Here is a 985,634-nt window from a genome sequence, read left to right as displayed (position 1 = left end):
ATAAAAAAAAGGGATAGGCGACGAATATGTAAAAAGAAAAATATATATATATGAAAAGAAAAAAAAAAAAGAAACGAACGAGGAGAGAAAAAAAAAAAAGATTTTAAATTTTGGGGCAACCAGTAAATTTCCACTTCTTATCAGGTGGTTAGCATGTAAGAGAAAACCGAAAAGTTGCTTTATTTTCCACCAAAGCGCATTATGGTACAACCCAGCAGTCGCTGAGTCCAGATTTCGTCTCATACAATTATTTTCAAACTATGTTCGGAAAGTGAATTGAACCAATAGAGATCATACTGTTGAGAAAACATAAGAAAAACTATGAATGGGTAATACCAAATCAAGCCAATTTTTTTTTCTTTTTTACTTATTTCAAAATGAAACCAAATTCTTTTTTTTTTTTTTTTTTGTTTTCAGATAAGAATGTGACTAAAAGAAGAGTATCATCCATTCGTTTGTAAATAAATATAGGTGGATTTTTTATTATTATAAACTATAATAACAATATATATTAAACATCATATGCGAGGATGGTATTCAACCATTTTTCTACATCAGGCACTTCCATTCCTTTTCTAGCAGCATAATCTTGTACTTGATCTTTGTCAATCTTGCCTACAGCAAAGTATGTACTCTTTTCATGAGCAAAGTATAATCCACTAACACTGGCTGGAGGATTCATGGCCAAAGAATCTGTCAAAGTAATATCTGTTTGTTCAGCAATGTTGCCCAATTCCCACATCGTCTTCTTTTCTGTATGATCAGGTTGTAAAGGATATCCTGGTGCTGGTCGAATACCTTGATATCGAATGGCAAACAAATCTGCTGAAGATAATTGTTCATCCGTAGCATAACCCCATTCTTGTTTTCGTACATCTTCGTGTAATAATTCCGCAAATGCTTCTGCCAATCGATCCGCCAATGCTTTGACCATAATGGAAGAATAATCATCTTGATCATCTTCATATTGTTGTACCATTTCATCACATCCAAATCCAGTGCTCACCGCAAACATACCCACATAATCAGCTAATCCAGTTGATTTAGGAGCCACAAAGTCGGATAAACAGTAATAGGGTTCATCTGTTTCTTTTTCGGATTGTTGTCGTAACCCATAAAATTTAGTCAGAACTGTTTCTCTTGATTCATCTTGATAGATTTCAATATCATCATCCACAGCGTTCGCAGGATAAAATCCAACAATACCACGAGCACGGAGTAGCTTCTTGTCCACAATATTACGTAACATCACTTGAGCATCATCAAATAATCGTCGAGCTTCAGGTCCAACTGCCTCATCATCAAAGATCTTGGGATAACCTCGGTTGGGATATCGACCACGTAATTGGAACACTTGGAAGAAGGGATTCCAATCAATTCGATCCAGCAGTCTTGTCAATGGATAATCATCATATACCTTAGTACCCAAGAATGTAGGTTTGCCCACAGGAGGTGATGCTGTCCAATCGATTTGTAGTTTCTTCTCACGAGCTGCCGCCAAAGTCAATAATCGTTTTTCTTCCAATCCTTCATAGTATTCTTCACGGAGTTCATCATATTCTTCTCGAATATCATCAGCAAAATCTTCCTTGAGATCATCGTTCAACAAACTGGCTGCCACTGGTACACTACGAGATGCATCCAACACATATACCACTGGACTTGAATATTGAGGAGCAATCTTGACTGCCGTATGCATCTTACTTGTCGTAGCTCCACCGATAAGAATTGGAATCTTGAGACCAGCCTTTTGGAATTCTTTAGCCACAATCACCATTTCTTCCAATGAAGGTGTAATCAATCCAGATAAACCAACAATATCTGCCTTTTCTTCTATTGCTGTTTGAATAATTTTATCACATGGTACCATCACTCCCATATCAATCACACGGTAGTTGTTGCATCCAAGTACAACTCCACAAATGTTCTTGCCAATATCATGTACATCTCCCTTGACAGTAGCCATCACAATCGTTCCATTTCCTTTCACTTCAGTATTGCCATTAGCTTCCATATCTTGTTCTTTTTCAATTTTGATATATTCCACCAAATGAGCAACAGCTTTTTTCATCACACTAAAGAAAAAAAAAAAGGTAAATCAATTCGTTCTCCATTTATTTATTTATTTTTGATATTTACCGAGCAGATCGAATAACTTGAGGTAAGAACATTTTTCCTTTTCCAAAGAGATCACCAACAACATTCATACCAGCCATAAGTGGACCTTCAATCACATTGAGAGCACGAGGATATTTTTCCTTATCTTGACGAGCTTCTTCAGTATCTTCCAAAATAAACTTCATAATCCCTTTGACCAAAGCATGTGTAATACGATCCGTCACAGGCCATGTTCTCCATTCTTCTAAATCTTCATCTTTCTTGGCATCCTTGGAGTGGGCTTTGGCATATTCCAATAATTTTTCTGTCACTTCAGGATCACGATTCCATACAGCATCTTCACAAAGTGTCAACAAATCCTTGGGAATATCATCATAAACTGTCAAAAACCCGGCGTTCACAATGCCCATATCCATACCAGCCTTGACTGTGTGAAATAGAAATACAGAATGCATTGCTTCACGCACCTTGTCCATACCACGGAACGCAAATGATAAATTGGATACACCACCACTGATCTTGGCTCCTGGGAGATTTTTTTTGATTCCATAACATGCATTGATGAATTCCACAGCGTAATTATTATGTTCCTCTACGTTGCACAAATTAAAAAAGAATGAATTAAATGAAAATCAATTTTTTTTTCCTTTTTCTATTACCCATGCCAGTAGCGATTGTCAAAATATTGGGATCAAAAATAATATCATATGGATTGAAACTGAATAATAAGATTAGTCATTTTATATTTCTCTTCTTTTTTTTTTTTTCTTTCTTTCCTACCCCACTTTGTCCACCAAGATATTGTAAGATCGGGTACAAATTTCAAGTTTTCGATCAGCTTCAGCGGCTTGACCAATTTCATCAAACTAATCAAAAAAAAAAAAAATAAGAATCATATTGAAAAAAAAAAGATATAAATATCGCTTACAGCCATAACAACAACAGCAGCACCAAATCGTTTGATCAATTTTGCCTTTCTAACAAAATCATCTTCACCTTCCTTCAATGAGATTGAGTTGACAATACATTTCCCTTGAGCACATTTCAAACCAGCTTCAATAACGGCAAAATTGGAAGAATCAATCATCAAAGGTACACGAGCACAATCTGGATCTGAAGCAAGTAAATTCAAGAATCGAGTCATTGCCGCTTTACCATCCAAAAGACCTTCATCAAAATTGCAATCCACCACTTGTGCACCATTTTCGACTTGAGCACGAGCAATGGCAAGAGCTTCTTCATATTCACCTTTGAGAATATGTCGACAAAATTTTCTTGAACCAGCCACATTACATCGTTCACCAACATTGACAAATCCAGTGGTTTCATTTACTGTCAGTACTTCCAGACCAGAGAGGACCATGACATCACTATTTTTCTTAGGTTTCGGTCGAGGAGAGTATTTTCGACAGACATCAGCAACAGCCTATAGACACACACAAAAAAAAAAAAAAAAAAAAAAAAAAAAAAAAAAAAGAGTTTATCGTAATGGAATTTCATTTGTTATAAAACTGGATATATTTTCCTTCTTTTTTTTTTTTTTTTTTTTTTTTTTACCTTGATATGCTCAGGAGTAGTACCACAACATCCACCTACAATAGTCACTAAACCTTCTTTGGCAAAAGGTTCAACATTGATTGCCATTTGGGCAGGACTTTCATCATATTCACCCATCGCATTTGGTAAACCCTGTATATCAAATAATAATAATAATAATAAAAAAGATAAGAACATATGAGTTGAAAAGGTATCTAAAAACTTACAGCATTAGGATAACAAATAATATGAGCATCAGTGAATCTACTAATATTTTGAATAAAAGGTTTCATTTGAGGAGCACCAAGAGCACAATTGAGACCAAAGGCCATAGGTTCGGCATGACGAAGAGAGGTAACAAAAGCTTCACCAGTTTGACCGGATAAAGTACGACCACTTTGATCTACAATGGTACCAGAAATAAAGACAGGTACCTTGGGTCGTCTATAACAAAATATTAGTATCATTATATGTTGTTTTTTTGGCAACGATCAAAACTTACTTATCTTCTTCAAGGACAACATCAATAGCGTAAATAGCGGCTTTCGCGTTCAATGTATCGAAAATAGTTTCCACCAAAAGAATATCGGCCCCACCGTCAAGTAAACCACGAGTTTGTTCAGCATAAGCTTCAACCAGTTCATCAAATGTCACGTTACGATACGCGGGATTTTCAACAGAGGGAGAGATGGATGCTGTTCTATTAGTTGGACCAATGGCACCACAAACAAATCTTGGAATACCAGTTTCTTCCCATACCTATAAAATCACATACATAAAAAAAAATTACATATATGAGTCTATGTTAGATAAAGTTTCTTAAAGTATTTACGTCAAGACAAGCCCTTTTCGCTAGAGCAGCCCCTTCTTTATTCAAACGATAAGCATAATCCTCCAAAGCATAATCCAATTGAGCAATAGATGTTGAACTAAAAGTATTTGTTTCCACCATATCTGATCCAGCTTCCAAATATTGTCGATGAATGTTGTAAATAGCATCAGCTTTGGTTAGAGTTAAGAGATCATTGTTACCACGAAGGTCTTTGGCCCAGTGAGCAAATTCTTCACCTATAAAAGAGAAAAGTATTAATATTTATTTTTCCCCAAAGACACTATATCCTTTTTTTTTTTTTTTTTTGATACCAACTCGCCTCGAAAATCAGATTCTTGTAACTTGAGACGTTGTACCATAGTCCCCATTGCACCATCAAGGAACATGATTCTCTTTCCAAGTGTTTCTTCCAAGTAAGCAAATACATCTTAATGATAAAAGTTAATATATTAGTCAAATACAAATAATAATATTACTTATGGGTTTTTACCTATTTGTTCGGGCATATTTGGTTAATATAGGTAAAAAAAAAAGGGGGGGGAAGGGAATAAAGAAAGAAAGAATAAAAAAAAAGAAAAGGAAAAAAAAAAGACCCTAACTTGGTCAATCTTTCTTGATGACAGATTTCGCAAGTGACAGCCAATCAGATTCATTTTCTTATCAATCCATCACTTTACAATCAGAAGAAAACAATGGATAATGATTTTTTTTCGGAGGTGAAATAAGGTGTTATGCGCGCATGAAAATAAGACCATTAAGATACATTCCTTTAGAAATAAATGAAAATAATAGATTCTATCGTAAATTGGCATATAAATTGAAGAGCTTCAGAAAAAAAAAAAAAAAAAAAAAAAGTTGACAATATATGATAATTCTTGAGCAAGGGAATATATGTTATTTTTCATTTTCCGACAGAAATGCTTTTGAAACAAAAAGTGAACGGGAAATGGGTTTTTTTTTCATTCTTTTTCTTTTTTATTGCATTATTCTTATAATATATGGAAAATAAAAAGTTCGTGTTAGGTGAAAATTCAAAATCGTATCCACCATCTCCACCTTCTAATTATAAACGACATGAATCACAACCACTTCTCATAACAACAACATCACCTCCTTCACCTCCACATGTATTAGAAACAACTACAATCAATAGCAATCATACAAACAAACGAACTAATCATCATACAGTAAAAAGAAGAACAACTGGTATCAAGTTTATAAAACGTTCACCATCTATGGAAGATACCAAATCTACGCGCCGGTCGTTATCACAACAAGCAATACAACCTCTATGTCCAATACCAACTGTAACACTATCGTCATCATCGTCATCGTCATCTATATCATCCAACACTAGTAAACAAAGGAAATCATCCTCGATATCATCATCAAGAGTAAGTACACCTCCTTTTCTTGTTTCTACTACAACTGAATGCGCTAAACCTGTGGAACATATCATTCATGCCAATGCTGTATCTCCATCTTCTTCCAATGCCAAGTTGGAATTGACCAATACTTATTCTCGTGCTCTTCAAATCTCATCTACATCTTCATCACCTGGTCCTTCACTATTTTCCAAATCAACTCAGCAATCATCAACTCAACAACAACAACAACAACAGCAACAACAACAACAACAGCATCATCATCATCGCCTAATATCTCGTTTTATACAAACGGACAATACAAGCAATACCGATGACACGCTTTATCAACATGTGGAAAATGAATATTGTACCATCAATCAATATCAACGACCAATGTTAAATAGTCTTATCAGGTGTTTGACAAACAAGCAAGAAATTCATTCTATGCCAACATTATTATCATCACCAGTAACAAAAACTACTTCTTTCTCCTTATCACCAACAACTCCAACACTACAACCACCACCACCACCATCACCATCGTCACCATCATCAGCGACAGATCATCCATCGTATACTTTATCATCACCAATAGTATCACCCTCATCAGCCATGCGTATTGGATCAGATCAATGCCCTCATGCCGAACAACGTCAATTCATCCACAGAACCCATTTGAAAAGATTAGATCATTCTCTGAATCAACGTCTTTCTTTACCATCAGCAACTACATCATCACCATCGTCTTCCAATCATCATTCACCTTGGGTCACTTCTTTATGGGGTCGTGTTTGGCATGGTTTGGTCAAAACTTAGTTTCTCTTCTTTATTTTACCTAGTCTAGATCATCTTTTTTTTTTTTTACTCATTCCATTATATGTATACTTCCTTTGCATTTTTGTACATTTTTTATTATCTCTTGATCAATAAAAACCAGATCCGTCCATTTATTATGATCGAAAGTTCCAACATCATTATATTTCTTGTATATAATCTTGTTTATTGAATGATTGTATAGAATAAAATAATAATAATAAAAAAAAATGAGAAATCACATGTGACAAAAAAAAAAAATAAAGAGTGGTATGTAAAAATAAATTAAGAGGGGAAATTATACGTTATATTAAAAAGTAAAAGATTGGAGGAGGACACTAATTACAAAAAGAGAAAGAGAGAGCAGTATCATGAATAAAAAGATGGGAAAATGAAATGTAATAATAAACTAATGGTAGTAAATAAAAAAAAAATGAAAATGAAAAACGTGGGTAGGCGGTAGAATGCATATGCGATCATAAGAAACCTGATTCTTGTAATAATCGAGTAATCTTTTCATCTTCCCGTTCCCTTCAATAAAAAAAAAAAAAAAAAAAAAAAAAAAGTGAGTATCTTTCTTCATCATCATTCTATTTCCTTTTTTTTTTTTTTTTTTTTTTTTTACCTTGGTTCTAATTTCAAACTTTCATTGTAAAGTTGTTCTTCATCACGGGTACTTTGAAGATTGGTTTGAATAAATGCTTGAATTTCATCGACAGGAGTGAGTTGATAATAGGTAGATTGATATTGTTGAATTTCACGAATGACTTCTGCTGTTTTGGCACGTTTGGCAAAGTTGATCATATCCTTGGATGTCTTGAGATAATCAGCGTTCCCATCTTCAATAAAAGTCAGATCTTGCAAATAGATACCCAAGAAAGGAATACAGGGTGGATTGATGGAATGGATGATGGCACGGTATTCAGTAAAGTTGCGATTGGCACCCATCAATCGACGTATCTGTGATAATACTTGGTTCGTACGAGCACCTACCATTTCCCATGTTCGTTTCAATCGTCCCACCGCACTATTGTCAAACGCAGAGAGGATGGCCATACATGTGTTGAAGTTGTTGAGTTGTCGACATCGTTCAGCAATTTGCACCCAATGCTTGATCAGTGTCACCCTTTTCTTGACTTCAGATTGACTTAGGATTGCATCTGATACCCAAGATGTCACTTGATTACAATATTCAATCGATGCACGGATATTCACCGCTACATGTGCTTGATCTTCAGCAGCATCCTTGGACCATGCCTTGTTCAAACATTCAACCGGTCGAATAGAACTGTATAATTTGAAATCCATAATTGTCATTTGTCGGGCAAGTTCCAGAGCATCAATATCCATCAAACGGAATTTTTTACGATTACGCGGTAAGATCGGTACTGGTGGGGCTGTAGGTAAAGTCAACACCATTTTCTTCAATCCATCCCCAGTAGCTTCTTTTCGTTTCTTGATAAGTCGTTCCAATTGTTCTGCTGAGAATCGTAAAGTGCTTCGGATGGTTGTCGTTGTGAATTCCAGTAATTCATCCAAAATCATATGATCATCTTCGTTGTAATACTGTTCCAGCCAATTCTTCAATACATTGAACACCCGTAGTCGTATTAATTTCAGTTTCTTATTCCTCCAGATTTCTAGTTCTTGTTCCGTCAATCCCTCAGGAGGTGTACCTGTGTATCGTTTTTCCAGTAATTTGAGTAATTCCATGGATGAACAAAAGGATCGATATGTCAATAAGAATGTATTGATAAAGTTCATATCCAAATAATCATGTAAAGTGAGTCGTACAACTAACGCCATCAGAGTCCCTCCTTTCACCGAGCCTTCCATGTTGAACACAATTTCATTGGGTTTGTAGTCATACTGTAGGTACCAAGGTCGTTCTTCTTCCTTTGTTGCATCACCACCATTACCACTACCTCCACTATCCATCGAGACATTGGGAGGTCCACCTGCTACAGTTGGGTTTTGATCCATAACAGAAGGGGGAGTATGTGAAATTTGTTCTGGTACATCATCACCAAAGAATTTCTTGAGTTTTGCACTGGATTGTCGAGGATATTCAGGAGAAGTAGATGGTTTTCGTTGTAATGATGTAGATATATTGTCTTGGACGGATGTAGGTGAGACTGAAGTACCACTAGTGACGACGGGAGAACTGGTAGATGCTAATGCTCCAGTTGATGAAGGTCGAGCAGATGATGATGTTGCATCAGTTAGACCAGGTAGTGATTCTAATAATAATCCAGTAGCATTGCTGTTGTCGGTTTTGTCAAGTTTAGTTGGTGAATGAACTGGACTACCATTGTCTGTAGTTGGTGTCTTTGTTGTAAGTTGTCCAGTTCCAGGGGCGCTACCAAAACTACCAGAAGCCACTGCATCCGTATAATAGCTATCGTTATCCATTTCATCTTCTTCATTATTGTAATCAGTATGTGATGTATCTTCCACGCCAAATAGTGCTGAATCGGGCAAATCGTTGTTGAGATTCCGTTGTCGAATGCTGGGATCAAACACCAATTTGTCAACACAGTCGCAGATATCTTGAATAGTTTTCTTTGTTTCCATACCATCTTGTTCTGATACTTCCGCTGTTCCATTCAAAGGTACACTCTCATCCGTTAAAACCTGGAGCTTGCAAAAGAGATCACCTATTCCACGGTATAACTTTTGTCGTAATTCACCCAATTCAATCAGTTCAGGTGATTGAAATTCTGTAAAGTCAATTTCGTCGAATATATCCAAGAATTGCCCAGTTTGATTGCTGAAATTTCGAAATTGTGAGAATAAAAGTGCAGAGAGTGATGATCGTGGTGAATCCAATGCGATAGTAGTTTGTTTGGATGAAGCTTGCAATTGTTGTTTATATGTTACAATACTGTTGATCATCCCATCAATAGATTCCTGCATATTGTTTCCATAAGCTTCAACGCTTTCTGCTAGATCTGCATCAAGAGTGTATTTTGATTTATATCCAGTTGATGTTTCCGTCCATACATTCATGTTATTAATTGCTGTAGATGATCGTCGTTGTTTTTGTAACTGAGGCTCGATATGTTGTACAGGAACAGGTATAGATTCGCTAGTGCTGACAAAATTACGTGTGGCCAATAATAAATCATTGCTATCGGAAAGCATTCTGGAAATATTGTCGGTAGGATTGTGAACACAAGCGTGAGAGGATAGAATAAGCTTTGAAAGAGAAGCCATCATAGTACGGTGGTGAGCCCTAAGTACAGCATTGGTTCGAAGATAGACAGCGTCTTTGTCCACAGTCCCGGAAGCTAATAGCATGAATCGAATAGCGTCTACAATAGAGGATGTATAAGGTTCGAATGATTGAATGTTGGAATTTCGTACTGCAATATTGAGATTGTGAATAGCCAAAGCGATATGTATAGAAAGTTTTTTCCAAGTTAAAGGTTCATTGGGAGAAATAACGGATCCACGTCTGATAGTCATCTTGCGTGCTGGAGATCTTGGTTGTGGTTTTGGTAATTCTAAATTTCTTCTGTTTTGCCTTGGTGATCCATTCTGTGCCTAATAAAAGTATATTTGTGTAACTTGATCAATATATTTGCTTTCAGTAAAAGATAAACTCAAACTTACTGTAATTTCATTTGTATGATCCGTAATATCATTGATATCCCAAACCACTTCTTGTGTAGCCGTGTTATAATAACAATGACCACCCTGAGGTACAGGACGTTTGATCCATGGAGAAGGTAACTAGTAACAAAAAAAAAAAAAAAAAAAAAAAAAAAAAAGAATTTCATATATTAGTAAAAGAAAAAAAAAAGAAAAAGAAAAGAAAACATGTTACACGTTGTACCATGTTATTTCAAATTAAAAGTATAATGTATAATGTATTATATTATTACCTGAGGTGAATTTTCATCAATACCCATCCAGCCACTATTATTGTAATTATCACCAGGAGAGTTTTCCATAGAAGAAGAATCCATAGAATAAGATGGACCATTATTATCGTCAGAACCACTAGGTGAATCAACAAAAGAGAGAACATCGTCATTGGTTTCTAAATCTGACAGGGTATCGTTTTCTTCCAATAAAATAGGATCGGTAGAATTAATAGGAAGCATTTCGCCTGTACGTTGATTGTAATAGTAAGATGACGATCCGTCTTTCATTTTCTCCACTGTCCAGTTTGAAGAGGAGGAAGGTGCTGATGTGTCTGTTGTACTTTGTTCTAATTGATCGTCAAAAAGTAGAGTAGTACGACTTTGTTGAGAAGAAGGTCGAAAGGAATCGCCACCTTGAATATCAGTATCGGAGATCACTGAATGTTGCTTTTAGAGACACACACACAAAAGAAAAAAAAAAAAGAAAGAAAAAGAAAGGAAGAAAGAGAAGTGAGTAATATAGATATAGAAAAATAAAGATATCTTTCTCCGCACATACCATGGTTGCACCGGTAGGTTGACTAGCACCTTTGGATACTAAGGCACTATCGGTATAAACTTCAATGATTTCAACATAATTGCTAGGAAACCAGCCACGAACACCATTACATCTACCAACAAATATAAAATAAAAGAAAGAAAAAGAATTTAGAAGAAAGAAAAAAAAAAAAAGAGGACAAAGAAAAAGGGATTGACACTTACAAACCATCCCACCAACCAGAAGGAAGTTGAGCAAGAACATCGATAATATCCCCTTTGTCAAAGCTTACAGAAGAACCATCGTTCGCAGTATAAGGATAGAGAGCTTTTGCACGGCACAACAGCTTCAATTCAGCTGCCATGGTAATGCCTTTTAAATGAAAGAGAATAAAAAAGAATTAATTAAAAATAGGAGAAAGAATGGAGGAAGAAGGAAAAAATAAAAGATATATGATAGAAAGGAGTCAGGTGTATGGGAACAAAGGAAAAAAAAAAAATAACCTGTCTGATTTTTTTTTTTTTTTTTTTGGAGAAGCTGTGTTTCAAAACTTGCTAGGCTCGTGCATCATTTGCCCCACATGAAGATGTTTTCTGCCAATCACAAAAAGAACAATCACATTTCTATACAGATGAAATAGATAAAGTGTTTTTTCTTATTGAAAGAATATTTTTATACTATATTATTCCATTCTATACTATTTGCCTCTAATTCTATTCTATCTAATAATACTGATAAATCACGTTGTACACTGACAGTAGGAGCATTAATGACAATACGGAAGAAATCTGGTAAATCATTCAAAGGAGCATGATCAACTAGAAAACTACCAGAATGATTGATACGTTGTTGAATTAATTTAGTTACCACCGCCACCTTTTCTTGATAGAGACCATTCAATTTCCATTCATCCAATTTGTTCTTGATCGAGGAAGGAATATACCAAAAACAAACTTGTACAAAGGGACAAGGATCCTTAACCAAAACGAACCCAGGTCGTTGTCTAACCATATCCATAAATTCAGAAGCCGATGATAAAGCTCTATCAACACGTTTTCCTAATCCATTCTTTCCATAAAATTTCCAAGCCAAAAACACTTTGAGAGCATCTGGTCTTCTTCCACATCCAATAGTACCTGCACCGAGATCATAAGAATTACCATGGAATAAATAATCAGCTTTGAGTGAATTCGCTTGAGCAAATAATAAATGACCATTGTGAGGTGTTAATAACATGGAACATTGTAAAGGAACCCCTAATAACTTGTGTGGGTTCATTGTGAAGGAATCCACCTATTGAAAAGTAATTTAACTTTTTTGTTAGTTTCCTTTTTAGTCAAACCCCTAAATTTCTCATAATCTTCATTTTCTTTTTTTTTTTTTTTTTTTTTTTACCAATTCAGAACCATGAAACCAATCCTTTGTCTTGATCACTTGATCAGAAAAAACAGCAGAACCACCGAAAGAACCATCAGCATGACACCAACAATTGTATTTTTTTGCCAAGATCGCTATCTTATCTAAAGGATCAAAGGCTCCCTATATAAATAGAAAAGGTTGAATCTCATGATGATCTAGTTATTTTTTAAGCAATTCTTTTTTTCTTTTACCATCACTGTTGTACCAGATGTTGCATTGATAAAGAAAGGAGTTTCATTACGATTCAGAGATTCTTGTAACAATCGTTCTAATAGAAAAAAAAAATAATGATAAATGAATGGATTTCATAAAAAAAAAAAGTCAAGAGACTTTCTTCTTTTTTATAAATATATATATACTTGCCTAATTCATCCATCCGCATTCGTCCATATTCATCTGTTGGTACCTTGATCACACTTTCCATACCCAATCCCAAAACTTGAGCTGCCTTTTCAATACTGTAATGACTGTCAGTAGATGTAAATACTTTGAGTACACCATATTCTGCATTTGGAACATAGGGTCTAGGTAAATAACCTTTGGTTTTGATACTTGGATAAAGTCTATTTCGAGCTGTCACCATTGCCAATAGATTAGATGCTGAACCACCAGGACATAGTAAACCACCAGCATCCTAAATTAAAAAAAAAAATACATATATATATGAGTTATACAATATATATGTTATATATATTACTTACTTTTCCCATATTCAATAAACGAGCAGTTGCACGAGTCACTTCTACTTCCATGAGACTGAGTACAGGAGAGCAATGATAGACATGAGAATTGCTATTCAAAACTGCAAGTATTATCTCTGAGATAACACCAATAGGATTGGTTCCTGCGTAAAGTTTATCCATAAAGCGAGGATTCCATGTGTTCACACTGAATTTGAGAGTATCCTTGATAAGTTCAAAAGTATCTTTATATATCAATATGTTAATAGACTTTCCTTATCTTTAAAAAGAAAAAAAAAACATTTAAAAAAATTTACCTTCAATACCTGCCCCATTGTCTGGTAAAGTAAAATCCATTTGTTTGTAAAGTTCTTTAGGTGAATAATAATCTACCACAGCATTATCAGAATTTTGTCCTTCTTTGACATCTAAATTAAAAAAGAAGTGAAAGGGTGAAATAGGGAAAAAGAAAAGGAGAAAAAAAATTAGGAACAACTATCATTTCAAAAAAAAAAAAAATTGATTGGGCGCTTTGATTTTTTTTTTTTTTTGACTTACAATCTATCAATAACTTATGCAAGGATGAAAGCATGTGATCGAGCTCACTAGCATTATCAACATTATTTTGAGTTGCCACCATAATTGAAAAAGGGGATAATGAATGAATGAATGAAAAAAAAAGGAAGAAATTATCGCCACTTTTTCATTTAGAATTCCTTTCAACGGAGTTCATCGAATAAGCTGGAATCATCAAAATTAGATTAGGTAAGAGAATATATATATATATGAAAATAACGCAATACAGTACTTTGATATATCAAGTTGTACAAGGACGTCATAAATATCAAAAAAAAGAAAACAAATATAAATCATCCAAATTGAGGTTTTATATTAAAAAATAAAAAATAATAATAAAAATAATAATAATGTGATGATCGGTGGCAGAATGTATGACTCATTTCTTAGCTAAGGTTCTGAAACCACCACATTAAAAAATGAGTACGGTTAAGAGGAAAAAAGAAAAAACTTTTTTCATTCCCCGCAATACTTTTTTTTTTTCTATTCTTTTTTTCTCCCTATTTCTAAATACATCTTTCTTTTGTTCTTAAAAATAATACAATTTTCATTATTTCTATACAACAAAACGTTAAAGCGATTTGAATTTATTCATTTACAATCTTTTTCTTTTTTTTTTTCTTTTTTGCTTTGAAGCATTTTTTATCTTTCATTCTTTTTTTTTTTTACAGTAAGTTTTTTATTATTAATATTCTCCAATTTAAAACTAAAACTAAAACAAAAACTAATAGTTAAACTTTTTATATAGCCCCTCTCTCTCTCTCTTTTTCTTACTATTAAAAAAAAAACAATTGAAAAATGCCAACACCTCTTCCTATTTATGACATTTCTGGAAATATGATAACAACTCTTAAACCAACTATTGACCAACCAACTTTATTATCAAAACATCATCATCATCTTATTGGAACACCCGCAGCAATGTGTCGAATGAATGCAAACAAATTAGGTAAAAGAATATATATATATAATATTAAGAATTACTTTATATTTCATTTTTTATTTTATTTTATATTTATTTATTTATTTATTTATTTTATTATTTTTATTTTTTTTATTAGAATCAGTTATACGACAATCACCTCTTGAAATTACATTTTACCGAATGTCGGCAGCAGATATGATTAGACATCAATATTATCCTCACGAATTGAATCATCCTTCTTCACTTCCAATTGAAGATCAATATTCATCTACTTCTTTTGATTCAACTAATTCTTCTATTTCCGATGTATCACCACCTATTGATCACAATATTACTGGCAAAACAAAGAAACACTCTTATAATCGATTATTACGTGAAATACGTCGTTTACGCTCTGAAAATGCCGGTTTACGCAATAGTGTCAATATTCTCAAAGAAGATTTACGCCATGAAAGAGAATCTCGACAAATCGCTGAACAAGTACATAAGAAATATTTCGACGATTCTATCAACAAACATACCCAATTAGAACTTGAAATATTAGATCAACAAGATCAACTGACAGCTCTTCGAAACCAATTAGTCAAGAATAATCATATCAATACAAATACTTCTATCACCAGTTATTACAACAATTTATCTTCTTCTTTGGATGATGAAGTGTGTCCTTTATGGGGTTGTGAAGATATGGACTGCAATAACGAACGAAAATGTTATGATGAAATCAACCATGATCAAAATAATCACGATGAAGAGGACGATGAAGAGGATGATCCTTCGGCTATTGAAGAAGAATTTGAAGATTTGGCCATTTCTTACTTACGACAAGCTTTGGTTTCCAACTTGACTAGCGCACGTGCCAATCTGGAATTCGACGACTTGATGCTGAAATATGATCCATCACCTGATAGGGTATTGAAAACTTTGGCTGATGCTTTTCTAGGCTGGATTCGTGATACCATACACACCTCAACTCCTACATCTTCTTCTATTGATAATGACACCGAACTTGATCAAGACAGATCTCTAAGTGTTGCTAGGTTAATGACTACTCAAATTCAAGACGTGTTTATACATTTTTGGAAAGCCATTTTAGAACGATATGTACACAACGACGAAGATCAATATCAATTCTTACATCAAGCTGAACGCATATTATTACGACTTCTTCATCAAGGAACACAACCTGATCAAACCTATCAGGAATCACAATATATTGTACAAAATTTCCATCGTTTACTCGTGATGCTTTACAAATATGATATCGTTGATGGTGATGCAGTGACAACTTGGTGGCATACTTTACCTTCACCAGCAACTTTTGAAAACAATAATGATCATGATTTATTACAACTTGACCTTGTAGCCGACCAATTACGAAATGTGACACGCAAATTTGTTGAATGGGTAGATGATGATGATGACGAAGAAGATGATGATGATAACGATAATAATCAACAACATCATTTTCATTTTGACAGCCACGATGATGATATTGATGATGATGACGAAATTAATATAGACAATGATGATGTGGATGCCCAATTTGGGAATGATCTTGGATTAAATGAAACAAGCAGCTTATCAACCAACAGTTATGCTATATCTTCGGCTTCAATTCATCCGGAAAAGAAGAAATCAGTCACCATTCAAGTGTAAATAGCCCTTTTCCCTTTAATTTTTTCCTTCCCTCCCCCTCCCTTTTTTTTTTTTTATTACTATTATCTTTCATTTACTAGTATATAATTTTTTATTATTATTATTGATCACTTATCTTTTGTACATTATTTACACACAGTCATTTTTATATATATATACACATTCTCTTTTTTTTAAAAAAAAAAAAATAGTTAGTTGTCACTTTCACTCCTACATCTTTTTTTATTTATTTTATTTGATACATCCTTTTATTCTCGTATATACCCTTATTGAATAATAATAATAAAAAGAAAAGTCTTTATTCTCCTTTATTTACCCCTATTGTTTGAAAATGATGACGACTTGGCGCCAATGAAATGATGCTTTTGGTTACACATACAACAAAAGGATGTGTCATTTTTATCCGATCGAGGAGATTCGGGCCGGTTTTTTCTTTGGTAAATGATAAATAAACATCAGATTAATAATAATATATTTTATCATTCTAAAACATTTGTATTTTATTTTATTTTTTATATTTATTTAATAATGCATCAAAAGGAGAAGAAGAATGGATCCGCAGTTAAATTGATTGATTAACTATGATTCAATATTAAGATCGCTAATCATTCTATTACTGCCAAGTTGGATATCTCTGCGGATTTGCTGCGGAGGTTACCGAAATTTTTCTTCAAAGCTTTTTTTTTTTTTTTTTTGCTTTTTTGGCTAAGCAAACAAGGGGGTTGAGGAAGAGACGCCGAGAAAACAGGGTACATCAAAAAAAAAGTCCGAATTCCACATAAAAGAACCTGATCTTTTTTTTTTTTTATCTCTTTCTTTTCTTTTTTTTTTTTTTTTGTTAAGAAAAATAAATATGTTTTTATCATCATCTATGGACAATCATCATTCTACTTATTCATTTCATACTCCTTGTCGTAAATCCATTAAACGATTATCAATTTTTACAAATCATCGGAAACTCTTCTCTTTACGACGTCAACGAAAAGAATCCATGACAAATTCGGAATTATCACTCAGTTCAAGTTCTTGTTCATCATTAAATACAACTTATTCTGATTCATCATCTTCTTTTATTCAAATGTCTGATCATTCTGATACAACAAATTCCACAACTACTTCATCACCTGAAAATCATCCTCCAGCTCATGTATTTGGAAAGGCGGATCAAGGTTATTCTATCTTTTATCTCAAATTACCCAATGGTAATTGGATGGTCCGTTGTAGAACTGCTGATCGGAAAATCATTGCAACTTATGAAGTCGATGGATCTATGGTGTGATTATTCTTATACATATTATTTATACATATTTATATATATATATCTTTACTTTTGTATATAGTTTATTATCTATTTATATAAAATTTATTATTATTACTACTTATTAGATTTAGTCATGATACCCTCCCCATCTTTTATTTTATGGACAATAAAAAAAAAAACAGTTGATTTGTTTTAAATAATGATTATGAAAAGATTTATCATAGCCTGTTTTAGTATAGAATATTTGAAACTGAACGAAGACGACAAAAGTAATATCCCTTTAATGAGATCATCTTTTTTTCTTTAATGGAATCAACACGTATATGAATGAATGTGGGAATCATAAGTTTCTCTTCACCATGGATCGGTCGATCTTTCAATTGATTGGTGAAAAGTTTGTCTATTTATCAATTTTTATGATGATTAGTGAAGAACATGTGATGCATATGTTGATATACTGTAGTTCTACACTTTGAAGGCTAGATTGTTGGGTCCTAATCAATCATTTCTGGTACAACATTCTACAACATGCCGATCACTTGTTTTTTTTTTTTTTCCTATCTAGATAATGATTATTTTTTTTTTTTTTTGATGATGAAGATCAAACTACCATAATTGAAAATAATGGATTGGAGTAACCAAATTGTATTAATATAGAGATGACCTAAAATGGTAATTTTTATTACAATTTATTGACAGCTTCATTCCCTCCCTTTTTTTTTTTTTTTATTTTGAAAAATAAGACATATCATGATAACTGACTCGAGTGAATCAACTATAGTTAATTTACAGAATAGTTAGGATTTGTGATTTTACAGAGAATATTTGTATGTATCCTCTTAACTTTTTTTTTCTTTTCATATTTGTTGATGATCCATCAGATTGGTTACCTATATGCGTAACAGCCGGGACTTTCCTTTCTAGATCATAAAAAATTGAGTTCCCCACCTTCTCTCCTTATTTGTTCCACTTTTCTTTCCTCTTTTTCCATCCCTTTTCAACAATGTTAACCCTTTCCACGTTTGGCCTTTGTACTCCTTGACTATATCCATTTTTTACCTTTCCATCAATACTATTCAACAAGCCATTACCGATCACCATACCTTTATCATTCTCCTCTTCATGTTGACTTTATGCTTCTTTTTTCTTTGGTCTAACACTATACATCCAATATAACGATAACAACAAGTGTCACTAAAAAGCTTACACAATAACCCAGTAAAAACCTACTGTAGGTATCTCTCAACTGACCAAACGGTAAGATTTAGATAAGTTACTAGAAAGATAGAATCCGGTGGTTATCTCTCTCTCAAGGCACTAAGAATAACTAATAATCATGTTCTTTTTTTTTTTTTTTCTACTATCCATAGGATCCTTTGATACAGGGTATTTCGTGAAAATTTGAATACGATTACTGATGGATGATTTTTACGTCTGAACAGATACAATGGGTTCGTGCATGAATGTAAAAAAAGTTAGATGATGATCAGTACTCTGTCTGGGAAAAAAAAAGGTAACAACGGTGATACATATTTCTTGTGATTCGTTTCCATTGAAATTTTTTTTTGTTTTGATTTACGGCGTAAATCATATACTCACAAGTATGATCAATAACTTACTTTATTTTCCTTTTTAATGTCACATAGGTCTGGATGGATTGGTCAACTCTTTAAGATTCAATCGCTAATCATCATTCGAAAATGAAATTCTATTCAATAATGCCGATTCTAAGTCTTTATCTTCCTTATTATGAACAGAGTATTGTGGAAGAGATATCCCTCTGACAATCTCTCGACATTTTTGTTACTGATTCTTTGTGTAAATTGAACAATTGATGCCTATAAGCACTTCTTCCTTTTCCTAGTATATCCCATTTCATAGTATCACTTTTTTTTAAAAAATAAATAAATAGGACTATTTCCTTCTTGTTATCAATAAAGCGTATTTACAACCTGTCATATTTTTTTATTTTTTTTTTTTTGATTTTGGGCGGCATTTTTTTTCTCTCATCTCTTTCTTTTTTTTTTTCCCTCACACATGTCTCGATTCTTGACACCTACACCATCACATAGTAATCGTAGTTTCAAAAGTATCAAAAGTTATAATACAGATGATATTTGGATGGCAAGGGAAGAATGTCATCATCAAGCCGATGTTGCAATAGACGATTGGACTGCGTGTTTGAAGGTAAAGAAGAAACATAAAAGCAAAAAGGTCAATATTCAAAGTATGATTGCTATCATTCTTATTGGGAAAATAGAGTATACAATCCAATAGCCATGAACATACTATGAAGATAGCTAAACAATTTACTCAAGTTGATGGTCATGCCAAACATACACTTCAAGCCCTTGAAAAGACAAGTAAAACTTTAGATCTACTCTTGAATCAGTAAGTCATAAATGAATATTTGAAGAATATGTACTCCTGACTTGTTGTTTTTGTATTTATATAGAAAAGTAGCCATGTTATCCACCGTATCTACTTTGACAGAAATCCAATCCAATCTTGGTGTAGAGAAATTAGCAAAATCGCATTGGTTGAACCCTTCTCCTTGATACCTTCCTTCTTCCAAATATATATCTATGAATTATATATTATCTCTTTTTAATAAACATATATATATATATATATATATATATATATACCTTCTTTACTCCCATCCTCCCCCCTCCTTTTTTTCTTTATGTTGATCCAAAATCAAAATGACAAATAAAGTGTTGTATAGTTTTTGTATCAAAACCAATTGTATTTTTTTTGTAATGTATAAAGACAGAATGTTTTTTTTTTCTTTATTAAAATGATGATCTATAGTACACAAGTAAAGTAGAAACAATAAAGTAACAAGTGATGATGAGAATTGGGGGAATGTAATAGTAATCAATAAAAAAAAAAAAAAAAAGAAAGAGAGAGATGGTACCATCAAACAACGTTGGTATATACGGTATTCCCAAAAGAGTATACGTATAAAAAAAAAAAAGAATGTAAATGTAGTACTAGTAATGATAATAATTAGTAATGATAGTGACAACAAAATAAGAATAATAATAATAAAAAAAATGAAAGGAGAACTAAAATCTATGTATATGTATAAAGAGAATATGTTGCAATCCATCCATCTATCCAAATCAATCCTAACGCCAAAACAAATGAGATCTTTCTAATAATAATAATGATAATAACCTTGATTCAATTGTTTCTTGATAAAAACCATTTGAAATATTCATAAACACTCCAACTGATGGCAGTAGCAGGCATATGAGTCAGTATTCTTGGTTTAAATCCTCTAAAAAATCCTCTATATCCATAATGTTCATATATCAGTTTGCCAGCTTCCCAGAATCCACTACAATGTCGTATCCTTGGATCCATAGATGATCCTCTTGTTTGTAATAAAGTCTTAATAACATCCAATGGTGTCTAGAATAAATAAGAAGTTTATTAACACAAACAATATATATATTTTTTTTCGGGTTCAACTTACAGTCACTGATGAGGCTATGATTCCTGCTACAGCACCTGCTACAACATGTGATTTTGGATCATAAATACCGCCCGGATTTAAAAGGGATAAACATCGTTCATAAGTTGAGAATTGAATAGATTGAAATGGAATAGACATAGAGAGTGTTGTCGGTAAAGATATATAAAATGCCGTAATCCCTTCTTTCGCGTATACTTGCCGAGCACATTCACGAACTGATCTATATACTGAATCCTTTAACTGCATACGTTGTTTGATCACTAAATCATAAAATTAAATATATATATTCAGCATTCCTTTAATCTTCATTCCTTTCTTTCTACCACCATGACCCTTTTTCACTTTAAATATATCTCTTCTATTTATGCTTTTTATTATTCTTACCGTCAAATGGAGTCATCATACCATCGTGAGCCAAAGTAGCACATGCACCCGCGGAACTTGTTGCGATAAGTTGTTGAAGATTTTCGTCCTTAGTCCAAGATCCATGTTGTTGTATAAGTCGATAAAAGCGCACCTTACAGAATTCATAGGTAGCGAAATGAAGAGCATGAGCTGGTCCAGCCCCCATGACTACAGAATATACCCCACGCCAAAGGTGTTGAGATCGAAACCAGTCTATTGAAGAAACCGCCATACTGCCTAAAGATTGTCCCACTTGTATACGTGTCTATATATACATATTTAGTATTTACCCACATAAAGAAAAAAAAAATAAGGTGTGTTGGTTCTTTTCTTTTTTTTTTTTTTTTTTTTTTTTTTTACTCTTGATTACCTTGATGCTGTCTACAGGAAACATTAAACAATGTTCACCAATACCGGCAAGAGCTCCAGCAATAGCATTCTGAGTCATAGTTGAATTGGCTCCAAGTGATTCATAATCATATTCGTGGTCTTCGTTCATCATGACACCATGAATATATGAAAAAGGAAACAAAGAGAGGGAGAAAAAAAAGAGGTAACACCCCGAAGAAAAAAATAATTGTTTTTTTGTACCAAAATCATAAAAACTTTTCTACCTCCGCCTGCTACCTACAAAGGCATTCCAAGTGCATTGAGATGACCCATTTGATCAAATTTAATATGATAAATGTTTTGTTTTTTTTAAAAAAAAAAAAAAAGAAAAAAAAAAGATTGATCTTCTATCAACGAATGTATTAACCTTGATCATGTTTAAATAGAAAGAAGTAACTGATCATTTTTAAAAAAAAGTAAAAAAGATCCTCTCTCTCTTTTTCGGAAATATTACCTCCGGATTATCCGCAATTCAAAAAGTGATAAAAGACAAAATTAATTTGATCAACCGCACTCAAACGAGGAACCAACCTTTTTTTCTTTTTTTCTTTTTTTTCTTTTCTCAAAAACCAATTATTTCATTCTTTTATAAACAAATACTTGGCATAAATATGAATAATTCATCTTTATTAGGTAAAAAAAAAAAATTAGAATAAAAACATTGAATTATAAAAAATAATATAATACTAAAACATTTTATTTTATTTTTTTTTTTTTTTGTTTACGATTGTTTTTATAGTGCTAAAAAGTTTAGTACCATCTTCATTCACCAAAGTACGATCCTTGCATACAAGTACAATTCTTAAACAACGTACACAATTTCATTTTGATACTTTTAAATTTGTACAAAGATTAGAACATGAGGGGTTCAGTCGACTACAAAGTCAAGCTATCATGGGTTCGTTACAAGAAGTCATCTCGGATAGGTAAAAATATGCTTCCTTTTATGATATATCTTTTATATATTTTATATATATATTTCTTCTTTAGTATGAAACAATTGACCAATAGTGTGGTGACTAAAGCAGAACAAGAAAAAGTAAATTGATTATATATATAAATATATAAACATATATACTTAACAATGAATAATTCTTTATACATATATATATATGTTTTTAGGCAGTTTATACTTACAAAGTGGATTTTGCTCAGGTCAAATCAGAATTACAATTATTAGAAAAGAATGAATTTGTTGTGATGCGTGCGGAAAATGAACGACTACAAAATGAATTGGATAAATTACGACAAAAGTTAAGAGAAGAAATTACACGAACACAGGCCAATGTACGACTAGAACTGAATCTGGAAAAAGGAAGGATTAGGGATGAAACAAGTGCCCAAGAAATTAAGATCAAGGAAACTGATACAAGAATTGAAAGTGAATTGGCTGGTTTAAGGACTCAAATGGAAGCAATCAAGTTTCAAATTTTACAATACTTTATTGGTACAATGACTGGTGGTGGTGCTCTCTTTTTGGCTTATCTTCGTATGTTTCGATAAAATAAATCTTAAGATTATTTTTTTTTTCTTTTTAGTATAGAATTATATAGAAAAATAGAAAGAAAAAAAAAAAAGAAAAAGAAAATTATCCTTCACTTGTAGCTATATATATATCACAATAAATCAAATATTATATCTCCTTTTACAAACTATTATATAAAAGAACAAATGTCAATTTGATACGATACTGAACTGAGATTTAAAAAGAACACCTTTTTTTTTTCTTTTTCCTTTGATTCACCCCTTTCTTTCTCCCCTTTTTTTTATTCTTTTTCTTTTTTCTTTTTTTCTTTTTTTTATTACCCATTTATCATTATTATACTTATTCTATTCACCCTTACATACGGGTACGAATAAGTTGACCCTTTCTTTTTATATAAAAACTCGTTTTTTTATTCTTTTTCTCTTTGTTAATCCTACATATTATTCTTCGAACTACTTCATCTCCTTTCACTCTTTTTTATTTTCTTTCATCTCTCCTTTTCTTTTTCTTTTTCTTTTCTTTTTTATTTATTATTCATTGATATGGTAACACCTCCACTCTCTCAACAATTGGATCTCTATTCAAAAGATACTAAAGTATGGTTTGCTGATGATAAAGAAGGTTGGGTTTCAGCTACTTGTATATCAAAACACATCGATGACAAGGTGACTTTATTGTTTCAAAACGATATAGACAATTCAAAGGTAAATATATATATATATTATTATATATTATTATATTAATGGATGTTATTATTATTATTATTAGGAACATATATTCGAAGCAACATATAAGGAACTTGAAAAGAATAATGGATCAACATTACCACCACTTCGTAATCCTAATAAACTAGAATCAACAGACGACTTGACAAGTCTTAGTTATTTGAATGAACCTTCAGGTAGGACAAAAAAAATATAATCATTATCTGACATATAATAAATAATAATTCACTTCTTTTTTTTATTACTTTAGTACTCCACACCATTCGTAAAAGATATGATCAAAAAATCATTTATACTTATTCTGGTATTGTCTTGATTGCTACCAATCCTTTTGATCGAGTATCCCTTTATGAACCTGATATTATTCAAAAATATTCTGGAAGTCGTCGTGGTGATTTGGATCCTCATTTATTTGCTATTGCTGAAGATGCTTATCGTTGTATGATTCGTCAACAACAAAATCAAACCATCATTGTATCTGGTGAAAGGTAAATGATAATAATAATAATATAAAATGAAATTAATCACTTTTTTTTTTTATATAAGTGGTGCTGGAAAAACAGTTAGTGCCAAATATATCATGCGTTATTTTGCTACTGCTGATGATAAAGAAGCTACTGGGAAATTAGCAAAGAATAATCAAGGAATGACTGAAGTAGAAGAACAAATTTTAGGTAAAAAAATAACACATCTTTTAGAATCAAATAAATCATGACTCACTTTTTTATTCCTTTTTTTTTTTTCTTCTTCTTTTTTAGCTACCAATCCTATCATGGAAGCATTTGGAAATGCAAAAACAACAAGAAATGATAATAGTTCTAGATTTGGGAAATACATTGAAGTAAATGATCATAATATATATATATTATAACTAAAAAATCTTTATTTTGTTAGATTCAATTTGATAAAGAATGCAATATCATTGGTGCCAAAATTAAAACTTATTTATTGGAACGATCCCGACTTATTTATCAACCTGAAACTGAACGCAATTATCATATTTTTTATCAAGTAAGTTTTGTTTATTTCACAACATATTACTAATTTTTACTTTAATGAAATTTAGTTATGTAGTGGTCTTCCATCCAAAGAAAAACAACAATTGGGCTTAAAAAATTGGTCAGATTATCATTATCTCAATCAAAGTGGTGCTGGTACTATTCCTGGTGTAGATGATGCTGAAGAATTTGAATTGACTCAACAATCATTGATCAAAGTTGGTATATCAAAAGACATTCAAACTTATCTCTTCCAATTACTGGCAGCACTTTTACATATGGGCAACATTGATATTACTGGACGTGGTGATGCTATGATTGCTGAAGATGATCCAAGTTTACTCATGACAACCAAGTTACTCGGTATCAAGACTTCAGATTTTAGAAAATGGATTGTACGTCGACAAATTACTACCAGATCTGAAAAGATCGTCACTAATCTCAGTCCTACTCAAGCTCAAGTTGTTCGTGATTCAGTTGCCAAACATATTTATGCTCACCTATTCGATTGGTTGGTCGACATTGTGAATGATACTCTCTCAAGTTCTTCTCCTGAAAGTGTAGCTACTTTTATAGGTGTGTTGGATATTTATGGTTTTGAACATTTCAAGAAGAATTCGTTTGAACAATTTTGTATCAATTATGCCAATGAAAAATTACAGCAACAAGTAAGTTTATATATATATAGTAGATATAGAAACTCATTTATTTATCTCTTTCTATTGATATAATCATAGTTTAATCAACATGTATTCAAACTGGAACAAGAAGAATACGTTCGGGAAGAAATCAATTGGAAGTTTATCGAATTCAGTGATAATCAGAAATGTATTGAAATGATTGAAGCTAAAATGGGTATTCTTTCACTTCTGGATGAAGTAAATTAATATATCATATTATATTAACATTTGTCTCACTCTTCTTCTTTTTTTTTTTTTTGATATTAGGAATCTCGTTTACCCTCTGGAACTGATCAAGCCTTCTGTAACAAGCTTTATCAAACATTTGCATCACCACCTTATCAAGACTATTTCAAGAAACCTCGGTTTTCCAACAGTTCATTCACCGTCGTTCATTATGCTCATGATGTACAATACGAAGCTGAAGGATTTATGGACAAGAACAAGGATACCGTACCTGATGAACATTTGGCTTTGTTACAAGGTGCTGAATTTAACTTTTTGGTGGATATGCTTCAAGAAAATAACTCAAGCAATAGTGGATCTGACTCTCCGGTAATGATCATTTCTTATAGCATTTAACCTTAATCACTCATATTTATTTTTATTTTTATTTTTTATAGACAAATAGTCCAAAACGTCTTAGCTTGGTGAAGAAACCAACACTTGGTTCCATTTTCAAGGTAATGAAAAAAAAAATGGCAAGAAATCTTTTACATCTTCATACTCACTCAATTTCATATATACTATTTCCATAGTTATCGTTGATCAGTTTGATGGATACTATCGGTCAAACCAATGTGCATTATATTAGATGTATCAAACCAAACGAAGCCAAAGCAGCATGGCAATTTGAACCCAATATGGTACTTGCTCAATTACGCGCATGTGGTGTATTAGAAACAATCCGTATTAGTTGCTCCGGTTATCCTACTCGGTGGACATTTAGTGATTTTGTTGATCGCTACTACGTGTTGGTTCCTTCTGATCAATGGCGTCCAAGGAACAAGGCAGATGAAAGAAAACTATGTGGTGCTATTTTAGATACTCATGTTACTAGTCCTGATAGATATCAAATTGGTTTAACTAAAATCTTCTTCCGAGCTGGACAGGTAAATGAAGTTGATCCCTAATATCATGAAAATAATTTTATTAACCCTATTTTATTTATATATATGTATATATATATATATATTATAATTGATAACATTACCATAGTTGGCTTATATGGAAAAATTACGAACTGATCGATGGAGCGAAGTGGCAATTCTCCTCCAAAAGAATATGCGACGATATATGGCACGTTTAAAGTACAAACAGACTCTAGGTTTTATTCTCAAGTTACAACAAGTGGCTCGAAAGAAACATGGTCGAGCACTTCTTCATCAATTACGACAAGACAAGGCAGCAACAGTCATTCAATCCTATTGGCGTATGTATGTTGTACGAAAAGCATTCCTTGAACGACGGGCATTCATCATCAAACTTCAAACAGCAGTACGATCTGTGATGGCAAAGAAACACTTCTCAATGGTACGAAAACACAATGCAGCAACACAAATTCAGAGTTTGGTGCGTGGATGGATGGTTCGTCGTTTGTACCAAACCAAACGGCAATTTGTTATTCGAATTCAATCATGTGTCCGACGACGTCAAGCTCGCAAACAACTGGTGGTAATCAAGGCAGAAGCACGTTCTGTATCTCACTTTAAGGAGGTATCCTACAAGTTGGAAACTAGAGTGGTGGAATTGACACAAAGTTTGACACGACAAAAAGAAGAAAAGGGGCATCTGAAGGAAAAGGCAACTGAATTGGAAGAACAAGTACGAAACTGGATCGAAAAGTATGACCAATTAGATCAACGTGCAAAACAACTCGACCCAACAACAGAAGATGAGAAGACTTCATCAACAACAACAACTGATAATAGCAATAAATGGCATCAATGGCATCAAGAACGTCAAGGCTTGGAACAAGAATATTTCACTTCATTGAACAAGATTAAACATCAAGATAAAGAAATTGAACGTCTTCGGGATGAATTGACCAAACAAAAGAATGAAATGACAAAGCTACGTGATACTTCTCAAAAGGCCGTTCAATCACTTGCTGATATCCCCAATGTTAGTGAACTCAAGTCTCAAATCGCAGCTTTGAAAAGTCAATTATCTCATACCTTGAATCGTCAACCTCATCGTACCATCAAGCAACCATCGACTCACAACGGTACAACCGCATTACATCAACAACCTGAAAACAACAAGGATGAAATTTCCAGTAATGAACTCTTTGATATCGATACCCAAGTGTCTCAAGATTTGCATACATTACTGTTGGATGAACAAACGCTACATAAAGAAATCTATGAATCACTTATCCGATTATCTATCACAGATCCTACGACACGTGATATTAATGGTGATAATGGTTGTGATGCCAAATCAGAAAAACAGGTTACTACTGATGACTCCATCTCTACCAACATCCTTTTCCCTGCTCATATCATAGACTTGTGTCTCGTTCTTATGTGGAAATTAGGTGATTTGGTTGAATCTGAACAATTTATCTTTTCAACTATTGACGTGATTCGAAAACATTGTCAGGTAAAAAAAAAAAAAAAAAAAATCAAATAGTAAATAGAATGATAATGAAATGTGGCTAAAAAATTCTTTTTCTTAAATAGGAACAACATGGCGATGATGTTTTGGCTGTTTATTTGTATTGGTTAACGAATGCACATGAACTTTTATCATTGGTATTTATTATGGAACCATTAAAAACATCAACTCATCAACATGCTGTGGACAAGGTTGTCAACAAAGTCAAATATGAATTACAACGATTACAAATGGATTTGTTTGGACAAGTAATGAAGGAGATTCATATCAAGTTGAACAAGATGGCGGTGGCAGCTGTGATTGAAAGTCAATGTCTTCCCGGATTCTTGGCAAACGATACTGGGCGTCTATTTAACAATAATCAAGCGGCGGCATTTACGATGGATGATTTGATTCGTTATTTTGACCATGTTATCAAATTGATCGAACATTATCAATTGGAAATCTCTACCAAGGAACAAATAGTGAATGAAATGATCAAATATGTAGGTGTCACTTGTTTCAATGATATGGTGATGCGACGTAATTATAATTCATGGAAACGAGGTATTATAGAAATGATATTTGTTTTTTTTTTTTGTACAACTCACTGACTGATTATTATTTATTAGCGATGCAAGTACAATATAATTTGGTCCGATTAGAAGAATGGTGTCAAGCTCAAAACATGTCAGATGCTACTTTGGAATTAGAATATTTAACACAAACCACAAAATTATTACAACTCAAAAAGAATAGTTTGGATGATATACAAATAATTTATGATGTATGTTGGACATTATCGCCTACTCAAATTCAAAAATTGATGCAAAATTACCATGTTGCTGAATACGAGGTAAGGAAATAGAAAGTAGGAGCGGAGAACACATGGACCTGTTAACTGATTTTTTTTTTTTTATTTTGTTTAAAACAGGAACCTATTAGCCACGAGATACTCCGAGTTGTGTCAGCCAAGGCAACAAGTCATGACAACAAACAATTACTATTAGATGCTACTACTGATCAAACGATCTTTGAATTACCGCAACCTCGGACTGTTGTTCGTCATTCATTGGTAAATGTAGATCTCAAGGTAAGTAAAAAAAAAAAAAAAAAAAAAGAAGGATAAATTTAAAATGATCATCTACTAAAAAAAAAAAAATAATAATAATCATTTTTTTTATTAATAGTTGGATCTTCCTCATGTACAAAGACTTTTAGTATTAGTATCAAACGAAAAGTTTACGTAGAAAACTTTATATCCACATTGCTACTTTCCTTTTATCCATTTACCTCAATAAACTATAGCTTGTGTTACCTACTACGGACTCCGGGAATTGGAGATATTTTTATATATTTTTTTTTTCTTTCTCTCTCCCTCTCTCTCTCCATCTCCCTTTTTAGTTCTCATCATTTATCAACAACATGGCTGAACCTTTACCTCAAGGTAAAAAAAAAATAATAAAGTCTTTCTTATTATTGACTTTCTGATACACGCTTTTTTATGTGATATTATTTCTTTATTGACTTAAATAGGCTGGGAAATGCGTTACGCTCCTGATAACCGTCCGTAAGTTCCCCAACAATAGAACCCGGTCAAAAATACAAACTAAGGAAATAATAAACCTTATTATTTATTTCATTCTAGTTATTTCATCAATCATGCTACTCAAACTACCACTTGGGAAGACCCTCGACAAAAGAGTCAATACCCTCCTGGTCCTCCTTCTTATGGTAACTATCCTTCTCCTCAACAACAACAACAACAACAACCTTATGGATATCCTCCTCAACAACAACAACAACCTTATGGTTATCCTCCTCAACAACAACAACCTTATGGCCAACCTCAATATCCTCCACAACAACAACAGCCTTATGGTCAACCTCCCTCTCAATATCCTCCTCAACAACAACCTTATGGTCAACCTCCTTCTCAATATCCTCCTCCACCTCAACAACAACCTTATGGTCAACCACCTTCTCAGTACCCACCTCATCAAGATGAAGGTGAACGTGGTTCATATGGTGGTAATCCTCAACAACCTCCTCCTCCTCAACAAGAAGGTGGATATCCTTCTGGTCCTACTCCTCCAGCTAAGAAAAATCCTCTTGGTAAAATGTCCAATGGTATGAAGATGGCTGCTGGTGCTCTTGGTGGTCTTGCTATGGGTGGTGCTTTGGCCTATGGTATTCATGAATATAAGGAACATGAAGAACGTGAAGAAGAACAACAAGCTCGTTTGGATCATTTGGAACAAGAAAATAGACGCCAGGAACAAGAAATTCATCAATTGGAACATTCTGGTGGTGGTGGTTATGGTGGCTATGGTGGTTACGGTGGTTATGGTGATCGTGGCATTAGTAGTGGATATGGTGATGATGATGAACAACGTCGTTTGGATGAAGAACAACGTCGTTTGGATCAAGAACAACGTGAAAAGGATGAGGAACAACGTCGCTTGGATGAAGAACAACGTCGTTTGGATGAAGGTGGTTATGATGAATATCGTCAACGTGAATTGGATGAAGAACAACGTCGTTTGGATGAAGAACAACGTCAATTGGATCGACAACAAGGTAATCTATTTATCTATTTATATATATATAATGATTAATCTGATGTTTTATTTCATTTTTTTTTTTTTTTTAGAATGGCAAGATGATCGTCAAGAAGAATATGAAGTAAGTTGAAAAAAAAAATTAGATCAATGTTGAAAAGAGAAAAATGAAGAACTAATATATTATGCGATTGATTAGGAACAAGAAGAATCCTCTTGGTTCTAGAAAAAAAAAAAAACAACTTTATTCCCTCTTTTGTCCTTTCAATCACACATTCTTCCATAATGTACACAACTTTTATATATATACATCAATAAAGATCTTGTTTTTTTTTTCTCCATTACTATTTTGCACAGAGATTCGAATGATTGGTCATTGACTAATGATGAAATCATCATGATTGAATTATTCATATTTGTTTGTCTACTTTTTTTTTTTTTGTCTTTTGGTAACCATCCATCAGTTATACATTTATCATACTGAGGATAGCAAAGGAAAAAAAGGAAAGAAAAAAAAAGATTGTGTTGTAAAGTCATTTCTAAAGAAGTGGTAGTAGTTTTCTTTATTGATATGTAATGATAGTAAAAGAAGAATTCTAAAAACCATAAAGATGCAAAATAAAATAATAAAACTATAACAAGGATAAAAAATATGAAAAAAAAAAATGAAAAAGAGAGGAAATGATGATAATAATAATAATGGTGAATAAAAAGTAGTGTACAATGAAAGAAAAAATAAATCAATAAAGAATCTATCGCCAATCTCGAGTACCCATAGAGGTCTTCTTGCTGAATAAATGTTTTGGCATCTTGGTTTGAATACCACGATCGGATTCACCACGTTTACCCATCTTGTTGGATTGAGTTTGCACCAATTTCTTTTGCTTGTCAGCTTCCATCTTTTGTCGTACATTTCGGAACCCTTGTGCATTGACTTCAGCATCAGCCACTTCGCTACGAGAATCCGCTCCAGCTTCACGTACAGCTTCATCAGGGATAATGTCATTTCTTGATCGTTTTTGTCCAGCTGCCTTTGTTCGGCTTACAGCGGCTTCAGCGTCAAGACCAATCTTACTCAAATGTCTACCCATATCATCCACAGTGACAGTCTAAATAAAAGACATCAGTATCCATATCATTTCCTTTTTTTTTCTTTTTTTACCTTGTTTGTAACCTTCTTGGGTAAAGTAGGATAATTTCTTGCATTCTTTGTACGATGAGCTTGAAGGATGAGTTTCTTTTGTTCACGAATAGCATCAGCTGTAGATTTGCGGAATTCTTCATCAGAATCGACCTATAAATATATAAAAAGTTAGAAAGGTTCAAGTTTTTTTTTTTTTTTTTTTTTTTTTACCATTTCTTCTTCTTCATTATAGAAACCTTCTTGTTCCAAACGTTCTTCTTCACGTTCCAAAGCTTCAAGTTTTTCTTCAATTTCAGGATCGATAAAGTCAGCAACGTTGTGACCATCCATGAATTCAGGAATGACATCGTATTTCCAATCATCATCAGCAAGGAGGTATTTCTTCTTGAGATCAACATTATAAACACCAGCACCACCATTTTCAACTTCCAAATCTTTTTCAGTCTTGGGTCTATTAGGATCATTGGCATCGTATTTCATTCTATCCTTGGCACCTTCAGGAATATTGGGCATACGAATAATATTATCACGAGCAGCAGGTTGAGCCAAATGGATCTTGTTGATAATATCGTTGATTTTGGTTGATTTTAATTTCATTTCCACACGAGCAGCTAAGAGACGATCACAGGCATTGTTACGAACATCCATGACACCGGTATCATTATAACAGGACATGGTCAAAACTGTCGCATTTTGATCATTGGCAATTTCTTCGATCCAGGCACGTTGTTCAGCAGGTAAATCTTCAGGTTTGACTTGATCAATCTTGTTAATGACTAGTACAATAGGCTTATTGGCAAATAGAGGTTTGATACTGTGGAATAATTTGACTTGATCTTCAACACTATAACCACATTGTTCAGATAAATCCATAAAGTACATGATACATGATCGTAAATGAGCCATAGCAGTAATAGATTGCATTTCAATGGTGTTGCGTTCTTCCAAAGGATGATCTAGAATACCAGGGGTATCGATCACTTGCCATCTCATATACTTGTAATCCATATGACCAACAAAGAGAGACTTGGTGGTGAAAGCATAAGGTTGTACATCCACATCAGCACGAGTGATTTTGTTGATAAAACTAGATTTGCCCACATTAGGATAACCACAGATTAAAAGTGTACGAGTATTAGGATCAATGGATGGTAAACGAGACAAATGTTGACGGACTTGTTCCAAGTAAGCCAAACTATCTTTTTGACGTTTCATAATAGTAGCCATTCTAAAAAAAAAAAAAGGATATTATAATGATGTGAATACTTATCTCCTTTTTCAATAACATTTATACAAAAAAAAAATTTTTTTTTACCTTCCCAAAGCAGCCTTCTTCAATTGTTTGCAACGATAAAGGGAATCACCAAACTTCAATAAACGAACATAATCCTTGGCAACTTGATCAATCAAATGACGAGCAGTGTTGATTTGTCCGAGAGCAAGTTTATAATGATCACGATCGTAAAGTACGTTCATTAAATCGGCATAGAAGGGGTGAATATCCTATATATATATATATATATTAGTGTGAATAACAAATATATATATATATATATATACCATTTATCTATATTGATGACTTACTTCAAGTTTGGGGAATTCATCTAAAATATTCTTGAATTTTTCTTCGAAACTTTCTTGAGTAAACTTGACCTTTCGCATATAGAATTGACGAATACGACCAATATTGTAGTTCTTGTGGATCACAGTAGGAGTTTTGCGTTGAGTCTTGGACAAGATAATGTCGATGAAGTCCGAAGACGTAGGTACCGGCTCGATCTTTTTAAAGTTATAAAGAGACATAGTTCTAGTAGATCGTAAGTGTTAAAAAAAAAAGGAGGAGTCAAACAATAAGAATAACGATCAAACGTAGAAACTAAAGAATAAAAAGAAGAAGAGACAAAAAAAAAAAGAATTTTTTTTTCCAACTTTCCCTTTCTCCCCACCTAAAAGAAGAAAGTGGCTTGTTGCTTTTCAAATACCGACTACTCCCCTTTTTTTTATTGAAAATTAAAAAAAAATATAACAATAATAATAGATCATATACAAAATCATATATATATATACTAAATCAAAACTAGATCATCACCATCACCATATATCTGATCAAATTCATCGTCGCTATTGTGTTGTTTGACTGTACCATCTAATGTGTCAAAGATACTACTGTCGTCCACATTCCCATAGATTGCATCAAATTCATCATCACTGTTGTTTTCAATAGGTTCATCTATATCATCCATCATATCATTTGAATTGGTTGAAATTATATCTTGAGTTCTGGTTACAATAGGTGTCACTATCCTCGGAGATTCTATGTCAAAAAAAAAAAAAAAAAGGGAACGAAGGTTGGTGTAACTTTTCATGCAATATCATCCAATCATTTTTCTATCTTACCCTTTGAGATCCAGTTTCTATAATAACCTTCGCCAGGTGCAACAAATTCAGTTTTTCTTGATATATGACTATTATTTCGTTTGAATGACATTATTCCATGCATCGAGATTAGTAATTGATATTCCAATGGTGTAGTATCCTAAAATATAATATAATATATCAGTATAATGAAAAAGTAGAATCGAAATCATCTTCTTACCAGCCAATCACCCATTCCACTAATCATATCTGCATCACAAAGATGATTCATAGTTGTAGTAATTTCATCTATATTGTTGGTCATATGATAATGATTTGTGAATAAATACCCAAGATATTTATCAGTGTCCGTATCAAAATTATTGAGAATATCCTATCAGAGAACAAAAAAAAAAAAAGTGAGAAAGAAATGACATATTCAAACTATTGCATCTGAAAATAATACTTACAATTGGTTTGGATTCCAGTGCTCCGGATGGTGTTCCTATATATATATATATTTAAAAAAAAGAGTGATGATTAGTATTTTTCTATTTGACTATGATGAATAATCCTCTTTCCTTTTTATTTGACAAAACAATTGCTCAAATATATACATATTTTTATTGAGTTTTGATCACTTACGTTTAGCATAAAGTACTTTACCAACAGCATGAAAGAAATCTAAACGATCATCTCGACCGAAGATACTATCACATAAATATAAAACTGAGTAAACTTGATCTAATGAGATTCCTTTTTTTTTTTTTTTTTTTTTTTTTTTACCTTGAAGGTTCTTCATTGTTTATGCCTGCTTTTCGTTTTTGCGGAAGACGATGGGATGGTTTCGTAGCGTAAAATTGCATTGTCAATATAGAACAGCGAATATCACCATGACAAGATTCAATGATTTCATCTAGTTGTTGTTGATTAATATTGGGTCTTGATATTCTAGTTTCACATTTCAAGATTCGAGATAGTACCAATTTTAATGTCTTTTTGACAATAGGATTGAATCTATACAATATAATATAAAAAGTGTCAGTGCCACGAAAATATAAAAAAAGGTAATGTAAATCAATTCCATACTCAACAATCCCACATCGTCCAGTAACAAGTATATCATTAGGAATAATATCTTGAAGTTCAATCAGTTGTGACTCCATGCTGGATTGTCGATATCTGCCAGGTCCTGTCACCATATGAGCATAGCTATGTACGATCACTATGAGGAAAGCATAATCACTTTCAACGTAATTCTTCAGTAGTTGTTGAAATTCGTGTTTGATATATGATGTGGTTAAATCCGGTAGATCGTCTAATAATATGATTTTTCGTCTTTGTTGCTGATGATCAGTATTGAGACTGCCTGTTTGAATTGATAAACGCAAGAATTCGCTGAATCGTTTCATTGTCGGTTCATAATCTAAATGTAGGAATATCTTTCATTACACCAATTTGTCTTAATATATAGTATACAAACTAGTTCTTACCAGGATCAAAATACCCATCCGGATCATATTTTTGCTGTTCATAATTTCTCCATTCAATAATGTCATAGCCTATGGATTTCGCTAATATTCGAATGGAAGTACTTTTTCCTACACCGGCTGGTCCTGTCAATGCTAATATCTGTACAATATCAATACAGAAATCCGTCATCGCCAACAAGAAGAATAAAAAGGTGAGTGAGTATGTGTCTGTACTTATGTGCGAGAAAAAAAGAATGTAACTAAATCCTACTGATCTCAATTTGCATGCTTACCTTGTAAGGTCCTTTCCGTTTGGAGATAGCCGAAGCGTCTATAAAATTCTTGATTTTTGTCAATTTTTGAGTCCTAACTGCAAGTTCATCCTAGTCGTCAACATAATAAAACGAAAAAGTTAATCATCAAGTTTGCCATAAATTGGAACAGAGAATAGATCGTACTTCAGTCAAGGGGGTATATTTTTCGGTCCATAGTGCTAACAGAAGATATATATATTAATATATAATGACATTGAATGGTCTATTTGAATGGTTTCTTACTAGATGTTTTAGAGTCTTCGATGGTAGAGGAATTTATAGAATGATTGCCTAATCTATTGAAAGAACTTTGACTCGATACTGGTGAAGAGTTTGGTAAAACAAAGATCTATATCACAAAAGAAAAAAGACATTTATATGAGTTCTTTTTCTTTTTCTTTTCAACCATACTATTTCTAGTTTCATAGTCTCATCATTGTTTGAGATCCATTACTTACAGGAGCATTGTATGACATTACCACACCATATGCCAAAAATTTTGTTTCAGTAAAAGAGAGTGAAATTGAAAAAAGAAGAAAAAAAATTCAAATCCCCATGGTTGGCAAGCGGACTGAGAACAACCAGAGAGTCCTCTACCATTTTTTTTTTTTTGAAGATCACAATGATTATCCAATTCGAACCATCAATCATCAATCTCCCGTCATCAACAGTAGAAAAAATCAAGCATGTCACATGCACTCAATAGACAAACACAATAATTAAATAAAGACCATCCTATCAAAAACCACTAAACCCATCATCGACTTTGATTTTATTTCTATTTTCTGTTTAAAAAAGATTTTTGATATTCTAAAGTGACATTGTTCGTACTTGTTCCATTTGTTGTTCCAGTCGTTGTAATAGTTGTGTTGATTCTTGTAATTCCAAATGTTTAGGGTCCCGTGAGCGAGCATTTACTATTGCCAGACCAAGATATTCCAATCGTTTATTGATAGAGAGATCAGGTGTTTCCATAGCAAGTGCTTCCAGATATAAAGCAGCTTCGTAATATTGTTCCCTTCGTCGGTAATATTGCCATAAGAAGTTCATTCCATCAAAAGCATTGACATATTCTTTTAGGAAAGGTACAATATACTTAGTGTCTACTGATAACAATTCTGTCAACATACTGCTGTCATTGTTAGATTCCGCCAAAAGTCGTTGATATAGTGTATAGTGGAATAGTTTATCATCACATGATAATGCTGTTGATAGTACTTCGTTGGCCAGTGCATCAGGATGATTGACCTGAATTTGTCGCCCTTTTACCATCACTTTGATACCATGTTGTAACTGCCTAACTTCTGCAAGTGATTGGAAGATTTGTTCGTAACATCGTAAACGAAGGTCGTAGAACTGTACTCTAGGATCGTCTGCTGTCGTTGTTATTAATGGTATTTTACTGATTGATTCCATGTACGCCAATCCTTGTTCTTGAGGGTCCAGCCTCCTAGCTCGTTCCAATGCAAGTTTGACCACACCCCTATAATAACCTTGATACCGATATTCTGCACATATTTCTGTCATCTTGTCATCCGTAATACTATCCGCCGCGTCTTTGAAATATTTGAGTGATTCATCCAAAGCAATATTTCGTTCATAGTCCACGTCAGCTTTATGGGCACAGGTAAGGTTTTCTACACCCTATTTATAGAAGAAAAATACATAGCTCAATAATGATTACATACTTTTCTTATTTTCATGTACAATAATATGTCATCTTATTTTTATCTTATTTTTTTTTTTTTTTTTACCTTGTAAAAAGCCATGTCACTTGCACCAAAAAAGGAGGGACATTTTCGTTGAAGAAAATCACTGACCACATCATAGCCCGCATGAATATGAGTAGATCCATACCTATAAATAGCCGCAATTACTAATTCACGTTTAAGTGCCACACCTTGAGGAGAAGACAACATAGATTCCAATGTCATATTCACTATTTCGTTCTTGCTTGATTCAGGCACACTAATAAAAAAAATATACCTGTTAGTATGATATCATTTCTATACTTATATGGCTTCCACATCTTTTCATCTTTTTTTTATTACCATTGTAAAACATCCTTGACATTAGCATCAATGACAAAATCTATAAATGATATCGCTTCAATACATTGTTTCAACAATTCATAAAGGTCATGTACTGATTGTTGTTCCGTCTACAAAAGAAAAGATGAGAGAGACCCATAGTTAGTTATATATTGGAGTTGCTTCATTTTAGTTTCAAATCTTACTAATAGTAATTGAAGTGCATTATGATCATTGGATTGGAATCTGTCATTGGTTATAGCGGCCATGTTATGGAAATCGGGATTTCTAAGTAAAATTTGAAAAATGGATGATCAGTAAATGCCACACTATCTATACACCATTAAAAGAAATCACTTACTGGTCCATAAAATGTTTGAGTCTTGAAAGATTGTTTTGTACATTGAATAAATTTGATTGAATTCGACTAGACAAGTCAGCTTGATTCGTTCCCGAACTATCAAAACAATAAACTTTCATTTAGTTAAAAGAATAAACAAAAATAAAAAAAAAAGATAAAAAATAGAACAAATGTGTACCTAATTTCGAACACCTTTGTTTTCCAGATATCGGATATCAGGCGAGCAAAATACAAAGCTAAACCATCATGTTTACTGCTATATATAACTCCAGTCTGACCAACTGCCTGACCAAGATAGTTTCCAATCATAGGTGAAGGACCTGCTGCAGAAGGATGACCACCAAAATCGAAAAAGAGTTGTTTTGCCCATCTTCCAATATCATCTACAAAAAAAAAAAAAAGGATAGTGAAGAGTCAATGATATATAATCAATTGCTTGATTGTTTGTTTGTTTTCTTTTTTTTTTTTTTTTACCTTGTTCAGGAGAACTAGAAACATAACTTGCACATACAATACTAAGACACATAGCACAAGCTTGAGTTTGGCCAAACATATCAAAAAAGGTCAATAGATCACGCTGTGAATTTTCAGGATTGAGTTTGGATTCTGATAATAGATGATAGAGAGTATCAACAGGACGTTCTTTGTTGAAAAAAGTCAATCCACGATCGGTAAACACCAAAAATTTTCGAGGTTGATCTGTCAATTGACTACCAATATCGTTAAGAGCGTATTTGCCTTTCCGAGGTGTAGAAGCTTCTGATATTGCCCATACCTTGCCATTTCGTTCCAATTCCGTAACAGTTTCTGTGAGTGAAGGTCGCTGAGAGATCTAAATAACAAAAAAGTAAGTTTCTTTTTTTTTTGAATTATCCACTCTTTTTCTTATTCAAACTTACATATCCATTGGTAGAACAAGTTGTAGATTGTATCGAGTCACCAACAGTAGCAGAGGTCATATATACCACATCATTATGATCATCAAATTTCTGAAAGTCGAGAAGTACACCACAGTCATAATAGGAGCAAAAGATCTTTGGATAAGGTTGGATAGTTTGGTTTACTGTGGTAGGTCGTGGCGGTAAACGTACATGTAAAAGTTCGAGAGCATTTGGTATCATTTGAATATTAGAAGGATACGTATAAGCAGTTCGTAGGGCATCACGTTGATGGCTGAAATAAAGTCGAAATCCACTCTCGGTAACAGCTACAAGATGGATCTTACTGGATTCAGTGGTGGATACAACATGAAGATATTCAATATTAAAATCAGGAGCTGAGGCAATCATTGAGTTTTGGCGGCACATACTAATCGCCGAATTAGTGATATCTGTCTTCTTTGCAACACTGGTAAATTCATTTTTGGTGGATCCGAGATAAAATACCTTGAGATGAAATAAATAAAAAATAGTCGTTAATCTAACAGTGTTTTTCTTTTTCATCTCGCCATCTCTTACTTCAATTGTAGATTCTCCAGAAAATGCATACAGGACATTCCTTTCATCATCAATGGCGATATACTTGAATTTAGCTAACAAACGAAAAAGATTATTATTTTTTTTTAATATGATCGATCTTTGTTCATAAAATAGTGAGCTCATATTGATGACTTACGACTAGTTTGGGGGATAAAAGGTAACCTTGGAAGATAATTTATCATACTACTGGCAGTCAAACATCTAAGTCGACAATGAGAATACCATAAATCTGGATGCTAAATGATTATAATAATAATGAATGGTAATAATAATAATAAAGCATCAGGAGAAAGAGATATAAGATTCTTATTATATTTATATTTGTTTTCATCAAAACTTACATAGTAATCCAATTCATAAATATGACCATTTGATCCACACATAATAATACGTCCGTTTCCAGTTCCTTGAATAGAGCTCATTTGAATATCATCGCAAGGTACAGACATATCTGTAGCAAAAAGATCCATAGTATTGCCTTGAGTTGTAGATGGCACAATACCAACACCAAGAAGAATGACCTCAAGAGGAGTAGTAACAACAAGAACATATTGAATATGATTTCCAAATACACCTAATCACAATATCAAAGTAAAAAAAAAAAAAAAAAAAAAAAAAAAAAAAAAGAGGTTCAGTCAATCAGTTACTCATTTTTATTTTTCTCTTATGATAACACTATATATTCCTTTCTTGATTCAAAAAGTGGAAAATTAACTCTTACCTGGTTTCGGTTTAACAAGTCCAACATCTCTAATGATTTGATCTTGATCGTCATAACGGTAAACATCGGTTCTAAGTAAAAGAAGGTTTATAAGAATAAGATCAAAAACTAGTTCATTTATAAAAAAGTAATATATATTTTACCCACTGATATAATCCCATAAGTACAAAATATTATCTACAGCAATCCAAGCACGACCAATTTCTGGTAAAATCCCTGCGAATGTATTGTAATCTTCCGTACCTGTATAAAACAAAAAGAAAGAAGTGAATATCATAAAAAAAGGAAACAAAAAAAAAATAAGATTTTACGATCATAAGCTTCGTCCAAGATATCAGGCATTCGTATCGAACCAGTTTTGATGAAATGATCAGTATGTCTAATAAGTGGTTGTGTATACTGTTGAGATGTTGAACCTATATATATATAATGAAGAATTAAGTCAAGGTTTGTTATATATTATTATTATTATTATTATTATTATTATTATTATTATTATTATTATTATTATTATTACCTTTTAATAAGTCAGCCAAGTCAAGTTGTTTTTGATCTTTTTCAATCAATTGAGTTAAAAGTTTTCCTGCCTTGACATGAGGTTCGTTTTTGTTCATATTATGTTTGATCTGTTCATGAGTTTTTGCAGAGTTGATCATGATAAAAGGGAAAAGGTAAAAATACACCGATACAAAACTACTGCAAGACAAAGAGAAGAAAAAAAAAAGAAAAAAAGAAAAAAAGAAAAGAGCGCGTTGGTTCAAATTTTTTTTTTTTCCTTTCACTTCTCGTTCTTCCCCTCTCTCTCTCACACACACACACACACACACACACACAGACACTCTGTGATTTTCATTCTCCGTCTGGTCTTTTTCAAAGGGGGAGGAGAAAAGATACATGATCAAAAATTTCTCTCTATCGTAAATAATATGATATGTGTGGTTTTATTTAGTTCCAACTTTAAATCGGATGTAAAAATGAACAATGCCAAATTTTCAAGAGAACTGTGATTTATTTGGAACCTGTAGCCATCTCTTTGCGAGTGGTCTTCTCCACGTGTATGCTGGTAAGGAATTATTGAAACACCGTAATTCATGATTGGATGTATTGGAAGCCTTTTTTTTTTTTTCTTTAGATCATATTTTACGTTTTTTTTCTTTCCTTTTTTTTTTTTTTCTTACCTTTTTTTTTTTCTCTTATTTAAAACACTAATGAAGTTTGGGAAAGCATTACTGAATAATCAGTTACCAGAATGGTCCAAGAATTATTTATCTTACAAGGCTCTAAAGAAATCTATTAATGAAGCTACTCATGACTTGCCACCTTCTTCAGAAACTACCACAGGTACAATAATACAATATTAAATATACCTATTACTCATTATTATATGCATATTATTTTTAGCTATCTTCTTTCAATTGGATAGAGAAGTTGAAAAGGTGAATACTTTTTATACATATAAACAAGCTCAAATAGATAGGCGTCTCTGGATTTTATCTGAAAAGTATCAACAACACAAAGATGTCAATACTATCAATAATAATAACAATAGTATAGCTGATGATGCAAGTACATCTGGTTCTTCTTGTACTGATATTACTGATGAATTAGCAAGTGCTCTTCAAGAAACAAGAACTCAATTGAACAAATTGATGCGTTTTGCTGAATTGAATACAAAAGGATTCCGAAAGATTCTCAAAAAGTAAGTAGGAATTCCCTTTTTTTTTTTTTACCTGTTGGTATCTGGCTGGTTATTTTAGTATTTGTCCAGGGTGGTTTTATTATTATTATTATTATTCGGTTGTTATTTTTTTTTTGTTTTATCCACCTCTCTCTCACATGAACAATGCTCCCTACTTTAGGTTGGACAAGAAACTAGGTCTAGACACTCAAACTGTTTACTGGGAAACAAAAGTATTTCAAAAGAAAAAAAAATGGATAAAATGTTATTTATTTATTTTATATATAAAATAGGTTTCAGTACTTCCTTTTGCAAATCATGGTTTGATGCGATCTGAAATGGACAAATTGGCTCAATGGATCTCCTCTTTATCAACTGTCAATGGTGATGACAAAAACAAAGTTACACCGAATTTGGAATCCGCTCATCAACACCCCACAGCAAAACTTTCCTTACCTTCCAAGATTAGTCGGCACAACCTACTTACCGATACTCAGAATCAAGAATTTGCGAATGCTATTGATCATGATGATACCGAAAAACTGGATAATCTTCTTTCTTCCTCTGATACTATGGGAAATATATCTACTCATGATATGAATATGGTAATATATATCTATATATTTATTATTGAAATCTTGTTTTATTCACTATCTTCCTTTTTTTTTTTCTTTAAGACTCGTTATGGACTATTGGAATTAGCAACACAGAAAGGTTCTATTCAATGTTTGAAGTTTTTAATTAATGCTGATCTTGATCCTTTACATTATCATGATATCAACGAAAGAAATATTCTTCACAAACTTGCAATTCATGCTGATACCCTCAACGAAGCTGCTATTACCGGTATTACTGTCTTGTTGGAATTGGCTCCTGGATTGACCGCACAAACTGATTTCTCTGGTCGTCGTCCTCTTCATTATGCTGTTGAACACAAGTCTTCTACCATGGCAAAATTACTTTTGGAACATTCTATGAACCATGATGAATATACTCTCGGTATTGGTTTCGCTCATTCCCAATGGCAAGATCGTGAAGGTCATACCCCATTATTTTTGGCTATTCTCCATGGACATCCTGAAACTGTAAAGACAATCATTGAAGTAGGAAACATTAACAACGTAGATGATATCATTGCAGGTAATAGGATCAATGATCTTTTTTTTTATTGAATCATCATTTTTATTTTGACTTCTTCTTTTTTTTCTCTTTGTCTCTCTCTCTCTATATATATATAGTTGCATCAGCCAAACAAAAGCATGATGGAACAACAACTATAACTGAACCAGATTTTACTCTCTCATCTCATCATCCTTCATCAGTGGCAATGGCAGTAGAACTTAAAAACATCGCTCTATTGGAATTATTGATCGAAAAAGGGGCGTCAGCAGATATTACAGATGAAGATGGTGAAACGGCTTTATTATTGGCTATTCGAAATGGTTTCTCAGATGGTGTCAAGGCTCTGATTGAAGCTGGTCATGCAAATGTCAATCATTCCGAAAAAATCAATGGCGTTACTCCTCTTATGGTTGCAGGTAAATATATATATATATATATATATATATATATATATATATATATATATATATATAGAAAGTATTATTAAATGTATTTCAACTTATATTATTATTATTACTTTCTCATTTTAGCTATTGAGGGTAATACTGAAATTGTACAATTATTATTGGATGGTGGTGCAGACAAAACCAAAGTGGACTGCAATGGCTGGGCAGCTTACGAACATGCGATTTTCCGGGGATATCTTGATATTGGACGTAAAACAAAACCAAATAGTGAACAAATATTATTGGAATCTGGCAAGACTTTGACGGATGGAAGTAGTAACAATGTCAAACGATCTGAAAACCCAAAAGAAGGTGAACGATCTCCTTCTACAGGAAAATCAAAATCTTTGGCAAGACCTGAACGATTGTATGGGCACAAATATTTAACAAATCAAAGCATGATCCTCATCACTCTGGGATCCAACGATATTCGAAATCAATTATCTCGATGTTTTTTGACTTTGACTGAAACTCTGGCTGAAGATCAACGTCTCTCCATTGCTGTCTCTGCAACCAATGCTACTGGTGAATTCCCTATTCTGGATCTTCCTCCCAACAATCAACATCATTTACTTCATCCTGAACCTATTGTCTTATTTTCTTCCAAACCAGAAGACGTGGTGATTCGATTTGATCTCATAGAAACTTTTGGTAGTGGTGATGGCAAGAAAAATGGTGTCTTGGCTCGTGGTACTTCTCTCTTGGCAACTGATCATATTTATTCAAAAACGAAAGGTTTTAAGGGTCAAGCTACTGGTAATTCTTCTTTACGTGGTCAACAAACTGTTCCATTGGTTCGCACCTCTACATTAGATTGTGTTGGTTCTCTTGGTTTTGAATACTTTGTCATCTCTCCTTTTACTCATGAAAGAATGTCAGTTGGTGATCGTTATACTTACTATAAATCATTGGATACAAAGGTAAGAATAATTAAAAAAAAAAAAGATAGAAATTTATTTTAATCATATTTATGACTTTTGATTTTATCTTGATATTTGTTAATAGTTGATTGGACATCGTGGATCTGGAATGAACAAGAAAGGATCGCGTCTTCAAGTAGGAGAAAATACAGTTTTGTCTTTTATCACAGCTGCTTCTCTTGGTGCTGAATACGTGGAATTTGGTAATGATTTGGAGAAAAAAAAAAAAGAAAGAAAGAAAGAAAAAGATAAAGAGAGAGAGGAGGAAAAACTTAACAGTCTTTTTTTTTTTAAAAAAAGATGTTCAACTGACCAAGGATCTTGTACCTGTGATTTATCATGATTGGACTGTGACTGAAACTGGCTTCGATATTCCATTGAATGCAATTACTGTTGAACAATTCTTGAATCTTCGTCCTTCTGGTCATATCAAGGAATACCATACTGGTGTTAGTAATGATGGTCAAGGAGAAATCATACCCACTGTGAACACTGTACCTGAAACTGTAATGGATGATATAGTATCAAGTGCAACTCCAGCAAAACAACGGGTCAATCGATCGCATTCACTTGGCTCTATCAAAGGTGTTCCTACTTTTTCACGTCGCTCTGACCACTCTGACCGTTTGGCTTTAACTCGTACAAACAAACTTGGAAAAGTGAAAGGAAATGGCCCTGAAACAATTCAAGCTCCATTCACAACTTTAGCTGAAACACTGAAGGTAAATAAGAGGGAAAAAAAAAAAAAAAAAAAAAAGGATATGCAGTAAAAATAGGATGATCTAATTATTTTTCATCATTAGAGAGTACCGTCAACAGCTGGTTGCAACATTGAAGTTAAATATCCTATGGTAGATGAAGCCGAAGATGATGAACTTCATCAATTCCAGGAACTCAACATTTACGTAGATACCATATTGGAATGTGTTTACAACAATGCAGATGAAAATCGACGTATTATCTTTTCCTCATTTCATCCTGAAATTTGTCTCGCTCTCAATTTGAAACAACCCAACTATCCTGTATTCTTTTTGACTGATGCTGGTACTTTACCAATGGCAGATATCCGATGTAATTCTCTTCAAGGTGCTCTTCGATTTGCCAAACAAGCGGATTTATTGGGTATTGTGGCTGCTAGTGAACCCGTTTTAGAAGCTCCCCGAATGGTGTCTGTTGTCAAAGAAACTGGTCTTTTGCTGTTTACTTATGGTGTTCTGAATAATGAAGTACAAAATTCTGTAGCTCAAAAGAAATATGGTGTGGATGCTGTCATTGTCGTAAGTCGATATAAAGAATTTATATGTTTTTATTCTAATCATGTTTTTATTTTTCCTATCTTCTTCTTTTAGGATTCCGTTTTAGCTGTACGAAAGGGTTTACGTGGGGATTGATGAGTAGTTATAGAAGATACGAATGATTTGATTCGTTATCATATGCTTTTTAGAAAACCTTTTTTTTTTTTTATTATTGTTTTTTTACAATAAAACAGATCGTATTTTTATTCTTTATTTGATTTATTATGTTGATGTACATATATGTTAGTGATGACTATTCTATCCATCATGTATTATTGTTTTATTCTTTTCAAGCAATAATCAAGCTTTTTATTTTTAAATTCTTTTAATTTTATTGATCATCATCAACTGTGATCATATAATCAAGGTATTCATTTCCATATTTGGAACATACATTTAAATTTATCTTATAAATTATTCTGTTGTTTTTATAAAAATAACTGGTGCTCACTACAAACTAATCATCATAGATATTATTATTTTAATAATATCATCCATCTATTCTATAAATCAATCATCCACTCAAGAAACAAAAAAAAAAATCTTAACACATCATATATTATATTTTGTTCTTTCTTTATAAAAGAGCTGGTGCTCACAACATTCAATCATCATTGATATTATTATATTAATAATATCATCCATAAATTCTATAAAACAAACATCAACCAAGTAACAAAAAAAAAAATCTTAACAATTCTACAAATCAATCATCTACCAAGTTACAAAAAAATCCGTAACATTGGAAATGTTGCTGAGAAAAAAAAAAAAAAAAAAAAAAAAAAAAAAAAAAAAAAAAAAGAGAAAAAGAGAAAAAAAAAATAATATAAAAAAATAAAAAAAAAAATAATTTTATTTTCAATTTTTACTTTCATTTTTACTTCCCCTTTTATTTTCATTCTATTTTTTTATTTCACTTATTCTTTTCGTATTCATTTTCTTTTTCATATTATATTTTTTTAACCTTAAATTTCAAATAGTATAAATACCCCTTCTTTTCCTTTTTTTTTTGTTAGTTAGTTTCAATCAGTCAATATTTTATATATTTTTTAAATAAAAACATCTTTACATCCCTACTTGATTATATTGTGGATCATCTATTTTGATTGGCTCACTTTGTTCTATATTTAAAGTCAGAACAATTTTACTCTACTTTTACTTTCCAAATTTGGAACAAGACTTTATTTTTCTTTACTTTACTTTTTGTTTTATTTTATTTCTTTTCTTATACGTGTGCTTGCGTAATCAAGTACTGGTGCTCACTAAACAACTTATTCTCTTTCAATCATCCGTTTTACTTTTTCAATTTTGAACCTATAAACCAAAAAATTCCTTAACACTAGGACTGTGGCGTTCCATCTGCTCTTCGTTGTGACATTTGATTGGATAATTTTAACATCAGGCCAGTTACGAGAAAAAATAAAAAATGAATGCTCACTACAGGGGTCGAACCTGTGACCTTGGCGTTATTAGCACCACGCTCTAACCAACTGAGCTAAGCGAGCGAAGATGTCGAAAAAATCGACAAGTTTATTATAAACCCAAAATTAAAATAACGCATTATGATTGGTCAATTGATAGCCGTGTCGGAGTGAAAGAACGCTGCTTATTGAACTAAAAGTACCGTGTTCATTCTACATAGTGACAAGAAAAGATAAGGTATCAATTTTCCAACTTCCCTTTTTCGTGTTTCTTTCTTTCTTTCTTCTTTTTTTTTTTTTTTATTCATCTAATGTACAATATGCATTCCCATCTCTTTTTCTGTTTTTACATTACACCTTTCTAATTCTTATGGTATCAACATACTTTTATGAATTGAATGATTCTCTCTTTCATTATCGTTTATCTGTTCTTCCGTATACTATTATCAAACACAATCGGCAATGAAAGTTGGGAAGTACGTTTTTGATATCTACAGCAACAGAAAATAAAAGCAGCAACACCAACGGAAAACACAATAATTATAAAGTAAATGTTCAAACGACTATTTCAAAGCGACAGATTCAATTGGCCACTAAAATAGATGTACCTTTAGCATTCTGGTCTTGGATGCGAACATCATTACCCTGACTATCCACTTGGAAAAAAGACAAACACTTTTATTATTATTATCAAAGGCAAGTGAATAAAATAATAGTAAGAGAAAGAGAACGACGGATGGAACGTACCGATTTCTAATGCTCCATCTTTTTTTTTTCTATATCCTTTTCTATCATATAATACTGTGACATTGTGAATATTACTACAAAGGCGGAAAGCTTCTTTCGAACGGTTCCCAACGACAATTATAATAAGATTACAAGTGATATCAACATCATTATCAATGGAATCATTAATGACAGCAGGATTCAATGGGACAATAACAACAGCAAGTATCATAAGTGATTTTATCATTATCGTCATCATTATTGCCATCATCATCATCATCGTAATTATCGTCATCAAATGAACAGCATCGCCAACAACTTTGAAAAGCTCCATTTTTTTTTTTTTTTTTTTTTTTTTTTTTTTTGCGGATGTGACATCTTCTCTTTCTATCTTCTATTCTGAATCATCATCCGTCGCACCAACGTCATACTACTCGAACAACAACAGCTACTACACGATCCACAGAACATATTCATTTATTGTCCTTCGGTAAATGTGATATATAAAAAACTATAAAGAACATGTAGATGTAGGGCGTATTACTAACTCTGTTTTTTCTTGTCTCTCTTTTTTTTTTTTTTTTTTTTATGGTGATTCTCCTAGAGCAATCATATGTGATACGAGCTAGAACATCCTTCTCTCTTTTATCATCCCTAATAGCCACTCATTTACACAGTATAGTACCTGGACACACTTCATTATTAGCTAGCCCAATGTCAAAAAGGAATAAAATATGGTTGTTATTACATTTTGTAGCTTGTCTTGGTGTGAAAAAGAATCAATGTTGCTCCCATTGTTCAAACAAGAAAAGTCATGAATGAAAGAATTAGAAAACTTATATGATATTGAATAAAAGAAAACTAGAAAAGATATAATACAAAATAATTGATTTTTATTAATAATAATAAAAAAAAAGGATAATATATATACTATAAACTACAAAGAGAGTTAACTACAAATTGTTGCCAAGACGTTAGTTCACTTAAATGAGTAAGAATACCCAAATAAGATCCGTCCTCCCCAGGACGAAGACCTCTCCTGGCATGGGGGAGGAAAAAAAAAAAAAAGACAGCACTCGAAAGTACTGAAACTGTGGATCTAGAGAAGGAAACCAAAGGAAGAGTCAATATTCCAAGCACCTACCGTGATAGTATGACTGGGGTTACCAATCAAGCCCAAAATATGCAAGCCTACGATTCCTTCTTGAATTGTTTCCATTCCCTTGGATCTACAGACTTTCATTCAGAACCATAAAGAAGGCAACACCATATATGATACCCATAAGACCAACTTTTCATTTCAATAGTTTTTTCATTTCCAGGGAAAAGCAGCTAAAAGAAAACGACCTAGAAACCACCTCATAAACAATAAAACGCCCATGAGACCTTTGACCATTGCCAAAGAACATACTAACTATCCCCGTTAAAAAACAAAACGCAGTCTTTGCCTTTCCCCCTTTCCTTTTTTTTTTTTTTTAAAAAAAAAAGACAAGTAGAATTCAAAGCACCACTAGGAAAGAGGTTCGTTCTAATGGTTTATTCCTTCAAACAACATACTCACCATCCCAGTTAATAATAACACGCGCAGTCTTCGCCTTTCTGAAAAAAGAATTCGAAGCACCACAAGGAAGGAGTTTCTGTTGATTGATTTCATAAACATGATCGCGCACGTTTTGGGTTTGGTATAGACGGAGTATCTTTAGGCTGAAGAAAGTAAGTATGATAATAGTATCAAGTTGTAAAACAACTGGCGAAAAAAAAGAAAAAAAAAAAAGAAAAAAAAAACTTAACCCTCCTTTAATCGATACAGGGGCACCAATTGGAGTTTGAAATCGCGTGTTTTTTTTTTTTTTTTGTCTCTTTGTTTGTGTGTCCATCAAACAAACATCAACAATGGAGATAGAATGCAATGAAGTGGTTCTGCCATAAGAATAAAGTGTGTATGATCGCATGCGTCTCTTCCTTTTTTTTTTTTTTTTTTTTTTTTTTTATATTTCTTAAAGAGTAGCTGATAGGTGGTTCATTGTCGGAAAAACCCCCGGATGTCAACAGCCTACTTTAATGCGAGGATGTAGTCACTTGTAATTTTACTCTTCTTTTTTTAAGTTATTTGTGATTATTCAATGGGAATCATCAGTTAGTTCCTCAGCGTTATTTACAAAGACGGAATACTAATCATATTGTCTGGTCAATAATTGTGGAGAAATATATAAAAATCAAATGTCAAAATAAAAAAAAAAAAGATAGATAGTTGAATCAAGCAAATAAAATTGATTCTATGATGAAATAACCTTAGTCAATAAAGAAAAAGTTAGAAAACAATGAATACGGTACACGGTACACTTTTACTGCCGTACCGTACTGCATGGTTAGATTCAATTGCCGCAAATTTCATTATATGTATGAATTTTTTTCTTTTTTTCTTTTTCTCTCTCTCTTTTTTTCTTTTTTTTTTTTTTTATTTTCGTTTTTATATTATACATCATGTCTAGTGTTGTTGATACCACTCAAATCTTTAAGGAAAACCTCTTTGCTGGTAAAGTTCTTTTGTGTTCTGGTGGGGGTAGTGGTATTTGTCGAGGTATGACTGAAGCTATGGTACGACATGGGGCTAAAGCTGTCATTATCAGTAGATCGTAAGTTATCTCCTTTATCAACCAGCTGGAATATCAGGACTTTTTTTTTTAATGAACTGCTTCTTTTACTTTATAGAAAGGACAAACTGGAAAAGGCTGCTGCTGAAATGCGTCAAGCTACTGGTGGTGAGATCATGTAAGTGAAATGGCAAAGGGAAATATTTTTCTTTTTTTTTTTCTTTTTTTTTTTTTTTGATTAACCATCTTGAATCTTTTTTTTTTTTTTTTTTTTTGATATTAGTGCTGTGGCCGCAGATGTACGCAAACCTGAAGCTGTAGAAAACGCTGTCCAAAAAACCATTGAAGCTTTTGGAAGAATTGATTTTTTGATCAATGGTGCTGCTGGTAATTTCCTTGCTCCTTTCCAAGATTTATCATATAATGCATTCCGAACCGTGATTGAAATCGATTTATTGGGTACATTCAACTTGACAAAAGCTGCCTCAGAACATCTTAAAAAAGCAAAAGGAAGTATCATCAATGTTTCTGCAACTCTTTATTACACTGGCCTTCCTTATCAACAACATGCTGGATCTGCTAAAGCCGCTATTGATGCTTTGACCAAACATTGGGCAGTGGAATTGGGACCTCATGGTGTTCGTAAGTGATAAAATCAGCTTATTGTTATGACATGATGACTCAAAATCTTATATACATATATAATGACTATAGGTGTTAATGGTATCTCCCCTGGTCCCATTGTAAGTAGTTACCACACAAGAATGATTTGGTATGACTTATTTACTGATCTTTTTCCTTTTTTTTTTTTTCCTAGGGATCTACGGTTGGTATGAAAAAGTTATCTGGAGCTTTCCGACGTGATGAAAATGGTGGTCATAGCTCTATTCCTTTAGGACGACAAGGTGAAACAATGGATATTGCACAAGCTACTGTTTTCCTGAACTCTCAAGGTGCTTCATGGATCACTGGTGTTACATTGGTCGTTGACGGTAAGGCTACAAAAAAAAAAAAAAAAAAAAAAAAAAAAAAAAAAAAAAGAGGAGAATTCATATCTTCAAATGAAAAGGGATGAAAAAAGTGTAGTTTGGTACGATGATACTGATATATATACACGTATATTTTTGTTGCAAAGGTGGATGCTGGATGACTACTGCGCCTGTCAACTACCCCCAAATGGTGCTCAACCCTCCCAAGCTCGCTCGTCTATAGGTTAGAATACATATTATATAGTCCAGTCTTTCTTTTTACATTACTATTTACGATAATTCAATAAACCGATTTTATTCTATAATCTATTTTATACCGGATGGATGATGATTGGATTTGTACTAGAGGATATCAAGGAATAATAATAGATCATTGCTGATTGTCAGCAAGCGATGATTTTTTTTTATGTTTGAATGGATGACAAGAAATGAAATGGCGTTACAAACAGGTTGTCATGGATTGGGAACATCAAATAAGTTTATATTATTACAAAATGAATGCATTAGATAGATGATATAGAATATTGTAAGAACAGATAAGATTTTGAAGTTTATTATATATATATATATATATATGTATAAAAGAACGACCATTACTGTATTTATCATAATAGTTAGAGAATAAATAATATGCGGAAGTAAATAAAATAGTTTGCATGGGATGAAAAGATTATTTGCGTTCGTTTTGGAAGGAGAAGTTTGCGTGTAAGGGAGTGAAGAACAAAGAATGGTAGTTTCAATGGATCACAGAGGGGAATGTCGCACAACAGAAGCAGATATTGGCAGTAGAAGAAGAAAAAGAGAGAGGATAGTTTCTTATTCAAAAAAAAAAGAAAGAAAATAAAACTAGCTTTTATATTTTTCTGATCTATTTTTTCTTTATTTGGAAAAAACAAAAAGGGGTCTATAAGTGACATCGTTGACAACATAACATCTATGATGATTCCATGATCTATGAGGGTTTCCCGTAATTTTAAAGGTAATAAATAGAAAAAAAAAAAAAACGAATGGTGATGGCAGGTATGAATCCGTGAGATATGGATCAATCATCTGTAAAACCTATAACATCCGAGATTCACGTCCTTTTTCTTTTTTTTTTTTTTTTTTTTTTTTGATCATCCATCATCAGCGTCATTTATCTCCTTAGTATAAAAAAGGATCACTACAAATCTGTTCGAACCCCAACGCAGATAATCCCTAATTACAGCGCAGAAAAGAAAAAATAAAGTTTTATTATCAAGGAAAAAACCACTATATTACAAAACACACTAACTAAAAATATAAATTACTGTTCATTATTATTGATGATCTGAAGCCTGGAGAGGTTCATTCACTTGTTCCGGTTCATCCAAAGGTCGAATGTAACAGGCGAGTGGGTAGAGATCGTTTAATGACATGATATTTCTTGGTGATCGACGATTGGTCATAGGGGCTAATATAGATGGGCTACAATCTTCATAGGAAAGTTTGCTTCGTTTCAATAGTACACCATGCCAACCAGCACTGACAGCACCTACATAAATAATCAAAAAAAAAAAAGAAAGTGTCAATGTTGTCCAATCGTAATATTCATTTTTCTTTTCAATACCAAAGTAGTCCCTATTATGAAACAAAAATGAAATTTAGTATATATAGATATATTGATTAAAGAATAAACACTTTACTTTTCTAAATCATCACCAACATGAAGAGCTTCATCTACATGTATATCTTGATCGGTCAGATGAAGAGCTTTTTGGAAGATTTCAGGTCTTGGTTTTTCATGACCAGCTAAACAACTTGGCAAGATGAAGTCAAAGTACTTTTCTAATTGTAAACTTTCCATGACACTCACTATATATATATATATGTATAATAATAACAATAAAAAAAAAGATGTTAATATATAAATAATTAGTTTTCCAAGTAATTGGGTTCTTCTTTGTATCTACTTACGTAATCGTTCATCTGAATTGCTGATTACACCCATTCTAATCCCACGATTTTGTAATTCTTGCAAGGTACCAATGACATCTGGGAATATACTGTATCCTTCTTTCGTTCTAAACCTTGTATATAATGATTTGAATAATTTTGGAAAATGCCTGTCCATATCTAGATTTTAAAAAAAGGGTCTATGATCGATTAGAATATATAAAAAAAAAAAAAAATGTCATCATCATCCTTTTACTTGCCTTTTTGCCGTACTCCAGCTTCTAAGAATGTCGCATACACTAGCTGTAATAGAGAAGAAATGAAAAAATAAGTTAAGTAATATATTTAGAAATCAGCCGAAATTAAACTACATGTATATAGTATCTAACCTCGGTTCATTTCTCTATCCATCTAACTAGTTATCTATCTATATGTATATATTGTATACCATACCTCCTTCCACCATTGTTCAGTTGTCATTCCTTGACCAATTCCATAAAAGGGTGACTTTTGTAATTGTTTTCTATAGGCTTTACCAAAGTGTTGTGTAATTGATTCTGGTGAAACTTGGATTCCCACTTTTGAAGCTTCGTGTGCCTAAATAATAAACAATAGGTTTTTTGTTCAAGGGAACCCAAAATAATATTTAATTCCAAAACAAAAATAGTGATAAAATGATAACTTACATATTGAGCAGAGAGACTACCTTTTGGTCTGAAGAGAGTATTGTAAGCATCAAAAGTAATGAGTTTGATCCTGGATGCGTTTTTCATGAGGAGGAACTAATAATATGGTCTAGTTGATAGTAACAGTAAGTAGTAGGTTGAAAATGAAAAGTAATGGAAGCGAAGAAAAGAAGAAGCAAAAGAAGGGATTATTTAAGAAAGAAAAAGAAAAAAAAAAGGAAAGAGGCCCAAAAAAAACCTATAAACTTTTGGAAAAACCTTACAATAAACCCTTCTCGGAAAGCGGAATTTTGGCAATGCCATGAAAAAAAAAAAAAAAAATCATTCACTTTTACAACAATTTTCTAGTAGATCACATGAACCATAATAACACTTGTAATTCACTTCACCCGTAATAATCAGACTCTTTCCATGTGAAAGAACGTGTTAAAGATAAACAAAATAGCATTGTTCTTTTTCGTTCTCATCTAACATTTATGCAAACAATCAAAACCAACAAAAAAAAAAGATGTTTTATTTAATAATAAGAATAATAATAATAAAAAAAAAAAAAAAAAAACAGGAAAAGAAGATAAAGAACAGTGAATTTTATCTAAAGCTAACTACAATAATAATGGAACTAAATTAACAAATGATCAAAAATCGATATATATATATATATATATAAAATAACATATACACAGACATAACGTACATCAATTGTTGTCATCCATCCAAAATGAGTGATACGATCTAAAGGACACTCTTCAATTGTTTTTCCACAGCTTCCCAGTCGTCCGTTGGTATAAGTTCGATAGGGCGTTCGAAATGTTTCTCAATCATCGCCATCTTTTGCCATGTTTCCTGGTTGTGGACAAAGTTGATACTGACACCAGTACGACCAAATCGACCTGTTCGTCCAATACGATGGAGATAAGCTTCATAATCAGGATTGTTCATACGGTCCATAGGTAAATCATAGTTCAAAACCAAGGTCACTTGTAAAATATCAATCCCCCGAGCAATCACATTTGTTGTAATTAATACCTTGAATTCACCTCTTCGGAAGTCATCCATCACCTTATCTCGTTCTTCAGGTGTCATCTTGCCGTGTAATGCAACGACAGCATGGCCTTGACTAGTCATTCGCCTGGCAATTTCATCCGCAGTAGTTCGTAACTATAAGTCAATGGAAGTGTTAATCGAAGATATATATATATATATTGATTTTTCTTTTTTTTCTCTTTTTTTTTACCTTGCAGAAAATAATACTTTGACTGACCGTCAAAAGATCGTATAAATTGACCAAGACATCATACTTATGTTCTTCAGAGTCACAGTCCACATAAAATTGTTTGATACTATCTACACTGAGTTCTTCTCTCTTCAAAGAGATTTCGTTGGCATTCTTGGCAAATCGTTCAGCAAATCTTCGTACATGATCAGGGAAGGTGGCAGAGAAAAGAACGGTTTGGATATTAGGGTTCAACATACTATATAACAAAATCATTACGTTAGTCATCATGATAAATTCATTCGTTTTATACTTACGCTTGAATACGAAGAGTTTGATCTCCTAAACCATCTTGATCCAACATATTATCAGCTTCGTCCAATACAAAGATACGAATATCTTTAGTAGGTACCATGCGACGACGGATGACTTCAGTAACAGAACCAGGAGTACCCACAATGACTTGAGCATTAATAGCTTGATTTCGGCGATAAGAATCCTTGACAATCAATTGAGTTGTGATTCCTGTAAATTTGGACATTTGATCCACCACTTCTAAAATTTGGCGAGCAAGTTCACGAGAAGGTGCCAAACAGATAGCCTAACACATAATATAACATCATGTAAAAAAAAAAAAAAAAAAAAAAAAAAGGAAAATGCATTGAGTAATTGCTTATCAAGGCATCTTTTCTCATATCCTAACTCATCACTCTTTTCTAACTTTCCGTCTCTCTCTCTTTCTCTCTCTATATATATACTAGTTCCTTTTTTTTTTCTTACTTGAGGAGCCTTGATATCCAGCTTGACTCTATATAACATTGACAATACAAAGGCTGCAGATTTGCCTAGAATGAAAAAAAAATAACAACAATAATATACGAATCAATTAAGAGTCTTTTTTTTTATCATCTTTTGCTTCCCATCCATTTGTTCTTTCATTTGTTTTTTTCCCTTTTGATCCGATTGACTCTCTTACCAGTGCCACTTTGAGATTGTCCAATCATATTTCTTGGTCTATATTTTCATTCATCATCATCAGCCAACAAAAAAAAAAAAAATCAACCAGTGAGATACCAGACTACGATGATAATAATGTTTAATAACTTACGGATCTTGAATCAATAACGGTAAGGCCCTTTCTTGAATCTTGGAAGGTTTGTTGAATTTCATAGCATAAATACCTTTGAGGAGTTCAGGTGTTCTAAAGAAAGAGAGATGAGAGAGAAAGAAATACAATTGAGTTCTATTCCTTTTAGTCAAATGATATATGTCTACTTACAAACCCAAATCATCAAACGACTTTACAGAATACAAAGGAGAATTAGGATCAGCTTGCTGATCAGCTAGCTTGACTTGAACAGTTTGAGTGCTTTGAATTAGATTAGCAGCACCGACAGCTTCATCATCATCTTCATCGTCCGCATTATCATTTGAGGAAGCTATCAATAGAATAAACAAGTTAATAAGTTCAAAAAAGGAAAAGATCTTTTTTTTTTTTTTTTTTACTATATCTTTTTGATTTGGAAGTTACTTATTACCTTTTGTATTTACCACTTCCACCTGTTTTTCTTGTTTTTCTTGGTTAATTTGACCTGGAGTAACATCTATTAAAAAGAAAAAGAAGATGTATAAATAAATATGTAAACGATTACTAGTATGTTTCCAAGTCCTTTACCTTTTTGTGATAAAAGATCACTCATTTTGACAGTGACTTGATTAATATCTAACAAGAATCAAAAGGAACAAGTTGAAAAAGAAAAAGTATATGAGTCATACAATCTTATTTTCGCGTCAACAATAAATACAAGTAATATAATAAAAGACGATCAAATAAACATTTATCACTTCTTCGTTAGTCTTTACCGTTCGACATGATTAAACAATACCAAGAAAAAAGATTGAAATGAAGAAAAAGAACTAAGAAAAACAACAACCACGCAGCAACCATTAAATTGAGGCGGAGAGCAAATACCTCCCGAACATAGAAAATTTTTTTTTCCCCTGCTACCTTGAATTTTTTTTTTTTTAGTCACCTAATTATAGAGGACAAAAGAAGGAACAATGGGTTTTCAGGTTGTTTCTAATCAAGAATTACCTACATATATCATTCATATATATAGAATTTACCTGATTGATTATATATAATGAATATCCCTTTCATAGTTTGTTATAAGCAGGGGAAGAGATGGAAAATGCGCCAAAAAAAAAAGGTTAAATCCCTAATTTGGAAAGTGAGGATAATAAGGTATTGAAGATGATGATTTGACCTTGTTCAGTTCCCTCATCACAAAAAAAAAAAAAAAAAAAGAAATAGGTATATATGTCTCATATTCATCAATAATGAATGAAAAAAAAAATGAAAGGTAGAATAATCCATATTTTATTATTACTGTATTTGTTTCTATGTGGCAAACTCTCACCAATACTATGCATGCAACATTCAAAGAGAATACATAGCTGTATTGAAAAAAAAAAAAATAATTGGTCAAGTTACTTTTCTGATGATAATGATTTATTTATAATATATGCGTGGATGTATGGTACAATGTTTGCCTGCGTATTTTTCTCCTTTGGCTAAGCAAGGGGGGGGGACGACATCCTTTTCTGAAAGATCCCAATTTTTCCTTTTTTTTCAATTCTTCTCTTCCTTTCTTTCTTTCTTTCTTTCTTTCTTTTTTTCAATTGTTTCTCTTTTTATTATAGTCAAAAGGTAAAACTGAGTAATATAAAAAGATAATCCTTTAATATAGTAATTTTTTTTTTTAATTTTTTTAGTGATGTTTTCTTCATTTGCTTTTACTGCTTATGTCGTTCGATTATGTATGGCAGATATCATCAAGCGAGGTAAATCTCTCCCAAAATAATAATAATAATAATAAAAAAGGTAAACTAAGAATCAAATAGAACGTTTTGCTAATTCACTATTGATATAAACAAAAATGTATCTATCAAGGTCTACATGAACGAAAGATTTTGCGTAAATCAGGTACCTACGTTGAAAGTCAGCGGTCTATCAATGCTCTTTTTTTTCATATTTTCTTTTTCTTCTTTTTTTTTTCTTTCCTTTTTCTAGTACCCAACAATGTATTGTTATTAAAAGCCTTATATCATCAAGTTATTACTTCAGAAGATCTTGAACAGTTTAGTGTACACTCTGTTGCCACTCTTTTACAAGATGCTTTATGGAGTTGTAGTGAACGGATTCTTTCTCGAAAGACCTGGCGACTCATCAACTATGAAAGTAAAGTATAAATGAATATATCGTTATTAGACTAAACCTTCTTTTATCTTTTTATTTTTGTATCAGCATGTACTCTTGACTATTTAGCGACCATTATACCTAAAGAAAGTCATCGACTATTGACGGATATTACTGACTTTTTGGTATTGGTGATGAAACACAAGAAGGATAATCTAATGGATGCTTATCAACTAGGGGATACAATGGGAAAAGTGACATTAGGACCTAGTGATTGTGATCCTGTCTTGGCAGAGAAGGCAGGTCATTTTTTGATGCGAATGATCATTGAACAATCCAAACAACAAAAGCGACGACGACATCAACAATCATTAACAACAGAAGCAATCAAAACAGAAGCAACAAAGGCAAAAGCGAAATCATACGATCGAATGCTTCGACGTCGACAAAGAGAACAAACTTGGATATTGGAAAATGATGAAGATATTGGTTTACGCTCCTTGTTATATGGTTATCCTCCCGATCCTCCCGAAAAACCTTACCATTCAATTTTTGACACTGCATTTCCCAATGATCCAACATGTGAATTATCCTATGCATCACCTGTTTTATTCAGAATTCTTGCCAATGTCAATCAACAGCCACCTTCAACAACAAGCGATTCAACAACTAAAATGGTTTCAACATCATCATCTTCAATAATGACAGAACAAGTATCTTATTCATTATGTCATGCATTTGATGACGTTCAAGAATGGTTTACTCAATATCAACAACAACATCAACCAAAACGGTCATCCAATGAAAAATCTCTTTTTCGATCTTTATCCAAGCTCAACCAATCCTTCTCTCCTCTTAAAAAAACAAAATCTTCACAACAACAACAACGTCATATATATACTGATTCCATCGATACCACATTGAATACAAGAGAAAGTGGTCTAAGTCAAGATACTTTACTAACGACGGTAAAAAAAAAAAAGAAGAAAATAGAACAAAAAGAAAAAAAGGAAGGGGGTGAGAACCGAAGCTCACATCAATCCTTTTTTTTTTATATGTATTATTATTCGTTTTTATAGAAGACAGGTTTACATTCAATCAAAGATAAAAGAACAATAACAACTTCTTCAGCACTTAGAGAATCCTGTTTGACGACTGAATCCACTTTGACTGACAAAACCAATCGTCGACTTTCTTATATGCGGAAAATGATTACAGGACATCATCGAAAACTGATACAACATCGCCAACAACATCATTATCAACAACAACAACAACAACAGCACCAACAACAGGTATATTGATCATGGCGGACATGTGGAACTATCTAATTGGGCTTGGCGGTTTGACGAAAATGAAGTTATTCTGAACTGGTATCATGATTATTCCCCCCTTTTTTTTTCTTTATTCCTCCTTCTTTTCTTCTTCTTATCATCATTTAGTATATTGATTATTGTTATGACCTCCCCCCCTTTACGATTTAGTTTAGTTACCAAGTCAGATTGTTATGTCCGTGTTTGTTTTGTTTTGATCTAATAAAGAATATAGTGACGATAGAAAACGATCACATACACATGTTGATCAAGTCTAAAAATTGATCGGTATAACCTCATCTTGTTACCTTTTGTCAGAATAACGCACAGACCTTTTTGAAGAACCCCATTGTCATTACGTTGAACTCTTTTCTTTTTGACTTTTTATACCATTGATACTTTAATGGCAATAGGACTCCTAAAGATTATTTTCCTATGATAGATGATGATGGTACTTACTATTTATGGACTGACTCTCTTCTCCTTTGACTCTTTTTTTTTTTTTTTTGTTATGATTTTTTTTTCTAACAGTTTATACTAAAAAAGAACCTTCTTTTTTTTCAATTCAATCTTTACTTTTTGTTGTTGTTGTTGTTGTTGTTTATGATTCTGTCTCATCATCCTTCAAAAAAAAAAAAAAAGAGATGATTCCCAAGATGGAAAAGGTTAGATGAATAAACAGTCGGAGGGAAGGATGACAATTGGATCTGTATCACATATATACACAAGAGGGATTGAAGCATGCGTCGTACCACCCTTCTATTAATAATAAGAAGGCCATCATCAACAATAATAAGAACAACTTGTCTTAACAACTTTGGGGGGTGTACAGATATATGTTATCGATAGACCTTTTTTTTTTTTTTAAACAAATAAAAAATAAAGATATTAGATCTTCATACATACATCTTTTTTTTTTTTTTTCAATACCCCTTTGTGTTGTCTCCTTAAAACATAGCAAACACTAAACCCTTCTAACAGACAACAGGCTTGTGATCTTTTTTTTTTTTTTTTTCCACATGCTATTTTACTCCTTTTTTCCTACCAGACAGAAAATCTGCCGTGTTACCTTTGCTTTCTTACACGAAAATCGTGATGAATGGGTAAAATAAGAAGATATATGTATATTTTATGCATTTTACATTCTAGACCATATATGTGTCTGATCACATAAATATATAGACAAAAAAAAAAGATGATAAAGACTATTTATTATAAGGCAGGAGGAAGGGGGAAAAATGACTATACTATATAGGTACTATATATTTGTATATTTATAACAAAATAGAAAAAAAAATAAAAGGAAGGATCATAAAATGGCATCATATTTGTATAAATAATAAGAACTAATAGTATAAACGAAAGAAGGGGGGTGGGGTAAACTAACTGAGAAGGGGGGTATCAAAATTGAATAAGATGATGGGGAAATGAAAAAAGAGTGAAAAGAGGAATACATAATGAATGGGAGAGCATATACATAAGTGAAATAAATATTATCTTCATCATGGTACGGACGCAAATATATGTTGATCTTTTTCTGGAATTTCAATATTTGGTAACTTGGTTCGTCGTATTGTCCATCGTTTTGTATCATGCTCTGTGGTTTCTATTATTTTTTAAAAAAAAAAGATCTAAAGTTTAACAAATATATATATATATATATATTCAATGTATTTACCAGTGAAGCCATGGTAAGCATAGATATCTAATTGTCGTCGTTTCTTTTCTTCCATCATGGATAAGTTGGATGATGCTGATGTTGGTGATGATGAAGAAGATGATGCTGATGACGATGATGAAAAACCAGGCGGATGATAATTCTGTTGTTGTAAAGCAGGATGACAATAATAAGAATGTTGTTGTTGCATCATCATTTGTTCGGTTTCCAACATGGGTTGTAATATTCTACGTCTTGCATTGATAAACCAATTACTAATCTGATTGACCGCCAAACCAGTACGTTGGGCCAATTCCAGTTTCTGTCTTTCGGTAGGATAAGGATGCTTTTTATGTTGAATTAACCAGCATTTCAAGAATTCAGTAACATGCTTGGGTAGATTTCCACGACGTCTTTTCTTGAGTCCTGTAGAGGTCATATGATTTGTTGTTGATGAAGATGATGATGGTATTGCTGCTGTTGTTGGCGATGCTCCATTATAAAAATCATGCAAGTCATCGATCATTTCAGTGGGTGGAACAAAGTAAGAAGGATGGGATGAAGATGATGAAACAGATTCAGATGAAGAAATAAATGGAGGCAATGTGGTGGTAGGTGATATTGGTGGAGACATGACTGTCGCGGTGATTGGCCGTTCTCTTTGCTGGTGATAATACATTCCTCCAATGGAGTGGCGATGGTGTAGACGAGGATTCCCTGATGGTTGATTTGATTGATATAATGGAGGAGGAGGCATATCCGTTTTTGGTTCTAAAGGAGTAATGGTTGGCGACAAAGACAAAGGCATTGGCAACGCCATAGTGGACATGGACATGACAGATGACGCTGTATAAGGAGCTGCTGTAGTGGTAGTGATAGTTGAGATACTATCGTTTGAATCATTACTGCTGTCACTTGATGTGGAACTAGTACTAGTGCTTGGTAACATATCAATTCTGTTAACTTCATCTTCTGTCTCTGTTTCATCATTTTGTTCCACACGTTCGAATCCTTTTTTACGAGTAACGGTATTGACGTTTTCTATGTTTATATAATAATATAATAGTAAAAATAAAAATAAAAATATAATCCACTAATTAGTGAGAGAACAGAGATACATGTTTGATTCTTTACCTTTTTGAGCTTTGGCCATTGTGTGATGAATGCCTTCACGTTCAGCCCACCACTGCGCATTTTGTTCCAACATATCATTGATCCTTGTGAGATGATGATTTAATCCATTGTCTGTTGATTTTGTATCCGATGATCTCCATTGTTGTTGATCGTACAATATTAATGGTTTAAATCGTCTTGTTTTGGTTTTAGATGTTGATGATGAGGTTGACTAGTAGTGTACGAATAAAAATGAGAATGAATATAAGTATACTAATTTCTTTTTTTCTTTTTTTTAATAAAAATACGTACAGGAGATGATGATGGTGATAAATAATGCGTCATTTGTACCATGTAAACATATATAAAAAGAAGACAAGAAAAAAAAAAGACAAAAAAAAAAAGCGAAAGAAAGAAAGAGAAAATAGAATTGAACCCTCACACTCGTTTTTAAGCCAACAATTCAATGTCCGTCGTCCAATCTTTTTTGGTGTGTATGTGTTACTTACCCAAGAAAAAAAAAGGGGACGTTATGTCAAATAGGTTGGCAATCACGGGAGATATGAAAAGCGTAGGAAAACCAAAGGTTAGGTTACTCAATTTTTTTTAGATATCATGTGTTCTTTGTTCAACAGCTCTCAAAAAAGTCTTGTGATTCGTTCTGATTTGAAAAAGAAGTATAGTAGAGAATGGATTAGGAGAGATCGGTAGTAAAGGTCGGGTACTACCTACTAATTTGATAGATTAATAGTTGAACAAGTTCTTGACAAGTGACTTAAACAAGAAAAGATATATTATTATTATTACCATCATCAATCATCAATCATCATACATATATATATATATATATATATATATAGGCATCATATAATAAAATAAAAAAGAGAATAGCGCACTGACCATATGACATATTGATATCGGATTATCCCAATAAGGATATTCTATTCTATGATTGAATGAATGACGATGTTAACCCCTATTTCTCCAAATCTTTCTAAAAAATAAATAAAAAGTGTATCACAACAGAAGATAAACTTTATGGAAAAAAGGGAGATGCATATTTGTTATATACACAAAATAACATATATATATATATATTTTTTTTACTTGGATGATTGACTTTTTGTCCAACATAACAATTCTACACCTAACCCAGGATTTTCCATTTTTATCCAAAAGATCAACTAGCGCCAAATGATAGACTTATGTATATCATCGGTGTCGATACCTTTCATCAAATAAAGTCATGAGGGTGATACCTCCTCCCCTTCCAACAATGGCGATTGTTTTCACAGTCAAAAAGTAACCATACCCAGACCAAACAGGGTCACTTTTTTTTTTTTTTATCATTTGGTTGATACTGATATTTCTTTTTTCATCCTCATTGTCTTATATATATATATATACATATATTTAATGCACTAATTAGATCACCGAGAATGTATAAGATGAGAATCATCATCATTTCCTATTTTCCATATCTTTCCCTTTTCACTCTTCATTCACCTTTGCTAGAATAATAATAATAATAATAAAAGAAAACAAATAAAAACCAAGTAATCAATCATGGGAACAAAATAGATCCATTCCTCTGTCGTTGTCACCTCTCTCTCAGTAGTCCCAAGTACAAAAAAAAAAAAAAAAAAAAACCAACGTAAAACTTAATTAAAGTTACACCGAGAACAGGAGCCCCCAATCACCCCCAATTGATTATCCCGTATCACCCGGCCGAATGAAGAGAATGGTTACTTGTCCCGAATATCCTTTTCGTCTATCTTTCAACTTGGAAAGTGGTTTTACAAGAAAACATTGTCATCACTTGACACCTCTTTTTTTTTTTTTTTGTCATACTTTATAAGTCATTCATCTGTCCGTCAAATAGATGAACCCCATGATCATATCAATTGATTTGAAAGGAAAAAAAAAAAGAAATCCAACCTATTCATCCATTTAAGGACTTTTCCCATTGATTACTTTTACAATCATGCACTAACCACCTATCAAAAAAATTTTTTTCTTTAAAATAAATCAACCACATTTGTACAATTATACTTGTTATAATTTACTAGTCTTATTATTATTATTATTATTATTATTATTATTCTGAATTATTATTCTGAATATCATGACAAAAGCATGATCGATGCGCCTTTTTGTTCCTGATAAACCAGTATTCAAATCCCGATGAAGGTGGGATGCGAAGGTGATGTTGGACTTTCCAATTTATTTTTCTTTTCTTCCACGACTTTTTCTTATTGACCCAGCATTCTCATCCAATATCACATTCTCAACATAGACTTCTCTTATTTATCTCTCTCTCTTTTTTTTTTTTTAAGTTCTGACACCAACTAAAATAGTTTTCTAACTCTTTTTTTTTTTTTTTTTTTTTTTTTTTTTTTACTTTACCATGAAACTAATCTCTTTGATAGATTCTCTGTAGAAACATGGTCTTCACTATACTCTCTTCAGGTAAGAAAAACAAACATATTATCAAACCAAGGAAGTGTTAGTGGATGTCTATTATCTCGTGTCTTACAATGTTCTGGTCCATGATCTCACTAACCCCTCATTACTTCTCTCTCTCTCTCTTTTTTTTTCTCTCTTAATTCAATATATTGTTTTGATTGGTCAACAGGAAGATAACTAGGGCCAGTTTATTGGACGGATGGAATAGTATATTGATATGACATTATACTTTATGATTTATAATCAACAATCAACAATAATCAAGGTGCAAAAAAGATATTCAGGATTCACAAAACGATGAACATCAAGTAAAAAAAAAAAAAAGGCACTCCATGACAATCATGTCATATTCATAGTGATGGCATTTAAGATAGCTTAGTTTGGTTTGATTAGTTGATATTACTGAATGGAAATAAAGAATTAATCTCTTTTTTTTTTGGATGATTATATGTTGGTAGTTTTGGGTAGTTATTGTTTTATAATGATGTCTTACGTTATTATATGGATTTACATTAAAATAAGAAAAAATTAAGGTTGGCTGATGTGGTAACAAGAAGGAACTTGTATGACATAAGATGATCAACACGTACGCGTCCACCATCCCGCAGCACCTATCTTCTGATGATTCTATAAGGATTGACTCTGTCGAATTAAAAGAGAAAAAAAGTTGGATGAATGGATTGATGATATTGCCTTCCATGAGAATTGAAGTAGATGATCCTTATGATTTATAGACATAGTTCAATTTGCATTTTTCATTATACGGATTGGCGATGCTGACAATCATGGAAAGTTCGGCTGATCCATCATCCACCAATCATCATTCATCATCATCGTATCATTACCAACAAGAAAAGTTTCCTTTTTTTTTTTTTTTTTTTTTTTTTTTTTTTTTTTTTAGTGCATTAGTTTGAAATTATGATTCATCGACAAGTATACATCAAGACAGATGGTAGGAAATCTTTGAATTGCAGGATACTAATTCGTGGAGGTTGAGAATATCACGCCAACTATGATGATCAGGTAGAAAAAAAGACGATATTATTGCTCTCCTTTTTTGATTTATTCTATCAATAGTAAGCTATAAAATTTTATTATTAGATAAAACTTAAAAAAAAAAACGATTTGTTTCATGTTGTTTTCAAATTTGATGCGATGATGATCATTCTTGAGTGAATTACCAAAAGTATAAACAGGTACATGTCTATCCCATTTGGTATTATAGTGCAAAAGAGAATGACTTGGAGATTTGGAGGAATAAAAAAAAAAAAATGGAGTAAAGAGAGGACGTTGGGACGCGACTTTGAAAAACCTCATCAACTAGTACCTTAAAAGTATTACAGATGGCAAGCCAGCGGAGTTGTTTTGGAGATTCATGCAAAAAAAAAAAAAAAACTAACAAACGAAAAGGTAAGATCATCACAACAATAAGCTTAGCCATTATACATAAATTGTATTTTATTCTCTGCAGATAGAATGATCAATGCTAGACAACTAGAAAAGGGAAAGTGAAGATGGAATCATGTATGCGCGCCGCTTCAAAACTATCTTAAAACCGGATAAGCGAGATGGAAGTTAGAGCATGCAATGCTCTCTTTTTTTTTCTTTTAAGGTTTTGACCATCCGTTTCCTTGATATTCTTTTTTTTTTTTTTTTTTTTTTTTATGATCCGGAACTAATTTTTCTAGATGATAACTTGAGATATTGCAAATGATTAAGATGAATCGGAAAAATCAATTCTTTCTCTCAATAGGGTGATGATGCTTGTCAAATCAAACTTTGGCGGATAACTAAAAAAAAAAAAAAAGGGTTTCAAAATGAATCGGGAAGGAAAAAAGACAAAGTAAGATATTATAGCGTATGTGTCACACCTATTTTTTTTTTTTTTCTGTTTGAGGGTAATCTATGTATAAAAAGGAGCGATCAAGGAACGCAAATATATTTTATCATCCCTTTCCTTTTTACTTTATCTATAAAGATTTGTTGCTAACTTGGTAAATCACACGGACTTTCAAATTCAAACCCAAAAAAAAAAAAAAAAACGGTACCTCCAAATCAAAATAAAAACCCCCTAATGATGGTGGCTGAAAGCAACTCTTCTCTTTACGTTTCAAACCTTTGGAATATGAGTAATTTTACCGATATCGACGATCCTTTCACCTTGGATAGATTACGAAGTACTTTGGTGAGATTAGAAGATACTATTATCTTTGGTAAACTATTTCATCCATTTTATATTCTTTGACAACAACTGATCTGTACCTTTATTATTATAGCTCTTATCGAACGTGCTCAATTTGCTTTGAATAAATGTATTTATCATCCTGGTTTTTTGGAATTCAAGGACACTACTGGCGATAAAAGTTTCTTAGAGTACTTTTTATGGGAAACTGAAAAAGTACATGGTAAAATTCTTTAAAAGGGGACTATAGGAACAATATATTAAAATTCTTTTTTTCATTTTATTTAGCTCGTGTACGCCGATATACCAGGTAAGACAAAAAAAAAAAAAAAAGGTTTAGGCTTGGAATAAACTCAATTTTTTATATACTTCTTTTTAGTCCTGATGAATATGCTTTTACTTCACCTCTTCCTGAACCTATTCTTCCACCTGTCAAATTCAAGCGATTTTTAGCAAAAAATGATATCAATGTCAATGATAAAATCATGGATATTTATGTGAAGTCTATTGTCACTGGTATTTGTGATGATCATGATGACAACAATTATGGTAGTTCTGCTACAAAAGATATTGAATGTTTACAAGCACTTAGTAGACGTATTCATTATGGTAAGATCAAAAAAAAAAAAAAATAGGGAAAGCTTTATTAACAATTTAATATAGGTAAATTCATTGCAGAATCCAAATTCCGGGATAATCCAAAAGAATATAAACGACTTGCGATGAATAACGATCGGGATGCTATTTACGAATTATTGACCAATCGTCAAGTGGAAAAGAAGCTCTTGGAAAGGCTTCGACGAAAAGCTTTGGTATATGGACAAACACTTGATCAAGCAGAAGAAGGCACAAGTACTCATTTACGGATCCCGGTACAAGTGGTGGTGGAATTATATGAACGATGGGTGATTCCATTGACAAAGGAGGTGGAAGTGGATTATTTGATCGAACGTGGACAAAAGGCAAAAGATGATGATCTTACTTCCATTGAATAGAACATGTTAGAATATCCTTGATAGTGTTTATCCTCTAGTTTATATCTTTTTTACAATGAATACACATTTATCTTTTATCTTTTTTTTTTTTTTTTTATATATAAATTTCCTTGAATAAAGTTTGACACCTTTCCTCGCTCAATTTGTTTCATTTTTTTTTTTTAAAACCACGTCTTTTTCTTTCTTTCTTTCTTTTTTTTTTTTTTTTTTTTTTATATATATATTATACAAGTCATAACAATGCCTACCCTCAATGGTCGTCCTTATCACCTTACAATGGCTACTATTTCATCTTTTTACAATGAGCCTTCCTATCAACGTGCTACATCTCCTCCGCCACCACAACCAGAAGAACAAGAAAGAATGACTCTACAGATGGCAAGAGAACGTGCAGCAGCAACAGCAGCAGTAACAACATTCACAACATCAACAAACACATCAAATATACGGTCTGGTAGTATTCGACAAATACCAAGAATCCCTAGACTTCGACGACCTCTTGTCGCCACAGAAGCAACTGAAGAAGACGAACAAGATAATGAAAGAGTATCTATTCCTTATCTACAACATATGAGTATCAGTTCTGCCATCACCACTACAGCTGCCGCCCAACAACGACGACGACGACAACGTTTACCTTCATCACCACCACATGAACATTGTTTAGATCCTGTCGATCTAAGTGCCTTATTTGGCAATACCTGCGACTATTCATCCTTGACGAAACAGCATGAAAATAGTTATGATTATCTGGATTTTCGATTGAAGCTACCAAAGATCCATCCAACAGCGTAAGGAAAAAGTTTATTTTATTTCACATGTAAAAATAACAACTTCTCTTTGTATAGATCACCATTTAGTGTGGAAAACTTTATCTCATATCATCATGGTGCTGTTTATAGGTAGATAAGGAAATCAGAGGAATCAAAAAAAAAAAAAATCGATTTTTAACCGTGTCCAATGATTTTCTTTTTTTTTTTTTTTGTTATAGAATTTTTGATAGTCAAAATACGGTTGATATGGCACTAGAATATGTCGGACACAAGCATTGTTGTGTTGTATCACAGATCATCCTTCGATCACCTCAAACAGGGTAAGGGAAAAAATAAAAAAAAAAAAAAGGGATGCATGAACCATTGTGATCTAATCTCCCGTCCTTCCTTTTTTTTTTTTTTTTTTTTGGTTTTAGCTACTCTCCGCCTTGTAAGTCATCGGTTTTCCATGTAATTCTTCTTATTCTCAATGTCTTTTTTTTTTTTTTTTTTATTAAAAATCAAAATAGGTCGTGATGGTATGGTCTTGATTTCCCATCATCCATTTAACGAACAAGGTATGCAAAGAAAGGACGACTTTTTTTTTTTTGGGTGGTGGTGGAATAGTTGATTTGCAAGTTTATTATTATTAACTGTGGTTAAATGGTCAACGTTTTAATAGATACGAGACGATTAGATCACTTTACTAAGGCTGATTATGAAAGATACCAAGAAACAAATACCGATGAATTGTATGATGGGTCATATGGTGGTGATGATGATCAAATAGCTGCCTGGTTCCGGATTACAGATGATCAGCCTGTTATCGTCAATTTAGGAGAAAGGTAAACATATATGTGTATAGAATTGGGTAAAAAGATATTATGTCATATTTGGATCCTCTTGAGAGTAACAAACGAAAAAAAAAAAAAAGAAAACTTCTCATTTTTTCTATTTATTTCTATAGATCTGGACGATACATTTTAATCAAATTCTTCCCTGCAGAACATGAATCCGCAAGTCTCGATTTACAATATATTGCTTTTCTTGGTTATGTAGGTTCCCGCTCTTTTGCCAAGGGTCAATTGTGTTGATGAAGCAATCCTCTCTCTCTTTTCAGCTGTTTGTATATATAAATATAATTGTATAGTCTTAGAATAGTTAATAATCGGTATAGAACAAGAGAAAAATCATATTCAATAAAACACGATCTTTTATGTTTTTATTTTTATTGAAGAGTAAGAATGCTAAACGATGCTAATCTATTGGTATTGATTGTATATATAGGATCGGAAGAAGGTAGAATTGATAGAGAGTATTGGGATATAATGAAAAAAAAAAAAAGAAGTGCTAAATGTATCCAGACTATCCTATTCACCAGAATCCATTTGAAGCAAGTGTGATTTTCCTTTTTGTCTCTGTCGAGTTGGTCTAACATATTTCTTTTTGATATTGCCAATGTTGCTTTTTGATGTGCTTTGTTTATTTGTTGATTTATTTTTCTTCATCTCTTTCTTGATGGTTTGATTAAATGGTTTAGGCTCCATACCTTTGAGTTTCCCTACAAAAAGAACGGGTGTGAATGATTTCATTTTACACATTCGATTCTATTCATTCAATAACCTACGTAACATTGCATTTCCTTTTTTTTTATCATCAGGAGAAGAACTATTCAGTAAAGCATTGACCAAGCCTTCAGCCAAGTTGTCACTACACGAGAAAGAAAATGTCAGTTTACATTACCTTTTTTTTTTTTTCTTAAAGGTTCACATAGATCAAGATGATTTTTTTTTATTTACTTCAATGAGACATCTTCAGGGGTTGTTTCTTCGGCTCTTAGATTGATGTTATCAAGACCAAGTTCTGAATCCAATTCAAAGTGTCGTAATTCAAATCCCAATAAAAATCGTTTGTCGTTTGGATCCCTAAACTGTAAAGGACCAAAATCGTCACTAAATAAGGCACCAATGTCCATTTCGTCGTCGTCGTCGTCGTCATCGTCAGTGTTGTCATTATTGTCATGTATGTCACTATTTCCTTCCTCGTCATTAGTATCAATATAGTCAGTATCCATTTCATCGTCATCGTCGTCATCATCACTTTCTTCTTCTTCTTCTTCCTCTTCGTCATCGTCTTCAATCTCAATATCAATGTCGTCCTTGTTGTTGCTATTATCCTCGTCAAATTCTTCTTCATCGTCAGAGATTAATGTGGCACTGTCGCTGTCGTCGTCTTCAAACATAATACGAACTCTTCTCTTTAACCGGACTCGTTTAGTTGTTGACTTTTGTTGTTGCTGGTTAGATTGGTCAGTGCATTCATAGGACAATGGTGAATACTTGATAATACTTTTCATGACCGTGGGAGTATGACTAAAAGAACAAGATAATGTAACCAAATAAAATAAAAAGTTAGTTCATGTCATTCATTCCCATTATTTTTCTCTTTTTTTTTTTTTTTTTTTTTTTTTTTTTTTTTTACATCAAACTAATATATAATTTTATTTACTTATTTATTGATCAAGTAATATCGATGAAACAAAAAGGAAAAAAAAAAAAAGGGAAGAAATAGAAAATTAGTTTCCAACCACAAAAGGGAAGCGATAAGGAAAGTGATTTTCATCTCCGCTGTAAAAGAAGCATGAGTAAAAAGGTATGGGACAAATTGATTATAAGATGATGATGATGAATGATTGAATAATAATAATAATAAAAGAAATATGGAAAAGGGTAATAACTATATTGAATAAAAATCTATTTCTTTTTCTTTTCTTTCATTTCTAATGCTGAAGCTTCAGCCGTCTTCTTCATAATAGTGAGTTTCCCAATAGCGTTGGCTTTCACAGACATTTGTTTTTCAATATTTTTATTGATGGCAGCCGTCAGTTTCTATAAAATAAAATAAAAATAAAAACAATTCAATTAAATATAAAAGTAGATTGTTATTATTATATACCTTCTCAAGGGATTTTTGTTTGACAAGAGCATGTTGTTTAGGTGCGATCGTTCGTGCTAATATATAAAAGAAATTGAGTTGAATGATAACGATTTCAAAATATAACTTCTTCTTACATCCTTTTTTCATTTTGACTTGCTTTTGTCGAGCATTCTTTTTAGTAGGTTTGGTGATTTTCTTTAAAGATCCTTGAGCCATGATAACAATTAGTAAAAGAAAAAGAACAAAAAAAAAAAAAAAAAATAGCCAGAAGCGGTGATTGAAGATCTTTCGATGGATACAAGCCTCCTATTTGACAGTTCCAAACAAAGAAAAAAAAAAAAAAAACTGGGAAGCAAAAAAAAAAATTGAAAAGAGAATTTTTTTTCTTTTTTTTTTTTTTCGTTTTTCTTTGATCTTTCTTAAGACATTTCTTTTCTTTTCCTTTTTTCCACTTTTATCTTTATTATAAACAATGGCTTTTGAAGGACGTGGTGGAGGTCGTGGTGGAGCTTCTCGTGGTGGTCGAGGTATGTTTTTATTAGAATCTAAATAATCATATTTAAACTTTACAACTAACTATTTTTTTTTCTCTCTCTCTCTATTTAATAGGTGGCCGAGGTATATAATGATAATAATAATAAAAGTTAGAAGTATAGATGAAACTAATCTAATTATTATTATTATTATTATTCTATTGATATGACTACTAGGTGGTGGCCGAGGTGGTTTTGGTGGCGATCGTGGCGGCCGAGGTGGTGCTCGTGGTGGTCGAGGTAAGGAACTTGATACATAAATTGGTATACTTGTTGTACAATGTTGTACTTCCAATGACTTACAAAAAAAAAAAACTTTGATATTTCATTTAGGTGGTGGCCGAGGTGGTTTCGGTGGTGATCGCGGTGGCCGTGGAGGTGCTCGTGGTAATATAATAAAAGAAGAAAAAAAAAAGATGGACATACGGGTATATGGTATTTATAATTTTTTTTTTTATGTATATGTACATGAATAGGCGGTCGAGGTGGTGCCCGTGGTGGTCGAGGTGGTGCTCGTGGTGGCCGTGGAGGCGCTCGTGGAGGTGCTGCTGGTGGATCCAAGGTTATCATCGAACCTCATCGTCACGAAGGTATCTTCATTGCTCGCGGAAAGGAAGATTTGTTGGTAACCAAGAACTTGGTTCCTGGTGAATCTGTATATGGTGAAAAACGTATTTCTGTGGATGGTCCTGAAAACACCAAGATTGAATATCGTGTATGGAATCCTTTCCGTTCCAAGATTGCTGCTGCTGTTTTGGGTGGTATTGATCATTTGCATATTGCTCCTGGAAAGAAGGTTTTATATTTGGGTGCTGCTTCTGGTACTTCCGTTTCCCATGTTGCTGATGTGGTTGGTCCTACTGGTGCTGTTTATGGTGTTGAATTCTCTCATCGTTCCGGTCGTGATTTGATCAACATGGCCAAGAAACGCACTAATGTTGTACCTATTATTGAAGATGCTCGTCACCCTCACAAATATCGTATGCTCGTTCCTATGGTGGATGTTATCTTTGCTGATGTTGCTCAACCTGATCAAGCTCGTATTATCAGTAAGTTTTCATCAAATATTGTATGTTTTGAGAAGGAACATTCATTAATATTTATTTTTTTTTAATATAGCTCTCAATGCTCATCACTTCTTGAAGAACAACGGTCATATTGTCATTTCCATCAAGGCTTCTTGTATTGATTCTACTGTAGATGCTGCTACTGTATTTGCTCGTGAAGTTAAGAAACTCCAAGAAGAACGTGTCAAACCTCAAGAACAATTGACTTTGGAACCTTATGAAAGAGATCATGCTGTGGTGGTTGGTCGTTATGTCCGAAACAAGTAAATCCTCTTGTTTTTTTTATTTATTTTATGTTTTGTCATTTCTACAAACGCATTTGCTCTTAGTTTATCATTCTCCTTAGATTGTCTGTAAATACTCTTCTTTTCTTCTTTTTTTATTTTTTGTTGTGGCTCCATCTACACTTCTATTTCCCTTCAAAAAAAAAAAAAAAACAACAACAACAACTGTGTTCTATTCTATTTCTTATTAGATTATTATCAATAAAAGAAATGTCTTCTTGTAACATCTATAAATCCGATATGGTAATCTTTACGATTTTTTATTGAATGCGGAGTTCGTCCGTACCTTTTAAATTTTTTGGATTTATTGTTTTCTCATTCGTTATTCTTTCCTTTGTACCTTCCTTACAATATGAACTCACTAAGAAGATCTCTATTATTCTGTTACCCACGACCAACAATAAAGATTCAATGTTCCAGTTTTCATTCCACGGTTTCCGTCATGTTGCCCAAAGTGGTTGCCACACGTCGTCTTCTTCCTGACAGTCAGGCGCGACTTGAACGACTCAAGAACATTGAACTGGTACAATGGCAAGGCGAACACACTATGCCTCGGGAACAACTTTTGGAAAGTGTTAAAGGTAAGTTATACAAAGTTCATCTTACTCCTCTCTTACCTTTTTTTTTTTTTTTTTTTACCTGTTTCTTTAGGTGCTGATGCTTTGATCTGTATGTTATCAGATAAGATTGACAAACAGGTCTTTGATGCTGCTGGTCCTCAACTAAAGCTAGTGACAACTTTAAGTGTTGGTCATGACCATATTGATTTGAAAACTGCTCGGGAAAAGAAGATAAAGATTGGTTACACTGTAAGAACTAAAAGAATCAAAGGGACAACAATATATAAGGATGATTATTGGGATGAAATCATCTGACGTCTTAACTCACACCTTTTTTTTTTTTTTTTTTATATGTATATGTTTAGCCTGATGTTTTGACAGATGCCACTGCTGATTTGGCAGCATTGTTGACCTTGGCGGCTGCTCGAAATATGAAACAAGGGATTGATGCTGTTCAAAATGGAGGTGTAAGTAATTAAAAAAAAATGAAGACTCATTCTAATGTCTATTTTATTTCAAATGGTTGTAGTGGCAAGATTGGAGAGCAGCATGGCTATGTGGATATCAATTTACAAACAAGACTCTTGGTGTAGTGGGTCTAGGACGTATTGGACAAGCAGTTGCTAAACGACTAGGCGCATTTGGTATCAATCGGTTGATCTATTCTGGTCGAACAAAGAAAGAAGGTGTAGATGGGGAATTAGTACCATTGGATCAACTACTCAAGGAAGCTGACTTTATTGTTGTATGCTGTTCTTTGACATCAGATACCAAAGAAATGTTTGATTATGATGCTTTCAAGAAAATGAAGAAGAATGCTGTAAGTTTTGGAATAATAATAATAATAATAAAAAAAAAAAACTATATAGATCTTATACTCAATATCTTTTTTATGAAATAGATTTTTGTTAATATCTCTCGTGGTGGTGTGGTGAAACAAGCTGATCTCGCTCAAGCTCTAAAAGAAAAATTAATTGCTGGCGCTGGTCTAGATGTGACAACTCCTGAACCTTTGCCTTTGGATGATCCATTACAATCCTTGGATAATTGTGTCGTATTACCACATATTGGAAGTGCAACTTGGGATACTCGATCAACAATGAGTGATATGATGGTTGATAATGTGTTAGCAGTTTTAGAAAACAAGACAATTCCTTACGAATTGAAATAAATTTATAATAAATGTTGAATAGACAAACAGGTTTTATTATTTACATATACATATATATATATATTTATTGACGTTGAAGTGCTGGGCATTTTTTAGCATCGGGTGAAGACATATCAAGGTGTCCTTCCTTATCGAATGTCATGGGATGACCAGTTGCTTGTTCATGAATTTGATTAGCATCATCATTACAATGTTGACGTTGAGACACATCGGAAGTCTATATATAAATTAAGGTGATCATCAGTTATTTTGTAATATTGTGAAAAAAAAAGTGTTAATTACCATTTCTGCCTTTGCAACATAGTGTTCAATCATTTGTTCAATTTTTTGTTTCCTTGACTCCATTTTTGTTTTAATGAATAAAAAAAGAAAAAACGTTTTGATGTTAAAAATATACTGTTTTTTTATATGGGGAATTTCAGCGAGGGAGCATATCACTGTTTCATACAAACCCATGTGCATAATATTTCAATTTATCAAGTGCTTCTTTCATTGTTAAACTTATCCAATATTCGAGCCCAGTCAATGAGAAGAAGAGCGTTCGCGGTTTTCTTTTTTTTTTTTTTTTTTTCCAATTTGACACCAAAAACTATTTTTTGTTTTTCGCGACAACCGTTCCTTTTTTTTATTTTTTCTTTTTTATTTGAACAAAAAAAAAAAAAAAAGGAAAAATAACATGACAAATAGTTTTCTTGACATTGTGGCTTCTTCAGGATGTGAATATAACCATCATGCCAATTCTTTTCTATTCAGTAAGTTTCAAAGTTGATAACAGTAATGAAGCTGGTTAACTTATCCTCTTTATATTTTCCTTTATTTAGCTGTTGAACCGTCAGTCTTTCGTCGACAATTGACTCTGACATTAAGAAGTGATCCAAATTATCCTGATAATATATCTATCTTTCTTCAAGATATGCAAGAATACACTAACGATATTCAATCCTTACGACAGTGCTTATTATCTGCTGCGCTTTCTGATACTGTACCTAGAACAAACAGGTACATGTAACAAAATATAACTATTATTACTGGATAGTATTATTGACCTTTTTTTTTTTCTCTTTCGACGTGATAGATCTTCGTCAGTGGATAGTCTTACAAAGACCTTACTTGCCATTGATATTCTTCAACCTATTATTATTACAAATTTGCTGGAACGATTACCTGAATTTTATGACGAATTGGAACGAGAGTAAGCATAACAAAAAAAATAATAATATTCATACTTGTATATAATCATCATATTAAATATTTTTTTTTTTTATATTGATTCTTATTAATATAGTCAATCAAGCTCATGTACTGCTCGACTTATTCTTCATCAATTGAGATGGCTTGATTATGTGGTACAACCTCAGGAATTGACAAATACACTGATAGAAGTAAGAAAATGGAATAAGAAAAAAAAAAAAGACAAAAATCATCCATCTCACTTTTATTTATTCATTCATTAGCTTATTCAAATCACACCAAACGTTATTCAACATGAAATTATCACTACTCTACCAGATATGCTTAATGATGCCGAACATAAACCCATTGTAGTCTTCTTGAAAGAATGGATGCAACAACATCCTGATTTGGCTGTTCCGATATTGGATGCACTCTCAAATTTGACTCTTCATTCAGAATATCTAGTAAAGTGAATTTATTGTTGTGCGAATACATTCATTAATGCGTTATTTTCTTTTTGCTATTTTATTATAGGAAGATGTACGAGAAACTGTATTAGAACGTTTACAATCAGCAGAAATCGATGATTTGGCTGTGATGGTCAAATTCCTTCTACAAACAGTGACACCTCATACCATTGATATGGTAAACTAAAAAAAAAAAAAGAGAGATTACGATGATGTCTCATTCCTAATAAAAAACACACACACACACACTTTTCTTTATAGACAATTTTAGAATTACGACAAAAACTTGATCTGCGTGCATTAGAAAAAGTTCAGTTATCACAACAGGAAACAAGTCAACTACGTTCTCGTCATAAAAGAGAATCCCCGGAAGCACTGATTTTAGGTAATAAAAAAAGAGAGAAAGAATGATTATCTGATATTATTTATGTTGTGCTAGATTCGATGAAACTTGGTTTACAATTTCACAAATTTGTTTGTGATGCTTGGGTGAAATCTATTATGGCATTGGAAACACAGGTAAGAATTAGTGGTATTAGGAAATTGGATATCTTAACTAATATTGATTTTTTTTTTAATTCTATTTATTCAATAGCGTGCACACAAAGTGATTGACATTCTTGTCCTCTTTATACTCTATTCAATGACATCTACAAAGAAAAAGGCTGAAAAAATCTTTCAGAAAAAGATTCAATCTAGTCTCATTACTGCAAATCTTATCAAGGAAACTATACTTCACCATGCTGATGGATTATCTGGGTAAAGAAATGCTCATTTTCTGTCATGATGAATATAACTCACAATCTTGATATTTATTCGTTTTATAGATATTGGAATACGATATTGGTATTGGCTGAAAACTTACTACGATTCTCTCATCAACAAAACTTTTTGGCATCTTGTTCTAAAGCTCTTTATACAAATGCATTCCGAGTATGTGATGCTTACCATCGTCAAGTAAGTATATATATATGTAGAAAAAAATAACAACAAAGGAATCATTTTTTATATGTTAATTATAAAAAAAAATATAGGAAATCATTGGAGCTCTAGTCACACATATTGGAAGTGGATCAACATCGGAAATGGATGTAGCTCTGGAAGTACTTTATGACCTGGCAAAAACCGATGTAACGGCAGTAGCTGTATACAATGTATTCATTAAGGGTATTCTGGATTATTTAGACAATCTCACCATTTCTCAAACCCGAACTTTATTTGATATTTTCAGTATATTGGCTCTCAAGGTAAAAAAAAAAAAAAAAAAGAAATTGACAAAAAGAGAAATAGCTAATATTTTTATTTGATTATAGGACGATCATTATGCAAATGACTCAAGTCTGTGGTCCGACATTCAAATTGTTCTCCGAAAACAACTGTCCAATCCTCGTGTAAAGTACAAGGTAATCGGTATCATTGGCTCTGTATCTGCTGTCAAAATCCTTGGTGATCTTGACCTGTGTAACGATGCTGCTGAATCAAGTACTCAGAGTAAGATATTATATATATTATGACAACCCATTATCTATATATTTATATACATTTGTATAAATAGGTAATATATCAACAGAATCTATATCAAGGCACCCTTTACTTCAACAAGCAGTTAATTTATTGGAAATGGTTATTAGAAGTTGTGCTATATACCCGGTAAACAATAAAAAAAAAAAAAAAAAGAAAGGATCATGTATAGATTATATCATCTGATCTCCATTTTTTTTTTAAATATAGACATGTATGTGTATGGTCTATGACGAGATTGCACTTATGCTTGAAACAACAAAATTAGACCAACGATTATGTGCTTGGATAGCAGAAAATATGGCAGCAGCCTTCCCAGATGATTATGTGATAGAAGAAGAAGTTTACAACATCATGGAATCAAATGCAGCTAGGGATATCAGTACTTCAATGAAACCGAAAATGGTGATGGATCACAATGGAGAGGTAATAAGAAGAAAACCTATTGATAATAGAAAACAGGATCAACCTGAATCTTTCTTTTTTTTTTTTTTTTTTTTTTTTTTTCTGTTTTAGACATCGGTCATCTGTATGGCATTCTATTCCCTGCTTCATTGTATCAATGAAAAACAAAGAAAAAAACAACTTGTTCCTCTTTGTGCCATGTTTAATCTGCTTCAAAGCTGCGAAAAGGTTAATGAAGGTTCCTTGGAAGGTGTTGATGCTCTTTTGGGTTGTGGTCTAATATTATTTGATTTGGATCAAGTAGAGGTAAGAAAAAGAATTACTTGGTTGCTCGTTTGCTTACTGATCCCTCTTTCTTTCTTTTTATAGACTCTTCTTCCTGAATGGCAAACGGACGAAGTTGAAAATGCATGCCATTTACTATTTGCTGCCATTGATTGGTAAGTAATGACATCCTCTAGATCCATCAATATTTTTATATATATATATAATCTTTACTAATTTTATTTGTAGGTGTCGTGAAATGTTAAACTGCTTTTCTTCTGTTGCTGAAGATGAAGAAATTCATATGAAACTTATATGTCGACTCAAGGATATACTACAATTGGAATTAGTCATGGAAAAACTTTTGCCTAAAGTGTCTAGTTTCACGCCTCTCCATTTGCAGTCAATCAAGTCCATTCATGGTGAAAGCAATAGCATACATAAATCTCAATCTCAAGCTCTGACATTTCATTCACACAAAGATGATTCGGATTCTGAAAAACAACAGAACAAACCTGCTTCCAAATTCGATACTATGGAAAGTCTACGACCCCATTTGCGTCCTTTGAAGGTAATTTTATATATAGTTTGTTATATTGACAATAGTGTACCATGATTGAACTTTTTTTTTATTTTTATTTTTTACATCATCAGATCCAATCCCTTGCTGTATTGAAGGCTCCAAATCAAGATGATCAAATTGAATTCAATGTAAGTCACTGGAATTTCAATATATATGACGAAAAAAGGAAGCCAATATATCAAGTTTTGTTATTGAGATTCATTCTTTTTTCTTTTTTTGTTTTGTTTGATTGACCGATAGTATGGCTTTTGCAATTATATTCTACAAGATATCAATGGAAAACTCGATACCAAACTTATTCCTCCAGTTATTGGTGTTGGCAAGAAAAAGTCTCAAACAAAGGATGATATGAATGACTATACCAGTCAAAATCCTTTGTTTCAACTCACAAACCGACAATTGGTACAAGAAGTAAGTTATTTTAGTGAAAGGGAAAAAAAATATGTATAGTAGCTAACCTTATATCTATCTCACTTTCTAGATGATAAGATATCTACCCAAAATATTACAAATGTTAGAGGCGGTGAACGAAGATATGCAAAGTGATGATACCCAGCATGGTCGGATTGCGGAAGTAAGTGAAAAGAAACAATTGATCGCGATGTAACACTTATGAATATTATTATGACAGGGAGCCAAAGACAAGGCATTATGTATCTCATTGATAGTTGATATTCTTTACAAATTGTTTACATGGCCTGATATTGAAAACTCGGAGAATCAAGATCTTTTATTGGTAAGCATGGTGAAAAAGGCAATGTACATCATGGACGTTATATTGATCTTTTACTTTTTTTTTTTAATTCAGGGTTTGATCAACACATTAGCGGAACAAATCACTTCCGATGTGTCACAACGACGTAGTATTAGTGACCGATTTAAAGGAGCATTCCGATACCTGACTGGATTCCAGGGCAATATTCCTCAATTCCAAACAGCTGTGACCATGTTCAAGTTATTGGAACATATTATGATATTATCTTGCGATAGCGATATATTACAAAACGATGCTTATCGTGTGGCTTCCAACATTTTATCTCAGGATTGGTTCGATTGGCGCGAAGCAAAGGTAATAAATAGTATTATACATGATGAATATTGTTTCTGATCCTTTGTCACATTCATATATATATATAGAAAGATATTCCGTTTTTGGTTGAAAAGGCGATTGAACTCCATGAAGACCCTCTTAGGCTTTTGATTCATTATGTGAACGAGGTGTTACCTACATTTGAAAGGGAAGAACAACTTGAATCCTACCCTTTGTTAAAATCGGAAACTGAAGTGTCATTTTACCAGGTACAGCCACAAAAATAGAAAAACAAAAGCTGTAGCGAGATCAAGGAAATATTTAACTTTTATTATATGTCATTTATAGGCTATCATTCATCAAACGATCAAATCATTCGACCTATTGGAAAAGACCGATCAAGATGTGAACATTGTACTTGTCCAGACATCTCAAGTAGTGAATCTATTTGAACGGATTACCAATTATGTGAAACTGAAGGAACAACGGGAATTATTTGGTGTTCTATTGAAAACAAGTCGAGCGTTTATTGAACAATTTACCAAGCACTCTATGCCATTCTTCACTCGGGTATTCAAGGATCACAAGGATGAAATTGTGGGAATATTCAAACAATTTCAAATTGCCACTCGATTATTACAGGTAATATTTAAAACGGATGACTAGCGTGGGATAAAATGAGAATTCTTTAATGTATTAGAAAATGTGAACAAAAAAAACATCAGCTCATTTTTTTTGGTTTGTCTTTTTTTTTTTTTTTTTTTTTTTGTTTTTTCGATAGATTATATGCTCACATGTCAAGGTGATCAAGGATACCAAATTAGCAACTTATGTACCACCATTGAAGAAGGCCCTTGAATTTGTTATTTTCCAGGTGAAAATGTTGTTAACAGAAAACAATGCTCCTTCTGATGTATTCTTCTTAGGTAAAGAAAGGATGAATGATGTCTTCTAACGCTAACCCTTTCAAAATAAAATAAACAAAAAAAAAATAGGTGCTTTGAAACATCGTGATATTACTGGTGCTCAAGTTTCTTCTCAGGTAAGTGAACATCATTTGTTTACAAGGAAGAAATGAGGCTGCATGTTGTACCGACATCTGACTTTGATATCTCTCTTTTTCTTTTTGGCAGGTTCCCAAGGAAATCTCTAGTGACTCAGAAGCTGAATCATCCGTTGGTGAACCACAGTCAAGCAAGATCATCAAGAATAAAAAGAAATCCAAACCCAAATCAGCAACAACAATAACAACAAATCCACCTACATATCGAACACCAAGTCAAGTGCCTCCCAGCGATACTGAAGATGATGATATACCAAACGACAACAACAATGATGATCAAACTGGAACGGATGGTGATGATGAAGGCATGAATCTTTCGGACAATGATGATGAACAATTGATTGAGCCAAGCAACAAACGTGCACAGCCTATGGACTATGCAGCCTTCACCCGATTTTTGGATCAAACAAATAGCGAGCAATCACGCAAAAAGGACCAACCATCTCAACAGCATTCTAATCCGATGACGATTTTCAGTAGTGACGATGATACAAACAATAGTGGCACAGATGAGTCATCACAACAACAACAACATCGCCTTTATAACAGTGTTTCCCGAATGAATAACCATCCAACTGACTCAAGCCGTAGTGAAAAACCATTTGACCTCCATTCAACATCATCCAGCGGAAGAAAACGGGGATATGGACTTGGCATGACAAGAAAACGATCGAAATATTAATTTTATTAATAGTTCAAATGTAGGTTACTTAGCTGTACATATAGTTTATTTAAAATAATGTAATAATAAAAAAATGATATACCTAAATAAAAAAAAATTGTATTCTATTCTTTTGTCTTTATTTATAATGCAATATATGAAGGGAAGGATGATACAGTCACTTTGAGGTAAAAAAAATAGTATGTGGAGGGGAAGAGATAAAATGTATACTATATATAAATTCATGTAGAAGAAGTAAAATAGAAAGAATAGGCGAATAATTAACTAATAGGAAGGATATAGATAGAAAAAAAGAGAACTAATAGATACGTTTCTTGATGTGTGTACGTCGGATATGGACTTTGGATAAGAAGGGTAAAATGAATAAATAGGTAATAAAGAAACAATACAATAAGAATCGGACCATAGGCCTAGAAAGTCAATAAGGTTCAAGGTCAGTGCTTTGAATTGCCTGATTTTTTTTTTTTTTTTTTTTTTTTTTTACCAATAATCAGACCAAGAACGCGTAGTCATCATGGATTGAGACATAAATTTGGATGAACGATGTTGTTTCCAAACCAAATTAGAAGGATTTGTTGAAGGTACGGCAAATAAAGTGATTCCTAAAAATACAGATAAAAGTCGAGGAGGAGAGGAAGAAGAAGACATGGGAGGAGATATGGATTGTTGTTTCTTCTTTTGTTGTTGTGATGAGCGACGTCTTCGTCTTTGTCTTTCTTCAGGAGACATAAGGGCGGCACGTTGAGCAGCTCGTTCCTTGAGCATACGTTGATGATTAATGCGTTGTTGTTGTAAAGCCAGCTTGCGTTCCTTGGCGCGTCGTTCTTTTTCTGCTTGATCAAATCGTTCTTTGTCTATTAGGAATTGTTTCAAAAGAGGTTCACCACCCGGTAGAGTTTGCATCATGTGTTGAAGCATATCGTTTTCTTGGATCAATAAACGTTGTGAGTATTTCAGATATTGAATATATTCGGTTGCCTTTTGTAAAATGGTCGCCTTGTTGAGTTTCTTCGCTACAGGAACACCATCCTCTTCTTCTTCTTCCAATTCTTCAGTATCATCATCATCATGTCGATGACTACCTCGGCGTTGATCATGATCTTCTTCTCTACATAATGCTGGAACTACTTGTTGTAATTCACGAATACGATCATTAATGTTGTTGCGATATCTACGTTCAATGGCATTGTGTGCAACTTTTTTAAAAGGTAATGGTGATACATTGCTGTTATCATCACTATTGCTGGTAGGTGGAGTAGGTGGTGAAAGTAAAATACTAGTAGGAGAAGTACTTGCATTGCTTGAGGACGACGTACTAGAGGTACTTGCAGTGCTTGTGGTGATGACAGGAGAAATGTCGTCAGAGGGAATGAGAATAGAACCGACTTCATACATATCAGAGAAAGAGGCTTGAGGAGATATGGAATTGAATAAAAGGTCATTGGAAGCATAACAATCATGAGGTGAATGTGACGAATGGGACAAGGCTGGTGTATGAGGAATAGAAGTATTTTGAAACCAAGGCATCATATAGTCGTTTTCGTCATGTAAAAGTTGTTGATAATGACGATCATCAAAGTAAGAGTTGACATTCATATTGATAATTAGAAAATAAAATAAAAAGGTAAAGAAAAGAAAAAAAGAAAAAAAAAAGGATAAATAAATAAATAAAAAAAAAGAGAAACTTTTTATTTCTTTCTAGGAAAAAAAAAAGAAATCGATTTTGCAGGATTTTTCTTGGTTTTGATTGGATTCAAGAACCTTTCGATTTTTTTTTTTTTCTGCCGCTTTAAGCTGGGTCATATTCTTCTGACTAGGAACAAACGAGAAAAAAAAAAGTGGTGTGATGTTTTGCCCGCTCATGTTTTGTTTTTGTTATTCTTTTTTTTTTAACAATAAAACATTCTTTTTATGATTCCGGTAATACTTTATTCATTTCTTTTTTAAATAGTAATTCTATTTCATCTTTCGATAAAAAACAATAATCCATATGGTGGAATCATGCAAAAATCAAGAGAATCCTTACGGCAGGGCGAGGTTGTTACCAGTCGGAAATCGAAATGACCTTTTTTTTTTCCCAATTCATTACATTTCTTTTTTTTTCCTCTTTTCCTCCCTCTTTCCGGACAAAATAAAATAAAAATGTCACGCGTTTTAGAAAATCCTTTGGCTTCACTTGATCAACTCACTTGTACTCCATCTCAACATGACAATATCCCCGAACAACTGGAAGACGATTTAAGAAACTTTGGTGCTGAATTAATTCAAAGTGCTGGTATCCTTTTAAAATTGTAAAACTCAAAAATAATAATAATAAGCATATTATTCACTTTTTTTTTTTTTTTTTTTTTTTTTTAAAAAAAAAAGACCACAAGTAGCTATGGCTACTGCTCAAGTCTTATTCCAAAGATTCTTTTTTATGGCAAGTTTGAAAAACTTTGATATTATAGTAAGACTATTAAAAAAAAAAAAATACAATAATAATAATATCCATTGCTCACTCATTGATTTGTTAGGAAATAGGAATGGGCGCTTTATTTTTGGCTTCAAAAGTAGAAGAATCAACTATCCGTATGACTCACTTAATCACAGTATACGATCATCTTATTCGACTAGCCCAAAAACGATCGACTTCATCTCCTTTAGATGCTTTTTCTCAAGTAAGTAAGAAACTACTAGATAATTTTATTATCAACTCACTCTTTCTCCCTAATTCTTTTTTTTTTCTTTTTCTTTAAAAAAAAAATTGTAGAGAGCATACGACTTGAAAGCAAAGACAATCACTGCTGAAATGTATATACTTAAACAACTTGGATTCAATGTACAAGTACAACTCCCTTATAGTTTGATGATCAATTATCTACGTATTTTGGGTTTAGAAGATCACGAATCCGTACCAACTCGAGCTTGGAATTACTTGAATGATAGGTAAAACGGCATAGAAAAAAAAAACCAAGCTTAACCACATGATTTCTTTCCCTCCTTTTTTTTATATATAGTTTGCGAACAATACTTCATGTGGCGTATACTCCTCAAGTCATTGCTGTAACCTCTATATGGTTATCATGCCGAGATGAACATATCAAGTTACCTATTGATCCAGGTCATGAATGGTGGCTTTTATTTGATGTGAAGGAAAACGATATCAAGACTGCTGCTGCAAGAATTAGACGATTATATTATCAACCATTGGATAGGGAAAATTTACCATTAACAATACAACAAGTAAAGGATTGGATATTATAGGCTCATAGAATAAATTAGATACCATAGAAATAGAATAGTTTTTTTTTTTTTTTTATTATGATTAGTTTGTTATAATCTTTGATTTTTCTCTTTTGTAAAAAAAAAAAAAAAACAACTGTTGTAAATATATATATATTTATATGATCATTGGAATTTGTTATTTGTGTTGATTCGTCATTTAGGAAGGTTCCAAAAGGAGTAAGATTGGGAAATAACAAGAAGTATATGATGAGCCAAAAAAAAAAAAAAAAAAAAAAGAGGAGTTGCTATGATGGTGATGGCGGCGAGAGAAAAAAAAAAAAGGGAGGAAGTGAATACGATGAGGAGGCAAGGGTGAAGGGAAGATGAAAAAAAAGATGTGGTACTTTCAAGAGTTAGAGGAAGGATGATGATGATGATGATTGAATTCTTCTGTATGGAGTAACATGCCACTTTCATAGGGACCAGGGGTTACCAATGCATCAGAAAAAGGGGAAGAGAAATCCAGTTGAGCTTGATAAGGTTGAATGGATCGTCGTTGTTGTTGTTGGTCATCCGTCATATCGTCCTTTTGTTGCCATCCATCCACTAACGTATGACTAGGTGATACTCCTCCTCCTTCCATGTGTAGTATAGAATGATCACTAGGACTATAGGCTAATTGTGGGCTATATTGTTTGACAATAGAGGCTTGTTTGCTAATAGATGAATCTTGTGTCCATCGTTTATGTTTACTTATCGAAGAAGTGGAATAATAGTATGTGGGTGGTGGAGTTTCAATCACTGTGCTTCCTGTGGAGGAACTCAATGTTGACCAACTACATGTAACGTTCCAACCACCATCTTTACCATATCGACTAGGATCAAGTGCTCGTCTTCTCTTCTTTTTTTGTCGTTTATAAAGTGCATAAAATAAAAAGGAGAAAATGATCAATAACACACCGCCAATAATACCTCCTACAACTTTGGTTGTTGCAGGTGATGATGATGATGATTCAGGGAAAGATGTAGGTATATCAACTGTAGATGATGGTGATGATACGGGTAATAATATTGATGATGATGGTGATGGTGAAGATATAGATGATGAGAAATGAATAGATGGATGTATGATAGGTGTAGTTGTAGGTAAAATAATGGTACTAAATATTAGTGATGATGATGGTGTTGGCTTTTCGTGTTTAAATGGGATATAACCCGCGCTGATAGGTACATCTCCTTTACTATTGAAGTGATGATCATATGATGACATAGTGGTGATATGATGTTTATGTTTATTATGACTAAATGACATGTACAATGATGGAATTTAGAAATATCTGTCGAATAGATTATAATAATAGATGATATCAACAGGATAAACAAGAGAAAAGAAAAAGAGGAAAAAAAAAATCAAAAGTACCAAAAAAAAAAAAAAAAAAAAAGAAAGAAAAAGAGAAGAGAAAGGGATGAATAAAGTTTCCCCCCTGGAATAAAAAAAAAAAAAACAAAAAAAACAAAAGGTAGTTATCGCTTTCAATATTATCACACTTAACACGTAAAACGTATTATATCATCATGACATGCATTCACATTTTCAAGGTAAATGCTGTAGATAATCTTACATTTGAACTTTTATGGTATATTTCTTTACTTTTTCATTTTTATCCGTTTACAAGGAATTCATTATACAACAAAGGGTTGCTTTTCAAGATAGATTTACCTTTGATCTTTCTTTTTTTTTTTTATAGGAGTGTTCCTACACCAACGGAATGCATAAATGCATCTGGAAAAGGAAAAGGTTTTTGATTTTTAAATTGCGATTATCAATATGTCTATGGAAGCAAGGAAAAAAAAAAAAAAAAAAAAAGAGGGAGATCTATTTCATTATATCACAATGACAGAGTTCACGTCCATTTATTTTGAAGGTTGAGTGATGACAAGATATCAAAACAAATGGATGATCCATTGTGGAATGCGATTTCAGCTTTTGCACTCGCAGATCATCTGCCTACTCTATGCAGAAAAACCTTTTTCTATCATACGAGATCGACAATTCTTTTTCATTGTTTACACGTTAATCACTATTACTGTATATATAACCCAATAATAGAGCCTTCATCACCACCTTCAAATAAGTCCTTGTTATAGTTATCATCATGGAAAATGATGCAATATTCATCATCATCAATCATCATCATATATCAATCAATCATCATATATCAATCAATCATCATATATCAATCAATCATCATCATCATCAATCATCATCATCATCATCAATCATCATCATCATCATCATCAATCATCATCATCATCATCATCAATCATCATCATCAACCATCATCATCATTGCTACTATCTCCACAATAATAATAATAATAATAATAAAGAAAAAGAACCAGCGAACATTGCCATTTGGTGCCATTAGCAAACAGACTATGATAACGCAGAAATGATTTTCCGAAAAGAAAGCCAATGAAATCTATCAAATGAAATGATTTATCGGAGGATAAAAATAGAGACGTCCCATCTGGTACTCACACAGTTGGTTTACACAGTCCAAAGCAAGGAACATTGTTTGTCGTCATCCACTTCTTTTGCTAGTTGTTTGATGATATCGTCCTTCGTCATCACTTTGAAAAGTTGTGCTTCCGCTCAGCGCATCCCACTTTTCCTTTCAAGTTCCAAAAAAAAAAATTCATGAATCAGGAACAGCATAAATTATACTTTGTATATAAAACTATGGATGTTCTATAAGGTCGCTTAAAATTTTTTTTTGACCTTGGTGGGAATGATTTTTTTTTTTTTTTTGGTATACTCGGAGTCTTCTCTCAAAAATGTTTTTTCCTTTTTTTTTTTTCTTCTTTTCTCTTTTCTTTTTGTTCCTTTCTATACAACTTCCCCTGCTACGTCACTCCTTTTTTTTTTTTTTAATATTTTCATCTCTCTCTGTTTTTTGGGGTCTTTAAAAGAAAATGACGGATTCATCAGAAATAATTCTTTCTTCTTCTTCTTCTTCATCACCTCCTCCTCCTTCTTCTCATCCTGATAATACATCTGATAATACAAAACTCCCTGTCAACACAATTGATAGCAACAATGGCAACAATGATAACGACAGCAGCTCAACAAATAATAACGACAATAACAATAACGATGACAATAATAGCAGTACAACAAGCAACAACAAACGGATAGCTACGGATGAAGTGGGAAACGACAAGGATGTGAAAGTTCGACGTACTAGTGTAGAACAAGGTGGTTATGATTCTGTACCTTTAATAAAAACTGAACCCTCTCTTGATACCAACAATATTACAACAACTACTCTTTTGAATTCTGATGAAAAGAACGACCAAGACAACGATACAACTACAACTACTATTCCTGTTACCAATTCCAATATCTCTACCAACAACAATGGCAACAATGACAGCAGCACATCAACTACAAATACATCTTCAAATATTCCGGATGAAAATGTGTTGCGTGGTCATCCTCATGGTGCAGCTACAGCAGCTGTCCTTTCTTCTCTTTTGACTGATCAACAACAACAACAATTTTTACAGACATATGCTCAGGCTAGTGGACAGGATCTTGCTCATCTTACGGCTTCTTCTTTAGCTCAAGCTATGGTATCTCCTATTTCAGTACCAGGTTTCAACTTGCTTCAACAATTACAAGCTGGGAATGTCATCACTGCTTTACCTGGTCCACCTAGTGAACTTGGATTACCAAATCATCATCATCATCAAAATGCTCCCTCACTTCAACATCCTCCTCTCGAAAGTGTTCAGCAACATACCACCGATGGCGACAGAAAACAATCGATATCGACTCTCAGTCCAAACACCAATAATGCCAACAGTGCTAATGATGAGACTAGTACAACAAATACGGCAACCAGTTCAACTACGGCAACTTCATCATCACCATCATCATCCACTCCATCTTCTGCTACAACAGATACCGCATCTCAAGCCGCCGTTAATGCTGCTGCTGCTGCCGCTGCCGCTGCAGCTGCTGCAAGGAATATGTCTAATGATGAACGACGACAACGACGACTTTTACGCAATAGAGTGGCAGCCAAGGAATGTCGAAAGAAGAAGAAACAATATATTCAAGATATGGAAGATAAAATTGCTCGTTTGGAAGAAGAAAATGCTTTACTCAAGAAACAATTAGATGCGGCGAACAATAAATTAGCACTCTCAACAATGCAAGGATCCGAAAGTTATCGATTAATGAAAGAAGTGGAGGAATTGAACGCCAAATTAGGAATGGGACATTTGACATCATCGACTTCAGTATCATCAAAAATGGAATCAACACCAATAACGTCAACATTACCATCATCATCAACAACAGAAGTAGAACCATCATCAGAGACTTCTGGCTCTAATGGATTAACGGCAGCAGTGATTTCAGCTATGGTATCTGCTAAACAACAAGAAAAAGGAGAATCATCTCAATCAATGTTATCATCAACACCCATACCACCTTCCATACCGGCTGCTTGTTCAACAACCAACACATCATCATCATCATCATCGTCAACATCGGATTCTATAGTATCACCAAGCCAAACTAGTCCTACCATTACCTCAGCCCCAGTGGAAGTATTATCATCTCCATTACCTTCAACAGTGTCACCTCAACCAATGAAAGTGGAAGATATCAAATTGGACAATCGAATGGAAATTGATATAGAACAATAGTTTTTTTTTTTTTTTTTGATATTTAGTTTAGTATTTTAGTTATTGATGATGACAAAATAAAGAAAAATTGATTATTTTATACATTTTGGGATTCTTATAGTCTAGTCTAGGTTTAATGATGATAATATATAACAAATAAGTAGGACAATCTAGTTTCTTTTTTAAGGACTCCATGCTTTCCCTTTTTTGAAATAGGGGGATGATCGTCCAAAATAGTTTAAATGGCGCTCAAATAGCCATTAAAGATGATAGGACCATGATAGTCTTTTTTTTTTTTTTTTTTTTTTTTCTTATTTTTTCCTTCTCCCCCTCTTCTTTATTATATATATAGTCTTACTTATTTCAAATGATAAGACTAACTAAAAATATAACTGTCTATGGTACATTGATATTATTGGCGTTATTTTTGATACATATATTTTTGGAACGACGACTTGAAGACGTACGACCTACAAAACATTATGATATACGACGAGATGAAGAAAAGTTTTTGACCTATCTGCCTCATTCAGGTTTACACAATCAACGGATAGCTCTTATCAATAGTATCATCTTGGCCAAAGCTTTGAATCGAACCTTGATTATGCCAGAACTGAATCTGGGCACAGCAACTTATTGGCGACCGTCTGAACATTTACCTTATCGCCTGGACGAATGTGGAGATAAACTATGGACAACAAAACATAAGAACGAGGATGGCACACCCTGGTGGAGTCCTAATTGTTTTGATTATCGCAATTATTTACCTATGGCAGTGGATAGTATCTTTGATTTAACGGCAGCACAACAACAGTTAGGAGTCAAGACGATTCAACGACGAGATATGAAATTGAATTATTTTGAACGCTATTGGGGTGTACCTAACGATGAACGCAATAGAACCTTGGTGTATCAAGTATGGGATCATTCACGTTACTCGTATCAAATAGTGGATGATGATGATGTTTCAATGAACGGCAGTAGCAAATTTATGGAACAGTATACATTGCAACAACTGGAACAACATCAGGAAACGTTTTTAATTTTCAATTCATTGTTTGGATCTGATCGATTGGCTCTACGGTCGGCACAGTGGACTCGTACTCGAGATTTTTTACGACAAGAAATTGGAGTGCGACAACCTTGGGTCTTGAACAGCAGTTTGGACATCATTGGACGTCTTGGTGGACAAGGAGCCTATATGAGTGTACATATTCGAATGGGTGATGGTATATTCAGGAAAATGATGGATGAAACTATGGAACGGGTACGACAACAATTGATTCAACAAGATAATCTTCATGAAATCAACCAAACCACCCTGGACATGATACAATCTCTTGCATCCCAACCTGAACAACGATTGACTGCTTGCTTACAATTACAACATCAAGCTAACTTGCATTCTCGGTTACGTTTGATTTACATGACAACAGATGCTCCTTCTCCTCATCAATCTTTACCACATTTATTTGAAGAATTTGTTTGTCTATTTACATTGGATGATTTCAAGGATATTGTGGATGCGACTTTGGCTCTTCGACCAACGTTATTGGATCATCAACATCAACATCATAATAATCACTCGACAAAAACACCTCCCACCACCAAAGGCGATATCTTTTTACCCTTGATTGATGCAGAAGTCGCTTCTCAAGCTTCCTTTTTTGTCCCAACTCCCAAAAGTACCTTCTCTGGTTATATTAATTATCGCAACAAACGATTTAGAAGCATGTATACTTTATCATCCTCCTCATTATGATTTTAGTTAGTTTCTTCTCCTTTCATTTTTTTTTTTCATTCCATACCCCCCACGTCCCTTTATTGTTCTTTCAATTTTGTAGATTTTTTTTTCCCCTTAGTATAGTACAAATTGTTCCCCTTCCTTTGTTCAGCATTTTCTCCTATACTATTATTTTATTCATGTTTTATATGACATTGAGAAATAAAGTATCCAAACTTCCTAAAAAAAAATATGTGATTTTTATTTGAAATGAATAAACAAAAAGGAATAACAACGAATGGACATAACTAAAAACAAAAGTATCAATCAAGTATGATGATAATTGGCATGGAGAGTTCGAAGGATACCAGTAAAAAAATATAAAAAAAAAGAGAGGGAGGGAAGAATATGGTGTATCTATATAATATAAAAAAGATAACAAAATATGTGTGTGTGTGTGTGTGAAAGAAAGAAGAAAAAAAACCCATCAGTACGCAGAATATGCCAAATCATCTTCAGAGGACTAGAACAAAAAAAAAAAAAAAAAAAAAAAGAAATCATCCATAAGTATCAGAACAATAAAACGAGAAAGCTACTTACATCTTCATCGTAAGGTCTACCAAAAAAAAAAAATAATAATAATGAATGATCATCCATTGTATTTGTTTTTGCATAATCACATGCAATTTTTTTTTGATAATAGTTCCCACTTACGATTCACCTAAAAGGGCCTGAAGATCACGTATTTGTTCCTTGAGATCATTTTTCACAGATATCAATTGTTTGATATGATCTACCGCTAAAAAAAAAAAAATACATGTTATCAACAATTTATATATGATGAAATATATACTACCTACATTTTTGTAATATAAGAGCTTCACTCCTATTTCCAGTATTGAGAGCAGGTACAATTTCAATCAGTTGATCAAATCCTAGTCGAATATTCTGTCGACGTTTTTGTTCAGACGCAATATGATTAGCTTTCTTTTCAGCATCAGTCAATAATTCATGAGGTGCCTTTCTGCTTTTTCGTTCCTTCACTGGTGGTTCTTCCTGTAATGATCGTTTTTGTTGTAAATGAGTTTTATTGGATGTATCTGAAGGTGAAGACGGCAATGGTGGTGATGTTGTTGATTTTCGTTCTGAAGGAGTGGTAGTAGAAGTCATTATGTCTATGATAGATAGTGAGTAAAAAAAAAAAAAAAAAAAAGAAAAAAAAGTAAAATAAAAATGTATATATATATGAAGGAAGTCAAAGAAAGAAAAAAAGAAACAAGAAGAAAAGTAAAAAAAAAAAAGTGTGGGGAGAAAGGAACAAAAAACGGAAGAGATTGCTGACATTCAAACATAACACAGGCCGTGTGAACAAAAGAAAAATCAAAAAAAAAAAAAAATTTATTACCATTATAATTGTTCAACAAACTTTCTACCTAAATCCACTAATTCATCTTCATCTTGATCATTGGTAACTTTGAGTAAAATAGCATCTTGTTCCAATCCATATTCATTTAAAGCATCAATTAAACTATTTTTTTTTTTTTTAAAAAAAAAAAGAGAAAATGGTGAGGATATCCTATTTTAGTAAGCAGCTTTATCAAATTTACTGTTTATCGGTTTTATGGGAAGGAATCGTTTGATTGTGTGGACCATCAAAGGTGGAATGAGAGAATAACACTATACCAATGATCTTTTGATGTAATGGATGATGACCTTCTTCATCATGGAAATGTTTTTCAAAAAGTGACAAGGCACCCCTAATATATATGAATGAGAATGTATATCCATTTTTTTTTTTTTTTTTTTTTTTTACATGGATGAGAACAATAAAACATCAGATCGATTTAATCGGATATCTTCAAGTGAAGTTTGATCATTGGCAGCATCTAGAAAAGAAAAAATAGATGATGTATCAATTTCTCTGTATGAGTGATGAATGAACAATGGAATGATTTGATCTAATTAGGTTGACATTACCATCGGGAGAGCGAGCTAAATCCGCTATGGTAACGGTGACACTTGTACTACTACTTTTAATCCCTTGAGCCAATAAATCTGCATGACGATGAGCAGTGGGTGATTTATCAGTAATGATGCGAATAGAATGAGAAGTCATTATTTTTCACTCTTTTGTTTATTTGTTTTGTAAACGTAAAGTAAGTTTTTTTTTTTTTTTATTTGCATTTATATACACATAAAATGACATCATGAGATTGTTTCAATTCGCATGAAAACTGTATCAAGGAATCCAAGCCAATAGTAATGAGGAGGCTTGCGCCCAACCCCCTTCATAAATGACTTCATAGGTCGCCGGGATCAGAAAGCGGATCTGAAAAAAAAAGACCCCCCTTCTCAACAAAAATACGCGTTTGTAAAATTTTCTTTCTTTTTCTTTTTCTTTTCTAACAAAACTTATTTTTTTCTGTCTATCATGGGTGTTACGTAAGTTAACTTTATATTCTATAAACTTTTCCTCATCTTTATTATTACTACAAACTATAGTGTTGAATCTTATCAAGCTGGTGATGGTGTAAACTTCCCCAAGGCTGGTGACAGTGTCACTATCCACTATACTGGTATGTTTTTAGAAAAGAAGGTGTATTTTTTTGAATAACAATGCTGAATTTCTTTTTTTTTTTTTCCCTCTGCAAAGGTACTCTTGAAAATGGTACCAAGTTTGATTCTTCCCGTGATCGTGGACAACCTTTCCAATGCAAGATTGGTGTTGGTCAAGTCATCAAGGGTTGGGATGAAGGTGTTCAAAAGCTCTCTGTTGGTGAAAAGGCCAAGTTGACTTGTACTCCTGACTATGCTGTAAGTCTCGTATTCTCTGTCTTTCCATGATTGATCAGTATACATTAACCTGTAATATATATTCTCTATTTTCTAGTATGGTCCTAGAGGTATTCCTGGTGTCATCCCTCCTGCTGCTACTCTTATTTTCGGTAAGTATTGATTTGAAAATAGAAAAGAAAAAAAGAAAAGTGTTTTGGTAGGGCCATAGTATATTGACTAAATTTTTTTTTTTATTACTTTTCTCTCTTGATGATCTTATTAATAGATGTTGAACTTCTCAAGATCAACTAAAATAGATTAGATAGATAGATTCATTCTTTTCTGTTTATTACTATGCTGTTATCTCTTACCTGAATTGGAATAAAATTTCTATTGTTTGAATGATATATATATATATTGGGCTGTTAAAGTCCTTTGGGGAATATTGATGATGATCCGTTCCTTTGACCTTCATTAGTTTTTCTCTGAAAACTCCATATGGATTTATGTAATTGTTTGCTGGATGATTATTCTTGGTTGCGTTTCAGTCATTGAGTCGCTAGTGATTATAGTAAAAGGTAATGATCGTCGTTTTTCTATTAGCTATTAAATCAAACCACACACATATAAACATATAACACATATATAAATATTGATTTATTGAGGAAATCATTCATCGATGAAGTTTATATTGATATGAGATATATTCTATACAAGATAAAGAAAAAAAAAAAACAAGCAAAACTAAATGATGTAAAAGAAAAGGGGGGGGGAATAATATATGTAACAACATGGGGGGGGGTATCAAAGCATAATAATACGAACACCATCTAAATCGGCTAAACTGTATTTGAAGCTAGGACCAGGACAACTGATGAACATAAAAGTTTTGGGGATATTCATTTGTTGAGATATGGCATCAACGGTAGGAGGATCAAATTTGCCCTGAATAAATACGAGATCCAATTGAATCTTGGGGTACACTTCATCCAATATTCGATGATTTGCTTCTAATTGTTCAGGAATATCTTGTAATCGATCATAAATATGTACCAACTTGATATGACTTGATTCTTCATTTGCTTGGACATACATAATAGCCTTGTTAAGTATATGAGGTTCATCCGTCTTGACGAAAAATAAAGTGGGTTGTTTTCGAAGTGCTTTGATTTTCTTGACAAGCCATAGACCAGACCTTTGAGATACACCAGATAGATATCCAATGGTTCCAATACGATCAAATAACCAATAACTAATCTTCAATAAGAGCCCACTCTTGAACATCACCATCATGATCACAACCACAACTGCAAAATAGATCACAAAGTATGCTGCAATCAAAGGATTAATCACAATGTTGGAAATAAGAGCCGTAATCAACATGAGAAGACTGAATATAGCAGTGGAGAGATTGACATCTACGATACGAGGAAGACGACCACGTTTGTACTTCATCATCACATTGGCAAGAGCATACATGGTAAGAACACCTAGAAATGCAACAGCAAATACACCAGATAAAGAGGTAGCATCACCATTCACAATAAGACATAAGATTACGTTCAATACAAGGAAGATAATAATACTATATTGATATGATCCAGTCCATCGATTTCGAATCAAAAAGAAGGATGACAAAATACGATCACTATATACATGTAAAATAGATTAATAAAAATAGTAATAATAATAATAATAATAAAAAAAAAAGGAGTTCACTTTCCATCTTTTTTTTTTTTTTTTTTTTTTTTTTTTTTTTTACCTTGCCAATCTTGATACAAGTCCAATAGCGCCAATCATACCAGTTAAAACTCCAGCACATAAAACAATAACAGCATCTATCATTACCCACATGCGTAACCATTGTTGTCCAGGGGTAGCATATTCAGCCAGTAAAGAGATTGTACTTGCAGCATTTTGTTGTACAACCGAAACAGGTACCAACACAGTAATCAGAAACGTGACAGGAGCATTCAAAACAAATAAGAATCCATACATATTGTTCATCACCTTGGGGAAAGTATTTGGTTTCAAATCTTGAATATAATTTTCAGCAGCCTAAAAATATAAAATAAAAATAAATAGAGATGAGCAATCGTTCATTTGATTATTTATATATCATTACCTCTATACCAGTGACACCAAGAAGTCCAATACAAAAACCATTGAAGATCATGTGAACGGGATTCATGCCGATAGGATCAGGTGTTTGCCAGTTGGCGACAAGGACAGCATTTCCAGTACGAGCCCATTGAATAAGACTTGCGATGATCAATACAGTCATGGTAAGTAAATGAAGAATAAAGATAGCGAGAGAAACAGAAGATGATTCACGAATACCCAATAGACAGATCAAAGAAAAGAAGATAAGGATAACCACAGATAAGATCAAAGTAGATAAACCAGAAGGAAGAGTGACTTGATTAGCAAGATAAGCAGCAGCAGTAGAAGCAGAAACACCACAAGTAGCCAAGTAATCAAGAATAGAGAAGCATGCAGCCACAGCAGCGAACCATTTAGCAGTTGTATGTAGCATAGCATTGTAAGTACCTCCATTCAATGGTAAAGCAGTAATAACTTCAGTCATGAGTTGTTTGATAGGATACATCATCACACTAACGAGAAGCATTGAAATAGGTGCATATTTCCCTGCTTGAATAATACATGGACCTACAGAATAAAGTACTGATGCTACAAGATCATTCCCAGAAATAGAAGTGGCACGAAATGCTCCAAGTAATGATGTAGCGTGTTTTTTTTGTTGTTTGTTGTATTCGATAGTATTATCTTCTAGTTCCACATAATAAGTATTTCCCCATCTAAATAAAGAACAAGAGATTAGTCTTATTATTATTATTATTATTATTATTATTACTATTTACCCAGCGAATTCCCAATCATTACTTAAATTTGGATATTTTGAAGGAGCAGAGGAATATTTTAGTACAGAAGGATTGATGCGATCGATCTGGCGATGTCGAATATGTTGAAATTCACTTTCGGCAAAAGAAGGTGGAGGACGATCGTCTATTATTTAAAAAAATGAGTTAACTAGTTTTGTTTAAATCATAATAAGTTTACCTATTGTAATTTCTGTAGAATGAATTGACTTTGCTATTTCAGAGGTTGCTTTTGATGAATCTGCCATGTTCGAAAAAAGCGAAGAAGAAAAAAAAAAAAAAAAAAAAAAGAGAAAGAAAAAGATTGAAATTATTTTTTTTTTTTTTTTTTTAAAAAGGAATTTTGTCCCATAGTTTTAAAACTCAATTTGGAACTACTTTAATCCTTTTTGATGATCATATAAAAAAAGATAGATTGTAAAAAGACTCTTTATTAGGATCACAACATATTATTTGAATCAACAGATAGTAGACAACATAAATGATTATATATATTAGTATTATTATTGTAAGGTCAAAAAAACACATTGAAAGAAATGATTCACTTATAAGTTTTTTTATTTTTATATATATTTATTTGATAAAGAGATATATTATTATAATGATGATAAGAAAGAAGATGAATTGATGTGATTAAGAAATACGTAAAAGCTCATTCTTTAAGAAACCAAGGGGGGAGAGGAACAAGATGAGTTTGAATCTCGATTTCTTTTTTTTTTTTTTTTTTTTTTCCTTTTTTTCTTTCTCGTCTTTTCCAAAGTCTTTTCCTTTTCTTTTTTTTCTTTTTTTTTTTATTTGTCATGGATTTGTTTTCCATTTTATGGCAATTTATATGTTTATGGAGTGGAATATATATTCTTGTTTTTATTGCAAAGTTTTATTCCAAAACAATAGTAAGTAAATATATATAAATATATATTTTTGAAACTAAAATAACTATATAATAGTCACCACGACGCAAAGTTTCAACCACCACTCCTAATATATTACCTACTCATGCAGAAGATTCAGAATTAGAAGAAGGACAACCTGAAGAAGATATTATTCATTTGGACGAATGGCATATTCAACTTTTTCAAATACGTTTTACAACTCAACGTTTGAATTCTCTCTTTGGACGATGGGCTCGTTTATGTCCTACTTTTTGGAAATGGTGGTTCTCACTAGGTGTAATAGTAGGTGCTATTGCCATGATAAGTGGTATATTGATCATGATCATAGCTGCTTTCCAAATATTAAATGTCATTGCTCAAGCTTTATTTACCACCTTATCTACAACAAATAACAACAACAATAATAATAATTATCAACGATGGGTGAAACGAGATATAGAACCTGAACAAGTAGAAGAACAAAATGACCAACTCTTTTTACCCATGGTAAGATAACAATATTAATAATAATAATAATAAAAAATCATTAAAAATCAAATGAAATTATCTAATTTTTTTTTTTTTTTTTACTCTACTTCTTTTGGATTATTAGATACCAGGTGTTACCTTACCAATGTCACATATTGGTTACTATCTCACGGCTCTTTTGATATGTGGTGTATTTCACGAGGCAGGCCACGCGATTGCATCTTTCTCGTAAGTTTTGATATATAGTTATATATATATATATATATATCTTATTCTTTTGTTGTAAAATGAAATCTTATAGGGAACGTGTACCTATTCAAAGCTCTGGACTTTTTATCTCTTATATTTACCCTGGTGCATTTGTTAATATACCTGATCAATATCTACTTTTACTCTCTCCTTTTCGACAACTCAAAATCATCTGTGCTGGTGTTTGGCATAACGTTGTATTATACCTATTTACTTTGATATTACTTGGTGGTGGACTCAAATCAATATTAGAAACTAGTGGTTGGCAAACATTAGAAGGTAATGGTGGTGTTAGTGTTGTACAAGTTCGATCTCAATCTCCTATGGCTCCTCATTTACCTGTCTCTTCTGTGATATATCAACTTGATGATCGTGAATTGGAACATAATATTTTGGACTGGAATCATTTTTTATTGGATCCTCAAGGTCGTGAAAAACCTCATCCTGGATTTTGTGCTGTGATCAATGATGATGATGATGATGATGATGATGGTAAAAAACTTCCATCCACTTTGGCATGTTGTGAAATAGATGATGAATATCCATTTGGAAAAGCCTTGAATGCATCTATTTCATGTTTTCAAGATTTTACCTCAAGCATGTTAGACAAAGTAAAAAAAAAAAATTGGATTTATAACTATATACTTATATATATATTTATATTTCTTTTTTCAATTAGACACCTGAACATCTTTCATGTTTACCTACTATTCAAGTATTAGGACCAAGACATCCGGAAAGATGCGAAAATGATGATGAATGTTCTGGACAGAACATGCGATGTGTAACTCCTTATACACCTTCTCAAAGTGGTCAAGTTGTTCGTGTATATGCTCGTATGCCAGATTGGACGGATCAATCTGATGATCAAGATAAAGTATTTGTATTTGAAGGCGAATTGGTAGATATTTGGGAAAGTGGTAAAGTATCTTTTTTTTTTTAAAAAAAAAAAAAAAAAGAAGAAAAGGGAATTCTAATTTTGATCTTTTATATATTATAGTGAAAGTAGGTATATTACAACCGAAATATTGGTTTTTACCAGCATCATTACCTCATAGATCAGAACTTATGTTAAGGTATATTATATATAAACATAAATAGGAGTTAATTTGAATATATTTTTATTATATAGATATATATCCTCCTTTACTTTGGCTTTGGCTTTATTGAATATATTACCTGCTTTCAAATTGGATGGTGATTTTGCTTCTCATCAATTTTTGGCTTTGATTTTTCAACGAAGTTTGAACACCACACGTACAATGACTGGAATTCATATGATTTTAGTTAAAATGATTAGTTATTTAGTTGGATTTGTTATAGTTTGTAGTATTCTTTTGGGCACCTTATTTTCTTCACGTATATGATCAAGCCCCCGGTTTTTTTTTTTTTTTTTGTAAATAAATTTTTTTTTGGTCATGTTTGACTTGTTTGACTTGTTTTTATATATATATAAAAATATGTATACCCCCGTTTTATGAATACTTACATATTTTTTTTTTGATCCGCGTTTAATAGTGAGACAAAAAAATAATTTTGAATATCCGTCGACCTCCCTACACCAGCGCATTATTGATCAATTTTTTTTTTCTCTTTTTCCCACCCAATTTTCTTTTTTATTTCTTTTTTTTTCATATATTTATTTCTATATAGGTTGTTTTATTTTTTCACTATTTGATAATGTCACACGAACAAGATATACATCCTTTTGCTGTTCCAACTGAACAACGTCATCATTTCAATTTGAACGAATACGAAGGTTTACTAAACGAACTTAACCAACAAGTACGACAAAAACAACCTGATGATTTGTTACAGTTTTGCTCCTCTTTCTTTCTAAGAAAACTAGAAAATGAACGTGCTCAACATCGTGGTATTGGTATCTCTTCTGTAAATAGTCCATTTGGTCATCAAGGTAAAAAAAAAAAAAAAAATAATTATATATAATTATAGTTATATATTTCTTTTTTTTTTTTTTTTTCTAATAGATGAATCCATGTTTGAAGAAGACGAATCTAGAGACGGTATTAGTGATCTTCATACTATTGCCATGTCGACACTAAGTGGTCGTGGACGACGTACTTCAGTGAGCGCTGAGTCACTTCAACCTACAACAACACATGATTTTGTCAAGACAGTGGTACCAAAGACAGATGAACAACGCGAACGTATCCGTACAGCCATTGGCAACAATTTCTTATTCAAGAATTTAGATGAAGAACAGTATGTAGATGTGGTGAATGCCATGGTGGAAAAACTGGTGAATACTGGATGCAAGGTGATTGAACAAGGTGGAGTGGGCGACTATTTTTACATTGTAGAATCGGGTACATTGGACTGTCTGATCAATGGTGAAAAAGTGACGGAATATACCGCTGGGGGTAGTTTTGGTGAACTGGCGCTCATGTATAATGCTCCACGTGCTGCTACCATTGTGGCCACTTCTGACTGTGTACTCTGGGCTCTGGATCGTGTGGCCTTCCGAATGATCTTGATGGAAAACACGGCTCGAAAACGTCGTATGTATGATCAATTTTTGTCCGAAGTTCCTATCTTCAAGTCCTTGGAACCCTATGAACGTCATAAGATTGCTGATGCGTTAGAACCTCTTCAATTCGAAAATGGTCAAGTCGTTATCAAGGAAAACGATGTTGGTGAAAACTTTTATTTGATTGAGAGTGGAAATGCTATCTTTTACAAAACTGCTCCTGATGGTACTCAGCAAGAAGTCAATCGATTATCAAATGGTGATTACTTTGGTGGTAAGTAATTGTTTATGATTTCTTTTTTTTTAAGGATGGTGGTATATTATAGTTTTAACTTTTTTTTTTTTTTTTTTTTTGGTTATAGAATTGGCCTTATTGAATGATAAACCTCGTGCTGCCACTGTCGTTGCTGATGGAAAACTGAAATGCGTTACTTTAGGAAAAAAGGCATTTACTCGGTTACTTGGTCCTGTCATGGATATCCTTCAAAGAAACTCGGAGAACTATCATGCTATTCTTAGACAAGCCAATCAATAAATACTTTTTCTTCTCTTTATTATTATTATTATTATTATTATTATTTTATTAGGCTGTTTTCATAGTTAGTTTATATGCTTCATATTCAATTTTCTTTATACACCGTTAGATAAGTTCCTTCTTTTTACATACTTGAATAAAAATAAAAAAAATCAATCAAACATTACTTTATGAATGACCCTGAACTTGATCAAATGATTTTACCTTGTCAAAATTCAACAAGTTAAGTTGTCGCTATAGACGGCGATTATCAAAGTCAATATATCATCGCTTGCAAGAAATTGAATAGGATTGAACTCTTCCATTAGGATAATATCTATGACGATTCCAGTGACAATGATTGTATAGATGCTTTTTATCATTTGTGTTTGATGATTACCATGGTGACAATTGTCATGGCAGTTCTTGATCGATGACAACAGTTAGATGATCGTTATATGGTTTAGAACCTAGCAGGAGTTTTTTCTAGAGACTGAATACAGTAATCCAGTCATCACTGAATTTCATATCACTAATGTATGATGATGATGATTGATAGTGATCAGAGTTAATGGATAATACATTGGTGATATTTAATGGATGATATCCTTTGTTTTCAATTTCAAACTGCGCAACTTCACTTTTTTCACTTTTGCAGAGAAAATATAGTTGTGGATACTTGTTCATTTTTGATTCTTTTCTTTTCTTTATTCTCTCACCGCCCATGGATCTTATTCCTGATATAGTGTTTGAAAAAGTAAGTAACCATATTATATGTAAATACTAGATACTGTCAGACAACAAAAACAAAACAAACTAACCACCTCTTTATTTTTGTCTTAGCAAGAAGGCAATTTGTGCGCACAACACGCTTTAAAGTAATATTCAAAAACTTGATTTATAAAGAAGAAGAAAAACAGGAACAATCCTACGATTGTATACTGATTCCCTCTTCTTTTTCTTCTTTTATATGTGAAATGATAGTGCTTTGCTTCAAGGTAGGACGCGAAAAGCCAAAAAGGATTAACTCTCTCTCTGTGTGCGTATGAGCGAATCGATGATCATACGAATTATCAACATAACCCATTTCCTCACATTTGATTACCTTTTTTTTTTTTTTTTTTTTCTATAGGGAACTACTTTACGGCTGTTGATTTGGCTCAACTTGGACGGGAACTAGATCTCAAAGAAAGTATGGTCCGTGGCCACTCAGTCTCAGGGGAAAACTATGATGATTCTGGTTACTTTTCAATTCAGGTAACGAAAAGAAATGATCCAAGATAAAAAAAAAAAAAAAAAAAAAAAAAGAAAAATCCTAAAATAATGTTGTTGTATTTTAGGTGATCCAACAAGCATTATCAGTATGGGATTTGGAATTGATTCCTTGGGCTTCTGAACAAGCAGTACAAGCAAGAACCACACCAGAGTAATTGAAATAAGATATGAATGGATAAATAGGAAGTAATCAATTCGATGTCCTTTTTTTTTTATTATTATTATTGACTAGAAACGAATTAGCTTATATCTGTCATTTACATCAACATTGGTAAGTAAGAAAAAAAATACACTGTGAAGATTATCGGAACTTAATCTATCTCGTACATCGACCTTTTATTATATGCAGGTTCACGTTACGAAAATTTGCAGTGCCTTGGCGATGGTACAACTTAAACAGCACACAAAATGCACCATCTTATTTAAGTGAAACGTATCTTGGTCTATTATTACAACAAATCCAAAATGAAGGTAAGAGCAAGGTAAACGACGCTTACCTACGTTTATCTTTTTTTTATTTATTTTATTACTATCATCATTTTTAATCATCATCTTTTATGTTTAGGTTATTCTATCTTTGTGGTGCGTGGCATATTACCCAAATGTATTGCAGATGAAAAAGCAGCTTATCTACCACGACCCAGTGTCCAAGAAAAAAATAAGGCATGTATACCATTCTCTGGAAAAGCATATCGACTGACAGATACAGTGAGTGAATCGGAAACAAGCAATGGATACCATGACAATGATGATGAACAACGGCAATTAGCTCAAGCTATCGAAGCAAGCTTACAAGATTCAAGGCAACAGCAAATGGATGATATGCGACGGAAACGATTAGCAAGATTCGGAGGATGAAGAAATGGAATTGTAGTTAGTACATTTATCTACTAGTATATTATATCAAATAAATGGGATAGAATGATATTACGCTTTATGATTTAGATGATGATGTTTATTGAAGGGAAAAATTGAAACAAAAGAGAATCTTTTTATAGAAAAGTTAAATAAAGAGAAAAGGGAGGAGAGAGAAAAAAAGGGGACTACCAACAAATGAAAGAAGCAATGATGAATAGACTAAATCAACAAGAATGAATAATATCAAGAAAAGAAAATAATAAGTTATTCTCCATTCTTTTGGTTAATGGTCTTTGATTGATGGCTAAGAACACCTGCACCAAGGAGATCGCTTGCCTATAAAATAAAAATAAAAAAAAAAGAATGAGTTGAATGATAGATGATGGACGACTGGAAAACTTACATCGACGTTTACAAGACCACCCTTGCCAGGTTGCTTGGCATCAATGACGGCAGTTTGGGAGTTGCTACCATCGTCACCGTTATCACCGTTATCACCATTATCACCGTTGTCGCCATTGTCGCCATTATCATCTCCAATGTCAGAGGTCTTTCTTTCATCTTCGAGGTTAGCATCAGAAGGACCAGAGGTGGCAGGAGCGTAGTTATCAGTAGAGGTAGTGTCAGGTACACTGACATCATCAGAGCGCTTGCCACAAGGAGCAGCAATAGCAGAGGCAGCGAAAAGAGCAGCAATAACAAAAGCGAACTTCATGATTAAATTAAGAGTTTAGTGAAGAAGATTCTAAGAAAATGAAAGAAATGTTTGTTGTATTGAATATTTTTTTTTTTTAAAAAGATTCATCCTTTTTATATTCATTTTTTTTTTTTTTTTTTGATTGAAGAGGAGCAACTCGTTAATGATAATTCATGTCTCCTTGTTCTTTGACAATAGGATTCTCCTTGAATCATCACTAATATAAGAATGGCTTAGATTATTCTGGGGAATTGCTCCTTTGCTTTAAGAAAAAAAAAAAGGGAGAGAAAAGAAAAGGGGGGAATCAATGATTAGAAAGAATCTAGGAACATAGTAGATTAACTGGATTGGGAAACATGGCACCTGTGATGATTGGGTCTTGATTATCATGCATGAATTCGAGGTTGTCATAGAAACTCCACCTTCGACATAGTAAAAAAAAAATTATAGGGGTGATCTTTGAAATGGTCTCGGATATTACCCATTGCAGTAATCATTTAAGAAAGGTAATCAAATAAATCAAAATGATCATCTCTTGGCTTTCAATTTAGTCCTTATTTTTGATTGATATCATTTTCATACCGAGGACAATGTTTTGATTGATTGATATCTTTATCGATTGATTACTATCCTTTCTCAAAAAAAAAAAAAAAAAAAAAAAAAAAAAAAAAAACAATTGTTCTATCTCGGAGACGTGACATAAAAAAAAGAAAAAGAAAAAGAGGGTGCGAAGGGATCAAAAAAGGGAGACGAAACCCAGGATGGACAAGATACTAGTATATGATTGGTTTATAAAATACCGAAATGGGTCGAGATTTCAATTTTATAAACATTGAAGTGTCACTAAAAGCTGTAAGGGCAAGGTTTCAAATCATGAATTTTGACAATCTTATTTATTTACTTATACTGTTGTTAAATCATGTAATAAGATGATGATTAAAATAAATAAATAAATAAATACATTCATTATAGATGCATTGATATGAGCAATGGATGATCAACCATATCATTTAAATATCATGATCCTTTTGCTTAATGTTCTATTTCGAGGAGATCCTATAAAGAAAATAACCTAATAAAAGGAGAACCTGTGCGTGTCGATATCAAAACAACAATCATCACGGACAACAAGATCGTTTATAGAAGTGGAACCCATTTTCCTTTTTGTAACGAGAAAAGCACGTTTTTTCAAATGAATTGCATGGACTCCTTGTTCACTCAGTAAAAGGAGGAGGGAAAAAAAAGGTCTGGAAACAACAGATGAAAGGAGATGGAATAAAAAAGTGGATGGTAAAGGGGAATCATGTTCTCATTGTACACTCTTTTTTTTTTGCATTAGCGCGGAATATGAAATGGGACCAAATGTGAAAGCTGGACAAAGAGTTCTAGAAAAAAAAAACTAACAAAAAACTTTATTCTTTCTTCTCCATCACCTCCTTTGAAAAATACAACTCCAGGATAATATATATATATTTACTCATGAACTTCAAGACATTACACAAACAGGGTTCATTGACAACGCGCGTCCATTCTATTTGTTGCTTTTCCTTCTTATTTTACGCTGAATTGGGAACCAAGTCATACATAGTTAGTTACTTAACTGCTAAAATAAAGAAATGTTATTATTTTACTAACATCTACCAATTTTTTTTTTGTCATATCAAACTACCAGAATGAACTACTTAGTGTGTTTGGATAGACTACTGAAGGATCTCCTTATAAATATGAAGAAAGAACAAGTTTTTTTTTTTTTTTTTTTTTTTTTTTTTTTTTTTTCCAACCAGCCATTCGTCACCATAGACTTCCAAAGTTGGTTTGTAGCAAATGAATCAAACAATGGATATAGTTTTTGGTAAGGAGTTATTATTATTACGGTACTAACCATTGGCGGGAAATAGGATACCATGCTTTATTTACAGCAGGATGGGAAACGATATGATGAACAATATTATTTTGATGGGGATGATACTTATGGGACGACAGGATGTATTAGGATGGATGAACAATTGGATTGGATGATGATAAAGCAGGTAAAAATCCATCCATGGACATTTATTATTTATATTATTATCATAGATAGATAGTATATCGATTTTCATTACAACAATAAAAACCCAATACAAAAGTTTTATTATATTTATTCAACCGTTTGGAAGAAGATATTATATAAGTATATGTATGTGTGTGAAAATAGGTTGATGTGATGAATGATATTTGCCACAAGAGGGGGGATTCAAGATGGTTCATTTTTCTGTAATACATCTTCTTCCACTAGATGAGCGACTTTATTTGCATTTTTCATGGCCAAAGGAGCATCTTGTAATTTCTCTTGTCTTGCTAGATTTTCCATAGTATTCATTTCATCCTAAAAAAATAATACGAATGAATAATAATAATAGTAATAAAATCAATGATTTACCCAACCCTTCTTTTCATTTTGTTGGTCTTGAGAAGGACTATGATCAAACACGGTAGATTCACCAAATTGAAACATATGAGGATCATAGACTTCTTCAGAATTGTTATTTTGTGGTTGTTCTTCTTCAGGCCAATCTTCAATAGTAACAGAGTATTTTCTAGTATTCATTTTTTTGTATAATAAAATAGAAAAGAAAAAAAGAAACAAAAAAAAAAAAAGCCTTGTAATAATTGCATAGATTTTTTTTTTTATGCAACGTTGTGTTGTGTGAGAAAAAAAAAGAAATAGTGAAACCTTTTTTTTTAATGCTTAAAGCGTGGGACAAGTGGGAAAAAAAAAAGGGATTTCCCCGATATTGAACGTTTTTTATTATGGTAATATAATATAAGAAAAAGAGAGAAAAAGAAAAATGAATCAAACTAAACTAAGAAAAAAAAAGAAAAAAGAGAGAGAAACAATAAATAGTAAGGGTAAAAAAAAAATCAAGGGAAGGAAAACGGGCATATAACTAGAGGAATAAGAAAAAAAAAAAAGAGATCATTTGTCCAATTGACTTTCCAATCGATCTATACGTTCAAGTAAAGTATTTAACATGGATTGATATTCACTTGGTCCAATATCATTTTGAGATCTGACAATGGTTGTAGGTGACCTTAGTGGTGCTGTTGTCATTCCATTGGTAATAGATGATTCTGTAGTTGCTGTGACATCCAATTTTGATTCCAATTGACCAATACGTTTCATCATCGACTCCAAAATTTCATCCAGTCTTCCTGTCATTTCTTTTTGCATTTCTCTGATTTGACTTCTTATCAATCCTTCCACTGTAGTTGATGATGCTTGTAATGTCTGCAGTAATGTCGATGATCGTCGAATTTGATCATCTAAAGTGCTTTTCAATGTCCTCGTTGTTTCAATGGTATCAAATAAATGTTCGAAAGGTTGTAAGAATTGTTGTCGTTGTAAAGCTGCAAATGAGTAAGTCGTAGGTGTTTGTGGTGGCATGGGTGCTGCTGCTGCTGTCAAAGGTAATGAACTACCTCCATTGTTGGTACCAGATCCAACTGCTGCCGCTGTCGCTGCCGCCGCCGCCGCCGCTGCTGCTGCTGCTGCCGATGTTGTGGTAGCGTTGGTTCCATTGGTTGTTGTGTGTGGTGCTGATGGTTCCAAACGGGATGATTTTGAATAGGCGTGATGTGATGATGAAGTAGGTCGACCAAATAACGACGGAGAAGACGCATAACCATGATTTCCATTACCCGTACTGTGATGAGGATGGGCCGTGTGAGGTGGTTGTTGTTGAGAAGGAACAATGGGTGGAATGGCAAATTCTTGTTTCCCAAATGTACCGCCAGTTGTTTTAGGTTCTTGATGATGATGATGATGATGTTGATGATGTTGATGAGTTGAAAGTACAGGTGCAGCACGAGGTGATAATAATGGAGCTAAAGTATGACCAGGATGCAACATGTTAGCAGTTTTTGGTGGCTGACGAGTAGATTGCTGTGATGAATAGTTTGGATGTAACGAAGAAGAAGATCCACCATGTGATTGATGTTGTACTTGTTGTTGATGATGATGTTGCTGTTGATGAGAGAGCTGTTGGTGTTGTTGTTGATGATGAATTTGTTGTTGTTGCTGTAGATGATGCTGTTGCTGAGGATGAGAGGTACCTGGAGCTCCAGATGGTTGTCCTGCTTGACCTTGGGGAAAGTTGGAATTCAATGGGGCAGAACGAATGGACACAGATAATGGATCAGCATACGATGGGGCAAAAATGGTCAAATGTCTAGAGTTTTTTCCTTGTCGTTTTGCTAATAATGTTTGTCCTTGACCATTGGAAAGATTGTTCATGACGTTTGGATATGAGTGTTGAGAACTAACAGTATGAGTTGGTTTTGGTAAGACTTTGCGTTCAGTTCGTTGCCTTTTATTACTTGCGGATGTATCATCACTATTATAAAATAAAATAAGTAAACAATAACTGATCATACCTTTTTTTTTTTTTTTTTTTTTTTTTTTTTGTATTAACTTACTCAGTATTTGGTCGAGTAGAAGGAGATCGACTGTCAGTACCTTTTGACCATAATACTTTTCCCAAAGCCATTGGATTGACAGGGCGTTGGTCATCTTTGTTTTCTTTTGGTTGAGAAAGTCGTAATGGAGGTGGTGATAAAGGTTCCGATTTTACGGGATTGACTTGAGGTGATAAGGTGAGGTTTTGTTGGATACCATTTGTTGTGCTATTGGTATTTGTTGAAGAAGATGAAGTAATAGTGGTAGTAGTAGTTAGGGAAGTTGTAGAGTGTTGAATTGAGCGTTGTTGTAAGGGAGATGGGACAGGAGAGATGACAGGAGACATTGGCATATCCATTAGTTGAAAGGTTTCATTTTGAGTACGTTCAAAGGATGGGATATTCTTTAAAATACTATCAGCAAGTCCAGCAGCATAATCGTTCGGTTTCAGTTTGCACAATTCGGCCAGACGGTAACGATTGAGAGCAACAGCTGTTCGAGCAAGAACTTGAGCACTGATATAGTAGTGTTGAGTTGTATTGTTAGTATTGTCTTCTTCTTGTTGCTGTGAGTTACTGGTATAACATTCACCATGAGGAACTTGATTTAAAGATGGATGACAAGCAAGATCGGCGACATTGAATAAGGTTGTAATATCTTTAAGTTTGAATAACAAGATGGTCGAGTCAGGTATTTGATATAAATAAAAAGGAGTACGATTTGAGTAATATCCAAGTAATAATTGAAGGATCTTCATTGAATACGCGTCATCAATATGATTTTAAAAAAAGAATTTAGAGATGACAAGTAGATGATATTAACAACCAATATATATCAATATATATATATATATAGAAACGTAAAAGAAAAAAAAAAAAAAAGGAAATAAGGGAAAATAAGTAAAGACAGGAAAAGGAATTTATTATATCACTCTTTTGAATGTTTGTTTGAAATTCAGTAGGAGCAAGGGGAAATCACTCTATTGATTGGATGAGATTCATCGGTGCTTCGAACCTTAAAAATAATCTTTTATAGAATCATGCCCTGGCTTACATATAATTTAGTTTCTATTCCTCAAAGACACAAATAATATGTTGATAAAGAAGTGAAAAAAAAATCATATAAATAAATAATATTTATTGATAGATGACAATTATATATATATATATAAAAGATCTAAACTATTAATATTTGATTTCTTCCATTTCTTCTTCATCTTCTTCATCATCTTCATCATCACTTTCCACCAATGCTTGTTGTAATTTAGCTTTTTCTGTTCCTTCTTTTTCAGCTTGAGATTCCCTATGTTTGAATTCCGGTTTCAATTGATAATTTCCTGCATAAGGTCCACGTTTGTTCAAAATACAGATTTCTGTCAAGACTTCTTTCAAATATTGTGCTGGTTGTCGTGTATGCTCTACTATGCCCTTGAATGACCAATAGGGATATCTTTCGAAAGCTGCAAATAAAACATCCATTAATTCGTTGTGAGGCATACGAGTTGCTTTTTCCTTTTCTGTCTTTGGTCGTTTGGCAGTCTAAAATCATCATTCATTAGTACAAGTAATATTGAATAATATAAATACCTACAATAAAATCAGAGAATCCAGTACTTTGCATAGTACTACTTGCTCCAGGTGCAAATACTGGTTGATTATCTTGTCCAAGTACTTGTACTGTTCGTTGTGGCATGCCTGCTTCATGTACTCGTTTTCTCATAATATTCCTATATGCTCCAAATTGTGATGGTGTTGCTGTACAATCATGATGAATCTTGCCACGCATATATCGTCCTAAAATAAATAATGAATATAAAAATTGATTTCAATACATTATACAAAATTCCCATTTTTTTTCTTCTATTATACCTCCATGTTCGGTTTGTGTAAAAACATATCTGTTCTGTACTTCATCTGGTGATATCTTGATGGTGTATTCGCTTGGAATGTCCTCTGTACCTTCAGGTAATATCAAAGAGATCTAATGTAACAAACAATAGAGATTTGTAAAGTCAGTATAAGGATACTTTTTTTTTTCCCTTTCTTTCTTTTTTGGTTCATACCGCACTTGATCGTCCTGGTGGCGTTCTAAAGTGAATTAAAAATTAAAAGTTTATCTATTTGTTTGAGAGAGTGAAAAAAAAAAAAAGAAAAGAAATTATTTCAACTTACTGACTGTATATCCGTACACTTCCCAAGTTTGCATTTTCTTCATCAATCGAATTCCATTTTGCTGCAAGAAACTTTGGTACCTAAATAAAAAGAAAATATGAGTAAATCATTCTATTTCACCAGTGGGTGTAATACTTGCTTTAACTAGCCAGATCTTTGTATCTAAATTTTTCAAGTCAAGATCTTCTAGGTCTTCGTCGTCATCCAAACCAGCAAGAGAACCAGGATCTTCTTCAAAGAGAGCATCAACGTTTTGGTTATCATTTTCAGTAGACATGATATATAATGTGTATTTTTGTATATAAAAAGAAAGAAAGAAAGAGAAAGTGGGAAAAGAAAAAAAAAAATCAAGAAACCAAAAAAGAAAAAACAATTGAAGCCGAAGCAATGAACTAACTGACTTTGAAAATGACTGGATGAGAAGATTTTGGTTTGGTTTTGGCATGGAATTTATTAGATTTTTATGTATTAAGTATATATATAATATAGAGAATAATTATAAGTAAGAATATGATCACTTTATTGAAGAATATATATAATACTAAAGGATAGATTAAAAAAATAAAAAGAACTATATTCTATTTTCAGCCTAAAAAGTTAATACAAAAGAAGTGAAGTAGGAGAGAACAAAAGGCGAAATCGGCAAAAGCACTAAAAAAAGTAGATAGACGTGTTAGATATATATTATTATTTATTTTTATTTTATTGGTTTTCTTACCGTTCTGGAGATACTGTCTTAAAAGTGTCCTTATTTTGGGAGTTGGTTTGAATACGAAGGTTAACTATATTTATATATATAAGATGAGGAGTAAGTATTCAATAAAAGACTGATAAATGGGGGAACATTACCTGCTAATACAAAACTACCTACAGTAGAGATGAAACCAGCCAAGAAAGCGTTATAAGGAAAAGTACCAGCGATCATCATATAAACAAATTGAAGGATACCAGATAACATGATGTAAATAAGATAAACATCAATAAGTTTCAAACTAATGTTCGTATCCTTTTTATATGCTGAAAAGAATTTATGAAAGGCAGTTGTAACATTGTTCATGGTATAATAACAAAATAATAAAAATTGAAAAGTGTAATAAACACGTCGACAAAATTCATTTGAAGACCCAACAAAAAAAAAGTTGGCGGATATTGAAATCAGAAATGATTTTAAAATAAAAAAATCTGAAATATTCTTTTTTTTCTTCTCTTTCTTTTCCTTTTTTTTTTTCTCTTTTCTTTTTATATATGTATTTTATATTTGTTCTTTTTTGAAACTACAAACTTATACATATGTGGATTTGATTTACCCAAATGGATCATTTATATAAAGAAACTGAAAATACAGACAATTATAATATATCTGGAAATGATAATTCATCACAAAGGTCAAGAAACGATGGTGTAGTACCCGATTTTATACAGAAATTATTCAAGTAAGTAATACTGAAAAAGAGATAGAAACGAAAAAAAAAAAGAGTAGAAAGTACTATAAAAGGAAAGGCTAGAATAAAAAAAAATTCACATCATCTGCTCATTTTGTTTACTCTTTGTGGATCTTTTATTATTATTATCATTATTATAGTATGCTTGAAACTACTGACGAAACAAGTTGTTATCATTGGGGAAGACAAGGTACAACTTTTGTTATTGATGATACAAATGAATTTGCAAAAACAATATTACCAAGGTAACCAACATAAGAAAAAGAAGGGGGGAAGTGTAATCCCTTTGTTACTGATGATGATTTTTAATTTAAATTAGACGATTCAAACATGGCAACTTCTCTAGTTTTGTTCGACAACTCAACAAGTATGATTTTCACAAGATTAGATTTACCGATAATCATAAACTATTGTCTCCAACACATCAACAAGTAAGTCATGATTCTTTTTTTTTTTTTTTAATACCTTTGAACTTTTTATCAATAACCCTTTTTTTTTTTTTTTTTTTTTTGTATAAAAATCATTCCCACAACTAGGCATGGGAGTTTCAACATCCGCTCTTTAGACGAGATCGCAAACATCTATTGGCACAAATTCATCGAAAGGTCAATTCTAGTCGTGCACATCAAATAAAACAGCGACAATCTACCATCAACAAAACGTCACAATCATCATCATCTACTGATCAACAACGCGGCACAAGTCAAGGCAGTGAATCTGATGCAGCCATGACAGTGGCTTCCTTTTCTACATCATCATCACCTACTATTACCATGCAACATTTGCATGATATCCAGAATTCTCTTCAAGCTCAGATTGATCAACTTTGTACAACTCAACGAAACATGGAATCAACATTGACTCAATTATTATCCACTGATACCCTTTTACTGGAAGAAATGAATACAATGAAACGGAAATTGGAAGAAAAGGATTACCTATTAAATGCTGCACTCAATCAATCAAAGCAACATTCTCTTTACCCACTACAACAAAGTAAGTTGATATAGATTAAACATGATCTATTTAATCATTCCTCTTTTTTTTTCTTTTCTTGTTTTTTTTTTTTTTTTTTTTTTTTTTTTTTTTTTTTTTTAGACAAATCACTTCCAGTTAAAGAAACGACAACAATGGATGACTCTCCTATACCATCACCTCAATCTCCAAGTTTAAAATTATATCCATGGCTGCATCCCAATACTACAACACCAACATCATCATCAACATCATCATCATCACCACCTTCATTAATATCCCCGCCCATACAACAGCATCATCATCATCATCATCTACACCAATCACAAACTACTTCAACAACTCCACCTTTGACGGCAATGAATACGCCATTGGATTCATCATCACCAACTGCATTGACAACAACGGCAAAAAAGGAAGTGGATATCATACCAGAACATCATCAGAGTTACCCTACTTCATCATCATCATCATCATTAACACCATGTTATCCTCACGATCATCCCATATTGGAATCATCATTACCCGCGATTTCATCATCTGTACCAGCCTCATCCTCTTTACCGACACTATCATCTTTCTCAGCAGCCATACCAACATCATCACCCAATCTTCCATTGATTAAAGCCGAATTGCTCACACCACCTATTCCAACAGAGGAACCTAGTTGTGCACAATGGCGACAACAACCCAAGGTACTTGTAGTAGAGGACAATGTGATGTATCGACGGATTAGCATGCGGTGTCTTCAGAGATTAGGATGTGCGTTTGACTTGGCCTGTGATGGATTGGAAGCAGTGGCATGCATGAAGACAACCAAATACGATCTGATCTTGATGGATATCAGTATCCCGAAACTAGATGGTATGGCGGCTACCCGACGACTTCGACAATACGATCAACATACACCTGTGGTCTCCATGACTGCAAATTACTCGGACAAGGATATTGATAAATACATTGGTAGTGGCATGTCTGATTTGTTACCGAAACCTTTTGACCATTACAAACTTTATGATATCCTTAAACAACATTGTGTGCATCTTATTTAGAAATACCCCCTCCCCCTTTTAGTCAGTGATATGGTTATTAATTTTTTTTTTTTATTATTTTGAAAATAAAAATCATTACCTTTTTTTTTTTTTTTGGAGATAGATGAATGGTATATGTCACAAATATAGTTTTATTGAAAAAAAAAGGGGAGAGAGTTTTATATCCTATTGATGTAAGTCTAGAAACAGCAGGAACTAGGAAGGGAATGTTTGTGTATATATTTTATATATATAATATATATATATAAGAGAAACTAATATAGACTAGAATAGGGAGGGGATGATCGTACTATGAATGATATTGGGAGAATAAAAAAAAAAAAAAAGAGAAAGAGTGTGTGTGTATGTGACTAAAAAAAAAAGGGGGGGATATAAAGGAGAAAAAATAAAAAACGCTACTTGAACACGTAGAAGGACAAGGGAGGGAATAAAAAAAAAAAGATGAGACTATGTGATATGAGAATGTGGAATAATAATAATAATAGTAGTAATAAAAATGAAGATGATGGGTAATATCTTTGTTTGTAATAATAATAGTAATAAGAATGATAGTAATAAAAAAGAATAGTATAATGGGAAGAGATGAGGTCTACAGGCCAATACTTGAATTACAAGAGGAGGATGGAGCAGGTTGCATTTTTCGATGGAATTGTGGAGACATGGTACGATGGGCCATTTGAGGAGAATACAAAGGTTCATCTTCATCTTCGGAAAGCAAAGGTCTTGAATGACGACGACCAGTACTAGCACTACTACCACTATAACTTGCACTAGTTTGATATGGACTAGAGGGACTGGAAGGACGCATCATGGGGTTGACATAAGTACCTGAAGGAGAATAAGGTCGAGTATCTAAATAACCATTGCTTGGATATCCATTGATAGGAGGCATAGGACTTGTAGGTGTCACTGGACTACTCGTACTTGAATAAGGTGATCCGGGGGGCATCATGGGTGTAAGAGGTGAACCCATCATTGGTGGAGGAGTTGTCATATATGGATGCATCATCATTGGATGAACATAACCATTGGCAGCATACATCATGATCTATAAATAAATAAATAAATAAATAAATAAATAAAATATTAGAAATATCCTCCCCTTGCTTATTTCATTTTTCCTTTTATAAACATTTTACCTGATGCTTCATATATTGTTGATGTCTTTGTTCTAAGATTCTCCGTTCTTTTTCACGTTCAAAACGATCAGCATGATGTTGATGCACACGTTCTGCGACACGTGTCCCGTTGCCTTGACGTCTATTCTGTTCACGCTGCGAAATGACACCAACAAGACCACCTTTGGGAGGTTTTGGTTTTGAAGGTACTTGAATCAACGGTTGTCCAGTAGCACGAGCATATTCGATTTGTTCCTTGGCTGAAAGTTGTTCACCAGCATGATTATCCAATAAACTATTTCTTGGGGCAAAGTGATCATTCAATGCTGGAATCAAAGGTCCATCTCGGTCGTAATCATCCGTTTCACCATCATCATCCTCGTCTTCTTCATCATCATCATCACCATTCTTGCCTTCATCATCTCCATCATGGTATAGGTAATCTTCATCCAAATAACGAGATCGTGGAGATCGGTTGTCCCATCCATAGTGGTTCCCTGACATCAAATCGTGTTGATTTTCCCAAGAAGAACGCCTTCGATCAAATCCACTCGGATGGTTCATACTGTATAACTTGGAAGGTAAAGAATATTTTCGATCAGCAGCAGAAGGACTATTGAGAGCTGGGTCCAAATATTTGTTGAAATCGGTGGTAAGACTAAAATCACCAAATAAAGAGGATGAAGTGGGTGATGGTTGTGGTGGTGTTGGTAAAAGAGAAGACTTTTTGTTGAGAGTAATGCTGTTTCCACTGCTACTTGTTGTACTACTACCACTACTTCCACTACCACTACTACTATGCTGTTGTTGCTGTTGTCGTTTTTGTTGACGAGATGAAGGTCTAGTTCCAGTACTTGATGAAGTAGGGGAGGAGATACCAGATAATAAAAAGGAGCTACTACTTGAACTTGCACGTCTATCAGTATCAAAACCATTTCCAAAATCAAAATCAGGAATAAGGAGAGATGAAAACGCATTGGTAGAGGAGGTTGGTTTGGTTGGTTTGTTTTTTCCAATAGGCTCATCGTCACTATCAGGTTCATCATCCAATTCATCATCATCATCATCATCATCCGCATTATCGTCACTTTCATCACTAGAATCTGCTACCTTTTTTTTTTCCGAAACAAATAAAAATAAAAAAAAAGTAATTAGTCATGATACAAATTAAAAAAAAAAAAGAAACGTACCTGTGAATGTAAAGCAGATTTAAGGGCAGGTTCATCCAAAATGCCAGCATCAGAAGTAGATCGTTGTCTTGGTGTATCAGAGGATTCGACAGTAATAAGAGGTAAACTATTGGCACGTTGTTGAGGATAGGAAAGATTATTGTTGTCATTGTTGTCATGTTGAAAAGAAGTTGAAGTTGATTGCTTTCGTTGAAGAGTTTTGACCAAACGATGATAAATTTCAAGTCTGGTCATAGAGGCAAAAACATCCATATCTTGCACCACATCATCTGTATTCAACCACCAAGGATGATTAACATCAAATCCAGCGTTGCTATCATTGAAGGTAGGTTCACCAAAATTCAAAGCCATTGGATCAGTTGGATCTTGTATTAAGGATTGAGGTCGTCCATATAAATTGAATGCATTATATAAAGTAGATAACCAAAGAGTCATATGTTTACTTGAATCCGCCATCAAAAGAAGATCTATAGGTTGATCATCCTGTTGAACACCTTCTAAACGAATCAAAGTAGATTGGGCAATCAAGGAGGGTACTTCAGGATAAACAGCATAGGCATGATTAATTCTAGTAAGGCATAATAAAGGAGTTTTTGATTTTTTGGAATCCAATATCACGAGACGAGGGCCGGAAGTAGTAGATAAGGAGAAAGAATTGGCAGTGTCTTGTTTACCGAGAATCTTTGATTTCTTTGTTGTAGCATTAGTGTTTGTTGTATTATTGTTATCTGTGATGATGACCCATAATTTTTTCCATTCTTTCTTACTATTTGGTAAAAGGACTTGAAGATGACCAGCCGAAGATGAAGAAGTGCAAGTCAAATCGGAATGTGAAAAGAGGTGCAGGGTGAAGAATTGATGTAATAATTGACGTTCAAAGCATGCCAAGCGTAAGGCACATATCCATTTAGTCAAAGAGTCAGGATCCAAAGTATCAAATAACATTGATTTTTTCTTGTGAGAGAGGTCTAAAGTAAATTGTTGACGAAGAGTAGGGTTTGCTTTGGTATCAACCATGATGGGAATGTAGTCAGGAGTGACAATAGTACCAGGTCGATCAGTATCCCATAAAGATAAAGTACATCCACAAAGTTCTACAAAGTATTTTTTTCCTTGTTGCATTAAATAACCTTCCATATAAACCTTTTGAGAATAAACATCAAATAAATTAAGAAACTGATCCATATTAGGAGTCACATTGTTATTGTTGTCGTTTTGAATAGTAGAAGATGTTGAAGGTTTAAGGAATCTTGCAGGACGAATGCCATTAGTAGATGAAGTAACTTGATTATTGTTGTTTGTAGTACGTAATAAAACTCTTCGTGAAGGTAAAGCTGATTCTGATAAAGATGGACGTGGAGAAGGAGAAGAAGAAGAAGAAGAAAGAAATGTCGGCATTTGAATTATATGAAAAAGTGTCTAAAATATATAAAAAAAGTTACATAAGTTTTTTTTTTTAGCATGAATTTTGAATTTTAAAAAGACAAAAGAAGATGATGATTTTCTTTTTTTCTTTTCACCTTTTGGGAAATCAACAAAGTGTGTGTGTGTATATATATAATAAAATAATATTTACAAAAAGAAGTGTATAATTGTATTGAAGAAATGAAAGGAAAGGAAAGGGAATGTTAGTAAATAAAAAAAAAAAAAAGAAGAAAAAGAAGAAAAAGAAGAAAAAAAGTTGAAAAATGAGAAAGAAAGATAAAAGAAACAAGAAAAAAAAAACAAAACGATTAATAAGGGTGAATATTTTTGGATTCAAAAGGAGGATTTCGACTGTAAAAATTCAAAAAAGGAGAAATACGTGAACAATGTTTTTTTGTTAACATCATCGCCCGCTTTAAGAAAAAAGAAATCGGGAAGAGTGAAAATAAGGAGGTTTACATTTCTTTTCTCCTCAATCAAAATTATTATTATGAAGCAGTAAAAATAGATAAAAACAGAGAAATATGACTATTTATGTATCTATCCTAAGCTTAACAGAGTAAAAAGGGAATAATTTGTCATACAAAAAGTTCAGTTTGATTGTGATTGAATCAAATATGAATGACTACAATTGTAGACTCGAAGATCTTAACATTTCATTGGTTAATATCTGCAGAAATCATGGACATATTGATTCGCCGCCAAAACTCAAATTTTTACTTTTTTATATATAAAAAACCTCCCTTTGCCCCCGTCTTTCTTTCTTTTTTTTTATTCTGTCATATAATATTTTATTCATTCATACAAATATATATATATATATAAAAGCATATATACACAATGTCTTCAATTGAAAATAACAAGGAAAAACTTATTATATTTGATACAAGTCTTCGTGATGGTGAACAAGTAAGTTCATTATACTATATTGGGGAATCTCCTCATTCATTCAATTCATTATATCACCCCCCCATTCTTTTTTTATAACTAACATTATATATATATTCTTAGTCACCTGGTGTTACTTTAAATACTGAAGAAAAAATTGAAATTGCAAAACAAATGTCTCGTCTTGGTGTAGATGTTTTGGAAGCTGGTTTCCCCATTGCCTCTATTGGTGACTTTGAAGCTGTACAAAGAATTGCAAGAGAAGCTGGTCCTTTGATGGAAGGGCGCGAAAAAATCGGACAACCAATGGTAAGTTAAAAAGTTGTGGAGAAAGAAAGAAAATAGGGAGCAAAAAAAAAAAAAAAAAAGAAAAAGAAAAAAGACTTATTTATGGGGGAAGATAGAAAGAAGAAGAAGAAAGGAGGAGGAGGGGGAAAGGAGGAAAAGGATCAAAGGGGGAAAAAAAAGAAAAAGAAAAAGAGGTCTTAACGTTATATATATATAATACTCATTCTACTGTTTTATTTATATATAGACTATTTGTGGACTTGCTCGATCAACACCAGCTGATATTCAACGATGTGCTGAAGCTATTAAAGATGCACCACGAAGAAGAATTCATTGTTTTTTGGCTACTTCAGATCTTCATCTCAAATACAAATTAAAGATTGATCGTGATGAATGTGTTAAAAGGGCTGTGGCTGCTGTTACTTTGGCAAAATCCTTGGTGGATGATGTGGAATTCTCTCCCGAAGATGCTGGTAGATCAGATCGTGAATTTTTATGTCATGTTCTAGGAAAAGTGATCGAAGCTGGTGCAACTACTCTCAATATTCCTGATACTGTAGGTTATAATCTACCTTCTGAATATGGTTCTTTGATCAAGCATCTAAAAGAAAATGTACCTGGAGCAGAAAAAGTGATCTTCTCTACTCATTGTCATAATGATCTTGGTTTGGCAACAGCAAATACATTGGCTGGTATTCAAAATGGTGCACGACAAGTAGAAGTAACTATCAATGGCATTGGTGAACGCGCAGGCAATACTGCAATGGAAGAAGTGGTTATGGCTGTACATACTCATCCTACTCTTTTCCCTGTTTATCATACAATCAATACTCCTCTCTTTTTCCCTACTTCTCGTATGGTATCCGAATTATCTGGTATGGTGGTTCAACCCAATAAGGCTATTGTTGGTAGAAATGCTTTCTTACATGAATCTGGTATCCATCAAGATGGTGTACTCAAGAATCGTCAAACATATGAAATTATCACTCCTGAAAGTGTTGGTGTTACTGATATTGCTTTGGTATTAGGAAAACATTCTGGTCGAAATGCTCTTCGTAGTCGTGGTGCTGAAATGGGATTCAATTTGGATGAAACTGCTTTTCAACGAGTATTTGAAGATTTCAAGACTCTTTGTGATCAAAAGAAGAACGTGTCCGACGATGAAATTCGTGCTATCTTTACCAAATCTCAACCTATCATTCATTTGTAAATCATCCCCCCTTTCTATTTTGTTTCCTTTCTCCATTACTTTTCTCCCTTTTTTAGTATAGATATACATAATATATATATATTCTTTTTGGATAGAATTGGACAAGTGATTGATTGAATTGAACATATAACACACTTTACATGATCATCCTTTCTTTTTTTTTTATTAATTTATTGAAATTCTCTATTTGCTATGTTGTACATATTTACCAATAAACGTTTTACATATATATATATATATATTATTTATAATTTCTTGAGGAAGAAAAGAGACTTTGTATAAACTCCTTTATGATATCAAAGAAATATCAAACTTTTTTTTTTTTACCCCACCTCCTCATGCAATATTACAGTCTAAAAGATACCATTTTATTCTTTTTAGAAAAGGATTGTGGAGAAAAAAGTAATAGAGCCAACAAACAGGTTTCTTGGCGCATTGACTGAATGGAATGAATTTGATTGACGAAGGGTATTCTCACTTTATTGTCAAAAGAAACTTGCCTCATCCCCCTTTTTTTTATTTATTATATATAGATAACCTTCTTGATTGACATGAATAATGTTCCTTTTTAGAAAAAAAAGAAAAGAAAAGAAAAGAAAAAGGATGGTAAACCTCCTCATAGCTTAATTTTTTTTTTTTTGTATCGATTCATGCAATCCCACATGCGCACGTACTCTTGAAAATGATGATTTTTTTTTTTTAGAAAAAAGCACACATTTTCTTTTCATGTGTTACAACACTCATCGTGTTACTACATTAAATCTAATTGGACAATATAAACAACTCATTCCTTTTATCCTTAGCTCCCTTCCTAGCCCCAATAAAAAAAAAAAACGTTCAAAGGATAAACACGTTTTCATTTATTTCAATTATGAGAATACAAAAAGAGGATATATATATATAAATAAATATATGGATCATCATAAATCTAACTAAGCAGGAGGTACCGCACCATATTGACCTGGTGGAGGATTGTTGACGACTGTATAAGTAACGTGTTGACGTCTTTCACGTTCTTTGACCAACACGTAGAAAGCATGGATGTGGCCTGATAAAAAAATAATCATGATTATTCAACCTATTCATTCTATCACGCATGCCCCTTTTATTATTATTATTATTATTATTACCTGGAATATAACCGAGAATAGTTAAACATCTAATGATAAACAAGGTATAATTATATATTTTAGATAAAAGTTGATAATTATCCCTTTTCTTTTTTTTTATTATTACAAGTTGATCCAAAAGTCAGCTTTGCATCCTTTCATAAAGAATACACCCAAAGGAGGTAACAATAAGATAATCAAAATAAGACAACAATCACCAATCATAATTGAAATGATAAAAAGAAGTAATAGAAAAAAAAAGAAAAGAAAAGAAACGGTGGGAAGAACGGAAAGAAAAAGAGTGTATAAAAATGAAAAGAGACGGAGTTTTCATATGAACCAACATAAAGTATCAAAGTATGGTGTGACACATTATTGTCATAAGATACTTTTTTTTTTTTTTTTTGCTGATTAGAGTTTTTCTCAAATAACAATAAAAACTTCTGAGACAGACAAATAATAAAAAAAAAGAATTATTATATATAATAAAAAAGAAAATCTCTTTTCAACATCTGTTTCGTATCTTCATTGTCAATGAAGAAGTTTTTTAATGTCTTTGAATTTCCATCTCCGTCAATAGTAAATTTTTTGTTTTTTTTTTTCTATTTTTTTTTTTTTACTTTTCTTTCTTCTTTTCTACTTTTGTATTTCTTTTTATAAATAAATGCAATATCATCATTATGATAGACAAGAAGATCATGATAGATCATCCTTTTCTTCTTCTTCATCATCATCTTCTACTGTTTCTAATATTACGGAACATAGTCAGTTACTACCTTACAAAACAATTCATACCCAAGATACTACTTACAAACAAGAAATCTATTGGTTATTTATTAACAGTTTACCAATCATCATCACTTATTTACTACAAACATCATTTCAAGTAGCCAGTATCTTTGTCTTAGGTCATCTTGTAAGTTTTTTTTTTTTCTATATAAACTTAAAAACTGATCTTATATAATCATCCACAGGGTCCTATTGAATTAGGTGCTGCCGCTTTGGGTAGTATGTTTGCAAGTGTGACTGCCTGGAGTACTGCCTTAGGATGTGCTACTGCATTGGATACAACCCTCTCTCAAGCTTTTAGTGGTAGTACTACTGTCAAAACTTTACTTGGTATTCATCTGCAAAGAGCTCTAGTGATTTTGGCTTTGATGTTTATCCCTATCTCGATGATTTGGTGGAACGCAACTTGGATTCTCTTGAAATTGAATCAAGAAGAAGATATTGCCATTTATACTGGTAAATCTATTGTTGATTACCTTATTTTTAATTTATTAACCTTTTTTTTTCTTTCTTTTCTCCATACTGTCATTTCCTTTTTTAGGTTTGTTCATGCGGTATTTATTAATTGGTGCTCCTGCCTATATTGCATTTGAAGCAGTTAAAAAATATTTACAAGCTCAAGGTAAAAAATAAATAAATAAATAAATAAATAAATAAACATACTTATATATTGATATATTTTATTTATTTATTTTTTTTTTAAAAAAAAAAATAGGAATCATGTACGCTTCAACATATTGTCTTCTTATTGCTTCTCCTATCAATGTTGGACTGAATTACCTATTTGTAAATACATTTGGTCTTGGATTCATTGGTGCACCTTTGGCGACAAGTTGTAGTTATTGGTTAATGCTACTTCTCTTACTATGTTATATCAATATTTCCGGTCATGGCAAGGAAGGATGGGGTGGATGGAACTGGAAAGAATGTAGAAAAAATTGGGGTTCGTTCCTTCGATTGGCTATCCCGGGCATGCTGGTGGTCATGTCAGAATGGTGGGCATTTGAACTGGCTTCTTTAGCATCTTCCTATTTGGGTACAAATGCACTGGCATCACAATCTATAGTGATGTCGATCTCTTCATGTACTTACACTATCCCATATGGCTTAGGGGTGGCAGTGGCGAATCGTGTTGGCAACTCTCTTGGTGAAGCAAATGGACAAAAGGCACATCATGCATCAATGACAGCATTAGGATTTGCGATTGGATTGGCGTGCATGAATTCTTCCGTCTTGTTATTTCTTCGACATTCTATTGGATATTGGTTTTCTCCAGATAAGGATGTGGTGACATTGGTGGCTAAGGTCTTGCCGTTATTAGCTTTTTTCCAGATCGCTGACAGTTTGGCTTCTGTGTGTGGAGGTATCATGCGAGGGCTTGCCAAGCAACAGATAGCGGCCAATATCAACCTGGTAGCTTATTACTGTATCGCTCTTCCCTTGGGCTTTTACTTGACCTTCCCATTACATTTTGGCTTAATGGGCTTATGGGGTGGTCTATCTATTGCTTTATTCTTATGTGCTCTTGGTCAATCTTTCTGTCTATACCGTGTCCATTGGCAACTGGAAGCTCGAAAAGCTCATCATCGTGTACGACAAGAAGAACAGGTCTTTTTGTATTTACCTTCATAGATGCATCATCATCCACCATTATCATTTATCAACAATCAAATATATCATCATCAAACATCATTCATTATTTACCAATATCAAATATATATCATCTGTTATTATTATTGTCATCGTCATTGTTACTATATCATTTTGCCTATCTATATTTCATCTTTTTTTTTTTATCAATAAAATCTATCTACTGTATTTACCCATTTCATTTGATTATCATTAAAAATATAAAAATAAAGAAAAAAAAAAGTTATCTAGAAAATAATCAAATAACACATGACATAATCATGACTAAGTGTAGATAGTCCTTTTTTACACGATCATCCAGGATTCTAAAGAATATGGACAACTCTTTGACTATAATCCGTCATGGAAATCAATTTTATTATTTCCGTATGCATTATCATGGAAATAGACAATACTCCAACAGCATGCTGATGGTTTAGTGAAAAAAAAAAAGGAATTTGGTCAATGTCAAATCATCTTTTGTATTTCTGTTTGAAAGTTAAAGAATGAGGATAATAATAAGACAAATTGAAAAAAAAAGAAAGAGGAAAGGATCATTTTATTCAATTCAACCATATTTTCTTAAAGAAAAAAAAAAAAAAAGAAGATTAAGACATGTACAAAGATGTAAATAAAAGGCTAAAAAAAAAAGGAATATATATATACTACACTACACTGAGGTATATTCAAAAAGATGAGTGAGCATCTAACAAGAATCCAGAAGTATTATCAGTGTTGGAAGAGGACATGGAAGGTGAGCGTTTTGATCTAAATCGGTGTAAAGAAGGATCTTGATAAGAGGATGATGATGATGAGGACACGGTTGTATCTTGATGAGCACCTTGATCCACGGGATGGCGAATCACAAGACCAGTACTATTCCCCAAAGACAATGCATGATCCAATAGAAATTGAGGAAGTTCTGTCCAACCTATATAAAAAAGAAAAATGTAAACAAACAAAAAAAAAAGTAGATAGATCATCCTTTTTTTTTTTTTTTTTTTTTTTTTTTTTTTTTTTTTTTACCTCCACCTACTCTCACCAAGACCTTGTTCCTTGTAACCATAGATACATGATCACCATTATTGTGAGTTCTCCGTGATGAACGACCACTATAATTGATCAATTTGCATGTATAAAGTTTCTTGCCTCCACCCAACGTCGGATTCAATTCATTCCCAAAGTAATATTTCCCACCACCTTGAGGACTTCTTTGACATTGCATGGCTATAGGACTTGAATTCAGGATGGTGGCTACTTCCATATCCAATGGATCACGAGGGTCACCAGTATAGATCGGGTGCTCTTGGAATGCAAAGCCATGAGGTGATAACATCCCATCTAATTCTGATCCATCTTCATCTTCCGAATAGTACCCTGAACGTCTTCGTCGTCTTGATACTGTGTTTGTTGGTTGAACTGAATGACTAGGTTGTTTCTGTTGTGTTGATTTGATTGTTGCTGGTGATCGAAAAGGAGAACCAGATCGTTGCATGGCTAAGGCTGGCATGGATCGTTTCTTCAAAAGTTCCCTTCTTCTTTGTTGTTTATCTAAATCGTTGTTCGTATTAATGGTATTGTTGTTGGAATGAATAGTACTATTTTTTTGACGTTGTTGAGCATAATTTTCTTGTTGGTATAATGGAGCAGATTCATCGCTATCAAAAATAGAGGGAACAGATAAAAATGAGCCTGGGAATACGTATGATGATGAAGGTAAAGAGTTATCATCATCACCACCACCACCACTACCATCATCATCATTGCACACATCCTCTTTGTTCAAAATCCCTACTTTCAATAGATGAATGGATGGCCTTTCAATATTGCTTGGAAGAGGAGGAACCGGTGGAATAACTTGACCATCTTGATATTGTTTCATGGAAGATCTTGGACGAGGAATCATACTTGGAGAGGCGGAGCGAATCATCAATTCTTTTTGGCCAGAAGGAGTTTTGGGTCTAGGAATCAAAGAGGGAGTACCAGTCCGTCGGATAGGTGATTTGGTACCATTCTGACGTTCACGATCAACATAAGGTAACATATCATACGTTTCTTGACGAGCAAGGCTGCTTTTAGGTCTTGGTGGAAGATGGTATTGCAAATGTGCTGAAGAATTGGTTGTAGTTGTTGTTCCGGGTGTTTTCGTTCGTCGTCCGCCATTGGTGTTTCCTGTTGGTTTGGTGCGAGTTGGTGTTTTTGGTCGAATGATTTCTGGTGGTTCCACACTTTGAGATCGTGTCCGTAACATGGTACTTTTTGTGGGTTTCATAAATGATGCTTCCTTGGTATGACGTTGTTGTGATGGAGGTCTTGGTACGTGACTTTTTCTACCTTGTTGATGATGTTGTTGTCGAGGAGAGTCGTCATTGATCTGTCCAGCATTGGCGCGGCTTTCACCTTTCCATAATGGTTCCAATGTTGAGAATTCAGGTTTATCAGGTTTGGTACTTGTATTCCATGCTGGTCGATGAGGAGTCAGTGATTTACGGCCAGTGACATTTGGTCGATATGATTGCGAATCTACAGAAGATGTTTCCGATGTACTTGGTCGTAATAATCTATTATTGTGTGATGATGTTGATGACTGAACGGAAAAATGGAGAGGACTTGTTGTTCGTTGTTGTCGACTATATACATTACTACTTGACCGATAATAATTATTGTCATGATGTTGATGATGAGATCCACAACTAGGAGTGACACTGCGAACACGACGATGATCTTCATGTTGAGAGGTGGATGGATTCAATCTAGGTAAACCACTGATAGTTGAAGTTGCTCTGACCTTTGGATTAAAATCAGTTGTAGAGTATTCTTGTTCGGACGGTCGTCGTCGTATACTTCTCCACATACCATGATGACTACGATCGCTTTGTACAGAGTTGGCAGGACTGAGAGGTGTTTCTACAAGATATCGTTCGGCATCCATTAAATCGCGCGTCCTCAAATCATCCATCGCTGTTTTGAGTTGTTGCCACCTTGATAACATAGCTGATTGTCGTTTGCAAGTCGAGCTATCCTTTGTCACTCTTGATGCAATTCCATTTCCTAACATGGTCAGCATACGGTCAATAGAGGGTGTGTAATACTTGTATTTGGCTTCAAAATTCTTTTCAACGGCTTTGAATTTTTCGCGATCCAAGGGTGGTACAATAGATACTGTTGAAGAAGTTGTAGAACTGACAGAAGCTGAAGAATTGTGATTTCTTGTTGATCGTAAAAAAGTTTTTGATAATTTGTCAAATGTACTTGGTGAATGAGGGCTCGATAATTGTTGTTGTTGTTGTTGTACTTGTTCATGCCAATCCATAATTTGTTGAATAGTATTATAGCATTGTTGTACTGTTTTATCCAATCCATTAATCATAGTATCTACTTGATCAGCCACTTGACGGAAAACAAACAACCATTTATCTTCTTTGAGTTCATCCTTGAGTTCATCAATTTCAATCCGAAGACATTCCCATTTTTCTTGTACTAATCGATGCTTGCGAACCAAAATACCAGATTCATCCAGAGGTGGTCGAGAGGATGTCATTCGAGCATAAACTTTTTCAACATTAAGAAATACTGGATCGACACGTTGATCTATATCAGATAAGAGGGATTCATCCTTGAGAGTATTTGAGGTTGTTGAATCATCATTGTCGGTTGTCACCATGGCCAAATGTCGTTTTTCTTGATATTGAAAGATAGTGGATGTTAATGAGTCGATATTCAATAAAATATCTTCCATGATCACCAAAAGTTCCCGTTTTTCATTTGCTGCTTCAAATTGTTTTGTGACAGATAACATAAAATGATGTAAACCAGACCATTCCGATTGTAATTTTGTGATTGTCATGTTGAATTGTATTTGTTGTGTTGATTTGTCGTCATTTTCTATTGTTCTGTCGATTTTATCATCTATCATGTCACTGATATCAGGTAAACGTGTCATTAAGGATTCCATTTTGGTCACTTTTGATTGTAAAGGTAATATGTTTGTCTTGATTGTACCATCTTTCATTTGTTGTTCTAAAGTGAATATTGCCAAATGTGCTTTTTCCATCCATTGAACTAGCTGAGATCGAATGCCTTCAAACATATGCAAAAGAGTATTATATGATAATTGTTGTGGTTGATTCAAAAGGTCGTTCATATCCTTTTCAATGGTATCCAATGTATCCAAGTTTGACCAAGGATTATTATGACCGTCCATTTCATAGTTGTTGTTGTTCATATATAAATGATGAGTTTTTTTTATTTTGTTGAAATATGATGAAGAGGATTGAATAGCTATAAGAAGCTATAACTATATTAATATATATAGTAAATTTGATTAGTTACTTTTCATACCTTTTTTTTTTATTTTTTTTATTATTTACAATGGAGATAAAGATAGAATGCTGAATATGAGAATAAGAACGGTTATTTTCTTCAATAGAATAACAATATAGTGAACATATAGTGATAATATAATAAATAATAGAAAAAAGAAAAAAAAAAAAAAAAAAGAGAGAGAGAGAAAAAAAAAGGGGAAGGGGAGAATCAAGGGAAAAAAAAAATACTCAATTTGAGGAGGTTCAATATCATATAAAGTTACACAAAAAAAGCGCGTGGCTCTCCCAACTCTATATACAGTTTTTCTTTTTTTTTTTTTTTTTGTATTCAAGCTTTCTTTTTATAAAAGGAGTAATCAGTTAACAACAAATGATCATCATCATTATACTATTTAATCCTCTAGTTTATTATCAATACTATTTACCTATATTTCATATCTATTCAAAAAAAAAAGAACAAAATAAAAAAAGGAAATAACTGGTTGGAAGTCAGCTTCATTAATATCGATTGATTTATATATAATAACAATATATTATTCATTTTTTTCATATTCATCATTCATATAGTTTTGATCATCCGCACAGGCCACTCTAAATATATAATATATATTATAAATATATATTATTGGTTCTTTATTTTTGACGTAATCATTTGATTTTCCAAATACATGTTCAACAACACATATACTAAAGGAAGTATTAATATAATAGAAAACACCCCCCTATAAATAATATAAACTTTCCAAAAAAAAAAAAAGAATTATTTCATAAATATAATTTAATCAATTCATCACTAACACCACTTGGAGTTAATTCACCTAAATCTGTCAATAATAATGTCAAGTATTGAGGAGGAGTATAATCTACAGAGGGGTTGGAATTAACTATATCATCTACTTCTATAATATAATCTTTTCTTCTTGAAGTAAACTTGACTATTTCAGGGGTAATAGAAGGTAAATCATATTGATTCAATGGATACACGCGGACAAACTTGTAACTATATTATAAAAACGATTAAAACATACTATCAAATTATTATTATTATTATATATATATATTTTTTTTACCTTTCTGTTACCACATAGACAGGTTTTCCAAGAGTCTTTGCCACCAAAGCCATTTGATAAGTACCTATTTGATTGATAACTCCTCCATTTTCCACAACACCTTCAGCACCTACAAATATCATATCTACCTTATCCATCATATAACCGATTGCTGCATCCAAGATAATTCGACAAGGAATTCCTACTGTTTGTAATTTTTCAACTACTTGACGACTTTTAAAAGTTCAGTATATGTCAAACTTATTTTTTTTTTCAATTACCCTCGACCTTCAATTCCACCTTCTGCTATTAATACCTTGAATCTTTTGTGTTGTACATTGACAGCATATTCTAACATTTGCATAATCACTGGACATGGTTCTGGAATCAAAAGAATACTATTATCATTGATAAATCGTGCACCCACATGTGCTGCATCTAATTGTGATCGATCAATGCGTTCTAAAATAAGTTTTGTTTGATCCAATACATGATCCTTGAAGTGTCGGAAGTTTCGTTTTTGATCCTTTCCCTTTGATAGAAATATATAAAATTAAAAATGAATACTTATAAAATAATAATACTAATAATCACTTACTCCAAATTCTTGAGCACAATGAGTAAAAAAAGCCATAAAAAGATCGTGTCCAGCAAGCATACCTACAGATTTCTGTAAGTGTTGTTGTAAAGTATCTTTGACTTGAGACATATTGATCATAAATTCAGACATTGTAGGAGCTATGATGAAATCAATATATAAGTACCAGATGCTATTTAGTTCTATTTTTTTCTTCTTCTTCTTCTTCTTCTTCTTCTTTACCTGTACTTTGGCGTACGAATTCTGTCAAAGATCGAATCATGGCTACAGATGGCTCCTATATACAAAAGAGTCAACACAACTTATACTTTTTTTTTTCTTCATTCTCTTACCTTTTCTTCGTTCAAGGAATGATTGTAATATTCTAGCACATCAAATACCATTCTTTTTGAATAGTTCCAATAGATTACGAAAAGACCAACGACATCTAGTAAAAGAGTTTTAAAAAAAAAAGTTAATTCACTCTCAGAAGACATGGATAGGAATCCAAGACAATTAAATGTTTCTGATTCCCCCCTTTCGATAATAGATGATATTTCTTGTTTCTAAAGTATTCACTTACTTAAGTCTGCTTTTGCTTCAATAATAAATATATGTGTGGATTCAAAAATAAAGAATAAAGAAAAGAAAGAGAAAGGCATAAATGTTTTAAGGACAATTTGTCGTTGTGAGATTGGATCGGGGATTTGAAATATTTTATTGGTTGGACCATGAACAGGCTGGAGGGAAAAAAAAAAAAATAAAAATAAAAAAAACAAAAAGGGATTTTTTTTTTTTAAAAAAAAAAAAAAACTCTTCTTACATTATCTATATAACATGTTTGCCAGAGCTTTTACTCGATCTGCCAGACTTGCACGTCCTAATATGATGCGCCGTGGTGGTGGCGGTGGTATGCCTATCAACGAACCTGGAGGTTATCTCTTCAATGAAAAGGTAATTAAAAAAGAAACAATGATTACATTTGACAAAGGAACGACAAAAGCAACAACGACGAAGACGAGAAAACAAAAGGGTTTACAAAGAAACAACATTATTCTTCTTTTTGGATGTGATTTGCAATTTAGAGACAGACGAAGAGATTTGAGGAATATTATTTCTTTGTGATCAAAATACATTATTATCAATCAATACTAATTCCTTTTTTTTTTCTTTTTTTTTTTTTGAATTCTATATAGACTCCTGTTAAGGAAGGATGGGAAGATATCTATTACTGGGGTATGGGTGGTGGATTCTTTATGATCTCTGTTGCTCTCTACTACAAGCCTGATACTAGGTAAGAAGAAATAATAATAATAGGATATATGATTTGTTCAAAAACAACTTATCCCTTTGTTTTTTTATTTATCTAGTGTTGTTACTTGGGCTACCAAAGAAGCTGAAAAGTCATTGAAAGAAAAAGGTGTCAATCTTGAATACCAAAAGACCAACTGAATGATTCCATATACATTTTTCTTTTGCCATAATTTAGTAGATAGTTTTCTGTTTTGTTTTGTTATTTTGAAATAAAGTGACATATACTATTTTTATTTGACATCACTTGATGAATTATCTTGTTTATTCTTGTCCTTGGTCAGTGAAGCATGGAATCGTATAAATTTTGAAAACGCATGGCTCTTCCCTTTCTTTCTCTGTCAACTCTTTTTATATATATAAATATGAAGGTACAAAACCCAAGCTTTCGACATCAATGAACCAACTTGATGGATGATCATTTTGATAGATGATCCATTTTGTTCTTTAGTAGCTTACATTGGAGCATTTAGTTAGCGATATTCTGTTTTATAGTATTAATCAATATCATTATCAATAAAATAAAAATCTCTATTTATCATATTCAGTGGTTGACAGAGGCTTCCTTGTCAAAACTTCGAAATTAAGGAAACTCATTCATGAAAGTTGAAAGCATCACGCCGATTAGGATGTTGGGGATGGCGATATACATGATTTTTTTAAATTTACACTCTATAGTGATAATATGTACAAAGTAAAATGAAAGAAAATGGTTTGTTTTATGTTCTGTTCAAACTTTGGTGATATGATGATGATTATTGAGTGAGAAAGGGAAATGCGAAGTTATTGTAAGCAGAATGAAAAAATGGGATGGATTTTTTGGATTTTACAGCCAAAACTTTCAAACTCCTCAGCTTAATTTTAGCTGTAAAAATAAATCGTCGAGGGATCATCAGTCAATTTTTGGAAAAACTCGATGAAATCTTTTTGGTATTTATTACACATCAGATTGCAAAGTAAGCGATAAAATGGAATTAGATGGTGTTAGATCACTTTTTTTGAGAGGAATCCAGTGGTTGTAATTTTATTGGATGATGGTCACCATTGGATGGGGGATGGGCATTTTTATTTTTGTTTTTTTTTTTTTATGTGCTCTACTAATTGAGAGGCATGGTATAAATTCTATTAAAACAAATAAAAGAGAATATCTTCATGTATCTTCGATCCAAATTTGATGCAATGATGATCGCTTTTGAGTGATCTACAAAAGTATATAAAGGTGCATATCCACTCCATTTGATGTTATAGTGTAGAAGACAATGATTCGAATGTTTCATGAATAAGAAATGAATTAGTAACATTGCTAAAAAAAAAAAAAAAAAAAAAAAAAAAGGTGGTGGTTAGATGAATAAACCAAAGACTTTGAAAATTCCACGAATTAGTATCATCATTAAAGTCTTGCACTTGTTTGCCTGGCGGTACCTCAAAAACCGAGCCAATTTTTGATTTTTCTTTCTTTTTTTGTTTCTTCTTCTCAAACTCGATTTTTTTTTTTTTTTTGATAAGGATGAATCCCTATAAAGTTGGAATTATTACAGGTAATCATATGTAAATATATTTTGAATTCCAAAAATGATATATAGAGTTAACTTTTTTTTTATTAAATTTGTTTATTGATAGTGAGTGACACTTCCGCAGCTGATCGAACAAAAGACAAGAGTGGACCTTTATTACAACAGTTACTGACGGAGGCTTCATCTGATTATCAAGTACTACATACCACGGTTGTTCCAGATGAGGCTATTGACATTACAAGAGTAGTTCAAGAATGGGCTGACACAGAACGACTGGATCTCATTTTACTAACGGGAGGAACTGGATTTGCCGAACGTGATATCACGCCTGATAGCATTGAACCACTATTGACGCGACTTACCCCTGGTATCACTCATCTTTTGATTTCAACCTCATTGACAAAAACACCATTTGCAGCTCTCTCACGACCCATATCTGGTTTCCGCAACAAAACATTATGTATCACTTTGCCTGGAAGCCCAAAGGCCTGCCGTGAGAATATGGATAGTCTTTTTCCTATTCTACCCCATGCTCTTGATTTAGTGCGTGGACAACATGGTGCTATACGTCATACTCATTCTCATATCGCTTCTACTGGATCCACCACTAATCAACAACAACAACAACAACATACTTGTGTACATCATCATCAGCAGCAGCAGCAGCAGGTTCAGAAGCACAGTGCACATACTTTAGATTTAAACACACCAGGTAAAATTAAATTAAAAATGCATTGATAGGCCATATGCATGAAGCAAAACACATGAAATAACAACAAACAAACATCTTACTAACATACTCATTTATTTTCATTTCTTACTAGTATCCCAACGAGCTCGTGTATCGCCATACCCTATGATATCTGTGGAAGAAGCTCAATCTATCATCAGTCGTTATGCGCAACCTTTAGAAACAGTGGATATGAAAGTATCAGAAGATTTGATTGGATACGTTTTAGCCGAGGATGTGTATGCAAAAGAACCTGTCCCTGGTTATCGTGCGTCTATTGTCGATGGTTATGCTGTACATGGTAAATCACAAAAAAAAAAAAAATGTGTGGGAGTTTGGATGATGCTGTGAAACTAATACTTTTTTTCTTTTTTTTTTTTTTTGGGAATTTAATTCCTTGCAATAACAGCTGAAGATGGACCAGGGATTTATCCAGTATGTCATGTATCTCTTGCAACAAGTCATTATCAAGAACCCAAGGAGAATGATGACAGCATGACAGTACATACACCATTTCAATTGAAGCGAGGACAGATCTCACGTGTTGCTACAGGAGGTATGGTACCTGATGGCGCGAATGCAGTGGTGATGGTAGAAGATACTCGACTGGTGGAAAGAGCATTAGATAACCAAGAAGAAGCCATGGTAGAAATAATGATATCAACACAAGCCAATTCAATGATTCGATCAGTTGGAAGCGATTGTCAACAAGGCGATTTAGTGTGTAGTAAAGGCACGGTCATTTCGACGGTGGGTGGAGAATTGGGACTTCTTGCATCTGTTGGAGTAACCTCTGTATTGGTGTATCGCAAACCAAGAGTTGGTGTACTCTCATCTGGCAACGAAGTACAAGACATTACGATGACATCAAGACCTTTAGTGCCTGGCGAAATACGGGATTCGAATCGATTGACTCTATTGGCGGCCATACGACAAGCTAATATGGAACCTGTGGATTTAGGGATTGTGCCTGACAATGTGGATGCCATGGAACAATGTTTACAACAAGCTCTATTGGATTTAGATGTGATTATATCAACAGGTGGCGTCTCAATGGGTGAAGCTGATTATATGAAACCATTGTTGGAACAACGATTCAATGCTACTTTACACTTTGGTCGTGTGCATATGAAACCTGGAAAACCTACGACTTTTGCCACTATACCAACCACATCATCAACAAAGCAGCGAATAGTATTTGCTTTACCTGGAAATCCTGTATCTGCTGTTGTTACTTTTTATCTATTTGTGTTACCTGCTTTACGACAAATGTGTGCCATTCATCAACCAAAGAATGTGATATTACCAGTCAAAGTAAGGAAATAGATCATCAAAAAAAAAGGAATGATTTTTTTATTTTTATTTTTATTTTCTATATAGATATTACATGATATTTATTTGGATAGTCGACCAGAATATCATCGAGTTCGGGTATATATGAATGCAGAAAAAGGACATTTGGAAGCTTTGTCTACTGGACAAAATCAACAAAGCAGTCGGATGATCAGTATGGTTGCAGCAAATGGTTTATTACAATTACCTATCAAGACGGATGATTTATCAATGTTAAAGAAAGATGACATAGTAGAATGTATTATATTAGGGCCATTATATCAAAAATAAAGTATTTTTTTTTTTTTGTACTCTGAAATTGAAATGTGATTGGTTAAATAGGAAATCGGTCTTCTGACTTGAGGCATAGTTCACACTGAGAGGGGAATACGTGGGGGTTTTTTTTTTCTCTTTTTTTCTTTTTCTTTCTTTTTCTTTCTTTTTCATTCGATATTGTTAAATACATCATTACATATTTTAGGATGAAACATTTATTCTTATTATCAATATTCATTTTCTCTTTTATTTCCTTGATATCTGCTGGTAAGAATGACCCAACAAAAGAAAAGAAATTTATATATATATATATAAAATACACTACAGAAAAAAAAAAAAAAGTGGGTTGATGGGGGGTAGAAATTGATCAGAGATTTACAGGTTTATGTTGTTTATGATTTATTTATGAATGATCTTTCAAATATGCAAGTACTAACACATATTGTTTATCAAACAAATAGATAGTACATATATTGTGGCCTTGAAGAAACAAGTGGATACTGATCAAGTCGATCAAGCAATATCGGATATTAAATCAGTAGGGGGCAAGATACTTTACGAAATTAAGACGGGTAATAAAGCATTTATTGTTTCTTTACCTGATGATCAATACAGTGTAATGGAAACCAAAGATTATGTAGATTTTGTGGAAGCGGACCAAGAAAGTAAGTAGTTTTGTTGACATACTTATTTTTTGTAAACTTTAAAAAAGGCGTTCTATTGACATTTTTTTCTTTTTTTAGTGCACATCTGAAAAGGAACCAGTCTTATGCCCATTATGCGGGGGGGAGGGAGATAAATGATCTCTCATTTACTTTATTAGTTAGTTATAGGTATTAGTTTCAAATAGTATTCAATAAAAACTACGTATTTGATGATTATTCTTATCATTATTCTTATTATTATTTTACAAATCATCACCCATCATTTATTTATTTTATTTTTTTTCCCTTTTTCTATTGAAAAACCTTTTTTTCGTCTTAACACTTATTTAGGTCATCATTGTTATCAACCCCTTAGCCATCTTTTGACCTTCTCCCTGTTTTTCATCTCTCAGACACACATTATCATCATCACTCTCTCTCTCTCTCTTAAAATCACCCTTTTGTTTTTGTTCTTCGACTTCTTTTTGATCTATCTTTACTTGCCTCCCTTTTTTTTTTCTCTTTTGTTTTTTCTTTCTTTCTTTCTTTTTCTTTCTTTCTTCTCTTTCTTTTTTTTTTTCTTTCTTTCTTTTTTTTTTTTTTTTTTTTTGCTGATTGATATAAAGGAAAATCAGTATACATATTATATATATATTATACCCTTATTATCAATCTCTTAAATATATATATATATAATGGAATCTCGTTCAGATACAGCGTCACTCACTTCTACTCAACGACAAAGTCATATCATTGGTGACATGGTTACTGTCAAAACAGAAATGTATGAAGAAAAGGTTCAACAAGGTGATAGTGCATTGGATTCATCCATGATAGCTTTACCAACAAATGATGGTATTGAATCTCAAGGTACTGCTCGTGATGCTAGTTCTACTAAAACCGCAGAACAACAACAACAACAAGATGATGATCATCGAAAAAATCCAACATACAAAGAAGGATTTATTGCTATTATCACAGGATCTTACTTGAATGTATTATTGATCTTCATACCTTTTGGTATTGTATCTAAATTCTTTTGGGGTTCTACCGCGACATTTGTATTGAACTTTATTGCTATCATCCCTTTGGCCAAATTATTGGGAGATGTAACCGAAGATATTGCATTAAGAACAGGAGAGGTAAAAAAAAAAAAACATTTTGATTATTATTATTTTATTTGATTACCATGATGACTTATTATCCTTATTATTCTTTTTATTATCATCCATCATGTACTAAACTCCTTTTTTTTTTTTTTCGTTAATCCATCCTTCCTTTTGAACCTCCGCTTTCTTCTTCTCTTTTCTTTTTCTTTATATATATATATAAATCTCATTTTAGGTAGTGGGTGGTTTATTGAACGCGACTTTTGGTAATGCTGTTGAATTGATTGTTTCAGTGATTGCACTTAGTCAAAATTTAGTGGTGATTGTACAAAGCTCCATGCTTGGGTCAATCTTATCCAACTTGTTATTGGTCTTAGGCATGTGTTTTTGGTTAGGTGGATATCGTTATAAAGAACAAGTGTTCAACGTCACTGTGGCTCAAACATCGGCTGGTCTTTTATTTATTGCCACTGCTTCCTTGTTGATGCCTGCTGCCTTTTATGGTTCTACTTTACAATCTGTCTCATCTGCTGCTGAAGTTCATGATATATTGGCCATCTCTCGTGCTACTTCTGTTTTATTATTGATTATCTATGCCTCATATCTCTTTTTCCAGGTAACAAAAAAAAAAAAAAAGAGAGAAAATCATATATATATGTGTGTTGTATATCTACAGTAGATAATTCCCTTCGTTCACCCCTTTTTTTTTTTTTTTGTTTCGCTGAATATTTCTCCCTTACTTCTCCTATTGGAGTATTTCTTTTTTCTACTGCATCCCTTTTCTCTAGTTTCTACCCTTTTTCCCCTCTCTTTTTCCTTTTTTTTTTATAGTAGATATTTACTAACTCTTTTTTATTTTTATTTTTTTTTTTTATTTTTTACTAACATGATATATATATATATGATGCGATTTGGATTTGACTTTTTTTTTTTCTTTCCTGCTTATCATCGGTACTTTAGCTCAGAACACACAAACAATTGGTAAGGAGAACAAAAATTATTCATTTATCATGATCATGCATAAGGATCAAACTTTAATCATCTCTATTGGACTTTTTTTTTCTTAGTTCCTCGCGCCACCTCCCGAAGCATTCCACTTTTCTCGTCGAAACTCAAGAAGTCGTTTGAATGATGCAGAAAGAAGCAGTACATTGACTCAGCAAGAAGATGATGAAGAAGAAGAACAGCCCATTATGCCTGGTTTATTGGCTGGTTTCATGTAAGTTATATATATAGATATATATTTTTTGAAATCATCTCATATATAAATATATATATATGACATATAGGCTATTTATCATCACTGTATTTGTGGCTATCTGCGCTGAGTTCCTTGTTTCCGCCATTGAAGATGTTGTACAACAATGGAACATAAGTGAAACTTTTGTTGGTCTCATCTTGTTACCTATTATTGGAGTAAGTTGACTTAAAAAAAAAGGATCATCATCATTGAAGACGCCATCATCCAAATTAGAGACTCATCCCTTTTTTTTTTTTTTCTCTTTAAATAGAGTAAGTGCCAAACTTTGACAATCATTGTTTACCATCATATTTTATATTGACACCTCTTTCCTTTTTTTATTATTTTATTTTATCTTTCTGGTGTTATTCTTGTCATTTGATATAAATCAGAGTAAGTTCATCAACAATTATATTAATCTGGGAATATGAACTCATCTTTATTTATATAGTGCTGCCGAACATGTCACTGCTGTTACTGTTGCTTGGAAGAATAAGGTAAACTTTTTTTTTTTGGAAAAGAGAGATTGTTTCTATTTTTTTTTTTTTTTTGTTGATCATTTCTTGTTGTTATCTTTATTTTTAGATGGATTTAGCTTTAGGCGTTGCCGTCGGAAGTAGTATGCAAATTGCTCTTTTGGTAACTCCTATCATGGTTATCATCGGTTGGGGCATTCAAGTCAATATGAGTTTATACTTCAATATGTATGAAACCGCTATCATGTTTGTTGCTGTGGTTATGGTCAACTATCTTATCATGGTAAGAAAGGAGACTAAATAATAATAAAAAAGAACAAGTTCACCTATCCTCTTTTTTTTTTTTTTTTTTTTTTTTGAAGGACGGTCGAAGCAATTGGTTGGAAGGACTCATGTTATGTAGTGTTTACTTGATCATCGCCATCTCCTTCTTTTATTATCCTGATGCTGCTGCAAATGACTTGGATACTGGTGTTAATTTGGCCAACAACATTACAACTACTCATTAGTATCCTCTCTTATTTCTCCTATATATATAATATATATTTATATAACAATCACCATTTTTTTTTTGTTAATCATTCTTCTTTTCTTCCTCCCATTCACTTTTATACATATATATTGTGTATGTAAAAATACAAAACAAGCGATTATCTTTTTGATGAAAAGGTTTAATATATAGACAACTCATCCTTAGTTTTATATATATATATCCATTTTAAATAAACTCCATGAATAAACTCTTTATCGTATTCAAATCATTAGCTATTAACAGTAGGATATCTCCTTTTTTGGGGAGGTGTTATTTCTTTCCTGGAATCATTTGTCCCTCATCAAACCCTTTTTTAAGGGGAGTTTTGGGAATCCAACAGGATGATCATTTTATCGTGGCAAAGAATCCAATCACACGTTGGTTAAAAGTTGTACAATACTTGTTTTCATCTTAGGGTTCATATGCCCGAACAAAGGATGTCCATATTCATGGATCGTCGGATGATGGTTGAACTATATATTGATGACGGATGGTAGGTGATCTGATGATGAATGCGTAAGTATAGATGACTACATGAATATCTAAAGCTTGTTGAGGATAGGAAGATCATCCATCATCCACAAAGAGAGAGAGAAAAAAAAAAAAAAAAGATGCATATTTTCCATTCAACAAGAACGAATGAGCATGGTGTTGCCTATATTTGGAAAAGTTTGCTTTGATTCTGCCTGATAAAAGATCTACATCCAGGACTTGATTCATGATTGCTTTCTATGATTTCCAATCTGTTATTAAAAAGACTATGTTCATTTTTGTTTCACATGACGATCGGATTGACATAGTTTATCACCATTCTTCTGCGTTTATTTGTATATGGCAGATGACTTCGCAATAACAGCATTATTAAATCATTTAAATATAGTATCAAGGCAGGAGTAACTTTATTGTTCATATATATTATAAAATGACCGTGTATATGTATAGGAATTAGAAAAAAAAAAAAGGATGAAAAGGAATAATCTACAATAAAACGAATGAAGAGCAAGATGATGTTACGTTAAAACTAAATAGAAAAAAACAATATATGTATATAACAGAATGTAAAAAAAAGTGTGAGAACATTGCTTGTATCGATATATAAATATATATATATATATATGTGAGTGTGTATGATGTAAAATGGATAAGAGTGGAAATAAATCAAATAACAGTAATAGGATATCGAAATGTAAAAAGTATTTTTTGAAAAAAAAAAAAAAATTGGGTAAGATACACTATAATAGCCAAGGATGTTCTAGCACTTGATGAACTGTGAGTCGTTTTGATACGTCGCGTTCCAACATCTTCTTGATAAGATCAACAGATTGTCCTGAATACAAAGTAAGAGAATAGGTTGAAATTGAGTATGAATGATCTCATCCTTTTTTTTTTTTTAATTACCATCCGAAAAGATAAAAGGGACTCGTAATTCTCTTGCCATGATTTCATCAATATCATAAAATGGATTTTCACGATAAACCAGGGTATATAATAGAATCCCTAATGCCCATACATCTTGAGGAGGTCCTTCATAAGTTTGACCACGTAAAATTTCAGGAGCTGCATAGTCAAGAGTTCCAACAAATGTTTCATATCGTCGACCAGGTCGAATGTAAGCTGCACTACCAAAATCAATCAGTCGAATACCGCCATTTTGATCTAATACTACATTTTCATCCTTGATATCGCGATGTACTATTTTGTGAATGTGAAGATGTTGTACTGCCAAGGCAATCTGTTTAAAGATCGATCGAATTTCGGATTCATGCATAGTATCCTTTAGTTCAATGTAGTCAAAAAGATCCATTCCTGCTCCATGAAGTTCCATCACTATATAATAATAATCATCATCTTCAAAATAGTCCACTATTACCATAAAACGTAATGATAAAAAAAAAGAGGAGTATGTTAAAATAGGTCAAAATAATAGATTTGAGTTGCACTTACTCATATCCCCACAATTATCATGAGGAATTTTTCGTAACGTGTGTAAAATATGGATTTCAGCAGGTACCATTCCCAATTTTCGGTCTCTTGTCCAGCAATCAACCAAAATACGAGACTTGATTACATATTTGATCACCACTTTTTTCTAAAGAAAATATATGATCAGTCACATCAATTCATTTTATGCTTTGGATCACCCATCATCACAACATCAAAAACAAAACAAAAAAAAAATATGCATTCTTCCCTTTTTTGTTTTGTTTCACAGGGACCCTTTTTTTTCCACTTTCCATCCTATATATATATATATATATATTTACCCGAGTTTCATCTTGTTTATGAACAGCCAATTTGACCAAACCATAAGCACCTTGTCCAATTTCATCCAAGATTTCATAGTCATCGATACAAGAAGCTAAAGTTTGAGCAGAGTACTCTGGCATGGTAACAGAAGCCGTGGAAAAGGCCCGCGGACGATTGTAAGTCACAGATGCAGGAGAATATGGAGTGTATGGTGATGTAGGCGAAGATTGTTCATCTTGATGTTGTTGTTGTTGTTGTGAATTAAAAGTCGAGAACGTAGGTCGTGAAAATGAGGTAATCACGCGAGGAGAATCTGTATCACCCGGTGGACGGCTGACCAACAGCGATCCGCCACTGCTATCGCCTACCAATTCTGGAGTGTCATGTGCTGCTATAGTGCTTGGTGAATAATGAGAATTGATATTATTCTTTTGAGGTACCAGAATAGGTTCAGTTCTGTTGTGAATTTGTTCTGTTCCTGTATCGTTGTCCAATATAGATTTGGTATTAATGCCGGAGTTGTCAACAGTCATACTGTTGTTGTAAGTGGATGTTGAAGATGTAAGAGAGTTGATATGTTCATTATTATCGTCGTCATCAACATCATCATCATCGTCATCCTCTTCATCAATAATGCGTTCATCACGTTTTGCTGTAGGTAAACCAAGTCCATTATGCTGAGTTATTTCTAATGCAGGTCCATCCATTTTGTGTCCAAAACGAGAAAATGTCGAGTCCCGATCAAAAGTAATCCATAAGGCGCAGATACCATCGTCGGATTCTTCCACCAACTTCAGTTGCAGCTGTATTTCAAATTTGGTGCCATCACGATGAACAGCAATCAAGACAGGAAGTGGTTGACCGTGAGGAGTTTGTGTGAGTCGTTTTCCACCAAAAGTAGGGGTATCTGATCCAGTTGTAATTGTGGTTGTTTTGCATGATGATGAGTCTGCAAGATCAGCAACTAGCTTTCTACAAATAAGATTGTTGATAATAATCCCGTGTTGTAATAGATCGTCACGCCGAAGACTTTGTAGTAATCCTGGGAATTGTGGCATTAAATCGGTAATAGACTTTCGACCAGTAACCAATTCTTCTTGTGAATAACCAAACATATATTTGACGAAAACATCATTACATCCTTCAATGATTCCATCTTGTCGTATAGTCACCAAACCAGCAATCATTGGAATAGATGTAATACGGATAGTATAACACTTGGAACTTTGTTGTTGTTGAGAATATAAATTTGTTGAGAGTGGTTCATTGGTGGTACCATCAAATACTTTGGTGATGATAGGTAAATGCGCGCCTAGTCGAGTTCGACAACCGAAATATTTATAATGATTGATATCGATCCATGGGAAACTGTGGTGATTGTTGTCATTGTTGTCCAATGCTAAGGACGGAATCAAAATGTCGATAGGTTTTCCCATCAAAGATTCAGGTTCATAATCCAATAATTCTTGTATACCTTGATCAACGTAACAAATCAGTCCCTGAAAATTAAAAAAAAAGAAAAAGAAAAAAAAAAAGAAGAAGAAGAAAAAAGAAAAAAACGGAGAAAGAAAGTTAGAAAATGATATAAAAATCAGTTCAGCAGTTTTATTTAGGTGATACAGTACAGATCCCTTTTCTTTTTTTTTTTTTCTTTTTACCTTTGTATCAATGGACACATGAGTGACGGTTTCAAAGACTTCTTCAAAAATCCAAATATATACAGAAGATCCAGTATCATTTCTTTTTTCCTTGAGCCAAAGTGAAGCGGCAGATTTTGTACCATCTTCTTTCACAATTGGTAACTAGATAAAAATAAATAGAAATCAGTAAATAAAAAGATGCATGATTATTATTATTATTATTATTCGCATTTGATAAACATACCACATTGCCACAAACAAGTACCATACCACCAGCCGAATCTTCCAAGTGTACTAGTTCTTGTCGTCGTTTCTTAATCATTGCTTGTAGCCTTGAACGAAAAGAAACGTCGATGTAGTCCAAGACCGATTTACCCACCAAAGAAGAAGGACGGACATAGCCGTTAGTACCACTGCTACCACCCACCAGAACAAAAGAAGCAATATTGTTAGACAAGATAATCTTCCAATCGTCATACGTCGTCAAGATAGCTTGATTTTGTGGAAGAAACCTTGTAGGATTGTGTAACGCAGGATGAGGAAACAGGGCCAAAGAAGGTAGGTGATGGTTCAAATCATCGTCATTGTTGGCAGATTTGGATGGATTGGTATCATTAGTTGTAAAAGATTTTGAAGTATCTAAAGTTGAAGTAGATGATGATGATGAAGATGATAAAGTACGAGTAGACGGAGACATTGGTTGACAAATATCTTCACCAATACAAGGTAAGGATCCACGTCGTATTTTATTTTGTTGTTGTTGTTGTTGTTGTTGTGAATTTGATGACGTTGAAGAAATAATTGTTGTTGTTGTTGTTGTTGTTGTTGTTGCTGAGCCACTAGTAGTAAGATACTCTGCATCATATGTTTGTGTTGGTTTAGTGTATCCCAAACTTCTCGCTTTATTTCTTCTTTTTTCCATAGAAGCCAGTAACGCAGTAGGAGAGTAATGACCAGGAAGAGTTTCCGGAGCTTTCCAACCACCTTGATTCGAATGTTTGATAAAGTCAATAGAACGAGTCATAACGCGATTTCTTAAGGCTACCAAGTCAGTTGAAGTTGTCGAAGAAAACCGAAAACTATGAAGAGAATCTTGAGGAAATTTTGCGATATCAGATTGATGAGTTTTAGTTGTTGAAGAACTAGGTTGAGAAGATAAAGATCGTTCTATAATTGGTGTAGTTTGATTTGTATAAGATGATATGTCTTTGATACAAGTTGTGTTTGGTAATAAAGTGGTGGATATACTAGACTGTTCCCGTAAACGAATCAACCCATCCGGAGCGAGAGTAAGGTTTTCTATTTCGTCTTTCATCGAACTTAAAAAAGAGAAAAAAAAAAAAAGTTAAATGTCAAACTAAATTTTTAATAATACTTTATTCTATATTTTTAACGTAGAAAAAAAAAAGACATACCGTTCAATAAAGCAGTTCAAATTGATATTCGGGTTTGTTTCCAAGTCGTTAATACCTAATTTTCCAAATATAAAAATTATTATTAGATATATATATATATATATATATATATATTCTATATTATATATTCTATACTTTACCAGATCTCTTTTCTTTCATAAAAGTTAATCTTTTAATAATCAAGTTGTTGGGGATTTTTTTTTTTAAAACATATAATAGTAAACTCGGTCTAATAATGATAAAAAAAAATAAAAATATAAATAAAAAAGAATAATACTAATAATAATAGTGATAATTTCTTTTTTTTTTTTTCTTTCTTCTTTACATCAAGTAATAAAAAAGAGTTATAACTCTATATAATAAAAGAGTGAGAAAAGTACAGAAAAAGAAAAAAGAAAAAAAAAAACATGAGATAAAAAAAAAAAATAGTACATATACAAAAAAACTATATCGCAGTTCAAACTTTCCCCACGAGCCTAAAAAAATTGTGACAAGCAAATTGATCATGAATTCATGCAAAAAGAACGTTCCTTTTTTTTTATTTTTATTTTTTATTTTTTACTATTCTTTTTAGATCTAAAAGTGTGTGTGATCATTCTCCCTGGAATTAAGTCATTTCTCCCTAAAATCAAAAATGACTGTTTGTAGCAGGGATCCACGAGTCTCTTCTTCATAAAAAACAAAAATGTGATTGATAAATTGACAAAAAAGGAGGGAAATTTGGATACAATTCAGGGAAGTATCCTATCTTTTATCATACTAAAATAAGATTTAAAATAAAATATTATATACTATAACAAAACAACCAAAAAAAAAAAAAAAAAAAAGAAATGAATCATACAGTTATATTGCCACACAATGTTGAAATTGATAATGGTAAGTAAGGAGAGAGAAGAGAAAAGAGAGAATGTGTGTGTATATGAAGAGATCATTTGGAGTCCGACGAGGAGGTATAAAACAAGGAGGATTTCTTCTTTTTTTTTCATTTCTTTTTCTTTTTTACTTTTTTATTATTATTGTTATCTAGTTTAACTATACTTATCCTTTTTACATTATTATTGTTATTATTATTATTATTGATGACTGGTTCAGATTATTCTATTTATCAAAAACCCACCTCATGGATATCACGGTTTTCTAATCATGCTAAATGTATGATGATGAAAAATGATCGACAAGCTTCAGATCAAGTTTCAGTACTTTCTTGTCCAGGTAGTTTATCTTCACCAGAATCATCAGGTTTTACTTCGATTGGGTTTACGGATGATAATGATTCTGGTTTTATTATTCCATCACCTTCTTCCTCTACTTCTTCTTGGAATTCTACTATATCAAAACAACAAACAAAAAAACAACAATTACCACCGTCACCTACTTTGTCCCCTTGTGATAATCCCATTAATTCTTTAACGACGAATATCCAAGTTCTTCCAGCAAGAAATAATTATTTTATGGATCGACCCTTACCAACTCAACGTAGATCTCCTGGTCGACATCGTCATTCATCCATGGAAGGCAATACCTCAAGGTCATCATTGAATCATATAAACAGTAAACTTTTATCAAGACAATCAACAGCTTTGGAACAATTAGCTCAAGATACACTCACCTATTTTGTTGATTCTTCATTACCAATCAAATCAAAAGAGAAATCATCAACACCATCATCATCACCATCATCATCATCATCATCATCATCATCATCATCATCAGCACCATCGTCATCATCATCATCATCATCAGCAAGTACATTTTCATCGCATGAATTATCATCATCATCAAAAATGACAACCAAATCGTCTATGACAGATAATAGTCATGCCATCGAGCTAGTTGAAAAATTACAATCCAAGCTGACCGTCTCCGCAACAATCCATCCTTCTGTTTTGAAATTGGCTCAAGATGTCTTGCTCTATATGAATCAAACTCCACCACTGACCAAGGAATGCCAACAACTGAAACCAAAATTGGAAGTTTGTACCATCATTCATGGAAAGGCCACAAACTTGGATAATAATTGTACATAGTATTCATAATATAGTGTTGATTTTATTATTACCATTCTTATTCATACATTGTATATTAATTTTTTTTTTTTGTGTATTGTACTATTCAATAAAGTTATTTCCCATCCTTCTTTTTTTATCTTGAGACTTATGCGTTGTATGCACATACTAACATCCTCTTGATCGTTTCCACAGTTTTCAACATGCTTTCATCATCATCACGATGACAAAAAAAAAAAAAAAAAAAAAAAAAAAAAAAGGAAGAAACAGGGTCCTTGAAATCAGAGGATCTCTTTCTGCAATGCATCTCCTCAAAGACGCGTTCATTGGTGTAGGATTGATGTACGTTAATTATATTATTTTCGAAAGGTAAAAACATCCGTACTTGTCATTAGAACACAAGAAAACACAATTCGTGTCGTTAAAAACGAAGTCATCATTATAAAAATGATTATTGTTGGAATCATTTACAACATAACATCATAAAAAAAAAAAACTTAAAATAGATGTTGCACGAACGTAGAAAATGATCATGACAGACAAAGAAAAAAAAATCATACAAAAAAGATAAATCGTACAAATATATAGAAAGAAACATTAAACTACATCATCTTAACCTACAAGAAGCCCATTAAAGACATGCATACGATACAACTAGAACGAAAATCCATTCATTCCCCCCTTTATTATTATTATTGTTATTATCCCAAACATATAAAATATCTATTTATCTATATATAATATAACTAATTAATGACATCTAACTAAATAATCCATCCCCCTTATTCGTTTGCCGTATGCGTCTTTTCAAATTCAATCATATATGCAATGAGTAGATCCACATCTTGTTCAGGCATGGAGTTGTAAATGGAGGCACGGATTCCACCAACGGAACGATGTCCCTTGAGCTGAACCATGTTCCGTTCAGCGACACCAGTTAAGAAAGCTTGTTCCAATTCTTCGGAAGCCAAACGGAATACGACGTTCATACGGCTACGACAATTGACATCCACAGGAGAACGATAGAGTTTGCTTTGATCAATGACTTTATATAACTTGTCGGCCTTGCGTTTGTTACGTTCTTCAATAGCAGGTAATCCACCTTGTTCCATAATCCATTCCAATACCAAACCAACCATATAAATAGCAAACGTAGGAGGAGTGTTGTACATGGAATCGTTATTAGCCATTGTCGAGAAGTCCAACATCAAAGGACGAACGGGACCAATATTCAGATCAACCAACAAATCCTTGCGAATAATGACAATCGACACACCAGCAGGACCAAGATTTTTTTGCGCACCACCATAGATCACGCCAAATTTACTGACATCCAATCGCCGAGATAAGAAATTAGAAGACACATCAGCCACCAAAGGTACACTAGGATCCACCTCAGGAATGGTTGGGAATTCAACACCATGTACAGTTTCATTATCACAGTAATAAACATATGCTGTCTTGTTAGGATCAGAAAGTTGCCATGTATCTTGTGCTGCCAACGAACCATACTTTCCAAATTGTTTCTTGCTATCTGTCACCCGATGAACAGTGATCTTACTACGTTCATTCTTTGCTAGTCGTTCTGCTTCTTGAACAGCTTTATTAGACCATGCACCACTGACAATATAATCTACAATCACTTCATCGTCTGTATTGCCATTCTTGCTTTGCTTTGCTGCCACCAAATTGTAAAACACGGCTGCAAACTGTGTCGTTGCTCCACCTTGCATAAACAATATGTCATAGTTGTCTGGGATTTCCATTAGACTCTTCAATTTGCTTTTTGTACCTTCCAAAATCTTGCTAAATGTCTTGGATCGATGTGAGAGTTCCATCACTGACATACCACTGTTGTCATAGTTAAGCATTTCCGACTGAGCGCGTTCCAATACCGATTTAGGACTAAAGAAAAAAAAAAAGGTGGGTAAATATCTAAGTGTTATAAATAGTATTATACCTGTTTATTTCATACTTACATTTTGGCAGGACCAGCACCAAAGTTGAGTACGTATGGCGTTGACATTATGTATTGTGAAAAAAGTAAATCAAAAAAAAAAAAGATAGAGATAAAAAAAAAAAAAGAATAAAAAAATGAAAAAAAAAGTATATAGTCCCAGATTTTTTTTTTTTTTTTTTTTTATCTCTGAATTGTGACTCAATTGAATGAGAAGACCCATTTGATCAATCAATCATTATGACACCATTTTTTAAGTCCGCATCAACTTTTTATTTGATAATAATAATAAAAAAAAACCTATATCAGGGAGATGAGATAATTCTGATTGTATTTGTGTGTCCATAACCCATTCTCCATCCTTTTTTTTTTTGAATGATAAAAAAAAAAAAAAAGTAAGTTCCATTATATCGTAGTTTCTTATATTCTTTACCTTGAACAGCAATCACTGGTTTTCCATGATCTAAAAGTCTATATATGGAAATGAAAAGATCCGATCAGTATCATTTCAAATATTAATACAAAAGATGAATTCTTACCCATATTTGATCCCTTGTTCCATTCCTGTTTATATAAAAATAAAAATAAAATCAATCAACCTTATATTCAATTCATAAAAATAAAAGATTTCTCTTACCCCACATGATACGAGCATCCACATCTTCTTGCCAAGGAGCATATTCAATAGGAGTCAAATGAGCTACAGAAGCACTACCAGGAGAATCTGCAACTAAATGTTCAGGAGTACTACTAGCATCCCCAGTAGCCGGTTTCGGATAAATAAATGGAAAACATCCCCGGTATAAATGAACTTGACGAGCCGCCATGGGATTTCTTGTTACAACAATAATAGGTGCATAGGGTCGATACTTTGAGATCAAGCGAGCAGAATTTCCAGAAGTTGTCAACACGACAATAGCACCAGCATCTTGTTCATGGGCAGCACTCACAGCAGCGCAGGCAATCGTTTCAGTCGTTTGAGTAGGTAATGCTGTCAAAGATCGTAGTTCGTTGAAAACTGCCGGATAGCAGATCACTGATTCTGCAAGCTGACAAACATCATGCATCGTACGTACCGCTTCCACTGGATAGTTTCCTTTTGCTGTTTCACCAGAAAGCATCACACAATCTGCACCATCAAGAATCGCATTGGCCACATCCGATACTTCAGCACGTGTAGGTCGAGGATTTGTCTATAAAAATAAATAAATAAATAAATAATCCTTTTTCTTTATTAATTAATCATTTGATTCTCTCTCTCTATTCTTTATCTTACCGTCATAGATTCAAGCATTTGCGTAGCACTAATATATATATATATATGGTCATACTAATGTACATCATATGAATTCTTTTTTCCTTTTTCTACTTACCAGATCACAGGTTTTCCAACAAGATTGCATTGAGCGATCATTTTCTTTTGAACCACAAATACTCGTTCCAATGGAATTTCAATACCCATATCCTAAAAAGAAGAAAAAAAATAATCCTGTTAATATAAAACTTTATTTTTTTTATACAATAAAATATTACCCCACGAGCCACCATGACTCCATCTGTTTCTTGCAATATTTCTTCAAAGTTATTGACACCTTGATGATTTTCGATTTTGGCGATAATCTTGATGTTTCGACCTTCATGTCCCAAGACTTGACGAATATCTTTGATATCTTGACCAGTACGAATAAAGGAAGCAAATATCAAGTCCACTTTATTTTTCACACCAAATAGTAAATCTGCCTTGTCCTTTTCTGAAAGAGCAGGTAAATCCACATCAGTACCAGGTAAGTTGACGCCTTTATGAGAGCTGAGAATACCATTATTGCAAGCGCGTACTGAAAGACTTTCATCACTAGTCACTGCAAGTACTTCAAATGAGAGTACTCCATCATCCACATAGATTTTCTTGCCAACACTGATCACTTTGGGAAGATTCTTGTAATCGATGTACATGGTTTTATCATCAGAAATATCCTTGAATGTGTCATTGACACTAAACACCATTTCATGTCCTTTTTTAATAGGAATCTAAATAATAGTAATAATAATAATAAGTCAAATATATATATATATGGTAACGATACAATAATAGTAACAATAATAATAATAATAGTAATAACAGGTTATGGTAAATAACTTACTTCCAAGCCATCCTTCATATTACCAGTACGAATTTCTGGACCTTTGTTATCAAGAGCAATAGCTACTGGTCTACCAGGATACACTATAATAAAGGAAATGTAATCAATTTTCATATATTACTTTTTATTACTTACATTGAATACTTTTTCTTGTATTATCTATAACGGATTGATGATACTACCAAATAAATGATAAAATAGGTCATATTAGCAGCTGCCACTCACGTTTTCATATTAAAAAAAAAAAAGCGTAACCCGTGCCCTATATATATTATTTCTATATCTATTTTTTTTTTTTACTTACTTCATATGAACCATGAGAAAAGTTCATACGGACAACATTGAGACCTGCATTCCTGAGTTGAGTAATAATTTCCACACTATTTGATTTCGGTCCTAGTAATGTAGAATGGATGTTTATAATTAAAAGATAAACTATATATATGTTAACCCCTTTTACCAATAGTTCCAATAATACTAGACTTCCTAGTTTTCGAAGGTTCAATGTTGACATCCATACGAGATACCCATTGAAGACTAGAGGAAACAATATTAGGTGATGATATATAATTCATGATTAGTTGTAAATAAATAAATAGAACAAAAAAGAGAGAAAGAGAAAAAAAAAGAAAAGGAATCAATGCATTGGCGTTTTTTTTTATGGCATTCTTCTTTGTTCACACATTTGCATTTGGATGTCCGCAGCTTTTCTTTTTTTTTTTTTTTTTTGTGTGTCCGGTGGGTAAATGTTTTTTTTTTTTCTTCCTTCCTTTTTGTTACTCGTTCCCCTTAATAGAAACTTATATAATGACAGGTATGAAAAATAGAACTCATATTGATTTATCATTTAAACTTAAACACTAATATGATATTTTATTAGACTACATTGAAGAACGCCAAATGGAACTGGAGGCTCTAGAGTCTATCTATCCAGACGAATATGAAGGTAAACTATAATTTAAAACTTCATAAAGGAACTAAGTTTATTTTATTGATATAGCCATTGGTGAAAATGAATTTCGTATTTCTATTTACCCTGATGAAGAAGACGAAGAAGTATGGTGTAAGTAAAAAGGAAAGAAGGAAGAAAAGAATCTATAATGACACCATAATACTCTTTTTTTTTTTCCTTCTTTATATAGGTGGAGTGTCTCTTCATGTTACCTACACGCCCAATTATCCAGATGAATTACCAGAATTTGATATCGAAGTTATTGATGGTAGTTTATCAGATTCACTGAAAAATAAAATGATGGATGACTTAAGGACTGCGGTAAGATTTAATATATTTTGTTTCTTTTTTTTTTTTATTTTATTTCTAACTATGGTTTTTTGGGTTGAAATAGGGTGAAGAATCCTTGGGTATGGCCATGATCTTCACAATGGCTTCTTTATTAAAGGAACAGTTGAATGAGATGGTCAGTAACGCACAACGTATTCGTGAAGAAGCTGAAGAAGAACGACAACGCAAACTGGAGGAAGTAGAAATGGCAAAATTCAATGGTACCAAAGTTACTATTGAAAGGTTTTTGGCATGGAAAAAAGGTTTTGACAAGGAATTGGAAGCCTTAGAAGATCAAGCTAAACTGGCACGGGCAAAGGAACTCAAGAATAAACTTACAGGTATAATCCCAGTTATTATTATTATTATTATTATTATTATTATTATTATTATTATTATTCAATACTGATATGATCATGGATAATATATATATGTATGTAGGTCGACAATTATTTGAACAAGATAAAACTCTTGCATCATCCGATGCCAAGTATATGGATGAAGGGGATGTATCTGTGGATGCGACACAATTTGAAAAGGTGACTACTGTGGTGGACGAAGATGATGATAAGGATGCTGTTTGGAAACGATTTGGAAACGAAGAAGAATGATTTTATTAGTTGTAGTCTATTGTATAGTTTGAAATTGTCTCATTTATCATCATCATCATCATCATTATAATATAATAAATATTTATTCTTTTGATCTTTTTTTTTTTTTTTTTTTTTTTTGGTAGCCAATAGTCATTGGTATGGCTGTGACTGAAATACATCATTATATATAAAAAAAAGAGCGCACGTTCCTGCGTTGTTCAATTTCTTTTTTGTCTTCTTCTTTTGTCGTTTCATCACAATCTTTTTTTTTTTATTTATTATTATTATTAGTATTATTTGACTTCATTTGTCTTTATATATTTGTCATCTAATAACTCGCCTTCGTGTTTCTAAATTCAATATATTACTCTTCAACAACCGTCTCCATGAGTGGTTTAACTGCGTTTCTGCAAACTGAACTTCTCTCATTGTCAAGCGAAGCGCGAAGAAAGCACCCTGAAATCAAAGAAGTAAGTACTTCGTATCATCTTTTTATCGTCATCTAACTTGTCTTCTTTTTTTTTTAATCATGTTGTTTAGGCTGCCGAACGATTAAGTGCCATCTTGCGAAGTTTCAAAGAAAGACCAGGTTACAGTATATCCAATGGTAAGGAAATATATATACATATATATATATATATATATATATAAACAGTATGTATCTTATGTCGAAAAACTCAATCTGAATATCTTTTATTACATAGAACTCTCGAAATCAGAGGATGCTCTTCGTCCTTTTGTACTGGCATGTGAAACCAAACAAGTCAAATTAGTCACCATAGCTATTGGATGTATACAGAGACTTATATCCTTTCACGCAATACCAGAAGTAAATCTTATACAAAATATAAATAGATATCATGAATGAAATAATAATTTTAAAAAAAAGCTAACTTCCCTTTTTTTTTTTTTTCTTCTTTGTTATTCTATTTAGACTTCAGTTAGAACTGTCTTACGGACGTTGACCGATATCAGTATTCATGGTGTTGATATTCAACTCAAGATACTTCAAACAGTTTTACCATTACTTACAAATTACAACAATGTACACGATGATATTCTTGCTGAGGTAATGATATAAAATGTTTATTTCTATTTTTATGGAACCTGACTTGTTCATGGTTGAACACGTTTCTTTCTCTGATAGGCTCTTTTGATCTGTTTTCGTTTACAAGACTCCAAAATTGTAGTAGTCAACAATACAGCAGCAGCGACTTTACGACAATTGGTTATATATGTATTTGACAAAGTGGTTGAAGAAGACAAAGAGGAAACCAAAAAAGATTCAAAAGATAACGATACTATACACAGTAAGTTACATAAAAAGAAAAAAGATCATGGATCACTCCAACTAACCAATTTTTCTTTGTTTATGGAAACGTTAGCTATTCGACTAGCTGATGATACTTCTCTATCTTTACGACCATGTGCAAAAGATGCCTACTATCTCTTCCAAGATCTCTGTCTCTTGACAAATAATGAATCACCGGAATATCTTCGCCTTGGCCGCCTTTCTGATACATTTGGACTTGAACTGATTGAAAGTGTTCTTACCAATCATTACACACTATTTAAAAAGGTAAAAGTAACTCAGGCTTAAATTAACAATATAAGTTTGTAATTGATCATGATCCAATTGACCTTTTTTTTTTATTCTTTTTTTATAGCACAAGGAACTCAGTGCGTTATTACGTGAACGTGTTTGCGCTATGATCATCAAGACTTTCTCAGAAAAGCATGAATTCCCTCAAACAATGCGACTTACTAGAGTGGTATATATTCTTATTAAACAGTTCAACGAGATTCTGGTAAGCCTATATATATATATGTATATACAGAAAAAGTAGCAAGAAGTGTTATATTTGTTGTGCTGATGGATTACTCACATCTCTCTCTTTTTTTTTAAGGTCACTGAATGTGAAATCTTTTTATCCATGTTTGTCAAAATCTTGGAACCTGAAAATCCACTTTGGCAACGAGTCTTGGCAATGGAAATCTTTCGAGGTGTATGTGGCAACCCTGTATTATTATGTTCTATTTATGATTGGTATGATTGTCAAGCAAACTCAACAAATGTGTTCCGGGATATGATTACTGCTTTTGGTCGGTTGGCAACGGAAAGACCTCAACTTCTTGGAGCTACTCAGGGTGGACGAGACAGTATGGATCATGGTCAAAGTTCTATGGCTTTACATCATGGAAGCAATACTATCAACACGACAGGAACAGATGGTACTCATGCACTTAGTAGCGTTGGTTCAACTATACGTATCCAATGGTAAGGAAGAGTGGGAAAAAATCATGAAAAGAGATTTCAGATTATCTTTTTTTTTCATCATAATGAATTAAACTTAATTTATCTTATTATTTACTTACAGTATTGATCAACTTGACAAGGCAGATCCTCCTGTTATTCCTGATACCTACATTTTTTACTTATCTCTTTTATGTTTAAACTCCATTGCTGACGGTTTGGCTGGCTTTACATTACCTCGATTCTCCATGAACGACAAAGGAACAGCTCGACAACTACAGCAACAACAACAACAATATCCAACTGATGAAAATGAAGATGAAAAATCAACTGACAAATTGAATGTGGACAACAGTGATAAGGAAGATTTGAAATTGGTCACCAGTATGGCAAATGTTGCATGGCCTGGTCTACTCGCAGCAATGTCGTTTTATATTACTGCCAATTTGGATGAGGATCTATTTCAAAGCACCATGCGTTCCTATCAAAACTTTACCAATGTTTGTGGTATACTTGGACTAGTGGTACCTCGCGATGCGTTTCTCACCAACTTATGTAAAAATGCCATCCCTTCTATTCCTGCATTGACTTCTGGTTATTTCACTGGCAAAAATTCGGTATCCACAGCTGGGGTGGCATTCTCAGATTTGACGGTACAACAACAGCAACTCCTTTCAAATATCACTCTCACCGACAGAAATCTATACAGTCTTCGTGTTTTATTAAACATTACCATGATGTTAGGTAGTGTTCTGGGTTCATCATGGTATTTGGTATTGGAAACATTACAGCAAGCGGATTTTTTGCTATACAATCGACCTACACCAAAGGGTAATGTGTCAGCACCAAATCTTCGTCGTACAGTCACATCAACTTCAACATCATCATCATCATCGTCATCATATATTGGATCCTCTACTACCTTACCACCTCAAAGTAAGATAAAAAAAAAAAAAAAAAGTAGAAGAAAAAAAAAAGACCGAAGTTAAAACGATCTTCTTATTCTTCATTCTTTATTTTACTGTTAGATCAACCTACTTTATCTCAAATGATGGATGCTGATCATGTCTCTATTATATATACAACATTAAACCGTCTATTCAAGAACTGCAATTATTTGGATGATCATGCTTTTATGGATTTTATTACTGCTCTTTGTCGTCTCAGTGCTCAATATAGTGGAGTACCTTTCAAGGATGATGAATTGGAATCTGTCAACAAGTCCTCACGTGCTGTAAGTAAAAAAGAAGAAAAAAAAAGAATATAGAAAACTAGGGGGAAAAAGCAAGGAACAATAGCTCAATATTTATTATTTATAGAAAATATTCAACAACAAGTCGTTTGCCATGGAAAAATTGCATGAAGTTTCATTGATGAATGTTGGAAGACTACTGAATACTACATCTCAATACAAAGCTTGGGATCTCGTCATGTCTCATCTGATTGCCACCGCCAATTATGTCAATACACCAGGATCTATTCGTGCTCAAAGCTGTGACACCATTTCAGAAATTATCATTACTGCTATGAATTATACATTGACAGAAAAGAAAGATGCTGATGAAACAACGCAGAATCGATTACTCAAAGCTCTCAACGAATGTATCAATGGAATCGATAGTAATGACAAAAACTCGGCTGTATTTGGAACGTTCGTACAAGTGCAAAAAATGGGATTGGAAACTTTACACAACCTGCTTCAAACATCTGGACATTCTTTTACTTGTGGGTGGGGTTTGATATTTGATATGCTTCACCATGTAACGATTTACACTACTGCCAACAACAACAACAACAATAATAATAATAATAATAATAACAGTAGTAATAACAGCAACATTAATGTATCAACAGTGACCGATACCATCAACAACACTACAGGTGACTATACGGACAGGGACATTAGTGATGCACGAGATCGATCCAGCATTGACACCACAACCTCTTCTATCCATGCGTTGAATGCTCCTTCGATAAGCACCTCCACTCCTATGTCAACCAACAAAGCTCACGGTGGATTGGTCAAAGTAGCCTTCTCAAGTCTTCAATTGATATGTACCGACTTTCTATCAACATTATCACCAGATTGTCTACGACAATGTATTGCAACTTTGGGGTCCTTTGGAGCACAGTACGAAGATCTCAACATTAGTCTCACAGCAGTAGGGTTATTATGGAATCTCTCTGATTTTATCCAGACGAAACGATTGACAATATTGGAAAGTATGGGGATGACAGATACTATGGATAACGATGATGTACTAGTGGACAAGGATGTTTTGATGATTGATCGACCTATTCAAGACAATGAAACTCCACAGGTGTTGAATATTCTCTGGACTCTCCTTTTACTTCAATTATCACAAATTTGTGTTGATGCAAGACCCGAAGTACGTAATGGTGCCATTCAAACATTGTTCCGTACCATTATGATGAATGGTAATATCCTTGGACCCCATTTATGGCAAGCATGTATCTGGAAAGTGTTGTTTCCCTTATTGGATGCTATCAAATTGACATCTGCAAAAGCATTGGCAGCTTCTTCTTCATCATTGCAAACAACAGAGGATGGGAAGTCAACCATGTCACCATCTACAGCAAGCGAACGTGATTCTTCATCGGGCTTCATGCTTCACCATTCTCGTGATACGGTGGACAAGCAGTGGGATGAAACAAAAGTACTTGTGTTGACTGGAATCGCCAATAGTTATCGAGAATTTTTATTGAAACTCTTCCATCTTTCGACATTTGACCGAGCCTGGATCTTACTGCTATCACATTTGGAAAACTATTGCCTTCGATCTAGTCAAGAGGTAGCTCTGGCTGCAATGAAAAGCTTGCGAAATATGGTAAATTTGACCCAAGATGTGAATGAAGATAACAACAAGCGCATTATGGAACTCTGGAGACTTTGTTGGGATGCTTGGATTCGGATTGGTACGACATCACTACAAATGACATTGACAAGTGACAAGGATACTATCGAAACAGAATCAGTTGTATCGTCTTCGCATCTAGGACCAGTTTCAACAGATATGACCCAGGATACTTTTACAACATATGTCCTTATGTTTATTGATTTATACAAAGTGATCTCAAAGGAATTTTCATTGGATGATGTGAAACAATTGTTGGCTATTCTTCGCAATGTTCTGGTGTATTCGACAAGTCCACAATATCGACCGGATGTGGATCATCTATCGCCCTTACAAGAAGCTGTATTGAACGCTGTACAAACGCTGGATATGAATGTGGCTGGTGTGGCTCCTTTAGTGCTGATGGACTTATGTGAATATATGACGCTTGCTTTTATGAGTCCTCAGGAACAACGTGGAACATCTGCTGATACTGTTGAATCTAAAGTACTATCGAATCAATCCAAATTCTCAATGGTGACCTATATTGCATTGAACAAGAAGTGTTGTTCCATGGTAGCCAATTTATTCAAGACTCATGTCAAAGATCTTTCCATGTATACGGATGGTGTATTTGAGCGGGTATTGAGCTCCTATGGAGTCCCTATGAAGCTGAAATATGATTGTCCTCCTTCTTACAAACATGGTGATGACAAGATTCCCTTATGGAAAATGGGTAGCAATGGGTTTTTGGAAGTCATATGCATTGGATTGGAAGCAATGCAAGAATTTGGTGAAGGTAAAACTAGATATATATATAGCTGACATATATTGTTTAACTTTCTCATTGTTTATTTATGTATTTACTTTTTTTTTTTTGATCTGTAGAAGTACCGCAAGATCGATTTATTGGTGTATGGCGCACATTGGTAGATATTTTTGAAGGCAACTTGCTTTCTCCAAGGTATAATATAAGAGAAAAAAAAAAGGATAACCGAAAATTTCTTACTGAATTGTTTTTTTTTTTTTTTAAAAAAAAAAAAAAAAAAAAAGTACGCCACCTTCCACTTTGACGATTGAAGAACTCGATGTAGATGAACATTTTGATATTTCAATCCTCAGTATGATACAAAACGATATTGTGATTTATTTAGGTGACAAACGTGTTCCAACGGAAATCATTCAAAAATTTGTACATGTTATCCGGGAAAGCTCAAGATTGTATTATGTGGATGAACATGAACCAAGTCATCGACATCAAGTAGACTTCAACAAAACAACAGCACACAGTGTGAATGATGGCAATGTTTCGAAAGGTGGTCGTACAAGTGATCTCATGAGCACCACTGGCACCATTGTACCTGTGATGAAGGAATCATTTGCATATGCAGCATTCAAGTTGATGTTTGGATTATGTTCAGCAGAAAAAAAAGGTAAGTAATGATGATGATCATTATAAAAGTCGGATGATTGATTTTTTTTTTTTTTTTGGATAGATCATCAAGATGTACGAAAACGAATTGCTCAAGCCACCATTCCTATCTTGCTCGAACGCTGTGAAACCATCTTACGAAATTATACCAGTGATGAACCATTACTCGGAAGATGTCCATTCCCAAGGTATCTTATGGGGTGAGGTTTTTTCCAAAAAGCCAAAGGATGATATTATGGATAGAAATAAATATATGACTGATAATGATCATTATTATTTTCTTATTAGGGTTAGAAAAGAAGAAATGCTCTTTTTCCTTCGACAATCTATTCAATTACAGTTACAACAAGATATCTTGAATGAAAAAGATGGTAAAGAGAAATGAACAGAATTATGTATGGATTTATATTCACTACAATAAATTTTGATAGGTACCATCAAAGGGTTACTTTTATCTTGTCCACGGGCACATTTGTTTTATCTATATCCTTCACTTTGTCGTATGTTGACGTGTGAAGATCATGCGGTGGTGGAACTGATCCGTGAATGCTTTCGTGTTGCTGGACTGGAAATGGGTTTTGACATGGGACCTTCTGAAATATAGTACTTCCAAGGTTATTTTTTAGATTACATTCATATTAGTATTCCATTCTATACTTTTTTTTTCACTTTATAGTCTTATATACGTCTTTTCTTCTCCTATATCTATTATGATCTTTATTTCTTCCTGTATTCACTTTTTGTATATTATTAATAAACGCACAAACGTGCTCACTGACACACAGACAAAAAAAAAAAAAAAAAAAAAGACATCTGTAGTTGAAATCGAAATGCGTTTCAAATTGAACCACGTAGTTGATGACTCCTATGTATGACTTTTGTGATGATGCGATGATGACCATGAATGAGGGTTTGTGCCTCCATTTTGAATTTTAGTTTAATTATATAATTAATGATCAGACAAACAAACAAACAAAAAAGCAAAAAGTCATAGGAGTGTGTTCCATTCATTAAACGATGTCTTGTTGTCATGACGACAGCTTTCGTGACGAGATGATCACCCAAAAAAACAATGATTTTTTATTAATATATATAAATATATATTAGATGATGATTCATACATATCATCATAACATGAACTAAGCATGGAAAAGTATTTGGTATACAAACAAATAATAATAATAAAAAAAGTGTAAAAGATAAATGATACAAAAATGTCTGTGCGCTCCAATGAAAAACCAGAGGAATAATAATAATAAAATTCAAAAAGAATCAACACTTTCTACATCATCATTATTGACACAAGGAGAAGAAGCAGTTTGATCATTCATAGTAGGAAGTCGAATATCAGGATGGCGTTCAAAATATTGATCCAACATTTTCTTCGCCATGATCTTGCCACGCAGATGATCATTGATAGATTTCAATTGTTGGTTCTCCAAACGTAATTCCATCATCTGGCGTTTCAGTAAAGCATCTTGTTCTTTTAAATGATCAATCATTCGTTTCATTTCCGTCTGTTGTCTGTTTTTCTTTTGTCTGTATTTGGCAGATGCTGTCTTGTTTCGTTGACGTCGTTCCTGTAAGGATAATCCACCACCATGATTAAAAAGCATATCATCTATCTCCTCATCACTGGTCACAGTAGTATGTCGTTGATGGTGATGATGATGATGATGATGTTGTGGTTGTTTTCGTATGGTAGAAACCAAATTTGATGAAGTCATGGATTGAGGAGAGGTTGGAACAAGAGGTTGATCCATAGGTGATTGATCTGGAGTGATAGGATAAGGGCGATATTGATTCTTTGAATGATGATGATGGCCATCCGTTGATAGATGACTATGATTATCATTACTATCCTTAGTCCCATATAGAGGTGAAGTCATCACATAAGAAAGTGACATTGGTTTTTCAAGCTCTTGTTTCATTTAGAGAAAGTAGTAAGTATGAAAATAGAAGGAGTGATAAAATTAAAAAAAAAAAATCCGAGTGAATGGTTTTTTATACGTCCCTTTTTTTTGCCGCTCTTTTTATATATATATATATTTAGACATAGGTATCTTAGAAGTTTGGGGGGTGCAAGGGGGGAATATCTACGCATATACACTTTAAAAAAGCATCATCGGGATTCCAACTTGATAATGAGAAATTATGCTTCGTTTGGTGATATTAAATAAAACATATTGACTGTTTTCAATCAAAACTGTAAAAAAAAAAAAAAAAGTCTCAGGATTGTATGCCTGTCCCATGATGATGACGATGATGATGATGATTTATTTAATTAAAAAAAGAAACAATGTTGTTTCATCTTGATTGTGCCTTTTTTTTTGTCGATTATTTATTTGTTTATTTGTTATGGGAGCACAAACCTTTTTCATCAGGTACATTAAATGCTTTATTTAGTTTCCTTTACAATAATATCTTTATATGATGAACCAATAATGATTTCCATCCCTCATTGGATATTATGATATTTCTCTTTGATTATGCAAAAAATCATTATTAGTTGGACTCCACTACCACTTTAAGGCAATCCGCATTTTCTCTCTAATGAATATTAGTTCTTGTTACATATGCACATGATAATAGATGATTTCTGATACTGAATAGATTTTCAAATGATGTCAAATTACCTCTTCATTTTTTTTTTTTTTTTGAGTGATCCTTTTCCTTCCCCCCCTGATCCATGATTATAGAGTGATGATTTTTTTTTTATTATTGCTATCCCTGATTTTATCATTTATACAAAAAATCAAAGTTCTTCCTTTCTTCCATAATGATATCCAAATCCGTTCTTACCTTCTTGATCAGTGCTTTTTCTTTAAATTGGAATTTCCAAGTTTGGGATTGAATATCCGAATATTTCTTTTTTTTTGGACGCGTTTCCAGAAACGCGTATATGTTTTTCTTGACGCGCTTCAGGTAAAAAGGTCGGACATCCGTAAAAAAAAAATCTTGGGAGAGCGTATTTTTTTTTTCTCTCTTCTCTCACACTCGCACACACACACACACAAACACCGACACTCTTTTTTTTTTTTTTTTCTTTTCTTTTACTGTTTATTAATTCATCATTCCTTCTCTTCATATGATGACAAACAGAAGCTCATTAACGAATGCTCCTCCACACCGGGTAATAGTAACACCTGAATCATTCGACATTGGCCCTCAACTTTATCGTTACAGCAAAACAGATCAACAGAAACGACAACCAACCAAAGCAAAATGGCCAAAAGCATCAAAAGTAAGCATTCGGCAACAGCAACAACAACAAAAACAACAACAACAACGACAACAACGGAAACAACGACAAACTGAAGAAGATGAAAACATACCTTTGGAACCATGCAGGGTGCTAGATGGTGTGACAATCTATATCGACAAGTCAGTGGTTAACAAAGAACGACTTACAAGAATAGCTCGCTCACTTGCCGCCAAGGTTTTGGAAAATTGGAACACAACAGCAACTCATCTCATCCATGGCATCGTCTCACGCAATTCGAATGCTCAACGATCATCCTCTTCAACAAAACAAACAACGGGAAGAAACAAAGATATACGTACACCACACATTATTACCAAATCATTGGAAAAGAAGATGCTCGTAGTGAGTCCTGTTTGGCTAATTACCTGTTTTGACAAGAAGGAACGTATGCCTGAATGCTTTTTCCCTTATAACATGTATTCTGATCCTCGAACACCAACACTCACATCCGCAAGCTATTCAGACGCAATGGAACAAATGGAAAACCCTTTTGGATTGAGTCCGGACGAGTTTGGTATTATAGAAACTGAAATGGATGATGATACCGACGACCATGGACTGCAAGATAAACGATTGACTGATTACTATCATCTCACTGAATCTAGGCAATCTGATAACAACAGCAACAATGACAATCATACCGACAATGGTCATACCACGAGCAATTATACCGATAACAACCATACCGACAATTATCATAATTATGACGATGACAATATCATCAACAATCAATGCAACGACGATCATCCTAGATCTACTGTTACGGTCAAAGCTGACGACTTTGATGACTACCTTTACAACAATACCGACAATAACACAAGACGCAATGATGATGACGATGAAAATAGTTTGCCATATTCCCTCCTTCAGTTATCATCAACACAATCGCAGAAACGACCACATGATAATACATCACGAACTGTATCTCCAGATCGACCTAAGACATCTTATCCTAGTCGTTGTTATTCATCACCATCAGCAACGTCAACGGAAATGAATGAAAGCAAAATGGAAACTTCGAAAATCAATAATTTGCAAGAAATAATCGACATGTATATGCATATAGGAACACGACAAACGATGCTTCGCAAGTATACAACAAATGGCCAGTCATCTTCACAAAAGGACAACAACAAAAATGATAGCGACAACGATGATGATGATAATGCTGTGAATGGTAACATTGGTGATATAGGCTCTGTTCTTCCTTATTTGGATCCGGCAAAATTACCAAAGACGATTGTGGGGCGTGAAGATCGACTTAGAATCTGGTATGGTGAACAATCATTTCATTTGGATGATGAAGATGGCAATGGTGGTAATATTGATACTGTTATGGGTCGTTCAAGTTTTAGTAAATATTTTGGCAATGACGATGTGGTTGATCTTACAAACAGCTTCTCAAACTCTCCTCCTTCCCGAAAACCAACAACAAGTAATCGACAACCGGCCAAATTGACTACGTTGAAATCTACGACATCAAAGAAATTGAAGACATCAACAAGGTGATTGCTTTCCCCCTATCCTTCCCCACCAAAAAAAAAAAAAAAAAAAAAATTATATTCTCTCAATTGTACTTCATTATGTATATAGTCATTTTAGTTGTAGTTAGTTATCTTTACATTAGTCTCATTTCATTGAACATATTTACTGTTTTTTTCTTTATATATATTATTATCATCCTTTTATACATAATGACAAATAAAATAAAACTCGATTTCTTTTTATTATTATTATTATTGTTGTTGTTGTTGTTAATAATACCCAATTCAAATAGGAATCATATTGTCGTTCAATTTATTTTTAATTTGATGGTAGATTATCAAGCATGGCGGATGCTCTTGTTCTGTGAGGGTAAATCACAAATGGCTGGTGGGATCAGGCAGGTCCGCCCAATGGACCCAGAAGAACAATGGGAACTAGCAAGAGAGAGGGAGGGAAGACGAAAAAAAAAATTCGGTCCAAAAAGGTTTGACCAGCTGTTCTTGAATTCTGACCCTTTTCTTTCTTTCTTCCTTTTCTTTCTTACCTTTTTTTTTCCAATACTTGATTCTATTTTGGCATCGCCACTTTGTCAGTTTGTTTCTTTCTTGTAGAAAACAACAATATTAATACTGATATTCATGTAAGTATCAATAAGATAAAGATGAACAAACTATCTATTTTGTGTCGTTTTCCTCATTCAAACTTACTTTTTTTTTTATGAACACGATGGATCTTGTACTCCTTTTTTGTCCGACTTTTTTGGTTTCTTTTATTATGTTAAGACAATATCTTGTTTGTAGTAAGTAACTGAGAACGAGAAAGGAAATAAAAAATGAGAGACTATGTCTGATATAACCTCCTATTCTTTTATGGCTTCTAATTTTTCAGGTAGTATTGTTTTCCTTCTATTTGAACTTGCCTGATCGATTAGAAAGACTGGATAATCCCTCTGTTTGTCTATATTTTATACCAAGAAATCAACCTCCCTCTTTATTAGAACTGGTTCCAAATAGGATTAAAAGGTAATTAAGAGGAAGAAAATTTGGATTTGGTGTATCAAATAGAGAGGATCGATAGGGTAGATGTTGTTGTGGTCAGCTAATCAATGAATTTCTTTTTTTTTTTTTTTTTTTTTTTTTGTTTGGATATTAGCCACAAAATGCTTGACAAGAGAGTACGTTCCACAAGAACCTCTTCGCCAAGGTATACCTCCCTTTCTCGATCCAATTCACCACCAGATATGGAAAGAAAAAGAAAATCTCAAAGGATAAATAATGGAACCAAGTAAGTTGCAATTATTGTCGAAGGAATTATTTCTCATTCTTTGGATTTATTGTAGAAAAGCAACGAAAAGGACACCAGCAAAACCAAAAACTGTAGCAACTAAAGAAAATTTGGATTCAAGGGTAAAAAAAAAAAAAAAAAAAAAAAAAAAAAAAAAAAGAGAAATAAAAAATAAAAATAAAAAATAAAGAATTACTGATGAAGACTGATATGGAAGTATTATGGAAAAAAATTTTAACTAGTTTCTTTTTATATATATATATATAGAATCACGATTTATGCGATGCATGTAATGGTCCCGGTCAATTCCTATGTTGTGAAGCTTGCCCCAATGTCTTTCATTTTGCCTGTGTGGATCCCCCAATGGAAGTTAGTGAAGTTGAAGAATTGGAAGGTCCATGGTTTTGTAAAAAATGTGCATGGCAGAAACAACATTCAAAGGTAAACCTTTTCTATTACTTATTTTTAGTGTCAATGATATATTTCTAAATTTTATTATTGCATATATGATCTTGTTTTTTCATAAATAGACCAAATCATCCACTCGAGGACGACGGAAAAACAGGAATCAGATGACCTTTTTCGAAGTTATGGCTCAAGATCTGGAGACGCAAAATCCTGTAGCCTTCTCTTTACCTGAAAATATACGGAATTATTTTGATGGTGGTAAGACCGTTTCTACTTCCCATTTTCAAAAAACAAAAAAAATCAATATCAAACGTTGATATTCATTTTGTCTTATTTTTAGTATCTACTGGACCTAACGGTGCTTATATTGATGCTACTACTGTCAAGTCAGTTAAATACAGGTATTACTTTATGCGAACTCCCCTTTTTTTTTTATTTTATTTTGTTTCTCATCATTTTTTTAATAGGAACGGCCGACCAGAGGAACAAGACTATCATCGACTAAAAGACAAGAACAACAATTATATTTATTGTTATTGGTGTCAGAAAACTGGTCTCAGAAAACCAATAATTCCATGTGACTTTTGCTCCCTGTATTGGCATCTTGATTGTCTCAATCCGCCATTGACGATTCCACCCAATATTGCCAAAAAATGGAAATGCCCATGCCATCCGCAACAACAAGTAAGATTAAAATAATATGTTGTTGATGAATGGAAAAGATGAATACTTACTGTCTTTTTTCTTTTTTTTTTTTTTTTTTTTTTTTGATGTGTGAAAATAGATACGATATCGCATACCACGACAAGAACAAACAATAACAACAATGGATAGCAGTTCAACTTCTACTGATAGCTACAGCCACATTCTAGATAGTCCCATCGTACAACACAATCCTACAACATGCGAAAATACTCAACAAAATGAAAATGAATCTGAAGTCATCACCACTAACCCTCCGACGAAGACATGGAACGTCGAAGATACCATAGATACAAAACAAATGGATAACAAAGGGAAACAGCAAAATGATCAGACTAGACGTGAAGCACTCGATGTCATTATTCACAACAAAAAGCTTCATTTATTACCGCAAACATCCTTCAAGCTTGATTTTATGTCCACCGCCGAAAGGTAAAAAAAAAAAAAAAAAAAAAAAAAAAAAAATAAGAGCATGAAATAAATGAATAGGATATTCTAATTTATTTTTATTTTCGTTTTACTTTTTTTTTTTGATTTCCTATTAGGTTACTGAAGAATAGAGAAAGAAGGGCATTGAAGAACGCCAGGATCCAGAAGAAGAATGAAAATAGTAATAGTAATAGTGGTACAAGTGGTAGCAGTAGTGGTGGTAGTAATCATAGTCATAGTAGCATCAATCTTGTTGTATAGTGATTATTGTCCTCCTTCCCATTTTTTTTATTCTAATATGTATATAAAACTGTTACCCTCCCATTTTGATAATTATCTATGATGCTTCTTGTGATTTCTTTGACAAAATTGTGATGACATGATGATACAGTAGCAGTCGATGATGATGGTGGATCGATGGTATGGATGTGATATAATATCAGTTGAGTGTGACAGGTGAAGGAAGATGCCTAGATGATGATATTCCTTGTTTGTAAAATAATGATAGTGACTGACTTTATCGGATAATTGAAATATTTTACAATGAAATAATTTTTATTAATAGAGAATGATGATGATAAGAAGATATTTTGGAATTGGATAAAAATGTAAAGTGAAAAAGGTAAAAGCGAAATGTATGGATAGAGAAATAGACATATGTTACAAATGAAAAGGTAATGACCATAAAGAAGTTGTAAATTCAGAAATAGGTTACAGTATGAAGAATAGGGAAGGAAGGATAGGTATCTGTAAATCGTTGAAGAATATCACTAATATCAGTATCCACATCTTTGGATTCTTCTACCATCTTGGCCAGATCAAGTATTGCTTGTCCTCCAGAAGAAGCATCTTCATGATTATCCTTGATTTCTACGTTGATCACATGCGTGCTTGTGCTATATATTTGTCCTCGATTGGAGAGATCTATATATAAAAAAAAAGTCAGTCTTGTCAAAACATCTTTTCAGAATACAAAGCAATAATTCACCTTCTATCACAGCATCAAAGCATCTTTCTTCACAAGTAATAATGACATCATATATATCTTTCGCATCATACCAACGTTGAGGTGCTTCCTTGACATTTCGATTTCGATCTAACATGTTTAATAATCCATTCTTTGTGTATCTACAATAAAAAAAAAGAACACATTAAAACGTTCGTTGTTAGAGATAAAGTAAACTTACAATACAGGATCGCGTTCTTTCAGTTCTTGATAAACTTGATCGTAAGGTGTACCAAAAGGATAAATATTGGGTTTATCAATTGCAGGACCTGGAAGTCTGACCATTGTACCTGTACCATAAGAAGATACATCGAATCCATTTTTCCTATATGAAATAATGAAAAAAAAAAAAATGAATATCATATGAGAGATGGGAAAAGAAGGTTGATGAAAAGAAAATAAATGAAAAAGAGATAGTCAAGTTTGTTACCTAAGTACATTATGAGCTTCCATTGATCTATTCTGATTACTTGCACAGATAACAGCGTACTTGACCATGGTTTTTAGTATAAAGTGGGGAAAGAAAGAAGAAACAAAAGGGGGATCCGAAAAAGTTGAGAAAAAGCTGGGCTTATAATCCCTATTTTTTTTTTTTCTTGAATTTATTGCGCTTTCTTTCTTTTTTTCTTTTTCTTTCTTTTCTCTCACTTATATACACACCAATTCACTCATATATACGCGTTATGGCAACTATCAAAGAAATTGGCAATGCCACTGTTTTTCAGCAACTTATCACTTCTGTTCCTGCCGATAAACTCGTTGTCATTGACTTTTATGCTACGTGGTGGTAATCTAAAAAGAAATACTAAGATCAATCTTTATTTTCTTATTATTATATGTCTTTTTTTTTCTTTACTTATACCTTTATCTTTCTTTCCCTTTGTTAATACATATACATATATATATATATATATATATATATAGTGGACCCTGTAAGATGATAGCTCCTTTTGTCGCCCAATTGACTAGTCGATATCGTCATGTCCAGTTTGCAAAGGTAAGGAACAAAAGGCATTACGTAAACGCCTTATTAACCAGCGATAAATTGATCTTCTTTTTATCTTATATATAAAACTAGATTGATGTAGATAAAGTGAATGTAAGTACATAATCATATGAAAACCTTTTCGTAGAAAGCAAGAAAAAGTTGAAGGGACATTATTTAGTATATGAGAATGTTTGTCACTATTCGATAAAATATACTAACGTTATATTTTCTTCTTTCTTGATCAAATTTAGGATGTTGCTGCTCAGTGCAAAGTCAGTGCCATGTAAGTTATCCAAATAATCGACTGAAAAGTGGTATTGACATGACGTACTTTTGTTTGAACATGCGGGGTATGAATAGGCCTACGTTCCAATTTTATAAAGGTGGAAAGAAGATTGCTGAATTGAAGGGCGCAAATCCAACTCAACTTGAACAGTATGTCAAACAATACCAAGGTACACAAGATGTTTCCTCTTCTTCTTCTAGTGCTACAGGTGGTAACAATCATGCCTTTGCTGGTGCTCCTGGTCATGTAAGTCAAAATTTGAGAGAATAGAATAGAAAATAAGAAGAGGATTGACCTGTTTTCATTTGTTGACGTGGATGATCCTTTTTTTTTTTTTATCTAGAACGATCTGACTGATGTCATCACTCCAAACCAAATGGATGCTTTGAATCAACAAGAAGATCATAATGTCAAAAATATTTTCAAAGGAGATGACTCATTTTTGGAAAGTGATGTAGATGAACAACTCATCATCAGTGTACCATTCAATCAACGTAAGTTAGATTATGGAAAGAAAAAGACAGAAAGAGCTCGATTACAGATAAGAAGAATTGAATTAATTGACATATATTACTTTTTTTTTTTTTGGTAGCTGTTAAACTTCACTCTTTGAAATTCAAAGTACCTGAAATTGGCAAGTGGATAAAAATTACTAATGGCTGATTTGGTTTCAAAAAATGGATACTAACATTTAAGTTTCTCTTTGCTCTCTCACCCTTTTTTTCAATCAATAGCTAAAGCTCCAAAGACTATCAAGGTCTTTGCCAATCGACAAAATATTGGTTTCGAAGATGCAGACTCAATCAAGGAAACTCAAACTATTGTATTAGAACCCAAGGATTTTGAAGAAGATGCTATTATAAATTTGCGATTTGTAAAATTCCAACACATTGTGAACATTACTGTAAGTAACAAAAAAAAAAAAATTAATTAGAGAATAATGACTCATGAAGATCAATTTTGATGAAAATCTTATAGTTATTTGTGGTTGATAATCAAGAAGATGAAGAAACTACTGCCATTCAACAACTTATTTTTATCGGGTAATGAAAAATAGAAAATATAAAGAAACACGTGTCAATTTTGTTGATCATCCTGCTAATTCGAAACTCTTTTTTTTTACATCTCACATGATATATATATTCAATAGATCAACTGTCGAAGTAAGTTCAAGATGAAATATTATTGAAATGACATACATAGTATTGATATTGACTTTCTTTTTTTATTTCTTCTTCTTCCTTATATCTAGTCTACTAATATGGGTGATTTGAAGAAAGTGGGAGAAGAAGAATAATAAGGCACAAGAAAACAAGCACTTACACATATACACATCAAGAATAGTTTATAGTTGATCTTTTTTTTTGAAATCATTTTATTATTATTTTTTATTATTCAATAAAGAGGAAATATAAAAGTTAGTAAATGAAAAGAAAAAGAAAAAGTCTATCGTACATATATTCTAAAGCGATTGTGAAGGTAAACCAATGGTAGTCAGTTTTGGGAAAAGACCAAGATACTATAAATGTTTACAAAAAAAAAAAAAAAAAAGGTAGATTAGAGTGATATCACAAAACAATCATATTATTTTATCATCCCTTCCTACTTCCTATTTACATACCAAAATTGCCCATCCAAATACACCAAAGAAAGTACCAGAAACCAGCTCGTAATGTCCATGGAAGTAAATAGCGGTCATGACCAACATCCACCACCATAAACCTAATAGAGTCAAAACAGCCAAAAGAGCGCGCCAAGCAGTAGGTTGAGATCTTTTGAGTTGAGTAGCAGCAGGAATTGAATAGAATACCCAAGAGAGTTCTTCCCAAAGAAAGAGACTAGCATGGATAAGCATAACACAATGACCAGAAACATCATGACCACCAGACCATTGACCACCCAGCTGACGACAAGTAGCTTGCCGGAATGTTTGCGATAAGAGAAGTGTATGTTGTTGTTGTTGTTGTATTGTCAAATTCAAATCATCACCGTCATTATTATCAGCACCACTTAGGATACTGGATTGTTGTGAGATAGGTACACAGCTACCACCTGTAGCAACATATACACGATCGATGAAACTTGGGCCAAAACACCATTGCGTCATCACATACCAGTAGATAGATACGAATGCAAAACGATATAAAGACTTTGTAATTTGTTGAGTGGTCCACCGTTTGGATAGTACAAAGTAAACATATAATCCATAGACAACTGTTACCCAAAACCAACCTTTTTTGATGAAAAAGACATTAAAAATGTTGCCTTTGGTACTGAAATAGGTATGTGGAGGTGTAAATAGATCAGAATAGATAAACGATATAAAGACACTAAGGACATAAAACACCAGTGATGCCTTTTGATGTGGCTCTAATTTCATGACCAAGGAGTTGAATATTGAAAATAATGAGAAGGAGGAAAAAAAAAAAAATAGTAGGAGAACAAAAAAAGAAAAAGAAAAAGAGAAAAAAAGGTTCAATTTTTGAGCATGGACAGAAGAGATCGAGGATTGAGATTCCGCTACAAAAAAAAAAAAAAAAGTTCCACACATTTTTATTTTTTTTTTTTTTTCCACCTTTCACCATATTCTATACCACACTAATAACTTACATTTATACAAATGGTGTCTGTTCAAATAAATACTCAACTTCTTCCAACATATCAACTAGTACGTAGTATGAATTTTGGTTGGGAGGACCAATACGTGTTCGACGTTACAGCAAATAGTCAATACGCCATTGCATCAGCTTCTGATAATATGATTCGACTCTATGATCTATCTACGCTTCAACCTGCTGCCAGTTTGAATTTACACCAACAACGCATTTCCAAAATTAAACTCTTCAATGATCAATATCTTTTCTCTGCTTCAGAGGATGGTAAATTGGCTCGTTGGGATTTACGTGCATCTACCACCACGCCTGTACAAATATTTCATTGTAAGTTGATTGAATAATATAATCTTATTAAGAATACAACTCATGTGATAAGCTTATTCTATGATATAGATCCTAGACCATTATCAGCATTTGATGTGAACTGCAACGATACCATGGCTGTTGTTGGTACTCTGAATGAAGATGTGGTACAAGCCGCCGAACTGGGATTCTTTGATACAAGACAAACACAATTGATCCATAAATTTGAAGAATCACATGGGGATGACGTTACTGAAGTAAAGAATGATTTTTCTTCCTTTTTTTTATATGTAAAACTTAATGATTTTTTTTTATTTAGATTCAATGTCATCCTACAATCCCTTCACAATTGATATCAAGTTCTACAGATGGTTTGATCAACAGCTATGATGTATCTGAATTTGATGAAGAAGAGGCTCTTTTGGCAGTAGTGAATTCTGGATCTTCTGTGAATAAGGCAGGCTACTTTGGTCCAAATGCGGAATATTTGTATTGTCTTACTCACTTGGAAACCTTCTCTATACATACCATTGAGGTAAGAAACAAAACAAGTAAACCCTTTATTAAATAGTGATATTCATATAGTTTCATTATTTTTTGACTTTCTATATTTTATAGGGTGATTTGATGTGTGACTATGGACAATTGAAGCAATTAGATGGAGTGGATTATGCTATTGATTGCAACTATGACCCAATCTCTCAGCGTCTTTATTTGGAAACTGGCAATAACAAGTAAGAACAATTACCAAGACAGAAAGAAATAAAAAAAAAAGACTTGCATGATTGATAATTCATATGATTACTTTTTTTTTCTATTACATATATAGCGGATCATCACTTATATTCCATGTGAATATTGATGAATTACAATTATGTCAAACATTACATGCTCCTGGTGGCCATACTGATGTTGTACGATCGATTTATTGGAATCATACTACCCAAAGCATTTTGACAGGTGGTGAGGATGGTATCATGTGCGCTTGGCAAGGCTAATGATTAGATAGTCAAAAAAAAAAAAATAGAAATAGTATAGATTTATATTAATTTCATATGTACAATAAAACATTAGATGTTGATTCTTCACTTATGTAGTTATTACAAAGATATCTAATGACTTAATTTTTTATTTAAAAAAAAAATTATTGAATATATTGTTCTTGCTAGTTAGTGTTCACTAGTTTTATTTTCAAGGTTAATATAGATAATATTATATGATTCAATAGTAATAATAATAATAATACATTTTCGATACATATATTTGAATTCTTTTGTGGATAATTTACAAGTATTTCCATACAGAGTGATGATAATGATGATGATGATAACTTCGCAGGACTTTTCTTTCTTCCGTGTAAAAACCATACCAGTCCCACAAAAATCACGGGTATTTAGATCCCGCTACGTGTACCTAAAAAAATAAAATAAAAAAAAAAATGAAAAATGTCATATTTCTTTTTTCTCTTTCTTTTTCTCTTTCTCTCCATTTTCATATTTCTTTTCCTTTTTTATATCTCTTTCTCTTACTTTCCTCCATTGCAAACGACTCACCATTAGTAAGTATGTCTAACATTTATTAACTGATGCTTTCTTCTCCTTTCCTCTTTTTTATCATTAGACAAGTATATCAAAATAAACTTTAGGTAACAAGGTTACTTTTTTTTTATTTTTTTTTTATATAAAGTGAAAACAATGCAGCTGATACTTTCTTTTTTACATATTATAGTAATTACTCAATCTATTCAACTTCTACTTATTCTGCATTAGACAAGGCGATATCAAGATAAACTTTAGGTAACAAGGTTACTCTTTTTTTTTATTTTTTTTTTTTATAAAGTGAAAACAATGCAACTGATACTTTTCTATTTTATAGAAATCAACGAAGCGTTGGATATGGATGGATTATGCATATTAGATAGCTTGGAATAACGACAGTAGTGATGGTAGTGATGATTTTTTGTATGAATTGAATAAAACTGAATGGATGAGTGGATGATAGAAGGAATGGATACATAACGAGAAGGGATTTGTAACATACAAAAGGCTTCTGCACCTCTTTAAACTGCTTCATCATGCTAATATTAGATTTTTATACATATCCAAGTTGGACGATTTTTCAAATGTGATATGCCTGGTGTGACTGATCTGAATTTCGGGAGCTGGCGACACACTGAATTTTTATTTGAGACTCTTTCCTTCTTTTTCCTTTCTCCCTTTTCTTCTTTCCTTTCTTATACATTAGATCTTAACAATTGGTAGTTATTAGTATATATATCCCTTTAATATATTTACCCCTTTATTATTATTATATTTACCTTCCTTATCACTATATAGAAACATTAGTATAAATATCAAGCTACTTATCAATAAAACGATTCTTATCTTGTCAATATACTCTTCTTTTTTTTCACTGTTATTATAACAACTATATACACTTTTTATTTACTTACAATATGGATATATCTGCTTTTATTCAATGCTCTGGTTGCGGCTCGTACAGGCACAGACAAGACTACGTTGGTAGAACTCAAACATACAACACCTGTACCTGCTGCCGATATAGACAGACTCCTCCTCGCCTTGCGCCTTCTATGGACTCGATGATATCCATGGATAGCTTGGATATACATTATGCTACAGAGCACATTAGCAATAACGGACCAGTAAAGTTCGATTGGGATATTGCAATGAGTGAAGAAGTTATAGAAAATTATACGGATGATCAGATCATTGAGGAGGTGATACATCGGTTTGAAGAAATTTCAGGGTATCATTTTGCTTTAAAGAAGACTGGTGATCCTGTCCTGCGGCAATCCATTTCTTTTCACGCATACTGTGTCCAAGACCAGACAATACAACGGCAATTACCAGAAGAACTCCAACAGCGTTTAACCTGCCGGATGAACACATATAACTGCAAAGGGAAAGTTACTGGATTTTTCGATAGGGAGCAGTTATGGGTTCATGTGACGTACAATCATCGTCTTCAGCATCAGTGCTCTGTTTTTACTGAAAGAAACGAGACACCGTTGGCAATTAGGGAATACATCGAACGACATGCTCTCAACTTGGATTCTGCCCATCTTTTCCGGAACATACGTCAAGAGTTTGGTGGAGCGCCTATGATAACGCAGGCTCAAGTCTACAAGTGGTATCATCATTATCTTCGACAGCATTATGAACATCACGATGATCAATTTATTTCCGCTCGTATTTTGATCCAGCAAAACAACAACAACGGCTTTGAAGAGGTAGCTAAAAAGAAAGGATATATTTTATATATGATTTACCTTTTATATTGGTGAATAATCTTTTTTTTTTATTTTCTTACCTTTTATATTGGTGAATAATCTTTTTTTTTTATTTTCTTACCTTTTATATTGGTGAATAATCTTTTTTTTTTTTTTATTTTCAAGGTTTTGGGCTATTGAAAATAACTGGCAAGGTTTTGGTTTCAAGACACAGTTCTTTAACATTTGTGCCAATTCATCCCGATACGTTACCGAATATCATATTGACTCCACTTTCAAGACGAATCGTAATGATTGTGAACTATTTGCGGTGATTGCAAACATCAACGGCGCTGGATTTCCTATCGCATACATGCTTTGCAAGCATATACGTAATGATGATGATGAAACCGACGTTAATGATGATCATCATGGATGGAAGGTTGCTACCCTGAAGAAATTCCTGGAAGTAATCCGCGATAATGGTATCCAACCAGTTTTTATGTTTTGTGATAAAGATAGTGCGGAAATTGCAGCAATCAGTGAAACATGGAGTGAAAGGAAGGTTCAGCTTTGTCTTTGGCACATTAGTCGAGCAGTAGAGCAATTTTTATCAAGACCACAGAGAACAGTTCTTCCACCAGTATATGAGTCATTAAATCCACAAGACGAGTTCGATTTTATTGATTTGACCTTCGCTCCTCAGGCACCTCAAGGGAACGCTAACCTATGCAACAAAGAAAAGCGAAAACAAATCAAGCGTATGATGACTAGACATTATTGTCTGCATCCTCTCATACCTCAAGGTAAAAAAAAAAAAAAAAAAAAAAAAAGCCTAAGGACAAAGGCAACATACATATTACCTTTTTTGGAATAACACGTTTGTGTGTGTGTGTGTGTTTTTTTTTTTTTTTTTTTTTTTTTTTTTTTTTTTTTTTTTTTTTTTTTTTTTTTTTTTTTTTTTTAGGGAACGTAGTCATCAACTCTGCTCTTATCCACCGTCAATCAACCTTTGAAGCATACACGTTTTGCGTCAACAACAACATCCCTAATGTATGGGCATACCTATATAGAAACTGGTATACGTACAACAAGTGGATCCTGTGGGCAAGATCAAGCCAGCCTCATTTAATCCCCAATGGCAAGTCCACCATGCTGGTAGAATCTCACTGGCGGGTGCTAAAGCGCAATCATCTATATCATCACAATCGACCTAGGCTCGATTTTCTAGTGTACATCATCATCAGACGGCATTGTCGAGATCTCTTGGACTTGTATAACCAAAAGGTCATCGAAAGACGTGACAGGTTTAGCTGGGAACGACAGTTTGTATCAACATGGAATCAATGCATCCAACAGGCAGATGCTCCTCGCGCTGACTATGATACAAATTTGAATCTTTGGGTTTGTGGCTGTCCTGTTTTCGTAGAGAGCAGATTCTTACTTTGTAAGCATCTCGTAAACCAAAGTGGTGTAGGCCGTATTCGCTCTGGTCAATTTTTTATCGAACGTCGCATAGAGCCTCCTATGCTTCGCCTTCATAACGTTTGTCCTCCCTTTGTCCTAGTCCCAGAGGCATTGACAAACATCATCATTGATCGCGCCGTAAGTACAGTACTATAATAAAAAAAAAGATATAAATATATATATACGTATAAAGGAAGGATGGCAAAAAAAAGGGTACTTTATTTCAATATTTGACATAAACAACTAAAACTAACTATACTGTAGATTGCCGCCCACGCTATTTTTCATCCTGGACGAATCAATCTCCTGTCTCCATCCAATTCTACGTCTTTCACTCTGTCGTCCTATATATCTCAATCGCCATTGACCTTTTCGCCCTCCAATTCACCGATCATCCGACATGATGTTGTTGTCATAAGTGATGATGAATCCCCAATTTCCCTGGAGCCTCGTATTGCAGTTGATGAAGAAGTATACTATCGACAAGCTGAACTAGAGCTGCAACGCATTCGTCGAAGTCGCCAAGAGAAGCAACGACAAATAGAGGAGCTGATGCGGCAAGTCCAAGAAGATCAAGAAAGAGAGGAAGTGTTGGCAACAGAATACTCTTCTCGGTTACCTCTGGTACAATCACGGGTATTTCAAAGCGCAGAGGATCGTGATGAATATCTCCATCAAGTGCTAACGTTTCGAAATGCAAGGACCACCCGCCAAACATATGGCCACTGGAACGAATACACTAGATATTTGTAATAATTGTATAATAAAATAGTCTTCGTATCATCCATTCATCCATTCAGTTTTATTCAATTCATACAAAAAATCATCACTACCATCACTACTGTCGTTATTCCAAGCTATCTAATATGCATAATCCATCCATATCCAACGCTTCGTTGATTTCTATAAAATAAAAAAGTATCAGTTGCATTGTTTTCACTTTATAAAAAAAAAAAAATAAAAAAAAGAGTAACCTTGTTACCTAAAGTTTATCTTGATATCGCCTTGTCTAATGCAGAATAAGTAGAAGTTGAATAGATTGAGTAATTACTATAATATGTAAAAAAGAAAGTATCAGCTGCATTGTTTTCACTTTATATAAAAAAAAAAATAAAAAAAAAGTAACCTTGTTACCTAAAGTTTATCTTGATATACTTGTCTAATGATAAAAAAGAGGAAAGGAGAAGAAAGCATCAGTTAATAAATGTTAGACATACTTACTAATGGTGAGTCGTTTGCAATGGAGGAAAGTAAGAGAAAGAGATATAAAAAAGGAAAAGAAATATGAAAATGGAGAGAAAGAGAAAAAGAAAGAAAAAAGAAATATGACATTTTTCATTTTTTTTTATTTTATTTTTTTAGGCACACGTAGCGGGACCTAAATACCCGTGATTTTTGTGGGACTGGTATGGTTTTTCTTCCGTGTGCAATATTAAAGTCCAGCAATACGCGACGCGAACAAAGCTGTAGACGGGACAAATAAAATACTAAAAAAAAAAAAAAATAAAGGTTCAATTTTATTTCTTTTTTTCTTTTTTCTTTTTTTTTTTTTTTTTTTTTTTTTATTATCTTTATATATATATATATATCCAATCATGACTTCACGTCCAGAGTTCGGGGTATCTTCTTCAAGATTCTCATCAAAAGGACAACAAAAGGGACATCGTCTTGGATCTACTCATGCCAATAATACTTCACTCAAACAATATGGACTTCCTTCACAGTCAACTGATGCTCCTACCAATATAGATCAACGATTCGAAGATATTCAAGCACTTGATGACCTGGAAAGCAAGTTTGGTTTTGATCGATACGAAGGTGGACCTGAAAGACTTGGTTGGCTCATTAATATGCATACTGTAAGCAATATTATTACAACAAAACAATGGAAAACGTTTTTATTATATATATATATTATCTTATTGACTTGAACCTTTCTATATTTTATTATAATATTTAATTAACAAATAGACACTCATTATGGATGACAATTGGAGTGGTGGATATGCTGGGGTGAATTATTACTTCATTGCTGAAAATGGACAAACCTTCAAAACAACACTACGATATAGTCCATACTTTTATATTGGATGCAAGGTAACAAAAAAAAAAAGATAATGCATAGAGATATTTATAATTTATATAAACTAACCAGTATATGATTATTCTATAGAATGGGACTGAAACTGAAGTAGAAGACTATTTACGCCGACGATTCGAAGATACAATTGAAAAGATGACAAGATTAGAGAAGGATGATCTTAAAATGGTAAATAAAATCAAGTAGAATATAAAAATATGTTTTCTATTTGTTTCTAATTTATTCATTTATTTATTTATTTTCTATTTTATAGCAAAATCATCTTATTGGCAATACACGAATGTTGATCAAACTAAGTTTCCGCAATGTTTCTGATCTATTATCTGTACGGAAGGTCTTGCTCCCTATAGCCAAAAAGAATCAACGAAAATTAGAAGCCGTCGATACATATGCAGATGTTGTCAAGTAAGTGAAAATGAGAACAAATGATGGATGAATTAACATTATACCTTATTTTTTTTCTACTTTAGTGAAACCAACAATGTATCCTATGAACCAGAATATTCATCTGCCATGTCATCACGGAAGAATCCACAAGAAGCTTTAGACAATATTATTGATATTCGCGAATTTGATATACCTTATTATGTACGTGTGGCTATTGATTTGGATATTCGAGTGGGCCTTTGGTATACTGCAAAAGTCTATTCTGATGGATCAGCTACTCTCAAACGAAGAGAGGATCTTGTACATCGACCTGATCCTGTCGTCTTTGCCTTTGATATTGAAACAACAAAACTTCCACTCAAATTTCCAGATGCGACTATTGATTCTATCATGATGATATCTTATATGATCGAAGGACGGGTAATCAATAAATGATACTATATAAATTGAAGACTAATTTAATTAATTTAATATATTAGGGTTATCTTATCACTAATCGAGAAATCGTCAGTCAAGATATCGAAGATTTTGAATATACACCAAAACCAGAATTTGAAGGACCTTTTACGATCTTCAATGAAGCCGATGAGGTAAGACTATAATTTCAATTTTTGATATCATTAACTCAGTTTTATATACTTTTGTTTTTTTCTTCCTTTCTATAGCCTGCAGTATTACGACGATTTTTTGAACATATTCAAGAAGCAAAACCAACCATCTTTGTGACTTATAACGGTGATTTCTTTGATTGGCCATTTGTGGAAGCTAGAGCAAAAGTACATGGAATGGACATGTACCAGGTAAATATAGAAAAAAAAAGAGCAATGTAGGATGGTTATCAATAATCATTTTAATGAATATTATCTTGTCATTTTTTTTTATATTAGGAAATTGGGGTATACAAGGATGAAGAAGATGAATACAAATGTAAACATGCCTCTCATATGGACGCCTTTCGATGGGTGAAACGTGATTCTTATTTACCGCAAGGAAGTCAAGGCCTTAAAGCTGTCACTACTGCAAAACTTGGATACAATCCCATGGAATTGGATCCTGAAGATATGACAAGGTAAAATAAGTAGATCTACCAAAAAAAAAAGAATCAACAATCAAAACTTATCTCTTTTTTTTTTTTTTTTGTTTGAATAGATTTGCTTCCGAACATCCTCAAACTTTGGCTCAATACTCTGTCTCCGATGCTGTGGCTACATTTTATCTTTATATGAAATATGTACATCCATTCATCTTCTCTTTATGTAATATTATTCCTCTTGTTCCCGATGAAGTGCTTCGAAAGGGTTCTGGTACATTATGTGAATTACTACTAATGGTAAGATAAAACTTAATAATAATAATAATAGAAAAAAAAAAAAAAAGACTTGAATTTATTTATTTATTCATATTTTTGTCAAATAGGTTGAAGCTTATAAGGTCAATGTGATCATGCCAAACAAACATGTTGAAGAAACAGATCAATTTTATGAAGGTCACAAGGTGGAAAATCAAACTTATGTTGGTGGTCATGTAGAAGCCTTAGAAGCTGGCGTATTTAGAAGTGATATTGCAACTGATTTCAAAATGGATCCTTCTGCTGCTCAACAAGTAAGAAAAAGAGAAAATAATGGATCATATAGAGGAATATATCTAAACTCTTTTACTGTTTTACTTAATTAGTTAATCGATCAATTGGATGATGCTCTTAAATTCACTATTCAAGTCGAAGAAAAGAAAAAGTTAACAGACGTGGCAAATTACGATGAAGTGTACAATGAAATCAAGCAACAACTAGAACAATTACGGGACTCTCCTATTCGAAAAGAACCACCTCTTATTTATCACTTGGATGTTGCAGCAATGTATCCCAACATTATTCTCACCAACCGACTTCAACCTGATGCCATGATTGATGAATCTATGTGTGCTACCTGTGAATTCAATGTACCTGGAAAACAATGTGATCGACGAATGACATGGACCTGGCGTGGCGAATACTCACCAGCGAAACGAAATGAATATAGAATGATTGAGCATCAACTTAGCATCGAAACTTTTCCACCAAAAATACCCAACGGTGCTCCTAGAACATGGCACTCTCTGACTGATACCGAACGACAGTCATTGATCAACAAACGACTGAACGAATATGCAAAGAAGGTTTATAAAAAGGTACGGGAAACCAAGACTGAAGAACGAGAATCCATCATTTGTCAAAGGGAAAATCCATTCTACATTGAAACTGTACGTGCATTCCGTGATCGACGATATGAATACAAAGGTTTACATAAGGTGTGGAAACAAAATCTTGACAAAGCAAATGCTGAAGGATCTATTACCAAGGTGGCAGAAGCAAAGAATATGATTGTTTTATATGATTCTCTACAATTGGCTCACAAGTGTATTCTGAATTCTTTTTATGGCTACGTAATGCGAAAAGGGGCACGATGGCACTCCTTAGAAATGGCGGGTATCGTATGTCTTACTGGCTCCAAGATTATTCAAATGGCTAGGCAACTAGTAGAACGTATTGGTCGACCTCTGGAATTGGATACGGATGGTATCTGGTGTATTCTACCCGAAAGCTTCCCGGAAACATTTACATTTACTCTCCACAATGGCAAGAAATTTCGAATCGATTATCCCTGTACGATGTTAAATCATTTGGTTCATGCTCAATTCACAAATCACCAATATCAAACATTAGTCAATAGTGAAACTATGGAATACAAGACTCACAGTGAAAATTCGATTTTCTTTGAAATTGATGGTCCTTATCGTGCAATGATTCTACCTTCATCAACTATGGAAGACAAATTACTCAAGAAACGATATGCAGTATTCAACAAGGATGGATCACTAGCTGAACTCAAAGGGTTCGAAGTCAAACGTCGTGGTGAATTGAAACTTATCAAAATTTTCCAATCGGATCTTTTCAAGGTGTTTCTAGATGGTAACTCTTTGGAAGAATGTTATCAAGCTGTGGCAAAGGTGGCAAATCAATGGTTGGATATTCTTTATAGCAAGGGTATTGAATTACAGGACGATGAACTTTTTGAACTGATTTCAGAAAATAGAAGTATGTCGAAAACACTTGATGAATATGGCTCTCAAAAATCAACATCTATCAGTACTGCCAAACGATTAGCTGAATTCTTGGGTGATCAAATGGTCAAGGATAAAGGTTTAGCGTGTAAATTTGTCATTTCTGCTCGGCCTTACGATTTACCAGTATCTGAACGTGCAATTCCTGTAGCCATCTTCTCTGCTGAGCTTAGTGTCAAGAAGCATTATTTACGAAAATGGTTGAAAGATGATTCTCTTATGACATTCGACATCCGTGATATTTTGGATTGGCAATATTATTTGGAACGATTTGGTTCTGTCATTCAAAAATTAATCACCATCCCTGCTGCTATGCAAAAAGTACGAAATCCTGTTCCTCGTGTGGCTCATCCTGATTGGTTATTCAAACGTATCTCTGCTAAAGATGACAAGATGAAACAACACCGCATTACTGATATGTTTACAACACGGTTACCTTCTATGGAAGACGAAAATGACCCGATGGATATTATAGATGGGGATGATGATGTGGAGATGGGTGATATTGAAGAACTCAATATTGGAAGTGGATCTATTGTCAACAATCACTTTTTACCGAAAACCGCCAAAGTTACCAAGAGAAAACATAGTGGTCAACGTGGAGACAACAATGATAAGATGGATATTGACTCTGATCCTAACAATTTGGCCGAAGAAGATCTACCAGAAAATATGCCGGACATGTTTGAAGACTATCAAGGATGGTTGGCCTATCAAAAGCGCAAATGGAAGCGACAACGACAAAACAGAGAAATACGACGGCAACAACTCAGCGATCGACCAAGTACAACAGATGGTAATCTCAGCAGCCTTTTCAGACGACAAACTGGGTCATTATTGATGTGTCCTTGGCAAATCATCCAAATTGCGGAAACAGATACACCTGGAGATTTTAAAATGTGGGTCCTTATTCAACAACAACTCCGTAGTATTCGATTATCAGTTCCACGTGTATTCTATGTCAACAGCTATGAAGAAGCACCCCAAACCATCATCAATCAAAATCCATCCTGCATCATCGACAAATGTGTTCGAACTTTACCTCGTTCTCATCGATGTCTCAATCTCTTCCAAATGACCATGTCGGAAACTATCTTTCAAGACGAACTCAAGAAATTCTCAACGATCTTCAACCATCCATCCACTGAAGGTGTTTATGAAACTCAAGTACCTCTCTCTATCCGTGCCATGTTACAACTTGGATCCGTTTGTCAAGTGGATAAACTCAAGATTGATGCTCATACTCGATTAGAAGATGTGTTTAGTTTAGATTCCTTGAAACCAAGACTGGATCTTACATCGGGTTATTTTGAACATCCTGAACGATTCCATTTTGTATATTTTTATCATGTTACTTCTGAAAGAAGACATTTCTTTGCTTTGGTTGGTGCTTCTCTACTTCAATCTCATGTTTTTTTGGTGGGTGTGGATGCCCGTTCAAGACAAATGCCGAACGTCAACAAACTTTATTTGGATAAATATCAACAAATCATGCCCAACAATAGCAGCCGCGCAGTACAAGTGAAGGATTCGATGGATTTTGAAACAACCTATCATGCAACAGAACGAGATGCATTCAAAGCGATCAACAGGGTATTGACTCAAATAGACGATATCAAGCAAGGACCTACCATTCTCGCCATCAATTCCCCACGACAAGCCAGTTATTTGACACAAAAAGTACCTGCAATCAACTTCTTCCCATATGTGACAGTACCATCTCTTCAGCAAAACAATCAATTTGATGCTCTTAATTGGCTTAATCCTGTGTGCAAGCAAATGTTGGCTCATTATATGCATCTTGGACCATGGCTAGATGAACGATTTGATCAAGCCCGTTATGTCAACGTTCCCTTCTGCAACATACCCAACGATCCCTATTTGTTTATGGCCGATATCTTATTTGCAAAGCAATTGATGAACAACGACATGGTATTATGGTGGTCTTCTGCACCCAAACCAGATCTCGGTGGAAGGGAAAACGATGAAAATATTTCTGTCGCCAATGATCTTGTCAGCAATGAAATGAACCATCCTGGTGCTTATGAAACGGTATGCGTGGAAATGGATGTTTTACGACTTTGTCTTAACACGGTGATTATGGCCCCTGTGATTAATGAAGTAGAAGGTACTGTGGCTACTATTGGATTTGATCAAACGATGCATACCATGGATGAATACACTAAAGGTGCAGTAAAATATATTTCGACATTCGGTGATGCGACAATCTCCAGCAAAACATTTGGTGTCCTACGAACAACAGTACAACAGTGGTTCCAAGAAGCGATGGTGGACAACAATACTATGAGCGTGATGCTTCAAGATACGTTGTTACGATGGTTGCTCAGTCCAAGTTCGAATATGTATGATCCCTGTCTCCATGGATTGGTACACAGCATGATGAAGAAGGTGTTTATGCAACTTGTGGCGGAATTCAGGAGGTTGGGAGCCAAAATTGTATTTGCCAATTTTCGAAGAATCATCATTGCGACAGCGAAGGAATCCATGGAAGGTGCTATCGCTTATTGGCAATATCTCAGTCGATCTATCCAACGGAAACAAGTACTTGAGGTGATGGAATTAAAACTGGTGAACTATTGGCAAGTATTAGTATGGATGGATGAAATGAATTATGGTGGATTCTTGGCGGATGGAACACAACAAACTTTAGAAACAATCTCTCAACAAACGCATACGGTGACCATGAAATGGAATATATGTGATTATCTTGCATCAGCTATTCAGGATCAATTCAAAATCAATGTGGCACAATTTATTCAACAACTTTACATTATCAAGCAACGGTATCCACGCGATATCAAACATCACATCATGCAACAAAAACAGCAACAAGATGAAGACTTACCAGATCCAAGAGCTGAGAAGAAAAGACTATATATTCGACAAACATTAACGCGAGAGGTGTTACAATGGTTACCTAAACTGATCAAACGACAAGAACAAGCGCTTGGACAAGATGATAATCCAGATATGGTATTCCCTCAATTGGCTGGCTCTCATCTCACACTAACGAATCCTGCTCTTGAATTTGTGAAATCTTTAACAGTCGTACTTTCTCTAGATCATCAACTGGAAGACGATGTACGATTGTTGAAACGAAATGCTTTGGAAGTGGTTGGTTCTATAAGTGAATTCAGTAACGAGGCCCAATTCCAGAATCCTTGTGAATTTCTCAAATTGAATGAAGTGGTATGTACTTATTGTGGCTATACAGAAGATTTGGACATTTGTCGTGATCATCATTTATTTGGACAACAACAACAAATGGGTAAAAAATCATCAGTATGGCGATGTCGTGGATGTAAGGTGGTTTATGACAAGGGATTGATTGAAGATAGTATGATTGCACAAGTGAATCGATGGATGATGATGTATCAACTTCAAGATCTGATGTGTCAACGATGTCACTGGGTCAAACGAGAAAATCTACTGCGGCAATGTGACAAATGTGGTAGTGACTTTGTTGTGGTTCAAAACAAGCAAGATCTGATCCGCAAGCTCAAGGTATTCAATAACGTTGCCAAGGACCAACAACTGACCTTGCTACTCAATATCATTCAATGGACTTTGGATCGTGTATAGTTTAGTCTTGTATTATTTACGTTTATTATTATTATTATTATTTTGTTTGTATATATCATTAACAGTTACTTTATTACTAAAATACTAATAAAATTTATACATATATTTATTTATATTAAAAAAAAAAAAAAAGAATTCTATGAAAGTATGATGGATTATCCCTATTGGTAAACATTGTAGAGTTGGGAGAAAGGAAGAGATTATTATTATGGAATATATAAATGAAACGGATAAAAGCTAACAGTAAAGAGTGGGGGTGGACAAATTAGTGGAAATGATATCAACAAGAATAATAATAATAAAAAAAAAAAAAAGAGAGAGAGAGAGAGAGAAATGAAAATAATAAACTAGTAAAGCGATATGAAGAAGAGGTTGACATGTAAAAAATATATATATATAAATAAAAAGTATAATACTAAAGTCGGGGAGGGAGTGTAAAAAAAAGTAAAACATAATCATTTCAGTTGGCCTTATCAGATTGTTTCTTGGTATCACGAGGATTATTTGTCATTTCAGTTCCCAAAAGCTTGTCCCAAAAGGTGAAGAAAGGTTGAGAAAAGTTGGTTTTAATGCCATATGCTTGATGATGAATGTCGTGACTATATATGATAAAACAAAAGAAAGAGTAAACACAAGAACATGAGATACATACACATGCGTACATATAAACACATATACATATACACACATAAAACTTTTCTTCTCTCCTGACTAGATAATGATACTTACTATTTCACATTATTCCCAAATAAGAATTGTAATGGATTCCATGGAAAGTAATAACCACAATGATCATCAACTACATATAAAAGTAAAACGATCAGCAATGAATACCTTTTTTTTTTTTAGGATTTTTGCTTACCAGTTTTCAAAGTTGAGAATGTAAAAAAGATCATACTCATACGAGGAGTCATTCGAGTCAATTCGCAGGCCAAAGCAGCACCGACACTATCCAAAAGAAATCCTTCAACTGGATGATTGTATAAAGCACCAAATGCATAAGGGACATATAATCGATGATGGTGAGAATGAAAATGTTTGTAAAGGAATTTGTTCAAGTGGAACAAACGATGAAGGAAGTATTGATGAGTATCCAGAATCACCCTAAAAGAAAAAAAAAAAAAAAATTCAATAATTAAGACATATATGGAAACATAACACACATAATAATATGAAGTATATCTTGGCCTATAATTGGATCATAATTTTTTTTTTTTTTTTTGTCACTTACATAGCGGCAAAAAATTGAATACTAGGAATTACCATCCAATAAAGACTATTGGCGATAAAGAAAGCAAGCTGAATAGCCTGTTCTTTCGAGACTATCCATGGATAACAAAAGATATTCAAAAATTTTAATGAATAAGATACTAGTCGAGCCAAAGTTTGTTCTTGTTGAGCTATCATGACTTGAGGATGGATAGGATGTAATATGAGAGCACCTAAGATGACTTGAATAAGTTGTTGTAAAGTGACCATAATCAATACTCGTTTGATAGTAACTCGGTTGCGCTTAGAGATATCTTCAGAAGAATGAATACGATATTGTTCAAAATAAGGTATTTCAGCCAACATCAAAAAGTGATACATCATACTATAGATCCAGTATGCTGCAAGAGGTACCCATAAAGCAAGAATTTCATCAGCCCAAGGATCATTGTGAATGGAATAAAATGCAGTGCTTATCGTTGTCACTACAGTTTGGATCATAGTCATATACATAGTATTGAAGAATGTCCAAAATAAAAGGTTTGAATAAAATTATATAAAAAAGGAACGGAAAAGTAAAATAAAATAAAGAAAAAAAAAAAAAGAAAAAAAAAAAAAAAAGAAAAGGAAAAAAAAAAAAGAACAGAACAAATGAAAAATCAAGGTCCCTTCGGAAATGAGTTGCGACGGTTTCTGAATTTTCCAATCTTTTGAAGTAAAAAAAAAAAACCTATACTACTGTCCCTTTTTTTTTTTTTTATTCTGCTTTCTCTTAACAATGGCTACTGTACAAAGACGTAAACCACAAAAAGACGATCATACTGAACATCAACAAAATAATACAACAACAAAAAATGAAACTACACAACCATTGACTATTGGAAAGATAATGAAAACAGGATTAACAATTATAATTTGGTCCTTGACTTTCTTCTTTCTTGCTTCTTACTTGTTGACCGAAAGTTGGACTTGGGGATATAGAGGCAAATGGACTAATCCTCGTACTTATTTTCCTGTAAGTACACAATAAACTATTATCATCCTTTGGTTTTAATTGACTTGATATTCTTTTTTTTTTTAATAGGCAAAACAACAAGTATTTACTGAAAAAGAGCTATTACAATATGATGGTAGTAACCCAAATCTTCCTATCTATTTGGCTATTGAGTAAGTTATAAAAGGAAAAAGGCGATCATTTCCTTTCTTGGGTGCTGATATCTTCTTTTATTATTATTATTATTTTCTTTACAGTGGTGATGTATTTGATGTGACTGAAGGACGTGGTTGGTATGGACACGTAAGTAAAAAATAAAAATAAAAATAAAAAATCGAATATCATAAATAAGAGGGGTATAAAAGAAAAACAAAAAAATGAGAAGGATGGGTCAACAATAGGAGAAAGGCATTTACTAATTCTTTCTATACAATTAGGGCGGATCTTATGGTCATTTTTCTGGAAAAGATGCTGCTAGAGCTTATGTTACTGGATGCTTTGAAGACCATTTGACTCATGATCTTCGAGGATTGTCACCGGCACAATTGAAAGGCGTTGATCATTGGAAATCGTTCTACGCAAATCACCATAAATACCACAAAATTGGCACTGTGATTCACCCACCTATTGATCCCAGTACTCCTATTCCCGCTCCATGTCGTCAAGCAGTTGGACAAAAACCATGAAACACGATTTTTTTTTTGAAACACTATTTACTTTTAGTCTAATGTTTGGTTTAGTTTAGTTGTTTATTGTTTACTTTTGTACTTGGTATAAATAAAGCCATTTTTCTTCTTAATCCTTTTATTATTTTTTTTTCTTTCTTTAATCTACCTTTTTTTTTTTCTGGAATGGTTGATACTGGAAATCCTAGTTGCTGTGGAGGTGATTGTGCTTGTGATGCAAATGCGTGTGCCTGTAGTCAAAGTGATGCCAAATGCTGCAATACTAAATCAGATGGATGTCAATGTAATACGTAAGTTATAGAAAGAAAATTGATATATAATATCGGATATAAAAATATTTTATTTGAAAATTAGTCAATCTGAAGGATGTCAATGTGGTGATACTTGTCAGTGTGCTAGTCAGGAGACCAACTCTGATGGTTGCCAATGTGCTCATTAGAATAGTTTCATCTTCTCCTTTCCAAATAAAAAAAAAAAGTCTTCTTTTTTTTTTGTATATAAATGAAATCATTTCAAGTAAGAATGTAATTGTATATTACGTCTAGTCTTTTTTTTCTTTTCTTTTCTTGAGGAACCAGTAAGTTGGATTATGATAAAACAAACAAACCAAAAGTTCCAATGAAACAGAGAATATCATTCACCTTTTTTCTAATCCCTTACTCTTTCTTCTAAGGTGCTACGAAAGAACTTTCAAAGTCAGCCAACAGATTGCAGGAACGAATAAAGAAGATTGTTAAATACATGATTGTATATTAATGCAGATGATGCACGGTTTAAACTTATACTAATGATGAAATAAAATGAAATAAAAAAAAAGATATATGTATAATATATAAGGGGAACATAAAAGAAGAGTTTCATCATAGATAGATGGAATTCCCTCCCTCCCCCCTTTTTTTATATAAATAATTCTGTTCTAGTAGAAGTAGACTGACAAAAAAAAAAAAGTTCCCAATTTGTATGTGTATATGTATGTGTATATTGTGTGTGTGTGTGTGTGACCCTCCTTCAAATTTTTTATTATTTTTTCTTTTTTTCTTTTTTTCTTTTTTTTTTTTTTTTTAAAAAAATCCCCCTTTTTTTCCCTCTTTTTCATTCCTTTTCTCTTTTCTTTCTTTTCCTATACACTTCTTCTCCTGCCTTTTTTTTTTTTTTTACTTTCATCCTTTTATAAAAACGACCATCATTCCTTCAAGTCGTTTCCTTTTCTTTTTCTTTTTTTCCTTCTTTTATCATTCTTCATTCTACGATTCTTTCCCTTTCCCTTCGTTGAAATTTTTATTATCTTTTAAATAACATGCAACAACAAAGTAAAATGCGAAAATCTTGTTCGGATACCACTGCTGTACCAAAAACAACTACTATTACTTCTGTCAAACGTCGTTCTTTAGGCTCTCTCAAATCTCCTACTAACACTAAACATCAACCTTCTTCTACTGATAAGGTGAGAACCAAAAATAATAAAAAAAAAAAAAAAAAAGACTCACCAATTCTTTATTATTTTAGCCTTTAGTTTGGCGTTCACCTGGTTATTGTGAAATACCAGATATCTTGGGAAATGCCTATCTCTTACCAACTCAACCTCCACCAAAACCTGCCGTTAAAAAACAAGAACCTCCTGCAATTATAAGGGTAAAAAAAAAAATAGAATCATCACATTGTTCAACTACCAAATATGTATCATATCACAAAAATAGTTTTATTGACCATCCTTGCTTTATAGCCCCCATGGTATCCTGCTTGTGGTAGTAATTGGTCACCTTCTCCTCCTCCTCCTGTTAAACCTGATGAAACTCTCTTCGAAAAACGATTACGAAAAGCCGTTCCTTCTATTTCACTCATCTCTTCACCCAAATCACGTTTTATTGGATCAAAAGAAATTGGCACTGGGTATGAAAATCATCATCATCATATCTTGAAAAGAATGATCCTCATTTCTTTTTTTTTTCTGTTTAGTGTCAATGGTTCAGTGATTCAAGTCATTGTACGTGGTTCAAATACTCGATTGGCTTTGAAACGATGTAAACTGGATTATGATAGAGAATATCGTGCTGCTATTGTACGTGAATTACGAATCATGGCTACTGGTCACAATAACTTGATCAAACTCAAAGAAGCTGCTGTATACAAGAACGAAGTGTGGATCGCTATGGACTTGATGCGTTGTAGTGTTTTTGCTGTATTGTGTTGCCGTGGATTACCTGAAGAATATGCTGTCTATATTGCAAGAGAAGTAAATTATAAATCTCATTATTCTATCCCATTCTTATTATTTTTATCGTTTTTATTTATTGATCTAGACTCTAAACGCTTTATCGTATCTACATACCAAAGGATTTATTCACAGAGATGTGAAATGCGAAAACTTATTGATCAGTCATCATGGTGAAATTAAACTAGGTAAAAAATATTGGATTACAAGGGAGAATAAAAAAAAAAATGAATCTTAACATTTCACTTTTATTATTATTATAATCTATAATAGCTGATTTCGGTTTGGCTACTAGTATGAAACATGTGAATCAAGAAAGACTTGGTACAGCAAAGGTAAAAAAGAAAAAAAAATCAAAAGGAGACAGACAAATAAAAAAAAAAAGGAAAGAAAAGTAAAAGATTTCTAAATATAAATATTAACCCTTACCCCATGTTTTTAAAAATGGTAGTGGATGGCTCCTGAAGTGATACAAGAACACTCTTATAATGAAAAAGTGGACTTATGGTCACTTGGTATTACATTGATAGAAATGATGGATCGCGTTCCACCTCATTATTCAACCAAGCAAGATGAAGAAGTATTTCAAAAGATTCTGGATGAACCAAGTCCCACATTCAATTATAGTTATCCTACCATTTATTGTACTGGATTGGTTGCCTGGTTACTGGAGGAAAACCCAGATAATAGACCAAGTGCAAAGGATGTCATGATGGTAAGAATCATAAAATACTTTTGATGATATTATTTTTTATTTTTATTTTCATTCATTGTTTAATTATTATTATTATTTTGTTTAGGAATTGGATCTTCATGTCGAACAAGGTCTATTGAAAACTTCTAATGCTCAACAATTATCTAACTTTGTCAACAAAACACTTATCTAGCTTATTATTTACTCCTTAGTCCTCCCAACTTTTCTGCATATCCCTACTCACTCTTTATATCTTTTTTTTTATGATTATTTAATGAATAAAATTATCTACATATTTTTACTGTTTCTTTTTTTTTTTTCTTTTTTTCCTTTTGTCACTGATTTATATATTTATATATACATTCTTGATCAATTATTTCCTTTTCAAATCATTGAAAAATGTTTTTCCTTGCCTTCACTTCATCGTCGTTCGTTTATACCAAAGAAAATATGTGGTCTAAATCTTATCTATGGATCATATTTACCTTTATATTTCATTTCATCCTTATTGATGCTAAACTAGAAACTCATGGTATAGTATTATCATCATTGATCCCCCCTTATTCCTAACCTATCCCCTCTTCTCCACTACCCCCTTTTTTTTTGTGACTTTTTAGATTTGTGTCCCAATTACAGTCTTAAATGTCCAGACTGTGAAGAAGGTCAATTTTGTACTTATCCTAATCATCAAGGTTGTGAAGGAAGTGGCGTTCCTGTTTGTCAAAGTGCATGCTTTGGCATAACGTGTCTGACAAAGGCTTTACCATGGTAATTAGAAAAAAATTTACTCCCCGCTATAAAAAAACCAATTTTGGATTAAATCTACATTCAACTTTCTTTCTTTCTTTCTTTCTTTCTTCCTTTTTTTTTTTCTTCTTTTCCGAAAAAAAAAAAGTCCAAAAGAATGTCCTTTTTCTTGTGAATACAAAGGTCCACCATGTTGTCCATTCCTTGGTGAACCCACATGTGCTCCTCCATGCGATACACTCAAAGCCTGTACCGTGACACCTTGTCCTAATGACTGTCCTGACAATTGTTTCTATCCAGATGCCGATCACTGCTGCCCAAGAAGTGGTCAGCCTATATGTCACTCACAATCCGAACAACTAGGATCACTCAAGCAAACTCGACTCACGAAGCGTGCTCATCGTATTTTGAACAACTCAAGTTCAACTATACCAATACTTTCGACTGTTGAATCTACTTTGGCAACTGATCAACCAAACAAAAAGGAACTGAATAATTGTGAAGATCTAAATATCGATTGGTAAAGTAAAAAAAAAAAAAAAAAAAAAAAAGCATTATTGGGACAATATGTTTGACATACCAAGGATTATTACTTACCTTTTTTTTTTTTTTTTTTCTAGTCCAGATGAATGCCCTGATACGTGTGAATATCCAAAAGATGCTAAATACCCACGACAACATAAACCGACATGTCCTTCGATGAATAACGATGCAGAAGGAAAAAAGCAACAAATAATCATGGATGATGGAGATAGTATCGCCAACAAGTTTGAACAGCGCGTCCTGCATGGAAGAAGTAAAACGACTTTGATTAGGAAAAGGAAGGAACACCAAGATACTTTATACGATAGATCCACCACCATGCCGGATAATCTCCCTCGACCATCAGTAATAACACGGCCCATATCTCCTAATGGAATATCAACGACAGGTAATCATGTCTGTCTAGCAGTCTATGTCCCTTGGTAAGTCAATACACATACACAAAAAAAAAAGGGGGAGGTGAGTGCTTGTCTGCGTATGTACAATCTATGGTATTGACAGTATTTTTTTTTTTTTTGGTGTGTCCTCCTTCTTTATATTTTAGCCCAAGTGCATGTCCAAATAATTGTATCCGACCCAACGTTCCTTGTCGTCTTACTTTGCCCGGTAAATGTCCCGATCCTGTTATATAGCTTGAACATATATTATGATTACTTAGCTTACCTTGTTAGTGAAATAAACATTAATAAATGTTGTTCTGAAAATCAATGACTGTGCGTTTATCTTTGTTTGTTTGATGTAGAAAACTTAATTTTGTTGATTTGTACTAAAGATTGGGTTCATTGGCTAGTTGGATTGATTTATATAAGATCATCTTGTAGGTCTGCCTCGATCAAGCCAAGAGCCCATATGAGAAGGGTTTAGAAAGTGTCGAAGATGGTTTGAATCGTCCTTTTATCAAATTGGATGCGATTCATCATGTCCTTCCTTTATTTCTGTATCATCGTCATATAACATCCATCCCATATGAAAAGAAGAAAGAAAAGGTATATTTATATCTCTCACACTCCTTATTTGGAATGAACTTTCCCATTCAACATCGACTCAAAAAAAAAAAAAAGAAGCTTTGTAATGTGACTAATGTTACTATCACTGTCATCAGCAACCTTCCACTGTACAACATAGATCCAATATGAATGGATGAATGTTTTCACTCGTGCATGAAGAATATGAAGGATTGTCTTGCACAATTTATCTCGATTCTATAGAATGAGAATGCTGCAAGGTATAGAGATAAAAAAAAAGGGAAAAGTAGATGGTGATGATGATATCGAAAAGAGAATGATAAGAAAGAAAAAGAGAATATGGTGTGATTTGTAACATGAAGAAATCTCCTTCCAAGGATAAAAGCTTACGTAAAATAGTCGCTAATTTGATATGAAATCGATATGTTTCGTCATTAGCTTTATTTAGGATCACTAACAAATCAAACAAGAATGAAAAGATGATTGTTTTATTTTCTCACGATCCCTTACTCCATTCTCCATAAGGGTTGGAGGAAAAAAAAAAAAAAAAAAAAAAAAGAGAGAGAGAGACAGCAACATCACTATATACCCAAGGTATCATCCGAGAAAATGTATTTTGAGTATTATCTTTTCCCTATACCTTTTTTAGATGACTGATTGGGTGATCACGGTTTTTCCATAACCCGAATGGTTCCATATTTTCTATGATCAACTTTTGACATACCGCTGTCATTTGATTGGAAGTTTGTTGTATGAATTTCAATAAAATCAAAAAGGGTGGGACAAATTGAACTTGAGATTACAACTTTAAACACGATTCAGATCATTTAAGATTCAAAAAAAACCTAAAAAGATCTACTCGATCTAAAACGACTACCTCTTTTGAACATGGATTTAAATTCAGTCAGAAAAAAAAAAAGGGTTCGAGAATATAATACTATTTCTTTTGTATTAATAGATATATTTGAATATTCAATTTATGATGATGATTAGTTTATTTATCATTTTTATTTATGCTTTGTGTAAATGCACGTGCCATCACTCTGTCGACTTTCCAAATTTGTGTGAGACCATCTAAAGTCTTTGATCGAATGATCATAATAGCGGAGGTAAAATATTATCCAATCATATTTATTTTGTAGATTGATTCTACTTAATTTTTCCTTTTTTGTTATCATTGTATTTTAATTGGACTTCTTTATTGTTTGATAAGAAAAAAAAAACCAACTGTTTGGTAAAAAAATATATCCCAGTTCTTCCAAGTAAATATCATCCCTATTTGAAGAATAATCATCATCAACTATAAAGGTTTTTTTTTTTTATAAAGAAAAAAAAAGAATCATTGATATATTTGGTCATTATTGCTATTTAAGGTATCAGGGGAATGGTTTGACAAGAAAAGAGTTCCAAAAGAAAATCACCATCATCATCCTATCCATTTTAAAACTCCCTTATCTAGGTTTCTTCATTGATGATGGTCTTGACATCCGGTTCGTCAATAAAAGAAGCGGATGAACAAGTTTCCCAGGATTAACTTTAATGTGTGTGAAAAAAAAAATTCTATCTCATGTGCTCTTTTTTAAATTTCCTAAAAGAGTTCTTTCTTCATCCGCACCAACTAAAGTTTTCTTTAAACAGATGTTTAGTTCATTTCATTGAAAGTAGGTCTTTATCCTTTTGAATCATGACCGTGGGATAATAATCGTTAGACGATAGAAATTATTTGATCTTGTATTCCAAAAAAAAAAAAAACAATAGGTTGAAAAAAAAAAAATTCATTGTTGATCCATACTCGTTATACTTTCTTTTTTTCCATCTGCTGATATATAATAAAAAAAAAAAAAAAAGATGGGACACTCGAAGCGGTAATTGAAAATCGTCCTATCCAATATAAAATGTTTATTTTTTTTTCTTTGATCTATTTACTTTCCTTTTCTTCTTTTTTTTCACTTTTTTTTTTTTTTTTGTTCTTTTGAATCATGTCGGAAAAACAAGAAGTAGTCTCTGTTCAACAGACTTCTTACGAATATGAAATTCAAGAAAAACGCGAAACAGAAACTCAAATCCATGATCATCATCAAGAAGAACACCCTGAACCTACTGAAGAAGAATGGAAAACTTTACCTGAAGTCGCAGATAGTATTCCCAAATCTGCCTATCTTGTTATCTTGATTGAATTTTGTGAACGTTTCACTTACTATGGTTTATCTGGTCCCTTCCAAAATTATGTTCAAAATCCTGCTTCTGATCATTTTCCAGCTGATCATCCTGGTGCTATGTAAGTGAAAAAAAAAAGAAGAATCATTTTCAAACTATTGATTGTTTTTTTTCTCAATTTTTTTTTTTTTTTGAAATCTATTTTTTTAGGGGTCGAGGTCAACAAACTGCTACAGCTCTCACTACTTTCTTCCAATTCTGGTGTTACAGTAAGTTTATAGCTAAACAATCAACTTTTTTTTTTTTTTTTTTTTTTACAAATTGAAGGGGCACTAAATTTCTTTTCTTTTTTTTTTTTTTCTCACTCTGATTATTGTAGTTACACCCATCATTGGGTAAGTTTATAAAGGGATGATTGATGATGTATGATGATGAAACTCATTTTTTTTTTGTTGACATGATTATATAGTGCCATAATTGCTGATCAATTCCTTGGCAAATACAAGACCATTGTACTTTTCGCTCTCATATATATGGTTGGTTTGATTATTTTGACCTGTACTGCTAGTCCTGCTGCCATCTCCAATGGTGCTACTTTCCCCGGTTTCATCGTTTCCCTTATCGTCATCGGTCTAGGTACTGGGGGTATCAAGGCCAATGTATCACCACTTGTTGCCGAACAATATCGATCAAGGAATGCCTATGTCAAGACTTTGACCAATGGTAAACGGGTTATCGTCACTCCTCAGGCTACTTATCAAAAAATTTTCAACATGTTTTACTGGGGTATCAATGTTGGTTCCTTATCTGCCATCGCCACTACTGAATTGGAAAAGAACGTTGGTTTCTGGGCCGCTTATCTCTTACCTACCTGTATGTTTGTCCCTTGTATCATTGTTGTACTTCTTGGTCGTAATCAATACGTTCAAAACCCTCCTCGTGGTTCTGTCTTTGTGGAAGCTGGTAAACTCTTCATGTTCAGTCGAAAGGTCACTGGTGGTTTGGAAGCATGCAAGCCCTCTTTACTTCAAATTAGTCATCCTGAACTCGCTGCCAAAGCTACCTGGGATGATATCTTTGTTGATGAATTGAAACGTACATTGAAGGCATGTATTGTATTCTGTTGGTACCCTATCTATTGGTTGTGTTATTCTCAAATTACCAACAATTTGATCTCTCAAGCTGGTAAGTCACCAAAAAAAAAAAAAAAAAGTCTGATGATGATGATGATGATGTGAATGAACCCATTATTATTATCCTTTTACTCTCCATAGGTACGATGTTGACGGGCAATGTGCCAAACGATATTATGCAAAATATTGATCCTTTAGTACTAATCATTACGATCCCCATCATGGACCGTATCGTTTATCCTGCTCTTCGTAAATTCGGTATTCCTATGCGACCTATTTTCCGTATTACACTTGGTTTTCTTTTCGGTGCTATTGCTATGGGTTATACTGCTGGTATCCAATCGATGATTTACAATACTCCTCCTTATTATAACTACCCCTCTGAAGGTGAAACAGGACAAAACTGGATTTCTGCTGGTTATCAAATCCCCTCTTATGTGTTTATCGCTTTGTCTGAAATCTTTGCATCCATCACTGGTCTTGAATATGCTTACAAGAAGGCTCCTCAATCCATGAAGTCCATTGTTATGGCTTTGTTCTTATTCACCAATTGTTTCGCATCCATTTTGGCCTTCGCTCTTGTATCTGTTACCGTCGATCCCAAACTTCACTGGATGTATACTGGTGTTGCCTGTGCTGCGTTTGTATGTGCCGTCCTCATCTACATTATTCATGGAAAGAATGACGCTAGTGATGTTGAAGAAGATGCTATTGGACGAAATGATGATCAAGCTGAAGCTTATGGAAAGCACAAGTCTGCCATCATTGAATATGAAGCTGAAAAGGGTGGTGTTTAATATATTGTTATTAGTGTTTTATTCAAGAGTGTGATGAATCATTGATTGATTGATCCCTTGTATTTTTTTTTTTTTTGTTATTTATATACATATATATTATTTTACTTCAAGTGATTCACTTATTATTTACTATTTATTTGTACTTCTTTATTAAAGCAAAACTATTTTTTTTTCTATTTCTACCTTCATCATTTTGAAAAGTAATATTTTATACCGTTATCTTTTTACTGTAAACACAGACAATAATCAAATAAACTTTTTTTTGACTTTATTTGATGTCCTTTTTTGGGATAATCCCACACTAAAATGACGGCGACAGTCTTCCTTTTTTGTATATAATGTTCTTTTTTTGATAGAAGGAAAGGGTGTTATGTCGTACGATGCCACATGATGGGTTTTTTTTTCTTTTTTTCTTTTCCTTTTTTTCCTTTTTTTCCCCAGGTGCGTCCATCAGTTAAACACAGGATGGATACATATCGACGTCGACTGGCTGATTATTTTCCAAGCTCAAAAATGACATTATGCAAAATACGCTTCCCTTTTTATTGGCAATATGTCCATTGAATCTTTTTTTCAATCTTCGATTTGTGTAGATGTTGATTATCATTATTTTTTTTTAATATGATTAAAATGATTGATGATCCTCCTTTAGTTCCTTTTTTTTATTTTTTTATATATACGGAAGAGTATTTTTTTTTCTTTATTTCGGATAACGGAATGAAATCGAAAAATATGTTAAGATACATTATGATATCCTGATATGGTCATATATAGGTCGTATTTTTGGAATTTTTCTTATATTATTATTCATCATTTAATCATACAATCCTACCATCTCATCATACAATCCTACCATCTCATCATACAATCCTACCATCTCATCATACAATCCTACCATCTCATCATACAATCCTACCATCTCATCATACAATCCTACCATCTCATCATACAATCCTACCATCTCATCATACAATCCTACCATCTCATCATACAATCCTACCATCTCATCATACTATTATACAATTATCATTCAATCATCTTATTAGTAATCTGTCACATTTCATCTTAATGAATCTCAATATCATCGTAAATGAGCCATCCAATGATCTCCAATGTCTCATGTGATATAGCAAGTTCAAATTCCGGTATCTCAATCATCTTTAACAAAAAGAATTTCAGCCATAGCCCATATACACACATTTTACTATGGTATGACTGGAGGTTTTAAACTGAAAAATGGAGATTTCCTTCTAGAGTAGATATTTATGTGATATTTTTTTTTTTTTTGCTATTTTCTACGCATTATGGACAAGCTGTCTTTTTGATCCAATAACAAAAGAAATAATCATAGATAATATACACATCTTTCGTTAATGGTGCTTATATGGTATGATGATGGTTTTAAGCTTAAAAATGGGGATTTGAAAAATGACTAGAGCTTTTTATGTGGATTCATTTTTTTTTTTTTTTTTTTTTTGATTTTTACAGCCAAAATTTTCCAACTCCTCAGCCAAATTTGGTTGTAAAAAACCAATCGTCAAGGGGGTAATCAGGCAATTTTTCGAAAAATCGATGAAATCTTTTGATGTTCATTGCACATTAGATGGCAAATGGTAAACTGAGATTAGATGATATTAGACAAGTTTTTTGATAGGAATACAATGATGATAGTTTTATTGGATGATGATGACTATTGGTTTGAGGGATGACAATATTGACATTTCATTTTTAATTTATTTTTATATTTCTAGGTACACTGATGTTTTTTGTTACCATAGCATCATTACAATTCTACAATAAATAAATAAAAACAAACTATTATACAAGACAGATAGAATATTCAAACAGTCATTTATTTATTTATTTATTACATATATATATATATATATATAAACAAATATCCGTACCATGCTAATAAATAAGTCAACTAAGAGAGGGAATACTATTGTAAAAAGGCAATAAACTAAAAAATAGAGGGAAATTCACTGTGTATATATAAAAATGAAGAGTTCATATGTTCAAATGTATTGTCGGACAGTGCAACAGGTAAATATATGTGATAATAAACAAATTGAAATAAATGGATGATCATGTCTTGGATGTCGAGTTTGATTTATGCATTCAACAATGGTTCGGTGGAATCAATGGAATCTATATCTTCATGGTGGAGTTTTTGCTCAGCAATTTGAATACGATGATGAATCTTCTTTGCTTCAGCATGCCAATCAATAATCCATAAAAAGATAACTTGCGAACCAGCGCTGAGAAAGAGAGCGATTGTCAAACCAGTCCATAAACCAGTCAATGCCATTCCCAATTTGAAGGTGAGTACGTACCCAATAGGAGCAGCCACAGCATAATAAGCGAACACATTCAAATAAGCAGCTACTTTTTGTCTACCCAAACCACGGATGATACCACTAAAACAAAATAAAAAGAAAATGGTTGATTAATTTGTCCTTGATATCAAAGCACTATACGTATATAACCTTTTTTTTTTTTTTTTTTTTTTACCTAGCTACACCGGCAACACCATCACTAATTTGGAAAAGAGCACAAATAGGTAAGATGACACTGACTCGTTGAACAACATCTTCTTCAGAGGTAAACAAGTAACCAAACCAAGATCGAGTGAGAATGAAGAAAAGTGAATTGAGAGTACCAAAAACAACGGCAAAAATAAGGGCCATAGAGGATGCACGAGTAGCCTTGATAGCAGCACCTTCACCAAGAGCATTTCCCACACGATTAGAGATGGTAACAGCGATACCATATGGAATAGTATAAGTGGCAGCACCAGATGTCAACAAGATAGATTGAGCGGCAAGATCCACAGTACTGAGATAAGAAGCTGCCAAAGCACTAAGTTCGAAACTCCACCATTCTACAGATATAGCGATAACACCAGGTAAACCAAGACGTAAGAAAGGACCCCAATCAGATAAACATTCGCGAGTCCATCCACCCCAAGCAGCAAGACCATCGACAAATTGAATATAAAGTAATAATAGTGTTAACATTATCCAGTAACTGATACTTGTAGCCAGAGGAGCACCGATAAATCCAAGTTTGAAAGGTTCTAAAAAGACCAAGGAATAATTCAACATCAAGTTGATCGGTGAAGCAATAATTAATGCATAAGTAGAAGCCTGCATTATTCCTTGGGCTTGTAGATATTTCTTGACAGCTTCAAAAGCAATATAAGCTGGAGCTCCAAACATAAGATATCGTAAAAACATTCCTATAATGATATTAAAGTTTAAGTGATAAGTTGCATCAATAGGACGATTTCTAATTGAACTTTATTATTCATTTCATCAACGTACCTGCATGTTCCGCCAATTCAGGTTCTTGATTCAAAGCCAATAAAATACGTTCACCATTCCACCAAATACCAGCAATAGGTAAAAACATGAGACCCAAGATAACTAAAGCTCGTTGTAAATGTACGCCCACCAATGTTTTGTCCTTTGCCCCTGTCCATGCTTGACTACATAAAGTATCTAATGCTATAAAATAAAATTAAAAAAAAAAAGAAACAATATAAAAGTGAATAAAATGGATTAAACTATTGTCTCTTTTTTTTAAAAAAAAAATGGATTCATACCTGTAGTCATACCATGAGCTATACTCCACGCACTAACAGAAGCAAACATTGAACCAAGAGCTGCGGCAGCAAGTTGAGTAGCACCCAGTCGACCAAGTGTGAATACAGAAGCCATTTGTAATGAATTTTGTAACATGTAAGTACCAATGACAGGAATACAATTCTTCAAAAGCCATTTGAATTCCTTGGACCATGAAGAAGGATCTTGATCTTGAACAAACTTCCCAGTAGCATTGACAAGAGGAGTTCGTTCAGTAGCAGAATCAATGGACGAGCGTCTTGTAATTGAGTTATCCATAAAGTTGTTTATTGATATATATATATATATGTATAGTCTTTCTATTTGAATATTCTTTTTAGTATGGTATAAACAGTTGTTGATAAGAAAAAAAAAAAAAGAAAGAAAGAACAAGGAAAAAGGAGAAAAAGGAAAAGAAAAAGTTTTTAAGGGACTGATTTTAACCCCGAATCAGCGGAGAAGCAGTGAATGAGTGACTCATGAGGCCATTTTTTATGAGATAAAAGCAGAGAAATCCAATCAAATCAAAAAAATCATCACTCTCGGTATTGATTCTTTGGATGGTGAAAGACATATATAAAAATATCCATGCATTAAGATGGCCATTGCCGCAGCACAGAAAAAAAAAAAGGGGGTACATAACCTTTTTAGAAAAAAAAAGACGTAGGAATTGAGTTCCGATATTTTGTATTTGTTTGTACATTTTTTTATTGACAAAACTATGAATATATATATATATATATATATATATATGTCTAAATTAAGTTTAAAAATATATATGATGAATTAAAATAAAGATGCCCAGTCTTCAGTCTTCATTTGTAACCCTTGTTGAACTGCCAATGTACGATTTCCTTGAGATTGACCAATAAGATGATTCCGAATCATTTGAAGTCGATTCACTGCTGTCTGTTGTCCATCATTACTATTTTGTTTCAATTCTTCCTTTGCTTCTTTGATCAATTTTTCTATTATGGGTGGTAAACCATAAATATCATCTACATACGTACTATCATATTTCTCGATATAGGCAATAATATCATCCGTCAATATCCATTCTTCCATCTTCCGTTGGCGTTGGCTTTCCATCTCAGCAAGACTATGTTGATGATCGACTTTGTGTTGATAACTCTGATATGACATGGAGCCTGGATCTAAATCGTCACCATATACTTCATCATCATAGAGTCCTGTTGGTCCATTTAAAAAAGCTACTACTTCTGATCCATCCATAGGTGACATGGATGATAATAAAAGTTGTTCATATTGTTCATGTAGACCAATTTCATTTGATAATCGAGAAGAAACTAAACCTTTACTGGATGATGATGATGATGATTGCCCTGTGAATACATCAAATTCTTGATTATGATCATGTACTTTATCCTCCCCACTGCGAAATAAATCTGACTGTCGTTGTGAAGAAGTATTATATTGACTTGCAGTAGCTAATGTACGGTCGTGATGAAGTGAGTTATTCAAGTGAGAAGGACCAGCTTTTGTCGTTAAAAAACTCATATTCGTTATGATATGTCTATGATATAGAGAAAGGGAAAGAAGTTAAAAAAAAAAAAGAAAAAAAGAAAAAAGAAAAAAAGGGGAGATACAACGTAGAATGCAAAACGCCAAAAGTTTTAAACGAATCGGAGCGCATCATGTGATATTTACAAACCAAAACATCATCATCATCAAAAAGACATAACTATTTAATGATGAATTTCAATTCAATCATCCATATCATAATAGAAAACAAAGATGATATCACACTATTTCCCTCCTATTCCCTTTTTTCCTCCAATGAGATAAGGTTACTCTTCCTTTGATATACGACTGCTTTGAATCGTATCTAAACCATCTTATCACTTGTGTACCATAAAAGGATTGTCGGTCATCGAAATACTAGTGAACGATCCAAATCTAAAAATGAGCATTAAAAGTATATGCTGACAAAGAATCCTATCCATCTTTTCCGTCATGCATCATGTAATACTAAAAAAAAAAAAAAAAAAAAAAAAATAATAAAGTCATTCATGATGATATATTTCTTTCCTTTATTCACAAAAAAAAAAAAAAAAAAAAATAGTCTAAATCATAACTCAATAATCTAATGAATCAAAACGATAATTATCGACTGTCTTTGATTCTATAGGCACCATACTAGAAAAAAAAAAAAAAAAAAAAGAACGTATTCGTCAATGTTTCCTACTAATTATCCACACTAGATATTTCATATTATCTTTTAAACTCACATCCTTGGAATGTTCATAAGTTTCCCATCGACTTGCTGGAAAAATGTGCTTATTACGTTCATACCAACTTCGTTCGACCACTTTACCAGCATGAGACTATATACAAAACGGAACATAATTAATATTTGTTATTCATTAGATTTTTTCAATATCATACCTCTTCCTTTTCCACTGTAGCATCATTGACTAAACGGACATCATCATGTACATCAAAACTAAATAAAGGACCAGACTTGCCACGAACCTTATTGATGATGAAATCATAAAAAGTATAATGCTATATATATAAAAGAGAGAGAGAGAGGTGATCATTTTTTAATTCAACATTGTCAGAAATCTTATTTGATTTCTATTTTTTTTTAAACTTACATGAGGAATGATCAAATCTTCCTTAACATAGATCAAATTATCCACATTGACACCACGAAGCTGAGGAAATTGTTTTCTACAATTATCCAGGAATTGAGCAATAGTATCACCTTTCTTGCACTATTAAAATAAAACAACAAGTTAATACTGATAGAATAATATATGATTATCTTTACCTCGACAGATTTTCGATGACCAGTTCCATCCCAATATGAATATGTGATATCAATTTTTTCATCTAGATTAACAAATAAATATATAACAGTATTAGACAATTGTCATTACTTTTATATAACTTACTTTTTAACATTTCTTGTTTTTCCAACCATTCTTTTCGCAAGTTTTCCCTTTCCAATCGTTCCGCATATTCTCTTTCCCGATCAGGTAAAAAACTTGTGTCAACAGAAGGATCTTTGGCCATTTTCCTTTTCTTTGGTACATCTGACTTGATATCTAATTGTTCTTGATCCTCATGTTCATCGTCATCAGCAAAAGAAAGCTTCATGACTTGTTTCTTTTTTCGTTTCTTCTTCTTTTCTTCTCTAATAATAATAATATTAATAATATTAATAAAAATTATGTCAAGTATCCTATTATATTTCTTTCACTTACCCAAGTGGCGCTGTCTTTGCTGCTTCTCGTTTTTGTTTTTCTTCCAAATTTTCACGAATCTTTCTGTAATCAGAGAGTTCCGTAAGACCAATAGTACTTGTCTTTAATTGGGATTCAATATCTGTTGTAGCTGCTGCAAATTTATCGGAACCAACACGCACTTCATTCAGCTGATCATATTAAAAAAAAAAAAAAAAAAAAGGTAAGTAAAAGTAGATCCATGCTTACTGAGGTTATTATTATTATTATTGGTCCGATTTGCTGGTTATACCTTTGCAATTCGTTGTTTTTCCTTTTCAGATTCATCATAAATTCTTTGTCGTGCTTTCTCTAATTGTTTTCGTCGATGTCCTTCTACTTGTGAATCCATTTTATATATACTGAGAAAAAAAAAAGGGAGAAAGGAAACAAACGAGGAATCCTTACAGCTTTTTTGTGCTTCTCACATTTTTCAACTTCCGCCATTTTTTTTTTCTTCCTGTCATTATAAAAAAGCACTTTTTTCACCTCTTACTTTTTTTTTTTGCTTCGTGATATACACGTTCTTTCTAGAATGTGGTTTTTGTATGCTCTTCAGAATGGTCAAGGTATTTTAATCTCGGACGTGATAGATATACTAAAACAAGGCGGTTTCTTTATCTGACTACGAGTTTTATTTATTTTTATTTTATTTTATTTCATTTTTTTGTTAGACGCACAAAGAATACTTCTTCGTCCAGGACTACTATATTCCATAGGACGTAAAGGTAATTGTATCAAAAATATATTTATTAATCTTATTGATCTTTTCTTTTTATTATAATGCTGTAGGTGCTGATATTATGCCTTTGATTGCGGAAAAGTCAATCAGTCGACGACATGCGACTTTGAAAATAGAGCCTATCAATGCTCAACATATGGTAAGTCTTTCCCAAACTAACTATGCGGTCATTCGATCATTCAAATTTTAGGTGTATTGATCAATTTTTTCTCTTTTTTTTTTGATCATAGATTGATATTAACTATCGACCTTATGTATGGTTCCATGATTTAGGATCAAAATTTGGATCTTATGTGAATTCTATCCGAGTTGAAGGGGATGCATTGGATCAAGGAATTTATATGAAAGATGGTGATATTCTCAAAATGGGCACTAGATCATGTCAATTTCGGTAAAAAATATATATATATTGTATACATTTGTTGATTTACACATCCATTTTCTTAATATATTCTTTTATTTAGACTTTGTTGGGAACCTTTGATAATTAGTCGTCAAACAATGACTCAAATGGACAAACAAAAGTTGTACGAAGCAGCTCAAAAAATAGGTAAGAATAGGGAAGGAAAAAAAGAAGTTGGGCCATTGTTATCTGATCCTTCTTTCTTTTTTTTTTTTTTTAGGTGCAAAGATTACTCAATCTGTCCGATCCTCATATACACATGTTTTGGTAACAACAATTCAAATGAGCTTCAAAGTGGCTCGCTGTTTGGCTGATGTGAAACCTATTGTATCTCAAGAATGGTTGGATGCTTTGGTTGCTCTACCCGATGTGGATTTCAAGTTTCCTTCTACTGATGATTATATGCCTCCAACGGATGATTCCTGTCGTGGTCCCCTTGGAATCCCTGATTTTAGGCCAAATCCCCGTCGCTCAACTTTATTTACTAATAAACGATTCATCTTCTTTGAAGAGAAACAGGTAATGCAAGAAACTTGATGGTAGATAGTCATACTGAAGCTTGATTTTTTTTTGTTTCTTTTTATCTGTTGATAGTACCAGTCCATGTCACCATTGGTTAATGCTTGTAAAGGTACAAGTGAACTACTCAATACGAAGACAGCTGATCCGTTTGAAGACAACTTGAACGCTGATGATGTTATTGTTGTTGATTCGGAATGTTTGTCGGATACTCATGGTGGTCAAAATATTGTATTTGCTTTAGATTCTGTGTAAGTGTGTCTCTTCGAAGTCAATATAGATATTCATTACTCTTCTAACTTATATATATACATATATATATATTTACTTTCAACATCTTTAACTTCTTTAGTCAAAGACGACCTGTGGATCAAATGGAAATATGTTGGGCAATTGCTTATTGTTCAATTGATACACATTGTAACGCAAGAACTGACGCATCTGCAGTGGCAGCAATATCCTCTATCAAAAATGCATCTCGTTCAACCTCAGCCAGGGCACAATCATCATCAAGGGCAACACATAATGGCTCAGTAGTAACAGCAAAGTCTTCTTCACCGATCATTTACCAAACGCCAATACCACCATCCACTTCTACATCAAACTTATCAGCATCAATGAAAAGAGATCAGTCTATAATAACACAAGCAACCGATAGAAAAGCAAAGGTATTATGACATTCTATATATGATGCGAAAACTAAAATTATGTCATTTTTATTGTAGAAGACGATGGATTTAGATGATCTTTTTGATGATCTTATTGGAGATGATCCTCCTCTTCCTCCTCCTATCACAAACAATTCAAATATCAATGAAGCATCAACCGCTGGCAATCATCACAAGAAATTTAGTCCGATGGCTCCTCAACGGCAAGATGATCAACCCTCAACCCCACTTTCGTCATCATCAGCATCAGCAGCAGCAACACCAGCAAACCATTCGTCCTCCAATATAGCTACTGATGGTATAAGCGTTGATTCTACAACAGTATTGAGACGTAGAAGATCTGATTCCCCTCTCGACAATTCCCATCAAACGGTGGCATCATCTACAAGCAAGCGACAAAAAACAAATCAACATAGGGACCCAGCGGAATCATTAATCAAGGGGAAAGAGAGGTTACTCCAAATTGTAGAAGGGACTGATGCAGATGATAACAACAACAATAGCAGCACCGACATGAACAATACTTTCAGTAACAGTGACTTGAGCCGTGACATCCCACAAAGTAATAAACAATCTAGGCCATCGAAATCATCATCTACAACATCGACAACTATTCGAACACCATATACTCTTCCCGAGCTCGAAAATGAAAATACCGAAATTATCTCTGGAAAGCAATATACCAAGGTCAATTATATTAGCATGGTTGTTTCAAATGAGCCTCAAAGGACGGTACAGGCAACACGACAGCAGAGTCCCAATCAAATCAATTACAAAAGATTCAAAAAGGTAAAAGATCAAAAAAAAAAAAATAAATAAAGGTTGCTTAATTATATTCTTCTTTTATATATGTATTAGGCTTCACACCCTATCCCAGCGGATCCTCTTTACTTTATAAGCATGTCTACTGAAGTACATTCAAATCCAAGAGGTATATGAAAAAAAAAAGGAATAAAGAGGAATTATCACTATTTTCTTTAATGTTGGTTTTATTTTATATATATTAGATTCGACCACTTTTCAAACAAGACCTATATCAAATCATATTGAAGAAGACTTTTCTGATATCCGAATTCGATCAACTGGATCACGTAGAATGACACGATTTTAGTTTAGTATCATCATGATGGATCGATACCCCTATTATTTTGTATATAATAAAAGATTTATTTTACAACCAACAATATATTGTGTCTTTACATTGATTTATCATGTCATTTGAAATTACATACGTATCCTTGTGGTAAAAGAATGTTTTTCGCCGAGAACTGTTCCATACACAAAGTGCCTAGATAATTTTACAGTGTTTTCAAGGTTTGTTGTCACAAGAAAATAGCTTCGTGATATTATAAAATAAATATATAAAAAAAAAATGGATATGTTGACTAAATGTATATCTGTCTTTTTTCTGTTATTCAAAATCTCTTGTACTCAATGGAACTACTGCCACTCTTCTTTTTCTTCTTCTTGTACTCAATTTGGATTATGCGACAATAATATTTTTATTTTCTTCTTGTCATCTATTTTCTATCCTTACGATATTTTGAATTTCCGACATTTATTATTGAATAAAGTGTAGAGTCAGTGTCCCAAAACTGCCATTTTTTTTTCTTTTTCTTTTTTTTTTCTTTTTTTCCTCTTGAGCTTTTTCTTTTGTTTCCATAGTGACAACAGGCAATGGTAAAGACCAATACAATGACTTTATATTTGTACCATCCTTTTTTTTTTATTTCTTATACTTCCTTCATAACTAATGATCTTTTTATTGGTAGGGACTACTGGGTACCTTGCTGTTGTTACTTGTACTTATATGTGCAGCTCTATTCATCCTCCTATTTGGCGAGAATCCTCGGTTAAGGTAATGAACGATTGCTCATTTGGTTAATCATGGTATTATTTTATTCGTATCTATTCACTTTTGGCAATATTATATAGGCATGGTATTATTGGCAAGGCTCATTCTCTTTTGACAAGTACTTTACCCAAGACCGTCAGGTAAAAAAAAAAAAAAAAAAAAAAAAAAAAAAAAAAAAAAAAAAAAAAAAAAAAAAAAAGGATGGTATTTAGCATAAACTAATAACCAGAAACAACCATTTATTTTACCTTTTTTTTTTTTCCTCTCTCTCTCTCTCTCTCTTTTTTCTATTATTGACTGGTTTCTAGCTTTGTTCTTCGTAAAACCATTGGTCCTACCAATATGAAACGACTCGGCAGTTGCTGGTCTTACTGCTGCGAGTCTCGAAATCCATTTTTACAAGTAAGCAAACGAAAATATATAGGTCTACAATGAAACTTTACTTTTTTTAACGTATTATATAGATATTTTTTATTTTGTTAACGTCAGTATCCATTGGTGGCTTCTTGAAGCATGCCTTACCACATATTCCTGGTATTTATCTCCATCCCATTCATTTGTAAGTTCAAAAAAAAGAAAATCATAAAGAAATAACAATCTCATCTTTTTTTCTTTGTTTTATATATACATATTAAGGTATATTATCCCATTTCAAATCATTTGCCTGTATATTAGCTACTATATAGCATGCACTTCTGATCCTGGTACTGTTACTGAAAAGAATGTTCAATTCTACATGGATCTTTTTCCTTATGATGGATTACTTTATACTCCCAAAGTTTGTCCGACCTGTCACCTTCCAAAGTAAGATGATTTAAATTTCTGATCCTAGAATATTTTAATGATACTTTCTCTGTTTTTTTTTTTTTTTTTTTATTGTTATTTATTTATAGGCCAGCAAGATCCAAACATTGTTCTTTATGCAAGACTTGTGTTAGCCAGATGGATCATCATTGTGCTTGGTTGAATCGATGTGTGGGTTACAACAACCACCGATACTTTTTTATGTTTTTATTCTATTTGACCCAGTTTTGTACCTATGGCTTTTATCTCTGTTTCCAGGTGTACCGTGGTATGGTGATTGAATGGGGTTTGGATCGCGCTTATCTTCATGATCGGAGAACTGGACAACAAATTCCACTGACTTTCAGAAAGGCAATGATTGTAAGTGTAAATGGAAAAAACGTCTTTTATTGTCAAATGTATGAAATGTTCTTTTTTTTTGGTATAGCATGTTTTGCAAAAAGATCGAGTTATTGGCTCCATTGGTATTTTGTCCTTTGTGATGGGTATTGTCGTATTCATTTTTATGGTGTATCAGTAAGTTATATATATTGTTTTGATGAATTTATATACTAAAAAAAAATATTGATTTTATTAGGTTATATCTTGCTGGCCGCGGGATTACTACAAATGAAGCATTCAAATGGGAAATGTTGGAAGATGCTATCGACCGTGGGGATATATGGATCATTGAAGAAGAGGAAGAAAAACCAATCAAACCAAAAAAATCAAAAAAATCAAAAGGTTCAAAAAAGAAAAATGGATTCATTAACGACAATGATAAAGGGAAACGACAATTTATACAGAAACGAACGATATCATCAAGTACTGGCATCATTCAAGAACATCAAGTCAAAAGTTTAGAGGAAGTGGATAATATTTATGATCATGGATTTTTTAGAAATTTATGGAATATATTCTTTCCTATTAGTGTGCCATCTTGATTTAGTGATAAACTTTTTACGTTGTATACGATTGAAATAAAAAAAAAAACTGTACCTTTATTTGATTTCATCAGGGCCAAAGTTTTTGTGTGAGGTGACTGCAAAGAATAGCCAATGATGGGGAGTTTACAACTCAGACAAGTCTTTTGTGGATGAGAGGTGTTTTTTTATTTTTATTTTTACTTTTTTTTTTTTGTTTTCTTTCACCTTCTTTTTTTTTTTAATACCATTTGATAAGATGCTTTCAACTTGTTTACACCGAGTAGCACGATCCTCTACACAACGAGTTGCCATTCAACAATGTTATTACGCAACAAAGAAATCCACAGCCAAAGTCAATCCTGATGCAGTCGACGTTCATCAAGCCTTAAAGGTATTGAAAGCTATGGAAGTGGGTCACCCTTCTCACCAAATCGAAGCTCATATCCAATGCAAGATTGAAAAGTCCACACCTTTGATTCGCGGTTCTCTTGTTTTACCCAAAAGTATCAAACAAGAAGCTACCATTGTAGTTTTTGCCACTGGTAAGAAGGCTGAAGAAGCTCGTGCTGCTGGTGCACAATATGTTGGTGGTGAAGAACTTATTGAACAAGTACAAAAAGGTGAAATCAAATTTGACAAGTGTATTTCTACTCCTCAAATGTTCCCGGCTGTTACAAAGATTGCTCGTGTACTTGGTCCAAAAGGTTTGATGCCCACTGTCAAGAAAGGTAAGACCACTTTATACAATCAATTTTTATCAAATCTACCTTTTTTTTTCCCTTCCTTATCAACTCAAACCCGACTTTTTTTCTTTTAACTCTAACATTTGGATTTATATTAATAGGTACTGTGACGGATGATGTATCTGATATTGTAAGAAAATCAAAGAGTTCCTTTGATTTTAAGGGTGACAAATTTGGTGTGTTGCATACAGGTAATCATATAAATGGAACTAATGGATAGGATCCTCATGTTTTTATTTTTTTTTTTTTTATTTTTTTTTAATTAGGTATTGGAAAGGTTGAATTTGAATCCAATGATATTGAAAACAATTTGAAGGCTATACTTGAAGAATTACGATTATTTGGAAAGGCCAACAACCTCAAAGGTAAATAAGATGATAACAAAAGGATGATAAATGATTCTTGTTTTCTTATTACTTTTTTTTTCTTCTTTTAGCATTCATTCAAAATGTATCTCTATCTTCTACTCGTGGTCCTGGTATTGCTATTGCCAATGGTGCTGCCTTGTAATAGTAACTTTATCCCTCTTCTTCCATTCTTTTCATTTCTTCCCTTAGATGTATAGTACAACCGACTCTTCTATTCTCATTCTTATTTTTTTATTTTATTTTTTTCATTTCATTATCTTACAAAATAAAACTTATTTAGAAAAAAAAAATCATCCATATATATTTCAATGCTTGTTCATTATGGCTTTTTTTTCTATGTGACAATTTTTTGACATTCGGTGATTCAATTTGGAGACGAGGTCAAGTGTTACTCTACACCCAGGGTAAACAAAAAAAAAAAAAAAAAAGAGGAACCACTTTTTTTTTTCTTTCTTCCTTTCTATTTTTTTTTTCTATTTATATATATAATATATTGTCAATGTTACGATCCTTGTCTAGACAATTAGTTGGTACACGACCTACAGTATATAATACCACACGATGTTTAAGTACAAGTCAAATGGCTAATTCGTCACATGGCTTATTACGGTTGAAAGAATATTATGACAGTACTTTGGCTGAAGACCTCATGATTCTTGGTTACGACCACTCACGTGTAGCACCACCCACAACCAAATACCCTGACTTGGAAGTCCAGATCGATCGTGCATTACAATCTACTGGTGAAGAACAACAAAAGAAACAAGAAACTCCCTATGTGGCTCGTACTCGTAAAGGTGGCAAACCTGTCAAACCCATTGCTCCTTTGAAAAGCGCCAATGCTATTCCTAAACTGGATAAAATCACTTTACATGCCATGATCAAGGATGCTATTGGAAATAAGAGTAATTTATTATCTGCTTTTATGGCTTTCCAAAGTATTACTGGTACTCGTCCTGAAGTAGTTTATGCTCGAACTTCTGTTGCCAATTGGAAACTTCGGTAAAGAAAAGAAAAAAAAAAAAAAAGAAAACAAAATTGAATCTAATGATTTTTTTTTTTTTTTGGATAATAATAGTGAAGGTATGCCTATTGGTGTCAAAGTGACTTTACGTGGAGAAGAAATGTATCAATTTATGGATAAATTAGTAGAAATTGTATTACCTCGATTGAAAGAATGGCCTGGTATGTCAATGACAGCTGGTGATGGTAATGGAAATGTTGCTATTGGGTTCCCTCCTTCTGCTTTAGCTCTTTTCCCTGAAATCGAAGGTTCTTTTGATGTATATCCCAAAATGACTGGATTTGATGTGACATTCAACACTACTGCTTATACAAATACTGATGGTCGTCTTTTACTGTCTGGCTTCTCTGTTCCTTTCAAAACCAAATAGATTAGATTATTTTTATTTATTTATTTATTTATTATTTTATTTTATTATTGTTGTTATTATTGTTATCATCTCACCAGAATACATCATTTTATACATATTTCTCCTTCTCCTCACTTTACCTTTAGTCATCATTGAAAAATAAAAAAGTAAAAACTTGCATCTTTCCTTGTCTTTCTCTTACACTCATATCTTGAACTTTTTTTAAAAAAAAAAAGTAAAAAATAAGTCATCTTGTTGTGATGATCGATCAGCGGAGATAAAACGTATCAGTTTTAAGAAAGAAATAAAAAATAATAGCGCATGAACATTTTTTTGTTATTGTTTCCCTTTCTTTCTTTTTTTTTTTTTTCTTTCGTCCCGGCTTTTCCCATTTCTCTATTTGAAAAAAAAAAAAGGGTCATTTATATAACATTATTTTGTTACAATGCGCCATCGAAAGGGTAAAAAATCATCTTTACACGAAGATGAATCAACGTCGTCAGCCACACCTGAGGTCAATTTGGAAAAACATCAACGAAGACGATCAAGTACAAAGCCTCCTCGACTTCCAGCTTCTGAAAGAAACTCTACAATGCAACCAGAAGATATTCTTGGTGATTGTTCCATCTTCCAACCTGCTCGACCTCCTTTTTGGAAAAGAAAACGGTTTCATTTCATTGTTGGTGTGACAGTAGGACTCTTGGCAACATATGGTGCTTCCACTACTCCCACAGCAAATGATTTCCAGTCTTATCTCTCTATGCAATTGGCAGAAATGGACTTTCCTTCACTCATGCTTCCTACTGGTGTACTTGTTGATGATCTTCTTGGTAACTTTACAAGTTTTTTCAATCCTGCCAACACGCCTACCATCACTGAAGAAACATTTATGCCTGCTTGGGGTGCAAAGTAAGGGAAAAAAAAAAAAGTGTTTCAAACTAAAGATTGTTTAATCTTCCTTATATATATTATTAGGGATACTATGGATTTGAAACCTCATTTTCCTGTAGTCATTGTTCCAGGTGTGATCTCATCAGGCTTAGAATCTTGGTCTACCGATGAAAAAGCAAGAAAATACTTTCGAAAAAGAATGTGGGGGACAGCTACCATGTTTCGCGCCGTGATCTTGGACAAGGAAAGTTGGATACATCATGTACGACTTGATCCTGTGACAGGTTTGGATCCTCCTGGAGCCAAAATTCGGGCAGCACAAGGATTAGATGCTGCTGATTACTTTGTGACAGGATATTGGATTTGGGGTAAAATCATTGAAAATTTGGCAGCCATTGGATATGATAGTAACAATATGATGTTGGCAAGTTATGATTGGCGTTTGGCTTTTTCTAATTTGGAGGTTCGTGACAAATACTTTACAAAGCTGAAAGCTCATTTGGAAACTTCAAAACTGGTTCATGGCAAGAAAACCGTCTTTTTGGCACATTCAATGGGTATGATTTCCGATCTTTTTTTTATTATTCTGACTCTAATCATCAAACGTCTGATAACTTTTTTTTTTCTATTAGGATCCAATGTTTTGTATTACTTTTTCAAGTGGGTTGAATCTCCTGAAGGTGGTAATGGTGGTGATCAATGGGTTAATGATTATGTCGAATCTTTTGTTAATATTGGAGGACCCATGCTTGGGGTACCTAAAGCTATGACAGCTTTGTTATCCGGTAAGTATAAAAAAGGAAAAGGATGGAATATTGAAAAACATGGTGATAATCTTTTTTTTCTTCTTTATCTCTGTTATTATAGGTGAAACTCGTGATACTATATCTTTAGGAAGTTTCGGTGCTTATCTCTTGGAAAAATTCTTCTCTCGAAATGAACGTGCATCTTTACTAAGAACTTGGGCTGGTGGGTCATCCATGCTACCAAAGGGAGGAAATCACTTTTGGGGAAATTACGATGCTGCACCTGATGATAGCAAAATTTCAACAACGAAACAAAAGGACGATATGGACAAAGAAATATTAAGCAATGAAAGTCACTATATTCATACACACGGAAAGTTATTGACGTTTTTAAAGAAACGATCCCTGGAAGGTATTGAAGACAACAACATCACATTGAACTTGGATGAGGAAAACAATGACAACAATAACAACACATCGATGAAAGATAAATATCATTACTATTCGATGAATGAAGCCTTGGAATTATTGTTTGCAACGGCATCCAAGGACTATTCTATTATGGTCAAGAATAACTACTCGAATGGATTTACTTTTTCAAAACAACAACTACAAAAAAATGCTTATAACCATACAAAGTGGGCCAATCCCTTGGAAACTCAGCTACCTAATGGTAAGAGGAAACAATAAACATATAAATAATATAGATAATACGAATAGCCCATTTCCAAATTTAACTTGTTTTTTTTTTTTTTTTCCTTTATCTAGCACCAAATATGAAGATATACTGCTTATATGGAGTTGGCTTACCAACTGAACGAAGTTATCATTATGCTTACGTCAATCATGATCAAAGTTCCTCTTCTGTTTCCAATACAAGTTGTGAAAATTCTGGTTTGGAAAGTCAAGATGATGTTTCTCTATGTTTGACTTCTCCTGGATCGTCACCTTACTCATCTAATGGACAAGCTAAAGATGAAGAAGGTGGTATCAAACCACCACGTCTGATGGTAATAAATGTTGAAAAAAAAAGATATATATTATTAATCAAACTGTTTTTCTATTCTTTTTTTTTTGGGTCAGTATATTGACAACTCTGAAAATGATGGTGTTCGTTTTAGTGATGGGTCAGTAATTAAATCAATGAAAAAAAAAAAAAGGAATAGGATATTCATTTTCTTTGTATTATTTTTATTTATCAGTGATGGTACCGTACCATTACTATCTCTAGGCTTCATGTGCTCTCCTTCCAATGGTGCTTGGACGAAATATCGTGATCTATATAATCCTGGGCATAGTCCTGTCAAACTCAAGGAATACATGCATGAAGAATCTGATGGTATTGTCAATGTTCGGGGCGGAAACAAGGCTGGTGATCATGTAGATATACTTGGCAACTGGGAAATGACGGTAACAAACAAAAGAAAAGACTTTTTTTTTTATCGTGAAATGATATTAATATTTTTGTTACGATAGTTGGATTTATTAAGAATAGTATCAAATGCTGGTGAGAATGTCACTGAACAAATATATTCCAACATTGAAGAAATATCAAATCGGATACCTATAGTACCACAACCCTAGGTTTTTTTTTTTTTTTTAGTGTAGTATAGTTAATTAGTTAGTCCATTAGTTAGTTAGAAAAAAACAAATCAAAATAAACTTTTATGTATTTATATATGTATACGCAGACTTCCTACGTTGATCGATTTATATTAGTGTAGAACATTTCTTTTCTTGAACAAAAAAAAGGGGGAATGACACTTATTAAACTTTGGTAGACAAGTTTGTTCTTTGTCACGAGTAATTTATACGTACGTGTACATGATGGAATAATAAAAAGTAAAAAAGAAATAAAAACACATCTCCTTGTGAATAATGGTCTAATTGCTCCTCAACAATGAATGATGAATAGTTTATGGTAACTTTCCTAAAACGGATCGAATCCTAACATTTTAAACTGATTGATTATGCGTGAACAGGCACACAAACGCCTAGGCACACAAAGTAAATTTCCGCCTTTGGACAAGTGCAGACACTCATTATTTAAACGGCAGCTTAGTTTTCATGTGCCTTTTTTTTTTTTTACTCTCTCTTTCGCTTTTTTTTTTTCCTCTCTCTCTCTCATACACTTTTTCTACTGTTACAATATCCTTTTTTTTTTTTTGACAGTTGTCCTACGTTGTTCACGTTACTGACCTTATATCAGCATTACTGAAGAGTGGGCAATGCAAAACACCAAAATACCTTGTTTGAATGATCAAGAATCTGTATTATCACCTGCACCTTTTTCTTTCTTTAGTCCTGCTACGACATCACCAGCAACAGTAACAACAACAACTATGTCCAACAACCAACCTCCTGCGTCACCTCCAGCAACACCTGTTTATTACCCATCGGATCCAATTTCTCCTTCTTCTTCTCCTTCACCTTCCTCTTCATACTCATCAATCCCGTCTTATTCTACTAAAAGTCTCCGGCCACGATATTCTAAATCGACTTGTCTTGCCAGTGAAAATATTCAGGTTATGGTTCGTTGTCGTCCACCTTTTGATACTACAGTTGAAACTCAAGAAGAAGATGATTGCTGGATACTTGGTTCTGAAAAAGGTACTATCAAATTGGATGACTCTCATACTACAGTGTTTGAATATGGTACGCACCCAAAAAAAAAAAAAAAAAAAAAGATAAATAGTGACGACGTATGTTTGAAACGTACTTAGTACATACTCAACCTTCTTTCTTTTTTTGGAATAGACAAGGTATTCAAAGGTACAGACAACGCTGAAATATACGAATCCGGTATACAAAAATTAGTCAGGTAACACTGAAACTCTTTTTTTTTTTTTTTTTTTGTAAATGGCATAATGGTTGTCCTTTTTTAAGAAGAAGAAAAACTAATTTTACTATTATATGTTATTATTACGATAGATCTACAATGGAAGGCTATAATGGTAAACATAAACAATCAAAGCATATTGTCTCACTTTATTTTGTCAATCTTCATCATTTTCTAATTTGTTATTATCCCTATATTATTTAGGTACTGTATTTGCATATGGACAAACGGCTAGTGGAAAAACTTATGTAAGATTCATTTTTTCATTTATTTCTTAGCATATATTATATATTGACATACAATTCTATTTTTATATTTATATAGACAATGGTAACAGGAAAACAAATATGGAATTCGAATACAGTTATTGACTAATTGGTTTATCATATCTTTACTTTCTCTTATTTCATTAGACAGGTAATTTCACAAGAAAAATAAATTGTCCTATGATCCTCTTACGAATTCTCTTTTTTCTTTCTTTATAGGTACCCAGGAGGAACCGGGAATGATACCAAAAGCGGTGAACGATGTGTTTGCTTATATAGAAGAAGAGGTAAACAAATATCCAAAAAAAAATATAATTTGTTTTTTTTTTATTATTATTATTATTATTATTATTATTATCATTTTATATACTAATGTAATCATAATAATAGGCTGTGGATCGAGAATTTTTATTACAAGTGGCATATATGGAAATCTACAAGGAAAAAATCAACGACTTGTTGGGTTCAGAACAACCTGCAACTGGCTTAATAATAAGAACGGTGAATGGACAGGTAAACAGAAGATATGTTATTTATTTATTTGTTTACTTTATTTCCTGACATGAATCTTTTGATTACAGGATTCAGTCGATGGTCTCAACATTGTTCCTGTTACAACTCCTGAAGAGGTGATGAATTATATCAAATTGGGTGAAGGTATAAAAACGATAAAAGAACACATATGATGACAAACTAACTTTTTTTTCTACCTTTATTAGCTCGACGTCATACAAGTGAAACAGATTTCAATGAAAGTAGCAGTCGATCCCATACTATCTTCCAACTGGTAAGAAGAAGAAGGAGAAGAAAAAGAAGAAGAAGCACATAGATCTAGTGAATAATAATAAATCATGATATATTTAGATTATTGAAAGCAAACCTAGGTCTTCTTCTTTGGCTTCTGTACGAACTTCTCGTTTGGTAATATATTTTATATAATGCATATTTGATCTATTTAACTAAGCATTTTTGTTATAGAATTTGATTGATTTAGCAGGTTCCGAAAAAGCAGCCATTAATACTGAACGACGTCAAGAAGGAGCTTTCATCAATAAAAGGTGAAGATAGAATAATAGATTTGTTTAAATAATATATTAATTTTTTTTTCTTTATTATAAAAGTTTACTAACATTAGGCAAAGTCATCACTCAATTGAATGAAGGGTAAGATAATTAAATTTTTTGTTATTATTTGTTTACTTATTTACTTGATTTAGTGCAAAACATATACCATATCGTGATTCAAAGCTTACAAGAATCTTGAGTACCTCTTTATCTGGAAATGATCGCGTGGCTGTTATCTGTACTATCAATCCATCTTGGAAATCCAAAGATGAATCCACCAATACTTTACGTTTTGCACAAGGAGTCAAGAAAGTTCGAATTAATCCAAAAATTACTCAGGTAATAAAAAAAAACATATGACTGGATGATGGATAAAACTGACTCTCTTTCTTTTTTTTTATTATTATTATTATAGACTACACGACATTCAAAACTTCAAAATTACAAGGAACAAATTGTGGAACTTGAAATTCAAATGCAAAAAAAGACGGAGGTAAATATACAAAAAAAAAAAAAAAAAAAAAAATCTCACACACTTCCTTACTCTCCTTGTTCTTACCCCTCTCTATTTTTCTTTTCCTTTTCCTCCTTTTTTTTTTTTTTTTTCTGGTGACTTATGACTGTTGACAATTCGACTATTGCCATCACTGCTACTCCATCATTGCATTTACAGCAAGAAGCCGATACTAAAGAAAGGTACTTTATTGAAATATAAAAGAATTTCCCGATATTAACTTGTATGATTCTTTCATTGTTCCCTTTTTTTCTTTTTTTTTTTTTTTTACTAATAGATTATCCCATTTACTTGGTCTTATTTTAACAAGCTCAAAAGCCAATGATATTGCGGTAAGAAAGACAAAAAAAGAAAAAAAAACTTCAATTTATATTTCTAACTAAACTATTGTAATGATCACTCTTTAGAAAAATAAACATGAAGCCACAGCGGGTAGTGATGTTTGGTTACACGGAAGTATTGAAGACGTGGTTCACGAATGCGAACAACATCTGTCAGCAACTATCCAAAAGCATCAGGATGAAATTCGAAGGAAAGATCAGGATATACAACAACTAAAGGATAGACTTGCTCAAAATCAACAAAGTTTGGATGAAAAATCGATTGTAATCGAAGAACTTCAAGTAGCTGTACAAGATTATCAAAGGATAACGGAAGAACGACAAGCTCAACTAGACAAGTATCGCAACGACACAGCTGAACTCAGCAAACGATGGACTGAATTGGAATCATTCATTAGTGACTACAAGGAACAATTGGTGGTTTCTGAAAGTAAGGCACTGATGTTGGAAGCAAGGCGTAAAGCAGATGAACATGCAAATGATATACTACGACAAGAGCTGGAGGAATGCAAAATGGCTTTGGAACAGAAGATACAAGATGAAAGATTACTAGGTATGGTACAATCGATGGCTGAAGACGAACCAGAGGAAGACTTGCATGACAATAATAACGACAATGAGAAAGATACATCTACCGACCATGATGTACTCAATCAAATAGTGATCAATTTGAAAAAACAACTGGAAGATACTGAGGCAGAATACGAACGGAAACTACAAGAACAAAGGAACGACATGGAAAAAGAAAAGGATCGACGTGATATTATATACAAAAAGAAGATAGACGAAGTACAAAAAAAGCTGGATGATATGGAAGCTGAATTGATACAATCACTTAGTGTTGCCAACACTACAAACACTAACCAAGAAGGATCAACCCTACCAATGTACCTTGGACATGGAAACTGGCAACTTCTTTTGGTGTTTTCACTTTATCTCGCCTGTGGCCAATATTTGGACTCTTTTTTGCACTGAATACCAACTTTTCCCTCTTGTTACTATAGTTTAGTTTTATTATTATTATCCTTTTATTTTAGTTTGTTTATTTCATGAATTGTATATACCATTTTTAATAAAATATTGATATCTTGATAACCAACATTATTTATTGTACTAGACAAATTGAGATTTGAAATGCTATTTTATTGATTTAAGAAGACTACATCTAAATAGATAAACAAAGAATAATAAAAATAAAATTATAAAAAAAAAAATCAAATATGAGAGAGGGAAAAAAAAAGTGAATGATGATGAATACAATAATACTAAACTATATAAAAAGAAAAAAAAAATACAATAATGAAGAGAATCTATTTTTTGGCTTTAAGAGCCTTCTTCTTTTGTTCCAACTTGGTAGCGAGATCGGATTTCTTTTGATTGCTTTCTTGCATACGATTATAGAGTTTGCGTTGTTTGTTGGACATCATCACAGTGGCCATTTCCTTTTGTTCTTCTCGTTCAAGTTCTTCAGCAGTTCGCTTCTTCTTGTTGGCCTTCTTTTTCTTCTTCTTATCATCATCAGCATCCTTGTAATCAGAGAAGCTCACACCAGCTGCTTCTGCCTTGAGTTCCTTTTCATAATCATCCAATTCAGCAGCTGAGGCAGCAGCAGCAGCAGTTGTGGCGTTCAATTCTTCAGTTTCAGATTCTTCTTCTTCTTCCTCTTCTTCTTCTTCTTGTTCTTCCAAACCAGATGAAGGAACATAATCACCTTCCTTGGCTTCAACAAATGGACTAAGATGAGGAGGTAAGAGTTCACCAGGTTCATATAGAGATGTCTTGATCAATTTACGAGCGTTGATGCTATCAGCGATCCATTGAGGTTGGACATAGGCACGAGAAAGAACACGATTGTTTACCTTGGGACGATCGCACACTTGAATGGTAATACGTTCATCGGATTCAGGGAAAGGAGGTTCACCACCTACAGATGCATCCCAACTGACTTGACCACCACAGCTACGGATCATAAATTCCAATGCATATCGAGGAGTTTCACGGGACAAGAAGAAAGTATGATCCTTGAATAATTGTTGTAAAGATTGGACTTCATTGGAAGCATCTTGGATTTGTTGCAATGTCACTGTAGCACTTTCATCATCATCATCATTATTATTGTTTGATTTGGAAGTGGATTTAAAATCGTCCAATGCAGTTGTTTCATCATCATCTTCACCTACATCCACCCGTTTCTTGCCACCTGTTACATTCTTATCCAACTTGAAGTAATCGTTGCTATCCAATTTGGGAGGATACGAGATGTTGAGTTCGTTGTACAAGCGATAGTTCACAAAGCCCATCAATGTAATGTAAAAATCCAAAAAGGTGGTCATTACACGAAAATCAACATCAGTAGGAACCTATTATCAAAATATATAAATATATATTAATACAAATCTATATATGAATAATGTTGAACTTACATCTGTTGAGAATTGATAAGGTACTACCCAAGTCACAGTTTGTCCCTTGATATCAGCTTGATAATAGATCCCTTTGATGGAGAAAAATACTTTACGTATACATTTGGCATTCATCACATAATTTTGAAATTCGGCAATCAAAGTTTGACATGATTTCACAGTTTTGGCTTTGATACGATTATCCACGGGCATTTTGGAGAACAGATATAACATGGAAATAGCATCATCCATATCACGTACAGCGTCTACAAAAGTAGGGTATCTATATTTATTTATTTTTAAAAAAAAAGAGATCAATAATCATATTTACATAATAGAATTTTTTTTTTTTACCTTTCTTTGATGATATGATCCAAAGTATAGCTAGGTCTGTTGTTTTCACTAAGTGACTTTGCTGAAGATATTTCACCTTTGTGGAGAACAGTATTCAATTTCTTTGCAAAGGCCTTGTAAGCTCTGAATTTGGCAAGTAAAGGTTCGTGCAAAAGATATTGAATATCTTTAACATAATAAAAAGTGACAGGTGCTGTTGATCCTTTGTTGGCCTTCTTTTTATTTCTTGGTTCACGAGGATAAATCCCTTTGAGAATACAAATACGTCTAATGAGTTGAAATAAATCTATTAGTAACTAAAATAGATCCAGTGATCTACCACCATTTACCTAAAATCAGCAAGAGAGATTTGAAGTTTCTTCAAAGCTTGTTGTCTGGTAATAAAGTTGGACGCTGCCCCTTTCACTCCTTTCTTTTGAATGCGACCCATAATGAATGGTAATAAAATAAAATATATATAAAAAGTACAGAAGAGAAAAGAAAAAAAAAAAAAGCAAGGCAACCTTTTTTTTTTTTTTTGTGGTAGAATCATCTCCGCTGAGTGGCTTTTGGGAAATTCTTTTTTTCACACTTTTTTTTTTCTTCCTTCCTTCGTTTATTTTATTATTACCATCTTTCTATCTCAATTTATATCACTGTAAGTCCATCCATCCATCCATCCATCCATCCATAAGGATGATTTAATAGTCCATATACACAATTCCATAGTGTAGAAGGCCTTTTGCAAAGCTTAATGATTTGAGCCACTTGCAAGAGGAACAAACAGCTACTTTTATGAATCCACTCTACCTGGACACTCATATGAAGTACACTGTTTTTTTTCTAACCTTTTTTTTTTTTTTTGTTATATTGATAGTTAACATAAATATGGATGTTTTGGCTACGTGTTTGAAGGCTATCAATAATGCTGAACGTTGTGGAAGACGTCAAGTTCTTATCAAAATATCTTCCAAAGTCGTTTTCAAGTTTTTGTGTGTCATGCTAAAACATGGTTATATTGGTGAATTGGACATAGTCGATGATCATCGTTCTGGCAAGGTTATCGTTCAACTCAATGGTCGTTTGAACAAATGTGGCGCCATATGTCCTCGATACTATATTAAGGTTACTGAATTGGAAAAGTATAGATCCAAGTTCTTGCCTGCTCGTCAATTTGGTAAACTCGTCTTATCTACTTCTGCTGGTATCATGGACTTTGAAGAAGCTCATCGCAAGCACCTTGGTGGACATATTCTTGGCTTCTTTTATTAGGCTTGGATTATTTAGTTTTATTTGTTAACTAAAAGAAAATTAGTTAGTTGTACATAGTTTTTTAATAAAGAAAAATAGTTATATTATATCAAAAAAAAAAAAAGATAGTAGACATTTGTTATAGATGATGATAAAAATGTTTTATTTGTATGAATTAGTAGAATGAATAAATGAAAGTGGGTATATGAGAGAAATTATTATCGTTCTTGTTTGACTGCACTAGATTTTCTATATTGAGCACCTTGTTCTACTGATTTATTCAAATCTGTCATGAGTCTATATAAAAATAAAAAAAAAAAAAAGGATATTAGTAATGTATGATTTCAGTCAAAGAGTTCTGGTTTACCGCATCATATCCAATCTTGTCTTTGCAGGACTCTTTATTTGAAGAAAAAAAAGAAATACATTTTGTTAGTTCATAAATGTATGATACCATGGTGTTCTATCTAACCTGATTGTTTTGAAGAGCATGTAGAGCTTGAAAAGAATATTGTTGTAATACATTGGCTGCATATTGTCTTTTTGCCCGTGTATCACTATTTTGACGAATAGGTTGATAAACTAAAGCGACTGAAGAGGACATTGTGAATAATATAGACGGAAAAAAAAAAAAGAAGAAAAAAATTACTGGTTTTTTTTTTTTTTTTTTTTTAAGTGAAGCGCGTTAATTTTCTCCGTTTGATTAGATGATTCTTTTTATTACGAAATGGATGATATCAATAGAAGCTTTCTTATTCTTTATTATAGTCTTCTTAATGATCATAGCTGAATCAATACTTTAATCATTCTCAACCGCAAAATCTGTTCTTTTTTTTGCATTGTTTATCATCGTGTCTTTTCCTGTTTAGTAAATAAAACGATCATCATCCGATGACTGATAAAAAAAAAAAGACAATTCACATCCCTTTCTATTCTTCTATACAAAAGGCAAGCTTTTTTTTTTCCACTGTTTCTTTTTTCTATCATCAATAAAAATCAATCATCATCATCCGATGACTGATAAAAGAACACACCATTTAGCATCCTCATGAAAAAGAACCATCCTTCCATAAATGAGGACAGCTTGTTTTAATTGACCGGAATATCAAATTTTAAGAAGTGCTTTTTGATCATTTTTATTCCCCTTTCTCTCTTTTCTATTTCTTTTCTTTTTTTTTTTTTTTCTTCTTTCACTCAATGGCCATACCTCCTCGATTGGTACAATACCTTGGTCATATACCTTTCTTTCACCATAAAACAACATCTTCTCTTACACTATGCTTTATTCCAGGATTCAGGTCATCATTCCAAACATCACGAAAGAGCGATCACTTGTATCTCTGGTGTCGAAATCACAATGTTAGTTATTTGACTTGGGATCATCCTGAAGAAACCAGTGTTCAGGATTGGTGTCAACAAGGACAAGATATGATCACATCTCAGTTATCTAATAATTCAACACAACAACAACGGTTATTATTTGTGGGAGCAAGTCTAGGTATGTGGTTGGCCATCAGAATAGCTCACAGTTTATCGCTTCACAACAAACATCCTGGTGTTACAAATTCTACAACCAACACAATATACATACAAGGGATCATTGGAATTGGTGGAGCAGTAGATACAACAGAAAGATGGTTACAAGAACTACACAATATGAATACGAAGACAACAACAAAAGCATCTGTGCTCTTAAATGACGGCAAGATATGGAGACGACCTTCTGAATATGATTCCAATGGTTATTATGATATCCCTGTTTCATTTTTGGAAAAATCTCAACATGCACTGATTCTATCCAACAATGATATCAGCAGTATATCCTATCCGGTTCATCTAATTCATGGTGCTTTGGATCAAGATGTTCCATTACAACATGTACATCACCTTTTATATTGGTTGAAAGAACGTCATCCTTCTTCTTCTTCTTCTTCTTCTTGTACACCCATTCATCTTCATCTGGTACAAGATGGCAATCATCGGTTATCTCGACCACAAGATCTCATGCTATTGGACAAAATATTAAACACGTGCACAGCTGATGTTCCCTGATCTTACTGCCTACTTGGATGGCAAGTGAAAAAAAAAAAAAAAAATCAGTTGGATGGCGATGACTTGTTGATTATTGGTTATAGGTAAGACATATATATTTTTTATATATATACTTTTTTTTTTATCTATTATAACGGGTTGTATTTTATAAAATACCGACCGTATTTATATATATATATATTTTTTTTGTTTTTACTGTTGATTTTTTTTTTTATTTTTCGTCTCGCTTACTTCTTTTCTTTTCTTTCTTTCTTTTCTTCTAACTTTTTTATTTTATTTATTTTATTTTATTTTGTGTTATTAGGCTATCAAACAATCTATTCATGGGATTGAAGTATCGGGAATACTTGGAACAAGAGGAAGGGAAAAAACTATTTGGGTGTTCAACTTGTCATTCTCACCTTGCTACCAGTGATAAAATTGTCTCCAAGGTACAATACGTGAACAAGCACAAGATGAATGAATCTCATACTTTTTTCTGTAATAGTTTCATTGCTTACTCACTTTCTGTCTCTTTTTTTTTTTTTTTTTTTGGTTCTAGGAATTCAACGGACAACATGGACCTGCTTATTTGTTTCAAAAAGTGTAAGTCATAGCAAGTGACTTTTGACGAATATTCTGGAAATAATCTAAGCTTTATTTGATATAGTGTCAATGTGGATGAGGATGATATAGAAGAAGAAAGGTAAAAAGAAAGGATTGGATTGATATTTTCTTACAACCTGTTTACTGATTATTATTATATTTTTTTTTTTAATTTCCTTCTTCTTTCCTTAGGATGATGATTTCTGGAACTCATACGATTGTGACCATCTCATGTACACGATGCTTGACTTTACTTGGTTGGAAATACGTCAAAGCAAGTGATGATCGGCAAAAATTCAAGGAAGGCAAATACATTTTGGAAAAAACTCTTCTCAAAATCATACAATGAACAATACCCGAAAACACTTCCCACACTCCCTCACACCACTTTTTTTTTTTTTTTTTTTGTACAGCCTGATCCTTGTTTTCATCTTATATATATTCAATACCTTTTCTATCATTTTCTAGTATTATTCGTTTTTTTAGTCCATCTTTCAAAATGAAATAAAAATCACTGTTCTTCAATAAAACACCTTTATTTTTTAAAAAAAAAAAAAATTCATGCCCAAAAATAAAACCTGCATTTTCACTCCGCTGAACCTGCGCATACAAAAAAATGAAAACAAAAAAAGTCTAATTTTATATCATTTTGGTATAGATTAAAAATACTATAACACACAAAAAAAAAGTAAGTATCAAAGACCGTTATGGAATGATGACAATAAAAAACTTACCAAACTAGCCGCAAAAACAATATCTCGTTTGATATCTTCTTCAGCCTGTTCCATTTTCTTATATAAACTTGTATCCCCTACCATTCTAGCAGCTCCCATCACTTCACGGCAAGTTTCATCCAAACGACTAATACATCGAACAATGGATCCTATTATATACATACAAATAAAGGGAAAATCATTCATCAATATTACTATTTCCCTCTATTTTTTTTTTTTTTTTGATTACCTTCTAGGACATCAGTCAAATCAGTAATATGTTTGAAAGGCTAAAAAAAAAAAAAAAAAATAAGATAGGAGATGAATAAATCATATACATATATTTATATATAAACATACCAAACCACGAGCCCATTCATAGACGACTTCTACCAACCCAAACTTGAGACCATTCACATAATCTTCCACTGAAATGGGTAATCCACAATCAGCTTGAATTTGAGCCACCTTGCGGGCATAAGTCAAAATGATATCTTTTCCTTTTGTCAATTTGGGAGTCAATCTTGGTTCACTGGCATTTCGTTCTTGGAAGACAAACGCAGATAGAAGGGAAACCACTTCGGCAGGCTCAAAATCAGCAAACACATTATCCAGTACAAGTTCAGTTAGCAAGAGTTCATCTGCAGAGTTGATTTCACATGCCACACGACCCTTTAGTTGTACTGTTCCTTGATCATCTATATAGTTCAATTGTTGAAGTACTTGAATTCGTTGTTGATAATCTGGTAGTAGTTCCAAGTTTTGATCAGAAATAGTGAGTTTCAACATATCGATTTGACCAGAGAGATGTTTATGAGCATGCATCAAAGCGTACTATTACAAAAATTGAGTAAACTGTCATTAAATATTACCGATCCTTCTTTTTTTTTTTTTTTTTTTTTCTATACTTACATGATCATCAAGATCAGGACATTTTGTACATTGAAACTCGGTTCGTAATCGTCGAATTAAGCTTGTTTTTGTCTTGAGCATTTCTTGGAATTCTATATCTTTGATTTTTTGCCAATCGAACTCGAAGATGTCACCTATGAATATGATCCAAAGGAAAGAAAAAAGGTTAGGAACAACACAAAGATCAATCTTGTATTATTTGTACCTTTTCGAGCCATCACACCAAATGTTTCCAATTCTTGTTTAGCAAGTGCCAATTCCATATCGTTTTGTCCAGTCAAAAGTACATCCGCATTGGTCTATTTAAAATCAGAAGGTAAAAAAAGAAAGAGAGAGAGAGAGAAAGAGAGAGAGAGAAAGAGAAGAATTAAGTCTCATCTGTAGAACATTGTTTCAAAAGAATACAACCAAGAAGGTAATATTTCATCTATTTTTTTTCTTCTTACCTTAAGTATAGACTTGGTCACCAAGATAATATCACCAGCTCCTATGGTCACAATTTCTGTTTGACTATTGTCGGCCTTCACGACGGTAATAGATGTCACTGGTAATGGTGCTTCTTCTTCCCCTAATTATATGTCGATATCAATATGTGAATATAAAAAGATCGATTAGCATAATAACGAAAGATTATATGGTAATAATAATAAAAAGAATACCAATCCTTTTTTTTTTTTTTTTTTTTTTTTTTTACCTTTCATGACATTTGGTTCTAGATTCTTGGGTACTAACACCATACATCGGAGCTGTTTCTGTTGATTCGCAGATCCAGCTGCAGCAGGAAGGGATCGTAAGATAACAGCAGGAACATTGCGATAAATCTAAGACATACCGAAAAAATAAATACTTGTATACTATTTTTTTAATCTATATATTACTTACACTTGTATTAATGATCACAAGTCGACCTGTACAAAGGGCGCGGTTGCCTACTGCTGAATTGACAATAAATTGTTGGATCATGGTACGAGAAAGTTGAATCACTTGACTACATATGTCGTAAAATGTTGATAGATCAGGACTACAGATTGTACAATCCACTTGTTTGAGTGCGCTTCGTTTGAGTTCATTTTCGTCCATAAGTCGTTGAGTATCAGGTAAAAGTCGTTGATTACTGTTTTCAGAGAAACTTCGTTTGATCATTTCTTCTACCTTGAGCGCCTCTACCCGAAGCAAGTTGAGAATCATGTTATATGTCAACCGGAATTGCGATTCAAGTTTTGTAGGTTTTCCTAGAATCATTGTATTGAGAGATGCAGCCTATACAATAATCATATGAAAGAAATCAATGGAATGATTTAACTAGTGATATATCACCCAATTGGTATATAAAAAGTACATATGGCTTACCGAGGGAGGTTCATCACCACTACAAGCAATAATCACCATACCAGTAGAATCAAGACCACGACGACCAGCACGACCTGACATTTGAGTATATTCGCCTAATCGAGAGAGAAAGAGGAAATAACATATTAGTATTGTTTAACTGCCGTTATCCATTTTACTCAGGGATTTCATTTTGTCTCACCTGGTAAAAGATCACGGAATCCACGCCCATCGTTCTTTCGTAATCCAGAAAATACAACACTTCGCGCTGGCATATTGACTCCCTGTCAATAATAATAATATAATAATAATAATAAAAAGCATAAAAAAATGAGGGAGAGTCAGAATTGATTAAACCAGAACACCTATATATATTTCATCCTACCATGGCAAATGTTTCGGTAGCAAACAACACCTTGACAAGTCCACGAGCAAATAGGATTTCAACAATCTACAAGATTTAAAAAAAAAAAAGGTATTATAATCAATTCTATCAGAATCGCCCTGACTTTCCAAACAGAATACTTACTTCTTTGATGATTGGTAATAAACCACCATGATGCACAGCAATACCTCGAGAGAGCAAATCACGCATTCTGAGAATTTGAGGAAGTTCTTTATCGGTACCACGTAGGCGTACAAGACTGCGTTCAATAAAAACATGTATTTCACTTTTTTCCAAGCTAGAGCATAAATCAGTTTTGGAAAGACTACTAGCATATTCTTCACATCGACGCTTGGAAAAGGTAAAGATGACCACAGGTAATAATTGCTTGGTATTCAAGTGGCCAATCAAATGAACAAACATATTCCGATCCTATTTTCCAACAAAACGAAAAGAAAAGAAGATAAATGATGAGGACCCTTTTATAAAAACAGATTATTATCTTCGCTTTTTTTTTTATGATTTTACCGTTTGTAATGCTTGTTGATAACTTTTTCCAATTTGTTTCACAGGAGTACGTACCACAGTTCCACCACGGCCACCACCTCTTCCACCTCGTCCAGCTGCGATTCCTCCACGACCACCATTTGATGATTCTCGTTGATCCTTGCGTTTCGATAAAGCATCGCTAGCTTTTTTATATCTATAAATAAAAAAAAAGGGCACATCAATCATAATTTCGATAACTAATCCACGATTTCAAACTTACTCGATGCCATTGAGTTTTGTTTCGTGGGCTCCAACAATCTTAAACACCTCTTTTCCAGCATATAGATGATGTTCCAAGGGTACAGGACGTTTGAGGGTACTGATCACATAGATATCCTTTTTCTTGGTCCGGCTATAAGAATAAAAACGTTGATAAAGTTGTTTTCAGTCAATCATCATCTTCGTTCGGTATGCAATTGATTTTCTTACCCAACCCAATCAGCAAATTCCTTTGTATTTGGTACAGTAGCAGATAGTAAAATAATATTGACATGTGCTGGTAACATAATAATGACTTCTTCCCATACCACACCACGCTGGCAAAAAAAAAAAAAAAAAAAAAAAAAAAAAAAAAAAAAAGAGGTTAAAAGAAAAAAAAAAGATCCTACCATATCATATATATTTCATATTCACATACCTCCAAGTCGTTGACATAATGTACTTCATCAAAGATAACAAATTCCACATCCCGAATGAGATCAGCACCACGATACAGCATACTTCGTAGAATTTCCGTTGTCATCACCAAACAGCTAGCTTCAGGTCGAATTTGGACGTCACCAGTAAGGATACCAACATCATCACCAAATGTATGTTTAAAATCACGGAATTTTTGATTCGATAAAGCTTTGATGGGTGAAGTATAAATAGCCCTATGTCATTGAAATAGAAATAAATAAATCACTTGATTCTTTCTTCCCTCTTTTATTTTTTTTTTCTAAAACTTACTTTGTCATATGCTTTGAAGCTAATGCAATTGCATAATCTGCCACTACAGTTTTGCCAGCTGATGTATGTGCTGCTATAAAAACAGAATCACCCATTTCCAAATGATAGACAGCATGCTTTTGAAAGGTATCAAGTTCAAATGGGTACTATTATATTATATTATATTTAAGATACCAAAATCAGTTAGTAAAATGAAAAAGATGAGATTGTTAAAAATAAAAAACTTACATGTTGAGCCATTTCTGGTACCATTTCATGAAAGTTATCGAAAGGTTGATTGACATTGATTTCGTGAGCCCAATCACGTCGCTTGTGAGCTTCATTGACGGATTTCAATTTCTTTGATAGGACAGTAGTAGGTTGAGCTTGAGGTATTTGAGCAGGTAGCAAAGAATCGACGTCTTGTACGTCAGACGATCCAGATTCTTTTTCCTATATATATATATATATAGAGAGAGAGAGAGAGAAAGAGAATTAATGAGTAAGATAAATGTGATGATATTTTATATTATTATTGTACCGTAGTAGTTGTCAATTCATTTCGTTCTTCTTCAGTTGTTTTAACTTCCAGAAAATCAAAAGAAGTGTCATCAGGCTTGATCATGTCTTCAATACTGAATATTTTTGTTGATACTGGAGCTAAATGTTCTTGTTCGTCTTCAAATCGTAATCCACGGTCAATGCCTGGAGCTATGGCTGGAGTATCCAAGTCTTCCAAAAATGTAAGATCAATAATAACGTCGACATTATCCTTTTGGTTCGAATGTAATGCTGTTTCATCCATAACTTCAACTTCCAAACCACCAGGTGCAAAAGGAAACTGAGAAGCTTTTCCTCTTACAAAGTCTTTCGTGGAACCAAAAGCGCGAGTTAAACTTGTTGAATTGGTTGCCAAAAGGTTTGGATCATCTTGTAAAGCTTCACGATAACCAATGATATCACCGTCATATCCTTTACGTACTACTTGTATATCAGTTCTAGGTTTGGCCAATTGTTCATGAGCAAATGAATAAAAGTCTGGTTCTTCATCCCAATGTCTAAATTATAATATCAATAAGAATAAAATAGAATAAGCTCTTGTTTGATCAATGTCAAGTAAAAAAAAGAAGAGTACTTACTCTTGACACTTATTCAGCCATGATGTTGGAAATGTTTCTTGTGGTGTAAGAAAAGTTTGTTCAAGTTCTCGTCGTATTTTTTCAGTCGTGTTTTCCTATTTTTCGTTATAAAAAAAAAAAAAATGAATAAAAAGAAAAATTATTTTTTTTTTATTTACCATTGTCGCAAATCGAGTTCCAGTTTCAAGACTATTGAAAACTTGAGCTAGTTTCTCAGATGTCACTAAAAGTATTCATTAATAAAATCATACGAGATTATTATAAAACTTTTTTTTTTATTACCTTCATTTGTCATTCTAATACGATCTATTAAAAAAAAAATAAATGAAATAAAGAGGAAGAAACGAAAAGAAAGAATATCCACAAAAAAAAAAAAAAAAAATCCAACACTTTAACAGCAAACTCAGTCTATCCAAAGACAGTAATCACTTTTATATATAATGCTTACTTTTTTGAAATCATCAATCAGTCTACTTATAGTACATCCTTTTATTTTTTTTAAAAAAAAGAATTAAACCAATATCTTGGTTATTTTTATTATGATTAACTCACAAAGACCATTTTTGGACTCAATGTATCAAATCATTTTTTTTTTTTTGTTCCTGTAAATTAAAACTGATGCTTACTACTGCTCAGTCACCACAAAATGTTTTTTATTTTAATAATATCATCAAATCATTTCACAAATCTTCATCAAATTAAGGCTACAAAAAAAAATATATACTGTAGACATTAACATTGTAATGTCACTGCAATTCACTTTTTTTTTACATCCTCTTTTTTTCGTCTTCTCTTTAATGTCATTCTACTAACAATATATTGTATTACTACAATATAATAGAGGATATTTACAATATATTTTTTTTTTTTTATATTTTTCTTAGTATGGTTTTCTCTTAATAATAATAATAAAAAAAAAAGTAAAAGTCATTTATTTTTTCATCACTATTTCCTAATATGGATTACTTAGAATCAAATACTCAAATTTTATTGGTTGACAGGAGAATCATCCATTTTGCCTGCCCCTTTTCTTTTTTTTTTTTTTTTTTACTACACTTCTTTGAAATGACTTTAATGCTTTACCAAAGTTAGTGCTCACTATACATAATCATCAATTTACAATCATGCAAAACAAATGGATAAATTTAACAAAAACGTCATGGATATGAAAAAAAAAAAAAAACTTACACGTATCATTGGATAATCCTTTAACCGGATGATCGATGTAAAAACAAAAGGAAGTGCTGGGACTGAGAATCGAACTCAGGTCAGTGCGGCCACAACGCAATGTACTGCCACTATACTATCCCAGCTTCTGTTTTTTCTGAATCGAAAACTGCATGATAAAGTGAAACGGCTGGGAATGAAAAAGTTTGTTCAAGTTTGCTCATTTAGTGCTTAAATACGGATTTTGTCCATTCAAGTTTGTTCATTTTTGTTAGTAGAAGAAGTAGGGAGCAATGTAATTGGATGATGAATAGCCGTGTTTATTTGCCGTGTAGATAAATAGAAACTGGGAGCAGAAATGATTTTCAAAGTCGCGATAATTTTTATATTCTTTCTTTCTTTTCTTTCTATTGATTTTTTTTTTTTTTTTTTTTTTTTTTTTTTTTTAGTATTTCCAATGTAGTCATTAATACATATAAAGTTCCTTTTATTTTATTACAATTACTTTGCTACTTATCAACAGAATTGATTCCACCTTCAACATGTACTTTTTTTTTTTTTTTTTTTTTTTTTGTATCTGAATGCATTCTTTTTATATTTTTATTTTACACATACATTGTAAGTACGAAATACGCTGATAGGACAAATACATTCGAAAACTGACTTAAACTTTAGATCCCTTTACAGTTTTATACTGCTTTAGTTTAGTCCAAGTAGTTTAGTACCAATAATCAATTATTTTGAATAAAGATTGATATCTACTTACAAAAGGATCCTCTAGTTATTAGAAATGAATGGAATGAATATGAATACTATAAAGTATTGATTAGCATGAGATCATACAAAAATACTTTTATAAATACATTATGTAATATGTTTATTTGTTGGAAAATAAGGATATGATTATAAATTGTTCTAATGAATTTTATTATAATAATACAGTGATCTATTAGCATCATCATCATCATCGATAAAAAGGAATATAATATACAAGGGAATAGAATAAATGGATAAAAATAAGAATAAAAATAGAGAAAACTACACTATATTGGTGTTCTCGTATCGTTGGGTTCCATTTGCTTTTGGTTTAGTTGCTTGCTCGTCTCTACTCACATCATTGTCCAAATGCCATATATTTCGTTTTCTTGCACAATTCAGATGGAAGATTTGATTATCTTGATCACATACAATAGAATCAATAGCATCACCAATAGAATAATGACAATGCGTGCATATGGTTGTAGAATCTACCTTGGTCGGTCCCACACGTTGAAAGATATCATATAATTCACTGGCTACCTACAATAAGGAGGAAGAAAAAAAAAAAAAAAAAGAAACTTTTATCAATGTCCTAAAGTAGGAAAATAGTAACAACGCAATCCATTACTTACCATGAGATTTTCGCCACGACTCATCCCAAGTACTACTTGGCCCTCTCGATAATCGTGTAGCGATCGCCGTAAAGAATGTATCAAAAAGTTATCTAGTCGTTCCAACGGCCAGTCATCCGGAATAATACTCAATACCTTTTCCAAAAAAAAAGAAGTCAGGTGAGAATGAGGTACGACAATGTGATAAATTCTTACTTCGATAGCATCCAAATAATATCCTTGTGTGTTTAATAAGTGTAAAGTTCTTGTTAGCATCAATTGCCTACAAAAAAAAAAAAAAATAAAGAAAGAAATGTTAATTTATTGAAAGTTATATTTTCATTTCTTACTTGTCTTCAATTGCCAAATAGGTTCGTAATAACATAAAAAAGAGCTGTCTTCGTTCGGCGAGTTGTTCTGGATCTAATACTTCCTCTTCTTCCAGTTGTAAAGACGACAGAGATAGTTCTTCATCCTTTTGTTGGGGTAAAGATGACGTTCGCTGAGGATTCATCTATTTGAAATATAATCTAAACTACCAAATAAGTATATTAGAAAAAAAAAAAAAAGAAAAGAAGAAAGGAAGAAAAAGAATAAAATAGAGACCATAAAAAAAAAAGCGGAAGATGAATTTTATTGAATACCTCAAAAAGTAGAGAAAAAGAAGTATCTACAATCAAATAGGAATAATACCAGTACTTTTTCCATTCGTTGCACAGTATGTTTCAGCACCAACAAAGTCACCAAGTTCATGTATTAGTATATCCAAAGCACGTTGATGTTTTCCAAGCTATCGTTCCAAAAAAAAAAAAAAAATGAGTAATAGAAAAAAGTCAATTTTCATCACTATCCATTACCCTTCCAAAAATAATTGCTTTTTCAATATATAGAGGGCTATCTTCTGATAAACTTTTCAAAACAATGTTTGCATCGTATAGTTGTGATTGTTGAAGTAGTCGAAGTAGTGCCAGTCGTACTTGTACAAGTTTTGATTCATTGTGTTGTAAACGTCCAAGATATCCCACAAACGTTTCGCTTTCCATATTTGGTTTCAATGGATCAACGGATTTCTTAAAGTCCTCGACTTGTAATAATAACAATAATTATAATAAAAAAAAAAAGTCAGTATTTCTATCTATATAATTTCACTGTTACTCACTTACCTAATTTTATCAGTTCTGCAGATGCATTGCCAGATTTCTCTATTTCTTGTTGTACATCCTTTACATAAGTACACGCCAGTTGTGTATGATATTCGGGAACTACACTTTGTCGAGTTATCACAAGATATTCCAAATATGCCCTTGTTGCTCCAGTATCGAAAGAAACCAATTTTTCCAAAATCATGCCTGGATCCATTTCTGCTGCTAATGGAGATCGAATCATCACTTCCACACCATCAGTCGAATTTTCTTTCATGAGCCACCATGTGTAGCGCATGAAAACTGGTAAAGGTAAATCAGTGTTCGAGAGTAATATTTGTTTCATTTTTCCAGATCCTTCTTTGAAATCATCATCCAATTTTTTGCCTTCATATATTCTAAAACATATTAATAATTAAAAATATTGAGTCATCATCTCCATTCTACGCAGCATTTTCAACTTTTGTTGCTATAATCAACTTACTCTATCCAGAGATCCAGTGATTTTTCAAGCATATTCTTTGATTGATAAAATATGGACAATGCATAATATCTCTACCACAAAAAAAAAAAAAAAAAGGAAACGTAAATACTATTTGCCAAATCCTTTTGTCATATATATATATATATATATTTAAATTTACCTTGGACTGTAAAAGGGCTTGTTGACATTCTTCAAGATCACAATCATTGGGTTCCTTCAATATACGGTATAGCATAGAAGTGTCATTGTTAGTCGTAAATAGTTTCAATAGGGCAGTGTCTATCGCCTATGTCAAAAGAATGGGATTAATGAATCATTCACTTTTGTACGGTATGTTATTTTCTCCCCTCCCCCGTTATTAAAATCATATTTTTATTGACTTACCTTGCACATATAATTTCCTTTTCCTAATATATCCCTTCGTTTTCCACGTTCAGCAAGTAAATATTTCTGCACTGCCTCTTTTGCGTTTTCCAATAATACGCGTCGCATTTCTATGATAGTACTTGATGAATTTTCTTTCTGATCAGGATAGTTCTTGGCCATGTTGCTGGATACTATATGTAAAGAAAAAAAAAAAAAAGAAGGGAACGAGTCATTAGAATAACAAATTATTATACACAATATATTCAATGTGATCATAACATACCTATGTCATCTATAGTTTTCATATTTTCCAGTATATCGATGATACCGTCAAACAACAATATAGGATGAGAATCATCGGAAGATTGCGATATCAATCGCTCACCAAAAAGTTGTATCACCAGTCTTGGATCCAAGTTGCCTTTGGACATGAGTGTAAAAGCATCTTCAAATACAGTTTCCTTTAACATCAGTAACCCACATTTTTGGTATATATAATCTAGTTCACTTCTCTATATATAAAGGACACAGAAAAAAAAAAGCAATAATCAGCCTGAGGCAAAACTACTTTGATTGAACATTTTTTCTTTTTTCTTTTTTTAATTACCATTCTTTCTACATGAATGCTATTAGTAGGAGACATTGTATTGCGAGCTTGATCAGTCATTTCCATTGCTTCTTCAATATGATTATCATCGATTAATGCGTCGACCTGCATCACCAAAGGAGTAATGATTTGAGCTAACACTGAATTACTTCCATAAACCAATATTCTAGCTGGTACTGTGGATAAGCGAGCTACTTCACGTTTCAAGAATGATCGTAATTCATCATCGTTACTCTCTTTTAATGATGATGATGATAATGGTGTTGTGTTATATGGTGATCGATGTAGTCGTTTCGTAAGCTCATCAAGATGTACTTTAATGCCATGACCAAATGACATACCACGTGCTTCCATATTAGGATCGATATGAATGACTTGTAGTAGTTGTTGATTATTGAGGTTGTGAATTTCAATAGTGTTATTTTTCAATAGAGCTGCCGTGTAAGGGTATTCCACACAAATAGATTTTGGATAGCTTGACCATTGCATTGTTCCCCGGATAGCGTTCCCAAGAGCATCTAAAAATATACCAATTGTTTGTATTTGTCCAAAGAAAGAAAGAAGAAAAAAAAATCAAAGGTGAAGGATAATATAATATTATCGATGTATATGTCTATTGATCTAAAAAAAAAAAAAAAGGATATGATTACTGGCACTTCCGCTGACTACCAAGAATTCATCTGTTTTGACCACTGCTGCAACAGGTTTTGGAACCATTTGAGGAGTAGTTGAAAGCATTCCAGAGGATAGGGATGGTGAAACAGCTTCATGTGGTGTAGGAATAAGAGGAATAATATTGACAGGATCAATGTTGATAAGTTTGTATTGTTGATAATCAGCCAAACAAAGACTTCGACTATGGCGTATAACAAAGATAGCACCATCATGAATTGGGATTTCCTATAATAATAATAATAATAATAATGAGCTATTCTTTTTTACTATAATGAATTCCTACCTTTTTCATTTGCAGAAATTCGCCCATCTTGTAGATTTGCATCACGCGACGTTTGACCACACATAATTCAATTGTACCATCTACACCGATTCTTCCTTCTTCAGCTGCATCATGTGTAAAACTGGATACACCTTTAATGGGTGCAATGGATGATACTGGCATAGGATCAAAAAATGGTAAAGAGTAAAAAGAAAGCGTCGAATCTATAAAATAATAGTAAATATCTTTTTTTCTTCTTCTTCTTTATTCGAGTAACTTACCACATAGAACAACTGCTTTGGACACCTGAGGAATCACAAGAATACGTTCCACTGATTTTTTGCCATATCCCAAAAAGATTTTATTTTGTAATTTAGATACATAAGGTACACCAGTAAACTAAACAACAGGTAAATGAATAATGAATGCCTATTTTCACCTTCTTCTTCTTTTTTTTCCTTACTTGTGAATTATTTCTTTGTTCTTCCAATATAAAGTGTAGAATTTGACCATCAGAAGTACCAAGATATAGATCATTACCTGGATTGAATAAAGCATAATATTTAGTTTCAATAAATGATATAAATAATTTTTTATTACCCCAAGCTTCGACAGAATCAATAGTAAATTTTGGAGGTGTATTTCCAGACGATATAAGATTATTAAACCTAGCATTAAGTTTCGATGGAGGAGAAGAAGCGATAATATTATTATTTGTAGGTGATGAGGGTGTAGTGGATCGACGAGTGAATAAAGAAGGTGGTGATGCTGAAGCGGAACTATCTGGTGAGCTGGATTGTAATATTTCTTCTATAATATGTGCTGGTAATAGAGTCTGTAAGGTATAAGGTGTATATGTCATTTCTATAGTCGAATCAATTTTTTTTTTTTAATTTAGTTGAATGAATGACACCAAAAAAAAAAAAAAAAAAAGAATAAGAGGAAAGAGAAAAATTATGGGCAAGAAAAAAGGTTGAGAGAGAAGCAGAGCAGCCCGAGATTTGAAATGGCGCTGAAAATAAAAGAGAGATGAAAGTCTATGGTTGTTATACAACCAAGCTCGACATGATGAAATAATAAACTCTTAACTGATAATTTGAAGGAGATAAACTTGGAAGATTGAGCAAACATCATACACTGACAAGAGAAAAAAAAAAGACCAAAAAGGTAAAATATTTTCATGAATAATAAAATAAATCATGATACAGTATGTGAAGAACAATGAATCAAAAACTACGATAACAACAGTAGTAACAACAATAACAATAATACAAATTGAGAGAAAGAGAGAGAGAGAGAGAGAGAGAGAGAGAGAGAGAGAGAAAGAGAGAGAGGGAGAGAAGTGAATGTAATATGAATAAGACTCGATTTTCCTTGTTTTCGTTTTTTATTTATTTATTTCAATATTGATATGTATTATGTACAAAATAGAATACTAAATAAATGTATATGGTACCGAATATACTATAATTTGTCTAAAAATAAAAATGAAAAAAAAAAACTAAAAAAAAAAATCTATCTAATCCTTCTTTTCATGACCATCATCCACAGCAGCAGCAGCAGCAGGTTCAGCAGTAGGGGAAGCACCACCCATCAAAGCAGCAAAAGGATTTTCAGCTTGGAAAGGACGTTTCAAAGCACCTTCAGGAGCATCACCCCAGAGATAGATAAGAGCAATCTTGTGAGCCAATAAGTTCTTGAAAGGTAAAATGGATTGAAGAAGAAGAGGTTGAGTAAACTTGAATTGCCAGTGCATTAAAGAGATCATAGCTACTGAAGTTAAAGTAGATTGAATGAATTGTTGTACTTGAGCCACATCGTAAGCAACGGTAGTAGTTTCTACTTGTTGTCCTTGAGTAGCACCAGCCTTGGTTTCAGTATACTTTAATACAGTAGTATCTATAAAATAAAATAAAATAAAAATATTAAATAATTTCTTTCTTCATTTCATTCTAAATCATTCTCTTGTATATCTCTATTATTTATTATTAACTTACCATTCTTATTCTTTACCAATTGCATCAAAGCATAGGCCAAGAGGAGAACTAAAACTTGAGCACCATAATAACCAATACGAGCAATCATCAAAGTAGATGGATCTTCCCAATCGATCTTCTTACCAACTTGCATAGTGACCAGCATGAAAGCAATATTGAACATAGGAGAAGTCAAAAAACTAGGAGAACCCATCTTGAAAAATATATAGTTTTGGGATGATAGAGTAAAAAAAGAAAAGAAAAAAAAAAAAAGAAAAGAGAAAAATGTAAAAGAACCAACCAGAAACAAACACCTTTTTTTTTTCTTTCTCAAAAAATTTATCCTAGCTGTGATTGAAAAGAATAAAGATTTGAGCCAATCAGATCAAGTCAACGTGAGTGAGAGGAGAAAAGAGAAAATATTGAAATGTCTCAATGCCGCTTTCTACAATTTTTATTGTCCTATAAGTCTATTTTTTCATCATTTCATTATAAATAAAAATAAATGCAAGAAGAATATATAATTTAAAAATGAAATAAAATAGTTTTATTTAGTTTTAAAAGTTATTAAAAGAGAAAGAAAGATAGATAGAAAAGTGAATAAAGTGTACAACCAATCTTATTACCTTGATATATTTTCAATTCCGCATTTTTTTTTTTGGTTTTTTTTTTCTTTCTTTCTCTTTTTTCTTTATTATACAGAAAAAAAGAAAAAGAGTTTTTCTCTTTTAATATAAATAGTTTGTATACATTTGTGTGTTTGCATACGTGTGTAAAAAGTAAGTTCAAAAATGGATACAAAGAAAAAGGAGTGATCATCTCTAGATACCTTTCTTTTGATTTTAGAGAGGGAAAAAAAAATAGGAGTCGTCATTTTCTTTTCTTTGGTAAACTAACCTTTTTTTCTCTCTCTCTCTCTCTCTCTCTCTCTTTTTTTTTTTTTTTTTTTTTTTTAGATTTATCTTCATTTTATTCACCTTGATATTATTTATACATGTTGGGTGATTCTCTGGAATACAGTTTACCTGGTGTACTTCATTATCTACAAGCTGAATGGCGACGCTTTGAACGTGAAAGGAACGAATGGGCTATAGAAAGAGCTGAATTAAAGGTATTGATGATATTACTATTTTATTATTGATATCTAATCTCTCTATTTATTTATAGGCTCGTATAGCATTACTGGAAGGTGAACGACGAGGTGTAGAAAATCTTAAAACTGATTTGATCAAAAGAGTGAAAATGTTGGAATATGCTTTGAGGCAGGAAAGGTAAAAAAAAAAAAAAAATAATAGAAAAAAAAATAGTAAGATGAAAAAGGAAATTGATTTTTTTTTTAATGTATTGTAGAAAACGTTATCTTGGATCTATTATTGATCAACCTCCAAAAAATGTATTGGATGATAAAGTACAAGTGGATTTGACTGATATACGTACGTGAATATTTGATTTTTATCATATAAAACACGTTATTTATTATTATTATTATTATTATGATTTTAATTTATTTTTATTTTTTATGAATAGCAACAGTAGGAATTTCTTCTCAAACAAAACGTCAATTACCTTATGTTACATCAACTAACTTGTCATCAATGTCACCTACAATGGAATCTATCGCTGATAGTAAAATGCGAGAAAAAAGTCAACAAACTCTGAAAGCGTATGTTATCAAATTACTATTATTCTCACTTCCTCCTTAAAATTTATTTATTTATTTGTTTATTTATTTATTTTAGGTGTCTCAAAGAAATCAATTATTTGACATCCATGCCAACCAAATTACCTTTGACATATACTTTGGCAAATTCTGTACGAAACAATCCAAACAATCGAAATTCAACACAACAACAACAACAACAACAACAACAATCATCAACAAATAATAATAATAATAATAATAATAATACCCAAAATGATACGCCAATACAACAAAACAATTCTCCAACTTCTCCAACTGCACAAACACAAATTCGTACTTATCCCACAAGTATCACTCCAACTATGATCAACGATAAAAAGAACCAACAACAAAGCAAATCTGTTTCACTTGAAGAGGACGATGATGAAGATGATGATAAATCAGATAATAGGAAATTACAATCGCCACCTTCACCTCCTCCTGTCATCACTTCCACTTCTACTTCTACTTCAACTATGGATAATGTGGATGAAATAGCCATGATTGATAATGCAACTACTAGTCCCCGCCATTCTATGACTCCTATCGATCCTATTACGCGTGATCAAGTGATGTTAACTGAAGATGATAATGAAACACTGGTAAAAAAAAGACAATTTATATATATAATCTTGGGATAGTAATTCATTACTCATCTTTTCTTTTTATTATTATTATTACTATTATTATTATGAATGATCATCAATACAGTCCAAGAAGATGCAAGAGAAATATAATATTTCTGATGAAAAGGTACAGAAAATGTTAAGAAATGCAAGCAAGGTGATAAAAAGTAAGTATCTATGTGAATTGATCTTTTTTCTTATTTTCTTATTTTTCCATTGAAATGTGTTATCACTAATAAATATATTATTGTTGTTCATTCATTAGAATCTTCTACAAGATCTGGCTCTCCTGATCCCCAAGAAATGGCTTTGAATTTTGACAGCATCGATTCTGATATTAAAGTAATAGAAAGAAAGAGAGAGAGAAAAAAAAAGAGGAATATAAAAGGAATGGAACTCATCACAAGATCGTATTTCTTCTCTTTATGGAAATTAGAATCAAAAGTCTGATACACAAACACCTAAACTATGGAAAACTAAAATGATATTCAAGGGTCATCTGGATTCGGTCCGTGCTGTTGCTTTTCATCCAAATGAAATGTTAGTTGCTTCTGGATCTGATGATGGTACAGTCAAGATTATCAACTTACAACGATCTACAGGTGCTGACGGAACTACACTTAAAAAGTAAGTTCTTCTACGGATCATTGTACAATGAAGTTTAACATATACATATTCCTTCTTGATAGATCACATGAAGATTTGGATGCCACAGCCACATATAGAGGACATAGCAATATTGTTACTGGTGTAGCTATATCTGGTGAACAAAATAGAGTGTATTCTTCAAGTCTTGATGCTACCATCCGTGTTTGGCGCTTACCATCCGAACAACATGGCACATTTTCTCCTGTAGATCCATCACTTTATATCACTACCTTTATTGGACATACTGACGCTATTTGGGATTTCAAGTTGTCACCTAATTCGAATTTATTAGCTTCAGCATCTGCAGATGGTAAAGTCAAGATATGGGATACTCAAGGCACTACTGAACTATTGAAACGATCATGGGGATATGAAGGAACCAATGTGGATGAAAATGAACAAGATTATGGTGATGATGATTCAAATGGTAATAATAATAATAAAAAAAAAGAACAACAATGTCAAAACAGGATCCAATGACTCAATGGTGCATTTCTTCCTTTTTTTTTCTTTTATTATTAATATATTTATTATAGTAGCTCCAACATGCCTTGATTTTTGTCGTACAGATGTTAACAAACTTGTAGTTTCATATACCAATGCCAAAATCCGTCTCTTTGATATTGAAACTGGAAAAGTTGTTTTAACCTTTACAGGATCAGACGATGATTATGGTAAAAAAAAGAAAGGGGAATATGATAATAAATATTGACCTATTGGGGATTTTTCTTTTAATAGATTCAACTTGCAAAACACAAATCAACAAAGTGGTCAGTCATCCAACAATGCCACTCATCGTATCTGGACATGAAGATCGACAAATTCGATTCTTTGATATCAATAGTGGTAAATCAACCTTCAAAATGTCAGCCCATTTGGATGCAGTGACTAGTTTAGACATGGATCCTAGTGGTATGACTTTTGTATCTGGTGGACATGATTCTTCCATTCGATTATGGGATATGGCAATGACTAAGACATGTATTCAAGAATTTTCAGCTCACAGGAAAAAAGGCGATGAAGGCGTATTGGATATACAATATCATAGATCATTTCCTTGGATGGTCAGTGGTGGTGCAGATGGTATTGTCAAAATATATCATCATGGTCAGTGATATATATCTCCCTTTTTATTTATCTCTAGTTGTAGAAATAGTGTGATTTGTAGTAGCAACATTCCATTGTCTTCCTCATTTTTTATATTTTATACTTATACCTTTTTTATTGCCTTCTTCCTTGATTTTTCTTATTTACATAATGATAGTATTGTCATAATAAAACAAATTGGAAAATTATATATATATATATATATATATATTTTTAGTAGATAATTGAAATGATGATTTATATGATGATGATTTTGTTAAATGGGTAGTTTTTTTTTTTTTTTTTTTTTTTTTTTTTTTTTTTTTTATTGTATCATACTGATTCTGAATATTTGATGATCCGAATTCTCAATGGGGTATTTTTAGCATTGTTCCTTTTGCTGATGAAACACGTGCCTTGTCTTTAGTTATTGAAAGAGTATCAAGGTGAAGAAAAAAAAAATATTATATGAAAAGTAGTTTGAATAAATCTAAATCTATAAAAGAAAAGGGATGAGGCGAAGGGAGAGTGAAAAAGAAAGAAAGGAGTTGCAGTTAAGGTGATAGGTTGTAGACATGTGTCAGGATAACTTTTTTTTTTTTTTTATTATTTTCTTGATTTCTTTATTTGGCACGTTAGATGTTTTACAATTATGATTCATTCTTTTGTTTTTTTTTATATTATTTATTTTCAAATTGTGATTATAATGAGAGATAATAGTAGAGTTATAAATGCAGTGGTCATCCATTTATATTCAATTTCTTTTTTATGCTTGTATATATATATTATGGACTTTACCAACCTTACGGTTACACCACACCATTTGTACCAAAAACCATGTGATTTGAGCAGATCACATGTACTCAGTGGAAAACAAGAATTGGCAACTGGATAAAAAAAAAAATTCGTTCTCCTTCCCCTTTCTTTCTTTCCTTTTCCTCTTCCCCCCGTTTCTTTCTTTTTTTTTTTTTTTTTTTTTTTTTTATTCCACAATGCCAAATGTTTCAACAAACGATACCAAGGACAGCAAGGATTCGCAAGTAGACTGTGCTGTTATGGATATGGGCCAAACTGAACCTGCTATGAAAACATCAACAAAAAAGACGTAAGTGGAGGAATAATAATAATAATAAAAAAAAAAAAATAGGATAGCATAACAAACTTACATAATTTATTCTCTTTTTATTTATTTTGGAATATGAAACTGATATAGTGAACGAAGTACCGGCAAACCAACACCTGGGTCAGTAGAATGGTATGAAATTCGAAAGGAAAACCATAAAAAGGTAGAAAGGAAACGACGCGAAACGATCAACCAAGCCATGCTTGATCTTGGAAAGGTGATACCAGGAAATGAAAAGAATAAGTCTCGTATTCTGAGTCGAGCCGTACAACATATTCAAGGACTAGTGGAAGAGGTGGTTGGATTACGACAACAAGTGGATCAGTACCGGGAAGCTAATCTAAAATATCAAAATGAGATTGCTGATCTCAAGGCTCGTTTGGAAGCACAAGGTCGTCATCAGGATGGTGATCTACAACAACGAAATTCTTTGTCTCCTTCATGATACATTCCTTTCATATACTCGATGTCTTTTCTCCCTCTCTTTTTTTTTTTTTTTTGATTGTTATTATTTCTTCATATTTACCCTGTCTACTTGTCATAATCCTCTCTTTTCTTTTGACTCAAATTAGGATATTTTCTTCATTCTCCTTTTCTCTCTTCCTTTTCCTCATTCTTTTTTTTTTTCATATCATTTTCTCTTTTGTCATAGTATAATACAACATACTCTCAAATAAAATAAAAAGGCGATTTGAATGATGCACTGAATTATTTGACTTTTGATGGATCAACCTTCATGTTTCTATTATTATTCATATTTGTAGAAACAGTTTATGCCGGTTCTGATGAATCACTTTGATCATTTTCTCCGCACAATACTTTCTATTTTTTTTTTTTTTTTTTTTTTAAAACTGAAAAAACGATTACTCTCAAGTGGATATGTTTTTTATAGTCCATCAAAAACGGGCATGAGTAGAGACTACATTCCATTGGTGGATAATGATCACAATTTTAATCGCAGCATTCACATTTTGTTTGTGAGAGTTGACCAATGATGATCTGATTGACGGTTGTGTGGGTGCGTCAAAAGGAATAAGCGACATTTCATACTAGTCAATGTCGTCACTTATCTCTATCATATATCGAAGACTGTTTCTTATCTTTTTTCTTTTCTATGGAGGTAAAAATAGAAAAAAAAACAGAAGGTATTTATGATCATTATGATCATCATCTCTGTAATAGAAAAAAAAAAAAGAAGGTATTTATGATCATCATGACCATCATCTCTGTTTATTCATCATCATCCTTATCCGGATTAACTTTTTAATACCAAAGAGTACATTAAACAATTAACACCTGGGGTCAAACAACCGCTTCACAACGATTCGTTTATACCTTTCAGGACAATCATAATAGAAGTGATTGGACAGCGGAGCCGATCGGAATCATGATTTAAGATCAATGATTGGATTTCCCCTGAAAAAAATTTGCTCTCGGAGTGGAATCTATTTTTTTTTAAATCACTTATAAATATCGCCAGGGCCTAAAAGAAAACAAATTCCTTTATCTTTTTTTTTTTCCTTCTTTTACTCTTTTTATATACAACATGTCTGCTGCTGCTGCCAACACTGCTAAGAAATCTTTCTGGTCTATCTGGTATAAACACGAAATCATCCCCATCTATGTCACCATGGGTGCTGCTGTTGGTCTTGCTGGTTGGTATTTGACCCGATTGGCTCGGTAAGGAATTCAAAAAAAAAATCATCCCATTTTTTTTTTTTTTTAATTATATGAAAACATTTTATTGTAACTAATATTTTGCATGAATTTCTTATTTTTATTTATAGTGGTCCTGATGTTGTATGGGATCGTACCAACAATCCTTTCCCCTGGAGAAACATTGATCAAGATACTCAAATCAAGTTGATGACCGTCAACCAAAAGTTCTCCAAGACGTAAGTATATCCACCGCCGTCACAAAAAAAAAAAAAATCATAGCGGAAATGAAATGGAAACATCCCCCCTTGTCATCTTGAATTTCAAAAATGTTGATTAGAGATTAACTTTTTTTTTTATTTTTATTTTTAGTTACTCTCGTGATCGCCTTTAAATCATCAATGACAAAAACTTCGACGATAAACGATAGACAATTTCTCCTCCTATTTTCATCCATCTTGTATCATCCTATTACTATTATAGCCACAACTCCTCCTTTTTTTCTTTCCTATACCGGCATTTTTTCTGTTTAGATTAAATCTATCGAAATAAAAAATCTTGTTTTGTTTTTTTGTTCAAAGAAAAAAAATATTTTTCAACATATATATATATATATATGATCAATTTTGTTTATTCGGAAGGATATGAATAGAAAAAAAATACATAGAGACAAAAATGAGGGGTCTGGGAAGGTAAAAAGACTAGCAATATACTACTACAGTTGGGGGAAGGATAAATAATGTGGTAATGTCGAGTGACTGTAACTAATCCAAAGGAAAGTCTTCTCCATATTGTATTGTTTCAAAATATTTTGAGCAATTGCGGTCGAGTCGTCTAGCAAGTACCCTTCATTGAGTTTGGATATTTTCAGGTTGTACCATTCCATAACCAATTGTACAATAAAAAAAAAAAGAGTTGATTGTTATTGATGTCGAGAACCTACTTGAGATAAGAATATATATCTGTTTTCCTGTTCAATAATTTCTATATTTTCCTTTTTTTAATCACGTAGTTGCTCTCTTGTGATAAGAAGCATTTTGTAAACATGTTGAAGTAAGTTTTCAAGTCCAAATGTAAGAAAGGGAAAAAGATCAAAGAAATCTTTTTTTTTCGTTTTTTGGCACAATGAGAAAGTAGAAAGCATGATCGAATTTCTTACTCCGCTTTTGCAGAAAAAAAAAATATTGCTGTTCCTTTATTGTTTATTTGTTTTTCCTTTGTTTTATCATTTCTTTTAAATTCTTTGTTTGTATTACTATAATGAAAGTATACCAAGCTGCTTTAGCTACAGATCATATCCTTTTTCAACTTACTGATCCTGATACAATGACTATCATTAACTTACAATTACCTTTGGAAGTAAATATCGAATGGACTTTTCAAGTTAATCCTCCTACCAGAAGAAATATTCTAGTAAGTAATAATCAAGGAATAAATAACTAAATAAATACTGAATAGACTGATCTAATTCTAATACTTTTTGTTATTTGTCTAGCATCGACTATGGAATCGTATGGAGTTGATTTATCACGGTATCACTTGGCCGATTGAAAAAAGACGACAATACCAACAACAACAACAAGACAACCAACCAAAACAAAGTCAAGAAGAAAAAAATCCAAAGAAAGAAAGGAACTTGGAACGTTTAGTTATTTCAAGACCACTTGCCGATCGAACCAATAGCAACCATGATATCAAGTCTGATAGTCTATTCAAAATCACCAACTTGCGCCAAAATGATTTATTAGTGCATTCTATGGAACAAAATACTAATGGAATGAAACGTACTTTTCAACTTGTTCAAGCTAACGATTCTCTCATTACATCCAACCAGTCCAAAGTATACGACACTTCATTATTGCATCCTCGAAAACGCCTTTGTACTATTATCACCAATGATTATGTCAAAGATAACAACATTAGTGATTATCACAGAACTGACAACATTAACAAGATGAATCATCTTCCTTCAATGGGTGTGATGATCTATGAATTGAAGACAGACAACTTAAAGCGAACTGAAATGATAACAACTGATCGTGATGTGATACAGGATGAAATCAATCATGGAAAACGAAAACGGGTAAATCAAGATGATCATCAAGAAAGCACACAACAACAGGTAAAACTTGATATCATCAAACGAGCACGTACAGCATACAAAGAAACGCGACGACATTATTCCATGAAAAACAAAGTTAGTGAAGCGACTGGTGATCATCATCATCATCAATTAGTATTCAACATTCCCATTCTCTGCTCTATTGTAATATTTTCTTTCTTCTTTATTCTGTTCATTAGTTACTTTCAACCCTTCAATTAGTTTAGTATTTTTATATATCATTAATTATTATTATTATCAATCAATTTATTATTATAATCCCTATTGTTTATATCATCATTCCTTAAAAAGATTTGTATATATTGTATTATAATCCCCAAAAAAATCAAATAAAGAATGTGTATCTTTTTATTTTTACTATTCCTCATATTTGAATGATATCAGTAGACGCAAGGATGAGGTCTAGTTGTACAATATCAAATGGTTTTTATTGGTTCTTCAGAAAAAAAAAAGAAAAAAAATCGACGCCCGCACGCATGAAATTTTTTTCTTTTTTTATAAAAATTAAATTGGGACTGGGTGCTTCTTTGATTCCCTTTCTTCCCTTTCTTTCTTTCTTTCTTTCTTTTTTTTTTTTTTTTTTAAACAACAATTAAACGATGGCAACTGTACAGCAAACAACAAATGAACAATTAGGAAATAGAAGACGTAGTAGTACTCACCAAACTTTTATTGCTTCCAAAACTGTGGCTAACGTATTGACAAAAGTGAAACCTACATCGTCTACTCGTCGTTTAGTGGATTTACCAGTGACAGCTACCATTGAACAAGCATTTGACTTATTGTTAGCGGAAGATATTTTGTCTATTCCTGTTTATCGATTGGATGATCTCGGTAAAAAGGTATATGTGACCATTGTCGGTGTTCTTGACTTATTGAAACTTCTAAGTCAGCATGTAAGTCATCTTTGTCTGAAACGAGAAAAAAAAAAAAAAGCCCCCGTGAGAAAAAAAAAAAGGATAGAAACGGGGGTAAAAAAAGGAACGATAATGCATGACTTGAAAAGTGGAACCAGGTGATAATGGAAAATAAATGATTCATTAAATTCTCTTCCTTTTATATATATAGACTACGGATATAGTGGAAACCAACTTTTTTCAACATCAAATTAAAGAGGCTATTGGACAAACAAATGAAAGTTCAAGACTTGTGACAGTACAATCCACAGATTCTTTGGAAGATGTGATTTCCCTTTTTAGTGAACATGGTGCTCATCGGGTATTGGTTAATAGTAATCAAGGTGGACAACCTACATTATTATCACAAATGGATGTGATACGTTATCTTCAAGCACATAATCATCATTTAGGAAAAATTTTGGATATAACTGTACCTAGTTTAGTGACAGCATCTTTGGTCCGACGACAACAACGACTTGGTATTCAACAACAACAAGAAGAAGAAAAAATCAAATCAGTGACATTCAAAACAACAGCGATGAAAGCATTTGAACAAATGGCCAATGATCCTTATATTAGTGCTCTTCCTATTGTGGATGATGATGATACTTTGGTGGGCGATCTAAGTCCTCAAGATTTGCGTGGATTGAATAAAGCTCGACTTCAAGATTTGGCCAAACCTGTTCTTATGTTTCTCAAATCAAGAAATGGGGATTTAATAGAACCTTTTACTTGTCATCATAGGTTTACTTTATCTCAACTCATGGCTTCTGTGGTGTTACGTAGGGCTTATCGTTTATGGTGGATCGATCAAGAAACTGGATATATTCAAGGTGTGATTACGTTGACAGATCTTTTGGGTTCTTTTCTAGATCCTACTCTATCCTCTTGATTTTTTATTATATATTTTATCCTTCTTTTTATTATACCAATGCCTGTTTATTATCAAAAAAATAAAATAAAAAAAAAATAATCTTTTTTGTATATTTGTGATACTTATTGTCAAATTGATAGTAGCTTTTGTTGCTGAGACCATCAATTGAACATCCGCCTATTCTAACTTTTTTTGATTTTTTTTCTTCTTTTGATTTTTCTTTCTTTCTTAAGCTTTCTTCCACCGTTTTCAGTCTCCTTCCATAGATATACATTACTTATATATACATATATAGATTAACTGGATGCACGCTCAACAACGCCAGTCTCGTATACCTGAACAACAAGGTATTGGTCATATCTTACCGCCAGTACCTGTAGGAATTGATACTATGCATACTGCTCCTCTACCTTCAGGTGCTATGCCTAATGGAACAAGGCTTCAAGTAGGGAAATATCAAGTTATCATCCACAACTTTATCGCTGAAGGTAAAAATATATAAAGAAAAATAAAACAACGACAACTATTGGGAATGATTGTATGATCATAAAACAGATGATATGATGATGAAAAAAAAAAAGATTGGTTTGAAAAGTTTATCTCACATCTGATGAAACTAATATTCTTTTTTTCTTCTTTTTCTATTTTTTTCTTTTTCTTTTCTTTTCTTTTCTTTTTTTTTGGGATGGTTGGATATATAGGTGGGTTTGCTCATGTTTATCTTGCAAGGATAGAAGGTAAATCTGGTTATGTCGTATTGAAAAGAATCGCAGTACCAGACGCAGAACGCTTGAAAACGGTGGAAAAAGAAATCGCATTTATGGTAAATGTTATATATATATATATATGATGTTATTATTTCTGATTTCTTTTATTTACTATTAGCGTCGACTAGGTGATCATAAATATATTGTAAGATATTACGAATCAAGAGTAGATCCATTACCTATTGGTGGATTTGAAGCTTTGATTTTGATGGAATACTGCCCTGGTAGGTTTTATTTTCTTGATTTTTATTATATGATACAAAAATATGACTAATACTGTTCCCTTCTTTCTATTAAATTAAAAAAACATAAGGTGGTGGTGTTATTGATTTGATGAATCGTAGATTACAGCAACGATTGACTGAACCAGAAATCTTGAAAATATTTAGCAATGTTTGTGAAGTAAGTATAAATCAGAACAATGAAAATAAATATGTGAATGAATACTAACATTTTTGATAAGGCTCTTGCATATATGCATTATTGTCAACCTCCAGTGTTACATCGAGATCTCAAGGTGGAAAATATTCTGATTCTTTCTCAAGACCAATACAAACTCTGTGATTTTGGGTCTGCTGCGCTCTCCAAGGGATCTTACATACCAACTACTTTACAAGAAATTCAAAAAGTGGAAGATGATGTACAACGACATACAACTCTACAATATCGTGCTCCGGAAATGATTGATATATACCAAAAGAAACCAATCACTGAAAAAGCAGACATTTGGGTAAAAAATTTGATGAAGGAAAACGGAAAGAGTATCATTGTTATCATTACATTTTTATTTATTTATTTATTTTTCTTTTTCTTTCATGTTATAGGCTTTAGGTGTTCTCCTATACAAACTTTGTTATTACACTACTCCATTTGAAGAACAAGGTCAACTTGCTATCCTGAATGCTCATTACTCCATTCCATCAACACCTTATTTCTCAGAAAATCTCAGACGACTCATCATGTCCATGTTACAAGAAGATCAACAAAAACGACCCAACATTTATCAAGTGGTGAAAACTGTATCTGATTTGATGCATGTGGAATGTCCTATTCGAAATGTAAGTAGAGTACAAAAAGTCAAAAAAAAAAAAAGGCAAATGGCTAATATGATATCTATAGATTTATCAAGATGCTTATGCAAGTCCCATCTCCAATCATGAAACACCAGAAACGATCTCTAGAAATGAAAGTCCTTCATCTATTTTTGAAAAACTACCAAGTCCTCCTCAACAACTACCTAACATTACACCTATGCGACGAGGACGACCTACTCGACAAGAAAATCGTCTATCTGGAACGCCCCCTCCGCCAACAACGACTGAAAAGATTACACCCACCACATCATTTGATCCATTTGATCCGGCACAAGTCAAGGGATATAGTAATCAAAACGTTGAACCTACTCGAGAAAAATCATCATTCTCTTCAGCTTCAAAATATGAATTCGAAAATCGATTTGATAGCGAAATGATTTCCAGCAATAAGGATACAACCATAAATAACAATGATGACGAAGATAGCGACAATAGTGGTAATGCATCTTATCCATGGCAATTGGAATCTCAAACATTGGATCCTATCTCGATACCTCCCTCAAAAAGTCAATCGATCTCCCGAACAGCGTCTCCTCAACAATCAGTTGGCAGTGGAAATGAAAATAACAACATCAGTAGTAGTAGTAACAGTAATAATAGTATCAACAATAATGGTGGGATTACATCTAGCACCAAAAGCACCAAAAGCATTCGCGATTTCATGGAAAGGAAAAGAGCTCCTTATGCAACAACGTCCTCATCTGCTACTAGTACTTTTGAATCATCTTCATCGTTCAAAGTTAGTGAAACACCAACACCGACACCACCATTACCAAGTACAAGTAAAGAAATGAAATCAACATCATCCACTTTCTCGCAATCCAAAAATCAACGACCAAAACCTCCACCAAAACCAGCAAGATTCCGTACGAAGACTCCTGTATCAGACACAACTCCTGCTAGTAATACACCATCTTCTCCATCCCTTCGACCACCCTCTATTTCTGAATTTGAAGACAAATTCCCTGCTCTTGAAGAACTGTACCATCATCTATCCCCAAATACATAATCATCATCTTAGATTTTTTTTTTCCCCTTTATCCTTTGTCGGTGACTGAAAACACGAAATAAAATAAAATAAAAAAAAATTTCAAAAACATATATTCTCTTTTTTTTTTTCTTTCTTACTCATTTATAATTTATTATGGCCTTTGATGAACGACAGTGGAAACTTTCCATGGAAAAGATATGGTCAACACAACTCAAAGATCCTATAACATGCATTGCGGTGGGCAAACCCTTTATTGAAGAAATGAGTCAAGAAAACGACATTCTTATTGGTACAACAGCAGGACGTGTACTTACTTTGAATCAGACAAAGGTAAGCGTATATTTATGATTATAGATAGAATTGATTAGATGATTTACAGTTTTTACCATTCTTTAGCCAGTAGTCGTTTTACTAGAAACAAAAGGTGGTGCTGTGCAAACGCTCAATCTGCATCATTTGACAGGTCACGGCGTTAAGGATGTAGTGGTAGGTGATTCCGATGGAATGGTGACATCCTTTTCCAATCAACAAATCTTGACAAAACAATCTGTAGGTGCACCCATCAGTTGTATTGATATTCACGAAAATCTGGGTAATTTTTTTTTTTTTTTTTTTTTTTTTTTTTTTTTTTTTTTTTTTTTTTTTTGTTCTTGAAATAACCGAACTAAGATCCTCTTTTTCTTTTTCTGTCCTGTTTGACTAGTGGGCAGTTATGAAATCATTATTGGAGATACTAGTGGTATGATTAGCAGTTTTCGACAACATGATACCTTGTGGAAATTCAATCTCGAACAATGGAGTAGAACAATGGCAGCTGAAGGAACAGTAAGTTTGTAGTATTACTATGATGACTGATGATTATTATAGAATGCTTATTGCTTTGATTTAAAATTACTTGTGTTTTAGATAAATCGACAATCAGCTACCATAGGTTGCATTCATTCTACCAAACTGACAGATTCTTTTGGTTTGCAAATGTCTTGTCTTTTAGTAACAAATGGTTGGCCGATGATACATTTCATGCATGAAGGACAATGTATTCAAACTCTGCGGACATCAACTACTATCAAATCAGTAAGAAAATAATAATAGTAATAAAAAAAAAGTGATATATTTTTTTACATTTAACTTTAATTTTCTATCTCTAGATATGTTCTGGTCACTTTTTGACAATTCACACAAAGAATCGCATCTTGGATACAACTCCTTCAAAAATACATCACAAGGAAACTCATGAAAAGCTCTCTTCTCGACAAGTGTTATTAGCTGGTCAAGATGGGATAGTTTATGTGATGATTGACTTTGAGGTAAGTACCAAAAAGGGATAACCATAGAATAACTCACAACCTTTTTTTTTTTTTTCCTTTCTTATATTCTCAGATCTTTCCATGGTTTCATGTTGGGTTTCACATTTGTCAAATTATGTGTTTTAGACCATTTGGGATGCCAGAAACTGAACCTGATCTTGTTATATGCATGGGACATGCCAATAAAGTCAAGATATACCAAAATGCTCAAGTAAGTAGAAGTCTATCATATTATCTCGTGATTGTCTAACTTTATATATTCCTTTTTTTTTTTTTCCTCTCAATGTGTAGGTCGTTTCTGAAATAGAGACCAAGGATTGGCCTCATACTATGACTATGGGTGATGTGAATACTGATGGAAAGGATGAATTAGTGATTGGCTTATTGGATCAGTCGATAGAAGTGTATCGGTATTCGATCGAGTAGATAGATAGATTTGTGCATATACCTATTCTCATTTTGGACCCCGCCATCATGCGTAAAATATTTTTTTTTTTCACATTTTTCTTCTTCTTCCTATTCCTCTTCTCCTTTAGTATATATCATGTTTCCTAGATTTAGTACTGCCTGTCAAAAATTTACATCCCATTCTTCGTCTTTATTTAGAATTCACCTATTATTTTTACCACCTACTTCAACCCATACTCTTCATCATCATCATCCATCAAGATCATTTTCAACGTTTACAAGGATACTGTGGAAAGAACGTCAAGAACCTCTAGGTAAGTTGTGATAGATCAAACGAAGGATTCTTTTATATTCACTAATAAGGTTTTTTAATTCTCGATACATTAACAGTATTGCCACATAGTAATGAAAACAACAAAGTGTATACTTCCCGGCCCGTATCGTTCTGGATGGATCAAATTGCTGAAAAAGAAAAACAAAGAGAAAAGAAGAATGCTGACAAGATACAAACTACTACTGAACGAGTGCTAATCGAAAAAACAGTAAGTACTGGTCCATATCAAATGGTATCATTCATCATCTTTTATTTTTTCTACGTAGATGAGGGATAGTTACACGGATATCTATTTACCATTCAAAAGCTCACCTGAATTATTGGAACAATATATCTTTGTGGATGGTGGCATTCGTACTGGGAAACTACTGGAAGGTAAGTGGATATAGAATTCTCTATCACTTTGATTCTATTTTTTTTTTTAACTTGTTAGATTTGGATAATCTGGCCTACATCATTGCTTCAAAACATGCTGAAAATTTTGATCCCAATGCCAGTCCTATCACGATGGTGACAGCAAGTATGGATAGACTAGATCTTTTCTTACCCAAAGTAGTAGAAAATTACAAACTTAGTGGAAATGTCACATATGTGGGTAGCAGTTCTATGGAAAGTAAGCTAGTAACAAAAACATCACTTTTTTTTTTTTAATTCCTCACATTGATCTCTTTTATTTAGTCCTCATCAAAGCTGAAATTGTACCTGAGGGAGCTGATGTAGATGCACTTATCGCCGACAAGGAAAACATTGATGTCACCAACAATAGTAAACTCGATGCAAACACTATCTTAATTACACGATTCACCATGGTCGCCATTGATGCAAAAACACATAAACCAATCAAGATTAACCCATTACGAGCAACATCACCAGAAGAAGAACGACTTATCGAAGTGGCCAAGAAAAACAAAATGCGAAAGAAACTGGAAGCAGAAAAATCGCTCGACCAACAACCGCCGACTGCACAGGAAAGTCTGGAAATGCATCGAATGTACTTGGAAGCGTCTCAGTATATGCACCCGCAACACGATAATGGAGATGATTTTATAGTCCCAGCAAATGGAGAAAAACAACGTTTACCCAGCAATTGTGTATGGATGGCCGATACTCGTATGGATAATTTAATCTTCTGTCATGCTCAGTTCCGCAACAGTCATGGTAATATCTTTGGTGGTTTTATTATGCGCATGGCAGTAGAACTCTCTTACTGCACTGCTTCAACTTTTTTACATTCCAGCTCAGCTGTAGTTCTTTCGATGGATCGCGTCACCTTTCGCAAACCGGTATTTGTGGGCTCCCTATTATCCATGAAGGCTGGTATTGTTTATTCTTTAGGCTCTCCTCATAGCTCCTTCCAAGTCCGTGTTGTCGCCTCTGTCATCGATATCGAAAAGAATACAAAGGAAATCACCAACGAATTCTACTTCACCATGGCGCCTCTCGATCATCAAGTTACTGTTCCCCGTGTCCTTCCCCATACTTATGCTGAAACGATTCATTGGTTGGATGGAAAACGTCGTCGTACTTTTGGAAAAAGAGCTCGCTCGCGATTGTTGGAGGATCTTGCCCTTCCTGACCTCCCTTGACTTTTTTTTTTTCCTTTTACACATATATGAAACGCACTTACCACATCATAGTTATTACCATATTTATTATAGCTTTTAATTATCCTATTTTTATGAATAAAGTATTCGTTGTTATTCCTTACAAATTACCATCATACAATTTATCATCCTACGATTATCATCAACCAAAAAAAAAAAAAAAAAAAAATAATCTATATGCGTAGAAATGTCATAAAAATAACGTGCTGTCTTTTTCATAAAACCTTCACTCAACATAGAGTTACTATCATACACTATAGAATGAAAATTCGTTCTTCCATGATCAGATCTTGTGTACTTATTTTTTTTTTTTTAGTTCGAAACTCGACCTGCAAAGTACTGAACGATATCATAAATCATCATCTGTACATTGATTTATTATGATTTATAAGAAAAAACGTTTTGACATTCATTAGTAAGAATGAGGAATCCAATGATAATATTTTTATTTGATGCTGATCATTTTAGATGAAAGATGACGATTTTTATTTTTTAATTTACTCTGGAAATGGGGAAGTATCCTATCAAGAAAACGTTAGATCAATTGAAAGAACATGATTTTTTTTATCTCTAGTCTAAATCCCATGCGATGATGATCATTTTTGGATGAGGGATGAAAAGATAAAAAAAAAAAAAAAAGGGATCAATTTTCGATTTTACAGCCAAAAATTTGAAAGTCCTCAGCCAAATTTTAGCTGTAAGAAAGCAATCGTCGAGGGATCATCAGGCAATTTTTCAAAAAAAATCGATGGAATTTTTTTTGACATTAATTGCACAATAGGATTTGTTAAGTGATAAAATAGAATTAGATGACATTAAACTACGTTTTTTGAGAGGAATCTAGTAATAGTTTGATTGGATGATGATGATGATTGGATGAATAGGAATGGGAAGCAGTTCAATTTCAAGCTGATTCGTTGTTCATTGATGATGTTGTTAATCTATTAAAAATGGCAGGCGTATCATTCATACGCAAGTACTGATCAACAACTATATTAAGAGATCAAATGTCAATCGCGGATGACAAAGCAGGATGTGTTTTTATTTACCCCAGATTTCACTATCAGGAAACTAAGTTCCCTATTGGACCGCTGTTCCAATTTTTTTTTTTTTTTTTTTACTTTTTTGAAGATAAAAAAAAAAAAAAAAGGAAAGGCACTTCTTTTTTCTTTATAATTTTTATTATGACTGAAGAAGGGGAACGAAAACGACAGCGTGTGAGTCGTGCTTGGTAAGTTTTGCGCAATGAACATTTGTTTAAAGTTTATTAGATGCTGACTTTTACCATGTTTTATTTTCTTACGTTTTTTTTCTTTCTTTTTAATATAAAAGTGAACAATGCCGTCGCAAGAAGATAAAATGTTTAGGTTCACCACCAACATGCAATAACTGTATTACACTTGGAATACAATGTCATTATCTTGAATCGACAAAGAAGGTAAATAAACTATAGATATGAACGAGACAGTTTCCTTAATATAGTTGTTGATGTATTTTTTTTTTTTATTGTTTCATTCTTTTAGCGAGGTCCACCAAAAGGATATATTGAAGCTATCGAAGGACGATTACAAAGGTTGGAAGCACTTTTGGGCAGTTTTACTCAAGAAGACGATCCACGATCTCAAGCTATTCTGGCCGAACTCAACACACCCTTGGAAACAGCCTATGGTGAACTTGTACGACCTCGACCACTTCACCACACTTCGCTACAAGATCTAGACGGCGTGCCCAACTCAATGATGCATATGAAAAGTGAAACATTATCCGATCAAGATAGCAATTCCAGCAATTATAATCAAATACGATCTGATCACATGGAAAAAAACAATACTGAAAAGTATCATACCGAAGGCAATGAACAGCGATCACCGCAACAACGACCTGATCAACTTGATAACTTATCCATTGACGACTCGGGACAGCTGAGATACTACGGCAAATCATCTGGCTTTGACATGCTCCACAGTAACAAGAACTTGAAGAATGGATCAATACACTTCAATTCCAACGATTTGAAATCAGCACGAGAAGGCAAAATAGCAGTAGATCCATATGAACTTCCACCAGACGATCTTTCTCAACATCTTTTGGACTTATACTTCAATACTTTTTATCCTTGGCTTCCACTCCTTCATAAGGATTCATTTTTCGAACGTCTGAACTCAAAGGACAACCCACCACCAGCACTTTTACTCAACGCTATTTACGCTATCACTTCCCGTTTATCTTCTGATTCTCGTGTGCGCTCTGATCCTGATAGACCTGATACAGCTGGCGACATCTTTTTTGAAAGGGCTCGATTGTTGATGGATTTAGAATGGGATGGTTTCAAGGTTTATACTATTCAATCATTACTGTTGATGAGTAGTCATCAAAATGGGGCATTAAAGACGAGTCGTGGTTGGTTATATAGTGGCATGGTAAATAATAGTTGATTATTCGTGATTTATATTTAACTCTTTTTTTTTTTTTTTTTTTTTTTTTTTTTTTAGGCATTCCGAATGGCTCAGAATCTTGGATTACATCGAAATTGTGACAATTGGAATCTTACTGATGTGGAAAAGGAAGAACGAAAACGATGCTTTTATAGTTGTTTTGTTGTTGATCGACTTTCTTGTGCTATGCATGGACGATCACCTGTATTGGATGAACGCGATTATGACACTCCATATCCCCAATATATAGATAAAGATGCCAATGGAGAATCATTACAAATCACTGAACGATTCCATCAATTGGTCAAATTATGCGAACTCCTTGGAGATGTGCTACGGGATCTTTATATGGTACGAGGACGAAAACAGCTTTCGATGATGACATGTCCTGACAGTGTGGTATCAAATTTAGATCGTGGACTCAACAAATGGATGGCGAGACTACCTAGTACAATGCAATACAAACCTCCCAACACTCGATTAGCGGAACGAAAACCAGCACCAGCTTTACAACTCTGCCAGATGCACATGTTATTTTATACCACGTTGATTCTTCTTCATCGACCCTTTATTCCTGATTCTTCGACAACGGCAGCCCCATCTGTCTTTCCTTCAGCATCTATATGTACTTTTGCAGCCAACAAGATTCTGGATATTTCTGAATCTCTATTAGCCGACGGTGTTTTGAAAGGTGTCAACAATTATGCTCTTTATTTTATGTTTACAGCTGGGATCATCTTTATTCACAATGCTCAATCTTCCGACAGTATGTTTGCCTTTGAAGCCAAGATTAGCACTAACAAAACAATGCGTGCTATGGACGAACTAGAAAAGACATGGTCCACATCGGCTCGACACTGTAACATCCTTGGTGCATTAGCTGGATTGCGTGATATCAACTTGGAAAATGTGGATGAAAGTTATTCACAAACGCAGAAATTGGTCAAGAACGAAATATCCATAGCTGTACCCAATTCGCCAGAACCAGAACAACATCCGGTTGAATCATTTTCATCCTCCATCGAACAATTCAAAGATGATACATCGACTCAGCAGGAAATGAACAGTACATTCAAGGAAGAATTGTTTGCAGAGACAGGACATATCATTTCACCATTATCAACACCCAATCCATCTGGTAGATCAGCAACAACCATCCGATTGAATCATTTTGATAATGATGACACGATAGATGTCTCACAACGAGTTTTTGATCCAAATGCCACAGCCTTTTGGGAAATCCCGTCCTCATTCGATATTCAAGAATGGAATTCGTACCTTACTGATCAAGCACAAAAGATGGATCCTATGATGATGCCACCAATTATCCAACCACAAGATCCAAGTTGAAAAGGGCTTTCTCTATCAAATCTTTAGTATATATCCACCGCAGAATAGAAATTATATTCTTGTTTTTTTCCCCTCATATTATGTATATATATATAGAATAGAATAACTTGATTTCAATAAAACCAAAAGTCAAAAGACAAACAAAAAAATGCATGATGATTCATATTTTTTTTATTTTGATGTGTGTATGTGTGAAAACAATAACAAAAGAAAAAAAAAGGGGAAGATGAAAGAGACACTAATCTATTCGCGACGACCACGACCTAATATAAAACAGATATGATGAGTATGGATGATTGACGATTTATTGTTTTAACTTACCGAATCCACCACGGAATTCAGGCTTAAAGTCACCAGAAGCACCTTCCTTGCGACGATAATCATCGCGATCACCACGAGAACCACGACCACCTTCACGACCTTCACCGACTAATCAAAAAAAAAAATGAACAACAATTCATCATTTTTGTTATGCCTTATCACTTACAAGCACGACGAGGAGCAGCAGGACGAGCAGCCTTCTTCAAAGTAGCAGGAACAATTTCAGTGGGCAAGTGAAGGTCTATCAAAAAGATAAAAATGAGTTGAAAAGTAAAAAAAAAAAAAAAAAAAATCACTTACATTCACGGAGGTAATCGATACCTTCGTCAGTGAGGGTGTAGTAATAGTATTGCCACGAGAATTGGGTCTTGACGTATCCCTTGGAGGTCAAAGATTGCATGGCCTTGATGACTTCCAAGTTGGGAACATTGATTTCAGGATGCTTGGGAAGGTTAAAGTCCTTGGCAGCAACTAAAGCACCATCTATTTTCAATAAAAAAAAAAACAATGATATTAGCGAATCTTGATTCACATAGATTATCACTTTGAGCCTTTTTTTTTATAAGCTTACCTTTGAAGAGAGTTTCGTAAATGGCCTTTCGGTTTTCCTTTTGAATAAGCATATTGTTGATGAAAGTCTATAAAAGAATATACAAAAAGTCGTGTGAGTCCTTCAAAACATGCATGCGTGTAAAAAAGAATAGATCGACATGAGATATATTCATTCGTTCATCCATCCATCCTTTTCTAGTCGTGTTATCTTTCTTTTTTTTTTTTTATATGAGTGTATCGGTACCTTTAATCACAAAACTCGAACGAATCCTACAATGGTTGTAAAAAAAAAAAAGAAAAGAAATCAATGGGATGGATGGATGGATGGATGGATGGATGGTGATGTAGGGTTCACTTACGGATGCTGTGGTGGAAGAGAAAGATTTGAGACACTCTCCGGTGAACAATTTAGTTTTTGCTCATTCGGACCCAACAAGCCATAAAAAAAAAAAAAAAAAAAAAAAGACAAATCAATTGACATTCCGCATGTCAAGTAAAAAAGCTTTATTGCATATAAAAAGTGGATATCAAAAAAGTGACAAATGACTAAGGACTATAAAATACAGAAACTAAACTAAAAAAATTATAAAAGTAGAGGAAGAAACTGGACCGGCAGTTTTTTTTTTTTTTTTTCTTGCTTGACTATACCCGTAACTTTTTCTTCATACCTTTCCAAAATGCAGTATTGTCACGTCCATGATGTTTTTCATCCAAATCACTTGAAGAGGACCATTTTGAAGAAGTACTTGTTTCTGTCGTAGGAGCCAAAGATGCTGGTCTTGCTTGTTGTTGTCGTTTTTCTTGTTGATGTCGTTGCTGTAACCTTTCCAAAGCTTCATGATCCCATAATTCAAGATGATCAATTTCTTTTGAGATCGATAATCGACTTGACAGTTGTTCAGTAAATTCACGGTACGCTTGTTCCATTGCTGTATCATCATCCAAGATATATCCAGAAGGTGCTTGCAATAACAACATTTCTAATGAAGATGAGAATCTTGGATCATTTGGTTTTTGTTGTTGCTGATGAGATGGTGTAGAGTGTCTTTGTGTCATACGATTGAGTTCGGGATCTACCTGCTCATCATCATCATCGTCATGTTCATCATGATCCACAGGTGGTAAAGGAGGAAGTGGTGCACTTGGAGGAGGTCCAGAAGGAGGAGGAATATAACCACCAGGCCAAGAGAGAACGTTCATTGCAGCTTTTCCTTTTCGTTGAGGCATAGTGTTCCAAGATCGTTTGTTTGTAATTTTTCCTAATGGCCTAGAAATCAAAGAAGATGTCGAAATCATGGCAGTTGTATCCAATTCATTTGTTGTTGTTGTGCTGTTGGATGATGAGGAAGATAAGATACTATGAATCGTAGAAACATCATCCATTTGACTATCGGTACGCTGATGTTGAATTTGTTCTTGTTGCTGTGATAGTTGTTGTGTTGCACGACCAAGTTGTTCCATACTTTCAAGGTGTCGGTATTTTCGTATTAGAATATCCTTGTTCATCGATTGTTTCGTCAGCTGGGTCATCTTTTCATCAATAGCAATTTGTTGTTGCTGACATTGTTGGTGTAAGTTTTCAGATAAAAGAGTAAGTTGCCGTACTTCGTCTTGACTTGATTCCAGTTCACTGTATAGAGACACGATTTTTTCTTCATAATCGACCTTTTGAGATTGAAGTTGTTGCAATTCTTGTCGAAGATCTGACCATCCTTGTCGAGTTTTTTCCTTCTTCGTTATTTCATTTTCACTATTGTCATTTGTATGGTTTGATTTGTCCTTTGTCATGCTTCGGTCACTGTTGTCACTATTGTTGTTGAGTTTTCGCAAGTCTTCATTATCAGCCAAGACGGAGGAAAGAGCCAATTCCAATTGATGAATCATTTGATCTTGTTTTAACACCACTTCAGATAGTTGTTTTACTTTGATGGATTCCATTTCCTTTTCATTCAGCCAAGTCTCCATTGTTTGTTTCGTAGAGTGTTCCATAAGTTGTTGACCTTTTTGACTTTCTTTTAATCGATAGAGTAATTGTTGTAAAACATGTCGAGTGCTTTTGTAGGCGTCAATAAGAGCTGCATGGTTTTCAACTTGGTATAGTTTTAGATCATCGTAGTCAGCATCATCATCATTGTTGTGGTTGCTGTTATCGTCGTTGCTGTTCTTCAATAAAGTACTGATCTCCGATGTCGATAAGTTACCATATCCATCATAGTGTATATTTGTTGACGGTCTAGGCTCATCTTGTTCGGGTGGAAGAGTTGTCATTACCCAATGGTGATCGCTGCTTGATTTTTGTCGTAGACCATGTCGAGTCTTTTCATCATTATTATTAGTATAGTTGCTGTTGTTGTTATTATCAACTTGAGTCTTGTTTGTCGCGTCATAATAATTGATATGTCGGTTGTAGTCATCCTCTGACAATTCTGAGGGTTCTGATGATGGTGGTTTTAAGATGGTGTGGTCTGTTACTGCTGTAGATGATGTAGAAGAAGACGGAGAAGGGATAGGTGCAGGTGAAAGAAATGTAGAGTCTTGCATATCAAATGTCTTGTTTAGAACTGATACTACCCCAAGGCTTTTCAGTCGTTGTAATTCACGTTCTCTATCAGCATTGCGTTGAGTCATGGTGACGTTGGTTCTTTTGCCAGGAGTAGTAGTAGAAGATCGACCTGGTCGTGATGAATGAGATCGAGCATTACTAGAAGAATCCATATGTATATATATATATTGTTGTATATTAAAAGAATGGAGATATATATAAAAAAAAAAAAAAAGAAGGAGAGGAGAAAGGTTGAATTGAAGAAAATAGTAAAATAAAAAAGTAAGAGAAAAAAAAAAAAGAGAGAGTGAGAAATAATAAAAAAAAAAAAAGGAACAAATATAATAAAAAGGCAATATGCGGCCTTTAAAGTTGATACCTTATTTATGTGTAATCAACTCTCAAGGCTGTGCCAAATTAAGGAAACAACATGTAGTCATACGTTGTGCATATCACTTGCAGCTCATGCGAGATAATAAAAAAGTAACATAATTTAGATATGACGAGAGTAATGATTTCATTTCTTTTTATTCAAAAAAAAAGGAGGGAGATATATTACTATAAACTAGGTAAACCATCTAAACACGGGAAGCCATATCGAAATAGTTGGTAAGAGCACCCTTTTGAGGAACGAACTTGACATAACAACCATCAGGGAGAAGCTTGCCTTCAGCACGAGCAGTAACATAGTCTTCACGAGAAAGAGGAGTGAAACCCCACTTCTTGGAGATGATGATCTTTTGTTGACCAGGGAACTTGTACTTGCAACGTCTCAAAGCTTCAATGACAGTAGCCTTGTTGGAATCCTTGGTACGGACAGAGAAGATGATTTGACCAATGTTAACACGAGCAACCAAACCATTGGGCTTACCAAAAGCACCACGCATACCAGTTTGCAATCTATCAGCACCAGCACAAGACAACATTTTGTTGATACGGGTCACATGGTAAGGATGGACACGGATACGCATGTGGAAGGAATCCTTACCAGAGGTCTTGGTAATGTACTTGTTACAACAGATACGACCGGCTTCAAGAGCTTCAGCAGACAATTGTTCGTATTCGTTGGACACCAAGTGGATACAGAGAGGGAAGTCGTCAACATGAGCCTTCTTACGACCCAAATCGTAGATTCTAATCTTGGCATCAGGGACACCACGGCAGTAACGAGACTTGGGGTAAGGCTTGTTCTTACAGTAACGGTAGCAACGAGCAGGACGACGACCCATGGCTAAAAAATATTTATAAAAAAAAAAAAAAAGAAGGAAAGAAAAATGAATTAGTCTTCATGTGATACATTGTTAATTTCCTTTTCGTTCCCCATCGCTAGTAATAATTCATTCATCCATCCATCCATCGATTCGGCAATTCATATTTTTTTTTTTCATCCATCCATCCATCTTTTTGTTATTTCCAACTGCATTTGTACATATTTGTTGTGTTGATAATCTAACGTAACCTTGTACCCTCTTTGTTCAATCATGACTTACCAAGTACAAATAATGGAAAAGAGGAGGATTCTACCAACTAGCCGCCTTGGACTTTTTTGAAATCTCCCAAAAAAAAAAAAAATGAGACTCGCCCCGCCTGCATTTCCATCTCCGCATACTAGGAGTAGACATTTACCTTGTAAATAGTCATCAATGATCAGCCATCAAGAGTATCATCGGTATCATCATTACCTTTTATCCCTAATCCAATGTCATATATGATCAACCATCATTCATTCATTCAATATATTGTCATCTATCGTTGTCACCAACTTGTTTATATTTGAGATCAGCATCATTTTCAAATAATAATAATAACAAATCACAACACAATGAATCAAGGTTCAAATTAAAAAGTTTATTTCTAACATACAAATTAAATAATATACTACAGCCAACTATTCTACATATCTACTACACACTAATAAGGTTATAATCTATACACCCACCTACTATTTCATGACAAAAAAAAAAAAAAAAAGAGAAGAAATAAGTCAACAATGTTCATTATACATATGTATATATTCTAAAGTCAACAAAGATGAAATCTCAGATAAAGTAGGTTGTCAAACCAGGTTTCCTCATACTATTTCGGAAGACCGTCGTGATAAAAAAAATCATCACTTCCATCTTTGTCGACTTTATGATATCAAATAAAAAAGGGACTTACCACTTCCAACCAAGCCACCAGATAGAGATATATGAACCAAGTTTTTTTTTCTTTTTCTTTGACAAGCCATCTATTTAAAAAAAGAATAAATATTCAGTAAATCAATTTCATTATCAAATGATAAGATAACCCATAAAAGAATGAAAATCAGAACAAAAGGTGTCTACACGAGTAATCAGACATATGCTTGTCGTTTTTTGTGTGATGATCATCCGTTTTTCATATCCTTAAACAGGGTAAACTTGTTTAAAACTTCACTTTTCCCATGTTCTTACTTACCTTGTACAAAAAAAAAAGAAAAGGATGACCAAGTTAAATAACCACCAAAACAAATATCAAAGGAAAGAAAACAAGTCCCAACCAAAAATACTAAAAAAAAAAGAAAAGAACAATCAGTTAAAAAATGTTCAGGACATGCAGTTATAATGATACAAAAAGAATAAAACGTTTTCTGGTTGTATGTGTGTATATGTCATTCAGTATTGCATGAATGGTAAAAAAAAAGGTTTGTCACCATAGAATAACTCGTCTGACTCGTCATCTAAAATAAATATCATCATTTTGACATAGTGACACACACACACAACCAAAAGAAAACGAATATATTTCCTTCGTTCATATCATAAGATCAATTCTTACCTTGTAAAGGATGTCAAACTTGGCAAATCCACTTGGTATACAGGAATCCAATAACCGAAAAAAAAAATCAAGACATATTTCCATATAATCTAATGATAAATAAGAAAAAATATGATTAGTCAATCGAAGAATGATCATATTTAAAATGATATAGAATAAGATGATAGATCTCAGGATTGCAGCCAGCACAAAATTGTCTTCAGGCGTTAATCAGACGGTAATTCCAACATAATGTCATTCATCACTGATCAACATCTTATTCTTTTAAATCATTATTGAATATTTTACCTTATTTTCCTTTGGTATCAGAATCCATAGACAAAAAGTTTGTTCATCAAAATATCAGTAAAGATCTAATCATATCAAAGAAAAGAGAGAGATGATAAATTAGATCGTGTATTTCATTCATCTATCCAATTTCCACATATTTGCTCTTCCTTTTTTATTTGTAGTTTCAACAGTACAAGATGATTGGATTTTGACAAAAACATCAGGATACATAAAGTTCACAGCATTGATTAACAAATCAGAAACTCTAGTTTGTTTGACGTAAAAAAAACATCACTTGTGATCACCAATATCCAATCTTCTAGTAGTTGAACTACCAAAGTAATAATAAAAAGAAAAACCACACCAAATAAAATAAAATAAAAAAAAAATAACTTACATATGACTGAACGAATAAAAAAATCAAACGAAGAAAGAAGGGAAAGATGAAAAATGGGGGGAAAAAAAACACCAGTTTTTATTTTGAAATTGAAGGAAAAAATTTTCACTACCCAACAGTCAATAACAGCCAATGAAAAAGAGTCATTTCTTTACTTCCTCCATCTATGTTCTTTCCGTCACTTTCCATTTTCTTTTTTTTTTTTTTTTTTTTTTTTTTTTTTTTTTTTTGAAAGACCGAGTTTTTTTTTTCTTTACTTTTTTTTTTTTTTTTTTTTTTTTTTTACATTGTACACCATGGTTGATGACGATAATACAGATTATTATGAACTCTTGGGTATTCAAATCACAGCTACTGATGGGGATATCAAGAAAGCCTATCGAAAGAAGGCATTGACTGTTCATCCTGATAAAAATCCAAGTCCAGATGCAGGTAAATTCATAGTAAAAATAATAAAAAAAAATAAAGATTGTATTTGAATGAATAATAGATTGATTGTAATGATATTTTTATATATATATTTGATAGCCATCTTATTTCACAAGTTGAATCAAGCACAAGAAATACTAATGGATGTACAGAAAAGAGCAGCTTATGATAATCTCTATCGAGCACGATTAGAACGCAAAAAGAAACAACAGGAAATGGATAGCAAACGAAGGCAGGCACAAGAAGAATTAGAAGCTCGAGAAAACAAGGCAAAGAAGGCTCGTATGGAACAAGAACAAATGGTGGCTCAGCGTGAAGCAGAACTGGCTCGATTACGTGCGGAAAGGGAACGAAAACAACAAGAAGATATAGAATTTGCAGAACGGGAGAAGAAACGACGAGAAGAAGAAGGTAGAAAAAAAAAAAGGAATGAAAGAAGTTTTTTATCATTGACCATAATTATTTATTATTTTGAATGATAGAAAAAGTACCTGTGGTAGAAGATATTGACTTGGCATTGAAGTTTAAATGGAAAAAGAAGAAATACCCTTTATCAACACAAGATCTTGAACAACTATTGAAACCTTTGGGAGCCACTGATGTTGCTGCATTAACCGAAAAGAGAAAAGGACATACTATGGTAGTATTTAACACCGTGGTAGATGCTGTAAGTATATACAAATGAAAAATTCGGATAGAGCTTTTACTAATGATGATGATTTTTTTTTTTTTTAGCATGCGGTGATGACAAGCAAAGATACCAATCCTTCCTTATCAATATTTGAAACAATAGACTGGGCGTCAGGACATGAACCTGCCATCATCACCAAAATGAAAAAGGATGAAGAACGAAGAAAACAATTGGCAGCGGCGAGGATGGAAAATGATGCAAGAACAATGTCTTCTACTACCTCATCTGCAAGTAAACCATTATTTAAGACTGGACAACAATCTTCCTTTTTTAAAAATATCAAGATACCTTCACCTATGGTAATCAATATATATATATGATGCATGTCTCTTTTTTTTTCTTTTTTCTTTATTCACTCTTTTTCTTTTTTTTTGATGTAGACCCCTTCTTCTAATACACCCAATGTATCACTTGAAGATTATGAAGCCATTACTATGATGAAATTACGACAGGCGGAAAAGGATCGACTGGAGAAACAAAACAAGTGATAACGTAGTATAGAATTTTTAATGTATATATATATCTTTATTCATTTAGTATAGTATTCTTATTTTCTGAAATGTTGATCATAATAAAAATGGGAAACTATATCTATTTGTATGTGTGTATGCAAGACCAATGGAAAAGGAATCATCGTTATGCACAGAAGGAATTGAACAAGTTCAGGGAAATGTGAAAAAAAAAGAAAATGTTAGACCTCCGGTAAGGTGCACTGTTCCTTTTTAGGCAAGTCATAAGAAGAAGAAGGAAAATAAAAATAGTATGTATTTTGTACAGGAGAGATGGGAAATATCATTTATAAAGAAAAAAAAAAAAAAACTAATCATAATAACTAAAATAAATAAATAAGGGGGTGGGATATGCTATGTTATAATAATAATGATGATGATGAAGAATGGTATATTTATTGCCAATCAATAGGTGAAGTTAAAGCTTCTTGGCCTTGTCGAATCAGAGCTTGTAATGTTTCTTCCATACGGTTGACACAATCTTCTTCTTCTTCTTCTTCTTCCTCTTCTTCTTGTTCATCATCATGTTGTTCGTTGACATGATCATCATCATCATCATCGTCGTCATTTTTATTGACAATATGAATCTATAAATAATAATTATCATAATACCAAAAAAAAAATAGATTGTGAGTGTAAGGGAAAAAAAAATAGAGAGAGATAAATATTTATGTTGATAGATAAATATATACATATATATAAATAATCCGTCTAAAAAGCATGTGTCAAAGAGAGGAAAATGAATCTTAATCTTACCATTTCTTTTTTTGCTGATACATTTTGCTGTTGCGTTTGAGGTTCGGGGGCTTCCATTTCAGTACGTTTCAAAAGCAACCATGGGTCTCTTGTAGCACAAGGTAAAGGTGAAGAAGGAGAAGAGGATGAATCCAATGAAGGGCGATGATATTTGTTTGAAGATAGAGGCGATGGGATATCCAAACGTTTCAATAATGATGCGTCCTGAGACTTACTACTTTGTTGTTGTTGACCATAAAGTCTGGGTGTTTCTACAATATAACCCATCCAATAATTATAAGCTGTAATGGCAATAGCAGAGGTGAAAATCAAAGCATCAATGATGTTGGTAAACATAATTTCAAACGTTCGTAAAGGACGAGAAGTAGTAGATACAGTAGAATAATAACTATTGAAGGATGATAGTGTTGTACTGGATGCGTTACTAAGTCGATGTTTAGAATACCGCCGATTTCCTTGATGATGATGATGATTCTTATGATGATGATGATGATGTTCCTGTGATTGCTGTTGTTGAGGAGGAGATGAAGGATGATGGTTCCTTTGATGATAATCAGGCTGTTGTTGTTGTTGAGGATGGAAAGAAGGGAAAGTAGGAGAAGTGACAGACATAGAAGGTAAAGAACTGGTAGGGGATGGATAATGTTGTGATGGTGTGGCAAATAGACCCTTTCTACTATTAGAGTATGATGAAGAACGTGGTCGATTTTCAAGGGATGACATTTATATAGAGTGAAATGGAGATTGATTTATAAAAAAAAAAAAAAAGAAAGGGGAAAGAGAGAAGGAAGAAAAAAAGAAAAAAGAAAAAAAAAAAGAGTATATAAAAAGAAAGGGAATATGTAAACAAACATTTCTTAAAAAAAAAAAAAAGGAGATCACGCGGGGTCCTTAAAAACTATCTTGCTTCAAAAGAACCAAAACAAAAGGGTTCAGCATCAAAAACTGACCAACAGTTGGTTTTAAAAGACAGGCGAATAGAAATGTGTCATCATCAATGCTTTATTTTTCAATCACAAAAAAAAAAAAAAGAATACACTAATCAAAACTAATCTAAACATCTTTCAATTCATTATCTAACACGTAATCAGCAGGTAAATCAGATAGATGTTTACCTATAAACTTGTTCATAGTAAAACAATGTATCCTATCTTGTCCATCAAACACCCGTCGTAGTTTATCATCACATACAATGAATGTTTTGTTAGTTGGATCTTGAAGAGAGTGTTCTTTGATATATTTCCATAATGCTTTGACCACAGCAGGCCTTGATAACTAACATAAAAGAGGTTTGAGTCACATGAATGAATTTCAACTAAAATTTTCACTTACCGCTTTTTCACCAGTGACATCGGTTAAGGTAGAACTAAGTAACCAGGATTTTGTAAAAGGATTCTTTTGTAAAGTAGCAGCATCCACGTTTCGTTTCTTTGGTACTTTTCTTTTTTTCTTCTTTGTTGTTCCATCTTCATCTTCTGAATCAATCACTTCAGTTGTTCGTTTTTTATTAGTACGTGGTTTACTGGAGGAAGTGGTCGGTTTTGGTTTTCGTTCTATAATATTTGTAGTTGGTGTTGAATTCCATGTTGAAGGTGTTGATGGTGATGAGGAAGATTCCTTTTTCACGTGTTCTTTTTCTTCTTTTTCTTCTTCCACAAGTTGGAAACATTGCATAATCAAGTCATTGAGTTCTTTTTTATATGCATCCAAAGGTTCAGAAGTATCTTGTTGAAGTAATTTCCGTACTGACTTTGAGGTAATAGTATGGAGATCAGAAGTTCGAAGGATATCTAGTATATATGCATAAAATAAGTACAAAGATTTTTCCACTAAATAAAAAAAAAATCACAAACCTAATATCTTTGATTTGAATTTTTCTATATTCATATTTGATAAAATAATTTGTGTCAGTTTATGTTTCTTCAATAGATAAAAATAACTAATATAAATAATATAAAGAAATAATAACAAAGAAATAATAACAAAGAAAGAAAGAAAGAAAGAAAGAAAGAAAGAAAAAGAATCTCTCCTTTTTTTTTTTTTTTTAGACCATTAGCAATATTCGTATGTGACTGAAGCTCCCATCGTGGTCGGTATTTTAAAGATCAAAAGAATTGGACGTGGCAAGATTTACCTTTTTCTTTTTTTTTGGTGTGTATTCTCTCGTTATTCTCTCTCTCTCTTTTTCTTTTTCCCTTTTCTTGTAAAGTGCCAAATATCATGTCACTTCAAGCTCAGGCATTTTCCTTTTTATTCCCTGGAAATGCTATGGTCAATTCCTTATTAGCCACTGCTTATATTTCCATTTTTCCAAACTTATTACTTTATTTTGTACCTCCTGATATCAATACTGCTTCTCTCAATACCTTGGTTAGTTTTGCTGTTGGTAAGTAAAGAAAGAAAAAAAAAAAAAAAGAAAAAAAAAGAAAATAAACCAATGTATTTTTATTTGTATTAGGTGGTTTACTTGGAGATGTCTTTTTACACTTGTTACCTCATGCTTTCCTTGGTGAACACGATGACCATAGTCATACCGCGTTAGTGGAAGTGGACAACAAACAAAATGTATTAGTAGGATTAGGTATCTTTGGTGGCTTCTTTTTCTTTTTTATTATGGACAAGATGATGAGAGTCATGAATGGAGGAAGCGGACATAGCCACGATCATGGTACAGCACACAGCCACGATCATCACCAACTTGACAAGAAAATCGATGACAAACCTGAAGGTTTACGCCAACGAAAAGATACCAAAAAACAACAAGAAAACGACAATCATACAGTAGATACCAAGCAACAACAACCAGATGCCAGCATCAAACTTAGTGCTTATTTGAATTTATTAGCTGATTTTACTCATAATATGACGGATGGACTTGCCATGGCTGCTTCCTTTTATGCATCTCCTGCTGTTGGTGCTACTACTGCCGTTGCTGTATTTTTCCATGAAATCCCTCATGAAGTTGGTGATTATGCTATCTTGATTCAATCCGGCTTCTCCAAGAAACGTGCTATGATGGCTCAATTCACTACTGCTGTGGGCGCTTTTCTAGGAACACTGATTGGTATCTTTATTGAAGAAGCTTCTCAACTCGGTTCTTCTCATGATCACAAACACGCCGTCGTTGGTTTATTAGGTACTCAACTGCAGTGGGGCGATCTGGTCATTCCTTTTACGGCAGGTGGTTTCTTGTATATCGCTACTGTGGGTGTTATTCCTGAATTACTGGAAGTGACGGGCAAAGTCAACAAGGACAAAAATCAAGCTTTCAAAGAATTTACTGCCATGTTGATAGGTCTTGGTTTGATGGTCGCTATTGCTTGGAATGAAGTATAACTTGGAACATATTGATGGATCTCTGGATAAATAGATATTATTTTCTATGTGTGTATGAGTCCTTCCTTCCTCTCTCTCTCTTTTTTTTTTTTTTTTTTTTTGATGTAGTAGTAGTATTCCTTTATTATTATTATTTTTATTCAATAAACATTTTGGTTATATACAGTTTTGAAAATAAAAATTTGTATATTGCTGATTTGAGGGTCAAATTAATAGATCTCGAGTTGATGATGATAGAGGCAGTCAGTGATGATAGATAGTTGAAGATGATCGAGAATAGCAGAATTGATGACAAAAAAAAAAAAAAAATAATGATGAAAGTAGTGGTAAAACATGAACATGATATGACTAAAATAAAAATGTAAAAGAATGATGGCACTTTATACATATGATATCTACTACCGATCAAAGACCTATTACAGTGGAATGAAATAAAAACTAACAGAACCGAAAAGTTCAGTCGCTACTCTGGTGCGTATACATCCAGTTGATTCTATTATCGTTCTATCCACTCATCATACATCATCCTGATTATCATCCATTCATTCATCTTTGATCCAAGTTCAATTCCAAACCGTATTAATAAGACTTTTCTAAATAAAAACGCGACAATTCTAAATCAAACAGTTGAAGATCATAAAATAATTAAAAAGAAGGAGAGAGAGAGAGATGAAGTTTATTGATAGCTATCCAAAATATATAAATAAACGACATGTAAAACGTTCTAAAACTAGCCAAAAGAGAGAAAGAGACAGACAGAGATGGAGGGAATGGAGATCCATTTATTTCTTCTATTAAATAGAAAAAAAAAAAAAAGGAGTTAGTATCCAAAATGATTCATTAAAAAAAAAAAAAAAGAATGCCTATCTATTTTATATCACTTTACCTTGTTAGCTTCTTCTTCAGCCTTGTCACGAGCACGCTTTTCACGAGCACCAAGAGTACGCTTTTCGGAACGAGCATAACGGAGCTTCATGTAAGCATTACCAGCCTTTTCTTCAGCAGTGATGGCACGAGCTTCAGGAGCAGCAGCAACTTGTTGAACGGGGAAGAGAGCACCCTTGAATTGGACAGCAGAAGCAACTTCAGCAGCCTAATCATTTCAAAAAAAAAAGAAAAAAAATTAATACACAATCATCCTTCACTCTTATTCCTTTTTTTTTTTATTTACTTCAGAATCACCCTTCTTGGGGCTACCAGCCTTACGAGGGAAGATGATAAGCTTAGCTTGGTAAGCCTTCAAGCGTTGAACGTTCAATTCAAGAGATTCTTGGGATCGGTTACGGCGACGGTGATCAACAGCAATACCAACGGTACGAGCATACTTGGCAGTAAGGCCAGCTTCCTATAATATATTATTTTAAAATATGAGTATATGTATTAATAGACAATTTATTAAAATAGATTACCTTGATTTCTTCGAGAGTGAAACCACGACCAGATCGTAACTTCATGTTGTAACGAAGAGTAGGGCAACGAACAGCAGGACGGAGAAGACCATCAACAGGACGAGGAGCAACACGAGTAGCCTTTTGGACACGAGCAACTCTACGGGCCTTCTTGCGACCAGCTTGGTCAAACCAAGTCTTGACACGGCGTTGCCATTGCTTACGGAAATGTTGGTTGGGCAATTGATTGTTGTGCTTCAAAACCATGGTCTATATAATGTAGATAATCGTAGTAGTTATAATTGTTCGTTGTCGTTGATAGTGAAAGTTGTAATGATATATATATATATATATAGAAGAAAAAAAAATAAAAAAAAAAAAAAGAGAATCAGTACTTGGTTTCTGAATTGAGGTACGAACCTATAAAGACCCAATCTCATCCATCCATCCATCCACCCATTCAATATTTCCCTATTTTTATCCATCTATCACATCCTTGGATGAATAGAATTGATTGATCATTCCAGATTCGCTTTTATATATATATACTACCGTGTTCTTTACATTGTAATGATATTTACCGTGAGGGAAAGAGAACGATTCTACAAATCAAAGTAAAATGGCCAATTGAGCTTGACACCCCAACCCGAGACCGCGGCAAGTTAATTCATTTTAACTACCGCCTTTTTTTTTTTTTTTTTTTTTTTTTTTTTTGGTAACGAAAAGGCACATTAAAAAAAAAAAATCTTTTTCTTTTTACTTTCTCATGAGTTTTACTATGAATTTTATTCAATGGATTCTGGCGTCAAATCAACAAATCTTGATGCTTATTCTTGGGTAACTTTAACATTCTTTTTATTGGCCATAGTATTTGTGATACGTCCTGTGAAAATACCACTTGGAAAACGACAAACTTCAACAACAAAACGTTGGTATCTTTATCTAAACTTGGCGACTGCTCCTCCCTTGGCTGTACTTATTCTATTACTATGTCAAGCAACGGATATAACAACTATCAAGATTGGACTTATTGGCTCATTAGGAATTCAACCATATTCGATTCTCATCTTGTTTTACTCTCTGGCCTATATATGTGTATCTCTAGATATGACTGGTATTTTTCAATTCCTTGCTTTCTGGGTAGCTAAACGTGCTGGAAGTCGAGGTCATCTTGCCTTTACACTCTTCTTCATCTTGACAAGTGTGATGAGTGGTTTAACTAGCAACGATGTGGTCATTCTCACTGGTACAGCATTCTTGGCTTATTTTACTCGCGTCTCTGGTATTCTTCCTATTGCTTTCATGATGAGTGAATTCATATCTGCCAATATAGGTAATAAAAGTTGAATTTTTTTTTTTTTTTTTTTTACTGATCTACTTTTTTTTTTTATTTCTTATAACAGCATCAATGGCTTTGTTTATTGGGAATCCAACCAATGTAGTGGTATCTACGGCGTACAACATTAGTTTTATCCAATATTCGGCATGGATGCTTCTTCCTACTATAGGTGGACTGATGATGGCTTACCTTATGTTACGGATTGTATTTCGACATCAACGTTATTTACCGAAAGAGGTTCCTGCTCCAGATGAAGAGATTGATCCTACTTCTTTCTTGATTGATCGATTTGGGGCATATTTTGGTATTGCGTTACTCGTGATTTGTTTGTTGACGTTGATTGGTACATCATTTGTGTCTGGTGTAGAAGTATGGATGGTAACACTTCCTTTTGGCGGAATAGCTCTTCTTAGAGATCTATGGTACGACGTCCGGCATAGAATACCGACTCCTGCAACAAGATCATCCTTCTCATCTGATCGTATGGTGTCTCTTTCTACGGTGAATCGGGATACTGTTTTGACAACAAGTGAATTGGATCATGAACTTTCGATCATACGTAGCAAGAAAACGGATGGAGATGGTACAAATAATCAACAAGAAGAAAAGTCCATAGAATATGATAACGATGATGATGATAGTATGATGAAGAAGCAAGAGTATATATCGTCAAGGTGGAAAGACAAGATTCGAATCATGCAACTATGGTGGCTGCATCAACAATCAAGATCAGTAACAATAACGGTATGGCGACGGTTGCCGTGGACAATCCTTCCGTTCAGTTTGGGCATGTTTGTTCTTGTTGAAATTTTATCTCAAGTTGGCTGGACCGGAACATTTGCCGGATTATTGGTGGGCTTGACCAAACATTACATGGTGGCGGTGGTGGGAATGATGATAGTGACCGTTATTTTATGTCAACTTCTCAACAATCTACCTGCGACGATTTTATTGACACGGATCATTGAACAGGAACAATTTACAAATCAGATGGAACAGTCCCCTATTGTGAAGAATGCAATACTTTTTGGATTGATTGCTGGTAGTAATCTTGGCGCATGTTTGACGTTAGTTGGAAGTTTAGCTGGTATCATGTAAGTTTGATATTTTATTGGTTATGATGATGTTATGACAAATGATGAAAAGAGGGACAGAGGGTTGAAAAAAAAAATAATCACTGAGTCAATTATTTTATATATATATATATATATATATCTATATTCCTATAGGTTTGAACATATATTGAGAACCAAAGGTATCTTGAATTTAGGATACTTTCAATTTGCGAAATGGAACGTCATGTTATTACCTAGTATAGTTATAACAGTCGTATGTATTTTGATTTTAGAATTATATGTCATTTTTATTATTATTCAATAAAAAACTATCTTTATATATTTAATCAAATGATGATCAAGTCAATTATTAAAAGAGACGGATGAGTGGTCAAGTAGTAGCAAAAAAAAAAAAAAAAGCCCTTTTTTGGGGCACCCCAATGTTTTTCGGCGGATGTAGAAATAGAAAAAAAAAAGGGGAACTTCTTTTTCTTACCTTCCTTGTTTCTTTCTTTCTTTTTTTTTTTCTTGTTTTAATTCCTTCTTTCACCATGTCTAGCTCTGTTATTGACATGCAATTGTTTTTTATGGGATTACATGAAAAGAATAATATCTTTTCTTGTAAAAACACCGATCAATTGTCATCGTTATGGGCAGGTATGTACAAAATAAAATAATAATAATAAACAAAAAACAATAAACAATAACATATATAAAAACTCATTTTCCCTCTTTTTTTTTTTTATTTTTTATTTTTTATTTTTTTTATTTTTATTTTTATTTATTTCATGAACGATGATAGCCTTTACCAAATGTAAAAGAAATTTACGTGATGGATTTCGACTTGAAAATATGTCTTGGCGATTATGGTATCGGGAAGTCATGATTCGGAAAAGATTGGATACAGAGACCGCCATTATCTTATCATCATCAACAGAACAACAACAACCTTATACCAACATTGATAATGATTATACCAACGGTTCAACATTAACTCGAACGCGCTCATTACCTTCTTTCTCTCAACAGCATGATATCATCGATACTTGTAAAGTGACATCTCCCAAATCATTACCAGAACCTCCTACTTCAACGTCAACATGCATGATCAAACGATCCAAGTTTTATATCGATCATGAGGATGATGAAGTCAGCTCTCTATATGACGATGATATGGATTCATCTTGTTATTCAAGTAGTGTATCATCTGATCCATCACTGGAGGAAGAACAAGATAATGATACCTTTGTTAATGGCAAAAAGAACTCCCTTCTCTCCAATTTATTACAACAAAAAGAAACAAGTCAATCAAATGGAGGCGGATTACGACGGTGCCATTGCTATAATAGATTAGATCAATGGTTTAATGAAGCTTTATCTTCATGATGATATCTAGTTGTTTAGTTTGTTAATTAGTTTTTATTATCTATGTAGTACTTTTATCACTCATCATCATTCATTAAAATAAAATAATACAATCATCCTTATCAAAAGTGTTTTTTTTTGTTTTGTTTTGCTGAGTATTAGGTTCTAGGCAATCATGACGGCAATCGGTGGCTCAAATAGAATATTTTTTTTTTTTTTTTTTAGTTCTCCCCCCAGAACGTGGGTTGGTGCAACCCAAAACCCTTTACACTGGATTGGGTTTCCCATTTTGACATAATTCTTGCATCTTTATTTTACAAATATTCCCACACACAAAGAATCCATAAAGTTAGATGAACTATATCTTTTTTTTTTTTTTTTTTTTTACTCGTATTTTTTTTTGACAAGTGAATTTTTTTTCTTTGTTGTCATCATCATCGTCATGTGAGGTCAAGCTTTTCTAGTAGTAATAACGATAATTGATTGTAAGTGGTTTATTTTGAAATCAAGTAAAAAGGAATGATAGGTAGAGAGAGATAAAAAGAAGCTCCGATTCATGCGGTTGGGATGAATCATCCATATCAAAACTATGTGTTACAATTTTTTTTTTTAATTTTATTTCAAAATCAAAGACATCTATATATTCTATATCTAATACTAAAAATAGGTACCTATTATGAAGAATCAACATGATGATGAGGGTGATGGATTTCTTCTTGATGATGTTTGGAAGCATTATTAAGCCAACTGAGATAGATGTTCCATAGAATACCAAGACTACTGACAAAAGGTAAACGGAAAGGAAGGGGCATGAAATTGAAGTTAATCCATTGTACCAGTGGCCATATTTTATAATTGGTGATCAATGCTGGTAAGAATGCATCCTTGAGTTTATCTTTGGCTCCTTCTAATGTCCCTGTTTCTGCTATACCCATAGTAGTAAAAAATAAGATTAATCCTGCCGGTGCAAATAATGATTGATCCATTGCCTATATATAAAAATAAAAATAAAAAAATAAAATAAAAAAAAAGGAAAACAACTAATTATATATATTTTACCATGCGTTTGAGTGCTATCAAACCAGCTGATTGTTTGATCGATTTTTGTTGAGTCACTGAAGTAGTATTAGGAAGAGGAAAGAAACGATCTAGAAACATATACCAAGAACCTGCCAAAGGAGCCACAGAAAAATTATAAAGAGCAAATCGAGCATTACGAGCAAAATCCAAGTGAAAAGAAGGAGATGGTGGTGGGAGATCATCATTTTGCAAATTGGGCGGCAATTGATTATGAATGGCAGTATGCGTCTTGCTATCTTTATAATTAATCCGTTGAGCCAAGCCGTCACCTATGATGCCAAGAGTACCGTTGGTGCAACATAACGTCAAAAGTGGTCGTCGATCATAACTCTTTTGATATAGTCCAAGTAATCGTTTGATTATCATAATTATGGTATGATGTCAAAATAAAAAAAAAAAGAAAAAGAAAAAAAAAAAAAAAGAAGAGAATGTTGAAGGGGAAAATTTGTATTTTTTTTTTCTCTTCTATTTTTTATTCATGGGATTAAGCGGAGTCCTCCTGGTTTACCCTTCTGACCTTCAACAGATTAATACAGTATACTAATTATATAGGCATAAAGACAAAAGTATTCACTGATCTTTGCGTCCAAAATTGGATTAAAATACCGATGGACCTTTTTCTTTAGAATTGAATTTATTTTTTTTCTTTTCTTTCTATTTTCTTTATACTTCCTTCTCCATGGTAAGTAAACACAAATGAAAAATTATTCATTCTTATATGATTAAAAAAATTAATTTTATAAATAGTTTATTGATCAAGAAACAAGATGAAAAACACACGTGTTTATCAAGATCCTGACTTTTTTTTTAGTTCTTGTATTGAAGAATGAAGAGCCAAAAAAAGAGAAAAGTGGTATTCATATAATACTAGGTAAGTAAAATAAAATAATAATAAAAAAAAAAGAAAGGATTGGAATGGGAATAAATAGTATAAGAAGATTATCTATCAAACAAACAAATAGAAACAAACACACAGAGAAACAGAAAAAAAAAAAAAGGAAACTAACAAAATTCACTAACTCTATTGTAGACCTGGTTTAGCAAACTTGGCACGGTTTCTTAATACTTGTCGATAGGCTTCACGTTTTTGCTTGGTGACTTTCTTGGACTTGACAGATGATTCAGCATTCTTAGTTTGACTAGCCTTGATACTTTTAGTCGCCTTATCATCCAATGCTTCTTGTTCTTGCAAGCTCAGTTTTTGACGTTCGATTTCCTGTTGTTGTTGCTTCTTTGTATCATCGACTACCGACTTGGCTTGGGCTTTGATCTTATCTTTGTATTCTTTTGCCTTGGATTTCCAATCATCAGCTACTGTTTTGCTACTAGGTAATTTGACGGTTTTTTGATGTTTGGTAGTAGGTGCTGATTCTTTTTTTTTGTCATTAGTGACACTCTTTTGTTTGGCAGATGTATCAGCAACCTTGGCTTTGGATGGTTTATCAGCAACCTTGGCTTTGGATGGTTTATCGGCAACCTTGGCTTTAGATGGTGTATCAGCAGCCTTGGATGGTTTGACGGAGTCCTTTTGTTGTTGTTGTTGTTGTTGGGCAATCCATTTCTTTTCTTCTTCAACGGCGATATTATCAGCAGCCATCAATTCTTTCATATTGGCAGATGAACTTGTTTCTGGCATCAAAGGTTCTTCTTCTTCTTTTTGTTGACCAAGCGGCAATTTGGATGTCACAGAATCAGCTACGGCTTTCACGGTATCAACAGCAGGTAACTTCTTGTTAGCGGTGTCATCATCAGATAATTTCTTTTCAGAATATGCCTGTTGGGGAACTTTGGGTGCGGATGATGGTTCGGATACAGTGTCGATATCATTATGGGATGAAATATGGGCAACTTTGGAATGTGTGTTGTGAAGACTCAACTTCTTTTTTTTGTTTTTGTCTGCTTTGTCGTTAGATGATGATGATTCAGGCTTTTCTGATGATTCAGGCTTTTCTGATGATTCAGGCTTTTCTGTAGGCTCTTCCTCTTCAGGCTTATTTGGTTTTTCCTGGTATGATTCTTCACTAGGTGCTTGTTCGGAACCGGTATCATCAGCGTTTTTGTCTTCAGTATTACTGGCTTCATCATCAGATTCAATGGTGAATGGATAACTTTGTGTGATGTCATCTATATTGTTACCAACACTGATCTCAACATAATATTCACCAGCTTCAGTTACATCCACCAACCAATCGAATGGGAATTCTTCACCACTTTCATCGACATTTTGACTACTCCATGTTTGGATATCTTTGACGACACTATAGGTAAATAACAACAACAAAAAAAAAAGTTTGTTTAGGGAACGAAAAAAAAGGAGGAAAATGACAAAAAAAAAAAAAAAAAAAAGGGAGAAATCAACTAACCTTCCATCTGCTTTTTTATGAAGTCTAGCCACAACATTTTGATCATCTTCGTCAGGCATATCTTCGACTAGAAACGAAATAGTATCACCAACTTTGTATGAAGCATTTGGACCGGGTGACAAAAAATAATCCATCTCAGCAACAACTGATGTAACGAAAAGAAGACATATGGTAGTAATGCCTAGATATGATGACTGAATGAAATCGGATTAGGATTATATAGATAGTATAGTTTATAGTTTACCTTCATTGTTTTGATTTACAAAATAAAAGATGAATTGGAAAATGTATATTGGAATACGGTAAAAGGAATGTATTGGGTTGTAAAAAAAAAAAAAAAAAAAAATATAAAGGAATGTATTGGGTGGAAAAAAAAGGTTACACCTTGGTGTATTTCAAGAAATGAATAATGGTATAAAATAAGAAAAAGAAAGAAAAAGAAAGAAAAAAAAGAAAAAGGATTATATTATCTTTATTGTATTTTTTTTTTTTTTATAAATGAATCTAAAAAAAAATCTTAGGAGAACATCCACATGTGGATTTGGGCAACAGTAATATATAAACTGATGAGTGTGTTTATTGATCAGCGATTAGAGCTACTAAAGAAAACACTCATATACTCTCATAACTTGTATCATCCACACCTAATAAACAGTTTCAGGGGTAATCCATTAGGAAGGGAGAAAAAAAGGTTCAATTCTCCTTTGTTGATATAAATCTGTGGTCTTTTTTTTTTTTTTTTTTACAGAACTCCTAAAATATATTGGTATCTCCTGTTTAACTACCATAAAGAGAGGGAGATCAGCGTCGTTCTTGACGAAGATGATGATAATAAAATAACAAAGGAAATTTAGATGATACTCATTATGTAAGATGACTCCCTCACCTTCTTTTTTCTGGTGATGACCAAAAGAGGCAATGATGGGAAATAAAAATGAATTATAACTGATTTCAACTTTGCGGGATGATTTTATCTAATATAATCTTTTTGACCATTTTAATATCCTCAAAGGAATGTTAAATCTATTACTTCTGTTTTAGTGTTTAATAAAAAAAAAAAAGTAATACAACAATCGATCTTTTTCTTTTTTTATTCTTTTCATGCGAGGTAGGTGATGATTCATATCACATATCTTTTTATACTAAATACGGTGTAAGGCAGTAAGAGCAAAAGGGTCCTAACCTTTGATTTTTTTTTAAAAAAAAAAGGAGGCTTCAGACGTTCGCACATATATGTAATATGAACTCCCATCCTTCTAAGAAACACTTGGTTCTTTTTTTTTTTTTTTTTTTCTGACTATCATACAATAGAACAGGAGGTTGACCTGAATAGACTTGTTTTTTTTCTACCTTTTCATTACTGCTATTTCATAAAAGAAATATTTATTGATTCACTTTCACACATGTTAAAAAAAAAAGCATTCAAAAAGAGAAAATAAGAGAGTACATGTTGAAATGATTTGTTTTTTTTATTGTTTTATATTCAATGTAAAAATATCCATTTGTTTTGTATTCTAGTATCAACTCTCATCAAAAAGAGTCATCATTCCCAATATATACACACACATTTGTTTCTTTTCCTTTTTTGCTCTAAACAACATGTTGAAACATCGTATAGAATTAAATAAATTTGAATAACAAAAGGAGGAAAATTCCCACTTTTCAAAAAAGAAAAAATGTGGAGTAAAAAAAAAAAAAAAAACAGAGAGAATGAAGTGATATACTAAAAGAGGAGAGAAGAGAGAGGGATGGGATAAGATAAATAAAATAAAATAAAATAGTATGAGGGAAACATAAAAGTCGATACAAAAAAAAAAAAATCCAAAATATCAAAAGATGAAGATTACTATATTACAAAAAAAAAAAAAAGAGGAATGGAAAGATTTGAATCAAAAGATCTGACCAAATTTAGTAACGGTAGTGATCAGGCTTGTAAGGACCTTCAACAGGGATAGACAAGTACTCGGATTGGACGGCAGACAATTCAGTGAGCTTGACATCGAGTTTACCCAAGTGAGCACGGGCAACTTCTTCATCCAACTTCTTGGGCAAGACATGAACACCAACAGTCCACTTATCGGGATTAGTCCACAAATCAATTTGGGCCAAAACTTGGTTAGAGAAAGAGTTGGACATGACGAAAGAAGGATGACCAGTAGCACAACCCAAGTTGACAAGACGACCTTCGGCAAGCAAGATAATGTGACGACCATTCTTCAAAAGGAAACGATCCACTTGAGGCTTGATGTTGACAACAGAGGCAGCGTTGTTCTTGATCCAAGCGACATCGATTTCAATATCAAAATGACCAATGTTGCACACAATAGCATCATCCTTCATTTGTTCAAAGTGAGCACCGGTGATAATATCACGACAACCAGTGGTGGTGACATAGATTTGACCTTCCTTGACGGCTTCTTCCATAGTGGTGACTTCATAACCTTCCATAGCAGCTTGGAGAGCGTTGATGGGATCCACTTCAGTGACAAGAACACGAGAACCGAAAGCACGGAGAGCAGCAGCACAACCCTTACCGACATCACCGTAACCAGCGACAACGGAAACCTTACCGGCAATCATGACATCAGTAGCACGCTTGATACCATCAACAAGGGATTCACGGCAACCGTAAAGGTTATCGAACTTGGACTTGGTAACAGAGTCATTGACATTGATAGAGGGCAACTTCAAGGTACCATTCTTCATCATCTTGTACAAATTGTGGACACCAGTAGTAGTTTCTTCAGAGAGACCCTTGATACCAGCAAGCAATTCGGGGTATTCTTCGTGAACAATGTTGGTCAAGTCACCACCATCATCCAAAATCATGTTCAAAGGCTTTCCATCAGGGAAGAACAAGGTTTGCTTGATACACCAGACGAATTCTAATTAGAATAAAATAATTAAGCATCAATAAAAAAAAAATCTCATTATTTAATCCTCATCTCTATTACATACCTTCATCAGTTTCACCCTTCCAGGCATAAACAGGAACACCAGTGGCAGCAATAGCAGCAGCAGCATGATCTTGAGTAGAGAAACTATAAGAGAATGAATTTTTTTTTTTTAGTTATTTGATCCAAAACATAATTTCAAGATGAACTTACATGTTGCAAGAAGACCAAGTGACTTCAGCACCAAGAGCAGTAAGAGTTTCAATCAAAACAGCAGTTTGGATGGTCATGTGCAAACATCCAGCAATACGAGCACCCTTCAAAGGTTGGCTAGGACCATACTTTTCACGGATAGCCATCAAACCAGGCATTTCGGATTCACTAGATGATAATAAAGAAATATTTAGTATAAAAAAAAAAAAAAACCAAGAACCCTTTTGTTTGACAGGTACATATTATAATTGTCATAAACACAAAAAGTTTTCCCTCGAACATATTTTTTTCTTTTTTGTAATCCTACTTACGCAATTTCGATTTCCTTACGACCGAAAGCAGCGAGAGAGATATCAGCAACCTTGTAAGACATGATGATGTATATAAATGTGTTGTTTTGAAAAAAAAGAAAAGAGTAAAGAAAAAAATAAAATAAAAAAGGACGCGCCGCTTTATAAATTTTTCCATTGGGTAAACTTGATTGGCCAAGGAAAAAAATTTTCATCTTTCCATCTGTTTTTTAAATCTCACTACGTAGCATCAGGGCACCTTTACCCACTCTGATTTGATGGCTGTGGCTTAAAAAGGGAATCTGTTCATAGCCCCATTCATTTTTACTATCAACGTGGACCAAATACCCATTTATCAATGGTGTTAGACTTGTACCTGATCAATAAATATTCTATCATCGACTTTTTTCTACAATATATTCAATCAGATAAAGTTATCATCATCTAAATCACTTTTGGGAACTGTTGTTACCCTTTTCATCTACAGTATCTCATCTATACTTTATAGAATGGTTTTTTTTCTTTTTTTTTTCTTTTTTCGCTTGAAAGCATCTCATGCGGAGAATCACATGATGGTTTGTGTTACTACATCAAAAATTTATTCTAGAAATGAATCCAGGTGTATATTATGTATTTTATTAAGATGTATTTTGTAAGGCGAGAATGGTATACTATGAATAAAAACTAAATATTCTATATTAAAAAAAAAAAGAAAACAACTATTCGAAATCACGATCAATGGATAACTTAGAATAACGATGACCCATAGAACGATAATAACTAGTAATGACAATGGCGAAGTAAAACTATATAAAGAGAGATAAAAAAAAAGAGAATGTGTGGGTGAGTTAGCCTTTTTCTTTTTTGGGTATCACTTACATGGATCAATCGTAGTACAACCAATAAGCATATGCTGACAATGCTTTCCATTCTGAATACATCATCATGTTCTTTCTGTTTGATAGGATTATCGGCTAATTCAGGTAAACTATGGTCGGTAAACGCATACCATTTGGTGGCAAACCATATCGTAGTTGCTGTACTGATAAAACAATCCACCCAATAGAATATCGTATACCAACGCACTATATCAATGTTCATCTAAACCAATATAAAGGAAAAAAAAAAAGAGAATAAATGAGGATGATTTCTATATATATATATATATATATATATATATTTCATTTACCGTATGTAAACCATAAAGACCATAAGCACAAATCAAGACTGCCAATAAAGAATAGATATAAACAGCAAATGCTACAGGATCCGAGAAATCGAACGATATAATTCCATAAAAACCAGATAATTTGTTGAGCTAAAACATAGAAAAAAAAAAAAGAGGGAACAATTGATTAAATACTTCAAATAAAGGAAAAAAAAAATGAATTCACTTACGATACCGAAGATAGTGATAATAAGTACACCTATTGTATATATAGAAAAAGACAGAATTAAGCTTTTTTTTTCCTTCTTCTTTTACTATCCACCAATAACATCATTTTCACTTACCAGTACTAAGTGGAATGAATCGACAACATGTCTGTGACTTTGATGAAGTCATAATGGTAGGAAGATGGAAAAGAAAAAAAGAAGGAAAGAGGGAAAATGAGTAATGGTTCCAAAAAAGAAAAAGAAGAAAAAGGAAAGAAAAAGGGAAAAATACACCCTTGCCTGTCTCTTCTTTTCTTTTTTTTTTCTGCTCGGGAAAAGTTAAGCCGACCACACCGAGATTCAAACAACGTCAGTTTTCCTTTTGTTCTATTCATATAAATTGCGGGATGATTCTATTACTTTTGAGTATACAATATAAATGATCAAGGACATAAATATATTGGTTATTTATATATAAAATTTATCATCGTCATCCTCTTTTGATTGGCTTTCGTGAGTTAAGTCTATTCAGATTTTTTTAAAAGTTGCCCTTTTTTTTTCCTTTTTTTGCCTGATTTTCTTTCTCACTTTTTGTTTTAAACTTTGGGTGTATATGTTCAATAGGTCACACTATCCTGTCACACATTGGACTACTGATTGGAAAAAAAAACAAAAGATATCATTATTGGACTTCGATGTACTAGTAAAGATAGATGGTTGAATAAAAAAAAAGAAATATAAAGTAATTCAAATGCAACACAACTGAATACTTGTGTTCTTTTTTTTTTTTTTTCCCTCCGTATGTTAGATATCTATGTTTGACTATTCCTTCTGTGATATTCAGTTACGCTATCACAAACTACAACAATCTAGGCAACTGACATCAGCAACCGATATGGCAACAAAGGAATGACAACTGAAAAGCGAGAAGTATATGGATTTTTTATATAGTGATAGTGTAATCCATTTATATATCGTCATCACAATAAAAAAATTTTTTTTTAACTTGTCATTTATTATTCTTTTTTTTTTATTTTTTATTACAAACATAATAGATTAAGGGGAGGGGAAATATACACAAAACTAGATAAATAAATTAAATTTTTCACATGGCATTATTTTTCACCGGTCGTTGGAAGGATTCTTGTACAGGCATACGTTTTTGACGAAAAGCAGCCACTTGAGCAGATAACCTTGGAGAATCAGTATTATTTTGATTGGGTTGGATGGCCGGTAAGACTTGTTGTTGTGAGAATTTACCAAAACCTTGTAACGCTTCATATTCATCTGATGTAATATCTACTACCGCCGGTGGACTTTTGGTCAAAGGATGGACTTCTTGTTCTTCCTCTTGGAGACTATAGATGGGTGCTTGTAAATCAGCCGCGGAAAGACGACGACGTCGACCAGGAGTTTCAGCAGCAGATGAACGACAAGTAAGAACTGCAGCAGCAGCCGCAGCATCTGATGAAGCCGATGAAGTGGATGATGTAGATGTGGTGGTAGACACGGATTGTAAAGAGCCACGACGGTAAGATGGACGGCGCGTTGGATAGTCAAAAATGCCAGGCGTTGTAGGTGGCATTGTATAATATGGTGATGATCGGAAAGTAGCAGACATGGGTTCTTCAGGTGAATCAGGTAAAGAAGGTGACTTGGATAAAGGTGGTGGATAAAATGATTGACTGAATGACATTCTTCGAGGAGGAGGTAACGTACGACTTTCGATCATGGATTGATTATACCCTGGTGAAGGTGAACGTGGTTGCCACTGTGGAGGAGGAGGATAATTTGTTTGATACATTGGTTGTTGTACAGATGAAGTTAATGGTGATGATGTATGTTGAATGCTGTGAGATCGATTCCTTTTATATTCTTCATAATCTGTTCCATATTCGTCTTCCCTCCGATTCAAATGGATCACTGATGCTGAATTACGTCGATGCCTTCCATCTTCTACACCACCAGCTTTGGATGATTTCTTTTTATTGCTTCGATTGTGAGTTTGAGTATGCTGCATCATATTGTCGAATCGACTGAACATTCTATCACATCCTGGTACAACACATTTGAACGGTTTCTATAGTGATCATGATCAAAAAAAAAAAAAAAGAAATAAATAAATAAAAGAGCAAGTTTCTTAAAAGTAGATGATTTTTTTTTTTAAAAAAAAAAAAAACTTACTTCACCAGTGTGTTTTCTAGCATGACGAGCCAAATGTTCACTTCTTGTAAAAACCATATCACAATCACCAAACCCTGTACAACGAAATAATTTTGGTTCAGATCGTCGTCCTACTGATTTCTTTCTAGGAGGCATTTAATATAATATATAATATAAAGTGGATGATTTAATAAAATAAAATAATAAAACAAAAAAAGAAAAAGAAAAAGAAAAGACAAAAAAAAAAAAAGAGAAACAGAATGGGAAGAAAAGGTCTAAAATAAAAAAAAACAGGGTGGGTCTCATTGATCTAATTCATATACAGCTTCTAGGTGAGACATCAGGGCCCAAATAAATTTCCCCCCTCCTTAGTGACACAGAAAATTTCAAACCCAGGGGTGAGACCAGCACTTGCTTTGAAGAAACTTTACATATTGATAGACTAGTCTATTTTACCTTTTTTTTTTTTCCCTTACAACTTGCATGCAACTCTTTTAAATAATCATTTCTACTTTTTTTTTTTAAAAAAAAGAATCATCCTATAAAGAAAGATAAATAATCAAGAAAGAAATAAAATATCATTTGTGAGAAAAATATATATATTTGCAGGTGACGAGAGCATTACCTCACAAAACACAATTCTTTAGAACAGAGACAATGACAAGGCAAGAAAATGTCAATCGGATATTGAAAAACTTCCATGCGACCTTGAATCCAGCAAACCGTATTCGATTGTTTTTAAGTGAAATACAGGCACGTGTGGAGGAACATGGGAAAAAACATCCATCAAAAAGGAATCCTATCATCGAACCTTTATTATCATTGTCCTTATAATGCATCATTATGATCATCCTTTTTTTTTTTTTATAATCATCAATATCATCATTACTATTATTTATCATTGATGGATCATCTTATCATTCTCATCTTCTATATAAGATATTAGAAATCACCCTAAATAAGATAAAAGTTGAATGACTAAGGTTTGTATGAAAAATAACCAAAAGGAAAAGTAGACGAAAAAGGCAAACTTTTTTGAACTGAGAAGGTTTCACTTTTTTTTTTTCGCCGTCTTTTTTTTTTGGATGAGTTTCATTGAAACCATGGACCCCTTATTTGGTCGAGAAGTCCACGACTACGGGCCTTTTTTTTTTATTTTCCTTTTTTGATGATCTGTTTGTCCTGACTTTTTTTTTTAAAAAAAAAAGAAAAAATAAATAAATATGGAAGAGAATGAACTATTTTCTATTCATTTTGTATTAGTTTTCAATTTTTTTTTCCTTTATTCACTAGATTTTGTTCTTGAGTATGCGTCTTGACATGATGTTCAAATAAAAACGCTTTGTATCATTGGCTGATTTATGAACTTGAAAGAAAAAATGCTCTAGATTCATGCAGTTCTTTTCTTGGATTGATCCTCGCAATCTCTCCATGCTGTGGATTAAGTCGCCGCCTATGATTGTTTTAACCTAATCATAAATAAAATTATAGATGATATGATGGAAGGATGGACTTTATTTCAAAAGAATATAAATGTATAGAATGTAAATAAACAAAAAAAAAAAAAAGAAAGACTAAACTATAAAATTTTCCTATCACTACCTATTGTACAGATTGTTCATATTCCCAACGTCGTTGAATTTCTTCAAAACTACCAGAAGAGTGTCGATAACCAGTTACAGACGGGGATCGTTTGGCTTGTGAAGCTCGAGTATGCGTTGATGCCAGCCTATCAAAAATACCACCACCTACAGTAGGTGTCTGAGATCGAGGTTTTTGTGCTTCCAATACATGATGATATTTGTTTCTTGGTGCCATAGCAAAAGCAGAAGCAGGTCGTTGTTGATATTGTTGTTGTATGGAAAATTGAGTAGTTGGTACAGGAATAAGTGATTGTTGTTGCTGTTGCTGTTGTTGTAGATGTTGTTGTTGACGTTGTTGTTCTTCAGGGGTTGTAGAAAACCGGAACTGCTGTTGCAATGGTGATGGTTGATGACATCCACCAGTCATCACATCTGCTGATGATGGACCATGGCTGTTAGCTTCACGAATATTCACACCAAGAGTCAATTCACGCAATAAAGATCGTCTTCTACCAGTTTTGGTTGGATATTGATTCAGTTGTAAAGAATGAGCTCGACGTCGATTGGCGATGGATGAAGCCATAGTTGGGGTTTGTTGTTGTAATGATTGTTGTTGAGGAAAATAGGACTGAAGAGGAGTAGGATAATGTTGTGGCTGTTGAGGAGGAGGAGGAGGATGATGATGTTGGGATGAACCATGTGATGACCATGATAACGTGTCAGATTGAAGTGATGATCGGCGTAGATGACGACTATTTATGGACGAAGTAGATGATTCACGTTCAGCGTGATAACGTACAAATTCGGCAGGTCCACGTGGGGTGTTGTCTTTTACATTGTTGTTGTTGATCATGTTGGTCTGCAGCATTTGTTGGAGGAATTGTTCAGGTGATGACATTGAATCACGTCGTTTTGTTAATGGTGATACCGAAGGTCTCATAGGTCCTGCTGTGCTTGATCCATCGGCTGTATTGGATGCGCTGGTTGTTGTAGTGGTAGTTGTAGTACTTGTTGCGGTAGGTTTCAATATAGGGCTGTCCATACTATCATTAGAGTTGTGGCGTTGATGATTCGTGGTTTCCAAATTGAGGTCATCATCATCTTTCCCTTCTCGACTATGATATTCATTCCAAGTAGGCGACATAATGGCTCCACGAATACCATCATTGTAAATCTTGTCAAATATGGTTCCAGAATGCTGATCTTCTACACGTAGGTCGATAGCTGAGTCGTTATCATCACTATTCGAATGATGATCGGTCACACTAATGCGTCTTGGAGGTAAGATTACCGATGAGGCGGATGAAACAGAACCATCACCTAAACTTGATACAGAGAGACGTCGTACTTGTTCCAATTTTCGAATTTTCTTTTCATTTTCAGCCGTACTAGTGTTAGCAGCTTTTCGCATGACAAATAGAGTACATCGTAGATCTTGTACCGTTTTTTCCAATTGCCTTACTGTTGTTTGTCGACCATATTCACCTAACCGGAGGGATACAACATCATCAATCAAAGCTTCCATGATCTTGTTGGATTCATCACTAGTTAAGGATTGTAAGAGTTGAACAGCCATATCATGTGCAGTATCAGGATCGGTGCCAGGAGGAAGAGAATATTTTTCTTCCAATTGATCAATATCTTGCCAACCACTATTGTTGTCTACTTGTTGTGTCTTTGAGTTTTTGCCATTCGTTGTTGTTGTTGTTGTTGTATGTCCCATGACTTCATCAGCAAAAGTCACTCGCTTTTCAATTCGTTGAGCCAAACTACTTGTCATTGATTGTTCTTCCAAGGCCATCATCATATCATCATCTTCGTCGGCATCAGCACCATGAGCTGGATCATCATATTGGAGTAAACCATGGGCAGCATCATTTTGTAGACCATAAATGCGAGCGTTGATATAATTGATTTCAGCATCAATCGTTTCCAATCGTTCATCCATGCATTGTTGTACAGCAATATCTAAAGTTTCCGTCGCTTCAGTATTTCCTTGAAGAAGATCAGCACGTTCTAACATGATTTCAGATTTTTCACCAGCAAGGGCATCTCGTTTCACCATCAGTTGCTTCATTTCCAAAATTGCTTGCTTTCCTTGAATGAATTGTAAAAGAGCTTGATCTAAAAGATGTTTTTTCTTTGATGCACGTACTTCCAAAGGAATCTTACTGTAGCTTGATTTCTTTTTATTATTTGAACCTGATCGTCGTTGTTGTTGTCGTGATAAAGAGGATGTTGCCAAATGTCCAAGGTTCAAAAAACTAGAGCACTTGGTGATCAATTTTTCGTCAAGAATACCACCTTCACATACAGCTTTCTTCAGGATGTAGACCAACTGCTTGAGACGTTCGTTGGTGACAGTTGATTCATCAGTACGCTTTTGGAGAAGTCTTTGTAGTTGCTTGGTTTCACGTTCTAGTCGATGCTTGCATTCATTATGACGAGTTTGCTTTCGTCGAAGCTGTTGAATTTCTCGTTCATGGGCCATCATTTGTTCTTTGACACGTTCAGCTTCATCTTTCATTCGTTTCACCATCCGTCGCTTTTCTAACTTGAGACTTTCCACATTGACACGAAGAGCACGGAGCATGCTTTCATTTTGATTTCGAGAGGATTGGATAGCACTGGAGGTTTGAGAATATTTTCGACGAAGATCAGATAGTTGATTCAAAAGATTCTTCATCTTGACTTCATAAGCATGCCGAACTTCATGGAGTTGATGATGTTCCCTAGCATTGTTATTATTATTATTATTGGCGCCACCAAGACTTGACCGTCGATTTTGTTGCTGAAGTTGATGTTGCTGTTGTTGTAATTGCTGTTGTAATGTTGCATATGTCGAATCACGTTCACGTTTGAGATGGATGATTTCCTCATGTAATGAATATAACTTCGTCTGGAATCGTTTTCGTAATTGACCATACTCGACTTCGCTTTTTTCTAGTTGAGTCACCAATTCTTCTTTAACACGAATATCTGCTTGAATTTGATCCATCATACGGGCAAACTGAGGGTTGTCGATGGAGAATGATTCCATTTCCTTGTCATCCACAGCACTATCAGAACTAAGGGTAGTTTCCACAGATGATAAACGGCTATGGCGAATACTGAGATCATCATCATTTGAAGAACTGGTTAGTTGAGAACTTGAGTTTTGATCATTCCACTAAAAAAAAAAAAAAAAAAAAAAGAGTGTGATGGTCAGTTTAAAAAAGGAAACAAGTTTGTTTTTGAACAATCAACATACCATTCCTTCAGTAAGTTCTTGTTCAAGATCACCTAGGTAAAGATTACTTTCATCAGATTTCAATCTTTCAAATAATTCATCATCATTCAAGATATCGCAATCAAATTGAGCATTTTCACGTGGCTATAAAGACAAAAAAAAAAAAAAAAATTCAGTGTATTTGACAATGGTTTTTTTTTAGTATATTAAATATAGTATACCTTGATATCTTCCAGCACCTTAAGGCCTTTTTCAATTTCGGATCTTGCTTTTTGAATGGAATCACGAACTTCAGTACGTATATCGGAGGTAGTATCATTACTGAGAGGTCCAATGGTATCCTTGAGCCATTGTTCGATATCTTCATTGTCATCTTCAAAACCCAGAGTGGTGGGTTGTAATGGAGCTTGAAACCGAGTGGTTGAATCACCAGATCCAGCTGTCTTTTTTTGTTGTTGTTGTTGTACTACACTTTTGAAGCTTTCAGGATTAGGGGATGCTCGTCTATGGAGAGTTGCAGGTACCTTTGAGCGACGAGAACGATTGGAAGCACTACCACTGTGACGTACCACACGTCGTCTTGCTGTTCCACGTCGACTTCGATAAGAGGATTGTTTTTGTGGTGCTAGACGATGGATGGCGGAAGGTGATTGACGACCATTTTGTTTTTGATTATTGGAGAAGAGGGAGGCAGAAGGAGTCAAGTTAGAAGCCATAGCCATTGCTTGCATCATAGGAGCTTGAGTTGATTCGAAAAATGCCAATCGATCTTGTGTATCACTTAATTCATCGCGAAGTTGTTGAATGGTTCTTTGATATTGAACAACCATCTGGACTGCAGCTGTAGGATTAGCATGATCACCAAAAGAGGAATCCATCTTTTTTTCCATGGAAGAAGGTATTGATGATTGTTTGTTGGTATCTTGATGATTGTTGCTAAGTTGTTCAAGTTCTTCCCAGAGGCGAGGCCAATCCTTGGATGACCATTGACCTAAATCACGTTCAATCAAAAGAGTATCCCTTTGGGTAGCAGTATCACGTAGTTCATCAGACACTTGTTGGATACGACCTCGTAATCGATTGACTTCATCACGTAAGGCACGGACGGCACCAATATCAGCAGTACCAGTAGATGTAGAATTCATACCACCCATATTTCCACTACGTAGATTATTGAGTTCCATTCGAAGTCGACCCACCAATGATCGAAGTTGATTGACCTCTACGGATGTACCAGCAAATTCTTGATTAATAGAGACCTTATTTTTGATATTGCGAGCACGATTGGCATATTTGAGAGTACTAAGAGTTTCAGGAAAATTAGAGTCCGAAGGAGAGACACAAGCCATCATCAATGTTTGAGAGTTGCCACCAAGGGAATCTTGTAATAATCGAGTCAATTTGGAATCACGGTAAGGCACGTGAGCAGATTTTCTAGATTCATCACCGAGTGCACTGATGACATTACCAAGGGCAAGTAAACCAGAATTGATAGCAATACCTTCACGTGCACGGTCACCTTGAGCATTAGTTCGTTTCAACTATTAAAAAAAAAAAAGGAGAATGTGTCAGTATTCAGGGGATTTTTTTTTTTTTTTTGATTCTTGTTTTACCCTTTCAGATCCAGCCAAATCGACAAAGTGAAATTTGCTAATGATAGTTTTTTTGGAGGGAACTTGTTGGTCAGGTTGATCATCATCATCCAATTGTTGTTTGAGTATGACAGAAAAGATAGCATGCGAGCGGGATGATACAGCGTTCATATCGGTAGAACCAGTAGTACGACAAAGGGAACCACGAGCCAATAGAGAAAGTAACTGATCAGGATCTGAGCAAGGTTCTTCACGAACACCAGTCCAATATATATTGCCTTGTATGTCTTCACGTATAGATATTTCACATGCAGTATTTGGAAGGGAACCGGCAGATTGGGAACGCCTTCGATTGTTGCCAAAATTTGAAGTATCTTGAGTATTTAATAAGTCTACAAATTCTTCGTTATATAATTCTAAGAAGGATACATAAACTTGATAATCATCTGATGATTGATGTTTGGATTCCATTCGTTCAAATAAGTCACTGATGAACCTTGGAACAATACCTTGTATAAAAAAAAAAAAAGAAGTTAGTTGTGAATTGTCAATGAATTGATATAAAGTACCTTGTTGTTCAGAATGTAAATTTCCATCAAGAGCAGTTCCCATACTAAATGTCTTTCCTATAAAAGGGAAAATGATGGAGCAAGTTAGTGATGCATTGTATATACCAATGAAAGTATTTTTTTTTTTTTTTACTGTACCTGAACCTGTTTGACTGGATACAACATGGAAAAGTAAGGAGAGAAGTTAGTTCACAAAAATCAAAACAAACAATTCATTATTGTATATATTACCCATAGGCAAGAATGGTGGCATTGAACCTAAAAAAAAAAAAAAATAACAACAACAAATAAAAAATATATTTCATTGGATAGTCAATATTATGTATATATATGTAATTTGACTTACCCATCAACAAACTTTTCAACAAGAGGTACAACAGATGAATCATAAATAGATTTTTGTGATGATTTTGGATCGAATATATAATCATATGTAAAAGAATGATCTTTTCCAATCAGTATTTGTGGTTGATTTGGTATAAAAGTAATGCATTCTGTACAACTGGAATATTGTTCTTTTTGTGTAAGAGGACGAACTCGTAAAGCGACACTAATCAAAATAAAATAATTAAAAAAAAAGTTAAGTATTTGTTATATGTTATATAATCATAACATACCGTACTGCAGTAGCTGACATGTTAATATAAGTATATATAAGTACAAGTTACTTTTTGTTCAATAAATAAAAGAAAAATATGTATATATAGTAACAAAATAAGTTAAAAAAAAAAGAATAATACAAAGAAGAAGAGAAAGAAAATATGTATATAATGTATATAAAAAAAAAAAAAGAAAGGGAAAAGAAAGAAAGAAAAAAAAAAAAAAGGTAGGGAAAGAATATTAAAAAGGACAAAATCAGCGGCATTTAAAATGATAAACTTTATATATTAGTTGAACAAATTTGCCCGTGATCAAAAAGAGATAATGAAAGAAACTCTCTCGGAAGAACCATACAAAGCAACCTGTTTCATCATCATCATCATCATCAATATTCCACATGATAAAATAACATAAGAAAAAAGTATACCTTATCTGAAATTGTATACAAACAACTTCTAGCCTACCCACAGACAGACCTTAAGAAAATCAACCATTCCCGATATGGTTTTTAGTACAACAACAAGTAGTCGGATGCACCTCCGTGTTATTTTCAATGGAATATCTTTTTTTTTTTTTTTTTTTTTTTTTTTTTTTTACTATGCAATCAATATGCACATTGTCTTTCTTTTTCTGCAATTATTGATATATATATATATAATCAAAGTCACATCCTTCTTTTTTATTTTTACCCTCCTTGATTTGAACTTTTTTTATACTCATAAAGTATATATGATCTACCCTTTGTTCCATTTTTTTTTTGACAAGATTTTTCTCACACAAAAAAAAAAAAAAAAAAAAAAAAACTTTTCGTTCATCCAATATTAAGTTAATGCAACAGGTGATCTTTTCGCTGGTGTCACCAAATCTTTCTTTCTTTACCAGTGCTACCATCCCCAGGTCATCGGAGCATCAAAGCTTCATACCGTGCCCAACCGATTATCAATCCTCTTTTTTTGGTAACATCATCATCAGTAACCACTGTTATTATTATCTATGACTGCTAAGAATAATAATAATAAAAAAAAAAGAAGGGGATATGTTTATTCTTTTGAGAAAACAAGGGAGTACAATCAAGGATCTTGTTCTACCGTGTTAAAAATAAAATGAACGAATCATAATACATGAATTCCAAACCAAGCGCTTTGGCCAAGCTTCATTATTATCGTCATCATCATCATCATTATTTTATCATTCCATTCAAAATCTCATCACTTTTTTCGGTATCGCACACAGACCTCTTTTTTTTTTTTTCATCTATATTTAAAGCCTTCTCATTTCCGATCTCCTATCTGATATAAAAAAGTATGTATGCGTATGTGTGTAATGCATTCATTCGATGTCCGATTTATAAACTTAGCAGCCCACAGACTTGTCTTTCTCCTGAGTACCCATTAACAAAACACTTAGAATGAAACGCAAATGAAAGGGGTGAATATATCCTATGTCTACTAATAAGCACTATATTGGGATAAAACTAATGGAGACGTAAAACGATCGTCAATAAAAAAAAAAAGGGTTTTTTATTTTCAAAATAAATTTATCTACAAAACAATAAAACTACTTTTTAACCAAAGAGTGGTCTTATTACCCGTTCAAGCACTTGAAGAACTAAGACACGGTTAAGATCTTCATCTTGTAGTCGATTCCAAATACGTTCCATAGATAAGGTACAATTTTGATCACCAATCAATTGTCGTACTCCACCAGGGATGGCACGTTGAACCAAAAGTACCTTTGCTTGCTGTTCTGTTTGCTTCTTTTCTTCCTTGGTTCGTTGTTGTGTGTCAGAATGATAAGATCCATTGGGCCAAAATTTATCCTTGATCAATTCCATCCATCCTACTAATGCATCTGGTGATAAATATGCTTGGATATAATCATTGTATTGCTTGGATATCAATTCGGTATACGATCTTCGCACAATTTCACGTAGTACATTCAATAGTGACCGTCGCATCCACGCCTTGTTGTTTGCTGTTGTCAAGTCAAAGATTTCTACAATTAATGCAAACGTTGTTTCAATCAATAATTCCGTATCCATTGCTGAAAGTGGTTTTTGTTGTAATCGCTCTGTATTGCCAATTGGGGGTTGTCGTAAAAGTAAATGATTTCTGTTTTCTTTATCATCCTCTTCCATATCTTCCTCTGATTGACTTTGATTTGTTGTACTGTTGCTTTTCATGCTTGAGATCGAGTTTTCACGTGTCACATTTCCATTCATTCGTTTCTTATTGGTACTTTCTACATCATCAAAAGGACGTTCTTCATCTGTTGGTGTTGATATAGATAGAATAGAATTAGATGATGATGATGATGATGAAGTTATTGCTGCTGATCCCCCACCGCCATTAGAAAAGCTTGATCGACCGAAGATGGATTTCGCACGAATTCCCATAGATAATGTTGACTGATTTGTATCCGAAGGTTGAGATGTGGAAGGGGATGTTGTATAGGCGAGTACTTCATCACTGTATTCCTCTGCAAATGAATGTTCTGTCTGTGTTGTACCATTTTCCGTTGCTCGTTCTTTTCGTAAAAAGGCCAATATGACAGGATCACGTCCAAGTTCAGCATCTCCCACAACTGTGTCCAGATAGTATTCCAATCCTTGAGATATAGAGCCCTCTCCATCGGTTCCGTTGATACCATTGCTCATACTTGTTATCGAGACAGATCCTCCACTAGTTCCTCCTATTGTCGGTTTTTTCTTTCGAAGCCAAGATCGTGTCGTATCCAAAGGTAATCGCAAGTTGAGTCGTGCTACCCGTTTTCCATGTTTGGCCCGCATTAATTGTTGGAAGACATCAAAATCATTGTATGTTCTTGTGATCACGTATCCACCACCTTCAGAACCTGATGATTCCTGCATTGCCGGTCGTTCAATTTGAATGATATACATCAATCTAGATTTGTCTACATTTGTTGGATCTTGAGAAGGTGATATGTCCATCACACTAAAACTGACGGTACCATAAGGGTAAATCATTGGGTATTGTAACATGGCTTCATCTGCTTTTGATAATGTCATACGCCGTTTGCTATCGTCTATAGGACTTAATGGGCTGCCAGTTGTCGTTGATGATGTATTGTTCCTGTAAAAATAAGTTCGATTTGGTTCAGGAGTAGATGGTGAAGATTGTTGAAGTGCTATATTTGAAGAAGTTGTATCATTCGGATCGCTGCTAATTTCGTCTCTTTTGTTGCCATTGTTGATGGTCGTGTTTTGTTTTTGTTGAGAATCAGTCTTCAAAGAATCAGAAGCAGATTGTTGACTATGATCTTGTTGTTGTTGTTGTTCTGCTGCCATTGCATCTTCAGTTGCTTTTTCAACTAAGCTTCGTAGACCATCCACCTCATTCAATGAAGAAGAAGAGTCAGTATCAGTCTTGTTGGAGATTCCAGTTGAAGGTTCAGATAGGTATTGGACGATCCAACCATTGATAAAATCAGGATCACTACATATAGTTAGAATATTCCCAAAAAGATGAGTGGCTAATAGTTCCTTGAGCATACTGTTGACCACACGAGAATTCACATCGGTCACTGGTAGAATACGTTTCAAAATGGTGTTGCTGAGCCCACGAAGTTGATGATGTTGTTCTTTTTTAGGTAAAAGTTGTGCAAAAGGTGATTGAGGATTTTCCAAGATATAAGCTTCCATTGGCAGTTCTGAAGTTTCGAATGTCCGGCATTCTCTCTATCATATATATATATATATATAAAAGGGATTAGTTTGTATCTTTTGCTATGAACAATATATATATATATATATAAGAATGTATGTATATACTAACCATATGAATAATAAGAGTATTGGCAAGACCATACATTATTGACATGACAATATCGTTTCGTTCTTGCTTTAATAAAGTCTTTTCCACACTAGTAATAGCAGCATTCAGACGTAACTTGATAGTCTTGTCGAATTCATCATCATAACCGGATTGTAAAGGATTCCACCAGCTTTGAACAAAATCGTGATAAAAAAATTCCAATAATTGTTCTACGATTCTCGTTAAAGGCGGGTAAAACAAGTCAAGTTTGATATATTGGTCTTCTTGGTCAAGCTATATATTACACACATAAAGAAACGTGGTCAATATAGAAAAAAAAAATAGTATGAGTCAAGAAAAAAAAAAAAAAAAAGAGAAAAGGTCAGTACTTATTTGTCAAGGTACTTGACCCTTCATCTTTTTACTTATTTACCTTTTGATTATCATCATCATTCCAAAGAGATATATAGGTTTGTTGTTTAAAGACTTGTTGAGGTGGATGAGAATTGCTGAAATATAGGATACCAATAATAGTAGTAACCGCAATAGCATAAGAGAATAAAAGATCATTGGCAGTTTTGGACAGGACGTAAATAACGACAGTAAAACCCAATACAATAGGAGACAATAGAATACCACAAATACTGTGATCTTTCAGTTTAAAAAACCGTTGAATCGAACTGTCATGATCAGATTCAGGCATAGGTCAAAGATTTAATGTGGGAAAGGAGTGTGTTGTAACTAAGATTCAAAAAAAAAAAAAAATATGGAGATAATTCAAACGCCGTGCTTTCACATTTTTGTTGGTCATACAGTTTCCCCATATGATTATACGATCTAACTATCTAGAGTACATAATTTTTTTTTTTCAAAAAAAAAAAAAAAGGAATGAATTCATTTATTAAATAAAACAAATAATAAATATAAGATCTATACTAGGATTTTTCTGTTGAACTATTATCAAACGAGGAAGAGCGAGAGCGAGTAGTTGATGTCCTATCCTTTTGATGCCGCTGCATAAATGGTAATTAAAAGGTTATATATTATAGTGAGTAAATATATAAGTTAATCAAATGGGATATATACATCACTTCTTTTTTTTTTTTTTTAATTTACCCTTGGTGATCTTTCCCTATCTTCATCACGACTATTTCTTTCCTTTCTTGATTCATGTTCTTCAGATCGTCTTGGTGATATTGATCGACTATTATGTCGTCGTTTTCTTCTATGTCGCTAAAGAATGATAATACAAAATAAATAAATAATCAGTCACTCTTCCACTCGTTTTCTATTATAACATACCGAATAACGTTCCCTTGAGTCATCATCGCTTGATTCATCGTCAGAAGTATCATGTCGATGTCGTTTCTTATGTTTGGATTTCTTCTTTTTCTTTTTGTCAGACTTGGATCGCTTTTTTCCACCAGCTAGTTTGGCTTCCCTTTCTGCATCCAGTTGTTTTCGATACTTCCTCATGGCTTCTTCTGATACACCTGGGCCTTCCTTTTCTTCTTTCAGTTTTCTAAAGTCTTCCCTGTTAAAAAAAAAAAAAAACAGTTAGAAGGACGATTGTTTGTCAGCAACAATATTGATTGAGTGAGCATAACATACCATGTCATCCCATTTTTCTTTCTCTGTTCTATCGAAACCAAATAAAAAAAAGAGGGATTATTCTTGTTAGTGCCATCATCACTATAAATGAATTTTTTTTTTAATATGAATTCTACTTACGTATGTAGTCTCGGATCGAAGGTCCGTCTTCCATATTGAACGTACTTTTTTATAAAAAGAAACAAATAGAGAAAGAACGAAAAAAAAAAAGAAAAGAGCGAATAACAAAAAACATTTCTTCAAATACACATACACAATTTCAAAAGCCGCTTTCACTGTTTTTTTTGTAGTTAACCTTACTCACATTGTTCTCGATGCCAACAAACAATCATTATTCCAATAATATATATCAATCATCCTAATCATTCTCTATCATCCAGTTACATATCATCAAAAAAAGAAAAAATTGTAAAAAGTTGTCTTTTTCTTTATTATAAAAATGTATATATACTATCATAAAAAAAATCGACAAGAACCCATTTGTGAAAAAAAAAAGAATGAATTTTTTCCCAGTAAGGTGTTGTAATGAATCTATATGAAAAAGAAAAAAAGGATTCCAAAGTAAGTAATCATATATTCCATATTCATCCTTGATTCTCTCTCTTTTTTTTTTTTTTTTGTTCGATTCAAATGTTTGTTTTTCATCAGAATAAAATGTTCACTTCATATATCGTATCAGGTAATGTAGATAAGAGTGTATATTTTTTAATTCATCCTTTTCCAAAAAACAAAAAAATCAAACATAAAATATCATTAATATCTAACTTACTTATTTCTTCTTGGAGACACCGACGGTTCTACCACGACGACCAGTAGTCTTGGTATGTTGACCACGGACACGGAGACCCCAGTAGTGACGAAGACCACGATGGACACGAATCTTCTTCATACGTTCCAAATCTTCACGCATCTTGGTATCCAATACGTTAGAAATAACTTGAGAGTACTTGCCATCAATGATATCCTTTTGTCTGTTGAGGAACCAGTTAGGGATCTTGTATTGAGCAGGGTTTTGCAAGATGGTGACAATACGTTCCAATTCTTCGTTGGTCAATTCACCAGCACGCTTGTTCAAATCGACATCAGCCTTCTTGCAAGCAACGTTAGCGAAACGACGACCTACACCCTTAACAGAGGTCAAAGCAATGGTGATCTTGTCCTTACCGTCAACGTTGGTGTTGAGGAGACGGATAATGTGTTGGAACTTTTTTTTTCAAAAATAAAAAAAAAAAAGAGAGAAAGTATAATAAGTATCCTTGTGTATTTTTTTTTTGTTGTTCATTGTTGTATATCAAATGCAAACTTACTTGGTTCCTTTCAGGGACGACGAGAGACTATATGTGAATACATTCATAATGTTGAAAAAAAAAAAAAGAAGAATCTTGTTAGTTAATAATTTCGAACCATCCAATATTATTCATCCATCCATCCGTCCATCCATCTATTTATCCATCCATTCTATTTGTTATATATTCGTATCTAATCGAAAGTATTTCTCTTTTTTTGTCATGAACCTTACCATGACGTTGAATCGGAACGGTAAAAGAGAAAGAAAAAAAAAACAAGTTTTACCGCCTGATGGTTCTTTTTCTCATTATCGACAATTCTTTGGTGATAGCGAAAAAAAAAAAATCCACCTGTCTTCCACTCCCATCGCACCGGGTGCTTTGAAATACCGCCCGCTCACCCAAGTTCATCCCCTCCCCTTTCTTAAACCAGCCACCGGGCCAGTCACTTCATTATGTCTATTTCTCTTCATCCTTTTTTTTCTTTACCTTTTTTTCATTTCTTTTTTTCATATATATCATGTTGTTTGCACGAAGTGTACAACGATTGGTATTGGCCAACTCTATCAAACCACGTGTTTGCACTAGTGTACGATGGGCTTCTCTTTCCACTACTTCACCTATTCAACCTTTGGTATTCCCCTTGCATTCACAAGGTAATAAAAGCAAACCAATATATTGTTTTTAGTATACTTATGACTCTTTTTTTTCTTTAAAGTCAAGACAACGGTTCGTGATAAAGTAGCTGAACACCTGGCCACATGTCGTCCTTTCTCTGCACCTCCTGCACCTGCATTACAACAACCTATTCGATCACCTTTGGTGGAGGAAGGCATGCAACTTACCAGTACACTTCGAAAACGCCGTTTAAAGATGAACAAACATAAACACAAGAAACTACGAAAGCGAACTCGGGCACTTAGAAAACGATTGGGCAAATAGATAAATTAGTTAGATGGATAGATAGATACATATTTTATTATTACCTTTTTTTTTTATATATTATTCTTCACGCTTGTTCTTACCTACTCTTTTTTTTTTATTGTGAATATATCATTTGTTTTCCTGTAGTTGTAGACACAGTATCATCTCTTCTGTTTTTTTTTTTATTTTTAATTTTATCTTTTATCTCTTTCTCTTCTCATCCTTCTAATGTATATCAAAAATAAAGGCGTTTTGAATTGTAGATGTTTCTCAAATTGTAGATTTAAATTACATGGAGTCATGCAAAAAAAAAAAGAACATAATGTGGTTCAAAGGTGTATGATATTTTTATTGATATGGTAATAACAATAATAATAATGATAATGATAATGATAAAATAGTGATGCACTTATACTAGATCATTTATCGTAAATGTTGTAACCTATCTTGAAGTTGTAGTTGACGTTGTTGTTGTAATAATGTATTTACATCCTTGGTATCACATTCAAGTACTTCAATCGTGTGTTGAATACCACGCTGTTGTTCATCGAGAATCTGTTTTCATACAAAAAAAAAAAAAAAAAAAAAAAAAAAGAGTTTAGTGAATACCCAATATATATATATATTTGGAGGATGAGATCTCTATACCTTTGTGATTTCTTCTACGTGACTTGAACTAACAGAATCCCATTCATCTACGCCACCAATACTACCATATTTTCTTCCAGATTCCTTGATAAGTTGTAATTGAGCCCACATTTGACTGAGAGTGCCATGAAATTGTTCAGATTGTTGTAATTGATCTTGGATGGATTGGAATCGAGTACGCATCATTTCTTCTTCGGGTGTAATAGATAAACCTTTTTGGCGTAAAACCTGGGTATGCTTAAGGAACTAAAGAAGTCGAATAATATGAACAATCTAATCTTTTTTTTTATCATCATCCTTTTTTTTTTTTTTTAATACCTTGATAACACGTTGTGTAATTTCCATGTATTGTCGTTTCGCTTCCATCAGTTTCGTAGCATTATCTCGTAAAGTAGATTCTTTCATTTTCTTGATCTTTTCATCAATTTCTAATAATTTTGATTTGTGTGCTTGTGATTGTTGACTTTGAACTTCCATTCTTTTCTGAATATCACCAAAACCAATGGCTAATGTTGGAACCATGCTAAATATATATATATATATATATATATATATATATATACATGAGAACAAAATAGTTAGGATATATATATATATATATATATTTGTATCAGAGACTTTTATTTTTTTTCTTTCTTACCAAGTAGGATCTGGATTCTTTTTCTGAGCATCTTCCCATGCTTTTTGATCTTGATTTGGAGGTCGCTGATATAAATGTACTTCTTGAGTAGGCACCATATTGTAAAAGTAAGTTTTGAATCTACAGTTAGGTGAATCAGGATCCCACCATGATTTCATCAATGCCATAGATTGCCATATGTTTTCTGGTGTCACATCACTTAATCCTCGTTGTCCTCGTTGTTGCCAGTCTTCTCTTTCCTTTTGAACCAATAATTCGTAGATCATCTTATCACGTTGTTGTGGTGTCATATTATTCGTACCTATTTTTATTTATTATTACGATTGTTGTTGAAAATTGAGATTAGTAGAAGTGTAAAATAATATATATATATATATATATATATATATATAATTTACCTTGAAGATTAGTACCAAAAGATCCTGTAGAAAACCCAAAGGAGGTGGATGGTTTATTAGCAGTACTGCCAAAGAGGCCAGAAGAGGTATTTGCTGAAGTATTGCCACCAAAAAGACTGGTGCTGGTATTTGTCGTGGCGGTGGTGGATGGTGTGCCTCCAAACAAATTCTTGGTACCTCCAAAAGGAGTTGTTGATGTGGTGCTACCGAACAAGGATGGCGTTGTAGTACTACTTGTAGGTGCTGTCGATGTTTGTGTCGATAATCCTCCAAAAGCATTTGTCGAACCGAATCCTGTTGTTGCTTGTTGTTGAGGTTGTGAAGTAGCAGTAGATAATCCAAAGGAAGGTGTGGTAGTACTAGCTCCACCGAAAAGAGATGGTGTTGTGGTACTACTTGTAGGCGCTGTTGATGTTTGTGTCGATAATCCACCAAAAGTGTTAGTTGAACCGAATCCTGTTGTTGCTTGTTGTTGGGGTTGTGAAGTAGCAGTAGATAATCCAAAGGAAGGTGTAGTAGTACTAGTTGATCCGAAAAGAGATGGTGTGGTTGTTGCACTACTTGTTGTTCCTCCTCCACCAAAAGTGAATCCTCCTGGTTTGGGTGCTGTATTGAAGCCAGTGGAAGGGGTAGATCCAAATCCTGTCGCTGTTGGTGCTGCGGAAGTTTGACCAAAGAAGGACATGTAGTAAGAGAAGGGAAAGGGGAAACGGAGAAGACGATTGGATTAAAAAAAAAAAAAAAAAAAACTGACAGACAGAAATTCTTTTTTCTAAGTTGAGAAAAAGAAAAAGGAAAAAAAAAAAAAAGTAGACGCGTGTGAGTGATGATTAAAGTGAGTGAGCCTAAAAGTCATTGAACCAATCAAGCTCATAAGCCACTAGATTGATTCTCAGATGGTACAATTGTACATGCTTAACCCCTTCCCTCTTTCTTTTTTTTTTTATTTCCTTCTTTTTTTTTTTTCTACCTTTTTTTTGCATATTTATTAACTATTTACACCAATGGGCGCTCGTGAACGGCTTTATACTGAATCTAAAGGATATGGATTTTCTCCTGCTTTAAAAAGGACTAGACAACCTTTTGCTATGCGCAATGTCTTGACATTGGGTGCTCTTTTGACTTTTACTGGTAGCATTTGTAAGTGACTATGGCATATAATAAACTCTATTCATTTCTTTTATATATGTATACTTTTTAGATGCCTATTCTATGTTTGCTGTTAAGCAAGATGACTTTAGTGATGTTCCTCTTCCTAGTCAACTTCCTGGTGTACAAGATATTACTTATCAAGAAAAGCAAAAGTCCAAACAACAATAATCCAATCTTCTTTTCTCATACGCAACCAGCTCATATCCATGTTAACCATCATACTATAATTTATAGTTCATTTCACCCATCCCTTCTTCACCATTCTGACTTTACATATATATACATTTATACATATATTCTTTTCTGTACCATTTCTTTTTTTTTTTTTTGTTTTGAGTAAAATAAACTACTTCTTTATTATTATCACTATTTTGATCAAAAAACTAAGACTAAAACTAAAATAATACTATACGCAAGAACTGATATGATGATGTTGATGTTTTGATATAGGCACACGCTGTCTCCATTGAGGTTGGGCTGTTGCGGCTGGTATAGATGGTTCTGGTACAATCGCACGTTTGGTATAACTTGATCCTTTCCTAAAGCTGGATGGCTTCCTGGGTCTGTGCTTGGTAGGCTAATTCAAAATAAAATCATTCATGTATTAATCTATAAGTGCTCTCAAAAATTATATTTTTTAGTTACTACTTACATGCTCTAATGGAGGCGAAACTGATGTGGGTATTTTGTCCAAACACAAAGAGGTATCACGACCTGATTCTGACTTGATGTTGTTGCTGCCTTTCCACCATGAAGAAGAAATTTTTTCGTCTTGATCGTTCTTGACTGGCTTCTGTAATAATTTATGTAGATTGAACATCTTACTGGAGGTACGAGGAGTAGGTAGCTTTTCTTGTTGAGATGTATTTGGTGAAATAATCTTACTTGGTCTTGACACAAGTCCACTTGATATTGAAGACGGTAAATATTTGAGCCCTTGATGAGATTTGATGATATCCAATTGATCCAATAATGTCATTTCCCGTCGTTGTTGATGACCCATTTCCGCACTGAAAACTTCCCAAAAGCCACGTGTATTTTGAGGATAATCATGTCCTTGAACCGAAGTTGATAATGATGGCGATAACGTAGGAATGGTGGTCACCTCCGTGGAAAATGATACTTGTTTACGTCGTATCTGCCGTGTTTGATAGCTGTTATCGTCATTACTGGTCGTTTTGTTGTCGATTGTTGCGGCGGTAATATGATGATCATAGCGATGATCAAAATAGCTTCCATCACTGTATCGTTTACGTTGTTTCTGAGGATATGATAGATGCTCTATCTTGGTAGTGGTAGTATTGAAGTCGTCAGTGCTCTCATGTTCATCATCATCAGATATTGAGGAGTTGATAGTGACACTTGTTGAATGTGAATTGTCGCTGAATTGTTGTTGTTGTTGTTGTTGTTGTTGTTGTTGTTGTTGTTGTTGTTGTTGTTGTTGTTGTTGTTGTTGTTGTTGTTGTTGTTGTTGTTGTTGTTGTTGTTGTTGTTGTTGCTGATTTTGTAATTGGCTAGTTTCCACATCACCAATGTTGTTGACATCATCATCATCAGTGTTAATCACGCGTAGTAGTCTATCATTATTGTCGTTGTCCTTGTCGTTGTTGTTCTTATTACTTTCAAAAGAAGACACGGTATGATGATGACGCGGAACTGTAGGAGGAGGCATAGCTGAACATAGTTGTTGCTTTGGCGGTGGAACTGGTGGAGATCGACAGCGGATTGCATTGCTATGTTGTTCACAAGATGATGAAACATCAGTTGTAGAAGATGATTGATGATTAATAGTACTATCTTTTCGATCAAGTGGTGAAGAGATATTGTTGGCAGGTGAAGATTGATGGTTGGAAGTATGATCAAGAGTTGACGCAATCTCCGTGACAGGTGGAATATCGGATGTTTCAACTGAAGGTAACAGACTTGTCAAGTTGTGAGAACATTCACCAGCCATGAGAGATAACTGAGGTGCGTAGAGAGATAAGGGTCGTTGGGTAATGTCGGTTTGACTTGAGTAAGTATTGGGTTGTTGAGAATGAGTTTCGCCTAGCTTATTTTCAAGACAGGTAGGAACGGCAATTGAGCGCGATGTTACTACCATAGACTCGAGTTTTTTCGACTTTGATACTGGTACAGATGGGCAATTGTTATTTTCATCCTTAGCTGATGTTGGTGAAGATGGTTGTTCAGTTCTGGAGATACGAGTCTTACTTACTGTTGTCAGGATGGGTGAAGGAAACGTATCAGTGATAGGTGATTGATGGTGATGTACTATTGGTAATTCATATGTAGCCAAAGGACCAGGAAGAACGTTCTCTCTTTGAGGACGATAGGAAGAGACTGACTTATTATTTTCCAAAGCATTGATTGCGGTTGACTAGTCATAATAAAAATATTTTAAAAATATGAATTAAAAATACAATCAAGCTTTGAGTATAACTTACCACTTTTCCTTTTGAAGATTGTAGTTTTGCAAGAGAAGATTGCTTTTTCCATGAGTAAGGTGCTTTTTTGGAGTTGGAAAGTTGGGAAGAAGAGGAAGATATTGGTATTGAAATTTTTTTGGGATTTAAATCTTGGGCGGGAACTGAACGTCTTTGTCTAGGAACAGGCGTGGATTGAGTGGTAGACAAGTTTTTGAATGCTGTTTGTAACAATTCCGTATTATAATCATCCTTGAATACGCAACATATTTTTTTTTTTTTTAAAAAAAAAAGGTAGTATTAGATAAATTGTTGTAGATATCTCTAAATGTTATGATTACCGATAAAGAGTCATTTGCTATTCTTGCACGATTAATTTTACGCTCTCCTATTTTAGTAGCTGATTTTAATTTGGATAATAAGATAGAGTGCTCTTGAGCATCAGGTTGGGGCATACGACTGGTAAGAGATGGATCATCCGCTTTTATGATGGTATTCAATTTCTTCTCTTCTTTTGATGAATTTATATTAGATGTCATCTTTTCATATTTAGCTTCTGTGGTGATGTTTTTGTTCATTGAATCATTATTATCGGATGTAATAGATGTGTTTGATTTGACAATGGATAACTTGATTGGCACATTTGTATCATTTTCCACAGGTGAACCATCTATTTTTGTTGATTTATCTAGATGATTCGATAAACTCTGTGTGTCTTTTATTTCAATAATTGGACCGCATACTGTTTCTTCTCTACATGATGATGATGATGATGATGATGATTGGTTGGTAGATACAGATGATGGTGTTGGTATGTTCTTAGAATGCCATCGAGACTTCCTTTTTTTTCTTAAGAGATCCAACTCCTATATGTGTAATGATAAAAATAAATGTTTGTATGGATACATTTGAATATCTTTTTTTTTTTTATTTGTACCTTTTCCAGTAGTTGTAGATCAGCTGCTTTTGTATAAGTAGAACCCTTTTCTTCTAGTTGATCACTTTTCATTCCTAATCTAAATCAAAAAAATGATAAAAAGTAGGAGATCTGAAACAAAAAAAAAAAAAAAATAAGAAGAGAAAGAGATAAATAAATTGTCTATGGCAAAGTCTATATTTTTATTTTTACTTGATTAAAGAAGAAAGCAGAACAATAACATCTTCCTTTTTTGGAAGCATAGTTACACGAACTCAACCTATCAGGTTGCTTTATATTTTAAAAAATGATTAATGCCTATATCTGCTAATAGAAAAAGTGACAAATAATGAGGATGATTCATAATAATATTTAGGTATCATTATAGACCAAATCATTTTGTACATCCATCATCCTCACATATAGTTTCTTAAAATTAATCCATCATCTTTCGTCCATCATCATGTTGTATTTCACCCAATCATCAACCACATTCATTATCCCTTCATTTCTCCTCATTCATTATCATCGTATCTACCATTATTATGCATTCACCTCTCAACAATCATCCATCATCTTTACATAAAAAAAAAAAGGTCATAAATCATCACAATATAGAGTGGTTGTCGTCGTTATATCAAGGAATCATCGTCATCATAATGACAGGAATCATGAAACCCTTAAATAAGCCTCACAGTTTTTTTTTTTTTTTTTTTTTTTTTTTTTTTTTTTTTAAGTTCGATGTATGTTGTTTAAGCATAATAAAAAATAGAGCAACCTTAAAAAAAACTTTTGAATCATGCTTACCGTTTTATCTAATTGGCTGATTTTCAAAACCTGGCAAATATGTACAAAAAGGGAGCGGGGATATTCTCAAAGCCTCCCACGTCACAGCAAGGTTTGAAGAGAGAAAGAAATTAGAATACTCTTTTTTCTTTCCTGTCTTTTTTTTTTTTTTTTTTTTTTTTTTTTGTTACATATTTATCATTATATATTAGATATGGCTGAACAGACAGTAGTGGAACAACCTCCTGCAGTAGAGAACGTGGATATCACCAAAACAAACAATAATGCTGACGACGTGACCAACACTGATACCACAAACACCAATAACGACGATAGTTCATCCGATCAAGTTACCACCGTATTCCATGATCGTATCAACTATAACGTTAAACATCCCCTTCAAAATACTTGGACTTTGTGGTTCGATAATCCTGGAAAAAAAGCAAATACTCAGTCTTGGTCTCAAAACCTAAAAGAAATTGTGTCTATGGATGCTGTCGAAGATTTTTGGGGGTAAGTTACATTATATATATATATATATATATATATATATCATATAGATAAATTTTGGTCTTACTTTTCTGTTCTTTTTTTTTTATGTTTATATATGTATATGTTAGTGTTTACAATAATATTGTCAAGGTCGATCGTCTTGATCTTAGTTCTAATTACCATCTTTTCAAAAAGGGTGTCCGACCTGAATGGGAAGATCCTGCTAATGCCAAAGGTGGAAAATTCAGTATTCAATTCCCTAGAAATAGGACTGGTGAAGCTATTAACAATTATTGGTTGCATACGGTAAATAACAAAAGAGGAACTAGAGAAAGAGTGATAAACTGATGGATTATTTTTATTATATAGATTTTAGCTATGATTGGTGAGCAATTTGCATATGAAGATGAAATCTGTGGTGCAGTTGTATCTGTCCGAAAGGTGTTTTTCAGAATTGCCTTGTGGATCAAGAGCTCTGAAAATGAACAAATTGTACAAACTATTGGGTAAATTTACAATAAGAGTGAAAAATATTGGATATCTAATGATTATTATTATTATTATTTGCTGGAAATTAATAGTCAACAGTTGAAGGAATTCTTGGAAGTACCTCCTAATCTTCAAGTTGAATTTGCTCCTCATGGTGATGCCCCTGCTGGTGGAAAGCAAACCCGAACCACAGTATAGTTACATTGATTAGTGTAGTATAGTATAGTAGTATTTTTTTTGTGTTGATGTTACCACATGTCATCTTTTGTTGTGTAAAAAAAAATTGTCTTTATTAAATCTCGTAAATAAAAAAAAAACCCCTTCTACAAAACAACAAAATCATCTATGCCATTTTATCACCTATGTTTATGACGAAAATTTGTTACACCTTTACATTGTATCAGTGCCTTTTTTTTTTTTTTTTTTTTTTGAAGCCGGACATCACCGGAGTTGAACCCATTTGGCATTATTATCACCTTCAATTTCTCAGCTTCTGATAATTCTTTCCACATCTTTCTTTCTGTCTTTTTCTTTTCTATCCCAAATTATATATTTGCTTTTTATACCCACAACCTTATACCAATACTTCATTCCTTTTTCATTACCTTCCTTCATCTACTCAACCTTCTTTACCTCCTTCGTACTGTGACGATGCAACAGTTTCCATCGTTAAAGATTCTATTAGCGTCGACTTCAAACTATGATCAAGATCAACAAGCGGTTGCAGAAAGACAAAAGGAAAACGGTCTTGGAGTTACTTTTCAGTATTATCAGGAACAAGATTCTATCAATGGCAACAAAAACGACAAACATCTTTTTTATAACAAAAAACGGCCTAGAACAACTAACGCGTGTGATCAATGTAGAAGGAAAAAGAAAGCTTGCTCTGGTGGCGACCCTTGTTCCACATGCAATAAAAAGAAGGAAATATGTAGTTATACAAACGGTGTTAAAAAACATCATGGTGATGGACAACAACAACAACAACAACAACAACTGGAATCTCAAGTACAAAAGAACAACATTAACAATACTAAAACTATGGTGATGGCCCCAACTACTAACCTTCGACCAACTCTACAGTTTGTTTATGGCATACCAGCACCACCTGAACTGAGTTCTAAAACTGATGCCGATTTCCCTCACTACTTTATTCAAGAACCCTGCATCAATGACTATGGTTATTTTGGAAGATCGGCCGTCTTTTCCGCGAACTCAAACTTGTCTACTACATCGTCCTCCATTCTGAATGTCACCTGGATTTCTCCCTCTGAATCATTGTGTCACCAAGGTTTACCCTCATGTGATCAAGCTATTTTACTTGATGTTTATTACAATCATCTTGATACATTTTACCCAGTGTTCAGTTTGGATTATCTTAAACAACAACTCTATTCTCCACCATCACCATCATCCACAAGTACTTCCTTGAATACACTTTTCTTTTGTGCGCTATTCGTACGAGCATCCTATTTAATTCGAAACAAGACAGCCTCCAACAATATCAAATATGGTTCCATCAGTACTTCTCTCATCAATTATGCTCATATGGTTCGAGACACTTATTTGGATGATGCAACTCCTACTTGCAGCACAGTGTTGGCATTATTGATGCTAGCTAATCATTTGGAATGTAATAGACTTCGACATCAACTACCTATTGCTTGGAAATGGGCTGGAGAAGCTTGTACACTGGCTCTGAATATGGGATTATATGCAAATGAACCTCTTACCATGGATTCGACTCTCTACCAACTTCGGCTACGTACTTTTTGGATGGCTTTTATCACTGATTATACTATTAAGACAATCCATGGTCGACCATATACGTTTGATGAAGGGGATATGTAAGTTGTAAAAAAAAAAAAAGATTAACTTAAAAAATATGTACTGATCTATATGTTTTTTTTTTTTGTTTCCTAATAGTTGCGTAGATGAGACAAATCGACGGAGCAAACATCCTGAACATATACAATGTAACAAGAATGAAGATATTTATATTCAACGATGGCTTAATCAACTAAAATCCACCATTTATTTTTGCAAGAGTGCTGGACGAATTATCAAATTCAATTATTCACCGCAAAGGAAGCTTGATCAACATCATTCGGTAAGGACCGAAATAGAAATGAAACAAGTGATCGATCAACTCATTTTCATTTTTTTTTTTTTTTTTTTTTGGTACTAGTATTATCGGGGTCTTTTATCCACTATTGATCACTTGGTATGTGATGCGGCTAAAAAGAAACGAACAATCCAAAACAACAATGATAGTAATAAGATGACAGATGAAAATCGACAAAAGATGAAAGGAACAACTCCAGTTGTAGAGGCAGATTCATGTCATGACAATCGACTCGATTCTTTGAAAGATTTTTATTACTTTGCTAATCTGATGTTACTTCACCAACGATATATTGACGATGATACATCGAAACATGGAACAAGACCAGCGTCTATGGAAATATGTTACTATGCAGCTACTAGTGCTGTACGACTGGCGGAAAAAGAAATGCCCGATGAATTAGATTCTCTTATCACTTGCCCAATTACGCTGTATTCATTGGTTATGGCGTTACACGTACTTCGGTCACTCTTTGCAAAAGATCAACAAGATGTTACTATGGTTGCTCAAGCGGAAATTCAATTTGAAAAAGGGTATCGTGTACTTCAATCTTTATCCATCTTTCAAGATAAAAGATCAATGTTGCATGATACTCTTTGTGATCTTTGGGAATTTTACAAGAAACATCGTATATCCAAAGGAGTAGGACAAAATCGATCAAAATTATTATTAAAAAAACCGATTGTGGATAACTCTTTTGCCAATGATATTCTTCATCCTTTTAGTGCTTTTTTATATGGTATTAGCACTTTGGATATGATTCAATTACAACAACAACGACAATCATTATCACCATTATCATCATCAGCATCAACACCAGCATCTTCATCTTCAGCATTCGCATCATCATCATCATCATCATTATCATCATCAGGATCTGTACCTTCATCTTCATCTTCATCAGTAATAGCATCTTCACCATCCATTGTTGGTATAGCATCATTGACAGAATTGGATCGACAACAACAACAATATTCAACACAATTATGGAATCAAATGTCTCAACAACAACAACAACCGATGATTCATGATTCAACTTTTACGAATTCTGATATTATTAGACAATCTCGATCTAGTTTAAAACGAGATGATGAATATCGATACTTGACAAAGGTTAATTGTTTTATTCCTTCATCTTATACAGATATCACCTCATCTACAGCGTCTGTACCGTCATCATCACCTTCGTCTTGTTTTACGGAAGATATTACAATATCACCATCTGCAGTTACAAAACAATATTCTGGAATATCAACATTAGTATTAGATGAACTTGAACTTTTACATACACCATCAGATCCAATGATTACAAAAGATTAAAAAAAGAAGTTTTATTTTATTTTTTATTTTTTATTTTTTTTTGGATATTTTATATATATATATTAATAAAACATTATTATTATTAAATATTATTATAGATAAAAAAAAAACAGGAAGAAAATCAAGGTAACGAGTCAAAATAAACTTTTTTTTTGTACAACGGAGCAAAAAAACTTAAATTCATCATATTGATTTCCAAATAAAATTTTCTTGTATCACCTATTCAATTTTTCTTTTTTTTTTTTTTTCAATTTTGTCTGTCATCCCCCTCTCTCTCTCTCACCTCCTTCCTTTTTTTTTTTTTTTTTTCCTTTGTCTTTTATTCAATCCTCCCTTTTCTTCCTTATTATTTACTTTTTTTTCTTCTTATTGTGTATATTTGACTTTTTATATCTTTATTTTATCACTTATTTATATACCGTTTTTATTCAAACAATGTCAAAGCCTGCTTCATTTTTAAGAGAGTAAGTTTGAAAAAAAAAGATGAATGATTATTAGGATATTAGAAGATGAAAAAAATAAAAAAAAAAAAAGAAACTCATCTAGAATAAAATAAAAACACTAACATTTATATTAATATTTTATTTTATTTTATTTTTTTATTTATTAGATATAAGATTGTAATTGTTGGTGGTGGTGGTAAGTTCATCATTTAATTTATTTTTTTTGAAGTTCTTTTATAATAACAATAATATTTTTAAATAGGTGTTGGAAAATCCGCTATTACAATTCAATTTATTCAATCTCATTTTGTTGATGAATATGATCCTACTATTGAAGGTAAAATAATAAAATAATAATATTATTATTAATTATTATTAGTATAGTTATTATGGTTAAACACTCAAGTTGATTTAAATCCTATTCTTTTTATTATTATTATTATTAGATTCATATCGTAAACAATGTATCATAGATCAAGAAACAGCTTTATTAGATGTTTTGGATACAGCTGGCCAAGAAGAATATAGGTAAAATATATTATTATATATGATATAGTTTAAACTTCATCCTTTTTTTTTTAAATGTAGTGCTATGCGAGAACAATATATGCGTAATGGTGAAGGATTTATTCTAGTTTATTCTATTACTTCTCGTTTATCTTTTGAAGAAATTAGTACATTTTATCAACAAATTCGACGTGTCAAGGATAAGGACTTTTTCCCAATGATTTTGGTAGGCAATAAATGTGATTTAGAAAGTGATCGACAAGTCTCCTCTCAAGGTAATACAACACATAACATGTTTTACATACATATTTACTTAACATACATACATCATACATACATCTTTTTTTTTTTTTTAGAGGGTTATGATTTAGCCAAGGAATTTGGATGTCCTTTTATGGAAACCTCTGCCAAACAACGTATTAATGTGGATGACAGTTTTTATGAAGTAGTTCGTGAAATTCGTCGAATGAACAAAAGGGAACAAGAAAATAGTCGATCAAAATCAGGACAACGTGATCAATATGAATTGGAAAAGGATAGTGGTGGATGCTGTGGATGTGTCTTGATGTAGTTTGATTTAGTTTTTATCTACCTTCTCTCTCTGATTCTTATTCATTTTTTACTATTTCTTATGTTTATTACCCTATTGATTAGTTAATTAGTTCTCTTTATGCTCTTCCTCTTTCTATCATATCATCATCTGTAGTTGAACATTTTTTGGTTGGTTCGATCTACTTTTGAGTTTTTTTGTATTATTTCTTCTTTTTTTTTTCTAGTTTTTTTTTTTTATGTTTTATTATATATATATATTTTTTATCTTTATTATATTATTATTATCCAAAATAAACCGTAATATATTATTATCATTTGTATCGTCTTGATAGTGTACTTTTTTTTTTTTTTTACTGCATTGTAACACACCACTAAAAAGAGGGGATTTGAAATCATTTTGTCAGTCTGTTTGTGCATGCATCCCTTTTTCCCCCCTGTCTATCGCCCAACTTGTTGATTGTTTATATTGCCATCTACATATCATTTGAAATCAAAATTTATCGAGTTTTCTTTATGACCTGTATCTTCTCCCTTTCATGTGGTTTCCATTAGGAAGCATTCTCTTTTCTCTTTATCTTTTGGTCCTACTTGATTTTCCTCCGCCGATCGGGATTTGATAAACTGTAAATGATTTCTTTATATATTGATTTCAATGATTTTATTGAATTATTAAGAGAAGAAAAAAAAAAAAAAGAGAGAGAATATATATATAAATATATATATTGTATATATGAGAGAGACTGTGTGTGTGTGCATATGTGTATCTGGATGATTGATTGATTTTGTATGTGTGGATGTAATATGAGTCAAAGAAAAAAAAAAAAGAGAACTGTGTAAAATAAAAAGGGGACATGAAGTAATATGATCATCTAATGTATAAAATAAAAAGTACAAAAGAAAAAAAATGTATACAAAAAAAATAAATATAATATGGATGATGAATGATGATGATAATGATGATGATGGTGATAAGAATAAATAATAATAATAATAATAATAAAAAGGTTAGCGATAAAAAATGGGACTAAACTAAAAGATATCCAAAGTGGTAAAAGGAGTGTCGGTAGATTTGCCTTTGCCTTCATTTGCCTTCATTTCCATTATATCCAATTGCTTTTGATCCACCACATTCTTTTGATTTTGCTTTCGCATATATCGTTTCTTTGCCGAGTTACGTCCTCGCATTCGTTTTCTATCCTTGACTTGCTCTGGGCCTTCTTGTAAACGTCGTTCTTCTTCATCTTCCCTTTGTCGTTTTTGCATTTCTGCCTTGCTTGTTCGATTCAACTTGCCAATGTCAGTGGGATCCAACACAATCATATCAGGTTGTAACTTGCTCATTAAACTATGAACTTCAGCTTCCTGTCGTTGTTTCTTGGTTTGGAATGGATTAGCTTCAAGAGAGTCAAAGTTGGGTTCACCTGAACCAGGTACTACAATACTACTCATTCCCTTGTAATGACCAATACCTAATACATCTTCATAAGGACAAAAGTTGATATCCATAATAGGTGATCCTGCTTGTAAATGAGTCATATAGGGTGATTCTTGCTTTGTTCGGAATGCGTCCTTCCAGACCTATCACATATATATATAGATAAAGTAAATATACTAATAAACAAAACATATGGTTGTTCTTTTTTTTTTTTTTTTTTTTTTTTTTTACCGTCACATGTGTATTCCAGCCAACTGCCAATAATCCTCTTTGTGAAATTGATAATGAAGTAGCAGGTGCAGGAGTATAATATTCTTGAAGAACACCATAATTTCGGATATCCCATACCTTTAACTGACCATCTAATCCTGAAGTTGCCATATAATGTCCACCCTTATCTACAGCCACAGCTTGAACAGCACCTTTGTGACACAACATCTTGACCAGAGGCGTATGCATAGTAGGAGACCACATTGTTACTGTGCCATTGGTATGACCTAGATGAATCACTGCATTATATGGATTTTGTGTCATAGTTTTGCAACCACCTAGTTTCGTTCGAATTTCACCAACAAGATTACCAGTAGATGTATCTTGATATTTCAAATAACCAGCATTACCCTTGAATCCATAAAAGATATAGAGAGAGAGAAGATGAAAATGAATAAAAGGAAGAGACAAGATAATTATATATGATAGTTAACTTACCACGGTGGCCAATAAAAAGTGGTATGGTAGAAATTCCATCTTGTTGACTTCAATATGATTCTTCATACGATGAATTTCTAAACCAGTTTGATCATAAATAAAGACATATTTCTTTTGAGCCACAGCAAGTAATGTTTCATTGTGAAGCCAACTAAATAAATAAATAATAGTAAAAAGAAAAAAATTAGAAAACAATTGTAAAAAAAAAAAAATAAAAAAAACTTACGTGACGTCTCGAACAGTTTCTTTGACATGAGTTTCAAAGTGTAGTTTGCCATTTTGCCAATCAAAAGCAGCAAGATGACCTTTGCGTCCACCTAAAAGTAAATGTCGTCCATTTCGAGTATAATCAAGTGCATAGGGACCAAAGTCAGGAAGATCCAAAGAAAAGATCTAATGATATATGTAAAGCATTGAATTAGTATTCTTTTTTTTTTTCTCTTCCACCAAACTAATCACTCTACCTTGCTTGCTGTATTGATATCAGTATCTGCAGCCAATTGATCTTGTCTATAGTTATATGTCTTTTCAATCCCTTCGGCTTCCAAGTATCCAGCTTCTTCACCAAGTAACATTTCAGCACGAGCTGCTGATTGAGCTGCATCTCGAGCACTTTCTTGTTGTTTTCGAATACGAGCCTTTAGTTTTTGACCTTTGATTTTCTATTTATTTTTTTTTTTTTAAAAAAAAAAAGAATCAAATTGGTTATATAACATAAACAAAAAGTGGGAATAAAAAGAGTTAATATCATTGTATAGATGCCATACCTCATAATCGATATCATCGCCACGGATATACTTTTCTTCATTAACGACATATTCACGAACAGCCATTTTTGGTTCATTATTGTGTAAAAGAGCACTTGTTTCTTCCTTTTGTTTTTTGTTGTTGCGTTTTTTGTTATTGTCAGACTTGGATTTCGAACGTTTCTCGTCAGCCATGATGATAAAGAAGGGAATCAATTGTAGAAAGAAGAAAAAAAAAAAAAAGAAGAGGATATGTCAAAAAAAAAAAAAGATATAAGAAGCGGTCATTCAAAACATCCCCCTTTTTTTACAGTCTCGCAAGCCACTGCTCAAATTTCCAGGAAACTTTATCAGCGTCAAAATGCATAATTCTTTAAAAAGAGTTCATATGGATAATCAAAAATTTGTTGTTAAATGCCCTTTTTTTTCCCTTCTTCTTGAATTATCAATCAATCAATAAAAAAAAATATAATAAAAATATTCCCTCCAAATATATTCATATAACCAAATAATAAAATGTTTTATTGTCATTCAATGTAAAAAAAAGGTCTAATCTAAATAAATTCACCCTTCTTAAACGCCATCCGCAATCGATCCCAAATCCCACTAGGACTAACAGCAGGTCGGACATCCAGGTAGAAACTAACACCTTGAGGTTTTCGAGGATCTTGTTTACCAGCGTAAAAGTCAATCACATATGTCACTTTTTCACCACAACGATCTACCGTCCAATCATGTCGATCAAAAGGTAAGCTATATCTATAAAAATCATAAAAAAAAAAAATACAAAAAAGATAAATATCATCTATGTTTATTCAGGTATCTATTTACCCTAACCAAGAACGGAATCGTGCTTTAGGAGTAATGTCCTTGGGTCTGCCTTGAAATTTCAAAAGTTTGGGTTGATTGCATTCTCTATATCAAAAAATAAAACAGAAAAAAAAAAAAAGAATTTAATGATAAGTAAATATATAGATATATATTTTGCCTACTTACGTAACATGTAATTGTTCCCACTCCAAAATCTTTTGCCAGGCTTGTTCATTGACAGCATTATGGATAGGAACAACCACAGGCATATCAGCTTCTTCCGGATTCCAATTTTTACGACGCATGGCATTGAAGAACATTTGTTCCGAAGGATATACCCATAGTTTTTCATCCGAATTAGCTCTTGGAATAGATGAGATTTCACGATGTTTTCCCAAATGACCCTTTTGATCTGGTAATGGTTGTTGAGAGATATGAGGCATATAATTACTACTATCAATGGCATCCGAGTCGCATCCTTCTTTTGCTGTACTTGCTTGGGCCGCAGTATGTACTGTTTCGGGGACCACCTTGTCTTCAGGCTTAGGTACAAAATGATGATAACTACTTGGGGTTACTGGGCATTGTGGTTGATCCTCACTTTTAGGTAAAAAATGTTTATATGCGGAAGGATCCACAGGACATTTTGATTCGTCATCCACAGAAGTTAACTTGGTATAGTCACTAAGATCGCTAGGAGCAGTAGTCACAGTTGAGCTTGAGTGTTGAGCCGATGTAGAGGTAGGGTTGGCCACAGTAGTGGTAATGGTAGCTGACTTGTAGGTTAAAGGATCCACAGGACATTTGGAATCATCGTCAACAGGAGTCAAAGTTGAATATTCTACTGTAATTACCTCTGGTGTAGAAGAAGAAGGAGGTTTTTCTGTAATATTTATTTTGGTATGATCAACAGGACATTGGTTAGGCATGATGGTTGGAATGGAGAAATATGAATGGAAAATGGAATAATTAAAAAAAAAAAAAGAAGGAAGAAAAAAAAAAAAAGAAAATAGTGTCAACCCTTGAGCTTCACTTTTTTTTTTATCTTCCGCCAAGTGGGTGTCCTTTCGTGAATAATACATAATGAAATGTAGTATATGTAACAAATAGGGCATTCTTTTATTATTATATTTGTAATCAATACATATGTACAAAAAAAAAAAAGACAAAAAAAATAGGATATGTATTCATTTCTTTGTAGTTCTAGTGTCTAAAGATGAATTTTCAATAAGTGCATCTAACTGAGGTTGTCTTCTGCCTTGTATAGTTGCTACAGATTTTCGTCGACCAGGATTGTAATCAGGGAATTGCTTGGACAATGCACGATCAGAAAAGGAAAAATCATAACCAATAAATGATTTGCTTGCAGATACCTTGGTTGTCGGTGCCAACGATTGGCTAGTAAGATGAGATTCAAAAGGAGAGGAAACATCATTGTCGTTTTGTCTAGCCTTATAAAATACATTGGTTGGATCCATTTTAGCAGGTTGGATAACTTCATCATCATGTGATGGAATAAAAGTACCCATACCAGAATTGATGTTGATTGGCATTGATGTAGCGTATTTGGAAATAGATTGAGATAGATCTGCATATTAAAAAAAAAAAAAATTGGTAAGTTCACTATGTTCTTTTAATTGTTCATGTTTACCTTCATTTTCATCAGTTTCCATCGTAATATCATTATCATCCCCTTGATTTAATTCTGACCCGTTTCCAATATCGACAATGTACTTTCCAGTAAACTTCTTTTTCTTGATCCATGATGTTCCATAGCTATCGAATTCAGACTTATTCTTATCAGATTGATCACCTGTCGTTGCTGCTTCTTCGCTACCAGTATTGTCGTCAAGTTTATTTTCCTCTTTCTTTTCTGTGATTCCATCATCCGATTGTAATTCTTCATCCAAATCAAACATATCTTCATCATCAGAACTTGAATCATTTATAGGTTGTGGTACATCACCTAGTCAAATCAATAATATATATATATAAAGAGTTAATGCTTTTGAATCGTTCTAAATTTATTTTTCTTTCTTTCTTTTATATTACCTTTCGATAATGAGAATAATAAACTATCTTGTTGAGTTAAGCTGTTGGTGATAGCACTTTGATTGAGACTAAAACTGGATCGGCGGTATGAGCTAGGTAAACTGGATACTGTCGGATCGCTGTTATTATCAATGAAACGTACCACGTGAGATTGAGATCTTTTTGATTCAGATTGTCTATCAGATGTTGATGAGATGAGAGATGAGTCATTGGTTGTTGTTTTGATATTTGTTGCAGGATTAGATTGAGAGGTCAAAACAGGTTCGCCAATTGTTGATGTTTGTTGTAAGGTTGATACTTGTTCATCTTGAGTATTAGCCTCTTCAGGGACATCAATACCGGTGATTCTTCTTTCTTTCACTGGATGTTGAGTTTCTACATGGTTCACCGAAAGCACTTTTTGCCAAAGTTTGCTGCTTTCTTCCTTGGCCTTTTTTGTATCTTCTTCCAAACGTTCCATTTCAACCCGTTTCCATTGTTCAATACGTACTTCAGAAGCCAGTCGCATTTTATCCAAAGCTTTTTCCAATACTTGACGCAATTCTTGATGTTGAGCACGTAGCTTTTCTGGAACTTCATCTAGAGATACAAATATAAATATATAAGGAGAAAGTGCATAACAATGATTATTATATGGATATAATTCATGATTTGAACCCTACTTTGATGTGTAATGGTAGCAGGTGATATCAAATTGCTGAGTTTAATGTCGAAAATCGTGGAGAATTGATCATCATTTCTAACATCATCTAATTGACTACCAAACTAATATATATATATATATATATATATGAATGAGTATAAACTTAGATGTACAGTGAATATATAAATATATATAACTTACTAGAGTACCTTCGTGAATAACAACAGATTCATCAGATTGACCAACCAATAAGGAGCCAGAAGAAGACCTATTAGACATTTTGCTATAAACGGAATATACGTTTTTCAAATCACAGTTGAGACATCCCACGGTCATCCAAGGATGAGATGTACTTGTACGAGTTTGAATCAAACTTGAATATGCCTATTAAAAAAATAAAAATAAATTAGATGGATCTGTAAGTATAAATAAATAAATAGCAATATTTATATGTTTAGTTACTTACAACGACAGCACCCATACCAAGATCAAAATGCCAACCAGCAATAGGAGCTTCCTGAAACCAATATTGTTGTCGTTCTGTAGCATGATGTTTCAAAGAATATTTACTTGATAAATGTATCTTGATATTAAGGCAAGGACACGCGTAGATAACATGACCAGACATTAGAAAGTGGTATATGAGGGTAAAGTGAAAATAAAAGAAAAAAGAATAAAATAAAATGGATATGAGAGGGAAAAAAAAAAAGATATGTACAAAAGGAAAAAAAAATGAGAATGCTCCAATCAAATTCATGACCAATATTGAAATTCCGTAATTCTTTTTTTTGTTAAGAGGATAACAGTTTGTATATAGAAAATATATATATTATATATAATTTACAGATGATTATTATTTTATAAACATAAACTAATGCTCGAAATACAATAATCAATGTTAAAATGATATATCACTTAATTTGTTGATAAAGAGTGTTCTTATTCATGAACAATACGCTTATGTTGGAAAGTTGCCGGTGATTGAATATGGCCAATATTTTTTGTTTCCGTCTTTCTTTTCCTTTTCTTTTTTTTTTTTTTTTCCCTTTTAGCTACATACATCACTTTTTATACGTTTTTCATTCTTCGGCAACTTTGGTCAACTTTATCTTTTTATATCTATTTTATTTACCGCTGTTATAACGATTGACAAAAAAAAGAAGTAAAAGAAAAATATCAATATGAGTAATCTTCCAGTAGTTGTTATGGATAATGGTACTGGGTAAGTGACTGAACCGTTTTTTTTTTTTTTTTCATCTCATCTTATAAGACTTGGCGCGTTAATTAACTAAGAATATACTAATAACTTTTTTTTTTTATTTTAATTTTAATTTAATAGGTACTCTAAACTCGGTTTCAGTGGTAACAATGAACCTTCATTTGTTTTCCCAACTGCTATTGCAACACACGAAAGTCCTTCGGCATCTGGTGCTCCTGGTGTCCCTTCAAAACCTTCTTTTCTTAGTAGCAACTTGGCATCAAAACGTGGTATGGAAGACTTGAACTTTGTTATTGGTGATGAAGCTCTTGCTCAAGCAAAAACAATGGCTCTCAATTATCCTATTCGTCATGGACAAATTAACAACTGGGACCATATGGAAAGATTTTGGGAACAGTCTATTTTCAAGTACTTACGTTGTGAACCTGAAGATCATCACTTTTTATTGGTAAATACAGAAAATCATGATATATATATAGTACTTATTTTTTTTTTTTTTTTTTTTTTGCTTTCAAGACCGAACCTCCACATAATCCTCCTGAAAATCGTGAAATGACAGCTGAAATTATGTTTGAATCTTTCAATGTGAAGGGCCTTTATATTGGTGTTCAAGCAGTTTTGGCCCTTGCTGCTTCATGGACTTCCAGTAAAGTTAGTGAACAAACCTTGACTGGTACAGTTGTTGATTCTGGTGATGGTGTTACTCATGTTATTCCAGTGGTAAGTGAACTCGGATTTTATACGAATGTTATAATATCTCACCTTTTTTTATTTTTATTATTATTTTTATAGGCTGAAGGTTATGTGATTGGTAGTTCAATCAAAAGTATTCCTATTGCTGGACGCGATATTACCTCATTTGTGCAGCAATTATTACGTGAACGTGGTGAAACAAGCATTCCTCCTGAAGATTCTTTACGTGTTGCTGAAGCTATCAAGGAAGATTTCTCTTATGTGTGTCCTGATATAGTCAAAGAATTCAAAAAGTATGATCAAGAACCCGACAAACATTTCAAGAAATACGAAGGACTTCACACTGTGACTGGTAGAGTAAGTAAAAAAAAAAAAAATAAAGTAAAATTTATAGGAAAATGATAAAATTACTATCTTCTTATTAATGCATTTTTTTTTTCGTGTGTTTTTTTTTTTTTTTAGAATTATTCTGTTGACGTTGGTTTTGAACGATTCCTTGCCCCTGAAATTTTCTTCAATCCTGAAATTGCAAGCTCTGATTTCCTTACTCCTTTACCTGAAGTGGTAGATAACGTTGTACAAACTAGTCCCATTGATGTTCGTAGAGGTCTTTACAAGGTAAGATAAATTCGTATTTTGTGCCCTTATCATGCAAGACTGATTCCTTATTTTTTTTTTATGATTAGAACATCGTACTCTCTGGTGGGTCCACAATGTTCAAAGGTTTCGATAAGAGACTTCAAAGAGATATCAAACGAGTTGTTGATCAACGTATACGTGCTAGCGAAGAAATCAGTGGTGGTGCTATGAAGGTAAAAATAAGGAAGATTATTTTTTTATTAGGGAAAATATACCAACTGATTCTCTTTCTTTCTTTCTTTCTTTCTCTCTTTTTGTCTGTGCGTGTAATTTGTTAGGCCACTCCCATGGAAGTTAATGTCATCTCTCACAAGAAGCAACGTCATGCTGTATGGTTTGGTGGTAGCTTGCTTGCATCAACGGTAAGATCTTCTTTGTTTATAAAAAAAGAAAAAAAAAAAAAAGAAAGAAAAAGGGATCATCCTAGTAACCCGATAAGTACTCAAAACTTAATTTTTCTTCTTTTTCCATGTAGGCCGAATTCCAAGGTTATTGCCACACCAAGGCAGAATATGATGAATATGGACCTAGTATTTGTAGACATAATCGTGTATTTGGTAGCGTTTTGTGATGTTGAAAGCTGATTATTAATAAAGTTTTATATATTATGTATCCTTGTATTTGGTGCTTATTGTTTTAGTCTACATTTTCTACAATGGGTGATATATGATGAATGGAGGTAATGGCGATGGTGATAATGACTTTTTAAGACACATATGATATTCTTCGAGATGATGAAAAATGACGAAATTATCAACTTAAAAAAAATACATACAACAAGGATGATTTTCTTTTGTGTCCATGTGTGATTCCATAGTTGACATACCAGCAACTCTTAATGTTAGCAGCTCTGCCACTTTGTCTATTAATGTACAGATATGAAAAGTCAAAAAGTGAAAAAGAAAAAAAAATCAAAATGTACGTTCGTTCTAAATGATATTTTTATTGTGGTTGTAACAATGAATTATTAGAGACGTCAAGCCCAAAAATAAGAAAATCAATAAAATACATTATATCAAATAAAAGTATAATCTAAAAATATTGATTGATATATTGATTATATGAATATACTAGGAATCTGAATGACAAAAGAGGAGAGATAAATACAACGACAAACAAGAAAGATAAAAGATAAATAAATAAAAATAGATCTACAGATCTAGGTAGCCTTGGACAAATAAAGACCATGACTATGAATATAATCAATCACGGGATCCGGTAGTAAGTATTTGATAGACATACCCCGTTTAACAAATAACCTGTCATCAAAGTATATGCATTTATATAAAAAAGAGAGAATACGCCGTATTAGTTCAGTTCAATATTCCCTTCCTCTCGTTTTTCCTCGTTTATACCTTATTTTTGTTGAGCTAATGTCGTTATGTATCAATTGCTTGATGACGATGACGTTCATCTACATAAAATATCAAAGATGAATTCAAATTTCCTTTTTCATTTTTGTTTGCTTACCCTATGTTGATAAAGAATATCGTGGGAAAGTAAAAAGCCATATACATCAGTTCCAGTACGTTCAATAATGACACAGCCGTAGTGACCAACAATGTGATGTAACTATAGTAAATAACGTGGGCATAAGAATAATAAATTAAACCAAATTCTTTTAGTTTTATTCAAAAAAGAAAAATTTACTTACATCATTGGAAGACCATACACCAGGGTGACCAAATGAAGAGATCAAATCACCGCCAGCCAATAGCATGATGCGAATCTTTTTGTAATCACCTATGATCAATAATGAGTAAAAAAGTGATTAATATTAGAACAATGACATTATATACCTATACACCTGATTCTTACCATTTTGAGTACGAATACCACCATGTATTTGATTCAATTGATAATCAAAATGATCTAAAACCACTGCCGTCCGTTGATAAGTTGTTTGACGAGCTTCAAATGAATCGACCATTAACCAGTCTGATGTACTTTCCACGGCAAGTTGACACATTTTTACCCGATGCTTTGCTGGAGCCAGTCCTTCCTTCATATATGCATCTGACACTGGCGAATAGTAACCTGCTAATAATTCATATTCATCCCGTTCTCTGAAATGATCTCTTGCCATATCTAATGTTCATGTTCCAATTAAAAAGAATAATAATAATAATAAAAAAAAAGAAGGTTATAAAACAATAGATACAGTAGGCCTCTCACCATAAAGTTTGAGCTACTTACCAAACATGCGTAGGTGTAAATACGTGATGGGAGAATAAGATCCACAAGCAACCACTACCAAAGGAATTTTACTATCGTCTAAATAGTCCATTATAGATAAATAAAAAAAACAAAAGTTGAGCAAATACTATTTTATTTTTTAATTATTATTCCAAATTAGAACTTACCCGTCATCTTTTCTGGTAACAGGTGAGTAGGGAATTCATAGTCATGGTCAAAGTCAGAATCACGATCTTGAAGTATTTTGGCATTCAAAGTGGAAGCCATGACAAGAGGACTTGACATGGTTGTATATATTATTATATATATATGTATAAATAAAAAGAAAGAACTAAACCAGCGAGTTCTTCCTATTTGAAAGAAAGAAAAAAAAAAAAAAAAAAGATAAGAAAAAAAAAGAGCAGCGGAAATTCAATCTTGTCCTTTTCTTCCCTTTTGTTCTACCTTTTCTCATGACAACAGTTTCTCCAGGAAAATTAGTGTTACTACAAGATTTAATACAGGATCCACAACGATATGACAATACTTCTATTCGTATTACTGGAAGGTAAGGTACTCCTTCTTATTCTTTTTTTTTCTCTTAAAAAAAACAACTATTAATATTCATTAATCTTTTTTTACTTAAATAGACTAGTCAACTTTCAACCAGCAAATAATATTGCGATCATTGAATATAAACAGAGTAGTCTTCAATTAGATACTGAATTGATTGATATTGGAATGAATACAGGAACCATGGTACAATGTATTGGGGAAGTGAAATACGATCAGGTAAAATATATATATATATATATATATTATTCCTAATTCTGAAACTAGTACCGAGACTTTTTACTCACTCCTTTTTTTTTTTTTCCTTTTGAAAGCAATTGGGACAACTTGTGCTTAAGCCAAGAATTATCCGTGACGTAGACTCATTAGATATGAATTTATTCGAAAAGACAGTATTACTTCGCCAACAACATGAACAAACTACATACCCATCGTCATAGTTACTCTTTTTTTTTTTTGTTTGATTTATTAGTTATACTGTATACACTTTATTTTCTTTTTAATAAAACGATTAAAAATGTATACATTCGGAACCCATGTTGATTTTTTTTTCTTTTTTTAACATTGAAAGGGATAGATAAACATGGATATTTCCTTTTTGGGGAAAAGAGGCTGAAAATACAGTATTGTTTCTAATGCTTAAATATCGTGTTTTTGCGACATCTTATTTTTGAATTCCGTACCTAAATACATTTACTGGATGTTTTTTATGCCGGGGGGGTCATCTGATAAAATTTTGTTGACAGGACGACACCATCGGGGAGAGAGACAGCATATTGATGAGATGATAGATGAACGACAAATCCAATATATAATCCTCCTTTGAAATGCAATGATTATATCCTTTTCTCCTCCAACTAGGAGATCAAATGAATTAGAAATGCATTACAAGGGTTTTGGTTTTTAGGGGTTGGAGGTAAAGAATAAAAAAAAAAAACTATAGTGAATGAATATAGTAAGCAATTATAATTAGATCTCAGACAAAAGTAACTGGGCTTCACTCTAAAAAAGCTGAGACACTGAAAAGTTTTCCTTTCACTTCTTCTTTTATTAGTCCTCTTTCCGTTTTTTTTTTTTTTTCCTCGTTCTTTTCTTCTTTTTTATTTTTCATCATCCTCTTCATTTCAATAGAACAATATGGGGAAAGGAAAGCGCGCTCACACTATCAGTATTCCAAGTATCAATTTGACAACGCCCAAATCGTCTAGTGATCATTCTTTTAGCGTGTTACCTCCTAGCTTTCTCCAGAAAAATTCTTCTAGTACAACTACCACCATCACATCTTCTGATATTAGTAATACTTGGACTCCTCCTTCCACTACTCATTGGTCTCCTCCTCGCAAAACTAAACGATATGATGACTTGGAACATAAACTAGAAGCTGCCCCTTTATATATATTGGTATCAACATATCTCAACTATTTCGTTCTTATTCTTTTTGGTCATTTACGTGATATTATGGGCAAATTCTTTAAACCTCATGCTTATTCTCACTTGAGGATGAATCAGGTAAAAAATAAAAGAAATAATAAAAAAAATAGAGTATATATAAAATAAGTATACTAAAACAAGCCTACTTCTTTTTTTTCTTTTAGGGTTATGCACCTCTTGTATCTGATTTTGATTCCTTTTATACACGGCGTCTCTATCTTCGTATTCGGTAAGTAAAATGGAAAATGAACAAAAATTATAAAAAGAAAAATAAAAACATGTGTAACCATATTATTTATATGTACCTTTCTTTTTTTTTTCTTTCATCGTGAATGAATAGTGATTGTTGGAATCGACCTATTACTGGAGTTGCCTCTAGAACAGTCAAATTGTTGGAACGTGTCAGTTATGACTACAATCATACTTTTCGATTGACAGGCAAAGTCACAGAAAATCTCAACTTTGCTTCTTACAATTATTTGGGATTTGCACAGAAAGTTGGACCTTGTGCAGATGCAGTGGAACAAGCAACTTTAACCAATGGTATTCCTTCTCCAAGTCCTCGCGCTGAAGCTGGTTCAACACAACTGCATGCCGATCTTGAACGTTTGGTGGCTCGATTTGTTGGAAAAGAAGATTCTATGGTTGTTAGTATGGGTTTCGCTACCAACTCCACTACTATTCCAGCTCTTGTTAGTAAAGGTTGTTTGATTATTTCTGATGAAATGAATCATTCTTCTATTGTCTTTGGTGCTCGTCTCTCTGGTGCATCTGTTCGTGTATTCAAACATAATAACATGGATGATTTGAGAGAATTACTTCGTGAAGTCATTTCTCAAGGTCAACCTCGTACTCACCGTCCTTGGAAGAAGATTTTGGTCATTGTGGAGGGTCTTTATTCTATGGAAGGTACCGTCGTTAATCTTCCTGAAATCATCAAACTCAAAAAGGAATTCAAGGTAAGTTAAAAGGAAAAAAAAAAGACATTTATCTTGATGTTTCTTTTTTTTTCTATTTATAGTTCTATTTGTATGTGGATGAAGCTCATTCTATTGGTGCCCTTGGTGAAAATGGTGGTGGCGTTTGTGACTTTTATGGTGTGGATCCTGTTGAAGTTGATATTTTAATGGGTACATTTACCAAATCTTTTGGTGCTGCTGGTGGTTACATTGCTGCTGACAAGTCCGTTATTGACCATTTACGTATCAATAATCATGGATATATTTATGCTGAACCTATCTCTGTCCCTGTGGCACAACAAGTATTAACTAGTATGAAGATTATTTGGTAATAGATCAATATATATATATATGTGATAGAACAAATACTTATATTTTTTTTTTATTTTTCTAATAGTGGTGAAGATGGTACAGATGATGGTCGCCTTCGTATCAAAAGACTAGCTGAAAATTCACTTCATTTTGCGGCTAGATTACGTGCTCTTGGATTTATTGTTTATGGTGATCATGGCAGTCCTGTGGTACCATTGTTATTGTTTAACCCTGCAAAAATTCCTGCCTTTTCTCGGGAACTATTGAAGCGTGGTATCGCTGTTTGTGTTGTAGGTTATCCGGCAACTCCTATCATAACGTCACGTGCAAGATTCTGTTTATCGGCGTCTCATACCAAAGAAGATATCGACCGTGCTGTGGAAACTATTAGTGAAGTGGGCGATTTACTGATGTTGAAGATTAGTCAAGAAGCCAAATAGAAACCATAGTTATTTATTATTTACACCCTATTACTTTTTTTTTTTTTTTTTTTTTACGTTTTATTCTGTTATATCACCATTTTTATTATTATTATTATTATTATTATTATTATTACTATTTACTTTTTATGTATCAATCTTTACTTTTATGATCTTCAAATCAAGCCTTAATAAAGTAGCCGATGTATTGGTCATTATCGATATATTGATTTCATTATATACCCCATGATTCCTATTATAAACGAATTTTATATATAAATTCTTTTATAGAAATAGGATGAACACAAACGACAAAGCAGACCGGAATCTTAAAAGCGTCATGCACATAGGCACATCCATCTATTATTACATAGTTCATCTTTGAATTTGAACCAAAATATTTCTTTTTTTCTTTGCATCAAGGAAGAAAAAAAAAGTATAATCTCTCTCTCTCTCTCTTTCGTTTGATTAATACAATACAAAAACAGTAAACACGTGGTTTTATAGTGTACGATAAAATCCAACGATCTACTAAAATAAAGATACGGATGATATCAATTACGACTACCAACCATCATCATCATTATAGGCTGTACCTTACTTTTTTTTTTTCCTTGAGGTCACACAGCTGTGTTTGGTAAAGGTCATTCTCTTTCCTGAAACCTTAAAACTCATCTAAGGAAAAGCTTCCCACCCAATATAATTTATCTTTCTTTTTCTTCCTTTGTTCTCTATCTTTTTCTTTTCTTTTCTTTTCTTTTTTTGTTGTTGTTGTTGCTGTTATTGTTATTTATTTATTTATTTTTTTTACTGCTGTTGTTATTAGTGATTTTGATTTGATTTTTCTTTTTTTTTTTTTCAAGAAGACGATGGACCTTAACATTTGCCTCTATTGTGAAAAACCTATTACTGATGATGTAATAAAGAAAAAGATGACACTTCTTTTCTTTATTTATAAGGAAGAAGGACTGATTTTTTTTATATATGTATATAGAAATCCTCATTTTGCTCAAGTACATGTAGAAATCAAGAATCAAAGCAACAAGGTATCATTGGAATAGCTGATTGTCATTCCAATCCAACTATGGTGATGATGATGAGATCCAATAGCCTACATTCCCTGACTCCGACATCTTCATCTTCATCACCACCGCCATATGAAATGGCTTATCATCGACGCCAATCATTTTCATATAGTCCTACTAATATGCGTCGTCGTCCATCTAATAGTTTATCTTCTTCCTCTTTCAATTCATTATCATCTTCTACGGTATCTTTTGACAATTTGAAATATTTTCGTCCTATTATGGTAGAAGATACTTCCTCATACCCTGTATATACTCCATAAGCATTTTATATATAACCTCTTTGTATTGTTTTTTTTTCTTTCTTTCTTTCTTTTTAATCTCTATCTATTTATCTATTTATTTTCTATTTAGTTTATTATGTTGACTTGGTTCACTTTAAAATTCATATATTACTGTAATAAAAATGACATTTTTTTATATATAAAATTTGTTTGATACCTTCTTGATTTTATCTATAAAATTCATCATGCAGTTACTTCATCATCATAGTTACATCCTAAGCTTATTTCAAAATAAAAAGTCTCAAAATCAAAGTTTCTTATCCAATCTCCTTTTTTCAAAAAGAACACTTCATTCATGGAAATGTATTGAAAATCCGATCGTGTCCATTTTTATTTTCTACATTTTTTCCGTCTTCCTTCTTTTCACTTCCTTGTTGTTAAAAAAAAAAAACAATTCATAGAATGGAAAAACAAAGTGATAGCCAAGGGACTCCTTCACCATTCATACCTACTGGCGTACCAAGTTTATCTACTGCTACTGGTAAAAAAAAAAAAACCCCTATATATATCTTTAACTTTTGTGTATTTATTGATGTTCTTTATCTCTTTGTTCTTATTAGCAAACACGGATATCCATTCAGTAGCAGAAGCTCCTGTAGACTCTAGAATGACTATAGATAAAGCTACAACAGGACCAGCACCTACAGCAACTCAACCCACAGCAGCAACTACAACAACAGAACAAAATAACACCTCTACCAATGTTGATCCTACACAGCCTACTGACGACAATGCCACCCTTCAGAACCAAAAATATGTGGAAGAGTTTCAATATTTATTGGAAAAAAGTCAAAGTTTATTCAGTGGTTTAAGGTAAGCAATTCATTTCATATAATCAAGTTTGTGTTTTCTAGGAAAAAAAAAAAGGATATAACTTGACATCTCTTGTTTTTATCGTTGTTTTAGGGATTTACCACCTACTGGTAGTCATCGTCAATGGCGTCCAGTAAGAAAAGAAAAAAAAAAATACAAAAGACTATGATGTAAATGGACTATTAATGTATTTCTTTCGTTTCTATGTTAGTATTTTGAAAAAACATTTGAAGTATATACCAAGGTACTTAAAAAAAATATCACAACTATCATCAAATAGTCTATTGATTTCTTTCTTTTTTTTTTTTTTGCAAATATTTTAGTTGTGGAAATTTCAACAAGCTCATAGGTAATAATGATTCACTATTGGCATAATATGATGATGAATAAACGAAGGAATTTTTGATTTATTTGATAGGCCATTATTGGAAGATAAAAGTAATTACGGATTGAAACGATGGGAAGTAGGCGAAATAGCTAGCAAAATTGGACAACTCTATTATCATTACTAGTAAGTTTCAACTTGTAGGGATGGATCTTACCTTTTTTTTTAGGTTTGGTACACTACAAATATTAAACTTCTATTTAATTTCATCTTTTTAATTCAATAGTTTACGAACAAGCGAAACTAATTATCTGAACGAAGCTTATGTATTTTACGAAGCAATTCATGATAGACAATATTTCAAGAACATTTTGGAAGTAAAAAAGTAAGATTAAATTTTTTTTTATTGGTATCAATGTGATGTGATCTGACTTTTTATTATATAATTTATTATATAATTGGTAGTCCTGCTTTGATGATTAAGAAAATGCGATATTATGCTCGATTTATAGTGGTATGCCTATTACTCAACAAGGATGAAAACATACGTCTACTGATTAGTGAACTGGAACAATTGATTGACGAATACACTAAAACATTTAAACCTCTGGATGCGAAGGAATGGCTGATGGTATTACAAGAAATTACGACATTCATGGAAGCAGAAAAAAAATTGGTACCGATCAATGCCGACAGAACTCAAGTACCCATTCAACACAGACTTCCTGCAATGCAAGTCGACAAGCCACAAGGACTCAAATTACAAGAAGCGATTCTGGTTGGAAACTATCAAAATCAAATTAAATTCTCTGAACTAACTCTGGACATGTATCGAATGTTACAATCTTTGGAACGGGAACCTACACTCCACAGCAACAAGACAGCTTATCGAGAGCACCATCATCAACCTCTTGATCATACCACTCCTGCGTCTGAAAAGAAGGATCCAATACATATTAAGGATGATAGTACTACAGTCAACACCACCACAACATCACACACGAGCAATATTACACCACAACATCACGATAAATCACATCCTTCTGGCACCAGTAAACGAATAAATCCACACAAATATTTACTTTATCGACCTACATTCACTCAGCTCTTGGTGTATATAGCAACAGCATTCAAGGATACCGGGGACAATGGAGTCATGTTATTATACATCTCGGCTGATGGTTGTGTTAATCAATCACCACACGGATTTGGCTTTGGGGGTGGAATTTCGACAAGTCAACGAAAACCAGGCATCAACACTACTACTAATGGGACGAATACAATTATCAATACCTCTACTGGTGCAGGCTCATCACAATTGCCTGGGGCGACTACCAGTTCAGTATCTGCCAGCAATACCAACACCACTGGTATTGATCCACATCAATCAACAGCAACATCTATCACCAACAATGCCACTGGAACCAATACATCAAATGTTTCGGGAACATCTGCTGCTACTCTTTCATCTTCTGCTTCTTCAGGAATGAAAAATACCAACGCATCAAATACAGCTATGGCCGGTGGAACAACGGCTGGCAACAACAGTGGAATGTCTACAACTGGAGGAAACAGCTCAATTATGAAGACATCCTCTCCATCAGTACAAGCTTGTTTATACCCAGCCGATCTGATTCCGTTCACACGCAAGCCTTTATTCTTGATTATCGACAGTAATAACAGTACGGCTTTTCAACAAACCATTCCCAACCTCTTTGATCAACCTCTTATGTGTTTACTCTCACCAACAGTCTACCCTTCTTCAATACAAGATAAAAGTGAAATTGGTAGTCTATTTACTTTATTTTTACATACACCACTTTTAGGTTTTTGTTCAGTGTCAGATATTGGTAATTTAGATCAAACGAAATGGGATGAATGCATACACAAGGTTACACAACTGGAACGAATGATTGGAAAATTATTACTGGAGGATCCTGATTTAGGTAAAATCCGAACATTTTTATATGTTTATCTTTTTTTTTTGACCTTTATTTTATATATATATATATATATATATACATATTGGATGATAGATACAAATGTCAAACGCTTTATGACAGATGACTTTTTATGGACTTTTATTATACGATTTGTTTTATGTGGAATCATCTTACGGTATCATTCCTCCTTTAAAAATGAAAAGGTAAACTGAATCACCAAAAAAAAAAAAAAAAAAAAAAAAAAAAAAAAAAAAAAAAAAAAAAAAAAAAACGACAAACTAATTATACTTCTTTGTTGTGGTGAAATAGTCATATCCAACTAGTTATCCCAATATACCTGAAATCATTTATACTGCTCCTGAAATCATGACTTTATTTAGTGAACTCGCTTTGATTGCTAATGTCAGTACTTACTTCAATATTCCGGTACCAACCACTACACCAGCTTCTTCCGTTGTTGGCACTTCCGTCAATCCCGCTAGTTCTGCCGGTCCTGCAACTTCTACGACTAATGTCACAACCAATCCTCCAGGAACATCCATGATCAATCAACAACAACAACAAGAGCAACAAGAACAACGATCACAAGAACAACAAATATCTGGACAACATCATTCAGCTACACATTCATCATCGAATAATGCGGTGCCTATGGACACGATATAGTAGTAGTTTAGTTTGGAAAAGGAAAAAAAGCTATCTTGATATTTTTATTCCTATTCTGTGTATTTGACAAAAAGGAAAATAAAAGAAAAAAAGGTTGATTTATATGCCCTGTACAGAAAAATAAGGATCATTCTGTCTTTCTCGAATTATTATATATCATCTGATACAGTTTATTCACTATATAATGATATCATCACAGTCTTATCAATAAAAATAACATAAGAGTTTATTTCTCAATAAATAGTAGGTGACTAAAATAAAATAAAATAAAATATATAACTAATAAGGATCCCGGTTTTCTGCGCGCTTGATGGTATCATATAATATTTGACATTCCTGAGGAGGGTCGATTTTGCCTTCAAGTAATTCTTCCGCCTTGACAGTTCGTCCATAAAATTCTGCATTCGTCTTGGGTAGTTCAAATAGGCCTATCAAAAAAAAAAAAAAGGAAGTGAATTAATGATGTCTTTTGTTCATTTTTTTCTGCCGTCTCTAAATGTCTTCTTGATTACCTGTGCCTTCCACACTCAAACCAGCAAATAATCCTTTGGACTTGACATAAGAATACATGGGAACTACCTTGCCTTTAGATGATGTAGCACTATAATTTCCTCCACTTCCCAAGGGACCAATAGATACCTAAAAAAAAAAAAAGAATATGATCAGATATTATATTTTATTTTCATCAAATTAAGACTTACTGCAAGATCTCCTCCCAAACTGACATTGCCTTTTGTTTTGAAAGCGTTCACAGCTTCATCACTATTTAGAATCAACACTATATCAGTGATATTGGCACCTGCTTGGAAACCAAAACCAACACCTATTAGATAAAAAAAAAAAAAAAATACGAACGATTAACCTATTTTTTTTTTTCATTAATCTGATTTTGACTTTGTTCTTTTTTTTTTTTCGGTACCTCCTGTAGCAATGGCAGAAGGAGCAGACCAACCTAAAGAATGAACAAAGAAAATAATCAGATGACTCATTTTCATAATATCTACCTTATCTTTCTTTTCTTTTCCTTTTTTTTTTTTATGTTATTATCCACTTACGACCATCAGGAAGACGAGATACCACAATACCATTTCCAGCTTTTCCAGCCACCAAAAATCCAGCCTTCACTACTGTAAAAATTGCCAATCCTTTTGCTTCTTGGATCACTTTGACAGGAATCACATTATCAAAACCTGTTTCGACTTCTTCTTTTTCTATATTATAAAAAGTTAACATGATTTTTTTTATATATATATGAAAGGTTTACCGATAAAGGATTGAAGAATACGGGAAGCTTTGGCAGAAGTTTCAGTCAAAGTACCCATAACAGGTGTATTGATATTGTTGCTTTCTGCAAAAGTGTTCACACTACGTCCTGCTTGTTGTCCAAACGTACTTGCTTGTTTTCCAAAAGCACTTGCACCTTGAAATATATGGCATAACGACATCAAAAAAAAAAAAAAAAAAAAGCTTATCAGGATCTATCTATACCAATGGTCATCTCCATCCGATTTACATCTTTATTCAATTTACCTTGACTCGCTTGCTGTCCAAGTTTGGAAGCACCTTGACTAGCTTGTTGACCAAATTTAGAGGCTTGTTCTTTGAATTGATTGAACATTATATGTATTTAATAAAAAATAAAAAAAAAAAAAGTTAGAGAAGGGAAAGAAAAAAATTGGCGGAGCTAACTTTATTTGAAAACACTGGGAAACAGAATAAAGTGTATACTAAAAATACAATAAACTAAATAAAATATAAATAATATAAGGGAATAAATAGTAAGAAAATGTCAAATAATAATAATAATAATAATATAATCATCTACTGTTGAAACCAAGGTAGTCGTTCAATATCATCCAAAGATATCCGTAGTTCAGGTTGTCGTACAAGTATTCGTTCCACCACGTCCTTTGCTTGTGAGCTAATAGCTAAATGACAATGAAGATCCCATGTCTTTGGCCATTTGATTTGAGCACGTACAATTCGATAAAACATTTGTGTCACCCGTTCACCTTTTGATACGTCATATCGGAATGGAAGATATCCCACTAATAAACTATACAATATAATACCTAGAGCCCAAGTATCAGTTTGTCTTCCATCATAACCTTTACTTTGTACAATTTCTGGTGCTGCATAATCTTCACTACCACATCGTGTTGTAAGAATGGGTGAATCCGGGTCAATCACACGCGCTAAACCAAAATCAGTCACCTTCAAACTAGGTTCATGTCGTTCATTCATATGTATCAAAATATCTATAAATAATAATATATTTTAGTGGTTCATTCATCCTTATCATTATTGTTTTTATATTATTTTCATCTATTTACTTTCCAATTTGAGATCCCGATGAACAATATTATGCTTGTGCATCCATTTTACCACATGAACCAATTGTAAAAAGATTTGTTTGACCAAATTTTCATCCACTTTTTCATCCATAGCATGAAGACGCTGATGTAGTTGTTGAACAAAATCAAAAAGTTCCACACCTTTTGCATATTCCAAAATGATACATAAACTATGTTCTGTTTCCATGGTAGCTTCTATTCGAACAATATGTGGATGATCGATAAACTATATAGAAGATGAGTTAAAATGATGAAACTTTTTTTTATTTATTTATTTATTTTATGATTACCTTCAAAACACCGACTTCACGTTCAATACTGGATCGAACCCTTGGATTTTTCATCATACCCAATTTGTTGATGGTTTTAATGGCAAAAAATTCAGGACCCTTGTTCTTTTGATGATTGTGTCGTTCACCTAGATAAACTTTGGAAAAAGCGCCCATACCCAATAATCGTCGTATATAAAAGTCACCTAATTGTTTGTCGATTAAATCTTCATCTTCATCATTGTTGAGAGTAGTAGAAGCTTGAGTCGTTTCACGTACCATCCCACCTATTTTTCTTTTATCAAAGGTTGATTTTTGGATATTCAAAGATGTAATTCGATTATCATCCATATCGCCTAACATTGGATGATCTGATAACTGTGGAATGACATCGTTCTTATGCACAAAAGAAGGTGAAATGGCAATGATGGGTATGCTTGTTGATGTAGTTGGAGAAGGAGGAGTCACAGGAGAATTAGGTAATGCTGGTATATGTAGTGCAGAAGAGGAAGGATCAGCTGATGATGGTATATTGGATGCTGGTACTGAAATGGACCCAGATCGTTGTTGCTGATGATGGTGTAATTCATAAGGAAGCTTATGAGGCGTACTAGATGTTGTAGTATTCGGTACTGGACTTGGTAATGGCATAATTTGATCATCATCATCGTCGTCGTCTTGGTAATAAGGAGGTCGAAATCGATAGGACCGAGCACGTCGTACTTTAGTTACCAATTCTTGTTGTTGATCTGAAAGAGTATCAGAGAATTGTTGTTGTTGTTTGATGTCATTGGTTGGAGTTGGAGCAGTATTTGTTGACTGTAATTGATTATTATTATTATTATTATTGTTATTCATAATAATAATATTTCGTAAACGACTTGCATAAGTTGGAGTATTTTCTTCAAGTGGAGTTGGAGTTATATGTTGAGGTTTTTCAATAGAAAAAAGTCGAGGAGGAGGACGTGGTATTGCAATATCTGAAGTTTCAAAAAATGAAGCATTTTTTGTTGAGACTGTTGTAGTTGTATCTAAAGTTGTATTGTCTAAGTTTGTAATAATGCCTAACCCTATTGAGGCTTGACGTCGATGTCCAAGAGAAGGGTTTGGTTTATTCAACTGTGAATTGTGAGATTCCAAGGACTAATAAATAAATATATAATAATAATTGTAAGTGTTTGTTTGTTTATTAAAAAAAAAAAAAGAAGTTACCATCAAGTAAACCAAGAGAATTAGACAATATAATAAAAAGAAAGTGAATAACTTTTTTTAAGGTATAGAAACAAAATAAATAAATAAAATAAAGAAACAAAAAGAAGACAAAGAGAGAGAGAGAGAAGAAAAGGAGAAAAAAAAATTTAAAACGAAAAATAAAGAAAAATCGGTGTTTTTTCTTGACTAAGGCGGTCCCAAATGGACCAATGAAATTGATAATCTTGAAAGAAACCCACAAAAGGGAAAAGTTCCTTTCTAACATTGACATCACTTACAAAAAAAAAAATGTTATAATAAATATCTTGAAATCGGTCTTCTTTTCGGTCTTTCTTTATTAAAGATGTTTTTTTTGAGTGATAAATTTAACTTACTTGTTTTGCCACGCATTTGTCTGAGTTTGCAATTTGATCTCTTTTTGCTTGAAGCGATCAGCTGAACTTTTTCTTTTTTTTTTTTTTATTTTCTCGGACACTCTTTCCCTTATTCTCTCCCTTCTTCTTCTTATCACAACGACTACTATTCTTATTCATATATATATATTTATTTATTAGAATAGTAGGTTATTTTATTTACACCATACTTTTTTTTTTTTTTTGTAATTTGAAAGAGAATAATGGATCAAACACTACCTACTACTTCAAATACAACTCCAACTAGTTCACCAAACATTCAAATGCATACACCTCCTATACCAACTACAACAACAAGTCAAAGTCCTTCTTCTGCATATGGTGTTTCTTCAAGAACAGTGAGAACTAATTGGATACGTTTCTTACGTGATTCATGGCGACGTATTTCACGTACAAGTAAACTTATTCTTGGTACAACCTTCGTTATTGGATTCACACAAGTAAAAAAAAAAAAAATAGAACTGTTTATCTATTATGAAACAAATGATTACAAATGATCTTATTATTTTATCTTTTTTTTATTATTATTATTTTGATTAGATAATTATTACTATTATCATGCTAGCTATCGGTTCCAATCAAACTTGTGACAAACCCTTGAATATCTATTTGATCGTTTTTGTGATTCGACTTGGTCTATCACTTCCACTTTTATTATACCAACATTTACGACCTTCAGGAAGAAATAGGAATGCAACATCAGCAATTGCAGATGTTACTGTGGCAACAACAACAAGACCTTCAAGACAAACTTCATCATCGGTCCCTTCTAACAGAAACAACGCTATTGAATCATCACCGTCATCTTCATCATCTTCATCATCTTCATCTTCACCATCGTCCTCAATTATATGTGAAGAAACAGCAAGGAGGCAGTCATCGAGAGCTGCATCAACGCAACAGCAGCAAGAGCAGCAACAGCAACAACAGCAACACAGATCAGAAAATACATCAATGGATACTCGGCCAACTATGATTCGTAGCTTCCTAGATAGGTAAATTAATGAATATAGTGAATAGTAGTATCGATATCTCATTTTTTTTTTTTTTTTTTTTTTTTTTTTACTTATGATTAGGGTCAAGTCTTTATTGGATCTTATATCTATACTTTGGTTTGTAGTTGGCAACTATCTTATATTCACAGCTTCTGATCAATGCCATCGTGATGCTAGATATTTGTTTTACACAACTTTGACTTGGATCTTACTGGGTTACTTTCTTGTCTTGATTCCATTGTTACTATGTGCCACTGTGGTATTTTGTTTACCGTGTTTACTAGGTAATTTACACATGTATATAGTCTGTACTAATTTATATCTCTGACTTCTTTTTTGTTATTATTATTTTTGGTAGTGGCTATGCGAGCCATGAACGTTGATTATGCTACTGGAATGGTTGGGGCAAATAAAAGTGAAATCCAAGAAATACCTGTTTACAAATATAAACCATCTCCCACAACGGATCATTGTGAAATAGATCAAAGACAAACATCTTCATCTTCATCAGCACCATCGGTATCATCATCATCTCTATCTTCACCATCATCCTCATCCACTCCTCACTTCTCTACTAAAATGAAAAAGAGATTTGTACCACGTCTATTCTCTCTTCGACCAAAACGAAATCAGGATCAGGATGAAGAAAGCACCTATGAGGATCTCACTATGGATCCCAACGATGCTACTTGTACTATTTGTTTATCTGATTATGAAACGGATGATTTTATTTGTAAATTACGGTAAGTTATATTTATATATGTATGTATTCTCATTGACTTCATATTTTATTTTATTCTGAACTTAGATGCAAACATCATTTCCATAGAGATTGTGTTCATGAATGGCTGGCCCTGAATTACAAATGTAAGATCTTATATATTAAAAGAAATTCGGGACATGTGATTTACTTTTTTTTTTTTTATGTGGTTTACTTAGGTCCTTTGTGTCAGCGGGATTTCCGGAGGAAAAAGACAGAACAAGAAGAACAAGAAGTGTAGCTTACAAGATTTGGATTAGATCAGTTGTATATTATTTGGCAATGAAAAACAATAAATTTTTCTATGGGTAAAATCAAATTGTTTCATATATCATGTCGATCGTTTTATGTCTTCTTTATATTTGCTATCGACAAATCCGTAGTAATATTCAATGTTAGTTGGACTTCTCTGAATTGTATGAACTTTCTTTTTTCATTGAGGGAATTATCTATAATGTATGTTCTCTTAAAAAAAAGCTTCAATTTGTCATACTAGGAAATAAGGAGCAGGGAAGGAAGGTAAGATATGCATTATTGAATCATGAAGAAACAAAAAATATATATTGATAATGGCTTCCCCAATGAGAAACAACCCTTGAAAAAGTCCAAAAAAGGCAAATGCAAAGAGGTATCTATTCTATTAGATGTCTTTTTTTTTTTATATATAAATGCAATAGTATTTCTTTTTTATGATTCATTATGAAGACGATGATGTGTAAAAAGAAAGTCTTTTCTTAAAAAAGAATATATTACTCACTGTTCTCTCTATGATTTACGAAATACGTGTTTATTATTGGCTTATCATTTGATCGGTGAAATGCAGACCAATGATACTAAACTTCATGCAAGTTAAAAAAAAAAAAAAAGACCAGGATTTCAATGGATGAATTTATTTAATGTATAGTTTTTATCTGATCTATATATATATAATAGTAATGATTTGGAGATTAAGTAAATGTTTTTCAATACAATTATGTATTAGGCGGAAGATGAAAGAGCTTGACGATATCCCATACAAAGAAATTTAGGGCGTCAAAAAAGAAAACAGGTTTCTAAATATGGTATATTTTTTTTTGTTTTGCGCAACCCTGAGTTCTGCACATGTTTTGACTTGCTTTGTTTGGATTTTTATATACTTTTTTTTTTTCTTTTTCTTTTTTCCTTTCTTCTTCTTTTCTTTTTTTCATTTTTCTTTTTGTATTTCTTGGAAATACATTATTATTCCTTTCTTTTCCTACCTATTACTACTTGTTTCCTTATTCACCATCCTTTGAAAATCACCTTGTCCTTTCTATACAACATGGTTTATCAGCAAGAAAATGGTAGTAGTTTTGGTAACAGCAAGTCAGCAACCAATATCTGTTCTCATCAATTATCAATACCTGTAGCCACTATTAATCACGATGTGGTGATGACTGAAGCTATACCTATTCAACAACAACAACAACAACAACATACTATGCCTCATCACTCTCATCGCTTTATACTTGGTCATGGAGGTATTTCCGGTAGTCATTCCATGGGTGTCAAAACACCAACAAGATGTATGAAAAAACAACGTTATCATGGTGCCTCTTCTTTGAATAGAACAAATGCATCTATACAAGCTTCAAAAGTTGCTTTTTATGTTGCTCCTCCTCGCCTTCAAAGACATCGGCATCAACAACGCCAACAAGTTCAACAAATTCACTCTTCTAATCGACTTGGATACTTACAGAATAATGAACCCCTGACAAATGGCAAGAAAATAGGTAAGGAGGAATAATATATATATGTATATATATATAAATAAAAGGAGGAGGGGGGGTACGAAATACATGTAATGAAACTTACTCGAATGATTATATATTTCTATAGATTTTCTCCTTGAACTTCCTTACGAACTATCGATTCATATATTATCGTACTTGGATATATTCTCTTTAATTCAACTCTCCTTAGTATCACATGGTTATCATTCTTTATATCGAAACAAGGATGTTTGGCGTCAACGTGTGATGAAACAAGAATGGCAATTTTCACTTTCCAAGTTATTACCATCTATGGAATTGGATTGGCTTCATGTATATAAACAACGATATCAATTAGATCAAAGGTGGACAAACGGAAAAGTGAATACTCATTATTTAGTAGGACATCGTGATTCAGTTTATTGTTTACAATTCGACAACAACAAAATCATCACCGGTAGTCGTGATCGCACACTCAAGATCTGGGATATGACTACTTATCGATGTACTCATACATTACATGGCCATCGTGCAAGTGTACTTTGTTTACAATTCAATGATAAAATCATGGTTTCTGGTTCTTCGGACAAATCGCTAATTATATGGGATATGAAAACTTTACAACCAATCAAAGTTCTACAGGTTGGCAAGACATATATATATATATATATATATATATATATATAAAACTAATGTTTTGTTATTATTGATAATGATGATTTAGGGACATACTGCGGGTGTATTAGACTTGGCATTTGATGATCGATATATTGTCAGCTGTTCCAAAGATGCAACTATCAGGATATGGGATATCAACAATGGCGATCTATTACGAACTATTTATGCTCATCATGGACCTGTGAATGCGATCAAATTATATGGCGATAATGTCGTTTCTGCTTCTGGAGATACTTTGATTAAAATGTGGAATGTAAAAACTGGTGCTTGTATTCGCGAATTTGCTGGACACTCCCGTGGGTTGGCTTGTGTACAATATGACGGTAAACGAATCATCAGTGGATCTAATGATAGAACCATTCGAGTATGGGATGCTGAGGTAAGGGATTACTCTATTAATATATATATGATGATGAAAAATGGAAAAGATTGATGTTTTTGTTTTTATTTCTTCAATAGACAGGTAAATGTACCATGGTCTTTGAAGGTAGGTATCTATTATTTATATATTCTTTACTATACTTACTTTTAATTTTTTCATTCTAGGTCACACTGATCTAGTTAGAACATTACATTTCAATGGTGACCGAATCGTTAGTGCTAGTTACGATTTGAGCGTACGTGTCTGGGATATCAGGTAAAAAAAAAAAAAAAAAAAAAAAAAAATTAAAAATAGATATATAGATATATTTGTACTGATGATGACGATGATGTTATTATATTTGTTATAAGATCGAATGCCTGTTTATTGAATTTCCAAAGTGGTCATACTAGTTGGATCTTTGATGTACATTTTGATAAAACCAAGATTGTGAGGTAAATAGATAAAATATGTATATATATAAATATTCATCTTACTGACTTAATTTTTTTATATATTGATTTAGTGCAAGTCAAGATCATAGAGTATTAGTGATGGACTTCTCTCAAGGATTAGATACCCAATATTTTTGAATACAAGATTAGATTAGATTCTATTTACGCTTTTACTTTTTATAGTTTTTATTCTTATCACCTTTTTCTTTGTACAAATTTTATTTATTCATAGTCTTCCTTTTTTTTTTTTAACCGATACTTTTACCGGTACTTTGTTAATTATATCAAAACTATCATAACAACAATGATTATACATAATTCGAATAATAAAAAAAGAAAAAAAGAAAAGAAAAGAAAGAAACTGATTTTCTAATGTTGATCCATCAGAAAAAAGGCGGTTTCTCTATACGTAGTAATATCCATCAATTGTATACCGGGAAACTTACCGGGTTCAATCTACTGTAGTTTCCATTTCAGGAGAATTTGATGTCTCAAGAAGTTGTTAAAAAAAATGTAATATTGGATAGATAAAATATCTTTTGAAATGTCAGCCGAGTAATAGGATTTATATACATCATACCATTATTATTATTATTTGATCTTATTAAAAAATATAGCCAATATATATATATGCACAGACCAGTTGTGGAGTGTAGAAGACTTTTTTTTTTTTTTTTTTTTTTTTTTTTTTTTTTTGAATATCCGTCCGGGGGATGAATGGAAGAAAAGATAAAAAACTTCTCCTTGGTATCTCAAAGTGAAGACAAAAGGAGACAAGATTTCCCATAACCTAACCATCCCTTTCTCTATATCTCTCTCTCTCATATATATAATCCCCTCTACCCCTTTTCATTTCCCTCTGACCGTTTTCTTACCCGAAGTTCATTTGAAATTGGGTAGTTAATATTTTACACCCCCGCCTCCTATCCCAAACTACTAATATTTCATTTTCTCTTGGTTGATTTTTTTATTTTTTTTTTTTTCTCTTTCTTTCTTTCTTTCTTTTATTTTTTTTTTTCTTCTTCTTCTTCTTCTTCATTTTTTTTTATTATTATCTTGTACTCTTATATACATTCTTTTTTATTAACTTCTACTCTCCTTACACGTGTACTCTTTTTATATTTACGTTTATGCACGGTTCAGCTGAGCAAGACTTTATGAACCTTTTTTCCACTTCAACTTCAACGCCTCCAAATTCAGCCACTACAACGTCAATCATGAATTCTTATATCTCTTCCGATCTTCACTATGATTTTCCTCAACAGACAATAAGTACAACAGATTCCAATGCACATGTATTTTGGGAATCTCCTGGTATGACGACCGATACTATCATACCACAACAGCAATCCATAAGAAATTCCTCATCAACTTCGACACTGAATGAGCCTATCCCAGCAAGTAAACATACACCTTTATCTATCCTTGGTTTTCATGGTATGTAATATTAAAAAAAAAATAAGGTGCATAAATAATAATAATAAAAAAAATACGGCTATCATTATATCACCATCTTTTAATCTCACATTATTCCCTTCCTCTTCTTCTATTATATATCAAAGGTATTATGATGGATCATCAAGAACAACAAAAGGATCAACGTCATTCGAAACCGATTATCATGACTCCCACTTATTCAACACCAGTATCTACATATCTTAGGACTTCATCTCATTCATATCAAAGACCAAATCTTCGCCCGTCGCCATCAACATTTTATCATCGTGCATCATTACCCAATATATACTCAACCACTGATACAAATGCTTCTTTTAAAAATATATCTGATACTTTCATCTTAAATACTAACGACACATTCCCATTACTTACTTGGAAACAAAGTATTGGGCATAGTAATCAGCATTTGCGACCTCATACTCCACTAGATGAATCTACAAGGAAGCGAACAAAATCAATGGATAGTATTAATGGTGATCAAATGAACATCATAGGACAACAACATCAGCAAAAGCAGCAAGATTATCATCCGGATCAATTTCTTCTATATCATCCAACTCGTATTCAACAACATCCTCCACAGATACATTCTCTCCAACAACCGATGGAATCAGAATCCGATCCTCTTGCAGGTACCATCGCCTTCTCCAATAATATGTTAGGATCTGATTTGACAGATCATTTCGTGGACGATATTTCCAGTCTCAGCACACTGTACCAACACCAGCAGTCTAATATCAAATCATCCATATCCACTGACTGTTCATCATCTACGATCTCTTCGACAGCTACTTTGAAACCAGTGGATGATGATTTATTATCATCAAATGCAAAAAAGAACCAGCGTTACAGTGACAATGACAATGATGACAACGACGATGTCAGCAGTATCCACTCCACTGAAACTGAAATAGATGATAGCAATGGGAACAATGTCAACGACACCAACAGATCAGCCTCCACTTTACTCTCGCCACCATCCAGGCATAGCCGCAGAACGTTGAATTCATCCACAGCATCACCATCTCCTTCTTCGTCTTCAGCCTCCTCTTCCTCATCGTCGTCACCATCATCCAATACCTCTGCCTCCTCTATGGAATATGATTATCCAGCACTCAATGAAGCCGATCTGGACGCCGCCACTAGAGATGCAAGTGCTATGCCCCGGCGTCAAAATCCTCGTTATGAACATGATGTGTATACTCCACGATGGGTCCGTTACACTGGTCAGCTCAAGCAAGGTTACTGTGAAAGTTGTCAGCCTATGGGCAAATGGCTTCAATTGAAAAACAGTGCTTACTGGTATCATAAACAATTCTTCCATGGTATTTCTTCTGTCTCTGGTCAACCATTTGCTCCCCCTTTGGAACAACGCATCAACAAAGAAAGTGATCTTTTGGAAGGACTTTGTCATCAATGTCTTCAATTTGTTCCCATCTGCAATACAAAACGGAAAAATAGTGTTTTATGGTATAGACATGCCCACAAGGTAAAAAAAAAAAAAAAAAAAAAATTGTTAAAAAGAATAATACTAATTACTTATATAGTGCCATATTTACGACAAACCAAAAACAAAACTAGTTCAATCAGCCTCAACAAAGCAACATTATCCATAATCCAAATCTCCCCTACAATATGCGCCATCTATTTTTATATATCTGTATCTAGGACGATAGTAATTAGTTTAGTTTAGTTTAATTATATAATATAGTCTGATAGTAGTAGTTTGTTTAACATTCCATCTTTTTTTTTTTTTTTTTTTTTTTGATATTCCAGAGAGTCACTCCCCCTTTGGATCTATCTTTGTACAAGGCCCATTGAATACGCTTCTTCCTTCCCGACAATAAACTCTTTTTTTTTGTCTTTTATTTTTCTCTATCAATATGGTCTTTATGATCATCTTGCTCTTTGGTAACTCATTATCACACTTCTTTTGATATTATTTTCCTCATCCAGACTATTCATCGTCATAGGCCATATAGGAGCTATAAAAAAAAAGAGTGTCATCACCATAACAACCATCATTCTCATCAGAATGACGGCTCCACACACATGACCCTAATTCTTTTGGATGCTTCTCCCGAGGAAAAAAAAAATATGCATATGCAAATGATATATTTTAGACGGTAACCATTTCCCTATTTTAGCGGTTTTTCCTTAAAATGAAAAAAAAAATGACTGTCTTTGAGCAAATGAACATGTTCAAGATCAAGAAAAAAAAATTTGTATAAAGATCTTTTTTTTTTTTATTATTGTTGATGATTGATATAAACCTTATAAAACTGAAATAGACTAAAAACTATAATCATCATCCATTTCATTCATCTTCTTCCAATTCATCTTCAGGTTCCACTTCAAAAATCACACCTTCCAAATCTTCCTTTGGTGCAACAGTCTTGCTCTTGAGAGGAGTCGTATCACTGAGTTCGAACAACACAGGATGACTTCGAGCCTTGTATCTAAAATAGATAGGTTATAAATATACGATAGGTTTTTTTTCTTTTTCGTCACTGATAAAAGCAAACTTACACTTTATTGAATGTTCGCTTGGCAGCCGCTGAAAGAGTGTTCATGACTGGTTTGGGAGTTAGGGAAAGATCGCTAAGAGTTTCCAAATTTTCACGATCCAAGTAATAATAATCCATCGTATCCATTGCCTTATCATATTGACCCTAATGTAAAAAAAAAGTTAATATAATGATACTTCATTATTCTTTCAACTTACATTGGTGATGTCTGTAAATATGTTACATGTTAGTGCTGGTACATAGTTTTGTCTGACTTCGGATAAATCTACTGTTGCCTTGGATCGTAATTTGTTTTGTACATTGGCCAATAAACGTTTATTTTTCATTGTTTTTGAATTTTGACCCAACCATCTAACAAAAAAAAAAAAAAAAAAAAGAGGTTTAGGAATAGACTAAATAGGAGCATGATATAGATCATATAACTTACAATGGGAAGTTCATACGGTTGCCAGCTAAACTACCTTCCATATAATAAGCAGGTCGAACACATGAGAAAATAGAATGAACAGGCATCAAAGAGTATTCTTGGTTTGATCTAAATAAATAAAGACATAAATATCAGCCAATAATAATAATAATGATGTAGTCAATCTTTTTTTTTTCTTACCCCATGCGATGATCCACAAGATCACCTTCGGCAATTGCATTCGCCGCCTTGGCTAATAAGTCCATTTCCAAACATTCGGTTTCCCTGGGATTTCCATCTTTGTTCCATTTTCTAGCCTTGGTGGGAGCAGACTTGGGATAATTTTCCTATGAATAACAATGAAGAATTAGATTGCAAAATGAAGGAATGTGATCTTTCTTACAAATATCATAAGATTGGATAACGTATAGTCGTGGAAATAGATATCCGCCAATTGATTGATATTCGGATGTTGCCAAGAAGAGTTACCGAGAAGACGGATGGGTATGTCGAAAAGGGAGATTTGACTGTATTTTTGATTATGAGTGCCACTAAAATAATAAAAAACGAAGGTTAGTTTCCTAAAATAGTACTGTTTATTTGATTTGACTTGCATGATCTTTGCGTCACCGAATTTCATTTCGTTCTTGGATAGTCGATATGTTGATAGAATGTTAATGATTTGACGAATATCGTTCCCAGTCAGACTGACTAATTCATCCACAGCATTTGGTTCAATCTTGAGTTTTTCTCTATAATTCCAATCGTAAGTTCATTGTGATTTAACATGAATTTTTCTTTTTTAAACTTACTGAAATGCAATACTCATAAGTTTCGAACGCATGTTTTTAGCAGGTGTTCTACATTACAATAAGGATGATGATTAGTCTATTTTCTTATTATCCTTTTTTTTTCTTTCTTTCTTTCTTTCTTACCGGGTGAACTTGGCTTCATAGCATACTTTCAATAATGGCTTTACCTTTTCAGATCGAGAATCGTTACAAATGCAGATAACAGGAATCTATACAAAATAAATAGATGGTCATGACAAATATTGCCATATATAAAAAATAATAGTCCTATTGTATACCTTTGTTGACCTAATCAAGCGTGCAAGTTCTGCTGATCCACCTCGATCACCACCAGACATCCCATCGACTTCATCCATAATTAACAATACTCTTCCTTGAACAGGGTTTAATTGCTAATTGGGAATAGAGAAAAATGAATGATATATGAAAAAATCCTTGTATGGGATATACATTGTCACTTTTTTTTTTTTTTTTTTTTTTTTTTTTTTTTTACCTTCGCCTTGGTTGCACTAGTACCGAGTTCACCTGAAAAGAATTCCGTCATTGATCGATTATCAGTTGCTCCCGAAAGCATCTCTTCCAAAACACTTTTATTCCTAGTATCACTAGCATTAAGTTCCAGAGCGCTGTATCCGTGTTCTTTAGCCAAAAGTTGAGCTGTTGTGGTTTTCCCAACGCCAGGGGGTCCACTGAGTAAAACCGACCGGAAACCGGATGTCTCATCCTTTTCAGGAAAGTTCTTCTTTCGATTCTCTTGCCTAATATATAAAATCAATGCAGTATGAGGTGACTTTAGTTTGTTTCTTTTTTTTTTTTTTTTTTTTTTTTTTTTTTTTTTTTTTTTTTTTTTTACCAATTGCCAAGCCATGTAGAAAGCCGTTCAATAACTGATTTATTTCCTATGATTTGACTAGTCGATTTTGGCTTGTATTTTTCAGTCCATAGAATTTCACCAACATCAAGTCTATTTTTTTTAGACAGAACACGAAAGGTTAGCAAAGCAGAACTATAGATATATTTAAAACAGTTCATTCATTTATCACTCACGGAGTTCTGTCTGATGGGGCGGTTGTTTCAGATAATGCAGGTGATGATGTAGGTGACGCTTTTATTGTCTTTGCTTTGGTTTCCTTTACCGTTGTAGGTTGCACAGGTGTCGATTCAGATTTTTTTTGTCCAGCAGAAGATTCAATTAGATTATAAAAACCATCTTCATCCAGAATCTTGGTATTGAGTTTCTTTGCCTTGTCCAATTTGCTTTGTCCTGCATCACGTCCTCGTAATAGATATGTTGTTTTTCCACTAACAGCTGATGTGACACGTCTAAGATGAACAAGAATTTCAAAATATCACTCATCCTATTAGTATCCGATTTGAATAGTCTTTCTATCACATGCTTACCCTCCATAAGTCTTGATAATATCCTGAATATCTGTTTTCGTGATTGTATCAAATTCACCAGAAAGGACAAACACATTATCTGTCAAACATCCATCACTACCGACAGGTTTAGGTCGAGATCCCAAGGCTGAAGGAGGGGCACGGTGCATCATAGCATAGAATCTATTATTATAATCCAAAAAAAAAAAAGGTTGAACTAGTTAATATAATAGCTCCACTATATATATATATATAAAATTCAATCGAACCTACCCAGCTTTTGAAGATTTCTTCGTATCAGGAGTTTCTTCCACTTTTTCAGTTTTGTCTTGTGGAATAAAGTCCTCATCGTCTTCATGTTTAACCTTTGCTTTGGATTTGGTGGTAGGAGTTGCTTTTGTTGAAGTAGTTGCTTTTGCTGCTTTTGAAGTCGAAGATTCTGTCATGATAACATCTTTGTCTTCTTCTGATTTCGTTGCTTTGGTAGCTGGTTTCTTCGCTGTTGACTTTTTGCTGGCAAAATATTGACTAGGTTCAATTTGTTCTTTTACTTTCTTCTTTGCTGGTGGTGTCACACTATGTGTCAATCAATTAAAAAGAAAACTTTTTATTAAGTATAAGACCTATTTGAAAACAACGGTGAATCAACTTACAAATCATCGTCATTGTCGTTTTCATCTTCATTATCACTAACTATTTTTTTTTTTTATACATTTGAGTTAACAATCCATATATATATATATATATATATTTATATTTTCTTTCTGTATTGGCATTACCATGAATGATTCGTTTCTTCCGTTTGTTCGTCTATAGAATGAAAGTACATATTAGGACCACTAAGAGTATACTAAAAAAAAAAACGTCTTACTTCTTCCCCAGTGGATTTTGGAGTAGGCTTGAAGAAGTTGGTTATACCAGCCATTACAAGATGGATCAAAAAAGAAAAAAAAAAAGATAAAACTGTCTTGATAGAAAGAAACAACGCGTTAAAAAAAAAGAACTGCGAAATAATGTTCCAAAGAAAAAAAAAAAAATTCACATGCCGACTCGAGACAAAGGTCTTTCGAAGTCGCGTGTATCCTCCTTCTCTTTTGGTTTTATTCATCTAGCCTGCTTTATTTTTAATTTCACTTCTTTCTTTCTTATTCATTAAACATTTGAATCATCATCTCTGTGCACTGCGCTCTAATTTCACGTGGGATAGAATGTATATCTTTTTCTTTTGTAGCTCCCTCAAAAGTCATCATCACTGCACCAAATTTGGATTGAACGTATATCAAGTCATTCTTTTTCTCTTGTCTTAATAATAATAGTTTATTTACGGTCCTTCCTAATTATAAATTAAAAAAAATAAGAGTCAATTCAGTCATACCTCATCCAATAATAATCATCATCCAATAAAATTACCACAATTAGGTTCCTGTCGAAAAATAGTTTACCATCATCTAATACCATTTTATCATTTATCTTGTCATCTAATGTGCAATTAATATCAAATATTTTGATCCATTTTTCGAAAAATCGCCTGATAATCCTTCGACCATCGAGTTTTACAGCTAAAATTTGGCTGAGGAATTGGAAAATTTTGGCTATAAAATCAAAAAAAAAAAAAAAATCGATCCCATTTTTTCATCCTGCATATAAGCTTGGGAGGAGACTTTGCCCTTCTCTTTCTCGCTCAATAATCATCATCGTTGCACCAACATAACACAAAAGAAACCATTTTCTTGAACCTTGCCTTATTCAATTTATGGATTATCATTGCATTTATAGAATAAATTAAAAAAAAAAAAGATCCTCATGATCGCCATTTCTGTCATTCTAATTGACATGATATTTTCAATCTTCATGAATTTGTACCCTAAAATTCAAGTTTTCTGTACAATGTCAAAACATTAAAGTTTATCAAACACATAAGCCTGTCAAATATAATACAACAAACAAGTAATGATTTTTTATTTCATGTAATATCTAAACTTGAACTACCAAATGCAAACAATAAAATAATAATAATAATAATAATCTAGTTTTGATTTTTATTCAATAACCTTGGCAAGGATTTCGCTATCTCGGAACAAGAGATAATCCTATTATTAAAATGAAAAGAAAAAAATAAGTCGAATGATCATCAAACAATAGTTCCACCCCTCAAAAAAAAAAAAAAAAGATTATCCAAAATAATAATAATAATACTTACTTCACCAGAAACCTTGACAGTGCTACCACCGAAAGGAGGAAGAATAACACGATCACCAGTGGCAAGTTCAAGAGGAATGTGCTTACCGTCCTTGTTCAAAGCACCCTTACCAACAGCAACAACAATGCCTTCGTTCATAGTTTCTTGAGCTTTTTCGGGAATGAAGATACCAGAAGCAGTTTTCTAAACCAAAAAAAAAAAAAAAATTAATAAATAATTTTTATATATAAAAGTATAAACTATTTTCAACTTACTTCTTGAGCCTTGACACGTTGAATCAACACACGGTCAAGAAGAGGGACAATGTTCTTGATCTTGTTAGCGGCAGACTAAATAGAAAAGAGTAAAAATAAGTAAGTATAATTAAATATAAGAGAATATATATATATATAATTACCATGGTGAATGAATAAAGAAAATAAAAAAAAATGTATAAAGAGTAATAAAAAGAAGAAGAAGAAAAAAAAAAAAAGAAAAGAAAAAAGAAAGTACAAGAAGTCTGACACTCAAATAATGTTTTTCCAGCGTTTTCGATAGTGACTGCAAAAATGTGTTGTGTGGGTTGGAGCGCATGAGAGATTGTCCTCCCTTCTCCCCACATAAACGGAAATTGAAAAAAATAGACAACATCCAATAAGAAAGCGAGGGAATATTATTAGATGAATGAGAATAACAAAAAAAAAAAAAAAAAGAAAGAGAAAAAAAAGGTATTTTTTTCAAAAAGGAAAGCGTGGGAAATAAAAAAGAAATGTTTATATTATACTTATAAATCCACTTTCCTGGATTATGTCTTTCTTTTAACACATCCTAATTAAAAAGAAAAAAAAAAGAAATGTTTTATTAAATCAGATGCAGGGAAAAAGAGGGAAACTTTAAATCCGATATGATTTTCATCCATCCTTTTTTTTTTTTAAAAGTTTACCATGATAAAAAAAAAAAAAGTTTAAAAGTTTGCCATGGTTAAATTTGCTTTGATAAGCCAACCAAAAAAGGAAATAGATTAGTGTAACCAATAAGGGGTAAGAATGAAGAATAGAAAAATTGAATGAATTGAATTAAAAGTGAGATCATCTTTTTTAAACTAAATATTTAAAAAGATGAAACTGTTTAGAATGATGATGATGATTTTTTTTTTAAATTTATTTATTTGATTTTTTTTTTTTATAGCGTGAGTATTATAATAATTATATGGGGATAAAAAAAAAAGACTTTTGATCCCCATTTCTCAGGCTGAGTCAATCGGATGGCGAATCGGAGGGCAATAGAAATAAATTCGACGAAAAGTTCCCCCCCCCCCTCTTTCTTGGAGTCACGTTCACTTTCTTTTTTTTTCCCTCTTTTTTTTACTTTTTTTTTTTTTTTTTTTTTACTTTTTTTGTTCCTTTTCCTTTTTTTTTTATTTTCTCTTTGTTATTATTTTATATTCTATTGCTTTTAGCTGTCAAACCTTATTAAAGCAATATTTACAAATATATTTATTCATAATGTCCATTGTAGAAACCTTTCATGGTTACATTGAAACAACTCAAGATTCTCTTTTGGTATTAGAAGCTTGTCGTCGTTGTTTATTACCCAAAATATCTAGACGTTTACAAGAAAAAGAAAGAAAATTGGTACGATCAGGTTCTGTTTTTGTTTTTGATGAAAAAGATTCTGGTAATATATAAATAAAAATAAAAATAAAAATAAAAAATAAAAAAAATAAAATAGTTAATTGATTGATCTTTTTTTTTATATATATAATTTAGGTATCAAACGTTGGACTGATGGTTTAGTTTGGAGTCCTTCTCGTATTCTTGGAAACTTTTTGATTTATCGTGAATTGGATAAACGTATACCAAAACGTAAAAGAACTCTAGTGGATCCATCAAGAAATCGACTTCGAAGTAATAGTGCAGACCAAAGTGTATCAGATAGACATAAAGAACGACAACTAGTTGGAAGTTTATCAGAAGCTTATAATTATAAAGAAGATGGTCTCATCAAGAAAACAATGTCTTTGATTGTGGACGGTACTCCTCTTCACCTGATCTCATATTATCATCCTGATGATGTGTTGGCTCGCAAGCTTAGAACTCCCTCTGCGGTACCTGAATTGGTCAATTTGGAAATATCCCCTGAACTCTTGGTGAGACAAAACTTCCGTATACCTCCTGTGGTGGAACCTGATCATTACCCTCAACAACCTTACTATCAAACTTCTTCTTCTTCTTCTTCTGGATTTACAGCAGGTAATCTATATTTATTTATTTATTATTATTATTATTACAAATTAGTTATTTATTATATTTTTTTTTGTCATTTTATTAGCCGCTGGTCAGCTTGCCAAATCAACTTCAAGAAGTCTTTCACTTCCTTCTAATGATTATATGCATCATCCAATGTATACAAGACATAATTCGATCTCTCAATTTAATCATACAACTTCTTATTCTAATCAAAACGGTCAACAACACGATCAACACGAACAGCAAGATCATTTTCATCATCGACAAAGTATAGATATCGATCGACAAAAGCCGGTGTTTGATCCCATGTATAATGTCACTTCATATACTTTACCTTCACCAACTTCTTCACCTAAAACTCCTTTACCAACTTCTATGGTCTCTGTTCCTCCTGTTGTAACTCATCCTCGTATCGATCCTATGAATAATGACAATAATAATTCTTTATCTTATCATCCTTCTTCCTCTTACACATTTGATTATTCTCGTCTACAACAACAACAACAACTACAAAAGCCGGCAACCGAACATCATGGACGTATACTAAATTTACCTACTCTTACTCGACAAGACCATACTAGTATCACTTCCCTTTTATCGAATGATTCGCCGACGGAACATCCCGAATCCCATCATCATCATCATCAACAACAACAACAACAACAACATGTATCAGCGTCATCATTAGCTTTTTCTGATTATTATGGATCTGGTGATACTCATGGTCTACCTCAACAACAACAACAACATCCTCATCATCATCATCATGATATCAACTCTCATCATTCACCAACTGGTCCAACTCATTTATCTCAACCTTTGGCTCGGATGTATTCTTTGGAAGACAGTACTATGCAGTGGATCTAAAAATATCTGTGTTTTTGGATTGAAATATTTTCTGTATTTGCTTTTATATATTGGTGTACCTTTTTTTTTTTCCCTTCTTTAGTCTTAGTTTGATTTTTTTTTTTTTTTTTGTATATGATGAATGTATAGAGTAGAATCTATGTATTGATAAGTTTCCTCATCACACTATACATCTTTTAGTATCCATCTATTTATCTATTTATTTATCTATTTATTTTTATTTATGAATCATGACCTTCTTCTTATTACTGCCATCCCACCTTTCTCAAGAAAAGAAAAAGTCCTCTTTCCCCTACCATCTCACCTTTGTATCTTCTCTCTCTCTCTCTCTCTCTCTCTCTCTCTCTCTCTCTCTCTCTCTCTCTATTGATCCAATAAAAACCTTTACAAGCTGTATTGTGATTTCTTGAACACCTTGTCCAAGGCAGTTCCTTTTTTTTTTTTTATGAATCATCATTGTTTGTAGTTGTTGTTCTTGTGTGCAACTAAGGTTGAATAAGCCATTATAGTCTCATCAACATACAACCCCCTTTGACATATTCCCCATCACATTAATAAATGTATAGTGTAAAATCAAATAAATCTTTATTGCATCGATAATATATAAAAATAACGTATAGGTAACAAAAGAGTATGAAATAAAAAGAATGCACAAAATGAGTATGAGAAAATAAAAATGACAGTAAAGAAAGAAGTATATATATATATAAAAAAAAGATAACTAAACTAGTTGTCGTCATCGTCGTCATCATCGTCGTTATCCTGATCATCGTCATCCAGATCCATCTGTTGTCCAAGCAAATCTTCCTCTTCATCATCATCATCATCATCCTCATCAGCAGATTGATTCGAATCAGATGAATCACCATTATCATCTTGTTTGCTTGATTGAGCATCAGGAGCACCAGTACGTCGTCGATGTTCTTCCTTTTCCAACTGTTTGCGTTCCACGTTGGCCTTTTGTATGTCCCGTCGTTGAGCCTTTTCAGCCAATAGTTTTTGTCGCTTCCGTTCATTCTCCTTGATTTCTTCAGGTGTTTTCTTGATGAAGCGATGATATAATACTTCACCACCACAAAGTCCATTTTCTACCTTGATCAATTGTAATGTCATCCGAGGTCCTAATTCATGAAGTCGTACCGCCCGTTGGTCATTCTTCCGATTGTTACGTCCCGAATAATCTTGAGCAAGTGTCACCGTAGATTCTGGTCCATCTTCTACATCACTTTCAGAAATGACAGCTTCCTTCAATACATAATCAGAGATATCTTCAAAATCACCCAAGTTTGGTACATGTGTTGTCACTACCCGTTTGATTGACTTGCTGATCCCTGTGGCTTTCACACCAATACTGTAATGACGAAAGTCGATCATTCCGGTATCTTCATTATAGTTATACAGTAACACACGCTTGACTTGATTCAATTGCATCTATATATATATAAAATCATCATTAATATAAAATGTATACATTCCAAAAAAAAAAAAAATTACCGTTTGGACATCCAGAGGTGGGAACATATTTTGTAACATGGCGGTCATCACCTTAAATTCCTTTCCTTCTTGTTTAAAATTGTTGAGCACCAATAAAGGACTATGGTGATAATCACTGTCATTTGTATGAGGGTTCTTTTGTAAAGCCAAACAATCTTTTGCTAAAGAATATTCATGAATACGAAAAGATAAAGTAGGACCACGAGGAACACGACAAATACGGAGGTTGGTATTCTTTTCTGTTCGACTAAAGATCATAAAGTTTGTAACGCCTAATTGACCTGCTACTGCGACAAAATCCTTCAATCTATTGGTTCGTCGTTCCTATTTAAAATAATATTTATTGGTTAGATCCGAGAATATGCTATTAATAAGCTTATATTATTCATTACCTTCAAATGGCTGGCTGTATTTGGTTCCATGACTCGACGAACATCACGTACTAAAGCAGTGATCGAGTTTCCAACAATGCCTGATCGAATAACAAAACTCTTGGGGACTTTGAGGTAATCTTCTTCAGTAGGTGCCTTGTGTGTCTTGTTTTTTCTCTATTTAACAATTATATATCAATATAGAAAAAATAATGATGAGTATTTATTCATGGTTATATATTGAACTTGTCCTTACCTTTCTTTTTCCTGCCATAATGGAATATAAAAGAAAAAAAAGTAAAATTAGAAAAAAAAAAAAATTGGGTAACAATTTGGGAGATCAAGAAAATAAGTCACGGGCTATAAACTGGCTTCAGAAGTTGCCCCTTGCTTGCATTGTCAGTGGGAAACTTCATATCTAAAAAAAATTTCACCCAATCTGAACCCTGGGGGAGGACTACCAAAAAAAAAAAAAAAAAAAAAAAAAAAAAAAAAAAAATCGAATGCGTGTCAATTTTTTTCGTTTCTTTTTTTTTTTTTTTTTTCCCTTCCAAGTAGGGTTATCTTTCAATAATATGGCTACTATACAAGATATGGCGGTAAAAAAAAAAAGAAATAAAGATAAATGTTAAACATTCACGTTTATTCTAATACTTGTTTTATTGTTATAGATCACTTCGCCTCCTACGGACGGTATCTCGGGTTTGAGCTTTTCTTCTCAAGCTGATTATCTTGCAGCTTCTTCATGGGATAATCAAGTAAGACTTATTAGTATTATTTATTATTATTATTATTATTATTTGATAATTAATAAGAAAGTATATTTAATTTCTTTCTTTCTTTTTTTTTTTTTAGGTACGCATTTATGAAATACAACCAAGTGGTCAATCTATTCCAAAAGCATCTTATGCTCATGAAGCACCCGTCTTATGCGTGACATGGAGCAAGGTAAAAAAAAAAAAAAAATAGGTTCATTTTTATCATGATTTATTTGAATATTTATTTGATAAACATAAAAAAAAACATTAGGATGGTACTAAGGTAGTCTCTGGAGGGGCAGACAAAGCAGGAAGAATGTATGATATAGCAACAGGACAAACAACACAAATTGCTGGCCATGATGAAGCGATCAAAAGTGTATTATTCTTAGATCAAGGACAACAAATCTTAGCTACAGGGAGTTGGGATAAGACAGTAAAATATTGGGATTTACGTTCTCCTCAACCTATTGGTACAGTGGTTTTACCCGAACGGGTTTATTCTATGGATTCTCGACAACAATTGATGGTGGTTGGAACTGCTGATCGACATGTGGTATTATTCGATTTAAATAATCCTACCACTATATTCAAGGTATTTTTTTTTTTTTGGTGATGATTCTTTTTATGATTTTACTAACATTTTTTTTTTTGTTTTGTTTTTATAGCAAACGATCTCTCCCTTAAAGTGGCAAACTCGATCAGTGGCATGCTTTATTGATGGTTCGGGTTATGCTATTGGTTCTATTGAAGGGCGTGTTGGAATTCAATATATAGATGATAATGAACAAGCGTAAGTAAATGTGATTGTTTAAAAAAAAAAAAAAAAGAAAAAGATTGAAAACTTCTTTTTATATATATATATATTTCTTATATAAAAAAAAAAACATAGACGCAATTTCTCATTCAAATGTCATCGAGATGATTCCAAAAATATTTACAGTGTGAATGATATTTCATTTCATCCTACTTATGGTACATTTTCAACATGTGGATCAGATGGAACAATTGTATTTTGGGATAAGGATTCGAAACAAAGGCTCAAGACATTTCCCAATATGAATGGTACAATATCAGCAACAACTTTTAATCGAACTGGAAATATCTTTGCTTATGCTATTAGTTATGATTGGTCAAAGGGACACAAATTTGCAACATCAAATGATTCTCATCGGATTATGCTTAATTCTTGTCGTGAATCGGATATCAAGCCAAAACCAAATATGAAATCTCGTCGATAAAATAGTAGTCATAGCAGTATCTTAAGCATTAGTTTATATCTTTTCTGTATATTTTTTTTTTATATTGTATTAATCATTCATTGTATTCTCTCTTTTTTTTTTATATACCATTCTTAATAAAAAGCTGTTCACGATTGACTTTTTTTTTTTTGTTACTTAAATTGGTGTTTGAAATGCATATTCAGGAGAAGATTATAAACTTTTTTTTTCCTGCACAAAAAGGGATATCATCAAACGACCAAACAACATAAAAATAAAACTTTTTTTTGATCAGGTATTTTTGGGATGTTCCTTGATAGAGTTTCTTTTTTCAAGGAGAAAACATTTATCTATTTTTTTTTTTTTTCAAAAGTAACAATGATGTTTAGTAAATCTTTTTCTTCGAATTGATTATCCCTTTGTTGATCTATATAAAAGTACTCTTGATTTTGCCTTTTATTATAAATAAGAAGAAACAAGGAGTAAGGGGATATAGATCAATATCATAGTTATGTAAAGAAAATAAAAAAGAAAAATGATAGTTATTCATACTAATGCATTTCCCCTTACTACCTACTTTTCCGCATTTTTACTTTTTTCTTTTTCTTTTTATACCTCCTGTATTATTTATTTTTTTTCTTTTCTTTTCTTTTCTTTTCCCCTTTTTTAGTTTTCTTTTTTTTTTTTTTTAATCATTATCTCATATATATAAATATATATAAAAAGAGCATTAAGAAAACAATATAGAGAACCTTTCCATGCCCAATGATCCTTCATCAGATCAAATTACCGATATTTATCAAAACGATCCATATCGTAGTCGTCGTACAGCAGCCCAAAGTAATGAAATATATAACTTAGTTTGAAATGCCGCCTACCCCACTTCAAGCAAAAACTCGCTTTTTTTTACTTATTTCCACCTTTTTTTTTCTTTTTTTTTTTTTTTTTTTAAGATTCGGTAACTTGGCAATGTCCTTCGAAATCAATACATTCTTATCTTCCGTATTCAAATTATATACCTCAACAACAAAAACTATATGATCAACAAGAAGAACGGACAAGAATATGTAGTTTGGATAATGGATTTCATGTAGAACAGGAGCAAGTGACAGGATTGGACAAACGACAAGATAGTTTACTCACCACTATCACCTCTACAGCAAGATCACCATCAACCTTAGCTACCCATCATCCTCTTCTTCAGTCCACTATGACCACCATGTCCCTCTCTGAAGAAATACGAAAAAAGAAATATCATCAAACATCCACAAGCATTCATTCTCTTTTTTTATATTGTTGTCAAGGCCGTCTTTCCTGGCGCTGGGTATGTTTCATATTGACCTGTTTTATGTTATGTATAGGAGGTGTTCTTTTGTTTATCTGCTTACCTCGACTTCCTATAGTGACCATGGCGCCAACAGCTGATACGTTTGGTCAAGAATCTGCCGATTGGGGTCCTCCTCTTCATCCATTCTACCGAACGACCTGGCAACTTAACTTGACTCTGGACAATCATCCCAATTTTATTCCGTTACATCTTGTACAAATGGATTTAGTTCTATTTATTCATCCTTCCAACAACTCTGCCTCATCCAATCCTGATACCATACCTATCAATTCCACCATAAATGCAAATAAAACAACAACAAATCATATCACTGAACCTTCTTTTATGACCTCTTACACCAACAACAGTATTATCAATGACGACGGACAGGGCATTCCATTTGCATGGTCCACTTTACCAGCCATGACACTTTGGACCGACGGCCAACCTCAAGTGGTACGTACCTTATTTCATATTGATTATGTAGCAACCACAAGTAACTTGACCGATCCGACATTTGCCCAACTTTATAGTGCCTGTGGTCCTCACTTGATCAACAATCCGCCAGCTTTGAACTTGTCTCTTCATATCACTTTCCATTTGTTACATTATCTATGGCTACCTACAATGACCATCTATCCTTCCGACGGCAATGGCTTGATCTGTCCTACTAATTAATTTCACCTTTATTTTTATTATTATTATTATTATTATTCCCTTCCTTATATGATTCCCCTAACATAGATCTCACTCTTAACATAATATCCTTTTTTTTTTTTATTTTTTATTAATTTCTGTATACATACGCACATATATATATATACTGATAATGACCATTGATAATAAAATTTCTGATTTTTTCAAAATAAAAATGTTGTATGGCTTTATTGAATGGAATAGATGGTATAAAAGACAATGAAATGTAATGTAACGACAGAAAAAAAAAAAAAAAAAAGGAAATGGAATATGAAGATGACACTAAAAAAAAAAAAAGAAGAAAAAAGGCCGGCCTTGATGGAAGAAACGGTATCAAAAAAATAAAAGCGTATTTTAAACTATAAAATTAGGGTATAGTAAAAAATTTGGAAAGATCACTGAAGATGACGACGAGTACTTGACCAAACAGGGGTTGATACAGAAGGTAATGGCACTAGCACTCTATTCAAAAAAAAAAAAAAAAAAAAAAAAAGAAAAAAAAAAAGAAAAGAATCAGTTCGAATTCCATTTCTTTTTAGAGAAAAGAGAGATACTTACGAATTTCCCTCAGCAATTCTTTTTTCCCAACTAGTAAATGCAGGTCGAAATCCAATAGAGCGATAGTCAACAGAACGCGTGCTGGTTGGCGTTGTAGATCCACTGGGAGAATGACACACCACAGGTGAATAGATGGAAGATGGTGTTGATCGATTATTGCTACTGTATGATGAGATCTTTGATTTGGGTAGATCCGTATTGATATCTCTAGGTTTACTCCTCTTGTTGATTTTATTGGCATTGTTGGCATCATCACCGTCTTTGTTATTATATTTGCTTTGTTCTGCATTGATGTTGATCCATTCCTTTACATTTTCTCCTGTTGATGTCGTGCATGCGCCAATAGTCCCCCTTCTAGTACGATTTGTTGTTGTCGTTGTAGATCTCGAAATAGTGGGTGTAAGAAATGAGGAGGACAAAGAAGAATCTTCTAATCGACCGATTTCAAACTGCTGTATCAAAAGTCCTACTCGAGATGAGCGTCGTTTTGAATTAAAAGAAGACAGACTAGGGACTGACAAAGGAGGATCTTGAATGGAAGAAGTAGTTGAAGTGGTGGACAGTGATGGTGATAAAGTCAAGGGTGGAGTATCTGCTGTGACGAGAGAATAATCGAGAGCAGTTGAAGGTGAAGAACGCGAAGGACAATGACGAGGATAAGTAGGAGGTGTTGAGCTTGACGGTTTGGGTGATGGTGCAATATTGAGTGGTGTTCTTGATGAGAAATCCAATTTGGTGTTTGTTGCCTCGAGATCGGTATCAAGTGTAGATGGGTTGACTGATTCTTGTAATTCATAGAGTGTGTCCAAAGGTTCAGAGAATGCTATTGTTGAAGAGACACCAGTATTAGTACTGACAGGTGTACTGCTTGTTCTATCATTGTTGAATTGTGTATTGGGTTCGTTTGTTGTTGATGGTATATAAGAGTGATACTTTTCTTTTGGAAAAAGGGAGTTGATTAGGAGATAAGTAAGAGTGACAATCATAAAGAATTTGATATATGTATCTAGAAGGAATTGGTACACAGAAAAAAAAAACACGGACCACATTCAAAAAAAAAAAAAAAAAAAAGGATCAATATAGCATTTTACTAATAAAGTAAACTATATTTTATTATTATTTACCAAATGAACACGATATGAAGTTGTATAATGTCAATAGCATATACACAAAAAAAAACAGGATCAAGTGAGTTAAGGAAAGTAGAAGGAAAGGTAAAAAAAGAGACTGGGTTGGATTTTATATCCTTTTCAAAAATAAGGTCCACCAATGAAAATTGAGTTTGAAAAGACCAATCGAGTAGGGACCAACCAAGGAGAACAAATTGAATAAAGATTTATTATCATTCTTTTTTTTTTTTTTTCCTTATATTCATTCATCATTAACAATAACAGTAATTATGAAAAAGAAAAACACAAGATATGGGATAGATCGTTTTTATTACTTTAGTATAAGTTATGATATATATCGTCAGGAAAGTAGAGTAGAACTGTAATGGATGGACTCAGCAATATGGTCATGCTTAACCAAATGTTTGTTCAACAAAAAGTTCGTAGTCGGAAATCGAAACTCGAAAGCCAAGAGATCTTCTTTTTTTTCCCTCTTTTCTTGTCCAATTTCCTTTTCTTTAAAAGTTTCCTTTACATGACCCATGTCGAAAAAACAGCATGATTATTATTACTCCTACACAAGTCCTCCATCCACTTGCCCATTTCCTTCTTCGTCACAGGCATCAGCAGCAACACCTTCAGCACCTTCAATAGAGGAAGTCACCAGTAATTCTGATATGCCTTCCCCACCTGGTTATAATGAGGCCATACAAAGTATGGATTCTACAATGCCTTTCAGTGTTCCTCCGGCAAACAAACCTGAATTTGAAGGGTTTATCCGCGATGACTCGATTCCTTCTTTTAATCCGTCTTCACCATCATCATCCACAGTTCCAGCAGATACGTCTTCTTCCTTTCCTTTACCATCACCTTCTAACAACAATATCCCAACAGATACTATATCCAGGTCTATCCTTACAACTGGCGATTATGACGATCCATACCTTGATGAAGAGCAATATCAAGACCAACATAGTCAACCTTTACTTCGAGATCCTTTCCAAGGCCGTCCTCCTCCTCCAAATTATTCTGTGTACCGTGCCAAGTATGAAATCCAATCTTCTGGTATTCTTTCTCGGGACATCCACTTGAACAATGATGGTGAAGCCTTGGCACAATTTTTACATCAACACAATAATGCTCCAGAAATGAAAGTCAAATTTCATGGTACCACCGTCTTTTTTTTTTTTTTTTTTTATCTTTTCTTGAGATTTGACTGATTATTTTTTTATTATTATTATTATTATTCAAATAGGATATCATGAAGAAACTTATTATCGAACTAGAAACACTCGTGATGAAGAAGGGAATTGGCGTGAAGAACGAGAACCTGTGACGAAACGAGTGGATGACTTCCAATTTGATATTGATTGTAGCAACATGGTCTCTCCAGAATGTCGTGGTCTCTATGTATTACCTGATCCAAAAACTGGCCAAGTTAAAACTGTACGTGAATTATGTGATGATTATGTTCATGAATCAAATAACCTCAAGGAATTACGATTAACCAAGGTGATTGATTGGGATTATGCTCAACTTACTCGAGGTACAATTGTTTCTTTCAAAAAAAAAAAGATCTTGATGATGGATAGACGGATTAACCTTTTTTTTTATTTATTTTATTTATTTAGCATTCACATCGGCGATTCGTGCATATGGATACTATCATAGTGTGGATATCTCGTATGAAATGAAGAATTACAAAGTCACTATCAAAACCAATTCCACTTTATCAAGAATGTCAGATCACAAAGCCGTCCGATTCTTCTTCTTCATCACTTGTCTATGGATTATTGCGTGGCCCATCCTTTGGTTATGCAAGAAACAATTTGGTCATACATCCTTGAAAAGCGAATGGGCTATGAAGGTCACTGAACAGCAATGGTATGAAGAACATATACACGAGGTCTTGGGACAAATCTATCGCACTCCACGTTATGCCAATGTACCTTTTATCCTCTAGTTACTTTTTTTTTTTTAATCTCATGTGTAGCGTCATTTTATTTTTAGTCTATATTTCTCTCCTTTTTTTAGTTCTATTCTCTTCATTTATTATTGTTGTAGTATTAGTCCCGTTTTTGAAGCTTACACTTTTGTATTTTTACAACTTTTTTTTTTTTACCGATAAACAAAATCAATAAATGATATTGATGATATATATTTTGTATATGTATATGTGATATAGATACTGCGAGCTGGATGATTGGATAATGTAATCAAAGGCTACCATTTTTATAAACGCGAACAAAACGGACGAAGCCCATTTATAGTCTACAATAGTTTCTTCTTTTTTTTTTTTTTTATTTATTGTAATTCTATGTGTGATATAAATAATGAGTATGAATCAGTACAATAGATTTTTTTTATTGCTAAAGATGTAAAGGTAAGAATGGATAGCACTAAGGATAGATAAATATTCTAATGGTACAAGGGAGGAGGAGAAAAATGAGAGGAGTGTTACTAAAGAGTCTCTACAAAATGGCAACAAAGAATAATAAAGTAAATAAGGGGCAAAGAGATAACAATAGTGAAGTAAAAAAAAAAAAAAGGAAGAGGTTGATCAACAATCTTGAATGAAGAGAATAAAACTAAAATAAAATAATAAAAATAAAAAACAATAAAAATGATGAATGACATAAAAAAAAAGAATGATACAAAAATTGAGATGAATGAGAAGAATCCAAATTTGATTTATCATCATCCCAGGATATAAGTATAACATAAAAATGCAGAGCAAAATGATGTAATAATGATGCTGGTCCAATTAGTATCGTTCATTTGGTTTATCCACTTGATCAGGTTTGTGATGATCGGTTGGTGAGAAGACTTGTTGAGGTTGTTGAGGTGGTTGTTGCTGTTGCTGTTGTATTTGAGATGGATCATATTCATGTCCGGCCGCAGCCATATGTTGATTATCATAATAATATTGATCATCATAATAACCTTGACCTTGATCAGGATGTTGAGGATAATAGTAACCTTGTTGCTGTTGTTGTTGTTGTTGCATGGCATAATCATCCAATTGAGGTTGATAAGGTGCATAATGACGTCCACTATCGTAATCACCAGGAGGAGGAACCATACCACCAGGTGCAGCATTATAATATCCAGTAGTAGCTTCATTCATTCTTGGAATAGTAGGTGATTTGTTGCTAGTGGCGACAGAAGAGGCTCCAAGCGTAGCAGCAGCAGCCATAGCAGGTGATCGATGATGAGGAAAATCTGTTTCTGCCAAACCAAAATCTTCAAAATCGTTATTTGTACGTTTGTTACGTCGACTGGCACAGCCACCACGACGATTCAACCATGTCAAGAGACCACCAATAAGAGCCAATCCCACTAATATGGAATAGATGCAAAAAAAAGTAATTAATTTTTAGTGTGTAAGGTAGAAAAAAAGAAAAAAATGAATAGAAAAAAAAATCACTTACCAACTCCGCCGACGACAGCACCTGCAATAGTACCTGTTGTGTTATTATCATCACTGCTGTTGGAAGGAGTAGCTGTAGGAGAGGATGTATCACTTGAGGAGGAAGAAGTGTTGGAAGCTGAAGAGGATTTAGAATGTGAGCGAGAAGAAGAAGTGGGTGTTGGAGACGAAGAAGAAGAAGGAGCTGAAGAAGAAGAAGGAGGAGGAGCTGAAGAAGAAGAAGGTGGAGGAGCTGAAGAAGAAGAAGGCGGTGGAGCTGATGATGACGAAGGTGGAGGAGCTGAAGAAGAAGGAATGGAAGATTCTGAAGAAGGTACAGGTGCACTTGAGCTTGGTACTGTATCAGAAGAAGTTGGAGTTGGAGCAGAAGAAGAAGAGTCTCGACCCCCTGAAGAAGCAGAAGGAGTAGGATCACTTGAGCCAGCAGCAGGATTGTTGTTTCCTCCTCCACTACTAGCAGAAGAACCACCACCTATAAGATCAGAAAGAGCATCAGACTGAACAGTAGATATTTGAAGTAAGATCACAGCAGCAAATAGTATCAAAAGGTGACACTTCATTGTAAATAAAGGAAAGGAAGGAAAAAAATATATATATATATAAAAAGTGAAGGAGAAAGAAAAAGAAAGAAATTGAAAAAAATAGGATTGGAAATGTTTTAAAAACAATCAAAAAGGAGAATCAAAAAAAAATAAAGGGACTGTTTTATTATAAAAATATCAAAGGTACCAAAAAAAAAAAATCTATATGGAGAAGTCAAGACCCATCATTATCTCAAAAGCCTAACCAACTAATTAGGAACTATTTTAGCCCGTTTACTGTCCAATCGTCGTAACTCCTCCTTTTCGCGGTCAGTTCTTCGTAGAGTGAATCCAATACCCGGTGCTTGAATGGCTTCAAGATCTTTTGGATTCACCATATGTAGTCGTTGTCGTCCAATCAGAGCAATATTCTTGGTACTGGGTATCCTTAGGTAATCTTCTTCACAATGGAATCCACATTGATTTGCTATTGACTTGATATAATTCGTATATGCTCGATATTTTCCCCCTGGTTCATTCATCAGCGACAGCTTTCGACTACCATCTAATCCATACATACAACACGGAATCACAAGAAATCTATAAATCACGTTGTTTTTTTTTTATCAATCAATCAATACTCCTGATAAAACGAAAAAGGGGTGGGGGATGACTTACTTGCAATGATTTCCAGATTTCGTACTGATGATTGGTATCCTATTATAGAAAGAACAAATTAAATTCTTTTTTTTTTTTGTTCATTGTTTTATTTCGTTTTCTTTGTTACGTTACCATGGTACTAATTCATCTGCATGATTCCCAATAATCCAATCTGCTTCATATGTTACCGTTGCTGGATATAATGCTTCCACTATAATCGTATACAAATTATGTTAAGTGATTCTTTTTTATTACTATTTTTAATATTTCTTACCTTTCAACATATCAGGTTTTCCATCAGATAACTTCTCCCATATCCTACGATTGGCCATATCGACTCCATATCCATCATAACCTTCACTCGTTAATAAGTATGTCAATAAGCCGTTTCCACATCCAAGGTCCACAAAGTTTGGTTTACTATATAATAAAATAAAAGAAAAGGAAACTAAATCATCATCGTAGGAATTAAAATCATACTCTATTATTACCGTTTTGTTTTTTTCTCTTCTTCTAACCATAAGCATATCAAATAACTTGCAATAGCAATATCTTCATAAACAAATTTCTTGGGATCGGTCTTTTCAGTCCAAGCTCTATAAAATATAATGTTCTAGACATATCATTATTTTTTTTTCTTATCTTTTTTTCTCTGTTACCTGACCAGTACATCGGCATATCTAGTCTTGATTTCTTGATATTTATTGACATATATATCTTTGGATACCAAACTATCATGATGAGCTTTTTTCTTATATCCAATCCGTGCTTGAATACACCATTTGAAGAGTTTGTGAATAATATCCTGTAAGGCCTTTTGCTAAAAAAAGATATACAGAAAAAAGGTTACACTATCTATTTCTAAACGACATCATCTTATTTTACCATTTTGAGATCGGTTATCTTAGGATCGTCCCGGAGTTGCATCGGTAAGATTTGAAGTCGGAGGATACCACTACTAAAAATAGATTGATTATCCCTCAGGCACCCATGAAAATCATCCCTTTACTGCCGATCTCTTTTTTTTTTTTTTTTTTTTACCTGTCACCATCAATGTTTGATGAAGTATAAGTAAAACTATATGCTCGTACCTATATAATTAATAAGTATTTTTTAATATTATTATTAAAATGAATCATCTTTTTATTTTTTATTTTTTGTGATTATACTTTGGGATAGTAAAATGGTAATATATCTGTCGGTTTTGTCATACTCGGTTCATAGATCACCCTTCCTTCATATACTGAGCCTATGAGTTATAAAAATAGTTTAGTTATTTTACCTTTTTTTATTTTTTCTACTTTATTTATTACCTTTTGTAGTATATTCATAGTATCGAATAGTTTCTGATAATATCGTATCTTTGGATTTGCGTTTTGGAATCAATTGTCGTACCACAGTTTCAAAAGCTATCAAATTGTCTTGATTATCTTCAGTATGATTAGTATCATTGGTGGTGGTTGATATGATATTTGCTTTTTCGATAGGTGGTATGACAAATTGAGGTTCAGCTGTCCATCTTCTCTATTGGTAAAGTGATAGAAATATATGAAATAGTTATTTAGTTTATTTCAATACTACGCCTTGTTTTTTATATAGTTTATATTTTTAGATCTTCCTTTATATATATATAAATATATACACTTACAATGGTTTCCCAAAAAGTAGTTCGATCAGAAGGAACTAATTGCTCTATAATCGTATACCATGACGCTGTAGTATCAACATCAGTTGCTAAAGACAGATCAGTGACGAGTTGAGGTTGATCAAAATATAGAGTTGGATTAAATTGTGTAAAAAGTTGACTTGGATCTTGAGAAACTAATTCGCTACCCTTTATCGTCGAGTTGATCATATCACTCTGGAATAAAATGTTCTAAAAACCATACGAAAATTTTGAATTTTGAGGAAAAAAAAAAAAAAGAGGAGTTTTAATTCTATTTTTCTGTCATTTCTTGCTGGCCTTTTTTTTCTCTTTTTCTTCGTACAAATGACTTCACCGCAAAAGTTATATAGATCAGTGGCAAGTATCATGGTTCGCCGTCCTGCCATTTCTTCGATAAATACAAAGAATAAGAATGACGATGTACATTCTTTGACACGCCATCCCACTTCATCTCTCTATATGTTAGTCAAAAAAGATAGAGAACACCATGCGTGGCAATTACCTCAAGGTGGTATTGATCCTGGAGAAACAGTACTTCAAGGAGCTCTTCGAGAGTTAGAAGAAGAATGTGGACAACATCTCAAGGTCAACCCTGTAGAAACTACTTCGTCCTTTTATTATCAATACAAGTTCCCTGATGCTTTTATTGCCAAACACAAAAGGAATTATATTGGAGCAAAGGTAAAGAAAAAAATGATTTATTATAGATAGAAACTGATCTTTTTTTTTTTTTTTTTTTTTTTTTTTTTTTTTTTTTTTTTTTACTATAATTATTCAAATCTAGGTTCAATTTATACGTTCTGACTGGATATCTGGTCAATGTCAACCTGATGATCATGAAATCGTTGATTTTGCTTGGCTTTTAGAATCCGAAATCAAACAATATGTTACTCCTGAATACTTCAATGCTATTACACCCCTCTTACGATACCCAAATTCATCCAGTTAAATTTAGATCTTATTATTGTATATTATATGAATAAAGGCCTAATTTCTATCCTAGAATCGTTTTTTTTTTTTTTAAAAAAAAAAATATCAAGTGTTTTCTATAGATGTTTATATTGGCCATCAGGTAAATCATAGAAGTCAAGTGATCATGTATAATACAACCTTCCACTTGATCCAGACGTGGCACTTCCCAAAAAAAATAAGTATTACTATTATCTCAATCAACCTGAGAAGTATATTTCCCATACAATCATCTTTATTTTATTTTATTGAGATAATACAAGTCAACTATGTACATTTGGACTCTTCTGTATCTATACTACATCTATGCTATTCTAGTTTATGTTGTCCTCTTTGTGATCTGGATTCCCCTGTCATCTTGGCTGTCTTTGCCCCAAATTGAATAGCTCTTTTCCAATTTCGACTAGCAAGAGGAAGTTTCAGTCGTCGAGCAATATGTCGCAATAGTAATTTCTCGCCAATACCACGTTCGTATCGCATATCCATCTTGAGATGTATGGGTAACTTGCATAACAATCGGACCACATCAGTATCAAGGAAAGGGAATCGCACTTCTTTACCATGATCAGACATGATTCTATCATCGCGTCCAAGATTTCGGGTTGATATTCTATCCACATCAATTTGCGTCTATACATCGAATCAAAAAAAAATAAATAAATAAAAGCAGTCCAACACTATAGCATTAATGAATTTAATGCTATCATGGATCTCTTATCTTTACCTCTTTGATCAATTCTTCCCAGCTACCACGTTTGTATGCATCACGATGTCGAGAATAACCTCCAAGTTGTTCATCAGCACCCAATCCAGATATTAAGACTCTAGAATCACTAGTATATTTCTACAAAATACGTGTATGCATAAAAAATAATAATATAAATCACTAACTCTGTCTATCTTGTTTTCCAACATTTTCCCATATAAAACACTTCTGCCTTACCTCACCATCAATATATCCTAATAAAGAAACCAAGAATTACATTATTAAGAGAGAGGATTAACTTTTCTTTACTTCGTTTTATCTTACCTTCGCCCCGAGATGCGAACCACAGAGCCATAGCAATACTCTAAAATAATGATAATAATAATAATAATAAAAATAAAAAAGAAAGACATTGGTCATTATTTTACATTCATGCATCAGATATCTTCGTGTTTTGTTGTTCTTATTTACCAGATCCATCACCGTATCCAAAGGATACATTAAGTCTATAATTCTTTGTTTGTGCGCCATAGCTTCTTCAAACGGAACGTTGATTTCAACAAAATTCCAGGTACGATCAGGTGCCATCAATCTAATTTATCCAAAATAAATTGAAATAAAAAAGAATAAATAAATATAGATATCTGTATACTTTTCCTTATTTACCTTAATTCCTTCACACCTGCCTTCCCAGTGAGGCGGTCTGGGGTATCATACATAGATCTTGTAGATTCTTTGACATCATCTGCTATAACCAATGGTTTCTTCTTATTTGTTTTTTTCAGTGATTGCTGTTGTTGTTGTTGTTGTTGCTGTCTAGCCATTTCGGATCTTGGATTTTCAAACGCAACATTCAACAAATCGATCGATTCAGTGATAGGTAAGTGTTGGTGAGCCAAGGCAGCCAAACAAATACAATCCAATCCTCCAGAGAAGAGAATTGCTATTCTAGGAGATGATTTTGACGACCTACAAAAAAAAAAAAAAAAAAAAAGGATGTGAAAGAGATAAAAGTATGATCAAATATGTTGGATGTTTGCTATCTTTTTCCTCACTTACTGCAAATAAGGGACATCAGCTACCCTTCGTTTCACAGCTTCACCAAGTATATTTGTGAATCCTTGAATAGCATTTTCCATATCATCGAAGACAAGCGGCATTTCATCATCATTATTTGTGTTGGACATTGCTAATTGTTCTTCAGTTGGTAACTGGTTGTTTAATCTTGGGAAAGGTAATATCTATCATACAATTATGTTAGAAACATAGTAACCAGTTTTAGATTCATCTTTCTTTCTAATGCCTTTTTTTTTTTCTTACTAAATCATTTTCACCAGCAGTCTGTTGTTCATCGACATGTTTCCAAGGGATCAAAACAGGATCAAACAGAGCACCATTCATTAAATTATCGAGCTTCAGAACATAAATCCCATTCGCAGGCACTTCTTCCCATGATGATGATCCATCCTGATTATTCAGTCCAACGGAACTCAACATAAATGGTCCATTTGCAGATCGATTCCATAATAATGAACGGCGACCAAGGCAATCACGAGAAAACCATAACGTACTGTATCGTGCCTAAAGTAATTGATAGAGAAAATGAGTTTGTTTTTTTTATATATATAAACACTTAAACTTACATGCCAAAAGACAAAGGCAAAAGGACCTTCGATCTTTGAGATGGTTGATAAGACAATGGTTTGAGCATCTTGTTCACTAGAAGCCAAATCACATTTTTGTAGGTTTTCCATCACCACTTGAGTATCATTCACGCCAAAGGGAACCTATAAAAACATTAAAAATAAAAAGTCAGAATAAGGTGACATCGATTGATTCTCTTCCTACGTCAAGACCATTGAACACTTCACCGTTCCAGCACAAAATATCTCCAGTAACCGAGTTATAAAGAGGTTGCGATATAGTATCAGGTCCTCGTAAATGTAGTACTGATGAAAAGAAACGTAATGTGTATGATTGGCAGTCAATTTGTCGTAATTGCTGTGAATCAGGTCCTATGTTGTCAAAAAAAAAAAAGTTAAAAAAAAAAGATCATAGAGTAACTTTTTTTTTATGTTATGTAGTGAGTACCAACCTCGTTTTCTATTTAAATCTTCTAAAGTATTCCATACTGTTTGATCATGGGGATGGTGATCAGAAGACAAAGAGAACAAGATACCACACATCAATGGATCTAAAAGTAAAAAAAGAATTGAAGAATAAGGATTTGCCTGAAGCATCATTCCTCATTGAACTTTTGAATGACCGCATTTGACCAATTCTTATTAAAAAAAAATCGCGAGACTTAAAAAAAAAAAAAAAACCGCGTCGAGTCGCCTTTTTTTCCCCCTTTTTTCTTTCTTTCTTGTTTTATCTATTTTATAACAATATATCAATTATAGAATGTCCTCTCCCACCTCAGGACGTACAAGAAAACGTCTTGTCAAAGGTACTGAAAAGGTTGACAAGTTTCAAATGTTAAAGGACGCAAGACGAAACCGATCTCGTAGTGCCTTATACGATGTAAGTTCATAAAACGAAAAATAATAAGGAACAAGAGTACTAACTTTCATTTTATAATCAATATTTAGAATAAAGTGGTTGATGATCTTTACGAAGAAGTAGATGAAGAAGAATATATTGCTCGACAGGATGACGATAAGTTTGTGGAAGACGACGATAATGCTGGTTATATTGACGATGGTCGCAATGATCAAATATTCTCAGAAGATGAGTATGACGGGGATGCTGATACTGGTAAAATAAATAAATAAAAAAAGATTATATTAATAAAACTAACCAACTAATATTTATTACATGTGTAGGAAAACGCAAACGCAAGTCCAAAAGTACTAAGCAACAACAAAAAAACAAAAAAGTCGATAGTCCTTTACCAAGTCATTCGCAAATGCTCAACAAATTTTTCCAAAAGTCTACCAAATTGGAAACTACTTCTACCAAGCCCAACACGGTAAAAAAAATGTTTTATCTATTGATGCTATTTAGAAAGTTATATTGACTATCTTTATATTATGATAGTCTATTACAGAAGATGACGATTTTATGGCCAATTTATTATCTAATCTAGGACCTTCTCCAGAAGATACAGCTTCCTCAGTATCAAGAAAATCTCGCAAAATTGAAAGATCTCAGCGAATGACGGCACTTAATACGCCTCTTCCCTCTCGACAACGTTTTGCACCTCCAACACCACAACCGCTAACAGCACAACAACAACAACAACAACAACAACAACGACAACGTACTGTCAACGATCACGTCAACAACACTCAAATCAATAGCGACCATGAAACTGCTGAAGTTACTTCTGACAATCATACTCACAACAATGATCACAACGTTGAGGATGATGCTGATTATGGATTTGATGATATGGATCTGGATTTTGATGACATTGAAGCTGATTTAAATTCAACTACTATGAAGAAGAAGGAAGTAGAAATCAAAATGGAACAAGATGAACCAATATTGACAACAGCTCCAAAAGTCCATATCAAGAAGGAAGAAACAAGAGATCCTGATTTACAAGGTTGGGAAGCAGCCGAAGCAAAAATGACCAGCGATGTTATGGATACAATAACTTTGAAGGAGGAATCTACAGCAATGACATTACAAGAGGACGACAAGAGTCTTCATTTTTGGTGGTATGATGCTTATGAACACCGAGATAAGGGTTCTGTATATTTATTTGGAAAAGTAAGTCAACGAAGATGTGTAGGAAGTTTTATATGGAATATTCAGTTAACATACCCACTTTTTTTTTTTCTTTTTAAATTGTTATTTGAAGGTTCTCAACAAAAGTTCCAACAATTATATCAGTTGTTGTGTAGCTATTCACAATATTGAACGCAATATATTTATACTTCCACGAGCACAGACATTGGATGGTAAGTGATCGTTACGATAAAGAATATGATTAAGTTTTGAATACTTGTTCTGATTTACCTTCCTTTGTGTGGTGTTATACTAGGCCAAGAAGTCGGATTAGAAGATGTATATGGCGAACTTTCCGATATTTGTACAAAGACTCGAATCAAGAAATGGGCATCAAAAGCAACTACCAGAAAATACGCATTCGAAATTCCTGGCGTACCCCAAGAAGCTGAATATCTTAAAATGGTCTACAGTTACAGTGGTAAGTTATCAATGCAAATGATTGTATTTAAATTTATTTCAGTATCTCACTTTCTTTTATTCTTTATCGTCCTTATTAGAACCAGCATTACCTGAAAACCTCAGTGGAAACACTTTTAGTCATACTTTTGGTATTCAAACTGGTCCATTAGAACATTTTTTGATCAAACGTGATATTATGGGTCCTTGTTGGCTAAAAATTAAAGACGCAAAAGTCAGTGCAAGCAAGGTAAGAGGTGATTCAAAGGAAAAAAAAAAAAAAAAAAAAAGGAAGCATGGTGCCTTTTCTCATCTTCATCATCTTTGCTTTGTTTTTGAACTTTCAAATAGGAAACCTGGTGCAAAGTCGAATATACTGTAAATGATCCGAAACTATGCAATCCTCTTCGTGATGCTGATGGAAATTCACCAAACACTATCCCTCCACTGGTGGTCATGTCTCTTAGTCTTCGCACTATTTTGAACAAACAAAAGAATGCCAATGAAATTGTCGCTGCTAGTGCTCTCGTATGCAAACAAGGTAAGGAAGATAAGGATAACTAGGACAAATGTCAGCGAAATAAGACATCTTTTTAATTATCATTACCATTACCTTTATTAATTGACAGTGAAAATCGATGAACCTACACCAATTCAAGATCAAGCCAAGATACGCTTCACAGCAGTAAGACAACTCAACAATACGCCATTTCCTCCAGGTTTTCAGGATGCAGTGACGAAGGAAAGAAAACAAAGCAACTCTTCTATTCAAGTTGAACGTACCGAATCTTCTCTTCTCAATTATCTTATCGCAAGAATCCATTCTTGTGACCCAGATGTGATTGTTGGTCATAATTTTTCTGGTTTTGATTTGGATGTTCTTCTTCATCGAATGAAAGCACTTAATACACAACATTGGCACAAATTAGGTCGACTCAAACGCAAAAAGTAAGTTTCAAAAAAGAAAAGAAAAAAAAGGAATGCGACTGAAGGTTACCTTATTCATTATTATTGTATTAATAGCTGGCCAAAACTTCAAGCGGGCGCCGGTGGAGCACGGGAATCAACCTATCAAGAACGTATGGTTATGTGTGGTCGACTTATATGTGATACTTATTTGGCATCCAAGGATTTGATTCGAAGCAAGTCGTATCGATTAGGTGATCTAGCCAAATCACAACTCAAAATTGATCGTGAGGATATTGAATTCGACAAACTTGCTGGTTATTACAACAATGCTACTGATCTGCTCCATTTAGTCAAACACTGTTCCTTTGACGCCTTTTTATCTTCTGCATTGATGTTCAAACTTCAAATCTTACCTCTGACAAAACAGTTGACGAACTTGGCTGGTAACTTGTGGTAATATAAAATATATATAAAAAAAAAAGAAATCTTTGAATGATTCATTACAATACATCTTAATTTATTCCCTATGTTAACTTAACGTATTATTCTCTTTAGGGCAAGAACAATGACAGGTGCTCGTGCGGAACGGAATGAATTTCTTTTGCTTCATGAATTCCATCGTCAAAAATACATTTGTCCTGACAAATCACTTAACTTTAAATCTCAAGCTGCTGTGGAAGCATTGGAAATCGATGGTGATGAAAGTAAGAAAAATAGAAAAAAGAGGGGACGGGATAACAAAAGGAATAGAAAAGAGATCAATAGATTGATTATATATATATATATTTCAATAGACGCAGAAAAGACAAAAACGAAATCCAAAGGACGAAGGAAACCTGCTTATAGTGGTGGCCTGGTGCTGGAACCGAAGAAAGGTTTCTATGATAAATTTGTAGTCCTCCTTGATTTCAACAGTTTATATCCATCCATTATTCAAGAATATAATATTTGCTTCACTACTGTTCAACGAGAAGGAACTGACAACAAGGTAATGCATGTGGAGGAAGAATGCGAAATAATCACTTATCATTATGATTGTTTTGGGATATAGGATGATGAACCGGACGACATGACAGAAGAAAAGGTACCTGATATCCCTGATCCCAGTATGACTCAAGGTGTTCTTCCAAGATTGATCAAGGCTCTAGTAGAGCGACGACGACAGGTTAAAAAACTTATGAAGGATCCAAAACTGACTGAAGCTGAAATGATGCAGGTAAGCATTTGTATGGAAGAGATGACACATTCTGACCCTTTCTTTTTTTTAAAAAAAAAAATAAAAAAATAAAAATAATAATAATCGTTTAGCTGGACATTCGACAAAAGGGTTTAAAATTGACTGCCAATAGTATGTACGGATGTCTTGGATTTTCTCATTCAAGATTTTATGCTAAACCTTTAGCCATGTTGATTACTCACAAAGGGCGAGAAATTTTACAAAACACGGTGAATTTGGCAGGCAGTATGGATCTCAATGTTATCTATGGTGATACGGATTCTATTATGGTTTATACCAATGAAAGCGAATTGGCCAAGGTCAAGGAAATGGGAAATTTGCTCAAGAAACGAGTCAATGAACTTTACAACTTGCTAGAAATTGATATTGATGGTTTCTTTAAACATATGTTACTACTCAAGAAGAAAAAATACGCTGCTCTCTTAGTAGAAGAAAAATCAAATGGTGAACTGGTGGAAACTGTAGAAACCAAAGGTCTTGATTTGGTACGTAGAGATTGGTGCGACCTTTCACATGATGTGTCAAAGTAAGTTGTGTAACTTGATTGATAAGTAATGATGGCTAACCTTTTATATATAGTTGTGTATTATCGTTTATTCTGTCAAAACTGGACCGGGAAGAAGTAGTGGAACAAATCCATGAATATTTACGACAAGTTGGAGAACAAATTCGAAATGGTGAAATGTCTTTGGAAAAGTTTATCATCAACAAGGTAAATAAAAAAAAAAGTTGAAAAAAAGTTAGTTTTCTTTCATGTTTATTCATTAATCCAACTACTTTCTTACTTTTTTTTTTTGTTAGCAATTAACGAAAAGTCCAGAAGAATATGCTGATAGTAAAAGTCAACCTCACGTCCAAGTCGCCTTACGCATGCGTCAAGCAGGTTTATCAGTCAATGCCGGTGATACTGTACCTTACGTCATATGCCATGTGGAGAATCTTCCTAGTGGATCAAAAGGTTTTGCAGAACGTGCTTTCCATCCGAATGACGTGAAGAATGGTGACAAGCAACTTGGTAAGAATGCAAAAATAAAAGAAAAAAAAGATAAATCTGGAACTGATTTCATAATATGGTCTTGTTTTGATTACTTAGATATTGAATGGTACCTGAATCAACAAGTTCATCCTCCCATTGCCCGTCTATGTTCCCCTATTAATGGCACTGATGCAGCTCAATTAGCTGAATGTCTCGGTAAAGCTAAAAAAAAAAAATAATCAATGAAAAGTCATATATTTAACTGATTCCTTTTTTTTTTTTTGAATTTACTAGGATTGGATGGAAGCAAATTTACACATGTGTCCATGTCATCAGGTGCTGACGGGGATGCTTATGTTACATTAGACTCTCAAATCAGTGATGAAGAACGATTCAAAGAATGTGATCGACTACAATTACGATGCCAACAATGTCAAGAAATAACAAATTTTGATGGAATTGGTAGATTAGTCGATGGGGATACAATGGAATATGGATTATCATGTATACAATGTCACCATGTACTACCTACTCCTAGTGTGCATACCCAATTGACTATGGCAATTCGAAAGTATATCCGTCAATATTATGAAGGATGGCTGATATGTGATGATGACACATGTTTTAACCGGACAAGAATGATGTCTGTCTTTGGGCGAAGGTGCTCTGCAGATGGTTGTCAAGGTGCCATGATTCGAGAGGTAAAAAATAGATAAGACAAAAAAAAATCATATGAAGGACATGGAAGAGATAGAAAAACTGAATATCTTGTTTTTTATATATAGTACACGGATAAACAATTATACACACAACTATTATTCTATTCTCACTCTTTTGATCCAGAACTGATACGAAAACAATATATGAAATCTCCTCATAGTGGTAAGTTCAAGAACAAATATAAATATTTCATAGTTATTGATGGATAATTTTTTTTATAGTGCAAATATCCTCTTTTATCAACAAACATCATTCTTCTCTTATTACATATAGAACGGCTGTCGATAGATACTTGAATAGATCATCGTATCGTCATGTAGATTTACACAAACTTATGTCTTTCTTTACTATTTAGTTTATCTTCCTTTTACATTTATTTTTTATCTTCAATATCTTTTCATAATAAACAAAACAATTCATTCAACATCACTATAATTTCTTCAGATCGAAGTAACCGTTACCTCGCGGAGGATCAAATTGATTTTGTTTTTTGTTTTTTTTTCTTTGCTTGGAATCAATTGTCACTCTTTCCTGTTTTTTCTTTTTTCTTTTTTTTTTTTTTTCTTCTTCTTCTTCGATTCATACTTATATATTATATTATGGTGGTTGCGCTTGGATTTGAAGGTTCAGCAAACAAACTTGGCGTAGGGATTATACGACATGACAATGATAATGTTGATATATTGGCCAATGTCCGTGACACTTACATCACTCCTCCTGGTCAAGGCTTTTTACCAAGAGAAACCGCAGAACATCATCGTGAATGTATACTCAGAGTATTACAACAAGCTTTAAAGGATGCTAATATGACACCAGCCGATATTGACGTTATTTGCTTTACAAAAGGTAAATCAAAGAAAAAAGAGCATTAGTTTGTCTCTCTCTCTCTATATATACTTATACATAGATCTTGATACAATTTTGGTCGCCTAATTTCATATGCTTCTATTTAGGACCTGGTATGGGAGCTCCACTCACCTCTGTGGCTGTTGTAGCGCGTACTTTATCATTATTATGGAACAAACCTCTGGTAGGTGTCAACCATTGTATTGGACGTAAGTACTCAAAAGTTCTTTTTATATTCTAACACAGCATTAAGCAACCTTTTTTTTTTAATTCTTTTTCTTTTTGATAGATATTGAAATGGGTCGACAAGTGACAAAAGCAAGTAATCCAGTTGTATTATATGTTAGTGGAGGAAATACTCAAGTGATCGCTTATTCTCAAAATCGGTATCGCATCTTTGGTGAAACGTTGGATATTGCCATTGGAAATTGTCTTGATCGATTTGCTCGTATATTGAATTTATCCAATGATCCTAATCCTGGTTATAATATTGAACAATGTGCCAAAAAGTAAGTGTAGGAAAAAAAAAAAAAAAGAGAGAGAGATCTAATATTTGATTATTAATTTTTATATATCTAGAGGCTCCAAATTTATTCAGTTACCATATACAGTTAAAGGCATGGATGTATCATTTTCAGGGATCTTATCTTATATCGAAACATTGGCAAAGGAAAAAATACCAAGTGGTGAGGTGACACCTGAAGATTTATGTTATTCATTACAAGAAACATTGTTTGCGATGTTAGTGGAAATCACTGAAAGGGCAATGGCACATGTGGAGTCAAATGAAGTTTTATTGGTTGGCGGTGTTGGATGTAAGTAGAAAAGAGATGGTATTCACGCGTGTTTTAGACATTATATATATATATACTTTTTTTATTTTTAGGTAATGTGCGTTTACAAGAAATGATGGAACAAATGTCTGCACAAAGAAATGCTGTTACTTGTGCTACTGATGAACGGTAAATATCTAATATTATTATTATTATTATTATTTAATTTCATATTAACATTATTATCATTATATCTTATAGATTTTGTATTGATAATGGAATCATGATTGCCCATGCAGGATTACTAGCTTATCGAACTGGATTTACTACACCTCTGGAAAAGAGTACATGTACACAACGATTTAGAACGGATGAAGTTTATATTGCATGGCGTGATGATTAATGATAATTGTAGATCTATTAGTTATCCTTATTGTTTTTTTTTTTTTTGTTATCAATAAAGATATCCTGTGTTATTTATTTAATTATCATTATTTTTACTTGAAAATTTAAACCTTTCTTTCAGATATAGTATACGCAAGAAAAATCATTCTCCCGATCGTCGTAGAATGAAATCATCGGTTGTGGTATAAAAAAAAGAATAAAAAAAAAAGCCCTCTCTTTTTTTTTTTGCCTTCTTTTTCCCGATTTTCCTTTTTATCAAATAACTATTCAACCTTTTTCATGACGCAACGTACGACTAGACGCCAATATCCTTCACAAAAAGACGATAATAGTGGCATTAGTAGTAATATCACTGCACCATTGTTAGGGTCTCCAAGTACCAGTAAATCAACACCAGTATCAGTAACAGCTCACAATAACTATTATGGACACCACCAACCTGTATACCACACTTTTCAGCAACCCAATGGAGGTGGATCTCATCTTCCTACTACATCCATTCCAGCTTCTACACTTCATTACCATCATCCTTCTTCTACAACCAACAATCTTATGGCTACTCGCACAAAACCAAAACAGCCCAATCGTACCACCAAAACTTCCCAAAAACTGAAACTGTTCCCGGAAGAAGAAGATCAAACTGTCTATATGCCTGAAGACTTGACTGCTGATGTATATACTCAACTGGCCCAGATTCCTCATGGTACCGCAAGAGTTGAAGCTGAACGACTAAGTAAGATGAATCGGGATGACCTACCTAGAGTCACTGCTTATTGTACAGCATCGTAAGTGAAAGCAAGGGATAGAATCATTTTTTTTTTTTGTAAAAAAAAAAAAAAAAAAGGAAATGAATGACATATACTGATCCGCATTATTATTATTATTATTTATTATTATTAGCGCTTATCGTATGGATGATTTGGCCAAATATTTGCAATCAAAGAAAAGAACTAATGGTACAGCGATCAAACGTTTTGATGAATGGTAAGATAGCAAAAAGATAAGAAAAATTATCTATGAAATATCATATCTAATCTTTTTTTTTTTTTGAAATCTATTCCATAGTGTTTACACACCTTATTCTTTATCATATCCTCCCGGACCTCCAAAAAAGAATAATGGAACTGATCATCAACGCAACAACGAATTGACTGTATCATTTCTTCCAGAAATGTTCTTGTTTGATTATGGTGTTGTCGTATTCTGGGGTATGACTTTAATTGAAGAACAGCGTATATTGAAGGAATTAAAACCTTTTGAAGAAGAAACATTAGGTATGTAATATATAGCATTTATTATTTTTGATATTAATTGATCTCATACATATATTTATATAGAATCGGATGATGTAGAAACGGAAGAATTCAATTATTATTATGATGAAAACTATCAACCTAGGTAATATCATTTATTAGATATAGAATATAGGATGATGATAATACTAACCTTCTTCCTTTATTTTTTTTTAAAACAGAATTTATAATGATATTATTACTCTTCGTCATCCATCCAATTATCTTGTCAAACTGACAATCGCTCATGCTATAGCACAAAGTGTCAAAATGACATTATTTGAACGACTGATTGACGATACAATCAATGACACCAAGTATATTCCTCAAGTGATGGCAGAAAATGGTAACATCCATATGTCGAGGTAATAACAAAAAAAAAAAAATAATGTATATAAAAAAAGCGTATTGATTCAAGTTTTATTTCTTCTATCCTATTTTAGAACGGCCATCACAAAGAAAATTGGTCAGCTTTTTATCATGCGAATCAATGTGAATTTAGTGTCAAATATATTGGATACGCCAGAAATCTTTTGGTCTGAGCCTGCTTTAGAACCATTATATAGTGCCATCCGTAGTTATTTAGAAATATCACAACGTGTAGAATTACTGAATCAACGTGTTGAAGTTATTAGTGATTTACTGGATATGTTGAAGGATCATTTGAACAGTTCTCATGGTAAGAAAAAAAAAAAAGTAATAGAAAAAAAAAATATTAACATATTCTTCTTCCAATAGGTGAACATTTGGAATGGATTGTCATCTGGTTGATTGCTATGGAAATTGTAGTTGCTGTCATTACTACTACCGTGGATGCGTTTAGTTTATCTCATGTTAAATAGGTTAATGATAGACACTTTATTTTATTTTATTATTACCATCTCTTTATTATCATCATCATTCATTATAATCATATTTATACTCCCCCTCATCTTGATTTTTTGTGTAATAAAAGTTCTAAGACACGTTTCTTTTATATCATTCATATTAATGATAATGTGTATCCCATCAAATTTTTTTTTTCCTTCTTTCTCATTATATGCTGCTATGCGAACAAACTACTTTACAGTAAGGATTTATCTTGTGATCATCGTTAAAATTTAGGAAAATACCGTCGATATCCTGTAATTCCAGGACCAGGTTTACTAAGAGTGCATTGACAACGGTCATTTCCAAAACGAAGATTACTAGGCAAATAATTCTGGATGTCCTTTTTTTCCTAGAAGGTCTCATTATCATTATTTATCGTCAAAGAAAAAAAAAAAGAATAAGATTTATTGTTGTCATCATCGATGTTTGTCAACCATTAAAAGAGTAATAAATATATGAAGCTATACGTAGATAGATATTTTTCGAATGAGAAAGAAAAGGGAGGAGAAAGATATATAAATATATATAGACTATAAGAAGAAGAAAAAAGAAGGAGAATCAAAAAAAAAAGGGAGAAAATGAAAACAGGAGAAAAAAGACGTATACTAAATGTGTGTGTATATATGAGTGTGTATGTGAGTGAAAAAGAGAGTTAATGGATGGTGAAAAGAATGATATAATATCTAATACACAAAAAAGTAAAGAAAAAAAAAAAGAAAGACAAATAAGGACACATCAGGTAAAGTCAATAAATAGATCCTTGTAAGGGTCTTCGCCAGGAGGAGCATTTCGATCAGTATCAGGAGTTTCAGGGTATTTTTCAAAGTTGCTTGTATCGCCAGGATGATGATAAGATGGTATAATAGGTGCTCGTACATTTTTTTCCAATAATCCTAACCAATCCACACCACGGAACCATTTATGTCGTTTCACATCTTCAGATCCGCCCTAGTTACATGATCATAAAAAAAAAAAAAGGATCAATCATTCAGATTTTCTTTTTTTCTCTCTCTCTCTTTTTCTTTCCTTTTTTTTTTTTTCTTTCTTACCTTGAGATTACCAAGTCGTTTGCTTCTATCACCTACCAATAATCGTTTTAAAAGATCTTTCGCCAATGGATCAAAATGTGCAGGAAATTGAACTTTGCCAGCCAAGATTTTTTCATAAATACCGAAAGAATTATCATCAAAGAATGGTGGGTATCTATAAAAAAAAAAAGAGTTTTATTTTTAAATCAAAAGACATATATATATATATGAATATGTCTTTATTACCCTGCCAACATTTCAAAGATGAGAATACCAAGAGCCCACCAATCCACTGCTTTTCCATGACCTTTGCTTTGAATGATTTCAGGTGCTAGATATTCTGGTGTACCACATAAAGTCCATGTTCTATTATATAATTCGAATCCATAAATATATTATTATTATTATTATTATTTTATTACCTATCCACTACTATTTTCGCAAATCCAAAGTCAGTGATTTTGATATGTCCTTGATGATCGATCAATAAATTTTCTGGTTTAAGATCTCTGAATTATAAAATAAAATAAAAAAAAAAAAGAATAAGTAAAAGGTTTAATAATGATGATCCAATTCTATATTTTACCTGTAAATAATATTTTTTGAATGTAGATATTCAATAGCTAATACAATTTCAGATGCATAGAATCTTGTCATATCGTTTGTAAAACGACCAGCACGACGTAAATGAGAAAATAATTCGCCACCTACTACATATTCCAGTAACATATAAAGATTGACATCATCTTGAAAAGTACAAAATCTATATATATATAAAAAGATTAATATATATATATATATATTATAAACTATATATATAATCCATTTTACTTACAAATCTACAATAAATGGGAATCGTACTGATGCTAATATTTGTTTTTCTGATAAAAGATGTTCAACTTGTTTCAAACGCACTACTTCGGACTTCTTGAGTACTTTCATTGCATAAAACTTATTGGTTGTTTTGAATTTTGTTAAATAAACTCTACCAAATGTACCAGTACCTTAAAAAAAAAAAAAGAGGACAATTTAATATATTTTCAATGTTACGGTATAAATATTTACCCAAGGTATCTAATAGGTCAAAATCAGTCAATCCAAAGGAGGGTTTTTGAACATAAACAGGAGCACGTGAATGATAATATTGTAAACGACTTTGTTGTTGTTGATAAAGGGTATGAGTAGAAGGAGATAAAGGTACAGGCATATTGGCAAGTGGATGGTTAGGTGGAAATACTTGTTGTTTCATTGGATATCGACTTGATTCTTGTGATGGACGAGGTTGACTAAGATAAATAGATTGTTGCTGTTGTTGTTGCTGAGTATATAATTGTTGTTGTTGTTGTTGTTGTTGTTGTTGAGTAAGTGGTGGTCGATGATGTACAGGTGAATATGGTGGTTGTTTAAGAAAGGTAAAAGGAGGTGGAGGAGGAGAAGAAGAAGAAGAAGTTATATCGTCAACGGTATGTTCTGGTATACGTTCCATTCTTCCAGATATAACCGGTTAAAAAGAATGGGTAATAAACAATAAAAAAGTAATAAAAAGAAAAGGTATTCAACAAGATGATGGTGAGAGAGAGAGGGAATATATGTCTCTAACAAAAAAAAAAAAAAAAGATAAGATAATAATAACAAGTTAATGATAAAAAGAAGTAAAATGACTATTATATTTACCTTTATTCAAAAAAGAAAGGTAAATAAAAAAATAAAAAAAAAATATAAAAAATAAAATAAAAAAAAAAAAAAGGAAAAAGAAGGAAAGAAAACTAAATTCTTTTTTATCCCCTTAATTTTCTAGTCAATTTGTTGTTCGGGGAAAGAAGAAAAAAGGGGACAGGAAAGGCTACAAAGTATCGTGGTTACACAGCGCAATTTCAATAAATACTTCATCATCATCATCATTAAGTTACAATTGACTATTATTATTATTATTATTATTGATAGTGAATAAAAAATAATTGAATAATAGTAAAATACAAATCAGTTTCTTTTTTTTATTATTATTATTTATTTCTTCTATATTATATATTATATACTATATATAATTAACTCTTTATATATTATATATATATATATATTTTGTTCGCTCTATGTAAACTCCGGGGAGTCACTTCTTATTGGCTAAACCCGTTTCTCTCTGTATGACTTGCTATTTTTTTTTTATTTTTTTTTTCTTTATTTTTTTTTTTTTTTTCCAGCGCTCTTTAACCCTTTCTATATTCGTGTTTCTTTCTTTTTTTACTTTGTTTGGTTTAAAAAAAGTCACTTTATTAAATATCAATAATGGACGAATCACTTTATGACGAATTTGGTAACTATCTTGGACCTGAACTTGAGGATGAAGATGACTTGGAATATGAAGAAGAACAAATAGAAGAAGAAGAACAACCAATGGAAACTGATGAATATGATCAACAAAACGATAATGAAGATGAAGAAATGGTAGAACAAAATGCTTTAATGCGAGTAGAAGGTATATAAAATATAAATATATTGTGTCTTTTCATTATTACTAGTATTATTATTAACTTGTATATATAATATAATTAGATATTCCTGCCAATCAAGTTGTATTACACGAAGATAAAAAATATTATCCCTCTGCAGAAGAAGTCTATGGTACTGATGTTGAAACCTTAGTACAAGAAGAAGATACACAACCATTATCTGAACCTATTGTTAAACCTGTGGAAATACGTAAATTCATTGTATCTGAAAAGAATTTACCGGAAACTCGTTATAGCAAAGAGTAAGTTTATTTTAATATATATATTATACGTAAACTCACTATTATATATAATAATAGATTTATGATGGATATGATGAATTTTCCTGAACTTACACGAAATATCGCTATTGTTGGTCATCTTCATCACGGAAAAACGTCATTCATGGATATGCTTGTATCAGAAACTCATAACGTACCTATCAACGTAGATCAACCTGTAAGGATGGGATAATAATATTTTTTTTTAAAAAAAAAAAAGCGGATCAATGGATTGAATGATATTTTATTATTATTATTATTATTAGGAACGATATACTGATATTCATGTATTAGAACGTGAAAGAGGATTTAGTATTAAGAGTATGCCTATGTCTTTAGTTATGCAAGATGTCAATGAAAAATCTTATTTATTAAATGTGATTGATACTCCTGGTAAGTAATAAATAACAGAATACAATATGATACTCATAAAATATCACTTTTATATTATAGGTCATACTGATTTTATTGATGAAGTGGTGGCAGCTACTCGTTTGGCAGATGGTGTTGTACTCATAGTAGATGTAGTGGAAGGCGTAATGGTGAATACAGAAAAGATCATTAAACAATGTATTCATGATGGATTGGCCATTACACTAGTTGTCAACAAAGTCGATCGTTTGATATTGGAATTAAAATTACCTCCTAATGATGCTTACTTCAAATTACGACATACTATTGAAGAAGTTAATAATGTGATCAGGTATTAAAAAAAAAAGAAGAAAAGTAAAAGAGAAATGAGGTATTAATACATTGATATCAATTAGAAATACACCTGGTGGCGAAAATATTCGATTATCTCCTGAATTAGGAAATGTATGCTTTGCATCAAGTCAAACAGGATGGTGCTTTAATTTGAAATCATTTGCAAGATTATATGCTGATTCTTATGGTAAAATTTAGATAATAGGAATAATAACTTGATATTAATTGTATCTTATTATAGAGGATGAAATCGATTATTTACAATTTGCTCAACGTCTTTGGGGAAATATTTATTATAATGATGAAGAAGGTACTTTCCATCGAAAATCTCAAGGTATCAACAGTAAACGTACTTTTGTACACTTTATTTTGGAACCTCTATACAAACTTTATTCACAGGTAATATATTGTTGAAATGAATAGAATTTGTTATTATTTTTATTATTATTATTATTTTATTAATACTTGTTTTTTTTTTCTATTGATTTTTTTTTCTTTCTTTCTTTCTTTTAGGTGATAGGTGAAGAACAAAAGGAACTTAAGAGAACACTACGATCACTTGGTATCTATTTGAAGGAAAAGGAGTTCGGATTGAATGTCAAACCTTTGTTACGTTTGGTTCTTGCCCAATTCTTTGGTCCTCCCACTGGATTTGTGGATTCCGTAGTAAAGCATATCCCCTCTCCTTCTGCAAACGCTGCACACAAAATTGAACAAGTATATTCTGGTCCATTGGATGATGTTACTGCAGATGCAATGCGCAAGTGTGATCCTGATGGTCCTTTGATGATTTATATTACCAAACTATATAATAATGAAGATGCTACAGATTTTGATGCATTTGGTCGTGTGTTTAGTGGTACAGTGAAATCTGGTCAAATGGTTCGTGTACTTGGTGAAGGATATTCTACTGAAGATGAAGAAGATATGATGGTACAAAGAGTGACTAATACATGGGTTTATGAATCAAGGTAAAAATAACAAATGATTTTTTATATGATCAAGACTAATTTCAATCATTCTTTCTTTAATAGATATCGCATGGAAGTGGATGGTGTTCCTCCTGGTGGATGGGTATTATTAGGTGGTGTTGACAGCTCTATCTCAAAGACAGCAACAATTGTAGAACATAAATCAAAATTGGATAATTACATTTTCCGACCTTTACGATTCCCTACAGCAGCAGCATTGAAAGTAGCAATTGAACCTATGAATCCATCAGAATTACCCAAGATGTTGGATGGACTTCGAAAAATCAACAAGAGTTATCCTATTGTTACCACCAAGGTAGAAGAATCTGGTGAACATATCATTTTGGGTACAGGTGAAATGTATTTGGATTGTGTACTTCATGATTTAAGACGTATGTATGCTGAAGTGGAACTCAAGGTGGCTGATCCTGTGGTTCGATTCTGTGAAACGGTGGTGGAAACTTCTGCACTCAAATGTTTTGCTGAAACTCCTAATAAAAAGTAAGTCATTAGGATATAATTATAAATTGACTCTTAATTCCTTTTTTTTTTAATTATTATTATTATTATTATAGGAACAAACTCACTTTTATTTCAGAACCATTAGAAAAAGGATTAGCAGAAGATATTGAAATGGGCAAAATTAATCTTCGTTGGCCAGCCAAACAATTAGGAGGATATTTGGAAAAGAACTATGGATGGGATGTTTTGGCAGCAAGATCAATATGGGCATTTGGACCGGATGATATGGGACCTAACGTCTTAATGGATGATACTTTACCTTCAGAAGTGGATAAGAAATTATTATATTCTGTCAAAGATTCTATTCGTCAAGGTTTCCAATGGGGTACTCGTGAAGGACCATTATGTGATGAACGTAAGTATATTTAAAAAAAAAAAGGAATGTAATTCGCTCTTATTTAATTTTTTTTGTTTTGTTTTTTTAGCCATTCGAGGTGTGAAATTCAAGATCATTGATGCAGTTTTAGCCAATGAACCTATTCATCGTGGTGGCGGACAAATCATTCCTACAGCACGACGTGTATGTTATTCATCATTTTTGACAGCAACGCCAAGATTGATGGAACCTGTGAATTATGTGGAAATTCAAGCACCAGCAGATTGTGTGTCATCAGTATATGCAGTTTTACAACGACGTCGTGGTCATGTGACACAAGATATCCCAAAATCAGGTTCCCCATTATATACTGTCAAGGCTTATATTCCTCTGATTGACTCTTGTGGTTTTGAAACAGATCTACGAACACATACGCAAGGCCAAGCTTTCTGTCAACAAATCTTTGATCATTGGCAAATTGTACCTGGTGATCCTTTAGATCAATCTATTGTGTTACGACCTTTGGAAACAAGCTCTGGGCAACACTTGGCTAGGGACTTTATGGTTAAAACTCGAAGAAGAAAGGTAAAAAAAAAAAAAAAAAAAAAAAAAAAAAAAAAATATGATGCATGTACATGTGAGATTTTTTTTTTTTTTGTGTACATATATGTATATATGCGGGGGTATTAGCGTGTTACATATCTAACTTGGCAATTCATTTTTTTTTCTTTTGTATATTAGGGATTATCTGAAGATGTCAGTATCAACAAATACTTTGATGACCCCATGTTATTAGCTTTAGCTCAAAGTGATCTTCTAGGTAGTGCAGTTTCGATGGACTAGGATAGATTCTTTATAGTCATTTTAGATGTTTTATATATGTTTGAAATATATATATATATTAGGTTTGAAAAATAGTATCAATAAATGTGTACGACTTTTTTTTTTTATTATTATTATTATTTCTTTTTATGTCTATAGGGATTGAATGACTTGGTTGACTATTGAATAAACATGGATGAAAACATGGTTGTGTTGTGACAAAGGAAGACGATTATGTTAGCGAATTCTGAGAAAATAATAAGAAAAAGCGGGTTTTGATACATGCATTGAGGGGTTTTGAATCATTGGAAAATAGACGAGGGGAAAGATGATAGGAAGCTATATTGAATTTCAAGTGGGATGAAATTATTAGATAAATAGTATAACCTGATGCTTAGAATGGTTTCTATGGTGATGATAACATGATAGCCTAGTTTTATTCAGTAAATGTGAAAGTAACCTGAGGAAATGATAGAAAAAGAAAAAAAAAAGAATGCTGTATATAATAATAGTTGGTACAAAGTGATAAAGAAAAAATAACTAATCATGTTATTAGGTGAATGAAGTCATAGAAGTGATGGTGGTAGTAATGGGAGTGACTGATGGTTGTCGTAATGATGATGAGGACGAAGAAGGTAAGGATGGCTGGTGCTGTTGACGGCTGAAAGCTTTCCCCAAACCAATAAGGATAAAGGTCAATGCAATCAAAAGACCGACGATGATCATCAAAGTGGCTATGATCCAACGCTTGACTCTTTTTTGTGAGGAGATGAAGGCAGAGCAAGAAGAAGTGGATCTTGATATGGTAGTTGATGGTTCATGCTGTCGATGTGGTAATGATGATGATGACGATGATGATGATGATTGGGTAAGCATTGGATGGGATTTGGAAGGATAGGAGGATGTATCCATGGTGGTAAAGGTGGAGGAGAATGGAATGGGTATTGTCAAAGAAGTAGATGTTTTGTTGAGGTTATCAATCTTGTCTAATGGATGGTGATTTGTCATTCTACGGTAATGACGTTGTTGATGGCATTCTGTTTGTTGAACTGAATAAGGAAACGAATAATGATGGTGATGATGATGATGATGATGGTAGTATGGCTGTTGTTTCAAGTCTTTATATGAATGTGTTTCTGCAGTATTATTTTCATCATCAGTTTTTCCTTTATCATTTTCAATGATATCGTCATCATCATCCCCTTTTTCTGAAGATGGAAGTGGACTAGGAACAATCAGCGTTCTAGAAGAGGAAGCCGTTGCATCAACAAAGGGTAAATAAACATGATTATATTCATCTGAAGCCATTCAAAAAGAAAGAAAGAAAAAAAAAATAAAAACAAGAAAGGGAAAAGGGAAGAAAGAACAAGAAAAAAAAATTAAGGGAAATATGAATAGGGTTGGTCAAGATTATAAAAAAAAAGGAACGACAAACAAATCGACGACAGTATCGCATATTGGATCAAATTGGTTCGTTTAAAATTCATCATCATGACTTATTCACTATGTTAAAAATACCTTCTGAATAAATAATACACCACATGTTTATCACTTACTTTCAACCAGTATACACATGAAACCGAAATAATCACCGGTACTATTCTTCTTCTTTTTTTTTAAGCTTTTTGTTGCTAAGTATGACGTTTTACATCGTTCTAATACCAATCTTCATATCACTCTAATGACATCACTATTCAAAAAGGCATGATAATATTTCTCTTTCTTTTTTTTTTTTTTTTATTTCCAATGTACAAAGGTAAACGATCAAGAATAATAATAAAAAAAAAGAAAATATATAAGGGAATTGTAAAATAGTATATGGATGATAAAGATAGAAAGCATAAGAGAAAGATATAAAAAAAATCAATGGCATACAATAGTAATCACCATCATCCACACCAAAAAAAAAGAAGGAGTAATTGGAAGAAGAGAGGAGGAATATCATACAGAAAAGAAGTTATGTAAAAAAAAACCAAAGAATTGTTATCTATATGTAACTATATAAAAACAGTAGGAAGCCAAAAAAGAAAGGCATAATAAAAAAAGAAAAAGATAGTATATAAAGGAGATAAAAAGAAGAAGAAAAAAAACGAGGGAGTAAAAAAAAAAAAAAATGAAGGAAAGGAGTGAAAGAGGTAGGAGGAGACCAAAACCAAGAAAAAAAAAAGAAAAAGAAATAGAATGGAAGACGGAGATTCAATAACGGCTTGCCAAGGGTCCACTAGAAGTGGTATAAGATTTGATTTTGACATCCAATCGCTTCAAGTTTCGATCCAAACTGCGTACCTGAGCCATCAAATCATCGTAGGCAATACTTAATTCGCGATCCACCTCGTCCAAGTATTCTTCCGTACTCATTTTTGATGGATGAATCGTAAATGCTGATTTCAATGATTGTAACACAATGTCGATGGTAGCCCATTCATCTTGTAGATAATCCAATGTGTCTTGAAATTGACCAATATCCTTTTTGTTATAGTTCAATAAAACTTCTTCTTGTTGTTGTTGATGATGATGATGATGATGATGTGAATGTCTTCTTTTACTAGTAGATGTTAAAGTGTCAGTTCGCCTTCGTTTACTTGTTGGAATATTGCTATTATATGTTGTTGTAGATGATGATGATGATGACGTTGATGTTGATGTTTCTGTTGCTATAATGATTGGAATATTAACAGATTTACTAGTTCCATTGTTGTCATTATATTGATGATGATCAGGATTCAACGTGGAGAATGGATCCATGAATAGACAAGAAGATTCCAATTGTTTCTCAAACAAAATGTCAATAGGATAATAAGGATGATGATGATAGATAAATGATTGGTCAAAGAGGGTGGTATTGTTGGGATAGATCTCCATATAATAAGTCATTCACCCCAAGAGTAAAAAAAAAAAAAAAAAAAAAAAGAAAGGATGCGTTTATATAATACAGAAAAAAAAAATGAAGAGGATGACGGATCAATATAATGCTTGAGATGCCACGGATTGGAATGATGATGATGTTTTGTTTTTATCTTTGTGTAATGAAGTTGATCAATGATCGAACAATAGATCTGAGTTTTGCAAGAAGGAAAGAAAAAAGAAAAAAAGAAAAACAAACTTCCCTTTTTATATAAAGCCACAGAAAAAAAAAAAGGAGGGTAGGAATGATGATACACAGAAACTCTCGCGCCACTTTCAGATTCCATTTTTGGCTGCTTGCAGATTGTACACGATGTTGATTCTACTCTTGAGCAAAAAAAGAAAATTTCCTTTTTAAGTTTTACTTCCTGATTTTCCCCTTACCAAATTAGCATTAGTGCATAAACCCTTTTCATACTCGTTTCTTTTAACTTTCATAGCATAATCAAAAGTTTTCAGGGTTTGAAACGGAATCTTTTGATTATTTTTCATTTACGGATCCATCTGAAATCCAAAAAAAAAAAAAAAATATTTTTGAGTTGATTCTTCCCCTACATTATCCATCCTCTTATTTTTTTTTTTTTTTTTTGCCAATGCAATGATGAATGTAAGATCAGGTGGAGTTTAAAACTCTCGGTAAAAGTATCATCATTGATTCATGCCTCTTGGCAAAAAAAAAAAACTCTTACATATACGCGTAACAATGTCACTTTTTATTATCATCCATTCATTATCTAGCGAATCATCTTCCTTGTTTTCATACTGCTCCTTGTTTTTTTTTATATGAATGTGATCGGACCTCCTTTCATCCCTCCCATTTTCATGAATGGATGATTTTTATCTTGTCATGTTCCCATATAAAGATCAATTTTATTAACCAATCATATCATCCAAATAAAAAGTGCTACAACTTTATATGATGATCACAGACATAGAAAAAGGGGATCAGAAAAAAAAAAAAGAGCTTTTTGATAATGGCTCACTGTTTGTTGTGTCAATTAATATAAGATTGTTCAAATGTGATCGGACAACATTCATATAAACAAATTTAAAGTTTTACTGTTACACAATGAATTGATTTGATGATCTCCTTTCATGAATGAATTTTCTTTTTCTTTAATGATCATCATCATCATCATTATTATTATTAACATTATCATTATTAACACTTATATATACATGATATCGATAATAGTACGTTGATATAAAGAATCATTATGTCTATGTGCCAAGTTTCATAAGGATTATGCCAAGATCTGTGTTTTCATTTCATTCCCAAGTTTAAAGTTTCATCTCAATATGCATATACGGTTAAACTCAGTCAAAGAACCGATGATCTTTTTTTTTTTTTTTTTTGCCAACACAACCAAAAAAGGAGTGGTTTATTCAGTCAATGTTAGCATTGTTGATGATTCCCAATCCTCGTTTCTCTCTAAATATTTTACACTCCTACTTTTCTTTTTCATTTCAACTTTGTTTTTCTCCTCAATAAGTAGATAATCAATAAAGACTATAAATGAGTGATGAATGGATAAGATCATAATAAGATAATATTAGATGATAAATAATTGATATTGAATACTAATTGAAGGATGGAATAATGATTTCTTCTTTGTCTTTTCAATTTTTATCGTTTTCAATTCTTTTCCCCCACCCCTTTTTTTTTCGGATAATCAAAAGTGCTTTCGATTCCTATTGGACGACAGTGTCTTGGCACACTCTTTTTTATTATTGTTACTACAAACAGGTCAACCATTCCACTTTTTATGCCTTTTTGGTATTAACTAAACTTTCAAGAAGATCCCGAAAACAAAAGAAATGAAAAAAAAAAAATTCCAGAAATCCATACAATTGCCTATCTTTGCTTGTTTAGCGCCACGTTCTATAAAAGGAAATGCCTTGAAAAAAAAAAATAGATCATCATTGATTGCATTGACTCCCTCTATATTACTTCCTTAATATTATGATTATCCTCATTAGTTATAGTGATCATAAAAAAAAGTGATTGAATGGAAAGATCAAAATAGCGTTCAAAAAAAAAAAAAACAATGTATTCTATATAGTCTGAAAATCATGTGTAAAGTCGGTGTTTGATTTCAATGAATTTTTGTATAGTTTTCATGTGCAAAATAGTCTTCTTTTTTTTTCTAAATTTTTTTTTTTTTAATATACCTTAAAGTAATTCATTGAAATCACCATTACTTTCTTTTTTTTTTTTTTTTTTTACTATAATATATCCAAACTATGCAATCTGATACTCGTTATATGTTTTGTCTGTTTCTCATATTAAATACATGTTTTTGTCAAGAAGGAATAGTCATTGACCAAGTTTCAAGGTCATCTGGAATTCATTGGTTTTGGCAACAATGTATATCTATAGTACAAACTGTATGGACTATTTCATCGATACCTTTTTTACCTATTTTATGGCTAACTAGTTGGTTTTGGAGATATTTAGTATTGACACCATGGTCTATGATTATGCATGCGACGTATATCATGTATCCAGTCCTTATGTATTGTGGTGCAGCATCTATCTGTGGTTTGATTATTGGGGGATGTAGTGGATTTGCAGTTGAAGCGATCACTTCCGCCATGATCAATGCAACTTGGGGAAAACAACACGATGATAACTTTAGTACAATAAATAGTATGGATGAAATGGAAGAGGATGAATCTATGTCACCTACATCTTCATTGTATCGATTTTCAATTTCATCTGACACCTTTTCAAGTCCTTCTTCCTTTTATGATGACAAGCCCGATGATTGGCATGGTGATGAAGATCCTGAAGAAATAGCCTCCTTTTTACGACAAAGAAGGAGATTTCAACAAGACTTCAAGTAGTCAACATTGAAGCAAGAAATAAATACATAATCCATCGATCGACAAAGGATAAACCAAAGATAAGTTTTTCCCTTTTATTGATACCCATTGATCCCTTTTTTATTTTTTTTTTTTTATGTATTTTCCCCTCTTCAATGTATCCTTCATATTTTATTCGTTCTATTGTATTTGATTTTAGTCCATTTTTATTATAGACTATTTATTTTATGTATTATTCTATACTAAACTATATTATTATTATTAATAAAATGAAGAAAAATTATTATTATTATTTTGATAATGAATATAAAAGTGTCTTTATTTTTATTTCTTTTATTAGAGAAAAATATACAATTTGGGTAGTGAATATATGTACAAGATAAAAAAAAAAAAAAAAAAAAAAAGGAGTATATGGAGGCATCTTTCACTAACCTAGAAGGATATGGAATATGGAATATGTATAAGATAAAATAAAGGAGAAGGAGAGGAGCTGATGAAACTAGTTCCAAAGAATAAAATAAAAATATTGTTGATGATGATGTAAATAAAACTGATAAAAAAGAGCAACTAAACTAGCTAAAATAAGAATCCTAAACATTCGCCAAAGATAGTTCCCAATAACATAAGTGGACTGCCAATAACTAATGGAAGATACAATGGAAGAAGAGGATGAGGATGGAGATAAAGTAGATGGTGAAGAAGTAGAAGAAGATAAAAAAGAAGGTTCAGGTGGTGGTGATGGAGGTAATAAAGTTGCTGGATCATCATGTTCTTTAAAATCGATAGGTCCCAAGTCATTATTATTATTATTGTTTGTTCGTTCTGTATTATGTAAAAAGTGTTGTTCTGCTGTTCTTTCAATCACATCTTGACTTGCCAGTTGAGCATTAATGACTTCGGATAACATGGGTGCACCGGTAGTACTGATCAAAGCTTCTACCACTTCTTCCAATACCCCTTTACGTTCATCTTCTAGATCTGCTTCTTCTAATGCTGCTTGGGCTAAATCTATAAATCGAAGTTTAGAAACAGATGATCGTTTTTTGTGATTCATATATCAACTAAGTAAGATCAAATGATAAAGTATAATAAAATAAAATAAAATAAAAAAAAGGGAGAGTTACAAAAATCTATAAAATTTCCGACCATAATAAAAGAAGAAAAAAGATTTGACTGTGTTTGAAAACACCGAATTCCTTTTTTTGTACATCTTTTACTTTTTATTATATTCTAAACGAGGGTGATAATATATATTATTATTATTATTATTATTATTTTCTCTTTATCCTTTTTTTCTTCTTTTTTTCTTCTTTTCCTTTGTTTTTTTTTGTTTTTTTGGGTTAAGATGATATTTTTTCTATTATATATTGAATGGATGATATCAGTGTATGCATTTCAACTTAATGAAGAGATTCTTTTAGAAAATGAAACATCAGGTCAACAATGCCTTGTATTTGAAGATCATTTTAATCGATTTGACTTGAAGATTTGGCAAGTAAGTCATTCAATGAATAAATCATGTGATGAAATCTAATTGATGAACACTTTTTTTTTTTTTTTTTTCCTCAAAAATCAACTACAAGCATGAAATCACAATGAGTGGTGGTAAAGAAATATCATATATAATATAAAAATAAAATGATCTGTTAATTCTTTCTTTTTTTTTTTTTTTTTTTGAAAGGTGGTAATTGGGAATTTCAATGGTAATGGAAAAATAGACAATAAAATATAATACATCTATTAAACAAAAATAGTTTTTTTTTTTTTTTTTTTTTTTTTTTTTTTTTTTTTAGGTATACCAATAATCGATCCAATAGTTTCGTTGAAGACGGTATACTTTATATCAAACCTACTTTAACTACGGATTTTATGGGTGAACAAGCAATGATGAATGGTGGTACCCTTAGTTTATGGTCGAACGATCCTTCTATTCAATGTACAGGTAAAAAAAAAAAAAAATCATCATCATCATTTTACAATTATTATCAACAAAATGCTTTAAAAATCCTTTTCTTTTTTTTTCAATTTATTTATTTTTATATAGATAATTCCAACTATGGTAAGCATAACGATTTAAGTTTAGATTTATTATTTAAACTTATTATTATTTATGTAGGTTGTGAACGTGTTGCAGGTGTATCATCTGGTGGTAATATCATCAATCCAATTCAATCAGCTCGTATTCGAACTTTTGAATCCATGTCTATTCGATATGGTAAGGTAGAAGTCCGTGCACGATTACCTCAAGGCGATTGGTTATGGCCAGCTATATGGATGATGCCAAAATATTCTACCTATGGTCCTTGGCCTGCTAGTGGTGAAATTGATATTGTAAGTTATTATTATTATTATTATTTTTATTTAATATAAATATATATTGATATTATATAGATGGAATCAAGAGGAAATAAAAATGGATATCCTTATGGTGATTCATCTAGAGTAAGCTCGACATTACATTGGGGACCAAATTTCAATTTGAATCAATACAACTTGACACAAGCAGAAGTGATAGCAGAGGAAGGTAGTTTTGCAGATGATTTTCATACCTATGGATTAGAATGGAATGAAGAAGGTTTACGAACAACAATCGATAACATAACTGTATTACAAGTGGATTTTGATCAAACCTTCTGGACACGAGGAGAATTCCCTGATTGGTCGATGAATCCTTGGAAACAAGGTGGTATAGGTGCTCCTTTTGATGAAGAGTTTTATCTGATTTTGAACGTGGCTGTCGGTGGTGCTTCATCTTATTGGCCTGATGATCCTTCTAAACCTTGGCTCAACTCTGATCTTCATCCTGCAACTCAGTTTTGGCAACATAGACATCAATGGTTACCTTCTTGGGGTTCTGGAAACAAACCAGCCTTGGCTATTGATTGGGTAAAAGTTTGGTCAGATCAACCTTGCTGATCAAATGGATGTATGGTGATAGTCTTTTTTTTTTTTTCTTTCTGTTATATTTATATATATATATATATCAACTTGTCTTGTTAATAAAATATATTTTGTAGTAGTGTTTTTATACATATATATATCCACATGCCAACTATTCTTCAGAGTTACCAATTATTTTTCAAGTGCGGTATTTCAATATATATGTTATTTTGTCCCTTTGCTGTCCATTTCTTCATTTCTTTTTCTCCTTCGTCTTTTTTTTATATCATCATGCGATTACTATTATCTATATTTTCTATTTTCTCCATTATATCCCATACCATTCTGGCACAATCGATAGAATTGGATAAACCCAAGTTCGATACTTTGACAACTACAGGATTTTGGTAATGTATCCAAAAGTAAAAAAGTAAAATCTTATAAACTAATTATTTATTTTGTAGGCTTGTTGAGCACTTTTCTCCTTATTGTCACTTTTGTATTGCTTTTGGTAATTGAAACAAAAAAAAAAAAAAAACATCCAGTACTCACCTTTCTTTATATATTATATATGTAGCACCAACATGGAAGGAGTTTACTGAAGAAGAAGCAAAATGGGCTGCGACACGTAATATTCACTTTGGCACTGTGGATTGTATGATCAATGGTGATCTCTGCAAAGAACATAAGGTTACTGGATTCCCGATGATTATGTTGTATCAAGATGGTCAATATGTTGATTCTTTCACTGGTACTCGTACAAAGGAAGCTTTGAAGGAATTTCTTATGGAACATTATACAACAGCAACAACAGCAACAACAACAACAGACACAGAAACAATAGAATCAACTGTATCGAACGGTAACGACAATGAATACTCTTCAGTAGATAATATCAAAGTTAACCCGAATGGACAATCTATTGATCTTGACTCTGATACCTTAAAGAAGGCAAAAGAACAACCAAATCGACCTTACTTTATCAAATTCTATGCACCTTGGTGTGGTCATTGTCAACGTCTTGCTCCTATTTGGAATCAAATGGCTTTGGAACTGAAGAATCAATTGGATGTGGGTGAAGTTAACTGCGATATTCATCGAGGTAAGACTTTGATAATGGGTTTATAAGAGAAGATATCTCACCATGCCTTTTATATTTATATATATATATATATATATAATTACTAGAACTATGCCAACAAAATCAAGTGGATGGATTCCCTACCTTAAAATTGTATGTATTTGACGCATAAGAAAATTGATATACGCTTATAAAAAGAAAAGCAAGGATTCATTTCTCATTTTGTTTTCTATTTATTAGGTTTGTCAATGGTCAAGAACATGAATATTCCGGTGATCGATCCCTACATAGTTTGCTCACTTTTGCAAAGAAAATGGCTGGGTAAATAATTATTATAAAATGGAAGAAATAGACAATATGTTTATTAACTATTGTTTATTATTATTTTTTTTTTCTAGACCTACCATCAAGACTGTCAATGAAGCTGAATTCAAGAAAGATTTGGATCCAAATGGAGTTGCCTTTCTCTACTTGCACAAAGATGAATCGGATTCTGCAGATGTAAGTATTGGAAAAAAAAAAGATAAGAGTTCCTTTATTTATTCATTTTGTTTTGATATTAGGCTTTATTAGAGACATTGGGAAGACAATTTATTGATGGGTTGGCATTTTACAAGAGTACAGATCAGAAATTAGTACGACAATATGAACTCTCTTTAACAGATTTACCTTTGGCAATGATTGTGAAAGATGGCCATCACTTTTTATACCCAGGTCACCAATTTGCAACGACAGCCAATATGGAAGCTCTCACGAATTGGATTGAATTGGAAAAATATCCTGTAGTCACTCAAATCAATCCAGTCAATGCAGCAGATATACTTCAAGGTCAAAGGATTGTAGTTTTGGGTTTATTTAGTCATGCAGATGAAAATGCTATACATCAATTTCGAAAACTGGCAGAAAAGGGTACTGATCGTGATCGTCGATCTCGTGTGGCAGATCGGGCTATATTTTGTCAATTGGATATGGATACTTATGGCGATTTTGCACATCAAGCATATAATATTCAAAGAAAAAATGTACCAGCTATTGTGATTGTGGATGGAAAGGTAAATAATATATATATATATATATTAAAAAAAATCATTCACCTTTTCTTTTTTATATTTGTATATAGAAAAAGCAATATTTCAATAGAGATGCCAATCTCAATTTACTTGATTTACAACAATCACAAACAATTCTAAAAACTCTGGATGATGCAGTGACTGGTAAAATTAAAGGGATTTCTACTTTATCTTTACCAGCAAGGTTAGGACAACATTTACAAGATGGTTATTATCAAGCGAAAACTCATAGTTATGTTACTATGGGAATGATTTGTCTTTTGGGTGTGATTATTTACAATATGATATCAAACAAACGAAAACAAATGTCTCGTGGTAGTGTATTACCTACAACCCATCAAGATTAGTCTATTATTACTTTGTATTTATCTTTTTGAATAAAACAAATTACTCAAAGTTTTATCAATGCAACCAAACGAATAATAAATATAGTAAAGTAGGAAGTAGTGGGTCAATTTTATTTTCCGCTTCGAGTTGGGGGAAACAATTTTTTTTCTTTTTTTTCAATCACCATATCGTTTGTTTTTTTTCCTTTTTTTTTTTTTTTTTTTTTTTTTTTTTTTTTTGGTTCCCCTCTTCACTACATCATTACTTTTTATATATTCTTATGATGACTTTTGATATGATCAAACAAAGAGCTTATATTACCAATCCTGTTGTTTATTCAGCTCCTTCTGACTCTGATTCAAGTGACGACGAAGAACTCTCAAGTCATCAAAGGTACAACCTCTTTTTTTTTTCTTCTTAAAAAAGAAAAAGACAAAAAGACAAGTTTTATATATCTTAACAACTTACTTTTTCTTTTCTTTTTTTTCTTTTTTTTAACAATGTAGAATAATTCAAAACAATCCAGCTTTTAAACACTTCAATGCCGATCAATTATATTTCTCTGATAGTATTCTTTATAAAGAAAGAATGGGTAGTTTGTATCAACCGGTAAACAATGAATAAACAAGTGAACCAATCGCGTCGTATTCTTATTTCCCTGTTTTGATTAGGCTACTGTAGAAGGTTATGATATTGAACCTTTAATACAACATCGGAAAAAATTGGAACAACAACGACAACTCTATTTGGAAAAACAACGCAAGAAACAACGCGATGAAATGGATAAGCTACAAAAGTTGATCTCTTCAATGAAAGTCTCTTTGTAAGTTTATCAAATATATTTATATATTCAATTGTATTGGCATACTTACTTTATATTATTAGGGCCAACCACGAAAAGGAATTGGATCAACGTTTTAATGATGATACTGCTAAACACAAAAAGGTATATATATATATATATATATATCTATAGAGAGAGATGAAGTTAAATACTAATCTTTTTTTTTTTTGTTTTTTTTTTTGTTGGTGATATTATACAAGTTGGTGGAAGATGCTATTGCTTTCGATGTGAGAAAATATGAAGAAGAAATGAAACAGAAAAAGGCTAAAGAAGAAGATGAAAAGAATAAGAAACAACTTTTGGAAGCAAAAAAGAAAGCTCAGGCTGAAAAGAAGGCTCAATTGGAATTGGAACAAAAAAAACTGGTCAGTATTATTAGAGATAATAATTGACTTCTTTTTATTACTATTATTAATCTATTCTTATTTTTTCCTTTATCTAGTCTTCAAATAAAGGTGGTGCTTCATCAACAGGATTGGAAGAATACAACAAACATATGGCTGCTATCGAAGTAAGTCATATATTTAGAAATCAAAAGATATCTTACCTAATATATCCTTTTTTTTTTCTTCACCATTTAGAACTACAAGAAGAACATTAAACCCAAGCTTGAAGACCCTGCATTTAGAAAACAATGCTTTGAAGCCAGACGACTTATCAAGAGAACAATTATCCAACTTCAATTCAAACACAATGTTATTCTCGAAAAGGCAAGTCGAAGAAATAAAAAAAAAGACTCATCTAACGAGAAATATCTAACAACTCTTTTTTTTTTATCTTTAATAGTATCAAATTTTACGGGATCATATTCTCAATGTCAAAAATCAATCTATCGATGCTTTCCATGTCCTACTGAATCATGTAGGAAAAACACTTTTGGTAAAGATACAAATTAATTTGAGGATTTACCTCTTTATAAAACCAACTCTTTTATCTTATTTATTCCTTGTGTTATCCATAGTTACAAGTTAGGCAAGAAGTGGATGGGGCTCCATTTTCAGCATACTTTTTGGCAAAGTTGGCAGTATTACTTGCTGGTAGCATTCCTGAATTCAAGGATTATCTTTATGGACGACTTTTGAAACGCTGTCCTTATCTTGTTCCCAACTACTTTGATTATGATTCGGTAATATACTTTTTTTTTAATTCTTTAGAATAATCATCAATTACTCATTCCTTTTCTTTTCTTTTTTTTCCCCTTTCAAATAGACATTATCACACGACGAAATCAAGAAACTTCTTCACTATCAATACGATGAAGATAAAAAGGAATTCCAATCATTTTTACAATATGCTCCTAAGCAACGGTGTTATGTGATGTTTTTTGCTGCCATGATCACAACTGTTCCAGGCGCTGGTCATCCTGCAAATCCATTCTCCATTGGTTTAGGCTGGACTTGGTGTGCACGGATCATGAATATGTCGCAACGCGAAATCACTCCCACTTTGATTCATGCTTTTTTGGAAATTGCTGGCAATCGCATGGTTCAAGCTTATCCTCGTCAATTCCCCAAGGTGCTACGTCTTCTTTATGATCAAGTCATTCCTACTACACCAATTCATCCAAACAAAGATAACGTCAGTGCTATTTCGGTTTTGAAAATGTATTTGGAGGATTATTTCAATACTGGAAATATGGTACCAATCCCTGAAATTATGAAAGCTAATGTATAGTCTAGACATTTCCTCCTTTCCCTTCACTTTTTGTTATACTGTTTTTTTTTATATACTATCTTGGTGTGTATTCCGCTACGTTTTATTCCATATCAATTTAAATTATTTATCTTTTATTTTTTCTTTTTTTTTTATTATTAGATCTTTTTGTCACCTTCATCTTTTGTAGATCTTTTCCAGTTCATGTTTATATATATATTCCATTTTGTTTTTATACATATTTTTAATCCCCATTTATATGTTTTTTTTTTTTAATGATTCAAATAAAGCATCATCCATTTATCTGTCATCGTTATTAAAATCTACAAAAAGAGAACTTCTTTTGATGGCGGATGAATGAATAAAAAAGGTGAATCGTCAAGTGTAACATGGGCTTTTTTGATCTCCCCCTTATCATGATTTGTCATGTGTCAAAATGTTGCCATCGGAATCGAAAGTAATTTATGTTTCGATCTGTCCTCACATATATACCAAAGGCATGTTTAATAATCAGATTATTCATCCTTGTCAAAAACTAGTTATAAAAAGTATCCCAGCTTTTCCTTTTTTTTTTTTTTTCCTTTATCTCTTCTCTCAATTTATTATTATTATTACTGGATCAAAAAAAAAAAAAGATGGCGTCTTCAAGTAAGTGAACTGTATTCATTACATTTTGATCACATTCATTGACTCTTGTTCATTATTTATCATCCTATTTTAGAATTGACTTTATATCGAGCAGAAATATGCCCATATGCTCAACGAGCAGCGATTGCACTCAAAGAATCTGGAGCAGACTACAATGAAGTCTTGATTGATTTACAGAACAAACCTGATTGGTAATATTTCAAATCACGAAATAATACATTGTTTTCCCTCTTTACTAATAAATCAATCAACAGGTACACAGTAAAAGTCAATCCTGAAGGAAAAGTACCAGCATTGGATGTCAATGGAACAACTGTCGCTGAATCTCTTGTTGTGATTGAATTGGTGAATGATCTTTTCCCTGAAAAAAAGTAAAAAATAAAACAAATAAAAAAAAAAAAAAGTAAATGGATGACTGATTTCCTTTTTTGATAGTTTACTTCCAAAGGACCCTATTAAAAAAGCACAAGCTCGATTCGTGATTGAGTTCTTCAATAACAAGATTTGGACTAATGTTTTTAAGCATGCTGGAGGTCAACTCTCAAAAGATGATTTCATCAAAGAATCAGAAGCTGGTTTTACCAGAGTAAGTTATCTTTCCTATCATGATGATGGTAATATACAGTACTCATCCTATTTTTTTTTTTTTTAATTGTAGTTGAATGAATTATTATTGGAACAATCAAAAACAGGACCTTACTTTTTGGGAGAACAATATTCTTTAGCTGATGTCGCTGTATCACCCTTCCTAGCACGTATTTTTGCTTTAACATCCTTGTTTGGCGGTGAATTCCAATTTAAAGCTATCAAGGATAATGAACGTTTGGCACAATTTGTTCATGGTGTACTCTCACGTCCCTCATTCCGAGAATCTTACGCTGGCGATGAAGCGTTCATTGATATTCTTAAGAATAAATTTAATTATCACCTTTGATTAAATTATAAAAGAAAATAAATAGTCAAAGTATATCAATTGAATAAAAAAGAAGATGTTTTTATTTATTGAAACCAATTTGTAACAAATCATCAAATACTAAATTAATTTCTATTCAAAATACTAAACTAATAATAAAAGCACAAGTCAAAAAGAACATATCGATAGATATGATGATATCATCCTGTCGTAAAATTCAATAAACCAGTGACGGATGTACCTACAATACATTAAACAAAATATCAGTGTCTCTTTTCTATAACATGCCCTTTCTATCTCTCTTTTTTTTTTTTTTTTTCAACTTAGAATAATCAGTCGTTTGTAAGCATTCTAATTCTTTTTTTTTTTTTTTCAAACAGTATACCAATGCCCATTCTTTCTTACATCAACTATTCTTACCAATATGAATGGAACTGAGATAGAAATAGATAAGAAAGAAGAAGAAAGGAAATGAAATGAAAGAAAGGAAAGATTTACTTCTTTCAATATTGAAACCCCGTGTGTTTTTTCTTCATAGCTATTGGTTGACAAAATGATCATATGCATACAACTTCCTTTCACCTATAGAAGTCATACTAATCGTACTATACATCGTTTTGTTTGTACTACAATTGTATCATGTTAGGTTACTGAAACTACAACAAACATTGCCCAAACAACCTATTGTTTTGAATAAATCGTTCACCTTACTTTTTTGTTGTTGAATCAGGTACTTTTCTATTAAAAGATTTAGAATGTCATCATGCTTGGCATTAAAAAAAAAAGAAAATAGATACTACTATTTTTAATGTGTCAAAGGTGTACACAGAAGTCCGATAGTAAAACTTGCTTGACCTTGGCAAAACTATGTGTTCCACAACTTTGAAGCCGCATCGGATGATCTATCGATTCTATCATTCATTGTTCTTTAATTATCATCATCATCATCCTTTAATCGTTACATAAAAAAAAAAAAAGATCAAATGGAAGAGAATTTAAGCTTTGTTAGGAAAGCATGATTGACATCATGAATGCCCTGTGATACGCTACTTTCTGCATGTTACTACTGGTTTTGTGTGAGGGCTCTTCTGAAAAGGACTAGTACAAAATCATACTCCGTTCCTTGGCTCTTTTCCCTATATAAACTTCTTTTTTTTTTTTTTTATTCTTCTTTCCATTTATTTATCTTTTTTTTTTTTTTTTTTTAATAAACAATTATTCAAAATGGCTTTTTTTGCATTTGTGGCCACTTTTACGACGTTTGCAGCATTGATTCTTGAAATATTCACTATGATTGGTAATCTTGCCAATCGAGCTTTTTTACGTGATCTTTTCTTTGCCAAACTTATTCTTCCAGATGGTACTTTTTTCACTTTTGGTCTATGGAATTATTGTATGGGAAACAAAGGTGATCTTACATGTTCTACTCCAGAAGCTGCCTTTGTTTGGACAAGTGTACCTCAATTAGCATCTTATTTGAAAGGATTTGATGGACAAGATAGATTATTTATGGCTTCATTTGTGCTTTATTGGATTGGCATTGGACTGACTTTATTCGCCTTGGTCATCACTCTCTTTTCTCATTTCCGTCGTAGTAGTGATGTCTGTGCCTCTTTTGTATGTATTATTTCCTTCGTTGTTATATTGGCTGCATTTGTGATTCTCATTGTAGTATCTGCTTGGGGCATCCGCATGGCGAAGGAAAATAGCTCCAATGCTATCGATGGTTATTTAGGTCCTTCCACTTGGATGACTCTTGGTGCTATGGTGGCTCTTTTATTATCTTCTGTTTGGTACTTTATCAGTTGTTGTTGTGGTTCCGGTCGTCGTGTTAGAGATGTGAACAAGGCCTAATCTAGTTTATGAACAGTTTTGTTTATTCCCTTTTTCCATTACAAACTGTTTATTTTACTTTTATGCACATCCATGATTTGTTATTATTTATACTTACCTTTTTGCTCTGTATTTATTATGTATATTTTTTTTATTTTTATTTTTTTTACTGCATCCCTTACTTTTTAGTTATTATGAATAAAATTTATTATTGAATTGATGACCTGACGCATGATTTCTGTGTTAGACCGTCTGGTCTTAAATTGAACACAGAATTTTTTACTTGCTTCATTTTTCCCTCTCTCTCTTTCTCTCTCTTCCCACTTTTTTTTTTATGTATGTTTACCACAAGTAATACTATCAAGTTAGATCTACTATATATAGTGTACATTCTTCTCGATACAACTTCAGCAACACTACCACAACAAAAACAGCAATCTTAAAAAAGAACAAAAGGTGGTCATCTTCTCTAACATGCGACAAAAAAAGTTCAACAACGGTGATCAAGTGATACTTTTGGTGTTTTTGACTACACGCGTAGATCATTGCAAAAGTGACAGGGATGAATGAAGACGTTGTGGTGAATGTACTTTTGGATATTCCTCTTATTTTGTCAACGACAAACGACAAAGGGTTTATAAAAGATTTTGATGAAATAATGAAGAAAATGGACTATGGTAAATAAAAAAATAAAAAAAAATGGGGAGGATATGATAATATATATATATGATCACAAAATTTGACTCTCTTTCTATTACACAAGCTTAGATACATAAGGATAAGAAAAATTGGAACCAGTTTATGAAAAAGGATCGCACAACTACAAAGATAAAGATTAGGTTGGATGGAAAAGAGGGGCAAGACAAAATGAAAGAAGGACTTCAACAACCAGATCAAAGCCTCTCCATGCTTGATGGAATAGTCTCTTGAAGTAGACGATGATCGGGAAACATTACTATAACAACAATAGCAGTAACAACCGGATGATATAATAGATTTCAAAAATAGGAAGGATCACGTATGGGATGTCAATTATACGATACAACACACAGTTGTAAGTAAGACGACGACAAGAAATGACAGCTGTGAAATGAAATCAAGAAAAAATGACTAGCAAAGAAAAATTAGATGGTATGGCGCAACAACTGAAGACAAGCAAGCGACAAGTGGAACAATTCAAAGGGTCCATCTCAATATCTCAAGATGATATTCTTTTGAAACTGGCATTACCATTTGTAGAAATAGATGTATATAAATATATGATAGATAGATCGATTTATATTGTTTGTTGTTAGATAGGAATTTGTAACTCGAATACAATCAATAATAATAAAAAAAAATTGAAAAATGATTTATTGATACAGTTTAATGGATATTGATTATTCATTCTAGACGACATGAAAATCATGAACAAGAAAGAATAAAGAAGAGATGTGGATATGGAGCTGAATCTAATGATAATGTATGGCATTAAAAAAAAGTAATAAATGGGACAATATATAAAAAAAAAGAATAACTAGAATATAAAATATATAAAGGATAAAAGATAAAAAAAAAAAGATGGTCTATTATTTCAATTCTACTCGTTCACCAGCAACATAGACTTGTTTGACAAAGACTTCGCCAGTAGAATCATCCAAGAATACAAAATCAGCATCAGCACCAGCGTTCAATGTTCCTTTTCGGTCATCAATACCCAGAAGTCTAGCAGGATGAAGAGCAGCGGCTTCCAGAGCTTCCACAATGGTACAATTGGTGAATTTTTGGAAATTTCTAACACATTCATCTATGGTCACCGTACTAATATAAAAGAAAAATATTGAATCTCTTGTATATCTATTCCAATATCACAATCCGTTTATTTATTTATTTATTTATTTTACCTTCCGGCCAATGTTCTTGTTCCTTTGATGTAACACGCTCCACTTGCATCCACTTCTACATCACGACCACCTAAAGTATAGATACCTTTTGGTAATCCCATAGCAGATAAAGCATCCTAATCACAATTAAAAAAGAAAAAATCAACATCATGATGTAATAAAAAAAAGAAATAATTCACTTACAGTGACAAGAACAGCGCCACGTGGATGAGAATAATACGCAATACGAATAGAATTAGGATGAACATGCACACCGTCACAAATAATACCATAGAAAGGTCGTGGATCAGGTTTGTTTCGACAAGGAGACGTAGATGAAGGTTCAGGATGACGTTGTGCAATTTCCGGTAATGGTAAGTCAGCTGCTCCAAGGACACCCACTAATCCTGGGTCACGATGATGGAACTATATATTAATAAAAAAAAAAAGACTTACCGTCAGTTTCCCATCCTAACTAACTTACTTTTTTTTTATGATACTTACTGCTTGCATAGCGTTGAATAAATGAGTAATACTAGTAGCACCTTTGGTAACAGCCAGTTCTGCTTCAGCAATTCGACAATTGGTATGTCCCATTGCTACAGTGATGCCTCGAGAAACCAAATCAGGAATAGCATCAGTAACACCTTCAATTTCAGGAGCCATGGTAATAATACTGACTGCCTTGTTTCCTTTCTTCAATTCAGAACCATAAGCTTCGTCAAAGTCGGCAATACCATTCTTTGCATTACGAAAGACTTGTTGTTTATGAGCACCTTTCTTTTCAATGGAGATAAATGGTCCTTCGATATGAGCGCCAAGAATTTCAGCACCACCTTTAGCAGATCCTTTTCGTTGATTCAGTAACGGTAAGACCTTAACAAAAAAAAAAAAAAAAGAGAGAGAGAAGAAGAAGAAGAAAAGAAAAGAATGAGAATAAGCCGTTTTCAAAGCCGATTTTTTTTTTTTTTTTTTTTTACTTTTTCGTAAACAGCGGGTTCTGAACTAACAACAGTTGGACAAAACGCAGTACAGCCGTATTGAAGTAATCCTTTTGCCACAGTATCAATATCCTTTTGAATTTGTTCTACAGGAGCTTCATAATCAGCAAAGTCAATACCATAACCACCATTGATTTGAGTATCGATAAAACCAGGAGCTACTAATGCACCTTCTGCATCGATGATTTCATCAGCGTCTCGATGAGCTTCAAAGAATAAACTTTGAGGATGAATAATCTTGCCATGTTGAAACCAAAGATATTCATTTTCTACAATTTGATGGTTGATTAATAATCGGGCGTTGATGATTTTATAGATTTTATCAGACATGATGGATAGAGAGAAATATATTTGTGTATGACTGTATAAAAGGGAAAAGAAGAGAGGAGAAAAAGGAGAAAGGAAAAAAAAAGGTCAAGGGTTTATATTTTATTTCTGTTACAGACCGATTACTTAAGCCCAGGGTCCACAGTCAACGCATTTTGATTGGCTTAACGTATTACATAATCCATGTATTCGATATCCGATCACACCAGCAAAAAGGCAACGTCTCAAAACTTCCTATACAATGAAACGGTCCCCCAAATAAAGAAAAAAACCTATTTCCGGATAGAAAAAGAAGAAGAAAAAAAAAAGTTTTTATTTTTTTTCCCTTTTCATTTACAGAATAGTTTAATGATTGATTTTAAACATCATATCCTTTCGTGATACACATTTCATTCATACTAATCTACGGACTAGTATTTACATATTTACAGCACTTTTTTACAATTATTCTAAATATAACGTATTTAATTCTCATAATCATATTAAAAAGTGATGCAATATTAACGATGAAAAGTAATTAATTGAATCATCATCTTTACTGGTCCCCTCTTTTTTTTTTTTTTTTGATTTTCCTTCATAATTAGAGGGGAAAAGAAGAATCAAGAGTCTCAAATCAGTTTCTCCGGTATGTGGAACCATTCAATTTTCTCGGCTATATTTTAAAAAAATAATAATTGGTTTTATATAGACATTTATGAAAATAAGCATTTATACTATGAAGAACGAATTCATATAAATTGAATAGCAGTAAAAAAAAAAAAAAAAAAACCAGTGATCATAGGGTTGAGACAATAACTCCCCCATTTGGAACTGACGAGGTGCAAATCGGTTGGCTGATGGTTAGCATTTCATCCTTGCTCCGCTGCAAATTTGTCTTTCCCCCTTTGGCGCGTTTTTTTTTTCTTTTCTTTTTCTTTTTACTCTGTCTTTTTTATTTTATTTATTTATTTTTTCATCATTTTCAATAACTATTATTATGGCTCAACATCACAAAGCTGTGGTCAAAAGTGTTTTATCTGGAGATACTGTCATTCTTCGTGGTAAACCGAGACCCAATGGTCCACCTGCTGAACGTTTACTTGCCTTGTCTAATGTTCAAGCTCCAAGATTAGGGAATGCTTCTCGCGATGATGAGGTAAATAAATACAATACATTTACTTTTTTCAAATGATGAAACTGATATCTTTCTCTTTCTTTATATATATATAGCAATTTGCTTTCGGTGCCAGAGAATATTTGCGTAAACTCTTAGTCGGTAAAGAAGTGACATTTGTTCCTGAATATACTATTTCTACTATCAACCCTCCTCGTGAATATGGCTCTATATTGTTAGCAAATGGAGATAATGTTGCTCATCTTGGTGTACAACAAGGATGGCTCAAGGTTCGAGAAGGCAAGTCAAAGTCAAATCAAGATGATGAAGCTCATGAACAAGAATTGAATGAATTACGATTGTTGGAAGAAGAAGCTCAACTTACCAAACGTGGTCAATGGAATACGGATATTGATGTAAGTAAATAAAGTGGTTGCTTGGATATGACAATGGCTCTATCTCTAATGATCACTCTTTTTTTTTTTTTTTTTATTCGTGCAGGGTTCTCGTCAAGTGTCATACACTATGGAAAAAGATGCTCGTTCATTTTTGAATACCTATAAAGGAAAACCATTGGATGGTAAGCTATTTTATGATACCAAGTAATTCAAATGCTTTACTAACTTTTTTTTTTATTCTTTTGGTTAGCTATTATTGAACAAGTACGAGACGCATCTACCTATCGTGTTTTACTGATTCTTCCTGATCAATCTCAACAAATAATCACCTTATTTTTATCTGGTATCAAGGCTCCTAGCTGCAAACGTGATAATCTACCTTCTGATCAAACGGATACAACTCCCAGTGAACCTTTTGGTGAAGAAGCCAAATATTTTGTGGAGGTACGTCTCCTTCAACGTGGTGTCAAGGTCATATTGGAAGGTATCAGTCAAGGTGGAAGTCAAAACTTTGTGGGTTCTATTCAACATCCTGCTGGTAATATCTCGGAACTATTATTGGCTAATGGTATGGCAAAATGTGTGGATTGGAGTATTACCATGACTACAGGTGGACCATTAGCTTTACGAAAGGCCGAAAAGTGAGTCTTGAAAAAAATAAATAAATAAGTAGAGAACAAAAAAAGATCATGACACTATCCAATTCAATTAACATCAATATTTCTCTTTTTTATGATAGAGTTGCAAAAGACAAGAAGCTTCGTATTTGGAAAGATTTTGTTGCAAAGGAAAAGATCAATGACTCTGAATTCGATGCTCAAGTGATCAAGATTGTTACCGGCGATACTATTGTAGTCAAAACGAAGAATGGTACTGAAAGAAAACTCCAACTTGCTAGTATCAAACAAGCACCTAGGTAAAAAAGAAAAAAAAAAGAAAGTATATGCCGTAAACAGTGGACAATCCCTCACTCTATTTATAATGCGATGTATCCTGTAGGGGTACTGGTAGCACAGCTCCAGGTGGTAGTGCGAAGTCCCGGGATGTCAAGGAAGTTGGGTATCAGTTTGAAGCTCGTGAATTCTTACGCAAGAAATTGATTGGCAAACAAGTGAGTAGAATTCATTTATATCTAAATATTCTGCCTTCTTATAATTACTCGTTATTCCTTTTTTTTTTTTTTTTTGAAACTTAGGTACATGTTGTTATTGATTACAAGAAACCTGCTCAAGATGGATTTGAAGCTAAAGATTGTGCTACAGTTACCCTTGGAAATAAGTAAATTGAGAAAAAAATTGAATATTAAGAAAGGAATCAAAGGAATAATGTATTGAAACTTATTATGGTATATTGTAACTTTTTATTAGCAACATCGCACAACAATTATTGGAAAAGGGTCTTGCCACGGCTATTCGTCATCGTAAAGACGACGATAATCGATCTCATCATTATGATCAATTACTGATTGCCGAAACAAAGTATGTATAATCAGATTTACAAGATCAAGTGACTAACCATCATCATTATTTTTTTTTAGAGCTCAAGAACAACAAAAGGGTGTACATAGTACAAAAGGACAACCTATTGTACGAATTGTCGATGCTTCAGAGGTAATAAATCAATGAAGAAAACAATATATATATAAAGATGTTCTCATAATGGAATTCTATGGTTTGAATAGAATATGACGAAGGCTAGACAATTCTTGACCTCTCTGAAACGTAATCAACGTCAAGTCGCGGTTGTGGATCATGTTGCCAATGGATCTCGCTTATTTTTATGGATTCCCAAAGAAAACTGTCGATTGTCATTTGTGTTGGCTGGTATCCGTGCTCCACGTGTTGGTAAAAATGCAAGTGAAAAATCTGAGCCATTTGGACCTGAAGCCCTCGCTTTTGTGACAGAACAATGTCTTCAACATGATGTAAGTGAAAGAATCAAAAAATAAAAAAATAGGAAATGTATACTAAAAACGAATCAATTTCATTTATTGTTGATTTGGAAAAGGTGGAAGTAGAAATAGACAATGTGGACAAGACTGGTGCTTTTATTGGTAATCTTTTTATTGGAGGTAACAACCTTGCCATCGAATTACTGAACAAGGGATATGCAACCGTACACGAATACTCAGCAAATGAATCTCGATATGCCAATCAATTCTTTGGCGCTGAACGAAATGCAAAGGAATCACGACAAGGATTATGGGAAAATGCTCAATTTGAAGATGAACAACAAGAACAACAAGCAACTATCAGCAAAGCACAAGAAGCAGTATTGCAACCTCGTCATGAATATATCGACATTGTTATCTCTGATATGGTTAGCGGATCTCATTTCTTTGTACAAGTCATCAATCCTATTGAAATCAAGCAATTAGAAGTACTTATGAAGGATCTTACTGTGTATTACAAAAATCGATCAGAACCTGCTTCTCGTCCTAGAGTGGGTGATGTTGTCAGTGCTAAATTTACAGAAGATGATTGCTGGTATCGTGCCAAGGTACGTCGTGTGTCGGCTGAAGGTATTGAAGTCTTATATATTGATTATGGCAATGTAAGTTTATATTACTTTTTCTATTTATTGGTTATATTTCTAATTCATCTTTTTTTTTTTTTATTAGAGTGAAACACTTCCGTTATCTCGTATTCAACCATTAGCAAGTCAATTCAAATCTCTTAAACCTCAAGCTCAAGAAGCTGTCTTATCATTTGTCAAGAGTCCTGCCAAGGATGCTGATTATGGCGTGGAATGTATGGAACGCTTCCATGAATTGACAGCTGGGAAACAATTGGTGGCCAATGTGGATGCAAGAGAAAATGGGGTTTTGTGTCTTACAGTATATGATCCTGTACAATCTACAAGTGCCGAAGCAAGCATCAATTTGGAAATGGTTCGTGATGGTCAAGCCATTGTGACTCCTAAGGTACGATATGCCGCTGCTTACCCTGATATCATCAAATCTTTGCAAGAAGCCGAAAATGCTGCAAGAAGGGAACGTGTAAGTATTTGTTTTTTTTTTCTTGTTGCTGTAGCTATTTTTTTTTATTTGATAAAAAAAGATTCTGTTATAGTATATGAACTCACTTTATTCTTTCTTTGTTTATTAGATTGGTATGTTTGAATATGGGGACATCACTGCTACCGAAGATGACTTTTAGATGAGAGGGCAATTTGATTTAGTTTTCTAGATTATTTATTCCTATGTTTTGTATTCTTTTTTTTTTCATTTATTTATTTATTCATTTTTTTTTTTTTTTTTGATGGGTGATTTGTGTTGATTGGGCAATAAAAGTATTGTTTTTTTATGATTATATATGATGATGACGGATGATGGTTGAGGGCACAAAAAAAAGAAAGATGATGATAAGGATCAAGATAAAATAAGAGTGAAACATATGTAAAGGACCAAAGACGGTCATCATTTTTATTAATCAAGTTGAATTGATGATGTAATAAAGTGGACAAATATATAAAAAATAGAAAATAAATGCTCGCTCTAAAAAATAGAGTATGTTGAATGCTGGTAAAAAAAAAAAAAAAAAAAAAATAGAATGAAAAATGAATGACAGTAAGATGGTAAGATAAACTAATGACAAAAAAAAAAAAAGGTGATCAAGTAATGATAAATATAATAAAAACTATACTAACAAATGCCTAGGAAGAAAGAGACCTAGTAGAGAAGACGAGTTTGAATATTAGCACGAGTAGCGACGATAGCATTGTAAAGCTTCAAAATATGTTCTTCAGAGACGTTGGCAATGTCGGCCATAACATAAGCAATATCCCCTTTTGAATCCGAGTACTGTTTTTCTACGTTGTGATCGGCAAAGACTTCATTGATTTCCTTGAGGACACCAGGAATATTTTGATGTGTATAGAGAACGCGTACGGTATGCTTGTCATCTTCTCGAATAGCTCTTAGGTCAATTTCTGGAAAGTTGACAGCGCCAATGGATGCACCTTCATTGATAAATTTGATAAGAGCGGAGGAGACTTCGATACCAATCATACGTTGAGCTTCTTCAGTAGAACCACCAATATGAGGAGTCATGATCAAATTGGGACAATTCAACAAATCAGGATAATCAGTAAAGTGAGGACCATTAGAGGCAGGTTCCTTAGGATAGACATCAATAGCAGCACCAGAGAGATGACCAGATTGAAGACCTTTGACCAAAGCAGGAATTTGGACCACTGTACCACGAGCATTATTTAAGAGATAAGCACCCTTTTTCATGTAATCCATGATTTCACGTTCGCCAATCATATTCTTTGTTTCTTCCAATTCAGGAACATGTAAGGATACAAAATCAGATATAGATAATAATTCTTCCAAGGTTTCCATTTGTTTTGCTTGACCCAAAGGCATGATTTGTAAAACATCATAAAAGTAGACAGTTAAACCCATTGCTTCAGCCAATACCGAGAGTTGAGCACCAATATGACCATAACCAACAATACCCAAAACCTTGCCACGGATTTCAAAACAGTTCTTTGATACCTTATTCCATACACCTTGATGCATTTCAGTGTTGCGATCACCCAATTGTCTAGCCAAAGAAATGATTTCACCAATAACAAGTTCAGCTACAGACCTTGAATTACTAAAGGGTGAATTGAAAACAGCGATACCTTTGGAAGCAGCATGATGAAGATCGACTTGATTAGTACCAATGCAGAAACAACCAATAGCTAAAAGATTCTTGGCTTCATCCAATACTTGTTTGGTCAATTTGGTTTTTGAACGAATACCAATAACATGGACATCACGGATTTTTTCGATCAATTCTTCGCCTACTAAAGCTTTGGTATAAGTTTCCACCTATTGATTAAAAAATAATAATAATAATAATAATAATAATAATGATAATAAAAAGATGATAATGAGATTTCTATATATATATATATATATAATATATATTTGATACAAAAACAATATAAATAATATGCATACCTGATATCCTTGTTTTTGGAAAGATTTGACAGCAGTTTCATTGACGTTTTCTAACAAAAGGATTTTAACTTCAGCTGTGTTGAAAGGACGAAGGACCTTTGGTTTAACTTGAGTAAGAGAAGAGCTACGAGTACGTTGAGGGGTTTCAGAGTTCACCATTGTTTTATATATATATGTATATTAAAATAGATTGGTATATAAACTATGAATGAGTAATAAAAATAAAAAAAAGAAAAAGAAAGAAAGAGAAAGAAAAGAAAAGGTGAGCAAATTTTATATTCATTTGTAAAATCATTTCAATCTACGACTGAGATCATCTCTTTTTGCCAAAAATATATTTTGTTGGATGAAGAAAAATAAAAAATTCTTGGGCAATTTTGAGTCACCAGCGGGAAATGAACATGATGATGAAAGGTTTCTGATCCTATTTCTTTTCTATATTTTTGATTTGTTACTTTGACTTTGTTTCTTTTTTTTTAAAAAAAAAAATAAAATAAAATAAAAATAAAAAGAAAGTATGATAAAATATTAGAAAGGAATCATTCTATGTTAAATTCAATAATAATAATAATAATGAATAATGATTATCTTGAATATAACAATTGTCGGTGAGTAGGTGCGTTAGCGGGGGGACACTGATCGTACTACCAAATAGAGAAGATAAGATCAATGAAAACTCACTGGCCAGATTGGCAATGATTACATTTTATATCCTGCTTCCGCGAAAATTTGTCATAATCCTAAAATAGTGTTCTTCTTTTCTTTCTTTTTTTTTTTCTTTAAACGATATCATTTCTGTAAAGTATCATAGTATCCCTTTTGTTTTTCCCTCCTTTCAATCTAATTATATAATCATCATCATCATCATCATCGTAATCATATATATCTGTATGTTTACCCGTAAGTTGACATTGAATTCCCGCCATGATTGAAAAGGAGGGGTGGATGCCAAGAGAAGAAGAAACATCTCTATAGTCTTTAACTATTTCGTTAGAAATACTTCATAAAGAAATCTAATAAAAGATGATGATGATTTACAATGAATGTTGATGGATGATATATGATGACAAAGGATGATGGAATGGAAAGTGATCAAACAGAAGTATTCCATCAATTGAAACAATTCAAATCCATAAACAATTAAAAAAAAAAAAAGAAAAAAAGGTCTTTAGTATCTAAAATAATCAATCATCAGAATTAAATCAACAATCATCATCATCACCTCATGTATTATTTCACATGTCATCCACTTTTACATTTCAACATCAATGAACAAAGTCTAACTAATACATCGAATTTCTGCAATGGTATCATTTTCAACTGATATCAATTTTAAATTCCAGCTTCAATTCTTTTTCATTTTTCATTTTTCTCTTCCCCACTTTCAATACCAATTCTCTCTCATGTTCGCCACTGATGTCTTACGTACGTTTATTATTAACAAAATTAATTTTATAATCTTGTCTCATTCATTCTTTATTATTACATTTATTCATAGAGCAACTAACAGGATTCATCTTGGGTAAAACAATAAGAAACGAGGGCATGTTTCTATTTTTCCCTTTATAGTTGATCACCATCTTTTTTTTATTTCTAGTGGCTATATGTTGGGGCTCTACGAATCCATTGATTAAAGCTGGAAGCGCAGGATTGGAGACAGTCTCAAGTCAATATCCAGAAGGTGGATGGAAGAAGTGGTTGGCCGAATTAAAGTACTTGCTTACACGCTGGCAGGTAAACTACCAATATAATAATAATAATAAACTATTATTTTAACTTACACACCTTTTATTCGTTTTTTTTTTCTTCTTCTTTTCTTTAGTACGTTTTACCTCTGGCACTCAACCTGAGTGGTTCAGTCGTTTATTATTATACCCTTGGCAAGAGCGGTAAGAGAACGTTTCAATAGATAATATAAATGATAACTGATTGACAGTATCTTTAATTTTTTTTTTATTACTGTTATCAATTTAGACATGTCATTAGCTGTACCAATCACTAATTCACTTACCTTTATATTCTCATTACTTACTGGACTTTGTCTTGGGGAAGAACTTGGCGGAAAAGGTAATAGAATGAATGCTTGATTTATTATAGGAAGGATCCTTTTTTTTTTTTTTTTTTATTTATCACGTCTGATTCTTATACCTATGTAATAGATACTTGGTTTGGAATGGCTTTGATTCTTGTTGGTGTCTTGATATGTATAAGCAAATAGATTTCAAACTCAAATAAAGCAATTTTCAACTTTTTCATTTTTTTCTTTTGTTATTTTTTCTTTTCTTTTCTTTTTTTTTCTTTTCTTTTTATTATTATTGTTTATATTATTTTATCATGACTAGTTTAACTGACGAAGAATTTTGTGCCAAACTTGAAAATCATTTCGCCATGTATCGAATGAACTTACGATCACCTTTGATTCAGAAAGTGACAGTAAATCAATGGTATCGCGTTGAAGTCTTCCTTGTTAATGAAATTGGATTATTCAAAAGGGCTGATATCGAACCAGATGGTTGTATTTATCTTGGTTGTGAACTTCTTGTACCTGCGTCATCCGAATCCCTTACACCCTTGAAGCTTGATACTACTTGTAACTTGACTATACGCGCAACTACTTGGTCTGGTACTGACACGACTTTATTATCCAATACTAGTATTCCCGGTTTTTTTGCGAGTGGAAAAGGTTCTTTTGAATATACTATTACACCAAAGAAGAATCAAGAAAAAGTCTATGAATGTGGACCACGCTATCTTCGAATCTATTGTCAAAGTGTGGAAAACTTCCCTCAACATCGAAAACAAGATGAGGCTGACAACAACAATAATAATAAACTTGATGATTGGATATTACCTTTAGTAGTGGGACCTATTGAATTATCGAATGACTCTAGTGTAGATAACAACAATGGCAGCACAAATGCTACTGTCGAAACTTGGCCAGAAAATACACCCATGGTCCATTCTGCTTACCGTCTGTTTTCCTCTGCTACAGCTCATGAACTTGACAATAGTGACGATACTACTACTACTACTACTTTTAATGTGGCCATCCATGAATCTTGGGAAAGTGGTATACCTGGAAAGATTTGGGATTCTGCTTTGGTGATGCTGCAAATGCTTGAACGCATGGTTCAATATAAACCAAACTATCTCAATGGAAAGCATGTTTTGGATCTCAGTGCTGGGTAAGTAACATATTATATATATATATATATATAATAGATCATTGACTTACCTTGATTTTATTTTGGAAGAACTGGATTATTAGGATTGTCAGTTGCCAAGAATGCTAAACCTTCAAAAGTCACCATCACCGAACTTGACGAAGCTGTTGATCTGATCAAAAGCAACATATCACTGAACGATTACCTGAACAAGAAATGTAACGATCTACAAGTCCGAAAATTACTATGGGGAGATGACAAACAAGCTCAGGCATGTGGGAAGGCAGATATGATCTTGGCATCTGATGTACTTTATGAAGCAGAGTTTTTTGAAGATCTGATAAAATCATTCGTAGATCTATGCAATCAAAAAGAAGATGATGGTGGAAAGATATTTATTGGTTACAAACGACGCGGATTTGATGCTCATGAAGAAATACGATTTTGGAATTTGTGCCGACAGTACTTTGATGTGACTTTGTTGAATGAACATCCATCTGATGAAGATGCTTGCTTGGTCCCTCCTTTGGCTTTCAAATCTGGTGTGCAACTTTATAGACTGACTCCTTCCTTATAGACAACCGATATTTGTATTCTCTGGTGATAAAATGATGTGTGTGATCAAATAGAAAATAGTCTAGTTCACTTCCCCTTTATATCTTCCTTTTGTTTATCTCTATTTTATTTTCTACAATTCTCCTTTTTATATCCTTTTTACACTGATTAGAATATATCTATATAAATCATCATGTATTATAATTTGATATTACCCATTCGTATACTGTTATATTTACCTTCCATGTTTTATGTTACTGGACAATCCGTTTTATCGTCATTCGCCGACTATCATCGAAACAATAATGCAACAACAGCAGTATCATCATCATCAACAACTTCAACATCACCTGTTACTATACCAGTCAAACATGAACAAGATGGTGATGAAATACAACCAATAGAAATCCTCAAGGAACAAGAAAAGAATGTGAAGCTTTTGACTCTATATCCAGCGATACTGATGGCTTCAATATTGCTCTCCGTTCTGTCCTATCTTTATACATTCTTACTAACACCCATGATGATGAAGACGACTACTGAAGCTTTAGGCAACGGGCTAATCAACAACAACAATACTAACAACAACAATGACACACACTCTGGTCCTCCTTTGATGATTGATTGTCCTCTCTTGACACCACGACAACCTGCTAGGAAAATATCTGATTTGCGTGCTGATGATATCAAGGTGATTATTGGGATTGGTGATAGGTAAGAATATGAAAATAAACTATTGTTTTGACTTCCAGCTTTTTTTTTTATTTATTATTCTTTATTTATTTTTATAATACTGTAGTGTTATGGCTGGATTTGGTGCGAAAGGTGTAATAAATCAGAATTATATTAGTCTCAATACAATCAAAGAAGCTCGTGGTGTGTCTTTTGCTATGGGTGGGGTAAGAGAAAGTAGTCAAGTTTTATTTTTTTATATCCCTTCCTAATTCGTTTATTTTATCTTTTTTTTTTTTTTTTTTTATTTTTTATCTAGGATCAAGGAATTGTGTCACTACCAAACTTGATCCAATACTATTCACATGATCTTTATGGCTCTTCTATTGGTGAACAAATTATTACAGTCTGTTTTGGTAAGAAAACAAACAAAAGTAGAAAAGATGATATTGTTATGTTATCTTTAATTAATCAGATATTTTTCTTTATCAATGTTTTAAGGGGATCAATTCTGTCCTGTTGGTCAATACAAGGAATCCATTGACGTACTAAATGCAGCGCAATCTGGTGCAAGAAGTTTGAATCTGAATCACGAATTGGATTACCTTTTACAACAACTGGATAAAGCATATAAAAACAATCAAGCACATTCATCTGATTGGAAACTAATGACGATATTTATTGGATCCAACGATATATGTCATGCATGCGTTGTCAATTCATCCTTACCAGCACCTTATACTATCAACGTACAACAAGCAATAGAAAGGATCCGACTAACAATTCCAAATGTATTGGTTCAATTAGTGGGAATGATTCGAGTGGATGAAATTTTTACGGCAACACAAGCTTATCCCTCTTATTGTCAACCGTTTGCTCACAACAATTTTGTCCTACACGATCATGAATGTATGTGTGCTCATTCAGAAACTAATCGAACAATCATGGCTCAATTGGTTCCTCAATACAACGATGCTCTTCAAAAAGTGGCAGCTTATTATCAATCTCCTATGTATGCAAATGATTCTTTTGCTGTGGTATATCATCCTTTACCAGTGGATGTCAACACTTTTCCTATTCAAGCTATTAGGTAAAAAAAAAAAAAAAAAAAAAAAAAAAAAAAAAAAAAAAAAAAAAAAAAAAAAAAAAAAAAAAAAAAAAAGATGGAAACAAAATTGTATTTATATATTCTTTACTTTTTTTTTTAACTGTTATTTACTTGATTTTATATCTTTTATTTATAGTGATGTTGACTGTTTTCATCCTAGTGCTTTAGCTCATGAATGGTTTGCAAAAAAACTTTGGTATGTAGAAAATGGAAAGGATCATATGGTAGGTTTAGTACTGAAACACTGATGTCTTCTTTTATTTTTTTTTTTTCTTGTATAGGCAAATGATGTATACTCCTTCCAGTCAAATACCTCAAGTATTAACTTTTGAAGTGGATGCTCCGATTTATTGTCCAAAGGATAGTGATAGATTACAATTACGATAATTTAGATAAAACATTTCTCCTTTTTTTTATTTTTTTATTTTATATGCAAATGACTACAATAAATAAAGTTGAAGAAAAGTAATTTGTTACAAAGGATGATGAAACATTTATTATCACATGATAAAATACGTTGGATCAAATAATCGTGAATGGAATAAGAAAAGGATAATGAATGGATTATAAGTAATCATTGAATGAAATGAATTGATTAATTATAGTGATAGTAAAGATGATGATTCTTTTCCATCATGTATACCGTATTTTATGAGAATACGACCTACGTGCATTATAGACACACAGACTCAATACTTTTTTTTCTTTTTTTTTTTTTGTAGGATTGATTTGCTTAAAAAAAAAAAAAAGATCATAGAAAAAAAGAGAGAAAGAATTAAGAAGAGAAACTATTACCTATTTTTGAATGTGCTCTTTGATAATGTTTCTTTGTTTCTTGTTAATGAACTAGAGTAGAAAATAAATGTATTGTAGATTGATGAAGTGAATAAACTGTATTGAATCCCAGCAGTTTCGTATCGAAGAAAACGGGATCTTTTTCACTTTCTTTTTTTTTTTTCTTTTCTTTTTCTTTATTTCCACACATAGACTTATTATTATTAGTATTATTATTAGTGTATTACTTTATAGAACTATATTTTGTAATATTTTATTCTTATTTGTATATTCAACCATTAATATCAATACCTTTTTATTTATTCCAAACTCATCTTTTATATTTTCAATACAAATGCCTTTACGATTCCTATCAACTCTTGTTTCGTCCTTATTACGACGTTCCAACTCTAACGATTGTATAGATCCTATAGACTCACACTCGACTCAAAAACCACCATCAACAAACTCAATTACTTTCAGTTCAACTGTTACCATTCAAAACTTATTCTCTTCAAAGAAATCAGATGATAATATAGATACAACCACGATCTCTTCTTTTGGTAACCATGATACTAAAAACTGGCTAGCACATCAAGAACAACTTTCTTATTGGCAACAACAGTCTTCTGTCTTTGAAAAAGAACCTTTAACAAGGAACGTCAACGATTATACGCTATTAGATACTTTAGGTAATATATATATATATATGCTTTTTTTCAAAGTTTATAATTGTCTCACGAAAATCCCTTTTTTTTTTTTTTGTTTATAACCAATATATTAGGTACTGGTACATTTGGACGTGTGTATCTTGCAAAAGAACAAACTCAAAACAAGGTATATGCAATTAAAGTATTGAAAAAGGCAGACGTAGTCCGGCTTAAACAAGTAGAACATATCAATTCTGAACGATATGTCCTATCTCGTGTACATTTCCCATTTATTGTTCAATTGTAAGTAATATATATATATATATATATATATATCAGATATATTAGTTGACTCTTTTTGTTTTTTTTAATATATAGACATTGTACATTTCAAGATCAACAATGCCTTTATATGGTTCAAGAATATGTATTGGGTGGTGAACTATTTAGACATTTACGAAGGGCTGGTCGTTTTGGAAATGATACTACTCGATTCTATGCTGCTGAAATCGTATTGGCTATTGAATATCTACATTCAAAAGATATCATTTATAGGTAAAATAAGAGAAAATTTGATGATGATAATTAGTTTAATACTTCATATATACATAATAGGGATCTTAAACCAGAAAATTTATTATTGGATCGGGAAGGACATATTAAGATTACGGATTTTGGATTTGCAAAAAAGGTAACCGATCGTACATGGACATTGTGTGGAACACCTGAATATCTTGCACCAGAGGTAATTCAATCTAAAGGTCATGGTAAAGCAGTGGATTGGTGGTCTTTGGGAATCTTGATTTTTGAAATGTTAGCAGGTTATCCTCCTTTCTATGATGATAATCATTTTGGTATTTATGAACGCATTCTCGGTGGTAAGGTACAATATCCTGGTTATTTGGAAACTTCGGCAAAGGATTTATTGAAACGACTATTGGTGATTGATCGAACTCGAAGACTCGGTAACTTGAAAGGTGGTGCTGATGATATTAAGATGCACAAATGGTTTCGTGGTACTGATTGGCTTGGATTACTAAAGAAATCTGCAAGGGTAAGATCATCACATGCTTCCTTTCTTTCAAACTGACCTACTTTTTTTTTTTTCCATGAACCAAAACAGGCCCCGTTTATTCCTGCCTATTCAAGTGATCAAGACACGAGTAACTTTGAAAAGTATCCTGCGGAGGCCGAACATGTATTATCTGATATCAATGAAGACCCTTACAAATCTCTCTTTGCTGATTTTTGAATTTGGTTTTACAATATCCCTGGTTACCCCACCCCCTTTATTTTTAAAGTTTTCACTATTACTTATATATATATATACATTTACATACGTTTATCATAGACACCCACACTCTCTCATATACTCATACATATACAAACGATATATACACATTCTCATTTTATACCATTTGACCTTTTTTTTCTTTTTCTTATTGTGAATAAAAATGTGATGACAGACCTTTTTTTTTTTTTTTTTGAGAAATACAATCGACAAATTGAAATAACATAAGATAAGAAAATGTTACTGCTTAATGGTAATCTATGAATAATCAAACGAATAAATCCATAAATATTATATTGATTTATAGTGGCGATAGTGATTAATGATGACATTCATTAATAATGATAACGGGTAATAATGATATGATACTATACGTTCACACTTTCATTTTCCATATTTAGATCTTTGAAAATAATAAAAAAAAAATCTAACTATTGGATCGGGATGGCAACTCAATAAGGATAATGATGGGTTTTATGAAATCTTCCCCAAAAAGTATTGGTCTATTTGTTGTTTATGTAGCATAGCCGACCAATTTGTACTAGGGAAGAGTTTGATATTCTCAATTGGAGTGCTACCACCTATATTCTACGACGACGATCCTTTGTGGCACTTGTCAACTTCTTTTTTTTTTTTTAATTTTCCCTAGTGCCTTGCAACACATACTCCGCTCATACTGTACATAGAATGTAGTGTTGAAAAAGAGAGAAAGAGATGGAAAAAAACGAACTAGTTTACAATTGTTGAAATAAGCGTAGAATCAGAGATATATTGTTGATGGATAGAATGTTAATCTTTGGCTTGTTTCCATGTTTCACCAAATCCCTGCCTATTCAAGTGATCAAAACACGAGCAACTAAGAACAAACCCTCCTTCGGAGGCCGAACAAGTATTTTGATCCGTTATTCCACTTGACCCTTTAAAGAAGCTTTTCGCTGGCTTTTAAATCGCGTGTCTGTACTTAGCAACATTTTTTTTTTCTTTTTTGTTCTCTCCCTTTTTCTTTTTTTTCTTTCTTTTTCTCTTGTTCTTTTTTTCTTTCTTTGTATACCCATCTTCTTTATTTTATATTTATATATTACGAACATATACTGACGTACATTACATATATACCTATTTTATTATATACGTACGGTTATAAACATACACACAGCATTCTTATTCTTTTCGTTTTTTTTGGATAAAAGAAACAATGACGACTATGCCAGCGCCTTATTTATCACTTTCCTTTGAAACTATTGAGGCACGTCTTTGGGCAACTGATACTGTCGACCATGTATTCTCTGACTCATCCAATATTCAACCTTCTAGCAAAATTTATAGCAAACCTTTACCACCTGCTCCAATTAATACTGATAATGCTATTTTTGAACCCAACTCCACTTACTTCTATTCTGGGTCACCTACGATATTGGAAATGACAGCCGCCTCTATTAATCCTCATATCAATACTATCGATACTACACTCACTCAATCCTCACTACGACAAAGACGACATACAACATCCTCCACTTCTTCTTCCACAACTACATCTTATTCATCATGTTCCTCTACTTCATTTAGCAATGATCAGGATAACGGATATAGATCAAGTACATATTCTATGGGATCACCTATGTTTGATAATCTCTCCTTATCTGGACATTCGGATTCTGGCACAGACAATCATCATCAACAGCAACGACAAAGATCTAATACACCCCAATCATTTACCAGTATCACCTCAACTTCATCAGCACCTCCCAGAACATTATCAAGACGAGCAACACTTTCAAAACATCTTAAACGTCGATTTACTTTGGAAGAATCGCCAACATTATCACCATCACCATCATTATCAACATCAAGTGTAAGACGCCTCTTTACATCAGATCAACTACTAAAAGAACGCAAGGCTTTGAATATGTGGCGAGAAACTCTGCATGGATACCTGCTTGATCCTGCATTTGAAATACCTACCCCTCGACATTCAAACGATTCATCAAGGTTGGCATATTGCATCATATCAGAATTACTGGCCACAGAAGAAACTTACCTTGGTCATTTATCAACTTTCAAACAGGTAAAAAAAAATCTATTTCTTTTATTTAAATAAATAACGTGAAGATTTTTAATTGATGATCAACCCGTTTTTTTTTTTATAGACGATTATAGATCCATTTTTACAAGCATTTCAACACCGATATATGATCCGGGATTTACAAACGATCTTTGGTCATATTCCACAATTAATCCTGTTATCTTCTACTTTGGTACGACGATGGTGTGTTTCTCTTGAACAACAAACATATTATACAAATGGCAAAGTGATGGTTAAGGATAGTCGACATGATATTGGGAAAACATTTTGTGATTTAGAAGATGAATTCAAAGTATATACATATTATGCTGTTCATTTTGCCAAGGCACAAAAATGTATTACAAGAATGGAACAGAAACCAAGTTATCAACAATGGATGCAAGTAAGTAGTAGTACAACAACGAAAACCGGATATCCAATTTTTTTTTTTTTTTTTTTGCCTTTTTGATCACCATTGACCGAATTTCTTTTTTTTTTAATATTATAGGCGGTGCTACAAAAGAAAGAAAATCGACGAATGGGACTATCGGATTATTTGATTGCACCTATTCAACGAATTACAAGATATTGTTTATTGGTGAAAGGTAATACAACATGAACGCGCGGCTATGTTTTCAATTTTTCTCATTCATCTTTTTTTATTCTTAGATCTAATGAAACACAGAGATGGTCATGATTTGGAATTAGAAAGAGCTTTCAAATATCTTAAAGCTTTAGCCTTAGCAATGAACAATTGTCAACAAATATAGAATCAATTTTTTTTTATTTTTTTTTTTATTATTATACCCTTTCTTCTTTTGTTTATTATTTATTATTATTATTACATCTTACATACTTTGTCAAAACATACATTATGCAACATCTTTATTTCATATCTTTTTTTTTTTTTTGTTAATATCACGCAACCTTTTTTTTTTTATTTTATTCAAACAAATAATAAAAACCATATCATCATTTAATTTTTTTTTTTTATCTTTTGATGTTTATTTTCTTTTACTTATTCTCAGTTCATCCAATGCTAGTTCATGCAATGTTCTTTTGAAAAAAAAAAAAAGAGAAAGATGAGTAAGGGGACCAGATTAAGGGGAAAAGAATGGTAACCAACCAATTGGGATAATATAAATGAGATGATGATCTTCATTCAATGACAAATATCATAACCCGCTCTTTTTTTTCACTCTCAAAACGAATTACCCTTGATTAGCTTTTCCTTTATGCATTTTTATGTAGACAAGGTCATGATAAACTTGTTTTTTTATTTCTAATGAAAAGGGACAGTCAACATCTTACATTTGAATAAAATATCTTTATGCATACTAGAAGTTATCCTACCTTTTCTATTTTACACTATTTTGAAACAGGAGTGATGTAACAAAAAAGGAAGACGATCATCTCAATCAAAGAATATTACATATATATTTTGAACTCTTAAAGGTATATTCCAGTAACTCAAGCATGTATAGTCTACTTTTCATACTGCACAGAGCATATACATGTATGATGATAGTCTTGTGATGGAGAATACGAGTCATCACTTCAGTTTATTCGTTGAGACAAGAAATAAAAAAAAAAAAAAAAAGGAGATATTATGAACCATAAAAGAAGGAATCCAATGGTGGTCATTTTATTGGATGATTATTTGATGAGAAATGACAATATTATTTTTTAATTTACTCTATAAAAGTGGGATGTATAAATTATTATTATTATGGTAAATGAAAGAGAGAATGATTTCATCTACGTTCGATCCAAATTTGGTACGATGATGACCTCTTTTGAGTGGGTTACAAAAGTATACAACGATACATATTTTCCTCACGTGGCATTGCATTGGGTCCATTGAAATGGTATTTGATGATCTTAAACTACTTTGAAAAAGAAAACTAGTGATGGTGCTTTTATTAAATGATGATATTGATCTTTTTTTTTTTTAATTTATTCTATAAATCGACGGCCTGTACAAAAAAAAAAAAAAAAAAAGAAAAATTTTGGACCTGTACGATTTTTTTTTTCTTTTCTTTCTTGTTGCAGTAGCCGGGGGTTGAAATCACCTCAAAATAAAAAACTTTTTTTTTTTTTTTTTTTTACTTTTTTTATTTTTTTTCGATATCATGTTTATTAAAGGGCTCAAATTACTAAAACGACCATGCTTTTATACCTTAACACAACGACGATTATTGATCACTACCAGTGTTAATAAGAGAAATAATGATGCACTACTGACAGTACTTGGCATTGAAACTTCCTGCGACGATACTTCAGCTGCAGTTGTCCGTTCTGATCGTACGATTCTCTCTGAAGTGGTAAAAGGTCAACAAAATCTTCATGAACCGATGGGTGGTGTGGTACCAACACTGGCTAGCAAAGGTCATTCTGAACAACTACCTCTTGTGATCTGTCAAGCTTTGGAACAAGCTCAAGTTACTGTGGAAGATTTGGATGCGATTGCTGTCACTCGAGGACCAGGTTTACCTCCATGTCTACCTGTAGGATTGAATGCAGCAAAGACATTAGCTGCTGTACATCGGAAACCTTTGATTGGCGTTCATCATATGGAAGCTCATGCTCTGACAGCGCGTATGACAACAACAGAAGATAAGAACAATATACTATCACCAGCGTTTCCATTCATGACACTTCTTATTTCTGGTGGACATACATTACTATTGACGGTGAATGACATTGGCGATTATAATGCATTGGCAACAACACTGGATAATGCTGTTGGCGAAGCGATTGACAAAACTGCACGTGCGTTGGATTTAGCATGGATCAAGGGAAGACGTGGTGGACCTGGAGCAGCATTGGAGCGAGCAGCATTGAATGGATCATCCGACAGATACGCGCCTTTACTTCCAATGCCGATGCTTCAACGCAACAAGACGACAATGGCATTTAGTTTCTCGGGCTTGAAGACGGCGGTGATACGACTCATCGAAAAAGACAATGTACTTGCGGATCCTCAACGTATTGCAGATATGGCGGCAGCTTTCCAAACGGTGTGTATGCGACATATTGAACAAAAACTCTCCTTGGCGATGGATCACGAAATCAACAAGTTGGGTAAACCTATCACGGCTTTGGTCGTTAGTGGCGGTGTGGCAAGTAATCAATTCTTTAGAACTCGATTGGAAACGCTTGCTCGTTCTTTTGATCTTCCTCTTGTATGTCCTCCTCCTCATCTCTGTACAGACAATGGTGCTATGATTGCTTGGGCTGGCATCGAACGTTTACAAGCTGGACTTGTGGATGATTATACCATTACGACATTACCTAGGTGGCCTATCGAATCTTTGAAATCACATCCTTCCTCTTTGTAATTTTTTTTTTTTTTAGTGTAGATTAGCGATAGATTATCAATAGAATAGTGTATATTAGAAATATATTGTCAGTGGATTAGTTAGAATGGAATTATCAATAAATACTACAGTACAGACGTTCTGCTTACTCTGTTGGATTTCTTTTTTTTTTTTTTTTTTTTTTTGTGCTAGTGGACGACGGTTTTGGATCGTGGATGATAAATTTATTAAAGATGGTTGAGAATGATAGAGTTGATGACAGCGAGAAAAAAAAAATAATGATGTTAGCAATAATAAAACATGAATATGGCTTGATTAAAATAAGAAAGTAGAGATGATTACATTTTGCATATCTACAGATAAAAGAACTAACACCATCAGAATCAAGGAGGAGAGAGAACCACATTGTAGTTACATTTATCCATACACCATCATCACATATAATCCATCATCCATTCTGCTTTCCATAAAACTGTTTATTGACGTAAATAAGAAGAATCAAATCAAGAAAAGGGATCATACTATCTATATGAATGGAAAAGTAAAAATACTCGATACTAGCTAAATAAAAACAGTGAGACATATACTAATCTATCCATATAGAGAATAAGATAGCCGTTTATTCAGTCTTGTCTTGATTTTTGAAGCGGGTTCTGAGCTTTTCAACTTCACGAGTAAGGAAACGTTGTTGAGCAATAGCACGTTTACCAATTTCATCGACACGGATCTTGTTTGCTTCAGTCAATTGTTCACGGTCAATGCCAGCGCTAACTTCATTCAACAAATCCAATACAGCCGACAATTGATTAGGCAACCTATTTAAAAAAAAAAAAAGTAAGTGACTAAGCATGATGATAATTTTATCCTTCATTTTTGACATACCAAGTAACGATAGGGGAGCCACCAGTGGCTACAGGATGATCGGTATACTTGATGATATACTCCTTGGTAAAGTTCCAATGACGATGACGGAAAGCACGGATTTGATCGACATTAGAAAGGTATAAGGCTACCAAAAAAAAAAAGTCAATAACTATATAATTTTAAATGATGATTCAAAAATAAATAACATACCAGCCGAATTAGGATCTTGTAAAGCAAATTCCTTCAAATTCACCTTCTTGGCACGATCTTGTACATGTTCCAAAAATTCACGATGGTTAGTTGGGCGATAAGACCGGAAGTCTCTGAGTACCGTCGTCAAAGGATTTTCAGGCATCAATTCAGTGATTTGCAACAAATTGTCACCCAAAGGTACCATAGAATCATTGGCACCACTTTCACCACGGTGAACGACAGGTCGATCGCTCACACCTTCATAGATCACACCATCAGGGAACATAGGCTAAGATGAAATCAAAAAAAAAAAAAATTGAGCTATCGAAAAAAGAATAACTATTTAAGTATCATCTTACTTGATTCTTGGTACCCATGATGAAAGTTCTGAAATCAATATAATCTTCAGGTAAGCTACGAGACCACATCATTTCCATTTCATTGTTGATTGTTTCATAGGTTTCATTCAATCCAGCCATCTGTTGATCAAAGCGAGCACGATCCTTGTTGGCAGCAGCTTCCAAAGCTCCCACAGCATATTTGACCAACTTTGGTGAATGAGACACCATGGTAACATGATTCAATACAAATCCTTTTCTATATTTAAAAAAAAAAAATGTGAATCAACATGATGAGATTGGTCCATACTTTTCTAAAATCATGCATTCAACTTACTCAGATTCACTTCCCGCGAAAGCACGTACAAGTGCTAAATTATCGTAGGTCAAATCAGCCAAAGGATTGAGACGTTTATAATTGTACAAACTACATTAAAAAAAAAGGAGAGAATGTTAGCAAAAAAAAAATATCATGTCATCATCATACAAATCATCAATCATTAATCACTTACGCATAGCTCAAAGCACTATAAAAGATAAAAAAAAAAAAAAGAAATGAGATAAATTATTATTATTATTTGATAAAATCATTAGGTACTTACTATTCCATAAAAGGCTTGCTATGAATCTTCTTGGCCACCTTATCCAAAGGGACAGCAATGTTCATTGGCAATACCTTTCTGCCAAGACCATATTCTTTACGTTGACGATAAAGAACATCACAGGGTTCCAGCAAATAAGCAGAGGCAGCAAAAGAGTAATCACGGAAAAGAGCTAGAAAAAAAGTAAATAATAAACAGGATCAGTACAAGAAAATGGATAATTCCTTTTTTTTTTTTTTTTTTTTTTTTTTTTTTTTTACCTGAAAGAAGATGTTGATCTTCGATATGATCCACATCATACAAAGGCAATTCATCCTTGACAGCTTCACCAAATTGACCACTGGCCAGCAAACCAGGCTGACCATCCAATAATTGAATTGGCATGCGTTGCAACAAGGATTCAAGACGCTTGAATTCATCAGGAAGAGTCACCAAAGGATCTTGACGAGGTAAAAAACCATTAGGAGTTCCAACAGTAAACATGGGCAGCTTGGTATCTTTGACTTGTTCAGTCAAGACAGAGAAAGAACGAACTAGCAAGCCTTTTCGTACCATCCCTGCCACTGCTTGACGTTGTTGTTGTCCAGCGGTAAAGGAAGAAAGTACGTGGGTGAAGCCACTCCGCACTGCATAAGATCTTTGTTTGAGAAAGAAAGAAGACATTTTTTTTTAAAAAAAATTAACTTGTTTTGGATTTGTTATAGGAACAATAAAAAGAAGAAGAGAAAAAAAAAAAGAGCTTTCATTTTTATAGATTTTGCGGAGATTAGAATTCATGTTTGCCAACTGAGGCACACGCATATAATCCAAACTTTCCCTCGCTCGTGGGTGTTTTAGATCGGGATAGGTTGAGGATTTTCTAAACAATGTAAGGTTTATCCCATCATTGGTTTGGTTTTTCTCACGATAGGCAACATGAGACACCGGTCATTCTCCAAGTAATAATAACTTGACAATGATGACAATGATAGTTTGACACGTGGTATCGATAATCATTGATATCATATCTTTCAAAATTTAAAAAAAAAAAAAAAGAGAATCAATACTATTAAATGATCAAAATGGGGTATCATCATGGTTCATCATCCTATTCCAGGGACATAAACCAATGTATTTTTAATAAAGTTACTAAAATGAACATCGGATGGGGTAGATAGGTATTTTTTTTGCTTTAGAGTACAAAAAGAAGTTCTCGTGAGAAAATTTTTGCATGTCTGACGAAGTGAATCATCAAGGCAAAGTAGAGTTTGAACCAATAAACATCTTGCTTTAGCCAAATTATCTTAATCATATTCTAGATAACACTAACCATCATAAACCTTTCAAATGGATCAAGTGCAACCAACACAATTAAATTCAACTATACCATACAAAATAGACAAAAATAGATAATCATAAAATTGATTTTTTCCCTTTTTATTCACGTTTTAGTTATCAAATCTAACTGTTCTAATCCTATCAAGCTGCGAGTCGAATAACCTAATTGTTCTTTTCTATCATTATCCATCACCTTCCAATGAGGAGAGGCATGTTGTTTCAACCAATTGAAATCATCCATCTGATCAAAATAATTAGTGGATGACTAGGACAAATAATAACAATATATGCAAAAAAAAAAAAAAAAAAAAAAAAAAAAAAAAAAAAAAGATTGTAGTGAGTAAAAATAACTAGAAATCACGTTATCTCGGTTGACCCCTACTTCCTCATCTTGCACCCCTTTTTTTCTAATTCTTTGTTTTTCTTATTATCTACCTTTTGTTCTTTATCACCAACCCGGATATCGTTTGAATCTTCCATAATAGGTCGGCTTGAGACATGCAATAAGACATCCACATTATGAGCATCATGCATCCGAAACTATCCAGAGTCATCATCAAAAAAAGAAAAGAAAAAAAAAAGAATAGCCATATTAGTATGTTGAGATTCACTTTTAAGATACAAAAAAAAAAAAATGATGACCCTTATTTGTTCCCTTTTCTGGTTTCTTTTTTTTTTGCCTGACTATGTTGTTTATTACGTACCTGATGACAATCTACCACCAAAATTGAATCTTCAAGACCATACATCAAGATAGAACCTTCAACCTTGCCACATACAATGATACATTCTTTAAGTTGCTTGATATGTACCGCCGAAATATGAATTGTCTTTGTTGGTAACCAGATCACGCATCTTGTCAAATATGATAATGATATATCCACTGCGTTTGATACTTCTTCCCCTTTTTCCGATAATGTTAATACTTGATTTTCCATGTTCGTGAAATTGATCGTATTTTCCAATAAAGAGGTGCTAATGTTGTCCAAAGGACCTAATTTAGTAAGTGGGTTATTAAAAAAAAAAAAAAAGAACAAGTATCATTAATAATATTGAGAATATTTTATTCATAAAATGATGATTTCATTACCAGCAGTAAGAGTACTAGTAGTAGTAACAGTAGCCACAGTATTATCTTTGGGTTTCGATTTGCCGAGTTTGCTTTTGAATGAGAATTTGGGTTTAGGAGTTAATTGCATACGAACCGCATCAAGTAAACCTGTGAGTTCCCGGATTTGCTATATCCAAATAAGAAAGAAAAAAAAAAAGTGATGGTGTTGAGTGAATATGATGTGCAGTGTTTTCCTTTCTTTGTGAGTTTTACCAAGGCATATTGTCGTTCATCATAAGAGGGTATATAAGTTGTTGCTTTGGTAATCTGCTTATCTAATTGATTGATTTGTTGAAGTATACTACTAAAGTGATCTGATAATTGATCTTTGGGTAATTGTTTGGATTGTTCGATCGCGTCTTCTATAACTAAAGAAAAAAAAAGAGGGGGAAAGTAATATATAGTTAGATGATGTCAATGAGTAGAAGACGTATACATTGGAAATACCTTGTTTTCCTTTTTTGAAATCAATATAAAAGGTATTGGAAGCTTCAGTAGCAGTAGGTTCCACCATATTCATAAAAATAGTAGACAAAAGTTTAGGCGTAACAATAGGAAAAAGACAAAAGAAAAATATGTATACTTTGAATTGAGCCAAAAAAATATAGGAACAAGTTCACACTCAGACTGTCCAATGAATGGATCTCAATGAAAAAAAAACCCCCTTATCCATATTCTCACACTCATGAACAGTAGGTACAAGTTGAAAAAAAAAAAAAAAAGGTTTGATAAAGAATAAAAAGAGAAAATAAATCATCTTGTTACTGTAAGAAAAGAAGAAAAAAAAAAAGGATATCATAATGAAAAAAGAAAAAAAAAAGAAAAACTTACGTTCGTCATAGGGCATTAACAGGTTCTTAATATTTTCCCTTACCCCTAAAGTTGGTTTCTACAATACAAATCATTGGCTCATAACATAATTTCGCCATTATTGTTGATTTTTCCTTCAATCACCTTTTACGGTAACTATTACCCAAATAAAAATGATAAGCTGACCTGTAAAAAAAAAAAAGACAGAAGGGATCGACTGGTTTTTTCTTTTATAAAGAGGAAAAAGAAGGAAGGAAGGACTGGACATCACGCGGAAGAGTGATTTGATCATGTGGTATTTATAGGCTAGCATAATCACCGATGCATTTGAATTCTTTCGTTATCAAGAACTATGACAATAATTTTTAAAAGCACGCCTTTGTTTTAAAAAGTAGGCAACTTTTTTTTTTTTTGTCCCTCTTCCCCTTTTTTTTTTTTCTACTTCTTTTTTTTTTATTTTTTATTTATTTATTTATATATTATATATATATCTCTTTCAATTAGTTATGAAATATCCTATTAGTTCGGCCATTGGACTTTTTCTTGGTATAAGTCAAGTTATAGCTGCAAGTCTTCCTTTACATTCAGAACAACAAGAACTTGTACCTAACTTTGGACCTGATGGTATTCATCGGGAATATATTGCAGATACAACTATTCCTTCTTCTTATCAAGCCGCGTTAACTGGACAAATAGAACCTGTACAAGCTGCTTTGGACTTTGTACATTCCCGTCTTACTTCAAGTGAATTCATTGTCCATTCTTCTTACAAGTCAGATCTCAATGGTGTAACTCATGTCCATCTTCGTCAAGTTGTTAAAGGTCTACAAGTTTTGAACGCAAATATCAATGTTAACGTCCTTCCAAATGGTCAAATCTTATCTTATGGCGATTCCTTTGCAAAGTCTCATATTAAAATTCAAAAATTATTTTCTCCTACTTCTTTTTTCCAGGTAAAAAAAAAAAAAAAAAAAAAAAAAACGATCAACATATATGAAACGTCAAAAAAAAAGTTGGATAAAACGCTAACATCTTTTTTTTTTGTTTTGATAGCAAGTTCAAAGTGGATTGGCACAAATCATTTTGGGTAGTAACCGCAGTCTTAAGCAAAGTGATCAACGATTCTCCGAAGAAGCGGCAAAAGTGGAAGAACAATACAACTTTGTTAAAGGTCACAACTTGATTTCGCCCAATGAAGCAGTGGTAGCACTATTGGACTTTGTGAAACCAAAATTACCAGATCCAAGCATCGCCTCAAAATTACGCCCTGATGATCTAACGCCTACGCATTCTCTTCGACCTCATGATGATGATGGCAATGGTGAACCTACTCTACAATTCGAAGGTGTTCCCTTTTCTCTTAACCCAGTCCGTGTTCGTCGAGCTTATGTGCAACAAAACAATGGTGATCTCGCTCTTGTATGGGATGTAGAAATGGAACTGGAAGATAACTGGTATAGTGGTCAAGTCCATGCCTTTGATGGTACTATGGTTAGTCTTATTGATTGGGTTCATGAATCTGGTCCTGTTGATACTTATTACAATGTGATTCCATTTGGTGCCAATGATCCTTCTGACTCTGATCAACAATTAATCAAGAATCCTTACGATTTATTCGCTAGTCCTGAAGGTTGGCATTCACAAGGTGGTTATAGCGGGAAAGGTCAAAATCAAATATTCAACGTGACAGTCGGTAACAATGTCTATGCCCATACTAATCCAGATGGCGGATACAACTGGGAAAACAATTATCGACCTCAAGGACATACTGGTGGTGAATCTGGTGATGCTCTGGTATTTGATTACAAGGCTAGATTTGATGTGGATGAACCTGAAACTTACGAAGATGCCGCAGTGACCAATTTATTCTACTGGTGTAATACCGCGCATGATTTGTTCCATCGTTATGGGTTTGATGAAAAGGCAGGTAACTTTCAACAAGACAATCTAGGTCGTGGACGGGCTAAGGATCAACAAGTAGATGATGGCGAAGGTGACGCTGTAGTGGCCAATGCTCAAGATGGTTCTGGTCGAGATAATGCCAATTTTGCTACTCCTCCAGATGGTCAACATGGCAAGATGCGAATGTATGTATGGGACCAAACAAGTCCTATGCGTGATGGTGATTTTGAAAGCGGTATTGTGATTCATGAATATACACATGGTGTTTCCAATCGTTTGACTGGTGGTCCAAAGAACAGCAACTGTCTTGGTTATGGTGAAGCTGGTGGTATGGGTGAAGGTTGGGGTGATTTTGTTGCCACCATTATTCGTATGAAGCCTGAATACAAACGTGATATTGATTTTGGTATGGGTAATTGGGCCAATGGTGGTGAAGGTATTCGAAAATACAAGGTAAATGAATCATGTAATCTTTTTTTTTTTTTTGCTAACATATTTTATATATATATAGTATTCTACAAGTCAATCCACCAATCCTAGTACTTACCGTATTATGGACCGATTTGATTATTGGGGCGTTCATGCTAAAGGTGAAGTGTGGGCCGAAATGCTTTATGAAGTGTATTGGAATTTAGTCGACAAGCATGGTTTTACTCCTGATTGGCTCCCTCCTGCCACTGTTACTACTACAAACAATCGTGGTATACCTATCATGTCTGATGAAGATATTCAAAATGCAAAGAATCATATTATTTCTCATGGTAACACATTGGCTTTACAATTAGTCTTGGATGGTATGAAACTTCAACCTTGTTCTCCTTCCTTCACTGATGCTCGGGACGCTATTTTGGATGCTGATAAGGCTTTGACTGGAGGTGCCAATTATTGTGATATTTATGCTGGTTTTGCTAAACGTGGATTGGGTGTCAAGGCTAAATTGGCGAAACAAGGATGGATTGAACAACGCAAGGAAAGCTTCGATGTCCCACCTCAATGTCGCTAGAGTAATTCCTCCTTGGATTATATGTAGATTTCCTCATTTACTTTAGTGTAATTTATTTGTTTGATATTTTTTTTTATTCATTTTAACTTTTTGCTTGATTGGTTTGTTATCAAAAGGGCAAACAGTATTGTAGTATATGTTTTACATTTTTTTTCTTCTCTTCTGTTTAGTTTTTACCCTTTTCTTTTTTTTTTTTTTTTTTTGTGATGCCTTTCATTCTCCACACTGACCGATTCCTTAAGTTATTTTATTTATTTATTTATTTATTTATGAACATATGCCTTACTATTCTATGTCATCAAATGAATCATCTGTTATGTGGCTAGAATAAGAAACATACAGTTGGTAGATCTTCTCTTATTTATGAAATAAATGTAGTACTTGTGTTCATCATTGATCCATCGATATATTGATTCGTTATTCATCCCACTATCTCATATTATCTACGGTCACAGACCATACATCGAGAAAAAAAAAGACTGTAGAAATCGTTGTCATCTGTTTATTAAACAATGTCATCAACAGTAATAACAAGAATGAGAAAGAGGGGAGAAATAAGACAAAAAGAAGATATGTATATATAGAACATAAAAATACAACCGCATAACACCAACAAAGGAATAAAAAATAATAAAAATAAAATAAAAAAACATAAACTACAAAAAAAAAGAGTATTATAAGTAATCCCGTTTTTTTGAGGCAGCAGAGGCAACATGTTGTGGACCAAATGTATTTGTATGTTGTTTCAGTAGTTTGTATCCAGCAAGACTTGTCAGTATAACCGCACCAGCTACCAAGGATAGGGTAATATAATGACGAGGTAACCATGCTTCTTCATTTTTCTGTTTAAGAGATCCAGGAGTAGCAATAGATCTATAAAAGAAAGTAAAATCAATCTATATATATCATATACAACAAAAACTTACGGATTCATGGCAACACCTGTAAGAATATGATACAAATCGGCCATTTGATGTTCCTTGACAGACACATTCAATGGTACAGCGAGTTTCAATTGACGACAATAAATATCCGGCTGTACTTCATATCGTTGAGTCACTAAATCCAATTCACATTTTGTTGCTACAAACACAACAGGAACATGATCCAATTTGTACTTTTCCTAACATACACAATACGAAATAAAAAAAAAAAATCATATATTGGTTTCAATTATGATAAAAATGAATTAATTTACCCTTAGGTTTGCCAAATATTCGAAAGAATTGACATCACTTGTATCGTACACAAAACATAATAGATCACAGGCCTCAAGTCGCTTTTTGCTTGATAATATTTCTGCTTCACGTTGAGCCCCTACTTCCTCCAACTATAATATAAAAGTGGGAAATATTAAACATAGATTCCTATATTATTATTGCTATTTTCATCACATACCACTAGATATTTTTCCACACCTTTCATTTCCACAGAGTTGACAACATTGAATGGTTCTTGTGTTGGTTCGTATACTTCAGAAAATGGTTTTTGGACAAAGGCTTTCATCAAGGATGTCTAATATCAAGTTGATTACAGATTAAACAAAAGATAAAACATTATTATTGTTTTATACCTTTCCAGATCCAGGAGCACCAACGACGTAACAAAGAAATACATTGCGTTGAATCTTGCCCTTTTTACGATCCACTTTTCTTGGTCTTGTCACCTTGAGAGCTGTTCGTGTATCTCCTTCATATCCAAGGTAAGCCAAATACTTTAGTGCTGTTTGATGATTCGATAATGTAGTCATACTATAAATACAAAAAGTTAATGAGATAAAATCCTTTCTTTTATTGTAAATTACCTCCATTGAGCTAACCATCCTTGTAATGTAACTGATCCAGTTTCTGTTGTAATTGTCGTATGAGGAAATGCAGTGTTTTCCCATGGGTTGCCTGGAGATGTACTAAGAAGTTCGTTTAGTTCGGAGATATTCAAAGCGCCATCCTTATCCTAAGTAATCAATCAAGTAATGATAATAATAAGAATAAGAATAATAAAAATGAGATATTCCTTTGTCAAAAATATAATATTGGTCCGATATCCAATATTTTTTTTTTTTTACCTTGTCAAATGCTTGGAAAAGTTCAGTCAAAAATTGGTAACCATGAGGACTAAGTTCAACAGAACATTCAGGAGGAACTTCAAAAGGTGGTAATAAAAAGTCTTCTCGTAAGGATAAATCATCGCCATAACCAAATTTGCGTAAGACAGTCCAAGTAGTTTCCAACCGACCTTTTTGAATAAAGAGAGAGTGTAAAAAGGCAAATCCAACTTCAGTCAATCCATTTTCATTGACACCAGCTGGTTCATGTTCACGCACCACATCTTTTACACCATCCAATTCATGTTGTTGTAAAGGTGTATTAAAACATTTTCGCTACATAAAATAAAAAAAAAAGAAAAACTTATTATTAGTATGAAGTAGATTTATATATATATATATATATTGTTTACCTGGAATTCATTCAGTTCAATATCATTGAGCACGTTGTCTTTATCAGAATCACACAATTTGAAAATACGTCGCAAGGCATCTACACACTGAGGTTTTAGTACATGTTCCCTAGAATCGTATAAAGGTGCAGTAGGATGTAATACGGCTTTTTGAGCAAAATAGAAGACTTCGGATACGTTCAATAATTGTTTTGAGGAGCATTCCACACAAGTTTCTACTTCCTAATAACAGAAAAAAAAAAGAATGACTTAGTAATAGTAAAGATTTCTTTTTTTTACATATATAATGGAATTTACCTTGAATTCATTCATAATAGGTATTACTTCATCTTCTAAACTTTGATTTGTAACATCATCACCACGTAAATCGATTTTATTACCAACAAGAATGGATGGTACCTTAATATAATAAATGAATATAATATATATATAGAGGTTAGATTGTATTTTATTAAAATAGATTCTGACTTACATTGACACCAAGAGATCGAATATAAGGTAACCAATAAAGAGGAAGTCGATTGAACGTATTTGGATCATCAATAGCGTAAACAATGCAAATAACGTGCGCCTTTCGTATTTCAGCTTCTAGTTGTTCCCGGTGTTCTGGCCGAGCTATATAATTAAAAAAAAAGTAGAAAGATATAATTAACCTTTCACAGTTATTATTTTGTATTATTATTTACCAGAAGAATCCATAATATGCATTGTAACGTTTTCTGGAGTGACTTCTGGTGGTATAGTAACTTCAGGGACCATGTGTTGTACCTATAAAATAAAATAAAACAAAAAGTTCATCATAGGAAGAAAGAATAAAAAAATAATAAGACAACATTATACTTACATTGGGTATGAAGGTTTCTTTGATCAATGATGTAATAATAGTACTTTTACCAACACCCTCTATAAGTAAATAAATATAAATACGTAATAGTTAGTATATAATTGGTTGATGATAAGATAACCACTTTCTGTCTGTTTCCAATATAATGAAACAAAGAAACTAGAAACACGACCCTTCAAAAATAAATAAAAAAAAATAAAAAAAAAAAAAAAATAAAAACTTTACCATCGCCTACGAGTAGAATACGTACATCACGTCGCATATTAATACTTGAATTATAAAAGTTGTATAAAGTGAATAAAGATCTAAAACTGATAATAGTAAAAGGAAGTGAGTGGTCAACATAATATACTATCATAATACAACTTCTTTTTTTCTTTTCTAGTCTTACTAGATTTCGTCTTCAATGAGAGCGTGAGTGAATAATAATAATAAACCACGAGATAAATCAAAGAGTTTAAGGTGTCCTCCAATGAAGAAGCAAAAGAAAGGAGTTGCCGGGGATAAATCAAAGTGTGGAATAAAAAGGTTAAGAATAAAAACAATAACAAAAAAAAAAATGTTCAATCGTCCTTTTTTTTTTTTTGTTTCAAAAAGTCAATTAGTAAAAAAAAAATAGTGAAAAGTCGTGTATCACTCAGACACGTACACAAAAAAAAAAAAAAAGAAAAAAAAAAAAAAAGAACACAGAAGAAGAGGAAACAAAAAAAAAAAAGTGAAAAAGAAAGAAGGCGAAAAAACGCAAGGGCCTTCAATAGACCAAATCGGAATCTGAAATGGAGAAAGGCGAAACGCCATACTAGTAATAATGAATATATTATTAAATCATAACATAAAAAAAAAAGGATGAACTAACTAATATGAGTATCAAGATTGTTGTTGATTCATTCTATTCAAATAGTAAGTCCATTCATTCACATCAAAAGAGGAGGGAACACCAAAGAAGGCAGTACCGAGAGGATCAAAAGGTCTATCATTCTCTAGAGTAGTATTAGCTTCCAGTGTTGGCTTATCGTATAATATGGATGAAGTTGAAGGCGATCTAGAACTGGTACTAAGACGATCATCTATATAGCTATCCATAATACTAGGTGTTGTACTACCTGTACCTCGATTTGAATAAGTAGATTGAAAGGATGATCCTTGATTGTTTTGTGGTTGTATAGTTGAGAATGAATCATTGGTATTGAGAACAGGCGAATTGGGCATGACAATAGATGCTGATTGTTGTTGTTGTCTTTTTCGTTGTTCTTGTTCTTGTTGTTGTTGTTGCATAGTTCGTTTGAAATTTTCATTCACCACTTCCAAATTGATATCACGTAATCCTGCTAATTCACCAAGTATATTGGAATGTCTTGCCGAAGTAATCCATGTTGTTTCCACTGTATCCATTGCATGAATAATCTTGTTGATACTAATCTTGGCCTCAAAAGCATCCATACTATCCGGAGATGATGCATCGTTGATAAAGATAATGCCTGCTGTAAACATAAAATACAGTGTGTAATTGTTAACATTCTTGAGCCGCTTTTCCTTCATCAATGACACCACAATATCCAAGATCTTATTGGCACCATATGTACATATTTCACGTGAGGGAAAAACAGATGGGGATTGGGTTTGTGTTGGTCCAGGGATAAATGGTCGATGTAGTAAAATCAATGTGGTGTAATAGAGCATATGAATTTGACATAATGCTAAAGATGGTGCTGGTGCTTCTTCTGCTATTCGAGTGTTCGGTGGTCGATATCGTGCTGATACTGGTAATTTCGACATCCAGTTGTTTAATGCTTTATCCAGTTTCGACACAAGAACATCAGGAGATGTCATTCGTTTCAATTGTTGTCTTCCTCTTACAGAATATACATCACGTAGAACACAACCTAGGATATCACATAGTTTGATCAAAGCATGAAAGTTGTCCATAATCTTGATTCCACTTTTGTCTAGATCACATTTGTCATTGTCCTGAGGGTAAGGAGCATCACAATCACGTTCATCCACCACAGGCGATCGTCCATGCATAGCACTTGATAAACGATCAATCACAAAGCAACAATAAAACACTCGTTTTCGTTCTTCTTTTTCAGTATGTGTCAAGTCCCATGAATCACAGTTACAATGTAATCCAAGATTTTGACTCATTCGGAAAGCCTAATTCAATAAAAAAAGAAAATAAGAATCACTATCAAAAAAAACAGTACTTTTTTTTTTTTTTTTTTTTTTTTTTTTTTTTACCATTCCACTGTATATCCATCCACGAATACTTTTCAAAGCGCCGTTCTGATGACTACTCATCAAAAGAAGAGATTGTACCGTAGATACCTTGAAATCATCATATTCGAAATCCAAAAGAATCCTAGCTCGTTCAAAAAAGATATCACCAGCAGTTTCCGGTTGATCAGGAGTAGTTCGTACACGTTCATCAGAGCATATCCGAGAGGCGACAGCATAAATAGCGTTCAGTAATAGGTGAGAAGGAGGATTTGTGGTATTTTCATATGCTTGCCGAAAAGAATCCTTGTGCACAATAGGCAGCAGAGTATAAAAGTGATCAAAATAGAGATCCAAGAGAATTTTTGATAGATCGGCTGGAGGTAGTTCAAATGGATCAATGATGAGTTGTTCTAATGGGTTCATTTTTGAATCACCACGATATCCTCTAGAATTGAACCGGAAGGCACCATTTCGAAAGTTTTGACTATTGCGTAACATGTAAAATCCAGATGACTTGCCATAATATCGTAGTTGTCCACTTTCATCCACAGAGAGATTGCCTAAATTATCGCTGGTTTCTACATCCTCTTCTACTTTGACAGTGGGTGAGATATCGCTTTCATGACTACTCAATTCATTATAGTCTACTTGTGATTGTTGATGAATCCGTTCTCGCGATTGTTGAGGTAGTGATGATGATGATTCTAAATATTGAGATAAACCTGCATTTTGTACTTCAGTTACTGATGATGATAATGGTGCTGTTGTTGATGTTGGAGAAACGGTATCATAGGATGAAGTGACAGCATTTGCTCTTCGTGGTCGAATCAGCTCACCATTGACGGTTTGTAGTGGAGCATTCAATTCATTCAATATCGCTTGGAACCGAGGATCATCTTCTTGAATAATACTTCCAATCAATGCTTCCAAACGATGTAGACGTCCTTCAATAGCTTCAATATATCCTTTTGGAGGTCCCCGCTATTGACATATACATACGCACAAAAAGAAAAAGTGAGTCAATCAATAAGTATCATGTTAATATTTGTTCTTGTAATTTTTTTTCTCTCTTAATTTACCTTCTTTGTAATAGCCTTATATGTACATGTAATGTTTTGTGATCTACAGATTCCACAACTAGGAAGTTGCCCATCGCACTTGGTTTTCTTGCCTCTACATTGTTCACTAGTAAAGTAATAATAGAAAAAGAATGAGATAAGAATAAAAAGATCATTTTATAGACTATCAAACTATGAATTTCCATCAACTTACCAAGCCTTGGATACACGTTGCCGTTTGTGCTGTTGCTCAGTTTCCATTTCAAGTGAAATAACAGAAAAGAAAAATAACACGGGAAAAGAGAAGTAAAGAAAGAAACTTTTCTTTTTTATTTGATTAAAAAAAAAAAAAAAAAAAAAAGGATAAATCAAGTCCGACGACAAATACGATTACTTCCATGGTTTTCCGGTTGAGACCTCCGCCCCACCTGTTTTCCACCCTCACCACTCTATCTAAATATTAAGAATATTCCACGAAATTGGTATGACCAGTTGACTAGATATAAAAGAAGAAGAAGAAAAAAAAAAGAGAGAGAGAAGAAAAAGATTGAAATAAGATGATGGGATCACAGGTTATATAAATACATGATTATTGCTTGAATTTGTTGATATCTTTACCATAGCATGTGTCTGAGCGTCTATTAAAAAAAAAAATGGGTTACCGGATAAACGTATTAGCTGAAAATGTGTATTTATGTTTCAGATATTACTTTTTGGAGTCAATTTTACCTTTTTCACCAATCAATCCAGTTTGACATATCTCACATTTCAGCGTAAAATTGGCAACATCTGTGTATTTGTGTTCCTAAGATAGAGAATAAAAAAAAAAAAAATAGAAAGTATATAAATAACAAACCACGTGATAAATGAAAAAACATTTTAGGTAAACATGTTTGACGTTTACCCTTTGTAATAACGAGGCTAGTTCCTGAGCTGCTGCAAGAAGAGGTTTACTATTAGAAATTGGAAATCGAGTTTCATCAAATTCAGAATCACAGTTTTCCATTGGTGATAAAGCCAATGCATCATAATCTAATAAAAAAAAAAGGAATCATAAGAATTGTCTTTTTTTTTTTCGATAATAATTCATTTACGAATTCCACTATAGAGGATCAATACTAGTTCATCATAAGAGCCTTCCCCAAATCGATCCATCCTACCAGTTTGTATATCCACACTAACAATTTCTACAATATAAATAAATAATGTGTTACTCGATGGCTGCGCAAATCTTTCTTTCACCTACCTATATTAAAATATTTAGAAAATATGGATAATTCTATAAAAAAAAAAAGCTTAGATCAGTAAGTAGATCCCTATTTCTGCTAATGATTCTTTTTTCTATCTACCTATTGCACCACCCCAAGATGTATCCTTCTTGATCCATTCGATATACTTGTCTATAAAAAAAAAAAAGAATGTCAATAAATGTCCAAAGATTGTGACTATTGAAAAAGACAGATTCACATACATCTAGGTTGTCTATAAAACACAATTTAGTAAAATTTATCTCTTTAGTATCATAAATACCTACCCTAATGTTACATCGGAGTAAGTTTCAGGATCGTTGGTGATAACTTCAGCAACCACTAATCATCCATTCCCAAAAAAAAAAAAAAAGAGAATAATCAACCTTTATGCGGATTTCTTTCAGGGCAAGACTCTTTTTTTTTTTTTTGTTAGTTACCTTGACGTAATTTCTGAGCAAACGTTGTATGATTCTTTTCCAGGACATATCTATTCACGCGCATGGAGATCAAAGTAGTCATGATAAGTATTGATTTTCTTTCGTATAGATACCCATTCATTCCTTTCTTCCTTTTTTCTTACCCAATAGATCGAAATAAGCAAGAGTTGTCATCATCCATTACCTAAATGAATACATATATAAATATCAGTAGAATATAAAAAAAAAAAATCGAACATGAAATATTCATATATATTTAAAACAAAAACCTAATTGGGAATTGAATGACTTACCCTTTGTACCAAATAACCATCCAATACAGCAATAGCATGAGAAGTAGAGGAACGTGATGTATTAGCAGGAGGGAGAGAAGTAGTTGGTGTTTGGGGCTCGATCAAAGTCACGGTTAAAGCATCACCATGTTTGATACCTGCTGCTTGAAGAGTAATAGACCTATCAGTAATGGGTTTTGGAGGATAGCCACCAGATACTGATTCCACATATAATAATATAAAAATAAAATAAAATAAAATAAAATAAGAAATAGTTAAACAACTAGAAAGAATTTTGTTGCTCAGGTATTCTTTTTTTTTTCACTTACATTGTACCCATTTATCTGTTGAAATCATATTTTCAATTGTTTGACATAATGTTCCGACGGATTGGTCTTGATTCACTTCATCGATGGTAATTACCCCTTGAGAATGACGTATACGTAATCGCATAATGGTAAACCAGAAAAAAAGACAAAAAAAAAAAAATTAAAGAGAAGACAAAAGAGGTGGTAGGACGAACAACAGAAGCGGTGACTGAAAATAAGGTTGATTGCCTAGATTTAGGACTTTGCTCAAAGAGGCATGGATCCGAATTTAAAAGTATATTACAAGAAAGAAAGGAAGATCTTATAGATTGATTTATTTATTGATATAAACAGATATAATAAGAGAAGTAAAGGGGGGGATCGAAAGAATAAGAAAAACTAACTAAAAGTAAAATAAATGATATATGACTAAAAATACAGAACAGAAGAGATAGAATGAATAACTAATACGATTGTGTTTATGAATCTTTCTTCTTTTATATATATATATATATACAACCAAAAAGTAACCAAGTCATTTCAAATCCTTCATCTTCTTGAGCCAGCAGCACACATCCACATAAATATCTTCCAAATCGCAGCAATCCCAGCCAGAACAGCAACAGCAATACCACCATAGAACATACCATCATGAACCACTTTTCCACAAATAGCATCACAAGGCTGAGCATTCACACCATAAGATTTAGCTGTGTCCACCGCATCACCACATTGAGTATTACACTTGTCTCCGATCACCTTGGCAGCAATCATCAGTGCAATCCCAGCTGCCAAGAACGCCAAAGAGATAAGGAAACAAAAGCACGAACAACATGTCATAGCCGGATTGTAGCAGCAACAATTACATCCACCTCGTCGATCGTCGTCATGTCGATATTGTTTAGGTCGATAAGATTCAGCTTCATCTTCTGGTGCCATCATTGGTCCTGGTGTCATATATTTCTTATTCTTGTTATTGTTTGACTGAATAGGCCTTTTGTATCCTTCTTGATCTTCAGGTTGAATGGAATATTGTTTTTGTTCTGAAGGTTGAACCATAGGCGTATGAGAATCAGGTTCATCTCGATAATCCGCATAATAGTCTTCCTGTCGTGCCATCGTATGTTGATTATTGTACATATGTTCACCTTGTGCTGCCGTTTGATATTCACCCATATTTACTACGTGAGGATCATTGGTCATCGGTACTGAATGATAATTGTCGTAACTAGGTTGGTGACCTACTCCAGCAATACTTTGCCTATCTACAAGCGGTATCGAAGTGGATGTATGATGTTGACCATCGATAGGATAACCATGTTGTTGAAGAGGTGGTGTATATGTGTGTTGAGGTGGTGGAATATAAGTGTTGTTAGTTGTTTGAGGAACTGGTGGTGGAGAACCATAACCAGTATGATGTTCAGATGTTAAGGGAGGTGGAGGAGGATATTGATTGGCATAAGGATCTGGGTGAGGATCAGTTTGATACATTGTTATACTAGTAAAATGAGAAAAAATAAAGAAAAGAAAGAGTAAAAAAAGGAAGAAGAAGAAGAAGAAAAAAAAAAAAAAAAAAAAAAAGGAAAAAGATCTAAAATATATCTTTTTCTAAAAATAAATTTTGAACAAATCAAAAAAGGGGGACGGCAGAAACCAACAAAAAAAAAAACAATAAAGGCTAATGCCAAGTCGAAAAGGCTGGGTGTGAATCGACTTGAGAACTAAAAAAAAAAAAAAGGTCAGGCTTTTAAGAAATCATCATCAAAATTAAAAAATATATAAAAAACGTATACATGTTTATTGATAATAATAATAATTATTATTATTATAATAACAAAACATATCTATCTAACCAAAAAGTTTTTTGAGTCCTTTCTTCTTCTTTTTGTCCCCTTCAGATTTATCCAAAGATGGGCTGATGTTTGTTGTACTACTACTTTTGGTGGTTTGACTTCCGAGACTGATTTGTGATGTTGATAAACTAAGTTGAGGCATGTGGCTTTTCAAAGAGGATGGTATTGATGTTAGAGATGGTGGTGCTGTATAAGGTGGAATCACAGATTTAATTCGTGGTACAGGCATTCGAAGTTGACTAAGATTTTCTACATATTTTGCTGGTCGTAAGATTTCAGTGGTTCCTAGAAATATATATAAACTTTAGTCAAATTCTTCTTTATCCAAATGAATAATAAAATATACTTACCAACAAATATATCACGATGATATGCTTCACTTGATTCATAAGCTGCTCGAATTTCAGAATAAGTCATACCACCAATCACAAAGACGATCAATTTGGGTCCTTGAGATGTACGTTGTCCAGAAGCCTAAATAAGGTAAAGTAGGATAAGTCTATTTTTTTTTTTCTTTCTTTTTCATTTCTTTGTTCAATGTCCGATTTGACTCTAACTTTTTATTTTTTACCCCATTAGATTTGTTCTTCCATGTAGGTTTGGTAGTTCTTAAAGATACACCACTTGTGAGATGAGTTCCTGCTTGAACTTGTCCAAGAGATGAACCGCCAGTAGTGTCCACTTTATCCATATCTGATTCCCGAGTAAAAGCAAATTGTTGGTGATCCAGTTGATGTGAGAAAAATGACTGAAAAATATTAAAAATAATGTTTAGTCAAATGTCAAAATCTTTTTCTTCTTCATTTAACTTACATCCATGGATTTCTTCAGTGCGGGTACGTAGCGGGAGAGTTCATATGGTTGATCATCATCCCTGTTCTGTCTTCGGCGTGTTAATCGTTTGCGTAATGATTTCTCTCCAGGCGCACGGCGATTCTTGGTGACTTGTACCCCCATAAGTGATAAATTACCAACTGCTTCACGATGTTCCTGGGAAAGATGTGAATGTTCCAATAGTTTGCGTTTGTCGTCTTCCAAGATGCCACCCTCCTTGGAAATGATATATAGCATCAATAGGCGCGTCTTGTCTGTAGCACTGTATCAAGAAGAAATGAACAAATTAAATAATCCAAGACCATCGTTTTTTTTCTTTTTTTTTTCATTGATGAATGAGTAAATCATTACCTGATATAAGGGTCATCTAATAAAGGTACCATATCCAATACAATAGTTTTTGGTACTTCGCCGTCTGGAGTTTCTCCGGTAGCAATATTCTATAGATTTAAAAAGGAATATTTGAATGAATAATTTTCATTTTCTTTTTTTTCTCTTTTACCTGTTCAAGATTTCCGACAGAGTTTAGCTTTTGTTTTTCAAAACAGGACATCAACTCTTGAGCAATACTTAAATGAGTAGAATACTATGAATCAATATACCAATTAAAAAAAAAAAAAAAAGAAAAGAAAGGAAGATGAGGATGTTTGGTTTTCAAAAAAAAAAAAAAAAAGATTTGATTTACTTTGGCTTTCATTTCTTGAAATTGAGGTAACTTGGTCAGCATATCCTTCATATCCTTCAAACTTTTTGCAGAATCCGTAGGAGGAGTATTTGAATCACTACAAAAAAAAAAAAAAAAAAAAAAAAAAATAGATAGATAGAAACAAATATTAGTTAGATGCGGATGTAATTTCTACACTGACTTGCCTGTTTCCTGCAGCTTGTTTATTATCGGCTAAGAACTTGTTGAAGTTTTCAATCAAACGATCTGTACACTCAGCTATATGTAAATGTCGAATACTTTTGTATACATCATCTTCTTCGTCCAAGATCACATCTTTTGTTCCCATAGATCCATCTGATTGTGTATACTCATAAGAATAGACAATACCAGTTCCATTTTCAGTTGGCTTCACAGGTAGTAAATCGTTGATCATGGCTTGATAAGTGAATTCGTGTAATATAGGTGCATATTCATCCAAAGTTCTATCCACAATAAGAATAGTTGCTCGTGGTTGAGGTGGTTGTCGTTGTGGCTAAAAAAAAAAAAAAAAAAAAAAAAAAAAAAATTATAAAATAGAATAATAATAATTACAATAATAATGATAACAAAAAAAAACCAACTTACTGGAAAGTTTGGATTCAATCGACAAAAATGATCCAGTTCCTTTTGAAGCGACAAGGCAAGAGATTTGGTTGCTCCTTCATAAGGTAAAAGAGGAGTCTTACCATCATTTTCTGGTGGGACTTGATATCGAATGATAGGATCTTCACCCAATGTAACGCATAATGATAATAATTGTTTTGCTGAGTGTCGCAAGGAAGCTTCTGGGTAAGCACGGTCATCAGTTCCAAATACTGAGAAAAAACTAGATACTGGATCTACTGTGTAGACTGCAGATTCTACCACTAAATATATAAATATATGTAAGTTGAAAATCAAATATACTATTTAATCATTGATAATAATGATGAATAAAATAGTTTACCTTTATAGTCCACATACATTTCCTTCAATCCATGAACATATTCTGCTGCACCAGTACTTTTCAATCGTTTGTTAAGATCAGAGAACAAATCATCATCTAGTCCTAAATATCGAAAATAAAAAAAAAAAATCAATAAATCAAAGTAAGATATAATCCATATTTTTTCTTCTTCTTCTTCTTACCGCTTGTAAAATAAATATGAGCAGCATTGTATAAAGGTTCCTTATGAGCAGAGAAATCGTCCACAAGTCGTAAAATGGATTCTCGGCATGGTGTTAAGAAATAAATAGCTGCCAAACTTGGATAAGGTTGTCGTACTTTTTCAATATTTTCCACCACTAAATTAAAATTATCAAATATTACCATATAAGAATGATGAATGAGATATTCTCCCCACCCTCCTTTGTCAAAAAAAAAAAAAATACCTACACGTTACCTTTAAATAAATAGATAAAAAAAAGCATTAGTAAAAGAAAAGAGAAAAATGAATTTATGTTTAACAACTTACATTTTCTTCCAGAATATCATACATTTTGCAAGAAGCATTCAATATTTCATAACTTTTTGAATCGACTACCACGATTTTCCATTTTCCAGGTGGTTGGATAGCTTTAATAGCATCCATAATACCTATAACAAGTAAAATACAAACAGATGAGCGTGATATACTTTCTGAGTAAACCTTATATTTGTAAAACACATTGAATGGAATAATAAAGAAAAATAAAATAAAATAAAAATATGCCTTACGTTTACGTGTTATTTCTATTAAACCAGGCATAATGAAAGAACACCTGTACTTGCCAAAGTTATCTAAAATGAAGAAAGATGAGTTAAATTAATGACCTTTGAACGACATGATAAGAAAGATTGAATAGTTCAAATTATAATTACCTATAACAAAAGATATCTAATGAAATGAATATATAAAAAGATGACTTTTTTTTTTGGTAATTGAAGGAAAAAGAAAAAGAGATAGAAAAGAAAGGAGAATGAGAGGACCTATTAGGGAACAAGAAAATTGAAGGACAGTCAATTTTTGAGTTGAGCTCCGTCTTGCATTTTAGACAACAACACATACCATTGAGACAAATTATATGTAACAATAATTCATCACCAAATTGAAAAATGAATCAATTTTTTATTTATTTTGATATGATTTATATTATTCTTATTTTTTTTTTTTGTTCTATACTAGGACGGAAGAGAGAGAATGGTTGAGGAGAATAATTTAAGAAAAAGAAAAGGTCTACGGAGATGATGGTTGATTTGTTCGTTGATCTTCCAAAGACTTGATTCTTTCTTCCAATTGTTTGATTACACCTTCTGCTTCGTCACGATATTCATCATATTCCAAGTGTTGCCATAAAAGTTTCCAAGCTAACGTTGTAGAAGAAGCAAGGACAGTACATTTCACTAATGGTGTACCATATTTGTAAAAAAAAGAACCATTGTCTGCTGTAGTTGTATATAACCGTTGTTGCCGTAAGCGAGGTATGATTGTTCGCGATCTTTGAATAAACTGTAACATGTTATCTAAAAAAAAAAAAAAAAAAAAAAAAAAAGTAGAGAAAGGGAAGGAAGAAAAAAAAACAAGTCAGGGAAAAACAAAAATCTTTCGACCTGCTGGGTTCAAAAACATCAAAAAGGTTTGGGTTAAACCATCCACAATACTTTATTAAATCGTGATGATCATCTTTATTAAAAAAATACAAAAATCAATCTATTTCTAATGTATAAAAAAAAAACCAATTCACTAAGCTATGTAAATAAAAAAAAAATCTAATATATTTCTATTCTATATTTGATTGGCCACCATGAGATAAACGAGGCAAAGAAGTGACATTTACAGGTAGAGGACCAAAAGCCAACGCAGCAATATTAGAGGTAGTCATCAAGTTGCACTGTGGGTTTTGTCCATAGCCGTACCATACCACATACTGTTTCCCTTGGGCTGCATGTTTTAACATATTTTGATATCCAGCTTCAGTCAAATACAAATCGACATTGTGATCCTTGGTGATACGTACCGAATAAATAAAACCATCCAAAGGGTTATTTGGTTGTTGGGTATCATGAAGTGTAAATCCATTGATAGGAATTAAATCCAATTCATCATCATCATCCTCTTCGTTGTCATTAGTTGTTACTTTTGTTAATGATGTTGTCCTCCTCCATTTAGGCCGTTTGCTACCATTAAAATAAAATCCAATTCGTAGAGTGTGTATCCAATTCCGTCCATTATTGTAAGGTGTATGATTCATCGTCACTCTGTTTCCATAGATAATTGTCGATTCATAATCATCTTTTTCTACTTCTTGTCGTTGTATCAATGAGATAGCTGCATTTGCCATACGATATCCAATTTTTCTTGATGCATTTGCTGACAAGTGAACAAAATCATCCAGTTCCGTGTCTATTGTTGATACTAAGGATGTCAATAATGTATTGTTTTTCCGCTGTTCTTGTTGTTGAAAGACATCTATTTGTGCTTGTCGTACCAAACTCCAACCTTGATCCAATTTGTTCTTTGTATCAAGTGATGATGCTATATAAGCAGTATGTCCAATTTGTGCATAGATAAATAATGTATCTTTGGGTAGATCATGTTGTAATTGTTGAAGCCAGAGCGTAAAATGATCATAGTATTGTTGAGCAGAAGTCCAATTCACAGCATCCGATTCCCCTTGATACCATAATATACCTTTTGGTTGACCACCTGCTACCAAATTTATTTTATCTATCATCGCACCATAAAGGGTTGTTTGACTAGTATTGTTGTCATCATCTTGTTGTTGTTTCATCCATTTCTGAATATCAACGCCACCATGTGCACAAGGAACCAAACCTACAGGTATATGAAGTTGATGTTGATATTGTTCAGCGAAAAAAGGAGCAAGAGATGCACCACGAGAAAAGACCAAATTAGGATCAGAAACGGTAGGATCAGAGTACATATGATGAACTTGACGAGGACTAGAAGCTATTTGGTGTACAGGTTGATTGTTATAAACGAGACCCCAAGATTCATTGGATTGAAATACATGACATGGAACTTGCTTGTCGTAGTTATTAAAGAACCCAAAACCGCGCATATTGCTTTGACCTGCTAGGATCCAAATATCACCCACCATTACTTGAGAAGCGTTACCTACTTGATATGGTCCACCTACACCCAGTTCTAATAATGGTTGTCCATTATTCAAATCTACAAGTGCTGTATTAGTTTTTCTAGATCGTTGTAATACTTGATAACTTTTTACATTGCGATAAATATATTGTTCATTGTTATTAGAGTTAGTTGCATTGTCTTCAGTAGTCATAAGAAGGAAGAGGGGAAGAATAAGGGAAAGAAAGAAAAAGAAATTCAAAAAATTGGCGGAGCCCAATATCATACAAATAATATGATAAAATAACTAGTAAAAAAAAAAATAATTTATTTTAAAATAGATGATGAGGGTTAAAAAAAAAAAAAAAAAAAAAAGTACTATAGAAATGAATGATGGCAATAATAGGAAGAAAAAAAACAGAGAGAGAGAGGGGGAGGGAGAGAATCGTAGAGGATTAACTAAGATGATTCCATATGATGATCCAACTCTTGCCACATTCCACGTCATAGTAAAAACGCCAAATGGAGTCCAACCATTTTCATGCACATTTGAGATATTCTCCTATTCCACTTGTCATACCTTGCACATTTGCTTGCATAAGAAGGTAACAGTCAAATCAACAATGTATTTGTAAGAGTTGAGAATATTATACTGTTTTTTTTTTTCATAAGAATCGACAGAGAGGAATAAATAATTTGGGTAATTGAATAATATGATTTGCGGGTGAAAAAAGTGTGATTTGCGTTGTTATGATTATGCCAAAAAGAGAATATACAAAAAAAGAATAGAAAGAGAAATAAGGTAAGTAAGTAGTCGCTTTTTTTTTTTTTGAACTTATCATAATATGATTTGTACGATAGATGATCAAATGATATATATATATATATGAATGTTAAATAAGAAAAGGATAAAGAAAAAGACAAAGAAATAAAATAAAAAAGATCGAGGAAGAATATTTTATAGAAAATGATAAAGTTTTTGCTGAGGATGCTAAGAATAAAAAGGGGTGGTTAATTCTTTCTTTCCTTTTTTTTTTATCAGTCATCGGATAATGATGATTGTTTTTTTATTGATGATAGAAAAAAGAAACAATGAAAAAAAGGAGCTTACTTTTTCTAAGATAGTGTGATTCTTTTTCATAGGGATACTAAGAATAGAAAGAGATATAAATTATTATTTTTTTTATCAGTCATCGGGTAATGATTGTTTTGCATTGATTATAGAAAAAAGAGTGATGACAAACAATGCAAGAAAAAAAAGAACAGGTTTTGCTGTTGAGAACAATCAAATTATTGATTTAGCTATGATCATTAAGAAGACTATAATAAAGAAGAAAGCTTCTATTGATATCATTCATCATCCATCATCCATCATCCATCATCTATTATCCATAATATGAAAAAAAGGATCACCACAAATATATTCAAACCCCCAATGCAAACAAGTCTCTAATCACAACGCAGAAAAATAAAAAAAATGAACGCACTTCACATGGAAAAACCAGTAAACTTAAAGCTGATGCACTTTCTCTTGTTATCTATTTCTCTTTACTCACCTCATCCGTGCTTCCTTGTTTTTTTTTTTTTTTTGATTGTTGTTTGGCTGAAGAAAAGAACCTGTAGATCTTTTTTTTTTTTTTACTGAAATAAAGATAGCATAAACTTTTACTTAGTTTTGCAGGAATTCCAACTGGACGGTGGTGCAAACATAAAAAGAAGACAGCGTAAATTCATTTTTTATGTTGCGCAAATTTTATTTGGATCAACGCAAATTGGTAGGAAAAACCCAGTAATTGAGTTCTCATATCAACATGGATAAAAAAAAAAAAATGAAAAATGAAGAAAAAAAAGGTCAAAGAGATACCTGACAAAAGAAAAAAAAGGAACAAGTTTGAACTCAGGTCCCTAACCACCATGAATCTTTAACCATTTTTAGAAGAAGTAGAAAAAAAAGTGGCAAACCAAATTTTTCCTTTAATTCCATCGGATTAAAGAATCCGTTTTTTGTTCGGAGACGCGGAAAACCTTCTATTTTTATGAAGCCAAGAAACAACAATGAGGATCGTCATCGTAAAGTACCCCCACCATCATCAAACATCAAACCAGTCTACACTATAATCCATATAACACATTTAAAATAAACAGCATAACACATTATTTGCTTTTTTTTTTTTAATTCCAATTGATAAAGTAATAAAGAAAAAAAAATCGAAAGAGATATGATACTATGATAAACTACAAGTGTAAAAAAAAAAAAAAAGATAAACTAAACTAATAAGAGAGTAAATGTGATACAATAACATTAAAAAAAAAAGAAGGTAACCGATCCGATATCCCCCTTAGTATATACCTAATCTATAAAATTAAAGGGGCATCATATAGTTTAAAGATGATTTTAAGCACAAAGAGCCATCATCACACCGGATACAACCAATAAAGCAGCGGACATGGGAGTACCATTGGACAAAACACCAGCATTGGCAGTAGTAGTGGCAGAAGCACTGGCAGAAGAACCAGAAGCTGAAGAAGAACCACTGATGGCAGCAGAACTAGATGCAGAAGATGACACAGCGGATGAGAGAGAAGAAACAGCAGAGGATACTGGAGAAGAGGAGATAGCAGTTGAAGCACCAGAAGCAGAGGCACCAGAAGAAACAGAAGCACCAGAGGAAGCAGAAGCACCAGAAGAAGCAGATGCACCAGAGGAAGCAGAAGCAGCAGATGTAGGAACACCAGTAGCTGATGCAGAGTTTGCTCCAGTAGCACTGGCAGCACCAGAAGAATTGTCACCAGTTGCTGGAGCACCTTGTTGACCGGGCCAACTGGCTTGAATACAGTTGGAATAGCAAGAAGTATCGTTTCCACATTGGTTGATACAGCTATTAGTACCAGTTACTATAGAAAAAAAAAAGAATTAAATACAACATTTATTTATTCATTTGACATGGTTCAATCAATACATGATCAAGGAACATGACTTACCACAATCTCGAATACAACTAGTATCTTGAGCATCACATTGACAACCTTGAATATTCACTTCTTGAGCCAAAACAGTGGTGGCTGTCAAACCAAGAGTAAAGAGTAAAGCAGTGTTGAATTTCATATTATTATTTATTTTAAAACAGAAAAAGGGTAGCTGAGAAAAATAAGAAAAGGGAAAAAAAAAAAAAGAAAAAGAAAGAAATCAAACTACCTGAATTTATACCTTTTGAGTTCCAAATTGACGAAATTACATACACTAGCGTGTTTTTTTTTTTTTTATTCTGATGATGAACGTTAAGAAATGAACGAAGATCGATGATCATGTGGTTTTCTTTTTATTATTATATTAGGTTCATTATGATTCTATCTTAATCTATAAAAACAATTATGACAACAATAATAACTAAAAAAAAAAAAGAATGCAAGCCAAGACCTTTTTCTTTAGAAACAGTTTTCATTCATACTCTCAGTTACATCTGACAACATGCTAAAATCAAAAAGTATCATGTTCAATCCTATTCTAACAAACTTATTTGTTGTTTTTATTGACGCAATGGTAACACAAACTAACCAACTTGCAATAGCAGTAGTGAATAGTCCTTTCTTTTTTTATCGAAACCTCAATGAACCTTATTCGCTGGAAGCAATTGAAAAAGTGATTCCTTCCATTCTTCCTTTTTTTTTTCTGTGGAACAATGCTGCAAAAAAAAAAAAAAAAAAAAAAGGATTCATGTTATCTATTCAATAATATTTCATGCTCCAACCCACCTGGATGGTATCATTCAATCGGCGGTAATATGTTCTAGTTTGATCTGATTGTCTTAGTAACCATTTTCTTTGTTTTGGCCGGTTTTGGATTGGCTGACTTCCAACTTTGATTTAAGATGCTTCTTTTTTCTTCTTGGGTACTTTACCTACTTCTTGAATCATCTCCATTTGGTACATTGGTCAAACGGCAAAGATGATCCAACTGAAAAAAAAAAAAAAGATCGGATATTTAAGGTTTGTATTTATTTTTTTAAAAAAATTTCACTTCTTCTTTCTAAAACGAAGTACACATAAAAAAAGGTATACAGTTCTAGAACAACTCCTAAATATTACTACAATCTGATAGATGATGGGTATCATTAGTCCACATTAATTGAGAAATCACCATAATATCTCGTCTATCATCAAAGATAAAGAAGAATTGACTAGTTCTCAGTTTATTTATTTATAACATAACAATAGAGACGGTAACGAATACAATAAAATACAAAAAGGAGGAGGAATCTTTATGTAATTTTATCTACTGAACAATTTGATATATCTTATGACTAGATGATGATGATCATCATCATCAATAAAGTGTTTTTTTTTTTGTTTATTTGTGTACAATCAGATCACACTAGTAATAAAAGGTATTAAGCAAGGATGTAATGCCTTTGTAAGTCAGGTATAGGATCAATCAATGTTCACTGTACGGGGCTTGAAATCCGCGATAGAGTATAAAGTTTTGGAACCTGACCGAGAAGGAAAAAAAAATCCACTCGCGCACTTTTTTTTTTTTTTTTTTTTTGTTTCTTCTTTTTCATATATAATTCACTCATTTTATTGTATTTTATTCAACTCGATGGATGACCAGGAATCAGCTAGTGGAAGTAGTTTGAAAGCAAGGAAGTCAACAATGGTAGATGCTTCACCTTTATTACTTACTGCGGAGAACAGACGATCATGGTATTACACTCTACTCAACACGCTTCGACCCAGCCGAACTTATCTACTTGGTTTTCTTACTCGTTTTCTCACTCTTGTTATTATTTTGGCTGTACTTATTGCCATTGGTCTTGGGTTACGATATACAGAAGATATGCCGAAACCTGAAGACTTTTCTCAGCTCGAATTCAATTGGCAAGTGAATCCTTCAAGTTATTTAACACCCTACAATCAGTCTTTCCAATACAATGTGCTGCTGGACGGCCATTCTCATTCTACCTATAGTGATGGAAAAATGAATGTGAAACAACTTTTGGATTGGCATATTGGTAAAATAATAAAAAAAAAAGGAAAAAAAAACAAATAAAACGAGAAAACAAATAAGGAATGTTTATATCTTCTTCTTTTTTTATGTATATATCAACAAATGGGACGACTCAGCAAATGGATATAATGCTGTTATGGTTACGTAAGTTATGAGTAAGAGATTATCTTTGAATGATACATTCAAAATACAATACAACTGATCTTGTTGCTTTTTTTTTTTTATAGAGATCACAATACTATTGCAGGTGGAATTTATGCAGAAAAATTAGCTTTGCAGGATGAATACTACAAGGAAAGAATTGTTGTCATCCCTGGTATGGAATATAGGTAATAAAAAAAAAAAGTAAACAGGGGATGATTACATATTGTAGATACTTACAATTTTTTTCTTTTTCCTTTATAGCTGCTGTCGTATCCATATGAATTTGATAGGTATCAATCAAACTATTCCTGTTGGTCCACCAGTACCTTCTGATTTTGAGCTTCAACAAGTGATTAATAAAACTCATGCTCTTGGTGGTATTGTCATTGTCAATCATATTCCCTGGAGCAATACTACTCGTAAGTCCTTTTTTTTTTTTTTTTTTTTTTTGTTAAAAGTGGTGTTGCTCTTCCCAAAAAACATTTATTCCTTCAACACATTTCTTTTTTTTATTTTTATATAGAAACTGGATATGAATTACCACGACTTCCAAATCATCCATCTGTGGCCGACTTGATAGCATGGGGAGTGGATGGTTTTGAAGTGATCAACCAAGCGACATTCGATTATCCAACAATGCAAGCAGCTCAACAACACAATTTGATTCAAATGGTGGGTACAGATATTCATCATCCTGCTGTTCCTGCAAATGCGTGGCTAACAGTGAACAGTCCCAGTATGAATAAGACAGCCATCATGAACGAAATTATAGCAAGACGCACGTCCTTCCTTTTCGATCCAACTGGTACTCCGGAACGAGCCTATGCACAAAATTCACCATCTTATGATCGATTGATCCCGCTCACTTGGTTAGGTGACTACTTTGGTATGTTTTACAATGATGACAAGGGCATGTATAGCTTCCAAGGCACTTTTTGTCACCCTGAACAATTGACGATTCGAAACAATGTCATTGGATGGTTTATCTTTTGGTTGATTATATTTATTATTGTTTTTGAATTAGTCCGTACCTTAGTCATTCAACTTAGTCATCATTCTCTTATATACTATCGAAAACGCAGGTCGTTCAACCGTGAATAAACTTTTATATTTGATTAGTTCACCTTTTTTTTTTTTTTTTTTTTTTTTTTTACTTCAATTAAAAAATAGTCTAAAAGAAAATGGCTCAAGTGGTGGTACGTTTCATCCCCCTTTGATAATCACTTTTACATGACGATAGTTTCGTACAACCATGATTTCGATAGCAACGATTTATTTTATGGTCAATGCACAAAGAGTAATCGTCATGCATAGATATATGTGTCCCTTTTTTGGGAGTTTAGATCACTTATTGAAATTCCATTTGTATAAAAAGGTACTTATTTTACATTATCAAAAAAGTAATAAATGTCAGATATAAAATTCGTATTTATTATTTGGTTTTACAAAAATGTAGATATAAAATAGATAAAAAAAAAAAAAAGAGAGGATTGCATAAATAAATAAGGAAGAAGTGTTATATATATATATCAACTATACTAATTTGACTACATGATTACGATAAATATAAGATCTAAAATTACAAAATCCTAGGTAATCCATCCATCCATATATATATATATATATATGTATGTCAAAGTAATTGCTTCTTCAAAGCTTCGAGTTCCAGTTCCAACTTGATTCGCTGAGATCGTTCTTCTTCTAACCGAGATTCAAAATCTTGACGCATGGATTCGACTTCTTCCTTAAACCACTGACGAATCTTGTTTTCCAGAGGATCAATTGACGAAGATGTTACTGAGCTTATATCATCATCATTCTTGTTGCTACTGTGAAATGAGCCTATACTTCTTGTGGGTAAGATGACGGGTGGTGATGATACGGGTTTATCTTCATTCTTGCTAGCAGTGCTACTGTAGGATGTTTCACGGGAATGTCGACCAGTCAAGGGTTCTTCTTCACTAATACTTTGTCTAGATGGCACAGGTGGAATGGATCGCTTTGGTCCACGTGGTGGAGGTAAAGGTGCAGGAATGTCGTCGTTTTCAGATTTATGTTCTTCAGCTAAACCTTGCAATGATGTTGTATCTTGAGTGTGAACTGATGATGCTTGACTGTTTGGTCGAGATGTTCGAGGTGGTGCCATAGCTATTTTGTTCAAAAAAAAAAAAAAAAAAAAAGATGAATTCTAGTCAATATTTTCTCAGAGACTATACATAATGTACATAATAGGGATGCGATCACTTACGTCCTACTTGCTGCTTGCCAAAGTTCTACAATCAAAATATTGTCATATTCACGAAAAAAAAAAAAAAAAACAGCCTTGTCAGTATTCCTAAATATTATATTCCTTTTTTTTTTTTTTTTTTTTTTTGTACATTACCTTGGGAGGTTTCGCCAATCCAAAAGTTTTATCCTCTGAAGTAGGACTTATGGGTGTTGTCATATTTGAAGCAGCAGATGATGGTGAAGGAACAGGTCGTGACGGTCTGACAGGATGTTGATCATGAGCATAATCTTGACGTATAGGAGGAAGGTCAGGAGATACCAAAGGAATAGAAGGAGTACGTTTATGAGATGCAGGAGGATGTTGTTCCTTTATAACTGAATTAGTACGTCTTGATGGTACAGGTGGTGAAGTAGTAGGTCGAGGTAGAGGTGGCGCAGATTGTTCAGCAGTACTTGTGGTGGGAGGACGACGTGTTAATAAAGATGAGGGACGAGTACCAGTGGGGACTGCAGGAGGTTTTGCCAAGCCAGTAGGTGATGTTACTGATGGTTGTGGTTGTGTATTTGGTGAATCGGTTTTGATGGTTGGTGGGCGAGCACGAGCTGGTCGAACAGGAGTTCCTTCTTGAGGTAATATCTGCACAAAGTTAGATGGGAATACACCTTCTTCATTCTTCTCATTCAATCCTTTCCACCATCCTTGATCATCCAGTTTATCAACAATAGTAATATAACCACCTGGAACCAACTGTAATTCATCTAAGCACGAAGAGAAAAAAAGAAGCCAAATTAGATATGATATAAACATATTCATTGATATATTACCATGATTTTGAGGATCATAAGAACTGATTACCATAGCTTTTTCTTAAGAGAATAAAATTAAAAAAAAATATTGTTAATAAAATACTATAAGAACTATTGGATATTATGCGACGTTTGTTGAGTTTTTTTTTTTTACCACGTATATCAGGTGATTGTTTATCAGCCTCTTCTTGTGATGAATTATCAGATAGAGTAGGGATTTGATGTTGTTGATTCAATGATGATGATGGTATTTCTTCTTGGGGTACTGCATCTTTCTTTGATGTTTTCTTTCGCAAATTGAATCCACCAGCCAAGATACTACCAATACCACCTTGTTTCACTCCATATGCGGCCAATTTGAAGGATTGTCTTTTATTCTTGTCGTTTTCATCTACATCCATACTTTGTTCATGTGCATCGATAAGTTTCACGTGCTACCAAAGTAAAGAAAAGGATAAATATATAAATATATAAATATATATATATTACCATCAAAACTTACATTAGAAGGAAAGATACCAGTTTTGCCATTTAAGTCGCCTTTCCACCAACCATCAGCTATAGATTGATCTAGTATAGTAATAATACCGTTTTTCCAAAGGCTGAGTTCTTCAGGGTCTTGAGCAGTATAATCTTGTAACACTTTTGCCAAAATAGGACCTGTAACAATTTCATATCAAAAATAAGCGAAATGTTAATTTTCATTTTTTAAAAGTAAAATACTTGCCATTATCAATAGTAGTATTATTTTGACCAGAATTTAGTTTTTCAAGAAACTATACAAAAATTAAAATAATGAATGAATACCAAAAGAAGAAGAAGAATATTTGTATTATTCTTACGTTAGTAGGAACTGCGCCTTCTTGTTTTGTTTCCATATTTTCAGCAACACACCATTCTTCACTATCATATTGAATAATATGTACTATATCACCAACTTTCAAAGATAGTTCGTCATTTCGTTGAGCATCATAGTCATAAAGTACTTTATAAAGTTCTAAAATGAAAAAAGAAACATTAAATACTTTTTAATAACAAATATATATAATTATTGTCCTAAATACCTTCCATTCTTTTCTTTTTTTAAAACAAAAAAAAAATAGTTTGAACTTGTTATATATTTCCAGTTATATACAAGAAAAGAATAATAAAAAGATAAAAAGATAGGGAAAAGAAGAATTAAGAAAATAGGGCCACCATTGTGTTTCTTTCTTTTCTCACTCACTCTTAGCTGCAATTCAAAAAAAAAAAAAAAAATCTCGGATACAAAAATTCACCCGTTTTTGCCATCAACTATTATTCAATTGGTGTAACCTTATGAGAACAATGACTAACTTCTCATCAATAACTCATAAAATAATACTTAATAGTAAATGTTTTATTTAATAAAGAAATAGTATAAATATTATTGATAGAATGTTGTTATATCATTCATTTAAATAATTCTTTATTATTACATATAATGAAAGAGTATATATGGTAAACCGAGAAATTAACCAATAAGATTGCCCATAGAAAGATATGAGCGGCAATTTAATTTTTTTTTTTTTTTTTCTGTTGTTTTCTCTCTCATTCTTTTTTTTTTTTTTTCCTTTGCCTCCGTTTTTTTTTTTTTTTTGTTTTTTTCTTTACTTATTCAAATAAAACGATGGATCTTGACGTTGAAGCTATGTTAGAAGCTCCTTTCAGGGAAAAGGTAAAATAAATATTTTTAAAATAAAGAAAAAAATATTTAATTCATTTTTATTCTTTGTTTTAGCAAAACGATGAACCTACGGAAAGTCACTCTCGACATGAAGAAAGGTAAAGTTTTTTTTTTTTTTTTTAATTTATTTTCTTTTGACTAACAATATATATATAATATTTATCTATTTCTGCTTTATAGATCTCCACATTATGAACATCGAGGTCACTCACCATCACGTTCTCATCGATCTTATTCTAGACATAGAAGCCATCACCGTAGTCCTTCCTATGAACGTCATCGTTCACATTCAAGGTCTCACCGAGATGACAGATATAGGGATGATAGAAGATATAGGTCAAGAGAACGTCGTCGACATCGAAGTCGAAGTCCTAGAAGACGTAGTCGTACACCAGATCGTTATAGGTAAATATATATATATATATATATAATATTTATATATTCTTTTTTTTTTCTTTTATTCATTTTTTTTTCGTTTTTTTTTTTTTGATATAGTCGCCGTCATGGACACCGTGATCGGTCTTATTCTCCACCGGTACCACCAGAAGAAAGGGATAGACGCACTGTATTTGTTACTCAACTTGCTCAACGTTTAAAAAACAGGGAATTTCACGACTTCTTCTCTCAAGCTGGACGTGTACGTGATGCCAGAATTATATCTGACCGTAACACTAGACGATCAAAAGGGTAAATCAAGAGGATCATAGTAATCATCATTTTTTTTTTCTTTAATATACTCACATTTTATTTATTTCGAATAGTGTTGGATATGTAGAATTTTATGATGAATCATCTGTACCAACTGCTCTAGCCATGTCAGGTCAAAAACTTTTGGGAATTCCTGTGAATGTTCAGTTGACAGAAGCTGAAAAGAACAGACAAGCATTACAAGCTCAACTAGAAGAGTAAGTCAATATATATATATAATGTATTATTATTATTTATTATTATTTATTATTATTATTTTTTTTTGTTATAGACAACAAGCTGCTCAAAATGGAACTAATGTTAGTACTGTCAATGCCATCCAACCAGTACAAAAACCACCAACTCATGATATTATGGATCAACGCTTATATGTAGGTTCTGTCAATTATACACTTACTGATCATGATCTTCGTCAAGTATTTGAACCTTATGGTCCCATTGATTTTGTTGATCTTCATAAAGGTATAACTTAAATTCTTATTCAAAAAAAAAAGAAAAAAAGAAAAAGAAACTAATAATTATTTTTATATATACATAATAATAGACAACTTAACAGGACGATCAAAAGGATTTGCATTTATCCAGTAAGTTAGCAATTATAAATGATTTTCTGCTTTTTATATTTATACTGATTTTGATGTTATCTATTTGTAGATTTCGACATGTGAAAGACGCAAAAGAAGCTTTATCAAAAATGAATGGATTCGAACTAGCTGGTCGAAATGTAAGTGAAAAAATGTTATATATTAGATTCATCTATTTTAATGTTATTCTTTTTGTTCACTATAGTTGAAAGTCGGTATGGTAACTGAACGAGCACAAAGTAATAATTACAGTAGTGGTGGATTGGATTCTGGTCCATTGGATGATGGTAATAAAAGAAATTCCATTTTTTAGACAACAATAACTCATTCAATTATCTATATATATAGATTCTGGTAGCATGGGACTGAACTCATTATCTCGTGCAGAACTTATGAAGAAACTGGCTGCGCGAGAATCAGAATTGATGCCAACTGCTGAAAAAGTTACACAACCTCCTGTCAACGTTATGTAAGTTAAAAAAAAAAAAAGTCATGATTTGGGTTGGTTTATCATGATTTCTTTTATTTATTAGACCTGTTCCTGTTGTTACACCATCTCGTACACTTATGTTGACCAATATGTTCAACCCCGCAGAGTAAGTAAATATATATATCTGTTACGGTCCATTTCTGATGTATTAAATAATCATATAGAGAAACAGAACCTGACTGGGTACAAGAATTATCTGTGGATATTAAGGAAGAATGCCAACAATATGGATCTGTTGAACATATTTTTGTTGATCCTGATTCTTTGGTAATGATATTTGTTGTATTTGTTTTTTTTATTGATGATTGTATACTTATACATTATTCATATGTTTAGGGTGAAGTATTTCTCAAGTTCGATTCAGTGATTGCTGGACAAAAAGCTTTTCAATCTTTGAATGGAAGATGGTTTGGTGGAAGACAGGTATAGTATAAAAACAAGATCCTATTAATAATTATGTATTTACGTTATTTTCGTTTTACTTTAGATTCGTGCATCGTATATGGTTGAAGATGAATATAATCGTCGCTTCTCTAAATAAGAAATTGATTTATAACTATATGATGGACAAAAAAAAAAAAAAGAACATATCTCCTCATTTATCTCTCTTTCTCTCTCTTTCTTTTTCTTTCTTCATCTTCTTATAGTTTATATGTTTATTTTATTTATTTTATTTCTTTTTTTTTTTTTGTGTATGTGATTGCTGGCTATCTCGATTATTGTCGATGGAAATATGGTAAAATTTCAATAAGTTCATTTGAAAATAAACTAAAAAAAAAAAAAAAAGACAAGCTACTCAAACCTATCTTCTTTTTTTTTTTTTTTGTCTTTGTTTATTCTACCAAATCAGTGGTTTTTTTTTTTACTTTATTGTTACGGTGTTTGAATCTTGTTGTATATTTGTGTGGGGTAAAGGATTAGGAGGAAAACACTTTTTGACTATTATTTATCCATGTCGGGTGTGATGAAAATGAATGGATCCACTTCATGTAGGTTATCATAGAATTAGAACTAGTATCATTGTAATAAATTTGTCTTCAATAAACAACATTCTTCAAACTAGTTGATTTTTTTTTATTTTTTTTTCTTTCTGTTCATCATCATCATCATTTCAATTTTTTTTTTATCTATTTCAAATTGTATTTCCTTTTTTTTTTTTATTAATTATTGATATTATACATAAGGAAGGGCCAAAATTGGAAGGGAAATATATGGGGAAAGATGATCTATTCAAATATAACGTCTAATCTAATTCATTTCTTTGCATTCTTTAAAAGAGCATAGGCCAAAATAGTATAGTTTGTAAAGATATCCTTCATCATGAATAATAAAGCTTGAGACAGGACAGCTTTTGTGATTTGTGTACTCATACCCTAAAAAAAAAAAAAAAAAAAAAATTAGTTCCAATATCACATGCTAACCAATCAAACACTATTTTTTTTTGTCTCCTACCTTGTACCAGCCAAAGAATCCTTCTTGTTTGATCACACGAGCAAGCACATCATATGCACTCTTGTAAGCATCAACCTTTCCTTGCATTTCCTTTGATGGTTTCCATTGCATACGAACCTTAGCCATGATATAGGGGTATGTGATGATAGTGGCCAAGGTTTTGCTGAGGGCACCGACACCAAAAGCAGCACCAGGGGTCATGATAGAAGTTTGAAGAAGATGGAGTACCAGTTGTTTGATTTTTTCAAAGCTACCATAAGTGATGGCAGGATTGACGCAAAGTACGAGAGAAGGTCGAATACCACGCCAGAGACCAGCTACACCTTCTTCAGCAATGATTGTTTGACAAGTTTGGATCACATCTTGACGTTCTTCAGCAGGAAGTGTTTGTTGTCGAGTGGTCACTACCGAAACAGGAGTAGTAATCAACGTGGTCAACGCACCTGCTGCAGCACCTAGTAATAGTTCCATTCCAGTCGATAACGTTCCGCCACGAGCATTGTTGAATTTCTGATTATATTGTTCCCGGATAAAAGAATAACAATAGAAATACGTAAAGTTAGTGGATGCCGTACCAAGCAACGAACTACCCAGTCCAGCATATAATCCACTCAATCCTTCCTTGGCTACTATTTGACAGATACCATCCCATGCCGACTTGTAATGTTCACTGTCGTCTACTTTGTCGTGTTTAGCTTGAACTTGAATACGGGTTTTGATACTATTTCATAAAAAATAGACATATATATATATATATCATTTAATATATTATCCTATGACTTTATAATACACACTTTGTTTCAAACTTACATATCTAAAGGATAGACAAGAGCTAAAGCGAACATAGCACCAGCTGATCCAGCAATAGCATGACCTACAGGTGGTAGAGTTTGTTTAGTAATGGCGGCCATTGTTATATGAAGGTAATGAAAGGAAGAGATAAGATTGATAAAGAAAAAAAAAATAAAAAAAAAATAAAAAAAAAAGAAAGAAAAAGAAAAAGGGGTAAAAGAAATAACCTTTGAATGAAAAAAATGCTGACAAAAGCTGAAAAGGAAATCACTGTGTGACTCTAGTAGTTTTTGCGATGACCAATTCCAATTCTAGCTTGAAATCTTTTGCCCGTCAAACCGGTACTTGAAATCTTTTGAATGGTAAGCAAAATAAAAAATTTCATTCGGTAAGCTTTCCGTATATATATTATATCTAGTACACTTTAATTGATTACATAAAATCTTTTTTTTTCGTATTCAAAGTTTTACCCTTGATCTCTGTCTAACACTCGCGGATCTGAAATAGTTATAGAATGGACGAAAAACATAATCATGATTAGCATTGATTCATCATATTATAATATCAAGTCTTGATGATCGTTGATGATGATGATGATGATGATGATGGATGATATTAGATGATTGTTTTGAAAAGGGAAGATGTGGGTGATTTGGATGAATGATATAGTGTGCTGAATAACGATTGAATGATCGACACTGAGTTTCTATAGATCTAAATTTTAACATAGTACAATAAAAAGATAAGTTTGAATGATCAAAAGTTCTTTATTGTATTGATAAATGGAATAAGTCGGGGATTTGTACAAATACAGACACTACACAGAGGTATGCATACGAAGAAAGAATAAAATAATAAAAAAAAGAAAAAAAATAGAGAACAAGATGATCAGTTCTAAATAATTATACTAAAGTACGTTTATCAGTCATAACACGCACAATGCTTCCAGTCCCAGCCACTTCAGTTAACTAAAGAATAAGATACAAGAATAATAAATAAGTAAAAAGAAGTTTTGACAACTAATTTATACCTTTTCATGCCAAGTTAATAACACACTAGAATTGAAGACTTCAGGTTTCGCCATACCAGCATAAAGATATTTCATCAATACATCACGTTGATCGGAGCTAAGGTTCTTGATAGTATCAGGAATATCTGTGGCACGGAATCCATTCAAAAGGTCCACGACGGTTTGTGTGCTGCTGAACTATATACAGTCAAACAAAAAAAACATTAAAGAAAATAGGTGAGTCACATTTTCACCAATCCATACATGTATAGACCTCTATATAGACATTGCATAACTATATAGATGGTATATTTACACACACATATATATATATAATACATACCTTGGCGTTATCCACGTTTCGACCATAAGGAGGATCTTCCAATGACCGAATCAAAGCACTATTCAAATCACCCCTATCATCAGTAAGAATGAGAAGAAAAAAAAATACGATAGAGTTAATTTTTTTTTAAAAAAAAAAAAAAGAGGATGATGGTGAATAATAATCTATTCTTACTTCGTCATCAAGTTGCGTACATCTGAACTTCGTACTTGAGCATTGGATTCTATTTGTTCAGGTGATAGTCCAGTATCAAAATCGGCCAAGATTTCATCTTCAGTATAAGCATCTTCATCGTATTGGTCAATATCAATTCTACGCCAAGACATGGTCAACGAAAAATAAGCAGAGGTTGAAAAGAAAAAGAAGAAAAAAGGAAAAAGAAAACTAAATGCGGACACTTAAAAAAAAGGTTGCTGTCTTGTTCACAATTCTCATTGTGGGCGGTTGACTCGCGCGGCTTTTTTGAAAGGGTGTGAAAAATTAGGTTGCTTTTTTTTTTTTTTTTTTTTTTTACTTCTTTCTCATTTTTCTTTTTTTTAACTATACTATAGACAAAAAAGAAAATGTTACGAACCATAAGGTAAATGAATAAATATAAATAGAGGATGGTTTTCTCTATCTTCCTTAGTATACAACACGGAAAGATAGAAAAAAAAAAGCCAAGAAACAGAGTTACTTACTAGAACCAATTATATTATTTAGATCTCTACCTACACCACGACGTACGATACCAACGTGCACACGATCTATCACAAACACTTCGTCTAACAAAGCAACACATAACCGACAATCCTTGATTTCACAGCAAACTGTCAAACAATGGAAAGACCTAACTCCTCCTCAAAAAGGTAGTTTTTTTTTTTTTTACACAAAACCAATACAATCTTATTGTTATGATTCATATTATCTTTTTTTTCTATATCAATTATTAATATAGTTGCGGCTGCTTCCAAGGCTAGTTTCAACTTTACCATTGTAGGTGTTGGTTTATTAGTCACCGCTGGACTTTTATATGGTGTAGGATCCGAATTCTTCAATTCAAAGAGTCCTACTAATATCTTCTCGGATGCTGTGGATCGTGCCAGGAAGAATCAAGAGGTTAAAAAGGATATTTATAAATACTTTGACAAATTATCTAATATGTATTTTTTTTTTTGTAGCTTGTTGATATTTTGGGGACTCCTATTAAAGGTCATGGTGCACCCAGTCGTAATCGTATGAAAAGAAATCGACGAATTCAACATCAAATTATGGATGATCATCAAGGCAATCCTCATTTGTTTATGAAGTTTTATGTGGAAGGACCCAACAATGAAGGTACAGGAATGCTGGAAATGATCAAGGATGAAAAGGGTCAATGGCAATATAAGCAACTCTTTGTAGATGTACCTGGTCAAGGCTTACCATCAAAACGAATTCACTTGGATCAACTTTAATTAGGATAATCTCATTTCGTTAATCATTTCTTATATATTATAATTTGTTTATACACATAGCTATTGATTGTAATTTATCACCACATCCCCCCCCCCAATTTTTATGAAAAGAAAATAAACATTGGAGAGTTATTTATTTTGTTTTATTCATAGTGGAGACTGGTTTTATTGATCAATGTGGGTACGTTTGATAATGACGACTGTGGCAAGTGATAGATGATGATGCATGATGGAATGAATTAAAAATAATAAACAGTAGATTATGATTGCCTACTAATGATTACAGAGAATAGTAGAAATACTGATAACAACATGGAAGGAACAATCAGAGTAATGACAGTAAGAATATGACTTTGTGTATGGGCAATGTCATCAATGATCGTTCCTTTTTTTTTTGGCACGTAAAATCCAGGTTGGATTGCTTTAAATTTCTAAGTTTAGTATCATCTATCCATTGTCACTAACCAGTTCATTATGTCATCCTATCATCATACCACCATCATGCCACTATCCATGAATCTTGATCATACAAATTTTATCTACTTACCTATAATGAGGGGAATAAAAAGAAAAGAGGATCATCACAATCAAAGATGATTAAAAAAAAAAAGAAGTCTTTATTAGAAGCATTGATATAACAAAAAAAGAAGAAGAAAAGATAAGCAAAGGAAGAGGAAAAATAATAATAATAATAATAATAATAATAGTAATAGGGAAAAAAAAAAGATATAATATAGGATAGGATAAAAAAAAAAGGAGAGAAAATTGGGAGGACACGACCATTACTTATTGAATGAGAAACCTTTCTTCTTTGCCTTTTCGGGAGTCATAGGTCTACCGGATTCCAAGCGACGACGTTTATCTTCCAAATCGGCACGTTGTTTTTCGAGAGCTTCTTTCATTTCCTTGTGACGAGCATAGAGTTCCTCTTCAGATTGTTTCAATTTGGTTTCCTTTTCTTGTACCTTGGCTTGGAATACTGCACGCATTTCCGCTTCCATCTTGGCCAACTTTTGTTCGTGAGCAAGGCGTTCTTCTTCCATCTTTTGTACAGGATTGACTTCCTTGAATACAGAAGGATCTTGTTGAATACCCATGGCTGATAGCTTTTCAGTACGGTAGTTTTCATATAATACATCATTTGTATATTCCTTGAGTTCTTCCATATGAGTTCTATAATTGAATGAGAGTCAATTCAATATTTTATTTTATATTTATTTTTTTACCTGATAAGCATTTGACGAAGTTTAACAAAATCACAATGTTCTTCATTGTCTACTTCGATCACACCCCAAGGATATTTACGACCACGGACACGACGACCACCATCAACATCAAATTCCTTGTCAGATCCAACAACAGCAAAAGGAATCTTGGACATGATTTCACGATTTTCATCTATAGTTTCTTGATCATCATATTCGTACACAGGAGCTTGATAGATTTGGATCTTGTGGTAACTGATATCGGCCAAAATACGTTGCTTGAAAGCTAATACTTCTTCTTCGGTCAATGTATCAGCCTTAGCAATCACAGGAATCAAATTGACACGAGTATGCAATCGACGCATAAATTCAATATCTAATGGTTTTAATCTAATATATAAAATAAAAACATTCTTGAGTTTTCCTTTTTTTTTTTTTTTTTGTAAGGCTACTTACGCATGACCAGTAGGAGTGATAAAGTAAATACAAGCATGAATGCGATTATCCACAGTACGACGACGATTCACACGATTTTCTTGTTCAAGATAAGTATCATAACGAGATTCGATATTATCCAAAATAGGTTTCCAGCTGATATTAATAAAAAAAAATAAGAAATGTCAATATAAAATATATATATATATATAAAAGATGAAAATAATATAACCTTTCTTCATTATTGACAAAGTCACCAAAACCAGGAGTATCAACTACAGTCAAACGCAATTTGACACCATTTTCTTCGATATCAGATGTAATAGACTTGATTTCGACAGTTTGAGGACTTTCATGAGATAATTCCACATTTTCTTTAGGAGGATATAATCCAGTATTAAAAAGAGTATTAACCAAAGTTGATTTTCCCAAACCCGATTCACCTATGATTGAAAAAAAAAAGATATATTTGAGTCAGATGATGAAGGAGAATGGTTATAAAGACTTGATTGAATTGATTCAAAAGGGAGTCAAAAAAAAAAAGAAAAGAAAAAAGAAAAAGAGAAAAATGACAATAACACGACCTCCTATCCATTCTTTTTTTTTTCTTTCTTTTTTTGGAAGAAACCTTACCAACAACCATGGCAGTGAATTGGAAACCTTTTTTGACAGACTTGCGATGAACTTGGTTAGGTAAATTGGCAAAACCTACATAACCTTGAAGTTTCTTACGGACTACATTAATCTAATAACAAGATGGTAAAAGAATGAATTAATCTTTTTTTTTTCATCTTGAATGTTTATTACCGTTTGTGAAGTACCATTGGTTTGTGGTTGTTGTTCTTGTTGGTCTATTAAAAGAAAAAAGAAAAAGTTAATAAATAGAAAACGAGTGTTCCTGACAACATTATTGGTTTTCATCTTTTTTTTTTAATATTTACCAGTCATAATAAAAGTTTATGATGATAAGAGGAATAATAACGAGTTAAACAATTGAGTAAATAAAGAAGAGAAAAAAAAATAAAAGAAAAGTGATGAAGGATGAAAGAAAACAAAAAGTAGTAGGAGTTCAGGGAGCAACTTTAACTTCTTGTGTGCAAAGAAGAGTAAAAAAAAAAAAAAATGAGGGGAAAGGGGACTAGAAAAGGAAAGGGGAGTGAGAAACAGTGAAAAGAAGAAAAGAAAGGGAGAGGAAAGAAAGAAAATCTTTTTTTTTTTTTTTGCTTCAGTCGCTAGTGAATCTTTGCCTCTTTCTCTTCTTTTTTATTGAACAGGAGAGATATTATTATACAAATGTGTAACACATATCAACGCGGGGTTGAAAAATATTTATATGATGTTGAGAACTTGTTGCCATGTTGCAAAGGAACACCATAAATGGAAACCCAACCCAATACATTGTCATTGATGATATTCATCTGCTTTGTATACCCACATAATTTTCACTAATCAAATATGAACATTTTAGAATTCTATTCTATCCTAAAGAAGAGTTGAAACAATCTAGTTGTCAGGTGGAATTAACATCGGTTCAAAGATAGATTCAGGGGTAACAGTAATTTGTTGTATGTATTCACTATTTATTCTAATTCTTATGTTTTTTGTTTTTCTTCTTCCTTTTTTTTTTTTTTTTTCTTCATTCTATGTTCACTTTTTGGAAAACATGACTTGTACACATCAATCCTTATATGATACTTTACCTGTATTGAATTCTTGGTATGATGGATCGAAACCTGTAGTGAAACAATCCCCTCGTAAAGTCACTTATGCTTCCACATCGACCGTCGTTACCTATTCTCGTCCTCGTTCTCGTCCCAAATCAAAAGGTAATTCATTTCAAACAATTTTTTTTCTTCTTTAAAAAAAAACACATTCTTTATTCAAACACACATAAACATTCTAACTATATCTAAACCCTAGTTCAACAAATCATCAAATTATGCCTAAAATCATGTCGTATATAATCAAAAAAAAAAAAATATATTGTACATCCTATCGCTTGTTTTTTTGTTTTTTAGCCAATGTCTACAAGATGAAAAAAAAAATGTATATATAAGTCATATAAAGCTGGTCTTTCTTTATCAACCCATCCTGGTTTTTTTTTTTTTTTGTCCTTACTTGTTCATGAATGGATCGTTCTACATTAGATGCTTTCCACCTTGATGATAACAAAGAAATTGTTCGTTCTAATGTCTTCTTATCTGTCTCTTCTTTTAGTGCCAATTCATCTAATAAAGAAACCAAAGTAAATACCAATTGATGGTCACACCAACATCCCCTTATTTCATATCTTGTGGGTAAATCTTACCAATAGGATTTTCTTTCTTTTTTTGTTCTAGTCTTTCTAATTTCAATCGTTTGTGTTGACCATATCGAAGTTCATATTTGATCTTTTTCAATCCAGTCTTGGTTTTGGGTAATCGCTTCAACGTTGGAATGGGTGGTTTTTCGACTTTTTTCTGCTTGTCGTTTGATTTTATTAAAAGATCTAAAGATTGTTTCGCTAATCTAGAGGACATGATAGTGTATGATATGTATATAGGAAATAGATAAGAATGGTAATAAAAAAAAAAGATTGAATGGTAGTGTACAAAAAGGGAAGATGGAAAAAGAAAAACAGAGGAAGAAAAAAAAAAGGTGGATGGTTTGGATATCCGCCTGTCCCGCATGTGTGACTTTGAGAGAAGCATAAAAAGATTTCAAATTTATCGACGCTATCATAAAGACATATCCCAAAAATATATCAATATTAGGTTCTTTTTTTTTTTTTTTTGATAACTTACTTCCATTTCGGATAAAGCCTGATGTAATTTGGAAGCCCCTTTCACAGCAGCTGTTAGTAATTTCTTGGAGAGTGGGTTTCTATTATTATTGTTGTTACTATTGGATCGATAGGTGCCTGTACTACGAATATATCCACCACTCATATCCCTTGATGCTGATGATGCTGTTGATTGACGATTAAAGTATTGATCAGATGAAATGCTTGTTGCATTTTGGAATTGTGATAGTTTTGTAGAACGTTCTGCTGCAAGATGAGGATCATAATCGTTTCGTCCAAAGTATTGATCTGATGAGATGGATTTTGCATTTCCAAATCGATCTCGAGCACTGGTATCCTCGTCTTTTTTTCGGCTATCTTTTGCTGTATTGTGAGTGGAAAATCTGTTGTTTTCTTTGTTGTTCCAGTGATATGATGCCATCCCTAATCGATCCTTGCCATCATCATCATCGTCATTGATATCACTATCGATTTCAGTCATTTTTTTTGCTGTCCATCGGTCATTTGCTTTCTCTTGTTGTTGTATTCCATTGATTCCATTCTTTGAATTGGCATTACCGTCATTGCTCGGTGACTGTGGAGAATATGTCAAACGTGAAGAAATCGGTACAGAAGGTTTATCTAATATTGGTATCGTATAGGCTTGTTCATCTAACAACTGTGTACTGGTATTATGTTGTTGATGAGTAGAAGTATTCGCATTTGATTCATCATAGTTGAATTTGACGTTCTGTCCCAGTTTTTTGGCTCCTATTCGAGATTGTTGAGCATGCCGTCGTGGTTTATTTCGAAATGTCCTTGTCGTTGTCCCGGTAGTAGAAGATACATTGCCGTGATTGTTGCTGCTATTGTCATCATTAGATTGATTTTCCCATTTTGTAAAAAAAGCATTATCATCTTGAATTGCTCCCATATCTGATGCTGTGTTTGTTTGAGATACAGGAATATCATGGAATCCTGGAGCCGTATCAATATCTACCAATAGATCCGTCTTGATATTTGTATCCACTAAATTTGGACTGTCACTAAGATCCAGTAAATCGATATGTGGCATATCTATTGTTGCTGATGTTGCTGTTGTTGTTCTTGTTGTTGATGGAATTGTAAAGACATTAGCGGAGGTAGTAGCAGTAGTAGTAGTAGTAGGTAGCTCTAGTTCGACTTTCTTTTCCAATTGGCGTTTGTAGTGCTGTGCTTGACGACTATTGTATTTCAATTGAATGTCTTTGATATGTACACTATTTCCTAGAGCATCCATAGCAGCTTGATTGCCTCCACGTTTCATTTTTTCTAGTTGTAACCAAGTCCAAGAATCAAGCAAGATGGATCTACAAGAAAGAAAAAAAAAAGTATATTATGAGTGAATAGTTCACTTTTGTGTGACCAATCTTAATACAGTACTTGACAAAAGTAATATGAACTCCAAGATTACGATGAGCACCCGAACAATCTTGACAAATAAAGATACCGAAATCGATGGAAGCCCAAGTAGGACCTTTAGCATGACAGTCAAAACATACCTAATCAGTGATATATATAAGTGAAAGGATTAATGAGAAAACTGTATTCATTTTAAAACAAGTAAAAAAAAAAAAAAAAAAAAAAGGATTTATTGTCCTTGTTGTTACCTTATTGTATTTGTTTCCTTGTACAAGTGATTTTAATATAGACTGTGTTTCTTCCTTTGTTGGAGGAGGAATGGAAGTGTTCATTGAGTGACAAGAGAGTTCAAAACTAAAAATAGGATCAGTAAAAAAAAAAAAAAAAAAAAAAAAAAAAAAAAAAAAAAAAAAAAAAAAAAAAAAAAAAAAAAACGAAAAAGAAAATGAGAAATATCAGGATTGAATCACCGCAAAAATCAGATTGTAGAAAAAGAAGATACACTAAAAAAAGTTTATTTATTTGAAGGGAATCATTAAAAAAAAAAATTCAACCAAAAACTATAAAAGAAATTCATCACTATTTTAAAAAGGGTGTTGTTGTTGATATTGATGATATTGTTGACCATAAGGCTGTTGTTGTTGAGGAGGAGGATGATGTGGTTGTTGATGATACTGTTGTTGTTGTTGTTGTTGTTGTTGTTGTTGTTGAGGAGGAGGAGGAGGAGGGGTTTGTTGAGGATAAGATTGAGATAATTCATCGTCGGCCATAAGTTCTTTGACTTCCCATACATTTTGTTTTGATCCAACTGAGAATTCCAAATCTTCTTTAGTAATAGAATCCCAATACTTGTAAACCATCATCACTGCCAATAACGTACAAATAGTACCAAAGAATAATCCATCAACGTAATGCTTCACTTGATCACAAATTACTACTGAAAAGATATACATCAAGACTTGTCCAACAATGAAGAATGCGGTACCAAACAGGATATCACCCAAAGGCCATCGATCATCCAAAGTATTGACAACAAGAATGATTTGAGAAATAACATAGACAATGAAAGCCACACCATTGATAATAAAGTAAAATGCCCATAATGCACCAGGACTATTTGCTTTGAATGGACCCAAATTTTGGAATGTAGCTATAGAGATAAAGCCTACAATGAGGAAAATGATCAAAGAACTAATACGAATTGACTAAAATAAAAAAGATAAACAAATAAGGAGAAATGAAAAAAGGAGGGTATTCATGAGAAGCATGATGATGAATTTAGTATATGTGATTCTAAGTGTAAATGTTTATTTATTTATTTATTTATTTTTTTTATTATTATTATTTTTCTTACCCAAAGAGATAATGGAGTACCATCTTCAGCAAACTGGAATCCAACAAAACCATTCAATAAGAGACACCAAAAGGTAGCACTAATTAATCCAATATGAACTGCAGTAAACCACTATCAAAGGGAAAAAAGAAGAAAAGAAAAGAAAAGATAAGTTCATATGTTATGATCATGATAATAGTTGAAGGTGAGTACATAATGAAATGATAATAATGAATAAGAAGATAACAAAGATGATAATGATGAATCAAAAAACAAAACTTACTGGATAGACGGCAGAAGAAGTGGGAATAATACCAGTGACTAGTAACATTTCAAGAAAGATGGTGATCATATATAAATAAAAGAACATAACAATTTCTTTTCGACCAACGGCGGTATATTTAGATCGAATATGATAAATCATAATAGCGGCCATAATAATAGCAACAATATCAATAATCATTGTAGCTAATAATAATAATAAAAAAAAAAAATATAGAAGATTAAATTAAACATATGATATAATAATAATAAACAACTTTTTTCTTTTCTTTTTTTTTTTTTTTTTTTTTTTTACCTGGTTGAAATATAAGATTGCCAGCCAAGTCGACATTACGTGAATAACAAACTGGTTCTATTCCATCTGATGAGCCAATGAGTGGACATAAGGATAAAGCGACCGTTTGACAAATGCCGTTAAAACTGAATGCTTCGAATTGAAAAGTAATATCCACCATATATATATTTATCTATCTATGTATGTATATATGTATATATAAGGGTATGTAAATAGAAAATAATAATAAAAAAGAAAAGAAAAAGGAAAGAATAAAAAAAAAAGGGAAAACGAAGAGAATAAAAAAAAAAAAAGGGGGGAATAAGCACCCCATTCTATTTTCGATCCCCGTTACTCACATTTATGAAGATCAAAAAATAGCCAAAGAGAATATAAATAACTATCCAATCAAGTGTCATATTCTATAGATTCTCGACCTCTCTCCTGTTTTGGTGACACAAAAAAAAGATTTTCATTTATATATTTGATTGTTATTATTTGATAAAATAATGTATGTTGAAAAAGTCAATCACATCCTCCAGGTCACAATATTTCAGTTTCCAATTAGGCGGATCCGGCTTAAATTCCCAACATGATATTGATCATAAAGAACGACAAGAGAGAGCAAATAAACAAATCTAACCCAAGTTCATCTAAATGGAACAGGCCTGATTAAATCATCATTGGCTAAATTCTTGTCCGCATCTTCGTTTGAATTTTTAAGAATCAAAAAAAAAGACGGGGCTTATAATGGTAACAAATGCTTTTTTCTCTGATATTAAAGTTGTGGTATATCATTTCATTATATATATATATATTAACAATCATTTATCATGATGATATATCTTTATCATTTATTTGTTGTTTATTTATTATTTGAAATCATGTGATGGTAATCAAGCCACTACTATATACCTTTTTTCCAAATATGGAACACTAATAAGAGGAGAGTTGTTAAGGAGAAACAAAAATAAATATATATATATAAAAAGATTGAATCCAATTTTTATTTCTCTAATACAATATAAGAATCATCAAAAGAAATAAAAATAAAAGAAAAAGGGACTGATATAAAAGAAAGAAGATATACACATAATGATATTTTTTTTTGTTGTCGTTGTTGTTGTTGTACTCCTGTTGACCAAGAGAGAAGAAGAATGGAATGATAAACTAAGGAGAAGAGAAGAAAGAAACATTGGTATTATACTAAAGGTGAAGATAATAAAGTGAATAATAAAAATAAAAAAAAAAAAGAGAAGAGCAAGTCTACAATAAACCAACATCACGTAAACTATTTTGAATAATGATATCATTGACGGCAGCCATAACAAATTTGATCTGTTCCGTATCAGTAGCACAAGTAAAATGGGTATAGATTTGTTTAGAGTCAGATTGATTCAAGGACACAAATCGATTCAAGATATAATCAGCAGCTGCATCATACGTGTTTGGACCAGAGAAATCAGGGAAACTTTCTTTGAGTGGATGTTTGGGTAATTTTTCCTTGAAAATATCAATCTTGTTCAAAAACAGGATCACTGATGTTTTCACAAACCAACGAGAATTGCAAATAGAGTCAAATAAAGTCAAAGCTTCTTGCATACGATTCTAAATAAAGATCAATATATATATATATTTTAAAAAAAAAAGGAGTGATTAATTCACATCAAGATAACATATGCGTATATATATATATATATATATATATATATATATACTTTACCACAGTTTCATCTTCAATTAAAACTTGATCATATTCAGATATAGCTACCAAGAAAATAATGGCTGTGACATTTTCAAAACAATGAATCCATTTCTTGCGTTCAGATCGTTGTCCACCAACGTCAAACATTCGATAAGTTAAATCACCAATAACAAATGTAGTTTCAGTAATACCAGTAGTCTTGACACGAGAACGTAATACATCTTGATCAGTAGGAATATAATTGACATCACCAATACGATCAATAGAATCAAAATAACTAAAAAAAAAAAAAAAAGGAGTGAGTCTTTTGATTGATTTCCTTTTTAAGGGGAGAAGAGGGAGGAAAAAGAAACAAGGAGAAATAGACACAGACTTACTATTTAGCGGAATCATTCAATTGATATTCCCGACTTCTTTCAAATACACTTAATAAATGAGGATCCTTCCATAAGATTTTAACGGCTTGAGTAACTTCAGGTGGCAAGAAATCACGTTCAATTTGAGGAGGTTGTTCCATGATGATAGTGGCATAATGTCGATGATCATCTTCTAGACTGACATCCATATGTTGCATTGCTTCCAAAATGACCCGCATAGATTGTATAGTATTTGAAAAGATGATTTCCTTGAATGCTTCTCTTTCATCACGAGAATATCCACCATCATGAATCAATTTCATTTGCTTCAAGATAGTTGATTTACCTGATTCACCAGCACCTAAATCAATAAAAAATAAATAAATAAATGAGTATAAATGCAAAACACACACACAACACCATTTTTCATTAGTATCTCCGAACCAATCCAAATAATAAAAGTTATTGACAAGTGACATGTTTTGCATAATTTATTAACCGCACTTTCTCTTTTGATTTGTTTTACCGAGTAATAATAACTTGACTTCATTTCGCATGTTGATTTTATCACGTTTAATTTGATTTTCGATTTCTTCATTTCGAGCTTTGCCTTCTTGAGATTCATTGGATTGACAGCACCCCATAGTTTAATAGTTCCGTTGATGATTTATAAAAATTGAATAAAATAATAAATAAATAAAAAAGGATGCCACAGATTGATGGATAACAGTGACAATCAAAAGAGGAAAGGATATAATGATTTATGGTAATATGGAAAAAATAAAAAATAAAATTAAAAAAAAAAAAGAAGACAAACGCCTAAATAATAAATCACTCTTAATAAAAAAAAATATAAGAATAAAATTGCTTTAAAAGATTGTAAAAGAGAGAATGAAGGTGGGGGTAACCGTATTATCAAAGGTTTGAAAATAATAATAATAAAAAAAGTAAAGAAAGAAAGAAAAGAAAAAAAAAGAAAGAAAGAAAGAAAGAAAGAGAAAAAAAAAATCAAGAAAAAGTCTAACTAGAAAAATCGAGTTCTTTAATGGGATTGGCGGTGATTGAGTATTAGCCAATCAATTTAAATCCGAAGAGACAGGATACAAATAATCGACCCCTATTTACTTTAAACTTCTTTTATCTTGACTAGTTTACAAAAAAAAAAAGTTTTTTTTTTCTCGTCGTACACTACCTCCTCATTTATTAATGTTACTTATAGATCTCTTTTTGAGGTGGTGTTGTCATTATTATTGTTGTAATTTTTTTTTTTTTTTTTTTTTTTTTTTTTTTACTTTGTCAGTAAGCGGAGCACTAACCCGGAAACTATCTAATCAGTAAGATACGATCATGCAAAATCTTAATATAATCATCATTTGAGAAATCAAAAAAAAAAAAAGAAGATCATGTATCATAAAAATATCACCAATCTTAAGGAGTCATCATATATATATATAAAAGTCATCATTTTTATATCTTCTTCATCATTTTCTTTTTCTTCTTCTTATTATTATTGTTATTGAATCATCACCCTCATTTTGTATTAATATCTTGATCATTACAAAATGAACATCTAATTTCCTTCAGTCTCTTATCATACTTCCAATTTTTTTTTTAGGGGATTGGCGCAACAATGCGAAAATAGAAGACAGGGAGGTTGATTTTTTTTTATGATTCTTGTCATACACACACATAAGCCCACATATATATGTCTAACTATTGCTTTTATATTTACATGTGCACAAGATATGGTAATCAATTAATTTTCTTACCTCTACATTATTAATATTTTTTTTATTTTTTATATAAGATGATGGTAAATTTTCTGAATGTCATTTCAAAAAGAAACAAGAATGGAAGAAAGATCAGATCAAGGGGTAAAACAGAAAAAAAAAATATCTCAACATGCCAAATAAGGAGTCAAGACAAAAAGGGCAGGGACCACCTAGACTTTTTATTTTGGATCCTAGCGTTCAATAGGCCTACAAGATCATGCCAGCAAAAAAAAAAAAATAAGAGAGAGAGAGAGAGAAAAAAAAAAAAGAGAATCCAAGCTTCTTAATCAAGTAATTTACCTTTCAGTCATTTTCTTTTCCATTGAAGTAAAAAAATACCAATAAACATAAAAAGGAGAGGGAAACAAGATTCATACTCATTCACGTTTTTTATGAAGATAAAGTTTAGAAATAAAGAAGGGAGTAACAAAGGGAGAAAGTCAAAGAACCTTTTTTTTTGGTCCTACTCTTATCTCTCATTATCCATCAATACTGTAAATAATTATAAACGGTAAAATAGTAACCATAGTAATGACAACAACCATCAAGGTACCAAAGAAGAAGATATTTTGTAAACATGCTGTGTCACCATGAAGCTCGATAACCACCGTATTCCTCCCCCCCTTTTTTTTTTCTCTTTCTTGTCATTTTCAAATTAAAATGAGCTTCCTTTTTTATTCATATATCCATAATACATAATACATAATAATAAAAATAATAATAATAATAAACTATAATACTATATAACTAAGGCTAATCCATCAATGACCCATTAAAATAATTTTGTTGACCAGATGGTGGTGATTGTTGGTGTGAATACATTGGTTGTTGAGGTTGTTGTGACTGGTAGGTAGGATATTGCTGAAGGGAAATATGTTGCTGCTGCTGTTGTTGTTGTTGTTGTTGTTGCCCCTGAGGTGAAATCATTTGATGTTGTTGGTAACCAGTAGATGCCATATTGTAAGGTAATGGAGGTATAGGTGGAGGAGTCGGTCCTGATGAATAACTACTACTTATTGGCTGCTGCTGATGCTGCTGTTGTTGTGGATATGATTGCTGATAATGTTGATGTTGTGGTGATGGTTGTTGTTGGTACAAACTAGGAGCCGAGATCATCGATGGAGGAGGTACCGAGGACATATACATCGTGGAGGTATAATCTTGTCGATGATGAGGAAGAGGTGCATTGACTCCATTCGAATTGTAATAACTCTGCGATACGGAAGAAGAAGAAGGAGGATGTGAAGTTTGAGCAGGAATTGAAAAATGATGACTATTAGATGAAGATTGAGAATATTGTTGAGGTACAGGTGGTGGCGGTGGTGGTTGGGTTGTCTTTGGATAACTATAAGATGGTGATGTTGATGACTGTCCATTCATGGTCATTTGCTTCGTTCTATCCACTAACTGAGATATTTCAGGTGCACTGGCTGTATACATATTGAGTCGTTCTTTCAGTATCTCTTGTTCCCTATTGCTTTGTGTTGTCTCCAAATCATCCGCCATACGTTGTCGTTCACGTCCACGATCTTCAATAAATGTTTGAGTATTTCTTCCCAAAGCATCAATAGCTTCATTCAAATTTGTATAGAATTCAATTCCTTTCCTATAAGACAAAATTTATTGATGTTAATCGACTTGTTGATTTGTTTTCATAATATTTATATATATTACCCAAGTCCATTTTTCACATCTAGATAAGAATCTCTTGCTCGTACTAATTGATCCATCAAAAGTCGTTTTTGTCGTTCCACCTTGTCCCATTGAGCTTGTAACTTTTTAGCTTCTTCACCTTCCATCAATGATTTAAATGCTGTACCCAGTTCTTGAATCAATTGTTGTTGTTGATGAATAGTTGCAGTAATACGTTGTTGATGAGGTCGATACTTTTCCAATTCTGACATAAACAAATGTTGTTCAGCATTGGTTTTTCGGTTCAAAATAAGAAGTTGGGATATATCATCTTGTTGCATTCTTTCTTTCAGGTCTTGAAGAGTTTCGTTTCGATCTTTTTCCAATTTGAATAGTTTGTCGATGATGTTTTCCACTTGTTGTACTTTGATAGATGTATTGGTTTCCGTTGTTGTATCAGAAGATTCAATGTCCAAATCCAATAGACTATTTTCTCCAACGTCTTTCTTATTATTGCTGTTATCACGATCTAATGCCGATGTTAACTGCTCCACAAAAATACGTTCCAATGCCCTGTTTTGATTTCCTTGTCGTAAAATGTCCAAATCTTTTTTAATCAAATCGTATTGTCGATAAAGATTGCTGTCAGACTGAGTGCCGGATTCAAGAGATTGTCGATGATTTCGAAGATCTTGTCTGAAATGGCTTGTCAAACTTCCAGAAGGTGCCTGTAACCAAAGATCACCATATTTCACCTAAGAAAAAAAAAATTGAGGGAAAATAATAAGTAAAGAACTTTTCTTTTTCCTTTAAAAAAAAAAAAAAAAAAAAAAAAAAAAAAACTAACCCGCATGCTTTCACAATCTCTTGTTTCTTGATCCAAACTCAATCCCACTTGATCCAAACTGTTTCTTGCTTTTGTTTTCAAAGTTTCTAGTTGTTCCATGTTCTGGCGTACACCTTGACCAGTATTTTCTTCTTTAGCAACATCATCCGCCAGAGCCAAGATATTGGATGGAGGTAACATCAAGTCTTCCATTTGTTTGTCAATTTGATAAGGATTACCAGAATGTTTGAATTTGTCCAGAGATTGAGGTAACTTCATATACTCCATGGATGCCTTTAATTCCGCCTTGGCCACATCACATTTGTCGGTTTCAGCACGTACTAGCTTGGCTTGTTCTTCCGAATAAAGAGATGCACTTTCATGAACACTAAGAGGAATCAATTTGGCAAAAATATCCGCACCAATCACTTTTGACATTTGCTCTGAACCAGTTTGACCACTACCATAGAGTTCTGCCATTGGTATAGGTTGTACAGCCTTCAATCGATCAATAGGTGTAAGAATAGATTCTTGTGGGACATGCTCATGATATATCATATCGTTGTCACGAGTAGCTGCTGTGTATTTTTCACCACAAGTTGCTGCCAATGCCTTGCATAGTTCTTGTAATACGATACCACTATCCGCAGGTAAAGTTCCATTTGCATGACTTGTTGGGGATCCTGATGCTGACGTTGTTGTTGAGGAACTAGCTACTTGTTGCACCAGAGATGTCGCCAATTTTCCAGCAGCTTCTTTACCTACTTGTTCAGCCACACCTAGTCGAGCAACTTGTTCACCATAATTGCCTTGAGCTTCACAAGCAGATGCTTTATATTGTTGAGCCAAACCTTGATAGTATTTTTGCTTGATCTGACACATTAAAAGCCATGCTTTGTCGATAGTAACACTTCGTGCATTTGTTGCTTCTTGAATATCATCGACCAAATTACCATAGACCCAAACTACATGACTCGCCAACTTTGCAATCAAACCATCCTTCTTCTTTTCACGTATACTATTTTCCAAAAAACATTCTTGAGCTTGAGCCAACATGAGTTCTGCCAATAAATGTACCGTTTCACGACTGAGATCTTGGGAAGGAGCATGTAAAAAGTTTTCATTTATATATTCAAACATACCAGCCGAAGCTTGAAGAAAATGGAAAGCTCGTTTACGACCATCGGGTTCTGCTCGATTTTGCATGGATGCTATTGCTGATAAAGTTGCTGCAATGTTGAATATCACACTAGCTTTTTCATAAGCAAGCGAATATTGAGAAGTTGTTCGTCCACTAAAAGCATCATACCTAAAAAAAAAAAAAAAAAAGTTAAAATAAATAGAATAATGTGATTTATTGTTCTTTTGGTTTACCAAGTAAAAAGAATTTTGACGTGTTTTTCATCAACGGGAAAACGTAAATCCAATAATTCTAATTGTCCAAAATAACGATAAAGTAGATCACGTCCAGTGATATCTTTTCCTGCACCACGAATATCTTGGCGTAAGCGGTTAAGAGAATAAGTTTCTTGCGTGTATTTTTCAGGATCGTCTTGATAATGTTGAGCAATATATCTTCTTAAAGGACTTATCCAATCAATATCATCTGTACGTTTGAACGGTACACTAATAAGTGGTATTTGTGAAGTGGCCATGATATTAAATATATAGTAAATTAGAAGAACAGAAAGGAAAAAAAGGAAAATCCAAATCTTGGCAAAGAGAAGATACAAATTTTTCAATTGCCGCATAGACACTTTTTTTTTTGGCCCATATTTAATTTTTGCAGTGATTTCAAAGTTTCTTGTTGGGTCACAAGGAAAATAGTTCCGTGATATTATAATATGTTATCATTTGTTCGTTTATGCTAAATTCACTATCTTTTTTTTTTTTTGTTTCTAATCTGACTTAAAATAAAAATATTCTTCTTCAACTTCCATATTATGATTCGGAGAACAATGAATTCTTCCAATCAATTATGTAGAGTTTTAGATTTCTTTTTTTTTCTTTTTTTTTTTTTAGTTTCAATTCAATCAAACAATAGATTAAATAAATAAATAAATGAGGGAATGCATGATAACCCAATAAAAAGGTAATGAAATTATGTTTTATGTGTTTTGTTTTGATGTTTAATATAAACATATAAAACATGAATAATTTTTTATTTTTTGGTCTCTTTGGTAGATAAAAAAGAAAAAAAAAACCATTATTTTCTTTGATGTAAGAAATTGACCAATAATGTTTCTTTAATGGATTGAATGGTTTACGTTTTTCGATTCCAGCATTCTTTTTTTTTTCCTTTTTCTTTTCTTTTTTTTTTCCTTTCTTTCTTTCTCTCCTTTTTTTTTTTTTTCTTGATTACCAAAACTCTCAATAGTTTATTAATATATATATGTCTTCTTTTGAAATACCTGGAGTATTAACTCGTAGTCAAAAAGCTTTGGTACGTGGTTGGTGGAAAAAAGTGACAGCTGCTCATCCTAAAGCAGAGAATTTCAAAGATATGAAAGTTCCTAGTGTTGGTAAAGTTAAAAAAAAAAAAAAAAAACTATTACTATTTTTATCTTTATAATAATTATACTTATTTCAATATAGACAAAGGTGTATTTGGTATTCCTCTGACACAATCTCTCGAATATGCGTACTCAAGTATATCTTACATTGACGATCATACTGGATCTCAATGTTATGGTATCATTCCTACCATTGTGGCAAAATGTGGATCTTTTTTAAAAGAAGAGGGTATGTAGTACAAGAATGACATGAAAGCATATATGATTGACTTTTTTTTTTTAATAGGCATGACAACGGAAGGTATATTTCGGTTACCAGGTAGTGCAAGACGACTTCGAATGTTACAAACTATTTTTGATACACCTGATACCTATGGATCTCAATTAGATTGGCGTGGATACAGTGTTCATGATGCAGCTAGTATTTTACGACGATTTATCAATCATCTTCCAGAACCAGTTATCACTTTGGATTATTATTATTCATTCAAAGAAACAATAGGTAAAATATAGAAGAAGAAGAAGAAAATAAAGTATAGGATAATAATTCATAGTTTATTTGTATAGATCAAACATTCTCTTCTGAAGACGAAAAAGTGGATGCCTTTCAAACCTTGATTGAAAAATTACCTTTACCTCATCAATATTTATTGTTATATCTTCTGGACTTGTTGGCTCTCTTTTCTACAGCTTCAAAATATACAAAAATGGCTTCTGATTGTTTGGCAGCTGTATTTGTACCGGTAAAAAAAAAAAAAAAAAAAAAAAAAAAAAAAAAAAAAAGGTAATACTTATATTGATGTATTAAATTTTAATTTAGGGTATTTTGTCACATCCAAATGATCGGTTGAATCCATCCAGTTACAAACATTCGCAAAAAGTATTACAGTTTTTAATTGAACACCAAGAAAGCTTTAGTATGCCTCAATCCACCAATCTTGAAAAAATAACAGTGAAAACACCAACAAAAAATACTGGTTATAATCGACTTGATGAATCTCGAAACTCTACTCTGACCAACAATGGAAAATTATCGTCTCAAGGCAGCATGACATCGTATGATGATAATGATCGTCGTGCATCAACTATTTATTCCTTAGCAACAGGCTCATTCTCGGGAACAGGACTGGATTCTATAGTACCGGGTGAAGATGAATGTACTGCACGCACTACATTACCTCAACTTCGTAGAAGTCGAACGGTACCTGGGAAACGCATTGTATATGGTGGTTATGAACCTCGGCAAGTGATATATGTGAATCGAAATGCGAGTCAAAGTGGTAAGTAGAGCAAAAAAAAAAAAAAAGCAATCAATATTCCTTTTTTGTTTTAAACTCTTATAATATAGGAAAACGGAATCTCAAGATGGAAAATATCAAGGATGAATTCGTTTAATTTTTCTTTGATCCAGCTTTAGGGTCACATATACATATTATTTTTTTTTTCTTCTTCTTCTTCTGTTTATATTTATCATCATTATCAATGACCATCATTCCCTTTATCCTTTCATTATCACCCTTAACTTTAGTATCATACATTACTTCTCTTCTATTTTTATATTTCTGTATCTGTTTGTATTCAATTATATATTTTCTTATTATTACTATTCACAGTCTTATATACATATTATGATTCTTCCTATTGATATCCTTTTTTGGAAACTAACGATTGGAATCTGACCATTTTACAGTATCTTCTTTTGATCAAGACGTTAATAAAAAAAAATATTGTACATTATTATATTTGGTCGTATCAAATCATTCCTCTTCTTTTCATTTGAATATCCTTCTGTCATCGTATCTTAATGATAATCAATATTTCTTTTATACCCTTGCCTATGTCATCAAGGTGACTGATCGAAACGGGATCGGTTTTTTTCAGGTTTACCTCCTTTGCCCATTTTTCCCATATGAGTATACATTTGAGAGTTCGTACTACCATTCTTGATTTCCCGCTTCTATTGAAAAGAAAACAGGGTGCACTTTTTTTTTAAATGGTAGAATTTAAGCCGCTTTATTCCATGGGAATTCCCCAAAAAGGTATCACACCCTTTTTTTTTCAACCAAAATAAAAAGATGATGAATCATACAATATATAAAATATCATTTTACTATTATTTATGATTATAGTTTCCCAGATAGTGTAACTAATACAAATATCGTTTCAAAAAATTCCCATCTTTTCAAAATATGGAAGACCCTTGTTCAATGATAAGTTTGATTGGATCATGAAAGTGAGAAGGATGATAAACAAGGGTCCTTACTCTAAGTTTATCGGTTTAAATATTCCGTTTCTCCTTCTTCCTCCAAGCGGAGTGCATACTCTGGGAAAAAAATAAAAAAAGGAAAGGGAACGTCATTGAAATAAAAGACTTTTTCGGTAGTGTACTAAGCGACAAATCATCATCATCATCATCATGAGATCTAACTAGAAAAAAAAAAAGAAAAAAAGTGTTTATTCACCTATGAAAAGAGTAAAATAGATCATCATTTTCACATCATCCTTTGGTTACTAAATTTAACGTCAAGGGATCGAATGTATCTTTCCAAAGACACTCAAAAAAAGAACGGACATTCAAATCTGGTAAGAGACATGTGGGACATCTGGAAGGAATTCCCTTTTTTTCGGTCGTTCCTTTTTATTCTTCTTCTTTTTTTTTTCTTATTACCTTTGCTTTTACTTCATAATAAATTTTTACACTATTAGGAACAATGTTTGATACAATGAAAGAGACGGCGTTGGATGATACTTAGTTTTGTTTTGAGGGAGACTTGTGATCATAACTCTTGTGAACGATTCTAATAATGGAAGAAATGGTGTTATCCTTGGTGGACAAAATATCAGCCACATGCCTGTTCAATAGATGCAAGCAAAATACAATTGAGCACTTATATATACATATACGCTATTTATTATAATGCTACTGGATATTCGACAGCAATGGACTTCATCATAAACTCGATTAGAAGTGCATAGTATACGGGAAACTCGCCGACTAGTGATAACATTTTGGTCATTCTATTGTTTTAGGGAAAAAGCTACTTTAAAACAGGGTCAAAAGAGTTCTGATAGAAGAGAGCAACAAGTAGTCAAGAAATCAACAAGAAAGTTAAGTGGATGATGATCAGTGGAAGATATGATTAGCAAGGATTCAACAAACGAATAATTGATTCTGACACGAGCATATCAAGAAAAAGAGCACTTTAATATGGTCGATAAACATCAACAAATGACAAGGAAAAAGAAGAAACGTATGATCATCCACGGCTATTATTGACGGATCTGAATACAATCTTAATAGTAGGAAGTGATTGATGATGGGAAGATTCGGTAAAAGAATACAACACTATATTTGATGAAATCATCGACAAAACTTACAGGGAAACACGACATCTTCAGCTATTCTAACCTTTGGATCATTGGACAACTATTAACGAAAGATAGGAAGGTCAAGGACAAGAAGGATGTATATTGTCATGTAGAATGCAAACAATAAGTGATAATCTAGACCTCAGGGATTCTTTTGAATGGTGAATTCTTTGCTGGCCTATCGGAAATCGATTTTCTTCATGATGACTGACTAATGCCAACACTACTGCTTTTGATCACCTTTTTTTTTTTTTTTATGAACTCATATTTTTATATACATTCATCATCATAAATAGTTTTAGTTTATACTTTATATATAAAATAAAGTCCCCCTCTTTTATGCAACAATTTACATACATTTGGATATAATATTTATGGATATGACTGAATGCAGATATGATGATTATAAATGATTTGATATGCCTTTTTGTTTCATTCCCATTTTAGAGAATTTTGATGAGAAAAAAAAAAAGATGAAGGGGAACAAATAGGATGGGACTTGCGGAAAAAAGAGGCCCTTCTTTTTATTGACCAATCATATAAAACTGAACCTGGGATGATGAGTTAACCTGAGATTGAAAGAACTCATGTGGGGAAGGCGGGGTAATGGTTTTCACCCAATCAAACCAGCAACTCTGGAGAAACAGAACCAGTGTGGAGTCTTCCCCTTCTTCCCCTCTCTTTTTCTAATCATTGATGATCACTTGGCGTTTTCTTCTTTTTAGTAAATATGTAAATCAATATATGTATATATTGAGTTGTAAATACACTTGTATAAAAATATACAAGTTTTCTTTTATTCTGTGATACCAACTACATTGATTCTTTTTTTTGGCGGTTCAATTCCTTTTTCCTTTTTCATTTTTTCCTTGTTTCCCGCATCATCATACTCCGCTTGGAAAAAAAAGACTGTGGGATAACCTTGATGGAAAGAGGTAAAGTCTCTTTTGTATCCCCTCATTCTCCATCCAATCATTACCATTCATAAGAAAAGGGTTTTCCTTTTTTGTCATTATAAGGAGACTACCCATTATATTATAACAATCATACAGTTAATATTTACTACATTATTTATCATGATTCTATCTTTTATACATGATAATAACTCTATCCTTTATTGTATCAAAAAAAAAGAAAAAAAGTAAAATAACTATTGAATAAATGGATAGATTTACCAATAAAGAATTTCTTTTTTGTTTTAAGGTTTTCCAACTTCCCAATTCATCCTCCGTCCCGTCTTACCAGTTATTGATTTTTTTCCCTTCTTTGATATAAATAAACGATACTTTTTCTTCAACGATTTTTTTTTTGAAATCTTTTTTCTTTCCCTTTTTCTTTTTTTTTTATCACATTTTTTTTTTATTATTATTATATATTATATAAAGGATGTTTAGTTCTGGTGGTGCCACTAAACAAGTGTACCTGGTGTCCTTGTTCTCTGCTATTGGTGGATTCTGTTTTGTAAGTTTCTTTATTTATTTATTATGATATATGTTAAATAATCTTTTTTTTTCTTCTAAAAGGGTTATGACACTGGTGTCATTTCTGGTATTCTCCAAATGGATCCTTTTAAAATGGAAATGAATGGTACTACTTCTCTTTCTCCATTGGAACAAGGTACCATCACTGGTTTATTACTGGCTGGTTGTTTTGTGGGTTCCTTATTAGCTAGTAAGTATCTTTTTACAAAATAGGACACGGAATTTAAATTTGTCTTCCTTTTTTTTCAAATCCTTTTTTTTTTTTCTTCCTTTCTTTTTCTAATTCATCTTTCTTTTATTTCTTTCTTCATTAGGTCCTTGCTCTGAAGCTTTCTCTCGTAAGAGAAGTATCTTCTTATCTTGTATCGTTTTTATTATTGGTGCTGCTGTTCAAACTGGTACTAATGGTTATGCCTCCATGGTAAGAAACTACACTTTTTTATTTATTTATTTATTTATTTATTTATATTATATTCTAACTTTTATAATTATCAATAGGTTGTGGGTAGAGCTATTGCTGGTTTAGGTATTGGTGGACTTTCTATGATTGTACCCCTCTACATTGTAAGTAAAAATAAAATAATAAAAATAATAATAATAATAATAAAAAAAAGATAAATAAAATCTAATACAAATATGATTTCTTCTTTTATAGTCAGAATTAGCTCCCAAGGAAATTCGTGGTCGTTTAATTTCATTCCAACAATTCACTATTACTGTTGGTCTCATGTTAGCCTTCTGGGTAGGTGCTGGTACTCAAATGCATTTCAATAATCAAGCTGCTTTCCGTATTCCTCTTGGTATTCAAATTGTACCTGCTCTTATTTTATTGGTTGGTGTCTTATTCTTACCCTATTCTCCTCGATGGTTGGCTAATAAGGGGCGTTATGATGAATGTTTGGAAGTTTTAGCCTACTTGCGTTCTCATGGTGACAAGACTAATCCTGCTGTGGTTGCTGAATTTGAAGAAATCAAGAACGAAATTGAATTGGAAAAGCAAGTGGCTGTTACTAGTTATGTCGGTTTATTCAAGGGATCTGTACGTCGTCGTCTCATTCTCGGTATCATGGTTCAAATCTTCCAACAATTTACTGGTATCAACTCCATTATGTACTATGCTCCTACTATTTTCCAACAAGCTGGTATCAGTGGTGTCTCTGCTAGTTTGATTGCATCTGGTGTCAATGGTGTCCTTAACATGTTCGCTACTGTTCCTGCTATCTTGTTCTTGGATCGATTGGGTCGTCGTAAGGTGATGATGATTGGTGCTATTGTTATGGGTACTGCTATGTTGCTTTGTGGTATTGTCATGGCTGCTACTGGCAAGGTCTCTTACAACCCAGCCTCTGGTGTTAATGAAGTCTATATGGGTGGCAACCTCAGTGCCTCTTACTTCTGTATTGTTATGATCTATATCTTTGTAGCCGGTTTTGCTGCCTCATGGGGTCCCTGTGGTAAGTACTTTTTTTTTTTTTTTTTTTTTTTATGAATCAAATATCGATATTAATCCATTTCTATTTCTTTTTATAAAGGTTGGGTGTATCCTGCTGAAATCTATCCTATGTCTGTCCGTTCAAAGGGTACTTCCATCACTACTGCTGCCAATTGGTTGTTCAACTTTGTCATTTCTGAAATCTGTCCTGTGATGTTGGCTAGTATCACTTGGGGTACCTATATCTTCTTTGGCTGTTGTTGTTTTGTCATGACTGTCTCTATCTTCCTTTTCTTCCCTGAAACCAAGGGTCGCTCTTTGGAAGAAATGGATCAAGTATTTGGTGGTGGTATCTTGGCTTTCCGTGATCTCCGTGCTGATACTACTCCTGTTGTCTCTGATCGAGAAAAGGGTTCTATTGACAAGATGGATATGTAAAACCACATATATCAAAGTCCCCCCCTTTTTTTTTTTTTTTTACTTTCGTTTAGTTTATCATTTTCATTTCCTATTCATTTTATTTGTCCTTTTTTTTTTGTTTTATTATTTTCTGTACTATCATTACTTCACTTTCTATCTTTATTTATAATACCTAGTCTTATATATATATTTAATAAACAAGTTGAAAAATAAAATAAAGTATAAACAAATGTGAATTAGAATGATGTGATAATAATGGACGATATGTGGTGATGGATGATGGATGATAATGGATGACAGATGGATGCATGATATATGAAGATAGACGAATTGACTTACCTGCTCTTCGTTAAGTTTTATACAGTAGTAGAGATAAGATGTTCGAACCATCGTGCCTTAGTGACAAGCCTTGAAGTCAAAAATCATCTATTCAGGGGAGTTACTTGCACTATTATTGTATAGATATAGTTAAGTAGAAAAGACTAGAAGGAACAAGAGTGGAAAAGAGATATATAGATGATCTCGACTGCTTTATTTTGTTGTACTTTACCGAAAATGAGGAATAAGGAGATGAAGAAAACAATTGTCTGCCTATCTATGAACCCATGCATGCGGTACATGAACCCAATTTCATCATATTAAAAAGGAAAAAAGGAGAATCCCGGAGTTTTTTTTATCTTTTTTATTAAATATGCATGTCTTCAAAACAATAAAATATTGATTTCGTCATTTCTCTATCTATGATTCATTCCCTACAATGATGGATGGGCTAAAATAAATGGATGATGATGTTAGATTCTTATGATATTTTTCATCAACTGAATGCATCAAAAAATTATAATAATAATAATAAAAAAAAAAAAAAAAAGGGAAGGGTGGTTAGTAAGATAAGCCAAGGTGCAGGTTGTCACGGAAACGTACTCCGCTGTCTTTCATTCTTTTGATTTAACCACATGGTATTCATATTCCGAGTTAATAATCAGTTGATACAAAAAAAAAAAATTTGATTATGTGTAAGGTGAGATAATCTATTTGAATAAATGAATGTGTTCTAAAAAGGATACGTTTCTTTCTTTCATTAAGAGATGCATTTGATTTTGAGAAGCGAAATTGGACTTTGCAGATCGATTGACTATTAGCCGCTCTATTGACCGATGCAACAAAAGAACTAGATGCTACGGAGATTGAAGGTATTTATGACTCAGTGAAATCGTCACTCTCTTTTTCTAAGGAAACAAAAAAAAAAAAATGACAGTTAGTTTTGATTGATAGGCAGTTCATCACGGTGTAGATTGCCCAGAAAAGAAGAAAAAAAAGTGGTACCAACCTTAACTAGATGCGTCCTAATTTCCGTTTCAGGTAACACCAACGCATTGACACGTCTGACCCTTTGTTCCTTCATTCAAGTAGGCAAAAAAAAAAAAGATATATATGAAGTTGTAAGTTAAAGAAAAGGCGTAAAGAAGAGGATGGAGGAAAAAAAAATCTAGAACACGGCCATTTTTATGATCTCCACATGAAACTAAAAGCTGCATGAACAGATGATAATCATTTTTATACTAGCCATTGTTCTTTAAGAATAACATAACCTTTTTTTTTTTTTGTGTGTGTGTTGGCGGAAACTGAATTCCGGTACTTTTGAAATAGTAGTAGACATTCATATAATAATAATTTTTTTTTCTTTCTTTTATTTCTTTTTTCCTTTTTCTTACTTTTTTTTTTTCTTCTTGACTTGGCTATTTGTTACGTTTATTCACTTTATTTTTTTCTCTATTCTTATTATTAATATATATAAAGTATATAAACTATCATTACTTTGTTGATTCCCTATTTCCCATAAACCAAAAAAAAAGGCAACAACAAAGCAACAAGAACGACAACACCAACTGAAACAATAATTACAACAATACTATTACTTCTACTTGAAGTTTTTTTTTTTGTTTTTTTTAAAAAAAAACTGATATACTCACACACACATATATATATACGCCTTTGCCAACTATATTCTTCTTCTTTTTGATATACATTTAAATATATATCCGACATCGTCATGGGCAATTGTGCAAGTTCTAGCAATTCAAACAAAAATGGTGCTTACAATCCTGATACAGCAACAAGTCGATTGATAGATAGACAAATCAAGGCAGACGAAAAACGATTAAAAACTGAAGTCAAACTTCTTTTATTAGGTAGCCTAAAGTATACATACATAATGCAGTTTTTCTAACGTTATATATACTCTATAGGTGCTGGTGAATCAGGAAAGTCAACAGTGTTGAAACAAATGCGACTTATCCATGCTGCTGGATTTGATGCTGCTGAAAGGGAGAGTTTCCGTCATATCGTCTTCTCCAATATCACTTTAACTGTACAAACTATTTTGGAAGCTATGGAATCTTTGGATATCAAATTTGAAGATAAGCAATTAGAGGTAAACTTATATAGATATATGTGTCTGTTTTCAAGTCATCAGAATATCTCATTCCTTTTTATTTTATTTTATTAGGAATATATACCTTTATTTGATTCACCACCTGCCATCAAGAAAGGAGAACCTTATCCTCTAGATTATCTGTCACCTTTAAAAAGATTATGGAATGATGCTGGCGTACAAAATGCTTGTAGTCAAGGAAATACCTTTGCATTACATGATAATGTTACATAGTAAGTGGATTTGGGTTTAATGTGTATGATATACTAACTAACAAGATACTTTTTTTTTTTTTTTAGTTATTTCTCACAACTGGATAGATTATGGTCACCGGATTATGTACCAACTGATCAAGACATCATTAGGTGCCGAGCCAAAACAACTGGAATTGTAGAAACTGTATTTCATCTTGGACCTTTAACTTATCGTATGTTTGATGTGGGTGGACAACGAAGTGAACGCAAGAAATGGTAAAACAATATTAGCTTTTTTTTTTGTTATAATATATTGACTTCATCTGGTCCTTCAATATTAGGATTCATTGCTTTGAAAATGTTACAGCTATTCTATTTGTGGTTGCTGTCAGTGGGTATGATCAATGTTTAGTGGAAGATCGTGACTCGGTAAGTGTGTGATTCTAGTGTCAAACTTTTTCTTTTTGCAGAAAAGGAAATGGTCCCTTAGGGCGATCGACATTTATAGAAATTGACCTAAATTTTTACTGATTTCCCTTATTTCTATTTCTTTCTCCTTCTCTCTTTTGTTTGAAAATAATAGAATCAAGTAAGTTATCTAGTCCCAAGTCACTTCATCAACTAATCATGCTTTCTTTTTTTTTTTTTTTTTTTTGAATAGATGCATGAATCCTTGATGTTATTCGATACTATTTGCAACTCCCCTTGGTTTGTCAATACTTCTATGATTCTATTCCTAAACAAGATCGATATTTTTAAGGAAAAGATCAATGTCTCACCTGTATCACGATGGTTCCCAGATTTCAAAGGTAAAAAAAAAAAGGGTTATCAGGGAAAAAAAAAAAAAAAGTAAAAGGATATATAACCTTCTATGTAATTTTTTTTTTTTTTAAAATGTATAGGCGATAATCAGAATTTTGAACAGACACGATCTTACTTCAAGAAACGATTTCAACGACTAAACCAAAATACTGAAAAGCGTGTTTATACCCATTATACGGATGCGACAGATACCACCTTGTTGAAACATGTTATGCTGGCTGTTTCTGATATTATCTTGAATGAAAATCTGAACACTTTGATGCTATAGTTTAGTATTATCATTTTTTTTTTTTTACTAATTTTTTTTGTCTTACATATATTTATGCCTTCTAATCTATCCATCTTTTTTTTTTTTTGTCATCATTTCTTTATATACTTTCTTTTCCCCGATCTTATTATATCATCCACTTTCCTTTTTAGCTCATTCTTTCATTCTATGTCTTCTTTTTTTTTTTTTTTTTTTTTTTTACCATTGTATACTCCTGTTTTAATTTTTTTTTTTTATTGTTGAGGTTGTTGTTGAAGTAATTCTTTTTATCAGAATCTATGCGTGTCACTGGATTGAACATGTTAATAAAATCAAGCTTTATATTTATCATAGAAATCATCAAATGAAATGTTGATATTATCATGGCCGATATATAATTAATTCATTGTGATCATGCTCTAAGAATAGGAGGAGATCTGTCAACGATCAAAAAGCACGTTATTATTTTGACCCTGAGTCTCATTTCGAAAAATTCCATAGTATTGTATTTTCTCGTCGTACAGGCAGAAGGAAAAAGAAAATAAAGAAAAATTCGCAGTTTCTGGCTGTTCATTTCGCATGGAAAACAAACTTTGTTTTTTCGTTTCTCATTCAAAAACGATCATCATTGCACCAAATTTGAACCGGACATACATGAAAATATTGTCTTTCATTTGGCTTAATAACCATTTATACTTTATCTCCCAATCTATAGAATAAAATAAAAAACAAGATTCAATTCAGTCAATCCTCATTCAATAATGATCATCATCTAATAAAACTACCACCATTAGATTCCTCTCCAAAAAGTAGTTTAATATCATCTAATTCCATTTTCTCACTTATCTTGCCACTTTATGTGCAATGCACATCAAAAAGATTTCATCCATTTTTCGAAAAATTGCCTGATAACCCTTCGACGATTTATTTTTACAGCTAAAATTTGGCTGAGGAAATTCAAATTTTTGGCTGTAGAATTCAAAAAAAAAAAAAAAAGACAAGCCGACATAGCTGTAGTTAGCTTCCAAATCCCATTTTAAAGTTTAAATCTATCATCATACCGTATAAACACCATTAATAAAAGATATGTATGTATGATTACTTCTTTTGTTATTGAATCAAAAAGACAGTAGCTGAGAAAGGTTCCTCTGATCACTGTCAAAAAGTCTATTTCGACGTTTAAACCTCCAATCTTATCATAAAAGCACTATTATTGAAACATGTATATATCATCTATGGCTATATTTTTTTTATTAATATATCAAAGTACATTTACCACTAAAAATGTCGCATCAAGCAAAAAAAAAAAAAAAAAAAAAAAGGTATTTCTTTCTCAGTGTCAAGGCCGGCTAAATTCTTGGTGAGATTCCAGTCTAGTTAGTGGATATTTTACATATATATATATATATATATATATTTAGTACGTGAACATCACCAATAAATAGTGAACGGGGACGTCCTCCTCAAGAAACATCATGTTACCATTTTATATTTTTTTAACTGTATTCAGATTTGTGATATAGCTGAGCGGTAAATATTTTATTCAGTATTTTTTTTTTTTTTTTGTTTCCGGTTCCACTTTTCTTTTCTTTTTGCTTTCAATAATAAATTATTATGCTCAAACTCCTGAATAAGCGATTGGTAACCTTCAACTTGATCACATTTGGGAGAAGTTATGATACTATCAATATAGCATTTTATCAACGGCAGAAGGTGGTTCACAATCGACTATATACAACTGATAATATGGATCAGTTGATCAAAGAATGGGGATCTAAAGTAGCTTCACAACAATTAGTTACTCACGATACGATAACAGCTTCACCTTTAAATCTTCTGGCGAATGCATTGGATGAACCGACGGTGGCGTACAAGTATGAGCAGTTGCCCAGTGACGGGACCATTGTACCAGCGACGTGGCATCATATTTACTTTCCTCCTCGTACAGTGACCTTGGCTCATGATGGATATGAAACTGACTTTTTTCCTCCTGCTCCTTTTACTCAACGCATGTGGGCCGGTGCGACATTGACCTGGTATACTCCTTTATCCGTAGGCGATGAGGTTACTATGGTGACCTCGATGGACCGATATGAATTTCGACCAGCTAGTCGACTTGGGGATGCTGTGTTTGTGTACCTGAACAAGGATATTTATCGCGGTGATCAAAAGATGATACGTGAACAACGATGTTTGGTTTATGCTACAGAACAAACACATCAAGTTTCAATGAAATCTATTAAAAGTAAGTTCAAAATATATATATATATATATAATAAAGGTTTTATCTCATTCTTTTTTTTTTTTTTTTTAATTATGATTGATATGTGTGGATGATAGTGAAGAAATTGCCTGATGTATCCAAACAAATCATCCCAAGTTCTATTCAACTATTTCAATATTCCGCCCTAACGTTCAATGCTCATCGAATTCATTATGATCAAGATTACACAAAAAACATGGAACATCATCCAGGTAAGAAAATTGATATTCTTTCAAAAAATGGGGAAAAAAAAATTGACTTTTTTTTTTCTGGGTTTGATCGGGAAAGCATGTTTGGTCCACGGCCCTTTAAGTAGTACATGGATGATCAGCTTACTAAGGACATATCTTGCTTCCGAATATCATGTTGACCTTGATTCTGTCATTCAATCCTTTGATTATCGATGCCTTACGCCTTTGTATGTAAATCAACCTTTGACTATCTGTGGAAAACAAATATCAAATCGTCATTTTGAACTTTGGATTCTTGGCCCTACTCAACAATTAGCTGTCAAAGGAACAGTGACTTTGAACATCATGGAGAATACAAAGGATTAGGTTTAGATTACTTTTTTTTTTTTGCATGATTCCTACCCCTTCTTTCATTCGTTACCCAATCAAAAATGATGATATTATAGATTTACCCAAATTGATAGATAGAGATCATCCCTTCCCGTCTTCTTCCCCCCTCTCAAACCAACCAAGACATTGTTTCATATTAGTGTTTTTTTTTTTTTTTTTTTTTTTTTTTTTTTTTTATCTTCAGACATTTTTAATAAAAAAAAATTGTTTATTCATACATTACAAGTAATAATAATAAAATAAATAAATAAATAAAAAAAAAAAGACTACACTATTGTGTTGACTAACATGACCAAACCATACTATAAATCGTTCATATTATTTGCTTGATCAGTAGATAAAGAGTTCATCATGTTCATCATCAAATCTATATAAACAATCAAAAAAAAAAAAAAAGGAAGAGGATGTCAGAAATGATAAATAAAACTTTTTTTTGTAGTTACCCAAAGTTGGCGATGTCACAGGATGGCGCATTTCTGGAGGAGAGGCAAATACCTTATCATAAAGTGGATGTTTTTGTTGTGTAGAAGAAGATAATGATGAAGGAGAAGCAGTTGATTGTTGAGGTGGTGGAGAGGATATAAGATAATTGGATGGATCATTGGGAGAATATACCGTAGTATCTGGCCAAGTAGAAGGTGTACCATCAGAATAGGTAGATGAAATGGGTTCAGATTGTTGTTGTTGTTGTTGTTGTTGTGGTGATGAAGGTTGATGATATGAAGAAGAAGGAGGAGGCGGGGTCCATCGTCGATCGGGGCCACCAGGAGGAATTTCGGGTAAGTTTTTCATCCGACGCCAACGATTTGTTGTATCCAAATCATACCTTGAACTAAGGAACCAATATTCACTATGGAAAGAAGGAGGTAATTCCCAACTTTGACTGAGAGTAGGATCACCACCATGATATACCGCACCATTCAATAACATACTAAAACATCGATCATAATCCATTTGATCCCGAAAGATAATCATACGATCACGCATTTGAGGAGCAGGAATCAGGTCAATACGAGGGTCATGAGCAATAGCCAGTTGAAGTAAAGTAGGTTGAAGTCGTACTGAGGGTAAATGACTGCCAGAGATGGAAGATAATGTGGATTGTACTCGTAGTTGTAATCGGATACGTTGAATGGCGCCCATACTGGATGTTGCTGCGAGAATAGCTTCTTTTTCATCATCATCATCTTCGGCATCTTCCATCGTCCATTTTGCTACATCTTCATGTTCGAATACTGGTGCAGTCGATTGTGATATGGTTGAAGGTGTTGATTCACGTGCTAATTGATGTTGATCCTCTTTTTCAGTGATATGATCCATTTCATCTGGTGGTGGTATTAATGGAGGTGGTGATGCCATTGAGTCCGTTGAAGAAAGGTGAATTTGTTGTTGTTGTTGTTGTTGTTCTTGTTGATCAAATGAAGGTTCAAGATGAGGAGTAGTTGATGAATTGTCGACTTCCTTGATGTTTTCCTTATTGTCAGTAAGATCATCCGGATTGGATAAATGAGCAAAGTGAGCTGATAAATTTGGTTTGAGATTGACATTGTTGCGAGTATAAGCATTAACATAGGCTTCGATGGCGTGAGGATGTGTCTTGCCTATTTCAATTAGAACTTCTTCGGCGAGATAAGGTGTATGGGGAGGTAGATCGATATTATGATGCATACACATAAATTGTAAAGTCAACATCACACCCTTGAGGTACCAATTTTCTGTCTTGTATGTCTCCAGTCGATTCTTGGTCTTCTTGAGTTCCTTGGCAGTAGAGTTTCGTTGTTCTCGTAATGTTCGAATAGTGTTTTCCAAATCTCTTAAATGACGTTCCTTTCTTTCCCTGAATGCTCTTTGCGCTGCACGGTTTTGAGCCTTTCTTAAAGCCGGTGACGCTGGATTGGGTTTTCGGCCAGGTTTCTTACGGATCTTGATAGGATTACCATGAATGTCATAACCAGGTACTGGAGTTTGTTGCTGCTGTTGTTGTTGTTGTTGTTGTTGAGAAGTAGGAGGATAGTTCATCATATTTGGTACATACATGGATTGTTGTTGTATAGACATTACAGGTTGACCAAAGGTGTCATTTGTAGGAAAGGAAGTAGGCCATGATGATGGATCGAATGTTTGTTGATTATGTTGTTGCTGTTGTTGTTGCTGTTGAAGATAGAACAAATGTTGCTGTTGTTGTTGTTGTTGTTGTTGACTTTCACCTTGTTCTTGTATGTAATTGTCAATATTGGACAAATACGATTCCATTTTATGATAACCAATAAACGTTGAGTGAGAAAAAAAAAAAAAAAAAAGGAAAGGGAAAGCGAAACAATGAACAAGAGCCGGAAAAAGTTTAAACAAAAAATGCTGAGTATAAAAATGAGCCCCAAGGTTGTTCAATGTATGAAACAACCAGGAAAGGGAAAACAGAAAGAAGCGGAGAGCAGAATGAAAAGCAAATAACAATATGATGAATAGTTTTTCCTTTATTGAAGGGCAAATGATATTGATGAGAAAAAAAAAAAAAAAAAGGTAAAAAAAGTACTACAATACCATAAATTGGATTGTTACTTAATAATGGATCCAGACTCCGAGAATAGTGACAAGGGTTGAAATGATCACAATATTGGTAGATTTCACAGCATCTGCAGAAGAAGGAGTTTGATTCATCTTATTGGCTTGTCCTGTTGGACTTGCTTGAGATATTCCATCACTGTTGCTAAACGTACTAGATCCCGATGAAGATTTGGAACCTATTAAATAAAACATCAATTTACATTCATCTCTTGTTATTATTTCATTTTTTTTTTTTTTTTTTTACCCATGGAAGGAGTAGGATTAGATGGATTCATAGTAGCAGAAGGACTACTATTGACAGTAGTACTTTCAGCAGAAGCAGATGACATGTCTTGTTTGTGGAACATTTGACCGGAAGGCCTAATCCAAATAATAATAATAATAATAAAATATAAATAAGTGATGAAAAGAAATCGAAAGATGATATATACCATTTATTATCAATGCATTCTTCGTAGCATGATGTATCTCCTTTACAAGAAGTAACACATGAATTGGCTTCTGTCACTATATATAACAAGAACAATTAAAAAAGAAATCATAGAATTTTGGAAAGATTAAAAGTATATTACCACAACTATCAATACATGATTGATCTGTAGGTTCACATTCACAAGAAGCTACCACATAGGATACAGTAATCAAAGATAAAATTAAAGTAAAAAGAAAGAATTTCACCATTATTATTGAAGTTTGAATTGATGACGATGATAAAAAAAAAAAGAAATATCTTTTCTTTTATACTATTTGAAATCAAAAAAAAATAAAATATAAGAGTCTTATATATCATCAACTCCTTTCATTCTTATCATTTTCATTTTATGATAAAATGCAATTTTTTGTCATGATATAACCATATATAGCCTTTCAAAAGTCAGGGCAAAAAAGTAAAAGAAAAAAAAAAAGAAGGTTGTACATATTAAAATGCCGCTTTTTTTCTTTTAAAAAAAATTCTTTACTTTCGCCTCCTTTTGTCTTTTTTTTTTTTTTTGCCCCTTTTATAAATATCTCATAATCACTTCAGTCATACTAAACTCACACTAGGTATTAATGACAGAAATCAACTTTGAATACTTTGATCCTCAAGTAGAACTTGGTACTTTGGATGAAAATGGACGACCTATTCGACCTCGTAAAAAACCTGGAAGAAAACCTAATCCACCTTCACCAGCACAAAGAAAAGCACAAAACCGAGCAGCACAAAGAGCATTTAGGGAACGTAAACGAAGGGAAATGCATGACGCAGAGACTAATATCAAAAAATGTATTCAACAACGAGATCAAGCTCTACGCGAAGTCAATTCTCTTCAACGCACAGTCAAACAACTTCGATATGAAAACAATTATCTCAAAGGTATGATGCTTACTTTAAAATTGGCTTGTTTCTCCCATGGTATCAATGTCCCCAAGTTTTGGAATACTGGTTCTACTGACAACGTTGGCTCTGATATACTTAGTCTCTCGAAAACTGAAGGTATACCTCAAAATCTGGAATTTTTTCTCGACAACAACCTTCATATTATCAATAAATCACCAGAATTTGTACCAGCCGGAAATTCACCAACAACTTCTTCCACTTATCAACAACAACAACAACAACCTACAAATACTATTCTCTCTACCACCACTTCTAATACAACAATACCTGATACATTTATGACCACACCCAGTAGCCATTTTTATCCCACACCTACTGATCTATCATCATTTATGTCTCCTACATATTCCCCTGCTGTGGTAACACCGGATTTCATTACTACATCCACGGAACCTCAGCAACCTCAACAACAACAACAACAACAATCATCAAAACCTATGGATGATCTTTTCACTCTACTCAATGACCCTTCTTCAAAAACGTCTTCCTGGTCTCCATCCAATACGAATCATACCTTTCACTCGCCTCATACATCCAAACTTAATTCCACCATGGCTCAACAACATCACTTGGGATCCTCCTTACCGACTTCTTTATCTGATTCAACAAAACATATATTTCCTCCTATGTCAGCTTTGGATGCTATCAATTATTTACGACGTATCAATCGGGAAAGATCATATACGCGATCTGTATTTACACCAAGTAAGTGGATGGAAAATAAAAAAAAAAAAAAGAGGACATATACTCATCACCCTTTTATTGTTTAGCTGAACTTCAACGCACGGTACCTCATGATACTAGAATTGATTATGTGCCTGGGCCTTTGATACGTGATCATATGATCGTCTTCCAAGGATATTATGATGCCAATGCATTATTTTCCTTTTTGATCAAACAATCAGTTTTTTTGGGTGGAGAACTTGGCAATCCGGATTGTTGGTTTGTGCCTCCTAGTTTCTTTCAAACTTACTGGTTTTTGATGCCAAATCATCGACGTAAGTAACCAAAAAAAAAAAAAAAAAAGGAGAAAGTAGAAAAAAAAAAGAGAGAGAGGGAAGGAGATACGATCTATTCAAACATGCAATTCATCTAATCCTATATTGATTTTTTTTTTCGGGGGGACAAAGCTCGACGTATAGACAATGCAATTGAAATGGCCGTAACGCAAGGGAGAACCTTATCAAGAATGATGTTCCAACGAAAAAAGATGTATCTGGATCGAGAAAAGTTTGCCGATTATTTCCCACCCATCAACAACAATGGTGATAACATGATCAAATCAAGTCGTAGTAATAATGCCAACAGTAGAAAAAAGCAAGGTGAGGATGATGATGGATCCATGATATCATCGGATCGGGCGGATGACTCTGATGGGGATCCTTGGGAAAATATCTTGACGGATGATGATCCTGTACGATGTGATGATGTTCCTTTAGGTAAGCATATATACGAATGAATAGCAAAAAAAAAAAAAAAAAAAAAAAAAAGCAAATATTGATTACCTTTTTTTTTTTTTTGAGTAGATGTTGTTATGGACCTGATGAAAACGTTACCTAAAATGTCACCACCCAATGTATTTAGTTTTTAGTATAATCACATGCACATATATTTATTCATTATTACATATTCAATTTGATTGTATTATTATTATTATTATTATGTCCTAGTTTAGATGGATCATATCTCATTGACATTTTGTATTGAATAAAGGAATTCTGAAATATGTTGAATTAAGATGATTTGCCACGTGGGGCAAACTTTTTTTTTATTATTCATTATCCTAATTATGATTAAAAAAGAATGGAATGGGGCAAACGGAAAAGAGAAGGGGTTGCAAGGAGCTTTGTTGAATGATAGGTACAATTGTCTGAGGGTTCTCCGTTTTTTCTATTTGCGTTCCTTGTATGAATCACTGCCCCTTTTTAGAATAAAAAAAAAAAAAAAAAAAGAGGGGAGGGGTATGAGAAGGGAGATGAGAAAAACCTAACATGACTTCAAAAAAAAAAAGAAAGACTTCCTATTTTCTGGTCTTGTTAACTCCCATCCGAGTGACTTTAGATGAATCCCGAAATCTGTTTAAAGTTTTGTTTGTTTGCTTTTCTCCACGCTAATTTTAAAATCAAAGTATCGCGCGACTTTGTAGGGGGAAACTTCCTCCTTGGGGCAAATCAAATGAGAAAAAAAAATTGATAGAAAGGGTGACAACACATGGGATATGGATGAAATCCAAAAGAAAAAAAAAGAGAAGAAAAAAAAAAGAGAGAGAGAGAGAAGGGTGGTGATGGAAGGATGGTATTGAATGCGTCAACTCCTATTTTAGGAAGATAGGTTTAAAAAAAAAATTGACAACATTATCATGTCCTTTTCAAACCACATGGATTTTGACTTGGAAAAAAAAGGGGAGAGGGGTGACAAGTGGGGAGAATACTTCTAGATATAAAATCAATGATAGTTTATTGAGAATAATAGTAACAATAAAAATAATAATAATAATAATAATAATAATAATAATAATAATAATGATGATGATGATGATGATGATGATTGACTGTAGGTTGTTTTATTGATGATATAATAATAATGATGATGATGGATGATAAAAGAAAAAGCAGGTTGGACTATAAAATAAAAGAAAAAAATAGGATGCAGGTTGGCAGAACTAGATATAAATGGAAAGAATATATAAAAGAGATGGCATATAATGAGTAAAAAAAAAAAAAAGAATGACAGAGAGAGAGTGATTGCATAGATGATATATATATATATAGAGTATATAAATGAGAAAAAAGAAAGAGAGAATGACACACACAAAACGAAGACATAAAATTAAATACCTGGTAATACAGTAAATAAAATGGTATAAAACAAGAGTAATAACAAAAAAGGATTGTGAATGGTAATAAAAAGAAAAAAAAACAAATAAATAAAACTAAGGATAATCAAACACCGTAGGATCGTATCCTTGACAAGTTGTAAAAGACCGTTGGAAAGAAGGTGGAGGAGAAAGAGGGAGTTTGTCGTTAGCTATTGTATAATCATGACCAGATAAAAGAGCAGATGATGTGGTTGGAGGAGTGGTTGGTGATGAGATACTGCTTGGACTTGTACATCCACTACTAGAATGATTTCGAGAATGATAAAGATGAGGTCGGCAACCAGAAGGAATCCATGGAGATGATGATAACGATGATGATGATAACGATGATGATGATAACGATGATGATGATAACGATGATGATGATAAGGATGATGATGGTGATGAAGTGATAGTACCCAAGTCATCAGGATGAATTGTTGTACTGGTAACAGAAGTAGGTGTCGTAGTAGAAGAAGAGGATGATAATCGTCGTTGTTGTCGATCTTGTTGTTGTTCTTCATGTTGATCGCATGCCCATGATGCCCAACTAACTAAAAATCGTACATCCACTTTGCGTTTGGCAGCCTTGACAAATAATTCTGGAGGTCTTACCTTATTATGTCGAAGATAATAACTCTTACAGGTTTCACACCAGTGACCTTGACCACATAAATTTCTATACCATTGGTGAGTTTCTTGTACACCACAATTGGCGCAATGTTTGTTGATGATTGATCGTGATCTTGTTCCAGTTGTATTCCCATATTTCTTGTTGTTAGTTTTGGTTATTGTTTGATTATTGTTGTAAGAATCCAGTAAATTATGACGAGGACCAGGTCGATTGGCAACAATTAAACGTAAAGGTCTTGGTTCTCCATGTTTCAGATGATAACGATAACAGGCTACACACAACTTTCGACGGGAGGCGACTTTCGTATTACAATTACTACACATTGGTTTTATCTTGAGAGGACGAGGAGCATGAAGAAAAGTGATGAGTGTTGCATAGAAAGCTGGTGGGACAATAGTACAAGATATGGAATTCAAAGATGGAGGAGGTAACCGAGAGAAACAATCCAAACCGACATGATCGAATAAAAAGTTGGCTAAAGCTACAGAGTTCCACAGTTGACGAATGTTGAAGTTATGCAAGGTGAATCGAAAAAGAGAGTTGAGGACATGATTCAAACGATATATATGATCTTCTTTGGCCAAGGAAGCATCCTCTAAAAACCTAACATCAGTACGACCAGGGGATGTATCATGTTGAGTATATCTGAATAGATGAAAGAGCCAGGTAGGAAAAAAAATAAAATCAGGAGAAACCAATTGACTCTTACTATTTTCTGCACGAAAGAAGACAGCTAGTAATCGCATTTGTTGCCCGAGTTCTTGAGATTGAATAGGTCTCGAGGCCTTGCCAGTACCAATATGACATCGAAAGGATCCATTCATATGCCGTCCAATGACCTTGATATGGATAGGCGTATCTTTGATAAATTCAACTTCATCTTGATAATAAGGATGTTGATGATGAATAGGTGAGAGGATGGCGTCGGTTAATGTATTTCGTTCATTGGTGGTCTTAAGTCGAAATCCACTTGAATATAAAAGCTGTTCCCATACTGACATAAGATCATCATCATGAATAGGTTCATTTTTGACGTTGGGTTCAGGCGATAACAGATCAGTAATATTCATAAAGAAGGAGTGAGTATAAATAAAAAAAAAAATAAAAAATAAAAAAAAAATAAAAAGTGGTATGTACGAAAAAGGAAATAAGAAAAAGTAAAAAAAAAAAAAAAAAAAAAAAGAGAAGAAAATGATTGACAAAAAAAAAAATCAAAAAGGGGACTTTATAAGGAAGGAAAGGTTTGGGATTAAGATTTTCGACTACCGCAAATCATAGTTTTTTTATAAGCAGTAAGAGAAAAAGAGAGTAATGAATCAGCGCGTCCTAAATACGTACCCCCCTAAGTTCAGTCAAATTCAAATCTTCTTTAAACGTAGATCCTCTTTTTGGATGCATCACGTTAATCAAGGATCCTCCTGCCAATAAAAAATTACCCTTGTTTTTTTTTTCTTTTTGATTATTTTGTCCAATGAAACAGTAGTCTGGAAGCTTTCAGGGTTTTTCTTTTTTTTTTTTTTATTACCCTTGAATGGGGGATAAACTTTGTTTTTAACTAGCATAAATAAAAACAAGCGGATTGATTGGTAGATATATTCTCTACTTTTTATAACGTTGATTGTCTATAATATATTAATACTAAATATTTATGTTAATACAAACATTAACGTTAAAATGTCAATGATGATCATGTTGATTTACATCTCCTTTTCTATTCCCCTTTTTGTTCTTCTATTTTTCTTCTTTATTCGTATTTGCATTAATCATGTCATCAAGTAGATAAATTAGCTTAATGGAGACAATCAGCGTAGTAATAATGATGGGGGCGTTATCCTCGTCTTTAAGTTGATATTTTTTTTCTCTGTCTCCTCTATAAATCAAGCATATACTTAGTAGACATAGATCAAGAAGGAGGGGGGGAGTTGGATAGAGGGGGGGGGAAATAGGGGAGCCAAACAATTCATTTTCATTGTTATTGGTGCGGGGATTATAAGATTATTTCTGTAATAGTGATAATGACAATAACGTTGATGAGTGATGACGATGATGCCTCCTATGATAATGGTAATTGCTACCATGAGGTTATGTGATTTATGATGGCTGATGATAATGATTTCTTACGGTAATGATGATGATGATGGCGATGATCATAAAGGTGGCATTTTTACTATTTGCGGATAAAGACAATGGAAATGATGTCGGTGATGATGATGGTGATGACCTCGTCACGATGTTTATGGTTCCTGTAATTAGAATGCTTATCTTATTTTTATTGATTTCAAGAAAGGCTTAGCCATTTGATGCTGATTGATTTTTATCTCATTTGGTGACCCCCTCCTATATGAGTTTCAAGAATAGATCTTCTCCTTTGTCTTTTTTTTTTTTTTTTTTTATTTCTTAGCTTTGCTCGTTGGATGTCTGACGATGATGATCAATCTAATCCTGAGGATACGTCATACCAACTACACAAATGTGAATGGTAATGGACGAGGATAAATGTTCAGTCATTCCATTTGATTGTATTGTAATAAATATAAATCAATAGTTTATGTAACACTCAATTCATTATACAGGTGTCATTCCTATTACTCTCCTTCGACTTTCATTTTTTTAGCCATATATTCACCTTGTTATTTTGCTATAAATATGTTCACTTGTCTTTTGTTATACTTTTTTTTTTATTTATATACCATCCATCATCCCATCATCCATTAATCCCATCATCCATTAATCCCATCATCCATTAATCCTATCATCCATTAATCCTATCATCCATTAATCCCATCATCCATTAATCCCATCATCCATTAATCCCATCATCCATTAATCCTATCATCCATTAATCCTATCATCCATTAATCCCATCATCCATTAATCCCATCATTATAAAAGAAACATCATCATCATCAAAAAGAAGAAACAAATTTTTGATTTATTGGACACATAAAAGACTACAAAAAAGAAAAAGAATAAAGAATATATAGAAAGAGCTGAGATATCAGGTCACAAGAAGTACATCACCTTGTGTAAATCATTTTTAACACTACCAAAACTTGCCATTTGAGCACCAATGTTCATGGATTCGCTAGTGATATCGGTATTTTCCCATTTTTTTTTCCATATTGGTGGTATCTTGCCCGAGCAGCCAAAAATTCAGCATAATATAACGGAGAATATACTGATCATTGGTCCTGGTTCCGCAGTTGTAACACAAATGGTAAGTTAGCTGCTGAAGTTCATCAGACGAGAACTTGTTTTCATCATAAAGGACGTGATAATGAATGGCACCTTGAAGACCAACGAGTGATTGTAAATCTAAGGAAAAAATATGTAAAAGTCAATAAACTACCCTAATACATACAATCATTGACAACAGTACCAGGTTTACAGTCAAAGATAACAGGAGACTTGTCCGCCTTGTCCAAAGAAGCGCAGGCAGCATGGATGGCATCAGATTCAGTTCATTAGTCCATGGTAGAAAACAAATATTCGTAATATCAGACTTTCCATCCAAGAATAATTGTAATTCATTCGTATTGACTACACCTATAGGCTTGATATTTGATTTGAAAACACCACTCAGATGGTTTCCTTCCTGAAGATTGGCCTATAAACAAGAATAAAGATGATAAATATAGATGAACCAATAAAAAAAGAAGAGTGATCAAAAAGATAATAATGTTGGGGATGAAATAATAAGCATATGATAAAATATACATCTTTTTTTTTTTTTTTTTTTTTTTTTTTTTTTTTTTTACTTACTTACTTCAAAAGAAACACCAAGATTATCATCACCATACTTGAGAGGATTTGAAGAAAAGAGATTTGCACGATCATCAAAGATAGATTTGACCTTGTTGAGGAAAGATTGACCTTTAGGACTATCTTGAAAGGATTGCCACATCTTTCTGTGAATAGCAGGAGGAGTACTGTCAGGTAATATTTGAATATTCAAGTGTTGTATATTTTGGGCTGGAAGACTTGTTATTTCAAAAAAATTGCTTCGTACAAGTACTTGTTTACCAACTTTGCCAACATTGGGGTGCATAATAAGTTGAGTCAAATTTCTATCGGGTTCTTGAGTCATGATGTTTTTTTGATAATAAAGAATAAAAAAAAAAAAAAAAAGGAAGTGAGAAAGAAAAAGAAAGAAAGAAAAAAGAAAAAAGATTTATTTTATATATGTCTACCTGGTCGGAGCCAGTTTAAAGTATCCTGCAAATCAAATCAACCAATCATAAGGAATCACATAGGTTTAAGTTGCTTTTTTATATAAAATTGATTGATTAACATGATGATGATGATGATGATGATGATGATGATGATATACTAGAACGAGTGCCTTTATCACTTATTTATCACATCCTTTGCATTCATTGAACTTTGAATAATCATAGTAAAAATAGAATTAAAGAAAAAAAAAAAAAGGAATATCAAAAATATAGGTTAAATCAATTTGAACAACTTCTTATTGTCCTGATGGAACATCAGTCACATTATGTAATTTAGATAATAACAATGAATATGAACTATTTATACTCGGTATTTGAACAGTCCAAAAAAAAGCCCAAATTCATGTTCTCAGGGTTATGCAGAATGGACTTCGATTTTTTTTTTTATTTTCTCACACTCTTCTTCTTGTAGCTTCAGGTTTTATGAAGATCAGCACACAATTTTCTCATGATGATGTTTAGTTACTGTAGTTCTCTTTTTTAGTGTATAGTTCCTTAGATATATATATATATATTGTCCATGATCATACATGGTTTATTACACTTTTTTCTTTATTCAATATATATCTTTTATCTATACTCTTTCATCTTTGGCTTGACTTGTCTTGATCACTATTATTGTTATTTGTAGGTATCTATTATTGAAAATTGGATGATTCATGCACAGAACTATTTTTTTTTTTTTTTTTTTTTTTACTTTTCTTGTTACAACTATACTTATGATATGATTTCCTTTTTTGTCGACATCTGATTTTTTGATAGTTTTCATACTCCGTTCATTTTTTTTTTTTTTTAACTTTTGGGCATTGGGTGTCAAGAAGTTCTTTCTCTTTCTCTCTTGATAAAAAACATGGTAAGACAACATACCTGTACACTTATATCAAACGTTCGATCAATCAACTGAATTCATTATTTTAATGGATTGGATGAATGGATGAATGAATGGATGGATGGATGGATGGATGGATGGATGGATGGATGGATGGATGGATGGATGGATGGATGGATCTGAAAGAAATGGAAAATGATATGCATAGACGACATTTTGACTCAATGGTTGATTTGATATTATTTTTTTATAGGCTCCTACCAAGAAGTCCACCGGCAAGAAGGTCGCCCCTGCTCCTTACCCCATCAAGGCCAAGCAATCTACCAAGACTGCTGCTAACCCCTTGTTCGAAAAGGCCCCCAAGAACTTTGGCATTGGTAAATAATGATAATAAGAAATATATATATATATATATATGTTTAGTGTAGCTGACTCTATTTCTCTTTATAATATATAATAAATATAGGTCAAGACATTCAACCTAAGCGTGATTTGTCTCGCTTCGTCAAGTGGCCCAAGTACATTCGTCTTCAACGTCAAAAGAAGATCATCTACCAACGTCTTAAGGTGCCTCCTGCGATCAACCAATTCACTCATGTTTTGGACAAGAACACTGCTACTCAATTGTTCAAGTTGGCTAACAAGTACCGTCCCGAAACCAAGGCTGAAAAGCGTGATCGTCTCCGTGCTGCCGCTGCTGCTAAGGCTGAAAAGAAGGAATTGCCCAAGACCGAAAAGCCTACTGTGATCAAATATGGTATCAATCATATCACTGCTTTGATTGAAAACAAGAAGGCTCAATTGGTTGTTATTGCCGATGATGTTGATCCTATTGAATTGGTTATCTGGTTGCCTGCTCTTTGCCGTAAGATGGGTATTCCTTACTGTGTTGTCAAGGGTAAGTCCAGACTTGGTGCTGTTATCCACAAGAAGAATGCTACTGCTTTGGCTTTCACTGATGTTAAGGATGCTGATAAGTCTGAATTGGCTAACTTGGTTTCTGCTGTCAAGTCTACCTATACTGAAAAGTGGGAAGAACACCGTCGTCAATGGGGTGGTGGTATCAACGGTCCCAAGTCCAATGCTCGTTTGGCTAAGCGTGCTGCTGTTGCTGCTCGTGAAGTCGCTGCTCGTCAATAGATGTAGTATTTTGAAATTTTCTTTTTGACTTTTACAATAAAATTGAAAGGATTATATGATATTTTGTTTTTTTTTATTTTTTATTTTTTTTTGTGTGGTGACGATGGTAGCAAATTGATTGTAACTTTGTTATCATGTTCTATTTGGATTATGACGGAATTTGAAAGGTCAATAGTGTATTTGCACAAAAGAAAAAAAAAATGACCCGAGTCTTCCATTTCTTTTTTTTTTCTCTTATTCTTTTTTTTTTTTTTTTTGACTTAATATATATATACTTACAGTATTTAATGCATGCGTTATATGAAGAAGAACCACAATCTATCTTTGTTATAAGAAACCCTTTTAGATTTCTTAGTCACAAAGGACGACAAATAGGTTCTTATGTTGCTGGTGGACTGGTAATAAAATGATTGAAAACTTCATCCCTTTTTTATTTATATTTTTTTGATTATTATTATTATTATTTTAGGTTGCCATTGGTTGGTGGGTGTTTTTAGATGCTGTAGTTCAATCTTCAACAGGAAAAGAGGATTCTATTAGAATGGGGTTTGAAGACTGGTTTTCAGGGATTCTCTCAACTTTTGGTATGATAGTGTAAGGAACAAAAAAAAAAAAAATAAAGATAAAAAAAAGAAAATAGATTTAGTTTCTAACTTTTATATTATAGAATCAATCTTATTGATAAATCTAGATTACAAGGAGAAGCATTTACATATTCAGCAAGTGACCTTGTATGGAAAGCTAGGTTATTTCTATTTCTGGGCTTTGCTTTGTTAGGATTTGGATTTGCTGGATCATGCGTAAGAAAAAATATAAAAACATAAAATAAAATAATAATAATAATAATAAAAAAAAAAAGAGTAATAACGATTATTATTATTATTATTGAATTAGAGTGTGATGATTATTAAATATATAGTACGTCATGATGGACAAGATATCTATTATGGGGTAGCAGGTGTTGTTCAATGTTCATTGATTATGCTAAGGTAAAATAGATTATATTAAAAGAATAATAGATAAACTAATTTATATTATTTTTATATAGTACTGTAGTACTATGGGTTGCTCAAGGAACTCAAGAGGTAAGAAAAACGCGTTAATGATTATATATGTATATATGAATTCAACTAATAAAAAATAAAATTATATGTATAGGAATATGAATACAATTTGCGGATTTAGTTTAGTTTTTTTTTTTCTATGATAATAATAATAATAATAATAATAATAATAAAAAAAGGACTTTTTTTTTTCTTTTTTTAAACTATATAATTATGATTATTTATGAATTCTATTGAAACAAAAAAAGATATTATTGAAAACAATAAGATGACGATATTTGTTTAACTAAGGTACTTTTTTATACGATTCAGTGTAACATTGGCTTCATTGGAGTCACCTTGTTCCATCCACACCCCTCTTTTTTTAAAATTCCGCTAATTTTTTTTTTTTTTTTTTTCCTTTTCACTGTTCCTCCTTTCTTTTTTTCTTTTCTTTTTCATATCTTTTCTTTCCCTTTCTCTCCTTCCTTTTTTTTTTTTTTTTTTTTTTTTTTTTTAAAACGTTTCTATATAAAAGAAAGAAACAAACTTTTTTTTTTATTTATATATTACAATTCTACCTTCCTTTTTTTTTTCTCTCTCTCTTTCTTTCTTTCTTTTTTTTTATATACAACTTATGGCCGATCGACGAAGTGGTATGGTTCAATCGTTCGGCTATCCACAAAATGGTTCTATTGTCAGTCGTGCTGTAGCTGCTGCTGCTGCCAATAATCATCATTCTACTCGTCGTGGTGGTCGTACTTCAAAACGTTATTCCGTATCTGCTTTTTATTCTATGGCTGCTGAACAAGATGTAGAAGTTGAAGACGATTTAGCCAAAGGTAAAAAAAAAAAAAAATATCCAAACAGTAATGTCCCTTTAACTAACCTTTTTTTTTTTTTTTTTTTTTGTTAGCTCAACGAGATCTACGTGCTTTGAAAACAATGATTTCCTCCCAATCAAAAAATAACTTTATGCGAGAACGTGATGTTCGGTTTCTTGATTCACGTATTGGTTTATTGATTCAAAGTCGAATGGCACTAGATGAAGTAAGTTATTTCTTTATTTAAAAAGAAGAAAATAAAATAAAATAAATATGACACTATCTAACTTTTCTTTTTTTTTAAAAAAAATAAAATAAAATAAATAAATACATAAATAGCAAAATGAAGTTGCTTCTCGATTGGAAGAACAAGACGATGAAAGTGATGATCATTATCCGGATGATCGAAAAATGCAACAATATGGTAATTTATTCTATCTCTTACAAAGTGAACCTCGTTATGTGGCTACATTATGTCGATTAGTTACCCTTTCTGAAATTGATACTTTACTTCAAACTGTCATGTTCACCCTTTATGGTAATCAATATGAAAGTCGCGAAGAACATCTTTTATTGACTATGTTTCAAGTAAGTTGATACTTTTTGTTATTTTATTATTATGATGTTCTTAATAACAATTTTTTTGTTTTTTTTTTTTTTTTTTTTTTTATAGAACGTACTTTCTTGGCAATTCGAAACTACTACGGAATTTACTTCTCTTTTACGCGCCAATACTCCTGTCTCTCGTATGATGACCACCTATACTCGTCGTGGTCCTGGTCAATCTTATTTGAAATCCGTTTTGGCTGACAAGATCAATGATCTGATTGAACAAAAGGATCTCAATTTACAAATCAATCCACTCAAGGTAAACAAATAAATAAATAAAAAAGACATTTGAATTATTTTGTTAACTTTTTTTTTTCTATTCTAGGTTTATGAAGAAGTGGTACAAACAATGGAAAAAGAACATGATGAACTTCCTCCTGATTTCCCTAGAAGTATTACAGCTGAAATGGCATCAAGTCATCCTCAGGTTCAAGCTATTATTGAACCACGACTCAATTCGTTAATGGAAATTGCTGATTCCTTTTTACTTACCATCATTCAATCTTTGGATCAAGTTCCCTATGGTATTCGATGGATATGCAAACAAATTCGATCATTGACAAAAAGAAAATATCCTGATGCTACTGATCAAGCCATTTCTACTCTTATTGGAAGTTTCTTCTTTTTACGTTTTGTGAATCCTGCTATTGTGACTCCCCAAGCTTATATGCTAGTTGATGGTGTTCCTGGTGCCCATCCACGTACAACTTTGACTTTGGTAAGTCTAATAACGAAAAATAAAAAGGATTATACATATTAATATATATATATATATATATATTATCTAGATTGCTAAAATGATACAAAATCTTGCCAACAAACCAACATATGCCAAAGAAACCTATATGATCCCAACAAATCCATTTGTAGAAAAGAATAAACGACGTACCAATCAATTTTTGAATGAATTGTGTGAAGTGAGTGACTTTTATGAATCACTTGAAATGGATCAATACATGGCATTATCAAAAAAGGATATCATGATCAATATTACCCCAAATGAAATATACAATACTCAATCTTTACTGGAACAACACTTGGATATTCTTGCACCTAAATCAGCCGATCACTTGAGAATTTTGACGTTGGAATTAGGTCAAGCTCCTGCACAAGTACCTAGAAAGGAAAACAAGGCTATCGAATTACCTTTATTCAGTCGATGGGAAATGCCAATTCAAGGTAAACATAGAAAGAAGAAAAAAAGATTATATATACACGTGTGTGTGTGTGTGTGTGTGTGAAAGAAGAATGATGATACTGATTATGTGTATCTAACTTTTTTTTTTCTTCACTCGTCTTACTTCTTTATACAATAGATTTAACAATGACATTGATGTCGGACAATAACATTACACAAAACGATATTCTGTATATGGAAGCAAAGGCGATATTTGTGCAAATCATTCGATCATTACCGGGACTATCTCGACCCCCTTTGAAGTTATACCATATTGCTGAAACGGCTGGTACCGCGAAGGATGCTCAATTGGTGCGTAAAGGAATCAAGGTAAAAGAAATGATTCGAGAATTGGAAGAGGCTGGAGTGATTGACCAAGTGGATGGTCATCGGTTATTGGTGGAAGAAATTACACAAGAACTGGCCCATCTCGGTGATTTAAAAGTCAAGGTGATGGAAGAACTTCAATCTCTACAAGGCGTTTACAAGACTATTCAAGATCACAACAATTACCTTATGAGCCAATTGGAAAGTTATAAAGCTTATCTTCAAAATGTACGTATTCAAAGTGGTGGTGGAGCCAAGGCAAACAATAAGAAACAAGTAGGACTTGGTGTTGAAGTTGTCGAAGGAAAAGCAAAGAAAGCAACTGGCAGTAATAAGACTCATATTCAAGGACCATTCAAATTTACTCATCAACAATTGGAACGTGATGGGATTATTGCTGAAACAGAAGTACCTGAAGCTCGACGAAACAATATTTATGTCACTATCACCTCTCCTATTCCTGGTACATTTATTATTGAATTACATTATCGTGGAAGGGATAAACCTATTCTGGAAATTGATCTGAAATTGGATGATCTATTGGAAAAGGTATAAATACCATTTATTTTGTGACATTATTATTCTAACTCAATGTTTATATACGTATATTATATATAGCAACAAGATCAAGTCCAATTATTGGATCTAGACTATATCAAGCTTCATGTCAACAAAACTCTCAATCTATTGACAAAAACATTTATGGCTAGAAACAAGTAAGTGGATAAAAAAAAAAAAAAAAAAAAGAGGTGTATATCATCCATATTCTAATGAACTCATATATATATTTGTTCTGAATAGAACTGGATTCTTTTCATAGATAGATAGATAGATAAATGATCTTCCTTCTCCCTCTTTAGTATTTATTAGTTCCACATAGTTATCCATTTTTTTTTTCCTTATTACTTTTTCTTTCTTTTTTTATTTATTCTATATTTCCTTTCCTTTATATACATTAGTTTCTTATATTTTTTTCCCCCAAAAAATCCTATTTTATAATTATTTAATAAATAAAACACAAATATTTACGTACAATGAAGCAAAATATAGGATAGAAAATAGATGACAAAAGAAAAAATAAAAGAATTGTCGCATAATCCAAATTGAGTACAAGAAGAAGAAAAGGAGTGGCAGTAGTTCCATTGAGTATTTTGAATAACAGAAATATATATATATTTAGTCATCATATCCATTTTTTTAATATTTATTTTAACTTATCTGTATTAAATACATCCTCATGAAGAGGTGATAACATATTTTTATATGTTGCTGTACAGTTTGATAATCACTTTGAATTGGAAACACCAAAGGAGATTTCAAAAAAAGAAGAAGAGAATGCTTAATATACTGTATCATCAATCAATGTGTTTTGACATACTCTGGAGCGATATCTGAAAAACTGGTAATGAGACATCCATTTTGGGAAAGGCCGAAATTTTATTTTATATCATCACGAAACTATTTTCTTGTAACCCGACAAAAAACTCTTTGAAAACACTGTAAAAATAGAAAAATAAAAAGGGGACAAGGATAAAAAAAAAATGTCAAGTCTGTAATCAATGTATGATCATCCCAAAAAAAAAAAAAAACTAAACTAAATCTAAGATAGCTTGACTTGACCTAATTCTTCTACCAGATTATTGACAAGATCCACCGTTGGAATATAATATTGAGCTTCAGTTTGTTTCTTGCCAACAGTACTTGTGATTGAATGAGGAATTTCATTCAAGTAAGAAAAGACAACTTCATCTGTTTTACCGTCACCCACACAAAGAGTAAAGTCTACCGAAGCTAAACCAAGATCTTTGATGATGGCACGTACTGCCGTTGATTTATCCACAGAGGATGGTCGTAGTTCCAATGTTTTGTTTCCAAGAACAATCTAGAAAAAAAAAAAAAAGATAACAGTTGATTAGGTTAATATTGTTGAAAAAAAAAAAAAAGTCATCCATCATTTTTCTATCCACTTTTTTTTTTCTCTAGAAGATTCGCTTACTGATAATGCCATATGACTAAGAAGTTTTTCCAAATTCACCTGGAGTTCAGTTGCTTGCCAACTACCAAATTCAGGATCAGCATTACGATAATGCCATGTCAAATTGATTTCTTTTTCTTCAATAAAGGATCCAGGTGTACGTTCGGTATAATGTTCAAAAAGAGGTAAAATAGTTTCTTTCCAACTTGGATCGATTTGTTCCACTAAGCAATACCAATGATCGTCTTCAGCCTTGACCAATTTGCCTTCAGAAGCAGATGCAGCAGGATTGACCTTATCACGAATATTTGCTGGATGCTTATAGAAACACCCATGTTCAGAGCTATATAAATAAAATAAAATAAAAAAAAAAGTCAATACTCATACAATCACAATTTCAAATAGCAAAATTTATACTTATTTCATTTACCTTAATCCAATACCAGTGCTTTCAAACCAAGAATCCAAATGTTGTCGTCCACGTCCAGAAAGAATGTATACATATGTATCCGGTTGAGATGCAAGGGCCTTCAATTGATCCAATACTTTGGGTGATGGTTTAGCGAATTCAGGAAGTTTATGAGTTGTCGTCAAGGTACCATCATAATCGAGTAGTACGAGCTTCTTTTGTTTAGACGTTTGGTATTTCTCTAAAACTTGATTCGTATTGAGTTGTGGCATTGCCATTTGTTGACCAAATTCTTCACTAACACGCTATACATATATGTAAAATTCAAGAAGTGAGTAATCATTTCTTTTTTTTTAAAAAAAATAAAACACACTCAAGATTACACGTAATTCATTAACAAAACTGGCACCCCAATAAGCAGCAGTATACTTGGTAACATATCTATAAAGCTTTTGATGATTGGATTGACGAGTATCTTCAGGCATAGTGACAGCTTCATAAATAGCATTGGCCATTTCTTCAGTATTCCAAGGATTGACAATGATAGATCCATTCAAAGATTGAGCAGCACCAGCGAATTCAGATAAAATCAAGACACCATGATTGTTTTGTTGAGAGGAGATATATTCATAAGAAACCAAGTTCATACCATCACGAGTAGAAGAGACTAAACAGACGTCAGCAGCAGCATAAAGAGCCACTAATTCTTCAAAAGGAATTGATCGATGCATAAAATGAATAGGAACAAATTCAACAGTACCTATAAAAAGAAAAGAATAATTAGTTTTTTTTTTTTTCTTTATCATTATTATTAATATAAATCATTTCTCACCATATTGACCATTGATACGACCCACCAATTCATTAATAGTACTTCGTAGTTGTTGATATTCTTCCACATCTTCACGAGAAGGAATAGCCAATTGTACTAATACCACTTTACCAACCCATTCAGGATGTTCACTAAGAAAGACTTCTAAGGCATGCATTTTCTGAGGAACACCTTTGATATAGTCCAAACGATCAACACCAACAATCAATTTGCAATCACCAAAACGACCTTTTAGTTGAGAGATACGTGCTTGAATTTTTTGATCTTTGAGACCTTCGGTAAATTTATCTGGATCAATACCAATAGGGAAAGTACCAACTTGTACATAGCGACCTTCATATTCAACACCATTGGGCATAGTTGAAAGTCCGAGAATACGCGTGCATGATGATAAAAAGTGGCGGGCATAGTCGTAAGTGTGGAAACCCAGTAAATCACTTTCCAAGACACCGAGTAGAATTTCCTTTCGGACAGGTAAAATTCTAAAAAAAAAAAAAAAAAAAAAAAAAAAAAAAAAAAAAAAGAGATGAATGAATGGGGTTTGATTTGCATAAATTTGTTCCTTTTTTTTTCTTTTACCTATAAATTTCACTACTTGGAAAAGGAGTATGTAAAAACCATCCAATCTTAATATCTTTCTTTGTCTTATTTCGTAACATAGCAGGTAATAACATGAGATGATAATCTTGAATCCATACTAAATCACCATCTTGTACAATTTCATCAATAGCATCAGCAAATAATTGATTGACTTTTTGATAAGCTTCCCACCATTCTTCATTGAATGAAATTTCCCCAGGATGATAATGAAACAAAGGCCAAAGAATACTATTAAAAAAAAAAAGGAGTTTAATCTTACAACTTCATCTTAATTTCTATTTTTTTTTTTAATATTTACCTATTTGAGAAGCCATTATAATGTAATTCAGCAAGGTCTTCATCAACAAATACTGGTAATGTTGAAGTTTCCTCCAATAAGCGTTCTTGTAAATTTTTGCGTTCGGGAATAGGAACGTCGATACCTATTATTTATATATATATTGGAGACGTGTTTTTTTTTAAAAAAAAAAAATCAAATAAATAAATATAAAATATAGAGAGTCAAGTTTTTTTTTTTTTTTTTTTTTTTTTTTTTTTTTTTTTTAAATATTGATATATATATATATATATATATATTTACCTGGCCAACCAATCCAAGTAAAACTCATTTGCTTTTTGAGACCACTTAAAGCTGCAACAAGACCACCAGAAGACATTTTGAAATCATAATTGTTTGTTGTTGTATTTTTTGTTACAGTAACGGGAAGACGGTTAGAAACCACAAGTAGTCGTAGAGATTTATTATCATCCTTTGCCATTGTAAAAAAAAGGAAAAGTTAATGGAAGATGGAAGAAAAAGAAAAAGAAAGAATAAAAAAGAAAAAAAAAAGAGGTGCAGTCCGGGGTTTTTTAAATAAATTTTTATTCTCAAACCTTTTCCGAAGAAGAGCGTTTCAGCTTCACTATGATCCAATCAGCAGTCACCGTGTCCTGTGCGTGATATATATATATATGTATATAGAAAAACCTTTTTTTTTTTTTTTTTTGAACATGATTCAATGAACTTTTTTCTTTGTACACCACTTTTTCATCGATAACAGAGTACTTACATTTTGAGTAATTGATTGATTTGATATCATATGATCAGGACCCATTTTTTTAATGATCATAGGATCTTTTTTTTTTCTTACTCTTTCTCTCTCTCTTAATTCAGTATGGTTAGTAAAAGTAGAATCATTATATCATATCATAACTGACAAGAAACAATTTTTATGTGTCATGATGGTACTATACCCTTTGTACATTTAAAACACCTGGAAACCTGCTTGTTCCAAATTTGGCATTCTCCCCATTTTCAAACAGCGACTGATTTTTTTTTTTTTTATATGTATATTCTTTTTGCTTTGTTCTTTTGACTCCTCTTTCTTCTATCATAAACAGAAAATAGATCTTTATATACCACCATTTATTAAACACTTTTAATGCATCGAAAAAAATTTAAAGAAGATATATCACCTCAAGATGACGAAGTACTTTTATTATCAAAATATAAAGATCATAATCAACCATCCAACCTTCTACGGGAACGTTACAACAGAAATAAGAGGAAAGGAAACCCTATTGCGATTCCCAGTAATCAAGATCGAAACAACAAAATGAAAGGAAAACCTACATCTTTCTCTGATATAACTGTATGTGAATAATATCTTTTTTTTATATAGTTTATTAATAATATTCTATTTTATTTTAATTTTTAGTATAATACTTATTACTCAAACAGAAATCAACAGCTTAATATTCCCAGACCTCAAAAAAACTTGGTTGGTATGTGATTACACTCTTTATATATAATATATATATACATATAAATTAACAACTTTCTATTATTATTATATAGGAAATATGAAAGGTGCTATTGAATCCAAACGAAAAGTTCCAAAGGTACAATCCTTATTATAAAGTTTTTACAGTTTAAAACTAAAGACTAATATTTTATGCTAAATATAATACAGGAATCCCAAAACGAATCTGAAAACTCAACTGTTATATTATCAAGTGAAGACGATGAATTTTGTAAATATCAATCAATTCTTTTTCTTTATTTACTTGAACTCATTATGTCCTTTTTTTTTTTCTTTTTTTCTTTTCTTCCTCTCTCTCTTTGTAGCTTCTGGCTCAAGTCGAAGATCAAAGGTAATTCTTTGTTTACAATTCTCTTTTTTATATTATTGACAATTTGTTTTTTTTTTCTGAATAGAATATTGAAAGGCGATCATTACCACAAGAATTTAATGAAACAAAAGCTACACATGCGCTTCAATCTTCCATTAGTCCACCATTCCTCAACAAGAAAAGACATCAACCTAATCAACTATCAACACCAAGAAGGCCATTTTCATTTGCATCAGGATCATTCTCTTCACAAAAAGCACCATTATTTCCTCCTATACGGAACCCCTTTACTGAACAACTTCACCGTCATGTACCAAAGTCTCCTCCAAAAGAAATCTCCCGATCTCTTTCAACATCACCACCTGTTGTACCATCATATCCAACAACAACAAGATCGCAACGAACACAGCCAGAAATCAATCCAGTATCTCGACATATTATATTTGATGATGATGATGATGATAATGATAATGATGATCACAATGATAATGATAATGATGATAATAATAATAATACTCCTTCAACTAAATCTCAAGCCACAAATCATTCTCATAGTACAGACGAGCCTTCCTATTCTGTTCGGACGATGTTGAAGGACAACTTTTACGATTATACTACTCCTGGTTCAAAAGATAGAATAAAAACACAGCCTTCGAGTCTCACAACAAAAAGACAACAACGATCTACTGGCAGGAAAGGAAGATCTACAATAGAAAAGACAAGCGACCTGCGGGATAGTACAATGGGTGATGAATCTCTAGATACAACACCTGTAGAACTATCTGATGAAGAAATGGGTGAAATGTCTGATACGATGTAAGTTAAATATCATATAATACATGTTTACTTGTAAAGGTGAATTAAGACTAATTTTTATATCGCTTTTTTTTTTTTAAAAAAAAATATTATTATTATTTATAAATCAATGATATAGATTGTTTACTTATCCAGTGGATCGTAGCAAGGGATCGATTACTATTACAGTAGAAGATCAAACTCGATTAGAACCTACTATGTTTCTCAATGACAGCATTATTGACTTTTATTTGAAATGGTAAATAATTAAAAAAAAAAAAGTAGACACAAAATGAACTCAATTTCTCCTTCTAGGTTGATGGATTCTTACTCTGGTATCAATAAACATTATCGCAATAAAAGACGAAATAGAAGGGCTGTAGAACAAACTCATATATTCAGCAGTTTCTTTTATAATCGACTCATTCAAGGCTCAGAGTAAGTTTTGATAAATAAAAGGAAAAATAAATGATATTCATTTTTATCTTTTGTAGAAAATCGATCTCTTATGAAAATGTAAAAAAATGGACTTCCAAGATTAATTTGTTTGGCAAGAAATATGCTATATTCCCCATCAATGAAAAGTAAGTAACAAAAAAAAAATATTTGAATTCAACTTTGATATACTCATCTTTTTTTTAAAAAAAAAATCAATTCGTGTATAGTTGGCATTGGTATCTTGTTTTGGTATATAATTTAGATAAATGTATTCCTGGACAAACTGCTTTGGATCCTGAAGTACTGGATTTATCAAGTGATTCTGAAGGTGATCGATCCCTCACGGAGTAAGTAAAACAAAAAAAAAATATTACAATGATATGAATAAAAAATTGATCGATATATGTTATTTTGCTGTAGACCTCATATCTTTGTCCTCGATTCATTGGGTGGACGGCAAAAGAAATGTACTATGAATATCAACGACTATTTGGCACAAGAAGCAGCATCACGATTACATGTAGAACCTACGGAATTTATCAAACCTCGATTTCACTATGCTTCTGTACCAAGACAGGACAACTCTTGTGATTGTGGGGTATTTTTACTTCATTTTGTGGATCAATTCCTAAACTCTCCTCAAAGTTTTATTGATATTCTTTTGGTAAAATGATAGGATCGACATCTAAATTAGATAATTAAAACTTGACTCTTTTTTTTTCATATAGACCAAAAATGCTACAAGCCCTTTATGGAAAGCAGATGAAATTAAGGATAAAAGAAAGGAACTTCAAGATTTATTCTTGGATATTCATAGTGAATATGTTGCCGCACATGTTGGAAAATTGATTATGTAATTTTAGTTTAGTTTTATATTCCAAATATAAATGATGGTTTTTACCCTTTTTTTTTGTATTATTGTTACACGCGTCCAATGCGGGGTTACGTGTTATGATTGCTGCATCTGAAAAGAAAACTTTTGAGTCCAAAACAATGGAATGGGAAGGCACTAAAAAAAAAAAAAGAAAAATTGGTAGCTCTCTTTTCTTTTTTTTTCTTTTTTTTTCTTGTATTCATACTTTTTTTCCTTTCTTTTCTCTTTTTATACATCATGTCTTTACGTTGGGGTATTTTAGGTACTGGTAACATTGCCAAGACATTTGCAACAGCTTTACAAGTATCAAAGAAGGGATCCCTGGTAGCAGTAGGTAGTCGATCCGATGCTTCGGCGGTAGCGTTTGGACAACAGTATGGACTCGATGCATCACAGTGTCATGGCTCTTATGAAGCAGTATTACAAGATCCTAATGTCGACATTGTTTATATTTGTTCCCCTCATCCTTGTCATCATGCTATGGCGTTACAAGCAGCTCAAGCCAAGAAACATATGCTGGTGGAAAAACCCTTGGCCATGACCGAACAACAAGTACAGGAAATCATTCAAGCTTGTCGTGATCATCATGTATTTTTGATGGAAGCCTATATGTATCGTTGTCATCCTCAAACTAGACAATTGGTCGATTTGATACGTGCTGGTGATAAGATTGGTCAAGTTAAATTGATCCGTGCCAATTTTTCTTTTGATGGTCGTCCCTTGGGTCCTTCCTCTCGTTTATGGAGAAATGAATTGGGTGGTGGTGCCATTATGGATATTGGAGGATGTAAGTATATTTTTTTTTCTAAAAAAAAAAAAAAAAAGAATTAATGATAGTATGGAGGTGATTGATTCTTTTTTTTTTTTTATATAATAATATATAGATCCCATGTCTTTTGCCAGATTGATCGCAGGTGTAGCTCAACAAAAAGAATTTGCTAACCCCACTAAAGTGAAAGGAACTGGATATATTCAACCTGATACACAAGTTGATGAATGGGCCATTGCATCTTTGGAATTCGAACATGGTATAACGGCTCAATTGTTCACAGGTGTGTTTGCGGATAGTGATTGTTATGTGGAAGTCATCGGTAGTGAAGGTTCCTTCAAAGTCCCTAATCTGTGGCGTCCTGATCTTGGTCCTGTGCAAATCGAATACAAGTCTCATTCTAATCCCACGGTGGAAATCATTAACATCCCTTTGGAAGAAACCAATTTGTTTGCAATGGAAGCTGACGCCGTTGCTGATGCTCTTCTTGGAAATCAGCTTGAATGCAAGTACATGACTTTGGATGATACTTTGGGTCAAGTACGTGCTATGGATCAATGGAGAAAGGAAATCGGTTTGTGTTATCAAGAAGATCAAGTTTAGTCAATCCAGAATCATTGAAAGCTCATTGTAGTTTAGTTCAGTCTTTTGTATATTGTTTTATTCTTTTTTTTTTATGAAATAAATTCATCATTATCCCCCCATCACCTTTCAATTCATTCATCATCATACCAAATATCGTTCCTACAATCAAACAAAGTCATACATCATTCCATCCTTCCTCCATTCGATCATTCAACAAGACTAGTTTTAATTACATGTGACATAGATTGTAAATATTAGGCTATATATATATATATATATATATATATATATAAAGTTGTCATCAACAAGTTTTATTTGAAATAAACATAAATAATGGAAATCAAAATAATCAAGCCCTAATTCATCATAAAAAAAAAAAAAGGTATCATTAGTCAATTGTTTTCCACCGCAATAAAAAGTATCCACACTCTTTACTCCATTCTAAATCAATAGACTTACAAAGCGCCCATGGGATCATAAGCAGGAAGAATAATAGCTTCTGTTTTCAGCAAATCTACTAAAGAAGAAGGTATAACATTCTTTTCCAATACAACTTGATAGACAAATTCAGAGAACCAACTATCTTGCATGATCCAATAACCCTTGTCACCTGAGCTGTCACCCCATGAATTTTCTACCCGCCAGCGAACAGACTTGCCATCTTCATCCAGATGAACACCGGTAAAGACCATAGCGTGCGTCATGGCCGATTCACCATAGAGAATACGATCCTTCTTGGACAATTTGAAATCCACATTGAAGGCCAGTTCATAACTGTGAATGTCAAGATCCATGGCGGCATGCTTGCGACTGTTGAATTGTCCCACATCACATCCAAACCAAACAGGCTTGCCAGACTTGAGTACCTTGATAGCTAATTGTTTGATCAGTTCGATGTCCGTGTTGATATATCGAATAGGATTTCCTCCAACCACATTGCCTAAACGGTCTACAGTGTATAACCTGGAATAATGATTACGGGGATCGTTAATCAAAGATAATGTATCCTCCAACTAAAAAAAAAAAAAAAAAAAAAAAAAAAAAAAAAAAAAAAAAAAAAAAAAAAAAAAAAAGATTATCATCAATTCATAGAGATCTTTTATTTTTATTTTTATCTTTTTTTTTTTTTTTTACCTTGTACCCAACGATATCCTTGAAGAACTTTTGAGGAGTAAGATTTCGTACAGAGACAAACTTGCCATCCTTATCAGTAGCTTCCCAATCAAATGACTTTGGGGGTTCACCCAAGAAAATGACCATGATACGATGAATATCTTCCAACATATCTTTTTTCAAAAGACGAACAGAATTGATAGAGACACCTTCGACTACAGCTTTTCGAATTTGAGTGGCGAATTCCCGAAGTTTCACAGTAACTAACCAGTTAAGTCTTGAAGAGGAAGAGGAAGCAAATGTTTCAGGATATTCACTTTTAGGTACCACACCATATTTGGACACAACATTGACAAACATATCCCATTGTCCTCCATCACCTACAGGAGAAGAAAGTAAATATTGTACAACACGATCCGAGATATCCTTGTGAGCCAAATCAATCATATTTTCAAGGAACCAATTGGCCTTTTCTAGTTTGTCTATTAAAAAAAAAGAAAGATGAAATAATCAGTCATACGTTTGTCTTAGTGTCACCTATTTGTCATCCCTATCTTATTAAACTTTTGGGTATAAATTACCATAAAAGAAGAGGTAACTTTGACTCAGTTCAAAATCATCCTTGAGCTTGTATTTGTTGATCACAGCTAATCTGAGTACATTGGTACCTAAAACAATAACAAAAAAAAAAAAATCATGAGAACAAAATGAAATAAATGATAAGAATGATGTCATGGAATAAACTAACTCTATGTTTTGTTTTATCTTACCAGCGAATAACCAACAACGACCAGATTGTTTTTGATTGGTAATAGCACCTTCCAAGTCTAATTTGACGTTAAAGACATGAGTATCTTTCTTTGATACAGCAGGATCGACGAAGACATCACTAGGATCATTTGAAACAAGAGCATTCATTGCCAACGCGTTCTTATGGTCTTTCCAAAATGAATTGGTATACTTGTCCAACGTACCACTGGTCAAGTCAGCACTACCGCTGTCATTGAGATTCAGTTTCTTCAAAGATGCCAATAATTGTTGATCTTGTTGTCGTTGAGTATAGTCATTGTTGTTTTTTTCATTCATAACAGATTGTTGACGAGGAATTGATTGTTCAGCACCCATGATGGTATTTTAAAGATAAGGAAAAAATAAATAAAAGAAAAAGAAAAAAAAAAAGACCGAGATAAGGGAGGGGAATTTTAAATACACGGCGTTTGAGCCCATGTGACATGAAAGATGTACACGGGGTTTGAACATTAACCCAATCATGCCTAATATTCATCATTCATGTAACATAAAAGGTGAATCAACAGAACAATGATGAATCTTAATATATTTCTTTTATACATCTAGGAAAAACAATAATGGATACAAGAAAAAAAAGAAGATATATATGACTGTGATGGGGTAGTACTAGTAGTAGTAGTAGTAGTCAAAGTGGTAGTAGGATCCATTAACATCATAGAACTAGAATGTGTATATGAGGGAGAAGTAACTGAGGCTGGAGTAGAGAAAAGTAAGGAAAGATTGTTATCATCATTATCAGCAGATATACTGGAAATAGATGACGCGCTATCGTCATCATCATCATCATCATCATGGTTATTATCATCAATACTATATTTGGATCCAATGGGAGTAGGATTAAACCCTCGTTCAACCAAGAGCTGATGAGTCCATAATAGGTACAAACTTTCATCATCATCATTAGGACTTATATTCATTGATCGACTTGTTGGTAATGATGATGGTAATTTATGTGAAGTATCTACGTTGTGTTACAAAGAAAAAGGTAAGGAAAGATATATGCATATATTTGGTAATATCAAGTATTTTAACTAGTTCTCCTTACTAAGATGAGAGCCATAGCTACGAGGTTGTAAGTGATGATGAGTAGTGGTACCTGGAAAAAAAAAAAAAAAGAAAAGAAACATTTTCATATGTATTTGATATCAATAGCTGAGTAAGACTTACTTTGACTATATCTATTATGACTATTGGTTTCCATGAATGGCATTAGTTGATAAATTGTGACTGATGATAATGTTACTGAAGAATGTAAAATGAAATATATTATTTTTATACAAAGAGAAAAGATGAATTAAGAGACAAACTAAATAATAATAATAAGAATAAAAGAAAAGTACAGTTATTTCCTTTTTTGGAGGGCTTCTTTTTGTTATGATGTTAATGGATGGTTTTTTACTTTAGATAGAAGTGATGATGACTTGAAATAAAATTGGAAAAGGGGAGAGAGAGAGAGAATAAAAGAAGAGATGAAAGAAAGATACTAATGCAAGTACAAGAATGATATTTATACCTTTTTGCATTAAAAAGAAAGATCTTTTCTGTGAGAGATAAAAAAAATAGGAGGCATTAGAGAGTGAGAGAGAGAGAGAAGGTCATATATATTCAATTCTATTGGTCCTATATAATTCAATCCAGCTTTTTTTTTTTTTTTTTTTTTTTGAAAAAAATAGGGTACCTTGACCCAGCCTTTACGATGATGATGATGAATAGGATGTCTTCTGATTGCTTTGTTCACTCCATGTGCTTAAATTGCACCACTTTCTTTGGTCAAAAGTCATTTTTCTAAAATTCCAGGAAATCATCGTGATCTCTCTTATGTGTAACTTCCACATTGGGCATATTGAAAATCGATCATCCTATTCACTTTTATCTTTTATCATCTATGTTCTCATTGGATACCATTGTTCAAGAAGAAAATGATAACTAGATTGCATACAAATTCGTTATTTCATGATAATCAGTGCATGTACGATGAACAAATAGAACATAGAGATATTCGATCAAAATCACGCGACATCGTTTTTCTTTTTCTTCTATGCCATTCCCTCTCCCCCTGAAAGCATATTTCACTTGCCTCTTTCACACATTTTGTTACTGAATATCATCTCCTTGATCTACACTTGATGACACTGCTAAATCGCTTTTTTTTTTTTTTTTTTTTTTTTTTTACTGATATATCTATATATGGTGTTCCTTTTTTTCCATCATCCAAGTCAAGTGTCCCATTTTCATCATTGTATGAACACTAAAAAGATAAGAGATAAAAAAAAGGACTACTTTGTTTCCAAATAATCCTTCAAGTCGGTTCACTAATAATAAAGCCCATAAGTATAAAAAGATATATATGTGAAGAGTTTATTGTCTACTGTACAAAATGGAGAAGCGTGAAGTTGGTGTAAAACTAATATAAACTATGCGAATAAATGGTGTATAAGAGAGATAGGATGTATGATGGTCTATGTATATGAAGACTAACTAGTATAAAGACGGGGATGTAAAGAAAAAAAAAAAAAGAGAGAGAGAGGGAGATGTGTTCAGGCTATTTCCAGATTCTTTGCTTTTTGTTTGATTTCGCCATAACATTGTTTGCAAACATGGTGTAATAACTTGGTATGACCACAAGCAGGGCATGATACAATATTTTCCTTTTGTTGTAAACCTTTGTTACTTGCCCGCATACGTTTCTTTGAATGAGAAGTCTTCTTTTTAGGTGCAGCCCATAAAATAGGACCTAACCAACTAGGTACTTGGAATGTGTTATTGTTGTTATTATTCAAGGTATTGTTGAGCCATTGACCAAGTGATGCCAAAGGTGAGAAACGATTGGTATTGGTGGTAACAAGTTGTCGTGTTGTAGGACGTGCTACCGATAATACTGAATTCAACATTATATATATTTTTATATCGATGGAAAAAGGACAAAAGAGAGAAAAAAATAACAAGGCTCTTCAAAAAAAAAAAAAAAGAAAAGCCACTACAACAGGTTAAAAAAAATCAGCGGACTATAAATGTTAGCCAATCAATCAAATTTCCAATTTCCATTTATGGATCATCAAGACTATGAGTGTGGGCAAAACGTGTTTTATTGAATAAAAAGATATAAAAACTATTGATAGTATCAATTTATCATATTAGTATTAGTAGGAGCGGTATTAGCAGAAGTAATGACAGTAGCAGCCTTCTTTTCTTGATAATGACGAGCCTTGGCATCATCCAATGCTTGAGCTTTTCTATCAAAGTATATGTAGGCCACTACAATAAGAAGAATCCCAAACCAGAACCATTCATTCCTACGTCCCAAAAAGAAAATAAAACAAAAAGGTTATTAAAAACAGAATCCATAAACAAAAATAACAGAATATACATATATATTTAAATAACTTACAAAACCATGACCAAGATGAACGATGGCAAGTTCAATAAGAATTACAGGTAAAATCCTAAAATCTATAAGCGGAATGTGAAATATCGAGTCACGTATAAACTTCCTTTTTTTTTTTTATCCCTCTTCGTTTGGCTTTCTTTTGTCATATCTCTTTCCACTTTTTCCTTCACCGACCTTTTTTAGATTGTTTCTGCATGGACTCTGCACAAAAATCAACGGTAAGTTTAGTGGCTATAGTTGTTTTTTTTCTATTCCTTTTTATTGATTTATTTAACATTGTTTTTTTTTTTTTTTTTTTTTACATATATTAGCCTCTTCATATCCCTCAATCAAGTTCTAGAGGTATCGGCAATACCGGTTCACCAAGTATGGGACAACCAATGAGTTCTTCTTATGAAAACCAATGGCTACTTAGTGACGATAAAAAGACTTCTGGACGTAGAAAAAGCATGGCGGATGACAACAAAGATACAAGCAAAGAAACAAAGAAGCATGATATCCACTCACAACATTCTTCCTCAGTTGGATCTAGCACTGCGCACAAAGAAAATATGCATCCTAACAACAGTGGTGCACCCGCTCGAAAGAGTCAAAAGAACATGACCAAAGCTGAACGTCGTGCTCTTCAAGAACAACAACGCTTGGAAAAGGAAAAACGTGTGGCAGCAGGATTACCCAAAAATGCGAAAAAGGCTGCAGAATTATTGGAAAAACAAGGCCCTTCTACAACTTCAAGTAAACCATCCACTTCTAAAACTCAACATACTTCTGGATCAACAACTTCCTCCGTTTCTACAGGTGGTGATGACTCGACTCCCAAGAAGAAAAACACCCCATCTTCACAAAAGGCACAAAAGAATCAAGTTCCTTGGCTTCTCCATTTGGATGCTCCCAAACGCCCTGATACTGCTGGTTCAAACAAGGATTTACATCCAGCCGTCAAGACTTTGGCATTATACTTTTCTGAATACAAGATTGTAGGATCTAATGCGAGATGCGTTGCCATGCTGGAAACGTTCTCAAAGGTATCTATATATACATAACTTTGGAATATATAGTATAAACTGATATTTTTTTTTGATATATTTTATTTTATATAGGTGATTGAAGAACATCGACCTCCTTCTGATGCTACATTTTCAAGACATATTCAAAAACATTTGGATCCTCATATTGCATACTTATTGGCAACAAGACCTATGTCTCTTAGTATGCGTGAATGTATTCGATGGCTTAAGAAAGAAATGGCAGATATTGTAGAAGAAGATCCACCTTTAGCTGACGACGATGCACGACATCGGTTAATGGAACGTATTGAACATTTTATTCGTGAACGAATCACCATGGCAGATCAATTGATTGTACAAAATGGATTACAGAAAATCAATGATGGAGAAGTGATCTTGACCTTTGGTAAATCATCTGTAGTAGAAAGCTTATTGTTAGCAACAAAGAAAAAAGGCATTGACTTTAAGGTGATTGTGGTTGATAGTCGACCATTATTTGAAGGTAATATCAAAATAAACCAAATTAGAGTGATGGTTCACATTATTTACTCTTGTGCTCTTTTTTTTTTTTTTTTTTAGGCAAACATTTGTTACGAAGACTTGTGGCGGCTGGTATCGACTGTTCTTATCATTTATTGTCAAGTGTCTACGTTGCTTTATCATCAGTGACTAAGGTGATTATGGGTGCTCATGCTTTACTGAATAACGGCGCTGCATATTCACGTGTTGGTACATCTTTAGTAGCAATGGCTGCTACCGACAAGCAGGTAGGAAGGAAAGAGATTGTGCTTTTGTGTGTGTATATATGTCATGATGACTCATCGTACATATATTTTTTTTTTATCGATGATTTCATTCCGTAGATTCCTGTTATGATTTGCTGTGAAACCTATAAATTCGTCAATCGTACTCAAGTGGATTCCTTTGTCATGAACGAAATTGGTAAGTACCTATTATCATTCAAAACTTCATTATTTGTTCATATATATGTTTTATCTTTAGGCAATCCTGATGATCTTGTCAATACCAAAGCTACTTTCAATTCCAATCATCAAGGTCATCCAAACCCTACTACATCTGCTTTGGAAAATTGGCGTGAACAACCTAACCTTAGATTACTCAATTTATTGTATGATGTGACTCCTTCGAAATTCATTACTTTGGTGGTAACTGAAGTTGGTCTTATTCCTTGTACATCTGCTCCCGTTGTAAGTATCTTTTCGTATTTATTTTATTTGTATCATTATTTCTAATCCGTTTGTTTCTTCCTTTTTTATAACAGATCTGGCGTGAATACAAGTAAGTTTTTTTTTTTAAAAAAAGAAAAAAAAATAAATCAATAATAATGATATACTTATTTTTTTTTTTTTTTTTTTTTTTTTTTTTTAGCGAGGAATTCGGAAAACGGGATAAATAGATCAGGATCATTCAAATTCATGCGACATCATTATTTTGGCATATAGGGAACATATCGATATCATTAGTTAGGCAAACAATATTAGTATTAGTATTGATGTAGTTTAGAAACCTTTACACTTTTTTTTTTGCATATCATCATCGAAGAAACGAATAATAAAAAAAGAAAGACGTATTTATTATGTATCATGCAAATAACGGTAGTAAGGCTATATGATCCTTTTTTTTTTGTTTTGTACAACATGTGGTATTTTAGCTATATGCCAAATGGCTAATTTGATGATGGTACGACTTTATCATTGCAGCTGATCATAAGTAAGTATCAATCATCCTAATCTTCTGGACAGGATGACATACATAGAATGAATGCAAGATGATTTACTCATGGGGTAATGCAAAAAAAAAGAGAGGTATTTAACATTTGAAGCTGATTAGATAAAAAGAGTACAATGTGAATATATAGTTCAATTTAGATTGAGCTATTCATGATGTATTGCTTTCAGTGGGAAGCCATTGAAATCTTAATCATATGGATAACTTCTTTCTTTTTACTCTCGTCATTTTTATTAAAGTAATGCGGTCAAGATGATTATTTTGGGAACTTGGAGAGATGATGGTACAATCATGTCTTTTTTTTTTCTTTCTTTCTATTCATCATCATCATTTGTTATCATCATTTACGTTTAACAAAGTACAGAAAAAAAAAAAAGGGTGGAAAAGGGTCCAATGACATCAAATCTAATATCTTGTGATGTGATGATAATTTTTATTCTACATTTCGACTAAATCAATGAATGATTTTGCCACATTGAAAAATAGAATCACCATAGATAACGTCATTATTAAAAAAGGATGACCATTATCTTTTTCCTAATAAGTCATTCATATTTCATGATGATCCATAGCCAAGACATAAATAACCTGTGCTTTGACCATGTCTTTATAGCAAAAAAAAAAAAAAAAAAAAAGGTCATCGGACATTGTAACCTGGCGTAGTGAACTATAAAAAGATATAAATTGGGGGAATTAATTTTTGTATCCCTTTTCCCCTTCAATATATTAAAAAAAAAAAGAAAGAATTTGAAAAGAAAATAGATGGTTCTTTTTCTTGATTTACCTACTGAATTATTATGTCATTTGTTGACATTTTTCGATAATCCTTCACATTATCATCAACTATGCATGATTCATCCTCTGCTTTATCGTATCGGACGCTCATTCAACAGCCGCTACTCATTTCTCTCTCGTACTCTGATTGTCGACGACCAAGAACAACATTATCGATCCATTCTTTGTCGGTTTTTGGCTTCTTCATCTATTCCTTTTCCATCTGTATACGCCATTGACCTCATGGAGTTGGTTCCTACCTCTCATTTTTGCAACTTCAAGGACTATCCTGACATTCCCACCAAAAAGTATCTATTACAATTCTTTCGCACACAACGACAAACTTATTATCAACATGCCAACAACATGAAGGTGACCATTCCTACATTGGTGAACAAGACTATCTTGGCGAAAGCAATGACGACTCATCGCCACCGACTAATAGGCGGTATTCCTCGACGCGTGTATTACCATGTGACATTTCAAGGGGTATCATCATCATCATCATTGGATCCATTCTTTTGCTTATTTCACGATACAGACGAGGTGGTAGGTTTTGACAAGGATTTGAATTGTCATCATGGCAAGTTATGGTACGAAGATGAAGGCATCATCACAGATAGTTCATGGGATCAATTACTGACAGTGGGCAAAACGACCTTGGATTACCGCTGCCTTCGACCTTCTCCTGTGGGTTACTATGATCAGTACAAAACTAAATACCATCGTGCATGGCGACCGTGCCTTTTGAAAACTCTATATCAATGCCAACTCAAGCAAGATGTCCGCAAAGGTGGTTTGAAAAAAGGTGACTGGTTCGATTGCGTGTTTGTCTATGAACATCGGGAAGATGATACTATTTGTTTGGAATTCTGTCAACGTGATCGCCATCGTTTACAAAGTCAAGGTTTCTTATTGTTTTCCGAACACCATATTGAGTGGATTGGATAGATTTAGTTTTTTTTTTTTTTTTTTTTTTTTTTTTTTTTTTTTTGTAGTATAGATAGATATCCACCCTCTTTCGTCTTGTTCTTGTTTTATTATTTATTTTGTTATCTACTTCATTGAATCATATCATTCTTTGTATAAACACATATATTATATCCTTCCTATCAATTGTACATGTTCGTATTTTTTATTCATTCTTCATCAAATCAAACCAATAAAAAAAATATTCATCTATATATCACCTAATCAAACCGCTAATTTTTTTTATTGTCCAAAAATATATATCTACTACTAAACTAGTATCTATGTCTTCGTTCTCTACTTCTACTTCGACTGGAGTAACGAGATCGATGTCTTGATGATGATCCGCTAGATCTGTGTCTTCCATTTCGCCTTGATCGTCCATCGGATTCACTATCATTGCTCTCAGTACTTGGGCTTCGATGGTGTCGTCTATGATCATCACGTCGTTCCGGACTACTACTTGGGCTTCGATGGCGTCGTCTATGATCATCACGTCGTTCTGGGCTACTACTTGGACTTCGATGTCTACGTTCATTTTTTTCAGGACTACTGCTTGGACTACGGTGTCTTTGTGATCGATCGTCTTTCTTGTTTTCCCCATCTTCACTTTCCAAATCATCTTCCAATGCACTAACTCTTGGCTCCAATTCATCGTTGTCTTCCAATACATGACGTTGTACTAATCGTGGTAAAATAACATCGCAAACACGTTCCTGGTGTAATAATTGATCAATAAATTCATCCATATAAGAAAGTGTATAACCACCTACCAAAAAAAAAAAAAAAAAATTCGTCATCATCCATTCTTTTTTTTTTCTAACCAGCTGTACTTACCTCCTACTCGGACACGTAGTTTTCTATAATCATTCAAGAGAGGTTCCAGGTATTGATATATTTCTTTTGATTGACCAACAATACGAAGGTAAAATGCAGCAAGTGCTCGAAGATATCTAAATAATAATAAGAATAATAATAAGAAAAAGTGAGTGAAATGAATATGGTGAAGAATGAGTAAACTTTACTTGAAGTCTTCTTGTTTGATAAGATCAGTCAAGATTTCACGTTCAGGTTGTAATTGTAACATTTTCAAAGTTAAGCACAAAAAATGAGTCGGTTCATGATTACCATATTCGCCACCAATGGAGTTAAGTTCTACTGCTTTATCCATCAAAGTAACAGCTATAAAAGATATAAAAACCAAGGGCAAGTTAGTATTCTATATAAAATTTTTTATTCTCTTTGTGTCCCTCTCTCCTTTAATTGTTGTTGTATTTTACCTGTAAGACCAAAACATTCTTCTTTCCAATACATTGAATCGTAAATACGTTCACGGATAATCTTTTCAATCAAGTGTTGTGGATCTCGACCATGAATCCAATTAGCACCAGCAATAGTTCGATTGGCTACATGGGAAGATGAAGAAAAAATAAGTTATCTATCAATGTCATCATATTCCTTTTTTTTTTCCATAAATAACAAATAACTTACCCATGGTTATAATAAAAAAAAAAAAAAGGGAAGAAAAAAGTAAGCAAAGACAAAGTGCAAAGGAAAAAAAAATAATATGAGAGAAAAAAAAAATATGAATCGAGGAGTTTGAATTTTTATTATTTTTCTTTCATCACACAAAGTTAATACAAATGTAAACGAGGAGTAAGTAAACTAAGGGGAAGATAAACTTTTTCTTTGTTTTTTAGGGTGCATCAGGGGTTGTATTCGGGGCAAATCTACAACTAGAAAAAAAAAAAAAAGAATGAGTTTAATATAAACACGTCGTACTCTCTACTTACTAACTCTTTTCTTTCTTCGATTATCATAACAAGTAGCATCACAAAACCATAAAGAAGTATCATCCATAGACCAACCATCATTATCATGTTCGAGTTGAAAACAATGATGATGATAAGCACGTGAGCATCCACCATCACATCGCATCCATTGTTGTTTTTTATTGATATCTATCTGTTCATGACAAAGAGCACAGAAATCTTGTATCACTGGACGATGCCGATCTTCCAAAAGTTCATCCCGATACGCCGACAAATCCAATCTTGGTGACCGTCCTACTACACCATATCCTTTATAATCGCATCCATGTTTACTGAATAATAATAATAATAATAAATAATAAATAATAATAAAAAGGAATCATTTTGTGAGTCAATTTTTTTTTTTTGGTAAACAAAAAGAAAAAGAAAAAAAACTTACTTGCATAGAGTTCGTTTGCCCCATGGTCCAGGACGCCAATTTACTGTTTCAGTTGTACCACAGTATCGACACCATCGAATGCCATCACAAGAAAGTTGATCAAAAAAACAAGTCGGTTCATCTTGATTATTGTGTTTTCGTCGTTTTTGTTGATTGTTTCTTGGTTTGGCTTGTCTTTTCCTTTTTCGTTGTTGGAAGGATTTTTTTGTTGATGTTATTGTCGTTGTCGAGGTATCTTTAAATTCCGATGGCATAATATCATCATCATCATCATGATCTGGATGATGATTGAAATCAATACCATCAAAAAGAGGTTCAATTGGACTTGAAGGAGAAGAAGAAGATATTGAGAAGAATGATTGAACATCATCGGTGTCATCCATGAGACCTGTTGCTATAGAAACAGATGAAGTACACTTAGTAGGAGGAGGTGTAGTAGGAGGTGTAATGGTAAGAGTATTGGTAGGAGTGATAGGAGATGATGTTGGTATAGTTGGCACAGTGGTTGTAGGAGTACTCGTAGGTGGTATATAAGCATTATTAGTGGAGGGTGATTGCAAGAAACAATCATCCTTGAGGAAAATGATGCGCCACGTCGAACTTGACAAATCATCGAGTGACATTGCAGACTCCTCCATTGGTAAGACAGAAGACAAGAACTCGTGACACAATTCCTCCCATCGACCTAATCCAAGATTGTTGTAACAAGTTGATAACGAGATAGACATATGATTGTAATATTATGATAATAATAAAGTGATAATAATAGTAGTAATAATAGTGACAAGAAAACTACAGAGTAAAAAAGAAATAATAATAATAATAATAATAAAAGTAAGGAGAAAGGGGAAGAAAATTATAATAATAAAATAAAAAAGAAATAAAAAAAAAAAGAAAAAGAGAAGAAAAAAAAAAGGAGACCCAAACTAGTATAAAAAAGAAAAGAAATCATTTCCAAATTTGGGGGAGGAAAGGTCATCAACCTTTTTTTTTTTTTTTTTTTGGGGGGGGGGAGCGATAAATACAGAAAAATCAGGTTGGTTTTATTATTATTATTATTATTATTATAAACTATCATAAATCGTTTGAGATCCTATCACGAGAAGAAGGCATATCTGTCACCAATACTTGATCAAAACTATCTCGATCTTCTATCAATAATCCATGTTCATTGTTTCTATTCCAATCCCATACAAAGCCATCTTCATTGAATTCCGATAATACTGACATGCCTTGTCCACCTAATAAGCTGAGTAAGATAGGTAATAGAATCAATCCATGTATTGCTCCATATACAACAATAGAAAGATCTAATATATAAATAAAATAAATACCAGTATATCAATAATATTAATAATAAACTTACACATTCTAAAGTAATACACTTCAAAGATTTTGGATTTTGTAAATGCCAATACAGTGATACCAGCAAACTTGGTTAGAGTAATACCACAAAATACCTGTAATGCATATATACATCATATTTAGTTCAACAAAGAATATTCTTTTTTTTTTTTTTTTTTTTTTTTTTTTTTTTTTTTTTAAAGGGAACTTACCGAGCTACCGACATCCACCAAACTTTTTGCGGCTCTTTCTTCCTTTGTACCAGAAGATACCATAAATGCACGAGCAATATGACAACAGAATTCCACACTAATACCAACACAGATCACAAGATTCACCAAACTAACAGCATTCAGACTGATCCCCCAGATCGACATAGTACCAACCACATTAAATAGAATCATAGATACTACAGCCATCACTATTGTCCCAGATCGTAAACTTCCCAAGAGAGCACTTGTAATCACAAAAATGGCCACCATTGCCAACCCTAAGAGTTCCACTGCCATCGAAGTAATTTGTTCATATTGTTCAAAGAAGATGTAAAATACCGAATACGCATATACTTGAAGATCCATCGAGTTCCCAATATCCTTGGCAATTCGCTTGGCAGATGCATACGCTTGAATAAAGTCATCTTGATTCTTCAATGGTGTGTGAAACGTACGGAAATGTGATGTTTCTATCGTACCCACATTTTGACCTTTGGAGACTACAATAGCATCCCCATACCCAGCTTTTCCACCTAATGGACATTCTTCACTTGGTGCCATATTGATCCATATATCCAAAAAGTCTAAAAATTCTTGTCCTTCTGGTAACGTTGTCATGTCCGCTATTGACCAATCGGGGAAACAGGCTTGGCAATCCGTATCAAAATCCCCACATAGTTCCATATCTTTCTTGGTTTTTGCTACTTCAAAAGGTAATGTTGATCTTCTTGAAAATCGATCTCTTGACTGATGATTATTTTTTTGTTTCTTTAATTGACAACATTCAAAGTTGGGGTTCATCCATAAAAAGTAATCATCCAACCAAACACTTGTAGGTTCACCAATATAAGAAACTTGAGGTCGTTTTCTTTCTTGTTCCAAAATCGTTGCTAGAGATCGTTCATCACATCCAGGAAGCCTACCACAGATTTGTTTTTGTCTTGATCTTTCCGTCAAATTTGCACCGCTGACTACAAAATACACAGGTGGACCCACATTGAAATAATCATCCAAATCATTGAAATATGGTACCAAATATGAGTCAGTTGGTAAAGCTAAACGTTGATCCAGTCCCAAAGCCACTTGTGGTACCCTTGAAAGATTGAACATAAATAGACCAAGAAATATCAAACAGGTGACAATACGGGTCTTCTGATCAAGAACCACAGGAACAAACCCACGACGCCAGCAAGTTTCAAACCATCCTTCTTGTTCAGTCTTCTTATTTGATACATTGAGTCGAATACAAGGAAAGCAATCAATTCGGTTGGCCTAATAATATATAAAAATCATTGAGTAAAAAAAAAAAAAAAATACTGACGTTTTTTTTTTTTTTTTTTTTTTTTACCTCAGTTCGTTTGGCATCTAATACCATACAAGAAACAAAGCAAGTCACCTGAAGTAAAAAGTCCACAAAAACAGCAGTAGCAGCAACAAAAGCGAAACTACTGACAGCAGGCATACTGACTAATGTTCCTAAACCAAAGGCAAGAGTTTCACTCAAAGAACTGAGTAAGATACTAGGTCCCATTTTTCCAAGTGTTTTGGCAGCGCTTTCTTCCATTGATTCACCACCACCATTATCACCATGTTGAATTTGTTGATTTTCCTTTTCCACAAGACCACGACGACGATCAAATTCATGACACAAAATAAAGATATTATCCACCCCAACGGCAAGCACCAAGAAAGGAATCACTTCAGCAATAATCAATGTTGTCTTGCGTCCAGTCAAAGAGAATAATCCTACCGCCGCTGAGACCGAGAAGATCACAATCAAGATCCCACATATACCAAGACTAAATTTGGATTCCACCATAAGTCTACGAGGTTGCCATGTTGTCAATCTTCCAAGTGCTATTGATGCATACAAAAACATCACTAAATAACTGATAGCCACCGTTTTCCCATCTGTATTACTAGATTGATTCAATTCAATTTCTAAAGAGCTCTATATTGTATATACAAGTGTGTTAGTAAATTTTGATTCATCATGATTAAAATAATAATAATAATAAATTGTAACTTACTTCAGTTGAATAGGTAATACGAACACCTTCCCATTCTGGACGATCATTGACCTTAGATAAGATATTGGATAATAATGACACTTCCCAATCTTGTGCCTTGTCAGTTTCAATAGGATCCAAAGAATTTCGTAATACAAAAGTCACCACAACAGCCTTGGCGTCGATATAATGAATATCGTTCTTGTCAGTACTGTATCCACCAAGAATCATTTGAGGTTTGAGAGGTTGCAAAGATTCAGGAAGGCAGCTCGTTGGGTCAAATATACATTGTTCTAAGTCTTCACGCCAATTATCAGGATCAAAATTGTTGATATCATCTTGCCAGTAACCAGTAATCGATTGTACAATGCAGGCGTCACCAGTAGGATGGAAACATACATCTTGAAGTGAGATACCAAGTTCATTTGAATTCATTGTCTTGATTTCTTCTTGTAAGGCAAACAAATGTTCCAATCGAGAGGTGGATAAGAAAGGTTTAGATTCATCTTCACTGACCAAAAAGAGTTGAGTTGTACGGTAAAATGGAGAGAAATGTTCATCAAAATGATTCTTTTGAGCCAATGCTTCAGATGTAGGAGAGACCCATAGATTCACTGGATCCCGTTCTAGAGAGAAACGAGACCAACCAGCTGATAATAAAGTGATAAATACCAGACCAGAACAAATTACTAACCAAGGATAACGAGCACAGAATAAACCTTGATAGTAGAACCAATTTTGAATACGAGTATTCATCCAATACCGACGAGGAGTATGATCAGGATCCAATAAATTTTCTTCACGATTGTCATCAACATCATCATCATCATCATCATCATTGTTATTGTTGTTGTTGTTGTTGTATTGATCTTCTGTGAGAGCAAGAGGTTCATAAGCGCCTCTTGCAGCATCATGTTCATCTTGCCACCAGTATTGTTGAATCCAAGTCATCATCCAACGTTGTCGTGATAAAAACCAAATAAAAACCAATATAAGAATAGAAGCATAAGAAGTTATCATAGCAAAAGTCCAGCATCGTAATAAACCAACATAACATTCGGGAGATTCACGTTCGGTTGGAGGAAGCATAGGACATGCATCTTGACAATCCACACATGCACATCGGTAGGGACCATCACCACCACAAGATTCACCTTTGTCGTCATATCTTGTCAGACCATCACGAGGTGTTGCCTCTAAAGAAGGAAAATCAATTTGAAAAGGACTACCAAGGAGTTGTTTCTTGCCCATAAATTTGACCATATCTTGCCAATTAGTCGCACCCCCACCTATAAAATCCATGGCATAACCATTGCTTGATCCGAATTTGACATCCTTGCAACTATCAAAAAATGGAGCCCCATACTGTTCACCAACCCAATAATCCGCTTGATCCACTATGGCATGTCCATTTTTGTTATAACTATTGGTGATATTGACAAAAGTAGATTGATTAGGAGAACAAGTAAAAGAACACCAGAATTGCATAAAGTTTTTCCAACAGGCAGGACAGGATGAAATCATGGGTTCAGCTCGTTTTACTTGAGTTACTAAATCGTTGAACTGTTGTTCATCACAGCAAACAGGAACTTGTTCATAATCAGTACCACATGTTTCCACTAGTTGTTGCCGAAAGTTATCCGTTTCAGGTAAAGTTGCTGGTCCATTGTCAACACAAGGTAAACGTGAAAACATACTAGAATCACACTGTCCACGCATAGCACAAAAACCTGGTTGGTGAATAGGAGTCAAAGGTTCATCATTGAGTTCTGTTGCAGTCACCTGTTGTAATATCACTGACCAATGTTGAATAAGAGATAAGACCAAGGGTATCCATAATAATTTGAGCATTTTTTTTTTATTGGAAAAAGAAAAAGGACACGTACGTAATAAATATAAATATAAATATATATAAAATAGTATTCACTGAGATAATATTGATATAAAAAAGTATAAAATGGGAAGGGTAATTACTTGACAAATAGTCAAAAAAAGATGTGAATTAGGTATGCATACAATAATAATGAAAAGAGAAGGAAGAATTTACAATAAAGATATATAACAAAAAAAAAGAAAAGAACTAAAAAAAAAAAAAAAAAAAATCAAACAAATTTAAAAAAGCATATCAGGTGATTTGATTCCCTACAGTGTGTTGTCGGGCATTTTTTAAGCTTGAATAATTCTAATGAATTAAGAAAAGTTGAGGACGATTATGGCGAATCATCTAGCATATATGATTCCATTTCTTTCTATGCCTGAGTTATATGCTTAATTCAAGTAACAAAAACCCTACGACGTTTTGGTTGTAAGTATCAAAAAAAAAAAAAAAAGATTTTAATTATCATATTTTTCTTTCTATTCTTTTTTTTTTTTATATTCTCTTTCTGGTACACAACGCAAATCACCATTTTTTTTTTATCACCTGCAAATCATATTATTCAATTACGCAAATTATCTATTCCTCTCTGCCAATTCTTTATGAAAAAAAATCAGTGTTTCCGGAGACTGAATTTGTAACAAAAAAAAAAAAAAAAACTTTCATTTCTTTTTTTTTTTTTTTGCTCTCTTTTTCTTTTTCAAGAAATAATTTTTACGATCAACATGAAAGAGGCACCTTGGTCCGATCAAGATACTTTACGTCTTCCGAATAAAGAAGAAAGGTATATCATTGATTTTTTATTCTTAATGTATATTTTAATAATCATTTCCTTTTCTTTTCTTTTTCTTCTTTTTGTTAGATTGGCCAAGGAAATACTACAATTTGAAAAGTATATATCACCAACTAAAGAAGAACTACAGGGAAGACTTGCAACTGAAAAAATGATCGAACGCTTAGTGAAAGCCATTTATCCTGATGTCAAGATAGAATGTTTTGGTTCTCATGTAACTGGTTTACTATTACCTTCAAGGTAAAGAATATATATATATATATGTTTAACCTATTATAGATCTAACTTCTTTTTTTTTTATTAGTGATATAGATATTGTAATACATTGTGATTCTTCTATTGGTACAGAAAAATCTGTGATTAATCGTATCAAACGAGTCCTATTAAAGCAAGGTGTATTTTCTTTTGATGAAATCGTTCATATTCCTTTTGCCAAGGTAAAAAAAAATTAAAACAAATCAAATTAATTATAATATTTATTTATTTGTTAAATAGGTACCTGTTCTAACAATTGATTCTTTAAGATATACAGTGGCTATTGATATTACTGTCAATAATATTGCACCTAGTTCTAATCGTACTTCTTTATGGATTAAACAATACCCTGAACTCAAACCTTTATATCTGGTTCTCAAACATGCTCTTCAATCTGTACAACATCCTCGAGAAAATTTTATGCCAATGTCATCAAAATCAAATGGATTAGCTAGTTACGCTTTGGTGTGTCTGATTGTGAACTTTTTATCAGTAATACTCTTTTTTTTTTTTTTTTTTTTTTTTTTTTTTTTTTTTATTAACTTTTTTTTTTTTTTATTCCCATTATCATTAAAAGGTAGAAGCTGAAAAATTAGGATGTATCAAATCATCACCTACTTATTATGCGAATTTGTTAGTGGAATTCTTGGACTTTTATGCAAATTTCAACTTCGCTACAACTGGTATTCAATTTGACTCTACAAACCCTTATTTTGAAAAGGTAAGATAAACTCTTTTATCCAGTGAATTTATACAAGTCTTTATAAATAACTATCTCTTATGATAAATAGGGATATCTACCTCCACTGGCAATTCAAGACCCTGATGTTGAAGGTAAAATACTTTTTTTAAGAAAAATCATCATGTTAGTTTATACTCAATATCCTCTTTTATAGGTAGCAATATTGGTAGGAGCTGCAGTATGATCGCCGAAGTACAAGAATGCTTTTCATTTTTATTGGACACTCTGCTAGAAAACAAAAAGGATGGGCCACCCAATTCAATCTTGGAACGCATTATACCAGTATCACAACAACTACCATTGGATGGTACTCAACGATTAGAAGGACGCAATTACAAAGTACAACCTTTACCCATGTTGTGTTCAGCATCCTTAGAAAAAGCACAGTCAGAAAAACGAATACGAAACATGCAGCAAAGACAAAAACGGCGACAACTACGATCATTAAAACGACAGAAGCGCAATAATGATAACGATCAAGCTAGAGATAGTTACAACGATAACGACGATTATGATTGTGATGAAAGGAACAATAAAAAGCGAAAACGATTACCTGAATGGGATAATTATGTGGGCGATACTTCCTTTGTACCTCTTGGCAAGACGAAAACAAAACAAAAGGATGGTGACAAATACAGCAAGAAATTAAAAGGTCGCCATATCTATTTTTGATAACGAAGTACTCGGTATAAAACATTCGTAGTTTATTTTTCTCACTTGTTATTTTATCTAATTAGATTCGTCTGTATACATGAAAAATACTAGATTATTCTTATATATTTATTTAATCTACTACATATTCCCTTTCTGCATTTGTATCAAAATAAAAGCATCCATTTTTTTTTTTTTCGTTACATATACCTTTTTATTTACAGTATGATTATGATAATGTCTATATAGACAGTGATATATATATATGGGGATGATGTCTAGAATTTCTATTGATGTTTAATTGTTATATTATCACATTTTACCAATACTGTTTTTTATATTGAATAAGAGAGGCATTTGGATGTCAAGATCGCCCTATCAAAACATGTACATACTAAGAAGAAAAAAAAAATAATCTTATGTAATACACAAGTAATTGTTTATTTCATGGATGGAACAAAAAAAAAAAAAGATAATCATGTACAAAAAGGCATATATATATATATATATATATATATATATATATATATGAGGAAGATGGAATAATAGAGAGAGATAGAGGAAACGAGTAGGTTGCATATGTATATGTGTGTATAAGCGGGAAAAAAGATAATCATCTTTTATACAGTGGATGGGGCTTCAGTATCGTTTTGAGGAGATCCTTCTATAGAAGTGGGTAAACTATTCAAATTTTTTCTATCGAGATGACTACTGAGTGAAGATTGTTCGTAAAGTTCCAATAGATCCAAAGCAACATCTATAACCATGAATATAACAACAAAAAAAAAGAAATCACATTTAGTAAAAATACATAATAATAATGATAGTAGATTTTTCTTACCACGAACTGCTTGTACAGAGACATTGTCAGAAGCTCCCCATTTGTCTACCCACTATAAACGAAAATCATCCATGATATAATTAGATTACTTCTTATACGCTAAAATTGACATTATCATCATACTTACCTCTGTCATCGTCATTTGTAAATCAGCATAAGATGTCCGAAGAGCAAGATAAAGACAACCAAGGGCAACCTCAGCTACAGAGTATTTCAGAGTGATCTTGGGAGAGCAAAGACTAAAAAAGAAAAAAAAAAAAAAAAAGAAAAAAAAAAATAAAAAACAATTAGATATCTTTTCTAAAGTAATGGGAGTACATTCTATTTTTCATTCACCTATCCCACACGAACATCCAAGCCATTCTTGCAATCACATTATAATTCAGAGGCATTTCTATAAGATAGAATGATGATGATAATGAAAGATTAAAACAATAATAATAATAATCACGAAGTAAGTTTTTTTTTTTTTTCTTATTTACCGTTTTCCATCTGTTTCCATACTTCTTTTTGAAGAGTGATTCCGGAACTATGTAAAAGAGAAGTTGAAGGTGATGGTATGGATGGTGTTTGGAAAAAAGGTATGGAGCCCATATTGCGCAAGACATTCAAACAGAATGAAAACGGTAGTTCCCTTTCAAGGTCACAGTCGAGAGCACGTACCAATAAAAGTTCACTTGTTGTTAAAGACGATCGCATTTTAAAGTATATCTAGATAAAACAAAGGAAATTTTAATGAATGCATTCCTCCCTTTCATCATATATATATATATATATATATTACCTCGTCCACTTGTAATACATCTTCTTCAGGATGATAATACCTATACTTCCCAATAACAAAACAAAAATAAATACAAATGATCTATGTTCAAAATGTGTCTAGTTTTTTTTTTAAAAATTACCTATATCCAACATTGACCAGGTCGCGTACTTTCCTTGGAACTTCTGTTGCTTTGCAGGCTAAAAATAAGCAAGTTGTAGCCAACAACTATCATAGAAGTGATATTAATATCGATATAGGGTTTCAGTTCCTTTACCTCTTCATTTGTATAGAGTGGTAGAAGCGGATCCACTGTTTGATTGTTGCGAACATGTTGTTTGCCTTGGTGTTGTGACATAAACTGGTGAAATCGATGATAGTAACATAAAGCAATGCCAGTGGTGCGTACGGGTCTAATCATAACGATCGTCAATATTTTATACATTCATGTATATATATTCAATCAGCACTTACAGATCTAAAGCAGCACTTGCTTGTCGTATATAATGAATCGTGGACATATTCGGTAATATCTGTGTCTCGTAAGTATCGTATGATGCGTTCCTTATACTATGATTCATAATGCAAAATATGTCAAAACAAAAGGTGATAAACAACTGTGAATGTGTATGAGAGAGAAAAGTGAGAAAAATGAGATCCGGAATTTCAAAAATTTTATTATTTCCAAAAAAAAAAAAGTGTAAAACAATCCACTACATATCATGATCTTGGTGAGACAGACTTTTCTCCAAAACATCACAGTAATTTTGATACTTGATAATTTCGTGTAAAAGATACTTTGACTTGGATTCCCAGTTAGACATCACCTTGGTATATTGAGGATGTTTGCTTGGAAACTTGACCATCATCTTCTTTTTGATATCGCGATGTTCATTGATATCAACATTAAGCATGCTTAAATGTTTTTGTAAAGCTTCATATTGTTCCTTTTCATTGAGACTACTAGATACCATTGGTGGAGCAGGAGGTCGCCATTCATATATCATAATATCAGGTGATAATTGCTGCTGATGTTGTTGATGTTGATGCTGTTGATGCTGTTGTTGTTGTTGTTGTTGTTGTTGAAACACTCCAATAGGTTGTTCTTGTCCGTGTAGATCATCTTCATCCAAATTAAGTATCACGTCGTGCAAGCAGTTACCCCATCCATATTCCATATTGCTAACACCACCTGGTAATGGTTCTTTGCTTTGTCTTGCCGCCCAATAATTGCAGGTTGTAGCCCATTCATTGACTTGCGTTTGTGATCCAGCTTGAAACAAATAAACCCCACCATGCGATTGTTGAATGGCAAATACAAAAGGTCGTTGCCGATTATATCCAGGAGGTGGTAGTACATTAGCGAGTGAATGACTGAGAGAAATAGTACCAACCAATTGAGAAAATGCCTAGATATAAAAATTTAAAGAAATTGAGTCTGACAGAAAAGGTCATTATTTTTTTTTTTTTTTTTTTTAGTGCTTACCCCCCATTTATTTCCATTGCTTTCATAAACACTACCTGGTCCCGATTTTGATACGAAAGATTCCGTCATTGCGCCAAACCCAATACCACTAGATCGTAAAACGCTTCGTCGATCTGTATCAGAAGATGATGATACCTTGTTGTTTGTTTGTTGATAACCACCTTGAGTTGTATACATTTTCAGTTCACCATCACCTACCACTAATAAACATTCACGCCAGTCTCGATGTTTGGCTTTTTGTGTTGCATTTTCCAGTAAATGTTTCCGTACTACAACACCTTCTTTCAAGTAAGGAGCTTTATTAATAAACACTGAACCATGAGAGCTCGTATATGATGATGCAGCTGGTGAGTGAGGAGAAGGTGATAAAAGAGATGTTGGATTGCGTAAAGATGATGCACCAGATCCTATTGATGATATCGAATCCCGTTTCCGTTGTTGAGAAGAGGATAAAGGTGATGATGGTGATCTGACAGGACTAATAATAGGCTAGATATATAAAACTTATGAATATAGGAAGACCAATCATTTCATTTGTTCTCATCCTTACATCAGATTCTTCCAACACAATACTGGGTTCAAGCATTGATTTCCGGATAATGGCACCCATATTCTTCTTCATTTCCAAAACACGACGACCACCAATAATACTAGACCTTTTCTCCAGAGTAACAGATTCGACGTCATTACTTTTATCAGACATTGGTTGTAAAATTTGATTTTGTTTAACAGAATTGTATAAATCCTATGTGATTCATAATCAAAAAGCGAAAAGAAGAGAAGATTATAAGAAACACATCATCACATTTCCTTTTTTTTTTTTTTTTTTTTTTTTTTTACCTTCAAATAGGACTCCATATTGATTTCCCAAACTTTAGTGATTTTGACAGAAGATTGATCATAAATGGTTGACATAGTATTCTTCACAAAAGCTTGTTTGGTCATACGTGCATAATTTCCTTGAGCCACATGAAGATCAGTATTCAAAAGCAGTAAAGAGTACACAACTGCATAAACCACATCTATTATAATAAGTAAGGATAATGCAAAAAGGGAATGTTATTTTCAAATATGTATCGTTAGTTATTTGAATTACCTGCGCTACCAAAAACACTTTGAGGATTACATTTCCAATATCGTTTTGCGAACACATCAAGTATACGATCAATTTGTTGAGCTTCAGCCTTGAAATAAAGTTTTCCACAAAGTTTTCTATATAACATATATGTATATAAAGAAAAAGGAATGAATACCGATAATATGCTTTATATGTAAATTTTCAGTTTACCTGAAAGCACTATCCAATCGCAAGGTAGAGAATTCAAAATGGTTCATATAATATACCAGTACGCGGGAATTCAAGGGTTTTCTACGACAAAAATATCAAATATATGGTAAGAACACTATGTACTAGTTTTTTTTTTTTTTTTTTTTTTTTTTTTTTTTTTTTTTTTTGTATACCTTGTTCCTAGCCATTCAGCCATGTGGTTTTTGGTGACTATAGTTTCATCCTCGTTCCAGAGCATTTCGGCCATTTCCTTTGCTTCCTTGCTATCAGAGACTTGAGCAGAGGAGGATTCATAAGATTTGGTTGATTGTGTAGATGTACTTGTTGAAAAAGGGCCAGGTCCAAAGCCGTTCAATACCAGATTTGGGTTTTCGTTCCAAAAGCTTGAGATAGTAAGAGGAGAGTCATCAAACAAATGATCACTACTTATTTTGCTGGTACTAGTGTTATCGTTACTGATATTAATGTTGTTTTGTGCCGTCGTTCTTTGTGCTAAAGTACTTTTTTGTTGATCAAGAAGTATTGAGGTCAGATCGGCTTTATTGATTTTATTGCCATCACCAGTCAAAGTAGCAGCAGATTTTTGTCGCATTCTTTCTTTGTCTTCCTTGGAGAGAGCTTGATTGTTATCATTTTCATTATCAGCTGCTTCGGTACTAGTTGTTGTTGTCATAGTATCCTTCTTCAATACCGGTGGTATCAATTCATCATTAACTAACGACGTATGTTGGACTGTCGGTGGCGATGATGCTGTTATGGAGATTCCATTTGATTGTCGATGCTTTTGTTGTTGTCTTGATCGTCGTTGAGCAGCTTCAATACTGAGTAATAATCCACCTGCACTTCCATAATGACCTCCACTAAGTCGTTTCGACAAACGTGCATCAAAACGTTCACGTTCCATGTCATCTTGACTATACCCCGAGGCATCTACAAATATATCGTCGTTTTCGTCATCATCGTCATCATCATCATCATCATCATCATCGTCATCATCGTCATCATCGTCGTCCTTGTCATCGTCTTCTTCAATATTGTTGTTTTCATTGATATCAATCTTGCCATTACTACGATTACTATTGTCGATTGCTATAGCTTGTCGTAATTCATCGTTGGGTGTACCTTTGCTGATATTTGTCGATTCACCAGCGTTGTTGTAGCCATTGATATTTGATTTTGACTGCAATCCGTTTTCATGATTCTTAGCATCCATATCATCGTTCTGATCAGAAACAGAGATAACACGAGCTTGATTCTTTCGTTGCATATTATTCGCTACTATCACAGCCAAGTCATCATCAGGGTCCTGTTGAATTTGATCTTTGCTGAGATTGGTGTTTGAAGAAATGGATGATGCCGTTGTTGCCCAGTCCAAAGCTTCTTGCGAAGTAAAAGAGTCTCCACCAAATGTACTATAGATTGAATAGGATACCGATGATTTCCGGGTAGAGACTGACCAGCGAGGAGGAGTAGGTGTGACAGAAGAGGAGTTTGGTGATGCTCGATTGGTATCGATGAGGTCATGATCTTTCAAAGGTTCGTGATAAAGAGGTGCTGGTGTTGGACTACTATTTCCAGGGTTTATTACTACAGGAGGTGTTGGAACGGAAGAGGTGATAGTAGGACGTCGTTCAATTGACTGCTGTTCTTGTTCCTGTTCTTGTTCCTGTTGTTGTTCCTGTTGTTGCTGCTTTTGTTGCTGCTTTTGTTGTTGCTGTTGTTGCTGTTGTCGCTGATTTTGATAATAAGGTATATTAGATGAATCTAAAGTTGATTTTCGAGCAAGAGTGGGCTGTTCAGATCCATAAGACGATGAGGTGTGGGTATGTTGTTTGTTATTACTTTTGTTGTTGAGGATTCTTGAGCGATATTCTTGAGGTATGCTTGAAATGAGATCATCTGGCTGCTTAGATGGTGGAGGAGGTGGTGGTGGAGGAGGTGCCAGTGGTATATTATGATAGGACCTTGATGATTTGACAGATACGACGCTTCCTACCGAACGAACTTGTGGAGCTTCATCATCATCTATAGACTAATATTGGTAGTATAAGTATTAGTCATATCAAATAATATATAAAACTTACTTTGCCTAGCTTTTTGAAGAATTTGCCAAAACCTTTCCGGCTGCTACTGGATTTCTAAATTGGATAAAAAAAAAAAAAAAAAAAACTTGTTAGTTGAGTATCAAGCTAAGGGGTCTTGTACATATTTATATATTTAGCATATTTCAAGTTATATATTTCACTATACCTTCTTTGCATCGTCTGCTGTCAGTGCATCTGTCCTGAAAGATCTATCTTGACTTTGAAATAAAGAAGAATCCAAAAAAGAGTCGTACTTTGAAGGTGGAGAAGGTAGTTCCTGACGTCGTAAAATTGGTTCAGTCGTTGGTTGGTAAGAAGTAGTACTAGGGAGTGGGATTAGATCAGGTTCCATCAAAGGTTTTCTTTTTACTTGTTGTTGTTGTTGTTGTTGTCTAAATGAAGGTAAAGGATGATGTACACCGTTAGTTGTTATATATGATTGTTGATGTGTTCCTTGTTGTTTGGCAGGAGGGTTTGGTGGTGGTACAGTACGAGAGAGATATCTTGTAGGTTTTCCTTCTTTATTAATTGAGTCTGTTTTACAAGAAGTAGTAGAAGGAAGAGGAGGTCGTTCGGTATAATGTTCCTTTTCTAGAGTTGTTGGAGGAGGAACAATACGAGAATTAGGCAACATGGCAAGTGGAATATCAAAAAAAAAAAAAAAAAAAAAAGAAAGAAAAAGAAAGAGGAAGAAAGAGCGTTTTTTCTTTTGGTCCCTAGTAGATAAAAAAGAACAGCTTAAATGATTGGTGTAACTTACTATCCAAAAATGGAGTCGCAAACTAAATTGGAGACATCACACATGTTCTCTATGCAAAAAGATGAAAGACTATGTATACTCTTGGTAAGACAAAAAAAAAATATATATGTTTATTCTTCACAAAAAAATATCATCCTTTCTATCCTTTATAATGTATTCTAACTAATCAGATAATGGTAATCCACACATTTCACAATTGTTGTTACTACCAGGATTAGTAAATGTACAGTGTTTGCAAGAGATTTCAGTTACAATAGTTTCAGATGGTGTATTTGTTCCAGAGCCACTTCTTGATTGTATAGATGGTGTATTGATTCTTGCGTTGCCTTCTAAAGAAAAAAAAAAAAAAAAAGAGGAGGGGATAAAATAATAATAAAATAAAAATGAGCATGTGACGATCCTATCTCCCTTTCTATATATTAATTTGTTTACCTGCTTCCTTAAGAACCATCAATAATGTTTGCCATCCTTGTAGTTGATCTAGAATATCTATATTGATATCCGAAGCTTTGGTTGCAATATCACATACAATCTTGAACTCTTCTCGAGAAAGCATGTCCATAGATCGTATAGCGCATAAAACATGGAAATCTGAAAGTAATGCCTGAAGATCATCCTTTGATTTACCACGAAGAAGATGCTTTCCAAGAGTACCAATATCAGGATGAGACACCCCTTCTGCTGTCAGATCTCTACTATCAGTAAATAGAGGAGAAGGTTTTTGAGGAAATCCATTTGTCACCTAAAAAGGAAAAATAAATAAATAAATAAATAAAAAACATTTAGTCATTTTTAAAAAAAAAAATCAATCTTACGTTGACCAAAAGGTATTCCACAGGAAAAGTAGGTTTTGCAGATTCTTGAACCATTACACCATATTCATTCTTGAATTTATAAAATACTTCAGGTACATATCGTTGATGTGGGATACTTTCCTTGACACGGACCACAGATGGATTTCGACTTGGTTCCACAATTCCAGCATCATGCATGGCTGTCATAGTATCGGAAACTTGATAAGCACTGACACCAATGTTGCCTTCGAGATCACCAGAAATTACACATGTCACAAACTTGGAACCATATTTCCCTGTCACAGCGTGTCGACTAACGTTAGGATGAGCAAGTTGCATTTCCGCAGCAAAAGAGCATTCCAATGAAGATAAAAAGTGAGAGTCTACATGTCGCTTTGTCACAACCTTTCCACTTCCACTACCATCATCTATCAAGTCAGTAAATACAACACCAACCTTAGATAATCCACAAGCGTGAGCAACATCATCGATCAAAACTTCTTCCTGCCATGGAATAGATAATTTCAGTCCATCAACATGATTTTCTTGAGGAGGTTCATAAATTGCTTCAACCACAGCTTTGATTCCCAGAGGTACTTCAAGATAAGGTTCATATCGTCCATATAGGTATCCAATCCTTTGATTACCAGTTTGTCGCCAATAATTCAAAAAGTTGTCGATTAATGATGCTGATGAAAATTCTACATGATCGACTACACGATAGGTCTATAATTTCCAAAATTAATATTGCCTTATGTATATCATTTATCCCACTCTTTTTTTTTTTTTTTATGTATATATTACCTGTCGTTGTAAAGTAATGGCACTAGGTTGACATTTAGTACAGATTCCTTCTGGCCAAGACGCATGACCTCCTGTACAGGGGACTTTGACTTTATAGCTTGGTTCTTCTAAGGGAGGCAGTTGTGTAAGGATTGCAGATGATGGCGCTTTGGTTTGTTGAGCTGAATTAATATGACGTAAATAAGAATGAAATGACATATGCTTGATCTTATTTTCTTCCAGGTATCCTTTATCATATGGCTAAAAAAAAAAAAAAGATAGATAAGAATCTATAGATCAACCTTTTTTTTTTCTATTCATTTACTTACTTCGAGAGGCATACAATAATCACACATTGCATTATCTCCATGTCGACAGCTATCAACAGTAACAAAAACAAAATAAAAATAAAATAAAATAAAAAATACTTCCAAGTTAGACATATTATTGATAAAAAAAAAATCATAATTTTTCCTTTCTTCTTTACAATTTTGGATCCTTAGATCTCTTAATCAGTCCACGTTGTTTTTCTAAAAAGTCATCGACAGGGTCTTGTTTAGTATGGGCGAGTTTATCCATAGATATATTTCCATTTATATCAGGTACAGGTGGTTGGATATCTGCCGGTTTGTTGTCTTCAGGATCTGTATACGTCACATACACAATATCTCCATGTCTGTGTGTTTTCCAAAAATAAAACGAAATAAATTAAAATAAAGATAAAAATAAAAATCAAAGGTAAATTAATTTCAGTTTCCATCTTTCTTTCTTCGCTTTTTCTTACTTAAGGTTTGCAGAAGAAAGACTGTTATTTTGAAGTTGCCCAATAGGTGTAGCGTCCGCTGTATTTTGTTTGTTGCTGATCGCTATAGTAGATGCATCCACATTATGTAACTGAGCAATCTAATCAAATATAAAAACTTCACATAAGACATTTATAAAAAACAAATGATATAAAATACCTTAGCTGCCAAAGAACCAAACGTTTCTTGAGGTTCCACTTGTACGCGAGCCATACCTTCTTTGGAACGAATTCGAAGAAGCTAACATGAAAACAAAGTAAAGTTTCATTAATATGTATCCAAAAAGATAGATGAATATGTAATTTTTTATTCTTATTTTTTTTTTCTACTAACCATATTGATTGAAGATTGGAGGGAAAAAGTAACAAAATATGACTTTAATAAAAAAAAAAAAAAAAAAGGAAGAGGAGGAGAGGATTATTTAGGACTTTTGTTCAATAATAAATGACGGAATTCAAAAATAACATGTCGCTAAAAGTCACCTACAAAAATTGATTTGCAAGGCCAAATTCACAAAGCATATCTTCTCCAATCTAGAAAACATACTGTTGATCAATACTAGTGTGAATGGAGTATTTGAATAATCAAGAATTATATTATCCTATATGTTATACATAATAATGGCTCGTTTATTGTTGGATGGTATTCAAAATGGTAAAAAAAAAAAAAAAAAAAAAAAAAAAGTACGTTGTAGAAAATAAATTAATCCTGCTCTTTTTGTTTCTTCATTATTTTGTACATGGAACATTGATATTGTCTTCACTCTTTTTGTATGCCACATAATACGACTATCTCGGTTTGTCTTTTTCTCATTTGGTTCTTTTATTGATTTTTTTTATTAAGATATAGTTTCATTCGTCTTATTATATCATTCTTCTTCTTTAATAAAGTTAATTGTATTCATATTTTTTTTTATTATTCAGTAAAGCTTTGTAATTGTATCCTCACCAGCATTTATGTAATCCATGCTAAATGCCATAAATTTAGATTCCGATATCTCGAAGAAAAAGTGGTTTGAGAAAAAAAAAAAGTTACTGTTCCTTCCCTTCTCTTTGTTTTTCTTCTTTTTATTTTTTTTTTTACTTTTCATTTTTATCTTCTTATATTCTAATGCCTTACATTATATTCTTCTTTATTCTCATTTCTATCTATACCTAATTTGATGGCAAGAAAGAAACTTCAACCCAACGTTTACAATCAAAACTTATATCCCAAAACATGTTTACAACAACAACCGCGTCGAACTCAATTAAAAAATCCAACTTGACAAGCAAGAAGTAACAAGATATATCAAAAGAACTTTTGAGACACGATTGACAAAACAATTGAATGAGATTATAGCCAATAATTGCAACAAACAACCAACAAGTATGCAAGTCAAGCAAACCTTCCAAACTAACAAAAAGTACGAACCAACTGGAATCCGGTGTCTGAAATGATATAAATCTGATACCGAAGCTCTATGGCTGCTTTATATCGACAATTATATCAAGATGATGCTGGCAATGAATTAAAATAATCGAACTTGGAACCAACAATGAACAATTTCAAAGGTGTTGTTCATCCTGAAGATATATCGCTAGTCAAACTCATGGAAAAGGAATAATCAAACAAATCTATCAATTACATTGGTTGTGATCCTGGTATGGTTACCTTTCTCACTACTGTGATATAACGGCCAGTCAGGTTGGATTCCGCTTAGCTCTATCAAACAAATTTGAAGCATTGGCGCCTTTGGCTGAAGAAGCAAAAAAACGATCAGGACTTCCGATTTAATATGCTGAAGGCTCAGAAATTAACCATTAGCTTGAAGTAAATCCATTCGAATGCTCATATCAAGAAATAAAGTAAAGTACTCGAACGAAGAAAAAAGCTTTGGAGCAAAAGAAGGTAAGCAGAAAAAAAAAAGGCAAAGAAAATTTGCTTACTTTTTTTTCTCACTTTTTATTTCTTCTTTTTCATATAAATAGGTAGCCATGGAAGGTCGAAAAAGTATTTCAGAGTTGGAATCAGAATTATCATCCCATATTTCGACTGATACAACAAAGGTCAAAGAAAATCATGCTGTAAGTAATACCTGTACCAGATAAAGCTTGGTCTAACTTCTTTTTTTTTTTATTATTATTATTAAAACGTAGACAATCAAGTCATACCAACAACGATTGTCTTCATTTTATTCTTACAACAATGCTGATCAACGCGCAAAACGAAATCAACCAATATTGAATCGAAAAGCATATTCTTTGGAAGCAAACCTCCACCGTCAGAGATGTAGCAATACCAGCAACAAGAACGACAAAAAGGACAAATCGCAAAACAAACTCATCAACAACATCAGTCAAAACTCTATCGTCTGTCATACTGATGAATTTCGATCAACAAAGTTGTGTTCCTTGTGTCACCAACCTATTCATCATCCTAAGAAAAATATTAAAGGAAAGGTATCGCCAAACTATGGTGCCGTTACATGTGATAATCCTGATTGTTTTTGTCGAAAGTATGGATTCGTGGATCGTAGCCGTGATTTGAATACAGCCACCAACAGGATTATGATTGATATTGAACAATTGGCTTCCGACCCTCTTGCACTTTGATTGATGAAGATAGTAACAACAACAAAATGTCTACTTACTTCGAGGCTGTACATCCTGGATTGGTCGAATGCAGCAATCGTTAGCCCATGATCTAGAAGGAAATTTTTAATTGTAAGTACATACTTCATATATAAGATATATATCTTATAGTGATCACTCATCAATTCTTTTTTTTTTAAACGCCCGTTTCATTTTTTTTTTCTGGGTGGGAACCTAGTCCACGGGTGTTTGCAAAAAATGATGTGACTGAATTCAACCACAGGTAATCATTTTTCTAACTTTCTTTTACCTTCTTTTCTTATTGCATAAATACATGAATTCTCTCGCTTCGGAAATACTCAATGTAATTACTAATCTTCTTCGTGATGACCAACAAACTTTAGTTCAACTTAGTTTTGTCTCTAGAACTTTTCATCAAGTCGCCATTCCTTATCTTTACCGTGCACCATCTATATTATCCTTCCATCAACTCACACTATTCATACAACGATTGACTCCAAGATATTCTGAATTGATCAAGATCATCGACTTGCAAGGTATACCTGATCGTTGGCAGCAAGATATTGGATCCGTTTTAAATACATTACTTTTACGTACTATCCACCTTGAGAACCTTGATGTTGGTTTTTGCAACTTGTAATTATTCTAAAGTCATACTATAATTACTTCTTCTTCTCATACACTTTTTTTTTTTATGAAATAGGGATCCTCGAAGAGTAATCTCATCAATCTCAAATTGCTCATCTTTACGGTATTTATCATTGAAAGCTGTTCGAAACGTCACTGACGAAGTTGTGGAAAACTTTGTACGGGATCATCCAAGTCTTATTGGACTAGATATATCCTATAGCTCGATTACCGATGATTCAATATACACCATATCACAACATTGTATATCTTTGGAAGAATTGGACATATCCGGGTGTGAACAAATATCGGAAGAAGGCATTAGGTTTTTGGCACAACAATGTAAGCAATTACGATATATCAATATTAAAGATTGTTATAATGTAGTCCCTGCAGATGGTGAATTTGATGAATTTCCAATTACAACGGATGATATTTGGGAAACAGATGAAGATGATCTGTCGTGATATTAACAACCAAAGATGTGAATGGATTATTAGTATTAGTGTTGTAGATTTGTTATATTCTGTAGAATAGAATTGATCATCCCCCCTATTTGAAAATAAAAATTTGTGTTGTATATATTTGATTTGAACTAACATTTAATTCTAACATTTCATCGGAACTCTTATTGATTGGTGGGGGTCTTTCATGCCCATCATCAAGTATCAGATTTTTTCATTTTCAGCCATGGATATTCTTGAATCCCCAGCGGAACTCATCCAATCGTATGTGACGTGTAAAAGATCTCAATGTGTAATTTTTTTTTTTTTTTCGTCTCGTCTTTCTTTTTCTTTTTTCTTTTTTTTTTTTTTTCTTTAACTTCCACGAACACACACTCATAGTGATTACAACATGGCATCTAACAACGATCCACATTACCATCATCAACAACCTAGTAATGCTGCTATTGCTACAGCTGCTGCTGCTGCTGCCGCTGCTGCTGCCGCCGCTGTTTCAGGTAGTGCTACCGCGCCTGGAGGTCATCCTGTTTTCGATCTTCCAAAGTTTTGGCACGAACAAATGGGAATTGCTGATGCCAGTGAACCCGACTTTAAAAACCATCCTTTACCATTGGCCCGTATCAAAAAGGTTATGAAAACAGATCAAGATGTCAAGGTAAAATGAAAAAGAAGGACTATAGTCAGATAATTTTCTTTTTACTTACGTGTCATCCTTTATTTTTTTATTTCCTCTAGATGATCAGTGCCGAGGTATGAATATTTAAAAATAATAGTTCTTGAATAATACTTTTTTTTTTTCTTTATATGTTCCCAATTCTCATTTTTATTTTATTCTTATATAGGCTCCTATTTTATTTGCTAAAGGTTGTGAAATCTTCATCACTGAACTCACAAAGCGCGCTTGGTAAGTAGAAAATAATGATATCAATGAAAAGAAGTGGACAATATATGTTTATCTTTACTTCCTTTTACTATTTATATATACATAGGGTTCACGCTGAAGAAAACAAACGACGAACACTTCAACGATCAGATATTGCTACAGCTATATCAAAAACGGATATGTGCGACTTTTTGATTGATATTGTACCCCGTGAAGAAGCATCAAAAGTATATAAACAGAAAAATATGAAAAGTTCTATATTCTCACTTTTAATTATTTCTGTTTCTATATTTTAAATAGGCACCAAGTTCTGCTGTATATGATCAGCAACAAAGTTATGCCAGCTATTATCAACAACCACCAAACCTTCCATCTTATCCACCTGGACAGGTACGTATGAATGAACTTAGACGAAATGAACCAGATTTCGCTCTATATTAAATATCAACTGAGCGATCAATAATCACAGAATAGAACTGATATCTTTTTTTATTTTAAAAAAAAAAAAAAAACTAATGTTTAGGTTCCTCAACAACAACAAATGGATGCTGCTTACTATCCACCATTGTCTCAGGTAAAATAAAATTAATACGATACTAACCATTACTCATATACATTATTCGTATGTTATTCTATTTTATATAGTTGACTCCGGAACAAGTACAGCAATACCAATTACAATTACAACAATTTGCTGCCCAACAGCAGCAACAGCAACAACAACAACAGCAACAACAGCAACAACATCAACAACAGCAGCAACAACAGCAACAACAGCAACATTCATATACATCTCACCACTCCATGTCCGAAACTCAATCCCAAAACCAACCTGCTCAATCTTCTGTCAACTCATCAAGGTCAGACGAAAAGCATGAATAGATTGTCCTTAGTTATTATAGTTTATCTTTTCTTTGTCTTTGAAAGTGTTACTTCCTTTTTATTATATATTTATTCTTAGTTTTATTGATTTGTTTATTTTTATTTTTATTATTTTGCTTGTATTACTTTTATCAATCATTTTCAATAAACATCCCTTATGTCTTTCATTTATATTACAGTATTGTTTTTCTTTATCAAATGTTACACATAAGTTGACTACCAAAGAGGACACTTGCGCATAAATTTACTTGGTTCCTCGGGATTTCAATGTGTTAGACAAAATAAAAAAAAAAAAATGGATGGATTGCTATGGCGTTCTTTGATGATAAATGATGATGATAGATAAATGAATGAGTTGGTTTGTATAAATATTCATATAAATAATTCTATGTACTTCCTAAGGTAATGACTAATGATGATAATCATCATGATGTGGAGACCATTGAGTATGACCTTATTAAAGCATCATATAAATTTAGGCATCCACTGACAATATCAAAGAGAGAGAATAAAGAAAATAGAAATAAAATGGAAAATACGTGGTATGGAGTATTACATCATAATGATGATTAGTGTTAGTACTTTTATAGTTTCGATGGTAATATTGTCATGCCATAATACCGTTCCTATTCTTTCTATAGTATAATGTTACAGGTAGTTGAATGTTGCCAATCAATCATCATCAACCTTTTATTTTCTTTTTCAATATCATAAATCCTGCAAACTCTACCTGCCTTTTCATGTATTATCATCCATCAGTCAATTATTATCTAGATATTCATCAGTCTTTTCTTCTTCTTTAAGAAAAAAAAAATAAAATAAAATTGTAAAGTACTTTTGTTTATTGAATATAAAATGAAAACTATGAAGTATATATATTTCTAAGCTAAAATGTAGGACATATGAAAAGTAATCAAGGAGATAGATGATCAAAGTAAAATATAGAAGAGCAGCAAAAAAAAAAAAAAAAAAAAAAAAAAAAAAGAGAGAGAAATGAGAATAAAAAAGGATAATTCCAAACTATCTAGTATCCACCATATCCACCTTGATAATCACCTTGGTAGCCACCTTGATAGCCACTAGCATCATATGATACACCACCACCATAACCATAACCATAACCACCACCACCTATTTAAAAAAAAAAAAAAAAAAAAAGAGTGAGACACTAATTTGAATAATATCTTTATAACTTACCATAAGAAGCACCTCCATAACTTCCCCGTCCATAACCACCACGACCTCTTCCTCGACCACCTCGTGCACCTCGTCCACCGCCACTACCTCTTCCAGCAGCAGCCATAGCTTGTAATCGAGGATCAATTTCCTGGTTGGTTTCTTGAAGGATATTGATTAGTTCCCGAGCTTGACGAGCATTGTCAGTAGTAAAGAATGTGATTGAGGAACCAGTGCGACCACCACGACCAGTACGACCCACACGATGTACATAATCTTCAATGTTAGTAGGGAAATCATAATTGAGTACAAATTTGACATCCTTGACATCTATTTTAAAAAAAAATACAATAAATAAAAAGACCTTTTTTCCCTCATTTTCTTTTCTTTTTTTTTTTCTTCAAACGATATAAAGGAAAAGAGAGAGAGTTTCCAAAAACAATAACAAAAAGAGCTTGAATGGTAGATCTATTGGTCTTTCTTTCATATTGTTGTTGTTTCGAGTATTCCCCCCTCTTTAGCCAGTCCATCATTATGATTCCAACGATAACAATACATAAAAGAAAAAGAAAAAAGGAGAGATAAAAAACATATAAGAAATCATGATTTTTTCGATCTTAATTCATCAAAAAAATGCTCCATTTCATATGTTACTTGTCCCCCCCTTCTTTTCTTTCCATCATGTTCCCCCTCCTCTCCTTGTTTTTTAATTATTATTTTGATTTTTTTTACCTATACCACGAGAGGCAACATCAGTAGCAACCATAATAGGATGACCACCAGTACGGAATTGATTCAATACCCAGTCACGTTCATTTTGTGCTTTATCACCATGAATAGCCAAAGCAGGGAATCCATCTTGTCGTAAGAATCGTGTAATATCATCAGCAGTTCGTTTTGTACTTGTAAAGATAATAGTTTTTCGTTCATTTTCAGGTTCATCCATGATACGTTCTAAATGTACAATCAATCTATGAAATAATGATAATAATAATAAAGAATTAGGATTTCACCTTTTTAATTGATACACTACTACTTACTTTCCACGTTTTTGAGTTTCATCACAAACTTCCACAGTCTGAGTCACATTTTGTGAGGCACTTAATGATAAAGATCCAACAGTAACTTGAATATAAGATTTGAGATAACTTTCGGCCAATTGTTGTACAGATTTAGGCCAAGTAGCACTCCACATAAGGGTTTGACGATCAGGACGAATTTGATTGACAATCTTACGAATTTGAGGTTCAAAACCCATATCCAACATACGATCAGCTTCATCAAGAACAAGGTAGGTGACACGACGAAGATTGGTTCGACCGGATTCCAACATATCAATCAAACGACCAGGAGTGGCGATACAAATTTCCACACCTAACAACATTTTCAAAAAGAAAAGTAAGGATAATTGAACATTTATATAGTTTTTTTTTTTTTTATTACCTCTAGATAAATCTCTAATTTGGGGTCCCCGAGGAGTACCACCATAAAGACAAGTATTCTTGATTCTTGAAGATTGACCAAATTTGACACATTCTTGTTGAATTTGTACGGCTAACTCTCTAGTAGGAGCCAAAACTAAAACAATAGGACCATCACCAGGTTGAAGAAGTGGTTGAGCATTGATATGAACAATAGCAGGGAGAATATAGGCCAAAGTTTTTCCAGAACCAGTTTCAGCCACACCCACAACGTCATCACCTTTCAATGCCATAGGCCATCCTTGACACTGAATAGGAGTAGGAGAAGGGAAACCAAGCTTTTCAAGTTCACTCATCACATATCCAGGGAAATTGGCTTCAGCAAAAGTTTTGAGAGGTTTTGGAACATCGATACCTGTTACCGTCATACCAGCTGCTGCTCGAATTTGATTTGCTTCTTCCAAGGTTCTTGCTGTGACATCAGGATGTTCAACATAAAAATTTTTTTCGAATTTTGGTAATGAATTCATATCCCATTGAGTATTCTTCAAAGTGTTACCCAATTGAGACATACGATCACCGCCTTGGAAGTTAACACCATTGTTATAAGAAGAATATCCGCTACCACCATAATTGCTTTGTCCATAACTACTACCATTACTAGACGGAGCATTTCCCCCAAAAGAGCTATTGGAACGATAAGAACTATATCCACGATCATTGGTTTTACTTGTGCTTGAAGATTCATAACTAGATATTTAAAATCAAAAGGATAATTGAGTATGATATAAATAAATAAATAAATAAATAATAATAATAATAACAATAACAATAATAACAATAATAATAATAAAAAAAATGAGTACTTACTGGCGACTTGATCTTCTTGGAGAAGTTTCACGATTGTCTCTATAGCTTCTGCTGCTATGACGATCACGACTGCTGCGATCACGGCTTCTACTACGTCGATCACGGCTGTTATAATCACGGCTGCTACTATGTCGATCACGGCTACTATAATCACGACTGCTACTATGTCGATCACGGCTATCATGGTCACGACGACTAGATTCACTATGGTGTCTACTTGAAGAATAGGAAGAAGTATATGAAGACATTGTTTTTTCTTTATTATTTGTGATGAAAGAAAGAAAAAAAAGTAAAAAGGAAAAAAAAAAAAGGAGAGCACAAAAGAATTAAAGAGAAAATTTTTTTGGTTTGATAAAAGACAATGTTGAATTTGATTGGATCGAACCAATTTCCTTGTCTGAGATTGAAGTGACCCTAATATAGACTTTGTCTGTTCTTTTTTTTTTTTTTTTTTTTCTTCTTTCTGTTCTCTTTTTTATACCATATACCCCCCCTTTTTCATGGTTGAAGTCAATGAAACAACTACATTAGTACATACTAATTCGATATATAGAATACCTTGGCGATGGTTTATTTTATTGTCTTTTTCTTTATTCTCCTTCTCCAATGCACTAATGTGGGTTACCTTCGCTCCTTGTCTTTATATCTTTGTTGATTATTACTTCCACCATGTAAGCACTTTTACTATCAATGCTATTCATTCTCTCTCTTCTATATATATGTTACTATACCCTCTTGTTGTGTATTTTACTTTTGGTGTTTTTGATGATATATCATTCAAAAATGATCAAGTTCCTTCTCATTCTACTGTCCCTGGAAGTGGTCTTCGTCGGGGTATCTTGATTGGTGCTGTTCTAAATGTGATTGGATCTGGTATGCGTTGGTTTGGTGCAATACCTTCACTCTACGGTTTTTTATTCTTATTTATTGGACAATCTATTGCTGCTCTAGGTAATAAAAAGAGGAGAACAAAAAAAAAAAAATAGGGATGCCATTTAACAGATCGTATAATCATTTCCAAAAATGATTTAACTTTATTTATTATTTATAGCTCAGGTGTTCATGCTGGCTATTCCTCCACAGCTGGCCGTAGCTTGGTTTCCGGAATCCGAAATCAATGTGGCAACATCGATCGCAGTATCTGCAAACAATTTGGGCATTGCGATAGGCTGCCTATGGTCTCCTTGGGCAATCCATCTCGACACTATGTTGGATGACATACCTCATTTATTACTTTTACAATTCATCATGTGTACTTTGGTTATTCTTATCATTACAGTAGCATTTCAAAAGCAACCTCCATGTTATACTCAGACAAGGTAACTTAAGTTGGATAGCCAAATGACTTTTTTTTTTTTTTTTGGTAACAATACTCACATGTCTTTTTATAGTGTGGACATTTCAAATTCAAATGTTGATTCTACTACTCAAAGACTTTTCAAGGAAAAGAATTTTATCCTTCTATTACTTTCTTATGGTGTTATATTTGGTAACTGAAAGGTATAGGGTTTTATTATAGATATATTTACTGTTATGAATTATCTTTATCAATAGGTGCTCAATGTGCCATTATTACTTTGATTGATCAAATCTTGCTTCCTCCTTTTACTGGAATTATTGTTGAAAACGATGTTGGTATTCTCTCTTGTGTGACCTTATTTGTTGGTGTACTCGGTAGTATCCTGGTTGGTCATTATCTGGACAACACCAAGAAATATCGTCTCGTGTGTGGTACATTATCTATCTTGACCAGCTTCAGTATGATTGTATTATATATTTCTATTGAATGGAAATCGTTTTGGGGTGTTGCATTCTCATGGTAAGTTCAAAATATGCAGATATTGTCAATGACATTAGTTACCTTTTTTTTTCTTTTCTTCTTTTAGTATTGGATTTGGAGCATCATCCTACTGTAAGTCTTTGAAAGAAAAGGGAGAAAAAAAAATAGAAAAGTAATCATCGATCATCTCATTTTTATTCTTTATATATATATTATTTATTTGTTTTATTCAGCTATAGCTCCTGCAATCTTTCAATACTGTGGAGAACTATTCTATCCTGTTAATGAGATCATTCCTACTGGTTATTTATTCTTGATCGGCAATATTGGGGGTGTTATTTTAGTTGCATTTATGGGATGGACTGAAAATACGGATAGTGATTTCAATATGCGTTGGCCTATGATCTATCTACTAATAGCAGTGATTATTGGAAGTCTAGCTATGATTCGTGTGAATGGTCCATTGAAACGATCTTTGACGACAATATTAGTATAGATTGACTTTTATTAGAACACTTTATACATATATCCGTTCTCTCATATAGATAGATTACTTGTATTTTTAGATTTAGTTGTCGTGGGCTTTTATAAACTAATAATAAAACTTACTGTGTACCTTTGGTTATGCGTATTTGAGAAAAGAAAAAGAAAAAAGAAAAATTCTATTTTGATAATCCGCTTGTCGCTTTTGTTCGAATTTTTTTTTTTTTTTTTTTGATTCCTTCCTTTTACATTAATATCCAACATGACTCACTCTCACCTCATTATACCTCGTCTTTATGTTGGTGATTGTATATCGGCGCAAGATCTATCTGAATTGAAGGAAAATAAAATATCACATATTGTTTCCTTAGGAGGTTTCGATTATAATCATGCTGGGATCATATACAAAGTAAGTATTACAAAAAAAAAAAAGGACAATCAAAAAGCTAAGATTTAAACTTGCTACTTTTTACAATTTAGAATATTCATATTGAAGATTTACCGAAGGAAATGATCATACAACATTTTAACGACACTTTTGATTTTATTGAAGAAGCTCGCAGTATAGGGACGGGTGTTCTAATTCATTGTCAAGCTGGCATATCTCGAAGTGCTACTGTAGCAGCCGCATATATGATGAGAAAAGGAAATATTGGATATGAACAAGCATTAACTATGATCAAGATAAGACGTACCATGGTAGCTCCCAACGAGGGGTTTTTGGCTCAGCTGGAACTGTATGAAAGCTTGAACTATGAAGTCGATCCAAAGCATGCTGCTTATAGACAATTTATGTTGGCTAATATGGATGAATATAACAGTAAGTGATATGATTTTGAAACATGAATGAATACTAATCAATATTATATATATATATTGTTCACAAAGTTTATAATGAAATGGAAAATTATACACTGGCTGCCGATCCAGAATATACACCACCTAGTGCCCCTTCTCAATTACCTTTTGTCTCATTACGGTGTAAGAAATGCAGGTAAATCAACTTTTCAAAAAAAAAAAAAAAAAAAAAAAGTATGATTACTTGCCACTTTAATCTCATTCTCTTTTATTATTATTATTATTATTTATTTGGAACAAAGACGTACATTGGTTCATGCGGAACATGTGATTGAACATAAACCTGGCAAAGGACAACAATCATTCTCCTATTTCAAGCGTACAAGTGAATTGAATGTGACCGATGTAGCAGCACAACCATCTACCGAAGCAAGTGTATCAAGTACTCAAGTGAATAAGGCATTAAATCCGCTTCTAGCAGCTTTGGCAACTTCCAATCAATCATGTTCCTCGTATTTTATCGAACCTATGGAATGGATGGGAAGATTACAGGATTCAGGTGAAATTCTAGGTCGGATCGATTGTCCAAAATGCTGTTCCAAATTAGGTGCTTACAATTGGAGTGGTGAACAATGCTCCTGTGGTCGATGGATTACTCCTTCCTTCATGCTACATAGAAAACAAGTCGATGAAATCAGAAACACTTCCAATTTCAACATTCGAAAATCTTAGTTTAGTGTTATTCCTAGTTAGATAGACTTTTTTTTTTTTTACAATGAAATAAACAACTACAATAGACTATATATTTTTGATACATTGTGATTAGATAAATGATTTCGGTTTTAAAGAACTGACTTCGCTGGAAGTAATGGTCTTTAAAAGTAAAAATGTGATCTTTATTTAATATAAACACAATTAAAAAAAAAAAAAAAAAAGAGACGAGTGTACGAATATATAAAGAAAATCAGTAAAGATAAACCAATAATCTACTCTGCTTATCTTTGTATCTTGATTAACCATCTACAGGACGCCCATTGTTTGAAGCTTTCGTTTGTCTATCATAAAAGGAGAAAATAGAATATTAAACTATAGAAATATCTAAAGTGGATAAAGTATAGAACTTACGAGTCGCCCGGAAATCAGATTCATCATATTCACTGTCTTCACCATCAATATAGTCATCCGCCTTGAAATCCCTTGGTACTTCTTGCATTCCTACTGATGGGGCAAATGGCATATGTCGAAGATTGTCGATGATCTTAGCTCTAAAAATAAATAATAAATAATAATAAAACTGTAAATACATGTCTATTCAATCTTCTGCAAATCATATTTGTATACCACCTACATTGTTCTTTCAAGATATTCGCGTGTATTGTGATTCACCATATTATTGGAAGGTACATCAAGTTTGTATTCAGGACCAAAATATTCAAAGTAGTTGTTGTATGGTAATTCACCTAAGTCATACATAAATATTAAAAAAAAAAAAAAAAAAAGGTTAGATTCATAAAAAAAAAAAAAAAAAAAAAAAAAAAAAAGAATTACATTGGGTCAGGTCTTCCCCCACAGCAAGTCCAGTTTCAAATGTCCATGTCCTAGCTACATTCCGGATAGTATAACCACCACCTCCCACCATGATCATTGGTATATTGAATGACTTGATAAATTCGACACAAGATGCATGACCTCTCATAGATAAGTTGAAGCATCCAAGTCGATCACCAGCAAGTGAATCCCCTCCAAGTTGCAATACAATAGCTCCCGGTCGATACCAATCCATAATTCGTTGTATGATCTATAATCATTTGAAAAAAATAGAATGTTAACGAAGGAAAACAAACACTTCAATCTTCATCCTTATCATGATATTGTTCCTTACTGGTTTGAAGACGCTTTTGTAAGCTTCATCATCTATTCCATCTCGTAACGGTACATTCACAGCATATCGTTTTCCTTTCCCTAAACCAGTATCCTATATTAATATAATCTTCAAGTTAACATAACAGCATATTCACTAATCTCCATTCTCTTTCTTTTTCTTTTTTTTTTCCTTTCATACGTACCTTGATATCGCCAGTGCCAGGGAAAAACTCACCAAATTTGTGGAAAGAGCATGTCATGACCCGATCTGTTGTATAAAAGGCTTCCTCCACGCCATCCCCATGATGAACATCAATATCCACATATAAAACTCGTTGATGGTACCTACAAAAAAAAAAAAAAAAAGAAGTGAAAGATTGTTAAGCTTTTGATTCTTTTATGATCTTTCTTTATATTACCGTAATAATTCAAGAATACCCAAAACGATATCGTTAACATAACAAAAACCAGATGCTTCAGTTTTCTTTGCATGATGTAATCCACCCGCCCAATTGATAGCAATATCAGCTTCACCATTCAAAAGTTTATTGGCGGCGCCTAACAAAAAAAAAAAAAAAAAAATACGTAAAATAAAATAGCATCTGAGTGATCATTTTGCAAGTAACAAAACTGTAAACCATTTGTTCGGGTTGATTCTTACCTATTGATCCACCTGCTGAAATAGAACAAAATTCAAATAGACCTTCAAACACTGGACAATCTTCTCCTACGTTGACTGTATCCATGATACAGAAAAAAAAAAAAAAATAGTGGAAAGAATTTTATAAGCTCAGAATATCACCAACTTTAAAAGGAATGAGAATAAAATGATAACTTACAACGAGCAATGCCTTGTTCTAAACCACCATGTTGCATTGCTAATGCTTCCAAGTTATCTGGAGTCACACTTTGTAAAAAATTAATGTATTCATCGGAATGGAATCGTGTCATTTGGTAGGCTGTTGTTCTATCAGGTTTCTACAAGTCATGAAAAGGAAAAATAAACATGTCCCTCTTTTAATATACAATGATTGGTTCTTTTTCTCTCAAGGGAAATCATTCTTACCACAATATCCAACTTCTTATAAAGACCATAATTCACAACCATATTATGTACCATGTGCATACGTTTTGGTTTCATATAATGACCTATCGTAAGAGAACATAGTAGGAATTAGTCACCATGAATATACTTATTCTTGTTCCTTCTTGCTTGACATCCATAAAGCATTCTTTTATTATTATTATTATTATTACCAGGTCCATAGTTGAAGTTACCAACATCGTCTAAGAAGAATAAAGCCAAAACCAAAAAAAGAAAGAGGAATAATAGTAATAAAGTTAATAGTGTTGGAGAGTTATATGTACAAGGCAAGAGATGGATCATCGCAACTGAGGATGACTCTAGTCTATGATAAAAAAGAAAATAATAATGATAATGATAATATTGACACTTACGATCGTAAAAATAGGAAACTCTTTTTTTGGAACAATTGGCAAGACTGATAGAATTTGACATTATATAAAATGGTGTAAAGAAATAAAAAAAAAAAAAGAAGGATAAGAGAAAGGAAAAAGAATGGGAAATTTCAAAGAAAAAAAAAAGCAGCCACTTCCATTAGTTGATCGCGGTGTTCAAAATATTAGGAGGGTTCAAGGCACAAGACAACTTTTCTGATCCATATTCAATTACAAAATTGGATAAAAAAAAAACGTAGATAATGATATAAGCATAAAAAAAATAAAAAAAATAATAAGGTATAAAATCTACAATTAAATAGATAAGAAGATGGTAACCAAATATACTTTTATTTCAAGGTAAATATTTATAAGTAACAAATCAATCATAAAGGGTCATTTCATCCATCAAATTCAAAAGATCATCCAATCCAGTGAGAATAAAGTTGTCAGAAATTGGTTTTAGCATGGCCATCATCAATTTTTCTTGTAGTACATTATGGTTGAGTAATATTCTTGCCCTTAGTGTCACCCCTATTTTATAACTTGATTCTTCATCTCCAAGGTCATCATTGGTGATTGGAAACATTGAATGTTGTTTTTGGTATTGTTGTTGTTGTTGCTGTTGATAGTGATTATGATGTTTTTGTTGTTGCTGTTGTTGTTGTTGTTGTTGGAATCTCCCATATTGTCGTTTTTGTCTTACAAGTTCTGTCACTTTGCAGCCGCCACCTAAGATAAGCACATATACCATTTCCATACCTCGTTGAGCCACAACACGATAATGTACATTGTCAGCTTCCGCCAATGTCATACAAATACGAAGAATTGTCATAGCTATCCCCCGATCTGCTTGTATCAGCTTGTCACAAAAATTTGTATCTGCTATAGCCACCACGTGGTAGAGCCCCATGACTATCATTTCCAATATTGCTAATTGTGTGTTATTTGAGGTAACGGTCATGCCCATTTCAATTAAATAAAAGTGTCGTCGTAGCATTCCGATAAGTGAAATCCAAATACCTTGAATATATTGCGACATGGGAATATGTACAATGTCCTTATCATCACTGCTTTTGTTGTTTCTGTTTCCTTTACTGTAGTTCTTGTTGTCGTCGTTGAACATATTGTCATTGTCGCAGCCATCGCTTTTATTCGCTTCATGTTCTTTGTTGTTTTCATCATCATCCTTGTTGTCATGATCGCTACAAATTCCGTTGTCGCTTTCTGTTTGTAAAAGAGAGCCCAGTAGTTGCCTGTGTTCCTCATGGACAGCAAATTTGTTCCAGGTTTCCATAGCCAGTAATGAATAATACGTCTCTGAATCGTTGACTAAAAATTCGTATATAAGATGAACCACAGATACAGTTGCTTCAGGATGAATTGTCAACTTCTTCATGGCAAGTGCAATATTTGAATATATCACCAAGATACTTTTCCGAAAGTCAAGAAGATCCATAGATCGTATTTTGCTGATATTTTCTACTGCTACTGATGGTGATGATGGTGATGATACAGTATCGTTGTTCGTTGAGTTGCCAGTCGTGGTTAAGGTATGATGATTTTCAGATGATAAAATAATTCGCATCAAAAGGTGTGTCAATCGGGGATGAGTAGCGAGATATTCGGCATTTTCTTCCATAAAAGAGAGGTTGCGTAAAAGATTGAAAATACATAGACAACGATCACGTAATGGTATCCATTCATCCGAGCAAGTTGGTTCCAAAGCAGGTATCAAAGATTTCATTTCTAACAAGGCTGCTTCAAATAAATCAGCATAAGTATACATAGATGATTTAATTGTAACATCAGGCGAATCATTTTCATTTTCCTTGAGATAGTCACGTAAATTCGATTCAAACAAACATGTTTCCAGATGATCAAGTAGACAATCCAACAGATCTTCACAGTGTACCAGCAGTAGTACTCTTGGTAGTAGTGATAAAGTAGTAATTGTATTCAATGCTGTCGTCACTTCCATTTTCATGCCTGATTTAAGTGACATTGTCAATGCAGTGATATCAACAGTGCCTAACCGAAAAGAAAAATCAGTCATTTACTCTCAATTGCTTCTTGGCCCACTTACTATCACACATTCTGCTCTTATTTTTTTATTACCTAGTTCTTCAATATACGGAATAGCTGGACGAATCTCGAATTTGTCAAAATATTTGAGATCAACACCACCATGGGTTTCTACTTGTCTTGTTTTGGGATGATATATCACTTTGGTCGGTATTGCGGATTGTACTGGAGATTGATTTGTCGAATTGGACATTGATGATGATTCTTTGGTGGACTTAGAATCGGTGATAGGCTGATGCATGGGTGTAGATGGTGAAGATATTGATCCTGTTTCTTGTTGTATCGAAGTTGGTGGATTGTCAGTAAGATTGTTTGTAGCCATAACTGTCGCTTGTACAGGCATCGAAGTCAAATTGCTTGTCATTGCTGGATCAGGATAACCCATTTTCGTCATTGACATATTTCCGGGTATGTGATCACCATTGCTAAGGGATTCAACAGGTGTGGACGCCATAAATATTTGTGGAACAGGAGAATAAGACAACGGCAAATATGGGTTATTCATAAAAGGTACTGGCATTTGTTGTTGTAATCCAAGATATGATGAGGTGTTATTGTCTGACAGTGGTATGTTGGAAGATGAGATGGTATTCTTTCGAGCGAGGATGAGAAAAGAAAAAAAAAATCAGTATATTGTTCACATTAATCCATCGTTCCTCATTGTCTCTTATTTTACCATGTAAAATGCTTGCTGGTTTAATATAGAAGGATCTATATACTCCAAAAAAATAAAAAAAAAGGAAACACATTAATGTTCGTTCAATGACAACAGTAATTATATAAATCAAAAACTTTACCAGAATAATAGGGAGACTGAAAATCGACATTGGAATAGAATTGGGTATGGTTTGGAGCTGGAGATCTACTTGGCGATGAATGACCTAATACATAAAGAAAAAAAAAAGTTGTAAATTTTATGTTTTCCAAGTATATCTAACAAACACACATGACTTACCCATATTGAACAATTGTTGTTGAGGTATGAATGTAGGATAGTATGGCGCGTTTTGCGTGTCATAATAGGGTGGCCTATTTTGTCGATTCGTGTTGAACACTGAAATAGTAACAATAAAACCATAAAAATAAAAAATAAAAAAAGATAAGTACAATAAGACCATTTCAGGTAAAAAAAGAAATGAGTGAGATCCTATTTTCATACTTTCATTAGATTGATGGAGAGGACGCTGTTGAGTCATTACCGGTGTTTCTTGTTGACGTTGTTCTTGAGAATAGGCTATAGTCTGAGGACTATATGGAACGCTGTTATTATTGTTTCCAGATGAAGGTATCGATTGTTGTGAAGTCATCATAGCAGTATTCTGAGTGATACTGGTAGTGGTGGAAGATGATATTCCAGAATTAATACCCATTGTTGTACCTGCAGACAAAGCTTCATATTGCTGTTGCTCTTGCTGTTGACGTTGTATCATTGCCATCATTGGATTAATTGGAACAGATCCCTGCGAAGAATTGCCAAAGGAATCCATACTATTGAAATACAATTAGATGGTATTACCTAATACGTGAAATAAGAAGTTCAAGTTTAGTATAAAAATAATATAACCAGTAATATAACCGACTGTAAAAGTATTCTCTTTTTTCAGTATATGATACTTTATACGTAGTCTTATTTTTATTACCAAGCTGTTTTATAATGTCAGGTTACGTGGAAAAGAGGAGGAGAAGAAAAAAGTGGGAAAAAGAAGGGTAAGAAATAAAGAGTCGCGGCGCAGATATTTTTTTTTTTTAAAAAAAAAAGAAAAAATATATTCTCAAAATTTGATTTTTACTTTTCTTGTCAGTTCCTTTTCATCACCTATTTTTGGTGTAAATGTTTTCAATCTTTATATATATATATATATATATATAAGTCGTGAGTATGATCACGTCTTGAAACATAGACAATGGCTCACGTGTTGTTCCTGGCTTCTCCAGTAGAGAAAAGTGGTGGTTTTTTTTTTCAAAGCTTAACGGAGTACAAAAAGCTCGAACGATATTTACAAATAGAATGAGAGTTCAAACTATCATATTTAATCATCAGTCCAAACCTATATGCTTCATTTTCTCTCTTTTTTTTTTTTTAATAAACAATATATTATGAATGATGTTTTTTCAATCATATTTTTGATCAAGCACTCAAACGAATTTTACGCAGAAAATAGACAATGGATCAAATCCGGCATTATTTCTTTTTCGGTCTTCAAAATTTATCTTCATGGCGGGAAAAAGACGTAGTGCCCTTTTACCGTGTGATTCTTTCGACCTTTTTTTTATTTTTCTTTTCCTTCCTTTTTTTTTTAACAGGATTCTTTATCTAAAAAGTAAGCATACTTCATGAAATTCAACCAACCTTATTTATTTATCCTTTTCTTTTTTTCCAATTAGTTATATACCAATCTTTCATTCTTATATTATTTTTCTTCTTCTTTCTTTCTTTTTTTTTTCTTTGCTCAAGAGGGAGTTTTGCTTCTACCTACCAACAGTAGACAAACTAAATGAGCAGACCGTTGAATTCGAACAAAAATACAAGACTCAAGTCAACAAGGACGAAGTACGGTTATAGTGATTTGGAATCTACGAAACAACTATCGGAGACGTCTGGTCTTCAACCTAGTCTTCCTACCTTCAATAGCAACCCGAATACTCAAAATGGATATGAAACGTAAGTTTTATATATTATATACTTGATTATATATATATATAGTCAAATACTTAAATCTTCACCGTTTTATATGCATATACAATTTTAGACTCGAAGGCAAGGTGTCAAGAGAAATCTCACTTCTTACTTCAAAATCACTGAATGAAAATGACAACGGTAAAATGAAAAGGATGGTATGAAGTATATAGGTAATGGTGTCCTGAAGAAAAATAAATGCTAATGCTCTTGATTATTTAGTAGGTTATGATAGTAAAAAGTCTCCCATTCTCAAACCGCATATCAAAGATACACGTGGAAATCCAAATCAATCGGTATATCTTTTAACATTACTTTGGTTCTACCATTATAAAAAAAAACACACAATGTTTACAGTTTAAAATTTATATATTTAGGGCAAGAAATTTGACACATTGGATTCAAAGACGATGACATCTCATCAGAAACAACATTCACAGAACAGCCACAAAACCAAATTGTTCACACAACCATTTGTACCACAATTTCATCGGCAATATGCATCTCCTACTGGTCGGCAACAACAATTTTATAATGCATCAGATATCAGCTACCATACAAGCCCTGTTCTTTCCATTGTTGGTCATTCACCTGGATCCACGTATACTTATCCACATAATGTATCATATGCTTCATCATCTCATCATGGTCACTATCAACATCATCATATAACCAAATCAACATCTCCTGGATCTGTTCAACCTCACTTGTCTCCAACACTATCAGCACCATCTGCTCCAATACCTATACCTATTCCTCAAAATTGGACAAATCCTAATGTTCCTCATTATGTATGTTTAACAAGAAAAAAAAAAAAAAAAAAAAGAGAAAAGAAAATGCAGTATATTCATTACTTTTATATATATATATATATATGTATCTATATAGTATGCCGTACCAAGTCCAGGATTTGAATCTCAACAATTACAATATCAACAATATTATACTCAGTATCAAACATCACCACAACATCCATCAGTCTATGCCAGTCTTCCAAATCAATCACTTTCACCACATCAACCTCATCCATACCGTCAACGTGCATCACCAACTTCACCATCAATCCACCACAATACAACTAGTCCATTGTATAACCATCGAAGTCAACAACCCCATCAGACGCCGCCATTGATCACTCCTCGCGGAAGCAAAGCAATTCCAATCATCAATCCCAATACTATGACTCCTGTTCATGCGGATACCAAGTCTGTTTACATTGATGCATCCAGTAATAATTCAACCAATGAAATGATGGAAGACAAATCCCAAAATCGACAAAAGGAGCCAATATTACCAGTGACATCAAATCCTTTACAATTTATAGACCCTGCTATTAAGGAACAAGAAGAACGTGAACAACAGGAACTTGAAGAACAACAAAAAAGTGATGATCACCAAGAAATATCAAATCAAGTGAAGCAGCATGATTCTGAACCAAATGAAACGGCAGACGACAAGATTAATAGTTGTATTATAATCGACGGGGAAAAAACAAAGAATGATCCATTGGAAAACAATAGTGAAAAGATGACAGAGGAAACAAGATCAATTTCACTGCCATCTGAGATCAATAGTGACTGTATATCAACGACAAAGGAAGTATCTTGTCAAGAATCAGAAACAAAATCTCAACCTGAATCTCAACATGCCATCCCTCGACCATTTGAAGGACAAACTCAATCTATAGCACCAAGTGAAAACTCCCTTGAAATTCCTGACGATGGCAAACTCGATATGGCAATCCAAGAGTCAACGATTATTCAATACGATCCTGCTTTTTTGATGCAATTTATGCCTCTCTGCTTGGAATCAAACGAGGATTTGTCTTTCTTCCGGAATGCTAGTGATAATGGAAACAACGGCAATATGGAACGTCACAATAGAAACAACAATGACAAAAGGCAAAACGATACTATGGATCGACATCTATTCCAACTCAACGGAAACAACAATCATAGTGGTTATTCTAATTCGGCACCTGGAGGAAATGGTACCTTTCATGGAGATATATCTTTGACACAACAACATCGGTCACGCGATAGGATGGAAACCATGGGTAAATTTATAGGTGGAAGGACACTGACGACGAGGAATAGCACTATTGGAAGCAATTTAAACAACACCAACCACAACAACAATCAGAACAACATGAATATCAACGTATCTGGAAACGACTTATCAATGCAACGGGAAAGTTCTTTTAATGGTGGTGGTAACGGTAGAACTCGTAGCAGTGGATACACTAGCGGTCATTCATCATCCCTATCATCTCTTGGACGTAATGGTGGAAATCACAACAAGCATCGACATCCACATCATGAATTACCTGGTGCTCCTACTATTCCTTACGATCAAGTGGCACCATTGGAAAAAAGCGCCAACAGATGGGTTCCTTCAACAATCACCACTGCTATTGCTGAAGCTGCAGGTGGCACAACAACAACTTCTGATCAAGGTCTGTTATCTCAAGATGAAATTACTCGCAAAGTGAAGGCTCTCCTCAACAAATTGACTCTAGAAAGATTTGATAGTATTTCCGACAAGATCATTGGATATGCAAAACAATCTATTAACGAAGATGATGGTCAATCTTTACGGACGGTAATCCAACTTATATTTGAAAAGGCCTGTGATGAAGCACCATTTGCGGCTATGTGGGCTCAATTGTGTCGAAAACTATATGAATGGGTGCCTCCTGAAATCAAAGATGTTAATATCAAAGATAAGAACGGCAAACCTATTTGTGGGAACCCTTTGTATTGCAAATATCTTCTCAACAGATGTCAGCAAGAATTTGAAAAGGGCTGGAAATCGACCTCTATTACAACAACAACAGCTACTGATGAAAATGGCGATGATGATTCCTCAACAAATAAAAAAGGTGCCACTTTGGGTGATATCATGATGACGGAAGAATACTACAAAGCTGTGAAAATTAAACGTCAAGGTCTTGGATTGGTCCAGTTTATCGGTGAACTCTATCGACGTGAAATGCTATCACAACGCATCATGTATCAATGCCTCAAACAATTATGTGATGATGGTGCTCAGGCTCAAGAAGAAGAAGTGGAATCTTTATGTAAATTACTTACAACAATTGGGGCTGATATTGATCGCGGTTCTCAAACTGCTACTTGGATCGATGTCTTCTTCAAACGAATGAAAAATGAAATGTACAATAGTCCACATCTGTCATCTCGTGTCAAATTTATGATTCTCGTAAGTTTACCAAAAAGAAAAGAAAAGAAAAAAAAAAGAAAGGAAAAAAAAAGGTTTATAGCCTCGACACTCATAATCTCTATCAACTTTGGATGGTAGGATGTGTTCGATTTACGTAAAAACAATTGGATACCCCGAAAAGGCAAGCAAGATGGACCCAAAACGATTGCTGAAATACATGAAGAGGTAAGTAACAGATTAAACTCGGGAAAAATGGTGGTGTATAGTGACTGATTTTTTTTTTTTTATGTATACGATACCTTGTTAGGCCGAAAATGCGAAACTTTTAGAAAAGGAAGCCATGAACAAACGACTAGCTGCAACTCGTGGACAAACAGCAACAACATCATCCTACAATACATCTCGACAAGGATCATATTGGAATGGCAGCAAACACACAAAGAAAAACGACATGACTTTATCAGGAATGACTTCAGTATCGGCAACCAACACTGCGACAACTGTAACGAATGATAGATGGAGTACCGTCAGTACTTTCAACAAAAGCAGCACTTCAAATGGTCGAAACGAAGTTTCCGATTATTCAAATTTCGGCAGGGCAGAACGTGGACGATCCAGAAATAATGTACTAGGACCTTCCTATAGTCCATTTGCAAGCTTGAACCGGTCGACTGGTGGACTTCGAACGACAAGACCTTTGGACAAGAAAAAAAGTACTAATTCTGACAATGATGGATCCAATACAACGTCAATATCTACAACAAACAATATGTTTAGGTATGTAACTTGACAAAAATTATTATTATATTAATATGACTTTTTTTTTCTTTTTTCCTTTTCTTTTCTTTTTTTTTTTTTTTTTTTTTAGCGCATTAAGCAATGAACATTATGAAGATCATTCAACGGAACGGAAGAAACTTACACTACTACCTAAAGGATCAAAATCGCATATACCAAGTTTTATGAATGCCAATGTGGAATCCGGCAAATCAAAGGCAGTCGCCGTAGAAACTAGCGATAAGAAGGCGAATCTAGATATCACACAACTCAAGAGACGAATCAAAAATACATTGGATGAATATTATGAATTGAATGACCTAAAAGTATGCCAACAAAGTTCACACTTTTATTTTTACTAAAGTTTGTTTCTAACCATATATCCCTAGGAATTATTCGCCAGTACTAAAGAATTGGATCATACCGAAAAGACAATGGTACTAGCAACACAGTTACTGGACGTAATAGAGAAGAAGGAAAAACAAGTAGAAGCAGCAGAAAACTTGATTCCTCAACTTTACAAGGCGCGATTACTGGATAAGGAAACCATGGTCAAAGCGTTTCAAATATTTCTGAATGGATACGAAGATCTGGTGATCGATGTTCCACAAGCACCTATTTATGTTGCTCGTCTTTTGGTTCATGCCGATATTAGTTTATCTGAAGCTTATCCACGTGATGATGATGATGATAATGTGAATCAAGGTCCTCCTTCCTCTTTACAACAATCTTATATAGTCATTTCACAACAACGATAGAAAATTTAATTTTGACTTCTCCCCTTTCTCTTTGTATTCTAGAACCATGTCATAGTATCATCATTTTGTATACATTCTTCTCAATGAAACAAATTACTTTATATCTCTTTTTACTATTAACTGTTATCAAGTCTTGTGATCTTTTTTTTTTTTATATGGTTATCTTGTCGTTCTTGTTGTTAAAAAAGAAATAAAAGGTCAGTACCAATTTGACATAACATGTTTTGGAGCATCTTTAGAGAAACATCAATGTTGTGGTACAAGTTTTTTTTTTTTTATTAAAAAATTTCAAATGAATTACAGAAAAGATATATATACAAAAGAGAGAGAAAGAAAATGAGATGATGTGGTTCTATTAAATGTACTGGAGGAATGTGTGTATAAAAAGTAATCAACTAGAATATGACATACAATATATATAAAAGGGAAATAAAATAAACCAAGTTGACAGGAGCAGCAAGCCATCGAAGATATATACGATCCGGAAGAATTGGAAGCCATCTATATACCCAGTGATGATACTATAAAAAAAACAAAGCATGAGTTAGTTCATTTATCTACCTTTTTTTTTTTTAATTTTCACTATCTTTCGCTTACCAAAGAATTAATGCATCTTTCCATAGGAACCACTTGCCGTACCAAATAGATGTTTTCGTATGAACGCACAAGCTCTTCAGCACGAATACCAAGTGCTGGTAAAAGTGGTCGTAGCCGATGATAACGTGCAGATTGGGCTTGTTCTTGATCCTTTGGTAATGTTGTCGTTGGCGGTGGCGGTGGCAGTGTAACAGTTGGTGTGAGTCCTACATGTCGATCGATTGTTGATGATGACAATAATGACGATCCAGTCTTCTCCAAGGTAGTACCATCAGTCATTCTTGTTGAAGTTATTGATGATTTTGTCAGTGATGAACTGGAATCAGGCAAAGGTAACTAGAAAGAATAGCCCAAATCAGGAGAGAATAGTATTAATACAGCATCATTAGCATACACACACACACATATATATATATATATATATATATATATATATCATTCTCACCTGTAATAAATTAGACAAGTCAATCACTGTATTCGTCAATGCCCGAATTTCATGAGTTGGAGGTGTTGATGCTTTTGTTGTACCAAGCATTGAAGTTGTCCATGATGATGGCCCGCTGATATGTCCCTTTTGAGTCGTATGCTGACGAGTATCAATAGCCTTGGCAATACTGGTCATTGTCTTTGTCAAACTGTCCAATCGTGGTTGCCTGCGTAAGGAATAAATGTTGCTTGGTCGCCAAAGTTGGTCATTTGTGGATGATAAGGACAGTATCCGATCACGTATAGTTCTTAAATGCTGTTTGATAGTTTCCATGGTCGATCCATTGCCATCGCAGCATATTGTAGCAAGAGCAGTCAATATATCATCATCTGTTTGTTGTTGTTGTTGGTTATATATAGTAGAAGAGACCGCATTGTTGAATTTACTTTTTGTCGTATTTAAAAGGGATGAGAGTTGCGAACGGTATGGTGATGATGATGATACTGATGATGTTGATTCATATGCCACTATTTCCAATCCATCCTCAATAAGTCCTAACAGTTTGACGATATCCTTCGTTTTCCACATGTTGATCAACTGTAACACAATATCTAGTTCTCCATATATAGTGCTTCCTTCCAGAGGTTGATTTGGTCTTGTTGATGACCCAGTTGTCGTTGTTGCAGTTATTGTTGGTACTGTTGTTGATGTCATACTTGTCGGATATATAGGAGGACGTGCTAAAGGTGTTGAACCCGTATTCATAAATGTAGAAGGTCCTTTTGCAAGTGATGATGATGATGATGATGATGATGATGATGATGATGGGCGTGCTTTATCGGGATAGGTAAATGTTGATGTGCGTTGTAAAAATTGATCCACTAGTGTAAAATAATACCATGCATTTTCCAGTATAAAGAACGACCAACCTTCATTCAATGGTGATGATGAAGAAGATGGTATTGGTGAAGATGTTGCAGTTGTTGAAGATTGTAGGGTCGACGTTGTTTTCGTACTTGGTGATCCATCAGTGTAAAGTTGTTCCTTAGTTGTCGTTGTCACAGAGTCTTTTCCAAATCGCCAAGGAGCAGCCCATATTGTCCATAGATTTAAAACCCAAATGTAATCATCTTGTTTTCTCCAGTTAAGTGATAGACGAGAGAGAAGCAGATATAATTCATCCTTGATTACATAATAGATATCGTCATAAGCTGTTTTAATCTTGTTGTTCCTTCGATAGGTTGCACATCGTCGTAAATCGCCACTTACAATATATTTCAAGAATGTGGCCAAATACTGTATATAATCGATGGAAAGTTTCTGAGAAGGGGATATCCAGATCGTCCGAATCCATAGTTCAATCAAACAGTCCAAGAAAAATGTACCTACACCTGTTGGATATGCTGTTGTATCATTGGTCACACAAGGTATATAAACCGACATATATTTTTGAATCAGTTCACCATAAACACTTGCTACAAGAGGACGCAAACGGCCAGGAAGTAGATAGGGTAGATCGTTTCTTGTGTCCAAAGTTGTATTTGCTGTAGTTGTGGCAGGTGCTGATATTCCAATTGGTCTTGAATAAGAAGAACTATTTGTCGAAGCATAAGGAGACTTTATTGTTGTAGTTGTAGTCGAAAGAGTTGGAGGAGGAGTTAGCGGTGGCCATGTGGGTACAGTTACCATATAGAAAAGATAAAACTGAATCATATTAAGTCTGATACGAAATTCGCCTATAGATGGTCGCGGGAAAATGGAGGATTGTCTTGTTGCTGCTGCTCGTAGATCCACAGATTTCGTTACTTTTGATACATCCAGAAAAGCACAATTTTCATAAACCCGGGGTAAGTATTGAATGGCACCAGCTGTCAGAGCTTTGCGAATGTCATCCTAGCAGGAAAAAAAAAAAAAAAAGTTAGCAGAGAAAACCTATTATATATAATTAACTCACAGGAAACTTCTCGGTAGCCATATCGTAACAATATTCAGAGCGAGTTCCAAGTTTGATAAGTGCTACCACAAAGGAACTTTTTGGATCAAGTAGTTGTCGAATAGCATCATCTTGATCAGGACGCGTATCTGTCTGTAACCATCCCCTAGCAAGTTCAGAAAAAAAATAGTTTATAAGTAAATAGTTTATAATATTATTTCTCCTCTTTTTTTTTTTCTTACCTGATAGTAGGTGATCCAAAGATATAGGTGAGTAAAGAAGGTAAAAAAGAATGAAAAGCAGCAGCGTGTTCGGTGGTAATAGAGGGAGTTGTATTGATATAGGTTTCACAATAGTGCAGCAAATGACGACAGATACCAATCAAGTCTCTATCCTTAAATGCCTTGCAATTGTCCATTCAGTTCTTGACAAAGGGGTTCTCAAACAGATCAAATAGAAAGGATGACTGAAAGAAAAAAAAAAAAAAAAGGAAGAAAGAAAGGAAAAAAAAAAGAAATGGGGCAACGAAAAAGCAAAAAATTGGATTAAGTGCGGAGCTCCAGGGATTCCCAAAGGTTTTTTTTTTTTTTTTTCATTTGAAATTGAAATAGCACTTTATGAGAACGAGGTCAAAAGAGAGGAAAACTTTTTGTCTATTTCGGGATTGTGGTTGATATTAATCGATTTACTATGAGACTTTCTCTTTTTTTTTTTTTTTTGAAGAAAACTTATCCTTTCAGTGTTTAGATGCTGAATGATGATGGATGATATGATGATGGACGACATGATGATGGATGATAATTTGATGATATATGATGTATGGATGGATCAATAATAGATTACGTTTATATTTAAAATAATTGATTAATATTTTTTTATTCCTTTTAAATCAAATGTACTCTCTTAAAACTAATCACTACCAGTTAAATGGAGCTGATGAATCCCTAATAGGATAATTTCTTCCTCCAGTGATAGTATCAGACGAAGAAAGGCGAATACAGAATTTATCAGAACCTTGATTGTAGCCCGTTTTCAGCAAATATTGACCATCTTGAATAAGAACGTTAATAGACAGTTCATAGTATGAGATAAGGCTAGACAATCTACTAGCTAGTTTCATTGGTGAAACCCATTTCGGATCTTGTTCTTGATAATAGGGGATAATATTATCCACTTGAGTAGTATCCAATCCTTTATCCTTAACGTAATTCTTGATATTTAGGAGAGCATTCACAGCAGCCTTAGGGTCCAGATTGTCTTCCCATTTATAATCGTGATCATCAAAATCATGATCATTATAGCTAACAGTCACTGGTTTGTCTTCAGAGTGATATAAAAATTCTTCAACCTTTTCCTTATTGATTTCTACTTCATCATTTAAATGAATAAAATCCAGAAAAATAAAAACGCCATGATATTCTTCTTTAAGAGACCAAGGATTGTTGTCAGTCAATACGATATAAGTCTTATCGATCAACTTCTTCTTTTTTTTGCCACCTGAGAAAGGAACGTATTCCTCGATTTCCACCTTTTCTAGAAGATCTTCACCCAAATAGACATGGTTATCTTTACGATAACAGACAACAATATTATATTTCTTCAAGTAATATAAGAGTTCACCTAAACGAGCTTCACGATTGTATCGACCATTCCAAATATTCAAAACCATAACCCGTTGACCCAAAGCAACCTTCAGAGCAGCAACTGCGTTTTGATATCGATTAGGAAGATAGATTTGACTTTTTAAATTAAACAACGCCATTTCAAATTGAATAATAATAATAAAAAAAAAAAAAAGAAAGAAAGAAAGAAAGAAAATCAATTTCGATAGATAAATAAATAGGTAATGGATATTACAATTGATGAATGGATGTTACAATTGATGAAACGTAAATCTTGAGTAACATTCCACGACGTATGATATTCATTTTCCTTTTTTCTTTTTTCTCCTTTTGAACACACCCGGTATTATCATCATCATCATCATCATCATCATCATCATCATCATCATCATCATCATCATCATCATCATCATCATCATCATCATCATCATCATCATCATCGTTGACGTTACGATTTACTTATATAAAGTCCTTTCGTGCAAATTTACAAGGTACACATCATCCATCACATCATCATCAATACTATCTACTATTCTTCAATAATTTTTTTATTTTCAAGTACTTTGTTACATATCCATGGAATCTTTTTCTTTTGATGCATGATTGTTTATGGTAAGAGATGACCTGGAGATACGATATGATGTGTGATTTCATTTTTTTTTTTTGTTTCATTTTGGTGTAAAGTATTCTCGTGACGAGCCTTTTTTTTTTTTAATTTGACTGTAAATTGGAGGGGTAGTCTTAAGTAAACTTTAAGAGTATGATTTACTTTACATTTCCTGCAGATTTGGTACGATGATGATCATTATTGTGGCTCAGAGATCCCTGTTAAATCTTATTTTTTAATTTACGCTATAAATGTAACAGTAAAATATAAAATAAATTAGGTAAAGATCAACAAAATACCTCGTTTTATGTTGTGCTCCAATCTGACGCGATGATGATGACTTTTGATTGAGAAAGGGAAAGGCAAAGGTTTATTCGCGCGCTTGCATGCAGGATGAAAAATGGGATCAGTTTTTTTAATTTTACAGCCAAAAATTTCGAACTCCTCAGCAAAATTTTGGCTGTAAAAATCGATCGCCAGGGGGTCATCAGGCGATTCTTCGAAAAATGGATAAAATAGCTTGGTGATCATTGCACGTTAGGTGATAAGATAAGCAATACAATAGTATTAGATGATTTAGACTACTTTTTTAAAAGTAATCTAATGGTGGTAGTTGTGTTGAATGATGATCATTATTAGATGAGATATGATAATATTGACCTTTATTTTTTAATTTACTCTAAAAATTTGGGAGATAAGGTATAAGTTTTTAGTAAGTCAAATGAAAGAGAATATCTTCATGTATGTTTAATGCAAATTTGGTGCAGTGATGATAACTTTTGAGCGAATTACAAAAGTATAAAAAGATCATGTGACGTGATACTAAGTATCCTTTAGCGCATTGATCATTACTCAAATTCCATCACCCTCTAGAAATATAAAGATGACCGGTAAAGTTCTATTAGACGACAGTAAAAAGCTTTCTTTGATAGAAATGGAACGATAATGCTTTTATTAGAGGATGACCATTTTTTGAAATGGAAATATTTGTTTTTTTTTTTTATTATTTTATTTTATTTTATAAAACTCTCTGGCACATCTGCTTGAGATTTTGAAATCAAAAAAAAAAAAAAAGATTGTTTCAATGGAGAAATTGTTGTAGTAGGATGACCTATCAAATCGATCGAGACTATGAAAAGAATAGGTACAATGAAATCAAAACCATTCCAATCATTTTGAGAAATCATTTTCTTTAATTTTGAAATCCGCCAATTTTACAAAATGTGAACTGTCACCTACCAAATCGGAAGAGGAAGAAATCTCTCTCTCTCTCTGGGTGACTGTGCTTACCCTGGTTCAAATTTTTTTTTTCCTTTTTCTTTTTTTCCCCCTCTTTTTTTCTTCTTTTGACATTTGTTCAATTTATTTCCTACCTTAGCAACATGTTTGCCTTGAAGACTGCCACCAACAAAGCCATTCTCCCTGCTACTCGTATCGCTTCTCGTCGTTGTGCATCCACTGTATCTTCCAGAACTGGTAAGTGAAAGAATTGGCATGTTTATATATATATATATATTTATATATTTATACTTTCTTCTTCGATAGCTTTTGTTTCTGCTCGTACTGCTTTGGCTCATGGCAACCAATTGGTAAGTTTAAGATTGACTCTTATTTTCGATAACGTCATTACTTATATAAGATCTGGATTTTTTTTTTTTTTTTTTTTTTTTTTTAGACATCTAATTTGGTCAAGCAAGCATATGTTTCCTCCGCTCCTTCTCGATTTTTGAATTTTGGTAAGTTGATTTAAATATACATGTATTGAAAAAAAAGAGAGAGAGGGAAAGAGAAAGAGGATAGATCTAATTTATTATTTTTATATTATAGGTCGTCGTACTTTTGCTACTGAAACTGGTGGTAAATTCAGCCGTGGTAAGCCTCATGTCAACATTGGTACTATTGGTCACGTCGATCACGGTAAGACTACTTTGACAGCTGCTATTACTAAGACATTGGCTACCAGTGGAGGTGCTGAATTTATGGATTACAATCAAATTGATAAGGCTCCTGAAGAAAAGGCTCGTGGTATCACCATTTCTACTGCTCACGTTGAATACGAAACTGAAAATCGTCATTATGCCCACGTTGATTGTCCTGGTCACGCTGATTATATCAAGAACATGATTACTGGTGCTGCTCAAATGGATGGTGCTATTATTGTGGTATCTGCTACTGATGGTCAAATGCCTCAAACTCGTGAACATTTATTGTTATCTCGTCAGGTTGGTGTTCAAAACTTGGTGGTATTCATCAACAAGGTTGATGCTGTAGATGATGAAGAAATGTTAGAACTTGTAGAAATGGAAATGCGTGAACTTCTTTCTGAATATGGTTATGATGGTGAAGCTACTCCAATCATCAAGGGTTCTGCTTTGGCTGCTCTCGAAGGTCGTGATCCTGAAATTGGTGAAAAACGTATTCTTGAATTGATGGCTGCTGTTGATGCTCATGTTCCTACTCCTGTCCGAGATCTTGATAAGCCTTTCTTGATGCCTATTGAAGGTATATATTATATAAGAATATAAGAAAAATGAATACTAAATTATTTTTTATATTTATTTATTTATTTATTTGTAGATGTATTCTCTATTTCTGGTCGTGGTACTGTTGCTACTGGTCGTGTGGAACGTGGTTGTATCAATAAGGGTTCCGAAGTCGAAATTGTTGGTATGGGTCCTACCATTAAGACCACTTTGACTGGTGTGGAAATGTTCCGTAAGGAATTGGATCGTGGTGAAGCTGGTGATAACATGGGTGCTTTATTACGTGGTATCAAGCGTGAACAAATTCGTCGTGGTCAAGTTTTGTGTGCTCCTGGTACTGTTAAATCTCACAAGAAATTCATGGCTCAACTTTATATTTTGACCAAGGATGAAGGTGGTCGTCATACTCCCTTTGTTAACAACTACCGTCCTCAAATGTTTGTTCGAACCACTGATGTCACTGTCAGTTTGACCCATCCTGAAGGTACTGAAGATCCTGAAGATAAACTTATCATGCCTGGTGATAATGTTGAAATGCAATGTGAATTAGTCCATGATGTTGCTCTTGAAGAAGGCCAACGTTTCACTATCCGTGAAGGTGGCAAGACTGTTGGTACTGGTGTCGTTACCAAGGTTCAAGATTAGATTTTTTTTTCCTTTATTATCATTGTCATTCATTTTTCCCCTTCAATCCTATCCTATCCTTTCATAGTTTTATAGTTACATCACATTAGTTTTTTTTTTTTTAAAAAAAAAAAAAGAGAAAGTGTTATCATTATAGTTTTTATTTTTCTGTTGTACATTCCCAAAAATAAAAAAAAGAAATAGAAAAAAAAAATCAAGGTCAGAATGCATTGACGTGATACAAAGTGATATGATGATGGTATGACATATTATTTATTGATTGTGTTATTGGTAACATTTGTTAATAATTTTTTGACAAATATAAACGATTGATCATCATACAGCAGTGATAAGAAAAAGGAAAGATTTACAGTTGAATGCCAATGGATCATCAATTGTCCATATTTGAAATGGAAGAAAAAAAAAATCAAGCGGTTATTCAAATCTGGTCATTTGATTCAACCAATATCAATGTTCGCATTCCAGAAAGATGGGATTCCCTTTTCTCTTTTTCCCTTTTAACATTTTGTTCTTTATTCTTTCTTTCCGGTCTCTTTCTTTTGTTTTCTTTTCTTTTTTTCTTTTTTTTTATTATCACATAGATATACATCATTTTCGCCTATAAACAAATATTACGCTTATGCTAGGTTTGTAACAATATAAATAAATCAAAACGATACCTACTTATATTTATTTCTATCTAATAGAATCTTCTCTTGACCTTCCTAGCAGTACATTAGGAGATCAACCTGAGAACTGGAGGGACGCATTCCTTGATGATTCACAGAATATTATTATTTCTTTTCCTCAGGACGCCATCGAAGAAAACAATGATCATTTTGAAAATACACCACCAATTTTCGATACTGCTTTATTGGATGAAAAAGTCGATTATTCAAGTGAAATGGACTGGGTGACTGAAAAACCACAAACCATATATCAAGGTAAAAGAAAAAAAAAAGGACAAGTAATGATATATTTGCTAATTATGAATATTTATCTATTATTATTTATAATACTAGTGGAAGCTTGGGAACATAATAGTCTTTACGCGACAAACTCAATAATGACACCACAAGAAAAACTTCAAATGTATAGCAATAGTAGTCGGATACAGCATAGGTATATGTTAAAAGAAAAAATTGTGGAAATTTTTATTAACAACAATTGGCCATTATAGGATACAAGTAGCAAGGGAAATATTGCCCACTCTGGAGTCTCTCACTGATATAGAAGAAGCTATTCAATACGTTTTACCAATCATTGACAAGGTAGCAACTGATACTGATCCTGATGTTCGAGAAATTATTGCAAGCAATATAGACAGAATCATATTGTATTTTTATAAATATTCTCCACCAAAAACAAACTCATCATCACCATTGGATACATCGATAAGCCCTGCCATACAACCACAACACTTTTGTTTTCTACTTACCGAATTGTTATTGGATCAAAACACAATAATATCCTCACTCGGTCAACAAGGTATTGTGAATGTGACAAAAGCACTGGTTTCAAATGCTTTGGATGGTGATAATGAAGAACAATGGTTGGCACTATTGGATCAAGAAATTGTACAAGGCGTCCTTATTGAACTCTATGCGATTGCGGAAGGACGAAAATGGCGAAATGTACACAAACGAACATTTACTTTGATAAATAATCTGACAAATTCTGAACGCTATATTGATCATGGTGAATTACAACTATCAAAAATGGCATGTCTCTCGGTAAGTCATTACATATATATATATATATATATATATATATATATATATATATATATATTGAAAAAAAAAATGGAACATTTCTTAAATTTACTTCTTGTCATCTAGTTGATATCTGCGCTGGCGCAGTTCCTTGGATATGATCATTGTACGAGTCTATGTTTATCTATTATCGAAAGCTTGACACAAGATGGTTTATTTTATGTACGGAAGGAAGCTATTCATGCTATTGGAAACATTGCTCATTATGTGGATCCAACTGTGGTGATCAATCGTCTAGTAAGAAAAAGAAAAAAAAAAAGGTTCTTCTGATTGATTATTTGATGTCAATGGATTTTTTTTTTTTTTTGAACATAGGTACCACTATATCAGATTCTTGCTGGTGACAATACTTGGCACGTTCGAAATTCTTGTATATTGGCATTACCAACGTTATGTGAAGTTCTCCCTCATGAAGAAAAATCCCAATTGGTTGTAAATAGTGTCAGTATATTTATGAACGATCCATCACATACTGTACGCTTCACTTTGGCTGAAATGATTGGTGAAGTTATATCAAAGTTTCTTCCATATGATTGGGAAACCACCGGAAAACCTGGGAATGTAAGTATTAAGCTTAGAGCAAAAAAAAAAAAAAAAAAAAAAAAAAAAAAAAAATCTTTTTATTAATATTGTTGTATTTGAATATGATCTAGGTACCTGAAATGGTTATCTACTTTTTTTTATCACTTGGCGAAAACACACATCATCAACCCACTCAAGATCCTATTGAAAATAATTGTACTTTAGTATGCGCTCATAACTTTCCTGCCGTGTTACTGACTGCTGGTGCTATCTATTGGGAATCTCATTTCAAAGGAAAATATATGCGTTTGGCGAAAGATCATCAAGTGAAAACAAGATCAAGTTTTGCTCATTCTCTTCATGCGATAGCAAAAATCATTGGACCTGAGCGGACAGATCGTGATTTGGTACGTATTTTTGCTTTATATCTGATGGATGTCGATGAAGTGAAATCGGGTATTATGGAACACTTGGCAGCATTTTTGGAAGCATTGTCAACAAAGTGTCGGTGTGAATATCTACCTGTCTTGATGGAAATCTGGGAAGGGGTGGCTATTAATCGATATCTTCGAGAAACTTTGGTGTCTCAATTGATATTCATAATCCCACTATGTACTTTGGATCAAGTCATTGAACATGTTCTACCATTGGTGATACGCGCTTGTCAAGATGAAATAGCAATCATTAGGGATACTGCTGTCAACACAGTAAGAGACGTAAAAGAAACGAAAAGAAAAGAAAATTCACATTATTATTGCAATCATTATTCTTCATTATTCTAGTTTCCAGCAATACTTGAACTATTGAAACAGAACTCTCATGGCTTTTCCATTCCTGTGAATCAACTTGTCAATAGTCTCTCCATACTATCAGAATCATCAGGTTACCGCCAGCGGCTATTGTAAGTTAAAAAAAACGTTTTATGTTTACAAAAAAGATAAAATCTAATGGTAAATATAATAACATCTTTCTATAGATTTGCCAATATTGGTCATATCTTACTTTCTAATGGATTGTCCTTCGAAGCCTTTACAACCTATCTTTTGGATCTGTTACTTCCTCTTGCAAATGATAGTGTAATCAATGTTCGTATTGCTACCTCTCGTTGTCTTTCAACTTTGTTTGGAAAAGGTAAAAAAAAAAAAAAAAAAAAAAAGGGAAAGAATCATATTTTCTAAAATTATTAGGATGCCATATGACTCTTAACGTTTTTATTTTTATGATTATTATTATTTGCTTCTTCAAGTGAGGCTGTCATGTATAGGTTTGCAACAAAAATCTATTCTCTCCAATCAAAAGCTTTTGAACGCGATTCAATACTTAGAAGCAGATATCGATATGGATATTAGGCATTATATGGATAAAGTGAACGCCGTCATGAAATCAATATCAGCTACCACAAAAAGTTCATCATCCATAGTTTATCAACAACAGCAACAACAAGTGGAAGACCTTTTGACAGAATTACCATCACCACCCTGCTCTCCGAACAAAAAGTCACTCTCTGTTATTCCTATAGTGTAATCTTGTAGTTATTTTTTTTTTTTTGTTATCCCTATTTTATTATATATACATTGTGTAAAATAAAACAATATTGTCTGCCCTATATTCAAAGATAGAGACTTTATGATTGACCTGTTCTCTATGATACTTTTTTTTTCATGATCATAACCCTGCAAAAAAAAAAAAAAAAAAAAAAAAAAAAAAAAAAAAAAAGGAGAAAAGATATCCATATGGCATACACTGTCACTCTTGATACACTATTAATTAATATTCATGGTTTTTAAAAGGAATGAAAGATCATTTGTTTTTTTTTTTTTGTTTTTATTGTAATCATAATATTGGAATAAAATAAAGGGAGATATAAAAGAATAATATTTAAAATAAAGAAAGAAAGATAAACTATGAATCAGAAGAGGAAAGAGCTTCAATCCGTCGGACCAGATCCGTCATACGAGTATCAATGACGCTAACATTCTTATTGATCAATTCTTCATTATCCTTCAAACTTTTAGTCAGCTACAAAAGAAATAAATAAATAAATTAGCAAACATAACTACCAATTTTTAATCTATTCTATTTTACCAATGCACATGTGGAATCCAAACTTTTGATTTCTTCGGTCATTCGTGTTTGTTCTTCCGATATGACCTTGATAGATCGACCAAAAGTAGCTGCCTCAGTATGTAAACCTTGTAAAGCTTTCAGACGTGTCAATAATGCTGGGGTCAGGTTTAATAATGGGTCCACCTTTTCCATAGTCGCAAATAGATGATTGACTTTTTCTTCAGCATCGTTGGAAAGTCCACCGCTTTGATCTTCCTTACTAGCCAAGCTATTGTTACCGTTGTTGCCAAGTCCAGTTACTGATACATTTGAGCTAGTAGTGGATAGACCAGCTAAACCGCCATAAACATGATCCTTTCGTCCTCCTGACTTCAATTCTTGAGATCGATCCAATTCGCTATTCAATACCTTGATTCTTCGCATCACAGTATCCAAATGACGTGGCTGAGCAAGTAAAGTGATTTGTTGTTCAAGTTTTGATAATGAGTGTATAAGAGAAGTTGTTGCGAAGTTGGCTGGCTAGAAGAAAGATTCAAGATGATTAGATATCGAAAAAGAAGAAGAGAAAGAAAAAAAATGCTTACAATAGTATCAAAGCCTTGACCAGAACAAGTTCCCACAAGTTTTTCTATCCTTGCAATGCGTTCATCCACGTCCACCACTTTGCCTTGTTGTTGAGCTTTGGCTGCTTCTGGGGTATAATAGAGTTCATAGGTAATAGTCTATATCAATGATAACAATGAGAGAGAAAGAAATAATTAGAATCATTCGAAAGCAATACTATCAAGATCATTTTTCTTCATCAAGTACTTACATCATCATTTGCGTTTTTGTTTTTCTCCACATCCTCTTTTCCATCAGCAGGTTCAGAAGAAGAGGGAGAGCTAACTGCTAATGCCTTGTACGCCTCTAATTGTTTGATCAATGACTTGGCTTCATCCACACGTTTCCCATAGGTTGCTGTTGTAGATATTTCTCCACTATTGATACCAGTATCATGTTGTTGTTGATCATCGGTTGTAAAGTGTCGATAAAGCCGCGCCAAATCTTTTTGCAAATAGGTGATTTGTGCCGTTAACTCAATTTGAGAGATATCACCATTTGCTGAAGAAGCTTTCTCTTCCTAAAAATCAAAGAATAAATGATAAGTTATTGTTTTAGGAGCCAAAAGGAAATATTATTTACCTTCTCTTCATTTTCCAAAGTATTGCTGAGTTCTTGTACTTCAAACATAAGACGGCGATATTTCTGTAATGGTGTTTCTTCTAAAGCCAGTTCTTTAGGTAGAATTTCGTATTCATCCGTTTCCAATCCAGGAGGGCGGCGTACAAATGTACGATACATGGCTTTCTTTCTTCGAGTCAATCGTTCAGAGAAATCTATAAAAGCAAATGTCAAAATAAAACAAAGACAAAAGAAATTGTAAATATTTTTTTTTCATATCATCTTTTTCTATTCGTTTTTTTACCAATATTCGTCGAGTCTACCACACTGTTTTTGAATCGATTGCTAGCTTCTTGGTGAGAAACGCGCGCTCTAATAACGTTTTCGTTATCATCTTCACTTGACTATACAAAGTAAAAACGAAAGGATGTTAATTTGTAAAATATGACGCTTACTAATTTTTATTTCTCTTTTTTTTTTTATTATTATCATTATCTTACCTGGTCATCATCGTTGTCGAAAAGTTGTTCTCCTTGTTCAGTAACGCCTGTCGTTTCATACACATCAGGTTGGTCATCCTTAAGTTAACGGAAGAAGAAAGACATAATAATAAGAGGAAGGATATTTGAAATCAAGATAAATATATATATATATATAAAGTGAGGTTGAGAAACTTACAATATCGGGTAAAGTGGCGTATTTTGACATGATGGGCAAAGGAAAAGGACAAGGTACGGAAAAGAAAAAAAGAAAAAGGAATTGGGTAAAAAAGAAAAAAATAATGATATCTGGGGTTCAAATTGCAGCGTACCCTGATCAAGACAAGATTTCATTGCACAACCATTTCTAATAATGCAACAAGTTGAAGCATATTTTATGAAAGAATCATTGTAAAAAAAGAGAAAGTTTTATTTTTATTTTATTTTATTTTATTCAGAAAGAATGGAGAGATGATATAAAGATAAAAGAAAGGGGGAAAAAGAAACAGGGGATAACAATAAGAAAAAGAGAAAAAAAAGACTATATGAGATGAAGGTATGTTCATAATTTAAATGTTTTTCTTGGGTTCATTTGTTTGTCCATTGACAGCACGTTCCAAAGCATTTCGTTCATCAGCCAAACGATTATATTCTTCAGCTTGTTGTCCGACTTGTTTCTTGAGGGTATCAAAATCACGTTGTTCTTGTTTCAATTCCTTAACTTCCTTCTTCAAGTTTTCAATTTGTTTTTTGTAATCAGCTTCCATATCAATCAAACGTTGTTGATCTTTACCAACAGAAACGTTCTACAAAACAAAAAAAAATCATTAAGCCATTTCTCATTCATGAGGTTGGATGATTATTACTTACTTCCTTTTTGGCATTTTCAAGTTCTTCTTCACGCTTCAACATTTGAATCACTAATGTGCTAGTTCGTTCCAAAATCCTAAAAATAAAACATACATATATGAGTCATCTATTCACTATATTCCTCAATATCGCTTACAAAGATAAAAAGAGAGTGAATCCAGTCAGATACAAGTTGCGCTGAGCATAGAATTTCTTGGCCTTCATGTTGGCTTCATAACTGTAATCATGACTAACACGTTGTTCTTCTTCACTAATACTATCAATGCGTTGTAAACGATTAATGGTATCTGTAATTTAAAAATAGAAAAAAAAATAGAGTCTATGAATAAAAAAAAAAAAAAAAAAAAAAAATAAGCATTCTTTTTTTTTCACTTTACCAATGAAAAGAACAAAGATGAATCTATGTAACAAAAAAAAAAAAGAAGTACTTTAGATCATTTTCTCTTTTTTTTATCAATCTTCACACCTACTTACCCAAACACAATCTTCAAAACATAAAGAGCCTTGGCCACCTAAAACCAGAAATATAAATGAATCTTTTCCTAATAATAGAAGAAAAAAAAAACATATTTGATATTATCTTTGTTTACTTACAAGAGGGGAAGTGGAAACAAACTTCAACATTGCTCTACGCCAATGAGAAGGCAAAGGTAACTAAATATCAAGTCAGTATATATATATATATCTTCTATTCATTTATCTTCTACTTACCACGAGGATACCAAACATAAACATCTAAAACAAGGGAGAGAAATGTATTAGTGCTTTTTAAATTTATACCTTATAGTAAACAACGCGACTATTTTTCTTTTTTTTACATTACCTCGGTAACGAGAATACCAAAAGTCAAAGTATAATAAATGGTCATATCTTTAGTTGTCAGTTGAAAGAGATAAAGAAAAGAAAGAGAGATGAAAAAGGAAGAACACAAAAGAGTTTTAGACAAGAAAAAGCTTGGTCCGTTGGTCGAAGTCTATTGGTTCAGAGTCCGAAGAAATAAAGACTTTTTTTTCACATGTGTATACCATTCCAAGATGAAATGATTTACAATCATCCAATACTACGTTAAAATAAAGGGATCCATTCCAAGAGATAATGATGATGATAGTGTTTAATGATTAATTCATTCAAACCGTATCTCCTTCTTTTCTCTTTCAAAGAACCAGGATGGATGATAACTTGCGGCTTTTGAAACTCACCTGATTTCTTTCCACCCTGTCAAAACTCTCACTCACTTTCTTGACTCTCTTTTCTTCTTTTGTTATTATTTTTTTTATTATTAGTTATTATTGATCATAATCAATATGACTTTTCCTCTTCGACATTCCTTGTCTCTATTCAATGTAACTAGACCCTCCATTTATCGCTTCTATACAACTGAATCTTCAGGTATAAAAGAAATATAACAGATTTAGATTATCGAACTAATTCTTTTTTTTTCTTCTAGTTAATCTATTGGGTCGACTCAAAGAAGATAGAAAAACATATATGCGTTCCAAACAACAACCCGATCTGAATGTTGTCAAGGGCATTCTTAGCGATTATACTTATTACATCAAATCACCTAATGCACCTACTGATCATAGTGAAGATGCCATGGTTTTGTCCGTATTACAAAAATCCATAAAGAAACGTCAAGACTCTATTGCTCAATATACTAGTGGAGGTAGACCCGAATTAGCTGCTAATGAAGAACAAGAATTGAAGGTTCTTCAACGTTATCTACCTGAACAAATGTCTGCTGAAGTTATTGAAGAAAAGGTACGTGCTCTTGTGGAACAACTTGGTGCCTCATCAATGAAGGATATGGGCAAAGTGATGAAAGCTTGGACGGTGGATCCTGCTACTGCTGACCGAAAAATGGTTAGCGATGCTGTCAAAAAGGTGTTATCTTAGATATAATTTTATATTAGAATAGTTTTAGTCATATTTGTATAGTTTGTTAGAATGTATAGAAACATCAATAAAGAAAGCGTGTGGGATAAAATAATCAATTTGTTTATTGAATTGGGTATAAAAAAAAAAAATAATAAAAGATAGGTTTGTTTTTGTTTTGTTTTTGTTTTTTTAGACTATAATCATAAAACAGTTCCAAAGTAAAAAAAATAAATAGACTATAAATACAACAATGTGTAGAAAGGAATGAAGAAACTATATAGATGATTTTTGACCAGAGACAGCATTACCATATGTCTTGAAATGGAATTGCTTCATAGATGGTTCGATTTGCTTCAAGAAATATGAGTATTTGTCACCAGATAAACCAGTAGCAACTTCCAGAATAGGTCTTGAAACGGTTGCGAATACTTTCCAATCATATGTCCATTCTGATACCAATTTACCTCCATCAGAGTGATCCAAAACAGACGAGATAGAATCCAAAATTACTAATCCTGCATTCCTCATAAGATCTTCTAGTCGACTACCAACATGAGGGTCTTGTCCTCTTTCTTCACATAATCGGATGACTAACAAAGATAAAAAATTTAAAAAAAAATCATTCATTATATATATGTCATTATCCTTTTGATATCAATTTTGTTCCTTACCAGTTCGTACTAAAAGTTGGGAAGCACCACCTCCAGAATCCTAAACAAAAAAAAAAAAAAAAAAAAGTTGATTATTTCTATTCACCCCAATAATTATATTTATCACATACTCGGTAATCAGGTTCAATCATTTGTAAAATACCACCAGGTTTCAATACACGCATAGCTTCTTTGATTAATTTTGGCCATTCGTTTACTTTGATTGCAGCTACCATTAATCGAATTTGTACAAGATCAAACATTTCATCATGAAAGGGTAGTCCTTCAAGTGCATCAGCCAACATAAAAGTAGAATTGGGAGGTCGAATGGTTTGTGGATAAACTGCATAAATATCGATTCCATAGACCTCACAATTGGGATAATCCGTTGCCATTTCCTATATATTTTTATTATAAGTTAGCTATAATAAAACATCCCTTTTTTTCATCAATTACCAAACACCATGATCCTGGACCACAACCAATCTAAAAAAAAAAAAAAAAAAAAAAAGAAAGAGAGAGATAGATTTTAAGTGATCCGGCTGTTTCAGAAAGAATAGGAAATTATTCCATATTATTCCGGTTGGTCACTTACGTCCAATATATGTGCACCTTCTTCCAGTGGTGTGACCTTTTTTGCATTTTGTAACACATTCCTATATAGTCATCATCAAGAAAGAAAGAAAAAAAGAAAATATGAGTTCCGCACAACCAAAAAAGTAAGTAAGTATACTAGACTCCCTTTCCCCTTTCTTATTATTCACACTCTCCCTCAACAACTTTTGTTCTTGTCTTTTCTCCTTTCCCCTAGAATCCTTTTCTCCTTTTTTTTTTTTTTTAATTACCCTCCAAATGATTCTTTCAGAGCAAAGTGTTGCTAAACTCGATAAAAAAAAAAATGAAGTGGAAGTTAGTATATCCATATTAATATTCCATAATGATACTTACACCCATCAAACGATCTTGTTCTTCATAAGACTTTGGTAACCAATAACTCGTATTTTCTATAGAAGAACACTTGAATTCAGACGATTTTGCCGAATATGAAGTAAAAGAAGAAGCTCCATCCATAGTGTCGCTTCCATTTGTTCTGTCAGCAAAATGTTGTGAAATGTTGTTTTTCTTTTGTAAACGAGAAAAACCAGATCCCATGACTTTATTGTAAAGAATAAAGAATAAATAATAATAACAATAATAATAAAGTGGATCGTTTTATAATAAATAAAGAAAAAAAAAACAAAAAAAAAGAGGAAATAAAGAGAGAGAAAGAGAAAAGAAGAGAGAAAAAAAAAGTAAATAATCTTGAATTTTGTTGAGCCACAAAATGAACGAAACAATGACACCTCCCAAAAGAGGGAGACGCCCAAAAAAAGTGGATCGGTATTTGAAAAACGACAATGTTAATGTTGTATGCACTGAACAACGCCTATAGTTCAGGTGCACAAAGTGTTAACTGTGTCAATTTTTAGTCTAATATGCACGATACCAATATTTATTATTAAATATTACAACAAGATTACATCTTCAGGAGAGACTATAGTGATAAACCTGTAGTATCTTTGTCCATGATTCCTGTAATGATATATGATGAGAATAAAATGATGATATTGATGATACATTTAATGACGTTGCCTATGATGATAGGTTTCAAAAGAATATTGTATTAATATGATGGATTCAGAAGAATTAAACAAAAAAAAAAAAAGGAACTCAATGACGATTCCCAAGTTGATAAACTTGAAAAGAAATAAGACAATATTGATTGAGAATAAAGAGAATGGTATAAATATATACATTTGAATTATTTATCAAGTAACATGTTTGTTTATCATCATGTCAAGAGATACTTGTACACTTTATGTAGGCCAAGAGGAGAGACAAATTGCTGGCATGAATTTGCCAAGGTTTTTATGATTTTCTAAAAGGGCGGATGTTGAATTCCTATTTAAAAAAGAGAGAGAGAAAGAAGTCGCCAAGTTTTCAGAATATTTACATATTCTTTTCTTTTTCTTCTTTGTTTAATTCACTTTATTTTTTTTTTCTTTTTTACTAAAAGACTATGGGTGGCGGTGCATCTCATTCTCCTCCAGTGTATTATAATCCTTTTTCATCTGTACCTACTACTACTTCGACAATCAGTATTCCTCTTACTGCTTCGACTGCTACTACTTCTACTACTCCTACTACGTCAATAAACACAGCCTTCAACGACATGCAGGTAACTCAATACATAGCCACTTTATTTATTTTATTTTATATTATTATATTTATCTATTATATATATATATCATATTCTTTTTTTTTGTTCAGATACATCCAAGATCTTCAAAAAGTCAGGTACCTCCCCCGCTTCCACCGGTTCCTTATGCTTATACAATTCAACAACCATTCACTCCTTCACCAGCACCTTTACCTCTACAACAACAACAACAACAACAACAACAACAACAGTTGTCATCTCTTCCAACTCAATCTCGACGTCAACCCCAACCTCAAACAGTACGACTTGTTTATACAAAATCAGCATTTTATCTAAAAGAACGTAATCGACCACCTACTCATGGTTATTTTACTATTATATCAAACAGTCTAACTGAGGACAATCTTCTTTTATATATCGCCTGGATACCTCAACATTTGATTGACCCCATAGACTGGCACAAATTTTTGACTCTAGATAGTGCACTGCCCTCTGATCAAGGTAAATATATATACATATATATATATATATATATATATAGACAGCATAGCATATTTTCTTTTTATCTCAAATATACAATTATCCTTCTATCTATTTATATAGGATTTCCCACTATTCAGCTACATATGGGATATGGCGAAACGACAGTGATTGCACTTTCCAATATTCATTCACTCTATGTACGTCCTCCTACAACTGACTTGCAAGGTTCTATTGTCATTACAACAACCGAAGGCGATGTTCTACGACCACTTTGGTATCAACCAACAAATCCATTTGATGCTTCTTGGCCTGGTTACAACATCATCGATATTCTTGGTGCCTTTGTTGAAATAGAAAAGTATGTAACATGATCTACAGCTGACGTTTGAATGAAAAATATTGACTGGTATTGCTTTTTATTGATAATCTCTTAGGGCAACTGATGATGAATATGTATATATTTTATTACCAAACTTGACTACAGAACAGAACGCCACGACGGCAACAACAACAACAACAACAGTAACCGATTATCATACAGCTGATCCTATCTCTTCTTCTCATCCTCTTATATCACCATCCTCCTCTTCATCTTCAATAACTGAAACTCCATATAGCAGTCTAAGGGAAGCAAGATGGACTATATTAGAAAGATTTTCAAGAATTACAAAGGCATCAAGGGAAACGGCAGGTAATTCTTATAAAAGAAAAGCATACTATATATATATATATATATATCAGGCTCACACTTTTCACTTTATTTTTATGTTTAGCTCATATATTAGATCATCCAGTGGCCCAACCTATTGTTCCATTATTACCTACCTCAATTCAAGCTCTTGGTCGAAATGGAACTGTACAAGAAACCATGAGGGACTACAATGTAGCAAGCTATTACCTAACTCAATGGTAGGAAAGAATAAAGTTTGATTTTTCTTACTCTTTATATACTTATATCATCCTTTTTTTTTTTTTTGTTATTTATTAGGGCTGCTGAGGCTTCATTAGATCCATTGTCTGATGATGAACGATATGCTGATGGTTTGTTATCTGATATACCAGAAATGCAACAAGTAAGTTGTCTCCTCTCTCCTCAAAAAAAAAAAAAAAAAAAAAAAAAAAAAAAAAAGAAAACTCTTTTAGAACTAACTTTTTTTCTCTCTATGTAGCCATTACCCAATCATAGTCGACGTGAACCAATTTCTCCTGAAGAATGGATTGACTTTTTTGATCAAGATGGTGTTCTTTGTGTATCTCTTTCACATGTTCACAAGCTAATTTTTCAAGGTGGATTACATGCGGACGTTCGAATTGAAGCTTGGAAATTCTTATTAGGTATTTATCCATGGCAAAGTACATTTGATGAAAGGGAAGCCATTCGACGAAGCAAAGCGTAAGTAATAATTAAAGTAAAATAATTTTATTGTCTATGAATCTGAATAATTTTCTATTTATATAGTGAAGAATACTTTGATATCAAGGCTAAATGGTTCAACGATATGGAAACAAGAAATAGTAAACAGTTTCTGGATGAGAAACATCGTATTGACAAGGATGTACATCGCACGGATCGCAACATTGACTTTTTTGCCGGTGAAGACTTACCTAATCCAGATCCTCAGATGGCAGTGGGTACCAATGCCAATTTGGAAATCATGAAAGATATCTTGGTGACTTATAACTTCCACAATACAACACTGGGCTACGTTCAAGGCATGTCTGATTTGTGTGCGCCTATGTTTGTTGGTATGGGAGATGAAGCCATGGCATTTTGGGGTTTTGTGAAATTTATGGATCGTGTGGTAAGTGATTTTGATTTAATATAAGTAGATAAAAATGACTCATTCATGATTTCATTTAGCAATCCAACTTTTTTACTGATCAATCAGGAATGCATCGACAATTGAAATCTCTGGATGCTCTACTACGATTTATGGATCCTGATCTTTACAAACATTTTGAAGAAACTGAAACTACCAATTTATTCTTTTGTTTTCGATGGTTACTTGTATGGTTCAAACGTGAATTTGATTGGGAAGATGTCATCCGACTTTGGGAAGTATTATGGACTGATCATTTAAGCAAACAATTTCTTCTTTTTGTTGCTCTTTCTGTCCTGCATCAACATCGACAAACCATTTTAACGGAACTTGGACAATTTGATGAATTATTAAAGGTAAGCAACGGATGATAGATCTATTGGTTGATTGGTTGTTTCATTGGGTTCATTTTATATATATACATTTTTTTTTTGTATAGTATATTAATCAATTGACTGGCAACATATCATTGAACAAGACATTAGAAACAGCTGAAGTACTATTTTACCAATTTGAACGAAGAATCAAGGCCATGGATAAAAAACAAGCTAAACTTCAAGAAAAACTTCAACAGCGTAGTGTTTGGAACAATGAAAAAGAAAGAAATGAAATTCAAGCAGCTCTCAAGAAACTTTATATAGATCCCCAGCTACGTGAACTATTAACCAAATGAACATTTATACCGTTTTTATTTGATTATTTAGTTTAGTAATTTTATTTTATATATATACATGAATAATAATAATGAAAAAGGATATTATCATCATTTTCCAATTTTTTTTTTTTGTTTTGTCTTATACTGATCAAGCAGTCGATCACTATTACCTGTTTTGGAATAAATTGTCTTGGCCCTTCTTTTCTCTGCAAACGGCTGATCTTAAAAATATCATTTATTTTTAAAAAAAGCTCCTTTTATCCCTAGTGGCCTTTTTTCCGTTTCCTTACTTCTTTTTTCAGCACCACTCTTCTACTTTTTATTCTCCTCTTCTTCTTCTTTTTCTTTACTTTTTATAGAGAAGATGATGGCAATCGATTGGCAACAACCTCATACAAAACGACTAATATTTTCATATTTGAATGATTGGCTTCTTGTGATTATTATGACTGCTGCTTTCTTTACTCTTGACAAGGCCGCTCCTTACCACAGAAATTTCTCTGTTACTGACAAAACTATTATGTTTCCATACACTGAACATGAAGAAGTACCTGTTTGGGCACTTGGAGTAAGATTTAGAAGAAAAAAGAAGAAAAAAAAAAAGGTAGCTATTACTGTTCTTTATTTAATTTTTTTTTCTTTTTAAACTCATATTTAGGTTATTTGTTTTGTTGCTCCTTTTGTGATTATTGGAATTATATCACTTGGAGCTAAGAGAAATCTTCATGATTTTCATAGTGGTGTTCTTGGACTATGTTTGGCTCTCAGTCTCAGTGTTGTATTTACTCAAGCTATCAAAGTTACTGTGGGACGTCCTAGACCTGATTTTTTATCGCGATGTCAACCTGCTTTGAATGTGACTGATCCTCCTTTAGGTCTTTCTAATTATACTATTTGTACCACTTCTATTGATTCTCCTTTGATGAAAGATGGATTCAAATCTTTCCCAAGTGGTCATTCCTCGTGTAAGTTATGAGAAAACGAGATTAATAATATTGATCATCAAATACTAAAAAAAAAAAAAAAAAAAAAATTGATTCATTTCACTTTTCTGTAAATAGTCTCTTTTGCTGGTCTTGGATACTTGGCACTTTATTTTGCAGGAAAACTTCGATTGTTTGATGAACGCGGGGTAAGGAACTAAAATGAAATATTTATGTCTCTTGGCATTTGGAATACTCATTTTCCTTTTTGGTTAGCATACTTATAAGGGCTTCACTTTTGTGTTCCCTGTCATCGGTGCTTTATTGGTGGCAATCACAAGAACAAGAGATTATCGTCACCACTGGCAAGATGTGACTATTGGTGCTCTTCTTGGTGCTGCTTGTGCTTTCTTTGCTTATCGTCAATATCATCCCGCTTTAGGTCATGCCAGTTGCCACAAACCTTTTGCTGTACGGTTCCATCAAGATAATGGTCTTTTGCCTATTTCAAACTCTACTCCTTTGGATCATCATCGTACTGGAGGAATGACTCGTGGAAATGACATATCTGAAGATGAGGATGCGTTTATGTATAATGATGATGCTAGTGGATCACATAGAGAAAGTGGAAATCGACTATTGGATCTCAACAGTAACGGTTTGGCAATGAACAATCCCAAGAAGGACGACAAATATAACAACAATGTCTACAACATCCACAACTCGTAGTTTTTTTTTTCTTTGTCTATCGACTTTTCTACTTACATATTATCATTATTATCATCCTCTTTTTTTTTGCGCATAGTTAGTATCTTCTTTTGTATCTTTTTTTTTTTTGATTCTTTTACTGTCCTTTCTTTATACAGTTTATTGATTATTTTTACTTGTCTTTTTCCTCGGATTTTTTTTTTTTGAACTACATAGAATAGGTATATATTTTTAATCGTTATTATTATTATCATTTTCAATGAACAAAAATAAAAACAATAATCCTGTCTAATAATGTTATACATTTCAACTTCCTTTTTGAATGGATAGTTCTTTTCTTATTTATGGTTCAAAAACGAGCATGGAAATAGGAGATTCGACCTTGAAGAGGGGAAATACTATTTTTCCCTAGAAAACCAACTACTCCCGTTATGGCACACTTCTCTTTTTTATTCATTACAAATTTGTAATATTATCATCATACAATTCAACTATCATTCAGCATAGGTCATTTCCTGTCCATCTTTTTTTTTTTTTTTCCAATTCAACATTTTCTAATTTTTATTAGCCACTTTTGGTATAAATCAAACAAAAAAAGAAATTAAAAAAGAAACAAACAATAAAAAGTAGTATATATATATGTATATATATAACATAGGAGTATGCTAGTAAAACTAAAAGAAGGGTGGTAAATTGATAAGATATAAAATCATCAAATACAGAATGATCATAAGGAAAAAATAAAACAGACAATGAGATATCATAAATCAACTAACTAATTAACTAGACCAAGTCGGTATGAGGTTCTGTGAGTTCCAAAAAGGTAAAATTAGATTGAGATTGTTGTCGTTGTTGTTGAAGATGATGATGATGATGATTTGAGGAACCAATACGAGTGATGGCAGCTGTGATAGAACCATTTCTGGTGATAGCTTTTGCAGCAGCTTCAGAAGATTTACGGCGCCGAAGATTGGTTTCATACAGTTTGTCGCGTTGCATTGTTTTTTCAAAAAAGAGATCAGGATTCGTACAGGTTCCCAAAGCACGTCGCATTTGTGTTGTGATAAGGTTTAGTCCAATTTGATATGCAGCATTCATCCATCCAAAGCCCTCCCGCGGAACATATTTGAAGTCGATCCCTACATTTCCATATTCTACTTTTACTTGATGAGATAGACTGACCACATCGTATTTTTCAGGAACCACTCCATTAAAATCGACAAATGATTTCGTAATACTATGAAGAAAAAAACAGATAAATAATCAATAAATATATATATATATATATATATAATGTATATTATACTTACGTGAATAACCATCGATAAGCCAAACGACGGGCCACATCCACTTTACCATAATTTTCAAATCCACGCCATGCCATGATTTGATGAGGAGCCCAACCAAAAGGAAAATCCCATTGACGATTAGGTCGATCCAATGAGGTCAAACCACGAGATTCTTCTGTACCAGATACCAAACCACCCAACACTTCAAATTTCGGTAATCCATGTGTTGTCATTGCTTCAGCTTGTTCTTGACTTGCACACTTTGCCCACATTGCCCAAAATGCTGTTACTGTATCGTAAGTACTTTGTTCTTCTTTGACAGTGTCGTAATCATAGTAAGTGCCTTTTTCCTTATTCCATAAATAGCGATCGATGTTTTGTTGTCGTCGTTGTGCACGTAATCGCCATTCGACTGCATATTGTTTCACATCATTGTAATCCAATAAATCACCATCAAGAATATCTTCAATCGCTTCAGCAATATCAGTTTCATACTTGTACAATAAAGAATTCAGATCGATAGTTGCCAGATTTGCACATCTTTTTTCGTAGCGGTAAGTTGTATCATGTCCAGATTCTCGTACAGCCCGATCATGTAAAAAGTAATCATCCAATTTAGGTTCAATGATGGTACCATCGTTATATTGTTGCATATATTCCAATATGGTTAATCCAGCCTTGATAGCATAGGGTTCAATCACATGATCAAAATGAGAAGCTTCCGTTTCTGGTGGAATACCAATACCATCGGGTCGAAAACGAGATAATTGAGTTTTAGCGTCCAACCTAGGAGCACTCATCCAAACAGTATGATATTCTTTGATAGCAGCTTGAAGAGTTGTACGAAGCCAAAGTTTGTTATCATGTTCAGTATCTGGAGGTAACCTTTCATAAACTCGTAAAGCCATGTCAGTCAAAAAAGGAGGTTGAGAACGTGATAAATAATAAGACCGATTTGCATTGAGTATTTTTCCATAGTACTTGATTTGATATACAAAGTTGTCCACCATATTTTTTGCTAATTGAATACGACCATCCACCAATAAACCAAGAGCAATAAAGTAAGAATCCCAACCATACATTTCATTAAATCGACCACCAGGTACAACAAATGGAACACCACTTAGAATAGTAGTATTAGAAGAAGTATGTTGTTTTTCCATAGCCAAAGTAAGAATACCAGGTCTATCATTAATAGATTTGACATATTGTGGAGTGATATGTTGAGGTAATCTTTCGACTTGTAAGTTGAGATGTTTTCTTGTTTCAGCCACATTCTTGTAATATTGATATACTTCTTCTTCTTCCCAAGGAATATAGATACGAGGATTGTGATCAGCTTGTCTATTCTTTGGATCCATACAAATAATTTCCAAACCTTCAGCATCAATGCGTCTAGTCAATCCATCCCAAAAACTATGTTTAATCATACGAGATAATCGATCTACAGGATTTTCATTCAAACGAGCTTCATCTAATACAATATGTTTTCTTCCATAATCATCAGCCAAAGCCAATTCTTGTAATAAATTGGATAACATATATCTATAAATAAAATAAAATATATATATAAAATAAATAAATAAAATATATATATATATAAAATGTATGATTTTTTTTTTTTTGTTTTTTACGTTCCGCGGATTTCAAATTTTCGAAAACCACCAGAGTCAGCAGTTCCAACAGCAAAAGACTTTGGACCTAAATCATTGACAGTAATCTGAAAATCACCATCAGTATCTTCTTGTTCCACAAGGATACGTTGTGTTTCCTTCACGTCAATTAGGAATTTCCGTGCTTTGTTTTTATCATCTAAAAAAAAAAAATACAATAATAATAATAATAATAACAAATAATAAATAAAATAGATGAAATTAGTAACAAATTTTTATTTAGTTATTATTAGTATAATATATTTACCATGAGAAGCTCTTCTTCTACGAGAAATAGTATCATATTTTGAACCATTATCCTAAATAATAATAATAATAAAAGTTAATAATAATAATAATAAAAGAATTATATATATATATTTACTTACATTATAAGTTTTCAATCTACTGACAACACCACCAGAATTATAACCAGTAGTATAATATGTTCCAGGAGGTGCATGAACATCTACTTGTTGATCAGATGCAATATGTATTGTAGATTGCATTTAAGATAGAAAATAAAAATAAAAAAATAAAAGAAAGAAGAAAAAGAATAAAAAAAAAAAATAAAAAAAAAGAAGGAGAATAAAAAAAAAAAGAAGAAATAAAAATCCATGCTAGTAGTTGTTATCGGGGAAGAATATGCATATTTTTGAATTGGAAAATATGAATACTTCATTCTGATTGGTTCACATAACTTTATGCCTAAAATATTATATTATATTATATTTTATATATTTTTTTTTTATTTTATTTTATATTCAATTCTTAATGATCATAATATTTTATATTTTATTTTATTTTATTTTATTTCATTTTATTTCATTTTATTTCATTTTATTTCATTTTATTTTGATGACTCATACTGTTAAAGAAATAACTACTCTCTTTTCTTTTTCTTTTTTTTTTTTATCCGTTCCGAGGAATCCTCCCCCCCCCCTTCTTTCAATATTTTACGCGTAATACCTACCTGAATTTACTATCTTTGGAATTCAGGATGATCTTTCAATATAAATAATTTTTTTTTCCTTTTTTTTATATTACTGTTCTTTCTCTCTCTCTCTCTCTCCTTTCATTTTATATGTATATACTAAAATAGACTCTTCTTCTTATCTTTATTTTCAACTTGTCCATCTTAATTCATCTTATCACTGATTATCCAATGAAAATGAATAAATAGAAAATATATTTGTCAATAAAAAAAAAAGATGAATCTCTTTAGTTTTTTTACAATAATAAGATATTCTTTTTTTTTTATTAATACAGTACTTTGTCTTATAATAATGAGAATAGATATAATAATAAAGAATATTATTTTCATCTTATGATTGTTGATAGTCTGCTCAAATGAGTCGAATGTATAATTTATTCAAAAAAAAAAAAAAGTATGTAAAAACAAAAATAAAAGGAAAAGAAAGATATAAAATAAAAACGTAACAATATAAATAATAAAGCAAAAGATGGTCCCAGATATATAAAAAAAAATCTACAAGTAAACGAAATACAAACTGGTTCAAAAAGGAAATCCATGCAAACAGAGACTACCGAAGTTCCAATGCTTGATTCCGATTGGCTGAAATTGGTGATGTATGGCGTTTGTCATTGTCTTGATATATGTTTTCACTTTGTCTACTGTTTTTTTTTCATATGAATTGGCAGAGAGGAATAGATAATTTGCGTGATTGAATAATATGTTTTTGCAGGTGAAAAAAGGGATGATTTGTATTGTATTGGTTATGCCAAAAAGAGAATATTCAAAAATGAATAGAAAGAGAAATATGATAATTAAAGTCTTCTTTTTTTTTTTTTGATACTTACAACCGAAACGTCGTAGGGTTTTTGCTACTTGAATTAAGCATATAACTCAGGCATAGAAAGAAATGGAATCATCGTCCTCAACGTTTTAGAATTAATGGGATGACACGCAGTTTCGAATCACTCTTGATAACCAAGCTTCCAAATCTTTCTAGCCACCGAATATGATCCAAAATCGTCGTCTTTTTATTTTTCTTGCTTGAAAAAGAAAAATAAAAAGACGATTTTGGATCATAGAATCACTGATGTAAATGTATATATAAGGAGTTAGTATCATGCTTCTTGTTGACCAAATAATAAAAAAAGGAACTTACCATAATATGATTTGTACGATAGATGATCAAATGATATATATATATGAATGTTAAATAAGAAAAGGATAAAGAAAAAGACAAAGAAATAAAACAAAAGAAAAATCAAGGAAGAATATTTTATAGAAAACGATAAATTTTTTGCTGAGGATGCTAAGAATAAAAACGGGTTGTTAATTCTTTCTTTTTTTTTATCAGTCATCGGATAATGATGATTGTTTTTTATTGACGATAGAAAAAAGAAACAATGAAAAAAAGGACCTTACATTTTCTACAAAAAAAAAAGTGATGACAAATAATGTAAAAAAAAAGAACAGGTTTTGCTGTTGAGAACAATCAAATTATTGATTTAGCTATGATCATTAAGAAGACTATAATAAAGAAGAAGAAAGCTTCTATTGATATCATCCATCATCCATCATCCATCATCAATGTGTTTTGGCATATTCTACCGAGATCTCTGGAGTGATATCTAAAAATGTAGTAATGCGACATGCGTTTTGGGAAAGACCAATATTTTATTTTATAATATCACGAAAAACATTTTCTTATGACCCGACAAAAAACTTTGAAAACATTGTAAAACTGAACAGAAAATAGAAAAAGAAAGCATATTGAGCGCTTTTTTAAAGTTTCGTAATGCATCAGAAAAAAAAACGTGACGATGTTTGCAAAAAAAGAAAATGGGTCAAATTTTTTTTTTTTGGCACTCCACTTCTTTTTGTCTTTTCTTTAGCCTTTCTTATCCATATTGTCAAACCATGTTTGATGAAAACACAGACTCTCTTTTTGATGTCTTTTCAGGGAAACCAGTGGACGATCAATTTAGTGATTTTGAAGAATCTGATACCGAACAATCTACTCCAGTGAATGACCACAAACGTCCAAGAGATCCTTCACCTGTTACTGATGCTCAAGAAGAAACTGAAATCAAACGTCTTCGTGCTGAAGACGCTACTCATGCTCAACCTATTGTCGCCGATGCTTTTGAACAAGAAACTTCAAGACAAGTCACCAATGTTGCTGGTTTACAAGGAACAACTGCTACCCAAGATGCTCAACTCGTTCTTAATCACCAAGTAAGAACAAAGAAAAATTAAAAAATATTCTTTTATATATATTTTTACTTAAAAAGATATTTATTTAGGTCCGTCATCAAGTCGCTCTTCCTTTAAACTATGACTATAAACCTATCTCTGAACATGTTCCACCTGAAGATCCTGCTCGTAGTTATCCTTTTACTCTCGATCCTTTTCAACGTGTTGCTGTCTCTTCTATTGAACGAAACGAATCTGTCTTGGTATCTGCTCATACATCTGCCGGGAAGACAGTAGTGGCGGAATATGCGATCGCTCAATGCTTGAAAAACAAACAACGTGTGATTTACACATCTCCTATCAAGGTAATATTATTATACAATAGATAAAAAAAAAAAAAAAAAAAAAAAAAAACTAAATCATCTTTCTTCACTTTTAGGCTTTGTCCAATCAAAAGTTTCGTGAATTCACTGAAGACTTTGGTGATGTAGGATTGATGACTGGTGATGTTACTATTAATCCTGAAGCATCTTGTTTGGTCATGACTACTGAAATTTTACGATCAATGTTATACCGTGGTTCTGAAATCATTCGTGAAGTAGCCTGGGTTGTTTATGATGAAATTCATTATATGCGTGATTCAGGTAAGAAAATCAATAAAAAAAAATCATTGGATCATTTCATTATTCATATTTTTTTTTTTGGTTTTATTTTTTGGATAAAAATATTAGAACGTGGTGTGGTATGGGAAGAATCTATTATCCTGTTACCTCATGCTGTCCGATATGTGTTTTTATCTGCAACCATTCCCAATGCTATGGAATTTGCTGAATGGATTTGCAAGATTCACGAACAACCTTGTCATATTGTGTACACCGATTTTCGACCTACTCCTCTACAACATTATTTATTCCCAGCGGGTGGCGAAGGTATTCATTTAGTTGTAGATGAAAAAAGTGTATTCCGTGAAGACAATTTTATGCGGGCCATTGGTGCTATTAGTGAAAACCAAGCGGATGATCCAAGTGGTATTGCTGGTCGTGGTGGACGTGGCAAGAAAGGTCCTAAAACAGCGAAAGGTGGTGCGAATGATGCTCCATCTGATATTTACCGAATTATCAAGATGATCATGATGAAGAATTATCACCCTGTCATTGTGTTCAGTTTCTCGAAAAAGGAATGTGAAGCCAATGCTCTTCAATTATCCAAACTTGATTTTAATGATGGTAAGAAAACAAAAGAAATAAATAATTCATGATTTTATCTCAATTTTTTTTTTTTTTGGATAGAAAATGAAAGTGCAATGGTATCACAAGTATTCAACAATGCCATTTCATCCCTTAGTGAAGATGATCGTCAACTTCCTCAAATTCAACAGCTACTTCCTTTACTCAAACGTGGTATTGGTGTCCATCATGGTGGTCTTCTTCCAATTATGAAAGAAACTATTGAAGTACTTTTCCAAGAAAATTTGTTAAAGGTGTTGTTTGCTACGGAAACCTTCTCTATTGGATTGAACATGCCTGCAAAAACTGTAGTATTTACAAGTGTCCAGAAATTTGATGGGAAGGCAACACGATGGGTAAGTCATCATGATATAATTTTTTATATTTATTCTTATCATTGTATTTTTGGATGAATTTGTAGGTTACTTCCGGTGAATATATTCAAATGTCAGGTCGTGCAGGTCGTCGTGGTCTTGATGAACGTGGTGTTGTCATTATGATGATTGACTCTAAAATGGAACCGGCAGTTGCTAAAGGAATGGTCAAGGTAATTCTATAGGAAGGATAGAATAAAAAAAAAATAGATAAGGCTCATCTTTATCTTATGATTTATTATTATTTATTAGGGTGAATCAGATCGTATGAACTCGGCATTCCATCTCAGTTACAACATGGTCCTTAATCTTCTTCGTGTGGAAGGCATTAGTCCTGAATTTATGTTGGAAAGATGTTTCTATACCTTTCAAAACGACGCAAACATTCCAAAATATGAACAAGGCAAGTGGATGAAAACAACTCTTTATAAGTTAAGACTAACCTTTTTTTTTTGTTTATTTAGAACTGATGCAATTAGAACAACAAAAGAATGCCATCAAATTTGAAAATGAAGAAGAAATCAAGTCCTATTATGAAATCCGACATCAAATCGATACATTTACGGAAAATATTCGTGAAGTGATCAACCATCCAACATATTGTTTGCCATTCATGCAACCTGGGCGACTAGTTCACATTAAACACAACAATCTCGATTTTGGATGGGGTGCTGTGGTCACATATAATCGTGCTATCAACAAAGGAAAACCAAAAGATGACCCAACTGCAACATACTATATATTGGATGTTTTACTCAGCTGTACTGTAGATAGTTCTCTTTCCAAGGATGCTCAAGGTCGATCAGTTGGTATCCATCCTCAAGATCCCACTGTCAAAGGTAGTATGATGATTGTCGTTCCTGTTTTACTCAATACTATTCATGGTATCAGTCATATCCGTTTGAAGTTACCAAATGATATCAAGAGTCGTGATGGTCGAGCTTCTGTCCAAAAATCTATCAAGGAAGTTCATAAGCGCTTCAAGGATGATTTACCACTCCTAGATCCTATTCAAAACATGGGTATCAATGATCCTGTATTTAAGAAACTTGTCAAGGTAAGAAAGCAGAAAGAAAAATGGGGAAAAAAGAAAATAGTAAACTTTTTTTTAATTTTTTATACATTCTTTTTTTTTCAACGTAATAGAAAATTGTCATCCTGGAAAAACAATTAACAAGTCATCCTTTATCTGAATCTGAAGAATTACCCAAGATGTATGAATCTTATGTATCCAAAATGAAGATCGTTAACGATATCAAGAACACGAAGAGAAAGATCACCGACGCTCAAGCGATTGTCCAGTTAGATGAACTCAAGAGTCGAAAACGTGTAATGCGAAGGTAACATTAGAAAGAAAGAAAAAAGGAAAAGAAAAGAGAGAGAGAGAGAGAGAGAGAGAGAGAGAGAGAGAGAGAGAGAGAGAGAGAGAGAGAGAGAGAGAGAGAGAGAGAGAAATGATGCTGTATTGACTTTTTCTTTAAAAAAAAAAAAAAAAAAAAAAAAAAAAAAAAAAACTTTATAGACTTGGATTTACTACCTCAGCAGACGTTGTGGAAATGAAAGGTCGTGTTGCTTGTGAAATCAGTACAGGCGACGAATTATTGTTGACGGAAATGATGTTCCAAGGTGTATTTAACGATTTGAAGGTGGATCAATGCGTGGCACTTCTTAGTTGTTTCGTGTTTGATGAAAAGGTGGAACTCAAAGCCAAATTACAAGATGAATTAGCTACGCCTTTACGACTGATGCAAGAAATGGCTCGAAAGATCGCCAAAGTCTCGATTGAATGCAAGATGAATCTAGATGAAGATGAATATGTGACTAAATTCAAACCTGAATTGATGGATGTGGTATATGCATGGTGTCAAGGTGCCAAATTCTCACAAATATGCAAAATGACAGATGTCTATGAAGGGTCTCTTATTCGTATCTTTAGGCGATTGGAGGAACTTTTACGACAAATGGCTTCAGCTGCAAAGAGTATTGGTAACACAGAATTAGAAAACAAGTTCTCTGAAGGTAAAAAAAAAAAAAATTAAAAAGATAAAGAAATGAAAGAATATGTATCTATTATTAACGTTTTTGTTTTTCTCTTAGGTATTAATCGAATTCATCGTGATATCATCTTCGCTGCCTCCCTTTATTTGTAGTTTAATTATATATGTAGATTATTCAAACCGCATTCATTCTTACTTCTCACACTCATATTTTATTATACAAATTATCCCCCTTTTTTTTCTCTTCTTTGTCATTCAACTAGCATTGTTTTCTTTTCTATTTTATTCTTTCAATAAATCTTTTTATTCTTTTCTTACCTTCTTTTTTTTTTTTAAAAAAATAGATGCGTGATCTAATAGAAATGTCTATAATAGATGATGAATTCTTGTCAATTATAATGATATTTACCATTGTCTTATCTACACTTTACTTCAATAAATAATATATAAAAAAGATGGTGATGATCATTTACTACATTTCCTTTACTGTACCTGAATATTCGATATCATAACTCTAGTCTATTTCTTGTTTGATTGGATCGATTTCCAGAAGCAGACATTGGTGTGACTCGTGGATGGCTGATATTCAAAATTCTCTCAACATGTTTTTTTTCGCTCTTCTGCAAACTTTTCCTGACACAATTTTTTTTTTTTTCTTTCTTTCTCCTTTGTTGTAGTTATTCATAGAATTATGGGGAAAACGACCTTTGCACCTAATCCTGAAACATCAGCGGCCATTACCTCAGCAAGTACAGCCTCTGGAATATTATTATCTGGATTCGACAATAGTCAAGGAGCAGAACACTTTGCCTTGGTGACACATGGGTTAGATCGACATCGTCTTCGCATTTTCAATGTACGATCTGGCACTGTCAACAATGATTATACTGCAGAAGAGAAAGAACGTTTTACTTGTTTATCTTGGGGAAGTATTCATGACGATGGGGAACTCGGTCAGGTAAAGATCATACCAAAAAAAAAAAAGAAAAGAACCTTACTTGACCTCTTTTTTTTTTTTTTTTCTAAAGTTGAATAGTTCATTACGAAAACGAAAATCATCGTCTACAACCAAACAATCTTCAACATTGACAAAAGTAGTGATCTTGGGTACTCAATCAGGATCTATTCTCATGTATTCTTTGGCACATGGTGATATTGTCAAACGCTTGGAAAACGTACACACACAACCTGTAACGGATTTTACCTTGAATAAGGCTGGTACCAAAGGGTATTCTATTGGTGAAGACAATTATATTGTGGAATGGAATATTGAAGAAGGACATGAAATTATGTAAGAAATTTGACACTGTATTTAGAATAAAGATATCTCAATTTTTTTTTTTATCTTACTTTTATTTAGGAAATGGAAAGCTGATGCTAAAAATGTACGTCGTCTCAAACTCAGTCATAGTGAAACCAAGCTTGCTACTGCCGGACATACGATCAGTCTTTGGGATGTTACTGAACGAAAAGTGATCAAGGTAGGGTAGACGTCCTGAATATTTTATAAAGTAATTGAACACCAATGATTCATATCTTTTTTATTTTATTTTATTTTATTTTATTTTATTTTTAGAAATATACTGGCCATGCAAGTGCTGTATTGAATTTGGCTTTCTCTCAACAGGATGATGTATTAGTATCTATTGCTGAAGATGATCGATATATCAATGTATGGGATGCACAGGCCAACAACAATAATACCAGCAACATCACCGCTTTGACTTTGGAAGACAATGCTACTCATGTGCATTTTTCAAGTGTGGAACCTTCTCTTTTGGTGGTATCGGAAGATGGAACTTGTGGAATATGGCAAAATGCTTCTGCTACTCTTTCTGTACGTAATGGACCTCCTCGACGAAAGATAATGCGTGGTGCCATGACTCGACCTGCTGATACTACTATCTCAGTATTAGCTAGTCAAGATGATCAAACAAAAATTCCTATTTTTTCTGCAAGATTTGTGAGTGATTATAATGGTCGATCTGTTATGATTGCTCGTGGTTCCTCTATTAAACCTATGTTTGAAGTGGTGGTAAGTGGATTGGATAGAGTCTTTTTCCTCTTTTTTTTTTTTTTTTTTTTTTTTTTTGATTCATGATTGATTTTTTTTTTTTTTTTTTACTCTCTATTTAGCCTTATATCAATGAAGAATCTGGTGCTATTTTGGAGAACATTACTCTTTCAAGACAACTTATCACCAATTACTTGATTGATGATTCTTCGTTAGCTATTAGAAACTTGGTAAATCATATAAAACATATAGATGATATGACAGTTTATTTATAAGATTCCTTTTTTTTTTTTTTTAGAAAAAAACCAGCAAGTCATATGATGAATCCAAGGTCAATGTCGTAGGTAACACGGATTATACCATTCAAAATCCAAGTATGGCGGACAACAATGAGACATCTCCAGCAGAACTTACGATCGAACAAAAACTGGAAGCAATGGAAATGGCTAAAGAAAACGATGATGATGATGATACAGGAAATAATAAAATCAAACTCGACAAGTCCAGGAAAACACAACAAAAACAAACTTTGCCACTTAAAGTACCATCAGTACAATCACTTCAAAATGCTCTTGTACAAGCTCTTCATTCAAATGACAACACTTTATTGGAAGGATGTCTCAGTTATAGGAATCCCGATATTATTGCCACCACAGTACGAAGATTGCCAACTTCCTATGTCATACCATTGTTAAGACGATTGATTGAACGATTCCAAGGAAAACCTAGCCGAGCACAAGATGTTTTATGTTGGATTCAACCAGTGTTACAAATTCACACAGCTTATTTGATGACAGTGCCTGATCTCGTGGGCAAGTTATCCAATTTCTACCAAGCCATTGATACCCGACTCAGCGTACTTCCCAAATTGATGGCTTTGAATGGTCGATTAGACATTGTCAATTCACAAATTGATTCTCGAACTCATAAGCTTGGATCTCTTAGTCAACATACCAATAGAGATGAAAAGCCTAGCACTGTGTATGTGGAACAAGTATCGGATGATGAAGCTGAACAAATGGATCAAGATGATGACGATGATTCAATGGATGATATGGAACTTAGTGAAGATTTGGATGATTCTGATGATGACGCTTTACAGGTATAGTTTATTTATTATTTTTAAATTTATATATATATATATATATATAATGGATGAACTAATAATCTCTTGTTTTATAAATAGATGGATTCCAATATTGAAAGCGAAGAGGAATAATTACATAGATAGATATTTACATTCATACGTTTATTTGTTTTATTATTATTATTATTATTATTTTACTGCATTGAATTTCTGCATATCCCAATAAAATTTCATATTTTTTTTTTATTTTACATTCAAGATTTACTGCTTTGAGTGCATGAGGCTAAATCGGGTGTTACAGAATGAATTGCGTTTATCAAACGAATCACGAAGGGCTTTTTTTGGCGCGAAAAATGGGCTAAGGTGAAAAATTTGAACTTCAGTTCGCTACAAATTAAAAAAAAAAAGCGCCTTTTTGAAACCGTTCCTTTTTTTTTTTTCCTTCTTTATCTTTCTTTTTTTCTTTTTTCATTATTACTATTATTTAACATGCATAGTCTACATTCTATGACCCACCGTCTTAAAAATAAAATCATTAGTAGTGTACACGAACTTACTGGTCAACTTTTAGAAGAAAGTACACCAGAAGAAGAAGAAAATGAAATTGCCAGACTTGCTAAAAGTCATCGTCATGCTTCGTTTGCTCCTGTTCGTCATGATGCCAAAGTGAAATATTTTGTGGATGGACATGACTATTGTTGGTAAGTTTTTGTTTTTTTTTTATCCTTTATCTGGTGAGTTCGTTCCTTATTTCACGTGTTTTTCTCACTCTTTTTTTTTTCTGTAGGGCTGTTTCTGAAGCTATTGAACATGCAAGGGAATCTATTTTTATTGAAGATTGGTGGTTGGTAAGTAACCTAGCAAAAAAAAAAAAAAAAAAAAAAGTATATGGTATTTGGGCAATAGAATATAAATGTTTACCGACTAGCCTTTCTCTTACCTTTTTTTTTTTTTTTTTTTGGATAGTCACCAGAATTGGTAATAACCATTTTTTTTTTTTTATTTTGAACACAGTAGTTCCAAAATACTTACTATTTATTAAACGTATTAGTATTTGCGTAGACCTCCTTCCACATATCCAGAATATCGTCTAGATGCTCTTTTGAAACGTAAGGCTGAACAAGGTGTTAAGATCTTTATCGTTGTCTACAAGGTAAGTTTATTTTATATATCTTAAAAAAATAGAATCATTATTCATCTCCATTTCTCTTTTTTTTTTTTTTAATTAGGAGGTGAAACAAGCAATGACTTTGGATAGTCGATATACTAAGGATGCATTACAAGGACAACACGAAAACATTGTTGGTAATATATATATTGGATCTTTATTTGTTCTATATCTCACTTATTTTTCTACTAGTTCTCCGACATCCAGATCATGAAGTCGGTGGCACCTTCTTTTGGTCTCATCATGAAAAGTTTGTGGTTATAGACAATCATATCGCATTTTTAGGTGGTATCGATCTTTGTTATGGTCGTTGGGACACTCATACTCATCCACTTGCAGATACTCATGGAGGTATCACTGGTTTAGAAATGTTCCCTGGTCAAGACTACAGTGATGCTCGTGTACGGGATTTTGAAGATGGTAATAAAAAAGACCATTAACTCAATGTTGAAACTTGTGAACTTACTCTTTTATATATAGTGAAAAATTGGGATAGGATGTTAATTGACAAAACAACTATACCTCGTATGCCTTGGCATGATATGTCTCTATGTGTGGTAATATAAGAAATATGATTACAGAAAAGAAAAAAAAAAGAGATGTCTATTACTAAAATGAAATTTTATCTATTATTATAGATTGGTGAACCTGTATTAGACGTGGCACGACATTTCTGTGATCGATGGAATTTCGTCAAAAGTGTGAAAGCATTTGACAAATCAAAAGTTCCCTTCTTGCAACCTCCTGTAGGTGGATTCAGTCAACGGCAAACATTCAAATCACCCATCTCTGAAGGGCTTTTACGATCAAGATCTACTCGTTTCCGTCATGCTACTCGTGGTGTTCGTGGTACATGTCGTGCTCAAGTGCTTCGTAGTAGTGCCAACTGGAGTTCTGGTATTCCCTTGGAGGTAACATTAATCATATATGGAAAAATAAAGTGCATCTCATGTCTGTCTTGTTTTTTATTTATTATTATTATTATTATCATTCTCATTAAAATAGCGCTCCATTCAATCTGCTTATATTTCTGCCATTTCTGAAGCTCGCCATTATGTATACATTGAAAATCAATTCTTTAGTAAGTAAATAATCAAAAGATATCTTTTTGACTCACTTCTTTTTTTTTGGTTTCTTCTGTCATACACAGTTACAACTACTGAAGATGACCCTAATTATATCATCAAGAATCAACTTGGAACTGCCATTGTCAATCGTATCATTCGAGCCCATGAAGAAAATGAAAAGTTCAAGATATTCATTGTTATACCATGTATACCTGCCTTCCCTGCTGATTTGGCCACCAAGGCTGCACGAGATGCAAAGTAAGTGAATTTATTGAATGTTATGGCATGTTAATGATGGTTTTTTTTTCTTTCACTAATTGTTTTAGGGCTGTGATGCATTACCAGTACACTTCTATCAGTAGAGGTAACAAAAGTATCTTTGAAAAATTACGACGAGCCGGTGTGGAACCAGAAGACTATATTCGATTCTACAGTTTACGAAGTTATGACCGAATTCATCGAAAAAAGTTGGAAGAAATGATGGCCCGTGCTGCTGGATATTCTGCGTCATTATCAAGTTTGATGGAAGCCGACGTGGATAGTACTCATATACCTGGTACAACTGAACAACATGCTGAACATTCATTCGATATTGCATCTGACTCTATTGCCTACCATGCTATGAAAGGAGGTGATATCCATCAAGAACCTTGGTTATCTGATACTCGATTTACATCTCATCGTAACAAATCCACGGATAATGAGGAAGCATCTTCTTATGTGTCTGAAGAACTTTATGTTCATGCCAAGCTTTTGATTGCTGATGGTAAGTGTATAAACAAATGAAACAATAAAAGAAAAAAAAAGATGAGATGTCTGACCCTTTTTTCTTTTTTTTTAATGACAGATCGGCTTGTGATTATGGGATCAGCCAATATCAATGATCGTTCTCAATGTGGTGATCGTGATAGTGAAATTGCTTTACTGGTCGAAGATCAAGATCATATTCCCTCTCAAATGAATGGACATCCCGTAAGAACAAAAAAAAAAAAATTGAAGAAATGATATTTATTTATTTATTTTATTTTTTTAATAGTACCAAGCATCACGATTTGCTGCTACATTAAGACGACAACTCTGGAAAGAACATTTAGGACTACTTCCACATCAACACTTGACGGAAGTGACAGCCGCTATGTTGCCATTACCTGTACCACAGTTAGATGAAACTGGAACGGAAAAAGATTGTATGGTGATGGATCCCTTACATGAAGATACACTTAGACTATGGATCAACACGGCTCGAATCAATACCGAAGCTTTCCGTCATGTATTCCATTGTGTGCCTGATGATAATGGTAAGGATAGAATAGGATGATAGAGATTATTTATTTATTTATTTATTTATTTATTTTGAGTAGTACGTAATTTTGAACAATACAAAGCATTTTATCCCGAACCTTCATTGATCAATATTGGCCATGTATGGAATCCTCAAATGACCACAGACGAAATTCGATCACATCTTGCCAACATAAAGGGTCATTTAGTGGAATTCCCTACTCACTTTTTGGAAGAAGAAGATCTCAAGGCCGATGCACTTACTCTCACTCTTGAATTGTACACTTAGTTTAGTGTGTATTTTTATGTATTACCTATCTTTATAATATATATATATATATTATATCTGCCATTTTTATCCATTTTTATAATTAAAAATAAAAAGTCATGCTGCGCAATTCTTTTTTTTCTTTTTTTTTTTTCAGGAACAGGGAGGGTGAACTCCGAAGACCAGGTCTGTTATATGAAAAAGCATGAGGCTGTGAATCAGGTGGTTTGATTTAGCTTTTTCTTTTTAATATTTCTTGATTTAAACCCACACATACTGTCTCTCTCTCTCCTTTCCTTTTTATTTTCATTTTTTATATGCCTCGATTATTTCCATTCACCCGATCTCTTTTAGCAGTACCGACCAGCCATCATGTATTGGAACGTGCATTTCTGCCATCAATATCCATCATCACTAAAGCCCCTCGTCATTTCTTCTCCACCAGCAATCAACAACGGGTACATCACTATACAAAGACAAAGACTCATGACCAAGATAACTACTATTACTATGAACAGGTGACGGAAAGCACTGTGCTTGGCTCCTTTCCTCGACCTAATCTCAATCCTACTTTACATTATACCTTGTTCACCACTGCATCTGTTGAACCTCCTTCCGCCAACGATAAAAACAAGAAAAAGAAGGCTAAAAAGTGCGTCTATTGCCTTGGTCCCCATACATCCGAAAACTGTCCTTGCTGATCCTACCTATTCCATTTTTCCAAAGAAAACGAAGATTCAATGTGTTTTGTTTTTTTGTATTGTTTTATTCGAAATATTTATGTCTAATATCTATAACTAGTCAGTCATTTCCAACCAATAAATTTTATGTTTGTATATTGTATAGCGAAAAGCTTGTTCACACTCGTCCGTCGATGGTAATCATTGTTGTCGTTGTTGTTGACTATCTTCAAGCACTTCTCTCTACGCCTTAGATACACGAGCACGTCTCTTCTTTTGCTTTGCCTATTTTCCAATAAAAAAAAAAGATGAATACATTGATAATAATAACGACATGAAACAAATACGGTTTTATAATGGTGACACTGATTGATTTACCTTGAGTTGTCCTTTGAGTTTCGCTGTTTTATTGGCCTTTGTAGATGCTTCACGAATGGTATTCAAACCAGTAGCGGTCATGGAAGACGTCTTGAATCCTGTTTGAAGTAAACTTCGAGTAAAAATAGATAACATATTGTGATTTACAAAATGAAAGAAAGGAAAAAAAAAAAAAAAAAAAAAAAAAAAAAAAAAAAAAAAAAAAAACTTCTAGTGTTGTTGTAGTGACTTTCCCAAAACAGTCAGCGGACTTTTTCGAACTATACCTCATGATTCCCTATGCAACAGAAAAGGCTGATAGCTTTCATATCATCAAGGAACAAACAATCAAATATATGTATATTTATTAAACAATCAAAGTACAAAAGAATATATATATAAAAAAAAGGGTATCTGGAATCATTCTCTAATACCACAACCCCTCTCTCCCACATATCCACATCAACATCATCACTTTTTCAATTTCAGTAAATAAACTATATAAACTTAATTGGTTCCAAACAAGGCACGGAAATAATCACCTATAAAAAAAAAAAAAATGAAACAATAAATTAAATTCAATCATCTCATCTAAAATATATATCTGTTCATTACCTAAAGCGACCATACAAAGAGTTTGCCACATACCGAGACCAATACGAGGCAAAGCACCACGATAGAAACCTTTGATACCATTGTTTTGATGAATCCATTGAGCAGCCTTGATGATGGTCATTTTTTCAGGACGACCAGCTGTTTTAACTTGACTTTGCATTTCAACACGGATGACTTCAATAGGTTGATTCCAACAGGATAATGCACCACCCACCATGGATGCCAGAGCTTTATCAGTAGCCGTAAGTTTCTTGGTTGCTTCCGAAACATCACCATATCGAGCTTTAGCAATCGCTTCTTGTGTGAATCGCGTAATTCCAAATCGTGAAGCCCAATTGGTACATTGACGTAATGCCACAGCGTTCACACCCTTGTTGATCCCAGCAATGCCTTCACGTTTGAAGATATCAGCTGCAATCTTGAAAGTGGATTCCTTCACTGCTGATTTATGTCGTGTTACTTCCACTGTTTTCATAAACGTACAAAATCCCATGGTTGAATATGCTTGAGCTATCCCTCCTGCCATACCACCAATAATACCAGCCTATTTAAAAAAAAAAAAAAAAAAAAAAAAAAAGGTAAGAAAAATCTACATATTTATTTATTTTTCACACCCTATGATGATTTTTTTTTACCATGAAAGGAGAAGCACCAGCAACAAGAGCACGATATTCGAATTCAGAGGCAGTGAAGAGTAAAACAGCACCTTTAGTAGCTCCTTCAATCCAAGCCCAAGGAATCAAGCCTTGATAAAATCCAAAAATACCACCTCGACTATAGACCGTAGATAGAGCTTGTACTAGTGATTGTCCTCGATTAGCTGCTAATTGCGTTTTCACCACTTCAAAAGGCTGACCTAGTGTAGAGACTTCAAACAAGTTCAAACCTATATATTATGACCAAAAAAAAAAAAAAAAAAAAAAAAAAAAAAAAGAGTAAAGATGGCGTATAATATATATTTATAGAATTGCTTTACTTGCACCAATGGCCAAATTAGTATAGGATACAGGTTTCTTTTCTACTTGTACTTGTTGATTGGGTCCAGTCACTAGAGCTGCCATGATATAAGAAGAAAGATAGTAAAAAGTGAAAGAAAGAAAAAGAAAAAAAAAAAAGAAAAGAGGAAAGAAAAAAAAAACAAAAAGAAAAAGGGGGTGCAAGCTTCAAAAAAAAAAAGATTAAGGGGGTACTCTATTCATACTTTTTTCCCACCGAAATTTTCAATGTGCTACACTAAAGATTCTCCATGTGAATGAAAAAAAAAAATCATATCATATCATGAATGAATGAATTGACAGGACATTTTAAATAGAGACGCATTGATTCATCAAAGAATAATTTATACTCCATCATCATAAATCATTCATTTTTATACTGATTAAAAATAAGTTTATTTCTTCACTTTCCATATTGTAAAAAAAAAAAAAAAAAAAAAAAAGGAAACACCAATAAAATATATATGATTTTATAAATTAATAATATATACAGGCAGGATCATCTCCAAAACTACGATGTCGCCGAAGTGGTTTTTGTAAAAAAGGATCTTGTATCAAATGAGTGGAGGTCGGTCGATGATAGTAATTCATGGGAAGTACACGAGGCCTTGATATCATCATGGGAGGCGCATATGGACGTAAACATCTTGATGGCTGTCTCTTGGAGGACAAAGTAGATCGACTTTTATAATATATCGGTGAGTATCGCATATGTCGGTATGGGGCTTCATCCTCCTCCTCTTCTTCTTCTTCTTCATCATCATCATCATCATCATCATCTTGCTCTAAATAAGATGAATCTTGTGAATCGTCATCATATTGTTGCTGTCGCTGACTTGGATGAACAGGTGCAAACAAGAAGGATGGATGATACTGATGCATGCTTGAGTTATCGTATGGATGATTCATTGAATGGTTGTTGCATTGATCCAAATAAACATCATCATCATCATCGTCATCATCATCATCGTCATCATCATCATCATTGTCGTTGTCATCATCATCTTCATTGTCATCGTCTTGGATATAAGATGGTGTTGACCGTTGATAAGATGTGTAGGATCCATTGGAAGATCGTTTGTTACTAAAGGAGGTATCTGGACAGGATGCAGATAATTGGTTGATTTTTGCTTGATTTGCTTCAATGGTTCGTAACATTTGATCTTCTAATTGACGTCGTTGTTCTTCTCTGAGAGCCCATGCTTCACGTTCACGACGAATTTCCTTCAACTGTTGTTGTAAAACATGAGCTAAAAAAAAAAAAAAATGAATCTACCCTTTTTTTTTTTCATGATCAAACTTATGTTTTACTATTTTACCATGATCCTTATTGTCTTGATGATGATCCATCACCAGAGTTTTTTCAGTCCGATCAGCATTCAAGATACGCCAAGTAGGAGCCATTGCCTTTTTGGGTGTTGGCATATGAAGGCAAGAGAAGTCATGGGTTGTTGATGAAGGAAACGAATCACCACTATTATTTGCTGCGGTACTTGGAGTTTTATTTCTAATCGTCAATGGAGCATCGATGAAGGTGGGTTGCTGTCTAATAGGAGAAGGTGGTTGTTCCATAGGTCGAACTCGAGGGTAACCAACAAAATCCAAAATATCACAAGGTGACTTGGCACGAGAGAACATGGGTGGGAATGGCTGTGCTAATATACCAGAAGTATCAAGATCCGTGGTTGACATTCGTTGAGCATCTTTTCTACGTAATTTTTGTTTCGTTCGAAAGATCTTGGATAAAGCCATGACACTGTAAAAGAAAAAAAAAAAAAAAAAAAAAAAAAAAAAAAAAGAAAGAGAAACAGAAACAGAAAAAAAAAAAAACGGAGAAAGGAAATCAATTGTTTATGTATCTATTTGTGATCAAAACCGGTATTACCTTTTTCATTCAAACTGAAAACAACAAACCCATTTTAATGGATTTTAATTGTCACACACCTTTTTATTTCTTTCTTGATTTGATTATATATAAAGATAAATGATTTGTGAAATAAAATGAGCAGATGGTTCTTTTTTTCTTATTATTAGTTAAGTATATGATCCTAAGTTTAAATATTGCATTGACAATGATAATATGATGGAGGGGTATTTTATTATTATTCAAGAAATATTATATATAAACTATTGTTCTAAATGATCTAATTCTATTTTTGATCGAATACCTCGTTCATCTATAGTAATTTCACATCCACGCCTTGGTACCAAAGAAGAAAATTCCACCAAGAGAGCCCTTCTAGTAGGTTGACCATCCATCATCAATGACCTTGCCATTCGAATTCTTGTTGTCACCGAGTTAGACCAAGTCATACCCAAGATAGGTTTCTTTGCTAATGATTGAATAAACATTCCTATTCTGGTCATATGATCGCCTTCCAAGGTAATATCCAACCAATCTTTCATACTTGAAGGTAAATATCCATCACTATTTTGTTTTCTTTCCCTGTCATCTATGATAATATCAGATACTTGATTGACAACCACAATAGCTATTTGATATTCATGAGCCAATTTCTTCAATCGCCATCCTAATTCACATATTTCTTGTAAAGTATCAAATTGATCCATCCGTTGTTGTTCCGTACCACATCCACGATAAGCTGATCCAAGAGAATCTATCACCACCAAACGAATCTTTTTTTGTCTTTCTAATAACACAGGTAATTGATAAGCAATGCTACGAAAAAATGCCTCGGTTGTTGGTACATACATGGTATGTATGGCTTCAGTCATCTTGCTCGGTAATAAGTTGTATTGTTTCCCAAACCATGTCGCTAGTTGATGACATCGATTAGATGAGAATTTTCCTTCATTGTGAATATACACTGCCTCTAAAAAAATGACAAGAAATATAATACATTTTGATATTAAAAAAAAATCATGTTCGTTTTTTTTATTCTTTTCTTTTTTCTTACCACTGCCTAATCCACCAAGATGAATAGGTTGTTGTACAGTAAAACAGAGTTGAAGACATAATTGAGTTTTTCCAGAAGAACTTTTTTTTATGTAGTTGGGTTTCATAAAAAAAAGAAGAAAGTCAATTAAATAAAATAAAATAGAATGATTTTTTTTTTTACCTTTCGCCAACAACTTCAGTGATAGATCCAATAGGTATTCCTTTACCAACAATATCATCAATGTGTGGATCTTGTGTAGTCACATAAGAGTCTTGAAGAGAGAGCATATTAGTATATTGTTGTTTAGCACAATATAGTTCATGTGAGGCTGCATTATAAAGTTCGTTTGTTTGAGTTGGTGTGATTCTCAGCATACGTGAAGCGTCTAAAGGTAATAGAGATAAAAGAGTTTGTGCATCTTCTATATTATCTTTTTTTTAAAAAAAAAATAAGATTAGTTAAGAAGAAGATGAGAAATAATTCTATTTACTTTTTTCCAAAGCATCTTGAATATTCCACTGTTGAATCAATCGTTCCATGAATACCAATTAAAAAAAAAAAAAAAAAAAAAAAAGAAGAATGAAAAAAAAAGTCGCGTCTTTAGTATTACATTTGGCGCAGACCAATGAAACGTGATCATTCAGTTTCAGAAACTCAGTGCATGAGAGCACTCTCTTTTCCTTTTTATTTTTTTCTCTCTTTCTTTTCTTTATATTTTTTTATTTTATTATTTTTATTTGCACTAGCATATGGATTTCCGCCGAACTTATCATAGTATACCAACAGGTATTTTTTAAAAAATAGATTTCTTTTTCTTTTTTTTTCACTTTTATATATATTTCTGTACTTGATGGATACTTCTTTTTCTTCTTCTTCTTCGTACCCAAAAGATCCTCCTTTGAACAATGAACTTCAATTGGAACCAAAACTAGTTAAAAAGTTGGATACTAGATTATTACCTTTTCTTAGTTTAATGTACCTCTTTTCCTCATTGGATCGCTCAAGCTTAGGTAATAATAGATAAAAGTTTTTATCTTATTTTTTTTAACTTTTGTTTATAGGAAATGCTGTCTTGGATAACTTTGAACAAGATGTTCATATCACACCTGATCAATTCAATACTTGTGTTACTATTTTTTATGCAAGTCAGCTGAATATTTATCATAACACTTCTCTGATCCATCTTTTTATATTTCTCAGGCTGGATTTCTATTATTCCAAATTCCAAGTAATATTCTTTTGAAACGATTCACTGCAAAGAAATGGTAATAATGAGAAAAAAAAATGACTTTTTTATTTTTCTAATCTAATCTTTCATAATAGGTTACCTTTTTTGATGTTTGTATGGGGTGCCATAGCAACTCTTCATGCAACAGTTTCTAGTTTTGGTCAATTGATGGCAATGCGCTTCTTTTTGGGTTTATTTGAAGCAGGATTTTTTCCAGGTAATATAATAGATATATATATATTATTCCTTAGAATAAATCATTCATGAAACTATTCTATTGATATATATATATATATATATATATTAGGTGTAATCTACTTTTTAACTTTATTTTACAAGAAAAATGAAATGGTAAGATATCCATTTTCATCCTACTTGTATTCATATAAAATCACTTTTTTCTTTTTTAGGCGACAAGAATTGCTCTGTTTTGGGGATCAACAGTAGCTGCTCATGCTTTTGGTATGGATCATCATTAGTAAACATCCTTATTTATTGATTATTTATTTATTTTTTTTGTAGCCGGTGTTTTAGCTTATGGGATTCTACAATTACGTGGTTCAGGAGGTCTCTCCGGTTGGCAAGTAAGTATAGACAAGAATCATGTTTTGAAAATTCAATTAATCTTGCCTCTATCTATTTCATCTGGTGATCATAGTGGCTCTTCCTGATTGAAGGTATTCCGACTATGGTGATAGCTATTATTGCAGCGTAAATAATAGATAAGAAAAAAAAAAAAGGAGGATCAAACACTAATTATTGTTATTATTAGATTTTATCTACCTGCATCTCCTGATACTTGGAATATGTTGACAGAAGAAGAACAAATAGTGGCGGTACGAAGACTGGAAGCAAGTCAACCTCATACAACATTAGGCGATCTAGATGCTTCCAACAAGAAACAAGCTTGCAAGGCCCTAACAGATTGGAAAGTGTGGACGTGGATGATCATGTTCTTTTGTGGAAGTGTTCCAAACACAAGTATATCAAAGTAAAGATTTTATATGCTACTTGATCCACCGCTAATCATATTATTTTTTTTTTCTTGAATCAAGCTTTCTTCCATCGATTGTCAAGGGGATGGGTTATGATGACAAACTTTCAGCTAATTTAATGTCAGGTAATAATTATTCATAAAATGAAATAAGGTTTGTTTGACACTTCATAATAATGATCAATCTTCCTATCTTCTTTTTTTTTTCTAGCGCCACCTTACCTATGTGCTGTTGCTGTGGTAAGATTGAGTCATCTATCAAATCAGGATAAACCTTCTTCAAAAAAAAAAAAAAATTGTGATCTTACATTTTCTTTCTTTCTTGTATAGATGATTGCCTTCGCATACTCCTCCGATCGATTCAATGATCGTGCTTATCATGCCGTAGCAGGTGCTCTTATATGTTTGGTGGGATATATCCTTTTGGTGACACTAGTGACTCGATCTTATCTTTATGCAGGTGCTTGTATTGCAGTATCTGGGATCTTTGTGATTAACCCTGTGGTTAATGCCTGGTTGACAAGTAATATTGCTCCTGATATGAAAAAGAGTGTGGCAACAGCTATGGCGGTCAGTGCCAACAATGCAGCTGGTTTGGTGGGTTCCAATATTTATCGATCATCTGATTCTCCTCGTTATGGTAAAAAAAAAAAATGTAGACAATGCAAAGTATATTTTTCAGTATATGACATCAACTTACTTTTTTTTATTCCTAAACATATATATTATTATTATCATTAGTATTTGGTCACACCATCAATCTCGTTTTTCTCTGTGTCTTTGTTATCTTGGCAATGATTCAAAGATCGTTGTTGATCCGTGTCAATAAACGTAAACTAGGCAAGGTAGAAGAACAAAGAATGGTAGCTACGACCTTGGATGATCTTACACTTGATGGTGACGAAGCTTTGGATTTTGTGTATAACCTATAGGCATTGATTGTTATGATTAGTTTCATTTTTATTATTATTTTATTTCTTTGATTCCCCTCCATTCAAATAAACTTTTTTTTTTTTACAAATATCAGCATGACCTCATGATGATGATGAAGAGGATGATGATATCTTCACTTCAAAGTTAGTTATTGGAAAGAATCAAATTCAAAAAGAATATCCAGATAGGATTAAAAAAAAAAAGATTTATTTAGTTACGAAGATGAATGAGATAGAATATAAAACAAATGATGAGAGGAAGGAATAAATAAACTAAAAATGGAATAATTGTACAGAAAGCTAAATGGCCAAGTCATTGATATCGTTTTCAACAAATATTTCTACTCCTTCAGAAGGAACACCATTATAAAGCACGATCAAGAAACCAGCACCAGGAGGGAAAACAGATGGACGAGGAGGAGCTTGAATTTTTAAAGATTGCATATCATCGGATAGTTGATGGGTAAGATAAACATAGCGTTGTGACATATGCATGGAATGAGTACTAAAACCAGGACGTAACAGAGCCACTTTGACTTCTTTAGCACCGTTTGCGGCAGCAACAAGATCACCACCAATATTAAGAAGAATATCGAACGATTGATCATAAACCACAACACGAGGTACATGGGAAACCAAAGGTCGAGTAGCTGATTTGAAAAGATAAGGAGGTGAGTAATATTCCACACGGAATTCGGTAGGATATTCAGCATCAATGTTAGGAGGGTCGACGTTGTTTGATCCAGCAATCCAGACTTGACCATTGGGTAGAGTCAATGCAACAGAATGATACATACGAGCGATATCGGTATTTGCTAATCCAGTTGTCCAACGATCACCATGAGGTTTCTTTGAGTCGTAAATAATAGGATCAAAAGTGGGATCATGATTGCGTCCATTGTAGCCAGCCCATCCACGTTGACAACCATTGACCCAGAGAATGGAACCATCAGCCAAAATCACACCATCAGGCATCAATCGAGGGTAAACAAAGGTATCCATTTCCCATTTAGGTTCTTCATCACCCAAATTGATTCTTCCACAAGTAGCATCAGCTTTGGCATTTTTCTTCATATTTTCTGATCCACCACACACTAGGATTTCTACATTATAATCATTTGCAGGATCCAGAGGAAGCATGACTGCACCTCCAGTTAATGGATATGATCGTACCATACCAGGAATATCAGGAAGTCTCTTAACCACACGATTATTGTTATAGTCAAAGATCATTGATTGTCGATTGGCAAATATAAATAAATTTCCATCAGGTAAGGCAAATACAAAAGGATATCTATTAAAAAAAAAAAAAAAAAAAAAAAGAACCATAAATATATCATCACGACTGTTTTTATATCTTATGTATTTTACAAATTGAAGGGCATTGTTTCATTCAAAAAAGGCATATGGATTTCACGCCCATCACCACGAGGAGGCCAGAATTCATAGGAAGGTACATTGATTTCATCACGATTGACAGCAGCACCTTTAGTGGAACCACCAATAATAAAGATATCTCCTTCAGGTAATTGTTCTACAGTTGGATACCATCGATTATTTGTCATATGACCAGTTTTATATTCAGACCATTCACATAAGTTATCCATGCAAGGAGTATAATGTCGAATAGATTGCCAGCCTGGTTCAGCTTTCCATGTTCGTCCACGTCGTTCACCACCACCTGTACTAACAAATGAACCATTTCCCAAGAAACCACCAGCTGAACAAAATGTATTTGTTTCCAAAGGTAAAGTACGATATGTATCTGTTGTTAAATCATATTCCACTGAGAACGCACTTTGTCCAGAATCAAACTGAGCCTCATTCCATTCAGCTATTTATATAATATATATATATATATATATCAATTGAGACGAAAAAAAAAAAGGTATTTTTTTTTATATTACCTTTGTCGATCACTAAAATCTTCTTTTCACTAAAGTATATATATAAAAAAGATAATTGAATTAAAAAAAAAAAAGAAACATTGAGAAATAAAAATACTTACTTCAAAAGTACAGCATGCATTGCAGCTACTCCTGTTCGTCCTCTTTGTTCCATTTTACCAGCCTTTGCAAAAGGAGAGATCACTTGTTGAGAGGATGACATCCATGCAAAAGGAGAATCTTGAGCTTGTGAGAAATAAAGGTTAGCCAAAAAGGCCAAACCAAGGAATGGTGATATTTTCATTACTAGTAAAGAATGATAACAAAAAAAAAAAAAAAAAAAAAAAAAAAAAAAGAGGAGTTCAGTTTTATTAACAAAAATATAATTTTATGGGATGATTTTCTCAAGATAAAAATAGATTACTCAGCCAATCAAAACAAAGGATTCTATTATACTCTATAATAAAAAAATGATATTAAAATGAAAAGATTTGAATAATAACAATAAAAAGAGTAGTTGATTACTGACAAGACATATATTATCTCAGGTGATGTTTAGATATAGAATAATAGAATCAATGGTCTTACTACTGCCTTTTTTTTTTTTTTTCTTTGTTGCATTTTCTTTTTTTTTTTTTTTGGAAATGCCCCTGAACCCAAAAATAAACATTGAGAATCCGCCAAAAAGAGAAAAAAAAGAAAACAGGATCAAAAGTCAAACAATTCCAAAAAAGAAAGATGTATCATTTTTATTTCTATTGTTATATTCTTAATTTCCTTATAAAAAAAAAGATAATAAAAATAACAAAACTTTTATATCTTTGAAATGAATAAAAATAATAAAAAGAAATTTAAAAAAGAATGAGATAGTATGTATTACACTTTCTCTTTTAAAAGACATTTTCCACGTTGTTTTCTCTAAATTAATAGTAAACTTTATTCATTAAGACAACAAACACTAAAAAAAAAAGTTGATTTTATTGAATAACTAATACAAAAGCTTCAAAAAACTAATATCAAGTAATAACATCACTAAGGGTAATCAAACACAAACTAAAAAAAATAAAATAATGAGAAGGAATCTACAGTAATAAAAACTAATATTGATAGTGTTGATGATGATGATGAGATTCTTCATCTACTCTTGCCAAAGCTGGAGGTTGAGAAGTGATAGATCGCATGGAACCATCAGATGGATGTCGAGCCAATTCTACAGCACCAGAACCAGAACCTACAGCCATACCATGACTAACACGACTTGATGCACTTTCTTGAGATCTTTGAGAAGGAGATCTAGGTAATTTAGCAACTACAGAAGCAACTACTCCCATAAAGCTTTGAGGACGCCATCGTGTATTTTGTTCTTGTGATGGTGGTTGTTGTGAAAAGTCTTGCATATCATCATGATTGAATTGATCTTTTTGTTCTTGATGTCGACGTCTATTATGTACCAAAAGTCCAGCAAGTCCAAGAGCAGCTACACAACCTACACCAAGACCTAATCCTAGACCAAGACTAGTATTCGTACTTCCATCATTATTGACAGCTTGAGTTTCAGTATAACTATCATTAGGATCACTATTTCCACCATTAGACGAAGGAGAGGCAGCAGCAGCAGCAGCAGCAGCAACAGGAGATGATGATGCTTTAGGAGTATTTGGTGAATTGATTTGATTTGGATCTTGAATAGTAGTAGTATCAGTAGGAGTAGGATTAGCTTCAGAAAAGGCATTCACTCCATTTTGTTCATTATTGTGTTTTCCAGCAGATGATGGTTGACTATGATGAGTTGTTCTTGTTGTTGTTCTTGTTGTTGTGGTGGTGGTGGTGGTGGTAGATTTTGGACGATGAGTTGTTGTATGTCTTGATGTTGTTTGTTTATGATCCTTACCCTTCTTTGAAATCGATTTGCTGTGATGATGGTGTCGAGGGGTTGGATAAATCCAGACTACTTTAGTTGAACAACGAACAGTAGTATGAGGTTTCAAAACATGAGTAGGGTGACCATGAATAGTAGTAAGAGTAGAGGTAGGCTTCCAAGTTTTGGTAGAACAAAGAGTTTTGGTTTGACGTTGTTTATGATGACGATGCTTTTTGTGATGAGTAGGAGTATGACGGACAGAAGTCGAAGTCGAACTAATAGTAGTAGTAGTAGTAGTAGTAGTAGGAGTAGGAGTAGTGTGATGAATCAAGTGAGAAGTTGTAATGGTATGATGTGCGTCGCCGTGACCTAAAAGAAAAGAAAAGATGAATGGACGTGTCAAAAGAAAAAGAAAGAGATAATTATTTACCCAAACAAAAGGAAATTTGAAGTAGGATAACGACGACCACTAGGAATAAGGATCGGTAAGTGTGAAGCATCAAATAAGATGCATTAATATATATATAAAAAGAAAGGAAAGGGGAAAGGTTGAGGAAGGAAAGGAGTTGAGAAAGAAAAGAAGTAATTAAAAAAAAAAAAAAAAAAAGGAAAAAAAAATGAAATCAAATAAAAAAAGGCACCACCGGGAATTCAACTACTTTTTTTTTTTTGGTGTGACATTACGAAACATTATTCAATCCTGTTTTTCTTTACTAGAATTAAAATATCATCGTTCAATCATCATCATTATTTTATTTTATTCAAAAAAAAAAAAAGACTATAAAATTATATTTATCTTTATTATAGTAATAATAATAATAAAAGAGTATTAAAATAAAAGTAATTATACATATAAGAAAAGATAAAAACTGAGATTAAAAGACATCCATTGTCTTACACGAGGATCATAAAAAACAAGTTCACACTATCCTTTTTATACTATTTCTATGAATCTACTATTTTCAAGTAATAACATAACACTCTAACCTTTATAGAATAATCATCATTCATCTTTATCCCCAATCAATATATTCATCCCTTTATTAGATATATATTCAACATCACAAATCATAAAAACAATCATTAAACGATAACAAAATAGATTTTTTTATTTTTATGTATATATATATAGAAAAATGGAGTTCAATAAGTTGGTAAAGAAAATGTCAAATACAAAACATCAAAGGTCGTAAAGTAGATCAATCTATATAAAAAAAAAAAACTCCCATTTCCTTGAATGTTTTCAATGGTCTTGATAAAATATATCGTTGTGGATGATGTTGATAATATTATTTAGTGATGGTGAGCATCTTCGGAACCGACAAAAGACATTTTGTAAACGGAGCCACATTCGGGGCATCGATCGTGTTCATGAGACTTGTCCAAGTTAATCCAAATAGTGTCGTGAGATTCGGCAGGAAAACCTAAAAGCATAAATGATCAATATCTATTTCTTTTCTATTTTTTTTTTATTATATAATTCTTACCAGTGCAACCAACAAAACGAATAGGATCATGAGATTCAACAATAATAGGGTTCTTGACAGTACCCAAGTGAGTCATGTTGAGAGGTGCAAGATCAAAGAGTTCACGACCTTCAATCTTGGCAAGCAATTCTTCACGTTCCAAACCAGTAGCTTGTTCGAGATCAGTGGGTACAGCACCAGTACTGGCTCCAGGACCGAAACTCTTGTCAGCCAATTCAGAAGATACAGAGTTTGCTATTTAAAAAAAAAAAAAAAGGGAATGCATTAGTCTTAAACTTCATAATATGACGGAAAATTCCAATATCCCTCTCTCTATATGTACTATATGATAGAAAATAACAAAATAAACCTCATAGGTTCAATCTTTTTTTTTTTCGTCAGAGTACATTGAATTTCCCCCGACTGTCAATAAACACAATAAAATATATATTTACATAGACGAGCACCAAAAACAGAGAAAGATCGAACAGTAGGACGAGTGGCCATAGGAGCGGCACGGATAGCGGCACGACGAAGAGCGAACATGGTGAATATGTAATATAAGAAAAAAAAAATAGATGAGAAGGGTGTTAAGGAAAAAAAGAATGAAAGGAGAGAAAAAACAAAAAGACAACAAAAAAATTTCACCCTGGCGGCGTCCAACAGTTTTGTTTTTGTTTTGTTTTTTTCACTGGTGATTTTTTTTTTTTTACTTCCCGCTACTTTTATTGGTTGAACCAGCAACATGTATGAAAACCCTTTCAAAGCACAGTTGCCGTGACGACGAGTTTATACTCTATTTAAAAGCCCGGTTCAAGTTAATCATGATGAGTGATAAAATCTAACAAACTATTTTTATTCAAAAGATAGATAAAAGGGTTGCACAATAGTAAAAGTGAACAATAATATAAAAAAAAAAAAGGTATAATGAATTTGTATATATCTAAAAGATGCCGCAACAAGAGGAAGGTTTGCTAGGTGGATCAGCTTCAATGATATTCATAGGAGGGGGTCGTCTTTTATCACGAGGAAGGTATTGTTTTCTATCCACCAGGTTTCTTGTCAAGTTCAAAAAAATATCATCAATTGCACCTAGAATAAATAAAACAAATGATCTAATCAATAAATCTAATCAAGTTATTTCAAATAATTTACCATCATCTTCTTTGGCGGAGACTTCATATAATAATGTATCCGGACCAAGAACGCGCGTGACATATTCTCGTGCTTGTTCCAGTGTTACTTCTCGACGTGATGCCAAATCTATTTTATTTGCTACGACAACCATCACCAATTCATCACTCATATTTCTTTTGAGTTCTATTAACATAACAAATAAATCGATCATTATTCTATTTTGTCGTTCATTCTTTTTCTTTTACCTTCTATCCAAGAGTGTAATTCTTGAAAACTTTCTTGAGATGTGATATCATATACTAGTAAAGCCGCCTGTGCACCTCTATAATAAAGTTTTGACATGGCTCGAAAACGTTCTAATAGATAAATAAATATAAAAGGACAAAAATATGAGTGTGTGAATATTATATATATGTGTAATATAAAAATTATCCATTATTACCTTGCCCAGCAGTATCCCATATTTGAAGATGTACTTTGCAATTGTCCACAGTACTATATAGAAGGTCCTCAGTTTATTCTATTTATTGGAAGTATGATATCTTTTTTTTTTAACTTACAGTTTCTTAGTCATAAAGGAAGCACCTATAGTAGAAGTAGAATTAGGTGCAAACGTTTTGGAGATGTAACGTACTACAAGTGAAGTCTTCCCTACACCTAAGAGTTCCACATTGGTAAAGCAACATAATAAAGAGAGAAGAAAAAAAAAAGAAAGAACGAGAGATATGAGTATAACAGTACAAGTATTTCCTTTTTCCTCCCACGCACACACACACACACATACACATACATCTTACAATGTATGCCAAGCTGAATCATGTTGTTATTATCAGACCTTCATAACCACACTTCAAGTAATATTCTGCTCCTTCCTTGTTTCAACCTTTTTTTTTTCTTTTTTTTTTTTTTTTTTTTTTTTGCTTGCCTTGACTACCAAGAATTACCACTTTTGCTTCCAAATTGGAGGTCCAAGAAGAATGCATCTTTATTGGTGTGTATGTATATGATGAAAAAAAAAAAGAAAATATAAAAAAGAGGATGATAACCAAAACGTATAGGTCAAGTAAATAAGATTGGTATCAAGAAAAAGAAAGAAAAGTAAAAGGAATAGAAGGGGGGAAATGAAAAATAAAAAAAAAAAAAAAGATAGAAAAAAAAAAAGAAAAAGAAGGGAAAAAAAAAAAAAAGAAAAAAAAAAGGAAAGAAATAAAACTTTTGCACTGCATAATAACGATCCTCCAAAAAAAAAAAATGTTGGCGCCAAAAAGGATAGTTTTTTTTCTTGTCTGACAGTCACCGGATCTGACAGAAAGGAGACAATTAGATCTTACATATTATATATAACAAGGATCAAAAATTACCAGGTTATTTCGTTTCATCCATTTTTCAATATCTAAAAACTTTAAATATTGATCTTTCCTAATTTTTATTATTTATTGTATATGATCAAAGGATAAATAATAAATTAAAAAACTAATATATAATCTAAACCAATGATAATCTACCAATCCAATTTTTGTTTCTTGGCTTCATGTACGTTGATCTTAGTAGCTTGTCCAGTATAATTCTTACCATCCAACCAAGGCCAAGTAGCAGTACGACGTGTTTCAAATGCAGCAATCTTGTCATCCTTTTGCATAGTCAAACCAATATCATCCAAACCATTGACCAAACAATGTTTACGGAAAGGTTCAACATCAAACTTAAATTCATGATGAGGAGATTTGACCACTTGATTCACCAAATCCACTTCCACTTCCAATCCTTCCTTTGCATCTGCTGCTAATTCATCCACTTGTTCTTGAGATAAAACCAAAGGCAACATACCATTTTTGAAGCAATTGTTGAAAAAGATATCAGCAAAGCTGGTGGCAATGATACAACGGATACCAAAATCATTGAAAGCCCAAGGAGCATGTTCACGAGAACTTCCACATCCAAAGTTGGGACCAGTACATACCAGAATTTTGGCTTGACGGAAAGGCTCCTTATTCAGTACAAAGTTGGGATTTTCTTCCTTCGTAGTAGGATCAAATCTTAAAGCATAGAATAATGCGCTGCCCAATCCAGTTCGCTTGATGGTTTTGAGGAATTGTTTAGGAATGATCATATCCGTATCAACATTGGCGATATCCAAAGGAGCTGCAATCCCTTTCAATGTTGTAAAAGTAGGCATACCAGATGCTGATTCTGATCCAATTGACTTGCTGACTGTTTTATTGGTACTGATGGACTGTGTTGAGTTATTGTTATTATTATCAGATTCAAGAGTTTGTTTGGGACTTTCAATTTCCACTGGTTGTCGACTAGTAGTATTGAGAACTTGTTCAGTAGGTAACATTTCACGAACATCTGTCAAATACCTAAAATTATATAAAAAGACGATGAGTTTATTATTCTATTTCCTTTTTTTTATCTTTTTTTTTTTTTTTGCTTCTTTATTCTTTATTCTCATCATCTCAATCCTTTTCTTTTTTTTTTTTCCTCTTTCTATACATATATATATATATTACTTACCCCTTAATACCAGCAGCAGCAGCCATAGCAGGACTACATAAATGAGTACGGCTTCCAGCACCTTGACGACCTTCAAAGTTTCGATTACTAGTAGAAGCACAACGTTCCTTAGGTTTAAGTTGATCAGGATTCATACCGAGGCACATGGAACAACCAGCTTCACGCCAATCAAAACCAGCTTCCTTGAAGATGACATCCAAACCTTCCTTTTCAGCTTGTAATTTGATAAGACCAGAACCAGGAACAACCATAGCATAGACCCAATCAGCCACCTTACGACCCTTGACAATATTAGCAGCAGCTCGCAAATCTTCAATACGCGAGTTTGTACAACTTCCAATAAAGACCTTATCAATTTTGACTTGTTCCATAGGTGTGTTTGGTTCCAAACCAATATAATCCAAAGCACGTTGAATAGCCAAACGACGAGTAGGATCAGATTCTTGAGAAGGATCAGGTACTTTTCCAGTAATAGGAACAACATCTTGAGGACTTGTACCCCATGAAACAGTAGGAGCAATATCAGCAGCATCGATTTCAACGTTAATATCATAAACAGCATCATCATCAGCACGTAAGGTGTTCCAGTAAGCTACAGCCTTGTCCCATTCCGCACCAGTAGGAGCCAAAGGTCGACCCTTGAGATAATCATATGTTTTTTGATCAGGAGCAATCATACCTGCACGAGCACCAGCTTCGATAGCCATATTACAAATAGACATACGACTTTCCATAGATTGTTCACGAATAGCCGAACCAGAGAATTCAATAACACAGCCAGTACCACCAGCAGTACCGATAACACCGATAATATGCAACACAATATCCTTTCCAGTCACACCTGGAGCCAAAGTACCTTCTACAGTAATTCGCATGTTCTTTGACTTTTTTTGTAAAATAGTTTGAGTAGCCAAGACGTGTTCAACTTCAGAAGTACCAATACCAAATGCAAGAGCACCAAAAGCACCATGAGTAGAAGTATGAGAATCACCACAAACAACTGTTGTACCAGGAAGAGTAAAACCTTGTTCAGGTCCAATAACATGTACAATACCTTGACGATCATCTTCCATACCAAAATAAGTTAAACCAAAAGATTGAATATTTTCTTCCAAAGTTTCACATTGAGTACGAGAGTCAGCTTCTTCAATAAAAGTAGTAATGCTTTTGAAGTTTTTACGGGAAGTAGTAGGAATGTTATGATCTACAGTAGCTAAAGTACAATCAGGACGACGAACAGGACGACCAGCATTACGAAGACCTTCGAAAGCTTGAGGACTGGTGACTTCATGAACCAAATGACGATCAATATAAAGAATACAAGTACCATCTTCTTGTTGATCTACTACATGGTCTTTCCAGACTTTATCGAATAAAGTTTGAGCCATTATTTGATATAAAGAGAGAGGGGAAAATAAAATAAATAAAAAATAAAAAAAAAATGTAAGGAAAGAGAAACAAGGAGAAAGAGAAAGAAATAAAAAAAAAGAAATGCACCCTTTTTTTTTTTTTCTTTTTTTCTTTTTTTCATTTTTTTTTTTTAATCCCACACTGACATTTGAGTAATAATGCATCCCAAAGATTTGATTGGACGATCTCAAGCTTGACTCAGTTCAACATTGGTGGGGAGTCATTTTGTTACAAGATAGTTTTTTTTATTTTGATTGGATGATGAGGTTAAAATGGATTCTTCTCCACTACGTCTTAGACAAACAACTGTTTTCTACTGCAGGAAGTCAACATATACACTTTATTCAATATATAAATGACGGGATTCAAAAATATAAGATATCGTAAAACTAGGAAATAAAATATAGTAAGGATAGAAAATGGATGATAGAAGAAAAAAAAATAAAGAGTTGACGCATAATCCAAATTGAATACAAGAAGAAGAAAAGGAGTGGTAGTAGTTCCATTGAGTGATTTGAATAATAGAAAATAAAATATATATATTTAATCAACATATCCATTGTTTTTTTATATATTTGTTTCAACTTACCTGTATTAAATACATCCTCATGAAGAAGTGATAACATATTTTTATATGTTACTGTATACAGTTTGATAATCACTTTGAATTGGAAACACCAAAGGAGATTTCAAAAAAAAAAAAAAAAAAAGAAAATGATTAATATACTGTATCATCATCAATCATCAATCAATGTGTTTTGACATACTGTGGAGCGATATCTGAAAAAGTGGGTAATGATACATCCATTTTGGGAAAGAGCGATATTTTTGTTTTATAACATCACGAAACTATTTTCTTGTTAGCTGACAAGAAACTTTTGAAAACAACTATAAAAATCATGCTATCGGACAAGTAAAAAAAAAGAATTGCCAGCTCCTGAAAGGGAAAAAAGGTTACCCGATAATATCATCCATCTTCTTGATCCTCATTCACAAGGAGATTGAGCTTATATGCAGAACGGAATAAAAGAGAAAGGAAATTGTCATCATTAAATAATATAAATCCTGATGATCAGATGTTTTTGATCCACTTTGTATGTTATACTTTGCAATGAAATATCATTGATGTCATACAAATCATTCACTCAATCTTTTATACAGCTATCATCAGGTTAATACTTTACACATGACTCTCATATTTTTCCGTCATACATCATTTAACATGACAGTTATCATCTTTTTAATTAATGATTGATTTTCACATCCATCTTTATATCATCTGTCCTCCCCTGATCTTATCTAATACAGAAATAATTTACCCTAATCATCCATCTATCAAAATCTATATTCTCGGAACTAAAAAAAAAAAAAAAAAAAAAAAAAAAAAGCTCATGAGAGAAAAAGATCATCTGTGATTTTGATCAAATGTTTATAAAGATAGTTCTCATCCATCATCAATATCAAACAAAAAAGATAGAACGAAGATGAATGGTGGGGAATCAAAACAGTGTATATGTATATTTTTATTAAATTGACATGAGTAAAAAAAAAAATGGAAATGTGTATATATGAATGAAAAAAAAAAAAAAAGTATAATACTAATGTAATGAGAGAAGGGAGGAGATAATCATTTTGTTTTTTCTTTTTTTTCTTTTGGTCTTCTTTTTTTTTTTTTATAGAGAGAAAATTCATTACAAGATGTATATTTAAAACACCGGCTAAGATCGGTCATCATCATATGTTTGCTTTGAAAATACTACTGCAACAACAAAAGACGCATGAACAAAATAATCAATATTAATATTGAGGTCGAGTTGGCGCACGAGATCGACAATCAGGACACCAGCTAGTTTCAAAGTATCGACGATGAATCAAACAATAGTTTTTGCCACGGCCTTGACATACTGGCAATGACATGGTAGAGTTAGGATGATTGACTTGTTCGTTGGTGTTGGTTGAAGTAAATGATGAACCCATGATATTGACGTAAGTATAATAATGCTTTTTTTTAAAAAAAAAAAAATGATGATGAAAATGAGAATGATGATGGGTGGGTATCAAGTAAGTAAAATAAAAAAAAAAAAAAAAGATCGAAAATGAAAATAGATTGAAAAGAAAAAGAAGAAGAATAATAAAAAAAAAAAGTAACCTTTATATATATATATATATATAATGCTTTTATCCATCCAGTGGCTTAAAAATACCTGGACATTGTGAACGAGGGAATACAATGTTGTCACACCCAAATTTTTTTTCTTGTGGATCGTTCTCATGCAATGGAAAAGAACTCTTTATTGCAATCAGATCATATCATCACCTGCAAAAGTAAGAATCACGAGTCTGTTTGTGTTAAAAAAGGGTTTGATGATCATGGGCATCATTATACTTTTTTTTCTTTGTATTCAATTCCATTTTTATTCTCTGTCACTTTGTGTTCTTTTTTTTTTTTTTTCATTCACTCTTTCTTTGATTTTTCTCATTCTCTCTCCGAGGAAGGACCTATCCAAAAAAAAAAAAAAAAGGATGTAGTTAGCTTTTTTTTTTCTTTCTTCTTCATCATCACTTTATAAATCAATCTTTTTCTGTTCCCCCACCCCCAATTATATCCTCCGTCGTCCCCATGACCTTATTTTGGGTTACATCGCGATATCGCACTTGTGTATCGTCCGTCATCATTTAATTGGAATCCATCCCCCCCAAAATAACTACCTAGAAAAGAAAGAAGAGAATAAAGAAAATTTGGATTAAAAATGAAAGGAACTAGTAGGATTATATTGGAAACAAAATAATCAGTTCATTTAGTTATTTCATCAAGATGATCAGTATACACACATATATAGATTATAAAGTTCATAGGAGATGATTTGCATGAATCATATTTATATGAAAAAATCAGGGGTCAAAAAAAAAAGAAGAAAAATGGCTCGAGCGTACAGTTCCTTTTTGTTGTTGTTAAGGTAATGTTTTTCTATGGATCTCATTTACTGTAATGACAACATATACATAAATATCACTAAACGATTTTTTTTCTTTTCAACTCTGTATCACTCTTTTTTTTTTCTATCATCCTCTATTTCCATCATTGTGGTAAATGATGGAAAAACTATGAAAAGAGTCTATTTCTTTTTTTGTTGTTAGACTAATCAATTATAGCGTGTGATAACTGCTGATTCTCATTATCCTAAGAAATCACCATCTTTGCCATCATCATCATCATCATCATCATCATCATCATCTAATAAACCATCATTCATCATAAGAAAAAAAAATGAATCAGCCATCATTACTATCGTTATGGTTAACATTGTCATCAAATTTTATTATTTATCATCCATCCATCCATTACCAACAATCATCATCATCAAGAACAACCATACTACACATAGGCATATTTTTCTGTTTTAGGAGAGACAGAGAAAAAAAAAAAAAAAAGAAACGGCTCCGAATATTTTTTCCCAGAGGTAGTACCAGTCGAATTTTATGTACACCGTCCCATGATGGGGTCTTCATGGTTACCTAAACAACAATAACCTTTTTTTTTTTCTCTTCTCATTTTTTTTTTCTTTTTTTACTGCTGTTTGCGTAGCCGGACCCAGATCGCCTTTTTTTGTCAATCTTACCCTAACTGGCATCAATTTGGTACAAATACAAAAGGTTACCTCTTTCCTATACTTTGTGTTAATGGTGTATAATTATTATTACCTTTTTTTTTTTTTTTGCTATAGGTCTTTTGATGGTGATGATGATGATTGATTGACTGATGAGTGAAGATAAACGTTGATCGAATGATGATAGTTTGGACGATGATAATGATTGCTGATGATGATGAGATTGATTTTGTTGACAACAATGACAACAGTGATAATGATGATGATGTTAAAGAGCTCCTTCACAACGCAAGGAAAACTAATCAGAAATTGGCAAACTTTCACGCGTCCTTACCATTTTTTTTTTTACTTTTGTTTTGTATAACCCTGTCTATTTATGATGATCTCTTTTTACCTTTTTCAAAGCAAATAGAACATCACGATAATATTTTTTTTGTCGTTCACTTGTCATTCTCCCGTGATATGCTCTTTACCCATGCATATGTATATTGTCTTTTTTTTTTTATATCAAAAGAAGTCTGATGGCCTAACTTGGGTAATCATTACTATTTTATTCACTTCTACCTTTTCGTTTCTATAAATAAAAGGATCTGTTTTCATTTATAGCGAATCCTTACTTTCTATAAATATAGATATATGGAACTATCTAAGTATAATATTCTTTTATATCACTTATATATGTATATACATATTAAAAAAAAAAAAAAAGAGCAGAGTGTAAGACATTTTTTCATGGAAACCGTCTTCGATCATGTCCGTCCGTCAGACCTGGGTACAAGCAAGCAAAAAAAAAAAAAAAAAAAAAAAAAAAAAAAAGTTGATATTTTTACTTTTTGTATGAGGGTGCACAGTTCACATGACAGATGATCTCTAAGTACACGCCTTCTAACATTGGTATTTCATGTGGAGTAAGAAATGTACTAGTGTAAAAAAAACTAACACTTAGTTCATCGATTAGAAAAAAAAAAGCTTAACTTTATTCAAGTTCGAGCGATTTAGCGCAGGAGTGAAAAACTCCGGGTTCCTCTTTCCCTCGTTTTGCCAAGCCAAGAAACGCGAGCTAGAAAAGAAAGTTCATGTTATCATATCATATGAATTTGAACCCATAAAAGTGTTTTTTTTTATCGATGACCCAGTAAAGAGGATAATATGATTCTCATGCATAAAGATAAGTTAAGTGTGCATAAAAAAAAGTTGTATTTTCATGTCACTATAAAAAGAGATTGAGATCGAGTTACTATATATGGATTTTTTTTTTTTTTTTTTTTACTTCTTCTCCATCTCTCCCCTCATTCATAGCAACCCTTCACCTAAATATTGACTATCTCATGAAAATAGGTCATCAGTACTGAACAGACAATGTACAAAGAAAAAAATAGAATGATCTAGTTGATTCTCATATCATTTCTCTTCAAACACAGTCTCTTTGTCATCATCATGCATTGTGTGAATAACGATAGGTTGCAGGTAGATCAAAATTATTTCAAAATACGACATCTTCAAGTATGATGAAAAAAAAAAAAAAAAGGAGAGAGAATGGTAGAAAAAAAAAGACTTGATTCATCATCATCATCAACATGAGATCCACGACGATCAGTTAGAACATTTTTGTATAAAACTCCAGATCATCTAATCGTCACACAGTCTTTTTATGACATCGCCATATTTCAATGGTATCCAAATCTTACTTTATCATTTGAATACAAGTAATATTCACACCAAAAATCAATAATCATATGCTATCATGATAAAAAAGGTTTGTCTTTATTTCTAATTCTATATCGATTCTATGCCAAAAAAGTGTCATTACAAAACAAAGACCACCGAAGAGTCCAAAAGTAAAGGATCATCCAATCCGTACCTTTCACCAATATCCAATCCAATAAAAAAAATAAAATAAAAAAGGCTTTCATGTTGTTGTGTTTCCTATAAAAACAATTGTATCCAGATGTCAATACGTTTTGTGTATACCCGAAGATAATCCCTGTTAAGACAATAATGTTCCATGATCATGTCTTTTTTTTTTATTGATAATAAAATGATGATAAAAGAAAGGAAAAAGATATATGAATATATACAATAACTGATGATAATAGTAATAAAAAAAAAGAATAACAACTAATACATTTTATCTATGTCTACTTTCGCATCAATAAATAAACATTTTCACCTACAGTGATCTTTTGCAAATGTCTATAGTCACCTTCTAAACACATCAATAAACCACCAAACGACACATAAACAGAACTATATATATATATATATATAAAACAATCGGTTAGTTTAATCTATAGATTTAATATGGATCATACTTACACTCTTTGACCAGCAGATACATTGGTAGCACCACTTCCACTTGTAGAATCATCATAACGGTAAACCTTCCCAAACATAACATATTCATATTCATCACTCAAGTCACGTTCTCCAGGAGCACGTTCTCTCCAACTTTCTCTAGTATCAGTACCAGTTGATCCATCCAATGCTAAAGATGAGGCAAGCATCAAGGAGAACTTTTCAGCAATGTCCAAAGGATAAAGTTCAGAATTCACGTCCAAAGTCAAGTCCATTTCATAGTTTTCAGATCGAGCAATCACACGAGACACTATTAAAAAAAAAAAGATAATAATGTTTACAATACAAGTTTATAAATGAAATATTCTATTCTTTACCTCTATCAAAACGCTTGCCATTGGGATCAATATCTTTGATATCAAAAATATCTTGGAATAAAATGTTATTTTCAGCCATAATATATATAGAGAGACAAAGAGTTCTATGTGATGGGTACCGTTTGCCTTAGAAAAAAAAAAAAAAAAAAGAAGAAGAGAAAAAAGAGGAAGAGAAAAAAAAAAAATTAACCACTGGGCGCAAAAAAAGAGAAGCAGTGGAAAAAAATAAAAAAGTCAACTCAGCCACTCTTTCTTTTTCTTTCTTTCACTCCTTTTATTTTTTTTTTTTTCTGCATAGTCTTCTCTATCATAATAATAATCATGGGTGTTACTAGTATAAATATTGATCAAACCAAAGTAAGTTTTATCAAATATAAAAAAAATAATATTGACTCATATAATATATCATAGGCAAGAAACTCCATCAAGATACTCTATAATCATATCAAAAAGAATCCTTCCAATGAAGACCAAGTAGTTTGGTTGATTATTACTACAATGAATACCATCCTTACGTCAAGAGAAAAAGTTGCTATGATGTATGTATAACAAATAGAACTATTTACTATGATCAAAACTAATTCTCCTTTTTTTTTTTTAAAAAAAAAACAATAGTCCTTTGAAACACTCGTTACAAAAAGCAGGCACTCGACGTTGTCTTTTCTCAAGAGATCCTCAACAAAAATATAAAGATCTACTGATATCTCAAAAGGTCAAAGGTATACACAAAGTCATTAGTATCTCCAAATTCAAAAAACAACACGGTTCCAAAGAAGGACGACAACAATTGCTGGATCAATACGATATCTTTTTAGTGACCGATAAAGGACTTTGGGATCGATTGCCTCGTGTTTTAGGCAAGCAATTATTCAAACAAATGTAAATAGAGAGAAATTATAAACAAATTGAATATATATATATATTGAACTCTTTTCTTTTTTATCTTTAGTACGCCATTGTTACTTAATATGGAAGGAACTGATATTCAAAAAGAAGTGATTCGATCTATTCATTCAACCTATATGAATTTCCGAAAAGGGGATTGCCAGTAAGTTTATATATATATATTAAGTTATACATATATAATCTCACATTTTTTCTTTTTATTATTATTATTATAATTTATAATCACTAGTTCAATAAAGATTGCATTAACAAGCCATACTAGTCAACAAGCTTATGAAAACATCATGAACGCTATAGACAGCATAGTAGCCGCATTACCTGGTGGAGTTGAAAACCTTCGATCTCTTTTTATCAAGACTGCCGATTCTACTAGTTTACCCATTTATGAATATGTAGAAGAATAGTTTAGATTATATAACAATAATAATAAAAGAAAATACCAACTTGTATATAAAATTTTTTGAAATGATTATCTTGCTTAGTTCATTGGGAAACTATGGAGGGACAAACCTTGTTTTCAAACTCAAATGCAACTCAATAAAAAAAAAAGGGGGATAAGTAGTTCTTTTCTCTCTCTTTTCTTTTCTTTTCTTTCTTTTTTTTTTTTTTTTTTTCTAGTGTTGTATATTCATTCTTATGGTCAGTGATCATACTAGAGCTGTATCTGATGAGCGAACTGCTCTATTGGAAGCATCTCCTGTGAAACAAACGAAACCATGTTGGAAAGATCTTCATCCCTATATTCGTCCTTTGATTGCCTCCAACTTTATTGCTCTCATAGCAGGTCTCAATGATGGCAACTTGGGTATCGTAAGTAACTCATACATTTATTATTTTATATCAAACAATTTACTTTTTTTTTTTTTTTGTTGTTGTTGTTAATATTAATTGAAATTTCATATTTATATAGATTATCCCTCGTCTTAAAATATATTACGATATATCCGATGCAACGGTGTCTATTCTATTTTTATGTAATGCTCTTGGATTTTTTATGGCGGCTGGTTGCAATGGGTATCTTGTACACAAATTTGGTCAATTGAATACAATCTTTTTGGGTGCAGGTGCAATCACTGGTGCTTACTTAATTCTGGTCCAGGGTCTGGCTTTTCCTATCATGTGCTTCTGTATGATGATTCAAGGAGGGGGTGTAGGTTTAATGGATGGTGCTGTGAATGTCTTTGTAGCAAACATTCCTATGGCTACATTGATGTTGAATATTCTCCATGGTAAGAAAGAATAATTTTTTTTCTTTTTTTACTTTGATTCACTCATTCTTTATTTTTTTTTTTTTTTTTACATTAGCTATTTATGGTGTAGGTGCGATGATCACGCCATCAATATCTACTGCGCTACTTGCTCATAATATATCTTGGAAAGGCATCTATGTATTTTTATTATTTGTGGCTCTAGTGAATATTGTGCTGATCACCATTGGATTTCGAAATGTGGATTTGGAAGGCAAAACATCACAAACGACAACAACTTCCACTGATGAACAACAAGATGATAAATCTGTACGACGACTCGCCATTTTCAATCGTATGACATTACTTGGTGCACTTTATATCCTTACTTACGCTGGCGTAGAAGTATGTGTAGGAGGATGGGGTTACTCCTATTTGACACAAGGGATGAATGGCAATGAAATTGATATGGGCTATGTGATTTCCGGGTACTGGGCAGGGCTCGCCGTGGGTAGATTGATTCTTGGATGGTTTACTGGTACATATGGTGAGAAACGCATGATCTCTATCTTTACTATTACCGCAGCAAGTCTTCTCTTGTTAATATTTCTTGTACCTGATATATGGTTGGATTCTCTTTTCATGATTCTTGTTGGTTTCTTTATTGGTCCCATGTTCCCATCTTGTGTTTCTTTGGCTTCCAAAGTCCTTCCTCGAAATATGCATCCTACTGCCATTGGGTTTATGTCTGCGTAAGTTTTTTATTATTATCGTTATTCCAAAAAAAAAAAAAAAAAATTAGTTACATCACATGGTGGATTATTTCTAATCAACATCTTTATTCTACTTTTAGATTTGGTGCTGGTGGAGCAGCCTTCTTTCCCTTTTTGGCTGGACAGATTGCTGGCAAGATAAAAAAAAAAAAGGTATAGATGATAGAACTAATCCTATTTATTCTATTATTTCTTTCAGGTTTTGTTGGAATCATTTATATGCCTCTTGCTTGGTTTACTTGTGCTGTGGTGATGCAAGGTAAAAATCATATATTATATATACATTATCTTTTCATCTGACTCTTTTTTTTATATACAAAACAGTGATCTGGACTTTTATTCCCAATGGCAAATCTAAAATGTTATTTTAGACGGATGCTTTTAATTTAGTATCTATATCAAAGAAATAAACCTCTTTTGTTCATTTTATTTGTAAAATTGACATTCTAATACTAATATTACAACTAAACTAAACTAGTGAGACTTGGAAGAGGAAGAACCTTGTTTTCTAGATTGTTTAACGAATTGAGCAACTTGATCAGCAGTAATCTTATACCAAATATAAAAGCAAGATAACATAAAGAGATGAAGACCTGTCAAAGCCCATGATACTGTTGGAGTTAATGGTCCATCCATCCTTGATTGAAAACAAAATAAGGCAACTAGAGCATGATAGATCATAAATCCAATAGCTATATAATACCAGTTAAAAAATCAAAAGTATCATTCATTTCATTTTTCTAATATATATTACCTGCTACTCGTTTACCAGGAAGCATATTGGGTAAGCTGTAACTAAAGAAACCAGTAACAGCTGATCCTAATAAAGCTGCACCATACGATCGAGCTACAAACGAAGCATAATCATCAGACAATGATAAAAACGAGATAGTGTGAGGATAAAGTATCAATTGTAAAGCAAATCCACCTTCTAATAAACTATGCTATTATTGTAATAATAATAATAAAAAAGAAAGAAAGAATCATTAATAAAGTACTATCATTTTAATGGTATTCAAATATAAAGTGAATATTTACAATAAGGAATGTAGTATTGATCATCTTCTTTTTATTTTAAGTTTTGGTATTGAAAGAAAAGAAGAAGAAAACAGAAAGAAAGAAAAAAGAAAAAAGGATAGGTAGAAAGGGGACGATTTTTTTAATTCCGCTACTTGACCCAAATGCTGGGTATATGGAGCTCATGATATTTTTTTTTTTTATTTCTTTCTTTTTCTTTCACATAACCATTAATACTTCTTTCTCAAACAAATCATTATGCATACTACCTTGGATATTTAGTAAATAAATAATAAAAAAAGGAAAGTAAATACAATGACACAATGATTCTCATAAAAAAAAAAACCAATGGACTTATTCATATATATATATCATCTAGTAGGATCTAACTCAAATTAAAAAAAAAAAAAGAATACATTACTAGAAACGACTACATGAATGCTCATTCACTATGGTTTCAATGTCATCCACTTAATGAAAAACATACTCGACAATTAGATTTATTACAAAGTCTCTACGTTATAGGTACCTAAAACAAAATTTTTAACTCATTCCATGTATTCTCTCTCTGACTTTTTTTTATTTATTTCTTCTATAGGTTTATATGTATATAAATAGTTATTTAAAATAGATTTATTATCTTTTGTAGTATAATATACAAGTATAGTTATAGAATTCCTTTAACCAAATAAAAAAAAAAAACCATCGGGTAAAAATTTAAACTATGATCCAGATCACAGGTGTTTTTTCTTCCAGATATACGAGGTTCAGATCCGGTAGATGGTGACAAAGTCGTACAATCTTCCAAAAATGTAGTTACATTCAAATTCCGACGTTTAGGAATATAATATATTTTTGAAAAAAAAATTTAGTTATGGTGAGATGGCCGAGTTGGTCTAAGGCGTCACGTTAAGGCCGTGATCTCTATCGGAGGCGTGGGTTCGAATCCCACTCTCATCATTGATTTTTTACTTTTTATCATGTCAAAAATGTGATATTGTTAATTTTTGATGATAATCAATGTTTTTTTTGAATGTAGTGTTAATGATGATTGAATTGGCAAGGAAAAAGCTATAAAAATCGCAAAGTGGGGAAGTGAAAGGTAAAAAAAATGTGATTTCAAAGTCAGCTTACTTACGGATTTTTTGTAACCTTCCTTTTACTTTTATCTTTTTTTTTTTTCCTTCTCTCTTTTTCAACTTTTTACATCGTTTCCTTCACTTATTGAATGGTCGTATATTTTTATGCTGAATATTCAATATCACTAGTGGTGCAAAGAAAAAGGTAAGGGATGTCAAAAGAAAACGAAAAAATAATATATTAACAAAGTTCGGTTACTAATCTCTTTTTTTTTTTTTTAATCCTTCTGGTTAATGAAGATTTTTCAGTTCTATAGTGAAAAAGAAAATGAGTCGATAGTATTCTATTTTGTCGCTATTGGTCTTGGTCACTGTTTTTTTTTTCTTCTTCTTGGTAAGTCACCCATTTATTTCTTATATCTACATGATTTGGTTTTTGATTGATTTCTTTCTTCTTTTTCTCTTCTAGCCTGTCTTCTTACTCCTATACACAAGTACCCATTGGATGGATGCGCAACCAGAGGAGGTCGATAGATTACAACAAATACAGCTTGATGAAAAAAGATTGGATCAATTGGACATGCGCTTGAATCAGCTGGATAGATATGCGATAGGACAACAGAATGGAGGGCTTGTATCAGGTACAGAAAATCAATATAAATATCTACTTTATGATCTTCTTCGGTTTTGGTAATCCTTGTTTTTTTTTTTTCTATTTGGCTCCTACTATGATGACTACTCTATGGAAACTATTGGTTTTGTTTTTATATATAGTACATTATTTATTTATATTCTTCCTCAATAAACTCATCTTTTTTTTTTCTCTTTGCCATTTACTATCGTTTATCACTTATTATCAATTCTATAGAGTTAAAAAGCAAACATATATGATTGGTAGATAGAGACTATACTTGTGGATTTTTCCTAATATAGGAGGGTGGAGAGACAAATGAATATTTCTTTTTAGAAGTAGTGAAGAGATGTTGTTAGATAAAGTTGATCATTAATCCATGCCGATGCGTATGCGATGAAATTAAACATTTACTGAACTTGAAAAAGTTAGATGGTAATATGACTAGGAGAGAAACACTGCACAAATGACATAGGGAAAAACGATGCTACAAGGAAAAAGACAGTTTAAATATCATATCTAACGTTATACGTATATGGTAGACATAGTTTGCAGTGCTGATCATCAGTTTAGGCTTATTTGAAAAGGATGTGTATACGTTTGATGCAAGTAATAGGAGACAATGCTGAAGTTTTGCATCGCATTAATTAGGAAGTTTGAAACTTTGGCGTATTTAGTTTCAAACATTTACCAAAGCTATGGGATTATTCTTGACAGATTTGTCATCCATCTGCATTAAGGAAAGGGCTGATATTCTGTCTTTGAATAAAGTGATGATGATGATTATACTAGTAATGGTACTATATTTTTGTTAACCTTATCCCCAAGAAGACATAAACAAAGATGCTGTAGATTGTTAAAAGACAAAACAAAACAAAACAAAAAAAAAAAAAAAAAAAAATGGTAACAAATGTAATACATATATATATATATATATATATATATATATATATATATATATGAATGCCAGTTTTTTTTTTTTTTTATTATTTTTATTTAATATGTACACTAACTAAAGGTATAAAACTAATTAATCATCTTCTATCACTAAAGGAGGATACTTTTCCAATGCCAGTTTCATTTCATCAGGATATTTCAATTCTAATTGATTTTTGATCTTTCTATAAATAATAATCATAATAAAAAAGTATCAATTATGCAAATGACGCACAGGATATGAGCCTTTTTTTTTTTTTTTACCTTAGTTTCATAAAGACATTATCAAGATCTGACTTAACTTCCCGTAATAACTTTGTATGAGATTCGAAATGACCATGTACTTGTTGATAACGAGATTTACTAAAGTTATTGAAAGCTTCAAGGTTCCGTTGACTTGTTTGGTATATATCAAAACTAACAAGAAGAAAAAAGATAATAATAATTTGTATTTCCATTAATGTATATATATATATATATATATAATTACCATTCTTCTTGATCTTTTAACATGGAAGTTACATATTCTTGATTATCTATATCAATAAGATGTTGTGCTATTGTACTTGGTAAACTCATTTCCAAAGATATACATATATATATATATATAAAGAAAAAGAAAGAAAGAGAGACAAAAATGCCTGGGTTGGTTAGGAAGTGGAAAAAAAAAAAAAGAAGCTTTGATTGATATTTGGCTCCGCTTTCTTATATTTTGTATGTGTTGAACAAAATCCTATCATTTTTTTGTACCCACCAAACCTATTGAGACTAATTACCTTGTGTTCATTCTTTTGATGGATCATGGTAGAACAAAACTCATATGATAAATAATAATAATAAAAAAAGAAGCCATCCTCATCTAACCAGTTAAAAAAAAAAAAGGAAAAGAAAAAAAAAATAGATTAAATATAATAATCAAATCTTTGATACCTATAATCATGTCATATCTTACTTAACTTTTTATTTGATAAGTGAGAGAAAATTGATTTTGATTGTTGTTTGACAAGAATCGATGCCAAAACTGGTAAAGATGGAAAAAAAAAAAAAAAAAGTACATAAAATAGGTCAATTGAAGCCCAGTTGTTTGTTTTCCTTTTCTTTCCTCTTTTTCTCACTTTTTTTTTTTTTTTTTTATACTCAAAATGACCTCTTCACTGGACAATTCACCTCTTTATTCAATCATATCTTTTTTAGTAGTATGGACAGATTATTTTGTTCGTATTTATATTCGTATCAAAGCTGCTTTTGACGCTGTACTTTATGTTGCTCGATCTCCGGTACCCCGACAACGAAGATCTCTGAATACAACTCAATCTGGAAGAAGGTCATCATTATCACCATCTTCAACACGATCTTATTCAATCTCATCACTCACAAACCATTCACAACAGCATTTACCCAATGAAGTTCTACAACTTGTATTCACAAATTCAACTAAAAAAGATTTATTTCATTGTACTATGGTATGTCAAAGGTGGCATCGTCTTGTGACCCCAATATTATGGAAAGACCCGATCCTTCCGCCATCATTATCCGATGTTATCAATAGCTATTCAACTCGTGAATCAACTCTTTCTGCTCGATATCGACGTAAACCTTCAATAACAAATTTAAGTTGTCGTGATGGTTTCAAGAAGGGTCATCATCGACATGTTTCTTCTGGTACCACTCTTCCTATGGTGATTCTTTCTCTTCGAACCCCAAAATATGGCCATGCTATTCATTCATTACGCTTGACATCCCTATCTGATCATCTGACTGATGACCTCCTGCTTTTTATCACCAAGCATTGCCCCAATCTGATCTCTTTGGACCTTTCTTATGCTCAACATATTACTTCAACTGGATTTCAACATCTGGCTCGATCACAGTGTGCAACTTCTCTTAATCAACTGATATTATCTTTTTGCCCTCACCTGACTGATGCTACTTTGATTTCTTTGTCTATGCGATGTGATTCTTTGGAAACTCTTCAACTGGTAGGTTGTCATCGAATCACTCAAACTGGTGTACGTTCATTGGTGGCAGCATCTCGACAATCTCTACAATATATCAATATGAAGGATTGTATTAGGGTATCTGGTCGTATTTTACAAGATCTAGCAATATTATGTGGTCCTCGATTATTAGGTGTGGATGCTACTAGGATATGCTCAATTCTGCACTCTGATATCAAGGTATTAGTTCAACATTGTCCTCGCCTGGAACAACTTTATGTAGGTAGAAACAAATCGCAATTAGTCTGCCAATTACAACAACGTATACGAGATGAACAACAGCAAGAACCATGGGTTATGCCATTTTCTTCTACATCTTCCTCTAGCAATTACAGAACAAAGAAAATCAATACACATAGTCGATCATCTTCTTCATCGTCATCAGCATCATCAGTATCATCAATATCATCAGTATCCTCAACATTATCCTTATCATCGTCACCATCAATATCATCATCATCATCAGGACCAAAACCATTTTCAAGCTCTCTTTCTGCTTCTCTTCTTCAACAACGGCAGTTATCACGATCTACTTCTACATATACCAAACCAAATGCTTTGGATTCTCTTCTTGATATGCTTCGACAGTACAATGTGAACCCAACGGAACCAACCTCAGAATCAACTCCTCAACAACAACAACAACAACAACGCGTTCACAGGTCTCGTCATCTTAGTCAGCCTATTTGGCAATATAACCATAACAACAGCAGTTATACCATCAACAGTGTTCGACATCATCAAGAACCTTTACCAATACAACATGACACAGATGAAGTTTCTCAACATACAGTGGAATTGATGATGAAGCATCTACCTCGATTGAAAGCAGTGGATTTTTCCCATTGGACTTGTTTAACGGAACAGCTCATCCGAAGGTTGCGCCAACAGCAAGGTCATGCGATTCAATATATTGGTTTAGAAGGTTGCTTACCTGTTACTCAAACTGGAATGTGTGATGGATATTAGTTAGTATATATTAGATTAGGATTTTTTTTTTTATTTTTATTGCTTATACTATTATTATCATTATTATTATTGTTATTATTCTTTATTCTTCTGTTTATATGATAGTTAAGGAAAATAAACTTGGAGGATTTAGATATTGTTATTACTTTTTTTTTTTTTTTTTGTATTCAATTACATATTTGTATAATTAGCATCTTTTTTCATCTCTTATTCATTTGATTGTCGTCATGTTAGGAAACAAAGATACAAAATCATGAATGATAAAAAGTTGTTTATCAAGATGGAACAAAAACGAAAAAAAGTAAATAAACATATTTGCTGGTAACGATTCATTTACTTTTCACACGTGGTCAAGTTAAATTGTAATATATATATATATATATTTAAGTAAAAAAAAGAAGATAGGCCCTTTTATCCTTTTTATTTTTTATTTTTTATTTTTTTCCTTCACATATTCTATGACTAGTGATTATTCTTTTGCTTCTAACCATTCAGGAACGAGCTACCCAATGTGTCTGAGACTGAACATCATTGTCTTATAGTTTGCGGTATGTTATTGGTTCCCCCTTTTTTTATTTTCTGTGTAACTACCTCCTTTCTGGGGATAATCATTATTATTATTATTATTATTCTTTTTTTTTTAAAAAAAAAAATCCATCTCATGAGATCGGCGATGATTGCTTGATTAGAAGTATTGTGGAAATATGACGACTATTTGAAAAAGACGCAATTTAAATACCAGTATTTCAAGATTACATTCCAAAGAGCGTTCCTCTTACCTTTATCTATTGATGTGAATCATGCTTGTATGGAATTTCGATGGGCTATATAAAGCTCTCTAAATTTGATGAATCATGATTTGACGGTTTGATGATATGTGATGATAAAATAATATAGTGATGATGGTAATATGTGATAATGATATGATGAATGGATACAGCTACATCCTTATAAAATCGTTAGGAGTCAATGCAAAAAAAAAAAAAAAAAAAAAAAAAATGATGACATTTGATATCATTAAACTGACCATTCGCTTGCTCAACATAAATATATATATATAGAGAGAGAGTACATATAGATCATCCTATGTATACGTTCATCAAATATGACGTGTGTGCCTGAAACAGAGCCTATTTTTTTTTTTTTTCTGCATAACAACGGATATCCTGGAACTTTTACATACCCTTTTTTGGAGTTGTAAATAAATACCATTGAATAGAGACTGTATAATGTAGGTTTTTGTTTATTTTCAATAGGTAAAGACATCGTTTATAAATAAAAAGAAATACTATAGACTATAAAAAGATGTGCATAAATACTATATATATATATATAGAGAGAGAGAGAGAGAAATCATCAAGTGTATAAGTGTATGAATCAATCGATCCAAGAATGTATATAAATGTCAAAAAGAAATAAAAGGTAAATAATAATAATGATAACAAAAAAAAAAAAAAAAAAAAAAGACGGATATACTATATAAATGAGTGAATTCAAGAGGCAACCGAGGCGATAATTTGTTCTTCCCAAAAGAGTTGCATTTGTTTGATTTTTCTACTTGATGAGACATCCAAATCGTCCAGACCCCACATGATTTCCTTGACTCTTTCTTGCACTTCACCTTTTTCGAGTACCAACGCATCATCATCATCCTTTTCCTCCAAATACTTGTTTATTCGTCGGATATCTTTTCGTACTTCATGGACAGTTTTGGCAATAGATCGTAAGCGTTGATTCAGTTCAGTCACTTGTCGTTTGTTCACATACATTAGTTCTTTGAGTTCTTCCAATGTATCGGTCATACCAGAGGTTTCCATTGTCAAATGTCGTAAAAGTGGTAAAGGATTTTCATAAAGATAAGCCTTGTCATAGAGAGTCACTTTCATCTGGCCTACCAAATGTTCTAATTCACGTAAAGCATCCAAAGGCATCCAATTAGCTTCCTTACGAAGAGCACTTTCCAAATTGCGTAAAGAATTAGTTTGACGTTCCCGATCGCGTGATTTGCTTTCCACCAAAGTAGCTACAGATGTCATGATCAATTCCAACGGTTTTCCTCCATCCATCAATGATGTCTTTTTTCCACCATCTCGTTGTTGTTGTTGTTGTTGTAAATAAGAAGATGATAATATAGATCGTTCATCTGCTGATGCCAAGGTATGACTAAGTCGTTTATGTAAAGTTTTGGTTTCCCATACTACAGAATTCAATTCTTCTAATTGTCGTTTCAATACTTCAAAAGGATCATCATCCACTTCAGGTTCCAAAGATGACCAAGTAGAAGAGAAAGAACTACGTCGACTACGACCAAAGGTAGACCATTGTAAAGGAGACATAACAGGACTTGTTTGATCAGAGAAATTTTCTTGAGTATAAATATCCATTGATACACCATTATTGATATGACCAGAACTTTGTAATGTATTGTCATTGTGTTTACTACTTGTACTACTATTGCTACTTGTACTATTGTTGCTTTGGTCAATGTTAGTTTCTGTATTGTCATTGTGTACGTCGTTTTCCGTTGGAATAGTATTGTTGGTTATACGGTTAGTACTAGTTGAACCTAAAAATATATTATTATTATTGTTGTTGTTGTTGCTGTTGAATAAGTCCATCTGAGAAGTAGAATCATTTGCACGTCGAAGTGGACTTGAAAGACTACGATCCATAGCTAAACTAGCAAGTTTACTATTACTTGGTGTAGGAGATAATGGTTCCAAAGGAGGATTGGTAGCAGAATGAAGTTCAGCAGCAAGTGATGAACCCAAAGGAGCAGCCATGGCATAACCTTTTCCTAAAAGTTCTTCTTCAAGTGATAAACTTGCAGCAAAAGCATCATCTTCATATGGTTCTTCATGTAAATGAGTTTCTGTTGTCATCAGGAAAGAGATTTAATACAAATTTATACCAAAAATAAAAAAATAAAGAAAAAGAAGAAAAAAAAAAAAAAAAGGAAAAGAAAAGAAAAGAATAAGGCGGAGGGAAGTAGAAAAAAAAAATTGATTAGAAAAAATATATATATATATATATACTGGCACACACAAATAAAAAAATAAAAAAAACCTAGCTGTGTAACCAAAAGAAGAAGCTACTCATTTTATATATGACGTCCCGAATAGATGAAACTGTGAGCATTCTTAGGTGAAACTCATATAAATTCGATATCTTCTTCTTTAACCCTTTTTTTTTTTTTTTTTTACTTACTTTGTATAACAATATCAAATAAATATTGAAAACCATTTTGTTATAAAAACTTATCATCCAATGAATTTCCTTTTTTTATGCATACTTTTTTTTTGATCTTTTTAAAAATGGATGATATAACAACAATTAATAATAAATAATATAAAAAATGGTTCATTGTTTATTATTATAAATCTATAAATCCATATACTTGTATTTCCTATATCAATCTTTGATCTAATTCGTTTTTTAAAACTAGAAAGATAAAATTAAAAATAGAAAATAATCAATTAACGACCAGTCTATATGAACATACTATTCTTACATACCCAATTCATCTTGTTCAAAATCAATAATATCCAACAATAATATCAAGGGTTATTCGCATTCATCAGTGGCTCAATTCATATACATCGTTTCTTGACTAATTCCAAGCTTAATTCCAAAATATGATGTTCCCAATATAGTATCCACAATAGACGATCAACTATAGTAATAAATTTGTAACATCCTATTGTTGATACTGTCGATAAATTATATAATATATCGTTGCTGTCATTTTCAGTCAATCTACTGTTATAGTACGTCGTATATTTCCATTCATAAAAGATCTTTGAAATATATCATCAGAATCACCCACTATATCATATTGTCACACAACAAAACATCTAACTTTCTATTTAAAAAAAAAAAAAAACATGAGTCCATCTTTACTTTACTGACAGCTACTATTCTTACCTATTCAAAATAATGATATATTTTTCAATTGGGAAATTATTGTAAAAGTAGAAAATGCGGATTAAAATCTGAAAGTAGTAAAAGCAGTAAAAAAAAAAAAAAAAAAAAAAAAAAAAAAAAAAAAAAAAAAAAAAAGGAACCTCCCTAATTTTTCAAGTTACGGAGTGACAATTTATCCACCAATCCAATGTTGTCATTCTTTGATGTAAATCACTAAAATTTGCTCCAGTTCGCCAGAAAATGATTTTTCACTTTTACCCTCTTAATAAAAAATATAGTTTATTTTTTTATCTATCTTTTTTGTTAATACATTTTTCTAGTTATAAAGACAGTTATTGAGAAAAATGAGTTTTTTATTTTGAAATTCCGTCGATTTGATTCTTATAGAACAAATCAATTCGAGTTTCGTATTAGGTAATTTGGCCGAGTTGGTCTAAGGCGCCGCACTCAAGTTGCGGTCTCGTAAGAGGCGGGTGTTCGAATCACCCAGTTACCATCTCTTTTTGCTTTTTTTAATTTTATCATCGGGTAAAACTTTACCATGGTTAAAAGATATGTGTTATTGGGAAATTTTTTGGTTTAGTGTTAAGTGGATTTCTTTTTTTTTTTTTTTTGGTTGTTAGGTGCAAAATAAAAAAAAAATAAATGGGATGTTTGATTGTTTAAAAGGTTTATAGTGAGCACCGGTACTTGATTACGCAAGCACATGTATAAGAAAAGAGATAAAATGAAAAAGAAAAGTAAAGTAGTAAAAATAAAAGGTCAATTATTTGGTAAAGTAAGAAAATAAAAGTTCTTAGTCTGACTTCAAAAAAAGGGGTTGGACCAATCAAAATGATTGATCTGCAATATAGTTAAGTAGAGATGGTTTTTTTTTTTTTTTTTTTTTTTTTTTTTAACATGATGATGATTTGTAAAAGGCTTGATGATATTACTAAAATAATAATATCGATGATGATTAAATAAGAGTCAGGATAAGTTCCAGTTAGATATTAAAAAAAAAAGAGAATATCTTCAAATATATAATTCAGAAATGGAAATGGATGTCATCAATATGATCACTCTTGATGATGATCGAAAGTATAATGTTAAACTTGACTAACAAACTGGATGATTGCTTGAAAAATAAAAATATTAAGATAAAAAAATTAGGATGACTATTTCTTTAAGATTTACTAAGATAATTAGTATCAAAAAGTAATTTGATAGATGCGTACAAAATAAAAGGGATGATTTCTTAATCAATGAAATATATTGTTTGTGCTGATATTTCTTTTTTTTTTCTTTATTGAGAAGAAAATAAACAATAAGTAATAAAATAAAAACTACTAATCTAATAGGTCAGTTTTTCCATGGCAGCGATCAAGGCAAGGTAATCAAAATCATCCGGATGTTCATGAAATTGCCTTACTAATTTAAATAACTGTTGATTATTGTGATGATCACCATAAAAATGTTGGACACAAAAAGCCAGGAATTGAGCGTCTTGCACATCAACGATCTTGGGTTGGTGAATATGACCATGCATCAAAACAATTTCTTTGGTATCTTCAAGTTCATCATAATGTGTCAGCGATAGAAACGGTCTTGCTTGATCTTGCTTGAGTTTGTATTCTGCCAATGAAGTGAAGTAACATTGTCGATCATGAAATTGAAGTAGATAAAATTCCAGGCCATTGTCGCGCGGTAATGGAAAAATAAACATAGGATAGCGTTGTCTGCGTTCATGTATCGTTTGATAAATAGATGATGGAATCACTGCATTGATGGTATTTTTCTTATCCTTGTGATATTCGTGCCATAGTTTGATGATATTCTCTTTTGATACTTTCCCAAATATATCTAGTTTCACAATATCATTCAGTCTCTTTCCATAAAAAAAAAAACCAACTCTTAGTGAAAAAAGTACTATTTTAATATAATTATCTTTTCTTACAGGAACTGAGGTGGTTGAATTTGAAGTATATACTGAGGACGTGCTTGAAGGTGTTTGCTTTGGTATTGATATTGGTTGTTGATGTTGTTTCGTCGTTTGTTTTGCTTGTTGTTTTAATTGTTGTACTGAAATGCCCTTTCTATCATACAGATAAAACTTCAAAGTTCATTCCTAAATGTAGTATCCTTTTTTTTTTTTTTTTGTTTATATATACCTTTTAGCCTTTTGTCTAATCTTGTCAGCATATTTGAGTTCATAGTCAATTTTGAATCGATTGGCTTGTTTGGCAATATCACGGATACGGTCTAATAGATAAAAAGGAACCACAGAAACAGAAAGTGAGTTAAGCAAAGAAGAATCTATATTCTTCTTCAGATACCTTGTTCACTACGGGTAAAAAATAAAGATGGTGGTAAACCAACTACATGAGCATGGCGAACTGATTGTGCGATATGAATACGTTTTGTTTTAGAGACGGTTTGTAAGAATGAAAAACGTAGTTTATAAAAGTTCATTATTATAATAAAAAGAAGAAAAAAGAAAAAATCGGAATGTGATTTTGACATTTCCATAAAAAGGAGTGGTGATCTTTTTCTTTGTGGCTTTTTTCTTTCAAGGGGTGGTTGAAGCCTGTCAATGAGCCAATGCGGAGTGTAAATGCTCTCTTTTTCTTTTTTTTTAAAAGGGAATTTATGGACAATTTTTATTGTTGATTTTTTTTTTATTTCTTTTTATTTTTCTTTTCTCTTAATATATATTTGACTATGCTTGGTGCCTATGGACGTTTAGTGACGAAGGCGTAAGTATAGAGTTTAAACTGTTTGAAAACATCAATATCGAAAAAAAGTTGCAATATATATGCTTTTATATACTAACTTAAGCTTTTTCCTTACCTTTCAATAGTACCTTGCCCTCATTAAAAAATGCTTCACGCTTGGTAAGAAAAAAAAAAAAAAAAGAGGAACTCTATTGTTATCCCATGAAAAAGAATAAATAAAAAAAAAATAGTCTAAATTTATTCTTCTTTACTTTATTATAGTCTGGCCTCCCTGTTTCTAATCGATCTATGGTTATTTCTACCTCCAATCTTTTATTAAAGACAACCCAACGATCAACAGGATCTATCTTTTTACATCAATACAACATGCGTCATTATACAACCAGCGGATCCGAGGATGATAAAACGACCACAACGACTCAAGATCTTACGACGATGAACCACACTGCTCCTCCTGCCGTACAAGATACCACTGTACTGGATACTTTATCACAAACACCTACAGCCGATGCCATTGTAGGAGCAGCAGCTCAAATTGGAGATTTCAAGAGTATGGGACTTTGTAACTTTACGCCAGTGGGTGGTTTGGAAGCTATGTTGGAAGCTGTACATGTAACGATGGGATTACCATGGTGGGGATCGATTGCAGTAGCTACATTGGTTGTTCGTACTGCTCTTTTACCTTTGATTGTCAAGTTACAACGCAACAATGCTCGTTTGATGAATATCAACCCTGAAGTCACTAGAATTATGAATAATCTCAAGACTGCACAAGCTGATGGGGATGCTGTGGCTACAGGGAAATACTCTCATGAAATCAGTGATCTTTTCAAGAAGAATCAATGTCATCCTATGAAATCTTTGGGATTACCTTTGATTCAAATGCCTGTGATGATTTCTTTCTTTATGGCTCTTCGTGCAATGGCTGAACTTCCTGTACCTGGTATGACTGAAGGTGGTTTATCTTGGTTCTCCAACTTGGCACTTCCTGATCCTTATTATATCTTACCTGTAATCAGTGCTACTGGTATGTTGGCTGTTTTAGAAGCTGGTACTGAAGCTGGTTCTGCTACTCCTCAATCAAAAGGAATGAAGAATTTTATGCGTGGTATTACTGTATTGACTGTACCTTTCACTGCCTGGATGCCTAGCGTAAGTATTAAAAAAAAAAAAAAGGAATAGAATAAATAATGGGAGCTAATATATATATATATATATAGGGTGTATTTGTTTATTGGATCACATCAAATATTTTCTCTATTGGACAAATCTTGGCTTTGAAGAATCCTTCAATTCGTAGTGCTTTGAATATCCCTCAACTCATCAAACCTGCCAAGGAATTACAAAAGGATTCGAAAGGATTTATGGAAAATTTCAGAGATCAACAAAAGTTATACGAAAAGAAGGAAAAAGATCGTGTACTTCGAGAACGTCAATTAGCTGCTGCTAGTGCTAGAAGAGCCGCTAAACGTCGATTTTAGATAGATTTTTATTTTTATTTTATTTTTATATATATATACATACATTCTACACATATACACTATTTTTGTACTTTTTTTTTTTATCTACAATAAAAATTTGATGATTATTCTTATTTTGTGATAATCACCAACATGAGTCAAATTGATTCGATTTCCGCAGTAAGAAGGGGATGAACTTCGTGACCTTGGGAGCGGCTGATAAAAGTTTTTTTTTTTTTTTCCTTTTTGTTTTTTTTTCTCTTCCTTCCCCTTTTTTTTCTTTTTTTCTTTATTTTTCCTTATTTTATATACACACATATATATATATATAATATTTACTATGCTTGATATCAATTTATTATTAGAAGATCGTGGTGGCAATCCTGAAGCTGTCAAGGAATCTCAACGACGACGTGGTGCCTCTGTTGAAATTGTAGATGAGATCATTTCCATCTATAAACAATGGGTCAAGATACAATTCAATAGTGACCAAAAAAACAAGGAAATCAATGCAGTACAAAAGGATATCGGCAAGAAGTATAAGGCTAAGGAAGATGCTTCTGAACTCATTCAAAAGAAAGGTGAACTTCAAAAGGAAAAGGACGCTTTACTTGTTCAAGCCAAAGAAGAAGAAGCTATTTGGAAAGCCAAACTCTCTACTTTGGGTAACATGGTACATGCTTCCGTCCCTACCTCTATGAATGAAGTAAGTAAGAATAGTCTGAAATAATAATAATTATTATATATCTAATTATTCCTTTTTTTTTTTAGGACAACAATGAAGTGATCAAGACTTACAATCATAATGACGTTGAACCTGTCAAGAGAACGGATATCTTGTCTCATCATGAAGTATTGACTCGATTGGATGGTTATGATCAAGAACGTGGGGCCAATGTGGCAGGACATCGTGGTTTCTTTTTGACGGGTGTTGGTGTTGAATTGAATTTGGCCATGATCAACTATGGATTAGCGTTCCTTGGTAAACGTGGTTACAAGAAACTAATGACACCTTTCTTTATGCGCAAGGAAATGATGGCCAAGACTGCTCAATTGTCAGAATTTGATGAAGCTCTTTACAAGGTGACTGGTGAAGGTGATGACAAGTATTTGATTGCTACTTCTGAACAACCTATCTCTGCTTTCCATGCTAATGAATGGTTCGAAAAACCTTCTGAACAACTCCCTCTCAAATATGCTGGTTACTCTACTTGTTTCCGAAAAGAAGCTGGTGCTCATGGCAAAGATACCTGGGGTATTTTCCGTGTACATCAATTTGAAAAGATTGAACAATTTGTTTTGACAGATCCTGAAAAATCTTGGGATATGTTTTATGAAATGATTGGTGTCTCTGAAGAATTTTTCAAATCGTTGGGTCTTTCTTATCGTGTTGTGTCTATTGTATCTGGTGCTCTCAACAACGCTGCTGCCAAAAAATATGATTTGGAAGCTTGGTTCCCATATCAAGGTGAATACAAGGAATTGGTTTCTTGCTCTAACTGTACTGATTATCAATCTCGTAATCTTGAAATTCGCTGTGGTGTTAAGAAGATGTCTGATCGTGAAAAGAAATATGTCCATTGCTTGAATTCTACATTGTGTGCTACTGAACGTGCTATTTGTGGTTTATTGGAAACATGGCAACGAGAAGATGGTTTGGAAATTCCTCCTCCTTTGGTGCCTTACATGGATGGTCGTACCTTTATTCCTTACGTCAAACCTGCCCCTGCTGCCAAGAAATAAATAAATACTCTCTCATTATTATCATCATCACATCTTTAGTAGTATTATAGTCCTTCATGATTATTTCTCTTTATTCAATCACATCGTTTCTTTTGCTGCCTTTCCCCAGTACAATAGTTAGTAGAATTTGTATTTTTTTTTTTTTTTTTTTTTTTGTTCGGCATCAATGAATACAAACATTTTTTTTTAAAATAAAAAAAAAATGGAGGGATGAATGATTGGTTGAATTTTGGAAATGAAAGGGGTGATAATGATGTTTCAGTCATTTGCAACATAACCATTGATATGTTTGGTAAAAACGAATCATATGCTTTTTTTTTTATATTTTATTTACAATTTCATCACATTACTATTCATTGTTGTTCTATGTTCTGTAGCATGGAAGTGATAGCATCATGAACGATGTTCAATTCATTAGCGATTTGTGCTTCTCCAGGAATTTCATATGGATCCTCCGAGATGTTTTGTTGCGACTGGGCATGAAGTATACCTTCCTGATACTTTTGATCGATATGACTTAACTTATTTTGTAATTTACGAATATCATCAGCCGTATAATCAGAATGGGCAGTTTGTGAACATCTTTGAGCTATATGAACCAATTGTTCATGCATTTGAGCTAAATCATTTTTTTTTTTTTTTTTAGTAAGAGTGAGTTTAATTTTTATTAATCAACCTATATTTTTTTCTTTCTTCCTTACCAATTTTTTCTTGAGTATCACGACGCATTTTTCAATTCAATTTCTTTAAAATCAATTTCGTTATTGTACATTTTATATTAAAGGATGGATGCTTTTTTATACTTTTTTTTTATATTGTGACTTGAAAAGAGAGCTGCATTGATTTGTTCTTTTTTGAGACATTCCCAGACTAAAAAAAGAAGAAACCTTTAGAAAATTTGTTCTGCATAAAAAAAAAATCCTATACCCAGGAGATAATCACTCCCATAACCCATGCTCCAATCAAAAAAAAAAAAAAAAAAAAAATAACCCGTTATTTTTTTTTTTATTTCATGATATAATAACACTTTGAGGGGAGAGAATAATAAAAACTATCAAAACAAAAACAAAAACAAAATAAAATAAAATACTATATACTATCATCTAAAACTACTCTAGAGAATCGTTTCCTTTTATCATCCATCATTTTCTTCCTTCGAAGTGATCTCCGTTCGTCATCATGATCGAAAAGTTGTTGCTTGTCCATACCCTTGACATCGAACATCATTGAATCATTCTTGTTGTGTCTGTCGGTGGTTGTTTCTATGTTCATCTGTTTCAGTTCGCCATCCAAAATCCGTGAGCCCAGCACCTTGACATCAATTTGAAGATACGATGGTCGTTCACAAGCTGAGGAAGTATTAAGAGGACAAAGAATAGATAAAGTTGGTTCAAAAGTGGTGGTGGCTGTCAATGGATCAGTTTGTATTGGTTTCACTTGTGATAGTTCCTGAGCATATAAATAAAGATGACCTGAAGAAGAAGAAGAATCCCGCCATTGTACAAGTCCAGTTTCTTGATGAACTGGATGTTCTTGTTTTTGTGAAGTCAATTGTTCTTTGATCCAAGATTGTAATTGTCCAGGTTGTACATGATTCATCAACATTAAATCAGTGGTTACTATCGTTGAGTTAGTTGTTGTGGTAGTAGATTCTGTTGTTGTACTATGATCAACCGTATCTAATCTGATTTCGGGAACACTAATGAAGACAATAATAATAAATAAAAAAAAAAATGTATCAGAACTCCGGCCTTCCTATTTTGGCTTTTATTTCCTTTACCTTGAAGGACTTGATCCAATTAAGGGCATATGTGGTTTACCCGCGCCTCCTCCTCCACCCACTGTCAATTGGTCCGAAGAATGTGATGAAGGCAATGTGAATAGAGCAAATGAGAATAGTATGATCTAAAAAAAAAAAAAAAAAAATGAGTGTGTCATGTCTTTTCTACTTTTTTTTTTTGGGGGGGGGGGCTTTACCATAAATACCATTCCAGTTGTTTTTGCATGTTTAGGTGTAGCTAGAGAATGATGATGATGATGATGTTGTTGTTGTTTGTTTAAAGAAATAGTAGGAGGACCAGATAATTTTCGTTTCAGTTCCATATTTTCCTGTTCCAGAGATACCACACGTTGTTCCAAAGTAGAAACTTTTGATTTTAAGCCTTCATTTTCGGTCATCAATTGTTGTCGTTCTTCTTCCAATGTAGTGAGATGCTCTCTTTTCCTTTTTCTGGATAGTAAGGCAGCAGCACGGTTCTTGATTAAACGTTCTTGGCGTTTTGCATAAGCAATTTCAGCTGGTGTCTTTTCAGTTGTAGTATTGGACGGTGATTGAGTACTATTGTTTGAAGTGGTGGATGAAATGGAGGCCCGTTGATATGTATGATGGGGTGGTGAAGGTATTTGATCCAATGAGGTTGTGACAGATGATTCTGATTTGACCACGTGATGACCATCTTCTTGTGGTGGTGGTGGAGTGGTTGCCGGAGGTGTAGTTGCTGGAGTGGTTGTTGTTGAATTATTGGTATTGGCGGTAGCAGGTAAAATTCGAGTCAACTGTTTCACTGGAGCAGGAACGATAGATACTTCTCGTTTCTTTCTACCCCCACGTTTCTTTTTGGATTGTTCAGTATCGGAAGTAGTAGATGAACATGAAGATCTTGGTGATAAAGGCTGTTTTGACTGATCTATATCGTTTTGTTGAGGCTGAAGAAAGGAAGGATGATATAGGGGTTGCAGGGGTGTTGTTGTGTTTGTGGTTGGAATAAATAAGGGGTGAATATTCATTAGGCAGGAAGGATCTTGTACACCAAAAGGAGAAGGGGCGGTGGGAAGAGCGGCAGTGGAAGAAGGCCAAGGTAGTGGTAAACCTTGTTCATTGAGTGCAGTTTGTAAATGAAGAAGAAAAGGATCCTGTAAATAAAGAGAAGAAGTTTGTTCAGGTGTATAGTCCATATCTGTAGAAGAAGGCGCGGCATCTGTTGAAGCTGAAGAAGTAGAATAAGGAGGTGAAGGTGGGTCGTCTGTTGTAGTTTCCGTTGAAACATAATCAGTATTCAAATATGATAAAATAAGATCTTCTTGTTCCTCTTGAAGAACCTCAGGATCCTTTTTAATGGTGATAGTGGGGGATTCCTTTATCATGAAGTAAGTAAGTGAGAATAAATAAAAAAAAAAAAAAAAAAAGAGGGAGAATAAATCACCAGTTGAAAAACGTTAAGAGTGAAAGGAAAAAAAAAAAAAAAAAAAGGAGAAAAAGAAAAAAAGTATGGTAATTGCCAGAAAAAAATAAAAATAAAAATAAAACTGTGTAAAATCGAGTCCCACATTTCATGTTCAGCCAATAAATTGAGTCTTTGATTTTATTTATATATATAGAAAAGGCTGAGTTCTATTATATATCTTCCACATGGTTTACACTTAATATATGATTAAAATATATATAAAATGAATGTATCAGGTACCATACTTATTACTGTGTTTTTTTGTTTTTAATAAGAATAAATAATTTGCGTAATTGAATAATATGGTTTACAGGTGGAAAAAAAAAAGGTGATTTGCGTTATGTACTAAAAAGAGAATATACAAAAAAAGAATAGAAATGAGAAATATGATAATTAAAATCTTTTTTTTTTTTTTTTTTTGGATACTTACAACCGAAACATCGCAGGTTCTTACTACCCCGATTAAGCATATAACTCATAACTATCTGTGTATTCTTTCTATGTGTGGAAAAAAAGAAAAAAAAAATTCAACCCTTTTTTTTGCAGTTCTTGTTATTTCAAATTCAGTTTTTTTTGGTTCTCTTTTTGTCTCACTGTTTTTTTTTTTTCTTCATATTCTATATTTGATATGGAAAGACCTGATCCTCAAGATTTTGAAGCTTCAGCTTTAGGCACAAAAGCATAGTAAGCAATATCACTATTATATAACTATTCTATTCACTTTATTATTATTATTATTATTATTAGTTGGGATACAGTTTATGATCGTGAAAACACCAACTTTAAAGAAATAGGTGATATTGGTGAAGTTTGGTTTGGAGAAGACAGTGTGGAACGTATGGTAGATTGGGTAGTGGATCATATTGACAATAAACAGACAAACGTATTGGATCTAGGTTGTGGTAATGGTCACTTGTTACTGGCTCTAGCTGACGAAGGATTTACACAACTAACTGGGATCGATTACTCACCTTCAGCCATCACACTAGCAGCATCAGTTGCCAAAGAACACGATCTTGGTTCTACAGTTATTGACTATCATACAGTGGATTTTTTGAATGATGAAGGAGACGAAGCATGGGAAATCAAGAAGAAAAAACAAGAATCATATCAATTGGTGTTAGACAAAGGAACTTTCGATGCTATATCTCTACATCCTGATCAAACATCTGCCAAAGCCAACGGTGTTGATGGTCCCAGGGAAGCTTATGTCAGCTCTGTGTATCATTTGATGGACAAAGATAACGGTTTTTTGTTGATCACCAGCTGTAATTGGACAATGGATGAATTGATAGATCATTTTAAAAATTGTAAGTATATTTTTATCATGTTACATAACAATAAAAAAAAGCTGATTGAATTGTATTACCTTTTTTTTTTTTTTTTTTTTTTTTTTTTTTTTTTTTTTTTTTTTTTTTTTTTTAGTTTTCCAATATAGTTCCCACGTCAAGTATCCAACTTTCTCATTTGGTGGTCATACTGGTTCCAAGATCTGTACAGTTGCATTCAAACCTTTACCTACGCCATTATCTTAGAAATTACTATAGATTCAGTTTATTACTTGTATAAAATTCATACTTCAATATTTTTATAAACTATGACAACTTTTTTTTTTAAAAAAAAATCATCCAATTTTATTATCAAATTTAATAAATAGATGGTGATCAAGACGGGGAGAAACAAGATAATTTCAAACTAGGCTAAATATAACAAATAAGATCTAAACTAGGGACTTGATTCTTCATTTTTTTTTTGTATTCATTGAGGAGTCCAACCATGGTTCTTGTTTGGATACATTTGTTGTGGCATACCCATTGGTGGGGGAGGCATTCCTGGCATAGGTGGTTGCATGAATGGTGGAGGTGGTACCACATTTGCAGTTTGACCTTGCATACGCATAGGTAAATGAGGAGACATCATAGGATGACCACCAGGAATACCCATCATAGGTGGAGGTAGTGGATGAGGAGGCATAAATGATTGGTCTATATTTGATCCAAGTGGTTGTTGCTGTGATTGCTGTTGTTGCTGCTGTTGTTGTTGTTGTTGCACAAAATGAGGATTCAACATTCGAGTCATAGGCCCATTCATATTTGGTGCAGTTTGATGAGGAAGATTTGGTGGCATAGGTCGAAGAGGTGGCATACCTGTATTGTCGCCATTTCCATACAGTTGATGTGTCATCATATCATATCCGTTCGTTTGATTTCTAGGTACTTGAGAGTTCATCATCATCATTTCATTTATCCTGGTTGTTCCTTCGTTGTTGATATCACGCTGTTGCTGTGTTCCAGTGTTTATTTGTGTATTTGTAGTTGTTGTGCGAACTGCATAACCATTGAAACCATAATTGGATGGAGATTGAGGTTGCTGTTGTTGTTGTTGTTGATGATATTGTTGTGAAGTTGTCATAGAAGATGGTGATGCATTTCCAATCAAAGGTGACCCATTTTGTGAGTCACTTGTCGTATGACTGAACCGTCCAGAGTGACCAGATTTATTAGATGATAGAGATGGTGATCGCCCTTCAGATCGTGCACTCATTTGTCGTAAAACTGAGGTTGGAAGATTGCTACCGAAAAGATTACTGACTACCTTGGGTTTGACAGGAGTAGTTGATTGTCCACCTGATATTGAAGGTGATCCTGGCATATCGTTTTTCAAAGGTGATTGCTTGCTGACATTAGGTGAGTGATTGACAGTTGTCCCAGCTAACTCTATAGGTAATCCAGTAGAATCAATTTTATTTTCTTGAACTTGATTCTTCGTTGCCTTTGGCGAAGAAATGCTTTTTGTATCAGAATTTGACAAGGGCACGGTAGGCTAGAAGAATGTAAAGGTAATAAAAAAAAAAAAGTCATTTAATAAAATAATGGATGATAAGCTGCAAAATTCTTTGTTTTCTTTTCGTCTTACTTTTGGTTGAGACAGGATTTGTAACACCTTGTTGAATCCGATGGCATTGGCACCGGGGGGAGATTGTTCTGAATTTGACATGGTAGTTTTCTTTGCACCAAGAGATTGAAGGACATCTTCTTCAGAGAGCATACGAACGTTGGTAGTATTTTCTTGATGATGAGATGGATCCGTGCTGTCGTTACTACTAGTTTCTGGTCTCAAATTGGATTGTAGAGATGGACCACTAACGGGTTTCTGAAACAATTCGTTCACACTGATAGATTTAGGTTGGGTGTCAGTTGTAATTCCAGAAGAGGAAGTAGAAGATACTAGAGGACTTGATGATGATCCTTGAGCAGTCTCTTCCCGTTTAGCAAAGAATTTGGCAAATCGAGATCCACGTTTTGTTGGCGCATCAGCTGAAGGCGAAGAGGATGTATCGAAGAAAGATGACATTGGAGAAGAAAGTTTATCTAAAGCTGAAGTGGTTGAGCTCAATTCCATCGATCCCAAACCCAATATTTTGTCCATAACATCATCTGCTTGTTTATCGTTGATTTGTTCTGGAGTAGATGGGGGCAATTCTGTCATTAAAGATAATAATAACAAAAAAAAAAATGAAGTTCATTTTTGATTAGCATACATATATATATATATTATTCACATCTTTTTTTTTTTTTAAAAAAAAAAGAAGGAAAAATACCTTGACTAGTCTCGGATTGTGATGGTTTTTCTGCAATATTTGATAATTCTTCCTTCTTCTTCATACTTGATTTCCATGCTTCCAAATCGTTTGCAAATTCTCCATGATCATTCACTTTATCATCCACAGTTGGCTTTTTGGCATCAGGACTATAATCCATCCATTCAGGGATCCGTTCTTGACCACGTTCATTCATATCCATGTGATTCGATTGGTTGGCTCGATGACCAGTGCGTTGATCGCGGTTAACTATAAAAAGGAAAGATGATATATGAATTTTGATTCAGCTTATGCATATAGAAAAGATAATCAATTTAAAACTTACAGTCTCTACGACTACTGGAATTGATTACTGAGCGTTCTCCATGATGATCTTGATGATGATATCGTTTGTTGTGTAATGATTGATTGCCAAAAGAATTAGATGATCGTCGTTCTAAACCGGATTTATCTTGTCTGTTGTGATGGTTATTGTTATGATGATGATGATGGTGGTGGTGATGGAATCCTTTTTCGCCTACGTATGCTGGACCCCTAGACATTCGATTGTTGCTATTGTTACTATTATTCATACCGTTGTTGTTTTGACGTATAGAATCCTCCGACTATATTGTAAAGAATATATAAAAACAGAAATAGTGAGTTATGCGTGAGCAGTAAAAGAAGGTTTGTATATGCTTTACGTGTCGAGAACGAGAAGGAGAAGATGACAGTTTTGAGGATGTTGAATTCGTGCTACCATTAGTATCCGTTGTACGTTTCAGTCCTCCATATAAGGAAGAAGCAAAATTGGTTTTTGGAGGACCAAGTATGATACTTTTATCTAATAAATTGAAAATATAAAAGTTTAGATACTTTGTTATATTCATTTCTTACAAGTAATAATAATAATAATGATAATAATAATATAATGATAATAATATATACCTGTAGACCGCGATACAACGCTACTATTCAACATGTTTTTGGAAACGGCAGGAGATCCAGCTTCTTCACTATATTCACAATTTTAAGAATAAAAAGTTAGTTGATATGGTCTTAAACGTTTGAGTCTACATAAAGACAATGGTATTACTTTTTTTTTCTATTTATTTTGTTCTGTTTACCCGAACCATGAAGATAAAGGAGGCATATTGTCTGGTTTGCATACTAAAGGACTGTCATGTAGTGATAAAAGAATTTCTTTTGTATAGCGAAGTACATTGGACGAGTTATGTTGGTCTTTGGATGGATCAGAACGCTCTTCGTTTTCGGACATGAGGCAGATGTTGTGAAGAATCTAAAAATGTAAATTGCTGTTTGTTACTGTTGTTGTTGTTGTTGTTGTTGTTGTTTTATAAAGTTATGATTTTGGCAAATTATAAACAATTGATAATATTTTTGTTGCTGATTTAATAAAAAGGAAAATAATATATATATGTATAAACGCTATTGAAGTGAGGTCAAACTAAATAGGATATTCTAAAAAACGAGATTAAAAAAAAAAAAAAAAAAAAAAAAAAAAGAAACAAGGAAAAGAAAAACTTTTTGTATGTGTATGGTTGGTTCTCCCCAGACAATATTCATACCCAGCCTGATTGATTTTTTGGTTTGTTCAGCGGAAATGACGTAAAAGGTTGTTACCTGAATCGATCTTCTTCTTTTTTTTTTATAAGATTGAATTAGATCATCAAAGAACTCAAAATATATTATAGAGAGAAAGAAAATATTACAATTTACTTTCTTATACATGGTTGCCTTTTTGACTTTGGCAATTTGGAAGCCCTGAATTATAATAGTTTTTTTTTTGTTGTTAAGTTTATTCTTATTTCCTCATCACCTTGAATATGGTACTATCTACTCTATATTATTAAAAATTGGATGCATATAAGTATGATCAATTAGGTAAATGCTGTGAAAACCGAAAAAGAAAATAATCCCATATCTCTTTTATCATCCATCATACCATCATCACTAGATTTCCATCATTCATTTTTTAACTTCACATCTCCAATTAAAAAATGATCCGAATAAATAAATACCTTTCATTTTCCAATCAGTCCCTTCTGTATTGGTTTACGGTGAAGATGTTTAGTAATATGACGTTTTATTTATTATAAAACTTGAATTACAGTTTATGCCTTCTTTTTTAATGTCATTGACTTTTTTTTTTTTGGATAGAATATCGAAACACCGCCTGGCAATTTTTCGAGTGTGAAATATTTTGGGGGATGAAGAAGGTGACTTTTTCTTTCTTTTTTTCTCTCTCTTACTCTTTTTTTTTTTTTTTTTTTTCTTCTCAACACGAAAAAGACAACAATGGCAGATGGTGATGAGAATAAAGATACATCTCAAGGACAGCATACTCAACAAGTAGACGATCTCTACATTCGGAATTTGTTTGATGATTCAACTTTATTTACTAATGACAATTCTTTTCAATCTCTTGTCCAAACGATGCGGAACGAAGATCAAAACACTACTCCTGCTCAATTTAATATGCCAACCGAACTACAGCACCTTTTCGATAATGATACAGACGACGTATTAAGTTCACAACCACAAACGGGTGTTTTCCAACCTGGACAAACTACTACTGATTTTATTGAAATGTGGAAGGATAATCGTCAAGATCTATCACTGAGCAGCAACGGTACTTCTACAACTGCTACTACTAGTACGGTCACTCCTGCATCTGACACTTCTATTGCTAATACCAACAACAACAACACACATACACAGCTTTCTCATCAAGTACAACAACAACAACAACATAACCAAGTTTATGGAATATCGAAACAACAACAATCTTTTTTGAGCCAACAGTCATTACTTTTACAGCAAAGACAACTCCAACTGCAACAGCAGAATGTATCCGAACGACAGTACCCACAACAGCATCTATCTGCCGTACATCACTCTATACCATCGCCACAAAGAGTAGCAACACCCCCAGTGCAATCTTCCTCTACAACTGGTAATATGATATATTAAAATATATAGTGATTCTCCAATGACTCATCACTAATCTGATTATATTGTTATATAGGATCAATGACATTATTGGATTCGATCACGGCCCAACTTCCACCTGAACGTAAAGGCAAATTCAATCAACTTTTTGTTCAACTGCAGGTACGATTCTTTTTAAAAATCTCTTTCTTTTATATATATATACATAGAAATATTTTGGCTGATGAAATGAATTTATAGAAAAATACTATTACGGCCGAACATTTTTTATCACAAGCCAAATACCTATTGGATGAACGAGGATATCAAATGTTGGAAAATTTGAAAAGTCAAACACCTTCCACAACAGCAACAGCCAATCATATAACGAATACTTCATCATCATCATCATCATCATCGTCAGTAGATATCAGTCAGTCATCAACATCAACATCATCAACAACAACAACAACAGCAGCCACTTCAATAACTACTGCAGATCAACGAAAACGTCATATATCAAGTTCTCAAATCCGTCAAGAAGACTCTCAACGGTCAATGCCTGGTTTAATGTAAGTTACATGATGATTCTATAGATATTGAATTATGAAATCATTGAACTGATCCATTTCTATTTCTTCTTGTTATGGAAATTTAGTACACCTCAAACAAAACGAACAAAAGTTGAACATATGACAGGTATACCAAAAGGTGGTCTGAAAACATCAAATACCCATATGGCCATTGCCACACCTCCGCCTCTTCCAAGTTCATCCAGTACTACGTCAACAACAACAGTAGCAACACCTGAATTTAAACAACCAGCCGCGCCTACTACTCAAGGATTACAAATACCTCGAAGTACAACCTTATCGTAAGTATTTTTTTTTATTTACATTGATCATTCAATACCGAAACTGATTCGTTTTATATATATATATATATATATATGTAGAAAACAATCCACTAGTACTCCTAATATAGCAACACCAACATCAGTGTCGACAAGTAGCATGACTGTACCAGCACCAACATTACCAACAACGTCAACCAGCACAGTAACATCGTCATCATCATCAGGTGCAACAGGTGGTGGAGATAATCGAATCGATTATGATGCTATTACAGATGTGATGGGATATGCCGGTGTGGATCTCAAGGAAGAAGTGGAACATTTTATGAAAGATGGTGGAGATGGTACAAGTGGTTTATCAGTGGATGGTGTAGATCGATCAAAAAGTCAAGATTTTATGAATGGACAATTATTACAACAGATGGTGAACAAATTAGCTAGGCCATTGGCAATCAGACATGTGGATCCAGATGTAGTAGCTTATCTATCATTGGCAACTCAAGATCGACTCCGAGGATTAATGGAAGATATGGTCAAAGCATCCAAGCATCGTATTGAACGAAGATCTCCTTTTCAACGACCTCCTCCTACTATCAAGGCTACAGACAATACTACGGAATATCCACTATACAAAATTTTGGTGAAAGCTGATCCGAAACAAGCTTTGTTGGCACTGGAACAGTTAGATCGACGACAACATTCATCATCATCACCTTCATCATCTATGACGTCGACAAGAGTATCTGAACAACAAGATAGGAAAAAGGCATGGATACTTAAAAGTAAACCAAGTGGAGCAATATCAAGAACAGACATCAACAAAAACTACTTTATGGAAGATACCAATGAGGACGATCAAGATAGAAAAGTGACAGTAGTAGATGCTATATTTGCTTTGGAAAGGGAAGGTCAAGGTGGGAAAGGAAGTGGACAAAAAACTTTGTTGAAAATGTATAATCAATGGTTACAATAAAATATTTTACACTTTTTTTTTTTTTTTTTTTACAATGTTTTCAAAGTTTTTATAAAATAAAATATCGGTCATTTCCGAAATGGATATAGCATTACCACTTTTTCAGAGATGTCAGTAGAATATGCCAAAACATATTGATTGATGATTGAGAGTGATTGCCTCAGCAGATGAGATCACTCTTTTCAATAGCTATATTTGGAAAAAAAAAGGCACTATATTTTTTATATTTTTATATGGTATCATCATCATCATATTCACCGTTTAAGACAGGAGTATACTAAATGTAATGTTCATGTATGATGATGTTAATTATTTCAGCAGATGAGTTAATTCTTTTCATCCTATCAGCAGCTTTAGCAGCAATTTACGTAATACAAAAAACGTAGTTTTTTTTTTAAAAAAAAATCATTAACTCAGGTTTTCTTTATTTATTTTCATTAACTGAGACATGCGATCGATCACTATTTCTATAGCTGATGAATGTAAATTTGCATAATAGTTCTTTTTTTTAAAAAAGAAAATCATTTACTCGAGTCTATTTTATTCCTTGGTCAAGTGAGAAATATAAAAAAATGTCATTTTCTATTTTTCTTCTTCTTTTTTTTTTTTTTTTTTTTTTTGAAATCTCCCTTGGTGTTCCAATTCAAAGTGAATAATCCACCTATAACAGCAACATATTTTTATATGTTATCACTTCTTCATAAGGATGTATTTAATGCAGGTAAGTTAAAATAAATATAAAAAAAAAATGGATATGTTGACTAAATATATATATTTTATTTTCTATTATTCAAATCACTCAATGGAACTACTGCCACTCCTTTTCTTGTATTCAATTTGGAAATTGAATGGGGATGCGACAATTCTTTTATTTATTTTTTTCTTCTGTCATCTATTTTCTATCCTTACTATATTTTATTTCCAATTTTTACGATATCTTATATTTTTGAATTTCGTCATTTATTATTGAATAAAGTGTATCAAACATGTCTCTTATCATTTATCTCGCCTATTTCTATGTATGTTTTAATGTATCATCAATCATCATCATAATAATAATAATTTGATATGATAATGTTTTATTTTCATTGTCCGATTAATAGTAAAAGTATATAGGCTTATCCTTTCCCAGCTGAAACACAATCATCAAAAAAGGATAATGTTCCAAAATATGAAAGGAAAAGGATATACGCCACGATTATCTTCCCATACTTTTCCCGAAGGTTAACTATTCATAGTAAAAAGAATAGAACACAGGATAGAAGTAGGGTATTTCTAAACAAAATAAAATAAAACAAAAAAAGTAAACAAAAAAAAAAAAGAGAATTTAAGATATAAAAAGAATAGTTAAGTTTATTGATGATTTACAAAAATAACAAATCTTTTCTAAATAATGATAGAAAAAAAAGAAAAAAAAGAGAAATAAGAAAATGAGAAGATGAAGAACCCTTTTTATAGACAAAAAAAAAAAAGAGTGGCTTTTCTCGAATACTGACTCCGTTAAATCTAATTATGGTAAATGAAGGTTAGATTGTAAATCCATGTGAATGATTGTCATATCATTTATCATTAACCGGAGTAAAGTTGGTCAAAGCACAATATTATTATAATATGATATCACAAATATCCATATGTTAAAAAAGAAAGAAAAAAAAAAAAAAAGAAAAAGAGAAAAAGAGAGAGAGAGAAAAAAAAGAGTGTGTCAGAAAAAGTATATATATATATATATCTAAAAACATTGTGCAACCTTCTCAACAAATAATCTACCTCCTGTTGGGTTCATGATTAACATATATATATATCCCTCCATTTTATTATTATTATTATTTTATTCTTTTCTTTCTCTTTTTCTCTCTTCTTCTTTTTTTTTTTTCTTTGACTTTTTTTTTATATATGATCATTGATACTAAAAAATTAACCTATAATATAGCATTATGGGTATTAAATATACTAGCTGATTTATTCTTTAGAGAAATAAGAGCAAGAGGATCTTATAGAATACCTGTTGATGGACCTGTTATCTTTGTGGTAGGACCCCATGCAAATCAAGTAAGTTTTTATTTTTTAAAAAAAAAAAAATGTCTGTGCACACTAATCATCTCTCTCTCTCTTTTTTTTTTTTTTTTTAGTTTGTTGATCCTATCATGGTAATGAGGGAATGTAAACGACAAGTTTCATTTCTTATTGCTGAAAAATCTATGCATCAAAAAGGAATTGGTTTTTTTGCTAGAATGTTAAATGCTAGTAAGTTCTAATATTCATTTTGTGACGAAGGGGGTGAACGAGGATGGATGGGTGGGAAATATTAAAAGGTCCGCTAACTTTAAAAATATCGATTCTTTTCATTTCTTTTTCTTTTTTTTTTTTTTTTAAATAGTTCCTGTAATTCGACCTCAAGATTTGGCTGTCAAAGGTATTGGTACCATTCAATTATTAGATCGAAAACTAGAACCATTACGTATCATTGGTGAAGGTACTCAATTCCTTAAACAACTACAACCTCATTCTCAGATCGTTTTACCCAACAAAGCTGGTCAAGCCGAAGTAGTCCAAATCTTATCCGATACTGAACTTATCATCAAAAAAGAATTCAAAGATCTAAAGGCATTAGCTTTATTATCAGAAGGTACTCCATTCAAATGTATTCCTCATGTTGATCAAGATGCTGTCTACCGTTGTGTTCACGATCAACTGAACAAAAATCAATGTATTACTATATTCCCTGAAGGTGGTAGTCATGATCGTGCTGAATTACTTCCATTAAAAGGTAAAAAAAAAAAATCTTTTTATATTCATACACCATATACTGATTTCTTTTTTTTTTCTTTCTTATTTTCCTCTTTTTTTTAAATATATATATATAGCTGGTGTAACAATGATGGCATTAGGTGCAATGGCTAAATATCCTGGACTTGATGTCAAGATAGTACCATGTGGTAAACCAAATTAAAAAGGAAAAAGTCATTCATGTTGAATAATCTTTTTTACTTAACTCTTTTTTTTTTTTTTAGGTCTCAACTATTTCCATGCTCATCGATTTAGGTCTCGTGCAGTGATAGAATTTGGTACTCCTATTTCGATTCAAAGTGATTTGGTGGAAAAGTATGCCTTGGGTGGAACTGAAAAACGGGAAGCTTGTGGAAAATTATTGGATATCATTTCTGATGCTTTGAAAAGTGTTACTGTTAATGCTGGAAATTATGAAACTCTGATGGTAATAATGAAAATAGATAAAACTTTGTATTCGTGATTGACCAAAACTTTCTTTATAGATGATTCAAGCTGCTCGTCGTCTTTATAAACCTGCTCATCGAAAACTTCATATCTCTCAAGTAGTGGATCTCAATCGTCGCTTTTTAATTGGATACAAACTCTTCAAACATGAACCTCAAGTAGAAGAATTACATCAACGTGTATTGGCTTACAATCAATTACTCAAATATCATGGTATTCGTGATCATCAGGTCTCCAAAACTGATCTAGGTGGCAAGCATACTCTTGTCTTATTAATAAAACGATGTATGATTCTTACCTTATTGACTCTATGTGGTTTTCCTGGGTAATATAAAGAAAAAGAAAAAAAAATGAATCTGTTCTAACTATTTTTTTTTTATTTTTTTTGAATAGAGCTGTTTTAAATCTTCCTGTCATTATTGTTGCCAAAATCATCAGTCAAAAGAAAGCAGATGGTAAAAGTTAAAAAAAAAAAGGAAAAACATTTTTTTTTTGTTAATACTCATTCTCCATTATTCTTTTATTTATTTATTTATTTATTTATTTATTTATTCAGCTGCTCTGAGAGGTTCTAGTGTCAAAATAGCAGGTCGAGATGTGTTGGCCACATGGAAGTTATTGGTTGGTTTAGTATTGATTCCCACCTTGTACACGTTTTATGGTTTTCTTGTGTTTTTAAGTCTATTACAAACAGATCTTGAAACAAAATGGAAAATCTTGATCCCATTGGCATCTACTGTCTTTATTTCTATTATATCTTATGCAAGTATTCAATTTGGTGAAATTGGTTTAGATATCGCAAGGTATAGATTACAAAAAGATTACTATCATTTTTATTCGATTTACATCTCACTTTTATAATATGTATATCTACATATAGATCTTTACAACCTTTAGTAGTGACATTAATGGATCCTGAAAGTGTACAAGTTCTTCGAGAAAACAGAAGCAAACTCTCTCGTGATATTACCAATGTTATTAACGAATATGGACCTCAAGCATTCCATGATTTTGATGGTAATGAATTGAATCAAAATTATATAGTCTTTTATTATTTATCATCTAATTTTATATATGTATATTTTGTAGCGGATTATATTAGTCGTACAATGCCCAGTAATCACTCTCATTCATCAGCATCAAGTCCAAGTCCAACACCCAGCAAAAGTACTAGTAACTTCAACTTATCAGTCATGCGAAATAAGTTACCTCGTCTGCGAAGTGGATTTTTTCAACATGCTACCAAAATGGAATGGTTGGATGACAAGAATATCTTTACGTGGGGAGGCAGCAACAAAACAAGCAAGAATAATAGTCAAGATTCTTTGGAAGCAACTGGTGAAGATGGATACTTTTGGGGTAGATTGATGAGTCGTAGTGGGTCTGAAAGTAGCACACCCTTCCGTAGCCGATCAAATAGCTTTACCATGGTTTCTGATCCTTCCGGTTTATCTATGACAACTTTGAATACAACCACAACAACAACATCTACTACGACAGCTGTAGAATCTCCAGAACATTTGTTTAATCGACCTACTTTCAAGATTCAAGACATGGACGCTATTATCAATGAAGATGAAGGTTATGCTGATGATCAAGGTTTGGAAATCAAGAAAAAGACAACGTAGTTTTTAGTTGTTGTTGTTTTTTTTCATATGCACACATATTCCATTTATATCTTCGAGTTAAATTCCCCTTCTTTGTCATATTATATTGTTCAAAGAAAAAAAAAAAAAAAAAAGAAAGACAAAATACCCCCCACTTCACATATATATTCATATTTCAATAAATAAAATAAAATAAAAAGAAAATGATAACAATGATTTCAAGTGTTTTATTGTTTTTATTTTTTTATGTAAATTATATCTACACTAACGTATAATAATTTTTTTCATAAGCTTTTTTGTTTTGATGTTGAGTTTCGGATTCGTCCATACGGTTTTTATTGATGATATCCTTATTTGTTGAAGCAGTATCCAAAAGAAGTTGCTGGAAAATTGCTTGTGCGGCATCTGTCGCAGAATGTTGTTGTCCTCGACGATCATTGTTGGCCGATCCCAATACCAAATGTCCATGTTGATCCATAAAATAGATTTGACTATGTTGGAATCGATGATCAATATCCATGGATCTTTGTAGTTGTTCGACTTGCCTGGCCAGGTCAGAGATCATGTCTACCAATTCTGTTTTTGCCATTTGATCCAGTATCTCTTGTTCTCCTTGTTCTTCTTCTTCTCCTTGTTCTTCTTGTTGGTATTCCTTGGGTACTTCTTCCTGTGTTGCTTCTTTTGTCACTTGAGCTTCCATTTCATCTAACAAATGTTCAGGTACAATCGGGTTGCATTGAATCGCATGTGCTTTCGTTTCTTTCTTGGCTCCTAACATAACATCGTCACATAGTCGAGGAGTTGAAATAATCATCAGGTAATGGCATGTGGATACTTCTTCAAAGAACTCAATCTCATCCTTAGTACCCAATGCACATTGGAATTGGATTTCGATGGATCTAGGTTGATTTGTAATGTCGCACGGTGTTCCTTGGCCCCAATGTTGTACTAGTAATCGTTTATCCCCTACACCTCGAAGAGTCGTCATATCTAATGAAGAAGATTGCTTGAGTTCATCTTGTTGCTGACTTCCTTTGCTAAGAAGATCTTGACTATCTTTTGTGTGCCTATTGTTGTTTTCGTTTTGTTGCGGGTAAACACCAAGTATATATGATGATTTTTCATTGAACATATAGTTATCGCCTTCCGTTTTGCTAGGATCAATATGAAATTGTCGAACATATTGCATATGACAGTATTCATAAGTCCAATAACCATGGGTCTAATAAGAAAAATCAAAAAAAAAAAAAAATAGTTTATGAATATAACTCAAAAATGATTTACTTTTTTCTTTTTTTTTTTTTTTTTAGGGATGAGCACACTTACATAAAAGCGAAGACATTCTTTTCCCATTGGTTTCAAAAGATCCAATCCTCGTTCAATAGTACGTTGTATTTCTTGCCTAGATGAGAATGGTTTGTTGTCTGCTGATGTGCGTTGTCGTTCTTGGGCAGTAACATCGGGAATGGTGCATAGGAATGGTTGAGATTTATCGGTCATCATGATGACTTGGTTACGTTCAACGTCATGCTGATAGTCGTGAGTATCCCATCGACCCAATTGTTTATCCTTTAACTATTCAAAGAAAAAAAAAGTCAAAAAATAAGTACATGTTTTTTTTTTTTTTTGTAAGAAAAAGTCTTATTGTTTTCTCCCTTTCTTTTTTTTTTTTTTTTTTTTTGGAGATTACATGTTGACCACCAAAGACAGAAGATTCAGGTATTCCCTTTTCCGTTAGTTCTAGCTTGTAACGAGGATAGGCGAGATAATCTTCATGGATAAAGGATGAAGCTTGACATATTGACAATGGAGTTGATAGTAATAAGATAGATATGATCAATGATAGGCTATAATGAACCATAGTATATATGATTGGAAAAAAGAAAGTAAATAGAAATACAAAGGTGTTGAAAAGAAAAAAAAAATATGGATGCCAATTGGTATTTAAATAACCGCCACTTTGATTTCTTGGTTTTGATTGGATAATCAACAATTGAACGCATTATTATTATCCACTCTTTTTTTTTTCAAACTTTTAAACAAATTCGTAATATCTTTGATTATATGTGACAATAATGATGATTGTGATGATGGTGATGATTGTGATGATGATATTAATAGAATGACGGATGATCAATGATATACGATGATCAATGATATACGAGGATGGTAATAATAATACTAATTAATATGATACAGATATATTACAAATGATGAATAACGGATAATCGTTATGGACAGATGATGTGATGAATAACTAAAAAGTATGACTGGATGACTAGTTAACCATGAATAACTGGTGATAGAATGATGATATAGCGATTGGTAACCTTCACTATATTAAGTTGATTCTTTTTTTTTAAAAAAAAAATAAAGCTTTCAAATTCTAGTTTTTATTCTATTATATATAAATGAGTTGTTGATAGAAGACTGGTAATTGATACAGGGAAATGGATTACAGGTGAAAAAAAAAAAAAGAAAGAGTAGAATGTTCAAACTCCGTAGTCTTTCCAATATTTTGATCATAATTCTGAATGACTTCTTTACCGTCAAATTCATTTTCAAATGGATGATGGATTATGGCATGCATCGTTCTTAAGATGATCATTTTCATGATAAACTAGGATCAATAAAAAATAGTATACATTCATATGAAATATTCTTTATGAAAAAAAAAAATTAAATTTGAAATGAACTTTAAATGTTGTTGACGATGTAACATACATGCAATTTATTTTTTTGAAGGAAATTGAAATAAATCATTCTTCTTTATCAACCTTTTTTCAATCAACCTTTTAAAACAAAGTATGGATGTTTGATCTCAGGAACTAGTGTAACTGTTACTGCTACTCTTCGTTTCTATAAAAGGAGATCCTTTTTTTTTAATACCTACATCGATTTTCCATTCCTATTTTACTTTTTTTTTTTTTTCTCTATCTTTTTACGAATACATGATCAATTAGTTCGCGTATTCTACAGTCACTTTTTAGCTGAATGATCTTTTGGGATTGTTTGATATGATTTCACGCGGCGCGACCCACCAATTTTTTTTTTTTTTTCCTCTTTATATCTTTTTTTTTTTTTCGCTCTCTCTCTACCTCTGTCTCTTTTCTTTTCTTTTCTTTTTTTTATATTAGCCAGGTTTATATATATATCTATATATATATAGTATGATCATATTTAAACCAGACTGGGTCTTTCATGGTGGTAAGTCTTTTATTACCTTCTAATTCCCTTTTTCGATCCATTCTTTCTTTTTTATTCTCACATTCTTGCTTTAACATACTTCTTTAATGATTCATATGTTTATATAGATCGGTCACAGGAAGGTTCGAAAATCAAGAAACAATGTATTTATTCTATTGATGTACATCCTGATGGCAAACGACTAGCAACTGGTAGTTTAGGTATATATGCCAAAGAAAAGAAAAGATTTCCAAGAAGCTTAGTATAGAACAAAAAAAGAATTAAATACCCTCTTTAATATTTCTCTCTTTATTTTTTTCTTTTTTTTCATATATATTAATAGATACCACAGTGAAGATTTGGAATACTGATCCGATATATGACGAAAATGCTGAAAAGAATCCGAAATGTCATAAGTTGTTATGTACAATGACTTTGCATAGTGGTAAGATGATTTGACCTTTATATATATATATCTTCTCATCTATGTTTTTTTTTCTTTTCTCCCTTTCTATGTTCACTTATAGGGGCAGTATTATGTGTACGTTGGTCAAAAGATGGACGATATCTTGCTTCCAGTTCGGATAATGATAATGTGATTATTATATGGGAATTGGATAGGTAATGACAATATACAAAACATGCATATATATATATACCATTGTTGTAAATCACACATGTCTCATCTCTCGATGAGTTTGTTACTGACCAATATATAAATTCTTGTCATTTTGTAACTAGCGAGGCTGGTAGTGGTTCCGTATTTGGTAGTAGTGAAGTTAATCATGAAACATGGCGTGCTGTCAAATATCTACGTGGACATGATTCAGATGTGCAGGATTTGGCTTGGTCAAATAACAATCAATATCTTGCTTCTTGTGGTGTGGATGGTTTTATCATTATATGGGATGCTCGAACGTTTGGTATATAGATATTATATATACATATATATATTAATTTGTATACTCATTCTTTTTACTTTTTCTTTATAGAGCAAATACATAAAATAGATCAGCATAGTGGATTTGTGAATGGTATTACATGGGATCCAGTAGGGAAATATTTGGCATCCCAGGTATGTAAAATAATAGAATAATACAATATACAAAGGTTAAAACAGGGATACTAAATAGAACATTTGGATATTTGCTTTTATTTTAGTCGGATGACAAGAAGGTCAAGATCTGGAGAACATCTGATTGGCAAGAAGAAGCTGAAATCGAAGACCCTTTTTATAATGCTCCTGGTACAACATTCTTCCGTCGTCTTAGTTGGTCTCCTGAAGGATCTCATATTGCTGCATCAAATGCTGTAAATGCCAATCAATGTGTTGCTGCTATCATCAGTCGTGATAATTGGGATTCTGATGTCTCTTTAGTTGGTCATGATGTACCTATTGAAGTTGCTGTAAGTATGATTATTCCTAATGTCAATATAGTATATTAATATGAACTTTATATTGATTTTTTTTTTGTGGAAATATAGTCATTTAATCCAAAATTATTTTATGGTATTCAACTCGATGAAGAAGAGGATGAGGGAGAGACTGATGATGAAGATACGAAGATGGAAGTCGACAGTAACGATCGTGATGGCAAAGATACTCTGGCAAGTGTATGTGCATTAGGTGGTCAAGATCGTGGATTATCTATTTGGGTGACAAGACGTACAAGACCTTTATGTGTGGCTCGAAATGTATTCGAAAACAACATTTATGATTTGGCATGGTAAGATACGAATAGAAAAATGGAACAAACGTATATAATATATGTATTTGTGTCTACTTTCCTTCCTCTTATGTAATAGGACTCCTGATGGTCAAACTCTATTTGCATGTTCTCAGGATGGTACCATAGCATGTTTACAATTGAAAGAAGAATTAGCGGAACCTGCATCAGACGACGAAGTGGTAAGTGATCATGTATATACAAAAAAAAAAAAAAAAAAGATATTGACACATCTTTCTTGCTCCTTTCATTCATTAGTTAAAAAAATTAACACAATATGGATATGGACGGAAGAATACACAATTACCAGAAACCCCTTCTCAGCTGGATCTAGAAGCGGAAAACAAGCCCAATGCATCTCAATCCACAACGACTGCTCTAGCAACAACGACAACACCATCAACTTCAAATCGTATTGCCAACATTATGAATGGTGGGATGAACGGAACAGCAATCGATTTGGACACTCGATCTGAAAATGCAAAGAACAACAAAAACGAAATGACGGATGCAACTGTAATACAGAAGAAAAACGATGACAAATTTACATCCTCCTCTAGTGGTGTAGCTACTATCACTGAGCAAAAAGTGACTATAACAAAAAGTGGAAAACGACGTATTCAACCTATTGCACTATCAAGGAACACAGGATTATCTACAACCACTCCATCAACACCATCTACACAACGACAGGTGATAAACTATGTCTTCAGCAATACTGAAAAAATATTCTCTAACTCCTTTATTCTGTCTTTCTTTTTTTTTTTCTTGATAATAGATTATCTCACATATATCACAACCACCGTTGGAATCCGTGGATTATGATTTACCAGTAATGAATCTCGGCAAAAATGGAATTGGTAGCACGGTAGTTGGCAACAAACGCAAAGCACACCCAGACAACGTGGACAACAATCAAACAACTAATGGAATCACAATGCAACAAACAACAAAAGACAATGAACCTTTACGGCAAAAACCAGCTTGGATCGATGCAGCTATTATTCCCCCTATAGTTAGTCAAAGTCAAGTCAAACTCGGTTTACCAAAAGTGAAATCAACAATGATTAATAGGATATCACAAGATAATCAAGTTACCGTGATGGAATGTCATAACCCAACTGGAAAACAAGGTAATTTGAATGGAAATATGAAAAAATGAGATGATGATGATGATGATGATAACTAATAAAAAAAAACACATTTGATATTCATTCATTAGGCTCGGAAAATACAAAGTTACTTACAAGTCGACATGGAACAATCTTATGGACCGATTATCTTGCAAGTGCGATATTACTAATGACTGGAAATGAACACTTTTCTGCAGTTGGATGTGAAGATGCTAGTATTCTTGTTTATTCGCCGGCTGGGCGAAGGTAATGTAGCTATTCTTTTCTATTCTCATTTGAACCCGATTTTAATGTTACTCTTTTTTTTTATTATTATTATTGTTATTATTATTATTGTTATTATTATTATTATGATTATTAACTATCTGGTTTATGTTAGACTTCTACCACCGATTGTACTTGAAAGCACACCTGTTGTGATAACTTGCAATGATTGTTGGCTTTTATGTTTGACAGCAACTGGTCTTTTATATACATGGTAATCAATAAAAAAACGGGAGAACTGACTATATATTTTGGGTTCCTTATACCTTTTTTTTTTTTTCTGTATTCAGGGATATCGTTCAACAAAAAAGTCAATTTACATCAGTCTCTATATCACCATTACTACGAGTGGCTCAAACACTGGCATCAGAAGAACCTCATGTAGCACCAAGTCTCAAAGATATACGGATTCAAAAAAATGGACTTCCACTTATCATTACTAGCTATCATCAAGCATTCACCTATCATACAGGTATGAACACTTGGTTACGAATCAGTGATGCGTGGTTTATTATATCTGAATTTTGGGGATCTGGATCATCTTCCGTGGAAAATCACCCTCTTGGATGGTTATCTACTGCGTTGACTATGACAGGAACAGCAGATCCAACAAATGAATCTCTTATGGCTCTGGCAAAACTTGATTCTGATGCGGCAAGTACAATTACCATTAGCCATATTGAAGTAAGGGAAAAGAAAAAAGATATTTGACATTATATCCGGTCTCCTAAAAAAAATCTTATTTTCAATAAATAGAATCAATTGGCTGCTGCTCTTATTCTAGAATCGGCAAAAGAATACAAAGAGTGGATGATATACTATGCGAGGCGACTATCAAAAGAAAATGCTCAAAAAAAAGTGGAAGAATTATGCCAATGGCTTATGGGACCACCTTTTGTGTAAGTTCTTTTCTTTATAAAAGAAGAAATGGATTTAACATCATAGGCTCACCCTTATTTATTTCTTTTTTAGACAATCGACAAATGGTGAATGGGAATCTACTATATTGGTAAGGAATAACAAGAAAAAAAATATGACATATATATACTGAAAATTAAATTCCCTGACCAAAAAAAATAAAAACCGGATTGAACCTGTTTTTTTTTTTTTCTTCTTTTTCTCCTCTCTCTTTCTCTATAGAAATCGATACCCAAGCACGATCTACTGAAAGAACTTCTCCCAGTATTAGGTAATAAATGATTGGCCGTAGCTAAAAAAGTCAAGTGGTTAAAGTGATACTTGAGCTCCGATGGCTAATGATTTTCTCTTTTTCTATAGCTCAAAATCGACAATTACAAAGAATTACAACAGAATTTCGATCACTATTATGAATGATTCAATTTATATATGAATAAAATATTATTCTCTCTCTTTTTTATGTTTATGATAATGATTAGTATTTTTGATTTTATGCATTGTATGGTTTCAGATTGATATAAAATATAGCGAAAAAAGAAGAGGGTTACACAGCGGGGATGGTTACTGGTGGAGTTCCAGGGCAACAAAGCTAAATTGTTTGCGCTAAAAAAGTAGCTTCGAATTACAATTTTACTTTTTTTACATCTCTTCCCGTCTTTTTTTTTTTTTAATTTTTTTTTTTTTTTTTTTTTTTTACCTCCTTTCTTTTTTTTTTTTTTTTTCTCTTTCTTTTATTACCTTTAGTGATGGGACAACATACTAGTAAACATCACGCGCCTCTTACTTTTGGATATGTTAATAATACTCAGTCTTCACAAGATGATACCGAGTCTAACAATGCTCCAGGTCCAACAAACCCCAACAACTTGATACCCGATTATGTGTTGAACCATCCTGAACTATATAAACTGGAACTGATGTGTCAATGTACAAATGAACGAAAAACAACAAAACAAGGTACATCTATCAATACTAACGAAGAATGGATTGTGGCTACTCATCAACAGGAATGTCGTACTTGTAGACAAAATAAGCGCATGTCTCTTGTTCGTCACCATCTCGCTAAAGACCTTGAATATATTGATGAAACTTACTATTCTGGTATCAACCACTATGAGAACAACAGAGACGGACATATATCAACGAATAGAATGGATCAATCAACGAACCAACAACAACAAATCAATCCATCTTCTTTCTTATCAAATACTGTTACCATTCACAATAATAATAATACCAACGATGATGATGATGATGATGATGATATCAATGAAAACTGGGCCAAAATCACTGTAGGTGAAGTGACATCTCAAGCAATGCGGAATACAACTTCGACAGGTGGTGGTGGTGCTGAAACTCGAGGTGACTCATCTACTTCTATGGGTACAAGAATCTCCTCTCAATCAACCTCTTTTACATTGGATTTATCCGGTCGTTCTTTGGTGAAATTAAGTTCTAGCATTGGATACCTTAGTAATTTGACCAAACTCAATCTGTAAGTGCTTATTGTTACTATTATTTTTATTATTTTTATTATTATTATTATGGTTACTTCTTTAGGACAATGACTAATTTATCGAAATCATCTGCATCTTTTCTTTTTTTTTTTTTTTTTTTTTTTTTTTTTTGGTTAACAGATCGGGTAATCAATTATCAAGTCTACCCAAGTCCATCGGTTATCTCAATAATCTCACGGTCCTCAATACATCTAACAATCAAATTGAATCTTTGCCTGATACCATGATATACTTGACAAAATTGAAAGCTATCAATATTAGTCATAACAAATTGACTGGTCTTACTCCATCTTTGGGTTCCTTACCTGAATTGATCATCATCATTGCCAACGACAACCACATCAAATATGTTCCTCCTGAAATCTCCAAGTTGCAAGACATGATCTCTTTCAACATCAGCAACAATCCTCTTCAGTATCTTCCTGCTGAAATCGCCAATATCAAATCACTACGAAAACTCATTGCGGATGGATGCGACTTTCAAACTGAATTTATACACAAACGTCAGCATGATCCACCTTCTTTATTTGAACAATGTGCTCGTGCCATCGTACAGCATCAAATTCCTCTTCCATCCTATATCGCTGATCATATCAAGGATTATCTCTCCACTCATCAAGAATGCTCTTACTGTCATGGACCTTACTTTGAATCATTTGTTCGTAGGACTCGGTTTATTGAACGTGTGACTCGACAACCCATTGCTTTAGAGTATCGTCTATGTCGTGCACATTGGGATGATGATCAAGATCGTTTATTGAATCTGTTTTCTACTCCATGCTCATTACCGGTATCTTCACCATCAGCAACTACTATTACAACAACAAGAACGGCTATGGCTCCATCGAATGTGTCTATGTCAGAATCATCATCAACTTCTAATATTGTGGCATTAGGTTCTCGAAAACGATCTGGAAGCAACTCAAGCACCTTATCATCATCATCATCTTATCGATTTATTCCGTCGTTACCTCCTTTACCAAGTGTGAACTCTTCCAACAATGCAAGTGCTTCATCCTCTGTCTCCACACCATCATCATCAAGATCGGCTTCACCAGCATCAACCCCAATTTTAGCATTATCACCATCATCATCATCATCATCATTATCTTCAAACCAGCAACAGCGATTTCTTCGTTCAACTAGACCACGGTCAAACTCTTCAACTTCTATCACAAAACGATTTGTTCACTTTTTATCACCATCCAAGAGTAGCGGCAATTTGATGTCAAGATCTCGTAGTCATTCTTGTCTGCGCCAAGAAATCATTGTCTCATCATCCTCTCAACAACAACAACAACAGCAACAACAGCAACAAAATCCTGATACGATTGATCTTTCTCCTGGTGAGGAAGAAGATATTTTACCACCATCACCTGTAGACTCAGCATACCACGGCGAACAGCAACAACAACAACAACAACAACAACAGCAACAAAATGAAACAGCATCACCCACTGTAGTACTGGATACTACCAATCATATCACCAATCAATCATATCAACCTTCTCGTCTCCATATGTTAGGATCTAACCGGGCAGGAGTGTTACCAACGACAGAGGAATCTATGACTATGGATGAAAGGCAACAACAACAAATGAATCTCACTCATCAGGGTAACAATATCATTAATGGCAACAACTCGATGGAAAAAATGTCAGAACAACATCATCAGTGTCGATTATCCGTGTCACATCCAGTTCCAATACATGCAACCTTGGCGTAAAAAAAAAAAAAAAAAAAAGATTAGAGCAGTATTATTATCATCGTTGTTATCCTGCGTCAATCATTTATTATTAGTCTAGTTTGTTATGACCATCCTGTCGTTCTATGTATTCCGTCTTGTTATTTTTATCATCATATCAAATAATAAAAAAAATATCATATATTTTACTTTTGTGATCATCTGCCTTTTTTTTTGGGGGGGGGGGTTCTTCTGATGCATGATTTGCCAAGCAATGAAACCTCATCTCGGTTTTGTTTTGGTCAGGTGACAAAAGGCTGTACCAGTGTCATATTTCTCTAAGATTTAATATCGGTCAACGATAGGGAAAAAAAAAATGTTGTAATATATTTTCTTTTATTGGACATGGTACATTCATCTATTTTAATCTAAAAGGTCATTGGTGTAATGAATAATAGTTGGGGGATGAGAAAGTTGGGGACAAAAAAAAAAAAAAAAAAAAAAAAAAAAAAAAAAAAAAAACTAGATGGAAAAAAAGGCATAAAGTAGGACCGGGATAAAATGGAATATATGAAACGGATGTTCGGTTAAAATGGGCAAAAAAGTTGGAGTGAGAGGGATAGGTAGACTTTTAGAAGATCGATCAACTCGAGCGCATGATTGGATTTTCACAGAATCCCTAATCCAAAGAAATAAAAAAAAAAAAAAAAAAAAAAAAAAAAAAAGGACGGATCAATATAATTTTTATTTCAGTTGGTTTATTTTCATAAGGTAGATCCAGTCAACTACTTCATTCATTACCTTTGTTCTCTATATGAATCTTTCTGTATTCTACAGTATGATGATAATACTGTATATATGATGATGATGACCTTAACAATAATGACAATAATTAATATGGCTTTATTAAAGAAGAATTTAAAAAAAAAGAAAAAATACACAACATAGATACATACTAAAACTAATTAATCAGTAACCGAATCACTACGATAAAGGCCAGATAAAAGATATCCAGTCGATATCCTGTTGCAACCCCATTCTATTGATTCATTCAGATACTCATCCAGTTGATCCAATTGCATATCCACCTAAATTCAAGTTGTTGTATGTATCCATCCAGTTGACAATATGGTATATTCGCCTAGTCTAATTCTTGTCACAGTATGTCCTATAAAAAAAAAAAAAAAAAAAAAAAAAAGAAAAAAAAAGAAAGAAAGAAAAGGTCAATGCAGACTAATTAAGAATAACAACGAAAACGAAGGTGATGAGAAGGAGGAGATTGATAATTTATGACACGCAGAGAGGGGATTGAGGAATAACTTTGGAAGAAGGTACATGACGAAAAAAAAAAAAAAAAAAAAAAAAAAAAAAAAGAAGGAATGAATGGAAGGAAAAAAAAAAGTCAAAACAAATAAATGAAGTTAAATAAGAAAAGAATTACCTGAAGCAAGAAAGTTATGGTAATAGAGAGACAATGTAAACTACAACAGAAAGAGAAAAAAAAAAAAAGGTTGAAACACAAAAAGAGAAAAAGAATAAAACAATCGATCAAAAGATAAACTTACAGATACATTATGTATCTGTATCTGTTAAGAACATAATAATAATGTTCTTTAAAAAAAAAAAAAAAAGAAAAGAAAAGTAATGTAATGTAAAAATAAAAAAAAAAATAATAAAAAAAAAAAAAAAATAATAAAAAAAAAAAAAAAAAAAAAAAAAAAAATATACCAAAGATACAGAGTTTTCCATCACCTATTACATGTTCGCCAATTTTCTTTTAAGAAAAAAAAAAAAACAACCATATCAATAAAACTTAATATTTGACCCTATAAACATATAATTCAAAAACTACATGAGATAAGAATCTTCTCATTTTATTTGAATAAATAAATACATTATAATCTACAAACATTTACTTAACAAATGACTAATAATATTAAAGGTAATGCGAAAGAAGGGAAACGTTTATCATCATCAACAATCATGATGGTTAAAAAAGAAAGGTAAAAAAAAAAAAAAGAAAAAAAAAAAAAAAAAAAAAAAAGGATTAACAATTACAACCAGAAAATCAGCAAATCTGATTGGCTTATATATTAAACATTAAATTTGGGGGAAACGGCAAAAATATTTTCCCACACGGGGAATTGAACCCCGGCCACGGCGGTGAAAGCGCCGGATCCTAGCCACTAGACCATATGGGATAATACGAAAATTGGACTGAAAACTACATTATAAATCTCATATTAATTTCAGCCAATCAGAACGAAGCATTGGTAATTTAGTGTTACAATGTCTTCATTCTTGTTGGAATTGTAAATACTTCGTTCTGATTGGCTGAAATTAATATGAGATTTATAATGTAGTTTTCAGTCCAATTTTCGTATTATCCCATATGGTCTAGTGGCTAGGATCCGGCGCTTTCACCGCCGTGGCCGGGGTTCAATTCCCCGTGTGGGAAAATATTTTTGCCGTTTCCCCCAAATTTAATGTTTAATATATAAGCCAATCAGATTTGCTGATTTTCTGGTTGTAATTGTTAATCCTTTTTTTTTTTTTTTTTTTTTTTCTTTTTTTTTTTTTTACCTTTCTTTTTTAACCATCATGATTGTTGATGATGATAAACGTTTCCCTTCTTTCGCATTACCTTTAATATTATTAGTCATTTGTTAAGTAAATGTTTGTAGATTATAATGTATTTATTTATTCAAATAAAATGAGAAGATTCTTATCTCATGTAGTTTTTGAATTATATGTTTATAGGGTCAAATATTAAGTTTTATTGATATGGTTGTTTTTTTTTTTTTCTTAAAAGAAAATTGGCGAACATGTAATAGGTGATGGAAAACTCTGTATCTTTGGTATATATTTTTTTTTTTTTTTTTTTTTTTTTTTACAATCTTCTCTCTATCCACAAAAAAGACTTTAATGATACAATCATTCAAACTTTTTCATTTTAGATGATGATTGAAGTTTATTGGTAGATGATGCTATAGTGATTGAATAATGGTAATAAAAAGGAGTGTTGATGATGAGATATGAAATGAAATTATCAGAAGGTACTATTATACCAGAAAAGGAAAGAAAAATGAAATGTACTAAGGATGCTTTCATTCATGATCCGTTTACACGGTGTTTGTAGTCTTTATTTAAAAATATTTTAATCAAATATATAATAAAAAAGCTAGTTGATTAGCTAGAATGGATGAAACAAGGAGATTATTTTACATAGGCATAAATAAATAAACAAGTTTGGTTAAGCGGAGAGACAAAAATATAAAAGAAAAAGAGGTTACCCGCATTTTTTTTTTTTTTTTTTTTTTTTGTTTCTCTTCTTTTTCTTTTTTCTTTTATTGAATTGTTCCACATTTATTTATATATTTTATCTTCTATTGAATTATGGATATTACACAATTACGACCTATTGACCTTAGTTTGAGGGAAACTAAACCATCTTTGATTGCAGTTAGTCCAACTGTAAGCATTCAAACAGCCTTAACACTAATGAATAGTCACCGATTTACTTCCTTGCCCATCTTCTCCCACGATTGTACAAAGGTAGTTAGTATTGTCAATCTTTTTGATATTCTTCTTTATTTGATGGGCGATTTGACTACTGTACAAAAGGACAAGTTTCCGTTGGGTGATCCTGTTGAAAATGTACTTGGTTTGGATGCTGACCGTGAAAGTTATCGAATGTATAAGACTGACCAACATGACAAACTCTTGGAAGTAAGTATATATAATTATGATTTCCATTTTATTTTATTTTATTTTATTTATTTATTAGACTTTCCGCGTGTTCGCAAGTGGTGGTCATCGCGCTTTAGTGGTAGATGAAACAGACGAAAGCAAGCATCCTTGGTTATTATCACAATCAGATATCATGCGACATATTGTTCATCATCCTGAATGCATTAGTGAATTGATTGATATCAATAAATCTATACAAGAATTAGGATTCGTGGATAAGGATCGAAAATTGATAACAATACAAGGAAGACAACAATCTGCACTCCATGGTTACCGTTTGATGGCCAAGGAAAAATTAAGTGGGATTCCAATTCTAGATGAACAAGGTCAATTTGCTGGTGATTTATGTCTTGAAGATCTTCCTGGTGCTAATTTGGATATGATTGACCTTTTGGATTTGAAAAGTGTAGACTATTTGAAGGTGACTAAAAAAAAAAAAAAAAAAAAAAAAAATCTAACATACGATATATTTTTTTTTTATTTATAAATAGAAATTGTCTCATCATGAACCTTCAACGGCAGATCGGAATACAAGTTTGAAAGATATCATCGATATTATGGTGAATCATGATACACATCGAGTTTGGATTTTAGATGAAAAAAAAGTAGTTGGTGTAGTGACAATGTCTGATATTTTGGGTCGCTTATCTGCCCGACGCAAATCATCTATTTTTTAGTTATTAGTTATCTTCTTATACCAATCATTAATAAAAACGTTTTTATTTCATCATTTTTATATATATCTTCATTTTTTTATATCATTAGAAAAAGTCCACCAGCCACTTTCAACCAATCCTCGAGGGGTAAGCTTGTCAACTCAATATTGAAACCCAGGTTTTTCCCTTTTATTTTTCCACCTTTTCTTTTTCTTTTTTTTTTTTTTTTTTTTTTTCCTTTCTTATTTATTAATTTTATCATGATCTTTTTACGATCTGGAATACGATCAACTACTCCATTTCTCAACAAACGGTCCTTTACATCATGTTCTTCTTTACGCAAGGAGGCAGACACTCAACGTAAGAAATACGAAAAGCAAACGTAATCCCAGTCCTTTCTGACACATTTATTTATAAATATATTTTTGTTATTGTTTTATAGGGGCTGAAAGAACCATGCAACGTTTCTGGAAAAGAGCTGGCATCACGGAAGACCAAAGTAAGTATATATATATATATATATATATATATATATATAAGGAGAGCAATATCCAGTTATAAGGAAATAAGATTCAATTGATTTTTTTTTTTTTTTTTGATAGATGGAGTCACTGTCATGCTCGACCATCGAAATCTTCGTACACCTAGCAAAAATGTGATTCAATTGGAAACTAGTCAACGCAACTTGGCTTTATTGACAGCTGCAGAATGGGATGCACAAACTAAAGTATTGAAGGCGCATACATTACCTTTGGTAAAATCAAACAGAAAATCAAAAAAAAAAAAAATGCAACTAATATTGTTTTATAGACTTCAATTATATCTAGAGCTATCGATGGCTTACATCCTGAAAATTGTGAAGATCCTAAGGTACGACCAGCAGTGATTGATAAATTGATGTGTTACTTTGATACGGATGCGACATGTTATCATGAAGAGTATCCAGAGATTCTAACACAATTGCAAGATACCTACTGGAAACCAATCATCGAATGGGCATCCAATCATTACAATGTTGACATTAATACAACTACCGATATATTCGCTGTACAACAACCTCAAGAAACAAAGGATAAATTACGTGCTATTGTGGAAGAAATGGATCATCATGAATTGGCTGCATTTGAACGTGCTGTTTTGACATCAAAAAGTTTCTTGATAGGCCTTGCTTTGGTCAAACATGCCATCTCTGTTGAACATGCCTCTCAAGCTGCTCAAGTGGAAATGAATTCTCAAATGGAACGTTGGGGTGAAGTCGAAGATAGTAAGTAGCATTTTTTTTTTTAAAAAAAAAAAAAAAAAAGAAAGAAAAAAAGTTTGGATCTTGATAACATTCTTTTTCTTCTCTTTCTTTTATAGGTCATGATGTGGATCGTGAGTATATGAGACAAACTTTAGGCTCGGTGGCTCTGGCGGTGATGCACAAGAAACAATATTAGATGTTATAGAATTCCCTCTCTTCCCTCTGTCTCTTCTCCTTATAATGTAGGTGTATTTCTCTCTCTTTTCTTTTTTTATAGTTTGTATATTATCATTAAAAACCAATGTTGTAAAAAAAAAAAAAAAAAAGATTTATAGCCTTCTCAGTCAGCATATTAGTGCTCTTTTTTTTTTCTTTGATGAAGAGTCTAGAATTCTAATAACAAGAATAAGAGAATGTTGTTAGTGTGTATGTTTTTAGTTTCTTGATCTATTTAACCAAGGGTGATACATATGTTCTTCTCCCCAAATATCCTTTTTTTTTTTAGCCCCTTTTCCTTTTTTTGGATCTATCCTTCTTCGCTATATTAAGTCGTTCATTTTATAAAAGCCCAATTTTTTTTTTCTTATTTTCATGATCGATAAATGAAAATAAAAAGTACCTCTCAATAAAAAGGGATATTCCAAATTTGGATATTTGATTGATAAAGCAACGTCGCCAAGGGAAAAGAGAAGAAAGTGTTCAAAAAGAGTCGATGCAAAAATTCATCTTTCTTTACAGAGCATTTTTTTTTTTATTCCCTTTTAGTTTTTTTTTTTTTTAAAAAAAAAAAAAAAAAAGAAAAGAAAATTATTCATAGATGAAGGATCCATATATCATGGATGAAAAATTAAATCATGATGATACTTTGAAAGAGCAAACAAAAGTCATAACTACGGATCTTTCAGGTCTTCAAGGTTTCATCCAAAATCCATATCTTTTTGGTATTGCAATATTTTCTTCCCTTGGCGGATTATTGTTTGGTTGTAAGTTAGACTTTATAAATGAAATGATCCATCTAATTCTATTAAACTAATAGATGATCAGGGTGTAATTTCCGGTATTCAAGATATGGAGGTAAATATTTTATATAAAAAGAAAATCATCGATCAACCTATCTAAAATTTTTGACAAAGAACTTTAAAAAAAGATTTCCTGTAAATCCAGTGGAAAATGGATTGATCGTGTCTATTTTAGAATTTGGTGCCTGGCTAGGAAGTATATATATATATATATATAAAAGAGTCTCAATATCGATACCTTTGATTCAAATTACTCTTTTGTTAGCATTGATCATTCCATATATGGCTGATAAGATCTCTCGTAAATATTCAATTGCTATGGCTACCTGTGTATTTCTAATAGGGAGTGCTTTGGTAAGGAAAAAAAAAAAAAAAGAGAGGAATCATCCTTTTAATAGGATTGTATTTTTTTTTTCTTTTCTTGTAGCAATCTGGAGCACAAAAATTGATACATCTTATGATTGGAAGATTTGTAGCTGGTCTTGGTGTTGGATCTCTTAGTACTCTTGGTCCATTGTAAACTTCTGCATAAAAAAAAAGGGGCGTTTTATTGACGGTGATTGAAACCTGATACGTTATTTTGACCTTTTTTTTTTTTTCTTTTCTTTTCTTTTTCTTTTTTTTTTCTTTTTTTTTTTTCTTTTCTTTTCTTTTCTTTTCTACAAAGATATCAATCAGAGTTATCGTCTCCTCAATTACGTGGCAGTGTTGTCTCACTTTATCAACTTTCTATTACTTTGGGTGTAGCCATTTCTTTTTGGATTGACTATGGAACATCTTTTACACTTGATCAATGGTCATGGCGTCTTCCTTTACTTTTACAGATGGTATTTGGTCTAATTCTACTTGTGGGCGTTTTCTTTCTTCCTTTTAGTCCTCGTTGGTTAATGAAAGTTGGAAGAGAACAAGAAGCTTTACATATATTGGCAAGGTTACGACAACGCGATGTAATTGATCCTATGGTTGAGGCAGAATGGAAAGATATCAAGGTTATTGTTATGTTTGACCGATATTTGGATGAACAAAGAGATAATCAATTGAAATATGATATTACTAGTGATGGCGTTATAAATAGATGGCAACTTTGGATCAAGAGGAAATGGATCAGTAATACTCAAGTCCTAAGACAAGGCATGTGGAAACGTGTGTTGATTGGTAGTACCTTGTTATTTTTTCAACAACTCACAGGGGTAAATGCTATTGTTTATTATGCTCCTTTTATCATCAACTCAGTGGGTCTTACAGGGAATTCAGTCAAGTTATTGGCAACTGGTGTCATTGGTGTCATTATGGTTTGCTGTTGTATTCCGACCGTCTTGTATTTGGACAAAGTGGGCAGAAGAATCTTATTGCTGGTGGGTTCTGTTGGTATGGCTATATGTATGCTCACTGTAGGCAGTCTCACTGTTGCTTTTCAGCATGATTGGGTTCATCATTCAAACGAAGCTTGGCTTGCCGTCATCATGATTTATATCTTTATGGGTTTTTTTGCCTTTTCATGGGGTCCGGTACCTTGGGTGGTATCAAGCGAATTGTTTCCTTTACGTGTCCGTGCTAAGGCAATGGGGATTACTAGTTCAAGTCATTGGGTAAAAAAAAAAAAAAATATACAATATGGATATATGCTCCTTATAGACCTTTTTTTTTTCTTCTTCTTTTTCTTCTTCCTTTCGTTAGATGAACAATTTTATAGTTGGATTTATTACTCCTCCTTTATTAGCTGCAAGTGTACCATCAACTTATTATATGTTCAGTGCCTTTTGTATTTTATCCATTGCCTTTGTATGGTTTCTGATACCAGGTAATCATGTTCATCAAAGTGGATCGACCTGTTATATATTGAATGCATTCAGTACATAATTTTTACTTATTATTACTTTATACCCATTTAAAATAGAAACAAAAGGGAAATCTTTGGAAGAAATGGATATCATATATGGTGGACAAACAGCTACAGAAGATGCAATCGCGATGGAACGAATTAGGCATGAAGTGGATATGATGGTAGTGACAAAGACACATACTGTAGCATAATTTTTTTTTTAGTGATATTAATAAACCGTATGACACAAAAAAATGTTTTCATCTTCCTCTTTAGAAAAATAATGTTTAAATAATGATTTGTAATGTGAATATATGACTTGAAATTAAATAGACCTTGGAAATCAATTTTTTTTTTTTTTTTCATGTTCGTTGTGACGAAGACATAAGCATACTTGTTGGAGCGACGCAGTAGATCGTTTAAGACGCATAGAATAGTCTTGCTTTTTTTTAATACTGATGATTCATTTTACGCTTGACTCGTATATTCACATGCTTTATTAATGGCTATACGGTATGATGATAGATTTAAGCTTAAAAATTCATTTGAAAGCTAATTAGAAATATTTACAACTGTGGAATCTTTTTTTTTTTTTTTTTTTTTTTTTTGAAAATTTTGGATTTTACAGCCAAAAAATTCGAATTCCTCAGCTAAATTTTGGCTGTAAAAAGGAATCGTCGAGGGGTCATCAGGCAATTTTTGGAAAAATAGATGAAATGTTTTTGTAGATTAGGTAACAAGGTAAGCGATAAAATGATATTAGATGGTATTAAGCTAATTTTTGGAGAGGAATTCAATGGTGGTCATTATATTGGATGATGATCATTATTGGATGAGGGATGACTGAATTGATATCTTATTTTTTAATTTACTCTACAAACTGAGAGGTAAGGTATAAATTGTCAAAGGTAAGTGAAAGAGAATATCTTTATGTATGTTGTGCTCAAATATGGTGAAATGATGATGACGTTTGAGTGAGAAATGAAAAGACAAAGTTTGCTCTCCCACTTGAATGCAGGATGAACAAATAGGATAGATTTACTCCATTTTTACGGTTAAAAGCTGATCAGACAGAGTTTTGATATAAAAATCCATTGTTAAGAAATGATCAAAAGTGAATAATAATAATAAAAAAAAAGGGATGGATGGCGGGGATACTCCAGATAAGATGTAAAGCACAATTTTTGATTGGCTGATTCTACAGTTTATTCATTTTTTTTTTTGTGGGCCTATTTTGGATAATTTTTTTTTTTTTTACTTTCTTTTTTCTTTTTACTTTTCTTTTTTTCTATATTCAATCTATATTCTTTTATTATGGTTTCACGTAACTTTACAACTACTCTTCGTACTATTACTCGCACATCCCGTCCCCTGATGGCTAGACCCATGATGTTTACTGTTTTGAAACAATTTGCTGTCAAAGCTACTGTAAGTTCCCTTCTTTTTGAGGAAAAAAAACAAAAAAAAAAAAAGAGATACATAGATATGAAGAGTTATTGTATATAGAACAGGCAACTAAACACTTTGTTATCTTTTTTTTTATTCTTCTTTTACATGGTGAATTCATTAACTTGTACATGTCAAATAAGTTATGCTCACCATTCCCGCGTAATGAAGATAGGTACTGAAGAAGTGGTTTACGAACGATCTGATGTATCCAAGGAGAAACTGTTGGAAACTTTCAAGGATGACACTATTGCTGTTCTTGGTTATGGTCCTTAAGAATCGTGGTCAAGCTCTCAACTCGCGTAATAATGGTGTAAATGTTTTCCTTGGACAACGTGAAGGTAAAGCAAGCCATTGAAGAAGATTGGATTCCTGGAAAAAACTTGTTTCCTCTTTTGGAAGCTGTTGATCGTGGTACTATCGTTATGAACTTGTTGTCTGATGCTTATCAAAGGGAAATCTGACTGGAAATGAAACCTTTGTTGACTCCTCTTTACTTCTCTATTGTATATAAGGATCAAACCAATATATCATCCCTCCCAAAGGTAAATAAGGATAAAAAAAAATGAAATAACTTTATTATTTTTTTTCTTTATTAGATATCGATGTTGTGTTTGTTGCTCTCAAGGGATCTGGATTCAACTGTCAGTCGTCTTTTCCAAGAAGGTCATTGTATCAATAGGTCTTTTACTGTTTATCAAGATGCTAGTGGTAAGGCTAAGGAACGTACTATTGCTCTTGTGTTGGTGCAGGATATTTGTATGAAGCTACTTTTGAAAAGGAAATATACCCTGATTTGTTTGGTGAACGTAGTATATTGACGGGTGCTATTCAAGGACTTTTCCAAGCTCAATATGAAGTTTTTCGTGCTAATGGTTATTCTCCCTCTGAAGCATTCAATGAAACTGTAGAAGAAGATAAATCAATTTATCCCTTGATTGGTGAACGTGGTATGGGCTGGATATATTCTAACTGCTCAACTATTGCTCAACGCGATGCTTTGGACTGGTGGCGACCTTTTCATAATGCCTCCAAGCCGGTGTTTGAACAACTTCATCGATCTGTACGTGATGGTTCCGAAACAGCCCGTTCTTTAGATCGTAATTGTCGACCTGATTATCGTGAAAAATTGGAAGAAGAACTCCGTGAAATTCGTGAATCTGAAATCTGGTGAGCTGATCAAACTCTGCGCCAATTACGTCCGGAAAACGCTGACAAGAACTAAAAAAAAAGGTAAAAGTGTGGACGAGATGATATTTCGATAGATAGTTTAGACATATTCTAGTCTTATTTTTTTTTTTTATGATTTCATTCTCCTCTTCTCTCTTTCGCACACACATACATACTCATTCAGGTATAGAAAAATAGTGGATTCCCCTCTTTAATCATCATCCTTCATTCTATTCACTTCTTGTATTTATTACATTCATGCACATTGAAAACACCATCTCTTTTTTTTTTTTTTTTTTTTTTTGAAAATAAAGATCGATCTTCTTTATACGATCAATGACTTTTTATTTATGGAAATCAAATTTGAATGCACTGACTGTTACTCTAATATTATCGGCGCCGCTCAATTTTACAATCCAAGTACGACAACGTGCAGAGAGAGCTAGCTTGAATGTTAGGAGACTCTGTTTCTTTTTTTGGAATACTCATGGAACAAGAGAACGTGATCCATACTTTACTTTTTCGTCTTTCGAAGAGAGAAACCCCAAAATAAGAGAGTAGTACCAACCTTTTTTTTTTTTTCTTGTTGGAGTAAACGTGCTAAAGAAGAAAAATGTTTTGCCATGAGAAAGATGAATATCATATGTAATTGATATACCTTTTTTTTTTTTTTTTAAATCATATGGATTTTTATCATGACGATCATGATGATGAATGATCTTATATGATGTTGATGAGATGGATGATAGTGGTGATGCTACAAAGTGGTCTCACTTTATCATGATCAGTGACACAGAATCGGTCCGGTGAGTATACCCCCCTGAATTTACCCAAAATGAGGATTGGATCCATAAGGAATCAAAAAAAAAAAAAAGTACATCAATTGTAGTCTTTCCTTGTATCTTATAAAAAAAAAAAAAGAAACTAGAAGTCTGATGGAAAGCTGATGCTTACTTTTATTAATGCAAATAGAATAGAATCTATTCTATCGGGTAAATACTAATAAATAAAAGAAAATGATAAAATCGATAATGATGATCTTTCTTTTCTCTCGTCCTCCCTCTTTTCATTAATGTCATTATTATCTCATATCGCTTTCATCGTACAAAAAAAAAAAAAAAAAAAAAAGAGAGAGAGCCATGCGAAATCTCCCACATTAGTATATGTGGTGATGATGGCTTGTTTTTGAGAAATGATGATCGCTTTCCAAGATGATGATGATTGCTCCAGTAATGATCCTTATATTCATGATGATGGCAAGAAATGATATTCATCAGATGACAAGTTTACATTTCTATTTACGGTTTTCTTCAATTTTGTTTCACTTTATAGAAATTTTTCTAAGGCATGTCTCTTTGCCTTTTAATATTAACTTTTTTTTTTGTCAAACAAAGTCCAAACTTCAAACTTTACTTTCTTTCTTTCCTTGAAACGTTATTATGTCAACCTAAAAAACAGATCATCCGTTTGCCCTTCAAAAAAAAATAGGTAGTAAGAAGAGATATCATGTTTCCATGAAATACGTATCAAAAGTGGAATAAAAAAATGATGAAGAAAAACCTCAAATCCGGATACAACCTCAGTAGGACAAAAATCTCAGTGATGATTTGCGTCAAATATGTTAGTTTCAATTTTTGAATCATCCATCATTTGATATCGTCACTAGAGCACACCATTTATTCATCTTCAGGTCATAAAACGAAGTATGTTTTTTCTTTCTTTTCTCTCTTTCTCTTTCTTTCTCTCTCTCTCTCTCTTTTTTTTTTCTCTGCGATTTCCTTATTTGACTATTTCAGTAAAGTTCAAAGAGGGGAATGCCAAACATCACGACTTTTTCATAAAAAAGAAATCCAGAAAAGCAATTCCTTTTGCCGATCACTTTTTTTTTTTTTTGACGTACATTATTTGCAACCTTCCTCCCCAATCCCCACAAATTGACTGATTATCTTTTTTTTTTTTTTCTGCATGTCTGTCAAATCATGGCAATTACGGAAACCACGACCCAACAATCCACGTCCGCCTTCAAAACCACCTACACCATCTCCTTCTCCTCCACCTCCATCACCTACTCCTGCGTATGAATCATCCTTGTTGCCTACCATTCAACATGATCATCATCGTCATACTAATGATACCGTTGCCTCCAATCATGATTCCCTACATCATCAATATTCATCTTCACGACTTTATCAATTTCTTACCAAAATCAAATATTTACCCTTTTTATGCTGTCTTCCTCTTTCGTCCTAATCCTAAAGACACGGCTGGATTACCGATCTTTTCCCTTATAGACTTTTCATCGTTTACTTTTGGTTTAATAATAATAATAATATTAATAAAAAATATGAAAAAAAGATATGATTGAATCTTGTCACTGATACTTTTCCTTGTCGCCGAGTCAAAAAAAAAAATGTTCTGATGTTGTACACTGAAGATGGTCTGAGAAAAAAAAAAAAAAAAAAGAAAAGACAACATAACTTGAAATTTATGCAAGAAACCAAAAAGGCAAGTTGTGGCAAACCGGAGAATCGGAGCGAAAGGGAATCATTTCTATCTTGATCGATCATAACATGCAGCAAAAAAAAAAAAAAAAAAAAAAAAAATCACATACTATGACTCTAGAACACACATGTACTTAAAACTTTCTAGGTAATTCATCTTGACTTTTTTTTTCGCATGCATCACTTTATATGTATGGAACCCGATCTTTCCATTTTAAGCTATCGTTTTTTCAGGAACCATTTCTTGTCTTATTACCAATCATCATGATCTTTGATCATTATTATCAAGCAGAACCTTGATTATTACTAACGACCCAATGGATGATTATCAAAGTTATCTAATCAAGCATTGTTTTCACTTAATCATCATCACCCATCATATACCATCCATTCATTACCATATCCATATATCCTATAATTGTGAGTGATCAAAAAATGAGTTTATTATAATACAAAAGAAATTTGCTTTTTTTTTATTGTTGAGATGAAGGTGTTTGATAAAAAAAGAAAAAAAAAAGAGGGACAAAGAATGAAAATAGCATAGAATGAATATATATATATGTATATAAAATTGAGGAAATTGGAGTAAAAAGATGACATTTATCAAAATAAAAATGGAATAAAACTAACTAAAAAAAATAATTAGATAGTGACGGTAGCTTGAATGGTAGAGGGATCAAAACCAGGCATAGGGAAGCTACGAGCGAATTCAACAACTTCCTTCTTGAGTTGGACAATATCTTGGTTACCATCCAAAGCAGCAACAAAGTCCTTCATCAATTTGGAACCACAAGCAGCTTGAACCTTTTGAGCAATTTCCACAGTACGATGAAGGAATTCACCTACCTTGACGAAATCTTCTTCTTTCAATGATCGAGATGTAAGAGCTGAGCTACCAAGACGAACACCACCAGGGGTCACTGTTCAAAAAAAAAAAAAAAAAAAAAAAAAGAAATATGAGTCATTCATTTCTGGTTTTCTTTTTTTTCATCTACCGCCCAGTGACTGACATACACCGCTCTTATCCATCCATCATCATCTTACTTACCAGCAGATTTGTCACCAGCAATAGAGTTCTTGTTAATAGTAATCTGAACCATATCACAGATACGTTCAACCTTGGAACCAGTTAAACCAACAGGTTTCAAATCCCACAAGATTAAATGATTGACAGTGCTACCAGTAGACAAACGGTAACCATAACCAGTCAAAGTTTCAGCAAGTTTTTTGGCGTTGGCACGGACTTGACGAGCATATTGTTTGAATTCAGGAGAACCAGCTTGCTTCAAGGCAACAGCAATGGCAGCAATAGTATTATTGTGAGGACCACCTTGGCAAGAGGGGAACACGGCTTGATTGACACGAGATTCAAGACCATCACCCTTATCACGACGGAAGAAGATCAAACCAGCACGGGGACCACGTAAAGTCTTGTGGGTAGTGGTAGTCACAATATCACAATAATCAAAGGGAGAAAGAGCTTCCTTACCAGCAATCAAACCAGAAATGTGGGCCATATCGCACATCAAGTAAGCACCATGTTGATCAGCCACCTTACGCATAGTATCATATTCCCATTCAGCAGGATAAGCAGAAGCACCACAGATCAACAATTTGGGTCGGAAAAGAGCAGCATTTTCTTCCAAACGTTTGTAATCAATCAAACCAGTAGAAGCATCCACTTGATAAGGCATGGATTGGAAGTAGATAGAGGATGAAGAAATCTTCTTCTTGTTGGTTTGATAACCGTGAGTCAAATGGCCACCAGAAGGTAAATCGAGACCCATCAAACGATCTTGAGGTTGAATTAAAGCAGTCAAGGCAGCAAAATTGGCAGTACTACCAGAATAAGGTTGGACATTCACACCCCATTGTTCAGGATTCAAACCAAAAGCAGCCAAAGCACGCTTTTGACAAAGAATTTCAAGTTCATCAATAAATTCATTACCACCATAGTAACGAGCACCAGGAAGACCTTCAGAATACTTGTTAGTCAAGGCAGTACCATTGGCTTCAATCACTGCTTGAGAGGTAAAATTCTATTTAAAATAAAATAAATAATAAAAAAAAAAAAACGTGTCAATAACATGAAGATATTCTTTTTACGCATAAAAAAGTGCTTACTTCAGAGGCAATGAGTTCCAAGCCAGACCATTGGCGAAGTTTTTCATTTTCAACAATGCTATAAACTTCACTGTCTTCTTCCTTGAGAGTGGTATTGAGACAAGTGTTCCAGGGATCAGTAGGCTTAACAGACATAGTTAGTGGGCTTTTTTTTTATATTTCAAAATAAAGAAAAAGAAGAAAAAAGAGAAATAGAAAAAAAAAAATCCCTTTGCTTTATGAATTTTAAAACCAAGGCGGGGTGGCTGAGATGAGATGTTCGGAAGGAAGCATGGGAGAGATTTCAGTACAACCAATCAGAAAAGATTATGATTCGAAAGAGATCTATTCAAATCTTTCTTTTTTTTTTTTTTTAATACAATGCATTTATTGAAATAATCAATGAGGATGATTTTTTGTTTCTATTGAATATATGTGTATATAAAAGGTTGTTGATAACTATATAAATCTGTACTATATAATAATAATTAACTATCATATGACATAATCATACGGTAATTTCCTTTTCAATGGCTTCTATGGCATCCGATACCTTGCTAAAAATATGATCCTTTCCCACTAAGTCTAATAATCCAGATTTTTCAAAAGTAGCCATAGGTCTTGATCGTAGTTTAACAAAGAAAACACTAACTTGCCGAGCATGATATGCCAATACAATTTCCATCAAGATTTGAACAGCACTAAGAAAATAATAATAATAATAAAAAAAAAAGAAATTAACATATATCTATTTGTGGTTCCTTTTTTTTTTTTTTTTTATTACCTAGCATCAATATAAGGCATACTTCCAACATCAAATATAGTAAATGATGATTCATTTAATCGAGGACTTTCAGAAGGATGTATTGACATATCACCAAAAATCTCCAATCTTCTTAACCTTTCCTTCAATTGACCTAATCAAAAAAAAAAAAAAAAAAAAAAGCGGAATATTAATATATTTTTGTTTCAGTTTAACTAACGAATTCATTTGACAGGTGTGCTGATCTTTTTTTTTTTTTTTATTATATTACTTTACCTGTATTGGCAAAAAAGAGAGGTTCTTCAATTCGGATAATCAATACATCTTCTAAATGTTCAATAGAGGAATCCCCTTGAATAGGTTTAAATTTGTTTCTTGTTCCTTTTACTCGACCCTAAAGAAAAAAAAAGGGAAAGTAAGAATGAATAAAAATAAATCACATAAATAGTAGACATACCATCATAGATATTCTTGGATAACTTGTTTCCCGAATGGTCAAAATTAAAGACAATGTCACAGCTAGTAAGGTGCCAAATTCTAAAGAGATAATCATGGTTGCAGTAAAGGTCACCAAAAGTAAAGCCAGATCACGCCAAGCCCCGATCTTGAAGATAAAATGTAAGTCTTCTGGTAGCTCCGATAATAAGGATAATACTGCTACAAAGATGATGGATGATAGTACTGTTCTTGGTAAATAGTAAAAATATGGCAATAGAAATAATATCGCCATTACTGCTACTAATCCACTGATAAGTCCCGCCATTTGAGTACTTGCACCTGCTCGATCATTGATTTTGCTTCTAGCTACCTAAATAAGTAATATATTAATAAGTATGATCTTATATAATTTTTTTTTTATTCACTTACTGAACCATAAGCAGGAATCCCTTGAAATAATCCAGATGCAATATTTGCCATTCCAAGAGCAACCAGTTCCCTATTGGCACTGACTGAATAGTTATGACGGCTTGAATAAGTTTTGGCAATGACGATAGATTCCACAAATCCAATGATAGCGATCATAGCGGCTGTCACTAACATATCCTTCATATGTTTACTTGGAGGAAAGGAAGGGATAGAAGGTATAGGAATCCCAGAATTCTTGATATGACCCAAAATTTGTAAACCTTCAAGATCCCAACGAAAGTACCATGTCAATAAGATAGCTGTGATGACCATAAAAAGCACTTCAGGTAATAGTTGCATCCAACGACTTGATTGATACCATTTGGATTTGATAGTACGTACACATAATAAAAAGAGAATGGAAATAATGGATACCATAGATGATAAAGGATGAGCGTATTGAATGTTATTGAATAAAAAGACCAAACGTTCCAAAGAAGTAGATGCTTCTGTTAATCCCATCTTGTTGCTTTGTTCTACGAGTCCAAGTAACATAATAGATTGTTGTACCATCACGACAATAGCCACACCAGTGATAAAGCCTCGTAAAAGTGCGCGACTCATTAAACTATCCAAAAAACCCAAACGGAAAATACCCAAAAGGAAGGTAAAAAGTCCAATAAAGAAAGTCATCAGACATGCCCATGCAAGAGGATCTATTTGATAATCTTTCATATGTTGTTGTTGTGCAATTGAAGAGCCAACTAGGAGTGCAAGGGGTGCTTCTGGACCAACTGACATTTGTCTATATATAAAAGATAAAAAAGAAAAAAAAAAGTTAATAAAATAAAATACACTTTTTTATTTGATTCACCTTGATGTTCCAAATATAGCATAAGTAATAGCAGGAAAGGCAATACCATAAAGACCATGAATAGCTTCCAATTTACATAAAGCAGTAGCATAAGAAAGACCAAGAGGAATCATCAAACAAGAAATTGTTAATCCAGCAAATAAATCACCAAAAAAGAGATTGCAATTATACATTGGTAACCATTGAAGTATAGGAAGATAATATTTAGATCGTACTTTGAATAAAGTCCAGGTATCTCTTGGTTCAAAGTCATCTTGAGGTTGAACTAAAATAATAAAATAAAATTGATTAATGAATATTATTAATAACAATGTTATTTTAATTTACTTGGTGAAGCTGCCATATAACGAGTATGATCAGTTTGATTAGATAAACCTAATAAAGCTTGAGTTTCTGATGGTTGGTCTTCTTGTGTAGTATCATATTCACTATCACTATCATAATGAAGAATTTGATAGGCTAAATAATTCAAATAAAGGTAAATATTTTATTATATATTAATATTAATATATATATATATATATATCTTACTTGTATGAAAAGAATGGTTATTGATTGATTGAGTCATGAAAAAGAAAAAACAAACAAAAAAGAAAAAGGGAGAGAAAGAAAAAAAAAAAATAAGTACGCCCAATTTATGCAAAGGCGGTAATCCAAATGATCAAGCGCTTTACAGTTTTACAATTGATATATATATATATATATATATATATATATATATATATAATGGTTTATGTTTTTTCTTCATTTATTATAAAAAGTAGCAATCTATATATATATATATATTATTGTTATATGTATAGTTTTTATATGATACTTCTTAAAAACGTCATCTTGTATATGCATAATGTTTACCCCTTTTGTCTGACTTCCAACGACCTTGTGAATTGACCAAATTTCTATTCCCCCCTTTTTTTTATATATATATATTTTTATTATTATTATTATTTTTATTATTTCTTTTTCTTTTTCTTTTTCTTTTTTTCTTATTCATATACCCTTTCTTCATTATTCTCCCCCATTCCTTCCTTTTTATTCTTTCCTTCTTTTTGTTTGTCAATACTGATTACGTTTACTTTCTTTTTTTATTACATTTTGGATTCTTTTTCCTTATTAGTTATTTTGATCATGGAATGTTATCTTACTATTGACGATGTATCACCTCCTACAACTCCACCTAGTACAAGTACAAGTACTAGTAGTACTACCACTATATGTAGTCAACAACCACTCTCTTTAATCACTACAAATGATTTATTATCACCAACAACTCAAAAAAAGAAAAACAAGTCTACCACTGATCCTCCTACAACTCTTACTTTTGATATGTTGGGCAATGTTAAAAAAATATTTCGGCATTTAACTGTTCATCAAAAACAAATGTTTCTTACTGAACTTATTGGATGCTGTGACAACAGTTTATTAGTCTTTATCAATACCTTAGTGGCTCCTAAACTCAAAATTGATTTTTTTCGATTATTACCTACTGAAATCTCATTACATATTTTATCTTATATTGATGATCCATACACTCTGGTACAGGCTTCTCGGGTGTCAACTATTTGGTATTCTGTTTTATTGAATGAATCTATTTGGAAAGATTTATGTTATCATCATCAATATGTACCTCAAACAACAACAACAACAACAACAAATCATAAACATAATCGTACTAGAAAAAAATCAAAATCTTTAATGATTAGATCAACTCCTTCTTCATTCAAATACTTTTTCCGTAGACAATATCAAATAGAAAAAGCTTGGAATAATGGTGGTGCACATATTACTTCATGTCCCAATGATATTGGAAACGCTTTAGTAACAAGTTTACAAATGGATGATGAATTTATTGTGGTTGGATGTGATAACAATCGAATTGAAGTATTTCAAGCTACTACTGGTCAATTCATAAGAACTTTACGTGGACATCATGGTGGTGTTTGGGCTTTACAATTTATCAAAACTGATTCTCAATGTATTTTGGTCTCGGGTGGATGTGATCGGTAATATAAAAATATCCTTTGTTCTCTCTCCTTCTTCATTCTCCTTCTCATCATCTTTCTTTGTTTTTCCATTTATATCTATACTCCTTTTATATTATACACCATACATTTTTATTTATTTATTTATTTTTTATCCCCCCCTTTTTTTTTGATTGATTGATTGATTGATACTGATTGAATGACACTACTTTCTCTATTTATGGAATATATAGTGATGCAAGAGTATGGAATTTACGCACTGGAAAATTATACCATACATTACAAGGACATTCATCAACTATTCGATGTCTCAAAATTCGCGATAGTAAAATAGCAGTGACAGGTTCTCGGGATGCTTCATTACGTATTTGGGATATTGAACATGGTCGACTGAAACATCTTTGTCTTGGGCATCAACTCAGTGTAAGATGTTTGGATATTCGTGACAAGTATGTAGTATCTGGATCTTACGATGCAACAGCACGATTATGGGATATAGACACCGGTGAATGTTTATTTGTTTGTCGTGGACATCAATCTCAAATTTACGCCGTTGCCATTGATAATACAAGAATAGTCACAGGTTCATTGGATTCAACCATTCGAGTATGGTCTTTATCTACAGAAGATGACAATAGTGGTGGAAAATGTTTGGCAACTTTACATGGACACACGACACTAGTAGGACATTTACAACTTTTACCAGATATGTTGGTCAGTGGTGGATCGGATGGTTGTTTAAGATTTTGGGATTTGATGACTTATGAATGCAAACATCGAATTTCGGCACATGATAGCTCGGTGACAAGTCTTCAGGTGGAAGGTAAACGTGTACTTAGTGGTGGAAGTGATGGTAGTGTCAAGTTATGGGATCTTCATTCAGGACAACTGGTGCGCTCATTTACTCAACCTGGTCGTACCGTATGGAAATTGGAATGTCATGCAACCAAGGCTGTAGTGGTTATACAACGGAGATCAACTCATCGGGAGGCAGCATCCTCCTTTCATACAGCGATAGAATTACATGATTTTGATTATCAACATTAGTTTATAGCATCTTTTTTTTTTCTTTTTATATATGTCCCTTCGATTCGTCAATCATCATCTTTATTGTAGACTTCCATTCTTTTTTTTTTTTTTCCGTTACATCCAGTTCTATATTTGTGTCTTATTCCTTTCCCTTCTTCCTTCATTACTATTATCCTTATTGGATAATGATGATGATAGATCTATTATTAAATAAAAAAATTAAAAAAAAATAAAGAAATTGAATTTTACAATTGACAACTTACCAAATAATTGTGTTACAAGTAACGTGATCTACCAAAAAAAAAAATCAAATGTGGAATTCCTTATAAATTTGCTTATTTTTTTTATCTTCATTTTATTTTCTCCTTTTTTTTTTTTTTTTTTGATCAATTTGTCATAACTATGCTCATTAGATCATGCATCTATCTTTCGCTAGTTTTCCTTTCACACCACCAACAACAACAACAAGGCCGCTAGAAACAATGTCCAGTGATAGCGTAAGAAAAATAAACTATTAACGTCATATATAAAAAAAAAAGAGATTATCGACTTAAACCTATCTATCTTTATTTGTTATTATTATTCATTAATTAGTTCATGATTCAAAAAATTGTCCCTTCACAACTTAACATACCATCTACCAAAAGAACAATTGAATCAAGTTTAAAAGAAGGAGAATGTATTCAGCCTGTGATACCATCTCAATGGAGAACATTGCCAATTGGTACGACATTAACTACTCCAGTAGTCAGGACCCAAGCTTCGTTCTTGAATCATCATCATTACAATGAGCCCTTCACCACTATCTCATCATCATCATCATTATCAACGACGTCGTTGTCATCTCAACAATATTATCAACAGCAATTAGAATTGAACTTGACACCCAAACCTGTGCTTGATTCTTCACAGCGTCGTCAACGATCCATCTCACTCAATACCGTCCTTCCATTATCCCCTTCTTCACAATATCATTCTCATCGTCCATCTTCCCGTCGACATACAGTCTCATCGTCTACTTTTACACCAGTGAAAATCCATCCAGCTGACATGATAGCGAATGCAGCAACAATAAACAGTGTGGTTTTGGATTCATTCGGAAATGACAATTTAGGCAAGTGGTATTTAATTAATGGCTCTCTCTTTTTTTTTTTATTTTTTTTTTTTTTATATCTCTAGCCAAATCTGGCAGTGATTCAACTACCAAATTGACTAACATTCATTGTATTCCCCCCCCCTTTTTTTTTTTTAAAAAAAAAAGTAGATCCTTTTCCACCATCACAGGAAAAAATCAAGGAAGAAATCGCGCCTATTGCTACGCCTGAAAAGGATGAACAAATGAAAAAATCGAACATGTTTCTTTGTCTTTGGGAAAACTGTGAACAGGAATGGACAACTTTGGAAGCTTTGATAACTCACGTTCGCAATGACCATGTTGCGCAAGGAAAGGTAAATAATAATAATAATGAAAAAAAACCCGGAGAAGTAACATGAGTTCGTTTATATAATCCTTTTTTTTTTGTTTTGATCCCATAGAAATTTTATGTGTGTCGCTGGAAAAATTGTCGTCGAAATCAAAAACCATTTATCAAACGACATAAAATGTATAATCATTTCAGGTAAAGTCATTACTTTTTTTTTTTTTTTTTTTGTTTCCGCAAATGCCTGATGTTCATCATGGATTGTTTTTTTTTTTTATTATAGGACTCATACTGGAGAAAAACCATTCCAATGCGATGATGAAGGTAATCAAAAAAAAAAAGATCATCCATCCTATGGTATTATAATCATCATCCAAGTCATCATGATATTATCATTAATGATGAAAGCGATATTTTATTAAATATATATATATGACTTATAGGTTGTCAAAGACGGTTTTCTCGACTGGATTCACTCGTAACACATAAAAAGGTTCATTCCAACATCCGACCCTTCCAATGCAAAGTACCTGATTGCACCAAAGCTTACTTCCATGCTCGATCTCTAAGAAAACATCTACGTTGTCATACTGTGCCGTCCGGATGATCTAAATTCTCCGTTCCGTCTATACATTCATTTCACTTGATTTCAAGTTATACGCTTTTTTCTTTTGATATCTTTTTTTTTTTTTATGATCATCCATTGAACAATAAATAACGATGATTATGCCGAGAACGAAAAAGTTTTCTTTTCAATTGTCTTTTATTTGATTTTCCATTGGATTCTGTCGCACTTCCCTATATGTCATGCCACATCATTATTGTACGATTTCTTAATCTGTTCAAACGCGTCATCGGGCTTTCCTTTTTGAGACACCATGCTATTGACATCCTTTTTCTTGTCACTTTATCACTAAGAGAGAAGGTGATAATAATAGCATAAGATGACGACAGTACATTGATCATCTTTGAGGAAACATTCATTGGGGCTCTCCATTTCTTTTTTTTTTTTTGGCCTTTACAAAGAAAACCCTGGAGGATAGCGGAAACTGAACTTTGTTTCATGAACATTTGTTATAAAGCAGATTTCCATTTTTTTTTTTCTTTTCTTTTTTTTTTTTTTTCTTTTTTTTGTATTATTCATTCTTTATTATATATACATACATAATGGCTATCGTTGTTCCTTCTGAATATGGTTACGTAAGTACTTTTTGTCAACATTACTAAGATGGAACAAGTGACATACAAATGCAGCCTGATAACCATTTTCTTCTTCTTTTTCATGTTTAGGTTCTTGCTGTGGCGACAGCCAGTGCTTTACAATTATTTTGGTTCGCTCATGGCGTTAATACTGCTAGAAAGGCAGCTGGTGTTCCTTATCCATATCGTAAGTGATTTTACCAATAACAAAAGCTGAAAAGAATGGTTATGAAAACAAACGGCAAAAGGATACGTCTTTCATCGGCTAACATTTTTTCTTTTTTATAGTCTATGCCGAAAAAAGCGAAGCTGAAAAGGATCAAGCCAAACATCTTTTCAACTGTGCTCAGCGTGTACATCAAAACAGTTTAGGTGAGATAAAATAATAATAATAATAAATAGCGACTGACCTCTTTTTCTTTATCTTAGAATCCTTCCCCGTGTTTAGTACCTTATTATTAATTGGTGGTATTAGTCATCCTGAAGTCTCTGCTGGTGCTGGTGCCATCTATCTTGTTGGTCGTGCTGCCTATTCTTCGGGTTATAAGACTGGTGAACCTAAGAAACGAGTCCGTGGTGTCTTTGGTTACATCGGTTTGCTTACCTTGCTTTATACCACCGGTGCCACTATTCACACCTTGTTGAAGTAAATCATCCTACTGGTACTTTTTAGTAGCTAGAACTTCACCTTTTTTTTTTATAATAAAATCTTATCTGTTTAAATCATCCACCATCTTTGATAATTAGAGCTTTATAATTTTTTTTTTTTGTTTATATAATATAAACTCCTGATTGTTCAAGCTTTTGCCTCATTCTTATTCATGTGAATTATGTGTATTTTGTCTTATTCTTGTTTTCTAGTATACATATAATAAAGTCTATTTCATGATAGAGGTATTTTATTTAATAGATGATTAAATAGTCAATGTAGGTAGTAAGGAATGGAATGATACGTGGATCATGTGAAACAAGAAGTGAGATTCAATAAAGACAAGAACAAGACTAATATCTAAAATACAATCCATATTCAAGTGAAAAAAGGGAAAGGAAAGAGGAGAAGATTAAAAATTTCTATTGCCATCCACCATTGTAAAACGATTGCTGCTGTACGAATCCAGTTTGTTGAGGTTGTTGTGGGTTGAATACACTTGGGCCTTGAGGGTTCATATTTTTGAAGACAGCATAAGGATCATTAGCGTCTAACATAATCAAAGGTAAAAAAAAAAAAAAAAAAAAAAAAAAAAAAAGGTGAGATATATGTATATAGCTAATATTCTCTTCGATTGATCAACTTACTGGTTTGTTGTTGGGGGGTCATGTTTTGATTTCCTGTCATCGATGCAAAAACTTGAGCAGGTTGAAGCGATTGGTTGAAACTTCCCGATGATCCTTGATGAGGGAGTTGTCCAACTCCCATGGCTGAATGTTGTGGAGATTGTTGTTGAGATGGACCGTTACCAAAAGGATTGTCAGGTGCTAAAAGAAAAAAAACATATAACGATTACGTTTCGCGATTTCTTATTTCCATTTTCGTATTGTCCTTTATATTTTTGCAAAAAAAAAAAAAAAAAAAAAAAAAAAAAAGAGCTTACTAGAACTTGTCCAATTTCTACCAGTGGGTTGCGGTTTCAAAGTCGACATAGGACTACTTGTAGGTACTAGGGGAGGTGGAAGAACAGATGATACAGGTACATTCATAGCCATTTGAGGTTGGACATTGGATGATAAGAATGGTTGTTGCTGCTGTTGTTGAGGTTGGTTTTGTCCATACAGCGGTTGAGGGTTAAACTGTTGAGATTGTTGTTGTTGCTGGTTGAACGTACCGGGAGAGCGATGAGGCAAAGCAGGCTGAACATGTACAACATTGGTGGTAGGTTGTATTTGAGTGAATGATTGTTGTTGTTGGATTGGCTGGGGAACAGGGCGCTGTTGTTGTGGTGAAGGCGTTGGATTATTACTGGTCCACTGAGATAGTAAGTTAGGATCTACTTGATTCGTTTGTGATAACTGAGGAGTTGGACGTTGTCGAGGGGGAAGAGGAACAGTAGGTTGGTTTTGCTGAGGAGTGTATTGAATTGATTGCTGTTGTTGCTGTAGCTGCTGTTGTTGCAGTTGTTGTTGTTGCAGTTGTTGTTGTTGCAGTTGTTGTTGTTGCAGTTGTTGTTGTTGCAGTTGTTGTTGTTGTAACTGCTGTTGTTGTAATTGTTGTTGTTGTAATTGTTGTTGCTGTAACTGTTGCTGCTGTAGTTGTTGTTGGGAAAGTGAAGCAGGCGATTGTACTACTGTTGGTTGAATTGTTTGTGCAGAAGATCGAGGAGGTGTTGTCATTACAGGCGTCGAATTGCTGTTAGTACGGCTAGTCCATGATCCAGAGACCTGAGTTGGTACCGTTGTATTTGTTGTTGTTGGTGCCGAAGGTCGATTTGCCCAAGCATCATCTTGGAACCCTGTAGAAGAAGTGGTTATAGGTACACTCACCGTTGCTGCACTGGTATTCTGAGTGGATGGAGATACAGGAGATGGTATCAATGGTTCTGTTCGGAGCTGGTTCTTGATCTTATCCATGATTTGCGCGTTCATATCCTTAGGTGCAGAAGTACTTGGTGTTGGTCGACCAGTTCCTAAAAATGCATGTCAATGAAAAAAAAAATGGCAATTAGTGTCCTCTTTTTTTTTTTTTTTTTTTTTTTTTTGTCTTCTTCCTGTTTTTATTTTGATGTTACCACGTCGATGTAAATGTGTTCTTGTGGTGTCATTTTCTTGTAATTGAAGTTGTCTTGCAAATCGTTCATCCTCTTCGATTTGGCGTTGCCGTTGTATTTCAGGGTCAGTTTCATCTACATCATCGTCATCATCTTGTATAAAGCTTGTTGATCCAAAAGTCACTGTCTTTTTGCCCTTTTTACTCACGTTGATTCCACCTTGTTCGTCATCTGAAGGAGGCTCAGCTACTTGCGTTTCCAGATAACGTTGTAATCGTTGTACATGTTTTTCCGTCATACCAAGCAATTTCATTTTGCGATGAGTCAAATTGTCGATATCCTTTTCTCCCAAACCATCCTGTTGAAATGTTGCTGCATATCGAAGTGCACTTTTCGATGGAATATTGATTTTTGTAAAATAGTCGAACCAATTGAATCCATTGTCATTGTCCGTCTTGTTGCTTGTTAAATGGGCCAGAGGGATATTATCGCTTTTGTCTTCCAGTAATCGAGCACCAGTTTCTTGTTCAATGTAGTGCAAATCTTCCGTACACATTTTCTGGACAGGTACATCAATTTTGACACCGTTGATTTTATGAAGTCGAATTTTGCCATTGTTGCACGCCAAAAATTGAGCTTCAACTTTGAATGCACCAGTGCGATCAGTCCATGTTCGTACTTTGGAAGGATCAGGTTTGCCAGTATCATGAGCTTGTTTAGGTCGATCAGGTAAAGAGCGATTGGCGGGGACAGAGATTGAATTGACTGCTTGTTCTGTAGGTAATGTTTTTGCTACTGGTAACTTTGCTGTAGGAGGAAGAGGTGCTGGAATTTGACTTCGTCTGGGAGAAGAAGCTGCTGTAATTTGAGGTGAGTTTGCTGCTGCTGCTGCACGAGCTGCTGCGCGTTTTGCATCTAGTTCTCGCTGTTTGGCTTCTTCTTGCATTTTGCGTCGCCGTTCTGCTTCAGCTTGCCGTGCTCGTTCCTTTTCAAGTTGTTCTTGTTGTTGCTTTTGCTGTTGTAATAATTGTTCCTTTTCCAATCGTTCTTTTTCCCGTTGAGCATCTTCTTCTAATCGTCGTTGACGTGCTGCCTCCGCTTCACGTTCCCTTTGCTGTTGTTGTTCGACTAGTTCTTGTTGTCGTCGAGATTCATTTTCTTCCTTTGCCAAGTCAGCTTCATAGTCTTCTTGGAATTTAACATAGGTAGTAGGTACAATACCAATGCGACCATCTTGATGTTCAACCGTCCACCATTCATTGCTGCTAACATAATCCACAATCAGCACCTGTTCTTGTTCCTTGACTGTCAATTCCTCTTCACCTTGAGCATCGAAATCATACAACACAATGGCCCACCGTGGTTCACATACTGGTTGTTCGGGTTCTAACTCTGGTTCAGGTTCTGGTTTCACAGTTGGTTCAACAATTGCTGGTATAGGAGAAGGAGCTGGAATCGGTATTGATGATGATGATGATGATGCTTGACTACGGTTAGCAATTGATCTTGAGTCGTCTAGTTTGGCCAGGATAGATTTTGCCTCCGATTTTGAAGAAGCTTGAAAATCAAAGATAGAGTTGGAAGAGTCACAAAGTTCAACATGTACATTCTTGCCATCTTGTGTATAGTCAGTAATATCCAAAATTGAGAATTGTCGTACTGGAGATGTTTTGTCCGTTTCACTTCCATAGCAAAACATGCCGTTTCCAATAAGAAGATTTCCTTTGTTTTTCTTCTTCTTTTTCTTATCTACATCATATTCGTGAACTGACCAAGAGACGGCCTCATCATTGGTATTGAGAGAGTGTTGTACGTCAGACTTGTTCTAAAAAAAAAAAAAAAAAAAAAAAAAAGAAGGTAAGCTTGCAGCACAAATGTATCCTGACCATTTATTCCACTTTATATTCCTTACTTACCGATAAAGCAGAAAATACAGAAACAGTAGGTGTCCTTTCATCATAACTATGTGTTGTGTTGTTGGCTTTTGTTTCTTGTTCAGCTGATATCTATTATATCAACCTTTGTCAATAAAGAATTCCTTCCAATTCAATAGTTTCTCCTTATTTTTTTTTTTACCGTTTCAATGTAGTTACTAGGAGCCAAACCAATCTGACCTTCCCTTGATTTCACCAAAAACCAGTCAGGATCATCGTTCTCATAAAGCACCATAATATCATCTTCATGGAATGTAAGTTCTTCTTCTTGTTGAGCTTGGTAGTCGAACATGGCTTTTACAGTACCAATGGGTTCAGCCTATAAGAAATAATGTAATGAAAATGTAAGCTTTTTTTTTCTAAAAAAAAAAAAAAAAAAAAAAGAAAGAAAAAAGGTGATAGTACCTCATCAATATAATTGGAGGGAATAAGACCAATAGAACCAATTTGATCCAAAGTAGCAGTTTTCAATTGAGCTTTCCACCAGTCAGGATCATCGTTTTCGAGAATATAAAGGATATCGTCTTCTTTAAAAGTAAGTTCTTCATCCGATTGTGGCTCATAATCGTATAGCGCCTTGCAGATGGTGATGTACTTCATTATATGTTGAGAGTAATTACGGGTTGGGGGAATAAAAATTAAACCTTCGAAAAGAAAAAATAAGAAATAAATGTAATGGAATACAAGGTGTCGTTACACGAGTAGAATATAACCAACAATAAGCGATGAAGGTAATAAGTTCAGTAAACAACAATAATAATAATAAAAAAAAAGAAGAAGAAGAAAAAAAAAAAAAAGAATGGAGTAAAGAACGAAGGGAAGGAAAAAAAAAACGATAGGAGAAAGGGAAGACGAAAAAAGAAAAATCTGGCCTCCAACTAAAAAAAAAAAAAAAAATGAAGCCCTATGCCAAATATGGACAGCGAGCGGAAGGTTGCCTGAAGAATTAAGTCAAACTATTAAGTATTAATTCAAAAAAAAAAAAAAAGAGTTGCTTTATTAGATAAAATGAATAAAAAGGTCTATAATTGCGTATATATTAATAAAAAAAAAATCTATGTAGAGTATAAAAAGTGAGGGAAAATCTAAAGTTTGCTGGCATTCTCGGAAACACCAGTTGATATATCCAAATCCGATTTACTTTGTTGAAGTCGTCGACGTTGTTCCTTCTTTGACAGGCGAATGATTCCTTCTTGTGCAGTCGTAGCAACCAATATTCCATCACGAGTATAAATACGACCAAAAGATGTACCACGACCTTCTGAAGAACAAGGACTATGCATATCATGTAACAACCTTTACAATAAACAAATAAATAAATAAAATAAATTGAATGATCCATTACACTTCCTATATATGTGATTATTTATCTTACCATTCATCTGCTCTACAAGGATGATGGAACCAAATAGAATGATCTAATGAAGCCATCATACCGATATTACTAATGCCAAGACCATTTGCATAAACTGCTGTAGCCAAAATACCAGCATCTGATGCATAAGCAATAATACCAGCATGAACTTTTGGATCATCACTTTCTACTAATTCTCGAGTTTTGAACCATCTTTGAGAATTTGATCTGGGTTCTACATCACCACGAATCATATCTACAGGATCATCTTCATATATTGTATCCTTATAAAGTACAGCTTGCGTCTATGAATACACCAAAAAAAAAAAAAAAAAGAATTGGTTGTTTAGTTTTTTACGATGATGATGACGATGATGATGATAGACTTACTTCCGCCAGACGTTTTTCCATCATATCTTTGACAACTGGTGGTATATCCTTTACTTGAGTTAAAAATCGTCGTGTGCGTTCATCTTCACTATGATATGTAAATAGAATAAAGTCAATAAAACAATAGGTATTTTTTTTTAAAAAAACAAAGAGATATAAATGAATTTACCTCAATAAAGATTCAGGGTCAGGGACATCATTTGGCATTGGGGTCTAAAGAAAAAGAAACAATCAAGAATTAGAATACCGAAGTAAATGGATTTCTTTAAAAATGAACACACAATAAATAGCTTAACCCATGATTTTCATTGTCTTTAGAACAAAAAGGAAAATTCTAATACTTACAAAATGTTGGGCATTGACAGCATTACTAATGGTCGAGAAACTACAACTACAAACAAAGATGGGTTTTCCTCGTTGAGTGGCTGTAACAAATCTTGTTGAAAAGGATCGGCCTTCACGAAGTCGCTGAACTAGAAATATCATAACCAATAAAAAGAAAGAAGGGGTAATAATAAAAAAAAATAACGATCATGAGCTAAATGAATTTTCCTTTTTTTTTTTTTTTTTTTTTTTTTACCATTGTATATAACAGGAATATCAACATCACCAGCCAAGATAAAATAACTATGGAGAGACTAAAAGAAAAAAAAAAAAGAAAGGATAGAAGAATTTCAATATCAACAAATAACAACAAGCTACTTTGATATTCCATATATGGTATTTGATCTTAGTCATACAGAGAAAACCAAATAATACTTACATGAATGTGAAAGTTGTCAGGGACGGTATACCAGGCAGCACGAAGGGCTTGAGCAACAATCTATAAAATAAAATTAAGCATAAAATTAATCGTCATTATCATCATCATTCAAGTGATATTAACATACACAACCTCCAAACACTCCACGACTTCCAACTGGTTGCCAGAGTTCTTTTGACATGTAGAGATTGACATCGACTTCTTGTACATCAATAGTATTGATCATTTTTTTCGAGAAACCTTCATAGTCGCTTTGTCTCAGTAAATCCTGATGTTGACGTTGATCATCAAATGACTTTGCAGCTGGGAAATATGATGTAGGCATGGTATTTAAAAAGAGATAAGGGAAATAGAAAGAAGTAAACAAAAAAAAAAAAGGAAAGAAATTTAAGAAATTCATTTTTTGGACTCATTGTTTTTTTATTTCAAATATTCATATTCCGCACAGGCAACCTTTTGGGCGTAGTCCCAATAAGATATTAATTGTTAAATTGATGATAGTAAAATGATCATAAGTGATAGTAAGTTGATGATAATAATGTGACAATGAGAGCATGATTATATTTGATTGAATAATGATGATTTGATTATATGATTTGATTGAATAATGATGAGTTGTATATATTTGATTGTATGATCATATTTGATTGCATGATGATGACTATGATTTGATGGAATGATTATCGACGACTATGGAAAATATTGAGGATATGGGAGTTGATGAAAACGAAGACAATAAATGATTTTATTAAAGAAGAAGAAATGATACATTTCATAGTTGTCATCGATACTACCAGTAATACAATATGGTTACGATGAATATTTAAAATTGAACATTTGCATATACTGTTCAACTAAATTTTTCTATCCATCAATCAGTGTAAATGGGTGGACTTTTATCGGCTGTGAATGAAAAGGTTCATGATTTGTTTCAGACAGTTCATTGGAAGATATGATATTGGTAAGCATTCGCGTTTTATTTTGCACAATGTCTCGCTTGACTAAGCGATATATAATCATGATCATGATCATCCATCCATATCTTTTTAGGTGTTTTGCGTATATTATTATCGTTAACCTTTGATATACCTCTTTACAGTGTTTTATGATACCCTCTTAGTAACAGTCTGTCTTTTTTAACTTTATTAAAAAAAAAAAAAAAAAAGGAAAAAAAAATAAACTCAAATAATATAGTGTATAAATCAATTCTTGATTCACCATTCCTAATTTTTATAGAAGAAATAAGGTAGCATTCATCAATGAACTTTTACGTCATATACTTTAAGCAAGATTATTAGTGCCATCGATAAAAAATCTCGTATTCCGGAGTTAAATCAGCGAATCATTGAAAGGATTTGTAACCCCAATGATGTAAATAAACCGTCTGGGACAAAATCTCCCCCCTTGACTATAAAAATTGTTGGGTTCCTCTTTTTTTTCTTTTTTTTTTTTCCTTTTTTTTTCTTTTCTTCTTCTTCTAGTTTATATCTAAAACTGTTTCGTTCTTCTATCATGTCTGTTCTCGATCAAATTAAGCAATTCACTACTATTGTTGCTGACTCTGGTGACTTTGAAAGTAAGTATATACATATTTGAGAGGGTTGCTTTGCAAAAAAAAAAAAAAAAAAAAAGACGTGTTTTAAGTAACAATGAAGGTGGATGAGAAAAACATTATTGTATTATTACTGACTCACTTTATATTTCTTGATATAGCCATTGCTCAATACAAACCTCAAGATGCCACTACGAATCCTTCATTGATTTTGGCTGCTTCTCAAAAGCCTCAATATTCTGCTTTGATTGATGAAGCTGTTGCTTATGCCAAGGCCAAAGGTGGATCAGCCGAAGCCCAACTTGATGCTGCTACTGATAAGTTGTTGGTAAACTTTGGTAAGGAAATCCTCAAGATTGTGCCTGGTCGTGTTTCTACCGAAGTGGATGCCCGTTTGTCTTTTAACAAAGAAGCTACTATTGCTAAGGCCTTATCTTTGATCGAATTATACAAGTCTGAAGGTATTGACAAGGAAAGAGTTTTGATCAAGATCGCTTCTACTTGGGAAGGTATTCAAGCTGCCTCTGTTTTGGAAAAGGAACATGGTATCCATTGTAACTTGACCTTGTTGTTCGGATTTCCTCAAGCTGTTGCTTGTGCTGAAGCCAACGTCACTTTGGTAAGCAGGAAAAAAAAAAAAAAAAAGAGGGGAGACACAAAAAGGGTACTTTTTTTTTTAAAAAAAAGAGAGAAGTTTATTTTGACTGATCATTATCATCATTATCATTATATAGATTTCTCCTTTCGTTGGTCGTATTTTGGATTGGTACAAGAAGGCCACTGGTGAAACTTATGATGCTGCCTCCGATCCCGGTGTTGTATCAGTAACCAAGATCTACAACTACTACAAGCAATATGGTTACAAGACTATTGTGATGGGTGCTTCTTTCCGTAATACTGGTGAAATCGAACAATTGGCTGGTTGTGATTACTTGACTATCTCTCCTGCTCTCTTGGCTGAATTGCAAAAGGATAACAAGACTTTGGAACGCAAGCTCTCTCCTGACAATGCCGTTTCTTTGGAAAAGGTTAGTTACTTTAACGATGAAAAGGCCTTCCGTTGGGAAATGAACCAAGATGCTATGGCCACCGAAAAGTTGTCCGAAGGTATCCGAAACTTTGCAAAGGATGGTGTCAAATTGGAATCTCTCTTGAAGGAAAAACTTGCTCTGTAGATATTCTTTGTCCATTTCTTCTTTGGTTTGTACTTCCACGCGCACACATACATATATCTCTCTTTTTTTTTTTTTATCTCTTTACTACATTCTATTTTATTTCCACACAAACACACACATACACACAACCTTATCTATAGTCAAATTCAATAAAGTCAAAACTTTGTATGATGAAAACGGGAAAATATCGGACTTGAACTTCTGCTTATATTGTTGGGGACCAAAAAAAAAAAAAAAAAAAAAAAAAAAAGGAAAAGAAAGAAAGAATAAAATGGGTTTTATTATTCACAAGATATATAATAAAGATGATACATCATAAAGTACACTAAACAAATTTGTAATCAAACATAAAGAAGGTATCCAGTACCTCGATAAAAAAATACATAAAAAAAAAAAAAAAAAGATAAAATATATTGTAGTCAAGACTAACTAGGTTGTCTAAATGGATGAATGAACTCCTGATTGGATCTGGATTCGATTGCTGCTACTGTTATTGTTATTGTTGTTGTTCCAAAAACGTAAATGTATCTCCAGATTGATATAATGGATCATTCAGCATTTCATTCCAAAAGTAAACTGTATCTTCCCATCCTAATAATCCATAACCTGGTCCATGCCCTTGCTGACCGGATCCTTGTCGTATTGTTGATGGTAAATAGGATGATCCTGGTGTTGCTGCCACCGTAAGAGCACAAGCATTGTCGCAACCTTCCAATTGATGATTTTCTGATGTTGTTGAAGGACTGATATTAGAGGATGATCCTATAGGTAAATACAACGATCCTGTTGGCAGTTCTTCTAAATGACTTCGTTGTTGTTGTTGTATCACATCAGGTGGTTGTAAAAATAATAGTCCAGGTACATCTGTGTTGAACGTACGCTGCATGCTATCACCATGATGATGACGGTGATGTTGTTGTTGACGTTGCAGTTGCTGATGTGGTTGACGAGAAAGAATATATTTTGATTTTGAAGGTACTGTTGTTGGATGATGATTTTTTAAAAAGAGTTTGAGTTGCTGTCGTACATTTTTCAACGATGCCGTAGGTGGATGATAAATGTCGTGCTTCTTTGATGCCGTCAGTAATTTGATCATACATTCACGTATCTGTTGAGCAGGATGTGCTTGAAAAGAAAGTATCAAGAGTTGCGCACATGTTTCAAATACTGTCACCATCAATTCGTGAGGTAAAGATGACGTTGATGCTTGATCCATAGTAGGGGTGATAATAGTGGCAGTAGTATGGTTCATGGCTAGTAAGGCATCATAATTATCCACCATGACAATCACATCACCTAGTACTTGTTGTAATCGAGCAGCAATAGCAGGGTCAGTAGGGTCCACCATAAAACATCGATCCTTCGATTTGTTGCTATTGTCGTTATCATCATCATCATCATCTAAAACCGGCATAGGAATCAAATCTTCTTGATACTTTCTTTTTCCACAGGTCAATGTCGGGTGGAGAAAGTGAAAATGCACACGATAAAGATGATAGGAAGTTTCAATCACATATAGTTGCAAGTCGGTCCAGAGATGTCGGTGTTGTTGGATGAATCGATCAAAATCATCTAATACTGTTTGTAATCTTGTTTCTACATTGTCGATAGAGCGTAGAATGGTCAAGAATTCCGAGCCTTCAAAGGTAGACTCTTCCGTCCTGAGACCAAATATGTTGAAGTAAGGTTTTGGGAGACAAGCGTACAAGATACCACTAAAATGAACTACGACTGCATTGGTGTAGGCACATTCAATGCGAGAAGCCGTGCGTTCAAGATCATCAATATTGTTGTGAAGCATGTCATGCTGGCATGATTGAGATTCGTATATATTCATAGGTGGGAATGATCGATTATTTGCAACTAATGAGTCCATTATACTAGATCCCACTAACATTATATAAAAAGAATATATTAGGAAATGCTCTACTAATCCATCTTTTTTTTTTTTTTTTTTTTTTTTGTTCTTTCTTTTATGACTTACTTTCCATACATCCATGAGTTGTTGCTTGGAAGGCTGACCAAGAGGACATGTTGACAAGTTCTTTTTCTATTGGATTTGCTGCTTTAAAGGTGTTATCCCATAAACCGAGTTGAGTTCCCATCAAATAAGAGGTTGCTAGTAAACTCATACCAATTTTTGGATATCCCCATATAACTTCGAATAGTGATAGGATAACTAAGGGAAATAATAATAATAATAAAGTAAGTATTTGTTATACTTATAATGATGAAGGTAGTGATATTTATACTGTAAGTACCTGTTGCTTGATAATCACTGGCGGAGGGCTTCGCAGGTAAATTTTCTATTAACGTAAATGCATAGGTCAAAAAGGGATTTCTGTTGGTTTGAGTAGAGCATTCCCATAGATACATTGGTACACCTTGTAACACCCTTGATAGAGACTGAGCAACTCCATAGATAACGGACAAAAGGAGAGGATTGGCAGTATCAGACCAGTAATCATTGATAAGTTGAGTTTTGTTGATATGAATTGAAAGAGGATATACACGGTAAAAGTCATTGATCAAATTCATGGCTTGTTCAGGAGGAAGTGATTTCAAAGGATTAGAGTCAGAGAGCGTAATAGTCGGTATCATTAGTGGGGGAGGAGTAGAATAAAGTGATGCCAAATCTAGGGTTGCAATCAATCTTGGAAGTCGTTGATTTGTTGATGATGACGTTGAAGATAACGATGATGATGATGATGATGATGATGAAGATAATGATGATGATGATGATGATGATGACGGTGATGATGATGATGATGATGATGATGATGATGATGATGATGATGACGATGATGATGATGATTTATTGTTGTCGTTGTTATCACAGTCATTGGTGGTGGAAAATCCATAATCCTTATCAGTCATTTGGAACATATAGAGAGCCAGAGAAGGAACAGTAAAAGTTTTCAAGTGTAACCGACTGCATCGTCTAAGTAGAGTATTGACCGCCAAAGTTGTCCACCATGTCGAAATATATTGTAAACTGTTGAATTTCAGCCTAGGTCGTTCTGGTAGACGATAGGAAACATGAGAGAATCGTTTACGAATTGCCAGACCACGTTGTATGTAAAACATATGCAGAGATTCAAAGTAGGTTCGCAGGAATGGATACTCTTGAAGAGCTTCTTTTGATAATACCCACCATTCATTGTCAACAAAGAATCTAGCAGCTACAGTTGAAGTCGAAACCATGTTGTTGATTTTCTTGTTATTACCACCATGTTCAAAGATGAATTCCCTAATAGCAAGTTGATGTGTATTGCGATATTTTGTTTTTCCATGAAACACAGCATTCTTGGGAGGTCGTCCTAATGTACCTTGAAGAGGATATATACAATTATTTTTGTCCGTTTTTGCGCAGCGAGTACAAGGTTCCTTTTTATCACATTTTACTTTTCTCGTTCGACAAGGTAAACAGCTTGACCGACGTTGTTGCATAAATGAATGTATAATATATGAATATATATTTATTAAAAGAAGTAAAAAAAAAAACCTGACAAAAAAAAAAAAATCAATGAGAATCCAAAATGGCGGGAAAGAATTAAATTAGTCGTACAGCGGGGTTAAGCCATATTTGATAAATTGAAAAATGTACATTGTCAAAATTGAGATGATCATCGAAAAGTATAATTATTTGCCTTTCTGTTATTATATTATTATTCATCGTGATGATTTGGGCGTAAGACCATGAAAAGAACCTAAAGAAATATCCTTTTATCATTTACGGAATATCAAGAAATCGAAGAACAAATCTCTATTCGGTTCCCAAGCTCATTCTCATCACTGATTGGCTGCGAAATAGTACTTAGTCAGTTCTTGGATTTCCTTCTTGATGGTCTATGAAAATAATATATAAATAAACAGATGATGATTCCTTTTTATCCTCTTTCTTTTCAATAATAACAAATGAAACATCCTTTGCTCAATAAATATATGAGGTATCTTCTGTACTTATACCTGATATTCCAAGTAACTCCTATCATCGCTGCTGAAAATGGTAATACGCGTTATGCTGTCATCGCATTTCCAAGTTCTGAACAAAAAGCGGGTGTCAATATCAATGGTCAATGGTACACTCTACAATCCAGTACTGACCAACCTCAACTATTTGAAGGCTCAGCACCATTTGGACAAACTTATCAATATGGACTATTTACTGATCAACATGAAAATGATATTATCGAGCATTATCAAAGAACTTTGGCTCAAGGAACAACTAATACTGGCAATGAATTTTTCAATAGATCTCAAACGTTGTACAATGTGCCTCCTTTACCCCAAGTCTATCATCCCATTTATCCTCGTAAGTAACCGGGCGTTTAATAATATAAACATTTTGGATCTGGATTAATTTTTCTTTTTCCTTTTTTTTTTTTTTTTTTTTTTTCTTTATTCCTTTCTTTCGTTCTTTTTTTTTTTTTTTTTTTTTTTTTTTTTTTTATCAGCTCTCTTTAGTCCCTTCAATCAATCCAATGAAATAGCCACTTTACTGTTGACTTGTAACTCTACAGGGTTTGCCGCCATATTGGCGAATCCTAAAGATAAACATGATCCCACGCGTTGTGATTCAGTATCATATATCTCTCATGATACTGCTCTCAAGTTTTCCATGGCTGGTCTCAAGAATAGTGGAAAATCAACAAAAGAATTCGCCAAGCAATCTTACAAACTTAGTATCAATGAATTTGTTCCAAAGGATACAGATGCTCAATATTTTTATGGAAGAACTACTATCAAACTTCGTGCTCATGAAACAGATGTCACATTTATGTAAGTTTTTCTTCTTTATTTTTGTTTCCCAGTTTTAATACTTGATATTCTTTGACTTTTTTTTTTTTTTTTTTAGGCGAGAGAAACTCATGTTGGATCTACTTGGTGCTTCTGGAGCTGCTACTTTGGGAGGTAAAATATTTTATGAGGAAAAGAAAAATGATTGATGACATCCCTCATATATTCTTTTTCTTCTTCTTCTTCTTCTTCTTCTTTTGTTCATAGGAAGTTTTGTTCGTTTATTTGTCAACAATGAACCTCAAGGATTATATTTAATGATTGATGATGCCACCACATCCACTATCAATAATATGCTTCATGCAGGCGACTACACAACGAAAACAGGACCAACTTATAAAGGCAATGCCCTGACTGTACAACAAGAAGGCAATTTGGTATATAAAGGAGATGATCTTAACTTATATGATGATTCTATTTACAAATTGGAAGACAAAGGACGTAATTATGAACCCAAACTGAACAAGGCAAACGAGAAACAGCCTTTGGTGGACTTTATGCGACAATTGAGTACAATTCAACCAGAACAGGCAACAGATGCACAACATCAAGGAAGTTATTCTACTTTGTTGGATGAAAAACATACATTGATTCATTTGTGTTATTCATTTCTATCAGGCAGTTGGGATGGTGTTTGGTAAAGTACAAAAAGATATGATGAAGGGAAAAAAAAAAGGTATATAGATGATATCTGACATGACTTTGTATCTTCCATATAAATAGGCATCAAGCAAGTAATTACTATTTGAATCAAGACCCTACCCGAAATCAATGGACTTTGATCAGTTATGACTTTGATGAAACATTTGGACTTGGAGCACCAGCACACTTTGTCAATACACCTTGGCAAAACTTTACACAACCTGGCACTCAACGACCATTGGTGGAAGGTTTATTGAACTCTCCTTATTGGGCTTCCGAATTTGAAACGATGCTACGTACGATTGTGAAGCGATTGTTCAAGGTCAGTGTATTGGAACCACGATTAGAAGCATGGAGACTGATGTTACGTGATGATGTGATTTTTGACTTGGGATTGAACCGATCATCACCTGGTATTCAAACTACATGGACGCCTTGGAATTTTGAAACCAACATCAACGCAACTGACGGACAAAATATTGGGGTATTGGAATGGATTCGTATCCGATCATCATCTTTACAACAACAATTACAATTCACAGAAGAAGACGATCTACCTCCTCTTGGACCTTATACTGATGGAAAACAATGGGACCAAGATAGGGATGGAGTAAAACCCGCGAAGGACAAATCCGCAAGTGGTGCTGCTCGTCACGTCAAAAGCTTGAATAGTATAGTTTTAGCATTAGTTATTATTGGCCAATTCCTGGTCGTATAATATATAGGTTTTATTATTTTTATATTATTATGATTTTTATTATGATTTTTATTATTATCATATGATTAGAATAAAAAAGAAGATTTCTCCATTTCTTTTTTTTTTTTTTTCTTAATCTATAAATACAAAAGAAAAACTATATATGATATCAATTAAAATTCAAGAAAATGATTAGCTTTATGTTCTGTTCAAATTTTACCGATGATGATGACTTTTGAGCGAGAAAGGTAAAGACAAACGTTTGCTCCCAAGCTTGTAATGCAGGTTGAAAAAATGGAATGGATTTTTTCACTTTACAGCCAAAAATTTCGAACTCCTCAGCCAAAGTTTGGCTGTAAAAATGAATCGTCGAGGGGTTGTCAGGCGATTTTTGGAAAAATTGATGAAATCATTTTAGTATTTATTGCACATTATCTGGCAGGATAAGTGATAAAATGGAATTAGATGATATTAGGCTACTTTTTTGAGAGGAATTCAATGGTGGTAATTATATGGGATGATGATCATTATTGGATGAGGGATGACAATATTGGCATTTATTTTTTTAATTTACTCCATAAATTGGAAGACAAAGATATAAATTGTTATTAAGATTATTGAAAGAGAATGGCTTCATCTATGTTCAGTCCAAATTTGATAGACTGATGATCAGTTTTAAGTCAGTTATGAAAGCACAAAGAGATACATACTACTCCACGTGATGTTCCAGAATAAAGTGTAATGGTTCAAATGCTTATAAAAAAGTCAAAGAGAGATCAGTGAAGTAAAAAGTAGATGAATCAATAAATAAAAAAGACGATGAGTAGGTAAAATAGTCCTCTCTTTGGATTATTTTACCTACTTAATACTGTGCCAACATAATGTCAGTCGGTGTTTATATTATATTGGTGTGACTTTTTCAAAATAGAGGGAGAGGAGAGAGGGGTTCACCTCTTTTTGTTTTTTCCCTTCCCATTTTGTTTTTGTTTTCCTTCACTTACAATTTATTAATAATATATTAGTGATCATGTCCATTCTCAAGTCTCAACTCAGTAAAGGTTTGAAGGAACTACGTGTTCAATTCTGTCAAACTTCTCCTTCAAGCAATGGTCTTCGGTAAGCAAAGAAAAATATGACACAAAGAGGATTCAGCATTGAAGAAAAAAAAAAAAAAACAAAGGTTACCATCCGTTCTTGTTTGAAAACTCGTTTTTAACTCAACTATTATTATTAACAGGGAATACATCGCCAAAAACTATACCTCCATCAAGCAAGTCAATCCTGAATTACCTATTCTTATTCGAGAAGCTAGTGGAGCTGAAGCCCGTGTCTTTGCTCGTTTTGGTAAATACAAGAAATATTTTGGATTGTCAATTGGCTGAAACATTTTATTTTATAGATAAAGGTGTTGAACACAAAGTTGTGTTGCAAAATGCTTCATCCCAAGAAATTGAAAAGGCTTTGGAACAACTTGTAAAATCTGCTTAGACGATACACACACACACATATATATATATATATATATATATATATTATATATATATACACCTCTCACATACACATATACTTCACCCCTTACGTTTATATCAAAACACTCGATTGCTTTGTTTTGAACATCTTTGTATCACATTTTGAATAGTCTTTCTTCTTTTTTTTACTCTTTACTGGTTTTTTCATCCTTTTGCCTCTCACAGATAGGTTATTTTAGATCATTCCCTTACAAATAAAGCTCTATTATATATATGTAGATATCGTTTTTTTTTTAATCATGAACAATATATTAGTGATCGTATGTGGCGTATTGGATCATATGATCTTTCTTACTTTTCTAGTAATAATAACTTGTCAACTCTATGTATGAGTCAGAAAGTGAAATGATGTTTGGTTAAAGAATTCAGATGAGCAGATCATTTTCAAGTGATTTGATTGGTGGCTTACAAAAGTCAAAAAATAATATAAAAAAACATTTCCCCCTTCCTTTTTTTCTTCTTTTTTTTCTTTTTTTTTTTTTTTTTCTTTTCACTCTCCTTTTTTTTTTCCATATTCTACCGACAACAATAATAATGGTACGACCTCTCAATGTGACAGTGCCAAAACTGGTACCTTCTCAACGACATTATGCCAACTTTTTGAAGTTACTCATTGCTGCTGAAATTGCTAGTGTCAAAATCAACCAAATCCCAGGAGATACCTTGACCGTATTATTTGACGACATTACTATCCATGATCCCAATGTAGCGGTTAGGTATAGTGATAAAAAAAAGAGAGGAGAAGGAAGAAAAAGTATAATATCTCATTTGACTTGTTTTCCGATACTCACTCAACTTGTCTTTGTTTTAAAAATAGATATATTTTGGATGCTACTACCTTTAATCTTGAAACCAATTTTGCAATTGAAAAGGAATCTACTGTATTTGGCCCATTGATCAACAAGAAGAAGTACGACAGTACTCTCAAGGATATCAACCAATTTATGGAACAATACGATATCTTTACTCATGTAATGAATGATTCAAGTTACTCTTTTTTTTTATGTGAATTACTTTATATTAACGTCATGTCGCTCTTCTTTTTTTTTTTAATTGTATCATACTAGTCTGACAAATTGACTGCGGTAGACGCTATTTATTATGGATCTTTATATGAAACTTTGTCTGATATTGAGGCTGCCAAATATCCAAAGGTGGCTGCATGGGCTCATCTCGCTTCTCAAACCTCTGCTGTCAAGGCTGCTTTAGACATTTTGGGTCAACAGGTAAATTATCACCACTATGAAACAAACAAACAAAAAAAAAAAAAAAAGAAAAGAAAATATATATGAATAATGTTCTGATAATAATTTTTACGGATTAGATTCAAACCAAGGCTCCCAAGAGGAAACATCAAACTACTGAAAAGAAGACTGTGGAAGTATCTCCTTTGGGGGATTTAAATCCTGCAACACAGAAGCTCAATGATCAAGTGGTGTTCAAACCTTTACCTGAAGGTCAAAAAGTGTAAGTAGGATCGGTTAGTTTTTTTTTTTTTAAAAAAAAAAAAAAAGATGGCTGTGAATTCATTGCTCTTCTTTTTACGTCAATATAGAACTCCTGTTGAAGGCGAACGAAACATTTTGATCACTTCAGCACTTCCTTATGTCAATAACATTCCTCATTTGGGCAACATCGTAGGATCAACATTGAGTGCAGATGTCTATGCAAGATACTGTCGGTTACGTGGCTATAACACTCTTTATATCTGTGGTACTGACGAATATGGAACAGCTACGGAAACCAAGGCTCTGGAGGAAGGTGTGTCATGTCAAGCTCTTTGTGACAAGTACAATGCAGTACATACTAGTGTGTACAAATGGTTTGATCTTTCTTTTGATAAGTTTGGACGCACAACTACTGAAAAACAAACTCAAATTACTCAAGATATCTTCAAAAAGGTGAATGATAATGGCTATGTAATTCAAGATTCTATGACTCAACTATTCTGTGAACAATGTCAACGCTTTTTGGCTGATCGTTATGTGGAAGGTATCTGTCCCAATTGTCAATATGTAGATGCACGTGGTGATCAATGTGATGCTTGTGGTCGTCTTCTCAATGCTACTGAATTAATCCAACCTCGCTGTAAATTGGATGGTAATTCTCCTGTTACTAAGGATTCCCGACATTTGTTTTTGGATTTGGGCAAATTGCAAGATGGAATTGAAGAGTTCAACAACAGATCCAACGTTGAAGGTAAGGAAGAAATACATTTTTCCATATATCAAGTGATACACATTGAGATACTAATTCTTTTCTTTTTCATTATCATCATCATTATCATTATGATGATGTAGGCAAATGGTCTGCTAACGGTATCAATATTACTGGATCTTGGTTGAAGGAAGGTCTTCGTCCTCGTTGTATTACTCGTGATTTGAAATGGGGCACCTCTGTACCACTGGAAGGTTTTGAAAATAAGGTATTTTATGTATGGTTTGATGCTTGTATTGGTTACCCAAGTATTACCGCCAATTATACTGATGACTGGGAAAAATGGTGGAAGAATCCAAAGAACGTTCATCTCTATCAATTCATGGGTAAAGACAATGTACCTTTCCATTCTGTTATCTTCCCTGGAACTCAATTGGCTACAAAGGAAGACTGGACTATGGTACATCATATCAGCACTACAGGTAGATATATTATTTATTTATTAGAATAACTATGGATTGACATTGATTTTTTTTTTTTTTTAGAATACTTGAATTACGAAGGAGGAAAATTCAGTAAATCACGAAACGTGGGAGTCTTTGGTACCAACGCAGAAGAAACTGGCATTCCTCCATCTGTATGGCGTTATTACTTGTTATCTGGTCGACCTGAAACTAATGATTCGATGTTCACATGGAACGAATTTATCACCAAAAACAATGCAGAATTACTCAACAATCTTGGCAACTTTGTCAACCGTGCTATCAAGTTTGTGTTGGCCAAATATGATGGCGTCCTTCCTGCTGCAACTGAAACACCTTTGAATGGCGAACTTGAAGTCAAGTTGGTGAAGGATGTGAATGAATTGTTGGCACAATATGTGGATCAATTGGAACAAGTCAAGTTACGTGCAGGTCTTGCGACAGCGATGGCAATTTCGGCTCGTGGCAACCAATATCTTCAGGAATCCAATTTGAGCAATGGATTGTACAATGATCAACGTCCTCAATGCAATGCGGTAGTGACTACGGCGCTTAACTTGATTTATATTCTTTCGTCATTGATTTATCCATACATGCCCGCTACCTCTGACAGTATCTCTCGACAAATCAATGCTCCTCTTCGCACGATCCCTGATACCTTTTCTTATGATCTTCATGGTGGTCACAAGCTCAATGGTGCTGAATACCTGTTTACAAGAATTGATGAAAAGATGGAACAAGTTTGGAAAGCGAAATATGGTGGTAGCAAGAATGATGAAGGCAAATAGAATAGGATAGCATAGAATAGGTTTAGACGATCTTTTATTATATCACTATTAGTTATTTAGTTTGATGATGTATATTTGTATTGTAAATACGTTGGTATATGAACAAAGCAATGAAATTGAAATAAAATATATTTATATAAATATCGTGGGATTTATCTCCTGTTTTGGTTTATTAGACTAATCATTGATTACCTTTAGAGGATTGGTAGTGGGAAGGACGGTATGAAATCATGGATCACTGGTCGGTTCGGGAAACAATCAATCAAGAGAGACATTACTCCATAATGATCATTCTTTCTTTTTTTTTTTTTTTTCTCACCGTAGCTCATATAAAAAGTACGTATCGTATAGAAAAAAAGAAAGAAAGAAAAAAGGTAAGTTCATTGCCCTGAATCACCTGTCAAACTTTGATTACATGCCAAGGAAATCATTTTCTACTACTTTTAGCTCACTTTATTCTTTCCAAAAACAAGCAAAATGTCTCTTTTCCTCCGTTTTTCTTCCTATAATCTATTGTTAATCCTTTTGAATAAAAAATTCATGTTGTTCAAATGACATCAATGTGATCATAGATAACACAACAATAAAGATGGCTTTTTTTTTATTTTTACTTTAAGAGGAACAAACTATTTTGTAATGACTAAGCAAGAATCCATGCATCTATATAAAAAACAACATAGATAGTCTTTACTATGAGGTTGAACTCAAGGAAAAAAAAAAAAAAAAAAGAGATGACTGAGAAAAAAAAAGTGATGTGATATGTGTTCCTTCCCCCCCTTTTTTTGGGTTTGATCTTTTTGTATGATGATGATGATAATAATAAAAGTAACTGCAGCACTTCTTTTTTTTCCTTTTCCGATGAAATCCGTTAAAAAGGACAAAGCATCATTGGTCTTTGATTCAAGTTATCTTTCAACATAGTATAAAGTAGCTTATCAATAATGCTTTGATGATGATGATGATGATAAGAAAGAGATAATGATTTTTTTTAATTCATGCCTATTGTTATTTTACCATGATGATTGTAAATCTGGATTATCTTTACTGTATATTTAAATATATATATATATATGTGTGTGTGTGTGGAAAGTCAAGTGAGGGCACAGACCGGAAGTGTGTGATACAAGATATGATTGGTGAAGCAAAACGGATACAAAAATTTATATACATTTAAAAAGGGAGGGGAACCCACTCCCCCCATGCGTGGTTTGGAATCTATTACGCACATTGTACCACTTTATATATGTTGCATCTAAAACATTTTTTGGGTTAAGTGTTTGCCATGTGCTTCAAACAATAGATGATGATTTCCATTTCCATTGGTTCATTGATTCATTTTTTATTTGATTTTTTTTTTATCTTTGTTCATCCGTCCAATAATTCCAATTTGGTTATAGACAAATTTTTTTTTTTGATGATGGTCCTATGATGATGTTTTTATGATAATAATAATAATGATTATATAATGGATGAGAATCCTCATCAGATTGACATGCCTTGACCAACCGATACAAAGGAGAAATAAAGGATTTCGTTTTGTCCAACACGTGGCCAAGTTACACAAATTACCTTATATTGTGATCAAAATGAAGGACGTGCCAATCATTGCTTAAGGATCGTCCCCTTCTTTTTTGATAAATCCATGTCTTTGACGGGTAAAAAAAAAAAAAAAAAAAGTAAATTTAGCCTGTTTATATAAGTAGATGTGTGAGAAAGACTAGATCATGACTTGTAACAAATGGAAAAAAGAAAAAAAGCAAAACAACGTGGCTCGTGCCGATACACATACACGAAAAAACAGGGTGATATACCAACTATTCATCAGCTGACAAAAAAAAGGGTGGCCACAGCTCTGTCATCCCTTTTTTTTTTTTTTTTTTTTTTTACCAAATATTTTTTTCTTTATGCCTGTCTAGTCTTTATCTTTTCTGCCACTCATTTTTACCCAATTCCCCCGATCTAATTGACATGAACCGTGGGCTCCGCCCGAAATGGCAACAGCTACAACATCTAGAGCCACGTTTTTCGTCCCCTTGGCAAATTTGAAATCCATGATTACACAAAACAGATATCATACATGAAGCTTAGACTCAAAAAAAAAAAAAAACAAACAAACAAACGCACAAAAAACCACATGAAATGTCATAATTTCATTCTTTTATCTTTTGAATGTATGATTGATGAGGAAGATTATAACTACCTATCTTTTTCATTTGAGTGGCTATTGATCTTACTACTATGTAAACCAACAAATGCAACCACGACAAAGATGATGATGATGATGATGATGATGATGATGATGATGATGGTGATAATGATGAATGATCATGATTAAATGATGATGATAATGGTTTAAAAAAAGAATCCATAAAAAAAAAGTGGTGTCCGATTTAAAGCGCCTTCTATTCTCTTTTGCCTTGTTTCAAAATAATCAATGGGGTGGTTACTCACAACCAAACCAAAAAAAGGATAATATGGATTTCAAACCTGTCATCATAGTTGAATAAAAAGAAGGGGTGAGGATGGAATACAGCGGTGAGCGAATTTGATGACAAAAACAAAAAGGATCCACACAATTCTATCTTTCTGTAAGGTTGTCATGATCATCATCAACCTGTTATTCTTCATTCAGCCCATCTTTGGCTATTCCTTCATGCGCCTGTTTTACTTGATGTCGCATCAAAACATAAAAAAAAAAAAAAAAAGCAAGGTACAAAGCTGTCTACTCTCCCCCCATTTCTTTCTTTTTAAACATCAAGGCATGTGTGCCACGAGTTAGCGCCTACATATAAACCTTGTTTTCGAAACCCGTGATCAGCGGCGACTGAAAGCAAAAGGAATGGCCAATATAAAAGGTAGAGATAATTTCTATTTTCTTCTTCTCTTTCTCTCTTTCTTTTTTTTTTTTTTATATACATATATATATCGCTACCCTTCTATATTATATATTACTTGTATTGTACTCTTATGGATATCCGAAATTTATTGAACAATCATCAACATGAAAAACAACAGAGTGATGATACTCATTCCGATACATCCTCCATGTCATCTTATTATACCTGCGATCAATCACTGAACACCAATAATAATAATAATAATAATAACAATACCAATAAAATGATGATGATGCCTGTACTCGACTACAATGATTTGATTGACACTGTCCTCGAAAAACCATACGAATGCAACTGGCACGATTGCAACAAGGCATTCTCGCGACGATCAGATTTATCAAGACATCGACGTATTCATACTGGAGAACGACCTTATCGATGCGAATGGGCGAATTGTGGAAAACAGTTTATTCAACGTTCTGCTCTGACCGTGCATTTCCGTACACATACTGGTGAACGACCTCATGTATGCGAATATGAAGCATGTGAAAAATCATTTAGTGATGTAAGTTTATGAATGGATGATCTGTCTTATAAAATAATACTCATTCTATTTTATATATATATATATATATATATATATATATATATATTAGTCCTCCTCTTTGGCAAGACATCGACGTACTCATACTGGAAAACGACCTTATGTATGTGATTTTATGGATTGTGGTAAATCCTTTACAAGGAAAACAACATTATCCAGGCATCAACGTTGTCATGAAAATCAGTGGAAACCATTTAGGTAACATTGACACAAAAAAAAAAATTAGATTACCTGAATTAAATGATTAACTGAAACTTTCTATTTATATATACTATATTAGTGTTTGCACCAAACCAGTCAACAACAACAACAACAACAACAACAACAATAATGCCAGTATGACGCATCCTACTTCACCTTCTGATAGTGTTGATTCTGTTCTAGATACGCCTCTCAGTCCTCCTACACCTTTATTATATGCTTCTTCTTATCATCCTCGATTAACAAAAGAACAATTACCTCCTTTAGTGTCTCCTATGATCTATCGTCCTGCTCCACAATTCCCTCCTACTTCTTATTCTATGCACCAACAAAAACAGCGACAATCATCATCATCTTTGAATAATCCAACCTGTGCCTACTCAAGCTCTGTGTTTCCTATTGAAATCAAGTAAATCGTCTGATCCATAGGTGTCGGCGTACTTCTTTGTTGTTGTTTTTATTCCTGTGTATATACTTTTTTTTTTTTTTTTTTTTTTTTACCGATGATTCCCCCCTTCCTCCTTTCTTTTGCTCTTTGTCCTCTTTTTCTCTCCGTTTTATTACACAAACCATTCATATATTATTATATTTTGTTTCAGTATGGCGCCAAGCTCTTCCTCTCTCTCTTTTTTTTTTTTTTTCCTCACACTTAGATCTTCCTTTTACATATACAAGTTTTTATGCAGTTTTCTCTCTCTTTCTCTCTTTCCCTTATGCTTTTTTTTTATGACAAGTTTACAATTTAAAGTTTATTCCCCATGCATATCAAACGTTACAAAACATCCAAGTCCAACAACAACAACAACAAACGCGCACCATCCCTTTATATACATTACTGCTAGTATCAGTAACATCTTTTTTTATTTTCCTGTTATATATACATTCCTAGATAGAATTCCTTTTTTTTTAGAATAAAGAAAGAAAGAAAAAAAAATACCACTATTACATGATGATGACTGAATGCCGGGATGATTGAATGATGGATAATGATTGATGATCCATGACGATGAATGATGTGATGATGATGTAGACCTAAAATGAGAAAGGGTACGAAAACATGCTTCTTTCCCACACCAAGAACAAAAAAAGAATTCCCGCTAATATATGAAGCAATCATCGATTAGTTGATATTTTCCTATCTGTGCACCCTTTCTTTATGACAAATTAGTTAAAACCTCATCTATTTTTTAAATTATCATATCCCCACAATTGAACTTTAAAATAGTGTGGGGAATATATTGCATACTTTTTTTTTTCCTTTTTATTGAAACATCATCCAACTTTTATCAATACTATTAACCATCCCTTTCTCTATGATTTCAATTTGATATATCGATAGTACCTAAGAGATAAAACAAAAAAAAAAAAAAAAAAAAAGGAATCACAGAATGTAAAGTAATATCTGTTTATTCAAAAAAAAAAAAAAAAAAAAAAAAACTAATAAAGAAAATACTACATAATCAGATTACAATTGGGTCGTAATCCAGTTGGCCACGTTTTCACTATCCCGTTCTACCCATTGAGCATGGACTTGCACAGCCTCCAATGCTTGTTGAAGTGGTCGATCATATTCCTTGGTATCCTTGTCCTTAAAAAATAACTTGATTTCTTTCAATTTGTCCATTGATTTGTACCCATGAATGCAGGATTCCACTACACGACCAAACAAAGAGATATTTTTACCAAATCTGGTATGCAGCGCCTCGTAATGTTCAGTAAAGTGCATCCACAGTGCATCACGTCCCATTGAATTGTCGCTCAATCTAGAATAACAAAGAAAGGGAATGATTGATTTGTAATATAAGATAGTGTTATCTGTACTTTTTCAATATTGTCACCACCACTTACGATGAATAAATATAAACAACGTCTTGAGAACGAACTTGAGTTTCACCCATAGCGAGATATCGTTGAATCAATTCAGCATCCTTGACACAACCCAAAGCAACTAGAATCATCAAGCGTTGATCACTGGGTAGATTTTCATCCTGATACATAGCCAGAAGCGCTTCCCAAGCCCTTGCCAATTCGTTATTGTTGTTGTCATTATTGGTCGTTTCAGTCAGCACAATCTTGAATACAGTACTACGAAGATTGGGATGGAGAGATTGAGTGTTACCTTGTATAAACGACCAGAATCTTGTTTTGGCTTCTTGAATAATGGTTTGATGTTTGGATAAACCTGCATTCGATATAGCTAAGGAACGTAGCATATGCGTCAAGTCATCATCACCTTCACGTATTTCCCAACCTAAACGGTCAACTACTGGTCCAAATAGTTGTCTTCGAACAGATAAAAGCCCATTCACTACTTGCTCAGGTTGTTCATCAAACGCACTAATTAAAGATTTCAAATGACTGGATAATTGGGACCATACACTAGTATATAATAATAGAAGATTAAAATATATTTATCATCTTTTTTTTTTTTTTTTTTTTTTTTTTTTTTTTGCACTTACAAAGTTTCGGTTTCATGTTCAAATGCTCTAGCCAATTCCAAAAAGGCAATAGTCGATTGTTCTCCACTAACCATCAAACTACCGACATCACTAATCAAGCCGACCCGATCCGCTGTACTGGCTAATAATCCCTTGCCTGGTGGATGTTGCTTGATTTGTTCTGCTAGTTGTAAAATAATAGTTTGAGGATAGTTCACACGATAAAATGCAGTTTGTCCAGCATTGAGTTTGAATAGACCATCTTCTGGAATTTTGAAAGTTTGAGAAGATTCTGTGAGGATATAAGGTTCTATTTGACCATTGGAACATAACATATGAAGTGGGACCCACCAAGTCGTTCTATATTGAATTTAAAAATACGGTATAAGAGAAGAGAAAAAAAAAAAAAAAAGAACTTCTATTCACTTTTTATGATCCATTTACATTTCATCTTGATTATTCAAATCGCCAGTAGAAAGGAAACGCGTTTGTGTCACATTGATAGAATCGAGACCTGAAGTCTGGACAGTCAATACAGGATACTGATAATGAATAATAGATATAGTAATATAATTAATGACCAGTTAGTAAAGCAACACTTATCAATCAAAAGCGTATGGATAAATATAGACAAAAAAATAATAATAAATAAATAAATATAGTAACTTACGCCAACATGTTTGGTCCACAAGGTCATAAATTTGCCAACATCCAGTCCAGCGTATTCACCAAGAGCATGCCATAAATCATTGGATGATGCATTAGCTAATTTGTGTCGTTGAATATAAAGACGTATACCACCCAAGAAAGTATCCACACCAAGCCAAGAACTTAGCATTCGAATCACACTTGCTCCTTTGTCATATGAAATCGCATCAAAGATTTGATGAATTTCCGAAGCATCCGCCACATCCACTTCGATAGCATGAGATGATCTTAGAGCGTCCAACTTGAGACCAGCTGACATATCATTGACAAAACTAGTCCATATATCCCAATCTGGAAAGATATTATCCACGGCAAGCCATCCAACCCATGTAGCAAATGATTCATTCAAATACAGTTCGTTCCACCATTGCATCGTCACCTAAAAAATAAATAAAGGATAAAATGTCATTGAACTGTTTCTTTAGTTGAATTTCCATGCTTACCAAATTACCAAACCATTGATGTGCTAGTTCATGACAAACAGTATAAGCAACATGTTTCTTGAATTGGATAGAAGATTCCTTTTCATCAAAAAGTAACTATATATATAAAAAATTCTATTTAGTAAATTGGTATGTTCTTTCTACATTATATTATTTAACAAATGATATTACTTACATAAATAGTGCGGTATGTGACAAGGCCTAAATGAAGGAGGAAGAAAGAAAAAAAAAAAGAAGGTTTAAAAGGTATTGATATCAAGTTCACTCTAAGCTTCATTTCCTAATATTGCTTACCCCAGTTTTCCATAGCACCTAATATATCCAAAAGAAAAAGTAATAGGAAATGGAGAAAATACTCATTAGAAGAAAAGAAAATCAATTTGTTCTAGTGATTTTTTTTTTTTTTTTTGATGTTACCAGCTTCAAAATCAGGAATAGCCACCATGTCTATCTTGGGTAATGGATAAGGCTCACCAAACTGTTCAGCAAAGAATTCCAGAGCTTTGGTTGCAACACTAAGAGCAAGATAACCATTTTGACTAGATCCAGGTAAAGTATAGACACGAGTTTGAATAGGTTGACCATTGTATTTACCTGAAGTATAAGCTTCAATATATTCAAAGGAACCCACGACAAATGCAAGAAGATAAGTGCTCATCCTAGGAGTAGTAGCAAACTTTACTTGTTTCCATCCATTATCTGATCCTTTTAGTTCTTCTTCATTGATAACATTCATATTGGATAAAGCTGTCAAATCATTTGGAACCACCAGAGTGACATCAAAAGTAGCTTTCAAAGCAGGCTGTTAACAAAAGTAAAAATAATAATAATAGTTAGAAATAGAATATATAATCTTAATATAATATGTAAGTTTTTACCTCATCCCAATTCGGGAAACATCGGCGTGCATCAGTAGGTTCAAATTGAGTGGTAGCCAAATATCTATTCACGAAGAAAAAAAAAAAAAAAAAAGAAGTAGAATAAATCATATGAATACTTCCACTTTGAATATATATATATAAAGTAACTTACCTTGTATTGTCTTGTTTATCCTTGTAAGATGATCGATAGAATCCAGTCATTTGATCATTCAAAATACCTTTAAACTTAATATCCAAAACCGCCTTAGAGTTAGCAGGAGCTTCTTCAGGAAAAGTAAGAGAGACTTGTGTTTTCTTCGTGTCATATTCAATATCAATAGAGGATACACTAAAAAAAAAAAAGATTGAATATCTATAAAATATATATTATTATAAATATCCAATTTACTTGATACTACCAAAAACAAGAATAGCCGACGTAATACTAATTTCGTATGCATTCAAAGTAATGACGCGTGTCGGTTCTAACACATTCAAACTTCAAAAGTAAAAAAAAAAAAAAAAAGAAAAGAAAAGTTAATAATGAATTTTTATGTAAAATATAAAAGAATATATATATACTTTACTTGACTTTTACTTGACCGTCAAAAACAAAGGTATCAAGATGAGGTTTCAACCAGATATCATAGTGAAAAGGTTTGACATTTGTAGGTAATACTTGTCTTGAAGAAGAATGTTGTTGTTGATTAGGAGACATCAAAGGGTAAATATAATAAGCAATAAATAAAGGTAAAAGAAACCAAAAAAAATAGTTAAATTTAAAAGAAGAAGAAGAAAAAGAAAAAAAGGCCATGGAACTATAGAAGTTTTCCGTGAAAGAAGAATGCAGAAAAAAAAGAAAAAATTCGTGGTTTGAATGACCCCCTTTTTTGTTGAGTGTCCTTTTTTGCTATGTATTTCCAAATACGGAAGTCTAGGAAAAAAAAATATCGTACCTGCTAATCAACAATATCATATACGACACTAATAACAATTCCCTCTACATATATAGATTCTTTTTACAAAAAAAAAAAAAAAAAAAAAAAAAAAAAAATCTCAGAAAACCTGATATGATAATAGTATTATTATTATTTCTTTTTTTTTTTTATGATTCATGCAAACGAGATCATCTGATTGTTTACAATATTGAAATAAAACTTTTGACGTCAACTTTTACTTTTTTTGTGTGTTTCTTCCCAGATCTAACTACTATTTTTTTTTTTTTTTTTTTTGTGTGTGTGTCCATCTTTCAATACTACTTCATTGTATGAGTAACCGTTCAAGAAATTACATGCGTCGTCGGACAATGACTCGAAAATCACGTAACAACAATACGTCTTCTACTACTACTGGTTTACCAACCTCATCATCTCCTTCCTTTAGCTATGATGATCATCCTACATCGGGAGAAACCGTTATCAATCATGACAGTGCAAGTTCTATGCCAAGACCTGTGACCAAAAGTTCAAACACAATCATTTTTGATTTTCATCGCATACCTATTCCTCCTTTTACTGTGGAACATCTCTTGGAAAATCAGTTTGGTGTCGATCAAATCATCATGTCTAGTTTTTTGGATAATACGAAATACTGTCATACACAATGTACTATTGTGGAAGTCTTGTTTGCTACACCTGAAGCACGTCAATTGGCCATCACTCGCGGTATTTTATTCAGAAGTATCCGATATTTAGGCGTTCCATCCGTTGGACAAATTACTTACAAGGAAGCATATTCTCATCATCAGTTAGATCTCTTGTCTTTATCCTCCTCTTTGGATCAATGCGTTACACCAATCACTCTCTTCATTATGAAAGATTTACCTCTGGATTCTCTAAACACAACAATTGCCAAGATTAAACAATCTATTACATCTGATGTAGCATCAACATCATCAACAATAGAACAACAACAACAACAACAACAACAACAACAACAACAACAACAACAACAACAACAACAACAACAACAACAACAACAACAACAATATGGTTCATTACTTGGTATTTTGCCAGCCACTCATATAGGATCACATATTCCAAGCAATACTTTCTATATCATTGTCACTGGACGTGTTGATTCTTTCTCCATTTTTTCAAACCCTGATGATAATGGTGCTGGTACTGTTTGTCTTGATGCTTATGATGGTGATGACTTTCCTTACCAACGTTTGCACGCAAATAAGGTATTCTGTTATTATTGCCATGCATCTGATGTTCACTTCTCAGATGATTGTCCTTTCTATGCCTTTTGGAAGTGGTTGGATCATTTGTAGTATCAGTTGAAATATCCTTTTTTTTTTTGAATAATTGCTAGTCTATATGTTGTCTATTCAAGTATATATGTACTGCATATATCCGCCGTTTTTTCCATACTTTAATCCAAGTAGTTAGCTTTCCATTTTTATAAATATCAATCAAACATGAATAAAAAAAAAAAGGCATCAGTATATTAGCGAACAATCATTATCCAACGATCCATCACTCATACAGTATATCGTATCAACGTATTCGTGTCTATAAAATATATACATAAAAAAAAAAGAAAGGAATCTTTGACATGTAACAAAATAATTGAAATAAAAATAAAAAATAAAGATAAAAAAAAAAAAACTTTATTGAATAAACATAATATAAATACAAAAGACTATCAAATAACATACTAAAACTAAAAGTCAATAAAAAAAAGAAAGAAAAAGAAAAAGAAAAAAAAAGAAAAAAAAAAGAAAAAAGTGGACTGATTTTGGAAATCGCTCATGCAATTTGCTCTGGAAGTGACAATGGAAAAGACAAAAGAAAAAAAATTTGGGGCGCTCTTCACTTTTTTTTTTTCCTTTTGCCTTTTTTTACTTTTTTTTTTTTAACCAATTGAGTCTTTGAACATTGTAAGTTACCATTATACATTACTTTATTAATTTATATTATATATTTAAAATTCACTCTTTATATATATTATACCTACTTTATACTTTACTATACTTATTCTTTCTTTTAGCCTCTCCTATTATGAACTAATTTATTTTTTTTCTTTTTTGTTCTTTCTGTGAACATATAGTAAATAGATATATGAAGGAATATACAATAGGATTAAATGGATATTGGATAAAAGAATAAGCAAATTAGGGAAAAGTATCCAACTCTTTATCATTAGTTTATTTAATAGTTTAGTTAGTGTTTTATATTCTCTTTGTACCTATAACCCTTATTCCTTTTATCTCTATACTCGATATCATTATTCAGAAGAAAAGTATAAATACTCCATCTTTTTCCTTTTCTTTTTTTTTCAGTTCAGTCAATATAATTATCTTTTTTTAATAAAAAAACATCCTTTTCATCCCATCTTAATTGAATTAGTGGATTATTACTTTTGATTGGGTCACTTTTTTTTTCTTATTGTCGTATCAGCATATTCCTTAACCATAAAATAAAGAAGGCATTCACAAACAGAGAATAAAAAATACATTGTAAGTTGGAATCAATTACATTGACGTGTAATAAAGTAATATGAATAAAAATAAAAGCTTTATTAAATAAAAATATAACTACTACAGATCACTAATTGATATACTATATAAAGAAAAGGAAAGAAATAAAAGAAAATAAAAAGTTACCTAATAAAATAAATACATACGGACTTTGAAAATCATTATGCACATGGTCCATAATTACTATCAAGGAAAGATACATATCAATGAATAAACACTCCAGGGCAACCATCATGATTAAATCATTACACATATGATGATAACATCACGTCAATGAGAAATAAAATACTAATAAGATTATACTCCCTGTATAACAGTATTACAAACCAAAACAAAAATAAACAAAAACAAAAATAAAATTTGATCATCAAACTTAAATATAATATGATGATACTAGTATTACGTGTCACTCATCAAGTACTTATATATAAGAACAACAAAACTTTTTGTATAGATACTTTATCTCTTTTTTTAACTATTTTTTTTTAATAAAAAAAGAAATCTCACAGACTTGTTCTCGTCTCCCTTTTATATATATATATATATATATCTTTCTATTACTCAACCAACACCAAATTCCACACAGGAAAATCAAAAATAAGGTCATGGATAAAAAAATCATTGATGATGTACGTCAATGGAAACCTCCCTTCAAGCTTGGTGACATTGTAACATTATATACTGGGATCAAGGCAAATTCATGGGCAGGAAAAATATCAGACATGTGGGATGGGATCTACATTATACACCAAACAATTGGCAAAGGAACCTATCTCATAAAACCATATCGAGTTGATGATCCAAAGCTTAGACGCGTGCATGGAAATCGCCTCAAATTGTATCAAGTACCTGATGTGTTTTGGAATCAATCTTTTGAACGAACACTTGGCGATCATTTGTAAAAAAAAAAAAAAAAAAAAAAAAAAAAGGGAAGAGACATGTACCACCGTTATCATCAGTACCAATACTATCAACACCCATCAAAAAAAAAAAAGAGGAACAATCTTTATTTACCATGATTATCATTGATTTTCATATCCTACACCAAGATCATTAATCCACAAAAAAAAAAAAAAAAAAAAAAAAACTATATAAACCTATAAAATACAAAAAAAAAAAAAAAATTATATCAATCATATCAAGGAAAATATGAATAATACCTCTTCAAACCAGTTCAAGATGAATCCCAATGAAAGCAATGATTTTGGCACCATCCTGGATCCCCAAACGTTTAACTTGCTTACTATCGTTGGTGGACAAGTTGTGGACACGCAACCTTTATTCGATAAAGAAGATGGTGAGATAGTTGATAATCAGCCACTTGACAATCGGGGACCTACCTCCAAAAGTTCACTAAATGTAAATAATAATCCCTTCTTTGAACCCAAACCTTTTTTGTGCACATTAGAAGACATAAAACAATTAGTGCACATGAATATACCTGGATACTTGTATAAGGTCGCAATCCTCAAAGAGAAACAACTAGAGATAGCAAAAGAAGAAAAGGAGAGCCTAATTCCTCTTGTCCTTCATTTGGCGCACAAAAAATTTAAAAAACCAAGTAACCATGCTGACCGACAACAATACGTGAAAGATCAAAACCGTTACATACAGCATCTGTTGGGGGATGTCATGCCAGCTGGCGTAATACGTAACTTCCTAGCAAAAATAAAGAGAAATGACGAGTGGTTGGTAAACGAATAAGATGGAGGCCCATCTTTTCTAGGTGCGTAGGATGTCAACGACAACAAAAAAAAAAAAATTTTTAAAAAAAAAAAAAAAAAAAAAATTATTTTCATTTATACCTCCGTTTTATATTTTCATTCTATTTTTTTATTTCACTTATTCTTTTCGTTTTCATTTTCTTTTTCATATTTTATTTTTTAAACCTTAATTTCAAATAGTATAAATACCCCTTCTTTTCCTTCTTTTTTTTATCAGTTCAATCAGTCAATATTTTATATACTTTTTTAAATAAAAACATCTTTACATCCCTACTTGATTATATTGTGGATTATCTATTTTGATTGGCTCACTTTGTTCTATATTCTAACTCAGAACAATTTTACTCTACTTCTACTTTCCAAATTTGGAACAAGACTTTATTTTTCTTTACTTTACTTTTCTTTTTTATTTTATCTCTATTCTTATACGTGTGCTTGCGTAATCAAGTACTGGTGCTCACTATAAACATTATTAACTTTCAATCATCCGTTTTACTTTTTCAATTTTGAACCAATAAACCAAATAATTACTTAACAAATCACACAACAAACCTATAAACCAAAAAATCACTTGACACAAAAGTTTACCCGTACAACACGTGATAGTTAGTGCACATCTTTAGCAAAAGAAACGACTCCGATGGGACTCGAACCCACAACCCCCAGATCCGAAGTCTGATGCGATATCCATTTCGCTACGGAGCCAATTTTCGCTGCAAATTCTGGATGTCCATTATGAACCTCAAACTAAATTTCAGCCAATCAGCGTTCAGAATCTGGATCTTGGTGACACCTTGATTTTGGGATTTAGTCATGCTTTTTTTTTTTTTTGGGCTCCTTTTTTTTTTTTCTTCTCTCACTTACATTCTTTTTTCTACACTCTTATCTTGATCTATATTCTTTTTATTTTTATTATATTTTTATATATTATTATCTTTATTATCAACAATAAACTTATATTTGTGGTCGTTCAGTCTGGTTATATCTTTTTTTTTTGTATTCAACATTACATTCATTCTTTTTTTGTATTCGACATTACATTCATTTCTTTTTTTTTTTTTTTTTTTTGGAAAAACGACTTTTCTTCCGTCTTCAACTCAATTCATTCACTTCTACCCTGAGTGCCCTAACATCGTTGACAAGCCGTATACTGGATTATATTTTCCACCCAACGATTCTCGCAAGATGATTGGCCAAAACCATTCAGTGGAAATATGTATCTTACTCTTCTTTTTATTTCTCTTTCTTTTTCTTATCTTTTATTTCACCACTTTTACTTCTATCATGTAATAATTAGTACATTTATATAGTTTTATTTTATTGGATAGTTATTAGTCTACTATATTAGTTTATTACGATATTTTTTTTAGGATGAACGATATCTATTCTTAATATTACATATATATTGGACATTCATTCTTTTCAACAACGAACACGACTGGATCTTTTTTTTTTTATTAGCATTATCTTGGAAAAACGCTCTTTTTATCAATAAACGACTTTGGAACCTCTTATTCGCAGTCGATTTTTGAATAGCCCAACTCTTTTATTATTGTCATTGTTATTTTTTTTTTTTTTTTTTTTTTTTACTTTATTATTCTCATTCTTACAGTAGACTAATTATCTTATTCACATAATAGTTTCTTTTTAAGTGTATTGAGTGCAATTGTGTTTTATTGTAATATGATGATATAATATCCGGCAAGTATTGTATAAACTAAGTAATGGGGATAAAAAGAACAAAGTTAAGTAAACGATAGGGAAGAAGAATTGAATAACTGAGGAGGTAAAAGGAAGTAAGATACATACATGATTAAAGAGAATTCAACTATTCTTCGCCAATCTTGGGAGCCTATTTTGAAGAAAAGGTACAGTAAGAATACATGTGAGTAACCTAATTCATTTGTTCCTTTTTTTTTTTTTTTTTTTTTTTCTAATTGTACTTACCAAATAGTAGCGAACATGACCTAAGTCACCAAGCTTGTATTCCACCAACAAAGGCACTTCATTGGAAAGGTTTAGACTGACACGACTAGAGAGAGGAGTAGCCTTGGTAAAGTTGACGAGGTATTTGATAGAAAAGGTCATGGTCACACTGGTTTGGAGTTCGATAACAGTAGCATCATCTTCCTATAACCGTCCAAGATATAAACATATATGTACAGATAAAAGGTTGATTAGTTTATTTTCCTTTAATATTTTCCTTTTACATGTTCCTTACGTTGTCAACATTTCCACCGGCCTTCAATGTAATACCACCTTTACCGACTTCACCTTCACAAGAGAATTTGATACCTTCCTTGGTACATTCAATAACAACTATTCACAAAATATAGATTACAAAAAGAAAGCAATCAGTACCAAAAAAAAAAAGAATATGTATATATCTTACCAGAATCACTGATTTGTTGCAAATCACGAACAGTTTCTTGGAATCGCACAGAGGACATATGTACCACAGCATCATAATTTGTATCAGGAATACCCAAATGTTCGCTATCAATATCCATGAGTTTTAAATCATATTCACTGATCTTGTCACTATCTATATATATATATATATATATATAAAAGAAGAATATATATTTAGCCAACATAAATAAACAGCGATAAAATAAAGCGCGTAAAAAAAAAAGTACCTTTGCTTTCAAACACTAAGCTCAAAACATCACCGTTATCGTTTGCTTTGAGAGTAGTAATATCAGTAGGACGAGCACACTTCAAGATCTTGTTCAAACTTGTCAAGTTTACACCCAAAGGTAAGTTACGGTCACAGCGGTAAGGATCAAAACCGTCAGATCGTAACATCATAGCCACAAGAGCAACATGAGAGTTATCCATAGCTTGTAAGGCAATACCAGAGTCATTACAATCAAAGTTACATTCAGATACTAGTTCTTTGATAGCTTCCAAAACAGCCTTGAGTAATTTGGCTTCATTAAGACGAGCTTCAAGCATATTGATATATGGCTAACAAGAAAAAAAAAAAAGAAAAGGATGATATTATTAGTTTAATTGGGTCAGACAATTATATATATATATATATATATATATATAGTCAAAAAGAAGAATAATATTAAAAAGTCATACTTACATAAAAAAAAAAAAAGAAAAGAGTAGTTAAATGGTTGAAAAGAGAAAAAGAGAAACGAAAAGGAAACGCGTTCGATTAAAAAAAAAATTTGAAGACTTTCGCGCCTGATTGAAAAAACGTCACTGCCTTCTTTTGAGTCGGCGTCAAAAAGGAGCAGGAAAAAGAAAGATGGTATAATTTCTTCCTTTTTTTCGTTTTCTTTCCGCTGACAATGGCAACTTTTAATGATAATGACTTTGACTATGTGCAAAACCAGTTTTCATCATTAACTCATCATTCATTAGAATGTGTTGCTGAAGAACAACAAGATCCGTGGAAGTTTTCTTTGACTCCAGATATTATACTAAGTAGGTAGAGAAAACGTGAGTTTAAGTTTTTTTTTTTTTTTTTTTTTTTTTTTTTTTTTTTTGGTTTTCGAGAACAATGATATGACCTTTTGTCGTCTTTGTATTTTTTTTTTATTTTCATAGATGATGTGGATCTCCCAGCTATATACAATGATTACTACACACGTTTATCCAATCAACATGCTCAATACCTTGTTACTACAACGACATTGGAATTCATTTTACAACATGCGGGACTAGACTCAACATTATCTGAGAAGGTAATTATTATTATTATTGATAATAATAATAATAATAATAATAATAATAATTAATAATAATTTATTATGCAAACTAGTTGACTGACTTTGTTTATGTTTCCTTTTGTAGATAATCACTTTGATACATCCTACTACTTCTACTTCTTCCTTTTTTCCTTCTTCCTCCTCTCCTGCACCTTTATCCACCATCACTAGACAACAATTTAATCTGGCCATTGCTTTATTGGCTTGTAGTCAAAATGGACTCGGTATGTATTCTACAATATCACACAAAATCTATTCGAACGAGGAATCAACTTTTGATATTTATTCATTCATTAGATATCTCTTTGGAAACCGTTTATCATCGAAGATTTGGTAACTAGCATAGAATAAGAGGAAAATCTGTGGTTGAACATGATGAATATCAGCTCATCATTACGTGATTCTTTTTTTTTTTTTTTTTTTTTTTTTTTTTTTTTTTTTAGACTTGCCAATTCCCAAGCTAAATGAAGATGTATTCACTACTTTGATGACGACGACAACATATTCAAAAGTACCATCCACCTCGAATTCATCATTTGTATCTACTGGTCTGACATTAGACTCGCCAACTATTGCACAGTTATCACATCAACACAACGACAATGATAATGACATTCATGATACTATCGATACAGGTCATGATCGAAAAGCAATCCATGTTGATGGCAAGAATAGAAAAGAAACAGTCAAAGATTATCAATGGTTTTTGGATCTGGATCTAGTGACAGTGACACAATTGCCTGAAAAGGAAGGCCGTTTATTCAAGCATGTCAACTACTTAGTATCAAGTCAACATGGTACATTGGCAGTGACCCGTCGGTTTAACGATTTCTATTTATTATGGGAAAGTTTATTGAAACGGTATCCACTACGGTCAGTTCCAAAACTTCCCCCTAAAAAAATTAAAGGTAATCGACCACAAAACGATTATTATACTAATCTTTACATAACTGACCTTTTTTTCTATTTCTTCTCCATGTTTTTACAAGGCAGTAATGTCTTTTTAGAAAACAGACGTCATGGATTATTTAGATTTATGAATGCTTTAGTAAGGCATCCTATATTGGCTCAAGATGAATTAGTCAAGGCTTTTTTGGAAGAAAATGTAATACAAGAAATGATTAGAATGATTAAGATTATGGTTATTTATGATATTTTCAATATGAAATGATTAGGATATTCAAGACTGGTGGCAACAATATCAACCAAGTATGGAGGATGAATTTATCCGAACAATGCCCATGTTTGATTCTTTACTGTCCAATATTCCTCATGATATAACCGATCGATTAAAACGGATAGAACGACGGATAGTACCTGCCATTCAACAATATGACAAGATGATTATCGAAGTACAGCGACTAGCGTCCAACAATCAAGCAGATGCAAATGATTTGATTCGATATAGTATTACTCTCAAGTAAGTCAAGGCGTTCAGAAAACATTGTCGTTATACTTATTTTTTTTTTCTTTCTTTATTTTCAAGTGCCATGAATGAAATGGAACAGCAATCAACTCATCATCAACACATATGTGAATCATGTGAGCAAATATCTCATGGACAAGAAAAGGTAGCACACTCTATGCAGGCCATAGCTGGGCTATTAGATGGCAAAGCATCATCTATGTTTAACACATTCTTGGAACATCTCAACTATCAACGTGATTTATTTATTTCATTCAAGGATATGTTGGAACGAAAAGACGAATTGATTCATGCAATATCTCAACAGCGACAGGTCATTCCGAAAGCAATCGCTGCACAGATGGTCCTTACAAATAGCAACACATCTCCTTCTTCACCAGTATTTCCAATCTCAGTATACCAACATCATCAAGAACGACGATTAACAAACCAACAAATAGATACAATACTTCAATCAGTAAGAAAGCAAGACAGTGGACTGATGAATGTTTATTGGATATATGTTTTATTGATGATTTATTTTGTTTATTTGTTATACTAGGATCATATTCGAGAATCATTACATCAACACCGCATGTTATTTATTCAATACTGTCTTGCATCGGAACTAAGTTATCTCCATCGACAACAAGTGTTTATATCCCTCATGTATCAAGATATGGTTCGACAACAACATACAATGGCAAAAGAGCAACAATACCAATGGCAAACTTTACAACGAGAACTTGAAACTATGATGCCCGATGATCCTGATTCATTTGATTAATCCTCCATCCTTTTTTTTTTTCTTATTTTCTTTTTAACCATCATTATCTCCACCCTTAGTCATACCTGACACATTTTATTATTTATCTTTTTTTCTACTTTTAATAAATATTTTCCATTTTTGTATTGTTTTATTCTGACATATGTGCTCTTTGTAGTTAGATATGTTCAAACATTGTACAACGGATTTACTTATATATAATAGAAAAAATTAAATATTGATCATTGGCAAAAAAAAAAAAAAAAAAAAAAAAAGCATATCAAGCTTTATTCATTGGACATCGGATGATCTTCCTTTTGGTTCTGTTGGTTCTCAAAACTTACCCTGTCATACGGGCCTGTCACTTCATATTCAACAAAAATATCAAATCCTTCACACTAAACAAACAAAATAACAATTTTTTTTCTGACTTTGGACAAAGTCCTGGCATTTATTCATGAATCTTTTTTTTTTTTAAAAAAAAGAAGGGGAATGATAATATACAAATCTTTTTTTTTTTTTTTTAAAAAAAAGACAAAAAAAAAAAAAAAAACAAAAAAACAAAAAACAAAAGTGTGTATGAGGGTTTATGTAAAAGAAAAGAAAAGTCTATATAAAAGATGAATGATGATGAGGGTTATGACGACGTAGTGGGAGAAGGGGGTAATTGTCTTCCAGCCTTGGCCCATTCTTGTAATACTTGACCAGGTTGCCCAAGAACCTCGATAGCGCGAGTTCGACGATGATATTCATGTTCACAAGCTTTGCCACTAGTACCAATCACCACACGATCATGTCGTTTGCTTTCCTCCAATGTATGTCCTTCCTTCACATAAGCACGTACACCATCAACCAAAACTGGACCTGCCGCATCGTAGTATTGTCGTTGAGTTGATGTAGTATTCTTGTCATTGTTCTTTTCCAAAAACTGTTGTACGGTATCAAAACAATCAAGCCGAGCACAGGTATTCAAGAATCGAGTTGCACAATTGGAGCAGCAGAGCATCAATAAATTGCATTGAGCATGAGCACAGTTTTGATATCGATTGCAAGGTTGGCCACAAATATGACATTGGGTACCAGTGATTTCATCCGTAATCGTTTCCCCCATGCGTCCATCAAATGTAAAATTTTTGCCTCGGAAAATCGATTGTAAGTGTTCTTGATCTTGAATCCATCGTCCATATGCTGTGATTCCACCTTCCACCAGATGTACCTTGTCAAATCCAGATTGTGATTGAAGAATAGCACCAGCTTTTGAGCATCGAATTCCTCCTGTACAATACATAAATATTTCTTGATCTCGTGGTAGGTCCTTACATATTTCATTCATGGCTGTGATACTGTCCCTGAAAGTATCAGCATCCGGTCGAATAGCGCCTTCAAAGAATCCAATATTACTAAACCAAAGTAGTAATAATAATAAAAATAAAAAAAAAAAATTAAAAAAAAATTCCAATTTGTTTGTAATTAATGCATTTTACCTTTCATAATGATTTCGCATATCAATCAACACTGGCTCCTTACCATGTATTTCCTTGTAATTGACCAATTTTTCATGCCAATCCTTGGGAGAAAGATGTGAGGGAGTATTCTTCAAATCATAGGTTGTAGGGTCCAAACCATCTGCTACCAATTGTTTTCGGATACGTACATGTAGTGCACGAAAAGCAGCACTATCACCTTGTGTTGCTATATTCAAATCCATCAGTTCGCCGCCCAAGAGAGGTGCAATAGAAGAGGTACAATAATCTCGAAGTGCTTCCACACCATGATCAGGACATGACATTTGAGCGTTGATACCTTCAGTGGAAATATAGATCCGACCTACCACACCAAGTGCTCCCAAATCCTGTAAGAGTGTTGATCGTAACTCTGGTAAAGTAGATGCTGGAATGTCATGAAACTTGTAAAATGCCATGGTAATATATCGAGGTTGATCAGCCACTTTTTGTTTTGTTGTTGTATAATCTCGTCTACCCATTGTTGTCAATAAAGGATAGGCCAATACATTGCTGTGTGCTGTCAAACCAGGTACAACGACAGATCGTTCTTCTTTTATCCAAATATGACTTCCTTTCCAATGGTAACTTCCATATCTTGGTATCAGTGATAATGATCGTCGTTGACTTTGCTGAAAAATATAGGTTTTTGCTGGTATTCGAGCTATCAACCAGCGTTTGACCATCATGTTAATAAAAAATAATAAAAAAAAAAAAAAAAGAAAAAGAAAAAAAGAGAAAAAAAAAGAAAATAAACATACGACTTTTTTTTTTTATTATGGAAAAACTAACTGGGATTGAAAAATCATATTTTTTTTCCTTTGCTTAAAGATCATTATATTGTCATTACAACTCCAGAGTGAAGTTCAAGGAACTTTGTAAGATCGACATACAAAAAGAGAGAATTCAATATGTAAATTGAAATGAATCATTTTGACTATTATTCAAAAAGTTGTCAATAAAAGTTCCTCTTATCAAAAAAAAAAAACAAACAAAAAAAAAGTTTAACAAATTCCCTGCAAAAGAAAGAGAAAACTCTTTTGAGAAATGATGGTGAATATGAAACTGATCAATGAAGTAGAAAAATATAATCCCTTTCATGAAGATGAATTGTCATTCTTCCCCCACTCCCCACTTGAGATCATGTGACATAGCCTTAATAAAAAACACCTTTTTACTAGGGATTTTCCTTTTCCTGTGAAGAAAAAGGGTCCAGCCCCATTCATCCAAGAAAAATTCTATTCCCGCCTTTTTCTTTCTCTCTTGCTTCTCCCCAGCATATGAAAATACCTTGATTCTTTTTTTTTTTTTTCTTTTCTCTCTTTTCTTTTTATTCTTTATCTGTTTTTCACATCCTACCTCATAACCATCCAATCATTGGACTTTTTTTTTCTCTTTCTTTCTTTTATTAAATTTATTCTCTTTATATCATGGGTCAAACACTTTCCGAGCCTGTCACTGAAAAGCATACAACTGAAGGTCAAGATCATCGTGTATTGTATGCAGCCTCTGGAATGCAAGGATGGCGAATCAGTAAGTATAATAAACTATATTCTTCTTTCTCTTTATATTGTCTAATATTCTTTATTTAGCCATGGAAGATGCTCATACAACTATTCCTGCATACAAGGACACAAAAGCTAGTTTCTTTGCTGTTTTTGATGGGCATGGAGGTAAATCAAAAATATAGAAAAAGGAATGAAAGTAGTTATAGATATGACATTTGGAAAATCGTGGATATATACAGACAATATTAACTTTTGCATCTTGTTTCATCCTTCCTCTTTTTTTTTTTTTTTTTTTTAACATATTTGTCTTTTATAAATGTATAGGTTCTGAAGTGGCAAAATATAGTGGAGAACATCTTCATCATAGAATCTTCAATACTGATGCATTTGGTGAAAATAATATGCGGGAAGCTTTGAAACAAGGATATCTTGGTATTGACGTGGACTTGCGTGCTGGTATGAGAAAAAAAACAAGACATTATGTTTACATCTCTATGATCAAATACTTATCTTTTTTTTTTTTTTAATATAGATCCTTTATTTGAACATGTACCATCCGGTTGTACGGCAGTATCGGCATTGATTACCAAGGATTATGTTTTATATGTGGTAAATAATAGTCAGTCAAAAAAAAAAAGAGGAAGAAATGGGTTGACTGATTTTTATTTCATAGGCGAATGCTGGCGACTCTAGAGCAGTACTTTGTGTGGATGGACATGCCATTGCTTTATCTCAAGATCATAAACCTACAAATGAAAAAGAAACACAACGTATCAAAGATGCAGGTGGCCATGTCGAGTTCGGTCGTGTCAATGGTAATAAATAAAGAAGGGGGGGTAGAGTGGAAAATGGACTGACATGGTTTTTTTTTTAAAATACAAATATATAGGCAATCTTGCTTTATCAAGGGCTCTTGGTGATTTTGAATTCAAACAAAGGGATGATCTTTCACCAGAAGAACAAGCAGTGACAGGTATGAAAAGAAGAATGATAGTGATAATATTATTACCAAATATATTGGTGTTTAACATAGAAAGTGTAACTAATCAACCTTATCTTTAGCTGATCCTGACATTACCGAACACAAGATCACAGAAAAGGACGACTTTCTTATTATTGCTTGCGATGGTAAGATAATACAAATATAATATACATCATTGTCTCATCCTTCATTTATATAGGTATTTGGGATTGTATGACGAATCAAGAAGCTGTGAACTTTGTACGTGCAGGATTGAGCAAGAAACAAACTCTGGCCGAGATTTGTGAAACAATGATGGATCACTGTTTAGCAGATGAAACGGATGTTGGTGGCTACGGATGTGATAATATGACGGTGATCATTGTTGCTTTATTGCATGGTAAATCGAAACAAGAGTGGTACGACGCTATGGCCTCCAGTTTTGTCATCAATTCGGATATAGTTCCTTTTGAAAAAAAGGAGCCCAATGAAATTGTGGAAGGTAAAGGGATTTTATCCAAAAAAAAAAAATATAGTAAATTAAACATCTTTTTTTTTCTTTATAGATGAATTGCCGAATACTGAAAAGAAGCTCTCTGAATTGCATGAAACTACTCAAGATTAATCAACGCACACTAAGAGGGGACCTGGATGGATTGGGATGGTTTTGTTTACAGATTTTGATTTGATTTATTCTATTTCTATTTCTCTCTCACATCTTTTTTTTTTTTATTCTTATTATACTATTTTTATTTTTCAACTTGTATATTATGTTTTTTTTTTTATTGTTTGTTTGTTTGAACACAACACTCTTTCTATTTATATTTTTATAAATACATAAACTATATATATATTATATGACACGGAACACTTCTGAATACTGTAAAAAAAAATAATATTTTTTTTAACTCATTATTATTGATGAGCAAACAAAGTTCAAAACATTTATGTTTTTATCATGTTTTTCCGAATGATGGATGTGAATCATTTGATTCTTTCATGATTTTTTTTAATTTTCTCTTTTATTGAAATAGATAACAATCATGGGATAATAATAATAAAATATAATAAAATCAAGGGACTAAACTACTATATTGAGATAAAAACAAAATGATTCATTAATCTTCACTAGGGACAACTTCAGGTAGAGGTGGAAAGGAAGGACGAGAATAAGCACCTTTGATAGATTCTTCATTGTTGTTGTTACTATTATCAGTTGGAGACACCGGTATATCTTCTTCCTCTTCTTCTTCCTCATCATGATTAGCATTAGTCGTAAAAGGAGGAGTGGCGGAAGATCGACGACGAGTATCATCCTGTTCAGCTTGTTGTACGGTTTGTTCTTCTTCTGTGGACGGTGTTGGAAGAGGTTTTGTGTTTTCCTTTTCAGCAGCCTTTTTCTTTTTCTTGGATTTCTTACTTTCCTTGGGACGATCGTCCGATGGTTGAACACCTGTCATAACTTGATCATCAGCTTTCACAACTTGATCATCTTCTTCCACCTTGCTTTGTTGTTGGAGGAGGTTGTTCAATTGATCGTTGAAACTGTACGATGTTGATGGTGATGGTGACACGCCTGTCAATTGTTCCGAACCAAGCCAATCCTTACGAGGTGTATCTCGATAATAATCTTCCCCTTCTGGTCGTACACCTGTAATGTCATATTCCTCCGTAGTGTCATGATTGGGTGATTCCTTGACAACACCAGAGATACCAATATCCTCCTTTTCATTGTATACATCAGAAGTCGAGGTTGGGTCATAGAGATTATCACCAAGAGAGCGATCATCATTATCATCGTTATGATATCCTTGTACACCAGTTAATGACATGGGTCGATCCAATAAGTTGATAGCCATAACACCAGTTAGTCCACCTTCAAATAAAGAAGAAGAAGAAACAGATGATTTCATTTCTTGGTGATCATTGACTTCATCCATAGATAAATCATGAAGGTTGGTAACAGAAGAAGTAAAAAGTGGATGACGACGAGGAGTAGCTGGAGTGGCGACACCTTTCAATATGGGTTGATGAACCTTTTTCTGTTGTTGTACATAAGATAACCAGTTACGTAATCTTGTTTCTAACGTGAAAACTGTTGAGCGAGGTAGAACGTTGACCATATTGTTCAATTGAGATTCCAATTGACGAATATAGCTTTTGGGCACCATGACACCAGATACATTTAAATTGGATGATGAAGAGAATGTGTGATTTCCTCCTTGGATACTACGATGAAGTTTGTTTTGTTCACGTAATCGATAAAATAAAGTACCCTATAGATCAAAATAATATACATTTGTTTTAGTATAAAAAAAAAAGTCATGCAATTAGTAATTATTGTTTGTTTATTTGTTTACATATATATATATATATATATATATATATATATTTATAAAGGTTTGATTAAATATTGTTTATTTATTTCACTTACATCATAAGCTGCTTGGATATCTTCCCTTTTCACAATACCATGTTGTCCTACAAGAAGATAAGTCGCCAACCATTGGATAGTGTTTGTAGACCTATAAAGAGATAGAAAAATGAAATTAGATCAATTTTTTTTTTTTTTTTTTTTTTTTTTTACCATGCCCAAGGGTCTCGTAGGCTTGCATCGTTCCATTCCAATAGTTCCTTCAACGTGATTGTTTTACCACTAATATCAGATTTAGCATATTTGGAAAAAAGTTGATCAAAAGCATCCAAATCCAATTGTCCATCTTCATTGTAGGGAGCACTATATGTATCCTATCAAATCAAAAAAAAAAAAAAAATCAAGATATATTTAAATAAATTTGTAAAGTAGTAGTTTACCTTTTGAAACTTGTTCGTTCGCGTTCGAAGAAGAGGATCAGGCATCCATGAGTCTTGAGTAGCATAGGAAAAGATAGCACTAAGAAAAGTGCCTACAGTCACACTAAAAAGAACGCCATAACCAAGATGAATAAAACCTAATAAAGTAATATTAATATCTATGATCATCGATTATCACTTTTTTGTTTTTTATTTTTTTATTTTTTTTACCAAACATCGCGTCTACTGGAGTAATATATCCTTTGTTTTTAGGATCCCAAAATTTTGCATGTTTTTCCAAAGCCTATCAAATAAAATAATAATAATAATAATATATAATAAAATAATAAAGAAAGTAAGAAAAAAAATGATATGTATACGCGCAACTACATATATATATACATATATAACTACTTACAGCGTTGGCTGTGGTGGTAGCAACCAGGTCTAAGGAAGACAAGGAGGAAAGACAAAAAGTAAGAACTTTGTTCTCTACAATACACATATATTTATATTTTACTTACTGTCATTTGTTACCATGGTCAAGACTTTTAGAAGAGAAAGAAAGAGAAGGAGAAAACAAGAAAAAGGAGGCAAAAAAAGAGAAAAAACTTTTTTGAGAAAAAATATTCTATTGCTACAATCACGAGTGCCGGGAGTTTTTTTTATTGTGTGTGTGTGAGTGTGCATGAAACCAAAATGCTCAATAAGGACATATATAAAATCATTAGAGATGTTTGATGTCAAATAAACATTTATAAACTTTTGTTTCTAAATAAATAAATAAAAAAAAAGCGTCATTTGAATAAATGGGTTTTATTAAAAATAAGTGGATAAAAAAAGAAAAAGAAAAAGAGAGAGAGAGTATAGAAAGTGTGAAAGAAAAACAGTAACAACTAAATAGAGAAAAAGATGAAGGAGACTTTAACGTGCCTTGCATAAAATAAAAGGATCAAGAAGGGGAATGAACTGAATGGCAAAAAAAAAAAGGAGGGGGATGGACAAAACATAATGATAATAAAAAAAAGAATCTATCTACAAAATAGAACATCGGGCTTTCTTCTTCTTAGTGACCATCAAAGCAGCTCTTGTAGCATGTTCAAAGACCTCACGTACACCTTCACCAGTCTTGGCAGAACATTCCTATTTCAATATAATAATAAGTGATTCATATGTAATATACATCCCCCCTGATATTCTTTTATATTTACCAAATACTTGTAAGCTTCAATTCTTTGAGCAACAGCAGTTCCCTATTAAAAATAATAATAATTTTTTTTTTTTAGTTTTCAATTTGTAATTTCCTATTTAAACTTACTTCTTCATAGGCAACAGGTCTTTGTGAGTTTCGTCGAAGTTCTTCAATGGTACCAGGGTCATTTCGTAAATCTTTCTTACAACCAACCAATAAAGTAGGTAAACCTTGACAGAAATGAAGGACTTCAGAAATCCACTATTTTTATATATATCCGTTATATCAAAAACGTTAGTATATCATAAAATCCCTATTTTTTTTTTTTTTTTTTTTTTTTTTTTTGAAAAGAATACCTTTTCTTGAACGTTGTCCAGTGAATCAGGCGAATCCACAGCAAAACAAATCAAGATAACATTGGAATCAGGGTATGACAATGGACGGAGTCGATCATAATCTTCCTGGCCTAAAAAAGATTGAGAAAATCAATCTACTTTTTTTTTTTTTGTGTTCTTTATCATATGAAAGTTGAAAAGTAGTTTTTATATCTTACCAGCAGTATCCCAAAGAGCCAATTCTACATGTTTTCCATCCACTTCAACATCAGCAACATAGTTTTCAAAAACAGTGGGGACATAGAACTAAGAGAAAAAAAAAAAAAGAAAAGTAAAAGGTTTCACTGTCAGTACAGTCATATCAAGACTAAGAAAACAAAATTGAAAAACAGGGAGAAAGATAACTTACCTCAGGGAAGGTACCCTTAGAAAAGACGATCAATAAACAAGTCTATTGGTAATAAAAGATAATGTTAACATTTCAATCAAGTGAATATATATATATTTTATAAGTCTTACTCTAAATAACCATAATGATAAAGTAATAAATAGTGTGCAAAAAAAAAGAGTAAGTTTTTTTTTTTTGTTAGTGGTCTGTTTATAAACTTATTGTAATGTCTATTATAAATATAATAAAAATCATACTCTAAATACAAAAAAAAAAAGAAAAAAAAAAAAGAAGATGAATAAATACAATTGATATATACACGTATTATTGCTTATTATTATTATTATTATTATTATTATATATTTTTATACTTACTTCCGCAAGCACCATCACCAACAATAACCAGTTTCTTTCTAATTTCGGCCATTGTTTAATTGAATCAATTGGAAAAAAGAGAAAGGGAAAATGAGATAAAGAAAAAAGTAAAAAGAAAGAAAAAGAAAATAGATGAAAAAGAGTTCGAGATGAAAAAAAAAAAGAGAGAAAGGAAAACAAGTTTTCTTTTCGTCGCTGTGTGCGCGGGTGTATGTAAGAGAGAGAGAGAGGGAGAAAGTATGAGTGAGGTGATGAAAAAAAAAAAAAAATAGCTAGGCAATTCAATCCCCGGAAGAAATTTCATTGGGTGTTTGTACACTCACCTCACTTTAGAATTTGGTGTCTGTTGGGTGTACACACGAAGTACCATTTAGGCAATCAATACCACCGACCTATCAATAAAGTTACCGATGACGTTTTTGGGAGAGGCGAGTGCTCTTGTTTGCGCCACACATACATACTCATATATATACATATTAGATATCACCAAATTATTTCATGATAAAGAAAAAAAAAAGTAATTTTATTCATCCTCAATAATTATAACCAAAAATAATCAATGTATGATCTTTTATTATACTAATATCAATCAGCTAAATAAAACACATCGTAAGAGTTCTGCCACTACCCAACAGTTCAGACTGTTACCTAACAGCCTATATCGTTGTTGATTGGTGATATCATCCGGAAAAGTCAAACAAGGTGAGCCACAGGGAGAAAAGAAGGGTCGTGGATTTGAACAAGTTGAATCATTTTCTCGTTGAATCAATTTTGATGAATACTGTTGTGCCATAGGGAATGCATGTAATCGTGCTATTTCTGTAGGTGTCAAAAATCGAAGTCCAAATTCTAGTAAGGATGCTGTATCTTCCCAATTGTACTCCGTTGTCTAAAAATAAAATGATCAATATTCCCTTTTCGAATCATATCTCCATTTGCCATTTTCGTCTTTTTTTTTTTTTTTTAATCTTCTTTCTTTCTAAATATATAATTACATACTTCTAATTTCTTGGTTTGAAGTAAGGAGCCACTCGTCATAATGTGATGAGATCCATATGCCTAAATCATTGGTTTGAATAAATAAGAAATCATCAGTTTAAGATTATCTTTTTTTTTTTTTATTGTTACCTTGGTTACACATGATGTTTTTGTACTAGAAGGTAAGACAATATCTATTGATATATATATATATAGAGAGAGAAATTAATCTATTTTGTTATTATTTTCTTTTTCTTTTACCTAGTCGAAATTTATTTAAACGCAAGATATATCGGGAAGGGACAGTGAATGAATCATCAACATGTTGTTCCAAAAAACATTCTAGTTCAGGGATATCAAATGATTGTTCTTTCTTGTCAAATGGCCAAGTGGTATGAATAGGTCTATCATAATTCTTTTGTAATGAATTAATGTCATCATTCTGATTATCTTTTTTTGATTGATAACGTGCTGTAAGATAATATCGTAATCTGTGATTTGGGATACCGAATTGGATAGGTGATAAAAGACATTCATTGATTTCATAATCCAATGACACTAATTGATCAATCAATTGACGTCGAGATTGAGATATCTAAAACGCATAAAATCGTTGTTGTCAAATTCATATATATGTATATCTTTGTTTTTTTTTTTTTTTTTTTTTTCACCTCAAAGTTTTTGACATTCTCAAGAAATAGATAGGTTGGTCTCTTATCAAGTGTTGGAAGTAATCGAATAAGATGTAAAAGTGGTTTCGCCCTGGGATCATCGATATCTTTCATTTTACCTCCTTGAGTATACGGTTGACATGGTGGACTTAAAAGCCAACAATCAGCTTGGTATCTACCATTAAAAAAAGGTCTTGATCAATTTTACGTATAAAGTTTATTCTTTTGGTTTACCTTTCAATATCCTTTTTGGTGAGCCGATCAATTGTTTTCTATCAAAAAGTCAAAGAATATAAAAAATAATCGATATAGTAGTAATCAAGGACATTATTGAATTATAAAAAAATACCTTGGAAGGTTCTTTCTTAAAGTTGTGAGTATAAACTTTATTGGCAATTTCATTCACGTCAAAAGAAGCAACCACTTGAGCATTGATCCCTGCAATATTAAGACCATAGTGCTAATAAGATTCAAAAAAAAGAAGGAAGAGTTAATGAAACATATTACTTTTCTATTTGTACATACTAGTCCACCAATACCAGAGAAAAATTCCAAACAACGCACTGGCTCTGTCATGGAAGAACGTTAGTTACGAACAAAAAGAGAGACGAAAAAAAAAAGGAAAACAAAGTAAAAAAAAAAAAAAAAGATCAGGATCGGGGTATTAAAACCATCATTTTAGATCACTAAAATTAAAGATACACATAAAAGAAGTGTTTTATTATTGTTGAAAAAAATGGGTTAATGGCTAAATTTAATTTTGGGATTCATATATACAAGTACAAATACAAATAAGATAATAGCGAAAGAATAAGTAGAGAAAGGTAACTATATATATAAAAAGGAGAGTTCAATTCCTTGAAGAAGAAGAAGATTGCTGATAATAATCAGTAATATCCAAGGTATGTTCTGATGATGAATGATGTTCTGTAGTAGATGATTCTATATTTCCATTTTCTTGTTGATTGTGATCAATTGATTGTTGCTGAGGTTGTAATGATGAAGTAGTAGTAGTAGTTGAAGTAGGTGGAGCAGACAGACGATGTCGACCAAAACTAAGACCAAGTTGTCGTCTATTTCGTTCTTCTCGTAAATTGGATGGTAAACAATCATATTTGCATATAGGACATAAAGTAGATTTTTGAGTAAGCCATGGATCTAAAATCATAAAAGAAAGAATCAATTTCAAAAAGTTTTTTTTTCAATTTTTTTTTTTTTTTTTTTTTTAAAAATTTTACCTATACATAAAACACAAAAGCCATGACCACAAGGTAACATTCGAAGTTCAGTTTTATTTTCTATATAATCATCCAAACAAATAGCACAGTTTGCATTCTTAACTCTGTCCACAGAATAATAGATAATAGGAAGAGAGTTGACAATGGGTACTGGTAAAGGATCTACTTGATCTACTCTTGTATGTAGTATATAATTTGGATCGATGACTTGTTCATTTTGAGCGGAAACTTGTGTTCGCATTCTACGAAGTCGCCACCATCTTAAAAATATCATACCTATATAAATAATAATAATAATAAATAATAATATATAAAATCAATATTAATATATAGTCTTTTTTTTTTTTTTTTTTGGATTACCTAAGAGAAAGATAGCCACGAGAGCAATAATATAAGATAGGTAACCTCTACTTGATTGTAATACACCAGGATATTCTCCACCATCATTACCATATTGATTACCATCATTTCCAGTTTTGTTATTATCTTTTTCCAAGTATGTCATAGAGAAAAATGGAACTATTTGATAAAATTGATATAGACCAGAGGTTGTAGAATGATTGAGATTTTTCAAATAAAGACCATAATCGTTTGTGACGAAATAGATGGGAATATTATTGTTATTTTGTTGTTGTTGTTGTTGTAAATCATTATCCTTCATATAAGATATATTTCGATTTGTTGGTAAAGTTGTTCCAGAAGGTAGAGGTTGTTCATTATTATTATTATCCAATATTGTACTTTGTAATTCAAATGAAACATTGGATCCATGGGTATCATTATCATAAATCATCATAGCTTCAATATTCAATTCATAAAGTGATGATAATTGAATAACTGTTGATAATTTTTTATTCCATAAACAACCTCCTCTTTCTACCAAGGCCATTTTAGGTAAAGTTTGAATAATTGTCAGTTGTTGAGCATTCCATTCTTGTATTGTTGATAAATTGGTATTGTTGGTACAAGCAATGGACATATCAATCAAAATCCTCTTCATAATAAATAATAAAGAGTTGAGTTTTTTTTTTTCATATAAAATAATTAATAAATAGTTTATTTTTACCTTTTTATAAGTTTCTTCGTCATGTTGACTATAAACTAACTGAAAGTCCTGCGAAACAGCAAGTCGAGATTGATGTTGTATCAAATTACCAATAGGATGAGATATATTAAATTGAATGGGTACTTGCCAAAATGCAGGGTTTGTAGCTGATTGTGCTTTTACAATGGTGTGTAATAATAGTATTAAGCATACTATTTGAATTATTTCATACTTAAGATAAAATAACATTTAGATATTAAAAAAAAAAAAAAAGAGATTAGGGAAAAAAGGAAATGGTTACACAAAGACTCTTTTTTTTTTTTATACTCACGCTTCTTAGCCAATCGCATCTTATTTTTTTTTGGATATTTCATGCCATGGGTTTAAATGATTTGATTATTCTATTATAAATAATATTTGATCTTATTTATTAAATTATATATTTTTTTATTTTTATTTTTTTTATTATTTATTATATTTAATAGTAAAAAAAAAAAAATGTAATTGATTATTTTATTTTGACGTGAGGGTGGCCTTGACCCCAATGATGATCTTAAAAAAGAAAAGGGTCCTTCTGTATTGTTTCAATGTTTAAATTTAAAAGAGCGACATGATCAATAAAAAAATACGTGGATGAATAAAATAATATAAATCGAATCAAAAGAGGGGAGAAGGAAGATTAAATTTTGGGGATGATAACAGGTGATTGATTGAGAAAAAGAAAAAAGGTATCAATTTTATTAGTAAAGTATAAAAACTATGCCGGATAGATAAAAAAAAAAAAACCAACAAAAAAAAAAAAGGTCTTCTTTTTGGGGTTGGAAGGCACCCAAAAAAAAAGTATGGTTATAATACAAATTATACATAAAAATTGATATTCCGCCCACTGAAGTAGGAGGGGGGGGAATAATATTGGGTGAATTTTTTTTGATGGGGGGGATCTTTTTTGACATTAAAAGAAATTTTTATATGGTCTCTCTTTTTTTTTCTTTTTTTTTTTTTTTTTCTCTTTTTCTTTTAATTATCTTGTTGGGAAGGAAACAATCTTTTTTTTTTTTTATCAAAAAAATAGTGATTCTTTTGAAGCGTAAAGTTTGATATACACACACTATATACACACACACACACACATATACTTTACTTGACGCCAAAAAGGTAATTCTGACTTTTTTTTTTTACATGTCAAAGCATATCTTTTGTGTACCCCAACCAACAAAAACTGAACTAACACTCCATTTGAAAACTGAACTGTTTTTTTTTTTACTTTGTTAGATTACCTCCTTTTGATACATAAATTCTTTTTTTTTTAATTGTTTTTTCTTCCTTCAACATTATACAACAAATAATATATCATGGATCATAAACCACAAGCACTTCGACCTTTATCTGTAAAACAAAATAAGACTGAAGTTTCTGTTTTGGTACCTGCTGATATTTGGGTATCAGCCGAACAATTGAAAGAAGAATTCCCTATACAAACTGATCAAGTAGATGAACAAGTACCTGATATTGAATTGTCTGCGCGATTCCTTCACTTTGCTGCTCAACGTGCATCTAAAGAAGCTCAATTCCTTCCTGTGGCAAGAACTATTTTTGTAGATTTTGGTGTCCAATATCTCAAGAATAATGAAGTACATGCTATTACTCGATCACTTTCTTCTGAATCCAAAAAAGTAGTATTACAAGCTTATTTTGCTGCTTTGGTTGTCCTCAAACAACATAATGTTATTACTGATCAAGAAGCAAAACCTGCTCAATCTGCTTTATTTGCTGCTGCTCGACGTGGTGAAACAAAAATATTTGCTATTTTTGGTGGTCAAGGCAATATAGAAGAATACTTTGATGAATTGGTGGATATTTGGGAAACTTATGATGGTTTGGTACAACCTTTTATTGAAAGAATGGCTATTGTTTTGGCCGAATATGCTCGTAGTTCTGAAGCTAGTGTTTTCCATTCAAAAGGTTTGGATATCTTACGTTGGTTAAAAAATCCTGAAGTTCGTCCTGATCTTCAATATTTGGTCTCTGCTCCTGTTAGTTTTCCTTTGATTGGTCTTACTCAATTACTTCATTATTATGTCATGCTTCGTGTAATGGATCGTACTCCTGGTGATATTAGAGAATTGATTGCAGGTAAATAATAATAATAATAATAATAATAATAATAAAAAGGAATTGTGAAAAGAAAAAAATAAAAATAAAAATAAAATATATTCATCTTTTTTTTTTTTTTTTTTTTTGGGGGGGGATTCAGGTACTACTGGTCATAGTCAAGGTATTATTAGTTCTGTAGTCATTGCTTCTTCCACTACATATGAAGAATTCTTGGTTAATACTGAAAAGGCTTTGGGACTTTTGTTCTGGATGGGTACTCGCGCTCAACAAACTTTTCCTCCTACAACTTTGAATCCAACCATTTTGGAAGATTCTCTTAATAACAATGAAGGTACTCCTACTCCTATGTTGGCTGTCACTGGTTTACGTGAATCTCAAGTTATCAAGCATTTAGAAGCTACCAATGCTCATTTAGCTCCTGATCGACAAATTGAAATCACTCTTAATAATGGTCCTCGTTCTTTTGTTTGCACTGGTCCTCCTCAATCTCTCTATGGTTTAAATCTCAGTTTACGAAAACTCAAGGCTCCTACTGGTTTAGATCAATCTCGTGTACCTTATTCTCAACGAAAGATCAAGTTCTCTTCAAGATTCTTACCTATTACTGCTCCTTTCCATAGCTCTTATTTACAACCTGCTATTAACACTTTGTTGGGAGATATTGAACGATATCAATTACAACAAAATGCAAAGGATCTCAAGATTCCTGTTTATGCTACCGATTCTGGTAAGTTTTTTTTTTCTGGGTCATTTTATTGGGGAGAGAAACAATATATACATTTTTTTTTTTTCATTGGGGACGTTGGGGTTGTGGAGATTCAAAATTCACCAACTTCTTTACTCTTCTTTTTACTTTTTCTAGGTGTGGATCTTCGATCATCAACTACTTTGACATCTGATTTGGTATCTTTAGTTTATTCTCGTCATGTGCATTGGGAAAAAGCTATTGCTACAAAGGATTTGACTCATATTATTGATTTTGGTCCTGGTGGAACTTCAGGTATTGGTGGATTGACTTACCGAAACAAGGAAGGAACTGGCGCTCAAGTGTTATTGGCTGGTGCTTTGGAAGGTGCCAATCGTGATTTATCTTATAAAGCCGATTTATTTGATGCTGACTTGCGTGCTGTTACTTATTCTCAAAATTGGGCCAAGGTCTTCCAACCCAAACTAGTTAGAACTACAAGGTTAGTATATACAAAAAAAAAAAAAAAAAAGAAACGCTCAGGCCTCCTTTTTTTTCCCCTTTTTATTTAAACTACCGCATCGTTACTTTAACTTTTTTTTTTTTTTTTTTAAAATTGTATAGCAATGGTCGAATTCACGTGGATACTCGTATGTCTCGTTTATTGGGTAAACCTCCATTGATGGTTGCTGGTATGACTCCTTCTACTGTCAGTGAAAAATTCGTATCTGCTGTGATGAATGCTGGTTATCATGTCGAACTTGCTGGTGGTGGTCATTACAACGAAAAGGCACTTCGTGGAAAAGTAGATAAAATCATTAACTTGACTCGTGCTGGTGAAGGTATTACTTTGAATATTTTATTCTTGAATGTACGTCAGTGGGGTTTCCAATATCCTTTGGTTCAAGTTATGCGCAGAGAAGGTTTACCTATGGAAGGTATTTGTATTGCTGCTGGTGTTCCCTCTTTGGATGTTGCCAACGAAGTCATTGGAAATTTGAAGGCTGCTGGAATTCGTCATGTTGCATTCAAACCCGGAAGTGTAGAAACTATTCGTCAGGTAAATACAAAAAAAAAAAAAAACAATAATGGGATAAATGGTAATAGAAATCAGATCAATAACATTGATTTTTCATTTCTATTTTAGGTTGTGTCTATTGCTGCTGCTAATCCTACCATGCCTGTCATTATGCAATGGACTGGTGGTCGCGCTGGAGGTCATCATAGTTTTGAAGATGTTCATCAACCTATTCTTGAAACTTATGCTTCTATTCGTCGTCAAGATAACATTGTACTTGTAGCTGGATCCGGTTTTGGTGGTGCTGATGATACTTTACCTTACATCACTGGTGAATGGTCTACCAAATTTGATTATCCTCCTATGCCTTTCGATGGTGTTATGTTTGGTTCTCGTATGATGGTTTCCAAGGAAGGTCTTGCCTCTGAAGCTGCCAAACAAGCTATGGTTGATGCTCCTGGTGTGGATGACAGTGATTGGGAAAAAACTTACAAGGGTCCTGCCGGTGGTATCATGACTGTTAGATCTGAACTTGGAGAACCTATTCACAAGGTGGCTACTCGTGGTGTCCGTCTTTGGAAGGAATTAGATGAAAGTATTTTCAACTTACCTCGAGAAAAGCGTTTACCTGCACTACTTGCCAAGAAGGATTACATCATCAAACGTCTTAATGCTGATTTCCAAAAGGTTTGGTTTGGCAAAAAGAAGAATGGAGATGTGGTTGATCTTCAAGAAATGACTTATACTGAAGTAGTGGATCGTATGGTGGAATTATTATACATCAAACATGAACGTCGATGGATTGACATTACTCTTCGCAATCTTCTTGGTGACTTTTTACGACGTATTGAAGAACGATTCTCAAAGGTGGAAACTACCTCTATCTTGCAATCTTATTCTCAATTGGACCATCCTCATGAATTTGTTATTGAATTCTTGAGCCAATTCCCTCAAGCTGATTCTCAACTTTTGACTTCTGAAGATGTTCTTCATTTTGTTACTCTCTGTCAACGTCGTGGACAAAAGCCTGTACCTTTTATTCCCGTTATGGATAAGGACTTTGATGTATGGTTCAAGAAAGACTCTTTATGGCAATCTGAAGATCTTGCTGCTGTTGTGGACCAAGATGTTCAACGTACTTGTATTCTTCATGGTCCTGTTGCTGCTAAATATGCTACTCGTGTTGATCAACCTGTTGGGGAAATCTTGGGTGATATTTATGCCAGTCATATCAACAGTTTGAAGGAAAAATACTACAACAATGATGAAGCTTCTATCCCTGAAATTGAATACTTGGGTGGTGCTCCTGTCTCCAACAAGTCCTCTATCTCTGTTTTTTCTTCTTCCGCTAGCAATGAAAAGGTTTACTTTACTGGTGATAGTGATGCTACTTTACCTGAAGAAGATGAATGGTTCCAAACTATCTCTGGTCCTTCTTACAACTGGTTACGTGCCTTGATTACCTCACCATTTGTGGTCCAAAACAAGAAATTCTCTGACAATCCTTTGGCTCGTATTTTACGTCCTCGTGCTGGCCAAAAGGTCATAGTGAAGTCAGATATTCAAAATCGTGTGATTTCTCTCAAGCTGCAAGACAAACGTCTCTGGAGTGCTTCTGGAAAAACCAAGGATTATGTTACTTCTGTTGAAGCTGCTTGTACCGGGACTGATATTGATGTCACTTTGTATGAAAAACGTGGTGATGACTTTGTTCCTTTGAAATTACATTTCCTCTACAAGCCCGAATTTGGTTATGCTCCTATTCATGAAGTGATGGAAGTAAGTTTTTTTTATTATTATTATTATTATTATTATTATATATGATGAATTCTTCTCATCTTTGATGATGATGACGGTTTTTGTCAAATAGAAAATTAATTTTTTTTTTTGTTATTTTCTTAGGGTCGAAATGACCGTATCAAGGAATTCTATTGGAAACTTTGGTTTGGTATCAATGCTACTGATGACTTTTTGTCTATCCCTGTAACTGAAAAGCTTATTGGTATGGGTGAAACTGTCAAATCCACTGAAATCAAGGAATTCTGTCAAGCTGTGGGCAATCAAGCTGAAGTTTATGTTGATCGTGGACAAAAAATGATCTATGCTCCTATGGATTTTGCTATTGTTGTTGGATGGAAGGCAATTATCAAGGCTATCTTCCCCAAGGAAATCGATGGTGATCTTTTGAAATTAGTTCACTTATCCAATGGATTCCGTATGCTTGAAGGTGGTGATTTACTCTCTGTTGGTGACGTTGTCGACACTTATGCCAAGATCAATGCGATTATCAATAATGACTCTGGAAAACTGATCGAAGTCAAGGGTGTGATTGTTCGTGAAGGCAAGGCCGTGATGGAAGTGACAAGTCAATTCTTGTATCGTGGTGTGTTTACCGACTATGAACATACTTTTGAACGTAAGGTGGAAACTCCTATGAATCTCAACATTCAATCTGTTAAGGATATCGCTGTTCTTAAATCAAAGGAATGGATTGATTGGACTGAAGAATTGGACAACTATGAATTATCTCCTGGATCTTCTCTTGTTTTCCGTCTCACCACCGAACTTCGTTACTTGAACAAGCGTGTATTTGCTAGCGTCAAGACTAGTGGTACTGTCGATATGAAGGTGTCTACTAAAGAATTCGTCAAGGTAGCTAATGTCAATTATGAAGCTGGTGAAAGTCATGGAAATCCTGTGATTGAATATTTGAAGCGTAATGGTCAAGAAATTGAACAAGCTCACTTCTTTGAAAATGGTGGTTACTCTGTTATGCCTGCTGAATCCATTTATTCCTCTGTGGTTCATGCACCTGCTTCCAACGAACCTTATGCTAATGTATCTGGTGATTACAATCCTATTCATGTCAATCCTTATTTTGCTGATCTTGCCGTGTTGCCAGGTACCATCACTCACGGTATGTGGACTAGTGCTTCTACTCGTAAGTTTGTGGAAATCTTTGCTGCAGACAATGTCCCTCGTCGTGTTGTTGCTTACAATGTTCAATTCATGGGCATGGTGTTACCTTCTGATCAATTGGAAACTAAGCTCTCTCACACTGGTATGAAGAACGGACGCAAGATCATTCAAGTGGAAACAATCAATCAAAACAATGAAAAGGTAGTAGTTGGAACTGCTGAAGTAGAACAACCTGTTACTGCTTATGTATTCACTGGTCAAGGTTCTCAAGAACAAGGTATGGGTATGTCTCTTTATAATTCATCACCTGTTGCCAAGGAAATATGGGATCGTGCCGATAGACATTTTATGGAAAACTATGGCTTCTCTATCTTGGAAATTGTTCGCTCCAACCCCAAGGAAAAGACTGTTTACTTTGGTGGTCCTCGTGGTAACAAGATTCGTCAAAGTTACATGAGCATGACTTATGATGTTGTGGAATCCGACGGTACAATCAAGACATTACCTTTGTTCCCTACTATCAATGAACGTACTTCATTCTATACATTCCAAGCTCCCAATGGTCTCTTGTCTGCTACTCAATTCACTCAACCTGCTCTTACATTATTGGAAAAGGCTGCTTTTGAAGATATGCGATCCAAGGAATTGATTCAAAGTAACTGTGCCTTCGCTGGTCACTCTCTTGGTGAATATGCTGCTTTGGCTTCTGTTGGTGATGTACTTCCATTAGAATCTCTTGTGGATGTTGTATTTTACCGAGGTATGACAATGCAATCTGCTGTGCAACGTGATGAACAAGGGCGTTCCAATTATGGTATGGCTGCTGTTAATCCTGCTCGTGTTTCCAAATCATTCAACGATACTGCCTTGCGTTATGTTGTGGATTCCATCGCTCGTATTAGTGGTGATGTTTTGGAAATTGTGAACTTCAATGTTGAAAATTGGCAATATGTAGCTGCTGGTTCTCTTCCTAATTTAGATGTGCTTACCAACGTTTTGAACTACATCAAGGTATCTGATATTGATCTCAAGAAATTAATGGAAACTATGCCTCTCGAAGATGTCAAGAAACATTTATCTGAAATCATCGATGGTGTTTTGGAAAAGACCCGTGCTAAGGAAGCTGCTCAAGGTCATATCAAACTTGAACGTGGTCATGCAACTGTTCCTCTTCCTGGTATTGATGTTCCTTTCCACTCCTCCTTCTTGCTTAGTGGTGTGGCACCTTTCCGTAGTTATTTGGCCAAGAAATTCAATCCCTCTGATATTGATGTTGCTCAGTTATCTTCCAAGTATATTCCCAATTTGACAGCTCAACCTTTCAGCACCAAGAAGAGCTATATTGAAAATGTATACAACCTTACTTCCAGTCCTCGTTTGGCCAAGGTACTTAAGAATTGGTCTGATGATAAATATGTCACCCCTGCTCAACAACAACGTCTTGGTTATATCATTTTGGTGGAATTACTTGCTTATCAATTTGCTTCTCCTGTTCGTTGGATTGAAACTCAAGATCAACTCTTCAAGCACTTCCAAATTGAACGTCTTATTGAAATCGGTCCTTCTCCTACTCTCAGTGGCATGGCTACTCGTACATTGAATCTCAAGTATCAAGCATATGATGATGCCTTGAGTAATCGTCGTCAAAACTTGTGTATTGCCAAGAACTCCCAAGAAATTTATTATGAATTTGAAAATGCTGAAGAACCTGAACCTACTCCTGCTGCTACTACTGCTACATCAAGTGCTCCTGCTGCTACTGCTGCTCCTGTTCCAGCTGCTGCTGCCGCTCCAGTTGCTGCTCCAGTGGCTACTGCTGGTCCTGCTGCTCCTGTTAGGTAAGAATTTAATCGTTGTGGAGAGAGAGAAGATATTGAGATATTGATATTGATCTTTTTTTTTTTTTTTTTTTTTTTTTTTTTTTTTTTTTGTGTAGTGATGTACCTGTGACCGCTACGGAAGTGATTCATACAGTGATTGCCCAAAAACTCAAGAAGTCTGTAGATGAAGTTCCTTTGTCTAAGGCTATTAAGGATTTAGTGGGAGGCAAGTCAACCCTGCAAAATGAAATTCTCGGTGATCTTCAAAAGGAATTCAACAATGCTGTGCCCGAAAAGGCCGAAGAAACTCCTTTGGATGAACTTGGTGCTTCTTTGGATGGTAGCTTCTCTGGTACTCTTGGAAAACATACTAGTACTTTGGTGGCCAAGATGATCGGATCCAAAATGCCTGGTGGTTTCACTCTAGCTAATGCCAAGTCTTACCTCTCAACTACTTATGGTTTAGGTACTGGTCGTGTGGAAGGTGTATTATTGATGGGTCTTACTATGGAACCTGCATCTCGTCTCGGAGCCGAATCTGAAGCTAAGGCATGGTTGGATAATACTGCTCAAGCTTACGCTAAAAAGGCTGGTGTTACTCTTTCTGCTGGTGGAGCCGCTGGTGGAGCCGCTGGTGGAGCTGGTGGAGCTGTTGCCATGATCAACAGTGAAGAATTCGATGCTTTGAAGGCTAAACAAGATGCATTGATTTATCAACAACTCAACTTGTATGCTCAATACTTGCAAAAAGATTTACGTGATGGACATAAGCTTTATGAACAAGAAAAGACCACTACTCTTAAATTACAAGCCGAATTGGATCAATGGCTCGCTGAACATGGTGATGTCTATGCTGAAGGTATCACTCCTTCCTTCTCTCCTCTTAAAGCTCGTCGTTATGATTCTTACTGGAATTGGGTCCGCCAAGATGCACTTGAAATGTGGTATGCTATTATCTTTGGCAAGTTGGCTATTGTAGATCGTGAAGTTACTGCTCAATGTTTACGTATCATGAATCGTGCTTATCCTCAACTTATCGACTATATGCGTTACAATGTGGAAAATTGTGCTGGTGACAAGGGTGAAACTTATCGATTGGCAAAAGAATTTGGTCAAGCTTTGATTGAAAACTGTGTTGAAGTTCTTGCTGAAAATCCTGTGTACAAAGATGGTAAGGTTTTTTTTGTTTATATATAATTTAGCGGGAATATTAATTGATCTCTTTTTCTTTCTTTCTTTTTTCTTTTTTTTTTTTTTTTTTTTTTTTTAAAAAAAAATAATAATAATAATAATTAAAAGTCAACTTCCCTACTGGACCAAGCACATCTATTACTGAAAAGGGTGACATTAAATACAATGAAGTACCTAGACCTGGTTGTCGCAAGTTCTCTGATTATGTCAAGGATATGGCTGCTGGTTCCAAGATTTCTGAATATTCTAACCGTCTCAAGGTGCAACAAAATCTCGGTCGTCTTTACAAGATTATTCGCAACCAAAACAAGATGAAGAAAACTACCAAATTGGCTATTCGTGATCTGTATAGCGATGTTTTACGTGCCATGTCCATGTCTAACACTATTGTCAAGGAAAACCGTGCTCGTCAACGTCGTCTCTCCTCCACTGGTCGCACTGCTGAACGTAAACGTGTTGCCGAACGATCTGCCAAGTCTGAAACTATTCCTTTCCTCCATCTCAAGAGAAAGAATGCCAATGATCCTACTGGATGGGAATTCAGTCAACGTCTTACTGCTACTTATTTGGATGTACTTAACGAAGTGGCTACTAATGGTATTTCTTTTGCTCACAAATATGTTTTACTTACTGGTGCTGGTAAGGGCTCTATTGGTTCTGAAATTCTCAAGGGTCTTGTTGCTGGTGGTGCCAAGGTGATTGTTACTACTTCTCGCTTCAGTAAGTCTGTTACCGAATACTTCCAATCTATCTATCAAACATTTGGTTCTCGTGGTTCTGAATTGGTAGTGGTTCCTTTCAATCAAGGTTCCAAGCGAGATGTGGAAGCTCTTGTCAACTATATTTATGATCCCAAGGGATTAGGTTGGGATTTGGACTATGTAGTACCTTTTGCTGCTATGCCTGAAAATGGTCGACAAATTGATGATATTGATTCCAAGTCTGAATTGGCTCACCGTATGATGTTGACTAATTTGATCCGTTTATTGGGTAGCATCAAGACTCATAAACAAAGTATTGGTTCTGATACTCGTCCTGCTCAAGTTATTTTACCTTTGTCTCCTAATCATGGTACATTTGGTTCTGATGGTTTATACAGTGAATCCAAGATCTCTCTTGAAACTCTATTCTCTCGATGGTATTCTGAAGATTGGTCAAGTTACTTACTTATCACTGGTGCTGTTATTGGGTAATACAAAAAAAAAAAAAAAAAGAGAAAGAGGAGAGAAAATCAGTTTATATTCATTTTTTTTAATACATATAGTTGGACTCGTGGTACTGGATTAATGAGCCCTAACAATATTGTTGCTGAAGGTGTTGAAGCTCTTGGTATTCGTACTTTCTCTTCTACTGAAATGTCATTCAACATTCTTGGTCTTATGCATCCTAGCATTGTGGAACTTTGTCAAAATGAACCTGTATGGGCTGATCTCAATGGTGGTTTCCAATACATTCCCAATCTTCAAGAAGTGATTAGCCGATTACGTCAAGAAATTCGTGAAACCGCTGAAATCCGTAGTGCTGTTGCTGCCGATAACGCTCTTGACTTCAAGATTGTCAATGGTGATGAAGCTGAACGCAAGTACAAGCCTCACAAGGTGACTCCTCGTGCCAATATGAAATTTGATTTCCCTGAATTGAAATCTTATGATCACTACAAGAACTTGTCTCATCTTAAGGGTATGTTGGATCTTGAAAAGGTGGTTGTTGTGGCTGGTTTTGGTGAAGTGTCTCCTTGGGGTAATGCTCGAACTCGATGGGAAATGGAATCTACTGGTGAATTCTCTTTGGAAGGTTGCATTGAAATGTCTTGGATTATGGGTTATATCAAACATCATCATGGTAACCTCAAGAATGGAACTCCTTACTCTGGATGGGTTGACGCCAAGACAAATGAACCTGTGGAAGACAAGGATATCAAATCCAAATATGAAAAACAAATTTTGGAACACAGTGGTATCCGTTTTGTTGGTAAAAAAAAAAAAAAAAAAAAGAGGGAGTATTATGAAGGTTACTAAGCATGATTTTATTAATATATATTAGATCCTTCTGTTATGAATGGTTATGATCCCAACAAAAAGATGCTCATGCAAGAAATTGTTGTTGATCATGATTTGGAACCCTTCTCCTGTTCTCAAGAAGAAGCTCAACATTTCAAGATGGAACAAGGTGATAAGGCTGACGTTTATGAAACTGCTCCTGAAGAATGGGTTGTTGTTTTGAAAAAGGGTGCTACTTTATATGTTCCCAAGGCACTCCGATTTGATCGTTTGGTTGCTGGTCAAATCCCTACTGGATGGGATGCTTCTCGTTATGGTGTACCCAAGGATATTATTGATCAAGTGGATCCTGTATCTTTGTTCAACATTGTTTCTACTGTTGAAGCCTTTGTGTCTTGTGGTATTACTGATCCTTATGAATTCTTCAAGTATGTCCATGTTTCCGAAATTGGTAACACTACTGGTTCTGGTGTAGGTGGTCAATTGGCTCAACGTGGTCTCTTCCGTGATCGACTTCTTGATAAACCTGTGCAAAAGGATATCTTGCAAGAATCATTTATCAATACTATGCCTGCTTGGATTAATTTACTTCTCTTGTCTGCTTCTGGTCCTATTCGTACTCCTGTTAACGCTTGTGCAACCTCTGCTGTATCTGTGGAATTGGCTGTTGATAGTATCCTTACTGGAAAGGCCAAGATCATGATTGCCGGTGCTACTGAAGATATTACTGAAGAATCAAGTTATGAATTCGCCAATATGAAGGCCACTTCTAATGCTGTGGATGAACTTGAACATGGTCGTACACCCTCTGAAATGTCTCGTCCTGCTACCACGACAAGAAACGGTTTTATGGAAGCTCATGGTGCTGCTAACCATATTTTGATGACTGCTGCAACCGCTATTGAAATTGGTGCTCCTATTTACGGTATCATTGCTTTAACCAACACTGCAACTGATAAGGAAGGTCGATCTGTTCCTGCTCCTGGTGCTGGTATCTTGACAACTGCTCGTGAAACTACTGATAAGCGTGCTTCTCCTCTACTGGACTTCAAGTATCGTGCTCGCCAACTCAAGTCTCGTCGTGCTCAAATCAAGTCTTGGTTGGAAGCTGAATATGAAAACTTGCGAGAAGAATTACAAGATCTCAAGAACTCTGGTGAATTGAATGCATCTGATGAACAAGCTTGGTTACAAGAACGAAGTGACTTTATTAACAAGGAAGCCAAACGTCAAGAAAAGGAAGCTTACTCTACTTGGAGTCATAACTTCTTCCAACAAGACTCTTCCATTGCTCCTCTCCGTGGTGCCTTGGCTGTGTATGGCTTGACTATAGATGACATCAACGTTGCCTCTTTCCATGGTACTTCCACAAAGGCCAATGATAAGAACGAATCTCGTGTACTCAACTCACAACTCAAACATCTTGGACGATCACGAGGAAATGCCCTTCTTGCTATTACTCAAAAATATTTGACTGGTCATCCTAAGGGTCCTGCAGCTTCCTGGATGGCTAATGGTATGATCCAATGTTTACTCAGTGGTCTTATTCCCGGAAATCGAAATGCTGACAATGTGGATGAAGTGCTCAAGGAATTCGACTATATTGTGTACCCCTCTCGTTCCATTCAAACAGATGGTCTTAAGGCTGGTTTACTCAAGTCCTTTGGTTTTGGTCAAGCTGGTGGTGAAATTCTTATTATTCATCCTGATTATGTCTTAGCTGCTTTGGAAGAATCTGAATACAATGCATACAAGGCCCGTAACGCTCAGAGATATGCCAAGGCTTACCGTTATCTCCATGATTCTTTAACTGGTGTTAGTGACTTTATTCAAGTGAAGGATGCTCCTCCTTATAGTGAAGAATTGGAACATACTGTTTACCTTAATCCCAATGCTCGTGCTCAATACTCCAAGGAAAAGAAGACATGGACCTTTGATGCTAAATCTGCCAATGCTACAGCTGAATCTATAGGTGATGCCGAAGCCACCAAGCAAGTGTTATTATCTCTGACAGAACAACAAGCTGGAAAAAAGGGTGTAGGTGTTGATGTGGAATTGACATCCTCTGTGAATATCGACAATAGTACATTTGTAGAACGCAACTTTACTCCTGCTGAAATCACTTATTGTTCTACACGTCCTGATCCTCAAGCAAGTTTCACTGGTCGTTGGTCTGCAAAGGAAGCTGTATTCAAGGCCATTTCCTCTTTTGGTGATATTCCTTCCGATGGTGCTGCTGCTCCTTTGAATGAAATTGAAATTACTGTCAACGATACTACTGGTGCTCCTCAAGTACAATTAGCTGGCAAAGCGAAGTCTCTAGCTGATGCGGCTGGAATCAACGAAATCAACGTTTCTATTAGTCATAGTGGTGCTTATAGTGTGGCTGTTGCATTGGCTCAATAGATCTTTGTATTCCTTTATTTTATTTCTTATTTTTTTTATCTTTATTTTTTTTTCCTTTACTTTTTATATCTTCTCTTCATCCTTATCCGCCGAATTATTATTATTATTATTATCATCATCATCCATTTCTTCATATGTATCCCCCCTTTTCTTTTTTTTTACTTGTTTACTTTCCCCTCTCCCAATCTTAGATATTTTTTTTTTCTTTTGTTATCATTAGTATCATCAATTTTTATATATAGTGTGTGTCCTTTAGTATACTTTTAACAAAATCAAAAAAAAAAAAAAATATCATATTAATAAACAGTGTGTGTATCAAAAATAGTCAGTCATCCATCTACTCATTCAATGAATGAATATGATAAGTGTTAAGACGGTTTACAAGTCGACTTTCGAATAAGGGAATTTGATTCATCCATTATCATCATAACATCTATCATCACATATCCTATATTATCTTATCATATATATATCATTCATCATTAACCCATATCATCTAAATCATTACATGTTTGCTGATACAAATAAGAAGGGTATGTATTTATTAAGTTGTATACAAACTAGTAAATAAGTAATAATAATAGTTATAGAAATTCTATGAATAACACTAGCTGTCACTATCATATTATTCAAACATCATAATAAAACCGAGAAGCTGATCCATAAGGTATAGGAGGAACTTCCAAAGATCCATGAGGGACTTCCACACGATCGCCAGCAATCTGAAGCAATTTGACCTTAACACCAATTTCTGTCAATGAATGTAGGTATTCTGCTGTTTCCTTACTTGTGATCCCCTTGTCCAAAAGCATGCTGAATCCGTCTTTCCATTCCGAAGCCTGCTCTGAAGTTGCACATATGAATTCTGCCAGAGATGTATGATTTTCGTTATATAATGCAAATGCCAATGCGGATGTCGATGATGCTGTATCATGCTGAAGGTAATTGCTACCGCTGCTACTGGAAGCAAAAGGATGAGATCCAAAACCAACAGGTGAAGTCGGAGACATGGGTGTCGAACTTGGAGGTAAAGGAAACAGAGCCATTGCACCAGCATTGGAACGTTTTCGAATAGTACGAATTTCAAAAACTTGACTGAGATCGATCTTATTGGGAAGTTTGTCGTAATCCTTGATGATAGGTGCCACCCTTTCAGAAAAATCACCAAATTGTAATGCCTTTTTTGATGGACTAAGCTTGTAGTATCTCCAACGTTTGCCAGAAGACCCACCACCACTACTTCCTACATTACCAATGAGTTCGTTTGTTGCCATGGTACCACTTGGTGTTGAGGTAGAACCAGAGCGTTGTAATGAATTTGGAAACCATGCTCCTTGTAATAAACAGCTGATCCTTTGTTGCTTGATAAAATCATAAGATTGCTTGTTCAGTCGACTACGTAGATTCCTATATAAAAAAAAAAAGAAATGAATTTATATGATCTTAGATTTGAATGAATATATAATTTACCTAATTGCTTCGCGTCCAAGTAGATCATCAGCCCATTCCAATTCCTTTAATCTTCTATCACGGATGACTTGATACGGAGTTCCATCAATCACTCTTTCAAATTCGCCTATATCCTTGACTGTGTCACTTCGGAAAACAGCCCTCAATTGACTACGGACTAGGGCAGATACTTTGGAGAAATCAGCATTCGTAGCTTTCATATCTTGAAACAGTCGGAAAAAGAGTCGAATAGTGCTTGCTTGTACACGGTCAAAATACATCAATATTGGATCCAATTCTGCAGCAATATCTACAAAAAAAAAAAAAGTGATCAGAAGGAATTAAAAAAAAAAAAGATCGATAAAACTATGCTTTCTTCATACATCCAGATGAGATATCCCACTGACTAAACAATAGTTCGGTGCTTTCACAACTTGTTCTGGCAAATAGACATCGTTTATTTTCAGGTCTATGAATCTCTTCTAAGAGCATCTAAGAAAATAAAATAAAAATGAATCATTTAAATTCAATATGAAAAAGAAGATTTTTTTTTTTTTTTTTTTACTTTTGCAAATAAATCTTGATTTCCAACAACAAAGGCATGCATTCTTTGTAAACCAAATTTCCCTGTTCTAGTGAATTCGCGTTGAGGAGATTCCGACTAGATAGAATAATATGAAAGTAAGTAACTTTAAAGCATAATAGATATACTTACAGAAAACCCAATCTTTTTCCATTTACGTGCACCTGGTACTTGAATGTTGGCTACCTTTGCAGCATCCCATATTTCATTCAACATTTTCATATCCTTGGAATTATGTAAAGAAACCGGTGTTCTTCTTCGTTGAATAACATTTCTAATCATTGCCGTTTGATATTCCAATAGATGTTTCCGTAGTTCGTCAGATGGATGACTATTCATAAGACGCTATTTCCACAATATCCCCCACCAAAAAAAAGTCATTAGTTTAACTATGATTTTTTTTTTTTTTTTTTTTTTTTTTTACTATAATAACTTACCACAATGTATTTCCCAATGTTGAGTTGACCTAATCTTTCTGGTAGTTCACTTTGATGTTCTTCAGTAACTGTCTTCAACATTGCTGTCAATAAAGCCAAACTGTTCAGACACAATGTATAGTCTTGACTTTGTAGACGTTGAATCAAAGTGGATAATAGTTGTGGTTCATGCTCGATAGCCTTTTGTAGAGTAGGGTAGCCAAACGCAGTTTTCTTCTTTCCAGATTCAGAGGATTCAGTAGTAGGATCTGATGACACTTTTTCTCCACCTGTTGTCGCTTTCGAGTTCAGATCGGTAGTAACAGTAGTTGATGGACGACCCATTTCGTCATCTGTGTGGTTGTTTGCTGTGACAATCTTGATGAGAATAGCAGTAGCAGGTCGTCCAATAGTCACCAAAGTTTCATTGACAACAATGTGAGCGATTTCTACCACGAAATCTTCCGACAAGGAATCCCAACCTGTGTTGTGTTCCATGAGTGAAGCAAATGAATTCAACGCATACGCCAATGTGTTTCCACTAGCCTTTTTAATAATTTCACATAAGGATTCCAAACCACCACGTTCAAGAAATTCGGCTGCAAAATCAGGTTCCTAGTTGAATTTTATTTAGAAATATTATTTCACTTTTATATATATATTTATAATATTTACCTTGAGATACTTTTGAAGGGAGAAGGTTGCCATCTTTAATACTTTGTCATCTGGCTGAACAACATTGGAAGATATTTGTTCAGATATGTTAACTCCAGAAGATAGGCGCTTCATAGTTTCTGCTGTACTAGAAGAAGGACTAATGTCGCTCATTCTCTTTTCAATATAATGGCAATAACCAAAAAAAAAAAAAAAAAAAAAAGGTTAAAAAAAAAAAAAAAGAAAACTTTAAATTGAATTTTTTTTTTTTATTTTTGGGAAGATCATCCTGCGACCTGGATTTCAATCACCGAGCAAAAATCCAAAATTTTTTGCTTCTTTTCTTTTGCTTATTTTATTTTATATAAACCACTCAATGGTCCATGATCATAGAACAAGAAGGAAAAGAAGAAGAAGAAGGCAATATGAATCAAACGAAACAATCGAAAGTACTATCCATGGAGGAACGACGACGAGCCATGAAGGTACGCAAACGTATCAAGAAAAAGTTACGAAAACAACGTGACAAGTTGTCTATCCATAAAAAGATCATGAATGTAAGTAAAAGATAATATATATAAAAAAGGTTTTTTTTTTTTTTTTCCTTTTCTTCCTTTAACTAATTTCTTTTATATTATAGTGTACTACAACAGACGGACAATTATTGAACGATCAAAATGAACATCAACTACCTCTAGAGAACGAAGGAAAGCATAATCAAAATAAAGATCCTCTTCAAGATCAGATTGACTACATTATACCAGAAATAGATCTTACACCTATGGCGAAGTTTGGACAAAATACAGTTGATCAATTTTCTAATATTATCAAGCGTTTTGAACTACCTAGCAATAACAAGCATTATGAAGAACCAGTGGAGGAAATTCACGTCAGCTGTGACAAGGATTATGTTTCTGAAAACGACACCTCTACTTCCAGCAAAAAGAAACGGAAAAAAGCACAACAGTATACTTTGGACGAATTAAAAATGTTGGCAACAGTTCCTAAAGTGGTAGAGGTAAGCATGGTCAAACAACCTATAGAATAACTATGTAACTCATCTCTCATTTTGTCAACTATTCTATTTTTTTGCATAGATCTGGGATACTACGGCACCAGATCCTTTATTATTGGTGGACTTGAAATCATATCGTAATACTGTACCTGTTCCTGGTCATTGGCGACAAAAGCAAAAGTATCTTTATCAAGATCTCTCTGAAGACAAGCCTCCATTTGAACTGCCAGGTAAGCATCAAAAAAAAAAAAAAGGTGATCTAGATTGTAATTAACTAATGTAATTTTTTTCTTTAAATAGAGTTTATCAAAGACACTGGCATCATGGAAGTACGCGATAATTTGAAGAAACAAGAGCAGAAGAAGCGACAAAAGACAAAAAAACGAGAACAACGAAGACCCAAACTAGGCAAAATGGATTTGGAATATCAGGCTCTTCATGATGCCTTCTTTAGATTTCAGACCAAACCACATTTGACTCTTCATGGTGATCTGTAAGTATGATACAAATTCCTTCTTCTTTTTTTTTTCGTTTGATCTGTATCCAATTTTTTTTTTTTTTTCACTGTAGGTACTTTGAAAGGAAAGAAATTAAATCAGCATTTCAAAACAAGAAACCAGGTCAGTTATCTGATGAACTGAAGGAAGCTCTAGGTATGTCATCTTCTCCTACGATACCACCACCTTGGCTTTTACAAATGCAGCGATATGGTCCTCCTCCAAGTTATCCTTACTTGAAAATACCTGGGTTGAATACTCCTATTCCTGAAGGTGCTCAATGGGGTCTACAAAAGAATGGTTGGGGACTGGTTCCTGTAGATGCTGTAAGTACAAAAAAAAAAAAAAAAGATCTCTCACACTTACTAATGTACGGCTTTCATTCTATAGTTTAATCGCCCACTTTATGGTGATGTATTTAACACAGACAATTCATTTACTGAAAAAACTACAAAGGTAAATTATATATCCACCAAAATCGGTTTAGTACATTTATCTCATTCTCTTTCTAAATAATAAATAATGATATAGGACGTGCAAGTGGATGTGGATAGAACTCTTTGGGGTGCTCTGGAAGAAGAAGAAGAAGAAGAAGAAATAGAAAGTGAAGAATCTGAAGAAGATAACAACGATAATGACGTACCAGCAATTGCAGATCAGCCCATTGAAACCATGGATACGGCCATAGTGGCACCTATTGACATGGATGTAGGTGCGGAATTGAAAACTGGCAAACAGAAAGCTTTATCTTCTATTAAATCCAATAACGGCAGTTTATTAAAACTTTACGATATTATACCCTCACGACCGACAACGGAGATTTCTACACTGATGATGGGATCACAACATGTCTATGATATACCTTCCTCAGCAGTAACGACATCGCAACCCAAAAAGTATATTGGACAAACATCATGGAGCAAGACGGAAGATGTAATCATTTCATTGGATCCAAGTGAGTTGACCGATAATCATGGAGGACTGGACAAGGCAACCTTACAGGAAAAATACCAACAAGCACAGCAGGAACATATGCCTCAAGGTGTGGGAGATCAAGAACTCAAGGTCATGTATACTGATCATGCTAAGCGACAAGCCAAGAAAAAAAGACAGTTAGAAATTAGAAATATTGACAAGAAAAAAGACTTTAAATTTTAGTTTAGCTTTTTTCAGTTTATTATTGTTTCTTCAAAATAAATAATCAATTTCTGTTAGAAGACAATAAAAAAAAAAAAAACGGGATGATGATAGTACATGACGCGTATCTATGATGATGATGATGCTGACAACGATCGGATAGGGTGGAATGGTGATGATGATGCTAAAAATGAAGTACCAAAATGGGATGATAAAGGTATAATACAAATAATGTGTATATATAAAAAAAGGTATAATGGTCTATAAAATGTATAAGAAGAGAATGGGACCAAACATCAATAACGATAAAGCAACCTACAGAAAAAAAAAAGTGAGTAAATATTAAAGATGACACAATTTCCAATATCATACCATCGTTTTCAAAGTCAATGCATCAAAAAATGAATTGATAAGTTCGCCGAATACACGAGCACCTATATCGGCTCTTTTAACAACCCGAGTATTTTGCTGCATACACGTACTAGAAAAAAAAAAAAAAAGAAGGTTAAGGAAGTAATAGAGGATCATATGAATGATGATTTAAAGAAAGAAAAAAAAGGATATTTGAGCCAGGCATTACAATAAGTCACCAAGAAAGGAAACTTGACTTTGTCTTGACAATGATTACCTTGATACTTTTGCCGACATTGGGCAACACTATATTCCAACTCTATGGGATATATATATAAAAAGAGTTAGTACGATCTCCTTTTTTACATAAAGAAAACACCTTTTTTTTTTTTTGGATCGTCTTACCTCGACTGTGTTCAGCTATACGTTCATGTATTTCCTGTTGTACTGATGTGAGTCCAAGATATAGAAGCACCAGTAAGGATCCAATCAAAATGGTATAAAATATCAAGCCTGCGTAACTATATATATATTGTTGAAATACCAAAAAAAAAAAAAAGTATAAGATGATAGAGTCATTGTTGGAGAGATGTTGCTTTGGTTACCTTGATAAAATAAGAGGCGTATGAGGAGACGTAAAATCAAAAGCCAACCTGGTAGTAGTAATAGTGGTCCTAGTATTCTTGTTACAAACTACAGAATCTTTGTAATAGTCATGTTGTATTTTGCGTCGTTTCATCTGAGGAACCGACATGATTACTTGAAAAGTTTCCTGCAAATAAAAAAAAAAAAAAAATAGAAAGAAAAGAAAATCAAAAAAAAAAACCTGACTTTCAATAACAAACCAATATCTAAAATGAAAGCCCAAGAAAAAACAAAAAGTGATAAATCCAAGTATATTGATCAAGTTAATTATTGTACTATTCATTAAAGATAACAAATAGGACCTTTATAACATATCAATATGAGTGTAAGCGAGTTTGTATCATATACAGTTAATGATATGCATGCTACATTCAATGTTTCTGTTCGTTCATTGGGTAATTCAAAATCCGCAAAAAAAAAAATGAGAACGTAGACACATTACTTTTTTCTTTTCTTTTCTTTTTTTTTTTTTTCTTTCCCCTCTTTTCTCTTGTCTCTCATCTGTCTTTCTTTTCTGGGTTACTTGCGTCATTGATCATGGTAATAAGAATAACAGAAATATATATATATATTATTTCTTTGGATAACTTGTTACGATGAAAAGAAAAAACAAAGATACCATTACTTACCTATTGAATTATAACTAATTCTCTTTTTCTCTCTATTTGTTTCATGTTAGGATTTACCTGCGCCTTGGGTTATTCGACATTCTCGAACATATAACAAAGACTATTACTTTAACACAGTGACGAAAGAATCGCGTTGGGATGCACCACCTACTCAAGATATTGAGCGTGTACGAGCAAGTCATCTATTAGTGAAACATGCTGAATCGAGACGACCTAGTTCTTGGAGAGAGGTAAAGTAAAACAATAAAAAAAAATTGCGCCTCACTCTTTTTTTTTTCTTTTATTTTTAAATTGTATTCGTTGATATGTTATGAATGGATTAACTTATATTCTTTGTCTTTATTAGGAAAACATCACTCGTACGAAAGAAGAAGCTTTGGCGATTTTGAAAGGTTATCAGAAACAAATTGAAGATGGAGTGGAAACACTTAGTGCTTTGGCAACCAATTATTCTGATTGTTCTAGTGCTAAACGTGGTGGTGATCTTGGATATTTTGAACATGGACAAATGCAAAAGCCTTTTGAAGATACAGCATTTGCATTACAAGTAGGAGAACTCAGTCAACCTATATGGACCGATAGCGGTGTACACTTGATATTGAGAACTGCTTGATTTGGATGGAATGGATTTTATTTATTTATTTTTTTTTTAGTTAGTGACTTATCAATTTTTTTTTCTTTTATCATCATTTTATTTTACATGAAAGCATCTTGTAATGACGGGTAGTTATGCATATGAAGAATCATCATCAGTCAATAAAGAACAATAAAGTTATCAAATGATTAAATCATGATTATAAAGAAGATTTTTATCAGAGAACCGATCGGTAATAACCGATGTGCTGAAATTGAAAAAGGGATATCTTTCACCCAATGGCATCATATAAATTCAGAATCTAGTTTTCATTGTTTTTTTGTCTTTTCTTCTTTGAGATCATCTCTTATAGTCATTAACACTTCTTTTTTTTCATTTTATTGCAAAGGATTATTTTGGAATAAGGTGAAGAGAGAGAGAGAAAGTGGATAAAACATACAAAGATATATGATGGATCAAATCAATACCACTGAACAAAATGATCGATCAACGATTTCGTCCCCTGAATCACAAGAAGAAAAAAAGGAACAAGATATATCAATCACTGATGATGAGCCTTATTGTATTCTATCCAATAAAAAACTCATTTTAGTATTGACTATTTCTGCTGCTAGTGGTATGTTATCTCCTCTCAGTGCTAATATCTACATCCCAGCCCTGAATAATATTCAACAGGTAAAAAAAAAAAAAAAAAAAAAAAAAAATTCAACTGCGCCTTATCTATATCGTGGGACAGTTAAGAAATGATCTGTTTTGGGTAAATTTCGCGGAATATATCTTTTTTTAATTTTCCTTTTCTTTTTTACCTTCGCCCTTCTTCTATTTCATTATGAACATTCATTTAGGACATTGGGACAACAAGTGAACTGATCAATTTGACAGTGACAGTTTATATGATTTTTCAAGGACTATCGCCTGCTTTCTGGGGTTCTTTGGCTGATCTCTGGGGACGACGACCTGTATACCTTCTTACTGTCTTTGTTTACTGTTTATCGTGCATTGGCCTTGCTTTGAGTCATGTATACGGTTTATTACTCTTTTTTCGTATGTTACAAGCTTTTGGTGCAAGCTCACTCATTGCCGTTGGTGCTGGAGTTGTTGGTGACATTGCCGAACCTGCAAAGTACGTTTTTTTTTTTTTTTTAAAAAAAAGAAAATAGCATGTTGACTTTTTTTTTTTAATTTCATATTAGACGTGGAAGTTTTTATGGGAGTTACAGTATGGGACAACTGATAGGTAATATATATAATGGCTATACAATGAAGAATTCGTTTCTGACGCGTTATACTTTTCATTCTTCCCTAGGACCTGTTATTGGTATGTTACACACATATATATATATACATATACATATATATGTAGATATATACAGACATCCATGATTCACTATATTTTTTTTTTTGTACTAACCTTTATTTTTTTTTCTTTTATTTTTATTTCCATTTGTCACTTTACTCCAGGTCCTATTGTTGGAGGTAAGTTGAAAATAAAAGCAAAAATTGATTCAATATGAATAAAGTTGACTCACTTTTTTTTTAATTTTATCCTCGTTTGGGTTTATTATCATTCAAAAAAAAAAAGGTGTACTTGCTGGTACTATTGGATGGAGGTAAGTTAAAAATAAGGACAATGATAAGATTTAAAAAAAAATGTAATTCATACAATAGTCTTCAATAGATGGATTTTTTGGATCTTATTAGTTTTTGCCAGCATCTGTTTCTTTCTCACGCTTTTCTTTGTACCTGAAACTCTTCGATCTTTGGTGGGAAATGGAAGTGGATATGCCAATCCGACACCATCTCAATGGATTCGACATCGGCGAGAAAAGAAACTGAACCCTGCCAACGCAGAAACAATAAATACCACCAAATCACGCTTCTTACAACAACCCAACTTTCTTGCGCCATTTTTATACCTTTTTCAACTGGATGTGCTGATAGGATTAATCTACGTTGCTATTCTTTACAGTTGTTATTACTGCTATCTTGTATCTACCACCAATCTTTACGATAAAATTTATGGTTTGAACGCAATCCAAATTGGCTTATGTTTTATTCCTCAAGGTAATTTTTTTTTTTTTTGAAAAAAAGCTCAACTGAATCTGGTTCTACTTTCATCTAGGTGTTGCATGTGTTATTAGCTCTTATATCTCAGGAAAGATAATGGATCGCGAATTTACATCGGTATTGAACAAATACAAACAAGATCATCCTGGTGCCATTATTGATCGTGGCAAGATTCCTTTAGACTTCCCTATTTATCATGCTCGTTTTCGAATTAGTTGGATCTATGCTGTTGCTATTCAAATTGTTACTCTTGGTTATGGTTGGGCACTTCAAAACAGTGTTCATTTGGCTGTGCCTATTATCCTTCAATTCATAGGTAAAACAACAAAAACCCAGAAGACAGGATTTTTTTTTTGTATAACATCCGATGTATTTTTTTTTTTTTTGGGAATCTTCTAGTTGCATTTTGTATGGTAGGATCTATGAATGCTATGCAAACATTATTGGTGGACCTTTTTCCTGGTCGAGGCGCATCCATTACAGCATCCAACAATTTGGTTCGTTGTATTCTTGGGTAAATGGAACTTCAAAATGAAAGCACATGAGAAATTGATTTTTTTTTTTTTGATTGTTGTGAATAGTGCTGTTATCACAGTATGTATTGATCCTGGCATTCAAGGTGTTGGCGTTGGATGGTTTTTTACAGTAAGTGGAAAACAATAACAATTACCCAGAAAAAAAAAAGATGATTAATTATTTGTTGTTTAGATTGTGGGAATCATTCTACTGGTGACTCATGCATTGTACCTAATATTTCTTCATATTGGCCCTACATATCGCAACAAACGACACGACAAGGAGATGGAAAAGCAAAACACATTTGGAAGCAATGGAAGAGACTAAATGGAATCATTTGTTTTTAGTTAGTCAGCATAGATTTGATTATTATCTTATGACACAATTCTTTGTATGATTAGTATCATTACTTTTTTTTTTTATTATACCAAATGAAGGCAAAAAATAAAACGCGGGAATTCAATCATATGAACCAAATAAACAACAAAACAATAGCAAGTGGGCGTTTATTACCAGTGAATGCATTCATGCCCGTGCGTTTGATTATTTCGCAGTAGGGCATTTTATCTTTTCATCACTTTGCATGATGATATCATTTTTCACTCATGACATTATTATTTTTTTGATGGATCTAGTCATACAATAAAAAAAAAAACGATGTTTATTTTTTGTTACTTGGGATATATGATGAAATGATATGATAAATGAGAATAATGAATATCAAAAAAAAAATAAAAAATAAAGATAGAATAGATAGTGTATAAACTATAAAAACTAGGGGCATATAGATGGACATGCAGAAATATATAAAATAAAATAGTGATGGGTATTTCTTTTTTTTCGTTGTTGTTGGAAGAGAGGTGAAAAGGAAATTACAAAAAAAAAAAAAAAGAATGAATGATAGAAGGATGAACATGTATGGATGAATATGAAAAAAAAAGAGGAAAAAAGAATAAGATATATATATATATACAAGAGAATCAAAAAAAGAAAAAACCATTCATCGGAATGGATGAAGAGAAGAGACAGAAGGTCGACTGGTCAATCGTGTTGTAGCCTGAGTAGTATTATTAAAGCCATCATTGTTTGTTGTTGCGCCAAATATAAATTTTGTTGTTGTTGTAAAGAATGTTGTGAATGAGGATCTTCCTTGATCATGACAGGTAGAATGGTATAATAAAAAAGTTAAACATCCATTCTTTCTTCCTTTATGCATCTCTAATTAACTTACGATTGTTAACATCACATAATGACATATTCACATCTTCTTTGAATGATTTTAAACAAATTGATTTTTTTATTTTTATAAAATGTTTGTTGACGAAGGTAAAAAAAAGATAAGAGTAGTCCACCCATCAATGTACACCAGATAATTTTGTCGAAATCTATTTCTGGGCGTAATGAAGGTTATTCCACCGGAGGGACTAAAGATATGATGTCTAAAGAAAGAGTAGTGGAGGATTGAAATGTCAATGTTGGTGGATGAGCTAAACTAGTTTGTTGAGACCAAAGACTATTTGTTGGTTGATGCCATACTTCAGAAGGAAATGAGGTCAAAGAAGCAGTGTGTCTTAAGGAAGGAGGGACCGTAGTAGTCGGAGTAGGTTTAGTAGTAAGAGTATTGGGTTTTGTTAGTTGTCAAGGACGTCGTTGTTGTGGTTGTATCATCGAGTTAGGTGACCAGATACTTGAATATAATGACTAGGTGTTGTTGTGAACGAAGTACCATGAGGAAGTGTAAGAGATGTTGTAATCCAGGTCCAATACTAGCATGAGGACTGATATATCAAAATATACGTATATCAGTGATAAATAAATCATAAAAAAAAAAAAAAAGAGAAGACAACACTTACGTTGGTTTGATGCCTTGGACACCTGCAGTTTTGAGAAAGAATCGGATAAAAGAGAAGAAGAACAAGGGAGATACTTTTTCCTGATTTGCCATTCTTTGTCTAATAGAGAACTTGTTGTATATCCAGTTGATCTTATTGTATATCCTGTCGTATTATCCATCAACTGTAGTTTCACAGAAACAGTAAAAGAAAAAAAAAACTATAAAACAGTTTAGTTCATAGTATGAGGGACTAAAAGAAGAAAACAAGAAAAGTAAGGAAGAATAAGTATATAGTAAGTATAAAAGTATGTGTAGTTATGTAAAGAGCGACTTTAAGTATATAAAGTAAATTAATAGTTATGTATGGTTGTAACTTACAATGTTCAAATAGTCATTGGTCAAAAGAAAGAAGTAAAGAAAAAAAAAAAAAGAAAAAGAAAGAAAGAAGAAAACGGCAGCACCAACCTTTTTTTTTTTTCATTGTTCTCAAATCGACTTCTTTCTGGAAACCGGACATCGAATTTATTATAAACGCATGAGAGATCATATATTTTATTCAATTCAGTAAAAAGACATATAAAAAAGGTCATCATGACCAACATAGTTTTTAATAATGAAAAAAAGAAAAATTCACCTAATAGAGAGAAAGCCTAGATTTGAATTGTAAGTTGGTGTCCATGATGGATGGTTTTCCATTTTGTTTTGTAATTGTTGAGTTGATGTCCATGATGGATGGTTTTCCATTTTGTTTTGTAATTGTTGAGTTGGTAAAGTAGCTGAAGGAAAGGAAGCAGTTGAGAATAAAGAAGAAGGAGAGGAAGGACGATTATGTTGAAGAGATGGTGAAGAAGAATGATCAATAGGTGGGGGCGTAGTGACGATAGGATCCACGGTAGGAGAAGCTGACCTATAGCTTAGTTGATCATCAGAATCCATGACTTCGCTATTAGCATCTTGTCCTGTTGTCAAATGAGTAAGTTGTTTTAAAAGTTGGCGATTTGTGTGGCGAAGATCCTTGATTTCATAACGATAACGTTCTTCTTTTTGAATGGCGTCTTTCACTATAGGTTAGAATATGTTGAAAATAGAAGAAAAGGAGAAAACAAAGAGAAAAAAAAATTAGGTTCCGACTAAGTTTCCTTTTTTTTTTTTTTCACACACAACACACACACACACATATATATATATAGAAGATCAAAAAAAAAAAACGCCCCTTCTTACCAAATTCCAGAGTTCTTTCAATGATAGTTCCTTTTGAAGGTCGAGTATCATGTTGAAGATTCGGTAATAGATGAGCCAACTGTTGAAACCTTGTATTGAGACCCTCTCTTCTTGCACGTTCAATAGCATTATGTTCTGCTCTTTTTTCTGCTTTAGATTGGACTCTAAAATCAATAAAGAATATAAGTGATGCGGGTATATATTATTATTATTATTACTATTATTATTATTATTATTATTATTATTATTATATTTACCTTCGGTTGTTGGGTCCGGAAGAAGATGTGGAGTCACGTCGATGGTCATACATCACTAGGTGAAAAATATATTTTTAGCTACACAAAAAAAAAAAGATATCCTTTTTTTATTACTTTGTTGTTGTTGTTGTTGTTGTTGTTGTTGTTGTTGTTGTTGTTGTTGTTGTTGTTGTTGTTGTTGCTGTTGCTGTTGCTGTTGTTGTTGTTGAAGTATAATAGCTTGATGATGTTGTAACATTTGATGAAATTGTTGGTTATCAGTTGTAGAAACTTCAGAAGCGAATTGAAGATCAAATAATTGTTGTTGTGAAGCAGAAGTAGTTGGGGCATAATAAGAGGATGGATGAGTAGCTGTTGATAAAGAAGAAAAAGATTCCATTTTTTCTTTTTCGTATTTTTTTATTTGTAAAGAAGATGAATTAACAATTCTTTTTTTTTAAAAAAAAAAAAAAAGAAGAAAAAGAAGAAGAAAAAAAAAATCAGGGAGGACAATGAATTTCTTTTATTTCAGAGGGTGGCAACACAAGATCACGGGGCATTTCTTTTTTTTTTTTTTTCATCACACCATCTCATCTTCTCATAAATAAATCTACTCACTTCTTATTTTGATAACATTTCTTTTTTTAAGCTTTAAGATATATTTCATATATAATTATACTTCTTTTTATTTATTATTATTACTATTAAAAAAAAAAGTCAAGTGAAGATCATTATTTTGAACCATCATCAATAAACGGAGTAACCTAAAGAAGAGAAGCCGAAAAAAAATATATACTTGTACTACATTCACTTCGTTATCAAGCCAAAAAAGAATGCGAGTAAAATAAGTTACAAAAAAAAAAAAAAAAAAAAAAAGAACAAGAGTCGGGTTCTTCAACTCAAACCGAACGCTCGAGCCAATGGATTTATGCATTTGAGTGAGAAGTGTTTTTCCAAGGTTCCACCCCCTGAACGTAGGCGGTGATTGAATATTTTACAACTTTTCACACACACACATACGGATGTGCCTTTATTATGGAAATGGTCACTCACTCATTTGAACCATATCTGTTTTTGTCTACTCAATATGGAGACATGAGTGCAACGGTCATACTTGTTATTTCCTAATCTATATTAGGATCAGTACACAAAGATATCATGGGTACAAATCATTGATTTTTTTTTTTTAGGAGACTAGATATGTCGATCCATTTGATATCCCATGACTTGCTTTTTATTTTTTTGTTTTATTGTAAGATCTTATTGATCATAATAATATTATTTAACTACTGTATACACATCATATAAAGAAAAAAAGTATAGTGATCATAAGGAAAAGATTTCTTTATTGAAGAAGGGATATAATTAAAAAGTAGTCAATCCATAACAAACGGATGAGAAAAGTATACATACACAGTTCTATCATTCATTTGTAACAGGAAAGAGGTAAGGTAGAGATTAAAAAACACTAGTACTATAAAACTAAAAAAAAAAAAAGAAGAAGAAGAATAAATAAATAAAAAAAAAACGCATGCAGTTTAAAAGGAAAAAAAAAAAAGAATAATAAAAAAAAAAGAGGTATGCAGAAAGAGTGGATGATAAAAAAAAAAAAAAGAAGAGCCTAAAAAACTGATATAAAAAAACCTTATAGAAAAAAAAAATGCAGACAAATATAAAAAAGGGGAAAGGTGATGTTTTGTGTAGATACGTGTGTTTGTAAAAACGTGTAGTGTGACTAATATAAGAAGAAGAAAAAACAAGGGGGGAAGGGACAAGGGAGATATAAGAGAAAAAGGGACCATAGTAATAGTAATTCACACTTGTACGTTTGTTGATGAATTGGGAAGATGACGGATTCTACACATAGGAAGGCATACAGTTGCTGAATGAAGATGAATGACGAGATGATACCGATGATGATACTGATGATGCTGGACTTGTTGATGATGATGATGAAGAAGTAGAGGATCCATTGTTACTTGATGCCTTTTCCTTGGTGGTATGGCGATGAATACGAATATGTTGATTCAAATTATCCGATCGAGAGAATCGTTTGGAGCATGATTGATATGGACATTCAAAGGCTATAATATAAAATAATGAGTATCAAAAAAAAAAAAAAAGGATTCATAATAAAGGACTTACGTTTTTCCAAGGTGTGAATAGATCTAATATGTCGTTTCAAATGTTCAGATCTCTTGAATATTTTTCCACAATCATCATGTTTACAAGTAAACATTTTTGCACCAATAGTAGGATTACTAGATACGCGACGACCTCTTGATCTACATTGTTTCACTTTTCCTGACTTTGTAAGCTTGGTTTGTTGTTGTTGCTGTTGATGAGGAGGAGAAGCCATGGAATCAGATGAAAGAGATGATAAAGAATCCAATCGATCACGAGATATCATTGATCCAGAGGTATTAGACTCATTAAAGTTCACCATAGAAGTAGTATCCAATGTCATGGGGGAGGAAGGACAAGTGGGATTGTATTCAAAAATGGAAGGCACCAAAGTAGACATGACATCACCAGCTGAATAAGACATTGATCTTTGCTGAGCATACTGATGATGAGAATACTGATTAGAAACAGCAGTAACAGCAGGAGAATAACCCAAAGTAGAAGGAGATAACATTGAATTAGTTGTATTGTTGGTAGAATGGAGGTAATCAGTAGGTAACATGTAAGAAGAACGTTGCTGTTGTTGATAATAACTAGTAGCTTGTTCAATCATACTCATCCGACGCTTTTGTTCATCCAAAGGGTGATGTAATTGAAATTGTTGTTGTTGTTGCTGTTGATGGAATATATAATCTTCATAATCATTGGAAGGAGAAGGAGTTTGTTGTTCGTAATCCGAGAGACTGGATTCGCTATGATTGGATAACAAATCAGCATAGCTAAAACGACGCATATAATCCATTCCAGAAGAGAGTTCCAGGTTGTTACCAAGTCCATCCGTAGTAGGAGTAGTAGCAGCAGCAGCAGCAGCAGTGGTTTCAAAGGTAGGAGTTTGCATTTCATTAATAGGTGAATACATCTATCAAATAATAATAATAATAATCAAGAAGTATGATTGGTCAAAAAAAAATCATCAATGAGAAATAGAACTTTACCTTTGAGAGATAAAAAGTAAATTTTTTTTTTAGTATGAATATATAAAACACTTTTCTTTATCAAAAAGAAAAGATTAAAATGTAATAAATAAAGAAGAAGAAGAATATATGGAGAATGAACTTGTTTATAAAAAGAGATGAACAAACAAGTAGGAAATCAAAAAAGGAATTGTAATGAAAAGAGAATGTAAAGTGGTATTATCAACGAATGATGCCGAAGGAGAGTAAAAGGGCAAAAAGAAGGTGAATGAATGAAAAAAAAAGTAAATGAAAAAAAAGAAAGTTAAATGAAAAGAGAAAAGAAAGAATTCAAACTTGACTTTTTTAAATTTATATCAAAGTGAAAGGTTCCAAGTTAATATTTTATATTCCGCACATCGAGCTTGGATTTCTATGTGTTACTAATTCAACTTTTTTTTTTTTTTGCATAAATGATAGAATGATTCCATCAAAATTCATCATCATGGTAAGTAAGCACGGGTCAAAGACTAAAAAAGTAATTATAGATGTTAATTATAAAAAGACCGGATCATCCTATCCGGATTATCATCGCCAATAAGATTATATAAAAAAAAAAGGGGGGGATTGGATATTTTTACTTGAAGCAATCAAGAGACCAAGTTTCATCAATTAAGGAGTTCTCCCTAAGTCTATACTTGGAATTTTTTTCTTTTCATCCAAGAAAAGTAAAAACTCGCCTTCTTTTACCATATATATCAATGTTGTTTTGAGGAAACAAAAAAAAAAAAGATCGACTGCTTAATACTTTGGTGATTTTAGATTTATTCTCACTTTTTTTTTCTTAACTAACATAAATTCAAATGATCTTCCATTCTTACCTTTTTTTTTTCATTTCAATCAATCAATCAATCACTCAATCAAAAACGTCAGGTTAGACAAATAAAGTTCACATGAGCCATTGACGAGTTTGAACCCTGTTGAGCAACAACAACAATCAAGTAATGTTTAGTTGACACCTTCAAATAAAAACACATTTTTTTCATTTTTCTTTGTTCTCTCTCTCTGTGTCATTAGTGGATAATTAAGCCTTTTTCTTATAATGACCAATCAACATAACAAGATTTCTATTTATTTATATCGATGATATTTTTATATATATATATATATATATTCAGGGGTAATGACTCTTATTTTGACTTTCTTTAGTTCTTTTTTCCATTCATGAAAATATGTCGTATATGCAATCAGCTTTCATCCGCTTGCCATTTTAGGTTTAAATCCCAGCTTTCTCTCTCTCTATCTCTCTCTCAAGCACACACACACAGTAATCACCCAAGGAGGTACTATCGTTTGAATTGTAGTATCATCAAAAAAGAAATCCAAATGATTATCAATAGTCAAAATGACAGTTTCCTAATAAGAATCAAAATAATAGGAGTGATTCTTTTATTTCTAAATTGTGAAAATCGTGATTATAAATGATAAATGATGATAACTCCCATCATGATGATAATATGTAATGATATAAATGATAATATGTGTATGATAATACAATGGTATTGTAAGAGAGGTTTTTTTTTTTCATCATCATCTCATTTGTCGTATTGAGAGTGATTGGTTGATCCATCATTTTTTTTTTTGCTAGACTTGTTTTTCTCTTGGTTATAGAAATCCACGCATTCAATCATTTACAACTCTTCTACCTTGTTGATTCTCCTTTTTTTTTTTTCAATTGGTATTCATTTATTTTCACTAATCTCCCCCCTGATGCACTTTATGCATTTTTTTTTTTGAATTGAGAGGAGTTTGGTCTAAAAAAAAAAAAAAAAAAAAAAAAAAAAAAAAAAAAAAAAAAAAAAAAAAAAAACTTGGATTCAAACGATGATTGATCAAAGCAATGATTTATTCTTTGTATAATCCCATATTCGTCTACATACAACGTGGACACAGACCTTTTTTACTGTTTGATCCATGCTGTAGTGCATTTGCCTCATGTTTCTTCAACAAAAGATCATCGCCAATAGTTTGCATAAATGTAAACTTTGATTTATGTTAAAGAAAAAAAGAAGGTTCACCTTGCACGTTCATTGCCTATCATTCAAAACAACACTTGCTTTATTTCAAAAAAAAAGGAACGCATCAAAAATCATGAGAATAATGAAACCAAAAGTATACTAACTAACTAACGAACTAAATAACCAAATAACTAGATATATAACTAATGATAAGAAGGTTGTTGTTGCTGTTGTTGTGATCCTGATGATAATAACCCCTGTTGTTCTTCGTCATCCAGATAATCATCATCACCACTTCCCACATTGTTGCGAGGTCGCCAGAAAATAGCCACTACACTTCCAATCAAAAACATTCCAAGGAATGCCCATTGACACCAATAAAAGATGAATCCAAGGAAAGGTGTATCCACAAGAACGCGATCAATCAATATTGATGATGTAGTAGGTGTACATATTTCTAAAACATAAAAATAATAATAATAAAACTCAATGAGTCATTCTAATATTATTGTTTATTTTTTCACTGTTTCGAAGAAGGGAGTTGATGTTCCTTACCAGTAGGTGCTTTCAAATCACAAGGGATAATGTATTCATTTCGATCACTACAATCACGTTTGTCCCCTATTGTATAGTTACACTATTAAAAAAAAAAAAATAAAGAATATCACATTAGCAAGACTTGAGTTCCGGACCATCACTTTTTTTTTTCCCCTTTGTCTTTTTCCTTTTTTATATCCCTTCTTTTTCATTTTTGTCACTTTAATAAAAAAGTCTTCCCATATGAACCTACATAAACTTGACTACCAAAATGGGCGTAACCAGGCGCAACCGTCGTAGTCACCGTGTAATTCAAAGCCAGTAGACTCAGGGTCAAAAGCACAGCTGTCACCAAAAGCCCTTGAGGAGCAGTTCCATTTTTCCGAATATGATAAAGATTCATCCATAAAAAGCGAATACCCATTGTTACAAGACCTGATAAAGTTGCCATAAAGTAGTAAAGGATCAAAATTATCATGAATACGTAATCCAATGGAAACCACTATAGAATAATGTTCATGAAATAATAATAGTAATAAAAATTAGTATCATCATGCTTTGTCTTTCTCCCCCTTTCAATTACTAGTCTCTCTCTCTTTTTTCTTTTTCCCTTCACTCCCTAAAATCAATCACATTTCTTACTTTGGATAGATTGACAAAGATAAAGTTGATTGGATTGAAAAGTGTAGGGTGACTAATAATGTATCCACATTGTCGGCCACAAATAGAAGATGCGATCTTGTCCACTCTGTTGTTTTAGAAGAAAAGAAGAAAAAAGAAAGTCAGTAAGGTCGATTGCCATTTTCGGAAGATACTATTCTTAAATGTTAGGGAAAATACTTCCATTGTCAAAAACATAGATATCATAATCACCCAAGTCAACATAAAGGAAAGGATACCAATAATCAACTAAAAAGATAAAATAATACATATATAAGGGTAAATCAACTCATATGAACATCATCATCTTTCTTTTTTTTTCATTTTTACCTCAAATGGACGTAGGAAGGTAAAGATCTTTTGCCAAACACTTTTCTTGTCTTCTTCAATACCCCTTAATCGTCGAACTAAGATTCTAATTTGAATAAAAAAAAAACAATAGAGATGAGTTTACTTTTAATATTTATCTTTTATATACCTTTCTTCATCTTCCAAATTTTCCATAGACCGGTAATCATGAGCTGTCATCACTTTGTTGTTTCCAGTATATTTTGCTTGAAGGGCACGTTGTCGTTCACGTACAGCCACCAATTGATTTCCAACATCTTCATTTTCCACATCTAAAGCTTTTTTACCTTTGATCAAGCCCATAGGGAAAAGTGATAATCCAGGTGCCTACCATGTATAATTTATATAAATATTACATTCACTCATTTCTCTATCATGATTACCGTATATCCAATCAAAATAAGCATTCCCAATAAAGCCAAACAAGCAATCACAAATGCAATTGTCTTTTCACCATCTAATCAAAATAAAACATATGTCAGTATATCATTTATCCATCTCCAATACACTTACTTGATTCCAATAATATATGTTTAAACCAATCCAGATCCAGTTTTGGAGGAGGTCGATTAGGTTTGAGAAATAAGGCAAACAAGAATAAAAAGATGGAGATGGCGACAAAGAATGAAGTATATTTGAACGCACCTTTGATTCTGTCTCTACGAGCTTGATCCACATCTTCTTCTTCATAATAGAAATAGGCAAAAGGAATCAAAAAGAAACAGAAGAATCCAATCATACCATAACAACCTATTGATATCCAAAAGTGTCAATACTAATCAACGCGTTTTTTCTTTCCTTTCTTTCTTTTTTTTTTTTTTTTTATTACCATAATATACCCATTGGACAACAAATTTCATATTTTCAATAGTATCCGGAGTAGCCCATGGTTTCTTTAACCCAGTCCATTGATCAACAGTAGAAGATACCAAAAAGATATCTACTGGTAGTAAAGCTAAACAGGATAATACCAAACCTAGTGCTAATATAGTGACAATGGTGGCAAATGTATCTCGTTCATGTTTATCTTGATAATAACGTGTAAAACCAATACTGAATAGAAAAAAGATCTATTGAATGAATAGAATAATAATAATAAAAAGTGAGTTTAAAGCATACTATTCTATTCATCAAACATATATAAAAAAAAACTTTCAAAAGCATCCTTTACCGCAGCGACTATGCCATAAACTGTCCAAGCAATTCCAACTACTGCTGGCATAATGATGAAGTGTGTTTTTATATAAAGACAAAGAAACGAATAGATAAAAAGTGATGAAAAGAGTGAATTAAAAGGGAAAAAAAAGAGAGAAAATGTCTCAGACAAAAGTGAAAAAGTATCATGCGGCAGTTTTAGAAACCTTCTTTATGTTTGAATTCGGGAATTTGCACCCCGCCGGTGCCCATCAAATTTTAGTAGAATGTTTCTTTTTATTATTATTATGTATCCAATATATATGTTATGTCATCTATAATGATAAAAAAAAAAGGTGGAGGATGGAGATAAAAAAAAAATGGGGACTATATAACGATGAGAGAGAAAGAGAGGAAACAGATGAATGTAGATTTATTTCTTTTTGTTGGTAGAAGTATCCAATAAACCAGAGATGCGGGTCATAAGTTCTTGATGATTGGGATTAGGTTGAATATTGTCGGAATCATTACGTAAATCTTGGAATCTTGATGATCGTCGTCCAGAAAACATATCTTCCAAAGCTGGTTCATTCATCTTCTTTGTTGGGTAGTATGAGCTGGTCAAAATAGAATTCATGGATGAAGGATAAGCTTGAAGATTGACTGTGACTTCAGGTCGACCTTGTTGATTCAATTGAGCATCCACTACATAGAATTCACGTACACGGCGATCACCACTGTTACGCAAACCAGAAGAATGACGACGAGGTAATTTGGCTACCACACCACTAATACCCACTGCATAACCATCTGTATCAACGTTCAAAATACGACCCAAAACAGGATAGTTCCATTCCACTTGATGATCACTATAAGTAGGTCCCACTATACCACCATCTTGTTGTTGATCATTCACCAAATCCTTATTGAAATGACATGATAAATAGTCGTATACTTGTTCCGGTACTAATTCCTTGTTCTTCAATGCTTGTTGGAAAGCAGGTGCTTGTTGACTGGCTTGTTTCAAAAATTGTTTAAATTGTCGAGGGGTCATGGCCGCTACATTGTGTTGTACTTGTTCTCGTCGAGGTGCTGGTGCCTTGGAATTGGGGAAATTCTCTTTCCATCGTTTAACAAAAAGTACTTGACTTTCCCCTGATTGCCATGGTGTTTGATGTTCAGCTGTATCAAGATCACCTACAGTTACATATCGTGTTCGTACCACAGTAGGAAGCCCTCGTTTAAATCCCCAATTGCCGACCTTTTTCGCCTTCTTTGGTGTTGTATATACTTGAGGAAGTGTACGATCATATGAAGCAAGTCGAGAATGGCGTAATAATCCGGCAAATGTCTTTTCCATGACTGTCGATGTTTGTTAAAGAATGTATATATAAAAAAGAACAAAAAGAAAGAGTGGGGAATATAAGAAGTAAATATAGACTTCACAAACACAAAAAAAAAAAAAAAAAAAGAGAAAAAGAAAAAAAAAAAAAAATAACGACAAGCAGGGGCTTGTCACAAAAAAAAAAGAGCGGTTTTTGAATTCAACCATAAGACAAAAAAATAAAATAAAAAAAAGCTGATCATCATGCTACAAAATACCTCCTTTTATTTGATAATAATAATAATAACTAATCTTTGATGATGATGCTATCCTTCTTGTCTGCGTATTCAGTCCAGCTTCCATCATACACAGCAATATCTTTAGCTCCAGCACGTTCCAAAGCAAAATATAATACACTGGCTGTGATGCCGCTACCTATTTTGAGATAAAAGTAATAAATGATTAGTTCAAGTTCTTTTTATTATTATTATTATTATTATTATTTTTTATCTTTTTACCACAGCTAGTAATGATAGGTTTATCAAGATCTACACCATGAGATTCAAACATTTTACGTAAAGCTTGATCATCCTTATACAACCCAGAATCATCGGCCACTAATTGAAAAGGAATACAGATAGATCCAGGCATATGCCCACTAGAGAGTCCAGGACGAGGTTCAGGAGCTTCACCAGTGAATCGAGGAAGAGCACGAGCATCGAGGATTTGAGGTACATCCTTTCCTTGTTGATATTGTCGACAATGGTCAAGTATAGTAGCATAATCACGCACAAGACGTTGATCAAATTTAGCGGTATACTGTTCTTTGGTTGGGGTATCCGGTGTACCTGTGGCAAGTGTGTATCCTTGACGAATCCATTCTGGTAATCCACCATTCAAAATAGATACTTGATCATGCCCAAACGCCTTGAAAGTCCAGTAAACACGAGCAGCAGAAAATGCACCAACAGAATCATACACTACGACATGATCTTTATTGCTGATACCCAAATCCCCTAAGTAAATAAAAATATCAAAAACCTATTGAGTTTATTTCCTTTTTTTTTTTTTTTTTTTTTATCTATTGGGAGTTTTACCTACAGCTTCGGCAAATACATTGACGCTTGGTAACATATGAGGTAGATCAACACTGGTATCCTTGATTGTATCGATACCAAAGAATTGGGCTCCAGGAATACGTTTGGCTAGAAATTCTTGATATGGATCCCGGTTTGCATTCGGCATATGCCATGAAGCATCTAATACTTTGATATCATTTCGATGTTGCTTTTTGTTATCCAAAGATGAAGCGAGTTCTTGTGTACTTATCAGACTTGAGAATGGGCGCAAAGTCGTCATTTTCCCTACAAGATGGTCACGAGTATCATGGTTAGTTTACTATTGTAAAATAACTTTAAAGATTAACTTACTTGACTTGAATAAATGAGTAGCTGAAGTGCGTAACATCAAGAAGAATATAAAAAGAGTTTCAAAAAAAAGGAAGAAAGAAAAAGAGATACAAGAATGAATGTGAGTCAAATTTTAAGGATGATCAAAAAAAGTTCCATATATTGACTCCGACCTTCTCCACACTGCAATAGACTTCAGGGTGCTACACTTTGTGGAGGATTTCCAAGTCGCGCCCATTCTCTAGATCTACTTTATTTTTTTTCTTTTGGTAACTTGATGGATCTCCCTTTGGCTTATTCATTAAAAATCAGAATCACTGTCCTTGCACTATAACTTCGCATAAGATAGATATGTAGCTGTTTCTCCTTTTGTAGTTCACTCAAAAGTCGTCATCACTGCACCAAATTTGGACTGAACATAGATGAAGACATTCTCTTTCAATAATCTTAATAGCAATTTATATCTTTGTCTTCCAATTTATGGAGTAAATTAAAAAATAAATGCCAATATTGTCATCCCTCATTCAATAATGATCATCATCCCATATAATTACCACCATTGAATTCCTTTCAAAAAAGTAGTCAAATATCATCTAATACTATTTTATCACTTATCCTGCCAACTAGTGTGCAATGATCACCAAAAAGATTTCATCAATTTTTCGAAAAATCGCCTGACAACCCCTCGACGATTCATTTTTACAGCCAAACTTTGGCTGAGGAGTTCGAAATTTTTGGCTGTGAAATCCAAAAATCCATTCCATTTTTTCAACCTGCATCCAAGCTTGGGAGCAAACTTTTACCTTACCTTTCTCGCTCAAAATGGATCATCATCAATCCAAACTTGAACACAGTATAAAACAACTTTTTTTTTTTTTTTTTTTTTTGCTATACTAGTGTCATTCATAGGTTATCATTACTGTAGTTCTAGAGTCAATTAAAAAAGACAATCTTCTATTGCCATCATCTTAACCGGTATGCTATCTTCAACAGCCATGACTGACTAACCCTAAAACCCAAGTTTTGCCTCCACATGCCGACAAAGAATGGATCTTTAGGATTAGTATTGAGTATTTTCACATCGACATCATCAATTTTTTTTTAATATCAACACCATATCCATCATCATCAGCCATTCTATCTATTTCTTCATTCACCCTATAAATCAAAATACATCAACCAATCATCACCATTGCCATAAATGATAAAATAATAATAATAATAATTCTGAGTCCTTTATTTATCTATGACAAAGATATTAAAATAAAAACGAAGAGGAAATTATATAAATAAAATAGTATCATCCACATTGATAAAAAAAAAAATAAGTGGTACTAAACTAATATTCCAAACCTATGCTACAAAAAAAAAAAAAAAAAAAAGTGAACTGATGAGCCATTACAAATACTACATTATTGTTGTTATTGTTTGACTTACATATTCAAAACCGAATACCAATGTTGGGGCGATCCATATTGGGAGGTAGAGGTTGACCATGAGCAAAGCTACCCTGTCGTTGTCTTGTCAAAAAAGAATTGTTGTTGTATTGACCGATGGTGCCTGATTTCGTTGAAGTTGGTATAGGTGATTGTCTCATCAATTCTTGTGGATCATACTGTTGATTTGATTTTGATTGAGCCATACGTCGTAAATTTTGATGAGGATGTGATTCATTTGATAAAGAGCTCTGGTAACTGACGGGTGACCTAGGTTGATGGTGTTGTGAAGTAGAAGGAACTAAAGAAACTGGTGTATGTAATCCTGCATGATGATCTTCGACCATGCCATTTGCTACATTTGCGTGAGAATTCATCATCGGTAATAGTGGTGAGGTTGATTTGGATGGAGTCACATTCAATTGTTGTTGTTGTTGAAGCATTTTCCTTGTATTGATCATCACCCGTAGAGCACGAATTTGTAAAGCTGTCCGACATGTCAATGCAGCGGTTTCATATACCATACTTGCAGTAGAAATGGTGAGTATCTGGTGAAGAGCATGAGTGGTAAGTTGAATCAGTCGAGGCATGTCAAACATATGAGCAAGAATCAAAAGTCGAGAAAGGATATTGGGTTGATGTTGTTGAGCAGTCATCAGATGATCGGTATAAAGATATTGTAAAAAGGCCAAGGTGACAGCATATGATTCCGTGAACTGTAGTCGTTTTCCATGATGATGTTTTCCATCCTTTTCCACAAGTTGAGCAAAATATTTCCATCTTTGGGCCAAAACGGTTGAATTGATTGGAATTGATTTTCGATCAGTCGATATGATTTCCATGTCAGCCATACTTGGTTCGTTCAGCATACTAAGACCTAGTTCTTGAGCAATAGGTGCACATGTTGATTCAGGATGAGTGTAGATTCCAAAAGCTTCCAAATCCACAATAGACACGTGATCAAAATTAATTTGTCGATGATTATAATCTTCCAATAGGTCTCTATCCCGATTGCCGACAACATAGAACTTTTGTTGATCATGATGAAGTACACCGCGATTCCAGGAACCAGTAGATAAGATAGAACCAGTGTCAACACGTACCCAAACAAGATTTGCCAAATTCAATGCCCATAAATGAAAGGATCGATGAGTGGGTGTAAGATAGGTACCAGTCATGATCATATGGTGGCCAAGTAAATGTCCAGAAGGAAAACGGAGTCCAGGAGGAAGAAGAGTACCTGACATATCATCTGAATGATCTTTGAAAGAAACAGGATGATCATGAAGTGGTCGACAGCTTTGTAAGTCTCTAGTAACATCAGCAAAGTTGTAATTGGAGTAAACACATAAAGGAATGTCAGTATTGTTGTCACTTTGAGGCCATAATGGAGAATTGCCTTTGTTGATAGGTAGAGGACAGAAAGCCACGGCTCGATAAGCACCATATTGTTGATCGACAGGTCCACCTTGTATCCAAGCAGATGATTTCAAATCGAATACGTTGATTTCATTGATATATTGATTTGACATGTCTTGACCACCAATCACCATGAGTCGATCGTTTGCACATTCAGCCAAATGAGCGTATCTTGCTTGAGGAGTAAAGATACTAGGACTCACTTCAGGATAAATCCAGGAAAGAGTTTCCAAGTCGAAGAGGCAAAGGTCGTCCAGCGCACACAAGCCTTGAGTAGCAGAGTTTCGATGTGCATGACTCATACCACCAAATATGACCAATGATTTGTTGTAAATGTTGGCAGAATGAAAGTAACGAGGTTGAGGAGGAGGAGCGGAATCTGGAGGACCAATATGTCTTTCCCATACTAAAGTTGTCAGATTGAGCATATAAAGATGGTTGGTCATTTCTCGTGAAGCTACTAGTCTTCCACCAAATACATACATATAATTGCCTACAATGGTTGTTGAGGCACCGACCAGCGGTGGAGGGATTTCACCAGTAGTAGATCTAGTTTCTGTCGTCAGATCAGCAATGGAAGATTGAATACTGCTAGTCATTTTGATTGGTTGGTAAAAAAAAAAAAAATAACAGATATAATAATAAAAAAAGGAAGTACGAATAAAATTAATAGATAAATAGAGAGAGAGAGAGAGGAAGAGACTAAACCTCCTTTTTGAAAGAAGATCCACCTTGTTTTTTTTTCGGACAAGTGAAAAAAAAAAAAACGAGAAAAAGAGAGGAAAAAAAAAGTGAAAAAGGGAAATAGCTATAAAATAAAAAAAAAGGAGACAAAATTACATCGGATATTGAAAAGCAGAGCATCGTACCACATTGTAGGTGACCAAAGTGCAAATACTATTTTCTCGCGCTTTTTTTTTTTTTTCTTTTCTTTTACTTTCATGACTTCTTCCTTGACTTTTTCTTTTAACCCCTCTTTTGAAAACTATGGTCAACTTGACCTTTATTCTTCTCCTCAAGCAAATACCAAAACTCCTTTATTAGTCTTTATTCATGGTGGTGCCTGGCGTTCTGAAGATAAACAAGATCATCGACAACTTGCTTTAGACTTTGTAAACCAAGGTTTTACAGTTGCTGTCACAAACTATCGGTAATAAACTACTCTATGTAAAAAAAGACTTTAACTAAACTATTATTTAAATTCAATAGTCTTAGTTTACGGGAAACTCCAGAACAACAACCTAAAGTACAACATCCAAATCATATACAAGATACATTTGAAGCATTAACATTTTTATACAACACTCCACCTACTCTTACGTATGACAAAGAAAACGTATTTCTTGTGGGACACTCAGCTGGAGCTCATATTGCTACTATGTTAATATTGGATCCTCAATTGTATAGCTTATCTTTTATTCGTGGTATCGTAGGGGCCGATGGGATCTATGATCTTCCTTTATTGTTACGCACTTTCCCCACGTATTTAGATTTCGTAAGTCAAGCATTTGGTCCCGATTCTACCACTTATTTTCAAGCATCTCCTATCAGCAAAACTCCTCTTTTGTCTTCTCCTTCTTCTCTCCTGGTGCCCACTTTGATTATACATAGTATGGATGATCAATTGGTCGATGTTGCCCAAGCAAACTCTATTTTTCATCATCTACAATCTTTGAACATGGATGTTACTCTGGATACAACTTCAGTCAATGGTGATCATTATGATATGATAAAATCTCAGGATTTTATTATCACAGTCTCTCAGTATATCAACAAGATCATTCAAAAAAATGCTATATAATGATATGTAGTAGTATTTTTTTTTTTTTTTTTTTACCAAATAGAATAGGTTCCATAAAACAATAAAACTTCTCATTTTATTTACCTTTTGTTTTTTTTGATATTCAATGATGATGTTTCTCGATGATACAGTAATGATGTTGATAGCTCCTCAGTAAAATATGATAACCATACATATGATGGTTATATCCAAGAGAATTTATGTTGAACATCTTTTTTCTCACTCTCTTTTACACACGATGGCTGATTTATACAGCATGAAAACGTTGAAAAGGTATTTTTCTTTCTTTAAAATGGATAAAATTGATATTCATTTTTCATCTGGTTTCCTTACAGAGTTATTTAATTGTTTTGTTTTCATCATCTTCACTCCATAATCCGTTCAGTCATACATCATCAATTCCGTTTATCATTGCAAAGTACTTTTTTTTTTATTGTTTTCGAGACAAATATGTACAAATAGATGAGAACACATAAAAAAAAAAAAAGAGAGAGAGAGAAAACGAAAAAAAAGGGTAGTAGGAGGAAGGAAAAACAATATATCAAAAAAAAAGAGTCATATATCTAAGATAAAGGATACAAACTAAAGAGGTGAGCTATTTGAAGCGGCAGAGGTGCTAGTCATTGATATATCCGGAAGTTGGGATGAAGTAGTAGCATGGGAAGGTACAGATGAAGTAGGAGGAGGAGCTGTAACAGAAGTAACAGGAACAGTAGATCCATTGTGTGTTGTGGAAGGGTCGTTTATTGTTGATACATTTGTAGTGGCCACACTAACATCATCCATAAATGAGCCGCCATCTTCTACATCGTCATCATCATCATCATCGTCATCATCATCATCATCATCGTCTTCGTCTTCGTCTTCTTCGTCACCATCATCATCATCATCAATATCATCGTCGTTTTGTCCATCTTGCATCATATCCACTTCGTAATCTTCGGTCTTGGCTGTATTGTTCATTTCAGAAACAGCAATACGTCCTGCATCACCACCACCAGCTTCCTTGTATGATTTCATGGCTTTTCGATATTCTTCTTGTTCTCTGTCATAAATATCGTAATATTTCTAATTCCATATATAAATAAATAAAAAGGTTAATTTTCTTTTCTTTTCTTTCCTATTCGACGTTACCTTTTTTTCATCATCTGTCATTGCTTTCCATTTTTGGCCCAGTAAGCGGGTCACTTCACCCAGGTTTTCGGTTGGTAATTCATCCTTGAAATTTTCACGTTCCATACGACAATATAAAAAGAAGACATTACCTGGACCTTTAGGAGCATTTGGATCCTTTTTCTTGCGAGCTGGCGTAGGTGTATCATGAGATTTACCAAATCCTTTTTTATGACCTTTATCACTATGACGACCACGTTTCTTCTTATGATGTTTAATTCGTGTATCCGACTATCATAAGAAACAAATAAATATATTAGTAAAAAATATATCAAATTCAAGTTGATATCGAGATAACCTTTTTTTTTTTTTTTTTTTTTTTTTTTTTTTTTTTTTACCAGAAGAGATTCAACACCAGAAGCATCAGAGACATCACTATCACTAGTTTCCATATGACCTTTGTGAGAAGTATAATATTCGTCAAGTTGTTCCAATAATATACTAAGATAAAGAAATCAGTCATCCTTTTTTTTTCTTTATACATGATATGATTTTACTTACAGGCGTTCCATCCGTAACCTTTTGACATGTTTCTGTGCCCTTACTAACTTTGAATGTATATCGTTGTTATCCTATACAAAGACCAGTTAGTGAAAATATTTGAAATCAAACCAACTTTTTTTTTTTACCTGCTCCATTTCATATACACGTTTCTTGAGTTGTTCATATTTCTTGACAATAGAGGCATCAGCTAATGAAGGTCAAAAAACGGTATAGATTAGATGAGGTCGAAAGAAATAAAGCTAGTTCTAAGTTTTTTTTTTTTTTTTTTTTTTTTTTACCATCGTGAGAGCTCATGATGTAAGTTTATTAAGACCAAGTGGCGAAGAAGGAGAAAGGAAAGGGAGCGAACGGGAGATGAAGAAAAGAGAATAAAGACAAAAAAAAAAAAAAAAAAAAAACCAAGAAAAAAAAAAACAAAAAAAAAAAACAAATTGGGGGAGAAAGAGCGAAAAAGAGTTTTTTTTTTTGGAAAGTCATACAGAACCTACTGAAGTCGGAAAAAAAAAAAAGAGGTCAAAAGTTTTTTGAAGGTCAGTTTGACAGAATGATTTATTTTGGCAAGTTAAAAAAAAAACTATAATTATAAATATTCTACTTTTTCTAATTCATTGATATACATATATCGCGAAAAAGTAACATAGAGCCAACGGAACCAAACTAATTGAGATTCATGTTGTCGCATAGCCTTGTGAGTTTGAAGATACGCCACTGGTGGAGAAATCAGGACAATCTGGTTCGATGATTTTTGGATCCAATGTTGAAAAGTCATCACAAGCAAATCCAGTGTGGCAACATATTTCCTTGGTAAAGAAATCGTTTTTAGTTTGTATAATTGAATATTGTCATGATGTTGTTGAATATATTCGTTGGCACCCATAAAAGCAGCCGCATGATTTGGATGACCTGAAACACCTTGATCATCAAATGTGACAATCTAATATTTATATATAAAACAGGTTATTCTCAATAAAGATTTTTAATCAACATTAACCTACCGTATCAATCTTATGTTTTTTGATATAATCTGTCAACACGTCATTAGCAATTACCGAACTTGACCATTTATTGTTCATACCATCTTGTAGTTCACTAAAGAAAAAAAAAATATCACTTGTTCAATTTTCCCTTGGGATGGAAATATAGTATTTTTTTTTTTAACCTGTGATCTAATGATTTGACTTGACTAGCAGGTATATCCAATTTTTGACAGCTATGAACAAGTTCTTTCTTTCGGATATTACCTAATCCATCCGCATTGCCTATATAATAATAATAATAATAAATTATCCAATAATATTTTCATTATATTCCCACGTATCTATCTAATATTTACCAGTTGATAAACAAAGCACGTGAATACGAGTCTTCCTACTAAAAGTACGTAAATAAGTCAAGGTTGGACCAAAGAACATACATTCATCATCAGGATGAGCTGTCAATAATAATAGATTGCTTGATTTCAAAGGTATTGGTCGTTGATATTGAGCAAGAATATAATAGCTATAGGTAAAGAAGACAGTGATAAATAAAGTACTAAGAAAGAGGGTAATCATGGTTGGTTTTATAAAAAAAAAAAAAAAAAGAACGAAAGAATGAAAGGGAAAAAAGTAGATAATGTATATGAAAAAGAAAGATAAATCTTTTATTCAAATGCCGCCCAAAGTGAGGAAAAAAAAAAAAACGAATGACAAGAATACAAATCAATTATACTAACAATACATCATCTATTTATTTTCTTCGCCTTCTAATAACGCATCCATGTTGGGAATACAAGTGAATTTCTGTACAATATGACCAAGTTCCACTGCCTTTTTGTTTTCCGTGTTAACTGACATCAAGTTTTCCAAAAAGGATGACCGCATACCTTGATCCACATCCAAGAGAATGTTTCCAATTTTAAGTTTCATCTTGCCACTCTTATATACCATGAGTTTACCAATTTGTCCATCAGGCATATCCGCTAAATCCATATTGGCCATTTTTTCCTTTAATGTTGCCATTTGTGCAGCCACTGGTAATTGTTCCTTTTCCTTACCCTTGTTCGGTTTGTCATCATCCGTCTTAATATCTGTCATTTGTTCATCTTCTAAAGGTAGAGTAAATGATGGTACAATACCAGGAAGTTGGAAGAATAACAGTTCATCATCAGCTACTGATACCACTTGGCTCTATTCAAAAAAAAAAAAAAATGTTAAATCAATCCATTATTTTAATCCATTCGCTTACCTTTTCATTGACAGCAAAAATATTTTGAGCAGGTGCATCATCATCCATCATCCACTTTTCCTGTGTTGTTGTTGTTGCTGTTGATTCTTGAACAATTGGTTGTTGTTCCACCTTTGTCTCTTCTTTTCCTTCATGTTGTTCAAGTGGTGAATCAATCTTCATAGCATCTTCTTCTGTAGTTGGTTCAAGTTTTACTATCAATATATTTTCAATAAGTAACTATATAATTAACCTTATCCTTTTACTTTTTTTTTTTTTTAATAATTACCTTTTGTAGCTTGATCATCCTCTTTTTTTTCTTCCTTTGTGTCTGTTGATTCCTTGTCCTCGGACTTTGTTGTGGTTGTCAACCAGGGTATCTTGCCTTTGGGATTAGTTAGATCAGCAGGGTCCAATTCACCAGCCAATCTTGGGACATGTGGAAAAACAACAGGAGTATAACCGTCGTGTGCATTTGCAAAAAGAATACTCATATCAGTTTCTGCGCCATTATCCTGTTCTTGTCTTGAAGAATCACCACCATAAGTTGCAAAAGCCCCACTACTTCCAGTCATACCAGATCGAGCACGAGTTGCTACCATACCAAAAAAAAAAAAAAAAAAAAAAATTGAGTCTATTATATCTTTTCTATTTTGATGAAACTTACACATTGCAGAAGGACCTAAAGAAAAGATGCCAGATGCCGTCACTTCTTCCACAATCAAACCACGTCCTCGACCACGACCTCGACCACGACCTCCTCTACCACGTCCACGTCCATCGCCTCTTCCACCACGTTGACCACGGAAGCTATCCCGAGTTTCTAATTCGGTCTTGGTTGGTTCATCTATAGCTGATCTATAGATAAAAAAAAAAAAAAAGAAAAAAAAAAGGAAAAGAGGTGGTTAATATTAGTATCATCGATCGTCCCATCCCATATCTCTCTTACACTTCTTTTTTGTTTCGTTTGGTTGGAATTGTTGGTTTGAATTTCATCTAGAATAAAAGTATCCCAATGAAAAAGAAAAAAGAGGATCAATCGCAGTTCATATCAGATTCATTATTATTGTTGAAAGTTTACCTTTGCTGCACCACCTCTTGTCTTTTGTCCATGAACACTAGAAAGTCGACCTTCAGAGGAAGCTTCTGGTCGCATATGACCAATCTGTGTGGTAGGTTCGGAATCCATTGGTTTTGTTGTAGATGATTCTGGAGTGGGTTCAGAAGAACTCGGTGTTGATTCACTACTACGACTAGTTCCTCGTCCTCGACCTCGAATAGTAGGTGCAAATCGTCGCGTTTGTTTTTTCACTGTAGAGCTTGTGTTATCTGGTGGATTGGACATGTCTTTCTATAAGTTGTTATGCAGAATGATAATGAAGATGAATGAAGAATATATGGTATGAGTGGTTTTTTCTGTTTTATTGATAATTTGAAAGTAGAAGACAGAGAGATATGAGATAGAAGAGGAGAAAGAAAAGAAAAGAAAAAAAAAATTGCACATATTTCCATCAGCCACTTTGGGAACCTATCAAAAAAAAAAAAAAAAAAAAAAATACAAACAGCGCTACTAAAGGCTAATCATTTTTTCGCATTGATCATAAATTGACAAGATTTTATTCAATGTATGAAAAAAAAAAAATATGAAAAACTAAATTATTTCATTCCATATTTGGATTCGATCAAATTCATAGCTGCACTTGTTGCCATAGATTCCATCATGCCCTTCTTTTGTTGTTTCTTGTCTTCATCATCATCTTCTTCATCATCTTGTCCACCACGTTCTTCAATCAGTTTGACCAACTAATAATAAAAGAAAAGACAAATGTCAATCATCATCATTCAATTTGCTTCTTATATACACTTACTTCAGCAGCAGCAATGGAAGCAACCACTTTCTTGAGAGTACCATGACTGACTTCTTCACCTTTTTCTTCTTGTTGCTTTTCCCAGATCTTGACAGCTTGATAAGCGACGGCACCAGCCAACAGTTGATGACTAGCATGAGATTTCTTTTCATGATATACCTTTTTGTGAGCATGATCCAATTCTTCTTCCTTGAGAATATGTTTCTTCTTATCACCCCATCCGAACCAGTTACCAAACCATGCTTGTAAACGTTCAGCCTTACCATCTTCTTCTTCTTCAGGATCAACCGCCTTGGGAGGGTCACCAAGTTCAATAGTCCATCGTTGATTAAGATTTTCATCACCTTCCTTTCGTTTGTATACAATCACCCGAGCTCCGGCCTCGGTATCAGATTTGCGAATATCAATCACCACATTAGAATCATTGAGATTATAGATGTATTGTCCATCATATCCAAATCGTTGATCATGAGCCTACACCCGCAAACATCATGGTTACACATAAACAAGGATTAGTGCCAAACAGAATTTTAAGAATCTCTACTTACTTCTTCGGCTTCTTTCATTTGATCCAAAAAGAGTCGTTCTTCAGCAGTAAAAATAGCTACAAACAAAAAAATAAAAAAAAGAAAAAGATAAAACGCATCCGATATAAGTCACATATTTCCTTTTTTTTTTATCCATTCGTTTTCTTACCTTTAAAAGTACCTGCACGACCGATATCGAGCACTAAACCTGCAGCTTTGTTTGTCAAGAAACCTAGAAAATAATTGTGAACAAAAAAAGAAAAAAAAAAGGGATTCTAATCACTTATTATTTTTCTATCCACTTTTACCATCTTGGTGCATCCAAAGTTGACTATCGCGTTCAGGAGACTTTTCTAGCTTGACAGAAGTGACGATAATAGCCTAAGTTTATCCATACGCGTATATATTTATTATATATATATAAAAGCGAGTAAAGTAACAAGGATAAATAGATGCTGTTAGTCTTTCATCTTAGAAAGAATATAAGAGTCAAATAATTCTTTCTTTTTTTTTTTTTTTTTTTACCTGGCCCTTATCATCTTCATGTACGTCAAGGACCAACCCATTCAATTGGCTAACAATATAAAAGTAACCGAGAGGAAATTCTTCAATAGTCATGGTAAAAGTAATAAATAAAGAAACAAAAGATAGAAAGAAGAAGAAGAAGAAGAAAAAAAAAAAAGGGTAATTGATATATAAGAAAAAAAAAATGTCGTGCAACCATACTTGGCTAAGGAAAGAATTTAATTTTCAAATACCGTTATGTTACATCGTTGTCAAAAGTAAAGTGATCATATTCTATTATGTCATTGACAGATATCTACATTCAATACAAAGCTATATAATATATATAAATAGGAAATGTTATGTTGATGAAATAGAAAATTGTACATTTTATTCCCATTTTCGGAATCACTCCGAAAATTGCAATGCACCAAAAATAACCTTAGTATAAAATGACATTTTGTAAAAAAAAGAAAACTCTTTTTTATTTATACTATACAACAATAAACATCAAAATATAATCATAATAAAAAGTAATAATAAACAAAAAAAAAAAGGAAGGGGAATATAATAAAGAGAAGGTCTATCTTTTCATGTGTCTAAAAAAAAAAAAGGAGGGGAGATCCAATAATATTCAGTCTATTCATCATCTTCATCTTCATCTTCTAAGCCAGCTTGTTCATCTTCAAAATCATCATCATTATTATCCAAATTACGATGAATCAAAGGCTTGATCAAACGGTCAAAGTAAGGATGTTCACCTTGAGGATTTTGTCGTTGGACTTGAGCAAAATACTTGACATAAACATTTCCATCAGCACAACCCAATGGACTATTAATCATATAATCTGACAAATTGAATGCATCCACCAAAGGAATGGCTTGATCACGTACAGCTTTGCAATAAAAGTTCACCTTGGCACGAATGAATTCCATTTGTTGAGGAGTAAAGTATTCATATTGTAGGAAAGCACCTGCATTTTCTTCAATTGTGTAAAGACCATATAACATACAAACATCAAGCAATACCTTTTGAAGATTGCCTTCCACTTTTCTAATAGCATCAGCAAATCGATTGAATAAGTATCCATAAGAATGTAACTTGGCAGCATAGAGACGAGATTGAGCTATATAAAATATAATAAAATAATATAAATAAATAAGAAAATATTAGATTGTATGATAAAACTTACAGCATTCTTCATAAGCATCATCCACATCAAGTCCTCGTTTGACACAAGCTTCAAATTCCAAAGCAGCATTCTTGACCACATTAGCACAAACGACTTGCCAACCTTCGATGATCACCTTGGGATCCAAAATAGCATCCAAAGAAGGTACATGACATTTCTTACCAATCAAAGCATCCAACTTGTTAAGATAACCAACACCAGGAGACAATTTTTTACCCTTCATAGCTTCGCGATAAGATGAGATCAAGAATCGACCAGCTTGTAAGGTCAAGATAGTATTGTCCCCTTCCCATGTACATTGCACAGCAAAGTCTTGGTACATACCAGCCAATCCGGTGTAAGCGGAATAACCATGACCACCACAGGCTTGACGACATTGTTCGATGGTATTCAAACAATTCCAGGTACAGAATGCTTTGAGCCCAGCACTTGTAGAATGAGTTTCCTTAAGCATTTCAATCACTTCATCTAAATCCTTGTCACCTTCCTTGGCTGATTCCAAACGTCCCATCATCTTGATATACATTTCACTCATTTCCGATCCAGTGAATAACATGGCAAATGTTTGAGCAAGAAGAGGCATCAATCGACGTTGATGAATAGGATAATCGAGTAACTTGGTTTCTACACCACCAGATTTGGAATTAGCAAATTGACGACGTACAGCAGCATAACGGATGGCAATAGAGAGAGCTTTCTTTGATACATTTCCACTGTCTACTACCATGGCCACACGTCCTTGTAATAAGGCACCATAAGTCAATTGTTGTAATTTTGGTTCTTTGACTTCACCAGTACGAGATACTTTAGTATGTTTTTGAAGCATATAACCACGAGGAATACGAACATTGGTGAATTGAATATAACCATTATCAATACCATCACGACCCTAAACGAAAAAAAAAAAAAGAAATAGAATTATATAAGTACCACTTATAAAGAATACAATTTAAAATAAACATACCATTTTTTTTCCAATATCACCAATATTGATACCAGGAAGAGTATTATAAGTTTTGGGATCACGTAGAGGAACAATAAAGCATTTTGTACCATAACATTTGCCTTTAACGATCAATTGAGCGAAGACAGAAGCATGAGTAGCAGAGTGAGCAGCACCACCAATCCACCATTTGGTTGCAGTCAAAGTAGGAGTATGGATAACGAATTGATCAGCAGCTTCATCAAAAGTAGCAGTTGTTTCCAATCCAGGCACATTGGATCCATGACCAATTTCAGTCATAGCAAAACATCCCACCATACCATTAAGAGATAAGGCACCTTTTTCCAACCAATAGGCAAATTGTCCAGAAGTAGCGTTACTTTGTAATGCACCAACAAAAAGACCATCTTTTTTTTTTTGAAGATAGATGAATAAAAAAAAAAAAAAAAGATGAGAAAAGGAAAAAAGAATGACGGATTTTGAATTTAGACTTACAGTGTACACCAAAACGAGTCCAGAAACCAGGATCGATCATACTAATGACTTCCATACGTTTTCTAAAAATTTCCACAGATTCGTTTTGTAAATGATGAAGTAAACTACGGAACTATATAATCATTAGGATTAAAAATAAATATATATAAAAAAAAAAAGGTTTGAGTTTAATATTGTACCTTTTCCATTGTACGTTCACGAAGTTCAGATTTTGACAGGTCATGGAAATCGTCCATTTTGAATAAAGGATCTCGTTCTAATTCCATCATAAATCTTTCTTTTAATGCAGTAGCCTTTTCACCACCATCTAAAAGATAAGTCATATCACGAATGTTGAAGGATGCTTTGGCACGTTCTTCGTTCATACTAGCCACGGGACTATAATAGATAACAATGTTAGTGTATGAATGAGTGAACATGTCATAAACTTACTCTACAGCCTTTGCATATTTTTCTTTTGCTGATAATGTTTGTTGAATAGGAGACATAGTAAAAGGAAGAAAAAAAAACGAGACTTTGTAAAGAAAAAAAAAAAGAAAGAAATAATAAAAAAGAAAGAAAGAGAGCTCACTTATTTTTTTGCGGGGTCATTTATATAAGGAAATCTTTTTGTATCACCGCTTCCTTAATTTTTTTTTTCTTTTTTTCACATGTCTGCCCTTATAGCCACATGATCATTGGACTGTCAAGTTAATAATGTAGATAAAGAAGAAAAGAAGATCACTTAATCACTGAATCAAATAATAATAATAACAATAACAATAATAAAATGAATGATTTAAAAGATGAAAAAAAACAAAGGATAATATATATTTATATACTGAAAAGCGGGGTCAACTTGTACACATTGTTGTATGATTTGCTCAAGGTGATACAAGCCGAACCATGATTAAGCTTCATCTGTCTGTACCTGATCAAAATTATGATGCTTTGTCATTGACTGACTTTATAATTCCTTTCTCCACTTATTCTTACATCACATCATGTCAAAAACGAGATAAAAATACATGTGATTTTAAATGCAAAAAATCTTTGATTTCATCTATCCACAAATCAAATCCATTCTTTCCATAAATACAATATATATTTCACACAATCATTTTTATTTCAAAACAAATAAAAAAAAATAAAAAAAAAAAGCTAACTAAAAGTCTGCTCCACCACCAGCGCCTTCATGACGACCACCCATGATAGCATTCATTTGTAATCTACGTTGTTGTTCCAATTTTGGACAGTTGTTGATACGATGACCCAGACCACCACAAAAAGTACATCCTATTATTTATTATATATAATAATAATAATAAGTTCATTAATTCTACTCTTTTTTTTTCTTTTCTTTTGACAACTTACCACCCAGTAAACCATACTTTTCCGTAGGATCTTCTAGAGCTGCCAAGAATGGTGGAACACGCTGTTTTGCTTCACGTAAAAGTAACTTGAGATCTAATCGGATTTGTTCTGAACAATGTTGATTGATAAACGTAGTAGCTACCCCTGTTTTCCCACTACGACCAGTACGACCAATACGATGAACATAATCTTCGATTTCTTTGGGCATATCGTAATTGATCACATGTTGAATCGCTGCAAAATCAAGACCTTTCGAGGCAACATCAGTAGCAATCAAAACATCCTTTTTGTATTCCTTGAAAGATTTGATAGCATATTCACGTTCGTCTTGAGCTAATAAAATGAAATCAATCAGTATATATACATACCAGTTTAGTTGATCACTTACTTTTGCCACCATGAATAGCAACACCTTCAACACCTTTCAATAAGAGATATTCATGAATATCATCCACATCATTCTTATTTTCAGCAAAGATCAATACCTATCAAAAAAAAAAAAAAAAAAAAAAAAAGATCAATAAGGAAGAAATAAAAGTCGTCACCATCATTAATTACTTACTGGTGGTGGTGTTTTTTGTAAACATTCCAATAAATACACCATTTTAGCTTCTTGTTTAACATATTCTACTTCTTGAATGACATCCAAACTAGCAGCACCAGCACGACCTACATTGACTACTACAGGTTGTACCAAAGCAGACAAAGCAAAATCTTGAATTTTTTTGGGCATTGTGGCAGAAAATAAAAGAGTTTGTCGTTGACTCTATTCAAAAAAAAAAAAAAAGTAAGACATTTGTATAGAGTATATATCAATTGTTATTCAAACCTTGAAAAATGACATGATGGTACGAACATCATCTTCAAAACCCATATCAATCATTCGATCAGCTTCATCCATACACAAGTATTTGCAGTTATCAAGGTTGAATTTTTTCTTGGTGAGTAAATCCATCAATCGCCCTGGAGTTGCCACAACCATATGAAACCCACTGAAGACAAATATAGTGAGTACTAAGTTCAATTACTCTTTCTCTCTCTCTCTCTATATATATATATATCTACAACTTACCTTTGGAATACATTTTCTTGTTTCTTCATATCGATACCGCCCATACAGAGTAAAGAACGTAATTCTGGATAACCATATTTGTATAGTGCTACTGCCATATTGCAAATATTTTCATGTGTTTGTTTTGCCAATTCGCGCTATCAATAGAAAAATTCAAGCTAGAAGTTAGAACATTCTTAATCCCAAATCCTTTCCTAATAAAAAAAAAAAAGATTATGCTTACAGATGGACAGAGAATCATACCAATGGGACCTTCTCCTTTCCCTAAAGGTAAGCGTACTTCGGCCTCCAATGCAAACATGAGTAAAGGTAAAGAGAATGTTAGAGTTTTTCCAGATCCAGTAAATGCAATCCCAATCATATCACGTCCGGCCAATCTATTTTTTTTTTTTTAAAAAAAAAAAAAAGGAATCAAATATTATGAGTATATATTATAATACATCTGATCTATACTATTTCACTTACGCTACAGGTAATCCTTGAATTTGAATAGGAGTAGGTTTCATGATATTCTTTTCTTCCAAGTAATCCAGTATAGCATTCGGTAAGCGCATATCCTAATCAATAAGAAATATAACAATTCAGTATAGATTTGATATTAAAAAACAGTTGAACTTACAGCAAAATTGGTCAATGGAGGAACAAGATTATCCCCTTCAGTGATTATGTGGTATTTCTTCCTAATAGCTTCATGACGTTCTTCACCTTTTTCTAAAATATAAGTAGGAGGAGACCAACTAAATATTTCCAATAAAATGAAAGAAATAAGTTTTAAAAATAAATGAAATAAGCGATCCACTAAGTTTGTTTCTATTTACCTTGTTTTCATTGGTTCTGTATAGTGTACACCTGTAGCAGCTTCCTGAACTGATACTAATGCTTTGTGTCGTGCTTGAGCCTCTTCAATCTGTCTTTCCTCTTCTATACGTTTTTCTTCTTCAGTTTTTTCTATTATTATAATAAAACAAAAAAAAAATTAATATCTTAAGAGAGAGAAAAAAAAAAAAAGTATACTGTCTAATCATACCCGGTATAAGATTCTGCTTTTTTTGTTCAACAATTTGATCCAACAAACTCATGTTAGATCGAGCTTGTGCTGCCGCGTCTTCATCGTCCTGTTCATCCATTAGTGTTGGTGCTGCCGAACGACGTTGTGTAGCATATTTATGGATCTTTTCTAATCGCCTTTGTTTGACTGGTACATATGGAACATAATCATCATCGCTATCCAAGGTATGATCCTATATAAGAAAAAAAATATGAATAAGTAAACTATATCTCCTCTATTTTTGCAATGTTTGCTTACTATAGAATCTTGCATTTTATAAATTATGTATATATCTTTTCAGGTAATCTAATAGATTAACAGGAAAAAAAAAAAAAAAAAAAAAAAAAAAAAAAAAAAAAAAAAGAGAGAGAAAAAAAACCTTTACTGGGTTTCATATTTTAGTACTTGCGCCACTACATCCAATCAGAGTTCTTTTTCTAAAAAAGTACATCCGCCTTCGAAATGTCAACTACTATAAACTTTATTCATATGATGATAATAAAAAATGGGCATAAACTATACTATAGAATCCATATGATAATAGATTATATACAAAAAAAAAAAAAAAAAAGGAAAGAAAAAGAAAAACAGGCAAAAATACTATATAAAAAAGAGAGGAAAAAAAAAGAGAATAATGGAAAAACGACAGGAAGATTGGAATACAAATAACTAATCTATGTAAATGAAGAAAGGATAAAATAAAAAAATAAAAGATATATGATAAAAAAAAAAAAAAAGAAAATACAAGACATAACCATAAAATGCATATACACATCATAAGTAATAATAATAATAATAAAAAAAAAATAATAAAAGAAAGGAAGGGGGTTGTACTGGTTACTATTCGGTATGTTTGTTGCTGTTTGTTGCTTGAGCGTCTTCCATATCATCATCATCATCATCATCGTCACCAACATTTCCATCACCTTCATCTTCCATGTCGTTTTCATCTTGATCACCACTATCACTATTGTTGTTATCATTTTGTTGAGAGTGCTTCAAATTATCGATGACTTGATCACGTTCAGCCAAAGTATCCTTAAGATGAGCAATGTATTCATAGGCGTATCGTAACAAAAGTACTTTGGAAAGAGGTTTGAGAGTTCCAATATCTTCATTGTTGTCATCATCACCATCTTGTTGTCGTTGTTGTTGTTGTTGATGATCAGATGAGGAAGCCTTTTCTCGTTGTTGTTCACGAATCACCTTGGAAGTTAAACCTGATTTTTTCTTGACATAACCTTCCTCCACTTCGCGTCGTAATCGATCGAACCATTCCTTGAGAGAATCTCGTCGTTTTTGTTCAGCAGCCTTGTGTGCTGTACGTCGAACTTCTAGACCACTTTTGATTTGAGATGAAAATGCAATACCAAGAGCCGCTGCTTTGCCTTCCATAAGATTTTGATAGTTAGATCTCGTGGCTAAGATGTGTTCAGCATCTAATACTGTAGAAGAAGAGCCATTACTACCAACATGAGGAGTAAGATGAGGATGATGACGATCTGGTGTCAAGCTTGGGCTGATCAATAGTGGTTTGAGAGCACGAGGTGAGGCATGATGTTGATGCTGACCATAGGAGCCATTCGTACTTGATCCAGATGAATGAGATTTCCCATCTGCTTTGCCACTATAAGAATTTGCACGTCTTGTTTTCCTTGTTGGTTTACTACCACTGTTGTTATTATTATTGGCTGTTTCGGCTGAATGCTTTGCTTTCCTTTTGCCTCTTCCAGTACTAGGCGTATTGGAAGAAGAAGAAGAAGAAGATGACGATGCTGATGATGAAGGTAGTGATGATGATGTTGTGGATGCGATAACATTGGACTTGGGATTGAATGGAGGAGTTGTATAGTCATTGTTCTGCATAGACGGTGGTGGTTGAGATATAGTTTCCAAATTATCCGATAAGTCCAGCTCATTCAAAGCTGCTTTGGCGGTGACTTGAGGGTATGTCATTTTGGCTTTTTGTCGATCAGCGGAATCTTGTCGTTGTCTCATGTTCATCAATGAAGCTGGAGTAACGGGTTCCAATTGCGCAGGTTGTCTGAACATGACATCTTGATTGTTCATGGTATCTAAAAAAAAAAAAAAATCAAAAAACAATTTCCTACTTTGGATTAACTCCCATTTTTGAATACATACCATCAGTCAATCCAGTCAAATAAGAGGGTGAGTTTCTTGCCAATTTGCTTGTTTGATTGGGTGTCATCTTGTTGCCCTGAGACATTTGTTGCTTTTGAAGTTCCGAAAGTCGACGAGTGATCATCATCTTGGCCTTTTCTAACTGTTCATATTGTTCACACATTTGATTAGGGGACATTTCAGGGTAGTTATAATTTGATGTCGAAGAATTTTGATACCGCTGTTGAAGTTGATGTTGATGTTGTTGTTGTTGTTGTTGTTGTTGATGATGATGAGTTCGATGATGATGATGATTGGCATAATCTTGATCTTGTTGTGGCATCATAGCAGGAGAAGACAAAGGAGAAAAGTCGAGATCATTACTAATATTTCCATTGTGAAGTTTTTGTTGATAAGAGAATGAAGGTGTTATGGCAGGTGAGATCAAAGGTGTCAGAATATCCTAATAATAATGATAATAAAAAGGGATCAGTGATCATCCTATATAGATAGTATTATTCACTTTACATCTTGATCAAAATAATCATTTTGCTGTGTATGATAAACTGGAGTAGAAGTTTGAGAGATAGGAGGTTTGGATGTTGATGCATAATTCGTGTTCATAAAAGGCATATCTTGTTGATTCTCGTCTTGAAAAATCATATTCATTCTTTCAAAGACAGGTACAGATTGAGTCTGTTGAGACTGTTGTTGTTGCTGTTGCTGTTGTTGTTGTTGTTGTTGTTGTTGGTTTTGGTGTTGTTGTTGATTTGTAGTCATAGATCGAATCATATCCATGTCGATCTGGAAGTCGGCCAAATCCATGGTAAAAGCAATCTTGATTCAAAAAAGACAGAAAGAAAGAGAAAGAAAAAAAAAAAGGGAAAAACTAAGAAATAAGAAGTATACTATAGAGAATTCAAAGTATAAAGAAGATCATAAGACTAGGAGAAAGAGGAAGTAGAAGAAAGAAAGAGAGAAGGAGTCTTAGAGGAGACAGTGGGGGCATTATCAATAAAATAAAATAGAGAGGAACTATAGCGAAAAGGAAAGGAAATATAAAAAATAATCAAATCAACGAAGAGAGTTCAAAAACGTGCCATCCCACCTTTCATGCGTTACACAGAGACATTTCATTGGCTGTTATGATTTTAAACACAGTGACCGTAGATCTTTTTTTTTTTTTTTTTTAAACTTAAGGTACAGGATTTTTTTTATTTTTTTATTTTAAACATCTTTATATATGCTATATAAAATATATATATTATTATTGAGTTTTAGTCTACATATAGAAAAAATCACATGATTTATTATGAAGATTAATCTTAGTTGGACAGATGCCATATTGACATGGCCAAATTGAAACCCACCAGAACTCGGGTTTATGATTCCGTTGCTATCCTTCCCTTCTCTTTTATAGTGAAACCTGTTCATTTGAATTTTTTTTTAAAAAATTTTTTTTTTCATGTACTTTTTTCCTCTTGACGTCTTTCTTTTTTTTTTTCAAAATAAGCACACGTAGATGTGTATATATATATATATAAAATTTTTCTTTGATTACAATGAATGATCCCATTCATAATACTACTACTATAAGTCATTCGCCATCAACTTCAGATGATGATCACTCTCAAGAAAAAGAAGAACATACATATGTTTTAAAAGTAAAAAAAAAATCATAAAGAAAGAAAAAAAAAAAAGAGAAAGATTACATGAATGATTCATGCATTTATGCAAAATTCTATAGCTTGCTACAGCACTGAAAGCGCGATTACAATATGCACGACTGAAAGTCTCTAGTGGAATGACAAATAAGAATCTTCAACAAGTAGAAGAAGCAATGATGGTCCAAGATAATCTTCATCCTCCCACTCCTTCTTCTATACCAAAAGATGAACATGGTGAACAAGAAGCTGCTGCTGCTCGTACGATTATGCTGTTATCTTCTGAAAGGGAGTCTCCTGCATCTCCTCATCATTTTTTTCCTGCTTATTACCGGGTATCACCACCTCATACGCCCATCTATAATCATCATCAACCTAATGCTTATCCACCTTCTCTTTATGAAGTGGTAGCAAAGGATCATGACTATTTTGAAAAGAGTAAACAAGTGGGTCATCAACTACCACGCCGTTCTAAAGATACATTAAAACAACAACAACCATATCATCATCATACACGAAAGATAATGCATGGAAAAGATCCTTTCCAGTCGACACCAATGATCGATAAATATACTGCCCCTAGAAGAGGTAGACCAAAAAAGAATAGAACTACAGCATCTGTAACATCACCACATTCAACATAAAAAAGTAATAATTTATAAATACAATAAGAAATCAATCCTAGTTTATTTCAAAACAAAAAAAAAATCCATCAAAAATCGCCATTCCCATAACAACATATAAATATAATTTGTGGCTAAGATAAAAGTAATCAACTATTCGAGGCATATTGGAGTGTCCATTGATGTGCTAATATCAAAAAAAAAAAATCATCTGGTAAGCGACATTTTCTAATACCTTAGATATCTTTTTTTTTTTGTCCTATGATTTTTACCAGTAGCGATGGCTTCCTTTTCGTTTTCCTTCCAGTGTTGAGCAACATCATTGGCCAATGGGTCATCAGGATTTGGTGCAGATAAAAGAGCCTGGATAGATAATAAAACAGTACGTATTTGCAATGCAGGACTCCATTTGTCTATATATATAAATATAAACCAATCAAGCAAACATATACACATATAGATATATATATGTATGCATTCCATTAGTCCATCCATTCAATCTATTCATATTATCAATATATATTTTACCTTTCAAAATATCAAGACAGATACGACCAAGTTTGTCAATATTGGGATGGTAAATCTTTGTCAAGAAGCGAACTTTAGGAGCTGCCATGGGGTAATCTTCAGGCAAAAACAATTCTAGTCGAAATACACCACCTGGAAAGTAAAAAATAGAGAAAAAGTATAATTGAGTATATTTCTTTTTTTTCTTTTTTTTTTTTTTTTTCTTACCTTCAAATGGAGATTGGTCGGGTCCACTAATTATAACATCAAAATAACGCAAGTTATCTTCATGTGGTGTGGCACTTATACCTGGTACAGGATCTTTGAGAAGTCGTTCGGTTTCCTATCCATCAAAAAAAAAAAAAAAAGAGAGAATTATATAGACTTCCATATTCATCTTATAATATTTATATATAATAATAATAATAATAATATCAAAAAATATACATTATTTACCTTGACAATACGCTTGGAAAGGGCCATTGATTTTGTATATATATATAAACAAAGAAAGAAAAGAAAAGAGAGAGTGAGAGCAAAGTCAAACTGATAAAAAGGCAAAAAACAAAAAAAAAAAAAGGAGTTCAGTCCCCGCAGCCAAATGACGTTTCGGATGGGGATATGGAAAAAAAAAGAGGTTGGCTGCCCCTTTTTTTTTCCCTTTTCTTTATCTTTACTTCCTTTTTTTTTTTTCTCGAACCAATCATGCTTCTTCTGCTTCTTACAGGATTCTTATTATTTATGATATATTATTACACAAATGGTTGGCTAAGAGACTTTCTTTTATACCTCCATGCCATTGGGCTCACTAGTTGGTGTCATTCCAAATCCACTTCGAGTGACATGTATGGTCTACGACATCTATGGCTTAACTTGGAAATACCTCCAAAAACGTTATGGTGCAACATGGGTTATTGGTCTGAACATGTCAATCATTATTCTGAAGCTTGTGAACGTTTAGTTTTGATGGTAGTTGATAAACTCAATATCAAGCCAAAGGATTCAATTCTAGGTACAAAAAACAACGACTATACGTTACAATTATGTAAAATCTAGTTCAAAGGACTGTTTTAACATTTCTATTTATATTTAGATGTTGGCTATGGTTGTGGGGATTCTTGTTTATTTCTCGCAGGTAAAGAATATAAACGTAATCTATTATTGATTTGATGATTCATGCAACCTATTTTCTCTATTGTGATGTGGGCTTTTTTTTTTTTTTTTTTTTTTTTGGCTAGATCGATTTGATTGTCAAGTGACTGTAAGTCAATAAAACGTAAAAAAAAAAAAAAAAATCATATTATCACTCAATTTTTTTTTTCTTTTTTGGATCAAATAGGGGATTACGAATGAATATGCTCAATGGAAGTTGTCAAAAGATCGAACTGAACAACTATCAAGAAAACAACAAGAGAGGATCAAGCTTTTTGAAGGATCAGCGACAGAATTGGACAAAGTACTTGGAAAGGATGGGAAAACTGATTTAGAGTTTGATCATATTGTTTCGATTGACTCGGCATATCATTTCAATACTAGATGGGACTTTTTGCGTCAAGCTTTCCAACATTTGAAACCAGGTGGTACTTTAGGGCTCTATGATATAGTATTACATGAAAAGGCAACTCTACCCAGTGGCTGGAAAAGAGATGTATGGAATTATATTTCCACTGTTCTTCATCTACCTTTGGCAAATATGGAAACACAAGAAAACTATGGTGCCTATCTGAAACAATACGGTTATGTGGATATCGAATTTGAACCTTTACTTGCACAAGATGTCTTTGGTGGCTTGTCATTTTATTGTCTGGAGCAAAAGAACAAGATGAACTATTGGCAAATAGGGAACTGGCAAGATATGATGTATCTTTCTATATCTGCTTTCCTCTTTGATACTCTAGCAAAGAAACAATGGCTTCAACCTATGATCATCAAGGCATCCTCCTCAAAATGTGTGGGCTACTCGTGATTCTATTGGTTGAAAACTGGCGGGGATAGAATCTAGTCTTCTTGTTGTTATTTTATTTTTTTTTTTTCCTCTTTATCAATTCTCTCTTTTTTTTTTTTTTTTTTTTTTCCTTATTATATACATTTTACACATTTATATAGATACACATTATGGCCACCTTCAAATATTGTATTGAATGGTAATACTTTATTGTAGTTTAGTATTTTTTTTTAATGAAATATTCCTTTTTGTACTCAATTGATTCTTTTTTTTTTTTTTTGACTTGACTGAATAATTAGCAACAATCTTTTATACCCACGAGAAGATAAAGCATCTCGACAACTGATGTTTTCCTGTCGAAACTGTCAATTTCAAGAAAAAGCTGACAATATGCGTGTATATCGTCATGAAATCATCCATGCACCTTCGTAAGTTGACATTTAGAATCAATGGATTTTGATCGATATCATTATTATGCTCATCTATATACGCAATCTAGTGAACAAACCATGGTGTTGACTGATTTAAGTGCGGATCCTACTCTGGTAAAGGAAAAAAAAAAAAAGAACAAAGAAAGATAATTATTTTTATGGTTGATACTGATGCTTATATATATATATAGCCACGAGCGAATATACCTTGCCCAAGATGTTCCTATCCTGAAGCTGTATTCTTTCAGTCCTCCTCCAGGCGTGTGGAAGCCAAGATGACCTTGTTTTATGTATGTGGAAGCCGTGTTTGTGGACATCGATGGACGGATTAGATTAGTTTTTAGAGTAGATCATGAAATGTATATTGTATATAATTAATAAAAAAAAGTTTTATTTTGACATTGAAAAAGATTTTAGTTATTTTGTATGATGATGGTTAATGAAATGAAAGATGAGATCATGCTATTTGATTAAAAACAAAACAAAAACATATAATTGTATATAGATAAAGACATTTGATTTTTTTTTTTATTAAAAATGAATAATAATTACTACTTGCAACTACTACGCCTAGGTAAACCAGATGGTCGTAAAGCCGAACTAACAGAAGGACGAGGTATCAGAGTGGATTTGCTATCCAAAGAAGAGGTGGTTGAAGTAGGCGTCATAACCAATGGATCCTGAATAATATTGTGTTTCCATTCGACTTGTTTCTGTAGCGATCGCAAAGCAGTCTCTGAACTGGCCATCAAGTAACGTTGCTGTTGTGTCTCGGTTTCTAATCGGATCACATCATGTACCATGGTTTCCAATACCAATCTTGTTTCTTCGGGTTCAAGTGTACGCACTAATGTCAATACATTTTCATAGGCCACTTCAGCATCTTCTGTATTCCAAAAAGGTATATCGTCCATCCAAGTATCATCACTGCTGCTATCATCATTAATATCTCTATTGTCATCATCCTCGCTGCAGTTGTTCTTCTTGTTGATATGATGTTTATTGGATTGCAGTCGTAATTGTCGTTCTTGTTGTAATTGTTGTTCTTGTTGTAATTGTTGAATTTGATTGCATACTTGATGATATTCTAATGCAACTGCATTCATTCGGTCATCCATATCTTGTAAAGACATATTATTAATGCCTTGTATCAAAGCATCATGTTCAGCCAATATTGTATGCTGTTCAAGTTGTAATCGGTCACGCTAATAATAAAAAATTAATAAGCTCATGAATATCGTTATTTTCTCTCTCTCTCTTTTTTTTTTTTTTTTTTTTTTTACGATTTTTCTCCATCATACCTTCTGTTCCAGCTGTTCATGAAGATGCATAGGTACATAAGCTTGGACGTATAAATGGATAGCTCTAATAAGTTTTTTTTTTATTGAACAAAAGATGTATCTCTCCGTTAGTTATCCATTATAATACACACATATATATATATTATATCCTTTTTACCTGCGAATTAATTGCTTCTTTTCTACCATCCGTTGTTGTAGCGATGCGACCTTAATTCCACGTCTATTGTTATTGAGACCATGTTTTTGGGCGACCAAATAGCCACGAACACGAGCGCAGGCGACAGCTTTGGCAAGCAGAGTCCGATCTGAGGAAGTCAAAGAAGATTTTTTTTTGGATGTTGCCTTGTATGCTTGTATTACTTTTTGTATCATCACGGCTACTGATGTCAGTTGTGCACCAAGAGTAGCGATATCTTCCTTGGCATGTTTGTTGGCTTGTTTCTGAGTATGTAGATCACGTTCCAATCGCTTCTTCAGATGAGTTGATTTGATGTCTTGTCGTTCCAATTGTTTTACTTGTTTTTCCAATTGACGGATACGGTCGCGAGCTCGGTCAGCATCTTGCTTACTTTTCTTGATCACCTTTTTTTTATCACGGGTCATTGTATCCAATTTTTGTTTGAGTGTCAGAATAGTTGCATTGTGTTGAGTTCTTGCTTTTTCATTACTGATAATCATTTGTTGATATTGTCGTTTCAAGGCTTGATGTTCATGTTGTTGTTTCTTCGTTTGTTGTTCGTATTGTCGTTTCACTTCATCCAATTCCTTCTTGTGCTGCTGTTGTTGTTTATTTGTTTCATTTCTACTTTGCTGAAGAGGAGATGGTGTATATCTTGCACTAGATATGGATTCAATAAACTGTTGTTGCTGTTGAAGTGAATCACCAAATCGTTGCAAAACGACAACAGTATCATTATGAGAAGGAGATTGGGAGGCACGTCCATTGGTAAAGTTCTAGTTTTCAAAACATAATTGATTGAGTCATTCAACTTTTCAAATAAAAATAAAAAAAAAATCTTACTTTGGATCCAGAAACGGGAAGAGTGGGTTCAAGAGTGAAGTTGGAAGAAAAAAGCATGATATCTTGAAAATTTCCATGCACAGTGTCGGGTTCCCAATTTGGGTGGCTCAAAATGGAAGACTAGGCAAAAATGAGAAACAACTTTCTATGTAAGAATTAAACTTTTCCCCCTTTTTTTTTAATATATATATAGTACCTTCATAGAATTGACATAGTTTAATTCTTGATCAATGATATCTTTTTGTTTCTCGATCATCATCATCCAATTTCCTTTTTGTTGTATGCCTTTGACTGGTGATGGCGAGGGATTACTATATAGAGGTTGTCTCTTTTTTATACTGCTGAATGATCGTTGGTATTTTTTACTTCCAAATCGATAACTATGTTTCTTTTTCTTACGATCGGATATAGATGATTCCTTTTTAGATCCTGTATGAGATGTGATGGATGGATGAACAGATTGTATTTGCTTGCTAATCAACTGCTGCTGCTGCTGCTGCTGTTGTTGTTGTTGTTGTTGTTGTTGTTGATGTTGTTGTTTTTGTATTAGAGACAATTCTACCTTTAGTTCTTCAATAGTACGCGCATACTCATGTGCCAGATTATTAGATATACCTTCTTGTTGTTGTTGATGATGATGATGATGATTTGCTTCCATGGATGATTGACAATCATTTTGATATTTTGCTTCAGCTAATTGTTGTACTAATGTGGCGATGGTTTGATTTAATGATTCTACTTGAATTTTTAAACCATCCATTTCTTGATTGACAGCAAGCAAAAATTCATCATTCCCCTTGAGTTCTTGACGGAGACAAAGGAGTTGCGACTTTAATTTTTTGACATAATCACTGTTGTCTCCCCCTTGAAGATGTACATCTTGATTGATCATCACTCTGTTTCGTATGTTGCGTGCACGATTGGCATACTTTAATGTATTTAATGTTTCTTTGTGATTTGACCATGAGGGTGATACACAAGCCAACATTAATGTTTGACTATTACCGCCTAGGGAATCTTGTAGTAGTCTTGTCAATTTTGAATCACGGTAAGGAATATGAGACACCTTTTTAGAAGTATCACCAAGAGCAGAGATAACATTACCCAAAGCTAATAAACCACTATTAATGGAGATACCTTCTTTTGCTCGATTACCAACTGCATTTGTTCTTTTTAACTAAACATCAAATAGGAGTGACCAAAAAAAAAAAAAAAAAAAAAAAAAAAAAAAAAAAAAAACTCAGGAACATGAGGATAACATTGACCTTTTTTTTTTTTTTTTTTTACCCTTTCAGAGCCAGCGAGATCTACAAAATGAAATTTGGATGTAATAGTACGAGTGATTCCTTGATCATCCATGATTGTTTGATAAAGTTGAATGGAAAAGATGGCATGAGAGCGTGATGATGATATATTCATATCAGTGGATGCTGTGGTGCGAGCAACTGATCCTTTTTCAAGTAGACTGAGTAATTGATGAGGATGATTGACTGATTCTTCCCTAATACCACTCCAACATATAGCGCCATTTGCATCTTCCCGGATAACGACCATGGGTTGATTTTCCTTTTTCAGAGTATGACTACTTGGTGATAATAGATCCACAAGATCCTCGTTATGCAGCTCAAGAAAGGAGACACGAACTTGATAATTACCATCAGTATGTTTTTGATCCAACTGATTAAACATAGTGGTGATGAATCGAGGAACAATACCTTCATCATCTTTGTGTATAAATGAATCCAATCCAATCCCCATGCTAAATGATTTACCCGCACCTGTTTGACTATAATAAAAAAAAAAAAAGGTAATATAAAATTAGAACACCGCTTTATGCAAAATGGGGGGGACAGGTAAGGAGCGAAAATAATGAAAACGTGTAAACTATTTTTCTGTCTTGATTAAAAAAACATGTCATCTTACCCATATGCGAAAACAGTGGCGTTGTACCTTGATGAATAAAAAAAAAAAAAAGATGATCATTCGAGAAGCAGGGCAATATGGATAAAGAATCATATTTTTTTTTTTAAAAAAAAAAGAAAAAGAAAAAGAGTTTAGAATTCAAATCGGTCTTTTAGTGTATCATGTTTTTGTCCGTGTACAAAAAAGGCATTGTTATTTTTTTTTCATCTATTTTATATTTTTATTATTACCCTTCTAAAAATTTGTAAACTAAAGGTAGAACACATGTGGTATAAACTGTTTCTTGATTATCCATAGGTGAATAAACATGATCAAATGTAAATGATTCCTTTTGACCAACAACGATTTGTGGTTCGTTTGCTATATAATCAATGAAATCTTTACGATCTTGATAAACCTCTTTTTCTTTACTTGTCATTGGTCGAACTCGAACAGCAACTCTATAGAGATAGATGATGATCAATGAGTAGTTCAAAATTTATTTATTATTCGATATTACCTGACGGATGAAGAAGAGACCATCTCTGTGATCAAATAATTAAAAGGATGATAAATAAAAAGAAAGAAAACAAGAAAGAAAAAAAAAAGATGAAAAAAGAGGAGAGAAAGAGAAAACGAAAAGATGAAACCAAACCTTTTTATATCTACGCCCTAAAGAGGAATTGACCCCCCCTGAATTGGAGGTTCATCGGAGCTTTGACTTGAGAAAGGTTACACTTGAAGTTTTTCCTTTGAATGGATAATGGTTGCCATGGTAATGTGCAAGAGCTATGCTGCGCCTTTTTTTTATTTTGCAACTTACGCACGGAGACCCAAAATGAAGTAAAGTCAATGAGACTCAAAATATAAAGGGTCGTCAACGTGTTCCAACACGTCTGTTCTTTTTCTTTCCTTTTCTTTTCACTTTTTTTCTTCTTTTTTATTTGGATCCATTTCCTTTTTTTTTTTTTGTTTTGAAAAAATAAAAAAAACAGTATTTTTTTTTCTTTTTAAAAGTGGAGTCGTATACAGCCATTGTCATTATCATTACCTTGTACTTCTTGTTGTTATTACAATTCTTTTTACCATTACACTTACCACAACATTGTCTATACTGTAGCCTCTTGAAGGTGATAAACAATAAACCACCATGATACCAACCAACACTAGCAATTCAACTTCACCAACTTTAGAACAAACACCTTTAACAACAGAACAGCGGCAGTCTTGGTCATTACCTTCACCACCAGTTTCTAAAGTGGAACCGCACTCATGGCTTGTTCGACCACCACCTTTCCCACCACCTACCTCCTCTACTGCTACTTCTTCGTCTATGGACAATGTTGGACAAGAACCTGACAAGGATCATATTGTATTGGACGATCTCGAACACTTTGTATCCTACTCAAATAGCGCGGTAGTCACTGGTGGCACCTCAGCATCTTTTACTAATACCATTACTACTACTACTATTCCCATTGATATACCTGATCTGGCAGCTCCACAAATACAGTCCTCTCCTTTACTTTTCTTGGCATCTGACAATGATATGCCCGATGATTTTACTTTTGATACCAATGATTTTGTTTTACTTCCTCAAGATCCTACTTCTCCACCTATGTCCCCTATATTATTATTCCCTCCTCTATGACCTCCTCTCTTTTTTATATATATATACCATTGTACATTTTGTTTGACTTTTTTTTATTATTTTTATTATTTATATTTGAAATTTCTCTCACTCTCTTTGATATGGCTCCTTTGGTCTGCGCTGATGATTTGGAAAAGAAGATACTGGCCTTCCCACTTTTGTCATTGATGCCCACTTGGAAACAAGGAACCTACTTCTTTTTATTATCATTATTATTTATCTTATTTAGTTGTATAGTGGTTTTTCTTTTTTCTTTTTTCCTTTTTTTTTTAAAAAAAAAAATCTCTTATTGGTCTCCTACCTTCCTGTGCCAAGCCAACACCTTTTTGGGACTCCCAAATCATCATCATGACACTTTTTTTTTGATCCCACCGTTTATCGATCTGCACTTCCTTTTTTTTTTTTTTTTTTTTTTTTTTTACCTTTTTGTGTTTATTCTTATTAGTATATATTATCTTTTAGTTTCATTGTGATTTAACTATATGTTTTCTTTATTACAACAAAATAAAATAAAATAAAATAAAAATAAAACTATATATTCAACCCATCTACGTTATGTATTTCAAACTAACTAATCACGATCCACTATGATTTTGTACTTATCTTCGCTGATTTGCTTTTCTTCTTCTTCTTCTTCTTGGCCTTTTTGTCTGTACTGGAAGTCTACCATCCAAAAAAAAAAAAGAAGAGGAGTCAGACTTATATATTTTTTTTTATTTATTTATTATTATTATTTTGTCTACCTTGTCTGGTACATCGGCTGGAGCTCCGTAATCAGTCATTTCTTCCTGTTGTTCCACGTAGCGAATCGGATCTTTATCATTAGCATCAAAGTTTTCATAAGTAGGTTGAGACCAAGGGTTGTCATGACTTGCGCCACCTATTTCTTCATATCCACCACTACCATCTATGCCTGTAAAAGAAGAAGAGGAGTCGAATCGATGTTGATAATCATCAAAGTCGGAAGGTGTCGTATTCATAGGTTGTCGTATCATGTTGTCCTCATCTTCACTGTCAGATTGTATCACGTTGATTCCACCGCCGCCACTGGTTTTCATGCTACCGCCAATAGTTCCATGAGCTGCCCACACATCATTCAATTCACTTTTGAAAACAGGCGATTGGTACATATGATATGCCATCATGCCACCAAGGTTATTCCTATTGTCATTTGAACCATCGTTTGTATCTTCATCATCTATATCTTCTTCAGGTACCATCACCATAACTGTCGTTGATTCTTGGCTCGATCTGCGTTGCTGCGCCAGTGGTGATATCGATGTATGTGTTGTGGTAGACTTTATTTGTTGCTCTTGCTGTTTCTCTTGGTAATATTCCACAGAGGCCACATCTTCATCTCTTGTCACCATAGGATTACCGGGTATGTTGTCATCATCATCATCGTCATTTTCATTCTTGTTGTCCTGATCTTGTTGCTGAGGGATTTGCATGGTTGTTGATTGAGTTACCGAATCATCACCAAACCAATCATCTTCTATAGATCCAGCATCAAACTGATCCACCGCAGGAGGTTGGATATCTGGTGAAACAAGTGATCCGTGCCTTTTTTTCATTTTCACAGGAGCTGTTGGTGGAGGAGGAGTTGGATTAGATCGCTCATGTCCCAATTCATTATCTATTGCCGTAGGTTCATCTAAGAAAAAGAAAGAAGACACAGAATGAGTAATCCCGTAATTCCAAATAGAGAATATGACTTACGATCAGCAGCAATCTCTTGCAGTTCCTCATCCCATGCCATTTTCATTGCATCATGTTGCCTTGCCAAATGTGGTTCCGAAGCTATCATTAAAGATATCAGATATCAAGATTATGTGTCAATTGAAATTAACTTACGTTGATCAAAATTATCTTGTCCTCGCCGCCTTTGCATATGTTCCGGTACATCGTCATCCTTATCCAATGTTTCTAATAAATCGAGAATATCTGTAGCTTTCAGTTCAAGTTGTTTTCGAAGGGTTTCCATCTATAAATAGTAGCGTTAAACAAGAATGATCTCTTTCTTCCTCATGACTTTTACCATAAGTTGCAAAAAGGGTACACCTAGATAATCATAGATAAATTTTAACCCAAGACCTGTTTTCAAGCTGATTTCAACATATCGGATCAAGTTGGGTTTGATGGTCCCCTTTTCTATACGTCGTTTGTTGTGTTCATATAAAGTTGCATGTATTTCATCCACACTGACCACCCGCCTAATTGATAAAAAAAAACACATGATCAGTCCTAGAACTTCATTTCCCGAATTTTTTTTTTTTTTTTTTTTAAAAAAAATCATACTCTTTATCCATAAAGTTCCCCTGATAGATAGTTGATATCCAAAAAAAAAAAAAGAAAAAATAAGATGAGGTGCATCACTAAGTAATACCTTTATTTCTTTCTAATTTACACTTACCAATACAAGCACGGCCACATTTTCTGGTACAGAATCAAGTGCCTTGTTGACATAATCAAAAGTCCATTGTTTGGTGATATCAAATATAAATAAAGCAGCATGGGCATTTCGATATACATCTACAGTCGATGCATCTAGAGCCAAATCTGTTGATGGTGAAGGCGTAGAGGTAGCTTGATCCGTTGTTGTTGATGTAGTAGTGTTACTAGTAGAGGCATGTTCCAATTTGATACCCGTATCCTTTTTCGTGTTGTTATTGTGAGCCTTATCTACTACATCCCATACTTCAATTTTGACTATATCATTGGAGTCTACAATACAAAAAAAAAAATATAAAGATACAAATGAATGTGAGTTCCTTATTTTTTTTTTAATTCTCTTTTCAACTTGTCTAGTACCTTTGTAATGCCAAGGGATGTTGGCGACTTGTATTTGTGGTGTTGATTGATATGTTTCTTCTTCGAATTCAGACCCTTGTAAGCGATTGACTATAATATTCAGAAAAAAAAAATATATATTAGTTCCAAGAATTATACGTACCGTAATACTTTCTTCTTATCATATAAGACTTACAAAGCGTAGATTTCCCTGTCATGACATCACCACGAATAACTATTTTCACTGGAGATAAAAAAAAAAGTGTAAGTTAGAAGATGTATTGCAAATGGACTAAACGCGCTTACTGTTGTATTGTACACCTCTACGAAAAGCAGTGCTCATGGTTTTGAAAGGTTGTGTTGGAGAAGCATGATTAGTGGTTGGTGTTGGAGAGGTTTGTTCCTAAAGGAAAGGGTAAATTTTTTAGATGAAACAAATACAACTTAGTGTACTATATAATAATTCTTCCTTTCTTTCTTTCTTTTTACCTTCTTTACAGCGCCAAAAGACCACCAAGAAGACATGACCACTTAACGTATTCAATAGAGGAAGGTTCAGTAGCAAGAAACAAAAAGAAAGAAAAAAGAAAAGAAAAAAATGGAAATAAAGGTGAGAAAAAAAAAAAGAAAAGATATTTGTGCGCGAGACCAGAAAAAAGTTTGTCGGAGAGTGCATAAATATAGTGTGATTTGACGTATCAAAGAGAATATTTACATCATTTTTGAGTATTCTTTCAAGATAACTGTTTCTCTTTAATAGACTTATATGTCATAAAAGAGATACCTTTTTTTTTTCTTTTTAGTGATGGATGAACTTAAACAAAAATCCTGCTCTCAAAAAAAAAAAAAAAAAGTAGTAATAATAGGAAATTCTATCCGGTGTTTCAAAAACCAACTTATTTTTCTCGCTTTTTCCTTTTTTTTTTTTTTCCTTTTTCCCTTGTAGTTCCCATTTTACTCACAAAACTCATATCCTTATTATTATTATTATTATTATTATTATTATTATTATTATTATTATTATTATTTTCTTTAACAATCATATATACTGGAGTAAACTCAATTCTTTATAAATATATCATTAGATTATCATTGAAATATGGAGTCATCCGTGGAAAACTCTTATGACGAACATCAAGTTAATCATTCACATAGAAGGACGACAATAACAGAAATAGTTGAAGAGGAAGAGGAAGAAGCAGAACAAATACCGTCAACAATTCAGCAACCACATCAACAAGAAGAAAGGGCAGTTGGAACATCTTCAGAGTCTTCAACAGAACCACCTCTTTTTATGGAACGAAAACGACAGCACTTCTCTTATGATGCCAATGAACTTCGACGAAGAACAGCAACCTCGTCATCAAACGTAAAATCTAACACCTTGTCGTCTGGTACGACTCCTTTACAACATGGGTCATCTAATGGTGATGGATTTTACGAATGTAATATATGGTAATATATTCTTTTTTTTTTTTTTTTTTGGAGGAACATAAATAGACAGAACAAAATCATTCATATTCTCTTCTTTTATTGTCTATAGTTTTGATACCGCTACTCATCCTGTTTTGACTCTTTGTGGACATTTATTTTGGTAAGTAGAAGGAACGAGTTGGTGAAAAAAAAAAAGAAGTTCTTATTTATATTGCATTGTATGATTCTCATTGATGTAGTTGGTCTTGTTTGGCACAATGGTTGAATGCTCAATCACGTAATCCCACTTGTCCTGTGTGTAAAGCTGGGTGTGGAAAAGACAAGGTGATTCCGATTTATGGACGAGGAAGAGAAGAAAAGGATCCAAGGTAATGAACACTTAAAAAAAAAAAAGGGAGGATCATGATGATATTGATTATAGAACTTCTTATATGATAATAGAACTGATCCATCCATACCTACACGACCTGCTGGTCAAAGACCTCCTCCACTACGAGATCCCAATCGACCTACGACATCTTTCTTTGGGCAAAATGCAAGAGGTGGCACATACAATTCCCGTAATGTGACATTTACTGGTGGTATTGGCTTTTTCCCTTTTGGTATCAGTTTTGTAAGTAGATTGATGTGGATTATGATTGAAAGAAATTAATCGTAATTAAACTTTTGTGGTATTTTAATAGAATTTTCCCATTGGTGGCGCTTCCAATGATTTCCAAACTCAAACTCAACAAAATGCATTCATGTCAAGATTATTCCTGATGATTCTTAGTTTAGTCATAGTAGCCATTATATTCTCTTAGTCTTAATCATACTTACCTTTATTTTTCCCAATTTTCAATCAAAAAGAAAAAAAAATAAAAGAAAATACATCCATGTACATATAATATATATATATTAAGTTTATTTTGTAAATATAATAAATAGTATTAAATAATAAAACGGTATATAAAACTACAAAATTAATAATCATCATGACTATTGATACTAGGAATCCTTGGTTCTTCCATTTCATCCACCTTCAATTGTCCATCACGTACACTTTGACTTAGTTTTTGAGCTGCTGTCAATTTCTTGGTATTCTTCTTTTTCTTCTTTTGAGGTCGAACCACGGATACTGGGATAGGCGATTTTTGTACCAAATAAGTTGAAACACCACCCATAAACATACTACATAGAGAATTAAAAAAAATGAGCGTCAAAAAAAAAGAAGTATGATTGACATAATGATATTACCCCTTTAGTGCCCTTCTGCCGCTTGATCCACAAACAACCATTGTCAAAGGAATAGACTTGATCAAGTTCATAAGACATTCACGTGTGTGGCCAGCCATAGAATAAATATTGATCTTGATATTGTAAAGTAATTGTTGTTCCAAAATAGATTTCACTTTGGAGATCAATGTTTTTGAATTTCGATCCAACTATAGAAAATAAGATGAGTATTTACATTTTTTTTTAATATATCATTATTACCTCTTGCCATAAACGATACTTTTCATCATCATCCATATCTTCTAAATCTTCGTCCATACTGATGACACTGACTACATGAATGATATCCCCACTACGTAATAAGGATCCCATGGCCCATTCCATTGCATACAAACTTTGTTCGCCAAAATCACAAGCCATTAGATATTTTCTTGATTTCTTTTTGGTAACATGTGTTGAAGAAGCACCATAATCAAATTGAACCATAATACGATCAGGATCCGTGGTGGTAACAGGTATATCCGAAAAACAGAGTTCAGCAGGTCGTCGTCGAGACAAAGAAGATCGATCCTTTTTCTGTATGTTGACGTCTTCATCTTTGTCAGTGGTTGTCGAAGAAGAGGTGTCTTGATATTCAATTATACGATTCTTTTCTGTGATTTCAAATAGTTGTGGATCTCGAATGGATAGATCGTCTTCATAGTCGTCGCTTCCAGGAGCATAAGATCGATAATATGGACCACGATGGTGATGAGGAGAGGTTGAACGTCGAAGGCGTAAAAAGTTGAGTCTTCTTCCTCGACCGCCACCATCATCATCAGAAGAACTAGAGTCATCGTCAAACCCATTTGGATCAGGTCGGTCTAGTATTACAGCTTCACGAACTTTACGGTCTTCAGGTGAATCTCTATTCAATTCTTCAATCTCTTGAGCAAGAAGACTATCCAAATCCATATTGGTACAAGTCAATTTTGGTGGTGGCGTTATCGTAGTTGTCGGGGTTGACATTCTTGATTTATAAAAAAAAAAAAAAAGTAGTGAGTATTAAAAAAAAAAGTTCATTATAATAATATCATTATTTTACCTATAAATATTATAGTAACAGAATAGAATACGAAAGTAAGAGAAAAAGGTACCAAAAAAAAAAAAATTCCCACTCTTATTCCTGAGTTTTTACCTGGGATAAAATAGTAGCCAATCAGAAACTTGATAATTTTTTTTTTTTTTGGTAAAGTGAAAAGATCAATGATTTATTTTTATGTTACTTCCAAATTTGGTATGGTGATGATGATGGTGATTTCTGAACGAGAAAAGAAAAAACGAAGTTTTGCAGGATGAAAAAAATGGGATCAGTTTTTGGATTCTACAGCCAAATTTTTAGCTGTAAAAAAACGAATTATCAGAGGGTCATCAAGCAAATTTTCGAAAAATCGAATGAAATCTTTTGATGTTCATCATTGCACATTAGATGACAAGAATAAGCAGTAAAGTAGTATTACTGTAGATGGTATTAGATTACTTTTTTTTTCTTTGAGAGAGAGAGGAATTTAATGGTGGTTATTTTATTGGATGATGATCATTATTAGATGAGAAATGATGATTATTGATTTTTATTTTTATTTTTTTTTATTTTACTCTATATAATTAGGAGGTAACATATAAATTGTTATTAATATAATTGAAAGAGAATGATTTCATCTATATTCGATCTAAATTTGGAGTGAATTATAAAATTATAAAGAGCTACATACTACTCCATGTGATATTACAGTGCAAGGACAGTGGTTCGAATGTTTAATGAATAAACCAAAAGGGAGAATCATTCAAAAGACAAAAAAAAAAAAAAAAGCAGTGACTAGATGAATAAATGCAAAAAGAGGGATGAACGCGAGTTTGAAATCTTATCACAAATTCATAATGACCATGCGGAGTGGGAAAGGTTCGCACACGAATCAAATTCATTACGCATAGATCTCCTTTTTTTTTTTGTTTCTTTTTCTTTTTTTTTTTTTTTTTTTTTTTACATTCTTATTCAAAATGACCTTAGAAGTTCTTCCATATGAAATATTTCAACTGATATGTTGGTCCCTTATTTCAAAAAGACAGGATCTTGTTGAATGCTCTGTAGTTTCTACAACATGGTTACCACGCTTTATGCCGCTTCTCTACCAGGATATTGTTATCCTTGGTCCGCCTAGTTTCCAACTCTTTTATGATTGTTTACGACTTACTACTTCAACACCATGGACTATGAATAGACAAGTTTGGATCCGGTCTTTGTCAATACAGGATGGAAACATTAGTCAAAAACAATTGAATCTCTTACCCAGTATGTGCCCAAAATTAGAACAACTCATTATCGACGGACGCGCTCATTGGCATTCAACTTCAAATACCAAAGAACGACTTGGAACAGAAAACTGGTGGCCATGTTTGAAACGAGGATCTATTTTAGCTACCAACATTACACCCATTTTGATGAAGCATGCACCGAAGCTGACACACCTCACTCTACGTTGTATGTTTGATGTAACACTGACTCTACAGGTATTGGAAGCTCTATCAGCAACACCACTATTGCTTTACCTTTCTCTTGATGAATTTCAATGCTCCACCAATCATATCGATATCATTCACCAATCATGTCCTGATCTAGAATCCCTTCGACTTGTCCATACAATTTTACTTAATACTCAACAGCATCACGATTTATACGATACCAAGCTTTCATCATCATCATCATCATCATCATTGCCATCGCTATCACTACATGAATTTAAGTTACAAGAAGTGTCCTTTTTAGATGATATCGATGATTCAACAGCATGGCTTTCATATATCGTTACGAAATACCCACATATGGAAAAATTAGAATGGTGGCATAAATCATCTCACATCTCTGGTTTCCCTCCTCATTTCCATATCTCCATGACAAATCTTCTAGTGACTCAATGTATTCATCTATACTCGGTTAGGTTCTTCAATGTGGTAATTGACTCGATGTTCTATCAAAATTTACTATCAAGAAACAAGTTGGAGACCTCTAATCGCTGGTTGCCAAAATCAAGAATTGTTCAAGAGATTGGAATGAATGACAATTTGGATCTTCATATATGTGGTCAAGATCTTATCTCATTATCTGTATGGTGGAACAGTCCTCATGAACCTCTAGAATACGTATCACATCTTCCTACTCAACTTTTGGATCTTCACTTATCTGGACGCCTCTGGTATGGATCATTCGATATACACCTTATTCTGGACACCTGTCTTCAGTTGGAAAGTTTACGACTTGATTTCGGCACGTTAGAACAGGTAACACAAACGACAATACAACGACATCAACATCCTTTGAAGCGTCTTTTTATGGAAGAAATCAAGTTGACGACGTTTATGATGGACTCTTTGTCTTTTCGATGCCGAGATCTAGAAGAATTAGATTTATTGGACTGTGTTTTAATGGATGATAACCGACAACAAGAGAATGACATGATGGATGATAATTATACGACATATACATTTGGACGAAATCATGGTCGACTTTTATTTCCTTATCAGCGGTTTCAACAGGTCAAACTCTGTGGATTTCGATTTTCGTCTAATCCTTCATTACGTGTGAAAAGTATAGGGGTTTATGAAATAGGAAAAGAACGAATAAAAAAAGAATATTGGTATTATCTCAGTCATCATGCTACTTTTTTGTCATATACACCAGTGCATAGTTGTCGTTACAAGTTTCCTGTACACGCCATCAAACAACATTGTATTGTCAAAATCAACACCAACCATTTTGGACGACAAATTCAAATGACGCCACCCATTGAATTACATGCTTTACGACAAATGCAACGTCATGGAAAATTTGGACGGGATCCTCCTTGTGCTGGTTACCTCACCATTTCAGCTTTATCAATCGATCAGCTATATTTAGAAAATAGAATAGTTTGAATTTTTTTTTTTTTTTTGATGAATAAAGACTATACTATATATCAAATAAATTTTTTGATCGATGACAGTTGTTGTAACATGTGTTTATGTATCATCATAAGTATATACTTTTTTTTATTTTTTTATTTTTGACATTGGGAAATCATGCTTTTGTACACGTTGTAGCAAATCATTTACTTGGTAGATTCCATGCGATTCTATGACGGAGACTGAAATGATTTCCTGCGCCTATCTAGACCATCATCATCTGACTAGCGTTCTTTTTTTTTTTTTTTGAAGTGCAAATAGCTGTCAAAAAAAGAAAAAGGATAGTGAAATAATGACATGATTCTCTAATTTAAATAAAGTTACATGTGAAAATGATATTTTGAAACAATGATCAATAACAATAAAAAAAACCGTAAGATGATCTTTATGTGATGCATGAATAAAAAATAATAAAAAAAAAAAGAGTCCCAGGAGTTTATAGACAACATTACTAAAAAAGGATCGGACAGTGAATACAGTGATTTAACTCGATTGGTTGGAATGAGAAAAAGTCAAAAGTAAAAAGAAAAAAAAAAAAAAAAGAAGCTAACTTTTCCTTTTTTCCTTTTTGTTCTTTTACTTTCTTTTTTTTTTTATATATCTAATTATCAACTTTTTGACCAGTTCTTTGGAAACCATCTTTTTCTATTACAAGTGAATAAAAAATGATTCATCAATCATCACCAACATTATCAAATCCAGGTAAATAATATTGTTAGTAAAATGATCAAGTTTATTTATTATTATTATAGTGTTACTTCGATCGATTAAAAATGAACAAGATTGGTCTCAACCGGAAAATGAAAAAATACTTTTATTACAACAACGTATCCCAGAATTAATCAAGATGTCACCTTCAAATGGAATGGCTGGAACTGTTTTAACTGTTTGGGTACAATATCTTTTTACTGGTCAATTTACTCCAAGACTTGCTTTTAATACTTTGATAGTTGATACAAAAATGGTTCAATCTCAAGGTGTAACTACTCTTGTCGCTACTGTACCAACTCCTGAAGAAACTGGTGCAACTGGTTCAATCATTCCTATCTATTTATGTTTATTGGATAAAGATAATATTATTGTGACATGGCCTCTAGCTGAATTTACTTTTGATTCTAACAAAATGGAAAATATAGATCAAAAATCAACAACCCTTGACGATCGATCTTGTATCTATAATCCATTTTATCAATCATCATCTCCAACATCAGCTGTCACTAATTATTCTGGTTTATCAAATCAACAAGAATTATCCCCTTCTTTATATGGAAGTAAGTTTTTATTATCAAATACAAAAAAGCATCATATCATTCATTCCTTTTTTTTTTTTTTTGTATTAAATAGAATATGCATTTCGACCTAAGATGTCACCTATGAATGATCTCTCTTACAACAACAACAATAATAATAATAATATTATTCCCACTACTATCGCAACTAACAATATCTTCCCTACAAACTCGGGTTTCACAAACGTCTTGACAGGAAATTTCTATCCAACAATTACCTCTTCCAATGAGACCATGGATACTCCACGTGCCAATGTGTTACAATACCCTTATATGCAACCTAACACTATTCAATCATCCTCACACTTTAATCATCATACACGCGCTCATTCTCATATATCATACAAGACAAATTCTCATGTACCAACAACATCTTTGGCCAACTATCAACCTTATCCTTCGCTTACATGTCGTACCAATCTTCATATCATTGGTAATATGGATTCCATCATCGATGATTGGTCTCCCGAAGAATGGCGAAACAAAAGACGTCTAGTGCGATTCTATGGAACAAGAACGAATCATGATATTCGATGTATGTTTGAAAAAATACCACCTACCGACAACAACAACAACAAAATCAATAATACAATATCTATTCCGGCAACAATAGCTGATACCTTCCTCAAAGATGACGATGATGATAACGATGATAAGGATGGGAACAACAATAATGATAAGAATGCAACACAATCAGTACAAGATCCAGCTACTATAGTCTCATGTATTTACTGGCAAGAACGAAATGATTGGTTTATTACTTCTGTGGATTGTATTCAACTATTGGAGCATCTCATGGATTCTCGATTTTCGGTGGAAGAAAAAAATCGTGTACGTCGCAATTTGGAAGGATTTCGTCCCGTGACCGTCAGCAAATGCAAAGCAGAAAGTGCTGATTTCTTCAAATTGATCATGTCATTCCCCAATCCCAAACCAAGAAATATTGAAAAGGATCTCAAGGTATTTCCATGGAAAGCATTACCTTATGCTCTCAAGAAGATCATCACAAAATATACAGCAACTTCCTATGGTAACAACAGCAGTAGTGGCAATACGAATCAAGCTTTTTCTACTTTGGCACCATCATCATTGACTTATCCACGACGTTCATCAGCTCCATCACGAGATCATGATCCATTTTTCTTCAACAACAATAATGATAATAATAATAATATGGATGATAGTCTCAAACCATCCGTGGATGATAGTCTCAGACCACCCGTTTCCCCTACAGCATCTCTTTCTTCTCCTGCAAGGCTTTCATATCAACAATCTCGACCTTTGTCTACCCCTGATGCTATGGCTACTTATCGTTTCCGGTTACCTCCTATGGATGATCCTTCCTTCCCTATGGCTGACTTGATGAATAATTCAGATTAGTATATCTTTTATATATATATAGTGAATAGTATCAACGTCTATTTTTTTTTGTGTCCCATTCTGTACATACTGACCTTTATTATCTTTTTTATATAATACTCCTCTTTTTTTTTTTTTTTTATTATTCTTGTTTTTATATTATGAAGTATATATTTATATATGTATAGCAAGCATTTTTTTTTTTTTGAATCAATAAACGACAACTTGGCATGGATATATATATATGGATAAAGTAAAAAGAATAGGTATCATGTTTATTTTTTTCTAATCAAAAAAAAAAAAAAAAGAATCAAGATGGACACATCAGTAAGAGGAAAATCAACATACACATGCACATATACTGATTAACAAACAAAAGTAATAACATAAAAGAAGGGTCAACACTACTATTACTACTGCTATTACTACTATTTCTAAGAAATAAAACAGGATGGGAACAGTCAAACGCTATACTTCAATATAGATCATGATTGCTTCTTTGTATAAAGGACTTGTGATCTAGTAAAACGAAAGAGTTAGATTCAAAAAGAAAAAAAAGATAAATCATTGCTTACGTAGTTCTATATCCTGATCGAGTAGGTGCAATAGTTGAACGTACAGTAGGGTATGCAGGTGGATGTCGAAGAGTTGCTCTGATGATCCGATGATCGACTTTTTCATTGTCATATCTTGCTATACAATCCAATGCTGATCGATGATCTAAGAATTCTATTTCGGCTTCACCACAAGATCGACCTAGATGATCCCTAACTAATTCACATCTGACGACAGGTCCAAACGTACCACATGCAACCTTCAATTCATTTGATTATAGAACCAAAAAAAAAAAAAAAAAAAGGTCAGTGAATGTTAAAAGCAAAGGAGTCATTTCATCTTTTACCTGTACATCATTGACCGTTGCAGCAGGATCCAGATTACTAAGAATAACCGTGTTAGAAGGAGGACGACCTGAGATGGGCATAAAAGAAAAATTACCACTATTGACATGTGGCATGGTATGTTGTTGCGTCAAAGATTGTCGAGATATTTCTAATTGTCGTTTTAATTGTTCAATTTGTTCTTGTTGGTTCTGAAGTTGTTGTTGCACTTGTTGATCACGTTGTTGTCTTTCCTGAAGTTCCTGTTGCTGTTTTAAATATTGTTGCAATGACTGTTCCGCTCTATTTATCTGTTCGTGCTGCTGTTCTTGTCGTTGCTTCTGCAGCTCCTCCTTTTCTTGGTTCTGCATATTCGTTGATGACGATAATGATTGATCTGATTTGCTCAAGGTCTTTGTAATGACAATCGAAGCCGGGTCCACATCAGTATTCTTTTGAATGCCGAAACCGATAGGTGTTGATATAGTTGAAGTAGTTATTGTTGATTTATGGCTATTAGGGTGATAGACTGGTTTTGTAATAATGATCGAATGGGTGTCATGTTGTTGTTGTTTGTTATCGTCATCACTATTGTTGCTGTAGCGATGACTACTGCTTCGAGATTGGTATCGTTGTTGGCGGTTGGGTAAGCTGGAAATAGACAGAGCACTGCGTTTACCTATCCTTCCTCGTAAATCTGTTCTGTCTATCGTACGTTCACTTGTTCTAGTACGTCCTATACGTGACCGAAGATCTGTCTTACTTTGTAAACCATTTTGGCGGCTGTCGTACCTTGTTGAAGCAGAAGTTGATTTATTATATGATGTAGAATAGCCACGTGATGAGGAATTAGAATGTTGTCGATATTCGTTTCTTGTTGGTTTATTTCTTCGTTTTATAATATCGTCTAAAGAAGAATTGAAATCCATAAGTTTAAAATACAAAGAAGAAGAGTCAAAGAAAGAAAGAAAGAAAGAAAGAAAAAAAAAGATAGAATATCCTGGACAGTCACCCAAAGTTCTTTTTTTTTCGACTTCCATCTGAGATTTAAATCATCCCAATGAAAAATCAGGATCAAAGAGATATTTCATTTTCTTTCTTTTTTTTTTTTTTTTTTTTTTTTTTTTTCCAAATATACAATTCTCATGCTGGCCGAATCGTACTTGATATTATGGGCATCTCAAACTGGAAGTGCTGAATGGATTGCCAAAAACATTCATTCAGAAGCAGCTCAACGTGGTTATAAAGGTACTTGTGTACTTATGGATGACTATGAAAAGGTAAATATCAATTTATTATACTTTTTTTTCATTCAAAACTAAAATCTTTTTTTTTTTGAAAACCAATAATAATAATAAAAATAGAGTACTATTGATACTGCTGGTGTTATTATCTTTGTCTCCTCCAATACTGGTGATGGTGATCCTCCTGACAATGCACTCAAATTTTGGCGCTTCTTAAGAAGGAATAAGGACAAGAACTATTTTGCCGATCGTCAAATTACTTTGCTGGGACTAGGTGATACTAATTACAGCAATTTTAACAATACTGTTAAACGTATTGAAAAGAAGTGTAAAGAACTAGGTGCTACTATCTTTTATGAAAAGGGTCTTGCTGATGATGCTGAAGGGTAAGTAATAATAACCATTATCATAATTATATATTATGACTCATTTCTATCTATTTTTATATATCAGTTTGGAAAATGTAGTAGATCCTTGGATTGAAAAATTATGGGATGCTTTACCAAAGGTTTTGGAATCTTCTGGCGCTCCTGCTGAAACATCCATTGATAAAGTGACTGAAACTCTCAAGACGACAACCATTTCTAATTCTACCACCCCTGATCAGCCAGTTGATCCATATTCTATGAAGGGTCGCAAAACAACCTTACCTAATGGTGTGGAAAAGTATTTGGATTTACCCAATTCTCTCGTTGAAAAAAAGACAATCAAGCAAGTTAAGACTGGAAAGGCATTGGAACTGGATTATTCTGGTCTAGTTCCTGGTATCAAATTGACAAATTTACCCAAGGCAACTGCTCCTACTGCACAATGGACTTCTTTGGCTCAAACTATTTCTTCTCCGTTGGTTCCAGGTCAGGTACCTGAATTTGTTGTCACGCCTACTCCTCTGGTATATGCTCCTATATCTTCTGTGAAATGCTTGACGACAGATGATGCAGTGAAACGAACTTTATTAATGGAACTCCAAATCGATGACGAAGAACTTAACTTTGAACCTGGTGATGCTTTTGGTGTGATTGCTCCTAATGATGAAGAATTGGTTCATGCATTGATTGCTAGATTGGCTCCCTCTATAACTGATGGGTATGAAACTTTACATGATGTCAATGGTGAAAGTAAGTTTTATCAATATCAACCTATAAAAGTAAAATGTATTCAATTTTTTTTTTTTTTTTTTGTATTAGATTTACCTAGTCATTTACAAAAAGCAAAATCAGTGACAATGGCGGATATTCTACGATACGGTGTGGATCTCACTAGTAGTCCTCGTAAAGCCTTATTACGCATGTTAGCCGATCACACGACAGATGTGGATGAAAAAACACGATTGATGTATATTTGTAGCAAACAAGGACTCAGTCAATTCAATGCAGTGCGTGATCAAACACCAACACTTTTGGACATTTTGACGACATTCCCTTCTTGTCAACCTCCTGTGTCTCGTTTATTGGATTTGTTACCACCTCATCAACCTCGCTATTACTCTATGGCCAGTTCACCTTTGAAACATCGAGGAAAGCTGCAATTTGTGTTTAATGTAGTGGAATATACAACAGAAAAAGGTGTACAACGTCAAGGTGTAGCGACTCCATGGTTAGATATACTTTCCGGCAAAGTACCCTTCAAGAACCAAGTTACCGATAATAATAATAATAAAGTTCTCGATTCTGTCAAGATCCCAATCTTTACTCGTCCCAACAATGCCTTTGTCTTACCCAAAGATACAACTCGACCTCTCATCCTTGTCGGCCCTGGTACTGGTATTGCACCTCTGCGTGGTTTTGTTCAACATCGACAAGCTCAACGATTGATTCGACAAAAGATGGGTGGTGTTGGTTCACATCCCAACCGAGATATTCTAAAGGAATTTGGCTCTATTCATGTTTATGATGGTTGCAGGGATCGCTCCAAGGACTATCTGTTTGAAGAAGAATGGGATGCGTTTGTCAAGGATGGAACAGCTACTTCAGTGAAATTGGCCATCAGCCGACCTCAAGATATCAGTAACAAAATGTATGTACAAGACTTGATGAAGCAAGATGGTGCGTTTCTCTATGATCTTATTGTGAACAAGGATGCAGCAATCTATGTCTGTGGTGATGCAAAGGGAATGGCAAAGGGTGTCAATGATTGCTTGGTGGATATCCTTGGTCAATATGAACAGATGGATGCTTTGGCTGCGAACAAGAAACTAATGGAATGGATGACAACTGGAAAATACCTTCGTGACTTGGTAAGTGTACTTTCAAATGAATCAAGAATGAATCCTCAATCTTTTTTTTTTTTTTTTTTTTTTTTTTTTTTTTTTTTTAGTGGGCCTAGATGTGTGATTTTTTTTTTTTATAGATTAGATAGAGTAGATATTGTTTGTATTCTTTTTTTTTTTTTTAATATATATATATCTTTGTTATGTATATATTATATACCTTTATCACGGGAATAAAACTTTTATATGTGTTTCTTTTTTTTTTTTTTTTTTTTTTTTTTTTTGAGAATCATGCGCCAAAAATAAATTAAGGACGGCTATAAGGTGACACTTAGTTTTGAAGATCAAAAAATGAAAGGTCTATTTTATTTTTTCAAAAAAAAAAAAAAAAAAAGATATGGGAGTGTAAATGCTACGCGGACTAAAAACTAATACAAAGGTCTAAACTACAAGCTTGTTAAGTTGGCTATCGATCAAAGTTTGAAGTCTTGGATCTATAGGAGTCACAGGAGAAGCAACTACCAAAAAAAAAAAAAAAAAAAAAAAAAAAGTGAGTCTTTCTACTTTCCATCTCCTTCATTTCCTTGGTTGGACTTACCAGCCTTTTTGCATTGTTCAATCTTGGATTTGAGGTCAGGATGTTTCTTGTTTAATTTGACAACATTGTTCAAAGTCTTGATAGCCAACAACCACTTTTCTTGTCGAATATAGATATCATATACTAAAAGTTGGATGTCTGCGTCTTCAGGATTCAGTTGCAGTAAAGGTTCCACTAATTTATAGGCATCATCCAGAGGGGTTGTTGATTTCAAGTAAGTTTCTCCTTCAGGATCAGTATCCACTTTCTTTTTGCTTTCCTTCTTGGTATGTTGTTCTTCTTTGGTGTGTTGATCCTTGTCGTCTGCTGTGGTGCTTTCGATTACTGTGGCCGTTGTAGGGTCTTGATTTTCCTTGTTTTCCTTGCTGGCCTTTAATTCCGCCTTGCGAGCCTTACTCTTTGCTTTCTTCTTTTCTGCTTCAGTCATGTTGGCTTCATCCAGAGATGAGATTTCTTTTGGAATATCAGCCAAGATCATATATACCGCTACTGCACCTTTGGCTGCCTTGACATAGTATGGATGTCCACGCATTCGATCTGAAGATCGCAACATATCGACATAAGCACGTAAAGTTGACTTGCCAAGACAGTAAGCATGGAAATCAAATTGATCTTCAAAATAATCATCATAAAACTTGACCACAGCTTGGAACCGTTTCAATGCCTTGCCATACTTCTTTTGTCGCATAAACGAGTAACCTTCTTCTGTCATAAACCATTGGCATTGCATATCAGTCATGTCTTGAATAGGATCCACTTCACGCTAAATTCCAGAATACGAGTCAGTATAAAAAAAAATGGATTTTCTTTATTAGTACTTACTCTTGTAAACAAGCCGATGGTCTTTTCAGCTTCTTCCACTCGATCAGCACGCAACATATATTTGGCACACTTGGAGTTAATAAATCGATCCTGTAAATCAAGTTCACGAGCATCATTCATCACATCTGCTGCTTCCTGAGGTTTTCCAGAATGCTGATAACAAAAAAAAAAAAAAAAAAAAAAAAAAAACATGAGTCCTCTGAATACTTTTTCTTGTTCCTTGAAATATTACCTTCAATATACGTCCTTTGGTCATATAGAGTTCAACCACAGTAGGTGAATGTTCAATAGCTTTGTTAATGATCGAAAGAGCCTTGTCCAATTGACGATGATAATCATAGTGTTGTGCAAGGTAGTAAAGGCACCATAATAGAGCTGTAGGAGGCTCTTTGGCGCCTAGCAATATAAAAAAAGGGTATGTTAGTTTCCTGTCTCGCATTTTAATTAATTTTTTTTAAATACCTTTTTCTTCAAACGATTCAAATTTTTCCAAAGAGACACTATAGGATTCCACCAAATCAGCAATCACCTTTTGTTTCTTTTCATCTGCATAGTACTTTTTCATAGATGCAAACAAGGATGGGACACCTTTACGGAGAGCATTTTGAATAGAAGCTTGAGCCTTAATCTTGAATGAATCATCTTCTGCATAATGAAGTGATAAATCTTCGATTGCCTTTGATTTGGGATATTGTGCAAGTAAATCAGCTAAAAGTTGGTTTGCTTCTGATTTTTTGTCATCTAATTACAAAAAAAAAAAAATTAGCAATGAACAATGACCTTTCATCCTTCAAATAATGGATTACCTTTATCAAAGCCTTTCAATTCCAAAAGTCTAGAGATATAACGACCATCATAAGGGTTTTCACTAATCAATAATCGGTATGCAGATTCCGCTTCTTCGACCTTGCCAAGTTTGGTAAGATAATGAGCACGCTTTTCCTTGATACTACGTTTGTCCATAACCTTGGTTTCAATTGATTTTAGATGTTCCAAAGCCCCTTCATAATCACCAGTTTCTTCAAGTAACCAGTTGTGATACATACGTAATTCCGATTGTTCATAGTTGACAGGAGTATCCTATTGTAGTTGCCATCATGAGTTCTCATTTTTTTTTCTTTATTTGTTTTCATTTTCTCGAAAAACTTACCTTGATAGCTTCTTCTTGGGATTTCAAAACAGCCAGAGCCTTTTCAGGTTTGCCAGCCATTTGGTATGATACTGCTAATCCAATCCAGAATGGAGGGTTTGTAGGTCTGTGCTGCAAAAGTTGAGCACGAGCTTCCTGTTTACAATCAAAATATAAAAGATGTGAATACATTGACATACATACGCGAGCCACAACTTACCACAGCAGCATCGTATTGACGAAGTTGCGTTTGTAGTAAAGCAAAATCTCGGAGAATGTTGACATCGTTTTTATTGTATTTCAAAGCTTGCGTATAACACTTTGCGGCTTCAGCATAATTCTTATCAGCACGATGCATCAATCCATAAACGTGCCAGCCTATATAAATAAAATGAAACAAAGTAATGATGAGTTCATCTTAAATGTAGTAAATTGATTAAAGTGATACTTACAAATATGAGAAGTTAAGTCGTTACGTACACCTTGTTTAACATATTCATAACCTTCCGTTTTCTTTTCCAAGTTATTCAAGAAGATGCCTTTCATGGCAAGAGTTTCTATTAAAAAAAAAAAAGAATAGAATGTTATTCACGTCCTTCCAAAAAAAAAAAAAAAAAAAAAATTGGTTCAGATGTGTATAAATTTGAAAAAGACATTACCACCATGGTTAGGATATTTCTTCAGAATAGAATCAGCCATCTTGAGACCTTTTTTATATTGTCGAAGTTCATAGTTTTTCTAAGTATTTAAATAGAATAAAGTAAGTATATAAATTAAATAATTTCGTGTTTTGCCTTTTGATCTGGGTCCACCCATCATGTTGTCAATTAAAAAGACTTACCAACAAATTCCTAAAGACAGCACTTTCTTTAGGTGGAAGTTCCCGATTGCTTGTCATCGCGATGGCGAAATATACGTAATGTGATTTCTCTTTGTGAGAAGCAAACTAAAGAAAAAAGAGAGAACTAGTTTCAGGACATCTAAGGTAGAAAACTCTCTTTGACCTTTGTCTTTTACAGTCACGCCTTCCCCTTTCAGAAGAAAAAAAAAAGCTGGGAATCTCCGACTGTCACTTTTTTGAGTGTAATCTCCCCTGGTCCTTTTTTTTTTTTTTTTTTATTCTTTTTCTATTTCTTCTCTCTCTCTCTGTCTTTTTTTAAAACAATGTCACTACGAAATATTATAAAGCCATTTTTTAGAGTTCCCTTATATAGAAATCGGTTTGTTTTATCTTCGTCATTCAATACCACTCTCTCCAGACAACAAGCATTCCGTTATTACTCAAAACCTACCTTGTCAGGACAACAACAAGTAGCAGAAACTACAACGAAACCTGTTGCAGAAGGAAAACTGAAGCAATTGGCCAAAAAATATGGACCTGCAGGTGTTCTTGTTTATCTCGGTATTGGTGCTGTTGACCTCGGATTCACTTTTGCAGCTATTCAATTACTTGGATCTGACAAGGTGAAACTTTTAGAAAAGGGAATCAAGGATACATACCAGGAAACAAAGGAACGTTTCGGTTTCAAAACAACCACAACTACTGTAAATAAGACGGAACAACATGTAGAGACTAACGATGTCAGCAACAACAACAACAACAACAACAACAATAAGATGGATTCAACTGATGACGAACAAGCTTCCTTGACATCTATCTTTTTATTAGCTTATGGAATTCACAAGACTTTACTATTACCTGTTCGATTGGCCATTACAACTGCGATCACTCCTGCTGTTGTACGCAAGATTCAAGCTTGGGGTTGGGCTAAATATGCTCCTCGGCTACTGGGTGGTACTTCTGTTTCTACTGTTGCTTCATCAAAGAGGGTCTAGGACAACTAGTATTCTTTTTTTTTTTTTTTTGTACACCCATTATTATAGAATATTTAATTCTCTTCTCATATTACCATCATACCAACTTGTTTTATTATTGTATTTATTTATCATATATATTTATTACTATCATCATCACACCCTTCTCTTAGTATCATATTTCAAGTCATCAATAATAATAAAAAAAAAAAAAATACTGTTACGTATATTATTTCCTTTTATGGTTCCGAGACGCTTTTTTTCTTTTTGACTCATATCGTTGCCGTGTTACTTTCCAAGAGAATTTCTATCGGAAAATTTGGGTCGATGATCCTGAACTGGATGATTTACATTCTTCTATTCCTTACACTCAGACAACTAAATCAAACCTGATACAATGGATTCTAAATCAATACTTTATGGACCCTTGCTCTCAATACATATATTTCGAATATCGCAAATGATTGAAACCATTTTATTTGATTGGTAGATAGAATAAATAAATAATACATGTACTAAACTAGTGAAATTGTAGACTAATAAAATACACTAATGGATAATAGCTATAAATCATTGTTCCAATTCCTGACATACCTTGAGCAAAGCTTTTCCAATGACTTCAAAGTCCTCCATATCGGTGTATACTTGAGCAGAAAGTCGGACATACCATGTGTTGTTATGGAGGAAAGGTGATCCCATACAGTTGTGTTCATAAAGTAATTTGGATATAATGGCCTGGACAACTTCCTGACCGGAGTAACGTTCATGAGGATTGAGTGGGAGTCGTACATTCACCATGGCAACTGTTAGTGAGTTCTCTTCATTTTCCATTACATTCGTTCCAAGTATCTCAGAAACCAATCTTCCTCCATCCACAGCTAATTGATGACAGTATTGTTGAATCTTTTCTTCACCACCTAGAGTTTCACGGAAGTCCAAAGCTAATAACAAAAAGAGTAAGTATCTTTTTTTTTTTTTTTTTTAATTCCCTACTAACCATGTTCAATACACATAAAGGAGCTGAAATCCATAGTACCAGGCCAAGAAAATTCCAGTTGGAAAGCGGTTGATACATCATCATTACGTTGAGAATCAGGATGATTTTGATAAGCGGCATTGATAATAGTAGGATGAATCATATACTGGTTTCTTCGAGGAACATAGAGAATAGCAGCACCACGAGGAGTAAAGAGCCATTTGTGACAATTAGTGACAAAAAAATCAGGGTCAATTTGATGTAGATCCAAAGGTATTTGACCAATAGCGTGAGCACCATCCACCAAGGATAAAATATCATATTCTTTAAGTAACTTGACAACGCGTTCAAAAGGGAAACGTACACCAGGTACTGAAGTAATAGCATCCATTACACATAGTTTGATGGGTGATGAAGGAAGATGATGTTGTACAATAGTTTGTTGAATAATTTCCAAAATAGTATCATCACTCATAGGATAATTTAGTTGGATTGGAATCAGTTCGGCTTGATGGGCATCTTGTACATAGTGTAAAGTCTTCTCCACGGCATCATATGCGGTACTGAACTATATATTCAAAATAAAGTAAATAAATAAATAAATAAATAAATAAAAAGATTAGAAAAAGATGATATATCTATATATATATATATATATATTTACTTACGCATAATAACTTTTCGTTTGGACGAAGCATGAGACTTCTAACAACAGCATTGATACCAGAACTTGCATTTATAACAAAAACTAATTCATTAGGATCACATTGAAGTAATTCAGCCAGACGGTTCTTATTTTTTTGAAGAAGAGGAAACATTTCAAGGCGTAAGAACTTGTCAGGATTCAGTTCTGATAGTAACTGATAATGTTGTAAATATTGTCGTATACTCTTGGGACAAACACCAAAAGAACCATGATTTAAAGGAGTATAACCATCTTCTAAAAGGAATTCAGTACGTAAAGCTCTTCCAAAACCGGTCATTTGAAGAAAGAACGGGGGTAAAGAAAAAAAAAAAAAGGTGAGGGGGGTGAGAAAAAGAGAAACTAAGAATTATAGAAATGAGAAAAAGAGAGTTTATACACTTTTTGTTTCTCCGGTCTACTTCCTTTTGAAAATCCCCGAATTGGGAGGGTACTTTTTTATTTTAATTTTCCCAATTTTTTTTTTCTTTCTTTATTTTTATTTTTCTTTTATATAGTTTTTTTCTTTTTTATTATTATTATTATTACTATTATTATTACTGTTACTATTAATATTATTATTGTATAATATATAAATATTATATAATATCAAAACAGTCAATACTTAATCACTCACCATGGTGATTCCATATTTACTTGAAGAATGGCAGCGTGAAGCTGATATTGTAACTATGGACGAACATAGTGTTGTTAAGGCTGTTGGAAATCATATTCTCAAACAAACTCTTGGTAAAGGTTCTATGGGCAAAGTTAAACTTGGTGTTCATATTGTTACTGGTGATAAAGTAAAGTTTTTTTTTTTTTTATGCGTTCAGTCTTTTTGATCCGACTAATTTTTTTTTTTTTTTTTTTTTTTTTTTTTTTTTTTTTTTTTTTTTTTTGATATTCTCCATTTAGGCTGCGATCAAGATTGTACCCCGTGCAACTCGAAATCGAAAATTGACACCAAAAGAATTATCAAGAGAATTACGTGCTATTCGTGAAGGTCATCTCATGATGTTACTCAATCATCCACATATCGTACATCTTCGTGATATGGTTGCTGGCAGCCATTACTATTATTTTTTGATGGATTATGTTAGTGGAGGTCAACTTTTACATTATATTGTCAAACGGGATCATCTATCAGAAAGACATGCTCGTCATTTTTGTCGTCAAATCGTCAGCGCGCTGGATTATATGCATCGAAATTCTATTGTTCATCGTGATCTCAAAATTGAAAACATCTTGGTGGATCGTTCTGGTCGAAATATCAAAATTATTGACTTTGGTCTTTCCAATCTTTTTTGCCCCGAACGTCAATTAACAACTTATTGTGGTTCTCTTTATTTTGCCGCCCCAGAATTGCTCAATGGTCGTCCATATCGTGGTCCTGAAATTGATGTATGGAGTCTTGGTGTAGTTTTGTATGTGATGGTCACTGGTTCTGTTCCTTTTGATGATAAATCCTTACCTGGTTTACACGAAAAAATCAAACGTGCTCAAGTTGCTTATCCTGCTCATATGTCTACTCAATGTCATCATCTATTATCTCATATCTTTGTCTCTGAACCTCAACAACGTATCACCTTAGCCGACATCATTCGACACACATGGTTAAATCAAGGTCGAAATGGTTATATTCGAAATCATCTTCCATTCCGAGAACCACTCAGCTTACCATTGGACAATGAAGTACTGGAACGGATGACATATGGATTTAATTTGGGTACAGTGGAAGATATCCGAATGAAAATGGAACTTATTTTACAATCATCAGTCTATCGCATCTCTGCCACTCATGTCTCTGAAATTCAAGCCGCCTCCTTTGCTGATCGTGATGTCAAATTGACCGCCATCACATCCTCATCTGATCATACTCTTGATAATACAACATCAGAAGCAACAAGTCATTTTATATGGGGAAACTACAACGACCCACAAACAGTTCCAGCAGCATATCATCCTCTTCTATCTGTTTACTATCTTACTCGCGAACGTATGGATCGATTGAAAATGTCATCAAGAAAGACTATGACAACGACTTCCAGCAAAAAATCAGATACTGAAGTAGTTTCAGAAAACACACCCAATATTGATCCCAAATATTCAACAACCACTCAACAACCTAATCAACGTAGTCATCATCAAAACAATGGGCATTCTTCATCGTCATCTGAGTTATCTGTTAACAAAAAAGAAACCAACCATAACCATATCGATTCTTCAGACTTGCATCATCAACATCAACATCATAAGCGTCAGAGTCAACGACAGGGTCATTCCGTCATTCATCAAGCTAAAAGCAAGGAAATATCACATCTATATACTGGAAAAACAAGAACAAGATCAGCTCGATTGCATCGACATCATCATCGACATATATCTTCCTCTTCTTCTTTGGTTTCAACCTCATCTTTAGTCTCCACCGTCATGTCAGAATCGATATCACTATCGCCATCTTTTACTTCTTCAATACCAAGTTCCTTATCTCGCTCATCATTACCCAATTCGCAACCACCTCCCGAAAACGCTAAACAAATCGACAATATCACCAAGGAGCACCTAGAACCGTCTTTGCCATCATCACTAACCCGTAAACAGTCTTCGCCAAAGAGAGAACGTGCTCGGTTACTGATCAAGTTGGGTGCACTCTTTCGACGTATATGGAACCATCATCAGCGTCAACATCATCATCATCGTTCCAAGTATCATCATCAGGAAGAGCAACAACCCCATTTTCTGTCTCAGCCTTGCGAAAATAGACCAAATGAGGAAGAACCAGTAAAGTGTACAGATACTCAAATGAAAAAGGCGTCGCCAACAGCAGCACTAGCTGATTATACGGAGACATCATCATGTCAACAACATCTCAAGTCGACTTCAACATCCTTATCATCCACCATCATCACAGTTCAAGAAAATGAAAGAGATCCACAAACAACACTCCCTACTGACAACAAAAGAATGCCGACAACGTTGATGATCGACTCACAGAATGAAGGTAGCCAGCTAGATAGTCGAAGTAGCCATAGTAGTAGAAGCACTTGTAGCGATAAATATACAACGGACGATCACAACTTTAATCGACATGAACGGACTCCTAGTTGGTTTTCAAGACGACTTAGTGCCTGGATGGATCATGCAGTCGATTTGAATCGATCGACTTCTGGATTGGGAAGGACAAAGTAGAAAACTCTCTTTTATATTCTTATTTATCATTACTTTTACTTTATCATTTGATGTCATTGTATTATGTATTTGACCATTCCATTTGTATTAATAAAGAAGAATTACCTTTGTATCTCTTTTTTTTTTTTTTTTTTTTTTTTGGATCACTCTTCGAAAGTATTTCATCAAGGATTTCCTTTTACACGATAGAAAAAAAACTCTAATAGAGTATCAATAGATTTATTTATTCATAACCATCAACATAAATAAATAAAATAAAAATAATGAGAGGTAAATATGTATATGTACATAATATATCTATCCTATCTATCCTATATTTTGTTGTTCGATCTAAAATCATCCCAAGCTTGATTCAATACGGAGAAAATCCCACTTGCCAAAAGACGTTGTTCCACAGTGGTTGATGATGGTAACTAAATCGCAAAAAAAAAAAAAAAAAAAAAAAAAAAAAAAAAATCAGATATATATATTTCTTTCTTCATTTGGGTCATATAATCCATTGATTTATTTATTCTTACCTTATCAGGATGTACTTTTGCAATGGCTTTCATATAACAGATCTTGACTTTTTTGGGTTCTAACAATTCATTGATGGGAGCACCACGCCATTGAGCCCCAGGCCACATAAGAGTATCCAAAGAAGATAAAAGTGCACGAATGTTCTTCTCGCGTCCACGTTTCCAAGTATCAATCCTTGCATTCACTATATCAGCCTTTTCTTGCCGTTCGCTTTCTTCCTTGGCTAGTTCCGCTTGCCTTGCCCGCATGGCTGCTACTGCTTTGCTTGGAGGTGGCTCATTATTTGACACTTGTTTGATTTCAAAGATACTATAATCCAATCCAGGGAACGCTGAGGAGTTCGTATCCGTTGTTGTTGAAGATTTGGCTGGAGTTGGTCGTGGAGGTGGTTGAGGTACTTCCTTACTTTGACATCGCTGTATCCCATTGATTGCTTTCATATCACCAGCATCCATTCTGATCAATTCTTCATACACCTGTAATGCTTCTGATATCCGTACCATTTTTTCCAACGCTTCCGCTTTTCGATGTAATGCTTTGCCAAGTTGATCATGCCATCGGATGCTAATATCCCCTTCCAATAAGGTGATCGTTGATTTCGATTCGTTTTGACTTTTCATTCGAGCCCATTCAATCACAAAAGTACAGTCCATGATACATTGACGGTATTGCCCTTTCTTCAAACGTGCTGCTGCTCGATTGTTGCTGATCACCACTGCTACATCATTCTTTTCTGGAAGTAGAGCCAATGCTTGATTGTATGATTTTTCAGCCTCACCATAATAACCCAGTTTGAATAAATCATTTCCACGGGCTCTCGCTTTGACTGCTTTCTTGATAATATCGGGTCCTACGGATTGTGATGTCGGTATGTTGGGAGTGGATGTTGGATGTGATGTAGAGAATTTTGTTGTTGATGATGTTGATGATGATGTGCGTGTGGTTGGAGGATGTTGAGCTGTTGTTGATTGATTACTTGGTATTTGTGACGTGTAAGATTTTGATGGTGATTCAGTTGGAATTGGTTTGTTACTATACAAAGGGGAACTTGACGCCGTTGATGATGATTGAGTAGATTTGGATGCATATTTCTTTTGTTGTTGTTGCTGCTGCTGCTGTTGTTGTTGTTTCAATGAATTCAAATAGTCACGTCGTCTAGCTTCCTGTTGTCGCTGCCATTCTTGATCATTCACGAAACTTTCATCCTCGTCAGAAGAGCTATCTTCATCATCAATATTGTGTGACTGATATAGCTGAGGTTTGCTATAACCACTCTTATGTCGAGAAGTTGAATGCGATGATGATGGAGGTGGAGCTGGTGGTTTTGTTGTTGTAGTTTGTTCAAATACAGCCTTTTTTCGTTGAAAATTCACACCCTGTTGTTCTGAGGTTCGCCCATCATTTTTCGATCCATTTTGTACCAAGATGTCCAATGAGCTTTGAAGAGTATGATCACTGCTAGATTCCACCGCTTGTCTTGCATCAGAGGTATTAAATCCCATGTCAACAAGGTGAGCAATTATACTATCATATTTCCCGCTGCTAGCCTTGTGATTTGATGATCCTGTAGTATGAGGGGACTATAAATAATAATAATAAAAAAAAACAAATGTCAAATTAGTATACAAAGAAAAAAAAAAAAAAGAATCATCAAGAAACCTACATATTGATAATCAGATAGGGGAGTTGTTTTGGTTGTGGTTGAAGTAGGATTTGAATGATTATCCATAGGCATTGGCTTGCTTTCAAAAGAATCAGACCCAGTCCTCTTGGCACTGTTGAATTTGTCCTTGAAGGCATTTCGTTGTTGCTGTTGCTGTGATGAAGGTGTTTTTAGCAAATCGAAATCCCATTGATCTGTATGTGAAGATTTAAAGTACCCATTAGGGCTCGCCATTGGTGGGGCACTTGGTCGTCTATGAAAAAAAAAAAAAAAAAGAATCAGTGAATATGCTAGGTGTATCAAAAGTAGGATAATTGAATGTTACCTAGGATGCTTGGGTGGTGCTTCAGATTTTGGTTTCACTTGAGTAGTTGGTGTTTGTAGGTTTGATGATGATCTCTGTCTATTTCCAGTTGGAACAAAAGATGGTGAAAAGGAAGCATGATTGTGGGTTCCTAATAAGTTGACTGGTGAGGATGAAGAATAAAGGTAGAGATGGTGAATGGAAAGGGTAGGTGTAGGTCTTTGTTTCCGTTGAAAAGATTTGCTTGGTTCCGATGAGTGGACTTGTTTGCTATGAAAAGGAGTGTGGCCCTGTGTATTCTGTTGGTTGTGTAAACCTTGTTGCTGTGTAGTTGAGATTGTAGAATAATGTTTGTTCGCTAAGGTTGGAGTATTGATATTGACATCATGATGGTCATTTGTAGACAAATATTCTGGTTTCTTCGGTATGGTAGGAGCTCTTTTGACTTGCATTGACAAAAGAAAAAGAAACAAAAAGGAAAGTATACGCGGAATAAAAAGGAGATAAAAAAAAAAAGTAAAAAAGTAAAAAAGTAAAAAAAAAAAAAGAAGAGAGGCAAAAAGAACGGAGATCCGATTTTTTTTATTTCCAAAAAAAAAAAAAAAAAAAAAAAGACCAAGATAAAAATAATTACAGTGGTTCAAAATCATTACATAAAGTACAATTATTTGGACTAGTATTCAAATTCAATAATCCTGCTACAAATTCATATACTTCAGTATTTTGGAATGCCTTGACTACTGCACCACGACCAAATTTTCTTTCCACCCTAGGTCCACGTGCCATAAAGATTGCCCTCATTTCTATTGCTTGATTATCATAACCATGAATTCCACGAGGCCTATAATCACCATCAATAGTATTATTAAATTCTTTGTGAAGTTGAAAAGAATATCCAACATCGGGAATAACAACTATAGGCGCAATTCGATCATTATTGCTGTAATGATATTGATTTGGTACATCTTGTCGTAAAAATACACGATAATGTGCTTCGTGTTGTTGAGTATAGTTGTAAAGTTCATTATATATTTGTTCAACAGCATGTAATGGTGCATCGTATTTGGGTCGAAGGTTCAATAAGGGCCATGCTTCACGTTCCATTAAATAAGATAAAGATTGTTCTGAGAGAATATCATCATAATAAATCACTCGAGATTTATGTGTTGCTGCCATACCATGATCACTTACCTAATAGAAAATAAAATAATAATAGTAATAATTAAAAAGTTGATATTGAGAGAGAATATTTTTATATTTATCAATTACAATCACTACATGAACATGAGAATTCAAATTTCGAGCTTCCAACCCAGTAAGTAAATGCCCGATAGCATCATCCATATTCTTCAGTACCATATTCATCTATAGAAAATATATAAATATATTACGTTGGATAATCATTAAAAGGATAAGAATTACCTGAGGTCCATCAGGTCCACCACCATGTCCTTTTTGATCAATTTGTGGTATATAGACAGATATCATTTGAGGTCGTTCTTCAATTGGTAAATCCAGCCAATCTAATACAGTATCCATTTTCATTTTGGCAGAATAATTCCTATCATAATCGAGAAAATAATCTGGTTTCATAGTTGGAATGCCAGATCCAGGCCACATTACTACACCAGAAAGCTTGTTTTGAGAACTTGCAGTTTTCCAAATCTAGTAAAAAAAAAAAAAAAAAAAAAAAGGATACAATCAGTTACTTCGTTCGATTATTTACATTGAAAAATCATTCTACCGGTTCACCACTCCACCATTTTGGTTGTGTACTAATGATAGGTTTCTTGTGAATAAATGTTTCTTGTAAATTTGGATCATAGAATTCATTGCCAACAATACCATGTGCTTCGGGGTATAAGCCTGTAACCAAAGTCCAATGATTAGGAAAGGTGATAGACTATAAAGAAGATAAAATTGTTATCATTCGATTTATCAGTCAGGATAATATGTATGATAAAAAAAGGATTTTGATTTTCTTTACCGGGAATGATGGAAGCATATATTCGGCCTTCATTCCTTTAGATCCTATATCATACAAAAAATGATCATGTAAGTTGATATATAATTTCTTCATTTTATATATATATATATATATATATCTTACCAAATTCTGTAAGGTGAGGAGTGACACCCCGATCCAAGTAATCATGTCTAAGCCCATCCAAAGATATCAATATCACAGTAGGACCATAATAATGTGTTCCATTATAATACGTTCGATCTGGTGCACTAATCCGAGGAGGTTTTGTTACAAAAGAGAAATAAGTAGTAAAAGTGAAGATCTTGAATAATAATATCAAGATTCCGAGGACTAATCCAATAAATATGAACCGTAAAGTACTTGAGTTCTATAAAATAATAATAAAAGTTATAAATAATAATATATAAATGTTTGTTTTTTTTTTATTCATCTTTACCCAATGAAGTGGACATTGTCGTTTGTAATATGTTGATTTTGGTGGTTTGAGTTCATTATTACTGTTACCAAGTCTAGATTCTTCGAGTAATAGAAATCGATCCTTTTCTAATGAATTCTTCTGATAGTGTATAGTACCATTTTCTATTATTCCTTTTCTGGATCTTTGTGATAAGGATAAATTGCTGTGAGACGTCATAATCGGTATGTCATGTATTATAAAACAATGATAGAAGAGAAAGAAAAAGAAGAAAAGAGTATTTAAAAAGGGGTGGTTATTTTTGACAAAGGCACCATTGGTAAATTCAACAGCCGTCAAAAATTGTAAATGAAAAATTGAGCCAGACTTTTTCATTCCAATTTTTTTTCATTGTATTTAAATGCAACAATGCAAAACGATACATCAAGGAAGGTGACTTATCTACGTATTACCCCTTCAACTGCAAGTAGACAATAAAGAAATAAAAATAAAAGAAAAGGAAAATATTCAAAAATTAATTAATCTTTGTTAATCTGTATCATCTATTTCTACAGGTTTTACAATTAATTATCTTTAAAACCACCAACAAAATTAATTACGATGCTGATCTTCATTCAAAAGTATTGACAATTGTACACGACGATATACTCAAGCACTTAACTGTAGAAAGTGGCAAGTTAGTAACGAAAAAAAGACCAGAACTAGAAGCATCACATTCGAAGAACTACCGTAAAGTGTTAATCAAGTCTACATTCCTTTTATTTGAATATATATAGATATATTACTTATTCTCTTTTATATATTATATATATATATAGCTGGAGAATTTCATCTTACTTATTACTTCAAATGGAACCAAAAACATCAATCCATGCTATTAAGGGTAAAAAAAAAAAAAAAAAAAAAAAGGTATTATTTTAACCGATTTTTAATGCAGGAAACTGGTGACAACTCCTCGACCAAACAGACTACGTATAGTCCTATGACCATATATCCGTATGAACTTCTAGTTTATATTGATGATTCGACTAAAGTAGATACTCTTCATACCTATTTTTCAACTACAACAGCTTCATGATATGGAATGACGATATCAGTTGTGACCGCATCGATTTGAACAGGATGGGTGTATAATGTCCAGGATTACATTAGTACAATTCTCTTTAACATATTTTTAGGTAATACATTCATGCTCTCCTTGTCTCCATAGTAGTATAGAAATATCCTCCCATTTTTATATGTAGGTTACTTCTGACTTGCTATCATTTATATGTATGTATTTGATCCATCATCTTCCTTTACTATGTCAAATCTAGATCTTCATTCATTATCTTGTTTACCATCATATCCCTTTTATTATTATTATTATCACCCTACAGATATCGTATGATTTATCGTCACTACCTTGATTTTACTTGACTTTTATATATATATATATATATATATATACAAATAAATAAATTCAACTCAGTATCATCTTGTTCACATAGATGAACCGATTCATATTAATCCTAACCAAAAGAAATATATTTCAATTCATAATATACAAGGTCTCCCTTTTTTCCAACATTCACCCATTTTATTTATTTCACATAAAAAAAAAAAAAAAAAACATGTAAAATAAAACTAAAGCTATACTAAAAATAATAAAAAAAAAAATCAATTGCTATCATAGAAACACGCCATCACTATTCATATTATCGTCTTTGTCGTTCTCTACTGTCTCTTTGTGGCTATCGTCATTGGTGAGATAGCGTTTTCTAAATGTTTCCACCGTGCTTTCAATCGCGTTTGCAGCTGCTTCATTCACACGTCGTCGAATAATATGAAGTGTCAGATCTATACGTTTATTCTGTCGTTGAATCAGATCATTGTTTTCTTCAATCGCTGTGGTCAAATCTGTATCCTCGCCATTCGGGTCATATTCTTTCATATCTTTGTTGGACTGAATCAAGTGCACCATTGAGTTTTGTATTTCTGGAATTTCCGTCAATAATGTTTCAATAGGCATTTCCAAAAGTGCCTTTTCCAGTTGTGCATTATCCATTTTACAATATTGCTTTGTGAGAAGACAGTCGTCTGGTATAATGAGCTTTACAGAGAAAAGAAAAAAAAATCAAAAAAAGAAAGGTTAAAATCGTTGGAGTTTATTGAATTTCCGATACAAATGATCAAAAAAAAAAAAAAAAAAAAAATTAAAGCTATAAATGTTCATTATCGTCAAATGCTTCTCCATCAATATCATCCAAGGCCTCTCCGTCAATATCACCCAAAGCTTCACCATCAATATCATCCAAAGCTTCACCATCAATATCGTCCAAGGCTTCACCATCGGGATTTCCAGCAGATTGGTCAATTGAGTTGTTTGAGGCAAGTGGTATCGTTTGATCATTGCTGTCATTCTTTTCGTTATTGGAGTCTACACCTGTAATCGAGTGTTCTTCATCATTCTTGTTGTTGATTGATATATCATCCAATATCTGATCGGATTTCTTCATGAATATTGAGTCCAATTTTTCAATAAAGTGTTTTGGAAACACCATCCAATTTTCCCATGCTCCTAAAACAGTAATAATATATCGCTATAAGAAGATAGATGAGTTTAATAACATATCATTATAAATTGTTTCCTTTTTTCTTTTATCCTACTCTGAATTGTTCTGCTTTTAATCTTGCTGTAATAGATCTGTAAATATCATTGAGATGTTTGAATATATCAGGTAATCGACGTTGAAATCCATCACGATATCGCCAAGCATTGGTAACATGTACACTACTGTTGTGAAGAATATCTGATACCAGAAAGAGTCGCGCAATTTTGGATGTGATAGTAGCATTAGGCCCGATGATTGATTTGAATGTAATTTCGACGATCTGTAAAACATTTTGTAGAATATCAAAAATTAATAAAATAACACATACATCATCCTTCATTCATGTATTTCTTTTTTTTTTTTTGATAGATCCTTACATCTTCATAAGCATCAGCATGTTCAATAGCAAAAGCCATTGGTTTTGCAATAGTTCCACGTTGATATGTTACTTGTCGTAGCATCGTTTCATATCGTCGTCGTCCAATCTTGCCTAGTTGTCCCTTTGGTAGCCGTTGTTGCGTTCTTTCGTTTGCTTCATCATCCGTATCAAGATATTGTTCCGTTGTTTCCTAGTTAAATTAGAATATTTAATACTCATGTAAAAAAAGAGGTTATTCTTTCTCTTGCTTTTTATCCCCCTATTTTACGTACATTTTCATCAAACGGTACATCAGGAACATCTGGAGGGATCCACCATTCTCCATCATCAAACATTTGAAAAGGATCAGTTCGCCAGTTGGACATAGTATCACCTTGTAGGATTGAATAGAGTCTCCAACGGTAGTAAATATGATCTGGATGCTAAACATAGGATGAAAGGAAAAATAATGAAATGAGTGATAATCTTATATCAAAGGTTCCATTATTTTCAACTTACTGTACTGTCAAACAAGAATACAAATTGAGGGTTACTAGCTTCCTTTTCCATAATCAATTCCTAAGAGAAAAAAAAATATGTAAAAAAAAAGTTAATATACTCCATCAAATAAACAGATATAAAACATACTTCAAACAAAGGACCATATTTGATAACACGTTCTATAGTTCGATGAATAATCTTGATAGTGTTAATATCTGAAGGAGGAATAACAACAACTTCTGTCCGTTTTCCAATCTATGATTCAGAAAATGACATTGTTAGTTCCCTACTATTATCACGCTACTCTTTTTTTTTTTTTTTTTTCTTACAGATTCCCGATCCACCACTTTGGCGTTGAATGGAAGCTTCTTTTGTTCGTCTCGCTTGTCTAATACTGTACATAAATAAATAAGGTAAGTTGTCCTGTTTTTTTTATATATGAAAGTATCAACAATATCTTTCTTCCACCTTCTTGTTCTTCTTGACTTACCGAATATAGGTTGAGCAGGTAATGGTACAGGCTTGCCCCATCCAACTTTCATTGTATGTCCAAGTACAACTTTGCCATTCATTCCATCCAACGCAGCAGCAGCATCTTTTCTGGTCATAAAGCTAACAAATCCACAATTTCTTTGTCGTTCGATTTCTTCATCAGTACGAGGCCACATAACCTTGACTGAAGCTATTGGTCCATATTTTCCAAATTCTGCGCATAGTATATTCTCGTTCACCTTTGATAAAACAAGTATCAAGTCAGTATTTTTTTTTCATATCAAGTACACTGTTTTCTTCTCTTTCATCTATTTGACTTTTTTTTCTTCTTCTTGTTTTTTCGTCACTTACTGCAGGATTAAGATCTGACAGGAAAAGATTGGTTGTATGAGGATCACCATTATCGTGAGAACCAGAACTATTGTCGTGTCCTATAGATAAGGTTAAGCACAACCATATTAGTTAAAACAATATAAATCATCCCTCAATATTCCTAATCATACCTGATGATATTGATGATGTTGTATCTTGTCCTTTTGCCCGATTTTGCTGTTCTCTAAAAGAAAAGACTTGTCATCAGTTTCACTATTCCCATATATTCCCATTTTCCTCTTTCAATATCCCATAATCCTTCTATACTTTTTGATTTCTTCCAGGAAGGAATCCATATGACGCTTTTTCGTTGATTTGGCCTGCTTCATTTGTGCTAAAACCTATATACCCGAAAAAGGTAGAGAGAACATGACCCCAATCAGAGATTCACATATAATATAACGGGTAAATGTTTTCTGTAATTCTTTACACCTACATCATTGTCATCGTCATCATCCATATCCTTTTCTGATTGTCGGTGAGTGCGTTTATGGCTGGAGTTGTTCGTCATTGCAGTAGTCGCTTTTGATTCACCGGCTTTTACAAAAGACATTGGTTTATAATTGTCAGAGGCTGAACTAGATAATGTCCTATTCGTCTGATCTATTTATTATAAACAAGTATAAAGGAAACAAGTCAAATTCATTGTAAAGGTTAGATCAACACTAACATAAGACATTTTCTTTTCCGTTTCTTGTTTACCTTTGGAAGCTCGAACAAACCCTGATGTGCCTTGATCATATGTTGAATTTTCAAAGGATGCTACAAAATCTTCATATATCTTGGCCGCTTCTTCATTTTCTTTCTACACAATCAAAACAAAAACAAAAAAAAAAGTGGAGAAAAAGGTATTAATCCTATAAATATAGTCTTGTAATATATTTTTAATAACTGTTACTATAATTGTACCTTTTTCTTAAGTTCTGTCTCCTCTTTGTGTCGTTGAAAAGGTGTTTTTTTGTTGACCATAGTAAAGTTTTGTGGTCGAGTTGAAGTATGCTACATTGAAAAACAATATCAGGTTAATTGAAGTAACGTTATGGAAACTATAATTATAGAAATGTATTAGGTTAAATACCTTTGAATATTCAGTATTGTCTATAGAGTAAGTGTTTTTATTGGACATTATATAAATATAGATGTATATGACTAAAGTGGAGTATGATAAAATGAATAAGATATGTACAAATTTAAAAAAAAAAAAAAAAAAAAGAAACCGCAGCGGAGACCAAATTAGATTTTCCCAAAACTTCATTCATGCTCTACAACCTAGATACGTTCAAGTGGATTCATTCCCAAGATTCTTAACCCATTTGCTAGAGTTACCTTTGCTGACCAAAATAAGAGCATCCTTGCTTCAGCTAATTTCATGTCATTCACATCCTTGACCCGTAGATTAGCAGTTGATTGACTAATACTATGACACAATTTGAAAAGATATTGCACCAGGGTAGAGGGTTCCATTGATAGACAGGATTGATGAACAATATCTGGATACTGTGATATTGTCAAAACAAGATCTATAGCACAATCTGATTCTAACAGAAGAGAAGTATCACAATCAGATTTGATAGCCACTTGAGATTTCCTTTCAATGCCACAGAGTCTTGCATATGTAAACTGTAGGTAGACACCGGTATAACCTCGTGCGGCCGTCATTCGATCCCATGAAAATGTATAATTTTTAATTCGTTTGGCCACCATATCTTGTATAATCACAGCAGATGTTCCTAATCGATCAGCTACATAATCTACTGCTGCCTGTCCTTTCAAAACCATTGTTGATGATTTATCTTCCATTTGTATTCCATCTGTCATCAATTCTATATACTTGTTGTCACTTTGTTGCATATTTTCCATCATCTTTTCTTTAGCAGTATCCAAAATATCTTGAAGAAAGACGACTGTTCCTTTACGTGTAGACATACCTTGAATACGACCAAAATTAGCATGACATAATTCTTGTTGTTGATCGACACCATTCTTCATAAGATCCCATATTTTGAAAAGTTGTTGTAGATATAATGATTGTTCTGTTCCAACCACATAGATCGCCTTATCAAAGGAATAAAGTTCAGAGCGCATCAATAAACTGGCCAAATCACGGGTCATATATAATGTAGTACCATCTGATCGCCTAATGATAGGTTTGCCTAAGCTGTAATGTTCTAGATCCACACAAATACCACCATCATCTGTTTCTGTCAATAATTTCTTTTTCTCTAGTAAATCGTACACTTGATTGATATATCCTTCAGTTTGTGATTCACCAGAATATTGATCAAATTCGATATTTAGTCGTTGATAAATGGTGCGGTAAAATTCGATACTGATATCCCGAAAACGTTGCCATTGTGAAAGTTCACGTTGAGAGCCTTGTTCCATTCGCTTGAAATAATCGTTTGCTTTTTGATCAACGTCCATATTTTCCATTGCATCCTTGTTGATAGCCACATAAACATTGTAAAGGTGCTGGATTGGATCCTTGAGTAATTCTTTTTCATCACCATATTTTTCATATCCTACAGCGAGAAGACCTTTTATTTTTTTTTAGAAACAATAAGAGTGAGTTTTTATATCTATTAAATCCTTTTTCAAAAAAAAAAAACCGTCCATTACCATATTGTTTTCCCCAATCACCAAGATAGTTAATCCCAATAACACGGTGTCCCATTGCCTCATGAGAACGTTTGATAAAGTTACCCAAAATTGTACTGCGTAGATGACCTGCATGGAAAGGCTTGGCAATATTGGGAGAGCTATAATCGACAAGTATCGTCTTTGGATTCTTTGGTGAAAGTTGTATTCCATAAGTGTCACCTTGTTGATAAACTTGGTTCAAAGTATGTCGAATATATTTAGGTAAAGATAGGTCAAACTGTAAGAAAGGTCCTTTTGCGGTTGCTTTTTCAATCCATGAATCAGGTTCAAACTATATATAAAAAAAAAGGTACTATGAGTGTAAACTTTTTGTTATTGATATGTAAATAATACCCTTTGAGCAATATCTTGACATATTTGAGTAGGGTTCTTTGCTTGTGGTAAAAGTTTTGGTATAGGTATTCCGAATTGTTGTCGTTTGGTTGCTTTAGGGGTACCCAGTAGTCGTAAAGCTAAAGTTTCTGAACATGAGGTTTTTTGAGCTAATTGTTTCGCTATGGCTTGACGAAACAATTGCCCCGAATTCATAGATGTAAGGTAGACAAAAAAAAAAAAAAAAAAAAAAAAGGAAAAGAAATAGAAAAAGAAAAAAAATAAAATAAATAAAGAAAAGAAAAGAAAAAAAAGGATTCTAACACCGCCTTACAGCCAGTGAGTGACCTTGTACAGTACCTTAAAAAAAAAGAAAAAGGCATTGGAGATCATAATTTCCGTTCTTGAGAGATTTTTGATCGCATTATTTCATTTTTCCCACCATTTTCGGATATAGATCTTTTTTTTTTTTTTTTGTTTGTTTGTTTGTTTTTTTTTTTTCTTCGTAGATGACAATCAGTCGTTTCATCCTTTTTCATATTGATATTCCTATTGATATTAATAGGAATCATTCCTTTGAAAAAATAGACAATGAATGAAACTTAGTAGTTTATCCCCCTTTCATCTTATCTAATAAAGTAGATGGTTCACTAGATCATTGATGATGATAAATACATATATAAATTTCAACCTTTTTTTTTTCTCAGTGTGTTTTTGTTGTGTAAACAGTTCAGTATCTCATAAAAAAAAAATGCAAACACCTTTTACAGTTACCTTGAATGGCGACATCTTTGACATTCCGACATGATCCAGAAGTTTTTGATCTTGATTTTATAAACGTTAATTTTTTTTTTTTTTATCGTTCTTTCCTTCTTTCTTTTTTTATTTTTTATTTTTCTGACCAATAAAAAAAATAAAACCTTATGGATGATTATATAATAAAAACCTCAGAATTACAAGATCTTTTGGAAACAAGTTCATTATCTTCTTCTTTCTTTATCGAAGGCACAATCACAAACTCTAGTACTTGTTGTGCCACATCTACTCAGGAGCAAGAAAATCCAATCAATAATATCAAAAATGTTGAATCATTACAATCTATTTTACCTGGTTATGGAACTTCAAGTATTGGTGCATCCGTTATGAACCTTACAAATGCTATGATGGGAAGTGGTATCATTGGACTTCCATTGGCTCTCCATTTATGTGGTTTCTGGTTTGGTTTGGTTTGTTCCATTTTTGTTGCTATTATTACATGCTTGGCTATGCATCTTACTGTTCAATGTGGTATTCAAACAAATCGATATAGTTTGTCTGGACTTTGTAGCCAACTTTTAGGTACAACTGGTGAAAAACTTTGCAATTTTATTATCTTCTTTCATACAGCAACTACTACTGTCTCATATTATATCAGTAAGTATAAAAAAAAAAAAAAAGTTCATCATTTTTTTTATATCGATCTCTCACTCTTTTTTTTTTTTTTTTTTTTTAACAATGGGTAGTGTTGGGCGATACCTTACCAGCTCTTTTTCATCATTACTTACCACAGCTTATTTGGCTTAGCAATAGACAATTGGTGGTAGTGGCCTTTGGATTATGCATTGTAAGTGAAGGTTTTTGACGTGATGATCAAGATGAAAATGGTTATTTGTTTTTAGAAAGGATGACTCATTATATCTTTTCTTTTTTTTTTTTTTTTTTTTAAAAAAAAAAACCAACAACCTATAGAGCTTACCACTCAGTCTCTCTCGATCACCAGCAAAGATAGCAAAATGGTCTACACTCTCAGTAATGCTTTTACCTTTGATGTTACTTGGTATTATATTTCGTGTACCTGTTTATGCTCCACCTATGAAGGATATTGTCTTGGAAGTGGTGTCACCATCTTTTTCTATGTTCAAAGGAATTGCAATTATGGCTCTATCTTTTGGCTGTTCTCAAAATATATTTGGTATTTATCTCAGCACAAAAGATCAACGATCATCAACCTGGTTACATATCAGTGGTTTTGGTACAGCTATCAGCTATCTTCTCAACTTTACATTCGCCATTATGGGTTATATTTGTTTTGGGAAGGATGTTCAAGCAAATGTTTTACTGAACTTTCCTGATGATGATTTGGCTATCAATGTAGTTCGACTCATCTTGGGGTTGTTTATGGTTCTTACTATTCCGTAAGTACAAAAGTCATCTTTTTTTTTTTTACTAGTTTGGGTTACTCTATATTTTTTTTTATGGTTTATTATTTATGTTTATGCTTAGGTTGGCCATCCATCCTTGTCGTGATGCTGTACAAACTTTACTAAACAGAAATGCTGATGGAAGGATACCCTCTGACAATGAACATATTTTGATAACCTGTCTAATATTCAGTCCTATACTTTATTTTGGTGCGACTTTGACTTCATTGGGAAGTGTATTCGATATTATTGGTGGATTCTCTACGATGGTACTTGGTAAGTGAATTTTCAAATCATTATCATTATCATTTTATTCATCATCTATTATCCATTATATTGATGTATTTATTTCTATAGGATTTTTATTACCGGGAGTTGTGTTTATGCCTTTATTCATAACTTCCCGTGATAAAGAAAGAAATCCGTTACTATTCAATAATACTTTGAAAATGCTGACATGGCATCAATTTATTTTATCCATTACGTTAGTACTAGTTAGTCTTCCTATCATTTATATTACTCTTATTGATCATTTATAATGATTTACTGACATTAATAAAAAAACAATGTTTTTTCTTATAATGTTATGTTCTTTTAATACTTAAATTTAATATTATAGAAAAAGTATAATGTAAAGATTTCTCTAGTGATTGGATCAAGTCTTTGATGAAACAAGGAGGTCTTTTATTTTTCTATCTTTAAATTTGTTTACACTCTGTCAATTATATATATATATATAGTGAATAATTTTAAAAAAGATAAATTTTGAATGATAGATATATTTCTATAAAATGATTTTTTTTTTTTAAAATATTTGTTATCAAGGAGTAGAAAATAGTAGAGTAGCCTCCCTAGAATCTCTCCGTTACTAAAAGGCAAAAATGATCAGTAAATTGTTGATATCGTAGTCGGGAGAAATCGCATTGTTTGAGTTTATCCAATCAAAAGACGTGTGAATGAGTATGGCAGGTGATAGAGGAAAAGAAAGGGGAAGGAGGGCAAAGCGTGCGTATTGTTATGCGTGTGTAACAACTTCACTTTTTTTTTTTTCTTTTATCCATTAGTGACGTATATTTTTCATATAAGCTTTTTTTTCTTTTTTGATAATTTTTTTTACAACTACTTTTGCCTCCTTTTTTTTTATTTTATTTTTTTCTTTTTATTTCATTTTTTTTTTATTTTATTTTTTTTACAACTCTTATTTATTGTATTATTGTGTTGACGTTTACTCTCCGTTCTTTTTCTTTTTTTGTATTATTGTCAAAACACTGATATCAAAAAAAAAGAAAAGAAAAGCAACACATGTCTTCAGTGGGTTCTATTCCTCCACCTCACGAAGGATTATATGAACGAATACTCACTACCATTCCACCCAACTTTACTTTATTACCTTCTCAACTAGTAACACCAACTCCTCCTCCTCCTCCTCCACCACCACCACCATTACAACCTCAACCAACTTCAACTATGACACAACAAATATCACTGTACAACAATGGATTTAATTATGGAGAAGAAATATCCACCATATTTGTAGTCGGGTTTCCTGAAGACATGCAAGAACGTGAATTTCAAAATATGTTCATCTTCTCTCCTGGTTTTGAAGCTGCCACTCTTAAGATTCCTTCCAAGGATGGTGAAGAAGATTCAACAGTCTCTGCTTTGGGTAACAATCCTCATACCAAAAAACAAATAGTAAGTTATTAATAATACTAATACTAATAATAATAATAATATATCTATTTAATATACTAATAAATACATCTTTTTTTTTTTTTACCTTTTTTTTCTAGATTGGATTTGCAAAATTTCGTAGTCGTATGGAAGCTTTAGAAGCCAAGGACACTATTAGTGGACGAAAAGTGGACGCCGAAAAAGGATCAGTACTTAAAGCAGAAATGGCCAAGAAGAACTTGCATACAAAACGTGGTCTTTCGTCTAACGAACCATTCCAACTCAGTCAACATTCAGCATTGTTAGCATCTCAAGAACAATCACTTCATCCATCATCACTTTTACAACAAATACATCCATCTCAACAACAAGAACAACAATCATCTTCTTTTACATCAAAAAGATTTACTGGTCCTCACCCATCTTCTGTCTATGAAGCTTTCCATTCCGTACCTGCTACTGATTTGACTTCAACTTCTGCTGATATGTACTCCGATCTTTTTATTCCTATCAAAACAACTTCAGCATCATCCAACAATACAACAAGACTTCCCAATACATTTAACTCTTCTCATCGTTTCTCCACCAATAGCATCTTTGATTTATCTCAAACAACAGATAACAAATCATCAACTGGATCCTTCTTTAATGTTGGTTCCTCTATTTTGTACGAACAAGTAGAACCATCATTAGCATCTCAAGTCACTCCTTCATCATCCAATAACGAAACAAATACAAAAACAACAACAACAACAACATCATCATCATCTTCATCTTCATCAACATTAATCAAAACACAAGCATCTCAACATCAACATTTGCATTTTTCATCATCACCTCCATCCCTTATCGATAACAACAATAATAACAATCGATTCAAAGAGGAAGACCAACAATTAGGTAGAGCATTTAGTGGATTAACTATCAATACGACACATCTCAATTCGACTACTAACAATACATCATTAGCCTCAACACCTAGTACAATTGTATCTAATGGTGGGTTACCTTCACCTGGTATTTTGTCCCCCAATGGTTATCGTAGTTTTGCATCTATGATGATGATGATGCCCAGTACCAATCCAGCTGATCAAAATCCACCATGCAATACACTCTATGTTGGTAATCTACCACCCAATACTGATGAAGATGAACTTCGACAATTATTTTCTAAATGTGTTGGTTATAAACGATTATCCTTCCGACAAAAGGCAAATGGACCAATGTGTTTTGTAGAATTCGATGATGTCTATTGTGCGTCTCAAGCATTACAAGACCTTTATGGTAATCCTCTTAGTAATTCTGTCAAAGGGGGTATCCGATTATCTTTTAGCAAGAATCCTTTGGTAAGTTTAGATTAAAAAAAAAAAAGTGGGGTTGGGGTTACAGCGGATACTGAAAGAATCTAACCTAAAGATCTTATTATTATTACATTCTTTTCAAATAGGGTGTACGTCAAAATTCTATCAGCAATACTGGATGCAATACAAATAATGGATTATTTCAACATAATATACCATATTATCGTGATAGTTTATCTTTTGATCCTTCATTCTCTTGATGTACTTTAGCATACAACAATAGTCTTTACATCTCTTTTTTTTTTTTTTCTTCCTTTATATATATTTTATATATTATATATATATTATATTCATTTCTTTTTTTATTCTATTTATTCATTTATATTTATTCATTCCAATGCATATTATCCCTTTATTATCTTTTTACTTTATTTCTCTTTACAAATAAACAAACAAAAATAAAATAAAATCATCATCACTTATTTAAGCTTTTAATTTTTCATATGACAGCTGTCCAAATTGTCCTTCTTTTTTTGTTGGGCTCATTCATCAAAAAAAAGAGGCGGACCATGATACAGAAATTTTTTTAAAGTTTGAACGCCTTAACCAATAGGAGAAAAGTACTCAGATTCCCCCGCTTTTAAATAGCACCTTGTTGTAGGGTTGTCTCCTTTTTTTTTTTCTTTTCTTTTTTTTTTCTCTCTTTATTTTTTATCAACCCTTTCAAATTATTATTTAGGCGCGCATCTTTTATAGAACGCTCCTAATATTTGATCGACTACAAAAAACGGTAATTTATGAAACACTATTTATTTAGCTTTCTTTATACTAAACTTACCTTTTTTTTTTTTTTTTTTTTTGATAGTTCGCGAATCTACTTTCATCGAATCACAACCCACACAGAGGATTCAAACGGTGCAGTGATCGACCTAAAAAAGAGTTCTAAACTTTTATCTATTCAATCTTTTATACTTTTATCTTCCTCTCTCTCAATGGCTCCTCCTCACGCTACTGATTATTCTTCTACTACTCCAATGGACTCTTCTTCTGCTGCTGTTCCCGTGACTCCTCTGTTCAAGGTCAACTCTCCTAATGTGGAATATACAAATTCTCATATCTTATCCAAATACATTTACTCCAATACTGTGGTCAACAAACAATCTGATGGATCTATGATTGTTGAACCTGTTGAACAAGTTTATCATTTTAAGACTGAACGTACTGTCCCTCGTGTTGGGTAAGTCCTTTTTTTTTTTTTTTGTTATAAAGAAATAAAAATACTTATCTTTTTTTTTTTTTTTTTTTGTTCTAGTTTGATGATGGTTGGACTTGGTGGTAACAATGGTACTACTTTGACTGCTTCTATTTATGCCAACAAGAAAAAGTTGAACTGGCGTACCAAATCAGGTGTTCATGAACCAAACTACTGGGGTTCCATTACTCAAGCTTCTACTGTTCGTCTTGGTGTTGATGGTGATGGTAACGATGTTTACGTTCCTTTATCTGAAATGATGCCTATGTTGAATCCTTCTGATTTGGTTATTGGTGGTTGGGATATCTCTAGTAAGAATTTGGCCGAATCTATGGAACGTGCTCAAGTTCTCGAATATGATCTCCAACGTCAAGTTTATGATGAATTAGCCAAGATCAAACCCTTACCCTCTATTTATTATCCTGACTTTATTGCTGCCAATCAATCTGATCGTGCTGATAATTTGATTCCTGGTGACAACAAGCGTGCTCATGTAGACCACATTCGCAACGATATTCGTGAATTCAAGGCTACCAATGGTTTGGATAAAGTGGTTGTTGTCTGGACTGCCAATACTGAACGTTATGCTGAATTAATCGATGGTGTCAATGATACTGCTGACAACTTTTTGGCTTCTGTTGCTTCTTCTCATGATGAAATAGCTCCATCCTCCATTTTTGCTTTGGCTTGTATTGAAGAAGGTGTGCCTTTTATCAACGGTTCTCCTCAAAATACCTTTGTTCCTGGTCTTATCGAATTGGCTGAACGTGAACGTGCTTTTATTGGTGGTGATGACTTCAAATCTGGACAAACTAAATTCAAATCTGCTATTGTCGACTTTTTGGTAAATGCCGGTATCAAACCTGTTGCCATTACTTCTTATAATCACTTGGGTAACAACGATGGTAAGAACTTGTCTTCTCACAAGCAATTCCGTTCCAAGGAAATCTCCAAGTCTACTGTGGTTGATGATATGGTGGCTGCCAATGATATCTTGTACAAGCCTGGAGAACATCCTGATCATACTGTTGTCATCAAGTATGTACCTTCTGTTGGTGATTCCAAACGTGCTTTAGATGAATACGAATGTGACATCTTCATGGGCGGTCGTCAATCTATCTCTGTTTATAATGTTTGTGAAGATTCTTTGTTGGCTTCTCCTCTTATTATCGATTTGGTGGTGATGGCTGAACTTATGACACGTATTCAATACAAGACAGGTGAAATGACAAAATTCAGTTCTTTCCATAGTGTTTTGTCTCTTCTTAGTTGTAAGTAACCTTTTTATTATTATTATTATTTGTCTATATTCAAGGGGGGAAAAAATCATGTTTGACCTTTATTTTTTTTTTATTTTTTTTTATATTAGATATGCTCAAAGCCCCTATGGTATCTCGTGGTACTCCTGTTGTCAATGCCTTGGGTAGACAACGTTCTGCCATTGAAAACATCTTCCGTGCTTGCGTTGGTCTTGCTCCTAACAACGAAATGGGATTGGAACACAAGATTTGGCAATAAAATCAATCACGTAGTTTAGTTTATAATCTTCTTGATTGTTTGTTATTCAATAAAAAAGAATATCCATATTTTTGTTTATAAATTATTCCCCTTGAACATTCTTGAACATGCACCGTGCACTCATTGGCATTAGAAATTTATACATTTGACCTTACTCCTGTCCTTTTTTTCATTTGTATATCATCCACATTATTTCAAAGTGCATTGATCCAATGGTCTCCCCTGTCATCAAACAACTCACAATTGATACATAGGTACACACATACGGAGACACATTTCTGCATACACTGAGGCGTTTAGAGGAAAAAAGAAAATGCGCATTTTTATTATCACCATATAGCTATTAAGAGAAATAACGCCAGAAAAAGGACAAAAAAAAAAAAAAAGGATCATTGTTTTATTATAACGATAAAGAAATCAATAAAATTACACACACGCAGCACATATATGGGTCAAACAAAATAAAGTAGGTAATAATAATAAAAAGGTGACAAAAGCTAAAACTAAATGATCAAATATAGATATGGAAGAATGAAAGGGATAAAAAAAAAGGGGGGAAAGGTATGTATCCTCTTTTTCAATCCAAACCCAAGGAAGGAGAACCAGTTACTTGTCGAGAAGCATTGGTGGAAGGGCCACCAGTAAATAAACTATTCATCAAATCTTGCATAATGTTGCCTTGTTTTCGTGGTTTCTGAATGTTGAAGAAGGCCGCACCAATATCATCGATCAAATCATCAAAACCTTTTTGTTGATGATACATAGGCCCATAAGTTGATTTCAATTGCGTGAATAAGGCTGAACCATCACGTTGCACCGTCAATAATACTAGTTGTGTAAAGTTTAACCAGGAATCATCAAATGTTGGTACCTTGACAGTTTCACCAGCAGGAGAGTATCGGAAGTCAGCTTGAGACGTAGATAAATTGGCAGCCTTAATAAAGCTATTGAATGTCATCGTGGCATGGCGAATACTTTTCATGGCGAGATACCTACATTCAAAAAAAGATGAACCCATCAATATTTGCTATCATTTACAAAGTATACACACACGCACTTACTGAAGTACAACACGAGCAAGATAAATGCCATTTCCATTATTGGCATCTTGTTGAGCCCAGGTATATGACAATTCTCCCAATAATTCAGCACTATGATCAGTTCCAACTAATAAATGTTCTTCAGCCAAAGAATATTGACCCTCTACAAAAACACAAAATAGCAAAAAAAATGGATGAATATATAAAAAGATATCACTGTAAATTAATGTTATTATTTTACCTTGATAAAACATAGTGCCAACATAATCATGTAGTTCAGGGTCACCTTCCGAATAATCACCATTCTTTTGTGTCCAACTATAAAGATATCAATGGTCAATAAAACTATCTTCACAAAAAAAAAAAAAAAAATATTAGTTGCATCTTACCTGAATGTTTTCGAGAGAAAAGCTTTGCGTCCAACTTCAGTAGAGGGATAGAGCTCAAGAATATCAATTACACGATCTAAATAAAATGAGAAGGATGAGAATAAGTATCAATAACATGATGAATGTCTTTTTTTTTTTAAAGAAAAAAAAATATACCCAAAGATTTTTCGTCCACTGGTAAGTTAGCCAACATGTAAGTCTCCATCATATAGTTCGCCAAATCAGAGCCAGAAGCACTTTGCTTATGTTGCATCAAAGAGACAGCACCATCATGAAGTAACTTGATAGATTGGCTATATTTTTCTTGCTTGTTATATCTACAGTAAGGTGTCAGTCACTTCTTTTTATTTAAAAAAAATACTTCATCACTTACCTTCTTGCAACAGTTCGATACATTTGATGAGCTTCATAATATTTTCCATCATTGACAGAACTCTTTAACTTTTCAAGAGTTTTACCAGTTCCTTTTTGTGCCATTGTAACAAAAAAAAAAGTGTATACAGAAGAAGAGAGGAATAATAAAAAAAAGGAAAAGAAAAACAAAATGTAAAGAGGTGATCAATGAATTCACAGTCCGCTACAAAAAAAAGTCGAAGAAATCTGTATCAACCTCTTTTTTTTCTTTTTCTTTTTTTTTTTTTTTTTTTTTTTTTTTTTCATCGACTATATCGTACTGAACGGGCTATCTGTGGAATAATGGTCAGTTTGGTTTCCGCTCCTCTCTTTCTTTCCTACGCTCTCCCGAAGATAAACTCTACTCTTAAGTTGGTTCAGACTAAAATAATGGTAAGAAGGTTCCGAATATAATAATGTTCTTATGAGACTAACTCTTTTTCCTTTTTTTTCTTTCTTTTTCTTTCTGAAAACACAGCTATGCCAACGTTTATAAACAAGCAATTTGATATTCTTGTTTCATCTAAGGATATATCATTATGGGACGACACCGCATCTCCAAGTAGGAACCAGGTGGTAGAAAACACATATCTCAATAAGGAAAACAATCAAGGGTCTCAAATGCAGCAAGAGGTGCACCAACAACAACAACAGCAGCAGCAGAAACAGACACAATTGACCTTACAGACAAAGCTAACAATGACGATATGGGAAGCAGCAGAACATGGCCATTTGGATCTGGTACGACAATACATTGATAACCTATCATCGAAACAAGATCGTACAGCTTTAGTGAATTCACGGGAACCTTCTACAGATGCTACACTTTTACATCTCGCCATCACACATACACCCATGACTTGCTCTCCTACAACAACAACAATGGACCAAGCAATAGAACAACGATTACAATTGGTGACGTTACTTTTAGAACATGGAGCCAGTGCATCGGCAAGTAATGTATACAATGTACAAGCGATCCATATGGTTGGTCTTTATATTCCTAGGATGTCGTTACCATTCCTTGCTGTTTTACTGGATCATGGAGCCGATATCAATGCTCGAGATGGTGATGGATGGACACCTTTACATTATGCGGCGCGATTCTGCCAACCTCCCGACAAGGTGGTACAAAGATTGGTGGCAGAAGGGGCGGATATACAAGCAAAAGATGATACGGATGGCAAGTCTTGTCTGTTTAGTCTGATAGCCAATGGTGATTATTTGGATTGTTTACGATGGATGGTGGAAACAGCCAAGGCCAATATTCAACTACGTGGTGATTTCCAATTCATCTCCGGCAAGGAACGGTATGTTATCAAACAAGCCAGTTTAGTACTTCAAGCAGTCAAGTATCGAAGGGTTGCCATGCTTCATTACCTTGTCCATGATCGCTTTACTTACAAAAAGCTACGAACTGTGATTTCTTTGGATGAACTTGATCAAGCACGTTCCTTGATTCAGCATGACTGGCATGACATTACTCATGATCTTCAACATCTGACGTTACTTTTGGAACAGGATCCGCATTCACTTGTCTCGAAGCAACAACGTCTTCTTCGTCTGTCCACATCATCCTCCTTTTGGCCATTAATTCAACGCTCTCTAACAAGGCATCATAACTGGATTCGAAAGATGGGCAAAATATTTATCAATCGACTTACTTGAATCATCATCTTGGATATTAGTATAGATCGAATTTTTGTTTTTATTATTTTTTTTGAAATAGAATAAAACTATTTTTATATTGATGTAGTGATTATTGAATGGACTGTAGACTGTGGAGATATATGACCCTTAGAATGGTCCTTTTAAATGGAAGTGATTAGTGAATATCATGAATAAAAACGGATACATCCGATATGTAATATGTATCAAAAAAAAAAAAAAAAAAAAAAAAAAAAAAAAAAACTTTATTGATGTTCAACAGGGAGAATGCAAAAAAAAAAGAACTATATACATATATACAAATAGGCACTAAATTAAGGAATAAGTCAATGGTTTGCCTGCCTTGGTGATGAATCGATCTTGAATTTCTTGATCCAGCGATGCCATCATATGTCGCCAATCATTTGAAGGAGGAGGGTCAAAGGTCGGCATCTCGTTTTTTGCTAATATTTTAAAATAGTCAATAAGCTTGGTTGGTCGCACTTTATTCAGAATCCAATTGTTATCACTGTCTCGCTGCTGTCGTTCCATTTGTTGCTGAATAAGTCCCAGTACCTCGAGAAAATCAGATGGACCAAAACCATTTAAATCAGAAATTGATGTAAATTGAATCACCAAATCATGAGAATAAAGCTCTATCAAAAAAAAAAAAAAAAGAAAAGTGATGTTCGTTATTTGCATTCGCCTTTATCTTTCTTTCATTTACCTTTTCGCCATCGTACTCGAAACCCGTTGGCTATGATTCTTCGGTCAGTCACAATGGAATAGGTGTATTCGACAGTATCGTGTCCATCATTCACTATTTGTTGCTCCCGTTTGTCCAAAGAAAGTATCGTACTATGTAGTGGATCACTATCGCTAAAATAAAGCAAAAGTAAGTCGTCAGATCTTAGGTAATTATGATGTATCCTCACCTAACATTAATTTGTACAGGTTTGTCCAATGCTTTTCCACATTTAAGCTCGTAATCGCTCATAAGACGTTGAAATCTGTATCTTTGTTTCAATCTAAATAAATAAAAAAAAAAGTAAATGGTGTGCCTTTTTCATTTTTATCTCCATATTAACTTTACTGTGTCATATCGATTGCTTCCAATTTCTTCATCACCCAACCCAAATCGGTACGAACACGCTGAGCACAAAAAATTATCTTCATCTTATTTTCCAAGTAGAGAGACTGTAAGGTCGGTTCCTGCTGATCTATGGCTGATGTAGTTTGCTGACAGTATTCTGCGATAGACCTTCTATGGAACTGTGTATGGCGTTCTCTATGAAAGGAATAATTCTTCCGGATATCTTCCATAGATGATGATGCTAAGTCAAATGTAATAATTTCATTCAATGTATGAGAGAGTCCAGTGTCTATTTGCAGATTCTGTGCTGATGATGATGGCGATGATAGTGATTTTGCAAATAACGCTGCAATATCACGTCGTCTGTTGCTACTGTTAGAAGGACTGCCGAAAATGTCAGTATTTTGCCGTGTTGTAGAGGTTTCCATAGATGTTTCGTCAAATCTACCAATTGTCGTGTCAGTCGATAGTGATTGCAAGGATGATGGTGCTAGTAGGATTCTATTGTTCGAATTGGTATGTGCTACAGTTGTTGGTAATACTGTAGATGGTGATACAGAAGAGGAAGTTCGTTCAAAGTCAAAAGGTAATTCAAGTTGAACCCGTGGACGTTTGGCTTGTGCTACATTTGAAGATAAACTATCATAATCTTTTACTGATGATGATCGTTTTGAATTGTTGAATTTGTTGGTACTTTTTCGTCGATATTGTGCAAACCAGTTGGACAGTGGTGTTGGATTCTGATCAATATCCTGTTGTAAATTATGCCGCACTACGGTTGTACTGTGATCCGATCTGTTGTCAATTTGCCAGTTCATATCAGTCCCTGATCCTACTGATGAGTGTGCGTTTTGAGGTTCTGGTCGAGCTGTCTTCGTAGGAGATAAATTCGAGGTATATGATGGTATTTCTATATTATTGTGTATCTCTCCGTCTAGCCATCCATTGAGAGAAAGTGGATTTCCAGTAGTATTAGTTGTATGTAAAGATCGATCCAATTCGTTATCTGATTCCACCAATTCATCATATTCATCTGATTCTTGTAATCTATCATCGTTGCTGATCAAGGCGTGGGTTGCTGGGGGAATAACATCAATATAATCTCCTTTATATTGATTTTCAAATCCTGTTGACGACTGTATATGGTGAGGAGTTGGTGATTGAGCATGATCAAAATCAATGACTCTAGGAGATTGGGAAGGCACTTCTTGATACGTATTGTCATCGCGATAGGAGGTACTATAGTATTACAAGTATGAATCAAATATATAATTAATATACAATATTGGACTGTCTTTTCATTCCTTACTTTTCAAGAACTTCGTTTTGACGATTTTGGGAGAAAAAGGAGCCATAGATTCTATCAAGGAGATCTTCAAACAAAGTCAAAATACGATCTTTGTGGAGAAGCATCACAACGCTTTTGTCAGGTTCAATATTCACTATATGTCAAAACAAGGATAAAACGTTAGCTTTTGTTACAAAATAGATACAATTATCTTACCATCATAGTCACCAAAACCAGTTTGGACATCAATGTACATAAATGGAACTTTTCTGACATCATCTAAAGGAAAAAAAGAAGTTTGTTAGTAAAGTTATGAGAAATAGAATCATATCCATGTTTATATCTTACCATCAAGATCGAGGGTTCGTTTGTACCGTCGACGAACCATAGCCACCATTTCCTTTAGATCAGATTTGGCATAATTGATAGGACGTTTATTAACATATATAAATACACGATCGCCTTTGAAGATATATGAAGGATCTATTTCAATCAAAAAAAAAAAAAAAAAAAAAGAAAGAAAGAAAGAAAATCAATATTATGGAAAACTCTATATCTTTCTTTTTAATTACCTGATAATTTTGAAGGTAAAAGACAATGTAATCGTATCGGTTGCGGTGATGATGTTACATCAGGTTCCAGTTGTTGATCAAAACTTTCTTCCAAGGAGCATTCTTCCACCATTGAAGCCAAGGTAGAATCATATATGATGCGGACACCTTCAAGTAGACTAGATGTACTAGGTTTAACCCAAGTTGGTTGTTTCCGTAGTTGACCAAGAGTACTATGTAGTTGATGTAGTGATAACCGAAGGAAAGGGTGAGATAAACCATATTTAATTGCTAATTCTTGAATCCGCTTAATAGAGATTGTTCTAGCTTTTTCTGCAACCTATTAAATAACACACATCAAAAATTCATATATAATACAGAATGATGGGATGAAATTTACCTGTCGTCGTACTGGTAAATTGACAAATGGTCGGTGAATTGATACCATGGTTCCAGAACGATACATTGTTCCAGCAGTGTTTTCGCTACAGTGTGAAGATATCATTAGCATTGTATTTTACCATATCACTATTTATACATAGATTCCTTTTTTATATATATATACCTTTTTATGCCACCTTTCCGATCGAGTTTGTAACACGTAGCCACTTTGTCTTGTTCAGTCTTAGTTGTAATATATACTTCTTCAGCTAATTCACAGATAGAACTAAGAGCTTCACCTCTGAATCCATAAGTTGAAATATTGTCCAAGTCAGAAAAAGTCGTTAGTTTTGAAGTATGATGTCGTCTAGCCATATTGCAACAGTCAGTCTTTGTGATCCCCGAACCATCGTCTCGAATCTGTCAATTTCAAGTAATGATAGTAAGTTTAAACTTCCAGTTATATATATTTGTCATTACCTCTACCGTGTCTAAACCATCGTCCACTAGTCGTATATCAATATTGTTGGCTTTGGCATCCAATGAGTTTCTAATAATAAAAGGAGATTTGGGTTAGTGACCTGGGCAACAGTTTATTATTATATACATAGAAATATTTTTTTTTTGACTTACTCTAGCAATTCCTTGACTATTGATTCGATACTTGTTATGACTTGTCCAGAATGAATGCTACTGATTGTATGTCTATCCAGAGCAAGAATAGGACACATGGAATGATAAAGTGATTCAGATTGAAAACGAAGTAAATAAATAAATAAATAAATAAATAAAAAAAAAAAAAAAAAAAAGAGAGAGAAAGAAAAACGTGGAAGATTCGCGCATTGTATTTTTAAAAGAAAAGAAACGGAGTTGTAAAACTATCACATATATCGAAGACAATCAACATCTTCTTATTCATTTTATTTAGTAGGATAATTTATATCTCCAGAACATGTTGAAGAGTCTACACTATCGACAGGAACATATTGATTGGTATTCTTGACGTTGAAATAAATCCAAACTTCTTCCAAATCAGATCCACTGCAAGTGACTTTAGGTTTGACACCAACTGATGATTGAATGGCAGATTCAAAATCATTAGCAGAGTAGGATCCACCAGGGGTAATATTGGCACCTTTCAAGATAGAGTATAAATCATATTTTTGACGAAGTTCAAGGGCAGTTCCAAAGTAATCATAAACATCTTCATATTTAGTATAGCTTGTATAACATTGAGGTGCCAAAGTACTAACACATGTACCTTTTTAAAATAATAATAATAATAATAATAATAAAAGTGAATCATTATTTATCTTTTACGTATATATATAATCAGTTTTACTTACCATGCTTGCCCCACTCATGAGTCCAAAAATCACCGTTATTGGATGCTCCCTTGTAACTTGGCCAATAGGTTTCCATATCATTATACAAGGATGAATTTCCTTGAAGGATGCTATCCAAATTGGTATATTGACGAGAAGGATCGCATCCATTATTACCAGTTTGACCTCCAGAGCAGGTATCAGGCCTAATCAAAAAGATTAAAATAAAAAAAAAAATATGAATTAAAAATCAAGGTTTAAATTGAGTTTAATTACTTACCAAAGACCATGCATGGTAAAAGAAGTAGAAGGACCAAAACCTTGAACCCATTGTTGAACTAAAATAAGTAAACCATTTGTGGGGGAACAGCAAGAACCACCAGCAGTACTACTGCATGATAATGCATTAGCTATTGATATCAAAATGAAAGTAAAAAAAAAAAAAATGATATTAAGTAAATGAATTTGATGATCATCATCATTTTTTTAATTACCAGGACATGAATCAGCTGCTCTTGCGGTCAAAGAAGTAGGTAAAGCACTTGCAATAGAAGCAATGGCCAAAGTAGAAAGAGAAATGAAAGATACCTTCATATTTGAATAAATTGAAAGAATAAAAAAAAAAAAAAGAAAAAGAAAAAAAAAAGAAAGATGATCCTTTTTATAGCTTATTAAACAGTATATTTTTGAGTGATGATATTGATTATACTATAATGACATTCTTGATCAATATGTTCGTATGTACACCCATCAAATTACTCTTAAAAAAGGAATAAGTGTTTGGAATGGATTAGTTTGTGTAAATTATGAATAGATAATTGAGGACCAAAGATTATGGCCACGCCGCATATTGACTAGATAGCTATTATCATGGTTGCACCATTTGATATCCTTTTGTACAACCTATTTTTCTAATTTTTGTTGAAAAGGAAAACGGGAAATGAAAAAAGGAGGTCTGCCCAATCACTGGATTCTCTGGCAAATATTTTACCGCCTGGTCTTTGTCGTTCCCTATTTTGGGTCAGTCTCTCTGGAAATCATCAGACAATTTTTTTTTTCCGTTTTTTTTTTTTTTTTTTTTTTTTTTTTTTTTTTTTTTTTTTTTTTTTTTTTTTTTTTTTTTTCTCTTTGTTCCCACCTCCTTGTTTGTTTATAATGAATCTTCTTTTATCCTCACATACAACTACCATGAACTTGGAGAAAACACAAGAATTGAAATTGCCTTCTATTCCAACCTATTACGATTCTCATTCTTTTCATTACCATCAAACTTGCGACTTTTGCCCTCATGATAATAATACTAAATTGGATGACAGTTATGACTATTACAATGAACAATACAATGCATATATTCAACAACAAGATCAACCTTTCAAATATAATTACTTGCTTAACTTATTCTGTACCCCAAATATGGCCACTTATTTGACAGAAGCAAGTATCACTGACGACGTATACGCCTTACCTATTCATTTACAGCGTTTAATCATGGAAGCAAAGGAGGAAGTATTATTCGATAAAACAAAACTTAATCAACAAGACACAACAACAACAACAACAACAACAACAACAACAACAACAACAACGAATGGTCTTGCTCTTCAACGTTTGGAACGTGTACGTTCTTTTTGTTGGTTACGTTCTGATGCTGATGTTGCCAACCTAATGTCTAGTGTTGCTGAATTGGTAGCTGATGATGATGAACTGGATCATATTTTGGTAGACTAGATTCTCCTTTAGTCAAACAACTTTACAACTACAGTGCATGAACGATCATATGCTTTTTACCCCTACTTCCTTTTTAGCAATCATCTTCCCACGGATTCTTTTCCTTCTTCCTAATCCTCTATTCTTCTTATTGATTTTTTTTTTTTTTTGTTCATATCCCTCATCATATTATTTCCATTTTGTATACACTTTTTTTTTTCCTCTTCTTCTTTTCCTCATATATTCATCACTAGTATCTAGTCTTCATTTTTATTCATTCAACTTTTATATCCCTTATTGATTTCAAAACAATAAAAAAATTTTCTTCATCTTTAAAAAAAAAAACTCATTTGACTTGTTGGATTCACCTGTTGACCATTTCCGCATGAACACAGGATTCCTCTTTTGATTGGTTCAATTATGTTTGTTAGCAACTATAAAGTGGAGTCGAGTTCAATTCAATCCCGCATTTATGGATTCCTTGATTTATTTGCGAAACATAGATATTGCTCACGTGTTAACCAGCAGAGTTTTTCATAGGTATGGTACAACACGTATAATACCTACATAATTAATTGATCTGTTGATTATTTTAAGGGTTTCGATCAGATCCATCGTACAAAACTTATTAACAATCCCATTTCTCATTTAAGATTTATCCACACATTCACATTCAGTGTATCTATCTTTCCCGTCGTTCATCAACATCATTTATCATCATATATCATCATTCATCATCATCCGACGCCACAGAAAGTCCGAGTGATCAAATATTATAATAATAATTTTTTAAAAAAAAAAAAAAAAAGACTACGCTTTTATTGATAGATTCGCTAAACATGATACCATAAAAAAAAATCTAACACTAACTACGTTTTCGTAAATCCCCTCCGGTCAATTTTGGTTGAGACGATGCTGCTGCTGTTGTACTAATATCGTTTATTTGATGTTTACTTTCAACCAATCGAGCTCGACGACACCATCGTCTTCGTCTTGTAAAAGTTTGCATGGTTGGCATACCGGTCAAATGGTGCCAAGCATTGTTTCCATATTCCCAACCGTTGTGATCCACACGTCCATCCAATTCACCAGTCATGTCGACCCACCAATCTGCATCCGCCCAATACCATGTCTTTTGTATCACTTGTTTAATATCCTGATCATGATCCACTACGATCGTACTTTCAGTTGTTTCGGGTAACTTGAATTCTTCTTTAGATGTAATTGAAACCAATTGGGAATCCGTCCTATAAGTCATCAACGAAAAAAAAAAAAATCATAAACACTTAACTAATTTTTTTCTTTTCTTTTTTTTTTTTTTTTTTTTTTTTTTGGCTTTTACCAAGGTCCACGTTCATTACTGAGCATGTTAGTCGTCCAGTTGGCACCTAACCACCAACGCTATAATAAAAGATGTAAAAAAAAAAAAAAAAATCATTCCAGAAAACATCAGTATCTTCTTTTTTTTTTCCAGTTATATTATCATCTATTTATTTTTTGATTTTTACCTGGTTTTCATAGACTTCAAATTGGAATACCATTTCATTCTTCGTGATTTTCTTGTTTTGTTGATCATCCTTGTCACGTTGTTCTTGAAGAGTAGTCAACATGGATGATTTTTCCTTGCCAACGCGTTTCCGTACATAAGAAAACCATTGTTTGAATGGATTGGTACGAGGAGAAAGAGACGGCTTGGTCGGTGTTAGCATGCCCAGAAAATCAAACGCCCTCCAAGAAGTGATGAAGGCCACAGCGTATGCCCAGAAAACCGAGACAACATAACGTAAAACAGTATGCCGAGCCACAGCCGAAAGGATGACATTGAACCATGGAGAGTACCTTAATAAAGCAAGGGAGCCCACCAAAGCAAAGATACCATGAGAATCCAAGAAAAAGACCAAAAGGAACCAGGCTGGAATCAAGTAGATCAAAGCACCTAGAACAGCTACAAGTATTTCGGGGCGAGAACCATCCAAATAATTGTATATAAAATGATTGACATCCCCAAGAAGACGATCGACAAAAAGGTTGATGACCATGATATTCTGTAAGGTATCGTCCAGCGACACTTGACCTTGTGGTTGGATTTTTCGAGAGATGAGTTCTTCTTCTTCAGCTTCCCGTTGTTGCTGTAATCGTTGAGATAAAAGTCGTTCATCGTCATCATGATCATTGTCTTGATGTTTCAACATTTGTTTTTCGAGTTGATCAAGTCTAGCACGTTCCAAACGGTCCCGTCTTGTTCGTAAGGTGCGTACACGAAGCCAATCTCCTGCTAACTTGACAATTACCAAGGTCGGTATGCCGAGTCCAAGAAAAGTCCATGTCCAAAGACAGATACTATTCCAAATAAGAAGTGCCAATATTGATTGTCGTGGTGAACTACTTTGCCATTGAATAATGTCTATTGCTTGTCGAATTAAGTTGAGTAAAGGTCCCAAAGAGAGAAGCAGTTTCAGAATGGGTGGAGGAATATTTTCAAGAGTGTATACACTATATGGTGATGAAAAACCAGTATCATGGTTAGGAACAGCCATTGACTTTTCTTGATTAGTCAAAGGCATTCCTATTTTGTCGTTATATATGAAAAAAAAAAAAAGACGAAAGAAAAAAAAAAAAAAAAAAGGAAGGAAAGGAAAGGAAAAAAAAAAAAAAAGAAATAATTACAAGAGCAAATCTGACATGTGACAATCTTAGCTGACTTCTTAAAAACATTGATGTACCCAACAAGCAACCAAATGTAAAAAAAAATGTTATGTAAAAAAAAAGGTACAATTTTTATTCAAATGAATATATATATATGATTTAAAAAAAAAAAAGAAGAAGAAGGAGAAAAATGCAGTAAATGGAATAATAGTAACAATGAATAAATAAATCAAAATAAAAACAATATAGTCTAAATTCTATTCTAAGAAATGATAAATAAATATCTATTTACGTTTGCCACCTTTTGATAATTCGGGAAAAGTAAGAGGAACCACCAGAACAGCCTTCTTGTTAGCAGTTTTGGGATCCAAACCAGCCATCTTTGCATCTTCCACTGTAGTTCTTTCAATCTTACATCCTAGGTTTCGTAATAAGGTTTGTGCCTTGGAAGATTTGAGGGAGAGTTCATTTGCAATAATATCAGGGTACACAGTATAATCTGATACCATAAGAGATAATACCAAAATATAAAACAAAATCTTATCAGCCATGATAGGAGTACGACTATAAAAAAATATTAAAAAATATATAATAAATTATCTTTGTTGATATTTGTATATATTTTTTTTCTAGTAACTTACAGTGAATTTTCAGTGTAACGATCAGTCAAACCTTGAAGGATGATAGAAGGAGGATTCTTGAGAGCATCTTGCAAACGTTCACGGTTTAACAAATCATTTCTTTTGACTTTCGAATTGTATGCCATAAGGTACGATAAATATACTAAAAGACGAGCTCGGTGACGATCCTTTTTTCCAGTAGAATTGATAATTTGCATGATTTTAGTGTTGATAATGTTGGATCGACTATATGGTAACCAGTTTTGAACACTTTCCAAAGTATCTTGTTTGAGTAAATCCTTAATATCGATTGAATTGAGTTCATCTTGAGTCACAATACTATCAAGATCATATGCTGTTTCAGGGGAATCCGCATCCATATTGAAGCTGGGTAATGGTAAACTGCTTTTGACTTGTTGACGTAAAGATGATTGAGTAGGTAAAGATGCTGTAGCAATACCCACTTCTCGTTGTACGTCTGCCAATTCATCCAACATTGTTTCAGTTTTGACCATATTTCGTTCTTCATCACGTAATTGTTGTTTGGCTTTAGCTGTACCAAATGTCATACCCAAATCAGCACGTTGTAACTTGAAACTCTTGTTATGAATAACGTCAGCATCATGACTTGCTAGTGCTTTCACCTTGCGTCGCATAGATAATACTTTGGCAGGAGTCACAGTTACTTCTTGATTCTTTTTTGAGTATACACCAATATAATAACTAGAATATACATATATATATAGGTAAGTAAGATAAGTTGGCTTAAATAGATATATAATAATAGATTTACTTACTTGCAATGAAGATCACGAGGACTATCTTCACCAAAGTTGGAACCAGTAAAAATAACCTTTTCAGTTTCACCAATCAAGACTCTTTCATTTGCTTTTTCAGTACTGGTTTGATAATTGCGTTTATAAGGAGTGAAAGGAGTTTCGGCGGGAGGAACAGTACCAGGGAAAGTTGCTAAAAAAAAAAAAAAGGAATTAGTTAATTAAACTGTTATATTGTTTTGAATTTTTTTTTATTTTCTTGAATACCTAGAATGGGAGTTTCACTTTCTTTTGAAACATTGGCCAAGGAGATGGTGGTTAGTTTTTTGTCAGATTTGCCTTCAGTTTCCGAGTGCTTTCGTTTTCCCATTATATCAATATATGGCTTTCTTTAAAAGAAAGAAGAAAGGACGAGAAAAAAAAAATCAAAAAAAAAAAAATTGAGAGACTGGTTTTCTTTCCTCTGCCAAAATTTGAAATCAGGTGACTAGATCAGATTAAAACAGCGCGTAATGCTTTTCGCAGTTGTTGAATGTAACCCAGGTTTTGGCTTCTTCTTTTCTTCTTTTTACATACTTTATCAACACTGAATAGAAACAATATAAATCTCTCTCTTTCTCTCTTTTTTTTTTTCTATATTTCTTTTTATTTTGTATTACATTGGCTATTACCAATGCTGGATCAATTACCTTTAGAGGTTTTATATCAAATACTAGTATATGTCCCTTTTGCCACCTTCCAAAGCCTTTATCTGGCTCTACCAGAACAAGTAATTGATACAGCATTACTTCTCAAAATCAGACGACAATATGGTGAACAAAGAAAAACCCTTATGGAACTTGTATCTACTAATCTTCATGAACTCATGGCTCCACCTCAACAATATTTATCGTCTAGTATATACCAGTTATATCAAGAAAAAACGACCAATGAATCATCAATATCACTCTTCTTTAAATATATGGATATGGAGAATCGAATTATTTGGTTAGCCCCTGATATCAATTCAACACAATATTATTTTGAAGTTAAGGATTTTTATGTATCACATGGCAAGTTGATTTTACGACAAGGAGGATGTAATAAAGTATTGGATTCTTTATGGGATATTCGAAGCAAATTTCCATCCTCTCGCACTGGTGATTTTTCTGGTATAAGTATGGATAACAATTCATCACAGGAACAATTTGGTAAAAATAGAATACAAATACCGATCACAATCGACACTTCTTCTTATGGACAAGATACTATGAAAACTCAAATGGTTGACCGGATAGATACTACCAGTTGGAATGGAAAAAAAGATCAATTACAAGCTATTATTCTCGATGGATGCTGTGTATTAATGTGTGAAAAGGGACAAGATGAAACCGGAGGTCAGGACAGCAATCATCAATCACTTTTTATGACAACCACTCGATACGGATTTCCACCAAGACCTCCTATATCAATGAATTATTTAAAACAACTACCAATGGGTTATTCCAGGTATATGGTATCTCCTTGGCAGTCTACTTTTACTTGTGGTTACTTTGTTATTGAACAGTTGGCAATTAGTGTCTCTGATTTTCTTTCTTTCTACTAGTTTTTAGATTTTTATTTATCTTTATTTTTATTCTTATTATTTGTTATTCAATATATCTTTTATATATATCCTCTTTGTATACATTCATTTAATTGAAACAAAATAAAAGAACTCCTTTCATTTTGATACATACTTATGACATCAATATTTGGGTAACATATAAACTGACTGAATACATATTATTATTGTTACAAAGTTTTCATGATGACCAATAATAATCCCTAAAATGGAAATTAATTCAAAGTTCAATCCCTAATGCAAATTACCTTTTACTCATATACCATTTGTTTGATGAACTCAAGTGGATTCTTGAAGTAGCGGTCTTTGAAAAATAATCAGAGTGTAACTAAAAAAAAAAAAAAAAAAAAATGATGCCTTACACACTTCTTTCCTCTCTTTATCATTATTATAATGAATCACTCACGAATCAGTTCGACCACAAGGCGATTTTCCAGTCATCTTTTAAACGATCACAATACCTTTTATGAAGTACCAACTCTGTCAACATCTCAAATACTTCAATGTTTACACGAAGTGAACATACAGATCACACAACAAGATTTATTACACCCAACTAAACAACGCGTTTACTTATTATACAAAATATTATTACAACTGCTCATGCCATGGCAAACAAAAGCTCTTGAAAATGAACGACATAAAAGGCGTTTACAAAATCCCAATGATTCAGTAAGAGATCTTTTCTATTTCCCTAGATTATCAGTTTGCTTTTTACTTATATATTGAACTCTGTATTTTTCTTAGGACGTATATCAATCTATTAACGATCATATATCTCTTTACCATTATTTGTACGTTCTTACAGGGTATATTTCAATACTTCTTCTAATCGTTTTTTTTATATATATATAGCAAGCTCCTTCTCAGTAAAATCGGTTATCATGATTTTTTTTTAGGCGACATTGAAAATCCATCCCCTTCACGGTTAGCAAAAGTTCTTAGTGTTATCATCAACTATATCAAATCACGCGATGCCAATTGGCAAGGTTTTGAAGCTCTGGCGACACATGAGGTAATTTTTCTCAAAAAAAAAAAAAAAAAAGCCAATGACATTTATTTTCAGAAACAAAGATATTGATACTATTTTACTATAGGAAGATACCTTACTGGAAATACAAAAGTTACTTGGTGAAATCGATGATTTACAAAAACAAAACTCGGAAACCCAGTAAGTGACAAACAATAGAAGGAATAGGCTAACTCATTAGTGTCTATTCAGGAATCAGTGATCATTATTAATTTTATCTACTTTTTTATTATTATTATTATTATTATTATTATTATTTGATAGAACCAAGTTAAACAGTATGGAGCCAGAAATGAATGAAATGAAATCACAAGTAGACGAAGCGGATCAGACTATTCGGCAATTAGAAGGATTAGTAGAAAAATATCAATCAGATATCAGTTTACTGAAAATCAAGAGACATTCTCTGAAGGAAAAATTTGTAAGACATATATAAGAAAAAAAAATCAGTGTAGTCATATTAATGATCTTCTTCTTTTATAGCAAGAATCTCATCAGGCGTTTTCGACAATGATGGATGAAACGAAAAAACTTGTAGCGAGAGCTGAATACGATCCTGCCCAAGCTTCAATGGTATGTATGAAAAAATAAATAAATAATAAAAAATTGTGTTTTATGTTATTAATATTACATATGGATATGAATAGAATCTGAAAAAAGCTCAGGAGACCTTCCAACAGAACAAGACATCTATTGAAACAACAAGTCAGGCACTCAGATCATTCGAAAAAATGTCAGAAAAACAACTACAAGTTTTAGACAGAATCACAAAAGGGAATGATTTACAAAAAGATGTACTATATCAATCCATAAAGAAAGACCAATTAAATTCAAATATCAAGGAACTTGAACGAAAAATAGATGGTGATGATCCAAATGTCAAGGATTCTGTGGATTATGGCAACGTAACTTAAAAAAAAAAAAATAGGCATTGAGAAACAAAATTGATTTTTCTTTTGTTTATTACTGTAGGAAATTCGGAAAAAGTATAGGGAATTGGAAGTAGCATTGGCCAAGTTATATGAACAACAACAGAAAAAAAGAAAAACGATGCAACTACATTTATTGAAACATGAAGCTGAACATGAAGAAGTTAATCAGGAAGTAGCAGCCACTCAACAGGAACAAACTTTATGTGCAGAAAGGATCCATCAACTTCAATCTCAAGTAAATAAAATAATGAATGAATCCAAAAAAAAAAAAAAAAATATCTTACCAAATTTTATTCTTCACTCTTAGATGGATCTTATGCAAAAAGAACTTGAACAAAATGTGACCAGAATGAATGGAATTGTAGATAGATTATTGATAGCTCGTGAAGACATGATTATTCTTAATTACTGAATAAAAGTTTACTTGTCATATATATATATATATATATATATTATTTTTGTCTACTCTGTTTTTGTTATACCGTTTTTCTTTTTTTATGCATCTCTGATTTCAACGTATGCTATTTACATATAAATGTGGGCTTGTTCTACTTTTTACACTTTATTCAATCAAATACTATACAATTGCCAAGGCAAATAATATAGCTGACTTTTCACTTCATCAACAACGTGACAGAATGCGGACAACATCGCCGAAACAACAGATGACCTCGATGATACTTCTAAAGAAGTCTATGTTAATGATAACGATAATTATTATTACATTGATGTACAGCTGATAATGGTTGATTGATTGATATTGATGACAGAATAATGATTGATTGATGCTTTTAGCTGATGATGATAGTTATTCATACTAATCATTATTGATAACTACTTATTATCAATAGTTTACATTTGTGAACAATCACTTTCTCTAAATTAATATTGATACAAGCTATTAAACCTTAGAACATTAATGTTTTTCATTTTTCTCAGTTTATTCTTTTACAAAGAACATAATGATGTTGTTTTCCTTTTCTTTGTTTATAATAAGACTTCCTTTTTTTTTTCTTTGGGAGGGGAAGGTAGTGATACAATAGATCTAAAACTTTTCAAATAAATAATTGCACTACCTCACACCGGTAAGATCGCCATCGGTAATAGCGCCGTTGATTTATCAAAACAAGTAGCTCAGCTTAGGAATTCATATACTTTTTTAATAATAGTTGAATCATATCCCCTCCGGTACCATTTTTCACAGCATCACTTTAATGCCTTACCACTCCTGCCAACCAATGGGATCTGGTCGGTGAGTGAATCGTATTTTTTTTTCCTGGCTATAAAACGCCAAAGGTTTCCTGCTCCTTTCTTTTTTTTTTTTTCTTTCTTTCTTACCATACTCCTTTCACTATATATAATGTCACAACTTCTTCAATCATTGGATTTGGGCAAGAACTTACAAACACTGTTGGTTTGGTATAATAAATACTTGTCAAAGTATACTGATACAAGAGTCAAACGTATTACTATTGGTTTCAGCATTGCTATCCTTCTCCTTTGTCGTAAAGTGTACCATATCACTGTCCCTCCCAAGAATCTACGACACATCCCTCATATCAAGTTTATTGACACTGTCAAATCGTTTGCTATCAACAAGCTTTCTACCAGCGACAATTTTAAACAAATAAATTCATCAATAGTACGCGACAGTAATGGAATTTACGTTAGTTGGGATAGAGAAGGCTGGATGGTTACTGTCGCCAATCCTGAAGCTGTAAAGCAGGTGTTTATGAAGTCAGGTACATCAAAAAAAAAAAAAGTTATTATATTTTATCTTATTCTTTTACCTTTTTTTTTTCACTCTAGATATCTTCCCAAAATTGGATGTAGACAATTTCCCTGGTAGTCTAGGTAGTCGATTCATCAGCAGCTCGAACATTTTACAAGTAAATGGTCAAGAATGGAAGAAGCATCGAAAGGTAATAATAAAATGGATGAATGCTATCATTAGTTGAACATCATGTGTAAAAAAGTTACTTATCAGATTTCAAATCATATCTTTTTAATTTTATATTTTAGCTTGCGAATCCTGCTTTCCATAGATCAATGCCTGTGAAATTTTTTGGTGAAAAGTCGCAAGAACTCTTTAACTATTTGAACAAGGAAAATCCTGGTGATAGCTTTATAGTGGATGTTGGGAATATCATGGAACGCGTGACATTGGATGTGATCGGAATGGCTGGATTTGGCTTCAATTTCAGCTCTCTCCTGGATAAGAATAGTGAATGGAAGCAAATTTATGATGATGTTAATCGCAATGTTATGGATCCTATGTATGCGCTTTTCCCTTTTTTGGAACAAAAGTTTTTATGGCTTTTCCCAAAGCGTCAACAAGCTCACAAGACATTGGACAAGTTTTTGGGTATGCTCAATGGAATCGTGGAACATAAGCGACAAGTACTCAAGAATAATATTGACAATAACGTGGAAGAAGCTGAAAAGGATTTATTAACTCTGATGATTGAAAGTGAACTTCGTGGTGAAGGTGTTTTGACCAATGAAGAACTTATGGCTGATCTTGGTGTTTTCTTTGTTGGTAAGTGAAAAGTAATATATATATATATATATATATATATGTATGTATGTATTTACCATTTTTATTATTTTGATATAGCTGGCCATGATACTACTTCGTTTGCATTATCAGCTGTTATTTATTATTTGGCTAAATATCCTGATATCCAAGAAAAGGCTCGTCAAGAAATCAACAATGTTCTCTGTCCTGATGGTGAACCCAAGGAAGATATATTAGTGACTGCCGAACAAACCAAACAATTTATCTATTTGAATCAAGTTATCAAAGAAACTTTACGTATTGCTGGATCTGTTGTCATGCTTGCTGTTCCTAGACGTACAACGGAAGATGTCATGTTATCTGGTACTCTGATTCCTAAGAACACCCTGGTCAGTGTCAATATATATGATTTGCATCACAATCCCGATGTGTGGACAAACCCAGAAACTTTCGATCCTGACCGCTTTTCTCCGGGTGCTGAAGCAGATCAAAAGGTTGGTACTGGATTAGCATGGTGAGTAACACAAGGATATAATGATGGATGATGATTCATTACTAATATTCTCCATTTCTTTTTCTTTTCTTTCTTTTTTTTTTTTTTGTCATTAATAACTACTTAATTGCTAGGGTTCCATTCGCAAAGTAAGTAAAGACAGGAAAGAAAGAGGAAAAAAATCTCTACAAGATAATAATATTCATTCATTTGTATTTTTTTTTTTTTTATTACAGTGGATCAAGAGTTTGCATCGGTCAAAACTTTAGTCTTATGGAACAACGTGTGATTCTCTCTGGTTTGTGTAAGTATAAAAGATGATATACTTTCCTATTTTTTATTATTATTATTATTTTCAATTCTAACACTTGTTTTATTTTTGAATATAGTGAGACGATATCACTGGAACCTTCCAAATGGCTCACTACACAAAGAAGAGCTCATCACTGGCAACTCCTTTATTATGAGTGCGAAGAAACTCGATATCGAATTCCACAAACGATTTTAAATGATTCTATGGTCTCGTTTGCTGTTATTTACATCCATCCAATATAGTATTGTTATAATTATTACTTTTTACCCATTTGTATTATCCAATGAAATAAAACACACCATTCCTTCTATTTTTTTTTTATTTTGTTATTTTTTTTATTATTGAACAAGAGATCCGTGTGAAAATAAAAATTATTTATATGTTTGTGATATTACAGTTTATTTGAATTTAAGTTCCCCACTTTCTTGGCTCAACGATTTAGATCGTCTATCCTACTAATAATATGAAATCGGAGGTACAACCGTGTGTGGAACGAATGCCACAAGCGTTACTGGATCAATCTTTTATGATTTTTCAATTCTGGTTCTTATCATGAATAAAACAAGTGACGAATAGTCATCCAGATAATGAAATTGCTAAAATTTCATCAAAGCAATAAAGTCTAAACAAGTAAGGAAATAAACGTCAACAAAGAAAATATATATATATACTCCCATCACGGGGTAAAACGGGAAAATTGATGATTTCCAAGTGAAAGAAGGAAAAAGAAAGGATAATCATCGTAAAAATCATCCTCTTATGATCATGATGTTTTTTTTTAAAAAAAAATTTATTTCAACAGCGTTTCTTATGATGATAAAAGTAATGATATTAATAATGATGGTAATGGCAATGGTCATATTGTTTGGTAGTGGCAATGGTAATGATGATGATCGTGATTGATCTATTGGTTGTCGGTTAAAGGAGAAAAGAAAAACCGTCTTGGCCAATCAATTTAACCGACGAAGTAGGCTTACCCTTTTTATTTTTTTTTCTTAAAAAAAAAAGGATGTTCCTTCATTTGTTTTTCATGAGAACTTGATTGTTTGAGTCAGAAAGGAGAGATGATGTTGCAAAAGATATTCAAGATCAGCGGAAAAAGCAAATTCCGTTAAATCCTTGTATTTTGATTGGATAAAAAAATCATCCACTTTGCATAAAAAGCCTGAAAAAAAATCATTTTTTTTTTCTTTGTGCATTCCTTTTTCTTATTCCTTTTTTTTTTTATTATGGAATTAACAATGGATCATTTAAATATAATCATTACAAAAATACAGTCTCGAATACTTGAATCAAAGTCAAGAAACACTATCCTCTCTATTGGTACTGCTGTTTCCTTGGTGATTCTCTATTCTGCTTACGACAAAATAGCCAAACCACCAAAAAATCTACGTCATATCCGTCATGTCAACTTTCTCAGTTACCTTTTGCGCATGGTTCAAAAGAAGCCATTGGGTCAAATCTCTCGAGAACTCACTGTGCCATTGTTGGATCCCAAAACTGGTGAAATGTATTTGAAGAGGGACCGATTAGGCTGGACTGTCAACATTGCTAATCCAGAAGCTGCAAAAACTTTCTTCTTGAAAACAGGTATGATTTCAATTTATTTCATGTATATTGTAGTATTAATGCGTTCACTTTTTTTTTTTTTTTTTTTGTAGATCTATACCCGAAAGCAAGTTTCACACATCAATCTGGTACACTTTTCCATGATTTTCTTGGTGATGGAAATATTCTTTTTGCGAACAGCAAAACCGAATGGATGAAGCATAGAAAGGTAAATGATATTCTATGATACTTTAGACATATTCATGTACTAATTTTTTTTTCAATAGTTGGCCAATCCTGCTTTCCATCGTTCAATGCCTGTCAAGTTGTTCGCTCAACTATCTCACAAAGTGTTTAAGGTGATCGATGAAAAAATTGAACAGCCTATTCTTATCACTGATATGATGGAACGTTTCACTTTGGATGCGATCGGTTTAGCTGGCTTTGAGTACGTAGATTAAAAAAAAAAAAAAAAAAAAAAAAAAAAAAAAAAAACATTCTAACCTTTTTATCACTATTTTGTCTTACTTTCCTAGTTTTGACTTCAATTCTATACTTGATCGAAACAGTGAATGGGTCGACAACTATGCCCAGATAAAGTATGGTCTCAGTCAACCTGTTTTCTTCCTCTTCCCTTGGCTTGAAAAGAACTTTTTATGGTTATTTCCTGGTCGACGAGAACAACATAAACAAATGCAGAAATATCATAAAATGTTGGAAGGAATCATCACAAAGAAACGACTCACCTTGAAACGACAATATCAACAGAATAATGGACAAGGATTGGATGATGATGCTGAAAAGGACTTGTTGACTTTGATGTTGGAAAGCGAACTTTCTGGTGAAGGCATTCTCACAGACGAAGAACTTAAAAGTGATCTGAATGTGTTTTTCTTAGGTAAGAGTGATCTATATAATTTTTTTTTTTTTTTTGATGATGATAGTAACTCCTATTTTTTTTTGTATATAGCTGGACATGACACAACAGCAAATGCATTATCTTTCGCCATCCATGCTTTGGCTCGTGATCCTGCTTTACAACAACGTGCAAGAGACGAAGCCATTGCTGTACTTGGTGATGCCCCTGAAGACGTTTACCCGACTTTGGATGATATCAAGAAATTCGACTTTATCAGTCAAATCATGAAAGAAAATTTACGTCTTCATGGACCAGCAACTGGTGGTTTGCCTCGTAGGGTGGCTGAAGATACAGAATTAGGTGGACATTTTTTACCCAAAGGAACACCTGTGGTGGTCAACATTTACGATACCCATCATAATCCTCATGTTTGGAAGGATCCTGAACGTTTCGATGCTGATCGGTTTGCACCTGGTGGAGAAGCTGAACAACATGTACGTGGTGGTATGGCTTGGATTCCTTTCTACTCTGGTCAACGCATGTGCATTGGAATGAACTTTAGTATCAATGAACAAAAAGTCATGCTTCCTAATTTATGTAAGAAAGTCATAGCTAGATAGATTAACCTCATCATAATCAACTTGATCACTCATCTTCCTTTTTTTCTTCCACTTTAGTGAGAAAATATGAATGGTGGTTGCCTGAAGACTCGATTCACAAGGAAAACGTGATTACTGGAACTGTTGGTATCTTGTCTCCCAAAGACCTCAAGATTGTATTCAAAAGAAGATATTAGTGGTTTTTTTTTTATATTGATATATCATGTCTAGTTTAGTTGTTACATATATAATAAAGATCATACTTTTTGATTGATAATGTCCGTGTTGATGGATGAAAAAGTGCCACTTCATCCAACGAAAAAAAAAAAAAAAAAAAAAAAAAGATGTAGACGGTATAGTATCTTCTCAAAAAGTCTATAGTGCACATCTCTTCAACAAAAATAACATCCATCCAAACAGAAGACTTCGAAAAGCGTTAGAAGACTTCGAAAAGCGTTTATTTGGCATATAAAAAAAAAAAGAATAAATGAACAAATAAAGGTAATAAAATATACGACTGAAATTGTACAGATATAAAAAACTAGATGATATACGGGGTGGTCATATGTGTATGTATAAATGGATATATGAGTACTGAGTGCAAAGAAGAGATATCCAATCTTCAGAATCGTTTATGGAATTCGATATTGAGTTTCTTTGCGCTCATGATATGACTGTTGCCAGTGATGATTTTGTCAGCATGAGGTGAGTTGCTTGGGAGATTCCAGGTGTACCTTCTTACTAGATAGAAAGAAAAAAAAATAAGGATTAGTACCTCATTCAGTATAATCATTGATTCCAAGAACTCTTCCAATCCATGGACTTACGTAAACCAGCCAGAATCACACGTTGTTCCATAAGACTGAAGTTTTGACCAATGCAAACTCTTGATCCACTAATATCGTTCAAAAAAAAAAAAAAAAAAAACGATCACGTCAGTAAACGGCTATTGTTTTTATCTATTTATTCATTTATTTATTTGTTTATTTATTTATTTTGGGTACTTACTTTGCGAAAGGAACCCTATCAAAAACAATAAACGTTGATAATACAGAACAATTGTGTTAGTAATGAACTTCATCATCGATGTGCCATTTTTTTTTTTTTTTTTTTGCTTACCATGATAATCCAGCACCAATCTTTTGATCTGCTTCAGCACCAGGAGCAAAACGATCAGGATTGAACATTTCCGGATTAGTCCACACATCAGGATTGTGATGTAAATCGTATATATTGACGTTGACCAGCGTATTCTTGGGTATCATCACACCAGAGATAATAACATCTTCCGTTGCTCGTCTAGGAGTAACAAGAGTAACAACAGATCCATTTAGACGCAAGACTTCCTTGATAATTTGGTTCAGATACACAAATTCCTTGGTTTGTTCGGCGGTCACCAAAATATCCTCTTTGGGTTCACCATCAGGGCAAAGAACGTTATTGACTTCTTGACGAGCCTTTTCTTGGATATCAGGATGTTTGGCCAAGTAATAAACAGCAGCTGTTAATGCAAAAGCAGTAGTATCATGACCAGCTAATATGATTAATAAATAAAAGTATAAAATTGAGACAGGTTTAATGCACTTGATCTTCATCCATCTAATTATTCCTTTTCCTTACCAACAAAGAAAATACCCAAATCACCCATAAGTTCATCGTTGGTCAGAACACCTTCACCACGAAGTTCACTTTCAATCATCAGAGTTAATAAATCCTTTTCAGCTTCTTCCACGTTATTGTCAATATTATTCTTGAGTACTTGTCGCTTGTGTTCCACGATTCCATTGAGCATACCCAAAAACTTATCCAATGTCTTGTGAGCTTGTTGACGCTTCGGGAGAAACCATAATAACTTTTGATCCAAAAAAGGGAAAAGTGTGTATAGAGGATCACGAAGATTGCGAGTAACATCATCATATACTTTTTTCCATTCACTATTCTTGTCGGTAACGGCATTGAAGCTAAAGTCAAATCCTGCTAAACCAATGATATCCAATGTTAGGCATTCCATAAGATATCCAAAATCCACTGAGAAGCTATCACTGGGATATTCCTTGTTCAAATAAGTAAAAAGATTATGAGCGGCTTCACCAAAAAGTTTCACAGGCATAGATCTATGGAAAGCAGGGTTGGCAAGCTAATGTGTAACAATAAAAAGAGATAAGTAAGAGCCTTTTTATGGTGAAACAAATATCAATGAGAAAATATATGGTAATATTTATACCTTTCGATGCTTCTTCCACTCTTGACCATTGACTAGTAAAATATTGGAGGCTCCAACAAATCGACTATTGAGAGTGCCCCTAATTCTTGTTACATCCACTTTAGGGAAAATATCTATAAGATGACAAAAAAAAAAAAAATTAAGGACATAAATAGAAAGAACATAATAACAATATCAGTTTGCTTGTTTGTTTGCTTTTATTATTTTACCTGACTTCATAAAAACTTGTTTCGCTGCTTCAGGATTGGCAACGGATACCACCCAACCGAACCTATCCCATCGAATATAAATACCATTGTGATCACGGATTAAGGACGAGTTGAACTGCTTGAAATTGTCGCTAGTGGAGAGCTTGTTGATTACAAGAGACTTGATAGAGTCTAAGGCCTTGATATGAGGAATATGTCGAAGATTCTTGGGAGGAGTGGTCATATGGTAGAGCTTTCGGCAAACGAGGAAGAGAGCAATGGCAACAACGATAGTAATGCGTTTGCTCCTTGTGTTGGTATATTTCGACAAATATTGGTTGGAAAAACCCAGCATACTATGTAAATTTTTGTCTAAGCCAAGTGCCTGGACAAATGAGGACATGACAAAATAATAATGTGATTCAAGAGAAAAGGAAAAGAAAAAAGAAAAAGTGTTCCTCAAATTGCTACTTTTTATAACCTTGGATGAATTCATTCGCCGACACTCCCATCTCACTTGGCTTGAATGCTCTTATGATCACGTACTATTTTGGTTAGAATCCAACAAAACGGCGTTGATAATAATGGTAGTACATGTAAATAAAGCAATACAAATGTACAATTGATTGTAAAGGGGACATCTATTTTTCTTTTTAGGCTGAATCATTGAACCGCTCCACTTTAACAGATCCATGATCCCGTGTAACGTGCATTTTGTCTTGGATCACACGTGATAGTTTGGAACAAAAGACGAGCTTGATACAAAAAATCAGAAATAGTAACGATCATTTGTAATAAAACGGGTACAACAGGTTTTTCTTGCTTTCCTAGTATCATTAGTTCAAAAATAGAAGAGTCAAAACCAACTATATTTGACGATCAACAATCTATCTTTTTTTTTATTATTATTATTATTTTATAACAGAATAAAAAAGTACACTATTCTAGATAAAATGGGAATAAAATATACAACTATAATGACACCAACTAACTACATAACGATAGAGGACTAAATGTATTTGAGAGTAATTGTAAAAAGAGAATATTCTATCTTCAAAACCGCTTGTGGAATTCGATATTGAGTTTCTTTGCGCTCATGATAAGACTGTTGCCAGTGATGATTTTGTCAGCATGAGGTGAGTTGCTTGGGAGGTTCCAGGTGTACCTTCTCACTAGATACAAAAAAAAAAAAAAAAAAAAAAAAGAAAGAAATAAAGATTAGTACCTCATTCAGTATAATCATTGATTCCAAGAACTCTTCCAATCCATGGACTTACGTAAACCAGCCAAAATCACACGTTGTTCCATAAGACTGAAGTTTTGACCAATGCAAACTCTTGATCCACTAATGTCGTTCAAAGAATGAAAAAAAGAAGTTCAAGTCAATAAAAGCTTATTGTTTTATAAATATTTTTTTAGTATTTACTTTGCGAAAGGAACCCTATGAAAAATAATACAGAACAATTGTGTTAGTAATCAACTTCATCATCGATGTGCCATTTTTTTTCTTCCTATTATTTTATTTTTTCTTTTGCTTACCATGATAGTCCAGCACCAATCTTTTGATCTGCTTCAGCACCAGGAGCAAAACGATCAGGATTGAACATTTCCGGATTAGTCCACACATCAGGATTGTGATGTAAATCATATATATTGACGTTGACCAGCGTATTCTTGGGTATCATCACACCAGAGATAATAACATCTTCCGTTGCTCGTCTAGGAGTAACAAGAGTAACAACAGATCCATTTAAACGCAAGACTTCCTTGATAATTTGGTTCAGATACACAAATTCCTTGGTTTGTTCGGCGGTCACCAAAATATCCTCTTTGGGTTCACCATCAGGACAAAGAACGTTATTGACTTCTTGACGAGCCTTTTCTTGGATATCAGGATGTTTGGCCAAGTAGTAAACAGCAGCTGTTAATGCAAAAGCAGTAGTATCGTGACCAGCTAATATGATTAATAAATAAAAGTATAAAATTGAGATAGGTTTAATGCCCTTGATCTTCATCCATCTAATTATTCCTTTTCCTTACCAACAAAGAAAATACCCAAATCACCCATAAGTTCATCATTGGTCAGAACACCTTCACCACGAAGTTCACTTTCAAGCATCAGAGTTAATAAATCCTTTTCAGCTTCTTCCACGCCATTGTCGACATTTTCACGAAGAACTCGTCGTTTATGTTCCACGATTCCACTGAGCATACCCAAAAACTTGTCCAGTGTCTTGTGAGCTTGTTGACGTTTGGGGAAAAGCCATAAAAATTTTTGTTCCAGGATAGGAAAAAGTGCATACATAGGATCACGAAGATTGCGAGTGTTTTCATCATATACTTTTTTCCATTCGCTGTCCTTGTCGGTAACGGCATTGAAACTAAAACCAAATCCTGCTAAACCAATGATATCCAATGTTAGGCATTCCATAAGATATCCAAAATCCACTGAGAAGCTATCACTGGGATATTCCTTGTTCAAATAGGTAAAAAGATTATGAGCGGCTTCACCAAAAAGTTTCACAGGCATAGATCTATGGAAAGCTGGATTGGCAAGCTAATGCGTAACAAAACACCAAGAAGAAAAATCAAAAGTAATCAATATACGGTTATCTAATAAAAACCAATGAGCAACTCTATATCATTCATTATACCTTTCGATGTTTTTTCCAATCTTGACCATTGACTAATAAAATATTGGAGGTTCCAACGAACCGATTGAAGAGAGTACCATCAAAACCATTCATATCGATTTTAGGGAAAATATCTATGAAATAATACAAAAAAATTAGGAATATAAATATAAAACATGGTAACAACATTCTTTTTTTTTTTTTTTTTTTTTTGTATTTTACCTGACTTCATAAATAACTGCTTCACAGCTTCAGGATTAGCAACGGAGACCACCCAACCATTTCTATCCCATCGAACATAAACACCATTGTTGTTACGGATCATAGGTGCATTCAATCGTTTGAAGTTGTCACTGGTAGGAAGTTTGTTGATCATAAAGGACATGATAGAATCGATGAACTTGATATGAGGAATATGTCGTAGATTCTTGGGAGGAGTTGTCCTACGGTAAACCTTTTGACAAAGGAGAAGGAGAGCAATGGCGACAGCAATAGTGATACGTTTGCCTCTTGTGTTAGTGTACTTTGACATGTAAGTAGTATACCAAGTCAACACGCTTTGTAGGTTTTTGTCCAAGCCAAGTGTTTGAACAAGTCGAGACATGGCGGAAAAGTAAAGAATTGGAGTAAAAGATACGAAAAAAAAAAAAAATAAAAAATTGCCCCTCATTTATATATATCTGGAAAGTTCATTTGCCGCCAACTCTCCACTATAATTAAGGTTCTTTTACAATATTTGGTTTTACCGATATCCGAAAGACTGAAAATGGAAACCTCATGATCATAGCATTTTGACTCAATTCTAATAATACTCGGATCTTGCTGATTGTCAATACTAAACCCAAAAAGTATGCTCAACTAAGCCCACTTTTTGCTTCTTCACTGAACCTGTATGCTTTGGCCTTGATTGTCCCTGGTCTTTGTGCAATATATACTGCCCTGCTGCATCAATTAAATGAAAGGTACACGTTGCTTGGTCGGATCGAGATCAGTGTATTTAATAAAAAAGTATAAATAAAATGTCACAAAACAACTCTTTTTAAGCTTCCAAATTATCAAAAAATGTACCAGGTATTGTCATCAACAATCTTTACATTAACCCTGATCCAAATAAGAGAATATATATATGGAGTGGTTCAAAATAAAAATAAAAAAAATAAAAATAGAAAGTGTCAATGCTAATCATGATAAACAACTATTTATCTTTTTATTTATATTTAAAAAAGAGATAGTAAAGGCTGTAACGAAAGAAAGGATAAAAATATATAACTAAAAATTGAAGACTAACTAACTGTCTAATAATAGAATGTTCTGTACTTGTATTTGGTGAGAGAATCTATTGATCATCAGAATCGCTTGTGGAATTCAATATTGAGATTCTTGATGGTCATGATGATATTATTGCCAGTGATGAGCTTGTCAGTATGTGGTGAATTGTTTGGGAGCTTCCAAGTATATCGTCTCACTATATTCCAAAAAAAAAAAAAAAAAAAAAAAGAAATAAAGATCAGGTCTTAATCCACAGGAAATAATCGAAAATGATAAGCGTACGTAAACCAGCCAAGATTACACGTTGTTCCATCAGACTGAAGTTTTGACCAATACAAACTCTTGATCCACTAAAATTGTTCAAAACCAAAACAAAACAAAAAAAAATATTGATGAACAAGAGACTGCCTTTCGTAACAGAGGTGTATTTGCTTTGATACTTACTTTGAGAAAGGTGTCCTACAACGAAATAGAAATGGGAAATAGTATGGAAGAGATTAGTATTTGTCATCACCATTCACTTTTTTTTTTTTTTTTTTACCATGAGAATCCATTGCCAGATTTTCGATCAGATTCACCACCAGGAGCAAAACGTTCAGGATCAAAGGCCTCAGGGTTGTCCCAGACAGAAGGATTATGATGTAAATCATATATGCTAACGTTAACAAGGGAATTTTTGGGGATCGGTACTCCGGATAAAACGATGTCTTCAGTTACAACTCTAGGATGTACAAGCCTAACAACAGAGCCAGCAATGCGTAACGTTTCCTTGATAACTTGGTTCAGATACACTAGTTCTTTGGTTTGTTCGGCAGTTATCAAAATATCTTCTTTGGGTTCACCATCAGGACAAAGAACGTTATTGACTTCTTGACGAGCTTTTTCTTGGATATCGGGATGTTTTGCCATGTAGTAAACAGCAGCTGATAATGCAAATGAAGTAGTATCATGACCAGCTAATATGATTAGTTAAAATAATAAAGATGGTAAGTACAAAATGGTGGTATATTTAATACATTTGATCATCTAACTATTCCTTCTACTTACCAGCAAAGAAAATGGCCAAATCACCCATAAGTTCATCATTGGTCAAAACACCTTCACCACGAAGTTCACTTTCAATCATCAGAGTTAATAGATCCTTTTCAGCTTCTTCCACGCCATTGTCGACATTTTCACGAAGAACTCGTCGTTTATGTTCCACGATTCCATTGAGCATACCCAAAAACTTGTCCAATGTCTTGTGAACTTGTTGACGTTTGGGGAAAAACCATAACAATTTTTGTTCCAAAAAAGGGAAAAGAAGATACAGAGGGTCACGAACACCGAGAGAAACATCATCATAAATTTGCTTCCATTCACTATTCTTGTCCAGGACAGAGTTGAAGTTGAAGCCGAAACCTGCCATTCCGATCACATCCAATGTCACGCGTTCCATGATATTCCCAACATCCACTATAAAGCTATCACCAGGATTTTCCTTGTTCAAATAGTTAAAGAGTTCTTGTGACTTTTCACCAAAAAATTTCACAGGCATTGATCTATGGAAAGCAGGGTTCGCAAGCTAAAATATAAAATTAAAAATATGTGATTTGAAATCTAATAAGTAACTTTTTCACACATGATGTTCAACTAATGATAACATCCATCCATTTTATTATTACCTTTCGATGCTTCTTCCATTCTTGACCATTTACTTGTAAAATGTTGGAATGACCGAAAAATCGAGTTATAAAGCTGCCATTAAACTTTTTTTCAATCTTTGGAAACATGTCTGTAGTAAAGTCGAAGGATCAAAAAAAAAAAAAAAAAAAAAAAAAAAGGTTAGAATGTAAATTAAAGGTATCTTATATTTTTCACATGTACCTGACTTCATAAGTATTTGCTTCACAGCTTCAGGATTAGCAACGGATACCACCCAACCAAATCTATCGAAATGTGCATAGATCCCGTTGTTATCGCGTACTAATGATAAATGTAGTTGTTGAAAGTTGTCGCTGATAGAAAGTTTATTGATTACAAACGACCTGACAAAGTCGAGGAAACTAATGTGAGGAATGTGTCGTAGATTCTTGGGAGGAGTAGTGATTTGATAGATCTTGTGCCAAAGGAGAAGACCAACTGCGGCGACACCAATAGTAATACGTTTGCCTCTTGTATTGGTATATTGTGACAAATATTGATTGTACCAGGTCAACAAAATTTGTAATTTGTTGTCCAAATCTAGAGATTGGAAAAGTTGTAACATTGTATAAAAAGTGTTTATGATAATAAAAAAAAAAAGGAAGGAAGAAAGAAGCGAGCATGAAGCCATTGGCGTTTTATATGCGGTCAATTTCACTTTCCGCAATTTTGCCGTGACCGAGAAGAGATTCACCATAATTCCGTGATTGTTTTTAAATCACGTTATGAGCAAAAAAAAAAAAAAAAAAAAAAAAAAAAAAAAAAAAAAAAAAAAAAAAAAGGTTAAAGCGAACTTATTGTACTGGCAATGCCCTGAGCGTTAAAATTTATTTGAGTTCAATACCTTATTTTTCATTATGGAGCCAGGGTCGTACCATGCATGAAAAGTGATGAATCAATGCTAACGAGTCGGTGACTGAATAATGCCAATACTCCAGGTACTTGATTTAGATTCACTTATGCGAAAGTTGCGATAAAGAGCAATGCGTTCAATATTCTAATAACAAAGTTTATATTTAATCATAATTCTCTGTATCAATTTCACAATCTAAACCTTCCTTTTTTCAAATATATATTGTATCCTTCATTTACTGAAAAGGATGAGAACACCAAATCGCTAGATTTTTTTTTTTTTTTACCAAGATGCTAAGATACTGTTAACGACGCATGTACACTCGGATCTGGTTGAATAATCTATCCGATTTCTGTGAAACTCAATTCCCTACATGGAAGCGGATAATAATAAGTTTGATCAGGATGGCTTTGCATGGGATTTATAATCATAAGGTAAAACCAAACAATAAACCACATGAAATCAGGGTGGCGCAAGAATCATAAGAAATATGGAAATATCAGTAACAACAACTTTTGTTATATATAAGTTATACACTTTATTCAATAATAAATGACGGAATTCAAAGAATAAGATGGCGCAAAAATAGGAAATAAAATATCGTAAGGATAGAAAATAAATGACAGAAGAAAAAAAATATAATTGTCGCATAATCAAATAGAGAATATAAGAAAATAGATATCATGAAAAAAAAAGCAAATCAAAAAAAAAAAAGAAAGGAAATCCACCAATTGAGTTCACCAAGTTAACATATATATAAAAAAAATAAAAATAAAAAATGAGTAATACTTATCCAGATAAAAATATTTCACTAGCTTACCATTTAAGTGTAACGAGATCGCCGTAGCGAAAGTAGGATGGCGATAACCATCCCGGAATTTGTATTGAATAAAAAAAAAAAAAGGCTGACCGTAACCACGCAAATGCGCATTAGCGACCACGGTCAAGCCCAAAAACAAAAAAGAAGTAGATCAATTGAGAGACAGACAGAGGTGGTTGAGTTATTAAAGGATGCTTGTAAGGAAAAAGATAGGCAAAAAAAAGAAGGCAGATCAAAAAGTAAGCAGGTAGGCCAAAAAGATGAATATAATGTAAAGAAATAAAAAAAAAAAAGTTAAATCAAAGGGATCCCTTTATAAGAAAATGAATCACCCTTGCAATTATGAGCTAATTTTAGTTGATAAAATGATGAGACAAGATGTAAGCGAGTTTTATCATTTTTTTTAAATATTAGCAACATTTCTATCTTTATATCGTATCTAATTCATCATCATTTTTTTTTTTAGTATTAACAACATTTCTCTCTTTCTATTGTATTTAATTTATCATTTGTCTTTTTTAGTATCTACTTTATTATTTTTAGTATCTACTTCATCGTTTTTTTTCTTTTTTTTAGTGTTAGCAACATTTCTCTCTTAATAATAAAGTTAATTACATAGATGTTCTACATTAAATTCTATTATTACAATATTTATGTACTAAGTGATACATGGTACTGACTTGTTTTTGCCGTGTTTTAGTTTAATGACTAGATTTCTTTTTTTTTTTTCTAGTGTTCTATTTTAAATGATAGTATGATTGTGCACAGGATACTTATTATTGCCATTTTTTAATTTCCATAGGTGATCATCATTATTATTATATTGATTTATCATGTTGGCTGATAAAAGAGTGTTTTGACATTTTTCAAAGAAAAAAGGAAAAGAAAAAGAAAATGTTGTTCTGTCAGAAGGTAACCAGAATGAAGTATTTTGTATTTTATCAGTAATTTGTACAGCGATTGACGACAATGTTTCATCATCCATCATACAATCATACAATCATCCAACATACAATCATTCATTATCACATATCATCCATCATACAGTCATCCATCATCCATCCTGTAATCATCCAATATACAATCATCCGTTATCACATATTATCAATCATGAATCATCGATCATGAATCATCAATCAATTGATACCTAAAAAAGAATGGACAACACCCAAAGCTGCTAAAAATATGAAAAGCCTATGTTACTTTTCTTTTCTGTCTTTTATTATTAATAAACGCTCTGGCGCTCCGCTGGAGCTTTTCGAAATCAAAGATTGGTGTGGACTCTAGATTTTCTTTGGAAGGTGTGGACTATAGATTTGTTTGGAAAGTGTGGATTATTGAATTGATTGGAAGGTGTGGATTATATATTTTTTTTTTCTTGAAAAAGTATGGATTACTGATTTGACGAAAAGATGTGGATTATACATTTGATTGGAAGATGTTGATTATTGGTCTGATGGAAAGGTGTGGATTTTTTTTTTGTTTTTAGGAAGGTGTGAACTATTGATTTGATGCAAAGATGTGGACTACAGATTATCTTTTTAGAGGATGTTTTCATTAATCATCAATCATCATCACTAACATCGTCAAGAGGAGGAGAAAATAATTTATTGTTTTATTGAATATTGAATATATATATTATAAAAAAAAAAACTATAGAAGGACGTCGCGGTATACAATATTGGCAGTTTGTGGTTGAGAATTGCGAAGTGGTTGTGGGGTTGCCACTCGAAGATTTGACGGATCTCTTGATCGTGAGAGAGCTACATACAGTTGTCCATGGGCAAACACTTGATCTTTCAGATACACACCTACATAGTCCAGTGATTGTCCTTGACTCTTGTGGATGGTCATTGCAAATGCTGGTCGTACAGGGAATTGTCGCCTTCCAAGCTCTTTTGCTCCGCTGATAACCACTTGAAGATTCCCAATCGGTTCGTCACGATCTTGATCTACTGCTGTCATGAATTTAATGGCGTAATGGTTGTTGTCATGGACGATTTTTTGAAGAAGTTGGACGGTTTCAGGCTTCAAATGAGAGATCAAATTCGTTCGTCGTTGCAATTGTTCAAAGGTGTCATGGAAGTAAATCTATCGTAGAGAAAAAAAAAAAAAAAAAAAAAAAAAAAAAAAAAGAGGTTAGTGGATGATGATTTGATTTAAAAATATTAAATTTATATACTTGCCTGAGAAAAATTGGATTGTTGATAGTTGTTTGATCGTAAAGCACCAATACAGTGGTAAATGGTTCCGTTAATTCTGAATGTTGTTGGTCTGTTGCTACCTTGCCAAAGAAGACTTTGATCTACATTTGCCACGGTGGACGCAAAGGCAAACAAAGTATTATATGATCGAATGTTGGTGTGGAAATCCGCAATCGTTTCATTTGTGGTTCTGTCACCAAGTAACATGGAAAGCATTTCTTCTGGAGGTGGTGTTGGAAGTGGGAGGTTGATTTTACCATTTGAACAACATAAGCTGAATTGCAGACGGGTTGATGTTGCTGATTGAAGTCGTTCCTCGATACACATTAGCGCTCCGCATGTTGAACAGATAGTTTCAAATGGAGATAGTAGATGCCGGTCATAGTTGGGACCTTGATCGTCGCAAACATAGGAACCAAAGACAGATTCTTGGACAAATGAGATAGAAGAAGCAGCTTGATTGTACTGTGCGCCTAGACGCTCGTTGATGATGTTTAATTTGTTGAAAGGACATGACCTGTTATGTGCACTTGAATGACCTCTACGACCACAGCGAGAGCAAATGAGAGAAAAGTTGACGCGCTGGTTAGAATCTCCATGTAGCTGATGAGAACTTTGATGTTGATGAGAGCCTTGTTGTGGTTGAGAATCTTCATATCTTCGCCGAGTATTTCTGTTCAAAGGACAGTCATAATGGGTTGTTCGAGAATGAGTGTCAGATCCGCACCTGCATAAATTGACGATACTGTTATGCGCAGTTGGCCGTTTGTTTTGATTGAGTGGACATTCATAATGGCTTGTTCGAAGATGAGTGGTAGATCCGCACCTACAATGACGAATTGATCTGTTCATTCAAGGAATATGAAAGGATATACGAAAAAGAGAAAAGCTAAAAAAAAAAAAAAAAAAAAAAAAAAAAAGGAAAAGGAGAGGAAAAAAAAAAAAAAGAGGGAAGAAAAAAAAAAAGCTCAGGCCAAATAATCTCAGACGACTATAATTTTTTTTTTGTGTGGTGTGAACATAAGCACTCTTTTTCGTGTAGATGATTGTTTTTGTTGAAAAGATGTGAACAATAGACTTGACATGAAGGTGTGGACTACAGATTTTATTTTTTTGGATGGATGATTATTTTTGTTGAAAAGATGTGGACAATAGATTTGACATGAAGATGTAGACTATAGATTATTTTTTTTTTGGAAGGAGTAAAAAAGTAGATTTTTTATTGGGTGGAGTGGAAGGTTGATAGGTAGGACAGAAGACCAAAAATAGTCAAAAAGTTATTTGCTAATCATTAGTTTTTCATATTTTTTTTCATATATTAATAATAAACAAGTTATCATCAATGTGTTGTGTGTTTTTAATGTACTCTACCGACATCTCTAGAGCGATATCTGAAAAAGTGATAATGCGACATTCATTTTGGGAAAGTACGATATTTTATTTTATAACATCACGAAAAGCATTTTCTTGTGACACGACAAAAAACTTTGAAAACACTGTATATCACACATCATCACATACTATCCATTACCCATCATTAATATTAATACCAACTCTGATTAATAGAGGCTTATATAAAAAGCACTTTTTTTTTAAAAAAAAAAAAAGAAAAAAAAACGAATCATTACTAATCATGCTTACAGAGAGGTAACTTATGTATGTACAACGACTTGGAAGAAGGTAAACTAAAGAACTTGATGATGAAATTTTTGTATATTTACTACATGTATACTGATGGAAGAAGAGAAGTCCTACTAATATCAGAAAGAATTCATAATACATGCTTATCGATGGTGATGGACAATGGACGAATCAGTAGTTATGCGATGGTATGATAACAGGTGAAATGACAATATAATAAACAAATGATAATAAAAATATGATTTTATTTAAATGAGAATATAATATCTATACCTAAACGACTAAACTATTAAATAAAGTAATTTCCATGATAAAGAGTTGGATACTTTTTCCCTAACTTGCTATTCTTTTATCCAATATCTAGTTAATCCTATTGTATATTCCTTCATATATCTTATCTACTATATGTTCACAGAAAAAGTAAAAAAAAAAAAAAAAAAAAAAAAAAAAATAGATTAGTTCATAATATGAAAGACTAAGGAAGAAGAAGAAAGAAAAAAAAAAAGAAAGAATAAGTATAGAGTAAGTATAATTTATAAAGAGTGACTTTTAAATATATAATATAGATTAGTAAAATAATGTATAATGGTAACTTACAAATGTTCAGAGACTCATTGGTTAAAAAAAAGTAAAAGGAAAAGTAAAAAAAAAAAAAAAAAAAAGTAAGAGCGCGCCAAATTTTTTTTTGTCAGAGCTTGGTCCAACTTTTTTCCATTGTCTCCAACAATTTTTTTTTTTTTTCAATCTCAAGATTTCTTTTGATCTCGACCTCCAGATCCTTTTTTTTTTTTTTTTTTTGATCCAACACACCCCCACATTGAGACCGGACTTTGAATGTATACCATTTATGGAAAACACTTATGATTTTAATAAAAGTAGAATTAGATGAATAAATAATAATAATAATAATAATAAGATGATTTAGATTGAATTATTAATAAAAGATAATAATAATAATAATAATAATAATAATAATAATAATAATATGAAATGATGATTTTATAATTCATAATAAGATGAATATTAACTATAGTATTATAATATATACTTTTGATGACAAGTTACCCTTTCTCTCTTTTTTATCAAATTCATAAAATATGATAATACAGTATGATGATATAAAACAATAATAACAATAATAATAATAATGATTTGTACTTTATTAAAAGAAGAAGAATATAAATTAACTAATACGTATGTAACTACTAACACTAACGAACAACTAGAATAGAAACAATAGAGATAGGATGATATAAAATAAAGATGATTTTATTCAAAGCATAATAAATAAATAAATAATAAACTAAATCAAACATAATAACATCATCATAAAGAGACCTATAAAGAATAATAATAAAAAAAAAGAGAAGGTGAAAGTCCCTAACCCATTTAGGATTCATGATCATCATATAGAGTTATCTTGATTGTAAGAATATAATCATCATCATCATCATCATCCATTTACTTTTTTATTGTCCCTGAATTATTTTAAAATGTCCCTTGTAGAGCTTGCTTGGATTTCTAAACCAGTCAAACCTGACATATTAAAATGTGTGGATCAATTTTAGTGTAGTACATGTCCTAACTGCATAAAAAATATCGATGTCCTTTTCTCATCATGACATTAAGTATCAATACACCTTTTTTTTTTCTCTTTGTAAAGAAATGATATATGTATACCACTATTACTATAAAAAAAAAAAAAAGAAGACGATTAGATAAAACAGGTCATGTGGAGTTTGAAACGCGTGAAAATCACGATGTTAAGAGCAAAGATTTTTTACTTTTTTTTTTCTTTCTTTCTACTTTTTCCAACTTTTAAACCAAGTTTACTAAACACATGTTACTCTTCCAATTGTTTAAGTCTTTCCTGTATTTTGCTTTTCCCTTGATGACCACCTCGTTCAACAATCATCTCTTGCTGGAAAGTTTTTGTAAGTACTTAAATGAATATACCAAGTTGTTATATAGCCACACCTTTTTTTTTTTTTATCTTCACTTGTTTACATCTTCGAATGGGTGAGTAATAAAAAAAAATATTTTCTTTACCAAGCTAATCTAATTCTTCTTATGTTCTATAGATCTTAAAAGAGAATTCTGTATGGCTCCCAATGATATTTATCACCATAAGTTTATATCGCATAAATAATATACTATGATAACAAGAATGGACAGTTACTGAAATCATTGTTATTTTTTTTTTTATTAGAATACCGGATTAACAGGAGTTTTCGAAAAATAGTGATATGATGGAATATTTCTTTTTTTACTGGCGAAAACAAGAAACTCTATATATAAGGATGATGGTAGATACTAAAGAAAGGTAATATTATGAATGAAATTCATCATAAATCATCTTTTTTTTTTTAATACAACTATCTCTTTCTATTTTTATACTAGGTATGATCGATGCCATATGAACTCTGATTGTAGCAACCTCTTTGTCTTGTCAATGTTTTATGATTGGCTGATGGGGATAAACAAGGCATATATACAAGGAACAAGTAAAGGTAAGATAAAAAGAAAGTAATGGGTGTACATGCTTCATTGTGTTCCTTCTTTACTCTTCCTTTGTAGTTGCCGTAAGCAAAGAAAGCAAGAAATATGTAAGTGTTTTGTCTCATTTTTACCATATTGTACATTATGAATAATTTACTCATCCTCTCATTTCCTTTCCTTTTTTTTTTTTTTTTTTTTAGTTCTTGATGGTTTAATAGATATTTGAATCTATTTGATATATCTTGATTAGACTTGACGTTTGAACTGACTTCATGTTGAACCAATTTGATATTTTATGATTTTCTCTTGGAATTAGGTCTTGATCAAACCCTCTCGAACAGCAAATCATAAGTATCAAAGTTGACTTGAGGTTAAGCCAGCTTTCAAAGGTAAGTTCAACTAAGATATCAAATGGATTCAAGTAGTCTGTGAATCATATCCGTGTGCGCGATGGGGTGGAAGGTAATATACAAAGAATATTATACAATGAATAGAGCACATGGTAGTTATTACTAAAAATCATTCTCTTTATATATATATATATATATTCTAGAGTAGTTCTCTGTGCTTGATGATACCAAGTCGTATGGTTGGCAAGGAATATAAAAGGTTAGTAAAAAAAAAATATTGTGGATTAATATAATTATACCTTCTCGTGGTGACTCCTGTGGTAACACTAAACGAGCTGTCACCTTCCTTTCCTTTTAGTTTAGAAAATAGTAGAATAGATATAGTGTATTTTGTTTTACTCAAATGACGATTTTATACAAACTCAAATAAACTCTTGTTTTCAATATTCTTTTTCCTCTCTTTTAATTCTTATTGATGTACATGTTATGACGCAATGATAAATAATACTGATTGTTGATGGTAATGAGGGTGATGCTACAGGGAGGTCTTTATAACGACACTATGATTTTTTATTTTTTTTTTTGGATTTCATAGCTAAAATTTCAAATTCCTCAGCCAAATTTTAGCTGTAAAAATCAAATCGTAAGGGGGTCATCAGGCAATTCTTCGAAAAATCGATGAAACTCTTTTTGCTGTTTATCGCACAATAGGTGGCAAGATAAGTGATAAAATGAGATTAGATGATATTAGGCTAATTTTTCAAGAGGAATCCAGTGGTGATAATTTTATTGGATGATGATCATTATTGAATGAAGGATGACGATAATGACCTTTATTTTTTTAAGTTACTCTATAAATTGGAAGATAAAGTATAAACTGTTATTAAGACAAGAGAAAGAGAATGATTTCATCTATGTTCAGTCCAAATTTGATAGGATGATGATTATTTTTAGCGAGTTTTTTTTTTTTTTTTTTTTTGTTTTTTTTTTTTTTTTTTTGTATGAGCGTCAGTCGATCTTCCATCAACTTCTCTCAAACAAAGAAGGTGAAATTATTGTATGAAATTAAAAATGGCGGATTACCATTTGTCGAATGAGTTGGATAGTGGTGATTGACAATATATTGTATATACATTAGTGATGGCGAGAATAAATATATGAAGTTTATAGAAGAAGAATGAAGAAGTGATATAATAAGACTCGGAATTCAAATAAAAGAAGAACATATATGATGTTCATAACAAATGATGGATAAGGTATGACGAAGGATGAAAACAAAATAAAAGAACAGCCATTCATATGCATACCTACATATCTTGACAGAAGCATCATGCAACTTTCTTTCTTGGTCATATGCCTTATTTATGTAGAGGTATAAATAGGAAGATCATTTCCGAATACATGACTCTATATGAGCTCTTTTTTTTTTTTTTTTTTTTTTTTTTTAAATGGGATGATGGGCATCATCTCTGATGGATCGGATAAGATATCGGCTACTTCAGGATCATCCAAAATAGGAATATTATACTATGAGATAACAATGGGATTTCTGATCAATCTCTACAGTATATGGAATAAGAGGAAAGAAGACTTGGCAACTCCAATTCATTATTTTCAATCGATTACTGCGATTGCAAGTCAATGTCTATTGTCTTTTTTTTTTTTTATTTGTCTCCTGAAATGGGTATATATTAATATTTGTAAAGTTTTAAACAGAACAATGGTCTTTAGTTTTTAAAACTTTGTATCCAAAAAAAAAAAGTGATCATATGTCACCATAAAGTGTATTTACAGTCAAAACTATATATAACAAAACACATCCAGTAATATAAAGTTACAGAGGACAGTTTATTTCAAAATGGTAATAAAAACATATATTGTATAATAAGAACAGAATAAAAATAACAATAAAAATAGTAATAATAATAATAACCAACGGATAATGGTCTACCGATAACTACAACACACCAAAAATAACTACTAATCACTAATATCGTCGTTTGAAGAGGACTTCCATACTAACAGGGTTGATGACTTGCACGTTATTAGTGATGATGTGTTCCTTGTGGATGGTGTCACTTGGCAATGTAACAATGTATTTCCGCACTAGGAATGAAATGAATATAATGAGTACATAGAAAAAAAAATTGCCAACTCTAGTGATACTTACATAGCATGGATAGTAAAACAACTTGTTCACCCATGCTAAATCTGTAGCCGATGCATCTAAACATACATTGAAAATGAAAAAAAAAATAGTTAGAAGACATATTCCCCTTCCCTTTTTTTTTTTTCTTATTTTCAAAATGGCCACTTACTTTCTACTACCAAAACCAAATGGAATCCTATAATATAATAAGAATCAATATAAGTCATTAATCAGAGAAAAATAGAATCATCATTATTCTCTTTTTTTTTTTTTTTTTTTTTTTTTTTTTTTGTTTCCATACCAAGCTGCAGTGCCATTAGGATGATTATCGGCTTCTCCACCAGGAGCAAATCGATCAGGATTGAAAACTTCAGGATCCTTCCATACATTAGGATTATGATGAAGATCATAAATGTTGACAGATACGGAGGTTCCTTTTGGTATATGTTGACCCATAAGTACGGTATCATCTTGAGCAACTACGCGTGGAGTGACCAGCCAAGCAACGGAACCATTAAAACGTAGAGTTTCCTTGACAACTTGAAGAATATATTGTAATTCCTTTGTCTGTTGAGCCGTCGGTAGTACATCTTCAGTGGGTTCTTTACCGTCAGGACATAGGACACGGATAACTTCTTGTCTTGCTTTTTCTTGAATATCAGGGTTTTTGGCTAGATAGAACAAAGCAAAAGATAATGCGTTTGCCGTAGTATCCAGACCAGCTAGGTAAGTAATAATAAAAATAACAATAATAATGAATAATCCAATCTATATATATATATATATATATATATATATATATATATATATATCACAGCTTACCAGCAAAGAAAATACAAAGATTATTGACAAGTTCTTGATTGGATAATACAGCACCTTCACCACGTAATTCACTTTCAATCATCAAGGTCAGTAAATCCTTTTCAACATCGTTCTTGTGGTCATCATCACTATCATTCTCGATTCCTTCAGCTTCTGCTTTCAATTTCTTTTCATTGAGATAACGTCGTTTTTCCTGAACCACGTTAGAAACCATACCACGGTATCTTTCCAAGTTTTCATGAGCTGCTTGTCGAGTTCTAAAGAGCCATCGAAGCTGTTGATCCAAAATGGGGTATAACGAGAAGAAAGAGACCTTGACATCTTTATCGAATTGTTTGTATACCTTTGCCCAGGGGTTTTCCTTCTTGCTTAAACCTTCAAAGTTAAAACCAAAACTAGCAAGTCCCATCACATCAAGTGACCATCGGAATATCACATCAGCCACGTCCACTTTGAAAGGAGTATGAGTTCCACATTGTTCAGTATCAATATCCAATAAACGGAAAAGTTTTTGTGTTGTTTCACCAAAAAGTTGAATAGGAAGAGCACGATTAAAAGCTGGATTTACTACCTATTATTTCAAGAAGGCATTTTTTTTTTGTTAGTAAAATATATATATATGGTTTATAATGGTTTAAGTTCTTACCGAACGGTGGTCCTTCCAACGAGGTACATTCAAGTTCATAACATTAGGAGAATCCAAGATCTTGTTTATCAATGTTTCTGAAACACTTTCATCGATAAGTTTAGGGAATGTTCCTAAAAAGAGAAGAAAAGTAAAAAAAAAAAAAAAAAAAAAAAAAAAAAAAAAAAAAAATGAGTATAAGAGGATGAGCGGTGATTCAATGCAAAACTTTACTTGTCGCATTGAAGACAGTTTTTGCAGCTTCAGGGGTAACCATATGGACAGTCCATCCTGATCTTTCATAACGAACATACATATGACATTGAGGATTTTTCATCAAAGGAAGAGAAAGATCTCGAGAGATGATGCGTATAGGAACATTCGTAAACATTCTCCAAGTATATTCAAAAAGACCAATATAAGGTAGATGGCGTAATTCTTGAGGAGGTTTGCCATATTTTTCGTAAAGACCATAAAGAAGTACTACTGCCAAACTGATTCGACCGAGATGTAATGGTCTTGATTTGATAAGTTTGGTTACCCAAGTCAACATATTTTTACCAGTGTTTGTCATCAAGTCAGTGGACATCTTTTTTTTTTATTATTTTTACTACTAGAGTTTGATAATTGAATGAAAGAATAATAAAAAAAAAAAAAGAAGAATTTTGGATTTTATAAAAAAAAAAAAAACCTTTTTATATATATTCTCAAATCTATATGAATAGGACGTGATTTCCGAATCTGACATTCGGTAATACAATGGCGAAAGCAAACGAATATTGAAAACCAAACTTCACCCATAAAATTACCAAAAAGGTAATCAAGGACCACACGGACTTGAGCTTTGAACTAAGATGATAACATATTATACAACAACTATAATTTATAAAAAAAAAATCCTTTGATTTTCCGGAGGATTTCAATCAAACTAGAAAAAGTTGAAATGAATCAAAAAAAAAAACTTTATTTCGAATAATAATAATAATATCATCATGATGATGCAAACAAACTATAACTTAACTACCGTGAAATGGTTTGACCGAACACGTGGTAATACTACAAAGATCACCAAGAGATTTTGCATCCAACTTGTCAAAAAAGATCAATCCCGAAGCCTTTTCCACAACATCCAAGGTAACTTTGAATTTTGTCAAGTCAGTATCACTAGGAATACTTTGATTGGGTAAAACAAAAGCACCAAATGCATAGGAATCCTTTTTCTTGCCATCAGGGACCAGGATGACCTTGTAAAAGTGAGTAGGTACAGCAACATTACCATTGAGTACAGGATAAGTCATTGTATATTTCTTGCTATCTTTGTCTGAAGGTTGAGGTAAAAAGAGAGGTCCAGTTAATACATAAACATCAGAAAACGATTGAGTCAAATTTCTTGCAAAGGACTCAAAGTATGCCCAATCTATCAAAGATAATAATAAAAGGATGAATAAAAAGTTTACGGTTTCATATTCAAACTTACAGTGCCGATTGAATCCAATGCCGACTTGAGGAGACATGTTTGATAAATAAAATGTTTGATCCATTGCCGTTTGGTTGAAAACAGCATCACCTGCTGGCGCCATATGACCCCTATCGTAACCACTACCGGAGTAATCCGCCAAAGTGGATCTAAATATTGGGAGAACATCTGGATCTTCTTGAAATTTGGAATGATCTCTGTTGACACCTTCACCAGGCACCAAAGAAGCTGCTGTCAAATGTTCACCTACCCAAGAGGCAACGCGATCCCGACGATCATAAGAGATAACATATTCTTCTCGTTCAAAAAAATCACGAGCTGTACCAGGGTCACCAAATTGAAGTATAGTCGATGCCAACTTGCCTTTTTCTACACCATTCAAACCACGCTTTTGTCGTAATAGTTGACGTACTGTGGAATCCGTTCGAGTAATCAAACAGCTTTGAATGACGATCATGAAGATCATACCAACACAAAAACTTGATATCAAAGGAAGCCAACGAGTAGTTTCTTGCTTTTTTCCAAAAGTCATTATTTAAAACTTGTATTTGTAAAAAAAAAAAAAAAAAGATAAGTAATGTAAAGAAGAAGAAAAAAAAAAGAAAGAAAGAAACAAAGGGGGAAAATAAATACTCCAAAATATAAAACAATGCAGCCCTTAAAAATTTAGTTAGAAAAACGGAGAGTAAATTCAATGGTTCACAAAAAAAAAGACTTTATTTTTTATTTTTATTAACGTAAAAAAAAAACGAGAGAAGGGGGGGAATATATAACAAGTGTAAAGAATAATAAATCAAACTAATGCCAAATATATAAAGAAAAAAAATAATAAAGTATATGTAACAATGAATAAAACTACAATAATGAAGAATTGGAAGAATGAAGTGAATGAAGAGGTGGTAAAAGTATCGAATCATCGTTTCTGTCGTTATCCTGTTGCCATGATGATACGCTACCGAATAATTCAAATTTAATGGGTGGTAATATAATCATGGGATTTGATTTTGTTGAAAAAGGTAATAATTCCTGTAATGGTGATAGTGGAGTATACATTGATTGAGGACTTCCGCTATTTTCAGTGCTGGTCATACTTTGGCGTCTTTCCATTCCGATATTAATTGTTGTATGATGATCTATGTTGCACGATGGTATATCTAATGGTGTACGATGTTTTATGATTCTTGTATCATCACATTCATCATCAACATCATCATCATTATTCAGTTTACGTTTTCGAGTATTGTTGCTATAAAAGTAAAAAATCAAAATAGATGAATAAATGAGTCAATAAAAATATAATGTGATACATATTATCATCTGTTTGACTATTATGAATATACCTTTGATGAGTATAATCCTTTGGTAGACGTAATTTTGCACCTTGTGAATAAAATAATCTGGATAATGCAGTAGGTTCCAATATACCAGGATATTCTTTTGCAGAATACACAGTAAATGGTTTGGAAAATAAGGATGATAGATAAACAGCTCCTTGACTAATAAAATAAAATATATCAAAAAAAAAAATCAAAATGATGATGATAATTTTACCTAGTAAGTTCAAAAAGTGACATTTTTAAACGAAAAATACCACTAACCTTGACAGATATGTCACCAAATAAAAAGTAACCACCAACTATTAGATAGTAACACAAGATAAGTCATCCAATATTTTTACAGTAAAATTAATCACTTGCCTTGATTTTGATCATTTCTTAGCTTATATAGAGAAGAAACGATTTGACCAGAGAGAGCGTTATGGTTGGGAGTATAAATATCATTGTCGTTTTCAGGATGAGTTAAATTGGCGCACATAAATAAACAAGGACTTTGTAATTGGTTCCTATCAATTTTTATTATTAGTTCTATTCTATTTTATTCATATTTTTTATATATTACAAGTAGGCTTCTTCTGTCAAACATGGTAAATGAATCTGTACAATGGGAGGAGGATCTAAAGTCTTTCGTCCTATTAAAAGAAAAAAGAAAAAAAAAAAAGGTGAGCGTTATTTTTTTTTTTTTGTTTATTTATTTATTTGGAAGTACCACATGACAAGTTACCTTTTTCTTTATGAGTACTAATCCGCACACGGCTTGGTTGTTGGAGCATCATCAATGAATATTCCCTAAAATTCATTTATATATATATATATAAATTGTTTGAGAAATCAAATAGGATGATAATAGCGAATACAAACCTTGGATTCAAATGAATTTCATCATCTATACAAGGTTGAAAAATATGAGTTCCAGATGTCATGTATTATTATAAATTACAGTATTTTTTTATCGATAAAAAAAATAATAAAAAGAAAAAAAAAAAGGTATAAGAAAAAGAAGAAAAGTAAGAAAAGAGAAAAAGGAAAAGAACGGGAGGAAAAAATCTGATAAAACGAAAAAAAACAAAAAAAATACTACAGGCGGTGTTGGAACTGATATGCCCCTCGATCTGATTTGAGAGGATATCCTACAATAAAGTTTCAACATATTGACTTGATTTTTTATTTATTTATTTATTTATTTATACTGATGAATAGATCAATTATCCTTTTTTTTTTTCATCATGATTCATCCTATCTGATGCGTTTTTAGTTTTTAGTTTGGAACGTTAGATTGCAAGTCATTCAAAGTCAGCCCTATCAGATCACAAGGATCAATGGATGGTGGAAAAAAAAAATACAGTGTTTTCGAAGTTTTTTGTCGGGTCACAAGAAAATGCTTTTCGTGATGTTATAAAATAAAAAATCGTAATTTCCCAAAGTGAATGTCGCATTACCACTTTTTTAGATATCGCTTTAGAGATGTCGGTAGAGTATATCATTGATTGATGATTGATGATTGATGACTGATTGTTAGCTGATTCTTTTCAACAGGCCATATTTGGAAAAAAAAAGAACTATATTTTTTATATTGTATCATCATAATATTCACAGTTAAGACAGGGGTATATTAATGTAATATTCATATCTTGTGATGTTGATGTGAATTTGCATAATAGTTCCTTTCTTTTTTTTAAAAAAAAAATCATTTACTGGGGTCTTCTTTGTTTATTTTCATTAACTGAGACATTCGATCGATCGATAACGAATGTAAATTTGCATAATAGTTCTTTTTTTTTTTTTTTACTAGGGTTTATTTTATTCCTTGATCAAGTGAGAGATATAAAAAAGTGATATTTTTTATTTTTCTTTTTTTTTCTGTTTCTTTTTTCTCTTTTTTTTTTTTTTTTTTCTTTTTGAAATCTCTCTTGGTGTTCAAAGTGAATATCTAACTGTACAGCAACATATAAAAATATGTTATCGCCTCTTCGGAGGACGTATTTAATGCTTCCCTACAGGTAAGTTAAAATAAATATATATAAAAAAATGGATATGTTGGCTAAATAATATTTTATTTCCTATTTTTGCGACATCTTATTCTTTGAATTCCGTCATTTTTTATTGAATAAAGTGTAAAAGAGGACACAGTCTGACGCGAATGATTTTGACTGACTCAAGATTTTTGTGTTCAAAAAAGTAGATATTCCAATGACCGAATCGCCTTCACGTGTCCATTTCTTCAACCCCACAAAAAAAAGTCAATTTCCGAAATTATAAATACTTTCTTTTCTTTTCTTTTCTTTTTTTTTTATTTCTTTATTTTATCTTCTTCTCATAAAAATGGCAGCTGTATCAACGTCAAAAATATTCAAAGACGATATTTTCAAAGACAAAGTGCTTTTATGTACTGGAGGAGGAAGTGGGATTTGTAAAGGATTAACAGAAGCTGTTGTTCGACATGGTGCGAAGGCGGTTATTGTTAGTAGAAAGTAAGTTACCATAAAACCTCATTTAGATAAAGCTAATCCTTATTATTATAGTAAAGACAAACTTGAAAAGGCAGCACAAGAAATGCGTAATTCCACTGGTGGTGATATTTTGCAAGTAGATTCTTCAAAAAAAAAAAAAAAATGGTATTAACACTTTTTGTCTCTCTATATATATATTAGTGCAGTATCTGGTGATGTACGAAAACCACAAGATATGGAAAATGCTGTCAAAACAACTATTGAAAAATTTGGACGTTTGGATTACTTGATCAATGGTGCGGCTGGTAATTTCCTTTCACCCATGCAACACTTATCTTACAATGCATTCCGTACCGTCATTGAAATTGATCTACTCGGCACATTCAACACCACAAAGGCAGCTATGGAATATATCAAGCAAACAAAAGGGGCCATTTTGAATATCTCTGCTACACTGTACTATACTGGAACTCCTTATCAACAACATGCTGGATCCGCAAAGGCTGCTATTGATGCTTTGACAAAACATTGGGCTGTCGAATTAGGTCCTCATGGTGTTCGTAAGTTGAAAAGAGAGTAAGACGATGATGATTTGTGAACTAATTCTCTTTCTTTTTTTCTTTTTTTTTTTTTTTTTCCTTCTTTCAATCATCCATTGATAGGTGTGAATGGTATTGCTCCTGGACCAATTGTAAGTCATAGAATAGAACAACTAGATTTTGGAACTGAAATCTAGTTGATATTTTTTTAGGGTGGAACGGAAGGTATGGATAAGCTAGGTGTTGGTTTTGAAGAAGAAACTGTTCCAATGGGTCGAATTGGTGATGTCAAGGATATTGAACAATCAACTGTATTTTTGCTTTCTGAAGGTGCAAGTTATATCAATGGCGTTACTCTTGTTGTAGATGGTAAATAATGGTACAAATCATGATAACTTCTAATACTGACTTTTTTTTTGATAGGGGGTCACTGGATGAATCCCAATTACGTTGCTTATCCAGCCATGGTACATAATCCTATCAACTTCAAGGGCATGCTTTAGATTTGTAGTATATTTTTTCTTATTGTTTTGTACTTTATTATTATTATTATTTATATTGGTGATCCGATGAAAATATATTGATAATAAACTGTCATTGTTCTTTTATTGTGTAAAATGATCTATATCCTTGCGTGTGAGAGTGTATATACAAATAAGGAGATAGGATGGGATAACAATGTTCAAGGGTAACAATAAAAAAATTAAACATACTAACTATCCGCACTAAAAATAATGATCTTCTTCTTCAAGGGCCATATTTTGTTCTTTACGTTGTCGAATGATACCACAATTACATACACGGTCCAAAATATCTGGTTCATCTTCCAATCGTTGTAATGCTCGTTCAGCTGCTTGTCGTCTTGCCACCTTGATATTTTCAGAGGCCCCAGTTGCGAAAGGTTTATCATGTAAAAAGATGACACATTTTTGTATTGCATTATCCGCTGAAGAGGTAGTAACATTTCTAAATAAATAAATATAAAAAGTAGATTAATACACAAATAGAATTCAATATATATATATATATATATATATATATATACATTATTTACCGAAGCAAAAATGCATCACATCCCAAGCGTTGTAGTTTCGTGATCATTCGATTGACAGGATGGACTTGAATTAATGCAGGTGTAACATGAATATCCAGTAATGGCACTAACCAAACTTCGAAGAGTTTTTGAACAGGATCCAAATCAAATTGACTATCCACAAAGACAGCACCCAACATACTTTCCACCACATCAGACAATACCTTTGGAATATTCAAAGATAACCAGTATTCACCTACATCGTTCCCAGATTCTTTGATTTCAGTGATTTCTTTCAAGGATTCTTCAATCGCTCGAAGCAAGATGCCAGAATAGTGAATAATATGCCGGTGAAGTAAGTTTTCAAAACAGACAATCCCTAGTACATGATTGTTAACACAAGCATCCTTCAGATCAGTAATCAAGCCAGGATCCGCTTCAGGGTATTTGTTGTATAAGTAGCGAATCACCAAGAAATCCAAAACAGCATCACCCAAGAATTCCAATCGTTGATAACACGGCGCCGTAGAGTTGGGAAGACTGGCATGTGTCAAAGCCTCTACCACTAGCAAAGGATTCTTGAATTCATATTGACACACTTCCTGTACCTTGAGAAGATCTACCGTTCGTAAAGCTGCGATTTCTGCACGAGGAGGTAACTTTTCACGAGAAGCGAGATATGTAGGCCAGAAGTCAGACCATGTTTGAATATCATCAAATGGAATTTGCATTGCAATTGCACATCGTAATCCTGATTCCAATCCACCACTAATATAAGCTGCACCTAAAGAAGCTTCCACAATATCTGCCAATGTCTTGTCCGATAGCATATGACTTTTTGCATCTTTCAATGTATCTTCAGTATCAGTTGCTGCAATAAATCGATGAGGTCGCCAGTGTTTTCGATTGAATGTATGACTGCTGACATATCGGAAGATCTTGAGTCGTTTGGCTGCACGATACAAAGCTCTGTTACAAACCACTCGAATACGTAAGCAATGGAGTTCTCCTTCATCAGAAAATGGAAAATTGGTATATAATCGAATGGTAGCCACAAATTTCAAAAATGAATCTAAGGAATAGTAAAAAAAAAAAAAAAAAAAAAAAAAAAAAAAAAAAAAAAAAAATCAATTCTATCATTCACAGACAAAACTTGTTGACTTACCACCCAAAGTTTCTAAACGTTCATAATCCATTTCCATATTGGCTGATGGCGTTGTATAGGCTTCCAACATATAATCATCATCAATCCAGAGTTGGTATCTTTGTCTAGCTTCTTGCGCAGAGAGAATGGCGTCCAAACGAGTCGTTATAGAAGGGATTATCATCCAAGATTGGAATACACTAGCATTGACATAGTACTTTTGACAGAATTCAGGAATCAGGTAAGAAGCCGTCGATTTGCGTAGTTGGGGTTCCACCATGATCATAGGGGAAAGATAGTTCATCACCTTGGATATCTTACGTACATGAATCAAAGGTTGATCCCACTTAGTCACTGTCACCTTGAATTTTTCTTCATAGTATTGACCCAAATGATCGAATCCAATTTCACGAACGGCTTCTGGGAGCGAAGTCAAAGGTGATAGAGGCGTCATTTCGTTGCATACACGGTTCACAAAGTAACGTCGGTTTTTATCGGCATAATCCACCAAGATGGCATTCTCCAAAGTTTGTTGATTTTCCAAGTCCAAGGGTGTAAATGTTTTTCCAATAGCATACCGCATTTCTTCCCAATCAAATAGATCATAGATAGATTCTGAGGATATCTTAGCTGTATCATTGATTATCAATGGCACAAAAAAGTAAGGAAAATCATCAAGTGTACATGAGAAGTCTCTGTTGGTAATTGCTGAAGCCATAATAAGATTGAATTCCTTGAGTACCATGATGTCATCCTTAGTCACTGAAATAGGGCTTGTAAAAGATTGGACTTGTACCGTAAAAGGATCTCCACGAGCAAATAGTTTCAATTCGGGTATCGCAGGAAATTGTTGCCAAGTCATAAGACAAAGACGTCGAAGAGAAACACCATCTAATTCTCCTTGTGGAATGTCAAACTTGATTACCGATAGCCACAGTTGAAAAGGACCATCCATATCATCCAAAGGAATTTTTTCAGGTATTTGATCAACTTCTGTTGTTGGTGTTATTGTTGTTGCTGTTGAAATTGGGGGTGATCCGGTTACCTCCGATGTTGCTGGTGATGCAGTACCATTGTTGTCATTCACTTTATCAATTATATCCATATTTGGTATCCGTACCGAGTCGATTGTATTGCTGGCTATCATTGTATTTTCCACCAAAGCCGTTGATGCTGTAACTCTTGCTGCAATCAAATCAATTTCCGTTTCTTGATCCACATTTGTTTCTTCTTCTACCACTTGATCAGAAGGTCGATTCCAAAAGCGAGGAATACGTTTTTCGTAGATTGCCCGACGTCGACGACTACCCACCACCATCCCATTTTCATCTAATACCACCTCCATATTGCCCAACATTTCGTGTTTGTAATTGATTGGAAGTAGATGATCAGTAAGAGCCTTTTTGAGATGGAGTTCCTTGCAACAATTGACCGCTGCCACTTTTTTTGCTTGTATCTTAGTTCGACATGCTTTGGACGTCACTTGGCGCACTGCCGCATTGGAAGGTAATCGTACAGTACAAACATGACCTTCAGCAGTGGATGAGATGATTTCAAAGCTGGGTGTCAAAGCAGTAAACCTGTCAGAAGGTAAGGAGCCACAATAACGGTATAGTAGAGGCACAGCAGATTGTTTCGTTACCATAGCTTGAGTTTCTTTCACCATATAAGCATCTTCCATATATTCTTCATCATCATCTTCCTCTGGATCATAAGGTCGATCATATACATCGTTATTTGCAAATTTGAGAGCTACATTTCTATTTGCCGGTAATGTTTGACAGAATTCACGCATACCATCTTCCATACGACGATAATCATCCAGTTTTCTGATCAGTGTTCCGTCCTTTGTTTCCATCATGATGATAAACCTGGAGCCTTTCTTTCTTGCCCGACCACGAGATTGAATATACCCGATAGGAGAACTCATAAAGTCAAATCTAATCAAACACCTTGTTGGTTAGTATGTAAAATAAAATAACATAAAATAAAATATATAATATTACCTGATCACTACGTTGCATGGTTGTATATCTAAACCTTCTTCAGCTACATTGGTGGCAATGAGTAAGTTGAGTTTCCCCTTTCTGAATTGAGTAATGATGCGATTTTGATCTCGGAATCCCATGTGTATATCACCTTCTTCACGTCCACCATGTCCAATGAGTACACCACATTTGAAAGGTTCAAGATCGGGATGCGATTCAATAGCCAACTGGATTGCTTTGGCCGTATGCCGAGTTGTCACAAAGATGATGCCACAAAATTCTTGATTGAAAGCCCATTGCCGATAGATAAGCAAGATCTCAAAGAGTCGAATCATCTTGGGACTAAACCATTGGATTGTGAAGGGAGGACGTTCAGGTACAGAGTTGTTGTCTACCATATCAGCACATTCTTGTAAGGCTTTATCTTCGGCCAATAGACTCTCGGCATCCATGTCCTGAGATTGTACCTTGAGTCTTCTTTCCAAATCCGTCAATAAATATTTCCATAATCTGTCAGAACACCATGGTCCCAAATCATGTAAAGTATGAGTTACACGCCTAAAACAGTGGTCATATCGTTCAATATATCCCAGTTTATCTCGAATAGCCAATGTCAAAGGAGTTTCAGGATAGGAAGGTGAGCCAGCGTATTCAACTTGTACTTCTTTAGGTGGATTGAGAAAAGTCGCCAGAGTATCAAGGTTGGTTGCTGTATAAATTCGACTACAAAGATTTTTTTCCAATTGACTAGACAAGAAAAAAGGAAAGAAATATTAAATAAAAAAGAACATAATACCACGACTACTATTATAATTATTATTATTTTGCTATACTTTACGTTGCACTGTATTGTACGCCTGATTCTGAGTTCATGGGAGAAGCTGTCATACCAAAAATGCGAGGACGTTCATTTTCTGGACATGTATCATAAAATTCACGCATAATCACGTTGTAAGGATGTTTTTTGGTTCCATGATGACATTCATCAAAAATCAATAGATTCACCTATATGTCAATAATAAATATCATCAGTTTCTTTTTTTTTTTTTTTTTTTTTGCTATTATATTCCTGCACATTGTTTATATATTCACTTACCTTATCCATATGAACATATCCATGTCGAAGAGTATCCAAAAAGATTTGAGCCGTCATCACACATACATCTTTTTCTTCAAATATAGTCTTCCACTTCTTTTCAGACCAATTGTCCACATCCATTTGTCCACACATTTTATCAACCTCAACATCACAGTTGGCACTGATAACAGCTGCTTGTTGAAATACCAAAGGTACACGATCCACCAAAAAGAATGTCAATTTTGTCTAGTTTTATCAACAAGAGAGAAAAAAAAAAAAAAGAATCAATATCATATATGTCTACGTTTTCATAATTACCTTTCGTCGAGTCAAACGGTCATGCTTTTCCTGTAAAGCCATATATTTGATTAACATGACAGCAATCAAAGTCTTTCCACTACCCGTATGTAACACAGCGATAACATTTTCGTTTATAGCTCGGTTGTAGAGTTCATATTGATATTCTCTGGGAGAGAGGATCACATTGGTGTTTTCTTCTTCATTTCCTTGTAATTCCAACTCGAGTTCATCTCTATCCAGTTTTTCCTTTCGTTCTAGTTCCAGTTGGTCAGCCGTCAGAGCCAATATATCAGGAGTCATATTCAAAAATTCCACATCAATATAATTTGCCAAGTAGGCCTGATCAAGCCCTTCGTTCATGGTATTTTCAACGACGTCGGGTGCCACATTAACAGCTTCATCTGTATCCAAATCATCAGTTGTCAGATTAAGTGCCTTGCCTGGCATGGTATATGATTATAAACAAACAAAGTAAAGAGAAAAAAAAAAAAGAAAAAGAAGAAAAGAAGAAGAAAAAAAAAAGAAAGAAAAAGGTGAAGAAAACGAAAAAAAAAAAAAAAAAGGAATGCGAACTGACAACAAAAAAAAAAGGCATGCGGTGTTAAAATGACTGAATCATACAAGGAAATATCAAGTTTCATTATCTATTTATTTGGAATAAGGCATGATGATGTAAACATAAGGTAAGAAATATATATATACGATAAAATAGACTAAAAAGAAGGATCAACTAAGGTACAGATGAGATTCTGGCAGTAAATAACTACGAATCACATCACTAAGTATAGCAAAGTTGACAGGTTTGGAAATATAGGTCGAGAAACCGCATTCGAGACATTTACTGGCAACATTGCTCATCACATTGGCTGATAGAGCTACAATAGGTATCCGTTGTTGATCAGTACCATCAATATGTTTTTCTTCCCATTGACGTATTTCCTTAGTAGCTTCATATCCATCTTTAAAAAAGAGAGATATGAGTAACATTTCTTCCTTTTTTTCCTTTTTTTTTTTTTCTTTTTTACCTTTGACTGGCATAAACAAATCACATAATATCAAAGAATAATATCCGTAAGGCTTTTCCAGAAAGTTTTTCACGCATTCTTCACCATCGTTTGCCACATCCACAAGTAGACCCACACGTACGAGATATCTTGTGAGAACTTTTTGATTGACCAAGTTGTCTATAAAAAAAAAAGTTGTCGAGGTTCGTTAAAAAAAAGAAGGTGATACAAAAATCAAAGCATTGAATTACCTTCCACTAGCAATATACGGAATCCTCTACCACCAACATCAGCTTCCATTTTCCGGAATACTTCCTTTTGTGTATTGGCGCTACGATGAGATGAATCAGGGCCAGAGTATGTTCCTTTTGTGCCGCATAGATGATTTTCCTTTTGAGAGTGACTTCCACGTATACCAAAATACCAATTCAGTTTGCTCCGTTTGAGAGGTTTGAAAACAAATCCACAACTTCGAGGGATGGTATCTTTGTGACCATAATATCCTGATGCTGCATATTCCATAATCAAAGATCGTTGGATAGGTGTTGTCACTATCAATATGTTAGCATCACGGTGTATAGGTGATTCACACACAGAACTTGTCAGATTCAAGATGTCTTGTTCAGATCGAAGATTCACCAGGATATAGTCGTAACTTCCCGATGATAGATCAGAAAGATAAGATTGAGCTTCGGTGATACTGTTGGCGATATCCAAAATGTAATCTTGATGTGAGCAGAGCCCACTGACAATTTTTCGTACATGTTGCTCCATTGTGCTTCTTGAATGTTCCCATTCGCATACAATCAAGGCGCGTAGAGGTGCTTGTCGAGTCGGTGTTCGTGGTGGTAAGATAACTGTTGTGTTTGTTGATATCAGATCAGGGGATGATGATGAAGTAATGGAAAATGTTCTAGATAGTACAGGTGTATTGAAGGCAGTAGTGGATGGTGTTGATCCTACTGCATCGTCCAAGGTAAGTGTAGGAGCGCTAACCATAGATGGCAACGGGGTATGTTCTTTTGCTGGTGAGGATGCTGATGACGTTGTTGTTGCTGCTAATGCTTTTGTTGTTGTTGTTGTTGTTGATGATGATGATGACGAAGTAGAAGATAAAGATGAACTTGATTGTTTTGCTTGTGATCTTCGCTTTGGTGGTGGTTTCAGCTGCATGCTAACAGGTTTATTGATCAGCACATCTTGAAATTGTTCAGTTGACGATAACACTTCATTAGATTGAGAATGTTTTTTTGAATGAGCCAGTGGTGAAGGAGAGAATGCTGCTTTGATAGTGATGCCTTCCCCAATAGATTTTTCGACGGACGAAGTCAATGATATTTCATTTTGTTTGTTGATCATTTGTTGTTGTTGTTGCTGCTGCTGCTGCTGCTGCTGCTGCTGTTTTTGTTGTTGTTGAAGAAGTTCTTGTCGATATGTTTGATCATGAACTACTTTATATGCTTCAGTGCGGAAGAATGGGTCGATGTTTTCGTTTTGAGGTGTTTGCGGTAAAGGGATCGTCTCGGATGTTGGAATATCGAATTTTGCTGTGAATGAGAATATGGATCCTATACCTTTCTTGCCTGAACATTTCATTTCGCCACCATGTAATTCAATCAATTGTCTAGAGATAACAAGTCCAAGTCCACTACCACCATGCTTCCGAGTGCTCTATAAACATTAGATGAATTTACAATGAGTAAATGAATGATTTTATTTATTCACTTATATTCCTTTTTTTTTTTTTTTTTTTTTTTTTACCGAACTGTCTACTTGAGAGAATGGTTTGAACATCACAGCCTCTCCATCAGAATCAAATCCAGTTCCAGTATCCATCACTTCAAATAAAAGCATCAATTGATTCTTCTTGACATCTGCATTCTCTTGAATGGTACAACGAGTATAGACTTCCCCATAAGTGGTAAATTTGATGGCATTCTTTAAAGTAGAAAATAAGAGAAAGATAATTAATATGCTATACAATAAGAATATTTATTTTAACTTACTCCAATAAGATTCAATAAGACTTGTCGTAAACGCACTCGATCACCCATAACGACAGAAGGTACATCATCATCCACCCAAAAACTAAGTTCTAATCCCTTTTGAATAGCAAGAGTCGAAAGTAGTTCATTGGCGTCTTCAATCATTGTTACAAGGCTAAAAGGTTCCCATTCCAATTTCATCATTCCTGCTTCCACTTTACTGAGATCCAGTATATCATTGATCACCACTAGTAATGATTCGGCTGATTGTTGAATGGTGTGAGCATAATCCATTTGTTCGGCAGTCAAGTCAGTATCCAATAAAAAGTTAAGCATGCCAGTAATACCAATCAAAGGAGTTCGTATTTCTAAGTTTAGATAAAATAAAAAACAGGCTTCATTAGCTTATTGTTAAGCTTTCTTTTTTTTTTTTTTTTTTGTTTTCTTATTCAGTTTACCATGAGACATATTGGATAAGAAACGAGTCTTGCTTTCTGTAGATCTTTGAGCAGCATTATGAGCTTCTTTCAGTTTGTGTTCCAATAATTTGTGATCATTGATATCAGTACTACAAAACAACATAGTATGCTTAATTGATGAATATTTATATATATATATATATATTTGAATGTAATTTAAACTTACCATGTACCAAACCATCGCACTTCACCAGTATCTAATTCATCCACTGAAATACATTTGACAAGAAACCAACGATAACAACTATCGCCACCCAATAAACGAATTTCAGTATGCCAAGATACGCCTGCAGTTCTTGGAGGACTAAGGTCAGGTAATTGTAACTTGTGTCTATCATCGGGATGTACTTGTGACATGAATCCAAGACCCTTGGTACGTTCAAATGGTTGAGCAGAATAATTTTCCCATTTTCCGTTAGCGTACGTCAGACCAATACCAGGAGAGAAAGTAAACACTATTTGTGGTATAGCTTCGGCTAAGAGTCGATATTTCCGTTCGTTGCTTTCAATTTCCATTTGTCGTAAATTACTTTCTTTGGCTAATTGTTGATCGTGGACATCAGTACTAACAATAAAATAAGTTTGAAATCAATACAAATCAATGAAACATCATGTGCCTTCCACTCCCCCCCCCCTTTTTTTTTTCCTATTATAACAGCCAATCCCATGTTTTTTTTTTTATACCAAGTTCCAAACCAATGGATGATTTTCCCCTTGATATCACGTAAAGGTACAATACGCCAAAGAAATCCACGATAAACACCATCGAATCTTCGGAGTCGATATTCACCAGCAAATCCATTTCCTTGTGCAAATGCTTTTTCCCAAGCTTTACGACAATCAGTTTGATCATCAGGATGCATATGTGATAACCAACCTGGTCCTAGATGATCTTGGAGTGATCTTCCTGTGTACTGTAATATACGATTATTAACCCAAGTGACTTGTCCAGTAGTCGTAGAACATGTACTATATATAGAATCAATGTAAGACCGTGAGTATCATCTTCTATTTTTTTTTTTTTTTGGATTTAAAACCGACTGCTTACAAAACATGAATTGGGATACCGTCAATAACAAGTCGTAATAAACTTGACCTTGGGGATTCTAAATGTTTATCAATATTTTCTCTTGATCTTGTACGTCGCATAGTAGAATAGAGCCGTTCATGATCATCTAACGTTGATAATGATGATAATCGTTGACGTGGTCGCATAAACGTAGCAACAGTGGAACTACGTCGTTTTTTGAATCCATATTGTTTCTTGCCATTTCCTTGTTTTTTGGTCGTATGATGATCATAGTGGAGGCTTGATTGAATCGGTGGTTTTGTTGAAGGTGAATTTATACCGGATGAATCAGATGATGAAGTAGACATATAAAGCGATTGAGATTCATCGTCATTTGTGATGGAGATCTGTGGATCACGAGATTGTATAGCCTCTAGTGGTTTGAGAAGCTGTGCAGAAGATGATTCTATTCCTTGTTGTTTAACTTGTTGCATTTCATGTTGTGTAATTGTTGATGGCAGTGGGGTATTGTTGTCCATTGTTAATGATAGTTCGTTCATTGGTACAGAATTTCTCAAGTGAGAAGCGTTACTGGTATTACTTGTCTCATGATTCCAATTGGTTGCACATGATTCATCAATATTGTCACTTTTGCCGGTATAAACACAAGCATCATTTTCATTGTTGTTGTTGTTGTTGTTGTTGTTGTTGTTGATCGCGTTGGCAGTGATATTGTTGTTGTTATTCTTATTGTCATCATCACCTAATTCCATTGACTTTGTCGATGATTTTTTTTGCATTGTTGATGATCCACCGAAAGTTTGACTAGGCCATCGTTTTATTTTGTGAGAGTGTCGTCGAAGTAAAGGTTTTCTAGCATTTCCTCCATTATCCATATCAGTATTGAATCTATTTTGTACTAATCGGGAATAGGCCAAAGCATTGGATAGACTTGTTGCAATAAAAGCTTGTAAGGATCGCAGACATTGTAATAATGCAGCAGGATATGGTACAACAGGAGATAGAAAAGATAAGATGGCAATAGGAGTCGCATAACATCTAGAAGAATCTGTCGAAGAAGAAGAAGAAGAAGAAATATGTTTGTCTTCTAAATCAGGAGGGTGAACGATAGGAATATGTACAAGAGAATGAGCATTTGAGGCTGGAGGTGGAAAAGGAACAGATTCATGATTACAAATTGATTCCGAAGTATCAGGATTAAATGCGTCGTCATCGATATCAGGAGTTGATTGAAAAAATGGATTAACATCTGGATCCATTAAAGCTGGTGAAGGTGCTGGTGAGTGTGACCAAGGAGAAGGTTGTTGTTGTTCATATTCATCATAATCAGTGATAAAAGAGGATACTAAGACAGAGAGACAAAAAATACTAATTAATAAAGTAATAATGAAATCCTTTTTTCTTTTTTTCTTTTTTTTTTTTCTATTTGTGTACCATGATCATTTTCATTCCGTATTGCATTTGAATTGATATCCGATTTGTTTTGATCTACCAAAGATAATTTTGAATTGACTGATTGACGTAAAGAGGATCTTTTTTCCAATAAAGCTCGTTTGATCATATCTTGATTTTCATCCAAAGGTTTTTTCAATAAGCGTAAAGGAGGATAAGGTGACATACTGGATTGAGGTCGATATTCCCGGGAGAGAACGACAATATCATTTCGTTCAAGTATTTGATGTATACTAGAGTTGTTGATAAGAGGTACAGGATCGGCATCTAAAGGTTGAAGATGATCAAAGCATTTCTGTGTTGTTGTTGTTGTTGTTGTTGTTTGTGATTGTTTCGGTGAAATATCATTGTCGTTATTACTAGTTGTGTATTGAGAATATAAATTTTTGTTGATATTAGTAGTAAGGTTGATATTATTGCTATCATAAACTGCTTTGAGACCCCATGGTCCATTGAATGGATCACTTGAATCTTGTGGAATGCATAGTGTGACACGGGAAGCATGGAATGAACCAGTTATAAAGAGTTCAACAATTGTCGCCCACCAACCATGAATATTGATTTCTTTGGATAGTTTGAGGGAAGTTCGATATAAATTGGGAGTTTCAAAGGTAAGTGTGGGTAAAGTGATCTGTCGTTGTGTTGTAGTTTCATTTATTGTGGAAGTTTGTTGTAACATTTGATTTTGTAGTCGTTTTTGTTCAGAATAAAGTTGAGCATGATATTGCGATGTCTTGGAAGGTAAATGAGGTTGGTGATGATCACTTTGTGATTCAGGTACTTCCATTCTGGTTTAACTTTGATTTTATCCTATTGGAACTAAAATAGCTGACCATGAATAAAATAAGAGGAAGAGAACAAAGGTAAGACAAAAAAGAAAAAAAAAAAGATATGTATAAATAATAAGCGGTATAAAGGAGAAAAGGTTACTTTCAAAAAAAAAAAAAAAAAAAAAAGGAAAGAAAGAAAAAAGGAAAAGACTTTTATTTTATTTTGCAGAAAATGAATGACTCTCTCTCTTTCTCTCCAACTATGACGTATTGAACCAAAAAAAAAAAAAAAAGAAAGAAAAAGAAAAGTGGTTCTAAATATGGAAAGACGCCCAAAAGAAAAGCAAAATATATATATGGCCAAACCTTAAATGGCATAATAAACTAGATTGATTTTTTTTTTTTAAAAAAAAAAAAAAAAGATATTATTCGGGTTCTCATCATTAAGATATATATGAATATATTTTTCATATTGTTCTTTTTTAATATTTTTCATTTTGTAAGTGAACATTCAATATCATTATCATCATCATTGTCAAAGCAAAAATATAAATCACAAGATACATGAAGTCATATTTTTTTTTGGCAATAAATCACTCATCATTGACAGAGTAAATAAAAAAAAAAAAAAAAATAACTTGATTTCTTTCTTTTTTATTATTATTATTTGACTACATTTTTTTTGATTGGTTTCTAATCATTTGATATCAAAATAAAATGTCAAAAATAGTGTTACTTTGAAATATTTTCTATTTTTTTTTTTTATAATAGAATAATGAAAAGTATTAAAAAGATGGATGATTGGTCATATTATCGTACAACAACCATCAGATCAATCAAAAAAATTGGAAAATCAAAATACTTCCCGAGTCATTTGTTTTTGTCTCACAGAATAATCACAACACAAAAAAAGGAGATCATGTGAGTTAAAGGATATCTTTTCTAGGGAATTAACATATTTAATTTGTGTAATCAATGCCATCAATACTGTTTTTTTTTATGAGAATTAATGGAGAAATAGACAGTTACTGTAAATTATATGATTTGCAGGTAAAAAAAAAAAAAAAAAAAAAAAAAAAAAAAAAAAAAAAAAAAGGTGAGTTGCATTGTATTGATTGTATCAAAAAGAGAATATAAAAAAAAAAAAAGAATAGAAAGAGAAATACGGTAAGTAAAGTCTTTTTTTTTTTTTTTTGATACTTACAACCAAAACGTCGTAGGGTTTTTGTTACTTGAATTAAGCATATAATTCAGGCATAGAAAGAAATGGAATAAAATGCTAGATGATTCGCCATAATCGTCCTCAACTTTCTTTTTATTCATTGGAATTATTCATTGAATCATTCTTGATAGCCAAGCTTCCATCAAGTTAACGATTTAGCTATGATCATTAAGAAGAGACTATAATAAAGAATAAGAAAGTTTCTATTGATATCATTAATCATCCATTTCCGTAGCAAAAAAAAAAAAAAAAAAAGAATCACCGCAAATATGTTCAAACCCCAATGCAAACAGATCTCTAACCATAACGTAGAAAAAGAAAAAAAATGAACGCGTTTCGCATGGAAAAAACCAGTAAATGTATGGAATGACTACTGATGTAGCAATGAATAAATAAACCATGATGAATAATAATTAATAAGAACAATCATCATTCTTGTTCTAAACTTGAACTATTTGACTACACTTTGTCAACGTACATTTTGTAGAAGAGATTACCTTGTTCATGATTCTGACTCCGCCTTGCAGTAAAAAAAAAATTTTTTGTTGTTTGAACTCTAACATTTCTTCTTTTTCTTTTTTCTTTTCTTTTTTTACTTTACTTCTTCAACAATCATTGTTAAACATGGCAGCTCCTCTTACTCACCCTAGCATCCAAGACGGTTGGTTCATGGAAAAGTCCACTATGTGGCCTGGTCAAGGTAAACATTAAAAAAAAAAAAAGAAGTATTTATTTTTATTAGCCATTCTTATTTTTATTTTATTTTATTTTTTTAGCAATGGCTCTCAAGGTTGAAGAAATTCTTCATGTTGAAAAGTCCAAGTTCCAAGACGTTCTTGTATTCCAATCTTCTGATTACGGTAATGTTTTGGTTCTTGATGGTGTTATTCAAGCTACTGAACGCGATGAATTCTCGTAAGTTTAACCTTAAAATATATATAAAAGTAGTTAAATATCCATTATGTTTTTGTTTTTTGTTTTTTTAGTTACCAAGAAATGATCACTCATCTTGCTATGAACTCTCACCCCAACCCCAAGAAGGTAATATATATGTATATATATATATATTAAATAGAAATGATTTTATGATGATGTGACTAAGAGATTTTTTTTTCTTTTTTTGGTTTTAGGTTCTCGTTATTGGTGGTGGTGATGGTGGTGTTCTTCGTGAAGTGATCAAGCATGAATCTGTTGAAGAAGCTGTCCTTGTTGATATTGATGAAGCTGTCCCTCGTGTTTCTAAAAAGTATCTTCCTAACATGGCTATTGGTTTTGAACATCCTAATGTCAAGGTTCATATTGGTGATGGCGTGGAATTCTTGAAGGATAAGGTCAATCAATATGATGTGATTATCACCGATTCTTCGGACCCTGATGGTGAGAAATTTATATATATACTTTACTATTTGATATTAATCTTTTTTTTTTTTTTGGTAGGTCCTGCTGAAGGTCTTTTTGGTGCTGAATTTTTTGAACTCTTAAAGAATGCTTTGACTGAGAATGGTGTATTCTCTACTCAAGGTGAATGCATGTGGCTTCATTTGCCTTTGATCAAAAAGGTTCTCAAATTCTGCAAGGGTCTTTATCCTAAGGTTGAATATGCTTACACTTGTATTCCTACTTATCCTAGTGGTCAAATTGGTCATGTCCTTTGTTCCAAGAATGCTGAAACCAACTTCCGTGAACCTCTTCGCAAGTTTACTCCTGAACAAGAAAATAATATGTTGCGTTACTACAATTCTGAAATTCACAAGGCTGCCTTTGTTTTGCCTCAATTCGCAAAGAAAGCTTTGAACGAAGAATGATTAGGAATAGAATTAGATAGGTTGTATATAGTCTTTCCTTTTTAATAAAACTTTATTTTTCATTTTTTTTTTTGTACCATCTATTTTTTCAAATAACGATATTTTAATGCAGTTTTTTTTTTTTTTTTTTCGTTTCTTTCCTTTTCTTTCTGTTGTTTTTTACTATTATTATTATTATTATTATTCAGTCTATTTGTTACCATCTCTTCTTCTTTTTCTATGACTAAATCAAAACATGGCTTCAGTGTCACTGAATTGACTGCAAATAAGGCGAAACACTTGACAAGATCACCAAGCTTCAAAAAGGTACCGGGAAAAGAAGAATTACGTAAAGAAGAAACTTGTTTTAATTTATTATTAATAATATTATTATTATTATTATTATATATATATAGCTTACTAAGGAAGACCTGGATTACTTTTATGCTATTCTTCCTCGAGACAACATACTAGTGGCCTATAATGAACTCGGAAACAATGACGAACTTCTCAAACATTCAACTGATTGGTACAACTTATTCCGTGGCTCTCCGTCTGCTGTACTCTTTCCAGAAACAACTGAACAAGTATCTCAACTATTAACATACTGTAACAAACAACATATTGCAGTGGTACCTCAAAGTGGAAACACAAGTGCTAGTGGTGGTAAGAAAAATATGATAATATATAATAGTAAAGTAACTTCATTTCTTCTATATAGGATCAGTGCCTGTATTTGATGAAATTATTATTAGTTTGAAGAAAATGAATAAGATTCATTCCTTTGATGAATTAAAAGGAAAGTACAAAATCCATCATCATGGTGTTTTCTCTAACTTATTCTTATTATGTTACACAGGTGACCTGATATGCGATGCTGGTTGCGTGCTAGAAGATGTGGATGAATACCTATTATCTTTTGGTTATCAAGTAAGAAATATATAACTATATGAAATAATTCTTTGAAAAAGTGCTCACCTTTTCATATATATATATATATATATATATATATAATGATCAAGTTCCCTTTGGATCTACCTTCACGTCATTTGTGTCAAATAGGAGGCAATATATCTACTAATGCTGGAGGAATACGACAAATGCGATTTGGAAATCTTCATGGTAAATAAATCATATTGATATTATTACGATATATAAAACTGATAATATTATGTATAGGTAATGTGACTGGATTGGAAGTAGTTACAGGTGAAGGTACTATCATCAACACTTTGACGACATTACGTAAAGATAATACTGGATATCATTTGAAGAATTTGTTTATTGGATCTGAAGGAACACTGGCTATTGTTACCAAGATAGCTATTACAACAGCTAGATTACGACAAGGAATCAACGTTTTTGTTTTTGGTTTCGCTACATTTGAACAGGTGGTACAAGCATTCTCCAAGGCAAAAAAATGTCTTCCAGAGACAATATCAGCATTTGAAGTATTGGATCGAGAATCGATTGAATGTGTCGCTCAACTGGGTTATCAACAACCTTCCAATGCAGTATTCCCTATCTCTACACAGCACAATCTATATGTTATAATGGAAACAGCGGGTACTGATCCTGAATATGAAAACAAGGTAATAAATAATAAATACATAGATAATATAATATTCTAATACGATCTTTTATTTTATTTTTTTATTTTTATTTTTTATTTTTAATAGAAAGCTATCAAATTTACTGAAGATTTATTGAAGGAAGGGATTGCCTTAAATGGTATTGTAGCAAAAGATGAAGCAGAGGTAAAAATGTAACAAGCATAATGATGATTATGATCATTCATTTTTTTTTATTTTATTCTATTTTATTTTATTAATTGATTAGGCAACAAGTTTCTGGTCTTGGCGAACCATGCTACCACGAGCGATAGTGCAACAAGGACCATCTTCTATTCATTTTGACATCTCGTTACCACTTCCTTTATTATATCAATTGGTGACGGATACAAGGGCATGGGCAAGGGAAAATGACATGATTGGCAAGGATATTCATGCTATTTTTGGTTATGGACATGTGGGTGATGGAAATATGCATTTGAGCATACCAGCATTACGTGTTGATGAAGAACTACGCAAGACAGTGGATGATTTTGTATATGGTTGGACAAGTCAATACAATGGAAGTATCTCAGCTGAACATGGCATTGGATTGATGAAACGAAGTTACTTATCTTATACGAAATCAAGAAGTTCTATATCAAGTATGCGACAAATCAAGGATGTATTTGATCCAAATGGTATTCTCAATCCATATAAACTATTACCAACAGAAAAGGAAGAAAATGATGGTGCAATTATTCGAAAGAGAGCTGATGTTGGCTGTTGAATATTCATAGTTATACAGTGTTTTCAAAGAAATAAATCAACTTATTTATTTATTTTGTCATTATGATTAACTTTTTATATATAAATATATAACATATATATTATAGGTAGATAGTCAAAAAAAAAAAAAGTTTTAGTTCATAATTATTTTATCCTTTTTATATATATATTTATATCTACTACTACTACTTCTTCATCTTTGACTTGTCTTATTGATTACTATTCTATTATTGTTATTTTGGTAAGCATCGATTATTGAAAATTTGGATGTTTCATACATAGAACTAACTATTTTTTTTTTCTTTTCTTTTTATGATAACTTCATTCCTGTTTCTCCCTGTCATCCATCCAACTCTTCATCCCATCATCCATTCTTTTTTTTTTTTATACTTACGATATATTATTTCCTATTTTGTCGACATTCTATTTTGAAACTGCGTCATCTATTGGTGTAACAAAGTGTAAAGTATTTATAGTATTCATATTTCTTTAACTTCAAGCAAAAGTATATCTTTTTTTTTTTGTTTATTTGGTTCCTTTAGTAAGATAGGTTTTTTTTTTTTCTGATTAAAAAATGAAAATGAATAAAAAAAAAAAAAAAAAGGGATTGACAATAATTTAACAACAAAAAATCTTTCATTCTTTTCTATAGATTATTTATTAAATTTTTATGTGTGTGTTACTGAAATTACTTTATTGAGTTAGAGATAGACTGGGTTTTTTTTTTTTTTTTTTGTTATTTTTATTTTTATTATTATTATTATTATTATAATATAATTTGAATCTCTTTTTATATCTTTTTTCTTTTTTCTCTTTTTTCTTTATCCTATTCTTATTTACCATTACTCTTCCCCCCATTCACTCCTTTTTATTATTATTATTATTCCCTTTTTCATTTATTCCTTCATTAAATGCTCTTTACTCGTTACCGTAAACCAAAAAAGTTGGAAGATGTTCCTACAAAAAAGTCAAGTTTAGCCGATGCTTTCTTTCGTAAACTACCTTTTACCAAACGTACTAGATCTAAAACTTCTTTGTTATCGACTGACCTTATATCAATGCCTCGTCATTCTACTTCTTTACCAAATATTGTTATTGATAAACCTTCTCCTTCTTCTCCTCGTATATTGGCTATTGGATTGCCTTCTTCTTCGACTTCAACTTTACCTTCAACACCAACAAAAACAACAACTACAACAAAAACAACAAATAGACGTCATTCATTATCATTCAATAATAAAAGTATGATACAAAAAAGACACTCAATAGAACCTGGACTTGATCGACTTTCCAATATTATCAACGACCATTCTACCAACAGACAAAGGCATTCCTATACATTTGGAAATTCAAGAAAACAGAAAACAACAACTGAAAATTTATCTTTGAAAGACCTTGTATTGGACCCATCTCAAGAAAAAAAATTGGATCTCTTTTTGGCTAAACGTCAACCTCATTCTCCTCCTGCAACTTCAACATTATCCACAATAACTCCTACTCTTATTGTACCACAACGATCTACCAGTCATCAACTGTTGTCACCTCCAAAAAAACTTTTGATTCGTGCTCATTCTACATCATCTTCATCTATTCATCAACAAGAAGATACCACTCAATATCATCATTCACCTTTGGATTCTTCAACTTTACGGAAGATGTTGGAAGCTCGGAAACATCATCAACATAATATTATGTTAGTTGATGTACGTAATCTTGTCGATTATCAAAAACAACGTATCCGTGGTTCTCTCAATGTGAATTTGCCTTCTCTGCTCATCAAAAGATATCAACGTGGAACTGTATCAAACTTTCATCTGGAAAACTTTATCACTACTGCTGAAGGTCGAGAACAATACCTCAATCAACGACATACGTCTACTAATTCCAATGCATCATCATCTTCTTCATTATCATCAACAACATCAACTACAACAACGCCTTCAGAGCTCATTACTTCGTCATTATCATCCTCTCCTTCGTCTATCTCATCATCACCTTTGACACCAGATTCTTCTTCTGTTTCACTGACAACAACAAATGGGGATAACATGACAAAGGAAAAGACTATCACAGATCAAGACGATAGCAGTACAACATGGGTAGTTTACGACGATGATATGAATGAACAATGCAAGTCAACTCAAGCCTGGACTCTACTCAATGTACTAAGCAAAGCTACCAGCGATACAAATGACAAAGTACTCTATTTACTTGGCGGTTTCTCTGAATTTATCAATAGCACCCATAGTCAACAATGGATAGAAGGAACCGGTGATGATATGATGATGGTTTTTGTGGATCATGACAATAATTTACATCAAAATGACAGTAAGGGACGACCTGGCTTATCAACATCTACATCTTCAGGCACACCTAGTTTGCAACAAAAACTACGCAACAAAGTATCACCACGACGGTCTCTTAGTTATACCATTGGAGATGGATCAAAGATACAACAACAGACAAGTTTATTCAGTTTGGATACTCAGGCAGCCAGGGAAAACAACGCCAACGCTCTTGCCAGACGGGCTAGTCGAAGATCTCAACATTTACAACAATTACAACTGACCAATCAACACTCATCAGGAATGAACAATGGCAAAGATTATACCAACAATAGTGACAACAGTTTTCTCAATGATGGTGCAATGAACAACAAAAATCAAACCACAATCATTTCTTCGAAACGTATCAACAACCATAATAGCAGCATCAACGGGGATCATGATATTAGTAAACATCATTTGAATCATCACCAAAACATACACATCAACAGCAATACATCTTTACTGTCTATACCATCATCATCATCTGGAACAACTGTATCTTCATCATCATCATTATCATCATCTGTATCACCATCACTTTCAATCAATTCTTCATCATCGTCATCAACATCTTCAGCAGGAACTCCTGTAACTGGAACGTCAACATCACTCAACAATTCTACCGGTGGTCTTAATGTACCTTCTCTAGCCAGAGTCATGGAAGAAGAGGACGACGATATACTTGGACAAATGACGGCTGATATCTCACCACGTACTGAAACTGATTTTGAATTTACAATCTCTGAAATCATTCCTGGATTCTTATATGTTGGACCTGAAATTGAAACAACAGACCATGCAGATCAGTTATTGGCTCGACCTATCCGAAGAGTCTTGAATATGGCGGAGGAATGTCACGATCGACCTTTGCTTCAACATCATAACAACTTGGTCTATAGAAAAATCGCCGCGCGGGACACGGTGGAAATGCGAAACATTGATCATGTTATGATGGAAGGTGTAGGATTCATTGGTAAGCAAAAAAAAAAAAAAAAAAAAAAAAAAAAAAAAAAAGAAAGAAATTAACTTTTTTTTTTTACTTGAAATGAATAGAGGAAGCCAAACGACATCATGAACCTATTTATGTGCATTGCAAGGCAGGAAAATCAAGATCAGTTACTGTTATTTTGGCATATTTAGTTAGTTGTGAACGATGGACATTGAAGCAATCGTATCGTCATGTGATCAAAGCTCGACCCAACATGTCACCCAACATTGGTTTTATTGCTGAACTGATGAAATTGGAAAATCAAGTCCATGGTCGTGTTAGCAGTTTTATGGAAACCGATTGGCATACAGCTTCTCTTCCTAGTCCTGGTTTTTCTCAAGAATTGAAACAACTTGAATTGGCTTGGCAACATTCTCCTTCTTCTCCCTCTCGACCCCCTTCTTCTTCCCCTTCCTCCCCTGTTATTTAGTTCCCCCCTCATTTATATAATCTCCCTCTTTTTCTTTTTTTTTTTTTGGTAACAACAGACACATATACAATTCCATATACTTATATATATATACAATAAATCTTCTGATATTCTACTCTTTCGAAATCAAAAGGTTTTGAATCGATTCCTTTATTTGATGATTATTTCGTCTTTATGCAGTGTAGGTATGAAATCTCATTTGACTTATTAACATGAAAGAGGATGGATGATTGATCATAGTATGATTGGCATCATGGATGGATATGACAGTTGCCTAAGATTACTTATGATGATAACAAATTAAGAGTAGTCCAGACAACAAGATAGATAATCATGACATAGATATGATTTTATTGAAGGAAAATATAAAAGAATTCCATGTATCAACAGATATCTAAAAAAAATCCGTAGTAAAAATAAAATAAAATAAAGTCTAAACTAAAAAAAAAAAAAAAAAAAAAAAAAAAAAAAAAAGACCATGTCATTTCAACCGATGATAACCATCCTGTAAACGAAGACTTTCCAGATCCAATCGTCTGTCCAATTGAGCTTGATGGTCAAATGATCCATAAAATCAGTCATAAAGTTGTTGATTTGATTAATGTCATCACTAGTAGCCTTAATCGAGGAATATGGGAAAAGATCCATGGGTGTAGGTCCGTTGTTGTTGAAAAAGCACCTCGAGGTAAGGAAAGTCTAGAGTTGATGCTCGCACGGGCTCCATCCTTTGCCAAAGCTAATCTTTGTACCTCTTGCATTGTCGTAGGTTCACAAGCCAAGACGTGTTCACAAATGTGGGGTTGCAACGCTCGAATAGCCTTATCCATTTTTTCGTCCTCGGTGATTTCAGGAATGTGCATACATATTTCTTGTAGGTCTTCGAAAAGTTTGGCCACTGTTGTTCGTTGTTTCAATTCTGCTAACTTGTTTCTAGCTTCGCGATGATTGAACATAGGGATGAATTGATTCTGTCTATGTTCTTATATACTTCACAGGGTTGAGATCAGTACGAATAACAAATTGTCGACCATCGATGAAACAGAGCATGTAAAACCACTGATAATTCTCTTTCTTGAACCTGATATTTTTTTTTCTGTTGGAGTTTCTTTTATTCGAAAGCCACTGCAATTCCGTGATCATCAAATTGTTGTCATATTGATTCATCTACCGAACTAGTTCTTGTTGAAGGAATATTTTCTCTGTGGTAATCCATCGTGTCTTGTTCAATATTTCGACAAAATGACGAGTCCTTTTGAGCCACAATCAGTCAACGCAAAAGGTGATACTCCAAATTCTTGACAAGCAATGGAATAAGACATCTTCCGTGGATAATATGAAGTTGGGATTTGATGGCGATGACAAGACATGCTGGAAGGAAAGAGTACGATATCAACTAGGTCTTGCTGATGGATGTAGAGGGACGCATCATGAGACTGAGTGTGGATAATTTTATTGAAAACTTGATTAAGGAGGCAGCGACAAAGATGCGGATAGTAATGGTATTCAATGGCGGCTTTGAGGCGAAGCTGTCGATCCTGTGGATCATAACAAAAGAAAGTCGATGCTTGAAGATGTCGATGTCGGCTATGATTACTCCAATGATCAGTGGAAACAGAGGTAAACATTAGTTTGGGTGGTAGAATAAGCATTGTGGCGGGTGAGAGACCGATCTAATCCAAAGAAAACCGGTGGCATATCGAAGGCGTGGAAAAGAAGACCGAGGAAATGAGAAGGACTTGATGAAAGGTCAGGACGGAGAATGGGAAGGAAAGAGTCATGTATGGAGATGTAACCGAGATACAAGAATAACTGGTATAAAAGTATGGAGGTGACAAGGGATGGAGTATGGTCAGTAATAACGCAGATGTATCGAAACCATAAGGAGAAACCAAGTGAAAGAGAAAAAAAAAAAAAAAAAAAAAGAGAGAGAGAGAGAGAAGAGAGGAAAGTGAAAGAGAAACGTAAATAAAGATTATTTTTTTTTTTTGATTTTTTTAAAAAAAAAATTCAAACTCCCAGGCTTAAAGTGGACTCAATACTGAGATGATTTGTTGTAAATGAATTTTCAGGGACAAATCGTACCATTCATTTATAGTATCAGATACATCCATTATATAAATAAAGAAGACGAGTAGATGATGATAAAAAACAGTTTTATTGATAAATGTCATTGGGAGATATTCATAGGGGATTGAACATTAGCTTTTTCTAAAGCATCAAGAAGGAGACTCATAAAAGCAGGCGGGTTGATATCCATGGCAACATTAATTTTGGGATAATCAGTTGTATTGTAGATATCACACACGGTTTGACCTAAACAGGGTCCATCATCAGTGATGACTTTGACTCCCATCGACTTTATAGTAAACAGAGATGGATCAATCAGGATAGCCACCGCACATGGGTCATGGAGTGGTGGACCATCATGAAAGGCAAACACTTTTTCATAGGTCTGTTTGAAAAATAATAATAACTCCAACACCAATTGACAAAATTTTGATCGATGTAATCGATCACATAACTCTCCAATGATTTGATCTGTTAAGAGGGCTTTATGAGTGACTTCTAATGGTACCATTGTCACTGGAATGTCTGATTGCACAACTATCCATGTGGACTCTGGATCAGCCTAACAAAAAAAAAAAATTAAACAATCTCCTTCTTATTTTTTTTTTTTTTTGATGATGATTTCTACCAGAACATTAAATTCACTACATGGCGTTCGATTGCCTGAAGAAATGGCTCCACCCATAAAAAGAATTTGTTTGATTTTCGAATGTAATTCAGGATAAAGTGTCAACAACAAAGCATAGTTCGTTAATGGACCAGTAGCTATCAATGTGATCGGTTCATCCATTCCTTGAATTAACCTTGCCAAGTAAAGCACAGCTTTTTCATCACTTTGCACTAACGATGGATCATACGCTGGAAATACAAATGTGCCGTCCAAACCACTTTCTCCATGAATCTCCGGACTAATTATAGATGCACGCATCAATGGCTATTCAAAAAAAAAAAAAAAAAAAAGAGTAGAGTGAGTATGTTTTATGTATTCTCATCACTGACGCAGGGAATTAGGCAACAAGAATTCGATGTACTGATAATAGATGACAAGGATGATGGATGATGATGGGACAATGGGATGATAGTTGCTCTTTTGCAGATCAGACTCTGATCCTGATGATTACGTCCAGATTTGAGGGTATCTTCAGCGAACATCATTATCATCAATGTATGGGTGACAATGTGATGATCTCGCTAAAGTTTTGCTGCCATCTAATCCTCTCTTTTTTTTTTTTTTGGTTATGGTGTTACCTTTGACTGACCAGGAATCACTTTTAAATGATCCATACCTGCTGCCTTCAAAATTAGAGCAGCATTGCGAGTTGTACTTTCATGAACTTGATTACCATGACACTATATGAATGAACGTATCACAACATATAAACTATAATTAGAAAAGCTTCCTTTTTTTTTTTACATATATATTTATTCTTACAGTAGAGATGCCTAGTAACCTCAATTTTGGATTGTAGCCTATTAATGGAAAAAAAATAGGATAGATGAATAAGAAATAAGAAGAATGAAAGAATGATCACTTGCCTGCAAGAATCATTGCCATAGCATCATCATGGCCTAAATGGAAGGGATGGGAAAAAAAGGGGGAAGAGGAATTGATCGTCAAATATTTCATTAGATTACTGAATTTATTTGTCTCTCTATAAAAATCAAATAATTGTACCTGGATCACAATCCAACCAAACGGGAATACCGCAAGTCGTCATATGTATATAAAAAAAAAAAGGATAAAAAAAAAAAAAAAGAAAATGGTATGCTACACTGAAAACGATATTTAAGGAAATTAAAGGAATCTTCCTATTTCCCGATGAATCATCCACCAATTGACTTTTGCCATCTCTGATTTCCAAAAAAAAAAAAAAAGACCCATGCATTTCATAAAGGGAGAAGATCATGGGCAAAATAGAAAGGATCATTTTTTTTTTATTCAAATAATCAATAATAAATAAATAAAAAAAGGTGGGATAACAATAATAAACTATAAATACAACTATAAATCTAAACTATTTTTATCTAAAGTTGCTTTAACTTGATCTTGCATGATAGAATTGATCCCGATGTACCAAGGAGCCCCTGAAAGAATGGTCGAGAATGATAGGAGCAGAGATTTCTTGAATAGCATTACGACGACGTTGTTCCTCTTGTTCTTGTTGATGACGACGATGACGACGGTACATTGTCACAGCTCCCATGGTAGCCGCTGCATAAACCACCACACCCACAGATACCGCTATTCCAATGATGGCTCCACGAGAAAGTGAAGAATCGGATGATGACTGACCTGCAGTGTTGGATCCCCCGCCATTCGTATTTCCTGAATTTGAAGATGATTGTGTTCCGTTGGGATCGTTCATTCCTTGGGAATCTAAAAAAAAAAAAAAAAAAAAAAAAAAAAAAAAGTTGAGAAAACATTTTTAGAGATACAAGTAGTCCATCATCTTTACCTGAGCTTGAGACAGGATATTGGCTATCTATCAATGTAGCGATTTGACCATTGCTAGAATCATAAAGTGAACTAGACCGATTTTGTACAAGTTGAGCCAATGGAGTAACAGATTGATTTGGTACAGCGATAGCCACTAAAACACCAGTATCTGATATGTCTTTTTGTTGTTGAGTATTGACTTGATCTCTTTTGCGACCTTGGCCTGATGATGATGATGATGATGCGCTTGTGATAGTGACTACAATTACGTCATTTACGCTGATATCAAGTGCCTTGCTAAATAGAGGAGGTAATGCTTGAACAAATTGGGCTGTCAACATGTAATCTTCCACCATACGAACATAGGATAGATAATTGAACTTCAAATGCACAATATCACTGGTACCTAAAGATGGCAAAAAATTTAAATGTTAATTTCATCATATATATAGAAGTTTTTTTTTTTTTTTTTTTTTTTTTTTTTTTTTTTTTTTTTTTTTTTTTTTTTGGTATTTGAAAGAGAATTACTTGGAATAGCAGCATTGGGATTTGGTGCAATATATTGAGGAAGATTACTTGGTGTAGGTGATGTCGTTGGTGTGGAAGAAGTTGTTACTGTTGTTGTTGTTGTTGTTGTTGGTGCCGATGATGATGATGATGATACTGAAGATATCATTGTTGTAGATGAAACAGCAGTAGTTGTGGATGAAGATGGTGCAGTGGTAATTGCAAAAGTAAAAGATTGAGTTAACCAACTAAGCGATTCATAGCGGTAGGAAGAGGTTGTCCTATCAGGGGTATTAGTAGTAGTTGGCTGTTCTGTTGTAGTTGTTGGGATTTCAGAGGTCGTTGCGGGAGATTCTGTGATGATGGTAGAGGACAATACGGAATCAGTCGTCGACAGTGAAGTGGTACTATCTGTTGAAGTTGCAGTTGATCCAGTAACTCCATCGGTTACATTGTGAGGCATGAAGCTAGTAGTTGCTGTTAAAGTTTGACTTGCTGTTCCAGTTCCAGTTGGCGAAAAAGTTGATGTTTGGGTTACATGATCCGTTCCATTCGAGGAGGTTGTCGACATCGCTGATGATAAACTTCCTGTTATTGTCTGAGTACCCATACTGTCATAGACAGAAGTGCTTGTTGTGATCCATATTGACGTCGTCGTTGTTGCATCAACTGTTGATGATGTTGCAGTTGAGCCATTCAAGGTTGTAGATGTCGTCCCTGTCGCATTTATTGTTGTTGTAGTTGTTGATGATTGTGTTGGTGCCGTTGTGCAATCGTTCCATGATGAATCACCACATCTGAATGACGATGATAATGATGATGAAGTCATAGATGAGCTTGGCGCATATGTGGAAGTCAGTGAGAATGTACCAGTTGAAGTCATGGTAGGCTTTCTAGTTGTTGTTGAAGATTGGCATCCACCTAGACCTAATAATCCATTGTCACAATTGTCGCTGGATGACGATAATGATGATGATGATAATGATGATGATGTCGTAGATGGGGTTGATGTACTTATGGAAGTCAATGAGAAGGTAGCTGTTGAAGTAATAGTTGCTTTTCCAGTCGTTGTTGAAGGAAGGCATCCGCCTAGACCTAGTAATTCCCTGTCACAATTGTCACTTGATGATGAGGTTGCTGTTGATGACATTAATGATGATAACGATGGTGATAACGATGACGTTATAGATGAACTAAGCGTAGATGTTATGGATGAACTAGGCGTACTTGTGGAAGTCAGTAAGGAAGTTGCCGTTGAAGTAATAGTAGTTTTTCCAGTTGTTGTTGAAGGAAGGCATCCACCTAAACCTAGTAGTCCCCTTTTACAGTCATCGCTTGATATTGATGACGACGATGATGACGGTGATGAGGTCATAGGTGAGCTTGATATACTTGTGGAAGTCACTGAGGAAGTTGCCGTTGAAGTAGTAGCTGTTTTTCCTGTTGTTGTTGTTGTTGTTGAAGGAATGCATCCACCTAAACCTAGTAGTCCCCTTTTACAGTCATCGCTTGATATTGATGACGACGGTGATGATGGTAATGAGGTCACAGATGAGCTTGATATACTTGTGGAAGTCACTGAGGAAGTTGCCGTTGAAGTAGTAGCTGTTTTTCTAGTTGTTGTTGTTGTTGTTGTTGTCGAAGGAATACATCCACCTAAACCTAGTAGTCCCCTTTCACAATCATCGCTTGATACTGATGTCGACGATGAAAATGATGATGAGGTCGTAGTTGAACTTGGCGTAGTTGTAGAGGACAGAGAGAAGGTAGCTGTTGAAGTAGTAGTTGTTTTTCTAGTTGTTGATGAAGGAAGGCATCCACCTAGCCCCAATAATCCCCTTTCACAATCATGACTTGATGATGATGATGATGATGATGACAAGGACGATGTTGATGATGTTCTTGTTGAAGTTGAGGAGATAGAAGTAGTCTTAGGGACTGTTGATGTTGCTGTAAGATGCGTTGATGTATGTGGTTTCGCCGTAGAAGATAATGTTGTCTCAGAATGAACAGTCGATGCCGAATCCTCTGAAGAACGTTGCTGGGTGGAACTAGTGTCAGAATGATGGGTAATTATTGAAGAAGTAGTGGGCGATATAACATTGGAAGAAGAAGAAGATGATGATGATGTTGTTGTTGTTGTTGTTGTTGTTGTATGATGACTTGATATAGCAGTACTAATTTTACTGGATATGGTTGATGTTGTTGTTCTTCTAATGGACGTGGTATGGGAAGATTCAAACGTTGATTCACTTGTTGTAGTGGCGGAAGGATGAAGACTGCTAGTCAAAGAGACATGAGATTGATGATGATGCTGGCTGCCAATTTCGGTTGGATCAATTGTATCAGTCGTAGAAGATGACTACATCACACAGAAAATAATAATAATAATCATAATAAAAAAAAAAAGATTAGATATTTGTGCATCCCTTCTCTATTTTTGTCTTTTTTTTTTTTCTTACCAAAATTCTGTCCAATGATAAATCAGCATTCACATAGAAGTAAGACCGCTGATTGATGTTGACAGCCGACAAACAGAGAAGCAGGACTAAAAGCCATGTAGACCTGATAAGTAGCCAAAGATTATTCATCTAGTTCATAAATAGAGAGACAAAAAAGTGATAAGGCTAAATACCCAGAAAAAAAAAAAAAAAAAAAGAGAAAAGAAAGAGAAAGAAAGGTAAGAAGGTAACAAAAAACAATAAGTTTGTAATAATTTACCAATTTTGATTCAGGTGCAGCTACTTCAGTTTTCTAAGGGGCCCAGACTTCCGACCTATAAAAAAGCGGTTAAAGTTTTTGCATTAACCACATATACAAATCCTGTCACACATCAAAAAGAAACACAACCAATAATCAAAATAATAAAAAATGGCCAAGGGGGATATGGTAATCAACTTTTTTTTTATTGGTAAAAATGTATATATCACACAATCACTACTCTAAAAAAGATCCTATATTTTTTTCTATCCTGTTTCCTTTTTTTTACCTATTGCATTTCCTTCCATTCATTCAGTATTATTGATCAGATTGGACATCAGTCTTGAATTTATTCAGCATCAACAGGATCAGGTGATTGGCTTCTGTTCGAACGAGCAGGAGAGACAGAACGACGAGGAGATGCAGAACGATGACGGCCACTGCTAACACTACGGCTACGAGATCGACGGGAGGAATCAGAAGCAGAACGATAACGACTACTACTACTACGGCTACGAGATCTATAACTTCTACCACGGCGAGGAGAGCGAGAACGAGATGGAGAGCGAGAAATAGATCGATCTCTTGATGATCTTCGACGACGGCGACTCTGAAAAAGTATAAAAGTTAATTTTCTTTTTTTTTGATAAAGTACATCTTTTATATATATATACTTACAGGTTCTTCGAGAGTAATACGTTGTCCATTTAGTCTTGAATTGTCAAGTTTTCGTAAAGCGTACTGCATATCACTACGATGAGCAAATTCCACAATCCTATGTCAAAAAAAAAAATGAATATCATATAAGAATCCTTTTTTCTATTTTTCTTTACCCTTCATCAGTATTTTTAAGAATATCAGCAAAGGTAACACGGCCAGCTTTTTTCATCAAATCCTTGAGATCCTATATGTATAGGTTGAAAAGAAAAGTAGAATTAGTAATATGATAAAATCAAGAAAAGGATACACATGACAAAAATATAAAATAAAAAATAAAAAATAAAAAAAAATGGTAATAAAACTAAAAAAAAAAGAAAGAAGGGAAGGAATAAAGATAAAGGAAAGGTAATCAGTTTCTTCCCTAGTTATCACAGCCAACCATTAAAAAAAAAAAAAAAAGAGTCAAAAGGAAACCAGGTACAAAAGTAGACACCAGCCCAATTCATTCTACTTTCCATATATCATAATAATGATAAAAGAAGAGTAAAGAGAGACACAGAAGAAGAGAGAGAGAGAACCATGTGTAACCAGAAAAAAAAAAGAAACAAAAAGGTATATTACCTGCCAAGTAGTATTGGGTGGTATGTCTTTAACAATCAATCTGTAGGATTCAGATTCTCTAAAAAATGAAAAAGAAAAAAAGTTATTGTTATTCATTAAATTTTTTTTATTTTTATTTTTATTTTTATTTTTTTTTTTTTTTGACTTTACCTACGATAAGGTTCACGACGATCACGTCGTCTAGCAGCTATTTCTACAATAATACTATTATAAGAAATAAAATAAAATAAAAAAATATAGTGTTTAGGTTCATACTAATTTATAATGGGCTTTATTGTAACTTACCGTCTATCATGAATCTTGGCACCATTGCATTCTTCAACAGCAGCAGCAGCGTCCCTTGAAGACTCGAACTCCACAAAACCAAAACCAGACTTTACAGTCAAATCCAAAATGGGGCCAAAAGGAGAGAACATTCTATCCAAATCTTTTTTTTCAGCTGATCGGGAAAGGTTACCAATGAATATTCTTTGAGACATGATTGGAAAAAGTAAGATATGAGAGGATAAGGACAAAAAAAAAAAGCAAAAAGAGAGAGAGAGAAAAGGAAGAAAAAGAAGAAAAAGAAGAAAGAGAAGAAAGAGAAAAAAAAGGTGAAAGTTTTATTTTTGTTTCCCCCACTTCTCTTTTTTCTTTTTCAAAACAACATGCAGTCACCATACCTTTTTTTTTTCTCTGGGCTAATTGTAACCCCGAGTTCTCATCATGGCACACAAGGAAAAAAAAAAAATATCAATCATCACCACAAGTCAAAGGTTTTCTTTTTTTTTTCAAAGACATATATATATATGTTTAGCTGATTTTTGAATAAGTCTTCATTTTTATTAGTTAAAATTAAACAACAAAAAAAAATTAAAGCAGAAATACATATGACACTTCTCTTTTCTTTTTGCTTGCATGAATGAGAGTATTCCGGAGTGGGAAATTCTAGAGCCTCATACTTCCAAATTTAGTCAATGCATGGGTATAGTTTAAAAAAAAAAAAAAATTATATACTTAGGAGGATGATCCAATTTTTTTTTTTTCACTTCTCTTTTTGCTTATATTTACTATTAAAAAAAAAAGAAATGGGAGTAGAAACTAGAGCTCAAGAAAAAAGAAAGAGATCAATTGATGATCAACCTTCATCTTCTTCTTTGACTGGTGATGATGTTAAAGAAGAACCTCCTACTAAACGAGAAAAAACCAAGGAAGATATTAATGATGATACATCTAACAAATCAAATATTCAAGAAGAAGAGAAAAAATCAGTTTATGATTATCCTAATGAAGAAAATAGTGATATGGAGAATGGTCATATTTACTTTTTATTCCGTCCAAAGGTAAAAAAAAAAAAAATATAGATGATTCTTTTTTTTTATTTAATATATATCAATATTTTAAAAATAGATTGATGTTGAAGATCCCGAATCTATTCAAGATGTTCAACATACATACATTATTTTGAAACCTAGTTTTACAAAAGCGACGAAACATCCAGAGAAACGTCAACCAACAATGATCATTGTCGGTGCCAAAAAATTACCTTCAGCAAAACGTCATGATCGATATTGGGGATTTGTTGCTGCTTCTTCCAAAGATATGAATGGATTGGTGAATGATTTCAAAGAATCTACTCATTATACGAAAACTCGAGGTGAAAGAACAGTTCCTGCTGCTCGTATTTTGGTAAGTCAATTCTTTTTTTTTTTTTTTTTTTTTTTGGAATATCGCCATTTTAAAAAATATTATTTATTTATTTACTTTTGTATGATTTCTCATTTCTTTCTTTCTTTCTTTCTTTTTTTTTTTTTTGAACAAAGGGCGAAGGAGTATATTCTATTTCAAAACGAGGTCGAAATTCTTACTTGGCATACATACTTAAAACACCTGATGAACCTACTCAAGTCCAAAATGCATTCCATTTGGAAAAAGAAGCTTCCATGATCTTCACTATCAAGAATCCAACCAAACCGCCCAAGACCTCTACTTCAGAAACAGCAACACAGACAAGTGACCAAAAACAACCAAATTTTCCTTCATGGCTTCAAGAAGAATTCAATGATAAACGATTTATTGGTATGACTGAAACTACTTTATTTTTGAATTATCCTTCTACACAGGTAATCTTGATCGGTGCAAGACATTCTATTGATAAGGACGAATTAGGTGAAGATACTGTGGATGCATTATCCGAACTTTCAGAGGAAGAAGATCAAGATACAGAAACAAAATCGAATAAGAGGATCTTGGATCAACTACATCTTCGTACAAAGGATATTCCTATGGAACCACTTGAAGGTGAATGGTGATTTCTTTAGCTTTTAGTCTCTTAGTTTAGTATAGTGATTTATTTGAATAGTTGGAAATAAAAATGGTTTATTTACTATATTTTGATTGACGATGATATACGACGACGAATGGATGGATATTGGATCATGGATAGATGAATCGTGCGTCCTTTTCACGTGTCATACTTGAAGGGGTGTATTTACATTAATCTTTCATATTGCTCGGGTGATGCATACTATATTTCTTTAAAGTGTTGAATGATCATCTGATTACAACATCCAAGGGGATATGAACATTTAGCAAAGAGACATGGAGCAAAAGGATAGATAGCTTTACTACCAATATTTAGGATTCAACCCAAAATACATCTCGATGATTTATTTCATTGTAACTGATCCGATCACGATAGTCGTAGTTGGATTAAAGATATGTTGTCGGCAACAAATCATCTCAATACCTCAAACTCCCTTTAAGATTGATCAGCTTGGTGATAACAAATGATCATATCCAATAATCATAAAGTTTAATTGTAACTTAAATAATCTCTTAACTTTAATCAACCCAGTACATCTCATTCTATATATATATATATATAGTTTAAAGTTCAAGAAGAGGCGGATTATTAAATAGACAAACATGTGACACCATTAATAGTCTATTCTTTCTATCCATTGGATAAAAATGATAATCATTTTCAAACATCCTCTAACTCAATTGAATTATACAAAGAGAAAAAAAAAAAATACGATGATCGATACGGGAGATCAAAAAAAAAAAAAAAAATTAACATTGATCAAGGACCCTTTTTTTTTTTAATCATGATGTTTACCATTTGTCAATTATTCGCATTGAACCTCCGTTTCAGGAATTTTCCAGAAGAGAGATGAAAGTAACAGTCCATTGAAGAGATTCAGGGGTATGATTGGCCATCGGAAAGTAAAGAAAAAGGCAGAAAAGTTCATTTAAATCGACTTTTCTGTTTTCAGGTGAAATTGTCTCACCTTTTCACCTCAAATATACCTCACAACATGGCTGATATAAAAGAAAAAGTGGATGTTGGAAAGACACAACACAACGATGACGGTATATTGCCATCAATGGATAATGTGTCTACTTGTTCATCTATTTCTGTAGACAACCGTAAAAAGACATCAGCCGCTGTAGGTTTTGGTCGCCCTGCTTCCTTTTTTAATGTGCTCTTTAGTGGATTCGCCTTGTTATCGGATGGTTATCAATCAGGTGTCATCAGTTTTGTTAACCTCTTTTTAAAACAAATTTATGGTACTGGTGTGTTTGATTCAACCATGGCCTCTCGACTCACATATTCACTTTTTGTTGGAGAAATTGTTGGTCAACTTTGTAAGTAATCATCACCCATCATCCTTATTCCATCATCATCATCATCATCATCATCATCATCATCATCATCATCATCATCATCATCATCATCATCATCATCATCATCATCATCATCATCATCATCATCATCATCATCATCATCATCATCATCATCATCATCATCATCATCATCATCATCATCATCATCATCATCATCATCATCATCAACAACATCCTTGTTCGCTACAGATAAAAAAAAAAGTAACCTTTTTTTTTTTTTTTTTTTTTTTTTTTTTACCCATAAAATAGTTTTTGGATTAGTGATTGATCGCATTGGTAGAAAGATAGGTTTGATCAGTACTACAATTCTTGTTATTCTCGGGGCTGCCTTATCTGCAGCATCATCTGGAGCAACACCAACTGGACTTCTTTGGATGATGGTTGTTACTCGAGGTTTATTGGTATGTTAAGGGACCTAAGTAGCGGTGTTTGATTGTCCTATTGGAGCTAATTCTGTTGAACCCTTTTTTTTTTCCCTTATTTCTTTAGGGTGTTGGTGTCGGTGGGGAATTTCCTTGTAGTTCAGTGTCCGCAGGCGAAGCATCTGATACATTGAAGCCTAGCAAACGAGGTGCCCTATTTACTCTGGTAAAGGAGCTAAGAAGAGAAAAAGCACAAAGTGATGGAAGCTAAAGCCTAATATGGACGATGATTATTATAGGTAACACAATTCGTAATTGATTTGGGATATGTTGTAGCTGCCATTGTACCATTGATTTTGTTAGCCATTTTCAAAGATAGCCTGGAACCTACGTGGCGACTCTGTTTAGCCCTTGGTTGTATTCCACCCTTGTCTGTTTTATATTGTAAGTGATTATCATTATTATCATGCCATCATCAAATCATCCACCGTCACACATCATCCATTATTCATTCAAGTAAAAAAAAAAAAAAAAAAAAAAAAAAAAAGAGTAGCGTATCATTATCACATCATCACTCTTCATCCATCATTCATCCAAGTAAAAAAAAAAAAAAAAAAAAAAAAAAAAGAGACAACATATCATTATCACATCGTCCTATCATCACATCATCCATCATCCGTCTTCAATACAGAAAAAAACTAACTCATATTTATATAGTCCGGTTACGGATGGCTGATTCTGAGCAGTATAGATCTCGAGCAATTCGTAAACGAGTGCCCTATATGCTGATCATGAAACGGTATTGGTTCCGCCTGTTCCTTGCTAGCTCCCAGTGGTTTGTATATGATTTTATTTCATATCCTTGTAGTGCATTTTCATCCATTATTTTGGATTCAGTTGCTGGTAATTCTTCACTTATTATTGTTGTGGCATGGAACATCTTGTTGTATGCATTTTATCTTCCTGGATGCGTCCTTGGCGCTTCAATTGTTGATAGAATAGGTCGCCGTAAGACGATGTCGATTGGTTTTTTGGCACAAGGAGCTATTGGATTGATATTGGGCGGCGTCTATGGCCCAATTTCAACCAACTGTTTTCCTATGTTTGTCATCCTTTATGGTATCTTCATGGCAACAGGTGAAGTGGCTGGTGGTGTCACAGGGTTGAACTCAACTGAATTCTTCCCTACTGCTGTTAGAGGTACTTGTTACTCTATTGCTGCTGGTAAGTTAAAAAAAAAAAAAAAAAAAAAAAAAAAAAAAAAAAAACTTGATGGTAGTACTGATATGATGATTTATTTCATTTTATTTTATTATAAACAAAAAAAAAAGCTATTGGAAAGGTAGGTGCGGTAGTTGGAAGCTTAGTGTATGCTCAAATGCAAGAAAGTATGGGAGGAATTCGAGGACCATTTTTATTTGGAAGTGCACTTGCAATTGCCACTAGTATTTTTGTATTCTTTGGAAATCCCGAGATTGGACCTGAAGGATTAGAGGAAGAAGATGCTGCTTTTAAAGTATATTTAGAAGAGAATGGGTTTGATGTAACACTTATTGGCATCCAGACAGGAGTTATTACCGGAGAAAAAACCGAAAAAGCATAAGAATCTATTCATTTTTTTTTTTATTTATACATGATATCTATTTCATCAAACGTTACAATACATACCTTTAAATAAAGGAGATACTTCTTTTTTTTAATTCACATGTTGAATGTATTTGTCGGTTCCTATTGGTTGTTGCTAGAATATCGGGGTTTAGTTAACCCCACACACACAAGCTTAGGGCCTCGAAATAAATCCATTTGTCATAAATAACCAATCCGACTTTTTTTTTTCTTCTTTTTAAACTTTTTTTTTCTTTTATTTTTCTACTTTTTTGTATTTTCTTTTGATACATTATATTCTAGTCATCCTCACTTTATCTAAACATGGCTTTCCCAATGGGTGGTGGTCCTTCTGCTGACTGTGGCCCTGTCAATCCTATGGCTGGCCTTATGAAGCAGTTTCAACAGGATAGATCATTACAACAGGTAATAAATAGTTTGTTATTTTTTTTTTTAACGTGGTTATTTTTAATCAAAAGTTTTTTGCTTTATTTTATCTTGATTAATAGGAAAGATTTACAAGTGACCAACATGCTGAAAGTTCAAAGGTAATGAAATAGTGGGAAAAAAGCTAAACCCTTTATTAATTCAAGTTTTTAATGATAGGCTGTCTTCCGTTCTGGTCAAAATCAACATAATTCAATCGCTGATAGACAAGTAAATAAACTTTCAACGTATTCTGTTATTATCTTGAACTCATCTTATTATTCTCTTTTATAGTTTGCTGATGACTTTATGAAAGATGAAATGGTTCGTGATCATCCTAGTAGTATGTTTGAATTCAATGGACTTGAACGTGAACTGAACTCTATTCAAAATGGTCCTCCTTTACAACAACATCAACCTCCTCCACATGCTGCAGATTGGTCTGGTGATTTCATGAAACATCAAATGGTACATGGTGCTCCACAAGACGGTGAGTTCGAACATTTTGAAAGTGCTTTTCAACAATCTCAATCGATGACTGGTCCTTCAATTCAACAACATCAACAAGAACAATCACTCGCTGTGTCCCAACAACACCATCATCTTTCTCATCAACGATATATTCCTCAACAAAATTGGATTCATCAAGGTTTTAGCCCCATGCTTCATCATCCTAGACAAATTGGTGTGACGGATCAAGAGAGTGTGGCATTTGAACGTGCTTTTGATGCTGCTAAACAAGGTACGATTATTTGACAATATCTAGAGTATGATGAATGGATTTGAAAATAACTAACGTTTTTTTTTTATTCATTGTGATCATTATTAATAACAGATACTCAAGTGGATTGGGAAAAGGAATTTGCTGCACAAGAAGATTGGGCATCTGAATTTGCGGAAAAGGAAGGAATGACTCAAGATAATACAAGTAATGATGCTCTAGCACAAACTGCAGCCATGCTACTTGACTCGGTGGATGTGAATGATAACCCAAAATTCAAGAACTCCCAATTTATGAGTCTCATGCAAAAACTTCGTGATCGAACGGTACATGTAGAAGGTGACAAGATGGTGGAAACCTCTGGAAAGGAAGGTGACTGGTCATCTGAATTCAAAGGAAAATCGCAACAACAACAACAACAACAACAACAACAACAACAACAACAACAACAATCTACTGATACCACAAAGGACTGGATAGATGACTTTATTCCCAACGTGGCTGAACAAGGCAGTGGTAATATGTGGACTCCTGAATTTGCCAGCAAACTAGAACGTCAATGGCGCGAAGCATCATCATCATCATCGCAACAAGAAAATTGGAGTGAACGCTTCCAACAACAGCAACAAAATGCGGACATGTCAGAAGAAGAAATGCAACGTGTTTATGGTCGTGGAACTGAAATGGATGACTGGATTCAACAATATCAACGCAACATTGCTCATCTCAAGGAAGCGAAGGATTCTGAATGGGATGATATGCAGAAGGATTGGGATCGATTCAAAGATGATCAAGGAAATGGTTACCGTGCAGTAAATCCTGATTATGAAACATACAATTTCACCACAGGCAATCCTTATTTGCTCGATCATTCTGCTATCGATGGTACACAACACACCACTTTGACGGATTCAATTTTGGCTTTGGAAGCAAAGGCGCAATTGGAAACCAACAATGCGGAAGCATGGCAAGCTTTGGGTTTACGACAACAAGAAAACGAACGGGATGCGGCCGCCATTGCAGCACTTCGTAAGGCTGTTCATATCAAACCGGAACTTTTGGAATGTTGGCTTGCTCTAGCAGTATCTTACACCAATGAAAACTGTCGTGCAGATGCTTATGATTGCTTGGAACAGTGGATTACCTTTAACCCTACTTATCAACATTTGGTCACAAAAAACAATGCTAGCAAAAATCAAGATCAAGATCGTCATGGATATATCACCAACTTATTTTTAGAAGCTGCACGATCATCGCCCGGTGCTGAAATGGATGCCAATGTTCAAGTTGGTCTTGGTGTGCTATTCAATGTTTCTGAAGAATATGAAAAGGCGATTGACTGTTTCAAGGCTGCGGTAGCTACTCGACCTCAAGATTATCTCTTATGGAATAAATTGGGAGCCACTCTAGCTAATTCCAAGGATAGTGCTGGTGCCATCGATGCTTATTTTAATGCTTTGGAAATCAATCCTTCTTATGTTCGTGCTCGTTACAACTTGGCTATCAGCTGTATCAATTTGAATCAACACAAAGAAGCCGCTGAACATTTACTAACAGCTTTGGCATTACAACAACAAGATGATATGGGACATGCATCTGCTTCAACGTCTGCTCCATTATTGGACTCGAATGGTCAACCTATTTCTGTACCTGGAGGTATGAGTGAAAATGTCTGGGATAGTCTCCGTATGGTTATGTTTATGTAAGTATAGAATCTTTTGAAAAAAAAAAAAAAAAACTGGATCAGATGTGTTAATTTTTTTTTTTTTTTTGATAGGATGAAACGAGAAGATCTAGCAGTGCAATGTGATCGTAGAAATCTGGATGTCTTTCGATCCGAATTTGATTTTTGATGCTAAAGATATAAGTGTATTATATACAGAAGCGGAAACCTCAAGAACAACATCATCCATACAGTCACCATCATTACTATCATCATCACCATCATCATACGAATCTACTTCTCCCTCATTTCCTCCTTCTTCTCGACGTTCAACCCCGATATGGAAACCACCCTTTGCTCCTTGGTGTGTCTTCACTCATGAAAATATTGGATGATCAAAACTTGGTGTTGTGCGATTAGTGTATTTGTAGTTTAGTATTCATTTTCCCTATTGTACTTTGCCTTGTAGATATTATTATTATTATTACTATTATTTTACCTTTTTGTTTTTATCAAATTCCAATAAAATGATACACATATACATATTATAGTTTGTTTTTTTTTTCTTTATTCCTTCTTGATACTCAAACCTATATAAAGTGATTTTCGGAAAATGGGATATTTGAAAAATAAGATCATAATAAAAATAATGATAATAAAAAAAAGAATCATAATATGATGATTACAAAAGATGTCTTTGAATAAAACAGAATAATAGGAATTGGTATTTACTGAGAAAAGAAGTGTAGTTCGTTTCACTGACAACTGCCACCAATTTCGTTTTCCGTATAAATTTTATGAATCATCACATGCTTTTTTATTTGAGATAATATATTCTAAAATGGAGGGTAAAATACAGGAATAATAATTATTATGTACAGATGTGTATATGTATGCATGGGCATCTAATGATGGAAACTGAGGGATATGTTATGCTATAGTATCAGTAGGGTCATCAGACATAAAGATTTTGTGAATTTTCCTAGACATTGATTTGTTGACCGTTCTATCCCTGCTGACCAATACACTTCTTTCAACCTATCCAAGAAAAAGGAAAAAAAAAAAAAAAAAAAAAACGTCTTTGTAAATGATCATTGTATTTTTCAAATAATATATGGATCTTTTTTTTTTTTATACCTCTAGATTGGCCAATAGATTGTCACACGCAGTTGAATCAAGCTGAGAGTATCGTTGATATAAAGCCATCGGATTTGGGTATTCTTGCATGATGCTTTTCGCCACTGCTGGAGTGCAATGCTGTATTTCTTGTAGCATTCTTGACCAAGTATCATCTGCATCCACGCCAGATTTTGCTGGACCTTGTCCTTTGAATAATCCACGCTCATTTACATTACTATATCAAAGATAAAAAAAAATAAAAAAAAAGAATTTCAAATAAGTTGTATCGTTCTTTCATCATTTATCGTCAGTTAACTTACTAATACGGAGCTTTTGCCAAATCAGTTGTGAGCGCCACCAACCAATCAACAGAATCTTCTTCATTTGTTGTTTGAATTAACATAACGTCCTTGATCACCTGTAAATACGTCAATTGTTCCTCTATTTCACTGCGAGAAGGACCACACACCAATAAATTTGTTGCTGTATTTCGTTGATTCCGTCTTCTTCCATTTCCTCCTGTTGTTGAAGATGATCGTTGTTGGCTGCTTTCTTCATCATCACAACCGCTGTTGTCTTCAGTCAAGTTTTCCATCACTGCTGAAGCAAATTGCCGTCGTTGCCAGTTGAGTTTCTTTTTGTAATGGGCTTCTAATCCTTCGATCATCAAAAATAATTGTTTGTCTGGTACCGTCTGTTGTATTGTATCTATCCAATTGTCCACGTAACCCTGGTGAATGATTTCAATCAATGACTCTGCCTTTATAAATATCAGAGCACTTGATTCATCTTGTATTCGGATTTGTCCATTGTCAAAAGGAATAAATTGTTGCTCCTTTTCATTCCATTCAGCCCTACATCGCCGTTGCCATGTCAGAGTATACATTGCTGGTATAGATGATGATATAGGAAATGAAGTTGATAACGCTGGAGATGATGATGATGATGATGATGATGGTGTGGATGGCGTTCTTAATGTGTTATTCATGATTGTCGTTCCCTTTTCAGTTAGTGTCATTTGTAAAAGTTTGCCTTGTTCCGTATCAATGAACGATGGATCGTGTACCACAACAATCATTTCTTTGATGAGTTCATTCCTATCCTTCCGTTGTCTGTTCACTTGTTGTAATAGTTTGGTCTGTTCCTTGCGTCGTATAGCTTCGGCTTTTGCTTGTTCCTTTAATCGTGAGGCTTCTGCTTTGGCTAGTTGTCTTGCTTCTTGTTCCCTTTTCTTTTGGGCCTTTTTGGTTTCCTGTCGTTTCGACAATAATGAAGGTTATGAGATTGTATTTTGATGAATAAGCATTATTATTATTATTATTATTTTCTGGTTTACCTTGTTTGAAGAGATCGATCTCCTTTTTTCACTTCTCATGGTAAAGTTATCTGTTTGTGGTATATCACCTTCATCATTCCATTCCCAAAGGTGTTCAGATTCCAAAAGTTCTCCTGTTGAATTGTTATTCGTTGTATGGGTTGTTGCTTTTTGCTTGCCTTTCCGTTTTGCTGACATGGTATTGCTTTCATCGTCCTGACTCCATTTTCGACGTCTATTGATATGCCCTGCACTTATTTGAGATAGTAGACGACTAGGTGAAGGTAAGGAGTCGTCCGAATCATTGTCACTGCTGATGAGTATATCTGTATTCATTGTGAACCTGTCTGATTCTAATGGCGACAATAGTGATTCTTTTCCAGTACAAATCTGAGGAAAGGGAGACATCGACCTTGAAGTAGTTTGTGTTGGTGAAATATCATTTTGCAAAATGGAAAAAGTTGCATCATCATACTGTATAGGTGAAAGTGGTGATAAGCAATCGACTTTCAATGGAGAGAGTTGATCCGAATCCAGCTGAATTGCCAGAGAAGATGGTGAAGAAAGAATATGTACTGGAGATACAGATTTTTTTGGCGCCCAGTCGTCTTGATAAATCTGTGGTGAAGGAGGTGAACCATCCAATAAACATGACCTAAAACGTAAGAAGATAATATATATATGTATTAATTATATGATTAATTGACCTCTTTTGTTATACTATATATTCTTTTGTCCACTGTCCATTCCTTATTACCTTGTGATTGAATTGCCCGTAATATCAAGCGTGTCGCGTACGCTACTGTCATTGAGATCTTGAGCATTTTTCGTGTCATTGTCATCGTCAGAATCGAGTATGATATAGGTATCTGAAGAAGGCGTTTCATGACTATTTTTTTGTGAGACCTATTTAATAGAAAGACAAATATAATAATGAGGACGTGAAAGGAGAATATGTATGCCTTGTAAATAATAACAATAGTAATATAGTGTACCTTGTCCTTCCAAGTTTGTTTTAAAGTAATGGCATCGTTGTCTGAATCAGTTAAATTATCAAGAATGTCGGCATGTTCATTATATTCGTATATATCATGACTTTGTGCTGTAATAGTATCCGATTCCGTAGTATTCATGTGGATCACACGCTTAGCATAAAATAATGAAAGAGAAAAAAAAAAAAAAAAAAAAAAAAAAAAAAAAAAAAAAAAAAGACGGCAAATAAATACGGCTATTTATTATCCAATCATATTGCTTCTCACTTCAAATCTAATGCTTGTAAGAAAAATGAACAAACAAAAACACTCCTTAGCCCTAAAATGAAACAAATTTGAATGAACTTTTTTCATTCTCCGACGTTTCGCTTTATAACGTACTTCTTGATCGAAAAAAAACAAAGCTGGGATAGTATAGTGGCAGTACATTGCGTTGTGGCCGCACTGACCTGAGTTCGATTCTCAGTCCCAGCACTTCTTTTTGCTTTTTACATCGATCATCCGGTTAAAGAATTATCCAATGATATGTGTTGGTAGGAGGATGTCACATTCTTACTAGTGTTAAGTGTTAAGCGATTTTTTTGGTTGTTAGGTTCAAAATAAGAAAAGTAATTCGGATGATTGAAAGAGAATAAGATAAATAGTGAGCACCAGTACTTGATTACGCAAGCACACGTATAAGAAAAGAGATAAAATAAAAAAGAAAAGAAAAGTAAAGAAAAATAAAGTCTTGTTCCAAATTTGGAAGGTAAGAGAATAGAAGTTGTTAGTCTGACTTCAAAAAAAAAGGGTGTTGAGCCAATCAGAGAGAATAATCCACAATATAATTAAGTTAGGATGAAAATGAAAAGGATGTTTTTTTTTTTTTATTAAAAAAAAGATAATTATATTACTGAAGAAAAGAAAAGGAAAAAGGAAAAAAGAAGGGTATTTATACTAAATTATTTGATATAAGAAGAAAGAAAAATCATTTATGTCGTATCAGCGTATTTCGTAACCGTATGCGTAAAATAAAACTAAAGAATGCATTCACAAATAAAGAATAAAAAAAAATACATTGTAAGATGGAATCAATTATATTGACGTGTAACAAAGTAGTTGGAATAAAAATAAAAGTTTTATTAAATAAAAGTATGACTACTATAGATCACTAATTGATATACTATAACTAACTAAAATTGTTATAAAGAAAGGAAAGAAATAAAAAGAAAATAAAAATTATCGCATATCTAAAAAATAAAAAATAAAAAATAAAAGTACGGACTTTGAAAGTTATTATGCTCATGATCTTTTTGATACTATCAAGAAAGATATATATCAATGTATAAACGCTTCAGGGCAACTAATATAATGAATCACTACACATATGATGATTCATCACATCAATGAAAAATGAAATACTAATAAAATCATACGCACTGTATAACAGTATGACAAACTAAAATAAAAAAGAAAATAAATAAAATTTGGTCATCAATCTTAAATATGCTGTAATGATACCAATATTACGTATCACTCACTACGTACTTATATATAAGACCAACAAAACTTTTTGTGTAGATACATCGTCTCTTTTTTAATCATCTTTGAAATAAAAAGAAATCTCACAGACTTGTTCTTGTCTCCTTTTTTTATTTTTTATATACATTATTATCAACATCTACACCAATTTCACAAAAAGGAACTTACCATAATATGATTTGTACGATAGATGATCAAATAATATATCAAGACAGTATATGAATGTCAAATAACAAAAGGATAAAGAAAAAGAAAAAAATAAAATAAAGAAAAATCAAGGAAGAGTATTTTATAGAAAATGATAAATTTTTTGCTGAGGTTACTAAGAATAAAAAAGGGTGGTTAATTCTTTCTTTCTTTTTTTTTTTTATCAGTCATCGGATAATGATGATTGTTTTTTATTGATGATAGAAAAGAAAAACAATGAAAAAAGAAGCTTACTTTTTCTACAATAGTTTGGTCCTTTTTCATAGGGATGCTAAGAATAGAAAGAGATATAAATTATTATTTTTTTTTATCAGTCATCGGGTAATGATTGTTTTGCATTGATTATAGAAAAAAGAGTGATGACAAACAATGCAAGAAAAAAAGAACAGGCTTTGCTGTTGAGAACAATCAAATTATTGATTTAGCTATGATCATTAAGAAG

At 33.2% G+C, this 985,634-nt stretch overlaps 395 protein-coding genes and 8 non-coding genes across 403 annotated transcripts; 198 read left to right on the top strand and 205 right to left on the bottom strand.

Annotated features, from left to right (window-relative positions):
• Nucleotides 1-452: 452 nt before the first annotated feature.
• BX664DRAFT_357907 (methionine synthase) lies at nt 453-5,035 on the bottom strand. The gene is made up of 11 exons (XM_051547992.1): nt 4,977-5,035; nt 4,806-4,913; nt 4,487-4,722; nt 4,157-4,413; nt 3,882-4,098; nt 3,676-3,807; nt 3,047-3,544; nt 2,899-2,984; nt 2,778-2,836; nt 2,140-2,710; nt 453-2,075 (listed from the first exon to the last, which is right to left on the bottom strand). Exons 1-11 carry the CDS (start codon nt 4,990-4,992, stop codon nt 512-514), a joined length of 3,744 nt encoding a protein of 1,247 aa, XP_051401912.1. The 5' UTR covers nt 4,993-5,035; the 3' UTR covers nt 453-511.
• A 354-nt stretch (nt 5,036-5,389) lies between these two features.
• On the top strand, nt 5,390-6,741 carry BX664DRAFT_329769 (uncharacterized protein). The gene has a single exon (XM_051544856.1). The coding sequence runs from the start codon at nt 5,485-5,487 to the stop codon at nt 6,667-6,669; it is 1,185 nt and encodes a 394-aa protein (XP_051401911.1). The 5' UTR covers nt 5,390-5,484; the 3' UTR covers nt 6,670-6,741.
• Nucleotides 6,742-7,142: 401 nt separating this feature from the next.
• BX664DRAFT_261154 (ras guanine nucleotide exchange factor domain-containing protein) lies at nt 7,143-9,966 on the bottom strand (the record flags this gene model as incomplete). Its single annotated transcript, XM_051540667.1, has 4 exons — nt 7,143-7,197; nt 7,292-8,562; nt 8,653-8,981; nt 9,204-9,966. 4 exons carry the CDS (start codon nt 9,964-9,966, stop codon nt 7,143-7,145), a joined length of 2,418 nt encoding a protein of 805 aa, XP_051401910.1.
• A 1,703-nt stretch (nt 9,967-11,669) lies between these two features.
• On the bottom strand, nt 11,670-13,685 carry BX664DRAFT_329764 (pyridoxal phosphate-dependent transferase). The gene is made up of 6 exons (XM_051544855.1): nt 13,490-13,685; nt 13,194-13,417; nt 12,856-13,126; nt 12,684-12,760; nt 12,469-12,612; nt 11,670-12,366 (listed from the first exon to the last, which is right to left on the bottom strand). The coding sequence occupies exons 1-6, from the start codon at nt 13,527-13,529 to the stop codon at nt 11,746-11,748; spliced, it is 1,377 nt and encodes a 458-aa protein (XP_051401909.1). The 5' UTR covers nt 13,530-13,685; the 3' UTR covers nt 11,670-11,745.
• A 724-nt stretch (nt 13,686-14,409) lies between these two features.
• BX664DRAFT_357904 (uncharacterized protein) lies at nt 14,410-16,387 on the top strand. The gene is made up of 3 exons (XM_051547991.1): nt 14,410-14,418; nt 14,497-14,697; nt 14,810-16,387. Exons 2-3 carry the CDS (start codon nt 14,547-14,549, stop codon nt 16,330-16,332), a joined length of 1,674 nt encoding a protein of 557 aa, XP_051401908.1. The 5' UTR covers nt 14,410-14,418; nt 14,497-14,546; the 3' UTR covers nt 16,333-16,387.
• A 772-nt stretch (nt 16,388-17,159) lies between these two features.
• Nucleotides 17,160-17,773, top strand: BX664DRAFT_329760 (uncharacterized protein). The gene has a single exon (XM_051544854.1). It carries the CDS (start codon nt 17,186-17,188, stop codon nt 17,609-17,611), a length of 426 nt encoding a protein of 141 aa, XP_051401907.1. The 5' UTR covers nt 17,160-17,185; the 3' UTR covers nt 17,612-17,773.
• Nucleotides 17,774-19,588: 1,815 nt separating this feature from the next.
• BX664DRAFT_329758 (uncharacterized protein) lies at nt 19,589-20,201 on the top strand. The gene is made up of 3 exons (XM_051544853.1): nt 19,589-19,780; nt 19,854-19,984; nt 20,049-20,201. Exons 1-3 carry the CDS (start codon nt 19,631-19,633, stop codon nt 20,149-20,151), a joined length of 384 nt encoding a protein of 127 aa, XP_051401906.1. The 5' UTR covers nt 19,589-19,630; the 3' UTR covers nt 20,152-20,201.
• A 452-nt stretch (nt 20,202-20,653) lies between these two features.
• Nucleotides 20,654-22,088, bottom strand: BX664DRAFT_329754 (mitochondrial carrier domain-containing protein). The gene is made up of 4 exons (XM_051544852.1): nt 21,853-22,088; nt 21,462-21,747; nt 21,078-21,337; nt 20,654-21,013 (listed from the first exon to the last, which is right to left on the bottom strand). The coding sequence occupies exons 1-4, from the start codon at nt 21,982-21,984 to the stop codon at nt 20,783-20,785; spliced, it is 909 nt and encodes a 302-aa protein (XP_051401905.1). The 5' UTR covers nt 21,985-22,088; the 3' UTR covers nt 20,654-20,782.
• A 316-nt stretch (nt 22,089-22,404) lies between these two features.
• Nucleotides 22,405-23,410, top strand: BX664DRAFT_329753 (mitochondrion protein). Its single transcript, XM_051544851.1, has 4 exons — nt 22,405-22,505; nt 22,612-22,798; nt 22,863-22,911; nt 22,995-23,410. Exons 1-4 carry the CDS (start codon nt 22,484-22,486, stop codon nt 23,373-23,375), a joined length of 639 nt encoding a protein of 212 aa, XP_051401904.1. The 5' UTR covers nt 22,405-22,483; the 3' UTR covers nt 23,376-23,410.
• A 409-nt stretch (nt 23,411-23,819) lies between these two features.
• On the top strand, nt 23,820-29,732 carry BX664DRAFT_107925 (P-loop containing nucleoside triphosphate hydrolase protein). The gene is made up of 16 exons (XM_051539688.1): nt 23,820-24,062; nt 24,127-24,259; nt 24,334-24,571; nt 24,630-24,757; nt 24,842-24,924; nt 24,978-25,094; nt 25,150-25,749; nt 25,819-25,959; nt 26,029-26,316; nt 26,385-26,444; nt 26,520-26,873; nt 26,980-28,365; nt 28,446-28,926; nt 28,992-29,215; nt 29,294-29,452; nt 29,550-29,732. Exons 1-16 carry the CDS (start codon nt 23,901-23,903, stop codon nt 29,607-29,609), a joined length of 4,614 nt encoding a protein of 1,537 aa, XP_051401903.1. The 5' UTR covers nt 23,820-23,900; the 3' UTR covers nt 29,610-29,732.
• Nucleotides 29,733-29,784: 52 nt separating this feature from the next.
• BX664DRAFT_372327 (uncharacterized protein) lies at nt 29,785-31,267 on the top strand (the record flags this gene model as incomplete). The annotated part of the gene is made up of 5 exons (XM_051548667.1): nt 29,785-29,806; nt 29,896-29,929; nt 30,008-30,939; nt 31,013-31,044; nt 31,120-31,267. The coding sequence occupies 5 exons, from the start codon at nt 29,785-29,787 to the stop codon at nt 31,144-31,146; spliced, it is 1,047 nt and encodes a 348-aa protein (XP_051401902.1). The 3' UTR covers nt 31,147-31,267.
• Nucleotides 31,268-31,408: 141 nt separating this feature from the next.
• BX664DRAFT_357898 (GTP binding protein 4) lies at nt 31,409-33,946 on the bottom strand. Its single transcript, XM_051547990.1, has 5 exons — nt 33,649-33,946; nt 33,380-33,567; nt 32,275-33,292; nt 32,083-32,214; nt 31,409-32,029 (listed from the first exon to the last, which is right to left on the bottom strand). The coding sequence occupies exons 1-5, from the start codon at nt 33,865-33,867 to the stop codon at nt 31,673-31,675; spliced, it is 1,914 nt and encodes a 637-aa protein (XP_051401901.1). The 5' UTR covers nt 33,868-33,946; the 3' UTR covers nt 31,409-31,672.
• Nucleotides 33,947-34,012: 66 nt separating this feature from the next.
• BX664DRAFT_329738 (Rad17 cell cycle checkpoint protein-domain-containing protein) lies at nt 34,013-36,759 on the bottom strand. Its single transcript, XM_051544850.1, has 12 exons — nt 36,664-36,759; nt 36,449-36,554; nt 36,350-36,384; nt 36,185-36,274; nt 35,913-36,051; nt 35,509-35,845; nt 35,206-35,436; nt 35,065-35,129; nt 34,890-34,924; nt 34,661-34,813; nt 34,462-34,600; nt 34,013-34,378 (listed from the first exon to the last, which is right to left on the bottom strand). Exons 1-12 carry the CDS (start codon nt 36,679-36,681, stop codon nt 34,131-34,133), a joined length of 1,596 nt encoding a protein of 531 aa, XP_051401900.1. The 5' UTR covers nt 36,682-36,759; the 3' UTR covers nt 34,013-34,130.
• A 119-nt stretch (nt 36,760-36,878) lies between these two features.
• On the bottom strand, nt 36,879-41,536 carry BX664DRAFT_295202 (Nup133 N terminal like-domain-containing protein). The gene is made up of 15 exons (XM_051542138.1): nt 41,313-41,536; nt 41,107-41,211; nt 40,939-41,038; nt 40,796-40,866; nt 40,416-40,648; nt 40,211-40,310; nt 40,054-40,127; nt 39,496-39,981; nt 39,071-39,428; nt 38,775-38,979; nt 38,597-38,692; nt 38,442-38,523; nt 38,257-38,366; nt 37,960-38,173; nt 36,879-37,849 (listed from the first exon to the last, which is right to left on the bottom strand). The coding sequence occupies exons 1-15, from the start codon at nt 41,449-41,451 to the stop codon at nt 37,016-37,018; spliced, it is 3,207 nt and encodes a 1,068-aa protein (XP_051401899.1). The 5' UTR covers nt 41,452-41,536; the 3' UTR covers nt 36,879-37,015.
• Nucleotides 41,537-41,959: 423 nt separating this feature from the next.
• Nucleotides 41,960-46,469, top strand: BX664DRAFT_329733 (Glycerophosphoryl diester phosphodiesterase family-domain-containing protein). The gene is made up of 11 exons (XM_051544849.1): nt 41,960-42,136; nt 42,197-42,494; nt 42,655-42,706; nt 42,767-43,078; nt 43,151-43,613; nt 43,712-44,011; nt 44,126-44,961; nt 45,047-45,164; nt 45,262-45,683; nt 45,765-46,238; nt 46,311-46,469. Exons 1-11 carry the CDS (start codon nt 42,004-42,006, stop codon nt 46,350-46,352), a joined length of 3,450 nt encoding a protein of 1,149 aa, XP_051401898.1. The 5' UTR covers nt 41,960-42,003; the 3' UTR covers nt 46,353-46,469.
• A 1,218-nt stretch (nt 46,470-47,687) lies between these two features.
• BX664DRAFT_t51 lies at nt 47,688-47,761 on the bottom strand. The gene has a single exon. It is a non-coding gene; the product is annotated as a tRNA-Ile (tRNA).
• A 208-nt stretch (nt 47,762-47,969) lies between these two features.
• Nucleotides 47,970-48,735, bottom strand: BX664DRAFT_329731 (uncharacterized protein). The gene has a single exon (XM_051544848.1). It carries the CDS (start codon nt 48,696-48,698, stop codon nt 48,327-48,329), a length of 372 nt encoding a protein of 123 aa, XP_051401897.1. The 5' UTR covers nt 48,699-48,735; the 3' UTR covers nt 47,970-48,326.
• Nucleotides 48,736-50,855: 2,120 nt separating this feature from the next.
• Nucleotides 50,856-52,295, top strand: BX664DRAFT_295195 (NAD-P-binding protein). Its single transcript, XM_051542137.1, has 6 exons — nt 50,856-51,039; nt 51,116-51,175; nt 51,281-51,639; nt 51,712-51,740; nt 51,815-51,989; nt 52,133-52,295. Exons 1-6 carry the CDS (start codon nt 50,888-50,890, stop codon nt 52,207-52,209), a joined length of 852 nt encoding a protein of 283 aa, XP_051401896.1. The 5' UTR covers nt 50,856-50,887; the 3' UTR covers nt 52,210-52,295.
• An 892-nt stretch (nt 52,296-53,187) lies between these two features.
• Nucleotides 53,188-54,899, bottom strand: BX664DRAFT_329726 (HAD-like domain-containing protein). Its single transcript, XM_051544847.1, has 7 exons — nt 54,587-54,899; nt 54,354-54,497; nt 54,161-54,203; nt 53,922-54,080; nt 53,651-53,819; nt 53,575-53,585; nt 53,188-53,499 (listed from the first exon to the last, which is right to left on the bottom strand). Exons 1-7 carry the CDS (start codon nt 54,671-54,673, stop codon nt 53,285-53,287), a joined length of 828 nt encoding a protein of 275 aa, XP_051401895.1. The 5' UTR covers nt 54,674-54,899; the 3' UTR covers nt 53,188-53,284.
• Nucleotides 54,900-55,318: 419 nt separating this feature from the next.
• Nucleotides 55,319-57,185, bottom strand: BX664DRAFT_260548 (P-loop containing nucleoside triphosphate hydrolase protein; the record flags this gene model as incomplete). The annotated part of the gene is made up of 7 exons (XM_051540635.1): nt 55,319-55,744; nt 55,821-56,058; nt 56,117-56,400; nt 56,580-56,644; nt 56,776-56,813; nt 56,908-57,000; nt 57,079-57,185. Coding segments are annotated over 7 exons (1,251 nt in total), but the record flags the coding sequence as incomplete, so codon positions are not given.
• A 1,139-nt stretch (nt 57,186-58,324) lies between these two features.
• On the top strand, nt 58,325-60,302 carry BX664DRAFT_348664 (uncharacterized protein; the record flags this gene model as incomplete). The annotated part of the gene is made up of 7 exons (XM_051547579.1): nt 58,325-58,339; nt 58,503-58,509; nt 58,575-58,643; nt 58,753-58,800; nt 58,873-59,040; nt 59,107-59,966; nt 60,078-60,302. The coding sequence occupies 7 exons, from the start codon at nt 58,325-58,327 to the stop codon at nt 60,300-60,302; spliced, it is 1,392 nt and encodes a 463-aa protein (XP_051401893.1).
• Nucleotides 60,303-61,510: 1,208 nt separating this feature from the next.
• Nucleotides 61,511-63,483, bottom strand: BX664DRAFT_329713 (uncharacterized protein). The gene is made up of 4 exons (XM_051544846.1): nt 63,394-63,483; nt 63,103-63,313; nt 61,990-63,009; nt 61,511-61,917 (listed from the first exon to the last, which is right to left on the bottom strand). The coding sequence occupies exons 1-4, from the start codon at nt 63,433-63,435 to the stop codon at nt 61,814-61,816; spliced, it is 1,377 nt and encodes a 458-aa protein (XP_051401892.1). The 5' UTR covers nt 63,436-63,483; the 3' UTR covers nt 61,511-61,813.
• A 4,189-nt stretch (nt 63,484-67,672) lies between these two features.
• On the top strand, nt 67,673-68,724 carry BX664DRAFT_259412 (chorismate mutase; the record flags this gene model as incomplete). The annotated part of the gene is made up of 5 exons (XM_051540584.1): nt 67,673-67,760; nt 67,824-67,952; nt 68,018-68,039; nt 68,109-68,338; nt 68,393-68,724. 5 exons carry the CDS (start codon nt 67,673-67,675, stop codon nt 68,722-68,724), a joined length of 801 nt encoding a protein of 266 aa, XP_051401891.1.
• Nucleotides 68,725-68,955: 231 nt separating this feature from the next.
• On the top strand, nt 68,956-70,595 carry BX664DRAFT_329710 (uncharacterized protein). Its single transcript, XM_051544845.1, has 7 exons — nt 68,956-69,515; nt 69,573-69,626; nt 69,716-69,817; nt 69,914-69,927; nt 70,007-70,054; nt 70,159-70,321; nt 70,444-70,595. The coding sequence occupies exons 1-7, from the start codon at nt 68,965-68,967 to the stop codon at nt 70,568-70,570; spliced, it is 1,059 nt and encodes a 352-aa protein (XP_051401890.1). The 5' UTR covers nt 68,956-68,964; the 3' UTR covers nt 70,571-70,595.
• Nucleotides 70,596-70,644: 49 nt separating this feature from the next.
• On the bottom strand, nt 70,645-72,041 carry BX664DRAFT_329708 (uncharacterized protein). Its single transcript, XM_051544844.1, has 4 exons — nt 71,958-72,041; nt 71,276-71,848; nt 71,104-71,186; nt 70,645-71,037 (listed from the first exon to the last, which is right to left on the bottom strand). The coding sequence occupies exons 2-4, from the start codon at nt 71,830-71,832 to the stop codon at nt 70,847-70,849; spliced, it is 831 nt and encodes a 276-aa protein (XP_051401889.1). The 5' UTR covers nt 71,833-71,848; nt 71,958-72,041; the 3' UTR covers nt 70,645-70,846.
• BX664DRAFT_329706 (uncharacterized protein) lies at nt 71,990-72,633 on the bottom strand. The gene is made up of 3 exons (XM_051544843.1): nt 72,548-72,633; nt 72,432-72,487; nt 71,990-72,364 (listed from the first exon to the last, which is right to left on the bottom strand). The coding sequence occupies exons 1-3, from the start codon at nt 72,627-72,629 to the stop codon at nt 72,230-72,232; spliced, it is 273 nt and encodes a 90-aa protein (XP_051401888.1). The 5' UTR covers nt 72,630-72,633; the 3' UTR covers nt 71,990-72,229.
• A 252-nt stretch (nt 72,634-72,885) lies between these two features.
• On the top strand, nt 72,886-74,531 carry BX664DRAFT_295184 (rRNA 2'-O-methyltransferase fibrillarin; the record flags this gene model as incomplete). The annotated part of the gene is made up of 5 exons (XM_051542136.1): nt 72,886-72,928; nt 73,124-73,180; nt 73,280-73,333; nt 73,423-73,995; nt 74,066-74,531. 5 exons carry the CDS (start codon nt 72,886-72,888, stop codon nt 74,278-74,280), a joined length of 942 nt encoding a protein of 313 aa, XP_051401887.1. The 3' UTR covers nt 74,281-74,531.
• Nucleotides 74,532-74,611: 80 nt separating this feature from the next.
• On the top strand, nt 74,612-76,075 carry BX664DRAFT_278404 (D-isomer specific 2-hydroxyacid dehydrogenase). Its single transcript, XM_051541404.1, has 5 exons — nt 74,612-74,878; nt 74,949-75,106; nt 75,223-75,324; nt 75,387-75,677; nt 75,759-76,075. The coding sequence occupies exons 1-5, from the start codon at nt 74,650-74,652 to the stop codon at nt 76,026-76,028; spliced, it is 1,050 nt and encodes a 349-aa protein (XP_051401886.1). The 5' UTR covers nt 74,612-74,649; the 3' UTR covers nt 76,029-76,075.
• Nucleotides 76,076-76,092: 17 nt separating this feature from the next.
• Nucleotides 76,093-76,373, bottom strand: BX664DRAFT_348656 (uncharacterized protein; the record flags this gene model as incomplete). The annotated part of the gene is made up of 2 exons (XM_051547578.1): nt 76,093-76,245; nt 76,311-76,373. 2 exons carry the CDS (start codon nt 76,371-76,373, stop codon nt 76,093-76,095), a joined length of 216 nt encoding a protein of 71 aa, XP_051401885.1.
• Nucleotides 76,374-76,704: 331 nt separating this feature from the next.
• Nucleotides 76,705-83,216, top strand: BX664DRAFT_348655 (Fanconi anaemia protein FANCD2; the record flags this gene model as incomplete). Its single annotated transcript, XM_051547577.1, has 27 exons — nt 76,705-76,780; nt 76,850-77,027; nt 77,104-77,220; nt 77,314-77,410; nt 77,483-77,665; nt 77,736-77,846; nt 77,930-78,053; nt 78,108-78,187; nt 78,264-78,427; nt 78,496-78,625; nt 78,703-78,915; nt 78,982-79,159; nt 79,224-79,318; nt 79,400-79,615; nt 79,706-79,900; nt 79,964-80,034; nt 80,108-80,429; nt 80,513-80,569; nt 80,682-80,852; nt 80,923-81,015; nt 81,073-81,177; nt 81,250-81,510; nt 81,579-81,740; nt 81,820-82,113; nt 82,253-82,397; nt 82,467-82,513; nt 82,605-83,216. The coding sequence occupies 27 exons, from the start codon at nt 76,705-76,707 to the stop codon at nt 83,214-83,216; spliced, it is 4,497 nt and encodes a 1,498-aa protein (XP_051401884.1).
• A 298-nt stretch (nt 83,217-83,514) lies between these two features.
• BX664DRAFT_357882 (helix-loop-helix DNA-binding domain-containing protein) lies at nt 83,515-85,118 on the bottom strand (the record flags this gene model as incomplete). Its single annotated transcript, XM_051547989.1, has 2 exons — nt 83,701-85,118; nt 83,515-83,626 (listed from the first exon to the last, which is right to left on the bottom strand). Exons 1-2 carry the CDS (start codon nt 84,810-84,812, stop codon nt 83,515-83,517), a joined length of 1,224 nt encoding a protein of 407 aa, XP_051401883.1. The 5' UTR covers nt 84,813-85,118.
• An 11-nt stretch (nt 85,119-85,129) lies between these two features.
• BX664DRAFT_329693 (cyclin-L1) lies at nt 85,130-86,512 on the top strand. Its single transcript, XM_051544842.1, has 5 exons — nt 85,130-85,507; nt 85,584-85,665; nt 85,733-85,876; nt 85,969-86,144; nt 86,216-86,512. The coding sequence occupies exons 1-5, from the start codon at nt 85,359-85,361 to the stop codon at nt 86,460-86,462; spliced, it is 798 nt and encodes a 265-aa protein (XP_051401882.1). The 5' UTR covers nt 85,130-85,358; the 3' UTR covers nt 86,463-86,512.
• Nucleotides 86,513-86,724: 212 nt separating this feature from the next.
• On the bottom strand, nt 86,725-87,851 carry BX664DRAFT_329687 (uncharacterized protein). The gene has a single exon (XM_051544841.1). The coding sequence runs from the start codon at nt 87,733-87,735 to the stop codon at nt 86,830-86,832; it is 906 nt and encodes a 301-aa protein (XP_051401881.1). The 5' UTR covers nt 87,736-87,851; the 3' UTR covers nt 86,725-86,829.
• Nucleotides 87,852-89,398: 1,547 nt separating this feature from the next.
• On the top strand, nt 89,399-91,141 carry BX664DRAFT_313483 (uncharacterized protein; the record flags this gene model as incomplete). Its single annotated transcript, XM_051542628.1, has 1 exon — nt 89,399-91,141. The coding sequence occupies one exon, from the start codon at nt 89,399-89,401 to the stop codon at nt 91,139-91,141; it is 1,743 nt and encodes a 580-aa protein (XP_051401880.1).
• Nucleotides 91,142-91,418: 277 nt separating this feature from the next.
• BX664DRAFT_329685 (uncharacterized protein) lies at nt 91,419-93,092 on the top strand. Its single transcript, XM_051544840.1, has one exon. The coding sequence runs from the start codon at nt 91,488-91,490 to the stop codon at nt 92,880-92,882; it is 1,395 nt and encodes a 464-aa protein (XP_051401879.1). The 5' UTR covers nt 91,419-91,487; the 3' UTR covers nt 92,883-93,092.
• Nucleotides 93,093-94,046, bottom strand: BX664DRAFT_329684 (uncharacterized protein). The gene is made up of 4 exons (XM_051544839.1): nt 93,704-94,046; nt 93,558-93,642; nt 93,444-93,459; nt 93,093-93,366 (listed from the first exon to the last, which is right to left on the bottom strand). The coding sequence occupies exons 1-4, from the start codon at nt 94,011-94,013 to the stop codon at nt 93,331-93,333; spliced, it is 447 nt and encodes a 148-aa protein (XP_051401878.1). The 5' UTR covers nt 94,014-94,046; the 3' UTR covers nt 93,093-93,330.
• Nucleotides 94,047-95,228: 1,182 nt separating this feature from the next.
• On the top strand, nt 95,229-96,025 carry BX664DRAFT_329681 (uncharacterized protein). The gene is made up of 5 exons (XM_051544838.1): nt 95,229-95,285; nt 95,346-95,419; nt 95,497-95,657; nt 95,734-95,788; nt 95,905-96,025. The coding sequence occupies exons 1-5, from the start codon at nt 95,275-95,277 to the stop codon at nt 95,928-95,930; spliced, it is 327 nt and encodes a 108-aa protein (XP_051401877.1). The 5' UTR covers nt 95,229-95,274; the 3' UTR covers nt 95,931-96,025.
• A 257-nt stretch (nt 96,026-96,282) lies between these two features.
• BX664DRAFT_295166 (amino acid permease-domain-containing protein) lies at nt 96,283-98,783 on the bottom strand. The gene is made up of 5 exons (XM_051542135.1): nt 98,700-98,783; nt 98,501-98,645; nt 97,744-98,437; nt 97,381-97,676; nt 96,283-97,266 (listed from the first exon to the last, which is right to left on the bottom strand). Exons 1-5 carry the CDS (start codon nt 98,764-98,766, stop codon nt 96,423-96,425), a joined length of 2,046 nt encoding a protein of 681 aa, XP_051401876.1. The 5' UTR covers nt 98,767-98,783; the 3' UTR covers nt 96,283-96,422.
• A 498-nt stretch (nt 98,784-99,281) lies between these two features.
• Nucleotides 99,282-100,335, top strand: BX664DRAFT_107027 (uncharacterized protein). The gene is made up of 4 exons (XM_051539686.1): nt 99,282-99,411; nt 99,466-99,897; nt 99,995-100,107; nt 100,181-100,335. Exons 1-3 carry the CDS (start codon nt 99,319-99,321, stop codon nt 100,001-100,003), a joined length of 534 nt encoding a protein of 177 aa, XP_051401875.1. The 5' UTR covers nt 99,282-99,318; the 3' UTR covers nt 100,004-100,107; nt 100,181-100,335.
• On the top strand, nt 100,025-101,229 carry BX664DRAFT_259342 (uncharacterized protein; the record flags this gene model as incomplete). The annotated part of the gene is made up of 4 exons (XM_051540583.1): nt 100,025-100,107; nt 100,181-100,739; nt 100,808-101,048; nt 101,129-101,229. The coding sequence occupies 4 exons, from the start codon at nt 100,025-100,027 to the stop codon at nt 101,227-101,229; spliced, it is 984 nt and encodes a 327-aa protein (XP_051401874.1).
• A 500-nt stretch (nt 101,230-101,729) lies between these two features.
• BX664DRAFT_329677 (cAMP dependent protein kinase regulatory subunit) lies at nt 101,730-103,294 on the top strand. Its single transcript, XM_051544837.1, has 3 exons — nt 101,730-102,043; nt 102,117-102,890; nt 102,979-103,294. The coding sequence occupies exons 1-3, from the start codon at nt 101,809-101,811 to the stop codon at nt 103,149-103,151; spliced, it is 1,182 nt and encodes a 393-aa protein (XP_051401873.1). The 5' UTR covers nt 101,730-101,808; the 3' UTR covers nt 103,152-103,294.
• A 523-nt stretch (nt 103,295-103,817) lies between these two features.
• BX664DRAFT_329674 (ataxin 3 variant ref) lies at nt 103,818-105,356 on the top strand. Its single transcript, XM_051544836.1, has 8 exons — nt 103,818-103,887; nt 103,974-104,008; nt 104,115-104,128; nt 104,263-104,387; nt 104,471-104,556; nt 104,638-104,676; nt 104,755-104,876; nt 104,971-105,356. The coding sequence occupies exons 1-8, from the start codon at nt 103,855-103,857 to the stop codon at nt 105,261-105,263; spliced, it is 747 nt and encodes a 248-aa protein (XP_051401872.1). The 5' UTR covers nt 103,818-103,854; the 3' UTR covers nt 105,264-105,356.
• A 3,280-nt stretch (nt 105,357-108,636) lies between these two features.
• Nucleotides 108,637-111,152, bottom strand: BX664DRAFT_278381 (uncharacterized protein; the record flags this gene model as incomplete). Its single annotated transcript, XM_051541403.1, has 4 exons — nt 108,637-109,398; nt 109,552-109,824; nt 110,083-110,258; nt 110,464-111,152. 4 exons carry the CDS (start codon nt 111,150-111,152, stop codon nt 108,917-108,919), a joined length of 1,620 nt encoding a protein of 539 aa, XP_051401871.1. The 3' UTR covers nt 108,637-108,916.
• Nucleotides 111,153-111,512: 360 nt separating this feature from the next.
• BX664DRAFT_329667 (transcription initiation factor IIF, beta subunit-domain-containing protein) lies at nt 111,513-112,873 on the bottom strand. Its single transcript, XM_051544835.1, has 6 exons — nt 112,706-112,873; nt 112,567-112,646; nt 112,458-112,482; nt 112,264-112,375; nt 111,986-112,188; nt 111,513-111,933 (listed from the first exon to the last, which is right to left on the bottom strand). Exons 1-6 carry the CDS (start codon nt 112,841-112,843, stop codon nt 111,580-111,582), a joined length of 912 nt encoding a protein of 303 aa, XP_051401870.1. The 5' UTR covers nt 112,844-112,873; the 3' UTR covers nt 111,513-111,579.
• A 189-nt stretch (nt 112,874-113,062) lies between these two features.
• BX664DRAFT_329662 (DAD/Ost2) lies at nt 113,063-113,648 on the bottom strand. The gene is made up of 3 exons (XM_051544834.1): nt 113,416-113,648; nt 113,285-113,348; nt 113,063-113,217 (listed from the first exon to the last, which is right to left on the bottom strand). Exons 1-3 carry the CDS (start codon nt 113,621-113,623, stop codon nt 113,151-113,153), a joined length of 339 nt encoding a protein of 112 aa, XP_051401869.1. The 5' UTR covers nt 113,624-113,648; the 3' UTR covers nt 113,063-113,150.
• A 148-nt stretch (nt 113,649-113,796) lies between these two features.
• On the top strand, nt 113,797-116,126 carry BX664DRAFT_278374 (uncharacterized protein). The gene is made up of 5 exons (XM_051541402.1): nt 113,797-113,999; nt 114,149-114,253; nt 114,328-114,439; nt 114,545-115,004; nt 115,107-116,126. Exons 1-5 carry the CDS (start codon nt 113,878-113,880, stop codon nt 116,033-116,035), a joined length of 1,728 nt encoding a protein of 575 aa, XP_051401868.1. The 5' UTR covers nt 113,797-113,877; the 3' UTR covers nt 116,036-116,126.
• Nucleotides 116,127-116,226: 100 nt separating this feature from the next.
• BX664DRAFT_106907 (uncharacterized protein) lies at nt 116,227-119,959 on the bottom strand (the record flags this gene model as incomplete). Its single annotated transcript, XM_051539685.1, has 4 exons — nt 116,227-117,083; nt 117,175-118,263; nt 118,344-119,762; nt 119,864-119,959. Coding segments are annotated over 4 exons (3,063 nt in total), but the record flags the coding sequence as incomplete, so codon positions are not given.
• Nucleotides 119,960-120,556: 597 nt separating this feature from the next.
• Nucleotides 120,557-122,371, top strand: BX664DRAFT_329659 (uncharacterized protein). The gene is made up of 3 exons (XM_051544833.1): nt 120,557-120,677; nt 120,780-120,965; nt 121,192-122,371. Exons 1-3 carry the CDS (start codon nt 120,609-120,611, stop codon nt 122,152-122,154), a joined length of 1,218 nt encoding a protein of 405 aa, XP_051401866.1. The 5' UTR covers nt 120,557-120,608; the 3' UTR covers nt 122,155-122,371.
• A 621-nt stretch (nt 122,372-122,992) lies between these two features.
• Nucleotides 122,993-123,564, bottom strand: BX664DRAFT_329656 (uncharacterized protein). The gene is made up of 3 exons (XM_051544832.1): nt 123,391-123,564; nt 123,285-123,313; nt 122,993-123,202 (listed from the first exon to the last, which is right to left on the bottom strand). The coding sequence occupies exons 1-3, from the start codon at nt 123,486-123,488 to the stop codon at nt 123,087-123,089; spliced, it is 243 nt and encodes an 80-aa protein (XP_051401865.1). The 5' UTR covers nt 123,489-123,564; the 3' UTR covers nt 122,993-123,086.
• A 363-nt stretch (nt 123,565-123,927) lies between these two features.
• Nucleotides 123,928-125,878, top strand: BX664DRAFT_295147 (mate-domain-containing protein; the record flags this gene model as incomplete). Its single annotated transcript, XM_051542134.1, has 4 exons — nt 123,928-124,179; nt 124,238-124,508; nt 124,594-124,674; nt 124,768-125,878. The coding sequence occupies 4 exons, from the start codon at nt 123,928-123,930 to the stop codon at nt 125,682-125,684; spliced, it is 1,521 nt and encodes a 506-aa protein (XP_051401864.1). The 3' UTR covers nt 125,685-125,878.
• Nucleotides 125,879-126,367: 489 nt separating this feature from the next.
• BX664DRAFT_260054 (uncharacterized protein) lies at nt 126,368-129,885 on the bottom strand (the record flags this gene model as incomplete). The annotated part of the gene is made up of 5 exons (XM_051540618.1): nt 126,368-126,612; nt 126,708-126,986; nt 127,428-128,081; nt 128,577-128,843; nt 128,934-129,885. The coding sequence occupies 5 exons, from the start codon at nt 129,883-129,885 to the stop codon at nt 126,368-126,370; spliced, it is 2,397 nt and encodes a 798-aa protein (XP_051401863.1).
• Nucleotides 129,886-130,766: 881 nt separating this feature from the next.
• BX664DRAFT_329651 (uncharacterized protein) lies at nt 130,767-132,293 on the bottom strand. Its single transcript, XM_051544831.1, has 7 exons — nt 132,216-132,293; nt 131,986-132,080; nt 131,876-131,930; nt 131,654-131,793; nt 131,337-131,587; nt 131,077-131,289; nt 130,767-131,006 (listed from the first exon to the last, which is right to left on the bottom strand). The coding sequence occupies exons 2-7, from the start codon at nt 132,034-132,036 to the stop codon at nt 130,772-130,774; spliced, it is 945 nt and encodes a 314-aa protein (XP_051401862.1). The 5' UTR covers nt 132,037-132,080; nt 132,216-132,293; the 3' UTR covers nt 130,767-130,771.
• A 126-nt stretch (nt 132,294-132,419) lies between these two features.
• BX664DRAFT_329647 (uncharacterized protein) lies at nt 132,420-133,189 on the top strand. The gene is made up of 3 exons (XM_051544830.1): nt 132,420-132,586; nt 132,829-132,926; nt 133,003-133,189. The coding sequence occupies exons 1-3, from the start codon at nt 132,470-132,472 to the stop codon at nt 133,082-133,084; spliced, it is 297 nt and encodes a 98-aa protein (XP_051401861.1). The 5' UTR covers nt 132,420-132,469; the 3' UTR covers nt 133,085-133,189.
• A 1,254-nt stretch (nt 133,190-134,443) lies between these two features.
• BX664DRAFT_378813 (MoaB/Mog domain-containing protein) lies at nt 134,444-136,810 on the top strand (the record flags this gene model as incomplete). The annotated part of the gene is made up of 5 exons (XM_051548841.1): nt 134,444-134,481; nt 134,564-135,169; nt 135,282-135,488; nt 135,597-136,501; nt 136,568-136,810. The coding sequence occupies exons 1-5, from the start codon at nt 134,451-134,453 to the stop codon at nt 136,808-136,810; spliced, it is 1,992 nt and encodes a 663-aa protein (XP_051401860.1). The 5' UTR covers nt 134,444-134,450.
• Nucleotides 136,811-136,938: 128 nt separating this feature from the next.
• Nucleotides 136,939-137,925, top strand: BX664DRAFT_106769 (uncharacterized protein). Its single transcript, XM_051539683.1, has 3 exons — nt 136,939-137,062; nt 137,257-137,460; nt 137,508-137,925. The coding sequence occupies exons 1-3, from the start codon at nt 137,002-137,004 to the stop codon at nt 137,633-137,635; spliced, it is 393 nt and encodes a 130-aa protein (XP_051401859.1). The 5' UTR covers nt 136,939-137,001; the 3' UTR covers nt 137,636-137,925.
• A 470-nt stretch (nt 137,926-138,395) lies between these two features.
• Nucleotides 138,396-141,184, top strand: BX664DRAFT_372285 (calcium/proton exchanger; the record flags this gene model as incomplete). Its single annotated transcript, XM_051548666.1, has 9 exons — nt 138,396-138,581; nt 138,784-139,164; nt 139,509-139,529; nt 139,616-139,767; nt 139,838-139,964; nt 140,181-140,185; nt 140,240-140,285; nt 140,374-140,547; nt 140,627-141,184. Coding segments are annotated over 9 exons (1,239 nt in total), but the record flags the coding sequence as incomplete, so codon positions are not given.
• Nucleotides 141,185-142,186: 1,002 nt separating this feature from the next.
• Nucleotides 142,187-145,380, bottom strand: BX664DRAFT_260773 (kinase-like domain-containing protein; the record flags this gene model as incomplete). Its single annotated transcript, XM_051540646.1, has 7 exons — nt 142,187-142,659; nt 142,741-142,885; nt 143,061-143,278; nt 143,708-144,328; nt 144,413-144,542; nt 144,741-144,845; nt 144,928-145,380. The coding sequence occupies 7 exons, from the start codon at nt 145,378-145,380 to the stop codon at nt 142,187-142,189; spliced, it is 2,145 nt and encodes a 714-aa protein (XP_051401857.1).
• A 1,797-nt stretch (nt 145,381-147,177) lies between these two features.
• Nucleotides 147,178-148,125, top strand: BX664DRAFT_348626 (uncharacterized protein; the record flags this gene model as incomplete). Its single annotated transcript, XM_051547576.1, has 1 exon — nt 147,178-148,125. One exon carries the CDS (start codon nt 147,178-147,180, stop codon nt 148,123-148,125), a length of 948 nt encoding a protein of 315 aa, XP_051401856.1.
• Nucleotides 148,126-148,784: 659 nt separating this feature from the next.
• Nucleotides 148,785-150,171, bottom strand: BX664DRAFT_295129 (phosphoserine aminotransferase). The gene is made up of 2 exons (XM_051542133.1): nt 150,084-150,171; nt 148,785-150,009 (listed from the first exon to the last, which is right to left on the bottom strand). The coding sequence occupies exons 1-2, from the start codon at nt 150,128-150,130 to the stop codon at nt 148,887-148,889; spliced, it is 1,170 nt and encodes a 389-aa protein (XP_051401855.1). The 5' UTR covers nt 150,131-150,171; the 3' UTR covers nt 148,785-148,886.
• Nucleotides 150,172-150,366: 195 nt separating this feature from the next.
• BX664DRAFT_259657 (pyruvate kinase) lies at nt 150,367-152,533 on the bottom strand (the record flags this gene model as incomplete). The annotated part of the gene is made up of 10 exons (XM_051540596.1): nt 150,367-150,422; nt 150,495-150,532; nt 150,601-150,625; nt 150,699-151,254; nt 151,338-151,365; nt 151,435-151,526; nt 151,595-152,089; nt 152,203-152,285; nt 152,338-152,380; nt 152,507-152,533. 10 exons carry the CDS (start codon nt 152,531-152,533, stop codon nt 150,367-150,369), a joined length of 1,443 nt encoding a protein of 480 aa, XP_051401854.1.
• A 329-nt stretch (nt 152,534-152,862) lies between these two features.
• Nucleotides 152,863-154,194, top strand: BX664DRAFT_329629 (ubiquitin-conjugating enzyme/RWD-like protein; the record flags this gene model as incomplete). The annotated part of the gene is made up of 6 exons (XM_051544829.1): nt 152,863-153,016; nt 153,083-153,148; nt 153,203-153,265; nt 153,345-153,475; nt 153,549-153,825; nt 153,926-154,194. The coding sequence occupies 6 exons, from the start codon at nt 152,863-152,865 to the stop codon at nt 154,093-154,095; spliced, it is 861 nt and encodes a 286-aa protein (XP_051401853.1). The 3' UTR covers nt 154,096-154,194.
• Nucleotides 154,195-154,317: 123 nt separating this feature from the next.
• Nucleotides 154,318-161,405, top strand: BX664DRAFT_384836 (uncharacterized protein). Its single transcript, XM_051549207.1, has 16 exons — nt 154,318-154,547; nt 154,618-154,684; nt 154,782-154,906; nt 155,012-155,146; nt 155,225-155,387; nt 155,463-155,656; nt 155,745-155,885; nt 155,985-156,355; nt 156,456-157,267; nt 157,360-157,565; nt 157,651-159,985; nt 160,075-160,150; nt 160,240-160,619; nt 160,683-160,818; nt 160,907-160,989; nt 161,050-161,405. Exons 1-16 carry the CDS (start codon nt 154,464-154,466, stop codon nt 161,220-161,222), a joined length of 5,481 nt encoding a protein of 1,826 aa, XP_051401852.1. The 5' UTR covers nt 154,318-154,463; the 3' UTR covers nt 161,223-161,405.
• A 433-nt stretch (nt 161,406-161,838) lies between these two features.
• BX664DRAFT_329624 (uncharacterized protein) lies at nt 161,839-162,192 on the bottom strand. The gene has a single exon (XM_051544828.1). It carries the CDS (start codon nt 162,127-162,129, stop codon nt 161,881-161,883), a length of 249 nt encoding a protein of 82 aa, XP_051401851.1. The 5' UTR covers nt 162,130-162,192; the 3' UTR covers nt 161,839-161,880.
• Nucleotides 162,193-163,649: 1,457 nt separating this feature from the next.
• On the top strand, nt 163,650-165,440 carry BX664DRAFT_329623 (uncharacterized protein). Its single transcript, XM_051544827.1, has one exon. The coding sequence runs from the start codon at nt 163,707-163,709 to the stop codon at nt 165,390-165,392; it is 1,686 nt and encodes a 561-aa protein (XP_051401850.1). The 5' UTR covers nt 163,650-163,706; the 3' UTR covers nt 165,393-165,440.
• Nucleotides 165,441-166,256: 816 nt separating this feature from the next.
• On the top strand, nt 166,257-168,613 carry BX664DRAFT_329620 (uncharacterized protein). The gene is made up of 8 exons (XM_051544826.1): nt 166,257-166,390; nt 166,521-166,774; nt 166,920-167,093; nt 167,183-167,318; nt 167,401-167,461; nt 167,528-167,744; nt 167,845-168,194; nt 168,308-168,613. Exons 2-8 carry the CDS (start codon nt 166,643-166,645, stop codon nt 168,450-168,452), a joined length of 1,215 nt encoding a protein of 404 aa, XP_051401849.1. The 5' UTR covers nt 166,257-166,390; nt 166,521-166,642; the 3' UTR covers nt 168,453-168,613.
• A 112-nt stretch (nt 168,614-168,725) lies between these two features.
• Nucleotides 168,726-169,759, bottom strand: BX664DRAFT_329618 (RNA polymerase II subunit A C-terminal domain phosphatase SSU72). Its single transcript, XM_051544825.1, has 4 exons — nt 169,628-169,759; nt 169,379-169,522; nt 169,180-169,319; nt 168,726-169,115 (listed from the first exon to the last, which is right to left on the bottom strand). Exons 1-4 carry the CDS (start codon nt 169,693-169,695, stop codon nt 168,892-168,894), a joined length of 576 nt encoding a protein of 191 aa, XP_051401848.1. The 5' UTR covers nt 169,696-169,759; the 3' UTR covers nt 168,726-168,891.
• Nucleotides 169,760-169,819: 60 nt separating this feature from the next.
• BX664DRAFT_329613 (PITH domain-containing protein) lies at nt 169,820-171,875 on the top strand. Its single transcript, XM_051544824.1, has 11 exons — nt 169,820-169,984; nt 170,122-170,194; nt 170,276-170,296; nt 170,437-170,468; nt 170,546-170,717; nt 170,815-170,965; nt 171,064-171,105; nt 171,206-171,375; nt 171,450-171,514; nt 171,622-171,634; nt 171,724-171,875. The coding sequence occupies exons 1-11, from the start codon at nt 169,881-169,883 to the stop codon at nt 171,766-171,768; spliced, it is 888 nt and encodes a 295-aa protein (XP_051401847.1). The 5' UTR covers nt 169,820-169,880; the 3' UTR covers nt 171,769-171,875.
• A 58-nt stretch (nt 171,876-171,933) lies between these two features.
• On the bottom strand, nt 171,934-172,578 carry BX664DRAFT_364926 (Fat storage-inducing transmembrane protein; the record flags this gene model as incomplete). Its single annotated transcript, XM_051548442.1, has 2 exons — nt 171,934-171,990; nt 172,093-172,578. The coding sequence occupies 2 exons, from the start codon at nt 172,576-172,578 to the stop codon at nt 171,934-171,936; spliced, it is 543 nt and encodes a 180-aa protein (XP_051401846.1).
• Nucleotides 172,579-173,049: 471 nt separating this feature from the next.
• BX664DRAFT_329611 (WD40-repeat-containing domain protein) lies at nt 173,050-174,481 on the top strand. Its single transcript, XM_051544823.1, has 5 exons — nt 173,050-173,410; nt 173,480-173,646; nt 173,709-173,924; nt 174,008-174,123; nt 174,219-174,481. The coding sequence occupies exons 1-5, from the start codon at nt 173,092-173,094 to the stop codon at nt 174,385-174,387; spliced, it is 987 nt and encodes a 328-aa protein (XP_051401845.1). The 5' UTR covers nt 173,050-173,091; the 3' UTR covers nt 174,388-174,481.
• Nucleotides 174,482-175,025: 544 nt separating this feature from the next.
• On the bottom strand, nt 175,026-175,879 carry BX664DRAFT_329608 (uncharacterized protein). Its single transcript, XM_051544822.1, has one exon. It carries the CDS (start codon nt 175,463-175,465, stop codon nt 175,268-175,270), a length of 198 nt encoding a protein of 65 aa, XP_051401844.1. The 5' UTR covers nt 175,466-175,879; the 3' UTR covers nt 175,026-175,267.
• BX664DRAFT_106363 (uncharacterized protein) lies at nt 175,623-176,908 on the top strand. Its single transcript, XM_051539682.1, has 2 exons — nt 175,623-176,642; nt 176,808-176,908. Exons 1-2 carry the CDS (start codon nt 175,845-175,847, stop codon nt 176,820-176,822), a joined length of 813 nt encoding a protein of 270 aa, XP_051401843.1. The 5' UTR covers nt 175,623-175,844; the 3' UTR covers nt 176,823-176,908.
• Nucleotides 176,909-179,655: 2,747 nt separating this feature from the next.
• On the top strand, nt 179,656-187,334 carry BX664DRAFT_278331 (uncharacterized protein). Its single transcript, XM_051541401.1, has 11 exons — nt 179,656-179,947; nt 180,060-180,185; nt 180,262-180,357; nt 180,443-180,594; nt 180,660-180,996; nt 181,056-181,166; nt 181,242-181,376; nt 181,464-181,645; nt 181,726-181,906; nt 181,993-182,178; nt 182,251-187,334. The coding sequence occupies exons 1-11, from the start codon at nt 179,684-179,686 to the stop codon at nt 187,276-187,278; spliced, it is 6,798 nt and encodes a 2,265-aa protein (XP_051401842.1). The 5' UTR covers nt 179,656-179,683; the 3' UTR covers nt 187,279-187,334.
• A 160-nt stretch (nt 187,335-187,494) lies between these two features.
• BX664DRAFT_329599 (uncharacterized protein) lies at nt 187,495-187,762 on the bottom strand. Its single transcript, XM_051544821.1, has one exon. The coding sequence runs from the start codon at nt 187,735-187,737 to the stop codon at nt 187,516-187,518; it is 222 nt and encodes a 73-aa protein (XP_051401841.1). The 5' UTR covers nt 187,738-187,762; the 3' UTR covers nt 187,495-187,515.
• On the bottom strand, nt 187,606-189,086 carry BX664DRAFT_329597 (fatty acid hydroxylase superfamily-domain-containing protein). Its single transcript, XM_051544820.1, has 4 exons — nt 188,510-189,086; nt 188,141-188,382; nt 188,008-188,077; nt 187,606-187,877 (listed from the first exon to the last, which is right to left on the bottom strand). The coding sequence occupies exons 1-4, from the start codon at nt 188,998-189,000 to the stop codon at nt 187,739-187,741; spliced, it is 942 nt and encodes a 313-aa protein (XP_051401840.1). The 5' UTR covers nt 189,001-189,086; the 3' UTR covers nt 187,606-187,738.
• A 125-nt stretch (nt 189,087-189,211) lies between these two features.
• On the top strand, nt 189,212-190,280 carry BX664DRAFT_329596 (cytochrome b5-like heme/steroid binding domain-containing protein). Its single transcript, XM_051544819.1, has 4 exons — nt 189,212-189,502; nt 189,572-189,654; nt 189,739-189,784; nt 189,919-190,280. The coding sequence occupies exons 1-4, from the start codon at nt 189,266-189,268 to the stop codon at nt 190,165-190,167; spliced, it is 615 nt and encodes a 204-aa protein (XP_051401839.1). The 5' UTR covers nt 189,212-189,265; the 3' UTR covers nt 190,168-190,280.
• Nucleotides 190,281-191,288: 1,008 nt separating this feature from the next.
• BX664DRAFT_329592 (kinase-like domain-containing protein) lies at nt 191,289-193,380 on the top strand. Its single transcript, XM_051544818.1, has 8 exons — nt 191,289-191,611; nt 191,674-191,799; nt 191,891-192,057; nt 192,124-192,400; nt 192,468-192,567; nt 192,653-192,714; nt 192,831-193,094; nt 193,180-193,380. The coding sequence occupies exons 1-8, from the start codon at nt 191,465-191,467 to the stop codon at nt 193,264-193,266; spliced, it is 1,230 nt and encodes a 409-aa protein (XP_051401838.1). The 5' UTR covers nt 191,289-191,464; the 3' UTR covers nt 193,267-193,380.
• A 586-nt stretch (nt 193,381-193,966) lies between these two features.
• On the top strand, nt 193,967-194,167 carry BX664DRAFT_234921 (uncharacterized protein; the record flags this gene model as incomplete). The annotated part of the gene is made up of 1 exon (XM_051540166.1): nt 193,967-194,167. A coding segment is annotated over one exon (201 nt), but the record flags the coding sequence as incomplete, so codon positions are not given.
• Nucleotides 194,168-197,283: 3,116 nt separating this feature from the next.
• Nucleotides 197,284-199,715, top strand: BX664DRAFT_329584 (POT family-domain-containing protein). Its single transcript, XM_051544817.1, has 5 exons — nt 197,284-197,606; nt 197,696-197,754; nt 197,865-197,880; nt 197,955-198,670; nt 198,760-199,715. Exons 1-5 carry the CDS (start codon nt 197,308-197,310, stop codon nt 199,413-199,415), a joined length of 1,746 nt encoding a protein of 581 aa, XP_051401836.1. The 5' UTR covers nt 197,284-197,307; the 3' UTR covers nt 199,416-199,715.
• Nucleotides 199,716-201,250: 1,535 nt separating this feature from the next.
• Nucleotides 201,251-203,419, bottom strand: BX664DRAFT_357836 (mate-domain-containing protein). Its single transcript, XM_051547988.1, has 4 exons — nt 203,023-203,419; nt 202,742-202,924; nt 201,930-202,656; nt 201,251-201,835 (listed from the first exon to the last, which is right to left on the bottom strand). Exons 1-4 carry the CDS (start codon nt 203,318-203,320, stop codon nt 201,529-201,531), a joined length of 1,515 nt encoding a protein of 504 aa, XP_051401835.1. The 5' UTR covers nt 203,321-203,419; the 3' UTR covers nt 201,251-201,528.
• Nucleotides 203,420-203,766: 347 nt separating this feature from the next.
• On the bottom strand, nt 203,767-204,633 carry BX664DRAFT_329572 (uncharacterized protein). Its single transcript, XM_051544816.1, has one exon. The coding sequence runs from the start codon at nt 204,557-204,559 to the stop codon at nt 203,828-203,830; it is 732 nt and encodes a 243-aa protein (XP_051401834.1). The 5' UTR covers nt 204,560-204,633; the 3' UTR covers nt 203,767-203,827.
• Nucleotides 204,634-205,124: 491 nt separating this feature from the next.
• BX664DRAFT_329568 (FAM50A protein) lies at nt 205,125-206,664 on the bottom strand. The gene is made up of 8 exons (XM_051544815.1): nt 206,543-206,664; nt 206,272-206,441; nt 205,960-206,201; nt 205,836-205,897; nt 205,660-205,779; nt 205,448-205,567; nt 205,291-205,386; nt 205,125-205,198 (listed from the first exon to the last, which is right to left on the bottom strand). Exons 1-8 carry the CDS (start codon nt 206,639-206,641, stop codon nt 205,166-205,168), a joined length of 942 nt encoding a protein of 313 aa, XP_051401833.1. The 5' UTR covers nt 206,642-206,664; the 3' UTR covers nt 205,125-205,165.
• Nucleotides 206,665-206,801: 137 nt separating this feature from the next.
• BX664DRAFT_329566 (uncharacterized protein) lies at nt 206,802-209,803 on the top strand. Its single transcript, XM_051544814.1, has 10 exons — nt 206,802-206,858; nt 206,964-207,017; nt 207,082-207,170; nt 207,262-207,422; nt 207,496-207,581; nt 207,655-207,953; nt 208,029-208,204; nt 208,306-208,621; nt 208,682-209,410; nt 209,480-209,803. Exons 1-10 carry the CDS (start codon nt 206,825-206,827, stop codon nt 209,558-209,560), a joined length of 2,025 nt encoding a protein of 674 aa, XP_051401832.1. The 5' UTR covers nt 206,802-206,824; the 3' UTR covers nt 209,561-209,803.
• Nucleotides 209,804-210,237: 434 nt separating this feature from the next.
• On the top strand, nt 210,238-212,263 carry BX664DRAFT_329563 (DHHC palmitoyltransferase-domain-containing protein). Its single transcript, XM_051544813.1, has 9 exons — nt 210,238-210,301; nt 210,394-210,479; nt 210,557-210,616; nt 210,785-210,878; nt 210,941-211,035; nt 211,113-211,280; nt 211,370-211,640; nt 211,708-211,796; nt 211,858-212,263. The coding sequence occupies exons 1-9, from the start codon at nt 210,299-210,301 to the stop codon at nt 212,201-212,203; spliced, it is 1,212 nt and encodes a 403-aa protein (XP_051401831.1). The 5' UTR covers nt 210,238-210,298; the 3' UTR covers nt 212,204-212,263.
• Nucleotides 212,264-212,425: 162 nt separating this feature from the next.
• Nucleotides 212,426-214,723, top strand: BX664DRAFT_384819 (ribosomal protein L1-like protein). Its single transcript, XM_051549206.1, has 6 exons — nt 212,426-212,913; nt 213,030-213,119; nt 213,195-213,293; nt 213,365-213,434; nt 213,816-214,298; nt 214,375-214,723. The coding sequence occupies exons 1-6, from the start codon at nt 212,442-212,444 to the stop codon at nt 214,688-214,690; spliced, it is 1,530 nt and encodes a 509-aa protein (XP_051401830.1). The 5' UTR covers nt 212,426-212,441; the 3' UTR covers nt 214,691-214,723.
• Nucleotides 214,724-215,028: 305 nt separating this feature from the next.
• Nucleotides 215,029-217,955, top strand: BX664DRAFT_329553 (Lecithin:cholesterol acyltransferase-domain-containing protein). Its single transcript, XM_051544812.1, has 8 exons — nt 215,029-215,578; nt 215,645-216,117; nt 216,193-216,345; nt 216,428-216,979; nt 217,075-217,316; nt 217,390-217,433; nt 217,509-217,716; nt 217,783-217,955. The coding sequence occupies exons 1-8, from the start codon at nt 215,115-215,117 to the stop codon at nt 217,888-217,890; spliced, it is 2,244 nt and encodes a 747-aa protein (XP_051401829.1). The 5' UTR covers nt 215,029-215,114; the 3' UTR covers nt 217,891-217,955.
• Nucleotides 217,956-218,407: 452 nt separating this feature from the next.
• BX664DRAFT_329549 (P-loop containing nucleoside triphosphate hydrolase protein) lies at nt 218,408-222,431 on the top strand. The gene is made up of 17 exons (XM_051544811.1): nt 218,408-218,961; nt 219,064-219,127; nt 219,238-219,260; nt 219,350-219,393; nt 219,470-219,480; nt 219,629-219,698; nt 219,802-219,924; nt 219,993-220,068; nt 220,131-220,198; nt 220,276-220,332; nt 220,390-220,469; nt 220,533-220,574; nt 220,628-220,814; nt 220,891-220,968; nt 221,149-221,171; nt 221,267-221,321; nt 221,397-222,431. Exons 1-17 carry the CDS (start codon nt 218,535-218,537, stop codon nt 222,303-222,305), a joined length of 2,337 nt encoding a protein of 778 aa, XP_051401828.1. The 5' UTR covers nt 218,408-218,534; the 3' UTR covers nt 222,306-222,431.
• Nucleotides 222,432-222,640: 209 nt separating this feature from the next.
• Nucleotides 222,641-224,539, bottom strand: BX664DRAFT_295081 (Pescadillo N-terminus-domain-containing protein; the record flags this gene model as incomplete). Its single annotated transcript, XM_051542132.1, has 5 exons — nt 224,416-224,539; nt 224,087-224,353; nt 223,754-224,015; nt 223,021-223,690; nt 222,641-222,882 (listed from the first exon to the last, which is right to left on the bottom strand). Exons 1-5 carry the CDS (start codon nt 224,514-224,516, stop codon nt 222,641-222,643), a joined length of 1,542 nt encoding a protein of 513 aa, XP_051401827.1. The 5' UTR covers nt 224,517-224,539.
• A 59-nt stretch (nt 224,540-224,598) lies between these two features.
• Nucleotides 224,599-225,438, top strand: BX664DRAFT_329546 (40S ribosomal protein S22-A). The gene is made up of 2 exons (XM_051544810.1): nt 224,599-224,723; nt 224,943-225,438. Exon 2 carries the CDS (start codon nt 224,954-224,956, stop codon nt 225,335-225,337), a length of 384 nt encoding a protein of 127 aa, XP_051401826.1. The 5' UTR covers nt 224,599-224,723; nt 224,943-224,953; the 3' UTR covers nt 225,338-225,438.
• A 2,102-nt stretch (nt 225,439-227,540) lies between these two features.
• BX664DRAFT_329539 (yippee-like protein) lies at nt 227,541-228,593 on the top strand. The gene is made up of 4 exons (XM_051544809.1): nt 227,541-227,799; nt 227,910-227,953; nt 228,018-228,053; nt 228,146-228,593. The coding sequence occupies exons 1-4, from the start codon at nt 227,692-227,694 to the stop codon at nt 228,300-228,302; spliced, it is 345 nt and encodes a 114-aa protein (XP_051401825.1). The 5' UTR covers nt 227,541-227,691; the 3' UTR covers nt 228,303-228,593.
• On the bottom strand, nt 228,488-234,278 carry BX664DRAFT_329537 (NUC185 domain-containing protein). Its single transcript, XM_051544808.1, has 23 exons — nt 234,190-234,278; nt 234,066-234,130; nt 233,908-234,002; nt 233,310-233,826; nt 233,018-233,221; nt 232,790-232,935; nt 232,479-232,713; nt 232,271-232,377; nt 232,062-232,193; nt 231,821-231,995; nt 231,437-231,724; nt 231,293-231,358; nt 231,110-231,191; nt 230,929-231,023; nt 230,461-230,838; nt 230,273-230,399; nt 230,025-230,146; nt 229,784-229,877; nt 229,579-229,712; nt 229,027-229,500; nt 228,917-228,956; nt 228,688-228,836; nt 228,488-228,621 (listed from the first exon to the last, which is right to left on the bottom strand). The coding sequence occupies exons 1-23, from the start codon at nt 234,200-234,202 to the stop codon at nt 228,613-228,615; spliced, it is 3,747 nt and encodes a 1,248-aa protein (XP_051401824.1). The 5' UTR covers nt 234,203-234,278; the 3' UTR covers nt 228,488-228,612.
• Nucleotides 234,279-235,149: 871 nt separating this feature from the next.
• On the bottom strand, nt 235,150-235,220 carry BX664DRAFT_t50. The gene has a single exon. It is a non-coding gene; the product is annotated as a tRNA-His (tRNA).
• Nucleotides 235,221-235,972: 752 nt separating this feature from the next.
• BX664DRAFT_329534 (vacuolar sorting protein 39 domain 2-domain-containing protein) lies at nt 235,973-237,012 on the bottom strand. Its single transcript, XM_051544807.1, has 4 exons — nt 236,795-237,012; nt 236,661-236,727; nt 236,466-236,600; nt 235,973-236,373 (listed from the first exon to the last, which is right to left on the bottom strand). The coding sequence occupies exons 1-4, from the start codon at nt 236,956-236,958 to the stop codon at nt 236,113-236,115; spliced, it is 627 nt and encodes a 208-aa protein (XP_051401823.1). The 5' UTR covers nt 236,959-237,012; the 3' UTR covers nt 235,973-236,112.
• Nucleotides 237,013-237,059: 47 nt separating this feature from the next.
• BX664DRAFT_357822 (uncharacterized protein) lies at nt 237,060-240,892 on the bottom strand. Its single transcript, XM_051547987.1, has 13 exons — nt 240,581-240,892; nt 240,444-240,520; nt 240,262-240,379; nt 240,002-240,204; nt 239,688-239,943; nt 239,044-239,582; nt 238,720-238,948; nt 238,455-238,627; nt 238,231-238,356; nt 238,071-238,141; nt 237,608-237,984; nt 237,302-237,528; nt 237,060-237,234 (listed from the first exon to the last, which is right to left on the bottom strand). The coding sequence occupies exons 1-13, from the start codon at nt 240,840-240,842 to the stop codon at nt 237,121-237,123; spliced, it is 2,772 nt and encodes a 923-aa protein (XP_051401822.1). The 5' UTR covers nt 240,843-240,892; the 3' UTR covers nt 237,060-237,120.
• Nucleotides 240,893-241,329: 437 nt separating this feature from the next.
• On the bottom strand, nt 241,330-242,236 carry BX664DRAFT_329532 (inorganic phosphate transporter). Its single transcript, XM_051544806.1, has 2 exons — nt 241,978-242,236; nt 241,330-241,879 (listed from the first exon to the last, which is right to left on the bottom strand). Exons 1-2 carry the CDS (start codon nt 242,168-242,170, stop codon nt 241,500-241,502), a joined length of 573 nt encoding a protein of 190 aa, XP_051401821.1. The 5' UTR covers nt 242,171-242,236; the 3' UTR covers nt 241,330-241,499.
• A 714-nt stretch (nt 242,237-242,950) lies between these two features.
• Nucleotides 242,951-246,026, top strand: BX664DRAFT_259743 (WD40-repeat-containing domain protein; the record flags this gene model as incomplete). Its single annotated transcript, XM_051540600.1, has 10 exons — nt 242,951-243,067; nt 243,124-243,227; nt 243,252-243,262; nt 243,490-243,619; nt 243,696-243,999; nt 244,349-244,420; nt 244,757-244,890; nt 244,953-245,320; nt 245,448-245,585; nt 245,650-246,026. The coding sequence occupies 10 exons, from the start codon at nt 242,951-242,953 to the stop codon at nt 246,024-246,026; spliced, it is 1,755 nt and encodes a 584-aa protein (XP_051401820.1).
• A 946-nt stretch (nt 246,027-246,972) lies between these two features.
• Nucleotides 246,973-247,949, top strand: BX664DRAFT_329522 (uncharacterized protein). The gene is made up of 2 exons (XM_051544805.1): nt 246,973-247,102; nt 247,211-247,949. The coding sequence occupies exons 1-2, from the start codon at nt 246,990-246,992 to the stop codon at nt 247,563-247,565; spliced, it is 468 nt and encodes a 155-aa protein (XP_051401819.1). The 5' UTR covers nt 246,973-246,989; the 3' UTR covers nt 247,566-247,949.
• A 680-nt stretch (nt 247,950-248,629) lies between these two features.
• BX664DRAFT_329521 (NADH-ubiquinone reductase complex 1 MLRQ subunit-domain-containing protein) lies at nt 248,630-249,365 on the top strand. The gene is made up of 3 exons (XM_051544804.1): nt 248,630-248,800; nt 248,908-249,015; nt 249,149-249,365. Exons 1-3 carry the CDS (start codon nt 248,667-248,669, stop codon nt 249,168-249,170), a joined length of 264 nt encoding a protein of 87 aa, XP_051401818.1. The 5' UTR covers nt 248,630-248,666; the 3' UTR covers nt 249,171-249,365.
• Nucleotides 249,366-250,003: 638 nt separating this feature from the next.
• BX664DRAFT_329519 (uncharacterized protein) lies at nt 250,004-251,216 on the top strand. Its single transcript, XM_051544803.1, has 2 exons — nt 250,004-250,189; nt 250,272-251,216. Exons 1-2 carry the CDS (start codon nt 250,037-250,039, stop codon nt 251,097-251,099), a joined length of 981 nt encoding a protein of 326 aa, XP_051401817.1. The 5' UTR covers nt 250,004-250,036; the 3' UTR covers nt 251,100-251,216.
• A 254-nt stretch (nt 251,217-251,470) lies between these two features.
• Nucleotides 251,471-252,783, top strand: BX664DRAFT_329518 (uncharacterized protein). The gene is made up of 2 exons (XM_051544802.1): nt 251,471-251,794; nt 251,967-252,783. Exons 1-2 carry the CDS (start codon nt 251,498-251,500, stop codon nt 252,687-252,689), a joined length of 1,020 nt encoding a protein of 339 aa, XP_051401816.1. The 5' UTR covers nt 251,471-251,497; the 3' UTR covers nt 252,690-252,783.
• A 279-nt stretch (nt 252,784-253,062) lies between these two features.
• On the top strand, nt 253,063-254,598 carry BX664DRAFT_261009 (kinase-like domain-containing protein; the record flags this gene model as incomplete). Its single annotated transcript, XM_051540655.1, has 6 exons — nt 253,063-253,159; nt 253,373-253,494; nt 253,557-253,662; nt 253,752-253,840; nt 253,902-254,168; nt 254,263-254,598. 6 exons carry the CDS (start codon nt 253,063-253,065, stop codon nt 254,596-254,598), a joined length of 1,017 nt encoding a protein of 338 aa, XP_051401815.1.
• Nucleotides 254,337-255,635, top strand: BX664DRAFT_105679 (uncharacterized protein). Its single transcript, XM_051539681.1, has one exon. It carries the CDS (start codon nt 254,690-254,692, stop codon nt 255,539-255,541), a length of 852 nt encoding a protein of 283 aa, XP_051401814.1. The 5' UTR covers nt 254,337-254,689; the 3' UTR covers nt 255,542-255,635.
• Nucleotides 255,636-255,913: 278 nt separating this feature from the next.
• BX664DRAFT_105662 (uncharacterized protein) lies at nt 255,914-257,427 on the top strand. The gene is made up of 6 exons (XM_051539680.1): nt 255,914-256,115; nt 256,227-256,348; nt 256,430-256,597; nt 256,672-256,830; nt 256,904-257,041; nt 257,122-257,427. The coding sequence occupies exons 1-6, from the start codon at nt 256,028-256,030 to the stop codon at nt 257,254-257,256; spliced, it is 810 nt and encodes a 269-aa protein (XP_051401813.1). The 5' UTR covers nt 255,914-256,027; the 3' UTR covers nt 257,257-257,427.
• Nucleotides 257,375-259,158, top strand: BX664DRAFT_364910 (acyl-CoA thioester hydrolase; the record flags this gene model as incomplete). The annotated part of the gene is made up of 5 exons (XM_051548441.1): nt 257,375-257,552; nt 257,629-257,780; nt 257,839-257,947; nt 258,006-258,185; nt 258,251-259,158. The coding sequence occupies 5 exons, from the start codon at nt 257,375-257,377 to the stop codon at nt 259,156-259,158; spliced, it is 1,527 nt and encodes a 508-aa protein (XP_051401812.1).
• Nucleotides 259,159-260,353: 1,195 nt separating this feature from the next.
• On the top strand, nt 260,354-263,097 carry BX664DRAFT_278273 (fungal-specific transcription factor domain-containing protein). Its single transcript, XM_051541400.1, has 4 exons — nt 260,354-260,407; nt 260,509-260,614; nt 260,700-261,596; nt 261,669-263,097. The coding sequence occupies exons 1-4, from the start codon at nt 260,361-260,363 to the stop codon at nt 262,959-262,961; spliced, it is 2,343 nt and encodes a 780-aa protein (XP_051401811.1). The 5' UTR covers nt 260,354-260,360; the 3' UTR covers nt 262,962-263,097.
• A 168-nt stretch (nt 263,098-263,265) lies between these two features.
• BX664DRAFT_364908 (Plectin/S10 domain-containing protein) lies at nt 263,266-263,905 on the bottom strand (the record flags this gene model as incomplete). The annotated part of the gene is made up of 4 exons (XM_051548440.1): nt 263,266-263,390; nt 263,449-263,523; nt 263,583-263,765; nt 263,854-263,905. The coding sequence occupies 4 exons, from the start codon at nt 263,903-263,905 to the stop codon at nt 263,266-263,268; spliced, it is 435 nt and encodes a 144-aa protein (XP_051401810.1).
• A 146-nt stretch (nt 263,906-264,051) lies between these two features.
• BX664DRAFT_329509 (uncharacterized protein) lies at nt 264,052-266,651 on the bottom strand. Its single transcript, XM_051544801.1, has 2 exons — nt 264,300-266,651; nt 264,052-264,068 (listed from the first exon to the last, which is right to left on the bottom strand). Exon 1 carries the CDS (start codon nt 266,547-266,549, stop codon nt 264,477-264,479), a length of 2,073 nt encoding a protein of 690 aa, XP_051401809.1. The 5' UTR covers nt 266,550-266,651; the 3' UTR covers nt 264,052-264,068; nt 264,300-264,476.
• Nucleotides 266,652-266,868: 217 nt separating this feature from the next.
• BX664DRAFT_329507 (60S ribosomal protein L10-A) lies at nt 266,869-267,887 on the bottom strand. The gene is made up of 2 exons (XM_051544800.1): nt 267,867-267,887; nt 266,869-267,607 (listed from the first exon to the last, which is right to left on the bottom strand). The coding sequence occupies exon 2, from the start codon at nt 267,603-267,605 to the stop codon at nt 266,955-266,957; it is 651 nt and encodes a 216-aa protein (XP_051401808.1). The 5' UTR covers nt 267,606-267,607; nt 267,867-267,887; the 3' UTR covers nt 266,869-266,954.
• Nucleotides 267,888-270,138: 2,251 nt separating this feature from the next.
• BX664DRAFT_364906 (uncharacterized protein) lies at nt 270,139-271,282 on the top strand (the record flags this gene model as incomplete). The annotated part of the gene is made up of 4 exons (XM_051548439.1): nt 270,139-270,274; nt 270,371-270,682; nt 270,754-270,938; nt 271,007-271,282. The coding sequence occupies 4 exons, from the start codon at nt 270,139-270,141 to the stop codon at nt 271,280-271,282; spliced, it is 909 nt and encodes a 302-aa protein (XP_051401807.1).
• Nucleotides 271,283-271,487: 205 nt separating this feature from the next.
• Nucleotides 271,488-272,993, bottom strand: BX664DRAFT_329500 (uncharacterized protein). The gene is made up of 2 exons (XM_051544799.1): nt 272,228-272,993; nt 271,488-272,058 (listed from the first exon to the last, which is right to left on the bottom strand). Exons 1-2 carry the CDS (start codon nt 272,948-272,950, stop codon nt 271,867-271,869), a joined length of 915 nt encoding a protein of 304 aa, XP_051401806.1. The 5' UTR covers nt 272,951-272,993; the 3' UTR covers nt 271,488-271,866.
• A 221-nt stretch (nt 272,994-273,214) lies between these two features.
• BX664DRAFT_329499 (SWIB/MDM2 domain-containing protein) lies at nt 273,215-274,225 on the bottom strand. The gene is made up of 3 exons (XM_051544798.1): nt 274,081-274,225; nt 273,560-274,017; nt 273,215-273,502 (listed from the first exon to the last, which is right to left on the bottom strand). The coding sequence occupies exons 1-3, from the start codon at nt 274,112-274,114 to the stop codon at nt 273,281-273,283; spliced, it is 714 nt and encodes a 237-aa protein (XP_051401805.1). The 5' UTR covers nt 274,115-274,225; the 3' UTR covers nt 273,215-273,280.
• A 169-nt stretch (nt 274,226-274,394) lies between these two features.
• Nucleotides 274,395-275,657, top strand: BX664DRAFT_329497 (Zinc/iron permease). The gene is made up of 2 exons (XM_051544797.1): nt 274,395-274,613; nt 274,686-275,657. Exons 1-2 carry the CDS (start codon nt 274,448-274,450, stop codon nt 275,561-275,563), a joined length of 1,044 nt encoding a protein of 347 aa, XP_051401804.1. The 5' UTR covers nt 274,395-274,447; the 3' UTR covers nt 275,564-275,657.
• A 688-nt stretch (nt 275,658-276,345) lies between these two features.
• Nucleotides 276,346-277,218, bottom strand: BX664DRAFT_348576 (ribosomal protein L13e; the record flags this gene model as incomplete). The annotated part of the gene is made up of 4 exons (XM_051547575.1): nt 276,346-276,354; nt 276,450-276,656; nt 276,735-276,908; nt 276,973-277,218. 4 exons carry the CDS (start codon nt 277,216-277,218, stop codon nt 276,346-276,348), a joined length of 636 nt encoding a protein of 211 aa, XP_051401803.1.
• Nucleotides 277,219-277,727: 509 nt separating this feature from the next.
• BX664DRAFT_329494 (arsenical pump membrane protein-domain-containing protein) lies at nt 277,728-279,702 on the top strand. The gene is made up of 3 exons (XM_051544796.1): nt 277,728-278,284; nt 278,355-279,384; nt 279,520-279,702. The coding sequence occupies exons 1-3, from the start codon at nt 277,744-277,746 to the stop codon at nt 279,668-279,670; spliced, it is 1,722 nt and encodes a 573-aa protein (XP_051401802.1). The 5' UTR covers nt 277,728-277,743; the 3' UTR covers nt 279,671-279,702.
• A 154-nt stretch (nt 279,703-279,856) lies between these two features.
• Nucleotides 279,857-280,832, top strand: BX664DRAFT_329493 (uncharacterized protein). The gene is made up of 2 exons (XM_051544795.1): nt 279,857-280,002; nt 280,148-280,832. Exons 1-2 carry the CDS (start codon nt 279,897-279,899, stop codon nt 280,729-280,731), a joined length of 690 nt encoding a protein of 229 aa, XP_051401801.1. The 5' UTR covers nt 279,857-279,896; the 3' UTR covers nt 280,732-280,832.
• A 516-nt stretch (nt 280,833-281,348) lies between these two features.
• Nucleotides 281,349-282,336, bottom strand: BX664DRAFT_295041 (uncharacterized protein). The gene is made up of 3 exons (XM_051542131.1): nt 282,280-282,336; nt 281,770-282,163; nt 281,349-281,699 (listed from the first exon to the last, which is right to left on the bottom strand). The coding sequence occupies exons 2-3, from the start codon at nt 282,154-282,156 to the stop codon at nt 281,385-281,387; spliced, it is 702 nt and encodes a 233-aa protein (XP_051401800.1). The 5' UTR covers nt 282,157-282,163; nt 282,280-282,336; the 3' UTR covers nt 281,349-281,384.
• Nucleotides 282,337-282,638: 302 nt separating this feature from the next.
• BX664DRAFT_384794 (uncharacterized protein) lies at nt 282,639-284,488 on the bottom strand. Its single transcript, XM_051549205.1, has 2 exons — nt 284,154-284,488; nt 282,639-284,048 (listed from the first exon to the last, which is right to left on the bottom strand). The coding sequence occupies exons 1-2, from the start codon at nt 284,285-284,287 to the stop codon at nt 282,812-282,814; spliced, it is 1,371 nt and encodes a 456-aa protein (XP_051401799.1). The 5' UTR covers nt 284,288-284,488; the 3' UTR covers nt 282,639-282,811.
• Nucleotides 284,489-285,960: 1,472 nt separating this feature from the next.
• Nucleotides 285,961-287,660, bottom strand: BX664DRAFT_278257 (adenosylhomocysteinase). Its single transcript, XM_051541399.1, has 4 exons — nt 287,572-287,660; nt 287,261-287,428; nt 287,112-287,194; nt 285,961-287,038 (listed from the first exon to the last, which is right to left on the bottom strand). The coding sequence occupies exons 1-4, from the start codon at nt 287,631-287,633 to the stop codon at nt 286,062-286,064; spliced, it is 1,290 nt and encodes a 429-aa protein (XP_051401798.1). The 5' UTR covers nt 287,634-287,660; the 3' UTR covers nt 285,961-286,061.
• A 535-nt stretch (nt 287,661-288,195) lies between these two features.
• On the bottom strand, nt 288,196-289,194 carry BX664DRAFT_329484 (Inositolphosphorylceramide synthase subunit Kei1-domain-containing protein). The gene is made up of 5 exons (XM_051544794.1): nt 289,063-289,194; nt 288,949-288,977; nt 288,740-288,868; nt 288,430-288,651; nt 288,196-288,356 (listed from the first exon to the last, which is right to left on the bottom strand). The coding sequence occupies exons 1-5, from the start codon at nt 289,112-289,114 to the stop codon at nt 288,270-288,272; spliced, it is 519 nt and encodes a 172-aa protein (XP_051401797.1). The 5' UTR covers nt 289,115-289,194; the 3' UTR covers nt 288,196-288,269.
• Nucleotides 289,195-290,029: 835 nt separating this feature from the next.
• On the bottom strand, nt 290,030-291,243 carry BX664DRAFT_295036 (uncharacterized protein; the record flags this gene model as incomplete). Its single annotated transcript, XM_051542130.1, has 3 exons — nt 290,030-290,808; nt 290,887-291,004; nt 291,109-291,243. The coding sequence occupies 3 exons, from the start codon at nt 291,241-291,243 to the stop codon at nt 290,030-290,032; spliced, it is 1,032 nt and encodes a 343-aa protein (XP_051401796.1).
• Nucleotides 291,244-292,371: 1,128 nt separating this feature from the next.
• BX664DRAFT_357800 (uncharacterized protein) lies at nt 292,372-298,838 on the bottom strand. Its single transcript, XM_051547986.1, has 9 exons — nt 298,678-298,838; nt 298,407-298,610; nt 298,292-298,318; nt 298,199-298,212; nt 298,061-298,117; nt 297,513-298,000; nt 296,121-297,440; nt 295,921-296,043; nt 292,372-295,839 (listed from the first exon to the last, which is right to left on the bottom strand). The coding sequence occupies exons 1-9, from the start codon at nt 298,695-298,697 to the stop codon at nt 292,690-292,692; spliced, it is 5,403 nt and encodes a 1,800-aa protein (XP_051401795.1). The 5' UTR covers nt 298,698-298,838; the 3' UTR covers nt 292,372-292,689.
• Nucleotides 298,839-299,869: 1,031 nt separating this feature from the next.
• Nucleotides 299,870-303,157, bottom strand: BX664DRAFT_329480 (PXA domain-containing protein). The gene is made up of 3 exons (XM_051544793.1): nt 302,867-303,157; nt 302,455-302,727; nt 299,870-302,357 (listed from the first exon to the last, which is right to left on the bottom strand). Exons 1-3 carry the CDS (start codon nt 303,134-303,136, stop codon nt 300,225-300,227), a joined length of 2,676 nt encoding a protein of 891 aa, XP_051401794.1. The 5' UTR covers nt 303,137-303,157; the 3' UTR covers nt 299,870-300,224.
• Nucleotides 303,158-303,313: 156 nt separating this feature from the next.
• Nucleotides 303,314-304,220, bottom strand: BX664DRAFT_329478 (uncharacterized protein). Its single transcript, XM_051544792.1, has 5 exons — nt 304,165-304,220; nt 304,045-304,072; nt 303,736-303,967; nt 303,550-303,666; nt 303,314-303,446 (listed from the first exon to the last, which is right to left on the bottom strand). Exons 1-5 carry the CDS (start codon nt 304,196-304,198, stop codon nt 303,369-303,371), a joined length of 489 nt encoding a protein of 162 aa, XP_051401793.1. The 5' UTR covers nt 304,199-304,220; the 3' UTR covers nt 303,314-303,368.
• Nucleotides 304,221-304,446: 226 nt separating this feature from the next.
• On the bottom strand, nt 304,447-305,741 carry BX664DRAFT_329475 (40S ribosomal protein S18). Its single transcript, XM_051544791.1, has 4 exons — nt 305,564-305,741; nt 305,352-305,378; nt 304,814-305,248; nt 304,447-304,575 (listed from the first exon to the last, which is right to left on the bottom strand). The coding sequence occupies exons 1-3, from the start codon at nt 305,564-305,566 to the stop codon at nt 304,814-304,816; spliced, it is 465 nt and encodes a 154-aa protein (XP_051401792.1). The 5' UTR covers nt 305,567-305,741; the 3' UTR covers nt 304,447-304,575.
• Nucleotides 305,742-305,819: 78 nt separating this feature from the next.
• Nucleotides 305,820-306,498, top strand: BX664DRAFT_329474 (uncharacterized protein). Its single transcript, XM_051544790.1, has 2 exons — nt 305,820-305,986; nt 306,049-306,498. Exons 1-2 carry the CDS (start codon nt 305,851-305,853, stop codon nt 306,270-306,272), a joined length of 360 nt encoding a protein of 119 aa, XP_051401791.1. The 5' UTR covers nt 305,820-305,850; the 3' UTR covers nt 306,273-306,498.
• A 179-nt stretch (nt 306,499-306,677) lies between these two features.
• Nucleotides 306,678-308,625, bottom strand: BX664DRAFT_260963 (nucleoporin complex subunit 54-domain-containing protein; the record flags this gene model as incomplete). The annotated part of the gene is made up of 5 exons (XM_051540652.1): nt 306,678-306,809; nt 306,903-307,148; nt 307,221-307,425; nt 307,543-307,843; nt 308,334-308,625. 5 exons carry the CDS (start codon nt 308,623-308,625, stop codon nt 306,678-306,680), a joined length of 1,176 nt encoding a protein of 391 aa, XP_051401790.1.
• Nucleotides 308,626-308,944: 319 nt separating this feature from the next.
• Nucleotides 308,945-309,260, top strand: BX664DRAFT_261785 (uncharacterized protein; the record flags this gene model as incomplete). Its single annotated transcript, XM_051540691.1, has 2 exons — nt 308,945-309,080; nt 309,142-309,260. The coding sequence occupies 2 exons, from the start codon at nt 308,945-308,947 to the stop codon at nt 309,258-309,260; spliced, it is 255 nt and encodes an 84-aa protein (XP_051401789.1).
• A 4,330-nt stretch (nt 309,261-313,590) lies between these two features.
• On the top strand, nt 313,591-314,366 carry BX664DRAFT_239890 (translation initiation factor eIF 4e-like domain-containing protein; the record flags this gene model as incomplete). Its single annotated transcript, XM_051540214.1, has 4 exons — nt 313,591-313,730; nt 313,838-314,015; nt 314,079-314,215; nt 314,291-314,366. Coding segments are annotated over 4 exons (531 nt in total), but the record flags the coding sequence as incomplete, so codon positions are not given.
• A 358-nt stretch (nt 314,367-314,724) lies between these two features.
• On the top strand, nt 314,725-317,715 carry BX664DRAFT_329466 (uncharacterized protein). Its single transcript, XM_051544789.1, has 3 exons — nt 314,725-316,045; nt 316,125-316,308; nt 316,387-317,715. Exons 1-3 carry the CDS (start codon nt 314,850-314,852, stop codon nt 317,641-317,643), a joined length of 2,637 nt encoding a protein of 878 aa, XP_051401787.1. The 5' UTR covers nt 314,725-314,849; the 3' UTR covers nt 317,644-317,715.
• A 237-nt stretch (nt 317,716-317,952) lies between these two features.
• On the top strand, nt 317,953-319,363 carry BX664DRAFT_278245 (ras-like protein 3). The gene is made up of 6 exons (XM_051541398.1): nt 317,953-318,107; nt 318,254-318,282; nt 318,349-318,423; nt 318,533-318,614; nt 318,675-318,868; nt 318,950-319,363. The coding sequence occupies exons 1-6, from the start codon at nt 318,079-318,081 to the stop codon at nt 319,162-319,164; spliced, it is 624 nt and encodes a 207-aa protein (XP_051401786.1). The 5' UTR covers nt 317,953-318,078; the 3' UTR covers nt 319,165-319,363.
• A 516-nt stretch (nt 319,364-319,879) lies between these two features.
• BX664DRAFT_357790 (WD40-repeat-containing domain protein) lies at nt 319,880-322,263 on the bottom strand. The gene is made up of 6 exons (XM_051547985.1): nt 322,056-322,263; nt 321,753-321,950; nt 321,515-321,681; nt 321,289-321,439; nt 320,812-321,201; nt 319,880-320,723 (listed from the first exon to the last, which is right to left on the bottom strand). Exons 1-6 carry the CDS (start codon nt 322,227-322,229, stop codon nt 320,175-320,177), a joined length of 1,629 nt encoding a protein of 542 aa, XP_051401785.1. The 5' UTR covers nt 322,230-322,263; the 3' UTR covers nt 319,880-320,174.
• A 264-nt stretch (nt 322,264-322,527) lies between these two features.
• On the bottom strand, nt 322,528-323,815 carry BX664DRAFT_378779 (cytochrome c/c1 heme lyase-domain-containing protein). Its single transcript, XM_051548840.1, has 3 exons — nt 323,031-323,815; nt 322,866-322,949; nt 322,528-322,793 (listed from the first exon to the last, which is right to left on the bottom strand). The coding sequence occupies exons 1-3, from the start codon at nt 323,771-323,773 to the stop codon at nt 322,589-322,591; spliced, it is 1,032 nt and encodes a 343-aa protein (XP_051401784.1). The 5' UTR covers nt 323,774-323,815; the 3' UTR covers nt 322,528-322,588.
• A 138-nt stretch (nt 323,816-323,953) lies between these two features.
• Nucleotides 323,954-326,245, bottom strand: BX664DRAFT_329460 (uncharacterized protein). The gene is made up of 6 exons (XM_051544788.1): nt 326,006-326,245; nt 325,741-325,923; nt 325,559-325,661; nt 324,897-325,475; nt 324,496-324,810; nt 323,954-324,432 (listed from the first exon to the last, which is right to left on the bottom strand). Exons 1-6 carry the CDS (start codon nt 326,165-326,167, stop codon nt 324,032-324,034), a joined length of 1,743 nt encoding a protein of 580 aa, XP_051401783.1. The 5' UTR covers nt 326,168-326,245; the 3' UTR covers nt 323,954-324,031.
• A 352-nt stretch (nt 326,246-326,597) lies between these two features.
• Nucleotides 326,598-328,709, top strand: BX664DRAFT_384778 (actin family). The gene is made up of 8 exons (XM_051549204.1): nt 326,598-326,761; nt 326,879-327,206; nt 327,275-327,478; nt 327,551-327,808; nt 327,914-328,069; nt 328,138-328,263; nt 328,369-328,452; nt 328,566-328,709. Exons 1-8 carry the CDS (start codon nt 326,721-326,723, stop codon nt 328,659-328,661), a joined length of 1,293 nt encoding a protein of 430 aa, XP_051401782.1. The 5' UTR covers nt 326,598-326,720; the 3' UTR covers nt 328,662-328,709.
• A 303-nt stretch (nt 328,710-329,012) lies between these two features.
• BX664DRAFT_329457 (uncharacterized protein) lies at nt 329,013-330,663 on the bottom strand. The gene is made up of 7 exons (XM_051544787.1): nt 330,454-330,663; nt 330,287-330,364; nt 329,909-330,178; nt 329,745-329,833; nt 329,561-329,662; nt 329,446-329,504; nt 329,013-329,349 (listed from the first exon to the last, which is right to left on the bottom strand). The coding sequence occupies exons 1-7, from the start codon at nt 330,569-330,571 to the stop codon at nt 329,250-329,252; spliced, it is 816 nt and encodes a 271-aa protein (XP_051401781.1). The 5' UTR covers nt 330,572-330,663; the 3' UTR covers nt 329,013-329,249.
• BX664DRAFT_357785 (telomere-capping, CST complex subunit-domain-containing protein) lies at nt 330,655-331,417 on the top strand. The gene is made up of 3 exons (XM_051547984.1): nt 330,655-330,833; nt 330,916-331,057; nt 331,153-331,417. The coding sequence occupies exons 1-3, from the start codon at nt 330,739-330,741 to the stop codon at nt 331,276-331,278; spliced, it is 363 nt and encodes a 120-aa protein (XP_051401780.1). The 5' UTR covers nt 330,655-330,738; the 3' UTR covers nt 331,279-331,417.
• Nucleotides 331,418-331,886: 469 nt separating this feature from the next.
• On the top strand, nt 331,887-334,008 carry BX664DRAFT_295011 (pyridoxal phosphate-dependent transferase). The gene is made up of 5 exons (XM_051542129.1): nt 331,887-332,347; nt 332,434-332,498; nt 332,610-333,228; nt 333,291-333,556; nt 333,626-334,008. Exons 1-5 carry the CDS (start codon nt 331,976-331,978, stop codon nt 333,978-333,980), a joined length of 1,677 nt encoding a protein of 558 aa, XP_051401779.1. The 5' UTR covers nt 331,887-331,975; the 3' UTR covers nt 333,981-334,008.
• Nucleotides 334,009-335,935: 1,927 nt separating this feature from the next.
• BX664DRAFT_259458 (uncharacterized protein) lies at nt 335,936-339,075 on the top strand (the record flags this gene model as incomplete). The annotated part of the gene is made up of 11 exons (XM_051540587.1): nt 335,936-336,141; nt 336,235-336,274; nt 336,353-336,385; nt 336,465-336,490; nt 336,560-336,652; nt 336,753-336,851; nt 336,932-337,396; nt 337,472-337,767; nt 338,077-338,412; nt 338,503-338,612; nt 338,719-339,075. The coding sequence occupies 11 exons, from the start codon at nt 335,936-335,938 to the stop codon at nt 339,073-339,075; spliced, it is 2,061 nt and encodes a 686-aa protein (XP_051401778.1).
• A 252-nt stretch (nt 339,076-339,327) lies between these two features.
• On the bottom strand, nt 339,328-340,707 carry BX664DRAFT_384773 (uncharacterized protein). The gene is made up of 7 exons (XM_051549203.1): nt 340,606-340,707; nt 340,340-340,495; nt 340,131-340,286; nt 339,995-340,027; nt 339,777-339,898; nt 339,588-339,714; nt 339,328-339,503 (listed from the first exon to the last, which is right to left on the bottom strand). Exons 1-7 carry the CDS (start codon nt 340,691-340,693, stop codon nt 339,355-339,357), a joined length of 831 nt encoding a protein of 276 aa, XP_051401777.1. The 5' UTR covers nt 340,694-340,707; the 3' UTR covers nt 339,328-339,354.
• A 28-nt stretch (nt 340,708-340,735) lies between these two features.
• BX664DRAFT_329448 (kinase-like domain-containing protein) lies at nt 340,736-343,017 on the bottom strand. The gene is made up of 4 exons (XM_051544786.1): nt 342,911-343,017; nt 341,720-342,841; nt 341,409-341,655; nt 340,736-341,333 (listed from the first exon to the last, which is right to left on the bottom strand). Exons 1-4 carry the CDS (start codon nt 342,911-342,913, stop codon nt 340,897-340,899), a joined length of 1,809 nt encoding a protein of 602 aa, XP_051401776.1. The 5' UTR covers nt 342,914-343,017; the 3' UTR covers nt 340,736-340,896.
• Nucleotides 343,018-343,372: 355 nt separating this feature from the next.
• Nucleotides 343,373-345,397, top strand: BX664DRAFT_329445 (uncharacterized protein). Its single transcript, XM_051544785.1, has 6 exons — nt 343,373-343,763; nt 343,864-344,318; nt 344,400-344,602; nt 344,677-345,061; nt 345,127-345,185; nt 345,258-345,397. Exons 1-6 carry the CDS (start codon nt 343,527-343,529, stop codon nt 345,317-345,319), a joined length of 1,401 nt encoding a protein of 466 aa, XP_051401775.1. The 5' UTR covers nt 343,373-343,526; the 3' UTR covers nt 345,320-345,397.
• Nucleotides 345,398-346,218: 821 nt separating this feature from the next.
• BX664DRAFT_329444 (WD40-repeat-containing domain protein) lies at nt 346,219-348,597 on the top strand. The gene is made up of 7 exons (XM_051544784.1): nt 346,219-346,829; nt 346,936-347,450; nt 347,533-347,865; nt 347,946-347,973; nt 348,033-348,123; nt 348,219-348,302; nt 348,374-348,597. The coding sequence occupies exons 1-7, from the start codon at nt 346,379-346,381 to the stop codon at nt 348,438-348,440; spliced, it is 1,569 nt and encodes a 522-aa protein (XP_051401774.1). The 5' UTR covers nt 346,219-346,378; the 3' UTR covers nt 348,441-348,597.
• A 2,322-nt stretch (nt 348,598-350,919) lies between these two features.
• BX664DRAFT_364891 (uncharacterized protein) lies at nt 350,920-351,581 on the top strand (the record flags this gene model as incomplete). Its single annotated transcript, XM_051548438.1, has 2 exons — nt 350,920-351,249; nt 351,537-351,581. The coding sequence occupies 2 exons, from the start codon at nt 350,920-350,922 to the stop codon at nt 351,579-351,581; spliced, it is 375 nt and encodes a 124-aa protein (XP_051401773.1).
• Nucleotides 351,582-351,979: 398 nt separating this feature from the next.
• BX664DRAFT_329437 (uncharacterized protein) lies at nt 351,980-355,918 on the bottom strand. The gene is made up of 18 exons (XM_051544783.1): nt 355,758-355,918; nt 355,666-355,696; nt 355,540-355,579; nt 355,160-355,462; nt 354,908-355,069; nt 354,554-354,829; nt 354,360-354,470; nt 354,000-354,264; nt 353,785-353,898; nt 353,630-353,715; nt 353,507-353,554; nt 353,309-353,446; nt 353,098-353,245; nt 352,896-353,041; nt 352,716-352,823; nt 352,486-352,639; nt 352,290-352,432; nt 351,980-352,219 (listed from the first exon to the last, which is right to left on the bottom strand). The coding sequence occupies exons 1-18, from the start codon at nt 355,809-355,811 to the stop codon at nt 352,078-352,080; spliced, it is 2,469 nt and encodes an 822-aa protein (XP_051401772.1). The 5' UTR covers nt 355,812-355,918; the 3' UTR covers nt 351,980-352,077.
• Nucleotides 355,919-356,833: 915 nt separating this feature from the next.
• On the bottom strand, nt 356,834-357,556 carry BX664DRAFT_329431 (chaperonin GroS). The gene is made up of 4 exons (XM_051544782.1): nt 357,484-357,556; nt 357,341-357,415; nt 357,087-357,269; nt 356,834-356,976 (listed from the first exon to the last, which is right to left on the bottom strand). The coding sequence occupies exons 1-4, from the start codon at nt 357,484-357,486 to the stop codon at nt 356,926-356,928; spliced, it is 312 nt and encodes a 103-aa protein (XP_051401771.1). The 5' UTR covers nt 357,487-357,556; the 3' UTR covers nt 356,834-356,925.
• Nucleotides 357,557-358,570: 1,014 nt separating this feature from the next.
• Nucleotides 358,571-359,448, top strand: BX664DRAFT_260781 (Gti1/Pac2 family-domain-containing protein; the record flags this gene model as incomplete). The annotated part of the gene is made up of 2 exons (XM_051540647.1): nt 358,571-358,742; nt 358,835-359,448. 2 exons carry the CDS (start codon nt 358,571-358,573, stop codon nt 359,446-359,448), a joined length of 786 nt encoding a protein of 261 aa, XP_051401770.1.
• Nucleotides 359,449-359,900: 452 nt separating this feature from the next.
• BX664DRAFT_329430 (uncharacterized protein) lies at nt 359,901-360,544 on the top strand. The gene has a single exon (XM_051544781.1). It carries the CDS (start codon nt 360,018-360,020, stop codon nt 360,261-360,263), a length of 246 nt encoding a protein of 81 aa, XP_051401769.1. The 5' UTR covers nt 359,901-360,017; the 3' UTR covers nt 360,264-360,544.
• Nucleotides 360,545-360,907: 363 nt separating this feature from the next.
• Nucleotides 360,908-362,353, bottom strand: BX664DRAFT_384766 (Brix domain-containing protein; the record flags this gene model as incomplete). Its single annotated transcript, XM_051549202.1, has 5 exons — nt 362,303-362,353; nt 362,068-362,223; nt 361,676-361,999; nt 361,048-361,612; nt 360,908-360,990 (listed from the first exon to the last, which is right to left on the bottom strand). The coding sequence occupies exons 1-5, from the start codon at nt 362,318-362,320 to the stop codon at nt 360,908-360,910; spliced, it is 1,146 nt and encodes a 381-aa protein (XP_051401768.1). The 5' UTR covers nt 362,321-362,353.
• Nucleotides 362,354-362,591: 238 nt separating this feature from the next.
• On the top strand, nt 362,592-364,189 carry BX664DRAFT_278198 (WD40-repeat-containing domain protein). The gene is made up of 6 exons (XM_051541397.1): nt 362,592-362,645; nt 362,718-362,804; nt 362,902-362,994; nt 363,076-363,399; nt 363,473-363,597; nt 363,697-364,189. The coding sequence occupies exons 1-6, from the start codon at nt 362,622-362,624 to the stop codon at nt 364,043-364,045; spliced, it is 1,002 nt and encodes a 333-aa protein (XP_051401767.1). The 5' UTR covers nt 362,592-362,621; the 3' UTR covers nt 364,046-364,189.
• A 537-nt stretch (nt 364,190-364,726) lies between these two features.
• Nucleotides 364,727-366,066, top strand: BX664DRAFT_384764 (uncharacterized protein). Its single transcript, XM_051549201.1, has 2 exons — nt 364,727-364,864; nt 364,978-366,066. Exons 1-2 carry the CDS (start codon nt 364,783-364,785, stop codon nt 366,027-366,029), a joined length of 1,134 nt encoding a protein of 377 aa, XP_051401766.1. The 5' UTR covers nt 364,727-364,782; the 3' UTR covers nt 366,030-366,066.
• Nucleotides 366,067-366,335: 269 nt separating this feature from the next.
• BX664DRAFT_357770 (uncharacterized protein) lies at nt 366,336-367,665 on the bottom strand. The gene is made up of 2 exons (XM_051547983.1): nt 366,606-367,665; nt 366,336-366,509 (listed from the first exon to the last, which is right to left on the bottom strand). The coding sequence occupies exons 1-2, from the start codon at nt 367,652-367,654 to the stop codon at nt 366,443-366,445; spliced, it is 1,116 nt and encodes a 371-aa protein (XP_051401765.1). The 5' UTR covers nt 367,655-367,665; the 3' UTR covers nt 366,336-366,442.
• A 473-nt stretch (nt 367,666-368,138) lies between these two features.
• BX664DRAFT_329424 (uncharacterized protein) lies at nt 368,139-369,874 on the top strand. The gene is made up of 3 exons (XM_051544780.1): nt 368,139-368,881; nt 368,970-369,260; nt 369,346-369,874. The coding sequence occupies exons 1-3, from the start codon at nt 368,257-368,259 to the stop codon at nt 369,675-369,677; spliced, it is 1,248 nt and encodes a 415-aa protein (XP_051401764.1). The 5' UTR covers nt 368,139-368,256; the 3' UTR covers nt 369,678-369,874.
• Nucleotides 369,875-370,384: 510 nt separating this feature from the next.
• Nucleotides 370,385-371,808, bottom strand: BX664DRAFT_104772 (uncharacterized protein). Its single transcript, XM_051539679.1, has 2 exons — nt 371,146-371,808; nt 370,385-371,053 (listed from the first exon to the last, which is right to left on the bottom strand). The coding sequence occupies exons 1-2, from the start codon at nt 371,702-371,704 to the stop codon at nt 370,479-370,481; spliced, it is 1,134 nt and encodes a 377-aa protein (XP_051401763.1). The 5' UTR covers nt 371,705-371,808; the 3' UTR covers nt 370,385-370,478.
• A 1-nt stretch (nt 371,809) lies between these two features.
• Nucleotides 371,810-374,419, bottom strand: BX664DRAFT_104771 (uncharacterized protein). The gene is made up of 12 exons (XM_051539678.1): nt 374,314-374,419; nt 373,974-374,201; nt 373,639-373,849; nt 373,495-373,574; nt 373,367-373,416; nt 373,211-373,283; nt 372,985-373,145; nt 372,817-372,921; nt 372,600-372,745; nt 372,458-372,536; nt 372,344-372,382; nt 371,810-372,265 (listed from the first exon to the last, which is right to left on the bottom strand). Exons 2-12 carry the CDS (start codon nt 374,178-374,180, stop codon nt 371,935-371,937), a joined length of 1,482 nt encoding a protein of 493 aa, XP_051401762.1. The 5' UTR covers nt 374,181-374,201; nt 374,314-374,419; the 3' UTR covers nt 371,810-371,934.
• On the top strand, nt 374,358-374,940 carry BX664DRAFT_313377 (NUDIX hydrolase domain-like protein; the record flags this gene model as incomplete). Its single annotated transcript, XM_051542627.1, has 2 exons — nt 374,358-374,672; nt 374,776-374,940. 2 exons carry the CDS (start codon nt 374,358-374,360, stop codon nt 374,938-374,940), a joined length of 480 nt encoding a protein of 159 aa, XP_051401761.1.
• A 237-nt stretch (nt 374,941-375,177) lies between these two features.
• Nucleotides 375,178-377,867, bottom strand: BX664DRAFT_329414 (asparagine synthase-domain-containing protein). The gene is made up of 11 exons (XM_051544779.1): nt 377,762-377,867; nt 377,515-377,681; nt 377,310-377,453; nt 376,987-377,247; nt 376,726-376,907; nt 376,333-376,635; nt 376,138-376,258; nt 375,991-376,030; nt 375,904-375,920; nt 375,685-375,804; nt 375,178-375,590 (listed from the first exon to the last, which is right to left on the bottom strand). The coding sequence occupies exons 1-11, from the start codon at nt 377,850-377,852 to the stop codon at nt 375,270-375,272; spliced, it is 1,767 nt and encodes a 588-aa protein (XP_051401760.1). The 5' UTR covers nt 377,853-377,867; the 3' UTR covers nt 375,178-375,269.
• Nucleotides 377,868-378,003: 136 nt separating this feature from the next.
• Nucleotides 378,004-384,072, top strand: BX664DRAFT_329412 (DNA polymerase family B-domain-containing protein). Its single transcript, XM_051544778.1, has 20 exons — nt 378,004-378,189; nt 378,258-378,423; nt 378,492-378,637; nt 378,706-379,383; nt 379,475-379,574; nt 379,658-379,822; nt 379,902-380,050; nt 380,152-380,341; nt 380,430-380,748; nt 380,824-381,162; nt 381,265-381,413; nt 381,504-381,697; nt 381,761-381,925; nt 382,018-382,472; nt 382,526-382,658; nt 382,748-382,961; nt 383,040-383,138; nt 383,217-383,623; nt 383,708-383,804; nt 383,864-384,072. Exons 1-20 carry the CDS (start codon nt 378,070-378,072, stop codon nt 383,995-383,997), a joined length of 4,419 nt encoding a protein of 1,472 aa, XP_051401759.1. The 5' UTR covers nt 378,004-378,069; the 3' UTR covers nt 383,998-384,072.
• Nucleotides 384,073-384,208: 136 nt separating this feature from the next.
• Nucleotides 384,209-385,749, top strand: BX664DRAFT_294972 (Gcp-like domain-containing protein). Its single transcript, XM_051542128.1, has 6 exons — nt 384,209-384,488; nt 384,596-384,697; nt 384,778-384,997; nt 385,068-385,303; nt 385,375-385,450; nt 385,523-385,749. Exons 1-6 carry the CDS (start codon nt 384,242-384,244, stop codon nt 385,662-385,664), a joined length of 1,023 nt encoding a protein of 340 aa, XP_051401758.1. The 5' UTR covers nt 384,209-384,241; the 3' UTR covers nt 385,665-385,749.
• Nucleotides 385,750-386,218: 469 nt separating this feature from the next.
• BX664DRAFT_260365 (uncharacterized protein) lies at nt 386,219-387,800 on the top strand (the record flags this gene model as incomplete). Its single annotated transcript, XM_051540628.1, has 6 exons — nt 386,219-386,451; nt 386,732-386,940; nt 387,004-387,064; nt 387,141-387,323; nt 387,402-387,637; nt 387,697-387,800. The coding sequence occupies 6 exons, from the start codon at nt 386,219-386,221 to the stop codon at nt 387,798-387,800; spliced, it is 1,026 nt and encodes a 341-aa protein (XP_051401757.1).
• Nucleotides 387,801-388,195: 395 nt separating this feature from the next.
• On the bottom strand, nt 388,196-390,184 carry BX664DRAFT_278184 (camp-dependent protein kinase 9). Its single transcript, XM_051541396.1, has 7 exons — nt 389,922-390,184; nt 389,692-389,860; nt 389,443-389,619; nt 389,279-389,365; nt 389,103-389,222; nt 388,878-389,031; nt 388,196-388,776 (listed from the first exon to the last, which is right to left on the bottom strand). The coding sequence occupies exons 1-7, from the start codon at nt 390,103-390,105 to the stop codon at nt 388,564-388,566; spliced, it is 1,104 nt and encodes a 367-aa protein (XP_051401756.1). The 5' UTR covers nt 390,106-390,184; the 3' UTR covers nt 388,196-388,563.
• Nucleotides 390,185-391,042: 858 nt separating this feature from the next.
• On the top strand, nt 391,043-395,100 carry BX664DRAFT_329407 (P-loop containing nucleoside triphosphate hydrolase protein). Its single transcript, XM_051544777.1, has 12 exons — nt 391,043-391,329; nt 391,407-391,605; nt 391,663-391,801; nt 391,890-392,016; nt 392,077-392,326; nt 392,391-392,515; nt 392,570-392,727; nt 392,842-393,299; nt 393,363-393,800; nt 393,875-394,176; nt 394,247-394,722; nt 394,879-395,100. The coding sequence occupies exons 1-12, from the start codon at nt 391,140-391,142 to the stop codon at nt 394,978-394,980; spliced, it is 2,964 nt and encodes a 987-aa protein (XP_051401755.1). The 5' UTR covers nt 391,043-391,139; the 3' UTR covers nt 394,981-395,100.
• A 411-nt stretch (nt 395,101-395,511) lies between these two features.
• On the bottom strand, nt 395,512-396,534 carry BX664DRAFT_372175 (uncharacterized protein; the record flags this gene model as incomplete). The annotated part of the gene is made up of 2 exons (XM_051548665.1): nt 395,512-396,257; nt 396,516-396,534. The coding sequence occupies 2 exons, from the start codon at nt 396,532-396,534 to the stop codon at nt 395,512-395,514; spliced, it is 765 nt and encodes a 254-aa protein (XP_051401754.1).
• A 621-nt stretch (nt 396,535-397,155) lies between these two features.
• Nucleotides 397,156-397,821, bottom strand: BX664DRAFT_313369 (uncharacterized protein; the record flags this gene model as incomplete). The annotated part of the gene is made up of 1 exon (XM_051542626.1): nt 397,156-397,821. The coding sequence occupies one exon, from the start codon at nt 397,819-397,821 to the stop codon at nt 397,156-397,158; it is 666 nt and encodes a 221-aa protein (XP_051401753.1).
• A 2,541-nt stretch (nt 397,822-400,362) lies between these two features.
• Nucleotides 400,363-400,964, top strand: BX664DRAFT_357759 (uncharacterized protein; the record flags this gene model as incomplete). The annotated part of the gene is made up of 2 exons (XM_051547982.1): nt 400,363-400,706; nt 400,889-400,964. 2 exons carry the CDS (start codon nt 400,363-400,365, stop codon nt 400,902-400,904), a joined length of 360 nt encoding a protein of 119 aa, XP_051401752.1. The 3' UTR covers nt 400,905-400,964.
• Nucleotides 400,965-401,093: 129 nt separating this feature from the next.
• Nucleotides 401,094-401,800, bottom strand: BX664DRAFT_329404 (uncharacterized protein). The gene has a single exon (XM_051544776.1). The coding sequence runs from the start codon at nt 401,741-401,743 to the stop codon at nt 401,189-401,191; it is 555 nt and encodes a 184-aa protein (XP_051401751.1). The 5' UTR covers nt 401,744-401,800; the 3' UTR covers nt 401,094-401,188.
• Nucleotides 401,801-402,064: 264 nt separating this feature from the next.
• Nucleotides 402,065-403,605, top strand: BX664DRAFT_294963 (concanavalin A-like lectin/glucanase domain-containing protein; the record flags this gene model as incomplete). The annotated part of the gene is made up of 6 exons (XM_051542127.1): nt 402,065-402,184; nt 402,273-402,294; nt 402,371-402,392; nt 402,483-402,631; nt 402,806-403,020; nt 403,081-403,605. The coding sequence occupies 6 exons, from the start codon at nt 402,065-402,067 to the stop codon at nt 403,603-403,605; spliced, it is 1,053 nt and encodes a 350-aa protein (XP_051401750.1).
• Nucleotides 403,606-403,835: 230 nt separating this feature from the next.
• On the top strand, nt 403,836-406,199 carry BX664DRAFT_278179 (thioredoxin-like protein). The gene is made up of 8 exons (XM_051541395.1): nt 403,836-403,976; nt 404,034-404,080; nt 404,147-404,671; nt 404,758-404,803; nt 404,891-404,971; nt 405,049-405,151; nt 405,214-405,702; nt 405,771-406,199. Exons 1-8 carry the CDS (start codon nt 403,861-403,863, stop codon nt 406,065-406,067), a joined length of 1,704 nt encoding a protein of 567 aa, XP_051401749.1. The 5' UTR covers nt 403,836-403,860; the 3' UTR covers nt 406,068-406,199.
• Nucleotides 406,200-406,604: 405 nt separating this feature from the next.
• Nucleotides 406,605-408,920, top strand: BX664DRAFT_104560 (GLE1-like protein-domain-containing protein). Its single transcript, XM_051539677.1, has 10 exons — nt 406,605-406,656; nt 406,729-406,870; nt 406,933-406,993; nt 407,092-407,256; nt 407,334-407,402; nt 407,473-407,601; nt 407,678-407,770; nt 407,853-408,017; nt 408,101-408,628; nt 408,707-408,920. Exons 2-9 carry the CDS (start codon nt 406,827-406,829, stop codon nt 408,563-408,565), a joined length of 1,191 nt encoding a protein of 396 aa, XP_051401748.1. The 5' UTR covers nt 406,605-406,656; nt 406,729-406,826; the 3' UTR covers nt 408,566-408,628; nt 408,707-408,920.
• Nucleotides 408,921-409,154: 234 nt separating this feature from the next.
• On the top strand, nt 409,155-410,126 carry BX664DRAFT_357754 (thioredoxin-like protein; the record flags this gene model as incomplete). Its single annotated transcript, XM_051547981.1, has 5 exons — nt 409,155-409,192; nt 409,266-409,383; nt 409,447-409,563; nt 409,628-409,778; nt 409,851-410,126. The coding sequence occupies exons 1-5, from the start codon at nt 409,180-409,182 to the stop codon at nt 410,124-410,126; spliced, it is 675 nt and encodes a 224-aa protein (XP_051401747.1). The 5' UTR covers nt 409,155-409,179.
• Nucleotides 410,127-411,298: 1,172 nt separating this feature from the next.
• Nucleotides 411,299-412,166, top strand: BX664DRAFT_329399 (actin cortical patch SUR7/pH-response regulator pali). The gene has a single exon (XM_051544775.1). It carries the CDS (start codon nt 411,330-411,332, stop codon nt 411,957-411,959), a length of 630 nt encoding a protein of 209 aa, XP_051401746.1. The 5' UTR covers nt 411,299-411,329; the 3' UTR covers nt 411,960-412,166.
• A 1,340-nt stretch (nt 412,167-413,506) lies between these two features.
• Nucleotides 413,507-415,410, bottom strand: BX664DRAFT_384746 (uncharacterized protein; the record flags this gene model as incomplete). Its single annotated transcript, XM_051549200.1, has 5 exons — nt 414,781-415,410; nt 414,305-414,676; nt 414,005-414,226; nt 413,822-413,937; nt 413,507-413,774 (listed from the first exon to the last, which is right to left on the bottom strand). Exons 1-5 carry the CDS (start codon nt 415,129-415,131, stop codon nt 413,507-413,509), a joined length of 1,329 nt encoding a protein of 442 aa, XP_051401745.1. The 5' UTR covers nt 415,132-415,410.
• Nucleotides 415,411-416,028: 618 nt separating this feature from the next.
• Nucleotides 416,029-419,878, top strand: BX664DRAFT_329393 (uncharacterized protein). The gene is made up of 13 exons (XM_051544774.1): nt 416,029-416,263; nt 416,338-416,637; nt 416,723-416,801; nt 416,870-417,260; nt 417,359-417,535; nt 417,619-417,730; nt 417,815-417,897; nt 417,987-418,097; nt 418,157-418,229; nt 418,301-418,543; nt 418,627-419,172; nt 419,240-419,617; nt 419,727-419,878. Exons 1-13 carry the CDS (start codon nt 416,105-416,107, stop codon nt 419,775-419,777), a joined length of 2,703 nt encoding a protein of 900 aa, XP_051401744.1. The 5' UTR covers nt 416,029-416,104; the 3' UTR covers nt 419,778-419,878.
• A 319-nt stretch (nt 419,879-420,197) lies between these two features.
• Nucleotides 420,198-421,780, bottom strand: BX664DRAFT_378761 (uncharacterized protein). Its single transcript, XM_051548839.1, has 2 exons — nt 421,574-421,780; nt 420,198-421,441 (listed from the first exon to the last, which is right to left on the bottom strand). Exons 1-2 carry the CDS (start codon nt 421,730-421,732, stop codon nt 420,290-420,292), a joined length of 1,311 nt encoding a protein of 436 aa, XP_051401743.1. The 5' UTR covers nt 421,733-421,780; the 3' UTR covers nt 420,198-420,289.
• Nucleotides 421,781-423,160: 1,380 nt separating this feature from the next.
• BX664DRAFT_260257 (uncharacterized protein) lies at nt 423,161-423,791 on the top strand (the record flags this gene model as incomplete). The annotated part of the gene is made up of 4 exons (XM_051540625.1): nt 423,161-423,307; nt 423,396-423,462; nt 423,548-423,640; nt 423,733-423,791. Coding segments are annotated over 4 exons (366 nt in total), but the record flags the coding sequence as incomplete, so codon positions are not given.
• Nucleotides 423,792-423,970: 179 nt separating this feature from the next.
• Nucleotides 423,971-425,314, top strand: BX664DRAFT_261470 (putative methyltransferase-domain-containing protein; the record flags this gene model as incomplete). The annotated part of the gene is made up of 2 exons (XM_051540682.1): nt 423,971-424,758; nt 424,828-425,314. 2 exons carry the CDS (start codon nt 423,971-423,973, stop codon nt 425,312-425,314), a joined length of 1,275 nt encoding a protein of 424 aa, XP_051401741.1.
• A 594-nt stretch (nt 425,315-425,908) lies between these two features.
• BX664DRAFT_261746 (uncharacterized protein) lies at nt 425,909-427,058 on the top strand (the record flags this gene model as incomplete). Its single annotated transcript, XM_051540689.1, has 4 exons — nt 425,909-426,006; nt 426,092-426,191; nt 426,284-426,380; nt 426,466-427,058. 4 exons carry the CDS (start codon nt 425,909-425,911, stop codon nt 427,056-427,058), a joined length of 888 nt encoding a protein of 295 aa, XP_051401740.1.
• Nucleotides 427,059-428,023: 965 nt separating this feature from the next.
• Nucleotides 428,024-429,998, top strand: BX664DRAFT_329386 (camp-dependent protein kinase 10). The gene is made up of 5 exons (XM_051544773.1): nt 428,024-428,538; nt 428,631-428,799; nt 428,875-429,051; nt 429,112-429,550; nt 429,620-429,998. Exons 1-5 carry the CDS (start codon nt 428,202-428,204, stop codon nt 429,746-429,748), a joined length of 1,251 nt encoding a protein of 416 aa, XP_051401739.1. The 5' UTR covers nt 428,024-428,201; the 3' UTR covers nt 429,749-429,998.
• A 1,692-nt stretch (nt 429,999-431,690) lies between these two features.
• BX664DRAFT_261517 (Dbl homology domain-containing protein) lies at nt 431,691-432,616 on the top strand (the record flags this gene model as incomplete). Its single annotated transcript, XM_051540685.1, has 4 exons — nt 431,691-431,849; nt 431,932-432,249; nt 432,355-432,451; nt 432,516-432,616. 4 exons carry the CDS (start codon nt 431,691-431,693, stop codon nt 432,614-432,616), a joined length of 675 nt encoding a protein of 224 aa, XP_051401738.1.
• A 1,317-nt stretch (nt 432,617-433,933) lies between these two features.
• Nucleotides 433,934-435,324, top strand: BX664DRAFT_329382 (glycoprotease family-domain-containing protein). The gene has a single exon (XM_051544772.1). It carries the CDS (start codon nt 433,979-433,981, stop codon nt 435,185-435,187), a length of 1,209 nt encoding a protein of 402 aa, XP_051401737.1. The 5' UTR covers nt 433,934-433,978; the 3' UTR covers nt 435,188-435,324.
• Nucleotides 435,325-435,621: 297 nt separating this feature from the next.
• On the bottom strand, nt 435,622-437,860 carry BX664DRAFT_329380 (uncharacterized protein). The gene is made up of 8 exons (XM_051544771.1): nt 437,423-437,860; nt 437,163-437,334; nt 437,073-437,087; nt 436,898-436,987; nt 436,582-436,819; nt 436,241-436,511; nt 436,049-436,175; nt 435,622-435,981 (listed from the first exon to the last, which is right to left on the bottom strand). The coding sequence occupies exons 1-8, from the start codon at nt 437,823-437,825 to the stop codon at nt 435,786-435,788; spliced, it is 1,512 nt and encodes a 503-aa protein (XP_051401736.1). The 5' UTR covers nt 437,826-437,860; the 3' UTR covers nt 435,622-435,785.
• Nucleotides 437,861-438,537: 677 nt separating this feature from the next.
• On the bottom strand, nt 438,538-440,221 carry BX664DRAFT_329379 (tubulin binding cofactor C-domain-containing protein). Its single transcript, XM_051544770.1, has 6 exons — nt 440,038-440,221; nt 439,804-439,958; nt 439,570-439,717; nt 439,184-439,473; nt 438,915-439,019; nt 438,538-438,744 (listed from the first exon to the last, which is right to left on the bottom strand). The coding sequence occupies exons 1-6, from the start codon at nt 440,108-440,110 to the stop codon at nt 438,583-438,585; spliced, it is 933 nt and encodes a 310-aa protein (XP_051401735.1). The 5' UTR covers nt 440,111-440,221; the 3' UTR covers nt 438,538-438,582.
• A 610-nt stretch (nt 440,222-440,831) lies between these two features.
• BX664DRAFT_329377 (Fungalysin metallopeptidase-domain-containing protein) lies at nt 440,832-443,528 on the top strand. Its single transcript, XM_051544769.1, has 3 exons — nt 440,832-441,353; nt 441,454-442,755; nt 442,814-443,528. The coding sequence occupies exons 1-3, from the start codon at nt 440,907-440,909 to the stop codon at nt 443,303-443,305; spliced, it is 2,241 nt and encodes a 746-aa protein (XP_051401734.1). The 5' UTR covers nt 440,832-440,906; the 3' UTR covers nt 443,306-443,528.
• Nucleotides 443,529-443,783: 255 nt separating this feature from the next.
• BX664DRAFT_329375 (EF hand associated-domain-containing protein) lies at nt 443,784-446,813 on the bottom strand. The gene is made up of 12 exons (XM_051544768.1): nt 446,607-446,813; nt 446,449-446,530; nt 446,235-446,377; nt 446,060-446,161; nt 445,763-445,984; nt 445,371-445,685; nt 445,110-445,258; nt 444,879-445,056; nt 444,704-444,820; nt 444,504-444,635; nt 444,232-444,428; nt 443,784-444,178 (listed from the first exon to the last, which is right to left on the bottom strand). The coding sequence occupies exons 2-12, from the start codon at nt 446,519-446,521 to the stop codon at nt 443,980-443,982; spliced, it is 1,827 nt and encodes a 608-aa protein (XP_051401733.1). The 5' UTR covers nt 446,522-446,530; nt 446,607-446,813; the 3' UTR covers nt 443,784-443,979.
• A 565-nt stretch (nt 446,814-447,378) lies between these two features.
• On the bottom strand, nt 447,379-450,232 carry BX664DRAFT_329369 (fungal-specific transcription factor domain-containing protein). The gene is made up of 4 exons (XM_051544767.1): nt 450,096-450,232; nt 449,903-450,008; nt 448,845-449,804; nt 447,379-448,760 (listed from the first exon to the last, which is right to left on the bottom strand). Exons 1-4 carry the CDS (start codon nt 450,140-450,142, stop codon nt 447,474-447,476), a joined length of 2,400 nt encoding a protein of 799 aa, XP_051401732.1. The 5' UTR covers nt 450,143-450,232; the 3' UTR covers nt 447,379-447,473.
• BX664DRAFT_329366 (uncharacterized protein) lies at nt 450,208-452,295 on the bottom strand (the record flags this gene model as incomplete). The annotated part of the gene is made up of 12 exons (XM_051544766.1): nt 450,208-450,519; nt 450,611-450,686; nt 450,786-450,913; nt 450,976-451,068; nt 451,128-451,160; nt 451,231-451,281; nt 451,353-451,363; nt 451,416-451,470; nt 451,569-451,618; nt 451,712-451,752; nt 451,862-452,058; nt 452,170-452,295. Coding segments are annotated over 12 exons (926 nt in total), but the record flags the coding sequence as incomplete, so codon positions are not given.
• Nucleotides 452,296-452,550: 255 nt separating this feature from the next.
• Nucleotides 452,551-453,714, bottom strand: BX664DRAFT_329365 (uncharacterized protein). The gene has a single exon (XM_051544765.1). It carries the CDS (start codon nt 453,637-453,639, stop codon nt 452,698-452,700), a length of 942 nt encoding a protein of 313 aa, XP_051401730.1. The 5' UTR covers nt 453,640-453,714; the 3' UTR covers nt 452,551-452,697.
• A 239-nt stretch (nt 453,715-453,953) lies between these two features.
• On the bottom strand, nt 453,954-457,460 carry BX664DRAFT_278138 (Sec1-like protein). The gene is made up of 14 exons (XM_051541394.1): nt 457,382-457,460; nt 457,238-457,300; nt 456,989-457,117; nt 456,670-456,825; nt 456,488-456,589; nt 456,127-456,407; nt 455,706-456,034; nt 455,521-455,617; nt 455,338-455,421; nt 455,187-455,275; nt 454,815-455,097; nt 454,573-454,749; nt 454,352-454,475; nt 453,954-454,286 (listed from the first exon to the last, which is right to left on the bottom strand). The coding sequence occupies exons 2-14, from the start codon at nt 457,266-457,268 to the stop codon at nt 453,997-453,999; spliced, it is 2,172 nt and encodes a 723-aa protein (XP_051401729.1). The 5' UTR covers nt 457,269-457,300; nt 457,382-457,460; the 3' UTR covers nt 453,954-453,996.
• A 713-nt stretch (nt 457,461-458,173) lies between these two features.
• BX664DRAFT_329360 (SGNH hydrolase-type esterase domain-containing protein) lies at nt 458,174-459,960 on the bottom strand. Its single transcript, XM_051544764.1, has one exon. The coding sequence runs from the start codon at nt 459,880-459,882 to the stop codon at nt 458,281-458,283; it is 1,602 nt and encodes a 533-aa protein (XP_051401728.1). The 5' UTR covers nt 459,883-459,960; the 3' UTR covers nt 458,174-458,280.
• Nucleotides 459,961-464,247: 4,287 nt separating this feature from the next.
• BX664DRAFT_259844 (polymerase/histidinol phosphatase-like protein) lies at nt 464,248-465,846 on the top strand (the record flags this gene model as incomplete). Its single annotated transcript, XM_051540602.1, has 5 exons — nt 464,248-464,605; nt 464,718-464,745; nt 464,829-464,930; nt 465,007-465,164; nt 465,269-465,846. 5 exons carry the CDS (start codon nt 464,248-464,250, stop codon nt 465,844-465,846), a joined length of 1,224 nt encoding a protein of 407 aa, XP_051401727.1.
• Nucleotides 465,847-466,526: 680 nt separating this feature from the next.
• On the bottom strand, nt 466,527-469,029 carry BX664DRAFT_104104 (SH3 domain-containing protein). Its single transcript, XM_051539676.1, has 9 exons — nt 468,846-469,029; nt 468,624-468,778; nt 468,509-468,557; nt 468,284-468,441; nt 467,936-468,215; nt 467,800-467,841; nt 467,126-467,733; nt 466,994-467,034; nt 466,527-466,893 (listed from the first exon to the last, which is right to left on the bottom strand). Exons 1-9 carry the CDS (start codon nt 468,850-468,852, stop codon nt 466,806-466,808), a joined length of 1,428 nt encoding a protein of 475 aa, XP_051401726.1. The 5' UTR covers nt 468,853-469,029; the 3' UTR covers nt 466,527-466,805.
• A 378-nt stretch (nt 469,030-469,407) lies between these two features.
• BX664DRAFT_278132 (RNA binding motif protein 39b) lies at nt 469,408-472,004 on the top strand. Its single transcript, XM_051541393.1, has 14 exons — nt 469,408-469,477; nt 469,541-469,584; nt 469,667-469,891; nt 469,982-470,173; nt 470,248-470,391; nt 470,466-470,656; nt 470,739-470,778; nt 470,849-470,918; nt 470,984-471,065; nt 471,127-471,247; nt 471,312-471,374; nt 471,433-471,535; nt 471,605-471,691; nt 471,756-472,004. Exons 1-14 carry the CDS (start codon nt 469,430-469,432, stop codon nt 471,807-471,809), a joined length of 1,464 nt encoding a protein of 487 aa, XP_051401725.1. The 5' UTR covers nt 469,408-469,429; the 3' UTR covers nt 471,810-472,004.
• A 380-nt stretch (nt 472,005-472,384) lies between these two features.
• Nucleotides 472,385-473,684, bottom strand: BX664DRAFT_329343 (mitochondrial carrier domain-containing protein). The gene is made up of 3 exons (XM_051544763.1): nt 473,531-473,684; nt 472,721-473,441; nt 472,385-472,641 (listed from the first exon to the last, which is right to left on the bottom strand). The coding sequence occupies exons 1-3, from the start codon at nt 473,629-473,631 to the stop codon at nt 472,522-472,524; spliced, it is 942 nt and encodes a 313-aa protein (XP_051401724.1). The 5' UTR covers nt 473,632-473,684; the 3' UTR covers nt 472,385-472,521.
• Nucleotides 473,685-474,259: 575 nt separating this feature from the next.
• Nucleotides 474,260-475,230, bottom strand: BX664DRAFT_329341 (actin-related protein 2/3 complex subunit 5). Its single transcript, XM_051544762.1, has 4 exons — nt 475,039-475,230; nt 474,865-474,937; nt 474,543-474,719; nt 474,260-474,480 (listed from the first exon to the last, which is right to left on the bottom strand). Exons 1-4 carry the CDS (start codon nt 475,188-475,190, stop codon nt 474,415-474,417), a joined length of 468 nt encoding a protein of 155 aa, XP_051401723.1. The 5' UTR covers nt 475,191-475,230; the 3' UTR covers nt 474,260-474,414.
• A 174-nt stretch (nt 475,231-475,404) lies between these two features.
• On the top strand, nt 475,405-476,440 carry BX664DRAFT_329338 (TIM21-domain-containing protein). The gene is made up of 4 exons (XM_051544761.1): nt 475,405-475,444; nt 475,567-475,712; nt 475,802-475,962; nt 476,025-476,440. Exons 1-4 carry the CDS (start codon nt 475,428-475,430, stop codon nt 476,298-476,300), a joined length of 600 nt encoding a protein of 199 aa, XP_051401722.1. The 5' UTR covers nt 475,405-475,427; the 3' UTR covers nt 476,301-476,440.
• A 475-nt stretch (nt 476,441-476,915) lies between these two features.
• On the bottom strand, nt 476,916-479,189 carry BX664DRAFT_384723 (Septin-domain-containing protein). The gene is made up of 7 exons (XM_051549199.1): nt 478,882-479,189; nt 478,748-478,791; nt 478,574-478,685; nt 478,173-478,383; nt 477,962-478,096; nt 477,527-477,895; nt 476,916-477,473 (listed from the first exon to the last, which is right to left on the bottom strand). The coding sequence occupies exons 1-7, from the start codon at nt 478,886-478,888 to the stop codon at nt 477,083-477,085; spliced, it is 1,269 nt and encodes a 422-aa protein (XP_051401721.1). The 5' UTR covers nt 478,889-479,189; the 3' UTR covers nt 476,916-477,082.
• Nucleotides 479,190-479,574: 385 nt separating this feature from the next.
• Nucleotides 479,575-480,713, bottom strand: BX664DRAFT_329332 (uncharacterized protein). The gene is made up of 3 exons (XM_051544760.1): nt 480,249-480,713; nt 480,059-480,168; nt 479,575-479,965 (listed from the first exon to the last, which is right to left on the bottom strand). Exons 1-3 carry the CDS (start codon nt 480,628-480,630, stop codon nt 479,933-479,935), a joined length of 525 nt encoding a protein of 174 aa, XP_051401720.1. The 5' UTR covers nt 480,631-480,713; the 3' UTR covers nt 479,575-479,932.
• Nucleotides 480,646-482,434, bottom strand: BX664DRAFT_348491 (uncharacterized protein; the record flags this gene model as incomplete). The annotated part of the gene is made up of 4 exons (XM_051547574.1): nt 480,646-480,654; nt 480,724-482,050; nt 482,124-482,242; nt 482,351-482,434. The coding sequence occupies 4 exons, from the start codon at nt 482,432-482,434 to the stop codon at nt 480,646-480,648; spliced, it is 1,539 nt and encodes a 512-aa protein (XP_051401719.1).
• A 170-nt stretch (nt 482,435-482,604) lies between these two features.
• Nucleotides 482,605-484,305, bottom strand: BX664DRAFT_294905 (chitin synthase III catalytic subunit-domain-containing protein). Its single transcript, XM_051542126.1, has 4 exons — nt 484,013-484,305; nt 483,719-483,903; nt 483,457-483,567; nt 482,605-483,307 (listed from the first exon to the last, which is right to left on the bottom strand). Exons 1-4 carry the CDS (start codon nt 484,170-484,172, stop codon nt 482,687-482,689), a joined length of 1,077 nt encoding a protein of 358 aa, XP_051401718.1. The 5' UTR covers nt 484,173-484,305; the 3' UTR covers nt 482,605-482,686.
• A 677-nt stretch (nt 484,306-484,982) lies between these two features.
• Nucleotides 484,983-486,899, bottom strand: BX664DRAFT_329322 (guanine nucleotide binding protein, alpha subunit). The gene is made up of 4 exons (XM_051544759.1): nt 486,579-486,899; nt 486,074-486,413; nt 485,715-485,973; nt 484,983-485,599 (listed from the first exon to the last, which is right to left on the bottom strand). Exons 1-4 carry the CDS (start codon nt 486,694-486,696, stop codon nt 485,258-485,260), a joined length of 1,059 nt encoding a protein of 352 aa, XP_051401717.1. The 5' UTR covers nt 486,697-486,899; the 3' UTR covers nt 484,983-485,257.
• Nucleotides 486,900-488,402: 1,503 nt separating this feature from the next.
• BX664DRAFT_278117 (BRO1-like domain-containing protein) lies at nt 488,403-492,009 on the bottom strand. Its single transcript, XM_051541392.1, has 4 exons — nt 491,657-492,009; nt 490,304-491,591; nt 489,499-490,211; nt 488,403-489,430 (listed from the first exon to the last, which is right to left on the bottom strand). The coding sequence occupies exons 1-4, from the start codon at nt 491,935-491,937 to the stop codon at nt 488,578-488,580; spliced, it is 3,135 nt and encodes a 1,044-aa protein (XP_051401716.1). The 5' UTR covers nt 491,938-492,009; the 3' UTR covers nt 488,403-488,577.
• A 617-nt stretch (nt 492,010-492,626) lies between these two features.
• BX664DRAFT_329317 (Rho GTPase activation protein) lies at nt 492,627-494,311 on the top strand. Its single transcript, XM_051544758.1, has 6 exons — nt 492,627-492,804; nt 492,878-493,024; nt 493,082-493,297; nt 493,363-493,538; nt 493,616-494,075; nt 494,144-494,311. Exons 1-6 carry the CDS (start codon nt 492,675-492,677, stop codon nt 494,188-494,190), a joined length of 1,176 nt encoding a protein of 391 aa, XP_051401715.1. The 5' UTR covers nt 492,627-492,674; the 3' UTR covers nt 494,191-494,311.
• Nucleotides 494,312-497,493: 3,182 nt separating this feature from the next.
• BX664DRAFT_329313 (general substrate transporter) lies at nt 497,494-499,541 on the top strand. Its single transcript, XM_051544757.1, has 6 exons — nt 497,494-497,625; nt 497,688-497,835; nt 497,960-498,066; nt 498,144-498,209; nt 498,301-499,099; nt 499,178-499,541. The coding sequence occupies exons 1-6, from the start codon at nt 497,551-497,553 to the stop codon at nt 499,513-499,515; spliced, it is 1,533 nt and encodes a 510-aa protein (XP_051401714.1). The 5' UTR covers nt 497,494-497,550; the 3' UTR covers nt 499,516-499,541.
• A 1,671-nt stretch (nt 499,542-501,212) lies between these two features.
• Nucleotides 501,213-503,270, top strand: BX664DRAFT_329310 (putative Gpa2-guanine nucleotide-binding protein alpha-2 subunit). The gene is made up of 8 exons (XM_051544756.1): nt 501,213-501,686; nt 501,744-501,928; nt 502,004-502,161; nt 502,228-502,398; nt 502,464-502,551; nt 502,706-502,711; nt 502,784-502,931; nt 503,025-503,270. The coding sequence occupies exons 1-8, from the start codon at nt 501,548-501,550 to the stop codon at nt 503,210-503,212; spliced, it is 1,083 nt and encodes a 360-aa protein (XP_051401713.1). The 5' UTR covers nt 501,213-501,547; the 3' UTR covers nt 503,213-503,270.
• A 1,667-nt stretch (nt 503,271-504,937) lies between these two features.
• BX664DRAFT_261276 (uncharacterized protein) lies at nt 504,938-506,011 on the top strand (the record flags this gene model as incomplete). Its single annotated transcript, XM_051540671.1, has 3 exons — nt 504,938-505,436; nt 505,532-505,666; nt 505,743-506,011. 3 exons carry the CDS (start codon nt 504,938-504,940, stop codon nt 506,009-506,011), a joined length of 903 nt encoding a protein of 300 aa, XP_051401712.1.
• Nucleotides 506,012-506,218: 207 nt separating this feature from the next.
• BX664DRAFT_294884 (uncharacterized protein) lies at nt 506,219-508,054 on the bottom strand (the record flags this gene model as incomplete). Its single annotated transcript, XM_051542125.1, has 3 exons — nt 506,219-506,402; nt 506,479-507,201; nt 507,313-508,054. 3 exons carry the CDS (start codon nt 508,052-508,054, stop codon nt 506,338-506,340), a joined length of 1,530 nt encoding a protein of 509 aa, XP_051401711.1. The 3' UTR covers nt 506,219-506,337.
• Nucleotides 508,055-508,594: 540 nt separating this feature from the next.
• BX664DRAFT_384714 (uncharacterized protein) lies at nt 508,595-509,281 on the bottom strand (the record flags this gene model as incomplete). The annotated part of the gene is made up of 4 exons (XM_051549198.1): nt 508,595-508,776; nt 508,845-508,960; nt 509,032-509,107; nt 509,173-509,281. The coding sequence occupies 4 exons, from the start codon at nt 509,279-509,281 to the stop codon at nt 508,595-508,597; spliced, it is 483 nt and encodes a 160-aa protein (XP_051401710.1).
• Nucleotides 509,282-509,591: 310 nt separating this feature from the next.
• Nucleotides 509,592-511,738, top strand: BX664DRAFT_357716 (uncharacterized protein). The gene is made up of 4 exons (XM_051547980.1): nt 509,592-510,683; nt 510,749-510,976; nt 511,109-511,417; nt 511,505-511,738. Exons 1-4 carry the CDS (start codon nt 509,651-509,653, stop codon nt 511,567-511,569), a joined length of 1,635 nt encoding a protein of 544 aa, XP_051401709.1. The 5' UTR covers nt 509,592-509,650; the 3' UTR covers nt 511,570-511,738.
• A 1,541-nt stretch (nt 511,739-513,279) lies between these two features.
• On the bottom strand, nt 513,280-514,053 carry BX664DRAFT_240968 (uncharacterized protein; the record flags this gene model as incomplete). Its single annotated transcript, XM_051540227.1, has 1 exon — nt 513,280-514,053. A coding segment is annotated over one exon (774 nt), but the record flags the coding sequence as incomplete, so codon positions are not given.
• Nucleotides 514,054-516,877: 2,824 nt separating this feature from the next.
• Nucleotides 516,878-517,592, bottom strand: BX664DRAFT_103725 (uncharacterized protein). Its single transcript, XM_051539675.1, has 2 exons — nt 517,232-517,592; nt 516,878-517,076 (listed from the first exon to the last, which is right to left on the bottom strand). Exons 1-2 carry the CDS (start codon nt 517,554-517,556, stop codon nt 516,997-516,999), a joined length of 405 nt encoding a protein of 134 aa, XP_051401707.1. The 5' UTR covers nt 517,557-517,592; the 3' UTR covers nt 516,878-516,996.
• A 1,099-nt stretch (nt 517,593-518,691) lies between these two features.
• Nucleotides 518,692-519,730, top strand: BX664DRAFT_378738 (50S ribosomal protein L30e-like protein; the record flags this gene model as incomplete). The annotated part of the gene is made up of 3 exons (XM_051548838.1): nt 518,692-518,757; nt 518,784-518,907; nt 518,997-519,730. The coding sequence occupies 3 exons, from the start codon at nt 518,692-518,694 to the stop codon at nt 519,668-519,670; spliced, it is 864 nt and encodes a 287-aa protein (XP_051401706.1). The 3' UTR covers nt 519,671-519,730.
• A 184-nt stretch (nt 519,731-519,914) lies between these two features.
• Nucleotides 519,915-520,907, top strand: BX664DRAFT_294878 (uncharacterized protein). Its single transcript, XM_051542124.1, has 6 exons — nt 519,915-520,068; nt 520,140-520,264; nt 520,338-520,470; nt 520,565-520,659; nt 520,719-520,755; nt 520,829-520,907. Exons 1-6 carry the CDS (start codon nt 519,958-519,960, stop codon nt 520,853-520,855), a joined length of 528 nt encoding a protein of 175 aa, XP_051401705.1. The 5' UTR covers nt 519,915-519,957; the 3' UTR covers nt 520,856-520,907.
• A 602-nt stretch (nt 520,908-521,509) lies between these two features.
• On the top strand, nt 521,510-524,687 carry BX664DRAFT_278094 (Rho GTPase activation protein; the record flags this gene model as incomplete). The annotated part of the gene is made up of 9 exons (XM_051541391.1): nt 521,510-521,555; nt 521,630-521,763; nt 521,877-522,125; nt 522,211-522,405; nt 522,472-522,864; nt 522,935-523,325; nt 523,463-524,199; nt 524,269-524,366; nt 524,452-524,687. 9 exons carry the CDS (start codon nt 521,510-521,512, stop codon nt 524,468-524,470), a joined length of 2,262 nt encoding a protein of 753 aa, XP_051401704.1. The 3' UTR covers nt 524,471-524,687.
• Nucleotides 524,688-524,979: 292 nt separating this feature from the next.
• BX664DRAFT_329298 (glycosyltransferase family 20-domain-containing protein) lies at nt 524,980-528,304 on the bottom strand. Its single transcript, XM_051544755.1, has 8 exons — nt 528,047-528,304; nt 527,765-527,888; nt 527,446-527,694; nt 526,867-527,348; nt 526,418-526,794; nt 526,056-526,339; nt 525,647-525,968; nt 524,980-525,532 (listed from the first exon to the last, which is right to left on the bottom strand). Exons 1-8 carry the CDS (start codon nt 528,222-528,224, stop codon nt 525,251-525,253), a joined length of 2,298 nt encoding a protein of 765 aa, XP_051401703.1. The 5' UTR covers nt 528,225-528,304; the 3' UTR covers nt 524,980-525,250.
• Nucleotides 528,305-528,622: 318 nt separating this feature from the next.
• On the top strand, nt 528,623-531,716 carry BX664DRAFT_329292 (uncharacterized protein). The gene is made up of 12 exons (XM_051544754.1): nt 528,623-529,097; nt 529,164-529,230; nt 529,304-529,347; nt 529,419-529,479; nt 529,574-529,599; nt 529,664-530,394; nt 530,513-530,632; nt 530,689-530,811; nt 530,868-530,957; nt 531,039-531,158; nt 531,232-531,475; nt 531,540-531,716. Exons 1-12 carry the CDS (start codon nt 528,888-528,890, stop codon nt 531,666-531,668), a joined length of 1,965 nt encoding a protein of 654 aa, XP_051401702.1. The 5' UTR covers nt 528,623-528,887; the 3' UTR covers nt 531,669-531,716.
• Nucleotides 531,717-531,859: 143 nt separating this feature from the next.
• On the top strand, nt 531,860-533,254 carry BX664DRAFT_329291 (uncharacterized protein). Its single transcript, XM_051544753.1, has 2 exons — nt 531,860-532,472; nt 532,570-533,254. Exons 1-2 carry the CDS (start codon nt 531,923-531,925, stop codon nt 533,055-533,057), a joined length of 1,038 nt encoding a protein of 345 aa, XP_051401701.1. The 5' UTR covers nt 531,860-531,922; the 3' UTR covers nt 533,058-533,254.
• A 75-nt stretch (nt 533,255-533,329) lies between these two features.
• Nucleotides 533,330-535,292, bottom strand: BX664DRAFT_357707 (peptidase C1B, bleomycin hydrolase). The gene is made up of 5 exons (XM_051547979.1): nt 534,923-535,292; nt 534,734-534,820; nt 534,174-534,634; nt 533,499-534,052; nt 533,330-533,395 (listed from the first exon to the last, which is right to left on the bottom strand). The coding sequence occupies exons 1-5, from the start codon at nt 535,275-535,277 to the stop codon at nt 533,389-533,391; spliced, it is 1,464 nt and encodes a 487-aa protein (XP_051401700.1). The 5' UTR covers nt 535,278-535,292; the 3' UTR covers nt 533,330-533,388.
• Nucleotides 535,293-535,424: 132 nt separating this feature from the next.
• On the bottom strand, nt 535,425-536,403 carry BX664DRAFT_329288 (uncharacterized protein). Its single transcript, XM_051544752.1, has 3 exons — nt 536,130-536,403; nt 536,008-536,058; nt 535,425-535,923 (listed from the first exon to the last, which is right to left on the bottom strand). The coding sequence occupies exons 1-3, from the start codon at nt 536,170-536,172 to the stop codon at nt 535,505-535,507; spliced, it is 513 nt and encodes a 170-aa protein (XP_051401699.1). The 5' UTR covers nt 536,173-536,403; the 3' UTR covers nt 535,425-535,504.
• Nucleotides 536,404-537,260: 857 nt separating this feature from the next.
• Nucleotides 537,261-537,902, bottom strand: BX664DRAFT_329286 (uncharacterized protein). Its single transcript, XM_051544751.1, has one exon. It carries the CDS (start codon nt 537,851-537,853, stop codon nt 537,500-537,502), a length of 354 nt encoding a protein of 117 aa, XP_051401698.1. The 5' UTR covers nt 537,854-537,902; the 3' UTR covers nt 537,261-537,499.
• A 589-nt stretch (nt 537,903-538,491) lies between these two features.
• On the top strand, nt 538,492-540,965 carry BX664DRAFT_294864 (uncharacterized protein). The gene is made up of 8 exons (XM_051542123.1): nt 538,492-538,568; nt 538,662-539,375; nt 539,451-539,859; nt 539,937-540,124; nt 540,221-540,299; nt 540,360-540,565; nt 540,640-540,656; nt 540,747-540,965. The coding sequence occupies exons 1-8, from the start codon at nt 538,545-538,547 to the stop codon at nt 540,772-540,774; spliced, it is 1,665 nt and encodes a 554-aa protein (XP_051401697.1). The 5' UTR covers nt 538,492-538,544; the 3' UTR covers nt 540,775-540,965.
• Nucleotides 540,966-541,816: 851 nt separating this feature from the next.
• On the top strand, nt 541,817-542,831 carry BX664DRAFT_372091 (uncharacterized protein; the record flags this gene model as incomplete). Its single annotated transcript, XM_051548664.1, has 1 exon — nt 541,817-542,831. The coding sequence occupies exon 1, from the start codon at nt 541,869-541,871 to the stop codon at nt 542,829-542,831; it is 963 nt and encodes a 320-aa protein (XP_051401696.1). The 5' UTR covers nt 541,817-541,868.
• A 293-nt stretch (nt 542,832-543,124) lies between these two features.
• BX664DRAFT_364847 (PRP38 family-domain-containing protein) lies at nt 543,125-544,344 on the bottom strand (the record flags this gene model as incomplete). Its single annotated transcript, XM_051548437.1, has 5 exons — nt 543,125-543,618; nt 543,687-543,802; nt 543,875-544,031; nt 544,130-544,255; nt 544,341-544,344. 5 exons carry the CDS (start codon nt 544,342-544,344, stop codon nt 543,125-543,127), a joined length of 897 nt encoding a protein of 298 aa, XP_051401695.1.
• Nucleotides 544,228-545,917, bottom strand: BX664DRAFT_329278 (uncharacterized protein). The gene is made up of 4 exons (XM_051544750.1): nt 545,061-545,917; nt 544,643-544,953; nt 544,341-544,585; nt 544,228-544,255 (listed from the first exon to the last, which is right to left on the bottom strand). Exons 1-3 carry the CDS (start codon nt 545,786-545,788, stop codon nt 544,515-544,517), a joined length of 1,110 nt encoding a protein of 369 aa, XP_051401694.1. The 5' UTR covers nt 545,789-545,917; the 3' UTR covers nt 544,228-544,255; nt 544,341-544,514.
• A 684-nt stretch (nt 545,918-546,601) lies between these two features.
• Nucleotides 546,602-550,344, bottom strand: BX664DRAFT_259504 (patched family-domain-containing protein; the record flags this gene model as incomplete). The annotated part of the gene is made up of 3 exons (XM_051540590.1): nt 546,602-547,888; nt 547,965-548,567; nt 548,647-550,344. The coding sequence occupies 3 exons, from the start codon at nt 550,342-550,344 to the stop codon at nt 546,602-546,604; spliced, it is 3,588 nt and encodes a 1,195-aa protein (XP_051401693.1).
• An 855-nt stretch (nt 550,345-551,199) lies between these two features.
• Nucleotides 551,200-553,165, top strand: BX664DRAFT_329274 (uncharacterized protein). Its single transcript, XM_051544749.1, has 7 exons — nt 551,200-551,285; nt 551,364-551,534; nt 551,599-551,731; nt 551,790-552,041; nt 552,127-552,270; nt 552,341-552,383; nt 552,446-553,165. Exons 1-7 carry the CDS (start codon nt 551,227-551,229, stop codon nt 552,961-552,963), a joined length of 1,320 nt encoding a protein of 439 aa, XP_051401692.1. The 5' UTR covers nt 551,200-551,226; the 3' UTR covers nt 552,964-553,165.
• A 360-nt stretch (nt 553,166-553,525) lies between these two features.
• Nucleotides 553,526-555,407, bottom strand: BX664DRAFT_103330 (uncharacterized protein). Its single transcript, XM_051539674.1, has 9 exons — nt 555,021-555,407; nt 554,824-554,959; nt 554,689-554,746; nt 554,568-554,607; nt 554,266-554,459; nt 554,120-554,177; nt 553,911-554,022; nt 553,784-553,835; nt 553,526-553,699 (listed from the first exon to the last, which is right to left on the bottom strand). Exons 1-9 carry the CDS (start codon nt 555,125-555,127, stop codon nt 553,563-553,565), a joined length of 894 nt encoding a protein of 297 aa, XP_051401691.1. The 5' UTR covers nt 555,128-555,407; the 3' UTR covers nt 553,526-553,562.
• BX664DRAFT_294856 (uncharacterized protein) lies at nt 555,260-558,301 on the bottom strand (the record flags this gene model as incomplete). The annotated part of the gene is made up of 7 exons (XM_051542122.1): nt 557,494-558,301; nt 557,321-557,401; nt 557,129-557,244; nt 556,873-557,054; nt 556,583-556,777; nt 556,033-556,521; nt 555,260-555,955 (listed from the first exon to the last, which is right to left on the bottom strand). The coding sequence occupies exons 1-7, from the start codon at nt 558,222-558,224 to the stop codon at nt 555,260-555,262; spliced, it is 2,490 nt and encodes an 829-aa protein (XP_051401690.1). The 5' UTR covers nt 558,225-558,301.
• Nucleotides 558,302-560,237: 1,936 nt separating this feature from the next.
• On the bottom strand, nt 560,238-562,938 carry BX664DRAFT_329264 (NPL4 family-domain-containing protein). The gene is made up of 9 exons (XM_051544748.1): nt 562,878-562,938; nt 562,704-562,784; nt 562,526-562,644; nt 562,229-562,417; nt 562,071-562,119; nt 561,763-562,002; nt 560,980-561,684; nt 560,597-560,906; nt 560,238-560,493 (listed from the first exon to the last, which is right to left on the bottom strand). The coding sequence occupies exons 1-9, from the start codon at nt 562,878-562,880 to the stop codon at nt 560,327-560,329; spliced, it is 1,863 nt and encodes a 620-aa protein (XP_051401689.1). The 5' UTR covers nt 562,881-562,938; the 3' UTR covers nt 560,238-560,326.
• A 1,136-nt stretch (nt 562,939-564,074) lies between these two features.
• Nucleotides 564,075-565,295, top strand: BX664DRAFT_103246 (uncharacterized protein). Its single transcript, XM_051539673.1, has 3 exons — nt 564,075-564,434; nt 564,515-564,610; nt 564,683-565,295. The coding sequence occupies exons 2-3, from the start codon at nt 564,521-564,523 to the stop codon at nt 565,136-565,138; spliced, it is 546 nt and encodes a 181-aa protein (XP_051401688.1). The 5' UTR covers nt 564,075-564,434; nt 564,515-564,520; the 3' UTR covers nt 565,139-565,295.
• A 156-nt stretch (nt 565,296-565,451) lies between these two features.
• BX664DRAFT_313310 (uncharacterized protein) lies at nt 565,452-566,232 on the top strand (the record flags this gene model as incomplete). Its single annotated transcript, XM_051542625.1, has 2 exons — nt 565,452-565,774; nt 565,842-566,232. 2 exons carry the CDS (start codon nt 565,452-565,454, stop codon nt 566,230-566,232), a joined length of 714 nt encoding a protein of 237 aa, XP_051401687.1.
• Nucleotides 566,233-566,581: 349 nt separating this feature from the next.
• Nucleotides 566,582-568,165, top strand: BX664DRAFT_357694 (histone-fold-containing protein). The gene is made up of 7 exons (XM_051547978.1): nt 566,582-566,884; nt 566,965-566,979; nt 567,072-567,133; nt 567,219-567,339; nt 567,413-567,502; nt 567,636-567,686; nt 567,758-568,165. The coding sequence occupies exons 1-7, from the start codon at nt 566,621-566,623 to the stop codon at nt 567,992-567,994; spliced, it is 840 nt and encodes a 279-aa protein (XP_051401686.1). The 5' UTR covers nt 566,582-566,620; the 3' UTR covers nt 567,995-568,165.
• A 993-nt stretch (nt 568,166-569,158) lies between these two features.
• Nucleotides 569,159-571,768, bottom strand: BX664DRAFT_372033 (P-loop containing nucleoside triphosphate hydrolase protein). The gene is made up of 5 exons (XM_051548663.1): nt 571,462-571,768; nt 570,614-571,341; nt 570,211-570,544; nt 569,903-570,141; nt 569,159-569,685 (listed from the first exon to the last, which is right to left on the bottom strand). Exons 1-5 carry the CDS (start codon nt 571,707-571,709, stop codon nt 569,654-569,656), a joined length of 1,581 nt encoding a protein of 526 aa, XP_051401684.1. The 5' UTR covers nt 571,710-571,768; the 3' UTR covers nt 569,159-569,653.
• BX664DRAFT_260467 (P-loop containing nucleoside triphosphate hydrolase protein) lies at nt 569,181-569,534 on the bottom strand (the record flags this gene model as incomplete). Its single annotated transcript, XM_051540633.1, has 1 exon — nt 569,181-569,534. A coding segment is annotated over one exon (354 nt), but the record flags the coding sequence as incomplete, so codon positions are not given.
• A 307-nt stretch (nt 571,769-572,075) lies between the features above and the next one.
• On the top strand, nt 572,076-573,737 carry BX664DRAFT_364843 (major facilitator superfamily domain-containing protein; the record flags this gene model as incomplete). Its single annotated transcript, XM_051548436.1, has 6 exons — nt 572,076-572,412; nt 572,513-572,780; nt 572,853-572,950; nt 573,016-573,280; nt 573,348-573,373; nt 573,475-573,737. The coding sequence occupies 6 exons, from the start codon at nt 572,076-572,078 to the stop codon at nt 573,735-573,737; spliced, it is 1,257 nt and encodes a 418-aa protein (XP_051401683.1).
• Nucleotides 573,738-573,980: 243 nt separating this feature from the next.
• On the top strand, nt 573,981-575,449 carry BX664DRAFT_329247 (protein-tyrosine phosphatase-like protein). The gene is made up of 4 exons (XM_051544747.1): nt 573,981-574,133; nt 574,205-574,544; nt 574,613-574,718; nt 574,825-575,449. The coding sequence occupies exons 1-4, from the start codon at nt 573,987-573,989 to the stop codon at nt 575,252-575,254; spliced, it is 1,023 nt and encodes a 340-aa protein (XP_051401682.1). The 5' UTR covers nt 573,981-573,986; the 3' UTR covers nt 575,255-575,449.
• On the bottom strand, nt 575,446-577,955 carry BX664DRAFT_329245 (uncharacterized protein). Its single transcript, XM_051544746.1, has 12 exons — nt 577,844-577,955; nt 577,643-577,672; nt 577,452-577,534; nt 577,225-577,363; nt 577,047-577,121; nt 576,805-576,943; nt 576,589-576,730; nt 576,405-576,497; nt 576,071-576,320; nt 575,871-575,982; nt 575,648-575,787; nt 575,446-575,577 (listed from the first exon to the last, which is right to left on the bottom strand). The coding sequence occupies exons 1-12, from the start codon at nt 577,902-577,904 to the stop codon at nt 575,543-575,545; spliced, it is 1,299 nt and encodes a 432-aa protein (XP_051401681.1). The 5' UTR covers nt 577,905-577,955; the 3' UTR covers nt 575,446-575,542.
• A 208-nt stretch (nt 577,956-578,163) lies between these two features.
• On the bottom strand, nt 578,164-580,583 carry BX664DRAFT_103127 (uncharacterized protein). The gene is made up of 2 exons (XM_051539671.1): nt 579,962-580,583; nt 578,164-579,874 (listed from the first exon to the last, which is right to left on the bottom strand). The coding sequence occupies exons 1-2, from the start codon at nt 580,446-580,448 to the stop codon at nt 578,226-578,228; spliced, it is 2,136 nt and encodes a 711-aa protein (XP_051401680.1). The 5' UTR covers nt 580,449-580,583; the 3' UTR covers nt 578,164-578,225.
• Nucleotides 580,584-580,768: 185 nt separating this feature from the next.
• On the bottom strand, nt 580,769-581,734 carry BX664DRAFT_103149 (uncharacterized protein). The gene is made up of 3 exons (XM_051539672.1): nt 581,543-581,734; nt 581,088-581,444; nt 580,769-580,982 (listed from the first exon to the last, which is right to left on the bottom strand). Exons 2-3 carry the CDS (start codon nt 581,413-581,415, stop codon nt 580,843-580,845), a joined length of 468 nt encoding a protein of 155 aa, XP_051401679.1. The 5' UTR covers nt 581,416-581,444; nt 581,543-581,734; the 3' UTR covers nt 580,769-580,842.
• A 496-nt stretch (nt 581,735-582,230) lies between these two features.
• Nucleotides 582,231-587,538, top strand: BX664DRAFT_329231 (uncharacterized protein). Its single transcript, XM_051544745.1, has 10 exons — nt 582,231-582,249; nt 582,314-582,590; nt 582,679-582,746; nt 582,828-582,901; nt 582,983-583,396; nt 583,494-585,824; nt 585,924-586,010; nt 586,093-586,562; nt 586,654-586,888; nt 586,952-587,538. The coding sequence occupies exons 2-10, from the start codon at nt 582,424-582,426 to the stop codon at nt 587,318-587,320; spliced, it is 4,215 nt and encodes a 1,404-aa protein (XP_051401678.1). The 5' UTR covers nt 582,231-582,249; nt 582,314-582,423; the 3' UTR covers nt 587,321-587,538.
• Nucleotides 587,539-587,623: 85 nt separating this feature from the next.
• Nucleotides 587,624-590,760, bottom strand: BX664DRAFT_329223 (uncharacterized protein). Its single transcript, XM_051544744.1, has 5 exons — nt 590,520-590,760; nt 590,299-590,443; nt 588,363-590,237; nt 587,918-588,253; nt 587,624-587,841 (listed from the first exon to the last, which is right to left on the bottom strand). The coding sequence occupies exons 1-5, from the start codon at nt 590,693-590,695 to the stop codon at nt 587,716-587,718; spliced, it is 2,658 nt and encodes an 885-aa protein (XP_051401677.1). The 5' UTR covers nt 590,696-590,760; the 3' UTR covers nt 587,624-587,715.
• A 348-nt stretch (nt 590,761-591,108) lies between these two features.
• BX664DRAFT_329222 (uncharacterized protein) lies at nt 591,109-592,067 on the bottom strand. Its single transcript, XM_051544743.1, has one exon. It carries the CDS (start codon nt 592,037-592,039, stop codon nt 591,194-591,196), a length of 846 nt encoding a protein of 281 aa, XP_051401676.1. The 5' UTR covers nt 592,040-592,067; the 3' UTR covers nt 591,109-591,193.
• A 1,775-nt stretch (nt 592,068-593,842) lies between these two features.
• BX664DRAFT_278051 (elongation factor Tu) lies at nt 593,843-595,736 on the top strand. The gene is made up of 5 exons (XM_051541390.1): nt 593,843-593,982; nt 594,052-594,095; nt 594,182-594,242; nt 594,334-595,008; nt 595,084-595,736. Exons 1-5 carry the CDS (start codon nt 593,889-593,891, stop codon nt 595,632-595,634), a joined length of 1,425 nt encoding a protein of 474 aa, XP_051401675.1. The 5' UTR covers nt 593,843-593,888; the 3' UTR covers nt 595,635-595,736.
• Nucleotides 595,737-596,136: 400 nt separating this feature from the next.
• On the top strand, nt 596,137-599,573 carry BX664DRAFT_278048 (armadillo-type protein). Its single transcript, XM_051541389.1, has 10 exons — nt 596,137-596,260; nt 596,321-596,557; nt 596,636-596,735; nt 596,794-597,346; nt 597,452-597,622; nt 597,701-597,946; nt 598,039-598,614; nt 598,690-598,808; nt 598,884-599,038; nt 599,154-599,573. The coding sequence occupies exons 1-10, from the start codon at nt 596,254-596,256 to the stop codon at nt 599,429-599,431; spliced, it is 2,442 nt and encodes an 813-aa protein (XP_051401674.1). The 5' UTR covers nt 596,137-596,253; the 3' UTR covers nt 599,432-599,573.
• Nucleotides 599,574-599,983: 410 nt separating this feature from the next.
• On the bottom strand, nt 599,984-600,660 carry BX664DRAFT_261385 (uncharacterized protein; the record flags this gene model as incomplete). Its single annotated transcript, XM_051540678.1, has 2 exons — nt 599,984-600,493; nt 600,559-600,660. Coding segments are annotated over 2 exons (612 nt in total), but the record flags the coding sequence as incomplete, so codon positions are not given.
• Nucleotides 600,661-601,123: 463 nt separating this feature from the next.
• Nucleotides 601,124-601,846, bottom strand: BX664DRAFT_259576 (Dynamitin-domain-containing protein; the record flags this gene model as incomplete). The annotated part of the gene is made up of 4 exons (XM_051540592.1): nt 601,124-601,353; nt 601,443-601,542; nt 601,639-601,716; nt 601,817-601,846. The coding sequence occupies 4 exons, from the start codon at nt 601,844-601,846 to the stop codon at nt 601,124-601,126; spliced, it is 438 nt and encodes a 145-aa protein (XP_051401672.1).
• A 177-nt stretch (nt 601,847-602,023) lies between these two features.
• On the bottom strand, nt 602,024-603,404 carry BX664DRAFT_329214 (B-cell receptor-associated protein 31-like-domain-containing protein). Its single transcript, XM_051544742.1, has 8 exons — nt 603,311-603,404; nt 603,199-603,222; nt 603,082-603,141; nt 602,962-602,999; nt 602,865-602,887; nt 602,624-602,774; nt 602,488-602,563; nt 602,024-602,423 (listed from the first exon to the last, which is right to left on the bottom strand). The coding sequence occupies exons 1-8, from the start codon at nt 603,353-603,355 to the stop codon at nt 602,187-602,189; spliced, it is 654 nt and encodes a 217-aa protein (XP_051401671.1). The 5' UTR covers nt 603,356-603,404; the 3' UTR covers nt 602,024-602,186.
• Nucleotides 603,405-603,742: 338 nt separating this feature from the next.
• On the top strand, nt 603,743-604,477 carry BX664DRAFT_329213 (Yqey-like protein-domain-containing protein). The gene is made up of 2 exons (XM_051544741.1): nt 603,743-603,876; nt 603,935-604,477. The coding sequence occupies exons 1-2, from the start codon at nt 603,792-603,794 to the stop codon at nt 604,381-604,383; spliced, it is 534 nt and encodes a 177-aa protein (XP_051401670.1). The 5' UTR covers nt 603,743-603,791; the 3' UTR covers nt 604,384-604,477.
• BX664DRAFT_329205 (S-adenosyl-L-methionine-dependent methyltransferase) lies at nt 604,463-606,261 on the bottom strand. The gene is made up of 7 exons (XM_051544740.1): nt 605,964-606,261; nt 605,861-605,892; nt 605,611-605,671; nt 605,472-605,501; nt 605,147-605,413; nt 605,037-605,076; nt 604,463-604,955 (listed from the first exon to the last, which is right to left on the bottom strand). Exons 1-7 carry the CDS (start codon nt 606,165-606,167, stop codon nt 604,639-604,641), a joined length of 951 nt encoding a protein of 316 aa, XP_051401669.1. The 5' UTR covers nt 606,168-606,261; the 3' UTR covers nt 604,463-604,638.
• A 587-nt stretch (nt 606,262-606,848) lies between these two features.
• On the top strand, nt 606,849-610,191 carry BX664DRAFT_313294 (rab-GTPase-TBC domain-containing protein; the record flags this gene model as incomplete). The annotated part of the gene is made up of 11 exons (XM_051542624.1): nt 606,849-606,875; nt 607,072-607,233; nt 607,326-607,716; nt 607,819-608,056; nt 608,133-608,389; nt 608,472-608,607; nt 608,687-608,771; nt 608,868-609,091; nt 609,158-609,500; nt 609,560-609,874; nt 609,958-610,191. 11 exons carry the CDS (start codon nt 606,849-606,851, stop codon nt 610,189-610,191), a joined length of 2,412 nt encoding a protein of 803 aa, XP_051401668.1.
• Nucleotides 610,192-610,316: 125 nt separating this feature from the next.
• BX664DRAFT_102711 (phosphatidic acid phosphatase type 2/haloperoxidase) lies at nt 610,317-611,841 on the top strand. Its single transcript, XM_051539670.1, has 4 exons — nt 610,317-610,741; nt 610,832-611,138; nt 611,235-611,305; nt 611,373-611,841. The coding sequence occupies exons 1-4, from the start codon at nt 610,538-610,540 to the stop codon at nt 611,823-611,825; spliced, it is 1,035 nt and encodes a 344-aa protein (XP_051401667.1). The 5' UTR covers nt 610,317-610,537; the 3' UTR covers nt 611,826-611,841.
• A 488-nt stretch (nt 611,842-612,329) lies between these two features.
• BX664DRAFT_329182 (trehalase-domain-containing protein) lies at nt 612,330-615,314 on the bottom strand. Its single transcript, XM_051544739.1, has 5 exons — nt 615,135-615,314; nt 615,014-615,065; nt 614,728-614,905; nt 613,115-614,638; nt 612,330-613,041 (listed from the first exon to the last, which is right to left on the bottom strand). The coding sequence occupies exons 1-5, from the start codon at nt 615,252-615,254 to the stop codon at nt 612,588-612,590; spliced, it is 2,328 nt and encodes a 775-aa protein (XP_051401666.1). The 5' UTR covers nt 615,255-615,314; the 3' UTR covers nt 612,330-612,587.
• A 2,285-nt stretch (nt 615,315-617,599) lies between these two features.
• On the top strand, nt 617,600-621,829 carry BX664DRAFT_102646 (rRNA-processing arch domain-containing protein). Its single transcript, XM_051539669.1, has 11 exons — nt 617,600-617,953; nt 618,022-618,276; nt 618,351-618,555; nt 618,643-619,137; nt 619,201-619,493; nt 619,559-619,684; nt 619,764-619,914; nt 619,976-620,568; nt 620,658-620,851; nt 621,034-621,530; nt 621,609-621,829. Exons 1-11 carry the CDS (start codon nt 617,636-617,638, stop codon nt 621,659-621,661), a joined length of 3,180 nt encoding a protein of 1,059 aa, XP_051401665.1. The 5' UTR covers nt 617,600-617,635; the 3' UTR covers nt 621,662-621,829.
• A 328-nt stretch (nt 621,830-622,157) lies between these two features.
• BX664DRAFT_329178 (WD40-repeat-containing domain protein) lies at nt 622,158-624,830 on the top strand. The gene is made up of 7 exons (XM_051544738.1): nt 622,158-622,466; nt 622,537-622,799; nt 622,869-622,989; nt 623,085-623,543; nt 623,645-623,752; nt 623,821-624,624; nt 624,709-624,830. Exons 1-7 carry the CDS (start codon nt 622,200-622,202, stop codon nt 624,739-624,741), a joined length of 2,055 nt encoding a protein of 684 aa, XP_051401664.1. The 5' UTR covers nt 622,158-622,199; the 3' UTR covers nt 624,742-624,830.
• Nucleotides 624,831-625,049: 219 nt separating this feature from the next.
• On the top strand, nt 625,050-628,535 carry BX664DRAFT_294810 (uncharacterized protein). Its single transcript, XM_051542121.1, has 14 exons — nt 625,050-625,310; nt 625,397-625,457; nt 625,576-625,587; nt 625,661-625,762; nt 625,839-625,914; nt 625,970-626,197; nt 626,258-626,334; nt 626,416-626,688; nt 626,783-626,858; nt 626,928-627,102; nt 627,171-627,610; nt 627,692-627,816; nt 627,881-628,142; nt 628,206-628,535. The coding sequence occupies exons 1-14, from the start codon at nt 625,099-625,101 to the stop codon at nt 628,412-628,414; spliced, it is 2,328 nt and encodes a 775-aa protein (XP_051401663.1). The 5' UTR covers nt 625,050-625,098; the 3' UTR covers nt 628,415-628,535.
• Nucleotides 628,536-628,561: 26 nt separating this feature from the next.
• BX664DRAFT_329176 (uncharacterized protein) lies at nt 628,562-629,210 on the top strand. Its single transcript, XM_051544737.1, has one exon. It carries the CDS (start codon nt 628,711-628,713, stop codon nt 629,092-629,094), a length of 384 nt encoding a protein of 127 aa, XP_051401662.1. The 5' UTR covers nt 628,562-628,710; the 3' UTR covers nt 629,095-629,210.
• A 553-nt stretch (nt 629,211-629,763) lies between these two features.
• On the bottom strand, nt 629,764-631,134 carry BX664DRAFT_278024 (mitochondrial carrier domain-containing protein). The gene is made up of 4 exons (XM_051541388.1): nt 631,022-631,134; nt 630,681-630,931; nt 630,046-630,589; nt 629,764-629,972 (listed from the first exon to the last, which is right to left on the bottom strand). Exons 1-4 carry the CDS (start codon nt 631,104-631,106, stop codon nt 629,938-629,940), a joined length of 915 nt encoding a protein of 304 aa, XP_051401661.1. The 5' UTR covers nt 631,107-631,134; the 3' UTR covers nt 629,764-629,937.
• Nucleotides 631,135-631,299: 165 nt separating this feature from the next.
• Nucleotides 631,300-632,303, bottom strand: BX664DRAFT_102556 (uncharacterized protein). The gene has a single exon (XM_051539668.1). It carries the CDS (start codon nt 632,196-632,198, stop codon nt 631,518-631,520), a length of 681 nt encoding a protein of 226 aa, XP_051401660.1. The 5' UTR covers nt 632,199-632,303; the 3' UTR covers nt 631,300-631,517.
• BX664DRAFT_329172 (uncharacterized protein) lies at nt 632,003-632,816 on the bottom strand. Its single transcript, XM_051544736.1, has one exon. It carries the CDS (start codon nt 632,790-632,792, stop codon nt 632,313-632,315), a length of 480 nt encoding a protein of 159 aa, XP_051401659.1. The 5' UTR covers nt 632,793-632,816; the 3' UTR covers nt 632,003-632,312.
• Nucleotides 632,817-633,030: 214 nt separating this feature from the next.
• Nucleotides 633,031-634,490, bottom strand: BX664DRAFT_357672 (P-loop containing nucleoside triphosphate hydrolase protein). Its single transcript, XM_051547977.1, has 4 exons — nt 634,431-634,490; nt 634,121-634,370; nt 633,959-634,038; nt 633,031-633,874 (listed from the first exon to the last, which is right to left on the bottom strand). Exons 1-4 carry the CDS (start codon nt 634,477-634,479, stop codon nt 633,168-633,170), a joined length of 1,086 nt encoding a protein of 361 aa, XP_051401658.1. The 5' UTR covers nt 634,480-634,490; the 3' UTR covers nt 633,031-633,167.
• A 143-nt stretch (nt 634,491-634,633) lies between these two features.
• Nucleotides 634,634-637,237, top strand: BX664DRAFT_329163 (major facilitator superfamily domain-containing protein). Its single transcript, XM_051544735.1, has 13 exons — nt 634,634-634,950; nt 635,002-635,081; nt 635,141-635,205; nt 635,264-635,385; nt 635,476-635,519; nt 635,579-635,630; nt 635,691-635,752; nt 635,827-635,879; nt 635,941-636,159; nt 636,224-636,288; nt 636,374-636,402; nt 636,493-636,802; nt 636,904-637,237. Exons 1-13 carry the CDS (start codon nt 634,791-634,793, stop codon nt 637,092-637,094), a joined length of 1,452 nt encoding a protein of 483 aa, XP_051401657.1. The 5' UTR covers nt 634,634-634,790; the 3' UTR covers nt 637,095-637,237.
• Nucleotides 637,238-637,280: 43 nt separating this feature from the next.
• On the bottom strand, nt 637,281-639,312 carry BX664DRAFT_329145 (glyoxal oxidase N-terminus-domain-containing protein). The gene is made up of 4 exons (XM_051544734.1): nt 639,103-639,312; nt 639,002-639,030; nt 638,466-638,928; nt 637,281-638,388 (listed from the first exon to the last, which is right to left on the bottom strand). Exons 1-4 carry the CDS (start codon nt 639,282-639,284, stop codon nt 637,395-637,397), a joined length of 1,668 nt encoding a protein of 555 aa, XP_051401656.1. The 5' UTR covers nt 639,285-639,312; the 3' UTR covers nt 637,281-637,394.
• Nucleotides 639,313-639,939: 627 nt separating this feature from the next.
• On the bottom strand, nt 639,940-640,704 carry BX664DRAFT_329144 (uncharacterized protein). The gene has a single exon (XM_051544733.1). It carries the CDS (start codon nt 640,375-640,377, stop codon nt 640,078-640,080), a length of 300 nt encoding a protein of 99 aa, XP_051401655.1. The 5' UTR covers nt 640,378-640,704; the 3' UTR covers nt 639,940-640,077.
• Nucleotides 640,705-641,924: 1,220 nt separating this feature from the next.
• BX664DRAFT_278015 (cytochrome c oxidase subunit VB-domain-containing protein) lies at nt 641,925-642,948 on the bottom strand. The gene is made up of 3 exons (XM_051541387.1): nt 642,763-642,948; nt 642,329-642,562; nt 641,925-642,265 (listed from the first exon to the last, which is right to left on the bottom strand). Exons 1-3 carry the CDS (start codon nt 642,851-642,853, stop codon nt 642,135-642,137), a joined length of 456 nt encoding a protein of 151 aa, XP_051401654.1. The 5' UTR covers nt 642,854-642,948; the 3' UTR covers nt 641,925-642,134.
• Nucleotides 642,949-643,057: 109 nt separating this feature from the next.
• On the bottom strand, nt 643,058-644,588 carry BX664DRAFT_329142 (ras-like GTP-binding protein RYL2). The gene is made up of 6 exons (XM_051544732.1): nt 644,370-644,588; nt 644,005-644,101; nt 643,887-643,939; nt 643,690-643,800; nt 643,463-643,627; nt 643,058-643,399 (listed from the first exon to the last, which is right to left on the bottom strand). The coding sequence occupies exons 1-6, from the start codon at nt 644,425-644,427 to the stop codon at nt 643,251-643,253; spliced, it is 633 nt and encodes a 210-aa protein (XP_051401653.1). The 5' UTR covers nt 644,428-644,588; the 3' UTR covers nt 643,058-643,250.
• A 227-nt stretch (nt 644,589-644,815) lies between these two features.
• BX664DRAFT_294791 (3-isopropylmalate dehydratase) lies at nt 644,816-647,413 on the bottom strand. The gene is made up of 2 exons (XM_051542120.1): nt 645,962-647,413; nt 644,816-645,807 (listed from the first exon to the last, which is right to left on the bottom strand). The coding sequence occupies exons 1-2, from the start codon at nt 647,347-647,349 to the stop codon at nt 644,946-644,948; spliced, it is 2,250 nt and encodes a 749-aa protein (XP_051401652.1). The 5' UTR covers nt 647,350-647,413; the 3' UTR covers nt 644,816-644,945.
• A 1,443-nt stretch (nt 647,414-648,856) lies between these two features.
• BX664DRAFT_278007 (uncharacterized protein) lies at nt 648,857-649,464 on the bottom strand (the record flags this gene model as incomplete). The annotated part of the gene is made up of 1 exon (XM_051541386.1): nt 648,857-649,464. A coding segment is annotated over exon 1 (207 nt), but the record flags the coding sequence as incomplete, so codon positions are not given.
• BX664DRAFT_329140 (uncharacterized protein) lies at nt 648,857-649,467 on the bottom strand. Its single transcript, XM_051544731.1, has one exon. It carries the CDS (start codon nt 649,346-649,348, stop codon nt 649,169-649,171), a length of 180 nt encoding a protein of 59 aa, XP_051401650.1. The 5' UTR covers nt 649,349-649,467; the 3' UTR covers nt 648,857-649,168.
• Nucleotides 649,468-650,809: 1,342 nt separating this feature from the next.
• BX664DRAFT_329134 (uncharacterized protein) lies at nt 650,810-651,687 on the top strand. The gene is made up of 3 exons (XM_051544730.1): nt 650,810-650,832; nt 650,958-651,025; nt 651,097-651,687. Exon 3 carries the CDS (start codon nt 651,157-651,159, stop codon nt 651,499-651,501), a length of 345 nt encoding a protein of 114 aa, XP_051401649.1. The 5' UTR covers nt 650,810-650,832; nt 650,958-651,025; nt 651,097-651,156; the 3' UTR covers nt 651,502-651,687.
• A 1,263-nt stretch (nt 651,688-652,950) lies between these two features.
• BX664DRAFT_294788 (RNA polymerase) lies at nt 652,951-653,793 on the bottom strand. The gene is made up of 3 exons (XM_051542119.1): nt 653,652-653,793; nt 653,296-653,584; nt 652,951-653,226 (listed from the first exon to the last, which is right to left on the bottom strand). Exons 1-3 carry the CDS (start codon nt 653,728-653,730, stop codon nt 653,118-653,120), a joined length of 477 nt encoding a protein of 158 aa, XP_051401648.1. The 5' UTR covers nt 653,731-653,793; the 3' UTR covers nt 652,951-653,117.
• Nucleotides 653,794-653,941: 148 nt separating this feature from the next.
• Nucleotides 653,942-655,082, top strand: BX664DRAFT_294786 (ribosomal protein L1/ribosomal biogenesis protein). Its single transcript, XM_051542118.1, has 5 exons — nt 653,942-654,008; nt 654,063-654,190; nt 654,267-654,530; nt 654,601-654,699; nt 654,787-655,082. Exons 1-5 carry the CDS (start codon nt 653,973-653,975, stop codon nt 654,959-654,961), a joined length of 702 nt encoding a protein of 233 aa, XP_051401647.1. The 5' UTR covers nt 653,942-653,972; the 3' UTR covers nt 654,962-655,082.
• Nucleotides 655,083-655,162: 80 nt separating this feature from the next.
• Nucleotides 655,163-656,928, top strand: BX664DRAFT_329127 (major facilitator superfamily domain-containing protein). Its single transcript, XM_051544729.1, has 6 exons — nt 655,163-655,367; nt 655,468-655,786; nt 655,863-656,496; nt 656,598-656,650; nt 656,717-656,776; nt 656,842-656,928. Exons 1-6 carry the CDS (start codon nt 655,194-655,196, stop codon nt 656,886-656,888), a joined length of 1,287 nt encoding a protein of 428 aa, XP_051401646.1. The 5' UTR covers nt 655,163-655,193; the 3' UTR covers nt 656,889-656,928.
• BX664DRAFT_329124 (uncharacterized protein) lies at nt 656,929-657,643 on the bottom strand. The gene is made up of 3 exons (XM_051544728.1): nt 657,556-657,643; nt 657,272-657,461; nt 656,929-657,209 (listed from the first exon to the last, which is right to left on the bottom strand). Exons 1-3 carry the CDS (start codon nt 657,577-657,579, stop codon nt 656,992-656,994), a joined length of 432 nt encoding a protein of 143 aa, XP_051401645.1. The 5' UTR covers nt 657,580-657,643; the 3' UTR covers nt 656,929-656,991.
• A 119-nt stretch (nt 657,644-657,762) lies between these two features.
• BX664DRAFT_384662 (uncharacterized protein) lies at nt 657,763-659,445 on the top strand (the record flags this gene model as incomplete). Its single annotated transcript, XM_051549196.1, has 7 exons — nt 657,763-657,836; nt 657,914-658,059; nt 658,291-658,346; nt 658,599-658,636; nt 658,803-658,818; nt 659,083-659,254; nt 659,388-659,445. Coding segments are annotated over exons 2-7 (429 nt in total), but the record flags the coding sequence as incomplete, so codon positions are not given.
• BX664DRAFT_t58 lies at nt 658,411-658,494 on the top strand. Its single transcript has one exon. It is a non-coding gene; the product is annotated as a tRNA-Leu (tRNA).
• Nucleotides 659,446-660,220: 775 nt separating the features above from the next.
• On the bottom strand, nt 660,221-660,848 carry BX664DRAFT_329121 (uncharacterized protein). The gene is made up of 3 exons (XM_051544727.1): nt 660,671-660,848; nt 660,445-660,597; nt 660,221-660,365 (listed from the first exon to the last, which is right to left on the bottom strand). Exons 1-3 carry the CDS (start codon nt 660,757-660,759, stop codon nt 660,275-660,277), a joined length of 333 nt encoding a protein of 110 aa, XP_051401643.1. The 5' UTR covers nt 660,760-660,848; the 3' UTR covers nt 660,221-660,274.
• A 454-nt stretch (nt 660,849-661,302) lies between these two features.
• BX664DRAFT_329120 (uncharacterized protein) lies at nt 661,303-663,275 on the top strand. The gene has a single exon (XM_051544726.1). It carries the CDS (start codon nt 661,323-661,325, stop codon nt 663,144-663,146), a length of 1,824 nt encoding a protein of 607 aa, XP_051401642.1. The 5' UTR covers nt 661,303-661,322; the 3' UTR covers nt 663,147-663,275.
• Nucleotides 663,276-664,611: 1,336 nt separating this feature from the next.
• On the bottom strand, nt 664,612-666,098 carry BX664DRAFT_329119 (uncharacterized protein). The gene has a single exon (XM_051544725.1). It carries the CDS (start codon nt 666,026-666,028, stop codon nt 664,640-664,642), a length of 1,389 nt encoding a protein of 462 aa, XP_051401641.1. The 5' UTR covers nt 666,029-666,098; the 3' UTR covers nt 664,612-664,639.
• Nucleotides 666,099-667,483: 1,385 nt separating this feature from the next.
• Nucleotides 667,484-667,566, top strand: BX664DRAFT_t59. The gene has a single exon. It is a non-coding gene; the product is annotated as a tRNA-Leu (tRNA).
• An 837-nt stretch (nt 667,567-668,403) lies between these two features.
• Nucleotides 668,404-669,521, bottom strand: BX664DRAFT_384658 (ATP11 protein-domain-containing protein; the record flags this gene model as incomplete). The annotated part of the gene is made up of 4 exons (XM_051549195.1): nt 668,404-668,937; nt 669,007-669,145; nt 669,221-669,311; nt 669,386-669,521. The coding sequence occupies 4 exons, from the start codon at nt 669,519-669,521 to the stop codon at nt 668,404-668,406; spliced, it is 900 nt and encodes a 299-aa protein (XP_051401640.1).
• Nucleotides 669,522-670,150: 629 nt separating this feature from the next.
• On the top strand, nt 670,151-671,265 carry BX664DRAFT_364824 (60Kd inner membrane protein-domain-containing protein; the record flags this gene model as incomplete). The annotated part of the gene is made up of 2 exons (XM_051548435.1): nt 670,151-670,936; nt 671,005-671,265. 2 exons carry the CDS (start codon nt 670,151-670,153, stop codon nt 671,263-671,265), a joined length of 1,047 nt encoding a protein of 348 aa, XP_051401639.1.
• A 276-nt stretch (nt 671,266-671,541) lies between these two features.
• On the top strand, nt 671,542-673,138 carry BX664DRAFT_294773 (seryl-tRNA synthetase). Its single transcript, XM_051542117.1, has 2 exons — nt 671,542-671,950; nt 672,016-673,138. The coding sequence occupies exons 1-2, from the start codon at nt 671,585-671,587 to the stop codon at nt 672,985-672,987; spliced, it is 1,338 nt and encodes a 445-aa protein (XP_051401638.1). The 5' UTR covers nt 671,542-671,584; the 3' UTR covers nt 672,988-673,138.
• A 29-nt stretch (nt 673,139-673,167) lies between these two features.
• BX664DRAFT_277988 (uncharacterized protein) lies at nt 673,168-673,930 on the bottom strand. Its single transcript, XM_051541385.1, has 2 exons — nt 673,689-673,930; nt 673,168-673,606 (listed from the first exon to the last, which is right to left on the bottom strand). The coding sequence occupies exons 1-2, from the start codon at nt 673,714-673,716 to the stop codon at nt 673,341-673,343; spliced, it is 294 nt and encodes a 97-aa protein (XP_051401637.1). The 5' UTR covers nt 673,717-673,930; the 3' UTR covers nt 673,168-673,340.
• A 43-nt stretch (nt 673,931-673,973) lies between these two features.
• On the bottom strand, nt 673,974-676,169 carry BX664DRAFT_329111 (uncharacterized protein). The gene is made up of 3 exons (XM_051544724.1): nt 674,965-676,169; nt 674,768-674,892; nt 673,974-674,686 (listed from the first exon to the last, which is right to left on the bottom strand). Exons 1-3 carry the CDS (start codon nt 676,129-676,131, stop codon nt 674,077-674,079), a joined length of 1,902 nt encoding a protein of 633 aa, XP_051401636.1. The 5' UTR covers nt 676,132-676,169; the 3' UTR covers nt 673,974-674,076.
• A 637-nt stretch (nt 676,170-676,806) lies between these two features.
• Nucleotides 676,807-677,840, top strand: BX664DRAFT_357653 (S-adenosyl-L-methionine-dependent methyltransferase). Its single transcript, XM_051547976.1, has 3 exons — nt 676,807-676,895; nt 676,959-677,521; nt 677,637-677,840. The coding sequence occupies exons 1-3, from the start codon at nt 676,840-676,842 to the stop codon at nt 677,744-677,746; spliced, it is 729 nt and encodes a 242-aa protein (XP_051401635.1). The 5' UTR covers nt 676,807-676,839; the 3' UTR covers nt 677,747-677,840.
• Nucleotides 677,817-681,142, bottom strand: BX664DRAFT_329106 (uncharacterized protein). Its single transcript, XM_051544723.1, has 7 exons — nt 680,919-681,142; nt 680,740-680,807; nt 680,496-680,635; nt 680,138-680,417; nt 679,813-680,061; nt 679,128-679,693; nt 677,817-679,034 (listed from the first exon to the last, which is right to left on the bottom strand). The coding sequence occupies exons 1-7, from the start codon at nt 681,068-681,070 to the stop codon at nt 677,970-677,972; spliced, it is 2,520 nt and encodes an 839-aa protein (XP_051401634.1). The 5' UTR covers nt 681,071-681,142; the 3' UTR covers nt 677,817-677,969.
• Nucleotides 681,143-682,086: 944 nt separating this feature from the next.
• On the top strand, nt 682,087-684,594 carry BX664DRAFT_384652 (transcription initiation factor TFIID component TAF4 family-domain-containing protein). The gene is made up of 5 exons (XM_051549194.1): nt 682,087-682,768; nt 682,841-682,926; nt 683,005-683,315; nt 683,402-683,617; nt 683,699-684,594. Exons 1-5 carry the CDS (start codon nt 682,111-682,113, stop codon nt 684,567-684,569), a joined length of 2,142 nt encoding a protein of 713 aa, XP_051401633.1. The 5' UTR covers nt 682,087-682,110; the 3' UTR covers nt 684,570-684,594.
• A 1,825-nt stretch (nt 684,595-686,419) lies between these two features.
• On the top strand, nt 686,420-689,565 carry BX664DRAFT_277983 (uncharacterized protein). The gene is made up of 10 exons (XM_051541384.1): nt 686,420-686,618; nt 686,699-686,813; nt 686,947-687,336; nt 687,434-687,505; nt 687,581-687,783; nt 687,842-688,128; nt 688,197-688,258; nt 688,360-688,606; nt 688,684-688,820; nt 688,893-689,565. Exons 1-10 carry the CDS (start codon nt 686,463-686,465, stop codon nt 689,429-689,431), a joined length of 2,208 nt encoding a protein of 735 aa, XP_051401632.1. The 5' UTR covers nt 686,420-686,462; the 3' UTR covers nt 689,432-689,565.
• A 44-nt stretch (nt 689,566-689,609) lies between these two features.
• Nucleotides 689,610-691,308, bottom strand: BX664DRAFT_357650 (uncharacterized protein). Its single transcript, XM_051547975.1, has 3 exons — nt 691,101-691,308; nt 690,737-690,985; nt 689,610-690,632 (listed from the first exon to the last, which is right to left on the bottom strand). The coding sequence occupies exons 1-3, from the start codon at nt 691,269-691,271 to the stop codon at nt 689,670-689,672; spliced, it is 1,383 nt and encodes a 460-aa protein (XP_051401631.1). The 5' UTR covers nt 691,272-691,308; the 3' UTR covers nt 689,610-689,669.
• Nucleotides 691,309-692,497: 1,189 nt separating this feature from the next.
• On the top strand, nt 692,498-697,101 carry BX664DRAFT_329102 (WD40-repeat-containing domain protein). Its single transcript, XM_051544722.1, has 18 exons — nt 692,498-692,617; nt 692,725-692,817; nt 692,940-693,041; nt 693,124-693,217; nt 693,338-693,519; nt 693,589-693,671; nt 693,758-694,003; nt 694,082-694,323; nt 694,403-694,505; nt 694,582-695,016; nt 695,102-695,456; nt 695,546-695,702; nt 695,836-695,934; nt 696,011-696,404; nt 696,477-696,619; nt 696,693-696,729; nt 696,861-696,909; nt 696,999-697,101. The coding sequence occupies exons 1-18, from the start codon at nt 692,581-692,583 to the stop codon at nt 697,049-697,051; spliced, it is 2,904 nt and encodes a 967-aa protein (XP_051401630.1). The 5' UTR covers nt 692,498-692,580; the 3' UTR covers nt 697,052-697,101.
• A 261-nt stretch (nt 697,102-697,362) lies between these two features.
• BX664DRAFT_357648 (uncharacterized protein) lies at nt 697,363-699,881 on the top strand (the record flags this gene model as incomplete). Its single annotated transcript, XM_051547974.1, has 2 exons — nt 697,363-698,133; nt 698,276-699,881. Exons 1-2 carry the CDS (start codon nt 697,385-697,387, stop codon nt 699,879-699,881), a joined length of 2,355 nt encoding a protein of 784 aa, XP_051401629.1. The 5' UTR covers nt 697,363-697,384.
• A 689-nt stretch (nt 699,882-700,570) lies between these two features.
• BX664DRAFT_384648 (uncharacterized protein) lies at nt 700,571-701,712 on the bottom strand (the record flags this gene model as incomplete). The annotated part of the gene is made up of 5 exons (XM_051549193.1): nt 700,571-700,927; nt 701,281-701,320; nt 701,405-701,450; nt 701,568-701,613; nt 701,665-701,712. The coding sequence occupies 5 exons, from the start codon at nt 701,710-701,712 to the stop codon at nt 700,805-700,807; spliced, it is 303 nt and encodes a 100-aa protein (XP_051401628.1). The 3' UTR covers nt 700,571-700,804.
• Nucleotides 701,713-701,968: 256 nt separating this feature from the next.
• On the bottom strand, nt 701,969-702,040 carry BX664DRAFT_t49. Its single transcript has one exon. It is a non-coding gene; the product is annotated as a tRNA-Glu (tRNA).
• A 185-nt stretch (nt 702,041-702,225) lies between these two features.
• Nucleotides 702,226-702,297, top strand: BX664DRAFT_t60. The gene has a single exon. It is a non-coding gene; the product is annotated as a tRNA-Glu (tRNA).
• An 855-nt stretch (nt 702,298-703,152) lies between these two features.
• On the top strand, nt 703,153-704,323 carry BX664DRAFT_329098 (uncharacterized protein). The gene is made up of 3 exons (XM_051544721.1): nt 703,153-703,568; nt 703,627-704,010; nt 704,081-704,323. The coding sequence occupies exons 1-3, from the start codon at nt 703,236-703,238 to the stop codon at nt 704,264-704,266; spliced, it is 903 nt and encodes a 300-aa protein (XP_051401627.1). The 5' UTR covers nt 703,153-703,235; the 3' UTR covers nt 704,267-704,323.
• Nucleotides 704,324-704,472: 149 nt separating this feature from the next.
• On the top strand, nt 704,473-705,804 carry BX664DRAFT_329095 (uncharacterized protein). Its single transcript, XM_051544720.1, has 5 exons — nt 704,473-704,605; nt 704,688-704,744; nt 704,848-704,999; nt 705,056-705,509; nt 705,605-705,804. Exons 1-5 carry the CDS (start codon nt 704,506-704,508, stop codon nt 705,682-705,684), a joined length of 843 nt encoding a protein of 280 aa, XP_051401626.1. The 5' UTR covers nt 704,473-704,505; the 3' UTR covers nt 705,685-705,804.
• Nucleotides 705,805-706,323: 519 nt separating this feature from the next.
• On the top strand, nt 706,324-708,669 carry BX664DRAFT_294755 (general substrate transporter; the record flags this gene model as incomplete). Its single annotated transcript, XM_051542116.1, has 8 exons — nt 706,324-706,471; nt 706,525-706,562; nt 706,622-706,703; nt 706,773-706,861; nt 706,935-707,023; nt 707,175-708,096; nt 708,185-708,308; nt 708,405-708,669. 8 exons carry the CDS (start codon nt 706,324-706,326, stop codon nt 708,539-708,541), a joined length of 1,629 nt encoding a protein of 542 aa, XP_051401625.1. The 3' UTR covers nt 708,542-708,669.
• Nucleotides 708,670-709,643: 974 nt separating this feature from the next.
• On the top strand, nt 709,644-711,000 carry BX664DRAFT_364818 (6-phosphogluconate dehydrogenase; the record flags this gene model as incomplete). The annotated part of the gene is made up of 8 exons (XM_051548434.1): nt 709,644-709,757; nt 709,947-710,043; nt 710,066-710,088; nt 710,117-710,197; nt 710,291-710,320; nt 710,375-710,501; nt 710,528-710,929; nt 710,951-711,000. 8 exons carry the CDS (start codon nt 709,644-709,646, stop codon nt 710,998-711,000), a joined length of 924 nt encoding a protein of 307 aa, XP_051401624.1.
• A 241-nt stretch (nt 711,001-711,241) lies between these two features.
• On the top strand, nt 711,242-711,551 carry BX664DRAFT_329089 (uncharacterized protein). Its single transcript, XM_051544719.1, has one exon. The coding sequence runs from the start codon at nt 711,282-711,284 to the stop codon at nt 711,504-711,506; it is 225 nt and encodes a 74-aa protein (XP_051401623.1). The 5' UTR covers nt 711,242-711,281; the 3' UTR covers nt 711,507-711,551.
• A 2,313-nt stretch (nt 711,552-713,864) lies between these two features.
• BX664DRAFT_329086 (serine hydroxymethyltransferase) lies at nt 713,865-715,741 on the bottom strand. Its single transcript, XM_051544718.1, has 3 exons — nt 715,571-715,741; nt 714,495-715,485; nt 713,865-714,366 (listed from the first exon to the last, which is right to left on the bottom strand). Exons 1-3 carry the CDS (start codon nt 715,703-715,705, stop codon nt 714,089-714,091), a joined length of 1,404 nt encoding a protein of 467 aa, XP_051401622.1. The 5' UTR covers nt 715,706-715,741; the 3' UTR covers nt 713,865-714,088.
• A 50-nt stretch (nt 715,742-715,791) lies between these two features.
• BX664DRAFT_329083 (sulfate transporter family-domain-containing protein) lies at nt 715,792-718,612 on the bottom strand. The gene is made up of 8 exons (XM_051544717.1): nt 718,564-718,612; nt 718,360-718,491; nt 718,033-718,297; nt 717,180-717,963; nt 716,770-717,120; nt 716,589-716,706; nt 716,334-716,466; nt 715,792-716,250 (listed from the first exon to the last, which is right to left on the bottom strand). Exons 1-8 carry the CDS (start codon nt 718,598-718,600, stop codon nt 716,058-716,060), a joined length of 2,013 nt encoding a protein of 670 aa, XP_051401621.1. The 5' UTR covers nt 718,601-718,612; the 3' UTR covers nt 715,792-716,057.
• Nucleotides 718,613-718,981: 369 nt separating this feature from the next.
• BX664DRAFT_329082 (WD40-repeat-containing domain protein) lies at nt 718,982-721,247 on the top strand. The gene is made up of 2 exons (XM_051544716.1): nt 718,982-720,035; nt 720,248-721,247. The coding sequence occupies exons 1-2, from the start codon at nt 719,161-719,163 to the stop codon at nt 721,059-721,061; spliced, it is 1,689 nt and encodes a 562-aa protein (XP_051401620.1). The 5' UTR covers nt 718,982-719,160; the 3' UTR covers nt 721,062-721,247.
• Nucleotides 721,248-722,396: 1,149 nt separating this feature from the next.
• On the top strand, nt 722,397-723,071 carry BX664DRAFT_261263 (Gli-3 product/segment polarity gene cubitus interruptus-like protein; the record flags this gene model as incomplete). Its single annotated transcript, XM_051540670.1, has 4 exons — nt 722,397-722,492; nt 722,580-722,662; nt 722,748-722,788; nt 722,908-723,071. The coding sequence occupies 4 exons, from the start codon at nt 722,397-722,399 to the stop codon at nt 723,069-723,071; spliced, it is 384 nt and encodes a 127-aa protein (XP_051401619.1).
• A 508-nt stretch (nt 723,072-723,579) lies between these two features.
• On the top strand, nt 723,580-724,421 carry BX664DRAFT_357637 (uncharacterized protein; the record flags this gene model as incomplete). Its single annotated transcript, XM_051547973.1, has 5 exons — nt 723,580-723,664; nt 723,755-723,851; nt 723,953-724,036; nt 724,094-724,310; nt 724,412-724,421. Exons 1-5 carry the CDS (start codon nt 723,632-723,634, stop codon nt 724,419-724,421), a joined length of 441 nt encoding a protein of 146 aa, XP_051401618.1. The 5' UTR covers nt 723,580-723,631.
• Nucleotides 724,422-724,931: 510 nt separating this feature from the next.
• On the bottom strand, nt 724,932-728,535 carry BX664DRAFT_371963 (uncharacterized protein; the record flags this gene model as incomplete). Its single annotated transcript, XM_051548662.1, has 8 exons — nt 724,932-725,181; nt 725,257-725,746; nt 726,053-726,285; nt 726,388-727,077; nt 727,133-727,134; nt 727,170-727,399; nt 727,496-727,756; nt 728,443-728,535. 8 exons carry the CDS (start codon nt 728,533-728,535, stop codon nt 725,141-725,143), a joined length of 2,040 nt encoding a protein of 679 aa, XP_051401617.1. The 3' UTR covers nt 724,932-725,140.
• A 755-nt stretch (nt 728,536-729,290) lies between these two features.
• BX664DRAFT_101709 (HotDog domain-containing protein) lies at nt 729,291-731,163 on the bottom strand. The gene is made up of 8 exons (XM_051539667.1): nt 730,935-731,163; nt 730,808-730,867; nt 730,625-730,682; nt 730,390-730,517; nt 730,214-730,257; nt 730,045-730,132; nt 729,676-729,959; nt 729,291-729,596 (listed from the first exon to the last, which is right to left on the bottom strand). Exons 1-8 carry the CDS (start codon nt 731,130-731,132, stop codon nt 729,386-729,388), a joined length of 1,071 nt encoding a protein of 356 aa, XP_051401616.1. The 5' UTR covers nt 731,133-731,163; the 3' UTR covers nt 729,291-729,385.
• Nucleotides 731,164-732,250: 1,087 nt separating this feature from the next.
• On the top strand, nt 732,251-733,756 carry BX664DRAFT_277949 (transaldolase). The gene is made up of 3 exons (XM_051541383.1): nt 732,251-732,383; nt 732,521-732,978; nt 733,094-733,756. The coding sequence occupies exons 1-3, from the start codon at nt 732,320-732,322 to the stop codon at nt 733,532-733,534; spliced, it is 963 nt and encodes a 320-aa protein (XP_051401615.1). The 5' UTR covers nt 732,251-732,319; the 3' UTR covers nt 733,535-733,756.
• A 174-nt stretch (nt 733,757-733,930) lies between these two features.
• Nucleotides 733,931-737,044, bottom strand: BX664DRAFT_384635 (uncharacterized protein). Its single transcript, XM_051549192.1, has 4 exons — nt 736,372-737,044; nt 735,796-736,170; nt 735,519-735,713; nt 733,931-735,424 (listed from the first exon to the last, which is right to left on the bottom strand). Exons 1-4 carry the CDS (start codon nt 736,982-736,984, stop codon nt 734,031-734,033), a joined length of 2,577 nt encoding a protein of 858 aa, XP_051401614.1. The 5' UTR covers nt 736,985-737,044; the 3' UTR covers nt 733,931-734,030.
• A 408-nt stretch (nt 737,045-737,452) lies between these two features.
• Nucleotides 737,453-739,789, top strand: BX664DRAFT_277944 (coth protein-domain-containing protein; the record flags this gene model as incomplete). The annotated part of the gene is made up of 5 exons (XM_051541382.1): nt 737,453-737,849; nt 737,992-738,316; nt 738,393-738,448; nt 738,542-738,971; nt 739,058-739,789. The coding sequence occupies 5 exons, from the start codon at nt 737,453-737,455 to the stop codon at nt 739,692-739,694; spliced, it is 1,845 nt and encodes a 614-aa protein (XP_051401613.1). The 3' UTR covers nt 739,695-739,789.
• Nucleotides 739,790-740,615: 826 nt separating this feature from the next.
• BX664DRAFT_329067 (thioredoxin-like protein) lies at nt 740,616-741,201 on the top strand. Its single transcript, XM_051544715.1, has 3 exons — nt 740,616-740,789; nt 740,911-741,017; nt 741,073-741,201. Exons 1-3 carry the CDS (start codon nt 740,701-740,703, stop codon nt 741,159-741,161), a joined length of 285 nt encoding a protein of 94 aa, XP_051401612.1. The 5' UTR covers nt 740,616-740,700; the 3' UTR covers nt 741,162-741,201.
• A 510-nt stretch (nt 741,202-741,711) lies between these two features.
• BX664DRAFT_294722 (tRNA synthetases class I (M)-domain-containing protein) lies at nt 741,712-744,770 on the top strand. Its single transcript, XM_051542115.1, has 7 exons — nt 741,712-741,918; nt 742,020-742,173; nt 742,270-742,428; nt 742,527-742,669; nt 742,758-743,401; nt 743,503-743,841; nt 743,905-744,770. Exons 1-7 carry the CDS (start codon nt 741,737-741,739, stop codon nt 744,627-744,629), a joined length of 2,346 nt encoding a protein of 781 aa, XP_051401611.1. The 5' UTR covers nt 741,712-741,736; the 3' UTR covers nt 744,630-744,770.
• Nucleotides 744,771-747,531: 2,761 nt separating this feature from the next.
• On the top strand, nt 747,532-748,759 carry BX664DRAFT_329063 (uncharacterized protein). Its single transcript, XM_051544714.1, has 3 exons — nt 747,532-748,031; nt 748,123-748,268; nt 748,351-748,759. The coding sequence occupies exons 1-3, from the start codon at nt 747,597-747,599 to the stop codon at nt 748,682-748,684; spliced, it is 915 nt and encodes a 304-aa protein (XP_051401610.1). The 5' UTR covers nt 747,532-747,596; the 3' UTR covers nt 748,685-748,759.
• A 105-nt stretch (nt 748,760-748,864) lies between these two features.
• On the top strand, nt 748,865-749,211 carry BX664DRAFT_329060 (uncharacterized protein; the record flags this gene model as incomplete). Its single annotated transcript, XM_051544713.1, has 1 exon — nt 748,865-749,211. A coding segment is annotated over exon 1 (310 nt), but the record flags the coding sequence as incomplete, so codon positions are not given.
• Nucleotides 749,212-749,724: 513 nt separating this feature from the next.
• BX664DRAFT_329058 (aminopeptidase) lies at nt 749,725-753,554 on the bottom strand. The gene is made up of 13 exons (XM_051544712.1): nt 753,308-753,554; nt 753,130-753,219; nt 752,893-753,069; nt 752,739-752,802; nt 752,278-752,662; nt 752,155-752,172; nt 752,036-752,061; nt 751,861-751,956; nt 751,380-751,796; nt 751,154-751,251; nt 750,731-751,069; nt 750,120-750,650; nt 749,725-750,034 (listed from the first exon to the last, which is right to left on the bottom strand). The coding sequence occupies exons 1-13, from the start codon at nt 753,532-753,534 to the stop codon at nt 749,737-749,739; spliced, it is 2,766 nt and encodes a 921-aa protein (XP_051401608.1). The 5' UTR covers nt 753,535-753,554; the 3' UTR covers nt 749,725-749,736.
• A 1,079-nt stretch (nt 753,555-754,633) lies between these two features.
• Nucleotides 754,634-755,406, top strand: BX664DRAFT_329056 (uncharacterized protein). The gene has a single exon (XM_051544711.1). It carries the CDS (start codon nt 754,826-754,828, stop codon nt 755,003-755,005), a length of 180 nt encoding a protein of 59 aa, XP_051401607.1. The 5' UTR covers nt 754,634-754,825; the 3' UTR covers nt 755,006-755,406.
• Nucleotides 755,407-757,312: 1,906 nt separating this feature from the next.
• BX664DRAFT_329053 (uncharacterized protein) lies at nt 757,313-757,997 on the top strand. Its single transcript, XM_051544710.1, has one exon. The coding sequence runs from the start codon at nt 757,354-757,356 to the stop codon at nt 757,906-757,908; it is 555 nt and encodes a 184-aa protein (XP_051401606.1). The 5' UTR covers nt 757,313-757,353; the 3' UTR covers nt 757,909-757,997.
• A 563-nt stretch (nt 757,998-758,560) lies between these two features.
• On the bottom strand, nt 758,561-758,633 carry BX664DRAFT_t48. Its single transcript has one exon. It is a non-coding gene; the product is annotated as a tRNA-Arg (tRNA).
• An 894-nt stretch (nt 758,634-759,527) lies between these two features.
• On the bottom strand, nt 759,528-760,920 carry BX664DRAFT_384628 (proliferating cell nuclear antigen). The gene is made up of 5 exons (XM_051549191.1): nt 760,568-760,920; nt 760,321-760,473; nt 760,150-760,247; nt 759,876-760,058; nt 759,528-759,780 (listed from the first exon to the last, which is right to left on the bottom strand). The coding sequence occupies exons 1-5, from the start codon at nt 760,884-760,886 to the stop codon at nt 759,757-759,759; spliced, it is 777 nt and encodes a 258-aa protein (XP_051401605.1). The 5' UTR covers nt 760,887-760,920; the 3' UTR covers nt 759,528-759,756.
• Nucleotides 760,921-761,233: 313 nt separating this feature from the next.
• Nucleotides 761,234-763,845, top strand: BX664DRAFT_313240 (uncharacterized protein; the record flags this gene model as incomplete). The annotated part of the gene is made up of 8 exons (XM_051542623.1): nt 761,234-761,369; nt 761,493-761,629; nt 761,739-761,877; nt 762,097-762,561; nt 762,643-762,758; nt 762,829-763,073; nt 763,140-763,536; nt 763,621-763,845. 8 exons carry the CDS (start codon nt 761,234-761,236, stop codon nt 763,843-763,845), a joined length of 1,860 nt encoding a protein of 619 aa, XP_051401604.1.
• A 616-nt stretch (nt 763,846-764,461) lies between these two features.
• BX664DRAFT_259615 (Rhodanese-like domain-containing protein) lies at nt 764,462-765,808 on the bottom strand (the record flags this gene model as incomplete). The annotated part of the gene is made up of 3 exons (XM_051540594.1): nt 764,462-764,688; nt 764,887-765,224; nt 765,309-765,808. 3 exons carry the CDS (start codon nt 765,806-765,808, stop codon nt 764,462-764,464), a joined length of 1,065 nt encoding a protein of 354 aa, XP_051401603.1.
• A 948-nt stretch (nt 765,809-766,756) lies between these two features.
• BX664DRAFT_261113 (phosphatase 2C-like domain-containing protein) lies at nt 766,757-768,365 on the top strand (the record flags this gene model as incomplete). Its single annotated transcript, XM_051540665.1, has 8 exons — nt 766,757-766,859; nt 766,919-766,999; nt 767,159-767,290; nt 767,367-767,443; nt 767,508-767,649; nt 767,724-767,807; nt 767,897-767,962; nt 768,016-768,365. 8 exons carry the CDS (start codon nt 766,757-766,759, stop codon nt 768,363-768,365), a joined length of 1,035 nt encoding a protein of 344 aa, XP_051401602.1.
• Nucleotides 768,366-768,454: 89 nt separating this feature from the next.
• On the top strand, nt 768,455-768,748 carry BX664DRAFT_329038 (uncharacterized protein; the record flags this gene model as incomplete). Its single annotated transcript, XM_051544709.1, has 1 exon — nt 768,455-768,748. A coding segment is annotated over one exon (182 nt), but the record flags the coding sequence as incomplete, so codon positions are not given.
• On the bottom strand, nt 768,727-771,169 carry BX664DRAFT_384624 (Caleosin related protein-domain-containing protein). The gene is made up of 7 exons (XM_051549190.1): nt 771,113-771,169; nt 771,007-771,035; nt 770,820-770,892; nt 770,610-770,746; nt 770,383-770,543; nt 770,230-770,320; nt 768,727-770,071 (listed from the first exon to the last, which is right to left on the bottom strand). The coding sequence occupies exons 1-7, from the start codon at nt 771,126-771,128 to the stop codon at nt 768,914-768,916; spliced, it is 1,665 nt and encodes a 554-aa protein (XP_051401600.1). The 5' UTR covers nt 771,129-771,169; the 3' UTR covers nt 768,727-768,913.
• A 454-nt stretch (nt 771,170-771,623) lies between these two features.
• Nucleotides 771,624-772,930, bottom strand: BX664DRAFT_313236 (GTP-binding protein rhoA; the record flags this gene model as incomplete). The annotated part of the gene is made up of 9 exons (XM_051542622.1): nt 771,624-771,731; nt 771,800-771,841; nt 771,907-772,041; nt 772,137-772,246; nt 772,334-772,421; nt 772,525-772,566; nt 772,635; nt 772,761; nt 772,879-772,930. The coding sequence occupies 9 exons, from the start codon at nt 772,928-772,930 to the stop codon at nt 771,624-771,626; spliced, it is 579 nt and encodes a 192-aa protein (XP_051401599.1).
• A 442-nt stretch (nt 772,931-773,372) lies between these two features.
• On the bottom strand, nt 773,373-775,163 carry BX664DRAFT_329033 (S-adenosyl-L-methionine-dependent methyltransferase). Its single transcript, XM_051544708.1, has 8 exons — nt 775,053-775,163; nt 774,877-774,987; nt 774,762-774,799; nt 774,528-774,702; nt 774,118-774,451; nt 774,007-774,050; nt 773,878-773,937; nt 773,373-773,767 (listed from the first exon to the last, which is right to left on the bottom strand). The coding sequence occupies exons 1-8, from the start codon at nt 775,101-775,103 to the stop codon at nt 773,468-773,470; spliced, it is 1,113 nt and encodes a 370-aa protein (XP_051401598.1). The 5' UTR covers nt 775,104-775,163; the 3' UTR covers nt 773,373-773,467.
• A 214-nt stretch (nt 775,164-775,377) lies between these two features.
• On the bottom strand, nt 775,378-776,654 carry BX664DRAFT_260623 (uncharacterized protein; the record flags this gene model as incomplete). Its single annotated transcript, XM_051540639.1, has 3 exons — nt 775,378-775,685; nt 775,766-776,041; nt 776,126-776,654. The coding sequence occupies 3 exons, from the start codon at nt 776,652-776,654 to the stop codon at nt 775,378-775,380; spliced, it is 1,113 nt and encodes a 370-aa protein (XP_051401597.1).
• Nucleotides 776,655-777,846: 1,192 nt separating this feature from the next.
• On the top strand, nt 777,847-791,268 carry BX664DRAFT_357620 (fatty acid synthase). The gene is made up of 11 exons (XM_051547972.1): nt 777,847-777,965; nt 778,083-778,943; nt 779,065-779,652; nt 779,788-780,112; nt 780,235-780,670; nt 780,758-782,407; nt 782,531-785,385; nt 785,484-786,538; nt 786,667-787,747; nt 787,823-788,529; nt 788,602-791,268. Exons 2-11 carry the CDS (start codon nt 778,163-778,165, stop codon nt 790,962-790,964), a joined length of 11,841 nt encoding a protein of 3,946 aa, XP_051401596.1. The 5' UTR covers nt 777,847-777,965; nt 778,083-778,162; the 3' UTR covers nt 790,965-791,268.
• A 166-nt stretch (nt 791,269-791,434) lies between these two features.
• Nucleotides 791,435-794,276, bottom strand: BX664DRAFT_329028 (ELMO/CED-12 family-domain-containing protein). The gene is made up of 7 exons (XM_051544707.1): nt 794,088-794,276; nt 793,434-794,027; nt 793,129-793,341; nt 792,979-793,074; nt 792,797-792,905; nt 792,435-792,723; nt 791,435-792,371 (listed from the first exon to the last, which is right to left on the bottom strand). The coding sequence occupies exons 1-7, from the start codon at nt 794,238-794,240 to the stop codon at nt 791,594-791,596; spliced, it is 2,232 nt and encodes a 743-aa protein (XP_051401595.1). The 5' UTR covers nt 794,241-794,276; the 3' UTR covers nt 791,435-791,593.
• Nucleotides 794,277-794,383: 107 nt separating this feature from the next.
• Nucleotides 794,384-796,815, top strand: BX664DRAFT_329025 (uncharacterized protein). Its single transcript, XM_051544706.1, has 7 exons — nt 794,384-794,623; nt 794,707-795,084; nt 795,164-795,311; nt 795,382-795,574; nt 795,652-795,904; nt 795,969-796,034; nt 796,110-796,815. Exons 1-7 carry the CDS (start codon nt 794,450-794,452, stop codon nt 796,734-796,736), a joined length of 1,839 nt encoding a protein of 612 aa, XP_051401594.1. The 5' UTR covers nt 794,384-794,449; the 3' UTR covers nt 796,737-796,815.
• Nucleotides 796,792-797,856, bottom strand: BX664DRAFT_329021 (Di-sulfide bridge nucleocytoplasmic transport domain-containing protein). The gene is made up of 5 exons (XM_051544705.1): nt 797,672-797,856; nt 797,472-797,587; nt 797,280-797,385; nt 797,088-797,193; nt 796,792-797,030 (listed from the first exon to the last, which is right to left on the bottom strand). Exons 1-5 carry the CDS (start codon nt 797,818-797,820, stop codon nt 796,977-796,979), a joined length of 531 nt encoding a protein of 176 aa, XP_051401593.1. The 5' UTR covers nt 797,821-797,856; the 3' UTR covers nt 796,792-796,976.
• Nucleotides 797,857-798,153: 297 nt separating this feature from the next.
• On the top strand, nt 798,154-799,222 carry BX664DRAFT_329019 (peptidyl-prolyl cis-trans isomerase pin1). The gene is made up of 3 exons (XM_051544704.1): nt 798,154-798,251; nt 798,391-798,570; nt 798,687-799,222. Exons 1-3 carry the CDS (start codon nt 798,249-798,251, stop codon nt 798,951-798,953), a joined length of 450 nt encoding a protein of 149 aa, XP_051401592.1. The 5' UTR covers nt 798,154-798,248; the 3' UTR covers nt 798,954-799,222.
• A 331-nt stretch (nt 799,223-799,553) lies between these two features.
• On the top strand, nt 799,554-801,665 carry BX664DRAFT_261108 (major facilitator superfamily domain-containing protein; the record flags this gene model as incomplete). The annotated part of the gene is made up of 7 exons (XM_051540664.1): nt 799,554-799,610; nt 799,781-800,058; nt 800,129-800,217; nt 800,604-800,999; nt 801,058-801,318; nt 801,402-801,516; nt 801,584-801,665. The coding sequence occupies 7 exons, from the start codon at nt 799,554-799,556 to the stop codon at nt 801,663-801,665; spliced, it is 1,278 nt and encodes a 425-aa protein (XP_051401591.1).
• Nucleotides 801,666-803,873: 2,208 nt separating this feature from the next.
• On the bottom strand, nt 803,874-804,963 carry BX664DRAFT_384616 (uncharacterized protein). Its single transcript, XM_051549189.1, has 3 exons — nt 804,831-804,963; nt 804,574-804,737; nt 803,874-804,413 (listed from the first exon to the last, which is right to left on the bottom strand). Exons 1-3 carry the CDS (start codon nt 804,881-804,883, stop codon nt 803,983-803,985), a joined length of 648 nt encoding a protein of 215 aa, XP_051401590.1. The 5' UTR covers nt 804,884-804,963; the 3' UTR covers nt 803,874-803,982.
• Nucleotides 804,964-806,392: 1,429 nt separating this feature from the next.
• BX664DRAFT_277899 (uncharacterized protein) lies at nt 806,393-808,207 on the bottom strand. The gene is made up of 3 exons (XM_051541381.1): nt 807,929-808,207; nt 806,955-807,852; nt 806,393-806,893 (listed from the first exon to the last, which is right to left on the bottom strand). Exons 2-3 carry the CDS (start codon nt 807,850-807,852, stop codon nt 806,667-806,669), a joined length of 1,125 nt encoding a protein of 374 aa, XP_051401589.1. The 5' UTR covers nt 807,929-808,207; the 3' UTR covers nt 806,393-806,666.
• Nucleotides 808,208-809,972: 1,765 nt separating this feature from the next.
• On the bottom strand, nt 809,973-812,768 carry BX664DRAFT_329013 (uncharacterized protein). Its single transcript, XM_051544703.1, has 11 exons — nt 812,621-812,768; nt 812,279-812,519; nt 811,963-812,199; nt 811,833-811,906; nt 811,580-811,776; nt 811,432-811,516; nt 811,286-811,350; nt 811,084-811,189; nt 810,695-810,943; nt 810,460-810,541; nt 809,973-810,361 (listed from the first exon to the last, which is right to left on the bottom strand). The coding sequence occupies exons 1-11, from the start codon at nt 812,669-812,671 to the stop codon at nt 810,108-810,110; spliced, it is 1,641 nt and encodes a 546-aa protein (XP_051401588.1). The 5' UTR covers nt 812,672-812,768; the 3' UTR covers nt 809,973-810,107.
• A 92-nt stretch (nt 812,769-812,860) lies between these two features.
• BX664DRAFT_329012 (uncharacterized protein) lies at nt 812,861-814,022 on the bottom strand. Its single transcript, XM_051544702.1, has one exon. The coding sequence runs from the start codon at nt 813,941-813,943 to the stop codon at nt 813,017-813,019; it is 927 nt and encodes a 308-aa protein (XP_051401587.1). The 5' UTR covers nt 813,944-814,022; the 3' UTR covers nt 812,861-813,016.
• Nucleotides 814,023-814,214: 192 nt separating this feature from the next.
• BX664DRAFT_260404 (Rhodanese-like domain-containing protein) lies at nt 814,215-815,266 on the bottom strand (the record flags this gene model as incomplete). Its single annotated transcript, XM_051540629.1, has 3 exons — nt 814,215-814,342; nt 814,426-814,923; nt 815,005-815,266. The coding sequence occupies 3 exons, from the start codon at nt 815,264-815,266 to the stop codon at nt 814,215-814,217; spliced, it is 888 nt and encodes a 295-aa protein (XP_051401586.1).
• Nucleotides 815,267-816,531: 1,265 nt separating this feature from the next.
• BX664DRAFT_329010 (uncharacterized protein) lies at nt 816,532-818,950 on the bottom strand. The gene is made up of 2 exons (XM_051544701.1): nt 816,754-818,950; nt 816,532-816,674 (listed from the first exon to the last, which is right to left on the bottom strand). The coding sequence occupies exon 1, from the start codon at nt 818,768-818,770 to the stop codon at nt 816,758-816,760; it is 2,013 nt and encodes a 670-aa protein (XP_051401585.1). The 5' UTR covers nt 818,771-818,950; the 3' UTR covers nt 816,532-816,674; nt 816,754-816,757.
• Nucleotides 818,951-819,089: 139 nt separating this feature from the next.
• BX664DRAFT_329007 (Alpha/Beta hydrolase protein) lies at nt 819,090-820,018 on the top strand. The gene is made up of 2 exons (XM_051544700.1): nt 819,090-819,321; nt 819,381-820,018. Exons 1-2 carry the CDS (start codon nt 819,113-819,115, stop codon nt 819,970-819,972), a joined length of 801 nt encoding a protein of 266 aa, XP_051401584.1. The 5' UTR covers nt 819,090-819,112; the 3' UTR covers nt 819,973-820,018.
• A 419-nt stretch (nt 820,019-820,437) lies between these two features.
• On the bottom strand, nt 820,438-822,034 carry BX664DRAFT_329005 (uncharacterized protein). Its single transcript, XM_051544699.1, has 6 exons — nt 821,928-822,034; nt 821,775-821,836; nt 821,647-821,717; nt 821,484-821,586; nt 821,107-821,376; nt 820,438-821,040 (listed from the first exon to the last, which is right to left on the bottom strand). Exons 1-6 carry the CDS (start codon nt 821,941-821,943, stop codon nt 820,555-820,557), a joined length of 1,008 nt encoding a protein of 335 aa, XP_051401583.1. The 5' UTR covers nt 821,944-822,034; the 3' UTR covers nt 820,438-820,554.
• Nucleotides 822,035-822,168: 134 nt separating this feature from the next.
• On the bottom strand, nt 822,169-823,225 carry BX664DRAFT_328999 (putative N-acetylglucosaminyl-phosphatidylinositol deacetylase). Its single transcript, XM_051544698.1, has 4 exons — nt 822,983-823,225; nt 822,809-822,908; nt 822,645-822,738; nt 822,169-822,583 (listed from the first exon to the last, which is right to left on the bottom strand). Exons 1-4 carry the CDS (start codon nt 823,200-823,202, stop codon nt 822,230-822,232), a joined length of 768 nt encoding a protein of 255 aa, XP_051401582.1. The 5' UTR covers nt 823,203-823,225; the 3' UTR covers nt 822,169-822,229.
• A 76-nt stretch (nt 823,226-823,301) lies between these two features.
• Nucleotides 823,302-825,387, bottom strand: BX664DRAFT_384607 (RNA polymerase III RPC4-domain-containing protein). The gene is made up of 6 exons (XM_051549188.1): nt 824,936-825,387; nt 824,804-824,850; nt 824,522-824,712; nt 824,144-824,449; nt 823,876-824,069; nt 823,302-823,817 (listed from the first exon to the last, which is right to left on the bottom strand). Exons 1-6 carry the CDS (start codon nt 825,197-825,199, stop codon nt 823,374-823,376), a joined length of 1,446 nt encoding a protein of 481 aa, XP_051401581.1. The 5' UTR covers nt 825,200-825,387; the 3' UTR covers nt 823,302-823,373.
• A 51-nt stretch (nt 825,388-825,438) lies between these two features.
• Nucleotides 825,439-826,927, bottom strand: BX664DRAFT_328994 (uncharacterized protein). The gene is made up of 6 exons (XM_051544697.1): nt 826,775-826,927; nt 826,558-826,630; nt 826,419-826,481; nt 826,271-826,326; nt 825,723-826,196; nt 825,439-825,657 (listed from the first exon to the last, which is right to left on the bottom strand). The coding sequence occupies exons 1-6, from the start codon at nt 826,865-826,867 to the stop codon at nt 825,511-825,513; spliced, it is 906 nt and encodes a 301-aa protein (XP_051401580.1). The 5' UTR covers nt 826,868-826,927; the 3' UTR covers nt 825,439-825,510.
• A 465-nt stretch (nt 826,928-827,392) lies between these two features.
• BX664DRAFT_294662 (acyl-CoA dehydrogenase/oxidase C-terminal) lies at nt 827,393-829,904 on the bottom strand (the record flags this gene model as incomplete). The annotated part of the gene is made up of 6 exons (XM_051542114.1): nt 829,817-829,904; nt 829,564-829,762; nt 829,385-829,496; nt 828,911-829,296; nt 827,947-828,835; nt 827,393-827,880 (listed from the first exon to the last, which is right to left on the bottom strand). Exons 1-6 carry the CDS (start codon nt 829,870-829,872, stop codon nt 827,393-827,395), a joined length of 2,130 nt encoding a protein of 709 aa, XP_051401579.1. The 5' UTR covers nt 829,873-829,904.
• A 337-nt stretch (nt 829,905-830,241) lies between these two features.
• BX664DRAFT_277875 (P-loop containing nucleoside triphosphate hydrolase protein) lies at nt 830,242-833,179 on the bottom strand. Its single transcript, XM_051541380.1, has 12 exons — nt 833,116-833,179; nt 832,837-833,050; nt 832,628-832,757; nt 832,429-832,546; nt 832,275-832,366; nt 832,033-832,186; nt 831,810-831,946; nt 831,567-831,729; nt 831,300-831,503; nt 831,126-831,222; nt 830,738-831,070; nt 830,242-830,659 (listed from the first exon to the last, which is right to left on the bottom strand). Exons 1-12 carry the CDS (start codon nt 833,128-833,130, stop codon nt 830,529-830,531), a joined length of 1,788 nt encoding a protein of 595 aa, XP_051401578.1. The 5' UTR covers nt 833,131-833,179; the 3' UTR covers nt 830,242-830,528.
• A 450-nt stretch (nt 833,180-833,629) lies between these two features.
• On the bottom strand, nt 833,630-835,819 carry BX664DRAFT_294658 (uncharacterized protein). Its single transcript, XM_051542113.1, has 4 exons — nt 835,507-835,819; nt 835,000-835,441; nt 834,728-834,932; nt 833,630-834,445 (listed from the first exon to the last, which is right to left on the bottom strand). The coding sequence occupies exons 1-4, from the start codon at nt 835,801-835,803 to the stop codon at nt 833,698-833,700; spliced, it is 1,692 nt and encodes a 563-aa protein (XP_051401577.1). The 5' UTR covers nt 835,804-835,819; the 3' UTR covers nt 833,630-833,697.
• A 799-nt stretch (nt 835,820-836,618) lies between these two features.
• Nucleotides 836,619-837,102, top strand: BX664DRAFT_328983 (uncharacterized protein). The gene is made up of 2 exons (XM_051544696.1): nt 836,619-836,642; nt 836,726-837,102. The coding sequence occupies exon 2, from the start codon at nt 836,871-836,873 to the stop codon at nt 837,051-837,053; it is 183 nt and encodes a 60-aa protein (XP_051401576.1). The 5' UTR covers nt 836,619-836,642; nt 836,726-836,870; the 3' UTR covers nt 837,054-837,102.
• Nucleotides 837,103-837,297: 195 nt separating this feature from the next.
• On the bottom strand, nt 837,298-838,349 carry BX664DRAFT_328981 (ubiquitin-conjugating enzyme E2 N). The gene is made up of 5 exons (XM_051544695.1): nt 838,229-838,349; nt 838,001-838,115; nt 837,794-837,925; nt 837,538-837,678; nt 837,298-837,452 (listed from the first exon to the last, which is right to left on the bottom strand). The coding sequence occupies exons 1-5, from the start codon at nt 838,253-838,255 to the stop codon at nt 837,415-837,417; spliced, it is 453 nt and encodes a 150-aa protein (XP_051401575.1). The 5' UTR covers nt 838,256-838,349; the 3' UTR covers nt 837,298-837,414.
• A 266-nt stretch (nt 838,350-838,615) lies between these two features.
• BX664DRAFT_348363 (S-adenosyl-L-methionine-dependent methyltransferase) lies at nt 838,616-839,738 on the top strand (the record flags this gene model as incomplete). The annotated part of the gene is made up of 4 exons (XM_051547573.1): nt 838,616-838,784; nt 838,866-838,907; nt 839,011-839,033; nt 839,112-839,738. The coding sequence occupies 4 exons, from the start codon at nt 838,616-838,618 to the stop codon at nt 839,736-839,738; spliced, it is 861 nt and encodes a 286-aa protein (XP_051401574.1).
• A 97-nt stretch (nt 839,739-839,835) lies between these two features.
• On the top strand, nt 839,836-840,557 carry BX664DRAFT_328979 (uncharacterized protein). The gene is made up of 4 exons (XM_051544694.1): nt 839,836-839,916; nt 840,017-840,145; nt 840,217-840,262; nt 840,340-840,557. Exons 1-4 carry the CDS (start codon nt 839,888-839,890, stop codon nt 840,478-840,480), a joined length of 345 nt encoding a protein of 114 aa, XP_051401573.1. The 5' UTR covers nt 839,836-839,887; the 3' UTR covers nt 840,481-840,557.
• A 142-nt stretch (nt 840,558-840,699) lies between these two features.
• Nucleotides 840,700-845,047, bottom strand: BX664DRAFT_294651 (P-loop containing nucleoside triphosphate hydrolase protein; the record flags this gene model as incomplete). The annotated part of the gene is made up of 10 exons (XM_051542112.1): nt 844,893-845,047; nt 844,624-844,833; nt 844,394-844,420; nt 843,758-844,256; nt 842,667-843,647; nt 842,471-842,590; nt 841,607-842,403; nt 841,450-841,513; nt 841,225-841,353; nt 840,700-841,113 (listed from the first exon to the last, which is right to left on the bottom strand). Exons 1-10 carry the CDS (start codon nt 844,913-844,915, stop codon nt 840,700-840,702), a joined length of 3,264 nt encoding a protein of 1,087 aa, XP_051401572.1. The 5' UTR covers nt 844,916-845,047.
• Nucleotides 845,048-846,529: 1,482 nt separating this feature from the next.
• Nucleotides 846,530-849,509, bottom strand: BX664DRAFT_328970 (uncharacterized protein). Its single transcript, XM_051544693.1, has 11 exons — nt 849,303-849,509; nt 849,120-849,216; nt 849,010-849,057; nt 848,835-848,924; nt 848,437-848,747; nt 848,322-848,341; nt 848,062-848,236; nt 847,878-848,007; nt 847,743-847,823; nt 846,767-847,677; nt 846,530-846,686 (listed from the first exon to the last, which is right to left on the bottom strand). The coding sequence occupies exons 1-11, from the start codon at nt 849,336-849,338 to the stop codon at nt 846,609-846,611; spliced, it is 1,977 nt and encodes a 658-aa protein (XP_051401571.1). The 5' UTR covers nt 849,339-849,509; the 3' UTR covers nt 846,530-846,608.
• Nucleotides 849,510-849,788: 279 nt separating this feature from the next.
• BX664DRAFT_328969 (uncharacterized protein) lies at nt 849,789-851,115 on the top strand. Its single transcript, XM_051544692.1, has 5 exons — nt 849,789-850,268; nt 850,357-850,407; nt 850,487-850,615; nt 850,689-850,860; nt 850,931-851,115. Exons 1-5 carry the CDS (start codon nt 849,913-849,915, stop codon nt 851,048-851,050), a joined length of 828 nt encoding a protein of 275 aa, XP_051401570.1. The 5' UTR covers nt 849,789-849,912; the 3' UTR covers nt 851,051-851,115.
• On the bottom strand, nt 851,009-852,471 carry BX664DRAFT_328964 (uncharacterized protein; the record flags this gene model as incomplete). The annotated part of the gene is made up of 2 exons (XM_051544691.1): nt 851,009-851,671; nt 851,724-852,471. Coding segments are annotated over 2 exons (940 nt in total), but the record flags the coding sequence as incomplete, so codon positions are not given.
• Nucleotides 852,472-853,484: 1,013 nt separating this feature from the next.
• On the top strand, nt 853,485-855,410 carry BX664DRAFT_357591 (uncharacterized protein; the record flags this gene model as incomplete). The annotated part of the gene is made up of 1 exon (XM_051547971.1): nt 853,485-855,410. The coding sequence occupies exon 1, from the start codon at nt 853,500-853,502 to the stop codon at nt 855,408-855,410; it is 1,911 nt and encodes a 636-aa protein (XP_051401568.1). The 5' UTR covers nt 853,485-853,499.
• A 600-nt stretch (nt 855,411-856,010) lies between these two features.
• BX664DRAFT_328961 (uncharacterized protein) lies at nt 856,011-858,208 on the top strand. The gene is made up of 3 exons (XM_051544690.1): nt 856,011-856,139; nt 856,190-856,708; nt 856,782-858,208. The coding sequence occupies exons 1-3, from the start codon at nt 856,103-856,105 to the stop codon at nt 858,104-858,106; spliced, it is 1,881 nt and encodes a 626-aa protein (XP_051401567.1). The 5' UTR covers nt 856,011-856,102; the 3' UTR covers nt 858,107-858,208.
• A 448-nt stretch (nt 858,209-858,656) lies between these two features.
• BX664DRAFT_260416 (uncharacterized protein) lies at nt 858,657-859,067 on the bottom strand (the record flags this gene model as incomplete). Its single annotated transcript, XM_051540630.1, has 2 exons — nt 858,657-858,899; nt 858,987-859,067. 2 exons carry the CDS (start codon nt 859,065-859,067, stop codon nt 858,657-858,659), a joined length of 324 nt encoding a protein of 107 aa, XP_051401566.1.
• A 1,033-nt stretch (nt 859,068-860,100) lies between these two features.
• On the top strand, nt 860,101-862,597 carry BX664DRAFT_357588 (uncharacterized protein). Its single transcript, XM_051547970.1, has 5 exons — nt 860,101-860,243; nt 860,328-860,593; nt 860,661-861,325; nt 861,395-862,443; nt 862,524-862,597. Exons 1-5 carry the CDS (start codon nt 860,109-860,111, stop codon nt 862,530-862,532), a joined length of 2,124 nt encoding a protein of 707 aa, XP_051401565.1. The 5' UTR covers nt 860,101-860,108; the 3' UTR covers nt 862,533-862,597.
• Nucleotides 862,598-862,783: 186 nt separating this feature from the next.
• On the bottom strand, nt 862,784-865,931 carry BX664DRAFT_328958 (NMDA receptor-regulated protein 1-domain-containing protein). The gene is made up of 11 exons (XM_051544689.1): nt 865,807-865,931; nt 865,625-865,703; nt 865,418-865,522; nt 865,186-865,343; nt 864,987-865,121; nt 864,643-864,916; nt 864,299-864,577; nt 864,069-864,232; nt 863,837-863,989; nt 863,015-863,777; nt 862,784-862,934 (listed from the first exon to the last, which is right to left on the bottom strand). Exons 1-11 carry the CDS (start codon nt 865,861-865,863, stop codon nt 862,858-862,860), a joined length of 2,244 nt encoding a protein of 747 aa, XP_051401564.1. The 5' UTR covers nt 865,864-865,931; the 3' UTR covers nt 862,784-862,857.
• Nucleotides 865,932-866,105: 174 nt separating this feature from the next.
• Nucleotides 866,106-866,972, top strand: BX664DRAFT_328956 (uncharacterized protein). Its single transcript, XM_051544688.1, has one exon. The coding sequence runs from the start codon at nt 866,130-866,132 to the stop codon at nt 866,799-866,801; it is 672 nt and encodes a 223-aa protein (XP_051401563.1). The 5' UTR covers nt 866,106-866,129; the 3' UTR covers nt 866,802-866,972.
• Nucleotides 866,973-867,170: 198 nt separating this feature from the next.
• BX664DRAFT_328954 (pyridoxal phosphate-dependent transferase) lies at nt 867,171-868,854 on the bottom strand. Its single transcript, XM_051544687.1, has 3 exons — nt 868,425-868,854; nt 867,778-868,324; nt 867,171-867,721 (listed from the first exon to the last, which is right to left on the bottom strand). The coding sequence occupies exons 1-3, from the start codon at nt 868,737-868,739 to the stop codon at nt 867,351-867,353; spliced, it is 1,233 nt and encodes a 410-aa protein (XP_051401562.1). The 5' UTR covers nt 868,740-868,854; the 3' UTR covers nt 867,171-867,350.
• Nucleotides 868,855-868,975: 121 nt separating this feature from the next.
• On the top strand, nt 868,976-871,765 carry BX664DRAFT_100725 (kinase-like domain-containing protein). The gene is made up of 2 exons (XM_051539665.1): nt 868,976-869,244; nt 869,357-871,765. Exons 1-2 carry the CDS (start codon nt 869,077-869,079, stop codon nt 871,628-871,630), a joined length of 2,442 nt encoding a protein of 813 aa, XP_051401561.1. The 5' UTR covers nt 868,976-869,076; the 3' UTR covers nt 871,631-871,765.
• Nucleotides 871,766-871,941: 176 nt separating this feature from the next.
• On the bottom strand, nt 871,942-872,988 carry BX664DRAFT_260127 (DnaJ domain-containing protein; the record flags this gene model as incomplete). Its single annotated transcript, XM_051540621.1, has 2 exons — nt 871,942-872,043; nt 872,149-872,988. Coding segments are annotated over 2 exons (942 nt in total), but the record flags the coding sequence as incomplete, so codon positions are not given.
• A 1,758-nt stretch (nt 872,989-874,746) lies between these two features.
• On the bottom strand, nt 874,747-876,121 carry BX664DRAFT_364788 (alkaline-phosphatase-like protein; the record flags this gene model as incomplete). The annotated part of the gene is made up of 5 exons (XM_051548433.1): nt 874,747-875,307; nt 875,386-875,481; nt 875,539-875,781; nt 875,861-876,019; nt 876,104-876,121. The coding sequence occupies 5 exons, from the start codon at nt 876,119-876,121 to the stop codon at nt 874,747-874,749; spliced, it is 1,077 nt and encodes a 358-aa protein (XP_051401559.1).
• A 1,991-nt stretch (nt 876,122-878,112) lies between these two features.
• Nucleotides 878,113-878,686, bottom strand: BX664DRAFT_328945 (uncharacterized protein). Its single transcript, XM_051544686.1, has one exon. It carries the CDS (start codon nt 878,563-878,565, stop codon nt 878,188-878,190), a length of 378 nt encoding a protein of 125 aa, XP_051401558.1. The 5' UTR covers nt 878,566-878,686; the 3' UTR covers nt 878,113-878,187.
• A 33-nt stretch (nt 878,687-878,719) lies between these two features.
• BX664DRAFT_357580 (U2-associated SR140 protein) lies at nt 878,720-881,961 on the bottom strand (the record flags this gene model as incomplete). Its single annotated transcript, XM_051547969.1, has 15 exons — nt 878,720-879,100; nt 879,168-879,392; nt 879,490-879,681; nt 879,764-879,913; nt 879,990-880,049; nt 880,119-880,226; nt 880,301-880,365; nt 880,462-880,702; nt 880,815-880,894; nt 880,967-881,019; nt 881,103-881,176; nt 881,266-881,438; nt 881,538-881,640; nt 881,745-881,834; nt 881,914-881,961. The coding sequence occupies 15 exons, from the start codon at nt 881,959-881,961 to the stop codon at nt 878,720-878,722; spliced, it is 2,043 nt and encodes a 680-aa protein (XP_051401557.1).
• Nucleotides 881,962-882,051: 90 nt separating this feature from the next.
• Nucleotides 882,052-884,035, bottom strand: BX664DRAFT_328942 (arginyl-tRNA synthetase). The gene is made up of 3 exons (XM_051544685.1): nt 883,830-884,035; nt 883,455-883,767; nt 882,052-883,372 (listed from the first exon to the last, which is right to left on the bottom strand). The coding sequence occupies exons 1-3, from the start codon at nt 884,022-884,024 to the stop codon at nt 882,105-882,107; spliced, it is 1,776 nt and encodes a 591-aa protein (XP_051401556.1). The 5' UTR covers nt 884,025-884,035; the 3' UTR covers nt 882,052-882,104.
• Nucleotides 884,036-884,684: 649 nt separating this feature from the next.
• Nucleotides 884,685-886,570, top strand: BX664DRAFT_294620 (transmembrane amino acid transporter protein-domain-containing protein). The gene is made up of 5 exons (XM_051542111.1): nt 884,685-885,221; nt 885,311-885,411; nt 885,537-885,982; nt 886,071-886,264; nt 886,346-886,570. Exons 1-5 carry the CDS (start codon nt 884,732-884,734, stop codon nt 886,525-886,527), a joined length of 1,413 nt encoding a protein of 470 aa, XP_051401555.1. The 5' UTR covers nt 884,685-884,731; the 3' UTR covers nt 886,528-886,570.
• A 774-nt stretch (nt 886,571-887,344) lies between these two features.
• On the top strand, nt 887,345-889,272 carry BX664DRAFT_294617 (uncharacterized protein). Its single transcript, XM_051542110.1, has 3 exons — nt 887,345-887,683; nt 887,782-889,008; nt 889,110-889,272. The coding sequence occupies exons 1-3, from the start codon at nt 887,456-887,458 to the stop codon at nt 889,221-889,223; spliced, it is 1,569 nt and encodes a 522-aa protein (XP_051401554.1). The 5' UTR covers nt 887,345-887,455; the 3' UTR covers nt 889,224-889,272.
• Nucleotides 889,273-889,681: 409 nt separating this feature from the next.
• BX664DRAFT_328934 (uncharacterized protein) lies at nt 889,682-891,815 on the top strand. Its single transcript, XM_051544684.1, has 4 exons — nt 889,682-889,753; nt 889,829-890,200; nt 890,276-891,486; nt 891,585-891,815. The coding sequence occupies exons 2-4, from the start codon at nt 889,956-889,958 to the stop codon at nt 891,731-891,733; spliced, it is 1,605 nt and encodes a 534-aa protein (XP_051401553.1). The 5' UTR covers nt 889,682-889,753; nt 889,829-889,955; the 3' UTR covers nt 891,734-891,815.
• Nucleotides 891,816-892,109: 294 nt separating this feature from the next.
• On the bottom strand, nt 892,110-893,702 carry BX664DRAFT_294613 (uncharacterized protein). Its single transcript, XM_051542109.1, has 6 exons — nt 893,536-893,702; nt 893,319-893,479; nt 893,163-893,238; nt 893,015-893,091; nt 892,795-892,936; nt 892,110-892,725 (listed from the first exon to the last, which is right to left on the bottom strand). Exons 1-6 carry the CDS (start codon nt 893,637-893,639, stop codon nt 892,311-892,313), a joined length of 975 nt encoding a protein of 324 aa, XP_051401552.1. The 5' UTR covers nt 893,640-893,702; the 3' UTR covers nt 892,110-892,310.
• Nucleotides 893,703-894,218: 516 nt separating this feature from the next.
• BX664DRAFT_328933 (ankyrin repeat-containing domain protein) lies at nt 894,219-895,308 on the top strand. The gene has a single exon (XM_051544683.1). The coding sequence runs from the start codon at nt 894,255-894,257 to the stop codon at nt 895,221-895,223; it is 969 nt and encodes a 322-aa protein (XP_051401551.1). The 5' UTR covers nt 894,219-894,254; the 3' UTR covers nt 895,224-895,308.
• A 789-nt stretch (nt 895,309-896,097) lies between these two features.
• Nucleotides 896,098-897,356, bottom strand: BX664DRAFT_100513 (uncharacterized protein). Its single transcript, XM_051539664.1, has one exon. It carries the CDS (start codon nt 897,111-897,113, stop codon nt 896,292-896,294), a length of 822 nt encoding a protein of 273 aa, XP_051401550.1. The 5' UTR covers nt 897,114-897,356; the 3' UTR covers nt 896,098-896,291.
• Nucleotides 897,357-899,340, bottom strand: BX664DRAFT_100508 (histidine kinase-like ATPase). Its single transcript, XM_051539663.1, has 8 exons — nt 899,149-899,340; nt 898,996-899,065; nt 898,700-898,935; nt 898,535-898,619; nt 898,156-898,474; nt 897,932-898,066; nt 897,800-897,862; nt 897,357-897,737 (listed from the first exon to the last, which is right to left on the bottom strand). The coding sequence occupies exons 1-8, from the start codon at nt 899,244-899,246 to the stop codon at nt 897,601-897,603; spliced, it is 1,143 nt and encodes a 380-aa protein (XP_051401549.1). The 5' UTR covers nt 899,247-899,340; the 3' UTR covers nt 897,357-897,600.
• Nucleotides 899,341-899,389: 49 nt separating this feature from the next.
• Nucleotides 899,390-900,434, bottom strand: BX664DRAFT_378672 (RNase Sy; the record flags this gene model as incomplete). Its single annotated transcript, XM_051548837.1, has 4 exons — nt 899,390-899,776; nt 899,862-900,046; nt 900,121-900,250; nt 900,335-900,434. The coding sequence occupies 4 exons, from the start codon at nt 900,432-900,434 to the stop codon at nt 899,436-899,438; spliced, it is 756 nt and encodes a 251-aa protein (XP_051401548.1). The 3' UTR covers nt 899,390-899,435.
• A 594-nt stretch (nt 900,435-901,028) lies between these two features.
• On the top strand, nt 901,029-901,568 carry BX664DRAFT_348336 (uncharacterized protein; the record flags this gene model as incomplete). Its single annotated transcript, XM_051547572.1, has 1 exon — nt 901,029-901,568. The coding sequence occupies one exon, from the start codon at nt 901,029-901,031 to the stop codon at nt 901,566-901,568; it is 540 nt and encodes a 179-aa protein (XP_051401547.1).
• A 765-nt stretch (nt 901,569-902,333) lies between these two features.
• BX664DRAFT_328918 (Peroxin/Dysferlin domain-containing protein) lies at nt 902,334-904,143 on the bottom strand. Its single transcript, XM_051544682.1, has 3 exons — nt 903,056-904,143; nt 902,890-902,948; nt 902,334-902,794 (listed from the first exon to the last, which is right to left on the bottom strand). The coding sequence occupies exons 1-3, from the start codon at nt 904,109-904,111 to the stop codon at nt 902,413-902,415; spliced, it is 1,497 nt and encodes a 498-aa protein (XP_051401546.1). The 5' UTR covers nt 904,112-904,143; the 3' UTR covers nt 902,334-902,412.
• Nucleotides 904,144-904,356: 213 nt separating this feature from the next.
• BX664DRAFT_294600 (RNA polymerase I associated factor, A49-like protein) lies at nt 904,357-905,981 on the bottom strand. Its single transcript, XM_051542108.1, has 4 exons — nt 905,857-905,981; nt 905,611-905,782; nt 904,835-905,536; nt 904,357-904,757 (listed from the first exon to the last, which is right to left on the bottom strand). The coding sequence occupies exons 1-4, from the start codon at nt 905,957-905,959 to the stop codon at nt 904,478-904,480; spliced, it is 1,257 nt and encodes a 418-aa protein (XP_051401545.1). The 5' UTR covers nt 905,960-905,981; the 3' UTR covers nt 904,357-904,477.
• A 169-nt stretch (nt 905,982-906,150) lies between these two features.
• On the top strand, nt 906,151-907,306 carry BX664DRAFT_328915 (uncharacterized protein). Its single transcript, XM_051544681.1, has one exon. It carries the CDS (start codon nt 906,263-906,265, stop codon nt 907,172-907,174), a length of 912 nt encoding a protein of 303 aa, XP_051401544.1. The 5' UTR covers nt 906,151-906,262; the 3' UTR covers nt 907,175-907,306.
• A 261-nt stretch (nt 907,307-907,567) lies between these two features.
• On the top strand, nt 907,568-909,578 carry BX664DRAFT_328913 (Nuf2 family-domain-containing protein). Its single transcript, XM_051544680.1, has 9 exons — nt 907,568-907,864; nt 907,940-907,986; nt 908,048-908,207; nt 908,290-908,363; nt 908,487-908,643; nt 908,706-908,795; nt 908,870-909,127; nt 909,195-909,389; nt 909,462-909,578. The coding sequence occupies exons 1-9, from the start codon at nt 907,586-907,588 to the stop codon at nt 909,564-909,566; spliced, it is 1,365 nt and encodes a 454-aa protein (XP_051401543.1). The 5' UTR covers nt 907,568-907,585; the 3' UTR covers nt 909,567-909,578.
• A 936-nt stretch (nt 909,579-910,514) lies between these two features.
• BX664DRAFT_348331 (cytochrome P-450 cyp509A1) lies at nt 910,515-912,673 on the top strand (the record flags this gene model as incomplete). Its single annotated transcript, XM_051547571.1, has 7 exons — nt 910,515-910,896; nt 910,964-911,076; nt 911,177-911,693; nt 911,772-912,186; nt 912,300-912,314; nt 912,402-912,469; nt 912,555-912,673. The coding sequence occupies 7 exons, from the start codon at nt 910,515-910,517 to the stop codon at nt 912,671-912,673; spliced, it is 1,629 nt and encodes a 542-aa protein (XP_051401542.1).
• A 1,012-nt stretch (nt 912,674-913,685) lies between these two features.
• Nucleotides 913,686-915,761, top strand: BX664DRAFT_277807 (cytochrome P450). The gene is made up of 6 exons (XM_051541379.1): nt 913,686-914,068; nt 914,140-914,255; nt 914,314-914,474; nt 914,563-914,924; nt 914,997-915,482; nt 915,563-915,761. Exons 1-6 carry the CDS (start codon nt 913,708-913,710, stop codon nt 915,679-915,681), a joined length of 1,605 nt encoding a protein of 534 aa, XP_051401541.1. The 5' UTR covers nt 913,686-913,707; the 3' UTR covers nt 915,682-915,761.
• A 130-nt stretch (nt 915,762-915,891) lies between these two features.
• Nucleotides 915,892-918,305, bottom strand: BX664DRAFT_328906 (cytochrome P-450 cyp509A1). Its single transcript, XM_051544679.1, has 7 exons — nt 917,918-918,305; nt 917,709-917,821; nt 917,105-917,621; nt 916,604-917,018; nt 916,493-916,507; nt 916,312-916,379; nt 915,892-916,225 (listed from the first exon to the last, which is right to left on the bottom strand). The coding sequence occupies exons 1-7, from the start codon at nt 918,297-918,299 to the stop codon at nt 916,107-916,109; spliced, it is 1,629 nt and encodes a 542-aa protein (XP_051401540.1). The 5' UTR covers nt 918,300-918,305; the 3' UTR covers nt 915,892-916,106.
• Nucleotides 918,306-918,822: 517 nt separating this feature from the next.
• Nucleotides 918,823-920,854, bottom strand: BX664DRAFT_328904 (cytochrome P-450 cyp509A1; the record flags this gene model as incomplete). Its single annotated transcript, XM_051544678.1, has 6 exons — nt 918,823-919,068; nt 919,174-919,241; nt 919,436-919,850; nt 919,937-920,453; nt 920,551-920,663; nt 920,752-920,854. The coding sequence occupies 6 exons, from the start codon at nt 920,852-920,854 to the stop codon at nt 918,950-918,952; spliced, it is 1,335 nt and encodes a 444-aa protein (XP_051401539.1). The 3' UTR covers nt 918,823-918,949.
• A 1,021-nt stretch (nt 920,855-921,875) lies between these two features.
• On the bottom strand, nt 921,876-924,046 carry BX664DRAFT_313178 (cytochrome P-450 cyp509A1; the record flags this gene model as incomplete). Its single annotated transcript, XM_051542621.1, has 7 exons — nt 921,876-921,994; nt 922,081-922,148; nt 922,243-922,257; nt 922,340-922,754; nt 922,846-923,362; nt 923,463-923,572; nt 923,665-924,046. 7 exons carry the CDS (start codon nt 924,044-924,046, stop codon nt 921,876-921,878), a joined length of 1,626 nt encoding a protein of 541 aa, XP_051401538.1.
• A 666-nt stretch (nt 924,047-924,712) lies between these two features.
• On the bottom strand, nt 924,713-925,047 carry BX664DRAFT_100406 (uncharacterized protein). Its single transcript, XM_051539662.1, has one exon. The coding sequence runs from the start codon at nt 924,983-924,985 to the stop codon at nt 924,797-924,799; it is 189 nt and encodes a 62-aa protein (XP_051401537.1). The 5' UTR covers nt 924,986-925,047; the 3' UTR covers nt 924,713-924,796.
• A 1,888-nt stretch (nt 925,048-926,935) lies between these two features.
• On the bottom strand, nt 926,936-928,259 carry BX664DRAFT_328893 (uncharacterized protein; the record flags this gene model as incomplete). The annotated part of the gene is made up of 2 exons (XM_051544677.1): nt 927,341-928,259; nt 926,936-927,245 (listed from the first exon to the last, which is right to left on the bottom strand). Coding segments are annotated over exons 1-2 (971 nt in total), but the record flags the coding sequence as incomplete, so codon positions are not given.
• Nucleotides 928,260-933,835: 5,576 nt separating this feature from the next.
• On the bottom strand, nt 933,836-935,760 carry BX664DRAFT_259594 (cytochrome P-450 cyp509A1; the record flags this gene model as incomplete). Its single annotated transcript, XM_051540593.1, has 8 exons — nt 933,836-933,954; nt 934,019-934,074; nt 934,167-934,193; nt 934,299-934,719; nt 934,820-934,969; nt 935,003-935,390; nt 935,466-935,578; nt 935,679-935,760. The coding sequence occupies 8 exons, from the start codon at nt 935,758-935,760 to the stop codon at nt 933,836-933,838; spliced, it is 1,356 nt and encodes a 451-aa protein (XP_051401535.1).
• Nucleotides 935,761-936,349: 589 nt separating this feature from the next.
• Nucleotides 936,350-937,488, bottom strand: BX664DRAFT_328884 (uncharacterized protein). The gene is made up of 2 exons (XM_051544676.1): nt 936,922-937,488; nt 936,350-936,861 (listed from the first exon to the last, which is right to left on the bottom strand). The coding sequence occupies exons 1-2, from the start codon at nt 937,451-937,453 to the stop codon at nt 936,461-936,463; spliced, it is 933 nt and encodes a 310-aa protein (XP_051401534.1). The 5' UTR covers nt 937,454-937,488; the 3' UTR covers nt 936,350-936,460.
• Nucleotides 937,489-937,617: 129 nt separating this feature from the next.
• BX664DRAFT_328883 (velvet factor-domain-containing protein) lies at nt 937,618-939,282 on the bottom strand. Its single transcript, XM_051544675.1, has 7 exons — nt 939,120-939,282; nt 938,983-939,047; nt 938,821-938,890; nt 938,619-938,764; nt 938,473-938,557; nt 938,262-938,417; nt 937,618-938,167 (listed from the first exon to the last, which is right to left on the bottom strand). The coding sequence occupies exons 1-7, from the start codon at nt 939,179-939,181 to the stop codon at nt 937,777-937,779; spliced, it is 975 nt and encodes a 324-aa protein (XP_051401533.1). The 5' UTR covers nt 939,182-939,282; the 3' UTR covers nt 937,618-937,776.
• A 1,220-nt stretch (nt 939,283-940,502) lies between these two features.
• Nucleotides 940,503-941,823, top strand: BX664DRAFT_328878 (NAD-P-binding protein). Its single transcript, XM_051544674.1, has 6 exons — nt 940,503-940,729; nt 940,781-940,840; nt 940,910-941,268; nt 941,371-941,399; nt 941,460-941,616; nt 941,671-941,823. The coding sequence occupies exons 1-6, from the start codon at nt 940,581-940,583 to the stop codon at nt 941,748-941,750; spliced, it is 834 nt and encodes a 277-aa protein (XP_051401532.1). The 5' UTR covers nt 940,503-940,580; the 3' UTR covers nt 941,751-941,823.
• BX664DRAFT_277790 (dicer-2 protein) lies at nt 941,824-947,293 on the bottom strand. The gene is made up of 7 exons (XM_051541378.1): nt 946,809-947,293; nt 946,509-946,736; nt 946,251-946,417; nt 945,431-946,159; nt 943,446-945,364; nt 942,302-943,352; nt 941,824-942,213 (listed from the first exon to the last, which is right to left on the bottom strand). Exons 1-7 carry the CDS (start codon nt 947,235-947,237, stop codon nt 941,973-941,975), a joined length of 4,764 nt encoding a protein of 1,587 aa, XP_051401531.1. The 5' UTR covers nt 947,238-947,293; the 3' UTR covers nt 941,824-941,972.
• A 128-nt stretch (nt 947,294-947,421) lies between these two features.
• Nucleotides 947,422-953,665, bottom strand: BX664DRAFT_357554 (uncharacterized protein). Its single transcript, XM_051547968.1, has 10 exons — nt 952,723-953,665; nt 951,307-952,633; nt 950,943-951,227; nt 950,425-950,823; nt 950,238-950,347; nt 949,801-950,147; nt 949,556-949,732; nt 948,046-949,465; nt 947,816-947,974; nt 947,422-947,749 (listed from the first exon to the last, which is right to left on the bottom strand). The coding sequence occupies exons 1-10, from the start codon at nt 953,525-953,527 to the stop codon at nt 947,517-947,519; spliced, it is 5,262 nt and encodes a 1,753-aa protein (XP_051401530.1). The 5' UTR covers nt 953,528-953,665; the 3' UTR covers nt 947,422-947,516.
• A 1,648-nt stretch (nt 953,666-955,313) lies between these two features.
• BX664DRAFT_357553 (spermidine synthase) lies at nt 955,314-956,616 on the top strand. The gene is made up of 5 exons (XM_051547967.1): nt 955,314-955,432; nt 955,509-955,647; nt 955,719-955,773; nt 955,863-956,109; nt 956,170-956,616. The coding sequence occupies exons 1-5, from the start codon at nt 955,357-955,359 to the stop codon at nt 956,535-956,537; spliced, it is 885 nt and encodes a 294-aa protein (XP_051401529.1). The 5' UTR covers nt 955,314-955,356; the 3' UTR covers nt 956,538-956,616.
• Nucleotides 956,617-956,660: 44 nt separating this feature from the next.
• On the top strand, nt 956,661-958,869 carry BX664DRAFT_328869 (uncharacterized protein). Its single transcript, XM_051544673.1, has 8 exons — nt 956,661-956,843; nt 956,933-957,182; nt 957,238-957,313; nt 957,374-957,446; nt 957,539-957,638; nt 957,696-958,108; nt 958,196-958,273; nt 958,356-958,869. The coding sequence occupies exons 1-8, from the start codon at nt 956,757-956,759 to the stop codon at nt 958,854-958,856; spliced, it is 1,578 nt and encodes a 525-aa protein (XP_051401528.1). The 5' UTR covers nt 956,661-956,756; the 3' UTR covers nt 958,857-958,869.
• An 897-nt stretch (nt 958,870-959,766) lies between these two features.
• On the top strand, nt 959,767-962,722 carry BX664DRAFT_277778 (uncharacterized protein; the record flags this gene model as incomplete). The annotated part of the gene is made up of 5 exons (XM_051541377.1): nt 959,767-960,070; nt 960,125-960,728; nt 960,942-961,474; nt 961,847-962,155; nt 962,236-962,722. 5 exons carry the CDS (start codon nt 959,767-959,769, stop codon nt 962,598-962,600), a joined length of 2,115 nt encoding a protein of 704 aa, XP_051401527.1. The 3' UTR covers nt 962,601-962,722.
• A 359-nt stretch (nt 962,723-963,081) lies between these two features.
• BX664DRAFT_313166 (uncharacterized protein) lies at nt 963,082-963,553 on the bottom strand (the record flags this gene model as incomplete). The annotated part of the gene is made up of 2 exons (XM_051542620.1): nt 963,082-963,149; nt 963,280-963,553. 2 exons carry the CDS (start codon nt 963,551-963,553, stop codon nt 963,082-963,084), a joined length of 342 nt encoding a protein of 113 aa, XP_051401526.1.
• A 1,181-nt stretch (nt 963,554-964,734) lies between these two features.
• Nucleotides 964,735-966,402, bottom strand: BX664DRAFT_294562 (N-D-ribosylpurine ribohydrolase). The gene is made up of 6 exons (XM_051542107.1): nt 966,343-966,402; nt 966,204-966,236; nt 966,100-966,137; nt 965,916-966,017; nt 965,296-965,601; nt 964,735-965,229 (listed from the first exon to the last, which is right to left on the bottom strand). Exons 1-6 carry the CDS (start codon nt 966,383-966,385, stop codon nt 964,768-964,770), a joined length of 984 nt encoding a protein of 327 aa, XP_051401525.1. The 5' UTR covers nt 966,386-966,402; the 3' UTR covers nt 964,735-964,767.
• Nucleotides 966,403-966,703: 301 nt separating this feature from the next.
• On the bottom strand, nt 966,704-967,780 carry BX664DRAFT_313163 (uncharacterized protein; the record flags this gene model as incomplete). Its single annotated transcript, XM_051542619.1, has 3 exons — nt 966,704-967,044; nt 967,124-967,510; nt 967,633-967,780. The coding sequence occupies 3 exons, from the start codon at nt 967,778-967,780 to the stop codon at nt 966,704-966,706; spliced, it is 876 nt and encodes a 291-aa protein (XP_051401524.1).
• A 190-nt stretch (nt 967,781-967,970) lies between these two features.
• BX664DRAFT_313162 (uncharacterized protein) lies at nt 967,971-969,464 on the top strand (the record flags this gene model as incomplete). Its single annotated transcript, XM_051542618.1, has 2 exons — nt 967,971-968,045; nt 968,232-969,464. 2 exons carry the CDS (start codon nt 967,971-967,973, stop codon nt 969,462-969,464), a joined length of 1,308 nt encoding a protein of 435 aa, XP_051401523.1.
• Nucleotides 969,465-970,464: 1,000 nt separating this feature from the next.
• BX664DRAFT_328856 (uncharacterized protein) lies at nt 970,465-972,174 on the bottom strand. Its single transcript, XM_051544672.1, has 6 exons — nt 971,878-972,174; nt 971,743-971,796; nt 971,593-971,650; nt 971,145-971,215; nt 970,990-971,086; nt 970,465-970,921 (listed from the first exon to the last, which is right to left on the bottom strand). The coding sequence occupies exons 1-6, from the start codon at nt 972,069-972,071 to the stop codon at nt 970,661-970,663; spliced, it is 735 nt and encodes a 244-aa protein (XP_051401522.1). The 5' UTR covers nt 972,072-972,174; the 3' UTR covers nt 970,465-970,660.
• Nucleotides 972,175-972,754: 580 nt separating this feature from the next.
• BX664DRAFT_328853 (uncharacterized protein) lies at nt 972,755-973,974 on the top strand. The gene is made up of 3 exons (XM_051544671.1): nt 972,755-972,914; nt 972,982-973,260; nt 973,395-973,974. The coding sequence occupies exons 1-3, from the start codon at nt 972,876-972,878 to the stop codon at nt 973,881-973,883; spliced, it is 807 nt and encodes a 268-aa protein (XP_051401521.1). The 5' UTR covers nt 972,755-972,875; the 3' UTR covers nt 973,884-973,974.
• An 898-nt stretch (nt 973,975-974,872) lies between these two features.
• On the top strand, nt 974,873-977,278 carry BX664DRAFT_277774 (major facilitator superfamily domain-containing protein). Its single transcript, XM_051541376.1, has 6 exons — nt 974,873-975,222; nt 975,511-975,662; nt 975,751-975,849; nt 975,923-976,067; nt 976,341-976,847; nt 976,955-977,278. The coding sequence occupies exons 1-6, from the start codon at nt 974,892-974,894 to the stop codon at nt 977,224-977,226; spliced, it is 1,506 nt and encodes a 501-aa protein (XP_051401520.1). The 5' UTR covers nt 974,873-974,891; the 3' UTR covers nt 977,227-977,278.
• A 95-nt stretch (nt 977,279-977,373) lies between these two features.
• BX664DRAFT_384549 (uncharacterized protein) lies at nt 977,374-980,532 on the top strand. Its single transcript, XM_051549187.1, has 6 exons — nt 977,374-977,654; nt 977,738-977,776; nt 977,835-977,885; nt 977,949-978,396; nt 978,490-980,077; nt 980,153-980,532. The coding sequence occupies exons 1-6, from the start codon at nt 977,553-977,555 to the stop codon at nt 980,226-980,228; spliced, it is 2,304 nt and encodes a 767-aa protein (XP_051401519.1). The 5' UTR covers nt 977,374-977,552; the 3' UTR covers nt 980,229-980,532.
• Nucleotides 980,533-980,850: 318 nt separating this feature from the next.
• On the bottom strand, nt 980,851-983,623 carry BX664DRAFT_357544 (uncharacterized protein). The gene is made up of 6 exons (XM_051547966.1): nt 983,468-983,623; nt 983,230-983,378; nt 982,494-983,127; nt 981,478-982,409; nt 981,176-981,392; nt 980,851-981,076 (listed from the first exon to the last, which is right to left on the bottom strand). The coding sequence occupies exons 1-6, from the start codon at nt 983,603-983,605 to the stop codon at nt 980,969-980,971; spliced, it is 2,178 nt and encodes a 725-aa protein (XP_051401518.1). The 5' UTR covers nt 983,606-983,623; the 3' UTR covers nt 980,851-980,968.
• A 244-nt stretch (nt 983,624-983,867) lies between these two features.
• BX664DRAFT_t61 lies at nt 983,868-983,938 on the top strand. Its single transcript has one exon. It is a non-coding gene; the product is annotated as a tRNA-His (tRNA).
• Nucleotides 983,939-985,634: the final 1,696 nt, after the last annotated feature.

This window comes from Halteromyces radiatus (assembly GCF_025201355.1).
Source record: "Halteromyces radiatus strain CBS 162.75 chromosome Unknown BX664scaffold_3, whole genome shotgun sequence".
NCBI classification, from domain to species: domain Eukaryota; kingdom Fungi; phylum Mucoromycota; class Mucoromycetes; order Mucorales; family Cunninghamellaceae; genus Halteromyces; species Halteromyces radiatus.
Note: the sequence above shows the minus strand (reverse complement) of the source record. Positions and strands in the feature narration are given on the sequence as shown.

What these genes read in the sequence shown, in the direction of transcription:
- BX664DRAFT_277774 (XM_051541376.1), top strand. Translation starts at nt 974,892, where the DNA reads ATGGCTGATATAAAAGAAAAAGTGGATGTTGGAAAGACACAACACAAC. An exon ending in AGAAATTGTTGGTCAACTTT is followed by an intron (nt 975,223 to 975,510) that starts GTAAGTAATCAT and finishes CCCATAAAATAG; the next exon opens with TTTTTGGATTAGTGATTGAT. An exon ending in GAGGTGCCCTATTTACTCTG is followed by an intron (nt 975,850 to 975,922) that starts GTAAAGGAGCTA and finishes TGATTATTATAG; the next exon opens with GTAACACAATTCGTAATTGA.
- BX664DRAFT_329769 (XM_051544856.1), top strand. Translation starts at nt 5,485, where the DNA reads ATGGAAAATAAAAAGTTCGTGTTAGGTGAAAATTCAAAATCGTATCCA.
- BX664DRAFT_102556 (XM_051539668.1), bottom strand. Translation starts at nt 632,198, where the DNA reads ATGTTACGAACCATTGAAGCAAATCAAGCAAAAATCAACCAATTATCT.
- BX664DRAFT_328918 (XM_051544682.1), bottom strand. Translation starts at nt 904,111, where the DNA reads ATGCCTTTGACTAATCAAGAAAAGTCAATGGCTGTTCCTAACCATGAT. An exon ending in TTGAAGTCTATGAAAACCAG is followed by an intron (nt 902,949 to 903,055) that starts GTAAAAATCAAA and finishes CTTTTATTATAG; the next exon opens with CGTTGGTGGTTAGGTGCCAA. An exon ending in AGTAATGAACGTGGACCTTG is followed by an intron (nt 902,795 to 902,889) that starts GTAAAAGCCAAA and finishes GATGACTTATAG; the next exon opens with GACGGATTCCCAATTGGTTT.
- BX664DRAFT_329726 (XM_051544847.1), bottom strand. Translation starts at nt 54,673, where the DNA reads ATGAAAAACGCATCCAGGATCAAACTCATTACTTTTGATGCTTACAAT. An exon ending in CTGAACAATGGTGGAAGGAG is followed by an intron (nt 54,204 to 54,353) that starts GTATGGTATACA and finishes TCTCTATTACAG; the next exon opens with CTAGTGTATGCGACATTCTT. An exon ending in AGCTGGAGTACGGCAAAAAG is followed by an intron (nt 54,081 to 54,160) that starts GCAAGTAAAAGG and finishes TTTAAAATCTAG; the next exon opens with ATATGGACAGGCATTTTCCA.
- BX664DRAFT_357836 (XM_051547988.1), bottom strand. Translation starts at nt 203,320, where the DNA reads ATGGATAACTCAATTACAAGACGCTCGTCCATTGATTCTGCTACTGAA. An exon ending in AGCTCATGGTATGACTACAG is followed by an intron (nt 202,925 to 203,022) that starts GTATGAATCCAT and finishes TTTATTTTATAG; the next exon opens with CATTAGATACTTTATGTAGT. An exon ending in TGAATTGGCGGAACATGCAG is followed by an intron (nt 202,657 to 202,741) that starts GTACGTTGATGA and finishes ATATCATTATAG; the next exon opens with GAATGTTTTTACGATATCTT.
- BX664DRAFT_278374 (XM_051541402.1), top strand. Translation starts at nt 113,878, where the DNA reads ATGGATCATTTATATAAAGAAACTGAAAATACAGACAATTATAATATA. An exon ending in TTTATACAGAAATTATTCAA is followed by an intron (nt 114,000 to 114,148) that starts GTAAGTAATACT and finishes TCATTATTATAG; the next exon opens with TATGCTTGAAACTACTGACG. An exon ending in GCAAAAACAATATTACCAAG is followed by an intron (nt 114,254 to 114,327) that starts GTAACCAACATA and finishes AATTTAAATTAG; the next exon opens with ACGATTCAAACATGGCAACT.
- BX664DRAFT_328958 (XM_051544689.1), bottom strand. Translation starts at nt 865,863, where the DNA reads ATGACAAGCAATCGGGAACTTCCACCTAAAGAAAGTGCTGTCTTTAGG. An exon ending in CCAAAGGACGTATATTGAAG is followed by an intron (nt 863,990 to 864,068) that starts GTAATATTTCAA and finishes TTTTGTTATCAG; the next exon opens with CATTCTGGAAAACCTCAGGA. An exon ending in CCATCGGCTTGTTTACAAGA is followed by an intron (nt 863,778 to 863,836) that starts GTAAGTACTAAT and finishes TCTGGAATTTAG; the next exon opens with CGTGAAGTGGATCCTATTCA.
- BX664DRAFT_357800 (XM_051547986.1), bottom strand. Translation starts at nt 298,697, where the DNA reads ATGTCAGCTACTGCAGTACG. An exon ending in ATGTCAGCTACTGCAGTACG is followed by an intron (nt 298,611 to 298,677) that starts GTATGTTATGAT and finishes TATTTTGATTAG; the next exon opens with TGTCGCTTTACGAGTTCGTC. An exon ending in ATTTGGCTGGATCTGAAAGG is followed by an intron (nt 297,441 to 297,512) that starts GTAAAACAAGAA and finishes TTTTTTTAATAG; the next exon opens with TTGAAACGAACTAATGCTCA.
- BX664DRAFT_328994 (XM_051544697.1), bottom strand. Translation starts at nt 826,867, where the DNA reads ATGACTATTGAAGAATTTCCTCTCGGTTACTTTTATATTGTTAGCCAA. An exon ending in TCGTGCAGGTACTTTTAAAG is followed by an intron (nt 826,327 to 826,418) that starts GTAAGAAAACGA and finishes TTTTGTTTGTAG; the next exon opens with CTATTTTTACTGCTGAAGAA. An exon ending in AAATGAAAGAAGCCGAAGAA is followed by an intron (nt 826,197 to 826,270) that starts GTAAGTAGAGAT and finishes TTGCGGGTGTAG; the next exon opens with GCTCATGATCAACGATTTGG.
- BX664DRAFT_384628 (XM_051549191.1), bottom strand. Translation starts at nt 760,886, where the DNA reads ATGCTTGAAGCTCGTCTTAATGAAGCCAAATTACTCAAGGCTGTTTTG. An exon ending in GCAACAAATCAGTGATTCTG is followed by an intron (nt 760,248 to 760,320) that starts GTAAGATATATA and finishes TTTTGTGAATAG; the next exon opens with TTGTTATTGAATGTACCAAG. An exon ending in GTCATGTTCGCTACTATTTG is followed by an intron (nt 759,781 to 759,875) that starts GTAAGTACAATT and finishes TCTTCAAAATAG; the next exon opens with GCTCCCAAGATTGGCGAAGA.
- BX664DRAFT_329298 (XM_051544755.1), bottom strand. Translation starts at nt 528,224, where the DNA reads ATGGCAAAGGATGATAATAAATCTCTACGACTACTTGTGGTTTCTAAC. An exon ending in CCAAGTAGTGAAATTTATAG is followed by an intron (nt 527,349 to 527,445) that starts GTAAAAGAAAAA and finishes TTTTTTTTTTAG; the next exon opens with AATTTTACCTGTCCGAAAGG. An exon ending in TTAGTCATATGGCATTATCA is followed by an intron (nt 525,533 to 525,646) that starts GTAAGCGAATCT and finishes TTTTTTTTCTAG; the next exon opens with ATTGTTCTTGGAAACAAAAC.
- BX664DRAFT_329706 (XM_051544843.1), bottom strand. Translation starts at nt 72,629, where the DNA reads ATGGCTCAAGGATCTTTAAAGAAAATCACCAAACCTACTAAAAAGAAT. An exon ending in AGTCAAAATGAAAAAAGGAT is followed by an intron (nt 72,488 to 72,547) that starts GTAAGAAGAAGT and finishes TTTATATATTAG; the next exon opens with CACGAACGATCGCACCTAAA. An exon ending in AACAAAAATCCCTTGAGAAG is followed by an intron (nt 72,365 to 72,431) that starts GTATATAATAAT and finishes TTTATTTTATAG; the next exon opens with AAACTGACGGCTGCCATCAA.
- BX664DRAFT_329693 (XM_051544842.1), top strand. Translation starts at nt 85,359, where the DNA reads ATGTCACGCGTTTTAGAAAATCCTTTGGCTTCACTTGATCAACTCACT. An exon ending in TGAAAAACTTTGATATTATA is followed by an intron (nt 85,666 to 85,732) that starts GTAAGACTATTA and finishes TTGATTTGTTAG; the next exon opens with GAAATAGGAATGGGCGCTTT. An exon ending in TGGAATTACTTGAATGATAG is followed by an intron (nt 86,145 to 86,215) that starts GTAAAACGGCAT and finishes TTTTATATATAG; the next exon opens with TTTGCGAACAATACTTCATG.
- BX664DRAFT_329448 (XM_051544786.1), bottom strand. An exon ending in GTGAAGTCGGTGTTTTGAAG is followed by an intron (nt 341,656 to 341,719) that starts GTAATCATAAAA and finishes TCTTCTATATAG; the next exon opens with TTTATCGATCATCCACATAT. An exon ending in TCGGGATCTCAAATTGGAAA is followed by an intron (nt 341,334 to 341,408) that starts GTAAATAGATGA and finishes TATTATTTATAG; the next exon opens with ATATTTTGATACATATGAAT.
- BX664DRAFT_278024 (XM_051541388.1), bottom strand. Translation starts at nt 631,106, where the DNA reads ATGGCAGCTCTAGTGACTGGACCCAATCAACAAGTACAAGTAGAAAAG. An exon ending in TAATTTGGCCATTGGTGCAA is followed by an intron (nt 630,932 to 631,021) that starts GTAAAGCAATTC and finishes CATAATATATAG; the next exon opens with GTTTGAACTTGTTTGAAGTC. An exon ending in CTGGTGCTTCTCCTTTCATG is followed by an intron (nt 630,590 to 630,680) that starts GTAAAAAAAAAT and finishes TTTTTTAAATAG; the next exon opens with GCTGGTATTATTGGTGGTAT.
- BX664DRAFT_329111 (XM_051544724.1), bottom strand. Translation starts at nt 676,131, where the DNA reads ATGATAAAGGAATCCCCCACTATCACCATTAAAAAGGATCCTGAGGTT. An exon ending in CAACTGGAATGGTATTTATG is followed by an intron (nt 674,893 to 674,964) that starts GTAAAGCCCCCC and finishes TTTTTTTTTTAG; the next exon opens with ATCATACTATTCTCATTTGC. An exon ending in ATTGGATCAAGTCCTTCAAG is followed by an intron (nt 674,687 to 674,767) that starts GTAAAGGAAATA and finishes TGTCTTCATTAG; the next exon opens with TGTTCCCGAAATCAGATTAG.
- BX664DRAFT_328954 (XM_051544687.1), bottom strand. Translation starts at nt 868,739, where the DNA reads ATGACCGGTTTTGGAAGAGCTTTACGTACTGAATTCCTTTTAGAAGAT. An exon ending in CAAACGAAAAGTTATTATGC is followed by an intron (nt 868,325 to 868,424) that starts GTAAGTAAATAT and finishes TTGAATATATAG; the next exon opens with TTCAGTACCGCATATGATGC. An exon ending in CTTTATGTGTATTGAACATG is followed by an intron (nt 867,722 to 867,777) that starts GTTAGTAGGGAA and finishes TTTTGTTATTAG; the next exon opens with CTTTGGACTTCCGTGAAACT.
- BX664DRAFT_357650 (XM_051547975.1), bottom strand. Translation starts at nt 691,271, where the DNA reads ATGGTTCATTATAGCCTATCATTGATCATATCTATCTTATTACTATCA. An exon ending in CTGTCTTTGGTGGTCAACAT is followed by an intron (nt 690,986 to 691,100) that starts GTAATCTCCAAA and finishes TTCTTTGAATAG; the next exon opens with TTAAAGGATAAACAATTGGG. An exon ending in AAGAATGTCTTCGCTTTTAT is followed by an intron (nt 690,633 to 690,736) that starts GTAAGTGTGCTC and finishes TTTTCTTATTAG; the next exon opens with ACCCATGGTTATTGGACTTA.
- BX664DRAFT_329687 (XM_051544841.1), bottom strand. Translation starts at nt 87,735, where the DNA reads ATGTCATTTAGTCATAATAAACATAAACATCATATCACCACTATGTCA.
- BX664DRAFT_329546 (XM_051544810.1), top strand. Translation starts at nt 224,954, where the DNA reads ATGGATGTTTTGGCTACGTGTTTGAAGGCTATCAATAATGCTGAACGT.
- BX664DRAFT_329033 (XM_051544708.1), bottom strand. Translation starts at nt 775,103, where the DNA reads ATGACAGAGCCAGTGCGTTGTTTGGAATTTTTCTCTGGTATTGGTGGA. An exon ending in TCTCTGGTATTGGTGGACTA is followed by an intron (nt 774,988 to 775,052) that starts GTATGTACAAAT and finishes GAATCTTATTAG; the next exon opens with CACTATGGTCTTAATATTGC. An exon ending in TTAAGAAAGAACCTTCCAAG is followed by an intron (nt 774,800 to 774,876) that starts GTATTTTTTTAT and finishes ACTTTTTGATAG; the next exon opens with AAAACAATTGATCGGCTCAC.
- BX664DRAFT_384794 (XM_051549205.1), bottom strand. Translation starts at nt 284,287, where the DNA reads ATGGATTATTTTTTGTCACCCGGTCCAAATGCTTCATACAAAGTTGGT. An exon ending in CATAAAAAAGCAGATGGAAG is followed by an intron (nt 284,049 to 284,153) that starts GTTAGTTGATTT and finishes ATTTACCTATAG; the next exon opens with TGTCGTCAAAGATATCCAAA.
- BX664DRAFT_329758 (XM_051544853.1), top strand. Translation starts at nt 19,631, where the DNA reads ATGTCTCGATTCTTGACACCTACACCATCACATAGTAATCGTAGTTTC. An exon ending in ATTGGACTGCGTGTTTGAAG is followed by an intron (nt 19,781 to 19,853) that starts GTAAAGAAGAAA and finishes TTGGGAAAATAG; the next exon opens with AGTATACAATCCAATAGCCA. An exon ending in TTAGATCTACTCTTGAATCA is followed by an intron (nt 19,985 to 20,048) that starts GTAAGTCATAAA and finishes GTATTTATATAG; the next exon opens with AAAAGTAGCCATGTTATCCA.
- BX664DRAFT_329360 (XM_051544764.1), bottom strand. Translation starts at nt 459,882, where the DNA reads ATGATATTGGGCTCCGCCAATTTTTTGAATTTCTTTTTCTTTCTTTCC.
- BX664DRAFT_295166 (XM_051542135.1), bottom strand. Translation starts at nt 98,766, where the DNA reads ATGGCAGATTCATCAAAAGCAACCTCTGAAATAGCAAAGTCAATTCAT. An exon ending in TTGGTGTCACTGGTATAGAG is followed by an intron (nt 97,677 to 97,743) that starts GTAATGATATAT and finishes TTATATTTTTAG; the next exon opens with GCTGCTGAAAATTATATTCA. An exon ending in CTTGTATCAAGATTGGCAAG is followed by an intron (nt 97,267 to 97,380) that starts GTAAAAAAAAAA and finishes ACATGTATATAG; the next exon opens with TGATCGTATTTTGTCATCCT.
- BX664DRAFT_103330 (XM_051539674.1), bottom strand. Translation starts at nt 555,127, where the DNA reads ATGAATCATAGTATAAGGAACGCATCATACGATACTTACGAGACACAG. An exon ending in ATGGAAACAGATGGAAAACG is followed by an intron (nt 554,178 to 554,265) that starts GTAAATAAGAAA and finishes TCTATCTTATAG; the next exon opens with AAATGCCTCTGAATTATAAT. An exon ending in TACAAATGACGATGACAGAG is followed by an intron (nt 553,836 to 553,910) that starts GTAAGTATGATG and finishes TTTCGTTTATAG; the next exon opens with TGGGTAGACAAATGGGGAGC.
- BX664DRAFT_329089 (XM_051544719.1), top strand. Translation starts at nt 711,282, where the DNA reads ATGACTTTTTATTTATGGAAATCAAATTTGAATGCACTGACTGTTACT.
- BX664DRAFT_103149 (XM_051539672.1), bottom strand. Translation starts at nt 581,415, where the DNA reads ATGGATTCCTTTGGCAATTCTTCGCAGGGATCTGTTCCAATTAATCCA. An exon ending in TCTCCATCAATCTAATGAAA is followed by an intron (nt 580,983 to 581,087) that starts GTATGAAAATAG and finishes TTACTATTTCAG; the next exon opens with TGTTCAACACGAATCGACAA.
- BX664DRAFT_329013 (XM_051544703.1), bottom strand. Translation starts at nt 812,671, where the DNA reads ATGCCAGCAGTAGTTGGAATTGCTTGGACAGTTTATGGCATAGTCGCT. An exon ending in ACATATATTATTGGAATCAA is followed by an intron (nt 811,907 to 811,962) that starts GTAAGTGTATTG and finishes TATTTTGATTAG; the next exon opens with ATGGTGAAAAGACAATTGCA. An exon ending in ATATCTATGTTTTTGACAAT is followed by an intron (nt 811,190 to 811,285) that starts GGAAGTATTTTC and finishes CTAAAACAACAG; the next exon opens with AGTGGACAAGATCGCATCTT.
- BX664DRAFT_294620 (XM_051542111.1), top strand. Translation starts at nt 884,732, where the DNA reads ATGGATGATTATATAATAAAAACCTCAGAATTACAAGATCTTTTGGAA. An exon ending in TACTGTCTCATATTATATCA is followed by an intron (nt 885,222 to 885,310) that starts GTAAGTATAAAA and finishes AACAATGGGTAG; the next exon opens with TGTTGGGCGATACCTTACCA. An exon ending in TTTATGGTTCTTACTATTCC is followed by an intron (nt 885,983 to 886,070) that starts GTAAGTACAAAA and finishes GTTTATGCTTAG; the next exon opens with GTTGGCCATCCATCCTTGTC.
- BX664DRAFT_105662 (XM_051539680.1), top strand. Translation starts at nt 256,028, where the DNA reads ATGGTGACATCCTTTTCCAATCAACAAATCTTGACAAAACAATCTGTA. An exon ending in TGATATTCACGAAAATCTGG is followed by an intron (nt 256,116 to 256,226) that starts GTAATTTTTTTT and finishes CTGTTTGACTAG; the next exon opens with TGGGCAGTTATGAAATCATT. An exon ending in CAATGGCAGCTGAAGGAACA is followed by an intron (nt 256,349 to 256,429) that starts GTAAGTTTGTAG and finishes CTTGTGTTTTAG; the next exon opens with ATAAATCGACAATCAGCTAC.
- BX664DRAFT_329310 (XM_051544756.1), top strand. Translation starts at nt 501,548, where the DNA reads ATGGGCAATTGTGCAAGTTCTAGCAATTCAAACAAAAATGGTGCTTAC. An exon ending in CGAAGTGAACGCAAGAAATG is followed by an intron (nt 502,399 to 502,463) that starts GTAAAACAATAT and finishes CTTCAATATTAG; the next exon opens with GATTCATTGCTTTGAAAATG. An exon ending in ATGGTTCCCAGATTTCAAAG is followed by an intron (nt 502,932 to 503,024) that starts GTAAAAAAAAAA and finishes TAAAATGTATAG; the next exon opens with GCGATAATCAGAATTTTGAA.
- BX664DRAFT_103127 (XM_051539671.1), bottom strand. Translation starts at nt 580,448, where the DNA reads ATGCCAGTACCTTTTATGAATAACCCATATTTGCCGTTGTCTTATTCT. An exon ending in TCCGTATATTGAAGAACTAG is followed by an intron (nt 579,875 to 579,961) that starts GTAATAAAAAAA and finishes CTTTTCGGTTAG; the next exon opens with GCACTGTTGATATCACTGCA.
- BX664DRAFT_104104 (XM_051539676.1), bottom strand. An exon ending in ACAATCACCTGATATACGTG is followed by an intron (nt 467,842 to 467,935) that starts GTAAAAAAAAAA and finishes TATTCTCTTAAG; the next exon opens with AAAAAGCTATGGTAATCAGT. An exon ending in TGGCGAAACCTCCCAAGGTA is followed by an intron (nt 467,035 to 467,125) that starts ATGTACAAAAAA and finishes CGTGAATATGAC; the next exon opens with AATATTTTGATTGTAGAACT.
- BX664DRAFT_329480 (XM_051544793.1), bottom strand. Translation starts at nt 303,136, where the DNA reads ATGCCTGAATCTGATCATGACAGTTCGATTCAACGGTTTTTTAAACTG. An exon ending in ATGATGATGATAATCAAAAG is followed by an intron (nt 302,728 to 302,866) that starts GTAAATAAGTAA and finishes TGTAATATATAG; the next exon opens with CTTGACCAAGAAGACCAATA. An exon ending in ATACTCTTATTATTCATATG is followed by an intron (nt 302,358 to 302,454) that starts GTTAGTATATAC and finishes TATATATGATAG; the next exon opens with AGAGAATGCCGGACATTCGA.
- BX664DRAFT_357898 (XM_051547990.1), bottom strand. Translation starts at nt 33,867, where the DNA reads ATGTCTCTTTATAACTTTAAAAAGATCGAGCCGGTACCTACGTCTTCG. An exon ending in ATGAATTCCCCAAACTTGAA is followed by an intron (nt 33,568 to 33,648) that starts GTAAGTCATCAA and finishes ATATATATATAG; the next exon opens with GATATTCACCCCTTCTATGC. An exon ending in AAGAAGGCTGCTTTGGGAAG is followed by an intron (nt 33,293 to 33,379) that starts GTAAAAAAAAAT and finishes TTTTTTTTTTAG; the next exon opens with AATGGCTACTATTATGAAAC.
- BX664DRAFT_329521 (XM_051544804.1), top strand. Translation starts at nt 248,667, where the DNA reads ATGTCTGCTGCTGCTGCCAACACTGCTAAGAAATCTTTCTGGTCTATC. An exon ending in TATTTGACCCGATTGGCTCG is followed by an intron (nt 248,801 to 248,907) that starts GTAAGGAATTCA and finishes TTTTATTTATAG; the next exon opens with TGGTCCTGATGTTGTATGGG. An exon ending in AACCAAAAGTTCTCCAAGAC is followed by an intron (nt 249,016 to 249,148) that starts GTAAGTATATCC and finishes TTTTATTTTTAG; the next exon opens with TTACTCTCGTGATCGCCTTT.
- BX664DRAFT_357822 (XM_051547987.1), bottom strand. Translation starts at nt 240,842, where the DNA reads ATGACATATACACCTTATACCTTACAGACTCTATTACCAGCACATATT. An exon ending in AACAAAGAAATAATTCACAA is followed by an intron (nt 240,380 to 240,443) that starts GTAAGGAAAAAA and finishes CCTGTTGTTTAG; the next exon opens with TTTACTGGTGTACCTTATGT. An exon ending in AAGCAATTATTTTTGGAAGG is followed by an intron (nt 237,235 to 237,301) that starts GTAATGGATAGT and finishes TTGGAACGATAG; the next exon opens with CTTGGAAAACATCAACGTGC.
- BX664DRAFT_107925 (XM_051539688.1), top strand. Translation starts at nt 23,901, where the DNA reads ATGGTAACACCTCCACTCTCTCAACAATTGGATCTCTATTCAAAAGAT. An exon ending in ATAGTGGATCTGACTCTCCG is followed by an intron (nt 26,317 to 26,384) that starts GTAATGATCATT and finishes TATTTTTTATAG; the next exon opens with ACAAATAGTCCAAAACGTCT. An exon ending in CACTTGGTTCCATTTTCAAG is followed by an intron (nt 26,445 to 26,519) that starts GTAATGAAAAAA and finishes CTATTTCCATAG; the next exon opens with TTATCGTTGATCAGTTTGAT.
- BX664DRAFT_104560 (XM_051539677.1), top strand. Translation starts at nt 406,827, where the DNA reads ATGGATAAGCTACAAAAGTTGATCTCTTCAATGAAAGTCTCTTT. An exon ending in ACAATGTTATTCTCGAAAAG is followed by an intron (nt 407,602 to 407,677) that starts GCAAGTCGAAGA and finishes TATCTTTAATAG; the next exon opens with TATCAAATTTTACGGGATCA. An exon ending in ACTACTTTGATTATGATTCG is followed by an intron (nt 408,018 to 408,100) that starts GTAATATACTTT and finishes CCTTTCAAATAG; the next exon opens with ACATTATCACACGACGAAAT.
- BX664DRAFT_278404 (XM_051541404.1), top strand. Translation starts at nt 74,650, where the DNA reads ATGAACTCACTAAGAAGATCTCTATTATTCTGTTACCCACGACCAACA. An exon ending in ACTTTTGGAAAGTGTTAAAG is followed by an intron (nt 74,879 to 74,948) that starts GTAAGTTATACA and finishes CTGTTTCTTTAG; the next exon opens with GTGCTGATGCTTTGATCTGT. An exon ending in AGAAAATGAAGAAGAATGCT is followed by an intron (nt 75,678 to 75,758) that starts GTAAGTTTTGGA and finishes TTTATGAAATAG; the next exon opens with ATTTTTGTTAATATCTCTCG.
- BX664DRAFT_100513 (XM_051539664.1), bottom strand. Translation starts at nt 897,113, where the DNA reads ATGAACTGGCAAATTGACAACAGATCGGATCACAGTACAACCGTAGTG.
- BX664DRAFT_278051 (XM_051541390.1), top strand. Translation starts at nt 593,889, where the DNA reads ATGTTTGCCTTGAAGACTGCCACCAACAAAGCCATTCTCCCTGCTACT. An exon ending in TTCTCGATTTTTGAATTTTG is followed by an intron (nt 594,243 to 594,333) that starts GTAAGTTGATTT and finishes TTTATATTATAG; the next exon opens with GTCGTCGTACTTTTGCTACT. An exon ending in TTTCTTGATGCCTATTGAAG is followed by an intron (nt 595,009 to 595,083) that starts GTATATATTATA and finishes ATTTATTTGTAG; the next exon opens with ATGTATTCTCTATTTCTGGT.
- BX664DRAFT_329623 (XM_051544827.1), top strand. Translation starts at nt 163,707, where the DNA reads ATGATGACAAACAGAAGCTCATTAACGAATGCTCCTCCACACCGGGTA.
- BX664DRAFT_329322 (XM_051544759.1), bottom strand. Translation starts at nt 486,696, where the DNA reads ATGGGGTGCTGTCAATCCAATGAATCTCAAGAAGGCAAAGCTCGAAAT. An exon ending in TTGAATGATTCCGCTAAATA is followed by an intron (nt 485,974 to 486,073) that starts GTAAGTCTGTGT and finishes TTTTTTTTTTAG; the next exon opens with TTATTTTGATTCTATTGATC. An exon ending in TAATTGAAGATGAAACTGTG is followed by an intron (nt 485,600 to 485,714) that starts GTAAAGTATATA and finishes ATCTTTATTTAG; the next exon opens with AATCGTATGCAAGAAGCTTT.
- BX664DRAFT_384723 (XM_051549199.1), bottom strand. An exon ending in CCAATGGTACTTCACAAACG is followed by an intron (nt 478,686 to 478,747) that starts GTAATAAACATT and finishes TCTTGTTATTAG; the next exon opens with ATTAATGTAGTCCGTAAGAA. An exon ending in ATTCACTGCCATGGTTGTTG is followed by an intron (nt 478,384 to 478,573) that starts GTAAGGTTTCTT and finishes TTTCAATCATAG; the next exon opens with GTGAATCGGGTTTGGGAAAA.
- BX664DRAFT_328884 (XM_051544676.1), bottom strand. Translation starts at nt 937,453, where the DNA reads ATGACTTTTGGAAAAAAGCAAGAAACTACTCGTTGGCTTCCTTTGATA. An exon ending in CATTGGATTCAATCGGCACT is followed by an intron (nt 936,862 to 936,921) that starts GTAAGTTTGAAT and finishes TATCTTTGATAG; the next exon opens with ATTGGGCATACTTTGAGTCC.
- BX664DRAFT_329222 (XM_051544743.1), bottom strand. Translation starts at nt 592,039, where the DNA reads ATGGCGTTGTTTAATTTAAAAAGTCAAATCTATCTTCCTAATCGATAT.
- BX664DRAFT_357770 (XM_051547983.1), bottom strand. Translation starts at nt 367,654, where the DNA reads ATGTGGTCCGTGTTTTTTTTTTCTGTGTACCAATTCCTTCTAGATACA. An exon ending in AGAATTGCTGAGGGAAATTC is followed by an intron (nt 366,510 to 366,605) that starts GTAAGTATCTCT and finishes TTTTTTGAATAG; the next exon opens with AGTGCTAGTGCCATTACCTT.
- BX664DRAFT_329522 (XM_051544805.1), top strand. Translation starts at nt 246,990, where the DNA reads ATGCCAAATGTTTCAACAAACGATACCAAGGACAGCAAGGATTCGCAA. An exon ending in AAAACATCAACAAAAAAGAC is followed by an intron (nt 247,103 to 247,210) that starts GTAAGTGGAGGA and finishes AAACTGATATAG; the next exon opens with TGAACGAAGTACCGGCAAAC.
- BX664DRAFT_278117 (XM_051541392.1), bottom strand. Translation starts at nt 491,937, where the DNA reads ATGGCCACTTCACAAATACCACTTATTAGTGTACCGTTCAAACGTACA. An exon ending in GAGATTGTGAAAGCATGCGG is followed by an intron (nt 490,212 to 490,303) that starts GTTAGTTTTTTT and finishes TTTTTTTCTTAG; the next exon opens with GTGAAATATGGTGATCTTTG. An exon ending in GATGTGAAAAATGGACTTGG is followed by an intron (nt 489,431 to 489,498) that starts GTAATATATATA and finishes TTTGTCTTATAG; the next exon opens with GAAAGGAATTGAATTCTATA.
- BX664DRAFT_329012 (XM_051544702.1), bottom strand. Translation starts at nt 813,943, where the DNA reads ATGGAAAAGACATTTGCCGGATTATTACGCCATTCTCGACTTGCTTCA.
- BX664DRAFT_295011 (XM_051542129.1), top strand. Translation starts at nt 331,976, where the DNA reads ATGGGGAAAGGAAAGCGCGCTCACACTATCAGTATTCCAAGTATCAAT. An exon ending in CTCACTTGAGGATGAATCAG is followed by an intron (nt 332,348 to 332,433) that starts GTAAAAAATAAA and finishes TTTTTCTTTTAG; the next exon opens with GGTTATGCACCTCTTGTATC. An exon ending in CGTCTCTATCTTCGTATTCG is followed by an intron (nt 332,499 to 332,609) that starts GTAAGTAAAATG and finishes GTGAATGAATAG; the next exon opens with TGATTGTTGGAATCGACCTA.
- BX664DRAFT_294810 (XM_051542121.1), top strand. Translation starts at nt 625,099, where the DNA reads ATGCATAGTCTACATTCTATGACCCACCGTCTTAAAAATAAAATCATT. An exon ending in GATGGACATGACTATTGTTG is followed by an intron (nt 625,311 to 625,396) that starts GTAAGTTTTTGT and finishes TTTTTTCTGTAG; the next exon opens with GGCTGTTTCTGAAGCTATTG. An exon ending in GTTCTGGTATTCCCTTGGAG is followed by an intron (nt 626,689 to 626,782) that starts GTAACATTAATC and finishes TCATTAAAATAG; the next exon opens with CGCTCCATTCAATCTGCTTA.
- BX664DRAFT_329494 (XM_051544796.1), top strand. Translation starts at nt 277,744, where the DNA reads ATGGATTCTGGCGTCAAATCAACAAATCTTGATGCTTATTCTTGGGTA. An exon ending in ATTCATATCTGCCAATATAG is followed by an intron (nt 278,285 to 278,354) that starts GTAATAAAAGTT and finishes TTCTTATAACAG; the next exon opens with CATCAATGGCTTTGTTTATT. An exon ending in GGAAGTTTAGCTGGTATCAT is followed by an intron (nt 279,385 to 279,519) that starts GTAAGTTTGATA and finishes ATATTCCTATAG; the next exon opens with GTTTGAACATATATTGAGAA.
- BX664DRAFT_329120 (XM_051544726.1), top strand. Translation starts at nt 661,323, where the DNA reads ATGACCTCTTCACTGGACAATTCACCTCTTTATTCAATCATATCTTTT.
- BX664DRAFT_329404 (XM_051544776.1), bottom strand. Translation starts at nt 401,743, where the DNA reads ATGAATCACAAAAAACGATCATCTGTTTCTAAACTTCGATTTATAGAT.
- BX664DRAFT_329667 (XM_051544835.1), bottom strand. Translation starts at nt 112,843, where the DNA reads ATGTCTACTGAAAATGATAACCAAAACGTTGATGCTCTCTTTGAAGAA. An exon ending in CAAAGATCTGGCTAGTTAAA is followed by an intron (nt 112,647 to 112,705) that starts GCAAGTATTACA and finishes CTTTTTATTTAG; the next exon opens with GTACCAAAGTTTCTTGCAGC. An exon ending in AGTGTACGGATATACAGTCA is followed by an intron (nt 112,483 to 112,566) that starts GTAAGTTGAAAT and finishes AATTCACTTTAG; the next exon opens with AACGCCACCAGGACGATCAA.
- BX664DRAFT_357544 (XM_051547966.1), bottom strand. Translation starts at nt 983,605, where the DNA reads ATGAATACTACGGAATCGGATACTATTACAGCACAAAGTCATGATATA. An exon ending in AACAAACTTGGAAGGACAAG is followed by an intron (nt 983,379 to 983,467) that starts GTACACTATATT and finishes TCTATTAAATAG; the next exon opens with GTCTCACAAAAAAATAGTCA. An exon ending in ATCTATTGGCCAATCTAGAG is followed by an intron (nt 981,077 to 981,175) that starts GTATAAAAAAAA and finishes TTTCTTGGATAG; the next exon opens with GTTGAAAGAAGTGTATTGGT.
- BX664DRAFT_104771 (XM_051539678.1), bottom strand. Translation starts at nt 374,180, where the DNA reads ATGATCAACTCGACGATAAAGGGTAGCGAATTAGTTTCTCAAGATCCA. An exon ending in CTATGAATATACTACAAAAG is followed by an intron (nt 373,575 to 373,638) that starts GTAATAAATAAA and finishes TATAACTCATAG; the next exon opens with GCTCAGTATATGAAGGAAGG. An exon ending in GAAGAGAAAAAAACAAAACG is followed by an intron (nt 372,746 to 372,816) that starts GTAATAATAGAG and finishes TTTATTATATAG; the next exon opens with TAAACCAAACTTTGTGGACC.
- BX664DRAFT_278245 (XM_051541398.1), top strand. Translation starts at nt 318,079, where the DNA reads ATGTCAAAGCCTGCTTCATTTTTAAGAGA. An exon ending in ATATGATCCTACTATTGAAG is followed by an intron (nt 318,424 to 318,532) that starts GTAAAATAATAA and finishes TATTATTATTAG; the next exon opens with ATTCATATCGTAAACAATGT. An exon ending in GCTGGCCAAGAAGAATATAG is followed by an intron (nt 318,615 to 318,674) that starts GTAAAATATATT and finishes TTTTAAATGTAG; the next exon opens with TGCTATGCGAGAACAATATA.
- BX664DRAFT_329592 (XM_051544818.1), top strand. Translation starts at nt 191,465, where the DNA reads ATGCAACAACAAAGTAAAATGCGAAAATCTTGTTCGGATACCACTGCT. An exon ending in AACCTCCTGCAATTATAAGG is followed by an intron (nt 191,800 to 191,890) that starts GTAAAAAAAAAA and finishes CTTGCTTTATAG; the next exon opens with CCCCCATGGTATCCTGCTTG. An exon ending in GTGCAAAGGATGTCATGATG is followed by an intron (nt 193,095 to 193,179) that starts GTAAGAATCATA and finishes TATTTTGTTTAG; the next exon opens with GAATTGGATCTTCATGTCGA.
- BX664DRAFT_329733 (XM_051544849.1), top strand. Translation starts at nt 42,004, where the DNA reads ATGAAGTTTGGGAAAGCATTACTGAATAATCAGTTACCAGAATGGTCC. An exon ending in CTGTTTACTGGGAAACAAAA is followed by an intron (nt 42,707 to 42,766) that starts GTATTTCAAAAG and finishes TATATAAAATAG; the next exon opens with GTTTCAGTACTTCCTTTTGC. An exon ending in TGCTGAATACGTGGAATTTG is followed by an intron (nt 45,165 to 45,261) that starts GTAATGATTTGG and finishes TTTTAAAAAAAG; the next exon opens with ATGTTCAACTGACCAAGGAT.
- BX664DRAFT_329608 (XM_051544822.1), bottom strand. Translation starts at nt 175,465, where the DNA reads ATGATGAAGCAGTTTAAAGAGGTGCAGAAGCCTTTTGTATGTTACAAA.
- BX664DRAFT_384773 (XM_051549203.1), bottom strand. Translation starts at nt 340,693, where the DNA reads ATGTTCAATCAATTCAAAGAACAAGCCTCTAAATTTGGTCAACAAGCT. An exon ending in ATCTCGTCTTCCTGATGGTC is followed by an intron (nt 340,028 to 340,130) that starts GTAAGTGGATAA and finishes TTCATTCTTTAG; the next exon opens with GTTGGTCTGCTCCTTCTGCC. An exon ending in TTCTGCCATTGCTACAGGAG is followed by an intron (nt 339,899 to 339,994) that starts GTACCGAAAAAA and finishes TTTATCTAATAG; the next exon opens with GTGTTGGTTTTGGTTTCCAA.
- BX664DRAFT_384607 (XM_051549188.1), bottom strand. Translation starts at nt 825,199, where the DNA reads ATGTCCAATCCACCAGATAACACAAGCTCTACAGTGAAAAAACAAACG. An exon ending in AAACGAAACAAAAAAGAAGT is followed by an intron (nt 824,713 to 824,803) that starts GTAAGAGAGATA and finishes TTTTATCTATAG; the next exon opens with ATCAGCTATAGATGAACCAA. An exon ending in TTTTTGCTGTCAATGAAAAG is followed by an intron (nt 823,818 to 823,875) that starts GTAAGCGAATGG and finishes TTTTTTGAATAG; the next exon opens with AGCCAAGTGGTATCAGTAGC.
- BX664DRAFT_329172 (XM_051544736.1), bottom strand. Translation starts at nt 632,792, where the DNA reads ATGGCTTTATCCAAGATCTTTCGAACGAAACAAAAATTACGTAGAAAA.
- BX664DRAFT_329656 (XM_051544832.1), bottom strand. Translation starts at nt 123,488, where the DNA reads ATGATTGGTGATTGTTGTCTTATTTTGATTATCTTATTGTTACCTCCT. An exon ending in GCTGACTTTTGGATCAACTT is followed by an intron (nt 123,314 to 123,390) that starts GTAATAATAAAA and finishes GTTTATCATTAG; the next exon opens with ATGTTTAACTATTCTCGGTT. An exon ending in TATTCTCGGTTATATTCCAG is followed by an intron (nt 123,203 to 123,284) that starts GTAATAATAATA and finishes TTTTTTTATCAG; the next exon opens with GCCACATCCATGCTTTCTAC.
- BX664DRAFT_329056 (XM_051544711.1), top strand. Translation starts at nt 754,826, where the DNA reads ATGATAATGGTGCTGGTACTGTTTGTCTTGATGCTTATGATGGTGATG.
- BX664DRAFT_357785 (XM_051547984.1), top strand. Translation starts at nt 330,739, where the DNA reads ATGACAACAGTTTCTCCAGGAAAATTAGTGTTACTACAAGATTTAATA. An exon ending in TCTATTCGTATTACTGGAAG is followed by an intron (nt 330,834 to 330,915) that starts GTAAGGTACTCC and finishes TTACTTAAATAG; the next exon opens with ACTAGTCAACTTTCAACCAG. An exon ending in GGGAAGTGAAATACGATCAG is followed by an intron (nt 331,058 to 331,152) that starts GTAAAATATATA and finishes TCCTTTTGAAAG; the next exon opens with CAATTGGGACAACTTGTGCT.
- BX664DRAFT_329764 (XM_051544855.1), bottom strand. Translation starts at nt 13,529, where the DNA reads ATGGATTTTACTTTACCAGACAATGGGGCAGGTATTGAAG. An exon ending in GTTTATTGAATATGGGAAAA is followed by an intron (nt 13,127 to 13,193) that starts GTAAGTAATATA and finishes TTTTTAATTTAG; the next exon opens with GATGCTGGTGGTTTACTATG. An exon ending in GGTTTCATGGTTCTGAATTG is followed by an intron (nt 12,367 to 12,468) that starts GTAAAAAAAAAA and finishes ACTTTTCAATAG; the next exon opens with GTGGATTCCTTCACAATGAA.
- BX664DRAFT_329684 (XM_051544839.1), bottom strand. Translation starts at nt 94,013, where the DNA reads ATGACTTCTACTACCACTCCTTCAGAACGAAAATCAACAACATCACCA. An exon ending in AGCTCTTATATTACAAAAAT is followed by an intron (nt 93,643 to 93,703) that starts GTAGGTAGTATA and finishes TTTTTTTTTTAG; the next exon opens with CGGTAGATCATATCAAACAA.
- BX664DRAFT_329613 (XM_051544824.1), top strand. Translation starts at nt 169,881, where the DNA reads ATGGCAACTATCAAAGAAATTGGCAATGCCACTGTTTTTCAGCAACTT. An exon ending in GACTTTTATGCTACGTGGTG is followed by an intron (nt 169,985 to 170,121) that starts GTAATCTAAAAA and finishes ATATATATATAG; the next exon opens with TGGACCCTGTAAGATGATAG. An exon ending in ATTCAAAGTACCTGAAATTG is followed by an intron (nt 171,106 to 171,205) that starts GCAAGTGGATAA and finishes TTCAATCAATAG; the next exon opens with CTAAAGCTCCAAAGACTATC.
- BX664DRAFT_329288 (XM_051544752.1), bottom strand. Translation starts at nt 536,172, where the DNA reads ATGCCATTCATGGAAACCAATAGTCATAATAGATATAGTCAAA. An exon ending in TCATAATAGATATAGTCAAA is followed by an intron (nt 536,059 to 536,129) that starts GTAAGTCTTACT and finishes TTTTTTTTCCAG; the next exon opens with GTACCACTACTCATCATCAC. An exon ending in TAGCTATGGCTCTCATCTTA is followed by an intron (nt 535,924 to 536,007) that starts GTAAGGAGAACT and finishes AACACAACGTAG; the next exon opens with ATACTTCACATAAATTACCA.
- BX664DRAFT_104772 (XM_051539679.1), bottom strand. Translation starts at nt 371,704, where the DNA reads ATGAAGTGTCACCTTTTGATACTATTTGCTGCTGTGATCTTACTTCAA. An exon ending in TGCTGTCGTCGGCGGAGTTG is followed by an intron (nt 371,054 to 371,145) that starts GTAAGTGATTTT and finishes ATTCCATATTAG; the next exon opens with TGGGATTGGCTCTTATTGGT.
- BX664DRAFT_384549 (XM_051549187.1), top strand. Translation starts at nt 977,553, where the DNA reads ATGGCTTTCCCAATGGGTGGTGGTCCTTCTGCTGACTGTGGCCCTGTC. An exon ending in AACATGCTGAAAGTTCAAAG is followed by an intron (nt 977,777 to 977,834) that starts GTAATGAAATAG and finishes TTTTAATGATAG; the next exon opens with GCTGTCTTCCGTTCTGGTCA. An exon ending in ATTCAATCGCTGATAGACAA is followed by an intron (nt 977,886 to 977,948) that starts GTAAATAAACTT and finishes TCTCTTTTATAG; the next exon opens with TTTGCTGATGACTTTATGAA.
- BX664DRAFT_329611 (XM_051544823.1), top strand. Translation starts at nt 173,092, where the DNA reads ATGGTGTCTGTTCAAATAAATACTCAACTTCTTCCAACATATCAACTA. An exon ending in ATGGGGATGACGTTACTGAA is followed by an intron (nt 173,647 to 173,708) that starts GTAAAGAATGAT and finishes TTTTTTATTTAG; the next exon opens with ATTCAATGTCATCCTACAAT. An exon ending in TCTCTATACATACCATTGAG is followed by an intron (nt 173,925 to 174,007) that starts GTAAGAAACAAA and finishes TATATTTTATAG; the next exon opens with GGTGATTTGATGTGTGACTA.
- BX664DRAFT_295202 (XM_051542138.1), bottom strand. Translation starts at nt 41,451, where the DNA reads ATGATCAACTCTGCAAAAACTCATGAACAGATCAAACATAATATGAAC. An exon ending in TTTATGAATTGGATTACTAT is followed by an intron (nt 40,311 to 40,415) that starts GTAAGTTTTGAT and finishes ATAATCATTTAG; the next exon opens with CATCCAGATTTATGGTATTC. An exon ending in CTTGTTCTACCAATGGATAT is followed by an intron (nt 39,429 to 39,495) that starts GTAAGTTTGAAT and finishes TTTGTTATTTAG; the next exon opens with ATCTCTCAGCGACCTTCACT.
- BX664DRAFT_378761 (XM_051548839.1), bottom strand. Translation starts at nt 421,732, where the DNA reads ATGGTGAACTCTGAAACCCCTCAACGTACTCGTAGCTCTTCTCTTACT. An exon ending in TCCAAAAACAAGGATATCAG is followed by an intron (nt 421,442 to 421,573) that starts GTATGCATATTA and finishes TTTAATCAATAG; the next exon opens with GTGGAAACTTATACCAAAGC.
- BX664DRAFT_329566 (XM_051544814.1), top strand. Translation starts at nt 206,825, where the DNA reads ATGTGGTTTTTGTATGCTCTTCAGAATGGTCAAG. An exon ending in TGCTCTTCAGAATGGTCAAG is followed by an intron (nt 206,859 to 206,963) that starts GTATTTTAATCT and finishes TTTTTTTGTTAG; the next exon opens with ACGCACAAAGAATACTTCTT. An exon ending in ACTAGATCATGTCAATTTCG is followed by an intron (nt 207,423 to 207,495) that starts GTAAAAAATATA and finishes TCTTTTATTTAG; the next exon opens with ACTTTGTTGGGAACCTTTGA.
- BX664DRAFT_328981 (XM_051544695.1), bottom strand. Translation starts at nt 838,255, where the DNA reads ATGGCCCTTTCCAAGCGTATTGTCAAG. An exon ending in CGACCAATCTCCATTTGAAG is followed by an intron (nt 837,926 to 838,000) that starts GTAAGAAAAAAA and finishes TTTACTTTCCAG; the next exon opens with GTGGTGTATTTCGACTAGAA. An exon ending in CTGTCTTGATATTTTGAAAG is followed by an intron (nt 837,679 to 837,793) that starts GTAAAATATATA and finishes TTATATATATAG; the next exon opens with ACAAATGGAGTCCTGCATTG.
- BX664DRAFT_329445 (XM_051544785.1), top strand. Translation starts at nt 343,527, where the DNA reads ATGGATCAAACACTACCTACTACTTCAAATACAACTCCAACTAGTTCA. An exon ending in ATTCGTAGCTTCCTAGATAG is followed by an intron (nt 344,319 to 344,399) that starts GTAAATTAATGA and finishes ACTTATGATTAG; the next exon opens with GGTCAAGTCTTTATTGGATC. An exon ending in GATTTTATTTGTAAATTACG is followed by an intron (nt 345,062 to 345,126) that starts GTAAGTTATATT and finishes TTCTGAACTTAG; the next exon opens with ATGCAAACATCATTTCCATA.
- BX664DRAFT_329424 (XM_051544780.1), top strand. Translation starts at nt 368,257, where the DNA reads ATGTCGAAAAAACAGCATGATTATTATTACTCCTACACAAGTCCTCCA. An exon ending in AATGAAAGTCAAATTTCATG is followed by an intron (nt 368,882 to 368,969) that starts GTACCACCGTCT and finishes TTATTCAAATAG; the next exon opens with GATATCATGAAGAAACTTAT. An exon ending in TTATGCTCAACTTACTCGAG is followed by an intron (nt 369,261 to 369,345) that starts GTACAATTGTTT and finishes TTATTTATTTAG; the next exon opens with CATTCACATCGGCGATTCGT.
- BX664DRAFT_329098 (XM_051544721.1), top strand. Translation starts at nt 703,236, where the DNA reads ATGGATATTACACAATTACGACCTATTGACCTTAGTTTGAGGGAAACT. An exon ending in AACATGACAAACTCTTGGAA is followed by an intron (nt 703,569 to 703,626) that starts GTAAGTATATAT and finishes TTTATTTATTAG; the next exon opens with ACTTTCCGCGTGTTCGCAAG. An exon ending in AAAGTGTAGACTATTTGAAG is followed by an intron (nt 704,011 to 704,080) that starts GTGACTAAAAAA and finishes ATTTATAAATAG; the next exon opens with AAATTGTCTCATCATGAACC.
- BX664DRAFT_329019 (XM_051544704.1), top strand. An exon ending in GACCTAGTTCTTGGAGAGAG is followed by an intron (nt 798,571 to 798,686) that starts GTAAAGTAAAAC and finishes TGTCTTTATTAG; the next exon opens with GAAAACATCACTCGTACGAA.
- BX664DRAFT_329063 (XM_051544714.1), top strand. Translation starts at nt 747,597, where the DNA reads ATGGATATCCGAAATTTATTGAACAATCATCAACATGAAAAACAACAG. An exon ending in GTGAAAAATCATTTAGTGAT is followed by an intron (nt 748,032 to 748,122) that starts GTAAGTTTATGA and finishes TATATATATTAG; the next exon opens with TCCTCCTCTTTGGCAAGACA. An exon ending in AATCAGTGGAAACCATTTAG is followed by an intron (nt 748,269 to 748,350) that starts GTAACATTGACA and finishes ATACTATATTAG; the next exon opens with TGTTTGCACCAAACCAGTCA.
- BX664DRAFT_328970 (XM_051544693.1), bottom strand. Translation starts at nt 849,338, where the DNA reads ATGTCTTCTTGGTGGTCTTTTGGCGCTGTAAAGAAG. An exon ending in ATGTGGCCGTGCTTGTATTG is followed by an intron (nt 848,342 to 848,436) that starts GTAAGTGTAAAT and finishes ACTATCTATCAG; the next exon opens with GGGAACTTTATGGATAAAGA. An exon ending in GGGAACTTTATGGATAAAGA is followed by an intron (nt 848,237 to 848,321) that starts GTATGATTTTTT and finishes TTTATCAATTAG; the next exon opens with GCGGGTGGTCAGTGTGGATG.
- BX664DRAFT_278257 (XM_051541399.1), bottom strand. Translation starts at nt 287,633, where the DNA reads ATGTCTTACAAGGTTGCTGATATCTCTCTCGCTGCTTTCGGTCGTAAG. An exon ending in CGTAAGGAAATCGAAATTGC is followed by an intron (nt 287,429 to 287,571) that starts GTAAGTAGGATT and finishes ATTATCATCTAG; the next exon opens with TGAATCCGAAATGCCTGGTT. An exon ending in GAAGGGTGAAACTGATGAAG is followed by an intron (nt 287,039 to 287,111) that starts GTATGTAATAGA and finishes TATTCTAATTAG; the next exon opens with AATTCGTCTGGTGTATCAAG.
- BX664DRAFT_357716 (XM_051547980.1), top strand. Translation starts at nt 509,651, where the DNA reads ATGACAGAAATCAACTTTGAATACTTTGATCCTCAAGTAGAACTTGGT. An exon ending in TTTGATGCCAAATCATCGAC is followed by an intron (nt 510,977 to 511,108) that starts GTAAGTAACCAA and finishes GGGGGGACAAAG; the next exon opens with CTCGACGTATAGACAATGCA. An exon ending in ATGTGATGATGTTCCTTTAG is followed by an intron (nt 511,418 to 511,504) that starts GTAAGCATATAT and finishes TTTTTTGAGTAG; the next exon opens with ATGTTGTTATGGACCTGATG.
- BX664DRAFT_295129 (XM_051542133.1), bottom strand. Translation starts at nt 150,130, where the DNA reads ATGTCAACGCCATACGTACTCAACTTTGGTGCTGGTCCTGCCAAAAT. An exon ending in GGTGCTGGTCCTGCCAAAAT is followed by an intron (nt 150,010 to 150,083) that starts GTAAGTATGAAA and finishes TTTTTTCTTTAG; the next exon opens with TCCTAAATCGGTATTGGAAC.
- BX664DRAFT_329393 (XM_051544774.1), top strand. Translation starts at nt 416,105, where the DNA reads ATGGCTCAACATCACAAAGCTGTGGTCAAAAGTGTTTTATCTGGAGAT. An exon ending in AGTATCAAACAAGCACCTAG is followed by an intron (nt 417,536 to 417,618) that starts GTAAAAAAGAAA and finishes TGTATCCTGTAG; the next exon opens with GGGTACTGGTAGCACAGCTC. An exon ending in TATATATTGATTATGGCAAT is followed by an intron (nt 419,173 to 419,239) that starts GTAAGTTTATAT and finishes TTTTTTTATTAG; the next exon opens with AGTGAAACACTTCCGTTATC.
- BX664DRAFT_329317 (XM_051544758.1), top strand. Translation starts at nt 492,675, where the DNA reads ATGTCTTCTTTTGAAATACCTGGAGTATTAACTCGTAGTCAAAAAGCT. An exon ending in TGGCAGCTGTATTTGTACCG is followed by an intron (nt 493,539 to 493,615) that starts GTAAAAAAAAAA and finishes ATTTTAATTTAG; the next exon opens with GGTATTTTGTCACATCCAAA. An exon ending in TCGAAATGCGAGTCAAAGTG is followed by an intron (nt 494,076 to 494,143) that starts GTAAGTAGAGCA and finishes CTTATAATATAG; the next exon opens with GAAAACGGAATCTCAAGATG.
- BX664DRAFT_278132 (XM_051541393.1), top strand. Translation starts at nt 469,430, where the DNA reads ATGGATCTTGACGTTGAAGCTATGTTAGAAGCTCCTTTCAGGGAAAAG. An exon ending in TTACAAGCTCAACTAGAAGA is followed by an intron (nt 470,392 to 470,465) that starts GTAAGTCAATAT and finishes TTTTTGTTATAG; the next exon opens with ACAACAAGCTGCTCAAAATG. An exon ending in GATGGTTTGGTGGAAGACAG is followed by an intron (nt 471,692 to 471,755) that starts GTATAGTATAAA and finishes GTTTTACTTTAG; the next exon opens with ATTCGTGCATCGTATATGGT.
- BX664DRAFT_102646 (XM_051539669.1), top strand. Translation starts at nt 617,636, where the DNA reads ATGTTTGATGAAAACACAGACTCTCTTTTTGATGTCTTTTCAGGGAAA. An exon ending in TCATTATATGCGTGATTCAG is followed by an intron (nt 618,556 to 618,642) that starts GTAAGAAAATCA and finishes TAAAAATATTAG; the next exon opens with AACGTGGTGTGGTATGGGAA. An exon ending in AGAAAACAAGTTCTCTGAAG is followed by an intron (nt 621,531 to 621,608) that starts GTAAAAAAAAAA and finishes TTTTTCTCTTAG; the next exon opens with GTATTAATCGAATTCATCGT.
- BX664DRAFT_329144 (XM_051544733.1), bottom strand. Translation starts at nt 640,377, where the DNA reads ATGCAAGACTTTTCACAACAACCACCATCACAAGAACAAAATACACGA.
- BX664DRAFT_329386 (XM_051544773.1), top strand. Translation starts at nt 428,202, where the DNA reads ATGCCTTTACGATTCCTATCAACTCTTGTTTCGTCCTTATTACGACGT. An exon ending in TCAAAAGATATCATTTATAG is followed by an intron (nt 429,052 to 429,111) that starts GTAAAATAAGAG and finishes TATACATAATAG; the next exon opens with GGATCTTAAACCAGAAAATT. An exon ending in TACTAAAGAAATCTGCAAGG is followed by an intron (nt 429,551 to 429,619) that starts GTAAGATCATCA and finishes GAACCAAAACAG; the next exon opens with GCCCCGTTTATTCCTGCCTA.
- BX664DRAFT_329731 (XM_051544848.1), bottom strand. Translation starts at nt 48,698, where the DNA reads ATGACGATAATTACGATGATGATGATGATGGCAATAATGATGACGATA.
- BX664DRAFT_103246 (XM_051539673.1), top strand. Translation starts at nt 564,521, where the DNA reads ATGGAAGGTCGAAAAAGTATTTCAGAGTTGGAATCAGAATTATCATCC. An exon ending in AGGTCAAAGAAAATCATGCT is followed by an intron (nt 564,611 to 564,682) that starts GTAAGTAATACC and finishes ATTAAAACGTAG; the next exon opens with ACAATCAAGTCATACCAACA.
- BX664DRAFT_294722 (XM_051542115.1), top strand. Translation starts at nt 741,737, where the DNA reads ATGGTACGACCTCTCAATGTGACAGTGCCAAAACTGGTACCTTCTCAA. An exon ending in GATCCCAATGTAGCGGTTAG is followed by an intron (nt 741,919 to 742,019) that starts GTATAGTGATAA and finishes TTTTAAAAATAG; the next exon opens with ATATATTTTGGATGCTACTA. An exon ending in TAGACATTTTGGGTCAACAG is followed by an intron (nt 742,429 to 742,526) that starts GTAAATTATCAC and finishes TTTACGGATTAG; the next exon opens with ATTCAAACCAAGGCTCCCAA.
- BX664DRAFT_329140 (XM_051544731.1), bottom strand. Translation starts at nt 649,348, where the DNA reads ATGGGTTCATCATTTACTTCAACCAACACCAACGAACAAGTCAATCAT.
- BX664DRAFT_329500 (XM_051544799.1), bottom strand. Translation starts at nt 272,950, where the DNA reads ATGTCATCCCTTGAAAATCGACCACGTTCTTCATCATACTCTAATAGT. An exon ending in TATCAGCAAAAAAAGAAATG is followed by an intron (nt 272,059 to 272,227) that starts GTAAGATTAAGA and finishes TATTATTTATAG; the next exon opens with ATTCATATTGTCAATAAAAA.
- BX664DRAFT_357707 (XM_051547979.1), bottom strand. Translation starts at nt 535,277, where the DNA reads ATGGGTGCTGAACAATCAATTCCTCGTCAACAATCTGTTATGAATGAA. An exon ending in TCGTTGTTGGTTATTCGCTG is followed by an intron (nt 534,821 to 534,922) that starts GTAAGATAAAAC and finishes TTATTGTTTTAG; the next exon opens with GTACCAATGTACTCAGATTA. An exon ending in AAGTTACCTCTTCTTTTATG is followed by an intron (nt 534,635 to 534,733) that starts GTAATTTATACC and finishes TTTTTTTAATAG; the next exon opens with ACAAACTAGAAAAGGCCAAT.
- BX664DRAFT_329223 (XM_051544744.1), bottom strand. Translation starts at nt 590,695, where the DNA reads ATGGACAATTGCAAGGCATTTAAGGATAGAGACTTGATTGGTATCTGT. An exon ending in TTTGGATCACCTACTATCAG is followed by an intron (nt 590,444 to 590,519) that starts GTAAGAAAAAAA and finishes TGAACTTGCTAG; the next exon opens with GGGATGGTTACAGACAGATA. An exon ending in ACTTGTCTAATTTATTACAG is followed by an intron (nt 588,254 to 588,362) that starts GTGAGAATGATA and finishes TATTCTTTCTAG; the next exon opens with TTACCTTTGCCTGATTCCAG.
- BX664DRAFT_329379 (XM_051544770.1), bottom strand. Translation starts at nt 440,110, where the DNA reads ATGAATATGGTGGAACCTACTGCTACTGAAGCTTCCAATACCTTTTAT. An exon ending in TTTCAAAAAAGGAAAACAAG is followed by an intron (nt 439,959 to 440,037) that starts GTATTTCCAATG and finishes TTTTTTCTTTAG; the next exon opens with TTATAGAAGACGCGATCGAA. An exon ending in TACTAGTACTCTTACTGCTG is followed by an intron (nt 439,474 to 439,569) that starts GTAATGAAATCA and finishes TTACTAAATTAG; the next exon opens with GTCCTTTGGACAACATTAGC.
- BX664DRAFT_329119 (XM_051544725.1), bottom strand. Translation starts at nt 666,028, where the DNA reads ATGACAACAGAAACTCATTTACATGAAGAACCATATGAAGATGATGCT.
- BX664DRAFT_329053 (XM_051544710.1), top strand. Translation starts at nt 757,354, where the DNA reads ATGAATAATACCTCTTCAAACCAGTTCAAGATGAATCCCAATGAAAGC.
- BX664DRAFT_357554 (XM_051547968.1), bottom strand. Translation starts at nt 953,527, where the DNA reads ATGGAAGTACCTGAATCACAAAGTGATCATCACCAACCTCATTTACCT. An exon ending in CCGTATATTGCTAGTGGAAG is followed by an intron (nt 947,975 to 948,045) that starts GTAATTCAATGC and finishes TTTTTTTTATAG; the next exon opens with ACAACTTGGTCAATCAAAAA. An exon ending in TTTGTTTATGCCAGTCAAAG is followed by an intron (nt 947,750 to 947,815) that starts GTAAAAAAGAAA and finishes TCTTTTTTAAAG; the next exon opens with ATGGATATGAAGCTACTAAG.
- BX664DRAFT_329685 (XM_051544840.1), top strand. Translation starts at nt 91,488, where the DNA reads ATGATAAGACTAACTAAAAATATAACTGTCTATGGTACATTGATATTA.
- BX664DRAFT_329518 (XM_051544802.1), top strand. Translation starts at nt 251,498, where the DNA reads ATGGCAACTGTACAGCAAACAACAAATGAACAATTAGGAAATAGAAGA. An exon ending in TGAAACTTCTAAGTCAGCAT is followed by an intron (nt 251,795 to 251,966) that starts GTAAGTCATCTT and finishes TTATATATATAG; the next exon opens with ACTACGGATATAGTGGAAAC.
- BX664DRAFT_329549 (XM_051544811.1), top strand. Translation starts at nt 218,535, where the DNA reads ATGCAAAACACCAAAATACCTTGTTTGAATGATCAAGAATCTGTATTA. An exon ending in TTATATCAAATTGGGTGAAG is followed by an intron (nt 220,069 to 220,130) that starts GTATAAAAACGA and finishes TACCTTTATTAG; the next exon opens with CTCGACGTCATACAAGTGAA. An exon ending in CTGTACGAACTTCTCGTTTG is followed by an intron (nt 220,333 to 220,389) that starts GTAATATATTTT and finishes TTTTTGTTATAG; the next exon opens with AATTTGATTGATTTAGCAGG.
- BX664DRAFT_329618 (XM_051544825.1), bottom strand. Translation starts at nt 169,695, where the DNA reads ATGGTCAAGTACGCTGTTATCTGTGCAAGTAATCAGAATAGATCAATG. An exon ending in GAAGCTCATAATGTACTTAG is followed by an intron (nt 169,523 to 169,627) that starts GTAACAAACTTG and finishes TATTTCATATAG; the next exon opens with GAAAAATGGATTCGATGTAT. An exon ending in CTTTGATGCTGTGATAGAAG is followed by an intron (nt 169,116 to 169,179) that starts GTGAATTATTGC and finishes TTTTATATATAG; the next exon opens with ATCTCTCCAATCGAGGACAA.
- BX664DRAFT_328856 (XM_051544672.1), bottom strand. Translation starts at nt 972,071, where the DNA reads ATGTCTCAAAGAATATTCATTGGTAACCTTTCCCGATCAGCTGAAAAA. An exon ending in GCCAAGATTCATGATAGACG is followed by an intron (nt 971,797 to 971,877) that starts GTAAGTTACAAT and finishes TTCTTATAATAG; the next exon opens with TATTATTGTAGAAATAGCTG. An exon ending in CGTCGTGAACCTTATCGTAG is followed by an intron (nt 971,651 to 971,742) that starts GTAAAGTCAAAA and finishes TTCATTTTTTAG; the next exon opens with AGAATCTGAATCCTACAGAT.
- BX664DRAFT_278184 (XM_051541396.1), bottom strand. Translation starts at nt 390,105, where the DNA reads ATGAAACAACAAGTATTTCCACCTAACCATCCACTTGCCAATATGCCT. An exon ending in TCAAAAAATATTATTTACAG is followed by an intron (nt 389,366 to 389,442) that starts GTAAAATATAGA and finishes TTTATAATTCAG; the next exon opens with AGATCTTAAACCAGAAAATT. An exon ending in ATCTTTGAAATGTTGGCAGG is followed by an intron (nt 389,032 to 389,102) that starts GTAATAAAGACA and finishes TTTTTTTTATAG; the next exon opens with ATACCCACCATTCTTTGATG.
- BX664DRAFT_329067 (XM_051544715.1), top strand. Translation starts at nt 740,701, where the DNA reads ATGTCCATTCTCAAGTCTCAACTCAGTAAAGGTTTGAAGGAACTACGT. An exon ending in CCTTCAAGCAATGGTCTTCG is followed by an intron (nt 740,790 to 740,910) that starts GTAAGCAAAGAA and finishes TATTATTAACAG; the next exon opens with GGAATACATCGCCAAAAACT. An exon ending in CCGTGTCTTTGCTCGTTTTG is followed by an intron (nt 741,018 to 741,072) that starts GTAAATACAAGA and finishes TTTATTTTATAG; the next exon opens with ATAAAGGTGTTGAACACAAA.
- BX664DRAFT_329399 (XM_051544775.1), top strand. Translation starts at nt 411,330, where the DNA reads ATGGCTTTTTTTGCATTTGTGGCCACTTTTACGACGTTTGCAGCATTG.
- BX664DRAFT_329431 (XM_051544782.1), bottom strand. An exon ending in AACGTGTCAAGGCTCAAGAA is followed by an intron (nt 357,270 to 357,340) that starts GTAAGTTGAAAA and finishes TTTTTGGTTTAG; the next exon opens with AAAACTGCTTCTGGTATCTT. An exon ending in CTGTCAAGGTTTCTGGTGAA is followed by an intron (nt 356,977 to 357,086) that starts GTAAGTATTATT and finishes TTTTAATAATAG; the next exon opens with GATTATCTCTTGTTCCGAGA.
- BX664DRAFT_329519 (XM_051544803.1), top strand. Translation starts at nt 250,037, where the DNA reads ATGAAAGTATACCAAGCTGCTTTAGCTACAGATCATATCCTTTTTCAA. An exon ending in CTACCAGAAGAAATATTCTA is followed by an intron (nt 250,190 to 250,271) that starts GTAAGTAATAAT and finishes TTATTTGTCTAG; the next exon opens with CATCGACTATGGAATCGTAT.
- BX664DRAFT_100725 (XM_051539665.1), top strand. Translation starts at nt 869,077, where the DNA reads ATGGTGATTCCATATTTACTTGAAGAATGGCAGCGTGAAGCTGATATT. An exon ending in ATATTGTTACTGGTGATAAA is followed by an intron (nt 869,245 to 869,356) that starts GTAAAGTTTTTT and finishes TTCTCCATTTAG; the next exon opens with GCTGCGATCAAGATTGTACC.
- BX664DRAFT_277790 (XM_051541378.1), bottom strand. Translation starts at nt 947,237, where the DNA reads ATGCCAGGCAAGGCACTTAATCTGACAACTGATGATTTGGATACAGAT. An exon ending in ACCGTTTGACTCGACGAAAG is followed by an intron (nt 946,737 to 946,808) that starts GTAATTATGAAA and finishes TGATAAAACTAG; the next exon opens with ACAAAATTGACATTCTTTTT. An exon ending in CCATGCAACGTAGTGATCAG is followed by an intron (nt 945,365 to 945,430) that starts GTAATATTATAT and finishes GTGTTTGATTAG; the next exon opens with ATTTGACTTTATGAGTTCTC.
- BX664DRAFT_329341 (XM_051544762.1), bottom strand. Translation starts at nt 475,190, where the DNA reads ATGTCTTGGCGTAGAATTGATATTGACCAATACGATGAAGATGCTTAT. An exon ending in GTACGCAACTTGATGACGAA is followed by an intron (nt 474,938 to 475,038) that starts GTAAGAATAGAT and finishes TACTGATGATAG; the next exon opens with GGGTGATTTGAATAGTGCTT. An exon ending in GAAACGTGGATAACGCCAAG is followed by an intron (nt 474,720 to 474,864) that starts GTATGTATTATA and finishes GACTGTATATAG; the next exon opens with TTCAGCAGCACACAAACCGT.
- BX664DRAFT_278331 (XM_051541401.1), top strand. Translation starts at nt 179,684, where the DNA reads ATGACTTCACGTCCAGAGTTCGGGGTATCTTCTTCAAGATTCTCATCA. An exon ending in ATGGAATGGACATGTACCAG is followed by an intron (nt 181,377 to 181,463) that starts GTAAATATAGAA and finishes TTTTTATATTAG; the next exon opens with GAAATTGGGGTATACAAGGA. An exon ending in ATCCTTCTGCTGCTCAACAA is followed by an intron (nt 182,179 to 182,250) that starts GTAAGAAAAAGA and finishes TTACTTAATTAG; the next exon opens with TTAATCGATCAATTGGATGA.
- BX664DRAFT_329086 (XM_051544718.1), bottom strand. Translation starts at nt 715,705, where the DNA reads ATGTCTGTTAAGCCTACTGATCCCTGGAACACTTGTCTCAATACCACT. An exon ending in TGGAACTCATTGCCTCTGAA is followed by an intron (nt 715,486 to 715,570) that starts GTAAGCACTTTT and finishes TATTTTAAATAG; the next exon opens with AATTTTACCTCTCAAGCAGT. An exon ending in TGCTGGTGACAAATCTGCTG is followed by an intron (nt 714,367 to 714,494) that starts GTAAGTAAGATG and finishes TTTTTTGAACAG; the next exon opens with TGACCCCTGGTGGTGTTCGT.
- BX664DRAFT_329231 (XM_051544745.1), top strand. Translation starts at nt 582,424, where the DNA reads ATGAGCAGACCGTTGAATTCGAACAAAAATACAAGACTCAAGTCAACA. An exon ending in ATCCTAATGTTCCTCATTAT is followed by an intron (nt 583,397 to 583,493) that starts GTATGTTTAACA and finishes GTATCTATATAG; the next exon opens with TATGCCGTACCAAGTCCAGG. An exon ending in ACAACAAACAATATGTTTAG is followed by an intron (nt 586,563 to 586,653) that starts GTATGTAACTTG and finishes TTTTTTTTTTAG; the next exon opens with CGCATTAAGCAATGAACATT.
- BX664DRAFT_329182 (XM_051544739.1), bottom strand. Translation starts at nt 615,254, where the DNA reads ATGCAATCTACAATACATATTGCATCTGATCAACAAGTAGATGTTCAT. An exon ending in TAGAAGAAGAGCTTCTCATG is followed by an intron (nt 614,906 to 615,013) that starts GTAAATATATTA and finishes TTTTTTTTTTAG; the next exon opens with ATGATAAAAACAAAGCACGG. An exon ending in AAATTTGAAATCCGCGGAAC is followed by an intron (nt 614,639 to 614,727) that starts GTAAAAAACAAA and finishes TTTTATTTATAG; the next exon opens with ATATATGTTATCCAATTTAT.
- BX664DRAFT_106363 (XM_051539682.1), top strand. Translation starts at nt 175,845, where the DNA reads ATGGATATATCTGCTTTTATTCAATGCTCTGGTTGCGGCTCGTACAGG.
- BX664DRAFT_103725 (XM_051539675.1), bottom strand. Translation starts at nt 517,556, where the DNA reads ATGACTCAAGAACCCGATAGAAATTTGACTCAACTTATTATGCACCCC. An exon ending in TGGTGTTTCTTTTGAAGTAA is followed by an intron (nt 517,077 to 517,231) that starts GTAAGTAAAAAA and finishes TCTTGTTTATAG; the next exon opens with GCCAATCTTCAGGAAGGAAA.
- BX664DRAFT_329145 (XM_051544734.1), bottom strand. Translation starts at nt 639,284, where the DNA reads ATGAAAATATCACCATTCCTTGGTTTGGCCTTTTTGGCTAACCTTTAT. An exon ending in ATGCATGCTGTACTTTTGAA is followed by an intron (nt 639,031 to 639,102) that starts GTAAGTATTTTT and finishes TATATACTTTAG; the next exon opens with TGAAAAGAAGATTTTAGTGA. An exon ending in GAAACAATGCCCTTCAATTT is followed by an intron (nt 638,389 to 638,465) that starts GTAAAATACATA and finishes TTTTTTTAATAG; the next exon opens with ATATCCTTTTGTATTTGCCT.
- BX664DRAFT_328942 (XM_051544685.1), bottom strand. Translation starts at nt 884,024, where the DNA reads ATGAATTCGGGGCAATTGTTTCGTCAAGCCATAGCGAAACAATTAGCT. An exon ending in GTCAAGATATTGCTCAAAGG is followed by an intron (nt 883,768 to 883,829) that starts GTATTATTTACA and finishes TTTTATATATAG; the next exon opens with TTTGAACCTGATTCATGGAT. An exon ending in TGATTGGGGAAAACAATATG is followed by an intron (nt 883,373 to 883,454) that starts GTAATGGACGGT and finishes AAAAAATAAAAG; the next exon opens with GTCTTCTCGCTGTAGGATAT.
- BX664DRAFT_100508 (XM_051539663.1), bottom strand. Translation starts at nt 899,246, where the DNA reads ATGTGTCCTATTCTTGCTCTGGATAGACATACAATCAGTAGCATTCAT. An exon ending in ATGGTTTAGACACGGTAGAG is followed by an intron (nt 898,936 to 898,995) that starts GTAATGACAAAT and finishes TGAAATTGACAG; the next exon opens with ATTCGAGACGATGGTTCGGG. An exon ending in CGGAAAGGTGGCATAAAAAG is followed by an intron (nt 898,620 to 898,699) that starts GTATATATATAT and finishes TTCACACTGTAG; the next exon opens with CGAAAACACTGCTGGAACAA.
- BX664DRAFT_329124 (XM_051544728.1), bottom strand. Translation starts at nt 657,579, where the DNA reads ATGATCAATACTACATTCCTTATT. An exon ending in TCAATACTACATTCCTTATT is followed by an intron (nt 657,462 to 657,555) that starts GTAAATATTCAC and finishes TTACAATAATAG; the next exon opens with CATAGTTTATTAGAAGGTGG. An exon ending in TCCTGGTAAACGAGTAGCAG is followed by an intron (nt 657,210 to 657,271) that starts GTAATATATATT and finishes GGTATTATATAG; the next exon opens with CTATTGGATTTATGATCTAT.
- BX664DRAFT_328869 (XM_051544673.1), top strand. Translation starts at nt 956,757, where the DNA reads ATGACTAAATCAAAACATGGCTTCAGTGTCACTGAATTGACTGCAAAT. An exon ending in GATCACCAAGCTTCAAAAAG is followed by an intron (nt 956,844 to 956,932) that starts GTACCGGGAAAA and finishes ATATATATATAG; the next exon opens with CTTACTAAGGAAGACCTGGA. An exon ending in GCGATTTGGAAATCTTCATG is followed by an intron (nt 957,639 to 957,695) that starts GTAAATAAATCA and finishes TATTATGTATAG; the next exon opens with GTAATGTGACTGGATTGGAA.
- BX664DRAFT_329278 (XM_051544750.1), bottom strand. Translation starts at nt 545,788, where the DNA reads ATGTCTATCTCGTTATCAACTTGTTACAACAATCTTGGATTAGGTCGA. An exon ending in GGCAAACGAACTCTATGCAA is followed by an intron (nt 544,954 to 545,060) that starts GTAAGTTTTTTT and finishes ATTATTATTCAG; the next exon opens with TAAACATGGATGCGATTATA. An exon ending in TCGAAGAAAGAAAAGAGTTA is followed by an intron (nt 544,586 to 544,642) that starts GTAAGTAGAGAG and finishes TTTTTTTTCTAG; the next exon opens with TTGTAGATTTGCCCCGAATA.
- BX664DRAFT_329708 (XM_051544844.1), bottom strand. Translation starts at nt 71,832, where the DNA reads ATGAAAAGTATTATCAAGTATTCACCATTGTCCTATGAATGCACTGAC. An exon ending in CCTGAAGATGTCTCATTGAA is followed by an intron (nt 71,187 to 71,275) that starts GTAAATAAAAAA and finishes TTTCTCGTGTAG; the next exon opens with TGACAACTTGGCTGAAGGCT. An exon ending in AAAAGGAAATGCAATGTTAC is followed by an intron (nt 71,038 to 71,103) that starts GTAGGTTATTGA and finishes TTCTTTTTGTAG; the next exon opens with GGAAACTCAAAGGTATGGAG.
- BX664DRAFT_328956 (XM_051544688.1), top strand. Translation starts at nt 866,130, where the DNA reads ATGTCACTACGAAATATTATAAAGCCATTTTTTAGAGTTCCCTTATAT.
- BX664DRAFT_101709 (XM_051539667.1), bottom strand. Translation starts at nt 731,132, where the DNA reads ATGCCTACATCATATTTCCCAGCTGCAAAGTCATTTGATGATCAACGT. An exon ending in GTGGAGTGTTTGGAGGTTGT is followed by an intron (nt 730,868 to 730,934) that starts GTATGTTAATAT and finishes TTTATTTTATAG; the next exon opens with ATTGTTGCTCAAGCCCTTCG. An exon ending in GACCCTGAATCTTTATTGAG is followed by an intron (nt 730,133 to 730,213) that starts GTAAATTCATTT and finishes TACATATCATAG; the next exon opens with TGAAGATGAACGCACACGAC.
- BX664DRAFT_328969 (XM_051544692.1), top strand. Translation starts at nt 849,913, where the DNA reads ATGGAGTCATCCGTGGAAAACTCTTATGACGAACATCAAGTTAATCAT. An exon ending in TTTTACGAATGTAATATATG is followed by an intron (nt 850,269 to 850,356) that starts GTAATATATTCT and finishes TATTGTCTATAG; the next exon opens with TTTTGATACCGCTACTCATC. An exon ending in TCCCTTTTGGTATCAGTTTT is followed by an intron (nt 850,861 to 850,930) that starts GTAAGTAGATTG and finishes GTATTTTAATAG; the next exon opens with AATTTTCCCATTGGTGGCGC.
- BX664DRAFT_329058 (XM_051544712.1), bottom strand. Translation starts at nt 753,534, where the DNA reads ATGGCCTTTTTTTCTTTTTCTTCTTCTTCTTTTAAATTTAACTATTTT. An exon ending in GATAAACAAGACAATACAAG is followed by an intron (nt 752,803 to 752,892) that starts GTAAGTTACTTT and finishes CTTCGTGAATAG; the next exon opens with ATATTTGGCTACCACTCAAT. An exon ending in GAACATGAAACCGAAACTTT is followed by an intron (nt 750,651 to 750,730) that starts GTAAGTGCAAAA and finishes ATTATATACTAG; the next exon opens with TGTATGGTCCCAATTATCCA.
- BX664DRAFT_295041 (XM_051542131.1), bottom strand. Translation starts at nt 282,156, where the DNA reads ATGATAATCAAACGATTACTTGGACTATATCAAAAGAGTTATGATCGA. An exon ending in TGATAGCACTCAAACGCATG is followed by an intron (nt 281,700 to 281,769) that starts GTAAAATATATA and finishes TTTTATATATAG; the next exon opens with GCAATGGATCAATCATTATT.
- BX664DRAFT_329647 (XM_051544830.1), top strand. Translation starts at nt 132,470, where the DNA reads ATGTTTGCCAGAGCTTTTACTCGATCTGCCAGACTTGCACGTCCTAAT. An exon ending in GTTATCTCTTCAATGAAAAG is followed by an intron (nt 132,587 to 132,828) that starts GTAATTAAAAAA and finishes AATTCTATATAG; the next exon opens with ACTCCTGTTAAGGAAGGATG. An exon ending in TACTACAAGCCTGATACTAG is followed by an intron (nt 132,927 to 133,002) that starts GTAAGAAGAAAT and finishes TTATTTATCTAG; the next exon opens with TGTTGTTACTTGGGCTACCA.
- BX664DRAFT_329572 (XM_051544816.1), bottom strand. Translation starts at nt 204,559, where the DNA reads ATGAGTTTTTTAACGACAAAAGCTGGTCCTTCTCACTTGAATAACTCA.
- BX664DRAFT_329205 (XM_051544740.1), bottom strand. Translation starts at nt 606,167, where the DNA reads ATGGGATCTGGTTTTTCTCGTTTACAAAAGAAAAACAACATTTCACAA. An exon ending in TGATTGAACCTGATTACCGA is followed by an intron (nt 605,077 to 605,146) that starts GTATGTGATAAA and finishes TTTTTTGTTTAG; the next exon opens with GATTCTGGAGGTGGTGCTTC. An exon ending in CCAACTTTTAGTACGAACTG is followed by an intron (nt 604,956 to 605,036) that starts GTAAGGAACAAA and finishes TATCTTTGTTAG; the next exon opens with TCATCCGATTATGTGAAGAA.
- BX664DRAFT_328913 (XM_051544680.1), top strand. Translation starts at nt 907,586, where the DNA reads ATGAATCACTCACGAATCAGTTCGACCACAAGGCGATTTTCCAGTCAT. An exon ending in AAGCTCTGGCGACACATGAG is followed by an intron (nt 908,208 to 908,289) that starts GTAATTTTTCTC and finishes ATTTTACTATAG; the next exon opens with GAAGATACCTTACTGGAAAT. An exon ending in TCCATCAACTTCAATCTCAA is followed by an intron (nt 909,390 to 909,461) that starts GTAAATAAAATA and finishes CTTCACTCTTAG; the next exon opens with ATGGATCTTATGCAAAAAGA.
- BX664DRAFT_329509 (XM_051544801.1), bottom strand. Translation starts at nt 266,549, where the DNA reads ATGGATTCTTCTAGTAATGCTCGATCTCATTCATCACGACCAGGTCGA.
- BX664DRAFT_294878 (XM_051542124.1), top strand. Translation starts at nt 519,958, where the DNA reads ATGCATGCGTTATATGAAGAAGAACCACAATCTATCTTTGTTATAAGA. An exon ending in CTTATGTTGCTGGTGGACTG is followed by an intron (nt 520,069 to 520,139) that starts GTAATAAAATGA and finishes TTATTATTTTAG; the next exon opens with GTTGCCATTGGTTGGTGGGT. An exon ending in TTGCTCAAGGAACTCAAGAG is followed by an intron (nt 520,756 to 520,828) that starts GTAAGAAAAACG and finishes TTATATGTATAG; the next exon opens with GAATATGAATACAATTTGCG.
- BX664DRAFT_329474 (XM_051544790.1), top strand. Translation starts at nt 305,851, where the DNA reads ATGTTGTTTGCACGAAGTGTACAACGATTGGTATTGGCCAACTCTATC. An exon ending in ATTCCCCTTGCATTCACAAG is followed by an intron (nt 305,987 to 306,048) that starts GTAATAAAAGCA and finishes TTTTCTTTAAAG; the next exon opens with TCAAGACAACGGTTCGTGAT.
- BX664DRAFT_277983 (XM_051541384.1), top strand. Translation starts at nt 686,463, where the DNA reads ATGATCATTGATACTAAAAAATTAACCTATAATATAGCATTATGGGTA. An exon ending in TGAATTACTTCCATTAAAAG is followed by an intron (nt 687,337 to 687,433) that starts GTAAAAAAAAAA and finishes ATATATATATAG; the next exon opens with CTGGTGTAACAATGATGGCA. An exon ending in ATTGGTTTAGATATCGCAAG is followed by an intron (nt 688,607 to 688,683) that starts GTATAGATTACA and finishes ATCTACATATAG; the next exon opens with ATCTTTACAACCTTTAGTAG.
- BX664DRAFT_384624 (XM_051549190.1), bottom strand. An exon ending in TCCAGTAGACGCGATGTTTG is followed by an intron (nt 770,747 to 770,819) that starts GTAAAAAAAATA and finishes TTACTTTATTAG; the next exon opens with GTTTTATTCATCTTGGTTAT. An exon ending in CTACGAGACCCTTGGGCATG is followed by an intron (nt 770,321 to 770,382) that starts GTAAAAAAAAAA and finishes ATCTCTTTATAG; the next exon opens with GTCTACAAACACTATCCAAT.
- BX664DRAFT_329106 (XM_051544723.1), bottom strand. Translation starts at nt 681,070, where the DNA reads ATGTCCGAAAACGAAGAGCGTTCTGATCCATCCAAAGACCAACATAAC. An exon ending in CCTTTATCTTCATGGTTCGG is followed by an intron (nt 680,808 to 680,918) that starts GTAAACAGAACA and finishes TTGTGAATATAG; the next exon opens with TGAAGAAGCTGGATCTCCTG. An exon ending in AAATCCTGTCTCAACCAAAA is followed by an intron (nt 679,035 to 679,127) that starts GTAAGACGAAAA and finishes ACATTCTTCTAG; the next exon opens with CCTACCGTGCCCTTGTCAAA.
- BX664DRAFT_329377 (XM_051544769.1), top strand. Translation starts at nt 440,907, where the DNA reads ATGAAATATCCTATTAGTTCGGCCATTGGACTTTTTCTTGGTATAAGT. An exon ending in CTCCTACTTCTTTTTTCCAG is followed by an intron (nt 441,354 to 441,453) that starts GTAAAAAAAAAA and finishes TTGTTTTGATAG; the next exon opens with CAAGTTCAAAGTGGATTGGC. An exon ending in AAGGTATTCGAAAATACAAG is followed by an intron (nt 442,756 to 442,813) that starts GTAAATGAATCA and finishes ATATATATATAG; the next exon opens with TATTCTACAAGTCAATCCAC.
- BX664DRAFT_357907 (XM_051547992.1), bottom strand. An exon ending in CTACTCCTGAGCATATCAAG is followed by an intron (nt 3,545 to 3,675) that starts GTAAAAAAAAAA and finishes GTGTGTCTATAG; the next exon opens with GCTGTTGCTGATGTCTGTCG. An exon ending in CAAGTTATTCGATCTGCTCG is followed by an intron (nt 2,076 to 2,139) that starts GTAAATATCAAA and finishes TTTTTTCTTTAG; the next exon opens with TGTGATGAAAAAAGCTGTTG.
- BX664DRAFT_329163 (XM_051544735.1), top strand. Translation starts at nt 634,791, where the DNA reads ATGGATACTTCTTTTTCTTCTTCTTCTTCGTACCCAAAAGATCCTCCT. An exon ending in CGATTCACTGCAAAGAAATG is followed by an intron (nt 635,206 to 635,263) that starts GTAATAATGAGA and finishes CTTTCATAATAG; the next exon opens with GTTACCTTTTTTGATGTTTG. An exon ending in TGAAGCAGGATTTTTTCCAG is followed by an intron (nt 635,386 to 635,475) that starts GTAATATAATAG and finishes TATATATATTAG; the next exon opens with GTGTAATCTACTTTTTAACT.
- BX664DRAFT_328961 (XM_051544690.1), top strand. Translation starts at nt 856,103, where the DNA reads ATGATTCATCAATCATCACCAACATTATCAAATCCAG. An exon ending in ACCAACATTATCAAATCCAG is followed by an intron (nt 856,140 to 856,189) that starts GTAAATAATATT and finishes TTATTATTATAG; the next exon opens with TGTTACTTCGATCGATTAAA. An exon ending in ATCCCCTTCTTTATATGGAA is followed by an intron (nt 856,709 to 856,781) that starts GTAAGTTTTTAT and finishes TGTATTAAATAG; the next exon opens with AATATGCATTTCGACCTAAG.
- BX664DRAFT_329274 (XM_051544749.1), top strand. Translation starts at nt 551,227, where the DNA reads ATGAAAGAGGCACCTTGGTCCGATCAAGATACTTTACGTCTTCCGAAT. An exon ending in TTCATATTCCTTTTGCCAAG is followed by an intron (nt 551,732 to 551,789) that starts GTAAAAAAAAAT and finishes TTTGTTAAATAG; the next exon opens with GTACCTGTTCTAACAATTGA. An exon ending in TCAAGACCCTGATGTTGAAG is followed by an intron (nt 552,384 to 552,445) that starts GTAAAATACTTT and finishes CCTCTTTTATAG; the next exon opens with GTAGCAATATTGGTAGGAGC.
- BX664DRAFT_329478 (XM_051544792.1), bottom strand. Translation starts at nt 304,198, where the DNA reads ATGGAAGACGGACCTTCGATCCGAGACTACATAC. An exon ending in AAGAAAAATGGGATGACATG is followed by an intron (nt 303,968 to 304,044) that starts GTATGTTATGCT and finishes TTTTTTTAACAG; the next exon opens with GGAAGACTTTAGAAAACTGA. An exon ending in ACTCAAGGGAACGTTATTCG is followed by an intron (nt 303,667 to 303,735) that starts GTATGTTATAAT and finishes ATCATTCTTTAG; the next exon opens with CGACATAGAAGAAAACGACG.
- BX664DRAFT_329338 (XM_051544761.1), top strand. An exon ending in CCTAACTCCTCCTCAAAAAG is followed by an intron (nt 475,713 to 475,801) that starts GTAGTTTTTTTT and finishes TTATTAATATAG; the next exon opens with TTGCGGCTGCTTCCAAGGCT. An exon ending in GTGCCAGGAAGAATCAAGAG is followed by an intron (nt 475,963 to 476,024) that starts GTTAAAAAGGAT and finishes TTTTTTTTGTAG; the next exon opens with CTTGTTGATATTTTGGGGAC.
- BX664DRAFT_329380 (XM_051544771.1), bottom strand. Translation starts at nt 437,825, where the DNA reads ATGTCTTCTTTCTTTCTCAAACAAAGATCTTATGCAGTGCGGAGTGGC. An exon ending in AGATCAACATCTTCTTTCAG is followed by an intron (nt 437,335 to 437,422) that starts GTAAAAAAAAAA and finishes CTTTTTTTCTAG; the next exon opens with CTCTTTTCCGTGATTACTCT. An exon ending in TTCGCGGGAAGTGAATCTGA is followed by an intron (nt 436,820 to 436,897) that starts GTAAGTTGAATG and finishes TTTTAAATATAG; the next exon opens with AAAAGGATTTGTATTGAATC.
- BX664DRAFT_278138 (XM_051541394.1), bottom strand. Translation starts at nt 457,268, where the DNA reads ATGCCTGGTTTAATAGAAATAACACGTAAAC. An exon ending in AATAGAAATAACACGTAAAC is followed by an intron (nt 457,118 to 457,237) that starts GTAAGGCATATT and finishes TACTTGTTATAG; the next exon opens with GTATTATGGATGCTATTAAA. An exon ending in GGAAGAACAAATCTAATGGG is followed by an intron (nt 454,476 to 454,572) that starts GTAAAAAATAAA and finishes TACCTTATTTAG; the next exon opens with GCTTCTGGACAACGTACATC.
- BX664DRAFT_384764 (XM_051549201.1), top strand. Translation starts at nt 364,783, where the DNA reads ATGCCCAATGATCCTTCATCAGATCAAATTACCGATATTTATCAAAAC. An exon ending in TCGTCGTACAGCAGCCCAAA is followed by an intron (nt 364,865 to 364,977) that starts GTAATGAAATAT and finishes TTTTTTTTTAAG; the next exon opens with ATTCGGTAACTTGGCAATGT.
- BX664DRAFT_328906 (XM_051544679.1), bottom strand. Translation starts at nt 918,299, where the DNA reads ATGTCCTCATTTGTCCAGGCACTTGGCTTAGACAAAAATTTACATAGT. An exon ending in TTTGGGTATTTTCTTTGTTG is followed by an intron (nt 917,019 to 917,104) that starts GTAAGGAAAAGG and finishes TAATCATATTAG; the next exon opens with CTGGTCATGATACTACTGCT. An exon ending in TGTGATTCTGGCTGGTTTAC is followed by an intron (nt 916,226 to 916,311) that starts GTAAGTCCATGG and finishes CTTTCTATCTAG; the next exon opens with TAAGAAGGTACACCTGGAAT.
- BX664DRAFT_329534 (XM_051544807.1), bottom strand. Translation starts at nt 236,958, where the DNA reads ATGAATCCTCAGCGAACGTCATCTTTACCCCAACAAAAGGATGAAGAA. An exon ending in TATTTGGCAATTGAAGACAA is followed by an intron (nt 236,728 to 236,794) that starts GTAAGAAATGAA and finishes TTTTTTTTGTAG; the next exon opens with GCAATTGATGCTAACAAGAA. An exon ending in ATTATTTGGATGCTATCGAA is followed by an intron (nt 236,601 to 236,660) that starts GTAAGAATTTAT and finishes TTTTTGGAAAAG; the next exon opens with GTATTGAGTATTATTCCGGA.
- BX664DRAFT_329407 (XM_051544777.1), top strand. Translation starts at nt 391,140, where the DNA reads ATGGACGAATCACTTTATGACGAATTTGGTAACTATCTTGGACCTGAA. An exon ending in ATTATATGCTGATTCTTATG is followed by an intron (nt 392,516 to 392,569) that starts GTAAAATTTAGA and finishes ATCTTATTATAG; the next exon opens with AGGATGAAATCGATTATTTA. An exon ending in AGGACCATTATGTGATGAAC is followed by an intron (nt 394,177 to 394,246) that starts GTAAGTATATTT and finishes TTGTTTTTTTAG; the next exon opens with CCATTCGAGGTGTGAAATTC.
- BX664DRAFT_329010 (XM_051544701.1), bottom strand. Translation starts at nt 818,770, where the DNA reads ATGACTAGCAGTATTCAATCTTCCATTGCTGATCTGACGACAGAAACT.
- BX664DRAFT_329102 (XM_051544722.1), top strand. Translation starts at nt 692,581, where the DNA reads ATGATCATATTTAAACCAGACTGGGTCTTTCATGGTG. An exon ending in ATGGGATGCTCGAACGTTTG is followed by an intron (nt 693,520 to 693,588) that starts GTATATAGATAT and finishes TTTTCTTTATAG; the next exon opens with AGCAAATACATAAAATAGAT. An exon ending in AGAACTTCTCCCAGTATTAG is followed by an intron (nt 696,910 to 696,998) that starts GTAATAAATGAT and finishes CTTTTTCTATAG; the next exon opens with CTCAAAATCGACAATTACAA.
- BX664DRAFT_329532 (XM_051544806.1), bottom strand. Translation starts at nt 242,170, where the DNA reads ATGGGTTCTCCTAGTTTTTTGACTTCTCCTATGTTCAATATTGCTTTC. An exon ending in ATTGGTAAAGAATAAGAATG is followed by an intron (nt 241,880 to 241,977) that starts GTAAGTTAATAA and finishes TTTATTTTATAG; the next exon opens with ATACTACTGTATTAAAGTAT.
- BX664DRAFT_294791 (XM_051542120.1), bottom strand. Translation starts at nt 647,349, where the DNA reads ATGGCTCAAACTTTATTCGATAAAGTCTGGAAAGACCATGTAGTAGAT. An exon ending in GCTGCTGCTGGTATTAAGGG is followed by an intron (nt 645,808 to 645,961) that starts GTAAGTAATATA and finishes ATATAATTTTAG; the next exon opens with GTATTTGACAGATGTTCGTG.
- BX664DRAFT_329213 (XM_051544741.1), top strand. Translation starts at nt 603,792, where the DNA reads ATGACTTTTCCTCTTCGACATTCCTTGTCTCTATTCAATGTAACTAGA. An exon ending in CTATACAACTGAATCTTCAG is followed by an intron (nt 603,877 to 603,934) that starts GTATAAAAGAAA and finishes TTTTTCTTCTAG; the next exon opens with TTAATCTATTGGGTCGACTC.
- BX664DRAFT_329176 (XM_051544737.1), top strand. Translation starts at nt 628,711, where the DNA reads ATGCCTCGATTATTTCCATTCACCCGATCTCTTTTAGCAGTACCGACC.
- BX664DRAFT_294972 (XM_051542128.1), top strand. Translation starts at nt 384,242, where the DNA reads ATGGTGGTTGCGCTTGGATTTGAAGGTTCAGCAAACAAACTTGGCGTA. An exon ending in TGTCAACCATTGTATTGGAC is followed by an intron (nt 384,698 to 384,777) that starts GTAAGTACTCAA and finishes TCTTTTTGATAG; the next exon opens with ATATTGAAATGGGTCGACAA. An exon ending in ATTGAACAATGTGCCAAAAA is followed by an intron (nt 384,998 to 385,067) that starts GTAAGTGTAGGA and finishes TTATATATCTAG; the next exon opens with AGGCTCCAAATTTATTCAGT.
- BX664DRAFT_294617 (XM_051542110.1), top strand. Translation starts at nt 887,456, where the DNA reads ATGACACAACAAATATCACTGTACAACAATGGATTTAATTATGGAGAA. An exon ending in CTCATACCAAAAAACAAATA is followed by an intron (nt 887,684 to 887,781) that starts GTAAGTTATTAA and finishes TTTTTTTTCTAG; the next exon opens with ATTGGATTTGCAAAATTTCG. An exon ending in CTTTTAGCAAGAATCCTTTG is followed by an intron (nt 889,009 to 889,109) that starts GTAAGTTTAGAT and finishes CTTTTCAAATAG; the next exon opens with GGTGTACGTCAAAATTCTAT.
- BX664DRAFT_329651 (XM_051544831.1), bottom strand. Translation starts at nt 132,036, where the DNA reads ATGGTATTTGATGTGCTAGAATATTACAATCATTCCTTGAACGAAGAA. An exon ending in ATTCCTTGAACGAAGAAAAG is followed by an intron (nt 131,931 to 131,985) that starts GTAAGAGAATGA and finishes TTTTGTATATAG; the next exon opens with GAGCCATCTGTAGCCATGAT. An exon ending in ATTGTGCTCAAGAATTTGGA is followed by an intron (nt 131,588 to 131,653) that starts GTAAGTGATTAT and finishes TTTCTATCAAAG; the next exon opens with GGAAAGGATCAAAAACGAAA.
- BX664DRAFT_329553 (XM_051544812.1), top strand. Translation starts at nt 215,115, where the DNA reads ATGCGCCATCGAAAGGGTAAAAAATCATCTTTACACGAAGATGAATCA. An exon ending in TCAAACCACCACGTCTGATG is followed by an intron (nt 217,317 to 217,389) that starts GTAATAAATGTT and finishes TTTTTGGGTCAG; the next exon opens with TATATTGACAACTCTGAAAA. An exon ending in TTGGCAACTGGGAAATGACG is followed by an intron (nt 217,717 to 217,782) that starts GTAACAAACAAA and finishes TTGTTACGATAG; the next exon opens with TTGGATTTATTAAGAATAGT.
- BX664DRAFT_277988 (XM_051541385.1), bottom strand. Translation starts at nt 673,716, where the DNA reads ATGCGTCGTGATACTCAAGAAAAAATTG. An exon ending in TGATACTCAAGAAAAAATTG is followed by an intron (nt 673,607 to 673,688) that starts GTAAGGAAGAAA and finishes AAAATGATTTAG; the next exon opens with CTCAAATGCATGAACAATTG.
- BX664DRAFT_329563 (XM_051544813.1), top strand. An exon ending in GGCGAGAATCCTCGGTTAAG is followed by an intron (nt 210,480 to 210,556) that starts GTAATGAACGAT and finishes AATATTATATAG; the next exon opens with GCATGGTATTATTGGCAAGG. An exon ending in TATCTCCATCCCATTCATTT is followed by an intron (nt 211,036 to 211,112) that starts GTAAGTTCAAAA and finishes ATACATATTAAG; the next exon opens with GTATATTATCCCATTTCAAA.
- BX664DRAFT_329005 (XM_051544699.1), bottom strand. An exon ending in AGGTTACGGATGGAACGCCT is followed by an intron (nt 821,587 to 821,646) that starts GTAAGTAAAATC and finishes TCTTTATCTTAG; the next exon opens with TATATTATTGGAACAACTTG. An exon ending in TGACAGATGATGAAAAAAAG is followed by an intron (nt 821,041 to 821,106) that starts GTAACGTCGAAT and finishes ATATGGAATTAG; the next exon opens with AAATATTACGATATTTATGA.
- BX664DRAFT_278048 (XM_051541389.1), top strand. An exon ending in ACCACAAACCATATATCAAG is followed by an intron (nt 596,558 to 596,635) that starts GTAAAAGAAAAA and finishes TTATAATACTAG; the next exon opens with TGGAAGCTTGGGAACATAAT. An exon ending in AGTAGTCGGATACAGCATAG is followed by an intron (nt 596,736 to 596,793) that starts GTATATGTTAAA and finishes TGGCCATTATAG; the next exon opens with GATACAAGTAGCAAGGGAAA.
- BX664DRAFT_329624 (XM_051544828.1), bottom strand. Translation starts at nt 162,129, where the DNA reads ATGAAACGAATGATTGATCATTTAAAAGAACAAGATGCTTTACTGAAA.
- BX664DRAFT_329674 (XM_051544836.1), top strand. Translation starts at nt 103,855, where the DNA reads ATGGATCTTATTCCTGATATAGTGTTTGAAAAA. An exon ending in CTGGTTACTTTTCAATTCAG is followed by an intron (nt 104,388 to 104,470) that starts GTAACGAAAAGA and finishes GTTGTATTTTAG; the next exon opens with GTGATCCAACAAGCATTATC. An exon ending in ACAACAAATCCAAAATGAAG is followed by an intron (nt 104,877 to 104,970) that starts GTAAGAGCAAGG and finishes TTTTATGTTTAG; the next exon opens with GTTATTCTATCTTTGTGGTG.
- BX664DRAFT_357672 (XM_051547977.1), bottom strand. Translation starts at nt 634,479, where the DNA reads ATGGAACGATTGATTCAACAGTGGAATATTCAAGATGCTTTGGAAAAA. An exon ending in TCAAGATGCTTTGGAAAAAA is followed by an intron (nt 634,371 to 634,430) that starts GTAAATAGAATT and finishes TTTAAAAAAAAG; the next exon opens with ATAATATAGAAGATGCACAA. An exon ending in ACTGAAGTTGTTGGCGAAAG is followed by an intron (nt 634,039 to 634,120) that starts GTAAAAAAAAAA and finishes CATAAAAAAAAG; the next exon opens with TTCTTCTGGAAAAACTCAAT.
- BX664DRAFT_372033 (XM_051548663.1), bottom strand. Translation starts at nt 571,709, where the DNA reads ATGTCTTCATATACTTCTTCCTATTCTTCAAGTAGACACCATAGTGAA. An exon ending in GAAACTCAAAAACGTGGAAA is followed by an intron (nt 570,142 to 570,210) that starts GTAAGTAGTAGT and finishes ATTATTTCATAG; the next exon opens with ATTGATTGTACATTTAGAAC. An exon ending in TGTTGCCTCTCGTGGTATAG is followed by an intron (nt 569,686 to 569,902) that starts GTAAAAAAAATC and finishes GACTGGCTAAAG; the next exon opens with AGGGGGGAATACTCGAAACA.
- BX664DRAFT_329444 (XM_051544784.1), top strand. Translation starts at nt 346,379, where the DNA reads ATGGTTTATCAGCAAGAAAATGGTAGTAGTTTTGGTAACAGCAAGTCA. An exon ending in AACCAATCAAAGTTCTACAG is followed by an intron (nt 347,451 to 347,532) that starts GTTGGCAAGACA and finishes ATGATGATTTAG; the next exon opens with GGACATACTGCGGGTGTATT. An exon ending in TTCGAGTATGGGATGCTGAG is followed by an intron (nt 347,866 to 347,945) that starts GTAAGGGATTAC and finishes TTTCTTCAATAG; the next exon opens with ACAGGTAAATGTACCATGGT.
- BX664DRAFT_278198 (XM_051541397.1), top strand. Translation starts at nt 362,622, where the DNA reads ATGGCTACTATACAAGATATGGCG. An exon ending in CTTCTTCATGGGATAATCAA is followed by an intron (nt 362,805 to 362,901) that starts GTAAGACTTATT and finishes TTTTTTTTTTAG; the next exon opens with GTACGCATTTATGAAATACA. An exon ending in TATGCGTGACATGGAGCAAG is followed by an intron (nt 362,995 to 363,075) that starts GTAAAAAAAAAA and finishes AAAAAACATTAG; the next exon opens with GATGGTACTAAGGTAGTCTC.
- BX664DRAFT_384778 (XM_051549204.1), top strand. Translation starts at nt 326,721, where the DNA reads ATGAGTAATCTTCCAGTAGTTGTTATGGATAATGGTACTGG. An exon ending in GTTATGGATAATGGTACTGG is followed by an intron (nt 326,762 to 326,878) that starts GTAAGTGACTGA and finishes TTAATTTAATAG; the next exon opens with GTACTCTAAACTCGGTTTCA. An exon ending in AAGATCATCACTTTTTATTG is followed by an intron (nt 327,207 to 327,274) that starts GTAAATACAGAA and finishes TTTGCTTTCAAG; the next exon opens with ACCGAACCTCCACATAATCC.
- BX664DRAFT_329414 (XM_051544779.1), bottom strand. Translation starts at nt 377,852, where the DNA reads ATGTGTGGTATCTTGTTCTCTTTGTCTTCTGATCACCATCCCCATGAT. An exon ending in CTGCTGGTGAAAATGATTTA is followed by an intron (nt 376,908 to 376,986) that starts GTAAGAAAAAAA and finishes ATTGTATGATAG; the next exon opens with ATATTACCTTTCCCAAGATT. An exon ending in GCTGATGTCCCTTATTTGCA is followed by an intron (nt 376,636 to 376,725) that starts GTAAGTGAGGAA and finishes TTTTTTTTGTAG; the next exon opens with GTCGTCAAAATCATCTCCTA.
- BX664DRAFT_295195 (XM_051542137.1), top strand. Translation starts at nt 50,888, where the DNA reads ATGTCTAGTGTTGTTGATACCACTCAAATCTTTAAGGAAAACCTCTTT. An exon ending in ATTGGGACCTCATGGTGTTC is followed by an intron (nt 51,640 to 51,711) that starts GTAAGTGATAAA and finishes TAATGACTATAG; the next exon opens with GTGTTAATGGTATCTCCCCT. An exon ending in GTATCTCCCCTGGTCCCATT is followed by an intron (nt 51,741 to 51,814) that starts GTAAGTAGTTAC and finishes TTTTTTTCCTAG; the next exon opens with GGATCTACGGTTGGTATGAA.
- BX664DRAFT_357653 (XM_051547976.1), top strand. Translation starts at nt 676,840, where the DNA reads ATGGAAAGACCTGATCCTCAAGATTTTGAAGCTTCAGCTTTAGGCACA. An exon ending in GCTTTAGGCACAAAAGCATA is followed by an intron (nt 676,896 to 676,958) that starts GTAAGCAATATC and finishes TATTATTATTAG; the next exon opens with TTGGGATACAGTTTATGATC. An exon ending in GATAGATCATTTTAAAAATT is followed by an intron (nt 677,522 to 677,636) that starts GTAAGTATATTT and finishes TTTTTTTTTTAG; the next exon opens with TTTTCCAATATAGTTCCCAC.
- BX664DRAFT_329178 (XM_051544738.1), top strand. Translation starts at nt 622,200, where the DNA reads ATGGGGAAAACGACCTTTGCACCTAATCCTGAAACATCAGCGGCCATT. An exon ending in CTGAACGAAAAGTGATCAAG is followed by an intron (nt 622,990 to 623,084) that starts GTAGGGTAGACG and finishes TTTTATTTTTAG; the next exon opens with AAATATACTGGCCATGCAAG. An exon ending in CGTTAGCTATTAGAAACTTG is followed by an intron (nt 623,753 to 623,820) that starts GTAAATCATATA and finishes TTTTTTTTTTAG; the next exon opens with AAAAAAACCAGCAAGTCATA.
- BX664DRAFT_329584 (XM_051544817.1), top strand. Translation starts at nt 197,308, where the DNA reads ATGTCGGAAAAACAAGAAGTAGTCTCTGTTCAACAGACTTCTTACGAA. An exon ending in GCTGATCATCCTGGTGCTAT is followed by an intron (nt 197,607 to 197,695) that starts GTAAGTGAAAAA and finishes CTATTTTTTTAG; the next exon opens with GGGTCGAGGTCAACAAACTG. An exon ending in CAATTTGATCTCTCAAGCTG is followed by an intron (nt 198,671 to 198,759) that starts GTAAGTCACCAA and finishes TACTCTCCATAG; the next exon opens with GTACGATGTTGACGGGCAAT.
- BX664DRAFT_329681 (XM_051544838.1), top strand. An exon ending in TGTCACTATCCACTATACTG is followed by an intron (nt 95,420 to 95,496) that starts GTATGTTTTTAG and finishes CCCTCTGCAAAG; the next exon opens with GTACTCTTGAAAATGGTACC. An exon ending in CTTGTACTCCTGACTATGCT is followed by an intron (nt 95,658 to 95,733) that starts GTAAGTCTCGTA and finishes TCTATTTTCTAG; the next exon opens with TATGGTCCTAGAGGTATTCC.
- BX664DRAFT_329493 (XM_051544795.1), top strand. Translation starts at nt 279,897, where the DNA reads ATGTCTAGCTCTGTTATTGACATGCAATTGTTTTTTATGGGATTACAT. An exon ending in ATTGTCATCGTTATGGGCAG is followed by an intron (nt 280,003 to 280,147) that starts GTATGTACAAAA and finishes GAACGATGATAG; the next exon opens with CCTTTACCAAATGTAAAAGA.
- BX664DRAFT_328933 (XM_051544683.1), top strand. Translation starts at nt 894,255, where the DNA reads ATGACGATATGGGAAGCAGCAGAACATGGCCATTTGGATCTGGTACGA.
- BX664DRAFT_384616 (XM_051549189.1), bottom strand. Translation starts at nt 804,883, where the DNA reads ATGTATGACCATCGACGTGACTCCACATCTTCTTCCGGACCCAACAAC. An exon ending in TCCGGACCCAACAACCGAAG is followed by an intron (nt 804,738 to 804,830) that starts GTAAATATAATA and finishes TATTGATTTTAG; the next exon opens with AGTCCAATCTAAAGCAGAAA. An exon ending in TGAAAGAACTCTGGAATTTG is followed by an intron (nt 804,414 to 804,573) that starts GTAAGAAGGGGC and finishes TCTAACCTATAG; the next exon opens with TGAAAGACGCCATTCAAAAA.
- BX664DRAFT_105679 (XM_051539681.1), top strand. Translation starts at nt 254,690, where the DNA reads ATGCGACGAGGACGACCTACTCGACAAGAAAATCGTCTATCTGGAACG.
- BX664DRAFT_357588 (XM_051547970.1), top strand. Translation starts at nt 860,109, where the DNA reads ATGCTGGCCGAATCGTACTTGATATTATGGGCATCTCAAACTGGAAGT. An exon ending in TTATGGATGACTATGAAAAG is followed by an intron (nt 860,244 to 860,327) that starts GTAAATATCAAT and finishes TAATAAAAATAG; the next exon opens with AGTACTATTGATACTGCTGG. An exon ending in CTTGCTGATGATGCTGAAGG is followed by an intron (nt 860,594 to 860,660) that starts GTAAGTAATAAT and finishes TTTATATATCAG; the next exon opens with TTTGGAAAATGTAGTAGATC.
- BX664DRAFT_329430 (XM_051544781.1), top strand. Translation starts at nt 360,018, where the DNA reads ATGGATCTGGTGATACTCATGGTCTACCTCAACAACAACAACAACATC.
- BX664DRAFT_329568 (XM_051544815.1), bottom strand. Translation starts at nt 206,641, where the DNA reads ATGGATTCACAAGTAGAAGGACATCGACGAAAACAATTAGAGAAAGCA. An exon ending in AAAACAAGAAATGTTAAAAA is followed by an intron (nt 205,898 to 205,959) that starts GTAAGTTATATA and finishes TTGTTAATCTAG; the next exon opens with ATGAAAAAATTGATATCACA. An exon ending in CTTATGAACATTCCAAGGAT is followed by an intron (nt 205,199 to 205,290) that starts GTGAGTTTAAAA and finishes TTTTTTTTCTAG; the next exon opens with TATGGTGCCTATAGAATCAA.
- BX664DRAFT_357694 (XM_051547978.1), top strand. Translation starts at nt 566,621, where the DNA reads ATGGCATCTAACAACGATCCACATTACCATCATCAACAACCTAGTAAT. An exon ending in GAACTCACAAAGCGCGCTTG is followed by an intron (nt 567,134 to 567,218) that starts GTAAGTAGAAAA and finishes ATATATACATAG; the next exon opens with GGTTCACGCTGAAGAAAACA. An exon ending in CATCTTATCCACCTGGACAG is followed by an intron (nt 567,503 to 567,635) that starts GTACGTATGAAT and finishes ACTAATGTTTAG; the next exon opens with GTTCCTCAACAACAACAAAT.
- BX664DRAFT_328934 (XM_051544684.1), top strand. Translation starts at nt 889,956, where the DNA reads ATGGCTCCTCCTCACGCTACTGATTATTCTTCTACTACTCCAATGGAC. An exon ending in CGTACTGTCCCTCGTGTTGG is followed by an intron (nt 890,201 to 890,275) that starts GTAAGTCCTTTT and finishes TTTTTGTTCTAG; the next exon opens with TTTGATGATGGTTGGACTTG. An exon ending in TGTTTTGTCTCTTCTTAGTT is followed by an intron (nt 891,487 to 891,584) that starts GTAAGTAACCTT and finishes TTTTTATATTAG; the next exon opens with ATATGCTCAAAGCCCCTATG.
- BX664DRAFT_328945 (XM_051544686.1), bottom strand. Translation starts at nt 878,565, where the DNA reads ATGGATAATGCACAACTGGAAAAGGCACTTTTGGAAATGCCTATTGAA.
- BX664DRAFT_329497 (XM_051544797.1), top strand. Translation starts at nt 274,448, where the DNA reads ATGTCACTTCAAGCTCAGGCATTTTCCTTTTTATTCCCTGGAAATGCT. An exon ending in CTTGGTTAGTTTTGCTGTTG is followed by an intron (nt 274,614 to 274,685) that starts GTAAGTAAAGAA and finishes TATTTGTATTAG; the next exon opens with GTGGTTTACTTGGAGATGTC.
- BX664DRAFT_328979 (XM_051544694.1), top strand. Translation starts at nt 839,888, where the DNA reads ATGGCCACCTTCAAATATTGTATTGAATG. An exon ending in TTCAAATATTGTATTGAATG is followed by an intron (nt 839,917 to 840,016) that starts GTAATACTTTAT and finishes CTGAATAATTAG; the next exon opens with CAACAATCTTTTATACCCAC. An exon ending in GAAATCATCCATGCACCTTC is followed by an intron (nt 840,146 to 840,216) that starts GTAAGTTGACAT and finishes TACGCAATCTAG; the next exon opens with TGAACAAACCATGGTGTTGA.
- BX664DRAFT_329754 (XM_051544852.1), bottom strand. Translation starts at nt 21,984, where the DNA reads ATGATGAACGAAGACCACGAATATGATTATGAATCACTTGGAGCCAAT. An exon ending in TTCCTGTAGACAGCATCAAG is followed by an intron (nt 21,748 to 21,852) that starts GTAATCAAGAGT and finishes ATGTATATATAG; the next exon opens with ACACGTATACAAGTGGGACA. An exon ending in TCATAGCCTCATCAGTGACT is followed by an intron (nt 21,014 to 21,077) that starts GTAAGTTGAACC and finishes TATTTATTCTAG; the next exon opens with ACACCATTGGATGTTATTAA.
- BX664DRAFT_329537 (XM_051544808.1), bottom strand. An exon ending in TATTACCAATCATCAAAGAA is followed by an intron (nt 231,359 to 231,436) that starts GTAAGTATTCTG and finishes TAAATCTTGTAG; the next exon opens with ATTGTTGAAATCCTATTTGC. An exon ending in TTTGACTGATGTCCTAGAAG is followed by an intron (nt 228,837 to 228,916) that starts GTAATCAAAAAA and finishes TGTATATAATAG; the next exon opens with GATCCATTGTTCGATGTATT.
- BX664DRAFT_328999 (XM_051544698.1), bottom strand. Translation starts at nt 823,202, where the DNA reads ATGATTACCCTCTTTCTTAGTACTTTATTTATCACTGTCTTCTTTACC. An exon ending in CGTGCTTTGTTTATCAACTG is followed by an intron (nt 822,909 to 822,982) that starts GTAAATATTAGA and finishes ATTATTATATAG; the next exon opens with GCAATGCGGATGGATTAGGT. An exon ending in GTCAAATCATTAGATCACAG is followed by an intron (nt 822,739 to 822,808) that starts GTTAAAAAAAAA and finishes TTTTTTCTTTAG; the next exon opens with TGAACTACAAGATGGTATGA.
- BX664DRAFT_329127 (XM_051544729.1), top strand. Translation starts at nt 655,194, where the DNA reads ATGGTCAGTGATCATACTAGAGCTGTATCTGATGAGCGAACTGCTCTA. An exon ending in GATGTTGAATATTCTCCATG is followed by an intron (nt 655,787 to 655,862) that starts GTAAGAAAGAAT and finishes TTTTTACATTAG; the next exon opens with CTATTTATGGTGTAGGTGCG. An exon ending in TTGTGCTGTGGTGATGCAAG is followed by an intron (nt 656,777 to 656,841) that starts GTAAAAATCATA and finishes TATACAAAACAG; the next exon opens with TGATCTGGACTTTTATTCCC.
- BX664DRAFT_329332 (XM_051544760.1), bottom strand. Translation starts at nt 480,630, where the DNA reads ATGCTTCTCTCAAAGTCACACATGCGGGACAGGCGGATATCCAAACCA. An exon ending in AAAGAAAGAAAATCCTATTG is followed by an intron (nt 480,169 to 480,248) that starts GTAAGATTTACC and finishes TTTCTTTATTAG; the next exon opens with ATGAATTGGCACTAAAAGAA. An exon ending in AACGATCCATTCATGAACAA is followed by an intron (nt 479,966 to 480,058) that starts GTAAGGACAAAA and finishes TTCATCTTGTAG; the next exon opens with ACATTGGCTAAAAAACAAAA.
- BX664DRAFT_329264 (XM_051544748.1), bottom strand. An exon ending in TTGGTTCTTTGGCAGCTAAG is followed by an intron (nt 562,645 to 562,703) that starts GTATTTTATATC and finishes ATATTTGATTAG; the next exon opens with ATTGCTCAGTTACATAATGT. An exon ending in GATGGTTCTTAAGGAAGCAG is followed by an intron (nt 560,494 to 560,596) that starts GTAAACAAATTA and finishes TTTTTTCTTTAG; the next exon opens with AAGGCAACGCAAGAATCAAT.
- BX664DRAFT_329460 (XM_051544788.1), bottom strand. Translation starts at nt 326,167, where the DNA reads ATGTCTGGTCATGTTATCTACGCGTGTCCTTGCCTTAATATCAAGATA. An exon ending in TTGGTATGGGTGCTGTCGTT is followed by an intron (nt 325,924 to 326,005) that starts GTAAGTAACTAA and finishes TTTTTTTAATAG; the next exon opens with GCATATTCAAGTTTGATTCA. An exon ending in TTATTCACGAAGGTACTCTA is followed by an intron (nt 325,662 to 325,740) that starts GTAAGTTATATA and finishes TATATATATTAG; the next exon opens with TTTGGTAGTCAATTAGATGA.
- BX664DRAFT_329375 (XM_051544768.1), bottom strand. Translation starts at nt 446,521, where the DNA reads ATGGTCCCTGAAGTTACTATACCACCAGAAGTCACTCCAGAAAACGTT. An exon ending in GTGTGGAAAAATATCTAGTG is followed by an intron (nt 444,636 to 444,703) that starts GTATGTGATGAA and finishes TTTATATTATAG; the next exon opens with TTGGAGGAAGTAGGGGCTCA. An exon ending in ACAGGTGTTGCCATGAATCC is followed by an intron (nt 444,179 to 444,231) that starts GTAAGTTTTTGT and finishes TTTCTTTTATAG; the next exon opens with ATCTATTGCTACTCCTGGAT.
- BX664DRAFT_329021 (XM_051544705.1), bottom strand. Translation starts at nt 797,820, where the DNA reads ATGTCGGTTCCTCAGATGAAACGACGCAAAATACAACATGACTATTAC. An exon ending in ACGCCTCTTATTTTATCAAG is followed by an intron (nt 797,588 to 797,671) that starts GTAACCAAAGCA and finishes ATATATATATAG; the next exon opens with TTACGCAGGCTTGATATTTT. An exon ending in CATTGACTTTGAAAACGATG is followed by an intron (nt 797,031 to 797,087) that starts GTATGATATTGG and finishes TTTTTTCTGTAG; the next exon opens with GTTGCTTTATCGTTATTGAT.
- BX664DRAFT_328883 (XM_051544675.1), bottom strand. Translation starts at nt 939,181, where the DNA reads ATGACATCTGGAACTCATATTTTTCAACCTTGTATAGATGATGAAATT. An exon ending in TAGTACTCATAAAGAAAAAG is followed by an intron (nt 938,891 to 938,982) that starts GTAACTTGTCAT and finishes TTCTTTTAATAG; the next exon opens with GACGAAAGACTTTAGATCCT. An exon ending in TCACTTTTTGAACTTACTAG is followed by an intron (nt 938,418 to 938,472) that starts GTAAAATTATCA and finishes TTATTTTATTAG; the next exon opens with TCAAGGAGCTGTTTATCTAT.
- BX664DRAFT_329291 (XM_051544753.1), top strand. Translation starts at nt 531,923, where the DNA reads ATGTCTTTACGTTGGGGTATTTTAGGTACTGGTAACATTGCCAAGACA. An exon ending in CATTATGGATATTGGAGGAT is followed by an intron (nt 532,473 to 532,569) that starts GTAAGTATATTT and finishes AATAATATATAG; the next exon opens with ATCCCATGTCTTTTGCCAGA.
- BX664DRAFT_329713 (XM_051544846.1), bottom strand. Translation starts at nt 63,435, where the DNA reads ATGGTACAAATGACGCATTATTTATCACCATCATCATCTCCT. An exon ending in TATCACCATCATCATCTCCT is followed by an intron (nt 63,314 to 63,393) that starts GTACGTATTTTT and finishes GTACACTACTAG; the next exon opens with TCAACCTCATCATCAACATC. An exon ending in TGCTTACCATGGCTTCACTG is followed by an intron (nt 61,918 to 61,989) that starts GTAAATACATTG and finishes AAAAAATAATAG; the next exon opens with AAACCACAGAGCATGATACA.
- BX664DRAFT_106769 (XM_051539683.1), top strand. Translation starts at nt 137,002, where the DNA reads ATGAAACATTTATTCTTATTATCAATATTCATTTTCTCTTTTATTTCC. An exon ending in TATTTCCTTGATATCTGCTG is followed by an intron (nt 137,063 to 137,256) that starts GTAAGAATGACC and finishes TCAAACAAATAG; the next exon opens with ATAGTACATATATTGTGGCC. An exon ending in TGTGGAAGCGGACCAAGAAA is followed by an intron (nt 137,461 to 137,507) that starts GTAAGTAGTTTT and finishes ACTTTAAAAAAG; the next exon opens with GCGTTCTATTGACATTTTTT.
- BX664DRAFT_357553 (XM_051547967.1), top strand. Translation starts at nt 955,357, where the DNA reads ATGGCAGCTCCTCTTACTCACCCTAGCATCCAAGACGGTTGGTTCATG. An exon ending in ACTGAACGCGATGAATTCTC is followed by an intron (nt 955,648 to 955,718) that starts GTAAGTTTAACC and finishes TTGTTTTTTTAG; the next exon opens with TTACCAAGAAATGATCACTC. An exon ending in CTCACCCCAACCCCAAGAAG is followed by an intron (nt 955,774 to 955,862) that starts GTAATATATATG and finishes TTTTGGTTTTAG; the next exon opens with GTTCTCGTTATTGGTGGTGG.
- BX664DRAFT_294658 (XM_051542113.1), bottom strand. Translation starts at nt 835,803, where the DNA reads ATGGATTTGGCCGACTTCCAGATCGACATGGATATGATTCGATCTATG. An exon ending in ATGATTATTTTGATCAAGAT is followed by an intron (nt 835,442 to 835,506) that starts GTAAAGTGAATA and finishes CATTATTATTAG; the next exon opens with GATATTCTGACACCTTTGAT. An exon ending in TTTGACTGGATTGACTGATG is followed by an intron (nt 834,933 to 834,999) that starts GTATGTATTCAA and finishes TTTTTTTTTTAG; the next exon opens with ATACCATGAACAATCAAGAT.
- BX664DRAFT_278179 (XM_051541395.1), top strand. Translation starts at nt 403,861, where the DNA reads ATGCGATTACTATTATCTATATTTTCTATTTTCTCCATTATATCCCAT. An exon ending in TTGACAACTACAGGATTTTG is followed by an intron (nt 403,977 to 404,033) that starts GTAATGTATCCA and finishes TTTATTTTGTAG; the next exon opens with GCTTGTTGAGCACTTTTCTC. An exon ending in ATGAATCGGATTCTGCAGAT is followed by an intron (nt 405,152 to 405,213) that starts GTAAGTATTGGA and finishes TTTTGATATTAG; the next exon opens with GCTTTATTAGAGACATTGGG.
- BX664DRAFT_329760 (XM_051544854.1), top strand. Translation starts at nt 17,186, where the DNA reads ATGTTTTTATCATCATCTATGGACAATCATCATTCTACTTATTCATTT.
- BX664DRAFT_329134 (XM_051544730.1), top strand. Translation starts at nt 651,157, where the DNA reads ATGATGATAGTTTGGACGATGATAATGATTGCTGATGATGATGAGATT.
- BX664DRAFT_329620 (XM_051544826.1), top strand. Translation starts at nt 166,643, where the DNA reads ATGGAACCAAGTAAGTTGCAATTATTGTCGAAGGAATTATTTCTCATT. An exon ending in AAGAAAATTTGGATTCAAGG is followed by an intron (nt 166,775 to 166,919) that starts GTAAAAAAAAAA and finishes ATATATATATAG; the next exon opens with AATCACGATTTATGCGATGC. An exon ending in CATGCCATCCGCAACAACAA is followed by an intron (nt 167,745 to 167,844) that starts GTAAGATTAAAA and finishes GTGTGAAAATAG; the next exon opens with ATACGATATCGCATACCACG.
- BX664DRAFT_328853 (XM_051544671.1), top strand. Translation starts at nt 972,876, where the DNA reads ATGGAGAATGGTCATATTTACTTTTTATTCCGTCCAAAG. An exon ending in ACTTTTTATTCCGTCCAAAG is followed by an intron (nt 972,915 to 972,981) that starts GTAAAAAAAAAA and finishes TTTTAAAAATAG; the next exon opens with ATTGATGTTGAAGATCCCGA. An exon ending in TTCCTGCTGCTCGTATTTTG is followed by an intron (nt 973,261 to 973,394) that starts GTAAGTCAATTC and finishes TTTTGAACAAAG; the next exon opens with GGCGAAGGAGTATATTCTAT.
- BX664DRAFT_294773 (XM_051542117.1), top strand. Translation starts at nt 671,585, where the DNA reads ATGCTTGATATCAATTTATTATTAGAAGATCGTGGTGGCAATCCTGAA. An exon ending in TCCCTACCTCTATGAATGAA is followed by an intron (nt 671,951 to 672,015) that starts GTAAGTAAGAAT and finishes TTTTTTTTTTAG; the next exon opens with GACAACAATGAAGTGATCAA.
- BX664DRAFT_378779 (XM_051548840.1), bottom strand. Translation starts at nt 323,773, where the DNA reads ATGCCTAACCAATGTCCTGTTGATCATACCAAAATAAATATTACAGAA. An exon ending in TGGGAACAATTACATGTTAC is followed by an intron (nt 322,950 to 323,030) that starts GTAAGTAGGCAA and finishes TTTTTGATATAG; the next exon opens with AGAATGCAATCAACCCAAAC. An exon ending in CGATTCCGTTCTTGGTTAGG is followed by an intron (nt 322,794 to 322,865) that starts GTAAATAGATAC and finishes TGATTTTTATAG; the next exon opens with ATATAGCTTACCTTTTGATC.
- BX664DRAFT_328915 (XM_051544681.1), top strand. Translation starts at nt 906,263, where the DNA reads ATGCTGGATCAATTACCTTTAGAGGTTTTATATCAAATACTAGTATAT.
- BX664DRAFT_329412 (XM_051544778.1), top strand. Translation starts at nt 378,070, where the DNA reads ATGTCCTCTCCCACCTCAGGACGTACAAGAAAACGTCTTGTCAAAGGT. An exon ending in CTGTATATTTATTTGGAAAA is followed by an intron (nt 379,384 to 379,474) that starts GTAAGTCAACGA and finishes TGTTATTTGAAG; the next exon opens with GTTCTCAACAAAAGTTCCAA. An exon ending in GGTCGACTCAAACGCAAAAA is followed by an intron (nt 380,749 to 380,823) that starts GTAAGTTTCAAA and finishes TTGTATTAATAG; the next exon opens with CTGGCCAAAACTTCAAGCGG.
- BX664DRAFT_329247 (XM_051544747.1), top strand. Translation starts at nt 573,987, where the DNA reads ATGACTCACTCTCACCTCATTATACCTCGTCTTTATGTTGGTGATTGT. An exon ending in ATGCTGGGATCATATACAAA is followed by an intron (nt 574,134 to 574,204) that starts GTAAGTATTACA and finishes TTTACAATTTAG; the next exon opens with AATATTCATATTGAAGATTT. An exon ending in TAATATGGATGAATATAACA is followed by an intron (nt 574,545 to 574,612) that starts GTAAGTGATATG and finishes TTGTTCACAAAG; the next exon opens with TTTATAATGAAATGGAAAAT.
- BX664DRAFT_277899 (XM_051541381.1), bottom strand. Translation starts at nt 807,852, where the DNA reads ATGTATTCACCTATTAATGAAATGCAAACTCCTACCTTTGAAACCACT. An exon ending in TATTCACACCTTGGAAAAAC is followed by an intron (nt 806,894 to 806,954) that starts GTAAGTCCTTTA and finishes TTTATATTATAG; the next exon opens with CCTTTGAATGTCCATATCAA.
- BX664DRAFT_278273 (XM_051541400.1), top strand. Translation starts at nt 260,361, where the DNA reads ATGACTGAAGAAGGGGAACGAAAACGACAGCGTGTGAGTCGTGCTTG. An exon ending in ATCTTGAATCGACAAAGAAG is followed by an intron (nt 260,615 to 260,699) that starts GTAAATAAACTA and finishes TCATTCTTTTAG; the next exon opens with CGAGGTCCACCAAAAGGATA. An exon ending in GTTGGTTATATAGTGGCATG is followed by an intron (nt 261,597 to 261,668) that starts GTAAATAATAGT and finishes TTTTTTTTTTAG; the next exon opens with GCATTCCGAATGGCTCAGAA.
- BX664DRAFT_329028 (XM_051544707.1), bottom strand. Translation starts at nt 794,240, where the DNA reads ATGAGCGACATTAGTCCTTCTTCTAGTACAGCAGAAACTATGAAGCGC. An exon ending in CCCTTCAAAAGTATCTCAAG is followed by an intron (nt 794,028 to 794,087) that starts GTAAATATTATA and finishes AAATTCAACTAG; the next exon opens with GAACCTGATTTTGCAGCCGA. An exon ending in GTGGGATATCTCATCTGGAT is followed by an intron (nt 792,724 to 792,796) that starts GTATGAAGAAAG and finishes TTTTTTTTGTAG; the next exon opens with ATATTGCTGCAGAATTGGAT.
- BX664DRAFT_329484 (XM_051544794.1), bottom strand. Translation starts at nt 289,114, where the DNA reads ATGACTTCATCAAAGTCACAGACATGTTGTCGATTCATTCCACTTAGT. An exon ending in ATTCATTCCACTTAGTACTG is followed by an intron (nt 288,978 to 289,062) that starts GTAAGTGAAAAT and finishes TATATACAATAG; the next exon opens with GTGTACTTATTATCACTATC. An exon ending in TTGTACTACGATTGATCCAT is followed by an intron (nt 288,357 to 288,429) that starts GTAAGTGATACC and finishes CTCTTTATATAG; the next exon opens with TTTTACTTCGCCATTGTCAT.
- BX664DRAFT_294600 (XM_051542108.1), bottom strand. Translation starts at nt 905,959, where the DNA reads ATGGGAAAACGAAAGCACTCGGAAACTGAAGGCAAATCTGACAAAAAA. An exon ending in AAGTGAAACTCCCATTCTAG is followed by an intron (nt 905,783 to 905,856) that starts GTATTCAAGAAA and finishes TTTTTTTTTTAG; the next exon opens with CAACTTTCCCTGGTACTGTT. An exon ending in CCTCGTGATCTTCATTGCAA is followed by an intron (nt 905,537 to 905,610) that starts GTAAGTAAATCT and finishes TGTATATTCTAG; the next exon opens with TTATTATATTGGTGTATACT.
- BX664DRAFT_329292 (XM_051544754.1), top strand. Translation starts at nt 528,888, where the DNA reads ATGCATCGAAAAAAATTTAAAGAAGATATATCACCTCAAGATGACGAA. An exon ending in AAGTGAAGACGATGAATTTT is followed by an intron (nt 529,480 to 529,573) that starts GTAAATATCAAT and finishes CTCTCTTTGTAG; the next exon opens with CTTCTGGCTCAAGTCGAAGA. An exon ending in GTTTTATTGATATTCTTTTG is followed by an intron (nt 531,476 to 531,539) that starts GTAAAATGATAG and finishes TTTTTCATATAG; the next exon opens with ACCAAAAATGCTACAAGCCC.
- BX664DRAFT_329083 (XM_051544717.1), bottom strand. Translation starts at nt 718,600, where the DNA reads ATGACTCAATCAATCAATAACCATTCTTTTCATACAA. An exon ending in TCTCTTTTTTGCCAATACAG is followed by an intron (nt 716,467 to 716,588) that starts GTAAAGTAATAT and finishes TTTTTTGATTAG; the next exon opens with GTCAATTGAAGGAAAGGTTA. An exon ending in ATGCCTTATATTGATGCTAG is followed by an intron (nt 716,251 to 716,333) that starts GTAATAAAAAAA and finishes TTATTTTCTTAG; the next exon opens with TGCTGTTCAAATCTTGATGG.
- BX664DRAFT_329677 (XM_051544837.1), top strand. Translation starts at nt 101,809, where the DNA reads ATGTCACACGAACAAGATATACATCCTTTTGCTGTTCCAACTGAACAA. An exon ending in TAGTCCATTTGGTCATCAAG is followed by an intron (nt 102,044 to 102,116) that starts GTAAAAAAAAAA and finishes TTTTTCTAATAG; the next exon opens with ATGAATCCATGTTTGAAGAA. An exon ending in AAATGGTGATTACTTTGGTG is followed by an intron (nt 102,891 to 102,978) that starts GTAAGTAATTGT and finishes TTTTGGTTATAG; the next exon opens with AATTGGCCTTATTGAATGAT.
- BX664DRAFT_329597 (XM_051544820.1), bottom strand. Translation starts at nt 189,000, where the DNA reads ATGTATATGACTATGATCCAAACTGTAGTGACAACGATAAGCACTGCA. An exon ending in ATTCTCAACTTTGAAAACTG is followed by an intron (nt 188,078 to 188,140) that starts GTAAGCAAAAAT and finishes TTTTATATGTAG; the next exon opens with TTGATGATCATTGTGGTTAT. An exon ending in TTTGGGAATAATGTGAAATA is followed by an intron (nt 187,878 to 188,007) that starts GTAAGTATCATT and finishes TATCATATATAG; the next exon opens with TCACGACATTCATCATCAAG.
- BX664DRAFT_294562 (XM_051542107.1), bottom strand. Translation starts at nt 966,385, where the DNA reads ATGACGACTTGCGGTATTCCCGTTTGGTTGGATTGTGATCCAG. An exon ending in TTGGTTGGATTGTGATCCAG is followed by an intron (nt 966,237 to 966,342) that starts GTACAATTATTT and finishes CCTTCCATTTAG; the next exon opens with GCCATGATGATGCTATGGCA. An exon ending in GTAGTGAATTTAATGTTCTG is followed by an intron (nt 965,230 to 965,295) that starts GTAGAAATCATC and finishes TTTTTTTGTTAG; the next exon opens with GCTGATCCAGAGTCCACATG.
- BX664DRAFT_277949 (XM_051541383.1), top strand. Translation starts at nt 732,320, where the DNA reads ATGTCTGTTCTCGATCAAATTAAGCAATTCACTACTATTGTTGCTGAC. An exon ending in TGACTCTGGTGACTTTGAAA is followed by an intron (nt 732,384 to 732,520) that starts GTAAGTATATAC and finishes TTCTTGATATAG; the next exon opens with CCATTGCTCAATACAAACCT. An exon ending in CTGAAGCCAACGTCACTTTG is followed by an intron (nt 732,979 to 733,093) that starts GTAAGCAGGAAA and finishes ATCATTATATAG; the next exon opens with ATTTCTCCTTTCGTTGGTCG.
- BX664DRAFT_329507 (XM_051544800.1), bottom strand. Translation starts at nt 267,605, where the DNA reads ATGGGTCGTCGTCCTGCTCGTTGCTACCGTTACTGTAAGAACAAGCCT.
- BX664DRAFT_329382 (XM_051544772.1), top strand. Translation starts at nt 433,979, where the DNA reads ATGTTTATTAAAGGGCTCAAATTACTAAAACGACCATGCTTTTATACC.
- BX664DRAFT_100406 (XM_051539662.1), bottom strand. Translation starts at nt 924,985, where the DNA reads ATGCGACAATTATATTTTTTTTCTTCTGTCATTTATTTTCTATCCTTA.
- BX664DRAFT_294613 (XM_051542109.1), bottom strand. Translation starts at nt 893,639, where the DNA reads ATGGCACAAAAAGGAACTGGTAAAACTCTTGAAAAGTTAAAGAGTTCT. An exon ending in TATCGAACTGTTGCAAGAAG is followed by an intron (nt 893,480 to 893,535) that starts GTAAGTGATGAA and finishes ACCTTACTGTAG; the next exon opens with ATATAACAAGCAAGAAAAAT. An exon ending in AGTGGACGAAAAATCTTTGG is followed by an intron (nt 893,239 to 893,318) that starts GTATATTTTTTT and finishes CATTTTATTTAG; the next exon opens with ATCGTGTAATTGATATTCTT.
- BX664DRAFT_384819 (XM_051549206.1), top strand. Translation starts at nt 212,442, where the DNA reads ATGCTTTCAACTTGTTTACACCGAGTAGCACGATCCTCTACACAACGA. An exon ending in AAAGGCCAACAACCTCAAAG is followed by an intron (nt 213,294 to 213,364) that starts GTAAATAAGATG and finishes TTCTTCTTTTAG; the next exon opens with CATTCATTCAAAATGTATCT. An exon ending in GTTGCCAATTGGAAACTTCG is followed by an intron (nt 214,299 to 214,374) that starts GTAAAGAAAAGA and finishes GGATAATAATAG; the next exon opens with TGAAGGTATGCCTATTGGTG.
- BX664DRAFT_329369 (XM_051544767.1), bottom strand. Translation starts at nt 450,142, where the DNA reads ATGGAAACTGAGCAACAGCACAAACGGCAACGTGTATCCAAGGCTTG. An exon ending in CAACGTGTATCCAAGGCTTG is followed by an intron (nt 450,009 to 450,095) that starts GTAAGTTGATGG and finishes TTACTTTACTAG; the next exon opens with TGAACAATGTAGAGGCAAGA. An exon ending in ATAAGGCTATTACAAAGAAG is followed by an intron (nt 449,805 to 449,902) that starts GTAAATTAAGAG and finishes ATATGTCAATAG; the next exon opens with CGGGGACCTCCAAAAGGATA.
- BX664DRAFT_278015 (XM_051541387.1), bottom strand. Translation starts at nt 642,853, where the DNA reads ATGTTCGCTCTTCGTCGTGCCGCTATCCGTGCCGCTCCTATGGCCACT. An exon ending in TGTTTTTGGTGCTCGTCTAT is followed by an intron (nt 642,563 to 642,762) that starts GTAAATATATAT and finishes TTTTTTAAATAG; the next exon opens with CAAACTCTGTATCTTCTGAA. An exon ending in TCGTTTTGTTGGTTGCACTG is followed by an intron (nt 642,266 to 642,328) that starts GTAAGAATTATA and finishes TTATGCTTTTAG; the next exon opens with GTTTTCCTGCCGAATCTCAC.
- BX664DRAFT_329082 (XM_051544716.1), top strand. Translation starts at nt 719,161, where the DNA reads ATGGAATGTTATCTTACTATTGACGATGTATCACCTCCTACAACTCCA. An exon ending in GTCTCGGGTGGATGTGATCG is followed by an intron (nt 720,036 to 720,247) that starts GTAATATAAAAA and finishes TGGAATATATAG; the next exon opens with TGATGCAAGAGTATGGAATT.
- BX664DRAFT_329738 (XM_051544850.1), bottom strand. An exon ending in GTGGAATGGGTGATTGGCTG is followed by an intron (nt 34,601 to 34,660) that starts GTAAGAAGATGA and finishes ATTATATTTTAG; the next exon opens with GATACTACACCATTGGAATA. An exon ending in TAGAAACTGGATCTCAAAGG is followed by an intron (nt 34,379 to 34,461) that starts GTAAGATAGAAA and finishes TTTTTGACATAG; the next exon opens with AATCTCCGAGGATAGTGACA.
- BX664DRAFT_329142 (XM_051544732.1), bottom strand. Translation starts at nt 644,427, where the DNA reads ATGCATTCTTCTTGGACCTCCAATTTGGAAGCAAAAGTGGTAATTCTT. An exon ending in GGTAATTCTTGGTAGTCAAG is followed by an intron (nt 644,102 to 644,369) that starts GCAAGCAAAAAA and finishes TGGAACTCTTAG; the next exon opens with GTGTAGGGAAGACTTCACTT. An exon ending in CTCCGCCAAAGAAGATGATG is followed by an intron (nt 643,400 to 643,462) that starts GTAAATTATTTG and finishes TATTTATTCTAG; the next exon opens with GTGCAATTGATGATATTTTT.
- BX664DRAFT_328983 (XM_051544696.1), top strand. Translation starts at nt 836,871, where the DNA reads ATGAACATGGTGAACAAGAAGCTGCTGCTGCTCGTACGATTATGCTGT.
- BX664DRAFT_329499 (XM_051544798.1), bottom strand. Translation starts at nt 274,114, where the DNA reads ATGAATATAGAAAAATTCAAATCAAAGATATTAG. An exon ending in ATTCAAATCAAAGATATTAG is followed by an intron (nt 274,018 to 274,080) that starts GTTTGTGATTTT and finishes CATATATACTAG; the next exon opens with ATATCCTTCGAACTTCTGAT. An exon ending in ATGTCACTGGTGAAAAAGCG is followed by an intron (nt 273,503 to 273,559) that starts GTAAGTGAAAAT and finishes CTTTTATGTTAG; the next exon opens with TTATCAAGGCCTGCTGTGGT.
- BX664DRAFT_329365 (XM_051544765.1), bottom strand. Translation starts at nt 453,639, where the DNA reads ATGTATCAAACTGATCCTCACCCAGATCCTTATGCCAATCAATATCCT.
- BX664DRAFT_294786 (XM_051542118.1), top strand. Translation starts at nt 653,973, where the DNA reads ATGGGTGTTACTAGTATAAATATTGATCAAACCAAA. An exon ending in AAGCAATTATTCAAACAAAT is followed by an intron (nt 654,531 to 654,600) that starts GTAAATAGAGAG and finishes TTTTATCTTTAG; the next exon opens with TACGCCATTGTTACTTAATA. An exon ending in TTCCGAAAAGGGGATTGCCA is followed by an intron (nt 654,700 to 654,786) that starts GTAAGTTTATAT and finishes TATAATCACTAG; the next exon opens with TTCAATAAAGATTGCATTAA.
- BX664DRAFT_329214 (XM_051544742.1), bottom strand. Translation starts at nt 603,355, where the DNA reads ATGACCATTTATTATACTTTGACTTTTGGTATTCTCGTTACCGAG. An exon ending in GTTTTGAAGATTGTGTTTGG is followed by an intron (nt 602,888 to 602,961) that starts GTAAGTAGGTGT and finishes TTTGTTACATAG; the next exon opens with ATTCATCTTTGTTCTTTTCA. An exon ending in TTGAAAATGCCAAAAAGGAA is followed by an intron (nt 602,424 to 602,487) that starts GTAAGTAATAAT and finishes TTTGTTTTGTAG; the next exon opens with AACGTTTCTGTTGGTAAAGA.
- BX664DRAFT_329475 (XM_051544791.1), bottom strand. An exon ending in TCGTCCCTGAAAGGAACCAA is followed by an intron (nt 305,249 to 305,351) that starts GTAAGTTTGCAT and finishes TGAAAAAAAAAG; the next exon opens with TTCCAACACATTATCCGTCT.
- BX664DRAFT_329710 (XM_051544845.1), top strand. Translation starts at nt 68,965, where the DNA reads ATGCCTACCCTCAATGGTCGTCCTTATCACCTTACAATGGCTACTATT. An exon ending in CCAAAGATCCATCCAACAGC is followed by an intron (nt 69,516 to 69,572) that starts GTAAGGAAAAAG and finishes CTCTTTGTATAG; the next exon opens with ATCACCATTTAGTGTGGAAA. An exon ending in ATCGTCAATTTAGGAGAAAG is followed by an intron (nt 70,322 to 70,443) that starts GTAAACATATAT and finishes TTATTTCTATAG; the next exon opens with ATCTGGACGATACATTTTAA.
- BX664DRAFT_357904 (XM_051547991.1), top strand. Translation starts at nt 14,547, where the DNA reads ATGCCAACACCTCTTCCTATTTATGACATTTCTGGAAATATGATAACA. An exon ending in AATGAATGCAAACAAATTAG is followed by an intron (nt 14,698 to 14,809) that starts GTAAAAGAATAT and finishes TTTTTTTATTAG; the next exon opens with AATCAGTTATACGACAATCA.
- BX664DRAFT_329599 (XM_051544821.1), bottom strand. Translation starts at nt 187,737, where the DNA reads ATGATTATGTTTTACTTTTTTTTACACTCCCTCCCCGACTTTAGTATT.
- BX664DRAFT_329659 (XM_051544833.1), top strand. Translation starts at nt 120,609, where the DNA reads ATGTCTTCAATTGAAAATAACAAGGAAAAACTTATTATATTTGATACA. An exon ending in GTCTTCGTGATGGTGAACAA is followed by an intron (nt 120,678 to 120,779) that starts GTAAGTTCATTA and finishes ATATATTCTTAG; the next exon opens with TCACCTGGTGTTACTTTAAA. An exon ending in AAAAAATCGGACAACCAATG is followed by an intron (nt 120,966 to 121,191) that starts GTAAGTTAAAAA and finishes ATTTATATATAG; the next exon opens with ACTATTTGTGGACTTGCTCG.
- BX664DRAFT_277807 (XM_051541379.1), top strand. Translation starts at nt 913,708, where the DNA reads ATGGAATTAACAATGGATCATTTAAATATAATCATTACAAAAATACAG. An exon ending in TCTGAATGTGTTTTTCTTAG is followed by an intron (nt 914,925 to 914,996) that starts GTAAGAGTGATC and finishes TTTTGTATATAG; the next exon opens with CTGGACATGACACAACAGCA. An exon ending in AGTCATGCTTCCTAATTTAT is followed by an intron (nt 915,483 to 915,562) that starts GTAAGAAAGTCA and finishes CTTCCACTTTAG; the next exon opens with TGAGAAAATATGAATGGTGG.
- BX664DRAFT_329437 (XM_051544783.1), bottom strand. Translation starts at nt 355,811, where the DNA reads ATGGCTGGTATAACCAACTTCTTCAAGCCTACTCCAAAATCCACTGGG. An exon ending in AACGACAATGACGATGATTT is followed by an intron (nt 355,463 to 355,539) that starts GTAAGTTGATTC and finishes ATTGACACATAG; the next exon opens with TGTGACACCACCAGCAAAGA. An exon ending in CTTATGAGTATTGCATTTCA is followed by an intron (nt 353,447 to 353,506) that starts GTAAGTTTAAAA and finishes TTGGAATTATAG; the next exon opens with AGAAAAACTCAAGATTGAAC.
- BX664DRAFT_329121 (XM_051544727.1), bottom strand. Translation starts at nt 660,759, where the DNA reads ATGAGTTTACCAAGTACAATAGCACAACATCTTATTGATATAGATAAT. An exon ending in TTAAAAGATCAAGAAGAATG is followed by an intron (nt 660,598 to 660,670) that starts GTAATTATATAT and finishes TCTTCTTGTTAG; the next exon opens with TTTTGATATATACCAAACAA. An exon ending in AATGTCTTTATGAAACTAAG is followed by an intron (nt 660,366 to 660,444) that starts GTAAAAAAAAAA and finishes TATTATTTATAG; the next exon opens with AAAGATCAAAAATCAATTAG.
- BX664DRAFT_294864 (XM_051542123.1), top strand. Translation starts at nt 538,545, where the DNA reads ATGGACTCTGCACAAAAATCAACG. An exon ending in ACTCTGCACAAAAATCAACG is followed by an intron (nt 538,569 to 538,661) that starts GTAAGTTTAGTG and finishes TACATATATTAG; the next exon opens with CCTCTTCATATCCCTCAATC. An exon ending in TGCTGGAAACGTTCTCAAAG is followed by an intron (nt 539,376 to 539,450) that starts GTATCTATATAT and finishes TATTTTATATAG; the next exon opens with GTGATTGAAGAACATCGACC.
- BX664DRAFT_107027 (XM_051539686.1), top strand. Translation starts at nt 99,319, where the DNA reads ATGGATTTGTTTTCCATTTTATGGCAATTTATATGTTTATGGAGTGGA. An exon ending in AGTTTTATTCCAAAACAATA is followed by an intron (nt 99,412 to 99,465) that starts GTAAGTAAATAT and finishes ACTATATAATAG; the next exon opens with TCACCACGACGCAAAGTTTC.
- BX664DRAFT_329596 (XM_051544819.1), top strand. Translation starts at nt 189,266, where the DNA reads ATGGCTACTGTACAAAGACGTAAACCACAAAAAGACGATCATACTGAA. An exon ending in ATCCTCGTACTTATTTTCCT is followed by an intron (nt 189,503 to 189,571) that starts GTAAGTACACAA and finishes TTTTTTTAATAG; the next exon opens with GCAAAACAACAAGTATTTAC. An exon ending in CCTATCTATTTGGCTATTGA is followed by an intron (nt 189,655 to 189,738) that starts GTAAGTTATAAA and finishes TTTTCTTTACAG; the next exon opens with TGGTGATGTATTTGATGTGA.
- BX664DRAFT_329313 (XM_051544757.1), top strand. Translation starts at nt 497,551, where the DNA reads ATGTTTAGTTCTGGTGGTGCCACTAAACAAGTGTACCTGGTGTCCTTG. An exon ending in CTATTGGTGGATTCTGTTTT is followed by an intron (nt 497,626 to 497,687) that starts GTAAGTTTCTTT and finishes TTCTTCTAAAAG; the next exon opens with GGTTATGACACTGGTGTCAT. An exon ending in TGCCTCATGGGGTCCCTGTG is followed by an intron (nt 499,100 to 499,177) that starts GTAAGTACTTTT and finishes CTTTTTATAAAG; the next exon opens with GTTGGGTGTATCCTGCTGAA.
- BX664DRAFT_329095 (XM_051544720.1), top strand. Translation starts at nt 704,506, where the DNA reads ATGATCTTTTTACGATCTGGAATACGATCAACTACTCCATTTCTCAAC. An exon ending in TGGCATCACGGAAGACCAAA is followed by an intron (nt 704,745 to 704,847) that starts GTAAGTATATAT and finishes TTTTTTTGATAG; the next exon opens with ATGGAGTCACTGTCATGCTC. An exon ending in AGGCGCATACATTACCTTTG is followed by an intron (nt 705,000 to 705,055) that starts GTAAAATCAAAC and finishes ATTGTTTTATAG; the next exon opens with ACTTCAATTATATCTAGAGC.
- BX664DRAFT_357620 (XM_051547972.1), top strand. Translation starts at nt 778,163, where the DNA reads ATGGATCATAAACCACAAGCACTTCGACCTTTATCTGTAAAACAAAAT. An exon ending in AAACTAGTTAGAACTACAAG is followed by an intron (nt 780,113 to 780,234) that starts GTTAGTATATAC and finishes AAAATTGTATAG; the next exon opens with CAATGGTCGAATTCACGTGG. An exon ending in GGTCCTGCTGCTCCTGTTAG is followed by an intron (nt 785,386 to 785,483) that starts GTAAGAATTTAA and finishes TTTTTTGTGTAG; the next exon opens with TGATGTACCTGTGACCGCTA.
- BX664DRAFT_329457 (XM_051544787.1), bottom strand. Translation starts at nt 330,571, where the DNA reads ATGTCAAGTCCTCTTGTCATGGCTTCCACTTTGAATGCCAAAATACTT. An exon ending in TTTACACCTACGCATGTTTG is followed by an intron (nt 330,179 to 330,286) that starts GTAAGTAGCTCA and finishes CATGAACATTAG; the next exon opens with ATATGGCAAGAGATCATTTC. An exon ending in TGGTATTCGTACTCAAAATG is followed by an intron (nt 329,834 to 329,908) that starts GTAAGAATCAGG and finishes TATTGATCATAG; the next exon opens with GTGATTACAAAAAGATTCGC.
- BX664DRAFT_294905 (XM_051542126.1), bottom strand. Translation starts at nt 484,172, where the DNA reads ATGGTGGATATTACTTTTCAATTCGAAGCATTCAGTTTTAACGGCATT. An exon ending in CAATCTTATATTTCAACCAG is followed by an intron (nt 483,904 to 484,012) that starts GTAAAAAAAAAA and finishes TATTATTATTAG; the next exon opens with CTACAATGATTATTGATATT. An exon ending in GTACTCCATTATCTCTTTGG is followed by an intron (nt 483,308 to 483,456) that starts GTAAGAAAAATA and finishes TTTTTATTTTAG; the next exon opens with TCAATTCGTATTAGTTCTTT.
- BX664DRAFT_329753 (XM_051544851.1), top strand. Translation starts at nt 22,484, where the DNA reads ATGAATAATTCATCTTTATTAG. An exon ending in GAATAATTCATCTTTATTAG is followed by an intron (nt 22,506 to 22,611) that starts GTAAAAAAAAAA and finishes TTGTTTTTATAG; the next exon opens with TGCTAAAAAGTTTAGTACCA. An exon ending in CTAAAGCAGAACAAGAAAAA is followed by an intron (nt 22,912 to 22,994) that starts GTAAATTGATTA and finishes ATATGTTTTTAG; the next exon opens with GCAGTTTATACTTACAAAGT.
- BX664DRAFT_329007 (XM_051544700.1), top strand. Translation starts at nt 819,113, where the DNA reads ATGACTTCTTCCTTGACTTTTTCTTTTAACCCCTCTTTTGAAAACTAT. An exon ending in GTTGCTGTCACAAACTATCG is followed by an intron (nt 819,322 to 819,380) that starts GTAATAAACTAC and finishes TAAATTCAATAG; the next exon opens with TCTTAGTTTACGGGAAACTC.
- BX664DRAFT_329466 (XM_051544789.1), top strand. Translation starts at nt 314,850, where the DNA reads ATGCAACAGTTTCCATCGTTAAAGATTCTATTAGCGTCGACTTCAAAC. An exon ending in ACGTTTGATGAAGGGGATAT is followed by an intron (nt 316,046 to 316,124) that starts GTAAGTTGTAAA and finishes GTTTCCTAATAG; the next exon opens with TTGCGTAGATGAGACAAATC. An exon ending in AGCTTGATCAACATCATTCG is followed by an intron (nt 316,309 to 316,386) that starts GTAAGGACCGAA and finishes TTTTGGTACTAG; the next exon opens with TATTATCGGGGTCTTTTATC.
- BX664DRAFT_329343 (XM_051544763.1), bottom strand. Translation starts at nt 473,631, where the DNA reads ATGGCCGCCATTACTAAACAAACTCTACCACCTGTAGGTCATGCTATT. An exon ending in CTTGTCTATCCTTTAGATAT is followed by an intron (nt 473,442 to 473,530) that starts GTAAGTTTGAAA and finishes TTTATGAAATAG; the next exon opens with TATCAAAACCCGTATTCAAG. An exon ending in GATTCTTTGGCTGGTACAAG is followed by an intron (nt 472,642 to 472,720) that starts GTAGGAGACAAA and finishes TTTTTTTTTTAG; the next exon opens with GGTATGAGTACACAAATCAC.
- BX664DRAFT_329245 (XM_051544746.1), bottom strand. Translation starts at nt 577,904, where the DNA reads ATGTCAAATTCTATCAGTCTTGCCAATTGTTCCAAAAAAAGAGTTTCC. An exon ending in ATAAGAAGTTGGATATTGTG is followed by an intron (nt 577,364 to 577,451) that starts GTAAGAATGATT and finishes CATGACTTGTAG; the next exon opens with AAACCTGATAGAACAACAGC. An exon ending in TTCAGCAGGTGGATCAATAG is followed by an intron (nt 576,944 to 577,046) that starts GTAAGAATCAAC and finishes TTTTTTTGTTAG; the next exon opens with GCGCCGCCAATAAACTTTTG.
- BX664DRAFT_329025 (XM_051544706.1), top strand. Translation starts at nt 794,450, where the DNA reads ATGATCATAGAACAAGAAGGAAAAGAAGAAGAAGAAGGCAATATGAAT. An exon ending in GCCTCCATTTGAACTGCCAG is followed by an intron (nt 795,312 to 795,381) that starts GTAAGCATCAAA and finishes TTCTTTAAATAG; the next exon opens with AGTTTATCAAAGACACTGGC. An exon ending in TTACTGAAAAAACTACAAAG is followed by an intron (nt 796,035 to 796,109) that starts GTAAATTATATA and finishes ATAATGATATAG; the next exon opens with GACGTGCAAGTGGATGTGGA.
- BX664DRAFT_102711 (XM_051539670.1), top strand. Translation starts at nt 610,538, where the DNA reads ATGATGGCAATCGATTGGCAACAACCTCATACAAAACGACTAATATTT. An exon ending in TACCTGTTTGGGCACTTGGA is followed by an intron (nt 610,742 to 610,831) that starts GTAAGATTTAGA and finishes ACTCATATTTAG; the next exon opens with GTTATTTGTTTTGTTGCTCC. An exon ending in GATTGTTTGATGAACGCGGG is followed by an intron (nt 611,306 to 611,372) that starts GTAAGGAACTAA and finishes CTTTTTGGTTAG; the next exon opens with CATACTTATAAGGGCTTCAC.
- BX664DRAFT_328878 (XM_051544674.1), top strand. Translation starts at nt 940,581, where the DNA reads ATGGCAGCTGTATCAACGTCAAAAATATTCAAAGACGATATTTTCAAA. An exon ending in GCGGTTATTGTTAGTAGAAA is followed by an intron (nt 940,730 to 940,780) that starts GTAAGTTACCAT and finishes TTATTATTATAG; the next exon opens with TAAAGACAAACTTGAAAAGG. An exon ending in TCCACTGGTGGTGATATTTT is followed by an intron (nt 940,841 to 940,909) that starts GCAAGTAGATTC and finishes TATATATATTAG; the next exon opens with TGCAGTATCTGGTGATGTAC.
- BX664DRAFT_277875 (XM_051541380.1), bottom strand. An exon ending in CCATCATGTCATTTTTCAAG is followed by an intron (nt 831,504 to 831,566) that starts GTTTGAATAACA and finishes TTTTTTGAATAG; the next exon opens with AGTCAACGACAAACTCTTTT. An exon ending in AAAGTATGGTTTACTGGGTG is followed by an intron (nt 830,660 to 830,737) that starts GTAAGTTGTCAA and finishes AATAAATAATAG; the next exon opens with GATGTACTTTTTGTGGTGGT.
- BX664DRAFT_357790 (XM_051547985.1), bottom strand. Translation starts at nt 322,229, where the DNA reads ATGGCTGACGAGAAACGTTCGAAATCCAAGTCTGACAATAACAAAAAA. An exon ending in GCGATGATATCGATTATGAG is followed by an intron (nt 321,951 to 322,055) that starts GTATGGCATCTA and finishes AAAAATAAATAG; the next exon opens with AAAATCAAAGGTCAAAAACT. An exon ending in GCTGGAATACACATGTGACG is followed by an intron (nt 320,724 to 320,811) that starts GTAAAAAAAAAA and finishes TATATGTGATAG; the next exon opens with GTCTGGAAGGACGCATTCCG.
- BX664DRAFT_294788 (XM_051542119.1), bottom strand. Translation starts at nt 653,730, where the DNA reads ATGGCTGAAAATAACATTTTATTCCAAGATATTTTTGATATCAAAGAT. An exon ending in TGGCAAGCGTTTTGATAGAG is followed by an intron (nt 653,585 to 653,651) that starts GTAAAGAATAGA and finishes TTTTTTTAATAG; the next exon opens with TGTCTCGTGTGATTGCTCGA. An exon ending in GTATCTGCTGGTCAAAGAGT is followed by an intron (nt 653,227 to 653,295) that starts GTAAGTATGATC and finishes ATATATATATAG; the next exon opens with TTCTGTTTATGTGTCGTTTG.
- BX664DRAFT_384652 (XM_051549194.1), top strand. Translation starts at nt 682,111, where the DNA reads ATGGCAGATGGTGATGAGAATAAAGATACATCTCAAGGACAGCATACT. An exon ending in GCAATCTTCCTCTACAACTG is followed by an intron (nt 682,769 to 682,840) that starts GTAATATGATAT and finishes ATTGTTATATAG; the next exon opens with GATCAATGACATTATTGGAT. An exon ending in AACTTTTTGTTCAACTGCAG is followed by an intron (nt 682,927 to 683,004) that starts GTACGATTCTTT and finishes ATGAATTTATAG; the next exon opens with AAAAATACTATTACGGCCGA.
- BX664DRAFT_329662 (XM_051544834.1), bottom strand. Translation starts at nt 113,623, where the DNA reads ATGAACAATGTTACAACTGCCTTTCATAAATTCTTTTCAGCATATAAA. An exon ending in AGGTAGTTTTGTATTAGCAG is followed by an intron (nt 113,349 to 113,415) that starts GTAATGTTCCCC and finishes ATATAAATATAG; the next exon opens with TTAACCTTCGTATTCAAACC. An exon ending in AAGACAGTATCTCCAGAACG is followed by an intron (nt 113,218 to 113,284) that starts GTAAGAAAACCA and finishes TACTTTTTTTAG; the next exon opens with TGCTTTTGCCGATTTCGCCT.
- BX664DRAFT_384635 (XM_051549192.1), bottom strand. Translation starts at nt 736,984, where the DNA reads ATGCAACAACGTCGGTCAAGCTGTTTACCTTGTCGAACGAGAAAAGTA. An exon ending in CAGTGATTATCAAGCAACAG is followed by an intron (nt 735,714 to 735,795) that starts GTACTTACAGTA and finishes TATTTCCCTTAG; the next exon opens with TTATCCTATCACTATTCGAA. An exon ending in AACTCATGGATGTATGGAAA is followed by an intron (nt 735,425 to 735,518) that starts GTAAGTCATAAA and finishes ATATAATGTTAG; the next exon opens with TGGGATCTAGTATAATGGAC.
- BX664DRAFT_384836 (XM_051549207.1), top strand. Translation starts at nt 154,464, where the DNA reads ATGAGTGGTTTAACTGCGTTTCTGCAAACTGAACTTCTCTCATTGTCA. An exon ending in AGGTTACAGTATATCCAATG is followed by an intron (nt 154,685 to 154,781) that starts GTAAGGAAATAT and finishes TTTATTACATAG; the next exon opens with AACTCTCGAAATCAGAGGAT. An exon ending in TACTACCTTACCACCTCAAA is followed by an intron (nt 157,268 to 157,359) that starts GTAAGATAAAAA and finishes TTTTACTGTTAG; the next exon opens with ATCAACCTACTTTATCTCAA.
- BX664DRAFT_329286 (XM_051544751.1), bottom strand. Translation starts at nt 537,853, where the DNA reads ATGTTGAATTCAGTATTATCGGTAGCACGTCCTACAACACGACAACTT.
- BX664DRAFT_329539 (XM_051544809.1), top strand. Translation starts at nt 227,692, where the DNA reads ATGGGATTGAAGTATCGGGAATACTTGGAACAAGAGGAAGGGAAAAAA. An exon ending in GCTTATTTGTTTCAAAAAGT is followed by an intron (nt 227,954 to 228,017) that starts GTAAGTCATAGC and finishes TATTTGATATAG; the next exon opens with TGTCAATGTGGATGAGGATG. An exon ending in GATGATATAGAAGAAGAAAG is followed by an intron (nt 228,054 to 228,145) that starts GTAAAAAGAAAG and finishes TTCTTTCCTTAG; the next exon opens with GATGATGATTTCTGGAACTC.